The following is an 880,000-nucleotide window of genomic DNA, read 5'->3' on the forward strand; positions in this document are numbered from 1 at the left end:
TGACATTCCAGACCAGCGATTTCCAACCGGCTGTGCTGCGAGAATTTTACTTAGAAACATGCAACACCTGACTATTTAGTCAGGGACACTGACCTCTTTTTGCTTAGATTATCACATAAAAAAAATGACGACAGCCAACACAACAGTAGCCATCCGGTGTGAATGAATCAAAATTATACTTTTTTTTTGGTCAGATCAGCAAAAAATATATTTTGGGTTGTGCGGCAGAATTTTAGTAATTAGTTCATGAGTGCCAGGAGATGGAAAAGGTTGAAAGTCGCTGTTGCGGACTATCGGTGCTCGCAGGCCTGTGGTTTCACCACTTTTAGTTTCTGTTGCCGAGGTGATCATTGTGAGCCCACTTTTTTGCTTTTGTTTTGTTTCTTACTTAGTATTGCTATGTCGTTGAAGGGGAGTGAAACAGCGTGAACTCAACCGCACTGGCGTGACCAGGATTCTAGCCTGTTCTTGAAGCTCTCGCCCTTCCTCCTGCAGAGAATGTGTGCCCTGCGCTCAGCTGGTTCTGGAGGGAGCTCAGCTGGGTCTGGAGGGAGCTCAGGGGGTTCTGGAGGGAGCTCAGGTGGTTCTGGAGGGAGCTCAGGTGGTTCTGGAGGGAGCTCAGCTGGTTCTGGAGGGAGCTCAGCTGGTTCTGGAGGGAGCTCAGCTGGTTCTGGAGGGAGCTCAGCTGGTTCTGGAGGGAGCTCAGGTGGTTCTGGAGGGAGCTCAGGTGGTTCTGGAGGGAGCTCACGTGGTTCTGGAGGGAGCTCAGCTGGTTCTGGAGGGAGCTCAGGTGGTTCTGGAGGGAGCTCAGGTGGTTCTGGAGGGAGCTCAGGTAGGTCTGGAGGGAGCTCAGGTGGTTCTGGAGGGAGCTCAGCTGGTTCTGGAGGGAGCTCAGGTGGTTCTGGAGGGAGCTCAGCTGGTTCTAGAGGGAGCTCAGGTGGTTCTGGAGGGAGCTCAGCTGGTTCTGGAGGGAGCTCAGGTGGTTCTGGAGGGAGCTCAGCTGGTTCTGGAGGGATCTCAGGTGGTTCTGGAGGGAGCTCAGGTGGTTCTGGAGGGAGCTCAGGTGGTTCTGGAGGGAGCTCAGGTGGGTCTGGAGGGAGCTCAGGGGGTTCTGGAGGGAGCTCAGCTGGTTCTGGAGGGAGCTCAGGTGGTTTTGGAGGGAGCTCACGTGGTTCTGGAGGGAGCTCAGCTGGGTCTGGAGGGAGCTCAGCTGGGTCTGGAAGGAGCTCAGCTGGTTCTGGAGGGAGCTCAGCTGGTTCTGGACGGAGCTCAGCTGGTTCTGGACGGAGCTCAGCTGGTTCTGGAGGGAGCTCAGGGGGGTCTGGAGGGAGCTCAGGTGGTTCTGGAGGGAGCTCAGGTGGTTCTGGAGGGAACTCAGCTGGGTCTGGAGGGAGCTCAGGTGGTTCTGGAGGGAGCTCAGGTGGTTCTGGAGGGAGCTCAGCTGGGTCTGGAGGGAGCTCAGGTGGTTCTGGAGGGAGCTCAGGTGGTTCTGGAGGGAGCTCAGCTGGTTCTGGAGGGAGCTCAGGGGGGTCTGGAGGGAGCTCAGGTGGTTCTGGAGGGAGCTCAGGTGGTTCTGGAGGGAGCTCAGCTGGGTCTGGAGGGAGCTCAGGTGGTTCTGGAGGGAGCTCAGCTGGTTCTGGAGGGAGCTCACGTGGTTCTGGAGGGAGCTCACGTGGTTCTGGAGGGAGCTCAGCTGGGTCTGGAAGGAGCTCAGGTGGTTCTGGAGGGAGCTCAGGTGGTTCTGGAGGGAGCTCAGGTGGTTCTGGAGGGAGCTCAGCTGGTTCTGGAGGGAGCTCAGCTGGGTCTGGAGGGAGCTCAGGTGGTTCTGGAGGGAGCTCAGGTGGTTCTGGAGGGAGCTCAGCTGGTTCTGGAGGGGCCTTTGGGTAGAAAAGGAACAGAAATGTATAGGGAAATGTCACCTGTAAAGACCACAGTCTTCACTGTATTGGAGAAAAGGAGGGCGTGGAGGTGACGGGGTGGAATTCCCCACCATGCTCTCTTCCACCAAACTTCCCAAAGAAAAGCATTTTTTTGAACCTATCAGAAATACATAGAAATGTTGAAGGAACAAGAATTTATCACCTTTTTACATTTCTTAATGACACTAAAAACAATCTCAAAACATTCAATATGATTGAAAATAAAAATGAGGAAAAACTATGAACAGTTTTGGTGTAATTAACTAGAATATGGAGTAGAATTGGAACCTAAAATGTATGCTGTAGTTATTTTATATTACTTGTTTCTAATGAATTTCCTTAAGGAATATTAAAAAAAAACTAGCACATTTAAATGAGCTAACTTGTATATTAATTAGTTGGTGATATTTCTTAAATTAAAAAATTCTAGTGAGCGTGGATTGTGTAGAACTCCTGAATTGGAACAAATCTAGATCAAATTTCTTTTCCGGGACAAAGCTGAACGGGAACAGCTAGTTCAGTGTAATTGTCTCTGCGTAGCCTGTTAACAGGAAGGCACATTCCATTTTGTGGGCCTGTGACCACAAGGGGTTAAAAATCTCAGGTTCTCTTCATTCTGAGAGCATGTGGTGGCCAGCCCAGAGCCAGATTGAGCCATGTTAATTTCCCAGAAGATTTCAAAGAATTATCTTTTGAAAAGGGGAAGTTTGGGTTAATAAAAACCAGGATAACCTCAGGCAGTCACATGGAGAAGAATAGAACAAATTACTCCTGGCTTGTTGGACATGGTGGGGGGTGGGAAAGGATTGGAGGGCGGGAGGAGCGACTTTCTCTGGCCCAACCTGACTGCTTTGTTGTTCTTTATTCCAAAGAGAGAAGTTATGTCAGTGATGACCCGGGAACGGTGAAGGCGGCGAAGTTGTGCCAGGAGCTCATCTGTGGGCTCTTTCTTGGGCTCAGCTCTTGGGAGGGAGGCATGTCGGGATTGCGAGGGCTTTGGAGCCATCGGGTCCTGGATGGGATTCCTGTGTTGCCGCTGACATCCGGGGACTCAGGGGAAGTTATGTTTCCACTCTGAGCTGCCATATCTGCATCTCTTAAAGGAGATCGCTCAGGCCTAGCTCGTGTCACAGGTGGAGGTATGGCTACGATAAGGGCACTTGGATGGAGTAGGCATTGAAACACCCACAGGGAGGCCCGGCCAATGTGGCTCTGTGGTTGAGCATCAACCTATGAACCAGGAGGTCCCAGGTTCGATTCCTGGTCAGGGCACAAGCCGGGGTTGTGGGCTCGGTCCCCAGGGTGGGTGTGCAGGAGGCAGCCAACCATAATTCTCTCTCATCATTGACGTCTCCATCTCTCTCTCCCTTCCTCTCTGAAATCAATACGAAGAAATACATTTTTTAATGAAACCACCCGCACAGGGAGGCCAGAATTCCCCTTGTTGAGTCTCTTCCTCTCTCCCTCCCCGACAGTTCCTGAAACCGCGCCCCTTTCGTAAGAGGCTTCTTGAAGGGTGAGGTCAGATGACTGTTACAGGTTTTGTGTAAAAATTAAGAATTAAAAAAAAAAAATAAAACGTCGGTTGTAGTTGGCCGTGGAACAAATGGCCACAAGCTTAGCGGCTTAGAACAACCGTTTCACCGTGTTCACAGGCTCTGTGGGCCAGGAATTCAGAAAGAGTGCAGGCGTCCACCCGCAGACCTCAGAGGCTGGGGGACTGACAGCTAGCCATCGTCCGAGGGGCCTCCCCCGCATTCCCAGCTGTCAGTGCGGCCCTCCCATCAGGGCCACCTGCAGGCCTCCACGTGGTCGGGCTGACGCACAGCACAGCAGCCTTTACGTGAGACAGGCAACTAGTTCCCGAAAAGAGCCCGGCACAAACGGTAACCCTCACAGGTCCTGACCTTGAGAGTCACGCGACCTCACTGAGGCTGGGTCTACGCCCTCTGAGTTCAAGGGAGGAGGTGTAGACGCCGCACCTCTTGCATTTTTCGTTAATCCTCACCCAAGGATATTTTCCCATGGATTTTTTAGAGGAAATGGGAGGGAGGGGGAGAGACCGAGAGAGGAACATCGATGTGAGGGAGACACATGGATTGGTTGCCTCCTGAGCCCTGAGCAGGGCCGATGATCGAGCCTGCAATCCTGCAACTGAGGTACATGCCCTTGACCAGAATCGAACCCGGGACCCTTTAGTCTGTGGGTTGATGCTCTATCCATTCAGGCAAATGGGCCAGGGCTAGACTTCACCCCTTGACGGGAGGAATGCCCAAACCAGAGTGTAAGGACACAAGGAATGGGACTATTGGGGTGGGCTCATTGGGAAATACAATTCGCCACTGGGATGAGTCAATGATAAGTCTTTGAAAATTTTTAAAAAATATGTTTTTTTATTGATTTTTAGAGAGAGAGAGGAAGGGAGGGGGATGGAGAGATAGAAACATTGATGAGACAGAAACATCATCCATCGGCTGCCTCCTGCACGCCCTCCACTGGGGATCAAGCCCCAAACCCAGGCATGTGCCCTGACTGGGAACCGAACCATGACATCTTAGTTCCTGGGTCGATGCTCAACCACTGAGCCACACCGGCTGGGCAGTCCTTGAAATTTTTGACTGGATCTGGCCTGAGTGTGAAAGAGAGATTTGAGGAGAATAACTACAAAGTCATGACCACAGTGATTCAGGTGGGAATAGTGCAGGCCGGGGAGAAGCAGTGACAGAGAGGATGAAGAGGGGGTGGATGGGAGAGTCGGCATTGGGATGGGATCGAGCTCGTGCAGGCAAAGGGGAAGAAGAAGAGTTGAGAGGCCCTGTGGTTTCGAGCACGGGTGCCCAGAAGGGTGGGGCTGCCATTTACCTGAAACGGGGAAGTCACAGGGAGAAGCAGGAATCCCCTGTTTCCGCCTGACTCACCACAGACTCGCTGGTCTCCCAACAACGCGCGTAAGTGAGTCTTGATCTGTTTTGCACGCACGCCCTTTGCTGTGGACAGATCTGCGTGTGAGCTCGGATCCCGAGGCCTCAGTACGTCCCCAAAGGGCTGGGATGACGACTCTTTGAGAGATGACATCAGGGGCTGTGAGTGGAAATGAAACCGTTGGTGAACGTGATTTTGAGTCAGGATCCTGTGTTAAATAAGCTCACCCAAATAACTAAAAGTCCAGGGTGATGGCGGAGGCGGAAGAGGGTATAGAGGGGTAAATGGTGATGGGAAAAATAAAAGAAAAGAAAGGTGATTAGCCCGGCCTACGTGGCTCAATGGTTGAGCGTCGACCTATGAACCAGGAGGTCACGGTTCGATTCCCGATCAGGGTACATGCCTGGGTTGCTTGCTCAATCCCCAGTAGGGGGCATACAGGAGACAGCCAATCAATGATTCTCCTCATTAATGTTTCTATCTCTCCCTCTCTCTTGCTCTCTGATATCAATAAAAAAATATGTTTAAAAGGTGATTAGAGAATAAAAATAAATAAAAATCCAGGGAGAAACAGCGGCATACACTAGTAGAGCTTCTACAAAACGTTTCAATATTATCATGAAAGGCATGACCCAAACCTTGGTTGGGTCAAGTCCCCACCTCCCCTCCTTTTTGTTGTTGTTAATTCTCACCCGAGGTTTTTTTCCCCATTGATTTTTAGGGGGAGTAGAAGAGAGAGGGAAAGGCAGAGAGAAACATGGTTGTGAGAGAAACACATCGATTGGTTGCCTCCTGCACTAGCTCTGACCAGGGCCCGGGCTGGGGAGGAGCCCGCAACCAAAGTCCGTGCCCTTGACTGGAATCGAACCCGGGACCCTTGGGTCCGCAGGCTGATGCTCTATCCACTGAGCCACACCAGCCAGGGCACTTGAGTCTCTTTTTCACGGCATTATCTGTCATTGGATGTCAGGCCTTGGGGCTTTCCGTATTTGATCACATTGTCATGAAGTGGTTGAAGTACGTGGCTTAACTTCACCTCCTTCCAGGGAATTTTGCCTTCACAAGAGATGTCACAGTGAAGTTAGCTGTACGGTCATTTAAAAACATTCCCAACAAACGCCGCCCTTCTCCTGGTGGTAACAGGAACGGCCGGGCGATCATTCCAGAGAAACGGCCGCAGCTCGAACATCCAGGGGCCTCTGGGAACGGCCTTTGAAGTCACTCCGTGAACCATCATCGCTAGGTACCTTGTCTTTCCTCCCACATTGTCTCGCTCACCATACAAGTCATAACTCTTATTTGCAAGCGAATTTGAGGATTATTTCCATTTGAACAAAAAAGCAAATTTATTGGTTCACACAAGTGGAAAAGCGGGAGCAATCCAGCATCAGGTCTGATGGGATCCAGGAGGGTAAATGGGATCATCAGACCTCGGCCTCGTTCACTTCTCTCTGTGGGTCCAACTCATTCTGTATCGCTGCAGGTGCGCTTCCTGCATGTGCCAGGGAAGATGGCTGCCCGTAACCCCAAGACTATGCCACCCCAGTTCAGTAATCCCAGGAAAGAAGGGCCTGCTCCCCACTAACCCTCCCCCCCTCTTTCCACCACGTCTTTCTCTCCTTCCCGGGCAGGACTCTGATGGTCCCAGCCCGAGTCAAATGCCCGTTGCTGTGGCGGTGAGGGGAAGATTTGTTACTGGGCAAAGCAGACAAATAAGCAAGCAAACCCACACAACCAGGGCAGAGCGCATGCTTTTGCCATCGATTAACCTTTCACTGCTCCCCAAACCTACCCCGGAGCTGGTGAGCAATGCAGGCTTTTGTCCACGGCCTATGGATCAGAGCCTGCAGCTCCGCGAGATACAGGTGGGTCTATGCACTTCGAAGCTTGGGAAGAGCTGGGCTACAGGAGGGAGGACGGGGCCACGGCCCTGCAGGGCTTTCCAGAGAGTTTGCGAAGGTGCTGTGCACGGCGGCGGGATTGCAACAGGGAGCAGCCAGCCCAGGCTAACAGCCCTCGAGGGCAGCCGGCCTGGTGCCCCAGGGAGGGACACAGTGGCCAGACTGGGCCCAAGGTCACAGCCAGTCTAAGCAAAGGTGCTGGCGCCGGTTCTACACAGCACAGCGCGTTCGGAGCAGCAGAGTGGATCCTCGAGCCTGGCCCGGCCCCGCCTGTGGGAGGTGACTCAGTGGCTTCCACAGAGTAGAGTAGAAAGCTTCAAGCCTGGAGAGTCATATATCTATACTAATAAAAGGGTAATATGCTAATTAGACTGGCACACCTTTCAGAGACCTCTAGACGTCCTTTCGGACAAAGCCATGGCGGCGGGGCCAAGGCAGAGGCGGTTAGGGGTCATCAGGCCAGGAGGGGAGGGCAGTTGGGGGTGAGCAGGCCAGTGGAGGGGGGAGCAGTTGGAGGTGAGCAGGCCAGTGGAGGAGGGGCAGTTGGGGACCATCAGGCCGGTGGGGGGAGGAGGGGGGCAGTTGGGGGTGAGCAGGCCAGCAGGCAGAGTGGTTAGGGGCGATCAGGCAGGCAGGCAGGTGAGCGGTTAGGAGCCAGCGGTCCTGGATTGTGAGAGGGATGCCTGACTGCCGGTTATCCCCTGAGGGGTCCCAGATTGGAGAGGGTGAAGGCGGGGCTGAGGGACCCCCCACCCCCCCACATGAATTTTGTGTACCGGGCCACTAGTAATGACTATAATGCAAGCAACGGGTCTCTCTCTCTCTCTCTCTCTCTCTCTCTCTCTCTCTCTCTCACACACACACACACCCCTTTACTACAGTTAGTCGTTGGAGTGAGCCTGAAATTTGGACCCTACCTGGCTAATAGAGCCGCTTCATGCAGAAGAGTTAAGACAGCACAGTCACACCTAGACAGATTTTGCCCTTTCCCAAGCAAAGCAGTCAGTCACAGGAGTCACATGTGGAAATTAGGTAAGTTCTCAGTTGATTCGATTAGTTTCCCTTTCTTTTATGGCCTTTAACTAGAATATTCCCGTAAGAAGGGCGCTGATACAAAAGCCAATGGGAGTGTAATTAGATAGAAAGCTGTAGAGGGCCTGGGCTCTGTCTCAAGGACGGGAGGCCTCGGGGAACACCACACTGGAAGGCGACACAGGCTGTGAGCGAGGGGGGGCGGTGTTTCCCTGGGTCTCCGGGCCCCTCTGTCCTTGTCCTTCAAAACCCAGGACTCGTGGTTTCAAGACACCCTGCTTGGCTTCAGGCTGAGACTCCTTCTCATAGGCCTTAACTAACTAACTAACTAACTAACTAACTAACTAACGAATTAATTAATGTTTTAAAATGTGTTCTAATTATAGATCTGATATACAATATTATACGAGTTTCCAATGTACATAGTGATTTGCAAAGCACGCGCCACAATGAGTCTAGTGCCCACTGTCTGGCCACCATACAACGGTGATTACGATATGACGGGCTCGATTCCCTGTGCCGGACCTCCTGTCCCCATGTCTTACTCTGTAACTGGACGTTTGTACTTCCTAATCCCAGGGGCCTTTGGGGCAGCTTCTCTGTGGACTCTAACCGGGGTTGGCCCGCCAGGACTTTTGTGAACACCTGGCTTTGGGTCTATTTGCTTATTTGTTTATTGGCCGTCGTTCCTGAGCAGACTCTGGCCCGTGTTTTACTGACTTGCCCAAACTAGTCTCTCCCGCTAGAAGGTTCTGCTCCTCTCACTCTCCTGCCCTCACCTGTATAGTAACATGGCCCGTCCTGAAGGGTTCGGTTCAGATGCTTCTCCAAGAAGCCTTCCCAGCCCGGCCTCGAATGATCGCCTCCAGAACGTGCTGAAGTCTGCGTGGCTGGATGAGTCCAGGTTGGGGACCCTGAGCGCTCATGTTGGGGCTACCTGGTTGTGAGTCCTGCCCCCTTTACAGACGGGAGGCCTCAGAGGGCAGGACCATGCTGCATCTTCCTTTTCTTTTCTTGTTTATTTAATCCTCACCCGAGGATATGTTCCCATTGATTTTTAGAGAGAGTGGAAGAGAGAGGGAGAGACAGAGAGAAACATCGATGGGAGAGAAACACATCGACTGGTTGCCTCCCGCATGAGCCCCGACCAGGGAATGGGCCGGGGAGGAGCCTGCCACCAAGGTATGTGCCCTTGACTGGAATCGAACCCGGGACCCTCTGGTCCACGGGCCGATGCTCTATCCACTGAGCCACACCGGCGAGGGGCACCCTGCCTCTTGCTGTCTCACAGAGCCTCCAGCCACGGCTCCATTGGCTGCATGACCGCAGGAGAGTTACTTACTCTCTCCTCACCTGTGACCAGGGGATCCTATTTCCCAGCCTCACGGGATAATGCACCCCACAGCCTGGCTCAGTGCCCCACACTCGGCACTTGATATGCGTTCACTCTCCTTCCTCGTTCTCTGTGCTTCTTAGGTGTTCTCTGAGCACATAGCTCCCCACCGAATGAGCTAATTAATAAATACAAAAATCACATGGTATTATTCCCAAGTGCTCCAGCCCTGTGACTATTTATCTTCCTTGACGCTGGTGACAGGATTATTACGTCAAGACAACTGTAACCATCACCCATTTCTCCTATTTCTCCCTCTCGGAGTTGTTCAGGGTGTGGGGTAGGACAAAGGAGTCATTCAATCTCCGTCAGCACCGGCTGCTACTCTTTCAAAACTTTTGCAAACCTGATAGAAGAAAAGGGCTATTCCATTGTTGTGCCCAGGGGCATTTTTCTTTTTCTTTTTTTATTATTTATTTTCTTTATTTGTTTAAGGTATTACATATGTATCCTTATCCCCCCATTGCTCCCCCAACCCTCCCTCACCCCCCTGGTGTCTGTGTCCACTGGTTAGGCTTATATGCATGCATACAAGTCCTTTGGTTGATCTCTCCCCCCTTACCCCCACCCTCCCCTACCCTCCCTCTGAGGTTTGATGGTCTGATCGATGCTTCTCTGTCTCTGGATATGTTTTTGTTCATCAGTTTATGTTGTTCATTATATTCCGTAAATGAGTGAGATCATGTGCTATTTATCTTTCTCTGACTGGCATATTTCACTTAGCATAATGCTCTCCAGTTCCATCCATGCTGCTGCAAATGGTAGGAGTTCCTTCCTTTTTACAGCAGTGTAGTATTCCATTGTGTAGATGTGCCACAATTTTTTAATCCACTCATCTGCTGATGGGCACTTAGGCTGTTTCCAAATCTTAGCTATGGTAAATTGTGCAGCTATGAACATAGGGGTGCATATATCCTTTCTGATTGGTGTTTCTGGTTTCTTGGGATATATTCCTAGGAGTGGGATCACTGGGTCAAATGGGAGCTCCATTTTTAGTTTTTTGAGGAAGCTCCATACTGTTCTCCACAGTGGCTGCACCAGTCTGCATTCCCACCAGCAGTGCACAAGGGTTCCTTTTTCTCCTCACCAGCACTTGTTGATTTGTTGATGATAGCCATTCTGACAGGTGTGAGATGGTACCTCATTGTTGTTTTGATTTGCGCCCTTTTCTTTTCTAAAAATATATTTTTATTCATTTCAGAGAGGAAGGGAGAGGGACAGAGAGAGAAACATCAATGATGAGAGAGAATCATTGATCGGCTGCCTCCTACTGGGATTGAGCCCAAAATCCGGGCATGTGCCCTGCCTGGAAATTGAATCATGACCTCCTGAGCTGGTTCATAAGTTGAAGATCAAACACTGAGCCACGCTGGCCGGGCTCCATGGGCGTTTCTGATTCCCAGTGACCTGAAGCACTCGTGAACAGGAGCAGAAATGTGCTGCGTGAACACCCTGAAGGCTGTTGAGCTCGCCTGTGAGACACACACAGGGCTGAGGGGCTGGGCACGAAGGCTCATGGGACCAGTTCCCAGAACTTCCCATGTGTGTGACCACATGGACAGCAGTAGACCAACCGCGTGGCCAGTGAGGATGCTATGTTGGCACAGGCAGCTCCCTGGCGAGCCGAGGAGCGCTCACGTGGTCCTGCGATGGGCAGTGTTGTGCTCGCCCCCGTCAGTGGACACAGCCCTCCACACACTTCCTCCCTGGAAATCATCTCGTCTCAACTCCCTGGACGGACCCTGGAGCATGTCTCTCCTGCCCGGAGTCAGGACTCACTCCTCAAGCTCCAGGCAATGAGCGGCCACCGTCCCCCTCCACCCAAGGCCTCCTCCCAGTGCCCACTCCTGTGTCAGGACAGACTCCTTCCCCGATGGAAGATGGTGAAGGAAATACACCGTCCCACCAGGCACTCCGCCGTGACCTGCAGAGTCTGGCCTTAGCCTTGGGCTCCCCTGGACCTGCCTTCACAATGCAATGACCAGGCCCATCAGTCTTGGATATTCCTGCCCGTGGGCCTTTTCTAGAAGGTCAAGATGGGCTTCAGCAACCCCTGTTTTGTTTTTCCCCAAAAAGATGATGGGCTTCCTCCATCTCCCAGTCTCTGTTCCTGACCCCTGGGGCCAGCACTGGGAAATAAATTTAAAAACATATCAACCAAGACCAGAAATTAATTCTCAGGGACTGTATAATCTAAACCCATTTCAAGGCAAGGAAGAACAGAATGTGCTCGCAGTGAGCAGCCATGTCCGCGAGCATGCACAGCATCTTCCCTTCCCTTTCTGCAACGGGATCTTTGTTATCCCCTTGCCTAACCAAAAGGCCCACTGGAGTGTACTTTCCTAACAGAAGAGAAACCTTTATGTCTCGATAAACCAGTTTACTATAAAGCAAGCTGGCTTTTCCCTGGGTTCCAACAATCAAAATTACACCCATTCTGGTAGATGGTGGATAGATACAGATATGGATATAGATATAGATATAGATATAGAGATAGAGATAGATATAGAGATAGAGATAGAGATAGATAGGATATGGATATGGATATAGATATAGATATAGAGATAGAGATAGATATGGATATAGATATAGATATAGATAGAGATAGAGATAGACAGAGATAGAGATATATGTACAGTATATATGTATATGGATTTCAGCCAGGTTCCACCGGTATATGTATAAATGTGCACCACATTCTTCCTTATAATTTCTTTTCTTTTTAAAAAATATATTTTTGTTGACTTCAGAGAGGAAGGGAGAGGGAGAGAGAGATCAAAACATCAATGATGAGAGAGAATCATTCATGGGCTGCCTCCTGCACGCCCCACATTGAGGATCAAGCCCACAACCCCGCATGCACCCTGACCAGGAATTGAACTGTGATCTCCTGGTTCATCGGTTGATGCTCAACCACTGAGCATGCCGGCTAGGCCAATGATGTAATTTATATAAAGTGCTTAGAACGGTGCCGGGCATAAAGAGAAAGTGCCAGGAAGGTTAGTTACTATAACCAGACCGCCCTCCTCGCTGTGAATGTCTGGGTGCTTGGCCACCCGACTGGAGCTTAAGGGAGAGGGGAGCAGTGAGCGAGGCTGCGGCCGGCAGAAGGCAGGAGCTGCTTGGGGGCCCGATCAAGGGGCTTTCAGGCAACATCCACCTTGGACTGTTATTTTCTTTCTTTCTGAAAATGTTCCAACACACAGAACAGTAGAGAGGCATGTGTGATGGGCACTCACAACGCAATTCCTGCATATAACAGCGCTTAACATTTTATCCTATTTATTTTTATCTCTTTTTTTAACGTTCGCTAAAGTGTTTGAGAGTAAATTAGAAATATCATTACATTTCATCCCCAAATGCTTCTCTGTGCATCTCCAAAACATAAGGACATCTTCTTCCCGAACCACGCGATCACCATCCCACTTAACAAATCAACAATCCCCCAATCTGACACCCAGGCATCGCGGAGTATTTTGAGCGACCCTTTTGATTTCAAGATAGATTCTGCCGGGGCGGAGACCTTTCGAAGACGAGATACGAGTCGCTGTGTGTAGGAAAGAATGTCCCAGGTGTTAGGATGGAGAAAGGAATGTCATTTTGGCCAGCATCCCTCTTGTGGGCCCTCCACACGTCATGAAAAAAAACAACAAACCAGCCTGGTCTGAGATCCCTTGAGTGAATGTGCTCATTACAATTTGCTTCTCTCTAAGGCAGGAAAACATGTTTTTGAAGGCTGCTTGACAGACAAGAGGGATATTAATAAGTGACATGCACATTTCTTAATTTCGCTTTGGCTGGAGACGTGATTGCTACTTCTGAAACACAGGCGGCTGATGGGCTTCTTTCTCCAAAAAGAACTCCTGGGCTCTGAGCATCTCTCGGCTGTCCATCTGACCTTGGCCAGAGGCGGGATCATTCTGACCCGAGAGGGGGTAGCCTAAAGATGCGTTCACATAAAAATTGGCCCGACGGAGCCAGTTGAGAGTTTAATTTCCAGGCTGTGTCTTGGGGGGAGAGCCCGCAAAGGGTTGACGGAAGAGCTGGAAAGTTCTTTTTATAGCTCTGTAGCTCACACACGAGAAGGCAATCTTATTGATTGGCCTTTCTACATGTAGCTTTCGGGCTGTTTGTTTTTCTTCGTCTGTTTCTCCTTCAATTCCACATGCTGTTGGGTGCGAGCCATTCGCCACTGTCCCAGCGTGGCTACCACGGGCCTCCCGCCTCAAACAGTGCGTCCCCCTTCTCCCCAGGACATGGGTGCGGGCCCTCGCACCGGTTTCTGCGACGTGCAGGTCCCCTTGGGTGTCGGTGCAGGCCTGTGGCGCTGCAGGGAGGGGACCTGGCAGTGTAGGGTAGGTGAGAAGGCAGGCTCTGGGTCAAGACTACGTGGACTCAACACACGCCATCACCACTTCCTGCTGCTCACCCTTTTCTCAAGGGCCAGAAGGAGCCCGTCTCTCAAATGTCCCGTTCTCTTACCTTTACACCTTTGTGATGACATTTTTCATTTGTTCTGGAAAAGACGATCCTTCCCCAAGAACGAGTGAATCGCTCCCTTATGTCAGGAAGAAACGCCACAACTGTAAACTGAGGGTGAACGCTAAAGCAAGAGGACCATTCGTACCCTGCTAGGTGTCCTTAATGGCCTGGCGCATTGAGTTTTAGTAGCAGGAACTCCATTCCCATGCCCCTTCTGTTAATAGACACATCTTCTCTTGCCTGTGGAGTCTGTGTACTTGGTTAGAATAAACCCCCACGGTATCCCCAGTCCAAGGTAGACAAACGGCTGGGTATGTAAAGGAGCATTTTTATATGACCCGGAGTTCATCACCTAGCATAAGCCAAATATAATTTGATTGTGCCAAGCTATTATTTAGAAAGTAACCCAGCACTTATAAATCCTACTTCTTGGATTTCTGTGTAATACTGTGCAGTCTTCCAGAAGTTGAAAATAATGCCGCCAGCTATTAGCAAGTCATGAGCTTAAATAATCTGTCAAATAGTGTTTGCAGATGCCAATAACGACTTTGAAGGTGTGACTATTGCAACTCAAGCTTGCCCATTGACATGGTTCAGAAGTCTACTGAGTCAATGGGTCCTGGGCAGAAGGCTCCTCAAACAGGAGGCTGACAGGCATTGCTAGGGCACAATTCTAGATAGTTCTTCAAGCAGGCCCACAGAGAGAGGTGTTTTGTTTTTTTTAAAGTTTGAGGACTGGAAGCAAGTGCTGAGAGGTACAGCCAATTGTTTAATCATCAGAAAAGGGAATTCAGGTGGCTTTGTGTAACACTCAGCAAGAGGAAAAAGAAAAGTGAATGAGCGGGAAAGGAGTCTGCTCCACTTAGGCGGAGATGAAAGCTGTGTGTTCACACATGGGCCTCAGGAATGAGCCACCTTCGTGGTAATGCATTCTAACGGTCTCATTAGCACCGTTAGGACGGAATGAGAGGATCCAACTGTAATCTCATTCTTTCCCTCGTTCAAGGCCACAGGCATCATAGACCGCGGGGCTCGACTGCCTTGGTTCAGACGCCATCTCCCTGTAGCCATCGATGGGCTGTGGACCTAGTGGACAGCCATGGTTGGGTAGGATGGATCCTTATACAGGCACTGAAACGCTGTGCTGGGTCTCAGCCACTGTGGCAGACACTGCTAATGGTTCACCCGACACCCATGTCTTCCTCAGGCTTTCTGACCTAGAGAGTGTGGCGAGCCGGCACAGCCATGGCAACCTTCAGCCCCACATTGGGCACCATATGTGCCGAGCCAGCTCAGCCAGGTTTGGTGAGCCTGAGAGGGGGCGGTGAAGGATTGAGAAAAGACAGACAAGAGAAAAAAGCTGGGTCTGGGTGGGACGCTGCCCTCTCTGATGGAGAGCTAGCGACAGTGCCATGGCCTGTAAGTTGTCTCTTCATTTTATAGACAGATGCCACAAGGCAAAGTAAGGGCGTGGTTACAACGTTCTCATGGGTTTCGAATCTACTCAATTACATGCACCTGATCAAGCTTTGTTTACTTGCTGCACATCCTGCAGCCCATATCGCTTAGCCATGTGGGACCACAGGTTCGGACCATAGGTTCAAGCTTACAACTCCAGCTGTTGGCTATAATTGTGCTGGGAGGGCTCTGCCCTCCAAGCTGGGACTTGCACGTGGCCATGAGAGAACTGTGCCCTCTCATTAGTCCGAGGCTTGAACCTGTCCAAACACTGTAGCCGCTTTCCACAAGAGAGCCCCAATGTTACACGGGACTAACTGCTCTCCTCTCTTCAGTCTTCATCACGGCTGGTGGAATCCACGTGGCATGGTCTGGCCAATGAGATAAGAGAAGGAGAACTAGGGGAACATGTGCTTTTTTTTTTTTTTTTTTTAAAGAAGAAGGTCAAGCTCGGCTGGCATGGTTCAGTGGTTGAGAGTCGACCTATGAACCAGGAGGTCAAGGTTTGATTCCCGGTCAGGGCACATGCCCAGGTTGCAGGCTTGATCCCCAGTGTGGGGCATGCAGGAGACAGCTGATCCATGATTCTCATCACCACTGATGTTTCTATCTCCCTCTCCCTCTCCCTTTCTTTCTGACATCAATAAAAAATATTTTTAAAAACTAAAGAAAAGGTCAAACTTTACTGAGAAAAAGCCTCTATGAATGGAGTGAGGAGTAGAAAGATGGAAAGAACCTGGCCCCCCGAGGTCATCACTGAGTGACTGCACCTGCCCTGGTCGTGTGAGAGAAATGAAACCTAGTTCTTTAAGCTGCTACAGCATTGCTTTCTGTTACTTGTGGTCAAATGCATTCATAACTGATACCGATCCAAAGAAAAGTTCTTGCAGAAAACTGGAGCCAAAGTCACTTAGCAATTTTTTAGCTTCTTCTTCTAAAGAATAGCACATTTTCAGCTCTAAAAATGCCTCTTAAAGGAAACTTTTACTATTTCTTTTTTTTCCCTTTTTCTTCCCAGACCAAGTAATTCAATAGTATTTCAAGAGTGTGAGGAGCAGCAGTTCTGTGCTTTTGACACTGTGTTCATGCTTTTATTGTCACCGTCTTAATGAAAAAAAAAAATAGCCAGTTTGCTGCAGTATTTCGGCTTAGTTTCTTTGCTCTCTCCGTCGCTGCCGAAGCTCTTTGTTTAGCACTAGAGGCCTGGTGTATGAAAATTCATGCACTGGAGGGGGGGTCCCTCAGCCTGGCTAGCCCCCTCTCACAGTCTGGGAGCCCTCAGGGGCGGGAGGCGATCTGGCGATCAGGGGAAGGTGATGCCCCCATCACAACTCTGCTGCTGCCACTGCCAGCAGCGCAAGCCTCAGCTGGCCCTGGTTACCTGCGCCTTGGGTGGCCCTGGGCAGCAGGGCAGCCGCCATCCAAGGCTTGCCTGTGCCTCGGGCCCACCCTGGGCAGCTGGGGGGCTGAGGGTGGGTCTGGCTGCACCATGTGTCAGCCACCTCCCCAACCCCTGGTGGGGCTGAAAGGACTGGGGGACTCTGGCGGGGCTGAGGGTGCCATCTTGTGGCTATGGGTGCTGCCATATTTGTGACGGTGTGACAGTCAATTTGCATATTCCCTCTTTATTAGCTAGGATTGGGCACCCAGGGAAGGCCATGCTACTTTAATTTATATGGCATGACCTTGGCCACGTGTCAGACAGAGGAAAAGCATAAAGAACAGCTCAGATGCCCCCTTATACCTTTCAATAGTCTTCACAGACTCTTTCCCATTCACCAAGGAAGTTTCCTTGTCCTGAGATGCTCAACCACCTCTTACACTACACTCCATTGAATGATTATTTGTGCCAAAGTCCATAATAACTAGCATACATGGGCCACAGCCGGTTTTTTTCAACCTAAACAATGAAACCATGTTGTCAGATGCAAGATGAGAACTGGAAGGTAGACCAGAACGTTTTTACGGACACTCAGTAACTGTTTCTATCTTTATTAACTGTGAGAATAGCCCCACAGTGGGATGAGTATCCCCTGAAAACAGAGTGTAGTTGCCTACTCCTGAATCCTCCTCGGAGCACATAGCATGGTGCTGTGCGCTGGCCATAGTTTGCCGAACGCCGAGGTCACCAGCTGCCTGGGCCGTGTCTTGGCCAGACATCTGTCAGTGGTGTCAGCTGTTCCACTCAGCACGGCTCAGCTGAGTCATGAGGGCTTAAGGACGAGGGTCACAGGACTGGTCAGACAGGTTTAGCAGGTCCCTAAAAAGCTAGAAAACAGAACAAAAGCTCAGAAGCATCAATCCTCAGTCCAAGGGGTCAAAGGTATGGCCAAGACATCTGTAGGCTCTCGTTGAAGATTGGAGTGGAATTATTAATGCAGCAGAACGTTCTAGAGTCCGCAAGTTGTTTCGCAAGCAACCCTGGTGGAAGAATTCTGATGCATGTGAAGTAAGCCCATTTTAAGCTTTCCTGACCAGCAAGTACTTCCAGGTTTAAGGAGCCCTGCATGACCTGCCAGGGAGCCCTCTGTAGGAGTAGGACCAGCAGCGAACCTGAAAGTCTATGGATTTGAACCCTCCGTCACCTCCTTGCTGTCCTGAGGGGCCCTGGTCCTATAAATCCCGACAGTCTACCCGGGGCACATGGAGGCCACGGGATAACCCTGGAGAGTATTTTCCTGGCCCATTAAGTTTGCTTGATGATAAATATAACCAAGAACATTGTTAGACTTAAATAATATGTTGTGAAACGTAAGGCAAAATTTGCATGAATTTAAAGGAGAAACACACGCCTTTTAAGAGACCTGCATTATTGATGGGTCATGCTTGGCTCAGATTCACCCTTCTCCCACCCAGCAGGGGTGCTCGGGGGGGGGGGGGAGGGGGGAAGAGCTCTGACGTTTGAGTAAGCAGGTGAGAGCTCTTTTTCTTTTTAAAAAAATATTTTTTTATTGATTTCAGAGAGGAAGGGAGGGGGAGAGAGAGAGAGAGAGAGAGAGAGAGAGATAAAGAAATATCAATGATGAGAGAGAATCATTGATCGGCTGCCTCCTGCATGTTCCCTGTTGGGGACTGAGCCCACAACCCGGGCATGTGCCCTGACCGAGAATCAAATCATGACCTCCTGGTTCATAGGTCGACGCTCAACCACTGAGCCACACTGTCTGGGCAGGGAGAGCTCTGTAGGAGGCATAGAGCTCTGTACAGATGTTCTCTTCAGCTCAGCATCTCCTTGAGGACAGGGAGTGTGCTGTTTACCTTTCTCTCCCCAGCCTCTCCCTAAATAAAGCAGAAGAGAGTAAGGAAGAAAGGGGGGAATGGCTCCAGATGGCCTCCTCCGAAGAAAACCACACGTGACATTGGGGTGGGGTCTCTCAGGACACCTCTCAGTGCATACCTACAACATAGATGCAGGGAGTCCCTTTTACATGAAGGGCGATCATACGGGTGCCTCCCCACCCCAAGTGTATACACACTTTGACCGCTGATGGCTCAATTCTCAAAAAGAAATGTGTTGTCATAAACACCGCCTTTAAAATATCCAAAGTGTGTGCATACCTTTTTGGGGGGACATCCTATTTTGTCTGTGCTTCTCGAATGGGGGGGAAACCTTTGAAATGTTCAGATTGGCTTGACTTAGCTTGGTTCACACAGATGAACATTTTCCAGCTGCCCGCGCAGCGAACCAGCTCACACACCAGTGGGAACCGGGAAAGCCTTTCACGTTATCGAGATGTGACAAACACCACCACTCGCTTTGTTTTTTAAACAACAACAACAGCATGGGCCTTGGAAGCGCCATTAAACGAGCGTTGGATGAGTTTCCAAGGCTGGGACACCATCCCCCGGCCAGGAGCAAAGCGGACAGGTGACAGGGGCCTCAGATTTGGGTTGCGAGGCCTGGACCGGAGCATCACTTCCCAGGGTCTTGATTGGTTCCCTCCCAGAGCCTCCAGGGGCAGGATGAGACCCCTCAGGGTGAGCCAGAGCGCCGAGCCCAGCTGCCCACACTGCCATCCCGATGAGACACGGGCCTGCTGGGTGGATGTGACATGGGCCCGCTGAGTGGACAGTCCTGATGTGACACGGGCCTGCTGGGTGGACAGTCCCGATGTGACACGGACCTGCTGGGTGGACGGTCCCGATGTGACACGGGCCTGCTGGGTGGACCGTCCCGATGTGACACGGGCCTGCTGGGTGGACGGTCCTGATATGACACGGGCCTGCTGGGTGGATAGTCCTGATGTGACATGGCCTGCTGGGTGGACGGTCCTGATGTGACATGGCCTGCTGGGTGGACGGTCCTGATGTGACACGGGCCTGCTGGGTGGACGGTCCCGATGTGACACGGGCCTGCTGGGTGGACGGTCCTGATATGACACGGGCCTGCTGGGTGGATAGTCCTGATGTGACATGGCCTGCTGGGTGGACGGTCCTGATGTGACATGGCCTGCTGGGTGGACGGTCCTGATGTGACACGGGCCTGGTGGGTGGATGGGACACGGGCCTGCTGGGTGGACGGTCCTGATGTGACACAGGCCTGCTGGGTGGACGGTCCCGATGTGACACGGGCCTGCTGGGTGGACGGTCCCGATGTGACACGGGCCTGCTGGGTGGATGTGACACGGGCCTGCTGGGTGGACGGTCCTGATGTGACATGGCCTGCTGGGTGGACAGTCCTGATGTGACATGGCCTGCTGGGTGGATGGTCCCGATGTGACACGGGCCTGCTGGGTGGAGGGTCCTGATGTGACATGGCCTGCTGGGTGGACAGTCCTGATGTGACATGGCCTGCTGGGTGGACGGTCCTGATGTGACATGGCCTGCTGGGTGGACGGTCCTGATGTGACATGGCCTGCTGGGTGGACGGTCCCGATGTGACACGGGCCTGCTGGGTGGACAGTCCTGATGTGACACGGGCCTGCTGGGTGGACGGTCCCGATGTGACACGGGGCTGCTGGGTGGATAGTCCGGATGTGACACGGGCCTGCTGGGTGGACCGTCCCGATGTGACACGGGCCTCCTGGGTGGAGGGTCCTGATGTGACACGGGCCTGCTGGGTGGACGGTCCTGATGTGACATGGCCTGCTGGGTGGACAGTCCTGATGTGACATGGCCTGCTGGGTGGACGGTCCTGATGTGACACGGGCCTGGTGGGTGGATGGGACACGGGCCTGCTGGGTGGAAAGTCCTGATGTGACACGGGCCTGCTGGGTGGACAGTCCTGATGTGACACGGGCCTGCTGGGTGGACAGTCCTGATGTGACACGGGCCTGCTGGGTGGACGGTCCCGATGTGACACGGGCCTGCTGGGTGGAGGGTCCTGATGTGACAGGGGCCTGCTGGGTGGACGGTCCTGATGTGACACGGACCTGCTGGATGGATGGTCCCGATGAGACACGGGCCTGCTGGATGGATGTTTGCGATGTGACACGGGCCTGCTGGGTGGATGGTCCCGATGAGACACGGGCCTGCTGGGTGGATGGTCCCGATGTGACACGGGCCTGCTGGGTGGATGCTCTCTATGTGGGGACACGGGCCTGCTGGGTGGACGGTCCCGATGAAACACGGCCTGCTGGGTGGACGTGCTCCAGGATCGGCCTCCAGCAGATGCCGAGGGGGGTAGGGTACCGGAGGCAGGAGAGTCCCCTTGGAGCCCTGCATCCAGTTGCTGCCACATCGTGGGCGGCTCTGCCAGGAACCCAGCCTCGGACACACCTGCCAGCGGGGGCCGGGGCAGCTTGGAGCAGCAGCTTGGCTCTGAGAGGGACGTGACAGGGGGTTATAAACTGTGCCAGGACTTCAGATGGGACGGCAGCCCAACCTTTCCCCCCTGCTCTGTCTGTGCCCACTGCGAGAGGCTCAGGCAGCAGGCTCTGCCCTGAATTTCAGTGTCTGCTAGAATGTTCTCCCTACCCACCCCATCTCTCTCGTCCTCTCTCTTCCCCACCCTCTCTCTAAAAATCTCTCTCTCTCTCTCTCTCTCTCTCTCTCTCTCTCTCTCTCTCTCTCTCACACACACACACACACACACACACACACACACACACACACAGTGCTTATTCTACCCTAAAGACCATGAGGGAGAGTTTGAGCTGCACCCTCTCCCCTAAGCTCATGTGTATAAAAATGTGGAAACTATGATCTCCTTAGACAAACACATAAAAGTGAGTCCAGAGGCGCCACGGGGTGGGGGTGGGGGTCAGGGGTGGACGATGTAGGGGAAACTCTAACTCCAGTGCCTGGCAGTGATGACGTTTGCCTGGTGATGACTAAGACATTGGCTTTGAATCAACCAGGATAGGGCTATAGTTGTTCCATCTCTGAGCTGTTCTCACCATGGCCTCACTTGTGCATCTGTGAAATGGGCGAGTACCCACGAGGGCGGGGAGGACGGGCTGCACTCACGTGTCCCAAGCTCCTAGCAGAGTCAGTGCGCCGGAGGTGGCAGCTGGCTGGAAAAATCTACTCAGGCCTGACCTCCCCGAGCCCCCAACTTCTTGGGCTGGGAACTCAATTGAGAAGGGCGGTAAGCCTCAGCCCGTCTCTGCCTCTTCCCAAACCCCCCTCTGCGGCCGGGCCACACCGCATTCACGGTCCTCTGTCTGTGCAGGTCTCGCTCCCGCTGACCGTCCAAATCTCAAGCAACCAGGGCTTATACCTGTGTCTCCCTGTTTGAGCCCAGCACTCACTGATTAGGGAGCATCCACAGGGGGCAGTGCTATGTGAGGGCAGCGGAGCCCGCCGGCAGGGACACAGATCTAAACCCAGACAGAACGGGGTTTGAATTCTGCCACCAGCCGCCTATGTAACTGTGTGCAAGGGTTTTCTGAGCCTTCTGGGGCCAGATTCCTGAACGGCAAAATGGGAGCATCCTTATAGGAATTAAGTTAGTAATATTTGTAAAGCACATGGTAGACACCTAACAAATATGTGCTATGGCCCAGCCGGTGTGGCTCAGTGGTTGAGTGTCGGCCTATGACCCCGAAGATCACAGTTCGATTCCTGGTCAGGGCACGTGCCTGGGTTGTGGGCTTGATCAGTGGGTGGCGTGCTGGAGGTGAACAATCAATTATTCTTTCTCATCATTGATGTTTCTATCTCTTTCTCCCTCTCCCTTCCTCTCTGAAATCAATAAAAAATATGAGCTATAATTCATTTTATGAATACTTTTGTTATTAATATATTTCAAGTTAATTAATTGTTAAGAATAAGACATGATGGGACTGATGGGTTTGACCTCCTGACTGTCTCCTCCTCTTCTTTCAGGCTCAGTGTCATCTTACCAGAGAGAACTTTCCTGAAAACCCATCTAAAGTAACATCGGGCCCTGTCACTCTGTCTCCTTTACTTTGTTTCAATCTTCTGCATAGCACTTACTACCTTCTGAAGTGTTTGTGTGTGTATGTGTGTGTGTGAGTGTGTGAGTGAGTGTGTGTGTGAATGTGTGAGTGTGTGTGAGTGTGTGTGAGTGTATGTGTGAGTGTGTGTGAATGTATGTGTGTGTATGTGTGAGTTTGAGTGTGTGTGTATGAGTGTGTGTTGTATGTGTGTGAGTGTGTGTGTGTGTTGTGTGTGTGTGTATGAGTGTGTGTGAGTGTGTGTGAATGTATGTGTGAGTGTGTGTGTGAGTGTGTGTGAGTGTGTGTATGTGTGAGTGTGCGTGTGTGAGTGTGTGTGTGAGAGTGTGTTGTGTGTATGTGTGTGAGTGTCTTACTTCTCCCACCAGGGCAGAGACTTTTATTTCATTCACTGCTGTAGACCCAGCACCTAAGTAGGTGCTCAGTAAATACTGAATGATGGCTATTTTAAAGTATATATATATTTTTATTGATTTCAGAGAGGAAGGGAGGGAGAGAGAGAGAGAGAAACATCAATGATGAGAGAGAATCATTAATCGCCTGCCTCCTGCATGCCCCTACTGGGGATTAAGCCTGAGACCGAGGCATGTGCCCTGACTGGGAATCAAACCGTGACCTCCTGGTTCATAGGTCAGTGGTCAGCCACGTGGCTGGGCTGAATGCATGACTACTGAGTGAATAACTACACGGCTCCTGAGTGTGTGCACTGAGCATGGAGGAGGGTCCGCTTCGTTCTGAGAGGTTCCGGGACCCCTGTGGTCAGGGCACACTGGCTCCGGGGACGAGAAGACCCGGGATGGGTGGGCGCCGCCTTCCACCGCGGTCCCCACGCCTATTTTGGGCCTGAAACGGCGCAGCCAGCAGGTGAGGGGGTGGCTTTGCCACAAAAGGTCTTCCAGAGCCTACGTGCTCAACACACGTTAGGATGGGAAGCGCTGGAGATGAAGGGAAGAGAGGGCCTTGTAAAAATAGACGATGAGGTATGTGTTAGTTTGCTTTGCAAGAGGGCGGGGAAGGAGGACTGGTTAGCGTGAGGAGAGATATTAAGAGATATGTCCCGGAAGATCAGGAAATGCTAATCACCAGCTTCCACTAAGATAAAAACGATGAAGTTTTACTTTTTACAGAGATGGATTTTTTTTTATGGTGACTTTTAAAAAAAGTAAATACTCTTTGTAAGAAAAACAGAAGTCCAATAATACAGAAGAGAACAAGAAGGAAAGAAAAAGTGATCACTCAAGACCTCAGGCTCTGCACACACATGGATAGAATTTTAACGATCACCATTTAGAATGATTTTGAGTCACCTAGAAATATAGAGAATATACACTGAATGGCCAGATTATTATGGTCTCTGAACTCATAATAATCTGGCCACTCAGTGTGTGTGTGTGTGTGTGTGTGTGTGTGTGTGTGTGTGTGTGTGTGTATTTTAGAGGCCTGGTGCATGAATTTGTGCATGGGTGGGGTCCAGCCAGCCTGGCCAGGGGGAGGGGACATGGGTGGTTGGCCGGCCTGCCTGCTGGTGGAATTCCTGGTCGAGGGGATAATTTGCATATTAGCCTTTTATTATATAGGATATACACTGAGTGGCCAGATTATTATGCGTTCAGAGATCATAATAATCTGGCCACTCAGTGTAGACGCCTGGCCTCCCTTTCACATAAACGGGATCATATTATACGTTTCTAGAGGCGCATTCTTGGCCCGTTGCTGTGTTTTGAGGACATGCCTCTATGGCAAGACATGTACCTCTTCAACATCATTTTTATATTTAATAGAATAACGGGATCCCACGGTATGTGGCCCGGCCCCGATTGGAAGCTTTGCTGCTAGATGACACTGGATATCCAGGCTGCCTCCTGGGCACAGTCCAGGCAGCTCCTGTCTCAGCTGGACCCCAAGCTCCTATGGCATCATCACTTTAGCAATTCATCATCACCTTTGGCCAACGGTCTCCCTCCCCATGCCCAGCCGAGGAAACAGTCGTAAAGGGAAAACCCATTTTTATAAAATATGTTTTTTTTTTTAAATTGATTTTTTAGAGAGAGAGGAAGGGAGAGGGATAAAGAGATAGGGACATCCATGAGAGAGGAATAGCATCACGCCTCCTGCACGCCCCCTACTGGGGATCAACAACCTGGCATGTGCCCTGACCGGGAATCGAACTGGCGACCTCTTGGTTCCTGGGTGGATACTCAACTGCTGAGCCACACCAGCCAGGCCCAAGCCCATTTAAAAAAAATATATGTTTTCATTGATATCAACCAAATAGGCTCTATTTAGTCCATCCACCACCTGTGGAGGAGGACTTGCTGACTTATTTCTGGTTTTCTAGAAGAATTCAGAAATGCTTTTATATTGTGCTTGGGCACCACTTGTTTGCGGCTTTTTATTTATTATTAGTATTTTTAATATATTTTTATTGATTTCAGAGAGGAAGGGAGAGGGAGAGAGAGATAGAAGCATCAATGATGAGAGAGAATCATGGATCGGCTGCTTTCTGCATGCCCCTTACTGAGCATTGAGACCTCAACCTGGGCATGTGCCCTTGACCGGAATCGAACGCAGGACCCTGCAGTCCGCAGGCTGCCGCTCTACCCACTGAGAAAAACTGTCCAGGGCGTTTGTGACTTTTCAGAACCACTCCCTCACTTTCTGCCAACAGCACTTCACAGGATGACTGGGGCTGCTGTGCTGATGGGCCTGGGGGCGGGGCAGGTGGAACAGCTGCCTCCACTTCCACCCCGTCCCCCGCCCTCCGGCTCCCACGGTCTCCAGGTCACACAGGTTTGGAAGCTTCTGTGGGCGACAGGGGAGCCCCAGAAGGAGGCGGCTGCTACCTCGGTGGCCTGAGCCCTCTCCTTCCCTTTGTGTCAGGGCATGGCGAGGAGCAAAGGCTTAAAATAATCCACCACAGTGCGACGTGGGGTTGTTTTTGTAGAATTTCCTCTCATTGTGTCCCATCACTAAACTCATCAGGAAGCCCAACCGGCATGGCTCAGGGGTTGAGCGTGGACCTATGAACCAGGAGGTCACGGTTCGATTCCCGGTCAGGGCACATGCCCGGGTTGTGGGCTCGATCCCCAGTGTGGGGCGTGCAGGAGGCAGCCGATCCATGGTTCTCTCTCATCATTGTTTGTATCTCCCACTCTGAAATCAATACACTATATTAAAAAAAAAAAAAAAAGCCCATTAGGGTGGCTTCTCTCAGCGAAGCCCTGCCACCCTGGGGCAAAGAGGGCCTCATTATAATTACCCTGTTGGACAGCTGAGGGCACAGAAGTACCCAGAAGCCACATGCCGGGCCCAGGATCAGGTGGCCGTGCCCAGACTCCCGGGGCTGCGCTTTGGGGGCAGAGCTGTGAGCGGGGGAGGCGGCTCACGTTACAGGACCCGGCTGAGCGCTGGGGGCTCGGCTTCGCTTCTTCTCTCAGTTCAGTGTCAGCAGAGCCAGGGGAGGGATCCTGGTGGTCTCCATCCAGGGGGTCTCTAGCCGCAGGGTCTGGGGATGGGTGGTGCCTGGTCCTGTCTGTCACCAGCAGGGGCGGGACAAGGAGCCTGGTTGGGGGGGGGGGGGTAACTCTATAGTTCGCCCAGGCCACTGACAACACTACGTGCCACAGGGCATCAGCTGTTCAGCCCACCAGAGCGTTATAGGGAAAGCGGAGGCGGGGCGGGCAGGAAGGAAGTCACCCGACGGAAAGCCTACGCCGGGCCTGGCTGGGCTCACACGCACCGTCTCATCTGCTCCTCGTGCCAACCCCGGGCACTCAACCAACAGCGTCTACGCCCCTCCTCCTCCTCCTCCTCCTCTGGGCGGAGGAAATAGATGCTCAGAGCTGCTAAGTGGAAAGTGGCCACTCGATGATGGAGATGGGGTTGTCATTCATCTGTGTCTCTTTTTATTTTAAATATTTTTGTTGATGTCAGAGAGGAAGGGAGAGGGAGAGAGAGAGAGAAACATCAGTGATGAGAGGGAATCATTGACCGGCTGCCTTCCGCACGCCCTCCACTGGGGACCGAGCCCGCAACCCAGGCCTGTGCCCGTGGCCGGAATCGAACCTGGGACCCTTCAGTCCACAGGCCGACGCTCTATCCACGGAGCCAAACCAGCCAGGGGCTGTGTCTCTTTTTTAAATATATATATTTTTATTGATTTCAGAGAGAGGAAGGGAGAGGGAGAGAGAAACATCAACGATGAGAGAGAATCATTGATCGGCTGCCTTCTGCACGCCCCCTACTAGGGATGGAGCCTGCAACCCGGGCATGTGCCCTGACCGGGAATCGAACCGTGACCTCCTGGTTCATAGGTTGACGCTCAACCACTGAGCCACGCCGGCCGGGCTTATTTGTGTCTTGATTTCCCAAGTTCAGCTCTGTCCCTGCCACCGTGGCACCCACCAGTACGCCCCTCGCCAGCCTCTCTGTGGCAGTGAGTGTCTGGAGGGAGCCGTCTCCCCGGGAAGGGAAGGGAGGACTCTGCCTCCCACGGACTCATTCGTCTCCTTTCCTCACTGACATGTCATCCGAGGGGACGATGTCCGAAGCTGGTGTTTTTCTCTCCAACTCTTGGGACCGCAGTGGGCTCCGGAGCACCGTTTTGGCTGCCGTCCCACGGAGTTTCATTTTCACGTTTTTATTGGAAAATCGAAATCCGGAAAATGAGAGCCTTTCCATATTGATCGTTCAGGGGCAAGTGAAAATTACCTTCTGTGCAGGACCCAGAGAGCGCCAGCTGAGTGGCGACAGGGCTGGAGTGGGGCTGACGCGCCGGGCGGGGCGGGGCGGGACGGGCAGCCAGATGCGGGCCGTGGGATGTTCCAGAGGGACGCAGCCGCAGCTCATGTTTGACTCACCTCAAGGGATTTCTGGAGGGAGACTTACACCGAGTGGCCAGAGTATGATGATCTCTGAACGCATAATAATCTGGCCACTCAGTGTATATCCTACATAATAAAAGGCTAATATGCAAATTGTCCCCTCGACCAGGAGTTCGACCAGCAGGCAGGCCGGCCAAATGCCCATGTCCCCTCCCCCTGGCCAGGCTGGCCGGACCCCACCCATGCACGAATTCATGCACCGGGCCTCTAAAATACACACACACACACACACTGAGTGGCCAGGTTATTATGTGTTCAGGGATCATAATAATCTGGCCACTCAGTGTATTTTATTTAGTTTCTTTCTTAGCATGTCAGGGATGGAGGGGCTGCGTCCGCACGTGGCTCCCACGGCCCCCAAGCCTGGGACTTCAGACCTGCGAAGAGAGATAGCCCAGGCTCTGTTCATTCATCTCCTTGGGGCCCAGGTAGTTCTGGGTTCCGATTGATCCTGCCCTGCCACTTACCACGGCTTACCACCTGGATGCCCTTTTGCAAGTTTCTCAATTTCCTGAACCTGTTTTGCTTTATTTTTTAACCTGTGGATTGGAGGTAATAACAGAAACCCCTGCGTAGGGCTCCAGTGAGCTCCAGGGAGCATCCATCAGTTGGTGACTGAATGAATGGAGCAGATGCCCACTGAGGCTCGGGTTTGATTGACAGGCGTCTCTGTGCCGCAGCCACGCCCATTCCCCGCGGGGCCAGCCCCCAGGAGAGTGAGTATCACTGAGCTCCTGGGCCCGTGCAGGTGTGCGCTGCCGTTTGGATTTTATTTCTTCCTTTTCTGTTCCGTCAGGGTAAACGCCTCGTAGCTGTTGCGGGTGAAAGACCTTCTGCGCGCTGATGTCCAGAAACAATCCCCTCTTTCCTTCTCGCCGCCTCCCCTCCCGCCCTCCCAGCCGCTGTAGAGGTTCCATCTCTGCTTTCCCACCGGGAACCCGGAGTGGTCCAGGCAGGAAAGGAACAGGCCCCGGAGGAGCCAAGAGCCTGGGACTTGGAGATGGACTGAGTGGGCGGGGGGGACCCGTGCCCACACCAGGCAGGGGGCTGGGGCCGAGCCAAACCGCAGAGCGCCTCTAGGTGCCCCCAGGCACCCGCATCCACAAGTGATTCCGCCAGATGTGCAACCCCTGGAGCGAGGAGGCGAACGAGGCGAAGGAGGGCTTGGAAGATGAAAGCCGAGCAGCTTCGCTATGGCTGTGGCTGTGGCTGTGGCTGTGGCTGTGGCTGTGGCTGGGCAGCTCCCGGCTGTCCCTGCTCCGAGCTGGCCTGGCGGGAGTGCCAAGTGCAAAGAGCAGCGAATGAAATGCGGGGGCGGGAGGCAGGGGGGGCGCTGGGGGCGGGTGCTGAGCTTGAAAGGCTGCCATGGAAAGTTCTCTCAATGGTCCTCTCCGACCTGCGGGGCCCAACAACCGGCCGTGGCCTGTGACCGGCGCTGCCCACGGATCGCGTTGCACACGCGCAGCTGTAATATCTGGTGCCCAGGTGCCTGGCTCCCTCTGCCAGCGGCCCGGCAGCGCCCTGCTGCCCGGGATGGGGGTGGGGGGGGCGGTGGGGGATCACACTTGTTGCTGCCCAAAGCGGGGAGGGGGCTGGAGATTCCTGCCACCTGAGTTCCAGGCCCATCTCGGAGGGTCCTGGGGTCTCTGCTCATGTGCTCCCTGGGGACAGGGGCTGTGACGGGCCAGAGAGGGAGCAGGCTGAGCAGCAGGCCTCCAGCAAGCTGGGCAGGGCCCGGGAAGGCGGGTCAGGAGGCACTGAGCCCGGGAGAGAGGCCCTCAAAGACCTGACTTCAGGTTCCCCCTCCACCTTTCTCCCCCCCCTCCCTCCCTCCCTCCCTCCCTCCCTCCCTCCCTTTCTTTTTTCAGAGAGGAAGGGAGAGGGAGAGAGAGAAATATCAATGATGAGAGAGAATCATGGATCGGCTGCACGCCCCACATTGGGGATCGAGCCTGCAAGCCGGGCATGTGCCCTGACCGGAAATCGAACCGTGACCTCCTGGTTCCTAGGCCGATGCTTAACCACTGAGCCACACCAGCTGGGCTGACGTGCGTATTTTTAGAAAAGTCACCGCAGTCCCATCTTTCAAGGCGTTGTTCTCTGGAGTGATGCTGAGCCACAGCCCTTCCCTCCGCTGGGCCTCATGCTTGGCCTGTGGGCGCTGAGCAGCGTCTCTCCCAGAAGGGCCTCCTTCTCCAGCTGCAGCCCCGCCCCGGCCCCTCTGCCGTCACTGCCCGTGTCCAGCTGATTTCCCCTTGTGGCAGGGGGAGCAGTGTGAGGAGGGGCCTGAGGTTTATTTAGCATCTTCTGTGTGCCAGACACCCTGCTAAGCACTTTATGAACTCTCCCCACTTTACAGGTGAGAAAACTGAGGAGCACAGATGTTCAAACTCCCCCAACGTTACCCAGCTGGTGAACGGCGGAGCTGGGATCTGTCGGGTTCCTCAGCCTGTTCTTTCCAAGCGTTTAAGTCAACCACCTTGTACGCCAAGCATGTCCAACTCATGCCCAGCGAGTTTGACATGCTTGTTGTGCACTGATTTGAACTAATAGCCATGGGCTGTGGGCTGCACCCTTCCTGTCTGCATACCAGGGCGTGGCGGTTAGAGGCCCACTCGCCATACGCATGCGTGCAGGCAATGACACAGAGGTGGCACTATGTTAAAGGCCCTTTCGCCCTACACATGCGTGAGGGCAATGAATGACTCAGCAGTAGCACTATACACACTGTGCAGGCGCACCCGTGTGTCACCTCCTTATGTTAATGCAGCACAGATGTCACTAACCGGCACGCGGCCTCTTTTGTTTGAGTGAGTATATAAGGTGCCACTAACCAGCCAGTGGCTGGATGGTTTGTCCATAATCAAGCATGTCCTCTCTACCTGCGGTCACTCGTGTGTTCTTCCAATTTCCGGCGTCCAGAGGGGCCAAGTCCCTGGCTGAGGAGCTTGCACCTGACACAGGAGGGTCTTCTTGTGGGATAATACTGTTCATTCGTGCAGTCATTCATTCATTCATGCAGCCATTCATTCATTTAACAAGCAGGTACGGAGCGCCTATTGCAGGCGTCCTCAAACTCCGGCCCGCGGGCCACATGCGGGTGTTTTTTGCCGTTTTGTTTTTTTACTTCAAAATAAGATATGTGCAGTGTGCATAGGAATTTGTTCATAGTTTTTTTTAAACTATAGTCCGGCCCTCCAACAGTCTGAGGGACAGTGAACTGGACCCCTGTTTAAAAAGTTTGAGGACCCCTGGCCTATTGTGTACCAAGCGCTTCTCTAGTAGCTGGAGATGAAGTGATAAGGTGGGTTAACAGAGTTTTCAACACAGTGGAGAGGCAAATGCTAAATGGATGAGCATGTAATTCAATTAATTGGCTGATTGTAATTGTATCAAGCGCTATAAAGAAAAAATGCTGTCAACCAGGCAAGTGACTCCAAGCACAGGACTTTGGGGTGAGGACAGAGTCCTGGCTGATGGGGAGGAGCCCAGGTTGTGCCATTTCTGACAGACCGCTCAGGCCCAACCTGGTCCCTCCCATTTAGCTCTGAAGGGAGTAACAGCCTGTTGTTGTTGTTGTTGTTGTTTTAAAAAAAATCTTTTTATTGATTTCAGAGAGGGAGGGAGAGGGAAAGATAGAAACATTAATGAGAGACAATCATTGATTGGCTGCCTCTTACATCCCCCCACTGGGGATCTAGCCTGCAACCCAGGCATGTGCCCTTGACCGGAATCGAACTCAGGAACCTTAGGTCCGCAGGCTGATGCTCAATCCACTGAGCCAAACCAGCAAGGGCTAGCACCTGATTTAAAATACCCAGGGGAGGAAAAGGCTGCACCAGACAGACCATCGTGGGCGCCAGCAGGCCAGTGTGGCCCGAGGCTTCTGTTCGGGTCTGTGTTTTCCCGGTGCCTGTGGGATTGTCTTGGTGACCCTCACACGTCACTCGCCCAGGGATGGAAAATCACTTGTTGAAAACATAAACAGGGCATATCATAATTGGCAGGACACAGACGGCTAATCACCATCCTCTCTGCTCTTGCCCTTCCTCTGATCCTGTTTATGAGACGTAATCTCCATGTTGTCCATCACATTTCTGCTTTGCTCTTAGAGACAGACAGAGCGCGCCCATGAACCCTCGACTTAATCCAGAAGGAATCTCTCTGTTTCACAGGCCATAGAGGCCCTAGAAGCAGGGACAAACACAGGCACCTCCCTCCTGCCCTGGGGACGGTGGTTTCTGATGGGGTAGAACAAGGCCCCCTCCCATCCTTCATCCACCACCATCATCATCCAATGAAATCTGCAAACATTCCTTTCCTGCCAAATTTGGAAACGTCCCTAGTTATTTTGGTCAAGCTGGATATCAGATCTTTGTTGGTCTTCGTCTCTTCCAGAAAATGAAGTAGGTAAGGGGACACAAGAAATGCTTAGCTCACTTTTCCTATTAATGAGGTTTGGGGGGTACTTGGGACTACATAAAAGACCAAAGCTGCTCCTTCCCATTATGAGTCTGGGACCCCTGGTTTACAGAGTTCTTTTTTTAAAAAAAATATTTTTATTGATTTCAGAGAGGAAAAGAGAGGGAGAGATAGAAACATCAATGGTGAGCGAAAATCATTGATTGGCTGCCTCTTGCACTCTCTCTACTGGGGACCGAGCCTGAAACCTGGGCATGTGCCCTGACCAGGAATTGAACCGTGACCTCCTGGTTCATAGGTCGACGCTCAACCACTGAGCCCTGCTGGCCTGGCTACAGAATTCTTGACTTACTAGCAGCCAACCCTCTGGCTGAGTTACAACTGGGCCTCAGGAACGGGGAGACTCCAGTTGAGAGATGGGCTCTTGGTCGTTAGAAGATCCTGTGATGAGCTTGGCTGCCTGGTGGGAAAACCAAAGGTTCACCCACTGGCTGGCTGTACCCACAGGATGCAAACGATTGGTCAATTCCTTCTGTTCCCAATGTCTCAGTGACTGTAGTGATGTCTCTTCGACAGCCTGGATCAGGGCCCTGCCTCTTCCTCTTGCTTGGTTCACTCTTCCACTGTAAGCAAGACTTCCAGCTCAGAAGCCTCAAGGTCCACCTCTGTAAATTGAACTTCGCTCTGAAGACAAATGGATTTCCTGAAGGGACACACTTCTGAATTGAAACCCACGAAAACTGCCTGGTCATCTGTCCCACCAGTGACACTGCTGCTGCCTCCAGTTTTCCTTGGGACCCCCTTCCTGCATAGCTCGAGGGTTTTCCTCTAGGTCAGTGGTCGGCAAACCGCGGCTCGCGAGCCACATGCGGCTCTTTGGCCCCTTGAGTGTGGCTCTTCCACAAAACACCACGGCCTGGGCGAGTCTATGTTGAAGAAGTGGTGTTAGAAGAAATTTAAGTTTAAAAAATTTGGCTCTCCAAAGAAATTTCAATCGTTGTACTGTTGATAGTTGGCTCTGTTGACTCATGAGTTTGCCGACCACTGCTCTAGGTGACTCTGCAGATGGGGGTGAGGGTGGTATGGGGAGTCTCCGGAAGTCTGAAGACAGGAAGGGTTGAAGGGAGGTTAACTCACGCCTGCATGCTCTGAAACAGCCCACATGGAAGCAACCATTCATGTGCCATCTCAGCCCTATGATCTATGGCAAGCATGTCAAACTCGCAGCCCGCGGGCCACATGTGGCCCACAACGAATATTTTTGCCAATATAACGGTATGTAGGAAACGTTTTAATAAAAATTTCATAACTTACTTTTTACAGTATCCTGTTATACATAATTATTAATAACGAATTACAGTGTTCGCTAATGACTGATTACTATAAGCGTGTTGCATTCACTTCCCTTACACGCCTTACGTATGGAGACAGTCGTCACGTGTCTTGTAAACCCCGGTGCTCTCTCCAGGAAGGCTGGCACCCACAGGGTCCAAACCACGTACAAAGGGCTCCCTCCAGGTTTCTCCCTGACCCAGGACTCCACCGCGGGCAGGACATGTGCCTGGCTCCGGTGCCCTCTGCCGGGATGCCCGCCTGCTGAGCTGACTTCCTGTGGTTCTCTCCTACCGCTGCTTGGAGGGCTTCCGTCCCTCATCGCCAGTCATTGAGAATTGATTACACCCCCTTCACAACGGGCCTACTGGGAGGCCTGGGTTCTCAGCTCCACCTCTGGATTTCTGTGAAAAAGTTCAATTAGGGTCAAAGTATTCGGCAGAAATGGGAATGCAGGAAGACAGACGTGGAGGAGGACTCTCATGGGCCATGATGCAATGCGGGTGAGGAAAAGAGATTGTGGGGCCACCTTGGTCCATAGAGTGTGTGGATAGTCAGGAGAAGGGGGCAGGGTCTTTTCTCCTGGAATACATTTGTGGCAAATGTTCTATTGACATGGAGCCTCACATGTCGAGGCCCTTGACCAAGTGGAGTCTTGAGAAAAGAGCAGTTCTGCCTTAACATGAGGCCAGGGCTGGACTATTGATTGCCCTTTGAAGCATCTCCTCAACATCCTGCTTCCTCTTCAACACCATCATCCTGTGCCCTTGACCGGAATCGAACCTGCAGCTTTTTCATTGAAACAGTTCCTCATTTTGACTCATTCAGCCACAAGGGAGAAATTCGCATGTATGTAATGGTCAGGTTTCATTCAACCTACATCTGGGTCCTGTCGACTTTTTGGGTAAGAGATAGCATTTTCTGAGTGTCCCTAATAAGGATGCTCAAGCAGGACACGGGTGCTGGACCATGAAGTCACCATTGGCAGGGGGCCTGTTCTCATCGGAGGTGAGAGCGGCTGCCCTGCCCCGCGGGGATTGGAGGAAGGGACAAAGCAGAGCATCTCAGCTCCACGTTCCCTCTTTCCCACTCGTGACCCAGATCACACAACCACGCTGAGACGGGGACTACGGGGTCCTTTCTGTTCGCCCCAATCCACCCTTCCCACTGGTCAAACTCATTTTTTTTTTTTTTAAAAAAAAAAACATGGCCTTGTGTATGTTAGTCTTCTCCCCAAATGACCATCAGTGTATAGCGGCACTTCTTAAACCCTGTAAGAATTAATGGGCATTCCATTTAAAAAAAAAAAAAGAAGAAGAAGAAGAAGAAGAAGAAGAAGGATTTTGTAGACAAAACAAAATTAAAGAGTTTCTTTACAGCAGGACTTTTTGTAGCCTTAAGATGCTAATAAGCATTGCAAATTTTCCAGCATTTCCCCCCAAATTTACTTGCCTGGGATCTTGGCAGGAAACAGATGGCTCATTCAAAGGAGTAATTGCTGGGATGATTAGCAAACGTGTGAACAGATTAAGGAGCCCAACAAGGGGATGATGAAGCACTCAGGGACCAGCCACAGAGGAGTTTGGGAGAAGGGAGAGAAAGAGCCTGGGACAGGTCCTGCCCCAGCGGAGCCGAGGCCTCCGGTAGAGGGACCCTCCATGCCAAAGGCTGCCTGGCTGGGAGGAGCCTAGGAATAATAGCCCGGCCTCTTCCTCCTCCCGAGTTTCCATCACCTGCGCATCCTCACATCCTTTGGACCCCACTTGAAGCCAAAGGGCCCGGAGTCCAAACCATTGAGGTCAGCCTTCCAGGGACAGAGGGAGAGGGAGAGGGAGGGGAAGAGTGGACATTCAGCACCGCCCCCTGGACATCTGTTAACATCTGGGAGAACACTGCCGTCCAGAACGCCATCTGGCCAACGCTGGCCTAAAACATCAAGTCCACACCCCTCGATTGAGCAACCGAGTCCTCCTATCATCTCTTCACAGCTCGGCTCCCACCCGCTTCACCCCCTTCACCCTCAGCCCCCCACCTCTGCGGGCCTCGGGGGCATGGCTCTCATCTCAGCCTTTTCCCACGGTTGTTCCTGTGGAGAGAGCCCATCACTTGCAGCTCCTCAGCCCAGCTCACCGCCTCCTTTCCCTCCCCGGGACTTAACTGGCCACCTCATTCTTACCGCCCGGGTGGTAGGGACCACACTTTCCAAATTATCTGGAAAAAGAGATTTGTGTGGCTTCCAGAAGGGACAGGCCATCTGAGAGATGCTGAGGTGCCCCTACATCCAGGAGGCCTGGGCGTTTCAGGGCATTGGGAACAGACTCTGAGCTCAGGCCATCCTGGGAGACTCCCAGGTGTGGGCCACTTGGTCTTCAAGCTGCTGATTCTGCACTTGCACTCACAGTGCCTGGATTTCCACTTAATCTGCATGGATGCTTCATCTTTCCTCTCTAAGAAAGCTTGTGGTCCTCGGGTCCACAGACATGTGCCACTCCCCCCTGCCCTGAGCTGTCCTGGTGGCAGGTGTCCCCGTGGTGCTGGTGACGGGGCGTGAGGAAGGATCAGCGGGGCTACAGCTCAGAAGGGAGATGCCTTGGGGTTGGGGAAATTCCCTGTTTTGGAAGCTGGGATGAGGCAGGGTGTGTGATCTCCCGGCCACAGGCAGGCGTGAGTGAGTGTGTGTGTGTGTGTGTGTGAGTGTGTGAGTGTGTGTATGTGTGTATGTGTGTGTGTGTATGTGTGTGTGTGAGAGAGTGTGTGTGTGTGAGTGTGTGAGTGTGTGTGAGTGTGTGTGTGTGTGAGTGTGTGTGTGTGTGAGTGTGTGTGTGTGTGAGTGTGTGTGTGAGTGTGTGTATGTGTGTGAGTGTGTGTATGTGTGTGTGTGTGAGTGTGTGTATGTGTGTGTGTGTGAGAGTGTGTGTGTGAGTGTGTGTGAGTGTGTGTGTGAGTGTGTGTGTGTATGTGTGTGTGTATGTGTGAGTGTGTGTGTGTGAGTGTGTGTGTGTGAGTGTATATGTGTGAGTGTGTGTGTGTGTGTGAGTGTGTGGGACCTGGGAGTCAACCTTGGAATGGGGTCCATCCCATCCAAGAACTGCCTATTATCACGGGAAGATTAACAACCTTGTTGCCCAAACAATGGTGTCCCGCCCCAGGCTCCCCCGTCCCCCTATCCCCCCTTGCCTACTTCCTCATGCCTATGATTCCTGCTCCCCACGTAATCTTGGTCCTGCCCCATGTAAAAAGCCGGCTTATGGGGGGGCTGCAGAGCAGATGTTTGTGGGTGACCTGCTGCTCCCCCTCACTGCCGGCAGGATTGGAATAAACGCTCATATAGGATTCAACCCCGTCTCTGCTGAACTGGCTCAAGCAGTGACAGGCGAGCCCAGACCCCTTGGTTGTCTGGATTCAGTTCCAGGGGAGCAAACCCGGATGCTACCTCGCCCTGCAGACAGGGGGCGCTGGTTAGCAGTGTGGGCGGCTCCTCCCTGTCTCTGGAGCAGGAAGTGGTACCCACCATGTGCTGCCCCTTTCCTTCCCTGGTTAAAGTGGGGAGCCCCGCCCCCACCCCCCCAATGTGGCCTCCACCCCTGCGTCCCCTCCTCCTACCCCCTGGTGTTCAGGGCAGCCCCTGCCTTGTCACTGTGCCCGTTCACGTTGCAGCATTAACTGTCGTCTAAGTCCCCGTGTCCCCTGGGGACGGGTCACAGGATTCCCTTGTGAGCCGTTTCTCTGCACCCATGTCAGGCCATCACTGCGGTCTGTGCGAGCCGTGCAGGAGAGCAGCAGCTGGAGGCTGGGCATCCAGTCCAGGTCTTTTCTTTCTTCCTTCCTCCCTCCCTCCCTCCCTCCCTCCCTCCCTCCCTCCCTCCCTCCCTCCCTCCCTCCCTCCCTCCCTCCCTCCCTCCCTTCCTTCCTTCCTTCCTTCCTTCCTTCCTTCCTTCCTTCCTTCCTCTTTTTTAATATATATTTTTATTGACTTCAGAGAGGAAGGGAGAGGAAGAGAGAGATAGAAACATCCATGATGAGACAGAATCATTGACTGACTGCCTCCTGCACGCCCCCTACTGGGACTCGAGCCCGCAACCAGGACATGTGCCCCGACAGGGAGTCGAACCGTGACCTCCTGGTTCATAGGTCTACGTTCAGCCATCTGAGCCACGCCGGCCGGGCCAGTCCATGCCTTTTCAATTGAACATGTGTCAAATGTCAGCCGTTTACAAAGCACTGTGCCCTTCAGGGAACCCCAAAGGGCTTAAGAGGGTGTCCCTGCTCTTACACAAGGGGTGACATTTAGAGAGGCTAATACAACACCCACACCGGTACCTCAGGAAAGCCCCACCCAGGAGCAAGGGGCCCCAGACAGGGTCACGCCCGCCCCAGGAATGAGCTGGGAAGGGCCTTGGTGAGGGTGAGAGGAGAGATTGCAGGAGAAACAGCCCTGGGGCCGCCTGGGGGTGGGCCGTGGCCACCCATCCCTGGGGGCGAGTTCTCCAACCCCGCCCAGCGCCTGCGGATGTGGGCGTTCAGTTTTGCAATCCCATCCCACCCCAGCTCAGGCTGGACCACCGATGGGCACAGGCCTGTGCGGGGAGCCCGGGGCGGGGGCGGGCTCTGGGCCTGAGATGGGGCCTCGGACCACCTTCCTCGAGGCTGGGCTCCACGGGAACATCTCACTGCGTGTGCGGAGCGGAGTCCCTTCAGAATCCCCGTCTTCCCGGGAAACCACTGGCAACGCAGGCGCTCCTCTGGCCACAGGAGGTGGACGAGTTACTACACAAGAGCTTCCTTTTCCTTTCTCCCTTCCGGCAGCATCTCCTCCCTCCCCCCACACGCAGAGTGGGGCAGGCGAGGTAGCGTTTCCTCTTTTTCTATATCAATCCTGCCTCTCACACCTCCCCTCTGGCCTCTCTGTAATTTGACAAAGAATCTCAGCGCAGCAAGTTACCTGGCGTGGGGCGGGCTGAGAGATAGCCCTTGTTCTAGCACATTCCTCCTCCCGCCCGAGGTCCAGGGCTTGGGTCCCGGCTCCTCCCCTCCAGCCGCGTCCAGCCTCGGATCACAAAGGCGCACACTGTCCCCCGCAGATCAGAGGGGCGATGGGCGCCTCGCACAGTGAGCACTCTGTGTGTCTCCCGGGAAAGGCGGTCACTCTCCCTGCAGACAATGGGCAGGTGGAACCAATACCCGTGAGGCCTCCGGGGCGGGCTCCTTGGTTCATTCCAGCTGCGCCGGAGCCTCCCCACCCGGCCCTCCTCGGAGGGCAAGGTCAACGCCGTCGCTGGGTGGGGACAGGCAGAGGGGAGGTTCTGAAGCTACGGAATGGACAGAAGGACTAGGAAGAGATGGCGGCTGACTTCTAACCCTCTCTTCTGCCCCAGACTTTGTGATTAGAAAATAAAGACTGGGGCCTTGGCCGGTTTGGCTCAGTGGGTAGAGCGTCCAGCCTTGGACTGAAGGGTCCCTGTTGGATTCCGCTCAAGGGCATGTACCTCACCCTAACTGGTTTGGCTCAGTGGATAGAGCATCAGCCTGTAGACTGAAGGTTCCCAGGTTCAATTCCGGTCAAGGGCATGTACCTTGGTTGCGGGCACATCCCCAGTAGGAGGTGTGCAGGAGGCAGCTGATCGATGTTTCTCTCTCATTGATGTTTCTAACTCTATCCCTCTCCCTTCTTCTCTGTAAAAAAATCAATAAGATATATTAAAAAAAAAAAAAAGAAAGGGCATGTACCTCAGTTGCAGGTCCCCCAGTCCTGGTCGGGTGCACGCAGGAGGCAACCAATCGATGTGTCTCTCTCACATCGGTGCTTCTCTCTGTCTCTCTCCTTCCCTTCCATGCTCTCTAAAAATCAGTGGAAATCTTCAGGTAAGGATTAACAAAAAACAGACAAAAAAGGAAATAAAGAATGGGGAGAAAAACATCATTGATGTGAAAGGGAGCGGTGATTGATTGATTGGCTGAAATTGACATATACTATTATATTAGTTTCAGGTGTACAACATAATGGCTCTAGGTTAGTATATATTATGAAATGGTCTCACAGTAAGTCTAGTTAACACCCATCACCACACTGTTACAAATCTGTGTGTTTTTGGTCTGACGAGTGGTTTACTTTATGTTGATTATTTGGCTAAGAACTATTGGCCAAGTAGTAACCAGGTGTGGAGGAGGGTGAATGTGAGGGTGTCCATGACTTAGGGTGTCCGGGTGCCATAATTTTGCATTTTTGTGGCTGTGACATTCTCTGATGCTCCCCCAACTGTCTCCCACCTGCACCCGCCCACGTGCTCCAAGATGTGCTGTAGGAAATACACTTTTACATGATGTAAGAGCATGTGCTTTTGTACATTCTTTCTACCAACATACACCCCTTATTTAAACTCCACATCTTTTTTTAAAAAAATATATTTTTATTGATTTCAGAGAGGAAGAGAGAGGGAGAGGGGGATAGGAACATCCATGATGAGAGAGAATCATGGATCGGCTGCCTCTTGCACGCCTCACACTGGGGATCGAGCCCACAACCCGGGCATGTGCCCTGACCAGGAATCAAACCATGACCTCTTGGTTCATAGGTCAGTGCTCAACCACTGAGCCACACATCTTTTTTGAATCATTCAAATTTAAAAACCAAAGTAAAACAGAGTTGATTTGGGAAACTTTTTGAGAAGTTGGCCCTCCTCCCATGATAATGGCATCCCCTTGCCCTTGGGAGCATGCTCAGCCTGACTGTCACAGCCCAAGGTGTGTAGTGCTCTAGTCAGCTGGGGCTGCCGTAGTAACATACCAGCAACGTGGCGGCTTAACCAACAGAAATTTGTCACAGTTCTGGAGGCTAGAAGCCCAAGATCAAGGTGCCAACATGGTCGGGTTCTGGGGAAACTCTCTTCCTGGGTTGCAGACAGATGCCTTCTCACCTTGTCCTTACCTGGCAGAAAGAGAGAGAGAGAGAAAGAGAGAGAGAGAGAGAGAGAGAGAGAGAGAGGCGCAAACTCTCTAGCGTCTCTTCTTCTGAGGACACTAATCCCACGGTGAGGGCCCCACCCTCATGCCCTCATCCAAACCTAATCACCTCCTGAAGGCCTGACCTCCAATTACCGCCATCTTGGGGGCGTTGATGTGTGAATTTTGAGGAGATGTAACTCACCCGTTGCTTTGTGGGTTTTGATGTGGCTCCTCACTGGGTCCTCACAGAGCTGGTCCAGTGAGGAAACTGAGGTTCGCTGGTGCTGAGGGGCCTCAAGTCCCTTCTTCTTCTTCTTCTTCTTCTTCTTCTTCTTCTTCTTCTTCTTCTTCTTCTCCTTCTCCTTCTCCTTCTCCTTCTCCTTCTCCTCCTTCTCCTTCTCCTTCTCCTTCTCCTTCTCCTTCTCCTTCTCCTTCTCCTTCTCCTTCTCCTTCTCCTTCTCCTTCTCCTTCTCCTTCTCCTTCTCCTTCTCCTTCTCCTTCTCCTTCTCCTTCTCCTTCTCCTTCTCCTTCTCCTCCTCCTTCTCCTTCTTCGTATTTATTGATTTCAGAGAGGAAGGGAGAGGGAGAGAGGGATAGGAACATCCATGATGAGAGAGAATCATGGATCGGCTGCCTCCTACACGCCCCCTACTGGGGATCGATCCCGCAACCCCTGCATGTGCCCTTGACTGGAATTGAACTGGGACCCTTCAGTCCGCAGGCCGATGCTCTATCCACTGAGCCACACCAGCTAGGGCTCAAGTTCCTTCTGAAGTTAGAGCAGAGGTGCCACAAGAACTCCGTCTCCTGTTCGCTCATCCAGTCCCTTTTCACCAGGCATGTGCTTCTGGAACCTTCTTTCCAAACAGGAGGCCGAGACCGGAAAAGAAGGGACGTGGAAAACAGAGGAGAAGCCACTAAGGAGGGCTGCGCAGAGAAGCCTGCCATGTCCCGGTGGCGGGTGAGGTTGCTAGCAGCTCAGTGGGGGTGGGTCATTTGCTAGAAAAAAGCCTCACCCCTCCTTCCCTTCACGGCTTGGACTTGAATGGCTCCCCTCTAGGGCCTGGGACCAGACCTCCGGGGTCAGGGATAAGAAAGCCCAGGAGGGCCGGTCTCGGTCCTGGGGCCTCCTCAGCGGCCACCCGTCCCAGGCCCTGGAGCTCCTGCCTGCTTCTCAGCCCCGCCCCCCCCCCCCCCCCCCCCCCCCGCCCAGGCAATGCACTAATGCACTGCTGCTGCTGCTGGTGGCCCATCAGCCACCGGCTTCACGGGAGTCTCCCCTCCCAGAATCTTGGCCGCAGGGACAGCCTGGAGGTTCTGTTTTTAGAAACAGCAAAACAACATGAAAGGACAGGTCTCTCTGATACGGAGCCACCTGATACACATCGGCTTCCTCCACTGCAGCTGCGGTCAGGGGCCGTGCTCACCGCCCGGGCGGCGGGCCCGAGGGTCACTCCCTCCTCTGCCCACAGCTACCCCCCCCCTGCCCCCCCCCGCACCGTGTCCCCTTCGCCCAGCCTGCCGCGGCTCCCTCCACCTCGTGGCCCAAATCAGAAAGTATATACATACCCCAATAGACACATTACAAATGTATGTGTCTATATCTGTGTAGGCTGATACATATATGTATACGCATGTACACATACACACATACATGTATATGCACGGTATGTCCATATATACCCACGTGCACATACTGTATATACCTACCGTTAGTGGTATTTGCAGGCACCCTGGCACTGTGCCAAGCGCTGCTTATTTTCCTCCCACGCCCTCTGTGAAGCAGGGATGGGCCATTCTACAGATGGAGAAACTGAGGGTGGAGAACCTTAGTCAGCTGCCCAGGGTCCCATGGCCTGCCGGTGAGCAGCAGAGCAGGGATGGAGTCTGCTGTGTCCTCGACCCACGGGGGTGGTGCCGGACTCTGCGCCGGCCCTTACCTCTCCCCCTCCAGTCGGCCGTGGGGTGGACGCCGGTCCTCCAGGCCACACGCAGGCCCCGGCCTGGATGTCCTTGGGGGTCAACCAACCTGGCTGAGCCCTCGCTCTTTTCCAGACCTGAACTCGTCCTTCCTCTAATGTTGTCAAAACACCCAGAAAGCAAGGCCTAGGAGCACGCGTGAACTTGACGGCACGTACAGAACGCACGCATTGCGCAGGGACCCATGAAGTCTGACCGCATGCCGGCTGCAGGCCCGGGCCCAGGAAGGGCCAGGGGTCAGCCACAGTTCACGTGGCAGGAGCCAGTGAGTCACGCACCAGTGGCACGGCCGGCGCCGGGTCACCCGCGCTTCCTTCCTTACAAGGACAGGGATCCCGCTGCTGCGTGAGTAACCAGGGCCTCCTGTCCCCTGGCCGCGGGGAGCGGGCCGGGCAGCAGCTGTTTTCCCAGCGTGCGGAGGGCTGCAACCCTAGCCCCCCTCAGCTGTCGCGGGCAAACCTTGTGGGGTCCGGAGGAGCGCGCAGGTGGCCTGCGGCCCTGGGGCCCACCCCTGGCCAACCGCAGGGGAATTGGAGTTGAGGATAGGGCTCCCCCAGTGGGCACAGCGGCCAGCTCCCTGCCCAGGGAAGTGTTGCTCCTTTATCGGAGGGAAGCAGCCACGGTTGGCAAGGCTTTGGGCACTGGCACGCCACGAAGGATGCCCGGGACAAACCCGATCTTCTCCCTCCAGCCTCTAATGCCCCACCGACGCCTCGCTTTCTCCTTTCTGCTTTCTGCTTCGGGATCTCCCTTTGTGCCTCTTTTGGGGTTCAGTCCTGGCTCAGTCCTGGCTGATTAGCCCATGTTAAATGTATTAAATAGTGCGGTGAGCTTCCTAGTTCACTGAGCCACGGCAGGAGAATACAGATCACCCATCCCAGCTTCTGAGTCTTTCCTGCATGAAGTGTAAGTCTATGCAACATAAGCTTTCATGTTCATTATAATCACCTATAAACGTTCATCATTCTTCTCATGAAAAAAAAAAAGAAAAAGAAAAAAAGAATAAGCCCTAGCTGGTTTGGCTCAGTGGATAGAGCATCGGCCTGCGGACTGAAAGGTCCCGGGTTCGATTCCTAATCAGGCCTCGATCCCCAGTGGGAGGCATGCAGAAAGCCGCCAATCAATGATTCTCTCTCATCATTGATGTTTCTATCTCTCTTTCTCCCTCTCTGAAATCAATAAAAATATGTTTAAAAGAGAATCAATGGCAGAGCCGAGAGAACACTGTCAAGGCGTTTGGGGTCAAGGGTGAGTTCAGGAACCAGTGCCAATGCTGTCACTCACTTTCTTGTCCCTTTAAGCAGTCCGAACCTCAACTTTCCCCTCTGCGAAATGGGCACGAGGCTACCGAGCCTCCTAGGGCTGCAGTGAGGACTGAATGAGGACATGTGCAATGCTCTGTAGTTAGCAAGAGCTGAGGAAACAGGAGCCCCATTGCCCCCCTTTTTAAGAATCCCCCTGAAGTGTTGATATTGTCCAACTCTGGTGCAAACGTCGCTTCGATAGGCTTTGGCAGGGACTTGAAGGCAAGCAGGCTGCCCAGAGGAATTCGCTGCCCGGAGGAGTCCCAAGTCCTCTCCACGCTAATGGGCCCGATTGTGTAGACGCTCATGGAGCCTTTGGTTCCTGGCCAGGATGCGGGGGCCGAGGACCGCTTTCCTGCTGTGAATGGCCGGGTTTGGTAAGCTGCTGGATGAGCCTCTTTGTCCACCGTCAATGGGGTCAGTGTCGCTTCCCTGGAATGGGAATGGGGTCAGTGTTCCTTCCCGGGAAACAGCGCGCCCACAGCTTCGCCCCTGAGAGGCTGCTTTGTCATCCTGGCTGTGGCGGCTTTACCTACACTTTCTGTAGCATTGGCCTCCTTTCTCCAGCGTCTGCGAGCATTCTGGGCCGATCCAATGGTTCCGAAAGGAGCCCCCAGGCCTTTGGTTAGATGCCCCAGAAACCACTCTCCCACTAAGAGGGGGCCCTCCTCGGACACCCCCAGAGCCCGGCAGAGCCCGGGGCGCGCTGACCGCTGTGCTCTCCGCAGAGGGACGGCATCTCCGGGTCTCTCCCCGGAGAAAAGCGCAAACACAGGGCCCGCACTCCCGTGTGCCAGCGCCACCTCCCCGCGCTCTGTCTGCCCTGCAAGGCGCCCCTGTCCTCAGCGTCAACAAACATGTTGACTTACAGTAAGTCCTCTTGGCTCCCGGGTGCCCGCTCAGCGCTGAGAGCTGTGACATGGAATTTAATGTGGCCGGGAGCCCCGGGCAGCGCCTGTGGTGGGAGCCGGTGAGTGTGACCTGACACTCCACCAGGCTTGCTGGGCTGCAGCGGCTAAAACGGGCTAATGTGCTCATAGCTATTTCTTGCCACAGATTTCACCCTCCAACGCGGCCTCGCACATAAGCACTGTGGGCACTGGGATCCCATTTGGAGGGCGAACTAGAGAAATAAAGAGGGATCTGGAAGAACACAGGCCAAAAGGGTAATAAGAGTTACCTCTGGCCCTGGCCGGTTTGGCTCAGTGGATAGAGCATCCGCCTGTGGACTGAAGGGTCTCGGGTTTGATTCCAGTCAAGGGCAGATGCCCGGGTTGCAGGCTCAGACCCCAATAGGGGGCGTGCAGGAGGCATCCGACCCAGGGTTCTCTCTCATCATTGATGTTTCTATCTCTCTCGCTCCCTCTGCCTTCCTCTCTGAAATTAAAAAAAAATAAAATTAGAAAAACAAGGTTACTTCTGCACTGAGAAATTATAGCTCATTTCATTCAATTTTTCCCCCCTCCTGCTTAGCTGTATTTTCTAACTTTTCCCTAATGGTCCTGTTTCATTCTGGAAATATATAAAAAAAAGACACATAAAAAATTATGTTTTTAAGTAAACATCCCTAAAAAGGGTGGCCCATAAAATACTTCATCCTTTCCCCCAGGGCGAGCCAAATGCCGCCAGCTTCCCTCTTTTTCAGGCATAAATCACTGTTTGCTCTGTGTGGGCTGGTGAGTGCTATTTACAAGGCTATTTTAAACCAACAAGCTTATTTTGGAAGGTTATGGTGGACTTAGAGGGAATTACAGGATTTGCGCTGGTCCATGTCCTGGACACAGCGCCTGCTTTGATGGACAAGAGGAGAAAGCCCAGGTGCCTCTTGGCTCAGAGGAAGCAGGATCGGGCCTCTTCAGGGTTCCAGTGGGTTCCAGTGATCACGGTGTTTATATGTCAATTAAACAGCCAGTACCCCCGCCCGGCGTGGCTCAGTGGTTGAGCATCGACCTATGAACCAGGAGGTCACGGTTTGATTCCTGGTCAGGGCATATGTTCGGGTTGCAGGCTCGACCCTCCAGTGGGGGGCGTGCAGGAGGCAGCTGATCAAAGAGTCTCTCTCATCATTGATGTTTCTAACTCTCCTTTCCTCTCTGAAATCAATAAAAATATATTTTATGCCCTGGCTGGTTTGGCTCAGTGGATAGAGTGTTAGCCTGTGGACTGAAGGATCCCAGGTTCGATTCCGGCCAAGAGCACATGCCCGGGTTGTGGGCTAGATCCCCAGTAGGGGGCATGCAGGAGGCAGCCAATCAATGATTCTCTCTAATCATTGATGTTTCTATCTCTCTCTCCCTCTCCCTTCCTTCCTGAAATCAATAAAGAAATATATTTTTTAAAAAAGAATGCAAATAATCTCCTTTGTCATTTGTGCACGGGTGGGGTCCAGCAGGCCTGCCCCAATGGGGGCCTATCAGGCCGGGCTGGCGGGTAGGGGAGGGGCTGTGGGAGGTCAGCTGTCCCGTCCCTGGGGTAGGGGGGCTGATCAGGGGTGGGGCCGGCTGGGGGGAGGGGCCATAGGCAGTTGGCCCTGCCCCAGATCTGGCCAGTTGGCCAGCCACAGTGAGCGCAGTGAGCGTTATAGCGACCTGCCATTCTGGTTGTTCTGGTGTTCCGGTCACTGGCTTTTTATATATATAGATGTGTGTGTGTGTGTGTGTGTGTGTGTGTGTGTGTGTGTGTGTGTATTTAAATCCCAGTACTCCCAAAAGAGGCCAGGCATGGGTCATATCTCAGTTTTCTCTGCTTCCCCCAGAACTATTTGGTTTGGGAAAGAGTTTGGCCCGAGTATGACCTTCAGTGCTTGCAAGTGTGTGCTGAGTGCTTGGCGAGGTCACCCATTTTGTAGAACAATAAGCAGAGTTTTTGTGCCATAAACGAGATGTGAGAAATGACGTGTGTCCATGCTGGAGCTCCGGGCACAGGTGTCCTGACCTCGCACGTTATGGCTGCGCAGACGCACTTTCTGACCTGCACCAAAGCCGGGAGGAGACAGAGGGTGTGGGGTGGAATTCCCAGCCGTTCCGTGTCCACGGTCAGGACGGAGCCCATTCTTTTAGCTCTATTGCTTATTCTGTGTCCGTGAATGACGGGACTTGCTGGTCCAATGTTTCACTGAGAGTTTCTGTGTCCAGTGAGATGCGGACGCGCCAGTACTGAGTGGCTGGCCCTGCTGGCTGGACGGGCTTAGGACATGTTGGGAGAATTTGGCAAGGATCAACCAGCTACAGAACACCGATGCCTCTCTACCTCTTGGATTTGGAGAAGACTTCATAGACTAGGAAGCTGGAGCCTAGATGATAGCGAAATAGATTTCCAGAATGTTCCGGGGCTAACCTGAGGGAGAAGTGCCGGAGAATTGCTCTCAGGGTGGCCGGGGAGGGAGCTTTTGACCTGTTTTGTCTGTGTGAGAAGCACACGGGTAATCATGTTTCTTCTACATGTTCCGGGTAGTTTTGTATGCAGAGCCAGTGGGGTGGCTTGGGATCTGGTGCGTGTAGAAGAATCATAACCCTGGTACCTATAGCTAAGGCAGTTTTTCAAAAGAGAACATTTAGTACCAGGCACTGTTCACCAGAGAAATAGGATCAAATGCAACGTTAGTTTCCATATCTGGCCGGATATGGCCCACGGTGGAAGTTTGGTTTATGTAATAGGAGTTCCATCAAAATTATTTATAAATTACTAGAAGCCCGATGCACGAAGATTTGTGCTAGAATGGGCCTTCCTTTCCCTGGCTGCCAGCAGCACCTTTCCGCTCTGGCCCAGCCCCAGAGTGCCTCTTTCTGCTCTGGCCCCACCTTCCCACGCTGCCCAGAGGCCCTGAGAGACCGCCCCCCCGCCCCGGCCACTCAGCGACTGTGTATGCAAATTAACCGCCATCTTTGTTGGGTTAATTTGCATATCACTCCTGATTGGCTGGTGGGCGTAGCGGAGTGATGGTTAATTTGCATGTTTCTCTTTTATTAGGTAAGATTCTGCGTTGGTGGTGGTCATGTAAATCTTGTTTCGATGTTGACGTACATGGCAAGTTCATAGGCTGCCAAAATTGCAAAAATAAATCTCAATTTGGGCCATTATAAATTCAGAATTTGTGATAACTCAAATGTGATCAATGAACATTCATCTTTGTCTACTTAGCTAGCTGTTTCTTCATAAAGAATACAAATTAATAGAATAAAAAACTGATGAATGAGGTTTGAAATTAATGCAAGAAACTATTTCTAAGCACCCTCAAATATTTTGGAAGAGCTAATTATCGAAAAATTGCCATTGTTCTAAATAAATAAACATGTATTGAATACTTGGCTGGTTACTGTTGGGGGAAGTTAAGGATTCTATATATATAAAAGGCTAATATGCAAAGTGTCTCCTCGGGAGTTCGACCGGGAGACCGGGAGTTCGAGCGCTCGCTATGAGGAGCGCTGATCACCAGGGGGCGGCGCAGAACATGGCGGGTGACCAGCGGTGGCGTCAGGGCTCTGAGGGAGTAAGGGAAGGAGGAGGCGGGGAACGCTGGCCAGGCCAAGGGATCCTAGCACCGGGCCTCTAGCATAAAGATAAACAAGATAGTTTGTGCTGTCAGCATTGAAAACCAACCCCATGGGCTCAATAAATTAGATGCAACACGGAATGCTTTAAATACCTCATTTTCACTCATAACCTTCTTAAAAGGGGATATTACATCGCTTGTTTCCTTCTTGCTCCTCATATTCAAACCTCAACCCAACGAAGCACAATTTCTAATCCTGCCAATCAATGGACATTTTTAGCTTTCACAGATCAATAGGCAATCAGTAGTCTATCTCCAGTTCTCATCTTGTTTGAGATTTTAGCAGCAGTAGAGGTTACTGACGATTCCCAACTTCTTGCTCCATTAGTCCCCCTGTCTGCTTTCTCCTTCCTGGTTTCCATCCCCACCTCGGTGACGATGCATTTCCAGCCTCTTTCTAGCGTTCCTGCCTCCCGTGTCCAGGTGAGAGGTTATGAGAAGTTTTAACGTGTTGACCTGTTGCGTCATTTCCTTGACCTCCCTTACGGCTCTTGCCACAGTCTCTTGAGTTATCTGTTTATGCACCTGCATCCTCTACCAGGCTGTGAGCTGTTTGAGGGGGAAGGACGATGGCTTTCATTTTTGTATCTTTGCCCTTATCAAGTACTCTGGTGTCAACTACTTGGGCCAGGAAGGCGGCAGTGGGATTAGAGAGGAGGGCCTAGGAGAGACAGTTCAGATGTTGATTGATGGTACTTGTGGACCAATTGGATGTGAAGCCAGAGGGGTGGGAGGAGTGGACGCGCAGGATGGGAGCAGCCCACAGGAAGAAGGGGGCCCTGGAGCCAAGGGGTTGGGCTTGGGGTGCAGAGAGACTGAGGCACAGCGGAATGTGGATGTGGAGATGTTTGGGAAGCAGCTGGACACACAGACCTGTGCTGATCAACTTATTCCATGAAACTAAAAGCATCACAACTGGAAATTTACAAAATTACATTCCTGCTTGAATAATGACAACTCTGAGTATAGAAAGATCTTAAAAATCATCTAGTCCAGCCCTACCTGGTTTGGCTCAGTGGATAGAGTGTCCACCCACAGACTGAAGGGTCCCGGGTTCGATTCCGGTCAAGGGCACATACCTTAGTTGCAGGCTCCATTGCAGGCCCCAGTCGGGGCACATGCGGGAGGCAACCCATGGATGTGTCTCTCTCACATCGACGTTTTCCTCTCTCTGTCTCTCCCCCTCCTTTCCACTCTCTCTAAAAGCCAACGGGACAATATCCTCGGGTGAGGAGGAACAACAACAACAAAAATCATCTAGTCCAATTGTCAATTGATGGCTTTGATCCTCCCTAGAACTTTCCTGCTGACCTTCTGCCCTTGGGCCTCCCAGTTGGTGAGCTTTCTCTGTATTTACAGCATTTTTCCTTTTTGATTCACCGTCCAAGACTGTGGCCTCTTTTACTCCCAGTATTAAGTTTCTCTGGCCTTTTTAACATAAAATATTTTTGCTCAGTCCGCTGTTTACAGAAAACTCTTACTGAACATTTACTTACCTGGCTAGGGTGTGCATAATTTTACTAATGGACAATCGGAAAATAGGATTTCTTCTAGACCAGCGGTTCTCAACCTTTCTAATGCCGCGACCCTTTAATACAGTTCCTCATGTTGTGGTGACCCCCAACCATAAAATTATTTTCGTTGCTACTTCATAACTGTAATTTTGCTACTGTTATGAATCGTAAAGTAAATATCTGTGTTTTCCGATGGTCTTAGGCGACCCTGCTAGCGGTTCTCAACCTGTGGGTCGCTGCTGTAGAGCCTAAGACCTGTAGAGCAGCAAGAACTGGCTTAGCTCACAGAAACGGCCCTCTCTTTTCTCCGAGGTTCCTACTATCCTTGGGTTCCCCGAACTCTTAGGGGAGCTGGAAGCTGGAGTGGATCTTGTCTGTCCTACCTACCAGCCGAGAGATACCCAGCAGGTTACTTAACCACTCAGAACGCTGGCCCCTGGCCGTGAATGGAGATACTAACGGTATTCATCTCCCAGGGTCATTGGGAGGATTGAATGGGAAATCCTTGGCGTCTCGGCCCTGCAGTGAGTTTTAATAAATATTTGCTCTCATTATTCCGATCACAGGCACACCCATCCCCACAGAGAACAGTCTCCAGAGGGGAAACATCAAGGGAATGAGGAAAGATGGCAGCAGCCGCATCTAAGGACAAAGAGAGGAAATGACTAGAACCGGCGAGGTTTCAATAACGCGGAGAGGAAGCCCGAGCTCCGAGCCAGGAGGCAGGCCGTCCGCTCGCAGCTTTCCAAGGGAGAGAATGACGGGAAGACGCAGCTTCCGGCATTTAGGAGCGAGAATGTGCTCATCGGCATTGCGAGGCCTCTTTTAAATAGGGTGGCTAATTAGGCGATGATTAAATCACACGGCTCCCATGGGTTTGTGCTTTCTTCTACGCAGAACACGTCTGCCTTAACGTTGTAGGTATACTAGGTTTGTGAAGGAATTCTTGGATTCTTCGCCTATAGCAAGCACTCAAATGTATTGAATAGCACATTATTTTTTAAAGCTAAAAATACTAACCGTTGACATGTTGGAGATCTTACGATGTGCTTCATATCATTATTTCTTTTAGTCCTATAAAGTTGGTGTTATTCTTTCCAGTGAATTCTTTTTAAAAAAATATATTTTATTGATTTTTTACAGAGAGGAAGAGAGAGGGATAGAGAGCTAGAAACATCGATGAGAGAGAAACATCAATCAGCTGCCTCCTGCACACCCCCTACTGGGGATGTGCCCGCAACCAAGGTACATGCCCTTGACCGGAATCGAACCCGGGACCCTTGAGTCCGCAGGCCGACGCTCTATCCACTGAGCCAAACCGGTTTCGGCCAGTGAATTCTTTTTTAATTTTAATTGACTTCAGAGAGAGGAAGGGAGAGGAAAAGAGAGACAGAAACATCACTGATGAGAGAGAATCATTGATCGGCTGCCTCCTGCATGTGCCACACTGGGGACTGAGCCCGCAGCCCGGGCACGTGCCCTTAACCGGAATCGAACCCGGGACCCTTACAGTCCACAGACCAATGCTCTATCCACTGAGCCACCTCAGCAATGGCTCCAATGGACTCTTGAAGAAGCTGAAGTCTAGAGTGCAGTGGGTCCTTGGTACCCTCAGGATCTCTGTCATCTCTTTGTTTGCACGTTTGCATTTTTATTGTTGGGTATTTTTAGAATAGAACGCACCTGCCGATGAAAGGATAGAAGTGACTTCCACAGGATCTCTAAATAGACCGGGCTGCTCAGGAATCAGGAGGGACGCATATGCTGAGCGTCAGGGACCAGGGGAATGGTGTGGGGAGCCTCAGAGGAGGAGGAGGAGGGGTGAGTAAGAGGAGCTGAAGCCACCTATGGCAGCAGACCCAGCACCCCGGGGCAGAGCAGTCCCAGGGAGCCTGAAGGATGCTGGCCCCTTACACCCTGACCCCAGCCAACCTGTCCACCCTCCCCTATTATTCCCTCCCCCCAGGCCCTCCTTTCTCAATGCGGTCAACTCCCTTTGTCGCCCAAACATGCTACTTCGTTTTAGGCGCCTCCATTTTCACACGCGATGCCCACTGTCTGAAATGCCCTCTTCATGGTCCCAGCTGGTTAATGCAATGCGGCTACCGTTCATTCAGTGCCCATTTCACAAAGATTATTGTTGCGGGCGGCGGGAACGGCACCAGGCAGGCGTCTGACCGGTGGGGCCAGACCCAACCTGGGCTCAGCAACCTCGGTCCTTGGGTTCTGGCTAGGAGAGAAGTCAGAGCCAAGACCCAAACTGTAAGAGGACATGGACTGGGTAACTCCCAGAGGGAGAAGACGAATTCCTGGAAGAAAGGCGCCCAGGACACAGGTCATAGAGGTCAAGGATGGGCCCTGAGAGCTTGGGAGAGAGGAAGCTAATGGGAAGGTGCCCGGGGCAGGCGGAGAGGGAGGGGGGAGGGGGAGGGAAGGGGAAATAGAGAGGGAAGGGAGAAGCACTGGGTCCTCCCTCCTAAGGGCTTTAAGGGGGAGATTTTAGGGGAGGTCCCAGGGGAAGATCAGACTATTTAGCAGTTTCCCAGGTGTCCTTTCAGGGCTGTGGTCCCCACGGATGGATTGGCGGGCACGAGGGCGGGGTCATTAGTCCATGCAGCTGGTCCTGACGCCAGCTGTGGCTGGTTTCTTCGCTTCTCTGGGCCTGGAGCTGAGACACAACTGAGGCTATTGGTTGTCCATTGGTAGGCCTTCCCACCCTGCTAAGCTCTGTTCCTGGCCCGCAGTCCTTGCTCTGCTCATGTCTGTCTAACCGCCAACAGCATCATCTCTGTTTCTTACAACAATTCTGCATGATTTCCATTTTGCAGATGGAGAAACAGAGGCCACGGAGGCTACACGATAAACCCACAGTTACACAATTAGATCTAGAGATAGGATGTATGCTGTCTGATTTTAATGTCTGTCGCTTTCTCTTTTTCCTAGTCCTAGAAATTCCCAGTCACCCTTTAAGATGCAGCCCGAATGTCATTTCATCTGTGAGGCCTTCATTGAATTCCTGAGGTAACTGCCTATTCCTCCATAATCTTGTAATACCCTATACACATCAAAAAAACAGTATTTATTGCCCTAGCCGGTTTGGCTCAGTGGATAGAGCATTGGCCTGTGGACTCAAGGATCCCAGGTTCGATTCCGGTCAAGGGCACATGCCCTGGTTGCGGGCTTGATCCTCAATGTGGGGCGTGTAGGGGGCAGCTGACCAGTGATTCTCTCACCATTGATGTTTCTCTCTCTCTTTCTCTCCCTTCCTCTCTTAAATAAACAACAACAACAACAACAAGCACACACACACACACACACACACACACACACACACACACACACCAGTATTTATTAAGGGTGAATTCTAATTATATGTCCGCATGGCTGTCTTGCTCTCCCAGGAAGGGTTTTATAAAGCGAGGAAAGGGATATATCCTTATACATCTTTGTAATCATGTCTGCCCTGTCCTCCCTCTCCCAACTAAGCCTCCCGTATTGCTCGTCACATAATATGCTCTTAATAAATTATGATCGAATTAATGCATAAACTAATTAATGCGAAGGGGCGCATCTGTGAAGCTGTGAACTTCCTCCTCTTTGCCAGATTATTGATTCTGCCTGTACGTGTGTTCCCCGCCTGCATCCCACACTAGCGTGCCGGGCACCAACCAGATGGCTAGCCACGGAGGCGTCCATCCTCGGCACCCAGAGCCGTTCTCCCAGCCGAGGGGTGGGAATGATGGGAGACCACCCCAGGCCGCTGCCTTCTCTGTGGCCCCAGCCCCGGCTAGGAATCTCAGGATGCGTGTATTCCTGGATGAACCCTTCAGGATCTGACCTGGGCGAGTCTGTTTTGAAGAAGTGTCTATTTTATTTTTTAAAAAGATATTTTTATTGATTTCAGAGAGGAAAGGAGAGGGAGAGTCAGAAACATCAATGATGAGAGAGAATCATTGATCCGCTCCCTCCTGCACGCCCCACACTGGGGACCGAGCCTGCAACCCGGGCATGTGCCCTGACCGGGAATCGAACCGTGACCTCCTGGTTCATAGGTTGATGCTCAACCCCTGAGCCACACTGGCCAGGCCAACCCCATTTTAAAGCATTTGCTGAGTCACCGTCTGTCAGCATCATTCAGCGTGGACAGGCTGGGAGTGCGGCGGCCGCTCTGAGCGACACTTTCTCCAAATACTTGCTGTCGCCGAACAGCCCCACCTCACCTCCAGGTCACGTTTTAATAAATCGCAGGCAGAATCGATCACCCTCTCGGAGGCTCGCCCACCTTTCTTGTCAATCATCCCCTGACCTCTCTGTTGGTCTCTGACCTGTGGTCTTTTAGATTCCACTCACCTCTCCTCCTTCAAAATAGGATGTGGTTTGTTTCCAGAACAGTCGCCTGAGAGTGAGATGATTGGATAAGGAACTGAGCCAGCCTCCAGCTTCGAAAGGGTTAACACCCCTTCCCGGTGACAGACCAAGACTGAGCTGCCCCCCAGGTGCAGATAGTGACACATCTAAACACAAACAGCACCCCCCCTCCTCCCCCGAGTACCAAACAGGTATTTCCGCTAGTGTGTTGGCCATAATGTGCAATGGCAGTAAGTCATTGAACTTTGATTCTCCAAGCTGTTCCGTTAGGGGCAAAAATAGAATATTGAGGACTAGCTATGGTTATGGGAAATATTAATCATGCTTTGTTAACCATGATTGCCTTGTTCTGGTTACAGAAAGGACTTTCTAGCCTGGCTGGGAATTGTGTGGCCCCGGGACCTGGGAGTCAACCTTGGACCTGGGAGTCAACCTTGGAATGCGGTCCTTTTCATTCAAGAACTGCCTGTTATCATGGGAAGATGAACAAGCGTGTTGCCCTAACAATAGAGTGCCATCCCAGCCTGCATTGCCTGCGTCTCCATGCCTGTAATCCCTACTTCCCCACGTGATCTTTGTCCTTCTACCCAAAATAAGCAGCTGGCTTGTGACGGGGGGCAGAGCAGATTTTTGTGGATAACCTGCTGCTCTCCCATGCTGCTCGCAGTATTGGAATCAACTCTCATCTAGGATTCAACCCTGTCCCTGCTTAGTTGGCTCAAGTCGTGACAGGCAGCCCGGACCCATTGGTTGTCTGGTTTCAGTTCTACAAGGAACACAGACTCCTTCCTAGAGTGACCATCTGTCCTGGTTTATGCCTTTGTTCCAGTGTCATCCTGTCCAGGTCTGCATTTGTCACAGACGTGCATGTCCAGGTGAAAGGCAGAAGTTTCCTACTCTCTGCTGTCTCCTCCTCCTCCAGCTCCAGCCGACTAAGAAGACTCCTGGGCCCTTGTCCGGCTGTGCAGTCACTCACTGTGCCTGGGAGGGTGTTGTACTGTACATCTGAGCGTGGGAAGAAACCCAGCCAGCAAAGGGCAGGCCATTCGGCAGACGTGGGCAAACAAATGGGGATCCGGTCAAGTCAAGCCAACCTAGGCCCAGGCCCAGGCCCAGCAGCGTAGGCTGCTGCTGGGAATTACAGCAGGTCCACTTAGGGGGGCCCCTGTCAATGGAAGGGCGGGCTCACCACAGAGGCACTGTGTGGGCCCAGGAGCTCATGAGAGGCTGTGCGTTTTTCTGGCTAAAGACATATGTAAATGCCCATGGAGGAGCCATTCACTGATTAACAGATGAGTATGAATTAGCTCGTGTGATTAAGTGATTAATACCTATTGTGAACTAGCACAGCCCAAAGACAATAGAGCCTGATGGAACGAGACTAAATATTTTGCCTAGCCCGGCTGGTGTGGCTCAGTGGTTGAGCGTCCACCTATGAACCAGGAGGTCACAGTTCGATTCCTGGTCAGGGCACATGCCCGGGTTGCGGGCCCAATCCCCAGTAGGGGGCGTGTAGGAGGCAGCCGACCAGTGATTCTCTCTCACCATTGAGGTTTCTATCTCTCCCTCCCTCTCCCTTCCTCTCTGAAATCAATAAAACTGTATTTAAAAAAACATTCAGTCTATGCCATGGCAAGATTTTTGGGTAGATGCGTGGCATCTCATCTGGATGTGGTTTCTTCTATTGTTTTGTCACCGGGAAAGAAGCAATGAGGCAGGGATTGGTTTCCTAGATGCCTCGCACCCACCATCCCAGGAGCCCCTTGAGGAAACAGCTGACATCCCCACTGTATAGATGAGGCGACTGGGCTTGGAGAGACCAAGAGGACTGTCCAAGGACCGACAGCCAGGATGGACCCAAATCCTGTCACCTTCCCACGGGGCCGGCCTTCCGCTGGGGGTGAGAAATTTAAAGGAAAAGCGTGGCTTGTTCTCAAAAGAGCTGGGAGAATTGGCGAAGACTGTGAAAATGATGATAAGAAGGGGATTGAGGTTGGTGATGACCATTTTATTTTATTTACTTATTTTTATTGATTTCAGAGAGGAAAGGAGAGGGTGGGAGAGATAGAAACATCAATGATGAGAGAGAATCATTGATTGACTGCCTCCTGCACACCCCACACTGGGGATCGAGCCTGCAGCCTGGGCGTGTGCCCCGGCCGGGAATCGAACCGTGACCTCCTGGTTCATAGGTCGGTGCTCAACCACTGAGCCACGCTGGAGGGCAGTGATGACCATTTTAAATGCTACGTGCTAGACATCCCATTAAGCCCTTTGCGTTTATTACGTTATTGAACCCCTTTAAAACCCTGTGCAGATGTCCCGAGTCTCTTTTTGCAAATGAAAAAAATCAAGGCAGTAACTGAGTGGTTGTGTCAGAATTTGAACTCAGCTCTCTCTGATGACAAAGCCTGTGTTACTGGCCCCACCACTGACCCCTCTGTTGGAGTGTGGCCCAAGGACAGACAAACCTCCCAACTAAGTCCTGATGCCCAGGGGTCCTGAAGGGACAAACTCCATTAAGGGTCTAAAATCTTGCCCTCGCTGGTTTGGCTTAGTGGGTAGAGCATCGGCCTGGGGACTGAAGGGTCCCGGGTTTGATACCTGTCAAGGGCACATGCAGGCTGGATCCCCAGTGGGGGGTGTGCAGGAGGCAACCGATCAGTGATTCTCTCCCATCATTGATGTTTCTATCTCTCTCTCTCCCTGTCCCTTCCTCTCTGAAATCAATAAAAATATATAAAAAAATAAAATAAGTAAATACTAGCTAAAAAGGCATAGAGCTGGATCTAGAAATATATACTTCCTTAATCTTTTTCTCTGTATTGTTTTTGTAAACAAAGATGGACAGTCTTGTTTAGCGAATTTAACGGGTTACGGTTGAGATAAGGAAAGATAACTGAACCCTATTCAGGTCTATTCCAGGAAGTTTGACCAAGGACTTATGAGACCTCTGGGTGCTTAGGGATGGAAGTCTACCAACAGGAAGCCAGGATGAGGCTCGAGTGCTGAGATGCAATTTATTCCTTTCCAAAATTTCCCAGGGTATTTTATTTGGGAGAAGCAAATCAAATGCCTGAATAGAACATGGGATAGTGTCAACGTATAGTATTAAGTGAGGACAACTGATGTAGCTCAATGGAATGGGATAAAGAAAGTGCTCAGATTGGTAGGAGCGTCATAGCGATTAGCTGGCCGTGTTTAAAGTCTTTTTAAAGAAGCAGGGCAATATTATCGCCGCTCGCTTGCTGCCCAGGCCCTCGGAGGGATATTTTGCTGGATCCCTCTCTGTAACAATGTGTTAGAATAAGAGACCATCTAGGCGTACACGTGGCACACGCTCCCCTGTAATTCCCTTCCACCCAGCCCTATTATCTACACTTAATGCCTTTGGAAATCTCTACTGCAGTCCCCTGACAAATGTTAGTGCCACCAATGCTTTGGCGCTTTGGATTTTTAAATGTTTGCAACGAAGGTTGAAAGATGGCTTACCCCAAGGGACAGGGCATCATCGATTCTGCGGAAAACTAGGGCACAGCGGCAGGAGGGGACCTGGTCCCCAGGCCCCTGGAGCAGGAGAGCAGGTCCTGCGAGCCGGGTCTGTGCCCAGTGTTGGCCACGCTGTCCCTGTCACTGGGGTTGGGAGCAGCTGATGCCAGGTGGGCGAGGAGCGAGCGGCTGTGCTCTCTCTAAGGTGGCCAGATGGCAGGGAGCTGCCTGCTGGGCACAGGAATGGCCAGCCCAGGCATGGGCACTCTTTGCTGGAATTTGCTCTTGCGATCAGGGCGCCAGGTGACACGGGTCATCTTCCGCTTCAAGCCAAGTTGCAGGACCGCAGGAGGACTCGGCCACCTGGCCGAGGCACGTCGGCGAGCGGCTGGGCTGGAAGTCGGTGCCCAGAGAACTAAACCCTTTCTGGTCTGGTCCTAAACGAGCCCCTCCCGGCCGGCCCCGGGCAGGAGCCTGGCCACCTGCTGGCCTTTGAGGGCTGGACTTGAAGTCCATTTACCCGCTGAAGCTCTGGCGGGCCTGGAGGTGTCTCCCGGAGGTGTCACTGCCCTCACTCCACCTGCCCCCTGCCCAGCTCGGTCCCTTGTCCCCACCATCTGCTTCCTTGTGCTGCTTATTGAAGGACTGTGCGTCGCCATAGATTTAGCAGGGCTTGAGTTCAATGACTGCACAAGGAAAGACAGTTGCATGTAAACAGAACAGCCTAGAAAAGAGAAGGTCGCGTGTAGAGGAAGGAATGAGAGGTGCTGCCCCACCGAGGTAACGGCTCTTCGGGCCGGGAATCGGCTCAAACCAGGAAAGGAAGGGTTTCGGAAAGATCTGCCTGCAGCCTGTTCACCACCCTCAGCGGCCTGTTACTCCCGTGACTGGCAGGCGCTACAAAGAGCATCAGAGTCAGAGAACTGGATGAGTATCATTAAAAAAAAATAAAAAATATATTTTATTGATTTCAGAAAGGAAGGGAGAGGGAGAGGGAGAGAGAGAAACATCAATGATGAGAGAGAATCATTGATTGGCTGCCTCCTGTACGCCCCATTCTGGGGATCGAGCCATATGTGTGCCCCAACCAGGGATCAAACCCGTGACCTCGTGGTTCATAGATCGATGCTCAACCACTGAGCCACGCCAGCCGGGCAGAAGGATTGGTGTTTTAAGAATGGCAAAACCTTGACCCAAAGGAAGGAGATCCTGGCTGGGTTAAATTGAAGAGCCTGAACACTGGTGGGTAGAGTTTAGCACGTATGAGGGTCCTCAGGTGTGTATTGACTTGGATTGGGGGTGGGAGGAGTTCAGTCTCGCATGGAAGGAACGGGCCTGGCATTCCGGAGGGTGGCTACGCTGTGGGTGGTGGTGGTGGAACAACCATTGGACTGGCACCTCCCTCTCAGCGTCTCCATTCTCAATCCATAAAGTAAGCGTTCTGGCCTAGCTGGTGTGGCTCAGTGGTTGAGTGTCAACCTTTGAACCAACAGGAGGTCACGGTTCAATTCCCAGTCAGGGCACATGCCTGGGTTGCAGGCTCGATCCCCAGTAGGGGGTGTGCAGGAAGCAGCCAATGAATGATTCTCTCTCATCATCGATGTCTCTCTCTCTCCCCTTCCCTCTTCCTCTCTAAAATCAATTATCTATATAAAGAACTTACCTGTTCTTGAAGTCAACAATTTTCTCTATCACCTGGGAGCCACCATCCTGAACCAGGAGAAGCGTCCAGGAATCCCGGATGCCTGATCAGGTGCCATCTACACAGAGATGCCACTGGAGTGGGCCCTAGAGGAATTCGAGCCTCGAAGGATTGTCACCATGACCTTGTACCTGGCGGTCTCTCTTGAAAGGAAGGGGGGGAGGGTGAGTGAAGGTAAACTCCAGGAGAGGGGTCATCTGTGTGGCTCCCAGCGCTGACCCCGGCCAGGACCAGCCTGGAGGGTTGGTAGCGGTGATGGCAAGCTTGGAACTTGGTCCTGGGCCAGGGAACAGAGTGGGGTGCGGTTCCTGGGAAACCAGCCTCCACCAGCTGCTCCTGGAATAGCATTTCAATCCAGTTACACTCAGTCCTTGCACTTGATAAAAGCGGTTGTCTTCCCAAAGCATTCCCAGACGCAATGTAAATACACTTTCCCCGAACAATACAGACACACTCCGGCCGGGACGGACGCGTCTTTCTCTCGGGGTCTCCCTGTCACCCTGTTCTGCTTGTCCCTTTGCTGGGACACACACAGAATTTTTCGCTAAGAGATCAGAAAGCTGAACTGCGCTATTAGCATAAGAGTCTGTGACTCACTGACATCAGACGAACATTGGATTTTAGTTAATCGTGTTAATTTCAGGGGAAACAACACACTGCAGAATCTGTGGTGCTCCATATACGGAGACGCTCTGAAATGTCTTTTATTTTTAGCAAGAGCCATAAACCATCTCATTCTGAACTAATGTAAAAATCAAGGAAGGGTTGTATGACTCAGCGCGATCACGCCCTTTAAGAGGCTTTGGCATTTTCTTTAGTTTTGTAAGTGTTTTTAGAAAGAGAAAAAAAATATTATATTGCACCCGTATCCACATAGACACACGCTACATGAGGCCCTCTGCGACTATTCACCACTCACTGTAACTCAGTGTAAGGTGTGCCTGTCTGAACTCCTCTCACCGGGATATTAATCACTGAGTTATCATAACAGACTGGCAATTAGTTAGCTTTATCGAAGAGACTGCATCGTGGAAAGAAAGTTTCAAACACTTGTATACACATGTACACTTTACTTACTATTTATTATTCACTTGCATTTGTTCATTCATTTACCTACCATGCGTCTGGCACCTGTGTAGGTGCTGAGACCATAAAGGCGAATTTAAGAAGACCACCGTCTAGAAGTGGAGGTGAACAGGGTTCAACACGGTTAAGTGGCACAATAGAATGAAGGGCACAGGGCTGTGGTAGCAGAGAGGAGCATCTGCGAGCACCTGGGAGAAATAGGAAAGACAGCATTAGAAACACGAGGAAAAGCCAATAGTAAAGATCTACAGCAAGCATGTCAAACTCGCGGCCCGCGGGCCACATGCCTCCTTTATTTGGCCCGTGTTAGCCTTTGAGTTTGACATGCTTGATCTACAGGTTTTATTTTTTATTTTTAAAAAATATATTTTATTGATTTTTACAGAGAGGAAGGGAGAGGGATAGAGAGTTAGAAACATCAATGAGAGAGAAACATCGATCAGCTGCCTCCTGCACACGCCCCACTGGGGATGTGCCCACAACCAAGGTACATGCCCCCGACTGGAATTGAACCTGGGACCCTTGAGTCCACAGGCCGACGCTCTATCCACTGAGCCAAACCGGTTAGGGCATTGATCTACAGGTTTTAGATAGAAACGTAATAACATACTCCAAAGAAAAAGGGAATTTGAGAAAGAGAATTACGAACTTAAAGGGGCCTAACACTGTGCCTGAGGCATAAGAAAATGAGTTATTCTTTATCTTTCTGTACCCAACTCAGGCTAATCTATGTACTCTGCGCCTTCATCTTGCTCAGATATTATATACTGTGATTGTTAGTTTTTTTCTTAAAAAGATGTTTGCTGAAGAGCCATTTTCTGGGGTCAGTTGGCTTGTATTATCAGCATTAACTTTAATCTCCAGTTGATTTTGCAGGAATATTTTAAAAACCACTTGTCCATTTTTGTGTGTGAGGATGAATTTAGTTAAAACTAGATGATATAATCCATAACCTCACTCAACTGCCCATGTGTAAATTACAATATATCTCGATAGGTCGGAAATGATGAGTAACACTATATTAGTTATCTTTTGCAGGGTAACAAAACACCTTCAAAAACTTGGTGGTTTAAAACAACTAACATTTATTATCCAACTAGAGGCCCAGTCCACGAATTCGTGCATAGGTGGGGTCCCTCGGCCTGGCCAGTGATCAAGGCCTATTGGGGGGCTGGCTGGCAGGGGGAGGGACCACAGGAGGTTGGCTGTGGGAGCACACTGACCACCAGGGGTAACTCCTGAGTTGATCATCTGCCCCCTGGTGGTCAGTGTGCATCATAGCAATGGTTGACTGGTCATTCTGGTCATTCAGTTGTAACAGTCGCTTAGGCTTTTATATGTAGAGATAGTTCCTGTGTGTCAGAAATGCACTCATGGATTAACTAGTTGTCCTTGCCTCAAGGTCTCTCAGGAGGTTGAAAGTATCATCCTGGGCTGCAGCATTATCTGAAGGCTTGCTGGGATGGGTGTGAGAATAGGGAAAGGGGGGTTATCTACTTCTATGCTCACTCAACTGGTGGTTGGCAAGCCTCAATCCCTTGCCACATGGCGCCTCTATGGAATTGCTTTATAACATCCCCCAGATGAACAATTGAAGAGGGAACTCAAGACAAAAATCACAATTTGACCATGGGAGTGAGTCCCCCAGCCAGGGCCAGCTTCATAAGCATATGACTTGAACTGGCTCATAGGGGTTTGGGCTTATAAGGGCTCTACACTTGGTTTAAAGCTCTTCTTAAAATTCTTAATTTTTTAAAAAATATACTTTTATTGATTTTAGAGAGGAAAGGAAAGAAACACCAATGATGAGAGCGAATCATTGATTGCCTGCCTCCTCCCGCCCCACACCAGGGATCAAGCCTGCAACCTGGGCATGTGGCCTGACCGGGTTGGAATTGAACCATGACCTCCTGGTTCATAGATCGACTGCTCAGCCACTGAACCATGCCAGCTGAGCTGAAATTCTTAATTTTTGAACAAGGGTGCCCTACATTTTTATTTTGCACTGATCTCTAAAAATTATGTAGCAAGTCTTATGCCCCCAGAAGCCATGTTTTTGCTAAATGTTACTGAACTCATTTAGAGCCACATTTCACCAGGTGAGGACACCTAACGTGAAGACAATCAGAGTCGCTCAGGAATTTCACTACAGTCAGAAACTGAGAAGAGGAGCCAAGTCATGATATGGCAGAACACTGAAATCCCCCAAATTGCTGCTTTTGATGTCCCAAGCACGTCCTAGACATTCAGCTCTTCCTTGGATTCCGTGATATATCTCAGGCTCTTTCCAATAAATTTCTCTTTTTTGCTTCATCTTAACTGTGTTTGTGTTTTGTAACCAAAGAATGTCAATGGACTCAACCAGTTTCGTAGGTTGGTGGCACTTTGGCTGGGACTGTACATGCAATAGATTTGACCTAGTCAGCGGTGTGCTGGAGGTGGTTTGCACATACTTTCAAGAATCTATCTTGTGCATTTCTTTCCAACTCCGTCTTCATAAAGAGATCCTGAAATTGGCCATCATGGGAGTATTTACACCTAAGAAATCAGAAAATGCTGTATATCAGGAATTCCTGCCCCCTGGAGAGCCAGAGGTTAAACATTTACCAGCTCACCACTGGGCCTTGTCCTGTTAGGATACAATGAGGGAGTCCCAGGGGAGTCGGCTCTGTTGGAATGAGTCAGGGAAAAGAGACAGCCCTCACACATAACAACAGAACTCCAAATCCTTACCACTCACGTTGTAATGGCTGCCTTCGAGTAGTCTTTCCAGCTCACGATGAGAACTGTTCCCTCCACACGGCTGCCTTGAGCAACCATGAGTTCTTCCCGTCCCAATTGTTGGAACAGGAGTGATCACATCGTCCGAGGTGGACCAGTTGGATCCTCTCCCCTTGGAATTTGAAGTGAGGATTCCGAAATTTCCTGTTCAAGATGAAAGAATGAGCAAAGTATTTATTTTTACTCCCTCCCGAGATGCCAAAAGAATATATAGGAATAAATCCACAACGATGAAGAGAATCATCAGCAGACAAGACATTTCAACAAATTTCTGGGGTATGAAGAGAGTTTGGAGCCTATTGACAGACAAAACAGGATGCATCAGCCCAGACAACTCAGGAGGCAACAGAGAGGCCCACGTGCCCACAGAGGCTGGAAATGCTTCAAGCTCCGTTTGTTGGTACAAGATTCTACTTACTACATGACGGCACCAGTTGCTTCTCCAGCCTTCTCTCCCGTCTCCTCTCCCTCATCCCTAGCAAGGCAGCCCAGTTCTGCCCCCACCAGCAAAACAAAAGGGGGACCATCCCAAAGAGGATGAGGGCTGCTGGGTGGATGTCGCTGCCCGGGGTAAAGACCTCTCCCTTCTTGGGTTTGGAGGGCCTCCCAGCCCCCAAGCCGGTACTCACCTTGCCAGCTCCTCCTTTGCTTATTCTGAAATGAAGCTTGCCAACCGTTGGGTCCTGCTCATCTCTAAAAATGTCCCAATCATTCTGTGTATGAAAGAGCAGGAAGACAGACATATACATGCAACAGCAAAGAAAACCCTCCTCACAACCTAGAAACAAATCAAGCCACTCCCATCCTTACCTATGAGCAGACAAGCAAAGTTATCCAGACCTCAGAATAAAGTGAGTAGCACGAAAAGCAGACAAAACAGAATGACACGCGATAAACTGACCCCGGAGAAAAGGAGGAAATGAAAGGGATACGAGAGAAAAATCGATCATCAAAGAAATGCCCGACACAAACATGTAATTAGCATCCAAAGTGAGATGTCAAACCTGTGCCATCCATACAACAAGAACAGGGTGCTCCGAGAAAGGAACAAAGCACACACACAAGCAGTTGCACAGGAGACAAGAAAGATCCCTATGTCAACCGTACGACAAAGTAGAATTCTAACGCAGACAAAGCAGGGTTCTCTGTGTGGGAGGGAACTAAGGGACATTTTATTTTTTTACGTTTATTTTTGAAAAAATATTTTTATTGACTTCAGAGAGGAAGGGAGAGAGAGAGATAGAAACATCAACAATGAGAGAGAATCATTGATCGGCTGCCTCCTGCACGCCCCCTACTGGGGATCGAGCTAGAAATCCGGGAATGTGCCCTTGACTGGAATTGAACGCAGGGCCACTTCAGTGGGCAGGTCGACGCTCTATCCACTGAGCCACACCAGCAAGGGCCTGAGGGACATTTTAAAACTCAGAAGCTGGCTTGACTGTCTCCCTCCACGGGAAAGCAGCAGCTGGGCAAGCCGACCTTCAGAGAAGAGAGAAAAGGCAGAGTAAAGAAAAACACAGGAAAACAGAGCAAAGAACCGCTGGACCCCTGATTTCTTCCTGCTCCTATTGCGCACTTATTGAGAATCCCCACTGACCCAGGGGTTCTGTGAGACACCCCAGTAACTTATTTCAAAAATTAATATGCTGTATATTTTTATTGATTTTACAGAGGAAGGGAGAGAGATAGTTAGAAACATACATGAGAGGATGAGAAACATAGATCAAGCTGCCTCCTGCATGCCCCCTAGTGGGGATCGAGCCCACAACCAAGGTACATGCCCTTGATCAGAATTGAACCCGCGACCCTTCAGTCCGCAGGCCGATGCTCTATCTACTGAGCCAAACCGGCTAGCTCTGGGCCTCAGTAACTTTTTAATAAATCCCCCTCTTGATTCAAACGAGGTCAAGTTGGTTGTTGTTAGAAGACAAAAGAGTCTTAACTAAAACAGCAGGGCTGGCCACTGGAAGGCGAAGCAGCCGGAAGTCCCTTCGGATGGACCGTAGCTAAATGGAGGCTCAGAGAGGCCTCCAGGCCCGTGGGGATCCGTGCCCTTGCGCCCGCGTTGACTTTCCCTCAATCTTACACCGACATTCGGATCGCGGAGTTGGACAGCAGCTGCCCCACATGCAGTGTTTCCTGCATTGACATTTATTTTCCTAACATCTCGAAAGAAAGATGGGGCTCAGGCTGCCAAGTCTCTAAGCACCTTATAATAACCTATTCAGACATCATGCGGAAGGATTGATTTAGCCATTTCACACAGTAATACGGTGGCAAACAAACTAACCTACCTTCTCATCTAGCCAAAGCAGCTAAATGTGACCGTGGCTCTACCTGAAAATAATAGATTTTTCTGCTCAAAGACAGACTTGGGAAAAAAAACAAAAAAAACACACAAACCTAAGCAGAAGGAGTCTCAAATAAGCAATTTAAATAGCAGGCCATTACATCAGCTTCTAATTTACTTCCGTCCTCCTCAAGCACTTCCCCCCAAATGTCCTTCCTTCACATGACCCTCTGGGAGGCCCTGGAAACTGACAAGGGAGCTTTGGTGTGCTCTGATCTGGGAAGGACATACATGGCCATGGCATGATCCAGCCTAAGAGCTTGGGTGGGAGAAAAATAAAAAGAAAAAGACAGGTCATCAAGAAAATGGGGATCTGCCCAGCTGGTGTGGCTCAATGGTTGAGCGTCAACCTATGAACCAGGTCATAGTTCCATACCTGGTCAGGGCACATGCCAGCAGGGGTCCATCCTCAGTAGAGGGCCTGCAGGAAGCAGCCGATCAATGATTCTCTCTCATCATTGATGTTTCTCTCTCTCTCCCTCTCCCTTCCTCTCTGAAATCAATAAAAATATATTTAAAAAAAAAAGAGAGAAAGAAAATGGAGATCTCACAATGAAAGATGAAACGAATTTCATAGAAAGGTTCAGGTAACGGGGAAAAGGCCTTCCCGGCCCCAAACCTGGCTTTGCCTTTGTCAAATGCACCATCATTTTATTTTTCTTTGTTGACGTTGATCTTGTTGGTTTATTGGGATTCCGAGCTCAAGACCAGTCACCTCCTCAGCCCAGACACAGCCCATGCATTGGTTGTGGAACCCAAATCCGATCGGAGAGAGAAGAGGGAACATCTCACACCCACGTGGCACCGGACACAAAGGGGCGTCTCACCTCGCCGTGCCAGCTCGTGGCTTCGGCTGGGCCAGCGGGCAGCCGGCGTCCCTGGCTCCCAGCCAGGGCGAGGGAGCCACGAGCAGATGCCGGGCCGCGGAGACCATCAAATTCAAGGCTCAGAGTCCTCGGGGTGGCTGGCCTCCTGCTCCCCACCTGGAGGCTGGAGGGAGGTAGTGGGAGCCGCCTTGTCCACCATGGGCTGCCAGCACGGCTCGAGTGGGGAGAGCTGTCACCAGCCGTGGCTCCCACAGGAGGTTTGTCAGGGATCAGCATCGTCTGCTTCGGAAGATTGAACATTAGGTTTTGAAGCATAAACTCAGGTGCGCCTTCTCTGCTACGTGGAGGATTCGGGAAGGCGGTTTGGATGAGCAAGAATGATGTCCTTCCCCCTCTGGTTCCCATTGGTACCCCTACCCTGGGCCTGGCCCGCGAGGCAAGGCAGAGGCGTGGGTTCTGCCCGCATCCATCCTTCTTTGGAGAGAGAGAGAGAGAGAGAGAGAGAGAGAGAGAGAGAGAGAGAGACTGGCGCTTCTCGTGACATCTCACACGGAGGGGAAAGGCCAGGATAAATGATAGTTTCAAGGTCGTTAGCTTCCTGCGCACAGTCTGCTCTCTCTGCCAGAGGACCGCGTGCGGAGGTTATAAATGCTTTGCGGCTGGACCAGGGGAGTCCTTCGTTGGATCTGGGACCCCGAGACCTGCTGCCAGGGACAGATTTGGACCCTGGGGCTGCGGCGTGTGCCTTCTCTCGCTGCCCATGCTCGCTCTGGAAGCGTCTGAGCTGCAGCAGGCGGGGGCCCCCCTCCTGGACGCTCTCGGGCCCCTGTCATAGGTGACTGGCTTCTGGAGAAGACACCTGGGGAAGGCCCGGGAAGAACTCAGAATGCACCATTGGCACTCAGGGTTTCTCACCTAACGGACAGGCGCCATGAATGAGAGAGGCAAGCCTTTGCAGAGGGGAGGAGGAATGGGGTGGCCTGGGGCGAGAGGGGGGAGTGGGAAGTTAGGGTACAGCAGATGGGGCAGGAATAGGGAGCCTCATTGTGACTCCACTGTGGTCTGAGTGTCAGTTTTGTTTCTCTTCATCGCTTTCTGGGCCCTTCAAGTTCTCTTTGACCTTCCACACCCTCACTTCTCTTCCCGAATTCAACCTTTTTATTGTGCTCTTAAAAATTTGACAGGGGGGAAAAAAAAGCAAAGTTAAAGTTTCAGCTGTATTGGTGAGTCCCAATTTATCCTGGAGCCTTGAAATTGTGCAGGGACACATTTTTCCATCGGTGTGAGCACACTACGCACTGTCCTGTTGTCCACATAGTGTGACTTACACACAAATTTCCTTATACCAGCATAGACTCTGTTCTTATCTCTTTATGTGGACATAGAATAGTCCACTGTAATGATAGCTTAGCCTCAGTCATTCCACTATTCCTGGATATTTGGGTTGAATATCTCTATCTTTATCATTTTATTCCAGGACTAGAGGCCCAGTGCACGAAATTCATGCATGGGGGGTGTCCCTCAGCCCAGCCTGCACCCTCTCCAATCTGGGACCCCTCGAGGGATGTCCGACTGCCCGTTTACAGGGATCGGGCCTACATGGGCAGTTGGACCTCCCTCTTACAATTCAGGACTGCTGGCTCCCAACTGCTCGCCTGCCTGCCTTCTGATTGCCCCTAACTGCTTCTGCCTGCCAGCCTGATCACCCCCTAACCACTCACCTGCCAGCCTGATTGCCCCTAACTGCCCTCCCCTACCGGCCTGGTCCCCCCCAACTGCCCTCCCCTGCAGGCCTGGTCCCCCCCAACTGCCCTCCCCTGCCAGCCTCGTCACCCCTAACTGCTCTCCCCTGCTGGTCTGGTCCCCCCCAACTGCCCTCCCCTGCAGAATTGATTGCCCCCAACTGCCCTCCCTTGCAGGCCTGGTCCCTCCCAACTGACCTCCCCTGCTGGCCTGATTGCCCACAACTGCCCTCCCTTGCAGTCCTAGTCCCTCCCAACTGCCCTTCCCTGCTGGCCATTTTGTGTCCACATGGGGACAGCCATCTTGTGTGTTGGAGTGATGGTCAATTTGCATATCACTCTCTTATTAGATAGGATGAAACACACTCTCACATATATATTAATATATTTATTATATATTATATTATAAATATTTTAATCTATTTATTACATTCTTTATAATATATAATAAATATATTGACATATATTTATATATATATTTTATAATGTATATTTGTAATATCTGTATATTTTATTCATTTCTTCTTGTGATGGAATTAACACTTTTCTTATTATCTTTTGCACCACTTCTCAGGGTTACAGTCTGAGGTCCAGTTCCCAGGTCCAACGCACAGACATTTTCTTAGCCCTCATGAGCTGCTGCCACTGGTTCTCCAAGAACCGGAGCCCGACCCCATGTGCAGTGTTGGGTGTGCAGACCAACTCCTCCCAGGCCACATCCGCTACCTCACCTTCCGTGTCTTTGTACTCCAGCTGCCATTTCCCCTGCACTCACTTCCCAACCACCCTCGGGAAGACCCTGCTCTCTCTCCTTACGACCTGTCATTCCATGAGCAGCCAGCACATGACTGGCCCCCACGCAAGCCACCCAACAGAGTGGCCCAGAGGGGGCCTGCTTCGGGCCGTTAAACCACCCCTGAGGTTTGCCCTCCAGGCCAGAATTTTGGGCAAGCAGCTCTCCTCGCTTCTCCTGTGTGCTGAGCCTGGTGTTTCCAAACTCACCTTTAGGGTGTGGCTAGTGGGTTGGTGGGGATGGGGGGAGAGGCAATGACCATGGCCCAGGTCCCCCGTCAGCTTTTTGGATGGGGGGTGAAGCGGGGGTGGGGAGCAAGGGAGCAGGGATGATACGATTCCCAGAGGGATCTGGCTGCTCCAGGGCTCACTGCACAGAAAAGACCCTGGCGGCCAGATAACCCTGCAGGTGGCCTTTGTTCCGGAACCTAAGACGCACACACACCATTCCCCAGAGAGAGAAGGTCAGGCAGTGCCCACACTGTCTGCAGGCCTGAACCATACAACAGGATTTTTGTTGTTGCTGTTTGTTCGTTTTTGTCTCTCTTAAGGGTGGAGGGGGTGGGTGGTTAGGGCCCAGGAGAAAGACTCAAACTAGAGCTCTCTTGCAATGTGGTGCTGTCCCAGGATTTAGACCCCAGGGAGCATCCCTCAAACCCTCACTCAGAACCGCTCAGCGTGGGATTAGCCAGTGAGCGGGCACTGCTAACGTGGAAAACAAACAAACAAAACACCCTAGAATGGTGTCGTCAGGGTCTTTGCCCCCGCTGGTCCCCATATATTGTGTGGGTCCCTCTGTAATTGTCGTTTATGTGCCCATAAATGCTAACCGAGCAGTTTAATCTGTGGTGCTTTAGGCAAAAGCAGCTGAGCCTTCTCAGTAGAGAAGTGAGTAACATTGGCCCCATAGAGTCTGGGTGGGACAGGCCCTCCCCGATACCCCCAGGAGCATCTCAGCAGATCTGTCCCCCACACTCCGGCCCCCGCCCTGGGCAGATGGTGGCAGAGGCTGCAATAAACAGGACTGCAACAAAGAATAAAGGAAGATGTGCTCATTGTCCTCTCTTTAGTGATGGGGAGACTTTGGTCAAAAAAAGGCTTGCCCGGCCGGCGTGGCTCAGTGGTTGAGCAGTCACCTATGAACCAGGAGGTCACGGTTCGATTCCCTGTCAGGGCACATGCCTGGGTTGCGGGCTCGGTCCCCAGTGTGGGGCATGCAGGAGGGCAGCCGATCCATGATTGTCTCTCCTCATTGATCTCTCTCTCTCTCTCTTCCTCTCTGAAATCAGTAAAACTATATTTAAAAAAAGAGGCTTGTACCAGGGATGTGGGTATTTAACTAGACACCTGGGCCCGATCAGGCCTGCCTGCTGGCCTGGCTGCCTCTCTATGCCCGTCTTTTGTGGTGGTGGTGTTGGTGGTGCCTAATTTTTGCTCATGCCTTCACAGGACCAGTTTAGGCAACGGAAGCTTCATAAAGAACCTATTCGCCATCAAGTTGGCATAGAGTCAGACTGCAGCCAGGCAAGTTCTGGATGCCCTGTCCCAGGAGAGACTTTTAAGGAAGAACAGACCATCCCCGGGTCTCGTCAGTATCACTCAATCTCCAAACACCATGGCTCGCGGCGTAGCTTCCCATCGCCTCCCTGGGTTCTCAGAGCAACGTTGTGGACGTCGGTGTTGCTGCATTTACTGAGGAGGAAATGGGAATGCAAAGCAGCTCCGTGTCCCCCGCAATCACATAGCTACTCAGAGGCAAAGCCAAGAGCAGAATAGCCAATATTCCCCACAGTCAGCACCAAGGATTGGGGCCAGGTCCCCGACACTGGAGTGAAGAGAGACAACTCGTCCAATTAGTTCCAAGAGAATCACTAATGAGGGGTGATGCCCAATGAGAAGGCAGGCATAAGGCTTGTCCATTTTCCAATTTACCAGCAAGCCTCTTCTTCATTTTCGAAGGGGCCGAGGTTACAGTGGGTTGAAGAACTCAACCAGGTAGGTAATTGTTTCCCAGAACCATTCCCACTGGCCTCTCCAGGGAAAACTGGTTCCAAAAGACTTTTTCAAAGGCTGGAAGGCCTCTGGCCAGGTTACATCTCAGCCCAAGGACCTGGGAACGGAGAGCATTCAGGGAGCGGGGATGGTGGGAGAAGTCATGTGAACCCAGGAAGCCCTTGACTTGACTCCGTTGTATAATGACTAGAAGAACTCCTTTGTTCTTGACTTTGCAATGATGGGTTTATATGAGTTTTCGAATCTGGAATCTTAGGATACCTGCTGGGATAAATCTCCAAGGAGGTAACTTTCTTTAATGGCATCTTGAGAATGTGCCCTGAGTGGTCAGATTATTATGATCTCTGAATGCATAATAACCTGGCCACTCAGTGTATAGCCTATATAATAAAAGGCTAATATGCTAATTGTCCCCTCGACCAGGAGTTCGACTAGCAGGCAGGCCGGCCAACTGCCCATATCCCCTCCCCCTGGTAAGGCTGGCCGGACCCCACCCATGCACAAATTCATGCACCAGGCCTCTAATACACACACACACACACACACATACACACACACACACTGAGTGGCCAGATTATTATGCGTTCAGAGATCATCATAATCTGGCCACTCAGTGTATATCTTTCTAGTAGGTCATATTCCTTCTTCTTCATAAGAGGAATGACCTTTAGGACTTTTAAGACTCAGGATTTCCTAAAGAAAAGACTCCAAAGAGGCTTGTAGTGTTTGGCTCATTTGGAAATATCTGGAATGTAAACAATAATAGAGATACATGTTATTAGCCACTCCCAACTTCCTGTTTTCCCACCGTGGAGGTTACTAAGAAACCTTGGAGCCTGGAGAACACACAGCTTTTCCCGAATCTTCCAGCCCCTGTCACTGCGTCTGGGGGCAGGGAGGTGAGCGACAGCAGCTTTGGGGGTTTGGGACTGATTGCAAGATTCCTTAGATGCACCATTTAAGGGGACACAAGTATAGCTTATAGGCAGGTTCGGAAGAAATAATTTTGCATGACTCCTTCGAGAGCTAAGAGGAGAAGGACTAAAGATAACTGCTATTGCTTCCTATCTGAGAAGCATCATTCTAGTGGCATTGGCTATAAATTTGTAAGTCAACCCTTTTCATGGCCAGAGACAGCGATCTCTCTTGGGTTAAGCCTGTGAGTCTACTTTGCTCATGCGAGGGCCTCTGGTGCTCACTTGATCGATTTCCTATCTTTCCCCTATTGAAACACTTTTGAAAGGCAGTTAAAAATTGTTGATCATCCCCATTAGGTGATCTGAACTTACTTTTGGGTTCTGTGAAGTGAAGTCTGATTGTTGGGAGCGGATTCCTTTTTATCCCAGTGGGAAGAATATGGAAACACTTCTGCTGTGCCCTTCACATTTGATTGATATTTTTCACTTTGAAAGCTAATTATAGCTGATGTAAAGGGAAAGTGGAATTCAGAAAGATGGGTGCTCTTTTCATGAATTTTCACTCTGAAAATGTGGGTTGTCTGTTCTGTTATCTCATGCTTCCGTTTACCAGCTAAGGTAAGATTCCTTGTCTTCTATGAAAAGTGAGTTACGAAACTGACCATTACAACCCATGGGCTCACAGACTCTCAGCCCAGGAAGGACATTCAAGGTCACTCTGTCTGACCCTTCACTCACTGCAGGAATGCTCTCCACAGTGTTCATGACTTTCCCAGGAACTGAAGCCTGCCATATTCAAGGCAACTGTTAGGTAGAACCTTTTTCCTTATACAATCGACCCTTGAAGAATGCAGGGGTTAAGGGCAACCCACACAGTGAAAAACATGTATATAACTTTTGATTCCTCCAGAACTTAACTACAATCATCCATTGTTGGATATCTCCTGGGGGTTGTTTCCTGGACCCCTGTGGATGTGAAAAATCCATGGATGCTCAAGTTTCTTGTATAAAACTAGAGGCCCAGTGCATGAAATTTGTGCACGGGTAGGGTCCCTAGCGGCTGCTGTCTGCCGACCAGGGCCTCCCTTGGCCTGGTGTGGCCCACTCACCTGCTCCACCATCCTGCCGTGGTCCCACTCTTGTTGGGGCCCATCTGGACCCATCTGGGCTGGCAGTGCCTCCACTGTGGCCCACTGCCAGTGCCACATCACCGATGCCCGCCGTGTTCCATGTTGCCCCTTGGTGGTCAGCACACATCTAACTCCCGGTTGGTCAAACTCCTGCCCGTAGGGACAATTTGCATATTAGCCTTTTATTACATATAGGATAGCATAGAATAATTCATACAGTCTTCCCTCTGTATCCATGGATTACCAATTGCAAATTGAAAAACCATTTTTGATCCACAGTTGGTGGAACATCCACAAATCAGAAATCTGGGGATACAGAGGGTAGATTATACATTTATTTAAAAAATCCACATATAAGTGGACTTGTGCAGTTCAAACCCAAGTTGTTCAAGGTCAACTGTACTCAAACATCTTTCTATGATATCTACCTATTCGCTTTAGTTTTGCCTCTTGAAGCAAAGCAAAACCAATGGATTTTCAACTCTTGAGTTTGACTTCTCTTTTGTAGGCACATTTGTAACTTGAGGCACACCTTAGAAGAGCCTGTGGAGAAAAACAAACGTTTTGTTACATTTGTCGGACTCATTGCCATTATTAGTGAACTCTCAATTAGACAAGCAAAACATGTCCCAGTGAAGTGGGAAACCTATTGGGTATGTTTGCTGAACACATTAGGTATCTGAGACACAGGTGACCCAATTTCTGTACCACACATCACTACGTCCTGCCTGGATGATGCTCCTATCTCACCTGCAGTGTTTACAGAGCTAATGAGATGACCGCATCTTAAGTCTGACCAGAAAGTAAAGGACCTGAGAATCCGTAAGAATTTCAGATGTGTGTAATAAAGGTTAGCATTTACCATCAACACTTTGGAGCAGCATCTAGGAGAAATTTTTATTGAAACTCCTACCTTAGAGGCTGGAGGGAAGTAGTGTTCAATTATTTATTCAACAAATATTTGTTGAGTATCTAGTATGCACCATGCGATGTTTTATATGATTGTGTTATATCAGAGAACAAACAGATGAAAAATCTTATCCTTAAAAGCTTATATTCTCATGAGGGGCTTTAAAAATGTGCAATAGCCCTAGCTGGTTTGGCTCAGTGGATAGAGCGTCAGCCTGAAGACTGAAGGGTACCAGGTTCGATTCCAGTCAAGGGCACATGCCCAGGTAGTGGGCTCGATCCCCAGTAGGAGGTGTGCAGGTGGCAACCAATCAATGATTCTCTCTCATCATTGATGTTTCTCTCTCTCTCCCTCTCCCTTCCTCTCTGAAAACAATAATATATATATATATATATATATATATATATATATATATATATATATATATATAATTTTTTAAAAAAAGTGCAATAAAACATCAACATATAAATAAATTACATTGTAAGCTAAAACGTGGCAAGTGCTTTAAAGAACAAAAAAACAGAACAAGGTTAGGAGCAGGGATACTGGGAGGTGGAGGTGAAGGTTGACTTGTGAATATGGTGTCAGGGTGGGCTTCTTTGAGAATGTGATAGTTGGACAAGGAGAATTACTAGGGATGAGCAGGGAGGTAGAAGGAAAACCAAGAGAAAGTAAAATATAAAATTGTTGTCTTAAGTAAAGTTATGGTAGACACTTTTATGTGGAATCTAAAGAACAAAATAATCAAACAAACAACATTGAAACAGACCCATAGATCCAGAGAACAGACTGATGGTTGCCAGAGAGGAGGGGGTTGGGGATCTGGGTGAAAAAGATGAAGAGAATGAGAAGTACAAATTGATAGTTACAGAATAGTCCCAGGGATGTAAAGTACAGCATAGGGAATAGAGTCAATAATATTGTAATAACTGTGTGATGGTCCTGGATGAGGATTTGAATTATTAGGGGCATCACTTTTGCAAAGTATGTGATTGTCTAACCACTATGCTGAACACCTGAAACTAAGACGGGATAATATTGAATGTAAACTGTAATTGAAAGAGGAGTCATGGTAGAAATCACTGAGGGTTGCCTTTAGGATGCTGAGTGCGATTTGGTCATCATGAGCCATAGCTTTGTGGGAGACCTTGGGGATGCGCGTCCTTGCTCTGTGAGGTGAGAAGGGGCGGGTGGGGTGTCTGCTGGGTTGAGTGTAGCAGCGCCCAGAGAGAAGAGTGATGCAAACCCAAGAGGTGTTTTGTGAAACCGGAAGACATGAGAGGTAAATCTGCACCGTCAAAGTCACAGCCAAAGGAACAGCCTAAGGCAAGAAGGATGGATCCAATCCAAGATGGCGCCTCAAGAGTACAGAAGGGGAGAATGGCACCCCCAGTGTGACCAAAGACAAGACAAGGAGGAACCCCGAGCTCTGCCTATTATAACGGAGGGTGCAGCTAAAATATAACTCTCAGGGGATATCTCTCACACTGTTTGGAAAGTAGAATAAATCAGGGAGACAAATCAGAGAGACACTCCCTGAAACTGAGCCGAGAAGGAGGTGTTGGCACAATCTCTTAGTTCCTAGCAAGGTTAGAAATGTTTTAAACACTGTGTCTAAGGCCTACACCCTCTGGAAACTTACTGCCGAGCCAAAAGATAGGATGTAAGTTCAGGAGTACGCTTGGGGTCTAGAAAGACAGAAGGATGGAGGTGTCAGAAGAAACCATCAACTCAAGAGTTCATGGTCCACTGAAAAGGAGACAAACAATTGGGACATTACAAAAAGGGACTGTGGTTCTTTGCATCTTTGGAGCCACAGCTGTGACAGATCTACAGTAGATTGGGCCCCAGTGTCCCCTCCACCACAGGGTGGCTTCCTTGGGCACCTGGATGAGTTCTGTGTGCTGCATTGTGGGAGAACTCCAGAGGAACCGGAGAGCTGGGCGAACGGAGGTCAATGGGATGCGGCTTTAATGAATGGGCCCTCCCCCCAACATTTATACCCCCCCACATATACACACATGATGTTTTTTCTTTTCTCTTTCCTTTTCTTTTTTCTTTTAAATATATCTTATTGATTTTTTTACAGAAAGGAAGGGAGAGGGAGGGAGAGTTAGAAACATCGATGAGAGAGAAACATCCATCAGCTGCCTCCTGCACACTCCCCACTGAGAATGTGCCCACAACCAAGGTACATGCCCTTGACCGGAATTGAACCTGGGACCCTTGAGTCCGCAGGCCAACACTCCGTCCACTGAGCTAAACCAGTCAGGGCTCTTTTTTCTTTTGTTACTCCTCACCTTGGGATGTTTTTTCCATTGACTTTTAGGGAGAGTGGAAGAGAGAGGGAAAGACAGAGAGAAACATCGATGTGAGAGAAACACATCTCTTTGTTGCCTTCTGCATGAGCCCCAACTATAGCCCCGGGCCAGAGAGGAGCCTGCAACCGAAGTACGTGCTTCTGACCAGAATCGAACCCGGGACCCTTTGGTCCGCAGGCCGACGCTCTATTCACTGAGCCAAACTGGTTAGGGCCATAAAGCTTTTTTTCTTGAGGACTTGGGGCAACCCATTCCATCCATTAGGCACCAGTTATTTAGGGGTCCAAGAAAATATATGAGAACTGCAAATGTATTAGCCCAACATCGAAGTTGATAAACATTCAATTTGCAGAACATGACCCTCTCTTCAATTGCTAAATTGAGTATTCATAAAACATACACCGCATGAAAACAGTGTATGGATTTTCTCTTTACAAGAATTCCTGTGTAGACACAGGGCTGTCAGGAAAACATTGTACTCATGATTTAAATTGCTCATAGCCAAATAATTTCAGGAGCAAAATGACAACTTCAAAATCTATTTTTATAGCAAAAATAAACATCCCGCTAATGTGTGATGTGGGTACATTTTTAATAGGTGTGTGGTATGGAGTGGGGTTGAGACCCAGAAGTAAATGTAGGGACGAAGAAGGTGTGACTAGAGCCCTGAGTTGAGGCTGTATGTTGGATGTCAGGGGTTCTAGTACCCTTTTAATCTGTACATTTGGGAAGCCAAGGTGTATAAAGACAGAATAGCAGTCACATTATAGGCTATAATTATAGTTCACGCGTCGGGTTTTATGGTGGAAAAGCCTTTAACATTTTTATTTTTATTTACTTTATTTCAGAGAGGAAGGGAGAGAGAGAGACAGAAACACCAATGATGAGAGAGAATCATTGATTGGCTGCCCCACACTGGGGATTGAGCCCACAACCCGGGCATATGCCTTGACCGGAATCAAACCATGACCTCCTGGTTCCTAGGTCGATGCTCAACCCCTGAGCCACGCCGGTCAGATGGTAGAAAAGCCTCTTTGCTGCAGCGTCCTGTGCCCTGATTCTGTCCAGCCACCGCCCCCCTCTTCCTTCCATAACATGGTCTCATTCATTTACTTCAGCGAGTCCTTTCTGGAACAAATCCTCACCCCGCGATCCTTTCCAGAATGCTCCAGTGACAGCGTTCTCAGAGGCTGTGATGGATGGCATTTGAAACGCGTTCTTTTTTGGAAATATTTATATGTGATCCCTTTTGGACAGACTGCACATAACTGGAGCTTAGCGCGTTGCTGGAAGCCACGGGCAGACGCTGAGAGACGGCAGCCCGGCCGCCGAGGCCCGGAGCGGCGGGATGAATGGCCATGTGTGCCCCGCGGTCCTCGGCCCCCGATCTCGGTAACTAAGGCTTGGAGAAGATGGGGCGATCATCATCTATTACACGGTGGCAGTGATCCCGGCTGTTATGTCTTCACCGGTGATTTATTCCCCTCTGCAGTGACACCAATCACGGCCCGGGCCTGCCACTCTGGAACGCACGTATGATCTGTGACTGTAACAGTGACGGATCTGGGTTCCTATCATAACATTGTGAACTGAGCCCACCTGACCCCCGGCTCCAATTTGGAAAGGGAGTGGGACATCCATGTCCGACAATCTCTTTGGTTTCGCTGGTGTTACAATGAGACTCTCCTTGCCACTTCTTGCGGGGGGACACAGTTCAAATAGTGAGAAGGTCACACTTGAGCTACAAGCCCTTTCCCAACGTTTCCTTACCTGTTACCTCTGAGCAGAAAGAATAGAGCCAGAGATGAGTTCAGACTCGCCTGTTCCAACAACCAACATCCCTATGAAGCGGAAGAGAGACTGGGTGGGTGGGTGGGTCCTTCCGAATCCGAAAATCAAGAAGAGTCAGTTCATCTCTCCCTGGGTCTTCATTTGAAGTGTGTGTGTGGGCTTCTGCGGACACGTGTCTGTGTCTGTGTGCGCATGCACGTGTCCCACGAGGAGGGCAAGCCCGGGAACCCAGGCCTCTTCAGGCTGCCCTTTAATACAGTCGTTTTCTCTGAGACAGGGTCTGGGGACTTGGGGAGATCTATGGGGGAGGGGGGTGGGGTGGGGGGAGGGTGGGGGGGTTATGGAAGTCCACATGGAAACACTACGTCTTTGGATCACATTCGTTCCTGTGACGTGTGAGAGCCGTAAGTATCTGGAATGATCTTTCTATTCTATTTAAATTCATTGCCTTTTTTTTTTTTTTCATTCCTAGGAGGGACCCAAGGATTTGGGTTAGGAAATAATATTTGAGTTGTACTAGGAATAAGTCACATGTCAACCACACAGAAAGGAAACGGCGGTGTTTCAGGCCAAAAACTTTTTAAAAGGTATTTGTCCTAGATGCTCAGGTCTAAGACATCAATGAGATGATGCTGTAACCCGGCAAAGTGGTGGATGGGGGACCCCCTTGCACCGCGCCCCTCAGTCAGTACCAGGCTCCAGACTGGCTCCACCTGATGCCCCGTGTCCTTGCTCCCCCACAGGTTGTCCATGGGTTCCAGATGCCTGTCCACAAGCTCAGATGACAGATTTGCGGTGGTGATGGGCTGAGGCAGCGTGCATTTCGCTGGAGCCTCCTGGAACCAGCTCTGCTTGCGGCCGAGGCCTGCAGTGACTTCGAGGGCGGACTCTCTGTTAGGAAGACAGAAGCATGTTGGTGTCGGTTACACCTGTCAGCTCGCGTCCCTGTCGGCCGTGCAACCTCTTTTCTGCCTTCCTTTTCTGCTCTTTAGATGTAGAATTCTGAGTCCCTCTCAAAACAACAGAAATTTCACAAGTGGTATCAAAAGCGACATTAATTTTGCTAAAACCCAGATGAAGAGGAATGACAATGAATTTGCACCACACAGCACTGTGTGGTATGTGGCGGGTTATTAATACCATTCTTTGCCACATTCTACTTTTCCCATAAACATCTCATCGCATCCAACTTCGCATAACTCCTGATACTTTCTAGAACCATGAAAGTCAACACTCCACCTTCAGTGGGTAGCTCTTCCTTTCCGAAGCTCAATCTCTCTTCAACTCGCTTCCTCTGACAACAACATCAATTGCTATTTTATGCACAGACAAGACAGACTTCTTCACAACTTCGCTTCTTGGTAACTTCCAAGCGCCCGGGTTGACAGCCTCCTCAATTAGCAGAGCCATTTCCATATCCTGGACATATACATTGATCAGAAGAGATGACAATTTATTTTTAGACAGACGCAGGCTGCAGATCTTAAATATATTTCCCGTTTGGCAAAAATGGTGTTGTCGCTAATGTATGCACAATATTTCCAAAAACATTGGTACTTTCCCATAAATATCTTCCATCTTTTTTTTTTCCAGCGAGTAATAAAAAAGGTTGAGGTGGGATGTGTTTTATCCCACCACATTATATCATTCCTATTTTTCCTCTTTGTTGGATGCAAGCAGGGGCCCGGGTGCCAAGCTTTGGAAGCAACAGCATCTGGCTCGTTGGCAGGGCCCGCGGAAGCCTGGTTGTCAGCCTCTGAGCTGTGTCTGGGTCTGTTGCATGGTTTGGCTACAGATGGACTCTCTGGGTTGCCTCGTGCTTCTGGAAGGCAGTCCTGGCTTTCCTTTGCTGCTGAGGACTTGACTCATTTTTATTCATTTGTGAAGAAGGGCCCATCCAAATGCTTTATGAAACCCGCACTGGAGAACATGCAGGGAGCGGGTTTTGCCTTTGAAAAGGCCGAGGTCAGTGTGTGTGTGAGCGGGAGACGCGGCATTGGGAAGGTGGGTCTACACGTGTCCATGCGTCTCTTCACAGGCTTCTATTCTAAGGAGACTGGAAAGAGGCCAATTCCATGTTCACGTCTCTCCCTTCCCCAGGATGAGGCTGTAGAGACAGAAATAGGGGCGAGCTCAGACCTCCTCAGATCAGTAAAACCTCCCATATCTTTTGTCTTTTCCAGGAGTCAGACCTGGAGGAGATGAACACACACGATGAGGGTCCTCTCATCTTCCCTCCAGTTCCTTACTGTTGCCCACATGAGCACGGGATTATACCACGGCTAGAAAGAAGGGTGAACGTTACGTCTGAGTCTAGTCTGAATGACGAACAGCAGGCAAAGCCAGATCACCTGAATTAGGGTTCCCTGAGCTCTGGCCGCCAGGGCAAGGCCATTCAATCTTCTTTGCACTGTCACCACTGATTTTTTAAATCCCTTTGAGCCACTAAAAAACTCTATATTCTGCACACACATGCACACCCTATCTCAGTGCAATATAATTTACTTTAAGGACTAATAGAAGAATTTCATGTTCTTTCTTGAGTGCGTTTACTCCCTCATCGATCCATTCGTTAAGAGCTATTTATTGAACACCTATTATTTGATAAACAGACAAAAAGTATTGTACTGGGGGAAGAAGGGAAATGAAACTATTCTCAAATCAACTGACAGGATCGGTCGGCCATGCAACCTCTTTTCTGCCTTCCTTTCCTGCTCTTTAGATGTGAAATTCCGAGTCCCTCTCAAAACAACAGAAATTCCTAACGGGATCTAAGTGGTCCTGTTAATTGATCTGATAATTGTGCTATGAGGAAAATAGAGCACTCCTTTGATGAAGAGTGCTTGTGGGTAAGAGACCTACTTCAGATGGACTGGGGAGGATCATGCAAGGAAGTGACATTAGATCTAAGACCTACATGACAGTGAAAGGAGCCAGGGATCTGGGAGAACAGGGATTCTGGAAGGGAAAAGACAAAGGCAAGGGCCCTGTAGGGGGAATGATGTTGGCACATCTGAGGAACTGAGAGGCATTAGATGTTAAGTAGAGAGCAAGGAGAGGAGAGGTAAGAGATCTATTAGACAGGCAAGCAGGGGCTAGAACACACAGGAGGTGCGGCATCCCTGGTCACGGCGATATTATCAGGCTGTATTCTAAGAGCAACGGGAAGCCATTGGTGGTCTTGACATGGGCTAACTTGTATGTTGTTAAAAAGTCACTCTGGCTACTCGGTAGAGGAGGAAGAGTAGAAAGGGTGAACTAGTTAGAAGGTTGTTGCCATAGTGGATGCAATTCTGTTTCAGATAACGATGCTAGTAACACCTATATTTATTGAATGATTATTGTGTGTTAGGGACTGGACCTGTTTTATCTTGGATGATCCTCATTAAAAAAAACCCCACAAAAAACAAAAAACAAATCCTGACTTAAGGATTCACTTAATAAGTGAAAGAAAACCCCACAGGATTTCAACCTTTATATGCCTAATTCAGGCAAGCTTGTTGCCTCCCCATGCTATGAAACCAATCCAGACTAGAACACCATTATTTTATTTTTTCTGTATGCCTTCAAATAAAGAAGACATGAAGTTAAAAAAGAATACATGCGGCCAAAACTGGTTTGGCTCAGTGGATAGAGCATCGGTCTGCGGACTGAAAGGTCCCAGGTTCGATTCCGGTCAAGGGCATGTACATTGGTTGTGGGCACATCCCCAGTAGGGGGTGTGCAGGAGGCAGCTGGTCGATGTTTCTAGCTCTCTATCCCTCTCCCTTCCTCTCTGTAAAAAATCAATAAAATATATTAAAAAATAAAAGATACATGCATATATTAAAGCCTTACATATTGATAAAATAAACAAGTTTCTTTCCTAAACACTATTTGGGATTATAAAAAACTAGAGGCCCATTGCATGAAGATTCGTGCAATAGGCCTTCCTTCACCTGGCTGCTGGCACTGGTTTTCCTCCAGCACCTGGGACCCAGGTCTTTGCTCTGGCCGCAGTGGAGAAGCCAAGCCTCTTCCTCTTCAGTCTTCAGTCTTCACTCGGGCTGGAGCCTTTAGTCTTCACTCTGTGCCTGCATATGCAAATCAACCCACCATCTTTGTTGGGTTAATTTGCATACACACTTCTGATTGGCTGGTGGGCATTGCGGAGGTACGATCAATTTGCATATTTCTCTTTTATTAGTATAGATATGGTAGATTGCTCTCAAAAGATGCACAAAGAACTCGGATGGCGACCTCATTTCGTCAAAGTTTAGGATCCCTTTATGTGCAATTGAAGAATAATGGGTACAATTCTGTTTCTAATACAGAAAAGTTGGGCTTTCTTAGAAGACCTCACACAGCTTTTCCTTCACCCCTGTATTCCAAGGGCTCCTTGAGTGCCTGTTGTTATACCCAGGGGCCTTGGGAGAGGAGACATTTTCAGATGAAATATTTCATGTCTTTTAGTCACTGAAGTTATCTATTTACTTGAGCTGAAAGCTTCTGGAGATACTGAGAAAATTAAGTTCTAACATGCTCAGAAGTAGAAATAGGCTCGGTCAGTAAATATGGTATTTATTGTGGTCTGTTGTGCATGTAATAAAACCTACAAACACCTATAAGACAGCATCACTCCCACAGAGGCAGGACCAGCTAGTGGGAGGAAATGTGCAATGTGGCAATAGGTGTGTCAGTCCAGGTCTCTGCCAGATTTTCATATCTGGGGTAACCTTGGCCAAAGAACACTGTTACCTTTTTTTTTTTAAATTTATTTTATTTCTATCAGAGAGAGAGAGAGAGAGAGAGAGAGAGAGAGAGAAACATAAATGATGACAGAGAATCATTGATTGGCTGCCTCCTGCACGCCCCCTACTGGGGATCGAGCCTGCAACCCGGGCATGTGCCCTTGACCGGAATCGAACCCGGGACCCTTGAGTCCACAGGCCAATGTTCTATCCACTGAGCCAAACCGGTTAGGGCAAAGAACACTGTTATTTAATTAACATCACCAATTCTTATTTTTCTTTTTAAAAGCATTACAAATGTCAGTTGCCCATTACTTTCACATTAGTCCCCACTTCTGGTATATTGTCACTTCCTATAAATAGCAGAAGTTTGTTCTCATAAACTTATATTAAACATCATTAAACTCCCTCAATTAGTCTCAGCAAGTCTAATCTAATTAATGTTAATGAAAGTTTTTTATCTCTATTGAGAAAGTAGAATCTATAAGATGATGTGTTTATTTGGAATCAAGTGATCAAATCTTTTGAATCAAATAATCAGAGATTTAAAAAAATCAAAATATTTGACTGAATTGACTGGTCATTTGCCTGAATGCATCCATTATTTTAATTAAGAAAACAGAACCAATTATGTATACATATTCAATTATACCATTGAAATCATGTTCATTTGAAGCCCAATTTTTTTTTTAAACTATTACCTTTGGATAGAATATTTTCCTTCATACTAAAACTCGGTATACTCTGCCTAGAGTGAACAAACACTTCCTCAAAATCCTGCCACTTGGTTTATGTAGTTGGAAATGTTATGTCAGTTTAAAACATAATGAAATCTCCACTTCGACTTATTATTGAAAGATAGCTAGTTTCATGGCCTTATCAAGGCATCAGAGTTCAAGCACACTGACCGTAAGATTCCTCACTTAAGCATGAGCCGTGACTTATCACTACTTTAATAAGAACATTACAAAACAAGAAGAGGAATGATCTCGAAGACCGAAGTGTCCTCTTTACTAATTGGTCTCAACCCTCCTCTAGAACATTTAACTTTTCTGGCCTCAAACCTAATAGCTTGTGGGTTTCTTCTGGTCAATAATGGGATTCTTTGAACACCATGATATGTGAGTCAAGGTGATTAGGATCAGGAGCGAGATCTGGACAGAGAGGTGGCTGTCAGGGCCCCAGCATTCCACAGCGTTGTCCTTCAGTACAGGCAGCCTTTGGTTGAGGGACAGCGTGTTGTGCGATACGAGGCCCACCTTAGAGCGCTGTGGGCAGCCTTGGGGCGCAGTTACAATGATAAATCTTTCAGAATCATTTGCTCTCCTGGGTTTATCATCTCTATTGATGCTGCTGGTCCCCAGTCCTAGGACCCTCCTGACACAAGCAGGGCAGTATCTGAAGAACGTTGTGGAGGTTTGAGGCCCGAGGCAAACCACCCCGATAAGACTGGAGCAAAGGGTTGGACTGTGTCCTCGCAAACATTAAGAAACTTGTGTCCTCTCCTCTTTCTTCCTCTGAAAGTTCCCATCGACTTCCTGTCATTGACACCTGCTGCTGTTGAGGCCCCTGCTTGCCTCACAGCTCTTGCAGGTGGAAGCTATCCTTACATATCACAAGCCCTGGAGGCGCAAGGGGTGTCATTTCCTCTCTCCTTCTTCAAAACCCTTCTTTGAAATAAGTATCTCTCATCGGTTCTTGAGCCTCCTGACCTTCCAGCGTCTTAGTCATTCAGGGGTGACCTTGGCCCCTTGCTCACTGATCCCTGTTCCTACTGTCATCGTTCATGGTGACTTCATGGTCATCGTTGATAATCCAGCTATCACCCTGGCCTCTTAGTTCCTTGATCTCTGTTGCTCCAAAGACCTCTAGAGGTCTGCAACACACTTCCATGGCCATAACCTTGACCCGGTCATTAACAACAGCTGCACAAAAGTCTACACAAACTTCCCTACATCTCAAGTTTAGGCATCTTGCTCTTTGGCCACCATCTCCTATCTTTTCTGTTCATGTTCTGTTATCCCCTCTAACAGTGCTGTGTCACCCACACGACAGATGACAATCCATTGGCCCACTTCTACTTCTTCACTGTTCCATCACCACCACCACGACACCACGGATACACACGTATTCTCACTTCCTTTCTTAGCTTAGATTCCCGGTCCAGCAATGTCAAGTGTCCTTAACACCGGTGCCTCGTTCTTCCTTGATCATGCGTGCTTATTAAAATTCCAGTACCTGATCAACCTACCTACTCACGAATTCTTTGCTGGGACTCAAGTGCTGAAAGTTACTGAGCTGAAATCACATTTAAATGGAAGCATGCCTGTTTCATTCTATTTATGATCTGAATCTTATCCCTTGTGCTCTTCTCAAGGGCTTTGCTCTTGCAATGATTACCTCTCATTCTTCCTTAATTTCTTACATTCATTTCCATCAGCATACAAGCAAGAATCAATAGCTTCCGTGTTAAAAACAAAGTCCCTTGGCACCTCTTCCCATTCTATGTTTAACTTTTCTGTGCTTCTCTTTATAGGAAATTCTTTGAATAATTGTTATGACTCTTTGTCTTCATTTCCTCACCTCTCAATCTCTCCTAAAACAAGTCTAATCGAAATGTTGCTTCCTCCATTCCACTGGAATGGCTTTGTTCAAGGTAACCAATGCCAAAGCCATGGATCAGTTCTCTGACCTCCTCCTCCTAGACCAGTGGTCGGCAAACTCATTAGTCCACAGAGCCAAATATCAGCAGTACAACGATTGAAATTTCTTTTGAGAGCCAAATTTTTTAAACGTAAACTTCTCCTAACGCCACTTCTTCAAAATAGACTCGCCCAGGCTGTGGTATATTGTGGAAGAGCCACACTCAAGGGGCCAAAGAGCCTCATGTGGCTCGCGAGCCGCAGTTTGCCGACCACTGACTAGACCTCTCAGCAGCATTGGGTACTGGTCGTTACCCCTCCTTCTGACATACTTTTCCCCTGGGCTTCTAGGACAGCATGTTAGCTTGGTGTCCTCTTACCTCATTGGCTCTAGGCTACATTCCTCTGATGGCTCCTCACCTCAACTTCTCTCTCTGTGTTGGGGTGACCCAGGACTTTCTAATTTATCTACATCCTTCCAAGGCAACCTTATCCAGTCTCACGAATTTAAGACTTCAGTTTAGACTATTGTGTTTATGTATCCAGCTCTGACAATCCTTGGAGCTCCAGACTCAAATGTTCATCTGCCTACTTAGCATCCTCACTCAGATAGCAAACAGGCACCTTACCGTCGACAGTGCCAACACTACACTCTTGATTTCGCCCCTCCCCTCAGGCCTCTTCTCGTTCATCACTGCCAAGCTCCCCCCTTCCAGTTTATGACACCACAATTGCTCAGACTAGAAACCTTGGAGTCATCATTGATTTTTTTCTGTTTTCTACAAAATCTACATCCAACCCATGAGTAAGTCCCATTGGTGCTGCTTCTAAAATACATCCCCCAAACTGACTGTGTCACCATCTCAACGGCTACAACTATGGTCCAAGGTCCCATCGCGTCTCATCTGGACCGTCTCCTGCCTCTCTTTTTGCCCCCCTGCTGGCCACCTTGCACAGGGCAGAGGAAGTGATTTTTCTAAAGCATAAATCAGATGACGCCACTCGCTTGCCTAAAGCTCTCTGATGTCTGTCAATTACGCTTAAAAATGAAAGTCGAAGTGGCCACCATGGTCTGGATGCTGCCTTCCCCTCTAACCTCCCTTGGACTCATTCTCCCTGCTGCTGTCTATACTCCGGCCTTGTGGTCCTTTCGGCCTCACTAGCATCCTCATCTTGAGACCATTGCACCTGCTGTCCTGACAGTTCGGAGTACTTGTCCCTCAGACCCCTGTGTACGACCTCCCTCTCGTTCAGGCCTCAGCTCCAATGGCCCTCCTCAGAGGGACTTGCTCATGCGCTTGCTCAAGCCATGCCCGCCTTCCAGCCCGATCCCCAGGTGCTCTCTCTTAGAATGTCCCGTTTTACCTCAGGGCACCCAGAAGTACCTGCATGCTTGTTTGTTTTTTAGGGTTCCTCCCTGTCTTCCTTAATTGGAATATAAGATGTCTAAGAGACTAAAAGCTACACTTGTGTTTCTCCCCATCTATCACAGAGAAGTGCTCTATGGTTTAATAAGATAAACATATTTCTTTAGCGTTATCATTCTCATCAGTAATTCTCACACTAATGAAAACATCAAAAAAACAAAAAACAAAAAACACCCAGCGGACCACCCTTCAATACTCAGGGTGAAATATGATTAGATCATAGATATATGTTTACATGTATAACTGAGATCTTTTGTGTTTCCCGATGCTAAATTAGCAGGAACAGGTGTTTGGAGGGTAGTGACTACTCTTTGAGAGACTTTAGGGAGGTCTTACCGTTGAACTTGGCATTGGTCACGTGAGAATACTTAAAGGACACGATCACGCTGGGCACATTCCCATGAACTTTTACCAATTTGGTGGGCTCGCTCTCCGAAGAGGAGCTTTTGTGCTGACTGACACTGGGTGTTACCAGTGCCTCCTGAAGACACCGGACTCTGCATGGGTTGGGGTCGCTCCAGGCCTGCCTGCCTGCGATGTGGGGAGGGCAAAGGGGAGCATGAGTTCTGAGATGGAACTTCCTTGATGGTGAGACAGGGACGCCTATGGCGGCGCTGGGTGAGTAATCCCCAGGGACCTCCCTCCTTCCCCCCCCAGGGGGCGAGGCCGGGATGGGTAATTCCAGAAGCTGTGGAGGTGGTGTCATGTGGCTAGAAGCACCTTCAGGAAGGCTGAGAATATTGAGAAATCCAAACTGAAGAAGCAGGGGTCATGGCAAAGGCATGCAAAGAATCCCTCTGCACGGGGAGTCGGGGCAGGAGGAAATCCTATCTGGGAGGGGAAGTGAGTCAGAGCTTGCTTACAACCCAGGAGCCGGAGCACAATGCTCTTCACGGAGACGTGGTGGTTCAGATCCTTGGGCTTTAAACCAAACTCTCAGATTCTTTCATGTTCCACCACCGAATCCAAGGAAGGTGCCCTGGGAGGCTCTTTGTGAGAGTCCCGAGTCTGGGTGCAAGGGTTGGGGGCGGGGGGGAGTAGAAGATCAGGTTTGGGGCCACGCTCTGAAGGAAGGCCACTCTGGACAGCAAAAGGAGGGGCCCCTTTAAGGCATTTCCGGTGTACCTGGGCCTTTCTGGGGAGCTGGCGGCTGTTCAAGAACCACGCGTATCCCTTCTTGTTAGACTATGAAACGAACGCCGGGTATGGTGCATTTAGGGAGGTGACCTGGAGTTCGCATTGTACTTAAGTTCCTGAAGCCACCGACAGTAAATGCTTAAAATAAATGGTGGGAAATCGCTCAAATGATCTTGCAAACTTCCATCTGATGCTTAAACGGAGGCCCCCTGAAGACCAGAAGAAGGCCACTGAGAAGCCGTGGGCAGGTCACCCGGGGAGCCCTGGGCGCAGTGTGGGGAGCGCAGAGGGAAAAGGCCATCTGGGCTTTGGGAAACTCCACTTCCTCCCGCCTCTTCCATCCAACTCACCCTCAGACTCCTCTCAGAAAGCGAGGAGGAACGCCTTTTGATTTTCACCAGGCAACCAAGGAAAACACCTCCAGGAACGCCGGGGAGTGCTATTTTAAAGGATAAACCTTGGATATACCATTTCCGCCTGGTGCGGAGGGTCTTGGGACTCATTCTTCATTTGGTATGAAACTACCCAAAGTAAACGTTTTCAAGTTGCTAAGGCAAAAACTTAAATATCTGAATTTTACCAGCTGATTCTGGGTTTCGCTTTGACTTTGCATCAAGAGGCAGGGAGCTCTAAGTACCCAAGAGACAGCTGGGCTGCAGAGTTGAGTTACGATGGCTTGACGTTCTCAGGGTCCATTTGCCATTCCCACTTAGATGGGGTGTGACCTTGAACGCACAAAGGATGAGGATCTCAAGAATAGCGATTCTGCTGCCATGCCAGCGAGATATATGAATATGAATGTCAAGCCCACTCCAGCGCACGGAAGGCTTTTACAATGCCGGAGAGTTGCGGAGTGCAGCGGGCCGCACACAGCACAGTGAGATGACAATGAAGACAACCAGGAGCGGGGACCACCCACCAGCGGCTCTATTGCTGTGACTAGGAATAAGAGTCTCCCTGGAACCATCGACACTGGATGGCTTTGTCATTTTTAGCACATGCGAAAGCTGTGACTGTGAAAGGAATGGTCTCTGGTAAGCCAGAGCCAGACTGTTTATGGACGCCCTGCTCCCACCACATTCCTGCGCCATGGCCATAGGTAAGAAAAAATGGGCGATGGCTGATTGGCTGCCACACATTTTCCCATCAATTCCCTGTCCACGCTTAATGAACCGAGGAAGAAATATGAGTCAGAGGCCTCCTTCTGGAGGGCCTCGGACTTAAGTTCAGCCCAGGCATCCAACCTTCCTGCTTAACCCCTGGGTTTCTGGGAAACCTTGGGTCATGGTCCTTACTCGGGCCACCCACAAAGCGATAGGGCAAAGGGCTGCCCTTAACCTTGATGCGAGTTTCTTTCTCCAACTCTAAGAAGAGACAGAATCACTTGCTTTCGTATGTGGAATGCAAAGATGAGATCATAATAACTTCCTTGTCCCTGCTTTAGAAGCACACTCGTGCATGTGAGCACACACACATGCATGTGTGCACACGTATGCACAAAATGCTCCCACCAAGCTCTAGGAAGTGAGCTCAGGGAACTAAGCTGTGGGGCTGGTCCTTTCATCATTACGCAGTTAAGGATACTCAGTGCGTGAAGAGTGTGGTGAGATTTCAGTGGTTTTCGGGTCTTTGCCGCTGGTTTTTCAATTTGATAGTCCAAGCTGATGGGTGGGGAGGGAGACGGAGGGGCGAGACGTAAGCGGTCCATTCTGGTTGCAGCCCAGTCTTAGGAGCAAGCCAAGGAAAAGGACTTTGGGGGTCAAGTAAGTTCACGCATTTTCTTCCCTTCTGAGACGTGCGATTTTGCTCATCCCAAGTGTTCCATTCAGCTGCATGTCTGACTTTTTTAGGGTGACCTCTAGAATGAGAGAGTCATTCATTCCAGAAACACTGTGTGCCCTGCGCTGGAGCAAGTGAGGGCCGACAGGGTTGACCCAGGGTGGGTCCCCTTCCCAGCACCTTCGCGGGGTGCTCCACGTAGCAAGAATTCTGTCAGGGCTCATAGACTGAGAGGAAGTCCCCAGGGGCAAGAAACCTCGCAAAGACAGACACCAGCTGAGTTGGCATCAAGCAAAAGTTAGCAATCTCGGCCGAGTTGGTTGGTCATGTCACAGGGACTTGGAAGATATCAACATGAGGGGTGAAGGCATCAGAGAAAGGGCCAGAAAAACCTGAAGCTAGAGCTCAAGGAGGGCATATACCAGCCTCTCTAGACCTACGCTGGCAGCTGCCATAGCTAGAGTCCTGCCCGAGGTTGTTAACAGCGACCCAGGGCCAGGCAGCCTTGGAAAGCATCGTGATGGAGTCGAGCAGGGGAGGACCACAGCTGAATGGCCGGGATCCTGTTACAGACACACTCGGGTGGGAGGTAGCGACGCCCCTCTCCTGTCTGAGCTAAGAAAGGACCCCCGTGTGACCAGAAGGCCCATCCAATGATTCACACGTCAGGATCACGTTGGGCTGGTGGTTGCAGCTGCTGCCGACAGCTTTGGGCAACTCTGCCTGCTGGCCCGCTTCACACAATGGGGAGCCATTCTGCCCTCCCTCCCAGGGCCGGGGTCAGCGCTCTGTTTACGGCTCCTGCTGCTGCCGCTGCTGCTGCTGCTGTTGCTCAGCTGTCCACGGCGAGGCCATGTGTGTGAGGCGGGGCACAGTGTGCCTTTGAGGTGGCTCTGTGGCCCATTCATTGCAGCTGTCCCACCTGCCTGGCACGAGCAGCTGCTGGGCCCCGCACACATCCTGCCCACAGAGCCCGGCCCGGGCCAGCGCCCTGCTGACCGCTGTGCCCCTGTCTTATGTCCAGCCCTGGCCGCTACCTCTGCCAGTTGTTCAGCATTTCCCGGGCCCAGGTCATGACGGCGATGCCCACCAGGCTGCTTAGCTGCCCACACTTGATCTGGGACTCCAAAAGGCTCATCTAAACCAGGGACCTCATGCATGTAGCTCCGGACTGCAGGGGAGATGGGTGAGGGAAGCCTGGGCGAACTAATGGAGAGTTGTCACCCCAGAATCTGCTCTCATGAGCCACGGGCTAGTTGGAGCCCCACTTTTTTATTTTATTTATTTATTTATTTTTAAAATATATTTTATTGATTTTTTACAGAGAGGAAGGGAGAGGCTAGAGAGTTAGAAACATCAATAAGAGAGAAACATCGATCAGCTTCCTCCTGCACACCTACTACTGGGGATGTGCCCACAACCAAGGTACATGCCCTTGACCGGAATCGAACCTGGGACCTTTCAGTCTGCAGGCCGACGCTCTATCCACTGAGCCAAACTGGTCAGGGCTGGAGCCCCACTTTTTAGGGAGCACGTTGGCCCCCCCACCTACCGAGACCTTCAGTGGGTATGTCCTGCTCCTTAAGATGCAACCTCGCCTTCATGAACGGCTCTGCCTCTTAGTCAGCAACTCTTTGGCTGCACAACAGCACGTACTGATCATTTAAAATCTTATATAATTTATGCGAATTGCTGGCTAGAGGGGGCGTGCCATTGGAGAAGGCCGGAAAATGAACTCAGTTTTCGCTCATGCCAGCATAATGAGCTGAACTTACAAACGCGATGGAAATAACCTCCATGGACTCTATGTCTGTGTCAGACCTCAGGACATACCCTGTTCCTACAGGAGTGTCTCGAGGATTGAGGGTTATATTTAGCCCGGCCAGTGTGGCCCAGTGGTTGAGCGCCGACCTATGAACTCGGAGGTCATGGTTCGAGTCCCGGTCAGGGCACATGCCCGGGTTGTGGGCTTGATCCCCAGTGTGGGGCGTGCAGGAGGCAGCTGATCCATGATTCTCTCTCATCATTGATATATCTATGTCTCTCTCCCTCTCCCTTCCTCTCTCCGCAGTCAATAAAATATGTTTAAAAAGAATTGTATTCCTAGTGAATTGAACTGAAAATATCAAGATGACGACCCCAGTCATTCCTGACTTCAGCCCTCCTCTCAGAGAGGCCACCTGTCCACTGTCCATTGACAAGATGCCGCCATGAAAATCACAGACCCCGGGAGTGAGGCGGAGCCCCCCTGGACCACAGAGGCGGAGAAGGACCCATTAGAAGAGGAAGGGGGGAGCCACACTCTGACCACATCGCCCTCCCCCCCCAGCCAGCACAGCGCAGACGGAGGGGAGAAACAGAGCCCCAGGGGGACATGAGCCCTCTGAGCAGCGCAGGATGCTTCCCCAGAGGCCCACGTGGGTCTCGCCTCCTGGGGGTTACTGGGAAAATCTGCGGCTGGACCACTGGAGGTCAGACAGAGATGGAGGAGGGAGGAGAGTGGACAGAAACCAGTGTTCAGGCCACGTTCCTGCTCGCAGTGCGCCCTGGGCAGAGGCCCAGCCCACAGCTCTGCCCTGGGGCGTCCCTGGTGGGGGTGTAGTTGATGAAGTCGCCATAGAAAGCAATATGAAGTTTCCTTAAAAAAAAATTAAAAATAGGACCTCCATATGAGATAGTAATTGCACTTCTGGGACATCCAAAGGAAGTCAAATGATGACCTGTAAGAGACAGCGGCTTCTCCATGTTCATTACAGCTTTGTTTACAACAGACAAGACATGGAAACAGCCCACGTGTCCACACAGAGGAAGTGACAGAAGTATACAATGGAATACCATTCGGCCACAAAAAAGAAGGACATCCTGGCTTTGTGACAACAGGGACAAACTTTAAGGGCTTTATGCTGAGTGGAATAAGTCAGCGAAAGACACATATGGAATAATCTCACACAAGGATCTAAGGTATAGCATGGAGGCCATGTATTGTATATTGTATATTTGAAAGTTGCTCTATTCAGAGAGTAAATCTTAAACGTTCTTACCACACACACATGTACACACACACACACACACACAGACACACTTGTAATGATGTGAGGTGATGGATATGTTAACTGACCTATTGTGGTTAATCATTTGACAACATACACGCATATCAAATTATTACAGTGTACACCTTAAACTTACACAATGTTATATGTCAATTACATCTCAACAAATCTGGAAACACACACACACACACACACACACACACACACACACACACACACAAATTCCCCAAAATTCCTGAGCCAACCTTTTAAAACAAGCTAGCTTCAAGACCACTTGTGTCCTAAACGCTACCTGAGTAAAATAAGAAAGCTGATATTAACTTGATATTCAGTGCTGCTCTGTATAAATGCAGACTGAAATAGGAGGTTATCCAGTCGATAAAAAGGTGAAACAGTTGATGAAAAAACCATGCTAATAAAAAAATTATCATTTCAGAGACTTGACCCTTATCTTCAAGGAACTCACAGCAAAAAGGAAAAAGCTGACAGGCCACGTACAGCTGCAATTCTCAATTTGAATTTTCCTGTCCTTGCAGGCGCTTCAGGGTTTAAAGATTAATACTTGATTTATTAAAATTAAAAATTCACAAGTTCAAAAACCTAATTTTGAGGTTGAACCTTAAGCGCTTAGGTTCAACTTACAAATCTTCTAATTCTACTCATACAACTACATTTTTACAACCACATTTAAGAAGACTTTTACTACTTAATTGAATTCCCATAAATATTTTAAACTGCACTTAAAAAAGAATATAATCAATTACTTTTTATTTTAATTTTTTAAATTTAATTTAATTTTTTAAAATCCTCACCCGGATTTTCATTGATTTTTAGAGAGAGTGGAAGAGAGAGAGAAAGACAGAGAGAGAAATATCAATGTGAGAGAAACACATCAATTGGTTGCCTCCTGCATGAGCTCCGACCAGGGCCCAGGCTGGGGAGGAGTCTGCAACTGAGGTACGTGCCCTTGACTGGAATCAAACCCGGGACCCTTCCGTCCACAGGCTGACGCTCTATCCACTGAGCCAAACTGGCCAGGGCTCAATTACTTTTTAAATACTTCAACTGTTTGATTAAAACACAAAATTTTCTCTAGTGCCTACATTGCTCTTTTAAATGTAATAAAAGGAAACATACATATTATGACTACTAAGCCCTTTAAACTGTTTCTATATTGTTTACAACCTTGGTAATAATCTACTATATTTTTCAGCTAGAATCATAAGTCAAGTTAATTAACTGAATTTCATATTTTAAATTAAAGTGTGAAATTAGAACGACATTCTGTTACGTATTGAAATGTGCCTATTTCTCTCAAACATTCCAAATATTCAATGAAGCAAATATACACATATTATCTCCAAGTTTAGCTAAAAATCTTAATATATTTTTTGATTTACTTCACCATTTAAATATTTAATTCTACACCTTCCAAGGGTTAAAAAAAACATACACAAAAACCCACAACTTACTCACTAAAGAAACAATTGTCTTCCCAACCCAAGCAAGTCAACTGTGGTCTCTTAAGGACCTTGTCAAACATTGGACTTGACTCTGGCCGAAGTCCTGATGAGACACAATGAGATCACAATGTTGTGACCACAAATGTTCTCCCAAATCTGTTAAAGGGATTGGTCTCTTGACAAACTCCCAAAACATATGCTACCATTACTTTGTTGTTAATCCTCACCCAAGGATATTTTACCATTGATTTTTAGGGCAAGTAGAAGAGAGAGGGAAAGACAGAGAGAAACGCTGATGTGAGAGGAACACATTGATGGGTGGCCTCCTGGCCGGGGAGGAGCCTGCAACCAAGGTACATGCCCTTGACCGGAATCGAACCCGGGACGCTTTGGCCCGCAGGCAGGCGCTCTATCCACGGAGCCACACCGGCTGGGTCAATGCTCTCATTCCTGAATGTTTTGGTCCACTCCCTGGAATCTGCAATTCCACCATTAGGATGTCACCAATCTCCTCCACTGGGTCCCTACAAGATTCTGATCCCAAGCCTCCCACCAAGGGCGAAATCTCGTCTCCTGTCGGGTGCGCGCCGCTCTGACTTACAGTGACGTAAAGAAGTACAGATTGGCAACTTGTGTGTTACCAGCAGGGCCCTCTGACCCCTGCCCTTTGACCGAATGCGGCCTCTCAACTTTATTGCCTGACTTATGATTTTAGGGAGCTCTGGGTTATAGCAACTAGAGAAGTTACTCTACGGCATTCTGTTTTTTATGATAACCATCTTTCCATCTTCGAATGTTCATTTATGTTCACATTGATATTGTCCTTTAGTCGTTTTGTGCTTCTAAAAACGTTAAGGCCCGAAAGAGAATCCCCAGACCTCTGTTCTGCCAGGATCCCCGCCTTCTCAGCCACTCAACTCATCAGGAGAATAGACATGGTACCAAGCCTCACCGAAGGCCACGCTGAGGGGCTGTGTGTGTGCTTGTAATGTAGTAGATATAAGGGAATGAAAATTCCGTGAAAATATTCAGGCAGTACGACACACGTTAAAGAGTCCATCAGAATATGAAACCAGTGGCCACGTTTGGCCGTCCACGGATCATGTTTGAGACCCCCTGGTGTTTCAGAGACCCCTTTAAGTAGCAGGAAGTCAGAGGGCTACCCCGTGGGGGGCCAGGGTGCACCCCCTTCATGTGGTGCTTGCTCAGAGCTAGTCCCATTCCCGCAGGACGTCCACACGGACTCAGGTTCCGGCAGGAGGAGGGGGCCCCACCAGGGACAGCGCCTCCCAAATGTGCAAGTTTCCGGCTTGTAATGTCCTCGGCGCAGAGGATGTACTGATTTGGGCCAAGATGGGAACTCAAACCCGTGGCCATCCCCCCTAGGTTGGTGGCAAAGGGAACAGGACTCAGAATTGGTGATGCTCCCTCGCTCACTGAGTTTGCAAAGAGAAGGCGCCCCTGGTCCCCCCGCCCCCCGCCCCCCGGCTCTCTGTGCTTAGTCACACTGAGGAGGAGTGGGGTTTGGAAATGTCAGAACAGTGGCTCCTGAAGGGGGTGTGGTTCCCGCTTGCACAGCTCAGAGCTGGGGGAGGGGGCAGCCTGAGATGAAGGAGTCCCCACCAGTGATCTCCAATTCCCGGAGACAATGGATGCGCCTGCAGACACCTCCATCAGCGACAAAGCACAGAGCACCCACGCGGCCGGGGAGTCCTGGAGGGGGCGGTGCCTCCTGCTCTGAGCGGGGCTCCCGCTGAGTCTGTCTCCTTCGCTGAGACTTCCCAGGTGCCTGGGAGAGAAACGCTCAGTCCGGGCTGCCTCCACGCTGCCCTGGGAATGGTGACGAAGAAGCATATGAAGTCTATCCGCCCTCCATCAGGCGAGGCACCCGGACACCCATTCACGGCCTTGCGGACGGTAGATTGACAGGCTCGGCGATCGGCTGGAAATTCAAAGTCTGCGGGTTGGAATCCCTGCTGGGCTGTGTGTGACCCTGGGTCAGCCCGGTACCTTATTCCTCGTGCTTCAGGGTCTGCATCTGGGGACGGGGGAGGGGGCACAGCTGCTAAACATTAGGGCCGTGTTGCTGTTGATCTGACGGATCGGGGCCCTCACAGCTCTGTCAGCTTCTCCTCAGAGGATGTGGAAACCTTGCAGGACATGCGCCCTCGAAGCATGTGCTTAGATCCTCACATAAAAACGCCTTGTCCCATTTCTGGGTAAAACCCTGCCTCACTCCTTCAATCGTGGGCATCTGTGGCTGCCAGCACCTTGGATTCCCACGATAGGCTGACGTCACAGCAAGGGAGAAGCTAGCAGGTGGAGAAAAGAGGAAGGTCGGGAACAGAGGCCAAAGGAAAGCTGTGCCCAGGCCCGAGGGGCTCAACTTACCTGCCCTTCACCTCGCTCTCTCCATCAACAGAGTGAAAGTGACGATCGAGCCCACGTCAGAGCTTTGCTGGGAAGGAGGCGGCCTCCGGGGCGGGCCGAGCCCTCAGCACCTGCTGGGCATCCCGTAGCAATAGTTACTTCGCATCGTTCCTGCCTCACCCAACGCTGCCTTCCTTATGCACCCTCCTCCCTCTCCTGCATGTGTCTGGGGCCTGCAGTGGGAGTGGAGAGCTGGCTGGGAGAGGGGGATGTGGATTTCTTGTGCCTCCTTTATGCATCGTGGGAGTTCACCTGCGCATTCAGTTTCCCGGCTCACAATAGAGCATCACCTCCTGCTCTTCTCTGGGAGCGATTTCCTCCGGAGAGGAGGCGCTGAGTGTGGCCAGAGAAGCCCCTGGAAGCAGGGGGGCCCTCGTCCAGATGAGCCAGGGAGGGAGGCCCTGTGCCTGGAAGAGCCTCACCAGGAGGTAGCCCATCACAGGACATGCCGCTTGCCCGTCTGGCTCTGTGTCTGAGTTGTCAGCTTCGTCGGGACAGGGGTTTCAGAGAGGCATGTGTGCACGGGACTTAGCGCCGTGACTGGCACGCAGTTCTCATGGAATGGTCCCTGTTCACATGTTTGTGTCCCCAGCATCTGCCTTTAGGAGGCACATTGGCCGTGAACACGGGTCGGACTTGTTCTGAAGTCCGTGGCGATCATACGGAGTCTGTTTCTGAACCGCTCATGTGGCTTGACATTCTGGAGCCGACCAAGCCGAGAATAATGAAAAGCGTCCTATTTTGTCTGAGGCTCCGGGAAATGTGGTGGCAACTCTAGGAGGGTGTTTCCCTCCACTCAGACTTGAAAGGCAAGCACAGGAACGTCTCACAGCCCCCCCAGGACCCAGTGTCTGAGCCATTTCTTCTCAGCAAAGTGGAAGCTTAGAAGTTAGTTTTCAATGAACATTGTTCTTTCGTAGCCATTGATATTATGTGGAACCGTTTTAACCTTCCATTTTTTAGAGGTCAAAGAGGGTCAGTTATTGGCGGCATCATAATAGAGGCGACTTGCACCGATGTGTTGCATGGAAATAAAAGAAGAAATTGATCGTCTAATACGGGTGGGTTTCACTGTCCATTTTGTCACTTGAGGAACTTGCAAGAGGTCAACAGTTCGAATTCTACATTCACAAAGTTTTGACTAGAATGACCTGCATCTTCCCTTTCTTGACAACAGCCTGTGTACATGTTAAAACAGATTTTACTTTGAGTTTTTATGATTCATTTTTTTCTTCTCCTAAGTCTTACTGTGAAAATTACATCACCCCTGAGCAAATTAAAAAAATTTTTTGACAGAGATCCAGACAAAATTTACTAAGAACATTATATAACTCATTTATCCTCTTAACAACCCTATGAGATTGGTACTGTTATTATCCATGTTTTACAAAAGAGGGAACTGAGGCATAGAGAGGTTACAGAAACTTGCCCATGATCACACAACTATTAAAGAAGCAAGCTATGCTTGTCACCATCCTACTGTCTGTCCCTTCGTGTCAAAGATGGTCACTAAAATTATCACTAATAAAACACACAGAGGGACTAATACTGAATTCTTCATGTCTACCCCAAACTGCCAATTCTATATGTTTACCTGTTGTAAATGGTCAAATAAATTGGAATAACTATCCACCTTAATCTATTCCATATCTATACTGATAAAAGGGTAATATGCTAATTAGACCAGGAGACTTTCTGGGAGACCTTCCGGACAAAGCCATGGTGGCGGGGCTGAGGCAGACGCGGTTAGGGGCAATCAGGCCAGGAGGGGAGGGCAAGTTGGGGGTGAGCAGGCTGGCAGGGGGAGCAGTTAGGGGCGAGCAGACTGGCAGGCAGAGTGGTTAGGGGCGATCAGGCAGGCAGGCAGGCAGGTGAGCAGTTAGGAGCCAGTGGTCCCGGATTGTGAGAGGGATGTCCGACTGCCGGTTTGGGATCGGACATCCCCCGAGGGGTCCCAGATTGGAGAGGGTGCAGGCCGGGCTGAGGGACACCGCCCCACTGCATGAATTTTGTGCACTGGGCCACTAGTAACAACATATTAAGGTAACTAGCCAGGGAAAGACTCAAGTATTCAAAAATGGTTTTGTTGGCACATGTGCCCATTTTGCTGTGGTTTATGTATTAAAAAAAAAGATTCCAAAGAAATCTAAGGAAATTTGGTACCAGAGAAAAATACAGTTGAATTTCAGCTCTACTATTTCCCAGCTGCACGGCCTTGGAGAATGTACTTGACCTTCCTGAGCTTCTAACCATTTTTCTTTTGTACAGTGGATGTAATAACACTTAGCTCAGAGAGTTGTAGCAATGAAAGGAAATAACATATGCACTGTGCCTGTTACAGTGCCTGACTCATGACAGGTGATGAACACATGTTCCTTCTCTCCCTACCAACTCCCAGAGTTCTCAAGATTGGCAATTCATACAGTTCATCATGCCCAAGCAAGTTCATCTTAAATAAATTCTAGCGCATGTTTTTTTCTCCGAATAGCTCTTCAACAATGGTGTTTGTTTCTAACACATTAAAGTTGTGAGTCCCCAGGTAAAACAATAATCAGAAAATAAGAAAATTAAGTTTCAGGCCGTCAAACCTCAGAGGGAAGGCAGGGGAGGGTGGGGGTAAGGGGGAGAGATCAACCAAAGGACTTGTATGCATGCATATAAGCCTAACCAATGGACACAGACAACAGGGGGGTGAGGGCATGAGTGGGGGGGGGATGGGAGTAATGGGGGGATAAGGACACATATGTAATACCTTAATCAATAAAGAAATTTTAAAAAAAGAGAGAATTAAGTTTCAACATTTAAAACAAAGTTGCAAGAGTAGAAGTTTTGGCAACAAAATTTTAGGAAAGAAAGGCTGAGGGAACGGAAAGCAGGTTCTTAAAACTAGAATTTTTTTTTTTCTGTTGAAAAGGAAAGAATTGGGGTGTGTCTATGAGGCTGTGAGTTTTCCACCGCCGTGTTATGACCCTATAAGCAGGTGTGTTGTGGGGAGTGTGGGAAGCGGCATAAAGCTTTTTCTCATTCGAAAATCCTAATTTCTATAAACATTGAAAAACTTGCAGTGTGGAAGTCAAAATGACACCATTTAAAAATCTGTGTATTTGAACAGAGAATCAGATAGATAATTAGTCTCATTATCATTAGCAACAGAGATATGAAAACCACGTGATTTAAGTGTTGGAAAAGAAAACGCAAGCCAACAATGCATTGCAGATAAAAAATAATGTCACAATATTTATTATTACTAACTTGGACAATGCGAAACATCATTAACAATCATTAATTGCTGTGCTATTTTATTTCAGGGGATACAAAAGTACGGGCAAAGCCTTTATAAATTCAATCTGTGACCTTTGGTCCTTGGTAATCCTGTTTTTCCTACAAGACCTTAAGTTCCTCAGCCGTGTCTTTTCTACCCGTCAAAGTAGGGAATTCTCACCATCGGAGGGACCACTAAGCTGTACATCATGTTATCTGTGGGTTTCAGCTGCCTTAGAAAGATGCTTTGTGATACTTGATTGATGGGTCTGACGAAAGCTTTGAAATGCTATGACAATGAAGAAGGGCACTTTGAATGACTTGTTCACCATTGTTTTTGGAGTGCTCAGTAAATATTTGGTAAAAAAAAAAAAATTGTGTAGTGTTCCTGTTTCTTTCCTTTGGTCGCCTGAAAGAGCTCGACACCATTCCATAACCAAGAATGCCCGGCCTACCAGGAAGTTCAGAGCCAACCTCTATGCTCAGGTGGCAGAACTTTTCTTTCTTTTTCTTAAAAAATATATTTTATTGATTTTTTTTTTTTTTACAGAGAGGAAGGGAGAGGGATAGAGAGTTAGAAACATCGGTGAGAGAGAAACATCCATCAGCTGCCTCCTGCACACCTCCCACTGGGGATGTGCCCTCAACCAAGGTACATGCCCTTGACCGGAATCGAACCTGGGACCCTTCAGTCCGCAGGCCGACGCTCTATCCACTGAGCCCAACCGGTTAGGGCGGGATAACTTTTCTTAATGGGATTTCTTGACCTGATCTTCCCCCTCTTGTTGGCTATCGCTATGATTTTCTTTATTCTTTTATTAATGGTTTGGGGGCATTATTGTACTTACACGTTTATTAAAATTTGCTGAAATCACCTCCCTTTTTCAAAAGGTGCCCATGGTTTATAAGTAATGAAATAGTTATTTCAGTTCCTAACGTGGAAGAGCCTCGGAGACAATTGTTTGGCTCAGGTCTTTTTACGTATCCATTCCCTTTCTTCCTTTTTTGCAAGTGTTGGTTTTCGGGACACTTACGCAAGACCCAGGTCGCATGATGCATTTCTTTAGCCGGCTGGACACATTTACATATGATGGGTTTTGGCTGCATCTGGAGCCCGGGTTTTTCAGGAGTGCTATTGACTATTTAAATGAATTCTTTGTGACTACATTGAGATATGCTTCTGTTTGCATTTATTAGAGATGCAAACCATTGTTCAGGAGGTTGCATTTTAGCCTGTGGTGACTTATAGACTCATCACGAATAGCAGCAATAACATGAAGGAAAAAAATCTCCAAATGCGTGAACAGGTAGCAAATGCCGAAATCATAAATTAAAAGACAAGCAGCAATGAGGGTGGGCATCAGAACTCTGCTTGCCTTCCACCTAATCTATGTCAGAAGGAAGAATCGTCTAAGAGCGCCTTGAAGCTTTCTACAGAATCAGCCCCTGCATCTAACAAGGCCCCGATTTCTAAACAGCTTAATTGAATTAACGAGAAGATTATTCACTTGGCAGGAAGTTGTGTGTCTGTGATGGGGGTGGAAGTTGTTGATCGCCGAGCAGCCAGATTCGGGCACAATTGGCTACCGCTGTCAATTTAATTAGTGGTATAGATTGTGTGTCAAATAGTTCTCTATTCCAGTATTGGGTGTTAGAAGAAGTATCAATCATCCTTGGTCTATTTGGTTGAGTGCAATACGTTGCCTCTCTGCGTTTCAAAGACACCATGTCTCTTTCTTTCCCGCCATTCACCCACTCAACAGGGAGCACCCCGATAGCTACGAATGGGGAGACAGGCTGACTCAGAACCTTAAAGGCCACGCAGATGGGCCCGGAAGGAGACCTCCTGACTTGGCGTCCCAAGAGATTTCCTTTACGGTTTCACTGGTAATTTGGGGTTTAATTTGGAAAACGTGTATATAGAACAACCTAGTAAAATGTTAATAGCAGCATCCTAGGATTAAAAACGCACATGTTGTATCCTCTGGTTTGTGGCATTTAAAATTAGGCTTCCTCAGACTCATGGATACAGAGGACAGACTGATGGTTGCCAGAGAGGAATGGGGATGGCCGATGGGGTGAACCAGGAAAAGGGGTGGAGAAGTACAAACTGGTAGTTACCAGTTAGTCCTGGGGATGTAAAGTACAGCACAGGGAACAGAGTCAATGGTGCCAGGTGGGTTCTAGACATATCAGGGGGGAGGGGAGGAATGCAGACACTTTGTAAAGCCTATGATGTACACCTAAACTAATACAGAATAATATTGAATGTAAACTGTAATTTGAAAACACATTTTTTTTAAATTCAAAAAATAAACTGAAGTTTCCTGACCTGCTTTGAGCTCCATTTCCCCGGGTCGCCTTTTAACACAGTACAAGTAGCCTGGGGTTTTCCCAGCACACGGAGGGGCAATAGCCGGTCTGATCTGATCGGAAGCGGTGAGGTAGGCACAGCTCCTTGGCCCCAAATCCCCAGCTCTCACCTGTCTTTTCACCACTGTCCTATCACACCCGAGGCCCAAGAGGCTGAGGTTGACTCAAGAGCTCCCGTTTAAATAAGAAATCTAAAGGGCGAGACCGGGACAGGGGCCCCTGGGAGTGCAGGGGGGAGAAACCTGGGAAGGGGGGAGACAGGAGCTGGAAGGGGGACCAGAGTGCTCTGCAGCATCCACACCTGGTCTACTGTAGGTCCTCTCCTCCAGAGATGCTTAGAGAGGGGGACAAGGAAAGTATGTGGTTCCCCCTTTCTGTAGGGGAGGAGCTGCCCGCCCTGCCTCTGGTGAGGTGCTGGGTGGTGCTAGTACCTCCTGAGCGGAAACCCTCTGGAACCTACTATTGCACAAGCATCACCCACGTGAGCACCAGCTCAAAGAATGAACCTTCTTTTTTTTTTTTTTATGGTATGTTTTATTGATTTTTTACAGAGAGGAAGGGAGAGGGAGAGAGAGTTAGAAACATCGATGAGAGAGAAACATCGATCAGCTGCCTCCTGAACACCTCCTACTGGGGATGTGCCCACAACCAAGGTACATACCCTTGACCAGAATGGAACCTGGTACCCTTCAGTCCGCAGGGTGATGCTCTATCCACTGGGCCAAACCGATTAGGGCAACCTTCTTGAGCCATCTTGTCTCCAGGGCTAGGCTTCTGTGTGGGTAGTGGATTAGCTAAGAGTGGATTAGAAGGAGGCTGATGAGTGGGTCTCAAAACCACAGAGTGAATAAATGTTTGATGAGGTAAGGACTTTGGCCTCTATGATCTCCCAGCAAGCCCAAGGGAAAACCTTGTAGCCCCGAACTGCTCTCCCAAACGGTGCTACAATAGCCTCTTACTAATATGTTCCTGGAAAATAATTTTATTGCTGCTCTCTAGGGTGGAGCCCAATCAAAGCTTTTGCTCCATAATTTTAGTGACTTCAAGCAGACATGTCCCCTTATGCAGTGGTTCTTACCTAAAATGAGCGTCACTCAAATGAACGTCTTACTTTGTAGCTGATGAAAGTAATTTGCTTCAAAATAGAAGTTGCAATTGATAGGGCAATCTATGTGCTTAACCCATGCTAGAAATGTCCTAGTTATGCTTTTAAAAGAATGTCTTATATGGGAGAAATTCTTATATGTGAGGATGCATAACGTTAGCCATGTACATACAAGTTTCTCAATGTTTAATACTATAGGCAATGGCATCTAGAAGTGATTTATGCAATAATGTGACTTCTTCAAACAGAGGATATTCTGGTCATCTACCCATTAGTGGCATAAAACATCTACACTAATAAAAGAGTAACATGCAAATTGACTGTACCTTCACGATGTCCACCAGCCAATCAGGAGTGAGTATGCAAATTATAGTAAATACCCTTCTACGCAAGCCAACCGATCCAGAGCCCACACCTGACCACCTCCTTCACGGCTCTCTCACTCGAGGCCACTTTCCACCTGCCCTGAGCACCCGGATTAGGCAGCAGCCAACTGGAGACAAGTCCTACATTCAGGACACAGGTTTTCCCCTCACTCCCTCTGCCTCCTGATAGACTCTGGTTCTCCCCTGTATCGTCCTCCTATTTGTGGGATCTGTGAATAGAAAACCTCTTCTTCATGAGTCACCTTCATGTCTGCGTGTCTTACCACACCTGATTAAAACAAATCCTGGGCACATTTTATTTTTTATTGATTAATTGATTGATTTTTATTTATTGATTGATTTAGAGAGAAGAAGGAGAAGGAGAACTGGAAGGAGAAGAAGAAGGAGGAGGAGGAGGAAGAGGAGGAGGAGGAAGAGGAGGAGGAAGATTTATGCATTCATTGGTTGATTCTTGCATGTGCCTTGACTAGGGATTGAACCCACAACCTTGGCATATTGGGACAATGCTCTAACCCACTAAACTACCTAGCCAGGGCAACCCTGGGTACATTTTAAAACAGCTGGGACCTCAGCCATTGGCATCTCCTTGTGGCTTGCGCTTCCTCACAGTATGGCAGCTGTGCTGTGAGGGTGGGCATCCCGGAAGAGAGACAGATGGCTGGAAGCAGCATCGCCCTTCTAGCCTCGCCTCGGAACTCTCTTTTGGCTACATTCTCTTCGTTAGAAGCTTGTTAGTCAGGCCAACCCATCTTCAAGGGAAGGGAATTAGACTCCGCCTCTCAGTGGGAAGGGTGCCAAGGAATCGGCAGCCATGTTTTAAAACCACCACACATGGGTTTTATTCACAATCTATTCACGGGCCCTTGAATAACGAATGGGCTCCGTTTGAAGATAGTTTTGCTCAGCTCAGCTGTTCCCACACGTGCAGTCAGGTTCAGTTCCCCAAGTGCTGTGTTCATCACCCACCTTCACTATTTCACTGTGGCAATGTACAGAGTCAAAAACTTGTACCTCTTTTTTTTAAAAAAATATATATATTTAATTTATTTTTTACAGAGAGGAAGGGAGAGGGTAGAGAGCTAGAAACATCGACGAGAGAGAAACATTGATCAGCTGCCTCCTGCACACGCCCCACCGGGGATGTGCCCGCAACCAAGGTACATGCCCTTGACCGGAATCGAAACCTGGGACCCCTCAGTCCTCAGTCGGACCCTCTATCTTCTGAGCCAAACCAGTCAGGGCAACTTGTACTTCTTTTAAGATTTTATAATTCCTTACGTTGTGCTCTTTAATGCCTTAAATAGTGCTAAATTATTTAAAATAATTCAAAATTATGTTAAGTTCAAATTTGAAATTTTATGTTCGTCTCCCAGTCAAGACACTTTCTTAACACAATTTGGAGAAAAGTATTTGCTTAGAAAACTGTTGGCCAAAATTAAAAGCAAAAATAAACAAACATTTAACAATCAACCATGGGTTAAAGATATTTTTCTGTTTCTTTCAAAATAACAATAACCCCATCTGCATATTTTCTTGTACTTACACAGGACGCTTCTGTCCCTAATTTTTAAAAAATATATCTTTATTGATTTCAGAGAGGAAGGGAGAGGGAGAGAGAAATAGAAACCATCAATGATGAGAGAGAATCATTGATCGGCTGCCTCTTGCCCGCCCCCTACTGGGAATCAAGCCCACATCCTGGGCATGTGCCCTTGACTGGAATCAAACCCGGGACACTTCAGTCTGCAGGCCCACGCTCTATCCACTGAGCCAACCCAGTGAGGGCCTGTCCCTAATTTTTAAGATGCTATAAATTACAGAGAAATTCAGAGGAAATGACACTACATTCTACTTTGCATTAAAATTCTTTGTGTCTTATTGTCTTTGTTAATTAAATCCCCCAATGGGCAGGGGCTATTATTACTTATTATTGTGTCTTTTATAGAGTTCAATCAAGAGCCTTGCACAAACCATTGTTAATAGTACATAATGTTGGATCTATGTGTATCTATCCTACCATAATGCAATCATTACTTAATATTCTTCTGTCTCCCTAACTAGACTGTTCAATATGACTTCAAATACCCCATCACCGGCACTTAGAAAGCACGCAACGACTGTTTGTGAATGAGATGGTGGTTGAACAAACTCTTGTTGGACGGACAGATGGATGGGACATCCATTTGTAATACTAACCGACGCCAGAATAAATTTCAGTTTACTCAGGTTTACTCTTCTGGTCTTCCTTTTAGGCAGCCTTTAACCTGATTCAATGGCTATCCATTTAATTACCTGTTAATTAACTAACCCACTTCAATGAACTAATCCAATTGATTAAGTTAATGTTTAAAAGGTCTGGATGTGTTCAGACCTGTTTTGTTTACAGTGACTAAGAGGACGGGGAAAGGGCCGTGGTGACCGTGACTGTGGGTGGAGCACACAGCGTCTGCGAAGCTCTGCCTTATACCTGCCCCGTGTGCTTGTCCCGCTCCTGTGAGTCAACGGCTGCTGGTCTGTGGGCACCAACCAGGATGTCTACAGAATGCGCTGCTTCTGATTGTTTTCCAAAGGGCAGCCGCAGAATGCCTGGGGAGGAGGTCAGGAGCCACTCGGAGGAGGACGAGGAGGAGGAGGAGGAGGAGGAGGGGGAGGAGGAAATGGGTCTGAAATGCCTGAGGAGGTGGAGAGAAAAGCGAGAGAACTGAGTGATCTGGGAAGCAGAGGACGGGAGACGCCAGGAATGAGACCAAGTCCCTGGCAGCCCCCCTCCCAACCCCGCCCCCCCCCGCCCCACTGGCATCTCGCTGAACCTGGGGTCCTTCATTAGGAAAATTAGGGGGCTGAACCGCTTGATTGTTGAAGTTCCTCCCAGCTCTAAATGCTCTTGGTTCTGTGTGACGGCCCAAGCAAACAAACAATGGTGTCTCCTTAGGCACAGCTTCCCGGGGGAGCATGAAGGCTGTTTCCAGCTCACTGTTTTATTTATCTATTTATTTATTTTTTAAAAATGTATTTTTATTGATTTCAGAGAGGAAGGGAGAGAGAGATAGAAACATCAATGATGAGAGAGAACCATTGATCAGCTGCCTCCTGCATGCCCCCTGCTGGGAATTGAGCCTGCAACCTGGGCATGTGCCCTTGACCGGAACCGAACCTGGGACCCTTCAGCCCACAGACGGACGTTCTATCCACTGAGCCAAACAGGCTAGGGCTCCAGCTCACTGTTTTAGAGCGACCAAAGCGCCAGCCAGTCGGTAAGCTCGGGGCGAGCCAGGGAGTGTGCGTGTGCCAAAGAAACCAGGGCCCAGCTGATCTATGCTGAGGTTTTGCTGCATGTGAGTACCTCCGGACCTGGGCGATGACTCTTAGGTTTCCTTATCCAGTGAGACTGTGAGCATCGTTTTCCAGGGTCACTCAAGCGCACCCCTGAGGGTGGGCCTGAGCACCAAGGGTCGGGGAAGTGCTGCGTTCCTGTGTGCATTGGGCAGGATTTCCTGCAAAGGGTCAAGAAAACATACACATTTCCCCATTGTCTTCGCCTAAACCGTAGAAAGCCCTTGTGTCCCACTGGGGACCCTGTTAGTCACTGCCATGGCAACGGGGCAGGTGGGCGGGTCATGCCTCGGCCCTGATTGCCATCTTCACAACAAAGGCCCAACGAGAACGCAAGGTGTTTGTGAACCTGCCTCTTGGTTCCCCACGGCCCACTCCCCTCCCATCACCTCGTTGGCAAAATGGGAAAACTGCAGGTGGAACCGAATGGACGCAACAAAATATGAACCAATGGGCTGGAAGGACGGTTGGGTTTATGAGCGCTCTTGCTTGATAGCATTTTTCATGACATAACTCCTTAAGAATAACACAAAAGAGTATTGGTGTGTAGGAAAGGGGGGAGAGGGTCAGAAATAGTCTGTGAATGTTGAAGTGACAGTCTTAAGGTCTTGCTTACAAGAAATAAAGTTATTTATTTATTTATTTATTTTTAACTCTCACCCGAGGTTATATTCCCATTGATTTTTAGAGAGAGTGGAAGACAGAGAGAAAGAAGAGAGAAATATCGATGTGAGAGAAACACATTGATTGGTTGCCTATTGCATGCGCCCCGACCAGGGCCTAGGCCGGGGAGGAGCCTGCAACCGAGGCATGTGCCTTTGACTGGAATCGAACCGGGACCCTTCGGTCCACAGGCTGACGCTCTATCCACTGAGCCAAACCGGCCAGGGCAGAAATACAGTTCTAAAGGGGTAAGTACTGATGCAATGTTGGAAGATGGCTCAATGCTCTAGATGTGGGCCGTCAGTCCCGAGTTCGGTATCACGTCTAACACTGAGTTTGCAACAATAAAAATCATAGAAGCAGAGAGCAGACATTCCTGGAGGTGATTTTCGAGGTCAACAGATCTGAAGCTCTGGCCCCCACGACCTGGGGCTGGCTTCCTGTCCTGGGGGCATCAGCCAGCTGGATCCCGATTACCCTATGCCCGCGGTGCCCTTTAAGCAGCATGCCCTTCTCTGATTTGGTTGCATTTGTCTGTGGCTATTTGGAGATGGACATCCACAGTGAGCACACTGGGGCCATTTGCTAGGTCAGTGTTTCCCAGGATGGCTCCATTAGAACGTTCCGTCCCAAGGACTTCACTCCTCAGCTCTCAGCGCAGCTCATTTGGTATGGCCCTGAGCGTACAGCAGAGGTCAATGCCTACAGAATGCTGAAGACGGAGAAGGCTATGACAAGGCTGAAAGCGAAGTACGTGCACAGGAAAATGCTCTCTGCAGGGCTGCGTGTTGGTTTTCTGACAAAGGACCTGCCTGGCTGTTAGCAAGAGTTAATGCTGCTAAATCTATGCAACAAATAAACCAGAACAACAGAACGGAAAGAGAGAATAGGCCACAGGTGTAGGGACTCTCAACAGCGCTACGGCAGCTGGGCGTTTCCTAGGTTGGAGAGGAAGATACACCACCTGCCAGACCATCACTAATGGGACACGGTGACATTCTTCTCCTTTGATCAATAAAGTCACCGGAAGGAAACGACGAGAAACACTAAGACACAGCGTTTCGGAAAAACCCAAAATGTCAGCAGCAAGTTAACTCCATTCCGGAGAGCTGTCGTTCATTCTACTAGGATGGGCAAAAATGAATTTTTTATTCTCGTGCACATTTTCAGAAATGCTGCTTAAAGTAGCCAGTGATAAATTGACCCAGAATAATATTACACGCACACGCGCGCGCACGCGCACACAGACACACACACACACACACACACACTCACACACACACACACACACTCACACACACACACACACACACACACACACTCGGAGTGGTGTCCTGGAATGATGACTAGAATAAAAATCTCCATCCCCCATTCTTGACAAGTTCAAGGTAAGGTCTCCAGTCTACATCTCCACAAGCTCAGGCAAATTAAGCAGGCTGAGGAGTGCCCAGTTTAATGTATTCTGCCTAAGACACTGTTCCAGATTCTTTTTTTTTTTCCTACCAGGAAGTTACATAAAGAAACTGGCATTCTCATTATTTGAGAAACACACGCAAAATTTATATAATACAGCAGTTCAGGAAGCATAACTGCCTAAAGATTAAAAAAAATATATGATTCTATTTATATAAAGTACAAAACAGTCAAAGCTAAACTATGCTGTTAGAAGTCAGGACAGTCATTAGCCTTGGTTGGAGGGTAAGAGGTAGTGATTCTTAGGGGGTGCGGGTGCTGGTAACATTCTAGTTGTTGTTGTTTTACTAGTAAATCTGAGGGATGGGTACATGAGCACATTCTGCTGTGATAATGTAAACTTATGCGTACTTTTTGTATGTATCTTAAACTTCAATTCTGTTTTATGTAACCATCCAAAGGTGACACAGTCCTTAGTACAGAAATTCCGAGGAATCTCACACCAGGGTCGTGTCTACGTTATGGAGAGAGTGAGATTGAAGCAGGGATTCGGTTGATGGGGAGGATTTGAATCAGTGGAGCTCACTTAGTCCTGAAACCTAGGGTAATCCCCAGACACAGCAGTCTCTCAATAAATAACTGTTAAACAAGTGGGTGAATGAGTGAGCGAATGAATAAAATATGCACATCTTCCAGATCAGACAACCAGGTGGCACTTCCGATGTGTCATGTTCTAAGCCTACCTCGCAGCAACCATGTCAGTCAACTTACTGCTGTGATGCAATTTTTATAAAGCTCAAGACCTCCCATGACATGCTGGTGTGCACGTATGTACGTGTAAACAAATACAGATACGCAATTTCTCACGTTGAGCTAATTTCTGTTTGGGGGATTCATGCGTGATGTAAAATAGACACCTGACAGACTCTCCAAACATGTACAAGTACATCCCCGAGTGTGAACTCCCCAGGCAGGGGCCCTGTTTTCCCTTCTTTAATTACTAAGACCCAGCACAGAGGCTGGTACTCAACCGATGCTCGGTGCACTTCTGCTGAATGGATGCGTGAACCTAAGCTGACTGTCCAGGCTGATTTCATGATGAGGTCTCGCTCCACCTCTTTTGTGGGCTCAGTACCCATAGGCAATGCTAATACCTATTTTTTCAGTGCTTTGGGGTGGAGAGTGAAGGACAGGGAGCAATACCAGCTGATGGTTTGAGTCTGAGCTTTAGAATGTATCTGCCTTGATGCAGTCATCCCAAGCCCAGGGCTGGTCCATAGTTTTGTAGGTTAGAAAATTGATTATTTTATATTAGTTCCCCAAGAGGCCAAGTCTCTAGAAAACAACTCATCATAATCAAACACATACACACACACATTGAGAAATTTATTTTAATCAAGAATTATATGGAAACATGTTTACTCTTAAGATGAGAGAACACTTAACATCATGCTAGTAGCACTTGTTATTTCCAGTCCAAAAGATTTCTTGAGAAATTAAATTCGCACGAGAAGGCTGCTTGTTGAATACAGTCAGAATAAAGGAAACTGGCTGATCTTGTTGAGCAGATTAGTTAAATTTTATTGAGCACTTACTAGAGTCAGGCACTGTGATGGGTTCTAGTTAGTTTCACAGGTTATTTCATTCAACTTCATTTAATCCTCGTAGTAATCTTGTAAAATTACTGTTCTCCTGTTTACAATGAGGTAGTTAATGCTCAGAGAGGTTGGTTGATATTCCTAACATCATTTTTCATCAAAGTACTAGAGGCCTGGTGCACAAATTCATGCGATCGGGGCCGATTGGGGCCAGCCAGTGGTGGTGGTGGTGGTGGTGGTGGTGGTGGGAACCGCAGGAGGTTGGCTGTGGGAGTGCACTGACCACCAGGGGGCAGCTCCTATGTTGAGTGTCTGCCCCCTGGTGGTCAGTGAGCATCATAGCTACCGGCTGGTCATCTGGTTGTAATGGTGACTTAGGCTTTTATATATATATATATATATATATAGATAATTGACATATAACCTTATGTTAGTTTCAATTGTACAGCATAATGCACTACCAAATGATCACCACAATAAGCCTCGTTACCATCCCTCACCACACGGGGTTAAAAAATTTGTTTTCTTGTGATGAGACTTTTTAAGGTTTACTCTCTTAGCACTTTCAAGTATGCCATGCAGTATCTTTCACTGTACTCACCACGCTGTCCGTTATATCCCCAGGACTTGTTCATCTTATAATTAGGAGTTTGTACCTTCTGAACCCCTTCACCCATTTCACTGCCCTCTCCTCTCTGGAAATCGCCAGTCTGTTCTCTATATCTATGAACTTGGTTTTACTTTTCTTTGTTTTGTTTAGTTTGTGTTTGTTTTGTGTTTTAGGTTCCACATATAAGTGAAATCACACCGTATTTGTCTTTCTCTGTCTGACTTATTTCACTTAGCATAATGTCCTCAAGGTCCATCTCTATTGTTGCAAATGACAAGATTCCGTTCTTTCTTGTGTCTGAGAGGTGTTCCATTCATGCATCGATGACACTTAGATTATTTCCATGTCTTGGCTATTTTAAATAATGCTGCAGTGACTCTGTGTGAGTATTCATATTTCCGAGTTAGTATTTTTATTTTCTTCGGGTAAATATCCAAAGTGAAATTCCTGGATCGTACGGTAGTTTAAAGAAATTGTTTTTGAGAAACTTCTATACTGTTTTTACACAGTGGCTGTACTAGTTTATATTCCAATGAAGAGGAACACACACCAATTTCCATCATGGTGTATGGTCCTTTTAATGTACCGTTGAATTACGGTTTGCTATTTTTTTGTCAAAGGTGTCTGCATCCATGTAAAATCAGAGATATTGGCCTATAATTTTCTTTTCTTGAGTTGTCCTTGTCTGGTTTTGGTGTGAGGGTAATTCTGGCTTTGTAAAATGAGTTTGGAAGTGTTTTCTCCTCTTCCATGTTTTGGGAAGAGTTTGAGAAGGATTAATATCAATTCTTCTCTTTCCAGTTCTCCAAGAAGTACTTCTGTAGGTTGACGTCAACCTTACCATATGTCTTTGAAGGAAGATAATCTGTGGGGTGGTGGTCAGCCTTCAAGAGGGCCTTCCGTGAGTCTCTGTGTAGCCCCCCTCCTGCGCCCCTGTGTAGCCACCTCCTACAATAAGGAAAGGTGATTCAACTGTCTAGTGACACAGCCTCATGGGAATTTCCTCTGTCTGCTTGGATGCTGCCCAATGTGCCTGCCCTCTGTTTAGGACAAAGATCTGCTTAAGCCTGGCCATCGTGGCTCAGTGGTTGAGTGTCAACCTATGAACCAGGAGGTCACGGTTCGATTCCTAGTCAGGGCACGTGCCCGGGTTGCGGGTTTGATCCCCAGTAGGGGGTGTGGAGGAGGCAGCCGATCCATGATTTCCTCTCATCATGGATGTTTCTCTCTCTTTCTCCTTCTCCCTTCCTCTCTGAAATCAATAAAAATACATATATATTTAAAAATCTGCTTAAAAAGAGTCACTGAATCTAAGACTTAGGGTGAGGATTTTATAAGCCTTCTGTGTGTGTATAAAACATAAACACAATTTGTCTCAGTCTGAGGAAAAGAATTTTTAATCTTCCATCCAGACTGAAAGGAATTTATATATATTCACGCTTTGCATTTCATTTTTCTTTATTAATTAGCGGGGACCTCTGCGTGAACACAGGATCATTAATTTATGATCAGTGAGTCTCTCCCACCTCTAGCTTCCCTGATGAAAGAGAATGAAACAAAAAGGGGCCGTTTGATCAAAACTCCTCCCCCAGATGGAAGAGATGGCCCTTGAATGCCATTAAAGATATTGGTTTTGCTGTTCTCTATCTCGTTTGTTGTGAGATAAACATGTTAACCACAAATAGAGGCACTCAATTCAGATTGGGTATTACTACTTGGTAAATGACAAACACGTCGATCTTCCCTAGAAATTCTAAATAAAGCCAAATGTCATAATGCCAACCCAAGGGGTACCATTTCTTAAAACTAAAAAACACAGCTTCTTCTGAGCGACTGTCAGGAAACATGATTGAAATGATAAATAGATGCTAGGCTTACTCAGGGCACATCCTCACCCTGCCATATCCACTGTTTTCTCTCTCTGAGTCTGGACCTTGGTGAGTTTTGCTGATACAATGTCCTGGAGGCAGTCAGAGTCATTAACCAAGTAGAATCCTCAGAAGCAAAGAGAAGCTTGTGCCTGGCCAGAGGCTCAGTGGTTGAGTGTTGACCTTGAACCAGGAGGTCACGGTTCGATTCCCTGTCAGGGCACATGCCCAGGTTGCGGGCTCGATCCCTAGTGTGGGGCGTGCAGGAGTCAGCCGATTGATGATTCTCTCTCAACATTATGGTTTCTATCTCCCTCTCCCTCTTCCTTCCTCTCAGAAGTCAATAAAAATATATTTAAAAAACAAACAAACAAAAACAAAAAGAAGCATGTGACACAAGTGTATTAGTCTCCCATGGCTGCGATAACAAGTTACCAAACACTCAGCGCTTTAAAACAGCTGTCGTCTGACTGCTCTGGAGAAGTGACGTCTGACCCAGATCTCCTGGGGTTAGAATAGTGGGGTCCACAGGGTTTCATGCCTTCCTGGACGCTGTAGTGGGCAATCCATTTCCTTGCCTTTTTTTCATTTCTAGAGGCCGTCACATCCCTTGGTTTATGACCCCTTCCTCCATTTTCAAAGCCAGCAACGCGGAGCTAAAGCCCATATTGCACAGGTCTGACCCTTCTTCTGTAGTCCCATCTCCCTCCGACTCCTCGGCCTCCCTCTCCCACGGGGAGGGGCTCTTGTGACTGCATTGGGCCACCTGCATAATCCAGGGCAACCTTCCCATCTCCGGACCCTTCACCTGATTACCTTGCAAAGTCGCCTCTGCCGTGCAAGGTAACTTATTCCGAGTTTCAGGGACCAGGGCTTGGGCATCTTTTGGGGCCATTCTCCTGCCTACGACGAGAATTCTTAGCGTCTCTAAAAATAACTTCCCCACAGTCATCTAGGCTGCGGTGCCTTCCTCCTCCTGAAAAACTGGGTTTTCTCAAGTTACAAGAAGCAAATGAAGCCTCCAGATCGGCACCCACTAAACTATCCTCTAGGCCAGTGCTCGGCAAACCGCGGCTCGAGAGCCACATGTGGCTCTTTGGCCCCTTGCGTGTGGCTCTTCCACAAAATACCACGGCCTGGGCGAGTCTATGTTGAAGAAGTGGCGTTAGAAGAAGTTTAAGTTTAAAAAAATTTGGCTCTCCAAAGAAATTTCAATCGTTGTACTGTTGATATTTGGCTCTGTGGACTAATGAGTTTGCCGACCACTGAGCTAGGCCGACCCGGCAGCCCCCAGCAGGGCACCTGCTCCCTTTGCAATGACCTTGCCTCTGACCTGACTGTGAAAAGGGGGCACACAGCACCCCCGAGGGAGAGACCACACAGTCCAAATGGCGCTATTGCTGCTGTTCGTGAGATTCCACCCCAGTGTCAAGCCGTGGTCCTATGTACTGTTATCTTTAGAGCATTTTATTTTTAAGAATATTGGACCCAGAGGGAAGAAATGTATGTCCTGAAAGAAACAGGGAGGGCAGCCACGATGCGTTTCCACTGGCTTTATTCTGGTCTCTCTCCCCAAGAGGCAGACACATCCTGGATCCACGTTTGGGTTATGCTAACCATTTTCTTCCCAATAGTCATTACTCATGAACTTGAGTGAGCCATGCATTTCCATCCTGGCCAGGTAGCTTGGTTGGTTAGAGCATCGTTCCGATACACCAAGCTTGTGGGTTTGATTCCCCGTCAGGGCACATACAAGAATCAACCCATGAATACATCAATAAGTGGAACAACAAATCAATGCCCCTTTCTCTCTTCTCTCTCTAAAATCAATCAATAAAAAAAAGTCCTTTCTTTAAAAAAAAAATATATTTTATTGATTTTTTACAGAGAGGAAGGGAGAGGGATAGAGAGTTAGAAACATCGATGAGAGAGAAACATCGATCAGCTGTCTCCTGCACACCCCCTACTGGGGATGTGCCCTCAACCAAGGTACATGCCCTTGACCGGAATCGAACCTGGGACCTTTCAGTCCGCAGGCCGATGCTCTATCCATTGAGCCAAACTGGTTAGGGCAAAACAGTCCTCTCAAAAAAAAAAAAAAAAGAAAAAAAAAGGCAATGCATTTCTCAACCATGCAGTTTTTCTACTAAAACTTATAACGTGTTTTCATATGCAAGTTCATAAGATTACTTGCATGACACACAACTGGTATTTTACCAGATTGGAATGGTTGCATCAGGCTGAGAGAATGGCGTGTGCTCAGTAATTTAATATCTGTGAAGCATTCCGTTTTGACCAGGTTCGGAAAAAAATAACTGGAATAGCGGCCCTCGCGCAGGACACATGTTCACCCGTCGGAACTTTCTGTCAAGCACACGTCCCACATGTGAACGGAGTGCACCTGAGCGTGCCACCTGGAACTCCGCACATGAAACGAGATGAAAGTGTCCATGTGGGCGTCTCAGACCGAGCCGAGGCCAACGCGAGTAAAGGAAGATTTATTTCTCCGCTGGGCACATGGCACGCATTTCCTTTTGATGGTGAGCTGTTCCCAACACGGTTAGACGGAGGCAGCGCTGCCAGCCCCGCCCTCATCACCGGCATGCTCGCCGTTCCCGGGCGGCTCGACGGCAGACATGTGCGGCCCACATTTCCACTCCTATCAAAGCGTCCCGGCGAATGAGAAGGAAACACAGACGGGGTTTTGTGTGTGTGTGTGTGTGTGTGTGTGTGTGTGTGTGTGTGTGTGTGTTTTCAGATCCTACAGGTGGTTCCAGTTACTCAATCTGTTTGTCTAATTGCTCGAACGTTACCTACACAATGCTGAGAGCAGATCCTCTTTGGTAAGTCCCCTGATCAGCTTCTGGATGTGGCCTCTCTAGCACCGACCCCCTTTCCTGTGTGCAAAGGCCCGGAATGGGCCTTGCGCCTCTCTTACCTTTGCCGTTCAGTCTCAGAAGTGATTTGACAAGCGCACAGCATTAAAAAAAAAAAAAAAAGAAGAATGGCCACGGGCTGCCACCAGATGTTGCTAAGAAAACATCTGCAGCTCTGTGCTCCCTGCGTAGAGCTCCCGCCTCTCACTTCCTACCCTGTGGTGTCGGCAGTAATTGGGAGGGGGTGACGGGGGCATGTCTCTCTCGGGGGAGACAATGAGAATATTAATATTAATGCCGTAGCTGCTCCTTCAGATGGAAATGGAGAAGATGAAATGATTTAAAGAAGGTTTGATCAATCATTCCATTTCTTGGCAAGAAAATGAGGCCTTTGCATTTAAGAAAGAACATCTGGATAGAATCACAGTGGTTAAAAGAATTGGGTGGTTGGTTGGCAACCAAAAATTCACCTTCTTGATAGAGTTAGATTCCTGCTCCCCTCTCCCGTCCCCCCACCTCCCCGCCCCCCTTGAGACTTCTGGCCCTGCTGGGGGCAACAGCAAAACTTTGAAATGCTTTCCTTGAAAAGATGTGCTTGCATTTCAGCGCTCGCCCCATGACCTCGCGGCTCCCTGATTTATGACAGGGTCTGCGGAGGCATCTGGAGTGGCCGGTCAGCTTGTCTGAGGCTGAAGCAGGGGCGGCCACCCGGGCGGCCTTCTGACTCGCTGACCGCACATCTGGCCCGGGAGCTCCTTCTGTTCCCACGGCGGCTGGAGACCCGTCGGTGACCAGGAGTGTGTGGACAGTTAGCCAGACCCTTCAAAGTCTGGGAGCGTCCAGAGGTGGCTGCTGGCCCAGGGCAGAGAGACACGGGTTTCTGAAGACGTGAAGGAGTTCAAGGTCTGGCTCCCGCGTGCACAATGCTGCCTTGTGTAGGGATCAGAAATGCGTGGCCGGGGGGCGGGGGTGGGGCCCGCTGCTCCTTTCACTGTTCTCTCTCTGAATAGGGATGACCCAGCATGGGGACATCGGTGACCTGCGTCCCCTCTGCCAGATGCCACGCAGCCACCAGTGACCCAGAGAGGCGGCCTTTCCTGTGACATTGCTTTGGGAGTCCCGGGCGGGGGCAGGGGGGTACAGAGCAGGGTGGGGCTCAACAGAGCAAAATAAATGAATTTGGAGGATTACAGGGAGACAAAGGCACCAACTCCAGCCAGAACCAAGAGGAGGTAGGTCTTCAGAGAGCGTCTGGCAACCTAGGATGAGTTTTAAAGGCGACAGGCCCATCCTAACAGGTTCACCCCATCTTTCCAAAGAGCACTCGCACGGGACTCATTCCCTCAATCTGCATATTTATTTGTAACCCTTTAATTGTACACTCTCCAATGGCTACTTTTAAAAAATATACATTTTTATTGATTTCAGAGCGGAAGGGAAAGGGACAGAGAGACAGAAACATCAATAATGAGAGAGAATCCTTGATTAGTTGCCTCCTCCACGCTCCCTACTGGGGATCCAGCCTGCAATCCAGGCATGTGCCCTTGACAGGAATCGAACCCAGGACCTTTCAGTCCGCAGGCCGATGCTCTATCCACTGAGCCAAACCGGCTAGGGCTACATTGCTACTTTTCATACAAAGAGGCTCAATCTGGAATCCCTGGTGGAACAATCCGGCAATGACTATGTTGGTTACAATGCCCCTACCCCTCTCCCTCTCGCCTTTCTTCCTCTTATTCCTTACGTTATGTGATTCTTTGATGTTCTGTTCTTGCAAATGAATATAAATCTATTCATCACCCCCGAGAGCACAGAGCCTAACAAAGTAGTGTATGTATGACCTAAAGCAGAAGGCTGACCTTTGACCCGGTGGTAGAATACTGGCCAAGTTCCATTTCATGAGATGATGATTGATTCAATGTGATTGTTCCACTTTTGGACCACAAGCAGGTGAGGTACTTCAAAGGCCTTCATGGACGCATGCATCTGTCCACGTGGCTTCTAAAGAAACTCTATTCTACTCTTTAGTACATTATGTTATTGCTATGGAAACAGCAGTATTTTAAAGAAGAACACTGGAACTTTCCAAATACAGTATTTATTCTTCTTGTACCAGCAAAATAATGTGTTTTGCCTAAGAACTTGTTAGGTGGCCTGCAGCTAAATATAAAGAGACAGATTCTCATCGTGTGTAAGTCTATGGGAAAAGTTGGAGCCCAGGGTTTTCAAGATATGTTTTAAAATAAACTCAGTATGCCTGGCCGGCGTGGCTCAGTGGTTGAGCATCAACCTATGAACCAGGAAGTCATGGTTCGATTCCCCGTCAGGGCACATGCAGGCTCTATCTCCAGTGTAGGGTGTGCAGGAGGCAGCCGATCAATGATTCTCTCTCTCATCATTGATGTTTCTATCTCTCTCACTCTCTCCGTTCCACTCTGAAATCAATAAAAATATATTTAAAAAAATAAACTCAGAGCCAAATTCTAAACATATTATGGCCTTCGCTGACACTCTTAATATGTTCGGTTTGTTTTCTTAGCTAGAAAGACTATTTACTTTTGAACCCCCGAAACACCCTTTGCAGGAGTTTAAGTTGGGATTGCCTTTGGGTACACAGAGGACCAGTGTCACGTGCTACTTTTGTCTGTTACGTCACCCATGTGGCTGCAGCCCTCCTGGCCTGGCCTCACATCTCAGCTAGAAGGTCCTGAGCAAAAGCATGAGCCCAGGCCAAGGTTCTCATAGCACCAGAGATGAGGAACCAAGTAGGATTGGATGAGGGTTAGCAAAGGGCTGCTCAACTCTACACACAGGCATTCAGTATCAACTGATAATACCTTTGTGTCTCCTTTCCCGAGATCTTCCCCTCCTCAGATTTTTATTTACTTACTAGAGGCCCAGTGCACGAAATTCGTGCACAGGTAGGGTTCCTAGGCCTGGCCGGCAATCAGGGCCAATCAGGGCCTTCTGGCTGCTGGCCGGCCGGGCCTTCCTTCCCCAGCTGTCAGCTGCCGGCCAGGGCCTTCCTTTGTTCTGCGCCATCCCCCGGTGGTCAGCGCAGGTCATAGGGAGTGATCGAACTCCCGGTCTCCTGGTCGAACTCCCAAGGGGACACTTTGCGTATTAGCTTTTTATATATATAGATTTATTTTTAAAATATATTTGTATTGATTTCAGAGAGGAAGGCAGAGGGAGAGCGAGAGAAACATCAATGATGAGAGAGAATCATGGATCGGCTGCCTCCTGCACGCCCCACATTGGGGATCGAGCCCGAAACCCAGGCCTATGGCCTGATTGGGAATTGAACCATGACCTCTCGGTCCATAGGTCAATGTTCAACCACTGAGCCACACCGATTTTTTTTTTTAGAAGAAACCACCAGCCTGTTGGCTCCTCTGCTCAGCCATTCTTCTATATAACCATCATTGGCCCCTTTCTTCATCCATTTCATCAGAGCTTCCAAATCTTCACCCATCTTCTCGTTCTCCACCCTCTGGCTCCTTTGACCCAACAGATGCCAAACCTGTCATGGAACACAAGTGCCCTTGAGAGTGGCCTCTCCAGCTCCCCGAGCTCCGCCTGAACCTCTGCATATGCTTGTTCTTGGCTTGGCCTCACCTTCTTTCTCCACAACATCGATCCCTCCCCTTGGCCCATGCCCCTCACCTGGTCCAGGACACTCTGCCCTTGTTTTCCCCGCCCTCCCTCAACACATCTTCAACATCTTTCCTTGGACAAATTCCCCTGAGCCTCGAAATGACATCAAGAGTATTTCCCACCAAAACATAAACAACCAAGGGAGCAAGTAACAACAAAACAAACGCTTTCTTTGAACTTGAACCTGATACCTGTGCTTCATCCCACCTCTGTGTGCTTTCTCTCGTGCTGCCTCCATCTGGGGTAAGATTCTGACTGTTCCTGAAGACCCAAATCAAATGTATTTTCCTTCCCCTGATGCAAATAGTTACTGCTTTCTTGAGCTTACATCGCATCCTGTGCCTCTCTTACCAATGGTATGCGTTCTTTCTGTGCCATAATTATGTGTGTGTCTGCTCTCATAACTCCTGGAAATTATGCAAGGTTAGAATCCGTGTCAGATTTATCTTTGTACTCTCAAAAGTGCCCAACAGGTGCCTATATACTGTAGGGACTTAACTTAGTCACCAGAGTTTAGAGAGATTAGGGATTTGAGGCTGGAAGTTCTTAGAAACATGTCCTAAATCACAAAGTACACACATGGCAAAGTTTCCACAATTGTTAGTGCTCTTTCAACTCCTTGTACAAGTCTTTTATTCACAAAAAATTTACTGCAACTGAGTCACAATGATACCATTTTGTGGTCGGAAACAAGTTTCTTTAAATGTCTATTTTCCAAAAGGCTTTTCAAACACTATTGTTTCATGTTGTGCATGGAAGGAGCTAAATAAATGTTCTGTGAGTGAATAAGTAAATAACTTTTGGGTGGTGATATTCATAAAGCTTAAATTTGCTCAGAGTAGAAATCAGTAATGTTTTTGGTGAGAGCTTAGTCTGCGTGCACACTGGGCTTTGCTGTGGACTATAGGCTACTAAGAAAGAGAAGAGTTGCCCGGCTGGCGTGGCTCAGTGGCTGAGCGTTGACCTAAGAACCAGGAGGTCACGGTTCGATTCCTGGTCGGGGCACATGCCTGGGTTGCGGGCTTGATCCCCAGTGTGGGGCGAGCAGGAGGCAGCTGATCAATGATTCTCTCTCATCATTGATGTGTCTATTTCTCTCTTTTCCTCTCCCTTCTTTTCTGAAATCAATATAAACATATTTAAAAAATAAATAAATAAAGAGAAGAGTTGCCCCTTGACCCAGCTGGGGGGCTCTATTCTTGCTGTTTGCTACATTTGCATATTTAGGATTTTGACAAGTTAACATGTTTTTAAATTACAATGTAAGTATCATTTGTTTTTCAAATCTGGTTGTCAAATTCTGATCCTGAAGGTCTGAGATAAAAATAGTACCCATCGTAAGGAGAATATTAGATGATTTACTTCTGCTTCCAAATTTCAAACCGGGGAAGCATCCTCAAATGGGGAGCCCGGAGAGTAAGCAGATCCAGATAATGAAAGAAAACCGGTCAAGACCACTGTATGGCCCACCTTCTGTAAAGCCAGGCGGAATGCACATGTCCATATGGGTCCAGTTGGCGACGGCTCTGCTGAAGAGCATTTGGGCGCCTCGGTTGCTTTTCGGGTTGTTTACAGTAATCGATGCTCACCTGGATCTCAGCTTTATTACACTTGACAATGACAGGATTATCTCAAGCTCTCCTGGCACCACAGGTATTTTCGGGAGATCAAAGTCCAACCCGGGTAATGAGCACCTTGAACGTGCTGAGGAATGTACACTGTTATGACTCTGATCAGGGCTGGGGAAACCATTCCCTGGAACTCAGAAGAGTCTACAATCTGAAGACTCTCTTGCACCTTAAAAAAAAAAAAAAAAAAGAAGAAGAAGTTTAGAAGAGTATTAGCCTTCAGCAGAACTGCCTTACAGGCTCTAAATAGAGGGATCACATCAAGGTAACCCTACTGGTGTAAAGAAATGATGGAGTGTAGGTGGGGCAACCAAAGACTGGCTGTGTTTGTCTTTCATTCCTCACTGCGAGGCAGGACCTGTCTTTCCTATCTGCAGCAAGGAGCTGTAGGATTGAACATGGAGATGAAAATACATCATCATTGCTTTTGTCAAACGAACAGATTTTCATAATTTGGCGGGGGTGGGGTGGGGTGGGGCGGTTTGGTATGAAGTATCAGTTACAACTCCAGCTCCCAGCTACTTTCCACAATTTGTCTCCCCAAGATGGATCTTTTAATCTCTCATTTATTAAAAGACGAAATAAATGTTGGAATGTTACATAGATTGAAATCGTTTGTCAGATCACGAAGTCCTCATCACATTTCTCAGCCTTAATAACACATCTGCTCTTAGAATGTGGTCTCTTGATAATAGCTGTCGGAAAGTGTCTGAATTTAGGGATTATTTGAGACAACAGATTTCCTTCTATTTGGAGTTGAATGCGGCATCTGGTCCCTCGCCGTTAGCCTTGTGTGCTGGTCTCAAGGCATTCATAAAAGGGCAGATAATTTTGAACACGATGAGAAGGGAAAAAAGACCTCTGTTGACAATATGAGATTTGGAAAGAGCAATTAAGAACCTTTAAAGGTAGTGCTTTATTTTAGAAATATTACCCCACAGATCCTTCTCCAGTCTGGGGAGAACACGGTGGTTAGAACGGAAGGAGTAATAAAGCACTCCAAAAACAGTAATTGAGAGAAGACCCGAATGCTAAGTAGAAATTCACAAAACTTAATCTGATTTGATTCAGTACAACCAACAGAGCGCCGTGGAAATGGACAACTGAGATCGTTCCAAAGACCATATGCCAACCTAAGCGTCCAACGGCAAGAGTAGACCAAAACAGAATTAAAAAAATAATAAGGAAAAATTACCTTCTCTGTTTTACTTCCAAGAAAGAACGTTCCAAAAGATGAAAACCATAACAAAACCTGTGTGGGACTTCAAGGATAAACGGTAGACACAGAGAAATGCAGGTCAGAGCTCAACATGTTTGCAGGTGTTTGCCTTCATAAGAAGAGACCACAACTACCTCCCTGACGGCGTTTAATTATAAAAACCACCAGGTGCCGCTGGGCAAGTTCATTTTTAAATGGCGGGGTTGCCCTTTTGTTTCCACATGCACACCCACAAAAATACTCTTTACATTTAGAAAAAAAAGGAAAAGGAAAATTTTAGCTAAGCTTCCTGATATTTGCATATTGTCGTCCCACGAATAGCTGCACAGATGGCATTAATGGACAGATCACAACAACGAGATAACACTTTTGATGATAAAAAAAACCAACTCCTTCCTATGAATCATCCATCCGACATGTACGACGTATACATATATACCAATAATACATACATTAGGTACATGGCATTTGAAATAGAGCTAGATTCTGCGATTGTGTAACAGCGATGAGGCATAAACACGGGGTCCTCCTGAAAAAATCCAGCTGTCCAATCACTTACCATGTAAGACAACACCGAGCTGTTTGGGAATAACTGAGGGTGTCACGAGGAGCACCTCCCCAGTTGTCTTTTGTTTTTCAAGGTGCCCTTATTCATCGATCATTCTGTGAACGTCTGACACCAGCGACTGTCCTTCCTTGGGAACCTCTTTGTCTCTGGATTTTCTGTACATTACCGTCTCTTGGTAGCTCTTGGACAACTCTTCCCGTGAATCCAGATTTTCTCCTTCCCCAGGGGGATTCTTAATGGTCCTCGGGAGAATCTGCCTGTGTGTGGGGGTCCCCGGGGTTGTGAAGGGATCCTGGCATTTACTGGGAGGAAGGTACAGCAGGGGGGGGGGGGGGGGATACACAGCACAGCTCCAAAGGACAAGGACTTGTGACGCCAAAATGCAAACAGCTCTACCCTGTTGAGAAACACGGAAATGAATGTCTTGACCTCCCGTTCACTATTTCTGAACCCCTACTCTTGAGTATTTTGCTTCAACTGGGGTCAAATCTCCCATAAACACCCAACCCCCAAGTCAGTCTCTCTGACGTTGCCCTTTAGTGTCACTCCCGGTTCTTCATGCCAGTTGCTGCCAAGATATCCCCACGGGCAGCTCAGGCTAAGATCCACCCAGAGGCCTGGCAGATGGCTCATCTTTTCTGCTCCTTCTTTCTCCTTTCTCCCCACACCCAAATGATTGGGTTCTGCCAGTTCTCTTTAACTACAACATCTTTCAGAAGCGTTTCTTTTTGATTGCCACAACTACCCCTTAGCAGACATCTGTGCATCCTATTTCTCTTCTAACTGGTCCCCCAAATCAGTTTCTGCCCTTCACCATCCATCCTGTACACTACAGATACAGCATCATTCTATGGGACACTAGCCACAGTTTTGATAATTCACTATGATGAATCTTGCCTGTTAGTTCTCACGGTGACTCTTTATTTTATTTTATTTTTATTGATTTCAGAGAGGAAGGGAGAGGGAGAGAGAGAGAGAGAAATATCACTGATGAGAGAGAATCATTGATCAGCTGCCTCCGGCACGCCCCACAATGGGGATCGAGCCCGCAACCGGGACATGTGCCCTGACCGGGAATCCAACCGTGACCTCCTGGTTCATAGGTCGACGCTCAATCTCTGAGCCCTGCCCGCCAGGCCTCACTGTAATTCTTCATCCCACCCTCTGATGACGCTCATATCTGTTTCCCATTTCACCCTCCACCTTTTACTATCCCCTTGTGTAGACCTGCCCACCCAAGCTTAACTGCTTAACAGCATCATGTGAGGCTTTCACTCCTTCCTCAGCATCTTTGTACCCGTCACTCATGCTGCCCCATCTCCTCTCCCAGTGAAGCCTGAGAAAAAAGGAAAACTCAGTAATACCAATCCTGTGTTTCTTTAACATTTTGCCATTTTGTTTGTCATGAACATGTTGGTATTGTGATTGTTAAAAACACTGCGTTAAGCCTTCACTGGTTTGGCTCAATGGATAGAGCGTTGGCCTGTGGACTCAAGGGTCCCAGGTTCGATTCCAGTCAAGGGCATGTACCTTGGTTGCGGGCACATCCCCAGAGGGGAGTGTGCAGGAGGCAGCTGATCGATGTTTCTCTCTCATCGATGTTTCTAACTCTCTATCTCTCTCCCTTTCTCTCTGTAAAAAATCAATAAAATGTATTAAGGAAAAAAAAGAATAACATTAAAAAAAAATACTGCGTTAAAATATTCTTTATCGTGATTCCCGAGTGTCTGGCACTTCTTAAACTTTGCACCAGAGGCAAATGCCTCACTCGCTTTGCCCCAGTCCTGGCCCTGCTCTGTGGTTACCTCTTCTCCCACCTGCTGCTCCTGCGAGGGTCCTGATGCAGGTTTTCAGAGCCGAGATCTAACTCTCTGTCATCAGGTACGTGCGGCGGTATGTTTTTGTCATGTGCAGGTTTGGGGTATTGGGTCCCCTCCTAGGACCCAGGCTCCTGTGCTGAGCTCTTCACGGGCCTCCACACCCTGCCCTCCGCTCAGTGGGTGCTTAGTAAAGGCCCAGGAGCAACATGGAGCAGAAGAGCTGGACAGTGGTGGGCACTTCAGAGAAGACATCAAAATGCAATGATAGGGATGTTGATCCTCGAGAACATAAGAGAAATAGACAAACAAAATACCCTCACATTACTCCACTACTCTCTGTGAATAAGTGAGGGTTAGCTCATCAGGAATCGGGAAGGATTCTTTCCCATCATTAGAAGAGTAAGCCAGGCAGTGGTACCTCTCCTGTGGTCTGATCGCTTGGAGGGGAGTCTGAGCAACCCCTTCGTCACTTCCAAATCTGCCACTCCCGCCCGGCCGGTGTGGCTCAGTGGTTGAGCGTTGACCTCTGAACCAGGAGGTCACGGTTGGATTCCTGGTCAGGGCACATGCCCAGGTTGTGGGCTCGATCCCCAATGGGAGGCGTGCAGGAGGCAGCCGATCCATGATTCTCTCTCATCATTGATGTTTCTCTCTCTCTCTCCCTCTCCCTTCTTTTCTGAAATCAATAAAAACATAATTTGAAATAAACACAGCAAAACAAAACAACACAAATCTGCCACTCCCAACAGTCCCAGATCCTTTCCATTCAAACAACCCATCGCTTTCCCAGGGAAAAGGGTCGGGGCAGCGCCTCCTACCTGGGTGTGAAAACACACAGCTATCGAATAACAAGGTTAAGTATCTCTGAGGCATGTGGCAGAATAAATTAGCTTCATCTCACTAAGGAAGGAAGACGTTCCCTGTTTGAAGAAAAGCGCAGGCGAATCCGAAAGTGGGACGTAGGCACTAAGCCTTGGGGTCCCTGCTCCGAAAAGGAATAGAATCGGAAATGTGGACTCCTGAACGTCACACTTCTAACAGTTCTCTTGTCTGCCCCTCCCCCCGACAGCACTTAATTGGATTCTGATAGTCAAAGACTGGGCAGCTGGGAATCTGGGTCAAACCTTCTTCCGTTTTCCTCCGTGCCTCCTTCTCCATCGCTACCTCCTCGCCACTCACCGCCCGTTCTAGCTGCTTTCCTCTCCTTCCCCACCCAAACCCCCCGTCACAGATCCAGATGTGGCCAGTAGCCCTCATGCTCCAAGGGCAGAATGGAGTAAACTGATGGCAATACGTTATTTCTCTCTATCTGCACCTTTCTACATGGTTTCAATGTATGATACCTTGTCCACAGAGCAAACACCTACATTAGAGATGGGCTGCTCAGGGCACTTCTACAATGCAGTAACTTCTCTCAGATTTGATTCTTTTGAACATTAGGCAGCCAGTGATAACAAATACCCTTTTCAAATAAAAAGGAGCAGGAACAGGGATATAAGTAAACATGAATTCTCTGCCGCTGTTACATTGGGACTCACCTAATAGGTTTATTCGAGAGGCATTACATTGTCTGTCCCTCTAAAAAGGCAGCGGTTCCCACGGGACCTCACAGGATGTTGGAGGACAGGAGCTGAGCTCTCTGTGGGTCCATGTTTGACCGATCTCCCTCCCAGCATCCCCCACCAGGTATTAGCTCATTGGATCTCTTGGCATCAATAGAACTTCTGGTGCAAAATTATGAACTTACTGAACAAAAGGTCTCCTATTTGAAAAACAACTGGTAAACATTCTTGTGCCACCAACATTTGAAAAACCAAGAAGAAAGACTTTGGAAAACCATTATATGATCTGCCCAAACAATGTTTTATTTTTCTGATTTCTAAACAACGACTTTTAAGGAAACCAGTGTGAAGCAAGGATAGCAGTTTGGTGAGCTCAGATGTTAAAAGAAAATACATGGACTGTGTTTTATTAAAACATAAATAATATGCATATAAGGGGGGGAAAAAGAAGGAAGAACACACCACCCAAGGAGGTTGGAGTTTTAGGGACATATAAAAATATGAGTGGCCCTGGCTGATGTTGCTCCGTGGTAAAAGCGTAGGCCTGCACACCAAAGGGTCTTGGGTTTGATTGCTGGTCAAGGGCACATACCTGGGTTGTGGTTGGTTCCCCACCTCTGGTCCAGATGAGTATGGGAGGCAACCAATCGATGTGTCTCTCTTACATTGATCTCTCTCTCTCTCTCTCTCTCTTCCCCTTCCTCTCTCTCTCTCTCTCTCTCTCTCTCTCTCTCTCTCTCTCTCTCTGAAAAGCAATGGAAAAATATCCTCCTGAAGGATTAACAACAACAAAAAATAAGAGGAGTGTATTAGTTCCTTTGGCTGCTATAACAAATTACCACCATCTTGGTGGCTTTCAACAACAGAAATTGATTCTCTCACAGTTCTGGAGGCCGGAAGTCCAAAAATTGGTAACACTGGGCTGAAATCGACGTGTCAGCAGCTACTGGCTCCCTCTGGAGACTCGAGGGGACAATCCATCCTTCACCTCTTCCAGGTTCCTGTGACTGCCACCATTCGCTGTCACATGGCCACATCACTCCCATGTCTGCTGGGTCACATTGCCTCTTCATCTTCCATCTGTGTCAAATCCCTCAGCCTCTTCCTTAGAAGGACATGTGTGATTATAATTAGGGATCACCAGCATAATTTCCTTATCTGAAGATCCTTAATCACATTTGGGATTAGGACCCAACATTTTTGAGAGTCATTATTCAGCCTACTACAGAAGGCGGATGACAGAAACGGCTTATTAGGCCACATTTAGAGAGAGAGAGAGAGAGACAATGAACATAGAAAGAAGGGATCGGCTTACTTCTGAGCAATGAAAAAAATGAAACTATTCATTTCTGTTTGGCTTCTAGTTTTTCCAAAAGGGAGAATGGTCTCACGTTTGAAACGATTGAACACATCAACCAAGACCAAGTGGAGTGAGGAACTACTAAATGTGTGTTTAGCTATTTTTTGTGAATTTAAACTGGCATCTCAGGTTCTAGGGGAAATGGCAGGTGTGGTCTCAGGATCCCATTGCCAGGAAATTTCTTATGTTGTATGATTTCTCATTCTTCGGGTCATGGCTTAAGTGTCACGTCTTCAAAGAGTGTTCCTTGACTACCCTAAGGATTTATCTTTCCCTACACTGGCCTTCACCAACATATACCCAGCACCTGCACAGCCCTTAGTACATAGGGAATGCTTAATCGTGACTTGTTAAGTGAATAATAATAGTAACATTTTTACATTTTGCATGTGACACGTTTCTGAGGGATTTACATGTATTACTCACTTAAGAAGGAAGGGAAAACAGAGGGAAGAAGAGAGAATAAGAAGAGAAGAATGAGAAGATGGGTGGACAAATGTCTCTATTTTCAAAAGGAAGGATAACAAGAAATAGAAAAACTAAAAATTGGTAATCTCGATATTGATCCCCAATAAAAATGTAGAATAAATTATGAAACAGAAAGAGGTTGTGAATAAGGTGAAATCACATCAAGCTCAGAATGGATCTGTGAAAGAGCCTGAACTTAGGTTCCTCCAAACCTGTTCTCTGAGTACAGGGTGAATAGAAATAGATGTGGAACAAAATAAAAATGAGAAGCTAAGGCCCTTAGCCTACTGCACCCTTAACATGAGTTACTATTATGCTCCAGCCAAGGGCAAAAAAATAAAGAATAAATGTCACTATCTAGTGCTCCAATCACAGAAGTAGAGTGTCCCAGTTATGGGAACAATGGAATTATGGGCAACATGACAAACTAGAAGGAACATGAGTCAAGTTGATCTAGGTGATGTGAGAAAATTACTTTAAATGTTCAAGGATTTCTTTATTTACCTATATAATACATGCCTGAAAGAGTTATTATGAAGATGGAAAGAAATAAAGAATGAAGGACCTGGCACATGGTAAGTTTTAATAGCATTGAGTTCACTTTTTCCTCTCTTCTCCTCTCAACCTCTGTTGAACTTTGGTCAAGGCCAGTCATGGATGGAACAGTGAATTCAATTCTGGTCACTACATCTTAAGGAACAAAATGACAAGCAATAGGTATGGCCACAGGACGGATACAGATAGCTGAAGTGCCTGAAAACTACCTCTTAATAATAATAATATCTTATGTCTCCATAACATCTTATCAGTTTCAGAAGGCTTGATCCCTTAAGCAATGCTATCAAGTAAGCAGATAAATATTAATAGGATGTTTATAATGCATCTATAAATTCCCAGAGAGATTAAGTGACTCACCAAATGTCACATCACTCATACATAACCCAGGTGGGACAGAAATGTAAGTTTCCTGAGCACTCTCCTAGCAATTTCCTCTTTATTCCACTCCCTCCCTTGTAAGTAATGGCAGGAGGAATGGAGAAACATTCTGGAGATAGCTGAGGGAGGATATGGTAACGGCCTTAAAATATTAGAAGGAATATCCTGTAGTAAAAGGAATAGACAACTCGCCCAAGTGCAGACCAGGATGAACAGGTAGAGGTTACAGCGGGACAAGCTTTGGCTCAACCTCCGGGGGAACTTTGGAACCAATAGAGATAAGCACCCATCAACCAAGGTAGTGAGACAGTCAGGGATGCAAAGCAGGGGTGTCTGCTTTGGGATAGCAGTGGAACTAGATGCCTTCATTTATTCCATTGTTAACCCCACAATTACTGAGCAAAACCCTGTGCTAGGCATTGTGGGGGATAAGAGATCATTAAGATGTGGTCCCTGACTATGTACGTCACCTCAAATGCCCCCCACAACTTTAGAAACCATGCGTGTTTGACATTTTGATTGAAGCAGATTTTGAAGCCATGTGGGAAAACACAATTGGCATCAACAGTGGAGACTTCAACAGCTGACAATGATGCTTCCAGCCGCCTAAATGCTGCCTTATTTTTTCAGTATCAAATGGACAGACGCACAAGCGTGCGTGGCCGTGTGAGCGCTGTGTTCACCTCTCCAAACGGGAAACGGACAACGTGACAGCGCGGTGGCTGTTTTCTCCCTCTCCATCCTCCTTCGGAGGGACTCATTCTCCTTTCATCCTTGGGCAAGCTAGAATGCTACCTGCAATGTGCAGGGAGGTCGGTTTAATTCTCCACACCTCAGAATTTAAAAAAAAAAAAATGTGACCATGTGCGATGCTAAAGCACTCCAATATTTGCATTTCTAATTCCTATAAATTACAAGCATTTGTTTTATGAAACTTGGAGAGATCACTCTTTGTCTCGAATGATAGCGGCATCCGAATTATGCCGGCTTCAAACCAGAACACAGAATTGTGGAACATATGAGACGAGGCCTGACACTCATTTCTCTACAATGTGTTAAACGGGAGGGAGGGGGGGTGTGGGGGGGGGGATGTACTGCTGTGTAAAAAGCTGGATAATCAGTCTCAAACCTCAAATTACAAGCTTACATTAATAAAGAAAACAATTGAAGAGGTACACGCAAATCGGAACCTCCTGCGAGAGTCCAAGGGAGGGATTGCAGAGCTAAGTACCAAAATAAAAACAAACTCCCTGAAACCATTGAGGAATTTGCAATCTGGATTACATATGGATTTTGCTCAAATCCATAACTCATGCCTATTTTTCTTAAAATTGAAGTACATTAGGGTATGAGGAAACTGTTGTTGCTGCTTTTTAAAAGAAAAGACTAGCGCACTCAAAGACACAGGGAATGATGCTTCCTGTGATTGAAAGAAAAAAGACAATGATTATCTTTTCTAGGAAATTAGATGTAAAAGCTAGACCTGACGTGACTTCCAGCCCACTAGACTTGCCCTGGCCTTCCCATATTTATTAGTGTCAAAATAATGATCTATCTTTGTTGTTCATTAGTTTATTTTGTTCTTTAGGGTAAGCTATCGGAGCCTTACGAAATCACCAGAAAACAGTTCTAAGGATCATGGTTGCAAGTTTTATTAAAATTCTGACTTTCCACAGACTGACTTAATCTCAAATGCCATCTCCCTCCCAAGTACCCAAACCTATGATGTTAACAAAGTAGATTCCTTAGTGTGGCTGGACTAATACCTTCCACAGATGTTAGTTGAATAGACCTTGAATTCCTAATTTTTTAAATTATTAACTGCTTTAAAAAGTAAACATTTATTGTTTCAAAGAGCAGCTTTTTAAAATTTCTTAAGCTTTCAGAATAGAGCTATAAAGTTAAGGGCTGGTCAATGATTTTAAAAAAGTGCCTTCCCTATGGGATCAATGAAAAGGGGGGATTTCTCCCCCCGCCCTCTTTTTAGAAGCTTTATAGGATTGAATCTTGAACCTCCAGAAGAGGAAAGAGACAGGTCAAATTGCATTTAATTAGCCAATATTAAATCAGGGTAAGATCCTCTTACTTGACTCATGCCCACCCTTCTGCAATGACTCATTTCTTGTCTGAACTGTCTTTGTAAGGTTCAGAAATAATGGAATCTCATCCAGTTTTGACTCCCAGGCTCCTCTTACTGGGGTCTGCACACATGTGGCTACATGATGTATCTCAAATGACTTGTCACTAAAAGAATGTAGAGTCAGGATACTATTTGGAATTGTATGATGACTACAGAATCCTGTGCAGAGGACACCTGGGCTGTTCCTTTGCATCTACACTTCTGCTCAAAGGAAAATCTATCCCGTGTTTCAAAGGACTGCAGTGAAACAGATTCTGTCACTTTCAAGATGCATTCTTGCGTCTCACAACTCTCTACTAGGGGAACATAGTTTATACCCTTTCACCTACATCTTTCCTATTCCAACAAATATCCATTTATTCCCCTCCAGCGTAGGAATAGCATTGACCATCCTCTACGTGAGACCACTGTGCCTCCTCACCAGAATCAAATACCTCTTAACCTGCAGTGGGATCTTCCCCCAAGATGCTGCTCCAATGCTCTCATTATGAATAATTTGCTTCAAAGTCCACATTTCTTCTCTAAGATGTGGGTACAAGCCAGGCTTTTTCCCAACCTAAAGTCAGCCCCTTTAAGAAATCCACGCTACCTATTTTCATGTTTAGCAGAATGATTAAAAGTACTGTTTTAGGTGTGTGGTTCTACTAGCCGTGTGATCTTGGGCAAATTGTTCACTAGGGTGGGACGAAGCTTCCACGGAAGCTTGTGAAGAAAATGCGGTGAGAGAACGCACAGACAGTGCTTAGCACACTGCCTAGAACAGAGTAAATCCTCAGTAAGAAATAGCTTAGGTCTCTTCAGTCCTTTACAAGCTTGGCTATCAAATCCACAGACTTAGATGGTGAATTATCATAACGTTAGGGGATTACCATGAGCTGAAAAATTAGCCTCTCTATGTAACTTCAAAATCTGTATGATATCCAGGTTGAGATTGAAATCGCATGGTTCTAATCACAGTGTGAGCACCGGAAGTACCCTAGTCCCTTGGGAAGTTTTGCGTGGAAAGAGGTTTAAATAATCTAAGAGATGGCCTGCCCATGATGAATGTTATTTTCAGGTGGATTTGGGCTCTCTAGGACAGTCCAGTGTTTTGCAAATGTGTTTTTTTTTTTTAATTTATTGGAAAATGTTAACATTTTATGTAACCCATGTAGGGAGGGCAGGATGAGGGTGTTCCTGACCAAATCAACGGTCAAAAGAGGGAAAGTACAGCTTTAGGAGGAAACCCCAGGATGTAGTCTGGAATGTGAGAAGCGAAGGAAGGGTTGCTATGGCAGGGAGCGTGCTTACAAGGAGACCATGTCCAGGGAGGAAGTGAGATTGGTGCTGCAAGCAGCCCGGGCGTTGGGTTGGGTCCTCCTGTGGGAGGGCAGCCAGAAATGCGGGATGACCAATGGATGGGAGAAGGGAGAGCCTCGGGAACAGAGGCGTCTTCAGGTTGGGAAAGGCTTGGCTTGCACCCACACCTTGGAGAGCATTTCCTGGTGTGCTACTTTGTGCTGAGCCGGAGACGGGGAAGACGCTGTCCTAAATTCCTTCTGCTCTCCTGAGCATCAACCATCAAACAACACCTTGAAAAGGCTCTCTAGGCTACTCCGTATAGTTGGGGCACCATGCTTCTGGTGTGCGAGGTGGGAAAGCACCGTAGTTCCCCCACATTGCTCTTGCGGTTTTCTAAGCTCAGGGGCAGTGATGAGATGCTCCCCAACATGGGGAACATGGAATTTGCTCACATCTGCACAAATGCAGCTAAGAGCAATTGACCATGCCTGTCTGTTTTTCCTCCCTTCCTTCCTCCCTCCCTCCCTCCCTCCCTCCTTCCTTTCTTCTTTTCTCTCCTTTCCCCGTGCAGATATGGAGCCGCTGTGCTCACTCTTGGGTTTTGGATCCGCTAGTTTTTCAAGCATACCTGAAATGCGTCCCAATGATTGACGCTCTTCCCAACACACACAGAGCTTTTATTGAGACAAGAGAAAAGAAAGGTTTTCTAATTTTATTTTTTAAATTTTACAATATGCAGATAGATAGATAGATAGATAGATAGATAGATAGATAGATAGATAGATATAATTATGGGTTGATCTTACTGTAGCTTTAAAATAAAATAAAAATCTTTTCTTTTTAAAGTGATTTCTCAGAATAAGCCTTCTACTTTGTAGTATTCACCAATAAAGTAGATTCAATTATAAAGGGATCATTTAAAAAAAAATCTGTGGCATCTCTCTCACTCTACAGGCATTGCCCCCCAAAAGGAAGAATGTGCACTTTAAGTGATTATTAGATGTTCTTCCTAGAAAAGCCTTGGCAAAATTTCTGTGAGTTGAAGGGTAGAAGCCTGAGTTGCACTTACTCATAAGACATCAAATCCTAGTTTGGACAAAGCCTCCTTTTGGTGTCTGGGAGTCCCATTTCCTACACTCAGGGAGTGTGGGGGCTGGAAGGACCTTGGCTGTCTCCTGGCCCCATTTTCTAGTTTTACTCCGGGGACCTGAGGCCCTCCGAGAGGTAGATGAGTTGTGCAAGCTCCCCCAGTTAGTAATCAGCAGAGCCAGCCTGGAAGGGAGCGATCGTGTGTCCCAGTTCATGATTTTCCCACTACAACTCGCATCTCCTCTTCACAGAAATGGAACCTGCACCCAAAGTCTCCTGAGAGATGCCATGTGGGTTGTTGTTTTTTTATAAAAAGTGTGATGCATTTTTTTTTTAATCCCACTTTGAGGAAACGCTGCCAAACTGTTCCCCAGGGAGTGGAGTCTCTATAAGGAGAGGAGGGCTTTCGTGCTTGGAGATCACAATGAATAATCGCTCACTTAACACCTAGGCTGCATCCCAAAGGCCACCACCACCCTGGGGAGGACGATCAGATGGAGAGCATCTGAACTGGGGTTGGGAGGAAGAGAAGGAGCTCAGCCGCTAAGAGATGGAATAGAATTGAAAGCTAGCAAGACCAGAGAATGGAAGAGCTATAGGGAGCATCCCAGATCACCTCTATCGCACATAAATATTAGCTTCCTGTATCTATAGAATACATTTCCTTTACACCCATCGACAGCCCGGTAAAGAACTAAATAGGTGCCTTTTGGGTATCCTAGGGGGTTGGGAATTCAGCATCTTATCGTGTGTGTGTGTGTGTGTGTGTGTGTGTGTGTGTGTGTGTGTCATCCATTAAACCCTTGGAGAAGGGTGTGGATGAATATAAAGGCGCCTGGATGGGGTCAGACAAAAGGAAAAACATGGAGATGAAGAGACCTGAAACATAATGGCAGGACAGGACAAGCACAAAGTGTTTTATGCTCTGCTCATTGGCGAGTCAGGGATCAGTTTCCTTAAGATATAAATTCTGAGAGTCCCCCCCTCCCCCAACTCCCCTTTGTTTTAGAGTAATAATATTTGACTAAATTTTTACCAAAAAGCTTTAAATTCATCTAAGCTTACAGATGGAGTCTAGGGATTCTACTTGACACACAGCAAGATTCCGGGTGAGACTTTAAAAATGTTTTAATATTTAAAGTGTAAACTATGTCCCGGAGAGTATTAGATATGATGATGTCCGGCTGCTTCCTGTCCTGTCTCTTCTATGTAGTAGGTGCTGCATAGATAGATAGTGGCTTGGTAGCCAGCCAATGGTTTGTTAATGACTTAAGGTAGTATTCCTGGCGTACGCACATGTGGGAGGCACCCTGCATGTGCTTTCTTCTCTAAACACCGTCTCAGAGTATAAGAATTCTTGTGAGATTTTCTATATCATTGATTTTGTTTTCCTTTCTTTCTCCACTGATGTCAAGAGAAGAGTCTTCTCAGCGATTCCTAGGGACTGTGTGGTTTGACACTTAACTTTTTTTCTGTACCACTGGATCACAATCAGTGTGATGGTAGGAGAGGGCACCTTCTCTGTGGACCAAGTTCACATTCATTCTGAGAGCAAGAGTCCGGGATGTTACCCTCATGAAGAATGCAAAGACGGTGCCCGACGGGACAGAGGACACGTCTCACCTGAGAATCCTCCTAAGGGTCTTGGGTCCTGGGCCCTCTCCGGCGACTGCCTGCTGCTGGGATGCGGCGAGGAGAGCCCCACAAACAAGTGCCCACACGTCCCCCGGTTCCCAGAGTGTCCGGAATGGGCCTTGATTTTGCCCTTGTAAGACCAGTCCCTGGTTTGGGCCCAATTTTCAGTTCTGACTCCCTCAAAAGAGAGCATCTGAAAAAACAAGACCATTTCTACTCACATGCAAAAACATTCCACACACACACACAAAATAAATTTCTATCCAGAAAATCAATTTCCGTTACACCCTCAGCCAGCTCATCAACACCACAAGTGGCTCCTGGGGCCCCTGAGTCACTTAGGTCTCATCCAACAGGTTTGCTCATGATAAGCAAACTTGAGCTTGACAAGTAACCACACCCTCTCTCCCAAGGAGGGATTTCTAGAAAGATGCAAAGGTGGCACTATATTTCATTCAAAAGACAAACGATTCTAGGCAAAAAAAAAATTTTCTTTGGGAATTAAATTCACTTGTGATCAATTTTATTGTTCTTTCTCTTATTTCCAATAAGTAGCTCTGGATAGAAAACTCATAATTTTCGAAGATGGCCTTTTATGAAATCCTACCAGTTCTTGTCACATCATCATCATCATCATCATCATCATCACCATCATGTCCAAATTCAGGACCTGGGCCTCCATGTTGTTCATTTGGAATAGCTTAGACTGGGTCGGCCTTAAAAACACTGCTGTATTTTGTGATCCCTTTGAATTAAAGTGTGAAGGCTTCCTACAAGCAGCTGATGACCTTTTTAAACACACCTGATTTACTAACGCCATTAGGTTTATGACAATAAATAAAACCTCTGCAATTCTTCCTGGGAACATGAATGCCTTTTGAATGCTTCTGCCCTTAATGGCCGATCCCAGAGCATTAACCGGTGTTAACAATAAATTTCCTGGAGATTATTGTACGTCAGCTTACAAGTATCAAATTATATAGGCCACCTTGTTAACTTCGCCAGTGGCAGGATTATATTGATATTCCATAGAATAATTGCCAGACGTGTTATTAGGATGTTTCCTTTTTTTCTTTTCTTCTTTTTTTTTTTTTTTTTTTTGAATCTGATTCTCGGCAGGTTCCTGGGCGTTTGCACTGACACTTTTCTCTAACTCCCCCCCCGCCCCCCCCCACACACACTCACACACTCCCGGGATCAGGTAATTAAAAGGGTATTGATGCAAAGGGAAGCAGAACACCACATGGCTTGGCAAAGTGTTTCCATAAACTCCTGTCCTGTAGCTGTGGATACAAACTCAAGCTGGTCGTGTGCACTACCCCTCGGCACCGCCAAATGTTTCAGCAGCTGCCCTTTTGTCCTGTTTCTTAAATAAACAAAGAACAGATACAAATTAATGACCTAGATTTATGGCAAAACACACTGCCTTCCCAGAGCAAATAGCCTTAAAAGAACAGATGCTAAAATCACATTTCTTACGCACAGACCCCCGGAGAAGATACTTCTGCGGGCACATTAGTGTATAGTCTATCGAAATTAATAATTGGGAGAAACGTAATCGTGTTTGCCATGTCACGCTTACCCCCGATTTCACGAGCTTCCAGGCGTGGGCACCCGCATATGCATTGTTTGCCCCCCTTTTTTTCTGGAATCTTAATAGCTTTATTTCACTTTTCCTTTTTATTTGACTTTTTTTTTTTCCCCTAAGAAAGCTCAAAAGATCATTTTCTTAGTGTTTTAGAGAATCCTCCATGATTGGGTTTGGTTATCATCATCACTACAGGAAATCTCCTTTGTTTTCACTCTGAGACGCAGGAGAGAATTGTATAAAAATGGGGTTGTTTCTGTGAAAACTCGGTTCGAAATTTGCTCTCTGCTTCTCTTCTTCTTCTGGGTGTTTGTTTTAGCCGATGCCAGCCACACACACCCAAACCCCGGTGCGAACAAGAAAAGCCTCACCGGCGATTCTGCATCCAGAGACCAGCAGAAGCTTCGTCATTTATGGCAAATGGGAGGGAGGCGAGGTGACCTCCAGGCAGGCGCTCGGATGGAAAGGTACAGCGTGTCATTGGCCACACGTGGCGCGTTCTCCTCGCCCCTCGCTGTACAATACCTCCCATCTTATTCAATAATTTAATATACATTTTCTTGTCAAGCTTCTTGGCAGCCGGCTCTGCAGCTCGCAAGATGGACTGGAATGCCACAGGTGGGCTGATTAGCGGGTGGCATTTCTGAATTCTAACAAGCTGTTAGCATGATGTCTGTTTGCTTTAGGTACAGATGTGAAATGATTTGACAGTAGATTTCAAAAGTGTGCGCGTACATTTTTGTATGTCAAACGATGGAGATACATTTTTTTAAAAATTTCACACATCGATGGTATGCATTGTATTTATTAATTTCAGAGAGTCGATGCCCCTGACATGGCATGAAAATAAAGACGCGGTACCCATAAGGTATAAGATGAACAGATTGGATAAACATCTCACCCCTAGTTAGTCAGAAAGTCTCATCTCGCGCTTCAGAGAAAGTCAGAGGTTGCGATATCTCCGCCAGGAAATTAGAGTCTTTGAAAAGTTTGTTTTAATTGGTTTTATAGTGCGCTGGTGATTTTTTTAAAAGGAAGAGGAGGAAAAAAAAAAAAAAAGAAGAAGCAAAAGGGAGAACAAGGACCACACGCAACAAATGGCGTGCGGAACGCTTGCCAGTCACATTGGGTGACATCTGCCCTCGTCTAACATTTCAAAGGTGACTTCAGGATTGACGCGCAAAACGGAAATTCAACATAAACCTTGGAAATTGAAGTCTGAAGCGACCAGAAACACCTAGAGGTACAGAGCAAACTGGGTGGTGTCTCCAGGTGACTCTAGGCAAACCTGAATACTGCCTACAGCTACCTGTCTGATAGAAGGTTAGGATTTGACTTTTTTTTTTTTAAAAAAAATACATTTTTATTGATTTCAGAGAGGAAATGAGAGGGAGAGAGAGAGAAACATCAAAGATGAAAGAGAATCATTGATTGGCTGCCTCCTGCACACCCCCTACTGGGAATCGAGCCGCAACCTGGGCATGTGCCCTTGACCGGAATCGAACCCAGAACCCTTGAGTCCACAGGCCCATGCTCTATCCAGTGAGCCAAACCGGCCAGGGCAGGATTTGACTTTTGAAAGCTCCCATCCAAAGACACCAGGTGTGCCATCCCAAAGCCAAAGGTATCGCATAGGTTGTAATTCTAGTTGTGTTTTTTTTTGTAAATATGAATTAAAAATGATTTCCCAAGGTACCAAAATAATACCTTTGGGTTACAAAAGATGACAAGCAGGTCATTAAAGATGCAGAAAACATCTCCCCCGGAAGAGCTGGTGCCCAATTACTCAGAATAGGACGTTACGGTCTAGGGTGTTTCAAGGATTTCCTGAAGGTTCTAAGAAGGTAGGATGTGCAGTGTGGGAGTGTCCGGCTTCTGGTCTAGTGACTATTACCTGTGTGTGGGGGGCTCCATGGACAAAGGAGAGTCAAACCCTCACAAGGACGTTGAGCTCTACCTTAGATTTACCGCTGACTTACTAGTACTGTGTGTCTGACAGAAGGCATTTGACTCCACCGTCTCCTAATTCTGCCAGAAATAAGATGGGCATTCAAGGGCGGGGGTACTTGTGCTCAGCTTGTGGGGACCATCTGTGGTAGCGGAAGAGAGTCTCCACCACGCCCCCAGGTGCTCCCTCCCCCGGCCCCCAGAGACCCCATCCCCACCCCACGTGGGCACCCCTCTGCCCTCAAGTGCTGTACAGCCCAGTAGATGAGAGGATGCCGTAGCCCGTCTCTGGTGGGACCTACGAGGTCCTCTGATCACATTCCTGCGGGGTCAGGAGGAGTTCTCAGCCTCAGAGCAGAGCAGAGACTAAGGAAGCCCTCGAGCAGACACCAGGGACTGAGAGGAGGAGGCCCCCGGGAACAGGGTCCGGCTGCTGCTGCCCCGGGCACAGAGGTGGCGGCCTCAGGGTGGGGTGCCCACTTAGCACAACCACCACCAGGCACCAGAAGCCGCGGCCCAAGCACCAGGCCACGTGCCAGAGGCTGGGACTTGGTCCCTAACATCATCACCCACGTGAAGAGCGCTAAATGATCTGAAAGAATAGCTAATACACCGGCGGCGTGGCTCCGTGGTTGAGCATCAGCCCAGGAACCAGGAGGTCACGGTTCGATTCCCGGTCAAGGGCACATGCCCGGGTTGCGGGCTCCATCCCCAGTGTGGGGCGAGCAGGAGGCAGCTGATCCATGATTCTCTCTCATCATTGATGTTTCTCTCTCTCTCTCCTTTCCCCTTCTTCTCTTTAATAATAATTAAAAATAGCTAATACACACTCTGATTTGAAAGATGGAAAAAACGTGGCTTAGAGAGGTAACGTGTCGAATCATTTCACAAGCAGAGCTGCGTCTGTTCCTCCCGCAGCGCTGTGGGGTGAGCAGAAAACACGCTTCCGACGTGGGCGAGCTGCTCACGGTCCCAACAGCTGGGCTTCTAACCTCCGCGTCCCTGCCACAAAGGAGACACCAACATCTTGGTAATCATGGTATTCATCCACCAAGGCTTCCTGGCACCGACTCTGTGCCGAGCGCTTCTCTAGGTGCCCAGACGCAGCAGGGAACCAAACCGGCAAAAATCCCCGCCCAGGGCCCGCCTCCCAGGGGAGAGACTGATGAACAGAATGGGGAGGTGATTCTGTGGGATCTGAGGGGTAAGAGGGCTCCGGAGAGGAAGCCAGCGAGGGTGACTCAGCGGGTGGTGTGGGGGATGCCTGTGGGCACGGAGTCCTCCCTGAGGAGGAGAGGCAGCGAGCCGCGCAGGGATGGGGACCAGCACCCCAGGCAGAGGGGGCTGGCAGGAAGTTCCCAGGAGGGAGCTGGCCCCAAAGATCATGGAGCACCAATGGCTCAAGGAGGAGCCGGGAAGGAGGCGCGGCCTTGAGGCCATGGAGAGAAGGGAAGCATTTTTCAGTTGCCATGGGAACCACGCTAAAAGTTCTTATATTCTTTTCTTTGTAATCCTCAGGATATGTTTATTGATGAGAGAGAGAGAGATCAATGTGAGAGAGAAACATGGATCAGTTGCCTCCCGTACACACCCCAACCAGGGACTGGGGATGGAACCTGCATCCTGGGTATGTTCCCTGCTTGGGAATAGAACCGGAACAACATTCCAACCAACTGAGCCACCCGGCCAGGGCGAGGCCTTACATTCTTAGGGGAGAAAGCATCCTGGACCCCACATGGCAGACGCCTAAGTGAGCTTTCGGAGCTCGACTCCTTTCAAAAGGCAACAGGCTTGAGGCAACACGGCTCTGCCTTGGGTGCAAGCACTTTGTGCACTACACTGGAACATCCTTTCGTACAAAATGGCCTTTTAAAACTTTTGCCAAGGTTCCCCCCAGCATCTCATGCCTCTTCCTCTTACCACACAGGGGTGTGTTCTCTGGTCCTGTCCATCTATGTCAACATCAACCATTTAAAATATAATAATAACCCTCGCTCCTCAACCTTAGAGACTTGGTTTTCTTGTCTTTTTTAAATTCTTTTTTTTTTTTCTCATAAAAGGCCTTTGGATAATAAAATAATTTCTCTCAAGCGGATGTATTCTGCCATCTCGAATATACCCAGGCCCTGGGCGTAATAAGAAAAAGGGCGTAATCTGGGGCCCAGATGGAGACCCTGGAGAGCCGAGCCCAGGTGAGGTTCTGTGTCGTTAGCCCTGGCCCTCCATCCCCGGATATTGTAGGCGCCGCAGAAAAGAACCTGGTGCCTGTTAAAAAGGCATTTTCATCAGGAAAAGAAAGCAGACGGCCAAGGCACGTTGTTTTGAATGCTGCCTTCTCAACACAGCGGCACCGTGGGCATTTCCTCCTCCGACGTGCGCGCTCTCCCAGGAGGAACACGCGTGGAGGAATGCGACGCCACCTTTGAGAGGCCTGGAGCCCACAGGAGACCGTCTCTCCCGGGCCAGCATCTGGGGAGGTGGTGACGCCCAGGACAGCCCCGGGGTGTTATTCCTGGTGATGGGCTTTGAGGTCTCCTACAGCCAGGAGCGCTCGGGGAGGCGTCAGCGGCCACAAACACCACCTGACCCCGTGCGTTTGTCCAGCTGCTGCGCATCGCCCCCGACTCCCTGCGGGGGCCCAGCTGCTGGGCGCTGCCATCGCGTGCCCACCATCACCCCCTCACCCCCCCGGCGGTCAGTCTCCAGGGGCCTGCAAGTTTCCCTGAGCCCCGGGAACTTCCTCCTCCACCCCCCCATCACTGCACACAACCCTTTATTTTAGTATTATTATTTTTATTGATTTCAGAGAGGAAGGGAGAGGGAGAGAGAGATGGAAACATCAATGAGGAGAGAGAATCATTGATCAGCTCCCTGCTGCCCTCCCCACAGTGGGGATCGAGTCCATAACCCAGGCACGTGCCCTGCTCAGGAATAGAGCCATAACCTCTTGGTGCATACGTTGATGCTCAGCCACTGAGCCACGCTGGCGGGACGTGGACACAACATCTTTAAAAAGCCCAAGTCATAAAGGAGACACCCGTCTACATTTCTTTTCGGCGCAAGAAAAAACAACAACACACAGAAATCTTCCCTGAAAGCAGCACTGATGTGAGGAGCGTCTCTTCATTGGCACGTGCGGCTGGCCGGCCATGCGGAAGGCCCGCACCTGAGCGGTGCACTTGGAGAGATGATGGATTTGCACTGATCCAGCCCCACTCCCGGCCACCCGGCCCTCCCCGTGGCCAATGGCAGGCATTTGCGAGACAGCTGGCGGGGTGAGGGGTGCGGGCTGGGGCGCAGTGGCCTCTGCACGGATCAGAGGCTCATTAGCATCCCGCGCTCACCAAATCAACTTATTGGCTCAGGCAATCTGTGTGGCTTTAAACCTTTAGGCGGCTATGAAGTGTGTTTGCCAACGAGGCAGGGCTAGGATTTGATGTTTGACAGCGCCCACCCCAAACACGCGAGGTGTGCCATCCCAAAGCCATACGTATGGCATAGGTTGTAATTCTAGTTGTGTTTTTTGTAAATATCAATTAATAATTATTTCCCAAGGTACCAAAATAATACCTTCGGGTTACAAAAGATGACAAGCAGGTCATTAAAGATGCAGAAAACATCTCCCCCGGAAGAGCTGGTGCCCAGCTACTCAGAATAGGACGTTACGGTCTAGGACCATGGTCGGCAAACTGCGGCTCGCGAGCCACATGTGGCTCTTTGGCCCCTTGAGTGTGGCTCTTCCACAAAATACCACGGCCTGGGCGAGTCGATTTTGAAGACGTGGCGTTAGAAGAAGTTTAAGTTTAAAAAATTGGGCTTTCCAAAGAAATTTCAGTCGTTGTACTGTTGATATTTGGCTCTGTTGACTAATGAGTTTGCCGACCACTGGGCTAGGATGTTTCAAGGATTCCCTGAAAGGTTCTAAGATGGTAGGATGTGTAGTGTGGGAGTGCCTGGCTCAATGGCTATTGACTATTACCTGTGTGTGTGTGGCTCAATGGACAAAAGGAAAGTCAAACCCTCACAAAGACGTTGAGCTCTAACTTAGATTTACCGCTGACTTACTAGTACTGTGTGTCTGACAGAAGGCATTTGACTCCACCATCTCCTAATTCTGCCAGAAATAAGATGGGAACTAGAGCAGTCACCTGCTCACCCTTTGGTAAACTGTGAAAATAATAATTAAAAAAATTGAAAAACATGCCTGGCTCGTGTGGCTCAGTGGTTGGGTGTTGACCCAGGAACCAAGAGGTCGCTGGTTTGCTTCCCCGTCCTGGCAATGCCTGGATTGGGGGCTCAATCCCCAGTAGATGTTTCTCTTCTATCTCTCGCCCTTCCTCTCTCTCTCAAAATCAATAAAACATATATATTTTTTTAAATTGAAAAACCTCTATGAAATATAAAGGTCTGACTACAAGATAATGAGAAGTGCTTTTATTTATAAGGGACACTTTGCTGTTGGTGTGGAAAACGTTGCATCCTGGCCATGTAAGCTGGCCCATCCGGGCGACTCTGTGTGGGCTGTCCCGGCTGCTGGAATAGCTAAGGCGCCAACATCCCTGTGTTCATCTTCCTTTTAAGAACCCATCAGTTCTGCTCTAGCCAGTTTGGCTCAGTGGATAGAGTGTCGGCCTGCAGACTGAAGGGTCCCAGGTTCGATTCTGGCCAGGGCACATGCAGGAGGCAACCAATCGATGTGTTTCCCTCACATTGATATTTCTCTCTGTCTTTCCCTCTCTTTTCCACTCTCTCTAAAAAAAAATCAATGGAAAAATATCCTCAGGTGAGGATTAAAAAAAAAAAGAATCCATCAGTTCTCATTACGTTATTACCTGGGAGGAAGAGGGGGCGGCCGCTCATGCTCCAGTTGGACCTGATGGGGTCTCAGGTACCTGGAGCCTGGGGACCAGGTGGCTTTGTGACTCCCACCCTGCAGGGGCCCCCAGCGACCATGTCCGCCATGGAGCTGGCACCACGGCAAAGGCTGCCAGGACTGTGGCTGTTGGGGCTCGGATCTACCTGTCCAAGTCACGGAGAGGCCAAGCCTACGTTGGCCAGCTTCTTGGTTTTGTGGTGTCAGATGCAGCAATTCGGGAGGAGGGAAGAACACTTAGTTAGACCCCCTCAAAAAATCATGGAAGCTAAATAGACATCTTTAATGATGATGACGATGATGACGGTGATGATGATAGATTTCAGAATGCCTCCCGTGGCATGGAGTGCAAGCAGGAGACAGCTGTTGAGCGCGGGGGATAATGGATGGCTGAGCTGGCGAGCAGCGCAGAGGAGGTGGCCCTGGGGTCCTGGGCAGGGGCGAGGATGCCCCTGCCAGGGAGCAGGGGGTACATCCGGGCAATAAATCAAGTCAGGACTTCCAACCGCTGGGTTCACAGTGAGGATTTGCTTCTCAGTGGGTTGCGTTTTCTCACTCATAATTCTCTTCGGTGGAAGAGAGGAAAAAAAAGAGAGAGGAACGGAGGACCATTTACATCACGAGCCAATTGGGGGGCCACAGTGAATGAAACTGCCCGTCTTAAAGCCAACCTCTAACGAGGAACCTTCTGTCTTTTCTCTTTGCCGAAGCATGTAATTAGGTACTTGAGTCCTTAACCAGACTGTATACGGCAGATAATGGGTATACAGTTGTCATCGGGGCTTAAAATGGGCTTTAAAATTGGAGATGTTCTCTCTGAGTCCTTAGATGTTTTCAGAGCCTAGATGTTCCCCATTCCATGTCCTAGCCTCTTTATACGGCGACTCCCTGTATAGGATTTTATGCAAATGAACTCGTATTGTCTACAGGCATATTAGCATTTTTAATAAGCTTAAAACCTTTCGTTGGAGTATGTATAAATTAGATTTTTGAGATGCCTTGCCATGGATTCGTGCTTATTTATACAAGATTAAAATTCTATTAGACTAATAAGCCAGCTCATTTCTTAAATGGCAATAAAATATGTATAAGGGTTTGGTAGTGAACAACCCGCTTTCACATCCAGATTGGTGATGCTGTGTGTGTTGGGTTGTTGTTGTTTTTTTAAAATCCTATACATCTCGCTAAAAATAGTTTACCCGAAGCCAGGTCTGCTTTCCTGTAATTGTGCTTTAAAAAAAAAAAAAAAATCCGTCACCTGCTAGGAATTAGGTACAACAACGTGAAAATCTGCAACCATCATCAGCAAAGGAGAAATCCCACAGAGCAGAAATGTCACATCAGGACGCAGGCGGGCATTTGTGGGGGGGCTCCCCCCCTTCGCGTCCTGCGTGGGGCCTTCACGGTACCGGGAGGGCAGGCTCGGCAGGCGCCTGGCGCCGCGCGGTGGGCAGGGCGCTCAGCTGGGCGCCGCGGGATGACGGCATCCTCTTGACGCTGATACAAGAAGAAGGCTCATCCCCGTGCCAGGACAGGAGCTACATGGCAGCTGCCACCCCCTCGGCACATGCTGCTTGACACGGTGCCTGAACATAACCACACAGAGCCATGGGGAGGGAGGCAGGAGCATTCCGTTAGCCGGCGCCCACCCGTCCTCCGGAGAGGCGAGCAGGCTGCCACCGCCGGGGCTCCGGAAGGGCCCAGAAAATCCACGGATTCCACAGCATCCGACCAGCCGGGAGGCTCTGCGGTGCCCATGAGCAGTTTTCTTTTCTTTTCTTTTTTTTTTTTTTAAATATATTTTATTGATTTTTCTTACAGAGAGGAAGAGAGAGGGATAGAGAGTTAGAAACATCGATGAGAGAGAAACATTGATCAGCTGCCTCCTGCACACCCCCTACTGGGGATGTGCCCGCAACCAAGGTACATGCCCTTGACCGGAATCGAACCTGGGACCCTTGAGTCCGCAGGCCGACGCTCTATCCACTAAGACAAACCAGTTTCGGCAACCATGAGCAGTTTTCTATGAAGCTTCTCTGTGGCCTCCTCCGCTGCCCCCTGAGCCAGCAGCTTGGGAAGGAAGCCGAACCTCCTCTTTCCTTGGGGGGCCGCTTTCCCCAGGGCGGGGTGTAACATGTAGTAAGGAAAGGAGAGGAGCCCGGCCGCATGGCTCAGTGGTTGAGCGTCGACCTATGAACCAGGAGGTCACTGTTATATTCCGGCCAAGGGCACATGCCCGGGTGGCGGGCTCGATCCCCAGTGTGGGGTGTGCAAGAGGCAGCTGATCAATGATTCTCTCTCATCATTGATGTTTCTATCTCTCTCTCCCTCTTCCTTCCTCTCTGAAATCAATAAAAATGCATTTTTTAAAAAGGAATAAAGTCAATAAAGGGAAAAGAAAAAGGGATAAAGGCAATAAAGACAGAAGGGAAGCAAAGAGAGGAAAAGTTTAACACCTTGAGGTTGGTCTAGCACAGAGCAAAGAAATAGACAGCGGGCAACAGGAATCGCACCTGCCTTCTTCAGGAGAGCATCTTGGCTTATTCAGAAAAAAAAAAAATATGGAAGAGGAAAATCAAGATGTACAAAGAGCCCTGCCTGGCTTGGCTCATGGGTTAGAGTGTCGGCCTGCGGACTGAAGGGTCTCGGGTTCAATTCCGGTCAAGGGCACATGCCTTGGTTGCAGACTCGATCCCCAGGCCGGGTCGGAGTGTGTGTGGGAGGCAACCAATCGATGTGCCTCTCTTACATCGATGTTTCTCTCTCTGTGTCTCTCCCCCACCCTTCCACCCTCTCTAAAAATAAAAATAAAATAAAAGGGAAAAATATCTTTGGGTGAGGATTAACAACAACAACAAAAACATGTACAAAGAAAAAAATCTTCCAAGCAAAGAAAAAGGACTATGGCCCTAGCCGGTTTGGCTCAGTGGATGGAGCATCAGCCTGCAGATGGAAGGGTCTCAGGTTCAATTCTGGTCAAGGGCACATGCCCCAGTTGCAGGCTCAATCCCCAGTAGAATCAGCAAGAGGCATCTGATGATCAATGATTCTCTTTCATCATGGATGTTTCTCTCTCTCTCCCTCTCCCTTCCTCTCTGAAATGAATAAAAATATATATTAAAAAAAAAAGAATGGCTGTGGCACTAAAATAAAAATGTCAGCTAGGCCATCCTGCACTTTCAGTCCTAATTTTCCCTAGAAGTTCATTTTCTCTAGTTGAGGGCAGGGCTTAAGAGCATGGGCTCTGGAGTCCCACAAACTTGAGTTCAGATACTAGCTCCGCTCCGTGCTAGTTGTAGGACTAGTTATATAACTAGTTATAGTTATAGGCACATTGCTTAAAACTCATCTGTATGATGGAGATAACGGTAGTAGCTGAGTCCTAGGATTGTTAGGAAGGTGAAATGAGAGAAGGGGCGTAAAGCACCGAGTGCAATGTCTGGCCCACAGTAATGACTCAATACATCTTAGTCGTTGTTTTATTATTATTACAATTTCCACTTTGTCTGAAGAGATATGAAAGGCCTATCCATTAGTCAAAATATATTTGCCATATCATTTATTGTTCTTATGGACTTGTTTTCTTGGAAGGCTCAATTGTCTCTGCCTTTAAAATAGAATGTATTGGCCCTAGCTGGTTTGGCTCAGTGGATAGAGCGTCGGCCTGCAGACTGAAGGGTCCCAGGCTCGATTCCAGTCAAGGGCACATGCCCGGGTTGTGGGCTCGATCCCCAGGAGGGGACGTACAGGAGGCAACCGATCAATGATTCTCTCTCATCATTGATGTTTCTATCTCTCTCTCCTCTTCCTTCCTCTCTGAAATCAATAAAAAATATATTTAAAAAAATAGAATGTATTGAGAGATGGGGTAGACAGGCCAGGAGGGGAGGGAGAATTTCATCAGTTGAAGCTTACAGTTCATTTTCATTGATATTTCCAATCTAATGATTTTAGAGTATACAGAGTGGGGCAAAGTAGGCTTACAGTTGTTTGTATGGAAAATAGCACAATAATTAATAAGTAATAATACAAGGATAAACTCTGTGTTTTGCATTCTCACCACTGCAGACCTACTTTGCCCCACCCTGCATTTAGGCACAAAGTCATATTTAGAAACTATTTGCCATTTTCCTAATCAGAAGATGGAAACCCACTACTGTTTCCTGTCTTATGTCGCCCAGTACCGACGTTCTCGTTTTTTAAAATAACTCCACGTGCAGCCAATTACCTCAAGCAGAGCGTGACTTTCTCAAATTATTTTTCAAACATTGTTTAGCCTAAAGTACTTTCTAAAAAGGAGGCCAAGACCCAGTAAGCAAACAAACAAATGACTGAAGCACACAGCCTAACGTCCGTGGCCCACCAACTCAGGGGCAGTTCGAGGGCAGCCGGCTTCCCAAGGGCCCAGGACTCCCGCCTGCCCCCTGAGGAAGGAGTCTAGCATTTGGTTCCCCCACAAGTTTCGAGAAACCCAGAGTTGGGGGCAGAAAGTTTTCTGATGGAATCGGAGACTATTGTAAACCCTGTAAACTCCTATGGGATAGGAAACTGACTTCCCAGCTTAAACAGGGTCTTGAGGAAATTTGGGTGAGCCTCAAAAAGATAGTTGTTTGCCGGCCGGTGTGGCTCAGTGGTCGAACATCGACCTATGAACCAGGAGGTCACGGTTTGATTTCAGGTCAGGGCACAGGCCAGGGTTTCGGGCTCGGTCCCCAGTAGGGGGCGCGCTGGAGGCAGGGGATCCATGATTCTCTCTCATCATTGATGTTTCTATATCTCTCCCCCTCTCCCTTTCACTCTGAAATCAATAAAATAATTTTTTGAAAAGATAGATGGTTGCAGTCTCCGTTTCTTCTAGAAAATGAGTTTTCACAGCCCAGAGACTTCTCCCATGACGCGGGGACCAGGCACCATCGGAACCCTTAGGTCTATCTTCCTTCTGCAGGATTGACCCCACATAGCCTCGAGGGGGTGACAAAAGTCACAGCCCAAGATGGAGCGACAGCAGCTTGATGAATAACGATGATCACAACAGATGGGAAACCGTAGAGAAAACTTTCCGTAGAAGGAGTCTACCGCAAAATTCCTCGCTGAGACAGAAGGGCGTGAGCGACCGCAGCATTACTCCTTGCTTAACAGAGTAGAATTGCTGGATTCCTACCTTTTGATCATTTTCTCAAATCTCCAGGGACTTGCATGTGAGAGTCAGACCTCTCATGGGCATGTGCAGTGCACTGCTTACCACGTGAACACGGGGTCCTTCTCACACACATGTCTGCGTGTGCGTGTGTCCCCGAGAAAAAGGGGGCTGTCCAGGCATTCCCTGAGCAGGTCACCTTTCCAAGCATGCGCCCCCTCGGGCCTCTGCTGCTCAGAGCAGGCGAGTTGTACACTCACCACCAGAATGTTTTTCGACCCTTTGGGTTGTTTCGCTGCACCCTGTTTTCTGTTGTTTCATTTCATTTACAGCGAGGATCGCCTCAGCAGACGCTAGCCACTCCTTCTGCAAAAACAGAGCCAGCATCTCCTCTTCTTCCCTCCCTCCCCACGCGGCCCAGCTCAGCGTCCTCCTCCTCTTGCCGCTGCTGGAAGGAGAAGGAGCCCCGAGTCCACCCACATGCGCTGTAGGACTGGGGCTCAGGGGGCTCAGGGGGCCCAGGAGCCCGGGACACGGGCTGGGAGGCAGAAGGAAGTGGCAGCAGCCAAGGCAGCCAGAAGCACGGCTCCTCTTTCAGATCCAGAGAGCCCCCCGGGCTGGGTAACGATGCCAGTCGGTGCCCGAGTCCTCACGCGGTGCTGCCTCCTGTCCCCACCCCAGTGGGAGCCCCTCCAAACAGCTCTGTTTAATTACCCTGTTCTGAGGGCTAGGAAACCCCCTGGCCGAGTAGCCCACAAATTGAGCCTGATCTGCCAGCAGAATCCTGCTCAGAATACGCATTAAGCTGCGGAACACTATGCTCCTGCCTCGTGATGAAAGAACTGCAGTCAAAAGGAGAACGCATTTGCTAAGCGAACCTGAACCCAGCAGCCCTATCTGTGAGAGGCTCCAGGCAGGGTGAGATGCAGAGCCCACCGTTCCTGTGTCGTTGGGTGTTAAGCTACTGGCCACCGAGTGGTCCTGGGTGAAGACAGAGGGGCTGAGCCGGAAGAATGCTGAGCTGCGGGTCCAAAGATCTGGGTTCCCATTCCTGCCTCCGCTCCTTACCTGCATGTCCTCGGACTAGTCCCTCATCCTTGCTCCGTCTCCCTACCTATAAAATTGAGTAAGAAACTCCTGAGACTGTTGTAAGAACCCACGAGATAGCAAAGTGAAAGTGCTTTGTAAGCTCCAAGGGGCGGTATAAACATAAGGCCCGTGTCTGTGCCTGGAATGCATGATGGAGTCTCCTGGACGTGAACCCACAGGATTGAGGAGCAGATCAGGGAAGCAGTAACCTCTCCGTGCACCTCTGTGATCTGCGTCTGCTCACCCGGCCCCGTCGATCATGAGACTGCCAAGGTCGACTCCAAACAAAGAGGGCAATGCGTATTTTGGTATTACATAGGGAAATATGGGCCCTAGCTGGTTTGGCTCAGTGGATAAAGCATTGGCCTGCCGATGGAAGGGTCCCGGGTTCGATTCCAGTCAAGGGCATGTACCTCGGTCGCAGACTCCCAGCCCTGGTTGGGGTCATGAGGGAGGCAACCAATGGATGACTCTCTCCAATCGATGTCTCTCTCCAATCGATGTCTCTCTCTCACATTGGTGTTGCTCTCTGTCTCTCCCTCTCCCTTTTACTCTCTCTAAAAAATCAATGGAAAAAATATCCTTGGGTGAGGATTTAAATAAGTAAATAGATAAATAAGGATATACGGTGTGGTTGAGATGAAATGTCTTGGGATCAGAGAGACTGGCCCTTGCTGTGCGACATTGGGCAAGTTGTTTGACATCACTGGGCCTCCATTTCCTCAGCTGGAAAATGGGGGTGATAATAGGGTTGTGGATAGGATTGTGGTGAGGATTAGATGAGAGATCTGTGGTAGGCATTCACTCCAGCACCTGTGCATGGTCAGAACCAATCATTGTTTGTCTGTGGAGTCCAGAGCACACATCTCAACTGTTCTTTGTAAACACAGTTGACCTTGATCAACACAGGTTTAAACAGTGTGGGTCCACTTATACATAGATTTTTTAATAAATATGGTAAATGCATTGTCTCTTCCATGTGACTTTTTAAAAGTTGATTTCAGAGAGAGGAAGGAAGAAGGAAAGAGCATTAGCAACATCAATGATGAGAGAGAATCATGGATCGGCTGCCTCCTGCACACCTCCTACTGCGGATTGAGCCTGTAATCCAGGCACATGCCCTGACCAGGAATCAAACCATGACCTCCTGGTTCATGGGTCAACGTCAACCACTGAGCCACACCAGCCAGGCTCCTTGTGATTTTCTAATAATATTTTCTTTTCTCTAGCTTGCTCTATTGTAAGAATACAGCATATAATACAAATAATATACAAAATATGTGTTAATTGACTCTGTTATTGGTAAGGCTTTGGCTCAACAGTAGGCTATTAGTAGTTAAGTTTGGGGGAGTCAAAAGTTATATGCAAATTTTCAACTGCATGAGGGGGTTGGTGCAGCGAAAGTTGGGGTATACTCTCAATTATTTCCTAGATGAAGTGAACGAACACAGCAGCGAATGCTCATGGACTAACATACCTAAATTGTCCATGATCCTCAAAGAATCGAAGACCTAGACTTGAAATTTGTTAAAAAAGAAAGTTGTCATAGAGTTCTAAAGGGATGCGTAGCAAACTAAAGGGGTCCATATTTTCAGAAACCCACGTTTGGATATGGGAGAGATTTCTATTTTAAATCCCACTCAAGTGGACCGTGGAGAAGAGGTTGGCTGGAATACATCGTCCGGTAAGACAAGGCATCACTGCTTGGGACAGGAGTCAAAGACTTCTAGAAAAACGAATTTACGTATCAGCTGTTCAAAGCAGATAGGATTACTAGAATGAATGAAATAATGTGCCCAGGGATCGGTAAGATGATGGAAATGTCCATTCAATCATGGTTGAGTCTGTCTCCAAATCTAAAAACAAAACAAAACAAAAAAACACATGCATTTTCTATGGGCTGAGTCCAAAACCTTCTACTGAGATCTGTCGTGACCTTCCTGGATTGGAAAAGAACTTGACCTCGTCATGTTATTCATGGCATTTGAGGAATAACGGGCATCTAAAGGGGTCGAAAGAGGAGGGCGTGTGGCCCCAGGACACAGTTACTCCTCCCACTCTCCCTCCCACCGCCCACCTCCATGCTCTTGACTCTTGGCACCTGGCTGCAGGCTCTGGCCACTCCCTTCACTCCCTCCTTCCTTCTAGGGAGGCATGTTCACAGCTGGGGAGGCTGCTTCAAACGTGGCCTTTGTTGCCCAGCTGGCGTGGCTCAGGGGTTGAACATAGACCTATGAACCAGGAGGTCACAGTTCGATTCCTGGTCAGGGCACATGCCCGGTTGCGGGCTGGATCCCCATTGGGGGGGCATACAGGAGGTAGCCGATCCAAGATTCTCTCTCATCATTGTTGTTTCTATCTCTCTTTCCCTTTCCCTTCCTCTCTGAAATCAATTAAAAATATATATATTTTAAAAGTGATCAGCACAGGTCCCTAAGAACTCGTGGACAGGCCTGTCCACAAGGAAGATGACGTTCAGATTTGATGGACAAGCCATTGATGAACCGAGCATGGAGCATAGCAGGAAGTGAAGGAACTACTGATGCATCCTGACAGCTGATGAGTGTCAGGTGTCAGACAACGTGTCATTTGAGAAGAAAAATTAAAAGCTTTTTCCCGACCTTGATGCCTTGTCTCTGCGTTTGGCTAGGAAACAACAGGTCATTTGAACTGAAAGGCAGGTGAGAAAGAGGAGGTCCCAGCTGAGGAAAGGCCTGGAAGGAAGGTGTGGGACTCGGGTTAGAGTGCAGAGTATGATGTTGAATGTGAGAGGGGAAGAGAGAATAAAACCTCAATTATTCACCTGAGTCTTAGGATAAAAGCCCATGAACTCAGTGAGAAGAACACACTCCCGCAGGCATCGGGGATCCACCGGGTGTCTCCCAGGAGGGGAATGAGTATCCTTAGAACTGCAATTAGAGAGTGAATGCATCAATGGTGCACAGATGATTGGAAAAGACAAGAACAGAGGGGGAGGCCAGCGAGGAGGCTTTGAGGAGAACAGACAGCAGGGAGGAATGAGGAATGCGGTTCTGGTGGGAATGGCTGTTTGTGGCCTTGGTAACTGGGTAGGCGGGAGGGGGCAGGGGCTGCGCAGGGAGAAGGGGGATTCGATGAGAGGGGTTTTGAGCCCCAGGGACCGGGAAGCAGAGGTGTTTGCTGAGTGAGGTGGATAGAAGGCTTTGGCATGTGGTGCTTCAGATGCTGGAAGCAATCGAAAATTGGCAGAATGTAGATATGACTTCATCTGAATTACATTTCAGATATTAACGCACCAACTGTTCCAACTTCGTTTCTTTGTTACCTACCAATATTTCTCCGGGAAAGTATGTCCAGACTTGATTTCTCAGAGCTGGGGGAATCTAGGCAGAGGGTAGCCTGGCTCTGATATACTGGTGTGTTAGGGATGGTGTTTTCCTTAAAAGACTGAGTGGAGATTGTTACTTGTGGAATGAGTAAAATCTTTATCTTACCCTTTTTACCCCTCTCCCTGTCCCCCAATCCCATTCTTCCAATCACACACACACACACACACACACACACACACACACACACACTATTGAGTTTCTATGATCCCAAGCCCAATGTTAGCATCTGTGAAGGATAGATACAGAGGTAAATAAGACACTGTGCTGCCTCCAAACGAGCTTAGTATCTGGTGAGGACTCTGATGGTTGGCTACATTTATGGCTATTGAGCACCAACTATGCACCAAACACTGATGTAGGAGGCACTAAGAGGTAATATTTCCCAGTGGTTAGGCATGAATTGTAGTGGTTAATAGGTAAGCCCTGGAGCCAGATTGGATGAATTCAAAGTCTTTTTCTAATGCTTATTCCTTGTAAGAGTGTCAATTAAATTATTCAAGGACAGGGTCCTCAGTTTTTCCATCTGTGAAATGGGAATAATAATAATAATTACTCCATAGAGTTTTATAATGATTAAGTAAGTTAACAGATATAGTCTACCACATTATGTGCTACAAACTTATACATGCTGCTAACACATAATAAGCACTCAGTAACCCTTAGCGATTATTATTAGAAAGTGCCCTCATGAATATGGTCTCACTCAGTCCTTGTATTGGTTGGGCAAAACTCGTATCATTTCCTCATTCATGAATGAGGACCTCAACGCCCAGGTTGCCACTAAATGAAGGAGCTCTGGTGTGAATCCAGGGATGTCCAGCACTCATTCAATATTGTAGTACATCTGGTTACAGGGTAGAGTGAATGAAAGAAGGATGCGATAAATCTCAATCTGATCTAAAAATCTCAAAACTGGTGACAATTTTTAAGTGGCTGAAAACTTAATAATCAACAGTGATTACAGCAGCTAATATAATCCCCTAACTTAAGTTTACTGCACAAGTAAGCTTTTAACCACATTATTTGATTGTGATATTAAGTTAGATAGACCAGGTATTTTCCTCTTTGATTTTGTGTATCATCTCTGGAGACATGGCTTATTGAAAAATTAGCTTCTAATTTCCTAGGGCTGAAACCAGTTTGTTAAAACTAATAAAAAACGGATGGATTTTTAAATGTCAAGGTATAGTCAGATATCTAAAGGCTCTGTGCGAACGTTAACAAGCGATATACACTGAGTGGCCAGATTATTATGATCTCTGAATGCATAATAATCTGGCCACTCAGTGTATACACACCGAGACACACAAGGTCAGTTACAAGGCTGTAAGGATGAGCTCTGTGTTGCCCCAAATGAGCTCCTGCCCACCAGGCTGAGGAGAAGAAGTCTAGGCCAGGCTGACTCCGCAGGGGCTCTCCACAGAACTATGACATTCCCCCCTGCAGAGTCTTTCCAAGCTCTATCTTCAGTTTGCCATCTGGTCAACCTCTAAGGACTAAGCTTAGATAAGGCTCTTGCTCAGGCTGGGTGAGCTCATATATTTGTCTGGAGAGAACCCCCCAAATCACACAATCCAAAGGGAGAACATCAAACTTAGTCAAAAAAGGAAAAGCCATAAGTCACTACAATAAGAGTTGGATCTAGTACCAAGACAGAGAGACAAAGGCAAGACTACAATTTAAGAAAAAAATCTTTATTGATTTCAGGGAGGAAGGGAGAAGGAGAGAGAGATAGAAACATCAATGATGAGAGAGAATCATTGATTGGCTGCCTCCTGCACACCCCCCACTGGGGATGGAGCCCGAAACCCAGACATGTTCCCTTGGCCGGAATCGAACCTGGGACCCTTCAGTCCACAGGCTGACGCTTATTCCACTGAGCCAAGTCAGCTAGGGCTACACATTTTTTTCTAAATGTAAGGTTGTATTCCCAGGTTCTGGGAATTGGGACTTGAACGTATCTTTGGGGGGCCAAGGGGGATCATATTTGTGACCATCGTAAATAAGATGAAGATTGAAGAGCATCCATGGGATTGAGAAACATGGACAAGCTGATTCTGTAGAGAAATGGGAAAACAGTAGCTGTGGGTAAGGGATGAAGAAAAGGAGAGAGGAAGTAACTCTAACAAGATGCTGGGCAGTGAAAGGGAAGGCACAGATAGAGGCGAAGGTTTGTGGGTTGAAGGAGGATATGTTTTAAGATGGCGGAGACTGAGCATGTCAGGGGACGGGCCCACTTTTGAGGGACGTGTTAATATGAAGGGGACCGGCGTGGTGCAGGGTCCTGAGCAGACGGGAGAGGGTGGCCTCCTGGGGCCAGGCTTTTCTGTTCTAAGAGTTAGGGAGGAGGAGTGGAGTTCCCGAGTTTTATGCTCTGTGGTTAAGCCCTCCCTCTTCACACCAAATGGTCATATTTGCCCGTCTCAGAATAATCCACTTGGTAACAGCTCCCGCTGATCTGCCCCAGGGAGAGCTGTTGTCCCACGTTTTCCTAGTATTTCCCTTCCATGTGTGCCCTTTGCCAATGTTTATCAATAAACTAGTAGCCCTGCACACGAATCTGTGTGCCAGTAGCTCTCTGTGAGGCCAGAGGCCCATCCACGGCCGGGCGTGGAAAGCTTGCCTCATCACCACAGCGACAAAGCAAGCATTCCGCCAGGCCACTCATGCTGCCCTCTCTCAGCGGCCGCCCCACCCCCTTCCAGCGGGGTTGAGAGGACTGGGCACTGCCATCTTGTGGCTATGGGCGCTGCCATCTTTGTGATGGAGTGACGGTCAATTTGCATATTACCCTTTTATTAGATAGGATGTCTTTGTGTCTACGATGTCCTGTCTAAAAGGGTAGACCTGCTAGGAGGGAGCATTGGGAGTGGGGCTTTGCTAGATGCATCCATTATCCCATTGACCTTGACAACCACCCCCACAGAAAGGCAGGACAAGATTATTAGCTTCACTCTACAGAAGAGGAAACTGAGACTCCAAGAAGGGTTTCCGACAAGATCAGGTGGATTTAAACCCACTTCCTCGAATAACTTGCTGGGGCTTTTTCCATTGCAAAGAGCTGCCTTCCTCCATGTGATGTTCAGGGTAATTTAGAATTTACATCAGAGCAGGAATATGATGGTTTCCAGGAGGAAATGGGTCACTTTTTCAAGATTTGTAGAGTAACAATAATATTTATGGCCTGGCTTTCCTAGACATAAAGAATGAGGTTGTTGTCTTGGGAACTACATGTGCCTTCTTTAAGAAGGTCGTGAAATCAAATGGTCCCAATAAAATTGCTATGTAAGAACTACTTAGCGCTTTTTCTAGCCAGCAAATACTTACTAAGCCCCTACTATGTGCCAGGGGTTACTCCAGGGATGAAGGACAAAAATGAGTTGGGTATCGCCTCTGTTCTCGAGGACTTCATGACCTGGGGAACAGACAGACCCGTGGTGGGGGGCAGGCTACCCTGGCCATATGGAGCAATGAACCCCAGTAACACACTCTGTCTTTGGGGAACGATGATACTTCAAGGAAATTCTGCGAGAAGAGAGAAGAGGGAGAAGGGGGGGCCCCCCGAGTGGAGAGGGAGAAGATCAGGCCAGACAGGAAATAACAGTAGCAACAAGAAAATACATTTGTGTGGCATTTACAGTTAACCAAACACTTTTATATAATTTTTTCCCCACTTAATCTTCTCAACAGCCCTCCGGACAGTAAACAGTACGTCACTTTCTCCCCACACGGGGAGCTCTGGGAAATGAACTCTTCCCAAGTAGCAATATATTCAAAATGAACGAAGCACCTCCTCTACCCATCTCACCCTCCGTATTCATTAGACTCGTCTTTCTGAATCGCTTCTGACAGCTTTCGCCTAGTTCGGGAGGACGCGGACTTTCCGAGTTTAGCCCGAGCAGTTCCCCGCACTGTCTTGTCTTAAAGGTCCCCCGTTCTGCCAAGGAAACGCGGCGAGCCGGTTGACGTTTCAAGCTCTGCCTGCCCACGTCCTGTTCCTCAGCCGCAGGAGCGTTATCGGCCGTAACACAGCTGCAGTCCTTCCTGCTCTTTTGTTAGCTGATCACCAAGCATTGACAGCTCCCACTGGAAAACTCATTTGGGTGGAGTTCTACGCAGGTCTCCTAACGACGGACTTCCTTCCCGAGGGCATGATTCACACACCACCATCCATCCCTCCATCCATGCATTCCATACGTGCAGCAAAGGCCCACAACATGCAAGACACGCAGGTGCACCTTGAGGACTCAAGAGAACAAGACAGCCTGGCTGGTGTGTGGCTCAGGGGTTGAGCTTTGACCTATGAACTAGGAGGTCACAGTCCCATTCCTAGTCGGGGCACATGCCGGGGTTGTGGGCTCGATCCCCAGTGGGGGGTGTGCAGGAGGCAGCTGATTCTCTCTCCTCATTGATGTTTCTATCTCTCTCTCCCTCTCCCTTCCTCTCTCTAAAATCAATAAAGTATATATCTATAGATAGATAGATAGATAGATAGATATAGATATTAAAACCTAAAAAGGGATTTCAGAGCCAGAGAGGTATTTAGATTCTCTCAGACAAATTTCTGATTATTGGGTATGGAAACGGAGACCCAGAGAGGTTAAGCTACTGGCCTAAGGTCACACAGCGGGTTCGTGATTGGCTTGCACTGGGCAAAACCAAGTTCTCCGCAGGCCTCCGTTCTCCCGGCCACACCTCTTGGGGATCTGAGGAAGGAACAGCAACGAGGCAAACACACAGGCCTTTATGTTCCATTCAGAAAGGCTCTAGAAGGCCACCTACGGCATGAAACTCAAACTCCCAGTGAAAGCCGCGCGCTTTTTTCCCAGAAAGCCAAGCCAGGCCACCTCCGCGCAGACCACGCCAGACTTCAGTTAAACGCAAGCCGATCCCTTAGCGCACAGCGGAGCGGGTCCGGCCCAGGCTGCCCACTAGGTTTCCCCACGCGGCACCACGGAAGTCTGACCCCCGGCAAAGGGTCCGTACAGATTGGCCGTGGGTACCCCAGAGCCCGCAAACTGTTGGAAATAATTGCACTACAGTTTGCTCCACGAATCGGAGGTGGCTGTGGTCATTCTTAGCACTTGGATGGGGTGCAGGTGACTGGGGGTGGAGCCATCTTTCTCCTTTTTTAATATATTTTATTGATTTCAGAGAGGAAGGGAGAGGGAGAGAGAGATAGAAACATCAATGATGAGAGAGAATCATGGATCGGCTGCCTCCTGCCCGTCCCCTACTAGGGATCAAGCCCGCAACCCAGGCATGTGCCCGTGAACCCGGGACCCTTCAGTACGCAGGCTGATGCTCTATCCACTGAGCCACACCAGCCAGGGCGAGCCATCTCTTCACCATGCTGAGTAGCACTGATGAGAGGCACTGGGCAAAATCAAGTCTCACCTCCCCACCACAGACCTGCTGTGTGACCTCAGGCCAGTAGCTCAACCTCTCTGGGCCTCTGTTTCCATACCTGACAGTGGGAGATTTGCCTGAGAGAATCTAAACACCTCTCTGGCTCTAAAAGCCTTTTTGAGGTTTTCGCACACTGACGTTGGGATCAGCAAACGAGGCCACAAAGAAGCTGTGGCTGCATACCCTTCTAGATCCGTGGTCGGCAAACTGCGGCTCGCGGGCCACATGCCGCTCTTTGGCCCCTTGAGTGTGGCTCTTCCACAAAATACCACGGCCTGGGCGAGTCTATTTTGAAGACGTGGCGTTAGAAGTTTAAGTTTAAAAAATGTGGCTCTCAAAAGAAATCTCAATCGTTGCGCTGTTGACATTTGGCTCTGTGGACTAAGGAGTTTGCCGACCACTGTTCTAGATTAAGCAACAAACCCCTCAGCCAGCAAACGCTCCTGCAGCCCGTTGGGGGTGTTCCTGAAATTGTGGAGGTAACTCAGGCGAGTGAAAACTGTACCATGAAAATTCTAGAATCACCCAAAACTTAAAAGGATGAAAGAACTGGATATTTATTTATTTATTTGCAAAAGGGAAAAACACTTTTGTCACGGCCCAGATTTCCTTTCCTCCGTTTAGCTTATTAACTTGAATTTTCTAACCAAGTTTGTTGGCCGTCGGGGTGAGCAGACCTGGGCAGAACCCTGGTTCTGGAGCAGTTCCTCTCTGAGCTTCGCTTTCCTCATCCGTCAGAAGAGACTTTATGCCACCGGGAGCATCGCTGGAGAGGTCAGCAGGCATTGACACGGGGCGGCACGGGATGCGTTACGCGCGAGGTGCCACTGAATGTCAGCTGTTTGGTGCTAGTCTTAAAGGCATGTCCTGCCTTTTCCTCCCCAGCCCCTCCCAGCCCCTCCAGGATCGGATCCATTTCTTCCCCTTGTAAACCCCCAGTGCCTCGCACAACGCCGAGTGGGTTGAACGAATTTACCAATCGATGAAATGACTCTTTGTTCTCCCCTAAGTCCTGCCTTCCTGGGGTTCACACCCTTTCTTCCCTCTTCACAATCCACAGCTCCTCTGGTGGCGGCTTAAAGTCAGTCTCTCGAAGCCCTAGCCCGTTGGGCTCAGTGGATAGAGCGTAGGCCCTTGGACGGAAGGGTCCTGGGTTTGATTCCTGGCAAGGGCACTTGCCTTGGTTGTAGGATTGACCCTCAGCCACTGGGGCAACCAATCGATGTGTCTCTCTCACACCGATGTGTCTCTCTCTGTGTCTCTCTCCCTCCCACTCTAAAAATCGATGCAGGAAATATCCTCCAGCGAGGATTAAAAGCAAACAAACAAAAAAAAATAAAACCAGTCTCTCACCGCGTTCACGCTGAGTCCGAGGGCCTGTCCCTTCATGGGGAGCAGTCCGGACACTGGGGTCTCCATCGGGACACGCGGATTTGCATAATGTCCCCCGAGAACCACGGGGCTCCAGGTGGCCTGCTGGGGAGCACAGGGGCCTCCCACCACCCAACAGAACAAGCCGTGCCTGACCCCACAGTGGGGCAGGGCGTGGGGGGCCGTTTACCCCGGGCACAGGCCCAGCCCCAGGAGACCACCGGGTTTTATCCTCACGTTCCTAAAACATCGTTGTAAGTACATACAGTTTGAGTCCTGCCCTCTCAGCTTACAGGATCAGAGCAGTGGGTGTGATGGGAGGAGGGGGAGGAGGGGGAGGAGATGGTGGGGGAGAATCCTGCAAGGGAGGTTGGAGATCTATGCCTGAGGGGCAGGCCACGAGGCCACGCTTGCCACGGGGGACAGGGCTGCTGTGCCCCCTCCTGGGATCAGCGAGCGTTTCCTGGTGCCCCCTGGCCCCCGGGTTAGCCTGGACACTAACTCATGCTCTTCCTCACTTTGCCAGCAGGTTTCAAAGGCCGAGAGTGGAGCCCTAAAATCGGCCAATCAGGGAAAGCCGGGAGCAGAGAGAAGGCGGGTTGCCTGGTGGAGTGAGAGAGGGTGCGGCTGAGGCTCTCCCCACCATGCCCCCCAACCCCCCCCCGCCCCGTGACCTCGCATTGGCAATGTGTCCCCAGTCCTAGCACGAAGCCTGGCCCACCCTCAGTGGCGGTTGAGTGAGTGGGTGCGTGAATGCAGGAAGAAATGAGCTTGTGAGTGAATTATAGCAGGGGCCACATTAAACAAGATGCCAGGTCCCTGCAGGGTATCACGCTAAGTGACATAAGCCAGCCAGAGAAAGACCAGCATCACACGATCACACTCATAGGTGGAATCTAACGAACACAATAAACTGATGAGCGGAATGGACCCGGAGACATGGGAGCAGGGAGCAGAGTGCGGGATCTCAGAGGGAGGCAGGGAAGGTAATCAACCAAGGACCTTGTGTGCATATATGCATGGACCATGGCCTCAGACAATGGGGTGGGGGTGGGGGGTCCAGGGGCAGGCAGCGAGGGCTGGAGGGGGTCAATGGGGGAAAAGAGGACATATGTAATACTTTCAATGATAAAGAATTATTTAAAAAAAAGAAAATAAGCCCTAACCAGTTTGGCTCAGTGGATAGAGCGTCGGCCTGCAGACTCAAGGGTCCCAGGTTCGATTCCGGTCAAGGGCATGTACATTGGTGGCAGGCCCATCCCCAGTAGGGAGTGTGCAGGAGGCAGCTGATCGATGTTTCTCTCTCATCGATGTTTCTAACTCTCTATCCCACTCCCTTCCGCTCTGTAAAAAAATCAATAAAATATATTTTTTAAAAAAGAAAAGAAAAGAAAATGTGTAAAAAAACCCCACAAAAACTCAGGTCCCTCTTCAAGGGCTAATACAGCTTGTGCTGCTGAGGAGTAACAAGTGAGGGGATACAGCTGGGGGCCCGGCCGGGGGAGAGGGTCATCTGTGGGCAGGTCCCGGGAGAAGAGGCTGCAGGTGGGGGAGCCAGCTGCCCAGGAAACAGATGGGAGAGAAGTAGGAGGTGGGTGCAGCTGAACCGTGGGGGGGGGGGGGGGGGGGGAAGTCCCGGCAGGAAAGGAGGTTGGTCAAGCAAGGGCAGGAGGGGGAACTGGCACATTTGGGGTGCCCTGTGGGGCGGGGCCCTGGGCCAAGCACCCTGCCCCTGTCGCCATTGACTTCTTCCGTGAGCCCTGTGAAGTCAGCATTGCTGTTTCCATTGCCTTGAGGAGAAAGCAGAAGCGCTGGGATTTGAACCCAGGTTTGGCCAATCGGAAAGGCAACGTTCCTTCCCTCTTGCAGCGCCGTCTCCTAGGAAACATTAGCCGCACAGGACGGCGGACACAGGGCACAATGACACATGTGATGCGTGCTGGTCCCACTGCTCCATCCCGCCGCCTGCCACCCCACCACCCTCAGCCCAAGCCCTGTTAACCTGCTTTTGCAAGGGAGACCGTTTTATTTAAATAATTTTCAAATTTTATTTTTGTAATCCTTACCCAAGTGATTTTTCCATTGATTTTCAGAGAGTGGAGGGAACGGAAGAGGGAGGAGAAGAGAGAGGGAGAGAGAGAGAGAGAGAGAGAGAGAGAGAGAGAGAGAGAGAGAGAGAAACATCCATGTGGGAGAGACACATCGATTGGTTGCCTCCCACATGCGCCCCCACCAGGGCTGGGAGCCTGCAACCAAGATACGTGCCCTTGACAGGAATCGAACCCAGGACCCTTCAGTCTGCAGCCCGATGCTCTACCCACTGTGCCACACGGCTAGGGCTTCCAGGGAGCTCTTGACCCACTTCTTCCAACCCCTCGGCTCAGCCCCTACCTTCCCCAGCCCCGCTCACTCTCACCTGAGCCACAGCAACCTCCTGTCCCACGGTCCCTGTCCATCCCCGTGTTCTCTCTGGAATGCAAACCGGGGTCTCACTGGCGGCTCTAGGATGAGGTCCCGGTAACCTAGGACCCGGTCTTGCCTAGAGGTACTCTGGACCATATTCCCCTCTGGAACAGATGGCATGGTGTCTCCCCCGCCCCCCCCCCCCCCCAAATATATGTCCACAGCCTAACACCTGGATCCTGCAAATGTTACCCCATTTGGAAAAGGGGTCTTTGTAGATATACACTGAGTGGCCAGATTATGATGATCTCTGAACGCATAATAATCCGGCCACCCAGTGTGTGTATGTATATATATTAGAGGCCCGGTGCATGAATTCGTGCATGGGTGGGGTCCGGCCAGCCTGGCCAGGTAGAGGGGACATGGGCAGTTGGCCGGCCTGCCTGCTGGTCGAACTCCTGGTCGAGGGGACAATTTGCATATTAGCCTTTTATCATATAGGATAGACACTGAGTGGCCAGATTATTATGCGTTCAGAGATCATCATAATCCGGCCACTCAGTGTAGTTAAGGATCTTGGGAAGAAATGATGCTGGACTAGCTGGTGGGCCCTAAATCCAAAGACAAGTGTCCTGATCAGAGCAAAAGACACGGGGTAGAAGGCAACACGAAGGCAGAGGCAGGGGTTGGAGTGGCAGCCAGGGGGGTGCCTGGAGCCACCAGGAGCTGGAAACTAAGCGCCAGGAAGGGGTCTCCCACAGAGCCTCGGAGGGGGTGCGGCCTACCGCCATCTTTCAAAATTTAGTTTTATTTATTTATTTTTAATATACTTTTATTGATTTCAGAGAGGAAGGGAGAAGGAGAGAGAGACAGAAACATCAGTGATGAGCGAGAATCATGGATCGGCTGCCTCCTGCACGCCCCCTACTGGGGGATCGAGCCCACAACCCGGGCATGTGCCCTGACCGGGAATCGAACCGTGACCTCCTGGTTCATAGGTCCGTGGGCAACCACTGAGCCACACCGGCTGGGCAGACCACACATTTCTGGCCGGCTGTGACTACAGAGCTTTTTGTCACCTAGTTTCCTTTCTCCCTCTCCAATAAGAGGAACGAAGAACTAAATTAAATGAGAATTAACTAATATTTTACACTACTTTAAAAAAACATAAATATCTCCCTTCACTATGGCGCCACGGGTTAGAAATGAATAGCTGCTGTTAGGCCGCCAGGGAGAACTTATTATTCTCGCTTCCAGATAAATAATATTTTTGTCACGGTTTCCCATTCGTTTCAGGAGAGAAATGCACGGGGCCCTTGTGGCTCTGTCATCTCAGCATCAGCCTCATTTCAGGGAACCGTTACCCGTCGCTGGGGCTCGCCCTGCCCCTCCCACACCTGCCCTCCCAGCACCCTGTGGCCCCTGCTGGCTGCAGGTTGGTACCATGGGCCTGGCCTTGGCACAGCCCATGGGCCCAGCGGTGGGCGCCCGATCCAAACAGGCCAATCAGCACTCTCCCCCGGGGTTTGGGAAGGACAACTGATGAAAGAAGTCAGCCTGTCCACGGTGTCAGAACAGGAAGACACTCGAAGGCAGCGGCAGTTGGCAGCCATGTGGATCGAGGAAGAGAAAATGGCCATCGGCAGCAAGGGGACCGGAGGCCCGGGAAGGAGAGCGCATCCCGGCAGCCCTGCGCCCTCCCGGCGGCTCCCAGTCCAGCCTTGTCTCCCTTCTGGGCGCCGTGGAGTCCGAGTAGACTGCGCATAAAATTCTGTTTCCGCTTAAATGAGCTTCAGTTGGATTTCTCCCTTCCAATTTGTGACTTGGGAATGAAAACCATCAAAGTGAAACTATTCGAGTTGCCTCTTGTGCAAAGTAGTCGCCGTCATTCTCTTGTTCTGTTTTTCTGTTTATCTCCCCGCCCCCTCCCCCTGCCCCCGGTCCCCCATATATCTACCATTCAGGGAGAGTTTGCCTCCGTCGTGGAATGGACAAAGTACATGCTAGAAACACAGACAGTGGCTAGGAAAGCATTTGGTCTTCCCTACGGTTCGAGTTCATTTGTGAATGTGGTGTGTTCTCTTTTTTATATTTTTTAAAAATATACTTTATTGATTTTATAAAGAGGAAGGGAGAGGGAGTTGAGAGAAACATTGATGAGAGAGAATCATCAATCAGCTGCCTCCTGCACGCCCCCCACTGGGGATCGAGCCTGCAACCCAGGTGCATGCCTTTGACCAGAATCGAGCCCGGGACCCTTCAGTCCGCAGGCCGACGCTCTATCCACTGAGCTGAGCCGGTTAGGGCTGGCGTGTTCTCTAACGCAAGTGAGCTCCGATCTATAGACCAATCCCCAGTCCCCGTGGACACTCCGAATCCATGGGCCGTGCCCAATGCGAGGGCCTTCCGGGAGCCCCTTCCCAGGCAAGCAGCCTGTCCGCCAGCATTAGCCTTTCCACGGGCCAGGCCCTGCCCGCCGGGCCAGGCAGCAGGGAGCTGTCCAACCCTGACTCTGCCGAGGAGCTGAGAAGCAGAAAGCCACGCTGCGGTGCTAACAGGGGCGCCTCCCCCGCCAGGCCCTCGCCACGCGTTCACGCCAGTTAAACCAGCCAACAGCAGCAAAAGGAGATTCCGTCCCCGTCCCTGTCCCCTTTCCCAAGAGTAGATGCTCGGTGTGCAATACACGCGGAACGAGGTAAGCTCTTGCTGGGATAGATCTACCTAGGAGCCCTCAGATTTCTCCGATGAAAAATACAGAAATGAGCCCCAAACTCCCAGGGCTTGACCCAAGGACATATGTCTGCCACATGTCTGGCCTGTGCACATGTAAATAGTGCTGGATATTAAAATCCCGAGGCCGCTGGAGACCCTGCCCCGCTCAGCCGGGCCCGCCCTCCCCTGAGCGAGTGAGTGCGCCTTTGATCCCGACAGCCTCAGAGGCCTGAGCGGCAAATTAGTCACCATTTCTCCTCTAATTGGAAAAATATTTCCATGTTATCAGCCCAAGTTCAGCCAAGCATCTCAGGCAAACAGGTCAAAAATCCCCAAGAACGGAGGGCTTGGCCCAAGAGGGTTATGTGCAAGATGAAGAAAAAAGAGTCATCAGCCCGGCCGGCGTGGCTCAGTGGCTGAGCGTTGACCTGTGAACCAGGAGGTCAGGGTTCAAGTCCCAGTCAGGGGTTGCAGGCTGGATCCCCAGTGTGGGGCGTGCGGGAGGCAGCCGATCCATGATTCTCTCTCCTCACTGATGTTTCTTTCTCTCTCCCTTCCTCTCTGAAATCATATATATGGAGTCACCAGAGAGGTGAAGCTACTTGTCCAAGACGGCACAGCAGTGAGCAGAGGACAGGAGAGGAGAACGCGCGTCACCCACTCGCAGTTCTGGGCTTGGAGCCCAGCCCCGTGCACAAAGCCTCCGGGGCCTCCTGGCCGGCCCCACGCTGGGCAGCCCTGCCCGGGTGGCGGCTGTGGATGTCCTAGGAATCAAGGGCGCTGCCTCTTCTGAATTCTCCGGGGAGGCAGTCCCCTGCCAGGGCGCAGGGGCCCAGTGCGGCGGCGAGGTTTCCAGAGGCCTGCGGGGGGGGGGGGGGGAGCCCTGCTCACAGGGACCCGGGCCAGATGTCCTCAGGTCCCCTCTGCAGACACAGGGCCGGCGCTGCCGCAGGCCACCCCCACGCCGCAGCCCAGCTGTGCCAGGCGCCCGGAGCCCGGGCACCCGTTCCAAACACACCTAGGAGCCCGCCCGCCCGCCCGCCCGCCCGCCGCCCTGCGTCTGCGGGGAAGGCTGCCCACTGCGAGGCGTGAGAAGGCTGCAGAGAGCTGTCCTCTCTCCCCCTGGCCGGCCGCCTTCCTCCTCTGGCCATTTGGTGCCACAGAGGAACTGCGGGGCGAACACAATCCCGCTGACGCCTAAGCACCCTGGCGGGAGAGGCCCGACTGCTGAGCAGCGGGGTGGGGCTGCGGGGGACCCGGGGCTCACAGAGCAGGTGCCGCTCAGCGCAAGCCCAGCGACTTGCTCATTGTCATCAGAGGCGTCTCCTTCGTTCCGTTCCCCAAAGGGCAGCTTCAGGGGCATGTTTTCCCCCTGGGGAGACCATATAGACGTGTTTGAGCTCAAGAGGTGGGACCCGCTGGCCCTGCCTGCTCGGCTCTCTGCGTTAGGGATGCGGGCGGGAGGCGGCATCCTCACACGGAAGGCTCACCTGGGTGGAATGAAGGACTGTCATGAATCCCCCACTGACACCTCCAGGGACAGGTCTGTTTCTTCTAGACTCACACGGATGTAAAAACAAAAAAAAAGAACACACACCAGGATAGCCCGAGCTGGTTTGGCTCAGTGGATAGAGCATCGGCCTGCAGACTCCAGGGTCCCGGGTTCGATTCCGGTCAAGGGCACATGCCCGGGTTGCAGGCTTGATCCCCAGGAAGGGGTGTGCAGGAGGCAGCCGATCAATGGTTCTCTGTCATCATTGATGTTTCTGTCTCTCCCCCTCTTCTCCCCTCTTTGAAATCAATAAAAAAAAAATATTTTTTTTTTATTTAAAAAGAAAAAGAAACAAGTATCCTGTCCTTGGCCCTGATCCTCTATTGGACGATAGCAGTGCCCGAGCCGTGCGGGTTTGGGAGCGGGGTGCGGAGGATGGTCGGCGTGGAGCTTTCTCCACCTCTCTCTCGTTTCACTCTCCGTCTGGTTCACGTGTCAAGCTGCTACCTGGACAGAGGTGGCAGCTCCAGACAGGCTGGCTGAGAGAGGAGAAAACCGTTCTCACTCGGGTTCTATAAATGACTCGTCTTCTCACTTTAATATCAAGGATGATATGTATTAGAGTGCACGGTTTGGGCAAGAATCAATTTGGAAGGCTGTCAAACCAAAAAACAAAACGGGCTCGTCGCTCCAAAGTAGAGAAATTCATGACATGATTTCCCTCCCATTACATCCCCCTTCACAAATGCATATGTTTTACAATATCTTTAATAATAATTATTAAACAGAGTAAAATACTTCCAAACTTGGCTCATGGCATCATTGTACTTTGAGTGGAGGGAAAGAAAAAAAAATGTCTGCGAACGCTTGTCAATATGCCACTTCCTCCTCCCCCAGCTTTTTACAGAAGCAGCCTCCAGTGCAATAATCCAAGCTGTGTTCAAGAAGTTGGCAAGGAGGTCCAATTAAATGTGGTTTTACTGTATTCTGGCGCTTGCATATCTAGTTTGCCAAGAAGTAATCTTTCACAAAAAAAAAAAAAAAAATCTGTACTGGCCCAGACGCAGCCTGGATGGTGCAATGTATCCCATAACTTTACCCCATGACTAAGATAATCATTTCTTCTTAAATAGCTGCGGAACACGCACCAGCCGCCCGTCGTATTACTATGTGAATCACAGAACGCCCTCCTTGACGGAGCCTCTTGCATTTATACACGACAAACCGAAATCCATCCGAGGAGCTCCGAGGAGTTTCATTATTCAACGCAGAAGGGGTGAGCCGGCCGCCACCCGAGCTGGCTGTGTTTATTCAGGTGCACTCCAGCCGGATTACCTGGACGAGGCTCGAAATGATCCTACTGACTATTAACGGCCGACGTGTCAAAGCCACAGTCGTGCACATTCACAGGCCCAGGTACCCGGGCCTCAGGAGGGATGCTCCCCTGAGCCTCGCCGGATCCCCGACGGGGGGGGGGGGGGGGGGGGGGGGTGTTCTGACCCTCACAGCGCCTTCCAGCTAACCAACCAAGGCTCTACGTGAGCCACCAGCCGCATCCAAAGTCCAGATGGAAGGCTGTCAACAAAGAGGCTCCTTCCGCTCGGCCTCCCGCATGACTCATCCCTGGCACCTGGCACGAGGACAGGCCCGGAGACCGCCCCACCGCGGCGGCCCCATCGCCTCAGCCCCCGTAGGTGGGGGCACAGTGCCCATCCCTCGGGTCAGCAGGGGGCGATGGGCTCAGAAGAGCCCGCGAAACCCACAACCTGGCCTTTTCTTGTAAACCGCTCATTCAGAACACACGCAGAAACGGTTAAACCAAGTCCCCTAAACCGTTCACAGCACCGCCCGCCCGTCTATGAGGAGGGCTGAGCTCCCGGCAAATGCTCCCTGCCAATGTGTGCAACGGAGCAGCTAATGTCCTTTGGACTCGTGTCTATGGCACAAGCAGAGGGAGTTGGAGGGGGGGGGGGGGCGGTGGCGGGGGAGGAAGGCTTGTTTGTTTTTGATTCTTGTTCTTTTTCTTTTTTTTAAACTTTTTAAAAAACCAAACTCTTAAATACATCAACCAAGAGGACGGTTTCACCAAACAGGTAGTGTTCAAGTCATTGCCTTAAAAAAAAAAAAAAAGCTTATGAACATGATACAATAAAAAGGAAGATGTGTGTCCTTCTATCCGGGGGAGAAAGGAGAAGGGGGAGGAATGTGGGTGAGCCAGGCACGGATGCTTTTGGGAAGTGGCATTGGGTCCAGGATCCCGGCGGACACGCTCCCTGGGGGTGCCGGGGCCTGTGACGTGGGAACGGTGGACCCGGGCAATAGTGACTCCAAGTTCCCCCGCAAGGAAGACAGCAGCGTCGCACTCCACGGCGTGGACTCCCCCACGCGCACACTCCCCCACGTGGATCGATCCGCTGTGATCCGACGTGACCACAGGCTCGCCTCGAACCACAGGTGGCTCGGAGTCACGTGACCCGGCACATCAGGGCTGTGAGTCTGAGACCGAGAGGCTCTGAGCTCTCACCTGGCACGCGCCGCCTTCTCCCAGGGAGACCGGAGCAGCTCATTTGAAATCTCTGGGGAAAGCATCTTATCCTGGGGAGGCGAGCCTGTCCGTTACCATTGTCCGTATTAATCACACCGGGTTTTATATTAGGATGTGAGAGTCATAAACTGCAGCTCTGGGTCTTGGTGTCTTCTGCCTTTAAGAGAAAACACATCTGACCCTGGCCGGTTGGGCTCGGTGGAGAGAGAGCGTCAGCCTGTGGGCCAAAGGGTCCCGGGTTCGATTCCGGTCAAGGACATGTATCTCAATTGCAGGCCCCTCCCCGGCCCGGGCCCTGGTTGGGGCGCGTGCAGGAGGCAACCAAGCTGTGTGTTTCTCTCGCATCGATGTTGCTCTCTGTCTTTCCCTCTCTCTAAAAGATCAATGGAAAAATATCCTCGGGTGAGGATTAACAAGTAAGAGAGAGAGAGAGAGAGAGAGAGAGAGAGAGAGAGAGAGAAAACATATCTGTGTCCGAATTGGGCTTGGGACTGAGATTCATCAGAGCCGAAAGGGCGGTGAGAGGCTGGTCAATAGGCACCAGAGTGTGACACCCGTTATGGGAGCCTCACACACGGAGACATGCGCACACACCTCCAAACACACACAGAGCGAGCGTGGGACCCTCTCGTCCCTGTGGCACTTGAACATCCACACGTCACGCAGAGATTGCTTCCCTCGGGGCCTACCTAACAGGGAAATAAAGCCGAGACTCTCCGTGCTCAATGAGTTTCAATCACAAAAATCACAGTGAAAGCAATCCACCTTGGTGAGAAGGAGACACCGCCTCTTGGTGTAGCAGACGATGGTAACAGTGATGTCACCGCAAATGTACACGCAGCGCTTTCCTGAAAGCTTAGGGCTCCTGCCTGTCGTGGTCACAGGACGCTAAGGAAGAGGGCGATTCTGGTCTTGCAAGGGGAGAAATGCCGGGATCAGGGTGGGGTCCCTCATGTCGCACTGGGAGACCCTCCCCAACTTCCTCATTTAAAAAAAAAATATATATATATATATATATATATATATATATATATATATATATATTTTAATTGATTTCAGAGAGGAAGGGAGAGGGAGAGATAGAAACATCAGTGATGAGAGAGAACCATGAATCGGCTGCCTCCTGCACGCCCCCCACTAGGGATCGAGCCTGCAACCCGGGACCCTTCGGTCCGCAGGCCGTCACTCTATCCACTGAGCCAAACCAGCGAGGGCCCCAACTTCCTATCGCGTCTCCTTTCCAGCACATGACACCGAGAGAGGGAGGTGAGAAGCAGCCCCCCCGCCCCCCACCACCGAGGCCGACTTCAGAGGAGGTGGGAAAAGACTCCATTCCCTCCTTCCAGCAGCACACACGTCTCCCGGCTTCTCTCCGGCTGCCACCCTCCTCGCGTTCCTGTTTCTCCTCTCTCCCTCGCACGTCCAGCCAGCGCCGGCTCTGCCAGCCTGCGGCGCCGAGCCTGCCTGCGAGGAGCAGTGCCTCGCTGTGGCTGAACAAATAACATGTTTTGGAAACCCAAGCAACCCTTTCCCGGCTGGGCTGGGCGCGGGGAGGGAGGGAGGGAGCGTCAGGCGGGAGCATCCTGCCCGGGCTGCAGCCGGAGGAGGCAGAGAGGCCGAAACCTGTGCCCTGGCGCCAGAAGAGCGTGTCCTGCTGTCATCCTTTTCCGACGCCGGCATCCCAGCCGGGAGGAGAAATAGTCTCCTTGCGACCTTTTCGGGCTCAGTTTGTAAATATACACAGTGGCCCACGCGGAGTGCGCTGATGGTCAATACGCAGAATGCAAAGGCGATCACCTGTCATCGCCAGAATGTTGATTTCAGGTGCAGACTTGGTCGACGACGCCCCCGGAGCAAGGAATTCCACTTTCGTGTGGCCCTTAAAGAGAGGCCAGCCCCGTGTCTAAAAGGATAGATGGCCACGGTTTTGGGGAATGCATGCGGTGCTTGCAAGGTCCTCCCTTACCCTGCCCAGCCCTGCACCTGCTGGGCCCCGTGTCGGATGAATGAATGACCTCGGAGCGCCCTGGCCCCGGCCTCTTGCAGCTCCACGTTGGGGTGACAGAGCTTGGTCTCTGTGGGAGGGGCATGCGACTCAGCCATCTGTGAGGGGAGGGTATCAGACACATTCAAGCGTCCTCAAACTACGGCCCGCGGGCCACATGCGGGTGTTTTTTGCCGTTTTTTTGTTTTTTTTTTTATTTCAAAATAAGATATGTGCAGTGTGCATAGGAATTTGTTCATAGTTTTTTAAAAAATATATATTTTATTGATTTTTTACAGAGAGGAAGAGAGAGGGATAGAGAGTTAGAACCATCCATGAGAGAGAAACATGGATCAGCTGCCTCCTGCACACCTCCTACTGGGGATGTGCCCGCAACCAAAAAACATGCCCTTGACCGGAATCGAACCTGGGACCCTTGAGTCTGCAGGCCGACGCTCTATCCACTGAGCCAAACCGGTTTCGGCTGTTCATAGTTTTTTTTAAACTATAGTCCGGCCCTCCAACGGTCTGAGAGACAGTGAACTGGCCCTCTGTTTAAAAAGTTTGAGGACCCCTGAATAGGTCTTCCAATAATGGCGAATAATTGGGCCATTAGATGATTACCAAATTCTGGCCATTGGATTTTTTTTGCGATTTGAATAACAAAATTAATTCATTCTTTCACAAGCAACCAGGCCAGCATGCTGATTTCAACATCCAGCCTACAGATGTAGGCTTGGGATTGTTTTTGCGTATGATGCTGAGAAGTTACGTGATTTCAGGAGAGAGGAAAAAGTACAGATGTATGATTAAATGAGAATAGCAATCTGAGGATGCGTGGCCTCCTTCTTGGAACAGACTTTGAAACAGAAACACTGTTAAACAATCATTTAAAGCCCTCCCGTGTTGGTCAAGCCTCCGAGGAGCCTGCATTTTGACTGAAGTATTATTTCTTTTTCTTTTTCTTTTCTTAAATGTATTTTATTGATTTTTTTTTACAGAGAGGAAAGGAGAGGGAGAGAGAGTTTGAAACATCGATGAGAGAGAAACATTGATCAGCTGCCTCCTGCACACTCCCTTCTGGGGATGTGCCCGCCACCAAGGTACATGCCCTTGACCGGAATCGAACCTGGGACCCTTGAGTCCACAGGCAGACGCTCTATCCACTGAGCCACACCGGTTAGGGCTGAAGTATTATTTCTACTGCAAGATAAGCATCTTTGCAAAGCAAACTGAGTTACTGGTGACAAGCCCTCCCTCCCTCCCTCCCCCTTTACACAGGATTCTAGTACAGCTCTGAGGCATCCCTCAAGTAAAATAACATATAAATAGAATGTGAGAAATCACCACATCTTCTAGACTTCACACTCAGGGATGAAAAACAAAACTCCATTGTGCCCCGACATAGCCTCTATTTTTTTTTGTTTTTTTTGTTGTTTGTTTGTTTTTCTCTCTTAACCTAAGGATTCCATCCCATTCCAAGTTGTGTATTCTAATGAGGCCCTGAAGACCTCAGCCCTTCGTCCTTGGTCCTGCTGGCTCCGGCTGCTAAACTGGGCCAATCGCAAATGTAGTTTTCATTTTCCAGTGGGTTTCGATTTTTTTCTTTTTTTGAAAATGGTAGAAACTCAGACACGAAAATCAGCACAGTTGGAGAATTCGGTTGTGTAACGGTGTCAGAACCGCTCTGCCTCAGCTGTAACCTCCTGAGATTAAAGAAGGACGCTGAGAAAAACGGAGGGCAGACTATCGAGGAGGAATTTCAGTTTGATTCGCCACAAAAATAAGAACCTGAAGGGATCTCCCATCTGCCAGCCTTCAGCTGCTTTCGGCTTGTTCCGTTGCAACATCTCGGGGATTTTTGAAGAGATCTGAAACAAATTTTGCACGAAGAAATTGCGTATCATGTCCATGCTTGGAATATAAGCCTGTCCCATCTTCTTCCTCCTGTCACACCGTTAAGAGACCCTTTTTCCCAAAGGCAGTTCTTTATAGAAATAACTTTATGAATTAGATTGTCTGGGAATATGGTTTTATGCTCAAATTTCTTCCATCTGATGAGGATTTTAAGTGACACACAGAAACTTATAAATGAGAAGAAATAGTTTTTTGGGTTTTTTTTTACACTAAATCCAACTAGTGGCTCATGAACGATAAACACTTTTCTTAAATGTTTTACTGGTCTATTATCGTACAATCGCGCTTTTCTTAAAATCGTCCTTAGAAAGCATTGTCTGTCTAGCATACATGCAATGGGCATTTCCATATGACCATACAACGCGTTCACATGATGCAGTCCCAAAGAAATGACCCGTGGAGAAGGTATAGGTCTCTTCTCAGTCTGCTTTTAAAAGCACATTTGAGGTAATCACATGGAAAGCCTAAATGCTCTGACTTTGATCAAATATCATTTCAGGGCACGAGACCTACAGAAATGTCTCTCCTAAGGCTCTCAACGGTGAAACACACACCGCATTATGATTTTTAATGCAGCGACTATGTCCTTATTTAGAATGTAAGGAAAAAAAATATGTATATATAATGTTTTTATATTGATTTAGAGAGAGAGGGAGGGAGAGGGATAGAAACATCGATGAGAGAGAGAGACATCGATCGGCTGCCTCCTGCATACCCCCCCCCCCTTCCCCAACCAGGAATTGAAACGAGGACTTCATGGTTCATGGGTTGATGCTCAACCACTGAACCACACTGGCCGAGCCAGTAACATACATGTTCAAATCATACACAGTGAAGATACATCCTGTTGAGCTGTATCATATATCAAAAGTTAGCTCTGGTTTGGCAGAACACACACATATAAGGTTATCGGTATTCTTTCAAGTTCATTATATATCCATTCTGTATTGAAACAACAAGCTCGTATCGATCCTGTAACTGATGCCAATATTCAAATACATTTTTCCATACACCACTTCATACTAACTCCCAATATGGCACACCTATGACGAACTTCAACATCTAGGCCAATAGGACTTTTAAAAACCCCTGGATAGTCGTTTGAAGCGTGTATATTGACATTTAATACAAACAACTTGATTTAATGATTAACTACAGAGATCGTAACCAACTGTAAATAAGTCATTTCCATGAACGGCCTCACTGAAACTGTTACTGACTAATGCGCTCCATGCTAAAGCCAAATTGGGTTTTCCCTCTTCTCCTGCCAAGCTAGCTAGCTAGAGAGAATGCCGCCTATAGCAAAACGCAAGCTCAACCCCGAACCCAGCCCCGGGGAAGATTGGCCAAGGCTGGGGAAGTACCTGCAAATTCAAGAAAACAATTAGTTTTGAATTTCCTGTGGACTGGTCTCCGGCGAGGAAAGTGCCAGGCTGACATAAACAATTGACAGCAAGCATCTGAGTCCATGTGAGAGCCACATCAGGAACGTTGTGAGCATCCCTCCCCAAAAATCCCATTTCTTTCAAGTACTTCAAATTTTTAGGGGGGAAAAAAATCTTGGGGCCTGAATTAACTGGATAACTAATTCAACAGTTAAGTGTAAGCAGATGCTTATAAGGTATTTGGGCTTAAAAAACGATCTTTTCAAGCTACTGTTCCATTTCTAAGACCTCACCCTTTCCTGTTACAAAGTCTTCAATTTAAAGACATCAGCTTCTTTCCCCAGAAATTACAACAACGAGTCAAGATTTCTAGGGAGTCAGTTAGCAAAAATGCCAAACGTTTGATTTTTTAAAATGTCTCTGAAATTGAATTCATATTTCTCAAAACCTCCAGTGACATCCATAAGCTCTGATTCCTTTTACAATAGTAAGAAAATCCGAGAGGGGTTGGGTTAGAAACATACACTGTTCCTTGTTATGGAACTAAATTCACTTGAATTTAGTCAAAAGATAAGTGTCCTACATCTTGGACCGCAGGATGGCATCATTTTGACCACAGGACCTCGAGCAAAGACATTTTGCCACGTTTCTGAAGGCGAAAGTAGAAAAATGTTCATCTTAAGGGACAAAATCCTACTTGTGTAATAAACTTGGACCACAGCCAAAATAAAACTCCTAAAAGCTATGTGCTTTTAAGAAAGAAATCTATTGCTTTATGTTTTAAAATGGCATCATCTCTAGCATTTTAGTGGCAAATGACTTACATGAGAAGAATTGAGCTCTTCTGTCCTGAAATTCAAAATTCACTTACTTGACTCCCTGCTCCTTATCAGCAATTTCAAACATTGCAATAATTACAACAAAAATGTGGATGAACAATCTATGAATTAAATCTAAAATTACCTGAGTTTCCCAACCAGACGCATGTAAAAGTATCCCTCATTATATTAGAAATTAAAAAAAATGTTTTAATCTCTATAGGAAGAAAATGTAGATATATAATACAGAAAATTTTGAGACTTAAAAAAAATTCTTATCTGATATAATGGGGTTTACAAAGTCTAGTTTTAGATATTTTGTGTTTTATTGATAAAACTTGGGAAAATCAAAAGTTTTTTAGTGTTTCTTCTTAGGTAAAAAACAGCTATTTTCTCTGATGATAGTTCAAAAGACTTACTTGGAAAATGAACATTTCAGCCATTTAAATGTGAGCTATTATATAATTTAATATAATGTTCACCTCTTTCAGACTTTCCAATAACCTGTTTGCAGATAATCATAAGTCTGTTAAAGAAGAAGTCTACTTGATTCACCATTAATCTGAGAGCATAATTGACTAGAAAGGAAATCCAAAACCAGTATCTTTAACATTTTCTACTTCTAGGATATTCCCCAGGGTATGCCCAGCACACAATGCTGGGCCCACAGCGATCTGGGGCTAATTGATTATCTAAAAGAAACAGATGTGAAAAGTAAATGAAACTACCTATTTAAAATACACTATGTGTCAGCCAGATGTCGGGGGGGGGGGGGGGGGAATTAATTTGGTTTCCAACTGTGGTGATTTGTGTAATTAATATTCTAGTTTTGCAAAGAATTTTTGAAATTATTTTTTCCAAATTACCTGTCAAAACATTGCTTTTGTAAGTATAGCCAGTCAAGTTTAAGATAATGCTCTTCATTTTAAATTAGATGCTACATGAGAACTTGCAACACCTTCATAAAGCTCAGAGGCACTGTCCAATTCCGACGTCCTTTTTGAATCCGCGTGTAACTGCCCAAGAAATTACTCTGTGACGCTTTTATGTGCAATGATGTTTTAATTGGTTAAAACCAAGTGTGAGTGTCATGTAATAGAAATCCTCTCTCAACAAAAAAGGGAAAAGTCGAATTCTAAATTATGATTGTGCTTTATGATGAAAGTCATTTTGGATTTCTACCCAAGGCCATCAGGGAGCTTACACAGTCAAGTTCCCGACCTCTTATACCACTTTTTTTCTATGTGAGGATGTTAACCTTACTACAGGCCACGTAATATGTATTTTAGTTTTGACAGTAAGAATGTAAAACGACGTTTTCCTCTGTATCTTTTAAGGCTGGAATTTATGGGCAATTTGACTTCAGGATTTGCAAAAATCCTCAGGTCCGTGCTGGCCCAGCTCCACTTAGGACCACACGGGACAACCCCTCGTACAGAACCACCCAGCGCATGTGAGCGCACCGTCAATTCCTTAGGTCAACCAGCAATGCTCCCGTCCTGACATGCCCAACGACACACTCAGGAAGTTGGGACCATCACAAAAATTAGGGAACAGAATACTTTAAATGATTCCCTGGACTTTATTACATTTTAAAACTTGAACTTATGAAAACCTGGGGGCTTCCGAGTTCACCCAGCCACAAAAAGGATGTATATAAGTTAATCTTGAACCATCAAATGCCTGCTAATTCAATTGCCTAGAATTCCAGTCATTAGCCAAGCAGTCTTCCAAATTAAGACATCCGGTCTCCTTCAATTTTCCACTTAAAACAGAACACAGAAGAATAGATCTGACCAATCAACTTAGGATAAAATTACCCATGAAAATGACTTATGCGCAGGGATTAGGAGCTGGGCAGCGTCTTGATGGAAAACCCTATGCGACCACTTGAGGTTTCATGGATTCACACATTTCCAGGGAATTACCTTCACATTTGTGATCGAGGTTGTAGAAAATGGGCCACACTTTTAAAATGTGCATTTAGTATTGTCTTAAATGACTAGAAGCAAAAATGTTTGCACATTTCCATTTGAGTGATTTGAAGGCATTCTAATAATTTCATAAGCTCTGAATAGAGCTGACCTTAAAAACAAAGATGCCATGTATGATACACACTTAGGGTCATGGAGTACATAATCACAATTAAAACAGCACACGAGAAACTGAGTTCATATAATTTATTGCAGTTAGCACACAGTTTAAAAATTCACCAACACACCAACAGTACAAAACTAAACAGCATTATAAGTTATTCCCCCCTCAGGAAAATAAAACATACTATGATTGTCAAAGCTAGATGTCAGTCTAAGTTTTAGAACAAAGGAAGAATGTGAAACTAAGAGGAAAAAGTAATCACTCACAATGACCACAAAAAGAAAATTCAAAAGAAAGTCCGTTTTCTCACAGACATTGATTGTCTTCTCTAAATTAATAAAAATTATTTTAACATAAACTGTATTTAAAAAAAAAAACCAAACTAGAAACTCTTCAAGTAACTAAAGATAATGCTCCAAGGCCATTTTCACAGCTTTTTTTGTTTGTTTGTTTGCTTTAAATGCCATTACAGCCAAATTAACACACATTTGACCAAATATTTCCAAAACAGTCCAGCAACACACAATGGAGTTTTCCATTCAGTATCTTAAGCACAAAAATAGGCTATGTTTACAGTAGTTAAGGCGATCAAATTTTAAACAAAAGCAATTAAAAAAAAAAAAGGGAAAAACAGCAAACGTTTTCCATGCTACTCCCATAGACCTTATTTGTAAGTGCAAGACAGGAAAACAAACACTGTGCAAAATGCTCTCGCCCCGTGCGCGGTCACCACACCGCACGCTGGGCTGCAGCCTCTGCCGCGACCACATAGTCTACTAACCCCCTCCCCACGTCAATCAAGGCAGTCCAGTCCTTTCAGCCTGGGGCTTTTTCAGTCCATAGAATCTTTTCATGAGTCGGGGGAGGGGTGGGAGGTGGGATAGGGAGGGCGGGTAAGGAAGAAGGGGAGAAAAAGGAAGGGGGAGCAAAAAAAAAAAAAAAAAAAGAATGACCTATTGTCAATTTGTGCAGTAGTTATTCTAAAGATGCTCAACTGGGTATAAATGTGTACACCTAAACTTCGAGCTGGCATGGGTTTGTGCAATCAGAAGTTTGTTATAAATGCACACTGCACATGCAAATCTTTAAGCCGTTTGTAAACATTTATATTTTCCTTGTTATGTAGCGAAGTTATCAATTTGCAGCTTAAGTTTTTATTCAGCTTAACAGTTTCAACTTAAAAACAGTGGGAAAGTCGATTTAAATTATATAAAATAAAAATAAAAACAGTGCATTTACGTTCTTCATAACACCAGGTTATTTCCCAAATGGTGCTATTTTTTTTCTAAGGAAATTAAATAATTTTAAACTCACTCGTTAAAGTTATACAATGCAAACAAAGACAAAAATATATCGAAACTCATGCATTTCTGTAGCGTTAATATTTACTCTTCAAGACTCAACTAAGAGCATCAACACAACCTGTCAAGTTCTTTGACACCCCCCCCAGCCCGTGTAATCAATTACAGTATACAATAACAGTAATTCACATTTTCAACACAGTTCAACACTGCTGAAGCTGCAATATCCTCTTCATCCCAAGCAAACCTTCACAAAGACAGCGTCCCAGTGACCCCAGTGTACGCTCATCATTTCTCTCACTGGGAACCGTCAGAAAACCAGAAGTTGCCACAGAAAGTTTTAAGTCAACTGCTTGTTTAAAAATAGATAATCCAGCATTTCAGAAATTTTCCATTTGGGTCTAAAAGCATTCAGGTTTCCAACAGCCAGAAAAGGTTCATGCAATTTGAGACATATAAAGAGGCTAATAAAACTGGAGGGAATTTCTACTTCCAAACAAAAAAAGTGGGGGAAAAAGACCTCCAGAGACAATGCAGTGTTGACAAAATGAAGCCCTATGATCGCTTCAGCGATAGGACGGTTCGTTTCAAAGGTTCTTGTTGGCTTACTTCCCCTACCCCTCAAAGAAAAACACCTCTCTATTCTCTGCCCTGCCCTAAGTTTCTTTATCAGTATGCTAAATTAGTGAGATTCTCATGCTATTCTAAAGTGCAAAAACAAGTTAATATCCCAACTTTTTAGTTCCAGGAAACAAGACTGCTTTTAGACCGTACCACAACTATATAGAGATCTATGTATATATATGTATATATATATATATATATATATATATAATTTATATATATATATAAAATTATTTCCAGAGTTCTTGCGAGCTATCTTCTAAGGTCCAGTCTCTGACAGTGGGCAAGCTCAGTGCTTCGCTTTTGACAGACAAGGAGTTCACCAACTCACAGTGGAACTTGCGGATGTGTCTGTACAGGTCCCCCGACTGCGTGAACCTGCGCTCGCACCACTTGCACGCGTGCGGCTTCTCGCGGGTGTGCACCACGGCGTGGCGGCTCAGGTTGTGCGAGTACTGGAAGCTCTTGCCGCACTGGGTGCAGGTGTAGGGCTTCTCGCCCGAGTGGGTCCTCTCGTGGCGCTTGAGCGTGTACATGCAGGAGAAGGTCTTGCCGCACAGCGAGCAGGTGGGCACGTTGACGTCGGCGGCCGGCTTGCTGCGGATGCCGTCCTGCTCGCGGAAGTGCGTGCTCAGGTGGATCTGCAGGATGTGCGGGCTGGGGAAGACCTTGTTGCACAGCGGGCACATGAAGATCTGGCCGGCCGGGCTCAGGATGTTGGAGACGTAGGGCAGCAGGCTGCTCTCCATGCCGCCCTCCACCGGCCCGCGCTCGCTCTCCGGGGTCAGCATCTCGTCGTCGCTGGCTTTGTCCTCCCGCTCGAGCTCCCGCAGGACCGAGTCCTCCCTCAGCGGAGCCAGATGGGCCGGCTCATACTGTACCCTGGTATTAGCGCCCACACTCTCTTTCCCAGTGCTATGCTCCATGTCATAGTCATTAGTGCCAACATCGCTCTCATCACAGGAGGCCTCTTTCTCCACCTTCACCTGCACCAGGTTGCTTCTCAGCACGTCCTGTGAAGAGAAATAAGAGCTGTTCAGATTTTCAACGCCCGAAAGGCTGGACTTGACAGACAGGTCCAGCACGCAGTCAACATCTGCCGCATCCCTCACGGAGGTGACAGACCTCTGGGACAAAGACTCGGTGGAGCTGCAGGGGCTGGCTACTGTTTTTCCAGCTGCTGTGGCGTGCGGCTCGGCCTCCCCGCCCGCCTGGGGGATGCCTGCTGAGTCCGAGGGCAATCGCATCCACATGGTCCCGGGCTCGCCGGCCAGGTCCCTTTTGCTGGGCAGGATGTTCAGTTTCTCGTCTTCTCCTTCATCTTCGTCACTGGGCAGGTCGCCAGCCATGTGGCTGCTGCCATCGGAGAGGCTCTCGACTTTGTCCGAGCAGCTCGAGGCGTCTTCCTCCTTCTTGGTGCTGTCGGCCTCCGTGGTGGCTTTCTCTTTCAGCTTCTTCTTGCAGACTTTGACGATGTCGTACATGTGCAGATAGCTGGCAGCTGCCAGCACGTCTTCAATGGGCAAGTCTTTGAACTGGAGTTTCCCTTCGTACATGAATTCGAGCAGGAGAGCGAAGGCCGGGGCCGTGACAATGTCGCTGTTCAGATGAACAATGTCCCTTTTGTCCAGCTGGTCCTTGTAGAAGAGGTGGAAGTACATGCTGCACGAAGCCAGCACGGCGCGGTGCGCGCGGAACTGGGCATCTCCCACCAGCACGGTGCAGTCACAAAGGAAGCCCTGGTGCCGCTGCTCGCTCAGACACTGCAGCAAATGCCTGCTGTGGTCCGGGAACTCCATGCTGTCTTCATAACCTGCGGGGAGAGACATTGCTCGTGAGAGCCACTTCACAACTTTCCACGCCAGTCCCCACACACAAAATAATAATTCGGCTTGGCAGCCGGGGTACACGTCCCTGAATTTTAATCAGGCGTCTGACCCAAAGACGACCAAATCACATGCACGCAGCCTACATGCGGGAAGAAGAGGCACGCTCTCCAGACTTCCTTCCCCCAGCCCCAGTCTGGGATGCGTCCCACCTTCCTGAACTTTCAGTCAAGTTTTCAAAGCCTTGATTTCAGGATCGTCTCTGACTGAGAATAAGGACTCAGATCCCTCTCAGAAGCGTTTAGTTAACGCTCCTCACCAAATGAAGTCCCACAAAACGTACAAAATAGCTTGAATTTCAAAGGGAACAACTCATAATGAACAAAGAGCAGTCCCAAGCACACTCTGGGAGATTCAGGAAACGTGTCTGACCATTCTTTTTTTTACTTTTGATACCTGATTGTGCTTACAAAGCACAATTCAAACATACACATTCGGTTGAATAATAATTAAAAAAAAAAACCATCATGAAATTGCATAATTAGTCCAGGAATTAGCAAACAACTTTCTTTTAAAGTCCGAGTGTTATAACAACAAAAGCCCTGCGTGTAAAAACAGATGTGAGTGCCTACGATCTCAGGTACAGCGCACATGCACGGGGCAGGAGGAGCTGAGCCAACAGATGGGAGAGATCATCTTTACTGCGGATCCATCCAAATATTTTTTTAATGAATTGAGAAAAATGGTTATTATTTCTTTGGGAAATCTGTACCTCTAGAGACTTGGGAGCCAGAAGGGCTTTATTTAACTCTGAAAAAATCTTATCTAAACTTTGATCCTTTGCAAAAGCAAGATGAGTTCCATATTCAAATTAATTCCAACTTTTAAATAAAGGCATATTATGTTCAAATGAAATTCAAAAGCTTTACAGGTTCAACATAAAAAAAGCCATCCTAGAAAAAGAGAAACTATTTTTTCCCCCTGACTCTGCCTTACCTCTGTCAACAGAAAATACTTTGTTTCAACATAACTTGATATATTTTGCTTTCCCACTGGCTTCTATTCTTTCAAACACGCATTGTTGCCCTGGTTTTCTGGTGAAGGGGGGATGAAAGGGAGGGAGAGGCAAGGCGAGGCTGTACAATGGGTCAAAATTCAACTCCTTAAAACCAAAGAAAACCCCACTTCCCCTTTCCTGTGCCAAAAGCAGGGTTCCACCCACACAGCCCAGAAAGCACAGTAGAATGGGTACACGGTCATTTCATATTTAGAAACTCCTTCCCTGCCTTTTCTACACTTTGCCCGAGGTGGGCCGAAACTTTCATCCCAACCCCAAAACCAGTCTGCAAGATGCCACTGCGGAATACACCAAGATCTACAAGACAATCACTCCCAGTGCCCCACAGCTAACATCAATCCTAATCCTTGAGAGGACTAAAAATAAAGACTGGAGGGCAGCTCACAAGGTAGCCGTGATCAAATTAGGAGGCTGAGAGGACAGAGAGGGCCGAAGAAGGAAGCTTATAAACATCTGATCCAGCTGACGGTGGCCATATGGCAGCTGCAGCCCAGATAAAGAGATTAAGAACAGAGGAGTGCGATTACAGCTGTCTGGCCAATTCAGGCAGCTCAACCCTACAAGTTCTAAATTAGTCGCTAACACAAAAACTCCTGCAAATAATTACTGTTATGCTGAAATAAAAGATCTCTTAAATATATATTGGAAAGAGAAATGAGGAAACCAAACTATTCTCCTGAGGACAAAAGTTTTCTTGTGTGTTTTTTTTTTTCCTTTTTAAAAAACCTTCGGTTTCAAAAGCACCACACAGCTGTATGTTTCAGCAGTGCTGCTGAATGTTTTTGAAGAATAAAGTTTCACAGTAGAATTAATTACACAACAACCTAGCTTCTCAACTAGAATAATCTTCTCTTGTAAGTTTGAATGTGGATTCCAGAGAGTTTACTATTTCTCCCCGACCCCAAAAGCAAAAGGAATCTAAACAGCAGTGAAAAACAACAATATAAAGCATTTTAATCCAAAGTGATCTCAAAAAGCACTATGTCAAAGCTTTTCTTAACATTTCAAAACTTGAAATATTTCTGTGTATTAAAGTTCTTTACTTGCTCAAGCAAAAGGGATAAAAATTAAAACTACCCAAGCCCCAAGACTTTCAACTCCAATAACATGTCCATTTAATGCTCCATTTCATACATTATTCCTAAACTGGATTAGAAAAGTAATGTGATTTTTTTTAAAATTAAATAAACAAAACACCCAAACACAAATATGCTCCATCTAATCTCTTGCTACTCCTACCTTTAGGACACATAAACCTGATTAAGTCCTTTCCTCGGAGGCTTGCTGGCTCCAGGTCTGTTACATCGGTGGAAAAAAAGCAGACTAAGAGAGACAGATGCAAAGTGGAGATGATGTTCGAGAGGAATGAGATACCTTCTCCACCACAGACCCGCACACACTGGCTCCCTGTCTGTGTGTTAGAATAAAAGGCTGAGGGATGGCAGGCTGTCAGCTGCTCTGACATCATGTTCAGATGGAAATGCTACCTCCAGCTGTGCTCCTTTTAATGCCATATGCTACTCCTCTACACTCCTGCCACCAGCTTTTTCTTAGGAGAACTTTTCTCTTCTGTTAGTATAAACAAAATACTTCAAAGTCTCCCCTTTTTTCCCCCAAACTTTCTAACAGCAGAAATTGAAAAACGCAGCATATGGAGTTCTGCTGTATTTATGGACTAGCAACACTTCTGTCTGAGGCTGGTGGCCGGGCGCACGGACGGACAGCACCCTCAAGCCAGGGGGCTATTCAGGAAGCCCAGGCTCGCTTTTCCCCCACTCCCACCTTTCCTTTCAAAGGCAGTCTAAGGACATTTTTAAACCAACCCCTTGGACATCTCCAGTCCCATTTCAACATCATTACGGCACCTTTTTTTTTTTTCTTTCTTTCTGCTGAGATAATGGTGCCCGTCTCAGGATGTTGGGAGACTAACCATGACTTCAGCCTGGCTCACTGTATTAGTTCACTCTTATTTAACTACTTATCTACCTACGGTGACCTTCTCAGGAAAATTTCTCACCGTCAGTTAAATGCAAATTTCAGTTTCCACTATCAACACACTGAAAGTGCACTTTCTGAAATCCTGGAAAGTGCTTCAGTTCACTGAGACCCATCAATCAAGTCAGCCACCCTGCTCCAGCCCCTTCCAATGAACGCTGCACCTGCCTATCCGCTCACAAAAAGCAGAACCTCGTCTTCCCCTCAATCTGTGTCCCATAACCACCTTTTTTGGGGGGGTGGGGTGGGGGAGTGGGGGGTCACTCTGTAATGTTTGTGATCACAAGAAAACCTTTCCAGGGAGAGCGCGTGGGGGCAGGTCTGGGAAGTTTGGGAACTTGCGAGCTGGACTGGACTTCGTGGGCCTGTCCGAATGGCTGATGAAACCGGAACGTAAGCCGGGCTGGGCGGCCGGGTGCCCCGCAAGGTGCGGCGACAGCTGTGAATGTCAAGTCCGTCCCCACGGGGGCGGCGCGGGGAGGGGAGGGGAGGGAGCCGGGCCCCGGCGCGAGCGCGGCGGCCCTGGGGGTGCTCCCCCCGCCCCCCCCCCCCCCCCCGGCTCCGTCCTCGGGAGAAAAGCCCGCCGCCGGGCTCCAGAGGGAACAAAGCCCAAAGCCCACGGCCCGGTCCTGTCCTCCTCGCCCTCCCAGAGTCACCGGCCGAACTTTCCCCAACTTCGCGATGAATGACAGAATGACGAACGCCTATTTCAGGAGGCGCTCTGCGCGGCGACATGCCTTCCCAGCCCCACACATGCCCTCGCCCCATTCCGACGGACCGGGCATTCATCAGCCCGTTTACCCAGTGGGGTGGGGGCGGGCTGACAGTTTAATGAGCCCCGAGCACCGCCGGGGGCCGGCCGGCGGCTCCCAGTCCACAAATCAACCCCTCGCGTCCAGCTACCGCGGGGCCGGGGAGCTGGGGGAGGTCGGGTTTTGTTTTTCAAAGAGGTGGGGGGACGGGGGGGAGTGGGGAGCCATGCAAATCTCCCCGTCGTGGGCTGTGCAATCAAAACACTCGGGGAAAGAGGAAGGTTCAACCACAGGGAAGGGGGTGGAGGGCGTCGAGCCGGTGCAGCAGGAAAACACCTTCCACAACAGCCGAGAAAACAGACCCGGGTCAAGGCAGCAACAAAAGAAAAGTCGTAAGAAGAAGCCGGGCGGGGTGGAGGGGGGGGGGGGGTGGAGGCGGGTGGTGGCTACCGCTTCCCCGCCGCCCCGGCCGGCCAGCCAGCCCCCGGGCCTCCCGGCAACTGCACCCGCCCGGGGGGGGGGGGGGAAGGAGGGGGGCTCCCCCGCAGCCCCTCCCCCGGGCGCCACTGCAGCTGCACCGGTCCCCGGAGCGCGGCCGTCCCGGGCGCCACTGCAGCTGCGGCGGCTCCCAAGCCCCCTCCCCCCGCCCGCCGCCCTCCGCACCCGGGAGGCGCCACCGCAGCTGCACCGGCCGGGAGCCCGCCCCGCGCCGCAGCTGCACCGGCCCGGGCGGGGGGGGGGGGGGGAAGAGCCGGGGGGGGGGGGCGCGGCGCGGAGCCGGCCAGCCCGCACCCCGCCCGACCCCGCAGCTGCAGCCCCGGCCCCGCGCCCGGGCCTCCCGCAGCTGCGCCGCCCTCCCGCCGCCCAACCGCTCCGACCGCACAAACTAACTCCACTCGCGGGGGGCGCCCCCGGCCGGCCCGCCCTCCGCCCACACCGCCCCGCCGGCCGGCCGGCCGCACAGCTGGCGCCCCCCGCCCGCCGGGGGTCGGGGCGCAGAGGGGCGCCGGGTCAGAGGCCGGGACCGGCGCGGGACTCACACGGAGCGGCCCAAGTCACCGCGTCCCCGCCGCCGCCGCCGCGTCCTCCGCCTCCGCCTGCGCCTCCCGGCCGTCGCCGCCGCCGGACTTGGTGGGCTTCCTCCTCCTCGCGCCCCCTCCCTCCCGGCCCCCCCCACCCCCCAAGCCCGGCTCCGTCGCCCGCTCCCCCTGCCCCCTCCCGCCCACCCGCCCCCGCTGGCAGCCGGAGGAGCGCGGCGGAGCGAAGAGGCCCCACTCTCAACGGCTCCCCATGGCAGCAGCCCAGCGGCGGCCGCAGCCTGCCAGACACCGCGAGGGAGCGAGCGAGGAGCGAGCGGAGCCGCCGGGCCGGGGGGGCGGGGCGGGGGGGCCGCGGGGAGGGGGCGGGAGGACGCACCACGCACGCACGCGGCGGCGCCGGCCAGATGTTGCCCCCCCTCGGCCCGCCCCCTCTTCCCCATGCCTCCTACCCCCCACCCCACCCCCCCTGCGGCGCTGGGCTCCTGCGATTGACCGAAAGCGCCCGGACCGGCGCTGCCCGCCCGCCCCCGGCCGCAGTCTCCTCCAATAGGAGGGCGGCTTTTCGGGAGGGCGGGGGCAGTGGCGGGCAATCGTCGGACTGGCAAGAGGGCCCGGCCAATGGGAGAAGCGGACTTGGGCTGCCGCTCGCGCGCCCCAATCACAGGCCGAAAGTGCCGGAGTGGGGGGCGGGGCCCGCGCGGGCGGGCGGGGCCGGGCGCGGCGCGGCGCGGGGCGGAGCCCTCGGGCGGGCGCAGCGGTGGCGGCGGCGGTGGCAGCGGCGCCCCTCTGGGTGACTTGGCCGTGAGAAAGTGAAAGGAGCCCGCAGGCGGCGGCGACAGCTGCGCGGGGAGGGGCTTGTTTCCCGGCGCGGAGGCCTCGCGCGCGGTGGGGCGGCGGAGCCGGCGCTCCGGTGGGGCACCGTGACAACCATAAATACACTTTGCAACGTGGTGGGGCTGGGCCGCTCCAAGTTGAGCAGGTATCCCCGGGGGGGGGGGCCGGGCACTCGGGGACTCCGACGGCTCGGGTCCGGCATGCGGTGCTCACTCGGTTCCCTGCTGTGGGGTGACGCGGTCCGGGTCCCTCGGCTGCCTGCCGGGGCGGGGAGCAGGGCTAAGGGACGTTCTTGCCCGACCCTGCGGCGCCCCGTTTCTGCCCGGTGCACCCGGGGCGCTGCGGGGCGACCGGCGCAGGGAGGCCGTGTCTGGCCGCCGTTCTCGCTGCGGCGGAGCCGGGCGCCTGCATTTCTCCGGGCGCCCTGGTGTCCCCTGTGTGCTTGCACCGTGACAAGTAAAGACATCCCCCCGAGTGACCAAATGTTAGGGAATTACCGTCAAATTGGTGCTTGTACAAACCGTAGCCTGATTCCTTAATTGGTACGTTTCAAGCCACAACTTCAAACTGCGGAGGGAAGGACCACGTCGGGCTGCTTACTGTTCGTTGCCTGGCTTCTGCCTTCCTTCCTTCCAATGCACTTTTATTTCCATTTCTGTTCTTTGCAATGAAGCCGTGTGCACGGTGGCCACGAGGAATTCTAGAAACCTAACACCCTCAAGACACTGGACATCTTGACAAGTCAAAAGTTGGCTCAAGGACAGAAAACAGAAAAACTGCAGAGGGAAGAAGTCATGGGCAAATGAAAGGTGTTGTTGACTCTGGGCTGACCCCGAGCCGGCCCCTGGCCAGCCTGTTGCTAACCAACTTGCCAGGAGACCTTTCCACCGGGCAACAGGCGCTTCCCCTGCGCTCCAGGCCCGAGGGGTGAGCTCGCCGGTGCAAGCATTGTGTGGGCCCCGTCGGACCTGGGCAATGACGAATGAAGTCCAAACTGGGGCACAGAACATTCCAGACCCGAAATCCTGTCGGGAATGGCCTGTTAGGAGCAGGAATGGGGGGACCTTCTCTACCCTCTCCCCTCTTATCTTTCCAGATGCCCCTCCTGATGGATCACGGAGGTCAAAGCCGTCCCTAGAGCGAGAGTCTGTGATCCCATGAAATACAGGCTGGGCAAAAGTAGGTTTACAGTGGTGACTAGGAAGCGCTGATGCTTGTCTTATTGATTATTGTCTCGTTTTCCATACGGACCACCGTAGACCTACCTTGGCCCAGCCCAGTGTAGAGTGTTGTTTCTGTGCTTCTGGTGAATTCTAGGTCCTTTCAGTCTGTTGGTAGGAGGCCCAGCTTCAGTGTGACCTGTTTCAAGTTAGGGAAATTGTTGTAAATGTTCTTGATGGATGAAATACACGGTAAAAAAAAAAAAAAGTGAAAATGAGTATATGTTTTACCAAGAAGTTTGGGGAAAGATAAGGGGGAGTGCATTCTCCAAGCTGTTTCTCGCCTACTAAAGATTAAAGAACAAATCTCTGGATGAATTGAGTGGCTTGATAGTGTCAGGACAGTAAGTAATGAAACCATGAGGACAGCAGAACGTTCAGATTGTCCACAGAAAGCTTAGAAACTCAGCCCTAGGGCGTCTACTGCAAAACCACTGCTCTAACAAAAGGCTTTACAGAACAGTCCCACCAGTGGAAGGACGGCCCCAAGGTCCGATGGGAGACACTGCTACATCACAAGTTGTGAGCGGGGTGTTTTTAGGTCTAATAGTCATTACTAAGGATCTATTTTGAGAGCTGAGTAGGGTAGCCAGGACATATAGATTACGTGGGTATTTAAAGAAGCCGGTATGCCATCCTTCAATTATGTACAAGATTTTATAAATTTATGAAATATCTGTACATGGTCAGAATCAATAAAAAACATTTCTGGAATAATTGGTTGTGTTCAAGGAAATACTCTGATGGGATACGGAAGGAAACAAAAGTGAGATAGGTTCTCTCCTTCCTGAGGTTCAAATTTAGTTGGGAAAAAACTGGTGTGAATATATAAAAATCAGAAACAATATTCTCTCCCCCCCCCCCCCTCATTCTCTTTGGGCTGTTAGAAATGAACAGGTTGAAATGGCCTAAATAACAATAGAATGATGAATGTCAGAGGTTAATTTACTGTTTATTTGCTACCACCATCTACACCCTGGTCCCCGCCCAGGGTCGTTGTATTTTCTCTGCCCTTTTTTTTTTTTTTTTACATTTAAAAACTATTTTAACTCTCTGACTTTCTTTTAAAAAATTATGCTTTTGATCCTCTTTGGAAAGTCATCAGCATGCAAATTGTAAGTAAATGAAGACTGATAGCAGAGGTGTCATAATACAGAATGATATTAGTTTGGGGGGGGGGGGGCATCCGTTGGAGCCAGGGAAGTATTAAGTCATCTCTAAATACCCCCATCAAAAAGGTCTTTTTACTTCTGCACAAGAGGGTTAGCAAATTACCAAGGTCCAAAGCTACTCATCAGAGTTGGAGAGCCAATAATAATCTTTCTTTTTCTCTCCCACAGTGAAAGGTAAAAAAAGCACCGGAAGTACAGTCTCAAAACTATCCAAAAAATATACCATTGCTTCCCTCTGGAATCCTAGTCCTGTGTAGTTCCAATTGGTCCACACTTTTCTGGGCTTCCCGATATTATAAGTGATGCAAGTCATTCAAACACGGTTCGATTTCTTGTCGGAGAACAATTTTATGTCTTTAATAACACATACATTTGACCAGTGACAATTTAACCCTATAAAATGTTGATGGTCCAAATAAAATTTAATCTGATGAGCAACTCCATAAAAGTAACATGAACCACAGGTCAAATCTCTGAAATAATTCAGTGTTTTTATTACACTTGGTGCAAAGGGTCATGTTGAGAAATGATCTCTGGAATTAATTGTTGAATGTTGACTTTATATAAAACTTCATGTGTAATTGGAACTTTTCTTTAAAAATTAGGGAGGCAAGCGTTAATAATAAAAAATCAGATATTCCGAAGTGTAATATTGTAAAGATGATAATTATAAAATGTGATAAAGTGAGTGGAGGTGAACCTAGTTTGAACCTAAAGAGAAAAAACACTAACATTTTCAGTGTCACAGCACACAGAAATTCCATTAATGTATTTATTCTCTCTCCCTCTTCTCTCTCATTCTCTTTGGGCTGTTAGAAATGAACAGGTTGAAATGGTTGAAATGGCCTAAAAGAACACCAACATACAGCTGAGACAATAGTAAAAAAAAAAAGTAAATGGAACACACAGCACAATAATGAAATGAACAGAGAGCATATTCCTTTTAAATATATATATATATATATATATATATATATATATATATATATATATATATATATATTTACTAGTATATATAAATTCCATAAAGCATTTGGTATACCGAATCACTCCCTGGGTGATAAATTCTGTGATGCTTGAGTCTTATTCAATTCCTGAACTATGATAAGCCATAAATAGGAGATAATTCATTCTGATCCTCAGCCCGTTAGACAGAAATAATATTGTCACAAACTCGTAGGGAAGGCCCTTAGCAGGTGGACCCCGGGCACTGGGGTTCGCCCTCTGCACTGAACGCAGACTGAGCCTACACCAGCATGCAAACCGGCCTGAGGGTTAAGGGCAGAGCCAGACGGTCTTCCCAGAACTGCTTTTCCTGTGGAGCCAGTTTTCAGTTGCTTACTGTAAATCAGTGCTTTTACGTGAGCATCATAAATCCAGAGCATAATGGCTGGATGAGGCTGGTGGTTCAAGGCTTGGTTTGACAACAAGACTGGCCACTTTGGAGAATTAATTTAGAAAGAAAGTCAAGAGCCATCCAACCCCACCTTTTTCCTCTTTCTCAGTCTCTCGTGTCTGTTCTTTGCCCCCCTCCACCCCCGCCTCACCCCACATAAAATGCATTATGCCTTATGGCATATGGTAGAAAAAAACGACAATGATGCTTTTTATAGTTAACTTTGTGCTGTAATACATCCCTTCTTTATTCGTGTATGATCCCAGGCAACTTCCAAGCCCCAGGGTGGCTGTCTTTCTTGCCACGCAGAATGCCTTCCTGCCAAACATTTGTGTGAGTTCAATCAGTTGAAAGTTATCCTAATACTATCCTAAACAAAATAAATTTGTATAGACAAGTCTACCACCCTTAAAAATCACACTGTGCCTCTGACATTCAGATGTGACAATTACTCTGTGTTGTGTTGGAGGTTGCATGAATTTGGATAATGAAAAAGATGCATTGATTTCATCTTTGGGATTTTTAGATTTAATCTTTTCAAATAATCTGATGAAACATGATTTTTCCAGGTGAATGGATTCTGTTAAAGAAAGATTTAACATGAAACCTGTTGTTAATACCTCATTTTTAAAATTACATAAATCTCTGTCTTGTTTTTTTTATAAAAGTCTATAAAGATATAGTAAGCAGATTGTTTTGTTGAGCATGAAAGAATAAAACTTGTAAATATTTCAAAGCTCATATTCTTAGTTAGAGTCATTGGTTTAAATTCAGGTGCAAATAAACTTAGAACAGGTGAAGAGAACAAGAGCTATTCCAGTAGGTATAGATACTGTACACCTACTATGTGTCACATGCTATACTTCTGACCAAAAAAAACACCCGTCTGTCTGCATTCCCATACAGGGAGCAGTTTTTCCTTCCTTTTATGCTTGGTCCACCCTTGAATTCAGCAACTTCTTGGACTTTAAATCAACAGGAAGGAAAATAATCCAAAAATTATTCACTGAGAACTTACTTTAAAGAAATAAGGAATGCATTCTCCCAGTTCTTGCTATTAAATTTCCACCGTGTGCTCAGTGCCAATGATACACCAATAATATCATTCCCCTTATAGTGAGGACTTACAATATATGAATGTCATTGTGAGCCCACTGGGCAAAGATAACATTTCATTTGTTTTTCCCCCAGTGGCCAATAAAGCATACCAACCCTAATTATTGAAATAATATAACATCGTCTTAATGAAAATCTTTCCTTACAAAGAAATTCTATAAATTTAACGCAAAAGTCTTGGTACATACCAGATTCAAACTATTCCTGGTAATAAGAGCAGACAGAAGGTTAAATCTCACTCCAGAAATTTACTTCACTCCGAGTGATAACAGGCAACTCAGGGAGTTGCTTCCCTTACAAAGAACCAGCATTTATGCTTAAGACCAAAATGATTATTTTTAAAGTACTCATTTTACAATGCAAATGCGTATCTAAATTAAACGCAGTAAAAATAAGCCTTTTGAATGGAAGCTGCAGGAATGACTTTCCGGGAGATAATAGGAAAAGTGGTTCTTGAATAGGAACTCAGGACAGATTTCAAATTCCTCCTCGGTGCCCTGGGGCTGGCTTTGTTCCTCCAAGTACTGGCACCTGTTTTACTGAGAACCCATTGCTGTGACGTTGGTTTGGCAAAACTGAGGCTGCTCAGGGAGGAAAGAAAAAAACGTTGAATCAAAACACGAAACTGACAACTGGTCTACCATGCCAAGCCATGCCTTAGCGCTTGGAATAGGGGACAGATGCAGGAACACAGGCTCGCCGAGACAGAATAGCAACAAGAGTCTGCCTCACAGAGACACAGGCACAATAGGGCGTTTTTGACAGAGACAAATGATGGACAGAGAAGAGCAGCCTCAGGGACAATGGCTTTACAGGGGAGAGGTAGGGCTATAAAGACAGCGAGGAGCTGGTGAGGGTGCAGAAGAATGATGGGAGAGGTGGGGAGGAGGGAGCATCCCACAGGGAAGTGGTCTGTGGTAGGGACCTTGGTGATGGCAGTGGTGGCAGCAGAAGGGAAATAAAACAGAGATGTCACCATGCCTTCCTGAGCCCCTTTCCCTTCCACTCCCCCCCCCTTTTTTTTTTTTGCCAAACCATGTCTTGTTCGTTGTCCTTAAATGTTGCTTTATGAAACATCCACCCCAAAGGAAAGAGGATGAGGATCACTTGGTATTTAACTCTTCCCCCACATTACGTTGCCACAATAGGGCACAGGTGTGCACACACCCTACCTCATTCGTTTGGCTGGTTCTCCTGATAAGACGGGCTTGATATGAACTAGATTTTCTTAATATAAAGTCAGAGCTTCAGAGCACACTCATTACACAGGTTCAAGTTGACCTTATAGAGAAATTGTGGGTATGTATTGGTAGCCCATTGAGGAATAGGAACTCTTTATTAACCTAACTAAAAATTCATGCAACAGTCACTAAGCATCTAGCAGACACAGGGTCCATTTCTGGGCACCTCAGCCTCCATGCAAAACAGCTGGCCTGTATCTTAACCAGCTGCATGAATTGGCATTGGAGAGAAAGGGGGCCTGAACTACTTCAGCAAAGCGAACCCGGAAAACTCTTCCAATCCAAGATACTGACTCTATTTTTTGTTTGTTTGTTTCCTATTTTCGTTGATAGAATATAAGCTCTCTCAGGAGGGGAACTTTTTTGATGACATTAGCACTTGTACCATATACTTGTATTTGGCACATAATAAGCCCTCGAGAAAGATTCATAGGCAGGGAGGGAGGGAGGAGGAAAGGGAGGGATGGAAAGAAAGAACATTTGCATTTTTCCAGAGGCTGGAGGGAAAAGCAGTGCTTTCCATGCTCAACTGCTCTCTTTAAACTCGGAAAAGTGAGAAAGAAGTACAGCTTATTCTGTAGACGTCCAGAAAGTCTCTTTCTTGGGGGTTCTCTGACTCACCATGGAGATAATCAGATGGACGCAGTAGCGGCTTACTTCTGGTAAATTCATAGCCATTCTCTAGCACATGTAAAGAGTATTTCATCTTTGAGGGTCTTGAGAAATGAGTTATTCCTCAAAACATCTCTTATAGGCATACAAGGTGGTGTTATTTTCATTACTTGGAAAGGAATGTTGATTTGGAATGGTTAAGTGGCTTATCCGAGGCCTCAGATTGGAGATGGGTGAATTGAAAGACTAGTTGGTCATCAAGTCATTGTTGTGGTTCTTCAGATATTTAGGACACTCTGGAACTAAAAGAAAAACATCCACTTGTTTTTAAACAAATCAATCCGCTGTGCTTTGAGAAAATACAATCTATCAGGTCTTTTTCTTTCAGGGAAAAGTCCCTGATTTAATTGAACCACATAGACAAGCTAAAAAATATAATGAAAGAAATTATTTCTGACATTTCAAGTGTAGCGTCAACTAAAGATATATGCTGTTGGTAGACATAAATCAAGGTGCCTCCTCATAAGAGATGTTTGTTCCTTCCAGGGATTTGTTAAGACAGGATCCCCATAGCAGTAAATCTGGTGGAGAGGAATCTATAAAACTATATATATGGGTGCATCCGGTGACTATGAGAGATAAAAGATTATATTTTCATTTGCATGGTTTGCTGGGTTTTATTTGGCAGATACAATAACACAGGCTATGCAGAGCCCATAAAACAAAGTGAGAACAGCAGCTCATTTGGTGGCAGAATGTAGTGGTTATGGCTAAAGGGCTTACATAATTCATCTCAAACCCTTCTGCCTATATTTATTGTTGTTTAAATGAAAATCAAACTCTCACAGCCATAAGGAGGAATCTGGTCAGGAATTTGATTGAGATCTTTCTTCTCACAAAGCCACGGAGGTTCTCAATCCACAACACTTAAACATCGCTGCAGACAGGTCCAAGGGAAAGCATAGCTTACCTAAGTCCACGAGTGCCCCCTCTTTCTAACCCTCCCCTAAACAACTCTGAAACTCCTACAGAAAGAGAGTGAGCGGAGAGAGAGGCCCTGTTCATTACTCTGACTCAGAGTTCCTGGTTAGGCTCATGGAAGACTCAGAGCAATTGTAAGCCCTGGTTGAGAGATCATGGTTCGCATTCAGATGATGTTTGGCACAAGATAATACTTTAGGGGGGTCGGGAGGGGGCAACACAAAAGAAGGGTTGAGGCCCAAACCATTCAAATAAGTGTAGTGTCTTTCAATATTATTACAAGTACTTCTATGATATCATATTTCTAAAAGAAGATTTTAAAATTCATGATTTGTAGTCGCTTTATTCTTATAACTTGTTATGTTGCAAGAGAGAAAACTGGCTGTCAGTTGTGACTGCCTAAGACTGGATTTTGCTAGTTTGGGGGAAAAAATATATATATATATATATTTAATAACCAGACATGAAAATAGTTTGTTAAAGAGAAATCTGTAGCATAGTATCAAATGTACATCTGGATAAGGTTTAAAAATATTAGGGTTTATCACACCAACTTAGTGAAAATGGAACTAGATGGCTTAAAAAAAGTGTATAAAGTAACATTATATTTTTATTTGGAGGTAACATATAATATCAATATATAAACATAAGTTTTATCATGTTTATTAAATTGTATGCCATTCAACCAGATATAAATGTTTAATATTAAAATATTTGTAATTAAACTAGTCTTGAAAAGAATAAATTATCTCAATCATTTTTTAAATGACCAGCATACCCTCTTTTTACAAGTTACACAGGTAAAAAATAAATAAAAACATATGGTCTAAATTTTACCTACTATAAGCAAGTTGCTATTTTTATAAACTGGGTTATCCCTCTTGATTTTAGAAATTCTTTATTGTTTTTAGATAAATCAATATGGATATTAAGGTGATTAGCTCTAACTTCCTGATTTGACACTTTTTATACCATTTAGATTGTTATTATACACACACAAAAACCAATTCAGAGGGGAAAATACAAAAAAAACCCCACAAACACGTTATTTTAAACTGCTGCTAACTGCAAGTAAATAATTCATTTCTTAAGTAATGAGATAATAGACAGCTTTCATCTTGCTTTGGTAGTGAGCCCAAGCAGTGTGTGTGTGTGTGTGTGTGTGAGTGTGTGTGTGAATGTATGTATGTGTGAACGCATAGATTTGATTGCATATTCCTCAAGTTCAATAGGAATCAACAAGCAAGAATACATCAATGAACAGCCCTCCAAACAGTATATTATCCATTTTCATTGGAAACAAAAATGTGATTGACATAAATGTATCCTAACCTTGTGTATTTACTCTTGTCAGGAAGATGTTTCCTTGCTAATCCATATTCAACTGTCAATCAGCTGATTTTGATAGCTTTCCAGTGGCTGCAGGCAAAATCTGACAAGTAAAAAGAAAAAAAAAGAGAGAGAGAGAAGAGTAAGTTAACACTGATGAAGCGAATCTGAGAAAGAAAGAGAGGATCAAAAGGTGGGGGAAAAAGAAGAGTGAGGAGAGCCAAATAAAATTAGGCAAAATTTTAGGGATAAAACCATGATACAAGTTTTCAGTTAACTCATTTTCCCCAATCTACCATTTTTAATTGGAAATCATATGCCATAATATTTTAATTGAAAAGAAAGTCTCCCTGCGCTAAGCTAAAAAAACGAGGCACCAATGCCTTGTAAACATGAATATTCAAATTCTAAAATCTTGTTAGCTAAACGGCCTATGCTACTGTTTGGCCTGCCAGCCACTAAGAGACATGTGGACTTCTGAAACAAGAGAGAGAGAGAGAGATAAATAAATAAATAAATAAATAAATAAATAAATAAGAAAACCTTTCTTTCTTTCTTTCTTTCTTTTTTTCTTTCTTTCTTTCTTTTTTTCTTTCTTTCTTTCTTTCAAAAACATTTTAGCATGAAGAAGCATCACTCTTTGAACTGCCTGTTACCAAGGCAAAAAAGATGTTTGGTCAGAGCGAATATTCCTGTTCTCAATGAGTGAATAGAATGACTTATGGTTCCCCCCACCTTCATGCTATACGCCTCCAAACCTCACCTCCATCACCAATATGTCTCTTTAATTTGTTTCTTCCTTTTGCATTCTTAAAGCATGTTATTATTATTATTATTTTTAGTGTCACAGCCTCCAACAGTCCTTATTTTCACTCAGAATTACAATACAGGGGACTATGGCCAACGCTATGCAGATGGTCAAATAGATAATAAAGACTCAGTTCATGAATAATACCCACTCAGAAAGAGGACAAAAGCAACAGGAAAAAAGAGCGCAAATTGGACAAAATGTGCGTGCTATATTTAAAAAAAACACGCGCGCGATCATTGTCAGAGATCATGAAGGGTGCCCTGTAGCTTTAATGATATGCCAGGGGCACCCATTTGATGTGACTGTTTGCTCGTATAGTCAATAAGAAGAGTCATAACTGCCATCAAATTTAAATTTAATTTATTTTCTACACAGCCCTTTCTGTTTTCCTAGGGTTGTTTTTTTTTTTTTTCTTTTATAACATTAACACTTTTTTTGTTAAAAAAATGTGTGAAAGATTAATTTGTAGAACGAGGGGTGCACAGCGCAGGACAGATGGCGTGGGTGGGACATGACAGTTTTCGTCTGTGGCATCATTTTGTTGGTGCTATTGCAAGTGAGCAAAATAAAGAGCCCCCTGCTACCGCGATCATTTCTTTGGGGGGCCTGTGAGATAAGGTGTGTCGCTGCTCCCTCACGCCGGGCCCTGCTGCTGGGGGACAGAGCCACCCTCCAGGTCCCCTGTAACCAGCCTGCTCGTGACTACCGTGAGCCTGGTGGGAGCAATAGAACTTTTAAATTGCACCTGACTTTTGTGCACAAAGGAATGAGACCTGCTCTTTTTGGGGGAAGCTGGCTGCTTTTGAAATGAATTCATGGTTTGTCCTCTCTGAGATCCTGATTGTAAACCCAAAGGCATGGAACTAGAGATGCAAAAAAGAATCGTTTTGAAGGTGGTTATTTTGGGTAGGTTTTTGTTTCTGTGTTGTTGTTTTTTTTGCACCAGTCAGAAATTCAACTCACAGGCGAGGGGCGAGGGGACCCGTGCGGGTTGACGCCTGTCAAGGTTTGACTTTTGCCTGGAATGGCCCTGATTCACACATAAGTCTTGTGGGAGTTCACTATTGTAAAGGTTCTTAGCGAAGGAGAAGGCAATTACCACGGAAAATCGCTGTCATATGGCGCACACAGACATCCGGAGGCAAAGTAGAAGTTGGAGAAGGAGGAGAGGGGAATTCAGGACAGCACGTGGGAGGGGAGATGCGAGTTCTCTTTATGCACAAAGACATCCATTAACGATATCTCATTGGTGCCCTTCTTCCTTGTTAACTCGGTCGCCTTGCAGTGCCCAGGGGATGTGACCGTGATTGCAAAGAAACGATTTGGATGGTGGGGGCGGGGGGGGGGGGGGCGGAGGGGGAGAGGTAAATGAGTGCCAGTCAAAATGGTTGGTGGTTCATTCATGGCAAGGCAAGATTTGCCCGAAGAAAAATCTCCAGGAAACCTTTGCCTCAAACTCATGCGGTCCACAAACGGATGTTGGGGACCACAGACTCCAGCCTGTCCTTCTTCCACAGCCTGAGGCCGCAGACTTGAGGTCGCTGTGTTCTGATGGATGGGGTACTTGGTATTCAAGTCATTTTAGGTTATTATATTCCTAGAGGCCCGATGCGCGAAATTCGTGCAAGAGTAGGCCTTCCTTACCCTGGCTGCTAGCACCCCGGACTGAGTTTCCCTCAAAGCTCCAGCTTCATCAGTAAGGTCGTCCAGAAGGACGTCCGGTCTAATTAGCATATTAGGCTTTTATTATTATAGATTTTCCTAATTAGACGGTGGGCTTTCCCCAAGAGGGAGCGAGCCTCCTACGCAGTGCCGGGCAATGTGTTTTGTTGACATACCAGCACTACGAGGTCATGGATGCAGTGAGGGGCCACGTGTGAAGCATGACGGAGTGAGTACATACATGACCCTTTGCACCGGGCATGAGGCTGCCCCTGTGTAACGTAACTAAGCTCCTTTAACACGTGGGGGCCTGCCTCAGTTTCCACCTCTGTAAACACAGGATGACAACAGTAGCCTGTACCCTCATTACAGGGCTCGTGGGGAGTGAGGGCGATTGTCCTTTGTAAAGCATTTAGACCGTGACAGGCAGGTAGTTCATTAGCCCTAGTTTCCTACACCCAACAACTGATGCCAAGGAGCACTCAGAACCCCCATCTCTGGCCCTAGGCAGTTTGGCTCAGTGGATAGAGTGTCAGCCCATGGACTGAAGGGTCCCGGGTACCATTCCTCAGTTGCAGGTTCAATCCCTGGCCCCGGTCAGGGCGCGAGGCAACCAGTCAATGTCTCTCTCTCACATTGTTGTGTTTCTCTTTCTGTTTCTCCTCCCCTCTTCCACTCTCTTTAAAAATCAATGGAAAAAATATCGTTGGGTGAGGATTAACAACAAAACCCCAACAACAACAAAAAAAAACCCCAGTCTTTAATATGAAACATTAGTCTTCTGTTTCCTTAGGGGTAGTGTGGGCAAATACAATGCTGGGATGGCCATGGGTGGGTGGAGAATGAAGAAAATAGTTACATTTTTAAAAATCAGATATTCAATATTACGTAGTAGGAGGGTGTTACTGATGTCATAGGAAGTAAGAGGAAATCTGGTGAATGTGTTATATGATTATCAAATAGAATACACAGAAAATAAACGTGACAAATAACGGTGTGGCTGGGCTAATGTGGCTCAGTGGTTGAGTACTGACTTATGAACCAGGAGGTCACGGTTCAATTTCTGGTCAGGGCACATGCCTGGGTTGTGATTTCGATCCCCACTGTGGGGCATGCAGGAGGCAGCCGATCCACGATTCTCTCTCATCATTGATGTTTCTGTCTCTCTCTCCCTCTCCTTTCCTCTCTGAAGTCAATAAAAATATATTAAAGAAAAGAAAGGTGTGGACCACATATCTAGTTTAGAGAGAGTTCTCTATTTTCTGTTTATTTGTGGTACCAGAATTTCTCCATGATTCAATATAATAGTAGGCATTATGAAATGGAGTACAGCAAGTTCTTGACATTTACTCGAACACATGCACAGACATAAACACTCAGAATCGAGAAAATCTCTCCATAAATCAATACCACGACCACAACACCAGCCCTGCGTAAACGGAAACAATGGCAGAGTCTGTTATTTATGTGGATGTAATTCCTTGTTTCTATGCATCCAGCTACACAAAATGTAAAGTCTCCCTGTTCTTCCTTTGTTGTCTGATGCAGTTCTGTTTATGCCCCAAACACTGGAAAATAGTTAACTCACTGATTCCAGAGGAATTCTGATGGGCTGCGACAAGGGTAGAAATAATAAGCTGTATGTGTTGCATATTTTTAAATATAAACAAACATTTGTGTAAAATCAGGGGTGGGGAACCTTTTCTCTGCCAAGGGCCACTTGGATATTTATAACCTTACTAGAGGCCTGGTGCACGAATTCGCAGGCCTGGCCTGCAGGATCGGGCCAAAGCCGGCTCTCTGACATTCCCCAAGGGGTCCCGGATTGCGAGAGGGTGCAGGCCAGGCTGAGGGACCCCACTGGTGCATGATCCATCAGGGCTGGGAAGGGACATGGGAGGTTGGCCAGCGGGAGAGGGACTGCGGGAGGGCTCCAGGACATGTCCAGCCCCTCTCGCTCAGTCCTGATAGGTTGGACCCCAGCAGCAAGCTAACCTACCTGTCGGAGTGTCTTCCCCCTGGTGGTCAGTGCACGTCATAGTGAGCGGTTGAGTGGCCTTAGCATATCATAAGCATATTATGCTTTGATTGGTTGAACGGATGACCTGATGACCGGACACTTAGCATATTAGGCTTTTATTATATAGGATTTCTGGGCCATACAAAATGATCAACTTAGAAATTAGCCTGCTATATTTGTTCAAACATTTAATTAACTCATTCCTAATGCCTTGGCAGGACCAAACCAAGTGATTCACAGGCCTTACAGGGCTCACAGGCCAGACGTTCCCCACCCCTGGTATAAGCACACAGAGGCATGTCTAAGATTGCATTCTGTCTAAATCAATTTCCCCTTCACAGTAAGAAGTTTGCACTTATGCCCTAGCTAGTTTGGTCTCAGTGGACAGAGCGACCTAAAGACTGAAGGGTCCCAGGTTTGATTCTAATCAAGGGCACATGCCCGGATTGCAGGCTTGATTCTCAGTAGGCTTAAAGGAGGCAGCTGATCAATGATTCTCTCTCATCCTTGATGTTTCTATCTCTCTCTCTCTTCCTCTCCCTTCCTCTCTGAAATCAATAAAAGTATATTTAAAAAAAAGAAGTTTGCACTTATTAAATGCAGTAAACACTTCTGAAACTCTACCCTTAGAGCTGTTCTCCCTTTCTTCTTTAGTAATAAAACTCTCCATGCTTACTCAGTACATGGCTTCCAAAAATAAAACTACATTTCCCATCTTCCTTTGCATCTAGTTCATAGGCCTACGCTCTACCGCTGAGCCATGCTGGCTGGGCTAAATCACGAATGTTCTTAATGGCATCTAGAACGGTGAATTCTTTCCAGAAGGTTATCAATTTACTTCACCCAGATCCATCCTCGGAATTTCCATTGATGGCAGCTCTAGCCTTACAAAATATATTTCTTAAGTAATATGCCTTGAAAGTCAAAATTACTCCTTGACCCATGGGCTACAGAATATATTGTGCCAACAGGAATGAAAACAACCATAGTCTCATTGAACATCTTCATTAGAGCTCTTGGGTGTCCAGGTGCATTGTCAATGAACAGTAATATTTGGAAAGGAAACTTTTTTTTTTTCCTGAGCAATAGCTTTCAACATGGGCTTAAATATCCAGTAAACCGGGTTGTAAACAGATGGGCTGTCTCCAGGCTGTGCTGTTTCATTTACAGGGCACAGGCAGAGCAGATGTAGTATAATTCATGAGGGCCCTAAGATTTTAAGAATGGCAAACGAGCTTCAATTTAAAGTCACCAGCGGCATTAGCCTCTAACAAGAGAGTCTGCCTGTCCTTTGAAGCCAAACATTGACTTCGCTCTAAGATGGCATCGTCTTCAAATGAAAGGCTGTTTCATAGACATTCAAAATCTGTTGACTCTTAGATCTTCTAGATCAAGCATGTCAAACTCAAAGGCTAACTAACATGGACCAAATAAACGAGGTATGTGGCCCGCGGGCCGCGAGTTTGACATGCTTGCTCTAGATCATCTGCTGCAGCTTCGATGTCTGCACTTGCTGTTTCCCCTTGTACTTTAATGTTACGGGGCTGACTCCTTTCCTTAAACTCCCTGAGTTAACCTCTGCTAGCTTCAAACTTTTCATCGGCAGCTTCCTCACCTCTCTCAGCCTTCACAGGATTGAGGGGAGTCAGGGCTTGCTTTGGCTTAGCTTCGCCTTAAGGGAATGTTGTGGCTGGTTTGATCGTCTATCCAGACCACTGCACCTCTCTCTCTATCAGCAATCAGCCTCTTCAGCGTTCGTATGACCCGGGTGCTCACTGGAGGAGCACTTTGATTTCCTTCCAGAACTTTTCCTTTGCATTCGCAACCTAGATGACTGGCACGAGAGACCTAGCTTCTGGCCTTTTTCGGCTTTCAACATGCCTTCCTCACTACGTTTAGTCCTTCCTAGCTATTGGTTTAACGTGAGAGATGTATGACTCTTATTTTCACTTGAACACTTGAAGTCCATTGTAAGGTTATCAATTGTTCTGATTTCAATATTGTTTGCCTCCAGGAATAGGGAGGCCCAAGGAGCGGGAGAGAGATGGGAGAACAAGCCAGTGAATCGAGCAGTCAGAACACACACAACATTTATCAATTCAGTTCACAGTCTCCTGTGGGTGTCTTCATGGAACCCCACAACAATAACAACAGAAACATCAAAGATGACTCATCATAGATCACCATAATAAACAGAATAACAATGAAAACGTTTGAAATATTGTGAGAAAAACCAACATGTGACACCGAGACACACACACACACACACACACACACACACACACACACACACACACAAAATGGCACCAACAGACTTGCTTGATGCAGGGTTGCCACATACCTTCAATCTGTAAAAAACACAATAGCCGTAAAGCAAAGTGCAATAAAACAAGGCGCGCCTGTATATTGCCACCAAGGTCTGCACCTTTACACAGAATATAAAATCATGGCAATATAGCAACGTAACCAAGGCTGTATTTAAATGTTAGATTCTAACTACTTACAAAATCACATGTAAAAATATTAGGGAAAATGATGGTAGCTGTGGGACAGTCCACTCCCTCAACCTCATTGGCTTACTTTACAATGGTCTGGTGTAATAGTCTAACACAGACTGGTCGGGGTGAAGAAAGAATGTGGGGGCCACTGCTCCATGCAGTTATTCAGAAATCAGGGCTTTTTCTCTTAACCATCAGACTTGGGTCACGTTCCATATATGGCCTCCCGTGTCTCAATAGAACAGATAGAGCGTGTAGAATCACACGTGGGATATTTTTTAAAATATACTTTTATTGACTTCAGAGAGCAAGGGAGAATGAGAGAGAGACAGAAATATCAATGATGAGAGAGAATCACCAATCGGCGGCCTTCTGCACGTCCCACACCAGGGATGGAGCCTGCAACTCGGGTATGTGCCCTGACCAGGAATTGAACCGTGACCTCCCGGTTCACAAGAATGACGCTCAACCACTGAGCCATGCTGGCTGGGTACACGTGGGGTATTTCTAATGGTCCAGGCCTAGAATGGCCTATGATACTTCTGCCCACCAGCACTAGCTCGCTTATTTAATAAATACACGGAAAATATACCTTTGATATCCCTGTTTCTAATTTCTTTTCTAAAGGCCAAATTAAACAAGGACTACATACTTAAAAAGATACAGATCATTGTGTGGCGAAATATTCTTCTTAGGTCATTTTGATATTGAATATCTAATACTCAAACATTTCTAATCTTGGAAGATGAGCTCCCTGAACAGTGTGGCTTTGGTCACAAGCTCTGGCTAACTACTGTGTTTTTCTTTTTCTTTTTAAAAAGTGTATTGTGCCCTGACCTGTTTGACTCAGTGGATAGAGCGTCGGACTGAGGACTGAAGGGTTCTGGGTTCAATTCCAGTCAAGGGCATGTACCTTGGTTGCGGGCACCTCCCCAGTAGGAGGTGTGCAGGAGGCAGCTGATCGATGTTTCTTTCTCATCGATGTTTCTGACTCTCTATCCCTCTCCCTTCCTCTCTATAAAATATCAATAAGATATATATTTTGAAAAAAGTGTATTGTGACCCAGCCGGTGTGGCTCAATGGTTGAGCATTGACCTATGAACCAGGAGACCCTGGTTCGATTCCTGGTCAGGGCACATGCTCTGGTTGTGGGCTCAATCCCCAGTTGGGGGCATGTAGGGGGCAGCTAATCAATGATTCTCTTTCATCATTGATGTTTCTATCTCTCCCTCTCTGAAATCAATAAAAATATATTTAAAAAAAATAAAACGTATATTGTGTATATATACCGAGAAAGAATTGGACTATTACTCTGTGTAGGGTTGTAGATTGGTTATGTACAGAAAGGAATCAAGTCCAATTCTTTCATTTTATTTGACTTAATAAGTTATATACATGTCTAGTCACACCTGTAATATTGTAAGTCAACTGCTATTGAAAATTGAAAAATAGCACTATGTAAAAACTTTCCTTCTAATGCACTTAGTTCAATATGCTTTATATTTTTGTCAATGTTTTTTAATGAAACTCCAGAATAATTTTATAGCTAGATTATTTTATAGGTAAAACAGAATATTTTTCAAATATGAAGACCCTTTTTAAAAAAACTATGTATCCAGCTTTATTGAGGTATACTAGACAAATAAAAATTGTATATATTTAAGGTATACACTATGATATTTTTGTTTTTCTTTTTTTTAAAATACATTTTTATTGATTTCAGAGAGGAAGGGAGAGGGAGAGAGAGATAGAAATATCAATGATGACAGAGAATCATTGATCGGCTGCCTCCTGCACGCCCCTGACTGGGAATCCAACCGTGACCTCCAATTTCATAGGTCGACGCTCAACCACTGAGCCACACCAGCCAGGCTTGTTTTTCTCTTTACCTCTTGACCTTCTTCACCCATTTCTCCCACCGACCTCCAACCCCACCTCTAGCAAACACCACTTTCTTTGTATCTGTGAGCGTGTTTTTTATTTGCTTGTTTGTTTATTTGTTTGTTGTTTATTTGGAGATGTTTGCTTGTTTTCAGATCCCACATACACTGAGTGGCCAGATTATTTTGATCTCTGGATGCATAATAATCTGGCCACTCAGTGTATATCCTATATAATAAAAGGCTAATATGCAAATTGTTTCCTCAACCAGGAGTTTGACCAGCAGGCAGACCGGTCAACCGCCCATGTCCCCTCCCCCTGGCCAGGCTGGCCGGACCCCACCCATGCACGAATTCATGTACTGGGCCTCTAATATATATATATATATATATATATATCACTGAGTGGCCAGATTATTATGCGTTCAGAGATCATAATAATCTGGCCACTCAGTGTATAAGAGACAACATACAATATTTGTCTTTTTTTTGTCTGGCTTGTTTCATTTAGCATAATGCCTTCAAGCTCCATTCATGTTGTCGAAATGGCAAGATTTCATTCTTTAGCCAACTAGTGTTCTTTTGGTTCCTCCTACTGTATTGTGCTTCTTGTCCACACGCTATTCCCATGATGAGGGATAATTCTTTAACATCTATGGAGGACATTTAAAAAGTTTCCATAAGACTTTCTATTGCTAAGCAAAACAGTTCAAAATGTGCTTACGTGGCCCGAGCCAGTTTGGCTCAGTGGATAGAGCGTCGACCTGAGGTTCCAGGTTCGATTCTGGTCAAGGGCACATATTTTGAAAAAAGTGTATTGTGACCCAGCCGGTGTGGCTCAATGGTTGAGCATTGACCTATCAACCTGATCCTCAGTAGGGGGCAGCTAATCAATGATTCTCTCTCATCATTGATATTTCTATCTCTCTTTCCCTCTCCCTTCCTCTCTGAAATCAATAAACTACTGATAATAATGATAGTAATTAAAAACACACACACCCCGGCAAACTGATTTTAAAAAAAATGTGCTTAAGTGTTGGTCTGGGAATATATTGCTGGAGATTACAATGGATAATTGAGGCAGATAGAGCTTTTTCATTTCCTCTTTAACTGCTGTTGTATGTGCTTTGTGAGTATATGCTATGTGATACTTGTGCAAAATAAGATCATTTAGGTATTTTTAATAGGTTTAGATCTGAGAGAGAGAGAGAGAGAGAGAGAGAGAGAGAGAGAGAGAGAGAAACAGGTGGGGCTAAATATAGATAGATGGGGGGAGGAGGGGTAGATAGATAACACTCTATTTTCTCCCAAAATCAATCATGATGGCTTTATTGAATTAACATTCCCCTTAAATTCTGGGTAATTGTTAAAGACAACCCATTTGATGAAACATGGTTGGGATAAAGAATAAGACATTCAAGAGGAATGAAGTCTAAGATTCCATTTTAACTGAATTACTAGTTTGTTGCCTGCTATCATAGGATCAGTAATTGTTGTCCATCGCATTTTATCTTGAAAATCACTCCTTCCTTTTAATAAAAAGTTTACAGCCTCCATTTTCAGAACTGTTCGGAAGACACTGTGACTGCTAGATACCACTTCCTTCCATGGTTTGAGTTTGATTTCCTCTCTCTTCCAGAGGTCTGAGGCATATAAATGGCAGAAGGTAACTCTTAGAGTATTTGTCTAATTCCCATGTGAACTATAAAGTAAATTGTAATGTTTTGGATTGTTCACTGGCGTTATGAGTGAAGTTAACATTGTTTTCTATTAATGGAAGAATCTGAAGTATTGATGTCTGTACAGAACAAAAGAAGAAAGTGTATAAACGTGCTTTTGTAAAACCAGGAAGAATTTTACGTTAAAAACGAAAATATTTTCAATTGAATTCACTATGTTTCAAGGGATCCCCCATTTAGGATTTGCAATTAGTGGGGCCACATATTAGGATTATTTGTTACACGCCTGACAAGTCTAGCACATAGTAGACACTCAAGTAGTTTTGAATGAATGGATGTGAATGACCAGGAGCCCAGAGGACGGGGAGGAGAGCTGGGGTGGTCTTTAACTTCAGTGAGAAATGAGAGGACTCCCAAGGGTGTTGGTCCTGCAATCCCTGGACAGTGGGACTGTACCCTCATCTCTAGAGATGTAACCAGTAAGGTTCCCCATCTGATGAAGCGGTTACTCCACTCTTGTCTGCTGTGAGGAAATCACCAAGCACCTGCCAGTGCTTTGTGGCTGAGGAAAGGAGAGGTTATTTGGCGCTGAGGTTTAGGAAACCAGCAGGAATTCTTCAGCCTCCCAGTGCTTTGTGGTGTGGCGCCAGAACTGGGCTAATCCCCCCGTCCCCTCAAGTCTTTCTCCATGGACATGCGCAGAGGTCACCAATTCACAACATTTAGTGCTCATTAGAGTCACTCGCAGGCTTTCCCCAGGGGCCCTCTCGCTCAAGACTTAGGGAATCCAAGTCTCCAGGGGGAGGGTGTGGACGGGGGTCCCGGGATGTGTGCCTTAGATGCCTTCCTGCTGACTCTGCTACTTGTCAAGATGGAGAAACCCTGGCCCGCCTCACCCTGCAGGGGAATGAAACTCACGGTTAACTGGGGCTTTGCATGCAAATGTTACAGCTTTTGGTCACTGGTTAGTAATTGAGTGATTGTGAGTGAAACATTAACCTCACTGCAGTCTCTGTCCCCACCTCTAAGAGGCAGGGTATAATCTGGGCATCTTTAAATTTTTTTTTTTAATTGATTTCAGAGAGGAAGGGAGAGGGAGAGAAAAATGGAAACATCAATGATGAGAGAGAATTATTGATCGGCTGCCTCCTGCACAGCCCCCACTGGGGATGGAGCCCGCAACCCGGGCGTGTGCCCTTGACCGGAATCAAACCTGGGACCCTTCAGTCCGCAGGCCGACCGACGCTCTATCCACTGAGCCAAACCAGCTAGGGCTGAGCATCTTTATAATGTGCAATTATATTAAACACAACTTATCTAACACCTAACCATTTGGACTGAGTTTTTGTGAACGTATGAGCACTAGCAAAAAGAAAGGTTGAGTAAGTACAGGTAGACTATTAATGATTATAAACTATAACTTCACAGAATGGATACTGATACTCATTTAATACCCTCGCAAGAGTTAGTGTGTTTCCTAGTAAATAAGAGGCTAGAGTTCAATGAAATGCGATGAATTTTCTTTTAATTTAGAAAACCCAGAAAGTAAATGATATCCAGCCACGACACTGTCAAACAAGAGGCCAAAGTCAAAATACTGGATTGCAGTTATGAAACCATCAAATACCCAGAATATGGGATCATTCCCATGGTCATTTTTCAGGTTGCTTTTTTGCCACCGCTTTAATAAATTGCAGAGAGAAAGAAAAAAAGGATTTGCTGGGGATTAATATTGTATGGTACTTTTTATTTAGCCTGCTGTCTTGTTGAAATACGGATTTCCATCTATTCCAAGTGTTCTGATAGAGATCAGTTAAACTTGAATGAACAGAGTCTTCTCGTTTAGTTCGCCTTATCCAAATAACAGGAATGGAGTGTACTTTCCCCCTCCTATAAATAGTCCATATAAAACTGCCCGTTGCCTTTTCATACGCTCTAAGCTCGTTAATGAAAAATTACACCCCCTCAAACCTCCAGGCCTTTCAGCATCGAAATGAAACTCTTTGAACTTAGAAGTACACGGCAAGAAAAAAATCAGCAAATACCAATGCTCAAACCCCAAGGGGGCAGCCTGCACACAGATGAGAATATGAGCGTGCACGAACACAGAGTTTGCTGCCTGACACCAGGCCCGGAGGAGAAAGCCAAAGCTTGCATCCAAGATTGCACTCTGAGAAGTGAAGGAACCCTGTCCTCAGGTGTCTCCACGCTCCTGCGTGAGCTCCCCAAACTCAAAATCCTGCCGTTGTCTCAGACCACAGCCTAAGATGAACACGGACTAAACCACAGCACATTTTTGTTAAATTCGCATTTACTTAGCAACACATTTCACCAACGTTGCAGTCAGACTTGGAGGCAGCAGGCAAAACAGGTTATTTTTAGGAGTTTAGCCAAGGGCATATGTGGTCCTTTGTGAGTGGGTTCAAAGAAGGCCAAAGCCAACATATCAAGACAGGCCATTATCTGGGCAGTGGCTGGAGGGCCAAACCGCCCCACGGAGAAGTACCATTGGCTGCACAGGAAAGTAGATGAGAGGCGACGTGTGGTTAATACAGGCCCATTACTCTTATGAGAAAAACAACCACGAGCGTAGAGGCTGACGGTGGTCAGAGCATTTTATATTCAGAGAACGGCTTGTGGATTGGTTTGGCTGCAGACTTGACCGAGGGGCCTACCAGGCACAATCCATCTGAAGGCTAATTTGCTTCTTTGGAAGGGGACCTAGGGAAGGGGCAAAGAGGAGCAGCAATCACATTAAAACTGAAGTGCAATTTATTTGGTTCCTATTGTTCCCTAACTGCTACCAGAGCAGCAAGACCATAGCTTCCAGCTCTCATCAGGAGGAGTTACAGCGAGCCGGAAGCTGTTCCAGGCTCATTGGATGCCTCTGTGATGGGATAGAAATGGGGCCTGGTGGGAAGGAATAGCAATAAGAGACGCCTCCTGAACTTAGTGATACAGAATGCCTCATCCATTCATTTATTCTTTTAAGAAGGCTTCGCTGAACTCTTTCCACAAAGTGTGAGGGATACCAAGATACACACAACAGTGTCCTTGCCTTCTAGGCCCCTTCATTCATACTGTCATTGATTCGTCTTTGTCGTCCTTCTCCTTCTCCTTCTCCTTCTCCTTCTCCTTCTCCTTCTCCTTCTCCTTCTCCTTCTCCTTCTCCTTCTCCTTCTCCTTCTCCTTCTCCTTCTCCTTCTCCTTCTCCTTCTCCTTCCCCTTCCCCTTCCCTTTCCCCTTCCCTTTCTTCTCCTTCTTCTTCTTCTTCTTCTTCTTCTTCTTCTTCTTCTTCTTCTTCTTCTTCTTCTTCTCCTCCTCCTCCTCCTCCTCCTCCTCCTCCTCCTCCTCCTCCATCATCATCATCATCATCATCATCATCATCATCATCATCATCATGTAAACAAATACTCCACACAACACATACAGTTCCTGTGTTTCCCCTGTGAGAAAGGGCTGAAACATCTATCCATACGTGTCACAGCATGATTCTCACTTCCATGACTTCAGCAGAAACAGGATTCCTGGTCACATTCTCCCTAGGTGGAGCCATGTGACTAATTCTGTCCCATGGGTTGTGAGCCTGTGAGCCTGTGACCCTTGCAGGTCAAAAACTCAAAACAGTGGTAACGCTCAACGCTTCAGCTGTCTGCTCTCCTGCGAGGACAGTCAAGGACGCCTCGGGATGAGATGGCGAATTACATACAGCATGATGGACAGACACCTGGGAGGGTCACCCAGCCCTTAATGAACTTCCTGGGTGAGAAAGAGACCTTCCTGGTATTGCATCATTGATCCTTGGGGGCTGTTTGTTGTTTTTTTTACTGCAGTGTAACATAACTTATCCTGACTAATACTATTAATAAATGTTTGTTTTGCTTAGGGCTTTATTTATTTTTTAATATATTTTTATTGATTTCAGAGAGGAAGGGAGAGGGAGAGAGAGAGAAACATCAACGATGAGAGAGAATCATTGATCGGCTGCTTCCTACACGCCCCACACTGGAGATTGAGCCCGCTCCCTGGGCATGTACCTTGACTCAGAATTGAACCTTGACCTCCTGGTTCATAGGCTGACGCTGGCCGGGCTACTTAGGACTTTAGAGGAGACAAGAAATCACCAACTCTGTAGAAATGGAAGGAAGTTTACAGGTTAATAACAGACTCACCCAGTGCAGATGTACCTCCCAATGGAAAAAATGAGCTCCCTGTGTCTTTTCCTCTCAAGCAACCCCGCCATCAACTCTTCCCAGGATGCCAGACTGTGACAGCTGCTGCCTCCCTCCGGCCTGGCTCGGGGTGCACGGATGCCTCCAGGTCTTCCGGCCTCAGCGTCTCCGTGTCTCTTCTCTTCTCAGTTTAGTGGAGGCGATACTGGGATTTGCCTAGCAACACCTTCGTACTAAGAAATGAAGCTAAAATAAAGTAAGCACAAGTGTATAGAAACAGATGGGTTTGCCGAGTGTAGATTTCTAATCAAAGTGTATTTGATCCCCCTCTTCCAAAGCACTGGCAGGATATTTGGTGACCCCTGTGTCCTGCAAACATTAGTGAATGCCTACCTGAAACAAGAAGGGGAGATCCAAGACACCTCATGGCTTGGCCAGATGCCAGCTTTGTGTATTCCCCCTAAATTATGGCAACATATGAAAAATACCCCTTTCTGTGGAGCAATCATCTTGCTTATGAACAATATAACTCTTTAAGAGCAATCGTCTCATTAATAATTAATTTGGGATTTTAGAGCACTTTGTATGTTCAAAGTAATAACTAGGGTATTGTGAACAACAATAATCATCATCATATTTTAAGCCTATTCATGCACAGAAGAGAGTAAGGAAGTTCTTTATAATGTAAATCATTCCTAAGCTCTGGGGAATTCAGTTTATCCTTATAAACATTACTTAATTTCAAATTCTTCTATTAAAATATATAATTGTTGGGGCAACAAACTCCCTACTTATTTGCCAGTTCTTTCAAAATAGAACGATATTGAAACTTGGATTGGGTGCGAGGAAAGTGACCGGAGATGGAGAGTTAACACTTGTGGAGAGTGGTTTCACTCCCTGGGAGAGCAAATCACGTGTATTTCCAGTTTAAAAAATTAAGCATCTTTCTTCTTGTGCTTACTATGTTTGTTTGTTTTAACCCTCACCCAAGGATATGTTTTTATGGATTTTAGAAAGAAAGGAAGGCAGAGAGAGAGGAGGGAGAGAGAGAGAGAGAGAGAAACATCGATTGGTTGTCTCCCTTACTTGCCCTGACCAGGATGGAACCTGCAACCTGGGTATGTGCCCTGACCGGGAATTGAACCTGAAACCTTTTGGTGTACAAGATGACACTTCAACCAACTGAGCCACCCAGCAAGGGCCATTGTGGGTGCTGTTTTAATCTACTATAAACACAATGTTTAATGGGAGCATGGTATAATGGTTAAGAGCACAGACTTTGAAGTTAAGTTCATGGATTTTAACTCCTCCTCTGCCACTTAACTAGCTGTGTGACCTTGACCAAGGTCTTTAACCCTCCTGGGCCTAATCTTACCTGTAAAATGAAGATTATGATGGGCTCTCCCTTAAAGCAGTACCCAACATAGTACATGCAATCAGGTGCTTATTGAATAAAAATGAATTCATAAGCTAGCTGTGAAATAGGAAAATGATGAAAAAAAATCTTAATTCTCCATAATATTCCAAAGTGGAATGTAGAGGAGTTTCTCATACCAATCCCCACAATAGCCACAAAAATCGAATGGGTATAGGAGCTGGCTGTTTGGGGAACTCAAATGGAGAGGAAGCAGACTTTTGGGTAATTGCGTGAAGTTGGACTAAAGATTTTCTCGGGCTACTGGAGGTCCACGGGCACAGCTGGTGGAAGTGGGCCCAATGAGCCCAACCCAGGTGCCAGAGAGACCGGGCCTTGGGAGTGCAGGTCCACACTCACCCATGGGCAGCTACAGAACCCAGAAAGTTCTGACAACCAGCGTTGGGTGTTTGTTTTTAGTAAGTGAAGAGCAGGCTCACTTGGCACCAAAACTCATCTGGAACAGAGATGATCCCATTTGAAGTCTTTGTTTCTCCCTCCCAGCGTGTCTCCCTACAGTGTGTCTCCATGTGTCTCCCTACAGAAACAATAATGCATGTGTTATGGGTGCGCTTCCCCAGACCTCGCTGGGGTGTTATGTGACTTATGCACCATAGTACCTTCCTAAGGTCTGAAAAATCCTGAATTCCCAACCCCAACCAGCCCAAGAATCCTATCTAACAAAAGAGTAATATACAAATTAACCGTCACTCCACCACAAAAGATGGCGGCGCCCATAGCAGCTGGGGCATCATTGCAGGCCAGGCTGAGGGACTTCCTCCCCTGCCCCCCGTGCATGAATTTCATGCACCGGGCCTCTAGTTTCAGATAAGAGCTTATGGACCCGGACTTCCTTTCATGTGATGCTTCCTGTTTGGAATGTTTGGAAATGGGGAGGCTGTTGACCATGCTTTGCTGTCTCCAAGCTTGAGATGTGGAAACTTTTCTCTCGCCTCAAGACCAGAAGAAAAAAGAATGTAATGATAGAGAAAGAGAGACAGAGAGAGAGAGAGGCTTTGACAAAATATTAGAATTGTCCTGGGAAGTCTTCTCTCCTGGAAACTGTTGCCGGGAAGTCTGCTGTAAAGGGGTGGCTGGAAGGGGTTGGGGTCCAGGACACAGAGGCATGGGTGATCAACCCCAGAGGCTCAGCAGTGACACATTCCCTCCTCAGTAAGCGGGGGCCTGTGAGTGAGCCCTAAGGAGGAAGAGGCTGTTCCAGGGATGAGTGTGAGGACATCGGCTGGACACCACCACTCGGACATCCAACAGAAAGGCTGAGCTGCCACCTAACCCAGGTCTGTGTCTGAGTCTGATGACAAAGTTCTCCTCCAGTCTCACCCACCTTGGAATGTCCTAGAAGGCAACCAAGTAGTTAAAGTGATGGGCAGCCAAATGCTCCCGCTCATCAACCACAGCTGAATTCTGTGGTTGCTCATCAGCATCAGGGTTGGACCAGGCGGCCTCTGGGTTTCTCACCTATAAACCCACAGCCCCTAAAAGCAATGTAACCCAGGGTCACTGATGCCTCTTGAAACCAAGATGATGAAGACTCAGAGCCCCAGATCCGCACCCTGGAGAAGTCAAACCCTCCCGGCGCATCTATGGGCCCTGGTGGAGAAGGTCTGTCTTCCCCACAATGACCTCCTCCCATGTGCTGCCTCTGCCCTTTCTTTTTTTTTTAAATATATTTTTTATTGATTTCAGAGAGGAAGGGAGAGGGAGAGAGCGATAGAAACATCAATGATGAGAGAGAATCATGGATCGGCTGCCTCCTGCACACCCCACACTGGGGATCAAGCCCGCAACCCGGGCATGTGCCCTGACCGGGAATCGACCCATGACCTCCTGGTTCATAGGTCGATGCTCAACCACTGAGCATGCTGGCTGGGCTCAAACACAGACTTTAGTTGGAGAGCAGCGGGGTCCTATCTGGCGCACTGAACAAATCCATAAGCTTATATTAGTGGGGATCCTGAGATCGTGGGGATCCTGAGATCGTGGGGATCCGCTCAAGGCCTGCAAAGTACTTGACGTGACTTCAGTTGCTTGGATTCCGTGAATGTGACCATTGTTTCTCGTCACGGATTTCATGTTAATGACACAGCGCTGTCCTCAGCAGGAGACTCTGATGGGTACAAGGAGGACCAAGAGTTGACATCACATCAGACATCAGAGACGCTCGAGATGGAAGAATGCACTAGCTGGAGTGTGTCAGATGACCGTCTTCACCATCACGCACCTCCATCAAAGCAGGGCCTCTTCATGGAGATGCGGGGCCACCGTCTTTGCAGATAAAACCCTGCTTTTAAGGAACGTGGGGGAGCAGCGTCGTAAGGAATGTTTCACAGACGCTTAATGAACTAAGAGGCGGGAAGGGAAGTAAATCAGAGAAGCAGTTGACCCATTCACATTTATGTTTGTTTCAAACCAATTGTAATTAGGAGACAAAACAGAAGATTAATAAATCAGACCCATTATCAGTTGTCATTTTAGTCATCAAGCCATATGCCCATTGTGCTTCATTGATAACAGCTGAACGCAAGAATCGGGACAAGGATGAAGAATTGTCATGGTGCCGGGAAAACAGCTTTCTCCCCCACAGAGCCAACTTTGTCACGTATCTGAGAGATAAAAACAATTTCTTTATATGTAGGCTTGTTGGATTTAGCACATCTTAGCAAATAAAAATTCAGGACACTCAGTTAAATGTACATTTCAGATTAAAAAAATAAATAACTTCTTAGTAAAAGCATATACCAAGTATTGCATGGGACATAATGCAATATTTAGGATATAGTTATACTAAAAATTATTATTCGCAAATATTTTATTTTTTATATCAAATTCGAATTTAACTGGGTGTCCTCTATGTCTTTCACCTGGCAATCTTAGTTGCATGGTCATTGTGTGTGAATGCCTAATATATACTTTTTGAATTAGCATTAATAGAAAATAATAACAGCCCTAGCCGGTTTGGCTCAGTGGATAGAGCGCTGGCCTGGGGACCAAAAGGTCCCAAGTTCGATTCCGGTCAAGGGCACGTACCTCGGTTGCAGGCTCCTCCCCAGCCCGGGCCTTGGTCAGGGCTTGTGCAGGAGGCAACCAATCGATGTGTTTCTCTCACATCAGTGTTTCTCTCTGTCTCTCCCTCTCTCTGCCACTTCTCTCTAAAAATCAATGGAAAAATATACTGAGGAATAAAAAAAAAAAAAGAAAGAAAGAAAATAATAACAAACATCTAACACAGATACAGTCTTCTTTAGCCAGAACGTCACAGTTGCATTAAGAGGCTTTTCCTAACCTTATAAAATTTCCATCCCACACTGGGGAGTGGAGGCACCTGCCCAGGGTCATTCAGGGAAAAAGCAATGGAGCTGGGATCCAGACCCAGGTCTGCAGGGTCCAAAGCCCGCTCTCCACCATGACCTTGCATCACCTCTGAGACACCAAGTCAATAATGCATGAAACCACTGCTTTAAAAATATTCTGATACAGTAAAATTCCGGTAACATAAAATTTACCGTCTTAATTACTGTTAAGTGTGCAGTTCAGTAGTGTTGAGTGCATTCACATTGTGGTTCACCCAATCTTCAGGATTCTTTTTATCTTGCAAAACTAAAACTCTGTACGCATTAGACAACTCCCCATTACTCCCTCCTCCAGCCCTTGGCAACCACCATTCCCCTGTCTGTCTCTATGAATTTTACTACTCTAGGTCCCTGATATAAATACAATCATGCAGTATTTGACTTCTTATTATTTGTTTATTTCATTCAGCGTAATGTCCCCAAAGTTCATTCATGTTGTAGCATGTGTCAGAATTTCCTTCTTTTTTAAGGCGGGATCATATCCCATTGTATGTATATGTAACATGTTGTTTATCTGTTCATCTGCCAATGGACGCTTGGATTGCTTCCACTTTTTGGCTCTTGTGACTAATACTGCTACGAACTTGGGTGGACACAGACCGGTCTAGTTCCTCTGGGTCTGGACACAGAAGTGAAACTGCTGAATCACCTGGTGATTCTATTTTCATTCTCTGAGAAGTTGGCATTGTGTTTTCCATAGCAGCGGTAGCATTCGGCACTCCCATCATGGGGAGGAGAGCTCCAATTTCTCCACATCCTCACCAGCACTTGTTATTCCTGTTTTTTGTTTGTTTTTTATATTATCCATCATGATGGATGTGAGGAACCATTGCTTTCTGTCTCCATGATAAACTGGGGGGGGGGGTGTGTGAGGGGTGAGGGCAAGTGCCGGGGGGTATGGGAGGTCAGGGGGGAGGTCAATGGAGAAAGAAAAAAAAAGGAGACATATGCACTACTATCTGTAATACCTTAAACAATAAAATAAAATAAAATTTAAAAAAATAAAAAAATTATTATATTTTTATTTTTAAATGATTAAATTATTTGATGTGTTGGAATCTGCAGAGACTATTTTATGAAGTTATTCTATTTGCCACCATAAGTAATACTAGCATTATTATTTATTTATTTATTTTTAATCCTCACCTGAGGATATTTTTCCATGGATTTTTAGAGAGAGTGGAAGAGAAAGAGAAAAAGAAAGAGAGAAATATTGATGTGAGATAAACACATCGATTCGTTGCCTCCTGCACGCACCCTGACCTGGGCCTAGGCTGGGAAGGAGCCTGCAACCCAACCAAGGTACGTGCCCTTGACCGGAATCGAACCCGGGAACCTTCAGTCTACAGCCCAACGCTCTATCCACTGAGCCAAACCGGCTAGGGCGCATCAGTTATTATTAATAACAGTAATGACCTGTATGCACTGAGCACCTCCTGGAGGCCAGGCATTGGGCCGAGTGCCACGCAGCTGTTCTCTTGTTCAGTCCTCACATCTACCCTACGAAGTAGACACCTACGATGATTGTCCCCAGGTGACAGGTGAGAAAAAGGATGCCCTGAGAGAAGTTAGACATCTTGTCCAATGTAACAAGGCTTGTAAAGCTGGGCTTTCAATCCAAGTAACCTGACTCCTACCATTGACCCCATCTTTTGGGGGATGTTGATAAGAAAAACACCCTCTGAATCAAGCTGACCCATTTGAATAACTATGTCTAATTACTTGGGGGAACTAACATGACAATGTTGATATCTGTATTGTCCAAAACACTGGCCTCAGACGGATATTTAATGTAAAATAATTAAAATTAAATGAAATTTGAATTTGAAAGAATTAAAATTGAAATTTCAGTTCCTTAAGTCAGTTCCATATTTCAGGTGGTCAGTATATATCCAGGGTTAGACAGCACAGATTTAGAACATTTCCATCATCACGGAAAGTTCTACTAGACAGTGATGGTCTAAAGTCTCTGGTAAGCCCGGTCGGCATGGCTCAGAGCATTGACCTATGAACCAGGAGGTCACGGTTTGATTCCCGGTCAGGGCACATGCCCAGGTTATGGGCTCGGTCCCCAGTGGGGGGAATGCTGGAGGCAGATGATCAATGATTCTCTCATCATTGATGTTTCTATCTCTCTCCCCCTCTCCCTTCCTCTCTGAAATCATTAAAAATGAATTAAAATAAAAAATGTTTAAAAAAAAATAGAGTCTCTGGTAAAACCACCGCTGGTAACTGCAGCTGTGGGCTGGAAGGAGGTAAGAGAGGGAAAGATGGCATTCCCATTTAAAAATGGTTTATTAAAGAGAAAACTCAGCAGATTAGACAACTCCTATTACTCCCTCCCCCAACCGTTGGCATTTAACTAATGCCCGTATCTATAACTATGACAGAGATGTTGGAAGAGAGAGGAATTCACAATTAAAGATCTCCTTGTACTGTTCAGAAAGGTAGACATGTGATCAAGAAAATAAAAGGAAGTACATTCTAGAGTATCATAATTTTGAGAATCTAGTCTTAGTTTTAAGAACAAAGAAAAGTCAAAACACTTTTATAATACTTCTCTGTGACATCTCCCTGCCGCTTGCTGCTGTGACTAAGACCTGGGTTCAAGTCCCATCTCTCCACTTATACGGGTGACCTTGAGCAAGTTACCTAATCTCTCTTGTTGAGATGCCTTCTCCCGTAAAACGAGAAAAACCATGTAAAGCACTTAGACATGTATCTAGAAAACAGTGAGCATTCGGCACTTGTTAGCTATTCTTATTACAAGAGGGTGAGATGATATACGGTACACAAGAGCGGTGTGTGCTTAAAACCCTTCAGATGACTTCCCATTGCCTCCAGAACGAAACCCAAGGCCCTCAAGTGTGGCCACTGCGCAAGTTTTCTCTCTCAGGACCCCTTGAGTTCCCAGCTTTTATTAACACCACGCAGCTTATCGTTTTTTCCCAACACCACGTCATTTCCACAACTGGCTCATGCCATTCCCTCCGTCTGGGGCCCTCTCCAGTTTTCTTGTCCCAGTTAACATGTACCAATCGTTTAGGACTCAAGAGGTGGGGTTAGGAGCCTCTCCTGGGGCCTTTCATTGCCTCCTTACCTACTGTTTAATAACGAAATTAGCCGAAACCGGTTTGGCTCAGTGGATAGAGCGTCGGCCTGCGGACTCAAGGGTCCCGGGTTCGATTGCGGTCAAGGGCATGTACCTTGGTTGCGGGCACATCCCCAGTAGGGGGTGTGCAAGAGGCAGCTGATCGATGTTTCTCTCATTGATGTTTCTGACTCTCTATCCCTCTCTCTTCCTCTCTGTAAAAAATCAATAAAATATATTTAAAAAATAACGAAATTATCTGTTTAGGTGTCTGTCTCCCCCAGTAAGTAGAAAACATCTGATATGTGCTGGATTCTGAGCTGTGCCTTGAGAGTTTAAGGAGGAATGAAAATATGGCCCCTGCCCCCACTAAGCAGATTCATTCATTCATTCATTTGTTAATTCTCACCTGAGGATATTTTCCCATTGGTTTTTACAGAGAGTGGAAAGGAGGGGAGGAGGAGACAGAGAGAAACATCGATGCGAGAGACACGCATCTATTGGTTGCCTCCCGCACATGCCCCAACCAGGGCCAGGGATCGAGCCTGCAACCGAGGTACGGGACCCTTCAGACCTCAGGCCGACATTCTAGCCACTGAGCCAAAGCAGCTAGGGCCCCACTGTGCAGATTTGGAGACAAAGAGGGACCATATTTCTGGTGTCCCTTTATATACTCAAATCATAGCACAGGCTGAGCATATAGGAGGTGCTTAAACATGTCCAACCAGACCGAAACTAACATGTAAGTTGGGAAAGCCCAACTTAGTTCTGAACTTCCTCTTAACGTGTGTTTTGAGGGAGGAATTGGAATTACTGAGCAGAGTAGATTCCAGGTAAAATTACATGGTGTCTCTTAGGCTCACTCCCACCTTTTAAGCTTCCTCTATACTTGGTGAGGGCGCCAGGCCTCAGGTACCTGGCATTGCCTTCGCTACCCATGGGATTCTGACTCCCTCTGCATCACAATATTTCCTCCCTTCTGTTGCAAAGCAATGGATGGAAGTGGTTTAATTAAATGCATTAATTAATTTCAAATTAAACAAAAATGTATTTAACACTTTATAGCCTAAAATTAATTTAGCCCATGTTCCTATACTTTTTTTTTAAATTGATTTCAGAGAGGAAAGAAGAGGGAGAGAGAGCTAGGAATATCAATGATGAGAGAGAATGATTGGTCGGTTGCCTCCTGCATGCCCCCTACTGGGGGTTGAACCTGCAATCTGGGCAGTTGCCCTGACTGGGATTTGAACCGTGACCTCCTGGTTCATAGGTCGACGCTCAACCACTGAGCCACAGCAGCTGGACCCATGCTCCTTTCTACAGTGTCAGCCTTCCTGACACAGGAGGCCGCGTGTGAGATTCTCTCACTTACAGAGCAAGGAGCTACTGCTGCTGAGAAATGCAGATGACACCATTCCAAGCAGAAATTAGCCCTTTGCCCGGTGCAGAAGCAATAGCTAGAGACTGTAGCCATTTTCTATGGGAAGTACTTGAAAATCTTGCTGATTTCAAATTAATATGGTTGGTATAAAGAGAAACTGATTAAAGATACCAGCTCCTTAAAGACAATGCATTTCAGAGGGAAGTTTACTGCTGGCGATAGAAATTGCTGGCCACGTGGAAAAACAAACCTGCATGGAGAGAGATTCCAGGAGCCAGTGGAACTTCCCAGCATCCTCAATTACTTTGCATTATTCCTGGATGGGCATTAGGAGGTCAGTTTATCTGTGTATTTTCACTTAATATTATATTGGATAATAAATTCTGACTAATAGAATTCAGAAGCTCAGTCCCACAGTTAGTTAAGGTAATGACTTAGCCATAATGGTGATAACCATATGACACCCCACCTCTGGGTTTTTCCAAGACACAGCCCAGGATAATCAGGAACAACACGTGTGTACCATGTTGGATAAAGGTGCTTAGCTGTTCCCCACTGCATTGTGAATTTCAGGAAGACAGAGCCTTGGGCACATCCATCTCTGAATCTGTAATGTCTAATGCGGTGCTTGGCTCAGAGAAAGACTTGGAACATCTTGCTGAAGGGAGAAGGATGGAGGCCAGGAAAGAAGGAGAGAAATAAAATGGAACCAAGAGTTAACTCAGGCCTCACGGGGACACAGAGGGCGACCAGCAGGGGCACAAAGAGAAAGTTAGGAGCAGTAAGTGGTATCGCCCCAGCCAACCAACTACAAATGGAATTCCCTTTGGCCAAAAGGTACAACCATTGAGTTAAGTCAGTTTTACCAAGACCCCTGCCTTTCATTTGATTATTTCTTTAGAAATTGCACTTTTCAAGCGTTCCTAACTTTCTAAAATGTCAGAGTTTGGGCTAGTTTTCTCCTTTTGCTATCAGTCCAAAGGCAACTTCAGAAAGTTTGAGAAAGAACTCTCACATTTTGAGTTTGGTAAAAATTAAATCCTCGTAATTTCCTCCTTTACAATAAAACACAAAACAGAAACAAAGTACAGAACAGAATATCTTGCCAGGGTGAATTAATAAAAATTGGGGGTTCAAGTTAGAAAATGCTAATTACTCTTTCTGAATCTTCAAAAATAACGTTTTGTTCCAAATTTTACTTTGCCATTTTAATGCCATTTTACCTTTATTTTATGTTTTTTAAAATATATTTTTATTGATTTCAGAGAGGAAGGGAGAGAGAGAGAGAGAAACATCAATGATGAGAGAGAATCATGGATCAGTTGCCTCCTGCATGCCCCACACTGGGGATATAGCCCACAACCCGGGCATGTGCCCTGACTGGGAATCTAACTGTGACCTCCTGATTCATAGGTCGATGCTAACCACTGAGCCACACCGGCTGGGCCTATTTTACCTATAAACAAGCCAAAGCCCCATGCTCAATTATGTTTTCCTTCCAGGAGGATACAATTTCATATTCAACCAGCACAGCATTAAGGCTAACCAGCTAGGTCTGTGCGAGGAATCGTCACCCTTCTAGTTACGATCCTCCTTACTGAGTGGAAACTGCGGAGAGAAGGGGGAAGGCCCGCTTCAAGGTGAGGAAAGCAATTCAGTCCATAGAGGAACCTGGTGCTCCGTTTGGGGAGCACCGTTCCCGCGGGCCGCGCTTTGCATTCATCACAAGCATTCCTGCCTGGAGCGCAGACATTTCCCAACTTGGGCTTCTGCACTGATTCCCTTTGGAGCTCAGCGTTGTCTCTCCATCGTGGCTGGCGCTGGCACCGAGCTTGCTCTTTGATGGCTGGCCGCCTCCCACAGTAAAAGTAACCCTTTGCGAAGTCCAACAGCAGGAGTGGCTTTTAGGGAGCCAGCAGACAAACATCGGCCGCCGTGGCTTCCTGCCCAGGGGTGAAGACCAGGCGAGGGGTGCTCGCGGCAGCTGTCCTGGGGGAGAGCAGAATGGTCACCCTCAGGGTCCCCGCCCCCCCCCGCCCCGGCATGGCTGGCCAGGCGAGCTGAGGCATGTCCAGGTGAAGAGCCACAGTGAGGGTGACGGGGGTAGAGCAGGCCCTGAAGTAAGTTGCTTCATTCAAAGTTGCCATAGAAACCCTCTCTGAATGGCCTCCCTTTTGCAGAATTGATTTTGACATTTAAATGCTAATGTGGCCCTGACTGGTTTGGCTCAGCGGATAGAGCTTCAGCCCACGGACTGAAGGGTCGTGGCTTCGATTCCCGTCAAGGGCATGAACCTCGGTTGCAGGCTCGATCCCCGGCCCCTGTCAGGCACATGTGGGAGGCAACCAATCAGTCGATGGGTCTCTCTCACTTCGATGTTTCTCTCTCTCTCTCTGTCCCTGCCCCTCCCTTCCACTCTCTCTAAAAAAAAAAAAAAACGGAAAGACTATCCTTGGGTGGGGCTGAGCAAACCAACAAACAAAAAAAGCGAACACGGCTTGCTACATGGAGTGATGTAGGAAATAGAAAATGGGTGAATATGGAGGAAAGAACACACACCCTAATGCGTGAAATAAGGACTGACACCAATAAACCGGTGACCAGAGGCAGCGTGGGCAGCCAGGACGGCGAGCTGCCCTATGCGTTTGCGTCAAACGCCGCCCTCCGGAAGGCGCTGCTGTCATTCCACGGCCCAGCGTGCACTTGAAGCCAAATGAAATGCAAAGTTGCCTTTTCAATAGCAAACCCCACGGACGAAGTGCCAGGGAGCAATCATGAGAAGGTCCAGCTACTGTATTTCCACATGTTCCCTCTTACCTCCCCGCGGCTGTGAGCAAACATCCGGGGGCCCTTGACCGCCGGCTGCCTGATCAAGCAATCCATCGATAGCAGGTCTTAAAGAAATATTTCTATTCCACGTCACAAAAGCCGGCGGTGGCATGGCTGGCACCTAAACGACGAAACGATCCTCCTCCTCGCGAGGCAGATGCGGAGCGCGAGGCGAGGCAGACAATCAGCGCTGTAATTTGCCCAGTAACATTGTTGGAGATCTAATTAGTGCTTATGCGGCTCCTTTACAAAAATGTGAAAACTGCACCAGGATGTAATTGTTTAATGAATTTAGTGCAAAGCACATCGGCATCAATTCCATTTTCGCTGAGAAAACCAAGTTCAACTGCTATTTGCTTCTGAGCCAAAACATTGTGAAATTGTGCCCACTGTGTCCAGCCCTGCTCTGCTGGCTTCGAGCTTTCAAATAAATGCTACAAGTTACAGCCTCCAGCTGCAGACCAGCCCATCTGGAGATGTTTGTTATATTTGGCAGTATTGTCCAATGATTGTGCCTTCCTGCTGGAAAAAAAAAAGAGGGGGGAAAACAAGGTTCTGTCAGCAAAAAAAGAGTAAAAGTTTGAAATATGCATCGCCCGACAAAAGGCAAATCTCGGTTCTGAGTCTAGTTGACCCAGCAGCGAATTTTAAACACCTGTTCACATTGAGCCCACCATGGAAACCAGAGGGTACCCCTTTTCTCTCTTCTCCCCAAGATTTGATTTCTGTTAGAATCACGGAAGATGGAATTGGATGCCAGTGTGACGAACATGGAGTAAGAGTCATTCCTTTAACCTTTTGCACTCGGATGTCGAGTGTGACTCGACACGGTTAGCATCGGTAGCAGCTCTTTTTATACTCTTTGAAGGTATCAATAATTTGAAATACAAAAAAAATCCAAAATAAATAAGTTTGTATGAAAAGAAACTCCAGTTTTTTATTCTACTGCTGTGCTTTGTAAAATCTGGGGTATTTAAAAAATTAAATCCCGAGTAGAATAAAGGAATCGAGAAAAAAGCAAGCGAGTGCAAAGGGTTAACTTTTCAGGGATTTTACTAGTCATTTTATGTGATCAGTATTTTTATTTTATATACTACAGTCCGGGAGCCCTCAGGGGTGGGAGGCAACCCAGTGATCAGGGGAAGGCGACGCCCCCATCACACCTCTCTGCTGCCACTGCCGGCAGCGCAAGCCTTGGCCGGCCCTGGTTACCTGAGACTCGGGCGACCCTGGGTGGCTGGGCAGCTACCAGCCGAGGCTTGCCTGTGCCTCGGGCTGGCCCTGGGCGGCTGGGGGGCTGAGGGGACTGGAGGATTCTGGAAGCAGGTGCACAGAGTAGCCAGACCTGCCTGGGGGCAGGCCCAGCTGTGCTGTGCACCTGCCTCCCCAGCGGGGCTGAGAGGACTGGGTGCCACCATCTTGTGGCTGTGGGCACCGCCATCTTTGAGGGCATGGCATTCAATTAGCATATTCCCTCCTTATTGGCTGTTGGTGCCGCCATCTTTGTGAGGGTGTGATGGTCAATTAGCATATTCCCACTTTATTAGATAGGATATATATATTTCAGAGATGAATGGAGACAGAGAGAGAGACAGAGGGAGAAATATCCGTGATGAGAGAGAATCATTGATCAGCTGCCTCCTGCATGCCCCCACTGGGGATCGAGCCTGCAACCTGTGCCCTGACCAGGAATTGAACAGGGAGCTCCTGGTTCATAGGTCAACATTCAACCACTGAGCCATGCTGGCCAGGCGCGACCAGCGTTTTTTTTTAACGGTTTTTCTTTTTTATTGTGGTAAAAGGCACATGACATAAATTTTACCACCTTAACCATGTTTAAGTGTGTGTAGTTCAGTAATGTTGGCTATATTCATATTGTTGTGCAACAGATCTCTAGAATGTCTTTGTGAGGGAAACGGAAGTTGTTGTTCAATGGATATAGAATTTCAGTTTGCAACCGGTGTTTACATGTAAAATCCGTAACTTCTACAAAAAGAGATGGTTTAGACATAGATGTTTGCATGATTGGCTGGGAAGGTAACACTTGTTCCCCCCTTCCCCCGCCCCCCGTTTTGGCTTCTGCTTTTCTGATGGCACAAATGAGCTGCCAAACCAAAGCTGTTTGTTCTGAATGATCCTGTCCACACGGGAGTGGGTGTGGCGGGATTGAGGACGGGCAGCATGGAGATGTCTGGGTCTGAGTTAGAAGAATTTTGTCAACTGATAAACAGCAAATATCATTCTTCATCATCCACCACATGTTCCAATTTACGCTGAAACAACCGTGTAACACCTTCCCGTCAACGTTCTGATGAACTGGATCTGTGGACGGTCCGAGCTCAGCCTGTCTGAGTGAAGGTCCTCGGGGAAGCTGACTCGGAGGAGGCACAGCGATGCCTGCGGAAGTTTGGGGGAGTGCCTGGGACCCGCACCTGTGAGGGGGTGAGGGAGGAAGAGGCCTGGCAGAAGAAGTCTGACACCAGAGACCTCAGCCAACCACATGGGGTGCTTGAAGCTGGCGTGAGCCTTGTGAGTTGGAAAGAATTGAGGTGAGGGTGCTGGGCATCTTCACCCCCACATTAAGCAGGCATTGGGGGTGGGCTGTCCCTGGGTGGGGGACCCCAAGAGCTGACCAAAGGCTGGTGAGATGAGGGCCTGGGTCCCAGGGCAGTCTTTTTTTTTTTTTTTTTAAAGATATATTTTATTGATTTTTTTTACAGAGAGGAAATGAGAGGGATAGAGAGTTAGAAACATCGATGAGAGAGAAACATTGATCAACTGCCTCCTGCACACCCCCCACTGGGGAGGCGCCCGCAACCAAGGTACATGCCCTTGACCGGAATCAAACCTGGGACCCTTCAGTCCACAGGCCGATGCTCTATCCACTGAGCCAAACCGGTTAGGGCACCTGTGTTCTCTTTACTCCTGAAAAGACAGTGGCACGTTTAAATCTAATCAGATTAGAGAGTCAATTCTAGAAATAACAAAACAAATTCAGAAAATTCATCCTTAAAATTCTGTTCCTTTAGGACCACTCTTGGTACCAAAATCTATTAGGCAGGGTTCTCCAGAGAAACAGGATCAATAGGATATATGTATCCTATATAATAAAAGCCTAATATGCAAATTGTGCCCTCAGGCAGTGTTCCACTGGGAGTTCGACCACTCGCTATGACGTGTGCTGACCACCAGGGAAACTCCAAAACAACCATACCCCTTAGTTTGGGATATTATCATTAACAAATAGTTGTCTGTGTTCAGTTCAGCAGTGGATTCATACCAACCAGGGACATTTCAATGTCTAAAAAAGGAATCTGCTTGCTGTGTTTCCGTCCATTAAAAAAAAAAAAGTGATTAAATTCAAGTCCTGGGCATTCGAATTGTAAAGAAAGAATGTGAAAGAGAGGAATGAGTTTATCTGAAGGTGTCTCAGTCAAAGAGCCCAATTTGATTTAAAATATTCCAGATATGCCCCCCAAATGCTATTAATATTAGGAATAAAATCACTGCAAATGAAATGGAGCCACATGAGGCCGGAGAGGGCTGACGGTGAAATCAGCAAGAAACGGCTTATTCTGCCTCTTCAAACAAAAATGAATTGTTTTGATGAATGAGAATTCTTTAATGAATTACCATATGACATGCCAGTGATTTTTTCAATGTCAAGCAGAGAAAGTTTGTATTTGTCTTTTGTTTGGGCTGCAGCTACTTAAAAAGAATGGAAGGTCATGGCCAGCGAGACACACTTCCCACTATGGGCCCCCGGAGGCAGGAGGGGCCCACACTGAACCCAGAGAGCAGGGGGCGGGTGGGGCTCGGATCTCCACGTCTCTGCCTCGCTCTTGTTTTCTCTCTGGGAAGATGTGTGGCGGCCTTCAGTGAACCCAGCGGATGGCATTTGGCGGCCAGCAGAGCCGCGTCCAGATTTCATACGTTCTACCTACGCCGGCAGCGTGAGTGTGGGGTGGCCACATTTGGAACTCTAGGCACATGGGTTGGGGACGATATAGGAGAAACTGAAGGCATGTTGAGTGAGTGGAGGGGTGGCTTCTGGATCCAGAGTTGGATAAAAGGTCAAGAGGGCTCTTGTTTTAAAAAAATAGATTTTATTGATTTTTTTACAGAGAGGAAGGGAGAGGGATAGAGAGTTAGAAACATCGATGAGAGAGAAACATCCATCAGCTGCCTCCTGCACACCCCCTACTGGGATCGAGCCTGCAACCAAGGTACATGCCCTTGACTGGAATCGAACCTGGGACTTTTCAGTCCGCAGGCTGACGCTCTATCCACTGAGCCAAACCAGCTAGGGAGACAAGAGGGCTCTTGAGAGCCCTGGCAGGGGAGGGGATGGAAGCGCATCATCACACCGAAGGTCTGGAGCCGGGAGGGTGGCAGGCTGCTGAGATGCCCAGCCAGGAAAAGCAGAGTTCTTGGTCATGTTCTTGAATTACTCTGGAGTACATTTTTTAAATATATATTTTTAAATTGATTTCAGAGGTGAAGGGGGAGAGAGAGAGAGAGAGAGAGACATCAATGATGAGAGAGAATCATTGATCGGCTGCCTCCTGCAGGCCCCACGCTGGGGGTTGAGGCCACAACCCAGGCATGTGCCCTTGACCGGAATCAAAACCAAGACCCCTCAGTCTGCAGGCCGACACTCTATGCACTGAGCCAAACCAGCTAGGGCTGGAATACTTCTTGGAGATGCCCTAGGAAGATACCCGAGGAGTCCCTTGAAGTCACTGGTTTCCTCAGAATCTTCTGGAAGGCTCTTGACAGCATGGATTGCTGGTTTCACATGCAGTGGTTTGGGTGGAGCCTGAAAAATGTGAATGTCTAACTAGTACCAGGTGGTAAGCGGCTGCTGGTCCAGGGACCGCACTCAGAACCACAGCTCTGAGTGACAGGTGCCTGCGGGAGATGGTGGCTGTGGGAGCTTCTCTGTGCAGCTCCTGCAGCATCTGCACAAGTTAAAAAAGAAAAAAAAAATAGCATGCCCGGCCGGCGTGTCTCAGTGGCTGAGCATCGACCTATGAACCAGGAGATTGCAGTCAGGGCACATGCCCAGGTTGCTGGCTCGATCCCCAGTGTGGGGTGTGCAGAAGGCAGCCAATCCATGATTCTCTCTCATCATTGATGTTTCTCTCTCCCTCTCCCTTCCTCTCTGAAATCAATTAAAATATGTTTTTAAAAAATAGCAAAGGAGTGGGAAGGGGACTCGGAACAATAGACAACACTATGTCACAGACTACGCCGCAGGGGGTCCCCAAACTACGGCCCGCGGGCCACATGCGGCCCGCCGAGGACATTTATCCGGCCCGCCGGGTGTTTTTGCCACCGCTGCCTGTCCTGCTTAGTGGCCGACTCGTCCCGGGCCTGCAGTGCGCATGTGTGGAATGTGAGCCGCACTCTCCGACTCCCCTCCAACGGTCTGAGGGACAGTGAACTGGCCCCCTGTTTAAAAAGTTCGAGGACCCCTGAACTACGGAGTCCCACAGAACTCTTTGGGGTCTGGCTCTGTCCTACACTGGCTGTGTGACCAATGGTCTGAGGCCTCATCCTTTTCTGTAATGTCAAGGAAGCTCCTGCGGTCCTGAGTCAGGTGAACAGTAGGTAGCCAAGGCTCCGAATCTTTCAGATGTCAAGGCCACCAACTCCAGAGACAGTAGTTCAGAATCTCATGGAAGGATCACAGAATCTGTACTTTAGCTCTCCAGGTAACGTATTGTGCTGTGTCTGGCTCCCAGCACTTACCCCAGTGTTTGCCTAGGATCCCTCCACTGATTCTCTGCTCTCAGCTCTGTCTTCCAGGAGGTCAACTTTTTCTAATCTAGAGTCTTAAGGGATAGTCTAAGCAAATAGCCATCCCTCTGATACAGTATTGCTTGAACCATCAAAGTATGATTGAACAAAGTTTTGTGAATCACATAATCCAAATTTCAGAACAACCAGAATTTTCATAGAACAAGAAGATAATAGGATTCTTTCTTTAGGCTATAGGTTCATTGTCATGAAATACATGATTAGATTATACTTCAAAACTCTGGTTATCACTCCCATAAAAGAATGTCTTATGGAGATCTTAGCATAGATGCTCAATAAATACTTTCTGAATGAGGAAATTATTTAAAAGTGCTCTCTTACACCAAAAGCCACCCTCTTCGGTAGTTGTATTAATGAATTGCCTTTGAAATAAGGACTGGCAAATGTACAGACAGATGTGCTCACACGCATGTTCCCATTTCCCATATTTGGAAGTTGAGGGCCAAACACCAATCAACTGAATCCTATCTGTCTGACAGAAGAGTATCTGGTTGAGCTCAGTTTCTGGGCTTCTACAGAAATGAGATATTATCACACCATTGATTGAGTTTTGAAATGGTCTCTTTTGGTATACACTGAGTGGCCAGATTATTATGATCTCTGAATGCATAATAATCTGGCCACTCAGTGTGTGTGTGTGTGTGTGTGTGTGTGTGTGTGTGTGTATATATATATATATATATATATATATATATATATATATATATATATATATTTGAGGCCCGGTGCATGAATTCATGCATGGGTGGGGTCTGGTCAGCCTGGCCAGGGGGAGGGGACATGGGGGGTTGGCCAGCCTGCCTGCTGGTCGAACTCCTGGTCGAGGGGACAATTTGCATATTAGCCTTTTATTATATAGGATATACACTGAGTGGCCAGATTATTATGCGTTCAGAGATCATAATAATCTGGCCGCTCAGTGTATAAAAGCCAATAAAGTACACATAAAATCCAATGGCTTGCACATTTCACTCTGAATGTCTTACCAATCATGCTGGAAAAGCCTTGGTTGAGATCAAATTAATGTTTCTCTTATATCTGGAAAGACAAGTGATAATACGCTAAGACTGAAAAATAGCAAAGCAGCCTGGGATGCTGACTCCCTGCCCCGAATCCAGTCTAAGATTGAGATGCCACAGAAGAGATGGAGAGTCCGAGGCTGGAGGAGGCAGAACTGAGCTCAACAACTACCACGGGAAGAATGTGGTTCGAGGGGGCCAGAGCCACTGGATTCCTTTCTTATCACTGTTCCCTTTCCCTCCCTTGTATTTGCTTGGTGTGATCATTTTGTGCAGCCACATTAGCTCAGCACCCAGGAAAGATGGAGGTGCAAAGGGAACATAAGGGCAACATCTGTGCCCACCAGGAAACACGGCACAGGGGCAGCCAGGCTGGCAGGGGCACCTTCTCCCTGTCACCACCTGCCGGGGTTCTTGTCCCAGCATTACAAAGGGTTCAGCAATCTGGAGAAAGAGCTGCGTGTAGATTCAAGAAGGAGTCCAAAGACAAAAGATAGTTTTAAAAGGCATTGGGGGTCAGAGGAGCTTCAGCTAAAGGAGCTAAAGACTACCCCCTGGGCTCAGGACCCCTGCTTTTATTAACACAATTTGTCCCAAGGCTGTGGTTGGCAAACTGTGGCTCGCGAGCCACATGCGGCTCTTTGGCCCCTTGAGTGTGGCTCTTCCACAAAATACCACGGCCTGGGTGAGTCTATTTTGAAGAAGTGGCGTTAGAAGAAGTTTAAGCTTAAAAAACTTGGCTCTCAAAAGAAATTTCAATCCTTGTACTGTTGATATTTGGCTCTGTTGACTAATGAGTTTGCCGACCACTGTCCTAAGGCAAGGTGGAGTCATACACTTCAAAGGGAAGGATTTCAAAGGGCAGGGTTTACAGAAGCATTGTCAGATTGGGGAATAGCCTACAGCTGTTCAGGTGTTTGGCCAACAGGAGGCAATAACATGTAGAATAAGATGGACGATTATCCTATTCAGGTTTTGGGGGAGATGTTTTTTAGCCGTTCCAACAGGTAAACTACATATGTGGCTCAGCCTTTGTTGAGCCCCTCAAGCTTCACCAACCTTTTTGATGAAACTCTTGTAATTATGACATGTTGGAATTGGTTCCTGGAAACCACCTTTCCTGGGACAGAAGTACTGGGAGATTCCCTCGAAAGTAGAGGAAACTGGGAGTGGTTGAGCACAAGTGCAGACACAAAGGGTCCATTCACCTTGAAGAGCAGCCCCACCCTCCGAGCCTGGAGAGCATCAGCGAGTCCTCCCCTTCCCCAGGGCAAACCTGTAGTCAATGCAGGTGAGAGACCCAACAGAAGAAAAGATGAACTCACCGAGCTGTTCCAGAGGAAGCAGAGGTGATGGGAAAGACAGAACAATAATTTTTACATGAGCATCATGAATAGCCCCAACACAGAGGAGCAGTGACAATAAAGATGAAGCTATTAGAAATATTTTATACGTAAAAATACAATTCTCCAAGCAAAGGAGTCCATGGGTAGATTACACATCATAATGGATACAGCGGAATAAAGATTGAATGAGCTGGAAGATCAAGTCAAGGTACTCTCAAAGGAAGCATTAGGAAGGGAAAGACTGAAAGAAAAGTGAAGAGGCATTAAAAACAAACAAAACTATTATTACCTGCAGAATAGGGGTCTCTAGAGCAGCAACAAATGAGGAAAATATTTGAAGAACTAATTTTCATAGTTAGAGAAAGATAGAATGTTTAGCTTGAGAGTCCTCGTCTAGTGCTACACAGGACCAAAAAACGTAATTGGAGACATCAGAGCAAAATGTAGGAACATCAAAGGTGAGGAGAACATTCTAAATGCCTGCACAGGGATCAGACAGGTCACCTTAAAGGGAGCGAGCACCAGATGGATGCCAGGATGCTGATCGCAGTGAAGAAATAGCTTCAAAGCATTGAAGAGAAGGAACTTTGAATCTAAACATTGCCATTTAGCCACTGTTTTATTTAAATGTAAGGACAGCCCGGCCAGTGTGGCTCAATGATTGAGCATCAACCTATGAACATGGCGGTCACAGAGCACATGCCCAGCTTGTGGGCTTGATCCCCCAATGTGGGGTGTGCAGGAGGCAGCCAATCAATGATTCTCTCTCATCGCCGAGGTTTCTATCTCTCTCTTCCTTTCTCTTCCTCTCGGAAATCAATAAAATATATTAAAAATAAATATGAGGACACTGTAAGCAGTGCCCCTCTGCAGAGGAGGGCATCAGAGTCCCCAACTTCCACCTCAGCCAGAAACGTTCCATGGAAGCCTTACAGAGAGGGTCAGAGTCTTGGGGACAAATAGGTCAGGAGGGGAGGGACTCAGATAAAGCCCGCCCTCTGGTAGGTTATCAGCAACCCAAGCCATAGACAAGACCACTCTGGTTACTCGAGAGAGTTTCTGCCTAGCTTGCTGTAAGGATGAATGAGAAAACATATTTCAAGTGCCTAAGGGTGTGCAGTGCACTGTGGGCAATCAGTAGCTCAGTGATTCCTAGATGAAGAATGAATGGGCCTAGTCCAGCGCCTGACTCTCGGCTGTCATTCGGTTAAAGAAACAGAGACCCAGGTTTGAAGGAAGAGGGTCAAGAACAGCAAGGACTCTCTGAGGGTTCTCTACAATATCTTTGAAAATGGATTTGCATAAAATAAATTCATCTGGGGAAATGTCTTCACTTGATGAAGTGGTCCCTTGCTTGACAAAACATTGACCATAGATTTGCTTTCAAAACAACATCTTGTTCAAAATAGCATTCCAGGTAGCACAAATGAATTCACACCCCACTTTCCTGAGCAAATATATCGCTTTGATTAAGTCACATATTTATGAATATTCTGAATATTTGAATAATTTAAAAGTGGTGAATGAATGCTTACTACTTCACTGGGGAAAATGGAAAGAAATTAGCTTAATTACAGGAGGAAGGGCTTAGTGTAGGCGGAGGAAAAACACGTTGGTATGCAGGGAAACCATGAACGCAATGCAATTCCCAATTAAATTTGTTATGTGAACACCTTCACCCAAATCATCAAACACACCAAGTAGCCTTCTGACGTTAGTACAATCAAGAGAGTCCGTTAGTGGAGATCCTTGCTATTCACAATTTCTATATTTTACAAATGGATTTTGCACATTTTTAAGTCGGAAAGCTATCTGAAGGGTCATTTAATTGAATCCTAACATTTTTCACAAGTGCATTCTGAGACGCCAGGAGGTTGAGCTGATTGGCCACACATTACACCGCCTGCTAACCAAGCTCTCAGGACTGGGACCAGTTCTCCCACACACCGTTTCCATGTTCTCTCTCGCATATTGTATCATCGCCACGCTTTCTTCTCTTTTATGCAGAAAGAAGTCCCAAGTCATCCTAAGTCCTCATTCATCCAGCTACGGCTTAGTCCCGTGGTCGGCAAACTGCGGCTCGCGAGCCACATGCGGCTCTTTGGCCCCTTGAGTCTGGCTCTTCCACAAAATACCACGGCCTGGGCGAGTCTATTTTGAAGAAGTGGCGTTAGAAGAAGTTTAAGTTTAAAAAATTTGGCTCTCAAAAGAAATTTCAATCGTTGTACTGTTGATATTTGGCTCAGTTGACTAATGAGTTTGCCGACCACTGGCCTAGTCCATGTAGAACCCAAATTAAACCTCAACTGCCTTTCCTTTTGCGCTTTCTCCTCAGTGTTTAATGGTCCACCATGGCTCACTATGGTTTCATTCCGTCAAAACTGTCATCTCACTGTGTGAGGGCTGTATCTCCCCCAATACCACATCTTACAGAAAATATGTCCAACGTGCTTAATACCAATATTCACGATATTGATTGCAGCGAGCAGGTTTCGTAGGTGTACATTATGACTTTTGCCATCGAAACCATAATTTTTAGAAATGGGAAGAGGCGTGTGGGAAAATATTCTCACCACTGGTGAAAAATCACGTTTTCGCGGGGTTTGCAAACAGGGAAATATTTGTGGTTTTGTCTCATATGTTTTGCTTCTTTTGGCAAAAGCAAAAGGCAGTTTTCTTTGCAATAAAAACGGCCTTTCGTTGTCGCCAATGCTTCACATCCATTTTTGCCAAGCAAAAAGCTGTTTTCCCAGGAGGAAGCAGCTCAAGCTGAAATCAAAGTGAAGCACAATTTGTAAAATTTCCCTCTTTGAAAACAAAAATCACACCACTCAATGCAAATGCCACCTCAGGGGCCTTGCACAGAGAAAGATAATGGGCAGGCCTGGTTAAAGCATACTCAGAAACAAGCTTTCTAGTAGATGCAAAAATACATCCCAAGTCTTATGGGTGGAAATTGTTAAATTGTGCCCAGAACGAACACAAAGAGTCTAGTCTTCACCTTTGTCATCCAAATGTTCCCTAAGAATAATTCTTGCCCGACCAGCATGGCTCAGTGGTTGAACCAGGAGGTCATGGTTTGATTCCCATGTCAGGGTACATGCCCGGGTTGCGGGCTCCCGATCCCCAGTGTGGGGCTTGCAGGAGGCAGCCAATCAATGTGTTTCTCTCACATTGATGTTTCTCTCTGTCTTTCCCTCTCTCTTCCACTCTCTCTAAAAATCAATGGGAAAATATCCTCGGGCGAGGATTAACAACAACAACAAAAAAGAATAATTCTTAAAACACTGCTTGTCGCATTCTCTGTGCCATTTATTCTGGATGGCTTCTGTATTAACAACATCTTACATCTTATTATTATACCATGATCCGTTTTGATACCTAACAAAATTGCACAAATTAGGAAAACAGGCATCATCTCCATTTTACGTAACTCCCTCCACCAGGCATTTAATGGAGAGGAAGGTGAGTTTCCCGACAGCTGGCCTAGACAAGGACACTAACGCTCACTAGGGTTTTTTTGCCAAGGTGACTTAGAGCCCGAACTTGGACTACAACCCGGATGTTCTGACTCCTTCCTAGTGCTTTACCCTGGCGCTCTTTTTTTTTTTTTTTTTTAATCCTCACCAGACGATATTTTTCCATTGATTTTTAGAAAGAGTGGAAGAGAGAGGGAGACAGAGAAAAACATTGATGTGAGAGAAACACATCCATTGGTTGCCTCCTGCACGAGCTCTGACCAGGGCCCAGGGCCAGGGAGGAGCCTGCAACCAAGGCACATGTCCTTGACCAGGATTGAACCTGGGACCCTTTGGCCTACAGGCTAACATGCTATGCACTGAGCCAAACTGGCTAGGGCTCCCCTGGCGCTCTTTATAATGAACTCTAATCAGAAGTTCCCAATGTGGTCATGGGATTTGTTTTTATTTCTGTTCGATTTTGTTTTGCTTTGCATTTTCCTCAGTATGATGATAGCTCTTGCATCCTTTGGCGTGCCATGGCGTATTCATCAGCAGGTCATCTCTGCTGCTAGAAAAACAACCCCTAGAGAAAATTTTCGTTTTGAAAATAATCAGCGGATTCCAATAGTCATGTCAATTGCAAACAGATGACATAGCAAGGTCACCTTTATAGAAGAGGATGATTTATTACCCAGAAAAATAGAAAGATTTAAACCATTTTTGATTAATAGCGATATTTAATGTGTGGTTCTTTGAGATATCGCCTGTAGGAAATTATTTTTAACTGACTGTATTTCAACAAAAGCTTTAACGTGATTGCAAAAATGACCCTCAAGCTCTTAATTTCTTTAAAATAAGATTTTTTAAAAATATATATTTTTATTGGTTACAGAGAGGAAGGGAGAGGGAGAGACAGAAACATCAATGATGAGAACCACTGATTGGCTGCCTCTCATATGCCCCCTATTTGGGATTGAGCCCACAACCTGGGCATGTGTCCTGACCAGGAATCAAACTGTGACCTTCTGGTTCATAGATTGACACTCAACTACTGAGCCATGCTGGCCAGTCATAGTAAATAAGATTTTTTTATTGTAAAATTCCAAACTTATCAGAATCATTATTTTATAGTTTATCATTTCAAGCAGCCACAAAAGAGAAGAGGAAATACTTTGCATAAGTTCCAACCTGGATGTGGCTATGGGGTAAGCCTTGTAGGCAGACCACAGACACAACCTCACACTCCCCGCTCTCCATCCCAGTCCTAAGCCATCTTCTCTGAACAAGAGCTCAAGCCACACCTCCTTTGAAAGTCTCTGACTTCTCTGATCTCCCACCTTTCCCATTTCCTCATCCGTTCTAGTCCACCCTACACCATTTACCACGATGCCACAGACTGCACCCTTAAAAATGCTAACTTTTTATGGTAAATTGTATGTCTACTTGCCACAACAAAAAAATAGGGGAAAATGTGAGTGTATTTTAACCAAGGGCATGTTTAAACCTAAAGAGCTAAAAAGTAAAGCATTCATGTAATTGTTCACTTATAAAAATGCCACTTAATTGTATATTGTTGGGACTGTTTCATTATTGATTATATCTCCCTAACTAGATTGATTGTTAAACTTCCTGGAAGGTTGAAACAAATCTAAACCTTCCCAGGTCCCTCTCAAGATTTAAATAGTGCTGCGACACAGCAGATAATAGATCAATAAGTATTGATTGATTAAGAAGGATTTAGTTGGACCCACCTCAATTTGATGCTTCCCTTAAAATGTTAAATAAATATTGAAAAGACTGTCACAGAGAAAGTTATACATCTCATCTTATTGCATTTTATCTCAAAATTATCAATTAATATTATTTTACCACTTTATTCTTTATCCATAATTGCACTTTATTTTTTCATTTTTTGTTAATCCTCACCTGAGGATGTTTTTCCATTGATTTTTTTTTTTTTAGAGAGAGAGAGTGGAAGGGACGGGGAGAGACAGAGAGGAACATCAATGTGAGAGAGACACATCAATTGATTGCAAAATGCCTCCCTCTCCTGCCCCAACCAGGCCAGGGATCGAACCCGGGACCCTCCATTCCGTGGGCTGACACTCTATCCACTGAGCCAAACCGTCTAGGGCTACACTTCACATTCTCAGGAGGAGATTTCACAGAAGCAAAAGTTTCAACCACCCTCTGGTAGTCAACAGTGACTTCCCATAAGGAACGGCAGGGTGCGGTACCTCGGACAGCGCCCCGGCCTGTCCTGGGATTGGGCCCGCATTCCGTGACCTGGGGTGGGATGGTGGATGGAGTAAGCCTTGAGAAAGCCAACAATCCGGAAGAGAGAAATGGCCAAGGATGGGAGCAGTGCGCCAGGCAGCAGGACAGGAATGCTCCATTGGTGCCTGCTGCCTTTCAGAAGCCCCTGGGCCATGGACCACTGGACCACTTTCTGAAGTGTCCGTGTGACCATGGCAGGAGGGGGCCCCCAGAGTCTCCATCAGCCAGAAGATGGCAGGACATGGGGAGCACGTCTGCTGAGTCACCTGCAGGGACGAGGGGAGAGGAGGCCGGACCAGCCCCAGCCACGTGGCTCCAAGGCGTGCACTCTGCCCTCCAGCAATCAACGTGGAAGGGCCATCAGCTCAGCAAGGGCAGGAGGGAGGCTCTTTGATAAGCTGAAACATAACAAAACGAGCAAGCACCTGCTGCCGGCGAAGTGACCGAAGAGCATCTAGAAGGTTGGGGACAAGGACCGGTGGCTCCGGGGACAGTGCCTCCCACGGCAGCTTTCATTCACACCTGACCTTCCGTCGTGCATGACCGGCTGTCCCCCTGCAAGAAGGCAACCTTGTGTCCGCGATCTGACGTCGGGGACAGAGGGAACACCATGCAGGTGTCTTCTGGAGATAGATCCTCGAGTCTCGGCCTTTCGTATCTTCTTTCTCCCATGCAACGGCTCATTTATATTCTGCTGGGCTCCCGCACGTAACATTCCTCTCTGCGTGGGTGGAAGGAGCCCCAAAGTCCTCCCGGGCTGTTCACAGAGTTATTTTCGTTACCGGCACACCATGTGCTGCCTCTGTAACTCACTGCACTTGAGAAGCAAGCGTCGGACTCTGGAGGGTACAATCCAGTCGAATTGCCTTCGCTCTCCTGTGGCCCCAGAGTAAAATGGCTGTCCATCATCCCTCAGCAAGTGCGCGTATCCCCAAACCTGGCCTCTACTCTCAATGGGGACACTGGTGTGGACTCAGGGACTGATACTTTGAACTGTGCTCAGTGCTCCTCGATTTCTATCACCCGAGGGCAAGTTGGTTAACTAATTTGGTGCGTCCCATACCCCCTGCTGAGAGTTACTCTGCCACCAGGCAAGATCTTTACCATAATTTCAACCGTCTACGGGGAAGGCTTGGGTCTGGTCCCAGGAGACAACGCTAACCCTTACGGAGTGCCTTCCAAGTGCGAGGCATTTTCTCAGGTCTTATTTTATTTTTTAAAAATATATTTTTATTGATTTCAGAGAGAGGAAGAGAGAGAAACATCAATGATGAAAGAGAATCATTGATTGGCTGCCTCCTGCACGCCCCTTACTGGGGATGGAGCCTGAAACCTGGGCATGTGCTCTTGACTGGAATTGAACCCGGGACCCTTCAGTCCAGGGTCTGATGCTCTATCCACTGAGCCAAACCAGCCAGGGCAGGTCTCGTTTTATTAATAACACTCAGGGTAGTTCTGCAAGGTGATGATTACTCACCTCAACTTGTGGATGAGAAGTTTAGGTCAAGTAAATCGCATTTAGATCCAGGAATGCCTCTTCCCACGGCCCACGTCCTCTCTGCTCTGCTGTGCTGCCTCCTCCAGGGAGTGCAGGACCTATGGGGCCCGAGCTGCCATCAGGAGCGCAGCAAGAGAGAGCCACGCAGCCCTGGCTGGTGTGGCCCAGTGGATAGAGCATTGGCCTGCAGACCAAAGGGTCCCAGGTTCGATTCCAGTCAAGGGCACATACCTCGGTTGCAGGCCCCAGCCCTGGTCCAGGGCGTGTGCAGGAGGCAACCAATCGATGTGTTTCTCTCATATCAATGTTCTCTCTGTCTTTTCCGTTCTCTTCCACTCTCTCTAAAAATCAATGGAAAAATATCCTCGGGTGAGGATGAAAAAAATAAAAGAGGGGGCCAAGCAGACCCCTGCAGGATGCCACAGTGCTCACAGAGAGCCCCTCGCCATCAAACCCCTCAGGAGGCGGCTGAGCACATTCTCTCTATCCTGCCTCTCAGGCATCAGAAGGCTCTGTTGGCCTTAAGTCACTCCCTCAGGTCTGACTGGTTTCCCTGCTTCCAGAGATGAGACCACAGGCCCGAGGGGGCTGCAGAAACAGCCCCTCTCACCACCAAGGTCTCAGCCTAAGGAGCGTGAGATTCGGTCTACACCAGCTCCGGGCCAGCCTGTCCAGGTTCAAGTGCGGCACTGCCCCTTCCTCGCTGATGGTCCTGGGCAAACGGCTTCCCCTTTCCCGGGCTCCGTCTCCTCATCTGTGAACACGGAAACGATAACAGGCTGTGCTTCCCAGGGTGTGGAGGGACTTAGGGAGTTAATGCACACACAGCACTCACTGTACCTGGCCCTTGGAAAGGGCTTTAGCTGCGGCTTCCCCGTGGGCAGGGTGACCTGGGAGAGAGTTCCTGGCTTCCTCTAGATCCCTGGCGTGGCTGACCCGCGCCCTGATGAGAACTCTGACTCCTAAGGGCTGGGGCCACGCCGGCTTCGTTTCCTGTTGGACATGCCCTGGAAGCAGGCCTGGCTTCTTCCCTTTGTATCCATGGATTTAGACCTCACTGTAGGCTTCTGTTCTTTGGGAAATCTAGGGGTGATGCTAGACGCCGCGTGCTGGTAATGGTCTTCGATTGAGCGTGGAACCTGCTGTACCTCCTTCCCACCGGCCCTTCCCTGGCATCCATCATGGCGACATTGCGTTCTATTTCAGCCCATTCTGTAGGCTCCGGGGGTGTTCTAAGTCCTACATCGCTGCAGTGAATTCAAAGCAATCCTATATAATAAAAGGCTAATATGCAAATTGTCCCCTCGACTGGGAGTTTGACCAGGGGGCAGGGCTGGCCAGCCAACCACCTGAGGCTCCTCCCCCCAGCCGGCCCAGTCCCTGATCGCCCCACCCCCCACCCCCCGCAATTTGGGTAGGCCAGCCAGACCTCACCTGTGCATGAATTCGTGCACCGGGCCTCTAGTTATTGAAATAAAGGCTCTTGACCTCAAGGATCTTCCAGCCTGTATCCTTTTATTCATCCTCCAATCGCCTCTGCATCTGCCTATTGATCTATCTGCACACACCAACAGGCTGGTTATGTTATCTATTATATTAATAGATAATATAACCAGCCTGTTGGTGTGTGGCCTTTCTGCTGGTGGTCCTGGCATTCTGTAGACTTCAGACGAGTTTGCTGAAGGGGCAACTTTGATTCTGTCCTGGTAGCTTGAGATAGCTGTGGTTCAGACACATGCCCGAGTGTCTTCCAAGACAATTACTTTAAAAGTCTCTTTCCTCCTCCATTTCTACAAGTAGACAGGTGTGAGAAAGGAATGATACGTTTTTACAAAATCTCATTCAACATCCAAGAAATACTGGCCCACCTTAACGGGCCAGGTGTTGCTCTGAGCACTGGAAAAAATGCAAAGAACAAAGCATGCAAGTCCTTTGTTTCTGTGGAACATGCATTTTGGGGGGAAACAGCCCACAAACAGGCAACCGGAAAAGCAGGATTATCGGTCAAGTTCCATAGAGAAAAGGAGGGAGAGGCCGAGGAGGAAGGAGGGGGACAGAGAACAGGGTGACACCATAGAGGGTAAGTTCCAGAAAAGAGAGGTCTGAGGTTGAGAATATGGGCAAGTCCTTTCTGACGTTGAGACCTAAGAGAGGAGAGAGCCAGCCACTTAACCAGTGAAGGGAAAAGCATTCTGGGCAGAAGGAACAGCAAGTGCCAAGTCTCAGAGGCAGAAAGGCGTGCACCATTAAAGCCAGAGAGAGCGTACCAGTGAGGCTGAGGCCAGAGCGTGGGTCGGCACATGGTAAGGGGTGTGCGACGGTGGAAACGTGTCTAGCATGTTAGCAATTTGTACCACATGCTTCTCCACACAAAGAGCTCGCCCGCCTTTGATCTGGCGGAGTCTCCTCCAACTTTAACAGCCGCATTTTCCAGCCGTGCTGAAGGGAAAAAGAGAATGCCGGGGAAGGAAACAAGTTTTAGAGAAACGTTACCAAATTTGGAAGGAGAGGGAGGAAAATAAATCTTTTTAGTTGAATGCTCTTATTTTTAAAGCGGCAGCATCTCATCTGGTCTGTTACAAAGACTGGTCCGTGGCCTGCAAGCTAAGCCCCTTTGAGAAACAGGGTTAAATGTTTTAAAGTGAATCATTGGTTTCAGAAAGGGCAAAGTTTATCTGTTACACACGCCTTCAAAATCCCAGGCATAACCATCAATTAATTCATGTAAGTAACATAACTTTCCCAACTAATTTCTGTTACATGCCCCAAAATTCGGAGCCCAGTGTTCAGAAGCAAAACCTAGACTTAAAAAAAAAAAAAAAAGTAATATAAATCCCTTCGATACACTAGATATTAAATGACGCTTTGGATAAGTGTTCTGTGTAACTTGTTAGTTTACACATTAAAACTTATTGCCCCATTAAGACAGTATCTATTTCTTCTAGAATGTGATGCAAACTGTTCTTTTAAATTGTATTTAGGAAATTAATGCCATTGATTTTAAAAGTCTTTCATTTTATTGTTTGCTTTAATTTATCTAAAGGCTCTGCTCTTTGTAACATTCAAAATTAAAAGAATAAGGCGTGGCTCAGGGGTTGAGTGTCAACCTATGAACCAGGAGGTCAAAGTTCGATTCCTGGTCAGGGCACATGCCTGGGTTGCAGGCTTGATTCCCAGTGTGGGGAGTGCAGGAGGCAGCCAATCAATGATTCTCTCTCGTCATTGATGTTTCTATCTCTCTCTCCTCTCTCTTCTTCTCTGAAATCAATAAAACATATTTTTAAAGAAAAAAAGAATAAGAAAACCCTTAATAGCAGCACGACAGAGACTTAGTCACTTTCTCCACTACAATGAATAGGAGAAGCTCCTTGATTTAAGAATAACTTTCTCTCACGGCGATTTAATTAAATATCTAAACGTTACTCACGCTTTGTCAGTGGACTATTTAATTGCTTTGAAAGCAACACACACCCCCACATTCATTTTCCAGATGAGAACGCTGGGAATCACAACGATCTGGGAATAATCTCCGGGACCGTGCACTTCATAATCTGTAGCCACTGAGAAATCTTCTTAGCCTGCTTCTGCTCCTTGTTAAACCGGAGCCAATCGCTGCCCTTCCCTGTATTGGAAGACAGGAAGGAAAGATCTCCCCGAGTGGAGAGAATAAAATCACTTTTCTAACAGTTCCTTTTAGAACTGGCTCCAAATCGCAAAAGAAAAAACACAGCACCCATCTCCTCTCCGTATTTATATCGTCTGTATTTACATCAGAAGTGAATTTTAATTTAGGAAACAGCAACTTGTATCTTAAGAACCAATTAGCCTCATTAGCTCGTACAAAATGCTGCTCCTCCAGCTATGATTTTGAGGTTATTTTAAAAATTAAATTCACCTTGCCTAGCCGGTGTGGCTCACACCATGGCTGAGCATTGATCCAGGAGGTCAAAGTTCAATTCCTGGTCAGGGCTCATGCCAGGGTTGTGGGCTCCATCCCCAGTGGGGGCATGCAGGAGGCAGCCGATCAGTGATTTTCTCATCATTGGTGTTTCTCTCTCTCTCTCTCTCTCTCTCTCTCTCTCTCTCTCTCTCTCTCTCTCTCTCTCTCCTCCCCTTCCTCTCTGAAGTCAATAAAAATATATTAAAAAAAATTAGATTCAGATGTAATTTGAAGCCAACCCCCAGATTACATAGCATCCTCTAGTCACATGGAGAGGTATTATGGCAGAGCGATTATTGCTTTGGGCCACTGCCTTTGAAGATATCAGGAGCACTCAAAAGGATGGACAAGATAAGCCATCTGCACGGATATGGGGAGGGATACTAAGACCAAACTTAAAAATGGCCCTTCTGAGGGCCATGAGCATCCGGGCGATGCCTGAGGTTCTGACATAGTGCTTCATTGTGGAAGGTCACGGCCAGGGTAAATCTAATGTCTGTGGAATGAAAAGTATGATCACAATGTAAACTTCCATTTCCCACCCGTGGCCTCCTTCGACTCCCCTAAAAGATACTTTAATAATATTCTCATAGCTTGTATTCCCTGGACGTTTGCCTGCTTGTAAATGTCAGTCCTCCCTTTCAAACGACAGCACATCCTTGTACGCTAATTCCAGTGCCATAATTCTTGACCCACAGGTAGTAGATCGGGAAAACATCCTTGCATTTCAATGCTCCACTCTTGTCACTTTTTAAAGCCAAGTCGCACGGTCTATTTTTCTCGTAAACCAGCCCGGCGCTTGTTAATCACTGTTGTTGCTTTATGCTGATTTCCCTCTGTATCTGTCTGCTCCCGAGACACACAGACCCGAGCACAGTATTTCAGGTGTGCGCCTGCCAGCTGCACTAAATCACTCCACCGTCCCCTCGTGACGGGCCGTCTCGGCTCAGACAGCCCCAGACCACCTTAGCTTCCGTGGCGTCTTGCAAACACGTCTAATGTGTCGTCCACTCTCCCCCGCTCGCTCTGGCATTGCTGTCTTCTGGATTTGCCCCTCTTGCTGCTCACTTCTAGAGTGTGTCTTTTTGCTCCAAAGCATTAGGGTTCCACCTGTCTGCCTTCCTTCTCATTTTGTTTGAGCCTTTCCATCGTCTTCACCTCAGAAACCCTGTGTAGCATTTCTCTTTATTCACTGGTGTTTCCAATGCTTCTTGATTTAATTTCATCTGGAAATCAAACTAACATGCTGTTTACGACATCCCCCCCCCCCCCCCCAGGTTACAAATGGATGTGCTCCAGAAAAGATAGCACTAACAAGGATTCCCCGGGGCCCTCAGCACCCCTCCACCTGGGACCGCCTGGGACAGTTCAGTGAACTTCCCCCAGCTCAGGGGACGGCTGCTTCCCGCCACTTCACGCTATTTTGATGGACAGCTGGGGCTCTCCCCTAACCAGCCAATTTGGAGAGACAACCATTACCAAAGACAGCAATTACTAAATGCAGTCTGTCGTTGTGAAGATGGAGGCGGAGAGGAGGGAGAGGAAAAAGAAACAGCCCAAGTTCAGAGTCAGATGATGAAAACGATCGCAGGCCTGTGGGGGAGAGGGCCGTGAGGGGGGGGGGGGGGGTGGGCTCTGAAAAGTGCGGGATTCCAAGGTTTGAGGGGGGTGGGGGGGATCGTGCAGGCCTGGTGTTCCAGCAAGCCTCCAGATCCTCCCCCACCTCCCAGTAATCCAAGGCTAACGATTGCCTTTTGTTCTTCCAGATTCCAAGCATTTCTTAAAATTATGCTCTGATACAGAAACAGTCTCAAGATATTTCCTTATGTCTTTCTGATTTTTTCTTGTTAACATTTAAATATATTTCACTTGAGCCCAGCTGGTGTGGCTCAGTGGTTGAGCGTTGACCGCTGAACCAGGTTGGATTCCCGGTCAGGGGTCAGGGCACATGCCCGGGTTGCAGGCTTGACCCCCAATAGGAAGCGTGCAGGAGGCAGCCGATCCATGATTCTCTCTCCTCATCGATGGTTCTTTCTCTCCTTCTCCCCTCCTTTCTGAAATCAATACAAATATATATTTTTAAAAATCCAGCTCTCTGGTAAGCATTGAAAGAAGAAAATGTTTTTAGGTGGGAAGTGCCTGAGCGAGATGAGCAGTATAAAGGCCATCCAGTGTCCTCTGTTGGGTTAATAGAACACAGACTGTGGAAAGCTCCCGGGAACCTGAAGCAGGTGGAGTCAAACTAGAAGCTTCCAGAACAATTTGGACAGGCCGGGGCTTCTGAATAACTGAAGCTGCTGAGGAGGAAGCCAGGTAAGTACTTTCTCTCCGGAACAGAGTGGCTTTAGCCATGATCCTGATGCCTGGCGTTGGCCTTGCTTAGATCTTTGCTCTCTCCCTCTCCCATCTTTCTCCTCTGCTCCAGGACCCGCTCCCACAGGACTGTGGTCACCATCAAAGGAGAGAACGGAAGTGAAACCTCAAACTTCATCCAGAAATCAGGCATTTCTCGTAATTCAGGTTCCACAACAATTTGCAATGTTTTCTTGTTCCTGAGACTGTTTATAGTCACCATTAATCACCACCAGAAAAACATTCAATTTTATACTCATTAATCCTAGGCCGGTGAGAGCAACACTTTCCCTTTTAAGCAGACCAGGAAATAGATAAGAAGGAAACATCTTAAGGCATTTGAAATGTCTATTAAATATGTTACCGCACATGCTTCTAATTGTATTTTTTCTGTAATAATCTGTTTAAAACAATCAAATTTTGTAGGCAGCTTTTCACAGGTTTCCAAGCTGAATGTTTATATTTTGGAATGAATCAATCACGTCAGTACTTCTAAATATTTTGCTATCTTTCCATTTATTCTACTTCTTTGTCGGTGATGTGAAGTGAAAAGCAAGCCATGTAATATCTACCGCATTTAAATTATCAAGTATCTGACAATCACAATGATGAATTTCCAAACAATAAGTGACATAGTCGGATACTTAAATCACTTAGCCATTAGCATTCCTGAACCAACTGGACCTGTCACTGTAGGCTGGTTTCGTATGAACAAACAAGTGACCCAATTTGGTGGCAAATATGGCTGAAATTAAGCAGACTACAAATATTTACTCTGATCACTGCAATTGCTAACCAATCGGTGATCGAATCTATTATTCATTTCTCAACCTACAAATGGACTGTGCATTGGGACCCACAAAGCATGTTATCATTTAGACTGACCTCCACCAATGCATAGGAAGAAACACACATGTAAAGTCTACTGTGGAAAAATTCCAGATGCATGTGTGTTTGGGAACTTGAAAATTGCCCATTGATAGTTCTCTGATAAAATGAATGTCAAAGAATGTTTGTTAACAATTAAAGGACTCCTGGTGATTATACGAAGACATTGTGCTATCCATATGTGAAACGAAGTTTGAGAATAGATGAATATAGTCTAAGGATCTGTATACACCTGAACTCACCTGTCAGTCTCAGCATCACTAAACACGGGACGACAGGATAGTGTGTGTCTGAAAACATGATGGGATAGGAAGTAATGACACAGCACTGACCACACAATGCTCCTGCATAGGACGTGAACCTGAATCTAATCAGGCCTAGAGCTATAAATACCAGTGTATAGCCTAGGCGGTGTGGCTCAGGGGTTGAGCATTGACCTATGAACCAGGAGGTCACAGTTCAATTCCTGGTTAGGGCACATGCCCGGGTTGTGGGCTCAATCCTCAGTGTGGGGCATGCAGGAGGCAGCTGATTAGTGATTCTCTCTCATCTCATCATTGATGTTTCTATCTCTCTCTTCCTCTCTCTCTGAAATCAATAAAAGGATATTTAAATAAATAAATCTATAATAATAAAAGTGTAATATGCTAATTAGACCAGATGTCCTCTGGACGTCCTTCCTGACGACCTTTCGGACCAAGCCAGGGCTGCGAGGGAAGCCTGGGTCCTCGGTGCCAGAGGGAAGCTGGTGCCGGCACCTGGGGGAAGGAATTTCGTGCATCGGGCCTCTAGTAAATAAATAAATAAATAAATAAATAAATAAATAAATAAATAAATACTAGTGTACAGGAAATGCAGTGGTAGAGAGCGAGGTTAAATGTCTTTACAGGGAAGCAATTGATCAAACTCAGAATGTATACCATTCTAAAGACTAACGACCTGGTTTATCCAACTGATCAATGAAATGAAAAGGAGAGAATAAAATGAACTTGAGAGACCTAATGTCTGGGACCTGAAGGGAACAAAAGAACTGTATAAACACCCCTCTGAGATAAGCAGGGACTCTGAAGATGGACTAGGAATTAGGTGGGACGGAAAAAGTATTGTTCGTTTTGGTCACTGCGTTTTTAAAAATTGCCCTTGTCTATTAGGAATGAATACTGAAGCACTTCAGGGTGAAATGACAATTTGAATTTGCTTTAAACTAATGCAGGAAAGGGAGGGCAAGAGTCTGTGAGTGGATGATGGGTAAAGATGAAAAAATTGGAAAAAAAGTTAATAATCTTACATCTATCTACTTATTTTGTAAGTTTAATTTTTTCATATTAAAACATGTTTAAAGGAGTAAATGTATCTATACTTCAATTAATGTTGTATTCACATAACACGTTGAAAGATGTCAGCATCATGATTTGGGAGACTAGAGTGCAGCTTAAATGATTAGCTTGCAAGTCCTAAACCACAAATCACTAATAATAAGCTTAATTCTAAGCTTCAATGAAACAAGAACTCAATAATCTCCATACAAGACTACTCTGGTTTACATTTCTAAAATAAAATTTTAAAAAAACACCAAAAAAATCCCACCTAATTCTTACCTACATCTCCTGCCCCACTTCCAACAGACCAGGAGTGGGTGGTGTTGTGGTTGTGTCATTGCACTGGTTACCATCACACGCCTCTGTGGTGGGTCTAGGGCAGGAATCACAAACAGGCTTGGTGCTGTAGCCAATGGGTGAGTCGACACTCACCACCCCAAAGAGGCACTGGGACTGGGGTCTAGTCAGGGGCCTGTCGCTGACGCCCAGGGAGAATGAAGGGAAGGTGAAAAGGAGGATGTCTGGATATTAAATGTCCTCAATTCTTTTTAAAAATATATATTTTATTCATTTTTTACAGAGAGGAAGGGAGAGGGACAGAGAGTTAGAAACATCGATAAAAGAGAAACATCAATCAGCTGCCTCCTGCACACTTCCTACTGGGGATGTCCCCGAAACCAAGGTACATGCCCTTGACCAGAATGAACCTGGGACCCTTCAGTCCGCAGGCTGATGCTCTATCCACTGAGCCAAACCGGTCAGGCTGTCCTCAGTTCTTGAAATCAACATATAAATTTCCTGTGGTCTGGCCAGCATGGCTCAGTAGTTGAGTGTTGACCTATGAACTAGGAGGTCACAGTTCAATTTCCGGTCAGGGCACGGCTCGATCCCCAGTGTGGGGCATGCTGGAGGCAGCCAATCAATGATACTCTCTCATCATTGATGTTTCTATCTCTCTCTCCCTCTCCCTTCCTCTCTGAAATCAACAAAAATATATTTAAAAAATAAATGTACTCTTAAAAATAAATCAGAAAAAAATAAATTCCCTTGGATTTTTGTTTCACAGTCGTAAATAGGTTTATTATAAATGGCTATGCTTTATTTTTGTTCCCCCCTCTCCAACATAATAGGTGTTTTTTTTAAGCCTGGGGAAAATGTATCCCAGGTTGCAGAGACGAGAAGCCGCCCGGGGATGGTGGAGAGGCACAAGGCGCAGCAACTGTTTGGAGGGTGAATTGAAAGCGTTCTGTGTCTCAGAGCCGAGAGAAGGAAAAGGGCATTTACATGTGATGAGATGCCAATACACTGGAGCGTTTCCTGTGCTTAGGAACAGAGAGGGGCTGGGACCATGATGGAGGAGTCACATGGCTGTAGCAGATTGCATCTTTCATGTTGCATTTTCATTTCATGCCCGGGGAAGGCAGAGGCTCAAAGAAATGACTCATCCTTCAGAAAAACTTTGGTCGACTCCTCAAATGCCAAAGCCTGGAGACACCCCTGTTTGTTGCTCCCCGGAATGGATCGTTTCTCTCACATCTTTTGTTGATTGGAGGCGATGTTCAGCTGGCTTTCAGCCACAACGCGGTGTCTCAGACCAGGTGAAGAGGGCCACGGTGGGCATTTCCAGCCTGTTCATCAAAACCCTTCATGTGTCCTCTCCCCCGAGCCTGGAGAGAGCCGGAAGCCCCGCCCCCATGCTGTCCCGTCCCCCCCCCCCCCCCCCCCCGCAAGCTCCCCCTCAGTTGCTCTATGTCACAGAAGTACAGTTAACAAATGAAGGTGTTTCATCTGTTCTGAGCAGAAACACTTTTGTCATCTCAAGTCAAGAAATGAGCTGAAGTTACGTAATAGAATTAAAGTTCTGAATAAGAAGAATAATCAAGTTGGGTTCACCATGAGGTTATAACACAGTCGAAATAATGGAGACACTGAAATCAAACATGTTTCAATGACTTTAGACCGTTTTTCAAAAGATTAAATATAGGGCCCTAACAGGTTTGGCTCAGTGGATAGAGCGTCAGCCTGTGGACTGAAGGGTCCCAGGTTCGATTCCGGTCAAGGGCATGCACCTTGGTTGCGGGCACATCCCCAGTAGGGGGTGTGCAGGAGGCAGCTGATCGATGTTTCTCTCTCATCGATGTTTCTAACTCTCTATCCCTCTCCCTTCCTCTCTGTAAAAAAAATCAATAAAATATATTTTTTTAAAAAGATTAAATATAGGTCACACGCAAGGGCCATCTGGGGACAAAGAGAGAATGGTTTTGATGGTCAAGAACTTGACATCCAGGGAGAAGTAACTAACCCTTATTGTTCGAAGTCTTGGAACACATACAATAAACCGCTCCACTGTGTTGCATTGATTATGAATAGAAGCTGATTTATTATGCCAGTTTTAGTTCAAGATAAACTAGAAAACCTAGAGAATTTTTTGTTTACTTGGGGACATAGAATAGATGACAGCCAACTAGGCTTTGTCATCTACGATTTCCCCCCGGAGGAATGAAATTGGCTGATATGTATTGTCAAGTTTAAGGCTTTAAAGAACTAATCCCCTTTGTTTCTTTCTAATAGAACGTTAGTCATGAATATGGAAGATGATTATTGATATTTTTTATTCTGAATTTTTACCATAGGTTCATTTATTCCAGTAGAACTTATGGAGCATCTATGACTGTGTGTTCAAGAGGATGTATGTATAGATTTAAAACCATTATTTGGCTTTTAAAAATTATTTTATAATTAGGTAACAGTATTTGGCTTTCCCATAATATGAACAGACTTTTGTTACAATAAAAACAGTAGAAGAAAACAGTGATTTCTAGCCGCTAACAAACAAGTTGCTTTGTTCTCTCAACTTTTCATCTGGTGTTAAATATCATTGCCCAAAAGATTATTCCATAATGTACTTTTCATTCAAATCCAAATCATAGCATTTTCAATGAAATTAGAACCAAGTCCCATTGGTATTAGAAAATGGCAATATCATGATTTCCCCGTATTAGGTATTCCAGCATTTTTTTCCTCTTCTCCCAACCTGTTCTGTAGACAGGTTTCCAATTCTGTACCATGTCTTCAAGTGTGATTCCACAGGACATTTCATAGAATTGGGAAATAGTCACGATATTTAGCAAACAAATAGCCCTCTAATTTGAGAACGGATTTTGGGTTCCATGCAAAGAATGTGTTCCTTTCCAGAAATCTGGCCTTTATTTACCGCAAAACTCCTCTGGAGAAATTTCATTCATGAATTTTATCTATATCAGAACCAAAAAATATCGGATTGCCTCTCCTCTGAAATCGGTATTTATCAATGATGGCTTTTCTCGGGGAAATTCTACTTTGGAAAAAAAAGAAAAAAGAAAATAAAGCTCCCTATTCCAAGCTCTGACAGTGGGAGGTGGATGTCCTTACGGATGGAGGGGAGAAAGTTCTTTTTTAAATGGCACGTTTACTAATTATAAAATGCTCTTATCTGCCCGGCAGCCAAAGCCAAAACGAACATGTGCCTTGTACTAAGAAATCCCAGGATTGTCACAACTTGTGCCAGCTGTTGCGGTGGTGACACCTGTGCCAGCCTCGCCAGCTCTGCCCACTGTCGTCTGTTCCAACCGCTCCATCTGCACGGTCTGTGCCGATTCTCCCGTTCCTGCATCTGCACCTTCTGCGGAAACGTTTCCAGCCGTGCCAGCTGTGTCGTTGGTGCCAAATATGCCAGATGTTCTATTTGTCCACCCTGGGCCAAATCAAGGCAGTTTTGTGCTCATTAGTTTTAGCTGGTAGATTCTATTTTACAATTTTTTGAGATGTATTTAGATTGAATCCAGGCACACACACACACACACACACACACACAAAATCCCCCTTACGACGATTTTATATCTATCTACCCATCTTTTTCGCCCCCCTCAACTTTATCTCACGACATAAAGTAGGCCGATGCCCCCTTGATCGTGAAAACCAGTTCAACATTAACTGTGGTAGGGCATGCCCCCCCACCACATGGAAAACTGTATCACAAAAACTCTTGAAAAAGCCATCGAACACAATAATAAATTGGCAAAGTAATTAAAAGAGAATAAGCTTTGTTCTGATAAACAAATGGAGAATGCTCAAACATCGATATGTTGAGCAGATGAGAAAGTATGGCATAATGTTCTATTAAGCTGACTGTTTATGGGTCTTTTAATGGACAGAGCGGATTGATGTGTGTGTCATACACTCCATTTCCTGGGTTCTGCTCTACAGAGTATTAACCGAGGGTGCCCATGGGTTGGTAGGGCCAGACCCACCGCGCCGGCCACTTCCTGGTCGAACTAGGCAAGTTGGTAAACGGGTCCTCCGGCCATAAGCTTGCTTCTCTCTCCTCCCTCAAATGTCAATCCTACCAGTACCATCAGAAACCAGCCTATGGCCCAGCTGGCGTGGCTCATGGTTAGGATTGACCTATGGAGCAGGAGGTCACGGTTCCATTCCCAGTCAGAGCACGTGGCCGGATTGTGGATTTGGTCTCCAGTGTGGGGCCTGCCTGAGGCAGCCGATCATGATTCTCTCTCATCATTGATGTTTCTCTCTCTCTCCCTCTCCCTTCCTCTCTGAAATTAATAAAAATCTACATTTTTAAAAAGAAAGAAACCAGCCTATGAGTAAAGTTGAAAAAAAAATTTTTTTAAGTTGAAAAAAATATATTCTCGTGGTCTCAACCACAGTATTCTACATCATCCCAACCCTAGAAGTAGTGTTTTTCTGTTTTCTTTCCACATTCAGAAAAGTCTTTTTTAAGGAACACTGATAGTTAATCTCTGAATTTCAACCCAAATTCTTTTCTCTCAGATCATTTCCTGGAGTGGTGGACGTGCCTAGAGTTTGTCACTTGAAAACTGATGTTTCACCGGGAATGTGAGGTCATTCCGGAGGACACGAGGCTGCCTCCTGTTTATTGAGCCTGGGTGATTTAACTTGCTCTCCAATGATGAAAGTCACAGCTATTCACTAATGCTTGCACGTGTTAATGACAACGGATAAAATGTCAGCTCACAATTACGTCCCGAGATGTGTACTGGCTATACGTGTGACAAGGTCTAGTAAGAAAACGTCTCAACAACTCAATTAGGTTTTCAAAATCCATGCAGAAAACCCCCAAGCTTCCACAGTGAATCACTAAATTACCCTAAAATAGATTACTTTAAGTCTTAGGCTGAAAATCCTGGTGACATCATTTCTTCCCAGACAAGGGTCTGTATGTTGAGGCTCTAGACCCACAAGGTCAATGGCTTCAGCCCCTGCCAGCATTCCTGTGTGGGTAGAACATTCAATCATGAACCCTCCTAAAGTCCTTCATTCTTCTCCCCAAATTTTATCTTTTTATGACCTTTTCCACTCTGTACTTTTTCCCAATCTTCTCTGGACATGGACAGGAGATTTAATAAATAATCAATTAACTAAAATGATGGCTTTCTATCAAAATATCTCTACTTCTTAGCCTGAGGGATCCGGTCTGACTTTGGTGATCTTTTTTTCTAGAAATGCCATGGACTTTTTCATTTCAATTCCCTATGATACCAGGTGCCAGGAGGGAACATCCTTAATTGGGATTAAAATAATTTTATGACTCGTTGGGAGGGCACCCTGTACCTCCTGAGAACATTTTAATTAATATAACTTCTGCTCCCTGCTGACAAAAATATTTTCGATGGTGCTTTGGCCCAACATATTTACCGCCTTCACTGATGTGAGTCATGTGAATACTTAGAGGAATCCAAAAACTTCATGGTTTTATGTGGAATAGAGAATTGAGTGTCGCAAGTGCCAGATAGACACTCACAGCTGGGAGTCATTTTCATCATCTATCTGGGCTCCTTTACATCAGTTCTTAATATGGGGAGGATTGAGAACACTCTGTTTTGCAGGTAAAGAATAGAAAACTATACATTTCAAGGTCCCAGTGGCAGAGGAGAGAAAAGGACCCGAATGACTTTGAAATTTGCTATCAATACACTTAGCTTCCCCTTTAGAGAGTCTCACCGGAATGAATAAGTCACCATGAAGAAGAATGCCATCCATTGATTCTCTAGCCCAGTGGCCGGCCAACCGCGGCCCGCGAGCCACATGCAGCTCTTTGGCCCCTTGAGTGTGGCTCTTCCACAAAATACCACGTGCAGGTGCGCACGTACAGTGCAATTGAAGGAGTACCCTAATTAAGTTAATAACAATGTACCTACCTATATAGTTTAAGTTCAAAAAATTTGGCTCTCAAAAGAAATTCCAATCATTGTACTGTTGATATTTGGCTCTGTTGACTAATGAGTTTGCCGACCACTGCTCTAGACATTTGGAGTAAGCAGAACTCAGTCCCTTTACGTTGCTTGAATATTTTTCTTTCTCTGTATCACTGTCCACACTTTCAAATTTGGAAGGAGAATGGAAAATTTTAACATTGTGGTTGCATCGTTATTAAATACACTAGAGGCCCAGTGCACAGATTCGTGCACCAGTGGGGTTCCTCAACCTGGCCTGTGCCCTCTCGCAATCTGGGACCCCTCGGGGGATGTCGGATAGCTGGTTTTGGCTGGATCCCCACAGGCCTGATCCACAAAGGAGGGAGCCCAATCCCTGCAGGCCCAATCCAGACAGGAGGGAGCCCAATCCTGTGTGTTGAGAGTCTGTCCCCTGGTGGTCAGTGCACATCATAGCGACCGGTGGACCGGTCCTTCGGTCATTTGGTTGCTTAGGCTTTTATATATATAGATTAGTATACTATGAGTATCATTCTTTAAATCAAAAATTACTAATAGTTTTCTGATCAACATTTATGAAAATATTAGAAAAGTTAACAATAATTTATACCAAGATCCCATGACTCAACTATTTCTATTGCTGTCATTTTCTCACTCATATCTACACTATGGTATTTTCAGGTAAATGACATTGCTTGACTCCCTAATAGTCCAAGCTGTCAGATTCTGCTCCTAAATGGTAGTCCCCAGACTCCAGGGTTGACATATGTACATAAACAATTCACATCTAGAAGTGAAGGAAGGAAGTCTGTCAAAATGTGGAAAAGGTTCACAGGAAACAAAGTAGAGCAAGAATAGAAAAAGAATAAATCATTGATCAAATCCATAAGATAAATGGGCAGGAGTGGGTTGTCTTGGTTAAAGGAAACAAGGAGAATAGAGATCATTTAGAATTAATAACTCACAACATTACTGCATCACCAAGTAGAAAGAAGCCATGGAGACTCACTGATCCAATCAGAAAACAGGCCCTGAGCGGTTAAGTGACATATCCATGCTCACACGGCTAATTAATGGTGAGAGCAAGTCTAGATGTCACCCATCCTCAGGTTCCTCAACTGTAAAATGAGGGTGTTAACTAGTATCTAACAAATAGAGATGTGAAGATTCAATGACTTCATGGGTATAAAACAAGATCTAACAGATAGTAGACAATATGTGTCAGCTCTCATCATCACTATCATCATCATCATCATCATCATCATCATCATCATCATCATCATCATGGTACTTGGACCTGTGTGATTCTTTACTTCTCTGGAATTATACTAGCTGCATCTTGCAAATCTCAGCATCAATTTTAAGTCACGCTTTTATCCTGGGCTATCCATCATCTTATTTCCACGCTTGTTGTTTGACCATCAAATGTGTCCTCTGACAAAGAACTTGGATTATGAGCCTGAAATGAAGTGACAGCCCAACCCCTTGATGTTCTGTGTCCTGCCTGGCACACAAAGCAGACATTCAGTCCATGCCGAGAACTCCGAGGTGCCCACGTTCGTGGAAGGAAGCAAAGGCATAATGAATCTGGACTGAGAAAGGACGCAAGCCCAGCAGTCCTTGGCTCCAGAAGGCAAGCATCCCTCGATCAGTAGCACGCTCCCAAGTACTCATGCAGATACTTTCCAGTTATAGCTCTTTGTGCCAATAGCGGGTAGGTAGGGCCTTGCCGGGCAATGGAAAGGGTAAGGCCTCAGGGACTCAAGAGGAAAACACTCCACGCCAAATGCACTGAGCTCAGCATGCTGGGAAATTAGGAGGAGAAAGGAGATGATAGTGGCCACATAATAAAGCAAATGTCTCGTATTTGGAAAGCACTTCACACTTCTCAGTGTTTTACTATCATCTTCTGATTCTAGGCTTCAGTATTTGGTAGGGTATTAGAATTCCCTGGAGGCGGAGGGTGGGGGTGGGGGGAGGGTGAAAAATAGGGGCTGGACTGATTGAATCAGAATCTCTTGAGGATGAAGATCCAGCCTCTGTGTCTTTAAGAGGCTCCCCAGGCTATTTAGATGTAGCTGCGGACTCAGAAACACTTCGGCAAGCCCAGTCGGTCCTCTTTCCTCTTCATTAAAGAAGCCTCCTGCCCTGGCCAGTGTATCTCAGTGGTTAGAGCGTCAGCCTGTGCACCAAAGGGTCCCAGGTTTGATTCCTGGTCAAGGGTATAGTCAAGGGCACATATCTGGGTTGCAGGTTCAATCCCCAGCCCCAGTGGGGGCATGTGCAGGAGGCAACCAATTGATGTGTCTCTCTCACATTGATGTTTCTCTCTCTCTCTCTCTCTCTCTCTCTCCCTTCCACTCTCTCTAAAAATCAACAGAAAAAAATATCCTCGGGTGAGGGATAACAATCTATAATAATAAAAGCGTAATATGCTAATTAGACCAGACAGCCGAATGACTTTCCAGATGTCATTATGGACGTCCTTCTCGACGAAGCCACAGCAGCGGGGGCCGAGGCAGAGACAGTAAGGGGCAATCAGGCAGGCACGCAGAGTGGTTAGGGGCTATCAGGCAGGCAGGCAGTTAGGGGTGATCAGGCAGGCAGGCAGAGTGGTTAGGGGTGATCAGGCAGTCAGGCAAGCAGTTAGGGGCACTCAGGCAGGCAGAGTGGTTAGGACCAATCAGGCAGGCAGGCAGGTGAGTGGTTAGGAGCCAGCAGTCCCAGATTAAGAGAGGGATGTCCGACTGCCAGTTTAGGCTTGATCCCCCTGCAGGATTGGGCCTAAACTGGCAGTCAGACATCCCCTGAGGGGTCCCAGATTGCAAGAGGGTGAAGGCCGGGCTGAGGAACACCCCCACCCCCCGTGCATAAATTTTGTGCACTGGGCCTTTAGTAAATCAGTTAATCAATCCATAAACCAATCAATAAATAAGAATAAAAACATAAAGCAGCCTCCTAACAGAGAAATTTAAATACATTTAAATTAACTATTTAGAACTTCAGCACTTTGAGCTTTAAACATGAAGTGTTACTTCCCGAGGAGGGCCTGGGTTAAGCCGGGTTAGCTTTTCCTCTCGAGGCTTCTGTTTTCATCTTCATTTCTTGCCTCATCGCGATACAGTGGGACTGAATCACAGAAGCCAGAATAGAACATTAGCTCCTGAATTTGCTCCATCTGCTCCCGGAGGAGTTTGCCTCGTTGTTAACCTTGTTACGACTCAAGATCCATCATAACAAGTGTTGTGATGAGCGATGATACAGAAGGAAACGTGCTGGGGAGAGAGGTCACCGTGCTGGTATGCACTGCTCTTGCGAACACACAGCGAGGGACAGACCCAAGCCTTGCTCGTAGCAGCCTAAGTCTGCATCCACAGTGCTGGGCACATCGGAGATCGCTTTTTTTTCAAGCAGGTCACATTGATAACAGTTCACAGCACTTCCGCGCACGGGAGCAGAGTCCCAGCCTGTGACAATGGCACGCGAGTGTGGCCCAGATGGCTCGTGGGCGTGCCAAGACCGTGACCCCTCATCCCGGGGCAGCCAGAGCTCCCAGGCGAGTCGCTTGGAGACATTAGCAGCCTCGCCCCATTGGCCATGCGGATATTACCATTCTCTGTATGTGCCATGACACGGAGGATGTTGGAGAACACGGAACAGCACAAGCCAAGCGTGGGCAGAGCTCCCTAGATGAGTTTTTATTTTGTTTAGAGCCCAAGTTTGCATTTGGGCAACTATCACCTGTGACTGTCATTTCTTTCTCTCTCTTTTTTGTTAAATATATTTTATTGATTTTGCACAGAGAGGAAGGGAGAGGGATAGAGAGTTAGAAACATCGATGAGAGAGAAACATCGATCAGCTGCCTCCTGCACACCCTCTACTGGGGATGTGCCCCCAACCAAGGTACATGCCCTTGTCTGGAATGGAACCTGGGACCCTTCAGTCCGCAGACTGACGCTCTATCCACTGAGCCAAACTGGCTTCGGCTCTCTTTATTTTTTTAATAATTCTTTTGTTGTTGAAAGTATTACATATGTCCCCTTTCCCCCCCCCCCCATTGACCCCCTCCAGTCCATCCCTGGTGACTATCATTTCATAAAAGAAAGGGGATTATTGAGCTGTTTGTTGCTAAAATGCGTTTATTTTAAAATACTTTACATTATGCAAGAGTACCGTCCAAACATATAATACCAATAAATATTTTATTGAGAAGATCAAATCTTTTCTTCCTGATTGTTATTTTGAAATTTCTCAACCCTACTGGAAAGTTGAAATGGCATCACAATAAATATCCATATTTCCTTTACCTAGATTCACAAATTATTTACAGTTGGACACATTTGCTTTATTTATTTTTTAAAAAAACTTTTTAAAAAATATATTTTTATTCATTTCAGAAAGGAAAGGAGAGGGAGAGCTAGAAACATCAATGATGAGAGAGAATCATTGATTGGCTGCCCCTGCACGCCCCACATGGGAATGAGCCTGCAACCCGGGCATGTGCCCTGACTGGGAATCAAACCGTGACCTCCTGGGTCATAGGTCAAGCTCAACCACCGAGCCACGCCAGCTGGGCTGGCCACTTTTGCTTTCTCTCTGTCTAACTTTCCTTTCTGTGGAACTATGTGAAAGTTACAGACATCATGCCACTTCACCCCTAAATACTTGGCCATGCTCCCCTGAAAAAAAACAAAAAACACTCCCCCAAACCACTAATACTGTTGTCCCGCCTAAGAAAATTAGCATGCGTTCAATGCCATCTAATGAACAATTCATACTCAGATTTCTTCAGTCGTTTCAAAAACCTCCTTCATAGATATTTTTTTCCATCTAAAATCCAACCCGTTCATACATTGGTTCTGGTTGTGACATCTCTTCAGTATCTTTTATCTAGAATAGTCCCCGCGTGTTTTTAACGTGATGTTGGCTCTTGGGAAGAGTCCCGGCGAGTTGTCTCCTCGCACATTCCACATTCTGGAGACATCTGTTGAGTCATGCTTGGATTCAGGTAGGAAGGGCATTTGCAAACTCCTGAATAGAAGGGAAAGGGTAATCTAGATGACGTGAATGCATTGAACATGATGGAGAAAACCCCTCCAGCCGTCTCTATTTTACTCCCTATGGAGTGTCAACCTGCAGAATGGCACTGTGCACGGGCCAACATTCGATAACCATCATCCTACAGAACAAAAACGGTTCCATCACAGACCGTCTACCTACAAATGGCATCCCTGGACCCAGATGCGAGTTCTTCCCAAGACTTTCAGGCACGAGGGCAGTCACCCATGCCAATAAGTGTGTCAGGCTGGACTGCCAGGACCTTACCCTGGATACTGTCCACGATCAGAGTAAAATGTGCCGGACCCACCGTCTCCCAAGCAGTCACCGGAAGGAGACTAAAATAAACAAACAAAATGGAAATAGACTCATGGGTACAGAGAACAGATGGACAGTTGTGGGGGGGGGGGGGGGTAAGGGATTGGGTGAAAAAGGTACAAATTGGTAGTTTCAGAATCGCCACAGAAATGTAAATTACAACATAGAGACTATAGTCAATGGCATTGAGATAAATAGGTAGGGGACCAGGTTGCCTGTCTCAGGAATAAGCATGGGTGTTCATAAGACCTTCACAAAACAAGCGCTGTATTAGGGATCCAACATCTGACATACACATTTAGGAGAAGGAAGGTGTGTTCGTTTCCTGAAGCTGCTGAGATAAAGTACCTCCAACCGGTGGCTTAACACAGCAGGAATTCATTTCCTAAAGGTTCTGGCAGCTTGAAGTCCCAGTTCAAGGTGTTTGTAGCCATGGGAGACTCTAAGGGGAGCATCCTCTCTTGCCTTTCCAGCTTCTGATGGTGGCCAGCAACCCCTGGCATCCCTTGGCTTGTGGCCTCATACTGCCAATCTCCGTCTCTGTCATCACAAGGCCTTCTTCTTAGGTGTCTCCGTCTATGTTCAAGTCTTCTTCTTTTGCCCAGCCTGTGTGGCTCAGTGGTTGAGCGCTGACCCATGAACCAAGAGGCCCTCGGCTCAATTTCTAGTCAGGGCACACGTCCAGGTTTGGGGCTCGATCCCCAGTAGGGGGCGTGCAGGAGGCAGCTGATCAATGCTGTTTCTCTCTCATTGATGTTTCTCTCTCTCTCTCCCTCTCCTTACCTCTCTCTCTCAAAATCAATAAAAAAATATATATATTTTAAAAAAGAAACATCCTTGATGCCATCAAAAGGAGGGGACAGAAGACCCCCGACTCATCCGGCTTGGTTCTCTCTCTTCATCCTTTCCCTGCACCTGGCGGCCTCTCTGGAAATGAACTTCAACCTGTCTGGTTCTTTCGCCCCCTTCACTCCTCGGTGTGTGGTCCAGGTTGGGTGCCTTTTTCCTATGTTGAGTCACGTTGGGTCATGACTTGTACGAGGAGCCCTGGATGAGGGCCTTGCGTGCAGGCAGAGGTGCTAACAGGTGAATAAAGTTTACGATTCAAGGCCCCTCGCTTGCCCAGGCCCTGGGAGGGCCCTTAGCAATTTTGCAATTGTCCTTCTGAAATGTTCCTGACAAGTGTGAATGCACACACGTGCCTACGTAGACTATCCACTTTGGCCTCCTTGCCAGGATCCGTCCCCGGCCTTGCAGAACAACCCCCGCATAATCACAGCCCTCCGCAGGCTCGCCGCGCTGTCAGGCAGCCTGACCCGGCCTAGAAAATTCCATTCCCCAAATCCAATCCCTGAGGCTCCTTCCAGGCCCCTCTGCTGACAGCAGCCCTCTCGTCTCCCCATCTGTTTATCGCAGATTACGACTTGTCTCTGATCTCACTGAGCTTTTCTTGACCAGAGTCTGGGGTTGTGCAGATAAGAGCTTTGTCTCTGCCTTGGCCTGCTTCTTTGTTTTTTCTAAGACTTCATCTTTCTAGTCATCCTCTCCCCCCACCCCCCCACCCCCCAACTGAGAATACAGTTCTCTCATGCTTTTAAAGGAGCATGTCATGGTGCAAAATAGAATTCAATTTGATAGTAAAAAAAAAAATCACAGTACTCCTGGAAGTCTTAATGTAAAACTAAGCAGCAGAATTCAAGGTCAGACTACAGCCGATTTCTGAGACTTTTCGCCTCCCTTTGGAAAGATAAATTAAGTTCTGAATTAACCTCAGTTATTCGGTTAGTTCCTCTTCACTTGGGCCTTTCTCCCAGGTCTTGGACGGTGTTAGGAAAGCAGCGCATATGACCTCACCTCAGAGAAACCTTCTTTAAATTCATCAAAAGAGCAAGCTCTTTGCTGCCCCAGGACATTTGAACCCCCCTTTCCCTCAGCTGATTCCCCCTCATCCTTTAGGACCCAGTGATACATGTCACCTCTCCAAAGAGATCTTTCCTGAAGATCTAAACCAGTGGTCGGCAAACTGCAGCTCACGAGCCACATGCGGCTCGCGAGCCCTGGTTTGCCGCTCTGTTGACTAATGAGTTTGCCGACCACTGGGATAGGGGCTTAATCACAAGGAACAACAACAGCCTGCAATTATTGGAATCGAGAGTCTAGGTCAGTGGTCGGCAAACTCATTAGTCAACAGAGCAGCAACCGCGGCTCTCAGGCCGCAGTTTGCCAACCACTGATCTAAACGAAGTCGTTCTCTTTGCACTTTTGTTTCCTTATCAGAATGTGCAATCCCATGTTATTTGTTTGCTGGCTTCTTTTTCCATCTGTGCCTTCCTTCAAACCATAAGCTCCATGAAGGTAAGGACCATGCGCATCTTTCCCTCCTCTGTATTTGAAACACAAAGCATCCTCTGAGAAAGATCGCCATTGCCATGACAACAGGCCAGTTGACCTTGCTTGTCCTGGCTTTTCTCACAGTCCAGAGGACAGAGGCGGGAATGTGGTCCCAGGCTCCTGGGAGAGCTTTCCCTAAATGGGCAGGCACAAGGGAACTTGGTTCTTATCATCACGTTCAGAGCTTCCGTGGAGGTGTCGCTGGCAATCACGTAACATCTCCAGGAACTCTAATTTCCCTCCTTCCCTGGCTTCCCCAAGAGGCCAGCTCTCCGGGGCTCACTTGCTGACTCAGAAAGGGCAGGCCAAGGGCAGGCCAAGGGCAGGCCAAGGGCAATGCACCCTGAGGCGCTGGCTAGTTTTACCAAGTTCCAGCTAGGACTTCCCTGCACGTGAGTAGTTTACAGAACTCAAGCAGAGGGGCCCTGTTCGGCTTCAACACCAGGGACAGCTCCCAGGTCTAAGGGAGGCAGAGGGACTTCTTGGGCCCTGGGGCAGAACATTTCTGGGATGCATCCCGTTCCCCTTCCCCTCTTATTATAGCTTTGAGCCACTCTTCTTCTGTAACAACGTCAAAGGTCCAGGAGCCATTAGAACATTATTCTGGGTTCAAGGCCGGGCTTCACCCAGCCCCAGAGCTCAGGGACGTTTCCTTGGAAGGGCTATCTGGGTACCCTGGCACGTGGTATGCCAGGGTTGGTGTGTGTGTGTGAGGGGGTGGTGTGTGTGTGTGAGGGGGTGATGTGTGTGTGTGAGGGGGTGGTGTGTGTGTGTGAGGGGGTGGTGTGTGTGTGTGAGGGGGTGGTGTGTGTGTAAGGGGGTGGTGTGTGTGTGTGGGGGGGTGATGTGTGTGTGAGGGGGTGGTGTGTGTGTGTGAGGGGGTGATGTGTGTGTAAGGGGGTGGTGTGTGTGTGTGAGGGGGTGATGTGTGTGTGTGAGGGGGTGATGTGTGTGTGAGGGGGTGGTGTGTGTGTGTAAGGGGGTGGTGTGTGTGTGTGAGGGGGTGGTGTGTGTGTGTGAGGGGTGGTGTGTGTGTGTGAGGGGGTGATGTGTGTGTGTGAGGGGGTGGTGTGTGTGTGTGAGGGGTGGTGTGTGTGTGTGAGGGGGTGGTGTGTGTGTAAGGGGGTGGTGTGTGTGTGTGAGGGGGTGATGTGTGTGTGTGAGGGGGTGATGTGTGTGTAAGGGGGTGGTGTGTGTGTGTGAGGGGGTGATGTGTGTGTGTGAGGGGGTGATGTGTGTGTGAGGGGGTGGTGTGTGTGTGTAAGGGGGTGGTGTGTGTGTGTGTGAGGAGGTGGTGGGGAGGGGGGGCAAGCTCAGAATTCCAGCTTCTTCCATCAGGAATCTATAGTCTGGTCAAGTCCAGGTTAGTCTTCACAACATACTAACTTGCAAGTTATCTGTTCCGGCTGCCTTTTCCTTCTGCTCATTCCTACAGAATGGGGTATTCGTATGGATGCTGGCTCAGAATATAGACTCTAGGCCTTGCCTCTAAGATGAGTGGGCACGAAGTAGTGGCCTCAGATGTCTTGGGAATTGCTAGGACCCAAGCGCTCTGTTAGCCTTTAAGGATATGACATCCCTAGAAACCACCCGGAGACAGAATGAGACTCAGAAAGAAGGACGGTCCTCCCCGGAGCGTTCTCACCCAGGCAGCTGGGACCTGGCATGGTTCTGAGGCCGCACACTCTGCAGCCAGGATGCCTGAGGCGGCCGCGGAGATGGACCAGAGGTGACCATCCTGACGCCCCTCCCTGCCAACAGCAGGTCGGAGGGAAACGGCCAGCAAAGAGTCACCTGCGATGCAGAACACTGTTTCCTAGGAGTTCTGCAGTGCAGACCATTGCAACCCCAGGGAGTTAGCAGAGAGTGACGGTAACAGAGGTCTTTCTGGGACTTCAGCATTGCATGATGGTCCACTTGTATTTTGGGTATCAATGGAGAAGATGCGTGATGACAGAAAGATGCAAGGCATTCAGTGGTGCCTTTAAATGCCTTTGTAACGAGCTAAATTCGCTCCAGAAGCAACTGCACACGTGTTTAGCGTTCCCCATTCGGTCACCATTCCCCGTTCAGTCAGCATTCCCCATTCAGTCAGCATGCAATCTCTATGGACAGATGAGTACCTGGGCCCCCTTGCGACACCTCAGCGCTGTTCAGGCACGGCGGCCCTCAGATTCTAACCGCCAGTCTAAGATGTGATGTCAAAGGGCCTCGTCCTTCAGGCACAACAGATAGGCATCAGTAGGGTTTGTGCAATGGGCGACAAATTCATGAAGTAGTCATGCCCTCGGGAACCAGAAACCAGGTGGATGCTGGGACTGCTGACCAAACAGGGGGAGGCAGAGATGTGGATCAGTTCCAGGGAGGAAGGCTGGCGAGAGCCACGTGTCTGAAAACAACCCATCCAGCAGGCCAGGGCCAGGGCCGGGGCCAGGCAAGACCCTCTCGGGAGGGGCTATCAGAGGGAGAAAGGTTGGAAAGGCAGGCCCGCTGCCGGATGGAGCATCGTGGTGCATGGCGGGACGCAACATTCCAGGGGCATCCAAGAGACCAGGGCTTATCCTTGGGGTTGGTTGGGAGCAAAGGACATTGGCAGGCGTGGAAAGTTAGCAGCTGGGGCACAGCTGTGGCATCCTGAGTCTGCAGGGCATCTGACTTAGTTCCCAGACTGAGTGCATGTGGATGGGGCTGAGAGTGCAGGCATCATTCTGTCGCCAGGATGGATGCAGGACCCGGGGCCAGACGGGGCCAGCCAGCGGGGGCACAGGGCATCCAGCCGCAGGGGCCGAAGGCTGACGAGCCTTAGAGAATCACAGAACATCCCAGCCTCATAAAACAGTATCACCCACTTTTAAAAAGATATATATATACACAAATACAAATCTGTGAGCCCAGGAACTATGCTTGTATATGCATTAAGAGAATGTAGGTAATACGGATTAATTCAGCTTTAGCCAGGAACTTTTTAACAAGGTTTACACTGTGCTTCCATATTGCATATTCAGTGAATCGAATTGCGTTTCTGAAAGAAAAAATTGTAGAGTCATGCTTTATTATAATACATATATATAAAGTTTAAATCTTGTATTAATTATGAAACCATATTTAATCATTTTACAGTAATGCTATTTGCTGTTATACAAGAGTCACGTTTCTTTTTAGTTTTGTTTCTGAATAATATTAATTTGAAATATGCATGTTGAGAACAATAAAGGTCATGTTATAAAAAAACACACAACAACAATATCACCCAGACTCATCGGTAGATGCTCCCTACAGTGCTGGGAACTCAAGTAAGTTGCAGAGTTGCAGAGAGAGAGAGAGAGAGAGAGAGAGAGAGAGAGAGAGAGTCATTTCTGAGTCTCCCTTTTTTTTTCCACGCTACGTGTATAGTGCATTCACTGGGGGAACCATGAAAACTCGGGTCTCACTTCCAAAACAAGAACAGGAGAGTGAAACAGCTTTGGGGGCAGAATCTTTGCAGGCTCCCTTGATTCAAATCCTTGTTGTAATTCAGGAGCCGACAGCTCTCCAGGCCGCCCCCACGGCTCAGACCAAGCTGCCTCTCCAGAATCCAGCCCCTCCCCGGCCCCCTCCCGGGTCCCCTCGCTGGCCCCTCGCGGGCCCCCAGAGCCGCCGCAGCCTTTGTCTCCGCATCAGAAACAGGATGATTAATGTGGATGGTGGTGACGCTTGCAAAAGGGTCCCGGAGACCCAGGGATGTTATCTAACTGCCAGCGGCTCAGAAAGGCTTTGCACAAACCTCAAAGCCCCGTCCCTCACACATGCCCAGGCGCAGCCTCGGAGGCCCCACAGGACAGGAGATGCAGGGCTCCAAACAGTAAAAGATCGGCGCAAGTCAACACTGCGTGGTGGTGGGGAGGGAATTCTGCCCCGAGGCCCCCATTCATCCCATTCCTGACGGGTAATAACAATAAAACCTTCAGAAGGAAGGAAACAGCCCAAGCCAGGAATAGGGCAATGCATGGCTGGTTGGAGCCTTGTTGGGACTCTGATAGGTGACCCACATTGCCAACCGTGCCTGAACAGGATTATATATACACTGAGTGGCCAGATTATTATGATCTCTGAGCACATAATAACCTGGCCACTCAGTGTGTTGTCTATATATATATTAGAGGCCCAGTGCATGAATTCGTGCATGGGTGGGGTCCGGCCAGCCTGGCCAGGGGGAGGGGACATGGGCGGTTGGCCGGCCTGCCTGCTGGTGGAACTCCTGGTCGAGGGGACAATTTGCATATTAGCCTTTTATCATATAGGATATACACTGAGTGGCCAGATTATTATGCGTTCAGAGATCATAATAATCCGGCCACTAGTGTGTATATATTTCAGAGAGGAAGGGAGAGGGGGAGAGAGAGAGAAACATCAGTGATGAGAGAAAAATCATTGATCAGCTGCCTCCTGCATATCCCCCACTGGGGATCGAGCCCGCAACCCGGACATGTGCCCTGACCGGGAATCGAACTGTAACCGCCTGGTTCATAGGTCGATGCTCAACCACTGAGCCACGCCAGCCAGGCAAGTCAGCGGTTTTCAATAAATAGTAACAAGAGCAACACCAAGGCGGATCATTTGCTGTTTACGGAATGGGGGCCCGATGCCTCGTGCTGTCCTTCGGCAGGTGATTGCCTAATGGCTTCTGGTGTCGGGGAGACCTCCGGCTGCCTGTCTGTCTTCCTAGGGGGAACCTTGAAATCCTTGTGACTCTCTCTCCTCAGTGAAGGGCAACTGACACATAAGAAATCAATCCCGGGTTTGGCTCAGTGGGTAGAGCATAGGCCTGTGGACTGAAGAGTCCCGGGCTCGATTCCTGTCAAGGGCACACGCCCCAGTTGCAGGCTCCATCCCCAGTGCGGGGAGAGCAGGAGGCAGCTGATCAATGACTCTCTCCCATCATTGATGTCTCTATCTCTCCCCATCTCCCTTCCTCTCTGAAGTCAATAAAAATATATTATAAAAATAAAAAAAAGAAATTGATCCAGAGCGAGGTGCTGATGGCTCTGTGTGAATCATGGTAAGCCCTTCTCCCAGCCCCAAGGTCGGCAAACTGTGGCTCACGAGCCACATGTGGCTCTTTGGCCCCTTGAGTGTGGCTCTTCCACAAAATACCACGGCTTGGGCAAGTCTATTTTGAAGAAGTGGCGTTAGAAGAAGTTTAAGTTTAAAAAATGTGGCTCTCCAAAGGAATTTCAATCGTTGTACTGTTGATATTTGGCTCTGTTCACTAATGAGTTTGCCGACCACTGTCCCAGCCAGGAACGCAGGCTGCTCGGGGCCTTTCTCTAGCAGCTGTGGCTCGTTTCGGGGTGGGCACGTGACCTAAGCGGGCCCAATCGGCTGAAGGGAAGGATGATCCCTCCTCTCTCTCTCTCTCCTTCTCTCTCTCTCTCACACACACACACACATCTCTCAGTCTCTCTCTCCTGCCCCAGTTGCTGCTGCTGGTCGACTTGGGACCTTGAGGGAAGCCATTCCGAGAACAACGCGTGGAGGCTGGTCAGGTAAGGGGTCACCTGAAAGCGGAGGCAGAGCCCTAGTCCCGTGGTCGGCAAACTGCGGCTCGCGAGCCACATGCGGCTCTCTGGCCCCTTGCGTGTGGCTCTTCCACAAAATACCACGGCCTGGGCGAGTCTATGTTGAAGAAGTGGCGTGAGGAGACGTTTAAGTTTAAAAAATGTGGCTCTCAAAAGGAATTTCAATCGCTGTACTGTTGATGTTTGGCTCTGTTGACGAATGAGTTTGCCGGCCACTGGCCTAGTCCACCCGGAGCCTGCCCACCGCAGGGCGTCTTGACATGTGAGGGGACAAATGCCCTTGTTGTGTAAGCCAGTGGGAGTCGAATGGTCTGTGTTACATGCAAAGCCGCTTAACTGATATAGCTGGAGCAAAATTCTTTACATCCCATAATCCTTCTCTCTCTCTCTCTCTCTCCTCCCTCCCTCCTTCTCTCCATTCATTCATTTTTTCCTTCCTTCCTTTTTATTTATTTATTTTTTTTTGGTTAATCCTCACCTGAGGATATTTTTCCATTTATTTTTAGAGAGAGAGTGGAAAAGAGGAAAAGACAGAGAGAAACGTCGATGTGAGAGAAACACATCATTTGGTTGCCTCCTGCACGCACCCCGACCAGGGCTCGGGCCTAGGAGGAGCCTGCAACCAAGGTACGTGCCTTTGACTGGAATCGAACCTGGGACCCTTCAGTCCACAGGCTCACCTCTATCCACTGAGCCACACCAGCTAGGGCTTTCCTTCCTTCGTTTCTAAGGAGGAATCCTAGCCCTGCTGTTTTTCCAGCTGTGTGACCTCAAGCAAACCCCTCAACCTCCCTGGTCTTCAGTGTCCTTGTATTTAATGAGGCTCTGGAATAAAATGATGAGTGTTTGTTTACACTGCCAGGGTTCCCTACAGCGGGATGCTCAGTTAGCATGGGCCTGGCATACCCAGAGGTGCTACAAACAGCTGTTGCCTTGATGACCCGAGGGGGTAAACATACATGGAGGGCAATGAAGATACTTTATGGCAACAAGGTTTAAGGGAAGTTGAACAAGGTAGTCGTTGGGGATTGTGCCTGGAAAAAATAATGGATAGGGGGCCAGGGGAGTGGGAAAGGATTTATACTCGTGGTTCTCAATGAGTATAAATATAGGTCGGTAGCCCACGAGTCTTCTCCTTGCACAGAGAATTAACAGAGGGGTTACAAACCAGCAGTCATGATGCTTGAATCCCACCCCCAGGAATTTTGATTTGGCTGATGTGGATCTCCCTTAAAGCTTGGAATCAATGGGGAGGGAAGGATGGGGGAGTGAAAGCAAGATTCAAATCAGCTCGTATTGCTGGCTCTTCCAGTTCTCAGGGTGTTAACAAGCAGTTGGTTGGGTGTCTTTTACAGTCTGAGTGTGTCTGTGCTTTTGTCTCTGCACATCACCACCAGAACTGTCTTCCCAAAGCCCCCTCCTTCTGGAGCTCAAGGGCTCCCCACTACTTGCAGGTTATTAAAAACTAGAGGCCCAGTGCACAAAATTTGTGCATGGGTGGGGTCCTTAGGCCTGGACGGTGATCAGGTCCAATCGAGGCCTTCCAGCTGCCGGCCGGGGCCTGCCAGATGGGGGGAGGGACCGCGGGAGGTTGGCTGTGGGAGCTCACTGACCACCAGGGGGCAGCTCCTGCATTGAGCATCTGCCCCCTGGTGGTCAGTGCACATCATAGCAACTGGTCGTTCCGGTCGCTTAGGCTTTTATATATATAGATTCTAGAATAAATGAATGGCTTTCTTATGCCTTTCATTCTTGTGATTCATCACCAGCACTGTCATTCTTTACACTTAGACATGTCCCAGGGTGCTTTCTGAATTCCAAAAATAAAGATTAAAAAGAAAAAAAAAAACAACTTTTCAGAAAATTGAGGTCTGAGCAGTTGCTTCCAAGGAAGAATCCAGAAAGAAACCAGTATGAAGATTTGTCTCTTCGGGGACACATTTGTAGAAGAAAAGGAGGCGCTAGAAAAGAAATTGGTTAACGATCATTAGAGTCTTGACTGACAGTCCACTGAGTGGGTGGGAAGCTAATCTCCCAGAGGCAGGCTCTCTTTAAGCTCATTAAAGTTTATTTGAAAATTACTTAAACATTTTATCAGGAATATTCATTTCTTCCCAGGAGGAAGTTGAGAAATACATCATGCAAAATGTTCTATCCAGATCAGGTTTGTGGCAATTTTTCCTTTCCAATGAGTATCTTTCAACTCCCCAAGAAACTAAAGCAACTCTCTTTGCTTTAGTTTCTTTTACAGCAAAGAAGATAATTCTACTACCATTTCATACTCAACCCTAAAACCAGAAGACAATGAACAGATTTTCTAGGAAAAAAAAAAGACAGTGTTTTCAGACTTCCTAGAAAAAAACTTGTGTGGTCCAAGATTTTTATATCTGACAATAAATGATTCCTATGGAAGGGCAAACTATACATATTTTGATTGTAGGAGGATTCTAAATGTACCCCATTTTACTCTTTCTGAAAAACTCACTCAAGGAAGTGCTCTAGCAAAACAAAAATGAAATTGCCACAAAAATTTCTAGGAAGAGGGAAGCACACTATCTAAGAATTATGGTAGGTAATTAAATAAATTTCAGTTAAAAGGTGATGATAATATTGTTGGATCTATACTAATAAAAGGATAATATGCAAATTGGTCAGGATGCCCTCACAGTAACGACTGAACAGCAGGCTGCGTGGGGCAACCAGGCTGGCAGGGGGGTCAGTGAGGGGCAACCAAACGACTGAACAGCAGGCTGTGTGGGGCAACCAGGTCATCAGGGGGTTAGTGAGGGACGACCAAACAACTGAACAGCAGGCTGCGTGGGGGGACCAGGCTGGCAGGGGGGTCAGTGAGGGACAACCAGGCTGGCAGAGGGGGGCAGTGAAGAGGGACCAGCCCGGCAGGGGGGGCAGTTGGGGGAGACCAGGTCAGCGGGGGGGGGGGGGGCAGTGAGAGGTGACCAGGCCATCAGAGGGGGGCATTTGGGGGCAACCAGGCTGGCAGGGGGGTCAGTGAGGGGCAACCAGGCGGGCAGGGGGGGGCAGTAGGGGGTGACAAGGCTGGTGGGGGGGGCAGTTAGGGGTGATCAGGCAGGCAGGCAGGTGAGCAGTTAGGACCCAACAGTCCCCGATTGTAAGAGGGATGTCCGGCCAAAGCCGGTTTGGCTCAGTGGATAGAGCGTCAGCCTGCGGACTCAAGGGTTCCAAGTTCGATTCCGGTCAAGGGCATGTACCTTGGTTGCGGGCACATCCCCAGTAGGGGGTGTGCAAGAGGCAGCTGATCGATGTTTCTCTCTCATCGATGTTTCTAACTCTCTATCCCTCTCTCTTCCTCTCTGTAAAAAAATCAATAAAAATATATATTAAAAAAAAAAAGAGGGATGTCCGACTGCCGGGGATCGGGCCTAAACTGGCAGTCGGACATCCCCTGAAGGTTCCTGGATTGGAGAGGGTGCAGGCTGGGCTGAGGGGAAACTGCACCCCCCCCATGCACGGATTTCGTACACCGGGCCTCTAGTTACAAAATAAGTGCGAACCAAGACTTCTTTTAAAAGTAGAAGCATGTGGGGAAAAGCAGCGCTACTCCCTCCACCCCCTTCTGTGACATCCATCCCTTCTCTGTTGTTTTGCAATATGGCACCAGGGAGCATATAGGTCGGTAGCCCATGAGTCTTCTTGTTAGAATAAGGCGAGCCCCAAAACCAGGGGTCCTGGCAGAACACAAAGGATACTCGGGAGCCAGGCAGCAAGGCAATATCTTTACTCCTGCAGGAGGGCGTGCACGCACAGGGTCTAGCAGCACGCACACTGAGCGGGCGGTCCACTAGGAGTTTTAAGCCTGACACACATCATCTATCCCTCACTCTTGATTGGTCAGAGCTTAGGCTCACACTCTTGCACGATTGGCTAATTCAAAGGAAAAAGGGAGGGGTTGACCTTTGCCATTTCAAGATGGTGGTTGCCTAAACTCCCTTCTTTGACAGAAAAGATTGCTTGTTTATTCTCACATTCTGACCAGTGGACTGGATGTTGTTGTTGTTGTTGTTGTTGTTGTTTACATACTGGTCTTAGTTTGTAGCAAAATGCCTCTTTCTCCCAACTCAAAGCAAAGACTGAGGTGTCCTCAACTCATTCCTAAGCATGGCAGTCCTTAGGAATCCCCCTAAAAAGACATTCCAAAATGAAGCAAGAGGTGATCATTTTGAAAAGGAACAGCATCTTGCCATTTTGCCTACCTACTCTCAAAGCACAGTGCGAAGTTTGACTTCTCCACAATGCCTTCCATCAAGAGGCTGAAGGAGGAGTTGCCTGGCACATTGTAGGCAACACATACATTGAACAAATAAATAAAAGAATTAAATAGAAACAACCAACTCAGCTGATTTATGTTTCTGCTGAAACAATTTCTTAAGAATCCCCTTGATAACGTGTGACCACAGTAAATAATAGTAAAGCATCTAGATTTTGCTAGAAGTCAGATCGCAGTTAAAAACCCCCGCCTTTGGTAGGAGTGCGTGACCCCTGACCTATGAACTCAGAACAGGGATGTTTGGGTGAGGTGGGCCAGGTGGGAGGGGCTGTTGAACATCCCACAGCAAGGAGAGGAGGTCACAGACTTCAGAATCTCAGTCCCTCCCAGCCACCCCCTACTGCCCACAGCCCAGTCTCCTGCCCTCCTCTCTCTCTCTCTCTCTAGCTAAAGGGAATTTAAAAGTCAGAGGAGCTACCAATTTATCTTCCTTCCTACCACTCACAGGTATTAAAAACATTACGCTAAGAACCTCATTTCTTAGACACACACACGCACCTTCTCTCTCTCTCCCACCCCTCCATGATACAATGGCTCATGCCGACCATCTGAGTAACCAAAGGCTGTATGGACAGAGGTGACAGGGACCTGAGCTCACACCCTGGCTCCCAGGAACCAACATCCTAGCTCAGTGCTTAGCCTGTATCATAGAGCAGAAAGCCTGAGACCCCTTCTAATCCTGCTCATCACAGTATCCTCACCCCGGGCCCTCTTATCAGTAGAAGATAAGGCACAGACGGTGCCTCGCAGCAAATGTTCCCTGCAAGGATGAGCCATGGAAAGGTTCCCATCAGATTGAAACCTGTCTTTCCAGAAAATTCAAACAAACGCTCGGAGTTTTCTCTCAGTCACGTTTTCATCCGTCTTTTTTTGAATGATGTTCTCTCTTTAAACAATCCAGCAGTGGCACCCCGATGCCGTGGAGCTGGCCCGTGCAGTGAGAATTCAGAAGGAACACAAGAAATGAGCCCCGTGCTCCCCTCCACGTGCAATCCCTGGGAGGGCCCCGGAGGAGGCTGAAATGGGGAGGGCAACCCTGGAAGCCAGCCTGGAGGCGGCGCCCTGCGGCTCAGCTCCTGTGGGTTTAGCAGAGGGGGGCCTGCGGGGCTGCTCCTGGTAGACCCAGACAGATAGGGACTGTTTCCCTGCGCGCGCACCACGGGGATCTTGGGAGGAATGACAGGAATGAGCCGAGGTGACAGCAGCACTTTGTTAGCGTCTGGCCCCCTTTCACCGCCATAACCCCTCTTTGTGCACAGAGGCGTTGCTGATCCCTCCCCCTCTTCCAAGTTCAAAGCCTCCCTAGCTTGCTGGCTCCTTCAGGCCCGCTCTGAAGTGCCCCAGGGGAGCCGGGCAGAGATTTCAGTGAGTGCCCAGGCCACCGAGCCTGCAGCCCGCCCCGCACGCCAGACCTGGGTGGCCATGCATTCTGATGAGAACAGGATGAGATGCCCAGCCAGGTCCCGGGCCTCCGAGGGGCGCTGAGGCCTGGCGTCGGAACCCTGAAACGGAAGCCCTTTCGGGCCCCTTGAAAGTGACTGTGCCTCAGCTTCGTAAAATAAAATAAAAAGGAAATAAACCTGAATCCATGCTGGAGGCCCCAGGGGGGGGAGGATTAGAATTAGCTCCTTCAGATTGATGCATTGATTGCTCAGGATACCAAGAACTGGCCCAAAATTCCCGGGACGGAAGCAGAGCTGGACTAGGTTGGACCGTCTCCCCTGAGATGACTATTGGTCCGTGATGTTCCATAGGGCGCCGCCGCCGGGTAACGTTTAGAATAAAAAAGGCCTGCGGAAGAGAAGGGAAAAACAAAGTGATTCAGAGGAGGGTGGAGGAAAGCAGGCAGGGAAAAGGATAAACGAGCCCTGGCCGGGGTAGCTCAGTTGGTGAGAGCATCGTCCCAATACGCCAAGGTTGCAGGTTCAATCCCTGGTCAGGGCACATGCAAGAGACACCAGTGAATGCATAAATAAGTGGAACAACACATCGATGTTCCTCTCTCATTTAAAAGCAATCAATAATCAATCAATTAATAAACAGTCACTGAACACTACCTTGGGCCCAGGTGAGGTTCTAGGCCACTCCTACACAATCTGTCATTTAATCTCTCCGTGATTCCGTGAGCCTGGGGTAGATCATGTTATGCCCACCATGCACAGAGGTATTACACAGACTGTGATGGAGCAGAGATTTGAGCCAAAAGTCCAGGGGTCCTCAAACTTTTTAAACTGGGGGCCAGTTCACTGTCCCTCAGACCGTTGGAAGGCTGGAGTATAGTTTAAAAAAAAACTATGAACAAATTCCTGTGCACACTGCACATATCTTATTTTGAAGTAAAAAAACAAAACGGCAAAAACACCCGCATGTGGCCCGCGGGCCGTAGTTTGAGGACGCCTGGAGCCCCAGAGCCGAGAGCCGAGCCCCGCAGTCCTCTCCTTTTTTCCACTTTGCGAAACCAGGCTAGCGGGCAGGCCCTTGGGAATTTGCCTGGTTTTCGGTGAATTCTAGCTGTGCTTTGACAAGGCCCTTCATCTCCGAGTCCCAGTTTCTTTGTCGGGAATGAGGCCGGGGATGGTTGGCTTTTCAGGAATGTTGCGAAGATCAGATGAGATCTGCATTTAGTTTGCACAGGAGGAGGCACTCACCAGCTGCACGATAAGGTCCTATTGCCCTGGAGCATCTCTGGGGGGAGGCCTTAAACATGCCTCCTGAGCCCGGCCGTGTGGCTCAGTGGTGGAGCGTCGACCCATGAACCAGGAGGTCACGGTTCAATTCCCCGTGAGAGTACACGGCCAGGGTTGTGGGCTCGATCCCCAGTGGGGGACATGCAGGAGGCAGCCGATCCATGATTCTCTCATCATTGATGTTTCTCTCCCTCTCCCTTCCTCTCTGAAATTAAAAACATATTTTTAAAAAATAGCCTCCTGGGAAGGGACCATAGACGCTCACCAGCCCCCAGGGAAACTCCCACCTGCACCGTGTGTCCTCTGGACATGGGAAACACCCGCTCCCAAGCAAGCCTCCTTCCCCTTTAACAGAAACGCTTGCTCGGTGTCTTGAATATACTCCTGGATGTAGGTTGCTTCCCACAGGCATTTCCTTGTAACTTAGGAACAAATTACGAGACATCGTGTCGGCTCTAAGGTTAATATCCAGGGCCAGGGTGGGCAAAGGCCCCGTTTTCTGCGTGTTTTTGTTTTTAAGCAGCACAGGGGCTGAGCTTAGGAGACCACCAACGGCCTCTTGTGCCCATGACCTGGGTCACACACGGGGCTTCCCAGGCCTGCCCCTGTGTTCTAAAGGAGGGCGTGTCGGAGGAAATCAGTCAGGACAGCTCAGCAGAGATCCTTCAGGAAAGGGCAAGGGAGGTGCAAGATTCGGCCCAGGCCTGGCTAGTGTGGCTCACTGGTTGAGCGTCGACCCATGAACCCTTGAGTTCACTGGGTTGATTCCTGGTCAGGGTACATGCCCGGGTTGTGGGCTCCATCCCCAGTGGGGGGCATGCAGGAGGCAGCCAATTGATGATGTTTCTCTCTCATCAATATTTCTTTCTATCTCTCCCTCTCTAAAAATCAACACACACACACATCTCCCTGTGTCTTCCCTCTGTGCATGTCCATGTCCCATCTCCTCTTGTAAGGACACTGGTGACAGTGGATCAGGCCCACCCTCGTGACCTCATTTTCACCTCCTGGCCTCTCTAAGGACGCTGCCTCCAATGATCGTCACACGGGACTTCACCACATGCATTTGGGGGACACGTTTCAGCTCCTCCCAGCTGGCCAGGGGAGGGCTATGTCCTCTGCAGGGCTTAATCCAGTGGTCGGCAAACTCATTAGTCAACAGAGCCAACTATCAACAGTACAACGATTGAAATTTATTTGGAGAGCCAAATTTTTTAAACTTAAACTTCTTCTAACGCCACTTCTTCAAAATAGACTTGCCCAGGCCGTGGTATTCTGTGGAAGAGCCACACTCAAGGGGCCAAAGAGCCGCATGTGGCTCGCGAGCCGCGGTTTGCTGACCACTGGCTTAATCCATGGCTAACTGGTTTTTTTCCTCACGCTCTAACTCTTGCTAAGGAATACACACCAGCAACTCTTATGTGTTTACTATTTCTTTTCTTTAAAAAATCCTTCTCCTAAGGATATTTTCCCATTGATTTTTAGAGAGAGTGGATGGGAGGGAGAGAGACAGAGAGAGAGAGAGAGAGAAACAACCCTCTACAGCAGGATCCTTCTGGTGGGCTGGACACAGGCAGGATTACACTTCAGTCACCTGTGGGTATTAATTTTTTAAATATATTTTTATTGATTTCAGAGAGAAAGGGAGAGAGAGAGAGAATGAACATCAATGATGAGAGAGAATCATCGATCATCTGCCTCCTGCACACCCCACACTGGGGATCAAGCCCGCAATCTGGACATGTGCCCTGACTGGGAATCAAACCATGACCTCCTGGTTCATAGGTCGATGCTCCACCACTGAGCCAAGCCGGCCGGGCCACCTGTAGGTATTACTGACGCAGGTAGGAAGCCTCTACTGTCCTCATTATTAATTAGGGTTGTTGCCTGTTGCAAATATCCGTGGCCGGTGCAGGGGCATGGCAGAAGTCGTAGTAGACCTGAGAGTCAGGAGACATTGCATCTTTCTAAAAAGTGGCATGCTTTCTTTCCCCATGAAAGTGTGAATTCTGAAATTGAGGATATTTGACAGTTTACCATGATTCCCTTCTGGCTCTGGTAACCAGGCAACTTAGATCCAAGTTTGTTGGTCTTGCTAGCAGTGTCAGATTTTATGACCTGGGTATCGCCACACCACCTTGGATTATGGTCTTCCAGCCCTATCCATATTTTCTCTAGCCCTGATTCTATAGTCATGCATTTTTCTATTGTTATAAAATACATATTCTAGCCCTAACCGGTTTGGCTCAGTGGATAGACGGTCAGCCTGCGGACTCAAGGCTCCCAGGTTCAATTCCGGTCAAGGGCATGTACCTTGGTTGCGGGCACATCCCCAATAGGGAGTGTGCAGGAGGCAACTGATCGATGTTTCTCTCTCATCGATGTTTCTAACTCTCTATCCCTCTCCCTTCCACTCTGTAAAATGTCAATAAAATATATATATTTTTAAAAATACATATTCTAAGTACTGCACCCAACTCATTGTGGAACATGTAAGGAGTATAAATTGTGGAGAGCGGCTACAGTGTTTGGACAGGTTCAAGCCTCGGACTAATGAGAGGGCACAGTCCTCTCGTGGCCACGTGCAAGTGCCAGCTTGGAGGGCAGAGCCCTCCCAGCACAATTATAGCCAACAGCTACAGTTGTAAGCTTGAACCTATGGTCCGAACACGTGGCCCCACGTGTCTGAGTGATGGGGGCTTGATAGAGCTCAGGTGTACATTGAGTAGGATCGAAACCCATGAGAATGTTGTAAACATCTTGACCACGCCCTTACTTTGTCTCGTGGAACCTGGCTATAAAATAAAGACACGGCTTGTAGTCCGTGGCGCTATCTCTCTCCATCAGAGAGGACAGCGTCCCACCTAGCCCCAACTTCTTCTCTTGTCTGTCTTTCCTAACTCCTTCACGGCCCCCACTCAGGTTCACCCGTGGCCGAGCTGGCGCGGCACAATAAATGAATAAAGTGTCTACAACCCTCTAACTGGCACCAACAGGAAGCCGTCAACTCAGGAAGAGTTGAGTCGCCTGTGCTATGTGCCGGCTCTTCCATTTACCTCCGAAGACACTGACGTACAGGAATTCGATGAGAATCAATGCTAGAATGGCTCCTGAGGACTTCCAGCTGCTGCAGATGCAGAGAATTCATCAATAAGGCCTCCACAACCGAGGACGTTCACCTCCTTCCGAAACCAATCCCAGTCCAGCTCTTGATGCCTCCCCGCTACCCTACCCTGCTCTGCTCCTTCCCCAGCTTAGCTCCAGGGTTCCTGTTGCTTTATTTTCTCATGATTTTGGAGGAGTCCCCCTCCCCCCCCCGCCGCCATCGACAACTTACAAAATTGTCCCTTGGGATCCTAACTCCAGAATACCTAGTTGGCCAAGCAAAACCCAAATGATCAGAGGTAACGTTGTGTACTGTTATCATGATGAGGTGTGTTCAAGAGGCAGCTTTGGGCCCTAGCTGGTTTGGCTCAGTGGATAGAGCGACGGCCTGCGGACTGAAGGGTCCTCGGTTCGATTCTGGTCCAAGGGCACATGCCCGGGTTGCGGGCTCCATCCCCAGTGTGGGGCGTGCAGGAGGCAACTGATCCGTGATTCTCTCTCATCATTGATGTTTCTATCTCTCCCTTCCTTTCTGAAGTCAATAAATATATATATATATATATATATATATATATATATATATATATATATATATATATATATATTTTAAGTGTCAGCTTTGGCTGGAGTACAGGAAAGTAAGATACTCGGTCCAGATATTTTCCATTGAGGTGGTGGGACCAGGACCACCTGAAGCCAGAGTCTCACTCAGTATCCAGTGAGCAGCTGCTGTCCAGAAGTCAGCACCAAGCCTCCTGCTAACCTGACGAGCGATGGCCATCTGTCCCCACCACGCCAGGCAGCGTGACCTTCCGCCCAGGTGTTGCTAGCACCGCTGTTCCCCAGGATGAAGGATGGAAGAGCTGCTCTAATAATGTTTTGTTCTTAGCAACAACAAAAACCAACGTGCTTGTCCCTACTTTTATGACATATTTTCTCCTAAAAAAAAAAAAAATAGATGAAGAATCAGTGGGAACCTGGACAGCAAGTTAAAGCTCAGCGGTGTCTGATTCTATTTCCTTAGAAGGAAGATGTATGCGTACAATTGAGATGCAATCGACGAGCAAAGCAAAGCATGGGATTTACACCAGAAATCCCTTCAAGTTTTATCCATCTAAACGACATGATATTTTCAATGGAACAAATCCACGCATCCAAACCTCAGGCCACTGAGGCTCTGTTGACAAACAGAGTCACTCGAAACTCCATGACTACTGCCGTTGGCATGGAGACAGTAAACAATAACAGAGGTAGGTGAGAACCCAGGGCTACACAAGATATAACCTTGCCAGTGAGGGGTCTGTAATCTAGATGGACTCATTAAACCCTCATGTGAATTGAGCGCATTTCCCCATTTGCCTCCTGCATTCTTTTCTGTAACTGTCATCCTGGGGATCGTTAGCATCCTCAGAACAAAAAGGGGAGAGAAACAGGAGGCCACTGGTTCTCAGTGGGATCCCATCGTTTGAAAGAGAGTCAGGTAATTGCATCCAAGATCAACAGAACCAGAGGTTATAAAATGTTTCTTTAAGCCAGAGTGGTTCTCACAATATCAAGCAAATATGTATGCTGTGTGTTATTTTTGTAAAGCACTCCATTTTTCCATAACCTTTTACATAGCTCTCAGGATTTAAAAAAAGAGTTGTGTTTGGTGTTGTTTTTTTTTAAATGGAAGTCATTCCCGAAGAATTTGGTTTAATAGCTCATTTAAAGAAATAGTAAACTGCCCTAGCCGGTTTGGCTCAGTGGATAGAGCATCGGCCCCGGAGACGGAAGGGTCCCTGTTTCCATTCCGGTCAAGGGCATGTACCTCAGTTGCAGGCTTGATCCCCAGCCTTGATCCAGACAGGTGGGAGAGGCAATCAATTGATATCTCTCTCTCACATCAATGTTCTCTCTCTCTCTGTCTCTCTCCCTCCCATTCACTCTCTCTAAAAAATCAATGGAAAAATATCCTTAGGAGAGGATTTTTTTAAAAAAGAAATAGTAAACACATAAGAATTGCGGGTGTGTATTCCTCAGCAAGAGTTAGAGCGTGAGGAAAAAACCAATTAGCCATGGATTAAGCCATGAGTATTGGTTATTATCGGCCCCACGGCAGCCTGGAGGGATGGGGGCTTGAGGTATTTCAGTGCAAAGTTGACCCTCGAAGGCCCAAACTCTCTCTATTCTTCTGTTCCCTCGCCCCCCGTGTATTGACTTTTCAGTCTAATTGCTGGCAGCAGTGAGGTTGGCTAGCAAAGCCCAGGTGGCATCGCGTTCTCACTCGGTCCCAGAGCAGGGAAGGGAGGGCAGAGGCCAGAGGCTCCCTCTTTATTCCGGAACGGAACCCCTCCCCCCCCACACATCGACTTCCCCTAGCATCTTATTGGTAGAGCAGGCCTCTTATCTAGCTGTAGACCGATCACAGGTGGAAACGAATACAGGTTTAGACCAATCATGATTCACTTTCTGAGAGAAAGCTTTGCCCAATACCTGCCGGAGGGGGGGTGGGGGAGACATGGGCAAATGGCTAGAGTAAAGGGAAGGAACACAGTCCATCCCAAAGGGCCAGGTCCCAGCCTCCTCCCCATTTTCCAAAATCTCTACTGTCATGTGAACTTTCCTTGGACTTTATCAAGAACTAGAGGCCCGGTGCATAAAAATTCATGCACTGGAGGGGGGCGTTCCTCAGCCTGGCCTGCCCCCTCTCACAGTCCGGGAGCCCTCAGGGGCGGGAGGCGACCTGGCCATCAGGGGAAGGTGATGCCCCATCACGCCTCTGCTGCTGCCACTGCCGGCAGTGCAAGCCTAGGCCGGCCCTGGTTACCTGAGCCTCGGGCGGCCCTGGGTTGCTGGGGAGCTCAGGGGACTGGGGGACTCTGGAGGCAGGCGCACGGAGCGGCTGGGCCCACCTGCCACCCCGGCGGGACTGAGGGGACTGGGCGCCACCATCTTGTGGCTGTGGGTGCCGCCATCTTTGAGGGTGTGGCAGTCAATTAGCATATTCCCTCCTTATTGCAATGGTGTGAGGGTCAATTAGCATATTCCTTCTTTATTAGATAGGATGGCCCATGTGTATGCCCAGCTTGCGTGGCTCAGTGGTTGAGCGTCAAGCTATGAACAAGGAGGTCACAGTTCGATTCCGAGTCAGCGCACATGCCCAGGTTTCAGACTCAATCCCCAGTAGGGAGCGTGCAGGAGGCAGCCAATCAATGATTCTCTCTCATCATTTATGCTTCTATCTCTCTTCTTTCCTTTCCTCTCTGAAATCAACACACACACACACACACACACACACACACACACATACACACACACTCCCAGGCCTAAACCAGCAGGCGGACATCCCCCGAGGGTTCCTGGACTGCAAGAGGGCACAGGCCAGGCTGGGGGAACCCTCCCCCCCAGTGCACAAATGTCATGCACCGGGCCTCTAGTCTTAAAATAAAACCAAAATAGCCCTGGCTGGTTAGGCTCTGTGGATAGAGCATCAGCTTGCAGAATGAAGGGTCCCGGGTTCCATTCTGGTCAAGGGCACGTACCTCGGTTGCAGGCATGATCCTCTGCCCTGGTTGGGGCATGTGCAGGAGGTAACCAATCCATGTGTCTCTTTCACATCAATGCTTCTCTCTCTGTCACTCCCCTTCCCTTCCACTCTGTAAAAATCAATGGGAAAATATCCTTGTAACCCAAACAGCAACAACAGACCCTCCCTGCAGGGACTCTGTGGGGGAACTGCTCCCGGGCACAGGGCATGGGTGGCTGGGATCGGGCATGGAGAGCGCGTGATGGAGGGATAGTCTGGAATCCGCCCTCGTGCATTTCTTGTCAATGTCAGTGCTTGGATGCAGTCAGAAATCACTTGTGACTACGCCTCCCCACCAATAGTCACCAGCCGACGATTGAGAACAGGAGTCAGCTGCTGAGAAAGAGTTTTGCCCTGGATTCAAGTCCTGCCTCTTCCACTTCATAGCAGGGCCTTGCCCTCGAAATCTTCGTGCCTCGGGTATTTTATCTGTAAAGTAGGTCCACAGTCGTTATGCAGATTAGTAAGATACAGCACTTAGCACCCAATAGGTGCTACCTTTCCGTAAATCGTAGCCTTCTGTGCATGTGGATGTGGCCGAAAATAACGCCCATGGAATTGCAACCCACAGAACTTCTCTTTAATTGTGCCTGGGCTCTTACTGCACGAAAAAAAAAGATGAATCTTTCTGCTCCTATTGCCAAACTAATGTACATGTCACGGGGCTTCCCAGGGCTGCATGTGTCTGCTAGGATGCTTTCAGTCGCAGGAACAGAAAACCAAGCTAAATGTACCTTAGAGCTCAGAGCATTTACCTCACGAAGCAAGACTCTCGGTGGGACATTCTAGGTTAATCTGCAGCCAGGTCTTTGCACCAAGGAATCGTCTTTCCACCTGCCATTCCCAGGGCTGTGCCTTTGTCCTCAGGCTATTGCCTCAGGACCTTAAATGGCTGCAGCAGCTCAAGCATTTGGTCGCTGCACAATACCACAGAGGTCGGAAAATGAGGACTTTCTCTAATGTGTTCTTTCAAAAAATATATTTCTTTTACTGATTTCAGAGAGGAAAGGAGATGGAGAGAGAGAGATAGAAACATCAATGAGGAGAGAGAATCATTGACCGGCTGCCTCCTGCATGCCCCACACTGGGGATCGAGCCCACAACCCGGGCTGTGCCCTGACTGGGAATCAAACCAAACCGGTGACCTCTTGGTTCATAGGTTGACACTCAACCACTGAGCCACACCGGCCAGGCTCTAATGTTTTCTTCTGAAAAGCAAAAACCCCTCAAAACACCTTTTCACAGAAGATCACTGCTCAGCAATCTTCCTTTCGCATCGAATTGAAATTGGCCAGAATTTCATCACATGCTCTTACCTCACCAATCACTGGCCAATGGAAAATGAGACCACCGAAAATGGCTTGGACCAATCAACATTCACCCCAGAAGTGAGGTGGGTGGGCCCTATTCCCTGAGTACAAGGACAATGGAAGATAAGTGGACACATAATTGCGGTTGCTTCGCCACTCAAACCATCTTTAGGCCAAGACCTTGTGAGAGCACCAGGAATTTATCCCCAAGGCAGGGGATAAGATGAAAATCCCCAGGAAGGGCCACATAACCTAAGAACTGAAGCGGGAATGCAAATCTCCTTCATTTAATTAGAAAAGTTCCACTGGAAGGTTAGACTTAAGGAAATCTTTGCCTGGAGGCCTGGCATTAAATGATCATGCCGACAGGAGGAATGCGTCTTTACGATGTTCAGCAAAGAATTCGGGATTGGGAAGAGGAAGTAACCAGAGCTGGCACGGGCTGTGTTAGTATTTGTCAGAAACTTTAATTAGGCAACAGAAAAAGCTGGCTATCTTTTTAGTTGAGAAAATTAAGAAATCTTTTCATTCTTGTATTTCCACACACAATATCAATGGCTAGTTACAAGGCTTACAATAGAAAGGGTTAGTTGCTTACAATTCGGCTCTATACAATAACTTTCCCCAATAAGCATCCTGAAGGCTTTTTCATGACAAGCCTTTGTGGTATTTTTTAGAGCGGAGGAAGGGAGAGAGAGAGAAACATCAATGTGAGAGTGATACAATGATAGGTTGCTTCAACTGGAGATCGAACTGCAACCTAGGCATGTGCCCTGACCGGGAATGGAATCTGAGACTTACGATGCACGGGACAACACTCCAACCAACTGAGCCGCACCAGCCAGGCTTCTATGACAGCCTTTATAGCTACGTATTTTAATAATGTATCTGCAAAATAATTATATTTACTTATAAAATAAATATTCACATACTAGACTAGTTTTTTTAAAAAAAATAGTAATTCAGCTGCCTCCTGCACACCCCCTACTGGGGATCAAGCCCGCATGTGCCCTTGACCGGAATTGAACCTGGGACCCTTCAGTCCACAGGCCAACGCTCTATCCACTGAGGCATGTGCCCTGACTGGGAATCCAACTGTGACCTCCTGGTTCATTGGTCGATGCTCAACCACTGAGCCACACCGGCTGGGCCCCACTGTATGCTTTTGGAACAAATGGTTTAGCCACTCCCCATGGACCAAATGCGGTCTTTCTCACCTCTGTCCTACCTGCCCAGGCTGCGTCCTTAGTCCCAGCCGTCTCCCTCCCACCACCACTGTCACTGCTCTAAATGGGACCCTGTGTCAGCTGACAGCCGCAGAGTCAGCCACCACCTTTTCAGTCAGGTTCCCTGCCCCCCTGCCCCCTCAGAAATTCTCACTCAGAAGGTGGGGGAGGAAGCCAGGGAATACAAATGTTTGCCATCCCCCTAAGTCACTTCCAACAACTTGAGGGACCATCGCTAACACCTTCCTCAATGCCACTCTCTCTCGGAGGATCCGTCTCATCTTCTCCCACCTTCTCCCCAGCATCACACACACGGGTCCTTGCACCCTGTACCTGAGCACCTGCTTCTCCATCATGTGGCTCTTCCTGCTCCTGGCACAAGGCTCAGAATGTTGTCAGCCCTTGGACATGCTTTTGGAATGAATCAATAAATAAATGAATTAGGAAAAACTGTCCACTATTTATTAAAATATATATATATTTTTTATTGATTTCAGAGAGGAAGGGAGAGGGGAGGAGAGATAGAAACATCCATGATGACAGAGAATCATTGGTCGGCTGCCTCCTGCATGCCCCCCACTGGGGATCGAGCCCACAAGGTGACCTCCTGGTTCATAGGTCCAGAGGCTCAACCACTGAGCCACACGGCCGGACTTCAGCCCACTCTTTTTGAAGAGGAAAGATGACGGTGGGATCTGGTCCTTGGTGCTCAGGTGGGCTCCCACCTTCAGTGTCAGGTCCCTTCCTGAACCCCCCCCCCCAGCGGTGGGTGCCCCTTTTCCCGGGAGCCCCGACTCAGGCTCAGCTCCCCGGACCGCCTTTCCTCCCCTTCGCCCAGGAGTGAGGCTGCGACATCCAACTGCAAGGACGCAGGCCGAATTGTGCCAAACGGCAGCCGTGGGATTCTGGCCACAAAAACACATCACCTCGGAATGGGAGAGACATGCATGTGATTCGGGGGAAGGAATCTGAGGACATGTTGAGAGGCTTAAACCAATGCATGTGTCTGGTGGCTTCCACAAAGGCCCAATACAGCCGCCTTTCCGGGGAGTTGGCTGTTCAGCGAGATGTGTGGGGACCGTGACCGAGGACCAGGCTTCTGAAATCCGCAGGCTTAACAGACGGCAAAGCGGTTGCAGGAAGAAAAGAAGAAACAAAACAGGAATCAGTGTGCAGACAAGGGCATTCTCCTATGCAAGAGATCCAAAGGCAACCTTCATTCAGCCCGGGCTGAATAAATGTGAGGGAGCAGTGCCCCCCCCCCAAAAAAAAAAAAAGTGTAGAAAGCAACCGAGGACGTAGCTGCTGAGGAATGCCTGCAAGGCGATGCCTATTGACCACCGGGAGCCTAAGCCCGCGGCCTGCGCGTCCCAATGTGAACAGGAAGGATTAGCGATCCCAGGTCCCCGAAGACTGAGGCCGCGGGGAGCAGCTCCGGTTACCTCGCGTCCCCAGCAGCCTGCCCCTTGGTGACAACTGTCCCAGATTCAGGAGCGCTTTTGTGGTCCATGGGAAAGCCCGGCTAATCCTGCCACCCCCCAGCACACTCACATCGCCCCATTCAGCTCCGCGCACAAAGCCCGGGCTGCGCTCCCAGACCGGGGGGCCCCCCACGGATCCCGGGGGACCTGGCTCATGGGCTTCACCTCCTGCGTGCACAAGGGGACTGGGGTGGGGGGTCAGAAATAAAGGGCATTTCCACCTCTTCATGGGTGAGGGTGGTTTTAAAATACATATATATTTTTTTATTGATTTCAGAGAGGAAGGGAGAGGGAGAAAGAGAAACATCAGTTATGAGAGAGAATCATAGATTGGCTGCCTCCTACTGGGGATCAAGCCTGCCACCCCGGCATGTGCCCTGACAGGGGATGAACCATGACCTCCTGGTTCATAGGTGGAGGCTCAACCACTGAGCCACCCTGGCCAGGCTGGTTTTGGAGAAAAGAGAAAAACAAGACTGATCAGGGTGGCCTTTTGCCTCAAACCATCCTTGTTCTGTTGGTTCTACCTGGGTGCACCCCACTTTTTAAACCCTCCGCCTTCTGCTCCCCAGTCCTTTTCCATTCTCTTGGTTCATTTCGCACGTTGAATGTCAGGCTCTGTCCTAATGCCTGATTTAATCCTCGTGGCAACCCGGTGTTGCAGGTACATTTTACAAATGGGGAAACTGAGGCGCAAGCCAGTCCTGGGACCCTGGACAAGGCACCAGGCTTCCAGAACACAGGGTCTTGGCCACGAAGCCACCCACATGTTGCTGCGGACTGTCATTAGCATCGAGCTTTTCTGCAAGGCCTCCTGGGAGTTGTCCTGCTATAAGCACACCTGTGGTCTGTTTTCACGCCCCCCTCCCTCCCCCAGCCCTCCCCCCCCCCCCCCCCCCCCGTCGCATTTGGAGAGAGCTAGGGGCTCACACACCAGTCAAACGCTCAGGACAGGATGGAAAAAGCAGGAGAGACCATTCACAACTTATCAAGGCGTTCCCAGCAGCCCAGGCAGGCTGATGGACGTTTCCTTGTGGTGTAAGGCCAAGTTCAAGGACAGCCCTACCTCTACCACCTCCAGTTTTCCTATTAAAGGGGTTGGACAAAAGATAATAAATACATAAAGGGGTTGAACAAATGCCTCTCTCTCCGAGGATGGGGTTTAAAAACCAGGCTGTAAAAATCATGACCCATCTGACCCAGCCACGTTCAGTTAGATGGATACAAAGAGGGTGGTGGACAGGGGCTTCTTAATCGGTAAAATTGATTACAAGTGATCTCTTTGGTATCCTGTAAAATGCCCAAAATAGTATGCTAGGTCCCTGGGAAGCTACACTAATCCTATATAATAAAAGCCTAATATGCAAAATGACCAAATGGTGGAATGGTCAGCGGGGGGCAGGGCTGGTGAGCAGATAGAGCCAGGCCAGCCAAGGTGGGTGCCAGTGGGCAGAGGAAGGGGGCGGCGGTGGCAACCAACAGTGGCGGAGGGGTGATTGGGGGGTGGAGCGGAGGGGTGATTGGGGGGCGGGGGCCAGCTGCTTGCTGGCCGGCACTGTCCCCCAATTGGCCCACCAGTCACCTCCTGCAGAGGGAGGCCAGACTGCAGCTTAGGCCCCTGAGGGCTCCTGGACTGTGAGCAGGTGCAGGCTGGGCTGAGGGACACTCCCCCGCCCCTGCCGAGTGCATGAATTTTCATGCACCGGGCCTCTAGTAAAAGAATAAGGTGTAAATTGACCGTACCTTCATGATGCCCACAAGCCAATCAGGAGTGAGTATACAAATTAACTCAACAAAGATGGCAGGTTAATTTGCATACACAGGCGCCGAGTGGCCAGGGACGGGGTGGGACACTTGCGAAGCTATGGCGACGACACAGGCATTCCACACCACCCAGCCGCTTCAGGCCTCTGGGCAGCGTGGGAAGGCAGAAAGGTGGCTCGGGGTTGGAGGGAAAAGGTGGCTCAGGTGAAGGCGGGGCCAGCAGCCAGGGGAAGGAAGGCCCATTCTTGCACGAATCTTTATGCATCAGGCCTCTAGTAATTGATCATTTAGAAAACAGTAATGCAGTGAACAGAATCCAGAAAGTCCAGGCAGATTATTAAAGGTTTGGGGACACATAAGAAAACCATGCTGAATAGGGGTGTTTGTGGATTTGGGGGGGTCATCTTTATGAGTGATTAAAGAAATGAATTTAAACAGCAAAGAGATACTGAATTTTGACCTGGCCAATAATAATGGAAATAATAACAACAATACTATTAACAATAATAATAATAATAGCTAATGAGTGTTCCATGTCATATACTACTGGTGGGAGTACAAGGGGCAAACTTAGATTACTTGGAAATTTTTACCAAAAGCCTTAAAATGTATATATTTTTGACCCAGCAGTCCTACTTATAGAGTTTTAGCCTATGGTGATAAGTTAAAATACGTCAAATAATTTGAAGAGTCAGTACAACACTGTTCATCACACTAAAAGAACAGAAGCAGATCAACAACAGATTGCTTAAATAAGTCATAATAATCTATACAAAAGAAAACTGCCTATAATAGATTGATAACAGAAAAAAAGGCAGATTCTAAGAGTATGCCTTTAAAAAAAAAGTCTGTAAAAATGTCTTGGAGAGCATACAAAATGTTAATGTCCAATGATTATGAATTCTATTTTGTTTGTGTTTTTTATTTATCTTCAACTAATATGTATTATATGAGGTACAAAGAAACACAAGAAGGGGGTGGGGGGAGAAGAGGGTCCTAACATGAAATGACAGGAGAAGATTTGACTTTGGGTGGTGGGCACACGGTGCAACATACAGATCTTGTAACATAGAAACCCACACCTTGAACCTATGCGTTCATGTTGACCAATGTCACTCCAATCAACTTCATAAATAAATATTTTTTAAAAAGAAAAAAGGAAAACAAAATGTCTATACTAATAAAAGGGTAATATGCTAATTAGACCGGACATCTTCCGGACGTCCTTCTGGACAAAGCCACGGTGGCAGGGGCCGAGGCAGAGGTGGTTAGGGGCAATCAGGCCAGCAGGGGAGAGCAGTTAGGGGGTGATCAGGCCGGCAGGGGAGCAGTTAGGGGGGGTGATCAGGCTAGCAGGCAGAGACAGTTAGGGGCAATCAGGCAGGCAGGCAGGTGAGCGGTTAGGAGCCAGCGGTCCCAGATTGCAAGAAGGATGTCTGACTGCCGGCCTGTAGGATTGGGCCTAAACCAGCAGTTGGACATCCCCCAAGGGGTCCCTGATTGGAGAGGGTGCAGGCTGGGCTGAGGGATGCCCCCCCGCCCCCCGTGCACAAATTTCATGCACCGGGCCTCTAGTTGATTTATAAGGGAAAAGCAATTTCTCTGATTCCCTTGTGATGGTAAAATGAGAGCAGCCTTTGCGTCCACGTGGGTCTCAGGCCTCCAGCTGGGTGAGCGTAGTCCCCCGGCTTTGGGGCTGTCATCATGGAATGAGAATCTTGCCATGTGGGTGTCTGGTGCCCAAGCATAAGAATGTCCTTCAGTCAACAACACACAGTGCAGACTCAGGCCTTAGGCTCTGAGGAATTTCACTGCAAAGTATTGTCACCCAACTCGGCAATTGTCCATCCAAGGCATGTGAGATTTCCAAGAAGAAACCCAAGGGGCTGACCGGCTGTGGGTCCTGGGGGCAGCTCAGCTCCCTGCTCCACACCAGTCAGATCCCTAGCTCTGCACACACACCTCGCACATCAGTACTCTACAGAAGTGCCTCTGCCGGGCTACGTTTTCCTTATCCATTTTCCTTATCCCCTTTGCCTTCTGGGTTGACATTGAAATGGCCATTGGAGGAATCCCCTTTCTAGAAATCCTTTGCTGCAGGGTGTTTTGTCTGTCATGTAACAGCTCCCTGTACGGCCTCGCCTGATAAAATCCCTTTAGAGTGCTTTTAAACTGGGCTCCCAGACGCTGCCTAGAGCGTGAGGGAACAAACCTTCTCCCACTCTAGGACTCGCCTACTTGTTCTGCCACAGACGCCAAATATCAGGCAGCCCTCCCCCCTCCCCTCCAAAATTAACCCTCGAAAAAGAGGAACTCCTCTAACATTTCTCATACTTATTTTTTAGTACAAAGCATCATTTTGGAAGGACATAGTCTGATACCATCTCAATCAAAGCTTGTCTTGAAAGCTTTAAAATAAGGCAAAGAAATTGAACACACACTGAAGGAGCTATTTCCGGAGATAGGCCCTAACAATTGAACGTTTCTCGATGCCTTTGGAAGATCATGTTTTAAAAGCAGTAAAGTAAGTGCTTATGTTATAAAGGTCCCAAATATACACTGCATTTGTTTCCCAGGACTCTCCTCACAGAGTCCCACAGTTGGATGACTTAACACAATAGGAATTTAGTGTCTCCATGATTCTGGAGGCTGGAAACCAGAAACTTAGGTGTTGGCAGGGACCACACTCCCCTGAAACCTGCAGGGGCGAATCCTTCCTTGCCCCTTCTAGCTTCGGCTGCTCTTGGCAATACATCCATGGTGTTCCTTGGCTTGTAGATGCATTATCCCGTCTCTGCCTCAGTCACCACAGGGCTGTCTTTTTCTTGGGTATCTCTTGGTGTTCCTCCTCCTCCTCCTCCTCCTCCTCCTCCTCCTCCTCCTTCTGCTTCTGCTTCTCCTTCTCCTTCTCCTTCTCCTTCTCCTTCTCCTTCTCCTTCTCCTTCTCCTTCTCCTTCTTCTTCCTCCTCCTCCTCCTCCTCCTCCTCCTCCTCCTCCTCCTCCTCCTCCTCCTCCTCCTCCTCCTCCTCCTCCTCTTCTTCTTCTTCTTCTTCTTCTTCTTCTTCTTCTTCTTCTTCTTCTTCTTCTTCTTCTTCTTTAAATATATATTTTTTCTTGATTTTAGAGAGGAAGGGAGAAAAAGAGAGGGGGAGAGAGAGAGAGAGAGAGAGATAGAAACAGAGAAAGAGAGAGAAACATCAATGATGAGAGAAAATCACTGATCAGCTGCTTCCCACATGCCTCACCCTGGGGATCAAACCTGCAACCCGGGCATGTGCCCTGACCGGAAATCAAACCATGACCTCCTGGTTCATAGGTCAACGCTCAACCACTGAGCCACGCCGGCCGGGCTCTTGGCTCTTCTTGCTGGTTATTGGCTTCAGGGGTCACCCTATTCCAGTGTGACCTCATCTCAACCACATCTGCACTGTGAGAATAAACAAGTACTACACAAGGACCCTATTTCCAAATATGGTCACATTCTGAGGCACAGGGGGGGCTAGGGCTTGAACATATCTTTTTGGAGGACACAGGTCAACGCATAACATATCTCTACAGAACGCATTTTTTTTTAAAAAAAACCAACAGTCTGGTCTTGTGTAAATGATATTTGTGTCTTGAGATAAAATTCCAATGACTGCATCATACAAAGATCCGAAAACTGCTATATCCCAAGTAGATGAGAGGAAGAGATAATTTCTCTAAATAAATGTTGTGGCTGACCCGAAGAGCAGCTCTGTTTGAGGAGGACACTGGGGGATTGTTAATTTTATGTGTTAACAGGACTGGCTGTGGAGAGGGGGCAGATTAAATGTTATTTCTGGGTGTGTCTTTGAGGGTTTTCTGGGTGAGATTAGCATTTGAATTGTTTTATTTATTTATTTATTTATTTATTTATTTATTTATTTATTTTAAAATATATTTTTTATTGATTTCAAAGAGGGAGAAAGAGATAGAAACATCAATGATGAGAGAGAATCATTAATCAGCTGCCTCCTGCACCCACCCACCCCTCGCCCAACCTGGGGATCGAGCCCGCAACCTGGGCCTGTGCCCTTGACCGGAATCAAACCCAGGACCCTTCAGTTCACAGGCCAGCGCTCTATCCACTGAGCCACGCCGGTCAGGGCGAGCTTCGCATTTGCATTGGTGGACCCAGTAAAGTAGTCTGCCCTCCCCAGTGGGAGTGGTCCTCATCCAATCCCCTGAGGGCAGACACAGACCAAGAGGAGGGAGGACTTCAGCCCTGTCCTGAGCCTCACAGTGGGGCCGGAGCAGTCACGCCCTCCTGCCTTCTGACGGGGACCTCTCCCATTGGCTCCCCTGGCTTCCCGGCCTCCAGCCTTGGACGGAATGCCACCACCACTGTGAGTGACTTCCATTCTCCCACAGTCATTTTTATTGACGTAATTACGCCAGTAATTAAGTTTTACACCCGTGTAAATCCACACCAGTGGGAAGAGGGGCTGTTCTGAGGCACTAGCTTGCAGACAGCAGACTGTGGGACTTCTCAGCCTCCGTAACCACAAGCCAGAAAGAGAGAGAAACATCAATGATGAGAGAAAATCACTGATCAGCTGCCTGATCAGTGGCCAGTTTCCTCATATCTAACCACAAGCCAATTCCTCCCAGTGAAGCTCGTTTTGTATAAACATATAAAATTTACATATATAGCCAAAACCGGTTTGGCTCAGTGGATAGAGCGTCAGCCTGCGGACTTAAGGGTCCCAGGTTCGATTCCGGTCAAGGGCATGTACCTTGGTTGCGGGCACATCCCCAGTGGGGAGTGTGCAAGAGGCAGCTGATCGATGTTTCTCTCTCATCGATGTTTCTAACTCTCTATCCCTCTCTCTTCCTCTCTGTAAAAAATCAATAAAAAATATATTTTAAAAAAACGTACATATATAAACATCTCTAAAGATCCTATCGATTCCATTTTCTGGACAATCCTGACTGATCTTAATTCATTTGAAGAGTTTGAATAGAATTATTTCTTAATATGTAGGAGATGAAAAAGCACATATTCTAAATTAATATTCTAGTTTGCATACTCAGGATCCCTTAATATATACATTGAATTTCTAGGTGATGTTTCACTTGAAAAAGGATCCCTGTTTTGATTTTTTTTATTGATTTTAGAGAGGAAGGGAGGGAGAGGGAGATAGAAACATCAATGATGAGAGAGAATCATTGATTGGCTGCCTCCTGCATGCCCCCTACTGGGGATCAAGCCCACAACCCGGGCATGTGCGCTTGACTGGCATCGAACCCGGGACCCTTCAGTCTGCAGGCAATGCTCTATCCACTGAATCAAACCAGCTAGGGCAAGGATCCCTGTTTTTTAAAGTGTGAAAATAATCCTGGACTCTTGGCTTGGTAGCTTAGCATATAGTTTCTTCCCATTCTACATAATTTTTACTTTTTAATCTTTTTTTAAGGATCCTTATTGATGGGTGCCTACTGTATGTGAAAATGCTAGACACAGGGGAAACAGTAGTGAATAAAACAGACATGCCTCTCGCTCCTATGGGGTCCCCTAATTATATTGAAAATGGCTTTCTATCTGTTTAGAGGTGGATAAATGAACACATAAGGGACAATAAGAAAGAAACAATAAGAGATTATGAAAAGAAGGGGCAATTCAGGGAGGGAGTACTGGTGAGCAATACTTGGCATCCCGCAAACTACTAATTTTTAGACATCAGTGGCCAGTTTCCTCATATCTAACCTGGACAAAGATGGACTAGAATAGAAAAGAAAAAAAGAATGAATCATTAAAACGAACTCTTGAGCCGTGACTATGAGCACAGAATGAGCTAACCCAGGTTTCTCAGCCTCATCGTTCTGGGTCGCGGAGTCCCTGGCCTGGCCTGCTGACATTTTTTCCCACCCACGACCACAGACCTGTCCTTCCACTATTCTCCTTGATGGAAAATGGCACCACGGTCTCCTAGGTTACACAAACGTACAAATCAGCCTTGAGTCCTCCCTCTCCATCACGCCTATCAAATTAACCTCCAAGACCTGGCAATACTACCGAGTCAGTGTCTTCTGAAACCGTGCATTTACTCCCATAACCACTGCTACAACCCTAGTATTAAAGAGAGATTAGTACTTAGTGAGCTCTCAGTTGATCTCAGGCATAATTTAAACTCTCTTTTATGAAGGTTTACTAGTATGCCTCTTTTTAAAAATATTTTTTATTGATTTCAGAGAGTAAGAGAGAGATAGAAACATCAATAATGAGAGAATCATTGATCAGCAGCCTCCTGCACGCCCCACACTGGGGATGGAGCCCACAACCTGGGCATGTGCCCTGACTGGGAATCGAACCTGTGACCTCCTGATTCAATGCTCAACCACTGAGCCAGGCCAGCTGGGCAAAATGTAAACTTTTTATTTGTATTAACTGTTTTAATTCTGACTACAACTCTATGTGGTAGGTACAATTATTATCCTGATGTTAGAGATAAGGAAATGAGGCTAATAGACATTAACATTCTCAAGATCACATAGTAAAAAAAGTGAGAGCCTGAATTCAAACCACAGAAGATGGCCTTCTGAGACCACGTGCTTCTCTCTCTCTTCTCTCTCTCTCTCTCCCTCTCTCTCTCTCTCTCTTTGAGACCATGTGCTTAATGACAGCTCTGTATAGCCCTGAAAGCCTACTGCTCTTCCCTAAACATTTGCTCCCCGCATGGGAACTGACATTGCATTGCTCATAGTCCTTATCTTTTCCCACCTCCTTACTCCTTTCCTCTCTTCCTGTTCTCAGCTGATGACCTCGCCTCCCTCAAGAAAAACAGAAGTCACCAATTCCACAAACCATCCCCCATGAGCCCCCATCTTTGCTAGGTCCCTGGTTCTACCGGAAGAGGTGTCCGTGGAGAAAATTCAGGAGTTTTCTGAAGTTAATTGGTAAAATATTGCATCTGTATTTTCATTAATGGAACAAGTCACTCCTGTATTAGCAAGACTTTCAGAATCTTGAGCAGCAGTAGAAATCACATGAGTTTGATATTACACTCATCTTGCAAATATCTCCAAATAGCATTTATGCTTCATCACAACTTCAAAATTACAGTACTTATTAGACCCACTGCAAGCTCTTGTAGTGTAATACATTAATAAAGAAACACACCTATGACTATATAAGAACTTGTCTTTTTATTTTATTTTTTAATATATATCTTTTTTTATTTCAGAGAGGGAGAGAGAGAGAGAAACATCAATGATGAGAGAGAACCATTGATCCGCTGCCTCCTGCATGTTCCCTACTGGAGATCGAGCCTGCAACCTGGGCATGTGCCCTGACCAGGAATCAACCTGTGACCTCCTGGTCCACAGGTCAACACTCAACCGCTGAGCCACACCCGCTTGGCTAAGAACTTGTCTTTTTTTAAAACCATATGTAATATCAACCCCTCCTTCAAGCTCCAAGCTTATAGAGCCAAATGCCCCATCATCTCTCATTGAGGGTCTAATAAGTATCTCAAAGTTCATACATCCAAACACAGCTGTTAATTTTTCTCCCTAAACCTGTTTCTCCCCTTAGTCACCCACATTTCAGTAGGTGGCTCTCCCATCCATCTACTCAGTTGCTTACACCAAAACCAAGGAGTCCTTCATTCCTCCCTTCCTCTCAACCCCCATCACCAGGTTCCCCTCTTAGGTCACCCGCTGGCATGTGGCCTAAGCCATCACTCAGCCTCGCAGACCTCTTCCTAACCTTCTCTCTTCTCAGGGCCTAGCACCCACATGACCTCTGTTTGCATCTCCAATTTCGACCTGCTTTTACTTCCTTTTCCTCCAGCCCCAGCTGGAATGTCATGACAGTAACTCGTGCTCCCATGTGTTTTGTTTGCTTCTTGTCTGTTTCCCCTCTAGAACATGAGCTGGGTGAGGGCAAGGATCTTGTCTGTGCTGGGGACTACTGTATCCCCAGAGCCTGCACATGGACCACATAATACACCAATACATACACTGAGTGGCCAGATTATTATGATCTCTGAACACATAATAATCTGGCCACTCAGTGTATATCCTCCTATAAAATAAAAGGCTAATATGCAAATTGTCCCCTCGACCAGGAGTTCAACCAGCAGGCAGGCCGGCCAACCGCCCATGTCCCCTTCCCCTGGCCAGGCTGGCTGGACCCCACCCATGCACGAATTCATGCACTGGGCCTGGGCCTCTAATATATATATATATATATATATATATATATATATATATATATATATATATATGCTGGGTGGCCAGATTATTATGCGTTCAGAGATCATAATAACCTGGCCACTCAGTGTATGTATTGAATGAATACTTGCTTAGTCAACTAATGAGTCTGTGGCTACTTTGAAGATGAATTAAAATAGTTGAAGTTCATCCCTCAGCGTGGTCCCACCACATGGGGAGCGCTCCATTGCTTTTCCCCACTGAGTCTTCACTTTCTCGCAGTAGCACCCGCGTGGAGATGACTAAGGTGGGCCTGATGAATGCTTCCTCCTGATGACACAAACATGGAGCTGGAACGGAATTGAAGTCACACAGAGGACACTGCGTGCACAGATTAGATATAAATGCCTGTGGGCAAGATTAGATATAAGTGCCAGCCAGAAAGGATGGACTTTGGAGGGAGGTGGTCCTGTGTTCAAGTCCCCATTCCTTTCCTTCCTAGGTTTGCACGTTGGCAATTTCTTCCAGGTGTCTGAGCCTCAGTGTCCTCGGCTGTAGAGGAGGGTAACAGTGTCTACATTACAGAGGGTGAGAGCCACGGGCTAGAACAGGCAAAGAGGATTCAACACACAACAGACTCTCTCTACAGTGCCACTTCATTTGCTACTATAGCAAGTCCCCTTTAAAAAAAGCAAACACTCGCCCAGCCAGAGTGGCTCAGTGGATAGAGCATCGGCCTGTGGACTGAAGGGCCCCGGGTTGAGTCCAGTCAAGGGCACGTACCTTGGTTGCAGGCTCGATCGTTGGCCATGGTAGGACCCTGATACAGGCTCTCGAGGGAGGTAACCAATTGACGTGTGTGTGTCTCTCCCCGGTCCCTTCCACTCCCTAAAAATCAATGAGAAAATATCCTCAGGTGAGGATTAACAAAAAAAAAATAAAATTAAAATTAAAAAGTAAGCACTTGAGAGTTGCACAGACCTGACAGAGCTCCCATTTTGTCTCATTTTTGATATTTAATGCCATACATAACGAAGTCTTCTTTTTTTAAATCTACACACTTCACAGAATAGGCTGTTACAAACAAGGAGAATTTACCAAGTATTTCTTTATGCCATATTTTTTTTCTTTCTGTCTTGCCAAGCATTGCATTTGAATGAATCCTCTCCCCAGTAATCATGCTGACATGGATTCATATCTGTATTCAGCGTAGACTCCCACTGTTCCTTAGGGGTAATTTTCAAATCTTTCTACACTAGTCGACACGCAGTTCTCATTGATAAATAACAGCTGCGCTGCCTTTACCTCCTGCGTACTATTTTGACAGATCACTACCCTGAAGAAGTTTCTCGTGTTTAAAGAAAGGAATTTGTCTGAAGGGAGTGGGTATTTTCAAACCACACTTCTAAAATAAGTCAAATAACAGGAATAAAGGGGAGAAATATGAGCGCTGGAGTAAAAGAGATAGCACCTGAATAAAAGAAATCTCAAAATAAAAGGAACAGAAAAGATCAAGAGCTAACACAGAAAGGAAAGTGGGAATCTAAACTTTTCTTAGAAGCAGAAAATGAAAGTGTAACTGCCTTCTTATCCAGTGATGAGAGTTTTAAAAGACATGACCATGCTAATGAAATAGGAAACGTGGTATTTCAAACCAGTGACTTCACTCTTTGAAAAAATTGTCTCTTTTTTTTTTTTTTCGAGAATTTCAGGATAATGAGAACCAATTGCTAGAGTTAATACAATACACAAACACAGTTCCTACATTTAGGTGATCTTCCATTAGCAATTTTAATAAAAATTATGATTTCAAATAAAGCTAAGAAATTAAGTGATAGTCCAGCTGATGTGGCTCAGTGGTTGAGCATCTACCCATGAACCAAGAGTTCACTGGTTCAATTCCTAGTCAGGGCGCATATTGGGTTGTGGGCCTGATCCCCAGTAGGGGGAGTGCAGGAGGCAGCTGATGGATGTTCCTTATGGATGTTTCCACCTCTCTATCCCTTTTCCTCCCTCTCTAAAAATCAATAAAAATAAAAACATATTTTTTAAAAAAAGAAATAAATTGATAGTCTAACCCCTAACTATACCGAAGTGACTCACAAACACATGCTGTTCACTGAAGTACCAACTAGTTTGTTGATGCTCAAAGGTAAAACCTGTAAGCCCATTGCAATGATTCCTACACAATGTTGACCTGCAACCTGTGTTTTGTTTGTTTGTTTTCATGATACTCGGTTTTAAAAAAGAATCCAAACCAAATGTTGAGTTTAGAAGGGTGTTTCTTATGGACCAAACCCTCAAGACAAGTTTCTTAGTTAAATGGAAACCCTTTTCCCTGGGAATTTATTTCATAGTTTTTGTGAGTCTATCCTTAAGGTTCTTTTTTTAACCACTTGCCATTTCACTTCTTACTGTTGGTTTGTTGCTACTGCTCCATCTCCCTGTCCTAAAAAATAAATTGTCTTTTCTGGTAGAAATATCTCTACATGGGTAGTAGGCTAAGACTTTCATTCCAAACAACCCACTCTTGCACCTGTTTAAATCTTCATGCTCCGAGTTTTGTTTGTGCATCTTAGGGCTTTTACTAATCAAGCTCGTTTGGTGTGGTGACTAGTTATGGAGAGGAGGTTGGCTTGGTGAAGACTAGCGGCTGCCCACTAAGAATGCTGGCTCTCTGAATGCTTCCAGGGCAATTAACACTGAGTTACTTTGCCTAAAGTCAGGGCATTTGTAGAATTTCCAAAATGCTTTAGCAGAACTATTTGGATAATTAATACTTAAGCACAATTTATGGCACGTAGCATAAAATAATAGGGAAAAAAACAATAGCCATGTAAAACTATAAAGCAGTCATTTGCATGAAAATTTGGAATTTTTAAAAAGGAGTACTGAAGGATGTTGATTTCAAGCGAAAGATAAACAATACAAAGCCCACTGGTTTTGGTGGCTATTGGACATGATACACATTCTTGATAATAAAGGCATAAGTAAAAGATAGTTAGGATGCAAAGTTGGGCACTGAATTCTTTGGGGGAATATTGTGAGAATTATAAATGAAGGCATTTGCAAGCAGGAGAGGTGAATATGAATTTTGCATGTGTAGGACCATACCAGCTAGCCATAACTTGTAATGATTTTTGAGGGCTCTCATACCTAAGGATTCTATATCAGTGTATATGTGTTGCTAAAATATCAAGTTGAAATTTAAAAATTCAATCATTCTGATATATTCTTTACTTGAGATTTTTTAAAAACCATTGGTATCTGAAAGCCTCATTGGAACACAGAAAGAAATTACAGTTTTCTGGCCCAAAGTTTGCCTGCCTTCTTATAGTTCAGTCATATTCTCAGTCACTGAAATAATTTAAAATAAATGTGGTCATTTTCTTTCATGCTTGAGTAGCCTGTGTTACAGTCAAGAACTTCACTCACCAGTTTTGCCATCTTTATTAGGTTCTAATTTACTCTTTTCAAATGTTAGTAGGAGCTAACATATATTGTGCATCTACGGTCTAGGTATGACATGGTTAGCACTTTATATATATTCTTTTTTAAAAATTTCTTTATTGATTAAGGTATTACATATTTGTCCTCATCCTCCCATTCCCATCCCAAACCCCTCCCCACACATGCCCCCACCGCCCTGTTGTCTGTGACCACTGGTTAGGCTTATATGCATGCACACAAGTCCTTTGGTTGATCTCCCCCCCCCCACACACACACACCCATCCTTCCCTACCCTCCCTCTGAGGCCTGACAGTCTAATCGATGCTTCCCTGTCTCCAGGTCTGTTTTTGTTCATCAGTTTATGTTGTTCATTATTTCCCATAGATGAGTGAGATCATGTGCTACTGGAAATACACATATAAGAACAGAAAATGAGACAAGCAATAATGGTTATGCTGAGAGGCAAATGAATCAGTCTGTAGTGAGTTTCTTTCTGGGCCAACAGTTCTTTTGAGTCCCAATTTCAATGTCAAACAGTTCCTTATGTGTACATGTCAGCAATGATATTTCAGTTCTGTATGGTGGACAAATGGTGGTAATGCAGGTCCGACCCTCTCTGGTTTGGTCCTGGGCAACCTGCAGCGACGCACAGCTGCTGACTGCTAGTATGGCAAGGCGTAATTTCCATTTTATAGATAAGAAGCTTGAGGCTTATAGAGAATATGATGCATCACTTGTCTACAATCACTGAGATTTCAAATATGAATCTGGATTTGACTCTCTGGTGAGGAGGTCAAGATTCTTAGCTACAATAACTGAAACTGACTAACTGGTTTTATTTTTTTAATTTCTTTATTGATTAAGGTATTACATATGTGTCCTTACCCCCCCATAACCCCCCAACCCTCCCCACTCATGCCATCACCCCCCTGTTGTCTGTGTCCATTGGTTCTAACTGGTTTTAGCAAAAACAAAAATAAATATTAAAAGGATAATAGACTATGTATAGAATTTCCAGAAGGGCTACAGAAATGACCATCTCTCCAGCACTATCCGGATACTAAATAGATGTCCAATAAATATATATGTAAGGAACAAATGAATGTATGGTCCAGTCTTCTCTGGAATGGACACAAGGAAAAGCAAAAAAACACTACCAGTAGCTGATAACACCATGGGCAAACAGGTGAACCAGGCCGAATAGAAGGTTCTGGGTGATCGGTGAGTTAAACTGGAGCGCCTACTCCAGAACATGAAACTGACAAGGGTGGGACTGGGCTGCTTCCTTACTTCCTGAGGATGTCATTGTCCTGAAAGAGAACGCCCCTGAGAGCCCAAGCTGGTCACCACAGCAGCTGTCAACTAGGTTAGAACCAACTCGCTCAAAAGGATGGAGAAAGCAGCAAGTGCCTGCTATGTGCTCAGGGTATTGCGTGCATTATCCCGTGTCATCACCAGAACGACCCTGCGAAGCAGCTACTATTGGTAGATCCATTTTACAGACGGGAAGAGCAAGGCTTAGGGAGATCACCTACGGTTACATACATAACTAGGAATCGGCAGAACCTGGCTTTGAACCCACGTCGTATTGACCCCAAACCCCCCTCTTTAGAACTAGGCATCGCTATACAACAGAAACTTGAACTGTAAAAGTAGGTTACTGCACAAGGCACTTCTGTTACAAAATTCAGTAGTTTCACTGTCAACGTATCCCGTTATTTCTCATTTCATATTTTTGCAGGAGAAATCAGCCTCCTCTTGAAACTGGCTCCTGCGGGGGGGAATGGAGGGCTGAGCAAGATGCTCTCCAAGGTTCTGAAAAAAACCAATGTTTGAAATGGTAAATGGAAGTGCCAGAGCAAAGGTAGCATCATTTGATATTGGCTCTTCGATTTTTACACTCCGGGCAAAGCCATCTGTGAGCGGATGAAAAATGAAATAATTATGACATGTAGGCAGTTCTTAAGAAACGAAGTTTTCCACCACCCACATCCATTCACCGAAATGAAGGGAGGTGAACTCTGCAAACAGACTTCTCTTCTCCAGGGTTGGCTCCCCTCCACCGGGAGGAGCGGCAGCCCCTGCCAGTAACGTCTGAGCTCACGATGGGAACTTTCTGAGGCCTGCAGCACACATAGCCTCCTGGTTATGCATCATCAGCCCGGGAGCGTGGCTGGGGCCAGGCTAAGCATCTGGAACCAGGGGTACCTGGTGGCACAGGCAAGACACAGCCAGTGGGGTGAGGATCAGAGTGAGCGTTGGCAGCAAGAGCGTCTGGAGGAAGAAAGGGAAGCAAAAGGACAGGAGGGGGGGTCAAGCTGTGACACAGAGAGAGAAATAAAAACGAGAAGCCCCAAGGGGGCCCGTCGGAAGGGAGAGGAGGTGGTGGCCAGTGGCAAGTCGTGGCTTTCATTTCATGGGGAGGCAGGTATCATCTGCTCTCCCTTCACTCCTAATACCAACTGCAGTGATGCTGTTTCCTTCCAAGTCTTTCTGCGCAGCTCCACAGGGGTTGACACTGGGCTGGGCTGACATCTGCTGCTCCTTCTTGCTGCATTCTGTGCTATTTGGAGATGTTCTATTGATATCATCCTTCGTTGACCTTGCTTCGCTCTCCCCCCTCCCAGCGCTCCTTCCGCTGTCCTATTTGTAGCAACGGCTTCAGTCCACTAACAAGGGCTCTTTTTATCTAGGAGTCCTGCTCTTGCTTTTGTTTCTCTTGTCTATTTGGAGTTCGCTTCTTGATAGAAAGCCAGCTTGCATCCTCTCTTGTCCTTGAGGAACTGTTGAACGTAGCTGACGTGTTAGAACCAGCAGGTAAAACGCTCCTCTAACTCTATAGTTCGTAGTCGTGTGTTTAGCAGCTTTAGATGTTAGACGACAAATAGCCATCCATGTTCCTTTGCAGAAATGGTCATCCTGCCCTTAGAATCACAATCCCAAGCCAGGAGTTACAGAGGCCGCATGCGCTTAGGATAAATACCTAAACAGAACCGAGCTCCTGTCGTACGGATTCTGGCTTAGGCTGTTTGGACTCTGCCATCGCAGCTAAAGATGGGCTTCTGCCCACAGAATACTAATTGCTGTGACTGTTCTGTCTTGTGAAAGAAAAATATGAAACAAAAGCTCAAAATCGTAAGCTGAGTTGGGAGAAATTCTATATGCCAAATAGATAGGGGTTGGCAAAAGTAGGGTTATAGTTATTTGTATGGAAAAAGACAAATATTAGAAATAAATAATACAATAATCACTAAATAATACAAGAATACACTGTACACCTACTCTTGCATAGATATAGATATATAGATTATAGATAGAGATAGAGAAACAGATACAGATATAGATGATTAGATATAGATATAGATATATAGATATAGAAACAGATATAGATGATTAGATATAGATATAGATATAGATATAGATATAGATATAGATATAGATATAGATATAGATATAGATGATTAGATATAGATATAGATATAGATATAGATATAGATATAGATATAGATATAGATATAGATATAGACATAGACATAGATAGAGATAGAGATAGAGATAGATGTAAATATCTCAAGTTTTTACTGAAGTGCCTTTGGATTTGTACCAAGTGAGAAGTATCTTGACTTCTGAGATGCTAACTTTGTCACAGAAGTCTATCAACAATATTTACTGAGGGCTCACTTGTACACACAACAGTAGAAGGCCGAGCTTGCTGTTTGTTTGGCTCTCTTTAGATAGAACAAATGGATCTCAAAGTCTGTTTACCAGAGATTCACCATCGATCATGTCTTTGATGTGCCTTCTCTTTGGATTTAACATCAGATGGTAGCAAACTTGAAGATAAGAGGAAAGAATTAATCCTTGTACCCAGATGCAAGGGTTTTCCTGGTTTGCTGGGAAGGCTATGAACATAGAGTCAGAGGATCTCGGATTAAACCCTGGCCCTGTTACTTACACGTTGCTGGACCTTGAGCAAGTGACTTAATATTTTTGAGCTCTAGTTTTCCACCTCTAAAGTAAAGGGGAAAACCCTGCCCTAACTATATCACAAGATTATCACAGGATTGCATGACACCATGATGGGAACCAGCTTTGTAAACTGCAAAATACCCTACAATGTAAGGGACTGGGAACTATGATGAGAATTTAATACAAGGACTAAGAGATGTACCAGCTGTCAGGATTAAGGATCACTGTTCAGAGGATGGCCACTTTACATTGTCACTTATTTCCCCCGAGTGCCAGGTCATACTGTTATAATACATTCACCATGTGCTTCAGTGTTTTCCTTCTAGCCTTTCATTTCATTGATGAATTTAAACTGAAAAAAATCATTAGTAGAAGCTGGAAGTAACTCACCTCGACAAAGCTCTTTTCATATTAACAATATCTTTAATAATCCAGTACATAAAGAGGATCATTCAAATAATCTAAAACATCACACCGGAAATGAAGCAACTTTACACATTTCCGATTAGTTACCTCCCCCCAGGCACCTCATGTGGAGCAGGGCCATGAGCGGGGTTTCTAGAGAGATACGACCCCAATGATGAGAGTTCTAGAGGCTTTGAGAGCATTCTCAGAACATTCTCTCCTGATGCCTGCTCTCCGGGAAAGGGCGTATTCCATTTCTGACAGCGATTGGGCAAAGGCTAAGCGGAATGGCCACTGAAGAACTGAGGAGGGGATTCAAAGACTAGACAGAGGTTTGGGCTAGGTCAGTAGTTCCCAGTTTAGGGCATCAATTTCCCCCCATAATTTAAAAAACACACAACTATCACAGAAATGTTTATTTATTTATTTACTTAAAAATAATTTTATTGATTTCAAAGAGGAAGAAAGAGGGAGAGAAAGAAACATCAATGGTGAGTAAGAATCATTGACTGGCTGCCTCTTGCATTTGAGCCCACAACCCGGGCATGTGCTCTGACTGGGATTTGAACCGTGACCTCCTAGTACATAGGTCGATGCTCAACCACTGAGCCACACCGGCAGGGCACAAAAATTTTATTTTTTAAAAAAGGGTTATCTTCCCATGGGGGGGAAAAAAAAAGCCGGATAACTATAAAAATCAGAGAATAAACAACAGTCTGCAAATATAGTCATTTAGTTTATTGAACAAATCATTCCATTGCCCTTAGATTTCCTTTTATTGCAAAGTAGGAAATTTCCTCTAAACTGATACCAGTCGTTGGGCCAGTGTTTAGTAATAGTTCAGTCCTTTCAACCTTGAGTAAGTATGATCACAAAGATGTATTCAGACAAAATTACTTCTAGTCTTCGAGCGCAGAATCATACTTTTTGGTTGGAGCGTGTGAGCAGCTATTCGTAAGGCTGGGAATCATCTCCAATGCTGAGAGCCTCTGAGACCACTCAGGGTTTTGATGAAAAATGGTTTGGCACTTGAATTGTGTTCCCTCATCATCTTACAATGAATTCACTTACCGAGCAAACAGAAAAAATAGGGAGAGAGGAGTAAACTAGAGAATTCTGCAGATTTCCTCTCTTGATAAAATCGCACAGGCTGTTGGGATATTACCAAAGGGGACATTTGACATTTTCCACAGGTGGAGGGAGGTGCAAAGTTCCGTTTCTCAGGAGGCCGCACCGTGATTTCAGTTGCTGCTCTTTGCCAGGAGTGTGGGATTCGTCTGCTCGCTTCTATTTCTATTAGCTGTGAGTTTCTCTGCATCCCAGCTCCATCTGAGAACCTGCCGAAGCTTAGCTCATTCCAGAGAGATCTGCTCCCGCTGGGAAAGGGTCACGGGATAAAAATCTCACCACTTAGGTTCCTAAGAATCGCAGATCTCCGCTATTTTGCTCAGCCTGAAAGCAAATTTTGTGAAAGTATGTTTTTGTTTTTTCCTAGCCATAATCAGATAGTCACCAAGCTGGACCCTTTTATTTGTTGATTGAGAGAAGGAGAGAAACATCAATTAATTGTTCCACTTAGTTGTGCCTTCATTGGTTGATTCCTGTATGTGCCCTGACTGGAACCCACAACCTTGGCACCTCGGGACGATGCTCCAAACAACTGAGCTCCCCGGCCAGGGCCAGGCTGGACCATTTGATTTGGAAGCTCAAGAATCAGGATGAATTGTTTCTTAACAGAAAAAAAAAAAAGAGTTTATTTTTATAACAAGGGATGTGTTTCCTGTAAATGTAATGAACAAGATTGTGGCTATGCAATAATATTTCTAATTTTTATATAAATGTGTTAGACATAGCATTTCCATTGGGCATTTCAGGCACTCTCTGCCCAGTGGAGTGGCTGAAATGCATAATAATCACTGTTTCTGTCAAAGTCAGGTTTCCCTTTTTAAAGCTCCTGGAGGGACCGAGTGGATTTCCGGTGCTTGTATCCTCCCTGTATCAGAGCCTATCGGAACCTCAGCAAATGTAGGATAATGGGTCCAGGGGACATTAGTCATGTGACACCAATGCCCATGCATTCATTCACTCATTCATTTACTCTACGAGTATATATTTTAAATACTTTCTTTTTTTAAATATGCTTTTAATTGACTTGAGAGAGAGAGGGAAGAAGATGGGGAGAGAGAGAGAGAGAAACATCAGTTGGCTGCCTCCTGCAACCCAGGCACGTGCCCTGACCAGGAATCAAACTGGTGATCACTTGGTTCATGGGACACCAACTGAGCCACTCCGGCTGGGCAACTCTACAAGTATTTGCTTGTTGTCTACTCCATGTAAGGCACATGTGCTATGTTCTGGGATTACAAAGATGAAAAGAGTTCACAGTGTGGTGGTAAATATGTGGGGGGGGGGGAATGAATAGCTAAAAATTACCCAGATTTAATTCTCCATCCATTCAATGCACTTGCACACCAAGTCCTGTACAGTCTAAAGAGAAGCTGCAGTGATGTGAATATCTGATACAATTCGTTTTCAGACATCATCCAAATCTTGCAAGAAGCATCGGAGAGAAATCTGAGACATGAACATAATTATTATTATTAAATACACTCCAAGTCTAGTTGATACATTGCCTCATCGGTGTCCAACACATTCATGCTTTGATTGCATCATGATTTTCTTATCTGAGATGGTACTTCATCTCAGTCTCCATTGAATTGTCCACCTTGGCACTCCCAGACTGCTTCTCTTTCATTGTGCACACGCTCCTTAGCTGATCCATCCATTCTCTTGCTTTGAACTTTCTCCCGAATGCGCTGATGATATAGCCAACCCTGACCTCCTCCAGACCAATTCAGCAGCTGCCTTTGGGCCCGTCGATCTTGGGGTCTTATAGATGCCTGCAAAGCAAACATACCCAACGTGCCTCCCTTCCCCCCGCCCCCCGCCCTGTCTCACACACACACACACACACACACACACACACACACACACAAACACACACACTACATCAACTTCTGTTCCTATGCTTCTTGACACCCTGAATGTTACTACATAGAACCAGCCTGTTTCTGCCTAGGGGTCATGCTTTCTCATGCCCCCAAGTCCTACCAATTTTGCCTCCTCAATACACGTTCGAATTCACCCCTTCTGTATACACATGGTCTTCGTTGCTCTCACCCCCTCTGACTGGTGCAAAAGCCTTTCAGGTGGTCCCCTACCACCTTGGTGCACAGCCCCAGGGATGGGCCTCTTCAGCTCCTCTCTCCTCTCTGAGAAGCCTGACAGTGCCTGCCACACCTATACCCCCCTCCTAGGCGGTTATTACATTTATTTATTATTATTTATTTTAATTAAATTTTTTGGGGTGACATGGGTCAACATGGACATATAGGTTTCATGTGTGGGTTTCTGTGTTACAACATCTGTATATTCCACCATATGCCCACCACCCAAAGTCAAATTTCCTGTCACCATAATGGGGACCCCCTTCTCTCCCCACCCCCTTCCCTCTGGCGACCACCACACTGCTGTTTGTGTTCATGAGTTTCAGTTTTATATCCCACATATGAGTGAAATCATATAGTTCTTAGCTTTTTCTGACTGACGTATTTCACTTCGCATAATGTTCTCAGAGTCCATCCATGTTGTTGCAAATGGCGCTATTTTCATCCTTTCTTATGGCTGAGCAGTGTTCCATTGTGTATATGTACCATGTCTTCTTTCTCCAGCCCTCTACTGTAGGACACTTTGGTTGTTTCCATGTATTGGCCACCATAAATAATGCTGCAATGAACATAGGGGTGCATGTATCTTTGCAAATACCTGATTTCGAGTTTTTTGGGTCTATACCCAGGAGAGGGATTGCAGGGTTGTATGGTAGCTCTATTCTTAATTTTTTGAGGAATCGACAGACTGCTTTCCATAGTGGTTGTCTCTTGTTGGTAATGGCCCGTCTGACAGGTGTAGGGTGGAATCTCATTGTAGTGTTGCCTACTTTAGGGCTTTAAGCCACATAGTTTATGGCTCTAACCACAATGGCCACACTGATGAAAGAATCTGACCCAAAGCAGCCAATCACAGGCCTAGGAGGAGGTCCAGCATCAGAGACCTGCCCAAATGGGGTAAGGGCGGGAGGTTTCACACTGGATTCAAACTGGCTGTCAATCAAACCCTCCCCGTTGGGTTGCTGAGACACACCGAGAAGCTCAGAGAGCAGTTGTGTCTCTGTGCAGGGAGGCACCAGGGTGGCCTGAAGCCACACGGGCCTGGGCAGACCAGGAACAACGTTGTTCTGATTTTCACGCGCTCTGGCTGGGCAGGGGTTGACATGGTTCCATGTCTTCCCCACTTTCCCCAGGAGGCCCTTCAGCAGTCCCCCACGAAGTAAGCAAGTCTCTACCCCTTAAAACCTGAAAGAGCCTGACCTGCTCATCTTTTCTAATCCCTCTCCTCCGTGGCGGCAGATGATTCTGCAACATACTAACTGCAGGTGCAGTCCTGCCTCCCAGTCCTCTGAGGCTCCACTTCCCGACGGGAGAGGAGCTCACGTCCGAGAGGGTCATGACAGCTGGTCCTGTCTTTCCTCCCTGGGCCCCGGCTTCTGCCTACCAGTCTCAGTGAACTCTACGCTGAGACCTCTCACATGACTCCCCCTCGGCCCCAATCCCGCCCTCTTGTCTCCCTGATAGACTTACTCATTTGTCAAACCTCGTCTTACACACGTTTCCTCCGGTGGTACCTTCCCTGTCTCCCAGACAGTGCCAGATGCTATAAAATTCCATGAGAGCAAGCATCGCATCCACAAATCTGTCTAGTCTGTCTCCGGCAAGGATGGGAAGGCAGGGTGTGCTCTGTAATTCCTAGCAGCTGGTCCCCTCCCCCCTCCGACTAGTGCAAAAGCCTTGCAGCTGACCCCTCTACCCGCTTTGGTACCCAGGCCCAGGGGCGGGCCCCCTTCAGCTCCACTCTCTTCTCTGAGAAGCCTTAATAAGCAATTACTTACTGAACACTTATCTGCGCCAGCCTCTGAGAATATAAGAACTAAGATAGTCCCTGCCTTCCAAGAGCTTGGAAGGAAAGATCAGCATCAAATAACACAATGTGCCGGCCAGCTTGGTTCAATGGTTGAGTGTCGGCCTATGAACCAGGAGGGCCGATGGTCAGGGCACATGCCCGGGTTGCGGGCTTGATCCCCACTTGGGGGGTGTGCAGGAGGCAGCCGATCAGTGATTCTCTCTCATCATGGATGTTTCTATCTCTCTCTTCCTCTCCCTTCCTCTCTGAAATCATTAAAAACATATTTTTTTAAAAAAAATAAATAACACAATGTGATGGGTGCTTTTGCAAGGACAGAACAGGGCACCATGGGAGCCAACCTAATCTTGGAAATGCCAAAAGGTGATAAAAAAAATCACAGCTCTAAGAACAGCCAATCACCAACAGCCAACTAGGCTCTCAGCTGTAGCCAACCAAATCCTTCCCTTTCTTTGGGGAAGATCTTCCCTGACCTAATAAGAAGAGAGCTCAGGAGGAAAAACTTTGGAGGGAAGGAGAAAAGGAGAGGAAGTGTTAGCAGAAAGGGAAGCGGCACGTCTAAAACCATTAAGGTAAGAGAACGCTTGGAAGTTGATAGAGCAAGTTCCTTGGAGGTTGGAGCGCCCAGGACAAGTGGCAGTCCATGAGGGGAGATGCGGGCCGTGGGGCTGTTGGTGCGGCATTTTCTCCTAAGGGCAGTGATGGCTTTTAAGCAGATTTTATTTATCTATTTTTTTTAAATAATTCTTTTTTGTTGAAAGTATTAACATATGTCCTCTTCCCCACCCCCCAACCCCCTTCCAGGCCTTCACCACCCTATTGTCTGTGTCCATGGGTTATACATATATGCATACAAGGTCTTTGGTTGATTACCGCCCCCCCCCCCCCCCCATCTCCTTTCCCCTGCCTTCCTTCAGAGATTCTGTACTCTGTTCCACATTTCCAGGTCTCTGATCCACTCCATTCATCAGTTTACTTTGTTACTTAGATTCCATATATGAGTGAGATCATGTGATACTTGTCTTTCTCTGACTGACTTATTTCACTTAGCATGATACTCTCCAGGTCCCTCCATGCTGTCTCAAAGGGTAAGAGATTCTTCTTTTTCACAGCTCCCTAGTATTCCATGGTGTACATGTACCACAGCTTTTTTATCCACTCGCCTCCTGATGGGCACTTGGGCTGTTTCCAGATCTTAGCTATTGAAAATTGTTAAGTAGGTTTTGTTTTAAAGGGTCAACTTGAGTATCAATTTGAGGGGAGAGGCAAGAAGGTGAGTTAGATGGCCTTTGGATAGCGCTGGGAAGCACTGGTGGCAGTGGAGGTGAGAGAAGTCAATGCAATTGGGAGACTAAGAGGCTGAATGACCAGGACTTGGCGACTGGTTTGATGTAGGTGGTGGCTTTGTAATGTGTCACCTTGGCTGGGCTGAACTACCAAGAATTCCCTTTCCTGTATATTTCCCACTAAGGGGAACCGCAAGAGAGATCCTTGTGGGAGATTCAGAGGATGGAAGTTGTTGAATTAATTAAGCAAGGAGGCTGTTAGGCTAGGTGGCTCTAACTTCCGGGAGGCCTACATAAACAAACCCAAACCTAATCTTGTAAAAGCCGCAAGGCTACAAAATCACAGCTCTAAGGACAGCCAATCACAAACAGCCAACTAGGCTCTCAGCTGTAGCCAACCCAATACTTCCCTTTCTTTGCTTCTGTACTTTCTCTCTAATGTCCGGCTTGGCACTGCCTGATGGGAACTGATAAATGCTCAAATAAACCCTTAACATTTTTAATAAGTGTCGCTATTTTAAGTGCACAGGCAGGCTCTCACACCTGGATGCATGAGGCTCCGCCCTGCCTGGATCCCACTTCAGCCCCTCCCACTCCGGGTCCAGCAGTGGGTATTCAGGCCTGGGCAGGATTCCCACCACCTCAAGGTCAGAGACATCACAGGGTTTCAGTTTGTCCCAAGGGGCTCCAGCTCATGTGTATGAGTTTCAGATTGTTCTGGTCCTCCTCCTCTTCACACTCCTCTTACCTTCCTGACTGCCCATCCTGTGCACTTGAAGCCCCGCCATCAGATGCAAAGAGTAGAGCCTTTCAGAGATGCATAGCCAGTGCCCACATTGGGTGAGCTCAGGCCCCTGTAACAAATCTCTTAACCTGTGCCTGTACATACGTACATGCATGTCCATCTATAGATAAATATATGTGCAATGTACAAATATCTCCAGGTAGCTTTTTCTGAGTGAACTCTGATTGATACAGTAGGTGTTCGGGAAGAGATGGGAATCAAGAATAATTTCTCGGTTTCAGACTTGGGCAACTGGATGAATGGTGATGATATTTACAGAAATAGGAGCCCTGGGCGAAGAGCAGGTTTGAGGGGGAGCGCCACTCAGTCAGAAGCCCGGAGCCGTGGGGAGCGGGCCTAAGCTGTTAGTTGGACATCCCCTGAGGGCTCCCGGACTGTGAGAGGGTGCAGGCCGGGCTGAGGGTCCCCCCCGCCCCTGAGTGCACGAATTTAGTGCACCAGGCCTCTAGTTTAAAAATAAAAGAGCCCACCCAAAACCTCTTTAATAAAATTTAAGAATTCTATACAGAAAAAAATCTTAAGTATTATGTTTTTCCTTTTACATAGTCTGTAGTTATCATTTTAAAATGTTGAATAATTCAGAAGCTAATTTAGTGTTTTAGATCGCAATAATGGCGCTTAGTTTGCCAGTTGCTGATTGATAATCCAACTTTCTAATAATTTTCATAACTTAAGAGAATATATAAGTTTTATTGAGCCTACAAAAATTACATCAACTTGTATATTTAATAAAGATAATAGCCTCCTCTCTAGTCTCCATTAGACCTTTGATATTCTCATCAAATTCCCCCTCCCACATCACCAGATTAAAAGAACACAAGAACCTGCTTTTCTAAATGTTCTCTACTGTTCCCACCCAAAGAGAGATGCTCATGATGATAAAAAAAAAAGGGGGGGGGGAATAAGAAAGGATGTGTCTTGACTTCATTTACACTCATCTGTTTTTATCATGTTATCTGATGCTATATGTTTAAAAAAAAAATGATTGTGTCCCGAATTATTTTAGATCTCGGGTCTTTGGATTATAGTTGCTCCTTTTTCAAATAGCAACCTGTCCAAATTATTGCATCCTTCAAAATGTGCTTGTTATTCTAAGGGAATCCTATACACTCAGAGAGCCTGTCTTATTATAAAGATGCTCTTGAGATTTGCTTCATAGACCTACATGAATAGTTACACGGGTTGCATTGACACATAACCCACTTTCAATACCAGAATTCCAATATAAAAAGAGGCCGCCCCAAAACTCCTCTAATAAATTCAAAGAATTCTATACCATAAAAACCTGAAGCCTTTGTTTTCTTTATTAAAATCTTGTGTAGAGTGAAAATACTACATGGTCTCAGTCTCCTTTGTAATAGACACTTACTTCATTCTCATGGCTCTGCGTGAGAGAGGTCCGTGTTCAGGTCTCATGTTTTCCAGGGAGGAAGAAATATCCAGCAGTTAGGTGACATGTGGTAACATAGTAGGCAGCTGTGTCGAAACTAGAATTTACCATTTTTAATTCTCAATACCCAAGGCATCCAAGTCACAGCCCTACACATTTCACTTTCTCGGCAATAAATGTCAATGATGTTATGTATCTGCCTTGCAAGATGAAATCCGCTGTAAAATTCCATTTACCGTTTTAACTGGAACACGGGAAAACACAATCCGAGGAGAACATGAATATGAAACACGGTAGCTAATCTTTTTACAAACCGCAAACAGCTTAATTAAGCCAAACAGGGCGCGTAAGGCAGTTCTGTTAGTGAATGACAACCTTCGGCTGTTGGAAATAACCATCTTAATCAATATCGTGTTGAGACTTTCACCTCGCATTTATTTGAAAGGATGTCTTGTTTCTGAACAATCGTTTTAAATCCTGGTAAACGAAAGAATTAATTAGCGAGCTCAGAGGCTCAGCAAACTAATGCTTTAGTCTGTCCAGCCATCTGCCCAGGACCACCTTTCTCGGATCTTGGCACCAGGAAGGCAGGGAGCACGGTCCTCCCCATGCTTGGGCTGGTAGACATGTTGTTCCTCAGTATTTAACCAGCGTCTTACAAATGCTCAGGGAGAAACTCAGTCTCAGGAATAAGCTCATAAAAGTTCTGCCTCCTTTTGCACTTAGAGTCAGAACCACAGTGAGGTCAAGTTCTCTTTAAGAGGCAAGGATTGTGCCCTAGTTGGTTTGGCTCAGTGGACAGAGCGTTGGACTGCAGACTGGAAGGTCCCAGGTTCGATTCTGATCAAGGTCACATGCTTGGGTTTTGGGCTCAATCCCCAATAGGGGGCGTGCAGGAGGCAGCCAATCAATGGTACTCTATTATCATTGATGTTTCTATCTCTCCCTCTCCCTTCCTCTCTGAAATCAATAAAAATGTATTAAAAAAAAAAAAAAGAGGCAAGGATCTGTTGAAAAATGACTGATCTACCCAAACGGGTATTGTCCCTTTCAAAGTAGGTCCCTAAGGAGTTAGTCTTCATCAAGTAATTATTCTCCTTAGATCATTTTTCAAATTCCATTTTTGGAATTTTGTTTTGCATTGTTTTGCCTACTCTTTTTCACGTAGTGGGAAAGAATTCTAATCTATTTTATGTAAAGACTAGAGGCCGAGCACACGAAATAGTGCGTGGGTACGGTCCCTAGGCCTAGCCTGCGATCAGGGCCATCTTCCCCGGCTGCCAGCTGCCGGCCTCGCCCCCCGCCGCCACCCACCCAGGTTCCCAGTTTGCCATCAGGTGATGGGAGCCTGCAGGCCAGGGGGAGGGACCGAGAGGCCGGCCATTCCTGCCCGCTCGCCAGCCCCACCCCCACCACGGGTCCGCCTCTGTGGGCTGACCGGTGGGGCAGGGGCCTTGGTCTGGTGCCGCCCGCATCCCCTGCCACCCACCCTGGTTCCCCGTTTTCCATCAAGTGATAGGAGCCTGCCGGCCAGGGGGAGGGACCGAGAGGTGGTCAGTGCACCTCATAGTGACTGGTTGAGTAGTCCTTGTGGTCATTCCACCGTTATGGTTGCTGGGCTTTTATTATATAGGATGTTATGCAATTATAAAGCAATGAGACAGATTTTGTTTTATATTTTGTAAACTAACTCAATCCAAAAGTGGAATTAAAAAAAAAACACATGTTGAGCCTAGTGGAGTGGCTCAGTGGTTGAGCATTGACCTATGAACCAGGAGGTCATGGTTCAATTCCCGCTCAGGGCACATGCCCAGGTTGCAGGCTTGATCTCCAGTGTGGGGTGTGCAGGAGGCAGCCAACCGACAATTCTCTCTCATCATTGATGTTTCCATGTCTCTCTCCCTCTAAAATCAATTTTAAAAATACATTAAAAAAAACAACAACATAAAAAGCCACATGTTGAGTAAAAGGCAGCATGATTTGAATAAGCATATAGCTTCCTAAGGGGGCTACCCCTCTTTGAGTGTAAAGGACTTGCTTTAAAAAAGTCTCATGTCCTTAAATAAACCCAACATATTTAAACCCATTCAAGTGTAGACCTGTTTCTTTGTCTGCTCAGCACCTACCTATTCTTTCCTCTTCTGATGACACTATACTAATTCCCTTTGGGAGTGAGCCCCTCATCTGCTTTCAGTCCATTTAGCTCCTGGGGAGGGTGACCAACTCAGCCAGAACTATCAGGTGCATTCCATCACCATGGCTACCGTAACTGAGTCAGGTGATTCAGGGTTGGGTCCCAGACCCAAGCCTGACATTCGATTCCAGGACTTTGACTGAACCTACTGGGAAAGAGAAACTTGCTTTCTTCTGGGGTTTCCCAAGGGAAAGATATGAATCTGTAACTGCTAGGAACCATCACACGGAGGGACCTTCCTGATGAGGAGGCCGAGGCAGAGCAGCTGGCACTGAAAGATGGAGAAAGTGGGTCCTCACGCCATCATTTGAGGTGCTGAATCCAGCTGCCACCTGAAGCCAGGTCCCCAAACTTCTCAGTTATTGTATGAGCCAGTACATTCATTGTGTACATTCACACCCGCTTACGCATGTTTCCCTCGTTGGTGGGTTCAGTCAGGGAATAAAATACAGGAAATGTTGCAACTTAACACATCCTATATAATAAAGATGTAATATGCAAATGGTTGTTACGCCATGAAGCATAACGACCAACCGCGTAACGACCGACTGGATCACGGATCAGCAGGAGGGTGGGGCAGTGAGCTACAAGCGGGCAGCAGAAAGCTACAGGAGGGGGCAGGGCAGCAAGCTATGTGGAGGGGGGAGGGCAGGGGGAGCTGCGGGGGGAGCTACAGGAGGGCAGGGCAGCAGGCGGAGAGCTACTGGTGCACGGATTCGTGCGCAGGGCTACTAGTATATAAATATAATGCAGCTTATGTTCTCTCTTTGCCATCTTTAATCATGTATATTTTGTTTTGTAATTTCATAGCTACACAGAGTGCTTTTAATTTCTGGTCTATTTTACAGTGTTGGAGGTTTAGGGGTAGGGGTGCTTGCTCTTTAAGACTATTTTCATCAGCGACCCCTTAAAGTCTGGAATAGAATGGTTTTGAATAGGATATGTCCCAAGTCAGCAATGTTACCTAAGAGGCTAGGAGAATTTATATATTTACTAGAGGCCCGGTGCACAAAATTCGTGCACAGAGGGGGGTTGTCCCTCAGCCCAGCCTGTACCCTCTCTAATCTGGGACCCCTCAAGGGATGTTCGACTGCCCATTTAGGCCCGATGGGATCGGGCCTAAACGGGCAGTCGGACATCCCTCTCACAATCCAGGACTACTGGCTCCCAACTGCTTGCCTGCCTGCCTTCCTGATTGCCCGTAACCGCTTCTGCCTGCCAGCCTGATCACCCCCTAATCACTCTGCTGCCAGCCTGTTTGCCCCCAACTTCCCTCCTCTGCTGGCCTGGTTACCCCTAACTGCCCTCTCCTGCAGGGTTGATCACCTCCAACTGCCCTCCCTTGCAGGCCTGGTCCTTCTCAACTGCCCTCCCTTGCAGGCCGGGTGCCTCCCAACTGCCCTCTCCTGCTGGCCATCTTGTGGTGGCCATCTTGTGTCCACATGGGGGCAGGATCTTTGACCACATGGGGGCAGCTATATTGTGTGTTGCAGTAATGATCAATCTGCATAGTACTCTTTTATTAGATAGGATTTTATTTTATTTTAGATTCTTTATTGTTTGAAGTATTACATATGTCTCCTTTTCCCCCCATTGACCTCTCCCCGGCCACTCCCACCCCCCAGCACATGCCCTTACCCCCTTACTATCTGTGTCCATTGGTTATGCTCATATGCATGCATGCAAGTCCTCTGGAGGCTAGGAGAATTTAAACCAGAGATCAACCCTGACATATTCCACATTCCCCACGCGTTACAGCCACTCAGGTTAGCTGCCCGTGGAGTTTTCTGGCGGCAGACTACCCGGGCTATCATAAAACACACCCCTGGCCTATCCTATCCCAGCGTGGTAAACCCACTGCGGGCTGTTTCTCTCGAAAAATCTGATCAATACATCTGTTTCCCCAGGACACAGAGAGACCCAACAGCCCGTGGGAAGAGGCCTGCGCGGGCATCGCTCATTTCCTCAAAGGCTATCCATGGCCCACACGTCTCGCTCGAGTCCTCTGCTATTAATAAGCTCGTGGAGGAAACGCTAAGGCTCCCACTCCATCCAGATGCGGATGCGAGCAGCCTGCAGCACCCAGGGCGGCACCCAGAGGCATCATGACTCACACCTTCTCGAGCATTCCTCTGGGTCCTAAAGCCTGGAGCCAGGGGATGGGGAGCAGGCTGCTTTTGGCAATGAATTTCCGGCTCCTGTAACTGACACCAGGGCTCTGCAGTCCGTGTATTCTCTCTCCTCGCAGCGGAAGACACGTGAGCATGCGCTGGCTCAGGGCGTCCGTTCAAAGTCACTCAGAGGAGAAGGCCAGCGCGGCTCACGGCCAATTCAGAGCATCGTCCAAAGATGTGCAAACAAGTTCTGTGCTGCAGATTCCGAAATGCTGCCACCTTCCCCATGCAAAGAGTCAAAAAGATATTACGCCGGGAGGCCCGATGGAGAGAAATGAGCATGCCTGCGTCAGTCTCTTCTCTCTTGGACCAAATCCCTGGACTCAAGGCAACCATGAACCTCTGACTTCCATCCGCTCCTGTTTCTGCAGGAAACTCAAGCCCCTGGTCCCCAGTTGCTCAGTGCAACTTGCTCCTCTATCCTTTCGCCATGGCTCCCTCCCATAGAGTCACGTGTTCTGGGCAGTACGTGCTTCTGAGAAGCAAGGGCATTGGATAACTAGTGAATTTTTGAAAAAGACTAGAAAGTTTGGAAAAACTGCCCGGCCAGCATGGCTCAGTGGTTGAGCATCAACCTATGAACCAGGAGGTCAGGGTTCGATTCCTGGTAGGGCACATGCCGGGGTTGCTGGCTCCATCCCCAGTAGGGGGCGTGCAGGAGGCAGCCGATCAATGATTCTCATCATGGATGTTTCTATCTCTCCCTTTCTCTTTCCCTTCCTCTCTGAAATCAATAAAATATTAAAAAATAAAAACAAAACAAGAAAGGGGATATTTAAAAAAAGAAAGTTTAGGAAAAACTATTTCAACCATTCAAATTTCTTATAAGAAGAACTTAACTAGACCCCACCCTACCCACTCCAAGTAAGGCTACTTTAAGGAGGAACATCTCTGTTCAGGAAAAAAATAAATGCCTGTGAGGGAAACGGCTGCTTCTGTTTTAGAATAGCCACTGGCTGTTTGCGTGAGATTAGAGCTGACAGAGGAAGATAGCCTGGGGACTTAGAAAGGGCAGGGTTTCCTAGAAAACCCTTTGCCTTATTAAGGATATTTTGGGGAGGGCGAGGAAGAGCTGAGGAAAGGTCAAAGGTTTACTGAAAGAGTCGATATTTCTACACAGTGTTCTTAAGGAAGACATTGCTTAGTCCAAAAGTTGCTACTTCTCGAATGCATTTCAGATTAAGCTCTCTGATTAAGTTCTTTGAAAGTAAATTTATACACATCACACTATTGGTTTGCTTGAGTTTTATTGGATCTTTATATAACTTCCAACTTTGAGGAAAATACTAGTGCCCAGTAGGTGTTGTTCAATGATTGAGCATCGACCTATGAACCAGGAGGTCATGGTTCAATTTCCAATCAGGGCATATGCCCTTGTTGCGGGCTCAATCCCCAGTGTGGGGCGTGCAGGAGGCAGCCAATCAATGATTCTATCTCATCACTGATGTTTCTCTCCCCCTCTCCCTTCCTCTCTGAAATCAATCTATATATATAGAGGCCTGAGTGACTAAACAGCCGAACGACCGTTTGACCGGTTGCTATGATGCGCACTGACCACCAGGGGGCAGATGCTCAACGCAGGAGCTGCCCCTGGTGGTCAGTGCATTCCCACAGAAGGAGGGCCGCTCAGCTGACGGACGGGTGCCAGATGCTGGCAAGAGCAACTGCGGCAGAGTAAACCTCTCCCACCTCCATGGCAGGGCACTACCGAGTGGTGGCGGTGGCAGGCGCGGCAGGGCCAGGATGAGCAGGGACAGTGCCCAGCCCAGGCTCCTTCCCGGCTGCCTGCCGCTTCGTGCACTACTACATCCCTCAGGGGATGTTGGACTTGCGGCTTTGGCCGGATCCCTGCAGGCCAGGCCAAGGGACCCCACCTACCGGAGGGATCCCACTCACTCCGCAGACTCCCTTCGAGCCCCAGCACTGCCCCAGGTGTGACCACAGGAGATTGGCTCCAGGGCGTGTCCGGCCCATCTCTCCCAGTCCTGCCCTGCCTGCCACCTTCTAATTAATTTCCTTTCAATGTGCACGAATCCGTGCACTGGGCCTCTAGTACAAATGTAAAAAAAGAAAAGAAAAAAATACTAGTATTTATAGACAGTATTCACAAATTATGCAAATCCAAAATACAATAGACCTTTCCCTGCACTGTTCACACCCCCACAGAGAGTGGCTAATTTTTCAAATTAGTAAAGGAAGTTAGAACGGTGAGGCAGTGAGTGGAGCGCCCCACTGGATGAAAACAAGATGTATGCCTCTCCCAGATGGACTATACTTTATTTTTAAAATATTCATTAAGGCTTATTAATTTTGTGCCTACATTTTTTTTTTGTGCCTACATTTTGTCCATTCTTTTCCCCCAGGTGTGTTGCACCTCTTCAGTACATTAAAGTGTTTATACATGCACAGTCAAATATGGAGTCAGACAACAAATGGACATTGACAGACACCACAGATGTACCAATGGTACAGTGTATTCCAGTTTACCCAGAAACATCAGTGATGAGAGAGAATCACTGATCAGCTGCCTCCTGCATGCCCCACACTTGGCATCGAGTCCACAACCAGGGCATGTGCTCTGACTAGGAATTGAACCGTGACCTCTTGGTTCATAGGTCAATGCTCAACCCCGAGCTACACTGGCCAGGCAATAAAATTTTTTTAAAAAATCTTTTTTTAAGGCCTTGGCTGGTTTGGCTTAGTGGATAGAGTGTCAGCCTGCGGACCCAAGGGTCCCGGGTTTGACTCCAGTCAAGGACACATGCCTGGGTTATGAGCTCGATCCCCAGTAGGGGGCGTGCAGGAGGCAGCCGATCAATGATCCTCTCTCATCATTGATGTTTCTATCTCTCTCTCCCTCTCCCTTCCTCTCTGAAATCAATTAAAATATATCTTTTAAAAATCGTTTTTTAAGGAGAAAAGTTGAGATGCAAAGGGAAAGATGCTAAAAAGCCTCAGGGACTCACTCTAGTAGCAAAAGGAGTGGAAACTGAGAACATATAACAAGTGCTGGGAAGGAGCCCACGGCTGGGCACCACCGTTCCGGAGCTGTGCAGAAGCCCAGGTATAGTGGACACAAACCCCGGGAGATGAGCACAGTGGATCAGAGAGGATAACAAAGTCACCTCTTAATTAGGGCAGCTGAGGACCGGAGCCCGGAAACCTTGGAATACCAATCGACTTAAAGTCACAGAACCTTGGAGAAGTGATGTCACTTCAAAAGAGATTCAGGTTTGGTTTGAGTTCTTTCTAGAGGTCATAATGGGGCTGGGGTAATTAATGATTGCAAATAGCTTAATTATAAAGGTGCTCCAGTTGCCTAGGTATTTCTATTTCTTTCCATTTCACTCTAGGGTACTCCAGCTGACTGTCCTGTTCTTTTTTTTCTTTTTTTTAAATCCTCACCCGAGGATATTTTTCCATTGCTTTTTAGGGAGAGTGGAAGGGAGGGGGAAAGACAGAGAGAGAAACATCAATATGAGAAAGACACATCGATTGGTTGCCCCCCACAAGCGCCCCCAACCAGGGCTGGGGATCCAGACTGCAACCTAGGCACATGCCCTTGTCTGGAATTGAACCTGGGACCCTTCAGTCCGAGGGCCAAAGCTCTACCCACTGAGCCAAACCAGCTAGGGCTGTGCTGTTCTTTAATGAGGACAAAGCCATTGCAATAAAGAAATATATTTGTATAAAACTATATGTGATTGAAACTAATAATATGTGCAACTCAGTTAATGATGCCTGGGGGATGCTTGGATCTTTGGGGGCCATAAAACAGCACCCCCTTCAAACACCTGTTTAGAAAGGCAACTTACCTTAAATGCAGGCAAGACATTTGAAAGGAAAGGGACAGCTAATAGCTGCTGGGTTTTGCTATGAACCAGGTACTGCATTAATTCTTTTGCCTGTTGTATTTTAATTAATTCTGTCAACTACCTTAGAAGCTAGGAACCATGATTATCACCCTCTATATATGAAGAAAAGTGGGAGGAAATTTGCACACGTTTGCACACTTGACAAATGGAGAAGCCAGAATCCCAGGCCAGAGGAGACCCAACTCCAGAACCCACACTGTGCAAACTCGTTTGCTGTTTTCAGGTCTAAGGAGCAGGTGGGTACCGGCTTCTGAATAAAAAGACAGAAAACTGATACCGGGTAGGAGCGTGAGAGTGGAATAGAAGGGAACGTTGTGAAGAAGAGAGAGACTAAGCGCAGAGAGGTAAAAAGAAGGACACAGCAGAAATGTGGTCACTGAAAATACTTTTAAAAAATATATTGTTATTGATTTCAGAGAGGAAGGGAGAGGAAGAGAGAGATGGAAACATCAGTGATGAGAGAGAATCATTGATCGGCTGCATCTGCATGCCCCACTCTGGGGATTGAGCCAGTTAAGAGTTAAGAGCAAAGAGTTAAGATTAAGAGAAGCTTCTGGGTCAATAATGACTGTCCTTTAAATTTACAAAAAAGAAAAGAAATCACTGAGGCGTGTGCCCTGACTGGGAATTGAACTGTGACCTCCTGGTTCATAGATTGACGCTCAACCACTGAGCCATGCCCGCCAGGATGAAAATACGTTTAGTGAGGATCCCCGACCACCTCAGTCCCTTCTCACCTTCGTCCCTGTCACCGCACACTCTCCATTTCCTTCCAGACCCTCCCAGGATGTGTAGTTTTCCTGTATTTTTCATCTCGATCACCTCTCACACCAGAAAGTCTGTTTTCCGCCTCAGCGTGCAGGTAGCCCCGAGCGCTGCCTGGCGCAAGTCCTCAGAAAACAAGGAGCATTTATTGAATGAACAATCAAATCGATCAGCGAAGCGATATCATGTTCAGAACTGGAGGCTACGTTCCCAGTAACATTGTTTTAACCAGTCAGCTCAGTGTTCTGTCTGCTAACCTCTCTGGGCAGGAGAGACGCCCCCAGGACATACTCTCAGGGGATGAGTCTCAGCCTCTGGAGATGGAAATTCATGTTGTCTTTCCAGTGGGATGATGTTTAAGGGGGAGGGGGAGGGGGAGGGGGAGGGGCGGGGACCTCCCGGAGATTAAGGATGCTTCTGGCCCTGACTGGTTTGGCTCAGTGGATAGAGCGTCGGCCTGTGGACTGAAGGGTCCCGGTTCGATGCCGGTCAAGGGCATGTACCTGGGTTGTGGGCACATGCCCAGTGGGGAGTGTGCAGGAGGCAGCTGATCGATGTTTCTCTCTCATTGATGTTTCTAACTCTCTATCCCTCTCCCTTCCTCTCTGTAAAAAATCACTAAAAAATATATTTTTTTAAAAAAAAGGATGCTTCTGATTAGGAGATTCTGTGCTGCTGAAATGTGTCAGCAAAATAGTTGCACAATTGCCTTCCCAGGAGAGGTGCGCTTTGCTGGAGGCGTATGTAGGAGAGAGGTGATGTCAGACGGGGAAGAGAATTTTGTTCCCACCACGTAGGGCCATGTGGAAGGACAGACGGAGGTGGAAATAGAAGGGGAAGGCGGGCGTGGTGAGCCGTGTGATGGAAGAGAGTGGAGGTAGCAAATGCGGGGCTAGGAAGAAATGACAGGACTCTGAGCAGTGGGTTTAACAATCTGGCAGCACCCCGGGAGCTAACGAGGCCCACCTGGAGCGGTTAGCGACAAAGGCAACATTTGCAGCTCCCCGAGATTTCCTTGAGGAGAAAATAGGATGAAACTCAGGCCGCATCTTGGAGCGACCTTCTTTTGGAATTTTGAAATGGGCGAGGAATGACAGACATGTGTGCGTTTCTGGGCGGAAAGCTGGTTTCTTCAGTGGGATCATCGGCTCCGTAGGGATGTGGCCTCGCCTTCCATGTTTGTTAACATGAGACATTTTGTGACTACTATCTTCCGTCTTCAAATTGTTTTTGTTTTATTCTTTAAGTTCTTGGCGCAGATGTTCTTCTGTTGATGCTAATCCTAGATGTGTTCCTTCTACACTCTTCTCTTTTCCATCTTTTTCCTAGGAGTTCGACATTGCTTGCTTATTCTTTCTGCTGTGCACATGTAAAACCTTTCTTCCATGTTTGGTCCTAAAGGATTCATTCACCTTAAAGATTCCAACACATTTTTAAAAGCCTACAGTCCATCTGTCACCGGCTCCTCCGATATTAAATTTTATTACCCTTTGTCATTTCCTCCAGCTTTTGGCAGGCGGGACTATTCTGCAGTAAGCCCACATACTTCGTATGGCAAGAAATGCCTTGAGTTTTTATCAGCTTGTGCTGCAGACCCATCAGGAAGCATAGTCCCAAACGTCTGCACTTGCTGCTTATTTATGTCACAGGTGCATTCCAGGGAGCAGGAGAAGCTCACGCCGTTCTAACCAGGCAGTTTCCCAGGATCTGCAGTAATGCACAGGGCGGGGGAGAGGAGATCGCAAGTATAATGACTTAGACATCAAAGTGACAGCCCTAGCCAGTTTGGCTTAGTGGATAGAGTGTCATCAGCCTGCGGACTAAAGGGTCCCAGGTTTGGCCCTGGCCGGTGTGGCTCAGTGGGTAGAGCGTCGGCCTGCGGACTGAAGGGTCCCGGGTTCGATTCCGGTCAAGGGCATGTACCTTGGTTGCGGGCACATCCCCAGTAGGGGGCGTGCAGGAGGCAGCTGATCGATGTTTCTCTCTCATCGATGTTTCTAACTCTCTGTCCCTGTCCCTTCCTCTCTGTAAAAAAAAAAAATCTAAATATGTTAAAAAAAAAAAAAAGGGTCCCAGGTTCGATTCCGGTCAATGGCACATGTGGGCTCGATCCGCAATAGGGGGTGTGCAGGAGGCAGCTGATCAATGATTCTCTTTCATCATTGGTGTTTCTATCTCTCTCTCTCCCGCTCCCTTCCTCTCCGAAATCAATAAAAATATATTTTTTAAAAAAAGTAATCATAGCGACGTATTAGTTATCTATTGCGCTATAACAAATGACCTCAAGTTTAGCAGTTTAAAGCCACATCCACCCATTGTCTCACAGCCTCCTCACCGAGGAGGCTGGGTGCAGCCTCACTGGGCCTCCTGTGGTCTCGCAGGCTGCCCTCGAGGGGTTGGCCCGGCTGTTTCCTTCCTGGAGCTCAGGGGGCACCTCCAGGCTCAGGTGATTGCTGGCAGAATTCCATCCCCTGCAGTGACAGGACCCAGGTCCCCATTCTCTTGCTGGCTATCAGCAGAGCTGCTCTTGGAGTCTGGAGGCCACGGACATGTCATTGTCTTGTGACCCCTCACAGGTCCTCTCACATGACTGCTGAGCAGGAAAATCTGACTTACATCACCTGAGGGAGTCACAAGAATGACTCTCCCCGCACCTTGTGGTACTGCGTGTGTCAATGGAGGCCACCGGCCTCAGCAGTAGGGAGCTGTCCTCCCTCCCCCTCTGGGGTAGCACCAGAGGAGGTCTAGAAGAGATGCAGGACTTCCATGACCATCATCATACTGTGGACTGGATTGTGTCCCCCCCAAATTCTCATGTTGAACTCTAATACCCTTCTCCCCAAATGTGACTGTATTTGGAGGTAGGGCCTAAAAGGAGGTAATTAAAATTAAGTGAGGTCATAAGGGTGGGGCCTTGATATGATATAATTAGTGTCCTTATAAGAAGGGACCCAGAGAGGGCTCTCTACCTCTACCTCTGACTCTGTCTCTATCTGTATCTCTATCTCTGTTTTTGTCTCTTTCTAGCCCTTCTCCGCTCCGCCACGTGAGGACATAGCAAGAAGGTAGACATCTGTAAAACAGGGAGAACGCTCTCACCAGGAACCAAATCCTGGCAACTCTTGAACTTGGACTTCTAGCCTCCAGAACAGTGAGCTAATTAATTTCTGTTGTTTTAGCCACCCAATCTATGGTATTTTATGATGGCAGCCCAACCTGACTAAATCACATCAGTAACCAGGCCAAATCCCACCAACTCAACGTCAGTGGAGGCCATGTGGGAGCAATAGTGAGACAGCCCTGAGCCCCCTAGACCTGGTGTATCTGAAAGGCCTCATTGAGAGCCAGAACGCCCACTGCCACTCAACAAGATCCTTTATGAACAGAGATACAAAATCTTTTTTAAAAATTAGCGAATCTAATTCAGCAATATGTAGAATAATAAATCATGACCAACTGGGGTTTACCCAAGGAATGCAAGGTTGGTTTAACATTCAAAAATTAACTAATGTAATTCGCCATATTAAAACAAAGAAAAACCAAATAAGTACCTCAATAGAGCCAGAAAAGGCTTTTAACAAAATTCAACATAAATTTATGATTTCTCTTAGCAAACTAAGAGAAAAAGGAATTTTATCAACCTTACAAAGGTCAGCAATTAAAAATCTATACCTAACATTTCACTTAATGATAAAATACTGAATATTTCCCCCTCACTCCACCTCCTTTCACCACTTCTATTCTGTGTTATATTGGAAGCCCTAACCAGGGTCATAAAGCAAAACAAAGAAATAAAATGCCAGCAATTGGGAGAAAATATTTGCAATTCATAAATCTAACAAAGGATTTGTATCCAGAATATAGAAAGAGCCTTACAATTTTATTAATAAACAAGAAAACAAAACATTCTAACTTTAAAAAAAATGGGCAAAACTGAAGTCTTTTGACATATTTTGCCCAATTTCACATTCCAAAGCTGGGAATCAAACCCAAATCCTGAGTCTTCAATCCCTTCATTTGTTCCACTCTGTGATATAAGTTTTTTTGTTATTGTTTTGTTTTGCAAGCTTTTCTAGAAAATGTATTAATAACCCAAAACCTCTTATTTCTTATTGCTCTAAAGAAATTAATGCACAAAGGACCTCAAGCTGCATTTTTTTCTTCTTTTGCTCAACAGGAATAATCTTAAAATTGTACTTGGTGATATCACACTCCCCTTCAGTTCTTTATATCTACTGAATATGTAATGGTTCCCTGCATCAAGTTTCTCCCTCATCCAAAGCTCTGTTCTTAGGAGTTTCTTAGTGATTTCCCTCATTTCGTACTCACAGGATTACAGTCTCTTACCCTTTTCTATCACATACTGTTAACAAGTATAACATGGCAGCCAAAGTTCTAATCCCCATGACCTAAAGAATAAAGAGGCATAAAATGTCACACAATTAATTAATCTTTTATCTCCAGGAAAAAAAAAATACTGCATCTTCACACTATACCAATGAAGGTGAGTCACTGGAAAGGGAATTATTTATCAAAGGAAAAATAATGCAAAATAATATTCCTTAATAAGACAAATATAACAATTTATCTGTAAATTGTTATGCTCATGAATATGCATGCACATATGTGCTGTAGAGTGACTGTACTCAAAACGAATTTGGAACTTAATAAAGTTTACATGGAAGTTTTGAATAAATTTCTAAGTAAGAATTATGAATCAACCTAGAAAGAGAGAAAGATTCTCCTGCTCCAAAATATAAATATAATAGCAGAAGTGCCAGTTTCTGGGAAAGGTGGATTTGCATGGAATAAACACTTTGACAACCAAGTTGAACAACATTTCCATTCTTAAGTTAACTAGCCCAATTTTACTCTGTTTTCTATGTTTGACTTGTTCATATCCGCTATGCTGTAGGCTCTACCGTTGCCCACTGACAACACGGGGCTTGTTTTTTTGTGTGTATTAGTCAGATATTAAGCATTATTTGAATTGGAGAAGAGAATCAGGGTAATCATAAGGAAACTGAGAGAAAAAAAAAATCTAAGAAGATCTAAAAGTAAGTTTTGAATTTAAATATGCTGTGTTGTTGAGCTCTGGACTCCACTGAATTAAAGTCTGAACTAAAGTCTATATTGAAGGAGGGGCCTCTATTTTGTGGCCAAAAGCGTTTGTTTTTCTCTTTGTCAAAGTCAGGATATTAATCATTTAAAAACTCTCTGGGGTCAGGATTTTAAAAAGCCTTCTGATGAGCCTGGAGAAAGGTCAGGTCTCCATTTGAAACCTGATGCTTTGGGGGAGAGTTGAGGTGGTTGTTAACCCTCTGCAGTCATTGGGTGGCCAGGAGGGGGGTCTCTGAAGGCATGTCTTGACAATTTTGAAAGTAATTCTGGAATTTGCAATAGACTAAGGTACTTCATGGGAAGTCAACTTGCCTCCTGTTCTGTTTCCCACCCCCGGGGGTATTCACTTAAGCGTGATTAGCAACAGGATAATTATTATTTAATTTTTAATGATTTTCTTAACCGTGATTTGGGTTGATAAATAGCTTGTATAGTTTAAAAAACGATCTCTTCCTCTTTCTAAAGTTGTGATATTAGGATCTGAAAATACATCGGCTGAGTTGGGGGCATGACTCGGATGCAACCAGGTTCAACCACTGAATAGATGGGTTGACAAATAAGGACACTGTTACCAGTTTAATCCCCATATGGGCCAATTAGCTTCACAGAGGGAAGAGTTCTGTTCCAAAGCCACAGCTTGCACCATTAACCCCAGTCAGCCGTCTCCAAATGGTGTGTCATTGATCACAAGAGGCCCAGGTATGAGGGTTGATTGCTCAGAGCAAACCCATCAGCACCTCTGAGAGCAGAGCCATTTTGTCCTCTCATGCATTCATCATTGCATAGATGACAAGGAATGTTACAGCGGATGGAGACCTGGAAGGCCTTGTGTCCCCCCACTTCCTGCCCCCCGTAGCCATATTATAAAGGGTGAAAAATTGCCCAGCCGAAGTGGCTCAGGTGGTTGAGTGTCCTCCTGGGCACCGAAAGGTTGCCGGTTTGATTTTGGTCAGGGCACATGCCCAGTTGTGGGTTTGATCTCTGGTCCAGCCAGCTGATCAATTCTCTCTTTTTCTTTCTTTCTTCCTCTCTCTCTCCCTCCCTCTCCCTTCCTCTCTCCAAGCATGTCCTTGGGTGGGGATTACAAAAGGAAAGAAAAAGAAAACACGATGAAAAATTACATTGCATCGCTTCTACTTTTTTCCAAGAAATCTGGAGGCTTTAGGAGGAAACTGATACAAAGCATTATTGATAAGCAAAATGACTGGCAAGCAACAAACGAATTATGGAGTTATTTCATCAATACTTAATAGTGCCTTAGAAACCAAAACAGATGAGAAAAAGCCAAATACGTGTTTTCTAGCTCTTGAAACCTTATTACATCTGGTTGGTTTGTGAAGTAGCAAAAATAGATATGAGAAATAGAATTATATCAATGCGGAATCTGTACAATATACACTTCAAACATCCAATGGCTCGAACATAAACTTTTCTTAATCCTGTTTATTCTGAAAACAAAAATAATCTCACCTGATTTCTTGCTATAAAAAGTCTCAGAGCCAACCTTGATTTGGGACTAAGCCTGAAAAATTATCTTGAAGGGTAATTTGGGGTAAAATGAAGTCCAATTCAAGTAATTTAAAAATAAGCATTAGTAAAAACAGTGCCGTCCTCACCATCACTTCTGGAAACCTACAATAGATGTGTTAATACGTGGATCCATTTAGCATACTTATCTTTTGGTAATAAAATGTAATTAAGTTAATGGTAAAACTGATTTTAGCAAAAGACTGTTGCAGTTCTTTGTAACAGAGCCAACGCTCTTGGTTCTTTATAAATCTTTTGAATTAAGGCAACGATTTGGAGAATAAAGAACAATGATTTGAATCTAATGACTGGGAACTTGGGTAAATTCCCTTCATGACTCACTCCTTCTCTGGGGCAGGAACTTTGCATATAAGACTCGAGTTCATGAACATTTGCTAAATGTTGAAATCATTATTGTTTTCTTTATCTTATATTCCACGTCGTGTTTATTTTTCACACTCCTTGTCAGTCTTGCTGGTTTCTTACCATCCCCCTCACTCCAAAGTCTCCCAAACACTAGAGTTTCTTTCCCTTTCAGAAGTGCTTATAGAGCCCTAACCAGTTTGGCTCAGTGGATAGAGAGTCGGCCTTTGGATTGAAAGGTCCCAGGTCCGATTCTGGTCAAGGGCATGTGCCTTGGTTGCAGGCACATCCCCAGTGCGGGGTATGCAGGAGGCAGCTGCTTGATGTTTCTCTCTCATCGATGTTTCTAACTCTCTATCCCTCTCCCTTCCTCTCTGTAAATCAATAAAATATATATTTTTAAAAAAAGTGCTTGTAGGGGTAAAGTCTCCCAGAGCAAAATAGCTCCTCTCTCCTCCTTGTGAATGTGGATCTCAATTGAGAAATGCAATACATGCCTTAACAACCGGTTTGGCTCAGTGGACAGAGTGTTGGCCTGTGGACTGAGGGGCCCTGGGTTGGATTCCGGTCAAGGGCACATGCCTGGGTTGTGGGCTCCATCCCCAGTTAGAGAGCTTGCAGGAGGCAGCCAATCAATGATTCTCATCATTGATGTTTCTGTCTCTCTCTCCCTCTCCCTTCCTCTCTGAAATCAATGAAATAAAATAAAAATATTTTTTTAAAAAGAGAGGGAGAGACGCACTACACAAGGCAGGTGCTGGAAAGAAAGCCGGCAGCTTTCTGTTAGAGCAAGTTGGGTTGGAGAATGTGTGTTTGGGCCCGCAGAGGAACGAGATTGCTAAAGCTCCACCCCAGACCCAGAAAATCACAGGACCCGACTGCAGACCAGGCCTCTTTTGGCAGGCGAGGAGCAGACTTGACCCCCAAACAGAGGAACCTCAGAATGGGCTAAGTGCCCAGTTACTTCTCCCCGGAGTCCCCAGTCAGATGCATCCCTGGGGAGGAGGGAGTAAGGAATGGGAATGTTAGGAGAGTCATTTTAATCCACATGGAAACAAGAGGGCGGGGGGGGGGGGGGGGGGGCGGCGCGGGGAAGGGAGGTTTTACCACCACAGAGCTGTTCATTCATGAAATCCTGATTTTCCCAAGGCATGCTGGCAGGGCTTTGTTCTCAGGTTGGATTCCCAGTGAGACTGACTCTGAGATGGATCCTGGCTTGCCCGATTTGGGGGAGTGCTCTCAGGATGAATGCCTGTGTGTGTGTGGCGGGGCGGGGGAGGAGTGAAGGGCCAGGATTGGGCAGAGAGAGGGAGAAGTGTGTGTGTGTGTGTGTGTGTGTGTGTGTGTGTGTGTGTGTGTGTGTGTGTTGGGATGGGGGGCTCTGGGAGACCCGTGGGGGAGTATGGGGTATGGATGATCCTGAAGACTTGTCCAGAACTTTGGCGAGGGCTGGACCTTCCCAGGACTGAAAGCTCACTGGGAAGGGGTGTGATCTGGGGTACAGTGGGTCTCAGTAGAGGGCACTTCCTGGAAAGGGGACTTCATTAAGCAGTGTCAGTGACCGACATTCCCAGCAGCTGGAGAAATGTCTGTTTCAGTCCTGAAAGGAGAGGTTGGGCATAACCATGTGGAAAGAACTCAATCAACTCATGACATGTACCAGCTTATGCTCAAGGAACTGAAATGCGAGGCATTATGATTCAATCTCCATCCCACCTGCATCCCACCTGCATTGTCATGTGGTCCTTCCTCCTTCATGCCACCAACACTCACATCTCTCCCATCTGTCTACAAACCCTTTCCACCTATGCCAATCCTTTCCCTGTTCACTTTTTTTTATTGATTTCAGAGAGGGAAGGAGAGGGAGAGAGGGAGAGAGAGGGAAACATCAATGATGAGAGAGAATCATTGATCAGCTGCCTCCTGCACACCCCACACTGGGGATCGAGCCTACAACCTGGGCATGTGCCCTGACAGGGAATTGAACCGTGACCTCCTGGTTCATAGGTCTACGCTCAACCACTGAGCCACGCTGGCCGGGCTCCCTTGTAGGAGACCCTACCTTCCATTCAAGGTCTATCCCTTTAGCTTTCTTCTCTTTCCGTGGCCTTTCGAGTTATTCCTCCATAAATAATCCCCTTTTTTCTTCATTTTCAATCTCTTCCCTTCAACAGGCTCTCTTTCCTTTTTCCATTTGTATTGTCTAATTTCTCTCATTTCCACTGGTGAATATATCCCCCCTTTCCAAAATTGTCTCCCATCTTGGTTGTGTAACTTCTTGTTTCTCTTCTTACTCATCTGGCTATTTTTTTCTCCTGCCCTCAAGCATTAGACTTTCTCAAGCTTCTTGTCACCACCCCTCTGCCCACCGCCAGATGACTCAGTTCTGATGATTCTACATCGTAAGTTACTCTGGAAGTTCTTCCTGCTTCTTTCTCTCCACTGCTCTTGCACAATTGTAAACTCTTCCTTCTCATCATTCTTCTCCAAGCCCAGCTCAAATGTCTGCGGGTCACTGGAACCTTCCCCACACCCACTCTCTCTTCCTGGAGTCCCCAGTGCTACTCTAGCTTGATTTACTTTGTTGTTCCTTTCACTTCCTGGCATGTCTCCTGCTCAACTTCTGACCTCAATGAAAAGCTCAACTAACATGTCATTAACTTCGCTTTAGGTTGACCTGACATTCCTTTCCATTCCACTGCGAATTGTTCCCAGGGTGTGTTCTCTTGCCCTTTTACACATATTTCTACTGCTGCAACATGTCGAACATGTTGGTCTTTCAACAGGTGGAACATCTGTGAAGTGCCGTATTTCCCGGCGTATAAGACGACTGGGCATATAGAAGATTTTCCTGGGTTAAAAAGTCGTCTTATACGTCGGAAAATACAGTAGGCACTGGGCTGTACGCGGATCTGTCTCTAGACTCTCTATAGGGTCAGCAAGTGTTTATGGAATGAAGGCGAAGTGACTGTTAAAATGTGAACTGCGTGGTCTGAGGTGTAAAACATCTGATCAGAGCTGACGAGAGCGCGAGGCAAATATGCCCGTAGTTTTACGAAACCACGACTAGAGATGTAAGAAAAAGAGGTTGTGATAACCCCTCATTCAGGAGAAAGTGCACGAAGAGTAAAAAGTCGGGGGCTTGCCTTTTCCTTCACTCTTTATAAGTATCCCTTACGATTGCTCAGAGAAGCTTTTGCTCAGAGTAAGATTTCTACGTGTCGTGCAACGTGAGGATTTCGTCAGAGATTTGCATGAAGACATCTATTAGCTTTTCAGAAAGGGAGAGGTCGCAGGAGACCTGCTGTAGGCAAGGACGGACGTGTGTTAAGGAAATTGATCTTCTCTGACTTGTTATTCTCTGACTTGTAAACTCAGTAGCACTTTGAATGGAGCAAGATAAAGAGTTTAAACTAGACATCAAAGTCCAATCATTTTCTGAAACTTTTTATACCTTGATATAGAACAAAGGAAGGCAACGAACTCCTCTTTGGTAACTGCAGACATGGAAGGAAAATCAAGGCAGTCTCCCATTAAAAACAAACAAACAAACAAACAAACAAAATCCCACCTGATTTCAGATTCATGCCTGCACCCAGGGGTTTTCATGGTTCATTGTAACCTTTGTTCAAGTGACCAGCTTTGTCCAAATTGTACTTCCATAGTTTAATTTTTTGTTTGTGGCACATTTATGTGTCGTACTAGAGGCCCGGTGCATGAAATTCGTGCAACAGTAGGCCTTCCTTCCCCCGGCTGCCGGCCCGGCTTCCCTCTGGCACCCGGGACCTGGGCTTCCCTTGCAGCCCTAGCTTCGTCCGGAAGGACATCTGGTCTAATTAGCATATTACACTTTTATTATTATAGAAGCTCTTTGGAGATAAAATTTCATAGTGTTTGATTTTAGATTTCCGAACATTTAATATCATTAATGATCATTAATGTAGGCAACAATGTATGAAAAAGGCAATTTGTTTGTCACCTATTTGTCGAGCAGAAATGCAAACAAGTGGAGAGAAGATACTATTTTAATTAATTTTGTGCCTTGAATACCTGTTCACTTTAATAAATTTTTTCAAATAATAGCTGATAATTTTTTATATACATGAGCACACATCAGAGATCAACAGAAGGACTGGTATGCATGCATATAAGCATGACCAATGGACACAGACACGGGGGGTGGGGGGTGTGTGGGCATGTGCGGGGGTGGGGGTAGGAGAGGCCGGGGGGGGAGAAAGGAGACATATGTACTACTATTTGTAATACCTTAAACAATAAAAACGTACATATACTACAGAGAGACTATGCTTCTCAGTAGGAATTTAAAACTGAAGTTTCAACTGAGATCCCCAAATACAAAAAAGTCTGAGAGCTCAAGTTGGGTCATTTGAAGGTATTATGAAAGAAATAGTTCAAAGCCCATTATTCTCTGATTCAAATGCTCTCATTCACTTTGAGCATATAAAACAGTGGAGAAAACTTGAGACAGAGGAGATTTGTGACGGGATGACACGGAGGGAAGCTGAGCTCACCCTGTCCACGGGGGAGAGGGGAGAGGACGTGTCTTCAGCTCAAGCCAGGGGCCTCCCATGGGGCTCCCAGGGGCTCGTGTGGGAGCTCGGAAAGTGTTCCCTACAATGAGGAGGTTCTGTGGAGACTGAGGACAGGCTTCCCGATGGCTTCGGCAGCAGAACCAAGAGGGAGAGAATGGCTTGCAGGGCAAAGAATGGGTGCGTGTTGGCCATGGCCCAGATAGAGTCCCATGGGAGAGAGAGCTGGCCTGGAGCCAGCTGGAGTCCTGCTCGGGAGACCTTCTGCTGGAGGGGGGGCAGGACTCCATTAGGGCCGAGGGAGCAGATGCCCAGGGGTGAGCAGGGCCAGCCAGCTAAGGACCAGGTGCATCCCCCGTGTCCTAGGGTGTTGTTGACCTTCAACCAATAGCCAGCTATTTCTCCAGCAAGCCAGTGTTATTTAGGGAAATGTTACCACCAGCAGAGGACTTCAGAGTAGGTTTTTTTTTTTTTTTTTTAAGTGGGGTGTAGATAGGAAACTTCCCAGTGGATTCTGAAAGCATCTCCATTAACAGAAGAAACTGTGTTTCCAAGTGGAGGAGCCGCGTTCTGGAACACGGCTGCATCTGACCCCGGGTCACGGAGGAAAGGCGCGGTGATGACCTCGGCGGCGGGGGTTGGACGTTGACTGGGACGATTTCACTGCGAGCTGCGGTGGGAAGCAGCCAGAAATGCCCCCGGCTCAGGAAGTTCACATGACAGCCTAACGCTTGGGGATGAAATGAGGTTTCTGTTCATTCATTTCCACAGGGGTCTGGAGTTCTTTACATACCTGGATTCTTCCAAACAGCCGGGAATAAGGACTGTGTAAGCTGTTGCTCTGGGGTTAGAACATGAGTTTTAGCTTGATGCCCCACAAGCAGTTATTGTGGTCAGTAACTTCCTGTGTGACCCAAGAGGCTCTGAAATACTCAGTATAATGCCCAGGGATTGCGTAATTGCTAACAGACTGAGCTGAGAGAGAGAGAGACAGAGAGAAAGAGAATATGAATGAAACATCTTCATTCATATTCTAGTAACGTAAGGGGGGGGGGGGGGTGGTGGTGGTGGTGGGGAATGTGACAATGAAATAAGAGGGGAGTTCCCAGAGAGCTTGAGGTATCCCAGTTTAGATTAGCCGCAAACCAGTTCCTCGGGTAGTCTCGTGTGTTACTAGCACAGACATCTGACCTGCACCTTGAGAAAGACAACTGTGAAAAAGAGAAAAATTACTACCGGTGGCTATTGCAACGGACTCGTCTGCTCCTTATATCTGGATTTTAAACTATGCTCTTCTGGAAATGGCTCTATTAATCAGGTAGGATATTCGCTAATTACAGCTGGAGGCTTGACACGGTTGTTTCAGAAATCAGCTGTGCCAGAGACTGGCTGGCTGGACATCAAACCGGTTCCTTTTTCCTTCCTGGGCGAAGCTCCGCTTCCCCGGCCTGCCTTGGAGTCAGGTGACCTGGGCGGGTGCTAGCCAGTGGAAGGTGAATGGAAGTGATGTCATAGAACCTTCCCTGCGTGATTCTCCATGCTCTGCCCCCTCTGTTGTGATTTTGTGTTGAATATGTGGATGCCTTGATGGGGAAGGAACTTGGGCCCTATGCGGAGTTTTCCACGGATGAGAAACCCACTTCTACGGTTATGTGCCAGGACAGGTCTTGTACTTCCTTGGTGCAGCAGCTAGGTGCTATGGTAACCGATATAGTCACATTCACGGTAGAGGAATTTTAGCTGGCTGACCACTCACTATGTGTTAGATACTACTGAGTATTTCATCACCTTTAATTCTCTTAATAAGCAGTTGAAGTGGTTGTAACTGTCATTTCACACGTGAGGAGGAAATGAAGGTTTAGAAAAGCTAAGCAACTTGCCTGAGACATAGATTCTGTTGAGACAGGATTTGAACTCAGGTCTGCGCGTCTCCAAAGTGTGTTCGTGACCTTCCCAATAAGCCATCCAAGAGGAAAGTGCTTTGTAAACTGCCTCAGAGAGCAGAGGTAGGTGTATCTGTCCAGTTGTTCATTCATTTATTCAACCAACACGTATTTTATGCGTGCTATGTGCCATGTCCTACACACTGGACACAGGAGGTCCTTTTTAATATGACACGAAGCAGTAACTTAATTTTTGTTACCTGATGTCCTGAAATTCTAAATGTACCTTGAGTTTCAATTACCCCCCACAAATGGTGAAACAGAAATAAGCTCTCAATATCTCATTTACTCATTTCTAGTCGAGAAGGGCGAATACTTTTCTTACGATGCATAAATTTCTACTACGGAGAGATGCTAGTCTTAAGAAGATCTGGCTTAATAAAGAATGAGCCCTAGCCAGTTTGGCTCAGTAGATAGAGCATCGGGCCTGTGGACTGAAGGGTCCCAGGTTCAATTCTAGTCAAGGGCATGTACCTCAGTTGCAGACTCCTTCCCAGACTGGGCCCTGGTCGGGGTGCGTGCAGGAGGCAACCAATTGATGTGTTTCTCTCACATCGATATTTCTCTGCCTTTCCCTCTCCCACGCTCTCTAAAAACCAATGGAAAAGTATCCTCAGATGAGGATTAAAAAAAAGAATGAGGGCGTTTTCTCCAAAATTTAGGAGGGACAGTCTCATGGATGGACATGCTGCTGTTCCCCATATTATTAGGGTGTGATGACAGTGAAGAGGAGAAAGCCAGCAGACATTCTGTATGAGGTACCATCACACCACAACTGGCAGATTCTGCCAATTCATGATGGCACAGTCTGAGAGAAAGAATGATGTTGTTTAAATAAATCATAGCTCTGCCCTGCTCAGTGTACCTCGGGTGGTCGGAGCATCATCCCATATCAAGGGGTCTCGGGTTCGATTTCCGGTCAGGGCACATACCTAGTTGTGGGTTCCATCCCTGGTTGGGGTGCCTGCAGGAGGCAACCGATCAATGTTCTTCTCTCACATTGATGTTTCTCTCTCTCTCCCTCCCTTCCTCTAAGATCAATAAAAAAAAAAAGTTCTATAATAAATAATAATTCTGTAATAAAAACTAACACGCCTTTATTATAGAAGTTGATGAAATTACTACAGTATAAGAGCAAAGTAGAGCAGAAATAGAAGTTTACCATTTTTCAAATACTCTACATGAAGTCTGGAGTATGTACTCCATGGTAGTTTATACAATTCTTAATTTTGGGATTTAATCCAGCTAAGATTTAACCCAATCTGATGAGCCTACGCAATGTGTTTTGAGGCAGTATGGCTAAGACAAATTTGGCTTTAACAAATATATTGGTTAAAATTGGAAACAAATGAAAATTGCAATCAATAAGATTTATCTAGTAATTCAGACTAGCACAATCTCAAAGTCAAATATTTAAAAGCTTTCCAGAGCACTGCCCCCCCCACCCCCCCGCTTTTAGTGCTGGTGTCTTAAGGAACTACTTTCTTTAAATATAAAAAGTGGGTTGGGTTACTGTAGAATAAAAATCTGACCCATTTTTGTCGTTTACAGCAAGAAATCTGTAACCGAATTATTTTGCCAATAGGGACTGTCAGAGGTCTGATAATTATGGGAATAAATTATGTATATTTTCTACACTGACAAACTGAATAAATTATATACAGTCTTTTACTTTTCAGTTTACTCGCCAGTCCATGATGTGCTGGGAAATTTGGGAAAAGGAGAAAAGCAGCAACTGAGGACTTTTCTCTTGGGCAAATTGTGTATCTTAAAATGGCAAAGTTTGTTCTAGAAGGGTCAGGGAAATGTTACCCTTACAAGGGGAGAAAATTGACTTAAAAAAAACCTCACACCACACTGTTTCTTTATTAGATTTCATACTGCTGTCCACCATCCCAATAGATGTGCATTTCATAAGAGATGTGGACATCGATGTATAAATACAACTCACTGTGTAAGTACTAGAGATCTAGCATAAAAAGGGTCGCAGGTTCGATTCCGGTCAAGGACACATGCCTGGGTTGTGGGCTCAGTCCAACCTGCGGGAGGCAGCCAATCAATGATTCCTTCTCATCATTGATGTTTCTCTCTCTCTCCCTCTCTGCAATATATATATATATATATATATATATATATATATATATATATATATATATATATATGGATAGATAGATAGATATAGATATATAGGTATATATAGTGAGTATATATATATATATATATATATATACTTACTCACTATATAAATACTAGGGACGTGGTATAAAACCATGGGTACCATCACAATGTTGTCAGGACATGGAAAAGCAGAGAAGAAAGTGCAGGTCAAGAGGAGAAACTCTTCTACAGAAAGAAGCCAAAAGCATTAACAAGAATCTTGATTGGGAGACTTAACACGTGCACATCCACAAGGCTGGAGTCCTGTGGCGGAATAACATTTTTTTCCCCCCAAAAAAGCTCTAGAATCGACAAAACATGTTGTCAGAAAAAGCAAAACCCAAAACAACTTCTTTTGTAGCTGTAAGGAGTGTGATGTATGGTAAAATATGGCCAACTTTGCAGAAACGGGGTCTCCCTTGCCAACATTCTCAGGAGCCATGAACTTCAACAGAAAGAAATGCATCCTCTTCGCAGGGAACGCGGTCCGCCAGGGCTCCCCCAAAGTCAGTGGCAATGAGCAGCCCCCCACAAGGTGTGATTTTAGAAGGGAATTGCGATCCCACCGCAACCTGCGTCCCGAGTGTGGGCTGACGCTGGCGGGCAGCGCTGCGGGGCGCCTGGGTAGGTTCCTGGGCTGGACAGGGGGGTCCCCGGGGCCAGGGCGGACCGGGTCCAGCAGGCTGGGGGCTGCCCCCCGAGGTGCAGAGGGTGGGGTCCCCTCCTCCGGCGCCGGGCTCCCGGGGGTACCCCGCCCAGGGCACCGCACTGCCAGGTGCGCCCCCCGCGCCGACCTCCCGGAACCGCGCGGGGGGCGGCGGGTGCTCCCCGGGCAGCGCCTCCCCGCGCGACCTCCGGTGCCGCCACGAGGGCGCGGGGAACCCCGGCACTTCCCGCCGGGACCGCGGCCCCGCTCCCGGCCCCGCTCCGGCGGCGTCTCGGGCCGGGCTGCTGGGGGGATGTTCTCGCGAGAGGAGCGGGCGCGGGGCGCCGCGGGTCGGGGGCGCGGGGAAGCCCGAGGCGAGGCCGGCGGGGAGGGCGCGCGGGCGGCGGGCAGGCCGGGGACGCGGGGAAGCCGCTCCCGCCGCCGCGAGCCAGCCCTGACGTCAGGAGTTTTCCTCAAAGTCAACAACCAGCCCCGCGGCGGCGGCGGCGGCCCCGCGAGGGAGGGGGGCGGGAGGCGGCGGGGACCCCGGCGGGGCGCGCCCGGAGAGGAGGCCGGAGCCCCCCGCCCCGCCGCGCGTCCCGGGGCCCGAGCCGCCCCGCCGCCCGCCCGCCCGCCGCGCCCGGCCCCCGCCCCGCGGGCCGCCCGGAGAACTGACGGGGCCGCCGACATCCGATTCCCAGCGAGTCCCCGCCTCCTCCTCCCCCGCCCGCCGCCGCCTCCCGCGCCAGCGCCGCGGCCCGGCCCGGCGGCTCCCTCCCCTCCCGCAGCCCCGCGCCTGCCCTCCCGCCGCACCGGGCTCCAGGGGGCCAGAGCTCTGCGGGGTGGGGGGAGGACAGGAGGGGAGGAGGAGGGAGGGGGGACCCCCGAGTCGCCCCCTCTCCTCCCCCCGCCCCCCCGGCTCCATCCTCCGCCGCCGCCCGAGCAGCTGCGGGGCCGCCGCCGCCGCCGCCGCCGCCTTTGCAGGTAACAGCCACCGCCCCCCACCCGCGCCCCCTCCCCCCGTGCCCCCTTCCTCGGACCCCGGCCCGGCCCCCTCGGGCGGGGGGCCGGGGGTTGTCTGGGTTGTCCCTGCGCCGGGGGCGTGGGCGGGGGCTGGGTCAGGAGGCTGGGGTGTGGGTGTGGGTGGGAAGGCCGGGGATGCCCGGCGCGGGGACACGGGCACCCCCTCGCTTTCCGGGGGCGGGGGGAGCTGGGGGGCGGCGGCGGCGCGCGCGGGGGGCCGGGGCAGGGTTCCCCGGCCTAGCGGTACCGGCCGCGTCTGGGCTGCCCCGGCCCTGGCGCCTCCCGTCTCTGCGCAACTCCGCGCGCGCGCCCCCCCCCCCCCCCCCCGGTCTCCCCGCTCCTCCCCGGGCTCCCCGCCGGCCGCGCGGCGTGGGGAGGGGGCGCCCGTGGGCCGGGGGCGGCGGCGAGGTTATGTAACGCGCGTGGAGCCCGTGGCGGCGTGTTTGGGTTGGGGGGAGGGGGCTGTCTGCGTGCGCCCCGCCCGGGCCGCCGTGCGCGCGGGGTGGGGTGCAGCCGAGGATGCGCCGGCGTCCCCGGGGTCTCCTTCCTCCTCCACCCGCCCGGCCGGCGGCGCGCGGGGAAGACGGCGCGGGTGGGGTGGGGTGGGGTGGGGTGGGGTGGGGTGGGGTGGGGTGGGTGGGTGCGGGGGCGGCGTGCCTGTCTGCGTGTTTCCTAGTTGTGGGGTTTGATCCGCTGGGGAGTTGTGCGCTAAGAATAGAAATGTGCGGAAGATGCTGGTTTGGCGGATCCAGGGATGCTGTCGCTGCCGGTGGCGGCGGCTGGGCTGCAAGTAAACAAACCGGCCTCTCTCTCTCTCTCTCTCTCGTCCATCTCCTCCTGCGCATCGGTCTGCATCAGCCATGATGCTGGTGGGCCCTCCGGAGCCCCAACTTGGGAAAGCTCGCCGCTGGCTGGGGTCACCCCGCGTTCGGGATTTCCCGGGCAGCTGCCGTTCAGGCCAGATTGCCTCTCTCTCTAAGCGTCAGGTTTCCAATAGCGATATTGGGTGTCGATCTTCAGAAAGCAGAGGCGGTGCCTGCAGACAGGTCAAGGGTGGGAGGGATGCTCCCCGTCCTCCCATCAGAATAATGGTAGGAAAATAAAACCAGCTCCTTCCACCTGGGCGGGGATTGGTGGAGAGAGAGAGAGAGAGAGAGCCCAGGCGTTTGTAGCTCCTGAGGTTTCCAAGACAGAAAGTCAGTGGTGGACTTGAGGTGTCTGCTGGCTAATTGCGAGCATTAATAAGATGGTCACCCCTCCTACGCTCCTCCTGAAGCTGAAGGGTATGAAAGAACGACTTTTTTTTTTTTGTGTGTGTGTGGCAGTTCATACATTTGCCAGTTGCCTCAAACCATCCATCATGGTATGCGTGTGCCCCTTATTTGGGAAAGCGTGGTCATACAGGTTTGAGTACACTCAAGTCATTAGCCAAACACTGGGTTTCATTTTTGGTGGGAGCTCATTAAAGTAGATGGTACATTATTAGGAAATAACTGAAAGAAAAGAAAAAAAAAAAACAAAGGTGGGCGAGTCCAATAAAAATGGTTTAGGAAACTTTGTCTTCAGAACTTGAGTGTCATTGCAAAATATGTATAAATGCATATGAATATTCCAAGAGGTGGTTGTTCAATACACACACATATACATATATTCACGACGTGGTTGTTTAAAACATGAGCATATTCATTAAAATACTTATGAATAAATTACTAGTTTTCTGAGGTATACGATTGAAGGCACACTTCTTTGCATATATGCGGTTGTTCATGTGGAAATAACACAATCATGAATAAACGCTAATACAAGAATAAACTTTCATGTATTCACAACTGTACACCCGCCTTTGCCCCGCAATTTTCTTTTGACAGTATGCAATCTTGACTTTGAAAGTTTACCAACGAGATGGTACTGAAGATCTGCTTTTTTGCTTTTCTCACCAGGTTGACCCCACTATCTTGAATTGGCTTGAGCTTCTTTTAAAAGTGAGAGGAGATCATATATCACATGAATGAGATGGCATTGGAATTAGATGAAGGTAGATTTTTTTTTGGTTCAGCTATATATTTGTACTGTGTATTTGCAGTAGTGTGTGTGCTTCCAGTGTAAAAAAAAAAACTAAAGTAACTGCAAAATAATTTATGAAACTATTACTTGTATTCATTTTGTCCCAGACACTTAGCCTTTCTGTGATTTAGTGAATTATTTTCCAACTTAAAAATTCATTTTAAATTTGATATTGACTTAGTTTAAATTGTGTTTGTCAGAGTACTTAAGAGTTCTTCTTTGGACGTTTTGTTGTTCATGTAAGTTTATGGCTGTAAAGTATTTTAAATAAGATTTCATTCATTCAACAATTATTAGAATGTGAACTGTATGATGGGGCTGGTTGATTGAGAACCTTTTTTTTTTTTTACATTTTATTCAGAAGATCACATCCATTAAAAAGAAAATTTGTTTTCAGATCACTGTGAATCTAAACACGTTTTGCCTAAACATATCACGGACAACTGTGCTTATTAGCACAGAGTCTTGTGCAAAGTAAGGATCTAAGATTTTTTAAACTCTAGCTTTTGATTTAAATGTGAGAGGTTTTCTTTCTTACAGAAATTCAATGGGAATTTCCAACTATTTGGATTTCTTTAAAAAGAGGAACCCGTTTTACAAATTGATTTTGTGGAAGTTTAGAGTTTACTTAAACTTTGCATATCTTTGTGAAAAGATAGCTACACTTTTTGTTGTTGTTGTTATACCTTTTAAGGTCAAGAGTTCACCCTTGGGAAGCTAAGGCAATCATTGTTAACTAGGTGTTAATTGGATTTTATCATGATTTGATAGGATCTTGTTTTTAGAGTGTGATTAAGTTTCAACATTAAAAAATATTTCATTTGAAACCATTTAGAATTGAATAACAACATGCAAGACAGAAAAAGAAGCCATTCCATTTTTAAAGTATATATATTTTTTATTAAATTGATTGGTGTCAACAGGAACGTATAGGTTTCAGGTGTGTTTTCCTATGTTAGCTATTTCATTTTGTTTTGACTAAATCAGTCTTGTAATTTGACTTGCATTTTTATTTTTCTTAAATTAATTTTAAAAATGCACAATCAATTTTTACAGATTCGTTAGAATATGTAGATCATTTAAGATTGTTCTGTTTTTAACTTAAGGTTTCAGAGTTCACATAAGTATTCTAAATCCTGGTTTCCTACAGCATGCACTGTTCTGTTATTTTGTTTTTTTAATATATTTTTATTGATTTTACAGAGGAAGGGAGAGGGAGAGAGCCATAGAAACATCAGTGATGAGAGAGAATCATTGATTGGTTGCCTCCTGCATGCCCCCTACTGGGGATCAAGCCCGCAACCCGGGCATGTGCCCTTGATTGGAATCGAACCCGGGACCCCTCAGTCTGCAGGCCGATGAGCGAAACCAGCCCAGGGCGCATGCACTGTTCTGTAGTCTCCTGCAAAGATAGCCCTGAACCATCAGATGTTAACTTACTTATTTTATCATGGTCTTTCATGGATGATAGAGCTAGCTAGATTCATTGCAGCGTTCATGGTAGCCAATGCCTGGTGAGCCCTTGCCATGTGCCAGGCACCGTTACATGTGGCCAACATGTATGTATATATGCATTTAATCTTCATGACCATCCCTGCTACATTTTTTAAAGTGATTTAAACACGAGAAAAACACTAATTCTGGTGTATAAAAATCCATCTCATTTTAACTTCCCTCATTCTGAAACACTTTTCTTTTAGTATTTTTCCTAACTTGTTTATACCTGTTAGAGTTCACAGTGACAATGCTAACTTTCCATAACGTAGTATAACCGTTTTCCCAGAAATCAAGTTAATGTAGATGGACTGACCCATCATCACATCCTTTTTCATTTCAGTTATTTCAAATGCTGAATTAACTGCCTCCAGTGTTTACGTATTTTATTGTAGCACCAATGTATTAGATGTTAATATACGTCCTGTGCTGGGTAATCTTCAAATAGTAGTTGATAGAGAAATTGACATATGCTTCTTGAGCCATGGGTTTGCTTTCTTAGTTCTTTTTCTTTTCAGTACTCTATATTTATTTAATGCCAACTGCACATATTTTACACACCCAAATAGGTATATTTTCCTAGTATTCAAAGGGAAAAGTAAAAAAATAAAATAAAAATGACTAGACCAGATCACTAGAAGACTTCCAAGTGAGAATTTCTCGCCCCTGTGTTAAGAAATCCTGTGTTTGTGGGGCTGCGGATGGGAGAACGAGGAAGATGGTTTTTTTGTTAGGATTGGAGTTGGCGTTGGAATGTCTGATCTTCCCAACTATATTAGACTTTGGTGGACAGGAACTGTATAGTCACAATATGGCTAGCTAAGATGTCAGTTATAAATGAAGTAGCTAGCGGAGTTGAACTTGAAGAATCATAAATGTTAGCTCTGTAGAGCTCTTTGGAGTTCCTCCGATGCTCTGTGTCTTTGTTTTTATGGCGAAGGAAATACAGGCACAGAGATTTCGGGGACCGGCATCGCTTTGGTGGGGCCCGTTGGGAAAAGCGACCCAAATGTTTAGGCTTGTCCATTGCTCTTCGGAACATGCCATGCCTACAAGGTACCTCTCCCTTTAATTGGTGGTGAAAGGTCAGGCTGGTTCTTGGCATTTAACGGACCGTGTACCAGTTGTGTTTTGTGTGTAGGTGAACTCTTTTTCCATTTCATAATCAGGGAGGTCCCGGGACAGAGTTTGGAAGGATCGTACATGTGTATTGGGAAAATATGGCCAACTGTGCAACCAGAATTATAGTAGCAGCTCTCCACCTGGCCCTGTAGTATAGGTACCTGCGCATGGAGACAAGCCACAGTGTCCAAGAGGAGTGTAGGGGATAATTCGTCAATAGCTTGCCCAGTGTTTTAGGACTCAGAAGGATCCAACAAGCGTTTTCCTAGTTGTTCCATGTTAGAATATTAAATATATCGCTCAGCACAAGTGCTTTTCTTTTTTTATCCTCACCTGATGATATGTTTATTGATTTGAGAGAGAGAGAGAGAGAGGAGAGAGAAACATCTATCCGTTGTCTCCTTGCATGTGCCCGGACCAGGGTTGGAACCCCCAATCTAGGTACGTGCCCTGACCAGGAATCGAACCTGCAGCCTTTTTGGTGTAAGGAACGATGCTCCAACCAACTGAGCCACCCGGCTGGGGCACAGGTTGCTTGTTTGATGAATAATGGCTGTGTTGGTTGAAATGGCGTTTAAATACCCTAATCAGGTGTGGGGAAGAGGGAGGAAACGCTTTATGGTTTTGTATGTGTATTTCAAAGTTTGCCAAGTTGATTTTTAAGAATTGGCAGTTTTGAAGAAGTGCTCTGTTGTGGGAAAGTAAGAAACGTGCCTGTGTTTATGCAGGTATTTCCCCATAATGTAAAGCTCAGCAAAGATATTTACAGAAAGACTTTGAAGAAAATCCACCGAGTGTATTATTGTACCCTGAAGAGAGGAAAGGTATTCGAAATACATAATTTGTGCGGCCCACTTCCCTATGGGTTATGTTTTTTCACAGGATTATAACCCTGAAGAAGGACAGACTGGCTTTTAGAGTTACTTGTGCAGAGCAGGTTGCCTTGAATTTCGCTTCCATTTCAGTATTTTTTCTTTTCCCTCAAATCCTTTCAGAAGTTTCACCGAGCTTTACGCACTTACGGCACATATTAGTTTCACCTATTTCTTGTGCCTAGGTGCATACCGTAAAATTATATTATGGTTACCCTTCACCAGCTTTGGTATTTCACAGTAGCAGCATTCTCATGTCTTTGAACATGTTATCTTCATTAATGCAGTTTGACTAGCATATCTGAAGTATGTGAAAAGTTGTGGTGCAGAGCGAGTATTATGCTGCATCATGTTAATCACAGCCAAGTTTATAGTTTAGAGAAAGCTGTGTTATAGAATTGTACTGTGGCCTTTAACTTTGAAATTAACACAGGAGATTGTCAACCTAGGTTAATTACAGCCTTTGTTTGTAAAAAAGAGAATGGCTGAGGTGCCCCTTTAACTTTGTCACCCTGCTTCTCTGTTGTTATAATTTCATCTGTGATGCCACACTGATATGTATTTAATTTCTAATTTATTGGAGAACATTGTGCTTGACTGGACCTCTGAAGAATAATTTGATACAAACAAATGTTCAGAGCTAGTCTCCAATGTTACACATATGTTCGAGAGTTCATATAATGGTTGGTAGAAAGCACACCGACCTGATTGGAGACTTGAATTGCGTGTAGTCACTCTTGTTTCCTGTCACTTAACTCGTTCTGGTAACTGTGGGGAAATCATGTCATCATTGGTTGGTCACAGGTTTCCTAGAGAGCACATTAATAGCAAATTATTAAAGGCTTGGAAACAAATTTTCAATACTTTGTTTTGCTTGTCTCCCTGTATACTTACTGTAGTCCCGGTCACAGAGCAGACAATCAATACATATTTATTAACCTAATATATGCATATTATATGTTTGAGTGAATGATACTTTTACAGGATGTTTGAAGAAGTTACAATTTTTGCTTAAAATGGAACGGTTGGTTGTCATAAGTTAAAGAGATACCTTTAAAATATTCTTACACATATTATTAAGAGAATATGCCATTCTTTTTCTTTTTTCCCTCCCATAATGGATAATTTTGGGTAGTGTTGATGCTTGATTTGTTTGGGAATTGAAACTTGAGCATCTCAACAAAAAAATGTCAAATATGTTGAGAACAAAAGGATAATTTTAATGTGTGATAGTCCTTACAGTTAATGGAAGTCTATAGGAAATGTACTTCAGTGGACAGGGACGAATATTTACTATAATTTTAATTATTTATATATAGGTGCTTCCATAATGTTCAAGTTCAGTTTGGTTTTAAGATGGCTTTCTGTTGATTTAGAATGTTAGCTTGTTTAGTCTGTTTTTTATTAAGCTGAATCTTCATCCCTTGTTTTAGCCACTGGTTTATTCCATATTTGTTGAGCATCTATTATCTCAGGCACTGTCAACTTGTTTTACAAATAAAAATGCTATTGCATGAGGTAAAAGATGGGGAAATGTTTTTTCAATTGTAAAATGACATCCAGGTGCAATTATCATCATCAAGTTCTCAAATAGTCTGAACAAAAGTACCCTTATTATAACAACCACTTTGTGTAAATTCTAAATTGAATCTGCCAAGAATTTCGTGTGCAATTTTTTTTATAAGAAAAATTAGGTTACCCAGTGATGAAATGTTTAATGAAGTAGGCTTAAAAGAAAAATAAACCAAATTTTGTCTGTTATAGCTCATTGGATAGAACAGATTTCTAGGGAAGTTAGGACTGTTAGGAGGAGGTGAAGTTCATTCTACTTTCCTGAACAGATTACATGCTTCATTCAAGTCCAGCTCATCCTTTTGCAGATTAGTGGGGCTTTTTTGTTTGTTTTTTGTTAATCCTCACCCAAGGATATTTTTCCATTGCTTTTCTGAGAGAGTGAAAGGAAGGGAGGGAGGGAAGGAGAGAGAGAGAGAGAGAGAGAAAGAGAGAGAGAAACATTGATGTGAGAGAGGCACATGGATTGGTTGCCTCCCGCATGTGGCCCCAGGCTGGGAATCAAGTCTGCACCTGAGGTACAAGCCCTTGATCAAAATCGAACCCGGGACCCTTCAGTCCGAGGGCCGACGCTCTATCCACTGAGCCAATCCACCTAGAGCTGTAGATTAGTATTTTTAATAGACTGAGGGCGAGAGGGTAGATGACGAGGTACAGGAATGTTGTCATTGCAGGAAAATGAAAGAGTATAACTTGCTGCTTATGAGTTAATAGCATTGTTTTGTTATACAAACAAGCATTTATTTATTTCTAGCCTAGTGATACCTTTGAATGTCTTTTAAGTTATGTTCGAAGAATGTGTCATTTCAGTCTTTAGAGACTCAGGAGCAATGTTTAAAGCTGAAAGTTATGATTATGGGTAGAATCTGTTCACATTGTAAGATGCAAATGCATAAACGCATCTCTATAATGTGTGGGGTCACTGCCCCTCACAAAGATGGTAAATCTTATCCTATTGATTTAACATAGATTTTAACAGTTTAAATATATAATCGCCAGTGAACATTAATTTTAAAATCTGAAATACTAGTTTTTGAAACAGTTTCTTTATAAAATGAAACTCACTGACTTTGGGTTGATGTGGAGATTTTAGCCTCTCGTTTTATACTGGAGAGGCAGTGCTGGTGGAAAGAGCATGCGCCTGGGGCTGTGTGTTGGGTCTCCCACAGAGTAGGCCTGTGACCTTGGGCAAGTCTCTTCATCTCTCTTGACCCTGCTCTCAACTGTAAACCGAAGGTCGCTTCCAGTTTTAAGATTCTTATAATGAAACTAGAAGCCCGGTGTACGAAATTCGTGCACGGCGGGGGGGTTGTCCCTCAGCCCAGACTGTACCCTCTCCAATCTGGGACTCCTGGAGGGCAGTCAGACATCCCTCTCACAATCCAGGACTGCTGGCTCCCAACTGCTTGCCTGCCTGCCTTCCTGATTGCCCCTAACCGCTTCTGCCTGCCAGCCTGATCAACCCCTAACCACTCCGCTGCCAGCCTGGTTGATGCTTAACTGCTCCCCTTCCAGCCTGTTTGCCCCCAACTTCCCTCCTCTGCCAGCCTGGTCACCCCTAACTGCCCTCTCCTGCAGGGTTGATCACCTCCAACTGCCCTCCCTTGCAAGCCTGGTCCCTCTCAACTGCCCTCCCTTGCAGGCCGGGTGCTGCCCTCAACTGTAAACCGAAGGTCGCTTCCAGCTTTAAGATTCTTATAATGAAATGTCCACTTTAAAAAAAAAAATCCATTTTGACAATACTTTTGTTTTTCTAATGTTTTTTTGTTTTTTTTTTTTAAATAGGGGTATGGTAATACATTATTTAAATAGGAAAGTCCACATTTTAAATAGGTTTATTGGGTATGGATTATTTTTGGTTATTACTAAGCATTGACCCCTGACCTCTCCCATTTCTAATCCTAAGAGTATTCAGATAGGAGTTTCCCTTTACCCATGTGACATAATTTTCAGTGGATGCGAGGCTCCTTGCTGCAGTAGAACCCAAGAGAAGGCCTGCAGGACAGCTCCTCAAAGGACACCGTTTTGTACTAGTGTTCCCACTATTTACCTCCCTTTAATTATTTATGTAAAGGCTTATTAACCCTTTTAATGATCTGGCTCTGTTTGTGCCATGTAGCCAGGTGACCATGTTGAGGTCTTCAGGAAGTTTCATAAACGAAATTAAAATGATCTTTGGATTCTTGACTGCAGGGTTTTGTGGTTTCTTTGTTTGTTGCCTGCTTTGAATGGCGAAATGAGTCTTGTCTTGAATTCTGTGGCCACATCCTGTGGCATTTCTGGATATCAATACACGCTACTGAAGAAAAAGGAAAAAAAAAAAGCCCTGTGTGTTCAAATACATGGAGGATTTGCTGAGATGCTTAATATGTTTATCGTCAGGTTTCAAGAGAAAGAGACATGGTTTGTAGAATTTTCCCAACTTATTGGACCCAAGAATTTTTCTTTTTCCATCTTTCTTTTTTTTAAAAAAAATTTTCCAGAATTTCTTTGTAATATCCTGCCAGACCTATTTTGGGGAAGTAGCCCCAGACCCTAACATCCCTTCGGACTCTGCAGGAGGAGAGCCTGAGGATTGTGAGGACAGGCTGGGCCCTGCCTGGAGGCCCTGCGGCAGCCCCGGGGCACACGGTGGCCATGCGCTTGGCTTCAGCTACACAGACCGGGGGGTCTTTAGTCTGGATGCCTGACTGCTCCGTGGTTAGGCCGTGCCCTTCACCCACATCAGGAAAAGAACTGGAATTCAGTCCGGCACTAGCCAAGGGGTCTCTCCTTGACTCACCGCTAGGCCTACTGATCCAAACCCAGTTGGAGAAAACAGCACCTGATGCAGCCTGTCCGTCCGTTTCCCGGTTATCTGAAACCTACGCCTGTGTCCCTGGGCCATGGTTTCGGCCCTTTTCTGGGAAATGCTTTCACTCAGTGTTATCTTGGTATTTCCCTTTTTGGGTTGAGAGGGACCATAAGAGATCACCCTGTAAAACGCAGTGCTATTTGTGTGTGAGGATATTTTGGGGACTTCGTTTTTGTGTGTTTTTTTTTACACTAGAAGGTGTTTTGTAAAGACCCATGATAAGAATTTCAGATTTTTGTCCCAGGAAGAATTATATTCTTTCTGAGCAACTTCTTTTTTTTTTTTTTTCTTTTGAAAAATACTTATGGGTGCTGTAAATATTGAAACCTATCGTGTTTCCTTATGTGCATTGCGTCCTGAAAGCTCATGCTGCATGTGTGGCCCATCTTCACAAATGCACAGTTTTACTCCGGCTTCCTTTTAATCTTTATCGAAGGCAGCGATTTTCAACCTTTTTCATTTCATGGCACATATAAACAAGTGACTAAAATCCTGCAGTATAATTTTCCGTCACACTGGACCCCTATTGTATTGGCGATTATTATTATTATTATTTTCGTTTTAAGGGAGGGGGAGAGAAGAGAGAGAAACATTGATGTGAGAGAGACACATTGATTGGTTGCCTCCCACACGTGCTCCGACAAGGGTCAGGGATTGAGCCTGCAACCCAGGTACTTGCCCTTGACCGGAATCGAACCCCGGGACCCTTCAGTGGGCCAGCGCTCTATCCGCTGAGCCAAACTGGCCAGGGCTGTTGTCATTGTTTTATTTGATCATCTAAGGGAAAAGAGGTCAGTGCCCTTGACTAAATAGTCAGGTATTGGATGTTTTGTTTCAATTGAATTTCTTGAGGTAATGTTGGTTATTAAAATTATGTAGGTTTCAGGTATACAATTCTGTAATACTTCATTTGTCTATTGTGTTGGTATTGTTACATGTTTTAGAAATTCTGGCGGCGCACTAGTTGAAAATCACTGATTTAAGGTAATGTTTTAGAGTTAAGAATGCAGGCTGTGGAGTGAGACAGCTTGGCTCCATCATTTTGTGTTCAAATCGGGCAAGGTGTTTAATCTCTATGAACCTCAGTTTCCCCATCCGTGAAATGGGGTTAATAGTACCCTCCTAAGGTGGTTGTGAAGATGACCTATATGACTAATAGGTTTAAGCGCGTATATGAGTTCCTGGCACCTCTTGAATACTCCCTACTTGTTTATATTTTCATATTCCCTGTTTTACTTTGTCTACTTTAAAAGTAATTGATTTAGTATTATTTATAACTAGAGGCCCAGTGCATGAAATTCATGCACTCGGCGGGAGGGTTCCCTCAGCCTGGCCTGTGCCCGCTCGGCCATCAGTTGGACATCCTTAGTGCTGCTGTGGAGGCAGGAGAGGCTCCTGCCACCACCGCTGTTCTCGCCAGCCATGAGCCCGGCTCAGGGCTTCTGGCTGAATGCACTGACCATCAGGGGACAGCTCCTGCGTTGAGTGTCTGGCCCCCTGGTGGTCATTGTGCATCATAGCAACTGGTAATGCCGCCGTTTGGTTGATTTGCATATTAGCCTTTTATTATACAGGATATACTCTTACCATACAAAATAACAGTTGCATCCTTGGTGTTTATCCAAAGGTATTGAAAACATCTCTTCACACAGAAATCTGTAAATGGATGGTTACAGCAGCTTTACTTATAAGTAGAGGTTCGATGCATTAAATTCATGCAAGGGGCTTGGCCCTCACAGCCCCGCTGTCTCAGCTGGCCCTTGCAGCCCCTCGCAGCCCCTCGCAGCACTTCATAGCTCAGGCTGGCCCTCGCATCCCCAGCTGCCTTGGCTGGCCCTCTCAGCCCCGGATTTGTCTGGAAGGTCGTACAGAAGGATGTCCGGACAGTCGTTCTGCTGTTCGGTCTAATTAGCATATTAGCTCTTTATTATATAGGATATTTTACTTATTGTAATCAACCTAAAATATTTCTTGGAACCAAGCAGCCTAAGCATACCTAAATGTTGGTTTCGTAGCACGTGGTATTTTACATAAAATACAGCAATTAAAAACATTCACAATGGCTTTCCCATAACTATTTTTAAACTGACAGAGATTTTTGAAATTAGACATAGATGGAAGATTTACTTTTCAGTCCACGTAACTTTCATTCTCTTGCCTTTCGCCTCAAACACACATCACCAAACAAATGTTCTGTATTCTTTGGGTAGGTGTGACAGTGGTTTTCTGAAGGACATTTTTTTTATTGCAGCCTCTTAGGTTAAAAGTTTCACTCTCATTTGAAACCTGTCACAAGACGAGGGAAGTGTGTTCGTTACACAACTATTTAATAAATACGTCCCCCAGTTTGAAGAGCTGGGCTTTTATGTAAGGTCAGGCCCATTGAAGGCATTGACAAAGAATTGGTTGTTTGTTATTGCTGTGTGATCTCCAAGAATGGAAAAAAAAAGACATTCTTTCTTCAATACTTCCTTCCAGGCTGAGTCATCACTAGAGAGTGGGAAGGGCAGCAGCAGCAGATAAAAACCCCAAAGCTGATATCACAGACTCCCATTTCTCCAAGTTGGGGGCTAGCGGGGAGCCATCATGAGCGATGTGACCATTGTGAAAGAAGGTTGGGTTCAGAAGAGGGGTAAGTGTTCCACAAAACCAAAACGCGTGGTTGGTAAGTGCGCTAACACTTGGTGGTGTCTGGGAAGTTGATATTTTTTTCTGATGCTGTTAACAAAGTAAACTGTGATGTACTGTGTCCAGTAAGAGAGAAATGATATTTAGCATATGTGTTAGGAATTTGCTTGTTATTCAAGGATTCTTTGTAATTTTTTTAAAGATATATATATATATATATATATATATATATATATATATATATATATATTTATTTATTTCAAAGAGGAAGGGGGAAAGAGGGAGAGAGAGAGAAAGAGAAACATCAATGATGACAGAGAATCATTGATCGGCTGCCTCTTGCACGCCCCATACTGGGGATCCAGCCCGCAACCTGGGAATCGAACCACGACCTCCTGGTTCGTAGATCGATGCTCAACTCCTGAGCCATGCCAGCCGGACTGTAATTCTTTATTTTGGTAATTGATAATGAAGTTTGGCTTTCTGGTATGTTGTGTGCATGTATGTTACAGAAAATGGGTGTCGTGTTTTCTGTGTTGCCTGCTGACTCTACAAATAACAAGAGAGAAATCTTTACAATTATTTAATATTGAAAATAATTGCCTAACTTGTATGCGTTTTAAGATATGTAAACATAAATCAAATAATCCAGTTATATGAAGCCAGTTTGGATGGTCGTAGGGGAAGGGATTAAAGTAGTAAAGGGGGCGGGTCACCACAAACCCTGGGATTCACCATCTCATGAGTAGGTAAGTAAAGTCCTGATTGGAAGACCACAGGAGGAAAGGGTGTGTGTGTGTGTGTGTGTGTGTGTGTGTGTGTGTGTGTGTGTTTATGTTTAATTTAATGTTTTGTTTTTCATGATCTACTTTTAGTATTTCTTGTTTACTCCCACTTTAGATACACAATTCAAATGCATTATTATGCTTTTGTAATATTAAAGGAAGAACTCATCAATGTAAAACATTTTATCCTCTATGAGATCACCTCTGCTAATGTGGTCAATGTGTTTATTAGAATTCTAGAGTTTGGACTAGTTGCTAGGCAACCACTGCTTATCCACGTGGCCACATTGAGTAGGCTGAGGGCTCTTCCATTCTCAGGACTTTTCGGTTATTGATGTCATTTTCTGGTTAAACATTGCCTTTTAAGGTGTGATTTTAATATTCTTTTAGGGTCTGTGGTTCATACCTATGCTGAAAGCTGTTGACAATAGTTAAATGTGATTGTGTATTTTTGAGCTTTATAAAATCAGCTTTTATTGAGTTATTTACATATAACAAAATATACCAATTTTAAGCGTGCCCTTTATGAATGTTGCTAAACTTTTAAAGCAGTGTAACCAACACTATAATCATGACATAGAACATTTCTATCACCCAAAAAAATTCCTGCATTCCCTTGGTAACCACTACTCTGCTGTTACTATAATTTTGCAATTTCATACAAGTTGAATCATATAACATGTAGCCCTTTGAGTCTGATTACTTTCACATTGCATAATACTTTTTTTTTTTCCCCACACTCCACATGCTTTATTGTCCTGCTGAGATGCTTACAAATACTGAAAGTCACCCAGCCTGGACCCCGCACCCACAGCCGAGGGCCGGAAGGGGCAGGGAGGTGGGCTGAGCGTGAAGGTGTAAGACTGTGGCCAGGCTGCTGGAGGCCTGGTCCTCGGCTCCATGTTCATCAGCCTCGGAGGCTGGGCCTCAGGGCCCTCCCTCCCTCCTCTGTGCTCCCCGTACTGTCCTGAGGAAGGTCCTTCTAGCTTTCTTCTCCTCGGGATCTAGATACCCTGCCTTCACCCCCTCTGGCTCTCAGCAAGGCACGTGTGGGAGGGAGCGGGCTGGCCAGGCCAGCAGGCTGTGCCTCAGGGCCTGGAGACGGGCTGGGGGAGGAGCTGTTAGGACCCTTCCCCCAGCATGCGGTCCCTGAGGGCCTGGGCTGGAGAGAGGGTGACAGGTACCCTCAGATGGGCCACAGCTGAAGCTGTGGGCTGAGCGAGGGAGCCATGCAATGAGTACGTAACCATGGCAATGAAGCGGTTACTCTGGTGACCATGGTGATGCGTCTGCAAAAAGGTGATGGGGCTGAGACCTCAAGGATAAAACTCGAGGTCTCTGGTCCTTGAGCAAAGTAATGAAAATATAAACGCGGGAGAGTAATAGGGTGAGAGCAGGGTTAGAGAAGTATACCGCCTGAGCTTTTAGGATTCCTTTATACAGTTGTGTTTTTCATTAGTTTGTTCCTTTTCCTTGTTGAGTAGTATTCCACCTGTTTCTAGTTTGGGGCTATTATGAAGAAAGCTGCTGTGAACATGTGTGTGCATGTGATTGTGTGATGTATTTTTCTCGGGCTATAACCTAGGAATGAGATTGCTGGGTCCTATGGTAAGTTTACGTTTAACTCTGTCAAAACTGCCAAACTGTTTTCAAAGCGGCTGACCATTTGTGTCCAGTTTAATGTCTTTTATGTTATTCTCATTTTAGAAATTTGGAAAGCGTTTTCAGATTTCACTGCTGTGTGAAGGAAGGTACTTTTAAATAAGATCATGGATGTGGGTGGGCTTTGGCAATTTTAACATAAATGTAAGCTGTTGCCATCACCACCTTTTATCAAGGGTTTAGAGTGGTTGTTGAGTCTGTTTAATTAATTGTGTCTCCTCTGAAATATCATTATAGAAGGTTGGTATATAGTACATGGGATATAGAAAAAGGAAAAAAAAATAAAATAGAATTTCTCGGTGTTTGTCCTGCATTGGGAAAGAGAATTGTGTGTGTGTGTGTGTGTGTGTGTGTGTGTGTGTGTGTGTGCATGCGTGCATTAATTTCGGGAAGTAATAGTCTTATAAACATAAGACTTTGAATAATACACAAAAGTATAAAATGCAAAGTAACACTCTTTCTACCCTCTACCTCTTCCAACTTGTTCCTATCCTCAGAGATAACCATTTTAGACCTTTTCTAGTTTTTAAAAAAATATATATTTTTATTTATTTCAGAGAGGATGGGAGAGGGAGAGACAGATAGAAACATCAATGATGAGAGAGAATCATTGATCGGCTGCCTCCTGCACACCCCCCACTGGGGATGGAGCCCACAACCCGGGCATGTGTTCTGTCTGGGAATCAAACCGTGACCTCCTGGTTCATAGGTCAGTGCTCAACCACTGAGCCACACCGGCCGGGCAGACCTTGTCTCTTTTTAATTCTTCTGCTGATTATCCCAATTTTATATATAATGTGCTAAACTTTATTTTTGACTGATCTCAAGTAATCTAGTATATCCCCATTGTGAAAAATGAGAAGTTTTACTTTTAATACTTATTCTCTTCATTTTTTCTTTTTATGGGGGGCCTTTATAGTTAAATTTATTGCATCATTATTTCTATAAATTATTTAGACATAATCTTGCCACTTCATAAGTTAAGAAAAGTTAGTACTCCTTATAATCTTTACCTTGATTTCCTCACATTTCTTCTCCAATTTGTTAACTGTAACATTTATTTTATATCATCAAAGTTTAATAGTTATACTTGATTCCAAAAAGCAGTAATCACTATTATGCTATGTAAACAATATTAACTATAAACAAAGTAGTATGATGCCTGTGATGGGAGAGCATATGAACTTCTTACACGCTATTGGTACTCAAGATAATGCCATACTTTAGTTTGGCTTCTAGTTTGGGCTATAACTGTGGTTTTTTTTTCCTGGATTTTCTAATTGCCACATTTCCCCCCTATTGGTAGAAGACTGTATATGCCTTTATAACATCACTTGGTTATCCAGTTTTGAAATCATACTATTGGTTGAAGTTCTAATGTGAATTGCCTTTTTATATGGGTATGATCAGCTGATATCATGCTATTTAATTGCATTCTTGGACAAGTTCTATGTTCTCTTAGATGTTCTCTCTCTCTCTCTCTCTCTCTCTCTCTCTCTCTCTCTCTCTCTCTCATCTATTTTGCAATTTTCTAGAGCACTTCCTGAAGTAATTTTTTCAGAAAGGGTGTGTGTGTGCGTGTTGTCCACACAATGTTTGAGAATGTCCTTTTCACTTTCTCACCTGGTACATACCTTGGCTGGGTATAGAATTCAGGCTTCAAATAGTTTTCCTTCAGAATTTTGAAGGTTGAATTCCATTACATTTTAGTAACCAGTTTACTGCTGAGAGGCTTGCCACCAGCATGAAGAGTTTTTGGTAGGTAACCTGCTTTGTTCTCTGGAAGCTTTTTACCCGTGGGATTATGAAATTAAAGAGAATGAGCTGTAGTCCTTGTTTGCTCATTCTGTAATTCATTCACACGGTGGACCCTTTGAAAATGCAGACTTTCATATCTTTCTTCCGTTTTGGGAAATCTCCTATATTTCTTTTATTATTTTTTCCCTTCTGTGTTCCCTGTATTCCTTTACGTTTTTTGTTTTTTAATTTCTCTTAGAGCTTCTCTAGCAGTGCACTGTTTTAAATTTTTTCTTTCATTTTGCCATGCCTCTGTTTTTTTCTCTTTGTTTCTTGACCTTTTATTCTAGCCCTTCATTGACTTTTATATTTCAGTTATTACTTTATATTCCCAGGACTTCTTTCTTTATAGGTGATGGCCACCTGCTCTTATTTTACTTAACATAACATTAGTGTCTTATTCTTAGGACACTGAATAAATTTTATTTTGAAGTTTATTCTCCTCTTTGAACAATTCCTTCAATTTGCTTATTTTGTTTCTTTTGTTGTTGGGTGTGTGTTTTTTTTTTTTGTGGTGGTGGTTTTCTTTAGCTATCTGGTGATCCCTGTTTATCTGGGTATATTTGTGAATGAAAGACTGGGATTGCTGGTAATGGCCTCTGTCAATTTTTACAGTTTATGTGTTTCTTCTGTACTTATAACAAGTTAGCCTCACTGAAAGAAGGTTTGTATGGTAGTGTTTAACCTTTTGCACTCGGATGTCAAGTGTGACTCGACACGGTTAGCATTGGAATAAAGGAATCGAGAAAAAAGCAAGCGAGTGCAAAGGGTTAATTGTATTCTTGAAAGCATTAGTTGAAATCTAGGGGAAACCAAATTGGTCCTTTTTTCCCCCACCATTCTTAATTTATTCCTTTAGAAATTTCAATATAATTTTAATAATAGTTTTGTGTAAATTTCACTATAAATCTGTTGGTGTTCGGCTGTATTTTGGTTCAAAGGATTTCTTCCAGAAGAGCAGTATGATTGTAAACACCCTGGGCAGATTGTTGTCACCTGAACTTTGGTGTGTTCTCGCTCAAGAATAAATATGATAATATCTGCCTTTGTTACCTCACCATGCGGTTTTAAACATTTCGAGGCCATGCTTGCAGAGGAGTGTTTTTTAAACTCATAAACTATTAATAAAGGGTATTTACTAGTATATAAAAAAGTTATGCTATCGCCCTTACGTTCAATGCCAGTCCTTTTTCTCAAACCAGTATTGCTGAGTCAGTTCTTGTTAGCTCCTATTCAGATATAACCTCATTTTATTTGTCCTTTTTTTAAAAAGTTGTTCTTCAGTAAATATCTTCCAGGAAAATGAAAAAAAACAAACAGATAATTATTGATGTTGTGTAGCATAAATACTTTATGAGTGGCATATAGTAAGGAAACGTTTCTCTCTGTACTTTTCTGGAGCAGTTGCAAAGTGGTGTCATTAATTGAGATAAAACATTAACATGGTATTGTTGGTGCTAAAGATGACAGTAAAAGAAATGTAATGTAGCAAACATGGGGTCAAGTGTTGCCTGCAGCTTTCTCCTCGGGGGTCCAGGCAGAGCCCCCCCCCCCCCCCCCCCCCCCAGTTTGGCTGCACAGAGGAGTCATCTGGATGCATTTTGAGCACTTGTGAAATTATCTCCTTCTAAGACCAGCCCAGAGGTATCCTCCAGGTGACTGATATCTCTAACCTAGATGTCAAATTTGCTTTCTTATTTTGTTTCATTATAGCTAGTGGCAATATTTGCTGTGAAGAAACTTGCTGCATTAATAAAGTTCAACCAGCTTAAAAGGTCTAAGTTGCAGAATTAAGTAGACTGCAGTAATATTGATCAAAGGCTTATTGTGATTTACAAAATTATGTTTGCTTAATAGTGTTATTTCTTAAAAACCTGAGTATGTAATCTCTCATAAATGTGGACAGCCAGCTCCTTGATAACAAATTAAAATCAGTTATATATTTCTAGTCAACTCATAATCGTACTGTTTTGAAATTGGTACCAATTGCAAGGTGGTTTTATCATTAAAAACATTTTGATTCTGGAGAGCATGATGCCAAGCGAAATACGCCAGTCAGTGAAAGATAAATACCACATGATCTCACTCATTTATGGACAATAAAGAACATTACAAACTGTTGGAACAAAAATTGAGGCAAAGAAGCATCGAACAGACTGTCAAACTACAGCGGGAAGGTAGGGGAGGGTTGGGGGGCGGAGGTAAGAGATCAACCTAAGGACTTGTATGCATGCATATAAGCACAACCAACAGACTCAAGACACTGGGGGCGGGGGAATGAGGGCAAGTGCGAGGGTGGGGGTGGGGGGGGAAGGGGAGGCCCTTGGGGAAGTCAGTGGGGGAAAAAAAAGAGACATATGTATTACCATTTGTAATACCTTAAACAATAAAATAAAATAAAAACCATTTTGATGGATGAAATGCTGCGTACATGCAAGTATAAGTTAATCCCTTACATTTTTCTTGTATTGACATCTAACAGCTTGAGTTTTCATGTTGTGCTCTATGTCTTTAACCAGCTTGTGCTTTCAAATATCTTTTCCCCACAGCCTGGTACTTGTGATTTCCAATATCTCTAAACTGTCCTCTGAGTTCTATTTGTCTTACATTTTATGAAATGCTTTGTTAGATGAACCAGAATATTAGTATTTGGTCATTCCTAGCTCAAACTTGATAAGTCTGTTGTCTTGCAAAGTAGCTTAATCCCCACTATGAGAAATACACCTTAGGAACATAAAGACTGTAGGCTGAGCTTATGTTGGCCTGAGTGATTGTTGTGGTGCAGTCAATTATAAGTGGTTATAGAAAAGGAAATGCAGTTTTGGGGGTACATCCATGTCCAAGGGCCTTTCCTTCTCCTTCACTTTGTAGGTATTTGTGTGCCTTTTGTTCTTGTCTTAGGCACGAAGTGACTTTTGAAACAAATTATGAAATGATTAAGGAAAAAGAAAATGACCATATGATTTCCTGTTTACTACTCGGCAGCAAGCGTTTTCCATAGAGAGTAGGGCTGTGGTAGTGACCCTATAACCACGTGATACATTAGAGAAGCTCACTTTGACTATTTTATTTTTTTTTTGGTAATCCTCACTCGAGGATATTTTTCCATTGATTTTTAGGGAGAGTGGAAGAGAGAGGGAAAGACAGAGAGAAACATCGAGGTGAGGGAGACACATGGATTGGTTGCCTCCCACACGTGCCCTGACCAGGGCCAGGGATTGAGCCTGCAACTGAGGTACGTGCCCTTGACCGGAATCGAACCCGGGACCCTTCAGTCCACAGGCCGACGCTCTATCCACTGAGCCAAACCAGCTAGGGCTCCCTTTGACTATTGATGTTGTAAGTGGAGAAGAAACGTAGAAAAATTAAATTTGTTGGTAATGACATTTAAAACTCTGAGATTTGATGTATTTACATTGTGAAATTTGTTTTTCTCTTATAGTTTCAATTGCTTTGTTTTGAAAGTAAGCCAAATGCAGAGAACCCTCAAATGATAGCTTTCACATGCATTCTAGAGTTACAGAATTCCACGGTTGCTGCTAGACACACCCACCCACCCACATACCCACACCCCCACACCCCCACACCTCCACATACCCACACACCCACCCACACACCCACCCACACCCCCACACACCCCCACACCCACACACGCACTCCTTCCCAATCAACAGTCGAGTTTGGTATGTTGACTGTATCGGACACCTTGCCCAATTCTTATTCAAGTTACTTTTAAACTTTTCTATGCAGATGGTCTAGTCATCTGCAAAGAGCCTCCGCTCCACTCCTTCCTTTCCAGTCCTTGTGCTTCTACTTGATTTGTCCGGTTCACTCACTGGTTAGGACCTCGAGTGCAATGTTGAGTAAAATTATGCGAGTCGACATTGTGGCCTTATTTCTCGTCTTACGGGGAAAGCACTTACTTTACACCAAGTGTCGTATTAGCTGTAGGTTTTCCATGGCTGCCCTTTATCGGGTGGAGAAATTCCTTTCCTGTCCTAGTTTGCTGAGAGTTTTTTTTTGTTGTTTTGTTTTTTTTAATCATGAATGAGTGTTCAATGTTTTCAAAAGATTTTCCATATCTATTGACATGACCACTTGACTTCCATTTTTTCATTCTGCTAATGTGGTGTGTTACTTTCATTGCTGGAATCAATCCCATTTGGTCATGACGGGGTTTATATATTACCAGTTTTGATTTGCTAATGTTTTATGAAGGAGCCTTTTCCCCCCTCCTCCTCCCCCTCGCCCTCCCTCTTTATGAGAATATAGTTCATTTAAGGTTTTGGTATACTGGTTATGCTAGACTCATAAAATAGATTGTAATAGGAAGTTTCCCCTCCTCCTTTCTGAAGGAATTTGCATAAGGTGGGTTTTATTTCCTCCTTACATGTTTGATAAATGCATCAGTGAAGCCAGCTGGGTTGAAGAATTTTGATAAGTAATTCCATTTATTTAATAGATATAGGGCTATTCAGATTTTCTGTTTCATCTTGGGTTGGATTGGGTAAGTTGTGTTTTTTAAGGAATTTGTCCATTTCATTCCAGTTTTTGATTTGTTAGACATAAGGTTGTTCTTAATATCTGCAGGATCTATAATGATAATCCCCTTATTAAATTCTCATAAGTGTTGTTCTCTCTTTTTCTTTGAACTGTCTTGCTAGGTGTTTATATATTTTACTAGAGGCCCGTTGCACGATATTCGTGCAAGACTAGGCCTTCCTTCCCCTGGCTTCGCTCCCGGCCGCCCGGGAGCCTGCAAGTCCTTGCTCCCAGGAAGCACCGCTCCTGTAGCTCCCTCCGCCATCCCCCGCCCCCTCATAGCAGGCGTCCCATCCCTTCTGGCCACTCCCTGCATGCATATGCAAATTAACCCGCCATCTTTGTTGGGTTAATTTGCATACTCACGCCTGATTGGCTGTTGGCATAGCAGAGGTACGGTCAATTTACATGTTTGTCTATTATTAGGTAATATTCTTTCAAAGAACCACATTTTTGCTTTATTTTCTTTGTCCTTTGTTTTCTATTTTATTGCATGTGCTCTTAATTATTTTAATTTGCTTGTCATTTTCTGGTTTCTTAAGATAAAAATATTACTTTTTTCTTTTAGATAAGCATAAGAATTTAAAACTATGGATTTATCTTACTTCACTGCTTAACTGTGTCTCACAAGTTTTGATAATATTGTATTTTCATTGTCATTTAGTGTAAATGTTTCCTAACTTTCCTTGTGATTCCTTTGAACCTTGAGTTATTTAGAAAAGTATTGTTTAACTTCCAATATATAAGGGTTTTTAGATATCTTAGTGTTAATGATTTCTATATTATATTAGATTATAATTACAGAAGATACTCTGAAATTTTTTGTGATACTTTTTAATGGTCCACCATTTGATCACCTTGACTTTAAGCTGTTGTGGGTGTAGTTTTATAAATGCGTGGTTAACCATTTGTACGCCATAAGCGTCTATAGGCACCAGCGGCGGACCTTTTTCAATTAAATTCACAATATCGTGGCAGTAAACTGGTTAAGGTGGTTGATAGCACGTCATCTCTTCCATATCTTTGCTCTTTTTGCTTTTAGTTCTATCAGTTACTGAGAGGGGTAAAATCTCCAACTATGATTGTGAATTTGTTTCATGCTCATGTGATAATGATCATGCACCTACCACTATATCTTCCTTTATGTATGTTTTTGCTTACGCCAGTTTTATTGCTTGGCATATATTTTTTTCCTTTGCCTTTGTCAGTGAAAATCTTTATGTCCTTCAAGGCCAGGTTCCAATGTCCTCTCAACATTTTTTTTTTATTGTAGTCTCAAAGTTAGAATGATTTCTCTTGTCTAGAATATGACCTCACTTCCATGCCTTTGCTTCCTTGTGGCTTCAGATCGGCTGGTTACTAAATAGATCCATTTTTTCTGCTTCTCCCTTGCAAACTCCCTGAGGACAGGAACACTGTGTCTACTACATCTGCATTTCTTTCCCCCAGGGGTCTCCCAGTTCCTTGAATGTAGTGTGCTCTTAATCAGTCTTTGATGAATGAATGAGGGGGAGGAAGAAAGTTCTAGAAGTTCAAACAACTCTATATCACAGATTTCAGGGCAAGGAACTAGACTTGGGGGAGCAGAGGCATGGCCAGGAACACAGTTCCGGAAGTGGCCTACATCTAGGATAGGGTTTCGGTGAGGGCAGTGCGGTGCAATATAAACAAATAGTTTTCCATGTCATAGAGGCTTTCAGGTATTTCAAGATTGCTGTGCCCTAGCCGGTTTGGCTCAGTGGATAGAGCATCAGCCTGCAGACTGTAGGGTCCCCCCGGATTCAATTCCGGTCAAGGGCACATGCCTGGGTTATGGGCTCGATCCCCGGTGGGGGGCGTGCAGGAGGCGGCCGATCAATGATTCTCTTTCATCATTGGTATTTCTATCTCTCCCTCTCCCTTCCTCTCTGAAATCAATAAAAAAATATATTTAAAAAAAAAAGAACAACTATTTTAATAATAAAAAAAAGATTGCTCTGATGTCTTCCCTAAAATCCTCCTTTGAAGCAAAATATTCTCTTTTCTTTAGTTTGTTTATTGTATGACAGGGTGTCCAGCCCTCTCACACATAATCTCGGTGCCCTCCGGTGTGAACATCGCAGTTTGTCAGCATTTCTCTCAGAATGGGATGCCCGCAGCAAGCACAGCGCTGCAGACGGTCCCTGCAGGGGAGAGCGTCGCTGTCAGCTCCCACGGTGTCACTGCAGGCGAAGGGGCCGTCACTCCTCCGTCTCACCTACAGGGTCACGTATGGACTCCAGTTTGTGGCCCAGAGGCTGCAGTGACATTCTGAAACGCCTTTGTGACTAGTTTCCGCTTTGTCATACCATAGCCATCACTGGGTGTTATCCTTGTTAGTTTTGGCCATTATTTTGCTGTTTTATTTCACATTATCTTTGTTACCGAGGTTTAACTTTGCATTAATGCTTTTAAGCCATTTTTTAAAGTCCAATGAACTGCTTGCTTTTGTCCTTACTCAATTTTTATATATGAGGCTTATGTCTTTTGTCAGGTTTGTAAATTTTATATGTTCTTATTTCTCTGTAAGAGCTTTTTGTGTATTTCCAGTACCATTGTTTTATTACTTTTTTGTTGTTGTTGTACATATTTCTCCTGGCTTGAATATACCTTTGAAATTTATGGTAGGTATGTTTTGTCATGTAAAAGCTTTAAGTTGTGCCCTAGCTGGTTTGGCTCAGTGGATAGAGTGTCGGCCTGCAGACTAAAGGGTCCTGGGTTTGATTCTGGTCAAGGGCACATGCCCAGGTTACAGGCTCGATCCCCAGAGTGGGGCGTGCAGGAGGCAGCCGATCAGTGATTCTCTGTGATCATTGATGTTTCTATCTCTCTCCTTCTCCCTTCCTCTCTGAAATCAATAAAAATATTTTTAGAAAAGCTTTACGTTGCTATGCAGTCTAATCCATCAAACTTTACCCTTCTAAGGGGCCATTGAGGTCCTCCTTGCCCTGTTTTCTTTGAGCATCATTAGAACTCAAAAAAAGTGTGTTATCTAAGTTATCTACAAAATCTACAATTTTGTTACCTATAAAAGTCCTTCTGTAAAAGATTCAAGCAGTACCTAGAGTCTGATTGACTTCCTTCACTCCCACTTTCCTTCTCAGAAGTAACCTCGGTTACGTGCGCTGTGCCAAACAAAACCCAGATTTCCCTTAAATATTTCACAACCAGAAAGATGCTTGCCAAACCAGAAGTAGTATTTGCCTCTTGTCAAGAGATCGGGACTCAAGAACTCCATCGGGCGGGATACAGGAGGAGGGATAATTGAAGAAATGATCCTTTTACACTTGGTTCTGTGTAAACATTTGGATGTTTTTGCTTTGTCTCACTTTACATACATGGCATCATAAACTCTTTACAACATGTCTTAGAGACGTGTGTGTGCTGTGGCACTAGTTTTTGTAACTTGCTTTTAGTAAGTCTAGTCTTCCCATTCATCTACTTTGCTTGTACTGAAGTACTCAAGAGACCATCAGTTTTGCCCAGAGGTTAAAAGGATGGGACTCAACTTCAAGTCTTAGCGTTGCCATTTATTAGTGACTGTGGGCAAAATACTTAATCTCAGTACGCCTTCAATTTCTCATCTGTAAAATGGACATGATAATGTCTATTTTATATGGGTGTAAGACTCAACGATCAGAATGTTTGATTAGCTCTTATCACAGTGCGTGGGACATACTAAATAGTTAAACAATAGCTGCTATTATTCAGTAATCTTATAGAATATTAGAGGCCCGATGCATGAAAATTCGTGCAAAAGTAGGCCTTCCTTCCCCTGGCTGCTGGCACTGGCTTCCCTCTGGCACCCAGGACCCAGGCTGTTTCCCTCCTCTGGCCACCTGCAGGCGCCCGGGACCTGGGCTGGCTTCCCTCTGGCCCTGGTTTGGTCAGGAAGGATGTCCGGAATGAGGTCTGGTCTAATTAGCATATCACCCTTTTATTATTATAGATTAGAGGCCCGGTGCATGAAATTTGTGCATGGTGGGGAAGGGTGTCCCTCAGCCTGACCTGAACCCTCTCCAATCCGGGAGCCCTCAGGGGATGTCCTACTGATGGCTTAGGCCCGCTCCCCGTGGTTCTCTGCTCTCTGGGGTGCCTGCCTGCTCCACACCGTGGCGACGGCCAAGCAGGCCATGCTGGGTGCTGCCTGAAGGCTGTGCTTCACTGCTCCCAGGTCGCTGAGGCCGTGCTGGGAGCTGCCTCGTCTCTGCTGTCAGTCTCCACGGAGGCAAGGAGGTTAATTTGCATACTCACTCCTGATTGGCTGGTGGGCATTGCAAAGTGACGGTCAATTTGCATATTTCTCTTTTATTAGTGTAGATTGCTAAATTTGATAACAAGTTTACTAATACTTAATATTTAGGCTCATCTATTATTTCCGTCTATAAAAACAACAAGGCTGCTTGCCCTTTTCAGTAGCTTTTTCTTCCTACCCTGCTGATGCTTTCCATTTCTGAGAGATCATTGGTGCTCACGGGGGCTCCGTGGTCAGTCACCTCTTCAGCACCTTTGGCCTCCATGTTGGCACGGGGCTGCTGCTCCTTCGAGAAGACCCGTGTCATAATCAGTCTTCCTTTCCCGTTGTCTGGCCTGAATGCGGGGCTTCATCTTGTAGAACTTAACAATTCACGTTTGTGACAATGTATTTCCGTTTCTCACAGGGTTTGCAAGCTCATTAGCTGTTTTCTGTATTTGCTCTTTGTTACGATACTTCTTCCATCTTCCACACTTTCTCTTAAATTAAATGTATTGGTGCTGAAGCAGCAAGTACACACATTTTTTTCTCTCTCACTCAGGATTGGAGAAGACCAAATGACAGTCACATTGTAATCCTGTGGTTGAACTTTATGACTAAAAATGTTTGCCGTAACACTAATTTTCTTTCAAAAAAGACAAAAAACAAAAACAAACAAAAACAACAACAACAAAGAACACTAATTTCCTTATCTTGCAAAGTTAAAAGCTAAGGCATTCTATCTAAAATTCCTGGGTCAAGAAATAGAGGCTTACGTGTGTTTTTCTAACATCATAATATCAACCACTAGAAAAACTGAAAATGAAAATAAAAGTAATAAAAATTGGGAAGAAGGGTAAAGGGGAACTCAATTCCTCACCTTCATAGTGAGAAGTCAGATGATATATTAAGAAACAGAGTCCTAATGCCAAAAGCATTAAAAGTGGTTATTTTTGAGAAGTGGGATGGTGTGTGTGTGTGTGTGTGTGTGTGTGTGTGGTGGAAGAGGCACTTTTAAGTCTTACATCCTTTCATATGTTACTGAATTATTACTTGGTGGATATATCACTTACTAAAGTGTATCCTGCACAATCCCAATTTATAAAAATAAAAAAAGCATAGTTTTATATATACCAAAATATTAAAAGTGATTATCTCTGGGGAATGAGTTGTTTTCTTCAGTATATTTTTCCGTATTTTGTTATAAAGTGAATATGTTACTTTGATAACCAGAAAAATATTATTAAGGGAAAACACTTGGGACCTCCTAGATATAGTAATTTGTCACTTATTTGGCATCAGTATGACTTCTTTATTTGTACAAGTACTATAACTTTTTTTAAAAATTAGAGGAAATGTACACCATATTCCCTTACAAGTTTGTAAGTGTATTAGTAAGGCAGGCATTCTGCTAAAAATAACAGAAAATCCAGCCAACAGCAACAAACAAAAACAGCTTTATTTTTTTCCCCTGCAGGAGGGTAAAGGTGGGCAGTTGCTGGTCGTTTAGGAGATAAGGGTAAAGGCATCAGAGATGCCAGCTCCCTATTCCTGCTTCTTCGCCTTCACCTTGTTGGCTTTTGCATTCTTACACTTGCTGCTTCAAGCTTTCTCCATGGCTGGACTAACAAGTATTCCATTGCTGTTCGAGGCAAGCAAATGGGAGGGGGCCGGTGTCAGCCGCGGGGTCCCCTGTATTAGGACAGCAGCCGCTCTCCCGGCCGCGCGCTATCAGAACTCCTTTTATGTCCTGTCCTGTAGAACTGGGTTCTGTGTCCCCGTAGTGAGGAGGCCAGCAGCTGGCTTTCAGTCTTTGTAGAGGAGGGGCAATGGGAAAGGGAACTGGGAACTAATATCGTGTTAGTCAACCGACAGCGTCTGCCACCAAGAGTTTTGATATCTGTAGTCCTGATGTTTGTACTTCAGCTTCCAATCGGATTTGCAGGAGACACAGCCTGGCTAGAGGGCAGCTTGGAAATCCGGCATGCAGGCTTTCTCTAAAAGTTAGCCCCCGTGGAGGTTGTTCTAAGATGCAGCTTATTTGTCTGGTCCCAGGAGTTCTAAACTTGTACTGCTTCTTTGAGAAAAAAAAAGATAGTTTGGTATTCTGAAGAGAGAGTGAATTAGGGGGTATGTTTGTACAATGATCCCCAATTGAACTTGAATCTCTTTGCAGAATCCAAATTTCAGTTTCTCCCCTGTGATCTGAGGATGATGCGTTTGTAGTGTATCAATTATGGGAAGGTTTTCATGTTTGTTTTTAAATAAATGTGCAATGAAATTGGCCATCACAGGTTTTGTAGTGATGAATCCAATAGAGCAACCCAAATAATACCGGGTCAGTTAAAAATACCCAAATGATATCGTCCAAAGTATTAGGTCTTATATTTATTTGGTTTTTCTTCCACGTATTTTAATGGGTATTACCCTGTAATCTTTTACTTCTCTGTCACTGACTTTATTTTTAATGAACACTTGTTAAAATTTTTATTTTACTTGCACGATATGAGTGAACCAGATAGATATTCTAAGGATTCAAAGGAAAAGTCAAAAGAGCAAAAAAATGCAGTAAAAGAATGTTGAAATGAGTTGCAAATGAGGACAAAACTGGGTTTTGCACAGGAGAATGTTTATTAAAATCACTACTGGATAGAGAAGAATCTATAAATCAGTCAATTACCTACAACTTCCAAGGAGTTGCAGAGTAGCTCAAAGACAATGAATAGAGCTAGAATATAACATTTAGCAAGGGGAATGTAAGGAGGATGCATAGTTTTTCATTGACTACAATTGTTTTCTACACATGACTGCTAAAATATATTACTATCAAATTAGACTTGCTTATAAAAGTATAGGTCTTAATAGTTGTGTTTATCAATGAATCGATAAACTTTTATCTTATGTAGGTTTTTACAGGTATTTACTTAGCCCCAGCCATTTTTCCTGCGTCCAGGAAGGGTTGTTACCTATCACCTTGTGCTCTTGAGGAGAGAGAAATTGTCCATGCTCATTTCTAGTACTTGGATAAACTAGTTTCTTTAATTATAGAAAAATATGCGCCATAGACTGGGGAGGACATGAGGATGCAGAAACAGGTCACCTGTTGTCATGGGATCCACAGTCTAATGAGGGTAAACACTATTTAAGATGTCCATTTCCTCATCTGTAAAGTGGAGATGATGATAGTTTTACTTACCTCCTGAGGATGATTGTAAAGACTGAGTTAAATTATGTGAAAGGCTTAGAATTATACCAGGCACATAGTAAGCGCTTCATAAATATTAGCTGTCATTACTGTTGTTATTAAAAAATAGAGTGCTTTGGGAGTACAGATTAGGCAGGGTTGACATCCTGGAAAAGTTAGGGGAGTGATAAAAATTTCACCTGCCCTCAATTCTACATCCTAGTTTTCTTGTTCATCTTTGCCACTCTAATGCCCAACACATAGTAAGTCTTTAACGCCTGTTGAAATGCTAATGAAATACACGTATACTGCTGGAATGTTCTTAAAAACATCTCAAAGTAGATGCCAGTAAAATGGGAAGATCACAGTACTTATTGTCCAGTCTTCCATGCCTGACTTATTCCTAGCATAACATTTAGAATATTTTTTCAAGTAAGAAAATAGTAGGAGATAATTTAGGAAATTGAAAAGGTATTACTTTCAACCCGGCTTTTGAAAAAACTGGGCTTTCAAACAGTTAATATTTCTAGCAAGGACCTGGGATGCCAGTGTTTTATACTTCAGACTACAAGCTGGAAGATTTTGAGGCATCATTGGAAGCCCGAAGAGCCTTAAGTAGTCTGTTAGTAGAAGTTTCACGGCCTTTGGGAAGGCTGTGGGTGAGAGCTTAAAGAAAAGTGAGAAGGATGTTACTGGAGAATTGGGGAAGGAATCTTTGTTCTGTAGTGGCAGAAAGTTTAGCAACTCTGTCATCTGCAATAACATGGAAGCATGAAAATGTACACAGTGAACTAGGTGATCTGGCGAAGGAGATTTATCAGCAGAATGTTGACGATACTCCTGGTTCCTTCTTGCTGCTTATATATGAGACTAGAAGCCCGATGCATGAAGATTCGTGCAAGAATGGGCCTTCCTTTCCCTGGCTGCCGGCACCGCCTTCGCTCTGGCCGCTGCTGCCTTTCCGCTCTGGCCAGGAGCCGCCTTTCCACCTTCCCACACTGCCCAGAGGCCCAGAGCGGCTGGGGTGGTGCGGAATGCCGCTCCGCCCCCAGCTGCTCAGCGCCTGCATATGCAAATTAACCCAACATCTTTGTTGGGTTAACTTGCATACTCACTCCTGATTGGCTGGTGGGTTTTGCAAAGGTACGGTCAATTAGCATGCTACTCTTTTATTAGGTAGATGCAAGAGGAGAGAGATCAGCTAAAGGAAGTACTGGTAAACCAAAAGGAGCAAGGACTGTGGAGTCTGACAATCCTAGCCTCTTCATGTGACCCGTGTTGCTAAAATGAAGAACTAGATTCCGGGAAAGATAAAATCCAGGACATTCTCAGGAAAACACGGTCTACAGGTGAAGCTTTAAAATCCTTGACGACCTGGGAAATCTCCCCCTCAAAGAACTCTAGTCAAACAACATGGGTTCTAGGAACATTAGAGAGTTGTCCCTCCACAGTCTCAGCAGAGCTTCTAGGAGCAGGGGGACTTGTCTTGGAGAGATTTTTGGGTGTGGCCTTTATTATGGAGTGAACCCTAAGATTCACAGGAGACCCACAACGTTTTTTTCTTTATTTTCTCTCTCTTTTTCTTTTAACGAGGATTGAATTGGACTGAAAGGGACAGGGACAGTACAAGGAAAAGTGGTCTCTGCATCTCTGAACCTCTCCAGGCAGGAAAGATGCTATTAATACTCCGTAGCTTCAAACGTGAGCTACCTTCATGGCTCAGAAAACAGAAGCTAGAGCCCAGAGGGCAGCACCAGGCCTAATTCTCATTGGGAGTTGCCTGTGTTGCACGGGATTTCAGAATTGCTACGAGCCAGTGACTTCCGCCCACCTCCTGCTTTCCCGCTCTCTGGGCAGCAGCGCTGAAGTCGCTTCCCCGGGCCTTCCACATGTTGGTCTTGAGTTCCTGACCCACAGGAGCGGTGAGATGATAAAGGTTTATTGTTGTTCTATAGCCCTGAGTTCTATGGCGATCGTTGTGCAGTGAAAGGTAACTAACGCAGTAACGATTAAGTGTAAATTGGAAGGCTGAAAGAAAACTGCCAAGATGACAGGCAGTGGGGTTGGGGGAGAACATTAACACAGAGGGAAAATAAGACCCCTGATTTCAAAGGTCTTGAACTGTTAGACTCGTGGGATGACTGTATGTCATTGGAAAAAGATGTAAACTCAAGAATATTCATAAGTGTATATGCAATCAAACACTGGAGAAAGGAGTTATCTGACCAATAATTACTGCTAAGAACTACTGGTTTATGCCCTAGCCGGTTTGGCTCAGTGGATAGAGCGTTGGCCTGTGGACCGAAGGGTCCCGGGTTCGATTCCAGTCAAGGGCATGTGTTGCAGGTTCCTGCTGGAGACCTGGTCAGGGCACGTGCAGGAGGCAACCAATTGCAGTGTTTCTCTCACATCCATGTTTCTCTCTGTCTTTCCTTTTCTCTTTAACTCTGTCTCTCTAAAAAAAAAAGAACTAATGTTTTATGTGTAAAATGGGGAAGGACTTTTTCTACTTTTTAACTTAATACTTAGACTTGTTTCTTAGTAAATGAAGTTATGTTTACTTACTCTGAGAGGTTAACTTATTGTCTAAAAGTGTTTAAAAGAAGTCAATGTCACATACTGTAGGGCTCTTGTCTGTACTTGGCTCATATCAATTAATTTACCTTAAAACTGAATGGAAAGAAGAGGAAGTTACTTTTGCTTCTTTTTATTTTGAAAATGTTAAATAAGCAGAAAAACAAAACGTAAATGTGGTTACTGAGCACATAAACATCCTTACAGTGTTTTGTCACATTTGTTTTGTGTACACTTCCTTCCACCACTTTATTCAGGTACACCTGATAGATAAAATTGTACAGATTTGGGGTGTACAGCATGTTTTGATACACGTATACATTGTGAAGTGATTACCACAGTCAAGCTAATTAACATATCCATCCACTCACAGTTACGATTCTACTTTTATTGATGTATTTTTGCTTGAACCATTTGAAAGGAAGTTGCAGATATTACTCCACCCCTAAGTTCCTTTAGCCTGAATTTCCAAGATAAGGTATTCATAACTATAGTACCATTAACACAACTAAATGACCACATTCAATAATCACATCTAATATGGTAGTCCAAACATTTTTTTAATAACGTTTTAAAAACCCAGGATACATACAGTATATTTCTTACATCTCCAGCCCATTTTATTCTGAAATAATCAAAATCTGACATTTTATTGCTTTTCATAATATTGATTCAAAAATCTTTGAAGATTTTATGCATCAAGGTTTTGGCCTTATGGAATGTCCCACATCTGTTTAATTTTCCTTCATCATCAGATTCACGTTGAACCCTTTTTTTTGGTGAGAATACTGCAGAGATGAAGTGCACTTGATCAAGAAGGTGATTTTTGGATCTCTTCACTAGAAAGATGTAATTGTCCCACTTACAAGTCTGTGGAGTCATAGTTTCCAGCAGCCTTTCACTTTGGTTTTCAACTCTCATTGATGATGCTTGCCTGACTGAGTGTTTACCTTGTGAATTTCAGGGAAGTTACCGAAAGAAGCCACTGTTGTTTTGAACTGTCCATTTGAAGGCGTTTATTGTCTGAGTTCCACGGGTGTTTGTTTTCCTTAATGAAGCATTTTGAAAAATTTTGATTTAATTTTAAACACAGAAGTTTAAAAAAAAAAAAGCGAAGTTAATAACAGACCTATGAGATAATTTTTAGCATTCCTACAAGAGGCTCATTGAAGTCCTGCCGCGTTGATGGAACACCTGCTCACACACAAGGCATTGCCCTGGATGGCATAGTGCACTTAACATTGCCAGTGGTAGCCTCCAGTGCTGAGCTAGTTGAGAAGATAAGACACCCATGACAAATGGGAGAATTTGTACAGCAGGAAAAGCGTTCACCCAATGACTGGTTGGTCAGTAATGCTTTCAGTGTTCAGAAAGCTACCATGTTGGATTTGACGTGGGCACAGCAGTGTAGGTACATAAAGAGCCTTAAGATGTCACTAACATTGTGAACTTGAGTCTCTCAAGCATTCTTGCCAATAAATACCAAGTGTCTACCACATTATTATAGCAACCGAGGAAACAAAAGAATGAAACATACCGTATTTTCCGGAGTATAAGACGACTGGGCGTATAGATGATTTTCCTGGGTTAAAAAGTCGTCTTATACGCCGGAAAATACGGTACTTATTGCCCTTGAAACATGCTTATCGAGTGAGATGAAAAACACAGGAATGTGTATGACACGAAATCATGCAAATGCTACGTACTCGGTGCCCTGGCTTATAGAGGAGAGAACCAGGAGTTCATGTTGCTGGGCAGATGGGCGTGGGCAGGAAACGCCGCGCCGAGGGAAGTGGCATGTGAGTCTGCTGGGAAGGTTTTAGATTGGGAATGGAAGGGGACTCCAGCCAGGGGAAGATGGGCCAAGGTGTCCAGATGTGAGATTGTGTGTGCCATGGTTTTGGAGAGCCTGCTGATGCATTTTCAGGAAATTTAGGAGTGGCCCTGATTTGGGAGCCGATCATAGGAATGGTTACTCACCCTCCTGGGTGTGTGTGTGTGTGTGTGTGTGTGTAAAAAAAAAAATTAACAGGAGAATAACACTGTTGAAACTTGAATGTGAGATACAATTTTTCAGAAAAAGTATGTGGAAAGACGAGCAGTGGACTGAAGAATGAACCTGAGAAACACCCCCCTCTACTAACAATTGGGGAAGGAGAGGAAAAGGAGACCTTGAGGGAAATACAACAGGAGTCGTTTATTAGGAAGGAAGAAAGCTAAAATAGGAATGTCATTAGGACCAGTGGACAAGAGGCTTTACAAGAGGAGAGTTCATGTCATCCAACCGCGTGTACAAAGGAAGTGAAAACCGAAAACAGGCCGTTGGATTTGACAATAGAAGAATGTCGTGGCTTCAGCCGCAGTGATTTGGGGGTGGGGGGCGGTGGAAGCGTGTTTCTGGGGAAGGAGAGGATGAAGTGTCATATGTAAAACCATTTGTTTGAAGAATTTGGTGGTGAAAAGGAGGGCAGGAGTAGAATGGGGACAGCCTGGCCCGGGAAGGTTTTTTCTTTAGGGAAAACCCGGTCTGTACGGAGTGTGATGGCAGAGGGGAGGTGTTGTGGGACGGGATTCTCCAGACGGCCGAGAAAGGAGAATTGATGGGACACGGTTGGGATAGATGAGGTCCTAGGAGAGGGGTTGTCTTGGGAAGGAGGAGAGGCAGACTTCCAGTTAGTCCCGAGGGAAGGAACTGTGCGTGAGGGCCCGAGAGAAGGAAAGATTAGTAAGGAAGAGAAGAGGGAAGGAGGGGCCAGATGATGGCCATTCTGCCCTCCGAACTTGAACTTGGAGAGAGCCAGATCAGCTTGGTCTGAGACTTCCTCTTCTATTTATGTATCTGAGGAGCATGAATGGAGGAAGTAACCACCCACCCAGCGTGATCTGTCCTTGGAGGGGGCGGGACAGAAGGCTAAAGGGTAAGGGAGTGGACACATTATCTTACATCTGCCCAAACATCCTATAAGTCCAGCTCTGTTCCACTCCAGCGACACTTTCTCTTCCATCATGCTGTTTTCTTTATATGACAGTTTTCCCACCATCAGAAAAACTGTAATACGGAGAAAATATCGACCACCAAATACTCTTATTAATGTTTTAAAGTGCAATTGTTAATACATAAAGATTTATAATCACCTCATTTAGGAGTACTAAATGTATGACTGGGTTTAATTTTAGAAGTTTAGTTAGTATATAAATTTAAGCTGCATTTTATATAGATAAAATTATGGATCTAAAGCACTATATGTGTGTGTGTGTAAATATATATCTTTTTATTTTTATTTTTTTATGTTATTTTTTACTGAGGGCTTTTCTCCATGAGGGTAATTAGTCAGGACTCTTGAAATGTGAAGCAACAAGAACCCCACACGAGCTGAGGCAGTGAGGAGCAATGAGGCTGGAAGCAGGGGTGGGTTTATTTCAGGATCTAAGTGAAGAATCCAGAGGGACTCCTGTCTAGCGTGCTCTCCTCGCATCCTGCTGTTTCTGGGCGACGCCTGCGTTTTCCCGCGGCCTCTGCGCGGAGGCCGGCCTGTGGGTCCTGGCAGCCCCGCCGCGTCGTGACTCACGGTCCCGGAGGACGGCGGTCTCGTTCCCACCAGCCGTGTAGTAAATACCAGAGCAGGTTCCGTCTGTGTCCTGTTCCCGTCCCTGCTGAGGCCTGTGGCCAGGGCTGCTGCCTCCTCGGCTCGTCTAGGGCCGGTTCTGTGGTCAGTTCTTCCAGGAGGCACCTGGCGGCCCATTTCCTTCAGTCTCATGTATGTGTGTGTGTGTGTGTGTGTGTATGTGTGTGTGTGTATGTGTGTGTGTATGTGTGTATGTGTGTGTGTATGTGTGTGTATGTGTGTGTATGTGTGTGTATGTGTGTATGTGTGTATGGGAGTATGTGTGTATGTGTGTGTGTATGTGTGTATGTGTGTATGTGTGTATGTGTGTGTGTATGTGTGTATGTGTGTATGTGTGTGTGTGTATGTGTGTATGTGTGTGTATGTGTGTATGTGTGTGTGTATGTGTGTATGTGTGTGTATGTGTGTATGTGTGTGTGTGTATGTGTGTATGTGTGTGTATGTGTGTGTGTATGTGTGTATGTGTGTATGTGTGTATGTGTGTATGTGTGTGTATGTGTGTATGTGTGTATGTGTGTATGTGTGTGTGTATGTGTGTATGTGTGTGTATGTGTGTATGTGTGTGTATATGTGTGTGTGTGTATGTGTGTATGTGTGTATGTGTGTGTGTGTATGTGTGTATGTGTGTGTGTGTGTATGGGAGTATGTGTGTGTGTGTGTGTATGGGAGTGTGTATTTGTTCCCTACCAAATCGAGAAGTCTTGGGAAGAATCAGCCTTTGATGGCTTATAGTATGAGTCTTAACAGCTTCTTTATTTTATGAGTTCACAAAGATATTGTAAAAGCCTTTTCTTTGCTATTGGTGAAAGTGTTTTCCATGCTGCATACCACAATGGACTTGGCCTTCACAAAGATGGAGCAACTGTACCTGGGTCGATTTCAGTAGTAGCAAAAACAAACAGAAACAAAACCACCATCACTACACACACACATACGCGCACACACACACACACACACATGCACATACACATACACTCCCTCCCCCCGCCCTTTCTCTCTCTCTCTCTCTCTCTCTCCCTCTCCCCCTGGGTACCTAGTTAGGATTATGAAAATAGCATGATGGAAGAGAAAGTGTAGCTGGCATTGGAGTGAAACAGATCTAGACTTTCAAGATTGTTGGGAAGATTCCAGATAATTACGCAGAGTTCTCGATATAGTCTAGGCTCCTGTTAGGTGCTTGAGAAGTGATGGCGGTGATAATTCCACTTGCTCAGCATTGGTGCTTTGTGATGGTGAAGAGAACTGGCTGTGGGTGTAGCAGGAGTCCTGCCTTTTAACCTTAACTCTCTTAGTAACCAGATGTGTTAACCAAGACCTAATACTGTTTGACATCCCCGGGCCTGTAACATAGGTAGGTGGACTAGAGATCTTGTCTAGCTCAGAATTTCTGCTATTTTAATAGGGTAATTTGGGTTACAGGAAAATATTTCAGAAAGGGAATCTTAGCATACTGTCAAGAAAATTAATGATCTTAGTTTTGGAGTTAGATTTGGGTTTGAATTCTACCTCCTCTACTCACCAGCAGTGTGAACTTGGACAAATTGCTAAACCTTGTCTCTCTCTCTTTTTTATTTTAATTCTGTATTGTTTAAAATATTACATAAGTCTCCTTTTCCCCCCATTGACCTCTCCCTGGCCGCTCCCACCCCCCAGCACATGCCCTCACCCCCTACTGTCTGTGTCCATTGGGTATGCTCATATGCATGCATACTAGTCCTTTGGTTGATCTCTTATCCCCTCACCCACCCACCTCCCCTCATAGGTTGGATAGTCTGTTCAATGCTTCTATGACTCTGGTTCTGTTTTTGTTCATCAATTTATGTTGTTCATTATACCACAAATGAGTTGATAATTTACCTTTCTCTGGCTTATTTCACTTAGCATAATGCTCTCCAGTTCCATCCATGCTGTTGCAAATGTTAAGGATTTCTTCCTTTTTACAGCAGCGTAGTATTCCATTGTGTAGATGTACCACAGTTTCCTAATCCACTCATCTGCTGATGGGCACTTAGGCTGTTTCCAAATCTTAGCTATGGTGAATTGTGCTGCTGTGAACATAGGGGTGCATATATCCTTTCTGATCAGTGTTTCTGATTTCTTGGGATATATCCCTAGAAGTGGGATCACTGGGTCAAATGGGAGTTCCATTTTTAGTTTTTTGAGGAAACTCCATACTGTTCTCCACAGTAGCTGCACCAGTCTGCATTCCCACCAGCAGTGCACGAGGGTTCCTTTTTCTCCACATCCTCGCCAGCACTTGTCGTTTTTTTGATTTGTTGATGATAGCCATTCTGACAGGTGTGAGAGGGTATCTCATTGTTGTTTTGATTTCATCTCTCGGATGATTAGTGACTTTGAGCATGTTTTCAAATGTCTCTTGGCTTTCTGTATGTCTTCTTTTGAAAAGTGTCTCTTTAGGTCCTTTCCCCATTTTTTGATTGGATTGTTTATCTTCCTTTTGTTAAGTTGTTTGAGTTCCCTATAAATTTTGGAGATTAAACCCTTATCGGAGATAACATTGTCAAATATGTTCTCCCATGCAGTGGGCTTTCTTGTTGTTCTGTTGATGGTTTCTTTTGCTGTGCAGAAGCTTTTTATTTTGATGTAGTCCATTTGTTTATTTTCTCCTTAGTCTCCATTGCCCTAGGAGCTGTATCGGTAAAGATATTGCTACGACAAATGTTTGTCATTTTGCTGCCTGTAGCTTCTTATAAGATTTTTTTGTAAACCTTGTCTCTTCATGTACAGAGCGGCAATAATAATATTACACCTGCAATAAAGTTTAAGGATTTATGCTCATACAATTTTACTGTAATCAATATTCATCAAGTTCCTTCCAGCTCCAAAATTTGATATTTGCAATTATTTTTGTTACATGATAATTTATTTCTTCCATTATTTCTTTTCTGACAAATTCTAGCTCGGAAGATGACTGTAAGTTACAAGTGTATAGTTATAAATGCACCTTATCACAGCTCTGCATTGTGCCTCTGGCATGCCTCCCTGGAGGCCATGTGGCACAGAGTCATGAGGGCCGTTTCGTCACGGGATCTGGGCACTTAGTGGTATGAATTCAAACCCAAATCTAACACCTTGCCAGTAGTTATCTTCGTAGTGGATTATGTTGGAATATACCCGGTAAAAGGTAAATTACACCAGCAAAAAAGAGGTCCACAAACTTACAAAACAGAAAATCTTCACCATCCATTTGGAAATGAACTATGGACTTGGATCTAACAAGATTCCTACAATCAGCCAGATCTCACTGCAGATTACTGTGAAGATCAAGGGCAATAAAGTGCGTAAGCCTTTTCGCATAGTATTTTCCACACACACACACACACACACACACACACACACACGGTTCTTTATCTTCTAGGAGTATTTTTTTTCCTCATGATCACCAAGCCACATTTAGTCAAGAGTTCATCGATGGAAAATAAGTACAGTTTTTATCCAAGGATTCTAATGGAACCTTATGTCAAAATAATCCCCCCCAAACAGCAACAAAAAAACTCACAAAAACTGAAAAAACTCAATCACATTCCCAAATGAGAATTTCATTTTCTCTCTGCTCTTGATTTAGTTCCTGAAACCATTTTCCATGCGAATGTGTTTTAGTATGCCTTCATTCACCACACACTTACTTGGTACTCATTACGGGCTAGGTACTGAGAAAAAGAGCAGTGAGCACAGGTAGGCAACACACTTCCTAGTAAAAAATAAGCCAGTGGCTCGTTTAATTTTCTTTCATAATAACTTTGTAGTTGCAAATAGTATTTGAACCTATGAAGTCCATGAAAACAGATTAGTGTACCATTGACTATTGGGTAGTGTAGATGGTACCCACCCTAAATTGTCTAACTTTGTTTAATTTGGTGTTTCTGAGTCTTTTTTAACTTATTTAACTCTTTGTTTTCTCCACTGAATTTACTTTCAGAAATACTAGTATATTAGTAGGTTTCTTTGACTGGAAGTGAACAATGTTAACTATATGATATTTATAGGACAGAAATGGTAGCGTATCAACAACACTTTATGGTTTTCCCTACACCAGTGGTCGGCAAACTCATTAGTCAACAGAGCCAAATATCAACAGTACAACGATTGAAATTTCTTTTGAGAGCCAAATTTTTTAAACTTAAACTTCTTCTAATGCCACTTCTTCAAAATAGACTCGCCCAGGCCGTGGTATTTTGTGGAAGAGCCACACTCAAGGGGCCAAAGAGCTGCATGTGGCTAGCGAGCTGCATTTTGCCGACCACGGCCCTACACCAATTGGATAATGCCTAGGACAGTCCTGGTTTATGCCTGTTGTTTCAGTGTGGTTATTAATAGTCTCTTTTAAGTCTCACAAGTGCCCTGGTTTGGATGATAAATTATACGGACCCCTTTAGCTGACACTTTGGGATCACTTATTATGCTCCAGGCAGCATTCTAACTCGGTCCTCACAACCATCCTGTACGCTTGGTGCTGTTTTATCCTTCTGTTTTACAGATGGGTCAGCTGAGCACAGAGAGGTTAAGGATGAAGTTTGCACAGCCAGTAAGTAATGGGGTCAGGATTCAAACACAGGCACCCACCCCTGGTCCTAAGGGCTCGCTCCTACCCATTATGCAGTTTTGGTGCAGTGATCACTCAGTGAACACGCCTAAAGGGTGAAGGGCGAGGTTAGAAGTTGGAGAATGCGGACATGTAAAGGAAGTAAGGCAGAGGGCAGGAGCTAAAAGGACTGAACTTCTAAGTTGTATAAAGTAGAATTGGGCGATTTTGATTTTTTTCTCTAATCGGAGGACAGAGATAACAAGCAAGTAATGAAATAAAAGGGTAATTTCATATACTAAGTGCTACGGCGGCAGTAAACCCTGGGATGCCCTGGCCAGGAGAGCTATAGCTCTGCATGGGATGGTCTTGGAAGAAACCTTTGAGGAAGTGACTTATGTTCTAAACCTTCATTCTAAATTTTATTTTAAAAATTGGTGGTAAAATATGCCTTACAGAAACTTTACCATTTTAAGTACCCTGTTGGTAGCATTGAGTACATTTTGGCTGTGCAGCCATCACTGCCATCCCTCTTGCGGAGCTAAAGCTCTGAGCCCACAAAACAATCACTCCCCGTCCCCTTCTGAATGAGGTCACAACAGGAGACAGAAAGGGCTATCCTTCTTTGAAATAAAAAAGCAGATGGGCCCGGCCAGTGTGGCTCAGCGGTTGAATGTCTATCCAGGAACCAAGAGGTCACTGGTTTGATTCCCAGTGAGGGCACATGCCAGGGTTGTGGGCTCAATCCCCAGGAGGGGGCGTGCAGGAGGCAGCCGATTGATGATGTTTCACTCTCATCGATGTTTCTATCTCTATCCCTCTCCCTTCCTCTCTCTAAAAAAACAATAAAGGAAAACAAAAATGGACAGGCAGGAGCTGATTTAGAGAGGGAAGTCACGGACCTGGAGGAAGATAATACTGTGTCCTGAAGCTCCCAAGAGGCCCAGCATCCGGGGCACCAGGCGCTCAGGAATGGAAGGGCCAGAAGGGGAGCTGAAAGGGGAGTGGCTGGGACATCTCTAAGCACCAGGTGGAAGCCTTGGGTTCTCTCCCTACTCACCCCTGTAGATAGGCGACACCCTGCACCACCCACCTGTGGTCTCAGGAGACCACGATTCAGTCTTTATATAACAAACCTGTGTAATCTTATTAACCAATGTCACCCCCATAAATGTAATTAAAATAAATAAAATTTATAGCATCGTCAGTGTAAAAAAACTTGTGACTTCCTTTTGAAGTAATGTGATAAATGCTTATTCTATTCCCAGCCTAACTTTAAAAGGCTTTCCACCAGCAGTGAAATAGGCATTGATGAGTTCTCTGTACGTTTAACTGCTTTGTGTAATATTTTCCTACGAGGTGGCTCTATGGGTTAGAGTCAGACAGACTTGAATTCCAGTCATGCCTGCCATCTTTCTGCTATGTACCCTTGGATACATAATTCAGTATTTCTGAGTCTCAGTAAAATGAGATAAATGATATCTAACTCAGAGGGTAACCTGATTACATGAAATTAAAATAGATAAAGCACTCAGCCTCCCTCCTTGGGCCCTGTGGGGTCAATAAATGTTAGTTTCCTTCACTTTCACCTTACTGAATGTATTAAGAGGGAACGCTATTTTTTCTAGGACTTCAGAGAAGTGCGGGCCAACTGAAGATAGGGAGCATTTTTGAAATGGAATACCTGTGTCTTTAAGTTTTGCCTTACTGATGTGCAATTCATGTCTTCCTCTGGCATCGCTACACTTGCTATTGTAATGCTGCAGAAAGAGCGTCGGAATGGGACTCGGAAAATTAGAGTCTAGTAGCTCCGACCAGATGAATGGTGTAGTTTATGTTACTTCCCCACTTTGGGTCTCATTCCTGATTTGCAAAGCGAAAGTGTGTTTCTGCACTAACATTAGATGCTCCTGTGACCTGTGAGCCTGAAGATACCTTTTTGGACCTGGGTTTTAGGGGGTGTTGAGGCTTGGGATACAGTGATTGTGATAAACTCAGTTAAATGTGTTGGAGGACTCGAGGTGATTGGACATTGCTAGACTAACAGCTGGCCTTTTCATTGGAGAACAGTGCTAGCTATGAAGCCCATTTTTGAGTGGAAATATACCAGGTGTGGCCATTGCTTTTCTTCCTAAAGAGATAACCTTTATTTTCAAAGTCATACGAATTTTACAAATGTCCTTACAACCTTCTTCCTTCCAACAGTTGTGGGCATTCTTATTCCCGGGATGATCTGGGGTGTTCGAGTTTTAGATCATGGGTTAATGCTTGTTATGCTAATCTCCGCTCCCTTGTCACTACCTGAGATTGCCCTCTCTGCCCCAGGCTAGATCCCGTTCTTTGTTTACAGGTAGCTTTCCCGTAAACCACATACTTCTGGTTTCATCTTCCCAGCTCTCACAGGGCAGTGGCCATCTCTTTTGTTGACTTTCATCTATACTGTCTGGCACATAGTTGACATTCAAAACATATATTTTGAATAAATAAATAAATTTCCCTACAAATATTTAAAAAGTAATAAGTTTCCCTACAAATATTTAAAAAGTAGAAATATACTGTTAAATAAAAGCACAAAATACTTATACAGCCTTTGCTGTTACCAAACAGTGAATTCACAAGGAAAGAATAATCAAGGTGGTTGTATAAATGACTTTTATTATTGTTTGTGCAAGAACAGTGAACATTCCCTAGCACAGGAAGCAACTTTTAAAAATTGCTGGCAGAACTAAGAAGTCAGACTGTCCTTGACCCTCAGATCAAATGCTTCAGAGCTCGCGTTTCCTTAAATCTTCTTCAGGTTGGAATAAACATTTTGACACAATGCAAGATGGATGCTATGATTTTGGGTCTCCATAAACAAAGAGCTTAACTAATATGCTAAAACAAAACCCCCCAAACTTTCTAATTTTTACTGGTTCCATGTTTTAAAAAAAGTTCATTTCCTTTCAAGTGCAGAACATTTTAGCGTGAGCTCAGCTGTATTAACAGATAAACATGTTGATTCATTTGGCCCAAAGCTACCGAGTGCCTGAGGGGGGCACAGCTTGTTCTACCTCCCATCTCTGAGGCAGCCTGTTTTTCTTCCTCTCCTTCCTCCCTGTCCAGGGAGGGCCTGGAATGAGTGACTCCCCTTACTCAGGCTCACCTGAGATGTCACGGTCTCCTTTCCTTTTTCTTATTTTAATTCTTGTCTTAATGATAAGCTTCTCGTCCAGTGCTCTGACTGCTACTGGACTGCGAGAGTAGCTGTCACAGAACGTCACAGCGTTTACAAGCCCTTTTACTTCCTGCTCTGTTTTGAGTCACGACTCTTGTTATGCGTCAGAGGCATCTTCAGGTGTGTTTCATTTTGAGCGTGGCCTCGATTTTGTGTTTATATGCAGTGGTGTTGGGGTAAGAGATAGACTCACATACTATGAATTATGATAGAGGTTTTATGAAGTATATAAAGGAAAAATGTAAATATGTTTTTATTGATTTCAGAGAGGAAGGGAGAGGGAGAGAGAGAAGCATCAATGATGAGAGAGAATCATTGACTGGCTGCCTCCTGCACGCCCCCTACTGGGCATCCAGCCTGCAACCTGGGCATGTGCCCTGACCGGGAATCGAACCATGACCTCTTGGTTTATGGTTCCATGCTCAACAACTGAGCCACACCGGCCAGGCTAAAGAAATTTTTTAAGAAACCAAGGATGATGGTTGGGATTTTGGGATAGTTTTTAGGAAATGACCAAAATATGGGGCTTTTACTAATACATAAACCCCAAACTACTTGTGTGTTCAGCATACATTGTTTCCTGTGTGTTTTGTACCAAGGGAGGTGTCGTGAATATGCAAAGATTAATAAGAAACATGCTCTGTCCTTACCATCTGTGTACCATTTCCCAAAGCGCACCCCATAAATAGTTAGGTGTTCCCCAAAATAGACTTTGGTCATTGTATAAGCTTTGGAAATAATTGGACTGAACAAAATAGAAGGTTTCTTTGGTATAGGGTTCTCAAAAGTGTACGTTGTGAAATTTTCAAAAGCAATTATACTTTGTATGATTGTCCAGAATTCTTTGGAAACTTACGGGGTGGGCTCTGAGGGGAGGGGCAGGTGGGGGGAGGGGGGCAATGGCGTGTGCTGGAAGAGGATGAGTAATGTGCCGTGGAACACTCTGTGGGAAACATTGGACTAATGTAACATGTTTATCTAACCCATACCTCTGAATGCTGTCTCGAAAGTTTAGCATTTGCTGCAGAATCTGTTTATGCTTCGTCATCCTTCCTAGGGTTGGGTGAGGGGCTTAGAACCTTCGCTTGAATTAGTACATTGGAAATGGAGATTACTAGTTAATATGAAAAATGGCACCTGCTTTCTCAAATTCGGCCTGTCTCAAGGCGGACTAACCAGGCCTTCCAAAGCAATTCTACTCGCAGCTCTTCTGTTTGATTCTGCTGGACCCCTTTCTAGGCACGGAGGCTTGAACACCCAGTGCAGCTGGCAGGTTTGTAGTGGCCCAGGCCCAAGCGTGGCTCCTCCTCAGTCATATTTCATCAGCTGGATCTCGGTCTCATGGCCGTGGAAGTGCAGGGGAGACGAGAAACCTGTGCCCAGGAAGGGGAGGGCTTTGTGAACTCAGGCAGGTTGTCAGCGTGCTCAGGAGCTTGGGCTCTGACGTCACACAAGCCTGGATTTTAATTCTGGCTCTGTCTCTTCCCAGCGCTATGATCTTGGGCAAGTTAATGGTGTTCGTGTGAGATTTACTAATAGTGCAGGGAAATAGTTGGCATGTAGTAATGACTTAGTAAATGTTAGCTGACATGATCACCCTTGTCATTATCCGGCCTTTGTTGTAGTGCTTATGAAATAAAGGTTAAATGCGTTTAAATGTGGCTAGTTTACGGAATTTCTTGCCATAACTTCTTTTCTTTAGTGAATAGTATTAAGGAGAGAACTATCAAAGTATCGATCTATTCCAGAACTTATAAATTATACTATGCTAATATATATATACTAGAAGCCCGTTGCACGAAGTTTCATGCAAAAGACCTTCCTTCACCTGGCTGCTGGCACCAGTTTTCCACCAGCACCAGTTTTCCTCTGGCCACCCACCGATCGGAGCGCCTCCCGCCAGCGTGATCGGCCATCCCGAGTTCCTCCAGCGCCGTTTCCTCTGGCCACCCGCCGATCGGAGCGCCTCCCGCCAGTGCGATCGGCCACCCTGAGTTCCTCCAGCGCCGCCGGCGGGTGGCCAGAGGAAAACTGGTGCTGGCAGAAAACTGGTGCCGGCAGCCACGCAGTCAGCCACCCTGAGTTCTGCCACCGGCGCCTTCCGCTAGCCCCATGGGTCCTCCCGCAGCGCCGGCCGTTGGCATGAGTCCCCGCCCCCCGCCAGCCCAATCGGCCACCCCGAGTCCCGCCCCCAGCCTCCCAACGGCCCAATCGTAGGCGTAGCGGAGTGATGGTAATTTGCATATTATCATTTTATTAGGTAGGATATATATATATGTGTGTGTGTGTGTGTGTGTGTGTGTGTGTGTGTGTGTGTGTATATATATATATTTTACCAAATTGAGTATATCATAAACATACTTTGAAAAGAAGACCGAACAATATTTTTGGAGAGGCTAGAAGATAAAGTAGGAACATCTCCCAGGAGGCTCAGTAAAAGAGAAAATAGGAGAGAAAAAACTTGGAAAATTAGAAGACTGACCCAGAAGTTTCCAACATCAGAATTCTAGATTTTTAGAAAGAAATTGGAAGAAACAGAGGAGATAAAAGTCATTAATGAAATAAATGAAGAAACATAGAACTGAAGGACATGCTTGTGGGTTTTTTTTAGATTGAAAGGGCCCATCAGAGGCTCTGTGCAGTGATTGATGAGAGACCCATAGTAAGGCACACATTGTGCAGTGTAAGCACTAGACCCACATATACAGGAATCAGGGCCTTTAGAATGCTCAGCAGTCTTAGAAGCAGGAAGGCAGTGGAGCAGCAGTGCCTATAAAATGCTCAAGAAAGATGATATCTAAACTATGACTCAAACTTGAGGGTAAATTGAAGATATTTTCAGAGAGACAATGTCTAAAAAATTTATTCCCCACAAACCCTCAGGAAGCTAAGGAAGGAACTCCACCACAACAAGGGAATATATCAGGAAAGGGGAAGACCTTGGAGAGAAGAAAGAAGGGTCCAGAGGCAGCAGAGGGTGGAAGGAACGCCCAGAATGGTCGCTTTCCCGCTGGCCCAGGGTGCCCCGTCCAGACTGGAGCCAGAAGACAGGGAGACTTCTTCAGGAAGATAAAGTTGCTCAAAATCTGATGTGAATGAATACATTCAAAGAGATTTTGTCAGGTTGGAGAGTCTGGGGTTAATTAGGGATAAATATATAGTAGATGAATATATAGGAATAACTACATAAAAAAACTAAGTAGCCCGCCTGGTGTGGCTCAGTGTTTGAGTGTCGACCTATGAACCAAGAGGTTGCTGATTCGATTCCTGGTCAGGGCACATGCCTGGGTTGCAGGCTCGATCCCCAGTAGGGGGCATTTAGGAGGCAGCCGATCAATGATTCTCTCTCTCATCATTGTTTCTATCTCTTTCTCCCTCTCCCTCTCCCTCAAAAAATCAATAAAAACATATTTTTAAAAAATTAAGTAAATGAGAAATTAGGCAACTATTAATTCTAAGGAAGAGAAAATGTTATGCAGAAAAAAAAAGGTGATTATTGTTTACTACTTGACTCAGCTCTGAATGTCCTATGTGGTCATGAGGATTTAAGCTTAAATAGTGAGCTAGCGAAAGTATTTAGACAGTGGGAGTGGACAGTGTGGAGGGTGGAAGAACTAGGAACCAGCTCAATCTTAAACTCCATCACCAGACAATCACTAGATAATACCGTCAGCTGACCTTTTAAGAAGCAATAATACAAACACATTACATCACTTAGAGCTATGAAGATAAATTCCAGAATGACTAACTAAAGGAAGTTTTTGGGAAAGGAAATGTTGGAGAGGGGGCTGGGGACTAGTTTTCCTTAACAGACCTTGTAGATGTAGTTGACTTAAAAAAAAAAAAAAAAAGCCCTATGGGTGTGCAACATTTATTTCTGAAACTCTAGACTTTGGAGACTCCATTCACTTCAGCAGATTTTTTTTCTAGATCTTCATTTTTCCAGTTGTTTTAATTTCTCGGTTAAATGTTGTGTTAGGTAGCTGGCCGTTTCTGTAGTGTGGAATTGGGTTTGAAACATGGAAATCACCTTGTCAGTTCCTTCATTATTTAGCGTCAGAGGCCTGACGTGGGGGTGAGGGGGTGGCCGCCAGTCCTTCCATATCAGCCGCTCCAGCACCAACCATTTTCAGTCCACCCTAATCCTACAGTGCTTTCATTCTGTGCCCCTCACTTCTCAGTGTCTTCATGTCATCTGTGTGATGCCTGTTGCATTGTACTATGTTCTCACATCAGTTCTTACATGGATGCCCCCACCCCTTGCCTGCCTTCCTTTCCTCTTCCTTGCAGCTTCCATGAGCGTTTCGGTAGCAGGGATGCGCTGCGGTGAGAAGCTGCTGTGCTCCTTTCCTGCGTCTCCCCAGAGCACAGATCCTAGGGCTGAGCAGGTCTGTGGGTGGCGGCAAGGCTGAGGAATGCTGTCACCCTCCAGCATTTCTGGTTCCACAGCTTCTAATCATTCCTGTCATCTCCACTGCCAATGCTTTTAATAACTCCAGGGTTCATGATCGACTGATTGACTTCTGTGAGATTCAGAGCCCTTAATTGGATGTCACAATTAAGTTACTAGTTAAGTTCTGCTGATCGCAGCAGAAGAGGGATCTATGGAGGATGTCGGCGGTCTCCGGAGTGATGGGAAGGCCAGGCTGTGAGGATCGGGCTATACAGCTGGGAGCAGTGCCTCCATCCCGAAAATAGCTGGAGAAGAACACTCGGTGACTGAGAATCCTGCTTCGGAAGCTTGTCATTCTTTATTACATTAACGTCGCTATTTCTCTCTTTAATGATAAACTTGCAAGTGAAGAAATTATTACTTTTCTTTTCAAGTAGGGGCCGATGTGGGGGAAAATGTTGGGATGACTGGATTTGTACGGCCCCAGATTTTACATCCAGGGATTGGGGGAGAGAGGAAACACATTTTCAGGAGTTGAAAGCATAGGTTCAGTCTACTTTGTGCTTGAATACCCCTTTCTGAACAGAGCTGGAGGGTAGCCGGAGGCCAGTGCATTTCTCGGGGTGTTCTGGTTGAAACATAATTCCGATCCCTTGATTAAAGCCTTCCACTGGGTTCTTGTCTCACATAGTGACAGTTTTACTTCTTCATTTCCAGTTTGGATCCATTTTATTTCTTTTTTTCTTGCCAGATTCCTCTGGCCAGGACTTCTGGTACTATCCTATATAATAAAAGCCTAATATGCTAAGTCAGTGGTCGGCAAACTCATTAGTCAACAGAGCCCAATATCAACAGTAGAATGATTGAAATTACTTTTGAGAGCCAAATTTTTTAAACTTCTTCTAATGCCACATCTTCAAAATAGACTCGCCCAGGCTGTGGTATTTTGTGGAAGAGCCACACTCAAGGGGCCAAAGAGCCGCATGTGGCTCGCGAGCCGCAGTTTGCCGACCATGGTGCTAAGTGTCTGGTCATCCGGTGACTAGTTGACTGTTCAACCAATCAAAGCGTAATATGCTAATGATATGCTAAGGCCGTTCAACCGCTTGCTATGACGTGCACTGACCACCAGGGGTAGATGCTCCAACCAGTAGGTTAGTTTGCTGCTGGGGTCTGGACGATCAGGACTGAGCGAGATGGGCTGGACATGCCCTGGAGCCCTCCCGAGGTCCCTCTCTGCCCCAATCGTGCACTGGTGGGGTCCCTCAGCCTGGCCTGTGTCCTCCCGCAATCTGGGACCCCTCAGGGTATGTCTGAGAGCTGGTTTCAGCCCAATCCCGCAGGCCACTCCCCTCGGGAGGGCACCTGACACAAGGCTCATGGCTGACAAGCACTACGGCGGCAGCACCAGCCTCTCTGGATCGGGACTAATTGGGCGCGAGGCAGGCGCAGTGGGGCTGGGATGAGCGGGAGCGGCAGGTAGGAGCGGCAGGCAGTGCTGGACTGCGGGTTTCAGCCGATCCCCGCAGGCCACTCCAAGAGACCCCACCCGTGCACGAATTCGTGCATTGGGCCTCTAGTCCTGTATAATAAATGGCTTATATACAAATAGACCGAATGGCGGAACGAACGGTCACAATGACACACACTGACCACCAGGGGGAAGATACTCAATGCAGGAGCTGCCCCCTGGTGGTCAATTCACTCCCACAGAAGCCCTGAGCCGGGCTCACGGCTGGAGGACGCAGTGCAGGGCGGTAGTGGAGCCTCTCCCCTCCTCGGCAGTTGGACATCCCCCAAGGGCTCCCGGACTGCGAGAGGGCGCAGGCCAGGCTGAGGGATGACCCCCACCCCCACCCCCAGTGCACAGATGTCGTGCCCTGGGCCTCTAGTGTTGAATAAAGGTGGCAGGAGTGTTCTCAGAGGAAAAGCTTTCAGTTTTCTATTGAGTATGATATCAGCGGAGGGTTTGGTACACTAGTCCATGGCCTTGATTATGCTGAGGTCCTTTCCTTCTATACTCGTTTTATTCATTGTTTCCTTTTTATCACAAATGGATGCTGTATCTTGTCCAGTGCTTTTTCTGCATCTATTGATATATGATTTTTATCTTTTATTTTGTTAATGTGTATTCACATTGATTTATTTGTGGATGTTGAACTATCCTTGCATCCCTGGAATGAATCCCCACTTAATTGTGATGTATGATCCTTTTAATGTATTGTTGTATTCAATTTGCTAGTATTTTGTTTAGGATTTTTGCATCTATATTTATTAGAGCAACTGGCATACTTTTCTTTTTTTATGTGTTGTACATGCCTGGATTTGGTATCAGGGTGAGGTTGGCCTTATAAAATGAGTTGGGAAGTAATCCTTTCTCCTCAATTTTTTTTTTGAGGGTTGGTATTAAATCTTCGAATGCTTGGTAGAATTCCTCAGTGAAGCCATCTGGTTCTGGGGTTGATTACTGTTTCAATTCCCTTTCTAGTGATTGGGCTATTTAGGTTTCCCAGTTTTTCATGGTTCAAGTCTAGGGAGGTGATGTATTTGTAAGCATTTTATAATTTCTTCTAGGTTATTGAATTTGGAGGCATATGGCCCTTATAGTATTCTTGTATACCCTTTGTATTCTTATGGTGTCCATTGTAACTCCTCTTTCATTTCTGATTTTATTTGAGTGCTTTCTCTTTTTTCCCTTAGTGAGTCTAGCTTCCTCTAGACCAGTGATGGGCAACCTTTTGAGCTTGGTGTGTCAGACTTTGCCAAAAAACTGAGCATACCTCGGGTAGTGTGTCACTTTGAGGAAAAAACTAACTCCAAGACTCTAGTCGCAAATGTTTCATCCTCAGGAGCAGCAAATGTTTCATCCTCGGCATGCGGCCGCGTGTCATCAGAAATGGCTACACGTGTCAGTGCTGACACGCGTGTCATAGGTTCGCCATCACTGCTCTAGACTAAGGTTCAGTTCCTGGGATGTTCTCATCAATTCATTCTTTGAGTAGGCTTTCTGTTCCCTTCTTCCTTTCAGCTCTCATTAGGTGCTCTTTCTCATGAAGTCAGATAGTTCTTTTATTTTTAAAAAAACTCTTCGGTCTCTCCTTCCTCCTGTTTCATTACGAGGTGTCCATCTTCGAGTTAGCTAATTCTCTCTCCCATCTGGACTGCTCTATTTTTGTTGGTCTCTAATGCATTCCTCATCTCATTTATTGAATCATTTATCTCCAGAATTTCTTTTCCCCCTTTTTAGAGTTTCAGTCTCTTTGGTGTAAAGGACTGTTTTTGCTTATTAATGTTATTCCTGAGCTCATTGTATTGGCTTTCTGAGTATTCTTGTATGTCCTTGAGTTTCTTCACAACTGCAGTCTTGAATTCTCTGTCATGTAGCTCAGTCTTCCATGACTTTGAGTTGGTTTCAGGACACTTTTCATTTGCTCTCTGTGCTGTTCCCTGGGTTGCTCATGGTGTTTGGCGGATTGAATTGTCTCTCTGTCTGCATGTGGGGTAGTGCTCTCTGTTGTTTGTATAACCGTTTTGCTCTCATGACTCAGCAGGTTGGTGTCTTTTGTTTTCCAGTAAATGGTGCTACAGTGCAAGTTTTGGTTTTCTCTTACCTGCCTCTTTGTGCCTCTGGGATCCTGGTGGAATAGTGTTGCTTCAATAAAGGAAAATGCCAGGTTCTCACTGGGACGGTGGGTGTCCCCTCTGTGACCAGCTTGCCCTGGCCGTGGGGCAGCCCACGGTGGTGGGGGAATGAGGTGGGTGATGGAGAACTGGTTTAGCGAGGTCCCAGAGCTTCCCTTTACTCAGCATTTTGGCTTTCCCGGGGCTCTGCCAGGGTGAGTGTGGAGGGCAGAGGGGGCAAGTCTGTGACCTCCCAGCCCCTCCTCCTCCCAGTAATGGCGGTTGGCACCACCGTGTTGTTTATGGCTTCCTAGCTGCCTGTACCCGGCGCTGTCACGATGGGGTGGGAGGTCAGGGAGATGCCTTTTCTGGGAGGGAAACTGCTTCTGTCCCTCTGATGCCTCAGGCTGTCATGTGAGGGCTGCAGCCCGACTCTCCCTGCCACGGAGCCCACGTCCCTGTGCCCCCTCCTGCCTTCCTAAAGAACATGTTGCAGCGGAATGGAAAAAGCCCAAGTTTTCATTAGCAGACAGTGGGCCGGTTGAGTGAAATATGACAGAGCAGCACAATGGAGTACTATGCAGCTGAGAAGAATAGGAAGGATAGTACTTATACGGACAATCACAGAAAAGTCGCTGCAGAACACACACACGGCTTTCTGTGTAGGAGCTGAACCGAGGTTGTATGTCGTCGTATTTGCACGGAGTGGCATAAAGGAACTCCGGGAGGAAACGCAGGAAACGAACACTTACCCCGGGAAGAAGGGGCCCCTGTGCAGGTGACGGACGGGGTGTGCGGAGACTGTTGTTAACCTTTCTCACGGGCTGGATTTCACCTGTTGGATGTGCAATGCTAGCCGCTGCATTCAGTTTTAAAATGCCTCCCCCTGTAACTGCAGCCTCGATCGGACCCATCGCGGGCTTCTCTGTGTAGTGCTCACCCGCCTCAACGCCCTGCGGACAGCCATGGTCACTGTAGGCTGCGATGTTACCATCCAGCCCCACACTTGACATCCCAGCAGCGCTGCATGGCTTGTGTTTGTGTGTGTTTCACCTCTGTGTTCTTTTTTTATTTATTTTAACTTTTTGTTAATCGTCATCCGAGGATATTTGTCCATTGACTTTTAGAGAGAGTGGAAAGGAGGGGGAGAGACAGAGAGAAACATCGATGTGAGGGCGACACATGGATGGGTTGGCTCGCACATGCACCCTGACCAGGGCCGGGGATCAAGCCTGCAACCGAGGTACGTGCCCTTGACTGGAATCGAACCCAGGACCCTGCAGTCCGCGGGCCGATGCTCTATCCACTGAGCCACACCGGCTAGGGCACCTGTGTCTTCTTCATAGTCATCGTTTAGGAACCAGGGTGTCGTCTTCTCCGGAAGCCGCCCTGCAGCTCTGCGGGCTGAGTGGGCGACCCTCTCAATATCCATGTGTCTGCCGTCCCCCCTCCCGTGTTGCGTTGGTCAGCTCCGTCACAGCTCCTGCTCGGAGACACTCAGACCCGCGCTAGGTTTGCTCTTTCTTTCTTTTTCCCCTCCCACGTTTGCCTGTAGCGTAGGGGTCCGCCCTCAAATAGCTTTTATAGTCTTTAATGGAGACAGACATGCGGGAGTGTCACTAACATAAGACGTAGCGGAACACGTGAGTTAGGGATTCACACATGAATTTGCGGGAGACACAAACATTCAGCCCAGAGCATGATCCTACATAGTGGTCATGAGAAGTAAATCATGTGTGGAAAGGACTGAACACCGTGCCTCCAACATAAAAAGTCCTGCGTTCCTTTAACCTGTCGTCATCATCCTCCCTTTGAGTTGGCATGTACGTTTTGCATTTGGGGTGATGGAGGAGCTTGAGAAAGCCTTGGTGGTTTTGCCTTCACGGATGGAGAGTCTGTGGTCTTCACGGATGGAGAGTGTGGGGTCGCGTGAATGAAGAGGCGACATGTCGAAGCAGAGCAGGGTTACAGGCTAGTGAGAGGCCCTTCACTCTTAGGAGAGAAGGCGAAGGGGTGTAGATTTAATAACGATGCTAAGAGTAGAACAGAACCTTGAATATTCTTTCTGTGTGCATGACCCTAGAATGCAGTTCCTAATTTGTTTGTAATTCAAATCTTCATTTTGTTTCCTCTGGTTCCATTGGACAGGTTGAGTTTCTCTTTCTGAGCCAAGAAAGCAGAAGTACAACTTAGATCTTTAGCTACAGACAATACTGAAGTTACTTTGCTGGATTTTGAAAAGTTCTGTTTCAAACATTTGAATCATAGACATAGTTGGATACTTTAAAACTGGAATATAATCTATTCCTACCCTCTAGCTCTTAATTGTAGGCTTTCTTCTCTCTAAGTTAGTCAGTCAAGGACTTATTTTATTAGCCTTTCTAGGACGATTAAGAGTCTCTAATTCTTTGACTTTGGGCAGTAACTGTCCCCACATTTACATTATAGAGTCCTCTTTGGTGGAGCCCACGGGCCGAGAGGAAGCGCAGGATTCATAGGATGGCGGGCGGGTGAGTTCCTGAGAATTTGGGCTGGGACTTGGGGAAAGAGGTGGTAGTGAATAATAGGTATAAAACGTGAAATATGAAACTGGACATTGCCTCGTCTTGGCGAGGTGTGCAAAGACAGTGACATGGTGATGAGGTCTTCCTGTATGTAAATTGTATTAATTTATATGGCGCAGCTATCATGCCATCTGTTCTAGGGTTTTGTAAAAATTCACACCGTGACTCGGCACACGGTTGGCAGCTTGGAGTTTGGGGGAAATGAAGCAGCTGGTTTTCCCCAAGTTCATCTCTTCTTCGGTGATCGCGGTCAGAGATGCGTCGTTAAAATGGGTTTGGGGCTTTTATTTTTGTTTTAATAACAAAAATTTAATAAATGCTGTTTTACTTGTCACAAGCAGACAAATTTGCCCTGGAATCAAACGAGAGAAAGAAAATAAGGAAACTTACAGAGAGAGCGCCTCTAATGAATATTAACGTAAAATAACCGTCAAGCGAGAAACATTTCCATCCCAGAGAAGCACGCTGTGTGCGCAAGATCAGCTTTATTATGAGACCCGTTAGATAAACAGAGCGGCGATTCTGTCCACCCACGTCAGTATTGCAGCCACCATACAAACGAAGGAAAGCCCGGAAGGAAGGTGCCTGTAAAAGTGGCACCTGGAGAAACGAGAAAGGCTCTGGGCCCCTCTCTCTGGCAGGTGTTTCTCTTTCTCCTGTAGGAATAACTGTGGACTGGTGTGCTGGCTCCCTGGTGAATTTATCCATTTCCTGTGCATTCGTGTTATGGAATGTGTTCACTGAGACTAACCTAAGTGATGTTATGAAGTAGGTCTGTCCCCAGGATCCTTCCTCAGCCTCTCATTGAGCAGCTGCCTTCCCAGGCCTGGCCCTGGCTTACCGCTATCAAGCGAGATCCCAGTGCTTTTGGGCCTGGACTGGTTACAAGAGACACACTAAGAGTAGAGTAGGTTGCATTTAATTGGAGCCTTTGAAAATCCAAACAGTAGTGTAAGACTTCAAACATTGATGTCTATTGAGGGAATATTTTTAGAGAATATATATATATACTAGAGGCCCAGTGCACGAATTTGTGCATGGGTGGGGTCCAGCAGGCCCACCCCAATCGGGGCCAATTGGGCCGGCCTGGGGGAGGGGATGCGGGTGGTGGACCGGCTGGCCCCACCCCCTGGTCGAATTCCCTGTCAAACTCCCTGTCTAGGGGACAATTTGCATATTAGCCTTTTATTATATAGGATTATTGTTGAGGGTTTTTGTTGTTGTTATTGTCGTTGTTGTACTTCTTAAATCACACGCAGTTGCCAGGTAGGAAGGGAATTAACACGGTTACAGGCCTGTTATAGGCCAGTGTCTGGGTTTGTGTGCGGCCCTTGATCTACGCAGTATCGTTTGATCCCACAGTGAGCTGAGCTCAGCATTCTTGCTCACATTTTACCAAAGAGAAAGAGGCACCGAGAGGTGAGGCGACCTTCCTAAAAGAGGTCACAGTGGAGGCACATCTTGAAATCGGACTTTCAAACTCTAAGCTTTTACCTCCACCACTGTCATGCCACGGCCTTTTCACTCTGTTTTACCCAAGCTTCACTTTGGTGCATGTCCCGGATCTTGCCATTCCATAATGCTCTGTAGGTGGATCCTCGCTTGCCTTGCGAATCACCCTGGGCTTTGTTGCTTGTGGTTGCTTCGTCTCACTTGAACCTTTTGTTGTGGTTTTGGCTAGGAGCATAGAAATGCCTTATGAGAGCGATGGCCGACAGTCACGGCATTAATTTCTAAACATACGTGTTAGGTTTGTGTGTTTGCTTTGGAGCAGCTTGCCCAACTCTGAAGTTCGTACTTAGAGTACGGTGGCAGTGGTGAGTTCGGTGTGAGCTGTGATGTTTGGGAATCGTCACTGCAGGAATGAGGCTTCTTGTTGAAGACACTAGTGAACAGATGTGTGCAGTGTGACACACAGCTTGACAATGTCCATTCAACAAGGAGTTCTAAGGGCTGCCCGCGTGCCAGGGCTGTGCTGGATTCTGTACTGAGCACAACCTGAAAACAGGTGTCTGCCCTCTGTGGGATGATAGTTTAGAAGGAACACAAGCCTGTCAGGTAAATGCACTGCAGGAACTGCAGTGATGGCGGGTCTAAGAGGAAGAACGGGGGAATAGTTAACTGTGCTTGGGGCACTCTGGGAAAGGTGCAGAGAAGAGGTTATAGTTTGAACTGAAGCATAAGGGAGAGGAAGAGAGAGAGAGAAACATCAATAATGAGAGAGAATCATTGATCAGCTGCCTACTGTACACCCCCTACTGGGGATTGAGCCCGCAATCCGGGCATGTGCCCTGACTGGGAATCGAACCGTGACCTCCTGGTCAACTCAACCACTGAGCCATGCCGACTGGGCAAGCTTGAATATATTTGTGAGAAACTCCATGGTCTGCTTGTCCACACACAGTGTGTGCACAGACAGCGTTTCCCTCACATGCACACACAAATGCAGTACAAAGCTTGGACACTTAGCCTCTCCCCATTTCCCCTCAACCACATGTAATCATGTATGTTCTCCTCCTCACCCCCCTCCACGTAAATCTTATAGAAGGCTTCTCTTGTAGCTGCTCGCTTATTTCCCTGAATTTCTCTGCTCTTCAGCTCTTAAATTTCTCTGTGTTTGGAAGCAGCAGACTAATTCCTGGGCAGTTCTGGGAAGTCACATTAGCGTTGATTGCTCTATTTCTGAAATCTTCACAATGTGTAGTAGTGAGGGAGGGATCGCAGTGGTGGCGGGGAAGGATGAAGAGAGGAGCGTAATGGAGCCAGGCACCTGATTGCTTTATCACTTTCACTGTCACACGAATGGTTTTCTTCTGTTTAGAATCATCTGAGGACTGAAAGTGTGACTGGCTGTGTTCTTGAGCTGAAGAGGCAGCTTGGGGACAGGTGTCTGGAGGGAAACGTGGTGTTGGGTGGTGTATTGTTTTCTGGCCCATTCGGGTTGTAAGGCTTTGGGTTCCCCTCTGATTAAGTATTCACACGCATGCTTATCTCTGTTTCCCACGTGCACGCCGGTCCTCACAGGCACGTTGGCAGATGTTAAAGCAGTTCCGTTCACGTGACAAGGTGGGTGGTATTACGGAGACAGCCCTGCGTCAGAAGTTAGGGAGCTGAATTCCGGTTCCCCTCGGCCTCTAAGTAATTTGTTCCATGCATTTGGCCTCATCACTTAATCTCTGTAGGTCTCAGTTTCTTGTGTTTTAAATAACGGGATAGGATAATGCTCTCTAAGGTGTTGCTCAGCTCAAAAACCTCATCATTTTAATACTGACAGGGGCATTTATTCAACTACCAAATCTTTATTGGGTCCTTCCCACATTTCAGATCCTGTGCTAGATGCAGGCAAAAAGAGGCTCTGGACGATGGTCATATAGATCAATGGAAGAGAAATAAATCCAGAAATAAGCCTGTACATCTCTGGTCAATTGATTTTCAATAACGATGGCAAGACTGTTTAATGGAGAGGAATAGTCTTCAGCGAGTGATGCTGGCACAACTGAGGTCTTGTATGCAAAATAATTAAACTGGACCCCTACCTCACACTATATAAAAAATAACTCAGTGAATCAGAGATCTAAATATAAGAGCTAAAAGTATAATACTCGTAAAGAAAATGGGTAATTCTTTGTGACCTTGGACTGGGTAATGGTGTTTTAGCTTTGACATCAAAAGCACAACAACCAATGAAAAATTGATAAATTGGGATTTATCAAAATTAAGGAAAACTTTGATGTGTCAAAGAACACTATTAAGAAAGTGAAAAGATGATCACAGAATGGGAGAAAATATTTGCAAACCATTTATCTATATATATAAAAGCCTAAGCGACCGGCCAACCAATGAATCTCAGAGGGAAGGCAGGAGGGTGGGAAGAGATTAACCAAAGATCTTATATGCATACTAGAGGCCCAGTGTACAGATTTGTGCACCGGTGGGGTCCCTCAGCCTGGCCTGCGGGGATCAGGCTGAAACCAGCTCTCTGACATCCCCCGAGGCATCCTGGATTGCGAGATGGAGATATGCAGGAGGCATCCCATTGATGTTTTTCTCTCTCTCTCCCTCTACCTTCCTTTCTCTCTCCCCGGCCCTTCCCATCCTAAAAGCATATCTTTTGAAAAAAGTGATGGTGAGGCTAGGAAGACTTTGGGACCCTCATACACTGCTGTTGGGACTGCACAGTGGTGCCGCTCGCTGCCTTGGAAAAGAGTTAGTTCCTGAAACACTTCAATATCGCGTTAGCATATTTATCCAGAAGCTGGTTCCTGTTCAGCTCCTCTGCTAACAGATCCCTAGGCCAGAATCTTCCTATTCTTCTCTCCCTCCAGTCCCCTAGCTACATGCTATTCTTGCATTTTTATTATTGTTGCCTATTCTAGGCATTTTTTCCCTTGAGAATAGAAACTTCCTGACTACTCTTAGGTCAGCTAAGTTCTCTTCTGTGATTCCATAAACCCCAAGTGTTCTCCACAGTCAAGATGATCTGTTCACACATCTCTCCCTCATGACAAATCAAGCTCTTTAGGAACTAAGACTGGATTTTATTCATGGTTGCAGCATAGTATATGAGACATGGTGATAATGCTCATTAAACGGTAATTGAGTCGAACTCCTAATCTCTTCACCTGCATTCCTGCAATTTCTACTTAAGGTTTTGTCTCTCCCTTGCAATACATATTATGTAAAGTAACCAAAACCCTTTGAGAATCCAATGAAAGCAAGAGTCTCTATCAGTGTACCCTAAATTTCCATCACAGAACTATTGCAATCTAAAATTACTATATCACTTTATGGTTTCTCCCCCTGGAATGTATCCTCGATGGTCGTAGGGACCGTGTCAGTCTCGTACATTTTTGTGTACATTAATATAACCTTACACACAGTAGGACCTTAATAAATATTTATTGCATATGAATGGGTACCCTACCACCTCCCCAGTTGAGAACAATGCATTTATACATAATACAAATAATTTCACAGTCGTTACAAACCTTAGACTTTGGATCTCTGCTCTACTGTTAGCAGACTAATCTTTCTAAAATGGGACTTTTATTAATGAAAAGGTCAGTCAGACTCCTGTGCCAGACCTAAGATAGGCTCTGGGGATGCAAAGGTGAATAAGAACATCACTCCTGCTGTTGATGGAATTTAGAAATAAAGAGGATGAGAAGCTTCAGTCTCCTTGAGAAGGTCAAGGAGAGCTTCCTGGAGGACAGCTGATATCTCTGAGGGGGGTTTCAAGAACTGTTTCCTTCCCAGTTGCCATTGTCCTTATCAGCTGGCAACCCCCGGGCTGCTGCAAGGGAGGCCGGAGCTCCCCGAGGGTGCTCTTGGCTGTCCTGGGGCTGCCCTCACGCCGATTAACTCGAACATTTCTGCAACCGCAGGGGTAACTTTGCAATTAGAATCTAATTCCTTGCTAGAGAAAGAGTATTTTTAGGTTACCCATCAGCCGAGATGACTGAAAGGAGAAGTCAGCAGCATCCTACATCTTTACTGAAGCCCGTGCAAGTTTCTGCTGTCTGTGGTTTGATTTTGGTTTGGTTGACAATGGAATCAGGAGGCATGAGCACTTAGCAGCACTAAAATAGTATATAATTTATGTATTTATTCTGTTTATTTTCTCCTTCGTTCCCATCTCACTGTGAGCTCCATGAGAACAGGAATTTTTCAGGTTTGTTCTATAAATGTTTGTTGAATGCATACTTAGGATGTCATTGGTGGTCATAGGCCGAGTAGTTTAAGTAAAATAGTGAGGAGAGAAGCTGTTTACCTGGTTGAGGATAGCCTTGGCTGGTAATTCAGAATCAAGCAGGAATAGGTTTTTCCCCATTTGGAAAAGTTTGGTAAAGAGAATATTTACGAAAATTTTCTTCTTAGTCACTTTTGTTTCTTTTTACTACTGGTAACTTGTAAAATTCTTTTAAAATTCACATGACTTTAGGTTTCTTTTTTGTAATTTATATAAGTTTTGTAATTTATTACTGTAAGTCATATAATCGCAACATCTTATGGCTCTTTCGATTTTTAGAGAAAATGAAAATTTTAGGAATTCTCTTCTTTAACCTGAATGCAGCTGTGAAATGATATTAATAAATGGTTTTAGACCTCAGATCAATTTTGTTTTTTAAAATGACTGAGCAAATGTGTACCAAAGTAAATATATGTGTAAATGACTTTACATTATTCAAAATTCTAGAATTAGACATCTGTCTAATGGATGCTGTTCTAAATGTTGCTAAATGATTAACAGTAATTAAAAGGTTAAATATAAGCTGAAGAAAGCTTTGAATTTTGAAATGTTTGCAACAGCAAGTAATCTGACTGATGGAGACATTTTTGTCAAAGTTGAAAAAGTTAGAGCTAATTAATTTCTTGGGAGACATATGATGAAATTGTAGGTGTGATAACATATTTGAGTAACATATGGTAGTTATGGGGCACCTTTCTAATGACTGAGCAGCCATTTAAATATAGACTTTTTTGGTATTTTTCTTTCATTTCCCTTCTTACTGAATTTTTTAAAACTAATTTTGTGTTCTAGAGGTGAATAGTCAGGATTTAATGATTTATATTTAAAACATTACCATGAATTTGTAATTCTAGTCTAAATGGCACAAATTTTAATAAAAAGTTTTCTTAAAACTATATGGTCGTAGGAACCGTGTCAGTTGTGGCTGGTGTGGCTCAGTGGTTGAGTGTCGACCTATGAACCAGGAGGTCACGGTTCGATCCCTGGTCAGGGCACATGCCCGGGTTGCAGGCTAGATTCCCATTGTGGGGCGTGTAGGAGGCAGCTGACCACTGATTCTCTCTCATCATTGATCTTTCTGTCTCTCTCCCTCTTCCTTCCTCTCTGAAATCAATTAAAAAAAAACAAAAACAAAAAACTATAGCCAATCAATTTTCCCTTAGCATATGCACATATTATGCTTATATTACTAAGTAAATCAAATTATGGAAGTATACCCTCTATACATGTTGTTCAACTCAGATTATCCTAGACTGAGGACCAAAAAATGTTAAGTGGCCATCCTTGTTTTACAGCACAGATAGGTGCATATTTGAAAAATTTAGCTGTATTTCCCCTTATAAAGATTCACTGTTTGCATTTTGCCTAATTTCCTTCCTTCCATTCTTGCTTTCTGAATATTGCTTGATTATGACAACAGATTAAAAAGAGAATTAGCCATTGTTATTAAAATAGTATCTAACACCTTCATAGAGAAAATTTTCAGTTAAGGATTTTGCAAATAGAAGCAATTAAGTAGTGAATTATAGTTTTCATTTTTTTTAAAGTTGAATTTTAGTACAATTTCTGTGATTATAATATGGGGTATAAGTCTAACATTTCCTAACTGTCATTCAAAAATACCCACATGCAATGAGAATTCCGGATGGAAACGCGGCTGGGTGCCCCAGAGGCAGCCACTGGAGGGGTCACGTGACCTGCTCTCGTTCTCAGCATCCTGCCGAGTAGACTGATGAGTGGGAAAGGCAGTGGAGCTCTGCTTTGCAGGTCTTCTGATGTTAAAGCGACAGTATTCATGTTTAAAAGGAAGTAAGCTGAGCCCAGCAGGCGTGGCTCAGTGGTTGAGCCTTGACCTCTGAACCAGGAGGTCACGGTTGGATTCCTAGTCCAGGTACATGCCTTGGGTTTCGGGCTCAAGGCCCAGTAGGGGGCGTGCAGGAGGCAGTCGATCAGTGATTCTCTCTCATCATTGATGTTTCTCTCTCTCCCTCCCTCTCTCTTCCTCTCTGAAATCAATAAAAAATATTTAAAAAAATAAAATGAAATATGCTGAAAGGGAATATAATTTTAGACCTCAAAGGAAAGATAATGTATAAATTCTAGAATTATTAAGGAGATAATTATAACATTTCTTTGGTTTCTAATTTGGACACTATTCTGAATATTGCTGTTTTTTTATTTTAATATACTTACTTTAAAATTTCGCTTACACTAGTTAGAGGGTCTAACATGTCTAGAAATCTCCCAAATTGGTTTACTAAACTTTTTCGATATTATGATAATTGTTTTCAATTAAACTTGAGTATCCTCCGAAGAATTTTGGTATGACACCTGTTCTATGAATTCTTCCTCGTCTAAATCTGTTGCGAAATTTTCCTTGTCAGTTGACATGCTTTTAGCCAATGACGACAAATACAAATATCCATGAGGGGTTTGCTGGAGTATTTTGTTCCACGTGAGCTTTGAACTCAAGCTATAGTGAAATAGAAAGGTGAATTTCAAGTGATTCACAGTAAAACACTATTCATTCATTTAATCAAATTTGTAAAATTTGGATTAATACCTAATTATCTGTGAACACAGTCCGCTTTAAGGATAGCAGGATTCCTTGAAATGTAGCTTACCGGTTTGAAAGATGGCTTTAGGGATTTGTTCTGGGGCTCTCAACTTTAAATAATTTAATTGGTTAGATTGTTAATAGTGATTAGAATTTCCAGAAACAAAATCCTGGCGGATAGGCTATTCATTTTTTAAAACATATGGCTGTTTCAGTGGAGTGAAATGATGACTTAGAAATGAACTGGTTCGTTTTATTCATTATCAACAACAATAAAATAAATTTTAAGTTGTATCAATTTTCTTTATTAAAGTAATAACTCCATGCAGTTCTGTGTAGCTACTGGGCAATATTTAATGAAGATTGGAAAGATGGTAAGTTTTATTCAGTAAGGGAAATTTGATTTCATAGTTGAGTAATTACACTTAGAAATAGCATATATTTTTTGCTTCTATAAGTTGTTAAAATATTTTCTATTCAGATAAATCTTAGTAAATGTAGATATCAGATCCATAAGTCGACATTAAAATTCACTATAAATAGTTGGCCCAGATCCCGAATGCTTGGTTCATCCTAGAGATGTGTCTGGAACAGTGAGCAGATGACTTGGGAAGGTTAGAAGATGCACGTTTTAAGTACAGTGTCAGCAGTCTTTACCTTGCCATGCATCATCTTCATCGCCAGGGGCGCCGAGGGCAGAGTTACAGCCATTCACAGGTCTTACTTATTTCCTGTAACTACTCAGGAAGTCTGGAAGGGGCTACGGATTGAAAAGGAGGGTTGGAGAGACAGGGCGTGCAGAGTCTTGTTCACAGTGTGGAAAGCAGTCCATTTCGTGGAGCACGGTGGGCTCTGTCACATGGAAGCACTTCCGTGGATGCTTTCATACCCATCTGTGGAGAGTGGATCACTGATGGCACGTAAGTCAGATAAGAAAGAGAAGTCTGACATCATCTTTTCTCCCCGAAGGCCCTGCTCCCGGAAAATGGCATGTTAGCCGGATCAGGTCATTGCCAGGGGGTCTCAATGTTGGCAATTAAAAAATATATAGTGAATTCATTGTTTATGACTTTATGTTAGCATTTCCTGTTGACAAGGACAATTTCAAGAACAGATGATCAGCCTTCTAGCCTGAGAATAAACGGTTATGTTTTGCCTCTAAGAATGAAGGAACAATTTTAATAAGCACATGTTAAATCTATCCATTTTACATAATTTAGTCCCTAAATACATGCCAGAGCTTCTCAGAAACTCAGAATTACTATGAAGATATTAAACTTATTCTTTGGAAGTTTGGGGGGAACGGTAGGTGCTTTATTCATTTACAATTACCAGGTATACTGACAAAAATCTGTTATTTTGACTTTTAGAAATTGTCCTAGCATCATAATTTCTTATGAGATACTGATTTGATTTGAATTAATATCAATAGTTCAGCCAACACAGACACCAGGGGGGTGAGGGCATGAGTGGGAGGGGTTAGGGGGGCTATGGGGGGATAAGGACACATATGTAATACCTTAATCAATAAAGAAGAAAAAAATTTTTAAAAAGTAGTTCAGCCAAGAAGAAAGATTCTAGGATAAAGGAACCAAAATTCTGTGCATTTGGGCTCCGACAGTAAAATACTTCTGTTTTTTAAAATACACGCATATTATTTCCCTTAAAAAAACAGCAACCGTGGCCTGTCTTCCTAGCTAACGTTAAGGCCTCGCTCTGTATCGGGAATGGTGCGATGTGCTTCGCATTGGATGCCGCTTAGCATAGGAAATGGTTCAGGATGAGGCAGAGACAGACCATCAGCTCTGATCATGGTTGTGGGGATGGTCGTCGTCTTATTTGGTACCAGACATTTCGGGGGCTGGGACGGGCTCTTCATTGGTGGATATTCATGCTGCAGCCGATTGCCGACGATCCCAGGGATGTGAGAGAGCTTTCTCAGCTGCTGTTCCTTGCCTGGCTGAGTTTCCAGGAGCCAGAAAAGATGTTCTGTCAACTCCTAAGCTTTAAACTTAATATGTGTGGTTTAGTGACAACTTGGAGCCAGGGTGAACAGGAGCGGAGTCTGGGCTCAGTCAGCTGGTCTCCGTCCATCCATCCATTCATCCATTCAGTCAGGAAACGTTTGGTGAGGACTGGCAGTGAGCTCCCGTAGAGGTCAGGGAGGTAGCAAGTAAAGAAGATGGATACTTAAAGCATATATTAGACAACAGAGAAAAATCAGGTCTGGGAACTAGTATATGAAATGTCAAGGTTGACAGGGGTGGGGTGGGGTGGGGTGGTCTGGGTTGAGATTTTATGTAGTACTAGAGGCCCGGTGCATGAAATTCATGCACACGGGGGGGGGGGGGTTGTCCCTCAGCCCAGCCTGTACCCTCTCCAATCTGGGACCACTCAAGGGATGTCCAACTGCCCGTTTAGGCCCGATCCAGGACTGCTGGTTCCCAACTGCTTGCCTGCCTGCCTTCTTGATTGCCCCTAACCGCTTCTGCTTGCCAGCCTGATCACCCCCTAACCACTCCCCTGCCAGCCTGATTGATGCCTAACTGCTCCCCTGCCAGCCTGTTTGCCCCTAACTGCCCTCCTCTGCAGGCCTGGTCACCCCTAACTGCCCTCCCCTGCAGGCCTGGTCACCCCTAACTGCCCTCCTCTGTAGGCCTGGTCCCCCCCCCCCCAACTGCTCTCCCCTGCAGGCCTGGGTCCCCCCCAACTGCCCTTCCCCGCAGGCCTGTTTACCCCCAACTTCCCTCCTCTGCCGGCCTGGTCACCCCTAACTGCCCTCCCCTGCAGGCTTGATCGCCCCCCAACTGCCCTCCCTTGTAGGCCTGGTCCCTCCCAACTGCCCTCCCTTTTTTGCCTGATCGCCCCCAACTGCCCTCCCTTGAAGGCCTGGTCCCTCCCAACTGCCCTTCCCTGCTGGCCATCTTGTGGCAGCCATCTTGTGTCCACATGGGGACAGCCATCTTGTGTGTTGGAGTGATGTCCAATTTGCATATTACTCTTTTATTAGATAGGAGGATAGAGGCCTGGTGCATGGGTGGGGGCCAGCTGGTTTGCCCTGAAGGGTGTCCCGGATCGGGGTGGGAGTTCCTTTGGAGCGTGGGGCGGCCTGGGCGAGGGGCCTGTGGTTTGCAGGCCGGCCACGCCCCCCGGCGACCCAAGTGGAGGCCCTGGTATCTGGGATTCATTTATCTTCTATAATTGAAACTTAGTAGTCTTGAGTGGAGTCCAAAGCGGGCCAGGGTGTGCAGAAAGTTTGGCTTCCTCCATTGCCGGGGAAACCCAAGCCTCCTGCTCGCTCCGTGGCTGCAGCCATCTTGGTTGGGTTAATTTGCATACTCCTGATTGGCTGGTGGGCGTGGCTTGTTGGTGTCGTGGATGTATGGTCAATTTGCATATTACTCTTTTATTAGATAGGATGGCCTGAAGGATGTGAGTTAATGCTAGCCATGTGTGGAGGACTGCTTTTCCAGAAAGAGGGGCTAGCTAGCGTCAAGACTATTCCTGTAGAACTTCCTTTAGTACAGTCAGCTGGTGGTAAACTTTTTTTAATGGCAAAATAGACATAACATAAAAGTTACCATTTTAGCCATATTAAGTGTACAGTTCAGTGACATTCAGTGTATTCCCACTGTTGTACACAGTCACCACCATCCATATCCAAAGCTCCTTTCGTCTTGCAAAACTGAAACTCTACCCATTAAACAATAACTCCCCACTCCTCCTACTTCTCTCTCCTCTCTCTTTCTCTCTCTGACTTGACTACTCTCGAACCTCACAGAAGTGTGATCATACAGTAGTTGCCTTCTGTGACTGCTTATTACCCTTAGTGAAATGTCCTCAAGGTTCCCCCATGTTGTAATCCAAGTTGATAATACCATGTATCAGAATTTCCTTTTTAAGGCTGAATAACATTCTTTTGTATATCTAAACCACATTTATTTATCCATTCATCTGTTAATATCTTTTCATTTGCATTTGTGTGAAAATGTATTTATTCTGCCTGCCTTCTTGGAGGATCTTTTTACTGAGTAGAGAGTTCTAGGTTGGGGTTTCTCTTTTTTACTCACTGAAGGAAGCATTCCCTCTGTTTTTGAGCTCCCGCTGTTACTATTGGGATGTTAGTTGGTATTGTAACTGTGGAGCTTCGAATGTAATCTCTTTTTACTCTGGCAGTTTTAAGATTTTTCTTTTGTTTTGTATCCAGGTATGGATTTCTTTTTATTTATCCTGGCTCAGTATTCTCAGGCTATCTTGAATTATATAGGTAATGTTCTTCCAGAAAATTCCTAGCCATTCACTCTTCAGCTAGCCCTACTCTTCCAGCCCAGCCTCTCTCTCCGACCTCCAGGATTCCAGTTGGGAACCCGTAAGGTCTTCCCTGTGTGGACTGTGTGGACTGTACTTCTGTCTCCTGCTTCACTCCGGAGAGTTTTTTTTTACTATGTCTCCTTACTGCTATCTACTATGTTAAATGTGCCCTTTGAGTTCTCATTTTTTTATCATTGTGGTTTTCAATTCTAGAATTTATATTTGCGTCTTTCAAATCCACTGTGTCACTCATTGACTTTTCTATTTCACTGCTGAAAATTTCAAGTTTCATCATATCCTTGGACATAGTAAGCCTAGTTGTTTGATTCTCACTGTCTGCTGCTTTCAGTATCTGAAATCCCTGTAGGTCTCTTTTGGTCATTTGTTGTTTCTGTAGGTTTTTGCTTCCGGTGTCTTGGCTCATTGTGTGCTGTTTATAAATACTGGCCCTAACCGGTTTGGCTCAGTGGAGAGAACACTGGCCTGCAGACTGAAGGGTCCCGGGTTCGATTCTGGTTAAGGGCACGTACCTCGGTTGCAGGCTCCTCCCTGGCCCAGGCCCTGGTTGGGGCTCGTGCAGGAGGCAACCAATTAATGTGTCTCTCTCACACCAATGTTTCTCTCTGTCTCTCCCTCTCCCTTTCACTCTCTCTCAAAAAAAATCAATGGAAAAAATACCCTCAGGTGATTAAAAAAATAAATAAGTAAATAAGTAAATACTGCTGTTTCTCATCGTTTATCGTAGCTAGGTTGAAGAAAGTGGCTACAAATACTGGATCACTGCTTCTTTGGGAAATACAGGATTAGGTTCCTGAAGGCTCAATCCGCTTACCCCACTTCTTTACTGCAGTGCCACAGATTCCTAACCCATGGCCAGGCCAGCGAAAAAGGAGAAGAAACTTACCTTCACATGTGAATGCTCTCTTGGGGATTCTATAGCCTCAACTATAAGCTTTTAGGAGAAATTTTCATATAATAAGCGATTCTTTTAGTGTTTGAGTAACTACACATCTTTGCTGAGGTGTAGGGTGTGGATAAGTCGTAGACTCTTAATCTGGTCTTCATGAACTTTGCTATGATCTGAACGCATCTAATGGCTAACTTGAAACAAAGCTTGTTATAATAAAATTATACTTTATAAGAAAATTGGAGAATCCTGAGAGTTTTCTTTATAATTTAATTTAGATTCTGGTAATATGGAGAACATTAACATGAAGGTCATTGAGCTAATAGTTTTGCTCTTTTACCAGCTAATCTATCAATATATCATCAATTGGAGCATTTACTTACACTTTAACCCTTAATTTCCAGTCTTTCACGTGGGTTTACAAGTGTGCCAAAAGGCAGGAGGGAGCAGTAGAAGAAGAGTTAGTAAAGGATTTATTCATTAGCTTGGCAAATATTTATTGACTGTCTCATACACATCCGTTCTGTTCTGCTGGGAAGATGATGAGTCAAAACAGACAGAGTTCTCGCCCTCGCAGAATAGGCTTTCTCAGCCTGAGCACTGTGGACCGGATATTTCTTCCTTGCTGTAGAAGGCCGTCTCGTCTTGTGCATCGTGGGGTGTTTAGCAGCATTTCTGGCTCCTACCCCCTAGACCAGCGGTCGCCAACCTTTCGGACCTCACGGACCACCAGTGGTCCGGGAACCACCGGTGGGCGAGCGCTGCCCTAGACCACAGCAGCCTCCCTTCCATTCCAGATATTGTCAAACGTCCACAGGGGGCGGGCGCAAAATCAGCATCCTAGTTGAGTGCCACTACTCAGAGCTTAAAATAAGTGAAGATCCGGGTACTAAACAGCCAATCATTCCAAAAGAGGTTATAAACTAGAGGCCCGGTGCACGAAATTCGTGCACGGGGTGGGGGGTGTCCCTCAGCCCAGCCTCCACCCTCTCCAATCTGGGACCCCTCGAGGGATGTCCCACTGCCCATGTTGGGCAGTGGGACATCCCTCTCACAATCCAGGACTGCTGGCTCCCAACTGCTCACCTGCCTGCCTTCCTGATTGCACCTAACCACTTTTGCCTGCCAGCCTGATCACCCCCTAACCACTGCCCTGCCAGCCTTATTGATGTCTAACTGCTCCCCTGCTAGCCTGTTTGCCCCCAACTTCCCTCCTCTGCCGACCTGGTCACCCCTAACTGCCCTCCCCTGCAGGCTTGATTGCCCCCAACTGCCCTCCCTTGTAGGCCTGGTCCCTCCCAAATGCCCTCCCCTGCTGGCCATCTTGTGGTGGCCATCTTGTGTCCACACGGGGGCAGGATCTTTGACCACATGGGGGCAGCTTTCTTGATCTTGTGTGTTGGAGTGATGGTCAACCTGCATATTACTCTTTTATTAGATAGGATATGAATAATGGTATATACAACAATCACCTGTGGTAAGTGCTAATTAAGAAATGTACGGAGAGCCAGGAGACTATAATGGAGAAATTAGTAACTCCATACTGACTTTGGAGTTCAAACAGGTAAACATTTTTCTTGAGTATATCTTACAGACTTGATGTGGGAAAAGGAAAGAAACTTAAGACACGGCTTTAAGTTTTTCTTTCAGCATATACACTTGATAGTTGCCTACTAGCCGGCATCACCCAAGCTAAGACCCTTTAAGAGTGGAAGAGCGTACTGTTAATAACTAAGCCAGCACCATAGGCAGCAATGAGGCAAACGCTGCATCCAGACTTCCATAACCTGCTTCTACTCGGGGGAAAAGACCCATATATGAAGCACAAAGAGAATGATTCAAGGCAGCATATCAATTAAGTGCTAAGCTATGTCATGTTATTAACATTGATACATCAATCACTGCCATCGACTCGTCAGGCCCCATTCAGATGAGTAGCAGCACAAGAGGCGGGCGGTTCCTTGTGATTTCTGCATCTTGACGAAGGCTGCCTGGAGAAAGATTGGATTCTGATTCTTCAGCTTAGTCATGGAGGGTCTCTCTGTGTGACTCAACGGCTCCTGTTCGGTCCTCACCTTCTGCTGCTTACCCTCCTCACCTGTGGAAGAGCTTGAACGTGATAGAGCAGACAATGGAGAGACACGGAGTCTTGATGGGGAATGTAACATGATGCAATGGTTGTATCTCCTGGAAGAAAACATCCCTTCCTCCACCAGCCTTGATGGTATCAACTTGCCTCACAGAAGAACAATGGCATGCAACCTTCAAGTATATACACTGAAGGAAAACGTGTCTCTCTTTTAAAAAAAAATAAAAAAAAATATATATGTGTGTATATATATATATGTGTGTGTGTGTGTGTGTGTGTGTGTGTGTGTGTGTATATATATATATATATATATATATATATATATATATATATTATTGATTTTTTTACAGAGAGGAAGGGAGAGGGATAGAGAGTTAGAAACATCGATCAGCTGCCTCCTGCATGCCCCCTACTGGGGATGTGCCCGCAACCAAGGTACATGCCCTTGACCGGAATCGAACCTGGGACCATTGAGTCCGCAGGCTGACGCTCTATCCACTGAGCCAAACCGGTTAAGGTGAAAACGTGTCTCTTAAACCAAATATCTATAAGTCTCCTATAAAAAACTGATTTCCTAGGATCATTTTTATACTAACAACTTTATATTTCCATTCTCATCTTACACGGTGCTTTTATAATTCCTTCCACGACTTACAACACCATAAATTATACATGTAAGTTAGTAGTCATGCTATTTAAAAATCTGAATTACCTTTTTAAAGGCTTAGGTATGCCTTTTCACTTACTCCGTTGAGTCAGTTTGCCACCTCTGTTGCCTGCTGAGGTCAGATGTTGGTGGAGGGAAGGTTGTGAGTTTGAAATATGGGCCTTTGGGGAAGGTAAGGTAGATCAAGATGATATGACATGACGGAAGAGGCATGAAGACCTTAAACCTGGTAGAAAGAACAGCAGGACGTGGGAGAAAAGTATCTATTGGGAAGGGACATAGGAAATATGCCAAGGGGACGCTTGCCTGTTTCAAATATTTGCTTAGAGTCAATTCGGTGCCTGGGAAGAAGGTTAAAAACGTTAATTTCAACCCAGCCAGCGTCGGCCTATGAACTAGGCGGTTGCAGTTCAATTCCTGGTCAGGGCACATGCCCTGGTTGCAGGCTCCATCCCCAGGGTGGGGCGTGCAGGAGGCAGCCGATCATTGATTCTCCCTCCTCATTGATGTTTCTGTCTTTCTCTGACTCTCTGAAATAAATAAAAATATATTTAAAACAACAACAACTTTAATTTCTTTTTCCCCACCCTTCCATTCCAGCGACCTAGATTTAAGGCTAGTTCAGCTGGTACCGACTCGTACTGTTTAACTGAGTAAAATAGACCCTTGTGCTGACATTCTCAAATGTAACAACTCTGGTATTATTCTCCAGAACACAGCTTTCAAAGTACCTAAAAGTATCAGTGGACTTAGAGAGGATAAGCTATTTACAAACCCCGGGACTACCTGCAAGTGTTTCTGTTATGTAAAGATTTATTCATTTATAAATCATGTTTATTTATAAAAAAAAAAATATCAAGTTTATTTGAGGTTCTCTCTAATGTGACTGTTAAAAAAACACCGAATCTAAGACGTGTGCGTAGTTGAAATGAGGTTGTTTTAGAAAATTACATTTTGGCAAGTGATGAATCCTTAATAAGGAATAATTGTTTTATCTATTTTAGGGAAAAATTAATTTAACAGACCTATTATTATGTGAAATTTAGGTAATGAACATGGGCAGTACATAATTTCCGTGACATTTATAGCATCGGCCACAAAAAAGACGGAATTAGTATCATCAGATACAAAGGATGTTCATTTCAGACCCAAAGCTGTTTGGAAGGCACTGCTCATGGTCACCACAATGAACTCCACAGATCGGGACCCAGTGCCTGGCCACATGTCTCCCTGCATGTACCTTTCAGGTGCTTATCTGCTGCATTTGGGAGAAGTTTCATGATTTTTTTTTTGTACTTTCCAGTATGGAGTAGATTTTTCTGCTTAGTTGAAAATGTTCTGTCATCCAACGGTCTTTTGGTTTTGCACCAGAAGGAGAACAACTTGCAGTTATGTGAAATCATAAAGCAGAGGCCTCCCGGCGAGCACTGGTTCGGACCCTGCACTCGGCCTGGCTCAGCAGCCGGCCGAGCCGAGCCAGCCAGACTTCTGTAGGTAGTTCTCTCTCTCCCTGCCGTCAGGGGAGCTGTGATGGGGAGGAGTAGGCTGTGAATGGCCCATGGGCTCGTCACTGTAGCCCAGGCAGGTGAGGCCCAGCGCTGACATTCCTGGGGGCCAGCCCACCTCCTGACGCCTCCTGGATACCTGGGAACTCAGCCGGGAATGCTCACCTGGATTCTGCCGTTCTGCGCCCTCCTCCCCGCTCCCCTGTGGCTGGTTCTGTTTCAGGTCTTCCACGCGTATCTCAGGCCTGTTCCTGTCGGCGAAAGTCCACCCAGGAATAATGTTCCTTTCTTCTCCACCGGAGTCCCCATGGGGCCCAGATCGAAGCGCCCCCTCCCTTCATCAGTGGACTACATTGCTGAGACTTCAGAACAGAGTACCTGCTTTTTCTTCATTAGAAAACAACAAGCAAAAGCAGTTTATCATCAAAAAAGGTGAACATAGCCGAAACCGGTTTGGCTCAGTGGATAGAGCGTCGGCCTGCGGACTCAAGGGTCCCAGGTTCGATTCTGGTCAAGGGCATGTACCTTGGTTGCAGGCACATCCCCAGTAGGGGGTGTGCAGGAGGCAGCTGATCGATGTTTCTCTCTCATCGATGTTTCTGACTCTCTCTCCCTCTCCCTTCCTCTCTGTAATAAATCAATAAAATATATTAAAAAAAAAAAGGTGAACATAGTGCTCCTCCCCGCCTCAAACACGGAAGCAAGAGAATATTATATACCTACAATTTAGATACAATCGCATTTCTTAGAGTATTACACATTTAAGCTTTCTTGATACTTAAAATGCAAATTTAAGTAGTTGGCAAGAATGTCCTCTTTATTTCTCGTTACCTTGGATATACTCTGAACAGCCCATCGCAGTTGGTCTACGCATGGGTCTTCGCACACATTAAAACTTACTGTGGCAGCCGTCTTCGTATTAGCAGGTGGATAGAGGCGTAAAGTGTGTTGTTCTTCGTGATTCTGTCCTGATAGCATTCTGGACGTTCTCTTCCCTTTAGAGTCTTTTTTTTTTTTTTAAAGAAACATTTAAAACGTGTATCTGGTTTGATGTAAATTAGAGTTGTGACATATTATAGAACAATTTTCCCAAGTAAAATTGGGTTACAGAGCTCAGAATCAGTAATCTTTTTTTCTAAAGCATGATCTCACTTCCTCTCCATGTTGACAACCTCATAGTACAAGTATGAGCAATGGAAGCAAAAGGATGTCAGTTTCCTTTCTTTTTTGAAAATAATCATTTTATTATTTCTTTTTAGTGAATTGGCTAATGATTCAAGTAGTAGACAGCCTCAATTCACAAAAGTTTACTAAGATCCTAGTGTTTTAAGTGGTATGTTTAGATTCAGAACTTTTTAAAGAAATGCCCACAGGTTTGGAACAGGGGCATGGAGCTTGCTACCCTTGTAAAATACTGTGTGTGTGTGTGTGTGTGTGTGTGTGTGTGTGTGTGTGTGTGTGTTTGTGTTTGTGTGTGTAGTCAGAATGCAGAGGGGAATTCTGAAGATTCATAACCAAATCTTAGAGACAGATAGCAGTCAACATGGGACAAGAAGAGGGGGTAGCCCTCGCCCTCGGAAAGGAGGAGGTGTGTATATGTCCTCCTTTGAAATAGGGAAGGAGGGTTTTCCATATACACTGCTTCCAACGGGGTGTTGGGAAGTTGAGGTGATTTACACTCCGTAGTTACCATGTTTTCTTGGAGGTGAGGTTATTATGGGATCAGAGAGATGGGGTTGAGGGATGGGTTTGAATAAGGTAAAGAAAATGGGGTAATGTTGCTTTTGGTAAATAAACATTTGTCAGTTTGACTTGGTAGATGATCACGTCAACTAGAGATGAATTAAATCATTTCTCAAGGTTGCACGGATTATGGTGGGTCCTTTTAGGCTTAGCTCTATGATTTAATATAGCAAGAACCAGAAAAATCACACAGAAAATAGAGTACATAACATACATAGGGTGGAGATTGATAAAACGTGGACCATGAAAGAAAAAGTAGATGGAAAAATGTAGACTGACCAAGGATTCCGTAGAGAATGAGACAAGTGAGTGAGAGTAGGAGGGAACTTACAGACTAGAGAGAGAAGGAAGGAATGGGAATGGTAAGGAGAAGGCAGGAGGAAGTCCGTGGGAGGAGGGAAACTGGGATGTTAGCTTAAGATACTCAAGGCGGTTTATTTGTGCAGTAGAATTTGAGTACCTACACGCGCTCGGGACTGTTCATTTGTAGTTGAAAGAGACGTGGTGCCAAGTAGGTACTGTTCAACAGAGTTGCCACTAGGTGTCACTGTGACTCACACGGCAAGGCTGGCCTTGACACCTATCTTCAAGACACAGGGTTGGAAAGTCAGACGTATATAAGCAGACAATCTTGAAGAGTTTATGTAGAGTGGTTATCAGTTACACAGGTATCTTGTTTGTACAACTACATCTTGAGAGAATACCTCCTTTAGAACAAAAGCGAGCCCTGGAGCGTTCATGCGATTAATACCAGTAGAGCTTTGTCTGGTGGGTTTATTTTTACTGTTAATAGTTCTAAATAGTAGTATTCCTCCGGGGAACTTTAGCATTTTTAAAGTTCTACATCAAGGTTTGTGAAGTTAGTCCCCACCCCCCTTAATATTGTGATAGTTATTGGTCTGCTAGATTGGTTCTGGCTGTATGGGGATTGATGACTATTTCTAAGCATGAATGAAGGTGCTTATTTCTAAGTGGTCAGGATCCTGCATGTCTACACCATGGCCGTGACCTTCTCTCTTCAACTGGGAGGAAGAACACTGTATCTAGCCAGCTCTTTTTTTATCCCCTTCTTTTTTCTGTTTCCACCAGATAGGATCACCAAGCATAGTTTTGCTTCTTTAGCTTTATGTTCAAATGAAGGAGTCATGTTTAAAAAGCTTGCCAGCCATCTTGCCTACCCACAGGCCTTTCCAACTTGGTTCTTTCCAAACCTCTCAACAGCTTTGAGCAGCGATGCACTACAATTATTAAACAAGCATGCAAGAAAGACAGGCCGACAAACCATGTCGACTTCCTCAGTAACATATATAGACAGCACCCAGGCACGCTATGCATTTTATAGGATTTGCTTACATTTTAATGTTCCACTTGCGTTGATTTTTATTTATTTGACTGCGGAGAGATTGCTAGAACCGCTGGGCCTCAATATAAAACAACTTGGAGATGGTTATAGTAGAGAACGTAGGGTAGCACATTGCTTCAGGTGGTCCGCCTAACCACGCATCTCCGCTTTCACACACCTCGTTCCACTGCTGCGAACCATCACGGTCTTCAATCATTTCGCCATGTTTGCAGGAACCTGCACTATCTCTTAAGTAGACTGTCTTCAGTTCATCCCTGTGGAATGTTATTGCGTTTATGGACAAAGTCCATTTCTATTTTAAGGCAGTTTCTGTAGTACTTCCCCATCTGATAGCACCCTTTCATTTGCAAAGGTGCCTGTTGACTAACATTATTCCCATTTATATAGAAGCCAATTTTAATCAGGACAGCCCTGGGCATCAAGTGGCCAGGAACAGAGCCGGTGACACAAACTTAGCCAGCTACAAAGAAGGGAAAATGCATTCTTTGGAATAACTGGCAACAGGCCGAGGTGTGACCGCAGCTTGCTGTGAGGATTCTACAGAAGACTCTCCCTTCGCTGGGAACAGCTTGTTGTTCACTGGCCTTTAAGACTACGTGGTGTTAAATCATATTTTGGTCTACTAATTGGAGATGTCTTTCTTTACTCTCTTCATGACTCTTAAAAAAAACATGTTGCTTTTTGGACAAGTGAGGTGAGCCTGCTGCATTTCCCGAGGCATGCTGGGTAGACGACAGGCAAGACAGGAGGTCAGCAGAGTTCCCAGCAGCGGCATCATAACTCTGCCTCATCAAGGTTATGTGGAACCCTTCATTATAAAGTATAGCTCTTTGATTAAAAAAAAAAGGCATTAAAATCTGATGCAAAAAATGCCCCGTTAATAAAATTCTCTGGAAATTTTAATTCCTTTTTTACTCTTGAGTCCACTTGGCCATATAATTTTCCAAATGAGACTTTCCTGACATTTTTGTTGGCGCGTTGAAAGGGTGTTCATTTCGTGTCTTTGTTTGGGGCTCTGCAGTGAAAATAGTCCATATTCCCTGTTAGGAGCCCATGCCTTTGTTGTGCTGGGAACAATCAGTTTATTTAGATAATGGCCGGCCTGCTCTCTGTCTAATCCCCAAGGCCTTCGCCTCCATCAGGAGCACATGTAGAGTTTTGTTTGCGCCCAGCGGCTTCCTGGGCGTGTAAAACTCCTTTGACATCGTTATTTAGGGGCGCCCACCCTCCCCGCGGAACCGCAGCCTCGCACAAAACCTCTGCAGCTGGTCAGCTCCCAAGCCCCTTTTGATGATTGTTTTCCAGCCCAGCCTGGCAGCTTGCAGTTGTTTCTCTTTCCTGCGCGGCCCCCCACCCACCCTGTGTTCACGCTACTCAAGACAATGGGTTCTCCAGAGGTAGCCCGCAGGCCTGGGTGCATCTGGCTGACGCCTCCCTCGTGCTTTCTTCTTCCTAGTTCTTTTCATTCCAAGCATGTTCATTGAGTTGACTGAGATTTTTAAGGGAAAGATCCTCCTGCCTCTCTGTCTCCCCCCTCCCCTCCCCTCTCTTCTTCTCTCCTCTCCTCTCCCTCACTGGCTTTAATATAAACTCATTTCTTAAAATTAAGAAAAATAGCAGCAGCAATCAATACCCAGAAGTGATGGGACTCCTCCTCTCTGTGGAGTGTGACTTTGAGGCAGACCAGGAATCAGGGGCCACCATGCAGCTCGGACTGTGGCCTAGTGACCAGACTTGGGGAGTCTCTTCATCTCTTACTGTGTTGCTGTTGAGAAAGTGGGGGTACAAGTAACCCAAGCAAGTGGCAGTTAATGGCCAATTAACGCAGTGACACACGGATTGACAAGACATTGTCTCTATGGTTTTTTTGTTTGTTTGTTTCAACTTACACTAGCTTTATCAAATATAGGCTTGTGGTCTTATTTACAGGAAAAATATTGCTCAAGATAAATCATGTTTAGTTCATTGGAATGCAACATTGGATTACATTTTAATTGAATAATTCAGTAGGATATGATTTAGATATTATGAAACTATGTAATAGCCATAATTGAGAGGCTCTAAAAAGACAAATGACTAAAAGGCCAAGTTAGAGATGGGTGTTAAACTGCTGAAAAAAAATACAGAGAAAAACGTGTTTGAATATAAAGTACTACTAATATTTGCATTTAGTAAAATAAGTATTGAACTAGGGCTAATTGGAAATGGAAACTGAGCAAGTGGAAAATTGTTCAGTGACCTTGAAAGTTCTTTTCATTTGGGTTTTGCATTGGGAATTGCGTTTTTGTAGTTTGCTGATACTTGTGTTAAAGTTATGTTTTAGAGTCAATGTAGGTTTTGTCAAATTAATTTTTTTTGAAGGACTACCTAAATGCTTTTTAAAATTGAGATATAATTGACAGGTAGCATTGTATTAATTTCAGGTATACAACATAATGATTCAATATTTGTATATATTGCAAAATGATCATCACAATAAGTCTAATGTATTTTTTGAAAGCTGTTTTCAAAATGAATATGTACTGCAGACACTTTATATAGTTATTATATGTCTTGAATTCACTAAATCTGATCCCAAAGGAATCCCAAAAGCATTCCCTTTGCCTGGAATTCTTTCCTTGTACCAGTGATTAAATGGGCAGGAAGAATGGCCTAGGACAGTGGTCGGCAAACTGCGGCTCACGAGCCACATGCAGCTCTTTGGCCCCTTGAGTGTGGCTCTTCCACAAAATACCACGGCCTGGGCGAGTCTATTTTGAAGAAGTGGCGTTCAAAGAAGTTTAAGTTTAAAAAATTTGGCTCTCAAAAGTAATTTCAATCGTTGTCCTGTTGATATTTGGCTCTGTTGACTAATGAGTTTGCCGACCACTGGCCTAGGATAAGAGTACTAAACTCTCATTCTGTAGAACTGAACACTAATACCTATTGCCACCCATTTTTGTGACTCTGGGCAAATCACCTGTATTTTGTTAAAATAAGAGAAATTGACCTCAATCGTCCCTAAAATCTGTATGTGTTTTAGCATGGTGTGCTGTGTTAAATTCATTGGTTTTGGTGTCATGTTTCACTTTCTTATATAGATACTAGAGGCCTGGTGCATGAAAATTCATGCACTGGAAGTGGGGGGGGGGAGTCCCCTCAGCCCGGCCTCCTGTCCCCTCTCACAGTCCGGAAGTCCTCAGGGGCGGGAGGCGACCCGGCAATCGGGAAGGCGACGCCCCTTCACACCTCTGCTGCTGCCACTGCCGGCAGCGCAAGCCTCGGCCAGCCCTGGTTACCTGTGCCTCGGGCCGGCCGTGGACGGCTGCGGGGCTGAGGGGACTGGGCACTGCCATCTTGTGGCTGTGGGTGTGGCCATCTTTGAGGGCATGACAGTCAGTTAGCATATTCCATCCTTATTGGCTGTGGGCACCAACATCTTTGAGGGTGGGACAGTCAATTAGCATATTCCCTCTTTATTAGATAGGATGCCCCATACTTCCATTTTAGGACTGCGATCTTTAATGAGATTATAACAACAGATTTTAAAACCTCCCTTATTACTTGCAAAAGAAATATCTTTTGGAGAAATTACTTAAAAATGCATATTTCATGAATAAGGACTAATAAGTATAGTTATCACAAATGAAATGCCCACGTCATAACAGGAATAGCCATTTCAGGGATTACCAGGAACACAGTAAGGACTGTTGGAACCAGTAGGTGATGGTGCAAAATGTAATAAATCAAGAGGTATAATTCTGTTACGAGTAATAACTTTTTAAAATATGTTTTTATTAGATTTTAGAGAGAGGAAGGGAGAGGGAGAGAGAGACACAAACATCAATGAGAGAAAATCCTCGATTGGCTGCTTCCTACACGACCCCTACTGGGAACCGAACCTGCAACCCCTGCATGTGCCCAAACCAGGAATGGAACCGTGACCTCCTGGTCCATAGGTCCACACTCAACCACTGAGCCACACCAGCTGGGCTCCAGGAATAATATTTTAAAGTAAGCGTTTTCTTAAAGTAGAAGATACATACAGAAAAGTAAAAGAATCATGAGGATGCCCTTGGGAGTTTTCCCAAAGTGAGCGCACCCTGTAACTAACAACACAGAACAGAACAGGACCGCTGCCTCTGCAGCCTTCGCCTCCTGGGCGAGTCGCTGCCCGCCAGGCCGGGGACGGCTTCGCGCCACGGCCAGTGTGCCTGCTTTAGGATTTGCAATCACATGGCTTCTTTTTCTCCACAATATTTTTGTGACACTCATCCATGTTGTTGCATGTAACAGTAGTTTATTCATGCCCAGTGTTCAATAATGTTTTCATTGTATGACTCTACCACAGTTTATCTGTTGTCCTGTCCGATGTCTAGGGTGTTAATACTTTTTTAAAAAAAAAATATATATTTTATTAATTTTTTACAGAAAGGGAGAGGATAGATAGTTAGAAACATCAATGAGAGAGAAACATCGATCAGCTGCCTCCTGCACCCCCCCCACTGGGGATGTGCCCGCAACCGAGGTACATGCCCTTGACCGGACTCGAACCCGGGACCCTTGAGTCCGCAGGCCGATGCTCTATCCACTGAGCCAAACCGGTCAGGGCTAGGGTGTTTATACTTTTTGGCTAAATGTCCTTTCTTGTGCTACATACAGATTTCTGTTGGGCCATACGTGGAATTGGGACCGCTGGATCATAGGATGTGTGTATGTTCAGCTTTTGCAGATGCTGCTAGGGACTCTCTGAAGTGGTGTTTCCTTACATTCCTGTTGGCAGACTATAGGTTTTCCACCAGCATTTGGGATTGCCTGTCTTTAGTACCAGTCATTCTGGGGGGTGTGGAGCGATGTGGCATTGAGGTTCTAATTTGCATTTTCCTGAGGACTACTGAAGTTGAGCACTGTTTCATATATTTGCTGTTTATTTGGAATACTAAAGTAGTTTTATGACACTGCATTTAAAAGAAATGAAACTTCTGCCCTAGCCGGTTTGGCTCAGTAGATTCAGCGTCAGCCTGTGGACCGAAGGGTCCCAGGTTTGATTCCGGTCAAGGCACATGTCCAGGTTGCAGGCTCGATCCCCGGTAGGGGCATGCAGGAGGCAGCCGATCAATGATCCTTTCTCATCATTAATGTTTCTCTTTCTCCCTCCCTCTTCCTTCCTCTCTGAAATCAATAAAAATAATAAAAAAATAAAAGAAATGAAACTTCTTTAGGTGAAGAAGGGACATTGTAAATCAGATGTTATATAAAACATTTGGCATAGAGTAATTTTTTCCTCTAGGAAATAGTACTGGACATTGTTGAGATCTATCTAAGGTTGGTCCGTGTAACCAAGCTCAGCCACCTACTAGCACAGTGGGGGATGCCTGTGCGGCCCGTTAGAGCTGTGTTTCTGGGGTAGAGGCCCCTTCTCCATGTGCTCCCACATTTCCCAGCCTTCCCTGCAGTTCTGGTGGGTCCGTAGGACTAGTTTCTGGCCAATGGACTGTGCGTGAGAATATTGTCACTTCTGAGGCCCTGTACCCCCTCTCTTGATCTGCTCTGTGACATGGGGAGCCCGGAGGCCATGCGCTCCACCGTGTAGGCATGAAGCCGGCCAACAGTGTCTGCTGTAGCCGTCAGTGATGCATCAGCTAATCCACCTCATGTTAGTGAATGGCCCAGCCATTGGTTTTTATAAAAGGACTAGAGGCCCGGTGCACAAAATCTGTGCGTGGGTAGGGTCCCTACGCCTGGCCGGCGATCAGGGCCGATCTGTGGGGCGACCAGCAGGGCGATTGGGGGGCCCCTTCGGCCCCTCCCTGGGCTGGCCTGGGGCCTGTAGGCTGGGGGCAGCTCCTGCGTTGAGCGTCTTTCCCCTGCTGGTCAGTGTGCTTCATAGCGACCAGTCATTCCACCAGTCCTTCCAAGGTCCGGTCGATTTGCATATTAGGCTTTTATTTTATAGGATACCCGGCAGCCCCTGAAATATTTGATGTCCCTGATTTTTGCAAGAAGAGTGCCATCTTTCTTAAATACTAGAGTTCAGAGAATATGTTTATGAGGACAAATAGGTTTCTGTTAGCAAAATAGAAAAGACCACAAAGCTTGCTTTGCTGTACTACCCAATGAGAAGAAAACATAAAAACAAGTGTGTAAGGTGTCTGGTTACCAGAGAGTCATATTTATCATTTAATGGAATCCCATGTTTTTATATGATTTTAACTGGCTTGCTTTTTTTTTTTTTAATTTTCAACTTAGGAAGGTGACAGCTCTCACAGGAGGCATATGTCACCGAATGTATTGAAGGATTATGAGAAAAGTATTATAGTCTATCACTATTTGTTAAATATTGTGATTATAAAGAACTTATGGCCTAATTGAGATGAAAAATACTTTATTTAGAAAATTAAGGTCTTTTCCATTTATCATTTAAAATATTTTGCACAAATGTGATTTCTCTGAAAAGCTCTAATGGGTTTGTTTTTTATTCTTGGTTTTGTTCTAGAAAGAATTCCTGGCAACCAAAAATAAACCTGAGTTAGCACTGAGGTAGGAAGTATTCTGTACGCCACAATGTGTTGCTAATCTTGGATTAAGTTACTGAAGCAACTTCAGTAAGAAACTTTGGAAACACGAGATGTGTGGCGTCGGGGAAATGATCTCAAACATCATTGGTTAAGAAGTTAAAATGAATAAAAAGCATGTGATAAAAATATGCAGTGTTCTCATTGACTTATTTAAATATCTTATGTAAGATTATTATTCTATAAACTTATAAAAGGAAAATCTTAATCCCCTGTTTAACTTCTCTATGGTTATTGTCAAGGATTAATATTGTTGCATGTGAAATTTCTCAAGTATGTATGACAGAATTGTCATTGGCTGAAAGGGTTTAGTTTGAACAACATCACCATGAGAAAAAAAGATAACTGCTCCTTAGTAAATGATTGGGATAGTTTTTTACTAGTGTTACTGGAAATATGTGTCTAGTGTGTCCTTTTTGTGTAATATTTATTTTTCTAATATATTTTTATTGATTTCAGAGAGGAAGGGAGAGGGGGAGAGAGAGAAACATCAACGATGAGAGAGAATCGTTGATTGGCTGCCTCCTGCATGCCCCCTACTGGGGATCGAGCCCACAACCCAGGCATGTGCCCTTGACCAGAATGAAACCTGAGACCCTTCAGTGTGCAGGCCGATGCTCTATCCACTGAGCCAAACCAGCTAGGGCTTGATTGGTTTAGAGAGAAACATTCAGGGAAACAAAAATCATTGATGTCCAAAGACTAACAAACTTTTTGCAGAAAATACAGATAGGTATCTGTTTTTTAAAAAATACGTTTTTATTGATTTCAGAGAGAGAATCATTGATTGGCTGCCTCTTGCACGCCCAACACTGGGGATCAAGCCTGCCACCCAGGCATGTGCCTTGACCGGGAATCGAAACTTGACCTCCTGGTTCATAGGTTGATGTTCAACCACTGAGTCACCCCTGCTAAGCTGGTATATGTTTTCATAAAGGATCTAACATGAAAACTTAACAGTGTAAGTCTTTAAATTACTAGGCTAGAGGTTAGACTGCTAGCATTCTTTATTGATAAGATAAAGAATATACCACTGTGTGCGTGATGAAGTTAACAATAATATAAATTTCCCAGAGGTTGGGCCAACATTCCCTTCATAACACAGATTCTTAAGTCCTTTGCAGCTGGCACTAGTGCTTGACTAAGACTCCTTCCCTTAAATTGCATATCCTAGAACTTCATGCCGAGGTGTAAGTGTACAGCCCACACTGGGTTTTGAATTCATGCTTTGGCGGGGGTGGGGGAAGAATAAAGAGAAGAAAATGTGCATAGATGAAGTGTTGGGGTTTCTAGAGGGCACAGTATAAATCATTACTCGTGCTCACCTGGCGTTCTATACGGTATTAGATACACAATGAAGAGTAAGACGGCGGCCAAAATACACCCTGATGAAGATGACCTTGGAGAGGTCTTAGTGTGAGAGCCACGTCATGGCTGACTGCATCGCAGAGTTAGGCCGACCTTCCCAGGAGTATCCCAGGCAGAGCAGGTGTGTCAGTGCCATCAGCAGGGCCTCGCTCTGTGAAGGGCCGGAGAGTAAATACCTGGGTGGACCCGGCGGCTTCTGGCACAGCTCCACCTACTCGGCTCCCTGATTGTGGTGCTGAAGGCACCGCAGAGAACCAGTGGCACGGCTGCGTGCCAATAAAACTTTATTTAAAAAACAGGCTGCAGGCCCTGTGTCGTTGGTTTGCTGGTCTCTTGCAAGGAGGAACAAAGGCAGATTTGCATTTCCTGCAGCCCAATGGCTTCAGAAGTTAGAAAAAGGGATGAGCTTCCTTCTGCATATCCAGGTTTCCTCTCCCAAGTTCATCCACCAGATAAATTGTTCTGGCTCACCAGAATTAGATGGAGTAAAGGGAGAGGAAGAAACCAGGAATGATGCCAATGCGCTCCCCTTCTAAGAAATGGGGGGGAGGGGGGGACAGTTCTCTGGTCTTCAGGCATACTTCTTTCCAGTGGGCACGAGAATCAGGGCACAAGGTGGCACTCTCACGGAATAGTCCAACTTTGCGAGTCCGGCGTGTCCGTGCTGATTTTGGCCGTTCCTCACGGCCCGTCTGCTTTGGCTGGTGCTGGTGCAACCACGAATGAGCTCACAGGAGGACTGTTCCCTTCCTGCCACCCGTGTGGACTTGAGGGCCTGTCCTCCGCTCACTTGACAGCGCAGCTGACTCCGCTGATTGGTTCCTGTGTATCCACTGCCTTCAAAGCACCAGGCATCTTAGTAAGCGCTAGGGATTTGGCGGGGAGAGGAGTGGTCTCTGCTGGGAGCTGGTGGCCAGGGGACAGGGACGGGGAAGAGAAGAGTGTCCAGCAGAGTGAACAGCGCAGGTGAGGGGCTCAGAGCTCAGCGTGTCTCTGGGAAAGCGCAGTTTGACCGGAGCGAGTGTCAAGGGACAGTGGAGGGAGCGGGGTCTGGGGAAGAAAGAGGAGCATGTCGCAGGACCCCAGTAAGAGCTGGGCTTTGTCAGGAGGCCCCTGAGAAGAAGTCAAAGGACTCGAGCCAGTGGAGGATGTGAACAGTCTGCCTTCTTTTTACAAATATATTTTTATTGATTTCAGAGAGAGAGAGAGAGAGAAGCATCAATGATGAGAATCATTGATCAGCTGCCTCCTGCATGGCCCCTAATGGGTATCGAGCCCACATCCCAAGCATGTGCCCTGACCGGAATCGAACCCTGACCTCCTGGTTCCTAGGTCGATGCTAACCACTGAGCCACACCGGTGGGCCAGTTGGCATTCTTGAATCTGTGGCGTCTGTTAGAAGAGGCAGAGATCGACGCCCTGCCGCTGTGCTGGGCACACAGTAGCCACGAGCCACAGGTGGCCGTGGAGGGTTCCACATGTGGCTGCAGAACTGGATTTTAATTTTATTTTGAAAATGGAAGTAATATAAAATATTTTTCCTTGAACTTCCTTTTTTGTTGTTGTTGCCAGGATTATTTTAACACTTAACCCTTTGCACTCGCTTGCTTTTTTCTCGATTCCTTTATTCTAATGCTAACCGTGTCGAGTCACACTCGACATCCGAGTGCAAAAGGTTAAGCTATTGAAAACATAAAGCCTAAATTGAGATGTGCTGTAGGTCTAAAACCCATCAGGATTTTGAATTCATGCTGCTTTGGAAGAAAAAAGAATAAGATAGATCAATAACTTTTTTACTGATTACTTGTTGAAGTGACACTATCTTGGATATATTTGGTTATGTAGAGTATATTGTGTAAAATAGTTGTAAATTAGCTTTTTAAATGTGGTTTGGAGAACTTCAGAATTCATACATGCCCTAGCCGGTTTGGTTCCGTGGGTAGAGCATCGGCCTGTGGACCAAGGCTCCCGGGTTCGATTCCGGTCAAGGGCACGTACCTGGGTTGCAGGCTCCTGGTAGGGAGTGCATATAGGAGGCAACCAATTGATTTGTTTCTCTCACATCAATATTTCTCTCTGTCTTTCCCTTTCTCTTCCACTCTCTCTCAAAATCAATGGGGAAAAAAAATCCTCGGATGAGGATTAAAAAAAAAAATTCATGCAGGTACTCTGCGTCTGCTCTGGCCAGAGACCAGTCAGAAGACTTGCAGGAGTCCAGGTGAGAGGAGGTGACCCGAGTTAGGGGGTGGCAGCAGGTTAGATGGACAGAGGTGACAGCTACCTAGGAGGTGAAACAGAGGATTTGGCTTTGATTGAATGAGAGAGATGGCGAATTAGTTAAGAGGAATAAGAGGGAGCCTCTGGGTTGGGGGAGGAGGGTGGGCTGGAGGGGTCAGTGGGGAGAAAAGGGGACATATGTAATACTTTCAACAATAAAGAATTTTTTTAATAAAAGGGAGCCTCCAAGAACCGGAATAAGGAAATGTGTGGTAGGAGCTGATAGCCATGTAAACAAACAAACAAAAACGCACGTTATTTTTCATTGACAATCGAAATGGAACTCTGTAGTTAAACCAGTATTTTTCTGCTCCTATTAGCATTTTTAATGTTTGCTATTTAGTAGGTACTCCCTAGGAATGGGTTCCTCAGAGTTATTAATTTTGCATTTCTTAGATTGCGTATCCAAACGCCAAACTTTACAGTGAACGGTTTACCATCTTTATAGCCTTATCATTGAACCCTTTAAATCAGTTACCAAGTGGTAAGTAGGATACAAGGTTTTCATGTATAAATTCTCTAAATATCCTCAAACTTGATAGGATGACTGAAACGTATTTACACTTTTTCCTTAAGTTGAAGCTTATTCCTGTTTAAAAGAATAAGCACTTTATTTACATAGGAAGGTTTACCAGATCCTCGCTGCTTTAAAGTTGAAGCCCTGTCATGTCTGATGAAGGTTAAACAGTTAATACCTTTCCCTAAGAAATAGGATGCGTTTCTAGCTTCATTTTCCAGTCTCTTAAGTGCATGAAAGTAGGCGAGACAGTTGGTTGACCCCAGAGCGACCTTTTAGTCGCTGGCTTGTTAGACAACAGGGTCTGTACTCTTCATTGGCATTCAGATCACAGGCGGCCCCCGGGCTCAGGGCAGAGCCCAGCACAGCTTTAGGGTTTAGACAAAGCCACTCTGGCAAAGGAGCCCAGTTGTCAGGGTAGCTGGCTGCATTGTAAAGAACTGTTGCATAATGGGGAGACCAAGTAGAACTATTAGGATGCAAATGTGAAGAAAATGGTGGAGCTAACCTGCAAAAACAAACATTTCTTTTTTGGTGAAGGGCCTATTCATTGTGCTTTCTTCTGTTTAACTTCACTGGGCTAAAGAGGGAGTTGGTGCAATTGGAGTATATTAGTTGATCTTACTCTCTGGCCGTAATGCTGCTCTACGTTATTTTAAAATGAACAGATAATTTGTATGAAGAAACCAAAGTACTTCAGTGTTTTGGAATCTTTTCATGATTGACAGGGGTGGCCTACTTTAGCCCAGATCAGGTTCTGTGTGTGATTTTTATTCCCGGATGAGGACAAGGAAGCCTTTTGGCCCTTGATTTCATTTCATCTGGTTTCTACCGAAGTATCATTCTCATCATTGACACCCAGTAACTTCCCCTACTGGACTCTCATTGCTGTCTGATTTAGTGTAGAATCAAGAGGAAAGAATCAGGCCTGGCCAGTGTGGCTCAGTGGTTGAGCATTGACCTATGAACCAGGTGGTCACAGTTCAATTCCTGGTCAGGGCACATATCCACGTTGTGGGCTCCATCCCCAGTGTGCGGTGTCTAGGAAGCAGCCGATCCATGATTCTCTCTCATTATGGATGTTTCTATCTCTCTCTCCCTCTCCCTTCTTCTCTGATAACAATAACAATATATTGTTAAAAAAGAGGAAAGCATCAAAATCCTTGAAGCAGGGATCCAGTTTTATTTTCCTGTCTTACTAAGGAATCTGCCTTTTCCCTCATCTCTTCCACTCGGTTCATTCCTGTCTCAGGTGCCCACTTTCCTTCTACTTCCTTCACTTTTATTTCTGTCTTTCTGCTTTTCCTCTTCCTTCGCAAATATAGCGGAACCCACGCGTTGGTCAGTGCTGTGGCAGGAAAGGAGAGATAATAATAATGAGATGAAAAGGGGGCTCTTAACCTAGATTAGTGGTCAGAAATAAAGACAGCTCTGTTTACTGAGCAGGGACTACTTGCCAAGCACTATTTTGGGTGCTCCCATGAATCACCTCACTTCATCCTCCCCGCAGTCTTCGAGGTAAGCCTGTTATCATCCCCGTTTGCAGGTGCGTATACTGAGGCACAGAGAAATCGTGACTTGTCCATGCACATGCATCCTGAATGCAGGAGAGTCAAGAAAGACTTTCTAGAGGTGGAGAAGGTAAAGCTGAGGCCTGCAGGAAGAGGAGGAGCCTCCTGTTACAGGGTGAAGGGAAGCAGGTCCCTGGGTGTCAGTGATGAGAAGACCAACAAAAGGTGACAGAGTGGGCCCTGGGGCCGCCTTGGCCGTGACAATAGATAGGTGGGGCTGGAGGTGGTCTGTGAGGAAGGGCCTGGTGAGAAATGATGCCGGGGAAGGGAACTAGTCTGTACTCAGTAGCATTTTACATATACTATACTCGTGGCCCGGTGCATAAATTCATGCACATTGAATGGAAATTAATTAGAAGAAATATTTTAATATCGCGATTCGCCCTTTCTCTGTAATATAAGTGTCAACCAAATTCATGATCGACAATGACAGATGAAGACATATGTGTGCGATTAGTGCCAACGAGAGCTTTATATGTATCGCACATGCGCGAGTCAACTTAGCCTTTTATAGATATAGAATAAACTTGCTTAATTAGACTTGCTCTCTGATTTAGCTAAACTTTTCCCAGCCCAGTGAAGCACCCCAACTTCTCTTTCAGGTAATTGTCAGCAGCAGAGCAGTAAATATCAACACGAAGCAGATTATTATTGTCGATCACGCAGTGAGAACAAAGGTAAAATATTTAACTGCAGCAGTGTTTGACTATATTCTGCACAGTGAGAAAACCTGAAGTCATTTTCAAGGTCCACCATTTCTTATTTTCAGTTGGGTCAAGTTTCTGATTTTTCTAAAACTTTATTTTCCAGCTAATGAAAAGAAAATAGGATTCCATAGAGTCTCCTATGTACCTACTCCAGGACTTCTGTGAGGATCAAATGAGATGAGGCATGGGAAAATGCTTCACAGACATTTGGTTAAAGTGTAAAATGTTTCCACCTGGCTATAAAGCAAGTTGTGTTCTTGGGCTGAAGAAACTACAAGGAGGCTAGTCGCTAGGGAGAGGAAGCTGGGCATTGCTATGTGACGTCATTACCTGGACGGACACTTAGCATATTAGCCTTTTATATATATAGATAGGTGTGCCATAGTTCATTTACTCAGCAGACATTTGTAAATGTCCACACAGAGCCAGTTCCATGGGTCCTATTCATCGGGAAGGCGGAAAGGAAATGACAAGTTTGGGTAGCATCCTTTCCCAAGGGAACCTGCTGGACTTGGAGGTTTTCTCCCTGGAGGAGCCTTGAGCGAAGTCTCCGTCCTCTCTCTCGGTTTTGTTTTATGTTCTAACCTGGCCTGTGCCTTGGCTTCCTCTGCTCATAGTTAGGCTTCCATGTTCTACAATCTGAGCACGTGGCTTTCCGCGGACCTGTTACTGTAGTCTCCATTCTCGTTTTGTTTTGTCTCTGAAATATCTCTGAGGGCACAACTGCTCTACAGCTGGCGTTTTCCTGACTTTTAAGTCTTTATAGAACTCTTTCCTTCCTGTTCCTGCTATTCCTCCCAGGAGTACGTTTCTTTCAGCCTCCATTAGTCGCTTTCATTTTTAGTAAATTTCACTGGGCATCAAGGGCAGCCAGTTGAGGCCTGCTGTTCTTTCCTTAAGCTCAGTTTTTTGGAATCTGAATGTCTATTATTGCAGCTGATAATGATCAGTGGTTATAATGTCTAAAATATATTGATCGCTTCTATGGTATATGCCAGGCCCTGTGCCGATTGCTTTATACATTATCCTATCTAATAAAGAGGGAATATGCTAATTGACCATCACTCCATCACAAAGATGGCTGCACCCATAGCTGAGGCCAAGTTCCCATAAGGAGCCTTAACGAGCAATCAGCAGGGACCTGAGGCTACGCCCCCTGCCCGGCAGGGCTTGACAAGGGTGAGCCGGGTCTGGAGCTAGCCCAATGGGGAGGGTGTGGCCGGGTCTGGGTCTCACGTGATTTTGAGGTGCATGTGGGTGGGCGGGGACTTAACCTTTTGCACTCGGATGTCGAGTGTGACTCGACACGGTTAGCATTAGAATAAAGGAATTGAGAAAAAAAGCAAGCGAGTGCAAAGGGTTAATGGATTTAGGTTTTGTTTCCCACATACGATTGTGTAAAACATGCACAATCATGAGCTCCTTCTGCAGCTCAGTCTGTGGAAATAGCTGAAAAGCTTAATAATGAAGAAAGATGGTGAAAAATTTGAGGGGAAATAGAACAAAATATCTTTTCTAACTGTAAAATAATATTACCATTATTTTTCGTATGAGTAGCTTGTTCAAGTTATAAGTACCTTACTAAAATGATATTTTAACAAGCATTTCAAAATAATGTAATACTATGACTTACTTTTTCCTTTTTATAGCTCACATTTTAAAAAACAATCTTCTGGCATTTCAATTTACTTGTGAACTTCGTTCTGTGTATGCATTCACTCACTCTCATATGTTCATTCATTCGTGAATTCTTCGTTGGTCGAAAACTGTTGAGTCAGAGTGCCGACAGGAGACACCCTGATGCCTGGGCTGACACCGTCTCCACCTGCACCAACCTGGCAGTGAATCCGTTCTGGGTTTGAGGAGGATCGGCCCGGCCAGATTCTTCATATTGAGAGGCCCTGCCACAGTTGACTTGGGTGTATGTTGGGCTTTGTATTAGTGCATTGGAAAATCCTGACTTTGGAATTATGTTTGCAGTTTGTAGAATTGATTTTGGTTACTGTGAACTTTTGCTGATGGCTAGTCTTTAGTTCTTCACATTCTGAAATTTCCTTTTTCCCCACTCAGTATTATTTTGGTGAGCTCTATTCATGCTGTGTAGTTACAGCTATAGCTGCTGGTAGCTCCTGCCTGTTAACTGCTGTAGAGTATTCCGTTGGGGCAAATAGCCCTGTATTCTACTTATCCTTTAATGGATGGGCTTTTATAATATTTCTCCTCCCCCTTCTACTTAACAATAATTTGAGTCTCTTTTGAGTCAAAACTTTAAACAGGTTTTGAGCATAAACTATCTTTTTTTGGTCTCATCCTATATAATAAAACCCTAATACGCAAATAGACCGAATGGTGGAACAACCTGTTGCTGCCCCCTGGTGGTCAGTGTGCTCCACCAGAAGCCAGGCTCACAGTTGGCGAGCACAGCGGCAGTGGCGGGAGCCTCTCCTTCCTCCACGGCAATGCTAAGGACCCCTCGGGGAGCGGGCCTAAGACGGCAGGCAGACATCCCCCTAGGGGTCCTGGACTGCGAGAGGGCGCAGGCCGGGCTGAGGGACACCCACCCCCCAGTGCATGAATGTCTTGTGCACCAGGCCTCTAGTTAATACATGTTTTAAAACAAAAGTTTTGAGTTTTGCCTCGAGTGTTTTTTCTTGGGCTGCTTGCTTGCAGAAGGTTCTGGTTAAATGCGTTGAAATGGACTCTAGTCGGTCCTCTCTCTCTACCTGAACAGGGAAAGCCCCGAAACGGCCATTTTCCCGAGAGTGTGCCCATTGGCACAGCACAGCGCTGAGCAGGTAGAAGTAAACAAAGTGTAGGAACGCGGCTAATTATAGTCCTTGCAGCTGGTTTCGAAGTACTTGTAACAGTTTGCTCGGAGTGCTCACTTGCAAGCATCAAATGGGCGCTAGTTGTGAAATAGAACACCTGTTTGTTGTTGAGCATGTGTTTGTACAGATGATTGTTGTTGTCAAAGCACCTTGATGTAGAGGAGTCCTGTTTACATTTGCATTCTCCCCCAAGGATTAACAGTGTTCTCTCAATAAATTTGCAGTCTATTCTCCTCTCAAAGGCTGCTGTTGGGAGGGTGGTGTGAAAGAGGCAACAAGTGCTTGCTAATCACTTGAATATACATAATTAGCCGCATCCTGTGCAGGGGGTTCTCCTAGAACCATTACAGTGCTGCTGGGCAAGGCACACAGCAATGGCTGGGTGACCGTGTCCATGTGAGGGAACTTGCTTGTCCGTTGGTATTTATTCCTCATTTTTCTGGACTTGAGTTAAGTTTTTATTATCAGTGCACAGGCTCTTTTGTTGTTCTCTTTAGGGAACCCAGGTCAGTTATAGAACATTCTGGAGTTGCCACTCAGTAGTGTCGCAGACTTCCACATCACCTGAGATTATTATTCAAAACACTTTTGACACAGTTGCGTAATTCCAGAGATTAAGCAGCATTCGAGCTTCTTGGAACTCTAACCTCAGCCCACACTGGAGGATTTTTAGGGCAATTCAGAAATGTTAAGTTGAAGATGAATAGATCTTCCCCATAAGCAAAAACAGAACAAAACACGTTCTCGCCTTTCCCCATGTTCTCTCTTTGCATCACGTTGTTGAATAGGAATATTTAGACTCAGACTTTGCATCTTGAAAGAAGGGTGCGAATGAGGGTCACGGGCATGGAGAAGTGGCCTTCCATGAAAGCTGTTAGACTGAGTCATTGTTCCCCTCCCCACTCCCACCCCACTCAGCCCCACTCAGGCCCGAGCCCTGTGGAGTTGGGGACAGATGGCACGCACAGACATAGAGCTCTAAGAGGGGTTTCCCTCCCTCCGACAAATACCCCGACAGCACCAGCGGACCTCAGAGATCCTGGTTTAGAAGTGTTAATAAAGAAGACACTGCTCATACAGATCAGAAAGGAAGCTTGTTAACTTCATCTCCCTAAGAGGTCATAGCCTGTCTGACTTAGAATCCCACAGGGGGCTGCATTCCCTAGTGTGTGACAGTTGAGCTTATTTTAGGTGGTCCAAGAGGGAGCATTTTCAGTTCTATTAGTTAAGCATTTATTTTTTTTATAGAAGTACTAGATGCCCGGTGCACAACATTTGTGCACTGGGGGGAAGGGGTCTCTCAGCCTGGCCTGGGCCTTCTCAAGTCCAAGACCCCTCGGGGGATGTCTGACTGCCGGCTTAGGCATGCAGGGAGCGGGCCTAAGCCAGCAGGCGGACATCCCTTAAGGGGTCCTTAGCGCTGCCATGGAGACAAGAGAGTCTCCTGCTACCGCCGCTGTGCTCACCAGTCGTGAGCCCGGCTGCTGGCTGAGCGGCGCTCCCCCTGTGGGAGCGCACTGACTGCCAGGGGGCAGCTTCTGCCCCCTGGTGGTCAGTGCACGTCATAGTGACCGGTGTTCCACTATATTAGCCTTTTATTATATAGGATATAACTAGCCAATCATTGCTGTTCTTTCATGGTGTGGACATCAACACAGACTACCCCCAACCGAGAACAGACTGACCACCTGTTCAGAGCCTGCGCAGCAAAAGTCGGCCACCTGAACGTGCTCGTGGCCCATCCTCAAAGCAGGCAGAGGAGTGGCAACGCTTTATGGTAAAAAGAAAAGGGGCAGGGGGATTCAGGTGTGCCCTGGTCGCAGGTGGGCCTGGGACGCTGGAGGCGGCCTCTTAGTGCTTGTTAGGGGTTGTAGTCCGCTTTCTCTGGCTGGTCCAGGTGGGAAGCAGAGGCGGACATTGGGAACGGGTGGTCACGGACCAAGTCCTGCCTGTCCCGGACACTTGGCTGCAGACGCTGTGATTGTGGCATCCTGGCTGGTTGCCAAGGTCAGAGTTCGGGTGTCATGTAGTCTGGCCATTGTCTGTTTTCATAGCCGGCCCATCAGTAGATAGTGTTTGATGATAAGGCTGAATCTCCTGAGGAAACAAATATGTGAGCCTGTGTAAAGGAAAATGCTGGAAAGATAGATAGAAGGGGAGATGACAAAAATTGTGAAGGTGGCAAATGAATGAAATGAGGGAAGGAAATGAAAAATTGTTAATCAGCTTTTCATTAAGTGTTTTTTTTCTCTTTTATTTTATTTCATCCTGGTAAGAGCTCGATGGGTAGAATTTTAAAACCCTGAAATTAAATATGAAGATGCTGAGGGTTAGTGAAGTCAGTGGTCCCAGGTTGCATGGCCAGTAAATGGAGGGGCTAGAATTCGAACCCTGAGCTTTCTGGCTTGAAAGCCACTCTAAAAAGAGGCATGGACTCCTAGTTTACAGTGGGTCATTCCTTGAGCCGAGATACATGGCTATAGGAGAAGGATCTTTCCGTGTTTTGCTTGAATTACAAATATTATTATAATTGGCATAGTGTCACATGCTGGCTTTCCCAGTATTTCCCTCGCAGTGCTTATAGGGCAAAGCTGGGTTATGACCTGCTGCAGTGAGGGAGGCCTCCACCTGGCGGAGCGTGGCAGCGCTCTGGCAATGTCTGGGGGGAAGAAGGTGAGGTTGGTGTGTACCGAGGACCAACGTTTGGTTTAAGGTGGGTCAATACAGGGTGTGTGTGTGTGTGTGTGTGTGTGTGTGTGTGTGTGTGTGGTGAGGACTGTGTAAGGATCATGAACCAACAGTAAGGGATTCAGAAAATCTTACGGAGCAAATTGTCTATTGATAGCTTCCAGTGAATGGTTGGTGGGTGTGTCAGGCAGTGGCTGTACGGAACCATCAGACCATTTGTCTGGGCCAGGGTCTCCAGGAATAGTCGAGTCCCATTCATGTAGACAGTACATGGTTTAGGGCCGTGGTCGGCAAACTGCGGCTCGTGAGCCGCATGCGGCTCTTTGGCCCTTTGAGTGTGGCTCTTCCACAAAATACCACGGCCTGGGCGAGTCTATTTTGAAGAACTGGCGTTAGAAGAAGTTTAAGTTTAAAAAATTTGGTTCTCAAAAGAAATTTCAATCGTTGTACTGTTGATATTTGGCTCTGTTGACTGATGAGTTTGCCGACCACTGGTCTTTAGGGAAATGATAGCTCCCCTCTTTAGTATCCACGTTGTAGCGGCTGCTGTTAAGCTATGGATGTCATTTTACTTTTAGCTGTTGGAATGGCAATTTATGACGTAGATTAGAGGGATGTAGCTGAATGCCATACAGTTACATTAATTATAAAATGTCAACATTCCCCCATGGGTAGCTATTAAGTTAGTGTTATAAGTCTCTTACTATTTTTTTTTTAAATGCAGGTCAAGGTCAGATCTATTCAATTTTTGAGTTGCTGTTTATAAAATATTTATGGTGCTTCATTTTCTTGGTTTTCCTTTTTTTTTTTTCTTTACTAGGAGCTCCTTGACGTATGAGGGTGGTGGTTCTTTCTCTGTGAGTGAGATGGCGTGAAACTGGGCTTCCTGGGTTCTCTGTGCCCCTCAGGTGTTGTGTAAAGAATAGGCTTTTCCACGTCCGCATGTTCCCACCTCATTGCACGAACCTTTCGGTGCTGCAGGTCGACTTAGGAGGACTGACCCCAGGATTAAGCGTTGCCCACCGTCTCCCCTTCTTTTCCTCCCTCAACAGATGTCGGCATGAGCTGCCTTGTTTTACTTTTGACCAGTTAGTGTGTTACCTAGGCTGGGCTCCTTTTAAAAGTTAATGTGTCCACATTAACTGAAAACAATTATACCTGTGTGAATTGCTCATTTTCTGTCATAACCGGGGTGTGTGGAAGGGATCTGTTGGAAACTGGGTGGGTGATGGGGGGGGGGGCGGGGGGGCGGGTTTGACCACAGGCTGACGCCTCTCTCCGCAGCTCCGGCAGGAGCCTTGGCGAGGCCACCAGCCCACCCCTGCCTGCCTGGCTTCGACTTGCTGAAGGATGGCAGGTGTTTGGGTCAAATGAGTTTCCCCTTTGCTGTGCATCCGTCTCTACTAATCATAGCTTTTCCATGAAGATGTTTTGGCTTTTAAGGGTTGTGAGAACCACGTAGAAGACAAACTTGACTCTGAATTTGAGCATCCTGAGGCATTTTGAACCTTATACTCTTGGTCCATTATCTTCCTATTTTCTTTTTTCTTTTTGGACAACTCGTAAATGGTTGTGGGACTGAGTGCTTACTCATAAATAAAGAACTTTCTCTTGGGTTGAGAAAGAGAATATTGGTTAACAAGTTGAGCAACTATGAAGTTTTTCAGGAAAATTATCTGTTATTTTGAGAAATGACTGTTGTAAGTTTATCATAGAAACTGGACTCAGACATTACTAACAGACCATATTAAATATTTGCTGCATTTTTAGTTTGTTTTCTGCATTAGTTGAGTTCACCTTAATGTATAAGATATTTTTACATCTAGTAGGTAAGTCAAATGATATTCACCCTATTTTTTTTTTTGATAGTTAAAAAGAATTGATTCTTTCTTCATCCAGGGATTTTTCCGGATGTTACCACGGAAGTGGATTTGGCCTACTGATTGGGGAGTAGGTAACCCCCCGTTGGAACCCCACATTCACCCAACTTAAGATCCGTTAGAATGCCCAGCCGCAGAGCAAGCAGACAGTTGGAATCACCATTAGCACCACCAGCATCAGGGCCATGTTGTTGAGTTGTTAACTGCAATCTGCCCTGTGTCAGCCTTTTGTAAGTCCCGCCTTTCACACAGGACAGCAGCCTTCCCGTGCCCCTAAGCACGTGACACGTGAGGGAATGCACGCGACCTCGTTTCTCTGTGTACGTGTAGCTACTACTTTGAAAATTGTGCTAGTGGGTTGCTTATTCATTTTGAACAATTGCGACATCTTGTAGCCACAGACATGTGGTATGCATATCCTGTTCATTAGTACCTCCAAACCTTATAAGCCAGGGGTCCTCAAACTTTTTAAACAGGGGGCCAGTTCACTGTCCCTCAGACCGTTGGAGGGCCAGACTATAGTTTAAGAAAAACTATGAACAAATTCCTATGCACACTGCACATATCTTATTTTGAAGTAAAAAAACAAAACGGCAAAAACACCCGCATGTGGCCCGCGGGCCGTAGTTTGAGGACGCCTGTTACAAGCCGATCCCTGCTTTCATCGATTTTCTAGGCAGTGGTGTTTGGAAGAGCTACCTATCTTTTAGCGGTATCTTGAAGAAGCCAGAGTGGCTTACAGTCTCCTAAAAGGAACCAAAGGTGCACGATCTCGTACACATATTATTTTAGTTCATTTAGTTGCCCCTGAGGCCCTAATTTCAGTGGTTCCTGTCCCCACCCCCAACCCTTGCAGATGCGTGTGTGGTGAGCACAGTTCCTGCTGGGGTGTATTCTTGTCTCTGAGATAGAGACAGAAAAAGGCTGAGATCTGCCGTGTCTTCCTGCCCCGTTGTCGCTCCGCCAGGCTGGTCCCCTCACCCAGGGAGTGGCCTGGGGTTTCCCTCCCTGCCCCTGGCCCATAGCGCCTTTCCCTCCTGGAGGACCTGCTTCGCTCCCGTCAGATGGCGGAGTCCTGCCCATCGGTCCTTCAAGAGGTAGCTCAGGTTCCATCTCTTTTATCCCGTTTCCATGGTGCCCTGTGAGAATGACGTCCCCCTTCTGGAACTCTGCCAGCTCCTTGTCACACTTCTGATGTCCTCATCCTCGTCTTACTTGTGTACCTCCTTTCCCCTCGTGTATCCTAAGGGATTTTAGGATAGAAGTTGCCTTTTATTCATCTTTTCTCCCCAAGTACCTTGTAAGTTTTTGCTGATCAGCGAGGTGATGAATGAACATGGATTTTAATTTAAAATTCAAATAAGTTCTCCCTGTAGAAGTGTAGTACTTACTGTTTCTTAAAGGGTGGGCTATAGCTCACCTGAATCCTTACTTGGGATGCTTGTTAAAAATGCAGTTTTCTAGCCCTAGCCTGTGTGGCTCAGTTGGTTGGCTCTAGCCCATGCACTGAGAGGTCGCTGGTTCGATGCCCGGGTTGTGGGCTTGATCCCCAGTAAGTGTCCTGTAGGAGGCAGCCGATGGATGTTTCTCTCTCTCTCTCTCTCTCTCTCTCTCTCTCTCCATATATATATATATATATATATATATATATATATATATATATATATACACACACACACACACACACACACACACACACACACACACACACACATATCTACCTCTACTTCTACCTCTACCTCTATCTATCTCTCTCCTTCAGCTTTCCTCTCTCTCTCTAAAATATCAATAAAACATATATTTAAAAAAGCAGTTTTCTAGAAACTGGAATCATTTTCTAGGTTTGAGATCCTGCAAGATGGGTACATTTGCATTAAGCACCCTGGCAATTCATATTTACGCTCAAATTTAGGACTCCCTGAATTTTGTTGGAAATGGAGAAGAAACTGTTTTTCAGCTCAGAGATGTTTAATACACAATTTTGTCAAAAATATCATTAATTAACTTTAAGGTTTAGTGCGTTTCATAATGTGGAAAAACGTTCCTCATATTTGTATTTGAAAACATGATGTCTTTGAGATGCTTTATTGAGTCTCAGTTCTTGGTTTTGATCACTGGTTTGCTCACATAATAGTTCTCTAATGCACGGAGGTTTAGACCAGTGACAAGAGAGCTATAACCAGCAGATTTTGCCACTCTGTAAAGGAGAAAATAGTGTACGTCACACTCAGTAAGGAGCAATCTTACTGTTCTCTCAATTTCCACTGCCCCCCTCAATGTTTCTTGGCTTTGTCCCCCTCACACCATCTCTTGTTTCTGGGCGCAGACTTTCCCTCCCAAGGACCTCAAGGACGAGGGCCCTGCCTTCCCCCGTCTCACAGGACACGGTACCCAGCTCAGAAAAGCCTTTCTGAGTGACCTGAGAGTGTTTTGTGTGTTTCTTATAAGACGGGCTTTGCCGTATGTGACTTGGGATAAAGGCTGTACATTTGTAAGAATCTATTTGAAATGAAGTTCCACGACAGAGCCAGCTTCACTGGACGTGAGTTTTGGGGTGTCGTCTACAAAGAAGCCAATGGAAACGCACTGGCCTTCATTGTGAGTTTTCCTGAGGGGTCGGTGGCTAGACTCAGCCTTTATCTCACATCCGGCTGTGAAAGTGATGGCTGGGTAGGGTGAGGCTTTGCGTATGGGGCTCCGGTCCCTGAATCAGTAACAACATCCAGCGAGAAGTCCTAAGGCCACCTGGTGCGTTTTCTAGATGGAAAATCCCAGAGAACATTTCCTGTGTCTCAGATCTGGAGATGGAGGAGCAGGCGAGTCAAAGTTGACGGGGCTCCAAGCGACACACTCTGTGCTGACCTTTTCTCTGACACAGAGAAAGCAAATCGCTCTGCAAGTAGGCATCCTTGTTTTCGTATTTTCTTCTTCTTGTTGTTCTTTCTTTCCCTTTGAATGGTGACAGGCCTCCAGGAATAGTGGTGAGGGCAGGAACGCTCCAAGGCTAGACGGGATCTGGACAGCGGGCGGGCAGGTGCTCCTATCCGTGAGTTTGAGACCGAGGTGTTCAGAAGGCACGTCCAGCACCCTCGTGCCAGCCCTCTGTCGCCCTCCCATTGAGGTGGGGTTCTGAGCTGCTTTGTAACAACACTTCCTGGTAAAGGCCCCGGTAAGAGCGGGGTCAGACAGTTACCGTTTATTTTGTGTAACAACACCTCATCATCTCTCAGACCTTTGTATGACCTGTAAACTGGTGTCTATGAAAAACACACAACATGTACATATCCATGTACAATTCCACTTTGGACATTTGAATGTTGACTTAAGTGATCATTTTGAAACAGAGTGTTCAGATTTGTTTTATCCATTTCTTGAGAAAGATTATTTATTTCCTGGGTAAGTGATATGGGTGCTTTTTAAAAAATATATTTTTATTGATTTTACAGAGAGGAAGGGAGAGGGATGGTTAGGAATATCCATGAGAAACATCGATCAGCTGCTTCCTACACACCCCCTACTGGGGATTGAGCCCACAACCAAGGTACATGCCCTTGACCGGAATCGAACCTGGGACCCTTCAGTCCGTGGGCCCACGCTCTATCTGCTGAGCCAAACCGGTTAGGGCAAGTGATAACGTTTCTCTGTTCCTCATGTCTGATGTAAGATCTGAGGTTTGGTTTGTCTGAGTTCATTGATGTTTTATTGAAGACGGGAATCTTCCATTCGTTTTTCTGCACTGAGGAAGGAAGCCGCCTTCCTCACTGGGGTTGGGCCGGGCATTCTCACCAGGCCCTCCGGTCTGGGATTGGTTCTTGTGGGTTTGGTAGACTTCGTTGACTCTCCGTGTGTAACACCTGGGCCTGGGAGTGTGTTACAGCGGAACCTCAGTGCTCGAACTTGATCCGTTCCAGAAGGCTGCTCGAGAAGCGACTTGTTCGAAAACCGAATCACTTTTCCCCTTAGAAATAATGCAAATTGAATTAATCTGTTCCAGACCTCCAAATGACTCCCTGTTTTATTCTTTCTTCTATATAGTACTTGTCTGATGTACTGTTTAATCTATAAACAAACACTTCTTAAAGTTATCGAACCACCCCTTCTAGCCTTAAAGGAATCCCTTTTACAAGCGTTTGGTCCAGGGTGTCCTTCAGGTCAGCGTGCAGCATCCTTTGCTTGTTCACTCATCGCTGCCCCCCAAATGCTGTCCCGGCTCACTGCCCTTCCTTCATCCACATCGGCAGCATCTTCCACCTCTTCAGTTGTCTGTGATCACTGTTTCTTTCACACCCTTAGCAACATGAGCACTCTTGATGGCCTCTTTCTGTTTTAAAATGGTGCTGTTTGTTGATTTCACAGCAACAAAAGCGTTCTCTCCTTTGTTGTCGGAGGGAGGCTTTGTGTCATGCTGAGGTATCAGCTTGAAGGGGTTGTCAGTTCAAAAACCGAAGTTTGGTTCCAGGACTGAGACACTTTTTCTGTGAACAATTTGGTGGAGAACCGAATTGTTCGAGATGGGAGATGTTGGAGAAGTGAGGTTTGACTGTATCAGGTCTCTGGAAAAGGTGAAGTTTCCGGTAGTGACACTTTTTTCTCCTTAGCACTTGATAGACACTCAGTGGCCAGATTTTTATGATCTCTGAACGAATAATAATCTGACCACTCAGTGTGTGTGTGTGTGTGTGTGTGTGTGTGTGTGTGTGTGTGTATGTGTATATATGTGTGTGTGTGTGTGTGTGTGTGTGTGTGTGTGTGTGTATTAGAGTAGAGAGGCCTGGTGCATGAATTTGTGCATGGGTGGGGTCCGGCCAGCCTGGCCAAGGGAAGGGGACATGGGCGGTTGGCTGGCCTGCCTGCTGGTTCAACTCCTGGTCGAGGGGACAGTTTGCATATTAGCCTTTTATTATGTAGGCTGTACACTGAGTGGCCAGATTATTATGCGTTCAGAGATCATAATAATCGGGCCACTCAGTGTATATGCCTGGACTCAAAAGCATAAATAGGATCTGTTTTAGAAATGCAAACAATGAGATGAAACTGCTTTGATGGAATTATGGCTTTATATCGGAGTAAATTTAAGTTTGCTGCTAGTTCAACTTATGCATCTGTTTCTCCCCAGTTTTGTGTTATAGGGTGCTACTCTTTTATGGTAACAAGTTCGAGTGGAAGCATAATATAATAAAAACTGAAGCCAGCAGACTAGTGCTTGCAACATGAACTGAGCAGATGTGTCAAAATGCATGAATTGTTCTTCATTTTAAACATTTTGTTCATGAGAATCAAGTACACCTGCTGTGACCTTTTAAGCGATGTATATTTTAGTGACGGAAAATGTAAATGTCTTCATTTCCGAAGTGAGTTATGAAATTATAGGGAATGTTTTATGCTTGGCTCTTTTAGAGATTTTATATTGCAATATGCAGAGATTCATCCTGGTATAAAAACTGAAGTGTATCATAATGCCTACGCTTTTATCTTTTTAAAAATTTATATTTTTACTGATTTCAGAGAGGAAGGCAGAGGGGGAGAGATAGAAACATCAATGATGAGAAAGAATCATTGATTGGCTGCCTCCTGCACGCCCCCTAGTGGGGATCAAGCCCACAACCTGGGCATGTGTCCTGACCAGGAATCAAACCTTGACCTCCTGGTTCATAGGTTGACGCCCAACTGCTGAGTCACGCTGGCCGGGCAGATGAAATTACCTTTTAAATAACTAACTGGTCAGAGACACCATGTGCTTCTAATGGAAGGGAAAGGTCCTCTTTCTCCCTGGGTGTTAGATCCAGCACACAGAGAATATCGCTCCAGTTTGGCTCAGTGGATAGAGCGTCGGCCTGGGGACTGAAGGCTCCCGGGTTCGATTCCGGTCAAGGGCCCATGCCCAGGTTGTGGGTCCGATCCCCAGTAGGGGGTGTGCAGGAGGCAGCCAATCAATATATATATATTGCTCTCTTCTTTTACCCTTCACTTACTCCCATGCATGTAGAAGATCATAGGTGTGTTACATAACGTCCTGGATTCAGTGTCCTGGATTCATTTTAATACATTTCAAAATAGAAGTGCCATTAAAGGTGATTGAGTTTGCTGGATTTCTTACAAGTACAGTGTAGAATGTATACTTGATGGTCTGTAGCAAGCATGTCAAACTCGCGGCCCGCAGGCTGCTTGCGGCCCACAATGAATATTTTTACAGCCCAGCCAAGACAACGGTGTGAGCAGTTATTTACAACAAGATGCCTGGTGCACGAAAATTTGTGCACTCGGGGGGTCCCTCAGCCCGGCCTATACCCTCTCGCAGTGTAGGACCCCTTGGGGGATGTCCACCTGCTGGCTTAGGCCTGCTCCCCGGGGAATTGGGCCTAAGCTGGCAGTCTGACATCCCTCTGGCAGCCTGGGAGCCCTGCGGGGAGCAGGCCTAGGCCACAGTGGGACACCCTTAGTGCTGCTGAGGAGGCGGGAGAGGCTCCCGCCACTGCGCTTGCAGCCATCAGCCCGGCTTGTGGCTGAGCGGAGCTCCCCCTGTGGGAGTGCACTGACCACCAGGGGGCAGCTCCTGTGTTGAGCGTCTGCCCCCTGGTCAGTGCATGTCATAGCGACAGGGCATTCCTGGTCATTCTGCCATTAAGGTCAATTTGCATATTACCCTTTTATTATATAGGGTTACGAAAGGAAAGAAGTCTCCTGCCAGATCCAGAATTGCTGGCATTCACGTTGGGTCAGTTTTGAAAGTGATCACAGCGAACAAGAATTCCCCCGAGGTAGGAAAGATAGGAGCAGAGAAGAGATGCCAAGTGTCAAGAAGAAAAAATACATTTTATCATTGCTCCTGTGCTTTTTTTTATACTAAATCGAAATAAACCAGCGTTTCTATGAGAAAGGAAGCTTTTGCTCTTGGCGGTCCACAGAAACTTAAACCTTGTTTATTTAAAGGCCCGTGTTAGTTGAGTTTGACATATTGGCTCTCCAGGTTAGCCAGAACTGCGCTGGAACTGAGTCCAAAGAACTGGTCCTCGGGCGTATCTCTTACCAACTCACAGCTCGGTTTCCAGATCGGTGAGATCGCAACATCCTAGAATTTTACTTTGAAAATGAACTAAGGAGCAGTTTGCCACAACCTTCCACTCAGATGTCTGTTCTAGTCTTCGATGTCTGTCACCCTCTGGTCAGCAGCTCCGCGTGTCCTTCTGTTCTCTTCTCGGTACTTCCGGTTTGGGACTCTCGAACGAAACCTCTCCCCTTCATTCTTTGTGTGGCACCCACAGGAGCAGAGAATGTGAGGGACAGTCAGACCTGACCCCCCCACCTCACCAGGGGAGGGAAGGATCGCATGGCGAATTGGGAGCAAAAAAAAGGGATGCATTGTGAAAAGAGCAAGTCATAGAACGGCTCCCTGGTAGTACTTTCTCAAATGATGTCTTATGTAGGCAGTCACTACCACTTACATTAGTAAGTTCTTTTCTGTGGTGAACCAAGTTTTAGGTTTCTGACTAATAGTCATTGCCACACGCGTACTGATGTTTGGTCAGGAAGGACCACGTGTACAGATGGCGGTGGAGTAAGATGACAGTGGAGCTGAAGAGTCCCATCGCCTCGTGACATCCCAGCACCAGGCCTTGCTCACCTGTCCGTGTTGATGCTGATGTGAACACCTTGCTGGCTGCCCTCCAGACGTGCAGCACATGCCGTTATGTCCAGTCCATAATGGTCATCACTATGCGACTGGTTTATGTATTTGCTATACTTTTTTTGGTTGTTTTTTGTTTTGTTTTGTTAATCCTCACCCAAGGATTTTCCTCGCATTGATTTTCAGAGGAGATGGAAGGGAGGAGGAAGGGAGGGAGAGAGAAAAACTTCTACTAGTATGTGAGAGACACACATCAATTGGTTGCCTCCCACACACGCTCCGACAAGGCCAGGGATCGAACCTGCAACCCAGGTACATACCCTTGACCGGGAATCGAACCTGTGACCCTTCAGTGGGCGGGCCGGTGCTCTAACCACCGAGCTACTCTGGCCAAGGCTATCCGATACTTTTTGTCACTATTTATTACTCTTTCTGCTTATTTAAAAAAAAATAGTTTTCTGTAAACAGTAGGTTGTGTTCCCCGGGCAGCAGCCTCATCCATTGCATGTTTACATCTCTTGAATGTATCCTTTTCTCTTGTGCTGGTTTAATCTCATGCTTTTTGTTCATCGTGACCCCGAAACACACAGAACCCATGGCTAATGTTGCCCGTATGAGGCCACATCGAGTGACTGAGCTGGGAATGGAATGAAAGGTGACTAAGGACCGTGAAGGGGGAAGATCAGTGACGGTTACTGCTCACCAGTCAGGCACGTCCCGTGCCACCACAGCTGCCGTCTGGGAGGACAAGAACAAAGTGACGAGAGCTGTTAAAGGATCTTCTCCATCGAAGCAACGAGACTAACGAGAACTTGGGAAGGGCCTGTTTCAGACACGGAGAAACTTCTAAGGCCCTGGACTGACCAGACGCAGGCGCATGTCCCTCAACACCATGACGATCGCGGCCAAAGCATAACGTTCGTTGGCGACGTTGAAAGAAAATTCTAGACCCGACTGTAATGTTGACTTTGCTGCCAGCTTTGGGTGGTTTGAACAGTTCGGGAGTCATCGCTCATGCCGTGATGTGCGAGTGAGCGGTGAGTCTGCGAGGGCTGGTGTGAAGACAGCCGAAGGATTTTGGAAACTCTAGATGAGCTGGTTGAGGAGGAAAATTACTTTCCAGGACAAATATTCCATATGGACAAAACTCCTGTGTTCTGGTAATGGATGCCGGAAAAGACTCTTAGGTAATGAGGAGGCCAAGTCAATGCCAGGTTTCAAGGCTTCAGGACAGATTGCTTGGGGCAGTGTTGCAGGCTACAAGGAGACCGTCGGTGGTCTGGCCCAGGGAGAAGCCCAGGGCCTTCAAGCTTATCGGTAAGCACACGCTGCCAGTGAACTCAGGAGCAGGAGCCCGTGATGGCCCACCTCCTCTTCCAGGCTGTCCTCCTGGGTTGCTAAGCCCAGGAGAAGTACGGTTTGGAGAATAAGATGCCTTTCAGGAATCTGCTTATTGTTGATAATGCTCCCAGGCATCCTCCTTTTATTGGTGATCTTCATCCCAATATCACAGTGGTGCTTCTCTTTCCAAATGCCACCTCTTTGATCCAACCAGTTAATCTAGAAGTTATAGCGGATCTTAAGGCTAGCACCCGAGGAAGACCTTTGTCCTGGCTGTGCTGCACTGAGGACGACGCTGATGCAATTCTAGAAGGATCACAGCTGCATCAGGGACCTCCTTGGGCTTGGGGTGATGAAACCAGGAGTGTGTGAATGGCATCTGGAGGAAAACACTCCAGCGGTTTGTTTAGGATTTTGAAGGGTTTGTCAAGGACGAGGCGGTTGCAGAAATCAACAATGTGTGGTTGAGATGGCAAACAGTGATTCGGAGGAACTAAGGGGGGGCTGTTGGAACTGGGACAGGAATGCATAGCTGAAGAGGAGGCGAGAGCGAAGGGAATTGCAGGAGAAGGAAAAGAAACCAAGAACATTTACAGTGAAGGGCCCAGCAGAAGCCTTTGCGGACCTCTACAAGCAACTTAAGAAGTTCAAAAACATGGCCCGGCTGGTGTGGCTCAGTGGTTGAGCGTCGACCTATGAACCAGGAGGTCCCAGGTTTGATTACAGGTCAGGGCACATACCTGGGTTGCTGGCTGGATCCCCAGTAGGGGGTGTGCAGGAGGCAGCCGATCAATGATTCACTCTCATCATTGATGTTTCTATCTCTCCCTCTCCCTCCTCTCTCTGAAATTTAAAAAAATAAAAATAAAAATAAAAATAAAAAAATAAGAAAATAAATAAATAAATATATATATATATATATATATATATTAAAAAGTTCAAAAACATGGGCCCCACACTGAAAAGTTTTCATTAATAAAGAGGACTGTTCATGGTGGATTATCTGCTTACAAGCAGATCTAAGAGAGAGAGAGAGAGAGAGAGACCGGATGGATGTTTCTGGAAAGAGTGGCACCTGCTCGAGAAGCGCCCAGGCTGGCCCTGCAGGAGGCGTTCCGGAGGAGGCCTCGCCCTCACAGGCGATGACAGCCTCCTTGCAAGCCATTGCCCGCGACCTTCGGGGGGACCAGAGGCGGAAGTGGAAGGCAGTGATGTTGAGGGTCCTGACCCGAGTAGGCCTAGGCTCATGGTGTGTGTCTTCATTTTATAACAAAAAGTGGAAAAAGTATTAAAAAATCAAAAAAAGATGAAGATTTTAGAAAATAGAAACCAACTTATACAATAAAGATATAAAAAAGAACATGTTTGAACAACTGTAAAATGTATTTGTGTTTTTGAGCTGTTATTACAAATCAAAAAGGTTATAGATTTAAAAATGTATAAAGTTAAAAATTTCAGTAAGCCAAGGTTAGTTTGCTATGAAAGAGAGAAGTGTTGTTCTGTGACTGTTGTACCCTGAGGGTGCAATGTCTGTAAAGGCCGCATGAGGTCCCAGCCTTCGCAGCCCCTCGCCATCACCCACTGACTCACCCAGAGCAGCTTCCAGCCGGCAGGCTCCCCTCATGGGAAGTGCCCTGTCCGGGTGCACCATTCTTATCTTTTACATCATGTGTGAACTGTACTTTTTCTGTGTTTAGATTTGTTTACATTCATACCACTGCGTTACAGTTGACAACAGTACTAGTATTCAGTACAGTCACATGTGGTACGTGCTTGTAGCCTTTGTGTGCAGTGGGCTGTTCCATACAGCCTGTGTGTGCAGTGGGCTGTACCATACAGCCTGTGTGTGCAGTGGGCTGTACCATACAGCCTGTGTGTGCAGTGGGCTGTTCCATACAGCCTATGTGTGCAGTGGGCTGTACCATACAGCCTGTGTGTGCAGTGGGCTGTACCATACAGCCTGTGTGTGCAGTGGGCTGTTCCATACAGCCTGTGTGTGCAGTGGGCTGTACCCTACAGCCTATGTGTGCAGTGGGCTGTTCCATACAGCCTGTGTGTGCAGTGGGCTGTACCATACAGCCTGTGTGTGCAGTGGGCTGTACCATACAGCCTGTGTGTGCAGTGGGCTGTACCCTACAGCCTGTGTGTGCACTGGGCTGTTCCATACAGCCTGTGTGTGCAGTGGGCTGTACCATACAGCCTGTGTGTGCAGTGGGCTGTTCCATACAGCCTGTGTGTGCAGTGGGCTGTACCATACAGCCTGGCTGTGCAGTGGGCTGTACCATACAGCCTGTGTGTGCAGTGGGCTGTACCCTACAGCCTGTGTGTGCAGTGGGCTGTTCCATACAGCCTGTGTGTGCAGTGGGCTGTACCATACAGCCTGTGTGTGCAATGGGCTGTTCCATACAGCCTGTGTGTGCAGTGGGCTGTACCATACAGCCTGTGTGTGCAGTGGGCTGTACCATACAGCCTGTGTGTGCAGTGGGCTGTACCATACAGCCTGTGTGTGCAGTGGGCTGTTCCATACAGCCTGTGTGTGCAGTGGGCTGTACCATACAGCCTGTGTGTGCAGTGGGCTGTTCCATACAGCCTGTGTGTGCAGGGGGCTGTTCCATACAGCCTGTGTGTGCAGGGGGCTGTTCCATACAGCCTGTGTGTGCAGGGGGCTGTTCCATACAGCCTGTGTGTGCAGGGGGCTGTACCATACAGCCTGTGTGTGCAATGGGCTGTTCCATACAGCCTGTGTGTGCAGGGGGCTGTTCCATACAGCCTGTGTGTGCACTGGGCTGTTCCATACAGCCTGTGTGTGCAGGGGGCTGTACCATACAGGCTGGCTGTGCAGTGGGCTGTACCATACAGGCTGGCTGTGCAGTGGGCTGTACCATACAGGCTGGCTGTGCAGTGGGCTGTACCATATACCATACAGCCTGTGTGTACAGTGGGCTGTTCCATGCAGGCTGGCAGTGCAGTGGGCTGTACAATCTGTACACTCTGTGATGTTTTCACACAACAAACTCAGCTAGTCACACATTTCTCAGGTGGTGTCCCCTTTTTATGCAACACGCATCTGTAACCTTTCGAACCTTGTCTGTCTGTCAGGCGGAGTCTGCCGGCACCTCCAGTAGTTCTGATTCTCCCTCGTCCGAGAATTAAGAATCTTGACCCACGATTTAAAAACAAGTGGACAAGACTCTTCTTGGGAAGACATTTACTTCCCGGGGCCCAGCAGCAGTAACGAAAGGCTGGTGCGCATCGGCCGTGTGTTCTGGGCAGACAGAAGTCACGGAGACCTTCTCCCAGGTGTACTCTTTTTAATGTTAAGTACAAGCTGTTCACTGTATAAAGACACGACTCTTTTATGCTAATAGTGAATGACAGGCTCAAGTGACTTTTGCCTGGATGCCTTAATAGTTGTCTTAATAATTCTGTCTAGTAGTCATACAAAACAGGAGTTTGGGAGTAAAGTTTTGTTTTTTTAAAGCTTCCTATGATCTTTTTTTTCCCTTCAATCTTTAATTTCTTTATTGATTAAGGTATTACATATGTGTCCTCATCCCCTCATTAACCCCCCCAAACCCCCCCCCCGACTCCTGCCGTCACCCCCCTGTTGTCTGTGTCCATTGCCAGTGGTCGGCAAACTGCGGCTTGTGAGCCACATGCGGCTCGCGAGCCATGGTTTGCCGCTCTGTTGACTAATGAGTTTGCCGACCACTGGGATATGCTTATATGCATGCATACAAGTTGGTTGATCTCTCCCCCTTACCCCACCCCATTTGATATATTCAGTGACTTATTCCGCACAGCCCTTAAAATTAGTAATTTTTCCAGTTGCTGACACGAATCCAGTAACTAGAAATCTGTTTCCTGAAACACACAGACACACGTACATGCACACACACACGCGTGCACACACACACACGCAGAGCCGGCATGGCTAAGTGTCCTAGAGATGCCAGTGGTTTCTGATGGTAGCCCTGCCTAAGAGAAGCGACTCGGCCCTCACCTCCTGTGGTTTGGGGCAGACACCCTGTCCCAGTCAAGCTGATCCGTGGACCTGTGACCCATGAGCTCCTTCAAGGAACTGGAGAGGGGAAGCCATTCCATTGTGTCGGGGTTGGGATTGCCCTTTAGGGCGGACTGCAGGCTGAACGTATGAAGGAACAGAACTGATGCGCAAGCCCAGGAGCTGGTGGGGAGAGAGAGTGTGGAAATACAGCCGACATCTGCGAGATGCAGAGAGGGCGGAGGGGAATGGGGGAGAGAAGAGAGAGACGAGAGACCAGGGCTGAGACCAGACCACGCACCATCCCTGGACAGGGCTGAGGGAAGTGATGTCATTCTCCGAATCTAATTTGCTCGAGTTCCACATAGACGGCTCTCTTCCTTGATGAGCGTTGATATCCTTAGAGTGAGTAATCCTTTGTGGCGTCAGCCTCAGTGGATTCTGTCTCTTGCAACTGACAGAGCCCCAGAACAGCAGCAGGTCTTGCCTGGGGTCAGGTTCCCGTCTTGGTGAGGGTATCAGCAGACCCCGCATCGTTTTCTCTGGCGACAGACTTGGACCAGATATTTGCAAACACAGTATACATTGGACTTGGGATCTGTTGAACCTCTGATGAAGACTTCAGTTGTTCACATTTAACAGGAAAACATTCACTTTTTACTTTTGTGGCATATACGAATGAACTCTTCTTAAAACGACATATTGTAGGCAGATCACAATGAGAACGTTTGCCAGACGTACTAGCATCCTCCGGGTCTGAAGTTCTAATCCAAGCGTGTCAGACTCGCGGCCCGCGGGCCGCATGCCTCGTTTATTTGGCCCGTGTTAGCCTTTGGGTTTGACGTCCTCGTTTTAGCTCAGGAGCATTTTCTTGGCAGCTCGGTTCTGTCGGAGTGCAGTGTCCACTCGCAGTGCCCGTAGGGAAAGGCTGGTCTTCAGCTTTGCGGTTGCAGAGAGGAATCTTCGTTCTTACCTTCGCGCTCTTGCCAAATGCTTCTCGTTAGAGAGGCTCTGAAGGTCGTCTGGACTTATCCGCAAGGACAGTTACATTTCTGAATTGTTACCGCTGACCTGCTGCAACATTGTGGGAGCCCCTTTCACGTCCCGCATGGTTCAGGGTTCCGGTTCAGGGTTCGGGTTCTGGAGAAGGCCGCACACAAATGAAAGACTAGAAAAATATTAATTTGGGGATATTGGGGGGCCGGGCGGGAGCCCACCTCTACTGGGAAGACTACCGCCTTGCTTTGGCCTTGCCATCCCTTTTATTGAGACTCTGGGATACACCCATAGCCCTTAGGCAGGTAATTCCAGTAACAGGCAGATTATCTTCTCAGTAAGGATTTACATGATTCTTTGGTGGGGAAGTTGCCTCAGTTACCATTGTCTCAATTAGATAGGGAGTGGTTGGCTCTGACCTTTCAGAGCTTCAAGGTTGACCAGCCTTCCACATCTTTCTATTAGTGAGACAATGATCGGTTTCCGGCACAACATGGTTTCAGCCAGCTAGGAGCTGGTTGATGGCGTCCGGGGAGAAAGACCTTTGATCCAGTGCTGCTGCCACAAGTCTTCTGAGGTCACGCCCATCACTGTTCACCGTTTTCGGAGCTTTTGCTCACATCCTGCATCCTGAGCGTTACAGCTGCCCGGAGCTGCCGCCTGCAGGCCTGTCCTCACCTTGCTTTCCCCAACAAGTTCGTATTTACCCGGAGGATGGCTCTCTATTGTTAAGTGGTGAAGAGACCCGTCATGCGGTGGTCACATCTTCGAACCTGTTTTCCAAACAATACAGGGGTGGGCAAAAATAGGTCTACCGCTGTGAGTACATGAAACAGTTTATTCTTGGATTATTTATTCATTATGGTAGTATTTTCCATACGAACAGCTGTAGACCTACTTTTGCTCACCCATTGCTCTTGCTCGTTCAATGCACCAGGATAGTTACTGTGTAATTCTGCACAGTTTTTAGAAGATTGAGTTTTCCCTTTTTTGTAGGTTGAGGCCTTTCTAAACACCAGCGCCGTGGCCTTGTTAATAGAACAGGATTCACCTGGTTTGAAAGGCGACATACAGACTCAGACATGCATTGCTGGTCAGGTGGTAGTCCCGAAGCAAGGCATCCCTGTTGTCAAAGATTCTGATTGAGCATAATGAGGTCTAAAGACCCATTTTAATATTTGAAGTGTTTGGTAAATTGTAAAGCAAAATGCAAAAATGAAATAATTTCGCCTTAAAATTATGTGGTCCTACGGCCCAGTACTAGTCGTATAAAGGGAAGCACTATGCCAGTAGGGGGTGACAAAGTTTATCTTCTGAGCTAGATTTATCATAGAAAATTATCAGTGAAGTTGTTGGATTGGACTGTTTCTTAATGTCTTACGCCTGCCATCCTTGGTGGACTACAATTTTTTAGTGTATTATTGGGATGTTATTTCTATGGCCATATGTATGTTTTTAAAGACACAGATTAACTCCAGCTTTAGTAGGGACTCTTAAGTTCTATATCGAGCTAATAGTTCCTTAAAATATTTGACTTCTTTCTGTTCCAAATATATTGATCAGAACAGGACTTGTGGGTCCATGTACATTATAGAAATTCAGACGTGTGATTCCACTCCACTTGAAATGTTAATGATTCGTATGAATTCCAGCCAAGTATTTTGGAGTGTTTCAAATGTAGTTCGGCAAACTGTATAGTTTTATCTAAAGGGGCACACAGCTGGAATTAAAATGAATTTGCTTATTAGAGGAAAACTAATATTACAATTCTTTTCTACACATTTTTGTCAGGGAAAAAAACGTCACTTTGACATATTGGACCTTGATAAGCAATGCCATAATATTATTGAAAACTTTTCTCAAACAAGAGGCACATTTGTATGCAGTTTTTAAGTGGACAGACAAAAATGCCACGCCAGCGTATGTTCAGATTTTATTTGAGAAGTGGAAACTTTTGACATTATATCATCTTTCCTGTGCCTCGCCTGGTGCTTGGCATATGGTACTCAATAACTATTTAATCACTGACAGATTTTCTTGAAAACAATTGTAGGATACCTGCAAGGAAATTCTTCTGTGAGGTCTCGTTTTACTGATATTTATGGAGAAGACTCACATCTGCTTCGGTGAAATATCGAATTGAGCCAGATGGTCTTAACGAAAGGTCATTCTCTTGGTGATCTGGGGCCTTTGAAATGGGTCAGTAGAAAGCTTTGCAACAGCCAAAGCTTATCCTTTCGGGATTTTCAAAAACCACCGCACCTTAACTTAGCAAGAGTCCAACGAACCTGCACCCATTCTTTTTTTTTTTTAATTGAGTTAAAGAAAAATCATTTTCCAAAGCGGACACGATGTTTAATCTCGTTTTGCATTTCCTAGATTGCCGTGCAAGGCCACGGAATTAAGCCCAGGCCGTTCTGTGGCTAATTACACACAACTTCTCCCGAGTATCAGATATTCAAATCCAGTTTGCGGGCCGCGGCGGGGAGAACAACCACTGGAAAACAAAAAGCGGGGCGCGCCGCGTACGTAAGTGACGGTTAGCGCGCGTTTCAGAAAGGATCAAGGCTCACCATATGGTACAATTACTGTGTCCAAGTTTTCAAATTAGCTTCCCTCATCCTCCTTATTACTGTCTTTAAAGAGAGAGGAGAAAACCCCACATGATTTATCTGCTCCGCCGCAGAACTCTTGACGCAAAACAGCAGCCCGGCCCTGTCCAGTTTTTCCCTCCCTCCGCATAATAGAGGCTGCGGGACTGTTTTGTGCTAATTACTGTGAGAGCCTCAGATGAACCCCCTCCATTCAGCGGCTTTGTGAAGGGAGGACCTGTCAGCGCGGCTGCCCATGTGCAGCTGTGCTGTGGCTTCAGCTTGCTTAACATTATGCTGCTTTTTAGACTTGACAGAAGGGATTTTTTTTTTTTTTTATTAAGGCAGAGCAGCCTTGTAGCGAAATGGTTTAAGCAGCTGCATTGTAGGGGAGCACAAAGAAGTTATTATTGTGTCTGCGGAGGGGGGCCGGGCGGAGGGGGGGGGGGATGCTCGGCTGCTGTTGATGCCGATTGTTGACTTGCCATCTGCCAGATCGGGAGAAGGAGGGATGACAGCCCAGCAGGGCGCGCGCGAGGTTGTTTGGAGAGACGCACAAACATGTGCAGATGTCGGGCCGGATAATGGCTGGAGCCGGAGACGGTTTGGGATGCGCTGATGTTTGCGCATCTACAGAGGGAATGTGTGCGTGGATCTGGTTAACGGAGGGTACATCCTAATTATCGTTGTTTTCCGGCCTGTCCGCCCCCCCCCCGCCCCCAGCTCCCCTTATCTCGTTAATTAGTTTAGGGGCTTAGTACGTCCTCTTCCTCCTCTTCCTCACGTCTAGTTTTAGAAAGTGGCTTCTTTAAAAGACAACACAGACTTTGCTATTTGTCCACAGGGGCCACAGCTCATCTGTGTGGTTAATCTGAGGGGGGGGTCTGCTAACTGGTAGCAAGAGATTTTGACTAGGAACCTGGGTGGATACATTACCATGTAACACTCACTAGTCAGTATGTAAACCACCCTTTAAAAGGGAATTGTTCTATGGCCTACCGGTAGGGGTGGGATGGAGCGTACCACGTGCGTTTTACCAAGTAATTCCATCTTCCCTTGAACTTGGATGTCACTAGCGGTGAAACAGTTATGTGGGAACCAGCCTTCTTGGTCAGTAAATACTCTTCCTCTTGGTTGTGGTGGATTCTGCGAACGACAGGCATGCGTTTTCATCGTGGATAATGACTTGGTGGTATGTTTCCTTCTGGTCCATCCTTGCTGTTAGGAATCAGAGATTTAATTTAGTGGTCATGGGTTAAATGGCCTGATAACACCTATTTAGGGCGAAGTGAATATGCGTCTTTAAATATTCGTTTTCGTACTTTGACCTTAAGTCATTGAGAAGAAGCAGGGGTGTTAAATAAAATCTCTCAAGGAACTTATATCCTAGAGCCACTAAAATTTTTGTGCATTTCCAACCCATCAGAGTAGAAGTAAAAGTCCTAGGAGACGAAAAGGGAAAAGCTGACTTTACTCTCCCTTTTTCCTTTTATATTACAAAAAATATGTGTGGGGAATTAACAGGTCTTTCTTTTGACTTTTGGTAAATTCACATTTCCCTAAAACATTTGGGGTTTCGTTGCGTAATGATTAAGCAGAAATGTCCCAAGTGTGGCTAACAGGCCGGCACGCTGAGAGCTTCGTCACCGGAGTAGTGTCTTTCTGGAAAGGCCACGGGAGGTTAGCGGTTGTTTTTTCCACGGGACACGGCGGTCAGGTCCAGTCAGAGCAAGCATGTCAAACTCGAGGCCCGCGGGCCGCATGCCTCGTTTACTAGTATTTGCCCGTGTTAGCCTTTGAGTTTGACATGCTTGATTTAGAGCAACTCTTTCTCTCACTGTCAGTTGTTCCTCAAGTGACTCCAATCGCTATTGGCTAAAAAGGCGTAGACTAGAGGATCATCAGCCAGCCACACGACCCTTTCCTTGGTCTCACATATCCAGTCTTTCCTTTTATGTGTAAGGCCACTGATACGTTCCTACGTTGGTGGGTAGGATTATGCACAAATATTCATAGTTTCGTAGTCAGTCCTGCTAGACCTGCTACCTTTGGGAGCCGGCCACGTGCCATTCTCCAGGTCCCATTGGGCTGAGAGGGTGCTCGCTGGTGGGCGGGGTGTCGGCGAGTGGTGAAGGCGGGGTGAAGGCGGGTAACGTGAAGTGCTTTGCTCATCAGATCATAGACCTTCTCAATTCTTCAGCGCCGCTTGCGAAATCTCAGTGGTACAGGCACGTGTGCATGCTAAGGTGATGGGAATATTACAGGGTGCCTTCGAAGTCCCCCAGACCAGGTTCACTATCACTTATCGCAGATGAGCGAGTGTATGAAAGGCCCTTCACCTGTGTGTCAATTTCTTTATCTGTTGAAAGAAGGGAACAATGACTGCTACCCAGGCATCTCGCGAGGACTGAACGAGACGGTGTATTCATTCAGAACGTCTGGAACGGGTGCAGTGGTGGCTGCTGTAACCCCTTATTTTCGTAAGGTGTGATGTCTGAGTGGAGTGTTTGGGTCATGCTCTGACCACTGAAAAGTGAGCATCTAAAGTTCTAGAGGCAGTTGAGGAGATACAGGTTTTTTTTCTTTTAAAGCATTATGTTTATTTCATGATTTATGATTGTTTCAAAAACATGACAGAAATCAATTGTTTAAGGAGAATATAAACGGTTGAATGGACTATTTTGGGGATATGGTATGAGTGTCATTCTGTAATGATGGTTTTATGTTGTATCCTATAAAATCACCTTTCTACTTAAAAACCCCAGCATGAGATTGCACAAAGTTGTACTCATTCCTTTAATTCAGTATTAATCTCATTATTTCAGAGTGACAGTCTTGTGTTACGGCCAATACCTAAGCTGTGTGTGGATTGTAATTGTTTTGAAAGTGAGACTTTGAAACATATTACAGTTCGTAGACAATGGTTCTCGGGAGCAGACAATACTGAAGACTGAGTTTTACCTCCTGGTGGGCTGTGGAAGCATTGTTTGATTGTCAGAACTCTTTATTTTTCAGACGAAGAAACTGATCAAGCTCTGTAGGGATGAGAGTGCTGGCGTAAGCCGATGTTTTCTTAAAGGGGAAATGGCTTTGATTGACCTGGGGGACTCCATAACCTCAGGACAGGGAGGCTAATTCCCACACAGATGCAGGTGGTTCTTTAAGATTTTTCTTTAAAATGGTTTCTGTCCCGCATGCTCTCTCTCTCCCAAATATTAATAATTTTGGATGAAGAGTGGGGGGGGGGGGGGCGGGTGTGGCACCTGGGCGGGGTGCCTGACCCAGTTTCTAAGAGTGGCTACAGGACTGGATATGGTGCCTGAGGACTTCTGTTTTGGTTTTGAAGAATTGGTTATACTAAAAAAAATAAGCCTCCATTTGAATGCTATAACATACAATGCCAGCTTTATATAAGGATATTTTAATGTTTAATAGCACAGGGCAGTGAAGGCCAGTATTCATAGACAGACGTGAAGTGTTACAGTATAGTTATTTGTTTATTTTTTAAATAATGATAGGTTTACCGAAAACAACTCATCTTACCAAAGAAATGGAGATATCCCGGAGCCTATGGAAAGTTGTACCACGGGTTAGGATGAAACCGCTGAACGGTGCGGGCATTGCCACCTGTGGACGGAACTGCACTGGGGACGTTTTCAAGGCACTTAAAAAAAAGACCCTCAGGAGCTCCTGGCTCTAATGGGATATAGACGTATTTGAATTGTGTCTCGGGAAAATCCTGCATGAATAGTAATTTTAAAAAATATTGGCCAGTAAGTCGAAAACAGAAGAGTCTTTCACTAAGTCTGACATATTCTTTAAGGCATCTTGCTAAATGTTTTGGCTTAAAATTTTTAATGTGTTGTGGTTTCGAGGCAATCTGATTAGAGATGTTGGTAAACTCGGTAGCACTCTCTAGAACAGAAGATGATTAAGATACAAAGGCAGAGAGGCAGAAACCGCGAAGTTCGAGTCTTTTCTTGGCGCGGCAAGCCCCTTATTTGTTTGAGGCGGCAACGCAGCACCAGAGTTCATCGCTTCCCGCGTCTGAGTGCAAGCACAGCGCGCAGCAGCTGTTGCTCCTGGCATCCCTCTGCCGAGATGTTTAGACTTAAGTTTATATATTTGTTACAGGAGATGACCTGCTTTTCTCCCATGCATTTGCATCCTGTTAACTGACGCGAAGATCGCTCTTTGTACATTTTGCTTAAGCAAAACAGGAGTTAGAATATAATTAAAATGGTTTTCTTTGACCTTCGAATTCTCCGAGATGTCACTTAAAAAGAATAAAACTGCTTAATGCCAGTGCTACATAGTTTAAAAAACTAGTTTATTCACACTTATGCTGGGAATGGGATAGACCTGTGTGGAGAGTTTACACCTGAAGTCACAGCAGCAAGGACTTTTCTTAAACGTAAATGCAGATTCTAAAGAAAATCATATTCCTGCAGAAGGAGAACCACGTGCGGGGAGATCCTAACCGTGTGGAAGGGAACCTTGCTGTTCACCTGCTGGGGATCAGGTCGGTCTCTGTTCTGTTTCCCAGCCGGGCCTTGTGTGGTGGAGGGTGGCGGTGTGTCCTTTCGACTCCTATGGTCACTAATTACCTTCGAAGACTCTGACAGGAGATTAGCACGTTCTGTATTCTTAAAATGTCTGTCACGCTCCGGATTACACAGGGTTACTTACTCAGTGCTTTGTACGTAAGAAAGAAGTCCTTGACAGGTGAATGAATGCCAGAAGACTTTTCTCCCACTTTGCTGAAACCGGTGCTTTCTGGGGAAAGGGAACGGAACGCTCATTGCACATCGTTTTGGATCCCAGGAAGTAAATCGATGATCTTTATGCTGTGTCAAGATTTTTACCGTTTCAGCATCAGCATGAAGGAGCAGCGGGTGCTTTGATCCTGCATCGCCCAGTCGTCATTGGCATTATATTTTATTAATAAGCGAGCGCTTTTACACGAATGAGCCTCCTGGCTGTGGTTGGGTGAAGAAGAAACCCAGTCATCTATAATCTGGGGCTGAATGTTGATCTCTTGGAATTACGTAGTCTTCACGGAAAGATTTGTATGTTCTGATGCCCCGAGATGTTTTAAACAAATTATTCTGCAGAGGGCATTTTAATAGGAACTTAATAGAATATTTACACAGTGGGTGCAGACTCACTTATATGATTTTGTTTTTTTTTATTTCATTGTGTTTTGAATGCCTTGCATGATATCGAGGCTGTAAGTCATTTTCCTTCCTCATGCCTTGATCTTAAGAAAATCTTTCTTTTCCAACTCACTGGAAACGGTTGAAAACAGGCATTATGATCTTGCAGAGGTATGGATTGTGACGAGGGAAGAAATACGTGTACAAATAGACCCCCTTCCGGTTTTTAAGAATATGTCTTTTTATTAGAACGGTAGGCAAAGATTGTCTTCTGGAGTTTGCCTCCATGTGTGAGGGAATACTGCCCTCAGAGGGCCACGGTAAGAAATTCAGTCCTCAGCTCAGCAGCTTTGCTGCTGTCGGTCTGGCCTGCCCGCCTGTTTGAGGAGGGCGAGGTGACTTCTTTAAGGACTTGATGAGGGTTTCATTCGTGGCTCTGCTTCTTTGTTCTCTTAAAACGTTAGATATATCCGGACACTTCAGTGTGAGAACAGCATTTAAGCACATTGAGTTCTTTTCTGAGAAAACGGTAACAGATGACTGGCCACAAATGGCCAAATTAGATCAGTTTACAAAAAGGATAAGAAAATGACCTAGGAACGTTATGATTTTACTTGGGTGTGCCTTACTTTTTATCCCTTTGGTAACAGATATTCTGGTCTTCAAAATTATGTGAACCATTCTTTTGGATACGTAGCAGCATTCACTGAAATGGAAGCATTATATTCCCTTCAGTTTTATAAGCTTAAACATAATCACATGTTAAAATATAATCTAAATCTAAAACTTCCTTCACTGGATATGTAATTCTTAAATAGAAATATGCCAGAAGTTGAAATACACCATTATCTCAAAGCATTTATAAAAGTCTAACATTTATGTGTCGTTTAACATCTCTGAATGCAGAGTATGTGAAATTAAATGATAATTAACTTGTGCAATGAAGACTGGAGAATGGAAAGGCCTGATGTTGGAGGACTGAGTGGCGTACTTGAGCTTTTGCTCTTTGTATGTAGCACCTTTCTTAGGAGATCATTTGAAAGGCACGTGGAGATATTTACTCATCAAACCCAGTGGGGTGCTGGCTATGTCGCCCTGGATTGACTGGCTACTGAATTAAGCAAGACGGTTGATGTCTGTGGCAGCATTATCAGTTTTTAACAAAAGGTTTCAATTGGTTGCACATCAACGATATGTGATTCATTATCAATAATAATGGGGGCATGAAAATGTAGGGCCCTAGAAGAGTGAATAACAAAACTTGGAATTTTATCCCCACAAAAACACTGCATCGGCTTTGCTCAACTAATGTGGAACTGTGACTGTGTGGACCAATGAAATTAACGAATTGCATTTTATTTCATATACTCGATTCACTTTGGTGTAGTCTAGTATGCTGTATGTATTAGGCACCCACTGAATCTCTTTTGATTAGCCGTATCTTAAGATGTTTATTCATTTAGCAAATGGCAGTGTAAATACGCATTCATTTCTTCTCTACTATTGCTGGCCCACTTTCCAGATGAGGAAGCTGAGGCACAGAGAGCTCAAGGGATGGGGAGGGTTGGCGTTGGAACTCGGGACCTCGGGGTTGTGTCCCGACCACTGTAACACACTCATTGCTTCCCTGTGACAGCCGGGCGGTATGTCAGAGTGGGACTTGGTTGATTTCAGTGGCTCTCTTTTCAGATCTCAGCTTTGTCGTTGACTTGTGACCATGTCCCCGCACCTCGGCGTGGCTGTGTGTGCAGAGTAAGGGCACCCCAGCACCGGTCCCTGTGTGTGCTGTGAGAGCTCTCTCGTGGGGGCGCCCAGCACTGTGGGTTCAGTGCCTTCCAATGTCCTTTCCTTGTGCTTACCACTTTAAAACATATATGTATTTTTTTTTTATTTTAGAGAGGAAGGGAGAAGGAGAGAAAGAAACATCAATGATGAGAGAGAATCATTGATCGGCTGCCTCCTGCACGCCCCACACTGGGGATCCAGCCCACAACCCGGGCATGTGCCCTTGACCGGGAATCGAACCTTGACCTCCTGGTTCCTAGGCCAACGCTCAATCACTGAGCCACACCGGCTGGGCGTTTACCACCTCTTTCCACCATGGTGCCCCGCGCTGTCTCAGCGAGCTCACTGCCCAGGGGAAGTGTGGACCCGCCTTCAGAACAATAGCGTTTGTGCCTCGCCTCGATGCAGTGTCCCTCTCAGGTCCCTGCTCCCGAAAAGTGACCTGGGAGACACTCCATTGGCGAGAGTCCAAGAGAAAACCCTCTTCTGTCTGGGTGAGTGTCATCCTTTCTCTAAGGCAGTGGTTTAATATAGGGGAGCGGGCTGAATCACCCGAGGGTTCTCCCAAATGACACAGGACGCCTGCGGGGCCAGCCCTACAGCCTCGGTGCCAGATCCCGCCCCTGCCACGGGAGACGCTCCTGCTACGTCCCGAGGGCGCGTGGGACACCCACGGAGCTGCGGGAGGCGCTGAGGTCCGGGCCAGGTTTGCGCTCAAGACTCGCTGCTTCCATGCGGGATGCCCCTAAAGCCCGTTTCCCGCAGTGCGTGTACACCACGGGATCCTGATTGCGTGGATTGGTGTAGTTAGCGAACACGGGGGTGCAGGGGAATACTTACAGTGAGGAGGCTGGGCCGATCCCAGTGAAATGATCTTTTTAAACGGGATCGGTGCTCTGAGATGGTCGGGAACTCCGGCCCTCGCTGCTGGGTGACGTGTGTGCAGCGGCGTGTGCTCAGTGCGGGGTGTGGAGCAGAGTGAAAAGGAAGCTCTGCTCTCCCGACCTACAAGGGCGTACATGTAAGCAAAACAGTAATTTAGCTCCCACTGAACCCAGCGGGAGGCCGGCACAGACCGAGGAATTCTCCACAACCTACCGCTGCTGTGCAAACCCAGCTCATGGGTTATGCTTCATTAAATTGCCAAGATGCAATTTTTCTGTTGGCTAGTTTGTGTGGATACAATGTTCTCTCTCCTCCTCCCCCTCCTCCTCCCCTTCCTCTCCCTCCTCCTCCTCCCCTTTCTCTTCCTCCTCTTTTTCCTTCTCCTCCCTCTCCCCCCTCCATTGCTTTTCTCTCACAGTAAAACTTAATACTACAACTCCATTAAGATGTTCTACGTTTAAAAAATAAAAAGTATCAGATTTTTGGTTTAAAGTGCAGTGTTTCCTAAAAGCAAAGGGAACGGGGATGTGATTGACTGATTTATTGAACACCACGAAACCATTCCCAGGACGTTTCGAGATCAGGGGGCTGGGCGTGTTGTGGGTCACAACAGGAATGAGCCAGCAGGTCGGAGCCTGCCAGCGGCCGCTCTGAGGTCCAGGGAAGCCGGCAGCTGGCACCTGTGTTCAGTGCGCAGGTCTCAGCTTCAGTGAAAAAATGGACCCCGCCTGGCCTGGGAAGTAGATATGAAAACTATTCTTTGTTGTTGTTGTTGTTAATCTTCACCAGAGAATATTTTTCCATTGATTTTTAGAGACAGTGGAAGGGAGAGGGAGAGAGAGAAACATGGATGTGAGAGAGAGACATCCATCGGTTGCCTCCTGCACGCACCCCGACCAGGGCCGCAGATCCTGCAACCACGGTACGTGCCCTTGACCGGAATGGAACCCGGGACCCTTCAGTCCACAGGCCAGCGCTCTATCCGCTGAGCCACACTGGCCAGGGCTGCAGACTATTCCTAACGTAAGAAGGACAAGTCGGTGCGTTCTGCAGCGGAAGCCACATTTCTTGACTGTAATACACTTTTCAGAAGAATCACGAAGGAGCACATGCCATAACGCACAGGCACGCGGGCACATCTGGAAAGCTTTTCCAGCGTCCGGGAGGCACGACGCGAAATCACCGGAATGGCAGGCGCCTCGCAGGGGCCGGTGGCAGTGGTGACGCTGACCAGCGCCCAGCAGACGGGTCCCCCTGGCCCCCCGCGCTAGCCAGACGCCCTGAGCGAGATCATGGCAGAGGCGAGTGCTTGGCAGGGCGGCCGCTTTAATCAACACTGCAGGCTCCGTGAGAGAAGGGACCAGCGTGGGCAGCATCTGGCACCCTGAAAGGCGGAGGGGTGTCCCCTGTTACGCCAGGTGACGCACACTGTAACCTGTCGCCAGCTCCGGCCTGTATTGTCACCCGGCTTCAAAGAGGGGCGTGTGCCGTGCCTGGTCTTGGGGTCCCCGCAGCAGCAACCAGTTCTCTCGTGAAATATTGAAGGATCGTTGCTGATCCTCCCAGTCCCTTGGCCCACAGCACGCCCCAGGCCACAAACAGCACCGCTCACCCTGCTCTCGGCGCAGGAGGTGCCCTTTGGAAATGCAAGGCCTCGGCGACACGCCCTCCCTCGGCACGGCTTCCTGGGCCACTAGGAACGGCCGACAACGCGGGGGAAATTGTCATTTTGCGTGTGAATTGCGCACATCACCCCCTTTTCTCCAGTTGCGTGTCCTGAGCTGCCCGCGGCCTTGAAGCTCCGTGAGGGCAGACCCGAGCCGGGCTCATTCGTTGCCGCAGCCTGGGCGCGTGGGCATGTCTTGACACGGAGTAATTTTGAATGAATGAACCTATTAGAAGATTATTTTGCCAATTCTAAAACACAAATATTTACACAACCTTATTTTTTGATCTGTGATCTTCTTCGAGCAGCACCTTAAGGAGGGAGCTGGCAGGGGTTGCGAAGGCTTTGGGCACGTTTTGTAGCCATCACGCGTTTTTCCGTCAGCACACCTCCACGGCTGGTTGATGACAGATTGCGTACTTGGTCCCAAGGGCAAGGAAAAGACATACTTAAATTGATTTCAGAGAGGAAGGGAGAGGGAGAGAGAAACACCAGTGAAGAGAGAGAATCATTGATCGCTGCCTCCTGCACGCCCCACACTGGGGATGGAACCCGAAGTACTGGCATGTGCCCTGACTGGGAATCCAACCCTGACCTCCTGGGTCATAGGTTGACGCTCAACCACTGAGCCACGCCGGCCGGGCAGAAAGGACAGACTTGAAAGGACTTAATACCAGGACAATGATAGCCTAAAAATTGAGGTTTTCAGGAGCTAGAAAACCTGATCAACATAGATTTAGGGAGTGCCAACAATATGCAAAAGCATTTTCCTTTTTTTTTAAAGTTACATTTCAGATTATCCCTGTGTAATTGAAAACTTATTACGCTGTCTCATTGCAATGTAGATAAAAGGAAAAAATTCGTTAGCATTATTTTCAAGACATACGTAAAAGAGGATGATGCTAATTTCAGCAAGAAACACATTCCCTCTCCTCCCTGAGACATTAAGACGGCTTTCACTTAGAACTAATTGGAAGATGGTATTGTGATCTGCTGTATAAAAATGCAATAGGCAAGTTCAAAGATTGCAAATGTTTTATTACATTTATCGTGTATTTCTTCAGGAACTATATTTGGCTTTAATATTTAAGATGTAGCACACTATCATGAATTATATATTCAGTATTTGTTTATGGTGCCAGTACTTTTTTATGAAAATCCACCAGTGGATACGTACTCTGATATATTCTTTTAAGTAGTTCTGTGTACATTTAGTTGGTATCTGTCAATAAGCAACTCAATATTTACAATATTGTGAACCATGAAATTGAATAGATTCCATACTGAAATTAACATTAAACCGTTGTCTTAAGTAACTATTGAGCCATGAAGACATTTACCTAAGACTAATGGTTTCTGAAAATCATATAAATTAATTTTTACTGAAAGCTGCCAATTTTTGGTTAAAAGCTCTTCTTTGGAAATTCTTAAAATATTTGTATTTTCACAGTGCTACATCCAGTGTATGTTATTTATTCAAATCTTTCAGAGAGACCTAAGAGTTTGCTCTTTTCTTTGGAAGACTAGTTCCTCCTCTGATACCCTACCTCTAGCTTAAAAAAGGGTTGAAAATAATAAAAGTAATAAGTCAGTGCTGTGTTTTTTTTGTTTGTTTGTTTGTTTTTGGTGCCCTTGACCGGAATCGAACCTGGGACCCTTCAGTCCTCAGGCCGATGCTCTATCCACTGAGCCAAACCGGTTAGGGCCAGTGCTGTGTTTTGACATCGGGTAGCCTTTTCCTTTCTTTAGCTAGGATTCAAGTTTTCTATAACTGACACCAGCTACTGAGACGGTGGGCACGTGGAACACACCACTGCAAAAAAAAAAAAAAAAAAAATGACAGTCTTTACTGCCAATGGTGAAAACCAAGTTTTTAAGCAAAAACTTGAATTTTGGAGGACATATCTGCTAGCGTGAGCCTGCAGCTCCCAGTGCTTGCTTTTCTGATGAGATTGGCAGTGATAGCGAATGTGATTATATAGTGAAATGCGCTGATATTTGGGAGATCGATGGACCAGTGTTTTTGAAAAGACCAGTGGGTGATGTTACAAAAGCATGCGTCGTGTAAAAGATTCCTTCAGGGTCTAGACCCGTGGATTTTCACAGAACAGTGTAGAAAGTTCCTGGATATGGTTTCTCATTCCACATCACACGTGATCGTTGAGAAAACTACCACTCATCAAATGCTGGTGTAATAGCGAAGAAAGATACCTGTAACTACGGTAATGCTCTCGCCTTTTCCAGCTCCATGTCTGTCTGAGCTGGGTTTTCCCCATATTTCAATGAAAATAACACACTGTTGCAGGTTGAGACTCTGACCACCTATTCAGCCAAACACTCAAGAGATTTGCAAAAGTGGAGAGCAGTTCGGCTCCTCTTACCAATTTTTTTGTTTTAGAAAATGTAATTTTCTTCATCAAAATATTTATTACATGTAATGTGTTTGTTATTTTTAAAAGAAGCAATAAAAGATATCTTTTTCAATTTCTAATACAGTAAACATTATAGATGTAATCTATATGAAATGAAAATTTTGGGGGGTCCTCAGTAATATTTATGAGTGTAAAGAGGTGTAAGGTAAAAGTTTGAGAATTGCTGATTTGGAGGAGTGATTCCATATCTGAAATATATGTCAGGGGGAAGGGATAGAGGGGCTGGCATTCTATGCTCAGAGACTTGCACTTTACAGTAAAGAGTAAGGAGTCAGAAATTTTTTAAAATATATTTTTATTGATTTCAGAGAGGAAGGAAGAGGGAGAGAGAGGTAGAAACATCAATGATGAGAGAGAATCATTGATCGGCTGCCTCCTGCATGTCCCACACCGGGGATAGAGCCCACAACCAGGGCATGTGCCCTGATCAGGAATCAAACTGCTCATGACTTCCTAGTTCATAGGTCAACACTCAACCACTGAGCCACGCCAGCTGGCTGAGGAGTCAGAATTGTTGAGCAGGAAAGTGATATGAGAGTAATCTGGAGGTGACAGATGCATCGGGGTAGAAGTGGGCGGGGGGGGGGGGGGGGCGAGTAGAATGGAGAGCAGGTGGAGCGCATGAGCAGAAGGGCCCCCGTGAGGTGTTGGGTTTGGTTAGGCTGGGCAGTGTTGACCTCGCTACTGATGGGATAAAGTAAGGGAGCAGTCAGGCCTTAGGTTTGAACTTAGATAACTGGGGTAGGAGCTTAGATAACCAGGGTCGGGAGAAGCTGATGGGTCAGGAAAGTTGAACTACTTCCACATTTTTGTAGCACTGCGTGCGATCAAGCATTTGAGATTGAGTCACCAGGTAGAAACAGCCAGCAGCAATGGACTGACAACTCAGACCAGGTAGCCTCCCCGTCCCTTGTGAGATCTTAGGGCACGCCCCTTGCTTCAAATGATGAAGAGTTCTTTATGAGGTAAGACAATGGTGATCTGGTTGCTAAACTTTTCTGCTTTGGTAGCTAGGTTTTATATCAAAACCTGATAAATGTATTGACCATGATGTGCTTGGCACTGTACCATGGGCTCTTGTAGTTATTATGTGTGTGTGTGTGTGTGTGTGTGTGTGTGTGTGTGTCTGTGTGTGACTATGTCTATGGTTTTTAAGCTCTATTAACCCAGGTCCTTTAATTTCCAAGACTTATTTACAGCATTTCACAGAAAGTTATTTTCCTAGGTAGAACAATAAAATGTTTAAAGAAGTTATGATCAAGATTTTACAATGAAACTAGACTCTGTACCCCCCCCCCCCTCTTTTTTTAAGTGGCACAATTAGTCAGTGGTACATGGAAGAGAAACATTTGTCTCATATCAGTCTTAGGATAAGTGTGTTTCATAGAAATCCCTCAACGCCAGCCGTGTGGATGATTGACCAAGGCTTTTGAAAAGGGCTGATAACATGCTCTTAACAGCCACCCGATAAAATGAAAAACTGAACAAGATGTGAACGCAGATGAACGATTCTCTGAAGAAATAATGGTGCAAACGCATCGTCAACGTGTGAAATCATTAAAAACAAAACATGTTTGGGTTTTTACTGAAACTTAATTGCAGGCTTAGGTATTTTCTTTTGTAAGCGAAGTTAAAAGGAAATGGCCTAACTAAAATTTTGGAGGCCAGTATCGTAAGGACGTATATCGTACCATGATTTATTTCACACATAAAAGCTGCTGTTCATTCCCCCCCCCCCCCCGTGGCATTAACATGCATGTTTTCCTCGTGTAGGAGAATATATAAAAAACTGGAGGCCCCGGTATTTCATTCTGAAGACAGATGGCTCGTTCATAGGCTATAAAGAGAAACCTCAAGACGTGGACCTACCTTACCCCCTCAACAACTTCTCAGTGGCAAGTAAGTTCACTACGACTGTTGACTCACTTTGTATGTCTTTATTCGTGTGACCTCACGTGTCAGGTCTCTTCTCTATGAGACGCCGATGAGAAAGCTGAGGTTTGTAGTTAACAGCAGAGAGAATTTCAGCTTTGATAGAATTTCAAAGAGGGAGGGAGAGAGAGAAACATCACTGATGAGAGAGAATCATTGATTGGCTGCCTCCTGCATGCCCCCTACTGGAGATTGAGCCCAGTAGGGATGAGCAATGATATGTGGTCTTCGGTAATGAATTATTTAATATTTTTAATAGTGAGCACTTGAATGTGGTCATTATAGTTCCCCGAATGTGTGCTGCAGGTTTTCCTTTACCAAATGCAAACAAAGCCCTTCGGACGTGGTTGCTGGGTGGACATGGTTGGGGGTGGACCTGGTTGCGGGTGGACATGATTTGGGGAGGACATGGTTGCTGGGTGGACATAGTTGGGGGAGGATCTGGTTCCTGGGTGGACATGGTTGGGGGTGGACATGGTTGGGGAGGATCTGGTTGCTGGGTGGACATGGTTGGGGGTGGACATGGTTGGGGGAGGACCTGGTTGCTGGGTGGACATGGTTGGGGGAGGATCTGGTTGCTGGGTGGACATGGTTGGGGGTGGACATGGTTGGGGAGGATCTGGTTGCTGGGTGGACATGGTTGGGGGTGGACATGGTTGGGGAGGATCTGGTTGCTGGGTGGACATGGTTGGGGGTGGACATGGTTGGGGAGGATCTGGTTGCTGGGTGGACATGGTTGCTGGGTGGACACGGTTGGAAGATGTCGCAGTAGCTCCTAGTGCCTTTTCAGTCAGTTTCCTCTCACGATCTTAGAGCATCTGAGTGGTTGCATGATGAGAAATAAGTGGTTTCCATCAGAAATTATTTTTCACGGGAGATTTTACGTTTGTAGTTAAACTTTTCTTCCTTATAGACATCTAATAAAATGTTTGTGATGTAAACTTATTTTGAAATTATGTATTTTCCTGAACATAGCACAGAGTAAACTGAAAGACAGTGGTAATGATAATGACCTTAGTTATTATTGCTATGCTATGACCAGACACTTGAGACTGTTCAATTTACTGATTATCAATGAAAGGTTTTTATGTATTAATTCCGAAGTAAAGTGTTTTAGAGTTGTGTTCAAATAAACCTGCCTAATAGCTAAAGTCTGTGCCATCGAGATAAAATCTTTAACTGGACACCATTCTTAATTTTGGTTTTGGTTGTATGTTGTTTCCTGTTAGCTACATTTGGAAAAGATATGAGGGAAGATTGAAGCTGAAAATTATTATAATAAAAAATACAGTAACATAAGTAACAACAACAAAATCCAAGATAACAAAAGTCCTTCAATTTTATGAAAGTCATTTTACCATTCTATAGAGTCCCTATCTTTTCTATAGCTATATCTTTTTTGTTTTAAGAATAAGATTAAATAATAAACTAAAGGAATTGTGAAATCATATGAATGATAAAGATACTAACTTTAAAAAAATAAAGAAAATAAACAACCTCTCTATATCAGTGGATGCTTGGGTTTTCCATTTTAAAAAATGGATTAGTTAAGGAAATTATTTTTCCCCACCCAAATGCTCACTAGATATTTATATCCTCCTTTCAGGAGAAAATTATTTTTTAAAATCCTATTGTCAATTGAAATACTATCTTGTCTTTTGAATTGATGTAACACATTTTCATTCTGAAGCTCTTCTGGGCAAGCATTTGCTTTGAAATGACAGGAATTGGCTTTGAGAACATTAGCAGCATAGATTGTCATGTGCTACCTACGGCCAGTACAGTTCCTCAGTTTCTCTGTTTTCCTAGCGAATGCTATTGGCTTGTCTGAAATAATTTATAGAAGTATAGAACTCCTGTATCTGCTGATCAAAAATGCAGCATTTTTTGACCTTATGAAATTTCACACCCCAAACAAGTTTTAAAGACATACTGTATGTCACAATCTGCCCACATCTGCTCCCGCACTTCCACTGGCAGCAGCTGAAATACAGGCTGCACTGGGGGTGGGGGTGGGGGGACGGGGGGGATCCTGTCTGGTGACTGACAGTCAGCTCATCCCCAAAATAAATATTAGTCGGCATCTGTACTCTTTACTTGTAGGCAGTTGACTCAAACGAACGCGTTGTAGACCAGTTCTTTTTTTTTCAGAAGTGTATTCATGTGGCTCTTACACTAGATACACTCTTTAAAAATGGATTATTCTTAAAGCTTGATTTATTGCAATCTTAAATTTTGTAAAAAAAATAATTACCCGAGGAAATGGTGTAGTGACATGGGCACTGGTTGAAGTTCAGATTTCAGATTTCCCATAATCCATGAGTAGGACCTCGGCCAGGTCATCCTCTGAAACTCTGGTCTTTGGTTCCTTCATCAGAATAGTGGGAACCCTTGGGTTCTATGAATCCGTAAGGCATTTTTTTTTTTTTTTTTTTTTTGTCTCTTAACATTCTGGGATTCCGTGAGGGGGAAATTGAGCAGGCCCTTGAAGAGTGCATAGGAGTTAAATTAAAATAGAGAAGACTATTCCAGGCGGAGGGTGACAGAATGTTTTTAGGAGACTTTAAAAGAAGGAACAACTGGAATATGAGAGGGTTACTTCACCAGTGGTTTCCCCACTTCTCAGGCCCTGCTAGTATATGAGAAAGAGACTAGTTTGAAGGTATTTCTAAGGCATGTTGGGAAATGTTATCTATACATATATAGCTGCGGTATGAGTCTCCTGATAATTAAAAATGTGCCTTAAATTTCATGTATGTAGGTTTTAATAGAACTCTATGAAAATAGGTCTTTTATCCATATCCATATCAAAAACTAAAGTGAGGCCTGGAAGGGACTTAGAATGGACCTTTACCGCCTTCCTGAAATTTCAGGTTCCTTCCTTTCGGATTTGAAATTGCCAAAAAAGAACATACTCATTGTTTCTACGTCTCAACTCCCTGCCGGCTAGCTTTCCCTCTTACTTACTTGATTGAGTCCACTTTTATTTCATTAAGTTCTCCAGCGATCACTTAATTTCTAAGACGAGGAAACATTTTTCGGTCCTTCGTTTCCCGGAGGCACATCTGGGCTGCGTTTAGTACTGGCGACCACCACCTCCTTCCTGGGGTGACCTCTCTCCTCCTCTCCTTCTGGAACGCCTCTTCTCCGGGTTTTCTTCCTTTGCCTGCTGCATGCATTTCGATGTCTGACCGGAATCTGCCCGAGGACTCCTCTCACTTGGTTCCCTCCCCTTGGGGGGCCACATTCACTTTAAGGTCCCTGTATGCCGCTCACTCCCACCCCCACAGATCTCCAGGCAGGCCTTGTTCCTGAGCAGAAGGTTACTGTGTTCACCTGACCTCTGGACCTCTCTACCTAGATATTTTTTGGACTCCACATGTCCCAAGCTGAGCTCAAGATAATTTTGTCAATTCCTTCTCCCCCCCCCCACCCCCAATGTTCAGTATCTCATTTCTCTCTTGAGCAGAAACCCAGATCCATGGCATGCCTGTCCCCCTTCACGTCCGCACCCACTTCCAGTTTGTTTCTGGTCCTGCTGGTTTTGCTTCTTATTTCTTGAACTTCTGTCCCCCCCCCGCCACCCCCGTAATCACCCTAAAACAAGCCCTCATCATCTCAGCTACAGATCCTGACCGAGAGGCTCCGCCTCTAGTTTCTACCACCTGTAACACTCCCTTCACCTGGCCGGCAAAGGGATCTTCCTAAAATCAAACTCTGAGCACGCCATTCCCTGGGAAAGCCCTGCCCGGGTCTTCATTGCTGGGGAGTCAGGTCCAGCTTCCTTCATTTACATATGAGATCTCCTCAATCTGGCCTCTGCTCTGCAATTTTTAAAAAATCTTTATTGTAGAAAGTATTACATTAACCAATTCCAGCCCGCTCCCATCCTCTGCTTTCAACTCTTGCTTTGTCTCTCTCCTGCGTAGGTCCCTGGGCAGTTCTGAGCTGCTTGTCATTCCCTGGGCAGTTCTGAGCAGCGCTGCAAACTATGCTGCTGTTCTACTCTGAGCCTTTGTGTATGCTGTTCCACCCTCTGATTGGAATGTCCTTCTGTTCTCTGTTTGCCTGGATCTTTTTTTTTTTTTTCATTCTTTAAGACTTAATTCATATTTAAAGTCCCAGCCTACGTCCTTGCTGACTGACTCCTCTCTGCCCTTCACGAAGCTGTTACCTTTGTTGGTCATCGCCCCTTTTTCTTGGTCATCTTGTTGGTGTGTGTATCTCATCTGCTAATCTGAATTATTTGAGGGGAAAGAGCTGAGTGTTATCTGTCTGATAGCTCCTAGGACCCACATGTTGCATTTTCAGTAACTGCTTTCAAGGGAATATCTGAAATAATCTAGTCCATTTTTTTTTTTCATGTCTTGGGTAAGAAAAACGAAGCCTTTAGAAATTCAGTGATCATTTTAAGGATGTTATACTAGATAGTTCTAATTAAGTATCAAATCTCTCTACTGTTGTTTAAAAGTGTTATTCCCGCCCTAGCTGGTTTGGCTCAGTGGATAGAGTGTCAGCCTGCAGAGTGAAAGGTCCCAGGTCTGATTCCGGTCAAGGGCATGTGCCTGGGTTGTGGGCTTGATCCCCAGTAGGGGGCGTGCAGGAGGCAGCCAATCAGTGATTCTCTCTCATCATTGATGTTTCTATCTCTACCTCACCCTTCGTCTCTGAAATCAATAAAAATAAATAAATAAATAAATAAATAAATAAATAAATAAATAATAAATAAGATATTCCCCTCTCCACCCACATTCTGTGATATTTTACCTAGAGTAAGAGCCTTGAGATTGGATTTTGGGTGGGCATTCCAACACTTACATTGCTAGATATTCTTTGTCCTGCAGAGTTCTTTGAGCCCTATAAAATGTGGATAATAATATTTGATCTTCATCCTTCAGATGGGTCAAATGTGAACTATATACAAAGGTGCCTTCTACCTTTAGTGCTGTAGAAATATAAGTAAAAATTTTTTTGAAAGCAGAATTGTGGTTTGGTAAATTGCTAATTACAGATTGAGATTATCTTTGCACAGGAAATATTACATTTTGACTGAAAAATAATACAGGATTTAGACAAGCATTGTTGCAAAGCTGTGTTCACAAGTACTTTGAGCACAATAGTTTGTCTACCCCAATAGTCATGGTCTTTAACATTTTGACAGTTACCAGTCCAACTCAAAAGTATAAACAGTTCCACAGTGGGGACCTGGCACATTTGTCCATGTGTCTTGGGGATCCACCCTCTTGCTGTTGAGGAGAAGTGCCTCGCCATGTCCACGGAAGGCCCACCTAGAATTCTCCTTTATTCGGTGTTGCAAATATTGGCTCACTCTGACTATGTCTCCTCCTTCCCTGAAATGTTTCTTCAATCCCTTTTTGAAAAAATAGGTTGGTCTGCCTTTCTTAGGCCAATTTTAAATGTGAAATGAAGTGTTTACTCATTAACCTATTCTTCTTCTGTTTGAAAGAAAATAAGGACATGATGGGTCTTAAGCCTACCAAAAAATATCCTTACCTCGGCATAAACAGACTCGAAGGTTATAAACATGAAGAAAAACATGCTGATTCCAACTAATGCTCCCCCTGCGGCTGTGCACGGGGGCAGAGGAATAGCTCTGACTTGATTCCTAGTCTGACGTAACACATGACGCCATCTAGGATGACAACCCTATAAAATAGAAATGCACAGGGATTACGAGGGATGAGAGCAGCTCAGTTCCAAGGGTTTATCCATCATTAGAATCATACAGGTACTAAGAGAGTATTAAATACAACTTTTGTAAGTAGGAATTTGTCATTGACTTTGGAAGACAGCCCCATAGAACACACAGCAATGGGAGGGAACATGAGATGAGCTGCCACAGTGAACTTTCTGGAGAATAAATGCTGCAGAAGTTGAGAGGATGGGTAAAGGTAAGCCAGGTGACCAGCTAAGAGCTCTCCAGAGCTGAGGTTGACACGAGCCTTGAAGGATAGGTGATGTGAAGGTTTGGGGAAGGAGGACGTTTTCAGGGAGGTCAACAACAGACACAAACATGAAGTCTGGAATTAAGAAGCAGCCTCTTTTGTGAACAGTATAAGCAACATCTTAGATGAACAGAGAATTTGTTGTAGAAAAGTAAGTTAAGATTAGAGAAGTTGTAACCAGATTGTGAAAGGTCTTGAATACCAGTTGGATGTTTTGAATGGCAGCCTGTTGGAAACCCATGGAGGCTCTTGTCCAAATGAGTATTTGCTAAAAAAGAACCTACCTTTCTTTAAATGTTGAGCAGTAGAGGGGACCCATTCAGAGACAAATAGTTCCCTTCCCCCATGTGGCAGTCAGTCAGCAAGGTGTGTGGTCTTGTTTTCCTTCCTTTCCAGGCTCAAGGCTTCCATCCTACTTGGGTTCTTCCTCAGGTCCCCTGGATTAGTTTGATGGTCTCCTAATTGATCTCTTGCCTTCAGATATTCTCTCTGGAGTGTTGGGCAGCAATGCATAGATTTCATTTAGAGTCGTCTTCCAAAAATGTTTCTTTGCAAATACCATCTTCTTGCTAGGAAATGTCTCAGATTTTCTCCATTTTTACAGAGGAAGATGAATTATTATGTTTTGATGTAGTGTATATCAATAATTAAACACTTCCCAAAATCATAACTACATTTATACTCTACATATTTTCAGAATTCCTTTATTTCATTCTATTACTCCTTAATGCCCCACACATTTTTTGCATACATTGCTACATTCTGTTACGTCCAGTTTCACACAGAATTCCTAACCCTGTTTTCACTTTAAGTGATTTTTAGACCATTTTATATACTTAATCATTTAAAGATGTGGGAGGGGAAGAGAGAGATAGAAACATCAATGATGAGAATCATTGATTGGCTGCCTCCTGCACACCCCACACTGGGGATTGAGCCCACACCCGGGCATGTGCCCTACACAGGAATCAAACCATGACCTGCTGGTTCATAGGTTGACACTCAACCACTTTGCCTTGCCAGCCGGCCAAGGAGTCGGAATTTTTGAGCAGAAAAGTGATAGAAGAGTAATGATGTAAATGAACACAAGTTGGAATCATAGAGGAGTTCTCACAAGTAAATTTTAACGTATCAGATCTAAGTCCTAGTGAATATTGAGAGAGTTTTCATTGTCGAGGGTTTCTTGTGTTCTCAGCATTGTGCCAGGTTCTGAGGGAAGAGGGGAGGAGGGGAGGAGGGAAGCCGACCTTTCTCTGAGCAGTACTGTGTGCCAGGCCCTTTCACTTCCGTTTTCTCATTTACCCTCGGCAGCAGCACCCCCAGGTGAGCCTTACGTCTCCATCTTAAAGAGACCGACCGAGGTCCTGCGGCTTGCTTCAGGTCACCCACCTGGCCAAAGGCAGAGCCAGAGTGTTGGCAGATGCTGCCCCTGCGGCCCGCGTTCATGTCCCTCTCCCACAGGCAGCCCCTGTAGCCCTTGGCTTCGAAGGATTTCGAATCTAATAGCCAAAACCCTGCCGCCACCCTTGGGATGGGTCTTCTCAGACGTGTTGTGGTTCAGTTCTGCAGTAAGTTGACCGTGAATATGTTCAGTAAGAGTTCAGGAAAGTGAGGAGAGAAGGAGGCTAGGGGTGGGCAGGGGCGGGTGGGGGGACATTCCCTGCAGCCCATGTGCGGGGAGCAGCGTGATGGGTTCATCGCGTGACCTTTTACACTCAGTTAATTACCACCGGGTCATTGCAGCTTAGTTTTTCAGGTAAAAATATACTGATTGTCTAGCACAGGGCTCGGCAAACTCATTAGTCAACAGAGCCAAATACCAACAGTACAACGATGGAAATTTTTTTGGAGAGCCAAATTTTTAAAACTTAAACTTCTTCTAACGCCACTTCTTCCACATAGACTCGCCCAGGCCGTGGTATTTTGTGGAAGAGCCACACTCAAGGGGCCAAAGAGCCGCAGTTTGCCGACCACGGGGCTAGCAGCGGCCGGCCTTGGATGCTCCGCTCCTTGTGCTGTTCCAAAGACCCTGCTGTTCCGTGTCATCCTGACCCAGCCTCTTCCTTCGACGCACCTTCCTGTCGGAAGGCGGGAAGAATTCTGTGGGCCCACCTCTCTGACTTACTCATTCATGCCTGTCCTCATGGATGGACACTTTACTTTTTATTACGTTAAATGTAGATACAGAACTGGTTTGCTTGTCTAATATTACTTTTTTAGCTTACGTTTTTATTCTCTAGAAAGAAGTTGGTGTAATTTTTAAAATTATAAACTAACAGTGATTACATCTCATCCTATCCATCCCATCTTATAATTAATACATAAGGCATTCAGAGGGACTTAAGGGAGGAAAGAGAATTGACGTTTTGAAGAGCCCACTTTGTGCGAGGTGCTTTATTTATATGACCACGTTTTTTCATGACAAGTGCAACATGAAATAAATGTTACCTTAAACAAACTGGATAATGAAACTAAAAACTAGAGAGAGTAACTTTCCTAGGGTGTCCAATCAAGTACCTGGCAGAACTCTGATTTGGCTTCTGCTCTAACCCCTGGCTGGAGTGTGATCAATCCTGGAAAGGCGTCAGAGTGACAGCTTTCTTCAAATAACGCTGAGTCAGCACCCACAGCCATCTCCGGGTCAGCCAAGTCTTACACACAGTCAATAGCAGACTCCGCTGTTCTGGGGAGGGGGGAGGAGGGGACCGCGGGTAGAATGTGTTCATGTGACATTCATGCTCACTAGGCCACAGCAGATGGGAAAGCATGGAGGCACTAGCCAGTGACCGATCATTTGCTAGAAATGTTTTATGTGATAATGGGTCAGCCCCTTAACCAGCCTGGGACTCAGAGTTTTGAGTGAGGGAGTCAGCCTGTGGGATCTCTCAAGTTCTTTCTTCTAACATCCCGAGACTTGCCAATCACCAGCTATATCTTCATGTTCAAAGCGTTTGTTGTATTTCGAGTCAAGTTCGATGGGGCCCAAGGCCACAGTTGGGGGAAGGCCCTCTCGGCCTTGGAATTGAGGAAGGACGCGGAGGCCTTCTTTTGGGTCGGAAAGAACACACCAGCGAGCAGATGCTAATGGGAGCGGGCAGCGCAGGGGGAGAGAGACGCGAGCGGGTGCCTGTTGGAAAGTGGAGTGGAGGAGAGTACATTGGCCCTGATTGCAGTAATGCCTCTGCACCACAATGCCGTCTTTCACTGGGACCACGCTCTCATTCATGTGTGTTGTGCGCTGCTTCCTGTTGCTAATTGTCGGCACAATAGCCCTCCAGCGAGGGCGCCTCCGTGTCCCTCTGCACCAGCTTGTCATTGTCTTTCTCCCTCACCCCCACCCATGCGCTCAGAACCCATTACGACGCTGGCATTTTTAGACATTTTCTCTGTTTGAAAATGGCAGTGCTTTTGAAACACGCCAGAATAGTTCATGATAATTGAACCGGCCAACCAGCAACAGTGCTCGCTTCCAAAAGGACACTGATCAGGCTGCTCTCTCTGTAGGACACTCCAGAAAGGAATTAAAAATAAACGCATAACGCTCTCTTTATAGCATCGTTTCCCAGGCATTGTCTCCTTCGAGCGCCTCCCAGTCAGCCCATGGAGGTAGCACGTTCGGTTAAAATAGTTTTGTTAGCCTGTATTATTTACAGGTTGACAGTGTACCTGGTCAGTTCTTTGGAAAATCTGTGGCTTTGGGAAGTTACATGTTTCCTACTAATGGCTATTCTTGGAGATCATTTTATTATGACGAGGGAATCACCGTGCTCTCTTAGATTCACAAAGCCCAAAAAGTTCTCATTTCGGCCTCCAGGCAACTGGCGTCTCATGTTAATTCATGTTAGGTTTTCAACATTTTGGCCAATAATTATTTCACACGTGCTTTGAACCTTGTACCAGTGATCTAATGTTGACAGGAAGGTATTTTTTCCAATTATTGCCCTATAAATAAATCCTGAAACTATATTATTCCTTAACAGCTCACCTGTTACCCAGAACTCCCCCTATCTTATAAGCATACGATCAAAGCGGGTGGGTTTTTTTACGTGGAATATTCTCACACTGGATGGTAGTTATTTTTGGTGCATGGATACTCCACAAGAAGTTTGGTCAGTTTTCTTTGGGGAAGACTCTTTCCATATTCTATATCTAGTCACCTGTTTCTGTCAGTTTGATTGTGAAAACCTAGAGAGTGGAGATGCAGAGCTTGTTATAAAGAAACTAGAGGCCCGGTGCACGAATTCGTGCACCAGTGGGGTCCCTCGGCCTGGCCTATGGGATCAGTCCAAAACCGGCTCTTCGACATCCTCTGAGGGGTCCCAGATTGTGAGAGGGCGCAGGCCAGGCAGTGGGACCCCATGATCGGGGCCTGGGAGGGATGCAGGAAGTTGGCCAGCGGGAAGGGACTGCAGGAGGGCTCCAGGGCATGTCTGGCCCATCTGGCTCAGTCCCAATGGGCCGGACCCCAGCAGCAACCTAACCTACCAGTCAGAGCATCTTCCCCCTGGTGGTCAGTGCACGTCATAGCAAGCTGTTGAGCAGCCTTAACATATCATTAGCATATTATGCTTTGATTGGTTGACCAGATGACTGGACGCTTAGCATATTAGGCTTTTATTATATAGGATGAACCTTTACTTCCTCTATTGAAAGCTGCTAACACTCCCAAAACAGCATGTGACATGCTAGGATGCGCCTAGAACTTAGAGCTACAAAACCTGGACCCGAGATTCAGTTTCATAACCTCACGGGCGTGATGATTTTGAACAAGGGACCTTCATCAGCTTCTGTTTCCTTATTTGTGAAACAGAAATGACTACAACACCTGAGAACTTTGTTGGGAGGGTTAATGAGAACCGAGAAGGTGCCTTTAAAAGAATGACTTAGTTGTCATTATTTAAGAAGAATCAATTTGGGGGGGAATATAATTGAAAAGAAAGTTTCCCTACTGACCTAAATTGGCAAAATATTTAAGATGATATTTTTCTGTTCTGACAATGAATGAACTGATTATTCCAAAGTATCTCTTCGCTTACTTGCAATGCAGCAGTCAAACCAGACTTTAAAGTGAAGCGTTTTGTGCTAAAGACCCAGAAACTCTCTGGCTGTGGGTGAAACCCTATAAATGAGGAAAGCTCATCTGGAGTCAGAATTCCTGAGTGGAAAGAGAGACATTTATGTCTCCCATCTTAAAGTTTCTGGAGGTGAGAGAGTGTTTTCCAGACAGGTCAGATTCTTTAAAAAATTATTTTTTATTTTTATTGATTTCAGAGAGGAAGGGAGAGGGAGAGAGAAACATCAATGATGAGAGAGAATCACTGATCGGCTGCCTCTTACACGCCCCCCACTGGGGATGGAGCCTGAAACCTGGGCTTGTGCACCAACCAGGAATTGAACAGTGACCTCCTGGTCCATAGGTCAGTGCTCAACCACTGAGCCATGCTGGCTGGGCTGGACAAGTCCGATTCTTAATAGTGCTTTGGTTTTCTTTGTGTATGTTTTTAATGAAATTATTAAGCTTGTTTGTTTATAATCCTCCAAAACTCACTATGTGTGTGTTTTTCTTTTCTTTTGTTTGTTTCTTTTTTTTGGAAGTTGAGTACTTTGCTCTGAATAAATAGGCCTTTTCATTGTTCTCCAAGGGAAAAATCGTATAACTATTCTGTAAATCTAATTCTACCACTTTCCCGAAGGAAAGAAAGCTTGCTCTTAAGTCAGAGCTGTAGCTATGTAATCATGAACTTGATTAGGCTTTTAATTTTTTCACATTGATGTTATTAGGATTTATTTATACATAAACTTCTATATCTGTATATGAGTAGAGCATGTATTTCTCAGACAGGATTTTTTACTAATGTTCTCAGAGGTAGTGTAACTGGACAATTTATGTTTTTTAAAAAACATATATTTTTATTTCAGAGAGGAAGGGAGAGGAAGAGAGAGATAGAAACATCAGCGATGAGAGAGAACCATTGATTGGCTGCCTCCTGCATGCCCCCACACTGGGGATCAAGCCCACCACCCGGGCATGTGCCCTGACCGGGAATCGAACCGTGATTTCGATGTTCAACCACTGAGCCATGCCAGCCGGGGCAGGGCACGTTAGATTTTGAAGAAATAAGTATTTCAGGTTTCGGGAGGCACTTACACTTGGTCCCCTGCCATTGTTCACTGGCTTCAGGGTTTGAAGCTCCGTCATAAAGTTAAGTTTCCCTTGGTGGTGGGCACGCGCTCTGTGGGTCGATACCTTGGCCCCATGCGGTGGTCAGTCCTTCACTTCCTTCCCTAACGACATTAGCATCCATGGGTGATCCTGGCCGGAATCAATCATTTTATTACGTGTGGAGTATCTTTCAGCTGTTTTTGAAAATGTGGTGTTAGTTAGCCAGCACAAATTCCTTTCTGCATTTGGCTAGTGTTAATCATATATTCTTTCTTTGTGTTTATTTCATTGAGACCTGCTCTGTGTAGGCACAGTACGAGGTGATCAAATAATACGAACCTTGCCCTCGGGAAATTTGCAGTTTAATTTACATTCCTGTTGGATTGTTTAAAAATGTCGTTATGAATTCCAGTTTCATCACATTAGAAATATAAATTAGTTTTTCTTAATTAAAACAAAATGGTGTTCATGATTATTTTTTAGATTCCCACACAGTATTTTGTAGTAAGCTGTGTTAAAATGGGTACATCTCATCCTTTCTGCATCTGGGTAATGCACTTCCGTTTGTTTCATGGATTGTGACCACTAATAAGCTGTTTACTTGGGTGTGTGAGTACAGAGGCGTCTGAGCCACTGTGAAATATGATGGTGTAGATCTTTATTTAATGAAACGAAAAATATCACAACATGATAAATGAGCAAAGCACTTATGTAATACTAGAGGCCCGGATTCGTGCACTGGTGGGGTCCCCCTGCCTGGCCTGCGGGGATTGGGCCGAAACCAGCCTGGTGCACAAATCAAGACAGGCCAGACACTCCCTGGAGCCCTCCCGTGGTCCCTCCCGGGCCCTGATCCGCCCCAATCAGGACTGGGCAAGACGGACTGTAGGGATCAGGCTGAAACCTGCAGTCCGACATCCCCCAAGGGGTCCCAGATTGTGAGAGGGTGCAGGCCAGGCCGAGGGACCCCACCGGTGCATAAATCCGTGCACCGGCCCTCTAGTATGAATATAAGTTCTTTGGTTAATCTCTCCCTACCTTCCCCCTGCCCCTCCCCCCTTTCCTCTGAGATTCATCAGCCTGTTCCATGTTTCCATGCCTGTGCATTGAGCGTTTTCCCCCTGGTGGTCAGTGCGTGTCATAGCTACTGGTGGAACAGTCGCTTAGGCTTTTATATATATAGATGTTCCATATGCTATAGTCTCATTTTAAAGCATGCTTATAAAAGAATTGAAATCTACATGAAAACATTAACCATGTACCTATTTATGAATTTTTCTACAGGAAGCATAGATGATTTGAATATGAATTTGTACAGTGAGAAAAAAGGAAGAGAGATGTTTAAAAGCCAACTTGCCTCACAACAATGTGAATGTACTTATTAATGCCATAGAACTGTGCACTTTAAAATGGTTAAAATGTTACATTTTATGTTACATGTGTGTGTTTTGTGTGTGTGTGTGTGTGTGTGTGTGTGTGTGTGTGTGTTTTTACCACAAAAATAGTTCATGGCTATTAGACTGCAAAAAACGAAACCACAGAGCAACTCGCCTCATGATGCATTTTGATGTTTGAGTTCCTGACCCTCGGAACTCAGTGTTAGTGAGGCCTCATTCATTTTGTACGTTCACTATTGTCCCAGGGGGACCACGGCGTATTTTTAGTTAAAATGGGAAGTATGCAGAGGGTATGCGGAGAGTAATTGTTTTAGAAGACTTTTGACATGTTGGTTCAATTAGAGGTAGGATTTTGAGGACAGACGAGATGGAGAAATGCTGATGGGAAGGGGTGTTGGCTCTGAGATGTACTTTTGGTAAATGATGGTGACATATTCGCTCAAGAAAAATGTATTAGGAGAAGTTCACATTAACATGTCGTGATTTCACACTCAATTTAAACCCACAAATAGCCTCCCCCGTTAAAACCAACGTGGTGACGTTTATGATCATTAAAAAGCCAGAATTTGAAAAACGTCTTTTAGAGTGGAACATAGCGTTAGTAACCCCTCTTCCCCCTTCACTTATAAAAAATTCTTTCTTATGAAATAAACAGTAATAACTTACCCTCCCCCCTCCCCATTTCCTTCTGTGGAAAAGGGTATTTTTATTCTGGTTCAGACAACTGGGCTACTCGTCACATTCGCCAGCAGCAAAGCATCCTCTCCTTTGTTACCTAAGAGAATAGGAACCTGGAGCTGGACCAGTGCGAGTTTGGGAACCGCTTTTCCATCGTTGGTGATTGAACATGTGTGTTCCCGTTGGCTTGGTCGGTACCCCAGGGCGTGAGACCAGCAGTGAGAGGACGCAGGTCCCCACTGCCCTTTCCGACTGTCTTCCCCTCTAAACCACTCCCTCTGCATCCCGAGATGCCACATCGGCTCCTACCAGGGGATCACCCTCCTCCCTAGCCATCCCTCTGCTGTGTTCTGAGCAGGAGCAAACACATGGCGGGGGGGGGGGGGGCTCTCCCTCCTCAAATATGTTACCAGGTGACAATTACCCTGACCTCTTTGTAGGAGAAGAGGTGTCACCGAGGGAGGAGGGTGGGGCTCAGGGAGGGGAAGGTGTGGAAGAGGGAAAGTGGAAACATCTTGGCAAGTGGGACAGATGATGCCTGACCATTTAAAGGCATTTTTCTGAACAGCGTGTTCTCTCCGAAAGGGCATGGCATTTGAATTCACGTAGACCTGGGGGTAAATGTTTATATAGTGACCTACAGCGCGTATCCAGTCCTAAAAGCTAACAGCTGGCATCACTGAAACCTTACTGTGTCGCACACAGTGCTGAGGATTACATCGATTTGTTATTTCCCCCCATACTAGTTTTATGATACAGGTACTCTTATTGTTTCTCATTTAATGTTTGAAGACCAGAGGCCTTAATTCACTTGCAAGGTTCATCGTTCAGGGTAGGGAAAAAACTGGATCCAGGCACACTGGGGTTAGAACCCATATTTTAGCCACTGCACTATTGTCCTTTGCTTGGAAGTCTTCCTAGATATCCCTGACAGAATTGATCACGTGGTGACTGACTGGCTCTACGGGCTGTGATTAATAAGAGTTATAGGGGGCTTGGCCGGTGTAGCTCAGTGAGTGAACATCGACCCATCTACCAGGGGATCAATGGTTTGATTCCCGGTCAGGGCACAGGACTGGGTGGCAGGCTCGGTCCCCAGTGGGGGATGTGCAGGAGGCAGCGATTGATGATTCTCATCATTGAAGTTTCTCTCTCTCTCTCCCTCTCCCTTTCTCTCTGAAATCAATAAAAACATATTTTTAAAAAGTTACAGGTGGTATGTACTATCAAAAGGCTTATAATCTAGGTAGAGAGACAAGGATGCCTTCTTAAAACGATTATATTATAAGATAGTCTAAGCTGAGTGAAAAATGAGGGAGACAATAGTAAGTTCTGAGAATATGGTGGGGGGAGCGCTTCATGGAAGAAGTTGGCTTTGATCGTCACCTTAGAGGACAGGTGTCCTTTGACAGTTGGTGGTCACGTATGGATCGGGGTCAAACAAATGGACAGCATTCCAGATAGCGAAGTATCGATACAGGAACGAGCAGCAGGATGTATTTGTATGGAATAGAACTCTGTAGTTTGCAACTGTTCGTTTCTTGGTTTAAATGTAAGTATATTCAAAGAGACGTTTTATTTTATCACTAGAATGCCAGTTAATGAAAACAGAACGACCAAAGCCAAACACATTTATTATCAGATGTCTCCAGTGGACCACTGTTATAGAGAGAACATTTCATGTAGATACTCCAGAGGAAAGGTAAGAAAGTCGTTTTTTTCCCCCATTTTGTGTAAAAACACCCGTCAATCTAAAAACCCGTGTGTCTCACCATTTATAAATATGTGTAAATATCTTTGTAAAATGCCGTAGTCCCTTAAGTATAATTATTCTGATATAATAGATGAGTAACTTATAAAATTCTCAATCAAAATCCCTGGAAGTTCTGTAAGATATACTTCTTAAGAGAAAACAACATTAAAAAGCTAAAACATAGATTAAGGCATTTTTATAACGAAGCTACGTCTGTTAAAAGAATTGTAGGATTGTGTTTGTGTTTAGAATTCTGAGGCCAGAGGTGACAGAGGTGTCATGTAGCATGCCATCCTTCAGGTGGCCGCCTGGAGTATTGGGAGGAGGATGCTGAGATTGGGTCTAAGCTCAGTGAGGGAGAAAGGACCAGGACTGACTGGCATTGGCCGTCATCGTTGCTGAAGTGGGGAGTGTAACACATTTCCCACCAGCTCCCCAGCTTCCTCAGGGCCCCGTTTTCATCCTCCTGATCGGCTAATTCCCGGAGCCCCCTCCTTTTCCCAGATCTGTCCAGCATCCTTTCATCCGGTGGCTCTGATACCGACTTAGGTCCGACAACCACCAGCACAAATTCATTTTCCTGCGCATACGTTATCATACTTGACTCAGATCAGCAACTCTGTGAAGTTGAATCTTTTTAGCCTGTTTTCCAAATGAATAAATTAGTTCTTAAGAAACTTGTGTGATTAAAAAACCTCAGAACCTCCCCATAAAATCTAGCAAATAGTGAAGTATTATTTTAATAATACTTTTTTGATCAATAAACAAAAATGGTAATGTATATTGCTGGAGAAAACATAGACAAGAAAGAAAAATGGAAAAGATCTAGAAATTGCTCATAATCTGATTCTATAACCAGAGGTAAGGACTGATTTTTTTTTTTTTATATACTTCCAGTCTTCTTCCGTGAAATGTACTTAGGTCTTCAGTACACATACAATTTTATGTGTCCTCCCTCCAAAGCCACCCCCATCTGCCTTGGGCATTTATCTGTGCTGAGTCTTCAGTTTGCTTATACCTTAGCCCATAACTATGGTTGAGCTCATTCCTATGTATATTTCAGATCTGAGCTTAAAATGTTATATTTCCTACAAAACCTCTGACACTGGTAGACTAGGTAGGTCCCCCTGCTATGTACTTCCCTATCTCCTTTACCTTTTGCACCTGGAATATCACTACTATAATCTCTGCTTGCCTTGTTCAGTAGACTATAAGATTCTTGATTGGCAAGGATGATGTCTTCCTTGCTCATTATTTTACTTTCAGCGCACAGTCCAGGGGCCAATACAGTATTTATTGACTTGTTGAATGAATGGGGTTTCTCCCATGGCAATATATATTCTTTGAAAATATTGGTCTTCATGGATTTATTTTATAACATCGCATGTAACTTCATTCGTTTTGCCTTTGTGTTCGCAAAGCTGGACTTAAGCCATATCTTAAGACTGAAATAGTTTGCAGTTCCTGCAATATTATACTAGTTTTCTGGATAATCAGTTTTTATTTGCATTTATGACTAGAAGAAAGCAGTTTTATGAAAAACAGCACATTTGTATTTGCATTAGAGTTTGTTTCCTGAATTTACCTAGAATCTGGTGTTTAGATATTTTATATGACTTTAATATTGATGAAGACTTAGATGTATTAAGATCTAGAAAAACTATCTTCTCTACTCTGCCTTCCAGTCTAAAATACTTACTGTTGCAAACTAAATAGCTCGAATCTATCTTTTAAAATCTTGTATTTATTTCATTAATCATATAAGTTTGGAATCTATTTTTTTCCAAAAGAAGAGCTTCTTGTCTTACCTCCATTTATTGAATAATCCATTCTTTTCTAACTGATTATGCCTGAATACTTGTATTTTTAGTATTTTTCTCCTCCCGCTTTGATATTTCTGTTATTCTAGCACTAGGACCACATGGTTTTCTTTAGAGAAGCCTTATAAAACTTTTAGCTTTCAATGAAGCAAGCCTTTTATTATTGCCATTTTTTCAAAATGTTCTTAGCTTTTCTAGTGCATTTAAAATTGTGATTAAATAGCATGAAATTTACCAAACTTTAAGTGTACAGTATTGTTAACTCTATGGAAAATGCTTTATAGTCGGTCTCTAGAATTTTTCATCTTGCATGACCGAAACTCTATGCCCATTGAATGGCAACTCCCCATTTCCCTCTCTCCTGGCTCCTGTCAACCCACATTCTACTTTCTGCTTCTCTGAATTTGACCTTAGATGTCTCATATAAGTGAAAACATACAATATCTGTCCTCCTGTGACTGGCTTATTTCACTTGGAATAATGCCCTCGTGGTTCATTCATGTTGTAGCACATAATAATACCCCATCCTATGTTTATTCCATATTTTCTTTACCCGTTTGTCTTTCAATGCACATGCCGGTTGCTCCATCTTTTGGCTCTTTTGAATAATGCTGCAGTGAACACAGGAGTACAAATACCTCTTCAAGAGGCTGATTTCATTTTATTTTGGCTAAATGCCCAGAAGTGGGATTGCTGGATCTTAAGGTAGTTCTATTTTTATGTTTTTGAGGAACCTCCACAGTGTTTCCCATAGTGGCTACAACATTTGACATTCCCACAGCAGTGCATAGGAGTTGCAGTTTCTCCACATTCTTGCTAACACTTGGTATTTTCTATAAATGGTAGACTCAGGTGCAACCCTATAAATAATTGCATTAAATATTATTGGGTTAAACATTGCAATTAAGAGGCAGAGAGTTTCAGAATTGAGGAAACTACAAGGCCCACTTATGTATTGTCGTCAAGAGATGAACTTTAAGACACAGGTAGATTGAAAAGAAATTGATTGAAAAAGATATGCAAACAGTAAATAAAAGAAAGAGATTTGCTATAGTATATCAGATTACAAAATAAGATGTATCGCTTGAGAGTACCAGGACACTTTATAATGTTAAAAGGGTCAGTTGAACTCTATAACAATTATGAATATGTATGCATGCAGTAACAAAATTAAAAGAGAAAATAGACAGTCCCAGGACCATATTTTGAGACTTTAAAATTCTTTTCAGCTATTGATAGAACAGCTAGGCAAAAAAAAAAAAAAAAAAAAAAAAATGAACAAAGATGTAGAAATTGAATAGCACTACTAATCAACTTGATATAATTGATATCTACACCCAGAAGTGGCAGAATACACATTGTTTTCAAATGTACATGATACATTCACCAGAAGATCATATTCTGGATCATAAAGCAATTCTTAATATATTTAGAAATATTGAAATTATACAAAATATGGTCTCTGCACTCAGTAGAATTGATTAGAAATCAGTAAGCTAATAAGAAAAACCCCAGTGTTTGGAAATCAAATAAAACACCTCTTAATAATATTGAGTCAAACACAAAATTCACAAGAGCCATTAGAAAATAGTCTTAAATAACTGATAATGAAAATAAAGCATGTTAAAATTTGTAGTATGTGGTGAAATGAGTGCTTAGAGGGAATTTATAACCTTAAATTCCTACATTTGAAAAGAAGGAAGTTCTCAAGTCAATAATCTATGCTTCCATCTTGAGAAACTAGAAAAGTAAATTAAACCCGAGACAAACAGAAAGAAGGAAACAATAGAGAAATCAGGAGGCTTGAAAACAGAAAAATTACAGAGAATAATCAATTAAACAAAGCTAGTTCTTTGAAACAAAAGTAATAAAATGGAAACATCTTGAAAGGTTTTTAAGGAAAATTTTTTAAAAAGAAGGCAGAAGTTACCAATACTAACCCTAGAAAACGTGAACTAATGAACAAAATTGAATTAGTAAGCAAAACAAAATTTTTTTCCCAAGAAAACTACAAGTCCAGGTGACTTAATTGGTTAAACATTTAAAGAGATATTACCAATCCTACAAAATCTATTTCAGAAAATAATGGAGACGAGAACACTTCCTAACTCATTTTATAAGGCAACTGTCACCCTAATTTAAAAAAAGCAGGCAAAACTATCATAAGAAGAGACACCTATGCCAAAACCGGTTTGGCTCAGTGGATAGAGCATCAGCCTGCGTACTCAAGGGTCCCAGGTTCGATTCCGGTCAAGGGCATGTACCTTGGTTGCGGGCACATCCCCAGTAGGGGGTGTGCAAGAGGCAGCTGATCGATGTTTCTCTCTCATTGATGTTTCTAACTCTCTATCCCTCTCTCTTCCTCTCTGTAAAAAATCAATAAAATATATATATAAAAAAAAGAAGAGACACCTATACGCCCAATATACTTGTGAACATAGGTGCTAAGTTTCTTTTTTTTTTTAAATATATTTTTATTGATTTCAGAGAGGATGGGAGAGGGGAAAGAGAGATAGGAACATCAATGATGAGAGAGAATCATTGATCAGCTGCCTCCTGCACAACCCCCACCAAGGGTTGAGCCCGCAACCTGGGCATGTGCCCTTGACTAGAATTGAACCCAGTTTGCACGCTGATGCTCCATCCACTGAGCCAAACTAGCTAGAGCTGGTGCCAAATTTATTAACAAAATTTTGACAAATAGAATTACAAAATATAATAAAGGATAATACACCATGACCAAATGGAGTTTATCCCAAGAATTCAGTTGCATTACCATCTATATATATAAAAGGCTAATATGCAAAGTGTCCCTGCAGGAGTTAGACTGGGAGACCGGGAGTTCTATCACTTGCTATGATGTGCGCTGACCACCAGGGGGTGATGCAGAATGAAGGAAGGCGCCGGCCGGCAGCCGGGGAAGGGAGGCCCTGGCTGGCAGCTGGCAGCTGGGAAAGGGAGGCCCCAGCCGGCAGCCGGAAGGACCCTATCGGCTCTGATTGCCAGCCAGGCGTAAGGACCCTATCCATGCACAAATTTCATGCACTGGGCCTCTAGTCTGAAAATAATTCAACTAAACTTATTGTGTTAATAGGATGAAGGAGAAAAACTACATGATTATTTCAACAGATGCAGAAAAAAACATTTTACACAATTCAACATCCCTTTGCAACAAAAACCCTGTTGAATAGAAAGAGAAGGGAACTTATTCAACTTAAGGGTATTTACCAAAAAATAACCAACTATATTTCTAAATACTAGCAAAAAAATAAATTTACAAAACCCTGGACAATAAAGAATACTTAGATATAAAGTCAATTAAAGATGTGCAAGACCTTTTCACAGAAAATTCCAAAACATTGCTCTGGGAAGTTAAAGACCTACATAACTGCAGAGCTATACCATATTCATGGATTGGAAGGCGTAATTTATTAATATGGCAATTCCTTCCAAACTGATCTATAGATTTAATGCAATTCCATTGAAAATTCCAATGGACTTTAAGAAATCAACAAGTTGATTTTAAAACTTATATGGAAATAAATGATCATTGATCTGATGAGACAACTGTCAAAAAATAAAAGCTTTATATTAGTGCTTGAGAGACTTATTAATTAAGCTACAATTTATGCCTGCCATTTAAAAAAAAAAGAAATTTGCCTATGATCTGGCAACAGTGAGAGGTTTTGGCTTTGCAAACCTTTTCTTAGAACTTTTGTTGGACTACAGTAAAAATCTTGAGTATGTCAGTGATGGCTGTACAGTAGCTAAACAAAACAATAAGTACAGCAAACTTTTGGGAGTCAGTTTTACTTTGTAAGTAAGATGTATACGGACAATTAAAATGTAACTGTACTTTTAAAGTACTTTTAACTGAATTTTCTTTTAATCCTTTTCTTCTTTTTCTTGTTTAACATACCTCCAAATAAATGCTACTATGAAAATTATGCTATAATTAATTCCTTGGGATTAATTCCACACTGGAGTAAGCGTGGGAGAATATGTTCTTGAGCGTGTGTGTGTGTGTGTGTGTGTGTGTGTGTGTGTGTGTGTGTGTATGTGTGTGTGAGTGTGTGTATTATCGTGGAGGAGACTTTATTTGTGTATATTTCATATAAAAAGGAAATATTTGAATTGGTTACCATCCTCTGTTAATGAGAATTTGCACTTGATCTATAGGGAAGAATGGACGGAAGCTATTCAGGCCGTAGCAGACAGACTCCAGAGGCAAGAGGAGGAGAGGATGAGTTGTTGCAGTCCAACCTCACAAATTGATAATATAGGGGAGGAGGAGATGGATGCTTCTGCAACCCATCATAAAAGAAAGGTAGGAAATAATGACTGACTCCTCTACTTGACACGTGTATGAGTATGGAAGAAATATGCAAAAAATGGCAATTTTCAAAAAATGGCAGCCTATTATCTTATACTAGAGGCCCAGGGCATGAATTTGTGCACAGGTGGGGTCCGGCTGGCCCAGTCCCAATCGGGGCAGATCGGGGCCTGTTGGGAGGAGGAGATGGCAGGAGGTTGGCTGGCTGACCTGCCCCAATTGGGGCCCAATCAGGGCTGGGCCAGCTGAGGGGAGGGGCCAGGGCCGATCAGGATCAGGGTGGTGGGACCCATCAGGGGCGGCGCTGGCCGGGGGGAGGGGCTGCAGGAGATTGGCTGGTTGGTCCTGCCCCCTATTGGGGTAGGGGGTGGATCAGGGGCGGGGCCACCTGGGGGAGAGGCTGCAGACCAATGGGGTGGGGCAGGACAATTGGGGGTGGGGCTGGCTGGTGGGGAAGGGCCGTGGGGGGGCGTTGGCCGGCCGCCTTGCCCTCGATTGGGGTGGGAGAGGCCGATCAGTGGCGGGGCCGGCTGGCGGGAGGTTCCCACCCCCCAATTGGGCTGGTTCGCTGGCCGCAGTGGGCGTCATAGCGACAGGTCGTTTGGGTCATTATGGCATTCCGGTTGCTGGCTTTTTATATATATAGATGCCTGGCTACAGTAACTCAATGCTATGGTTAGCGTTTGGAGAGTGAGAGAAGAGATGGTGGGACCTGCTGAGGTCATGTGATCTCTCGCTGCCTGGCCTAGTCGTCGTTGTAGAAATTGGTCAGACTAGAGCTTCCCCTTCTCTGAGAGAGAGAACCGAGGCAGGCGGCAGAGGGGTGAACTTCTGTGTCCTTTTCTGAGTGATTCCGTGTATTCCTCTTCAATTATATATTCATATTTTAACCAAATTTCTGGACTAGGCAGTCTTTCTTATGTTCTAGTATCTGTGATTTAAATACATTTATTAAGCATTTGTTATATGTCTTAGCCTAAATTAAAGCAGCCACATTGATATGTTAGAGATGATGTAAAGGAAGGAGTATTTCTATATAAAATGTTTACCTAACAAGTCTTAGAATTGGGTTTTGGGGAATTAATTTTCCTGGGGAGTAACCATGCTCTCATTGTTTAATGAAATCTTGTTGTAACTTGAACAGCATCCAAAAGAGGAAAACATTTTGTGATAGGTTACATTTCATTTGTAAAGACTAGATAATTACTGTGTCTACCACGCTGAACACGAGCATTTGGTATCAGAGATACTTTAAAATGTTCTGAAGTTTTGTCAAAATAGATATGAAATCTGCTTCTGATTTTATCACATAGAATTTTTTTTTACTAATATCAATTTCCATGCAAATTCCTCTTTTTAAAGATTGACAGAATAACTGGCAGAAGCTGTGAAATTGAGAGTTAAGACTGTCATACTTTAGAAAACGCTCCTTGTTCCGAAGAATCGCATCCTCAAGGAATATAGTAATCCTTTATAATTACATATTACTCTTCATCTGAGAATGTCATAAAGCAGTTTAAAAATTCTTCTTCGATTTTACCCCTACGAGTTCAGTTCCAGCTTATATGACATTAAGTCATAGGATACAGCAAGTATCATTTTTCTTATTGCATAGCACCAACGACCCAAGTTTAATAACTTAAAACAGTCCCCGCGTGTTATTTCTCACGCTTTCCCGGTCTGCTTGGGCAGTTCTGCTGGCCACCAGCTATCGCCCAGGCGGCTGCATTCCACGGGCAGGGGGCTGGGCTGGAAAATGCCAGAAAGCCTTTCTCACGTGTCTGGGCTCTGGGTCCCCCTCACGTGACCTCTCTGCATCCCCGGGCCTCTCTACATGGCCTTCCTCCCAGCCACAAGCCCGGGCTTCCCACAGCCTGAGCGGACAGGCTGACAGGCTGGGTCTGGGCCTGGCCGTGTGTGGCTCTGACTCTACTCTGTGTTCACAGCTGGACACAGTGCCAGCCCAGGAAGAGGGAAGAGTGACATGTGCATCAGGGAGGAGGGGCAGTAAATATTCTGTATATTTAGTCCCGTTGGTTTGGTTTTTAGGTGAATTAATAAATGTACTTTGTTATTTCCCCGATGTCTCTTGCTGCTTTTCTTTTGAACTAGAGATACCATTGAACGCTTACCACATTATAACTTGACATTTGGAAAAACTGTGGGTAGCGTAGAATGTTGAAAATGAACAGAGGCGTTCATTTGTAAAATCTTTAGAATTTTTACATGTATTTACATAAAGGATATTGATTGGCTTGTAGTTTTCTGATAATGTTTTTGTCTGGTTTTGGTATCAGGGTAATGGTTACCAATTATTGGGAAATATCCTCTCCTTTTCCATTTTCTGTAGGCGCTTGTACACAATTGCTATTATTTCTTCCTTAAATGTTTGTACAATTCACCAGCAAAACCATCTGGGCTAGGAGTTTTCTTTAATAATTTGAGGAGCTGAGGAATCCTAGGTTCCAAAGTATTGTCTCCGGTATCTGAGAATTGCTTCAGTGATTTCCAGCATCTATGACTGCTGATGAGACGCCAGAGCCATCTGATTGTTACTCATTTCAAAGAGCTCTTGGTAGAATTTGCCTGTGAGTGGATATTGCAAATGAGTGGATATTGACAAATAAGTTGCATCAAATATTTAATGTATTTTTTTAATTTGTATTTTTCAGACAATGAATGACTTTGACTATTTGAAGCTACTAGGTAAAGGCACTTTTGGGAAAGTTATTTTGGTTCGAGAGAAGGCAAGTGGGAAGTATTACGCTATGAAGATTCTGAAGAAAGAAGTTATTATTGCAAAGGTAACTGAAAGTTTTGTTTACACTGTACACACGTGTGTGTCCTCACACATACGCATGATTAGTGTCGAAATTCCATTCAGTAACCAAAATGTTGGTTGTAGGCTACTATTAACATCTATTATCTTAATATTTGTAATATTAAAACTTTCAAACATTTATAGTATTATCTAAATATTATATACTGAAGCTATTTTATTACCTTGAGGAGATAGAAATATTTATCCTATGTGTGTTTGGGAGAATGTTTTTGCTATGTTTTTGTGACCTAGATCACTAATTGCACTAATGTTGCTTTTTATTTTCCCCCAACATTCTGAATTTCTTGTTGAATAAGAAGGATTAGAATAACAGATGATTTGTACTCATAAATGATACAGCTTATATCTGTTGAATGGAAAAGCAGCCTTAGTAAATTTGAAAATACGAGAATAATGAAACTAAAAGAAATAGTTTTTGACATTTTTTTCAGGAGGCCTAACACCTTCTCGTAACTTCGTTCACCTCTGCAAATAACGAACACGTTAATGATGCCAGTTCTGAGTGTTCTAAATGAAACCCCAATTCCCTCAAAAGGCAAATTTGATCTACTTTATAAGTTGGTCCAAGCTTTGTCTTCCTTAATTCAACAGTGACCTACAGTATCATTGTTATCCTGTGTAGACGACTTTAGCTTTCAGTAACTTACAATATTTCCTGTCTGGAGTGAATAGCTCCACCCACTTTGTGAGTTACGCTCCCGTGTCTTGTACGTTTGTTTCAACCTCGGCTTCTTTGCAGTCAGTGCTGGTGGGGGGAGAACATTGACCTGGATGCAGTTGGGCCTAGGATTGTATCCCCGCTTTGTATCTTACCACCTAATGACCTTCCCCAAGCAGTTTGGGGCGGAGTACCATCCCTCGGGGACATTTGACAGTATTTGTGGTTTGGGGCGGGGGGGGGGGTATATATGCTTATCACGATGACTCGGAAGGAAAAGACTGACTGTGGTCAGGTAGAGGCCAAGCACGGTAAACAGCTCGCAGCGAGCGGAGCAGCCCAGGAGAATCGCAGTTTGTCCATTTGTAAAAATTGTATTTGTGGGAAACCGTGTTCCTGGACAAGAACGTGATGTTGAATGGAGTATGTAAAGGATTCAGCGTAACGCCTGACACGTATGGTAATTAAACTGGTATTTTCTGTAGGCTCTGCTACTTACTACGAAACGATCCCAAACAAATTATTCAACTTTTTGTTGCCTTGGTTTTCTCACCTGAAAAATGAGGGTCCTAATCGTGTCCCTCTCATAGGGCTGTTGTCAGGATCCGATGAATTAACAAAGAAATGGGCCCTGGCCGGTTTGACTCAGTGGCTAGAGCATCGGCCTGAGGACTGAAGGGTCCCAAGTTCGATTCTAGTCAAGGGCATGTACCTTGGTTGCGGGCACATCCCAGTGGGGGGTGTGCAGGAGGCAGCTGATCAATGTTTCTAACTCTCTATTCCTCTCTGTAAAAAAATCAATAAAATATATTTTTAAAAAAGAAATGGAATAGCACCTGCCATCATTATTGAATAAATTTAGTTATATATTGAATAAAATTAAAATCGCATTAAATGAAAATAAATATATTATTGTTACATATTTGCTATGATGATTATGAGTGCCGCCTGCTGTGTATCATGCATGAGCAAATGTCATCTCCATTCTGTTTTTCCTTTCTTACATAAGCCTCACTTGGATTCTGTCTTATCTCACTAATTAATTACACTTTTCCGAGGAACTGTACAAAGCCGGGTGTATTCCACAAATGATAGAATATCCCGATTGCTGTAGATCCTCGCTGCTTGCCCCAACAAGTTCATTTATCTATTCCTTGAAGGAAAATGGGCTTATTCATAGCGAAGTGATTAGCAATGTGACATTTTCGAGTCTGACAAGACCTGGGGTGTGAATCCTGAGGTGCCCTCTCGGCATTGTCTCGGGGGTGAATGAAGTGCATCTGCCTTATTCCTGTGGACATCACATTGATCACCTGGTAAACGGGTGTCTGCCGGGTTCAGCCATTGTGACGTTCTGATTTTTCCCTTTTTAATTAACAACTGTCTTAGAGGAAATACTCTGTGACTGCGCAAATGTCCTTTTTTCTTCTTAAAATTTTGCCCACTATTAACCATCTATCAGTGGATCTTGTCTACTACAAGTATTGCCATGGTCTACTTTAGATGGTTTTCTATCTCCCTCATTCTTCATACATTTATTCTTATACTAACTAAAGGTTTGCCAATTTTGTTAATCTTTTCAAAGAACCAACTTTTTGTTTTCATTGATTTTCCCTGTTCTCTATTTTATTTATCTGTGCTCAAATCTTTATTGTTTTCTTCCTTCTGCCAGCATTAGGTTTAATTTGTTATTTTTCTAGTTCCTTAAGTTGTGCAGTTAGTTGGTTAGTTGTGGGGTTGAGGTCTTTTTCTGTGTGTGTGTTTTTGTTTTTTTTAACTCTCATGGGACGATTTGTCTTTTTTACTTTTTATTATTGATTTTAGAGAGAGAGGGAGAGGGAAGGAAGGGGAGAGAAAGAGAAACATCGATCAGTTGCCTCTCAGACACAACCCGACTGAGGATTGAACCCACAACCTAAGTATGTGTCCTGACCGGGAATCGAACCTGCATCCTTTCAGTGTACAGGACGATGCTCCAACCAACTGAGCCACACCTGCCAGGGCTCTTTTTAAAAAAAAAAAAAAATGTGAGTGTTTAAGGCTATAATTTCCCCTTTAATACTGCTTTTCCTGAATCTCATAAATTTTGGTATGTTGTGTTTTCTTTTTCTTTTCATTCATTTTTCAGTATTTTCTTCTTTAATTTCCTTCATAATTTCTTCTTTCAACCATTAGTTGTAATTAATAGCTTTTTCAGTTTTCCTTCAGTTTTTTACTTCTAACTTTATCCCAGCCTGGGTGGGGAAGGTACTTGGTCTGATACCTGCCTTTGCCATCAATGGAGACTTAATTTGTGGCGTAGCGTACGGTGCATCTTTGGGATCTGTTCCACGCGCCCTGGAGAAGGCCGCTCGCTCTCTGCAGGGTAGAGTGCTCCGTGGGTGTCCACTAGACCTGGGTGGTGATTGTATTTAGTCTTCTATTTCCTTACATATTTCCTATCTGGCCGGCCAAGCCCATTGAGAGTAGGGGATGGAAGTCTCCAGCTATTGTTGTGGGACTATAACTTTCTCTTCAGTTCTGTCCATTTTTGTTTTATATATTTTTATGGTCTGTTATTAAGTACATAAATGTTTGTAATTATAATTCTTACTAGTGGCCTGGTGCACAAAATTCATGCATGGCAGGGGGAGGGGGGTGTCCCTCAGCTCGGCTTGCACCCTCTCTAATCTGGGACACCTCAGGGGATGTCCGACTGCCGGGGAATGTCCCTGTGGGATCAGGCCTAAACCAGGAGTCGGACATCCCTCTCACAATCTGGGACCGCTGGCCCCTAACCACTCACCTGCCTGCCTGCCCGCTTGCCCATAACCACTCTGCCTGCCGGCCTGCTCGCCCCCAACTGCCCCCCTCCGCTGGCCTGATTGCCCCAACTGCCCTCCCCTGCCAGCCTCATGGCCCCCAACTGCCCTCCGCGGCCAGGTGCAGAACACTTGCCTCATCGCCAGGGCAACGGGGCAAGCGTTCTGCGCTATAGGCGCCACCATCTTTGTGACGGCGTGATAGTCAATTTGCATATTCCCTCTTTATTAGATAGGATTATTTTGAAGCTCTTATTAATATACACATCATGTCACTTTCTTTGTCTCTTACAACCTTTTTGTTGTTCTGATAACGTGCTAGCTACCCCTGCCCCTGCTCTATTTTGTTTATGATTTGCATCCTTTCACTTTCAATATATTTGTGCCTTCAGAGTCTTACAGGATTTGGTGTGTAGGCCTTCATCTCTGTGGCCAAAGAGCCAACAGGATGGCCTAACAGACTGAACGTAGGAGAGGAGAGAAAGAAGGAGTTGAGGATCATTGCCCCATTTCCTGGCTGAGCAATGGGAAGGATATTCTCAGCGACGGGGGTGATATTTTTGTGGGGGAGGAACAAGCTTCTTGATGGCGGATTAGAAATTAGGATTTGGACGTATTGATTTGATATTTTTGTTAGACACTCCAGTTTAAGTCTATCAACTATCCATCCTAGGATTGAGGGAAGCAGTCTGGGGGTGAGAAGTCAGCTTTGGCAGACCATTGATTGCCATGTAACCTGTACACCAAGCATGTCAAACTCAAAGGCTAACACGGGCCAAATAAATGAGGCATGTGGCCCACAGGCCATGAGTTTGACATGCTTGCTGTACACTGAGCCTTAGTCTGGATGAGGGCGCCGAGGCCACGAGGCCCCAGGGAGGAGAAGAGGGCTGAGGGATGAGGCCTGGGGGCACTCAGAGGGTAAGGGTTCAGAGGTGAGGAACCAGCAAAAAGACCGAGGAAAGGTGACCATGCAAAGGAGGACAGTGAAGAGATTATGACGCCCTGGACGCCAGGTTTCCAGAGAAGAGAGTGATCAGATGGGCCATATGTTCTTAAGGACTCCCGTCCTGAGGAGGAAGCAAGCTGGCCTTTGGAAAGGGTGAGGGAGTGAGGCTGAGATGGAGAGAGACGACTTGAGATCAGACAAGCTGGGCCCCAGCCCCGCGCGGCACCGACTAGGGGACCTGGCAGGGCTGATTGTGCATCTTAGCACTTGTGCAAGGCTTGTACGCGGCCTGGGAAAGGTTTGAAACAACCGTGTACGGGAGGGAAGGTGACACCATAGCAGTGAGTCAGAATCCTCCGAAATTCAGCTGAGGTTGGAGGGGGATATAATGGTGCTTTCTCTATGTCTGTGATCCCCCTTCTGATGTGGAATAGAGAGGTGAGCATGGGAGATTGATCTGTCCCAATACTAGAAATTGGAAGGGACAGAGGAAAGACGGGAAGGTAGTGAGGGGCAATGTAGACAAGAGTATGCAAGCAGCATGCTCTCCAGTGGAAGCCAGCCTGGCTTCCGAAGGGATTGTGTCACCGCTGAAGCCCAAGGAGTTCATGTGGCTTTTCATCCAAGTCCCATTTGGAACAGGAGCCTCAAGAACAATGATTCCGGCCCTGATCGGTTTGGCTCGGTGGATAGAGCGTTGGCCTGCGGACTCAAGGGCCCCAGGTTTGATTCCGGTCAAGGGCATGTACCTTGGTTGCGGGCACATCTCCAGTAGGGAGTGTGCAGGAGGCAGCTGATTGATGTTTCTCTCTCATCGATGTTTCTAACTCTCTATCCCTCTCCCTTCCTCTGTGTAAAAAAATCAATAAAATATATATTTTTTAAAAGAACAAATATTCCAGTCGGGCGGGCATGGCTCAGTGGTTGAGCATTGAGTAATGAACCAGGAGGTCACAGTTTGATTCTGGTCAGGGCACATGCCCAGGTTGTGGCTCCATCCCCAGTAGGGGACGTGCAGGAGGCAGCTGATCAATAATTCTCTCATCATTGATGTTTCTGTGTCTCCCTCCCTCTCCTTTTCTCTCTGAATTCAATAAACATATATGTATTTTAAAAAGAACAAAGATTCCAGTAACAACACATGGGAAAGGTGACTACTAGCGTGTGTTTATGGAAAACAGAAAACAACTGTGCTTTCATTTGCTCCATCAAGGTAAAAAAACAACAACCTTCATATAAGAGATTAGAAATAGAAATCAAGGAACAGTGAGAAGCTAGTTTGGCAACTGGGAGCAAGCATGACACTGTTTTATAAAACCTTTTTCCAGCCCTAGACAGTCTGGCTCAGTGGGTAGAGCATCGGCCTGCAGACCGAAGGGTCCTCCCTGTCCCAGGCCCTGGTCGGGGCTCATGCAGGAGACAACCAATTCACATCAGTATTTCTCTTGTCTTTCTCTCTCTTTCACTCTCTCTAAAAATCAGTGGAAACATATCCTTGGGTGAGGACTAAAAGAATAATAATAATAACAATAATAATAATAATAAATGAATAAAATCTTTTTCCGTCTCTGGGTTTTACCTCTCCTGGCCTCGAGAATGGTGCCGTTTTCTGTTGGTCTCAGAACCTGCATTAAAGGGGCCTGTTTCTCTTGCAGGATGAAGTGGCACACACCCTCACCGAGAGCCGGGTACTGAAGAACACGAGGCACCCCTTCTTGACAGTAAGTGACTAGCGGACAGATGTGGTCACCGCAGCATTTCTGATGAGAGGGGGTTTGACAGAACTAAGCTAAGGAACAGAACATTGTCAGTACCAGTCATTGAGGTACGCCCTTCTCTGTGTGGGAAGACTGCAAGTCCGATTTCTTGGAAGTTACCGGAATGTAAGGGTTGAATTTGCAATATGCGTGCATCTGTAATCCCTCCCATTACGCAACTATGACTTTTAGGAGATTTTTTTTTCCTCCCATGAATTTCACTACCTTGAATACAAATAACTCACACAGCCAATAAATCAACGATGGCGTGTTAAGGAGACCACTGAGAAAATGGTGGACTTAAAAAGGGGCCAGCTGAAAAGATTAGCAGTAAATGTAAGGGTTTTAAGCTTCTTTGGTTTATTATAAATACATACATGATCAGGCAATATTGTCCTCAGATGTGAAAGGCAGAAATCTTTGCTGCACATTTTTTGTAGAAATCGAGACTTCTTTTAGTGATAGAGGACTTTCAGAAACACAGGAATGCTGAGCATATTACATTAAAGGCAGGATCAGGCATGCTATTTCTTCACTAGATGAAGTATAAACTGTGAAGTATGAAGCAAACCAATTTTTTTCAGTCCTGTTCCTTGATTGATTGTAATTGAGGCATAATCTGCCAAGTTTCTTTGAGTTCTGGTTTCAGTGAAGTACATTAAGATGAAAAGTACCAGCTAGACTTTGAAAAGGAGGAATGATTTTACTCATTGTAAACTCAGTGGACCGATAGGCCGGAGGGGTACACATTGTGGCTGAGTTTTCTCTTCAGAGTAACCTGGACTGAATTTAAGAGATTTTAAAGGGTCTTTTAAAGGTTTAGGATTGCCTAATGTAGGAATTTTCACAGGTGTCACCAGATATCTGGACTTAATGTTACATTGTTGTGTGCTTTTTGTCTTAGTGGATTAAGATGGTTCTGTGGTCTTTATATCCTATGAAATTACATGAACCAACTCCATTGAATTGGGAGATGTTATGTCCCCCATGTGCAAAAAGTTATGTTGTAATGATTAGATCCCCAAATATAACTGCCTTAGACCTCCCCTAGAGTAATTTGTCGGCCTCGCTCTGCGATCTCATGGATAAGAGCTTTGGGGACCCACACAGTACGGAATGGATGGCACACTCCATTGAGAAGTGCGCATCACGGTTCCTAAGTTAATTTTTACCTAAAGTGTTAATTTTCCCCTAGCAATGCCCATTGCTGAGCGGAACATCATTTGTCTCACGTTTCTCATAAACCCTACCTTAAGCACTCTTCAGGGGTAAATAGACTCGCAGGGAATGATAGCCGTTCATTTCATCAGGCCCGCTTACTGTTTCTGAGTGTGCTGTTTTGGTGCCATTATAACAATGTAGGATTATAATATAACATGTTTTCTTTTTTTCATTTCAAGTCCTTGAAATATTCCTTCCAGACAAAAGACCGTTTGTGTTTTGTGATGGAATATGTCAATGGGGGCGAGGTGAGTGACCGGTAAACCCAGCACCTGCATTTGCATGGTAATCCTGTCAGCCGTTTTATAAAGTTATGAAAATATAAGTTGTAATATCACAGCTCTCTGCTTTGTGGGAGGGCTTTGAGGAGCTCTTTCTACTATTCAGTAGATGGGAGCAAAGTAATTCCTAATGAAATGTAATGATTGTTTATATTTTTTAATAACTTCTTTCATATATTGGCCAATGTAATCATATTCTACATTTTTCTATATTTTTCAAGTGTAAAAAATTATCAAAAGTAAAATCATGAAGTCATTTAATTGTGAAAGTTAGAAATGTAGGATTTATGATGCTTTACGAAGTTCTTAGGTTTTTGTGAAAATTGCAACACACTATTTTACTCGTTGTAAACTCAGTGGAGTGAAAGATTATAGGACTCATTGGGATTGAGTTTTCCCTTTTTCTGTGTAGTAACCGTGACTGTATTTAAGAGATTTTAAGGGGTCTTGCAGTTTTAAAGAGAAATTCAATTAGTAGTATATTTCACCTATTCCCTTAGGCCTCATCCTTTCTCCTCCCTATTTTGATCAAAATCAATATGAGGGGAAAAATATAATTTACCGAAATAGTTCATTGAAAATCTTTCACATTGTGGGTTTTCTGAAGTAAATTTAAATTTAATAAGTAGGGGCTTGTATCTCACCGACCTTAAAAGTCTTATTTTCCAAAATAAATTTAAATCCTGTATAGAATCTTTCCTTCTGTAAATTATTGTAGGAATGAGTTCATGGCAAAATTCGCTTTTTTGGTGAGCACATTTGCGGTGCCTAGGCAGCGTAAGTTTACTATAATGTTTTAAGACGCTGTCCTTTCTACGAAGGAATTCATCATTTATCTTATAAGTGTGTTACAAATGAGACGATATAGTGGAAGACCTCAGTGCAAATAAACCCATGAGAGAAAGTGCTTTATGGGTGACCTAGCGTTTCGGGGAGGCCTTCAGTGAGGTCTCGGCGGGGGACCTGGTTGGAGACGCTATTCCAGGCCGAGGCGATGACCTGAGCAGGACCTCTGGTTGGTGAGCGCAGGACGAGAGCTTGAGCAGTGCGGTCATCGGAGCCCAGCTTTCTGAGCGGGGCTCTGACAGTCACATGCTCTCTGCGAACATACGAAGAAGATGGGTGTCACGGAATTGTATGGGATTAATATGTCTTAACAACCAAATAACTGGGCGTGGATAGAACGACAAATACCAACACTGGTTTTTGGTTGCAATCGGAGAATTAATTGATAGAGTGAACTTATGAAGAATTTATTGAGGGTAAGATTATAAACTTCGCTTTGAAAGGTTGGATGGATGGATGGATGCATGAGTAGATGACCAGGGGGGAGAATAATACAGGGAAAACTACAAACTGCTGCTAAGTTCTAAGAAAAGACACACGTGGAAATATCACAGAGGATGAACAGGGTCAGAACTGTGGCTACAGATCTAGAGCCCTTCCCGGGAAGGTGGTAAGTTAGGTTATGGAGGTGGATAATTTCTACTTCATGGGCTTAACTTGATGAAACCCCTGAGTTAGTATTTTCAGAACTGAAAATGCACCTGCCAGTTCCACTTCCTATATATCCTGAAGACATACTCACAAATGAATCATAGATAATTACCTTCATTGCAGCATTCTGTACCTTAAATGAACATTCATTAGAACACTGCTTAAACATATTGTATTATATTTATGCAGTGGAATACTTTATACCCATTAAAAAGAATGAGATGGCCCAATATGGGCTGATACAGAACAATTTCTAAGCTACATTATGAAGTGGAAAAAACAACAGAAAAGCGTAGCCAGATGATAAAGCAAGCCACCATTCATTGTGTTAAAGTAAGACTGCACCTGTGTGTGTGCACACTGACTGTCTGCAGCTACACACCGGGCCTTGATGCTGATCTTTAGGAAGATGAACTGAGTGGCTGGGACAGGGTGGGAGAAGACTTAATCACTTTTGTATTCTTGTGCAGCTTTTATTTTATGTCCCACAGATATATATTATTATTTTTAAAAGTGAAGGAAAGAAGATAGGCAGATGGATGGATGGATGGATGGATGGATGGATGGATGGATGGATGGATGGATGGATGGGTGGACGGGAGGATGGATGGATGGATGGCTGGATGGGTGGACGGGAGGATGGATGGATGGGTGGATGAATGGATGGATGGATGAGCAGGTGGGTGGAAGGATGGATGGGTAGATGACCAGGGGGGAGAATAATACAGAGAAAACCATAAACTGCAGCTAAATCTCAGAGAAACACTCTTGAATTAGAGAAGTCTCCTTACACAGTATCATATATTTACATCTCTTATAATAATTATCACATTGAATATCTCTTCCTAGAGGGAGCTAGCTAGCCGGGTCTTGTACTTTTATTATACACCTAGGGTACTTCTGAGATTAATTAATTCAAGATTGTCGAAAAAATTTTATGCACAGAAGCAGATTTTCAGACTAGCCAAATGGTTTTCTTTAGCATTGACACTCCTATAGTATTTCTCTTGTTTGGCATTTCTTCTCTTTTTTTCAGAATTTCTGTTTTGGGAATATATCATAAAAGATTAAATTATTTAATGTATTGAAGCAGGTGAACTGCTTCTGTATGTGATATATCATTTTAAAGTACATGGATAGTATAGCATTGCCGTGTGTGTGTGTGTGTGTGTGTGTGTGTGTGTATAATGAAAATTTAATTATTTTTATACAATTTTAGTAAAAATGGAAGTTTGTGTATGTAATCTCCCAATTCTTTCAGGTAATCAAATGCACTTACATATTTTAAGTGCACTTCATAAATACAGACAGTTATTTAATTTGTGGAACTTAATGGGATGATTTCGGTTCTTAAATGAATTGTTTCTGGGAAGGGAACCTGCTGGGAAACGCATGGCGATTGATTCACTTTTGGTTTTGCTTTAGGTTTGCCTTGTCGTTATTCTGCCCAGGGATGCTGCCTGGAAATGCAGAAAACTCATTTGCCGTAGAAAAATACCAACCAAAGTACTTAGCTGTTTGAAATCAGACTGAAATAGAAGTGAGGGGAGCTATGAACTCACACATACAACCCACAGCAACACCCATAGGTGCACCCAGTGGGGAACATGTGTGTGAGGCCTAGAGGGCTGAGCGGGAGAAGACTGTCCTGGCGGAAAGCGAGCTCAGGTGAATTTATGGTACTTACGCCAACAGCAGCATCCCAGCCCTCCTCACAGCCACCGTCCTCCCTGCGCTAGCCTTCTCTAATGGGCCCAGTGAAGTAATTACAACTAGCCCAGTTTTCACTCAACTCATACTTGTTGTCTGTTGACCTTTAACTAGCAATAGCATCCTTTCAGTCTATGTTCTGAATTTATCTTGAAATATAAATGCAGCAGTTGAGACATTTCTTTTCTTATACTTTCTTCACATGTTGGGAATATGTGGACTTCTTTCAGCCTAATGTACTGCACAGGAGATTAGCATGCGTTGGGCCAACCTTGGTATTATCACTATGTTTGCCAGTATTGTTTAAAGCACTAAATAAGCTTTTTTAAGATATATTTTTATTGATTTCAGAGAGGGAGGGAGGAGAAAGAGATAGAAGTATCAGTGATGAGAGAGAATCATTGATTGGCTGCCTCCTGCATGCCCCCCCCCCCCCTCCAGCAATTGGGGATTGAGCCTGCAACCTGGACATGTGCCCTGACCTGGAATGAACCATAACCTCCTGGTTCATAGGTTGATGCTCAAGTACTGAGCCACACTAGCAGGGCATAAATAATCTTGATATATGTGGATTCTGAATAAATACTGGTTGTGAGAAAAATCAACATATACTGACTTATAGGCTTGTCAGGATAATGGAGTCCCATCATAATTGCATTTAAGTTATATGAATTCAGAGAAATCGGCTCAGCAAGAGCTGGAGAAGCCTGAGGAGGATCCTGGGCAGAAGGAGCCGGATGAGAGAAGCCTTACCGATTAGGGGGAGTATGTTACGTAGGAGAGTGTGGAACAAGCATGTCAAACTCGCAGCCTGCGGGCCGCATGCCTCGTTTATTTGGCCCGTGTTAGCCTTTGAGTTTGACATGCTTGGTGTAGTCTATCCTGCGGGGTGACCACGGACAGTCTTCATTGGATTTCACATCTACTCGCTCCTGAGCAGAGAGCCATGGGCTCTTCCTTCTTCCTGGGCTGATACAAGGTGTGCCCTGGGCTGGAGCACAGCAGGGACAGGCTGGCTTGGAGCCCAGTAGATGAAGGTTATGAAAGTGAGTGCAGTGCAGCCTTAGGTGGGCAGTAAGTCAGCGTCCGTAGAAAACGTGTAAAAGCACTCATAATCACACTGCTGCTGGCATGGCCAGCCCGTGCTCTTTTTGCAGCTTAGGTATTACCAAGTTCACGTGAGCAGAAAAATATCCGGGGAGGGGGAGGGGGGGTGTAAACTGAAAGCCGACTAAGGCGTGGTCATCGTTCAGCTGGGTTTAGAGCGTCTCCACTTAGGACTGTGCCCCAGCACCTTCCTCTGGCTGCATTGCTCATGGGCCTGCACGTGGGCCTCTGTGGCTCTCTCTCAAGCTGAGATCTCTTGGAAGTTAAGAGACTCTTAGGAGGTAAAGGAAGATCATTACGTAGAAACGTTATTCATCTGATAAGTTCTTCACGTTCTGTCTGTATTCTTGATGTGGATACAAATGATCCTAACACTTTCACTCACTCACTGTTCCTGTCCGTATTGTGTTCATTTGACACTATTAATTTATTTGATAGAAATCCGTTTTATTTTGTGCCTGTGCCTTTCAGTTTCATGCCCGCCTTGAGCTCCTCTCCTGCTTATTTCGGATTCTCATTATTGGGCTGGCGTTCTGTCTGCTGCGAACCAGACTCCTCTCGTTTTAAATGTGCATAAGGCAGCAGTGCTGGCAGTCGGCATTCTGGTCCTAGTTACTAATTTATGGAGGTGTGATTTGGGTGGGTTTTGAATTAAAAGTATCATTTCATATTCATAGTGATGATTTTTTTATACTTTACTAAATTTATAGATATATAAATAACTTTATTGTCAGGAGTCTGACAAGCTAACTTCTTTACGAACTATTTTAGTTATTATGCTCTATAGGCTATATCAGAATTCTTATTGCTTTTTCCCAAACCTTTTTCAAAAATTCCCAAGTCAAGGTTGCATTATAATATTGACATTATCAGATAAAGTTCAAGGCCAAATAAAGTGGGGAATATTTTAGTGTATACTTTTATATTTCAAAGCTGTTTGCCTAAAATAAATCATTAAACCAATATATCGATGCATGTAAAGTAATAATGCAAAGACGTAGCCAGCCTTAATTTTTAAGATGCTGATTTTCATATCTAGAATACCAGATAAGGTGAGCAGAACTGCAGGAGCTAACTAGGCGTTTGTCTATTTCCGTTATTCCTCTCCGTGTGGTTACGGCACAGCAGGGAAATCTCAGGGGGGTCAGACTTCTTGGCACCAAGGCCGATTACCCCAGAGTGAGTGTTTCACAGAAGCTGCAATGGAATATAATTGGGGACCACAAAGAGAAAAGGCAGGACAATGGAGCATAACATCTGTACTAATAAAAGGGTAATATGCTAATTAGACCAGACATCTTCCTGATGTCCTTCTGGACAAAGTCACGGTGGCAGGGGCCGAGACAGAGGCGGTTAGGGGTGATCAGGCCGACAGGGGAGGGCAGTTAGGGGAGATCAGGCTGGCAGGGGAGCAGTCAGGGGCATCAGGCCGGCAAGCAGAGTGGTTAGAGACCATCAGGCAGGCAGGCAGGTAAGCGGCTAGGAGCCAGCGGTCCCGGATGTCCGACTGCCAGTTTAGGACCGTGGGATTGGGCCTAAACCAGCAGTTGGACATCTCCCGAGGGGTTCCAGATTGGAGAGGGTGCAAGCCAGGCTGAGGGACCCCTCCCACCCCCATGCATGAATTTTGTGCACTGGGCCTCTAGTATTTTAATATGAGAAAGTATAATCCCCAAGCAGTTTGTAGTCATTTGTGTTCTTCATCTTTTACTTGGCATAATACTTTTTAAACTAATCAGTATTGTTGTATATATCAGTAGTTTTTTTCTGTGGCTTTACAGCATTAAGTGGATATATCTTAATGTGAGTGTACAGTAATTAGTAGATAGACAGTTGGGTTCTTTGAAATTGGGGGTTATTATTAAAAAAGCATCTGTGAATATTGCAGTATAAATCTTTGTGTGAACATGCAGTCTCAGTTATCATAACTAATAAAATGGTACTATGCAAATTACCATCACTCCGCTACGCCCACGATTGGGCCGGCTGGAGGCGCGGGGGGCGGGACTCAGGGTGGCCGATTGGCTGGCAGTAGGAGTGGGGGGCGGGGACTCGTGAGTCCCCGACCCCCACTCCTCCCTCCGCCGGCCGGCGCTGCGGAAGGACCCATGGGGCCGGCGGAAGACGCTGGTGGCGGAACTCGGGGTGGCCGATTGCGTGGCTACTGGCACCAGTTTTCCGCCAGCAGCAGTTTTCCTCTGGCCACCCGCTGATCAGAGCGCCTCCCGATCGGTGGCCGATCGTGCTGGCGGGAGGCGCTCTGATCGGTGGGTGGCCAGAGGAAAACTGCTGGCGGAAAACTGGTGCTGGCAGCCAGGTGAAGGAAAAGTATTGCACGAAACTTCGTGCAACGGGCTCCTAGTGTTAGATAAACACCTAGGAATGCAATTTCTGTGTCACTTGGTATGTTCAACTTCAGAAGAAACTGTCAATTTGTCTGTCCCACTTTGCATATCCAGAGTGTTACTTAACATCATCGTCACCTTTGGAGTGGTTAGTTTATTAAAAGTTTACCCGTTCCAGTGGGTGTGCAGTGGTATATTATAGTTTCATTTTGAATTTCCTGAACAACCAATGATATTAACATCATTTTTTTTTGTGCTGATTTCCATTTGCATATCTTCTTTATTGAAGTATCTGTTAAAATATTTTGTCCAGCTGAAACCGGTTTGGCTCAGTGGATAGAGCGTCGGCCTGCGGACTGAAGCGTCCCGGGTTCAATTCCGGTCAAGGGCATGTACCTTGGTTGCGGGCACATCCCCAGTGGGGGGTGTGCAGAAGGCAACTGATCGATGTTTCTCTCTCATCTATGTTTCTGGCTCTCTATCTCTCTCCCTTCCTCTCTGTAAAAAATCAATAATAAAAAAATATATATATTTTGTCCATTTTTTAATTGGACTGTTTGTCTTTTTAATATTGAGTAGTCAGACTTATTCTAGTATATTCTAGACACACATGCTTCATTATATATATGTCTTACAAATATTTTCTCCCAATCTGTGGTTTGCCTTTTCATTTTTTAATGGGGAACATTTTTCCAGTGTATATTGTTGGTTAAATTAAAAAATAAATATTTTTATTGAAATATACATTTTATTTTCTTTATTTTCTTTATTGATTAAGGTATTAGATATGTGTCCTTATCCCCCTCTTGCCCCTCATCCCCCCACTCATGCCCTCACCCCCCTGGTGTCTGTGCATGCATGCAAGTCCTTTGGTGTATATATATACATTTTGTTTTTTTGCAACACACCAGAATACATAATTTACATTCAGTAAACTTCATCACTTTTAAGTCTAACATTTAGTGAGTTTTGACAAATGTGTAAAGTAGTTTACCATCATCACAATAATAATACAGAACATCTGTATCGCCCTAACTCATCTTTCATGCCCCTTTGACATCAGTCCCACCTCTGCCTTGGAAACCACGGTTGGGTTTTCTTTCTTTCAAGTGTCTTTTGAAGGACACAACTTACAAATTAGGTGAAATACAGTCTATCAGTGTTTTTCCTTTGTGGTTTATGAATTTTGTGTTTGATTTAAAACATCTTTAGCTAACCCAAATTTGTTAACATTTTCTGTTTTCTTCTAGAAGTGTTAATAGTTTTACCACTTACATTGAGGTCTGATGCTTTAGTAGTTTGTGTGTTTCCAGGAATTTGTCGATTTCGTCAAAATTTTAAAATGTATTGCCTAGTATTATTAATAATATTCACTTATGATTGCCTTAGTGTCTCTAGGTAGGATCAGTAGCTGACTTCTGTCTTTTATCACTAACTTTGTATTTTGTGTCTTTTTTTATTTCCAATAAGTCTTCCTAAAAGTTGGTAATTTTTATTGATATTTTTTAGCTTTAGATTTCATTTATTTTTCTTCTATAAATTTTGGGTTGTCAATTTCATTGATTTTTTTGCTCTTTATTATTTCCTTTTTTCTGGTTACTTTAGGTTTGATTTGTTTTGCCTTCTTTTTCTCTTAATGTGGAAACTGAAAGCATTTATTTAAACCTGTTATTTTTTATAAGTATTTAATGTTATAAGCATTCCTGTAGGCACCAATTTTTATGTTATATTTATATATATGTAAATATTTGTAGCATATGTTAATGTTATATGTTTTGCATGTTGTTTTATATGTTATATCTGTCATTCTTTTCCCAAATTGTCTAATTTCTCTTTTCATGTTTTCAACTAATAGACTATTTAAAGGTGTATTGTTTCATTTCCAAATACTTGAGGGTTTCCATATATCTGTTTAACTTGTAGTTTGTGTTTAGAGAATATATTGTATAGTTGCTATCCTTTTAAATTTATGGGGATGTGGTTTTTGGTCCAGAATGTGATCTGACTGGTGCATGTGCCGTGTTGTTAGAAAGGACATGTATTCTGGTGTGTTGCGGGGGGGTGACCTATGAATGGTGGTCAAGTCGTTTGATAATAAAATGTTGTTCAATTGTCCCATTCCCTTACTAATTTTATGTCTCCATTTTAAAAAAAATATTGAGAGTGCTGTTGAAATCTCCAACCCAAATTGTGGATTTATCTATTTTTCCTTTCATTTTCTTATATGGCGCCTATAGTTAGTTCATACTTCTGATTCATACTTAAATCCTATCTTATAATTTCTGCCTTTTAAATTTGGAGTATTCAGTGTGACCATAGAAAACCTGTGGCATACACGTTGCTATTCTTTTATTTCTCCCATCTGTTCTTTGTTCCTTTTTTAGGAAATCTCTTGCTGCCTTCTCCTGTGTTGACTGTTCTTGCTGGTTTTCATTTTAGATACACTTTTGGGTTAGCTCTGATGCTTTGTCTTGTTTTGATAATGGTAGTATTTAACAACGATTTGTTGAATTCCTGTCCAGTTCTAGACCCTGAGAAGGCAGCTGGACTTATATAACAGTCATTCTCCTATGTGGCTCATTCTATGCGATTATAAAGAAGGCTTTAAATGAAATTTCTTGTCAGTGAAATAATTTACACATTTGTTGTCTCAAATTAATAGAAACTGTACTTAGAATAATAGGTGATATGCTTTAGAGACAGATGACCTAAGTTTGAATCTCAACTCTACCATTTAATAGTTATGTGATGCTAGACAAGTTTCATAACGTCTCTAAGCCTTAGTTTCTTCATTTGTATGATGGACATAATAATTGTGCCTATTTTATAAGGTTGTTTTAAGGATTAAATGATATAATGCATGTAACTTGGCACAGTATCAGTTAAATAGCAGCTCTCAAAAATAGTGCCTATAGTAATAGTAATAACTTATATTTACATATCACCTGTAATATGGAGATAGCATTATACAGCTTTTATGATTGTTGTTAGAATGTAATGCTCAAAAAGTAATGTTTATTATTTTTATTGTATTGATATTAAACATTTCACAAATATCTGAGATATTTTATATATATGCTAATAGATTTAAATATTTTAAATTGCCTTGATAATATTTGTCCTTTTAAAAGTATATTTTATTCTATAAACGAATCTATTAATATTTGAAGTGATAGAACTGAGCAAACTCTAGTTTAATCTTGTTAATACAATTTTAATAAAATATTTTACTAGAAATAATTTTAATTATAGAAGTAGATTTGGAATTAAAATTATTTGTAAAATAAGAACTATTTTTTATACTTATCACATTAGTAAATATTTTCATTCGGTGACTTTTAATCCCAGAAACTTTTCTTAACTTTTCTCTTTAATAATTGCCCCTTACAGATATTGGGATCTCGTTGGTGATCTAGAATTGCTTGTACATTTTCAGACTTGTAGGAAGAGGGCAAGATGTAGAGGGAAAGGTACTTAGCTGGTAATATATAGCTAACACAGTTACTACTGAACTAGTATTTTAGGGTTCAGTTGCCCTGTACCATTTAAATTGTATTTTAAGAAATTTTATATTGAACTGTCATTAAAATATGGCATTTGTATCTCATGTCTATATCACTATTCTTTCTGAAACTTCAAAAACCAAGTGTAAATTTACATTACTATGCATTAATTTTTCTGTGTGAAATTCATGGAAACTGAGCTCAGCTTGCAAAAAGAACAGACATTATCAGGAAGATGACTTAATATGAATTACCTGCTAAATGTAAGAATAAGTTTGTTTGATCTTATAACAGTAATTATTTAAATGTTTATTTTATACTGTAACTAATATTATTCCAATTGTGTAGGCCAATAGTATTTGCTAGGGACTGAATATTTGTTTTTCTCCAAAAACTCATATTAAAACCTAATCCCCAATATGATACCACTTGGAAGTGGGCCTTTGGGAGGTGATTAGGTCATGAGGGTGGGGCCCTCATGAATGGGATTAGTGCCCTTATCAAAGAGAACTCAGTTCACTCTCCCTGTCGTCCATCTGTCACCTGAGGACTCTACAAAGACAACCAGCCATGAACCCAGAAGCAGGTTCTCACCTGACAGTGAATCTGCTGGTGCCTTGATCTTGGACTTCCCAGCCTCCAGAACTGTGAGAAATACATTTCTTTTGTTTATAAGCCACTCAAGTGTGTGGTGTTCTGTTATTGCAGTCAGAGCAGACGAAGACAGTATTGCTGATTAGCTTCCCTGTGAGTGAGCTAGACCCATTCTTTTCATCTTGGGTCTTTTTGTAAACCCCAGGGCTGTGTTAAGCAGCTTTATTTCACAGACTGCCGTTTCTCATTGCTTAATTAATTAGTTGTCTTTAGGATACTCGGGTTCCAATTTCAGTTTATATTATGATCATGAATGCAATGATTGAAATTAGTGAGACTTGCATTGAGCTTACTTTGCTATTCTCTAGCTACCAATCTTTTCCAAAGGAATAACTGCGTAGGCAGTATTTGCAAGAAAAATAGGATCATTGAGTTTAAATCTAAGACCGCAGTGATCATTCCCAGGTCATTTTTTAAGTCCAGATCTTTCTTTTGGGGGAAATTTGTTGCATTAAAACTATTAACTATTTTTCTTTTCAAAACATAGCAACTTATTGTCAAAATAAGCATTCTTGGGTTTGTGACAAAATACAGACTTGTATATTAATAGGTTAAAATAATCTATTTACATTACTGTATTTCTACAGCATGGCTAAGCTCAACATAAAAAAAAATGTAGTCCTTGCTTAAAGGAACTTAAATTTCTAAAAATAATGCTCCTAGCTTGAGCAGCAAGTAGCTTATTATTTTTAAATAAAAACAAAGTTGTTCAGTTACTGTTTATGATTTCTTGAAGTTTCTAATAAAAATACTGAACCTTCAAAACCTTATAAATAATTCTTTGGGAAGTAGCTTGGATTTAATTTTTCTCTTTGCAATACATATTTATTAAGCCCGTAATATGTGCCGCCTATGGGGCGTGGTGCTGAGGAAGCAAAGCTACAGAGTACTTGCAAAGCTTTTCCCCTCCCCTGTGCCTCTGCCAGACAAATAATAATAATAATAATAGTAAATAGGGTATTAAATTTGTCATGAGCCTAAATGAGTAGTAGGATACACAATGCATTTATTAGAAACCATTTTGTAATTTTTATTGTAAAAGAGACAACAATGCGTATTCATTGCAGAGAACATCAAAAAGCCAAATAGTTGTTTCAGTTCAATTAAAAAATATTTATTGGTTGCTTAGTACAGCCAGTTACTGTGTGTGTGCTCAGTACTTACTGTATGATGTGAACAAGACGGATGGTCTCCACATAGAAGGAAAACGTAGTGTGCTGGGGAGCAGCTATTAAGCAAGTACAAGTAACTTTCAAGTTATAAAACAAGATAAAAACTACTCTAAATCTCACCATCTAGCAATAACTGCTGTTTCCGTGTTAATACATTTTCCTGTTTTTATACTTACATATATTTTCATTTTATTTAATTTCATAAAATACACCCTCATCATCTACTCATTAATTATGTAGATGTACTATAATTTATTAAATTCCTACCAAATTTTTGACCATTTAGATTGTTCCCATTACTTAGGTATGTATAATCGACATACAGTAAGATGGACTCACTTATGTGACTTTTGACAAATATCTGTACATGGAGTCCTCATTACAATAAAGATACAGAATATTCTTGTTGCCTCAGAAAGTTCTGGGGCGCCTCTGCCATCAGCCTTCCTGCCCCATCCCCTCCCCCCTGCCCCCCCCACCCCCCACCCCCCCAGCATCCACAGGAGGCCCGAGGCAGCCAGTGATCCGCTCTCTGACACTGAAGACTTGATTCACCGTCTCTAACATTTCTCAGCGACGGAGTCAGACAGCACACACTCTGTTGTGTCTGCTCCTTGCCTCGGCCTTATGTTTGGAGCTGATGCATTTGGTTGCATTTCTCAGTAGTTCGCCTTTGTTGCTGAGTCACCATCCATATGTATGGCTTGGCTCCACCAACATTTGCTCATCTGTCCGCTGGTGCTGGACATTTGGGTTGTCATATTTCCTATAAATATTCAATTTCATTTTTATCGCTGCTATTCCATGGAGTTGAGTCTACCAGGGTTTCCTTTTATGTTTTGTTCCATTTCTTTTCTGCTTGGAAAATCTCTCATCCTGAGATCTGAAAACTATTGATTCATATTTTCAACTTTTTAAAAAAAGTAGCGTCCTATTTTATATTTAACTATCTGAAATGTATGTTGTTAGGGTGTGAGATGAAAATTCAATTTTACTTTTCTCCAAATTTGACCACCTATTGTATCACCATTTATTAGTCATTTTTTTCTCATCTACTTTGGCACACATCGTCATCATCAATGTTATCAGATACCAAATTTTTTAAAATAACCAGATTCTGGCTGTCTGATTTTATCGATCTTTTCGTTGGTGTGCCTCTTCCATATGAATTGTAGCTTTACAGTATAGTATCGCTCCATTTCTTTAGGCAGAAGTTTCCCTGAAAGCATTACTTAATACGCTGTAGCAGAAATCTTCCATTTCAGTAATATGTTGGCTCATCTCATCCATTTTTTCCTGAAGGCGTCACGTACCATTTCTGCCTTTACATCCTCTTCTGAGCCCATGTAAGTATGACATCTCTTCCCGGGAAGGTAACAAATGACCTCATTCCTGTGCCTGGTAAAGGCGAATTCCTTCTGGAAACTTGCTTTTCCTTCATTCTTCCAGTACCTTCTTCTTCCTCTTACACTGCTAGGACTCCGCCTCAGCGTCCTGCTCCCTCTCCTGTACTCGTGTGTGGTGGTTCCTAAGATTCTGAGCTTCTTCTATGTTCACTTTCTACTGAATTCCTGGGCTATCGCGTGCCGCCTTGGTTGTAACAATATCTTTCTATAAATGACTCTCATGTCTACCTCTACACCCTCGGGCCCACTTTCAAAGCTGTGGTATCAAATGCGTCTTTATATGTTAACAGGTCAAACAAGATCCATTGCTCCTCTGTCCCCGTTTTCTTCCTCAACACTGCTGGCTGTAACATCCACTCAGTCGTCCAAGGAAACCCCAACATTGTTACTCTCTCCCTTGACCCCAACATTGTTACTCTCTCCCCCCCCAAAATCGGATTTGGCAATTAAGAGGTTCTTGGTTATCTTAACAAGAATAAGTCCCATAAAGTAGCAAGGGCAGACTCGGTGGACAGCAGATTGAGAAATAAATAGAATTCTCCCAAGGGTGCAAGCAAGTTCCCTCTGGAATTTTGACTCTTGAGCTGCTGCGGTTGAGGTCCCTCAGCTGTCATTCAGCTCGTGTGTACCTTCTGATATTGTCAGATATTGTCTGACATGCTCATTCACTAATTTCAGTGTGCTCTCTATTTTATAACCACCGTACTGTTAGAATTGCTCATGTCGCCGGCTGTGCTAACCAAATCGTGATGTCCTTGCGGAGTGCCACCACGTTCTCTCATTGTGTCAGCTTTTCACCCAATTCCGCTAACAGGTGCTCAGTGATGTTCCTGTTGCACTTTACGCAGTGTTCACCTGACTGTAGTCTCAGATCTGGTTAATTGATGCTCCAGTTGCTGCCAGAGTTGTTGTTTAGTTATGCTAATTGTTTTAATCCCAAATTCTTTGACGCTTCTTATCTCAGAATAAATCTCGACCCCCATATCTTGGCAGTCAAGGTCTTCAAAGATGTGGCCTCATCCTTTTTTTTTTTTTTTTAAATATATTTTATTGATTTTTTACAGAGAGGAAGGGAGAGGGATAGAGAGTTAGAAACATTGATGAGAGAGAAACATCGATCGGCTGCCTCCTGCACACCCCCTACTGGGGATGTGCCCGCAACCAAGGTACATGCCCTTGACCGGAATCGAACCTGGGACCTTTCAGTCTGCAGGCCGACGCTCTATCCACTGAGCCAAACCGGTTTCGGCCTCATCCTTTTTTTACTAAAATCCTGGCATTGCCTGGAACGTGGGTTATTCTTCAGCTGGGTGTGTTCCTTGCGTGTGTTTTCTTGCCATTGTTTTATTTTTCTTTTTAGAATTAACTCTTTATCAAGCATTGATTAGTTAACTGCTGTGTGCAGGTACTGTACGAGGCTGTGTTAGAAATACAAAGATGGCTACAACTTGAATAGCGATCTCTGATAGGCTTCAATATAAGATTCTCCATTTGCTAAAAGTTCTATCCTTATTTGTGATGTCTCCTCAGATCATCTCAGTGAAGATTAATCATCCTTTGCCTCCAAATCACTTTTAATATCAGAAGTAGATAACGTGTCACAGCTCTCTTGGATTTTATCTCTGCATGTGTCTCCTCCTTTGAGGTGAATGTCTTGAGGTCAGGGATTGTCTCTGTCATTAAGTATGTTCTCTCTTCTCTTCCCCGTGCCAACACGGGGACTTTAAAATAATTGATTGGAAACTTGGCTCCCAGCCAAGAAATGTGCATCGAGTTAGGTAGAAAGGCAGGAGAGAGCTGTATGACCACAGCCAAGGACGTGCTTCAGGAGAGGACAAGGGGTGATGTCTAAGCTCCAGAACAGGAAGGAGGGGTCCGGACTGGAAGGGATCAGATTTGGCAATTAAGAGGTTCTTGGTTATCTTAACAAGAGTAAGTCCCCTAAAGTAGCAAGGGCAGACTCGGAGGACAGCAGATTGAGAAATAAATAGAATTCTCCTTAAGTAAAAATTTTAGCATCTATTTTTTATGGAAATTGGCTGGGAGACAAATCGAAGATATGTGTGGTCTAAATAAAGATCTAGAATCCCGCATGCATTATATTGATGTAGGGAGCATCCATAAGTTTTGTACCGTAGATGAGTGGGTAGTAGGTTTGATGTTATTTTAAGAAAATTTGTAAATTTAACCACTATTTTCATTCCATTAGAACACTACCATAAACCTACAAATCTACATAGAGGGCCCAGGTTCATTCATCAGAGTTAGTGATACTTTGTATAAAGCATGGCAGAAATTATTTTGACCCAGAAATTATTCAGAATGGTTTTACTGATCCATGTTTCTGTCTACTCACTGTCCTTATTTGAATGGTAATGCATTGTGTAGATATGCCTGTTTATATGCATTACATATTATAACACATAATATATGTTATATATATATGTGCTTATATAAAGTAAATGTATTTTTAAAAACATCCCTGAGGAATTGTTACACATTAGTTTGATTTTTGGCATAGTGTATTGGATTCTTGGTCTGACACAGTTAACACTTCTGCATTGAGAATGCCTTTTATATTTGATGGTGTGTCATAGATTTTATTTGCCTTTTTATTGACTTTTTTTTCTTACTTGGTGTAAACATGAAATAATGATAGAGTCCCAGTCAGTAGCGTCTTGGAGTTGATAAAATAGGGCGATATGATAGAGCGTTAAAGCTTAGAGACCATTGGCCTACTAGTTTAGCTTTGCTTTGGCGATAGGTACATGATATTGCCTGTCTCTTTATTGTGACAGTGGGCTAGGCACAAAGCTTATGTCAATACAATGACAGACTCCTCAGTGGAGGTGGAGGTGGGAAAGGGAGGACGGAACCTTAGGGCACCTCGTGTTGTCACCCGAGTTGTGGTTTGGTGTGCGAGGCACAAATGTAGTTAACTGGGCCAGTTAGAAACTTGTGGAAGTGCTGGGAGTCACTCATCCGGGGGGAGGTATCGCTGATCTCTGATCTTGCAGTCAGGAACACCCTGACGGACGGGCCCACTTCTACCATCACAGACGTGTGTGAAGCGTCTGCCGTGACACCTGGCAGTGTACTCAGCACGTCAACAAGCGCTCCTGCTCCGGGCTTTCTTTGTCCAGTGAGATAGTCCCACAGGGTCCGTCTGCCGGAAGCCTGCTCCTTCTCTTCATGGTCCAACTGGGAGATGGGAGAGGCAGCTTAGAGAGAGCTGACTGAGTGGGGGGCTGGGTGCTTGGCCACAGAGGGCTCCCAACAAACACTTGTCTGCTGCCGAGTGGTGTTTAGCTGAGGAATGGCTGGGCTTATTATTGTTCACGTGTTTGTATGAGAAAAGAGTGGTGCTGTGGCTCATTTTGAAAACAAAGAATAGCCATTGAGAATTACAGGGGGGCTGACGGGAGCTTCTCAGAGCGCTGTGGACATCACTGAAGTAAAAACGTAACGCCTTCCCGCTTCTCACCATAGAAAACACGGACGCAGACTGTGGGGACGTTTGTAGAGGCAGCGTGCCGACTCAGCAGTCGTAGAACAGAACGAGTCCACACAGACCAGCTTCAGCAAACCCGCAGTCCTCCCTCTGAAGTCAGATGTAAATCGGATCATTAAATAGAGCGACTGCATTGCTGCTCGTGTGCATTTAGTTCAATAATGTCTCCACGCCTGGTCCTGGGAAGGGGGGAGCAGCCGTAGAGCGAGGGGGAAACGTGGGAACCCATGGCGCCTCCCTCTTCCTCCGGTAACGGGAGGTTAAATGGGGAGCACGCAGAATGCCTTCCGCAAGACGGGTGTATTGATTAAAAGGCTGGTCGAACAGCTCGCAGGCTCCCCCCGGAAACCTGGGGGAGCGGAGCCAGCTGCTGGCCAGGAGGCTGCGTGTCCACGGAGAGTACCCCATCTATCATCACAATATGGCGCGGAGAGGTGTTTTATGTTTGTGTTAATTTCCCCACTAAATCAGTAATTATTACAACCCTGTCCCTGCTGTTTACCCTGCAGCTGTTTTTCCATTTGTCGAGAGAGCGGGTGTTCTCCGAGGACCGCACGCGCTTCTACGGCGCGGAGATCGTGTCGGCCCTGGACTACCTGCACTCGGGGAAGATTGTGTACCGGGACCTCAAGGTAAGACAACACACAGCGAAAGCAATCCCCGTTTGTTTCTGTAGAGACTGGAGGGACAGACAGAGTAATTACAAAGTCACTCCGCTCGGAGAAAAGCAGGTTTAGTCGGGCAAAAAGCACTCTGTTTAAGGATGCAGTTACTGCACCTGGGAGGAAATTGCATTCACTGCTATGTATGTCGTTCCTTATGCCCAAGATTTTTTAAAAATATTTTTTTATTGATTTCAGAGAGGAAGGGAGATGGAGAGAGAGAGAGAGAGAAAGAGAGAAACATCAATGAGGAGAGAGAATCATGGATCGGCTGCCTCCTGCACACCTCACATGCCTGGGCCCTGACCGGGAATCATACTGTAACCTCCTGGTTCACAGGTTGACGCTCAACCACTGAGCCACCCCGGCCTGACTATGTCCAAGATTTTGATGTATGATAATTTCTGCTTGGCTGCCCGGATTAAGTACGATCTACCAATAACAGTCTCAGTTTTCTGTAAATGTGCTGGATAATATTGAACATCTGATTAAAAGTCAAGTAACTTTGCAAGTGACATTTTAAAATAAGTTTCATTATGAGAGTCTAACGTCGGATGATGTATTATGAAGAAATTTTATATTAAATAAGGAAAATATTTGGTTTGATTTTGGTATTCACTTTTTTGGTGGATTAAACACCTGCAGCATTTTAATATAGCATGGCATTGGGTTAATTTGCATTTTAAAAAGGGCTATATTTGGTTTGTTGGTAAGAATGACTTTACTTCTCCGAGTTCCTTTCCGATGAGACCTTCAGAGCAGCTCCGGGATTTGCCCAGGGCCTCCTGGTTCATAGGTCGGCGCTCAGCCACTGAGCCACGCCGGTCCGATAGGAAAGATGTTAGGCTTTGCGGCCCATGCAGGCCCTTGGCGGCTCCTCGGCTCTGCCATCGCTGAGGGCAGCCCAGACAGCACTCAAAGGAGTGAGCCTGCCCGGGCTCCCGTAGAACTGTCCACCCAACAGGCAGGAGGCCGCTGTCACCCACGGGCCAGTGTCCTGAGCCCTGGAGTAGCTCCCGAGGGTGGCAGTGAGTGTCCTGAGCCCTGGAGTAGCTCCCGAGGGTGGCAGTGAGTCTCCTGACTCTGATTGGGATCAGAGGGGAAGTTTGTTCCGTGACATACTTTGAACAGATTCTAAATGTGACAGTCTTACTTCCTCAGTAAGTAAATCATATACAGTACTCCTGACCTGTGAAAATTTGATACAGAATTGCTCTATTTATTAAGTACTAGGTTATTTAAGGGGTTACAGGCGTCTTTTATGAAATGGTTTGTATCTCCATATTGCGACATAAAGAAACCATAATTACTGGCCTCACTTCCATCCACCCTTTGTTAAATACCCATGATCCTTAAGAATCTAATTATTTAAGCAGTTGTCTAGGTGATTTCAAAGTGTTCCTATCCTGTGCCTTTATGTTATGATTGGCCCTAAGGAATAACCACCTCGTAAAGACTTACTTTACGCGATGTCAATGAAATATAGTATGTATGTTTACAAATTACAATTTATCAGAGTATAAGGTACTGTATTGAGGAGAGATGAACTATGTGATTATGAAACACCCAGGTCAGGGATGACCGACTACGTGCCACAGAGGACCAGAGGTGAACACAGATCAGTGGTGTAACTATATTTATCCTGGAGCTTCTTATGACCAGGAATGTGACAGAATTCAGCGCCCCTGTATCTGATGTCCCCAGGGCCCATTAATACTGTAATGTTTAAGTGTCTGGAATTTTTTAAAAAAGAAATGGGTTATATAGCATAACAAAGCTTGCAATGTATGTTAGATGGCATTTCCAAATTTGCTTAGAAATAGTTAGCTCTTTTCTGCCTGGATCACCTCCCCCCACTCCCACTTTGTATTTTATGAATTCTGTTTGTAGGAAGAAGGCGGGGACTTCCTAGATTTAAGGAAATAATAATTTTGAAGTAGTTGGTAACATATCCAAAACGTTTAAAGCTGGAAGGTAGAATTCTTAGCCTAAAGAAACAAAGGAAAAAAATGCCAGCGTTGATTAAAGCATGGTATCATTGAGATGGTCTTGGTCAATATTTGCCATTAACTATATTACCCATTAACCCTATTACCGTGAACATATTGGTGTATTGACATTCATTAATATGATATTCATTGCCCTGTTCTTTCTGATAATGGAAAGACTAAATTTATTAAATTGCAACATAAAGAACCTACTTATATATGAATACCAGAGGCCTGGTGCATGAATTCATGCACGTGGGTGGTCCAGCCGGCACACCCTGATCGGGGCTGATTGGGCTGGGCTGGCCAGGGGAGAGGGGCCGCAGGCAGTTGGCTGGCCAGCCCCACCCCCAATCAGGATGGGGGGCCAATTGGGGGTGGGGCTGGCCGGGGGGAGGGATCAGGGGCAGGGCTGGCAGGGGGAAGGGCCACGAGTAGTTGGCCAGCTGGCCCTGCCCCTGGTTGAACTCCCAGTCGAACTCCCGGTTGAGGGGACAATTTGCATATTACCCTTTTATTATATAGGATGAGTCATGCACTTACCATATGCATAGACCACTCACTTTACTAGACAATTAAGTGATCTCTGTTAAGTTCATTTTTTAAAATATAGCCTTACCTCACTTAAAAGTCTTAAGTAAACATACAAAATGTGGGGCAGAAACCATATAAATGTACCCCAAGAAGAATACATACAGTGCAGACAGCTAAACATTAAAGTCTATGCAAATGTTACCTGTATCCATATGGCACAGGACTGTGCAGATTAGAGGGAGATCCTGGAGTTGGTACCATAGAAGTTTAGAGCTGACCCATGGTTTACAGGAGGTCACTGACTTCTAGAAGCCCAGTAAGTGACATACAGTAATGGATGAGTTGATGACATTGTCAAGATTATTGGAGCCCATGAATCCTCGCTCCGGTCTCATGTTCTTTTCATTACGTCATCCTAGAGTTGAGAAGAAATCTAGATGGGGGAATGCACTGAGAACTCTGCGAGATCTTTGTGAACCTAAAATTCAGTCACTTCCACCTCTGGCCAATCACTTCCGCCTCCGGCCAGTCACTTCCGCCTCCGGCCAGTCACTTCCGCCTCCGGCCAGTCACTTCCGCCTCCGGCCAGTCACTACCGCCTCCGGCCAGTCACTTCCGCCTCCGGCCAGTCACTTCTGCCTCTGGCCAGTCACTTCCACCTCCGGCCAGTCACTTCCGCCCCCAGGCCAGTCACTTCCGCCCCCAGGCCAGTCACTTCTGCCCCCAGGCCAGTCACTTCCACCTCTGGCCAGTCACTTCCGCCCCCAGGCCAGTCACTTCCGCCTCTGGCCAGTCACTTCCGCCTCTGGCCAGTCACTTCCACCTCTGGCCAGTCACTTCCGCCTCTGGCCAGTCACTTCCGCCCCCAGGCCAGTCACTTCCGCCTCTGGCCAGTCACTTCCACCTCTGGCCAGTCACTTCCGCCTCTGGCCAGTCACTTCCGCCCCCAGGCCAGTCACTTCCACCTCTGGCCAGTCACTTCCACCTCTGGCCAGTCACTTCCTCCTCTGGCCAGTCACTTCTGCCCCCAGGCCAGTCACTTCCACCTCTGCCCAGTCACTTCTGCCTCTGGCCAGTCACTTCTGCCTCCGGCCAGTCACTTCCGCCTCTGGCCAGTCACTTCCACCTCTGGCCAGTCACTTCCGCCTCTGGCCAGTCACTTCCGCCTCCGGCCAGTCACTTCTGCCTCCGGCCAGTCACTTCTGCCCCCAGGCCAGTCACTTCCGCCTCCGGCCAGTCACTTCCTCCTCTGGCCAGTCACTTCCGCCTCTGGCCAGTCACTTCCGCCTCTGGCCAGTCACTTCCGCCTCTGGCCAGTCACTTCCGCCCCCAGGCCAGTCACTTCCACCTCTGGCCAGTCACTTCCGCCTCTGGCCAGTCACTTCCGCCTCCGGCCAGTCACTTCCGCCCCCAGGCCAGTCACTTCCACCTCTGGCCAGTCACTTCCTCCTCTGGCCAGTCACTTCTGCCCCCAGGCCAGTCACTTCCGCCTCCGGCCAGTCACTTCCGCCTCCAGGATAGTCACTTCCACCTCTGCCCAGTCACTTCCACCTCTGGCCAGTCACTTCCGCCTCTGGCCAGTCACTTCCGCCTCCGGCCAGTCACTTCTGCCTCCGGCCAGTCACTTCCGCCTCCGGCCAGTCACTTCCACCTCTGGCCAGTCACTTCCGCCTCTGGCCAGTCACTTCTGCCTCTGGCCAGTCACTTCTGCCCCCAGGCCAGTCACTTCCGCCTCTGGCCAGTCACTTCCGCCTCTGGCCAGTCACTTCCGCCTCCGGCCAGTCACTTCTGCCTCTGGCCAGTCACTTCCGCCTCTGGCCAGTCACTTCCGCCTCCGGCCAGTCACTTCCGCCTCCGGCCAGTCACTTCCGCCTCTGGCCAGTCACTTCCGCCTCCGGCCAGTCACTTCCGCCTCCGGCCAGTCACTTCCGCCCCCAGGCCAGTCACTTCTGCCTCTGGCCAGTCACTTCCGCCTCTGGCCAGTCACTTCCGCCCCCAGGCCAGTCACTTCTGCCTCTGGCCAGTCACTTCTGCCCCCAGGCCAGTCACTTCTGCCTCTGGCCAGTCACTTCCGCCTCTGGCCATGCACTTCCGCCTCCGGCCAGTCACTTCCACCTCTGGCCAGTCACTTCCTCCTCTGGCCAGTCACTTCTGCCCCCGGCCAGTCACTTCCACCTCTGGCCAGTCACTTCCACCTCTGGCCAGTCACTTCCTCCTCTGGCCAGTCACTTCCACCTCCGGCCAGTCACTTCTGCCCCCAGGCCAGTCACTTCCGCCCCCAGGCCAGTCACTTCTGCCCCCAGGCCAGTCACTTCTGCCTCCAGGCCAGTCACTTCCGCCTCCGGCCAGTCACTTCTGCCTCCGGCCAGTCACTTCCACCTCTGCCCAGTCACTTCCACCTCTGGCCAGTCACTTCCACCTCTGGCCAGTCACTTCCTCCTCTGGCCAGTCACTTCCGCCTCTGGCCAGTCACTTCCGCCTCTTGCCAGTCACTTCTGCCCCCAGGCCAGTCACTTCCGCCTCCGGCCAGTCACTTCCACCTCTGGCCAGTCACTTCCGCCTCTGGCCAGTCACTTCCGCCTCTGACCAGTCACTTCTGCCTCCGGCCAGTCACTTCCTCCTCTGGCCAGTCACTTCTGCCTCCGGCCAGTCACTTCCTCCTCTGGCCAGTCACTTCCACCTCCGGCCAGTCACTTCTGCCCCCAGGCCAGTCACTTCCGCCCCCAGGCCAGTCACTTCTGCCCCCAGGCCAGTCACTTCTGCCTCCAGGCCAGTCACTTCCGCCTCCGGCCAGTCACTTCCGCCCCCAGGCCATTCACTTCCGCCTCCGGCCAGTCACTTCTGCCTCCGGCCAGTCACTTCTGCCTCTGCCCAATCACTTCCGCCTCTACCCAGTCACTTCCGCCTCCGGCCAGTCACTTCTGGCCTCCAGCAGCCTGTGCACTGATCCTGGTACTCCCCACAGATTCCATCTTTTACTGTAGCAGGAAGAGCGGTACAGGTTTGAGAAGCCCCACAGATAATACAGCTTTGGGTTTTTAAGAGTCTCATTTTCCTCCTGGTCCCAGCAAGAGCAGAAGGACCGTAGTGCTTTCTTGCTACAGTTTCCTGTGCACGGAGCACAGAGGACAGATTTCCAGCGCTAACATTTTCTCATTCAGACGCTGAACCAAGACCCTCTGTCACATAATGCCTGTCCCCTTCAACTGGGTAACAATGTCGCCTTGTTATGGGAACTCCATGAGGTGTATTGTGTAATATCTCCTCTCTCCTCGAAGCACACGCTGCTCTGAACTGTTAGATGACAACCCTCTGATATGAGTCGTCAGCAAAACCAGATTTCTAATACATAATGTTTTCTCTCAAACCCCCCGTTTGTCTTCATCATTGCTTTTGCCAGTGGGTGCATCCATTAAGCATGAGCATAATGCCCTTGTAAACGAGGACTAACTATGGTGATAAAACAGATGCACTGAGGTTCATCCGGGGAGAGAACCTGACCATCAGCGACAGTGTGCATGTTGCATTCTGTGGCTAACAAAAGGAAGAAGGAAAGCCAGGGTGTTTAGGAGAGAGAGCCAAGGAGAGATCGGTGGTAGATGTGTGCACCCCTTCTTTACATAGTGGAAACGCTCTGAGGGCGGGGAATCCTGTGTACGTTAGTGTTAGGTGCATTAGGAATTGACGCCCGGGTGTTCCGCTCTGTCCAGGTCTGTGATCCGCCTGGAAATGACTTCCAGGTGATTGATTCTGCTCATCCTCCACAACACTGATGGTTCTATCATCTATCTATCTATCTATTTCAGAGAGAAAGGGAGAGGGAAAGAGATAGAAACATCAATGATCAGAGAGAATCATTGATCAGCTGCCTCCTATACGCCACACACTGGGGATCGAGCCTGCAACCCCTGGGCATGTGCCCTGACTGGGAATCCAACTGTGACCTCCTGGTTCATAGGTCCATGTTCAACCCCTGAGCCATGCCAGCCAGGCTCACTAATGGTCCTTACATGTTTCAGAGAGTTGTTATGCATCTGTGTAAAATACCTATTGTAACAAGACTGGATATTGAATTATCCTGGCTTATCATATACACTGGATCCGGGGTGTTTTTTTTTTTAAGGTGATGCATCTCTGACTGTCATTCATACTGTTGGGGGACAAGTTGTTTTTGTCATTCCTGCTCAGCAGAGTGATATTTCAGGATGGTGAGAGTAGAAAAATAGTTGATGGGAAAAGGCGGACACTGTTGTACAATAACTGGCTTTAAAGTTATGAAATTTTTGTTTTGTTTATCTAGAAAAGCACACACCATTCTATTAATTTATACATCGACCATTAAATGCTATCCTATGTAATAAAAGCCCAGCAACCAAATGGTGGAACGACCAGAATGACTGGTTGACCAGTTGCTATGATGCACACTGACCACCAGGGCGCAGACCCTCAGTGCAGGAGCTGCCCCCTGGTGGTCAGTGCACTCCCACAGTGGCTGACTGGCGGGTCCACAGCCGCTCAGCTGACCAGTGGGCTGATCCCCACAGGCCACGCCCCAACCAGTGCACAAATCCCGTGCACCCGGCCTCTAGTATTTAATAATGATCAATAGAGTCATTGAATGCTTCCAATGTGTTGAGTTCTGGAGTCAGTATCTCATTTAATTCTCAAAACAATCACATTAGGTTGCTACTGTTATTTGCCTCTCTTTTATAGATGAAGTTCAGGCACATAGAAGTCAATAGCCTAAGGTCACACAGCGAGAAAGGGTAAAACTTGTTACGTGTGAGTTCTCTAACTTGACCCCACACTCATTCATTGTACTCTTACTGCCTCCATGCAGTGTGCTGTCACCCTGCCATCACGCCCCTTACCCCACCTCTCAGTCACCCCTAAGGCTGACCTCATTGCTTCCTGTACCATTGTAATATTTTAAAGCTGATTCATAAGACAAGGAGGATGACCTGGTTTGCCCAGGACTTCCCAATTCCAGAACTTGTTAAGTCCTGCATCCCAGGAAACCCCTTACGTTCTGGGCAAACTGGAACTCTCAGTCACCTTCAATCTGTTCCTTCCCCAACCCTATCCCTCCACCGCATTTCATTCCTCATCCCTCAGGTCTTGGTGTGAGCTCAGAGATGAGATCTGAGGGTAGAGAATTAGTTATGAGCCAGGATTTAAACTACATGACAAAGTAGCCTTGTCAGAATGTGGAGACATAGTGCATGCTACCATGCTTCCATGCATTCTTCCCCATGCATATGAGGCATATAGAGGGCAGGTGGGGGGGGAGTGTGAAGGAACGGAGTAGATAGTACATTCACATTTTACACAGTAATATCATTTGGAGATTTTATAAGAATTTTTTATGTACTGGTAAAACAGATTTATTAAATATTTTTTAAAAGATTATACAGCATTTAAAGTACTTAAGTTGGTTTTATTTGTATATACTATAATACATTCCTACATTTAAACCATCAGCATCTTCTTAAAAATTAGGAGCAGGACATGTATATTTTTATTCAACAAAACAACAGACCCTCCAGTAAATACTTACGTTTCTCATTACAGCAAGCTAGCAGAGGGAGGAAGAAAAAGGGAGAAGGGAGAAGTCTGGAAGCATGAAGAAGAGATGGACTCGTTGTCATTTGTGCAAATTAGGCTTTACTTTTAGGTTCCAGCTAGTAGAGAAGCATATGGAAGGCGCAATATTTCTGAATTTAGATAAAATAAAAGAACTTTTATTTTGAAAAGCTCAGCAGCCTCACTTCGCTGAACTATATGCCATAAAGGAAGCATGTATGAAGCGTGTAGGTCAGCCAGGGAGCACAGTTAGAACCACCCCTGAGGACATGTCTGTCTGGTCTTCCCTTCAGTGAGCTCAGCTTGCTTTATTGCATTTAGTTTCTGGTTTACAAGACACTGGGTGATAGAACAGTATGATGTCATCTCATTGTATATGCAGTCATTTATTTTCATATATGGAGTTCTGTTTTGAATTGGATATTGACTTCAGAGTCCAGGTAAGCACTTGCATAGATCATCACACTAAGGAGTAGAATAAATTGCCTACTTGTTTAGTAAGTTAATTTTCATTCATTCTGTTAATAATTTCTCATGTGTATTTATATCCACATGAGTGGGTAAGGCTAGGCCCCATGTCTGTGAGGCTATAGATCACAACTCAGAACCATAGGTATCTATGTGTGATGACAGAGATAACTTTGGGTTCGAAATAGAGGAAAATGATCAGTTATTGATGTCATTTGTAATGATATTGGCTTTGCACATACTCTACCCTTGCATGTCATAATTTTCTCTTGAGGCAGATGATCTTGCTACTTAGTTAAATCTCTGAGATTCTCTTGGGTGTGTTTTCATTAATGGCTTCAAAAAGATTCCAATTGTATAATATTTGTGCTATATATTTTCATTAACTGTTGACTGACTTTGACATTCTTTACCTTTTTATGTTTGAAAGGGTTGGTATTTATCACAAAGAACTGCAAAAGAGGGTACCACCTTACCTTTCAAAATATGATTTAGGTTTTATTTGCAACACCACCAAAAAACATTTATGTACGTAACTATTTTATAATAGCAATAGATTCCCAAGAGGAAGTGTTGAAAACCATCTGTATGTATCCAGAAAAAGGTACTCATCTCTTTGGGATTATTTAGGTCACAATTTATTTACATAAAAAGAGGATTGGTTTCTGCTTTGAAAAATTAGGTGAGCTTTAGTTCTTACACAATAATGGCTCTGACTCCCATTGGATTAAATAATCAATAATTTAATCATCAAAATATTTGATAAAACATGTTTCTTTTTATATATGAACTGGAGGCCCGGTGCATGGAAATTCATGCACTGGAAGGGGGGTCCCTCAGCCCGCCTGCCCCCCTTACAGTCCGGGAGCCCTCAAGGGCGGGAGGCGACCCGGCAATCGGGAAGGCGATGCCCCATCAAATCTCTGCTGCTGCCACTGCCGGCAGCGCAAGCCTCAGCCATTCCTGGTTACCTGAGCCTCGGGCGGCCCTGGGTGGCTGGGCAGCTGCCATCCGAGGCTTGCCTGCATCTCAGGCCGGCCCTGGGGGGCTGATGGGACTGGGGGACTCCAGAGGCAGGCGTGTGGGGGGGGCTGGGCACCGCCATCTTGTGGCTATGGGCACCACCATCTTTGAGGGCTTTGCCATCTTTTAGGGTGTGGCAGTCAATTAGCATAGTCCCTCCTTATTGGCTGTGGGAACCGCCACATTTGAGGGCGGGGCAGTCAGTTAGCATATTCCCTCCTTATTGGCTGTGGGCGCAGCCATTTTTGTGATGGCGTGAGGGTCAATTAGCATGTTTCCTCTTTATTACATAGGATTACGAAGCTACAGGGTTTGTAAGTCCTGAAAGTTCTATTAACAACTGTGTCCTCTTTCCAAAGTCTCTTTCTCAGCATTCGGTATTTGTTTCCAAACAGTGTTTTCCTAGATTGGAAGACTGTAGAATAATCTGTCCTTTTCCTTCCTGTGCAGTTGGAGAATTTGATGCTGGACAAAGATGGCCACATAAAAATCACAGATTTCGGACTCTGCAAAGAGGGGATCACGGACACGGCCACCATGAAGACCTTCTGTGGGACCCCGGAGTACCTGGCGCCAGAGGTGGGCGGGGCTCCGTTCAGACAAAAAGGGGACGTTGACCTAATGCTTGCCCAGGAGACATTTAAGCATGAACCAAACTCGCAGTTCCTACTATTCTTACCTGAATTGCAACATGAACCAAATCTGTTTACCTTCCACTGTTTAACATGACATGGTAGGGCAAGGATATTTTATAAACTTGATGAACATAAAGGTACTAACCATAGTAGCGTAAGTCCATTTTGAGTTGGCCATGTACATTTCATTTTGTGATTAAGCCTTTTTTGACTCATTTATTGAAACAGGATAATTGAATGACTTGGAAAATACTCAGTTATATGAACCATTTGAATTTTCCTTAGAAACAAAGACACTGGTCGTTTGGACTTGAGGTGCTGTCCAAATTCATAATTACTAGAAAGTATTTCACCAGGAGAGTTCATTAAATAACGGCATCGCCCACTGACGACCCCAGGCAGAGGGTCCGGAAGACTTGCTTTCTTTGCTTATCCACAGGCATATATTGTGTGTCTGCTATGTCGGGGTGCGGGGGGCGGCGTGTTTCTGGGTGATGTGGCTACACGACGCAAAGGACAGCGCTCTCAGGGGACTCACTCTGGAATAGGATTGTGAACGCTCATGCAAAACACATTTCTTTGTTTCTCTGGAGTTCAGGTTCCCTGCTGCCTATCCATTTGCCTTGGATGATGTTATCCCATTTTTAGAATAACAAAATCAGTTGTGTCACTATTAGGGAAAATTATTTCCGAAGAAGGTAAATACATCTCATTTTAAAAGCAGAGGATCAACGAAACAAAGCGACTGTTCTATATGAAAATGTCATCAACTGAAGAACAAAACCAAGAACATAATGTGAGGAGAGCCCAATTGTTTCTAAATAGAAAGTTTATAATTTCTAAGAAATTACCAATTTCTTTTTGAAGACAAGAAAAAGACTGTGTGTGTGTGTGTGTGTGTGTGTGTGTGTAAATTTTAATATTGCAGAAGTCTGATTTTTAAAAGCAGTTTATATATCCATGGCTGCTACAAACTGATTCATAATTAAAATCTTGCCCCTCATTTTTATTGGGGAGAGTGATCATTGTAGTTACTGTTTGAGAATGATAAACGTTGAAGCAACTAACTTCTCATGCAGTTTTAATTCTTTTTTTTAAGTTTTTCTTGTCAAGCACCTACATGTTTGTTAAGTCAGGATAATTTTGAACGTGCTCACTTCTTTGAAGAGCAAGCACCTGAGTTCTTCTGGTCTTGGATGTGAACCGTTTCGCTAAGATCACTCATCCATCCACTAAGGAAATGTTCATGAATATTCATTAGGTGTCCTGCATTATGTTAGGTGCTGGGAATACAAAGATGGTAGGAAATGGTTTTTGTCCTCAAGTATCTTAGTGTTGGCTAAGGGGATGAGCTATGGAGAAGAAGGATTACTGTGCAAACAGGAACTGCTGAGCTGGAGTTGTGTAGGGTGTGGTGGGATTAAAGGAGAGACGCGCTCGAGCCTGCGCGGAGGGAGCAGGAAGAGAAGAGGCAGCAGGTGGGTCGGGGGAAATGCAGAGTTAGGCTGGGTCTCGCGAAGGAGGGAAAACCCTTTGGAATTGAGAGAAGGCCACACTGTGATCAGATGGTCAGTTGGGGGGGATCGGTACGAGCTGAACCCTGAAATTTCTAGTACTTCCCTTTATTAATGCCTGCCTTTCTTTAAAAATAATTTTTTTTTTATTGATTTCAGTGAGAGGGAGAGAGAGATAGAAACATTGATGAGAGAAAAACATTGATCGGCTTCCTCCTGCATGCCCCCTACTGGGGATCGAGCCTGCAACCCAGGCATGTTGCCCTGACTGGGAGTGGAACTGGTCCCCTCCGGGTACATGGGCTAATGCTCAACCACTGAGCCACACGGGCCAGACTTTTCTAGATGGCATGGAAGTCGGAGTTGCGTATCAGACCTGGATGCAGTGCTGGGCACTGCTGCTCGGGGGAATGGCTCCCTGTTAGCATTCCCCCTCCTCTTGCTGAAGATTCGTTGACTCGATACAGAGAGACCTGGCTGCCCCGCCCCCCCCCCCCCCCTTCCCGGCTCCCCTTCCTGTACCTTCTACATTGTCTTATCTGCTGGAAATGCTTTGCTGTGGAAAGATAGGTGAAAGGCATTTAAAAGATGCTTCAAAAAGGCTGTGAAAAGTCAGCTCAACCCGCTTAATTGTGCTATGTAGCAGATTCACCGCTGATTTTTAAGTAAACTTGTTTCAAATGAGCTTAAGTTTCTTCTGTGGCAAAGACCACCGGAAAAGATAAGTGTGACAGTGTAAAAAGGCCATTTGTTGAAAAAGGAATATTTTTAAAATATTTGTTCTCTGAGGTCTTTTGATGAATTATAGATCTTTCGTGTTACAGGGCGGGGGAGGCTGGGAATAATGTATTTTTCAAGAGATTAAGTTACAGCTCAAAAAATGCACTTGCCTCCATAGTTATAAATGAATGTGTTTTCGCTCTTACTGCCACTGGAAGGAAATAAGCTTGACCTGCCATACATTACGGACAATAATATATTTTGAGGGGAATTTGTTTTTGCAAACTCTACTCTTCTTTTCACTCCTCGAAATGATTAAAAAAAAAAATTAGAAATCATGCATCAAACCTTCCTGTTAAGGTTTATTATCCGAGTTGGCTCTCGCCGAATCCAAGCCACTTTATGCAGCGCTAATTATTTAGTCTCAGCTTTGCTCTTGAGTTAGCAGTACCTGATCAACTCTCCAACTGCAAAGCAGTCTGAAAATCAAATGCGGCTCACATGCAAGACCCAACAAAATTAAAAGTGTTAAGTGCGTTTTGGCAATTCACTTTTATTATGCCCAGTCCTCAAATGTACCGGCAGATAGTCATCTGCACGTTAGTTATTTTTCACGTGTTTATGCGATCACACAAAAAGTACACGCTAAAAGGAAGCAGATGGTGACAGATGGGGGAGGTTGAATAAGGTGGTTTTGGAAACCCAGAGAAATGCACTTCTGTAATAGTGTAAAAATAAAAATTATTTGATAATCAAGTTAGAACTAACAAAAAGATGGCAAAAAAAAAAAAAAAAGAGAGAGAGAGACTGGATTGTTGGGAAATGCTATTCAGAGAAAACGTGTTTATAATTCTGTTTCATATCACGGAAAACATTTTTTCCAGTGGATGAAAATGTATTTTTGATGCCTTCTTAGATTTTAGAACCTCATTTTTAGAGAACATCCACTTACTGTCATTGTATCCATTTTTCTTTTGAAACCTCCTCTCTTTAATACATTTTATGTAATCCAGATTTTGAAAATATCTGAAATAGACCAGAATATTTTGATGCAAAGATTCACTCAAAGCCATTGTGATGCTGTATAGATAATAGTACAAACGGAAATTAAATTCTATAGAGGGGATCTAAAATCAGAGATCAACATAACTACTTAGAAATGAGTTGGGAGAAACATGTAAATTACAGGCAAAGGTTGTTGGTAGCATGGAGAGGTGCAGGCAGGGGGAGTAGTTGGAACCAAACTAGATTTAAATGTATTGAATGGCATTTTATTCACTTATTTTAAATACAACAAGAAAAAATGTAAAAGGTGCCATTTTATGGGCTCTTTCAGTACTATCGTTAGGAGATCTTAAGAGAAATAAATGAGGCCCAAGTTATTTAACGTTTGCACATTTCATCTGTAGGTAAACACGGTAGCTCCCAGACTCACATTTCGCTTAGCCCCTGGACACAGTCCTACTCTTCCTACCAGATTGTGAAGCTAAGTCTTAACACGTCTAAGGTTTCTGTAAAAAGGAAAAGTGGTGCTGGTAGCCTTTCTAAAAGTGTGTGCCTCCCTGATACTTCATTTCACCATGAAAAATTCATGAAACACCTGTCTCTGAAGGGTTGCTGGAAAGCCTTCGCCTTCCGCCTGGTTCTGTAAAGGGCTCATCCCAGTGTCCAGGGGCAGATGGAGTCGAGGTTCATGGTGGTTCGTTCAGGTGGGAGGTGTGTGCTTTGTAATCAGAATTCATATGTAAGCACTTGTGTCAGATATCCGGCTCACTGCTTATACTGTTTCCAGATCATATTCAAAATCATCCCATTTTGTCCCCAAATTGGACACTTTAAAAAAAAAAAGTAAATATATATATATATATATATATATATATATATATATATGTGTGTGTGTGTGTGTGTGTGTGTATATGTATACATATATATAATATAATATATTTAAATATATATTTAAATATATATAAAATAAAAATAAATATATTTATTTAAAAAATATATATATATATATATAAAATAAATATATATTTTTTAATTGATTTCAGAAAAGAAGGGAGAGAGAGAGAAATATCAGTGATGAGAGAGAATCATTGATCGGCTGCCTCCTGCACGCCCCACACGGGATCGAGCCCTCAACCTGGGCATGTGCCCTGACCGGGAATCAAACTATGACCTCCTGGTTCATAGGTCAACGCTCAACCACTGAGCCACGCTGGCTGGACCCAAATTGGACACTTTTGAAATACGAACCTAAATGATACTTTTTAGTTCAATGTTGATGTCTGTTGGTGTTTAGAAGCAGCAGCTTTTACTTGCCTAGCGATCTGAAAGTTCTATAGTAGCTATTTTTCACTTGAAATTTTTTCAGTGTTATGTGGTCTTTTGGATTTAATTTGCATTTAGCACTTTGGAATGGTTCCAGGTTAGCATAAAGTTTAATTTTAAATTCTCCGAAGCATAGGAACGTGTACAAAACTAACGGCTAGCTGGTAACCTGCGGTATTTGACAATGGCTGTTTTTACTTGGGCACAAAGCCCGAGTTTCTTAAAAATCCCATGATGTCTGATGCTTCTGGATAAAAAGAAAGTATAGAAATCTCTGGGAAGATATGTGTAAGCGTGATTTAGTCACCAGCATTGCATCCATCAAGGATGTTTCCTGTTCTGGCCACAAATTGCTTTTGTAGTCCCATGTTAGCTGCATGCAGGGAGTGTGTGTATGCGAGGAGGTAGCCAGGAAGCCACAGCATTCCGGGTCCCAGCAGGGAGCAGTTACAATCTCTTAGGAATTATTAGAGCAGTTGAACCGTTATGAAGAAAATACCAAGAAACATGGAATCCTTAATTCTTATGAAATATATACTTCCCCCAAAGCTGCAGTACGTTTCAGAATCTGAATTAGGATATTTATAGGTCTTTTTTTTTTTTTTTAAAGAAAATTCTTGTGATGGGAAGGATTCCCATAAAAGAGAAAGTGTGTCAGTGTGAGTATCTATAAAACACACACCTATCAGCTACCTGAAATGTATGGGTACCAGAATAAAAAATTTTTGAATTAGCGGTAAATTGGTTCATCCAAGTTCACAGTTTACTTTCACAGCCTAGGTGTGCAGACAGTGTGTTCAGACGTTTAATCCCTCCCCCTCCCATCTGTTCTGTCTGGATTATTGTTGAGCAGTGAGCCACTCGGGGGCACACATCGCCCCCTTATAATTGCTTGCCTCGGGTGCGTTGTGTGGCCTGGGCGAACGCGCTCAGAGAGGCATCCCTTCAACCTCCCAGTAAACCCTAACTGGTAAAAGGGTATTGGAATGAATATGTGTGTTTTTTTTTAAGTGTCCACTAGCCAAATAAATATTTACATTGGGAATTTCCATTGATAGTATCATTTTAAAAGACATAGTGTATTAGTTAATTTGTTTAAATCAATAGCCATTCAAGAGCTATTTATGCTGAGTTTTTCAACTCACCTGGTGGTTCCAGAAATGAAAGTGCTTACGTCGAATGTTACCCAATGCTAATCAGATGTCACCAGATTACTTCATAGCCCTTGGCACCTGCTGGCCCCTCCTTGAATGACTCGGGCTCTGGTCCTGGGCTAGCAAAGGATGCCCGTGTCCCGGGTTTGCACTGTGTGGGTGGGGCTCCATGGGACCGCCCATCTTTTTTTGTTTGTTGTTGTTTTATAATATATTTGTATTGATTTCAGAGAGGAAGGGAGATGGGGAGAAAGATAGAAACATCAATGATGATGAGAGAGAACCATTGATCGGCTGCCTCCTGCACGCCCCCTACTGGGGATCAGCCCGCAACCTGGGCATGTGCCCTTGACCGGCATCGAACCCGGGAGCCTTCAGTCCGCAGGCCGACGCTCTACCCACTGAGCCACACCGGCCAGGGCCTCCCATCGTTTGTTACCGTTCACATTTCTGTGTGTTCCTGACCCCCTTGTCCTCTGTGTCTGTCTGGGCATTCGTGTTCGATGCAGTTATAACGTAAAGGTCCATGTATGTCACACAGCAATAGGGACCGAAGGCAATGCCCAGTGTCTAGGCCATGCTTACAGCTGGCGTGTCGCTCCATGTCAGCAACATTGACTTCATGGCAAAGAGACACTTTCTTGAAGAGAAGCCTTTAGTGGGTTATTTCCCCGGGAGCAGGTGCTGATCTGCATTTCTGCTTAAATTATGTGACGATGTGCGTTGTACAGAGCTGAGGGGCACAGGACCATTGCTCCTCTGTTAGCATCCAGCACGCCCTTGGCCCTTCACAATGACCCGGAAGTAAATTAGCCTTTTTGCTGGGGAAAAAAAAATCAGAGGCAGCCAGAAGGAATGGCAACTCTCAGGTTAAAGAATATAAATTTTATATGTTTCTGTAATTGTGGGAAAAGAAGTGCTCTGGGTAAGGGAGAAAATTATCTTCTAAAAATAATATAAAAGAGGCTGTGGATTTTAAGTTCACTCTGGAATTTCTAGAGTTTTTCTCCAAGTATTGCGTTTTGAAATAATTTATATTTAAGGAGTGCGAACGGAGAGTATGTGAATAATGACACGTTTCATATTATACTAGTATGTCCACGTGTAGGATATTGGAGTCCCTTTCATTTCTCGTCTATTTCATCTCCCAGCTGTTTGGAGGGAGGAGTTGAACAGAAATCTTTCTTTGTAATTGACAGCACAGACTCTTAGATCTTAGGGTGGTTTCTCCTTAACATAGCTTAAGCTTACGTGTCAAAAAGGTAATACATCACATCAGATTTGTTCGGTACAAAGTGATACCGCAGTTGTAGCATTACATCTATATATCAGTTAGAGCACATTACGTTCAAAAGCAAACCACTTAGTTGGAGAATCAGTGTTCATTTTACAAACCTAAATAAAATGCATTTTTATTTTATCAAACAGATTTTGGTACAATGCAGTTTTATTTTTTCAGATGCTTATTTCTCTTCAAAAAATACCCCCCCCTTTTTTTTATATAATGTACTCACTTTCCCTTCTGGCTGCAAACCAGGTATTTAAACAAAAATAAAGGATTGCCAGTTTTGCCAGCTGGGGATGAGAACCCGGCTGGTGAAACGTGGGTTCGGGAGGCAGTTAATCCAGCTTTTATGCTTTTTATGGTTTTATGAAAAAAGAGGTTAAAAACCACATTTGGCTCGCTGCGTGTGCCACTGTTTTGCTGGTGGTGTAGGAATGCAGAGATTTAAAAATTTTTTGTTCTTAGGTAAAATCCTGAATCTATTTGCAAAAGGCCCACAAACAATACAATACATTCTACTAATCGGGCATGAGATAGATTCTTGATTAATCGAAAGTCACTGGTATTGAAAAATTAGCTGTTACAGCATTTCCTTTAAGTACACAAGTAGAATATCTCGCTTCTTTAGATTTTTCTCTTGTTTTCTTACGTTCTCACATTACTCATCTCAAGCAAATAGATATTTGAAATATTTTGGGCTAAAGATAAAAATGAGAATTCGTTGTTTTTACTGAAAATTTTTGCTTAGCTGTGATTTCCAGAAGATTTTTGGAAAATGTCGGAGCTGGATTTGAGTTCTCTCTTGCCAGTGTTGTCCTAGGCTTCTTTAGCCACGGAACAGTGATACAGTCGAATTAAAAATCTTTTCATAGCCCTTGAAAATACTACTAATATATCTTTAAGTAACATAGTTTTTTCTTGAAATTAACGCTCCATTTTTTAAAAAATATATTTCATTGATTTTTTTACAGAGAGGAAGGGAGAGGGATAAAGAGTTAGAAACATCAATGAGAGAGAAACATCGGTCAGCTGCCTCCTGCACACCTCCTACTGGGGATGTGCCCGCAACCGAGGTACATGCCCTTGACCCGAATCGAACCTGGAACCCTTGAGTCCGCAGGCCGACGCTCTATCCACCGAGCCAAACCATTTAGGGCACGCTCCATCTTTAAATACCCAGTGAGCCAAAGGGCCTTAACTGTCAACATGTCACGTGGGATTCCATGGAAGTATTGGTAAATTTTAAATAAAATTCACATCGGAGTCATCTTCAACAGTGTACTTACTTCAAACTGAGAAAGTTTAGATTAGAACATGAGCACTACCTTGTTTCTTATCGAATGCTCTTAGGTAATCAGTTGTAAGATTTTTTTAATTGATAAATGTCATAGGTATGGTTTTCTTGATCTGTTTATCCCAGAGCTAAGAGGGTCACAAGTAAGCTTTAAGATTATTCAAATATAATAATTTAAAATAAAATATTGAAAGTTGCAAATAAATGAAGAAAATTCCATTGAATGAGTAACAAATCTAATAAAAAACATGATCAGAATTTTCCTGGGACAGCCCTCGCTGGTGTTGCTCAGTGGATAGGGCGTCCGCCTGCAGACTGAGGGTCCCTGGTTCGATTATGGTCGAGGGCACATGCCCAGGTTGTGGGCTCAATCCCCAGTAGGGGGCGTGTAGGAGGTAGGCAATCAATGATTCTCTCTCTTCATTGATGTTTCTATCTCTCGCTCCCTCTCCCTTCCTCTCTGAAATCAATAAAAATATTTTAAAAAAATTTTTTTTACTGGGACAAATAGCAAGTTATCATGTTCCGATGCGAGCAGGTTGCTCTAACAGAGCCTGATGCTTTCATATCATTTCTTACTAAATTAATTTTGCGTGTAATGTACTTTGCAAAACAGATTTAAGGCATAACCCCTGGTGGATGTGGTGCAGTGGTTAGAGCATCAGCTGGCACACCCAAGGATCTCAAGTTTGATTCCTGGTCAAAGGCAATGTACCTGGGTTTTGGGTTCCCTGGTTGGGGCGCGTGCAGGAGGCAACCAGCCGATGTGTCTCTCTCTCACATCGATGTTTCTCTCTCTCTCCCCCTCCCTCCCTCCCACTTTCTCTGACAAGCAATGGAAAAAATATCCTCCTGTGAGGATAAACAAACAAACAAAAAGGGGTATATGTTACAGAGGTATTGAGTCCCTGATTTTGTTTGTGTTTAAGAAATTGCCATGGGGTACGTCAGCTTTGGATACTCAGTTTATTAGCCCAAACGACAGATCTTCAGACTCACATTGGCGGCTGCCTCTTTCCCGAGTTGCCGCATGGAGGGGCCTCCTAAGCTGTCAAACGTTTTCCTGGTGGCCCTGCCCTGCGCGCTTCTCCATGACATTGCCTGTTCTCCCCTGTCTTCCACATTTGATCCGTGTCCCCTAGTTCTTCTCAAGCAGGGATGTGCAAGGCATGTTCCGTGCCCCCCAATCAGCATGGCTCAGCTCTAAGCTGCTGCTTAAAGGGCCCATTGGTGAACCAGACGGAACAGTTAAGTAGGCCTAAGAGACCATATGCAAGCCTGCTGACGGTCTGTCTGATCCTCAGCCCACTCCCATGCTCCTTCACTTGGCATTGGTCGTCTGGCCTACCCCTTATGTCTACACTGACCATCTCCGGGAATATATCGAACCTTTCAAATAGTTGGTGTGATTGATATCTTTGGAGGATGCTTCATGTTCAGAGATCAAGATCTAAACGTTGCTTACCTAGGCTGTGAGAGTGAGGATCCATTTTTCTGCGAAAATCTCATGTTTCATAAACGGTGCTTTCGAATTCAGTGTGCGATAGCTAATCTTTTCACTGGTCTCGCTCTCAGGTGTTGGAAGACAACGATTATGGCCGGGCCGTGGACTGGTGGGGCCTGGGCGTCGTCATGTATGAGATGATGTGCGGGCGGCTGCCTTTCTACAACCAGGACCACGAGAAGCTGTTTGAACTGATCCTGATGGAAGACATCAAATTTCCTCGCACACTCTCCTCAGATGCAAAATCACTGCTATCAGGGCTCTTGATAAAGGATCCAAATAAACGGTAGGCCGCGAGCAACACCCAGCGAGTCACTGATGAGTGTGGTTAGCGATCGTGATATGGAAATGAATGCAAATGGGACTCGCTCCAAGAAGCGATGTCTTCGGGTTAGACATCTTCCGACGGAGACGCGGGCTTATTTTTAACTGCAGGATATAGAACACTTAAAAACGTTCCCTCCACTTCTCCTCTCTTGGAACTCTTCTGCAGATCTTACCAAGTCAGGATTTGGGGAGTTTTATTGGCCATCTTGTGAGCGGACTTTCTTCCTGGCCTGGTGCTCGCTGTGGTGGGACTCGGATATCTCTTCGTTTCCTTTCGGCCTTCTGGGCCTTTCTGTTTCTGCTGATTCGCCTGGTGGGAAGCACAGACCTGTCCCTGTACCCTTCTCTCACCCACACACATCTCACTCCGTCCTGCCTGTCATTTGAAGATACTCTTTCCATGCAGGGCCAGAAGGATTGATAGCAACAACAAAATATCTTTGTACACTTTCTATGTCTGTTTTTGTAGCTTTAGCTGGGACCTGAAGAATCCGATAGCCCTTAAGGGGCTATGGTATTCTTTGCTCATATTTATATATTCATTCATTCATTCATTCATTCATTCATTTATTTATTTTAAAATATATTTTATTGATTTTTTTACAGAGAGGAAGGGAGAGGGATAGAGAGTTAGAAACATCGATGAGAGAGAAACATCCATCAGCTGCCTCCTGCACACCCCCTACTGGGGATGTGCCCGCAACCAAGGTACATGCCCTTGACAGGAATCGAACCTAGGACCTTTCAGTCCGCAGGCCGACGCTCTATCCACTGAGCCAAACCGGTTTCGGCTATATATTCATTTAGACATGAATTTATAGGTCATATAGGAAATGACTATTACTTTTTAATGTCCCTTAAAATGTGTGTTTGTGTATATCTATGGAAATATCCATTCTTTCTTCTGATATGTGTGTGTGTGTGTGTGTGTGTGTGTGTGTGTATACATATATATATATATATATGCATATCAGTATTTTTCTGAAAATCTCTTAGATCTTCAGCATCTGAGGTTAAGCCCATTCCATACATTGCTATATAAAACACCTCACATAATGTATTTTTACAATGTTCTGTTTATAGTTGCTGCTCGATATGTATTTGTTGGTAGACTGAATTAAGGAATGAAGGAATAATGAATCCTAAAATGCGAGCTTGGTCTCCCTTAGAGATGGTCCCACCATTACACGCTTTTAGCTGTTAAATTGATGAGGAACATCATTTTACCTTCAGCAAAAAAAAACAACCAAGCAGATATAATAAAAGAGGTGCCATCCTTTTGCTTTGTGATGAGCCCATCAGAAATGCATTTCATGACCCTGAGGTCAGACCTCACATTTGCAAAGGGATTTCTCGGGGCGTTTGTATCTGCTGTGTCCCCCGCTGTCTCGGTCCCTTGCAGAGCTCGACGGGTGGGTTCATTCTCATTTCCATTTGGCCGGGGAGAGAGCAGAGGCCCAGGAAGGCTGAAGCGACGTGTCCAGGTTGCACGGAACATCCGTGTAGAAGAGGAGACGCCACGCGTCTTGGTGCCTCCTTGATGTGTCTGATGTAGGGTGGGCAAAGCTAGGTTCGCAGTGTTTGTGTGGAAAATAATACCGTAATTAGTAAGTAATAACACAAGAATCACTCTGTTTCATGTACTCAGAACTGTAAACCTCCTTTTCCCCACCTTGTGGCTCTTATTTACAATACATCAATCTGGTTCAGGCTTTGCAATATATTCCATTTGATGCGAAAATTTCACAATGTAACAGGTGGCACTTGATGCTAGGTAATCATTAAAAAGAGTCAGGATTTCCTTTTTTGTACTTGATTTGGGACCTAACATTTGGTGAGGGTCAAGGGCAGTGAGTTTGTCCCCATCCTTTCCAACTCCTCCAGGGGCTCTGGCCCCCTCTACCCGTGGCCAGTAGAACAGAATCGTGCTGTCTGTGTCTATGTCTCACTCATTGTTATTGTCATCCTTCCCCCACCCCACCCAATGGATAGCACATAGTAGGTACTGAACAATTATCCAATGGATATGAGGTAAATGTAGAATGACAGTGGCCCGGTAAGTAGGACAACTCTTAGAGGTTTGTGCCCCCAGAGGTTGGCATTGCCTCAAGAGAATTATCTGCTATTTCCTTTTACAGTAGATGTATCAAGCCCTTCCACCTGCAGTAAAATATTGGGAATGCAAGGATGAACCGAGTAACCTCCGCTCGGGTGTTCACGGGATAATTGGGGCACAAAACATACATTCACAGATGCTCAGGTTACACTACGCACGAGTTGCTTTTGAGATGATTAGCCTGTCTGGGGGGTTGGAGGCCTTGAGCTGGCTCAGAAGGAGTTGGGGTTTGCACGGGGGTTCCTGCGAGCAATGCACATGTAAAGAACAAGAGGTTCAGGGACTACTCACAGTGTAGAATGCGAGTTGGGTGACATGGGGCGACGAAGCTGACATGTTAGATTGGAAGGACCTTATGTTTCTTAGAAAATATTTGATCTTTATTCAGAAGAGGATGAGATGCCACGGAGTTATTAAAGGGCAATAACCCGGTTTGTGTTATGAGAAGGTGCCTCGGGCAGCTGTCCTGGGTGGATGAGTCCAGTGAGGGCCGGGGGCAGGGAGGCAGAGCAGGTGAGAGAGGGTTTGGAGGGTCCAGATAAAGGGGTCCTTCCTGCAGCAGTGGTCACGGGGCGAGAAGTAGAACTTTGTGATGATGACAGAGAGACTCGAGGACGTGGAGGAAGTCAGGGACCCGCGGCTCTCCAGCCTGGGCGGCTGGTCAGGAGAACGGACTAGTATGAAGAGATGACGTACAGGCAAAGAGAAAATGGATTCTTCCAAGTCCCGCCTTCCTTATGCCTGATGATAACCAGGATTCATTAGGATGGCACAATTGGTTGTTTTCCTCAACCTGTTCGTTTGCTTCTGACCCAGTGGTGAGTGGAGTTGGCATGTGCCAGCTCAAAAGAGCCAGTTGTTAAATTTCAAGAATTGTGTGAGCTGGTTGTTCAATACAGTCATTACTAAAAGCCAAGTTATATAGCCCAGCCGGCGTGGCTCAGTGGTTTAGTGTCGACCTATAAAGCAGGAGGTCACGTGCTCGGGTTGCGGGCTCGATCCCTGGTGTGGGCCAAGCAGGAGGCAGCCCATAGATGATTCTTTCTCATCATCGATGTTTCTCTCTCAATCTTGCCCTTCCTCTCTGAAATCAATAAAAAAACATTAAAAACTAAGTTATATAAATTTACAAATTAATATTAATATCAAAGGTAATAAATACTCAAAACTCATCTCTCCGTAATAATTTTGTCACATTTTACTGTTAGCCCTGGTGGGAGTATTTACATCACCAGAATTGGCAAACACTCTAAGTCAGGGCTTGATTGATTGTTTTGTTCGTTATTTAGACTTGAGGCCTTCTAAAATGATTTTGGCTTATAGAATCAAAAGTGATAACAGCTACCATTTGCTATGCTAGTTACTTACTTATTTCTAATCCTTGTAATAACCCACCAGGCTGGGATTATTACCCCCATTCTACAGATAAGTAAACTGAGATTAAGCAAAGTTTTCATTGTCACACATCCCGTAAGTTCCGGAGCTGGCTGCCCGGTTCAGGTGTATCCCCAAAGCCCATGCTCTTTCCAGATACCATCCGGGCCTGAGGGGAGTTCCTGTTAATAGCATAATAGGGAAATGAGGTCTTACACCGAAAGGTTTTTATTTTTATGGCTATTCATCACAAGAGCCACTTACCACACAGAAAATTACATTTCACAAAAACTTGTGTTATGCATTGGCTTATGCAAATGTCTCATGCTCATTTAATTTTATTCCTGTCTGCATAGCCTTGGCGGAGGACCAGATGATTCAAAAGAAATTATGAGACACAGTTTCTTCTCTGGAGTAAACTGGCAAGATGTATATGATAAAAAGGTAGGTTATCTTCGTGCCACGGTGTCTGTCTATTTTGGCTAAAATGAATTTGCATCCAAAAAAAAATGTAAGTGAATCAAATTTAATAATAGCATGGTATTTTTCATTTTTAACCTATCATTTAATTGAATATTGAACTTCTTAGCACACAGTCTTATTGATAATTTTGACTCCCAAAACACATCTTGAAATTCTACTCAGTATGGTGAAACAGTTGATTTTTCTTCAGCAATTCTCTTCTTTCCTTCCTTGGAGATTCAAGTTTCTTTCTGATATTATTCCCCTTTAGCCAAAAAATTTCCATGATCATTTTTTTAAAAATAATTTTTATTGATTTTAGAGAGGAAGGGAGAGAGAGAGAGAAACATCAATGATGAGAGCAAATCATCGATCAGCTGCCTCCTTCACGCCCCACACTGGGGATTGAGCCCCCATCCCGGGCATGTGCCCCGACTGGGAATCAAACCGTGACCTCATGGTTCATAGGTCGATGCTCAACCATTGAGCCACGCTGGCCGGGCTCCATGATCACTTCTTATAGTCCACGTCGGTTGGAGAGGAACTTGTTTTCTTTTATATAATGATGTCTTTATTTTGGCTTCATTCTTCAAGGATATTATCACCGAGTATAAAATTGTGAGTTGATAGTTTAGTGAATGCATATTCAGTTATTTGTTCCCTTGTAAATTATGTGTTATATTTCACTTGCTGCTTTCAAGATATTTTTGTTTGTGTGGGCCTTAGAATATGCCAGTTTGACTAGTCCGAACTACATTTCCCAGAATTCCCTTTTGCTAACGAGATTCTTGTGGCAAATTCCAAAACAGAAGTGAAGCAGCAGCCCTTTGTAGCTCCTCATGCTGTTGCTTGTCTATCAGCTCACCTCGTTGGCCTGAGAGGCGGTCAGGCCTCAGGGCTCCATCTCCCCGGATCCTCTCTTAGTTTTGCCCTCTCCTGGGCCAGGGTGTGAGTTCAGCTCCAGGACAAAGGCCCTCCTCCCGGGGGGATATCCACACTGTGAAAGTCAGAGCCGGTAAGAAATGGCTTGGGTTTTCGTCTGTCCTCGTGGACTCCAGCCCTTGCTCTTTTGGGTTCCACTTTGTTCTCCTGCTTTACATGCATCTTCTCGTCCCACCGTCCTGTCCAGTGGTTGCCAGGCTCTGGCATTCAACGTGAAGACGGCAGCCTTACAGAGAGTGCATGTACAGCTCCTACAGTTGAGTAAATTCAGATCCCCATAATCCATTCACACTGGTGAGCGCACACACACACACACACACACACACACAGTACTGCTTCCTACCTACTAACAAAAGTCAAAATACATTACACAGAAACTAATAAAACTACCAGGAAAAATAGACAAGTCTACAGTTAGAGTTGGACATTTCAATACCAATCTCAATTAATTGGAGTAGAGAGGAAACCATTAGTTTATAGAAGACTTTAGCAGTACTATCTACCAACTTAATCTAATTGACATTTATAGAACCCTACTCAACAACAGAAGTATGCTTATTCTTTTCAGAGTTACTGTATTTTCCGGCGTATAAGACGACTGGGCGTATAGAAGATTTTCCTGGGTTAAAAAGTCATCTTATACGCCGGAAAATACGGTATGTAGAACACCTAGCATGAGATAACATATTTTAGGCAAAGCAACCCAAACTTTTTAAAACTTTTAAAAATTACATATTTTTATTGATTTCAGAGAGGAAGGGAGGGAGAGGGAGAGAGATGGAAACATCAGGGATGAGAGAGAATCATTGATCGGCTGCCTCCTGCAGGCCCCTCCCTGGGGATTGAACCCACAAACCAGGCATGTGCCCTGACTGGGAATCGAACCATGACCTCCCGGTTCACAGGTCAGTGCTCAACCACTGAGCCATGCTGGCTAGGCAACCCTGTCATTTTTAAAAGATTCAAATAATTTAAGTCATGTGCTCTTTGGATGAAAGAGAATTGACTTACAAATCAAAACAGAAAGATATATGGAAAATCCCCAAGTATTTGGAAACTTAATACAAGTTTAAATAATTCATGGGTTACAGAAGAAACCAAAAAGGAAATGTGGCTCAGCATCGAGTCCCTTGCACTCACGAGTTCGTTACCTGCTCTTCGGTTGTATCCTAAAATTAATTTCCGTACATTGAAATCTGTTCACCGGTACTTTTTCTTTTTTTGTACAGCTTGTACCTCCTTTTAAGCCACAAGTAACATCTGAGACAGATACCAGATATTTTGATGAAGAATTTACAGCTCAGACTATTACAATAACACCACCTGAAAAATGTAAGTAAATCTTGAAGGCGATTCATAACACTCTGATATAACAGAAGAAAACAGGTTGTTTTTTTATTAGATACTAGAGTAGAGGCCCGGTGCATGACATTTGTGCACTCGGGGGTGGAGGGTGGGGAGGAGTTTGCGGGGAGGGGGTCCCTCATCCTGGCCTGCACGCTCTCGCAGTCCAAAACCCCTTGAGGGATGTCCACCTGGTGGCGTAGGCCCTCTCCCCACATGGATGTAAGCTGGCGGGCGGACATCCCGGAGGGGTCCTTAGTGCTGCCGTGGAGACGGGAGAGACTCCCGCTACCGCTGCTGCGCTCGGCAGCCGTGAGCCTGGCTTCTGGCTGAGCGGCACTCCCCCTGAGGGAGTGCACTGACCACCAGGGGGAAGCTCCTGCATTGAGCATCTGCCCTCTGGTGGTCAGTGCACGTCATAGCGACCGGTGGTTCCGACGTTTGGTCGATTTGCATATTAGCCTTTTATTATAGAGGATTTTCAAGATCAAATTCCAGCGACATTCCATTTAAGAATGGGATTTGTTCCCAGGGTGGAAAAAGGAAGTCAGGTAGCTGAGGGGAAAGTGTTTCCATGTAGGGAAGACTACAGAGCGGGAAGTGTGAACTGAGAGTCACAGGCTGCATTACAGACCAGTGAGCCCCTCCTTACTGCTCTCCAGTAGCGTCTTCTGACATCACCTGGGAGGAATCTGACGTAGAGACGTCCCTTGTTCCCCTTTGCGGACTTCCTGCAGAAAGGTCCCGATTCTGCTCTCCCACTTACTAGTTCCAAACTGCACTTTCTGTTGAATTGTTCTGTTTTTACTGCGCTTTGTCTTGAGCAAGAGTATCTGTGAAGACGTAATCTAGTTGGCTAGTAGTGTTTGGTGCCCAGAAATGACATTACACGCCTGTTAAAACTGCGTTCGTGTCTCCCTGGAGCCATCCCACGTCCCTGAGCGTGACCCACACTTGGGTGAGGGCCTCAAGTCAGCGGGGCTCATGAAAGCAGAGGTGACCACATGGAACTCACGGGCACTCTCACGTGTGACGCTGGCCTGTGTCTGTCATATCAACTGAGTCTCAGGATCAGGGCCCGTGTTTCCCATGTCAGGGACAGGTCCCGTGTCTCCCAGGTCAGGGACAGGTCCCGTGTTTCCCAGGTCAGGGACAGGGCCCGTGTTTCCCATGTCAGGGACAGGTCCCGTGTTTCCCAGGTCAGGGACAGGTCCCGTGTTTCCCAGGTCAGGGACAGGGCCCGTGTTTCCCATGTCAGGGACAGGTCCCGTGTTTCCCAGGTCAGGGACAGATCCCGTGTTTCCCAGGTCAGGGACAGGTCCCATGTTTCCCAGGTCAGGGACAGGTCCCGTGTTTCCCAGGTCAGGGACAGGTCCCGTGTTTCCCAGGTCAGGGACAGGTCCCGTGTTTCCCATGTCAGGGACAGGTCCCGTGTTTCCCATGTCAGGGACAGGTCCCGTGTTTCCCAGGTCAGGGACAGGTCCCGTGTTTCCCATGTCAGGGACAGGGCCCGTGTTTCCCAGGTCAGGATCAGGGCCCGTGTTTCCCAGGTCAGGGACAGGTCCCGTGTTTCCCAGGTCAGGGACAGGTCCCGTGTTTCCCATGTCAGGGACAGGTCCCGTGTTTCCCAGGTCAGGGACAGGTCCCGTGTTTCCCAGGTCAGGGACAGGTCCCGTGTTTCCCAGGTCAGGATCAGGGCCCGTGTTTCCCAGGTCAGGGACAGGTCCCGTGTTTCCCAGGTCAGGGACAGATCCCGTGTTTCCCAGGTCAGGGACAGATCCCGTGTTTCCCAGGTCAGGGACAGGTCCCGTGTTTCCCATGTCAGGGACAGGTCCCGTGTTTCCATGTCAGGGACAGGTCCCATGTTTCCATGTCAGGGACAGGTCCCGTGTTTCCCATGTCAGGGACAGGTCCCGTGTTTCCCAGGTCAGGGACAGGTCCCGTGTTTCCCAGGTCAGGGACAGGTCCCCGTGTTTCCCAGGTCAGGGACAGGTCCCGTGTTTCCCAGGTCAGGGACAGGTCCCCGTGTTTCCCAGGTCAGGGACAGGTCCGGGGCAGACTTCTAAGGCCCACAGCTGTGGCTCACACCGTCAGTGTTTCTCCTGCCCTTTTCCTTTGCCCCCTCTGTGTGTCTCGTTGTCTCCCGTTCCGTTGGGAGAGGCAGAGCAGGTGATGAGCGAAGGTCCCGCGGCCGTGAGCGGGAAGGCTGATGCCAAGGGCGGTGCCCGCGGTGGCCGCGGACAGTCATTCGGCCGGAGCTCTGTGCCCGGCCCGACAGCAGGGAGCCGTGCACCCGCGGAATGAGCACCTCGGTCCTGCGAGCTCAGGCGTGCGCGAAGTGAGGAACCTTTTTATTGTGAAACGGAAGAAACAGAAACCCAGAGGCCCCAGCCATGGGGCTCCGCAGCGTGGCCGCCCGCTGAGCTGTGGCCTCGCCCGCGGAGGAGCCGCTCATGGGCTCACCGTGGCCGCAGCGGTCGCTCTGTCTCCTGTGCCCTCGCAGCCTCCTAGACTCTCCCGGGAGAAGCAGCGTTAGGAGGCCCGGGGGGGGGTGGGGGGCACAGCTGAGGACTGTGCGTGGGAGCGGAGGGCACAGCCTTGGCGTGTTTGCCGTCCCGCACGAATGGGCTGGAATAGCTGTCGGGAACGCCGGCAGCACCAGCCAGGTCCGCTCCTCCAGCGCCTGCGGGGCCTCCCCGTTTGGATCCGCCCTCAGTGTCATCAGAGCACATCACCCCTCCATGGCTCCGTCCCCGCCACTCCACACTGCGCTCGCTGCTCACACAGCCCAGGCTCATCCGTGCCTCCGCCTCATCCTGTCCCATCTCCCACGGCCCTGTGTCCCCCACACCTTGAGCAAGCCACGCCTGCCCACACCTGGGATGGGGTGCTCCCTGCCTGGGTGCTCCCTGCCCGGGGTGCTCCCCACCTGGGGTGCTCTCTGCCCGGGGTGTTCTGCCCGGGGTGTTCCCCACCTGGGGTGCTCTCTGCCCGGGGTGCTCTCTGCCCGGGGTGCTCTGCCCGGGGTGCTCCCTGCCTGGGGTGCTCTCTGCCCGGGGTGCTCTCTGCCCGGGGTGCTCTCTGCCCGGGGTGCTCTCTGCCCGGGGTGCTCCCTGCCCGGGGTGCTCTCTGCCCGGGGTGCGCTCTGCCCGGGGTGCTCTCTGCCCGGGGTGCTCCCTGCCCGGGGTGCTCCCTGCCCGGGGTGTTCCCTGCCCGGGGTGCTCCCTGCCCGGGGTGCTCTGCCCGGGGTTCTCTCTGCCTGGGGTGCTCCCTGCCCGGGGTGCTCCCTGCCCGGGGTGCTCTCTGCCCGGGGTGCTCCCTGCCCGGGGTGCTCCCTGCCCGGGGTGCTCTCTGCCCGGGGTGCTCTCTGCCCGGGGTGCTCTCCGCCCGGGGTGCTCCCCGCCCGGGGTGCTCTCTGCCCGGGGTGCTCTCTGCCCGGGGTGCTCTGCCCGGGGTGCTCTCTGCCCGGGGTGCTCTCCGCCTGGGGTGCTCTCCGCCCGGGGTGCTCCCCGCCCGGGGTGCTCTCCGCCCGGGGTGCTCCCCGCCCGGGGTGCTCTTTGCCCGGGGTGTTCCCTGCCCGGGGTGCTCTCTGCCCGGGGTGCTCTCTGCCCGGGGTGCTCTCTGCCCGGGGTGCTCTCTGCCCGGGGTGCTCCCTGCCCGGGGTGTTCCCTGCCCGGGGTGCTCTCTGCCCGGGGTGCTCTCTGCCCGGGTGCTCTGCCCGGGGTGCTCTCTGCCCGGGGTGCTCTGCCCGGGGTGCTCCCTGCCCGGGGTGCTCTCCGCCCTGGGTGCTCTGCCCGGGGTGCTCTCTGCCCGGGGTGCTCTGCCCGGGGTGCTCCCTGCCTGGGGTGCTCTCTGCCCGGGGTGCTCTCTGCCCGGGTGCTCTGCCCGGGGTGCTCTCTGCCCGGGGTGCTCTGCCCGGGGTGCTCCCTGCCTGGGGTCCTCCCTGCCTGGGGTGCTCTCGCCTGGGGTGCTCCCTGCCCGGGGTGCTCTGCCTGGGGTGCTCTCTGCCCAGGGTGCTCCCTGCCCGGGGTGCTCTCGCCCGGGGTGCTCTCGCCCGGGGTGCTCCCTGCCTGGGGTGCTCCCTGCCTGGGGTGCTCTCCGCCTGGGGTGCTCCCTGCCCGGGGTGTTCCCCACCTGGGGTGCTCTCTGCCTGGGGTGCTCCCTGCCCGGGGTGCTCTCCGCCCAGGGTGCTCCCTGCCTGGGGTGCTCTCGCCTGAGGTGCTCCCTGCCCGGGGTGCTCCCTGCCCGGTGCTCTGCCTGGGGTGCTCTTGCCCAGGGTGCTCCCTGCCTGGGGTGCTCTCTGCCCGGGGTGTTCCCTGCCCGGGGTGCTCTCCCCCCGGGTGCTCTGCCTGGACATTTGCAGGAGCTGCTCCTGCTTGCTTGCAGTTCAGCCTGGCGCCACTTCCTCAGGGAGGTTCTGGGACCTTCCAGGCTGGAGGGCGCTGTGCAGACCCCTTCCCCCGGGCTGGGCCGCTGGGGGCTCCTCTCTGTGCTGTGTTCCCCCAGCTGAAGGCAGGGCTCTCAGGGGAGGGTGTGGGTTCACCTCTCCCGCCCTCAGCCAGGTGCCTGCAGGGGAGCATTCAGTGGCTCCTCAGTGAATGAATAACCAAGTGTGGGGGATGGGGGCGGCCTTCCTGTCGGGGCGGGGCAGGCCCAGGTCCTCGCAGAGGGTGCGGTGCCCGGCGGTGCCCAGTCTGGGTCTGCCTCCCAGGTGGCGCCACAGTGGCAGTGGCATTGGGAGTGAGGTCCGAGCGTGGCTCGGCCTCCGCCTCAGCGAGACGGCTTCCTTGTTGAACGAGCTCTTGCGCTGGGACTCTTTCCAGCTGCACATGTTACGTCGGAAGTGATAGAAATGGGGGCCCTGTGGATGCGAAGCCAGGAGTATGGCTTTCCCTTCAGAAAGTTCCAGGTAGAAGCCCCGCCCCGTGGGGGGGGGGCGGTGAAGGGGGCGTGCTGGCTCAGCCCTCTCGGGGCCTGGCCCGGCCACTCCCGGGTCCTGGGAGGCGGCATCGGACCCGTGGCCTGAGGAAAGACCCTGGTGTGCCACGCGCGTGAATAACCGGATTCTAACTGCACTCAGGCACCAGGCTGGCCCATCTCCATCCGCTCCATGAAGGGTGCGGCAGGCCATACAGTACACACCGGGACAAAGGGGGCCGGAGCCGGGGCCGGGGAGGGACCCCCGAATCCAGTGCTGGGGATTGTGGGACGGAAGACCACGCCGCCCTGGCCGGGAGGCAGTGGGTTAGAGCGCGTCACACCGTGCCCAGGCTTCGGGTTGGATCCCGGTCAGGGCACACACCAGAATCACCGATGAGTGCATGGATGAGTGGCACACCACACCAGTGTCAGTCTCTCTCTCCCTCTCTCCCCCTCCCCCTCCTCCTCCTCCTCTCCCACCTCCTCCTCCCCCTTCCTCTCTCTCTAAAAAAAAGGATAAGAAGGCCGCAGCCGATCTCTTTGGTTACGAAGAAGTTAAAAGCTCCATGACCTGTGCCTCCTTAGCCCTCAGTCCTGTTTCAGGATGGACTCGAGGGCACAGCCCTGCCCACCCCGAGCCGCTCTCCGCCTTGTCCCTGACCCACACTCGTGCTGGTCCTCGGGGCGAGAAGGTCCCTCATCGGCACCTCGTTGCTCCCTTTGCAGAACGGCTGAAACGTAAGAAGGGGTTTTAGGCCGGCACAGTTTCTGGAACAGTCTGAGCCAGAGTCTCACTGGATCGATGGCTACAAGAGAGCTGGTGTTGCAGGAGGATGCGCGTCCTGGCCGTCACCTTTATCCCTCATGCAGCTCTGCTCTTGAAAGACGCGTCCTTGTAGACGTGGGCTGTGCTGAACAAGCCCGTCACACGGTGTCTTTCAGAGGTGATCAGAGAGAGGCAGGGACGGATGGCAGTCCCTTCCAAGGCAGCTATCGATCCACCTAGAGTTGTAGGCCTGGCAAGGCTGGGTCTGGGCATCCGAGGTGGGGGTGGCCTTGCCCGGGTACTGGCCGAGGCCCAAACACCGGAGGCCAGCAGCATCCTCTGTGCCCACCGGGGCTCACCCCTCGAGGGGGATCCCGAACTTGCTGTCGTATTTCCGACCCAGGTGGAGAGAGGAAAGTCAGGAAGCGGCTCTGCAGAGCGGGCTGAGGCCAGCGGGCTCCCGCGGCCGTCCCGTGCGTGCGGCTCGGCTCAGCGCGGCCCCCGGGCAGGAGGCCACAGGGTGCACCCCTCCGCGGGACTGGCCTCAGTGGTCGCGAACCGCACCCCTGGGTTCCTCCAGGGCGGGCAGTGCCGTGGTTGATGGCCCCAGGGCTCCTAGTTTTCTCTGCAGACAGATCAGAGGCCAGAGAGTCAGGAACCCTGAGCTGTGACCACATTGGACACAGTCCTCCTCCCTGCCCCGGAGCAGAGGGGCTGGAGGAGCACCCTCCTGCGGCTAGCCTAGCTGGGCCTTGGCCCCCCCTCGCCACCTTGCCTCATAAAACAGGGGGGGGTGTTTTCTGGGAACAAATCAGCAGTTAGCAAGGCAACATGTTCCTTTCGTGCACACAGCTGCTCGCCCACGCCGCTCGCCCTGCCAGGTGTTAGTTAGGGGAGCAGACTGGAGGGTGCTGCTGGCGTTCACGCACTCCTGGTCTCTGCCCTTGTGCAGGAGGAGGTTTGGTGACCCAGGAGCTTCCACTGCCCGTAATGGCATCTGTGGAAGGTTCGAGAAGAGGGGCCACAGGAGGCTGGGGTGCAGGCGGGTGTGGGCTGAGCCTCTGGCTTCTTCCTCCAGATGTGTGTGGTTCGGGGTCCTTTCAGCCTCCTTCCTGCTCACCATCACATTGCTCCCTGGGACCCTCCGAGCAGAGGGGGAACGGATTGCTAGCCGCCGACGGGGCGTACGGTGTGTGGCCTGCAGGTCGCCGCTTGCTCCTGGCCCCCTCCACCCCCACCCACCTGCCTGTGCAGCGCGAGGACCGGGGACCCCCAGACCTCCAGGCCCACGGCCTCGCTCTCCCAGGCCTGCAAGGTCAGAGGGACGTCTCGGGCTTTAAGGAAGAGGGAGGCGAGGGGCCTCCGTGGTTATCCCCAAGGTTTGGGTTTCTGTACCCTCAGAAATGGGTTTAATTCATTTCCTGGGCAGAGACACGCCCAGCAGAACAAAGCTGTTCATGGGAAAACGGATTCTGACACGTGATTGGCACCTGTCCGAGTCGGAGCGTTAGGTTCCCGCGGCCTCTTCTCTGGGGAGTTTGACATGTTGTGACTCCACGTCAGAGACCGTCCGCAGCTCCTGCGCCCGGTGGAGCTGAAAGTCCCGCGGACGGCAGAGCCTCTGGAAGGCGCCGTGTGCTTGGTGCCCGAGCAGTGTTAGAAGCTGGAGGCAGAGATGGCCGTCAAGCACGGGGTCACCCCAAAATGCGTGGCCAAAGGGAGAGGCCCCGAGTGGGCCGCTTGCAGGGAGCAGGACCAGGGGCGCTGCCTCATGGACTGGGTCCCCACCCGGTACGGGGGTGTCTCTAGTGCAGTCGAGGCCACACGTTGGTTAGTGCCTTGATCCCGTTTCTAGATGTTCTGTATTCGGAGTAGAAGGGCCCTGGATGGCGTGCTCAGTGGATAGCGCATCGGCCTGCGGACTGAAGGGTCCCGGGTTCGATTCCGGTCAAGGGCACGTGCTCAGTTGCAGGCTCCAGGCCCTGGTCCCGGGCCTGCCAGAGGCAACCAATCGATGTGTCTCTCTCACATCGTGTTTCTCTCTGTCTCTCCCTCTCCCTTCCACTCTCTCTGAAAATCAATGGAAAAATATCCTTGGGTGAGGATTTTAAAAAAAGAGAGAGAGAGTAGAAGGCAGAAAAGAGGAGCAGGGCAAAAGAGCAGAAAGCGTATCTTCAGTGCCCACCGCCCGTGGAGTCTGGCCGTGTCCTCTCTCCCGTCCCGCGCGGGCGCCCCGGAGAGGCTGGGGGCGGGCGGAACGGGTCCTGTGCTTGTGCATTGGAGGCAATGGAGTGGTTTTGCTGGAAGAAAAGCAGGTTGGGTGTTTGAGGGATTCCTCACTTCTTTCACTGCAGTTCAGGGTGCGATCCAATGGGGGAGACTTCCTGGGGGGCCTCCCCTCAGGCAGGGAGCCCGGGGGTGGGGCCGGAGCAGAAGCGCAGGGAAAGTTGGGGTGAAGGCCAGCATCCTGACAGTGGGGTGTCCCTCCTCAGAACTGTGATGGGGAGATGGGTGATCATTTGAGATCGTGACGATCCTTCAAACACAGGGATTGTGAGACGCGAGGGAGGAGTGGCCCCGAAGCCAGAGCTGCCTGGCGCCCCCCTCTGTTCCCGGGAGTGGACTCTCGGACAGGAAACCACCGCCGGCCAGGGTGGGCCGCTGGGACTGCCGGGGGTTAGAGGGCATTTTCCTAAGGCAGCGAAGACGTATTTCACAGAGATTTTGTCCTCATTTTTCATATTTCTACCTGAGCGAGGTCCATCCTTAGTATTGAGCAGGAAGTTGCTACAACAAACGGAACTGGTTGGGTAGAATCTGGCTTTGGGAGAAGAGCTGCTGTCCTCTCACCCCTTGGTGCTAAGAATGAGAGCATCCCCAGCTTGCCCGCGCCAAGGGGTTCCTGACACACCGGGGTGATGTCTGCTCATCTGAGAAGGGAGGGGTTCGGACGGCAGGCACCAGTGCGGGCTGCGCCCTGGTCCTGGTGTGGCCTCTTTCCCTGTCTCTCTCTCTCCGTTCTCGTTTCACATTCGGTCCTAGGAAGACGGCGTGGCGCGTTAGGCAGGTGGCACATGTACAATAGACGTGAACTCTTCAGCACCTCCCAGGGGCTCAGCTGAAACGGAATGCTGACGCTGTATTCGCAGTCACAGCTAAAGCGCGTGCCGGAAGGAACTAGCGTCTCAGGAGTTGATCAGGAGTCTCAGGAGCCCATGGGGTGTTGGGAGGCCCTTCTATTGTAACTCTCGTTCCCTCAATAGCGTCTCAGGTTATTGAGTCTCAAAATGTGTGTGTCATGAAGGTGATGATTTGCTAGCATTATTTCCTCATAGATCACGTGTTTGAAAATGGGAGGCATTTGAAATAGGTTTACCTGCTGTGTGTTCTATGGACAAACCCAAGTGTCTAGTAGACGCTGTTGCCTCTGTTCACCTTCATTATCTTAGAAGTTAGGACTGTACGGACCAGAGATGGTGTTGCCAAAAGCAAGTGTCGCCTGGCCAGTGTGGCTCAGTGGTGGGGCGTGAACCAGGAGGTCACGGTTCAATTCCTGGTCAGGGCACATGCCTGGGTTGTGGGCTTGATCCCCAGTGTGGGGTGTGCAGGAGGCAGCCGATCCATGATTCTCTCATCATTGATGTTTCTCTCTCTCTCCCTTCCTCTCTGAAATGAATAAAAAAAAAAATTTTTTTTAAAAAAAGCGTAAGATTGAAATGGCTGTTTCTGCCCGCAGACGATGAGGACGGCATGGACAACGAGAGCCGGCCGCACTTCCCTCAGTTCTCCTACTCGGCGAGCGGCCGCGAGTAGGCCCCGTGCTGCTGCGTGGCTGTCGCCTGAGACTCACCCCGAGAACGGCTGCGGGACGTCGGACAGTCCCGGCTCCTCACACCGCAGGCGCCTCCGGACATCCCGACCGGCCCCGGCCTCGCCCTCGCCACCTCCACCCACCTGAGAACACACATATACGCAAATACACTCGACTTTTTGTTTTTTGCATGAAATTGTATCTCAGTCTAAGGTCTCATGCTGTTGCTGCTGCTGTCTTACTATTATAGCAACTTTCAGAGGTCGCCTCACCGCCCTGGGAAGTTATGAGTCCACGCCATCCATCCGCGCCCGGCTGTCACCTTCTTGTCTCTCAGTTGTGGTTCTGCCCCGGCAGCGGAGGGTAAATGAGATACACTGACACTAGGTACATTTTGTTTAAACGCTCTAGAAGCTAAATCAGAAACTAATTAGCCCAAGAAGATGTAGTGTGTAATTCAGAAGGAGCGATTGTGGAGGGGTGGCGGTGTGCGTGCGCCGGTTTCGGGAAAGCCCGGTTGCAGGGCAGAGCCTAAATAGCCGTCGGCCGCGGCCACCTGGCCGGCGCTCGTTGGGAAGATTTGCAAGGACCGCACGACGGGTGAGACGTGGCCTCTCTCGGTGCCTGCATCCACATTCCTGTTGGCTCCTGTAGAGGAAGCCTGGGGCTCCGCGTGGACGTCTCGACCTCCCAGGCAGTCATGGCCAAGGAACGTGGAAGGAAGGAAGCAGATGCACGGCTGAGTCAAGGTCATGCCAAGGTCGCCGGTAGGATCGGCACCCAGAGAGCCTTGCTTCCCTGGAGCTGGGAAACCGTTTTCCATTCCACCATTGATCGCCTCTGACGGCCGAAGAATGTAGACAGGTATAACGATCCTGCTTTTCACCAAAACGCGCACCCCGAGGGCAACGGGCGTTTGCCGTGTTTGTTTGCCTTTTCCGTTTCAGTTCTGCGTGAGTTGGCTTCTCCTCGGATGTTAGAACTTCGAATGTCCTTTTGTGACTTTGTTTCTCTCGCAGTAGTATTTATTTTTTAGTGACGAGAATTGTATGTCGCGTTAGCAAATGCAGCTCCAACTTAACACAGAGCAGACAGACGTACCGCCGTTTCTTCTGACCCGTGTGCAAGGGATGTACCCGCCGACAGCACTCCGCGCCTTCTCTCCTTGGTGAGACGATGTTGACGAGGCTCCGAAACGGAACTGGTTGGTGAGAATCTGGCTTTGGGAGAAGAGCTGCTGACCTCTAACCCCTTGGTGCTAAGAATGAGAACATCCCCAGCTTGCCCGCGCCAAGGGGTTCCTGACACACACCGGGGTGATGTCTGCTCATCTGAGAAGGGAGGTGTTCGGACGGCCAGGCCACCAAGGCGAAGACAAACACGGAGACCGGAGTGACGATAAATAAACCTGCTCGGCCGAATGAACACAGCGCGAGTCCTGGCGAAGGAGGCAGGTAACGCTGAGGCCTGGTGTGTTTATTCTGATCCTGGTACATCTATCACCGAACTAAGCCATCAGGGAAACACAACACACAAAAGGGACGCCTCCGACCGTCCTCTCTCTGTATATACTCCTGTCCCCACGCGCCACCGCTCCCACCGGCGGGGCGGTATGCAAACCTCATCTTCCTCCTCCATTGATGACGATCTTCAGACTAAACCCTTTGGTGCTAGGAGCTGACGATTTCCAAAGCAGCCGACGAGACCCGGGGCGGGGCCCCCCGGGGCGATCACGGAGAGGATTTCAGTCCAGCTCTCTGAGCGCTCCCACGTGGAAGAAAGACCACAGTGTGACGTAGGCTGGTGACCGCGGGGGGGGGGGGGGGGGAGCAGGCGATGCTGAGCAGGATGCCTCATACTCACACGCAGCTGTCTTAGCCGCGGCGCCGGGAGCGTGGGCTCGCGGACAGGAAACCACTGCCGGCGAGGGTGGGCCGCTGGGACTGCCGGGGGTTAAAGGGCATTTTCCTAAGGCAGCTAAGACGTATTTCACAGAGATTTTATCCTCATTTTTCATATTTCTACCTGAGCGAGGTCCATCCTTAGTATTGAGCAGGAAGTTGCAGTCATTGGTAGTTCACTCTTACTTACACATATCGCTCAACTTTTTTTTTTTTTTTTCCCACTTGGAATTACGTTGAATGTTTCACATGGACAAGAAGGTAGACTAGAAGGTCTGTCTTGTAAGTGGTCTTGCATTCATTTGATTAAAAGAAACAACAGGTGAGAGGAGGGGGGGAGAGCTGGGACTGGCTGCTCACGCCTGGGCTCCCTTGGTGGGAGGGAGGACTCCACACACTAAGCACATTGGTAGCTTTCTTTTTGTTTGTTTTTTTCCCAAACGTGAAGGTGATTCCCATGACCTTGGCCAAGGACGCGACCTAGAGATTCATGGCAGCGTTGACAGTGCCCAGGCTGGCCACTCCTCACCGCCGGCCCAGTCCCGCCGGTGCTCGGGCCCCGTCACTGACCCCCCAGGACTCCCTAGGGTCCCCCCGGGTGTTTCCTTGGCCTCGATCCTGAGAATCACCCTTCCCCGGGCTCCCAGATGTCGGCCAGCTGGCCCGGAGGCAGGGCGGAAAGGCGGGCGTGCGCACAGGGCTTCTCGGGCCGCCCGGGTCCGTGGTTTGGATTCCGCCCGCGGCCGGGCCTGAGCCCTCGAGTCGTTCTCAGCGCAGGTGAAACAGTGTGGGCGCCACCTTGAACTTACGCTCGTGACCTCTGCCCCCTCGGAGGACCTCGGCCGCTGCCGCCGCGTGGAGGTGGGCAGGGTGGCTCACAGCTTTGCTTCCTACGCGATTGCACGCACCGTTCAGTATCGTTTCCCACCTCCCATCCCCATCGGGGTTCTGGCTTCTTCAAGCTGACTGTTCTCGCGGGGGCCCCCTGCTTCTCCGGGGGACGGAGCAAGGGCCCCCCTTTCCTAACTGCAGGGTCTCCACACACCTCAGTGTCCACACTTTGCTGCTACTGTTTGTACCGTCTCCGGTAGAATCTCCTCATCTTGCTCCTGGGAGTGCATTACAGGCGAGCATGAACTGTAAAGTATTTATTTAAATAAAAAGAAAACCTCTAAATTGGTCATTGAGTTACCTCCCCGTAGCTTTAGAGTTTGTGACATTTCTTGACCTTGCTAGTTCTTTCATTAGATCCGCGCAAGATCTAGTCGCCCGGGTAAGGGTTTTAAGCAGACGCCAACTACGAACCCAAGGAACTGTGTCCCCGTGACTGTCGGTCACCCCAAAACTGTTTCTTCCCTCCAGTCCATGACCCACACGGATGTGAACTAACGACGAGGAACTGTTTTTGTACACTGTACATCCTTAGTATTTTTACACGTCTCGGCTAGGGGTGCCCGTGTCTCCCTTCGTACAGACAGCTGAAATAAAGCACTGTGTCAATCTGCTGTTGCTCTGTTTATTGTTGTTGGATGTGGTTCTGTGATCTCAGAAAACTGAATACTGGCCTTTTCTGGGGAGAAAAAAAAAAGGTTTTTAGGAGCTCCACCTGGTATCCACCGGCCTGGTGTACGATGTGGCAGGAAAACATGTAAATCTCGTGTCGCTCCAAACACACGTGGGCTCCGTTCATCCGTCTAGTGAAATGGCAGTCGTGCGGCTGTGCAGCCGTGGATGAAGCCGTGTCCCCAGGGGAGGCCTCCGTGACACCGGGCGGGACAGTCGCCCCGCGGTTTGAGACCCTCCCCACCTTCCCAGCAGGCGGTTTGGACCCAGGTTCTAAGCCGTGTAGCTCATCAGCGATGTCTTCCTGGCCACGTGTGGCTCAGCTTCCTTCGGGAGAACCTGTTTATAGAACATGAAACGTAGACGTGGGGGGTGGAGGGGCCGGTGGTCGGACCGCGGTCTGATTGACCCGGAGTCCTCTTCGATGGGGCCTTTTTCTGACGTTACCTCATAAACCCACTCCTGCAGGGCCTGGCTCTCTCCTGGGACTCGGCCAGATAGAGGAATGGCTTAGGGACAAAGTCAGTCAAGCCTGGACGGGGCCGCCACACGCCCAACTCCAGGGCATCCGCACGGATGCTCCTCTCTCCACACCGCGGGCTGACGGTCCGGGAGGCGGGAGTCAGGTGACCTCTGGTTTTCTCAAGGTGCTATTTTTAGACTCTTACGTCATTGACTCCCAGACCAGAGTTAGGGACAATGACCATATCTTACACCCCGGCCTTGATCTGGAGCGTGGTGGGTGAGCCCGAAACCTCCTGACTCCGAACAGAGGCTCTGCTCTTTGGGGCTGGAACCTTCTCATGCTGGAGAGGCTCACGTGGTCTTTGGGTGGGCGCCCCCCACCCACCACCTCCAAAGCCCCACACGGTGACTCTGAGAGGCCGGTCGGTGACGATAGCGGCGGGTCACTGGCCCCGAGGTCAGCCCGAGGGCGGGGACTTGCCCCGCGGCAGCTGTCGGGTTCCCTTGCCGTCCTCAAGGACAGCGCGGCATGCCAGTCCCGCCCGCTTTACCCCTTAAAGCATCGGGGCCTAACGGTGCAGCTGAGACACGAGTTGAGATTAAGCTGTTGATCTGTGTACAGAGACGGACTAGGACGCTGGGGAAGGCTGGGCGTTCCCAGGCCCCTCACACAGCATCTTGGAGAGGAACCCCGACCCCCCCCCCCCCACCCCCCGGCCGGAGAGGCCTGTCTGTCTGTGTTGGTTGCTAACAGTGTGGAGAGGAGGATGCTGAGGGCTTCCTGGCGTCTCCCGGCCGGGGGCGCAGGTCAGCAGGATGGAGGCGGAAGGCAGAGGGGAAGGATGCTCTGTGGATGGCGCAGAGGGACAGGGGCTTGGGTGGCAGGAAGAACGTGTGTCCTCGGTGCCCTGGGGCCTGGTTAAACTATGTGCCTTTTTGGTGTGTTCTGTTCATCACTACATGGTAGAACGTCAGCATTACAACTCGAGTCTTTCAGAAGTTCGTTTATTGAAATCCATATGTGTGACATACGTAGCATACAGATGAGCAGATTTCCAAGTGCAGTAACTCGAAGCCATTTCCAGAAACCCACGCCAGGAGGGTGCACCCGTCAGCGCCGGCGCCAGCCCGTCCATCCGCGGGGGCCGCCCGGAGGCGGTGAGGACGCAGCCCGCGGCCGGAGGCGGGGCCCCGGGAAGCCACAGTGCATTGTGGCACGTTCCGGGCAAACCAGATGAATGTAAATATTCTTTGTAAATCATTGATTTCACTGTTTCATCCAGGTCAGCAATCGGATTGTGGCATGCTGGGTAACTGGAAAAAAAAAAAAGAAAATAAAGAGTAAGTTTAAATAGATCCTGTTCTTCAATGTGGTTTGTCTTCTCACTGGCTGACTCTCCTGAGTATTTGGAGAAAATAATGTCTTATGCTAACAATGTAGAAAGTGTATGTAGCCAACGGGATGAAGAGTTTACAACTCACCTTCCCCACAGGTCAGAGCCCTTGTTGAATAAGAACATAAAGTGAACTCTTTCTTTAAAATGTTTATTTATTGATTGGAGAGAGAAACATCGATGTGTTGCTCCACTTGCTTATGCATCATTGGTGGATTTTGTATGTGCCCTGACCGGGGATCGAACCACAACCTCGGTGTATCGGGACGATGCTCTGACCAACTGAGCTACCCGGCCAGGGCCCATTTCTCTTTCTTCTTTATTTTTAAATTTATTTTCATTACTTCAGAGAGGAAGAGAGAAGGAGAGAGAGGTAGAAACATCAACGATGAGAGAATCATGGATCGGCTGCCTCCTGCACGCCCCACACTGGGGATTGAACCCGCAACCTGGGCATGTGCCCCGACCAGGAATCGAACCGTGACCTCCTGGTCCATAGGTCGATGCTCAGCCCCTGAGCCACACCGGCCGGGCAGGGCCCATTTTTTTGATGCTTTACATCTGCAGCACAGACGCCTGCATCTCAGGTGAGAGCTGTGTGATGATCAGTGGCCGGAGCACCGTCTCTTCCCCCGTCCACGGAAGGAGAAGCTGACTCGTGCCAGGATCTGGCTCCTGAAAACGGCTCCGAAGACGTTACGGCGAGCAAACCCAGGTGCAGGCCAAGTGTCCCTAAGGAACTGCCGGGGACCCCTCCAGGGTTTTGGCTGCAGACAACTTACGGTAACGTACGGAAAGGCCTTCCCCCGGAACCACCTCCCACGTGTGCAAGAGGGAGTCTGGTGCCCGGGTGTCTCCGTTGTGAGCAGGTGTCGATGCGTCAGCTGGTTGGGGAGGTCGGGCTGCGGAGTCACAGGTGAGAGACTGCACCCGCTGCCCGCCTCACGTCGGTGCAAACTGCGCGGGGAAGCCAACAGCCCCGGTCCCCAAACACGCCTCCAGGCCCCCTCTGTGCTGTGTGGGAGGCCTTGCCCTCCGGAGCGTAACGGCCCTGGGGCGAGGGGACTGGATGGGGGGCTCAGAGGACACCCCTCCCTCCCTCCCAGCCTTCACCCCTCAGATGAATCAGGAATGCGCTGTGGGCCCTGGGCCGGCCTGGTCTCTGTTTGCGGGGCCTCGGCCCTTCCCCGCAGGTGCCCTGGGCCGGCAGCGGGGCGGCACCTGTGAGCTGCCTGCTGATTGCTTGTTGGGGCTTCCCACCAGGGCCATGCTTACAGCGAGGTCAGAATTCACGCAGGAGAAACCCCTGGAAACCTGTCCGCTGACGTTTTTCTTTTTCCTTTTCTTGTTTTTATTGTTGCCATTTGGTCCCATGCGTGGGAGAGGCCTCAGGTGGCTTAAAGGATGGCTGTGGATGCGGGGAGAGGCTCAGGCAAAGCCAGAGACGGGTGCTGAGGGCCTCAAAGGCCTCTGGGCTCCGGGCTGGGCCTTGGGAGTTCAGGTGGGGCCCATCTCCCCGATGAGCCTCCCCTCCTCGCCCGGAGGCGGCTCCGCAGGAAGTCCCGGGGCGGGTCTGCGGGCAGAACCGGGGCTGCGGCTCCCAAGGGCCGGGGTCAGCCCCTCTCCGGGCCCCGCGGCCTCCAGGGCGCCCTGAGGGTCCCCCTCCTGCCGGGGAGGCCCCTGTCCTGGGAGGAGGCGGCCAGGCACCGGGTTCGCCTCTGAGATGCTCAGCGCCCTGGGCTGCTCCCCCAGCTCGCGGAGGAGGCGCCCCGACCTCAGAGCCCCCCCCCCCGGGGGGTGCCAACGGGAGCCCCGAGAGAGGTGGGTGTGGGGCGCAGAGGGGGGGCCCGGCGGGCGGCGGGGCCTCCACCGGGTGGAATAATGGGGTGACTGGGGGCTCGTGGCGGGGCGGCAGGGGGAGTTGGGGAGGAAGAAAGCAGGGTGCTGGCTGGTCTGGGAGGCGGGTGTGCAGGGGGAGACTGGGGGAGACGCGGAGGGGGTCGGGGCTGGGGAAGGGGCGTCCCTGGGTCTGACCCTGAAACCCCTGAAGCCGGGCCGCCCAGCGCACTGCGCTGCTGACCTTTTCAGAAAGAGCAAAGGTGACGTTTCCATGTCGCGGAGGTTTCCAGGCTGTGAGTAGAGGGGTTTCGGCACGGCTATTAGAAAATGTGCGTTCTCCCTGTGCGGGGGGGGGGGGGGGGCACCCAGACCTGGGGGACCCTCTCCTGGGAGCCGCCGGGGGCTCCTGTTCTCCGACCGAAGGGGGTGCCCAGGCCCGGGGGTGGCAGAGGGGCCCCCTCTGTCCTCGGGGTGATGCTCAGCCCCGGGCTGCTGCAGCTCCGTTTGACCCTCTCACCGTTAGAGTCTAACGGGTCTCCATCTACAGCAGGGGTCCTCAAACTTTTAAACGGGGGGCCAGTTCACTGTCCCTCAGACCGTCGGAGGGCCGGACTATAGTTTAAAAAAAACTATGAACAAATTCCTGTGCACACTGCACATATCTTATTTTGAAGTAAAAAAACAAAACGGCAGAAACACCCGCACGTGGCCCGCGGGCCGTGGTGTGAGGACGCCTGGCCTACAGCCTCCGCAGCTGCTTTGCCTTCGGCCCTGATGGCCGGTCCGGGCGGCCCGGGAATGGGTGACTCCCCCTCGCTCCCCACTCCCGGGCGGCTGCCCGCTGACCTGGGGTCGGGGACGGAGGTCCGTTCTCACGTCCGAGGCTCGGGGTGTCTGAGAGGAAGAGCGTGACCCGCAGCCGCGTGTTTCCAACGGGAAAGGTCACGCCCGTCACAGGCCCAGTTCGGGGGAGGTCAGGGGGAGAGGCCGGGGGAGGGCAGGCTTCTCCTACACCGAGGAAACGCTTTCAGCTCCAGGAAACGCTTCCTCACGACGAGTCCTGGGTGGGCTGGCCGTCCAGCAGTCCATCCTCAGCTGACCCGACCCTGCCGGGGGGCGGGGGGCGGCTCCCCTGACCCCAGGGCCCCGCCCAGGAGGGTCCAGACATGAGGTCCTCAGCGTGGACAGGCAGGGGTCACCCCACTCCCGCCCCAGCTATCACTTCAAGGCTTTGTTTTCTTTTTTGTTTTTTAATTATGTTTTTATTGACTTTAGAGAGAGAGAGAAACATCAATAATGAGTGAGAATCATGGATCGGCTGCCTCCTGCACGCCCCGTCCTGGGGATCCAGCCCCCAACCCGGGCCTGTGCCCTGACGGGGAATCGAACCCCGACCTCCTGGTTCACAGGTCGATGCTCAGCCCCTGAGCCCTGCCACCGGGCCAGGCCGTGTTCCTTCGGTTTGGGGGGGAGCCTGCTCTCACCCCGTCCAGTGCTCGTCCCCGGCACCTGCCAGTGCCCGGCGCGTGGGAGCTCAGCCATAGCACTGACCGATGACCCGTTACGTCACTGGCTGCCCAGCACCGTGTGCCCTCCGTGGCTGAGCCTCTAGGACATGTCCCAGCGCGTCCCTTCCTGCCCCCGGCCGGGGGCAGAGAAGCTCTGGTGCCCAACTCCGCTCCCTGCCCCCCAACTCCGCTCCCTGCCCCCCAACTCCGCTCCCTGCCCTCCCCTCGGGGACGTGGGGCCTGGTTTCCAGAAACTGGCTCCTTCGCCCACGCTGCTGCGAGCGGGCCAGCTGTGCGGGGACCAGGCGGGGTGCTGGAGGGTGGTGTGGCCTCGGGGTGCTGTGGCCTCGGGGTGCTGTGGCCTTGGGGTGGTGTGACCTTGGGGTGAACCATCTCACCTGTGGCATCAGCCCCGCCACCTTCTCCCCGTCCTCCTGCCTTCCTGCCTGTCAGCGAGGCCCCAGCCATGGCCTCGGGGTGCTGTAGCCTCGGGGTGCTGTGGCCTCGGGGTGCTGTGGCCTCAGGGTGGGGTGGTCTAGGGTGCTGTGGCCTCGGGGTGCTGTGGCCTCGGGGAGCTGTGGCCTCGGGGTGGGGTGGCCTCGGGGCGGGGTGGCCTCGGGGTGGGGTGGTCTAGGGTGCTGTGGCCTCGGGGTGGGGTGGCCTCGGGGTGGGGTGGCCTCGGGGTGCTGTGGCCTCGGGGTGGGGTGGCCTCGGGGTGCTGTGGCCTCAGGGTGCCGTGGCCTCGGGGTGGGGTGGCCTCGGGGTGGGGTGGCCTCGGGGTGGGGTGGCCTCGGGGTGCCGTGGCCTCGGGGTGGGGTGGCCTCGGGGTGGGGTGGCCTCGGGGTGGGGTGGCCTCGGGGTGGGGTGGCCTTGGGGTGCTGTGGCCTCGGGGTGCCGTGGCCTCGGGGTGGGGTGGCCTCGGGGTGCCGTGGCCTCGGGGTGGGGTGGCCTCGGGGTGGGGTGGCCTTGGGGTGCCGTGGCCTCGGGGTGGGGTGGCCTCGGGGTGGGGTGGCCTTGGGGTGCCGTGGCCTCGGGGTGGGGTGGCCTCGGGGTGGGGTGGCCTTGGGGTGCCATGGCCTCGGGGTGGGGTGGCCTCGGGGTGGGGTGGCCTCGGGGTGCTGTGGCCTCGGGGTGGGGTGGCCTCGGGGTGGGGTGTCCTGGGGTGGGGTGGCCTCGGGGCGGGGTGGCCTCGGGGCGGGGTGGCCTCAGGGCGGGGTGGCCTCGGGGTGCCGTGGCCTCGGGGTGCCGTGGCCTCGAGGTGCCGTGGCCTCGGGGTGGGGTGGCCTCGGGGTGGGGTGTCCTCGGGGTGGGGTGGCCTCGGGGTGCTGTGGCCTCGGGGTGGGGTGGCCTCGGGGTGCTGTGGCCTCTGGGTGGGGTGGCCTCGGGGTGCTGTGGCCTCGGGGTGCTGTGGCCTCGGGGTGGGGTGGCCTCGGGGTGCTGTGGCCTCGGGGTGCTGTGGCCTCGGGGTGGGGTGGCCTCAGGGTGCTGTGGCCTCGGGGCGGGGTGGCCTCGGGGCGGGGTGGCCTCGGGGTGCTGTGGCCTCGGGGCGGGGTGGCCTCGGGGCGGGGTGGCCTCGGGGCGGGGTGGCCTCGGGGTGCTGTGGCCTCGGGGTGGGGTGGCCTCGGGGTGGGGTGGCCTCGGGGTGGGGTGGCCTCGGGGTGGGGTGGTCTCGGGGTGGGGTGGTCTCGGGGTGCTGTGGCCTCGGGGTGGGGTGGCCTCTGGGTGGGGTGGCCTCGGGGTGGGGTGGCCTCTGGGTGGGGTGGCCTCGGGGTGCTGTGGCCATCGGGGCTGCCCTGCAGGTCAGGGGGGTGGGGGCCCAGGGCACCTGGCCGCAGCCCTCGGGAAGCACTACCAAGGCTGTCAGCGCTCCGTGGGGAGCCACTGTGGCCCCCCTTCTCTCTGTTCCCCTCTAAGTCCTAAGGGAGCCCCTCTCCACAAGCCCTGGCCTTTGGTCTAAGGCCGTGGTCGGCAAACTGCGGCTCGCGAGCCCCATGCGGCTCTTTGGCCCCTTGAGTGTGGCTCTTCCACAAAATACCACGGCCTGGGCGAGTCTGTTTTGAAGAAGTGGCATTAGAAGAAGTTTAACCCTTTGCACTCACTTGCTTTTTTCTCGATTCCTTAACCCTTTGCACTCGCTTGCTTTTTTCTCGATTCCTTTATTCTACTCGGGATTTAATTTTTTAAATACCCCAGATTTTACAAAGCGCGGCAGTAGAATAAAAAACTGGAGTTTCTTTTCATACAAACTTATTTGGATTTTTTTATATTTCAAATTATTGATACATTCAAAGAGTAATTTTAATCTTGACATCCGAGTGCAAAAGGTTAAGTTTAAAAAATTTGGCTCTCAAATACTGTTGGTATTTGGCTCGGTTGACTAATGAGTTTGCCGACCACTGGTCTGGGCATTTCTGAGGTCTGACCTTTAATTTAAGACGTGAGTCCCTGGGTGACCTCAGCGGTTCCCCGCGACCGCGCTGTGGGCCCAGCGGAGCCTCTTCTGCCGCTTTGTCCCCAAACCCGGGCGGGGGGCACCCTCTGGGCCTGCGCACAGGAGGTGCTGGTCCCAGCCTGCCCGGCCCCAGCCCCGCAGCTGCCCCTGCAGGTGGGACCCGTGTCCTGCTCCTGCGTGCCCCGTCCATGTGCAGGTCACAGGGTCCGAGAAAGCATCTGTTTTTAACCGCAGGGCAGACCCCTCCCCGACCTCCCTCTGGGGCAGCTGGGAGGTGCCCGGGGTCCACAGAGCTGGGGACGCTCTGGCCCAGCCCTCAGGCTCCCCCCACGGCCCCCCACGCTGCCCAGGACACAGGACAGGGAAGCCGCCTTCCCCTGGGGATGGCCACCCCCCCCCCCCCCCCCCCCCCGCCCTGCTGGGCCAGGGCAGGAAGACAGCCTCTCTGGGAATGTGTTCCCGCCACTGACCTCTCAGCTCGGTCACCCCCTCTCTGGGCCTTCCTTTGCTCCTTGTACAAAACAGATGTTAAAGGATTCACCCCCCCCCCCCCCCCCGGCCCTTTCACACGGTGCGGCCTCTGCCGGGCGCTGGGGAATGGGGCTCCCTGTAAAGGGGGCTGATTTGGTCTTTGTTTTAAACCAGAGACTTAGTGAAATGGGGGCTGAAAGGTTGACCTGAAGGGGGCGGAGCTGAGATTTGAACAGGGTGGGGTGGGGTGGGGTGTGTGCTGGATCCGACCTGGGAGTTGGGCTCCTGGACGCTGTTCTGAGCAGCGGAGGGGAGCCCTGAGCAGCCAGGTGTGCCTCTGTGGGACTCGGTCAAGGACAGACCCACAGGCCCCGTGGAACGAACAGGCCACGGGATCGGGCAGCACCGGCCTGCCCGCCCTCCACACAGCTCTGCAAGGCGGCCTCCGGTGTGAGCCTGACCTCTGACCCCAGTGCTCCCCACGGGCGCAGGGCGTGCTTCCGGGTCAGTGCAGTCTTGCCTCCCCTCCTCCCCCTACAGGCAAGTGACCCAAACTCTGGCTGGGCCCTCACCCCTCCGGCTGGCCCCTCACCCCTCCAGCTGGGCCCTCACCCCTCCGGCTGGGCCCCTCACCCCTGGGCTGGCCCCTCACCCCTCCGGCTGGGCCCTCACCCCTCCGGCTGGGCCCCTCACCCCTGGGCTGGCCCCTCACCCCTCCGGCTGGGCCCTCACCCCTCCGGCTGGGCCCCTCACCCCTGGGCTGGCCCCTCACCCCTCCGGCTGGGCCCCTCACCCCTGGGCTGGCCCCTCACCCCTCCGGCTGGGCCCCTCACCCCTGGGCTGGCCCCTCACCCCTCCGGCTGGGCCCTCACCCCTCCGGCTGGGCCCCTCACCCCTGGGCTGGCCCCTCACCCCTCCTGCTGGCCCCTCACCCCTCCGGCTGGGCCCTCACCCCTCCTGCTGGCCCCTCACCCCTCCGGCTGGGCCCCTCACCCCTGGGCTGGCCCCTCACCCCTCCTGCTGGCCCCTCACCCCTCCGGCTGGGCCCTCACCCCTCCTGCTGGCCCCTCACCCCTCCGGCTGGGCCCTCACCCCTCCGGCTGGGCCCTCACCCCTGGGCTGGGCCCTCACCCCTGGCTGGGCCCTCACCCCTGGGCTGGGCCCTCACCCCTGGGCGGGCCCTCACCCCTGGGCTGGTCCCTCACCCCTGGCTGGGCCCTCACCCCTGGGCTGGGCCCTCACCCCTCCGGCTGGGCCCTCACCCCTGGCTGGGCCCTCATCCCTCCGGCTGGGCCCTCACCCCTGGGCTGGGCCCTCACCCCTGGGCTGGGCCCTCACCCCTCCGGCTGGGCCCTCACCCCTGGGCTGGGCCCTCACCCCTGGCTGGGCCCTCACCCCTCCGGCTGGGCCCTCACCCCTGGGCTGGGCCCTCACCCCTGGCTGGGCCCTCACCCATGGGCTGGGCCCTCACCCCTCCAACTGGGCCCTCACCCCTGGCTGGGCCCTCACCCCTCCGGCTGGGCCCTCACCCCTGGGCTGGGCCCTCACCCCTGGGCTGGGCCCTCACCCCTGGCTGGGCCCTCACCCCTGGGCTGGGCCCTCACCCCTCCGGCTGGGCCCTCACCCCTGGGCTGGGCCCTCACCCCTCCAACTGGGCCCTCACCCCTGGCTGGGCCCTCACCCCTGGCTGGGCCCTCACCCCTCCGGCTGGGCCCTCACCCCTGGGCTGGGCCCTCACCCCTCCGGCTGGGCCCTCACCCCTGGGCTGGGCCCTCACCCCTCCGGCTGGGCCCTCACCCCTGGGCTGGGCCCTCACCCCTGGGCTGGGCCCTCACCCCTGGCTGGGCCCTCACCCCTGGGCTGGGCCCTCACCCCTCCAACTGGGCCCTCACCCCTGGCTGGGCCCTCACCCCTGGCTGGGCACAGCCTTTCCTGGAATCGGCTGTTGCAGCTGCAGGGACAGGAGTTCAGGGCAAGGTCACAGCTCCTCATTCTCCCGTCGCTGCCCTGGGGCCGGGACAGTGAAGGGCCAGCTGGGCTGGAGGGGAAGGACTGGGGGGCCAGGAGGGCACTGGGGAGGCAGGGGCCTGGGTGGTGGGGAAGGCGGGGGCCTGACTCCTGGGCGTCTGAGAAGCAGCATCCTGGGGGCGCGGGATGAGGGCTGGGACTTGGAGGGAGGCAGGGGACCCACACCCAGCAGGGAGGGGTCAGAGGCCACGCAGCCCCAGGGCCTGGCATCTGCTTGGGCTCCCCTCCCTCCTCCCCCCAGAGCTCACTAACCCGGGGTTCCCTCTGCGACTCGGGGTCCGGGTGCGCAGTCTCCAGCTTTGCGGGTCCCCGAAGTCCGAGGCGCCCTCTGCCCCGGGCAGGCGTCTGGCAGGAGCCCCGTCCACGGTAAACAGAGGCAGAGAACTCCCCGAGGACAGACAGCGCCACCCCAGAGCGGGCGCCTCTGGCTGCCTCGGGCGGGAAGGCGCCGGGAAGGCAGACAACACTGACATTTGGGGTGTAATGTGACGGAGGCGCAGCCTTTTAAAGGCAAGAACCACCGATCTAGCTGCGCTGCATGCAATATTCAGTGTTTTGTTCACTTGTCTAATTGGATTAAAATATTTAGCTCCCTTCAGGATCTGGGTTGTGAAGTTAGGTTGCAAAATGGGATGTCTCAGCAGCGGAGCAAATGCACCCGAAGCGATACGAGATTCGGTTTCTCTTCTCCCAGGAGCTCACCCGGAGGTGGTTCGCTCTAGGACCGTGGTCGGCAAACTGCGGCTCGGGAGCCACATGCGGCTCTTCGGCCCCTTGAGTGTGGCTCTTCCATAAAATACCACGGCCTGGGCGAGTCTATTTTGAAGAAGTGGCGTTAGAAGAAGTTTAAGTTGAAAAAATGTGGCTCTCCAAAGAAATGTCAATCGTTGTGCTGTTGGTATTTGGCTCTGTGGACTGATGAGTTTGCCGACCACGGATCTAGGACAAAGGGAACCGCGAGCAGCAGGCGAGGTGAGCGCAGACGAAGCCGTGTGAGCTTTTCCAGAACAAGGACGCGCGGGGCCTTTAGTTTCAACGCGACAACGGGGAGTGAGACCTGCCCTGCGAGTCGCGGGGGGGGAGGGGGGGGCGTGTGTGGGTCCCGGGCCCTCGTGTGGGGAGCGCCGCGCGGGGGTCGCGTGTCATCTGTGCGAACACGCAGGCGGCGGGAGCTGGTGACATTTGAGCTGCATATGTTCGAGTGTGTTTTTAAAAAAACAGGGAAGTCACTTCGGTTGACAGTGTCTCGTACACAGTTTTGAAAGAATCAGGGCAAACTTTAACAGAGTCAGTTTTTATTTGAAAAATATTTTTCTGGGAATGTATCAGTGTTTATTTTTGAGGCTGACAATTCGGGTGAAAATCCGGGTGAAAACAAAGAAACAACAATTTGGTGGAAATCAAATTGTTTGTTTTCATCTATTTGGAACTCTTTCCAAAAACTCCTGGTTCGGGAGGCGGCGTGTGAGTTGCTTTTATTCGGTGTATTTGCTGGTGGATCCGAGCACCATCTGCCTGGCAGGTCGCTCACCTCACAGAAGCGCCTCCATCAGCGCGGGGTGTCCCCGGGGCCAGGGCAGGACCCTGCAAACTTTCCACACCTCCGGGTCTCAGCAAGCTGCCCCCTCCCTTTGCTTCAGGTCACACACGAGCCTGCTGCCTTCCTCAGCTTCTGGGTGTCTGCGTCCGGCTGGCTTTTCAGCTCTTTTGCATGAGTCCTTTGGTGTAAGGCAGTGGTCGGCAAACTCATGAGTCAACAGAGCCAAACATCAACAGTACAACGATTGAAATTTCTTTTGAGAGCCACATTTTTTAAACTTCAACTTCTTCTAATGCCACTTCTTCAAAATAGACTCGCCCAGGCCGTGGTATTTTGTGGAAGATCCACACTCAAGGGGCCAAAGAGCCTCATGTGGCTCACGAGCCGCGGTTTGCTGACCACTGGTGTAAGGAGATCATGTCTGTGATTTTGAATATAATCACATATGGCTCTTGGGTCCGCACACAAGTTTAAATCAAATTAGAACTTGAATTCGCTGCCAAGAACGCTCGGAGCGTCGTGGGGCCAGGTGATTAGTCACGGGCATGTCGGAGGGGGCTGAGGGAACCCTCCCCGACAGACCCACAGCCGGTCGCGACGGCAGATCAGCCAGAGCCACGTCCACCGTCACGTAAATGTGTAAACAAATAGGCTCGTCTTGACCTGCCGGCCGGGTGGCTCAGTGGTTGAACAACCACCTATGAGCCAGGAGGTCACGGCTTGATTCCCGGTCAGGGCACGTGCCCGGGTGTCAGGCTCAGTCTCTAGTGTGGGGCGTGCAGGAGGCAGCGGATCAGTGGTTCTCTCTTATCAATGATGTTTCTATCTCCCCCTTCCTCTCTGAAATCAATAAAAACAGAGAAATTAAAAATATAAAATAACCCCGGCTGTAAGCGGCCTCTGGGTGGACGGCAGCTCCGCGCTCTCCCGCTCTCAGATGTCCCGCTCCCCACGAGAGTCCCCTTTCCCTGCCAGCTGGCACCCGCCTCGGACAGATGTCAGAGCCCCGGCGCTGGTCACAGGCCCCTGACCCGGCGCCCAGCTGTCAGGCCTCGCCGCCGAGGCTCCCGGGGCCCTGGTCCTCCCCTGGACACCAGCGCCCCCTCCCAGACACGAAGCGGAGGGGTCGGAGCCAGGCGGGGTTCCTGCTGCGGCCCCCCTTCTCCTCCAGGACCAGGAGAGCATCTCGTGACATTTTCAAAGCCCTTTTCCAGAAGCCCCTCCACCCCGAGAGGCAGGCGCTTAATCAGGCCAGTGTCCCCCGCCAGTACCACTCCAGGGGCAAGTCCACAGCGCTCTCCGCTGAGGAACCCAGCCTGCTCACCCTCCGCAGTGAACTTGAACTGTGAGCCCCTGGCCGCTCGGACCAGCCCGGCTCACCCCACAGCCGCGGTTCAGGGGTTCAGGGCCCTGGGAATCCACACGGCCAGAGAGCGCCACTGAGGCCCAGCCAGGCCTCTGCCCAGCCCCCTCCGCCAGGCTGGCGTGCACATTCCAGAACTCAGCGGGAGCAACTGAGAATGAAAGCCTTTTCACCAGGCTGGTCGCTTCCTGTCGGAGGCCACAGGCCAGCCCCGAGCTCTGTCACCCGCTTCAGGGCACGGGGCTGGGGACGGGGGACAAATCAGGAGGTGACCCCGCTCAGAGCAGCTGCCCCGGCCAGAACACACCCCTCTGGTGGGTGCGAGGCGGACAGACGGTCGGTCTGACGCGCAGAAGGAAGGAATTGGGCACAGCAGGCCAGAGAAAGGCCAGCTTCCCTCTCTCCTCCCCAAGCTGGAGAGGCCCCGAGAAGCCGGAAGGCACAGGCCCGCGGACCCAGCAGGAGGGGACCTGCTCCCCGCTCCGCCCTGGCCACGCCGACGGGCTCGGCCCCCGTAAGTGACGGTGCCTCAGTGGTGCCTTTTGGCCGCGAGAACTCCCATGGCCCTGAACCGCGGCTGTGGGTGAGCCAGGCTGGTCCGAGTGGCCAGGGGCTCACAGTTCAAGTTCACTGCACGGCCGGAGGGCGAGCAGGCTTGGGTTCCTCGGCAGAGAGCGTCAGGCCTGGGTCCCGGCCTCCCCTGCACACCATGCCTGTGGCGAGCGCCAGTAGCTCCCCCTCGGGTCGTGCCCCTGTCTGAGCGCCCCAGGTCACACGTGCGTCTGCAAGACCCTTCGGAGGCCGGCCAGCCGGGCCGGAGCAGAGCCAGGATGCTCAAGTCGCTCGTGTGCCCCGGCCAGGGAAGGAAGACGGCGTGCTTTTCTGAGGATGTTCTAAGGTTTGGGGTTTTTTAAGTATTTAATTCGGCAGAGGTCAGGCTTCCAGGCGCCGATGGTCCAGGGTGGGATCTGAGTGCTGCGGGCAGGCAGAGGGGGAGTTGGAGGGCAAACCCCGTGTGACCATGATGTGGCCCAGAACAGAGAGAAGAGGGCCCCCAACCCCCTCCTTGGGCAGCTTGAGAGGCCGGGGGACTCGCTCATGCCCGAGGCCCAGTCCCCGTTAGGGGCAGAGGAGACTATTGGGGTCCGGCCCTGCTAACCGCGGTTGCTGTGCTCTGGTTACAGAAGGCACCTCCTAGCCTGGCTGGCAGCTGCCCGTGGGACCCGGGAGCTCACCTGGACACGCGGCCCATCCTCCCCGAACAGGGAGCTGCTTTTCTCATGGGAACATGAACCGCCTCCTGCAGACACCGGAGCCCCGGCCTTGGCACACCCCCGGCCTGGCACACCCCAGCACTTACCTGTAAACCGCCCACTTTGCATCCCATTCTTATCCCTCTGGCCTACCTTCCCACATAATCTCTGTCCGACCCCTTGTACGCAGCCGGCTACGGCGGGCGGGGCGTAGGCTTCTGTGGGTGCCTGCTGCTCTCCCACGCTGCCAGCACTATTAGATCTGCGCCCATGGGGGACTCAACCCCTCTCTGCTGAGCTGGCTCGGGTAGTGACAGGCAGCCCGGACCCCGTGGTTGCCAGGTTTCACCTTCCCCACACCAGACGGGGGCCTGGTCACCTGCCGGCAGACCCGGTGCCCTGACCTTTGGCCACCACCAGCCAGGGCTCAGCCAGCCCGGTTCCGGCAGGAAGAGGCGGAGCGGGGAGGATGTCCCCTCGCTGCTGGTTCCACAGGCCGGTGCCTTCCCGGCTTCCCTGGGGGCCGCTCAAATGGGGAGGAGAGAGAGAAGGAAACCCTGCCGTTTCCTTGCCTGCCGGGCACAATTCCAGTTCCCCTGTGAGCTGGGCTGGGCTGACACCCACTGTGCAGATGGGGAAACTGAGGCTACAAGAGACATCAGACTTGCTCAGGCCCTCACCACCAGGACACAGTCTGGCATCATCCTGTTCTCCGGGCCTGTAAACACTTCAGAGGTTCCTAAGCCTGTGTCCCCCGGAGTGACCCAAAGGCGTGTGAAAAGGCAGGTGCCTGGGCCCTGGATTCTATGTCCCTTGCGCCCTTTTTTTTCCTTTTACCCTCACCCGAGGGTTTATTTTTTAAATATATTCTTACTGATGTCAGAGAGGAAGGGAAAGAGGGAGAGAGAGAAACATCAATGAAGGGAGAGACTCATTGATCGACTGCCTCCTGCAGGCCCCACACTGGGGACTGAGCCTGCAACCCGGCATGAGCCCTGACTGGGACTCGAACCGTGACCTCCTGGACCATAGTTTGACGCTCCACCACGGAGCCACGCCGGCCGGACTATCTTACTGATTTTAGAGAGAGAGGAAGGGAGAGAGAAAGTAACATCAATGTGCGAGAGAAACATCGTTCAGTTGTGTCCCATACATACCCCAACTGGGAATGGAACCTGAAACCTGGGTGTGTCCCTGACCAGGACTGGAACCCACAACCTTCTGATGTTTGGGATGATGCTCCAACCACTGAGCCACCTGACAGGACGGCGTGTGTTTCTTCACCAGCATCTCAGCTGACCGTGGAGGGTGGCCTATGCACAGCCTCAGTGGCACGGTGATGTTTGGGCGGGGGGTGGGTGTGAGTCCTGGCGTGTCCTGGTCCCCAGGCTCAGGTCAGGGACTGGCATGGGTGCTGGGGGAGGGGGGGAGGGGGGTGTCACTATGTGGGGAACAAATGAGTACTCTGTAGAGGGATCTGGTGGGCCGAGCGGGAAAACCACTCTGAGGATGGTGGCTCCCAGACACCCATTGGGCACATGGTCATTCTGAAAGGACGAGGAGAGACAATTTCTCCTCCTCTCTCTTTCCAGATGCGTTTTCCCATGAATCACGCCGAGCACGGGGGTGTGACGTCCCCCGGGGACTCGCGGCACCTGGGTGCACCCCTGACTGCAGGCCGAGGCCACGTGGACACCTCAGGACCCTAACAAACCGCTGGGGACAGAGAGCAGCGATTCAGACAACAGGGTTTCTGCGCTCCCAGCTCCCCCGCACACACCTCCCCCCTCCTCCCAGCAGGTCCCGGGGCCAACCGAACAGGGAACCTGGGCTGCGGCAGACTCAGGCTCCACGCCAGTGTCCCTGCTTGCTGGCTGGCTGTGCTTGTGTGAGCCTCAGTTTCCCTATCTGTAAAATGGAGCCGATGCTCCATGCTGCAGGGCAAAGGGAGTGACGCCCGTCTCACCTGTCCCCGTGCCAGGCCTCTGCTGGCATCCACGTCTCACTCCCTCTGTTGTTGGGCACCCAGCACGGGGTGTCACTGTCTCCTTCATTTTTCCTCTCTTGGGGACACATGAAGCAAGTAATTCTTTTTCTGCGTTTTTGATTCTTTACTAAATTTTGTGTTTGTTTAAAAATGGCTTTGCCTGGCTGTTTTGGCTCCGTGGCTGGAGCGGCGGCCTGCGGACCGAGGGGTCGTGGGTTCGATTCCCGGTCAAGGGCACCTACCTCCACTGCAGGTTCCCCGGCCTGGTCAGGGCCCTGCAGGAGGCAACCAACCGATGTGCCTCTCATGTCGATGTTTCTCTCCCTCCCTCCCTCCCTTCTCCTCTCTCTAGAAATCAATGGGAAAAATATCCTTGTGGGAGGATTTTTAAAAAGGCTTTATAAAAGGGCTTTTATAACCCATCCATCCCCCCCAAATCTTAGCTCGATGATCAGGTAATTTAGGACAAGATTTGTGCATTCCACTCACAATGACTCCCCTAAACAGGAGCACCCCCTATTTCCTCACCCAATCCAGGCTGTGCACATACATCCTCCAGGGGCCCTTCACAGCTGACTCCCGCAGCCCTGGCAGAGGTGCCTGCCTGGATCTGCTCAGCAGCTGGTGTGGCTCCTGCACTCTGGGCCTAGGCTCCAGCACAGCTTCAGCTCCCTAAGGAGGCCGGGCCTGTGCCCCCCACATGTCCCTGTGTCCCCCACTGTGCCCCCCACATGTCCCTGTGTCCCCCACTGTGCCCCCCACATGTCCCTGTGTCCCCCACTGTGCCAGCACAGCCTTCAGGATCTCCCTCCTGGCTTATTAGCTGAGCAGTGTGATCACTGATAAAATGCAGCTGTGAATCGAGAACAAGACAAAGAGCCACGTGCAGACCCCAGCACGTGGGTGGATCCATCCTGAAGACACCCCCCCCCCCCCACACACACACAGGAAGGAGTGTGCAGGATACCAGGGGTCTCAGGGCCCTGAGGACCCCCCCGCACCAGCGCGGGGTGTGCATGTACCTGGGCTCTCAGCACCCCCAAGAACCCCTGCCAACGCGGGGTGTGTGTTAGCTGGGCTCTCAGCCCCCCCAGGGGCCCCCCAGCGCGGGGTGTGTGTTACCTGGGCTCTCAGCTCCCCCGAGGACCCCCCAGAGCAGGGTGTGTGTTACCTGGGCTCTCAGCCCCACCCCCCAGGACCCCCCAGCGCGGGGTGTGTGTTACCTGGGCTCTCAGCCCCCCAGGACCCCCCAGCGCGGGGTGTGCGTTACCTGGGCTCTCAGCCCCCCAAGGACCCCCCAGAGCGGGGTGTGCGTTACCTGGGCTCTCAGCCCCCCAAGGACCCCCCAGAGCGGGGTGTGCGTTACCTGGGCTCTCAGCCCCACCCCCCAGGACCCCCCCCCCAGAGCGGGGTGTGCGTTACCTGGGATCTCAGCCCCCCGAGGACCCCCCAGCGCGGGGTGTGTGTTACCTGGGCTCTCAGCCCCCCAGGACCCCCCAGCGCGGGGTGTGCGTTACCTGGGCTCTCAGCCCCCCAGGACCCCCCAGCGCGGGGTGTGCGTTACCTGGGCTCTCAGCCCCCCAGGACCCCCCAGCGCGGGGTGTGCGTTACCTGGGCTCTCAGCCCCCCAAGGACCCCCCAGAGCGGGGTATGCGTTACCTGGGCTCTCAGCCCCCCCCAAGGACCCCCCAGCGCGGGGTGTGCGTTACCTGGGCTCTCAGCTCCCCCAGGACCCCCCAGCGCGGGGTGTGCGTTACCTGGGCTCTCAGCCCCCCCCAAGGACCCCCCAGAGCGGGGTGTGCGTTACCTGGGATCTCAGCCCCCCGCGGACCCCCCAGCGCGGGGTGTGCGTTACCTGGGCTCTCAGCCCCCCAGGACCCCCCAGCGCGGGGTGTGCGTTACCTGGGCTCTCAGCCGCTCCACCTCCTCCGACAGGCTCTGCCTCTCTTGCAGGAGCTCGTTCTGCTTGCTGAGCAGCTGCACCAGTTGCTGGGCGGTGGCCTGGCTGTGCTGGTCCAGCTGCTGCAGCCTGGGGACACGGAGAGCAGGGGAGTCAGACACGGCCCTGAGCACCGGGCAACGGTCCCCTGTGGGCCCCGCCTGAGGGTCTGAGGGGCGGCCTGGCCGGGACCCCGAGGGGCCTGGGAGGGCATGGGGTCATCGAGGGGAACGGTCCCATGTGTGAAGGCCATCAGCAGCCCTCAGGACCAGGGACACACAGGTAAGGCCGATGAGCAGAAAAGTGGGCACCTTACACCCAGAGGTCAAAGGCCAGGGCCTGATGCCTCCACGGGCAGCTGGACACCCCCCACCCCCACCCCCACCCCCGGCAGACATCAGCCGGCTGGGCAGCGGCGAGGAGGGCGGACGCACTGGGCTCAGGGTTCCCATTACTCATCACCCCGTCAATCACGCGGTGCTCGCTGACCAGATGTCTTAGAGACCCTAAATCTGTCCCCCTCCGGCCGGCTCCGCTCCGGGCTCCCCCATTCACTCCACCACGTGCTCCTTTGTCACAGATGCTTCCTGTCCGGCCGCAGCGCAGCCGGGCCGAGGCCGCGGGAGTCAGGTGGGACGGGGAGCCAGCACCCCGCTCTGACCTGGCTTCCCAGGCCTCTGACAGTCACAGCGGCCAGGAGCACCACAGAGACATTAGCTTGTATTTTCACGTGCGCACACACACACACGCACGCACACACGCACACACATGCACACAAACACGCACACACATGCACACACGCACACACATGCACACACACGCGCACATGCACACATACGCACACACAAACACGCACACATGCACGCACACACAGGGTTTTGAAAGCTCGGGACGCATTTCAAGCTCCAGGCTCCGTGCCCAACACTGAGGCAAAGACCCCAGAGCCTGTTCTGCAGACACCGGCCTTTCGGGGGCTCTGAGCAGAATCCAGCCCCCCCCCACCCCGTGTCCGGGAACTGAAGGGGTGCCCACTTGGGGTGCTCTACTGAAACGTGCGCCCTGGGCGGCCGGGGACTCACACCGCAGCTGTCTCCCGAGGAGGCGGCTTCCGTGGCTCATACCCCAGTGGTTAATGACACATGGACGTCACTGCTGCACCCACAGGCTGGTTCCCGGCGGGCTCACCCTGTTCACAGCCCGCTGCCCCGCACTGCGCCCCTTTAACATGTAGCAGGAACAGCACGTAGTGAGTATGGCCCAGAGCAGGAGACCCTTGTCCGTCTCACACCAGGACGGGACCGGGCCTCGGGTGGGCAGGCGCCCTCACTAAGGACACAGCCCCTGGGAAACCTAGCAACAGGCAGCCCTTCAGTCAGCCCACCTCCCCGCACTCTCCTGAGGAACAGACACCCCCAGAGGGGGGACCGTCAGCAGTCAGCACAGCGCATGCTCACACAGCCCTAGGACCAGGGTCCAGGCCTGGGCTGGCCCCGCCCACCGGCCTCCTCTCCCCTGGCTCTGGAGGAGGAGAGTGAGGCCCAGGGACAGGAGCCCTACTCTGAGCGAAACAAGCCCGTCAGAGAAAGACCAGTATCACACGATCTCACTCCTGTGTGCAATCTAATGAACACAATACACTGAGGAGCAAAATAGGCCCAGGGACATGGAAGCATGGAGCGGACGGGAATCTCAGAGGGAGGGTGGGGGAGGGTGGGGAGGGGGAAGAGATCAACCAGAGACCTTGTGTGCATCTATGCATAACCAGGGACACAGACAGTAGGGTGGTGGGTGGTGGGGGGCTGGGGGGGGGCGGGCTGGTAGAGGTCAATGGGGAAAAGGGCGACACATGTAATACTTTCAACAATAAAGATTTCTTTAAAAAGGACCACAGGCCGGCTCAGGCCCTCCTTCCCGTGTCTGCGGCTGTGCAGGGCTGGCTCGGTGCTCCTCACCCCCAGCCTGGGCTGCAGTCAGACCGGCCCCCGCTCCCGGGGTCAGGCTGGGGCGGAGCCCCCCAGCACTGCACGGGGCACAGTCACATCCCCTCTTCTCCGTCACCCTCCCCCTGCTCTTGGGTGGAGACAAAACCTTTCCCCTGGTGAAGCCTGGCCTGTGGCTTCGGGAAGGCCAATCTGGCCCCTGCCCGCCCCCGCCACACCATCGGGTGGGGACGGCGTGTCCTGGGAGCACAGTCTCCAAACCACGCAGCTCGCATCAGACCAGAGAGAGGCCCCAGAGCCTGCAGACCGCGCAGGCTCCGTCCGCACAGCAGGAAAGAGGCGGAATCATCGGGTTTCCGAGCACAATCCCCATGGGCCCTTCTCTCCCAAGACTCGTCTCTCATCTCCGCTACAGGCAGGTACCCCCCCCCCCTTCCCCAGAGACCCCTTGGTGCCCAGGGGAGCTGAGTGAGGCCGGCCCAGCGGGCAGAAGCCATCCCCACCCATGAAGCACCTGTGCCTGTCAGCCAGTCCCCGGGACACGGACACGTCTAGACCCCTTGCACCCCAGGCTGGGCGCACCGGCCTGACCACAGGGCCCTTTCCCCAGGACCTGCGCGCGCACCCGGGCCGAACTGGGGAGTCTTGGGGGAGAAGAGCAGCTGCGCCCATTCTGGGGCAGAGCTCCCCAGGAGTCACAGGCCTGCAGGGCAGCGGTTTCCATGGGAACCAGCTGCGTTTCTCAAGCCCAGGATGCAGATGCAAGGAGAGGCACTGGTGTGTGTGCAGGCCCGGACCTCCCCGCTGGTCCGATCAGAACCAACGTGGTTTGAAATACTCCGAGAGGACGTGGAGCAAGTGGCGAGGCAGCCGACAACTGCGGAGCCGAGCGGGCTGGGGAAGTAGCTCATGCAAAACAGAAGCCGTGCACGCAGCCAGCTCTGGTCCTATCTGCAGACACTCATTTGCTATGAATACTGTGAAAGCAAGTGAATACATATATTCAAATTTTTTTATGTTGTATGTGATACATACAAAATATATGCAGTGTATACATAAGTTATGAGGTGCAATCGCCAAATGAACACTGTGAACCTGGTACCAGTACTGCGGGCCACTCCCCATAGATCTGTCTCCAGGCCAGACACTTGTGCCCCCACAGCCCCAGAGGTGGCCAGGGTCCTCATTAATATGTATATATATATACACACACATATACACAAATACATATATATACATATACATACAGACATATCTATACTTAGAATAGGGTAATATGCAAATTGGTCTGGGACACCGTCACATAACAACCGAACAGCAGGAGGGTGAGGCAGCAAGCTACAAGCAGTGGAGGGCTACAGGAGGGCGGTGGGCGGGGTGGCCAGCTGAGGCAAGCGGCAGCGAGCTACTCACGCACAGTACATGTACAGGGCCACTAGTGTGTATATATACACACATACTCACACACACACACGTATATATATACATATACACTAGTATATCCTCACCCAAGGATATGTTTTTGGTGTTAATCCTCACCTGAGGATATTTTTTCCATTGACCCTTAGGGAGTGGAAGGGAGGGGTAGAGACAGAGGGAAACATCGATGAGAGAGAGACACATGGATTGGCTGCCTCCCACAGGCTCCCCGCCCGGGGCTGGGCATTGAGCCTGCAACCCAGGTACATTCCCTCGACTGGAATCGAACCTGTGACCCTTCCGTCCAAGGGGCCAACACTCCACCACTGTGCCCCCCGGCTAGGGGAACTCACAACCTTGGTATACAGGATGCCACGCCAACCTGCTGAGATGCCCGGCCAGGGCCCTCAAACGTATGTTTTTGATTAGAGTTTTATTCACCCAACAATGTCACCAGGGAGCTTCCTACAGTCTGCTGTTGGTATAGACACTTTTTTTGGGGGGGAGGGGCGGTTGTAGTAAAACATCTTTTGGTTTCAGACCGGAGCTCGACCCTGTGGTCACTGTGGCCACAGAAAAGGCTTCCTCTTCCCCTGCTGAGCCATGTTCTCCAAGTGCTCAGGCACAGCTCCCCTGGCTGAGGCCTCCTGATGGCAGGGAAGACCATTTTTCCAACAACGTGTGGGTTTAAAAGGTGCAGATACTTTGACTGTGAAACATGCACTCAGCCCCCTATTCCAGTGGTCGGCAAACTCATTAGTCAACAGAGCCAAATATCAACAGTACACCGATTGAAACTTCTTTTGAGAGCCAAGTTTTTTAAACTTAAACTATATAGGTAGGTACATTGTTATTAACTTAACTAGAGGCCCGGTGCATGAAATTCGTGCACGGAGGGGGGTTGTCCCTCAGCCCAGCCTGTACCCTCTCCAATATGGGACCCCTTGAGGGATGTCCGACTGCCCTCTCACAATCCAGGACTACTGGCTCCCAACTGCTTGCCTGCCTGCCTTCCTGATTGCCCCTAACCGCTTCTGCCTTCCAGCCTGATCACCCCCTAACCACTCTGCTGCCAGCCTGTTTGCCCCCAACTTCCCTCCTCTGCCGGCCTGGTCACCCCTAACTGCCCTCTCCTGCAGGGTTGATCATCTCCAACTGCCCTCCCTTGCAGGCTTGGTCCCTCTCAACTGCCCTCCCTTGCAGGCCGGGTGCCTCCCAACTGCTCTCTCCTGCTGGCCATCTTGTAGTGGCCATCTTGTGTCCACATGGGGGCAGCTATATTGTGTGTTGCAGTGATGATCAATCTGCATAGTACTCTTTTATTAGATAGGATAGAGGCCTGGTACAGGGGTGGGGGCCAGCTGGTTTGCCCTGAAGGGTGTCCCGGATCAGGTGGGGGTTCCCTTGGGGCATGGAGCGGCCTGAGCGAGGGGCCTGTGGTGGTTTTCAGGCCAGCCACACCCCCTGGCAACCCAAGCTGAGGCCCTGGTATCTGGAATTTATTTTCCTTCTACAATTGAAACTTTGTAGCCTGGAGCAGAGCCAAGCCTGGGGCTCCCTCCGAGGCCGGCAGCCATTTGTGTTGGGGTTATAATTGAAACTTTGTTGCCTTAAGTGTGTGGGCCGGGCCAGGGTATACGGAAAGCTTTGCTTCCCCTGTTGCCGGCGGCAACCCTGGCCTGCTCTCTCAAGCTCCATTCTGCCGCCATTTGTTTGAATTTGTTTACCTTCTATAATTGAAACTTTGTAGCTTGAGTGGAGGCTTAGGCCTGGCAAGGGCAGGCAGAAATCTTGGCTTCCTCTGTTACCTAGGAAACCTTGCTCTCTGTGGCTGTAGCCATCTTGGTTTGGGTTAATTTGCATACTTGCTCTGATTGGATGTGGGGCGTGGCTTGTGGGTGTGTCGGAGGTATGGTCAATTTGCATATTTGTCTATTATTATATAGGATAAGGGTACGTGGTATTTTGTGGAAGAGCCACACTCAAGGGGCCAAAGAGCCGCAGTTTGCCGACCACTGCCCTATTCCCAGGAGCATGCTCTAGCATTTACCGAGCACTTGCACGGGGCAGGGGGCGTCGTAAGCATTTTACACTCATGAACTGTTTAATCCTCCTACAATACTGAACAGCAGGCATCATCTGCATCATCATCATCCCCATCATTTCTTGCAGGAGAAAAGCAAGGCCCGGAGAAGCGCGTCATTTTCCCAAGCGCAGGCAACGGGAAGGGGGAGCTCACCAAGCCACCATGGCACAACCCCACCCCCCGGGTCCCTCTCACATGGCTGGGACCACCCTACTCACCTGTTTCCCAGGTGTCTCCTCCCTTTCCATCCACTCCACTCAGCTTCTGGCTCAGTAGATCAGGCCCCTATACCTTCCGAACCTCTCCGTGGCCCATTCTTCCCCCCACTCCCCCTCGCTCCCATCCACACTTCCTGTCGGCCCCTCCCACGGAACTAGGGATTTCTTAGACGGGCCCTGGTTCAGCTGTCCATCTCCAGCACTTAGCAAGGTGCCTGGCCCTTAGACCATGCTGGATAAACGTGTCAGAATGAGCAAACCACTAATGGACATATTATACTAACATGAGACCTGTAATTTCATCTATAGTACAAGCATGCTTTGATATGTAATACACACCTTGTTCCCGAAAGAACAGAGGATATAAATGACGTTTAGGTATGCTACTGAAACCTGACTCTGAAATAAACGGCTCCTAGGCCAGACCCCTGAGCCTGGGCTTGGGAACAGGAGACCAGCTCACAAGCCCACCACAAGCTGCCCCTTGTCCTTGGGCGAGAGGCTTGATCTCGCGCAACCTAGGGTTCCCCGTTTCTAAAACCAGAGAAGAAGACCTCCAGATCCTGCAGCCGCAACTCTGGGGCGGACCTTGAGTGAGCCCTCTGGGTGATTCTGATGAACTCTCAAGTACTCTCAAGTTCATGAGCCACTGGTACGCGGTAACTCACAATACTAACCACACACCCCAGATGAGGTGTTCTGGGGAAGAACTGATTTGTGTGGCTCCAATTGTGATCATCAAAACAGCCTGGTGCCTAAATGAGAACACTCCTGGTGGACTCCCCCGACCCTGGTTGGAGCTCAAGAAGGAAGCAACCAATCGATGTGTTTCTCTCACATTGATGTTTCTCTCTGTCTCTCTCTCTCTCCTCCACTCACTCTAAAAAAAATCAATGGAAAAATATTCTCGGGTGAGGATTAAACAAAATAAATTTTAAAAAACACACACAAAAGAATGGTTTCTACATGTTCTCACTGATTCAAGAAAATGAAAGAATATTTGGGACATGAATGGTCTAAGAAATTCAACACTCAGTGCCCCTCCATAAACTTCCACGAGACACAGCTTTGCTTCTGCACTTCACCGCGGAGCTGAGCGGCTGCGACAGGGACCATCTGGCCACCGAGGCTAACATATTTGTTATCTGACCCTTTAGAGAGCAAACTTGCCAGGCTCTGGGCTGGAAGAGGACTAAGCTCTCTGTCAACTGCAAACTTCAATCCCGTGACTTGACAGGAATGGCCACTGTCCCTGCCTTCAAGCACCGACAGCTATCTCGCCGTCACCACACGCCTCGGTCGTCCAGGCGGACGGCTGAAAACCCAATTACTCTAATTACTGCTCCCGGTAATTAATTTTGGCGAACAGGCCGCATTCATTCCAAGTTGTATACTCGGTCCCAGTACTCAAGAGTGGCTGCTGCGTCTTACAGAACCCCGCCTCGCTCAGGTGGTCACACAGAACCAGCAGGAAGAAGGCATGTGCTTCGGACCCTGGCACACATTCCAGCCAGCCAGCCTTGCTTAGAGAAGGAGGCGGCTTCAATGGCTGGTCAGCCGGTTGCATTTCCTTTGCCCAAATCCACCCTATTCAGTCATGATTTCAACAGTCCTTCACTCTAAGGATCATGCAATTCAGGGAGAATCTACAGTTCTCTCTCTTTTTTTTTTTAAAGATTTATTTCTTTGGCTAATGATCTGTTTAGGTCTCCCAGTTGCTTTTTCTCCTCACCCGAGGGCATGGAGAGAGAGAGAGAGAGAGAGAGAGAGAGAGAGGGAGGGAGGGGGGGAGAGGTGAGGAACATCAACTGGTTGCCTTTCTAATGCTCCCAGACTGGGGATCAAACCCAGGTGTGTACCCTGACCTGGAATTGAACCAGCAACCGTTGGGTGCATGGTAAAACGCTCAGCCAACTGAGCTATTGGGGCCGGGCGAGGATTTACGTTTCCCAAGAAGAGAATTGACATTCCTGTGCTGCCCCTTTAATTTTTCGTTCTCCAATTTCCAGTCGGCCATGGCTGCCTGTGGGAGAACAGAAGGGGCCTAGCAGGGGCAGGACTGGGGAGAGACCCCTGCTCTTCCCGTCAAGGGATCAAGTCACGTGAGAGCCGAGAGGCCCCTCGGAGGTCACTCATCCGTCGGTTGTGGTGGACCTGGGCCCAGAGAGCACAGGGACCTGCCCAACGTCACAGCCTTTTGTCGAAAATCTAGGACTAGAACTCGCGCCCCCTGACCCCCAATCCAGTGCTGTTTGCAGCATTTCAAGATCCTTTTTAAAAAGACATGACTCCTGTCCCATAGCACCGTGGTCGGCAAACTGGGGCTCGCGAGCCACATGCGGCTCTTTGGCCCCTTGAGTGTGGCTCTTCCACAAAATACCATGGCCTGTGCGAGTCTATGTTGAAGAAGTGGCGTTAGAAGAAGTTTAAGTTTAAAAAATTTGGCTCTCCAAGGAAATTTCAATCGTCGTACTGTTGATAGTTGGCTCTGTTGACTAATGAGTTTGCCGACCACTGGCATAGGAGTTGTAGGCAAGGCCCTTGACGGGCAGGACACTGGCCAAGTCCCCGGGAAACGCGGGCACAGAACCGTTTTTGAGGCCTGGGGGGTGTGGGGAGGAGGACGTCCCCAGACAGGGGCCTTTGACCCTCGCTCAGGGAAGGGAACCCATTTGGGCTGTTTTTGTTCTTTTTTAACTCCCACTCTACGCTGCCCGCGTTTCGTGAAGGCCAGTAACAATGCTATTTGCATTCATTGCTACAAAAGTGTCTAAACACTCGCAGTTTCGGTTCTCATGCTGGTACGGACCAGTGTGAGGACTCCTGGGGGGGGAACCATACTCACCTGGTCCGCAGACTGGCGTGGCGGGGACGCAGACACGTGAGGATGCAGGCTGGGGGGGGGGGGGGGGGGCAGAGCTCCAGGACCGGCGTGGGGGACCGGGGCTGGCGGCTCCCCAGGCCCCAGCGCCCTCGGGGACAGCGCCAGGGCACGAAGGCGGGGCCTGAAGCCTCTGACAGGGTCCGAGGCTCTGCCGTAGACCAACTGCTTAACCCGGAGCCTCAGGGAGACCGGAAATAAGCCAGAGCTCCACCCTCGTGCACGTGGGAATTCTGCTGCAGGGCTACCTGGTTCTCTTAAAGGGCAAGCGCGGCCTGGCCCAGGCTGAGCTCCGGACACCCTGGGAGGGCTGGGCACGGGTAAAGGAGCCTGGCACAGATCGCAGGGGACATGCTGAGAATCGCAGACTCTGAAGAACCCAGGAGCCCCATGGCCTGGGCCTCAGTGACCTTGAACCAGCGTCTTGGAGAGCACAGCCCCGCCCCTCCCGGCGACTGCCCTGTGATTCTCATTATCGGTCTCAGGACCAGCAGCCTTCAGCTCCCAGGGAACCGCCTACACCTGGCCCCACCTGCACCTGTCCGATGGTTACTCTGACCGACCTTCACAGAGACATCCATATCCCGCTCCCCCTACCCTGCCCCGCCCCCCATGCCATTTTGGCCTCAGCCGTTCTGCTCGCAGATGTGACAATAAATTTGTGATTCTGTACCCCTTTTGGCCTCGTGCGTTCCTCCTTCAGCGACCCTCACAGATTTATCGTTCATTCTCTCTATTGATCCATCTACCTACCTATCTCCCCATTTATGTGCTTACATATGCATGCATACATATTTCTTTTCTGAACCGTTTGACAGTAAGTCGCATAACCATTGTCTTTGCTCCTAAGTATCTGTGTTTATTTCCTAGTGATTAAGACGGGGCCATGTAACCAAGTCCATTATCCACCTGAGTGGCTGACATTGATAGAACTCCTGCATCTGACCTACCGAATTCCAGCTTTGTCCGCTGACCCAACACTGTCCCTGCTCTCCCCTCCAGAAAAGCTCTTTTAGGTGTGACTGAGCTGTCACACTATTGAGCCCCCTTTACAGTGAGACGATGGTTTCATTTTGACGAGTGCTATTTGCGATGAGAGCCCCCTGGTCTTCGAAGGAGGCGGGAACTGTCGGAAAGCACGGTGCCTGGCGAGGTGTTCGCAGGCCCAGTCTGTCCCTCTGAGGGCCCCCTGCTGCTCTCAGGGTCTAAAACCCGGGGGCGGGGCCCTGGAGGTCGCCAGGTTCCACACTGTAGTGGGGTTCCCCTTCATGCTTGACCATCTTGAGGGGGCCAAATGGGGTGTCATGAGGGGTGTCACCGAGTCTGAGTGAGCCCAGCGCAGAACCGGTAGCCAGATTCCAGCACGCACTTCCTGGCACCATCGGAAGCAGGTTCTACTGCAAAGGCGTCTGGTAGCTGCTCCTGGCCATCCGCTGCCCACTGTGGGCGCCGCAAGCTTTTCACTGAGCTCCTCTTCCCTCGCTACCCAGGCAGCCCCCGCTGACCCTTGTCAAAGAACCCCATCTGCTGGTTGCCACGGTAACTGAAGGCGACCAACGGAGCTGAACAGAGTGACTCAGAAATGAAACCGGCGGCCAAAGGAGTTCTGCTCCGAGTGATAAATCATTCGGTAAAAGGGGGTCCCCCACGGCGGTGGGGGGGGGGGGTAACAGGATGGCACCCCTCCCAGCGAGAAGGTCTGTGCAGACCCACTGGGAATACCGCTGGTTTCTAGTGGCTCCGACCGCAGGGCAGTCCGATCCTGCGGGTTCCGTGCCATCGAGGGGGAGAAGGACCAGCTCCATGGGGTGTTTACTGCTCGGGCAACAACACGGAGAATGTGAAGAGGCGGCAGGGAACCAGCGAGGCTTCCGACCTCCCTCCTCTCTGTTGTAAAAGCAGCACAAGCCAACGGCGTGCCCGCTGCGGCCCAGGGAACCCGGGGCCTGGAGGAAGGTGACAGAGAACAAACAGGAAGACTGCTTTGGAATGAGAAAGCCCAGCCCCGTCTCTGTCATCCACCTGTAGGCGCTCCCAGCAGAAACCAGCCCTGTGTCTGCACGGGCCAGGCAGCCTCGAGGAGGCCGGGCAGCGGGTCCAGCCCAGGGCGGGCGCTGTCACAGGATGGCCCGGGAAAGCCTCAGAGGTTCTCTATCTGGACAGGCAAGAGGGGTCCGTGCTCCCCCATAGAGCAAAAGGCCACCCTTTCTACATGAAGACTTCCGCGTGGGAGGGCAGAGGAGAAACCCGGAGGCCTTCCAGGAGGCGGCGGCCTGCGCTGTGGGGCTGGGGCTGGCAGTGGGCTCAGCCTTGTGGGGGCCCTCACAGCACAGGCCGCAGTTCCCAGGGGTGGCCCCACGCCTGGGAGCCCCCGGCCCAGATGAGAAGAAAATGCCCTGGACACGCTCCACTGCTCACAGCCTATCTCCTCACCCCCCCCTTTTTTTTAAATATATTTTATTGATTTTTTACAGAGAGGAAGGGAGAGGGATAGAGAGTTAGAAACATCGATGAGAGAGAAACATCGATCAGCTGCCTCCTGCACACCCCCTACTGGGGATGTGCCCGCAACCAAGGTACATGCCCTTGACCGGAACCGAACCTGGGACCCTTGAGTCCGCAGGCCGACGCTCTAGCCACTGAGTCAAACCGGTTTCGGCTCTCCTCACCCTTTTAGGCAGCAGGACAGCCGACGGGGCAGGACACTGACCTCTCCCAGCCCCTGACCCGCACACAGGGGAGGGAGGACCCCTTAACATCTCATCCCAGAAAAACCGCCGCTCCAGAAAAGAATCTCAGCCAGCCAGCCCGTAGCGGGCCCCCTGGCCCATCCTAGAGGCTGCGCATTCAAGGCTTTGTCTTAGAGTTCCGTGAACTTCCCTGAGTTAGGAGCTGTTGTGCGCGCTCAGCTTGTCCAAGGAGCCCACCCAGCAAAGCCAAAACCTCCCGGGACTCCCACCCCGTGCAGGTGGGAGTCGCTGAGCTCCCCGCGCCCCCACGCACTGGCCCCTGCTCCTGCCCCCCCTCCACCCCCGTGGGGAACAGGCGCCCCTGGCCTGGGTCACACTTGGAGAGACCCGCCCCCCCCCCCCCCCCCATGCCTGCTTTGGTCCCTGCTGGTCCTAACCTCCGGGGTGGAGGGGGGGAGGGGGGGAGGGTACACGCTCAGCCAGCGGAGTCCTGCTGCCCTGGGAGGGCCTGTGCTGGGGCGGCCGCATGGGGAGGGGCTGCATGGGCGGGGCAGGTGCCTGGTGCTGAGCATCTGGCTGGGGCTCCACGGGGGAGGGGGGCCCCCCTCGGGGCTCCCAGCGCCTCTGGACTCGGGCAGAAGGAGAGGATTAAGCCTGTGGCAGTTGAGGGCAGGAGCCTGCGGAAGCTTCATTAACCCTGAGCTCCCGCCCCCATTTCCCTCCCCTGGGAGCCGGCAGGAGAAGTTTGGTTTTCTCGTGATGAGAAAGGTGCCACGTGGTCGTGTTTGCTTTTCTTACCTTTTCATTTCTTATTTGTAAACAAAGTATGAATCATTGTTTGTTGATGATCTCGGAGGACTCACATTTTAATTAAACAGGGAAAATCTTGGCTAATGGAGAGGACGGAGAAATATTACCGCCGTCTTCATTTCTATGTGAGCGATTCAGCTCATGTGACTTCATCGAACCTGGCAGAGAGCTTCAGAACTCAGAGAAAGGAAAATTCAGTGGTGCTGGGAATGGCATTTCTTTGTATTTCCCCCCATTCTCGTCCAATCACTAAACTGATCTTTCTGATCAATCCTAGAATGTGCCCTGGAAAACAGGACTTCGCTATTGTAACACATTGCTGACGGATCACGAGAATCCCCGTGTTTCCTGTTCTAAGCCTTGTGGCCATACTTTAAAACGATATTAGCTTGTAAGAACACGTAATAAATAACTTCAAAGTGCAATGGGTACTTCATTTGAAAGCGTGCCTTTGACATTTATGTAAAAACGCTTTTTGTACTCGTTCAATAGAAACTTCTCTGGCCACGGGGTAAAGCTTAGCGATGAAATGACTGGTCCGCAGTGTGTTAAGCGAGTGCCGCCTCTGACACAGCTGTCCCCATGCCGGCCCCCTCTCCCTCCTCACAGTCCCCGCCAGTGTCACTTCTAAACCCTCTTCCAGCCCTTTGTCCCTGCTCACTCTCCCCAGTTCGCCTCCACATTTCCGTTCCCGGACACTCAGGAACGTTCGCACGCGCTGCCAACCTGGGCCTGCACGGAATAATCAGCGTATCAATTCCTCTCGGAGCCGGGGCCTTCTCCAACACAATCTGCCCAACCTGAGCTCTCTGCTCCAGAAACGCTCTGCCTTTAAAAAGAAACTCCCAGCAGGAACGCGTGCGGAGCGACAAGTAACAGACAGTGCATGTGGCGCGGGGCTTGCCGCTCGGAATGAAAAGAGACTTTTTTTTACTTTGTTCTCCGGCGCCGTGTGCATAATGTACATGTGGATGAAACTGACATCAGACATTTAGAGCAACACGGGTGGGGGCAGGGGGAGGTGATAGTGGCGGGAACGAAGGAGAAAATATGTTGATGAAAACAGTAACTTCTGTTCATCTACATTTTTCAGTTACTGTCCTAATTAAGAATGTTAGGAAATCTGTTGCCGTTTAATTGCATTGTTTGAAGAAATTCTAATGCTGACAACTTTGGGACCACGTGCACTTGGGAGGTAAAAGGGGCTACAGTGGTAATGTCTTCCCACGGATAGGTAACAATCAATATTGTGCTTCGCACTGACACCCCTCAACCTAAATTCAGAAGACAAAAGAATACCCCACCAATGTGCTCGCCATGAAACCAGCTCTGAACAAAAAAAAAAAAAAAAAAAAGAGAGAGAGAGAGAGAGAAAAGAGAAGAAAAGAGGAATATATCTCTAACCTGTGTATATGAGACAGGAATAATTGAAATAGCAGTTTGTTTGAAATTACTGGGTGACATCGCTGTCCTGGCAGGAAACAGTTCTCTAAGAAACAAGTTGGAAACCATCTCCAAATGGTTCTCAGGTGACCTTGTTTCAGATGTGACAGGCGTTTGCCTCGGCCATCAGCTCATGAAAATGCTGACAGCTGTGACACGTTCGGATTTCTAGAAGCTGTGCCCTTTGTACCTACCTGGCCACACCTGCTCTAGTGTTCATTTCTTTCTATTTTGCGGGGGGGGGGGGGGGGGGGAGCCTTGTTACCGAGCAAAATAAACGGGGAGGTGTTTTTCTTGCTCCGGGGGCCCTGGATGGAGGCTGTGGAGGACACAGCAGCGTCCTGTTCCTATAGGGGACCACATCTCATCACTGTCACCCGGACGCTGCTTTCTCGCGGGATCCCGTTTCCGGGGGCCTGTGCAGGGGGGCTCACTGCCGGGGGGGAAGGAGGTGGCGAGGGAAACCCCACAGAGGTGTGGCCGTGCCCCGTGCCCCGTGCCCGGGGTGTGCAGCCCAGCCTGCACTGACCAGCGACCCGCACGACCCCGGCGCTCACACGGGTTGCGTGATTCGGTCAGATCAATGGACCAGTTCTCTGACACAATCAGCTGCTCCTGTCACTCACTCGCCATCACCCACCGTTTGTGATACACGTGGAGCCTCAGATTTAGTTCTCTGTCCCGTGGAGGAGGCTGACCTCACTTTGCTAGCAGCTCAAGATACCCCACTGTGCGCGTCATAGCCCTGAAATGTTAGCAAAATCAGGTCTGTCCCCCTAAGATGGAGCTGAAATGTCCAAAGAACTTGGCGACGAGAACAAGCTGGAAAGACCCGCTCTTGCTGGGAGGTCCCACTGCACCGTGAGCTGCCAGCGCACGTCTCGATTCTCACGCTTACATTTGTGTCGGGGAGTCACTGCGTGAACGGCACGTGTGACCTACACGTCCAGAGACCCCTGCTATGGACTTCGTGAACTTGACTTTAATGCCACCCCCAGGCCCAGAACAGCAACGGGCCGCACCTCTCACGCGCCGGACCCCTGGGGCACATCAAACTCGCAGTGGACTCACGGAAGAAGAAAAGATTTCCCATCCCCTGGGGTTTCTGAAAATTCTGGTGGGAGGGGGCACACACACACACACACACACACACACACACACACGCACACACACGCACACACACGCACGCACGCACATGCACACCAGTAGCTGGGCAGGCTCCCTGCAGAGGGCGGAGGGGGGCGTTGTTAATTACCAGATCAGAGAGAGAGCGCGGTTAATTACCAGATCAGGGGGGAGGGGAGAGAGGGACCAGGCAGACCCAGGAGTGACATTATAAGTAGACAATTTCAGAGTCAGGTTTCAGAGTCTGGAGAACTCTCGCAGAAGGATCGAGAATACCCACCATCGGGGGAGGAAGGAGAAGCAGGGCCCGCCCCAGGGCCAAGGCCCCGTGTCCATTGCACAGCCCCCCGCAGCCCGCCGAGCGAGCTCCAGCAACTGCCTCACCGCCGCGACACATGGCTCCCATCCCGGCTCCTTGCTAATCCAGACGCTCGACCATCTTTCTCGAAGACGCCATATGGCTGGCAGAAGCCTGTAGATCTAGCAGCACATCTGCTTGTGCCTTTCTTCCCCCTCCACCCCCCACCCGGAGGGGGCTGAGCAGACCGCGGGGAGGGCACCCGCGTGGACCTCCGCCCGGGCAGGGAGCGCTTTCCAAGCTCTCCAGCTACACAAAACCATTAAGGGGGTGATGGGGATGACTGGGGCGCGATCGTGGTTAACTAGACAATGTGGCGGCCACGCATGTGCTTGTCAGTGATTTGAAACGAGAGGAGACACACCAAGGGCGGAGGTCTCCTTTCTCCGAAGGGTGACTACCTCAGAGCCCCACCCCTGCTCCCCCAGAGGGGCAGCGCCCTTGGCTGAGCCGGTTTTCCTCCTCTTTTTGGTCAAGGAAGCCAGACTGGCTGAGAAACCGGCCGATATGGGAGCCTGCTTTGTTAGTAAGCCCAGGCGGCTGTATGCTAATGAGCCAGCAAGACACTGCTTTTTTGGGGCGATGAGCAAAGATTGTTGACACTGTTGAAATCCTGGCTCCCCTGGCCTGCTGAGCACATGGGCTGCCTCCTTGGAACCCAGCCCCCAGTAAGACAGGCTGCAAAAAAAATAATGCATTCTACCCTCCTGATGACTGAAATCTGGCCCTTTGCAACTCAGAGCAGTTGGGGCTGGGGGAGGACCAGAAAAATATTCTAAAATATTCTCTCCGGCCGGGAATCAAAAAGACACAGGTGAAAATTAGGGGTTTCTTCCAAACTTAAAAGTGAAACCTGGTAGACACATGGGAGCGATCAAGGCAAGGAGGCGGGTTTCGGGGGCCAAACCTGACAGGCCGGGGTGTGGGCATCTGCTCCACACCTGGGGGAGGGGGGGCTCTGCAGATGGGACAGGTGAAAAGCTGTGTTTCTGATCTTCTTGTACATGTCTCTGAACCATGTGTGGGTTGACATACATGGCTTCTCAATGCTGTGGAGACAGGAGACAGCAAAGGAGAAAAGCAAAGAAAGCAGACCTTTTTCTTTTTTTTTAAAGACGAGAATGAAAAGGGAAGCCGCCTCTTTTGAGTGTTGAACACACACATTAAATAAAATATCCCTTTACCTGCCCCGAAACTCTTAGTGGTATTATTATTCCAGTTTAACAGATGAGAAGACTGAGGCTTACAAAGAAAAGAAAAGAAAAGAAAAGAAAAGAAAGAAAGAAAGAAAGAAAGAAAGAAAGAAAGAAAGAAAGAAAGAGAGAGAGAGAAAGAAAGAAAGAGAGAGAGAGGGAGGGAGGGAGGAAGAGCCCTGACCGGTTTGGCTCAGTGGATAGAGCGTTGGCCTGCGGACTGAGGGGTCCCAGGTTCGATTCCGGTCAAGGGCATGTACCTTGGTTGCGGGCACCTCCCCAGTAGGAGGTGTGCAGGAGGCAGCTGATCGATGTTTCTCTCTCATCAATGTTTCTAACTCTCTATCCCTCTCCTGTCCTCTCTGTAAAAAATCAATAAAATATATTTAAAACAAAAATAAAAAAAGAAAGAAAGAGAAACAAAGAACAACAGAAAAAACCCATAAAACTTTGACAAAGCGGTGCAGCTGGGAGGTGCCAAGGTCAAAGCCATGCCTCTCACTGCAGTGCCTGACTCCACGTGGTGCAGATGCATCGCCTTAGGGGTGTGCCCGGGGCCCCAGATGCCACCCTGAGAAGATCCCTGTTAGCCGGCCAGCAACAGCCTAGTTATAATTTGTATGCAGGCAGGGGCCTCCGCCTGTAAATCCCGTGTACTTGTCATCTACAATATGAGTGAAGATGCATGTGGCTGAACTGCAAACACAGAAGCAGTGATGACAAAAAGCATGGAGCATTAAAACAAAAACATCAGAACGCATCCATTCGAAAGGATGCCCTGCAAACTCTTCTTGGGGACGTGTATCCCCGTCAGTGCCATTGCCTGGGACTGGCCAACATGGTCCTTCTTTCTGGAACGTCTTCATTGTCTAGGGCTCAGTGGACACATGTGTGAGTTTGTGAATGAGTATTAAGTGCATTTCACAAAAATGGTAGGTTTGACTAAAAAATACAGGTGGTAATGCTATGCCACTCAATGAGGATACAACAGCCCAGGCTAGCTGATAAGAGCTCAATTCTATTATCAGCAGGGACAACTAACTATTATTAACTAGAGGCCCGGTGCATGAATTCGTGCACGGGTGCATTCTCTCGGCCTGGCTGGCGATCAGGGCTGACTGGGGAGGGTAAGAGGGGAGACGGCCTGCTGGGAGGAGGGACCGCGGAAGGTTGGCCCCAGCAGCAAGCTAACCAACAGCCAATTCCACGAGGAATCAGGCTTCCTCCTCCCTCCTGTCTGGGTCCAGGGTGCGGGTGAACCAGATTGGGGGCTGTCAGGGTCCCAGCAGCAAGATCTGAGTCAGTGCGCGTCATAGCTACCGGCCGGTTGGTCGGTCATTCTGGTCGTTCTGGTCATTTGGTCATAACGGTCACTTAGGCTTTTATATATACACAGATTCTATTATTATCATTGAGGTGTGGCTATGTAGAATGGCGAGTTTAAATTTAAAAAAAAAAAATCTAGGTTGAAATCCAAGCATGAGTCCAGGCAAATTCTTTAACCCTTTGCACTCGCTTGCTTTTTTCTCGATTCCTTTATTCCAGTGCTAACCGTGTCGAGTCACACTCGACATCCGAGTGCAAAAGGTTAAGCCTGTTTCATTTCCAATATAAAATAATACTACCCACTTCATAGGATTGTTGTGAAAATCAGAGATAGTTTGTAGAGGTCCTAGCACTGAGTAGATTCTCAAAAATGAAAATACAATTATTATTGTTATTATTTTTAATAGAGTGCTTCAGAGCATTTACAAAGTGCTTTCATACACATTCACTCATTCAACTCTGACAACATCCCAGGAATATGGGAAGCGTTTCTTCTAGCCAATCAATGATGCAATTAAGATTCAATAATAAGATAACTAAAGTGGGTTGCAGGCTGGATCCCCAGTGGGGGGTGAGTAGGAGGCAGCCGATCAATAATTCTCTTTCATCATTGATGTTACTATCTCTCTCTCCCTCTCCATTCCTCTCTGAAATCAATAAAAATATTTAAAAAATAACTACAGCAATCAGCAATATGAGCCATTATTATTATTACTAGAGGCCCGGTGCACAGGCCCAGTGCACAGGGATCGGGCCAAAACCTGCTCTCCAACGTCCCCCGAGGGGTTACGGATTGTGAGAGGGTGCAGGCCAGGCCAAAGGACACCACCAGTGTATGATCGGGGCCTGGGAAGGACCATGGGAGGGCTCCAAACTGTGTCCGGCCCATCTCGCCCAGTCCCGATCGGCCAGACCCAGCAGCAAGCTAACCTACCAGTTGGAGCATCTGCCCCCTGGTGGTCAGTGCGCGTCGCAGCAACTGATTGAATGATCGAGCGAATGGTTGGACACTTAGCATATTAGGCTTTTATTATATAGGATTATTATTACTTATTGAGCTCTTGCTATGTGCACTTACTACACTAGGCACTTTGCCAGCCATTTTCAATCATAACAGCAACCCTTTGAAGAGGTGCCATTGCCATTATTGGTCCTTACTTTACAGACAACAAACTGAAACTAAGAAAGGCTACCCATGTGTTGCCTACATTCACACAGTTAGCAAGTGGCCGAGCTAGAACACGGTCCCGGGTCTGTCTTCTAAACCATGATCCTGACAATTGCTGTAAAACAGTGAAGACAGGACTAAGAGCCAGATTTCTCTGTTTAAAATCTGTTTCCTTTCGTGTACTCCACAATGTCCTTGGGTGGGATGGATCTAAAACTACTGGGCATTTGACAAGGAAGTTTCCAAGCAGAGACAAACCTTGTCCTCACTAAACATCCCTGTGAGCGCCCAGTCCTCAGGGCCCGCGGTTCACGCACCAGGCGTGTTTGTGCCCACACAGTTAGAGCATGATTCCCACAGCATCGTGAGAAATGAAAGCAACGTCTCTAAGAGGCGGCAGGACAGACATGCCTCCAGTGCATCGTACACATGAACACCTCCCACAGAGCATGGAATCAAATTTAACTCCGCCGAAACTGTCAGAAATTTCTTACCAAGAGAATAGTCTCTCAATAAAAATTAACTACCACTCGAAGGCTTCCAAATCAAAATTATTTGCTAGGGATGCTGGAACATTTGGAGGTGGCTGGTCAGACGCGGACACGAGGAAGTGGGAGAGGCTGAGCTGACTCCGGAGTGGGGGTGCGCATATGTGCGGATCCAGACAACTCGCCCAGATCCAGCCTGAGCTGCTACGGGGGACCAGGGACTGCGATCTCAGCTGGGGTTTCTCGGTCCCCTGCCCTCGCTCTCCCTGCGTGTCCTTGATCTGATTGGACCTGGGCTGGTCTCAGGGTCAAGTTCCCCCCACGGGGTCGCTCCTCCCTCTCCCAGCTCCCAGCCTCCTCCTTGCATTGCTGACTTCAACCCTGTTCAAAGCGGAACAGATTTCAAACAGACGCAAGCCTTTGCTGTCACTGGAATGCTTCCAATTCATAGACCTTTGATCGTGGCTTCAGTCCATGGTCAATGGCAGTGTCCAGGGGGCTCTGAGCTCCATAGAGTGTGAATGGAGCAGTCTCACTTGGAACTTAGTGTAAGGTGCCCCCCCCCCTCGCTTCAGAGCTAAGGGATATAAATGTTTGTGTGTGGGTTTGTTTTTTTTAAAAATATATTTTTATTGATTTCAGAGAGGACGGGAGAGAGAAACATCAATGATGGGAGAGAATCATTGATAGCCTGCCTCCTGCACGCCCTACACTGGGGATCAAGCCCACAACCCGGGCATGTGCCCTGACCAGGAATCAAACAGTGACCTCCAGGTTCATAGGTCAACGCTCAACCACTGAGCCACGCCGGCTGGGCTGTTTGTTCGTTTTCAATCCTCAACTGAGGATATTTTTCCATTAAAAAGCAGAGAGAAACGTCGATGTGAGAAAAACATCGATTAGTTGCCTCCTGCACGCGCCCTGACCAGGGCTGAGGCCGGGGAGGACTCTGCAACTGAGGTACACGCCCTGGACTGAAATCGAACCCGGAACCCTTCAGGCCACAGGCCGATGCTCTATCCACTGGGCCACACCGGCCAGGGCGAGGATATGAATCTTGAAGGTTCTCGGGGGGACCCAGAACGCATCAGCCTGAGGCAGCACTAGGTCCACCCAGAGTGGCCACCCGCCTACTCACTGTCCCACTGAGAGCGAGGCCAGGCCGCCCGGAGGCAGACGTAAACGGTTTCTCCTTCATTAATCTCACAGGCTGGACGGTCCTGGTGGAGCAGGAAAACAAAAGTACCGTTTTGTTCTAAATCTGCGAAGGGTCTGGGGAGGACTCCCCCCCTCAGCTTATCCCTGGGTGGGGCCTGGTTAACACTCACCTCCCGGAGCAGAACGCGGGTCCTGACCTCCTACTACACACCGTTCCCTGTGACGTTACCAACTCACACGGCTAACGTTTGCTGAGCACTTACTATGTGCCAGGCACCGTTCTCAACATCTCTGTGTAATAACTCATGTAATCCTCTTAAGAACCCCGTGAGACAGATACCGTAACTGCCATACTCTACAGATGAAGAGGTGGAGGCCCACAGGAAGTAGCTTGTCCCGAGTCGCCCGGCACAGAAGTGGCAGAGCTGGTGTTCGGGGCCAAGCCATCTGCACTGAGACGCACACTCTTAACCCCCTTCCCGTGGTGACGCTCAGAGAGTTCAGTGGGAGCGGGTACGACGCCCAGCCTACCAGCCATGGGAAATGGGTGACATTAGCTTCTCTGAGCCCAAATTTCTTCAAAGTGAAGTATAATTGTATGTCTTTTTAATACATATACATATATATATATATATATATATATATATATATATATATATATATATATATAATTGATTTCAGAGAGGAAAGGAGAGGGAGAGGGAGAGAGAGAAACATCAATGATGAGAGAATCATTGATCAGCTGCCTCCTGCACGCCCCCCAATGGGGATGGAGCCCACAACCTGGGCACGTGCCCTTGACTGGAATCGAACCGAGGACCCTTCAGTCCGCAGGCCGTTGCTCTATCCGCTGAACCAAACCAGCTAGGCAAGTATAATTTTAACAATACTTGTCCTACCTACCTATCTCACAATGAGATACGATATATAAATATATCACCCCCCCCACACACACACACACACACTCACTCACATGGTTACTGCTTTCTGAGGTCTTTTCTAGGCCCAGATGGGCAGATGGGTCGGGACCTCTTTGAGGGGAGGGGCCAGTATCTAACATATTTTGGTGGCCACGTAGCCAGAGCTCATAACTATCACCAACCCCATCAGAGCCTCAAAAGATTGCCACTCTGGGTGCTAATTGGGTCCCCAGAACGAAACACCAAGGGTCCTTTGCTTTGCCTCTTAGAGACCCGGGCAAAGACTTGCTCAGCCCGCACTCAGTGCTCAAATGCCTTTTTCAAACCACCTCGGACGGACAGACGGACGGACGAGTGGAACAGGCGGTGGGCGGAGCCAGCCTCACTCAGATTCCAGGCGATGGTCTGACCCGGAATGGGACGGCGGAGTGTTTCCCTTCCGGGAGCCCCGGAGGCAGCTCCTCTGCCCGTGGTGCCCAGGGACAGGGCCACCCACGCCCCAGCGACCGACTGCACAGCGTGCGGGATGGGAAGGGCGGCGAGATTATACAGAAAACACAACTGCTGCCTTCCTGAGACAGAGAAGTTGCTAATACAATTGAACAGCTGTCTGGGAAGAAAACAGGCTTTTCCAGACCCAGACAAAGCTCTGTTTATTACATTTCCGAGACACTTCCATGACAGTGTCTGAGAGCCGTCCAATCACGGGGATCCGGGATACCCCAAATTACCCCCAAATCCGAAAGGTTAAGCCCAAATAAAGACATGACTGACAAAGACTTAGAGAGACGAAGTTCCTCCTTTTCCTCACAGGATCAGGTGGATAAATCCACTGTGCAGTGAATGAGTACAAAGTTCCAGCACTAACTACAAAAACCCAATAGAATATTCCATTCAAAATTCATTCAGAGATGTTAATGTATAGTATTTTAAAATCTCAGTGCAAAATTCACTATTCTGGTTGGTCTGTTGATATTACTTTTAAATATAAATATATTTTTATTGATTTCAGAGAGGAAGGGAGAGGGGAAAAGAGAGAGAGAAACATCAATGATGAGAGGGAATCATCTAGCAGCTGCCTCCTGCACGCCCCCTACTGGGGATCAAGCCCACAACCCAGGCATGTGCCCTGACCGGGAATCGAACCCTGACCTCCTGGTTCATAGGATGATGCTCATTCACTGAGCCACACCAGCCAGGCAGGCCTGTTTATATTCCTGTGTTCATGTTGGTTCTCTTGGTATTGCACTGCGCCAAGCTCCGGGCCTGCCCCCACGTCCTCCACAGGGGTCCTGGGCCGTGCTCCGGGCTCACTGTGCTGGGCCAGGCCTGCCATGGAGGTGCTGGGCATGGCAGCCCCTGCGGCAGGCCTGGGCTCCAATTTGTGCCCATCGACCCCGACCCTCCCAGAGGAGGCCTGGCTCACCAGCGCCTTCCGCTCGGCTAGCCCGGGTCTGGCTGCCAGAGAATGGACTACCAGACTGTGATAAACAGATTCTGGCAAAGGAAAAAGAAAGGAAATCGTATTTGGTTGCGCCTGGGGAAAGTTAAACAATGAATCGAGTGGCCAGAATGGAGTCACTGTCCTTCACACCCAGTGTAGACATTCGCATCCAGTGTAGATTGAACTCGGAATCTCTTCAGTTCATCCCTCCAGCCAATCCAGCTCAAGTGAACTACAGACTTCAGTCCAGGTTGGAAGGCAACCGAACAGCAGCACAAAGAGACGCGCTTGCTGTGATATTTATAGGTACTTGCTGTCCGGGTTTCCTGACGACGCGTGCCAAGGGGCTGTGCCGCGGGAGGCTTGGCCGCCCCGTGCGAGTGCGCTTGCTCTTTCCTTCAGCCACTTCTTGTTTATTGTTCTACCTTCCTTCCCACACACCTCACGGGGTGTTGTGCAGTTTAGGAAGTTAGCGAAGGCTTGCGATTTTCCTACCGAAAGGTGTTATGGTGTTATGTAAATACACAGTATTATTTTGTCTTTATTCCAGCATTACTGGTTTGAAATAGTTCAGTGTGTGTAAATATGCTTAATAATGTGTATTAATTGGATTTTTTTTTTTAGTCATTCCCTGGCATCCCAGTTAACAAAGTGGTAGCAGGCTTACTTGCACATTGAAATACTCGGCACAGTCTCAACTATCCACTGGTCTCTGTCCCTTTCAGATCAAATTCTAGCTAGATGAATTCTAAGCGTTCACAGCCATTTGCTTGAACACTAACAAACACAGCATCACTAAGTTGTGACCTCCCATGAAGGTAAACAGAGGGATATGCAAAGGTTCAAGTTCACAGCATAGCAACTAGCCCAAGGATGGGAACAAGTATGTAGGCTCCCTATAAACAATCAGCATAACTGAAAAGCCTATGTGTATACCATTCAGAAAACAAATTTCAAGAGCCACCACATACCAACACATGTTTTAAATTGGGATCTCCAAAAATAAATATTACTCTGAGGACAGACCGTCAATCACGGTCATGGAAGCTCTTGATGGACACTTGTGTTCCCCTACGAACATCATTTTGTGCGACCGTGTTAGTGACCTCCGGTCAAGAGGACCCAACCATGGCAACTCAGCTTTCCTCACAAGGTTCTGAATAAAAGGTTAGTTTCAACCTTCTCTGTAGGCAACAGCCCCTGCATGTGCTGGCTCCCATGGGAACAATGGAAGTTTACATCATTTATCCCTTTAAGTAGCCTGTGTGGGCATGTGCCCACTGGGCAGAAGGGTCTTGTTATCCTCTCTATCACAAGTGGCAAAGGGCACATCCTGTGCAAATGGAGTCAGAAGCATAAGCCCTAGAATTATTATGAAGACGGGAGGAGGTGTCAATGGATGACTGAAAAATGCACAAAACTCATCAAATGGCGAGTTTAATGAGTAATGTTATTTTTAAAAATATTTTTATTGCTTTCAGAGAGGCAGGGAGAGGGAGAGAGAGATACAAACATCAATGATGAGAGAGAATCGTTGAATGGCTACCTCCTGCAACCCACCACTGGGGATCGAGCCAACAACACAGGTGGGTATGTGCTCTGACTGGGAATCGAACTGTGACCTCCTGGTTTACAGGTCGGCGCTCAACTACTAAGCCATACTAGAAGTGGCTTGAGTCCGGAAGGTCATGGGGCTGGACAGCCAGTGACACTTTAGGTCAGCTGGCTGGGCCATCAGGAGTCCAATAAGGCATAGAACCAGGCCATGATCTTGGCAATGTCAGGATGGTCAACCAGAAGTCATATGCTGCTTCTCATCTTGGGCCTTAAGTCTAAAATGGTCTTTCAAAATATGGAATCCACAGAATTCTCTACACACGCCCGCATCCCCTGAGAAGTCCAGTATCGCTCCTCTTCTCTGGTCTCCTTGACCCTGTTCCTTCTCCCGTGTTCCACCCATAGCTCTTATCATAGTGGAACACGGGAGATCTATCTCCTACGCTGAAATGCTGGCTCCTTCTGAGCAGGGGCTGAATCTGACCAGTTCCCACAGCGTCCAGCACAGTGCCTGCCTGACACGTGGGTGTTCCATGAAAGAATCTATACTAATAAAAGGGTAATATGCTAATTAGACCAGACATCTTCCAGACATCCTTCCAGACGTCCTTCTGGACAAAGCCACCATGGCAGGGGCCGAGGCAGAGGCGGTTAGGGGTGATCAAGCCAGCAAGGGGGCAGTTAGGGGGTGACCAGGCTTGCAGGCAGGCGAGCAGTTAGGAGCCAGTGGTCCTGGATTGCGAGAGGGATGTCCGACTGCCCACAGGGATCGGGCCTAAACCAGCAGTCGGACATCCCCCGAGGGGTCCTGGATTGGAGAGACTGCAGGCTGGGCTGAGGGACCCACCCCTGTGCACGAATTTCATGCACCGGGCCTCTAGTGGATTATAAGGACAGCATCACAGTGGACTTGACTGTGCTTCTAAAGGACCTATTGGCCTGGGATTAGGTGACACCAGTGTAAATGTCAAATTCGTTTATCCTTCTGACGAAGGTGGCTTTCAAAGAACCACTGGCAAAAGGTGCCGTGTCTGCTTTCGGTTGAAGTAGAGACTTGGTTGCATTAGGAGCAGTCATGTTGCTTTCGCTTTCCAAAGATCCCGAGCTTTTTTGTTGTTGTTGTTTGTTGTTGTTTTCTGTGTTGTTGTCGTTTGTTTGCTAAAAGAAAACTAGATGAAAGAGGGCAATGCCCTGTGCATAAGAGACCTTGGGACTTTCCAGGAAAACAATTCATTGGCAGCAGCTCGGAACCCAATACCTCTATGATTCTGCTATAGATGCTAGGGCTGTACAGCCAACCAAGAGGCAGGGATTTTAAGGCAATGTGAAGGAAATACCCCAATATTCATTTGTTCTGTCATTCGTTCATTCATCTGTTCAACAAACATTTACCAAACACCTATTAGGTTATTTCCAGTGGGTACTGGGAAATAGTGGAGAGCAAGACAGACAAGATTTCACCCCAAGGTGGTGGTGTGGTTGTTAACAAGACCCACATTTGTGGGAATTTTGCAAATATGCTTCTAGGAAAATTTTAGGAGAGAATCCTCACTAGTCTCATCCCAAAGATGGTGTGTTTTAGTTCCTTTGTTTAAACAGAAGTCCATACACATGTCTGAGCTCTAGCCACAGTGGCCACCAACCCATGTGGGCCCAGAAAAGACCTTTGCACCTGGGAAAAAGAAAGCAGTCAAACCCAGCCAGCGTAGCTCAGTGGTTGAGCATCAACCTATGAACCAGGAGGTCACGGTTCCATTCCCGGTCAGGGCACATGCTTGGGTTTCTGGCTTGATCCCCAGTAGGGGTCATGCAAGAGGCAGCCAATCGATGATTCTCCCTCATCACTGATGTTTCTATCGCTCTCTTCCTCTCCCTTCCTCTCTGAAATCAATAAAAACATATTTTAAAAAAGGAAAAGAAAGCAGTCAATGCGTGTGAGGGGAATGATCAAGGTATGAGGTGTGTGTGTGGGGGGAGGGGCGGGGGCAGGTCTCAGAATTCAGAAGAGGAATTCATTCAAAAATACTCCATTGCCTCTAAAGCACGGTGCATTGCTGATTCTTACAATGCACAATGGTAAATCTATATGCACCGATCGCCCGGAAGTAAGGAGGGGGTGGGAGTGAAACCACAGCAATGCAGCTCAAAACCCAGCGGAACAGTACTCATGTAGCTCCCACCTGACTGATGTGCCAAGAAAGTGAAAATGGTTCCCATTAATGCACATTTTTTTGGAGACTTAAGAGGGTGGACTTCTAAAAGCTCTCAAAGACGGCCAGTCATGCTCAGACAGTTACCAGGAACTGGTATTTCCTGACAACCCTGCTGCGGATCACAACAAAGACTTCCGGGGCCTCCCCGCCCCCCCCCCCCCCCATGTTCCTGGGGCCACGAGGGCAGGGTCTCCTGCCAGGGCTCAGCCTGGAACAGTCGGACTTTGATCAGCCTTCTATCTGACTGTATTTTAGTAAATTATCCATGTAGTTGTATTTTGACAGCTCTCTTTACAGCAGTAAAACAAAATGTGTGCATCGCAAATGGCAAAGATTCAAATTTCAGCTATGTTTATCCAAAATAGCACTGAACTGCTTCTGTACTTATGCTATACTGCCTACAGCTTTACGGAAGGGGAGACAGATGGGATGAATTTAGCAGGGAAACAGCTGTGGCTTGAAGAAGAGACAAGCAAAAGTTTTGCTATCAGGCTTCATTATGGATCAAGGTACCAGTCAAATCTGCATCCGTAAGGCAGCCAAAAAAGTGTTTTTCACTTGACTGGCGATAATTACCTTTCCTCAACAGCTGACGGTGTTCTAAGTAGGTGTAATAATTAGGCAGTGAGAGGCAACAGGCAGGGCGCTGCTGGGAACTGCGTTCCCCTCAGGTGCGCTGGGGCAGGGGCTCATGGACCACTGACCCAACCCCCTGAGAGATCCCAAGCCCAGGAATCGCCTGGGGGGAGTCCACACGAACAGGAAACAGGAGAGAACATTATCCCAGGAGACTGGAAGCTGGAGCTTATCTGCGGGACCAGGACGTCACTGAAAAGAAGTTCAGTACCTCCACCTCCAACTTCCCACCCATTTTCTTTCTTTTTTTTTCATATTTTTATTGATTTTTACAGAGAGGAAGGGAGAGGGATAGAGAGTTAGAAACATCGATGAGACAGAAACATCGATCAGCTGCCTCCTGCACACTCCCCACTGGAGATGTGCGCACAACCAAGGTACATGCCCTTGCCCGGAATCGAACCTGGGACCCTTCAGTCCGCAGGCTGACGCTCTATCCACTGAGCCAAACCGGTTAGGGCCCCACCCATTTCTTACCACTGAGCGTGCATCGCTCATCCTTGGCCCCCATCGACGGGGCCTGTACTAGTTCCCGCTCATGGGAATGAGAGTTGGGCTATTTATGCTCTGATTCATCTTTGTCTGTGTCAACCCGTCCAATGGGATGTTCTCCAAGACAGACCTGCTTCAGCTTTCTGCGGACACACTGTGTTCACACGGTCGAGGTGGTCATCGGTGACTGCAAGTGGGGCTGGCTCAGGTGGCCGCTCCTGGCTGGCACCGGCTCCAGTGTGGCCCGTGGCTCGGGGAGAACTAGCAGATGTGCTACCGCAAATCCTACAGATCCTCCTCCCACACAAAGTGGCGCTCACTGCGCAGACTTCGTGTTTAAAATAGAAACCATGCATTCTGTGCAAAACCGGTGTCTCTTTATATATTACCTTAAGTAGAGGTCTCTCTCTATATTGCACATTATCAACACCTGACACATTGCTCTATGAAATAGATTTTAAAAATATATTTTTGATTTTAGAGAGGAAGGGAGAGGGAAAGAGAGATAGAAACATCAATGATGAGAGAGAGTCATTGATTGGCTGCTTCCTGTACACCCCACACTGGGGATCGAGCCTGCAACCTGGGCATGTGCCCTGACCAGGAATCAAACTGTGACCTCCTGGTTCCTAGGTCGATGCTCAACCACTGAGCCACGCCGGCCGGGTTGAAATAGATTTTATAAATCTGATTTATGCCACACGGTGAATAACATGCTCCACCCAGATCAGTGACATTAATACTGCTATGCTAACAGGAAAACGAATGCAGAGAAAGGCTGTAAGGGAAACGAAGTCTGACATGGATGCAGTAAACCCTGGTGTGACAGTGATATTCGCTGGCACAAGGTTTTCCTAAAACGTTCGGAATCACCACATCACCGCTGAGGGGAAAGACAGGGGAAGCATGAACATACAAGTATGCAAAAGAAGTTTCTGATGAGAAACTTACGCACTTCCTAAGCATTTTCCCATCGCTATTCCCACTCTTTCCAAAGGCTGTATAACTTCTTTCCTTTGATGTACAATTATTTCCCTCCCTTAGCCTTTCTGCAACACTCTAATTTTTCTGTGACTTTTGTTCCCAAAACTCCTCCACCTGACTCTATCTTGACAAGCTCCTGATACTGAGTCCAACTGGATCGTCTTCTCTCTCTCTTTTTCTTTAAGATTTTTTAAATTGATTTTTAGAGAGAGAGGAAGGGAGAGGAAAAGAGAGAGAGAAACATCAATGTGACAGCAAGACATCAATCAACTGCCTCCTGCATGCCCACACCAGGGATCGAGCCTGCAACCCGGGCATGTACCCTGACCGGGAATCGAACCGGCAACCTTTCGGTGCACAGGATGGCACCCAACCAACCTAGCCACACTGGCCAGGGAGGCCCGTCTTCTCTCTGGGGGCAGAGAGACAGTGAGGTATTGCAGCGAAGCGCAGGCTACGGAGCCAGGCAAGCCTGTTACGGTCCAGCTTCGCCACGTAGGGACTGTGAGCTGTGCTCATACCTCCTTGCCCGGAGCCTCAGTTTCCCTGTCTGTAGCTTGGGGTAAACCTTAGAGGGCTGAGGGGGAGCACCTGGTGTGATGTCCGAGGAAACTGTCAATAATAGGAAGCACGTTTTATCATCAGAAAGAAAGATTTTACTGAAATGCCCTTTCTGCCATGCTCTTCTTTTAAATCACTGCTGCTCTTCTTTTCTTCTCCGTGGTCATCAGTCTGCTTAGATTTAAGGGACATAAACATACTTGAAACTGTCAACATTTCACTCTCTCTATATCATTTTATTCCATCAATAAGATGATAAGATTTTCACATACAGACAGAGGATACTAATGCTTAAGGTATGTATGCCAGGCATAGAGGTGCAAGGCATAGAGGTGTAAGGCATGAGATATAAGGCACAGGTGTGTAAGGCACAGGTGTGTAAGGCACAGGTGTGTAAGGCATGAGATGTAAGGCACAGGTGTGTAAGACACAGGTATGTAAGGTATGAGATATAAGGCACAGGTGTGTAAGGCATGCGATGTAAGGCACAGGTGTGTAAGGCACAGGTATATAAGGTATGAGATGTAAGGCACAGGTGTGTAAGGCACAGGTGTGTAAGACACAGGTATGTAAGGTATGAGATATAAGGCACAGGTGTGTAAGGCATGAGATGTAAGGCACAGGTGTGTAAGGCACAGGTGTGTAAGGCACAGGTGTGTAAGACACAGATATGTAAGGTATGAGATGTAAGGCACAGGTGTGTAAGGCACAGGTGTGTAAGGCACAGGTATATAAGGTATGAGATGTAAGGCACAGGTATATAAGACACAGGTATGTAAGGTATGAGATGTAAGGCACAGGTGTGTAAGGCACAGGTGTGTAAGACACAGGTATGTAAGGTATGAGATGTAAGGCACAGGTGTGTAAGGCACAGGTGTGTAAGACACAGGTATGTAAGGTATGAGATGTAAGGCACAGGTGTGTAAGGCACAGGTGTGTAAGACACAGGTATGTAAGGTATGAGATGTAAGGCACAGGTGTGTAAGGCACAGGTGTGTAAGACACAGGTATGTAAGGTATGAGATGTAAGGCACAGGTGTGTAAGGCATGCGATGTAAGGCACAGGTGTGTAAGGCACAGGTATGTAAGGTATGAGATGTAAGGCACAGATGTGTAAGGCACAGGTGTGTAAGGCATGAGATGTTAGGCACAGGTCTGTAAGGCACAGGTGTGTAAGGCATAGAGATGTGAGGTATAGACATTAGGACTCGATTCAGAAACTGATCAGATGCTCCTTGTGGGTCATAGTGGCAGTTTAGTGGCAGGAAAACAGCTCAAAGCACAGATAATGGGGACATGAAATAATGCCGTGTCTTGCTGCGACTAACAGTATGCTTTGTTCTTTTCACTATCATGGGAGCAGAAATGCTTCTAAGATTCTTCATATCAGCATCCCCTCTTCATAGCAACACTATGGAGCAACACTGCCTGGGCCCAGGTTCTGCTCTGTCATGTGGGAGCTGGGTGACCTTGGGCCAGTTCCTTAACCTCTCTGTGCCTCATTGGTAAAACAGGGACAAGGCTAGCACCTGCCCCGGAGCAGTGTTATAAGAATTAAACATGTTAATAAAGGTAAGTGCTTAGAACAAGAACAATGTTCTAAGTTCTAGTGTAGAGTAGGTACTATCTAAAATTAACTGCTATAATAATGATATCATGCTGATCATTATTACACATTTATTATCTATACTAATAAAAGCCTTGGGGGTGATCAGGCCAGCAGGGGAGAGTAGTTGGGGGCAATCAGGCTGGCAGAGGAGCAGTTAGGGGGCAATCAGGCAGGCAGGTGAGCGGTTAGAAGGCAGTGGTGCCAGATTGTGAGCGGGATGTTCGACTTCAGGTTTAGGCCTGATCCCTGTGAGATCGGGCCTAAACCTCAAGTCGAACATCTCCCAAGGGGTCCCAGATTGGAGAGGGTGCAGGCTGGGCTGAGGGACATCCTCCCCAGTGCACGAATTTCGTGCACTGGGCCTCTAGTCTACCTAATAAAAGAGTAACATGCTAATAGACTGTATCTTCGCAACGCCCACCAGCCAATCAGGAGTGAATATGCAAATTAACCCAACAAAGATGGCAGGTTAATTTGCATATGCAGGCGCCTAGCGGCTGGGGACGGGGTGTTCTGCACCACCCCAGCCGCTCCGGGCCTCTGGGCAGCATGGGAAGGCAGAAAGGCTGCTCCGGCCAGAGCGAAGGTGGTGCCGGCAGCCAGGGGAACGAAGGCCCATTCTTGCACGAATCTTCATTCGTGCATCGGGCAACTAGTGTTATATAATTAAGTACTAAGTACTGTTATTGTAAGGAGTGCTGGGAAATTTACATGGTGGCAAGAGGTTTCACACATTATTCAAAGCCATCAGACTGTGGAGACTGTGAGAGGAGGAGGCGGCCAGGAACCAGCAAGACTCCAGCACAAAATGAGAGAGGCAGGGTCCTGGCTGGGGAGCAAAAGTGTGGATGCATTTCTCTTACAGCGAAGACTTTAATGTTGTCTTTGCTGACTAGTCAGCCTTCTTCCTAAGAACTATGCTGCTGAGGGTCATGACCTGCTCAGGCCCGCACAGAAGTCAAGGTCAAGTAGAACCCTGCCTTGTGCCTCCTGAGCCCTCCTTTTGAGATGGGTCCTGAGGCCTACAGGGAGGTCTCTAGCCACACCAGGAGACTTGATAGACACATTTCTTTAATATATATATAAAATAAAAAGTATATTTTAAAAAATAATATATATATATATATATACACATATATATATTTAATTGATTTCAGAGAGGAAGGAGAGAGATAGAAACATCCATGATGAGAGAGAATTATTGATTGGCTGCCTCCTGCATGCCCCTTACTGGGGGGGATCTAGCCCGAAACCGGGGCATGTGCCCTGGGCTGGAATCGAACCTGGGACCCTTTAGTCTGTAGGCCGACGCTCTATCCACTGAGCCAAACCGGCTCAGGGCTTGATGTTATATTTCTGACAGAGAGAGAGATGTCTTGGTTATTGCAGCCAAAAAGAAGAAAACACGTAACAACAGTCTAGCGGCAATGCTGTCTCTCAGTGTAAGTCAACAGATCCCTGTCTCACCCTGACGGGCTTGGCTCAGTGGATAGAGCGGCGGCATGTGGACTGAAGGGTCCTGGGTTTGATCCTGGTCAAGGGCACATGCCTGGGTTGCGGGCTCGATCCCCAGTGGGGGGCAGGTGCAGGAGGCAGCCAGTCAATGATTCTCTCTCATCATTGATTTTTCTCTCTCTCCCTTCCTCTCTGAAATCAATAAAAATATATATATTTTTAAATCCCTGTCTCTTGGTGTCCTCATATTAATCAGTGATAATAACTACCCTGAATAACCACGTAACGAGGGGTGAGAAAGTGACAACTGACATTCACAAAGCACATGTGAGGGTGCAATGATGCAAACACAGAAATGATCTCTCTTTTTTTTTTTTTTAATATATTTTATTGATTTTTTACAGAGAGGAAGGGAGAGGGATAGAGAGTTAGAAACATCGATGAGAGAGAAACATCGATCAGCCGCCTCCTGCACACCCCCTACTGGGGATGTGCCCGCAACCAAGGTACATGCCCCTGACCGGAATCGAACCTGGGACCCTTGAGTCCGCAGGCCGACGCTCTATCCACTGAGCCAAACCGGTTTCGGCTGATCTCTCTTTTAAGAATCAATTTTGAGCGCCTTAAATCGGTGTGTTCAGGACAAAAGCTTTTTGAAACTAAGGAAAAGCTGGACGTCGATACTGTACTTCGCCATCAGCCATCGGCATTATGAATGCCACGTGTGTACCAGGAAGGCTACCAGCAGAAAGCTCCGAAGTAAACACACTGCATTTGAAAAGCTGTTTCGCGGTGCCTGATGCCAGTCAACAAAGGAAGGCGGGGACAAGCATGGACTCTGACAGGCCACGCAAAGCCTGTCAGGGGGGTTCCCTCCCTGTATCTTCTCAGGGCTTCTGTACGACATTCAACATTATCAGCTACAAATGATCCATTCAGCCCGGCCGGCATGGCTCAGTGGTTGAGCATCAGTCTATGAACCGGAAGGTCATGGTTTGATTCCCCAGTCAGGGCACATGCCCAGGTGGTGGGCTCGATCCCCAGTGTGGGGCGTGCAGGAGGCAGCCGATCAATGATTCTCTCTCATCATTGATGTTTCTATCTCTCTCTCCCTCTCCCTTCCTCTCTGAAATCAATAAAGATATATTTTTTAAAAATGATCAATTTAAAAGGAAAGAACTGTTTTGGACCTCAAACCAACTAATGAACAAGGCGGACGTTTAAATGAGTTATTTTTAGTTTTGTGATTATTTTCACTGCTGATGTAACACTCAGAATAAAATTTCTTTTGTGTCTTCAGGATCAACAGAATAGGCACACACTGCATGTGAATATTTGTAAGACCCTTTCCAAAAAGAAAAATTCTGCAATAATCGATAAACTATTACAAAGCAACATGCAACGGAAAAGAATAAAAGGTCCATTTAACACGAAGCATCAATGCGTCCAGCACGCGTGATGAAAACCGATGGTTCACCAGTTCTCCTTTTTGGGGGTTCGTCACTACATGTGTGGTGATGACCTGCTCCCCTAGAATCAGAATAAAGCAGATTTGGTTGCTTCTCCTCCCCACCCCCAGCCCCGAGGAATGCACAAACCCTTAAAAACAAATGTTCTTTAAAAGACAGCCTGGTGAGTGTATTTAATATTGATTAAATCTATAGTATCAAGTAGAAAAAGATTTCCTACTGGAACTTTCGACAATAAAAAAGTTAAATCAGATCAGAACAAAAACTCCAGGAGAATCACAATAAGAGGGAATGAAGATGAAAATATGAAGAAAAAACAAACACCTATAAGCCTCCCTACTCACCAAATCAAACAAGTAAACTACTTCCCTGCCTTTTTAAAAAACGCTGGGAATGACTGCCTGTGACCTTGGCAGATGGGTGTCAAAATAAAAGCTGAAAGGTTGGTTCTCTCTATACATTGTATTTGCATGAAGACAATCACAGACAGATGACAGTTCATTCAAATTTCTCTTTATCATTTCCTCTAAGCAGATCCCCCATCCTGGTTTCAATACAACTGGAGACATACATTTTTAAATAAAAATAAAAAGACTATTGATGTCGTAATTATATCCCCACATTTGTCACCAGATGATATTCCTGCAGGTTCCTTACACTAATCTCCTGGAATGCCCCCACAGCTTTTAGCTTTGAATGACCTGAACGGCAGTGACCTTGAGTCCCTGATGACCCAGGCGGCCACAGAGCTAATGAGGGAGCTTCCCCGCCAGCCGGGGTCAGGGCCAGGACCAGGGCCAGGATGACAAGGAACCTGAGCACCTTCCTCAGAGCTAACTATGCCAGGCATCCCTTCCAGAGCACAGACCCGGAGAGAAAGCTGAGGAGCCGGCCTTCCATCCCGACCCACGCTGGCGGCTTCTGGTTCATCCGATGGACAAGCAGTTGGAGGAACAGAAAACCAGGAAGACGAAGGCCGGAGAAGGAAGCCGGCGCTCAGGCCCAGCCCCCGCATGGGGACCACGCGGTGCCACAGGTCCCTGCGCCTGAAACACACACGCCTGAGTGCAGAGACCATTCTGATCCGTGTTGTGGTTTCGTTGGGCCCAGGACAGTGTCCAACCTGGTGACACCAGCTGCCGGCTTGTTGGGAACATCATCAGACGTCCTCTGCCCTTGAACGTGGCCCAAACACAGGGTCCTAGGAAACGGATCCCACGTCTGAGCATCACCAGGGGAACGGACTACCATGAATGATGCTGCTAAGTGAAGAATGGCCACTGGGGGTACCCATTTTTTAAATCTGGATTTAATAGATTGGCTTTGCCTAGAGTGAAATATACCCACAAGTGCGTGGCTTTCAAACACCCACCCTACAGGTGCAGTGCCATCCACTATGGTGTGCAGGGCTGCAGGACAAGGAGCAATGCCTTATGGGTGGATGCATCACCTCCCAGCGCCAAGGAAACCACAGGTGCAGGAGGCCCCTCCGCCCGATGAGCAGGTGGGAGCCTGGGAACGGAAACGGACCTCCAGCCCCACTGCAGGTGGGGGCTCCGCGTAGCCTCTGGCCTCGGCCTCAAGGTCTCCAAGGGAAGACAATACCAGTAGCCCGCCTCGCACAGCACATGAGAAGAAGTATCTAGTGCACGCTTTAAAGGTCACTGCATATAGAACAGCTAGATCGTTGAAGCAAAATACCATATTCATCAGTGAAATAGAGAAGCTTAGCAGCCTTCATCTGTTCTCATTTTAAATTTACCCCAGTATGTAAATGAGAGGATTTAAAAAAGCACCAGGCAAGATTCTCAGCTAGGTGCGAAGAAAAGCACAATCAAGAGGCAAATTTGTGACTTGAAGTGTAAGAATTTGCCAAATGGGCTGTACTTACATTTTACTAGTAATCTGAGTGTCTGCAAAGCCAATAGAAAGATCCCAATTATCGTTAAATACCCAGAGCAGAAATTTGCTGCTAAACTGCTGTGTAGTATCGGTCTCGGGTTGGCTTTTATAAACATCTGATTTTATGGGCTGAAATCATCACAGGAATACCACACACAAAGCTGAACTTTAAACACACAGCCCCAGTCACAGACAGAGTCTGAAGGAAAGAAAGCAAATACTATTTGGATTAGAGACTGAATTATCTGATTTAAAAAATACATATATTTTGCTGCAGTGGAGAGAATCGACTTAGCCAGGATCAGCAGCTATTCTAGCAAATTAACATTTGAAAATTCGATTGATGGCAAATGAGATACTTGATCATCCTCAACAGAGTTCTCTTCCATCAGCACATTCGCACTCCCCCAGACACGCACAGAGGAGGGTTTGTGATTCACAACTAGTAACACAATGAGTCTTTTAGTGGCCTAAACACAGGGAGCAGCCATTCTAGTTTTAATGAGATTGAAGCATCTATAATAATAAAGGTATAATATGCTAATTAGACCAGTCGTCCTTCCGGACTTCCTTCGGACGACCTTCCAGACGAAGCTGGGGCTGTGAGGGAAGCCCGGGTCCCAGGTGTCAGAGGGAAGCCGGTGCCGGCAGCCGGGAGAAGGAAGGCCTACTCTTGCAGGAATTTTGTGCATCAGGCCTCTAGTATTTTATAGTTGTGAGGAATATTTATTGAGTGCTCACTGGATGTAAATCATCATACAATAAAACTTAGATTTATATTATTTAATGACAGTAATTAGACACACTAGTATTGAGTGGTTTTTTTCCAATGTGAAGATATAGATGAGAGGTTGAAAATATTTTTTAATGTATTTTTATTGATTTCAGAGAGGAAGAGAGAGATAGAAACATCAATGCTGAGAGAAACACAGGCTCGCAGTGTTGGCGTGCGGGTGTGTGCAGCAGCGACAGCCCCGGGCAGCCCCTCCTGCCTGGGAGTTAGAAAGCACGGACTTGGAATCACGCCGCTCGCTACAGCAGAAAGGAAATGAAGCGAGATAAACCCCAGGGCTGAGGGGAGGAAAGATGAAGACAGAGCGAGGGAGAGCCACTCAGGTCCCCAGGAAGCGGCCCGGGTCACTCCCACACTTAGAGGGTGATATCTCCAGGGACACCCTGCCCACCGCGTGTGCCCTTCACACCACATCCTCATGCCCTTGTCTGTCAAGTTTTAAACATTTATAAATATTTTTTTCTTTTATTAATATTTTCACTAAAGGCAACTGAAACATTACGATGGATGAATAATTTCTGAGAGTTCTCAAGGCCTTTAGTATACAGAGGAGCATTCTGATTCTCCAGAGAGTAGATAGTTTATACAATCTGTCCCCAGACTAAGACATCCTCTTCTCAAAGGCCATTTGTAGGGCTCACTGCCCACGGAATACGTTTGGGGAACTGCTCCCCCCCCCACACCCCCCCCTCCCCCCCGCTCTGGGCCAGAGCGAACGCGGCCAAGGAGAGAAGAGGCGGTAACAGCACGCGGTGTGGGTAGGCAGCTGTGTGCTATAATCGTCATCTTGATAAACACTATGACCTACTTAAGAAAGCAAAGTGGAACGGATGCTTAGACCAAAAAATAAAATAAATAAAAGGAAGAGTGGAAGGACTCCATTCTCCCAATGTAGAGAGAGGATAATTGTTCATTACTTATCGATTTGTGCATTCCTTGTTTAGGGAGGAGACTTCGTGCATTCATGTATTAAAAGCAAGGTATGGGTTTTTAAAAATATATATATATATTTTATTGATTTCAAAGAGGAAAGGAGAGAGAGAGATACATCAATGATGAGAGAAAATCGTTGATTGGCTGCCTCTTGCACGCCCCCTACTGGGGATCGAGCCCAAACCCGGGAATAGAACTGTGACCTTCTTGTTCATAGGTGGATGCTCAACCACCAAGCCATGCCAGCCAGGCAAGGAATGGGTTTTTAATCCAAGAGTTCACCTAAATCCGTGGTCGGCAAACTGCAGCTCGAGAGCCACATGCAGCTCTTTGGCCCCTTGAGTGTGACTCTTCCACAAAACACGACGGCCTGGGCGAGTCTATTTTGAAGAAATGGCGTTAGAAGAAGTTTAAAAAATTTGGCTCTCAAAAGAAATTCCAATTGTTGTACTGTTGATATTTGGCTCTGTTGACTAATGAGTTTGCCGACCACTGACCTAAACCCATTTTGAAACCATTGCATTTTCAGCAGCATTTTTCCTAAGAAAGCAATCCTTCCAGGACTTTAAGCAAGGAGCAGATCAGCTCCCTGAAGAAAGCAGGCTGAAGCCCTGAGCATCCCTGAATGCACAGCAGGTCATCCGAAAACTGGACCATGAAGGGCGACCCTCTAGGCTGAGCAGCAGCCACAGTCTGCTTGGCATCAGAATGCCCCACGGGCCCAGCAAGGAGGCGGGAGGCTGGTCTTCCTCCCCGGGGGAAGAGAAAGCAAGAAGGAACAAAGACCTTCCCTTCTGCCTCCAGGTCTGTCTCTGGTACGAAAGAAAAATTGTGCATGGAGAATGCAATGCTGGGCCGGCCGGCCGGCGATCTATGAACCAGGAGGTCACGGTTCACGGTTTGATTCCCGGTCAGGGCACATGCCCGGGTTGCAGGCTTGATCCCCAGTGGGGGGCGTGCAGGAGGCAGCTGATCAATGGTTCTCTCTCATCATTGATGTTTCCATCTCTCTCTCCCTCTCCTTTCCTCTCTGATGTAAGTAAAAAGTATATATTTTTAGAAAATGCAATGCAGATTCTTCTTATAAAACCAGTTAGGATGCTGTCCGTCTCCATCTGCCTGACTCTAGTACGTCCTTCCAAGGCCCAGCAGAAGCTCTCGGACAGACAGCACCTCCCCGGGTCGCCGCCTGAGCCAAGCTTTCCTTTCCTGCTACGGGGATGAATGACGCCCAGGGACACTCAGTGCAATGGCCACCGACGGCCACTCTCCAGGCCGACGCGGCCCAGCTGCTCCCACCCCTTCCGCTTCCCAAGGTCACTCAGGTTTCTTCCCAAACCTGTTTTCGCTGCTTACATAAGCATTATTAATTTTTAGTGAACTCAGAGATATGCTTGTTAAAAAAAGAGTCTGCTGAGTCTATGAAAAGCGTAGAATAATTTAGAAAGAGTCAACAAAGCTGAGCGCTTTAAAGGGCTGCCAAATGAGGTGTGCACGCCAGGCCTGCGGGGGCTCCGGAAGGGGTCAGGGGGCTGTGACTGCTCATGGAGGCTGCCCAGCGTCCGTGTTCTCGGCTGGTCCAGAGAACCCAGAGGTGTGTGCAGCAAGAGAGGTGATTCTGGTGGGGTTTTCTAGGGAAAACGAAGTGCACCCCAAGTCAGGGGGTCTGTACACAAAGGAAATGTCTTGGCCCAACACATACATCAGACAGTCCTTGGTAGGGTTTCCCCAGCTTTCGATTAACCGTCCAACTTCTGGTCTTGGGCTTGTGGGGTAAGACAGTTTCCACTGAACATCTAATTACTGATCTGCATTTAACATGTTCCTCCTGATCACTAGTCCCTGGCCGCCTCCCTATTCCGGGAACATCTCCATTAAGGAGTAGGTACCTAGGAAACACCAGACCACAAGTCAGGAAACAGATTCTGGTCGCTGCCTGAACTGTGTGAAGTCTTGCAGTCACGTGTCTCTTTGGACCTCAGTTTCCTCAGTTATAAAGTGTCTGTGTTGGGGTACGAATAGAGAGTGAGCAGTAGATGATAAGAAGGAGTTGGACTATATAATCGTCCAGGTCTCTTCTGATTCTTTAAAATACCACTCTAGGCAATTCAGCTCATATAAGATGGGCAGGGTTCCATAAAATAATTATTACTAGAGGCCCGGTGCACAAAAATTAGTGCACTGGGGGGTGAGGGGGTCCCTCAGCATGACCTGCCCCCTCTCACAGTCCAGGAGCCCTCAGGGGATGTCCTACTGATGGCTTAGGCCCGCTCCCCAAGGGAGGCGACTGGGCTGATAAGGGGAAGGCACCGCCCCCATCACCCCACTGCTGCTGCCACTGCCGGCCGCGGCGGTTGCCTGAGCCCACAGCTGCCATGAGCCCAGGACCTCGCAGCTGCTGTGGATTTGTCAGGATGGACGTCTGGAAGAGTCTGCCCTAATTAGCATATTACCCTTTTATTAGTATAGATTATTTGGAATACAAATCATAAATATTTGGAAAAATATAAATTCATTATTAAGAATAAGTAACTTTTCCTGAGAAAAGTAAAGTCATTTAAAAATTTTAAGCACAAAGAAGAGAATATACATATAATTATTCAAATAAGATTTGAGTTACCAACATGAAATTGGTATTTTTATAATTTCAGAATGAGGAAAAAAGTCTCCAAGATGTTAGAGCTCAACTGTTCATACTTTCTTGAATAAAAAAGTTTGTAAGAAACCATTCTTATTACTTTACCATTCCAAAGTAGGTTATAAAGCTGTAGTTCTGGGAATAGTAAGCAATATAAAACTGTTTAAATACTTTCCAGTATTAATTTTGCAAATACAAACCTACAAACAATTACTGACTGGAGCAGAACTATTCAAAGACACAGATGCCACCTTCCTTAACACGTTTAGTTCTGCAACAGAGCTAAAATGAAAAATTAAGCTCCAGACTCAACTTCAGTCACAACTGAATTTTTTTTAACAGCAACAAGGCTTGACAAAAATACGTGACTCTAGATAAAAAGTAAATTACTGAAGGGCGCTACCTAACATGCTGTTTTGATATTTCTTTCATTTTAATTATGAGAACGGTGCCTGAATTACTCTTTGTGCCACAAAAATTACACCAAGATAAGAGATTTAGATCTAAGTACATTTCATCTTTTAAAACGACCATTTGCCGCTTGTGAGTGGGAAAAGTTAGCAGCGTAATATTCAGTTTATACGCTGCCTTGGAGCCGGTATCAACTTCCAGTTTTCTTCTCTGACTCAGCTATTCCAAGAGTCTGAAAATATTTCATTAAAAATTAATGTGTTATCCACACAAGTGGCAAATATTGAAAAATTAGAGTATAAATAAAAAATAATAAAAATAGTAAGTGCACTAACACGGGAGCGGAAGGAAGACAGGAGGGGGAGGCGCGCGTGAGAGGAGAGAGCGAAACATCCGCTTTCTATTCCGGACCGTGTACAGCGGCAGCCCCAGCCAGCGAGTGGAAGCCAAATATATTCTCGGGCTCCGACAGGATTTGTTTGCTATCCTGGCATCACTCTGACTATATTCTCCCTTGTGATATTTCCTGACGGACAATGCCAGTCTCATCAGAGCTTACACGGGAGAGTTGTGGGTCCTGGGGGGCGTTCTTGGAGTCGGCCTGCCTTGGGGGTCCACGGGCTGGGGGTGAGAAGCTTTCCCAGGGCCCAGAGGCACGCAACCATGGCAACCTCATCCCCCCATGCATCCTTCCCCATCCCCACCCCCTTATTAAAAGTATAATTTTATTGATTCAGAGAGGAAGGGAGAGGGAGAGAGAGATAGAAACATCAATGATGAGAGAGAATCACTGATTAGCTGCCTCCTGCAGGCCCCACATTGGGGATCGAGCCCACAACCCGGGCATATATCCTGACCGGGAATCGAACCATGACCTCCTGGTTCCTAGGCCCATGCTCAACCACTGAGCCACGCCGGCCCAGCCCAAAACCCCTTTGAATGAACAACAGGCCCCTGGTCTAATTCACAAAGGTAAAGGCCGGCATAATGCCCACTTCACTAATCAGCCAACCTGCTTCCTCATTGTTCTTTTTTAAAAAATATATTTTATTGATTTTTTTACAGAGAGGAAGGGAGAGGGAGAGAGAGTTAGAAACATCGATGAGAGAGAAAACATCAATCAGCTGCCTCCTTCACACCCCCTACTGGGGATGTGCCCACAACCAAGGCACATGCCCTTGACCGGAATCGAACCTGGGACCCTTGAGTCCGCAGGCCGACGCTCTATCCACTGAGCCACACCAGTTAGGGCCTCTTTGTTCTTTTTGTAAGAGTCAGTCCATGTCAAACAGCAAGCTAGTATCTACCTTATTCCATCGCAACCCTTTCCATGTCGATGACACTGAGAAACAGTCACTTGCCTTGTTAAACACGCAGCCACAGGCACACACTTGTCCCCACATCCAAATAAAACACAAGAGAGTCCCCTCGACCACAGGGAATGCGGGAACTATTTTGGAAATATGAAAGATCTGTTTATGCAGCCTAGGAAAACATCCCTCTGCATCAACACGAGGGTCCCTCTCTACAGCTCCCTGATTGTTCCTATAGAATTTAAATTGTACATGAAATTGTAATTAGGCCTTGTTTAATGTAAATTGATTGTCTCAATTATTAGGAGATGGATTTGAATGTTAATGGACTATTTTGCTGGAGACGCGCCAAGCAAATCAGCACAAACTCTAATGGCTCTAACTGCTGGCGGTGCACAGCGAACCAGGGAGGCCCGTGTGTCTCCGAACCGACCCTCACGTGGTCCAGACGGTTAGCAAGCTCTTCTTCCTGCAGAAGAAATCAGCCGTTAACTTTCAATATTGGGCGATGGTGTGACAGTGAGGCTGAAATTTGTTTTTTCTCTCTAAAAAAAAAATAATGGTGAGATCCACATACTACCAGCAGCAAGGACTTTGTGGCTCTTTAGGAAATGTTCTTTCTGCAGATGCGGTTATCTGTGAAAATCAGGGCTTCCCCCGAAGGAGGAACCAACATAAAAGCCAGCAGCAGCGTGTCACGGGCAGGAGGTCACACTGAGTGATGCTGGGGGACAGCCACCCGGGAACTGGCTGCAGACACACCCCAGCAGCACGCCACGCCCTTACTGCCTGACCCACCTCCTTTGTTTTTATTTTATTTTTTAAAAATATTTTTTTATTGATTTCAGAGAGGGAGAGAGAGATAGAAACACCAATGATGAGAGAGAATCATTGATCGGCTGCCTCCTGCACGCCTCCCACTGGGGATCGAGCCCAAAACCCCGGCATGTGCCCTGACCAAGAATTGAACTGTGACCTCCTGGTTCAAAGGTCAACGCTCAACCATTGAGCCACGCCAGGCGGACCTGACCGCTCTCCTTGATAAAAATCCAGGGTCTATGAAGTCAAGCTGGTCTCAGTACTTCCCAGCACAGACCTCAGCCACTCTGCTCTCCAGATGGTCGCAACGTTTTCATCGTTAAATTACAGCCAGTGACGCCGGAGGGACAGACACACATCTGCCGGACTCCGCCAGCCTCCTCACATCTGTTTCTCAAACCCTCGGCCCAAGACACACTCTGGGCGCAGGTGTAAAGCCACCTCTGGGATAACATGACCACCTATGGCTACACGGCCACATTTACGCGTGAGCCAAAACCATCATACATCTATTGTCACTGCTACCTACTTGGGATATTTTAGGAATTGAAAATACAAGGTTTTATTCACTTCAATCCTGACAGACCCTCTTTCTTCTTCTTTTTTTTTTTTCCCAATGGAAACTGGCAGTCTTATCTAGACATACCTACAGATGTTATATGCAGCATATACATTAAGATTTGGGGCTGTGAATAAAACTTTCTTCAATTCCTCCCACTTTTCTGAATGAAGTTCTGTGATGCTCAAGAATCAAGCTGACGACATGGCATCCTTTTTAACAACACAGTTCAGAAAGGGTGAGAAATGATGACCAGCACAGTTTGGATTGATTCCTTCCTAAATGCTGATCTGAGTTGCGTACAACCCCCTCGATGTTAGGCTAGCTCATTGTCTCCACGTCCTTTAACTGTTTACAGGACAGTTCCCTGCCACTAGACGGCTGCTTAAAATCCAGGTTTCATAACCTGGAAGGCTCAGGTTTTAGATAACACGGCCTCACAGTGAGAGTCTGATACAATGCCACACGAAGGCACACCGTTTTACTGCGTAAGGGTATAAAATCGGGGCCACAGTGTGCATTTTGTTTAAAATATATTTTATTGATTTTTTTTATAGAGAGGAAGGGAGAGGGAGAGAGAGTTAGAAACATTGATGAGAGAGAAACATCAATCAGCTGCCTCCTGCACACCCCCCACTGGGGATGTGCCTGCAACCAATGTACATGCCCTTGACCAGAATCGAACCTGGGACCCCTGAGTCCGCAGGCCGACGCTCTATCCACTGAGCAAACCGGTCCGGGCCACAAGTGTGCATTTAGACATAAAGAACCAACGCAAAGCCACAGAACCATGAAAAGACAGAGGGGAAGTATGACCAAGAAGAAGGTGAAAAAGTAGCAGATAAGCAGCGCTGCTGGTTAGTAAACAATTGAGCATAAGAGCATATTTGGCATCTTAATACCCACCCACGCCAGGCGCCTGCCTCCAGCCACCACATTTGCAACCGGTCAGCAATGCCTCAGCTAGATGGGTGTCTACTTTCTCCGAAAGACAGTTGCCCAGCATATAAACATTCACATTTGCATACAGCCCTAGCCGGTTTAGCTCAGTAGTGGTTAGAGTGTCAGCGCCCTGACTAAAGGGTCTTGGGTTCGACTCCAGTCAAGGGCACGTACTTTGGTTGCAGGCTTGATCCCCAGCCCTGGTCGGGGCACATGGCGGAGGCAACCAATCGATGTGTCTCTCTCGCATCCATGTTTCTGCCTCTACACCTTCCTTCCTCTCTCTCTAAAAATCAATGGAAAGAATATCCTCAGGTGAGGATTAACAACAACAACAAGACTTCGAATATCGTGGGAAAGAGTGACTCAGAAGCCACTTTAATGCTGCTTTTCTACATTTATGCAAAATGGTAAGTGGCTCTGCCCCTGTACACACACACACACACACACACACACACACACACACACACACACAACTTCATGGGGAATAGCCATTTGCAGAATTAATTAATTTCTAGAAAAAAAACGCTCAGAAAATATCACTCTATATCATAAAGATATCCCAAAACCAAACATTCTCTTTAATCTGTTAAGTTCCCATCGCCCACAGTCTGCATGCTATCCCTGCTGCAAACAGTTCATGAACTTGCTTTTCCTCCATGATATGCATTTGCCACCAAACAGAGGAAGAGACTTTCAGCACAGGCTTCTCTCTTCGAGTGCTTTCTGAAAATAGTGAACAGTCTTAATTCTCCCCAATCTGAAATGTCAAATGAGATAAAAATCAATCATCTATTTCCTATTTTACATTTGTTTCCAGGAATAAAATTCCTATTAGAAAAATACTACAGGTTTATTAAAGATCATTCTGAGGTTAGTTTATAGAAGACCAATTTTAAACTCATTATTAGTTACCTTTCAATCAGCAGCTTCATGTCTTCAGTCAATAGTTTTTATGCAAATAATTTAGATAATAATTAATAAAAGAAAGAAAAAATGATGTGATGCTGTATAAGTGACAAGACAACCAGATTGCTGGGGTTGTGACAGAGAACGTGACCACATGAGCCCGCTCAGCGGTCTTCACTGGCTCGAGGGCTCGTTACCTCTGCCTACACTATGGGGCTCACATGGGTCTATAATCTATGGGGAAATACTAGTATATGAACTGATGCTCACTCTACAATATAACTAGTAGGACATTTGCACAATGGAGTACTATGCAGCTGTACAAAAGAGAGACCTCTTTCCTTTTGGGACAGCATGGATGGATCTGGAGACTATTATGCTAAGTGAAATAAGCCAATCTGAGAAAGACAAATATCACATGATCTCACTTATTTGTGGAATCAAATAAACAAAGTGAATTGACCAACAAAATAAGACCCGAAGCATGGAGGCATGGGACAGACTGACATACCTTGATGTGGGGTTCTGGGGATGAGAAGAGATAAACCAAAGAACTTATCTCTCTATATAAAAGCCTAGTATACAAATCAACTGAACAACTGAATGGCCAGCAGAATGACCGCTTGCTATGACGTGCACTGACCACCAGGGGGCAGATGCTCAATGCAGGAGCTGCCCCAGCCTGCAGGCCCAGGCCAGCCAAGGTGGGTGCCAGCAGGGGGCCCCCCTATCGCCCCACCAGTTGCCCCATAGATTGGCCCTGATCGCCGGCCAGGCCTAAGGACCCTACCTGACCCTACCCGTGCACAAATTTCATGCACCGGGCCTCTAGTATACTTATATGCACAGCCCATAGACATGGGCACTATGGTGGTAAAGACCTGGGGGTTGGGTAGGGGCTAGGAGGAGGGGATTAAGGGGGGATGGAAGATATCTGTAATACTATCAACATTAAAAATATGTTTAAAAAATAAAACATAACTAGAAAGTAATGCCATTGCTATCCTTAACGTGAATTTTCTGGACGGCCTCTGTAGACACCAGGAACTCCAAACCAGTTGTTGAAAAATGTCCTTTTCCTGACTTTACAACTTTAATGACCTCGGCAACCAGAATTTACTACATTCACACCCACTCTGATTAACACAAACAATTCTCTGCTCCCAAATGCCCCTCCCAGGGCACCCTCCCCCACCGGTTGGCTGGTCTGTCTGCCTTGCTTTTTCCCCTTTCCCTTTCACATCTCGTAAAATAGAGGTTGAAATCTGCTATTTCCGTTTTTCTACTCACACTCACTTTTCAGTCCACTCTGATATGGTTTCTGCACTCAATCTTCTACTAAAAATATTTTTGTAAATGTAACCAGTGATGTCCGTTCATGAAGCCCAATGATAGTAAATGTTTTAGACTGTGGGCCAATAGGTCATAGTCTCTGACTCAGCGGCTCCACCCTGACATTGCCGTGTGAAAACAGCCACAGACATGCAAGTGACGAGCATGCCCAGGTCCCTGAGCCACGCAAGAAGGCTGTGGCCTGGGCACAGCTTGCCAGTCCTGCTAGCAAAGGTTAGTAATCCCTACCCTGCTGCTGACAGATTCATTTCAACGGTTACTTTCTCATTGAAACGCCTCCTGGTCAAGACAAATCTCCTTATAGAATGTGCTTGCCCCACAAAGCACATTTCTCTTTCATAGAACGGATCCTTACTGCAATTGATTAGATATTTATAAAATTACTCATCAACATTCATCTGCCCTATAAGGCTGAAGCTCTGTCAGTTTCCCGATTAGACTGGGAATGGTATTTACTTTGCTGTTCTATTCCCAGCAGGTGGTGGAGAACATGACATGTAATAGCAATCAATAAATATTTGTCGAGTGAATGACTGATGCATTTGCTATCTGGCCCTCAGCTGGCAACCTCATCTTCCTGAGCCCTACTTCTCCATCCGCAAACGGCAGTGACACCAACAGCTACTTTCCAGCTTTGTTTCACGGTAAGACAATATGTGTGAGTGCATTTGGGGAACTTGAAAGAAAGCAATATACAAAAGTAATTGTTGGCCCTCTAGCTGAGGATGGTTTTTGTTTATATAAAGGCTGTAAAAACCAAGTCAGGATCCAAACGAAGACAACTGTGTGGACAGAGACCACGTGTGGCCCCCAAGGCCCAAGATATTTTACTCTCTGGTCCTTGCCGAAACACAACCCCCACCCCCCCGCCCCCGCCCGGAGGCTGACTGCTATTGTCATGTGCGCAACCGCAGTGTGGACGTCAGCATCCATGGAGACCTGTTCACTGTGTGGTGTAAAACACAGGAATATTTTTCCTGGGGAATTCATCATTACACAGAAATTATAGATGATACCTCCACAGGAAATAAGGGGCTGTGTTTATTACAAAAATACTGCACAGAAAAGGAAAGGGGTTCGGAGTCAAAAGATGAAGATTCAAGTTGGAACTCTACACTTAATCTGCCACCTTGAGCAAATCCATCAGTCTCTCTGAGCCTGCGTTTCTTCATCTGGAAAAAGAGTAAATGCCATGATGCTGTGGAGTAGATGGCCAGTATGAGCCACGTGCTTTCTATATATTCCATTTGATCTTTATATTCAACTGCAAAGTAGGTATTATTAGCCCCAATACCGATGAAGAAACTGATGCTCAGAGAGGGTGAGTGACCTGCTCACAGCAACAGCACTGGGGAGAGCCAGAGGCAAACACTCTCAGTACCACCTCTGCTTAGATATCGACCTTCTCAGGCCTACTACGTGATTCATCTTACAAAAAGCCTACAAAACCTCATTTCTGGAGGAGAACTTTTGAAGTTCCTCCATATCACATTACCAAAGTACACCTTAGAGGGGACGGTTTTCCTACAGTGTTCTGTATTACATCTGCGGCTATGTCTCTAGAGAACAGTTAAGAGGAGGTGTGCTCTCCTCCCTGTGTATTATGAGAAGAGCCCAAGCGGAGAAAGCATAAAGACATAAGAGTATGGGGTTTTGAGCACGCCCCTTAAGTAGCCGAGGAATCATGGATTCTATTTATTGCACAGCAATTCCTATTCTGTTTATGAACCAAACAGGTGTATATGGCACATCAGGTCTTACCTTTGCTTCATGATCTCATGGAGTCTCCCGTGTTGGACACACTGCTCCTCCAACTCATCATTTCGTTCCTGTAACTTTTTCAGTTTGTCGTATGCGTACTTTTTCTCTTGACTGAGCTGGGCTATTGCAGATCTGGAGAAGTTCAAGCACAAAAATAATAACGGTTGGAGGTTCTTACTGCCAGAGCATGTTTTGATTGCATAACCTTGACATTGTCGGAAACTCCATATTTAAACTTTACAGTGTAAATAAAAATGTTATGTGAAGTAACATATATCAGAGATTGTAAACTATCTGGAAGAGGGGTCTATATGGCAGGGACTCAAGTGGCAGACAGATAAAGGAGTAACAACTTACTCTAATAGAGATGGCTTTGCCAACCAGACAACAATGATAATGATCAAATCCCTTTTTAAAAAGGCCATCATTCATTTATCGAATATTTACTGAGTTGTCTATTTTAGGCCAGCAGCAGGCTGTTAATGGAGCAACCCCACATATAATTTCTATAACAGAGAGTAGTTTCTTTTAAGTACCACAGCTAGTTTAATGGCACACGATTAAAATCATATAGTTTCAAAAGGCATAATAATGACAACTGGCAGTCCTCGGCCCCTGGACCTCCTACCCAGCTGAGCAGTGACAAATACTTTCAAAAATGTTAAAGCTATTTCTTCTGGTATTTATCTTTGTATTTCTTAATTTGCTTATAGAAATACCTCATATTTCATAAATTAAAAATTTATACTGATCCATTATGGTAGAGGAAAATTAAACTCTTTTTATATGCCCTCTACTCCCATCTCCACCTTGTCAATGTCATTATTAGCATTTTAACTTGTGGTTAAATCGTTATCAGTATTTATGTCATAAAGACTACCTACGTATTGATCCTTGCTGTCTAAGTGGTATATTATGATTACATTGGCATTTGTGTACATTTATTTTCCCTGAATGAGTGGGCTTCAGTGTAAGAGCAACTGAGCAGCAAGCTATCTTCTCACGTGGGAGATTCCCAATAGCAGTATCTGTACTCCTTTCTGCTGTGGCCTTTCTATTTCTCAAGAGAAGGTGCCTCCAGTTTCCTGCCTCATGTGTACAACCTGTCTGTCAGTGGCCTAGGAGCTGGGCGGAAATAGAGGGTGGGGATCTCACCTTTCAGAATGCAGGCTTCCTCCTAATCCCTCTATTCTAACGTCAGTGCCCCTATTTTAACCAGCGCCTGCTGGTTGACTCTCTTCAGAGACGATGCCTCTAGTTTTCCGGGTGGAAGAGGGACAGTCACCTCGCTTCATGGGTGAGGGTGAAACTGTCCATTTAGGTTTCAGTCCTTGTACCACGCCTGCCTTCCAAGGCTGTCTGGCATCCTGAGAGCAGGCAGCTTCCTCCACTTTGCTACATCAGGGACCATGCCCCCAACCTCCTCTCTGTCTTCACACATTTCATTTGGGACTGTAGCTATCTAATCCGGTGATGACTGACGTCCCTCCCTATTCAGTGTCTTCGGTGACTATCTCAAATCTCAAAACTTGAAGATCAGAAAGATGTCTGTCCAAGAAAAATCGTATCTTTGTCCTTCTTTGAATTTAGCGTGGCTCCCACGACCACCATCTCTTCCTGGTTAGAACAGAGAGTTTAAAACTCTTGCATATTAAATGATGAGTTAATGACTGGCTTGTTTCTTGAAGTTTAAGTAAGACTTGATGTAAAATTATTTCCCTCCAAAGAAAGGATTCCTCCGTTAGGTGAGAAAGCCTGCTCTTGCTGGTGAAGAAAAGCTTTAACTTTGCTAACGGAATTCACCCCAAGGACCGGGCTGCTTCCAGGGGTGAAGCCATCTCTCACCTTTAGTTCACCTCCATCCTATTTTGTTTTCATCTTGGTTCACCTGTCACGCTGAAGGGAGCTTGCCCTGATTAATACCTAGCGGTTCTCAATATGTCAGCACGTTTTCTGAAGCTACCTCTCGCTTTTATGCATGCATTAGCCTCTAATTTATTCCTCAAAGCTGTGCTCTATGCCTCATCTTCCTTACTAGATTATACATGAGGGCATGGATTATCTCATTTTCAAGCTTAGATAAAACACTCAACCTACATTTGCTTCTCCTAATAAGAATTTACTGATATTTGAAATAGCCTAAATGAATTAATGACTTACATTTCTCCTTTCAAAATCACATACAATATAAGAATTAGGGGCAGTTTTCTAAGAAATCGTTAACTTTGTTTTCTCTCAGGACTAGTACCTCCTATCACAATATGCACTATGCACTAAAATAAAATTCTGAAAGGACAAAAAAAAATCCATAAACCACATTAGGAAAAAATGCAGAAGAATAATTATCTATTTTTAGGCACTTTTCCAGAATAAAAGTCACCTTTTTAAAAGAAAAACCACAATGGAAACATAGATTTTGTAATATAAAAATATAGCCCTAACTGGTTTGGCTCAGTGGATAAAGCATCGGCCTGTGGACTCAAGGGTCCCAGGTTCGATTCTGGTCAAGGGCATGTACCTTGGTTGCAGGCACATCCCCAGTAGGGAGTATGCAGGAGGCAACTGATCGATGTCTCTCTCTCATCAATGTTTCTGGCTCTCTATCCCTCTCCCTTCCTCTCTGTAAAAAATCAATCAAATATATTTAAAATATAAAAATATAAAACTTTTTCACAAGAAATCATAATGTTCATTGTAGCATTGCTTCATGGAGCAACCTTGCTCTGCAATGCAACATCTGGAAACTGAACCCAGAAATTTGTCGACAGAAGACGGATTACATTACTCCACAAACGAGTATCAAAATGCTATTCTGACAATGTGGCTATCAACTGGTGGTATTTATTGACCTAAAAATATGATGTTGAGCCCTGGCCGGTGGGACTCAGTTGGTTGGGCGTCGTCCCATGCACCAAGAGGTCACTGGGTTGACTCCCAGTCAGGGCCCATGCCCAGGGTCGCAGACTTGATCTCCAGTGGTGGGTATACAGGAGGCAGCCGATCAATGTTTCTCTCTCTCTTCCTCTCCCTTCTATGTCTCTCGAAAATCAATAAAACCATATTAAAAATATGATGCTGATAAGACAGGAATTCCACTTTATAATTAAAAAATACTTTGGCCTGTGTATCACATATTAATATGGATTATCTCTAACTCTTAGTGTCAGGATTAGGAATGAAATTTTGTTTCTTTCCCCAGATTTTCTGAATTTTTACAAAAAAATAAAGTCACTTTGTTTTTTTAAAATTCATAAAAGCGAAAAGAACTGAGAGCAAGTTTTTGAAAATTTAAAAAAGGAACTGGAAACAGACAAAATGAAACAAAGGAAGATTAGAGTTGTTATTTAATAAAGTGCTATCCCCACTTTCCATCATATTCCAATTAAAAACAACAACACAAGTGATATGAAAAATAGTCCCAGAGGAAACAAATGGCCAATAGACATTTATAAAGTATTCGATTTTGCTATTATTCAGAGAAATTCATAATAAAACCAGATTACAGTCAAATATTTATTGCATGCCTACTCTATGCCAGATAGTGAAATCCACCCTTTATATTAATGGTCTCGATTAGTCCTACAATGTAAGTGTTTATTTCCTTTCTTGGAGAGGTAAACATGAGTCCAATGGCCATTAGCCAAGCTCAGGCACAAACACAGGTCTCTCCTCAGGGGTTGGGCTACCCACTGTGCAAAATTGCCTCTCACTTTTTTAATTTAATCTGTCACTTCTCTCACTGATATGTGTACATATATACCATGAGCAGAATTCATTTAGTACTTAACACAGTAACACCCATTAATAGTCTTACAAGAGTTCATAGTCTTTGGACCAAAATAATCCCCATTTAGGCATCTCCACTAACGGAATCATCAAAAATTCAGATTTATGTACAAAATTATCATTCTATTATTCATAACAGTTAAAAATTGGAAACATCTTAAATGTCTTGTGCATACAAATGATTCAATTAAAATTATATTTCCAAAGCATTTAGTGATCTAGAAAAATGTTCACGAGGCAACAGTAAGTGAAAGAGCAGAATACAAACTGTATTTATAGTAGAAGCTCATTCACAATATAAATGTAGGCTACATACACATTTACATGCTCACAGAAAATTAATAATAGTTAGCTGGATGGTAATGTCACAGAACATGTTTTCTTTAATTCATCTTTGCATTTGCATCTAAATGCCCTATATTGAGAATGCCTTACTCCTAGAGTCACAAAAATATAAGTGTCATTAGTAACGTACATATTACTACCAGGTATTTTATTGCTACAATATTTTTTTCTGCTTTGCATATTTTGGGGCTTTTTTTCCCTTTATTTATAATGATAATTTGCCTACCAACTTTCAATGTTCAAAAAGAATTTGATAAATGCACATGGACATGATCTTTTATCTGCCTTGAGCCAGTGGTATACTGAATGAAAGAATAGTTTGCAAAGTTGAAAGAGTAAACTTACAAGTTTCTGGGTCAGTCTGAGATTACATCTGTGGCAGGATTATTCTAGTGTCACACAAAAAGATAATTGGCTTTAATCCACTTTCATAGAAAATTTAGGTAAATTCTGGCTTTACAGAAGCATGAACTTTCCCCTGCATTTTTATATACCAGCAATAGTGTGTAATTGCATTGGCATGAACTATAGTATTTTACTATCATTAGGATTACAGCGATAATTGCTTTTGAAGAGAAAACATGACCCCTAATTTTTTATTCTTTTAGATTTCATTTGACTTTTGGTAACGATTAGCAGAGTCTGACACCAGTCTCCTCTTACAGAATATAATTTCTGTAGCATCTAAACATGCAGAAAAAAAACTAGTTCAGCCGGGTGTGTGTTCTTTACTTCAATTAAACTCACACAGTTGGATACCTACTGTTGCCAAAACAGTAATATAATTTATACATTATAGTCCACACAGTAAAACTACACTAAAAGTCATTTAACAATATTTATAACACCATAAAGTACAGTGTTAAAATATATGAACTGCAATATGTACCAAAATTATAAAATTTGTTTCTCATCATCAGTGATTAAAACCGGGATCATTGCTCTAGCCTCAATACCCACAACCCTGGTGACAGATTAGAATTCAAATCTTAATGATCAATTTACAATTAACAAGATAGAAGTGAAACAAATTAAACCAACCATTATATATAACGAGACCCAATGGACTCCCATTGTTCCTCTTAATTACAAAACGCAAATCACAAATCCACAATGGGCAGAGGGTTAGACATCACTCCACCAGCCCAGCAACCCAGGGAGCGGCAGTGACGGAAAAGAAAGAACAGAAGCAAAACCCTGTCGCCCGGTTCTGCGCTCCCCGTCCTGTCCTGTCCGAGGTGGGAGTGTTGAGAGGCTAAACCCCAGCAGGTGCTCAGGCCACGGCCCCAGGGCCGCCTCCCTGGGGGTCCCAGGCCCCTTGGGCCACACTGCACCCTGCACCGCAGACACTGCACGGCCGATTCACCCACGTGCCGGGGAGCGGGAACCTTCTTACACTTGGACAAAGGAAAATCGCAGTCGCACGAAGGTATTTAAAAATCCCCACTTCCCAAGTTCAAAAACTCCCCTGCCACTGCTGTAGCTGTCAGCGCCTGGGGAAGGAAGGGGGAGGGGAGCTGAGTGTATCCGAGCCTCAGGGAGCATCGGCCAGAATGTCTGCCTGGTGTCAATGGGAAGGAAAGGATGGATTCTCTTGTCTGGAGGTCAAACACAGCGAGACTAAACGCCCTGGGCGTGCCAGGCACAGACCCCGGGTTAGGGACCCCGCAGCGGCAGCGTGGAATGCACACGGGGCTAATCACAGGCTTCAGAGAACAGAAGCAATCTGCACCACTGCTGGGGAGAAACACACACACCACACACACACACACACACACGCACACATGCACACACGCACCACACACGCACGCAGGCACGTGGGAACCGCTTCTGAACACCTCCCCGTGAGGCTGGGGTAGAGAGGCAGAGTGTACAGCCCCAGCTGTCACTTTCCTAGTCATTCTGCACGGGCTCCAGTCAAAGGACAAGGTCTGTGAGTAAAGAGAAAGCTTATTTTAAGTGGAACGAACCCATCGGTTTAGTGTGGGATTTTGGATAACATGAAACTCTTAGAGAAATGCCACTAAGGAAAGACAGCAGTAAAAATGTGCTTTCAATTGTTGATAGATACACAATTAAGTACACCTTCTTTCAGGAAAAATTTTACTGTAGAAATCAGAAGCAAACCTGGATTAAATGTGCCACATGGTTGAAATAGTCATTTTGGAGACTGAGTTCCCTAATGACAACACTCTAAGACAGGGGTCCTCAAACTTTTTAAACAGGGGGCCAGTTCACTGTCCCTCAGACCGTTGGAGGGCCGGACTATAGTTTTTTTAAAAAAAAACTATGAACAAATTCCTATGCACACTGCACATATCTTATTTTGAAGTAAAAAAACAAAACTGCAAAAACACCCACATGTGGCCCGCGGGCCGTAGTTTGAGGACGCCTGCTCTAAGATCTCCTCACCTCAGAGTTCAGGGGAAATGATTTATCCCCAAAGTTTAAGGTGTGTGGAGGCATACAACTGGAGAGAGTTTAATAAGTTTATAATTTTTATTTCAAAAGAAACACTCTGAGCTCTTCAAGGTTTATAGGTGGTTTCAAAGCAGAAAGCAGTATCAAAATGGAATGTTACATTTTGCATGAATTTTGAGAATCTCAAAGTCTTTACATAAAGCCAGAGGGAATGAGGCTGGATCGAGAAATTTAAGAGTAAACAAACAAATAACTCTAAAATCACAATTTACCCTGTGTATTATATTCTTGTGAGACACATAAGATACATGTTTTATAAAGTTGAGAAGCCTTTTAAAGTTTTAACACTAATAAGGAACTAGCCCTAGCCGGTTTGGCTCAGTGGATAGAGCGTTGGCCTGTGGACTGAAGGGTCCTGGATTTGATTCCAGTCAAGGGCACATGCTCAGGTTGCAGGCTTGATTCCCAGTAGGGGGCGTGCAGGAGGCAACCAGTCAATGATTCTCTCTCATCATCGATATTTCTATATCTCCCTCTCCCTCTCCCTTCATCTCTGAAATCAATAAAAATCTATTTTAAAAAAATAATAAGGAACAATTTATCGAGAGTTTGCTATTTGCAGGTCTTAGCTTGGGATCAACTTGTGAAGTTACGGGCCGTGCTGTTTTAATTCTTTAGATTCACAAAACAAGGCATTGGCCAGGGCAAGATCCAAATCACTACCAGATCCACATTTTCCCGATTTTCCTTTGCCTTTACTATAAAGGTTTTCCTTGTAATAATGACTTTATGTCTCTCAGGAAATAGCCCTCAGACCCTAGCAAAACCACTAGTAGCCAGGTGAAGTGAGGTCAAATTGCCCACCCTCAGCACAATGCCACCGGTGACACAGCAGCCACGTGCGCCCCTGGGCCAGCGCTGTGCTTGGTGCTTTAGGTCTGGATGGGTACCGATGTCTCGCTCTCTAAATGTCGAACTCCCACAACAATCCTGAGCACGGTGTTCGACAGGTCCTTACAGAGGGAGAAGCTGGGGCTTGTGCCCAAGGTTACAAAGCTACGTGGCAGAGTGGGATCCAAACCTCGTTCTCTCTGAATTCCCAAGTGGTCTTTACTGCACATTCCCTGGGGCAGCAACAAAGGGACAGGCTGGAACCAGAGTCAGGTCAGGATTAGGGGTGGGGAGAGCACCACACTTGTTTCATTCATTCATTCATTCATTTACTCATTCATTCAACAAATACATATTGAGCGCCTCTGTGTGTCAGATGAAAGAAACACATTCAGTGGATAAAGCAGTGGTCAAGGGCTACAGGAATCGGAGCATGAGGAGCTGGGGTGGGGTTGAGGTTCAAGTTCGCTGGACCAGCACAGGGTAAGCTGACAGACCCGCAGCAGGATGAAGGGGGCCGGGGAACAGGGCACAGATAAGCCCACTCACCTGCCCAATATGCCCACTTCTCCTTGGGGACTTAAAGATGAACTTTTCCCCCGAACGTTCCCATCGTAACTACTTTGCCTGGATTTTGTTAGTAGTAGATGTAAAATGCCACACTTGGCCCTAGCCGGTTTGGCTCAGTGGATAGAGCGTCGGCCTGCAGACTGAAGGGTCCCAGGTTCGATTCCGGACAGGGGCACATGCCCGGGTTGTGGGCTCGATCCCCAGTAGGGGGCGTGCAGGAGGCAGCCGATCAATGATTCTCTCTCATCATTGATGCTTCTATCTCTCTCTCCCTCTCCCTTTCTCTCTGAAATCAATAAAGAAATATATTTTTAAAAAATAAAATAAAATACTGTACTTGTAAGAAAGATCTTCGGCTCTGGAACCAGCAATAACTAAGTTGGGATTCCAGCTCTCCCACTCCCCAGCCATTTAAACTCTCTGAGGACTGGTTTCCTCGTCTGTAAAAGATTGTAATTCCTGTCTCCAGCTGCTGTGAGAATGAAATCATACATATATACCCAGACTACAGCTCCCCTTTCCCTTTTATCCACTTCAATTTCCTGAGTTATTCCTCATAAAGCAAGATAATTAATCAATAATCAACCACAAAGCAATCTTACAATATGATATTGTAAATCCCAGATCAATATAATTTTTCTTAAATCATATAATTCAGTTGGTTTGTTCCTAACAATTACTTATGCTTGGATCTATGTGAGGCAAATCGAACATTTCTGGTTAGGAACAGCTCCTGTTGATATTTTATGACAAAATCACGTGTGTTTCCTTGTCAGACTTCCTGAAAATAGCTGGCATTGTGGCTCCTGAGCCTTCCCCTACCCAAACAAGATATTTAATTAGTATGTGCAGCCCGGCCGGTGTGGCTCAGTGGTTGAGCGTCCACCTATGAACCAGGAGGTCAGGGTTCAATTCCCAGTCAGGGCACATGCCCGGGTTGTGGGCTTCATCCCCAGTGTGGGGGAATGCAGGAGGCAGCCGATCAACGATTCTCTCTCATCATTGATGTTTCTCTCTCTCCCTCTCCCTTCCTCTCTGAGATCAATAATTAGTATTCGCTAAGAAGGAGCACATTTCAGAGCAGTTCTCAGTGGCTATTGCAGCCTCTGCCTGCCTGAGGGCAGAGAGGACTGGAGTCATAAGCCTCCGGATTGCCCCAAAGACCAGGGGTGGGGATTCTAACGCTCAGCCAGCTCATCGATGGAGGAACCCCAGGTAGGGCTCAGAGTGATCAGATGCTCTGATCCACCCAGAAACCATTCTGAATGAGACGCCTGAGTCAGCAGACGAGCTTGCTGGGCCAGATCGCTTGCTCTGGGCAGATCTAAGTGAGTTTCAGAAAAACACAGAAGGTAAGATACGCAGGTGACTTTCTCCTTCGGTTATAGTGTAATGTCATATTTGATATCTAGCTAGTTACGAGAATGTTGCCTTTGATAGTTCAATTCAAGGGATGCTGTCCAATGCGCTCACTTACAAGAGGGAACCACTGCTCAATCAGGTCAAATAAACTTCTCTGAGATTACAGTTCTTGTCAGAGCTGAGGTGGGAACTCAGGCTTTTTACAATTTGGAAAATAAAACCATTCATTCATTGAGATAATCTGATGAGAAAGTGTGCAGGAAAATGTCAATAAGATCCCAATCAATGGGTTTATAAAGGAGTGGTGTACATATAAAATGCATGGTGGCTATCTCATTAAAATAAAATACTTTTAGAAAGAGAAGGAAAGGATGGTTTTAGCTTATTTATTTCAAAGTATCACCTTTCACTTTATAGATACACGTTTCAACTATTTTTTAAATGTATTTATTTATCGATTTCAGAGAGGAAGGGAGGAGAGATAGAAACATCAATGATGAGAGAGAACAACTGATTGACTGCCTCCTGCACGACCCCCACTGGGGATCAAGCCCGAAACCTAGGCATGCGCCTCTGGCTGGAATCGAACCTGGGACCCTTCAGTCCACAGGCCGACACTTTATCCACTGAGCCAAGCCGGCTAGGGCTATACACATTTCAACTATTATTGTTTGACCTAAAGATGGCTTTTGTGTGTGTGTAGCTAAAGAGAACTGTGATAATAGATGAAAATGTTACACGTAACAACGTAAGACTTGAAAACTGCTTGACTCATCTGCATCCATTGTTAGAAGGGTTGCCATCTTGACCTTTGTGTTGTGAAATTTCATAGTTTTCAATCCTAACCATTAAAAAAGTCAAATAACAGCACAGATTCATAATTATGAAAAGAACACCCAGGTATCTGTATGGACAGCTAAGATGTTCATACAGAGAAAATATTTTCCCAGGAAACATACCGCCACACACAGGAGTCCCCCTTATCCACGGGGATATGTTCCAAGACCCCAGTGGATGCTTGAAAAATCTGTTTCTTCGTGTACATTCAGACCTTTGATAAAATTTAATTTATAAATTGGGCACAGTAAGAGAGGAACAGTAACTAATAGAAAATAGAATAACTATAATAATATCCTATAATAAAAACCACGTGACTGTGGTCTCTCTCACTCTCCCCATCTCTCAAAATTCCTTTTTATACTGTGCTCCCCTTTCTCTTAAAGGAAGCACTTACAACTTCCCTGTGGCGTGTCCGAATTACCAGCAGCACTAGTTTGGTGCTTTGGGGCCATCATTAAGTAAAATAAAGGTGACTGCCCAGCCGGCGTGGCTCAGTGGTTGAGTGTTGACCTATGAACCAGGAGGTCGAGGTTCGATTCCTGGTCAGGGCACAAGCCCAGGTTATGGGTTCGGTCCCTAGTGTGGGGCATGCAGGAGGCAGCCAATCAACGATTCTCTCTCATCATTGATGTTTCTCTCTCTCTCTCGCTCTCCCTTCCTCTCTGAAATCAATAAAAATATGTATGTAAAAAAAAGAGTAAAACTATGAACAAGGGGGACTACTGTATCTAATTTTGACATTCGACTGTAAAATAGTGGAAATGCTGTCCTTTAAAGAAAAATTACAGAATTTAAACAAACAGTGCTCGGAAAGTATTATATAATATCACCTACCTGCTCTTCTGAGAGATTTGTTCCACTTTCTTGGCTAACGTACAGCACTCTTCCTTTAACTTTGTCAAAAATGCATTCTGGGAGGTCAGCAATGAATACTGTTCACTTTCTAGAAATAACAATAACCCCCCACCAACAGAAGATGTTTATGGCTGTAGCTCTGCAGTACTTCCATATGTAGAGTGTAAACGCGCTAAGACACTACCCACGTCCCATATGCTACGAGGTCACGTTCAATGTCCTCAGTCAAAGGGCTGCTCACCTGGTGAGGCTCTGAATCTTGGGAGACATCTATTTTTCGAATAATTACTCACCAGGAACATTTTTGATCACACCAGCGTGGTGTAATGTTTCAACATGTGACCAGATTATCCAATACCCTGGTGGAGTCATATAGGCTTGTATATCTTGCAATACGCAAGATATGGTATTTTTATTTGGACAATTTTACTATAAAGTGTCAAAAATTATTACAATCAGAAAACTCAAAACGGAGGTATTGAGGAACTGCCTTTATGCTGTCATTCATGTTTGATGTTTCCTGTCTGCTCACATATTTCATCCCCCACCCTGCCAACCTTGCATAACCCTTTCTCATTATGAAGGTGAAATATGTCATTTGATTTCACTGTCAACAGTATGAGCTTCGTTGAAGATCGGGTCAAAGAAATTGAAGCGAGTATGGTATTTTTGTGCAACCTAAGAGGAAGTGTTGTTAAGATGGTTCTAACAGTTACATAATCTTATCTTGCTCGAAGATCTGCTCAACTCCATGATCCCAAGGATCCTGCTTAGCAGTGGAGGCAAGCAATAGCTTAGCCTCTAATTTCCTCCTTTTTTCTTTTCACGGAAAACATCTAATAAGTCTGGTGAATTTTCACTTTTTTTCTGGACAAATGCTAGTAGGGGAAAGTCTCTAATCAAGTTGCCGGAGGAAATTAGGTGACTCAATACAACCTTTACTTCTTCATAAGTAAAGAGATCATTTAATGAATGGCCCGTTAGCAATGTTTCATCTTAGAATGTGCAGCAAATTTGAACCAGGCCATCAAACACGGAGGACATGAAATCAGGTGAAAATTACTTTTAACTGTGAGGCTTCCGAAGGCCCTTTATTTCTTTTCCATTTTAGCAGAAAGCACTTCAAGCAAAAGAAATCAAAGCACTGGAAAGTAAGCCACCTTTTTCTGGAAGAGGCGGATCAATGAAACTTTTGTTCTACCGGGACAATCAGCCTGGAGTGTGTGGTGCGGAATCATAATGAGGGCCACGGCCTTGTTGTGACTAACACTGTCTGCGAACACACAACTCAGAAGTGAAAAGACCCGCATCGCGCCCGGACGGCGCAAACCCAACCGCCTGTTTCAAAGTGCATTTTACTTTCAAATGAAAGGTAAGGAGCTCCTGGCCAACTCGGCCTGCAGAATCGCGCCAACGCGATGAAAGATGGCAATTTTCAGCCAAGCTGCCAGCTGTGGTCAATGCCTTGTATTAGTGCATTTCAACAGCAGTTGTGAGAACTTGAAGAATGCAACGGATTAACCATCGCCCGCGACTGGGCTGGGGGAGGCGGGGGCGGCGTGCAAATGCTAAAAATGTTCGAAGCTGCAAAGATTAAATAAAGGAACGTATCAATTTGGAGCCGCTGAATTACATCCAGCTGCGACAGTGAATTAAGAACCGATTAATGGCGAAAGCTTTGCTCCAGTTTGGATGCAGCAGCAGACTCATTAGGCTCTTAGAGGCGCGCTAATGCGTGTTCTGGGGGAGCTGTTCCGTGCTATTCAGGAGCCTTTAACGGGGGGCTCGGAGCGCTTCCCGCCGAGCTTCTGATGCTATTTTCTTTCGGTAACATGTGTGCCCGCGAACCCAGCCAAAAACAAGCCCTTTGTTTTTCTACTTTGTTGTGGTCCCTCTCAGCTTTCCGTTCCTTGCACACAGGTAAATAAACTCATAATCCAGATGGTGCAGCAGATGTGAGAGCAGCACTCCGAAATCAACAGACAGTGGGCACTGGCTTCCCACTTTCCCTTTTAAACGCTAACTAATATGTAATTCGGAATCTCCGGTGTAGTTAGCATCTGCTCCCTTCGGCCAGCCAAAGGTTACAGGTGTTCCTGATGTCATTTCACAGTGAGGCGTGGGCCCGGCTGGCGGGCGCGGGCCGGCTCTGACCCCCCCGCCCCCCACCTACCGGTCCTGTCATGCTGGGCCTCCATTTGCTGCATCTTCTGTGTCAGCTCCTGCTCCCTCTGCTCGGCCTGAAGGGCTTGGGCCTTCGCTTCGCTGCTGAAGCTCTGCTGAATGCTCTCTTTTTCCAGTCTACGAGGCAGGGAGGAGACGCGGTTTAGTCTACAGATGCACGCACCCCCATTCCTTCCCCCACGGCCACAGGGAGCTGAGATGCAGTAAATTGTTCAGCATAAGAAACAATAGTCTTTCCACTCCCTCCCTCCCCCACCCCGCAATTAGGGGGGAAATCCAAAGGACCTTTTATACAATGTGAAGTACATCCCGTCCACCCAAATGGACTCGGGACTCAAGTTTCAACATCAAAAAATCGTGACAACTGAGGGATGGTATTTTGTAACCTTGAAACACAAACACCTTCTGCTATAAGTTTTTCTTGAATCCTCACCCGAGGTTATTTTCCATGGATTTTTAAAGAGAGTGGAAGAGAGGGAAAGGCAGAGAGAAACACTGATGTGAGAGAAACACATCAACTGGTTGCTTCCTGCACGAGCCCCGACCAGAGCCCAGGCCTGGGAGGAGCCTGCAACTGAGGGACGTGCCCTTGACCGGAATCGAACCCAGGACCCTTCGGTCCATAGGCTGACACTCTATCCACTGAGCCACACCAGCAGGGCTGCTTTAACATTCTTCATGTTGTGTAGCCGTGGTGAGTCTTTTCTCTGATGCCTGGTTCCTATTTCCCCAAGATCCTGGAGCTAAAGGAGCCGCAGGCTCAGTACACCCAGACCGGAATTCTGGAACGAAGCTTTGCAGGCCGCTTCTACTTCCCTCCCAAATGAAAATGGAATCTCAACTGTAATGGCAGAGTTTCTATCTAGATTCGAGAGGCAAGTAAAGGATTCTGCGGTCCCATGTGCATGTTTTGTGGAATATTTTCACATATCAGCCACGTCACGTGAATATGTATGAAATGAGTAACTTGCCCAGCACTTCGTAATAAAATCCCCTTTGGGTCACACGGAGAGAAACTGCAGGGTAAGACACTTCTATACTATAAAGACAATCGCCCACCCACTGTGACTGGATGGGGACCCGTCCATTGGGCCCAATGGTTCCTCTCCAATCACAGTGGCTCCTGAAGAGAGAAACTTCCTGAACAACTAGAACCTGAGGATGCAAAGGACCTCATGGCAGGAGGCACCATGGGTGCTGACACTGGGCACACACACGTGTGCTCACACACACACACACACACACACACATGCTCACACACTCACATACACACCCAAGCTCACACACACACACTCACACATGCTCACACACACGTTCACATATACACTCACACACACTCACACACACTCACATGCTCACACTCACATACACACAACGCTCACACACTCACACACACATGCTCACACACACGCACATTCACATACACACCCAAGCTCACATACACACTCACAAATGCTTACATACACACACACGCTCACATACACACACACACACTCACATGCACACACACTCACATACACACACATGCTCACACACTCACACACACATGCTCTCACACACACACTCACATACACACACATGCTCACACACTCACACATGCTCACACACATGCTTACATACACACACACATGCCCACATACACACACACACACTCACACATTAGGTTGGTTCTTCATACTCTAAATCTGGGTGAGTGAGAGGAGGGTTTCCTTCAATTAACCAACTTAGCTCTTCCTAACGCCGACCCCCTTGCGGGCACTGCTCCTCCATGCGGCTTCAGTTTACTCACTGAGATACTGACGGCCTTGCCTTTGCCAAACTGAAAATAAACAATTGCATATAGCGATCTCTCCTGGTGTATGTACCGCTGTGGGACCTCCATTCACTGGCTTCTAATTATAGAACAACATAAGGAAAGCCCGCATCGAGGCCGGTCATCGCGGGTGGCAATGTTGTGGTGGAAAATTCCAGAAGGAAAACACACCCACACCTCACTCAAGCGGAATCACCAGGGGTCCTCCCTAATGTGAGCAGGAGCCCTTCCGGGGTTTCGAATGACATCACCCTTTGGATCTGCTCCAAGGCCTGGCCTCACGTTCAATTCCAAACTCCTACTGTATTTAACAAATGGACAGTCAGACGAGGCCACGTTTTCCTCCCTAGTCACACCACGTGCTTTCCGGCCATGGATCATTGCACGTGTCTCTCTCTGTTTTCCTGGGCTCTCTCCCCCCAGCCCTTTCTCAACCCCCATCCCAAGTCCTGGGGCCCTGCTCAGTGTCCATCACTCCTTCAAGGCTTGCTCAGAACTCCTCCCTGCCTTCCATTTTTATCTAAACGAACTATCCTTTCCTCAGTGTCCTCATACATGTTGTGCGTACAGATACCTTACTAAGGCAGCATTGACCGCACGTCCATTGCTGCTCCACACGTCTGCCTTCTTTGTCATCTTTGTCTCTGTCCCCTGAGCCCGGCTCAGTCCCTGGCACCCGGTGCATAGGAAATGGGCAGTGAGTGCTTCATGAAAGGATGTCCTTCTGCCCTGAGCGCAGGGGGGTTGGGGGGCAGCTGCAGTCTTGAAGGGGGGCCGGATGAGGAGGCAAACACTACGTTAGCAGAGTGGCTGGAAGGGGCGGCTCTCATGGCTTGGCAGCTGGGGCTGACGCTGCTGAGAGCATTGTGGGCTCTCACTGAGTAACATCCCCACGTCAGACCCGCGTTAGAGCTGGGGGTACAGGCAGGGAGACCTGGGCTCTGTGATCCCTAATAACTGGGTGACCATAAGGTGCGTTGTTAAAACCAATACCATCTGAAGGAGGGAAAGGGGGAAAGGATTAATCATTACACAGAGACAACCATTATATTGGGACTCCCCTTTGCAAACTGGGGCTCTGTTCCCCTTCAAAAGGGGTTGCCAGTCTCCCATCAATGTTTGGAATGAGAAGCTACCTACGTACTGAAATCCGGAATTCAATGCAGAGAAGGAACCACAGTTACTGTGGGTCTCCCAATAAAACAACCCAAAGGAATGCTCCACAAACAAGTGTTGAGTTCACATCAACTTTAGTTTCTTAAATCCTTGTTCAACTTTCACTCTATTTGAGAAACTACACGTTTTATTTTTCATGGCAGAAAACTTGTACATTTTTGCTTTCCTACCTCCTTCTCCTCCCTTCCTCCTATGTTGCCTTCTCCCCTTGCAGGTTTGTTCCGACTTAGATTTTTTTATAAAACCTTAAAAGGCTAGAATTGAAAGGGAATCTCAAATCTGTTTAATCAAAACCTGTCACGTTATAGTTGAAAATAAAAGAGGATCCTAAATAATTCGAAATCTGCTCAAAGGTCATGTTGTAAGTGATATAAAGGCAGAGGTGAGATTGAAATATTTTGATTTAGGGAAACCTATTTTTTTTAAATATATTTTTACTAGAGGCCCAGTGCATGATTTAATCATGCACCTGGTGCACCAGCGGGCTGGCTGTCCGCCGGTGCACCAGGCCTTCCGAAAGCCTCCGGCGCGGCGGAGGCTTTCGAAAGGCCTTGTGCCGGAGCAGACAGCCGGCCAGCTCCCCCGCGATCAAAAGCCAAAGCGGGGGAGCTGGCTGGCTGTCCGCCGGTGCACCAGGCCTTCCGAAAGCCTCCGGCGCAGCCATGACATAGACGCTGAGCTCCCGGCGCCAGTGGCGCCGCGAGCTCAGCGTCCTGCTGGCCCAATCAGCTACCCCGGCCACCCTGAGTCCCGCCCCCTGCGCCTCCTGCTGGCCCAATCGTGGGCATAGCGGAGTGATGGTAATTTACATATTACCATTTTATTATGTAGGATTGATTTCAGACAGGAAGGGAGATGGAGAGAGAGAAACATCAATGATGAGAGAGAATCACTGGTCGGCTGTTTCCTGCACGCCCCACACTGGGGATGGAGCCCACAACCCGGGCATGTGTCCTGACCGGGAATTGAACCGTGACCTCCAGGTTCACAGGTCGACGCTCAACCACTAACCCACGCCGGCTGGATGGGAAACCATTTTATAACAGTCTAGGAGTAATGCAATAATGGATTGAAAGAATTAATAAAAAACAAATAAATTAGGCATCCAAGGAAGGAATTAGAGGAAATTTAAATGAATTCATTTAATATTTATTATGACTCTATTATGTGAAAGATACTCTACTAGGCACTGGGTCAAATGAAGGTAAATATGGTGTAGTCCTTGTCCTAAGAGGGAATTACTAGTAAAAGTAGCCACGATAGAAGGTAGGAGAGAAAATACACTATAATAAGGCAGAAGGGAAAAACCACCAAAACATAGAAAAATGGGAGGTTGTTTCCAGCTGGGGTTTGAGAGACTCACGAAGAAGGGCTGTCAGTCAGTCTTCCCAACCGGTTTTCAGTCCGCAGACACGGATGATCTCATTTAACTGGACTTGCGGCTGCCCATATTTTACCAATCAGAATGAAAGCAGGGGGTGGGGGACAAAGAATTTCTTTGTTGTTGTTAAAATGAGACTGAAAGATTTATTCATAATCGCTAAGAACTGGAAACAACCTAAATATCCACTAAGTGCTCAATGGATAGACACAGTGTGGGAGGGACTCACAACTGAACACCCGCCATGGCGGCAACACAAAGGGACACGCTACTAGAGCCGACAACAGACAACACATGGATGAGCCTCCAAAGCATATGCTTAAAGAACCCGGGCATCAAAGACATCTTGTAGGGTCTCACTTATATGACATTCTAGAAAATTACACCCGGAGTGACGGATAGCAATGCCAGGACCCGAGACAGGGGTGGGCGCAAGGGAACCTTGTATGCTGATAGAAATGTTCGGTATCGTGATTATAATGGTTAAAACTGTGTAATTTGTCAAAATACATTTAATTGCACACTTAAAATTATGGATATTTGTGATATTTACATTGACCTCCTAGAGCTGATTTTTTAAAGGGGCAAATACACTAAAAAGAATGGGAACATCCCCTTTCCTCCAAGTTGCCTATGTTGCCTGTGATCACATGTGCATGTGTGGGCCACCTCCGTGTTTTCTTGTTGACGATTAAGCATTAGAAGGTGTAATCAGGGACTGGAGCGGCTTCACACATGGACTCAGGAAATACAGGGGTCCAGTCGCTCCTTTTTCCAATAAGACCCTGTAAGTAACCTATTCCTCAACAAACTCTCACCTACTAGGGTTACATCCAATGATGACTTTTCTACTGTAGTGTTCTTTCTTATTCATAAGTTAATATTGTGCTATAAGGAAGAGTTTCCCCTTCTCCCTGTATTAACTTACTGATATCAGCATGGAGTCATGGGTAATCCATGAGGATCCTTATATATTTTTATGTTCATCCCATCCCAGATTTGGCCAGTGGGAACCACTTCAAGCTGGGTCCTGTATGATATATCTCCATTATTCTTGTGTCCTTCTAGGCTTTCTATCCCCACAAGATGCTCCAGGCTCATCTTATTTTTTTATTTTGTGTGTTTATTTTTTATTTCCTGTTATACTTTACACCCAACATTATTTTGTATTGGGTTCCGGTGTACAGCATAGTGGTTAGACAATCTCGTCTTATCTGTCCTTGTGCCAATCTTGGACTCAGTACTTGTGCAAGGAGCTCTCATGCGTTCTAGTGGAGAATGGTCTTTAGAAACCAAGATTTGTCATTAGGTGGTGCTCACTGCTACTGAGAAGGCTGCTTCTAGGTCACCTTAGTAGACACAGCCCAGATATGAATATACACGTAAGTATATAAATATGAATATCTTTTCATATGTGTTTATGTGGTTATCCTATATAATAAAGATGTAACATGCAAATGGTTGTTGGCAGTTTTAAAGGTTATTTCTTTGTTTCTGATTTTCAACAATTTGACGACGATATTTTTTTGCTATAGTTTTCTTTGTATTTATCCTGCTTGGATTTTGCTGAGCTCCTTGAATCTGTGGGTTGATGTGCTTATCAAATTTGGAAAATTGTCCCCTATCGACCGGATCACGGATCAGCAGGAGGGTGGTACAGCAAGCTACAAGCGGGCAGCAGAGAGCTACAGGAGGGGGCAGAGCAGCAAGCTATGAGGGAGGGGTGGGGGGAGCTACAGGAGGGTAGGGCAGCAGGCGGAGAGCTACTGGAGGGCGGCAGCGAGCTACTGGCACACGATTCGTGCGCAGGGCTACTAGTATATATATATGTGTATATATGTGTATATGTGTGTGTGTGTGTGTGTGTGTGTGTGTGTGTGTATATATATATATATATATATATATATATATATATATACACACACATTTACACTGTTTCAAATCCAATCCAATCATTATGGAACCTATTCTCCCCTCTTTCCATAACTAACTTCCTTCCTCAAAAGTGAGAAACTTGCCCTAGCCAGTTTTGCTCAGTGGATAGAGCGTGGGCCTGCCGACCAATGAGTCCCAGGTTTGATTCTCGGGGCTCGTGCAGGAGGCAAACAATTGATGTCTTTCTCTCACATCGATTTTTCTCTCTGTCTTTCCCTCTCTTTTCCACTCTCCCTAAAAATCAATGGAAAAATATCCTCGGGTGAGGATTAAAACACAAAACAAAACAGTGAGAAACTTAGCTCCTACCCTCTTCAACATATTTACTTATTTACTCAGACTTAGAATACTCAGAAAGTACTTTCAAAATTGCTCACCTACTATGGGAAAGCAACTCTACTCATACGTGGAATTAAATATCTGCTCAAAGTTTTGTGGATTTTTGTTTTTTGTGATTTTTTTTAATCATTGCATACACCATATACAGTTGGTTCTTCCTTGTGTTCTGGGAAAATTACATCTTGAGAAGCAGAACACTCACAGAGCTGGAGGGTCAGAGGGTGGCATCGATCTCTTATGACCTATGTGACCTCGGAGAAGTAACTTCATGCTTTTAACCTTGGGACTCTTCATTCAAATAGGACAGAAAAAACCCTACCTTAAAGAACTAATAATTTTAGCAACCTATTATTTATTAATGTTTACCATAAGCTAAACTCTTTACATGTGCTCTTTTATTTAATCCTCATACAATTCTCTTATAAACCTTACTTTATAAATGAGGAAACTGAGGCCTGGAGAGGTTATATAATGTTTTCCAAACCCCCCAGTTATCAAGGGGCATAGCCAGGAAATTTAGGCCTACCTGACTCTAACAAAAGTCCACAGTTTGAATTTCTATGCTTTAATCTCTTACTTGATCAGGGAGGCAGAGAAATAACAGAGGTTGAAAGGTAACAAGAGTCTAATTTCAATGATGTGTGTGTGTGTGTGTGTGTGTGTGTGTGTGTGTGTGTTCATCCTTTAATACCTACATTATCTATCCTTACAGCCAAATCCCAAGTTAGTTCTCCTCCTTCTCATTTTTCTTATATGTTATTGGGTCCCTTCCTTCAACAGTGACATCATCAGTTAGTAGTATCTTACTTTAATAAATAGATTTACCTTTGAAAAGCACTGAAAGGCTCACAAATACATCTCCTGCTTCAAGTAGGTCACAGACTCCCAGGGAAGATAAGGATATGCATCTCACCTGGAATTCAGGTGACAGAAGAATAGAGCCCTTTGTTTCATCACAGATTTATCTCAAGAGCCTGGAATGTTGCCTGGCACACAACTGTGTGATAAAAACCAGTATTTGAGCAAAAACAGGTTTGGCTCAGTGGATAGAGCGTTGGCCTGCGGACTGACCGGTCCCAGGTTCGATTCTAGTCAAGGGCATGTACCTTGGTTGAGGGCACATCCCCAGTGAGGGGTGTGCAGGAGGCAGCTGACTGATGTTTCTCTCTCATCGATGTTTCTAACTATCCCTCTCCCTTCCTCTCTGTAAAAAATCAATAAAATATATTAAAAAATAAAATAAAAAAACAAGTATTTGATGAATGAATGAATGAACGAACAGTTAAGAGAAAGTACTAAGTATCCTCACAAGCATAAGGATCCTTCTGTCTACTGATTCAAAGAAGAAAATGGGCCCTAGCAGGTTTGGCTCAGTGGATAGAGCATCGGTCTGCGGACTGAAGGGCCCAGGGTTCGATTCTGGTCAAGGGCACATGCCTGGATTGTGGGCTCAGTCCCCAGTGTGGGGCATGCAAGAGGCAGCCGATCAATGATTCTTTCTCATCATTGCCATTTCTATCTCTCTCCCTCTTCCTTCCTCTCTGAAATCAATAAAAATATATGTAAAAACAAAACACAAAAAGAGAAGAGAATGGGATAAGATAATCGCTAAGTCAGCCAATAATTTAATTTAGTTTTATTATTGTTGATGATAATAAAATAAAATAATCAAATTAGTGGAAAGCATGATGTCTTCCATGTCTGAGACACAAACCACGTGCTGTTTACTGCTAACGGGCTATGTTCTCACATTAGGGCAAATGTAGAAATAACGGGATGGAACAAACAGGGATAGAAAAATGCTAGAGGACTAGGATTCAGAGACCCCACCTTCCTCATGTATGCAAGACCCTGAATGGCATCACACATATTTCCAAGAGGAAATTATTTCTCTCTGCTTCACTAAGCACCACGGTGAAAGATGACTTATCCGATGAGCGCATGAGTCACTTCTAAGAACAGGAGCAGGAACAGAAAGGAGGTCAACTTCTTTCACAGGAATAAGCACAAGAAAAGGAGGTAACAAACATCCCCAAAATAACCTCCCCTCAGATAACGTTCTCTGACGGTAGCGCTGAAATGCTGTGAAAACTCTTGGCCAACGTGGTTGACCAGATAGCCCCAGCTTCCAGGACATCTTCTGCACGACTCGCGTTTACTGAAAACGAAACCCGGGCCTGGCCACCTCACCCTCCCCTTGTCTGTGCTTCCCTTCTACACATGCGCTGGCCTCTCTGCTCCCCACGAGTGTGCAGGGCAGGGAGACGGAGCAGACCACGGTGACAGAGGAGGCACCTCCAGCTGAGCGGCCTCAGAGGTTTGCTTGAGGCCACACAGCGAGTGGGAAGGGGCACAGCTAGCACCAGAACCATCTTGTCGCTCCAAGGTCAGTGTCCTCTCCAGGCCATGGCCTCACAGGAGGGCTTCAGTCAAACTCTGCCGGGACCGACCGGCAGACCCTGAACGACGGATGAATGGTGACTTGGCCACATGTTTTTGAGAAAGAGAGGGCTAAGGGGCTGGTTGGCTTTAGGAACAAGCAGCCCTGTTCGCCTGCCTCCTCAGGCTTTTATTGTTGCAACAGCTTGAACTAAAATGAACTATCAGATACAACCAGCAGGGTACGCATCCTTGGGAAAGCACCTGCATCTGTAGTGTCTTTCAAACAAGGACGCTCTGAAGTCTAAACATAAAGATTCTAGCAAAACACCCAGGGGATCAGACTTGTTTGGAAAAGTCAAGGCAGGGGCTGCCGCCTTCAGCAAGGCCCCCCAGAGGCCCCTGACCTTTCAGAGAATCCTCCTGACAGACCTTCCAACCAAGTCCCAGGCTTCCCCACAAAACTCTGTGCTCATCATTCAACAAGTACTTAAACACCACTGTGTGCCAAGCGCGAAAGTGTGGGGATGCATCAGTACACAAGACTCGGGCCATGACCACGCCTTCAAAGAGTTCTAGTCTAGTGAGGAAAACAGGCAAGAAAGAACAAGTAAAACGGTGTGGTGCCCAGCTGGCATGGCTCAGGGGTTGAGTGTCGACCTAGGAACCAGGAGGTCATGGTTCGATTCCCAGTCAGGGCACATGCCCAGGTTGTGGGCTCGATCCCCACTGTGGGGTGTGCAGGAGTCAACTGATCAATGATTATCATAATTGATGTTTCTTTCTCTCTCTCCATATCCCTTCCTCTGGTATGGTAGTCCTGCTGGTGTGGCTCAGTGGTTGACCTGTGAGCCAGGAGGTCAAGGTTTGATCCCCAGTGTGGGGTGTGCAGGAGGCAACCAATCAATAATTCTCTCTCATCATTGATGTTTCTCTATCTCTCACTCCCTTCCTCTCTGAAATCAATAAAAATATATTTTAAAAAAAAACTAATAAAAAACAACAACCATAGTATGGTAAATACTAAAATGGGCTAAACTCCTGCTATCATATAGGTGGGTAGGATGGGAGCTGGAGAGAGAGGGCTTCAGGAAGCTTAAGGAATTAGAGGCTTAAGATGCGGTGTAATTGGCCACAGAAGGCACGAGAAGTTCACTGCTACAAGTGAAGTGGGCAGCCGTGCAAAGACCCAGGGAGGAGAGCCAGCCAGGAGCCGCTGAAAAACTGCAAGAGCTTTGGCAGGACTGGGGGGCTGGGAATGTACATTGTGGGGTGAAGCGAGCACTTGGCGGAGGGGAGATGGAGGAAAGAAGAGACGGGGGGTGCAGGCAGGGGCCAGGACACGCAGCTATTTCTAAGGACTTGTTCCCGAAACAGGGAGCCCGTGTAGGGTGTGAGGCAGGGGTGCGCTGTGATCACACTCTGGCTGAGTGAGGACACGGGGGGGGGGGGGGGGGACAACAGAAGCAGGGGAGCAGCTATTACTCCGGAGCAGCTTCGTGATTGTGTCTCAGGTGGAGTAGACACCAGAGGGAGACCCTGGGACTGACGAGCGTCACATGCGCATTTCAGTCACGTTCAGCCTTAAACTGTCTGACAACTCAAAGGTGTCTGATGCATTACATGGCTGTGTGGAGCAAAGCTCCTGTGTGACAGCGAGGCCCTCTTATATTCTATTTAGCAACACCACGGGTCCACTCACCAGACTAAAGAACAGGGACCAATACGCTCCTGCATGAAACAAATCAGCTCACAATTCTGCCTTTGCATCTTCATATTGTCAAAATATTCCTATTTTCCATCTCTGACTCTTCTGCGTAAACTCATCACTTTGGTCCGTTCTGGCCTTTCCTCTCTGGAAAATATCAGTTTCCTGACATATGCCCAATAGTTAACGCTTCTGATAGGACAACGGGATGCTCTATGTAAAATACACTTAGTACAGCACCGACTCATCACAAGTGTTTACAAATGCTCATTAGTACCACTATGACGGTGATCATTATTCATTCCTAGGAGATGACTACTCATCCGAAGACAAATCTCCTCGAGGAAAGAATAAACAATGTCCTCAGTTTACTGGGGAACGCCACCCAGGAGGAGGGGGCACTCCACGGTGGATATGAGCGTGGGCTTGGCACACACAGACCTGGATTCGAGCCCTGGCGCCCCAGGCTCTGGCTGGGGGACGTTAGCGAGGAACCTCAGTCGAAGGTTCCTCAGTCTTCCCGTTGAATAAGTGATGTTATCAGGGTGAGTGAGATACTCTACGCCAGGGGAGCAGCCATGTCCGGCCCAGATCGACATTTCAAAGGTGTCTAAATTCAACGGATGGACTGGCGCCTGCGTATTTCACTGTGCAACTGATTTTCAACAACTCTTTACAGGTGGAGGCAAAGATGGGCCAGTACGAGATGGAAGAGCTCACGGTCATGTGCTGGGGGTACAGCTCATTGTTCAGCTGCTCTTCAAGTAACAACTGGTGGGCGACAGCTTCTTCCATCCCCCTCCATCCCCCTCTACGCACCTCCCTCCTCCTCCTCCTCCCCCTCCTCTTCCTACTCCCCCTTCCTCCATCCCCTCCCTCCTCCTCCTCCTCCTCCCCCTTCCTCCATCCCCCTCCATCCTTCTCCTCCTCTTCCTCTTCCTCCTCCCCCCTTCCTCCATCCTCCTCCCCCTCCTCCATCCCCCTCCCTCCTTCTCCTTTCCCTCCTCCTCCCCCTCCTCCATCCCCCTCTCTCCTCCTCCTCCCCCTCCCCCTTCTTCCATCCTCCTCCATTCGCTTTCCTCCTCCTCCTTCTCCTCCTCCTCCTCCTCCTCCTCCTCCTCCTCCTCCTCCTCCTCCACCTCCTGACAGTTCTTTGGAAAAGGACTCGCCAGTAGGCTCCAAAATTAAAAACAAAGCTGCCATAACTGTCTTGTTCTAGAATGACTCTAATTGCTGCCGAAACAGAAGTCAGGGTTGATGCTCATGAGAAACCAATGGCATTGACCTCGGGCCTTGTGGGAAAATGAGGGAACACCAGGGCAGGAATTCAATGGCTCGTAGGGCCGCCACGGGCAACATATGGCTACTGAGCACCGACTTGCGATGAGTTGCAGGTGTAAATCACACATGCCGCATTGTGAAGAATTAGAAAAACAAAGAGTAAAGACATCTAATTCATATTGATTACATGGGGAATGGTACTATTTTCTATATAGTGGGTTAAAAAAACTGTGTTGTTAAAATGAACTTCACTTCACAAAGATGGGCCAGTATGAGATGGAAGAGCTCATGGTCATGCGCTGGGGGTACAGCTCATTGTTCAGCTGCTCTTCAAGTAACAACTGGTGGGCAACAGCTTCCTCCCCCTCCTCCTCCTCCATTTTTAAAGTATGGCTATTAGAAAATTTACATTCCAGATGTGGTTTGCATTTTCTGGCTCCCATGATACTTCTGTTGGACGGTGCTGGTCTGAGCATCATTTCTTTGCCTACTTCCCTATAGCAAAGCATCTTTTTTTTTTTTTTTAAATTGTCACTCGAGGACATGCTTAGAGAGAGGGAGACAGAGAGAAACATCGATGTGAGAGAGAAACATCAATCAGTTGCCTTCCATATGCTCACCAACCAGGGATCAAACCTGCAACCCAGGTATGTGCCCTGACCGGGAATCGAACCGGCAACCCTTAGGTTCATGGGAGGACACTCAACCAACTGCGCCATTCCGGCAGGGCAGCAAAGCATCATTTTTAACTCTGATGTTCCAGGAATCAAAATAACCGTGTTGCCTCAAACTGCTGACTTTAAGTGCCTCATTAAGATAGCAAATCTCGTGTTTTTTATACAAAGCAAAAATTATTAAAATAACAGAATTTTTAACACCTGGATACATTTCTCATTTTAGTCACCAGTCACCATTATTTGAAAGGAAAAACAAAGGAGAATTCTGATAGAAAACTAAGACGAGCTAGAGCTGAAGGAACAACACAACTTTTTAAAATTGTAAATCAGATCTGGTTTGAAGCATTTCCCAAAATACATATTCATATTTAAAATTAAATTATAAAGCATATTAAGAACTATTGAATACAGCCAAGATGGCAAATTATAGAAAAATGTCATTATGTACATGGATTACAGACGCCTAGTAATTAAATGTGCATACAATTGGAAAATCTTTATCATTGAATAGTCTTCCCATAATTGTTAAATGGGAAAGAGCGGGTCCTCTGAGAGACTTCCCCCCACAGATTTCTTCCCCGAATCTCCAATAATCATCCTCACATCTTTAACCAATTCTTTGTTGCTAGTAAGAAATGAATACTTTCAAAGTTTACAAGGGGACCATGTTGTCATATTAGTTAGTCAATAGTCAGCCAGATTAATAATTATCCCACTGCCTGGTGAGTTCATCTGTTGCCTTTGTAGCTTTCACTTTTTGCAAAATGTTATCTGCATTTTGTGGAATACAAATAAGCAGATGTATGGTTATAAAACTCTACAAAAATTGCTGGAGTTTATTTGCTGTTAGAAATATAATCCAAGGAACCAGTTGATGTGTCTCTCTCACATCCAGGTTTCTCTCTCTCCCTCGGTCCCTCTCATCCTCCTTTCCACTCTCTCTTAAAATCAATAGAGAAAACACCCTCAGGTGAGGATGAACAAAACAAAAATTATGCCTATTGTTTTGTTTGATGGGCAAAAAAATTGTTTTTAGGTGTGCCACAGAATTTTAGTAATTAGTTTATATATGCCATGAGATGGAAAAGGTTGAAAATCGCTGGTTTAAATAGTGGTCAAAATTGCTCCCTGACATTCGCCTCCCTTTTTGAGGCCTGACTGAATCTAAATGGAATGTTACCAACCTACCTCCTCTGTTTATGAGTGAAAGTGAGGTCGGGCGGTGGCAGGGATGTGGTAAGAAAACAAAAATTCCCACATGATAACTTTCAGTAGTCCTACCGCAAAGTAACTTAGATTAGTTTTTCCTGAAGTATATTCCCCAAAACCTACTTCCTGAAAGAGATGTGGGAATTTAACAGAAAAGGTTCCATAAATCATGTAACTTTGGAAAACACTGAAAACCAAACCCTTTCAAAGTGAGTCACATGTGTTATTAGCATGTGAAAGTCTCTGAGCAGCCCTACTGTCAGGAACCCCATGTAATTCAACTGTCCAAAAGGAACTGATCACAGAATCTACTTTTTTACAACACCCACCCTGTATCAATGACGAATAAAACTCTATTCTGGAACCTGACTTCCCTAGGTTTGGATCCCAAATCCACCACAGGGCAGCACTATAACCTTGGTCAAGATATTAACCTCCATACACCTGCTTTCTTTCTTTCTTTTTAAAAAAAATATAGTTTATTGATTTTTTTACAGAGAGGAAGGGAGAGAGATAGAGAGTTAGAAACATCAATGAGAGAGAAACATTGATCAGCTGCCTCCTGCACACCCCCTACAGGGGATGTGCCCGCAACCAAGGTACATGCCCTTGACCAGAATCGAACCCGGGACCCTTCAGTCCGCAGGCGGACGCTCTATCCACTGAGCCAAACCGGCCAGGACACACCTGCTTTCTTATCTGTAAAATGGAGCTGTGGCAGAATCTATCTGAAAAGGTCGTTTGGAGATTGAGTTAATGTGAACAGTGTACTTGCTCATCACGTAAGCAGTGTGTCCAGGGAACTATCTTTACTACCAACCCCCGGGGAGGTTCCCAAGGAGTTGTAATTGCTGTTTTGTGAGCTAATGCTCTTTGCTTTTTTTGTTTCAAGAACTAGTTACTATGCGCCAAAGTCCAAAAAGAAAATAATTTTCCCTTCAGCAGCACATTGTGCAAGACTTCTTAAGAAATACTTTAATGGGTTTATTCAAATAAGTCATATTATCAACGAAGGCAAAGGGGCTGAATGTGGAAGACAGGGAAGAACACGACTAAAAGCGAGAAGAAGGGGGATCCACTTTTAGCTTCTACTAAAATAACTGTTGACTTTGGGCAAGTTGCTTAGCTTCTCTGCATCTCAGTTCTCATTTTCTATAATGATTGTTGGACAAGATGGGTAGTTTCATTAAATCATCTATTAATGATAATCTCGAGTTAAGAAAAGTTTATAAATCTAAGTACTGTTTTTTAGTCTTTACACACACACACACACACACACACACACACACACACACACATTGTAGTTAAATTAAACTTGTGTCCACTAGTTTTTAGGATACCTAAAAAGAAGAATAATGCCCTACTCACTTTAAAAATTCACAGTGCCTAAGATAGCTGGAATAGAATATACACTCAATAAATGCTGAATGAATGCCTGTTTAACAGCAATCCACCTGTTATCCCTTCATTAAAAAAAATTCAAGACCTCTGTGATGTAAGACACTGTGCAGGGTACAATTAAGTTTTTGTGTTTTTGGAAAGCTCTTAGCTCTACCCATGGAGAGCTTACAATTGAATCCGTGGTATGAATATCAAGTGATGACACTAATTGTTGCCGTTTCTTTTGACTATCTTTTGATTTGAATCCATAATTCACATGAGGTTTATGGTGTTATTTTACAGAGCAGCACCATGCTAGTAGCATCCTATATAATAAAAGGTTAATATGCAAATCGACTGGTCGCTATGATGAGCACTGACCACCAGGGGGCAGACGCTCAATGCAGGAGCTGCTTCTAGTGGTCAGTGAGCTACCACTCAGCCAGAAGCTGGGCTCACGGCTGGTGAGCACAGTGGTGGTGGCCGGAGAGACTCCGCAGCAGTCGGACATCCCTGAGGGCTCTCGGACTGCGAGAGGGAGCAGGCCAGGCTGAGGCCTCCCCCCAACACCGAGTGCACGAATTTTGTGCACCGGGCCTTTAGTTATTATATAAAGGCATTCAGTAACTATGATGAAAGAGATGGAAACATCAGTACATTACAAGAGAAGCAAGTATGTCCAATAAATTGTATGCAAAATTTTAGATTAGATTAATAAGAATATCTATTTGATGATACCTTCTTAACAAATGGGGGAAAGAGGCACACTTTGAAGCTTATTTTAGAATACGGGTTATCAATTTCTTTATTAGAAAAAAATCACCCCGTTTCTTCCAAATAGATAGCCTCAGACAGTCTTGAAAAAAAAGACCAAAATCGTTGATCTCCACAAACCATGTAGACAGAAGTAAACATCTACAACTGCTAATCAAATTTCAGTTCTTTCTTTTCACTGACAAAGACATGTCATGAGTCATAGACATCGTCTCTGAAGTGAAAATGTCCCCGGACACCCCACCCCAGTCACATGTAACCTTGACCCAGTCTGCTCTGTTAGTAGAGTGCTCGCTGAATTTGTTCTGAATATTCAATCTTTGTGAAAAGTGTGCAGAAATTCTTGTGGATAAATTTCTAGACTATTAAAATCTCAAAGTAACTGCGTTTTCATCGTCTTTCCTGGTGATTGCTTCCTAGCAGCTCCGCCCCCACTGGCTTCTCCTTCTCTGTAACGTAAGGCAGAGAGGTGTCCTAGGACAGCAGGGGAGGGCAGGGCCCACGCAAATGGCGAGCACGTGACCAGGCAGGTCTTAGCAAGGAGGTCCTGGGTTTGCAGGGAGAAAGTTTAATTTAATTTTATTTATTTATTTTTATTTTTATTTTTTTATTTTTTTTATTTCTTTATTGATTCAGGTATCACATATTTGTCCTCATCCCCCCATTCCCATCCCACACCCCTCCCCACACACCCCCCCACCCCTCTGTTGTCCGTAACCATTGGTTAGGCTCATATGCACGCACACAAGTCCTTTGGTTGATCTCTCCCCTTTATCCCCACCCTCCCCTACCCTCCCTCTGAGGCCCGACAGTCTGATCCATGCCTCCTTGTTTCTGGGTCTGTTCTTGTTCATCGGTCTATGTTATTTATCATTTCCCCTAGATGAGTGAGATCATGTGTTACTAGAAATACACTTATAAGAAGAAAGTTTAATTTTAATAGGACTTGGAAAGTAAGGAAGGCCCCCTCCCTGCCCCACTGTCCACTGTTCCCATTGTCAATGCTATGGAGTGTGCAGGTGTCTGCCCGAAGGCAGGTCACTGAGGTCAGCGGAAATCAGGGCAACCTCAGCCACAGAACGCAGGCTAGGGATCGTGGTGGGAAATGAGTATTTCGGAGAGCATTATTCCAACCGAAACAAACCAACCAACCGGACTTTGCAAAAGGAACAGAGGCTCCGAACAACAAAAGCAAGCACCAACATCTAGTTCGACGTTGCATATTTCTTAGCTGTTACAGATGCCGCCCAGCAAGGCTCGCGTTTGCTTCCCATATGTGAACAGAACCCGGGCATCACAAGACCCATTTGAATGGAATGTTAACCTTCACTTAATTTTTTTTTTTCCCCTTTTCCTCGCTGACGACACAATTCTAGGATTATCACAACGGAGCTTCTGGCTGGAAAAGAATTAAATTAATGGGTGGATGTAAAAAAAAAAAAAAAAAAGCTTAGAAACTTAAAAAATAAAATAAACAACTTTCAAATCTCTCTCCTTCATGGTGTCAAGAGCGAAGATAAATGTATTTCCATCGCAACTTCCAAACTAAACCCACAGATTACTACCATTATGCTAAGTGTGAGCTACCCCACCGTGCAGTTTTGCTTTGTGGATTTTTACCTTCCTCTGCGAACACTTTTAGCCACTGATCGCACAGCCTTTCAATGTTTTCTGCCTTTTCCTTTAAATAAACTGGCTCTGGCTCCTTCCATCTGGTTCCCCTTCCGTCAGCAGCCCTGCACCTGTTCACACCTCCTCTCCTGTTGGATTCCACTGAACATTCCCTCCTCTGCCAGGCTATTCTGGCACTCGCAACCTTTCTGTCATTCAATCCATCTGTCAGAAGTGAACTTTGTTTACCGCAAGCTTCTGCTTTCTTCTTCAAGAAGCAGAGCCCCTCAAGGTCATTGTCAAACGAACTGCCGGCCTGGATCCCCATCCTCTCTCGCTAACCAGCAGAAGACGAGGTCCTGTGGTGTAATGTACTTGTGACATGTACTTTGGGGTTCGGGAAGACAATGATTTGGAGTCAAGGCAGCGAGAGGGGGTGTCTTAATGATCATTTGTAGAACCAGACAGCTGATATGTACATTTCCTTCACGTGTCTCCGCACTTCTTATTATATCGGGCAGGAACTATATGCATAAGAAGCAAAATAAAAGTTTTAAAGTGAAATCAAAATACCACAAACAAGCTTACACTATGTAAAAATTGTTTCATACTCTATAGCATTAACTTGAGGAATAAATATTTTCACTAATGAATTAGCCAAGGGAAAGAGTATTCCAGTTAAGAAATTTTCCACTGAAATGCTCAAAATGCACAAATGTGTACCATTTCAATTAGGAGCTCTGTATCACACACAGCTCCATCACTGCTTTGGAAAACTTAACCCATACTATACAAACCAATGTATGTAAATTTTAAATTCCATCATTTAAAAAATAAAGTTCTGCTTAAGTAATGTTCAAATATATGCTACCAAACAAACACAAAATCTATCTAAAGAAATATAAGTTGTATCAAATGGCCATTCTGAGAAAAAAAGAAACTCCTAGAAATTAGGTGAAAATTCATTCTGTTATCTACAGCTATCAAGTATTCACCCTCCTTCATAAATAAGATGTAAAATCACTTTATGTAGAATTATCAGTATTTTAGACAATCAGATTCTTTATGAAAAAAATCATTTGATTCAAATGCCTTAATAAGAAAAAGGGAGATCACTCTGCAGGAGAAAATATATGGCAAAAATTTTATGGAACTTCATTCATAACGCTGCTGTTATATTATGAAGAATTATCTCAAGAACTAATCTCATTGCATATGTTTTTATTAAGTAAAATTAATCAAGCCTGTAAAATTTTTGAAATTTTTTGGAAAAGATAAAAATGTAAGCTTCTTGCATTGACATAAAATTAAAAGCAGATTTTATTAATAAAAGCGGTCTAAAATACATGTAATTGAAAACTTGAAGTTTAAGGTTTTGATAAATTAAATATTTATAATGTATTAAAAATATTTTATCAGAGCAGTTTTTCAGATGTGTTAAAAGAAAATTATTGTGATGCTAAATATAAAAGCAAAAACAAAAGAACAGGAAGGAAAGCTTCAAATCCAAGTAAAGAGACATTCTTTTCAGCTTATTTCAATTTTACTACTCATCTCCAAAGTCCCCGATAGCCTATAATCGTTCTTATGTAATATGTATACACAGAATTTAATATATGGACTTTGAAACCAAAATATGTTTCCTAAGAGGTGCTTTCTCTTTCATCTTCCTGAAACATACTTTCTAAGTAATTTCTCTTTCTGTGGAGGAGGCTTCAGAAATCCTATCTAATTTGCCCAGCGAGTTGGTTCCCTCTTTCCTGGGTATTTATTTTCCCCTTTCCTGCCGGCCCTGCTTGGTCACCTGGCCCCCTGCTTCTGCATAGCATGGGAAGGGGACTGGTAATCTGATCACTTGCATGGTCTGATTTGCTGTAGAAAGGGAAGAACTATTAGCAAATCGCTGGTTTAATAGAGGCTGCCGAAAGCACCGTGCAGCAACTCTTCGTACGCAGCAAATTACATTTCAAAAACACACGAGTAGGCTTGTTATGGAGAATTTGTACGGTAAGAACATAAACAAATGAAAACCACTCCGTTGAACATCACGTATAGTCACGCACAGATGCATGAATGTACACACACACACACACACACACGCACACACTTTCTCCTCCCTAAATACGGAAGAGAAAGAAAAGGGAAATAATAGCATGATTACTTTGACAAATGGATCATTTCAGGGATTCAGGGAATACTGTTTCTATTTATCTGCCTGATGGGTAACGTGCTTATATTATCCTTTAAATAGAAAAACCCGGGAAAAGTTTTAGGCAGTTGGATGCCAACACCTGAAACACACGTTTTACAGGAAAAACACAGCCTGGAAGCCACGCTGCCAGGTTGCACAGGGAACAGAAGAGCCGTCCTAAGGGCGCTGGGGGTGAAGACAAGAGCTGCCGTCCCTCCCGTTCTTTAATATCAGCTTCACGGAAACAGCAGATGGGCGTGGGCTGGGAGGTAAAATATTTAAACTCCTTCATAAAGATCTGACCTTCATTCCTCTGCATTCTGACTAACGGTCCCGCTTTTCGAAGAATGGCACACGAAGGGAACACAGTTCGTTTTGTCTGGTTTCTTGCTTTTTCTCCCTATCTCCTCATGAAGCCTTTGAACAAGAGGGGGTACTCCTCCTTCCACCCCCTTCCTCCATTACCTGGAGGCCACACCTTCTCTGGGGGGTGGAAATGTCTGCGGGGCTGCAGGACAAAGAACCCATCAAGGGGGGAACGCATTTGCAAGATTCTGCTGAGAGTAAGAGGAGACGAAGAGACGGGAGTGACAAGTTTAAATCTGCCACGATCATTTACTAATGTGCTGCTGCTACATCAAATAAGTCTAATTTTTCTGACAGCACCAAATTAGATTTATTGCAGAAACTGCTGCATAAATAGCATATGGCTATGTTATACCACCTATTTCAAATCCTGGGGATGCCCCCTCCTCCCCCTCCAAAATGAATAAATTGAGCCAAGCTACAAACCTCCTGCAAAAAAAAAAAAAAAAAAAAGGGAAGAAAGAAAGAAAGAAATATACCAGTTCAAAAACAGATGTAGGAGATCTGGATTTCTTTGTTCAAGTACTAGTTTAAGCACGAACGGCCCAATTCTATATTTAAAAAACACCTGTCTCCCTACTCAGCTATTAAATTGAACAGGTCAGGTTGTCTTTCTTCTTTCATTTACTCAGAAGGACTTACTTTTGGTTTCATGGTTTGGGACTCTGCATGATGCTTAACACTTGGATGTCCAAGCCACAGTTACCCGGGCAGGGAGAGCAGGGCCGGCGCCTAGGCATCAAGCACGGTCTAAACAGGCGATGGGAGACCGGGGGGCACACACACACACGCGTCTTCGGGTTGTTTTTCCGGTTTCACTTGCGAAGGACACGTGTGGTGGGAAGCCGATCAGCTCCCCTTTCGAACGGTCACAGTCGCCTGCATCCTGCAAACCCTCTGATGCATAAAATATCTAAAGTGACCATTCCACGTGCCATGAGGACGGCAGGGCCGCGCAAGCAGCGGAAAGCTAAGTTGCGTGGGAGCCGGGCTGAAACCCGCACACAAACCGCCCGCCCCCCCGACGGCCAGACAGCTCTTCCCGTCTCCATCCCCGCCCGCCACTGTGCTACAACTCGGCTCCGTGCTTCCTTCGGAACAAAAGTTTCAGTCCTTGCGAAGACGGGAAAGACGTTGCAAGGTCTTCTCTCAGACCAATGGGCACACCACTGCCAACATCATGGCACTCGGCTACCCGCAGGCGCGCGCTCGGTGGTCAGTCCTCCCAGCTGCCCTATCTGTTACTGTCTGATTAGTTCTGCTAAGGAACCCCTCCCCTGCCAGCTTTCCGTGCCATCTGTTCCGTACATGATGGCTGCTGCCCAGCAACCCAGCACTGCCCTCCTACCTGGCACCCGGCTACCATCCTTACCCCAAAGTGCTAACACAGGTTCGCGCTGCTGGCAGAGGCAGCCTTTCATTACGACTACATTGACAAGAGCAGGGTTGCTTGTAATTTCTCTTTTATCCTGATTTTGATTGTACAACCACCTCCCACTGATTCCGTTTGCTCCAGTTTTGTTGTTCACAGATTTTCCTCTCCACATTAATCTCCCTCTGGCATGTGCCCGCATCTGTTCCCTTTTTTATTATTAATTTTCAAATTCCCACCATTTTTGACAAAAAGGAGGTAATCTACACTCTGTTTCTGCCCATTTCATTTTCTTTAATTTGGAAGATAAGGGTGAGCGCCTGCCAGCGAAGTTAATTCTCCGTTAACAGTTTATTTGCTGGCATCCCCAGGCCTTTGTATATGAGTCACAGACAGGAAGGAGTGTGGACTGAATGACAACGGCAGAGCCGCCGCCGTTCCTGGGTTTCATGAAAAGCAAACACAGGAAGCAGCATCTAAAAAGTTTATTAGTTGCCCGAGTTGCCTCGTGCTGTCCTTCTTTCTCCCACTTCTCACAGATGATTAATTTCTTTGTGCAAATCGGTGTGTGTGCGGGGTTTGGGCTCCTCGGTGGACAGCGGGTCTATTTCCACCGTCCGTGACTCTTATTGTTTCTTAATACAATTATCGTCTTTCCTCAACCCAGCCCTTGCGGCCTGATGCAGTAGCGAGGGACTCGGAGGAAATGCTTTTATTCCAGAGCAGGTTCAGAGGGAACTGCCATCGCGCAGCAGAGCGGAGCTGCTACCGGAGGATCTTGTTGGACGGACGGTGAATATCAGGAGTGGCTGGTGGTTTTCCTCTAAAGACACAGAGTCAGAGAACCGCACGTCCTGTGTGGAACGACAGACTCTGTGTCCCCCTGGCCCACGTCCCCACCTTGCCAAAAAGGACTCGAGTGATTTGATCGTGCCTCCGTGGCCCTGGAGTGTTCGGGCCTGAGCACTGCCCTGTGGCTGCTATTCGTTGACTTCATATGAATTTATATAATAATATGATAATAGCGCTGGAGCCCCCCAGACCTGGTGAGGGTCGGTGCCTTTCACTCTCATGTGTCCTCAGGAAATCACAATGAAGACACGCAGGGAATGAAGGGCAGGAGGACACTGTCCCCAGGTGACAGAGGAGAATCAGAAACAGCCAGGACCGGCGACAGATCCAGCGACGCCCGGCCTGGTGGCCCCACTTCAGCCGAGCGTCCAGAAGACCGGCAGCTCTCGAAGACTGCCCCCCACTTTTAATGCCTCATCCTCAACCCCCCAACCCCCACCGTTGTAGACATTTCAGGAGTGGCTTGTTACTTTCACATACTTCTTTTGATGGTAGAGTCATATTTATAATAAGGACTCCCTCCACACGGGGTGCATTCTTTCGATAAACCCCCGCCCCTGGTCAGAAATAGGTCCTCGGAGGAGACACGATGCCGGTTCTGAGGGATGCGGGTACCCTGGGGGGAGGAATCTCTTTGGTACCATGCCCGTTTCTCCTCACCTTCCCCATCACCAGTTAGATGGATGCTCAGCCCTCCACAGGGCACCTAGGGGGCTGGGAGAGGGCACTGGAGTTAAGGTGGCTCAGCCTTCCCCTCGGCGGACACCTGCTTTGCAGCAGCTCCCAAATGTCTCTGAGCCATGCGGTGCCCACCCCGAGTCCCCGGGACTGTGCTTAGGGAGCGGCGTTCTCTGCTCGGCCAAGCCGACAGAGCAGTAGCTTCGTACCAGTGTGTTCACTGGGACGGGGCCGGGGCCCCCAGGGACACTGTCCACGACAGACCCTGATACTGGGGGGTCTCCAAGCCTCTTCTTCCTCTGGTTCCTTAAAATCAGCTCTGATGCCGGGATCTACCAGCCGATGAGCCGCTGCCTCAGGGAAACATTAACAAGTGAGCGATGCCTAACAATTGGTCTCACCGACACCCCCAGTTAGGAAGAGGTGCCTGAGAGGGGATTGAACATCGTTACAGGGGTGATGTTTCCATACGTCCTTCCCCTCAAGTTCGTGTTGCAGATCAGAGCTTTCTGTTACAAAAACACTCCTACCTCGGGCTCCGAGGATCCCAATTTCAGGCTTTGTTTTTCGCTCCTGTTTTCACTGAACGTGGTGCTCATTGCTGAGTCAGGCCCGGGGTGCGGGCAGCGCCTTCTCCATTGCCTCTGGGCCCCCACCATGTGCCAGGCTGTGGGCCTGGGCGGCAGGAGAGGGACTCACTGCACACACATATTTGGGCTCCAGGCCTGAGAGGAGGGGGGCAGGGACATTGGGCAGAGCCCGCGGAGACGCGTCCTGGCAGCCTGTGATCTGGCCTCCCGCCCCGGGCCACGCGGGGACCCGGGTGCTCAGCCCTTCAAACAGGCAGAGGGGCGCAGGCACCGGCCACGGGGTGTCCATCAGACAACACGAAGCGCCTTTTCCCCCCTGGCTGCGACAGCCCGCTCGCTCTGGAACGGGGTAAGGCGAGGAAAAGAGGACGCAACTTAAAACAGGACCCAGGCCATCTATTTTGAGACTCGAGGATGTTGGTTGCACATATATCCACTTAAGATTATTTTTGACATGTTCTCTGCCTAATTTATTCATGCAAGGAGAACAGGAAAAAACGCGAGTTTAACTTTTAAAGGGAACTTTAGACTAAAAATTCTTCAATAAGTGCAGAAGGGAAAAAAAAAAAAAAAGATCAAGTTCCCTGTTATACTATGCCATACAAGTGAAGATAGACTGAAGTTTGGTCTTTATTTTATTTTATTTTTTAATATATTTGTTATTGACTTCAGAGAGGAAGGGAGAGGGAGAGACAGAAACATCAATGATGAGAGAGAATCATGGATCGGCTGCCTCCTGCGCGCCCCACACAGGGGATGGAGCCCACAGCCCAGGCATGTGCCCTGACCGGGAATCAAATGTGACCTCCTGGTTCATAGGTCGAAGCTCAACCACTGAGCCACGCCGGCCGGGCTGTTCTTTATTTCACTTTTAAAATTTATTTTTATTGTTGACAGTTTTACAGATGCCCCCTCTTTGGCTCACACTAGCTGTCACCTGAAGACGAGTGCATTTCCTCCTTAATTCTCCCTACAATAAGGAGGAGAGGGAAACTTACTCATCCTTTAGGAACCTGCTAGACTTCCCCTGCTGCCAACGTGGGGATGGAGATGGAGATAAAAGAGGCCCATGAACCAAGATTCCTGAGCCATAGAAGAATTTCTGTTCCACTCTGAAAGCTGTTTTGTGCTTATTTCTGAATAGGAGTTGTGAGCACGGGATCTGGAGTCCGAGGGACCCAGTTCGACCCCGCCTCCTCTACTCCTCCCTCCTTCCGGGCTGTGTGACGTCACGGGCTGTGTGACGTCACGCCTCACCCCCCTAGGACCCCATGTCCTTGGACTTGCTGTAGGGGTTGAGAGGACAGGGTGTCTCCAACTTCTGTGTAAAATATCCTCTTAAAAAACATTTCCAGTCCTTGGCAAAGCATTCACTTTGTGAAATGAAATAAAAAGTCAATAATATTGTCATCACTAAGTATGGTGTCAGATGGGTACTTACGAGGTGACCACTTCAGAAGTGATACGAACATCTACTTTCTAAGTGGTACACTAATATAATATTTGAGTATTTGTTTAAACTCACATAACACTGCATTGTATTTCAGCTGTAATCAGAAAATAAATTTTTTAAAAATGAATTACTAGAAAAATTTTAAGATAGCCAATACAGCCCTCTGATCATGCACTCGGATACTGTGGCAGTTTAAAAGAGGGACAGAAGTTTCCAAATACTCTCAATTTTTGTATGCGTCTCGTGGCAGACAAGGTAACACCCAGCCCAGGGCTTGGCATGTGCTAGATGTTCATGTATGCACCCTTTCATCTCTCTCTCTATTCTGAGGATGCTCTGAATAAAACCACAAAGCCCCTTGGGACTGGCCACATGCCACAATGGAGACCCTCTCTCTCAAACCAAAGGAGCAGATCTAATCTTCCCCCTCCTTCCTCTTCAAGCCATTCCTCAAGGGAAAACCGGAGACTCCGCTTAACAGACCACAGAGGCAGCGGAGGGGACACCTGCTGCTTTATTTCCCCAGGACCCCGGAAGCCTTCCCCTTACTCTGGGGGTCCTGGGAGGCCGCCAGCCCCAGCACCCACAAGGGGGTGCGTGCACGTGACTCAGTTTTGAAACCTGAACTGCAGCTCTTGAAACTGGAAGTGAAGTCACTTCCTTACGGTCTGAGGTCAAGGGCATTTCCTTGCCCTAACGGTTTGGCTCAGTGGACGGAGCGCCGGCCTGCAGACTGAAGGATCCCGGGTTCCATTTCGGTCAAGGGCGCATGCCTGGGTTGTGGGCTTGATCCCCAGTAGAGGGCGGGCAGGAGGCAGCCAATCAAAGATTCTCTCTCATTGATGTTCTATCTCTATCTCCCTCTCTCTTCCTCTCTAAAATCAATAAAGTTATATATGTGTATATATTATATATGTATATAATATACATATACACATGTATGTATGTATACTGTGTATATCTACACTAATAAAAGAGAAATATGCAAATTGACCATCACTCTGCTATGCCCACCAGCCAATCAGGAGGGAATATGCAAATCAGAAGGACAAAGATGGTGGCTGCCCAGCTGCTCCAGGCATGGAGTGGCCGGGCGGGGCAGGATGCCTGCTATGAGAGGGAGGGCAGGGGTGAAGGGATCTATAGGAGCAGCACTCTGGCCACAGCAAAGACGAACACTGGGGACTCCGGAGTCTGCAGCAAAGACGGCAGACTCTGGCTGGAGTCTGCAGCAAAGGCAGCAGACTCCGGCCAGAGCGAAGGCCTGAGTCCCCGGTGCCAGAGGAAAACTGGTGCTGGAAGCCAAGGGAAGGAAGGCCTATTGCAAGAATCTCTTCATGCAATGAGCCTCTAGTGTGTGTGTGTATATATATATATGAAGGGCAACTCCTTTGTCTTCTATTCAGGCGACTCCGTGGTGTGAGAGAACCGGACAGAATGAACCAACATGCCAACAGAAGTCAGGCCCTGCAAATGACAGTTAGAAAAGGACAGGAAACTGGCGTCACCCCGAGTCCCTGGTCCAGAAAACGCCCAGGCCAGCTGCACCTGGATTTTACATGGTCTGGCTGTCAAAGGAAGTGGTTCTCCGTCCACAGCAGGTCTGAGAAAAAGACGCAGACTCAAAGGCGTGTTTCGATACAGGTAGGTACGGAGAAGCCTCAGTAAGCAGTTAGTGACCATCACAGCCATCCAAAGCTGCTTGTTGTCAGAGGCGTCCTGCAAAGTGATCGGCCCACACGGATGGAAACGGTCGTCTTGGGAGAGGAATTTAAATCCTGTGGCTCTTCAAAGATCTTAGAACATGTCAAAAACAAACAGGAAGGCACTCCCGCTGTTTTATGGAAATGCAGTGAAGAAGTGGAGGAGAATGACAGTTGCTCTATAATATGTGAAGTGACTACGGCAAGTGACGAGCCAAAGGACAGCTTCGTAGGAAAAACCCACGCCAAGACCGAGCCTCGCTGGCCTATTTATACCAGTGCTGGGAGCAGCCAACGCTTCTTTCTGTGGTAAATTTATGTGACTGACGCGCTCAGCTGTATGTCGGGACCAGTTGCGTGAGCCCCCTCCCTACTAATCCGCACTGCGTTACAGCCTGATGGGTGACAGCACGGCTTTGTAAGCAAATTGCTGCGTGACCCTAGATGAACCATTTTAGTTCTCTGGGGCTCAGATGCACTCGCTGTAAAACAGGGAAAAGCTAGTCTATTATTGTTCTTTAAAGAGCTACTATACGTCCCAGGCACCAGGCAGGCCCTAAGATGCATATATCCTTAACCTCAGACATACATGCATTTAGATATTTAAATGGTAGGCTGCATTTAACTTACTCTTGTACACACATATGCACCTCCCAAATGCCATTGCCCTCTGCAATTTCCCATGGAGTTCCCTTCATTCCCATTTTCCTGTATCCCAGTGCTACCAAGGTCAGTAAGAAGTTATCCATCCCTCTGTCCCTCTGTCCCTCTAACACCTTACCTGGAATCTTCCTTCTGGATCTTATCATTTGTCTTACTACCGGAGGCCCGGTGCATGAAATTCATGCACTCGGGGGTGGGGTGGGGGGGTTGTCCCTCAGCCTGGCCTGCACTCATGGGGAGCGGGCCTAAGCTGGTAGTCGGACATCCTTAGTGCTGCCGCGGAGCGGGGAGAGACTCCCGCCACCACCGCTGCACTGGCCAGCCGTGAGCCTAGCTCGGGCTTCTGGCTGAGCACTGCTCCCCCTGTGGGAGCACACTGACCACCAGGGGCAGCTCCTGACGTTAAGCGTCTGCCCCCTGGTGGTCAGTGCGCATCATAGTGACCGGTCGTTCCACCCATTGGTCCATTTGCACATTAGCAAAGGCTAATATGCAAATAGACCGAATGGCAGAACAACCAGTCACTATGATGTGTGCTGACCACCCGGGGGCATGCGTGGAACATGGCGGGCATTCGCCACAGCGGGATGGTGGAGCAGGTGAGCAGGAGTACCAGAACAAGGCGGGGCGCCGGCGCCAGTCACTGTCATTGGGGTGAGCCTCTGGTGGTTACTGAAAATTCTTTGCTCTCACGCACTGCGGTCTCACCTGGTGCTCGCACCCACTGCCATCACCCAATGCTGGCCCTGATCACTCGGGGGTGTGAGCAGCAGCTGCTGGCCCCAGGCGCCCCTTGGGCTTCTCCACCTCCCCCTGCTCCTGAGGGGAGATCAGGGCCAGCAGCCGCCTCTTGCACCGCTGCCAGCGATGGCCCCAGTCACTTGGCGCCTTCAGTGGGTGTGAGCGGGGCTGGAGCTGCAAAAGAAGGTGAGGTTCCCACAGGCTAGAGAAGGCTAAGGGGTATTTTAGGTGTGCAGAGCAGTAAAAGGGGAGAAAAGTCCAAAAATTCAAGGGCGCTGCATCTGCTTAAGTCTGGCCTGAAGTCAGCATGGGAGAAGATGGAAATGGTGGCGATGAAATAACACGGGAAGGTTGGGAGCCCTTGGGGAGCCTGCCATGCTGAGTGGCCGGGACATCGGGAACAGTCCGCGAGGCACCATGGGAGGGCCTGAGAGCAGGTGATGAGATCAAGGAATACTCACTTGGCAGTGGTTGGCGGAGCAGATGAGAAGAATGTGAGCGACTATTTCATACCTTATCGAGGTCAGCCTGAATCATGAGGAATGCAAATGGTGGGTATGAAGGACAGTCTATGTCCTTCAACCTCAGGAAACATCTTAAACAAAGGGCACTCCACGCAATTTAAATGCCTAACACCTGGAAAGTGGAACTGCACGATACACTGTGTTAAATCATTGTTAGAGTCATTGACGACCGGAGCCAAAGGAAACCTAGAAATCATGCAATCTAACCTCGATTCATAGGGAAGCAAGCAGGTTCAAAGAATGAAGTAACTTGTCAATAGTTGCAAAGACAGTGAATGCCGGGGGGAGATACTAAAACCCAGTGTCCCCAATCCTGGGGTGCTGGGGGCCGCCCCTCAGAATAGTGTGTGGTTGTCATTGTTTGGCTAAGGCAGCCCCGATGCCTTCTGTAGCCTTTGCTTATCCACTGCAGGCCCGTCAGCCTCCGTGGCTCTCCGCACCATCCCTGCCCCGGACTACGATGGTGCTTATATTCTACATGGGCCCTGCCCATCCTCTTCTCCTTAACCAACTTGTCTCCACGTTGCCTTTTTTTAACAATATATTTTCTATTGATTCAGAGAGGAAGGGAGAGGGAGAGAGAGAGAGAGAAACATCAATGATGAGGGAGAACCATGGATCGGCTGGCGCCTGCACCCCCCACACTGGGGATCCAGCCCGCAACCCGGGCCTGTGTCCCGACCAGGAATCCAACCATGACCTCCTGGTTCATAGGTCGACGCTCAACCAGAGCCACACCGGCTGGGTTCACGGTGTCTTTTAATTAATTGCCCTTTGAAGTACACATCTGAACCCATATTAGTTCAAGCTCTCTTGACTTCTTGCATTAAACAGCATCTCCTGAGTGTTTGTAAATACGTTAGGCTTTGGGGACCATACTCAATTCTGCCCTGGTGGTGCCATTGCAACAACATAACGGAATCTGTGCCCACTAAAACTTTATTATGGGTGTGTAACTTTTATGGGCCACAAATTATGATTTTCCCTTCTCCCCACAACGCTTTAAGAGTAGAAAGCCGTTCTTAGCTCAGGGCTCATACAAAAACAGAAGATGGGTCAGATTTGGGCTGTGGTTGCTGACTGTCCGAACCGGTCTTCCTGTTCCCGCATGAACTCTCAAGTTCCCTCTCCACACTGCTGACGGGGTCAGCCTCCCACGCACAAGCTGATCATGTGGGGAGCCCTGCTGACGATAGGAGAGTAGCCCAGTAGTTCATGCGCGCTCCCATCTTTGCCTTCGCACACATTGCTCCCTGCAGCTGGGAAACTTCCCCCACATTCTTCCACTCTGAGAACTCCTACTCCTGAACTATTAACAAGGTCACTGCCAGACAGCTCCTCTTCCAGGCAGTCTTCCTGACTGCCACCTTCACTTCCAATGCCAAAGGAGCCAGCTCTCCTCCCACGTGCTCCTGTGGCCACCTTCATTCCTGTCGTTGCACAGTTATCACACACTATTATACTGTGTGTATCTAGCTCCGTAAGAGAGTGCGAGAGTGGGAGCAACCTAAGGTGGGACCTGAATCTTTTTCCTCTATGCCAAGGGCCAAGCAATAAAAGTAGTAAAAGATAGTAGGTGCTCAATTAATTATTTGTTGAATAAGTGAATGTCATACTTACCAGCTGGGTCTTTCAATAAATGTTAAATTTCTATTTTTTTAAGTCTAGTTAATCAATAAAGGGAGATACCAAAAAAAAAAGTGATAGAATAATTTTCCTTTCAGATTGATCTACAGATTTCTACTCCAGTTTTTAAATTTCATTTGCCTGGAAGATTTGGATTCTTATTTCATTATTACTTTATAACGTGGTTTTCACATTCAATTTTAAACTTTGTTCAGAATATGACATTCAAAATGTTGATGTTAAGAATAAATGAAGAGCTATCTGTATGGGATTTATTTCTTTCAGCTGGAATATATGGGGATGGGGGAAAGAGACACCCATGTTTCCCAGACACACACTTGAGAATACTGAATCAATAAAGAATGATGAGGGGAAGTAAACTCTAAAAAAAACCTCAAAAAGTGAATCAGAAATATTTAACCCCACAACCAAGTCACATTTTCAGTGCAAAAGAGAGATATATATATAGCCCCTTACACGTTTATTGCCACTTTTACATTCCTAGGTTTTGTAAAATATGGAAGCCTAAAATGCTTACAAAACAATACCACACCTAGAAAACAGGGAATCACGCTGTATTTCCTGTAAAAGTAGGGGAGGTTAAATTTTTGTAACTTGGTGTAAATAAAGCTCAGTAGAAAAAGCTTTCTACAGAAGCCAGAAAAACCGTTTTCCTTAAGAACAAAAGAATTCGTTACCACTAGTCACTTGCAGAGTTGCTGTATCTTAATATGCTCTCCTTGCAAGAAATTGATCTTGTCAGATGGTACAAATGGGCATCTCGCAGGAAAACTCTCCACGAACTACAACTTCAGAAATTAACTCTCAGAATAAGACAGGGGGGCAAAGCCGGTATTAATATTTATTTACTGAGGCTCGGCCACAGGGAGGCATGAAAAGCTGTCCTATTTCTGGGGTTTGGTGGGGCCGAGCACACAAATGGCTGCTTCTCAATAGAAGTCTGACAAGAAAGACTGTTCGCTATCCTGATGGAACTGAATTCCGAAACAGCGATGCTGACATAACCATAGGGGCTCTGTTAACGTTGCATTCTCAGCTCTACAGAACAACGCTTTAAGTGGGCATTCAAAGAACCATTATTATTCTGCAGTATTAAGCAATTTTTTTGTCATAAAAGTGCTTTATCTATTGGGATTGTTTTTTCCAGATATCACACATGTAGAAATGATGTACGTTCTTTCTTTCCTCCTCTCTCTCCTTCTTCCTTCTCCTTTTCTTTCATTGTTTAAAGGGGAAGTTGGCACTATTCCATTTGGAATATTATCGTAACAAAATGTGTGTGTGTGTTTTTTTTAACAAAGTTTGATTTTAACAGAACGAGAGACATCTTGACACTAGCCTAAAACTTTGGGAGGTTCACCAACCTCCAGAATATTTTTTTTCCCCCAAAAGCAGGCTGTTCAAGTGGTGTTTTTCTCCATCTGTTATCATACCGTGCTCGGAATTACATGCTCATATTTAATGGGAAAGAGATCAGTCCCCTTTCGTAGTTTAAATTCAACATATTACTATGATTAGAAGACCAGTGTTTTTCTAAATGATGAACCAAACCCACTCTTACAAATCGACATGTGTATTTAGACAAAGTTCTCCCTAAAAGCTGAAAAACTCCCCAAACTGAAGAAACCCAAAGGCTTGACCTGAAAATGGAAAATTATACTAAAACCGAAAGTGAGAAGAAACCACTTACAGGATAATGAGAAATATCTACGATCACAGTTCGACTTTTTCTCTGCTGTATTTCTGTGTCTGTGTGTGTGAGTTCAATATAGCAAATTATACAATGTTTGCTACCAAAAATACCTTATTGTAATTTGGGGCTGAGTTATGTGTTTACTGATGTTTTATGACAATGCTACTCATATCACAATACCCCTTGACAGAAACAATCGGCAGTGAGACCAGGATGGTGCAAGCCTGGTTATAATAATGCTTTAAATGTGAACAGTGCAATCAATTTCATCTCAACACCTTAACCTCCTTAGGACCCAGGTTCCTCGTTAGTAACGGTTCCATCTCAATTTGCATCTCAGGATGCCTTTCATTTTGCCTCTTTTGCCACTGACAGCGTCTGATTACTTTCCTACATATATTCCTGGGATCCTTCAGAGCGGCATTTTTATTAGACACAGGATTAACACGCGAGGCGGTGGTAGGAGAAATATGTCACGTTGCTTGTATTGATGGAGAATCGCCTAAATATTTGAGCATCTTTTGGGACAGATCAGTAACTCCCTGCCACACTCATCACTCACATGTCTGCGTGTTTTGCTTCTCTGCCTGAGACGAACTCCAACAACTGCTTGGAAGCCTGTGGCCACCACCGGTGGGCTGAACTGGGGGCCCCGGCGGGGAAGGGGGTCAGGGGGTGCGGAGCGGGACCCGGGGTACCTGGTGTGGTGCAGCTGGCGCTCGGCCTCGCCCAGCCGCTCTGTCAGTGTCAGGAGCTCCTCTCGGGCCCCCGCCGCCTTCTGCTGCTCTCGCTCCACGTGCTGCTTGCTCTCCCTCAGCTCCAGCGTCAGTCTCTCTATTTCCTTAGGCGGAGAGAGAGGCAGGGAGAAGGCATCCGGATAAGACACAGGCACTGGATTGCAAAACTGCCTCGTTTGGTTTTTGCCATGAATTTCAATGTGATAAAAAAATTATTAGAAAATGTAGGCTAGCGTCCATTTGGTGACAAAGGGAATTAGCAAAGCCAAAAATGCACATTAGTAAGGAGGTTTGTGTTTTTTGTGGGTTTTTTTTTTGGACCATAAGATGAAGTCTAATTTGAAAGATGAAATGATTAAATGAGAGTAGTCAAAATGGGTAATCTGTACTTTCATTCGAAGGCTCAGTCCCTTTAAAAATAATCTGAACTTAAAATGTCACTGCTTTTACAACGTAGCATTTCTGTCTGTGAGAGTACATCAGATACATGTCAGGATTAACATCAACGATGTGGTTCCCTCCTGAAAGATACATTTGTGATTTTTATTTGGATATTTTGAAAACCAAATTAAAGGGTAATATAATTTAAGACATGTTTTAGAAAAATGTAAGGTATAAAAGGAGGTATCATGACGATGCTAAATATTATTTAGAAAAAAATGATTTGGAAAAGAATACAGCATGAGAACCTTTGAGCATTTAGAGTGTATAAGATTTCTGAGCTAAAATAATATTACATTAAAATTGCATTATAAAAAAGCAACAAAAGTACTCTCAGTTAGTAAATATAAACATCTAAAATATGTGAACATTTATGTTGGTTAATTTCTTAGTCTTGGGATGAAGTTATCTTTATCTTGCTGAAACTCAAATATTTCAAAGCAAAAATGCTTACATAGAACATAGTTTTAAATAATTTATACATTACAGTAGAAACATTTATTGATTATAGAACACCTATAAAAATTGTTAAAGCTATAAATATTTATGCTATTAAAATAAGAAGAAAAAAAAAGGGAGAAACATTTTCAAATTCAGCAGAAAGCAAGAAACAATTTTTAAAAAATGCAACCCCCTTTTAAAAAACAAAACCCTGCCCAGGCAGATTATTTTAAACTTCATATTTAAGTACACTTAAAATTTCCTCACATCAGTACTTAGTATTCAGAACAATTTCCAACTATATTTAATACATCAGGCAAGAAAAACTAAATAGTTCTTTCTGTAACATTTATTTCACTATAAGTATTCAGTTTACCCCCATCAAAACCACATATTACTAACAATATAATAAAACAGCTTCTTACAAGTACTCAAGTATTGTTTTAACTTTAAAAAGCTATGTAATAATGAGTATATCATTTTCATCTGGAGTACATTTTCTGTATCTTTCAGATTAGAATATGAATAAAACTTATTTGTTTCTTTTAAAAATATTTTAAACTGTTCAAGTTATACCAATATATTTCATCTCATAATTAAATAGATGAAAAAAACATAACAGAAAAATCTATTGTTTTGTCTAACATTGTGAAATAAAAGCAAAGAAATACAAAATTTAAGTTATATATTGCCTTTAAAATTTAAAAATCCATTCTTTCATTTTTTTTTACACAGTGCTATACATAAGACATTGCACTATGTTGAGCTCAGTTTCCATCTCTTCTACACGCAGAATTTAACTATTCAGTTGCATGAGACACACACACACAAAGACTAATAAAATACAAAGCATATAACAAATAAAAACAAAGGAGTATTAGAGAAAACCTGCGCTTTAAAAGGCCAGATTAGGAAAATATTAGCATGGGCAAGACAGTGGGAATGCAGGTAAGGGCACATTAGCCTGTGGGATGATAGGTTAGACCACATTATGAAAGGCCTTGAATGCTAGATTAATAAAACTGTATTTTTCTTATATAGAATGAGGAGATGTTAATGGTTTAAACAGGTATGCAATATGAGAGAAACTGAGCTTAAAAAATAAACTGGATCGATGTGTGTGATCAATTTAAGATGGCGGAGACACCAGCAGGGAGATCACACACAGTTGCAATATTACAGACTGAGGAGTAGAGACATAGTAAAATATATATTAAAAACAGAAATATAAAGAGAACATGTGAGTTTATGGAAATGAAAGGAGAGATATCAGGAGACATCAAAGATGACTCCAGGATTTTGAACTGAGAGGATCCAAAAAAGAATGACAGAACAGAAAATGTAAAAGATTCCAAACTCTCCTAAAAAGAAAAGATGCGATGATTTTTATAAGCAATATACAACAACAACATAGGAAACCTTATGCTGATAATGAGGTTTTAAGTGTAAATCATCTGCTTTCTTAATCTCATGTAATAAGAACCCAGAGGCTGTGCTGGGAGCCACGCAAACTTCGGGATTAAGACGACAGACCCAAGAGTCAACGCCAATCCGGGTTTCAGGCACAGCCCTGGCACCTGCCAGCTCTGTGACCTTGGACACGACCCTCGGTTTCCTCAGTCTGAAGTGGGAGTGATCACTGTAGCATGTTCCTAAAACTACTGTGAGGATTCAGTCAGACGCTGAGCACTTAGCAAGTGTCTGGCACACAGCAAGAGCTGAATTAAAGATGGCAGCATCATTATCATTTCTGATTTCTTCTCCATCTTTCATTTCATTTCTTCTCCAACAGCAAAGACACACACACACACACACACACACACACACACACACACACAAAGACGATCGAATACAAAGCATATAAAACACAACAACAAATGAGTATTAGAGAAAATCTGTGTTTTAAAAGGCCGATTAGAAGTATATTAGCATGGGCAAGACAGTGGGGAAGCAGATAAGGGCACATAGACTCACGGAATGCTAGATCAGACCACATTATGAAAGGTCTGGAATTCTACCAGTAAATTAATAAAACTGTATTTTTCTTATATATAATGAGGAGGTGTTAATGGTTTACACAGGAAGGCAATAGGAGACAAGCAGAAAAAATGACCTGCTTGAGGATACCTGGTTATCACTGAGGACTAAAAAGTTCTTGATTTCATTCAATAACGCTTCCCCCATCAAGCGCTATTTTGATGAAATCTGAATAAAACTTTATTATCATTTCCAACTGCAAAAAGCATTTTGTCAGGGAGATGGAAAGTCCCTGCCTGCCTCTGGGGATCTGTGCCAGAAAAGGAGCGATTGGTGCAGATCATCAAAACCAACAAATAACTCACCCAGCTGGGCTGGGGCTCAGCACCTCCTCCCCGAGTTAGGAAAAGCTGCCATGGCGCCGACTCCAACAGTTAGAAGGGGGATCGCTTGCCAGAGATGCCATGCTCCCCCTGGCAGGGTAGCCCTCTGCCTCACCCAACTAGGTCAGGGCTGCTGCCTTGCTGTAGGCAGCAGCTCCGGGACGAAGGACCAGAACAGTCACAGGCCAAGCGCACACTCCTCTTAAAGGGCACCGCTAACCCGCAGTGCCTACTCTGCCGCTGAATGTGGCCAGCTTTTGCCCAACTGGGCAAAGACAAGTCCAGATTGCTTTACACTTTACCGAAAGGTACAGTACGCCTCAAGCCATGAATGCAGCCACCGGGACAACGGGGAGTCCCACGGACAGGAGACGGAGCAGGGAGGACTCACTACTGTTCATTTGTAATCTACACCACAGGACGTGTTTTCCTCAATCAGGGACATAGAAGCTTCATTTTTATGATTAAATTTTCTTATCAAAGTACTATGACGAATTTGTGTCAAATAGCACTCAATGGCTCAAAACAAAGAAGGGCAGTGCCCCTGTTACTCCTTACCCGTCTCCAAGCCTAAGTTTCAAAGGCACACACTACCCCCTCTGCTGGTATTTACCTTCCTATTTTTCAGTGACATACTCGTAATGCTATTTATTGATTTTGGCAGTATTAGACATTTTCTATTGCCCTCCTGTGATAAAACAGGTAATGATTTACATCTCTTACACCACCCACTCAATATCCCCTCCTCATCCTCCCATGTAACAATTTTGGTTAAATCATTAGTCAGTCGTCCATTTACATTATAATGACTATTGAAATAAATTTCACTACAGAGACATGAATTATTGCTCAAATTAATTTTCTTGTACAATATTCTATTATTTCTGGAATTAATTGCCAAGTTATTAATAGTTTATTTTTCTAGGTAACTGACATTCCCCTCCCCACCCCTGCCCACAAATAATCAAACAGATCTGTCAAGTACCCATCAATAATATTTTTCCAAATAATGGGACACATCAGATAAATGATCAGTCCCTTTTAAATTTTTTTCCTTGATATATCCTTTTTGATTTCTTATGCCTGGCCTGGTTGGTCGCTGTATTGGGCCAATCCTTACCCATGCTCCTATTAGAGTTCCCTGTTTTCCGGTTGTAAGTCATCCTGCTTTTAGATTTATTCTCTTTCTGGTGGAAGTTTATTCTCCAGGTAACTTTCATAAGAAAGTATATATGAATAATACATTTTTAAAGTGCCTGTATGGCTGAAAATGCTGTTATTATATGCATACACTTGTTAGTTTGGCTGGGTATCAAAATCTATGTTGAAATTAAATTTCATTCAGGATTTTTTAAGGGGCTACACTACTGTCTTCAAGATTCTGATATCACAACTGAAAAGCCCTATGCCATTCTGATTCCTAATACTTGGTCTATAATTTACTTTTTTTGTTTCTGAACGTTTTCATAACCATTTTTCCCCTGGCACTTTGAAGCTTTACAATATTGGGATGTGGAATAGGCCTTTATTCATGTTGTGTGCTGTGTGGACTCTTTTAAATCTGGAGGTTTATTTTCTTTAGCTTAGGGAAGTTTTTTTGTATTATTATGTTAAAATATTTTGATGCCATACATTTCAATATTTCCTCTTCCTGGAACTCCTGGCCATTGGTTTTTGCTTCTGTTGGACTGATCATCTAATTTTCTTATATTTTCTATCTCTTCATCTTGGAAGATTCTCTTGATTTCATCTCCCAAAACTTCTACTAAATTTAAGAAAAGATTTCTACCACACTTCTCATTTCCATGAGCTATTTCTTGTTTTCATTGTTTTACACAGCATGCTATTTTTATTTTACTGGTATAATCTCTTATCTATTAGAATATTATAGTATTTCAAATGTCCTTCTCTGCTCATTATAAATTGCCCCAGTTTCATTTTTTTCTGTGTGCCTGTTTTCGACACTCCATAATGTTAGAGGCTTTCTTCAAATACATAGTGGTACTTCATCATATTTTAGATAGAGTCGTTAACAAACGTTTGGCTGCAATGGTTTTTGGGAAAGATGATAATTTAGATTACTGGTCAGCAAATACTCACTTCTGTCTTCCTTCCACTGGGAGTAGAATACACTCTCTCTCCCCAGGGACTCTGGGCTCGGCCACTTGATTTCCCTTGGCCAGTGAGCTTTCCATGGCCCCGGTGGCAGCAGAAGCCATAAGCCTGCTTGTGTGGTTTGGCCCTGCCTTTGTGTTCTGGTGATTCTCCACGAGAAGAGCATGCCCTTGAGAGCTGGCGCCCCTTTGGCCTGGATCACAGAACACATGCATGTGGAGCAGAACGAAACCTAAACCGCAGCCCAGACAACCTACAACCCACAGCCTGAAGCAGAGCCAACGGTCAAAGGCAGCGTGGAGCAGCCAGATCTCAGTCGACCAGAAGCACAAACATGAGCACAAATTATTGCTCTTGAGAGCCGTGAGTTTGTTCAATATAAAACAACTGACAAAACCCTTCCAAGGAATAAGGAGCTCCACAATGCACATGACCTTAAACTTTTATTTGGTCTTTGAAACAGCTGCACGAAGCACACAAGGCAGTCATTTTCTATCCAAAAATATAATTGAGGGTCAAAGACATTGAATGACTCTCCACAGAAGTAAATCTAGGCCTCGAGCCAGATCCGACATCACCGTCTCCACACCAGCCATGAATTAGACAATGGCTTTCCATCTTTTTTATTTTTCTTTTGACCAAGATTCATAGCAAGAAATCCATTTTACATCACAAGTCAGAAATACACACACCCTCTCACACATGTGCAAATGTAACTAGCATTTCATAAAACCATCTTCACTGTGTGTGAAATATTCAGATATATCCTATTCCTTCTTACTCTATTCTACTTCTTTAAAAAAAATCTTCTGATTTCATCTTATAAAATTGACTTCATGAGCTTGCAATTTAGAAAGCACTGTATACATGTGATAACTTAAAAATAAATTTTTATATAAATTTAGTAAAACCAAATAATAGTTTCATTGAAAGAAGTTCTATTATACATTTCTCCTGCTTTCCTAAGAAAAGCTATCTGAAGAAATGAATGTAAAACCCATTGAAAATTATATATCGTCTTAATCCTAAAAGATAACTTTACCTGGAAAGACAAGGTAGCAAAAAGGAACCACTGTAACCCAATGGTAGTGATTTATCCCTGCTACTAGAGATTATGTTACTTAAAAAAATCTTTTAATAATCTTTAGTATGCAGTAACTTATTTGTGTATGTGAATGAGAGAGTGGGAGAAAATAAGACAATACAGATGAGTAAGAAGACTGGAACCCAAAGTCCTTGCACAGAGAAGAGAAGGAACCTGTGGCTTCGAAGCTGACAACTTGGACCATGTGAATTCATCACTCACAAACCCATGGCCAGGCAGCTGACACTTCTATTAACTCGTAGATGTTAAGAATTATTTTACCAAATCGTTAGTAAGAATTTGTCAGGAGCTACACTAGCTACCCGTGGCTATTCAACTTAATTATAATAAAAAATTGAGTTCCTCAGTTGTATTCGTCACATGGTAAGTGCTCAACAGCCCCATATGGATCATGGCTGCCATATCATACAATGCAGATATAAAATATTTGCATCCTCACAGGAAATTCTATTGGATAGCACTGGTCTAGAATATAGCAAACTTGATTTCTCAGACTCACCCTCCAAACTAGACTCCTGGAACACCAGCCTGTGAGACTAAAAGGACATTACAGGCGGTTAAAAGTCACGTTAGAGATGAACAGAAGGAGCTGTCCTCTTTGCTGTGGTAGAGCGGGGAGGTGGCTGATGCCATTCTAGAAGTTCTGCTCGTGGTATCGTTACTGAGGGCACACGGCAGGGACTGAATACGTTTCCAGTGCAGGCCTAATGGTAAAACTGATGTCAGCTACCGTATTGGACTGCTTACCATCTGTTTCAACAAGGGAAGTAAGATAATGTGAATTAAAATTTTAGAGGAAGGACATGAATGTTTCCATTGTGGTAGGAATATACGGCTCTAAACACATACAAATACATACACATCCGCGCAGACTATGTAAATTATGAGCAATTTATGAGAATTTCAAGATTAATTTCAACCATACAGAATATTTACCCTTCAAACTGAAATGAGAACATAATCTCCTCCTGCAAAGTCCCTCCACTGTAATGCAATAAACTGAGTTTATTTTAGTAGAATTTACTTCACTAGCTTCACAAACAATTTCGGTTTTACATTTGTAAACATTCTAGAGGTCGCAGGGGTCAGTCCTACTTGGCTGTGTTTAGTGGGAAGAATTAGTTGCTTTTGCTACCATTGGTGAAGACCTCGGGGTTGGTCCCTAGAACAGCAGGACCTGCCGTAACTTCAATGATTTGAAAACAGCTTCCCCACACCACCACCTGTGCCCCCAGCTGTGCGTTGACTGAATCAGCGATCCCCGACTACTGGAGAAATACCAAGTGTACTGTATCGACAGGTAACAACTTCCCAGGCATGGCTGCTTGATCACTTACAAACCCACCTAACTGAGTTATCATCCAAGAGAACATTTCTGTGTTTTGCTCACAGCTATTTCGTGAGGGCTTTAACTCTATAGCACTTATAGTTGTACAGAGTTGGAAATCCTACGACATCCTCTACCGTACATACCATAAAATGCTCCTGAGATATTAACATACAAGTTTTGTGATGTTATTTGTGGGGAGAATATAGCTAAAAAGACCAATGCAGGTCTATATTCCTGTGTACATATAAAGGAAATCCTTCAACATGCTGTCATCACCCCATGTTATAACTTTAAGACCAAAAAAAAAAAAAAAGGCTCAAAAAGGAAACAGTTTGGCTTATATCTGTACCTTCAAGTTCACTGCAGCATTATTTACAATAACCAAGACAGACAAACAACCTATATGTCCATTAACAGATGGATGAAGAAAGTGTGGTATCTAATTTATCTCTATCTCTATTTCTATATCTCTCTGTATCTATCTATACAATGGAATATTATTCAGCCATAAAAAGGAGGGGTATCCTGCCATTTGTGACAGCATGGATGGACCTAGAGGGAACTATGCTAAGTGAAATTAGTCAGACAGAGAAAGACAAATGCCATATGATCTCGCTTATATGTGGAATCTAAAGAAAATATCAAACTCACAAACACAGAAAACAGATGGGTGGTTGCCAGAGGCAGGGGTGGGGTGGTGGTGAAATGGGTAAAGGGGGTCAAAAGGTACACACTGCGAGTTAGCAGATAGTTCTGGGGAGGTCATGTTCAGTGCGATGACTAAAGTTCACAACACTATACCTTATATTTGAAAGTTGCTAAGAAAGTAGAAGTTAAGAGTTATCATCACAAGAAGAAAACTGTAACTGTGTGAGGCAATGGGTGTTAACTTATTGTGGTGATCATGTCACAATATGTCACCATGTTGCAGACCTAAAACTAACATGTCATATGTCAATTGTATCTCAAAAAACTAAAAAACAAATAAAATCAAACTTACGTGTTTACATTAATATTTACATATATAAATATATTTTAAAATGTACATATTACATATTATTTCCTAACAAATTAACACAATACTTTTTCATAGTAACTCCAATTTAATTCATATTAAAAAAAAAATTAGGCCTAATTCTAACCCAATCCTTTTGCAGGTACTTCAAAAGTTTGCTTGCTACAATTTTTTGCTTGCTACAATAAGTACATTCAAAAGCAAAATAAGCCTGCTCTGGTCAGGTATCTCAATTGTTTGGAGCAGCCATACCCATGCGCCAAGGTTGCGGGTTCGACCCCCGGTCAGGGCACATGCAAGAATCAACCAATGAATGCATGCATGAGTGGAACAACGCATCAATGCTTCTCTCTCTCCTTCTTAACCCCTCTCCCTCTCTGTCTCTCCCTCTAAAATCAACCAATACAGTTTATTTTTTAAAGTAAAATAAATCTGGAGTTGTTTCTCGCAAAATGAACTGCCATAAAAACAGGAAGATTTCGGCTGAAACCGGTTTGGCTCAGTGGATAGAGCGTCAGCCTACGGACTGAAGGGTCCCAGGTTCGATTCTGGTCAAGGGCATGTACCTTGGTTGCGGGCACATCCCCAGTAGGGGGTGTGCAGGAGGCAGCTGATCGATGTTTCTCTCTCATCGATGTTTCTAACTCTCTATCCCTCTCTCTTCCTCTCTGTAAAAAATCAATTTAAAAAAATATTAAAAAAAACAAAAAACCAGAAAGATTTCTTTTCTGAGGGGGTATCCTCATGTAAAAAGATTGGTCTTTTCAAAGGCTTTCACAATGTTTCATATGTTTTTCTCTCTTGTGAAAACAAGTACAAAAGCTGGGAGATAAAAGAATTAATACAGAAAAAAAAATTATAAATAGTTACTTCAAACTCAAGTGTTCATTATAACTGTTGACTTTTATCACTATTTGAAAATTATTTAATTACCTATTGAGAAAATCACCCAAAGCAAATATAAAATAATTTCAATTTAGGAAAATAAATTGCTAATTTATTCCCTTAGACAATTCCTTCCCAAGCCCTCAATACAATACAGTAAATATTTTTGAGTTCCTGCTATGTGCCTACTTGTGCCTGACATTGTACAGTCTGTATGTTATGTTATATATATAATCCAGATGGCCAATTACACATATATCCCCAGTCTGTCCACTCTTCACCTCCCTCTGTCTTTATTGTCCTTCACAACTATTAAAATATACACTAATTCCCTACCATTTTGCTAAAAAAGCAAACCCAATGATACATCTAATTTCTCGTATCATTTCCTCCTCAAATACACAGTCATCTGGGCTATAATAAGTAACAAAATTATCACAATGATCACAATACACTTCTTTAGTTATAAAAATTTATAGCAGCCAATGTCTTCTAAGCAGTAATAGTAAGGCTTCAGGGTTCATGTTAAATGAAGTCTAACCATAATTTTCACATTATATTACCATATTTTGGGATAATTTTGTTCCTTTTATCTTGGTATATTAAAGCTATTAATGTTTTTCAATAGAATAATTCAACTGAAAACACATTGAAATATACGATTAAAATAACTTTGGTGGTATTGCCCACGACTGTTTACATGTTGTTGCTATTGTGGTATTTCCTGTGTGTAGAATTATGACTAAACAGGAATAAAAAATAAGACTAAATAGAAAACCACCCTAAAACAATTTCAATAAACAAGAGAATGAAAGATAGGGGTGCTTTCACTACCTATAAAGGTAAGTGTCAATGAACTGAAGTAATGCTATTTCTGAAGTTACATCTGATTATGTCACAGGAAAACCCTCTCTGTTAATTTAAATATGTGAAGTTCATTACCTATTTATGATTTAGAAAAGACCTTTTTATTATTAAATGTATCTACAATGCCTTCAGGTTCTCATTGTGAGACTAAAGATACTTCAAGTACATCAAGAATATCATTTATAATCCTAAACTATAGGTATTTTTTAACGTTTTTTTCAAAATTGACACTATTTTACCTTTAATGACTTGCAGCATAAAGTTCATTGCAATGTGGATTTCAACAATTTCCTATATTTCCCATTTATGTTTCAAATGTCTTATTTTTTCGGATACTATAATTACATAAGTACCTATATAATATTTAAGTATGCTTTTCAAAAAGTAAAACAAAAATTATAGTATGTGTAAAAGTACTGACAACTACAAGAACATGATATCTTAAGAAAACTAATAAATAAATCTGGTAATATTCCAATATTAAACACGTTTTTCAGTTGTTGTATCACCTATTAAAAACTGTGTAAAATAAATTGGCCTATTTACTCTTAACCAGAAAACTGACAATTCCAGCAAAACAAATTCGTCTCTTAGATAATACACACATTTTTATTACATTTCAACCAGAGCAAATTAAAACTCTTATACTCAATGCTACTTTTTCAGGAGTTAGCAGAAATATATCAGTTAAATATTATATTTCCTAAAGGGAACATAAAAGGAAGTTTTGGGGATATTTTGCATCTCACTTTCAAGACGTCAATGTCCATTTTTAATTTATCAAATTTAATTCCTCTCCCATAAATACTGTGCTGACTATTTCTTCTAAAATGTGCTCCTACCAAAACATTTGGGGGTTAACTCCCCTGTTTACATCAAAATTTTGTTTAATAAAAACACAGGCCTTAAAAAAAAAAAAAGATACAGTTAGAGATAGAAGACCCCTCCGTCAGCATCTTCATCTACCCCCTCCCTTTGCAGAGGGGAGCACGGGTCCAGGGGTGAACCGACCCCCTGAAACGCACCGACCGGACTGGAACCCAGGTTTCAGATTCTCCGCGCGTCCCGCTTCCCTTCCCGTGTGGATACGTGCCAAACCACAACGCTAACTCAGTTACGAGCACAAACAAGCTCCTATTGGCAATAATTAATTTTTTAAATGCAATCAAGAAAACACATCATCTGCTTCTCCTCTGACAACTGTTACTCAACAATAAGTTTCGCTCCCTGCTCTGCGTCTTCTCTCATTAAATCCTGTCAATCTCTGACAATCAGAACACATGTCAGGCTCAGACCCCCTTTCTGAAGAACTGGCTTCCGAAGACTATACACGTCATTTCTTAATTTAGAGGGGAAAAATATTTCATTTGATTTTACTTTTACTTTTACCGGTATGTCTGGTTAGTACAGATGTGGGTGCAAATAAACTATTTCTTTTCTCTCGGACCAAAGAAGTTCAAACATTTAGACCCGATTCAAGATCCCACCCAGCCTTTCACTTCAAACTGAATGACTTTATTTTATAAGGAGCAGTATTTTAACTTTTCTCTAAATCGGCTTCAAATGACTGGGAAAAGGAGACCCCTATCTACCTAGTCTTGACCTCTTAGCAGTGCAGACAATGGAATACGGCTCTTCCTAAACAAAGACACTGCACCTGGTAAGGTCTCTGCTCTTCCCATTTACCCAGCGTCTGACCTCCTTGGCGCCTCTGGTTACAGAGAATATCAACGTCATTGCTCTCCCTTTCATCTCCTAAAGTCAGCAGGAGAAGCAGGGTATCACTGAACACACAACTCGAACATTCAGACCTACAGGCTGTGGAAGGCCTTCCATTCACAACATCTGACCATCGAAACAGCTTGTCTGTGTTCAACTCACCTCTTAGCCGCTACCCTGCTCGCAGGAGACACAATGGATCCTCTCCCATTGGAGAACTGGACAGTTTAACCTTATGTTGTTGGAAGGTGTGCACCACAATTAATGAGATGTTCTTATGTGGAGAGGAAACAGCAAATTTTAACAACAAAACTACGTTTATTTTTAGAGACATAACCGATTGGGGGGAAAAATCCTTCTGCACTGAGACGTGGCGTACGTGATCTCACCTTATGGGGAGTTTTTAGAAAATTCACTTTCGCTGTGGGTTATATAAATATTTCTGTAGAATTCTATTTGTGGAACTTAGAAATTCATCAAACTTTGCTTTAACTCAAAAATAACCTAGCTAATTGTGGAAAGAAGCATCCAGAGTAAAGTAGATGCTTCAGTCAATAAATATTTTGAGTATAATTCTTTTAAATTAACAGCATCCACATACAAAGAAGTAAATACACCTATTTAATTTATTGAGCACCTATTCAATCATAACAGTTCTATGTATGTAAACAGCTTTTCATAGTTTAGCAAACACTGTCATGGGCATTACTGAATTTATATGCTGTGACAGTTAGAAAACTAAGATCATTTCTGTTTTCACTCATTTTCAAAAAAAAATAAAGTAGGAGTAGAACAGATAAATACAGGGTAATGACTGGTACAGAACGCATTTTTTTGAGATATAGCTGACCTACAATATTGGTACAAGATAATTATTTAACAGCAGTGTATGGACAGAACACTTTTAAAAGGATTCATGCAATAGAAGGAATCAAGGAAATCTCAAAAAATAACTTTACAGATTCTAATTCCTCAAGTTTCCAATTTAGTCCACTTATCCAGGTTTAGATGAAAAAAAGAAGCCACCTGAAATTTCAGCAGGCCCATTCCCCTTCCATGGGGAGTTTCCCAACACAGGTTTCGATCCTGCCAACTACGGATCTGCCCCATCTTGACAAAAGCACTCTGATTTCTTAGCCGCCCTTGCCTAATTCCCTCACTATCTGCCACCAGTGTAATCTTCTGGCATGTGACTCAGTGCTACCTAAGCACACTACTTAGTAGGTACAAAAGTAAATGTCATTTGATTTGACTGGAATCATTTTGAAGAAGGTAAATGGTCTGCTTCTTAACAAAAACAAACACATCAGTTAAAAAAACACACACGTGGAAGATAGAAAATATCAAGCTACGGGAGGTCTTCAGCTACAGCGGGCGGGGCTGTACTCTGTAAACCACTGATTTTAATGAGGATGTTAATGATGTGCTGATCAAATTTGCTTGACATAAACCTGAGAGGAATCATTTATTACAGTAAGACGTCAAAGACAAAATTCAAAAGAGTTCAGGTAATGATAGGTCCAAACTCAAATGATCACGTTTCAGAGAGACAAATGAAAATACGTATTTACTGCCCAATCGTAGGGCGGCAGACAGGGTGCCATTAGAGGTCTTCACTGAACTTAAGGCTCAATAAGAGTTCACCTTGAGACGTTCGATAACCACGTAACCCAATGGTAACTGGGTCTGAAGTTAGATTAACAGACGCTTAGAGGACAGCCCCACTTCTATGCTGGCCAGGTCATATCAAAAATACCTTGTTATTCTTGTGGAAAACTGATTGACTGTTGAGTAGAATCCTTGTGACTCCTGTCCCATCACGGTGAGTCAACCCTTCTACCACGCCCTCATGTTATCACATTTAACTTCATTATCCGACTAGGAGTTGTCTGGGCAATAAATATATTTTATTTCTCATTGCAATCCCTGTGCCTATTTGTGAGGGACACATAAAAGGTTATCAGTAAGTATCCTCTATAATAAAAGGCTACTATGCAAATCGACTGAACGGCGAAACGACCGGTCGCTATGACGCTCACTGACCACCAGGGGGCAGACACTCAACGCAGGAGCTGCTCCCTGGTGGTCAGTGCGCCAGAAGCCGGGCTCATGGCTGGTGAGCGCAGCGGCAGTGGCGGGAGCCTCTCCTGCCTCTGAGGCAGTGCTAAGGATGTCCGACTACCGAGGGCTCCCGAACTGCGAGAGGGTGCAGGCCGGGCTGAGGGACACCCCCCCAAGTGCACAGATTGTGTGCAATGGGTCTCTAATTAATAAATAAACCAATGCATAAAAATGAGGTAACACTCAGATCATTCATTGTCAAATCATCTACAAAACCAAGGGGCCGGATGGAGTCATGTAGGCCTTTGTGGCTCTCAGTCCCCACCAAGCCATGGCTCTTTGCTGCCTGAGGTCCTCTCTTTGGTCCTTCAGATGTGGCCACTGAAACAAGAGAGACTGAAGATAAAAATTACCTTCATGGATTTTATTTCTATGGGGTTAAAAAGCATCTTCCAAAAAATGCCAAGTGAAATTACTCTCAACAACCAGCAGCAGTTGGGGGCGGGGGTGGGGGCTGTAGGAGGTTGTCATAGCAATCACAGCTTTAAAACTCCATTAGTGTGGATCCTCCTGAAAACTCGGACGGGCCTGTGATCATGTTGCCTCTCCTGAGCTATGGTTTAATGGCAGGCAGCGTAAGTAGAGGCAAAAGCCCAGTTGTTCTTAGGGCAAATGTCTTTTCTCATTTTTCCTCGTCCCCCACCCCCTTTTCCTCTGCTCTTCTTGCTTTTGTGGCTGGAACAGGAGTGAGGACCTTCTTTCTCTCCTGGCTGAGGAGGTGAGTCTAAGGTATCCCAAATCCAGCATTTAGAGACTTCCAACTTCCAGCTCCCCTCAAGGAAAATCATTAGAAAGTCACACTTCTCAGATTACCTATCAGTAAGACATATACAAAGATATATAGCGAGCCCTCGCTGGTTTGACTCAGTGGATAGAGCGTCGGCCTACGGACTGAAGGGTCCCGGGTTCGATTCTGGTCAAGGGCACATCCCCTGTAGGGGGCGTGCAGGAGACAGCTGATCAATGATTCTCTTCATTGATGTTTCTAACTCTCTCTCCCTCTCCCTTCCTCTCTGAAATCAATAAAAAAATATTTTATAAAGATTTTAAAACATAGGTATAAATAAATATTTGATCCACCCAATGTCTTAACTCCCCCTTTAGACTAAAAGTTATCCGGTTCTTGTGACAGAAGCGTATGTGGCTTCAATCACTGTTCACACAGTGGACCTTCAGTAAATTAGGGAAGAAACACTGACCCAGCTCCATCATTCTGCGATAAACGGAAGTGTAGAGACAAGTGGAAAATGACACCCTAAAGCGATTAATTCCAATTACGGTTCGCCAGTTACCTCTCAGTATGAGTGCATTCAGATTTCTAGGCGGGACACTCTGAGCAGGTGTCAGCAGCGTCCAAAGGAAAAATCAGTACTTGCAATGATGGGGCAATCTTTCAAGCGGAACAATTCCTTTTCCTCCTTCTGCTGAAGATCTCCCTAAAAGGTTGACCTCCCCTTCCCCTGCCCTGCTCTCTCAGGAGGCCCAGGAACTCCCTTGTACTTCACGGGGAACTTCCCAGCACAGCCCGACTCAAGATTCGTGCAGCCAGGCCAATGCTATCACTTGATTTATTAGGAGAGAGCGAGCGAGGATATTAGAAGTTCAGTAGGAGGGAGAGATTGTGTCTAAAGAAGAATTCTCCATCCCTCCTGGAGAATTGCAGAAATTCTCAGGACGGCGAGGCGGGCCAGGAATAAGGACGCTGCTGCCTTCTCGCCTCTTCCTTAAACACTGAGTGTTACTGCAGCTGATCCGCTTAAGTACAGACGTTACCACCCAAAAGGGTTAAGTTACCTGTAAAGTGCAGACAGGGACTAACTGCAATAGCTGTGCATGGTGCCGGGGTGGGGAGGGGAGGATTTGAGGGGGGAGCACTTTGGAAAGTATATGCCTGTCTAACACCATGCTGTGCACCCAAAACCAACACAGAATCAGGAGGAAGGATGTAAACTGTAACTGGAAAATAAAATGTTAAGAAGAGTAATGTGGAAATCTAAGCACCTGGCAATTTATTAGCAGTCCCGACAGCCCGCAGTTAGATCCAGAATCCCCGCCTCAGGCAGTCTCTCACTCTGGACTCCAACGCAGGTCAGGAATATGTGCGATCTATGAGAATTTCAATTTCTTGTTTTCATTCTGATGATTTAAAAAATGTAAGCCCTGGCCAGTTTGGCTCAGGGCATAGAGCGTCGGCCTGGGGACTGACGGGTCCAGGGTTCGATTCCAGCCAAGGACACGTACCTCGTTGCAGGCTCCTCCCTGGCCAGGACGCGCTGGAGGCAACCAGTCGATGTGTTTCTCTCACATCGGCATTTCTCTCCATCTTTCCCTCTCTCTCCCGCTCTCTCTAAAACCAATGGGAAAATGACCTCGGGTGAGGTTTAAAAATAATTAAAAGTCAAAATTTTAGTCTAGCCATGTTCTGGGTCAGCGGGGTCCAGAAGCCACAGCACCTCATCCCGTGGCTGCGTGGACGAGAGCACCAGGAGGAACCGAAGGTGAAGGCTGACGCACCAGGAACTCACACACATGTATTCCACACACCAGGCACTCCCACACATGTACTCCACGCACCAGGCACTCACACATGTGTAATCCACGCACCAGGCACTCACACACATGTACTCCATGCACCAGGCACTCACACACATGTACTCCACGCACCAGGCACTCCCACGGATATATCCACGCACCAGGCACTCACACACATGTACTCCACGCACCATGCACTCACACACATGTACTCCACGCACTCACATGAATGTATCCATGCACCATGCACTCACACGAATATATCCACACACCATGCACTCACACACATGTACTCCACACACCATGTACTCCATGCACCATACATTCACATGCATATACTCCACGCACCATGCACTCACACACGTACTCCACGCACCATGCATTCACACACATGTCTCCACACACCATGCACTCACACACATGTACTCCACGCACCATGCATTCACACACATGTCTCCACGCACCATGCACTCACACACATGTACTCCACGCACCATGCATTCACACACGTCTCCACGCACCAGGCACTCACACACATGTACTCCACGCACCAGGCACTCACACACATATACTCCACGCACCAGGCACTCACACACATATACTCCATGCACCATGCACTCACACACATATACTCCATGCACCACGCACTCACACCCATGCACTCCATGCACCACGCCCTCACACATATCAGAAACTCGGGCTGAGGACATTCACTCCACAGGCTTCCTGAAAGCTGCGCGCGCCTCCAAAACACGACCCGTGGTCAGTCCGCTGCCGCCGCCAATGGAAACGGTCCCTGCAGAACTTCACTTTTACTTCGCGGGAGGGCTTATCCCTTCCACCAGTAAAGTGACGGCTGCCGGGTCATTCATTCACCTGTTTAAAGGGCTAGGCACTTCATTGTTCTATCATTAGCCATCATGTAAAGAATATGATTGAAAACTGCCGACAGGCAAATTACAATCTTGTCATCTTAACAGACGTGTCGTTTTTATAAAAGCAGGTGACTACCTGGAACGACGCTTGAGACTGGCGTAATTTTTAATGATTTTATTAATACTATGAAGCGAGGAGGAAAGTGTTTCCTGTGTTTCTAGAAGCTTGGGGGTGTAGAGCCGGAGAAAACCTCAGCCACCACTTAGCCAAGCTTCTCACTCACTGGCAGCGAAGGTGGATCTCTCAGGGTTTGCTCAGGAAGTCGGCTGACAAGCCAAATTGAGGCGCCAGGTCTTCGGACTCAGAGTCCTTAGCTCTGTCCTACCCTGTGTATCCGTGTCTGCCTGCCCATCGCGGCAATGTGGGAGTCTTCTACAAGTCATTAAAGCAACCGTCAATTCTTCATTCCTCAGGAACTAATCCCACTCGATTCTAACACTGGTAACAAAATGACATTTTAGAGTAGGTTATCCGAAATTTGAAAATCCTAAAATTGTTCCACTACATAGAGAATACTACAAAGGAAATACAAACTGTGCAAATGTCCCCAAAATATGACTCTGTGCCTGTGTGCAACAGGTTAAAAATAGGCAATTACACGGGACTCTGGAGCTCACGGAAGCCCCTATTCTAGGGAATCTTTTATAACAGACGTGGCACTTGAGATCCTGAGGTTATTTATACAGTTTGCTATGGAGTCAAAAGACGCACACGTTCCTTGAATGCATCTTCCTTCCCCCGCCCCACCTTAGCCCCTCCTTCCAGCTGCACGGTGGGTCTTGCAACCCAAATGCCTTCCTCCCCCACCTACGCTGGGCAACACCTGAACATTCTTCAAGAAGGTCACCTCTCCTTCTTCTAAACCACCACACCCTTTTCTAAAAAAGTCATTTTTAATATGTTTTCATTGATTTCAGAGAGGGAGAAATAGAAACATCAATGATGAGAGAGAATCACTGATCGGCTGCCTCCTGCATGCCCCTGACTGGGGATCGAGCCCAACCCGGGCATGTGCCCTGACCGGGAATCGAACCGTGACCTCCTGGTTCATGGGTTGACGCTCAACCACTGAGCTATGCCAGCCGGGCTCCCACACCCTTTTGTAGTTTGCTGATGATAGTTACCATGTTCTCTTTGACATAATTATTTGCATATCTGTGTTATAGAGTCCCTTCTTTAAGAACAGAAATTCATTCTAGGCCAGCATAGTGTCTGCAGTATCTGGTTGTTGAATTAAAGCAACAAGTCAAGTTTAGGGCAAAAGGATTCTAAATTTGGATTCTAAATTTGTACCAGTGTCTGTTCTCCTCAAAACGTGGCTGAGTATCACTTTAAAGTCCATGTAAATGGTCATCTTAAAGCGATCACTGCGAGGAACAGGCAGCCACACAGAGATGCTCCAGAAACTGCTAAGTGACAAAAGGGAAAGACCAAAATGATATGTAGGCTATGTTTACTGCCTGCAAATATCATATATGCATATGGACAAAAAGTGGAAGGTAAAACAGAGAAATGAAAACAATTTGCTCCACTGGGTGATGCAAATTATTGGCTTCTGTGAATGTACTTATGTTCCTACAACAAATATTGTTTTAAGTATGTACATATGTGGTAATTAGTAATATGTTCACTGGATATTGGTACTAATATTTCTGGTCTGTAAAAAAAAGGCGTATGTACTGTCCTACGTGTAACGCCTCTCGGCTTGCGGGTCACATGGACACTCACTCAAGGAAACGCAGACGTGGTACCTGAGAGGAGGGTCTGCCAGGTGGGCCTGTTGGCCTTGTAACTAGTAAGCACCTTTTTTTTAAAGGACCAAAATATGTATCATCCAATGAAATTGAAAATATAGAAAAAAATATGTTTTAGGGCCAATTGTTGACAAATCTTATGTCTTCCTTAAAAATATTCCTTGAGCCCTAACCGGTGTGGCTCAATGGATAGAGCGTCGGTCTGCGGACTGAAAGGTCCCAGGTTCGATTCTGGTCAAGGGCATGTACCCTGGTTGCAGGCACATCCCCAGTAGGGAGTGTGCAGGAGGCAGCTGATCCATGTTTCTCTCTCATGGATGTTTCTAGCTCTCTATCCCTCTCTTTTCCTTTCTGTAAAACAAAAAAATCAATAAAATATATATTTTTAAAAATATTCCTTGAGACCTGGCCAGCGTGCCCCAGTGGTTGAGCATCGACCTATGAACCAGGTGGTCCTGGGTTTGATTCCTGGTCAGGGCACATGCCTGGGTTATGGGCTCGATCCCCAGTGGGGGTTGTGCAGGAGGCAGCCAATCAATGGTTCTCTCTCATCATTGATGTTCCCATTTCTCTCTCCCTCTCCCTTCCTTTCTCTCAAATCAATTTAAAATATATATATAGTCCTTGAGTTCAGCTTACAGTTTTACCAACATCTGATTCGAAATGTTTAGCCCATCGGGGCGTGTTTTGTTTCCTACCTGTGCCCTCATCTCCTAAACAGCCTTATACTGCGATCTGCACATAAAGGTTCGGCTTATACATTTGACTTTTACAACTACGTTACTATGGGAAACGGCATTATCGTCTCTGCCTGGACACAACTGCTTCTCCGTGGAGCACTTCACACAGTCTGCCACCTAAAGTCACTGCCCACACCATGAACACGGTGACTCAGCGCCAAATCCCCAAGGACTCCCACTGGGGGTGATGCACTGGGAGGATCTGGTCCAACTGCCTGCCCCTTTGGACACACACACACACACACACACACACAAAATCAAACGTACTTTCTTACTGCTAATGTTGCAACCGTCCCAACAAAATTATGATTTAAAATGAAGAAATGAACTTCACATGGCATTTTAGAAAAATAGTAAGTTCAATCGTCTTTTGAATTCTTCCCATAATCCTGTTTGGCCCATTCAAGCCTCACGCGGGGCGAGAACAAAAGGGGCCTAGTGATTAGACAGACGCCCGGCTGCGGAATTTTCTCAGGATCCCTGGCTGGGCTGCGAGAAGAACACAGATCTCTCTAAGCTACTGAACAATGCTCCGGGGCATACTTAGGGCCGATGCTGTAAAAAAGAAGCATGATTGCATCACACGCAGAACCAGATCCCCCCTCTCATGGGCGGGAGCCAGCATGAAGTTCACACTCCATTAATTTGCACTTGTCGATCCGCTGCTTTGCAAGTATTTTTAAGGCATGTTCAAACGTGCGCCCCCCGTCTCCTCATCTAGAATATAAACTCCCTCAGGGCAGGGCCCGGGGCTCCCGGTGACCACCCCCCGGGGTCCTGGGCAGGCCAGGCCTCGGGAAGGGCTGGTGCCTGGTGAGGAGCAGGGAGAGGAACGCGCTAAGCCTCCAGCAAGGAGAGAGAGTGGAGTGTGAAGACGCCACAGAGCGCCTCTGTCATCACCAGGACCCAGTGATTGCATGTGCAGCGACAGGCCCACGTGGCCCCTCTCCCAGCCATTTCTGCGACACAGAAGCGCGACGGCGGGTGGCAGCTGCAGTCTCAGGAGCCCAGCTCTCAGAAAGCCACCGATTACCTCCGCCTGCTCCCCAAAACCTTGCAGAGAGAGGGTGCAGAAGCAGACACAGCAGGGCGTGGCGCTGAGGGCAGTTGACTTTATCTGTAGATGCTACAGGTGGAGAAAGCCTGATACATCGCCACCCCCGTCACAGATACAGTGAGCTGTTTCAGGATGTTTGCAGAATCCAACAGAAGGCGGTGGGCCTCAGAGGCCCATCAGCGGGTCTTAAGAAAGCCCCGATTCCCGTTGCAACAATCTTTTCCGATCTTCCTACCGTCAGAACCTTCCTATTTCCGGCTATTGTGTCGCCAGTTCTGTGATTAAATCACCTTGTTCTTATTCTTTCCATAGTGAAGGTCAAGATCAGGTGTGTGGCTTTCTCCCGGAAAGAATCGGTCAAGTCCTTGAGGATGGTGCACGATAGTCCAGTCTTCTCTCTTGTAAAAAGGTAGTCCGTCTGCCCTAACCGGTTTGGCTCAGTGGATAGAGCATCGGCCTGCGGACTGAAGGGTCCCAGGTTCGATTCTGGTCAGGGCATGTACCTGGGTTGCGGGCACATCCCCAGTAGGAGGTGTGCAGGAGGCAGCTGATCGATGTTTCTCTCTCATCGATGTATCTAACTCTCTATCCCTCTCCCTTCCTCTCTGTAAAAAAATCAATAAAATATATTTAAAAAACGAAAAATAATAATCTTTAAAAAAAAAAAAAAAGGTAGTTCGTCGACTTTGCTTGCTGGCTTTTATTTCTCTGGCTTTACACAGGACTCTCCAGGCTTCCTCTCATCTTTACACAAAGCCGAACAATATAGACTCATTAACTCAGTGGAGCTCAGGAAATTACTCCTGTGTTGATACAGTCCATGTGCAAAGTCGGTATGAAAGTGCTGAGTCATACTCCCGCAGCCGTGAGCAAACCTCTTGCCCTAATTTTTCTGGCCAGAATTTTCCAGTGGATTTCTGTCGTACACGCGCGCTCCCCTTAAATACCTGCTTTCCTTACCCACTTGGGTAATTCTGAACTTCAGTGCTTCCTACTCAATAGTAGCCACAACTCCCAAGTTATAACCTTCACGATACTAGTAAGAACGCCTTAGTTCTAGAATTTATTTATTTTTTTTTTACCAATCTAAAAACAAAATTGTACATGTAAAATGTTATATGTAGACTCCCATGGAAGCCATTGTTAAGCCACTACTCAGATAACGGCACTCTAACCAGCCCTTCGCCCACGTGGCGATGCCATCCGAGGATTAAGACCCGGGCATGTGGCATAGTTGCTGTGCTGTAAACACTGAAAAGCCATTCAGTTCTCATTTAAGATCACTGAGTCTTCTAACTCAAAGCTCCACTTTTTTAAAAAACATTAAATTTTCTGGGGTGACGTTGGTTAACTGGATCAGACAGGTTCCCTGTGTTCACTTCCATGCTGCATGACCTGAACACTGCACTGAGCTCCAGCTCTCATGGGGCACGGGGAGCTCTCACAGCTGTAGGTCCCTCCCCCAGGCAGGGCTGACAAGCTTCCTGTGAAGGGTCAGACAGTAACTATGCTCGTCTTTGTGGGCGATGTGGTCTCTGTCGTGACCCCTCCACTCTGCCGTAGGCAGCAGGCTGACACGTGGGTGGGGCTGGGCTCGCGTACAACTTGACCGGTGCAAACAGGCAGCAGGGCCCGTGGGCTACAGGTGGCCAACCGCGTCTGCATGTGCAGTGGGTACATACATGTGCATTAGGCACCCGATCTGCCTGCCTGCCCGCCCCCGGCCACGGTGGCTCCTGGGACGTGAGAGCAGAGGTGGCAGTTCAATGCTCTGTGGGCGACGTCCCGAAAGTCTTAGGACTTTAGATGGAATTGGGTTTCTAGGAGAATCTCATGAACAATGTACCTGGCTCTGTGCACTCTGGTTTCTCCACTGTCTCTCCCCAGCCCGGGGCAGTTCTCGGACCCTGTACCCCAGCTTCCTCCCCCAGCCCCGCCCTGTGACCTGCTGTCCTCCCCCGGGGCGTGTGCTCTCCATCTGCCCCTGTCCTTCCCCTGGCAGGAGCCCGGAGGTGAGGCGGGAAGGTTGGGTTGAGTGTGTATCTCCTGGCATCTCAGGGCAGGACATGGAGGTGACCATCCCTGCCTGCGGCGGCTGCACCACAGGGCACTTGGGGACTCAGTGCGGAGCGCCTGGTCCCCGAGATCCAGGTACCAAGTGTGTCCTCATTGGAGGTTGCAATCGCTAGGGGTCGAGCGTCTGACCCCCTTGGGATGGGAAGGATGACTCCCTCTGCTCCCACAGGGGGCTTATGCAGGTCCCTGGCTGCTGGCGGGGAGCACCCAGAAGCCATGGCGCATGTGCAGGCCCAGTCACGGGAAGTGTGTGTGGCCTGCACCCCCTCACCCCCCACGAGCATCCCTGGGCGGGAGGGACCACGACTTTGAATAGCAAACAGAAAACACCATGGCAGTCAGTGAGAGGGAGATGGCAGAGGAAAGAAAGTGTTGGATCTTTTTGCACCTGGGACCTCACTCTTTTCCTGGATCAAAGCTCGGGAGCTGTAAAGAATCCTCTTCTGAGATTCATCTACCACGATGGAAGCTGACTAAGGAAATCCCACTCAGTTCAGAGTCAGCGACCTTGCTATGCCAGGGAGTAAGGGCGTCCTGCGGCATGCCTCGATCTTACGTCTAAGGCTATGAAATCCCTTGTGTGATGGCTTTCAGACGCCAGAGGGCTCCTGTCAGGACATGGTGAGGGGCTACTATGTGGTAGCCAGTCCCCTACAATAGGTTCCCACCGGACTGACTCATAGTTCTTTCACATGAGGTCGCCTTATAGATAGAGAGCACAATCAAATTATTGTGCATGAAGTTTAATAAAACAAGAGGCAAAGAAAGTTGAAATTTTGTGATATTTCCTTTTATTTCCTATTAAAGAAGGTAACACTATAATATTCTAACATCCCTACTTTCCTGATTTGGATAAACCAACTGTAAAGCCAATATTGTGGAGCAGGTGAAAGACAGTTGAATATGGGTCGGGCATTAGATAATATTACAGAATTACCGTTAATATTCTTAGGTGTGATAATGACCTAGTGATTATGGAAACAAGTATTTCTTGGATGTACACAGAAGTGCTGACGGGTGAATAGGACTGAGATCTGTCTTAAACACCTCACCAAGAGAAGAACTGGAGGAAGAAGACAACAAGAGAGAGAGGAAGACAGAGAAGACGGGAAGACACGGCTGGTGATAATGAAGACAGAGGAAGGAGAGAAAAGATGGGAGATAGAGGAAAAAGACTGGCAAAATGACGATGCTGCGAAAATGAGGGAATTCATTATAATATTCTCTTTATCCCCATATGTGTTTTTAAATTCCCCTAAGGGTGTGTGTGTGTGTGTGTGTCTGTGTGTGTGCATGCGTGCGCACTTATAGCCTACAAAAATTTTCTAATAAAAGTAAAGATGCAGATTTCTCATTGTCTTCCTTACCAAATGTCTTTTTTTTTTCCCTTCTAATTTTTTATGTGCAAGAAGCATCCTGTGAGGCTGACAGGAGCGCTCTGAGCTGAAGAGTACAAAGGAGTTGATGGGAAGGATAATCCGCCCATGGATTCCTGACACAATATACATGTTAAAAGGAGAGCGGGGAGGAAGAGCTGCATTGTTGTTCCCTAACCCTTCTCCCTGATTATGCCGCAGTCAGGGACAGGGTCAGGGGGAAAATGACTCGGTGGCCGACCATTTGCCCTGGTTTGTGAACATCAAAAAGCCCTTGTCCTCGCCACATTCCAATCTCCATTCCCCACCTACTTGAGAAACGTACCAAGTGGTCAGATTAGCACAGATATGAATGAGATGGCTCTATTGCAAGGAACGCCCCGTCGGTGCACCTAGAGAGAGCCGTCTTGTTATTGTGAACGGCACGGCGTGGGACACTTAAGAAGTTAAACACACTTCGTGTTGGTCGAGGTATTGCAGATAAATGCTCCGCGGGCCCAGCTGCTAAAAGTTAAATGGAAATTTCTCTCCCGAGTGCAGATGGTGGCCGAGCCCAGACAGAAGGTCAGGTCATGGCTGAAAGACCCAAGAACAATTGCTGCCCGGCTGCCCCAGGTCACCCTGGAACGCGACACCACCCCTCCCTTCTCTGAAACTGTCTGTTCAGACAAAACAGTGGCAAGGACTCCCTGTGAGATTTCCTCACACGCTGTCCAAGGAAAAAGGGTCGCAGGGACATCACAAACATCACATGACTGTCGGAGGTCTTATTCCCAACTCTCTGATCTCCGAAAAAGGCACATCTCTATCTAGAACAACACTCAAAATCAAGGAGGGCTCGGGGTGGCCGGGGAGAGGTCAATGGGGGGGGGGGGGGGGGGGAAGGAGACACAGGCAATACTGTATACAATACTTTAAACAATAAAGAATAAAAAATAAAACAACACTAAAAATCCTTGTATAACTGTTAGGTTTCATATCTACCAGGAACTGTTTACAAATGAAAACTGCTCCCTTTAAAATCCTGCGCCTTTAGCCTCCACACCATTGCCGGTTCATTGCAATGAGACGTGAGAAATAACGCTAAAGGACTAATATGGCAAAGACTCATTCACATGTTTTTTCATTTACAAGTGATATCATAATGCTATTGTTCCTACAGTGTTTTTTCTCTCTAGAAGATTATAATGTGATTTTAAATAACTCGGGAACTCTTCTTTGCTAGATTTTTCCAGTTATGCTGGCAGATGCTATAGAATAACGCAAAAGGTATAGAACAGTGCCAGCGAGTAAGCAAGCAGGATACTTTTTAGAAAGTCATAATACATCAGCCCAGGGAAGCTCCGTGTTAGGTCTGGTCATCCTAACCTTCAGTCCCTGATAAAAAGGATTGTCAATTCCATTATCAGGCACGCCCCCAACTGGATGGAACAAAATAGTCCCGTTATTTGTACAAGTTAATCGTGAAAATTCTCCTGAACATTTAGAACGCTGTAACACTTTGACTACAGCGGTACAAAAGCAGAATTTGCTTTTATTTGTTTAGATTTTCATTTAGTGCCAGGGATTTCCATTTTGACTTGAAAAACGTTTTATACTAAGTTTCATTATTACTTTCATTTTCAGTATCTTGCCTAATTGTGTTTGTGTCTTAGAGACTTGATCGGGTTGAAAGGGAAAATATGTTGGTGAGTAGGACAAAAAGCTTTGAACTGGAACATGTTTGTTTTTTATTTACTTAGGGCTACCTACTTTTACATTGCAGCAATTTCCCTAAAATACTGATACTAAGACCTCAGTCCTATTTTAATTGAATGGATTTATCATCCTGCTTTCCTTGAATGAAAAGAATTAAAGCCTTCAGTGTTCTGTATTGTAACATAAAAACAGAAGTCAGTCTGTTAAAACTGCCTTCCTCCACTTTTTGTCCACTTTGTCAATTAAAATTAGGGTATCTATATGATCTCAACAAAATAGAGCATAAAAAACATCTGCGCAAACTGGAATTGAATAAGCAGAATTTTTTGAACATTTCTAATTTTGCTGTTTTTAGGCATCCCGAGCAAACGTATTCATGGTTATCTTAGTTAAAACTGGTTTCTCTCTGCCAACAATCAATTTGATTGACATATTTACATATCAACTCATCTCATCTTACAAATTTTAAACTTTTTCACTTAAAATTGGATTCAAGTTGGCATCTTTCGAGAACTTCATGTACGTATATTTTAGGTCCAAACTGTGCATTAGAACATTTTTTTTAACTTTTGTAAGTAATAGATACACATATCCAAATGTATATTTATGACCTGTCAGAATGGAAATTTATATGCATGCAGTTGTATCCTCACCACTTCATGTGAAAGGTGGTAATTTTAGGCAACTACAACTGAAATTCTTTTAATAGTGTGAACTGAATCATTCCATTAGTTAGAACCAATATAATAGAAATGAATGACTTAGGAATAAAACCACCTCAGCTTCAGACAGAGGGTTCATGTGCTCACTGCTGCTCGCTTGTGCCATCGCTTACCTCGTCTTTCAGGTCAAGGTCCCTTTTAGTTTTGGCTCTGTACTCTCTGAGCTCCTTTTCTGCCTCGTCCTTCTCCATTTTGGTTTTATTCAATTGATAGCGCATTTCCCCACACACCTGTTAGGTGACAAAAACTAGATCAATACTAGTAGCTGCTGGAATCCACCAGCCAATGCCTGCAATTAGATCTTTTGGTGCCCCCTAGAGGGCATGTAAATGAAAAACAACACAACTTTTCTAAGAACGGCACTTTTCCTATTAGAATATCCAATATAATATTCTGTTAAGATGTGGAGGCAACCCCAGGTATTGCTGAATATAACAATTTCAAACTATAGATAAAGAAATGCATACTAAGGAATTTAAGTAATGTGTTCATGATTTCTTATGTAAAATCATAGTTTCAATTGCATATTACCATCCAAAATGCACTGTCATCTCAATTTTAAGTAGGTAAAATTATTAATGAAAATATTAAGCTATGGTATTATTCATTTCAATTCTTATGGTTAAATGGACACTCTGTATTATGAAACCTTCTCTTAAAGACTTTATGAGGTAGGCTTTTATTTTAGAAAATTTATAAAGAAATTTTTGTCTCTGCTATTAGACTATATTACTGATATTTAGGTGTAGTAGCCGTATTAACTATAAGCTTTTCAGACAATGCCAATCTCATCATGCACAACAACGTATTTCAACTAAGAAAGATTGCCTGGTAAAGGTCATGGGCTGGAACTAAGCACATTCTGCATTTGTAACTGTAGATTTAGCATAAAAGGAAAATGTACATTTAAGTGAAATAATTCTAATGCATCATTAAATAATAAACACACATAGCATCTTAAAAGTTACATAGTATCTTCTACAGTTTTGTTTTCAATCTGTCGTCTCTACAGACATGACTACATTTGGAAAATGCAATTAGCAGATAAATCTATGTAAAGAAGCGATAAGCCTCGGGGAGAACTGAAAACCTATAGAGCGATGAATGAAGACACGATTCTGCTCAGTCAGCCTCTAATGGACAAAGACGAGTTTTAAAAATCATGTGTCATGCAATGGTTATACTTGTCTGAAACTTTTCAAATTTGGTATTTCTCCCAAAATGATGATTAGAACTTTGGAAATTAGTACCATCAATACTGAGGTACTAGAATCTTAGAAAACCTGTATGCATTTCCTATGTTCAAATAAAACATACCTTATAAAATAAACTAATCTGCGTTCCAAAGTTATAGGGACAAGACAGAAAAAGAGCCAATAAGCTTTCCCCCAGTGGCCCACAAAAGCTAGAAAAAGAATAAAATTACTAAAAATTCTATTTGAAATTGAAATGCTTTCAGGGTGTGAGTTGATCTTTCTCATTTGAAAAAATTAGTAATTTACATAAAGGTATTACTTTTAAAGCTAAATAACATTTAAAATTAAGAGTGACAGAAAAAAATAGAGGGTCCCTAATTTACTTTCTTTCTTAGTTCTTCACTGTTTCAATCTATTTGATTTACATACATGAATGAAATGAAAATATCCAACTTGATAATACCAGAAAATAATAATTATACAACAATTATACAATCATGGTATTTAAAACCCAACACCAACACAAAATTATTATATGTAACAAATGTCTACGCATTAGGTCTTATTGAAAATTATTTTATCCCTTTATTTTCTATTTAAAGTTCCCTTGCCTTACTACTTTCAGTTTAGCATTTGCTAAGTTTATCCATAACATTGAAATTCTATCTAAAATAAATCGACAGATAAATTGGACTAGAATTATGTTATCTTCTGGTTGGAAGCAACCTCAAGGCACTCCTCTGATGCCTGAGTCCCTCTGGACAATTCTAAGGACAGATTATGCTCATTCTTTACTGTACAGATTTCAACAGAAAGTTCTTTGCCTACGATGAACTGAAAACTCCTGCCATAGCTTTGATCCATAAATCTGGGTTAACCATGTCCATGCCTCTATTAGTTCTCCTACTTCTACCCCTCTCTTCACACAAACGCATCTATTATGTGAATAAATATGATATTTTTAAACATCTACATTTGCTAGCTTGATTAAATTCAGGGGGGAAAAAAAGAAAAATTAGGCTCCCTTTGCTAATGTATGTTAAAGTTCACTTTAAAGTTCATTTTAATTACTAAATTATAAAGCCACAACGGAATACAATAGGTCAAAATTTAGGAAAATACGTTGAGAAATAAAATTCAATATCAAAAGGGTATGGATTTTAAAATAATCTGTGAGTGTAATAGTCAAAAAGAATTCATTTAACTTATTACATCATGCATGCCATTATTTAGTTTCTTAGTGTTAAAGCAATTGATTACTGAAATCTACATGGACTTCTTGTGTTTCTTAAATACGTACCTTACATTAGCCAGTTAAGACATTTTAGTTCTAGGTTCACAAGTTTGTGATACCCATACAGCAAAAAATCTGACTTTTAAAGGATAAATTTAAAGACCAATAAAATAATTAGCTGTAGTAGTAGAACCTTGACTTTAGAGACCAAGTCTGAAAAAGAGACCAAGCCTGCAAATTTCATGTTAAGCACATGCCTCATGTTGTAAATATATGTCTTTTGGTATTATTATGAAGATCAGACAATCACACCTAGGCTATCTCTGGTAAAAAATTACTCCTAATTAGCAAATTTTAAAAAAAGCGAGTGTTATCAAATATTCCATAATTAAATAAAGCTTGCTTATTTACAAGTCTGTCTCAGCCACTGATCTCTTAAGCTCTTTGAGAACATGATGTGTGTGTAATTCATCTTTGTACAGTATTTGCAGCACCCAGCCAACAGTATGTACTGTACATGTTTGCTGAGTGACAATTAGGTACATATTATTATTATATTGACCTTTATTATCTTGAAATAACAAAACTTCTCTACTCCAAACTTCTTTCTGAGCTTTGTACATTAGGACAAAACGTTTCAAGGAAAATATTTAAGTAATTATTAAACTAAAATGTTCCTTTGTACCTTTGTGGCATCCATTTCCCGGGAAGCAAGCTGGTTTTGAATTTCTTCTAGTTGGTTCACAGCTGAAACCTTCTCCCTTGTAGCCTTCTCCAACTGGGCCTCCAGGTGGGCAATGTTCTGAGACATAGCCAACATCTGAAAGAGGAAGTCAAAGTCCTAAGTGATAATGTCATTTGACAACTAAATATTAAATATTGAGTTCACAGAGTCTCAGCCACTGAGCTCTCTGAAAGCCCTTTCTCTGTGGATTGGGTATGTCCATTTCTTTGCCTCTTCAGCCCATCTATCCCCCATGACTTAAGTATGTACGTCCCTGGTCTCTCTCGTCATTTTGGAAAACATACAACACGATGATAAAACCCAAGTGTTGGTTGAAACTCTAAGGTGACAGATAGCAGACACCTAAGCTGTGGGAGAGATGGACATGACTGCATTTCAGAGGCGGTGTCAAGGAATCAGAGGACTCTTGAACCCCTCTCCCACACACAGGGCATAGAGGACTGATTGACTGGGAGAGCTGGCGGGGCAGGCACTTCAGAGAGAGCTACTGGTGGTCTTTGAAACGCCTTCGCTTTCCCAACGCCACCGGAGAGGAGGCTCTCCGAGGTTCCCCAGCCTTCCCATGACCTCCTGGCCCACTCCTCCTGTGGGAGTGCCCTCAGCCACATCTCCTCTCCTCCAGGAGGCTCCTCGGGCCCCCAGCGCCCAGCACAAACAGAAGCGCCTTCATATACTCAGGGATGCTCCTCAGCGAACGTGCACTGGGTGGTCCTGCCCATTCTCATTGGCTGCCGTCCATGCCGTCCTGGTGCCGTAGTATTTTCACTACCCCTCGGGCACGTGCTCCTACAACCACCTCTGTCCACCCTATGGCACCCAGCCTCTGCGTCCCCTGCACAGCACTTCTCACACTGTTTTCAGTCGTCTGTTTCCTCACCAGAACTTCTACGATCCTCCAGGGCACGCTCCTCGAGAGGCACCAAATGTTTGATAAATGCATAGAAAATCAGAATAAATGGCTTTTCTGAGGGACTCTATGGGTCCCAGGTTCTTGGTTTCTCTTCTCGGTGTTAGAAAAGCTTTCCAGATCTTAGATTTAACCTTCAGAGTTTTATTGTTTGCAATTACATTTTACTCTTCCCCAGTAAGTAAAATTTTCTAGGCTCTTAATTTCTTATTTGTATTAGCAGTTTTATTTTATTGCTTTTTTTTTTCTTTTTAGAGAGAGGAAGGGAGAGAGAGAGAAATATCAATTGGTTGCCTTCCATATGTGCCCCAACTGGGGATCAAACCGGAAACCCCAGTTTTGTGCCCTGACCAGGAATTGAACCAGCAACCTTTCAATGCACAGGATGATGTTTAACCAACTGAGCAACACCAGCCAGGCTAGCAGTTTTAACATGAAAAAGCAATGCTACCTAACCCCACAGCAAAACATACAGGGCTATCCATCAGTTTCTAACTGTTAAAACAAGGACTCATAGCAAATTTGAAATAATAACATTTGAAATGTAAATTCAGTTTTACAACTAAAGTCAATAACTAAAATTGTGTGATAAAAATCAAGGTTGCCTTTGAAATACGTAACTCCAGTTGACACATCTGAAAATAATGAATCTGGTAGCTATTCTCTAATTGAGACAGTGGTGCATTAACTTTTCCGGGGATTGTGGAGAATCATCTGTTTGACTTATGGTTGTTTGTATGTTCTTCTTATCATCAAAAGATTGACTACAAATCTGATCTATACATATAAAAGCCTAAGCTACCGTCACAACCGAAACAACCAAACGGACGACCAAACAGGCTGCGTGGGGTGACCAGGCCAGCAGGCGGGTAGTGAGGGATGACCAAATGACTGAGCAGCAGGAGGTATGGGGTGACCAGACCGGCAGGGGGCGCAGTGAGGGGCGACCAGGCCGGCGGGGGGGGGGGGGCAGTTGGGGGTGAACAGGCCAGCGGGGGGGCGGGGGGTAGTTGAGGGTGACCAGGCCATCAAGGGGGGCAATTAGTGTGATCAGGCAGGCAGGCAGGTGAGCAGTTAGGAGCCAGTGGTCCTGGACTGTGAGAGGGATGTCCAACTGCTGGTTTAGTCAGACATCCCCCGAGGGGTCCCGGATTGGAGAGGGTGCAGGCTGGGCTGAGGGGACCCCCTCATGCACGAATTTCGTGCACCGGGCCTCTAGTTTGTACATAAAATTATTTTTACTAATACCAAGCTACAAACCATCCTTACGCACATTCCAATTCAAACCTAAAGGTCAAAAGAAGCTCAATGTAACAATCAAAAATATTAATTTAAGTTCCTTAATATAAAAATTCAAGTTCATGAATATCCACATTCTGAATGTGTCATGATCACTTCTCTGGTACCGTACAGCAACCATAAACCAAACTTTATTGACCAGCTACTAAAAATCATATATGACTTATGTGGAGCTATGTATGGTAAACATGATCACGGTGTGGTTTCTGAAGTAACTGTTAGACGTGTTAGCAGAAGCGCACATTGTAAGTACTGAGTCCGTCTGCATGACAAGGCGTGTAACACATCACACTCCCTCCATCCGCCCCTCCCTCCGCCGCCTGCCACTTCCCTCCTCTGCCCGTTACCTGTCTGCTCCCTCCTGTCACCCACCCCCGAGCCTCCCCTCCGAGTCACACCTTCTTCTCCCCACGCCCACCATCTGGAAGCCAGCAGCACTCTGCGGGAGCTTCTCCATCCACATCTGTCGCCGCGCCGGCAGGAACACGGACAGCTGCGACGCTGCCGGTGTCCGGGGCGGCGGCATCAGGTGAGTCCTCTCCGCTCTGACAGGGGCGAGCCGGAGACAAGGACACCCGGGTTGGGAGAGGCCGGCAGAAAGCTCTGCCCTGACACAGCCCCTGGGGTGCTGGGCACGGGGCACAGCGGGGCTCCCTCCACAAGAGGCACCAGAATGAAGGACTCCAGCAAAGGGTGACTACCCAGGGGACCAGGTCAGGAAATGCAGGAACCACAGAGGGAGCTCAATACCCAGATGACGAACGACTGATTGGACGCACAAGCCCCAGGGGCTCAGTGCAACCGAAGACCATCGCTTAAGACCACAAACACACACAGCAAGGACCTTGCGTGGGGCGATGGTTCAAAACCTGTCCGGGCAGAAGGCATGTGCGCACCTAGAGCTGCCCACACACATGAAACTGTTAAATTAAAATAAAGGAGAGAGAAGACAAATAATAAAAAGAAAGGAAGAAGATCTAAAAGTGCAAGCGAGCATGCCTCGCTGCTGGAAGGCGGGAAGCCAGCTCCGGCAGTAACTACAGGACATTTACAACATCGTGATTCGCTGGTCCAGCTCCCTCTCCGATTAACTGCCTGAGCGAGGCGGTATGATATACATTCTCTCTGAATCCCCTGGAGGAAGAATTATATTGGATTAATTTTCAATTGAAAAAGTGAGATTCGGTAAATGAAGTAATTTGCCCAAGTTCATTCAAGCTAATAAATAAAAAGCAGAGCTAGGCTTTATATTCAAATCTGTCTGCTTTTACTCACATGAAGACCCAAGAAATCTATCTAATAAGCCACAAGCTAAAATGTACGAAATGTCCACTCTAAGTTAGGTAGTGTGTTAGGTACTTTCAGAACACTGTCTAATCCAATCAATCCATTGAGTAGATCAGCTCCATTATTTACTCTTGAAATTTAGAGAGGTCCAACTCTTCAAGGTCACAGTGAGGTCAATTTAGATTCAACCCTAAGACTTTTACTCCAACGCCACTTTCTGCCCTTTGCTGGTGACAGCACCCGCCCCAGCGCTGGGACCACTTTCAGCCTTTATTCCTGCACCTGCACTGAGGGCAGGGCCTCGAGATCCAATGCCAACCAGGACTCACCGAGGGCAAGACAGATGACTCAGCCTCAGAAATACATTGCGTCTTTGTTGTCTCCTTTATTCAGGAAAGAATTGTCAGCATAAGAAAGAGGCTCTGTTACCCGTGGAAGCACCTGGAATAGTGCCTGGTGCATTTCAGCCCTCCTTTGTCCTTCCTTAGCAGGGATTCTCGTCAAGATATTTTACACAGTAGAACTACTCAGCGAGGCAAAAGTTTCCACCAAACAACCAGAAAACAAAAATCTCCTAGGTGTGAACAGTTGCCAGTCTTTGCAATTGATACCATTTTCTCTCCGCTCACGGTTTTACCTCCCTCCAGGCCTTAGTCATGCTGGTATGGCCAGTATTCCTTCCCATACTCTGCATTTCTAAACCTTCCCTATTCTTTGAAGCTTAGCTGAGATGCCGCCTTCTCCGAGAAGCCTTCCATGATCTCTTGCAGACAGGGATTCTGATCCTCTGAATTCTCAGCATTTCATTCATAGCTTTCCAATTCAACAAAAATATATGGAGCACATTTTATGTGAGAGGACTGTCCCAAGCTATGAGGGTGTTAAGAGGCCATCCAATCAGGGGACTCCTAGTAAATCAGGGGAGACAAACAATTCAACAAGAACTTGCAATAAATTGAGTTTGGGAGCCTATGGGAGAGGCTCCTAATTCATCCCTGGGAGGCTGTGAGAGCAGGTGGTACCAAGAAGGACTTTGAAGGACCCATTGGAGTGGGCAGAGGAAGATTCCTCCAGGCAGGGGGCAAAGCACAAGCAAAATCCTGAAATAAAAAGATAGCATGGCCCTAGCCGGTTTGACTCAGTGGACAGAGCATCGGCCTGCGGGCTAAAGGGTCCCAGGTTCGATTCCGGTCAAGGGCATGTACCTTGGTTGCGGGCACATCCCCAGTAGGGGGTGTGCAAGAGGCAGCTGATCGATGATTCTCTCTCATCGATGTTTCTAACTCTCTATACCTCTCTCTTCCTCTCTGTAAAAAATCAATAAAATATATTTAAAAAAAAAAAAAAGATAGCATGGCCCTAGCTGGTTTGACTCAGTGGATAGAGCGTCGGCCTGCGGGCTAAAGGGTCCCAGGTTCAATTCTGTCAAGGGCACATGCCCGGGTTATGGGCTCCATCTCTAGTGTAGGGTTTGCAGGAGGCAGCCAATCAATGATTCTCTTTCATCACTGATGTTTCCATCTCTTTCTCCCTCTCCCTTCCTCTCTGAAATCAATAAAAAAATATATTTTTTAAAAAGGAGCGTGCAATGCAAGAAAGAAAGGCAAAGGGCGATGAGACTGAAGAGCCAAAGAGGGGAAGGAAAATGTAGAACTTCATGCTACCCTTGAGGATCCTAAATTTTAGCCAAGGGGTTGCAGGGAGACGTAAAGAACGTTAAAGCAAGAGGCAAGAGACTGCCATGTTGAGATGTTTATTTTGGAAAGACCGGCCTGGCTGTGGTGGGGAGAGCAGGTGGGGAAGAGGTGAGACAGGAAGCAAGGGGAGCACTCGGGATGCGGGAATCACCTGAGGGGGAGCTATGGATCCTAGCGGGTTGGAGAGACAGACAACCTAAAATTCCTAGGGGCCTGACCGGCATGGCTCAGTGGTTGAGTGTCGACCTATGAACCAGGAGGTGACGGTTCAATTCCAGGTCAGGGCACATGCCCAGGCTGCGGGCTCAATCCCCAGGAGGAGGTGTGCCGGAGGCAGCCGATCGATCATTGATGTTTCTCTCTCTCTCCCTCTCCCTTCCTCTCTGAAATCAATAAAAATATATTTTTAAAATAATCATAAAATAAATTCATGGTGACAAGATGACATGGAGGGTCAGGGAGAGAGAGGAGACAGAGATGATGACAGCAAGATTTCCGAGCTGGCGACTGGATGGATGGTGGCTCCACTAGGCGAGAAGAGATGGGAAGGAGGCTGGTCTGGGAGCTCCATGGAGAGCGGAAGATCTAGAACTCAACACCATACACCTGGGATGAAGCCACTCGAGCTAAAACCGCCTGCATCTGCAGCTCTCTGCTGCGTTCTAGACCCTTCCTCAGGCTTCTTTCTGAATGTGTCACCCTCGTTGCCTCAAAGGCGCTTTAAACTCAGAGTGACCTAAAAGACACACCTCCTCATTCTCTCAAATCGGGAATATCAGTTCAGAGAAAGCAGGGACAGAGAGAAAACCTTTAAGGGGAATAAGATCTAAAATCTATTCACTAACAACTGCACAAGAAGGCCTTCAGGGAGCATAGCAACGTAATGTCAGTGTTTGGGCAAGAGACCTCATGACCCTGCCTAACCCAGTGGTCAGCAAACTCATTAGTCCACAGAGCCCAATATCAACAGTACAATGACTGAAATTTCTTTGGAGAGCCACATTTTTTAAACTTAAACTTCTTCTAACGCCACTTCTTCAAAATAGACTCGCCCAGGCCGTGGTATTTTGTGGAAGAGCCACACTCAAGGAGCCAAAGAGCTGCATGTGGCTCGCGAGCCGCGGTTTGCCGACCATGGGCCTAACCGAAAGCCACTCAATGGCTTCCCATTACTTTTGGGTGAAATTTAAAGTCCTCCCCGTGGATGTTAAGGGCATTCAAGATTTGGCCCCTCCACACTTCTCCAAACTCAACCCTCACACTCTGTCCCTCACTCCTATGCTCCAGCCACCCGGGTCTTCAAATCAATTATTGGAAATCAGATGGATTATTCTATTTGCAAAAGTCAGAGAATATAACATTGAAAAACACATGGAAAATAGAAAATGTTTATGAACTCTAAGTTATAAGAAATTTGACTCTTTAAAAGACTTTAAAATTTAAAGTTCATTCAAGAGTTGCAGCCTACAGCTCGGCGGACATGGCTCGGTGGTTGAGCGTCAACCTATGAAGCAGGAGGTCACGGTTCGATTCCCAGTCAGGGCACACACCTGGGTTGTGGGCTCGATTCCCACTGTGGGGCGTGCGGGAGGCAGGCGATCAACGCTCCTCTCTCATCATTGAAGTTTCTCTCTCTCTCCCTCTCCTCTCCTCTCTGAAATCAATAAAAATATATTAAAAAGAAAAGAGTTGCAGCCTACAAGCCATCGGTGACATCACCACCAACACTCCCGCGATGTGGACAGTGAGCCGAATGCGTGAGTACCTTGGATCCCGAGTCCTCCCGCTCCTGCGTCAGCTCCTTCTTCATCATCTCTTTGTCGCAGGCCCTCTTCTCCTGCTGAGTGGCCAGCTCCTTCTCCAGCCGCTCCGCCTGCCTCTCCAGTTCACTCCTCAGCTGCTCACACTGGATTAGAGCCTGCAGAATAAGACGGTACATGGGAGCTGGGAATTTAGAAAAATAAGGAGGAAATGAGACCGTTAAGCTTTATTTTTATTTAAAATACTTAAAACACGCTATAGCCCTAGCCAGTTTGGCTCAGTGGATAGAGCGTCGGCCTGTGGGCTGAATGGTTTCAGGTTCATTCCGGTCAAGGGCACATGCCCAGGTTTTGGGCTTGATCCCCAGAAGGAGGCGTGCAAGAGGCAGCCGATCAATGATTCTCTCTCATCTTTGATGTTTATATCTCTCTCTTTCTCTCCCTTCCTCTCTGAAATCAATTAAAATATATATTTTTTAAAAAGACACACTATAAAGTCATATAGACAATTTGTACACTTACTAATATAACAGTATTCGAGTGTTACATTTATTTTGATTTGCATAATTAAGGCTACATTAACTTTTATCAACTATCAAAATTCAGGAAACGGGCCTTGATGAAGGTCACTGATGAGTGAGAATCCTGAAAAAAGGAAGATCAGAAAAATAAAGTGTTCTAGTACTTTTGATTTATATCATGTTTATACTATAAGAAATATGTAAGTATCCAATTTAACTGATTTTTCATTTTCTTGTGGTTAAAGTTATTTGAATATTTTAAATGTTAAACATGAAAAAATGTTTAAAAGATGTTGAGTCTATCATTAGATACAAGCATCTGTTTTTTTAATCATTATGCTAGAAGCCCAGTGCACGAAATTCGTGCATGGGTAGGGTCCCTAGGCCTGGCCAGCCATCAGGGCCAATCAGGGCCTTCCGGCTGCCGGCCGGGGCCTCCCTTCCCTGGCTGCCAGCTGCTGGCCAGAGCCTTCCTTTGTTCCGCGCCGCCCTCTGGTGGTCAGGGCATGTCATAGAGAGCGATCAGTCTCCCAATCAGACTCCCACAGGGACAATTTGCATATTAGGCTTTTATATAGATAGATAGATAGATAGATAGATAATAACCAAACTTCTTTAAATATAACTAAGATCAGACTTAGTTCACTCCCCTTATACCCATAACTACAGTAAAAATTAGATAGTAATCAAAAGTTAAGGAAAGACCAAAACATCATATTTGTTTTATAAAATGAGAATTGCCAGCTTCCATTTCTAGTTATTTAAAAATCCATAACTGTCCATTAGTTTAAATTTCCCACTCCGCAATTCCAGAAATAAAAATTCTATAACTTCCTCTTTGTTATAGTCATCTTATGTGTATATATAATACTCAATAATAAATGATGACTTCAAAATCCCAATTTTTAAAAATTCCAATAAAATTAGGTTGCTTCACATAGAAAATCAGAGTCATCCTAAGGAGTCTTAGTTTTAGTCCAGTGGCTCTGGCTTACAATATCACCTGGTCCATCCTCTATTTCCCCTGAAGGTAGAGACCCACGTGTCATGTGACGCACGTACTGCGTGGTCATAAATCTCATGGTCACATTTGCTGTGAATGGAGACGAATGGTCTCCGTGAGCAGGAACTGAAAGTTACGCATAGCTCTGCTTCCCTCTGGTGAGCGCTACAATAAATACAGACGATAAATATCTAGGACATGTGAGCTTTCTGTCCTCAGATGGGAAGTATTAAACTACAATTTCTTCCCGACTCTTCTGGAAAGTTCTGTACGCCCAGATGAAGTATGAGGTTAAAATTAAATTGTCTCAGATTAGCTGGTAAGTAACTGCAGTTACTAAACAATGACTCTTCCCAGGGAACTAGTCCCAAGTCCAATTTGAGTTGAGAATGTTCTTAAAAAATTTTTTAAATTAGATTTTAAGAAAAATTTTAAAAGCACCTTTTTCTAAAATTTAAGCCCCTGGAACTTGAAATATTATGAATTAGACTTTTGTGCTTCAGAATACAATTGCTCTTATGAAAGATATTTTCTATGAACCTAATACAAATGTTCATAACTTTCTCTATTATAATGAAAGAATAAAAGTGCTATTGAACAAAAACTGAGGAGTCAACATTTAAAAATATATATATTTTTATTGATTTCTGAGAGGAAGAGAGAGAAACATTAATGATGTGAGAGAATTACTGATCTGCTGCCTCCTGTCCGCCCCCCACTGGGGTTCAAGCCCACAACCCGGGCCTGTGCCCTGACCAGGAATCGAACCAGTGACCTTTTGGTTCCGGGGTTGACACTCAACCGCTGAGCCACACCCAGGTGGGCCAGGTGTCACCCTTTTTAAGTGTAGGAACAGTGGAAGGGGGTGCTGATGATCCAAAGATCAGGCCGACACGAGGAGCGAAAGATCCATTCAAGGAAGCCAGTCAGCTCAGGAAGAGGAGTAGGGAAGGATCCTGAGAGTGGGAGGCCCGATGCCAAGAGAGGATGCCATAGAGCAAGAGGACAGCGAGAAGCTGCGAGCCACCCAAACAAAACCACGGAAGCCTCCGGGTGAGGTGGGCCCTCTGCTCTAGGACTGGCCACCTGTGATGTCACCAAACGAAAATACTGATTAAACACTGGTGATCGATGACTCTTGGTGTGTGACCAATGATTCCATATTGCAACACAGCATTTACTTTTATTTGTTTTAATCTTAATATATACGCCAGGTCAAAGTGAGAAACAATATCAAGGCTTAATAACTATTGGAATTAAGAAATAGGTTTACTCTTTCTCTTACAATGGACATCACCTGCGAGAAAGATTTGGTTCTACTAAGTAAATCTTTATAGCCCTGGCCAGTGTGGCTCAGTTGGTTGGGCACTGCTCTGTGCACAGAAAGTTGCTGGTTAGAGTCCCAGTTGGGGCACATGCCCGGGTTGCAGGCACCGTCCCTGGTAGGGGTATGCAGGAGGCAGCTGATCAATGTTTCTCTCTCTCTCTCCTGACCCCATCTCCTCTCTCTAAAAATCATTTTTAAAAAAAACGTTTAAAAATTAAATTTTAATTTTAAAATAAACATGTATACAGTATTACCATTAAAGCTTTTTCTTTTAAATCTAGGGTTCCAGCCCTGACCGGTTTGGCTCAGTGGATAGAGTGTCGGCCTGCAGACTGAAAGGTCCTAGGTTCGATTCCAGTCAAGGGCATGTACCTTGGTTGCAGGCACATCCCCAGAAGGAGGTGTGCAGGAGGCAGCTGATCGATGTTTCTCTCTCATCGCTGTTTCTAACTCTCTATCCTTTTCCCTTCCTCTCTGTAAAAAATCAATAAAATATATTTAAAATATATATTTTAAAAAAAATCTTGGGTTCCAGCTCTTAGTTTTTGGAAACCCAGATGATTCAGAACAAATGATTATCCTCATCTAACCATTCAGTGAAGGCATAACTGAATTCTCAAAGGCCAGGCCAGGAAACCGTCAATCACGATGAACTGATAGGTCATCAGAGGTGACTACATTAATGTCGGGCCTGCAGGCCCCATTTCTCCAGCAGTGGCCAAGGGGGTGACGTCCCCCTCCCCCCGAGCAATCCCTGGAAAAGGTGGCAATGGCGGCAGGTCTGAGGAGCTGGGACATTGTGCTTCCCCATCCAGTACACTCAGTCCTCAGGGACCTTCTCTCCTGGGAAATTCCTTTATCTGTGGTCATGCTTGATGTTCCCAGTCCTGGCCTACTAAACCAAAGAGCATGCGTTACTTATCTTAATGGGGTCAAACTTTTTCTAAAAGAAATGTCTATCTAGTTAACTCTATTTTTATTAATTTTTAAATATATTTTTATTGAGTTCAGAGAGGAAGGGAGAGGGAGAGACAGAAACAGCAATGATGAAAGACAATCATTGATTGGCTGCCTCCTGCACACCCCACACTGGGGATCGAGCCCCCAACCCGGGCATGTGCCCTGACTGGAATCGAACCAGGATCTCCTGGTTCACAGGTCGATGCTCAACCATTGAGCCACGCTGGCTGGGCAGTTGACTCCATTTTTAAAATAGGAAACCTATTAATATAAAGAAGTCCTTCCCAACTGCCAGGGTCAGGCTCCCTGAAACCCTGTGATAGAATTCATCCTTAAAGAATTAAAGGTCTAATGAAAGATACATTTTTCACAATTATGAATGTAAACTTTAAAACATATGAAAATATTTTTATTTGTTATGAAATAAAGCCCACAAAATAAAAATGGTTACCAGCATGCTTTAAGCATTTAACGTGTGAATAGCATCAATACTGCTATTTCATTTATAAATTCTTGATCGGCTGCCCCCTGCACACCCCACACCCGGGCATGTGCCCTTGACTGGAATTGAACCTGGGACCCTTCAGTCCACAGGCTGACGCTCTATCCACTAAGCCAAACTGGTTATGGCCCAGGTTAATTTTTTTGCCTCCTTTAAGAGTATCTCCACTATAATGATTTGCAATTTTCAAAGAAAAACAAAAACATTTATTGAGCACTGACTATGTACCAGGCACTTTGCTAAATGGCTTCTGTGGATTAGTTGATTTAACTCCCTCACTAAATTTTAATTGGTTCTTATCATTCAGTTGAAGAAACTGAGCTTGGAGCCATTAAGTAACTTGTTCAAGTCAAAAACCTAGAAAGCGGCACGTAAAATCTGATCCAAAGTAGTTCTACATGGAATCTATAGGCACAAAATTGTAATTTTCTCTTTTGTAAATTTGCTGTCTTATAAATTTCTCAGGTGTTTTCACTGCCACTATAAATGTGTATATATAATATAAAATTACTTTTTTACTTACTTGCATGCATTATGCAAAGTCGAACACTAGGTGGCACCAAATATCAAGGAACTACCAGAACAAAGTAACATTTCATAGCTCTTTAATAAAGTAGTTGGTTTCAAAATTAAAATATGTTATCTCAGTTTTTATTCTCAGAAAGCAAAACTACTAATGTGTTTTAACATATATTAGAGAAAAAACCAGCAGACTTGCACTGCATTTTATAAACTACTTAGAAATCAAACCTTGCATTATTAATAACTCAGTAAAACATGCTATAGAGCCCTAGCCGGTTTGGGTGAGCGGATAGAGCGTCGGCCTGTGGACTAAAGGGTCCCAAGTTCGATTCCCAGTCAGGGCACATGCCCGGGTTGTGGGCTCCATCCCCAGTGTGGGGCGTGCAGGAGGCAGCATTTCAATGATGTTCTATATCTTTCTCCCTCTCCCTTCCTCTCTGAAATGAATTTTTAAAATATTTTTAAAAATGCAATAGGCTCTCTATTTCTTAACTGTTAATTTTTAAAACCACTAACTAAAATTTCACGTTCATATTTAAAGTTAATTATTGATTTTCACTCAATTCAACACACATACATTGTGCAATTTTTACACAAAAGGCCGAGTGAGGAATACAACGGTAGACGCCACTCACAGTCTGACTTTTCAGGTCTTTGGTGGAGAGAGCGATGTACACAGACACCAGAGTGACACGCAGAGCAACAGGAAGACGGAGGAGGAAGAGACTACTCGAAAGCATTGGGAAGACTACCACTGGAGTCTCCCCTCGGAGGTTTGACTAGGAATCTCCCGATGCATCCGGTGCCGAAAGTCGGGCACAAACAGGTTGATGGGAATGGCCGTTTGTGGGTCCCATGAGTGGGGTGAAAGGTGAGGACAGAACAGTCAGCGGGGGCCATGTGGCGGCAGATCTGGAAGGTCGCCCTGAGGAGCCCGCCCTGTGTTCCACTGCAAAGGGGAGGCACCTGGACAGGGGGTCACATTCCGAGAGGCTCTGGCATCCCGTGAGGATACACAGGAATTAGGAGGCCCGGGGGAGATGCATTTAGGAGGCTATTGCAATAATCTGCATACGTTGCCTGAGAGTGTGGGAAGACCAGGGCATGAAGCAGGGCGGGGGTACAGGGATGGGAGGGCGGGCATAGCTCAGGAAGGGGCTTTGAAGAGAGAGGGAGTGCTCGGTCATGATAACATGCCAGAGTGAGGGACAGGGGAAGCCAAGATACTTGAAAGGACTTTTGGTAGAGGAGAGAGCGATGCCATTGTCTGAAAATGCTAATGCAGAAAACGGCGCCTTAAAGTCAGGTCCGTGACATCTCTCCTTGGCCTTTTGCATAAAAATCGCACAGAAAGGGAAGGGGAAGGAGTGGTGGGCAGGAGGGTGGAGAGAACTCATCATCTGGTTTATGGTGTCAGATGCTGTGGAGGATAATTCTGGAAAGAGGGCCAGCAGCCGCAGGAAGCGGAGGCCTGAGCTCAGAGGCCTGTTAGAGCTGAAGGCACCACGTGGGCTGTTCCAATGCAGGGCGTGGTTTGGCCTGAGAGAAGATCCACATGCCGGGACATTCAGGAGCACGGGGAAAGGCCCTGAGAAGGTCTGCACTGAAGGCCTGTGCAAACCAGTTTAAAGGAGACTCAGAGGAGGAGACAGAGCGATGGACAGAGGTCCCCACTAGAGTGAAACGTCAGCTCAATCAAGGGGAAGAAATGCTGTTAGGACAGGACAGCGAACGGCTTCCAGACCAGCAGGGTTGCATCAGATGAGAACTGGGCTGGGGTCACGGGCGTGGGGATCCGGAAGTGGGGGGACCCCTGAGCGGGCAGGGCAGCAGCAGGAATGGACTACAGGTGCTGAAAGCCCGGCTGCGGGGTGTCCCCTGCCACTCACGCCACCCTCAGGTCTGCCCTGCATGTCGGGGAGCAGGGAACCCGTTAACGGTTAAGGGGAAGCTGATGGAGAAAAGGCTGCTTCCTGCTGGTTTAAACCAGAACAACAGATGCACATAGATGAGGAGGGAAGCAGTGATGAGGGAAGGACGAAAGATAAAGAAAGAAGTGACGACAAGTAGCCCAGGGTCCCTGAGATCCTACCCGCAGGCGCGATCAAGGACGAGGGAAGGAGGTTCGTTTGGGAAATAAGAAGCCGGATGAGCAAGGAGAAGGGGGAGAAGACACACTGAGGAGTGAGGAGTGCTGAGGAGGTTCCTCCACAGTGTGCGCTCAGTAAAGGGAGTCGTGGCCTGAGAACGAGGGGCTGGGGGCAGGGCTGGGAGAGGAAGGAAGTGAAGGTCCGGCTGCAGGATGTGAGGATTGTTAAAGGAACGTGTGACTCGGAAGGCGAAGGGGTTACTCTCCTGTGGACTGTGCTGGATGGCGTTCTTCAGCAAGGCCTGATGGGCTGAAGGCGATGATACAGAACAGGGTGCTTGGCCTTCACTTTCCTGGCGCTGGGAGAGGGGGTGCATTGGGAAGAGGAGAATAAAGGAATTCTGGAGTGTTAGTGAGAACTGGCTGCAATCCCTTTAGTCACCTATTAAGGGCTAAGCACCTTGCAAGATGCTATGGATTTCAAAGCGTACAGATGGATACATTCCTTCCAGAGATGTTAAGCTTCATGAAGCATACAGGCAAATAGGCAATAATGATTCATTTGGATGAGTGATGTAAGAGGAGTGGCTCCCACCTGGGACAATTCTGCCCCTCCCCCTCCCCCGGGGGACACTGCAATGCTGAGAGACATTCCTGGTCCTCAGAACTCGGGAAGAGGGTGTGGTCCTGGCATCTAGTGGGCAGGGCCAGAGATGCAGCCAACTATCTTAACATCGCCCAGCCAGTGTGGCTCAGGGGTTGAGCATTGACCTATGAACCAGGAGGTCACGGTTCGATTCCCGGTCAGGGCACATGCCCGGGTTGCGGGCTCCATTCCCTGTGGGGGGCGTGCAGGAGGCAGCTGATTCTCTCTCATCATCGATGTTTCTATCTCTCTCTCCCTCTCCCTTCCTCTCTAACATCAATAAAAAAATATTTTTTAAAAAAGCTTACAATGTGTAGGACACCCTCCAAAACAAAGAATTATGTAGCCCCGAATGTCACCAGTGCCCAGGTAGAGGAACCTGCTATAAAGGTGCATAAGAGTTCATCCCATCTGGACACGGGAACAGAGATTTTCTGGGGAGAGTGGCACGCAAGCTAAGATCTGAAAATGGAGACGATGACCAGTGGAAGGAAGGAGCATTTGCGTGGCAGGTATGAAGACCCAAAGTGGCCAGGACATGGCATCATCAGGGAATTCACAGCCGTCATCACCACCACCATCATCTACTGAGAAACAGCTTGTGCCAGAATTTCTACAAAACAACCAGTTTGGCTAGTGGATAGAGCGTTGGCCTGAGGACCAAAGGGTCCCGGGTTCGATTCTGGTCAAGGGCATGTACCTCAGTTGCAGGCTCCTCCCCAGCCTGGGCCTGGTCAGGGGGCGTGCAGGAGGCAACCAATCAATGTGTTCCTCTCCCATCGTTGTTTCTCTCTGTCTTTCCCTCTCTCTTCCACTCTGTCTAAAAGATGAATGGAAAAATATCCTCGGGTGAGGAAAACAATAACCTACATATACATTCTACAATACAGTTCCATTAACAGTCCGATGAGTCGGATAGCATTTCCATTTACAGATGAGGAAACGCTGAGCAGAGAATGAAATAACCTGCCCCAAGGCCCGAGGCTGGCGAACAGCGGGGCTGGAGGCCGAGCAAGGTCTGGTGACCATCCCCAGCGCCAGACCCTCCCCCGTGCCCAGCTGACGGTGCTGAGCCCTTGGGAGGACGGGGTGTGAGAGGGGAGTGACAGGAAGTGGCCTGGAGGGCAAAGGGAAGCACTGATGACAGACCTCATACACAACGAGGGTGGTGGGGATCCCCGGAGGACAGTCACACGACCGCATCTGCCTAAGAAAGACCATGTCTGGCTGCAGTGGAACGGGGTGAAGAGGAGGCCAGGAGGCTTTCATGACTCATCACCCCAGAGATCACAAGAAAGGGACCGTGAGGAAGGAATTCCTAGATCGGGTCGTGATTGGCTGGAGCCCGGTGGGACAGGGACGCTGCCATCCAGGCTTCCTGCAGGCATGTCCGTGGACAAAGGTCCCATTCAGGAGGCCAGAGCACAGCAGATGGGGGCAGTGACTATGAGCTCAGTCCGGATTGTGAAATTCACACTGACATGGAAAGGGAGGAAGACAGGCCTGAGACGGCAGATAAAGCGAGAGGCAAGAGGAGGATGAACAACTAAAGGCAGCAATGAGGACACCGAGTAGGTTTAACGGATGGGGAGCAAGAGACGGGTCAGAGAGAGCTGGCTCAGAATCGGGGTTCTCATGGATGCTTCTGTTAAGGTGGGAGTTACAGCAGAACGGGGGGACGGGGGCAAGGAAGCCAAAGTGTGGGGGCCATGTAGGGACCAGGTGTACATATGTTACAACATGGATACTGAAACCTTTGAGGCTGATGAGAGGAGAAGGGGGAGATGCTGCAGAATGACAAGCTCTGCCCCTCCGAAGTCCACACGTTCACCCCTACCCTCCAATGTGCTGGCGTTAGGAGGGGGGGCCTTTGGGGATGATCAGATCATGAGGGTGGAGCCCTCGTGAATGGGATTATAAAAAGGAACTCCAGCCCAACCGCTGTGGCTCAGTGGTTGAGCACTGACCTATGAACCAGGAGGTCACGGTTCGATTCCGGGTCAGAGCACATGCCCTGGTTGCTGGCTCGATCCCCATTGGGGGTGTGCAGGAGGCAGCCAACGAATGATTCTCTCTCATCATTGGTATTTCTGTCTCTCTCCCTCTCCCTTCCTCTCTGAAATCAATTAAAATATATATATATTTTAAAAAGGGACCAGAGAGAGCACCCTCACCTGTCCCGCCACATGAGGATGCAGGGAGTATTCGTCTGCTTATAACCAGGAAGTGGTTCCCAGAAGACATTGAATCTGCCGGTGCCTTGATACAGACTCCCCAGCCTCCACAGCTGCGAGAAATAATGTTTGTTGTTTACGCACCCAGCCTGCGGTATTTTTGCTTTAGCCACCTCGCTGGACAAAGACAAGGGGGGAAAGGGTCAGATGCTAAAGCTCTTAAAAAGTGTCAAAGGTACCACAACTATTTTAACAACCCAAGTAATCAAATGGATGCATTTCTTTAAAAAAAAAAAAAAAGTGTCAAATAGCATGGACTAGAGTGAGAATTTACTTTGATTAAAATTAGGGAGAGGAGACAGCAATGACTTCAAAGAGGACTGGGAGCTGAAAGCAGGGGCCAGATGGAAGGCCTAGGGACAGGAGTCAGGAGTGAGTTGAACGCTGATCCCGCCATTGTCGCCGGATGAGATGAATGAGAGGCAAAGGGCCTTCGCTGGAGGCTCTGAGGGTCCTGATATGATCGAGGGACAACTAGACGTCAGGACAAATGAAGGAACAGGAGTGCTGTGTTGAAGGAAACAGTGAAGTATGTTTGGGAGTTTGGTCAGAACTGAGCATACATTTCGGAAGGCACAGGGACTCGTAATGAAAAGAGTGATGGGCCAGTAGTCTGGGAAGAAGTGGGATGAACTTGACAGACAGACAAGTGGATACGGCGGTGACTGTAGAGTAGCCCAATGTCTGAGTAAAACACTGATGCTGCCATGTGGCTTGGACCAATGCTACCCCCAGACCTCTCTGTGGTGATGGAAATGCCTGTCTGTATCTGCGCTGTCGGATACAGTCACCGCAGCTACGTGTGGCCACTGTGTGTAGGGAAATACAGAGTGACTCTAATGGATTGAGGTGGCCACCAAATAGCAATTACCCAGCAGTAACTCCTATTATTCAAAGCTCCTACAGCGCTGCCGGTCACTAAGTGAGAATTCTTACTGTCGTCATCATTATCTTTGAACATGCTTGATTTAGTACACACCGTGGATCTAGTCTCATAGCTAAGGATACTATTATATACACATATATTATTCTCTGTGGCATATTTGGATGTTCTCAAAATTCCCTGTGGACAGCCCTAGCCGGTTTGGCTCAGTAGATAGAGCCTCAGCCTGCGAACTGAAGGACCCCAAGTTCAATTCTGGTCAAGGGCACATGCCTGGGTTGCGGGCTTGATCCCTAGTAGGGGGCATACAGAGGCAGCCAATCAATGTTTCTCTCTCATCTCTGATGTTTCTATCTCCCTCTCCCTTCCTCTCTGAAATCAATAATATATATAATTCCCTGTGTATAGGAAAAAACACATTTGTCTTTAGTTATACATGAACATGTACTTATGGGTGTCAAGATTTTTGCACCATTAAAAATGTTTTATATATATATATATATATATATATATATATATATATATATATGCCTAAGCAACCATTAGACTGTTTGACTGGTAGCTATGACGTGCACTGATGACCATGGGCAGATGCTCAATGCAACGCACAGGCATGGAAACATGGAACAGACTGATGAATCTCAGAGGGAAGGGGGAAGGGGGGAGGAGGGAGGGCGGGAAGAGACTGACCAAAGATCTTATATGCATACTAGAGGCCCGGTGTAAGAATTCATGCACCAGTGGGGTCCCTTGGCCTGGCTTGCAGGGATCGGGCCAAATCCGTGCACTGGGCCTCCAACATCCCCAACGGGTCCCAGATTGCGAGAGGGCACAGGCCAGGCCAAGGGACCCCACCAGTGCACGAATCCATGCACCGGGCCTCTAGTCATCAAATAAAAAGATTGAGCATACGAGCCTCTCAAAGTCCTTGACCGCAATGTACCATGTTCTCTGGACAGCAATAGAAGAGTATCTGAGAGGAGCCAGAACTCTCCAAATGGAAACTGGTTTAATTTAGCAAAGTCAACATTAACAGATTGGCATTCACATTGCGTGTTTAGAAAGAAGAGTTTAGCTATGGGAGAACAAGGGAAGACACACTCAGGGGGCCAAAGGGACCGTGATGGCCTGCCCGGCTCTGGCCCTGCTGGACTTGCCTTGGTTTTCTCGAGATTGGCCTCCTCCGTCATCTGCATGGCACACTTCACCTGCTCGTAGGCGCCCGCCTCCCTCAGCTGCACGTCCGCCAAGCTGCTCCTCGCGGCCACCAGCGCGGACATGAGGTCATCTCTCTCCCTGTCGGCACAAAAAGGACATTCAAAGCGAGAAAGGCCCAAATGGCCGTGCATTCCTAGGTCAGGAAGAAACAAGCCTGAGGACGCATCAGAAGAGAGCGGGCGGGCAGCCCGGCACACAGCGCGCGCGGGCGGAGAAGGGCCCTCTGTCCTCGCTCGCGGGTGGCAGGGCAGCAGGGAGGCGGGGACATCGGGCTGGATGCATCTGCTGGACACGGACCTGTGGAGACACTGGCGCCCTGAGGGGTGCAGATGAAGGCCCAGGAAAGGGGAGATTTGTTTAAAAAGGGAACAAAGCAACAAGGTAGAGAAGCTGGGGGCTGAACCCCAAAGCAGAGGTAAACATACGAGAAGGGACAACTTAGGGAGCTTACACCACCAGTTCTCTCATCTACTTGAACAAATATATGTCCTTTCCCTTTTTTTAAACTATATTTTCATTGATTTCAGAGAGGAAGGGAGAGGGGGAGAAAGAGAGAAACATCAGTGATGACAGAGAATCTTTGATCGGCTGCCTCCTGCACGCCCCACACCCGGGCATGTGCCCTCCCAGGTCATAGGCAGATGCTCAACCATTGAGCCACGCCGGCCGGGCTATGTCTTTTCCTTGTATCTGCCCCCCCCCCACACACACACCCCACCACCACCAGTCCTCTTTTTCACTCTCCTCTTCCAATTAAATTCTTTCCCCTATTTATGAACACTTTTCTTCTTCCAGTGGGTAAGTACTGTGGAACCCCTCAAATGCCCTGGTCACCCATGTAATACTCAGGAGGTAATAATCTCATCCCACTGGGTCTCATCATTGCCTCGCCCTCCCCTGCCCTCCCCCATCCGCAGCAGTTCTCAGAAGTGCCCTGAGCCAGGCTATTTCTCGGGAGAGAAGTGAAGGGAATGCCAAGTGGCTTGGCGTGTGAAACAGCGAGGATCCATTCTTACGGGTTCAATGAACCCCACATAAAAGGGTCCGGGACATTTGGAATTCATCCGCGGGGTTAAAGTGGCCAGGAGACCAGAGAGAAAGTGAGGTGGGAAACGTTCCACACACACAGAGTTAAAAAGCTGTAAGGTGGAGTGTTGCGTGTTTTGTTACAGAGCTCAAGTTTTAAACTGTGGTTTCAAGTTCGGCTGAAGTCATTGCTTGCAATTTCCTTTTCATTGCCAAGTTCTAAGCTAGCAGAAAACAGCCAACTGTGATTTTCTTTTTAACTTAGCAAACTTTGAGTCATGATTGAAAAGATTATAAACTCTGAGTTCGAGCTGCTTTCAGAATTAACCAGTGACTCCATTTAAAAAGATCTCTAGCAGATAAAATGATTGAAACTATTTGTGGTATTTGGAAAACAGCCATATTTTAAGAAATATGTAATACTGAACAAAGTTACAATTATTAAGCTTCATACAAGCTCCTTTTGTGAAAAAAAAAGAATAGATTGCTGCAAATACCATAAAATTCATGAGAGCATGGTAACCTTATTTTAGATTTTCTGATGTGTTTAGGTTGAGAAATAAAATTCACTGTAATGTTTTTGTTCTAAAGAAAATGAAACAAGTTACTTCTTTTTAGAAAATATAATTAAACACGATGATGATGTGAAAAAGTGGGAGTCAAAGCAAATTATTCTAGTTATGTGATAACTAAATTAAATGCAAGCAAAACTGAATGTCTATTTATTTACATTTTTAAATGAGCGCCAACACCAACAGGGACTGGCCTCACTGAGAATATGCAATCCAACGAGACCCTATCCTTCTAGAACAGCGGTTCTCAACCTTCCTAATGCCGCGACCCTATAATACAATTCCTCGTGTTCTGGTGACCCCCAACCATAAAATTACTTTCGTTGCTACTTCATAACGGTAATTTTGCTACTGTTATGAATCGTAATGTAAATACCTGTGTTTTCCGACGGTCTTAGGCTCTACAGCAGCAGTTCACAACCTGTGGGTCAGTTTGAGAACCGCTAGCAGGGTCGCCTAAGACCATCAGAAAACACAGATATTTACATTACGACTCATAACAGTAGCAAAATTACCGTTATGAAGTAGCAACGAAAGTAATTCTATGGTTGGGGGTCCCCACAACACGAGGAACTGTATTAAAGAGTCACGGATTAGAAAGGCTGAGAACCACTGCTCTAGAAGAACAAGGTCACTTAAGGCCAACAAGCCTACCGCCCACTGGAAGCCCAGCGACTGCTCGCCGGCACCCTGACCTGCTCCTGGCACCATGGCAGCATCAAGGCCAAGGTCCCAAACAGAAAGAATGAACGAGAAGCCCAGGGTTTGTACGTGTCACAACAGGGTCAAAACCTCACAGATTTGCGTCTTGTGTTTCATACATTTAACCTCTTTTCAGTACATCCTCTGCTATGCGGTTGGCCACACTAGATGCTCAAGGAAATAAACAACAAAAGAACAAAAATGAATGACTCATGATCTGGCCACAGGAGGGCATTGTAAGAGGTGACCTAAAACTCCCTCTCAGTTCTCCTATTTTATGACCCAAATTTAAAATGTCAACAACAGACTATTTAGAAGTGGAAGATAAATGATTGAGTTGCTCTGGTTCAAAGAATTTTCAGCCCGGCCAGCGTGGTTCAGTGGTTGAGCATCGACCTATGACCCAGGAGGTCAGGGTTCAACTCATGGTCAGGGCACATGCTTGGGTTGAGAGCCTGATCCCCAGTGTGGGCTTTGCAGGAGGCAGCTGATCAATGATTCTCATCATTGACGTTTCTATCTCTCTCTCCCTCTCCCTTCTTCTCTGAAATCAATTAAAAAAAGAAGGAGCATGGGGGTCAGTTCTGAGCCTGATTAATGAGCACGTTGCATTTAAGGGGCTCAGCAAACAGGGCTGAGCAAGCCCATGAATAACCTGGGCCAAATGTTTGAAATAAGGAAGAGAGAGACTTGGTCTGATATATATGTATAGATATATATATGAGATTCATCCTGAACGACGAAGTGCCTAAGAAATGCCTTTAATGCCCAACCAAGTTAGGCCACAGTTCCTGCCAGTTTAAAGCATCAGAAAGCATCATTAATAAGTACTGTCACTGCTTTTCAAAAGCAAGTCTGGAAGGCTGACTTCAACATTTCCTTGTTCCTCATTTCTGGGAAGTCCCTGCCAGGGTCTTTCAAAGCCAAGTTTACAGAACATTGCGGATGACCCGCCCCCAAATCACGAGCCGGACAAGAGGCCCAGGATAGAGCAGTGGTAACCACTTCTCTCTGAGCAGTGAAACTTCTCCAAGGCCGCAGGAGCAGCAGCTAGAAATTTAATACCAGCAGCTCCATCTTGATGGGAAAGGCATTTTGATGGTAAAGCAAGAAAAAGAGATAATTGTCGCTCTGACCTACCTTGTGGCAGAATGAAAGGCAGAAGCTCAGAAACACCCGGACTTCGGTCAACGTTTCAAATAAATCCAGGGTTATCAGCAGCTGAGTACACTCTCCACACAGTCCCTGAAGCCCTCACAGAACACCATAAACACACGGGTGGTCTGCTCTCCTTTTCAAGCGCCCACGTCATTCCTGTGTCATACACTCACTTCACTACGTGCTAACCAGATCAACCCAGCCGCTCAAAGCTGCTGTCCCCAGACCACGTCTCCAGCAGAGGCCAAGAGACTCTTGATTTGTCCTTGGTGGGATATGATTTTCAAATGTCATGTTAAAGTCATGCAGGAAATACAGCATGGAGGGGTCATGCTTCTCGTTCTGCATAAAGACAGAACTCTAACCTACCAAAAGCTAGCAACTCTTCAAAGGCAGAATAAACTCCAAATTCTGCATGAAGAAGCGAAAGAAGATGAACACCCGCTTAGGCCAGGGGGGTCAGATAGACAAAGATTTTCATTGACAACACAAGCAGAGACCGTCCACCGGGTCCTGTTATCAAAGTTGAACATGAGCCCTGACATGCTGACAAAGCAGAAAACTGAACTGAGAAGGGTGACATTTATTTTAACAGGCTAAGCGCTGAAATGTAAGAATAGAGACAACGGACTATAAGGCCGGCTGAGCGAGAATCTAATTCCTAAGTGACTGCCAGGCTTGGAATCAATGTAAACACTGTTGCTTCCTTTTAAAATAGTTTTCTCATGATCTTCAAGGCAATATGATAAAAGGCAATATAATAATGAAGAAACCCATCCGGGTTTTTTGTTGTTGTTGGTTGGTGGGTTTTGCTACTTAGTGGGTTCTGCCTTTTTAAAATTTTTTTGTGTTAATCCTTCCCCGAGGATATTTTTTCCATTGATTTTTAGAGAGTGAAAGGGAGCGGGAGAAACACACAGAGAGAAACATCGATGTGAGAGTGCCACTTTGATCGGCTGCCGCCTGCACACCCCACACTGGGGATCGAGCCTACAACCCAGGCATGTGCCCTTGACTGGAATCAAACCTGGAACCCTTCAGTCTGCAGGCCGATGCTCTATCCACTGAGCCAAACCAGTTAGGCAGCAATTGCTATTCTTTATTTACTTTGCAACTGGGCAATCTATCCTTTTTGTTAGTTTCAAAGGAAATAACTTACATATCATACCAATTTTGTTATAGTAGATGAAAATATTCTTTCCAAGTCTTTTCATTAATTTGTAATATTGTATCATAAGAAAGTTTTTTTGAATGGAGACAAATGTACCCTTTTTTCCTTCATGACTTTCACTCTTCGTGTCATACTGAGAACTTCAAGTTGCCCCAGGCTATAAAGATACTTTCTAAATTTTCTTCTAATACTTCTATGGTCAGAATTATATCTGGGTCGTTATACCATCTTGAATTTGTTTTTGTGAGGTATGATTCCATTCTTTTTTTTTTTTTAAGTATAAACAGGCTGTAAAATGGAGGTAAGAACATTTCCCTCATAAATGCTTTGCTCAGATTAAACACGGTATATTTTTTAATTGCCTGGCACTCCTTCTCACATAATAAATGTTCACTACATGTTAGCTGGATCTGAAAATACATTTAATAAATTGTATAGTTATATTGAATCTATACTACTAATAATATATTTAATAATTAATATAATATTTAACCAAAACGGAACCATCAACAAAGATCATAAAAACTACCAGCCAGTACATACTGGAAAAACTCAGTTTTCATATAACAACCAATAGCTTAGTCATGTGTGGAAACTGTGGCTTCCAGACAGCTTGATTGCACTTGGAATATGGGAGGTACAGAAGGGATTTAATAATTATAGCTGAAACTGTTTTAAGCACTATATAAGTACTAGAGGTCTGGTGCATGAAATTTGTGCATGAGGGGGGTGTCCCTCAGCCCAGCCTGCACCCTCTCTAATATGGGACCCTTTGAGGGATGTCCCTCTCACATCCCTCTCACAATCCAGGACTGCTGGCTCCCAACCACTCACCTGCCTGCCAGCCTGATCACCCCCTAACCACTCCACTGCCAGCCTGATCGACGCCTAACTGCCCTCCCCTGCAAGCCTGGTCGCCCCTAACTATCCTCCCCTGCAGGCCGGGTCGCCCCCAACTACCCTCCCCTGCTGGCCCGGTAACCCCTAACTGCCCTCCCTTGCCAGCCTGGTCGCCCCCAACTGCCCTCCCTTGCAGGCCTGGTTGCCCCTAATTGCCCTCCCCTGCAGGCCTGGTCGCCCCCAACTGCCCTCCCCTGCTGGCTCAGTCACCCCTAACTGCCCTCTCCTGCCAGCCTGGTCGCCCCTAACTACCCTACCCTGCTGGCCTGGTCGCCCACAACTGCCCTCCCCTGCTGGCCTGGTCACCCACAACTGCTCTCCCCTGCAGGCCTGGTTGCCCACAACTGCCCTCCCCTTCTGGCCCAATTACCCACAACTGCCCTCCCCTGCAGGCCTGATTGCCCAAAACTGCCCTCCCCTGCCAGCCATCTTGATTGCCCAAAACTGCCCTCCCCTGCCAGCCATCTTGTGGTGGCCATCTTTGACCACATGGGGGCGGCCATCTTGTGTGTTGGAGTGATGATCAATTTGCATATTACCTCTTCATTACATAGGATTCTTTCAATGACCCCTCAAAATAACCCTATTCCTTAGGTACTTGTATCTCCATTTTTAAAAAATGGGGAAATCGAGACAAAATAAGTTAAATACCTCTTGTGAGGCTAAACAGTAAGTTAGTAGTAGAACCAGAATATGAATCCAGAGAGTTCAACTTGAAAGCTAGTGCCCCAGCCACAAGCTAAGCTAACTCAGCAAAACCCCAAGAGGTAGGTCGGTCTTATGCCTCCAAACAACAGAAGACTCCAGACTCAGACAAGTAAAGGGATTTGGTCAAAGGTCAAAACGTGGAGCCAAACTGGTCTGACTTTAATGACCACAATCTTTCCATTCTCCTTACCAGCTCCAACCAGAGGATGTCTGACAGGTAAGCAGTAAATGCTAAAATGCTTTGTCACATAAACAGCACACATTTGCTGAGTGTCTGCCACAGGTGCGCTGCTGGAGCCAGGGACACAGGAATAAACCAGACGTAGCCGCCACCTCCAAGTACAGAGTGTCTTCTAAAACCACAGGAGAGAGGAGTCTAAGTCGGTTGAAAGAAAAGGGGGGTAAGGCTGGTGGAAGAACACTTGCAGGGGAAGTGATGTTTGGGCTATTTCAAGAGCCTAGGCAGAGAGAGAGAGGTGACTCGAGCACAGAGAAAAGCAGGGGAATGGGAGAACACACACTAGAAGCATCACTGGATAATATATACACTAGAGGCCCGATGCACGAAATTTGTGCAAGAGTAGGCCTTTCTTCCCCTGGCTGCTGGCACCGGCTTCCCTCTGACACCCAGGACCTGGGCTTCCCGCGCAGCCCAGCTTTGTCCTGAAGGACAGAAGGAAGTCCAGAAGGACATCCGGTCTAATTAGCATGTTACGCTTTTATTATCCTATATAATAAAAGGCTAATATGCAAATAGATTGAACGGCAGAATGACCGGTCGCTATGATGCGCAGGGGGCAGATGCTCAACACAGGAGCTGCCCCCCTGGTGGTCAGTGCACTCCCATAGGGGGAGCGCTGCTCAGCCAGAAGCTGGGCTCATGGCTGGCGAGCACAGCGGCGGTGGCAGGAGCCTCTCCCGCCTCCACAGCAGCGCTAAGGAACAGCGAGCCAAGCAGTAAGGAGAAAGCAGGCAGACAGTAAGGAGTGAGGGATCCCGGATTGCGAGAGGGATGTCCGACAGCCGGCTTAGCGGGCCTAAGCCAGCAGGCAGACATCCCCTGAGGGGTCCCGGACTGTGAGAGGGTGCAGGCCGGGCTGGGGGATCCCCGCCTCCAGTGCACGAATGTTGTGCAACAGGCCTCTAGTTATAGATAATAACGCTCAACTTCCAAGGAATAAAATGTTCACAGGAAAAGCAGTGACAACAGAACAAGAGTAGATGCAGGCAGAGCCGCAGGGTCTCAGCCCAGATAAGATGTGATTACACGAAAGCTCACTGCCACTTGCCCTCAGTCTGTCTGGAATGGTAATTCATAGTGGGACCTTCGTCCAATGCACTCAGGACACTTTCACATGGGCACATGATGAAGGCAGGCTAATAACTCACTCCACCTACGCTACAACAGCAAATCCAACATAGGGCGGCATTGAGGAATTCCTCTCAAGCTCAGTTTTGTCCAGAGTAGTGCTGGATTTGCAATTACAGAGCCAGAGAAATGAACAGAATTGTAACGGCCCTCTACTTCAATTTTCTCACTTCAGAATGAGACTGAAACCTAGAGAGAGAAAATGATTTGTCCATGTTACCCACAGTTGGCTGAACTCATTTATTCTGATTTCAAGAAAGCTCCATGAAGGAATCTTTTCTTCTTAGTTTTTATTTTAAATATGTTTTTATTGATTTTTGAGAGAGCTAGGAAGGGAGAGGAAAAGGAAGAGAGAAGCATCAATAAGAGAGATACATCAACATCTATCAGCTGCCTCCTGCACCCGCGTGCATGCGTGCGCGCATGCACACACACACACACACACACACACACACACACACACACACACACCCATCCTGCTGGAGATTGAGCCCTCCACCCAGGCATGTGCCCTGACCGGGAATCGAACCAGCAACCTCTCAGTGCATGGGACAACCAACCAACTGAGCCACACCAGCCAGGGCTGAAGGACCCTTTTAAAACCCATTTGACCCGAAGCTTCGCATGAACTACAGGTTAGGGATTTAGCACGGGACAGAAGAATCGATGCCCCTGGAAAGACAACGCTCCGTGTTCCCGAAGGCGCTGCAGCGGGAGGCACACTTACTTAGTCAGCCGCTCTATGGTCTGCATGTGGACATCGCTGTGCGTCTGGGAAAGAACAGCTTCGTGCTGAGCGCACTTCACACAAAGACCACCGACTCGGTTAGGGTTAGAAACCTGGGCAGCAAGGACAGACTCTTTGTGCTTTAGTCGCTCTTTAAGATCTTCACAATTTTTCTGACATTCGGCTAAATTTTTCCTAAAAAGAAGGGGAGAAGAATTCAGTAAGTGGCTACAGGTCTTCCCAATTCATCAGCAGAGCCATAACCATTCCTATTATTTATGGGTGTGAACCTTTGAGGTGTCCTGAGTGCATATGAATTCTTACCACAACCCTGAATTCAAGGTGTGATTATCCTAATTGGCCCTCTGAATAAAATGAGACCTGAATATATTAAATAATTAGCCCAAGTTCTCATAAAATTAGTCAGCGGGTGATAATGGCTCTCCTTTCTTAGGATCCCACTCTATTACATTATATGACCCACAGGACAAACGTAAAACTACAAATGCAAATTCTAAATAGTTTGGTCTAATAGAGGGTTGGGGTGACTTAACACAACATCCTTGAATTGAGGGAATTATCCAGTTTCAAGTGTTAACCTCTTAAAATTGATGAAGAGTTCCTTACAAGATCACTTAAAGGACATGGGTCCTATTACTGTCAATGTTTCTTCACACTGAAAAGTTTTCTAACCACAAAGTTCTACAAAGAGCAGTTGTGAGAGACAGTGGCTATGGGAGAAAGTTATGTGGAACCTGCCAGGCTTAGGATTTCATAAGTAGCAGGCATTACCTGGAAATAGGCAGCTTGCTAAATAAGGGGGGGCTGAGAAATCAGGGGCTGTTTGTTTTGACCTGAAGGGATTATCCTTGGATGATGTTTTTCTCCAAGTTTTGCAAAGTCACCTTGGGCAACTGAGCTTCCTGGTGAATAAAAAGAAACTTCCTAGCTCAAGAAGGAGAACGTTGCCCTCTCCCTTCCTCTCTCTCTGGCTTTGTCTACTTCTTTTCTTTTTTAAAAAAATATTTTTTTATTGATTTCAGAGAAGAAGGGAGAAAGAGATAGAAACATCAATGATGAGAGAGAATCATTGATCGGCTGCCTCCTGCACGTCCCCTACTGGGGATCAAGCCCACAACCTGGGCATGTGCCCTGACCTGGGAATTGAACCATGACCGCCTGGTTCATAGGTCGATGCTCAACCACTGAGCCACACAGGCTGGGCTGGCTTAGTCTACTTTATGTCGCCAGTTTGTATTATATTCAGGGACCGATAGCTGTCCCAACTTGCTCAGTTCACAGAGGAGAAGCCGATAATAAGACACCTGGCCATCGCACGATGCCTCACCTCTCGGACCTGGGGCTTTCAGGCAGCCCGGGGGCGGGAGGGAGCCACAGGCAATGAGACTGGAAAAGCTAATTTCACAACGTCTGAAATCGGAAAAATAAATGTAGCTGGTCTTGCCCTATTCCCAAGATAATAATATCTTGGGCAGAAGTTTCCTGTTAAGTGTCCCGAAGAGGAAGTCTGACTTCCAAAGGCTTTATGAAAAGGTCGAGGGGAAAGGGCCTCCCTCACTCTCTGTGACAGGTGCAAGTTCAAAGCACTCACGTGGTTCTGGTTCCGCAGAACGGCAAGGAATAAATGTAAAAATAAACAGTTCCCATAAAGCCAGAGTTTCTGAGAGTACCAATTTTCTTTCTTTCTTTGAGAAAATGCCTCTATTAGTAATCTTAAATATTATTAAAAGAAAATAAAGAAACAGAAGGATGCAGGGAGCAGAGTCTAGTTCAGTGTAAGGTGGTGTATTAATGTAATTAAGAGAGCATATTTGAATTCTAATGAGACCAACTAAATCACATTGCCATAAATATAATGAGTTAGAAATGAATAATTTTAAAAACTAAAGAATCAAAACACAATATATAAAAATATAACAAAGATGAAAGGCAAAATAAGACCATTTCTTAAACATTAGGTTTCTTCATAAAAAAGTAGAAATCTCTGCAGAAATCATTAATAAAGAATAAAGAATGGAAAGCATACAATTATGTTAAGATAAGTGAACAAGTCCGGCTGGCATGGCTCAGTAATTGAGCAGTGACCTATGAACCAGGAGGTCACGGTTCGATTCTGGTCAGGGCACATGCCAGGGTTGCGGGTTCAATCTCCAGTAGTGGGTGTGCAGGAGGCAGCAGCTGATCGATGAGTCTCTCGCATCATTGAAGTTTCTCTCTCCCTCCCTCTCCCTTCCTCTCTGAAATCAATAAAAATATTTTTTTAAAAGATAAGTGAACAATAACATGTACAGGGAAAGCCGTGTGTTCTGGTTCTTAGTATTACTCTAGTTTTGTCTTAGACAATACATGAACTCAAACTTAAAATTTTATTTTAAATTGGACTATTAATATAATTTATTCATTAAAAGTATTTTAGTAAATAGCCGAAACCGGTTTGGCTCAGTGGATAGAGCGTCGGTCTGCGGACTGAAAGGTCCCGGGTTCGATTCCGGTCAAGGGCATATACACTGGTTGCGGGCACATCCCCGCTAGGGGGTGTGCAGGAGGCAGCTGGTCGATGTTTCTAGCTCTCTGTCCCTCTCCTTTCCTCTCTGTAAAAACTCAATAAAACATATATTTTTAAAAAAAAGTATTTTAGTAAATAAAAGTATTAAAATAAAAGTATTAAAGTGTTTTAAAGTTCCTTTGATTTGAAAATATTTCATTACTATTGTTTAAAATGATATTTAACATACAAAAAAAATTCCTGGTATCTTTTTGTATAAGAAACAACTTTCTAGCTCAAAACAGAGAACATTGCACTTAAATTCTTGGACAATAAATATCTAATAAATCAATAATGGTTAATCTGTAATATATAGGTTTTATTGGGATTTTTGAAAACATATAAAAAATACATGAAAACTCATTATATATACACAAATCCACCATGTATACAAAAATACTCAAACTATTATAGTATTGTTGAAATGTTAAAATTAAAAGAAGAAAAGTAGATAACGAAAAAAACTCTTACATGTAATTTGAAAACTGGAGTGATTTATTTTTACTATTTTGAAAGCTTAATTTCTATAAGAGCAGCTAGTGATTCTTATTTCTAGCAGAAAACACAAATATTTTATAACTGATGAGAGAACAAAACTTATAATTTAGTTCCCAGTGATTTGAAATAACATTTGAAAAAGGACCTCACTGTTTTATTCCCCCTTACCCTTTAACAATGTGAGAAAATGTCTTGTATTGCAAGCAAAATGGCGTCAAGTACTTCTTATAGTGACTAAACTGGGATTTCAGCAAACACTCCAATATATTTCAAGCTCATTATGCTTTTGCTATGTCTTTCCATGGATGATGATACTTTACCTCAAAACCCTTAATTGAGATTCCAGGATTTCACACTTTTGCTCATAAGTAAGTTTCAGCTTCTCCTTTAGAAAAGAAAAAAAAAAAAAAGTACATTTCTTCTGTATCCTGTGTTTTGTAAGCAAATTTTAATTACTAATATTAAACTCAATATGTTTCCCAGAAGGAAAAAGAATGTGTCCTCTCAGAAAACACTTTCCCTATTCCACCAAAAATGTCTGTATTTACACTGAGTGGCCAGATTATTATGATATCTGAATGTATAATAATCTGGCCACTCAGTGTGTGTGTGTGTGTGTGTGTGTGTGTGTGTATGTATGTATATATATATATATATATATATATATATATATATATACATACATACATACATATATTAGAGGCCCAGTGCATGAATTCGTGCAAGGGTGGGATCCGGACAGCCTGGCCAGGGGGAGGGGACATGGGCGGTTGGCCGGCCTGCCTTTTGGTCGAACTCCTGGTAGAGGGGACAATTTGCATATTAGCCTTTTATTATATAGAATATACACTGAGTGGCCAGATTATTATGAGTTCAGAGATCATAATAATCTGGCCACTCAGTGTATTGAATGGATACCTGCACAAAACTACTGAGTCATAAAATGGTAATTACTGACAAAAAAGTTTTTTCAAAGTTGCATAAATTGGGTCTTTCTTTAAAAAGTGTGACCCTGGGCCCGGCTGGCGTGACTCAGTGGTTGAGCATTGACCTATGTATGAACTGGGAGATGACTGTTCGATTCCCGGTCAGGGCACATGCCCAGGTTGAGGGCTTGCTCCCCACTGTGGGATGTGCAGGAGACAGCCAATCAATGACTCTCTCTCATCATTGTTTCTATCTCCCTCTCCCTCTCCCTGAAATCAAAAAAAAAAAAAAAATATATATATATATATATATATATATATATATTTTTTTTTTTTTTTTTTAAAGTGTGATGCTGGGAAAAAACAATTATAACCAACAAGGTCAATGAGGACAAAGATCCAATCCTACTGGAATCCCCTATTGAGATTGCTATATATTTCACATACAATAAATATGCATAGACTAGATATGTGTGCATGACAGACAACTGGATGAGTGTGAAGGCAAGCTGTGAATCACATGATGATCAATCAAACTCTACAAGCCCCTGCTTGTTATTCTTTCATTCAACAAATATATTTTGGGTATCTAAGATGAAGACCCCTCTAACTCCAAGGAATTTAGAGTCTAGGAAGGAACAGAAAGACAGATGAGCACTCAATTATACTTGTATGTAATTTATGCTAGCAAGGCATACAGAAGGTAAAATTACAGGAATCTGTAATTCAACCAAAGAGAAGCAGCAAAAACTTCATGACATAAAAGCCTCATTTCCTATGAAGCGAAAGGCACAGGGGCTGGAGACGTGAAACGCTAGGTGGGGAGTGCACAGAGATGGCTAAGCAGTAGGGTAGGCCATGAACAATATAAAAGCAGTAAGACCTTTATTTAGACGGCTCACGCAGTCTCAGCATAGCAGAGGCATTGGATGGACACTGAAAACTCTTGACCAGATTTGAATCTTAAATCGCTCAAGTGTGGAAAAAGGGAGACCAATAAAAAAGTCATGGCAGATACACAGGTAAGAGATAAACATGTGAACAAGCACAATCAAGCAGTAAAGATAAAAAGGAAAGAATTTGCCCTAGCCGCTTTGGCTCAGTGGATAGAGCATCGGCCTGCGGACCAAAGGGTTCCGGGTTCGATTCTGGTCAAGGGCACGTACCTCAGTTACAGGCCTCTCTCAAGCCCGGGCCCTGGTCAGGGCTCGTGCAGGAGGCAACCATGTGTTTTTCTCACATCAGTGGTTTCTCTCTGTTTTTCCCTCTCTCTTCCACTCTCCCTAAAAATCATTAGAAAAATATCCTCGGGTGAGGATTAACAAAAGAAACCCAAAAAAACAAAAGGAAAGAATTTAGTAGAGAGCTATATAAAAGCAAAATTGACAGAATTTTATCATTGAATAGATGTGGGGAGAAAAGTCATTAAAAATAATCCTGGGTTTAGCCCAGCCTGTGTCGCTTAGTGGTTGAGAATTGTCCCATGCACCAAGAGGTGGCTGGTTTGCCGAAACCGGTTTGGCTCAGTGGATAGAGCGTCGGCCTGCAGACTGAGGGGTCCCAGGTTCGATTCTGGTCAAGGGCATGTGCCTTGGTTGCGGGCACATCCCCAGTGGGGGGTGTGCAGGAGGCAGCTGATCGATTTCTCTCTCTCGTCGATGTTTCTAACTCTCTATCCCTCTCTCTTCCTCTCTGTAAAAAATCAATAAAATAAAAAAAATTAAAAAAAGAGGTGGCTGGTTGGATTCCCAGTCAGGGCACATGCCCGGGTTGTCGGGCTCTATCCCTCGTAAGGGGCGTGCAGGAAGCAGCCAATCAATGTTCTCTCTCAACAATGTTTCTCTCTCTCTCTCCCTCTCCCTTCCTCTCTCTCTAAAAAACAATCAATAAAAATATGTTTAAAACAATAATCCTGGATTTAGACTGATGAAGGAAATAGAACCAGAGGCATGGAAACATTGAACAGACTGATGAATCTCAGAGGAGAGGGGAGAGGGGGAAGGGGGGCAGGAAGAGATTAACCAAAGATCTTATATGCACATATGCATTGCCCATGAACACAGACAATAGGGCAGTGAAGGACGAGAGCAGGACAGGAACTGGGTGGTGGGGGCAAGGGAAAAAGGGGGGCGGGCATCTGTAATACTCTCAACAATAAAGATTTTAAAAATATATAAGAGAAGCCAAATAGCAAGATAGTGAATTTAAACCCAGATGTATAAATAATCACATTTAAAAGACAAATATAGATTGTATAAAAAAGCAAATTCTGCTATATGTTCGCCACAAGAAACCCACATTAAATATAAAGACACAAATATGTTAAAAGTAACAGGACAGCAAAAATATACTATGCTAACACTAATCAAAAGAAAGTGGGGTCAGTCAAAATACAAAAATAAAAGTGTGTGCTTTTCTTTATACCAGCAATGAGAACTTAGAAAATGAGGGGAGCAAAACAGTGGGGAGGGGAGGGGAGAGGAGGGGAGGGAAAGGTGGGGAGAGAAAAGGGAAGAAAACTATCAAAAGTTAGAAGGCAAGCCACAGAATGGGAAAATCTATATATATAAAAGCCTAAGTGACTGTCCGACCATTCGACTGTTCGACCATTCAACCAATAGCTGTGACACGCACTGACCACCAGGGGGCAGATGCTCAATGCACAGGCATGGAAACATGGTACAGACTGATGAATCGCAGAGGGAAGGGGGAGGGGAGAAGGTGGAAAGAGATTAACCAAAGATCTTATATGCATACTAGAGGCCCAGTGCATAGATTTGTGGGGTCCCTCAGCCTGGCCTGCAGGGATCAGGATGAAACCAGCTCTCCAAAATCCCCAGAGGGGTCCCAGATTGCAAGAGGGCACGGGCCAGGCCAAGGGACCCCACAGGTGCACGAATCCGTGCACCAGGCCTCTTGTATACTTATAACAGATATAACCAACAAAGGGTTTGTATCCAGAATATATAAAGAAGTTCAAAACACAATGTCAGGTGACTCAAAATAAGGAGTAGAATATTTGAACAGGCACCTCACAAAAGAGGTCATCAAATGACTAATAAACATATCAAAGATATTCAATCACATGAGTAATGAGAAAAATGCAAACAAAATAACAATAAGATAGCACTACATGCCCACTGAAAACCTGACAATACAATGTGTTGGCACGAATATGAGCAACAGTATCACTCATAGGCTGCTGGTAGAAGTCTAAACTGACAAAAGCCACCTTGGAAAAGTTTGCCCTAATCTCAATTTGAACATATTATACAGACACATACCCTAAGACCAACAGTTCCACTAAAAGGTACATTCCCAACATAAATGTGTGCAATGCATACCACAGACATATATTCATAGCTTCAATGTTCACAGCAGCCATTATTCACAATAGCCCCAAACTGGAAACAATACAAAGATCCTTCAATAGTTGAATGGATGAATGACTGTAGTATATTCATACAGGAGACCCCCCCCCCCCAATGAAAATGAACAAACTTCCACACATTCAACTTGCATGAACCTAAATAAAGATAATGTTGAATAAAATAAGCCAGACACAAAAAAATATATACTGTTTGACCCCATTTACATAATGTTTTAAAAAATAGGCAAAAATCAACTGGAATGTTTAAGGATCGTGCTTAGGCAATTTTTGTAAAAATCAAGATACTGATTAGCTTTCGGAGAGTGAGGGATGATGAAAAAGTTCTGAAAATAGTGTCAGTGGTTGCAAAACACTGAATGTACTTAATGCAAATGAGCTGTACAGTTAAAATGGTAAATTTTAAAGTATCAAAATGCTAAATTTTATGTTTCGTATGTTTCCCAGAATAAAAAACTCCAAAAAAGTAGATGCCTAAACAGAAAAGCTCCCAAATACTCACCAGTTCTAGCTTCCATTTCTCAGCCTCACCAGCAGAGGAGGTCTTGAGCATGTCTGCATCGCCGTGGGAAAATGCTTTAACAGCTTCCTGAACTCCAGAATCCTCACCTCTTGTCATCCAAGAATTCTGCATGTTTCCCTAAAATAAAATGTGCCAGTAATTGCAATCAACATTGCCCTTTACATCAACATGCATGCTTTACCAATGGAATACTAATTCTTTTTTTCTTTTTTTGTTAATCCTCACCTGAGGATTTTTCCCATTGATTTTTAGGGAGAGTGGAAGAGAGAAGGAAAGACAGAGAGAAAGATGGATGTGAGAGAAACACATTGATTGGCTGCCTCCTGCATGATCCCTGTCCAGGGCCGGGGCCGGCGAGGAGCCTGCAACCAAGGTACATGCCCTTAGCCAGAATCGAACCCGGGACCCTTTGGTCTGCAGGCCGACGCTCTATCCACTGAGCCAAACCAGCTAGGGCAGAATGCTGATTCTTACCTGTGATGAAAGAATTTAAAGAGCAGATGCTTCTCAACTACAAATCAATAATCATGTTACATCTTCAGGCTAGCAGGGTCACATTCCACAACAAGCACCCCAAAGTCAAGTTCCTACAGGTACAGGCAGTAATGTATGTGAGCAGAGAGGGCTGGATGTCAGGGCAGTCAACAGAGGAATTTACTCTTGAAACACAGCCCTCTTCACTTTGCCTTTCACTTCCCACATTACACAAAGGCATGACTAATAGTAGTTGTTAGATCATATGGTGTTTACTATGTGCCTGACAATGTTCATGTGCTTCACATGTAGTAACTCATTTCATCATTACGACAATCCTACAAGTTTCATTATTATTTTCATTTTACAGATGAGGAAACTGAGTCACGTAGAGTAACTTTCTAAGACTTTCAGAGGTAGGAAGTTAGCTAATATGTGGCATAGCTAGGATCCGAACCCTGGCCATCTGGCTCCAGAGTCCATGCCCTAAACCACTATGCTCTTCTGCCTTTCCAGAAAAATATTTACCTTCAGTAAGTAAAACATGCATGGTGACAAACAGAACTGACATGTAGCCTGCATGTCTGGCATACAAAGGAGTGGTAGTGACAAACCCTCCAAATGAAGCAGCCACTACCAGTTCCAGTCAATTAATACCATGTGTGAATGCAAACTCATATTTCAAAAAAAAAAAAATCTTATAATTTAAAAAAAGAAGCCAGCCCGGCCAGTGCTGCTCAGTGGTTGAGCGTAGACCTATGAACCAGGAGGTCACAGTTCCATTCCCGGTCAGGGCACATGCCCGGGTTGTGGGCTTGATCCCCAGTGTGGGGCATGCAGGAGGGCAGCCGATCCATGATATTCTCTCTCATCATTGATATTTCTATCCCTTTCTCCCTCTCCCTTTCTCTCTGAAATCAATAAAAATATATTTTAAAAAATAAGCCAGATACCTGGCTTTTCATTTGAAACATTGTTAAATATTGGCTCAACATTAATCAAAGAAACAAAACAGGTGCACACATGGAATCTCGTCAGGCTTCCACCTCCAGTACCCTCTCACACTCAGTGACATCAGCAGCCCACAGATCTGCGTGACTTAATGTGTGTTACAGTATTAACTCAACAAATGATAACTGACCTCCTGCTAGGGGCCAGAGAATACGGTGTACCCACGAGACAGGACAGGGCCCCACACACAGAACCATGCTGCCGTGTCAGATCATGCTAGAATGCGGCAAATGGCATTCCCACAAAGTAGAATTCTGAGATTCTGTTCCATATTCTCCCAGAAGGGGGATTACTGCACACATTTCCATGTTATACCCACCATGTCCAGACACTGTGCTAAGAACTCAGATGGTTTGGTTCGATATTGGAAAGCTGCTCCTACTTTCTGCAAACAGGTAGAATACTTCCAGGCCAGGCAGACGGATTGGGGGTCATAATGAGTCCTAGCTTTGCTGTTTTCTAGCTTTGTGACATTAGACCAGTCACTTTGTTACTTAACCACTGTGTACCTTAGTTGACTCATCTGAAAATAGACATAATGACAGTGTCTGGGTGGCTAATGTAAAACTGAAATAATATAATGTAAACAAAGTGCTTGATATAGTACTTGGACCATTAGAACCATGTAGTCATCAATAAGTATTAATTATTGCTACAGAACTATTTTTTTAATGTATTTTATTGAGTTTTTACAGAGAGGAAGGGAGAGGGATAGAGATTTAGAAACATCGATGAGAGAGAAACACCGATCAGCTGCCTCCTGCACACCTCCTACTGGGGATGTGCCCACAACCAAGGTACATGCCCTTGACCGGAATCGAACCTGGGACCCTTCAGTCCACAGGCTGAGGCTCTATCCACTGAGCCAAACCAGTTTCGGCAACTACAGAACTATTTAAATTATTCTTCAAAAGAAGGCCTTACGAAGCACTGAAAATCTATATTCCAATCCACCACCAAGGGCTTTGGCAAGATCTACCATCTACATGGCAATAGACTCATTAAAAAGAGTTCAGAGGAAGCCGAAACCGGTTTGGCTCAGTGGATAGAGTGTCGGCCTGTGGACTGAAAGGTCCCAGGTTTGATTCCGGTCAAGGGCATGTACCTTGGTTACAGGCACATCCCCAGTACAGGGTGTGCAGGAGGCAGCTGATTGATGTTTCTGACTCTCTATCCCTCTCCCTTCCTCTCTGTAAAAAATTCAATAAAATATATATTTAAAAAAAAAAAAGAGTTCAGAGGAAAAAAGGAAGCTACTATCTTTGAATCTGTTTATATTTAAGATACTCTAAAAAGCGTCCTTTATATTACAACATATTTTTCTTTCTTTTTTCTTCTTTCAAATATATTTTTATTGTTTCAGAGAGAAAGGGAGAAGGAGAAAAAGATAGAAACAGCAATGATAAGAGACAATTATTGCTCGGCTGCCTCCTGCACGCCCCCTACTGGGGGATTGAGCCTGGAACCCAGACATGTGCCCTGACCAAGAATCGAACCATGATCTCCTGGTTCCTAGGCTGATGCTCAACCACTGAGCCACCTTGTCTGGGTGACATATTTTGCTTAATTTTCAGCATGCATAGGCTGCTGAAATGCCTCAATTTACATACACAAGTAAAAAGTGGGGATGACAATACTGGGACAACAAAATAACACAGATGACTAACATTAAACAGATCTCCAGGTCACCTGGCACAGCTGCAGCTATGGCTGCAACATCTGCATTACATTGTAGCTCACGGAATGTGCAGAAAAAACAAACCCTCTCCAGGAGTTTGTTCTCGCGCTCACTGCGGCCGGAGTCTTCAGCAAGTCTCCTTTGCTCATACGGCCGAGCACGTGTGCTTCACCATCATTTCCTTCCCCTTCAGCGTTACTCACTTCTCTTGCCCTCTGATTCACTTGTCTGCCTAAGTTCCTTTCTCCCTCACTTCCCCTTCTCCCACTTCTTGGCCACTCTCTAAATACTGAAAACGATGAATAATGGAGTCACTGTTTGCCAAGGGTCTACTACACATTTGGAAGAAAAGCAAAAGAATATATAGATACCTGTTAAATATACATATATTTAAATGAGCTACTTCTAAGTACTTTTTGTATGGCTGTGTCATCTTCAAATTGATAGTAAAATAATAAGCACTGCCTGGCCAGTGTTGCTCAGTGGTTGAGCCCCAACCTGTGAACCTGGAGGTCAGGGTTCGATTCCTGGTCATGGCACATGCCTGGGTTGTGGGCTCAACACCCAGGGGGCGTGCAGGAGGCAGCCGATCAATGATTCTCTCTCATTATGGATGTTTCTATCTCTCTCTCCCTCTCCCTTCCTCTCTGAGATCAATAAAAATATATTTTAAAAAAATAAAATAATAATCAACTAAGATGGAATTTTAACTACTTATATTAACAGTACAATGATATAATTATTTAGAAAAAGACATACAATGGAGAGAAAATTGCTGATCATAAACTGAAATGCAATTGCAGAAAAATAACCTGAAATACTTAATCAGCTCACTTCATTATTCAAAGTCAACACAATCAGCTACTTCTAAATAGCAAAGTCTAACACACAGCAGTCAAGGATTTATAAATGAAACCTCAGACCATGGAAATTAAATTATAAAAAAACCCAACACTTCACAAACAAGAACTAGAGGGCACCGAGGTAAAACACTAAGACGTATTTTTTCTTAACAGAATGAATTTACTAAAGACAATTATACCAAAACCACCAGAAGCCTTTGTAAAATAAAGCTGCCACAGGCAAGTGTCAGAACTTCCCCATGGAAAGCTGCATCCGTCTCAAAAAGCAGAACAAGCTCTGACTAACTGCATCCCAGCGCAAGGCTGGAAAACATGTTCAAGGCACCAGCATCTGTGTGACAAGTCATAAGGAGATACCAAGTTTAAACACTATTTAAATATCATCCCAGGAATGACAGAGACCATTTACTCCACTGTTGCTCAAAATGTGGTCCTCTGAAATTAGAACCACTTAGGCAACTTGTCAGAATTTCCTATTTTTAACTCAAAGACTCAACCTGTCAAAATTCCGTATTTTTAACTCAGAGAGTCCACCCAGACCAACCGAATCAGACTCTCAGGGGGTGGAGTCAGGATCTACACCATCTAAAAGCGAGCAAAGTGATTGTTTTTTCACAGTAAAGACCAACAACTGCTGATATACGTGATTCTTCTCAAACTGCCAATAAACAGAGGGCCCATGAGGTTAAAGCCATATTTGAAAGTCCTTTAAAATTACAGCATTTGCAGCTCAGAAGGCATGGCTCAGTGGTTGAGTGTCGACCTATAAGTCAGGAGGTCAAGGTTCAATTCCCAGTCAGAGCACATGCCTGGGTTGCAGCCTTGATCCCCAGTAGGGGTCGTGCAGGCCGCAGCCAATCATGGTATGATTCTCTCTCATCATTGATGTTTCTATCTCTCTCCCCATCTCCCTTCCTCTCTGAAATCAATACAAATATATATATTTTAAAAATTTCAGCATTTGCTAAGCACCTAGTTTACTGGAGACAAGGGGAAGATGACCAGTTTGATTCTTGGACCTTCAGGCCAGTGTTCTTTCTGCCTCACCGTGCTGCTAACTAGACTCCATGGGAATTCAGAGCTCAAGAAAAACTGGTTTGGCTCGGTGGATAGAGCATCGGCCTGCAGACTGAAGGGTCCCAGGTTCGATTCCGGTCAAGGGCGCATGCCCAGGTTGCGGGCTCGATCCCCAGTGGGGGGTGTACAGGAGGCAGCCAATCAATGATTCTCTCTCATCATTGATGTTTCTATTTCTCTCTCCCTCTTCTTTCCTCTCTGAAATCAATAAAAATATATTTTAAAAAAAGAAAAGCTTAGAGAAATGTAATAGAGATCTAAGTGACAGTCCTGAACAGTTTCTGGACTTAACAGGGACCTTCCCCTATAACACACTTCCTGCTTTCAGCCCTGCTCTTTCCACACGGAAAAAACATAAATGGAAAGCGCAGAGAGGAAACGGGAGTAGAGTGTAGGCATCACTACATCATTTCATTTGAGCCTTCACCCCACACCAGGGAAGTTTAATGTTTAAGGCCCCGAGCAAATATATGCAGAGTCCTTTTGCCAAACTTCAAAGAGAAAACTGAAGCAGCTCAGAAGGCCGGGGGATGCGGGGGGGGCGGGGGGGCAGGGGGAGATAGGAGGGAACACTCAAACTAAAATACAATGGTGGTTTTTAAAATGCTCACAGATGCATCCAGAAGAGTTTGTTCCCTCATCGCTTCCTCTTGTCCTCGAGCTTTCAACTCTTGTTGGAGCCGTTCATTGTCAAGCACAACTACCTGTACCCTATTTTTCATTCCAGAAAGTTCCTCCTGTAAAAAAGCAGAAACCGACATCAAATACATGAAGCGTTTTTATTTGATGATTACTAGACAATCCAACATGACATAAAGCATGGAAGACTTATGCTCTCTGTCCATTTTCTGAAGTACTATAATTATATTTAGACAAATAAATGTTAACAAACAAAGAGAAGGCTGGAGGTGAGTAGTAGAGGGCCTGTTATTGGCCTTTTCAGAGAAGTGTGTGGTCTCTGACAATTTTTTTTCTCCAAGGGATTAAGGCTTAAAGAAAGGCTTTAATTAAAGGGGTTATCTAAAAGACTTTTAAGAATGAGGTAGACTGCTGAAAACTAAGGTAAGATATATTATTACTCACTAGAGGCCTGGTGCACAAATTCATGTATGGGTGGGGCCCCTTGACCTGGCCGGCAATTGGGGCTGATCAGGGCCGGCCAGGGGGAAGGGACTGAGGGAAGTTGGCCAGTCGCAGGAGGTTGGCTGTGGGAGGTTGTCTGTGGGAGCACACTGACCACCAGGGGGGCAGCTCCTGTGTTGAGTGTCTGCCCCTTGGTGGTCAATGCGTGTCATAGTGACCAGTCGATCGGTTGTTCAGTGGACCGGTCATAAAGGTTGCTTAGGCTTTTATCTATACTAATAAAAGGGTAATATGCTAATTAGACCAGGTGGACCGGACATCTTCCGGACATCCGACTTCCTTCCAGACAAAGCCACAGTGGTGGGAGCCGAGGCAGAGGCAGTTAGGGGCGATCAGGCCAGCAGGGGAGCAAGCAGTTAGGGGCGAGATCAGGCCAGTGCGGGGGACCAAGCAGTTAGGGGAGATCAAGCCAGCAGAGGAGCAAGCAGTTAGGGGTGAGATCAGGCTGGCACAGGGGAGCAAGAAGTTAGGAGGCGATCAGGCTGGCATTGGAGGGCATTTAGGGGGCGATCAGGCCAGCAGGGGAAGGCAGTTGGGGGCAATCAGGCCTGTAGGGGAGTGGTTAGACAGTGATCAGGCCAGCAGGCAGAGGTGGTTAGGGGCAATCAGGCAGGCAGGCAGGTGAGTGGTGAGGAGCCAGCAGTCCCGGATTGTGAGGGGGATGTCCAACTGCCGGTTTAGGCCCGATGTGGGATTGGGCCTAAATCGTCAGTCGGACATCCCTCAAGGGATCCCAGATTGGAGAGGGTGCAGGCCAGGCTGAGGGACACTCCCCACCCCCGTGCACGAATTTCATGCACTGGGCCTCTAGTATATATAGATGCTTGAATACCAATAACTTGTTGAAAACTGTCATATGACTAAATAGTTAACACTGGGCTCCAAGATTAAAAGGCCTGGAAAGTTACAATGATTATCTGTAAACTGATAGACAGATGGAGGGAAATTATGAGTGAAATACTTTGGTGGAAAATTCTGAGTTTTTTATTAGCTTTGAAGGGTATGATATGGGAATTAAATAGAAATAACAATTAGAATAGCTCTTGAATGGCATCTCATCTTCTAACAAATGCCAAAAATTATCGATATCTTGATGGTACAATTCTTAATGTTCATTACTAGCGTAACCAAAAACTATTCTGTGATATATGCAAATTCCATTCAATTATTTTATTCAGAAAAGAAAACCAAAAGTGTAATTGAAAGCTGTAATTTAATAAATATTGCAGACTTCCAATTTTTGGTCTGACATTTAATAAGCTTAGAAGATATCACTCCCACCTTCACAACAAGAGCTAAACAAGCTGAAAAATCAATCCCTCTTCTTAGAATCATCAGAACGGAAATCACAGGAAAAACGTTTTTACCCCCAATGTTGGAGATGGACTGGTGTTCCTGAAACCACAACCCACCAGAGCTGAAGGCTCTGAGCAGACACTTCCGGGAATGAGTGCTGGTGAAGGGAACTTTAGGGACAGGACAGGCAGTATCAGGGAAAGGGGCCCACGGGGGAGGAAGACAGACATGCACAGAGGATAGAGGAATGTTACAAGAGAAGGGGGACGGGAAGGGGGGTACCAGGCGGGCTCTGAACTTTGAAACAGATATCCTGCAGGAGGGACCAATTAGGAGAGCACAGGGGACATAACTTAAGGAAGGGTCCAATTAGAACGGGTCCTGAAGAGACAAAGAGCTCCCGGCATTTATAAACCTGGAGACAAAGAGACTCTGAAACTGAACTAGATTTTTTTTCCCATTAGAGAGAGAGAGAGAGAGAGAGAGAGAGAGAGAGAGAGAGAGAGGTTTTCCCCATGTAGGAGCCCCTCCAAGGGGATCCCCTTTAAGGACCCCTCCCTTGGAGAGAGTTTGTATATGCTTCCAATAATCTTCCACATCTTTATTTACAATCTTTTAGTCTGCCAATTTTATTCTTCAAACTTTGTAGGACAAGACCCCACAGAAGAAACTGCTCACCCCGAACCCCCTGTAACACTGGGGTAGGGAAAGGTAATGTGTCATTGACGAAATGCTCATTGTAGACAAGGCTGCGAGTTAAAACTCTAGAGGGACCCCGTGTTGGGGGGAATCCTACACTTCTGTGAATTTTATCTCTAGGACACCAGGTTCTTCCACTAGAGGAAAATCCCCTCGTGGAGGAGAGGAGACGCAGCCATTTTGAAATATGCCCAGAGCATCTGTTCTTCCTAACAGCCTGCCTGAGGAGGAACTATTTAATCAGAGTCCAACTAACTGTTTTTTTCAGGTCCTAACTGGCCTGGGGAAGGGAGATACCCATCTCCGACTGCCTCCAGACTTCCTGTCTCACTACCGGGAGGGGAAGACTGAGGAACACTTGTGAAAGTCATGGCCAGGGGCAAGGCTGACCAAAAACCTGAGCCCTAATCACAGGACCTAGACTGCTTCCCAGGATCCCAGTCCACCACCACATCAAAGGGGCTCCTATGTAATGGCAGGGGAATGCACTGAAATAACTGTGCATCTTACACCATATTCTAGAAGAATCCCCAAGGGAAGCCCTAAGACACCAAGGAGACAAAAACCAAGAGATGGGAGGCAATGTTGGCCTCTGCCACCTACAGCAACAGCCAACAGTACACACAGCCTAACTCCTAGCCAACTAAACATAAAAGCTCACACTAAAAGTCTACTTCCTTCCGTTCCTTTTGTGGACGAAAGGGGCCATATGCTAACCCGACTAGTTCAGGGAAGGCCTACATGGCGGTTGTGCAAACTCAAAGCCCTAAAATAACCACAAAAGATGGTCTGAAAATTAAATATTCAACTACAAACAGGTTATGGTGGGTAGTCATGTCCTAGGCCAGTATTTTCCCTGACAAAGATCAACTCAGATCTTTCCTGAGCCCATTTGTCTTTTTGCCACTAAGATAACATATCTGAAATGTCTGGGTAACTTGTAACTTCCTTTGTCTTTTTCCGGACCCCTCAGGACACAACAAATGGCACCAGGACATTCCCTCAATGTTATTGTTATCAAGTTAATTGTCAACTGTTGACTATGTTAACAACCTGTATCCATCTGTGTAAAAGAAGCAAATGTCCATCATTTCACTTTTTATCCGATCCCAGAGGTTTCCCCGCTTTGCTTTATCCCACCTCCTTAATCTATCACTAATGAATTTCATGTAACCCACTTACGTATTTTCCTTTTAAATTTATAAAAACAAGGTATGAACGCCTCATTCTCGGGAGCATTATCTCAATTCCTTGAGGTTCTGCTTCCCGGCATATGTCGACAGTTTGGCTCAAATAAACTCACAAAATTCTTTACAGGTCTGAATGCTTTTTATGTTAACACTTTGACCAAGTACATCATGTGTAACATTCAAAGAAAAGTTACAAGGTGTAATAAAAGACTTAAAACACAGTTTAGAGAGACTAAGCCAGCACAGAACCAAATTTGGATATGGCAGAGGTGTTGGAATGATCGGATTAGGAGCTCCAAATAATTAGCATTAATATTCTAAAGAGTCTAGTGGGAAAAGTGGACTACATATAAGAACGTAAGGGTAATGTAAGCAGAGAAATGAAATATCTAAGACAGAATCAAAAGGAAATGCTAGAAATAAAAAGCATGACAATAGAAATGAAGAGTGCCTTGATGGGCTCATTAATAGACAGGACACATCCAAGGAAAGAATTAATGAGCTTGAAGAATTGTCAATAGAAACTTCCCAAAATGAAATGCAAAGAGAAACAAAGAATGAAAAAGAACAGATTATCCAGGAATTGTGGGATAATTACAAAAGGTGTAACATATATGTAATGGGAATTGCAGAAAGAGAAGAGACCAAGGAGAAGAAATATTGAAGCAACAATTATTAAGAATTTTCCAAAATAAGTAATAGGCCCCAAATCACAGATCCAGGAAACTCAGAGAACACCAAGCAGGAAAATACCAACAAGTCTACACGCAGGCATAGCATATCAAACTGTAGAAAATCAGAGACAAATAAAAATTGAGAAATATTGCAGTTGACCTGCCTTACAAGAAATATTAAAAGAAGTTCTTCAGAAACTTCTTCCTAATTTTATCTCTAGATAACAATCCCAATCAAAATCCCAGCAAGTTACTTTGTTGATATTGGCAAACTGGTTTTAAAGTTTATATAGAGAGGGGGAAAAAACACATACAGAAAAACAACCACCCAGAATAACCAACACAATACTGAAGGAGAAGAATGAAGTCAGAGGACTAATATAACCTGACTTCAAGACTTTCTCTAAAGCTACAAAAATCAAGACAGCATGGTACTTGCAAAAGAATAGAGAAATAAATCAATAGAACAGAATAGTCATCCCCTAAATAGACTCACAATATAGTTAACTGATCTATGACAAAGGAGTAAAGGCAATTCAATGGAGATGGTCTTTGAACAAATGTTTCTAGAACAACTAGATATCCACATGCAAAAAAAACCACACACACATACAAAAAAAACACACGAATCTTACACAAAAACTAACTTAAAAGGGAGCATCGGTCTAAATGTAAAACACAAAATTAGAAAACACTGAGGCCCTAACCGGTTTGGCTCAGTGGATAGAGCATCGGCCTGCGGACTGAAGGGTCCCAGGTTCGATTCCGGTCAAGGGCATGTACCTTGGTTGCGGGCACATCCCCAGTAGGGGGTGTGTAGGAGGCAGCTGATCAATGTTTCTCTCTCATCAATGTTTCTAATTCTCTATTTCTCTCCCTTCCTCTCTGTAAAAAATCAATAAAATATATTTAAAAAAAAAAAAAAAAGCCGAAACCGGTTTGGCTCAGTGGATAGAGCGTCGGCCTGTGGACTCAAGGGTCCCGGGTTCGATTCCGGTCAAGGGCATGTGCCTTGGTTGCGGGCACATCCCCAGTGGGGGTTTACAGGAGGCGGCTGGTCGATGTTTCTCTCTCATCGATGTTTCTAACTCTCTATCTCTCTCCCTTCCTCTCTGTAAAAAATCAATAAAATATATTTTAAAAAAAAGGTTTAAAAAAAAATCACATGACCTGATGCATTGATATTGAAAAATGAAAGAAAGAATAACTAAAACCTTAACATACTTTGGGAAGTCAGAAATGCTCCAATGGCATTATTAAACTCCATATAGTCAAGCAATATGTAACTGTCTATTATTTCAAGCCATAGTGACACATTTGGTTTCTTGATCATTGTTACTAGTATCTCAATGAGCCATTCCCACCATTCAAAGTCAAGGTAAGAACCTTTATACTGACAATGGAGCAGGTTTGGTCTAGTAGCTTAAGTCCCTGCCTGCTGCACCCCAGCTTCAATAGGTTGACAAATGTGGGGGAATGACTGGGATTACTATTCCAAAGCCTTTTCAATCAGCTGGGCTAAAGTAATTGGAGTGGACAGAAAAATTCTGAAACACGAGATCATATTATCAAAATGTTAGACACAGTTGAGTTATAAACTACTGGAAAATTAAGCAATCAGAAATGGCCTGGTTGCCCTGGCCAAGTGTGGCTCAGTTGGTTGCCGGATCGATTCCCAATCAGGGCAAGATCCAGAGTTGAGGGTGTGGGGGAAGCAGCCAATTATGTTTTACTCTTCACATCGATGTTTCTCTCTCTCTTCTTATCCCTTCCTCTCTCTCTAAAAATCAATAAAAATATTTTAAAAAAAAAAGAAATGGCATGGTCAAATGTGGATTCCAGCAACAGAGAGGAATCGACAGGACTACTCCAGCCATGAAGACAGAAGAGAAGCAGTCCAGAGATGGAAGATGCTGACGTCGCCTTGCCATATTAGCAGTTAGCAGCTGTGCGTCCCTGCAGGTTGCCCAGGACCAAACCAGAGAGAGTCGGACCTGCATTACCACCATTTGTCCACCATCCAGAACTGAAATGTCACTGCTGAACTGTTTGACATTGAAATTGGGTCTCAAAAGAACTGTTGGCCCAGAAAGAAACTCACTACAGACTGATTCATTTGCCTCTCAGCATAACCATTATTGCTTGTCTCATTTTCGGTTCTTATAAGTGTATTTCTAGTAGCACATGATCTCACTCATCTAGGGGAAATAATTAACAACATAGACTGATGAACAAGAACAGACCCAGAAACAAGGAGGCATGGATCAGACTGTCGGGCCTCAGAGGGAGGGGAAGGGAGGGTGGGGATATAGGGGAGAGATCAACCAAAGGACTTGTGTGCATGCATATGAGCCTAACCAGTGGTTAAGGACAACAGGGGGGTGGGGGCATGCGTGGGGAGGGATGTGGGATGGGAATGGGGGGATGAGGACAAATATGTGATACCTTAATCAATAAAGAAATTAATTTAAAAAAAAAGAAATGGCATGGTCAAGGGTATAATTCCCAAGCTTCATACGCATTAGTCTTTCCAATCACATAAGCATGGCAATGGTCAATATAATTGCTATAAACATGAAGACCAATAATAGCAAATTTTCACGCAAGGCATTATTAATATAAACTTTAATTTAGGTAGGTTTACATTTTTAATGAGAAACTTACCTTGCAGAACTTGACTTCTGCCTCCAAATGATGAATGTATTGAGACTGATCATTGATGATAGGGACAAGATTATGAACAGTAGGCATACTGGTTTCCTCATATTCTGATGACCTCTAAGGAAAAAAAATACAAATTAAGCATGTTTGGCTTTATAAAAACATCAATGAATACCATCTCCATACTCAATTTAGCACTGACGTCATATAAACACAGACTGAATCACATGCAGTTACTAAGTATTTATTTCTCTATCCTAAAAATTCCACAAATAGATTCAGGTATATGAACATTTTTTAAAGATGGAAAGTGACGGTGGTTATAAAAAGCACCTGGCAAATGGAAAAATGTCAGGCAGTATAGTTAGCCTGGGATGGACTGTCTGTTTGAGCCATCTATATATATATAAAAGCCTAATATGCAAATTGTCCTCTCAGGAGTTTGACCAGGAGACCAGGAGTTCGATCGCTCGCTATGATGTGCGCTGACCACCAGGGGGGCGGTGCGTAATGAAAGAAGGCCCAGGCCAGCCAGCTGGCAGCTGGGGAAGGGAGGCCCCGGCCAGCAGCCAGAGGAAGGCCCCGATCAGCCCTGATCGCCAGCCAGACCTAGGGACCCTACCCATGTACAAATTTCATGCACCGGGCCTCTAGTTTTGAAAGAAAGGGACAACTCCCTTTAAGAAACCTCCATAGCAGAGGAGTGGCAGCTAAGGCTGCAGTATCACTCCCTGAAGGAGGGACTCTTTAGAAAGGTGTTCGATGCCAATTGTGTGTCATGAGTAAAATTCTGTCGTTACTACTATTTCAGCCATTGAAACCTGGCAAATCCTCCCCTCACACCTCCCTTCACACCTAACTTAGCCTGTAGCCTATCACACTGCTTTAATCAGGAGTAATACACTTTGTCAAAGCAACGGCAATAAAATCCAACTTCAGAAGATATAGGGTCTAACTTCTTATATCACATAATTTTATAACCATGTGTTTTTAAATGTAGAATAAGATTACATAACTTTGGTTTTGACATTCACAATAAAAGTGCATTACAAAGGACGGCTAGAATTACAATTAAGTAAATTCTAAAAATGATCAAATACAGATATAACCCTCTAAAAAAGAAATGGCTAATCTTTTCCACATATTGTTCCTTTTTTATACACTGAGTGGCCAGATTATTATGACCTCTGAATGCATAATAATCTGGCCACTCAGTATATATATATATTAGAGGCCCGGTGAATGAATTTGTGCATGGGTGGGGTCCGGCCAGCCTGGCCAGGGGGAGGAGACGTGGGCAGTTGGCCAGCCAGCCTGCTGGTCGAACTCCTGGTTGAGGGGACAATTTGCATATTAGCCTTTTATTGTATAGGATATACACTGAGTGGCCAGATTATTATGTGTTCAGAGATCATAATAATCTGGTCACTTAGTGTATTTGCTAATAGTTGCAAAGTAAATTCTCTAAACTATTTCCTCACTCACATTTCTCAAGTGAAGAATAAATTAAAAAAACGATTCCCTCTGCCGTAGAAGTCTCTCTTCTGCAGCTAAAATCATCAGAGGGGAAACAATTTCTTCTTATGCTTTATTTTACACTATCAGAACGCCCTGCTCAGAATTGCTCTACCACATTTACCACTAAAATGACACTGCACAGGAAAAACATAGTTAGAAAAATAATGCTTTTGTTGGGTTGCAAATGTTGATACTTACCAAAGAGGACATTTTTCGTCTTCTTGATGGAGATACCTCACTTTCCTCAGCTGCTTGTTGGTATAACAAGGCCATGAGTTGATTAACTACAGGACAGAAGCAATGAATGTGTTTATTAACCTGATTGGAGATCCATGGTTTATCATCACCCATCCATTCTCCCATCCATTTAACAAATATTATTTAAACACACATTATGCATCAAGAACAGGGGATGCAAAGAAAAGGTGAGAAAATCTCACCCACTTAGGAGCTAGGAATCCACTGGGCAAGAGTGACACACTAATAGATATAAAACAACTAGAAGCCCGATGCACGAAGATTCATGCCAGAATGGACCTTCCTTTCACTGGCTGCCGGCACCGCCTTCACTCTGGCAGGAGCCGCTTTTCCGCCTTCCTATGCTGCTCAGAGGCCAGGAGCGGCCACATATGCAAATTAACCTGGCAGCTTTGTTGGGTTAATTTGCATACCCACTCCTGATTGGCTGGTGGGCATCGCAAAGGTATGGTCAATTAGCATGTTACTCTTTTATTAGATAGACATAAGTTTGTATGTAGACCCAGAACCATAGATAGTACTACAAAAAGAGGAAGAACTTAATTGTGCCTGTTTTCACAGAGGAGATAACACTGTAAAGGAGGAACAGGAGATCGCTCAGCAGAAAAGGGTGAGACAAATTCCAGTAGAAGGCACACACATGCAAAAGTACAGGGGGCTGGCCAATAGCTTGGTCTGACTAGAGCAAGCCTTGCAAGATGGATGGTTGGAAGGAGGCTAGAAAAACGAGGCTGAGAAGGTCGCTTGGAGCCATCTATGGAAACGTTGCTATGATATACTAAGAATTTTGGACTGGCCTATATAGGCATTGTGAAGTCAAAGGAAAAAAAGTAAGCAAGGAATTGTATTAGCTGACTTGTGTTCCAGGGATAAAAATCCCAGCAGTAGCCGAAACCGGTTTGTTTCAGTGGATAGAGCGTTGGCCTGCGGACTCAAGGGTCCCAGGTTCGATTCCGGTCAAGGGCATGTACCTTGGTTGCGGGCACATCCCCAGTAGGGGGTTTGCAAGAGGCAGCTGATGGATGTTTCTCTCTCATCAATGTTTCTAACTCTCTATCCCTCTCCCTCTCTGTAAAAAATCAATAAAATATAAAAAAGAAAAAAAGAAAAAAGAATCCCAGCAGTAGAGGGGAGAGGGCTTGGAGTTGTTACCGTATGGAGTTTAAAGAATTCACTGTGGGTCACCCGGGTTAGGGCTGCATTCAACTCACCGGCATGGCTGTGCTGTAGCTCGTGCCAGGCAGTCCCAGTGTCCTCATTTCCTCCTTCGGCGCTAAAAGAAGGCTCTAGTGCATCGTCTCTAACAGCGGCATTGTCTTCTCTCAGGACGCAACTCAGCTGGTGAAGGCTTCTGTTCACACGTTCTGCAACAACACGGCGAGAGTGAGGCTAGAGGAGTCTGGGCGGACACACGCATCCACACTCCACGGGGCAGTTTTTAAGGGAGAAGCAATCCTTTGGAAACTTTACGGGAAAAGGCCGAGTTCTGTTTCTGGCTTGCTGAGGAATGTGCTGGAGGAAGCGAGGGAAGGTGAAGTCCATGGGTTGAAGATTAGACTGATCTCTAAGGTCACTGACACCTCAGTGGTTGATACTCACTACATATAGTGCTACCAGCCAGGAGGACTGAATGGGAGAGCTCCTCCCTGACCCACTAACCAAGGAGGCAGAGCGCCAAAGACTCCCTTAATCCGCCTGGAGACACGGGGCTGGGTGGCAGGACCCACAAGAGGGACGCCACCACACCAAGCCTCTGCCCACGGAAGCCTCCTTGTCCCTGTGGGCCGATGTCCCTCCCCCCGCAAGAGACAGCCAACTGCCTGGCCGAGTTTTCAATCAAGATTTGAATAACTAGATGCTTTTAGTAGCAGCCCCTGCAGACCAGCCCTTCATTTGTACTGCTGACTGAGGACATCTCATGTAGCAATCCTGGTTAATGCAACTGACCAACACGAGAATGAAGCTCACACTCATCAGCACATACTTAACATACAGTTTAAGACAAAGTATTTTAAGGCAGATTACTATAGTAGTTCATCTCTAAAAATGGTCCCAAGGCTCACAGCCTTCTCCTCTCCCACGTTGTTGAAACTGAGCAGGTCGGTAAGGCGTCAACCAATACAATGTGGTGGAAGTTACCCAAGGCCAGACCAGGCCTCAGCTTTAAAGTGCTGGTAGGTTCTGCTTCCTCCCTCTTGGAATGGTTGCTTTTGGGAGCCCTAAGCCATGAATAGGAAGTCTGGCTACCCCGCTGGGGCCACTGTGAAGAGGCCACATGGGAACGAGAGGCCCCGAGACCACACGAGAAAGAGAGAAGCCCAGCCCTGCTAACAGCCCAGTGGACCCTGCAGGGTTGTTACTTTCAGCCTCCAAGTTTTGGGGTGGTTTGTTATATAACAATAGATAACGGAAATAATTATCAGGGAAATACTAGCCCCAAAACACTTTCAGCAAAGGATCCAAGTTTTACATTAATAGCAGAACTATACTAATGACAGCAGTGATATACGACTAATAGTTCTACTCTACTGTAGTGGGTATTTTTACATGAATATCAACTGGAGAACCAAGCAACCGATGGGTAATTTCATTGATTTCAGGTTTAAATTTCTGCTAATCTCATGATTAAACTCGCTGGTTTCAACCCAGAAAACTGTAAATATATTAAAAAAAAAATGTTCTTCGTACGTTAGAGGTGGGGGCCAGACTTCAAGTCACCATTTTCAAATTTTGACATCTTACTTGAAAATTATTTTTTAACTCATTAATTTTATATATATTAAAACTTTTATATATAGTAGCCATATATATATATATATATATATATATATATATATATATATATGGCTAATATGCAAAGTTTCCCCTCAGGAGTTTGGCCAGAGACTGGGAATTCGACCGCTCGCTATGATGTGCGCTGACCACCAAGGGGCGGCACAGAATGAAGGAAGGCCCCAGCTGGCAGCCAGAAGGCTCCGATCGGCCCTGATCGCCGGCCAGGCCTGGGGACCCTACCCGTGCACAAATTTCGTGCACCAGGCCTCTAGTATGTATATAATTATGTTAGGTTCATGCACACCTATTATCTATTTCAAATGGGTTCCATTTAAACAATTCTTAAGTTCTTCAGAGGAGGTGGTGCTTTCCCTCGGTAAGAGCAACTCGCAACAATGACGGCACTGAGGTTGCCATCTTTTGTTGCAGGCCCTCCTTTGACAACGTAGACCTATTTCTCCTTGCGTCCTCATGAGAAAAAGCTCCTCTTCCTTGCTTCCCATATGAGAACCCTAAGAAAGCCACAAAACACCTCTGTTCTCATGATCGCTGGAAAAATATTTATAAACATATATTCTCCAGGACCTTGGGAAACAGATTCCATTTTCTCCACGCTCATCAATTTCAAGTTATGGAAAAGAAAAAATAACCCTAACTTAATCGAAGAAAATACACCCTATATTACAAAATATCTAATTTAGGTTCTTCACTTAGAGAAACTCATTTTCTACCTAGATTAAACTTAAGAGGACAGGTCTTTAGGTCAAGGTTCAACACTAATCTGATGAAATGCTATTACTCACCTACACAACTGACCTGGTGAATTTATCACTACATTTCTCTCCACACCAACCCTGTTTCCACACAGACCTTTCTCTAACAGGAATTTGGTGCTGATTACTAAGCCAGCCTGGCCTCCGGTTACTCATCGGGAGTTGAAGGAAAGTCCAGAGGAGCTGCATTCCTGACTTGAGCAAAATGAGAAGCAGCGATGGTTTTCCAATAACTGCATATGCTCTAAAGACACTTGTTAATGGAAAAGGGAAATCAAAGTGTCACATGATGAGCAATTTAGTGCACAGAGCTTTAGATTTATGCACTTAGATCTACGAAAATAAAGCACTTATCTCCACCGCCTCCATTAGAATGGGAACAGGGGGTTTGACTAACATTAAAATATGCTCTGGGAGGTATCGAATGACTTCACCTCCAAGACAAAGGATAATTACTTATTTATACCTAATCTGACTAAAAGCCAATACGCTATATTAGGGAAAATAAAGGAAATCTGAAAAAAATTGCACAGTTGACAGTCCCTAGAGGCAGAGTTCTTTCATCAGATTACAATGACGGCAGAGTCTGATGAGGCCATTGATCCCTCCTCCCATGTCTCCATGTCTTGTTTAATCTTTTAGAATTTCTAACATTCAAAGATGACGTGTTAAATTGCACCATGGAAATAGTATTATGTGAAGTACTGAGCTATTGCTAAGGGTACGTGATATTCTTAAGTTATTTCAATACTCTATTTCAAAACATGTGTTATGCACTTGGACAAACTGAGTTCATCCTGAGGAATAATAATGCTCCATTCATCCTGAGGAATAATAATGCTCCACTGGAGCCATTACAACTGAAGGCCCCATAAATCCTATTCGGAACACTACCCCCCGGATGCGGTACCTCCTGCGTACACACAAGGAAACCAGATTACACAGGAGGTGCTAGTTGTCCCCTATCCCACTGCTAATGGGCACAGCTTCATCTGCTCTAACCCAGAGTGCAAGAAAGGACACGCATTTCCTCTTCTCTCCTGAGGGGACAGAAAGGGTATGTCACAGAGCATCCTGATGTCTCCTCCCCGGGACCAAACACGGGCTCAACGTCAACTCAGTTATGAATACAAACACCAATAGGACTTCTGGGTCCTACAAAAAGCATATGAACACAAGTGTAAGTAAATACTATTTCTGCTTGTCCACTATCCAAACATCAGGACCCAACAGGTTGTAATCAGCTGCTGATTGCTGACAATTGAAGTCTGTCTTATTCATTTTTTTTTTTTTTATCCAGTTTCCCTACTTCTAACTCCTGGCTCACCATTGGGTATCCCTTCATCAAGATGTGTTTGAACAAAAGGCAAGTGTGTCCCAGCCTAGCGAGGATCACCCCTGTACACATACTGTGAATTATTCATCTCTACATTGTCCATCTGCACCGGGGGATGTGAAGGGGAATTAGCCTGGTGACAGGGACAGGGAGCCACACCCTGCGAAGCGCCCAGCTGTCCCTGAGAAAACATGCAATCAACCAGACCGCCCCGGGCGGAGACACAAGACGCATCCCAGTTCTCAGAACAAGCTCAGACTCAGGCAGGCAGGCAGGAAACTGAGACCACGGCGAGATAAGAGATACATGTGTCTGTCCACCCTGCCTGGGCCTCAGCCTGGTCCAGGAGATCGCTGTCACCTCTTACTAAGGGACTGACAGGTACTACAACCAAGATACAACAGCCTAATCCAAAACCAGACAAAGCCAGCTTTGTAAATGGCCATGACAATAGAGAGAGGCATCAAAACCAGTATATAGAAAGCTTTTAAAAAATCCCAAAGAAAATACTACCATAAGACTCTTAATAGCCGACAAATGTGCTCAAGTGGCTGGCGCCGGGAGTGAAAGATAATCCGAGCAAGAATGCAAACATCCTAAGAAAGCAGTGTCTGGGAGATCATGAATGATGCATGGATGTTGGCAAATCAAGGAGATTGGCTAGATGCGGTATGAGGGCTACACCTGGCATTCTTTTGGCACCGACTGGGAGGACTTATGCACCTGTCACTTTCCATTGATAAAGAAGTAATCCTAGCCAGCCTGGCAGAACCCGGGCACCATCACCAGCCAGTACAATCTGTATCCTTAATTGTAATGACTCTCAAGTACGATTCGGGCTGAGCCAGGCTGTGAGCAAAGCCTTCCTTCAGGATCATGGTTTCTCAACCTCAGCTACTGACAGTGGGCCTGATGATTCTTGTTTAAGGGGCTGCGTTGTACACGTTTAGCAGCATCCTTGGCCCTGCCCCACTAAATGCTGGTAGCATTCTCCCTCCCAGGTTTGACAAACAAAAATGTCTTGAGCCCTCACCGGTTTGGCTCAGTGGATAGAGTATCGGCCTGTAGACTCAAGGGTCCCAGGTTCGATTCTGGTCAAGGGCATGTACCTTGGTTGCAGGCACACACCCAGTAGAGGGTGTGCAGGAGGCAGCTGATCGACGTTTCTCTCTCATCGATGTTTCTAACTCTCTATCCCTCTCCCTTCCTCACTGTAAAAAAAAAATCAATAAAATATATATTTTTAAAAAAATGTCTTGAGACGTTACCCAATGTCCTCTGGGCAGAACCATTGCCCCAGTTGAGATCTACTTGTTTGTCTTTTATTTTATTTTTTATCCTCACCTGAGGATATTTTCCCATTGATTTTTAGAGAGAGTGGAAGAGAGAAAGTCAGAGAGAAATATCGATGTGAGAGGAACACATAGATTGGCTGCCTCCTGCACGCGCCCCAACCAGGGCCTGGGCTGGGGAGGAGCCCTTGACTAGAATCAAACCCGAGACCCTTCGGTCCGCAAGTCGATGATGCTCTATCCACTGAGCCAAACCGGCTAGGGCGAGCTCTATTGGTTCAGAGCAATCAAATAAGACAGCTTGTGTTCAGTCTTGAGGAGAGACGTCCATCAAACCCACCACGTTGCTACACTGTAACGGCAGCCGCTCTTGGTGGAAAGTGGGCAGGACACGAGCTGGCCTGGCACAGCAGTGGTGCTGGGGCACTTCTGGCCCAGATGTCCAGACAGGTGTCATGTCTACACTGTCATGGAGAACTTGGGATTCAGATTTAGCTTCATGTCATTTCAAGGCCTCACACATGAAATACTTGTTCTATTCCAAGGCCATTTTCCAGAGCTGCCTTAGGCGTTCACTCCTTTAAATACCCCAGTGGGCTTGGATGAAGCGCAGTCAGAATCAGTCATAAAGGTGCTTGGGTGAGCGCACAAGTGCATGTCAAGCTACTTTCTCTACCTTTCTGTTTGTTTGTATTTTTGTTTTGTTGTTACTCCTCACCTGAGGATATTTTTCCATTGATTTTTGTAGAGTGTGGAAGAGAGGGGGAGAGACAGAGAGAGAGAGAGAGAAACATCGATGTGAGAGAGACACATCAACTGGTTGCCTCCCACACGTGCCCAAGTACGTGCTCTTGACCGGGAATTGAACCGGGGAACCTTCAGTCCGCAGGCCAAGGCTCTATCCACTAAGCTAAACAGGCTAGGGCTTCTTTCTCCACCTTTTGACCCTGAAAGGAGTATCCTTTAAGTGGAAAGGTTAAAAACCTTAGCAAAGTGCTGAGAGCATGTCTTGTAAACATCCCAAGATGATATATAATTATTCTCAGTATCTCAATAGCTTGAAAACGACTCAATCTCTTCTTTCTGTCCAAGAACATGTACAGATGTCCTTACAACTTCATAACACTGAGCCATGTTTGATTCTAGATGATGCTAGGAATTTCTAATTACTTTTTTGCACGCTAAGTCCTGTCTTTCGCCTATTTATCTCCTCAGTAGGAAGGAAAGAAAACTGGACTTTTACTGCCTTTTTCTTATTCTGGTAAAAGAAATGGCCATAAAAGTTAAAATTACTAAGAAAAGTCATGTGAGAATATAAAGCAAAAAAAATGAATATATGTAATTTAAATTGCATTAGCAAAAAAGGACCTCAGATGCTTACAAGTTTTATTTGCATGACCAATCCTTATTTAACAGCCAAACCATTCCATTTTTTTAATTTTTAGAAAACGGAGATGTTTCAGTCTGTGCTGAATTACCAACATAATTTTGTCATTTCGTAATGAATGCTTCAGAGGCTTTATTATATTGCTGCCTGTCTTGGTCTCAATGAGGCTGATAGTAAGACAAACAAATAAGCAAACATTAGCTGTGGAGAATGTGTGTGTGTGTGCAGAATATAAAAATACTCAAAAAACATTCAAGAAGAGCAGAAAAGAAGGAAAGAGGAGGAGTTGGAGGAAGCAGAGGGGAAGGAGGGGGAAAGAAGAAGTAAAAGGAGAAATACAAGTTTGAGGAGTAAAACTGAGAAAAAGAACTTCCGCCCAAGTTACACACATATTTTTGTAAGTTTGCCAAAGGTCCAGATGATATCACTGTGGACTAATCCAGTGACCAAATTATTGGCTAGTCCGGTTCACACAGGCTTCCTGCAGATGTGAGCCCTCCCTGGGAGGGAAACACACTGTGGACTCTGGAGAGATGTGCTAATCACATACAAAAGTAAAACAGAGGATATTGACATGATCTTCGGTTTTCTCAAATCAGATCAAATAAAAACCTTTCACTTTCTATGAACTAGTTCCACTCCTCACTGTTACTTTAACTAGAGAGAAACATAACCATTATCATTCAGATGCTCCAACCCAGTGTTGATGGAAGATCCAGGGGTCTGAGAGTGATGCCCGGAGCCGGAACCAGCTCTCACAAGTGTTTTGTTTTGTTTTTTTAAGATAATTTTTATCAATTTCAGAGAGGAAGGGAGAGGGAGAGAGAGATAGAAAGAAACATCAATGATGAGACATTATCATGGATTGGCTGCCTCCTGCATGACCCCCACTGGGGGTCGAGCTGCAAGGAATGTCATTAAACCTCTGCAATTTCTTGCAGTGCCCTGACCGGGAATCGAACCGTGACCTCCTGGTTCATAGGTCGATGCTCAACCACTGAGTCACGCTGGCTGGGCTCTCATGTGTGTTTTGATTGGAAGGAACAGTGTGGGAGGAAGGGAGAAGAAAAAGGAAGGGAAGAAGGAGGAAGCAAGAGAGAAATGGATTGTTTTTAGAAAAAGTACAAACTGCCCAGTTCTGCCACAAGCCTCCCCATTCCCTCATGTCTTCCACGGGCAGCTTCACACATTCTGTCATGTGTCAGTAATTCCCGACTAGGCCCAACTTAATTTTGTAGATAAAGCACAAGAATCTAAGAACAGTTTATAACTTGCCTAAGTTAACAGATGTTTGTCAGCCAAGCAACACTAAGAGTTAGTGACCTGGCTCCTAGTTCCACATTCTCTTCCTCTGACTGCATCACACCCTTCCACAATTTCAATCTAGAGCCCGAAGCACCAAGATGTTGAAATAGGGGGAGTCGGCATATAAAATGATTAGGTCGATGAGCAACCACTGAGCAACTGGCCGGACCCCAAATTATATTTAAAGCAAATAAACGAGGAAAAAAGTGAGGGACTAGCACAGAAAATTGTGAAAACATTTTGCATTTTTATGTGGCTATTTCCTGGCTGACTATAAATGAAGAGCTGTTAGTAATGATTGCATGTACAGTTATTTAGAAACCAGAGCAATAACTTGTGAGGAAAGACCAAGAATGCTGATTAGCTTTTCCCCTGCTCCTGAACCAGGCAAGACATTTTGGGGAAGTGACAGCAGACAAAACCAAACCAACCAAACCAACACAAAACAATACAAAAGAACTTGAACTTGCACTTAATCTGATTGCATAATGGTAATATACCTTTCAAGTTATCAGGCAGAAACACTCAAAATCATGAAGTTTCCCACATAAAATAATGCCACCATACTCTATTCAGAAACACACATTTTGACTTTAAGGAAGATCCTATTTAAAAGAGATAATTTCTAGGTATGAAGTGAGGAACTTCTAACTACGCTTTGTGTCAAAATTAGTTTTGTTTCTTTCCATGAGTTGTTATATAAGCTACATAAACATAAAAATGCTACTAAATAACAAAGTCAGTCCTGAAAACCCATGAAAAATAAGGTGCCACTTCTTGACTCGTTGTTAAAACTATCACTAATTTTTTGGTTTGTTTTTTTTTTAATACTTTTATTGATTTCAGAGAGGAAAGGAAAGGGAGAGGGAGATGGAAACATCAATGATGAGAGAGAATCACTGATGGGCTGTTTCCTGCACGCCCCCACACTGGGGATAGAGCCTGCAACCCACGGCATGTGCCCTGACTGGGAATCAAACCGTGACCTCCTGGTTCATAGGTGGGTGCTAAACCACTGAGCCACACCAGCTGGGCTAAAGTGTTTTTGTTGTTGTTGTGTTTTTTGCTGTTTTTTTAAATATTTTTTATTGATTACAGAGAGGAAGGGAGAGGGAGAGAGAAATAGAAACATCAGTGATGAGAATCATTGATCGGCTGCCTCCTGCACGCCCCCCAATGGAGACCGAGCCCACACCCCTGCAGCCATATGTCCTTGATCGGAATCGAACCCAGGGCCCTTCAGTCCCCAGGCCGACGCTCTATCCACTGAGCCAAACCAGCCAGGACTAAAGTTTGTTGTTTTTTTTTAGGTTAACTTTTTTCTTTGCTTTATGTCTGCTCTTGATTACAAATGTTCTATTTTATACTGTTGGCACACTAAATTTCAAATTTATTTTAAAATGTATTAAATTTCATTTGAATGAAAACTCTTCATGAGTAGTAAGAATAGTACTATAACATTAGTTTGAATTTAACCACTGCATCAAAATGCCTAATATTGAATGGCCTCTGATGCTTACATAAAAATTCAAAGTAAGATCGAAGAAGGAGAAACATTAGGAGTCATTTATAATACAAAACAAAATTTTTTTGCCAACCTCAAAAATTAAACAAAATCACTCATATTATCATTGTGCACTGCATTTTTCTTGCTTTCAAATAAAAAGTCAGCCTGGCCAGCATAGCTCAATGGTTGAGCATCGACCTATGAACTGGGAGGACACAGTTGATTCCTGGTGGGGGCAAGTACCTGGGCCCATGTTGAGGGCTTGGACACTAAGGGGGAGCATGCAGGAGGCAGCCAATCGGTGGTTTTCATCACTGATGTTTCTATCTCTCTCTCCCTCTCCCTTATTGTCTGAAATTAATTATAAAAAAAAAGTTAGAAGTGATTATTTCTGTATCTAACTGTTCTTGAAACATGAGTAGGATGAATACCTTCATTAAGACTAATTCTTTTACTCTTACAGTGTGGCTACTGAGAATGTTGACAGTTTCTAAGGCTGCTGACGATGGGAACGATAATTAATAACTCTTACAAAGTTTACAGTCACTTGAAAATAAACTTTCTAATCTCCTTGAAAAATCCTCCCTTTGCTGCAAGTACCAAGTATAAATAGCAGCTAACATTTAATGAGTGCTTCCAAGCACTAGTCTTTACCCTTATTTTCTACCAGAGTAATCTGTAATTATTTCATTTGTTTATTGTCTTTCTCCCCCACTAATCCAGGGGCTCCAACAGGACAGGGACTTTGTCTAGTTACTTATTACATCCCCAGCACCTAGTATGCCTAACACATAGTAGGCACTCAATTAATAAAAGGCCCTGGCCGGTTTGGCTAAGAGGGTAGAGCGTCAGCCCATGGACTGAAGGGCCCCAGGTTCAATTCCGGGCATGCGCACGTACCTCAGTGGCAGGTTCAATCCGCCCTGTGGGCTGAGTGCCGGAGGCAACCAACTGATGTGTCTTTCTCACATCGATGTTTCTCTCTCCGTCTCTCCCCTTCCCTTTCACACTCTCTAAAAATCAATGGGAAAATATCCTTGCGTGAGGATTAACAAAATAAATGAGTCAGTGTTCTATATGCATTAAATAATTTTTTAAACTATTGGTCATGACCTAGAGCAGTGGTCAGCAAACTCATTAGTCAACAGAGCCAAATATCAACAGTACAACAATTGAAATTTCTTTTGAGAGCCAAATTTTTTAAACTTAAACTTCTTCTAACGCCACTTCTTCAAAATAGACTCGCCCAGGCCGTGGTATTTTGTGGAAGAGCCACACTCAAGGGGCCAAAGAGCCGCATGTGGCTCGCGAGCCGCAGTTTGCTGACCAAGGACCTAGAGGGTTAAGAAAACGCAACAAAAAAACACAATAAAAATAGAATGTATTACTCCAGTAGAATATTCTTTTTTTAAATTTTTTTACTGATTTCAGAGAGGAAGGGAGAGGGAGAGATAGAAACATCCATGATGAGAAAGAACCATGGATCGGTTGCCTCCTGGACGCCCCCTACTGGGGATCGAGCCCACAACCCAGGCATGTGCCCTGACTGGGAATCAAACTTGTGACCTCTTGGTTCATAGGTCGATGCTCAACCACTGAGACACAGCCGGCCAGGCCAGTAGAATATTCTTTAATGAAATTTTTCATTTAGTATATATACATATCCTATATAATAAAAGGCTAATATGCAAATTGACCGAATGGCAGAATGACCAGTCGCTATGACGCGCACTGACCACCAGGGGACAGACGCTCAATGCAGGAGCTGCCCCCTGGTGGTCAGTGCGCTCCCACAAGGGGAGCACCACTCAGCCAGAAGCCGGGTTCTTGGCAGGCAGAAGTCTCTCCCGCCTCTGCGGCAGCACTAAGGATGTCCGACTGATGGCTTAGGCCCGCTTCCCTCCTAAGCCGTCAGTGGGACATCCCTCGAGGGCTCCTGGATTGCGAGAGGGTGCCAGCCAGGCTGAGGGCCGCCCCCCGCCCCCCTGAGTGCACAATTTTCGTGCACCGGGCCTCTAGTACATACATACTGTATATATGTGTATATATACACACACATATATACACACACATGTATAATCCCATATAAAATGTATTTCTTACTGATGAGAAACAGTAAGAAAAGGAAAGTGAAAATGATTGCTTTACACGGATAATTTAATTTGCTCCTCACAATAACACTGTATACATCATAACTGTAAAATAACAGAACCAGAGTTTCTAGATGTTATATATGATGTCCAAGATGAAAGAGCTACCTACAAGTATCGACTTTTATAGATACTCATTCACAGGGCACTATACTGAGAAAATCTGAATGAACTAAGTAAGCTTTCAGTCATAGTAATTATGACATGATTAATAGAGAAAAACAGGCTTTTCAAACAAGCCTGACTGAATTTAATACCTGCCTCTGTCTCTGCGTGGGCTTTGACCTAACTTAATGTCTTTACAGCTCCATTTCTCCATGTGTAAAGTAGGAATATTCATAAGTTTGTTTGAAGTTTTAAATGCTTTAATGTATGTAAATAGCCTAGACCACTAAATAAAGCTGCTGTGATTAAAATAATTATGAGTGTTGTGTGTTTTTCCTGGTCCAATAAATCCCATTCAATCCACTACACCGTAATTTGAATGTGTACAAGTGTGCATTAGGAACTTATTGGATTAAAGAGCAAAGTGTGGGAACCGGGCAAACGTGGCCTACAGCCTTGCAAGAGTTTCTGCTGGCGCTGGAGAACGAAGGTGCCTAAGTCAAGGGAATCAAGGGAAACACCATTGGTTAATAGTAAAAGCAAACTTTCTCCTTCCTCAAAAATCACAGCAACACCCATCTTCTTCCTCCGCGTCCTGGCTGGGTGGGACCCATTGGGGTGTTGGGCAAGGCACCTGGCCAGCTCCCGCCCACCAGGCCATGGTCCCCAAGAGGGTAAGGCGCAGGATTCGGGGCAACTCACCCCGGAGACTCCGCTGGTATTGCCCCAGAGTCTCCTCCAGGGTAGAGTTCTCCGGGGGCTTCTCCATGCGCAGATTCGGGGTCCAGAGATGGGAGTGAGGTGGGACAGTGTCCAGTAATCTCCCCTCCGAGCACAGGAGGCCTTGGCGCCCCAGCAGGACCCGCCTGCTTCCTGCCGCGGCTGTCAACGGGGAGCCTGGAACCCCAGTCGGAGGGTCTCAGCCTTCCCACCCACTGGCCCTCCTGGTGGATGACGGGATTTGTGGTTCACAGACTGCGGGCTTGCAGCCTCGACTTTCCTGAGAGCCCGTCCTACGACACTACAATTCCCAGAGGGCACCGCGCCCCGAGCCGAGGCTGCAACGGTTCAGTTGCCAGATCCGGTTGCCAAGGGACTGTTCGGAGGCTCCGCCCTTTTCCTGGCTTAGCCCTGCCTTCATCCCATCCTGCTGTTGGACCACCCTACCGACAGCAAGGGCTCCCTGCAGGCCTTGAGCCTTCTGCATGAGCTAAGTAAGCACCCGATCCTTGAAGCTTCTCAAAGACGCAAATAACAAGCTCTACACTCTTCACGACGTTGGTCAAAAACGGCCAAATACATGCTCAAGAGAAAGCAGCTCTAAAAATCTTGCAGAGAGCCTAGATTGTGAAAGGCGGCTCACACTACAAATCCAAGCATGCCCAGCCACCCGACCTCCACTTGGAGTTGGCGCACTGCCCGCTGGGAACTGTAGTCCCTGTTCGTTGCGGCGCCCGCTCACGCTGGGGTCCTCCTCATTGTTCCAGTGAGGTCTTGGAGGCACGCTTGCGCAGTAGGACCTGGGAAAGCCTGCGGGAGACCCTCTGCACAACCCCTTTCATTGTCTGTCCTTGGCGCCTGCGCAGTAAGAGATCGCCGGGTCGGAGCCGGAGCCGGGGATAGGGCCGGGCTCCTCGCCCTTCCCCAGGCGCCTGCGCACTGGCCGCCGCTCCTGCCGTTACCGCTATGTGTGGGGCGTGTGTGGAATAACGTTATTGCCCAGCGGAGCCCAGAGGCCGGGAGCTCGACCGCAGCGACAGCGACAGCGACGACGACCACACGGGTGCGGGGAGGACGGCGTGTGGAGACTCCCGGGACGCGCCGCGCCCCGCCTTCCCTGACCGGTGCCTCTCTCCGCGGTGAGGGGTGAGTGATGCGCGCACTCGCCGGGCTTGGGCGCTGCCGCTGCCGCCGCCGCCGCCGCCGCGGCTCTCCACATCCTCCTCCCCGGCTCTGCAGCCCGGGGCCCGGCCTCGGCCCGCGGCGGGGCGGGGAATGCGGGGCGGGGGCCGGGAGGGCGCTTCCCGGATGCTCCGCGCGGCGCCGCCACCCCCCGCGCACCGGATCGGGGGGTTGGCCGGGCGCCCCTGCATCCCAGCCCAGCCCCCCCGCCCCGGGCGCTCCCGGGCCCGTCGCCGCCGCCGCGTTGAATCCCGTCAGCGCTCTCCGCCTCGGCTTTGTGCATCCTCCCCCTCCGCCCGGGCCGAGCGAGGGGCGCGGGCGGAGCCGGGAGGGAAGGGCCGCGCGGCCGCTGGAAGGGACCGACTCCCCCCGGATCGGAGCCGCCTCCAGGGCCGACCCCTCTTTGTGGTCCGTGCTGGGCTGTGGGGTGCTTGGCGCGAGGTCGGGCGGGGAGCCTTTGGGACGCGGGTGGGGAGGGCGTGGACGACGGGGTGTCACGCACCCCGCCAGGCGACTGCCCCCCGCGCGCGCGCGCGGGCTCGGCCTCCGTGGTGAGCCCCCGGGGGAGGACCCAGCGGCTTCCCGTCGGCCTCATTGTCCCCAGGATTCAAATGCGGGGTTCGGGATGGTTTCCTGACCTTATTACCCCAGGGAGACACATCTCAGCCGCTGACCTAACCCTCCCTGGGCGGGAAGATGTGGGCTTTGGGGTCCCGAGTCCTCGAATCTCGGTGTTTCTTGGCGTGCAGTCGAGTTTTCTTGCTGAAATTGGAGAATTGCAAGGTCCTGGAAGACTGTGGGCCGGGGCCCGTGCAAGCACTGCCGAGGGGATCGGTGTAAAATGACTGTTGAACGGCGAAGACCGGGCTTTGGGAAGGGCCGGTGGCGACCTATTGTGTAGCTGGGAAATGCAGCAGCAGAATTGTTGGTTTTTTTTTTCAGTGGGTTGGGTAACGCATGCTACGTTCCTAAGCGAATAGATTCACATCTTGCCTATTTTTTTCTATCCCTCTCTCTCTCTCTTTTTTAAAGCAATCAAAGCAACCAAAAAAAAAAAAAAATAGACCTGGTACATTTCGATGTCTGCATTTGTTTAATTCCTATTTTTATTCTCTTTATGAAAATTCACTCCCCTCGGAGCGAAATGGGGTGCAGCAGATTGCAAAGGTCTCTTTTTCAAAGGACTTGGTCCTTGAGCCTGCGATGCTTCCGACCGGGTGCTGGGGCTAAAACCAGCCCAAGAGAATGAAGTAGGATGGGGAGGAGCAGGTGGGGGGGATAATGCAAGAGGAGCTATATTATGGGTACAGTGTCTAGATCTTCCCTGATGAAATCCTTCCCGGGAATGCTTCCAAGATTTAGGAATTCGGCTCAGGAAATATTACGTTGCAAGTGACAAACCATCCTGCATTTTTTTCTGCCCTTCCGTGTGGTGTTTCTAAGTGACACTCGGGCTGCTTTTCGTGCTCCCTGACTTGGTAGCGGTTGCGCAGTTTTGCTGTGTTAAAACCCAAGAATCTAAGTGCACTTGACCGACAGAGGAAGACACGAACATTTGAAAAAGTTAACTGGCCTGTCCGTCAAACCCCAACTTCCAATGAAAGGCAGAGGCAAGTGACATCCGCTGTGGACACGTAAGGAAAGCTGCTCTCCGGCCTCTGAGTGGTCTGTGACGGTCAAGTTCATGGTCACCCCAGTTGGATTAATCTGATCCTTTGTCATGTGAGAATAATTCTACTGAAATAGAACTTTAGTTTTAGATATTAACTCACTGATGTAGGGAAAGATACCATAACATGGGTTTTGCATAAAAACAGAACCTTGGAAATTTTTTTCCCTGCTACTTTCCAAGTAACCCTATTTTAATATTTCTTGATATTCAGTAGTATTTTGTAGTATGATCAACTCTATAAACTCGGTTAAAAATAAAATTGCCACGTAACAAGAACCTGTGAAGTTCATTTTTCATCAATTAATGAGTTATACTATTTTAAGCAAAAATTTACCTTTTGAGAAAAAATTTGTGTTGAACTTTTTACCAAAATTAAATTTATGCTTTTTATTGAGTTGGTTTTAGGATCAAGTGCTTTTTTGTTGTCCTTTTAATTTTTATCCTTAAATTCTACTTTGCACTTAATAGACTTAAAAATAATTCAAGATTTCTCTTACATTTCAACTTAAAAATAAACTGTAAGTAAATTAGGTGTGTGGAATTATATTAAATCTCACTTGAAATGTATTCTACTGGTAAATTTCATGGTATTCTAAAATTACCCTGTATGGAAATAAATAACCATCTGCATGTTTATCTGAGCATTAGAATAGTGAAAACTTCACTAGAAAATTAGTGTACATTATGCCTATCCATGCAAATATCAGGGTGCTTTAAAAATTCTGTGCTTAGTGATTTGGTTTATTTGTTCCAAGTATCAGTTTCTTCTTTCCTCTTGACACTGAAAAACCACTTGTTTTATTGTTGCATCTGATAGTAATCAGATATGACTCATCTAGTCCTGAATGCTGTATATGTTTAAAGTTGTCAACATGTTTTTTACTCAACAAAAGCTATTCTTGAAAAATAATTTTTGCTATTTCAGTTAATGAGTAATGTTTTTGTCTTCTATAGCGAACACTAGAGGTGTTAAACTATCCTAATAAATACCTTACACACAGCATGATACTAAATTGTCAACTTAAATACCCGTTTAGTTCAAATTATACTGTAAGTGTAACAAAAGAGTAATTGCATACCATCTGAAAAGTCCTCCCTGGAGAAATAATGTTGACTGATCATTACATGTTGATGTGCTTCAGTAAGCAATGGGTTTCCTCTTACAGGGAGAAATCTGAGACCATCTTTATTTCATAACCTTTTGTTAATGACCAGGATTTCTAATAATCAACTACACTTGGTGGAATGGGTTTTAATTTACTTACTCATAAATTTCCTGAGGAAGGTGCTAAGCAATGAGTTGGCCAATGTGAGCAATACAAGACAATAAGAAATCATCTGTCTGGGGGTAAGGTTGATAAAACTGGATATATAGTCCAGTTAGTTGAAATGATTGTCCAAGAGCATATTATAAAATTTTTTGGCCAAAATGAACTGATACAGCCGATATGTACTGAATGTAAAGCCCACTTTTATGTCAAACAAAAGTAGAAAGGAAACCACCAAAGTGAGGTTAAAGAAAGCCTTACAAAAAGTACTAACATGCAAATAGGGATTGTACTAATATATAAGTGGAAAAGAATCCCAAGCATGCATTAGGTTTGAAAAATGAGACATAGCAGAGAACTCATTTAAGTATAACAATCATTAATAAGTAAGATAGAAAATATTACTCTTTGGAACACGATATTTGTTACATAAATGAATAATCTATTATGTATTAAGCACCTACTACACTGAGTGACCAGATTATTATGATCTCTGAACGCATAATAATCTGGCCACTCAGTGTATATCCTATATAATAAAAGGCTAATATGCAAATTGTCCCCTAAACCAGGAGTTTGACCAGCAGGCAGGCCGGCCAACTGCCATGACTCCTCCCCCTGGCCAGGCTGGCCAGACCCCACCCATGCACGAATTCATGCACTGGAGCCTCTAATATATATATATATATATATATATATATATATATATATATATATATATACACATACATACACACACACACACACACACACACACACACACACACACACACACACTGAGTGGCCAGATTATTATGCATTCAGAGATCATAATAATCTGGCCACTCAGTGTAAGTGCTAGGCAGAGTGTGTGTGTGTGTGTGTGTGTGTGTGTGTGTGTGTATGTGTATAATTCATGTAGCAGTACTATAAATAAGGTATTATTTTCCAGTTGAGAATATTTGAGACCCAGAGTTAGTGAATAATTTTCTTTTGTGTCACACATTACTAAGTGGTACAACCCATAACTGAACCTATGTCTTTTTTACTAAAGCAAAAATTCTGACCACTCGCCCCTTTTAGTAGGTTCAAAAGGCAACATTGATTCCTTTCTGATTCATAAAATTTTAGGCTTAGAGGCGATTTTAGAAGTAATACCATGCCGATTACTAAATCCCTGTAGATGTTATTGAACCCAGCTTCTCCACAAACAACACTTCCATGAGAAATTGGGCAGAGGATGGCTCACTTAGCTTTTGAAAAGAATGGAAAGATCTTACTGAAGTTGAGTTAGTATCTGCTCTGTCTGTATTATGTAACTTCTTCCCACTTCGCAGTTCTGTCTTCATGAGTGAGATGCAGTAAGCTTTCCTCACTGGACTGGGTCCTTGCTAGGTCTTCTCTTTTCTAAGTGAAATGTGACAACCCCTGCATGTGAAGTGGTTTCCTTTACCGTTCTCATCTGTCGACTACAGTCATTTTTGTCAGAGCTATTCTTTCTCTGATCTGGTTCCCTATTTAATTCTGCCGTTATGGTCTGAATATAGTACAGTGAAATTATGTCTTTCCTCAACTTAAGCAGTGCACTTGTGTTTGCGGTCTCAAATTGTGTTAACTCTTGAATAGCAGGAAAGTGAGAGGAAAAAATGTTATGTGGCTTTTCAAGTCATAGTTGTGCCAGTAAGGGTTTTTGGTGTTTTTTTTTTTATTCTGATTTCTTCTTTTCTGATGCTAAAATGACCCTTTTTTATGAAATGATAGTGCCAGGTGGTAAGTTTCTTTGGCCATTTGTCTTGGATTCCTTGGTTTTGTCTTAGTGTTCTTAAATAAACAATAAAAAGTTGGCAGCTTGATATTGTTTCTCTTTGTTTTTTGAAAAATTTGTCTGGAAACCACTGATGTTGTCAACATAAACCAGCATCTTTTTTATGTTAAGATTTCTCCCAGTCTGTATATACACGTTCACGGTGGTTTTGAAGCAGTGCTATTTACCTTTAACTGTGTTAAAATCATCTCTGAATGTAGCCAGCGTTAAAACTTGTTGAGATCTTCTTGAATCATGATTCTGTTATCCAAGGGATTAGCTTCCCTTCCTGGCTTTTTGACGTTTGCAGAATTAACAAGCCAGCCCTCTTATGTCTTTATCCTGGCTGTGTACTGGTTATGGCCAAGGACAGCCTGCAGATTTATAAATAGAAGAAGTGTTGCATGAATGAAATATGCTGGAGGTAAGCGATGACACAAGATACTGGATACCGTTGAGATGTTTTTATTTATTTGTTGTTTTTAATTAAGGGGAAATCATGCTATCCTCTTTATGTATTTATCCTTTCAGTAATTTTTTTTCAATTCAATTTTATCAATTTAATCTTAATTCACCCCCTCTCTTTTACATAAATGATAGCCTCTTTATACAGTATTCTGCACCTGGACAGGTATATTTTAGAGAGTGGTGAGGGGACATCTCACTCTGAGAAGATGACATTTAGCAGAGACTTATCCTATATAATAAAAGTGTAATAGGCTAAGTGTCTGACCGATTGGTCGACCATTTGGTCGATCACTCAACCAGACGCTATGATGTGGACTGACCACCAGGGGGCAGATGCTCCAACCGGTAGGTTAGCTTGCTGCTGGGGTCTGGCCCATCTGGACTGGGCAAGAGGGCTGGACACGCCCTGGAGCCCTCCTGAGGTCCCTCCCCAGCTGGCCAGCCCCCATCGGCTCCCATCAGGACTGGGCAAGGTGGCCCGATTGCCGGCCAGGCCAAGGGACCCCACCCATGCCCGAATTCGTGCACCAGGCCTCTAGTACAAGATAAGGAAGCAGCCGTGTAGGTATCTGGTTAGACAGGGCAGTGGTCCTGAGATGAGTGAATTCTAATGGGATGAGTGAATTCTAAAAACAAAGAGGTCACTGGCTGGAAAGGTAGGAGGAGATGAGGTTGGGTAGAAATTGCACTGGTTGATTTTATTTAAACTGCCTTGGAAGCTCATTGGAGTGTTGGAGCAGGGGAATGACGTAAGAACTGGGTTATATGTTTAAAGTGTGGCTCCGGCTGTTTTGTGGCTATTAGACTGGAGGGTGGGAAGAGAGGGACAAGGGGATAAGCTAAGACACATTTGGAGTGATCTAGTCTGAGAGATGTTAGTGGTTTACACTGAGTGGTAGTGTGGATATAGTGAAAATTATCAGATTCTGATTTTAAAAGACATATTAAGTTCGAAATGTCTATTTAAACATCCAAGTGGAGATATCAAGTAGGCAGTCGAATATACTAGTCCGGAATTCAGAAGTTCATTTCAGACTGAAGATATTGAGATTTTAAGCATCATCAGTAGACAGTATTTATTTTTTTGTTTTGTTTAATCCTCACCTGAGGATATTTTTCTTTTTTTTCTTTTTAAAAATATATTTTTATTGATTTCAGAGAAGAAGAAAGGGAGAGAGAGAGAGAAACATCAATGATGACTCATTGACTGGCTGCCTCCTGCACATCCCCTACTTGGGATGGGGCCGCAACCTGGGCATGTGCCCTTGATTTGAATCAAACCCAGGACCTTTCAGTCCACAGGCCAATGCTCTATCCATTGAGCCAAACCAGCCAGGGCCAAGGATATTTTTCAATTGACTTGTAGAGAGAGTGAAAAGGAAGGAGGGAGAGAGAGAAACATCAATGTGAGAGAGACATACCAATTGTTTGCCTCCCTCACGTGTCCCGACAAGGATTGGGGATTGCAACTGAGGTACTTTCCCTTAACCAGGATCAAACTTGGGACCTTTCAGCCGGTGGCCTGATGCTCTATCCACTGGGCCACACTGGCTAGGGCAGTAGACCCTATTTAAAGACGCAGGACTGGAGGACATTCCTTAGGCTGAGAGTTTATTAATTAGGTTGATAAGAGGCCTGAGAATTGAGACCTGATACTGACAAGAGAGAAAGAGCTATCAAGAAGGATTGTAAATAAGTGGCCAGTGCCCTAGCCAGTTTGGCTCAGTGGATAGAGTGTCGGCCTGTGGACTGAGGGGTCCCAGGTTCGACTCAGGTCAAAGGCACATGCTCAAGTTACAGGCTCGATCCCCAGTGGGGGTGTGCAGGAAGCAGCCAATCAATGATTCTTTCTCATCACTGATGTTTCTATCTCTCCCTCTCCCTTCCTCTCTGAAATCAATAAAAATAGATTTAAAAAAATAAAAGAAGAAGTGGCCAGTGAGGTAATGAGTGTGGTGTCCCAAAAGCCAAGTAAAGAAAAGTATTTTTACTTACAAGGAATGAGCAGTCACCCATAACACCTTTAGTCACCTAAATACTTCTCACGAAAGCAGGCAATATTCTCTTTCCTTCTACACTGTCTCTGAGAAAATGATTTATTCTAGTTTATCAGTGGGGACATTCACAATATCTTCTCCAGAAGCTACTACATCTTAAGCTCTGAACAAATTTTCATCACGAATCTGCCTCTGCTGCTTGTTCAGTGTAGGGAGTTGGCTGCTGCAGCTACAGAGAGAGCAGGAAAGGCTGAGCTATTCAAAGGGAAGATTTGCTGTCAGAATTGCCTGAGAATCCCGAATTGTGTGACCTTGAACATGTCGCTTTAATTTCAGAACCTCAGTGTCTTCATCTATAAATAAAGCTTGTGGTAGTCCAACTGTTTTGAATAAACAAGTGAGTTAGATGTAAAAGACAAATGAAAGGTGTAATTCCAGGTAGGATCTCCTTCCCCCTTTGCCCCAAGTGTGGTACCACTTGAGACTGTTAGATCGGAAGGAATGTGTTGGTTGGTGATGAAGTATTTTTTCATTCTGAGTCTGTACAATAGTTTCTTTCTTCTGCATCCCATCCCCATAGGCGGCTTTTGCGCATCATCTCATAATATTCTTGGGGTGGAGAAAAGGACATGATGCTGGAGGGAGGCTTTGAGGTAGTAACTTGCTCTAATCCAGCGGACCTGACGGACCACGAGTGGTCCTCAGACCACCGGTTGGCAACCACTGCATCCATACTCATCTTTAATTCTAGGCAGAATGTCTAAATAACGAAAATGAAGTCAGGCTAGCTTACTTTTTCCAAGGCTGTCATGGGGAATTTCCCTTTTTTTAACTGTTGTTGTTTTTTGGGGTTTTTCCAAGGTGTTTTACTACATAAGGGTTTGTCACGTGCTACATGGAATAGAAAAAGTACAGATTCTAAGCTCAGGGTGAGGTTAGGGGTCTTGGCCTCCAGGCAGCCAGCTGGAAACTGACTTGTGGAAGCAGGTAGGGGAAATGAGCATAGTTGATGATGTAAGGGAATAAGATTTTATTCGGGTTTTGTTTAAGCTGAAGAGCTATTGAATGAAACATACACCGTTTCTCTAATCTACTAATTCTGCGATTTCCTTTTGTAGGAAATCCAGGAGTAAAATATTTGTTGTCAGTTTTATTCACTAATCCACTTCTACTATACTCTGCCCTTCACCGATGTGGGCATTCTGTCTGGGCTGTTCAATAAAAATAAGGGCCTTTAAAAAAATAATAAATAGCCCTAGCCGGTTTGGCTCAGTGGATAGAGTGTCGGCCTGCGAACTGAAGGGTCCCGGGTTCATTTCCGGTCAAGGACACATGCCCGGGTTGTGGGCTCGATCTCCAGTGGGGGACTTGCAGGAGGCAGCCGATCCGTGATTCTCTCTCATCATGGATATTTCTATCTCACTCTTCCTTCCTCTCTGAAATCAATAAAAAGATACTTAAAAAAAATTTTTTTAAATAATAAATAAGGGCCTTTTTGCCTGGCTGGTGTGACCCAGTGGTTTAGCATTGACCTATGACCCAGGAGGTTAGGGTTCCATTCTCCTTCAGGGCACATGCCCAGGTTGCGGGCTCAATCCCTAGTGGGGGCGTGCAGGAGGTAACCAAGCAACAGTTCTCTTTCATCATTGATGTTTCTATTATCCCTTTCCTCTCCTTTTCTCTCTGAAATCAATAAGCATATATATGTATTTTTTTAAAAGAGCCTTTTCTTGAGGTGAGAAAGTTCAGTTTGACCTAACAAATTCCAGAATGGTAAAGAGCCACTGTACAAAATTAGGAATGTAAAATTTGTAAATTGGAGAGGTGGGAACAATTAATGAAGGGTAAATAAAGTAAAATTTAGAAATTTTGTTTGAGCTCTGTTATAGAATTATTTTCTCATTAGATTATTTGAGTTTTTCTTTGAGATATAGATATCGATATATACTATATACCCTAAAAAGTTTACTATATGACAAAATTAAAATATAATATCAAATATCACTTCTTAAAAATTTGGATGCACCTTCTATGCTGGATCTGGCATAAATAAAGAAAGCAAAAGTAAATGTTTATCAAGCACATTAGTATCAAAAATAGGGGTAGAGACCTAGTGTTTTGGCTCAGTGGATAGAGCATTGGCCTGCAGACGGAATGGTCCCGGGTTCGATTCCAGTCAGGGGCACATGCCCAGGTTGCGGGCTCCATCCCCAGTGGGAGGTGTGCAGGAGGCGGCTGATTGATGATTCCTTCTCATCATTGATGTTTCTATCTCTCTCTCTCTCCCACTCCCTTCCTCTCTTGAATCAATAAAGACAATTTTTTAAAAAAATTTTAACAATAAAAATATTAATAGGACTTCCAGTAATATAAAACGTATTTTTCGTATTACCATAGACTGGCCTTTAGTAGTGTGACATGGCTGTATCTGTTTAATAGAGCCAGAGGAAACCATTTTCAATGAAGAGTTGCAAACTACAGGGGGAAAAGGAAGGAAGGAACCACATTAATTTTTTTGAGACAATCGCTGCGTACACCTAAAACTGTTTTATAAAACACATGTGTCGTTTTATTTAATAAATACTGTCATCACAAGCCTGCTGCAGAAAAACCAGACTGTGTAGTCATTGTGTGTCACAGATGATTTGAGGCTGGTCCCCGACCTTCTGATAAACACACGCAGACACAGACACCGATACTTTGTCAACATGATGTGAATAAGGGGGTGCTTTGCACAAGGAGCAGAGCTTCGTAGTTGGCTGTTACTTCCTCGCTATATGATATTGAACACATCTTTCTTAAAACATACTTTTATTGATTTCAGAGAGGGAGAGAGAGAAACATCAACGATGAGAAAGAATCATGGATCGGCTGCCTCCTACACGCCCCCTACTGGGAATTGAACCCACAACCTGGGCATATGCCCCTGACTGGGATTCGAACTGTGACCTCCTGGTTCATAGGTCGATGCTCAACCACGGAGTCACACAGTCTGAGCTGATACTGAACAAATCTTTAATCTCAGTGTCTCATGTTTCTCATTTGTACAAATAAAAGGCATAAACAATATCATTTCTGAGGTTACTCCCCAGTTTATCTACACTAATAAAAGAGAAAGATGCAGATTGATCGTACCTTCGTGACGCCCACCAGCCAATCAGGAGTGAGTATGCAAATTAACCCAACAAAGATGGCGGGTTAATTTGCAGATGCAGGCGGCCAGGGGTGTGGCCGGAGCAGAAAGAGGTGGCTCCAGGGCCTGGAGTGGAAAGGCGGTGCCAGCAGCCAGGGAAAGGAAGGCCCATTCTTGCACGAATCTTCGTGCATCGGGCTTCTAGTAAAGTAATATTGAGCATGTGAAAGTTTTAAAAATTCTTTAGTTTTCTCTTTATGGCCCATTGTGTCACAAAGAAGAGAGAGTCAAAGGAGTTGGAGGATGTGTGTGGTGTGTAGAGATGGACTGAAAAAGGAAGGAGAGGCTGGACAGAGCAGAAAGAGAGGCAGCACTGAAGAAAGAAAGTCTTTGGAAGGTGAACCTTTTTAGGCATATCCTATGCATTTGGGCTCGGAGCATTATCTCCTCGTAATAATTGTTCAAAGTACCCAATAATCTCTTTAAGCTGCTCTTTTTGTTCTTGTTAATCCTCACCCGAGGATATTTTTTCCATTAATTCCTAGAGAGAAGAGTGGAAAGGAGTGAGGGGATACAAAGAGAGAAACATCCATGTGAGAGAGAAACTTCAATTGGTTGCCTTCCACACACACCCCAACCAGGCCTGGTGATCTAGTCTGCAACCTAGGTACGTGCCCTTGACCAGAATCGAACCCGGGACTCTTCAGTCCACAGGCTGATGCTCTATCCACTGAGCCAAACCAGCTAGGGCTATTTTAGCGGCTTTTTTATCCTCAAACTTGCAAAAGCTCTTCCCCAAATGCAATAAATGTCAATAGGGAATTGTTCTGTAGTTAGACCCAGAGATTCCCTTTTAAAAGAATTGCCTTTCCAGAAATATTCCCACTACAAAGTATTTCCGGCAAGCAGTTGCAGACCTCATGGAATTCTGGTAATGATGGACCTAATCACTCTAAGCATCAATAGTCTCATGAATAATATATGAAAGAATAGACTTAAGACATAGTAACAGTTGAAGTGATTATTGAATTATTGCAGCCAAAAGATAGCCTTGATTGCTTATATAATTTACTAGTTTGTATGAATGCTATATACCTTTGTAAATGAAAATATAAAGCTCTTTACACTCTTTGATCAGGTCAGATTATTTCTACACATTTTTTGTGTGTATTAGCCTATTTGCATGTGTGTATCCTATCTAATAAAAGAGTAATATGCAAATTAACCATCACCCCGTTACACCCATAAGCCACACCCACCAGCCAATCAGGAGTGAGTATGCAAATTAAACCAACCAAGATGGCTGCAGCCACAGAGATAGCAGGAGGGAGGCTTGGGTTTCCCCGGCAATGGAGGAAGCCAAGCTTTTAGCACACCCTGGCGGGCCCAGGCCTCCACTCCAGGCTACAAAGTTTCAATTATAGAAGATAAATAAATCCCAACAAAAATGGCGGCAGCCACAGAGCTAGAGAGAGCAGGAGGCTAGAGTTGCCCCCGGTGATGGAGGAAGCCAAGCTTTCCACACACCCTGGCCTGCCTTGGCCTCCGCTTAAGGCTACAAAGTTTCAATTATAGAAATAAATAAATTCCAACAGAAATGGCTGCCCCAACGGAGCGAGCAGAAGACTTGGCTCCGCTTCAGGCTACAAAGTTTCAATTGTAGAAGATACATAAATCCCAGATACCAGGGCCTCCACTTGGGTCCCCGGGGGGCATGGCTGGCCTGCAAACCACCACACGCCCCTCGCCCAGGCCGCCCCACGCCCCAAGGGAACCCCCACCCTGATCTGGGACACCCTTCAGGGCAAACCAGCCGGCCCTCACCCGTGCACCAGGCCTCTATCCTATCTAATAAAAGAGTAATATGCAGATTGACCATCACTCCAACACACAAGATGGCTGCCCCCATGTGGTCAAAGATCCTGCCCCCATGTGGACACAATGGCCACCACAAGATGGCCAGCAGGGGAGGGCAGTTGGGAGGGACCAGGCCTGCAAGGGAGGGCAGTTGGGGGCGATCAAGCTTGCAGGGGAGGGCAGTTAGGGGTGACCAGGCCAGCAGAGGAGGGAAGTTGGGGGTGACCAGGCCTGCAGGGAAGGGCAGTTGGGGGGGACCCAGGCCTGCAGGGGAGGACAGTTAGGGGCAAACAGCCTGGCAGGGGAGTTGTTAGGGGTTGATCAGGCTGGCAGGAAGAAGCGGTTAGGGGCAATCAGGAAGGCAGGAAGGCGAGCAGTTGGGAGCCAGCAGTCCTGGATTGTGAGAGGGATGTCCGACTTGCCGTTGGGATCGGGCCTAAATGGGCAGTCGGACATCTCTCGAGGGGTCCCAGATTGGAGAGCGTGCAGGCTGGGCTGAGGGATGCCCCCCCTCTCCCCTGTGCACGAATTTCATGCACCGGGCCTCTAGTATATTTATATTCTATATGTATGAGGCATTTAACTAATGCCATCCTTAATATTAATCTTGTTTTTAAAGCTGAGCTAGCTAGAGTAGCCCCTATTAAGTATATGAATATTTAAATTTAAATTAATTAAAATAAAAAGTCTCCTAAGATGCCTTTACCACATTTCAAATGCTCAGTAGTTTATATGTGGCTAGTGGCTCATTTATTAGACCACGGGTGGGCTCCAGGGCATGCCTGGCCCATTTGGGCGTGTAAATATAAAACCTCTCCATCATCCTAGTTTTATTGCTCACAATTTCGGCTAATAATTAACAACGTATTATTAGGCAATAAACAGGTGCATTTCTGATGTAGTTATAAAATCTGTCCCTGCTTAAAACATACTCTGAGGCTTGTGACTTACTCTGCACTTTGATTTTGATTTCCGTTTCATGTGTTGAGCTTATACTATGGTTGAAATGATTTATGCCAACCTCCCAAACAGTTAGTGTGCAGTGAGTAAGGGAGAGAGGTGGTGACGGTGAGCAGAAACAACTCTTAAAGGACACGTTAGGCAGTGATAGGCCTAAGATTCATCCCACACAAATGACAGCCAAGAGAAATCAGAAGGGTGGACGCTGGCTTTCGGGGTCTTACAGACCCTTCACTCCATGATTTCCTCCCTCTGTCCGTTCCTCCTGTACTTTCTGTTGGCACTTGGTTGTGACAGCTTTGTGCATCTCTGTCTGCGCTTGGTGATCTCTGACCTGCAAAGGTTTGTGGGATGCATAGTTGTTCCGTTAGCCTAGAGCGCTGACAGTTCTTTCAGATTCAAGCTCTCTGATCCACGCTGCACCCCACTTCATAAATTTGCCTCATCCCTCTAGTTGGGCAGCTGATTTTTGGTCTCAATATAAAGTGATCGAGTCTTACCTGTCTGTGACTCCTCAGGGAGAGATTGTTCAAGCCCGCTGGTGGCCAAGCAGGAGAGTACGAGGTAGATTGAAAATGGACTGAGTTGTCCATGAACTGTCAGTGTTTATTGCTCAAAAAGATAGTGTTGTTAGATAAAAATATATTGATTTTTAGTCATTTTCAAATTCTTTTTAAGAAATATGTTTCATTGATTTCAGAGAGAGTAAGGTAGAGGGAGAGAGAGAAAAACATCAATGATGAGGATCATCCATAGGCTGCCTCCTGCACGCCCCACACTGGGAATTGAGCCCACAACCCGGGTATATGCCCTGATTGGAATTGAACCATGACCTCCTGGTTCCTAGGTTGACACTCAACCACTGAGCCAGGCCTGCTGGGCAATTTTCAAATTCTTTAGCCCAATCTGAGTCTGTAGGAATTGGGATCACTAGCTTCATTTGTAAGTAGACTTGAAAAAATGCAAAGGGGACAGTGGTTGTGGAAAAGCCTAGAACTTGGTATCTGAAAGCCCAGGTGTGCGTCCAGATGGCTGCAGTTTGTGACTGCTGGATTTGTGACCTTGGGGAGTCATTTAACTTCAAGGGAAAAATGTTTCTCCTGTGCTTCCAGGAGTAAAATAAAGGAATTAAGTGTAAGCACCTCACATGGTTACTGGCACAAAGGAAGGACTTGATAAATCTTTGAATCATAGTCTTAATCGACTTGCTGATGTCAAGCAACAAAATGAATTTTTAACCCAATTAACAGTTCTACAAAAGAGAGCCAGTCAGACTGTACATATTTCATAAACTGCCAGAGAAAACTTGGTAAGAACTTTTAATGTCTAGATAATTTATGGAAAAGTATAACTGGTTTCTCATGCATTTTTTAAGCACTTTATAAAATGATTTTTTGAAGAAGTGATCTTTTAGTAAATCACTGACTTTTCCCATCAGATCTTTTTGAAAATACTTACATTCAGATATAGACTATATGACTATTGATATTTGTCATGCCATCTGCACTTATTTTTTATTGAAAAATTTACAGTCAAATATTACTTTAGGCAAATCTTGTAAATTACCTTTTTTCTCAATGTCTTTGCTGTGACTGTTTTTTAAATTAAATACATACATATATTTATATGTGGCAGATGATAAAGGCAAAATGTGTAGCACTCATTCCAAAATAATCATGAGTATATGGAAGCAAAAATTTTCCCAGTACCAAGTTTGTTCACACGAGCAGAGAACAAGTATCTTGGTAGGTATCCAAAAATAGCACAGCTGTGGGTTTATTTCTTTGGATTAGTTGTACAGTTTCTAGTGGGGTGGGGATTTAAAAGAAATATTTTTCCCCCAGGAGTAGATGTCATTCTCTGTCCCAGGTGAGGTTAATGACACAGCAGAGCTGTTTGTCAGTGTGGCTACATGTATGTCCCTTTCTCAGAGAGCCTTCCCTGGACCACCCAGCCACCCTGCACCTGTCCCCTCATGCATTCTCTGTTTCTCATGTTCTCTCTTCCCATCATCACTGGAGTTGTTTTATTTATTGTCTTAGCCTTTGCCTATTATTGATTCTATGTGGTGAGGGACTTTTCTGTCTTCATCATCACTTTCTCCCTGTTATCTATAGTGCTGAGTACTTAAATACTTGTGAATAAAGAAAAAATGATGATTTCTTTTTATAGTACTCTATATAATGGACTCTCTACTTTAATTGATCTATTATGTCCATTTTCTAGAACTTCGGTAATTTTTCTGGTTAAAAAGTTGTGTGTGTGTGTGTGTGTGTGTGTGTGTGTGTGTGAAGTTACTAGACATTATCTGGAACATAGTAAATGCTACCTATTATAAATTAAAAGGTTATTTAAAACTAGAGGCCCAGTGCATTCGTGCACCGGTGGGGTCCCTCAGCCTGGACTGGGGGGATCGGGCCGAAACCAGCCTGGTGTGCAGATACGTCCAGGGCATGTCCAGCCTGTCTCTCCCGATCTGGGCCAGCTGGCCAGGGAGGGACTGTGGGAGATTGGCCAGCCTGTGAGGGACCACAGGAGGGCTCCAGGGCATATCCTGCCCATTTCATCCAGTCCCCAGCAGCCAGACCCCAGCAGCAGGCTAACCTATTGGTCAGAGCGTCTGCCCCCTGATGGTCAGTGTGCGTCATAGTGACTGGTCGAACAAACGGTCAGACACTTAGCATATTAGGCTTTTATTATATAGAATTATGTCTATTGTTTTTATAACATATGATCAACCATAGCTGTACCTTATTTGATCTTGAATCCTTAGCTGAAATGCAACCTTAATAATTGATTCATTTCAGAAATATGTGGGGATGAAAGGTGGAGACTTTAGTGTTGAGGATATTTTCTGTTAAGGATTTAGTAGGGGAAAGTGTTAAATATAAATCCTGAATTTATACATTTGTTTAAAGTTTATTCACTTATCTTTTGGGTACTTTGTATGAGGGATAAAAAGACATGGTATTTATAGCTGCTTTATTCATAATTGCCAAAACTTGGAAGCAATAAAAGATATCTTTTAGCAGGTGAACGGATACATAAGCTAAGGTACCTCCAGACAATAGAATATCATTGAATGCTATAACGAAGGGAGCTATCAAGCCATGAAAAGACTTGTAGAAACCTTAAATGCATATTACCAAGTGAAAGCCAATCTGAAAAGGCTACGTACTATATGATTCCAATTATATGACATTCTGGAAAAGGCAAAACTATGGAGGCCATAAAAGATCAGAAGTTGGTCGGGGGAAGGGTGAATGGGAGGAACACAGAGGGTTTTTAGGGCATTGAAAATACACTATGATGCCATAATGGTGGATACATGCCATTATATATTTGTCCGAACCCATAGAATGTACAGCAGCAAGAGTGAACCATAATGTAAACTGTGGATGTTGAATGATAATGATGTGTCAGTGGAGGTTCAACAATTGAGAAAAATGTATCACTGATGGGGGTGCTGATAATGGGGGAGACTATGCATGTGTGGGGGCTGAGGGTTTGGGAAATCTCTGTACCTTTCCCCTCAATTTTGCTATGAACCTTAAACTACTCTAAAAAGTCTTAGTACTTTTTTAAAATATTTTTTATTGATTTCAGAGAGGAAGGGAGAGAGAAAGAGAGAGAGAGAAACATCAATGACGAAAGAGAATCATTGATCGGCTGCCTCCTGCACACCCCACACGGGGGACCGAGCCCCCAATCCTGGCATGTGCCCTGACTGGAATCAAACCGTGAGCTCCTGGTTCATGGGTGGATGCTCTACTACTGTGCCACACTGGTGGAGCTAAAAAAGTCTTAATTTAAAAAAAGTTTGAAAAGACATGATAGAAGTTACAAAAGCCAATGCATCAGTTGATGCAGTAGCTTAGTTCATTTTAATTTATAAGCTTTACTGCTGGTGCACGTGACAATTTCAGGGGGTGAACTTCGTTACTTTTCCCCCCTTGTTTTGAGTTTTCACTTTTACTTTGTTCGGAAAATCACATCTTCTTTCTCCTACTATTTATTCATTCAGGAAATATCGAGCTAGCTAGGCACTGGGCCAAGCCCCTGGAGATCATTGGCACACGTTCATACTTCTTGGTACTAGAAGAAGAATTGGCACGTGGATGCATAAATAGATAACACTTTATTAAAGTGAGAATTGCACAGGTTAGAGGAAAGCATTGTCGGCTGTGCAGATGGATAGTCTTAATATGAAGTCAGTTATTTCTTCTCCGCAAAGTTGGGGGTAAGAGGTTCACTCCTGTAAAGCCATCTGGTGGTGAGTCAGCCAGTTAATTGCGGAAGCGTAAGGATAGACTACCTTAACATGTGTCTCAGCTCAAGCAATTGCATACAATGAAGGTCATTTATGTAATAGTCAGTCCCCCTGCCCCCCGCCCCCCCCGCAAACCTAACCCTCTGAGTAAACAGTCCTTGCCCTGGGTTATGTGATGTTTATTCCATATTTCTGTGGGAATGTCCTTATATGTCAAGTGCACTTTTGTTGCCTACCTCACAGCTCTCGGTAGTAATTAAGATCACTCAGACTCTTCTTGCCCTCAGTCCTCAATTTGAATTATAAGTGATTGGAAGCAACTTTTAAAAATATAAACAAAAGCTGTAAAGTCTCTATAATGTTGAAACTTATGAGTATAATGAAGCTGTGTGCTCTTCTGAATAGCTGCATAGTGTCTGGGTGTGTTTTTTTTTTTAATTTAAAGCTTAAATATTAGATGTTTAGTTTATAGATCAAGAAATGAGCTCTGATCTATCAGAATAGTCCCCTTTAAAGCTAATTATAGCTAGTAGGAACATAGACATGGGACTGCGAAGCTGGTTCAGTGTTGGCCTCCATCTGACCTCCAAATGTCAGAGCTTTAAGCTTTTGTCAGAGAGCTGCCCATGACAAGGAGATAAAGAGGAAAAGAGAGGCGACAGAATGAGGCGGGGCCAGTAACTAGGATCTGATGGCTAGATCTAATTGGATCAAAGTTTCAGTGACTAATTTTTAGCTTCTTCTCTCTGGAGATTTCAAGATGATCTTCACCTCTAGGAGATTTGTAGCAGCTCCAGAGCTACACATTCATTCATAAAAATAGGTTTTCGGTCACTTAGGGTGAACATTGGAGTGGGCTCTGAGGATACAGAGCTGAAGAAATGTCTCTGTATTTCAGATCTGCACTTGGAATTACACTGAGTGGCCAGATTATTATGATCTCTGAACTCATAATAATCTGGCCACTCAGTGTATATCCTATATAATAAAAGGCTAATATGCAAATTGTCCCCTTGACCAGGAGTTCAACCAGCAGGCAGGCCAGCCAACCGACCATGTCCCCTCCCCTGGCCAGGCTGGCCAGACCCCACCCATGCATGAATTCATGCACCGGGCCTCTAATATATATATATATACATACACACACATATACATACACACACACACACACACACACACACACACACACACGCACACACACACTGAGTGGCCAGATTATTATGCGTTCAGAGATCATAATAATCTGGCCACTCAGTGTGTGTGTGTGTGTGTGTGTGTGTGTATAGACACACACACACACACACACACACACACACACACACACACAATGAGTGGCCAGATTATGATGCGTTCAGAGATCATAATAATCTGGCCACTCAGTGTATACCACCACCAGTGTTCCTATCCCAGTCTGGGGCAGCGACTTCTTGTTTGTTCTAGTATCACCTTCGGCTAATCCCTCTCCTGACATCTGTTGGCCAGCATTCCTTAGGACTGAGTTCCTTGGGGCAAGGTTTTCTTGCTTGCTTGTTTAGTGAACCCTCAATGCTCAGAGTAGGGGCTGGATGATATACTGAGGGCCTGGCTTCAAGTTGCATCTTAGGCCCCTGTCTCTTCCACTTCACTCTCATTCACCCACTTGGAATCAGGGCACATTCTTTTTTTGATGACCACATAGGTGCTAGAGGGCAAGCCCAATTGCCCAAACACAATAGAGCCTCTGCTTTCATTACATCTACTGACATCATCCCATTGGCCCAAACAAGTCATGAGTCAGGGTGATGGAGTGGGAACTTAGACCCCCCTCTCTGAAGGGGAGAGTTCCATATAAGAACTAGAGAAAATAGCTTTATATTATATCTCACTCTCTCCCACTGTAGATAAATTAGAAAAGGACCCAAGATCATTGTCCCAAAAAATAAATAAAAATACCCCTGACCTTGAGGATTATGTGTCTTTTTGTTTTTCAGAAAATATGTATTTTTAATTACCTTTTAAGCCTCATTGAAAGTAAAATTTTATAAAAAGCCGTAATTTTTATTTTATACTAGAAGCCCGGTGCATGATTTCGTGCATGGGTGGAGTCCCTCGGCCTGGCCAGTGATGGGCGCCAATAAGGGCACTCTCGCTCAGTCCCGATTGGGGCTGATCGGGGCTGGCCAGCCAGGGGAAGGGGCCTGCTGGCCAGGGAGAAGGACCATGGAAGGTTGGCCAACCCCAGGAGGTTGGCTGTGGGAGCACACTGACCACCAGGGGGCAGCTCCTGCGTTGAGCGTCAATGTACATCAAGCTACTGGGGTGCTTTGTTTTGGATTGCAAACGAGTCCCAAGAAGAAAAGGTTTAAGAATTGTTGCTTTAGAAGAATATATAAAGAAAGTAAACTATATGTAAGGCCAGAAAAATTGAAATTGATCTTTGAAAGTGCATTCAGTAATCTACACTTTGTAAAAAATAAGCAATTTCTTTAGTTTCCATTGTCAGTTCTTAATCAGATATAAAATATATTCATTTGAATTTAGAACATCTTTCTCAAATCATTTATAAGTTAGACATTTACTTGTGCAATATTGCTAGTGTTGACTGAGGTTAAAATAACACTAATGTGACCATTATCTTGAAGATTATAGGCCTTTATAAGTGATGCTCAAAGCCCTTCAAGGAAAGTGAAACATGTTTATTAAGTTGACTGCATACTTAATTACCTAATGTCTTCTTTTTTAATTGAACTCCTAGTGGAGTTTCTGGACTTAACTTTACTAATGAGAACTTGGTAAAGATGTCATTTCCCGGGACCTGTGGACTGTGTTTAGTCAGGGGTAAATGTTTAACGCAGTTCTATTCTTGGCCTTACTCATAGGGTTTGGTGATTGGATGCTAAGGCTAAAAATATCTGAATGTGTGCTTTTCTGAATCTCTCTGCAGGATGATGTAGCTTTGCCAAAGACTTCGAAGCTAAGCAGAAAATGAGCTTAACATCCTGGTTTTTGGTGAGCAGTGGAGGCACTCGCCACAGGCTGCCACGAGAAATGATTTTTGTTGGGAGAGAAGACTGCGAGCTCATGTTGCAGGTAATGGGACCAGCCTTCTATGTGTGTCTGCTCAAAACCTGGAATTGCTATAAAATAGTTTTCTACTCCTTTGGGGAACAACACTATACATTTGAACTTTCTGGCTCTCCTTCTTACAGCTCCAGCTACCAGCTTAAGTGATTAATTCATTTCTTCCTTGAATCATGTAAAAAAAGTTCTAAATCTTGGGGATTATATTTTGAAAAATGAGACTCAAGAGTAGAGAAGTTTATTCTTAAGTAAGAAGATTCACATTAAGCAACTTAAAAGTAAGACGTAAATAATTCACAAAATTATATAGCATGAAGTAAAACTGAGTCTTCATCATGGACACTGCAGTAATGCTGACATTAGCTTCATGCTTCTTTTGGAGATGTTTGTTGCGATGCCTTCCAGTAGTTTGAGCACAATTGAACATTTTTGGTATTTACTGAATTTGGTTTAAAGGACTTATTTTTAAAAAGATACTTGTAAGATATTTTTAAGTGATATGATTAGCAGAAAAGTAGATCTTTAGATTTTTGAGAATTCGTTATTTTAATAGGTCCTGGCAATCTAGAATAAAGTTTATTCCCTTGTCTCCTTCCTCCCCATTTTTGGTTAAAAAAAGTAACTAAGAACTTAGAGTAGAAATGTTTATTAGCCCATTGGTTCTCACCTGGGGGATCCTGCCTTCCCAAGGCCATTTAGCAATATCTGGAGACATTTCGATTGTTACAAATAGTGGCTAGTTGGAGGTTGTTGCTACTGACATCTAAGAAGTAGTGACCCAGCTTCTGCTGGGGTGCTACTAAACTTTCTACACTGTCCAGAATACTTCCTTCCACCACCACCACATACACACAACAGAGAACCATCTGGCCCCAAATAACAATAGTGCTGAGACTGAGAAACCCTGAATTATCCCGGGAAGAATCCCATTTGCATATGCTCATTACATTTTTACTTTAAAGAATTTATTTTATAGTCTTGAGACAAAAAGTAAAGCCACTAGATAGCTTTATGAATAGATGAGTAAGTTGCATATACGATGACACCTTAATCCAGGGGTCCTCAAACTTTTTAAACAGGGGGCCAGTTCACTGTCCCTCTGACCGTTGGAGGGCTGGACTACAGTTAAAAAAAATATATATGAACAAATTCCTATGCACACTGCACATATCTTATTTTGAAGTAAAAAAACAAAACGGCAAAAACACCCGGCGGGCCGGATAAATGTCCTCGGCGGGCCGCATGTGGCCCGCGGGCCGTAGTTTGAGGACGCCTACAATTCAATGAGAGAAATAGAACAATACAGAGATTTTCTGGGCTCCTCAGTGAGAGGGAGTGGTGAGCAGGGCAACTGAGAAACAGGCAGTAATGATTCTATTGGGATACTAGAGGCCTGGTGCGCAAATTCATGCACAGGTGGGGTCCCTTGGTCTGGCCAGTAATTGGGGCTTATGGGGGTGGGGAGGTTGGCTGTGGGAGTGCACTGACCATCAGGGTGCAGCTCCTGCATTGAGTGTCTGCCCCCTGGTGGTCAGTACACATCATAGTGATCGGTTGTTCGGTCGTTTGGTCGCTTAGGCTTTTATATATATAGATAGGCCCATTAGAACTGGACCGTATCTTAGGTTCAGATCAGGGAAACTTATTCATCTGAGAGTGGAAGAGATGCTCTCCATGTGTCATCCCCAAAAATGTGGGAATAGCTAGTTAGGAGCCTCCAGGGTCAGTCTCTCCTTACATGGAAATAAGAATATTACAAATGGAAGCTGAGAGTCCAAGGAAACCAATATGGATCCCCGTCCACACTGTTCTAAGGACTTTTGCTCTTTCTTTATTTTCTCACAGAGAGATTATTTATGATTATCCATTCAATATTGTTTGAGAGCCTACGTGTACTTCAAATCTCACTTGCCTCACAACATGTAGAGATTTTTATCCTTAGACTAATTCTACTTGACAAATCCACAATAAGGAGAAATTATTTTCCTAGTGGTACTACATTTGTTTCTTATCACCCTAATAACTGAATTTAGCACTTAATTGGTTTAAATAGAGCAACAAATTAAAGCACAGCAGTAAAAACCAAAATGAAGTTTGAGTGATTTTTAGCTTTAATCCCAATGTTCTCCGGTGGTTATAGCTGTAATTTGCCATCATAGATGGCTTTTCAGCTAAGCTGTAGAGAAGTAGCAGTGATACTACTTTTTATAAAGTTACTCTTAATTCTGATATTTGCAATTTGTCCTAGAGAAACTGCAGTTTCAGAGAAAATAAAATAATACTAGAAAACAACCTTTAAAACTTGTAAGAAGACCAGGAGCGTAGGTATGATGAATGCTTAGGTATTGTTGGAGGATCGTGTTAGGTCACATACTGTTTCTTCTCAGTGTCGGTTACTTTAATATACAGGTATTGTATTCTAGAAGGAAGGACAAAAACTTTCTTAGTGTGAAATTTAAGCTAATTGGGGGAAAAGCTTTTAATTTTAGTAATATTTATTTGGAAAGGATAATTTCAACTAGGATTTACATCTATATAGTTACTTTATTAGATGCTGGCCTGCTCCCCATATGTAGCTAGGAGTTAAGCTCTGTTTGTTTGCTGTAACTAAAAATGTCAAAGGTTAACATTCCCTCTAAGTGCTCTTGTTTTTCTCTCCCCTGTTGTCTTTTGCATTTCCCTAGAGACTCCTTCTTAAATAGTCTGAGTGTGTGTTTGTTTTCCCATTTGTAATCCCTTATTATGTATATACTAGGGGCCTGGTGGACGAATTCGTGCACAGGTGGGGTCCCTCGGCCTGGCCAGCGATTGAGGCCAATTGGGGCCATCTCGCCCAGTCCCAATTGGGGCCAATGGGGGATGGCCGGTTGGGGAGGGACCTTGGGAGGGCTCCAGGGTGTGCCTGGCCCATCTCGCCCAGTCTTGATCAGCCAGACCCCAGCAGCAAGCTAACCTACCAGTCGAAGCATGTGCCCCCTGGTGGTCAGTGTGCATCATAGTTGACTGGTCAAGTGGTCAACCGAATGGTCGACCGATAGGTCGGACACTTAGCATATTAGGCTTTTATATAGAGAGATATAAATTCCTGTTGGTTTGGGGGAAGGGGAAGCATTCTGTAAAATTCTGTGAATTTTATTTTCAGTCTTTTAATGGGGCTGTGACCTTCTTAGGTACATCCCACCTGTGAAGGAGTGGGCATTTCCATCCCCCTATGTCTGTTAGAGTCTGGTGAAACTCAAATAGGTTGAGGTCGGATAAGATAGTTTTCCTTGAGGGCATGTCATCGGTAAGAACAGAATGCTCTGGATGTATTTCCACCTCGTTATTTTTCCCCTCCCCCTCCTTGAGCAGGAGAAGATTCTGCCATCTTCACCGGGAGATCCTTGTTGGAGGTAAAACTAGTAACTAGTGACAAAGTGATGCCCCTCCAGGCTGTGCCCCTGGGTGTTTTCATCTCTAGGTCACACTCAAGTCTGCAGCAGTTAGTCACGTGCCTTTAGGTTTCCCCGCTAATTGCTGCCTGGAGTTCTGGTTCCTGCTTCCAGCAGGCTGCGATTCTCTGTATTTGCCTGTCTTTCCAGCTTTTAGTTGGCAGTTGGTCTTATGACCTCAATTCTCTGATGAAAATAAGATGAGATTTTGATTTTCAGTTTGGTCAGCGTTTTTCTTATGAGGATGGGTGCAGTGACTTCCAAGCTCTTTTATACATTGGACTAGACACGGAAGTCACATCTCCTCCCTGTTCTGGATACTTCTTTTGCTTTTAGTATATCACGGTTCACTTGGTAACCCTGTGATAAGTGGTTATTGAGTTCCGATTTAGTGGTTCTCAGCCCATTTCTTTCAGTGAGTGTATGGTATTTGTGTCCTTTCAGTAAAAGTTTCACAGGCTTGTAGTTTATCTTTAAGGTGCTTCCATCTGCAAACAGCTCACTAAGCTCTGGAGGGGGGGGTGGGGGTGAGGAGGAAGAACTTTAAAGAGACTTAAAGACAATTTTAAAAAATCAGTTTGTCATTTGAATTCCTTTCTGTAACTTTCTCCTTTCAGAGTTCATTCATGAATTCCAGGTTTAGAATCCATGTTTGAAGTTAGGATAATTTTATTCAGGAACATGCCGTATTGTGTCCCTTTTCTCTAAATCTTTGGACTCCTTATGCAATTTATGTTGTAGTTTTCAGTATTAAAAGAAGAAAATGCTATAGGGTAGTTTATTTTAACAACATATGCAAAACATTATAAAACTACTAGGAGACCAGTGTGCGAAATTGCACAGCCTCGCCCACCTGCCCGCTGCCCCACCGTGTTCACAGCCCCGCTCACCTGTGCACGCAGCCTCCTCTTGACCAGTCTTTGGTCGTTCCACCTTGAAGGCGTCACAACCAAGGGGTTTTTATAATAGAGATAATTCACATGATTTCCATATAAGAATTTTAAATTATAAAAAAAAAATTCATACATTCAAGAAAGTCAGCTGACCTAAATTCTTTCAAAAGTAGAATGTGTGAGTTTGGTAGGAAAGAATGTCTTAAAATTATGGCTGCTTCCCTCTTTAGGGAGTGCTGCCAAATTTGCATTTTATAATAACAATAAAATATCATTTAATCCACTTTTGCTATGATATTTCCCTATTTTTACTAATCTACTAATATAGAGTATCTAGTTTAAAAATCTTTGTGTTTGTTGCTTATTCTGGTATTTTCTTATATTTATTAACTTTGAACAATGCCTCTCAGTCTCGTAGTGTGGATAAGCAGCATGCTGTCATCAATTACGATGCCCCTGCGGATGAACATCTGGTCAAAGATCTGGGCAGCCTAAATGGGGTAAGTGATGAGTTTATTTTTGGTCTTATTTAGTTATCAGTTTAAGGTGGTAAGAAGATAAATCAGATTCCATTTCCTATTTGTATTGTATTTCCTTTAGTTTGCATTTTACTTTTATTTTTTGTTTTTTAAAATATATTTTTATTGATTCCAGAGAGGGAGAGAGAGAAACATCAATACTGAAAGAGAATCACTGATCGGTTGCCTCCTGCACGCCCCCTACTGGGAAGTGAGCCTACAACCCAGGCATGTGCCCTGACCTAGAATCGAACCATGACCTCCTGGTTCATAGGTTGAAGCTCAACCACTGAGCCATACTGGCTGGATACATTTTACTTTGAAATGCTTACTAGGTAGCACTTTGGGGACTATACGATAGAATATAAAACTAGCCCATATTCCCAATAAATGGTATAAAAGCAGTAAATGCAAGGATTCAGAACGTTGTTGGTTATTATCTGTCATTTTTAAGAAAGTCTTCTTTGGGGAGATGAGATGAAAGCTTGACCTCACTGAATGGCTTGAATTTATCTGTGGGAAACAATCGAAAGCCGTGGCAGTAAGGATGCAGAAAGCTTTCTTGGGAGACAGAGAAGTATGGGTTAACTTCAGAAAAGAAAGGTGGAAGTGTGGTTTGGTGCTAGATGGTGGTGGACCTAGGACCTTCTATACCAGAGCAAAGAGAAATGAAACATCTCCATTTACCTGAACGAATATTATCTAAACACCAGTGTTCATTGTGGCTTTGATTCCTACTTTGAAGATATTTTTGTGTTAGTGCAGTGAATTTTTTTCCTCAATCTTCATTTGATCTTTTTACATGGGCAGAATAGAAATAGCCACAGAATAAAAAAAAAAAGCTGAAGTATTGAATAGTTTATCCTGTTTTTTTCCTCCATTTTCTTATGGGCTCTGCTAACATAAGCAATATAATATTGTTCATATCTGTGCTGTTGAATATCTTAAAATGAATGCAACAGAAAGTAAATGTATCCCAACTGCTTCTTACTGCTACTGCTTTTCAAAGCATACATAAAACTTACATGCAAAAACATATGCAGAAAATTGGCAAATATGGTAAAACATGTTTTTTTGTACTGAATTGGCCTGCTATGGAAGGACTTTGATGTTTATTCTTTGAGATAATTTTTTTAAAGTATATTTTTATTGATTTCAGAGATGAAAGGAGAGGGGAGAGAGAGATAGATGATGAGAGAGAACCATTGATCGGCTGCCTCCTTCAAGTCCCCTACTGGGGATCAAGCCTGCAAGCCGGCCATGTGCCCTTGACCAGAATCGAACCCGGGACCTTCACTCCACAGGCCAATACTGTGTCCACTGAACCAAACCAGCTAGGGCTGAGATAATTTTTTTTGTCAGCATGTCTTCCTGTTGGTTTTACTCAAGCCTTTTTTTGTTTTTCGTGGCACATAGGGCTAAGTCTACATTCTTCAGGTTTGAACTGAAATATCTCATATTTGGCATCGCCCACATTTCCAGAGTCAGGCTCCATCACACTTTCCCTTGCCATACCTCCAAACAGCAGCTCCAAACTATACTGTCTCCTCCAAATAATTGGTTAGAGTTTCTTCAGCCTAGTACTTCTCCCATCTGCCTTGTCATTTATAAAATTCGTACTTGTTTTTAAAAATAACACTCATTCCGGCTGGTGTGGTCTCAGTGGTTGAGCTGCTACAGTTCAATTCCCCGTCAGGGCACATGCCCAGGTGTGGGCTCCATCCCCAATAGGGGGCATGCAGGAGGCAGCTGATCAATAATTCTCTCTCATCATTGATGTTTCTATCTCTCTCTCCCTTTCCCTTCCTCTCTGAAATAAATACAAATATATATATTTTTTTAAAAAAGCAAACCCCACATTCCACTTTTTCATGAAGGAATCAAAGACACAAGGTACGTAGGAATATTAACTGGCTGATGTTAACATGTTGAATGGATTAAAGTAGGAAGAGATGCGCAGACGAGGGAGAAGCTGTTTTAACATGAGGCATAGAAGGAAGCAAGCGGTTTTGCTGTCTAGCTCCTGGTTGCAGCATTCCTGTCTCCCTTGCCTGCACCTGTAAACCTTGTTTGAATCTCTCTTTGGGGTGCTTGATTCTGCGCCTCATGTTCAGTCTGCTGTTGCACTCTCGCTGTGCCGCACTCTGAGATCCTGAACATTCGTGTGTCCTTTGCTTTTATAAATATCCCGCAGTGCCCAGCTCAGGGTTCTGTCCAGTGCATGAACCCACTAAGTCTTCTTTTAATGGAATTGAATTGATTTTCTACATGAAGGACTTTTAAGACTTGAATCTAGTTCTGTATGTAGACTATTTTTATAATGTTACATTCTGTTTATAAGTCTAGAAAGTTTCATATTGACCACAGTGCTGTTCATAGGTGTCTTTACATTATTACCTAGGAAATTAATAAGTGTGAATTACATCAAAGTGAAATTGATGAGACTATGACCAAATATAAAAATTATTTGCTGTTGATTATAAAATCAGGTGAAATTTTAACTTCTAAGTTTGTCTAGGCTGATCTTTCTTATCATTTGATCACAGTGGAAAATTTTATGAAATACAGTAACATGCCCCCCTGCTGGCCTGCTTACCCCCAACTGCCCCCCCCCCAGCCGGAATGAGTGTTACTTTTAAAAAACAAGTATGAATATTAGTATATAATATATACATATATATACTAATAAAAGGGTAATATGCTAATTAGACCAGTGTCTGCATGTCGAACTTGAAATCAGGACCTGGATTTGAATCTCAGCCTGTAATTTTACCAGTGGTCTAACCTGGGACAAACCACTTAATCTGTCTGAACTTCAGTTTCCTCATATCTATTCATATCAGTTCCCAAAGTTGTATGGAAATGGAATGAGTTAAAAGTTTATGAATTTGAAGACTCAATGCAAAATTTAGTTATCTTGTTCCAGTTTTAAACCAGTGAAACAGGAATTCATTCCCTCTCTTTAGTATTGAAAGGATGAAATGTGGCACTGTATGTGGGCATGTGCCTGTTCCAGAACGTCAGAGCATCCCACGAATGATAAAGGTACTGTCACCCTAGTGACAGCGAGGAAATATGCCAGCACTGCCTTTGATAGCCAAAGTCTGTGAACTGCCAGCTGTCACCCATTTTATTCATAAGAGAATGTGTGGACTACTGTTCAGCCTACTTACTCTTTCTTTTTTATAACTTTTTTCTTTTTGGTTCTCTGAGTGATTTTTTTCTACCCTGTCTTCTGGTTCACTGATCCGATCCTCGGCTTCCCCTAATCTGTGTATTCCTTCCAATGTGTTCTTTCTTAGTGCTATGTCATTCTTTATGTCTGACTGCTCTTTTTTCATAGTTACTGTATCTTTTCTCATGCTGTTCAGCATCTTACCATCATTACCCTGAACTCTGTTTCAGATAAATTTCTTATCTACATTTCACTTATCTCTTCTTCTAGAGAATTCTCTTGTTCTTTCATTTGAGGGTTGTTGTTTTGTTTTGTTTTTTGTCTCCTCATTTTGACTGCCTGTTTGGTTTTGTGACTATGTATTCCAGCCTACTTACTCTTAATATTCATACAGTTCTGGAAATGAGAGCATCAGGTTATAAAAGTAGTCATTTCAGAAGTAAGGGGATACATGTAGTAGTTATGAGTCCAGCTTGAAACCATACAAATGATGTAACCTTATACAGGTTACCTAATTCTTCTATTCCTCAATTTTTTAAAATAGAAATAGTAAACTAGCAGTGTTCTCAGGTTGTTGTGAAGCGCTAAATAAGTTAATAATTTTAACCACTTTTAATAGCTGGCATTCATAAGTGTTAGTTGTTGTTATGGTAAGAAAAAAAGTTAAATTAAGCACCCTGTAGTCTACATACTATTCTAAAATACACTGTTGTATTTTTTTAAAAGCATTTACCACCTAACTCAAGCTTTAAATCACTCTACCTGTGACCACTCTCACTCCTTCTCTCTTTAATTTTACACTAAGCCCAGCCAGCATGGCTCAGTGGTTGAGTGTTGACCTATGACCCAGGAGGTCACAGTTCGATTCCTGGTCAGGGCACATACCTGGGTTGTGGGCTCAATCCCCAGTGGGAGGCGTGCAGGAGACAGCCGATCAATGATTCTCTCTCATCATTGATGTTTCTCTCTCTCTCTCTCCCTCTCCTTTCCTCTCTGAAATCAATAAAAACATATTTAAAAAGGTTTTTTTTACCCTAAAATGCACTCCCAAGAAACCTGTATGTGTACTTGATGTTATGCTCTGTCTGGGGAGGCAGAACCGGCTCTGTAGCTGATGTACTGAGCCATTTCCCTGCCCCTGAAGCTCCTGGCCATGAGAACCCTGGTTTGCCTTTAGCCTTCCTGCCCCTCCCGCCCCTGGAGCATCATGCCTCTGAGAGCACCAGACCCTCTGGTACCACTGCATCCATTCCATCCCCGCCATTGATACTAGGCTGCCCCCAACCCCAGCTCCCTGTGTTCCAGCGCCTGCTGCCACCCCCTCCACCCTGGAGTTCCTGCCGGCCTCAGATCAGGGTGCTGTGCGATGTGGAAGATACAGAGGAGTGGTCGGGGAAGAAGAGGAGACGTGTCCCTGGAAGTGTGGTTACAGTGGCTGTGCTCCTGGCCACTGAGTTAGAGATCCAGGAGCATTAATATAATGCATGGTGCCTGGCTGGTGGTTGAGCATCAGCCTATCAACCAAGAGGTCACTGGTTCAATTCCTGGTCAGGGCACATGCCTGGGCTGCGGGCTCATTCCCCAGTGGGGGCATGTAGGAGACAACTGATCAATGATTCTCATCATTGATATTTCTATTTCTCTATCCATCTCCCTTCCTCCCTCTCTAAAATCAATTAAATTTTTTTAAATTTAATATATAAAATACATGGTGGTTATAAGATTTTATACTCTCAATTATGTAATTTAGTTGCATGAAGATTAAATAGGTATTTATCTAGTTCGGTTTGCTTCTGTGAGGTTCGTGGTTTGCATGGGGAGTTTGGGAGCTGCCCTGGCTTGGGTGCCCAGCTTCCTTGATGTGGAGAGAACCTGAGCTGTATAGTTCAGACCTGAATTCGAAGCCCACAGCCCCACTTCTGAACTCGGAGCTCTCCATTGTTGCTTCACTCTCTATGCCTCATTGTCCTCCTCTGTCCTGCCTCCAGGTAGAGGTGTGATCAAATGACGGATAACAAAGCCTCTCTTTCCTCCATGCTTATTGATGAACATGCTTTATAATTGCTTTAATGAAATGATTTCTTGCATGTGTTGCTCTTTGAAATTGTCTCTCCTCCTCTTATAGTTTTAGTTCTTCAGGAGACTATTTCCCCCCAGGTGTTTCCACTTCATTTTGTAAGCTGGAATTTTGTGTCTGGCTCATATGTCCTAAGCATCTCTAGATCTTAGGGAATATTTCTGTCATAAATGCCAGCATGATAGAATTATGTTTGTTGATCTCTGAAAGGACCCAGTCCGTGTGTTAAACACACAATAGGTACTTAATATCTAAGAGAGTTGAGCAGCCTTAAGCTTTACAATGGATCTTATAGCCCGGCCGGCATGGCTCAATGGTTGCGCGTCAAGCTGTGAACTAGGAGGTCACAGTTCAAATCCCGGTCAGGCAAATCCCGGTCAGGTCATGTGCCCTGGTTGTGGGCTATATCCCCATTGTGGGGCCTGTAGGAGACAGCCGATCAGTGATTCTCTCTCATCATTGTTGTTTCTGTTTTTCTCTTCCTCTCTGAAATCAATAAAAATATTTATAAAATGGATCTTATAGGTCATCTTAGGCATTTTAAGTAAATATGGTGGTGTTGTGTTTTTTTTAAAATGTATTTTATTGATTTTTTACAGAGAGGAAGGGAGAGGGATAGAGAGTTAGAAACATCTAAGAGAGAGAAACATTGATCAGCTGCCTCCTGCATACTCCCTACTGGGGATGTGCCCACAACCAAGGTACATGCCCTTGACAGGAATCGAACCTGGGACCCTTGAGTCCGCAGGCCGACGCTCTATCCACTGAGCCAAACCAGTTAGGGCAAATATGGTGTTTTAAGTTCAGACATTTTAAAAATAAAATTGGCTTAAAACTGTGGCATTCCACTTACACAGTGCATCTGATTGTTTATCTCCTGCACACTACACATCCATGAATTAACCTTTTCTTTTATTCTTCTCTTTTCCTATCATTTTTCTCAGCTTTTTGTTTTGCAGTTATATATAGAATACTTTGAATTATATATAGAATATTCATGTTAAAAGTTTTGAAACACTCTAAAATATTCATTTTGGGAATGAACCTGAAATTAGAGTGTTAAATGCCTGATGCCTTTGATTTTTCTTTGTATTCATTTTCTTTTTGTGAAGTATGTTGGAAGCATATGATTTAGGATTACTCATAAACCAACCACACTTAGGTGTGCTCTCGAGTTGTAGCAGAATTCACTTCTTTTTTTAATTTGTCTTTATGGTTGAAAGTATTACAGATGTCCCCTTTTTTTCCCCATTAATCCCCCTCCACCCCACTCCTGACCCTTTCCTGCCTTCACCACCCTATTATCTGTGTCCATGGGCCATGTATATATGCATGTCAGTTCCCATGTTTTTCTGTCCCCACCCCTGCCTTCCCTCTGAGATTCATCAGTCCGTTCCATGCTTCTGTGTCTCTAGATCTATGTTCATTAGTTTATTTTGTTCATTAGGTTCCACATATGAGTGAGGTCATGTGATACTTACCTTTCTCTGCCTGGCTTGTTTCGCTTAGCATGATACTCCAGGTCCCCCCATTCTGTGGCAAAGGGTAAGGAAAGATTGCAACATGTATTTTGACTGGATTTTTTTCTTTTCTTTGATGCTCGTGATATAACCTTTATATAGAGACCTTCCTTGAGTATTTGTCCACTTAAAAATAAATCAAATAAGTGTTGGAACAGAAGCATCAGAAAGGAGAGAATCCAGTCAAAAATTTTTTAAAAATACGTAATAGTTTAGGTTAGGATTTTGTTGAAAAATATTGCATGATTCTTATTGAATGGCTAACTGGATGAAAAATACTCTATATATTTTTTTGTCCTTGAAACACTCTTGTCTCTTCTTGTGTTAGAGAGAGTCTTACATTAAAGAAAATTCATCTGGGATTATCTTCATATGAAGACTCATGGTCTGATAGTTTGCTTACATTATTATCAGTTTTATCATTGTTATTATAGTCTAAAGTACTGTTGACTATCTCTTTTCATTTGTCTTATAATTGTGAAATATTTTCCTGTTTTCTCCTGTATGGACATTAAATGAAAAATTCTGAATTCTCAGTTGATAGCTAAAAAAAAAAAAAGGACAAAGATACTGTCCAGATGTCTTTTATTTATTTTTTTTGAAAGATGTTGCAATATTTTGAGCAACCCAGTAAGAAAACTGAGGGTTGGTGCAGTAAATCATGATTTATTTCGTGATTGCATCATCCTGCTATCCCTTTCACTACAGCGCCTCTCGCCATATGTGGCTGTTGAGAACTTAAAATGTGAAGAGTCTAAAGTACACACACAAACAAGATTGTAAAATATCTTATGAATTTTTATATTCATTATTTGTTGAAATGGTACTATTTTGGACATATGGATCAAATTAAAAGGCCTGGGAGGAGTGAGTGTGGGGTGGAAGGGATCAATGGGGGAAAAATGAGGGGGCATCTGTTGTAATAATTTCAACAATACATTTTTAAAAAGAACAGAAAAGAAATATTAATTTTACCTCTTTCTTTTTACCTCATTAATGTGCCTGCTAGAAAATTTAACAGTATATCTGTGGCTTGCAATCTATTTCTGTTGGATAGTGTTTATGTTAGGTAATTCCATTATTCTATATTCTTGTTTTGGTCATTTTCTGCATAGTTAGAAAAATTGATGTGTGATGGTGAAGTAATTACAGGCTAGTGAAATAGTAGAATGTTTTACGAAACAGGAAAAATAAGATCACTAAGATCTCATATGTATATTAAATTCATAAAAGGGTCCAAAGGACTCATCGCAACTGTAAAACAGAATGAGTTTTATTTCGTTTTCTTAGAAAGTAAATTTTCTTCTTGTTCTTTCAAAAAATTCTAAGAATAAAAGTAATGAAATAGCAATCCTAGGAAATAATTAGAATTGTCAAAAAAAAACTAAAACCGAGTCCAGTACATTCTGATGACGTGGAGAGTTAAGGGCCCTTTATAACTTGCCGGCTTCAGGTTAAAAGCTCTTCTTGGCTGTGTTAGGTGTTAGATTTGTCTGGGCAGCCTGGTGGGCGTAGGCTGCGACCTGCTTCTCTCTGTGTTACTAGTCATGAGATGAAGGGCTTAGTATGGAGTATTTTACCAGCGTATGAGATGCATGACACATGTTATGACACACAAACTGTATGAGCCACCATATGTTATGTATGAGTTTTGAGTATTTGTCTGAAATGTAATAATTAATGCTTCATATGTAAACCTAACATTTCGTCTTTTTCCTTGTAGACTTTTGTGAATGATGTAAGGATTCCAGAACAGACTTATATCACCTTGAAACTTGAAGATAAGCTGAGATTTGGATATGATATCCTTATCTGATTTTGTGCATTTATTAAATTCATTCAAAAATCTCTACTCTGGTGTACATTAACATTTCTTTAGACATAAAAGTTCTCAGTACAGGCATGCTAGAAGTCTCTGTGCCTTCACATACTGAAATACATGTTTAAAAATTTTATATATATGTATATATTGTTGCTATGCCTGCTCCTAAAAATAATTCTGGAAAATTTGATGGACCCCTCTATTTTTAACATTGGTCTCCCTGCAGTGCTATTACATATGTAGCTTGGATATCAAAGAATGTAACTGGGGAGAGGACAGGGGAATGTTTAATATTAGCCCAGCCTGGAGACTTTTTTTTCTTTTTTTTTTGGTTGGATGATAATGGCACAGATCAACCTCCGGGAGGAATGTACAAATTTAACCCTGCCTTGCCTTTCATTCCAACTTTTACTCCATTTTATTTATTTCATCTCTTTGCCTAGTTAATTCAAAATTGTTAATATACTGTGTCTTCTAAGACCCACACTCCCTGATTAGATACATTATGCACTTAGTGTGTATTTTATTTTACTTTTTTATTTTTTATTTTTTAAATATTTGTATTGATTTCAGAGAGAAAGGGAAGAGGGATAGAGAGATAGAAACATCAATGATGACAGAGAATCATTGATCAGCTGCCTCCTACACGCCCCACACTGGGGATCGAGCCCGTAACCCAGGCATGTTCCCTGAGCGGAATTGAACCGTGACCTCCTGGTTCATAGGTCGACGCTCATCCACTGAGCCACACTGGCTGGGCCACTTAGTATGTATTTTAAAATCTTTTGTTTAAAAATAGGATTCTAAGAACTGAACAGGGACATGACTCCTACTGCCTACGCTAGGGCAAAGAATCACCAGTAAAGAAAAAGGATATGATTGGTTGAAGAAGAAGAACATGTCCATCTATTCAAAGCAATAAGCTTTGTAAAAAGGACTTATTGATATTCCACATTGTGCTGAATATTTTTCTTGAGTGTTAATTTTTTCAATTACTACCTTTACCTGGAATTTGATATTGAGAATATATTCAACATATTAGCTACTTGGATGGATTTTTATCACTAGCAGAGAAAATGTAGTCTCGGATAAGTAGAATTGATACTTAGATAAATTAAATGCACTAACACTTTAAAATTGTTCTTAGAGCATAAGTAATTATTATTTTATATTTAACTTAAACTTGATGAAAAACTAGTTTTGTAGCACATCACATAACCTTTACACTTGTAGAGCCTAAGGAACATGTGAAAAGTGAAACCATTCAACATTAACACTTTTGAGTTGTATATTTTAAATCCTTTTTAAAATATGTATCCCATAAAATGATTAAGAATTAGCATTAAAACCTTTATTCATGGGTCATTTTCCACCAGCGTAATAAGTTTAATCAAAAAATAAATGCAAGTGGATATTGTATTTAAGTACCTCCTGAACCATTTGGCACCAGCTATTTCAAAACATGAGAAAATAGGAAATATGGGTGGTGACCATGACTTGTCTATACTTGGAACAGTTTGTTTGGCAGTGTAGATGATGACTGCTAAAATAATTTAGAGGGGATAAACATAATTAAAAATTCACTCTTTTTCCAGAGACGTGAAGATTTTTCCTGATTAATGTGGTTAATATCCATAAAAAAATAAGAACACACTTTTCAAATTTTAATTTATTTTAACTTTTTAAAATATATATATATATATTTATTGATTTCAGAGAGGGAGAGAGAGGTAGAAGCATCAATGATGAGAAAGAGTCATTGATCAGCTGCCTCTTGCTCTCAATCCCCACAGGCATGTACCCTTGACTGAAATTGAACCCAGGACCCTTCAGTCTGCAGGCTGATGCTCTATCCACTTAGCAGTTGGGGCAACTTTTCAAATTTTTAAAATGAAAGGTACTTTCAAAGCTCAAAAGAACTAAATTTAAGAAATTCAGATGAGCTATTTGATAAAAGAATGAAGCCTAGAAGAAAAGTTAAAATCGGTTGTTTTTTTAACACTTTTCCTATAGAACAGGGTCTACTGCAAGTTGGACAAGGTATTCATCTGCTAAAGTAAAATGCATGTTTTTCCAAAATTATAGACAAAATTAATAGATTAAAATTTTTCCCTTGAATGGTTTTCTGACATAACTTTTTTTCATTTTTTTTTTTTTGTTTATTTTTTAAAATATGTTTTTAGTGATTTTAGAGAGAGAGAAAGGCAGAAGGATAGAGAGATAGAAACACTGATCGGCTGCCTCCTGTGTGCCCCCCTACTGGGGATCAAGCCCACAACCCAGACATGTGCCCTGACCAGGAATTGAACCAGTGACCTCTTGGTTCATGGGTTGATGCTCAACCACTGAGCAACACTGGCCAGGCTGCCATAACTAAAACCCCTTGGGTATCTGTTAGGATCTTAGTACACTGTGGACCCTAATGTAGCATAATTATATATTTCATTATCAGATATCAAATAGGGAATTTTCCCAATGAGAAGATTCAAAAGAAAAAATTTTTGGCTAACTTTAAGGAGAATTTTTAAAAATAGCCTTATATGTGTATTTTTAAATCACAAAAATATATAAATTTAGAAAAAAAGTACTTTATTCCCATTCTTTTCATTGTTTAAAATAACTGTATTCAAATATTCTCACTCATCAGTGTCTTCAACACCATGTGAGTGACATATCTTAGTAAGATAGCACAGTTTTTAAGAGAATATTAATACCCATCTCAGTTGTTTGAGAATACACTTTCTGAAACACTGGAAATCTTGTCTCAAGTAACAAAATCTCATTATGTGATATTTGGGAAATTTTTAAAAATTTCCTCCATTTCTTATGTGATTGGTATTTCCCCAGTGAAATAACTTAATGACTTAATTTTTAAAATACTTTTTGAAAGATGTGCTCACAATGATATCTGCCCCCTGGTGTTTTAAGGCCAGGCCCCTAGGAGTAACTGATAGGATTGAAAATTTTGCTCTTTCTGGTCTTAATTACCATTAAGTTAAAGGATGGTGTCAGAGGTCACATTACTAGTATGTAGATGAGTTCTCATGATGCCACTTTTAGGTAAACATTTCCTGAGTAAATTGAACATAGGAATGATTAGAATTACAATCATATGTAAGGAAATAGGGAATTAGCCTATAAATATTATGATTTTTATAAACAAGAATTAAAGTTTTTCTAAGTTAATTTTTAAAAATTCAGATATAATTGATATATGACTCTATATTGTTTATTTTGCAACTTACTCTCATCTTAAGTAATTGTACCTTAGTTTGTCATTTTTCTTAAGCAGCAAAAACAGTCACTTAGGTCTCTACCACAAGAAAGGTGGTAGCTTTGGAGATAAAATCTGGGGTGAGGGCAGCCTCAGAATCTCATAGTCATACCAGAGTTCTCAGGAAACTCATGAACTAAACAAGAGGATTCCCGAGTTCTTTGGTAGGTCGACACACAGGAATCTTTTTGGTAGGTGAAGTCCAAGACTGGCTCAGTTTTCCCTGACCCAAGAAAGAGTTTCAGTCTAAAGGTGATACTCCAGGCTAGCCTCAGGGAATAGCCTTCGAGCCACGCCCTCCCCCCCGCCCCTCCCCCCCCAGGTGCTACCTGGAAGCACCAGAGAACCCTCACAGCTGGCTGAAATCATTGGTGTTTTCCATTGAAAAAAATAGACATGACCCTGGCCTGTGTGGCTCAGTTGGTTGAGCGTCATCAGATGCACCGAAAGGATTGCCTGTTCAATTCCCTGTCAGGGCACATACCCAGGTTGTGGGTTCAGTCCCCGGCTGGGGTACGTACAGGAGGCAACCAGTCGATGTTCCACTCTCACATCTATGTATTTCTCTCCCTCTCCCTTTCTCTCTAAAATCAATAAAAATAAAAAATAGAAATAGCTTTCCATTTGTAAAAGATGTTCTGTTTTCCATTGTAAATGTAAGGATGCTCTGAATCTTCAGCTGTTAATGAGTTTCTTGGGAGTAAGGCAAAATTACTTGACTTTTATTTTTCATTAAATGTACTTAGTTATGAAATACACACTTGCATATGTACCAGCAAATATGTACCAGCAAATATGTACCAGCATGTGTTCATAACAAAAAGGGAAATCTTAATGTTTCACAGCTACAGGGAGCAGTGCAAAGTGATAGGGGAGCCCCAGCCTGGGATCAGGTGAGGAGAGTATTGTCTTTGGGGTCTGCCCCTCCAATCCTCAAGTTCATTCACTATGGAATAGGAAGCCGGGTAATGGAAATGAAGGGTAGATTCCCCAAAGCTCTTTACCACTCTAAAAAATTCTGAGTTTTTATTATTTGAATGAGTAGAAATATAGGTTAAATACCCTTACAAATGTACTGCTCCTAATGCATGGGAAGCCTTTATTTTCCCCAAGTAGTCGTGATTATAGCTTCCTCCCCGTGAAGTCATGGGTGCTGTGAATTGGTATCGCACATGGTATAAAAGTCCTTTCATTCCAGGATTAAGTAATGGTGGGAAACGTGACCTCCACTGTGTAGTGGGAGATCTTTTTAATATACAAGAGGCATTGTTCTTTGGGGCATAATAATGAAAGCATTCATTCCATGCAGCACTTGGTTCTGATCTGTATAGAATCCGTTGTTGGATCATGTAACCTGACCCTCATGGCAATTCGTGGGGCTCAGAGATGGCTGTGGTTGCTGTAAGGACCCTAATTATAGCACTTGTTTTACATTCTCATATGAACTGTATTTTTATCAGTGCTGAGAGTCTGAGTCATCGAATTCCTTCAGGATTTACTCGGGGTAATCACTGATGAGTTACTTCCTTTTACATGTTTGTGATTAGCTGTCAATACGATTTGATCCGGGTGCTCTTTCTTCTTTTCAGTCCCGTTGGTAGAACTGAAAATGTCTTTTGTGCTCAGATTCATTACCCAGTTATTTTCTTAGAGGCCATTGTTGCCTAAGTGTAGAATTACTTGCTAGATATCAAGATTTTCTTTGGTATTTAAAATGGAAAAATGTTATATTTGTGAGCACAGTTTAACATTTAAGTCTTAGGGGGATGTACTAATTTTGCTAGAATTCCCTGCATCAAATAGGACAATTTTGAAATTGTATTCTTCCTTAGCCCTGTTCACATACAAATCTTTTCACTGTAGTACGAGGAGAAATGAGGGTCCCTGAAGAAGCTCTAAAGGTAAAAAGCTTTTCCTTATTTCTTTCGTAAACCTACTGTTTACTAGAGTTGGTTTCACTCATGCATGTTTCACTGCGATGTTTTCTAGCACGAGAAGTTTACCATTCAGTTCCAATTGTCCCAAAAATCTTCAGAACCAGAGTCATCCAAATCTGCTTGTGCCAAAAGCGTGGATTCGAAGGTGGCAGATCCTCCACCGGAAGTTCAGCACAAAGCCACCGAGGCCCTGAAGGCCGAGGAGAAGGCCCTGGGTATGCTCCCCTCGTTGAAGACACCATGTTTATACTTGATTGCGAAGTGGCAGGCTTTGTTCTCAAAATCTTGTCCATGTCCAGATAGTAATAATCTACAGTATATACTGTATATAAAAGGCTAATGTGCTAATTGTTCCTTCGACTGGTCGACCAATCGCTAGATGCACACTGACCACCGGGGCAGATGCTCTGACTGGTAGGTTAGCTTGCTGCTGGGGTCTGGCCCATCAGGACTGGGCCAGATGGGCTGGACACTCCCTGGAGCCCTCCCGCGGTCCCTCCCCAGCCCTGATTGTGCACTGGCGGGGTCTCTTGGCCTGGCCTGGCCTGCGCCCTCTCACAATCCAGGACCCCTTGGGGGATGTCGGAGAGCCAGTTTCAGCCCAATCCCCGCAGGCCAGGCCGAGGGACCCCATCAGTGCATGAATCCGTGCACTGGGCCTCTAGTAATAATAATAATAATAATAACAATTCACAGTGGATTTTAATGCAGTCAGTGCTTTCACTGCAAAGCATTATAAACCATATTCTATGGCAGTTGTATGTAGGTGTGTTTCATATGTTTAAATATGTAAGGGAATGAAATGTAATTCACCTTACAGTATTTTTATTAATTCACATGTGTTTGCTTTTTCTTCTGAATTATAATAACTGAAATGAATTAATAGGAAATACCCACTGATGCTGCATCATCACAATGATCATATTTATTATGTTCCAGAAACTGTAAAAAATGCTTTAGATAAATAATCCCTTTCATACAAAAGCAATTTTTTAAATGGAGAGGCATTGCCAAATTTGTTCAAATGTAAATCTGTTAGTCCTATTAATAGCAAGTTTAAAATTAATATGCAATGCCCTCTGGCTTTAAAAAAAATTTTAGTCACTCATACAAAAATTTACTTTAATCCTATCTAATAAAGAGGTAATATGCAAATTGACCATCACTCCAACACACAAGATGGCCGCCCCCATGTGGACACAGATGGCCACCACAAGATGGCCAGCAGGGGAGGACAGTTGGGGGCGACCAGGCTGGCAGAGGAGGGCAGTTGGGGGTGACCAGGCCTGCAGGGGAGGACAGTTGGGGGGGACCCAGGCTGCAGGGGAGGGCAGTTGGGGGAGACCAGGCTGGCAGAGGAGGGCAGTTGGGGGCAACCAGGCCTGCAGTGGAAGACAGTTGGTGGGGGACCCAGGCCTGCAGGGGAGGGCAGTTGAGGGGGACCAGGCCTGCAGGGAAGGACAGTTGGGGGAGCCCAGGCCTGCAGGGGAGGAGAGTTGGGGGGGAACCCAGGCCTACAGGGGAGGGTAGTTGGTGGGGGACCAGGCCTGCAGGGGAGGGCAGTTGGGGGCGACCAGGCCAGCAGGGGAGAGCAGTTAGGGGTGACCAGGCCGGCAGGGGAGGGCAGTTAGGGGTGACCAGGACATCAGGGGAGGGCAGTTAGGGGCAATCGGGCTGGCAGGGGAGCAGTTAGATGTCGATCAGGCTATCAGGGGAGTGGTTAAGGGATGATCAGGCTGGCAGTCTGAAGCAGTTAGGGTCAATCAGGCAGGCAGGCAGGCGAGTGGTTGGGAGCCAGCAGTCCTGGATTGTGAGAAGGATGTCTGACTATCTGTTTAGACCCGATCCCTAATCAGACAGTTGAGGGGTCCCAGATTGGAGAGGGTGAAGGCTGGGCTGAGGGACACACACACACACACACACACACACACACACCCGTGCATGAATTTCGTGCACCGGGCCTCTAGTCTTTTATATTTAGACTTAAGGAGTCATTTCTGTTGACCAAATAACTGATTATGGTTGAGTAGAAAGTTATTGGGCTCAGCAGTTTGCATTATTTAGATACTAACGAGTGCAAAATACAATTTCTTTAGTCCTGTCCAACATTCAACAAGGTCTTACACAAATACTAAGTTGTTATTTAACTTACGTACTTTTCAGCTGCCTAGACTATACTTTGTTTTTCATTTCTCAAATCAACCAGGCAATTCTAATGTCTGCAAAGCATTATTTCTTTCTATTTCATATGCTTTAGACAGATTTTCCTACCTCTTTCCAGATACTTCTGCCATGCCCCGTGGTACTCCATTATATGGGCAGCCTTCATGGTGGGGCGAAGATGAGGTGGATGAAAAAAGAGCTTTCAAGTCAAATGGCAAACCAGAAGAAAAAAATCATGAAACTGGAACCTCAGGTAAAAAAATCTCAGATTATGAGATTTGGGGATATTATTATCGGGTAACAAACCTGTCTACCGTAAAAAGTGATGTCTACTACTCTGTAATTTGATTTTTTAAAAAGTTGATGAATATTTTAATGACATTAACATTGTAATGTTAATTCATTCTGAATGATTCTCACATAAATTATTAATTCCATTATCTTTATTAATCATTTAAAAATATGATAATGGGGCGTGCAGTTTTTTTATGAGATTTTTAAAACTTGGGAAAACATAATAATGTAGTTGGACAGTTTATTTCAAAATACAACTAATTTTCATTAGGTTCACAAGCATATAATTATACTAGAGGCCAGGTGCACAAAATTCGTGCATGGGTATGATACCTAGGCCTGGCCAGCAATCAGGGCCAATCAGGGCCTTCCTTCATTCCACACCGCCTCCTGGTGGTCAGCGTACGTCATAGCGAGCAATCAAACTCCTGGTCGAACTCCTGAGGGGACACTTTGCATATTAGCCTTTTGTATATATAGGTTTTTAAATGAACAATTTCTCTGATGTTTAGAAATATGACATGAAATTAAAACCTTTCAAGCCTCAGTTTATCCAGTTTATTGGGATATGGTAGCAACAAGATTAGCTTAGCTCAGCAGCCAGAATGAAGACATAGTTGTGGGTCAGAATCTCAAGGTAGTTGTCAGGAAATATATTCTTCCTGTTGCTGGAGGGGTGTAGAAATGAACTAAGCGCCCATCAGCCGGAAAATCAAGATTTTCAGGAACTAGTGGTGTGAGTTGTCCATAACCTATGGCCTGGAGTTAGTGGTAACGCAGATAAGGATCCAGGCCTGCAGGAACTAAATGCGGGCACCAGGAGCAGCACGGGAACCAGCTCTGAGTCAAGGGCAGATACCATCAGAGCACTTGTCAGTTTCCTACCTGTGACCCAGGTCCTGCAAGAGAAATAGGACATTTTTGTGTAGCTGGAGAATAAGGACACTGGTTCTTTAAATGTGCTCTGATTTTTCCAGGACACGTGTCTCTGAAAGCTGCCTTTATCAACTTGTTTTGATTTTGCCCCCAGTTGAAGTTAGAACTTTGCGGATCAGTTCGCCTCACAGCTTCCTTGCCTGAGACCAACACAGGTTTCTTGATGCCCAAGCTCAGAAACTTGGTGTGTTGTTAGCATACCCTCACATGCAAGTAACAGACATGCTTCCTGAGACTAAACAGGAAAGGTATTCAATGGCTTAAATAACTAAGTCTCACCCAGTCAGCGTGGCTCAGTGGTTGAGTGTCAACCTATGAACCAGGAGGTCACGGTTCGATTCCTGGTCAGGGCACATGCCCGGGTTGCAAGCTCAGTAACCAGCGTGGGGCATGCTGGAGGCAGCTGATCAATGATTCTCATCATTGATGTTTCTATCTCTCTCTCTCTCCCTCTCACTTCCTCTCTGGGATCAATAACAATATATTTTTTAAAGTATCTGAGTCTCTTCAGGATTGGTTAGGGCAGCATCTCAACAGTGTCATCCACTGGCTGTTTCTGTCCATCTCTCAGCCCTTCTACCCACAGTGGCTGCATACCGGGCAGTTCCCCCGCACACGCAGGCTGCCTGCCAGCAGCAATCCAGGGTGTGTGCTATCGGATCACAGCCAGCAGGAAGTAGCAAAGATTGCTTCCAGGGGACCCCCGCAGTTGCAAGAGGAATTCTCCCCAACATTTTCAGCATATCTCTCATCTCATCGGCCTCTGTCAGGTTCACGAGTAGGTCACCCCCTTGTTTCTGAACCAACCCCTGGCAAGGGTTAAGAGACTGTCCTTCAGCCAGCCTTGCCCACCCTGACGCTGTGTGGGGTTAGTTTTGCTCGAAGGCACATGAGCTGTGTCGGGGAAGAGGAGATTCCCGGGAATGTTGGAGTTCTCTGAGGAGGAGGTACAGGAAGTGGATATTGGAAGGCGGTCAAGAATGTCTACTTCATCTGAAATCTTCATATCTTCTCTTCTCACTGTTGCCTTTTCTTTTTTATTCACTAAGTCATAATTGAACTTCCTACTTCCAGTTTCAACCCTCCTGCAGTCCATTTTGCATAAAAAAATCTCAGTTCTTTATTTTCATTAAAAAATAAAAACTACAGTGGCTGTCGTTTGCCTGCCAAATAGATTTTATGTCCAAGTTCTAATTATGTCCCACTTTCCTTAAGAGCCTTATGTCCCACAACCAGTTGTTTTTAGACTGTCTACCAGTGGCTTCCCACATAAATTGTACTGTAATGCCTGCCTGCTTTAGCCCCACAGATATATACACACATACATCAGGTGACAAAGTATTCTAAGTGTAGTTGTATATATGTATTGCTGATATATAACACTGTTTCATTCAGTGTTTTGTATTTATGCCTTCTCATCTAAACTTAAGTTCCTTATTTCAAGGATCACGTTATTACCACGGTGTACTGGAGCCACCTCATAGAGAGAAGAGGGGAAAAGGTACTGATTATGGAGGTTAATTTAAAAGAAAACACAGCAGATTGCAACTATTGCCAAATTCTGAAAATAATTGTGAGGGTGATTTTATCTTGCCATTCAAAATCTATTCCTCCCCCTCACACAAAATGACTTTTGAAATCTGAAATCTATAACTTGTAGAATACAGTGAAGTGTATGTGTAATTTCTCTCCTGGAGACAGAATCATGGCTTATAAATAATAGCTAACACTTCAGTGATTCTTACTTAACCAGACACTCTTGTTAGTACACTGCATATGTTTATCATTTAATTCTCAGCAATACCTGGAGACTGTTACTGTAATTTTCCCCATTTTATAGATAAGGAAACTGAGGTGCAGCCATGTGAATTTCCTTACCAAGGTCACCCAGCTAGCAAATAGTGTAGTGGGGATTTTAACCCAGGCAGCTCGACTCCTGAGTCCACATTCTTTTTTTTTTAAAGGTTTATTTTATTTATTTGTTTGATAATCCTCACCAGAGGATATTTTTTCTTTCTTTTTTTTTTAAGGTTTATTTTATTTATTTGTTTGATAATCCTCACTAGAGGATATTTTTTCTTTCTTTCTTTTTTAATATATTTTTATTGATTTCAGAGAGGAAGGGAGAAGGAAAGAGAGATAGAAACATCAATGATGAGAGAGAACCATTGATCAGCTGCCTCCTGCACGCTCCCTACTGGGGATCAAGCCTACAACCGGAATCGAACCTGGGACCCTTCAGTCCACAGGGTGACGCTCTATCCACTGAGCCAAACCAGCTAGGGCCCGAGTCCACCTTTTAACCATAAGCAGTTAACATTTCAGCAACCATTACACATACACACACTCCAAAAATATATATGTGAGTTCAGAGATTTGGAAAAACACTCCAAAAATAAATTGGCATGAAAAATTGGCCCCTCAGACCTCAGCTTAATAAAATAAATTGCAAACCGTGAGGTATCTCCCAGTAATTTTATCTATGTGAACCAAACTAAATTCTTAAATGATTATCAGCTTGTGTGACCTCTCTGCCAGATGACAAAAGCTGTCTTGTAATCTTGGGATTATTTTTGAGGAGGAAGGAATTAAGTGATTTACATCTTGTGATAAATAGCTTAAAGCATGCAGTCAGGATCCAGCTGATTAAGAGCCTTATGAGAGTCTCACTTGCTTTCTTTTTTAAAATATATTTTTATTGATTTTAGAGAGGAAGGGGGAGAGAGAGAGAAACATCAGTGATGAGAGCGAATCATTGATCAGCTGTCTCCTGCACACCCCACACTGGGGATTGAGTTCCCAACACAGGCATGTGCCCTTGACTAGGAATTGGACCGTGACCTCCTGGTTCATAGGTTGATACTCAACCACTGAGTCATGCAAGCTGGGCTCACTTGTTTTCTTATATGAGTATAAAGATATTGTTTCAGATTTATCATTTATAGTCTTTTTAAATATAGCATGAGGAAAGCAAAGTATTTACTGGCCTGAAATAATTTATGATGCCAGCATAGATTGTAGAATCAATTTGAAAACATACACTAAATGTTATTTCATGTCATCATTTTGAAATTAAGTTGTTTTTGTTTAAAAAATCTTTGAAATCATGAAACACAAATGCTTATTCATTTAATTATTTCTTCTCTAAGCATACTTGTTTGGTAAAACAAAAAGACATTTGCTTCTTGATTATCAAATTTTAGAAGTAAAATCTTAGTACTTAATCATGACAGGTGAACATTCCAGAAAGAATAGAGTATCTGTCTACTACCTGGTTATTTTTGATGTTCCTCTCTGAGGGTCCCCTTGTTTCCAGAATCTCTACAGACTTACCACGTAGCCTAAACACTCTAGAAGCCAATCTGTACATCAGAGCAATCAAGTTCTCCTGAAATTGTGTGAATATTTTGAGTCCTATTAGAGAAAAATCAGTCCTCATTTTAGCTACAGGTATGCTCGTCTCTGGATTTTAGAGAGAGAAGGGGTCAGGGAGTGGGGGAGAGAGAGAAACATCAATCTGCTGCCTCTAGCACACCCCCTACTGAGGATCGAGCCCAAAACCTGGGCATGTGCCCTGACTGGGAATTGAACCTGGGACCTTGCAGTGCATGGGACTGTGCTCAACCAACTGAGCCACACTGGTCAGGGCAAGGTATGCTCTTCTACCTGCTCCCTTCGTTTACACATTTATTTAGGTTACAGTGAAAGGCCTTTAAGCATTGCATACATTTTGAGAAGGTGTGCACAACTGTGAGGAGTAGATTTCTGTCTCTTTTATATTGATTTTTAATCTCATCAAACTAAATTTAAACACTTGCAGGTTGTAACTCCTTTCAAGCAAAAGTGGTTTGTTATACCAAGTACTTGAATATACTAGGGAGAAGAAGCCTTCACATTAGAGTCCGTGTAATCTTGAGTTAGTGTAATATTTTATTTAATTTAGTACAGAAGAATAAAGGGAACTTCTTTTCCTGGATTCTGTGTATTACAGGATCCCCTGGAAGGTCACTCAGTCATAAAATATTTTAAGGAAGTTAGGGTATTATCACCAATTGCTCTGATTTAGGTAAACAAAATTCTAACATAGTTATTAAAAAATTTTAAGTATCTAGAATTTAGATTAACAACAGTATCAGTGTAAATAAAATATTAGTATAAAGTGTTAGTATATTTCGTATATTATTTGGTGTATTTTAGTATAAACAAAATAGGTTTGGAAGAGAAATGGATTAAGAGCCTTATGTTCCAGAATTCATAATTCATAATTCCAGAGTATGTTCTTTCAGTTTCCTAAGAGAGGAAAGCTGTTTATATCTCTGTTTTAACTTGGAAAAGCCCTAATTTTCCTAGTAGGCCTACACTTCCCAAATATAGTGGGCCCACACTTGATCTGTTTTTCTTATCTTCAGAGAAAGGAATTCTTCCCCATAATGAATTTTCCAGATGACTGAACTTTTACAACTGACAATTTTTTCACAAAGTTGAATGATTTCCTGTATTTCTATGAAATGAATTACCCATATCACTGCCTTTCCAAGCAGAGGAGGTGGAATGTAATTAAAATGTTTGCTTTATGACTCGGAATCATTATGAATATTAAGTGAGGGATATTGAGTAGAGAACATGGAACTGTGATACATTACAGCCATGTCCTTGGGAGACTTTGAAGGGCTGTGTGTACGCCTTGTACACGGAATGGTTTGGGCTTGTGTCTCTGAGCCATGTCTCCCCTTGACCGTTTGTCTTCTCTCTACAACTTGACTCTTACTTCCTAGTAAAACTTCTGACCTAAGCCTCACTGGGCTCTCAAGAGGGACTTCCTTGTTGGTGAAGGCCGCAGATATGAGAGAATAGGCGTCATGTCTGTCTTGGGTTTCTTAGAGTTAGGTTTTTGGTTTTAGTTGGTCGTTTTCCTCATTCTTAACCATGTTGGAGATTTGGGGCAGGACAAGAGAGAAACGTTTATTTGTGTGCCTACTTGTGCCAGGCTTTGTTCTGAGTAACTTACGTGATCTCACTCAATACTATCTCACTAAATGTTCACAGCAGTCTTATGGATAGATAGTACTATTTCCTCGTTTGGGAGGAAAATGAGAACTGAAGGCTGATAGAGACAGGATCTAATCCGATTTGAAGTCTTATCCCTGCTCTTTACTAAACCAGGCCGCCTGGTTATAACCATCGGATCCTAACATGCTGCCTCCCTACTCTAAAGTGCTACTCGATGGTGTTAGACAACTGACTTCTGGGTAGAGTCGATGTTAACTTGTACCAGTCTCAGGTCCCTAGTCCTTGGAGTAAAGGCGATTTTGCAGTAGGACTAAGGGAACAATAACCTTAAAAGCAGTCGTGTGCACTTGTTGGTCTCTGCTGTTAGAATGTGAAGATATGTTGAAAGTGTGTTAGTAGGAACTGGGAACTTTTCATTCCCAAGGGAGGAAAATATTGCTTTGAGTGCTGAGTGGCAAGTGGATGTAAATCATATATCCCTGGACCAGCTCTTGGTGGTTTTTACATCACAATTCAGCCACATCGTTTTATAGAAAACTACCACCTTTTGTCCCTAGTGTTACTGTTATCTGAAGGATGAGCAAAGCAGAACAAAGGAATGATTAGGTATCTCTGTTGGGAGCATGGTTTATAAACCAGTTGTACTATATGGAATTGGTCAAGTACAGTACATTGTACATAATAAATCAATCAATGCATAAAAAAATAAAAAATAACATTAATAAGTTTATTAATATATGTCGAGTGGTTAATGCATTATACTGTCACAGGAATTTTAAGTGATAGGTCTTTAGAGTAAATATTCAAATCCAAGTGGACATTTTGTTATTAAGAAAAAGATATATTAACTTTTTAATAAAGAAAAATTAAAAAAAATTTAAATGTGACTTTAAATTATTAAGTCTTGTATAACCTTTCAAATAGCATGTAAAATATTTGCTTTGATAATGTATAGTTGTTCTTGATATAATTTTTTCCATTTTCAGTGGTGAATAAACTAAGTAGACTGAAAAGGGTCATTTTTACATTGAGATTGTTTTGGTTGGATATTGTTTCTCTTCTGCATAGATTTTTTTATTTTATTTTATTTTTGCTTTCTTTTGTTAGAAAAGCTAATTAGCTTGATGTCTTCTATACACTACCCCATGCTTTTGGTTACAGAAATGTTGCCGTCCCAATCTTCTATACCCTAAAAGCAAACAGTGTTATGATTGTTTCATATTCAGAATATGCCAAGAAGTCAATTACAGCACCTGAAGAATCCCATCAAGATGTAATATTCCAAAAGATGTTTCAAAAGACTAAGTACTTCACTTAATTAGAAAATGATTGGAAACAACTTGCTATCCCTGCCTTGCCTTTTCCTCCTAATAAATTATCTGCAGATGGTTTCTACCAATGTATTTTCAAAAAGAATGCTGTTTGAGCTTTAGGGAGATATTTTTCATTTGAACTCACTCTTTACCATCTTGATAATAGCCATGGTCAATTGCTTCCTGAAAAACAGGGCAGTTTAATCTTTAAAAAATGTACACACATATATATATATACATATATATATGTATATATATATATGTATATATATGTGTATATATATGTGTACATGTATATATACACACACACACATATATATATATATGTATGTGTATATATGTGTATATATATATTGCATTTGCACTTCTAATAACACATACTTAAAACATTTCAATTATCATTTTCATTTCAATGCCTTTACATGCTTTCTGTATAAATGTGTTTATTTTTATTTTTATGCCTTTATATTCGCTTCTGGACAATAGACGAATGGTAGTGTTCCCGTGCTATTTACTTCTTCTGCCAACTCTTGTTGTTGATCTGATTTTATAATTCAGCTTTTCTCAAGGATTTTTGACACTTGTACATATTCTGCTGTATAGAAATGTACATGAATTTTCTTCTGCAATGAATGGCTGGCAACTGAATTTCTACTTTTATTTTTTCACACTGCTGCTTGGATTGCAACGCTGCAGGCAAACCACATGCTTTGTCTTTAAAATTCTTTTATTCTTTATAAAATGTATCTTCCTGCAAGGATCACACGTCAGGGTATTGTTTTGGTCATTCTCTAAGTAGTGGTTGTGAATGGGAAGGGGAAGAATGGTAAGTGGGATCATTACTTGTAGAGCATCGCTTACATACTGACTTCATGTGCGCTTCCTCACTTGAGCACCTGTTCTCCTAGGAGCTCTACTTGTGTTCAAGGTATTTCAGATATTTCATTCTCCTTACTTGATAAGGAAATTCATCTTTTTCCTGTCACTCGAGATATATAATATATACAATGAACATGTATCTCCATCTCCATTTGATTTCAATTCTTTTGCATCTCGATGATTTCTAAATCCCAGTTGGAAAGAACATGTCCCTAGCCATTCAAGGTCCATCTCTTAACTGCTTTGCTATCCTTTGCCATGGCTGCTACTCACCTTGCATCTCCTGTTGGTGCCTGAATACCATGTTCACAACCAAAATGATTTCTTCTCTGTGACATTTGCCCTTTGTGTTCATCCAGGCTGGGATCTGACTTCTGGTTCTCTTGACTCCTTCAAATGCTAGAAGCTCCCAAATATTTTGAATTTTCTCTTATTTTTCTCATTAGGGTGCAGCTTAGATGCCAAGCAAGTTGAGGAACAGTCTGCAGCTGCAAATGAAGAAGTACTTTTTCCTTTATGTAGGGAACCAAGTTATTTTGAAATCCCTACAAAAGAGTTCCAGCAGCCGTCACAAATCACAGAAAGCACTATCCATGAAATCCCAACAAAAGACACACCGAGCTCCCATACCACAGGTGCAGGGCATGCTTCCTTTACCATTGAATTTGATGACAGTGCCCCAGGGAAGGTAACGATTAGAGACCATGTGACAAAATTTACTTCTGAGCAGCGCCACAAGTCCAGGAAGTCTTCTTCTGGAACTCAAGACCTGCCGGGGATTCAGACTGGAATGATGGCCCCAGAAAACAAAGTCGCCGACTGGCTAGCTCAGAACAACCCTCCTCAGATGGTCTGGGAGAGAACCGAAGACGATTCCAAAAGTATTAAGAGTGATGTTCCCGTTTACTTGAAAAGGTTGAAAGGTAAAGTGAATTGATCGTTTCCGAACTTCCTATATTCTGATAAGGAAAATTCCATCTTCACAATTGCCCAACTGCTATCAGATTACTAATGTGGTAGAAAACTGCTCTCTCCAAGGTTTATATTTGATTTTAAAGCTCAAAAGCAAGCCACACTGCCCATGGCCAACTCATTCAAAATAGTCTGCCTTCATGTTCTTGCCAAAACCTGATTGGTTTTGTAAATGTGATTTATGCCATTAAGTATGTCTCTTTTTTCTTACGGAATTAAAAATTTAGTCAGTTCAGCAGTGGAATTCTCTAGAAGACAATTCTCATCCTTTTCTTGACTTAAGGAAAAGATATGTTCAATAATAATCTTCTCTATTGGGATCCTTCCAGTAAAATGTCAATATCAAAATTTTGAAAGAAATGTTAAGCCATTTGATAATGGGTCAAAAGTTCTACCTTGGTAATAAAGTCATATTGTTGATAGAGTGTTTCAAACTGTTCTTAGTAGTTACTAGTGCAACAAAAATTTTTTGTTTAGAGATAACTTACTGGGAATTGATTGAATTACATTTTTTCAATAGTCAGACTTTTATGAAAATGACAAATTGAATTATTTATTCATGAAATAGTTTTTATATATGCTTTACTAGTATAATTCTTGGCCAAAAATTGCAACATCTTTATACCTGTACATAGAGGTTATTAACTAATTTTTCCATTGATTTTGCTAATTAAATTTACTTTAGAATTGCCAAATATAGTTTTGTGTTACTCTATATTTTATTTAACAAGCTATCTATGAGGGAAATGATGGCATGTTAATCTGGCCATTCTGTAACTGTACAAGGAGTTAATGAGCTTTAAAAAAAATGCTTGTTGAGGTCAGACTATTACTTACGTTGTATTCCTAACACTTCACCTGAGACTTGACTACGTGATAGGTGTTCAGTAATTAGAGTAAACAATGAATGACCTGACAATCAATGACAAGACTGACTCTGGCTTAACTCATACTTTATGCCCTAGGAATCTGGTCAAGTGATGAAGAAGTACCTATTTCTGATTTGCTTCTAAGTTTTGTGTTACTCTATATTTTATTTAACAAGCTATCTATGAGGGAAATGATTGCATGTTAATTTCAAGGTATTTCAAGATACTGAAATGGTGAGATTACCTAAATCTTTGTTGGGCCTATTGCTATATTTAATTATAATCATACGCAATTACCTGACATTTGATTGTTATCCTTTACTTCTACTGTGTAATATTAAATACACAGTAGAGATCTATATGTGAATGTATAGGTTAAGCTTACAAATAAAAGCTACCAATTTGTAAACTGACCATTTTTATGAATTGGATAAATAATATTGATATCCTTGAATAATGTGAAAGGCAGCATAAACCTTAAAAATTTAGAAGTAACATCATCTTTTTAAAGCCACTCTTAATAAATACATAAAAAGTGAGCTAAAGATCCTTTTAAAAGCTACCATTTTTAAAAAATATCCTTTTATTATAACTGCTTTTTAGTCATTATCACTATTTTCTGTATTTGCTGTTATTTTAAGCCATCATTTTAAGACATTCTCTGCTCTTGAACAAGCCTAATTCCAAATAGAGGCATCAATGCCCACATTCACACCATATCCATGCATTAACGATTACATATTTGAAAACCTTACCAGAAATTATACAATCAATACTACCACCCCTCGAAATTGATTTTTAGGTAGACACATATTTTAGTATGTTGCCATTGCTCAGAGCCCTTCTACTGGATATGCCTTCATACCGTTCTACAAGCCATCTAAAAAATCTCTCTGAATATAACTCAGTTTGGTCCAAGATAGACCCGTTTCATTACTCCAGATATTCTTACAAATGACATTTGATTTTCCCCAAAGCGAGAGCTGCCATTGTTAGATAAAGGTTTTCCACGTTTTAGGCTATCAAACGTATATACCTAGACTCTACCCAAATACATGGAATGACAGCAAACAGTAATAATTTTATATTCACTAAACTTCCAACAACTGTTTAGATCAGCCAGAAACTTGAAAGTAGGCAAAACAAAACAAAACTACTTTGCTCCTGCAAGAGTAAAGTGCACGCGCTTTGGGACAGTGAAGCCGAGAATGTTCACAAAGCCCATACACTTTCACCCTTTAGGAGAGCTGCTGCTTCTCGGCCACAGCTGCTGGCGTGGTACAGCTAGCCTGCCCCCAAAATGCTTAAAGGGACAGCCAGCTTAGTCAGGCACAGTCCAGGACAGACAAGACAGGCAGGAAGAAACCTATGGGGAGGGGAGTTCCCTCGTGCTTCTTTTGTTGAGTGAAAACAGAGATTGCAGTTCTGCTCAGATGTTCACCCTGTGTGACACAGAAACATAAGAGAAAGAATAAACTTTCCAGAAAAGAGAATGGCTGACCTGTACATTCAAATAGACATTTTAGCCCTGCCAGTGTGGCTCGGTGATTGAGTGTAGACCCATGAGCCAAGAGGTCATCGGTTCAATTGCTGGTCAGGGGCACATGCCCAGGTTGCGGCCTTAATCCCTAGTGGGGGGCATGCAGGAGGCAGCCAATCAGTGTTCCTCTCACATCCATGTTTCTCTCTCTCTCCCTATCCCTTTCCCTTCCTCGCTCTCTAAAATCAATAAAAACATATTTTTAAAAAAGAAAGAAATTTTAAGCTATAACTTAAAGAGAAGATACTGAAAGGGCCTGACACCACTTACGTGCCAAATTTTATATGTTGGTACAAGAACTAAACTCTGTAAAAATGCTGTTTTCATGTTGTGCATGTGTGATTCAGCTTTTTTTGCGTTTATTATGCAGGAAATATTGGTGTTTAGTAACATCCAGCTCTTACAAACTGGATTTCTTTTCAATATATCCAATTGCAACAGTGAGATAGGTTGTAAAAGGTCATGTTTTTAATGAGCTTTGTATTTGAACTGGTGGGATTTTTTTATTTTTTATTTATGTTGGGTTTTTTTGCATTCCATCTGCTCTTCCGACTTTGTAGCTTAATTATCTGAGGTGGGGAGTCTATTAATTAAACAAGTGTGTGTTCTCTTTTCAGATTGCATTTTGAGTAGTTACTAGTTGGAAGAAAGTTTCAGATTTGTTGTCATATCTGAGGTTTCTATTACTCACCATCCCTATGCTGGGAGAGCTCCCCAAACCCCCCTTTTGGTCTTGCTAACTCCCTGAGCTTCCCTTACCTATTTTCTTCACCCTCCGGAGTCTTCTCACTGCGTTTATGCACCACATGTTTACAGCTGGTCCTCTTGTGTTAAATCACTAGCACCAACCAGTAGCTTCTAATTTATTAGAACCAGCCCGTGAATATGACACTCAACTTTTTCCTGGGACATGTGTGTTGTCCCTCCCAGCCTCCAAGGCCTCAGTGCTGCTCATCATCTTCTTTGATGCCATATTATTCAGCAAGTATTCCGATTACATTTGTGGCCCAGGACAATTTAATCAGATTTAGTCCTGGAAACTTTGGAACACGCCTGGTTGATAGATTCATTTATAGCTTCTAAAAGCCCTCATTGAAGAGTCGATCTTGAACATGCATAGAATGACTTTCTAATAATTTTATGCCATATGTATAATACTTATTTGACTATTGTAATATTCTTACTTAGGTAATAAGAATTCTAAATCAGTGAAAAGCGAAGTAATACTTGACTTGTCAAAGTTTTACATTTTGATATTTCAAAATTCCAATATATTCTAACTTAACTGTATGCTTTGTGGTGCAGATACATTTTTATATGGTTATATTTAGCACCATACCATTTGCCCAGTAGGTGTTAGATTTATATAGGATTTTATAGATAGGCCTTTAGCGTGCTTTATTTAATTCGGAAGCCACCAGAGTTTAGAGCTCAAAATATAGATTTTCAAAAATTCTTGTAGCTAAGAAGATATTGTAAATAATAGTACAGTAATTGGTGGAAATTATAAAGATGCTATACTTAGGGATGTAGTATATATCATCGAAAGTTAAGATTCATCACATTTTTTATGGCATTTGTATTCTCTTTTCCTGTGTAAGAATAAGCATTTCAGTAGAATCACCCTTTTCCTGTCTCTACCTCACTAGTTCTAGAAACGTATTTTTGATTGCTTAAATAACGTATAAGGTTTGAAGGTAGGATTCATGTTTATTAATGTTATAAATACAGACTATCGTGGATGCTGTCGCGTTGCTTATCTGCTAAGGCATTGATGCATCATCCTAAAGTTAAAATTTAGAGAAAGAAAGACAGTCCTATTCAGGCGTTTATACAGGACCCCATTGTCGGTTGGTGAAATTCGAATGGAAGCTGTGCAGTCGAGGGAAGAACATATGACTTCGGATTGAATGGCGAAGGGGGCGAAACAAATGGCACCTTTGTGCATGCCTCTTACTTTCTCCGGGGGCTTTTTCCTTCTCTATTATGCCGTTTCTTTTTTGTGTCCAGGAAATAAACATGACGATGGCACCCAGAGCGATTCCGAGAACGCTGGGGCGCACAGGCGCTGTAGCAAACGGGCCACGCTGGAGGAACACCTAAGGCGCCACCATTCGGAGCAGAAAAAGCTGCAGAAGGCCCTGGCCACGGACAGGCACCAGGACCAGGCTGTCGTAAGTCAAACCGCCTTTCTGATTGCATTCTCTGATGAAGACAATCCCAGCAAGAGAAGGCCTTGTTCTCTTCCTCAGAGTGCGGGAGTCTTATGTGAGGAAACGACTTACTCCACACCACACGCAAAACTTGCAAAACCCCAGTCTCCAACAGCAGATGCCAAAGTGGTTTCTTTGTCTTTACAGACTAGCTCTGCGCACCGCAGAGGGGGGCATGGTGTTCCACATGGGACATTGTTAAAGCAGAAATCAGAGGAGCCCGCCGTGCCAGTCCCCTTCCTACCAGCTGCCTTGTTGAGAAGTTCAGGGAGTCTTGGGCACAGACCGAGCCAGGAGATGGATAAAATGTTAAAAAACCAAGCTCCCTCTGCTACTTCTGAAAAGGATAATGATGATGACCAAAGTGACAAGGGTACTTATACCATTGAGTTAGAGAATCCCAACAGTGAGGAAGTGGAAGCAAGAAAAATGATTGACAAGGTAAATAACTGAAATGTGGGGATGATGCTAGTTTTCGGGGGTGGATTTGACTGTCGGAAATTACTGGAGAGTCAGCATGAGACGCTCTCATGCAGGCAGTGGTATTGGAACCCTAGGATTTGTTAGGGAAACTAAGACTAGCAATAAGACCAAATGCTTTCTGATTTTATTCTGCTTACGTTCTGAATTTGCCTGAGTTTCATAGGTAAAGTCCTTACATTTAAACTGTTGGGACCTGTTAGTTGTTTATATTTAAGATAGTGTTTTTAAATAGTATACTTTGGCCATTCTCATTTTGCATACATTTAAAAACTATAAAAAAATCCCATATTGCTATGACTCTGTTGATACAAACATAAATTAGCTGATAATAGTTAATCACAGGTTTCCTGCCTACTATTTCATGTTGGAAGCAGATGAAAATACATGTTTTAATCAGTTTTGTTCTTTTATTTTCTTAATGTCTTTTCATTTCTATCTTTGGTGATAGAAAAAAAGTGTGAAAACAAAATCCGTTTGTTTGTGGTACTTTGAGCTGAGCGAGGGTGTGCCCAGCCATGGTGATTATTTCCTTTTCAGATTTGTTTTCATGCTATTGGTTAATGTGCCCAGTGATTGTGGTATGGCTTAAAAAGTAGTTTTCCTCAATTTTGCTCTTGGTGATGGAAAGTTGACTTTATAATCAGCTGTTTATTTTACTCCCTGGAAGATAGCAACCGAAGTTTGGCCAATACTTGATCTCTTCTTAAGTTCCTGTTACTCAGAGTGTGAATTGCATTAGCAACACTTGAAAGCTTGTTAGAAAGATGGCCTCTCAGGCCCATCCCACACCCACTGACCCGGATCTGCTTTGAGAGCAAGATCTCTAGGTGGTTCGTATGCTCGTTAACATGAGATGCACTAGTTTAAATGATGAGTTTACAGAGTGGTCCTTCAGGGGGTAGACAAGATAACCCTTTGAGATCCCTTTACTTTTATTATTTTTTTAATATATTGTTATTGATTTCAGAGAGGAAGGCAGAGGGAGAGAGAGATAGAAATATCCATGATGAGGGAGAAGCATTGATTGGCTGCCTCCTGCACGCCCCCCACTAGGGATGGAGCCTGCAACCCGCACATGAGCCCGGACTGGGAATCAAACTGTGACCTCGTGGATCATAGGTAGATGCTCAATCACTGAGCCACGCCGGCCGGGCCACTTATATTTACTTGGAATTTCACAGTTTTTATTTCCATGTTAGTGTGGGTTCTCTAGGTACACTGGGGCAGGTATGTAATTTCTAAGCATGCATTTATCAAGGAGCACATGCTCCATGTCTTTTACTGTTGAGATGGAGCCCCAGCAGTCCAGGAGATCGATGCGATGTGAGCGCTGTTATGTGGTTGTTGATAACAGAGGTGTGACACGTAAGAACCAGATGAGCGAGTGTTATGATTAGATTAAAAGAAGCCCAAGGACGCAGTGCGAGCATAGAAAATGACTCTTGGGGATTTGGGATTATTTTTATCATTGGGAATTGATAATGACATTTCTTTCCTATTATTTTAAAGTTCATAATTTCCCTCTTTGAGGACAAGTACATTGCTATTTAAAATACTGTCTAATCTATAATAATAAAAGTACAATATGCTAGTTAGATCGGACATCCTTCCTTCCAGACAAAGCCGCAGCGGGTGGGGGCCGTGGCAGAGGCGGCAGAGGCCACGGCCATGGAGGCGGCGAGCTGGGGCCAGGGCCAAGGCCCTTGCACGAATTTCGTGCATCAGGCCTCTAGTAGAAAATAAAAGAATCAGGTTTAAAAAAAGAGTATGGTAAGAAGTTTTAAAATTCAGATTATTATCAATTGTATGCCTTTGTTTTGTTTATGGATATTTTATTTACAATGATCAGCATTTTCTCTATTAAAAGATACTTCAGTGAAGGGTTATATTATGGTATTTAAGAACATGAACATTTGTAGGCAGATAGATCTGGGATGAAATATACACTCTACATATACAAGGTCTATGCCCTTGAGTGTAAGCCTCTGTTTCTCTTCGCTCTAAAAAAAAAGAACTTTCGCTAGATTATAAAAAGAACTCAATAAAATAATATAAAACGCTTGTCACAATGCCTCTCTTATGATATGAGGTCCATAAACGTTAGCGATGTTATTACCCTTACTAGAACTTTCCACATATGAGACTTTCCACAAGGCACTGATGAAGCCTGCAAAGTCCTCCCAGCACCACAAGGGCCCGTCTGAGGCCCAGATGGAACTTCCAGAGGAGCAGAGCGCCAAGAAAGAGGTCCTTGTAGCCCTGGACCCTTTAGGAACTGGATGGAGGGGGCTGCAAACCCGGTGTCTGCCTGCTGTCTGCGGGGACCAAAAGCTTCTCTTTTTCCTCCTAGAAAGAGGCTCAGGGTGTGTGTGTGTGTGTGTGTGTGTGTGTGTGTGTGTGTGTGTGTGTGTTTTAAATATATTTTTATTGATTTTAAAGAGAGAAGCATGGATGTGAGAGAGAACCATCCATTGGCTGCCTCCTGCACACCTCCTACTGGGGATCAAACCAGCAACCTGGGCATATGCCCTGACCTCCAGGAATCGAACCAGCGACCTTTTGGTGCAGGGGAAGATGCCCAACCAACTGAGCCACACCAGCCAGGGCAAGCCTTAGTTTCAATGACAAATTATATAGCCACACTATGGACAGAGAAAAGCAAGATTGATTTGAGTGATTGATTGATTGATTGATTTATCGATCCTCACCCGAGGATATTTTTCCACTGATTTTTAGAGAGAGTGGAAGAGAAAGGGAAAGGCAGAGAGGAACATTGATGTGAGAGAAACATGTCGATTGGTTGCATCCTGCATCAGCTGGGGAGGAGCCTGCAACCGAGGTACATGACCTTGACCGGAATCGAACCCGGAACCCTTCAGTCTGCAGGCCAATGCTCTATCTACTGAGCCAAACTGGCTAGGGGGAGAAAAGCAAGATTTTAAAGCAGGATATCCCTTCATTTAAGGGAGTCAAGGCACTGTGTGTCTGAGTAGGTAATTCACAGTGATTCTTAGTTTGAAGCAGAAAACAGAGCTGAGACGGTAACGGTGGGGATGAAGAAGAGTCCCTGCACTAGCTCGTGAGGACCAAAGAAAAGGCTGAGACGCTAGTAGCCCTGGTTACAGCTAGAAGGCAAATCCAGGCCAACTAGTCAGGCTCTGGCAACAAAAAAGCAGAGATTCGGGCATCAAGTGTCTGACGAGAAAGAAGTAACGGGTGAGTGTGGAGCAAACAAAAACCAAGAAGAGCCAGAATCAAGCATAAGAACGCTGGAGGAGTAACTAGAGGCATCAAATGGCTGAAGAAGGTCTGTCATCCAATTTCTCTCTCCCTTTGAAGTGGGGACTGTGGGATGGACATCGGGCCATGGGCTCTGTCCCCCTGAATTTGTTTGGTCATGAAGACTTTTATGTAGTCTCCTTCCTTTTTCTCTTCATCGTGTGAGGGCCGCTTTAGTTAGCCATCTTTATTCAACACCAACTGTGCGCCAGGCTTTGTGTTAGGAGAGATTTTCAATTTTCTAAAACATTGTATGTAGAGGGATGGAACTACACAAGTAAAAACATGAGTAAAGATATTCCGATGACTGCTTTGATGGACATAATCTGTTGGAAGAAGGGTATGAATAGCTCCCAAGAGGAACTCTCAGGTTAAACATGCCTTTGATAACTTCCTGTTTGTTTATTCACTTCCTCCCTCATCTTACACACACACACACACACACACACACAGATTATAAACTCCATGACTGCTGGTGCCTGGCATTTTATACGTTCTCAATAAAACTTGAATTGAAATGCCAACTGAGCTCATGTTGAAGCAGGTGGAATTAATCCCATCGCACACATGTTTGAGTAGGGTTTCCACATGTGAAGACATGTCCAGAAGCACGGAGGCTGGGGGAACGTGTTCAGAGGACCGTGTTCCCTTTAGAGAGAGGAGCTTGGACTAGACTTTGATGGCTCTTGTGTATTCCAGTGAGGACTCCAGGATTTTAGTGCTGAAGGCAGTGGGGAGGCATTGAAAACTGCTAAGTAGGGCAGTGATGATCTAATCACCTCAGGGGTATGAAGAATGGATTAAAAATTGGAAAGGCCCGAAGCAGAGAAGCAATTAAAAAGCTGCTGACATGGCCAACATTCAGTTGAATATAAATGTCTCGGTCTTAGGTAAGAGGTCTGGGCTGAAATACCGATTTGGGAATTAATAGAGAGTAGCTGAATGCAAAATAATATATGCGTTCACCTAGAAAGAATGTACAACATGAAATTCTTGGCTACACTGGTCAAAGGAATAAGTGTGAACAAAGGAGACTGAAAAAGATCAAACAGAAGAATAAAAGAAATAGCATCATGGGACCAGAAACAGAATTTTTTAAAAAGTGAGTGAGCAACAGTGTCGCATAATACACCGGTGTTAGGTATGATAAGCACTGAATGCCTTTTCAATTTTCCCATAATGCATTGTATTCCTGGGTGTAAAGAAGAACCTGTATTAGCATCTTAACTTGGAAGAAGTTGCCTACAGTTTAAAAAAGGATCTTTAAAGAGATGACCAAACCCGGCCGGCGTGGCTCAGTGGTTGAGCATTGACCTATGAACCAGGAGGTCACAGTTTGATTCCCTGTCAGGACATGTGCCTGGGTTGCAGGCTCGATCCCCGGTGTGGGGCATGCAGGAGGGAGCGGATCAATGATTCTCTCTCTTCATTGATGTTTCTCTCTCTCCCTCTTTCTTCCTCTCTGGAATCAATAAAAATATATTTTAAAAAGAATAGAGAGGACCAAGCTAAAATGTCACATGTTTGTTTTTCTGTGCTGGTTGTAGTTAAATGGTAGTGAGAGAGCTCTTCCCCAACACAGGTTATGGGACTACGGCATTTTGGTTGATATTTTTGTGCGGTGTGTTTATCAGTAGGTAATCTTGTTTTATGCGCTGTCCCCAAATATCCCCTCCTGTAGTATTAACACAAATGCCTGTTCTCCATAAAGATCTCTTGAGTTTTACACCTAAGCTTACGTGGAGATGCGCTATGACAAGTGCTGTTGACTGCTGGATTAAAGGTAATTACAGTATCTTTCCCAGTAGGAGTGATCTCCCCACCCCTCCTTCCACCTCTGTGACAGCTAGAGAACCCGTCATAGCCTCAGTGGTACCAGCTTCTTTCCCCTCCCCATGGCTCCCTCAACACAGACGCTGCTCAGAGAATGTGGTCAGAGCTGCTTTCCAGCCTTCCACGCTAAATGAGAAAAACATAGTGAGCACAGAAAGCTAAATATTAAATAAACAAGGAAAAAATGGTCATTGTAGCGGGCCTCAGGCTCTGTCTTTGGGGCAGGAGGGAGTATTTCTGTTTTCCATAAGTTTCACACCATAAAGCAGTTCTTGCAGACACTTCCCTGTGCTGAGATTTGACTCCTGTCCATCCTGGCAGCATCCTCCCCCAGAATGCCTCTGACTAGTGCATTCCCGCCCCTCGTGGGCCTTGTCGCTCGGCACTGGTTCTGGAGGCAGCAGCTGGTAGAGAAGAAGGAATCCAGTACCAGGAGGACTAACTAGACCAGAGACCCAGAATAAAGGCACCTCGACAGCAGCGAGTCGGGCAGCCCGAGGGAAGTCAGTGCTGGGACCCAGGGCCAGGTGGGAGTGGTGTGGGATGCGGGTGCTCCAGGCCCTGAAGTTTCCAGCAGATGTGAGGCCAGATCCGAGCCGGAGCCAGGGAGCCACGGATGACAGAGTCAGCGAGGTGGACAGTCCAGCCGGAACCCAGCGGGCAGCGGCCCCTGCAGGTCCTTTCAGACAAAATGTGCTGTGTGCGGGGCTGAGGGGGCAGGAGGTCAGACTCGAGCCTGGGACAGTAAGAGAGGACCCTGGAAACAGTCAGCTTTTCAAGTTGAACTTCATCTTTTTCCTCCTTCCTTTCCGTCCAGAAATGGTCTGAGTTAATGGGCCAGAGCAAACAGTGCTTCTGAAAAGCTAGATTCTGGCAGCTCGATTTTTCTTTCTTTTATGCTCATCTTTTTCCTTGGCCCCTAGTCACTAAGTGATTTTTCAGATATTTTTATCGGGGCACCCAGCCGGCGTGGCTCAGTGGTTGAGCACTGACCTATGAACCTGGAGGTCACAGTTCGATTCCCGGTCAGGGCACATGCCCGGGTTTCGGGCTTGATCCCCAGTGTGGGGCGTGCAGGAGGCAGCCGATCAATGATCCTCTCTCAGCGTGGATGTTTCTATCCCTCTGTCCCTCTCCCTGCCTCTCTGAAATCAATAAAAAATATATATTAAAAAATGTGTATTAAGTGTGGGAACCCTTTCCTGCCCTGTTAGCTCCCAAAGCCCCACCAGGGAACCTCACCTTTCCGGGGCAGAAGCTGAAGTTTAACAGGTTTGCCCCACTTCCTTTTCCCTGTTCGTGTGTGAAATCGTAGTTAGTTTCCCGGCTGGAGCTTATCAGGGACTGAGCCCAGTCTGCGCACTCTCCCTGTGTTCGCACGCCCAGCTCCTCTCAGAGGCACTCTCTCACCTGGCATTTACCTTGAGGGTCGCCATCAGATTGCCATGTTTTATTTTCGTTAAGGAACTCATCACTAGCTGGTTTATTTTCTCTCTGTCCTTTCTAGAAAGATCTTATTTGTCTTGATCACTTCTGTATTTCTTGTACTAGAACAATGCCTGGCATGTAGTAGACACTCAGTATCTTTTTCTTTTTTTGACACTCCATACGAATGAGAAGAAAAATTTGATATGCTTTTTCGTTTTTATCAATATATGTATGTGGTTAGCTTTATCTTAGCTAATTTATTTTGATGAACTTAAAGATTGATCCGATCTCACCAGGCCTCCACGAACAGGTTATCTTGTATTATGAAACTAGTTTCTATCTTGATCCTAAAGTAACTTGTTGAAATGTATGGTTTAAAGCCTGTGTACGCTTAGCTTCTAATAGTATGAAAGGTGCAAAAGAGTGTAGGTTGTGTCAGAAGAAATGTGCAAGCTTCAGAAGTGCCTTGATTGGTAGGAGACTAGCGATGCGGTTTCTAGCAGCTCCTCACTAATGACTTAGCACTAAGGATCTTCTTGGCAAGAAGAGGGGGAGAGATGAGCAGCCAGGTTTTAGGGATGAAAGGAAGGAATGTGTGACAAGGAAATGAGCCATAAAAAGGAGGGAGTTTGGACAAGTTAACTATAGGATCATCAGACGTGAGCATCATCTGAAGATATGAAAGAAGGGTCTAATAGAAAAAGAATGCTGAGCAGTGATGGGAAAGGAAGGGATTGTGGCTATAACTCCCAGGGAATGGGAGGAATCAAAGACACGGGATGGATTCAGGGAGAGGACAAACATTTGGAGAACATGTTTTTATTCAATAGAAGTAAAAGGAAGAATAAAGCCAGATGGTGCCTTTTTTTAAAAATTGAGGGAAAATTCACATAACATTTCACCATTTTAGCCACTTGAGTGTACAGTTCAGTGGCTTTTAGTACATTCACAAGGTTGTGCAATCCTCAGCAGTGTCTAATTTCAGGGCATTTTAATCGCCGCCAGAATAAATCTCACTCCCATTAGGCAATGGCTTCCCGACCCTCCCTCCCTCTGCCCCTGGCAACCCCTGGTCTGCTTTCTGGGCGAAGGATTGGCTTATTCTGGACATTGCATAGAAATAGAATCGTGTAATATGGGGCCTTTTGTGACTGGCTACTTCCCCTCAGCATCATGTGTTCAAGGTTCATCCATGACATAGTGTGTGTCAGCTCTTCATTCCTTTTGGTGACTAAATAACGTGTCATTGTGTGCATTTATTTACTCACTCATTTGTTGATGGACATTTCGGTTGTTTCTGACTATTGTGAGTAGCATTCTGCTATGAGCACTTGTTACCATGATAAATTATAAAACATCTCTCCTGCCTCCATTCTGAGCTCCTTTTGTTCTAACAGTTTTGTCTAAAGTTTAAATTTAAAAATTGACTACAAGTAGGTCATACAAATGCTATGTTAAGTATTCAGAACCATTTATTCCACTGAATTCTGAATTTTTAAAATGCAGTTAGAAGTGTAATACCCTTAAAGTATGTAGACAGTGTTAGCTTTTGAGGTCGTCTTTGCTTTCTCAGGCAAGTTGTCACAAATGGATGTTTTTATACCTACACACAGAAATGATGATAGGAATTTCCAGCTGGCTAGGCATTGTTATCATTAATTTCTCAAAGCACTAGCAAAACTATGGGGATGCGCTTTGAAGGCTGCCTTCCCCAGGCAGTGGTACTTCAGGCTCATCACTTGTCTGGAAAATAAATAAAAGTTACTTCTCTGACAGATATGTGTACAGCATCTCCAGTGCGTTAAAGGGAATCCGTAGAATGTCATCTGAGAACTCTCTATACAACTCCGCTCCCTTCCTGAAAGCATTACTACTTTGTGTTTATGTCTTTGTCTGTATCAGAAGTGATTTGGAGAGATTGATTATATTTTATTAGAAACTGCTGGTGCTTAGATGTTTGAGACAGTCAAGGTTTGGAAATCCATCTTGAGTATGATTAGAATTAAAATCAGCAAATCAGAAAATCGAGGTAACTTGTAAGTTAACATGCCAGTGAGGTCCAACATGCAGGTAATCATCACACGTGGCTATTTTTATCTTCCACTTTACAACCTGAGTTGGATTTTTTCTAGTTGTAATGATAAAAATAAGGAGATGAACCAGTAAATTGGGAGTTCAGTGACTTGAGTTAGAAAAATTTTAAATTTTAACACAGCCCAGATAACTTGAGTAGCTCTGATTGCCTTCTGCTCAAGCGGGGTCAGAGGCAGAGCACGTAGAAAAATATACTTAGTATTCTTTCCTGCTTCTTGTTGTTAAACGAATTCCAACGTTTAGTGAAATGAAGCAGGTTTGTCCCTTCTGTGTATGTGCTTCCGTGTGTTATTCAAGTTCCTGTTTGATCTAAATGGGATAACATACAATTTGTTCTTTTTGTATTTTATTGAATGTATTGGGATGACGGTTAATAACATTATATAGGTTTCAGGTGTACAACCTATAATGCATCATCGGTATGTTGTATTGTGTGTTCACCAACCCAGGTTACCAACTGCTCTTAAAGCAAAAATAATTTTAATACTGAGCGGTTCTTGAAACTAAAGTTACATTTGAATTAAATACTAGGTAATAAGGCCATCTAGTGGTAAAATTCCCAACTTTTAGTCATTTGAAAATCTGACACCTGCCTTAGTCAATTTGAACTTCAGAACTTACCAGATAGGTGTTTTGTCTGATCATTACACAGTTTTCTAGAAATTACCTTAAACAAAGGCATTTTTCCCTTTTAAAACAGAATTGGTTCTCCTTCCTTATGTTCTAAAGCTCCTTTCTACAAAGTGTTAATTCACACACAGGATATTTTTCTTGATTGTACAATCAGGGCCACAACTGATTTCTGTAAATAATAAGCATTGAGAACACAGTAGAGCCTATGGAATATTCAAGTTTATGTAGTTAGCATTTCTTCAGTCTCTTTGGCAAAACCGGGCCTATTATGAGCCAGGAAATGAGTAAGACTCAGGTCCTGCCCTTAAAAGCACATGATTGTTGGTCTCTGTATTTAGAATATTTCAAAAGTGTCCACCAGAGACAATCTGCTTATTCAAAATCTGCTAATCTGTGTGATAGACCCAGAAATCTGCATTTCAAACAAAGGCCTGTGAATGATTTTAGGTGCATATAGTTTGAGAATCATGCTACTCCCTGTACAAAGATCATACAATGAAGTCTGTTATTTGGGAACTTAGTTATATGCATACATTTAACTCATGTATGTAAATGTTCAACATTTGTGAGGGAAGGAACACATAAAATCCATCATGCATTTATAGTTTCCCAACATGTTTCTCAACAATAATAGAACAAAGACACAAACTGGAACAAGAAGAAGTGGTATGTTTTTTAACTCTGCATTATTACAGTATTCTTGACATCTTTTACCAAATGACGGGTAACACCCTGAATATTTCTTATTAGCAAACAGTACATTTGCTAAACATTCAGAAAGGATACTCACATTTATGTTACTGCCCAGCTTTCTCTCCACATGGATGTTACCTTGTCATTAAACAAGTTTGCTCACATGATTGAAATTAATGTAGAATATCTTTATTTGCCCCTGAAGTTACTGATAACATTCACATATTAACCTGACTTTTCATTTATAAAATGATCTTCTCCCCCCAGGTGTTTGGAGTGGATGACAATCAGGATTATAATAGGCCTGTTATCAATGAGAAGCAGAAAGACCTGATTAAAGACTGGGCCCTCAGTTCCGCCGCAGTGATGATGGAGGACAGGAAACCGCTGGGCACACCTGGGTTTCACCACGCGGAGGTACCGTCTCGCCCTCGACCTCACTTCTTACATGCACAGATGTGAATTTCCATCATTTAAAAATATTTTTTGTTTGTTTGTTTTTAAGTATAGTTTTAGGGATTTCAGAGAGGAAGCGAGAGGGAGAGAGAGATAGAAACATCAATGATGAGAGAGAATCATTGATCGGCTGCCTCCTGAACGCCCCACACCAGGCATCGAGCCCACAACCCGGGCATGTGCGCTGACCGGGAATCCAACTGTGACCTCCTGGATCATAGATCGATGCTCAACCACTGAGCCACACCAGCCTGGCTTCATCATTTTTAATTATATTAAGTTATGTATATGCCCCCTTGTAAAATACTCCTCAAAATGAAATCCTCCCAAATTATTTGTTTCTAATGAAAGCCCAACGCCATCATGCAGTAATTCTGTTTCTGTTCTTGTTACTGTGTTCTTTCAAATGAATATTCTGTTGTCGGTGAGGGAAAACATTAGCTTTCAGTAAGCAGTTAATGAGCGAGATGCTCGCTGCTCTGACTGGCATTATTAGAGAAAACAAAAAATATACACGGCTCATGCTTTCTAGGAGGTCATGGTTCAGAATGGAAAGACCTGGCCTGGCAGGAAACATGCCAGGGCGTGCCTGTGGATACAACCTGTGACCTCAGGCAGTGTGATTAGAGTAGAGTGAAAGTGATGGTGTGGTGAGGTGGTTATAGAGTCAGCATTGGGATGGCAGAGCTAGAAAGACCCGAGTTCAAATCCCAGGACCGCCACTTCTAACAGCGCACCTTTGACTCGGTCACTTCCCCTCTCTTTCTACCGTTTTCTCATCTCTACAAATGGTATTTTTAATAAATCTGTTTACCGAGAGTTTAATAAGGTATATAAACCACCCAGCATAGTAATTGCCTGAGATTTATGCACTTAACAAATGTTTATTCCCTTATTGGAAGTGATCTTAGAATTTCATTTTACACTGATGTGTCAAAAAGAAATCTAGCCCTAGCTGGTTTGGCTCAGTGGATAGAGCATCAGCCTGCGGACTGAAGGGTCCCAGGTTGGATTCTGGTCAAGGGCACATGCCTAGATTGTGGGCTTGATCCCCAGTAGAGGATGTGCAGGAGACAGTAGATTGATGATTCTCTCTCATCATTGATGTTTCTATCTCTCTTTCCCTCTCCCTTCCTCTCTGAAATCAGTAAAGATATATTAAAAAAAAAAAAAGAAATCTAAAAAAATGCATGTAACTGAGAAGTATGAATTAATTATAATTTAGTCAAGTAATACGAGCTAACATTCAATGGAAGCTTTCTGTGTACCGTTTTACAAGGCAGGAAACCAGTATGTAGTAATTACTTTGGTCAAGGTCTTAAAACTAGTACCTTGTGAAGCTAGAATTTGAACTTGAAGCAGCCGTGACTTCTTAACTCATTCTCTTACTCATGATGCTCTACTGCCTCTCAGGAAATGAGTTAATTTAGAATATACAAATGGTAAATAAATGTAAAATACAAACAAAATCTTAAGGTATAAATAAAACAAAATGTAAGTAGTTACATTTCTATGAAGCATACATAAAATATTTTTTTTATTCAGGTAAATATACCTCTATGTGAAAATTGTCCCCTTATGGCCTGCCATTTCCTGGAATCTGTCAAAGCAATTATTGTACTTTAGTGACCTTTCCCCCTTGATCTTAGAGAATTATTATTCTGGCTTCTGTTTTACAAGATGCTTAATTTACTTATCGGAAGCAAACAATACTTATTTGAGGCAATGTCTTCATATTCTGATTAATCTGGTAAATGTGAACTTTAAAATAGACTCTTCCTTCTTTTCTCTGTCCCCTCAAACCATGCCAAGTCACATTTGTCTGTAGCCCCATGTGTACCTGCCCCATTGATCGGCTGCCTCCTGCACACCCCACACCGGGCATCGAGCCCACAACCCGGGCATGTGCCCTGACCGGGAATCCAGCTGTGACCTCTGGATCACAGTTGAAGGAGTTGCCTAAACTTGCCACCGGAACGTTTTTACAGACTGGTCCGACAGCAGTGTGTGCCCCTGAAGCGCACTGTATTCTGGGTATCCTAGCATGATGTGAATGGCTGAGGTACTTCTTTCAGTACCAGAACGGTGGGTGGTTACCACAAAATCTTAAAAGGGAATTCAGGGGTTCAGCAAGAATTCCTTAGACTCCATTGTATGTATGTTATTGTGTATACTTGCTATTTCAGTGTATTACTTTTGAAATCATACAGTGTACAGTTTATATGAAATACTTATTTCAGCAGTTTCTAGCCTTCCTTAATACAGTAAATCTGGCACTTTTAATAAAATGTCATTTTTAATAATTTAAAATAAGTTTTCAGTCACAGCTTCCTATTCCTTAGTTGTCATTCCAGTTTCAATATGAAGCCTTGGCTTAGACTTTTAGAGGGGAAACCATTTTTTTCCACACTCCCTAGCTCTTCCATATTAAATGCCTAGGTGGCACTGGTCTAAAGAATCGCCATTCTCTGTCCATAAGTCTGTGGGACCACATCATGAATTAAATTCCATTTCACACTTGACTGTGAGGGCTCAAAGAGCACTGCTTTAAGAATAGATCTAGACATGGACAGGTTTAGGTTCAGATCAGTTATAGAAAAATTCTCCAAGGTCAAGTAATTTCTACCATTAAAGTGTTCTAGAAAGAAGTGTCAAGGTTTGGGTTTGGTTTTGAAATCCCTGAAGATAAGACCTGTCATATTTAATACTCCTTGAGGCTCTGGAAGCCTTCTGATTCCTAGAAACATGAAGAAGACTAGAGAACAGCTTAGGAATAGACCTTTAGACTCCTGCTCCAAAGACTGGAATAGAGCTAACTCCCCTGTTAGAGCCACAGAGCTCTGATCATACACCTAGCAGCATAAACATTAAGCTCCAGAGTTTATGTTAGTACCATTGTGAGTCTTTAAAATGTTGAACTATACTACATGCACAGCAATAATTAAATGTTGTTATTAAAAGGGGTACCTAGAGAAGCTTCATTGTATAGTAGACTAGAGGCCCAGTGCACGAAATTCGTGCACTCTGGGGAGGGAATCCTTCCACCAGGCCTGCACCCTCCTACAGTCCAGGAGACCTCAAAGGATGTCTGACTAAAGGCAGTAGGACATCCTTAGCGCTGCCGAGGAGATGGGAGAGGCTCCCGCCACCGCCGCTGCGCTCGCCAGCTGTGAGCCTGTCTTCTAGCTGACTGGTGCTCCCCTTGAGAGAGCACACTGACTACCAGGGGGAAGCTCCTGCATTGAGCGTCTGCCCCCTGGTGGTCAGTGCACGTCATAGCAACTGGTCGTTCCGCTGTTCAGTTGATTTGCACATTAACCTTTTATTATATAGGATGAGGAAAGTTAATCAACGATAATATAGGAATCTGAGGTTTAAGTATTGCTTTGTGTGACAGGTTAATGTGACTAACTGGAATTCTCTTCCATGAGAATCAGGTTTGACCAGACTGCATTATCATGTTCCCTTGTTTTCTCCCTTAGGAAGGCACCACTGCATCTGGAAGCAAGCGCTGGGTTTCACAGTGGGCCAGTCTGGCTGCCAATCACACGAGACATGATCCAGCAGAAAGGACCATGGAGTTGTCTGTCCCTGTTCCTTTAGAGAATGGTATTTTCTGTGTGTGTCTATGTGAATAACACATCAGTTTTAAAAAACCAGCTACTAGTAAATCTATATAGTGAGCAGTAAATTAAACCCAAATAAGCATATTCACATATGTTCATGCTTATGCTCCATATATCATTTTAATTTCACTAACGTGGAAATCATTAAAATTAACTCACAGTGGTGGTAGAGATAATTTGTAGATTAAGCACATAATATACACAAGTGTATATAATGTATATGAAAATTTAAAAAGACTAACACATTTCCAAATCATACCATACAACCAATATTTAAATGCTACTTTCTGTCATACATCAATAAAAAAGAATTTACTTAATCTACTAACTGCATCTTTTGCAAATCTATGTAATGTGATTTTTATTACCTTTTAATTATATATCTGCAAAGTGAAATATAGGTTTTTAAAAAGAAAACCACAAAATTATATGCCTCTAATGATATTATTAGATTCAGTTCATTACATTCCTAATTTAAAAAACCCTCAAGGAGAATTTGCATGTGGTTTTTATCTGTATTCTTTGTTATCCTTAGAAATGGAAATAGAAATTTATTTTGTCTCTGGCTTGTGGCACCCTCACAATCTGGTTTAGGAATTTTGTAAACATTAGTCAGCAATTCTTTGAACAAGATACACGACAGTGTACTAGGAAAGCTGTAGCCTTTACCAGTCAGGAATTGTAGTAGTTGGTAGTACGGCCAAAAGTGTTTGGAAAGACAGAGTGATTTACAGGTTGGTTCACAGAAACTAGTCCATGATTGGGAAACAGAGACTAAACAGAGGAGCTAGGTACATTTACAAAAAGAATCTATGTGTATAAAAAGCCAGCAACCATAACAGCCATAATGAACATAACGACCGGTCGCTATGATGCCCACTGTGGCCAGCAAACCAGCCAATCAGCATGGGGCTGGCTGGGCAACCTTGCAGCCCCTCCCCGCTTCCGGCCTGCCCCTAATCAGACTCTCCCATCCTGATTAAGAGCTGGCCTCCAGCCAAACGCTCCCTCCCTTAACCCCCCCCCCCCCCCCCCCGGCCACACGCCCCTGATTACACTCCCCACCCCAATAGAGGGGGGGCTGGCCAGCCTACCTCCTGCAACCCCTTCCCCTGGCCGCCCCACCCCTGATCGCACCCCCCACCCCAATAGGGGGCGGGGCTGGCCGGCCAACCTCCTGCAGCCCCTCCTCCTAGCTGGCCACACCCCCAATGGCCCCCACCACCCTGATTGGCCTGCAGCCCCTCCCCAGCCCGGCCCCACCCAAAATCGGCCCCCCTCCCCATCAGGGTCAGGGCCAGCTGACCAACCACCCATGGCCCTTCCCCCAGGCCGCTGGCCCCCGATCGCCACCCCCCTACCCCATTCAGGGGTGGGTCTGGCCGGCCCACCACCCACAATCCCTCCCCATGGCTGGCCCCGCCCCCAATTGCCCTCCAACCCCAATCGGGAGCAGGGACTGCCAGCCAATCACACGTGGCCCCTTCCCCCAGCTGGCCTGGCCCTGATCAGGCCCCAATCGGGGCAGGCCAGCCAGCCAGCCAACCTCCCGCCATCTCCTGCTCCTGACAGGCCCAGCCCCGATCCACCCTGATTAGGGCCAGACCCCACCCATGCACGAATTTGTGCACTGGGCTTCTAGTCCATTATAAAATTATTAACCTTTTGCACCCGGATGTCGAGTGTGACTCGACACAGTTAACATCGGTAGCAGCTCTTTTTATACTCTTTGAATGTATCAATAATTTGAAATATAAAAAAATCCAAGTAAATAAGTTTGTATGAAAAGAAACTCCAGTTTTTTATTCTACTGCCTCGCTTTATAAAATCTGGGGTATTTAAAAAATTAAATTCCGAGTAGAATAAAGGAATCGAGAAAAAAGCAAGTGAGTGCAAAGGGTTAAGTATTAACTGTGGAAAGTAATGTTCTACCCTTGTTATAAGAAATAGTAGACTGCCCTGGCCAGTTTGGCTCAGTGGATAGAAGGGCCCCATGTTCCATTCCGGTCAAGGGCATGTACCTCAATTTGTCTCTGTCTCTACCACTCCCATCCACTCTCTACAATAGAGAAATATCCTTGGGTGAGGATTAACAACAACAACAAAAAGAAATAGTAGACCTTCATTATCTCATTCCTATTGTAAATGAATTTATTTAGATGAGCTGATAAATCCACTTAAATATAAAGTGTTCTTTTAAATATTTGTCCAGTGTGAGAAATGCTAGAAATATACAAAAAAATAAAATAGTTATTACATTTTAGATGCTTCAAGTAGCAAAGAGATAAGACATAAAATAATTTATGATTAATTGCTCAAAGTTAAATCAGTAAGTTTAATATTTTCTTGCATTATAATCACTACATTGCTATGAAATTTAAATGCTAAACTTTTAGAATTGTAATGGGAAACAAAAGCTATAGCTAGCATTTTTTTCCCCACACACTTCAAAAATTAAGATGCTCTGTGTGTTAATTTATATTTCTCTGAAAGATGTATCCCTCATTTCGAAACACATTCCATTTATTCAGGAAAATCCCCCATGAGTATTTTCAAGTTCTCTTACATGGAAACATTAATATATCTATTTTCTCACTGGCTTCTGATTATTTGAAAAAGAGAAAGTAATCATGTATTTCTCTATGAGGCTTTCATACACCAGACAACCATAATTTAAAATCCCTGCATTTGTAAAATGATGACAAATCCTATCAGCTTTTTTCATACTTACAATTGAAAAAATTCTTTTAATCAGCTTTGAATTTTATTTTTAGAAAACCTTGTTAAAGTCCGAGTTTTCTGTTTGACTTTGGAAATCCAATTTATTCTCTTAGGTAGATAAGACGCTTATTAAAAACTAGGTATATTCTTCTTCTTTACCATTGTCATTGAAAGTATAGCAAGGAAACAGGGTAATTAGGCATTCTTTGTGCAATTCTGTAATCTGCTAGTTAGAGTCTGTTGTCTTGAGCAGGACTTAAAGGATGAGATAAGTTACAAAAGCAAGAGCGACCACAGTGAGCTTCCATAAAACACGTTAAAAGACAAGGAAGCAGCAGACGTCCGTTTCAGATCCGACGACCCTCATTTTCATCTCGTACAGTTTACTTTCCTGACTCCCTTGTCAGTCACCTGCCTGTTAGTGCACTTGGCACTGGACTTGCCTTTTAAACCACTCTGTCACAATGCTGGCTTATTTAGTCAAAGTTTTATTTTATACTTAAGCCTTTGCTTCACTTACACTTCAAACCCTAGTGTAATATGGTGTTATTTGTATTTTCACTTTTGGCCCTGATTTCTGCCTTGTGGTTTTTCTTTGCAGATGCAGATGTCAGTGAGTCTGGCATTTCTGTGAGAAGCAGCGGCTCCGCAGCCTCCCTGGCTGGGCATGGAGAGAGGAGGCGGCGGACCCTTCCCCAGCTTCCCCATGATGAAAAGGCTCTTGAGAGCTCCAGAGCCAAGGCCCTGACGCCGAGGTCAGAGATCGGGGAAAAGCAGGACACGGAGCTCCAGGAGAAAGAGGCCCCGGCGCAGGTATACCAGAAAGACAGACAAGATGCCGACAGGGCCCTGGGCAAGGTGAACAGGGCGGTCAATGGGGAGACCCTGAGAACCGGCGGAGATCACAAAGCCCTCCTGCACTTAGCCATCTCCTCTCCTGGGAAGGAGAAAAATGAACCCGACAAGGAAGCTTCTTTGGTTAAGCAAACGTTAGCCAAAATTCAGCACCAGGAGCCAACGGAACAGGCACAGTGGGCACCTACTAAATTATCTTCCAAAAATGCGTCGGGTCCGGTAGAGAGAAGCAGGGAGGAGTCCCTTAAACAGGAGTCACAGCCTCAAGAAAAAATTCCAGGACATTCTGCGAGCAAAGGAGAGAGGGCGATCCAAAGTGAGGGCAAGCGAAGAAAAGCCGATGAGCTTCTGAAAGGCCACCCCCCCAAGGGAGGAGACAAGAAGGAGTCCTCCAAGCCCTTAGTGCGACAAGGAAGCTTCACCATAGAGAAGCCCAGCCCAAACGTCCCCATCGAACTGATCCCCCACATAAACAAGCAGACGTCAGCGACACCCCCTTCCTTAGCGTTGGCATCCGCCAGTAGACTGCGCGACAGAAGTGACTCCATGGATGCCGACTCCAGCCTGGACACAACCCTCATCCTGAAAGACACAGAAGCAGTCATGGCTTTTCTGGAAGCGAAACTGCGAGAAGATAATAAAACCGACGAAGGCCCAGATACCCCCAGTTATAACAGAGACAACTCCATTTCCCCGGAGTCTGATGTGGACACAGCCAGTACCATCAGCCTGGTGACAGGGGACACGGAAAGGAAGTCAACCCAGAAGCGAAAGAGTTTCACCAGCCTCTACAAAGACAGGTGTTCCTCCGGCTCTCCGTCCAAGGATGCTGCCAAGTCCTCTTCTGGTGCTAGGGAGAAGGTGGAGAAGAAAACAAAAAGTCGCTCCACGGATGTAGGGCTGAGAGCAGATGGGCGGAAATTTGTCCAGTCCAGTGGGCGCATGAGACAGCCGTCAGTGGACTTAACCGACGATGACCAGACCTCCAGCGTACCTCATTCTGCCATCTCTGATATTCTGTCGTCTGATCAGGAAACTTACTCCTGTAAACCCCTCGGGAGGACTCCACTTACCTCAGCTGATGAGCACGCACATTCCAAGCTGGAGGGGAGCAAGGGGACCAAGTCCAAGACTCCTCCAGTGGCCCCCGGCTCGGCCAGTAAGTCCACCACCCTCCCCAGGCCACGGCCCACCAGGACTTCCCTCTTGCGCCGCGCACGGCTTGGGGAAGCTTCAGACAGTGAACTTGCCGATGCTGACAAAGCATCTGTTGCTTCTGAAGTGTCCACGACAAGTTCAACGTCAAAGCCCCCCACGGGAAGGCGGAACATCTCGAGGATTGATCTGTTGGCTCAGCCTCGGAGAACCAGGCTCGGCTCACTGTCCGCTCGCAGCGACTCGGAGGCGACCATCTCTAGGGGTAGTGCCTCTTCAAGGACCGCAGAAGCCATCATTCGAAGTGGAGCCAGACTAGTCCCGTCGGATAAATTTTCTCCGAGAATTCGAGCCAACAGCATCTCTCGGCTGTCAGACTCCAAGGTCAAAAGTATGACCTCAACGCATGGCTCACCTTCAGGTAAATTGGATCCAGATATTTTATTTTATTGTTTTTTATTTTTATTTTATTTTTTTTATAAAATATTAAGTGTTTTCTTCCCTAAGATGGATCCAGATATTTTATAATACTAGCATATTTATTTTGTGTTGTGGGACTCCTGTTTTAAAAAATTAAATCTCCAGTGTTTCCCCAGTATTCAACAGAAAGGTTACTCTAGAGAGGGTTTTCTCCTATAAAAATTACTTTAGCTTAGTAAGTAAGTAGAAAATTCAGAAGTTACATCCACTTCCAATCAATATCCTGGAGTAAAATAGAGATTTCAAAATTAGACATATACTGAACTGGTCTCGGAGATTTAATTGTCTAGTTGGTGAGATATCTGGATTTGTCTGTCAAAATTAGATAGGAATTATTATCTGGTTTAGAAAATAGGAATTAGCATTTTGCTCCTAAAAGCATGTGTTTAACTTTCCAATATCCTCACCTAATTCCAAGCCCTTATGAACCTGAGGCACTCTGCCTTTTATTACTCCTTTCAGAGCTGAATGAAATCATCAATATTTTACCCTTTTTTTCCCCCCTATTTATTTTGAAATGTCATATGCCTTACTTATACTTTTAAAAATTAGAGTTGTTGGTGGTCAGGCAGGTGACACTAACCCTTGATTTATTTCAGTGGAAGAAGATGGATTCGTTAAGAAGTCCCTAAGCACCTGGGTCAGAGTGGGCTCTAGAAATGTAGCAGCTTCTGAGCATCATCTCACAAAGCATTAGCATATTTAACCACATGACCAGCTGTCATTAACATAATCTTTATAAAAACTACATATCCCCCACCAGATTGTAACTGCTTCTGGCACGTTTGTCTGTTTCTGTACTTCACATTGAGCCTGAAGCCCGTGGAAATACTCATGGCCCCTTTGGCCCTGAGACAGATATTTGTGTGTCCTGTAGACATGGTCTTATTACTTCACAATCAGCCTCAGCTGTGGGTGTGGCTGAAAAGGCCCGCCTGGGGGTTGGGGGGAGCCAGCTGTTAAAAACTTGAAGGTCCGTTATCCTCAGACAGCAAGTACCTCAGTGAGCCCTAAGTCCTGGGTGAGTGATGGGCAAGTCGGTAGGAGTCTTTTTGTTTTTACATCTGCACAGCAGAGCCTGCAAGACCCAAAATTAACAGCACTGTTCATGTGCCACTTGTTTTCATTTTTCTTCCTCCTCTTCTCTCTTCACTGCTGCTTCCTCCACGCTATTCACCTTCCCATCTCTGTCCTGGTCGGGGGCTGTGGTGATGGTGGTCGTACCTATGGTAGGAATGAGTGTAGGCTGAAGATAGCATATACTCATGGTTCCACAAAGAATACGTGCATTTTCCCCATTGCCCCACCCTCTTGTTTCCACACTTCAGGTTTTAGTTGGTGGTTCATAGATTGATTGCCAAGTATTTTTAAATGTTTTTATTGATTTTAGAGAGAAAGGGAGAGGGAGAGAGAAATATCGATGTGAGATTGTGAGATGAACATCCCATCAGTTGCCTCCTGCATGCTCCCTACTGGGGATCAAGCCCACAACCTGGGCATGTGTCCTGACTGGGAATCAAGCTGGTGATCTCTTGGTGCATGGGTTGACGCTCAATCCACTGAGCCACACCAGCCGGGCTGATTACAAAGTATTTTAAACTAACTACTACTGTCTCTTGGTTTATGTTTACTCAGCGTTATTCTGTTGTTCCTTATGGCTCTACCTCTTCAACTCACGTTTGTTTTGTGCCCCATTCTGTGGGGTGTCCTCTGATAAAACTGCGTGTTTTGTTACCTCATCTCTAAGTTCATAAACGTTTCGCTACTCCCCTGTCCTGACATAGGCTGTAACGTGGGCTGTGTGTTACCCACTTGCATGGGACACGTCTCCCTCTGTCCTCATTGTAGCTCTTAACACTTGAGCGATCTGGGGCTGCTCCTCAGTGTCTAACCTAAGGGCTTATTTGAGATGCAAACCAGACGTGATGACTTCAGCAAGTCTAAGAGACGCTGTAAGATGTCATATTACACTCACGTCTTTCAGGATGAGTTTTGTTCTGGCTGCTTTGAACACAGAGCTTGACAAACATGTGGTTTTCTGGGTCCATAAAGTACCTGGATTGTTCACTGACATTCTCTAGGGCAGTGATGGCGAACCTCTGACACGCGTGTCAGTGCCATTTCTGATGACACGCGGCCGCTGAGGCGGCCGCATGCCGAGGATGAAACATTTATATTATTTAAACTATAAATATCGCAAAATAATGTTTTTTCCTCAAAGGGACACACTACCCGAGTTATGCTCAGTTTTTTGGCGAAGTTTGAAACACCAAGCTCAAAAGGTTGCCCATCACTGCTCTAGGGCAAATTGAGGTATGAGATTTTGGCCTTCTTCAGACTTTATAGCAGTGTATTAAATAATTAAAATCATGGGGTTTAACAGCTAGCAGAGTTATTCCGTTTAGGTAGCTAAGGCAAGAGATGAAATCACCTGCTCTAGTCACATAGCTATGAAGGGACAGGATGAGAATTCAGAGCGGGACTCCACTGGGTTATTATCAGGGGCGCATACAAGGCCAGCACACAGCATGAAGGTCTTTGTAATTCTGATGTTTTACCAAGTTCATGTTCCTCCTGATGCCACATTCCCAGTCAGGACCCAGGGATGTACATCCAGATTCTCTCAAGATGCACACTTACATTTTATCTAGAAAGACAGTGGCCAGAATATTCAGTCAGTGGTAAAATATTCAAGTAGCTACATGGGGTAGGTAGTTAAAAAACAGACATTCTTTTCTAATGTTGCTAATTGAATTATCTTTGATATTATGATATTTTTACTTAAGATAATCATAATATCTTGAGTGGAAAAAGAAAAGAAAATTCTTAGCTTCTGAAATATGATTTAAAGGAATATGTGATCAGTGTTGCTATGCACACTATAAACTTTAAAAATCTTTGAAATATCTGAACCTAGAGCCTATGATAGAGCCCAAATTGGCATATGTAAAAATAAATCTGTAATAATTCATATTTCATATTTTAGGCTATGCCTAAAAAGTTTTTCAAAGAAATATATATGATAAAAACAGAAGAATGGAAATCTCTGGTTTAGCAAAATTAAGAGTGAAGGTTTTTTAATACTTCTTTAATTCTGATGTAATATACTTCTAGTTTAACTAGTTTTTTCTCAAAAATATTCCTTCAATTAACCTTTAATATTGTTATAAAGAAATGTCCAGATCTGTATAAAAAATATATATTTTAAACTAAGTACCCTGAATTGTCAAAATAAAGCAGTTGATTTTCATTATGTTTTAAGTACACATTCTAAAAAATAAAAACAACACATTAATATCCTTAGAATTTTTTTAGACTGCTTTCCCTTTTTTATTCTAGTCCTCAAAATTTATAGATGGGAGGGATAAAATTTTGGGTATTCATGGCTTAAGTTATTTGTCAGGGATCTTTTCCTCAATGATCTTATTGCTACATGCTGGTAAAAACACATATGAAACATGTTTGTGGTTTAATTTCCCACAAAAGTATTATTATATGAAGCATGAAGATGTGGTGCTTGTTGTCTGAAATGCTTTTGTTACATCTATAAATGTGGATGTGTTTTAAAGGCAACAAAGTTTTAGTACCAGTAAAAGAAATCAGACCATTCGTAGATAAATAATTCTAATAACTTTTCCATTTTTTAATTTTCTAGATCATGGTATGTTTTTATAGTGACTATAGTTTATTACTTCCACAAGAAGGGAGTGTTGCATAATTGTATAACTAAAATAAACTTATAATTAGTGTAGCTGAGATAACTTTCAGGTTAGCTATGAAACTAATTAAGCCCATCTTAGAACTTTCTCTCATTTTATTATGTGTGCATCATCACACCAACCAAGAAACCTCTCTCAGAGACTGGCCTTTCAAATACCTCCATACATATTTTCAATCTAATGATTTATCTGAAATGCCTTAGTAATGCCAAGATATCAAATAAGCCTAAAGATATCAAATTAAACTTAATTCTATAAATGATTTTACCTAAGCAGAATAAAATTCAAGAGGCTGAAGTAACATTTTTCTTCAACACAGATAGAAATCTGAAAGTCTGTTGTTCTATGAGAAATTGAGGATGCCTTTTTAAAAAATATTTAGTCTAACTGGAAATATTTTTAAAAATAGAGATTTTCTAGCATTTACTTGTCACGCAATCAGCATAGTAAGGGATGAGTTTTGAGCTCAGAGTCAGTAAGTCTGGGCTTTGCGTTAAATAAGACAGGGCTTCTCTGGGTTGTCTCTTCTCTTTTTAGGCTATCTAATGTCTAAGGCCATTCTATTCTACAATTCTGTGAAATACATAGGCATTGGGGGAAGTTTGGGGGAAGTTAAAAACACTCTAACTTGAAGTTTCTTTTGCAAGAACTAGCAGATTATGGAGATTTTCTTCAGATAAATGTATAGCTGCTATCGTTAGGAAGAAAGGCAAAAGGTATTAAAAGAAGTTCTTTGAGAAATAGCAGGTCAGAGGTCCTGGTATTAAGGTCTCTTTCCCCGCCCCTTTTCCCCAGCAGTCCTTTCTCTCTGTTTTAACTTCAGTCTGTGCTGTTACTAGACAAGCTGAGTGGTCTCCAGAGGTACCTGAGCTTTGCTGCCTAGTACACTGTGTGTGGTGTGTTTTCCACTGGAAAACTAACCCTTAAGTACTGCAAGAGCAATCATTTGCATTTCTCTGCTACACCCCACTTCGTTTCTCCCTCATTTTACCCTCAGTTTTAGGAGAACAAACCTAGATATGTTACCTTTCTGTTTTTAAAATATGTTTTCTTCTTTTGGTTGCTTTTCCTTTTAAAGATGTTATTGGAAGCTATCACCATTCTTACTGGCTTCTTAAAGAGACCTAAAAAAATACGTGGAAAGTTTACAAATCCTATCTAATAAAAGAGTAATATGCAAATTGACCATCACTCCAACACACAAGATAGCTGCCCCCATGTGGACACAAGATGGCCAGCAGGGGAGGGCAGTTGGGAGGAACCAGGCCTGCAAGGGAGGGCAGTTGGGGGTGATCAAGCCTGCAGGGGAGGGCAATTAGGGGTGACCAGGCCGGCAGAGGAGGGAAGTTGGGGGCAACTAGACCTGCAGGGAAGAGCAGTTGCGGGGGAACCAGGCCTGCAGGGGAGGGCAGTTAGGGGTGACCAGGCCTGCAGGGGAGGGCAGTTAGGGGTGACCAGGCCTAAAGGGGAGGGCAGTTAGGGGTGACCAGGCCTAAAGGGGAGGGCAGTTAGGGGCAAACAGGCTGGCAGGGGAGCAGTTAGGCATCAATCAGGCTGGCAGGGGTGTGGTTAGGGGGTGATCAGGCTGGCAGGCAGAAGCGGTTAGGGGCAATCAGGAAGGCAAGCAGGCGAGCAGTTGGGAGCCAGCAGTCCTGGATTGTGAGGGGGATGTCCCAGATTGGAGAGGGTGCAGGCTGGGCTGAGGGACACACACACCTCCCCCCTGCATGAATTTTGTGCACCTGGCCTCTAGTTTCTTATGAAAAGGAAGTGTTTCTTTTATTTATTTTTCTCTAAAATGTCTCTACTGTTTTCTGACCTTGAAACTCAGATTACTAAAAGTTCATTCTAGTGTGGCTCTGCTTATATACTGTCACATGGTGTGTAACACACATTAGTAGCATGTGGTCTCCGTTTCTCATTCTGCTTTCCTGCGCTCTGCCACTCATGAACTGTATCAGCTATTGTGGCCATTCTTTCTAAATTGCCTCTAAATTGGTCCCATCATACCTGCTTGTGGTTTCATATCTTCTACAGTTGATTAAAACAAAGTCTTTGTTGTTGATGTTGCTCTCTCCAAACAATTTTCAATAATGGGTATGGTTACCATAGTTTCCAAATCAAAAATCAGGAATTTTAATCTATCAATGATCTTTTCCTTATTTAAGCATTTCCTTTTATGAGTAATATTCTAAGGTACCAAATGAAATGCCTTTAATGAAAAGTATATATTTCTTTTGCCATATTACTGATGTTTTTAGCCATATTTTAATTGGTTTTCTATATTTCTATTTTTTTCCTAAAACCAGTTTGCTCTTATTTCTAAACTTCTCTGAAAATTGTTTTCAGGTTCTCAGGGTCAGTTCCATTAGGGAGTTTTCAAATGTCCCATTAGGGAGTTTTCAAATGAGTAAATTTCTACCATGGTGTAAAGTATTACTTATATCAATGATAAGTTATGATGTTAAAATCAGAAATTATATTTAATCCACCCTTCAAAACACTAATTAATTTCCCTGAGTTCTGTATATGTGTTTGCACACACTTATAGAGACAGCCATGAAGTTTCTGCCTATCTTCATTCTCTTACACCCATGACTCTAGTTCTGAGTGCCAGGAGCTTCAAATAGGATGTCAGTCAGGACACATGGATAGTCTCTGACTTATGGCATATTCCTGATTGCATATGTCTCTCTTTTACTGAGAGCCAGCTCAGATATCCAGTTTATCTCCGAGCCAACTCAGCCTTCCGGGGCCCCATGCAAAAATGTAGTTGAGGAGGAAAAGGCAAGAAAGATATAAATTCGAGGGGAATAAGAGGAAGGAATTCTAGACTTCACGAACCTATGCAGCCCATGGTCAGTTTCTGTTTTTTTGTTGTGTTTTGTGTTGTTTTTTTTTAATATATTTTTATTGATTTCAGAGAGGAAGTGAGAGGAAGAGAGAGATAGAGATATCAGTGATGAGAGAGAATCACTAATCAGCTTCCCCCTGCACACCCCACACTAGGGATTGAGCCCACAACCCGGGCATGTACCCGACCAGGAATCTAACAGTGGCCTTCTGGTTCATAGGTCAACAATCATTGAGCCACACCAGCCGGGCCAGTTTCTGTTTTTAAAGAGAGAAAGAGAAAAATGTTACTAATATTATTAGCAATTGGAACTTACAGCAGGGGTTAAGGTTTTGTTACTTTGAACCCAAAGCTTTTTATTAGGTTTTTCCTAATTCAAGAAAAGCAGATGGTCATATCCAGGAATTTATTTATTTATTAAAAAGTATGAAACAGCCCTAGCCAGTTTGGCTCAGTGGATAGAGCGTTGGCCTGCGGACTGAAGGGTCCCAGGTTCAATTCCGGTCAAGGTCACATACCTGGATTGCAGGCTCAGTCCCCAGTGTGGGGGTTGCAGGAGGCAGCCAATCAATGATTCTCTCTCATCATTGATGTTTCTATCTCTCTCTCCTTCTCCATTCCTCTCTGAAATCAATAAAAATATATCTTTAAAAAAAAAATGAAACATTTGTAACCAGATAACCTTCTAAGTGCTAGCTATTTACTGGTGAATTACACAGACATAGTTCCTGCCCTCATGGAGTGTATTGTAACTGTAAATTAGCCATCATCTCTCTGTTTTTTAAATATATTTTTACTAGTAGCCCATTTGCAGGAAGAATCCTGCAAGCGGCCGCTGCGGCCGCGTGCGCTGCCGCTGCTGCCACCGTTGCGGCCGCAGCGCCTGCACTCAGGCGTCGCTGCCACCCTCCGCGCTCCGCCCTGCCCCGCCCCGCCCCGGCCCGGCCCGGGCTTTCCCTCTGGCAGCCACCTTGCTTTCCGTTTTTCCTCCCTCTTCCTTCTAAGTTGTCTTCAGTCTTCACTCCTCCCTCCCTCAGCGTATGCAAATTAACCGCCATCTTGGTTGTGTAATTTGCATACTCGCCCTGATTGGCTGGTGGGCGTGGCTTGGGTGTAGCGAAGGTGCGGTCAAATTGCATATTTGTCTATTATTAGGTAGGATTGATTTCAGAGAGGAAGGGAGAGGGAGAGAGAGATAGAAACATCAATGATGAGAGAGAATCATTGATCGGCTGCCTCCTGCACGCCCCACACTGGGGACAGAGCCCGCAGTCCAGGCCTGTGCCCTGACCAGGAATCAAACCATGACCTCCCGGTTCATAGGTCGACGCTCAACCACTGAGCCATGCTGGCCAGGCATCTCTCTGTTTTTTAACCTCTATTTATGCTTCACAAATTATGTTGGATTCTTGTAACAGTCGTGGTGAAGTGTCTGCATTGATTTGTCTGCCGGTTTTTCAATGTGATCTCCTGTGCTAAATGTCAATGGTTCTGAGTAGCCTGCGGAGTTCTGCTCTCGTAGCTTCTATGCCATTGTCTCACCATCTGCTCTTCGTGTCAAAGCAGCGCCTTGTTCAGAAGATGCTTTGTTGTGTTTTTATATGTAAACAGATTTTTTCCAATCATAGCATAACAGGATGTTGAGTGACAGAGGTAATGTTTTTTTTCTGCCATAAAGACATAATTTCCATGCAGGAATTATGCACGTTTGTATGTTGGGAAAAGAGGGTTTCTATCATCTCCATGTTGAAAGTCCATGTGGCATGAAGAAATCTTTTCCCTTAATTTATTTTTGTTGTTGTTATTGTTGCTGTCATTTTTTAAAAATCCATGTCTTCACTAAATGAGAAATATTTGTGGTTAAAAAGTACCTACGTTAAACATGTATGAATAGAGCTTGCTTAGTTGTTTACCATTAGTGACTTTTTCATATGAATGTTTATTCACCATATTACAGAAAACACAGTCTTTCGATTATTTTTAATTGTTCATTGTTTTTAATTTACCAAACTGTAATGTTTTATCTTTAAGAAGTAGTAGACTTACGTTTATTTGTGAGGTATGTGTATGTCAGTTATTGAAAATCGTGATGTGCTCTCATAGTGTTTTTTGAAATCGTGATTTTTACTTTATCTCCTTTAACAGATGACATAATAATTCTTTTTTTAACAATTAAACTAATTTAGTAAATTCAAGATGGAGGCGCTTTCCTACTGATTATGCTTCCACCTCAGAAGATGAATTTGGATCAAACCGTAACTCCCCTAAACATACTCGTCTACGTACTTCTCCAGCCCTGAAAACGACACGATTGCAGAGCTCTGGGTCAGCCATGCCTACGAGTTCTTCGTTCAAGCACCGGATCAAAGAGCAGGAAGACTACATCCGAGACTGGACTGCTCATCGAGAGGAGATAGCCAGGTTGGTGTCAGGGGGTTCTCTTGAAGGGTGGACATTGGGTGCCAGCATTTCAACTTGGTAGCCAAGTTTAGCTTTCGCTTGATCTGTACTAATAGTCCAAGAGGTGAGATCCACAGGTAACTGCGAACTTGGTTTTGTCGGAAGTATTACTCTCCATTCATTTTTTTTTTTCCTTTCGTATTTCCAATGCCAGTGTTACTAACATATTGTGGAATGAATATCTTTTGATAACTTTTTTATTTATAATAGAGATGCTGATGAGTCAATATAATTTTTGAGAGGTAGTTAGTATCAGCTCTACATAATTAGAAGAATTGCACAGCTAAATTTTTTATTACTTTTCTTTTAAGAGGTAATGTATACTTGTTAGAGGTATGTGGTTAATGTTCTCTGTGAAGAATTAGAGTAGGCAGATTGTACTCACATTTATGAGTTTATTAAGTATAGTTCAGCCCTTTAATTAAATCAAAATATGTTTATTTTCTATGTTAAATAAATTTATTGTAACTGTTTGGTTAACATAATAAAAAGTAAAATTCAGATGTGATTTTTAATTGATAACTTGTGAGTGAACATTGAGAGAGGCTATAATCAAACAGATACTATAGTGATTAAAATATAATTTTAAAGCCTGTAAGATATTACGGGAATTTTATTGCCGTATATCTTATGTTACCTAAATGTTTTTGTCATATCCATGCAAAAATTATCAAGTTTTACACTTGGCAACATTATTAAAGAATTATATATTAGTCCATAGGTGCTTTAAAAAAACAACAATAAACTTATAATATAATAGTCTTTATCTTTTTTTTCTTTGCTCTAGTGACTCCTATAAATTGTGTCTTTTCTGCTGAAAAACATGAAACATCCCATTTCCACCAGAGACACGAAGTCCTTATTCAATGAGCAATATTTGAGAGAGTGCAAGTAGCATAAGGTGCCTTCAGGTCAGAGACCATGATGAAAGCAAAGCACTAGGAAATGTTGAAAAACTATGCAAACTGAAGAGTAGCTGATGTTTGAACTTGAGGACAGGTGTCCTATTCTCATTCTTGCTGTTTGGAGCTGGCCTAGCCCAACAGAATGAAAGAAACAGGTTGGCCTACACTTTCACTACTTTGAACCAATGAATCAGGTCTTAAAACTGAGCAGATACATACTTATCACCATTTCCTAGTGCTTTGCTTTCATCATGGTCTCTGACCTGAAGGCACCTTATGCTACTTGCACTCTCTCAAATATTGCTCATTGAATGAGGACTTTGTGTCTCTGGTGGAAATGGGATGTTTTATGTTTTTCCATTAAATTGTTCTCATTCAATTAGGAAATCTTTGATGGCCAACAGTATGGTGAGACCTTCAAAGTCATCCTCTTACCATTACCTCTTTATTTATGACTTGCTCAGTTTATTTGAAGCATCTTTGTAAGCCTATCTTTAAGACTCTTTCTACATTTCACCAAATATAACTTATCGTTGGTGCTAAGCTAGCATTTGGAGTTAGTTTTATTGACAATAATGGAATGTCCCTTTTTTAAAATAATCAAGTACCTACCTCTTTTGATGGCCAGGAATAGATTCCATGTACTTTATCCCTCTAATTGGGCCAGTCACTTAATTGCTCTGGCTGCCGAAGAGAAGTCTCCAATTCCAGCTCATTATTATCCACCCTAAGCCGGTCTTTTGTGGCTCCGATTCCCCATTGGTCCCAGGTCCCCATGCTTTCATTGACTGTCTGCACAAGATGTGGTTTGCCATCATTCTTTCATTAAGGTTGTACAGTATTGGGTCAAAAGCCACCAACATGTAATAAATATACCTGACAGTTTCCAGCAAAAGAACAGGAAGATCTTAGCAGTAGGAAGCTTGTGAGCATTCCCTATTGTCTATATGTAGGTTAAATATGTGAGTTAAACTTTAAGCCTGGTGAGAGCTTGACTTTTTCTCATGCTTTATTATAGTGTCAGATTCAACATAAGCCTGTCTGGAATGACCCTTAAAAATGTCCCTTCATAAACTAATTTTATATGATCATTTTTGTCATTTTAATACTAGACCGGTGTGGTTTAATGGTTGAGCGTTGACCTATGAATCAGGAGATCATGGTTCCATAAGGTCAGGGCACATGCCGGGGTTTGGGGCTCCATCCCCAGTAAGGGGGTGTGCAGAAGGCAGACGATCGATCGATGATTCTCTCTTATCATTGATGTTTCTATCTCTTTCTCCTTCTCCCCTCCTCTCTGAAATCAATAAAAATATACAAATTTTTAAAAGAACAGGCATTGTAAGCTTGGATTTAGAAAAAAAGCAGACACAAGAGGTGTAAAATATTTTATTAGCATAATCCAGAAGCATCACATAATTTGTAAGCTTAGATTTAACAAGCATATGAATAGATTCATAACCTATATTGCATTATAAATTTGCTATTTCTAATTGAAGATATTCATTATTTTTTTATAATTTGCCTTTTACTAATACTGTTTTTAGTAGATGTTGAAAGTTTTAAGCAGTGTGGATTTAAATTTATTTAATGATCTATATTATTAAGTCAACTTTAAGATAGGAATTGCCATGCAAAGAAACAGCTGATGTATACACAGCATACTTGCAAATTAAAAGAAGGCTTGTTTGGTGCTTACTGTACACACATTGAGTTGTTCATTTTAGTACAATTTTGGTATAATGTGCGTAATGTGTTGAAATTGCTGTGGTCTGTGTCGTTTCTAATTAATTCATACTGCTTTCTACAAATGTCAGAAACTTCATTGTACAAATGTCTGCTTAAAAAACCTTAAAAACAAATTTATTTTTGTATGATTATTTTTTATCTCATTAAGCCTGGTTATCCTGTTTCTCGTCCTTGTTCTTTTATTTCAGGAAATTGCAAGAATTGAATAAATCATCTGAGGGAACACTGTAAACCTTTTCTCAAAAGAATTACATCAACATTTAACAAGTTTTTTTAAATTATATATGGAATGGTAATGTCAGATGTAGCATGACATAAAAAGATCTACTTAGATCACTTGCTATTTGTGACTTTAACCCAAAACTGGTCACATAACCTTGCCTAAGCCTCCTTTTCCTCATCTGTAAAACAAGATGATAATACCTCTCTTACAGGTGGCTGTGAGAATTAAATGAGTTGATGAATATAAAGCTTTGTAATGCTGCTCATCCTATATAATAAAAGGCTAATGTGCAAATCGACTGAACAACGGAACGACCCGTCACTATGATGCTCACTGACCACTACAGGGCAGACACTCAATGCAGCAGCTGCCCCCTGGTGGTCAGTGCGCTCCCACAGGGGGATCGCTGCTCAGCCAGAAGCTGGGCTCACGGCTGGTGAGCGCAGTGGCAGTGGCGGGAGCCTCTCCCACCTCCGTGGCAGCACTAAGAATGTCCGATTGCCAGCTTAAGCCAGCCCCCCCCCAGTCGGACATCCCCCAAGGGCTCCCGGATGGAGTGCACGAATTTTGTGCACCGAGCCTCTAGTTATAATATAATGGTTGTGATTATATTATATGTTTTATTGTAATGGTACTCATTACATTATTCTAAGCTTATTAGGGGAACCCTAACTGCTTCTTCGCCCCATAGCTCTTAGGGCCATGCACAGTGCCGGGCACATAATGAGGGACCAGGAAATATTCACTCTGGTAGATAAAACAGGAATTGACCACAGATTGCTTCTGTTGGGCCATAAGCCTCAACCTAGCTTCTCTTTTTAAATTTATAGTTAAAATTTTATGCAAATACTCCATTCCTTGTAAGTCTTTCAAGGTAACATTTTTGCATAAGTTAAAAACAAATGCTACATTGTTCTTTGGATTTTAAAGTCACAGGGAGCTTAAACAGGTACTTTTAGAATGTTCTGTCTTTTCAAAACCTTTCCTGTGGGAGCAGCCAACATTGAGTTCATGTGCAGCCGATGTTTGAAGTTAGAAAATTTGAAGTCATTGAATTGAAATCTTTTGGCAGAAAACATTAGTATCAGTGGTAGATATTGTGAGTTCCTCCCTCTTAAAAACATAGCAGCAGCCCGCCTGGCGTGGCTCAGTGGTTGAGCACCAGTAGCAGTTATTTTGTTCCTTATGGAAATGAGCTCATGTTCATAAAGAACGAAATAACTGTTATCAGCGATCATCAGAGGACCTGGGTGTGGCCCTGCCGGAGCTTCTTTTATGCTGTGTGGTCATGAGCAAGCCACTCTTCTCTCAGAATGTGTCCTTATCCATAACCAGTGAGATAAGTCCTCCTCGCAAGAACGCTGTGGCCCTCGGATGACGTGTGTGTACTCTGAAGTGATGTACACAGGAGCGTAAAGTGCTCACCGCAGTTCTTGTATCATGGACCCCTTTGGCCATTTGCGGAAGCTACAGATCTCTTCTCAGGATAATCTTCCTATATCATAAAGTGGAATTGCAGAGAAACGCAATTATATTGAAATACTGTACAGTTAGTTACCTAAACACCACTAAAGCGGTATAGTTACATCCAAGGGGTCCCGGATTGCAAGAAGGTGCAGGCCAGGCTGAGGGACCACACCAGTGCACGAATTTGTGCACCAGGCCTCTAGTAGTAACATGGTTCTTTGTTAAAATACTGAAGTGAACATCACTGCTGTGAGTTTAATGACTGCAGTAATTTTGAAGTAGTGATGACTAAATGTTTTGAGTTACCTGTAGCAACTATAATGTGATTTCTGTTGGTGTCAGAAATCACCAGTATTGCTACTACTACTATTTGCTGCTTGTATTTATAGCTGAAAATGCTAAGCTTCTGTTAGAAGTTAGTGAAAATAAAGTTGTAATGCTTTTTCTCATCCAAGTGTATTTTTAAAATTGTATCACTACTCCAGGGGTTTAATGTATATTTTTCAAAATAACAACTTGAGATTGTATGGAATTTAGTTTTACTCATTTAATTTTTAATACTCATTTTTAAAATATATTTTTATTGATTTCAGGGAGGAAGGGAGAGGGAGAGAGAGATAGAAACATCAATGATCAGAGAGAATCATGGATCGGCTGCCTCCTGCACACCCCACACTGGGGACCGAGCCCACAACCTGGGCTTGTGCCCTGACTGGGAATCGAACTGTGACCTCCTGGTTCATAGGTTGATGCTCAACCACCGAGCCACGCCAGCCGGGGCTTTATTCACTTTTTTTTTTTTTAATTAAAGTTTAATATTCCGAACATCCAAATAGTTAACACTTCCAGAGAACCTTAAGTTGGGGGCACACATGTTTAGATGTACAACGGACATCACTGGTTCCATCATAAGTGATGTTTCCAGAGCGGTTATGGAAAAGGGATGAAACTTCTCTTTTAAATCGTTCCAGGATCAGCCAAGACCTTGCTCTCATTGCTCGGGAAATCAACGACGTCGCCGGCGAGATAGACTCGGTGACGTCCTCGGGCACTGCCCCTAGTACCACAGTAAGCACTGCCGCCACCACCCCTGGCTCTGCCATAGACACTAGAGAAGAGGTAGGAGAGCCTCACGGAGAAATGCATAAGGTTCTTTCTTTTCTTTATTTCTTTTGCTTTAGCTTTTGGCTCGGTTTCTTTTCCTTACGTCCGCCCTCCCTGTTCGCACGAAGCTCTGCAATTTCCATCCTTGCTCTAACAGATTGCCTTTATGTGTTTGTAACAACACGAGTGAAGACTAACACTTGTCTACGACTAATATCGACATGAAGTTGTGATGTTATTTACAATAAGTACCTTGCTAATTATTGGTGCATAGTTTCACTTAAAATATGAATATAAATGGTATGTGAAAAGCAAGCCAGAATTTGATGAATTACTGTATAAAGTTTCTGTAAAATTTGGCTATGAAAATACTTCAATTAAAAAGGTATTTTCACAGCTAATGAATTAGGAGATGGCTCTAATGGCAAGGAAAGAAAAATTCTAGTTTCATTTATACTCACGAACATATATACACACAGGTCCTTTGAAAATTTACATGTGTGTATATATACTAATATGTGTATACATATATACATATATATATGTTTGTACACACACAAATATATACATTTTCAGTCTTGAAACTTTCTGGTAAACTCTGAAATGTGAATTAACAGGCTATTGTCCTTCCTGCTCGCCACCTCTAGGGGGCAGCATTTGCTTAACATTGCTCCAGAAGGTACCTTTAACACAATGTAAAATTGATGGTACTCTGCTCATGTTGGCTCTCTTGATTTGGTGCAGAAACACAAGCTAAAGATTGGCACTTGAAACAATGGATTAATGGATTAAAGTTTTATTAGGACAAAACCACACTCATTGTTTAACGATATCAGAATCCAGTAGTCGGACGGAGACTGGATGGCCTCAAACTAAAATATTTATTCTCTGGCCCTTTACAGAAAGATGTTTGCCAGCCTCCAGTATTGATGATTCCACATTCTTAATTTATAAAATAATGTTCCCAATATTAACCAAAAATGGCTAGCCTTTAGGACAAGTTTAATTCTGGTAAACGATGCTAATAATACTGTCTTTGGTTGCTTCTTGTCACATTCCTTTTATAGTCTGATTCTTTAATGGTCACTTTTTGGTTGTTCCCCCCACCCCCTTCATGTGTTGCCTAATTTGGTAAATGGTGCTTCATCATTCTGTGTAGTTTTGTTACCATGTTGATCAACTGTATATGTATATAAAATGATCCTTTTTTGGTGGAAAACAAAAAAATCTTCTTGGTGGCAAGACATACACAATTTTTTCGGTACATTTAAAATGATAAAGATAATATTTTCTCAGCTGTCTAACTAAATCTTATCTAACATGATGATTCACTCAGACCCAGTAAAATTATTCATACATTTCATTGAATAGACTTTCATTTTTCTTTTTTATTTCTGAATATTGTACTAGAATGTATTCCTTCTTCAGTAAACCCGAGTTACTTTGTATTGTACGTGTATAATTTGAACTGTAGGTGGCAGTATATCCTTTTTGTTAGACTACGTAATTTCTGTAGCATTGTTAAAAATTTCTTTGATTAAGACCAAAATACTTATTTTGTAGATTTTAAATTTTTTCCTTTTGTAAATTTAATTGGAACTTGCAATTTATGTATCTGTGAAGAAATTTAGCACCTGGATTTGGGGAGAAAAAAAGGAAAAACCAAGATAGGAAACTAAAAGAAACAGAACCATTATTTTACACTGGTAAGGCAATGTGAGTAATATGAACTCCTTGTCCATCTACATGGCTCAGCTTTTTCAATTTACCATCTGTTTTCCATTTGGGGGAAATCTTGTCCATGGAAGAATCAAATTGATAATAGCTCTATATTTTGGATTTTGAAAATAAAACCTATGTAGATGAACATCTGTTTTATAAAAGACACCTTTGGAGTGCTTATGAAAAGAAAGAGTAATTGGTTTATTGAAGATACCATGCTTCTCTTACTACCTGAGAATGAAATAACTTCTGTCTAATCATAAAAAATGATAATGCCAATATCTGTGCTTTTCCAAATAATTCTCATAAGGGTTTGCTCTTGTCCTATTAGTTGGTTGATCGAGTTTTTGATGAAAGCCTCAACTTCCGAAAGATCCCTCCACTGGTTAATTCTAAAACACCGGAAGGGAACAACTGTCGGGCTAATGATTCAAGGCCTCAGCCGCCAGAGCCTCCTGATCACTTAACCATCACGAGGCGGAGGACCTGGAGCAGAGATGAGGTACGTGAACCATCGGCATCAACTAGCGGCAGAGAGGGATGTCCATCTGTGGGGAAGGAGGAACTGTTCAATGACGAGGCTGGGGAAAGTGCTTGTTTTTTTTATTTTTTTCAATATATTTTTATTGATTTTAGAGAGGGCGAGAGAGATAGAAACATCAATGATGAGAGAGAATCACTGATGGGCTGCCTCCTGCACGCCCCTGCTGAGGATCAAGCCTGCAAACGGGCATGTGCTCTGCCAGGGAATCGAACCGTGACGTCCTGGTTCACAGGTCGATGCTCAACCACTGAGCCACCCCAGCCAGGCAGAAGTGCTTGTCTTTAGGGGTAGAATGAAATTTCATCTTGACATCCCCTCATATACAAATAACTCACAGTGAATTAAGTTTTAAAGGGTGAAAGCCAGACTCTAAAACTTTTAGTGAAAAATATATTAAGTATCTTTCGATATTGCATTAGGGAATGATTTTTTAAAAGACACAAAAAGTTTTGACTTTAAAATATTGATAAACTTGAGTATATTAAACATGCAGCTGACAAAGGATTAGTACCTATAATATATGAAGAACCTTAACAATCAGTTAAAAAGACAAAACAATCCAATAGAAAAATCTGTTTAAAAACAAAACAAAACATGGACAGTATTTCACTGAAGGGAAAACACCCAAGAGCTGACTCGGGAGTGATGCGCAGAGTGGTCCAGCTCCCAGCGAGGGGGTGGGTAGGAGGAGAATATAGAAAGAGGCAGCTGACAAGAATGGTTTGATCCTAGGTTGGCATCTGTGGATCCCTGGATTTAAGGAATAGGAGCTAAAAGTTACTATACATGAATATGTATTTTTGCAATAGCACGGAGTAGCGAAAAACTACCTCTGATGGCCCAGCTGGTGTGGCTCAGTGGTTGAGCATTGACCTATGAACCAGGAGGTCATGGTTCGATTCCAGGTCAGGGCACATACCCAGGTTGTGGGCTCGATCCCCAGTATGGGGCATGCAGGAGACAGCCGATCAATGATTCTCTCTCATCATTGATGTTTCTCTCTCTCTCTCTCCCTCTTCCTTCTTCTCAGAAATCAATTAAAATATATTTTTTTAAAATCTCCCTCTGATGAAAAAGCATGTGGCTAGCTCCTTAGACACATTTGCAGAATGCTAGGTGGTCCTGGCCTGGCCTGATAGTTATTTGTTGTTCTTGGTGTCTGATCTTATCTACAGTCATTCTGTTCTAAGGTCCAGGAAGATAAATTCGTCTAAATGTAATTAAACTATGTGGAAGAAGTTATATTCTTAAAGAGAATGGGAGCATCTAGGTTGATAGTTATCTCCAGCTTAATATCAGAAAATCTTCAATATACTGTGACAATGAGCTGCACTTTATGGGGTAGAAAAAAAGAGATATCCTTTTCTGTTTCAATCTTTCCTTAGACTACTTTGCCCTTCCTCACTTCATCCTAATTAATGTGTCTTCCACTCTTTGGATTGGATTCCTCCAGGCTCACAAAATGCCACTGTGCTTCTGTAGCCATTCATTGCCCATTGTTGCTTTTCATATTCTAATTAACCCTTTATCCCCCTAAATTCAAGTCCCTGTCATTCTCCCATCTACTTTTCCTGATGCCTTCCTTATTCCTGCCACCCTCACAGAAATCCTTCTCATTCGAATTCCTACAGCACGGAATCGCAACAATAGGCACTTACTTACATTCTTGCAGAATAGTTAGCTGTATTTCCTATACATTACTTTATATAGATCTCTAAAGCTTCTTACCATCCAAAGCCATATGTGACTTTCTGGGTTTTCTTAGAGTCCAGGTGCAGTTCTCAGCCCAAGGAGCTGATTGCGGAACCCACCCCTGAGCCCCCAGTTTAGTGCTTTTCCTAGCGTTCTGCGCTAGCTGGGCCTCTGTCACCTGTTGCTGGCAAGTGCTCTTCCCGCGCAGCCACCCACTTTCCTGTGTAGTATCTACAGCTGCGTTCACGCTGCAGTGAGAGCTCAGTAGTGACAGAGACCCTTGCCCCAGTCTTCACTCTCTGGCCCTTTGCAGAAGTTTGTTGACCTCTGGTTTTTGGTTTGTTGTTGTTGTTTTAATATATTTTTATTGATTTCAGAGAGGAAGGGAGAGGGAGAGAGAGATAGAAACATCAATGATGAGAATCATAGATTGACTGCCTCCTGCACGCCTCACACTGGGGATGGAGCCCACAACCCAGGCATGTGCCCTGACAGGGAATCGAACTGTGACCTCCTGGTTCCATGGTCAGCAAACTACGGCTCGTGAGCCACATGCGGCTCTTTGGCCCCTTGAGTGTGGCTCTTCCACAAAATACCATGGCCTGGGCGAGTCTATTTTGAAGAAGTGGCGTTAGAAGAAGTTTAAGTTAAAAAATTTGGCTCTCAAAAGATATTTCAATCGCTGTACTGTTGATATTTGGCTCTGTTGACTAATGAGTTTGCCGACCACTGTCCTGGTTCATAGGTCGACGCTCAACCACTGAGCCACGCCAACCGGGCCTGACCTCTGGTTTTGCCCATGAATTTCAACTGGGGAGGTACCAACCCCCTTTAGAAAAACTTACATTTTGAGCAAATTTTTAAAATGTGTCTGTCCCACTAGACCCTGCCCTGGAGAACAAGAATTATAATCTTCGTCATCTCTATATTCATATGATTTGATGAAAGAATAGCTAGTAAATTTAGTATTCTCAATTCTTGATGCTTTCCCATTTATGGCAATTTCATTGGGGGCATGAGAGACAGGATCATGCTAGTAATTGATGGTAGGATAACACGGATTGATGTTTGAAAGGGATATGACCCAAACAATAGGGCAACTTTACAAGTCAGTTAATAAAAAGGAACTCCTTTGCTAATATTGCTTTCTCCCTCACTGTGGTCATGCATTACGCTAATTACATTCTTCCTCGATCTTTGATTATAATTGGCATGCATACTAAAGGCCCTAAACACGGTGAGCTGTGCCAGCGTGCTTGCTGATGAGTCAGGGCCGCGGGGGTGTGTTAACGTCTGCTTTCTCTCTGGCTGTCAGGTCATGGGAGATAATTTGCTGCTCTCGTCCGTCTTCCAGTTCTCCAGGAAGATCCGACAGTCTATAGACAAAACAGCTGGGAAGATCAGGTACTGTTGTGCTGCTGTACCTCCTTGCTTTTATTAGTAACAGTTGTTTGTTCCACATTTTTTAAAAATATATTTTTATTGATTTCATTGAGGAAGGGAGAAGGAGAGAGAGATAGAAACATCAATAATGAGAGAGAATCGTTGATTGACTGCCTCCTGCAGATCCCCTATTGGGGATGGAGCCCGCAACCCGGGCATGTGCCCTGACTGGGAGTTGAGCTGTAACCTCCTGGTTCATAGGTCGATGCTTACCACTGAGCCATGCTGGCCGGCCTGTTCCACATTTTTCAAACCTGCTCCTAGGAACTGGTGAAGCCGGTGGCAATGACTCTTATTCTGCCTCCACCACGTCCCTTGCTTTTTAGATAGAAGTAATAGCCGCGAGCGAGATGGGCAGCATGAAGGGGACAAAAAGAGAAATAAATGTTCCTTATCATTAAAAGTGAACAGCTATACCCACTCAGTTTAATTTTATTAGTTACCAGAAACAATTTTCCACAGTATAATGGTGTTTTAAAGTAATGGACTTTTGAGGCTTCTATTATAAGACCTCAAACTTTCCTCTAGTTTTATCTTCCTTATCAGTTAAGGGGGGTAGTATGTGTACTATTTAAAGACTCAGAAAATGTATGCAAAAAGGCTTTAGGTACTGGCAAAATTCACTGAATTGCCAGCACTATGTGGCTAAGCACAGACTTCCTATATAACACAAATCCATTATCGTTCTAAGTTGGTCCATGAAATAGTCATTGTTTCTTCCTTCCCACCGGTCCTAATGCTGTTAAGACTGTTTTACAATGCACAGGATAATTTATCTGTGCAATAATAGCCTTGTCATTAGGATAACAGCTCTTAGATGTCTGGCAAGGAGGTTTATTTTAGAGCTTTAGAAAATTCAAAAGTTGATCAGAATGTTCTTATATCAGATTCTAGAACCATTATTGCCTTTTGAAACATGGCTATGTGTAAATGTCGATTTGATATTGATGAATTTCTTGTTTTCAAATAAGTTGAACCTGGCATATTGATCTTTAAAGAAATGCAGATAAGAAATTTACTTACTTGTACAGTGTTGATGCTTATATAAGGCAGTTAAACTAGGTTTCCAGGCTCAGTGAAGAAATTTACAAAGAACGGAAGGATGCCTGGTAATTGCATCTCTAAACCTGCTGAGTCATGTCTCAGATCCAAAGTCCTGGGGGTGGTGGGGGGAGGAGACCATTCCACATTTGAGTGGCAAATCAGAATTTTGTGGTACTTTATAAATTAACATATTTGAGTTTAGTTTCTAAAAATAATCATCTTTATTGGCGATTGTTTTATCAAAAGGAAGATTTGTAAAGAAAAACACAGTAAGCACATCAATTTTTAGTCTTTTTTTTTTCCACACTTTTTTTTTATTAAGGTATTATATGTGTACATATCTTACCATTGTCCCCCCCCACAACCCCACAATAATGTTCACACTTTGCTCAACCAATAGGATTCCTTTTCCTTATAGGAAGAGGTATTAGGAGACACAATTATTCATACCTACTTCAACCTATTTTTATCTTAATTTCTTCTTATGCTTATACTAGGGATGTTCTATCTGAGCAAAGTTGTGTTTTCTCATAAATGGGTAATTATAAATATCAGATACAATTTGGAGTGCTATATCATCTACATTTGTTTTATATTTGGTTTTCAATAAAGAATGAGGTAAATACAAGAGTTTATGTGTATATTCATAACCACTCAGTTGCTTTCTTAATACAGATCTCTCACATAAATGAGTTCATTAGCAATATTGGCTCAAGATTTAATTTACAGTTACGTAATATTTAGTCTTTTCTTTATCCTTGTGTCGGCTTGAAAAAAGATTTTGTTTTTGTATTATTGTTAAAATGTGATAGGCTCCTAAATATGAAAATTAAAATGCTTTTTTTTTATTTATAGAATATTATTTAAAGATAAAGATCGGAATTGGGATGAAATAGAAAGCAAGCTAAGAGCTGAAAGTGAAGTTCCCATTGTGAAAACCTCAAGCATGGTACTAACTTTTCTGAACTATTAAAACATTTTCATAGCAGCGTTTTATTTTAAGGGCATGATATGCTTATTTTTGAGCTTTTTGTTAATATACATTTTTGAAGGAAAATGTAAATGCACATGTTTTAGTAATTTTATGCCTTAACCCAACTCTCATAGGAGTTTAAGATATTGATTACTTCAAAGTTGTAGAGCAAGCATGTCAAACTCAAAGGCTAACACGGGCCAAATAAACGAGGATAAGAGGGTACGGAGGAGGAACTTTTATGTTTCTTACTATTATGCATTCGTGTTCTTGTAATAATCATCCTATATAATAAAGGGCTAATATGCAAATTGTCCCCTTGGGAGTTCAACTGACCGGGAGTTCGACTGCTCGCTATGATGGGTGCCAACCACCAGGAGGCGGCATGGAATGAAGGAAGGCCCGGATCGGCTTTGATCACAGGCCAGGCCTAGGGACCCTACCCGTGCACGAATTTCGTGCACTGGGCCTCTAGTTATGTCATAAGTAGGCATTTTGAAAATAAGTTGACATGGCTCACTTCCATTTGCTTAATTAATTGCTTGTGTCCGCCTCAAGAATTTGTATAGATTTTCCTTGATCAGAGAGTCATCCTAAAACTGCGGTTGGACACTTAGACATTTTTCCAAAGAAAATCAAATCCTTAGGCTCTTTTCTAAAGGTGTGCGAGGTTGATCAATACCAGTTTTTCAAAATCTTTTCTTAATTTTGAACTTTTCATTTTCTATCATTTCATAGAAAAAAGTAATTTTATTTTAAAATTAAAGATTTTAAAATTTGAATCATGTTTACTGGATAGCCTACTTATTTTATATCTTGTTGCTACAAATGTAGTGCCATGCGGATAATGTTAAGTATTCTAAATAAGATGAGTCTGAGAGGAATTGCCTATCAAATAAAAATGTTTTTCGTAAAGTAAGGTCATTTTTGTCATTTTTTTTCCTACAGGAGATTTCTTCCATCTTACAGGAGCTGAAAAGAGTTGAAAAACAGCTTCAAGGTAAATTTACTACTGAATGAAGTAGAAAGAACTAACAGTTTAAGACAGTGCATGTTAAGTGCTATTTCTTAGAATATTCTTACTATTAGAACATTATTTGATTAAATGTTATGACATGGATAAAAATATAGATTTGAACATATCCAAATTACTTATAAAAAGAAAGTTCAAAGCCCATTATAAATAATTAAAAAGACATTAAGTTCAATCTTGAGCATATTGCTAAATGTTATAAATGAATTTATAGTATTATATTTATTACCTATTATATCTAATACTAATATGTGAAAAATATATAAAATAATGTATTAAAATATGCATATGCAGCTTAAAATGCTTATTGACAGAATTATTTATTTGGTTTGACAATTCTTAAGTTATATTTGTGGTATAACCCAAATGAACTAGTAACACAAATGATAATTGTGTGATGAGCAACAAGAAATGAATGCATTGTGTTCGCCGGAAGAAAGAGAGCAGAAAGGCTCCGTTTGCCTCGAGAACTTTGACAGGGACGTGCATTGGTGTGTGTCAGGTCTTAATCATGCATTAATGCCTGTGTAGGTCTTGACCCAGGAGTCCCAGGGGTACAACAGGCCGATTTCAGAGTGGACTGCTAATTCTACTCAATTCTTATTGCTTGAATTATCATAGACATGATATGTTAGTCCTACATAAGTGATTCTCAGACTTTATTCTCCCTCAACACACCTGAGGGTGTGGACATACCCCCATGAGTAAAAGTGGTTGCTCACGTAATGAATGTTCTCTGGTAGAATGGGGGTATACTTTAGAAGGGTCTCTTAAGTGATTCTTTTTTTTTAATATATTTTATTGATTTTTTACAGAGAGGAAGAGAGAGGGATAGAGAGTTAGAAACATCGATGAGCGAGAAACATCGATCAGCTGCCTCTTGCACACCCCCTACTGGGTATGTGCCCGCAACCAAGGTACATGCCCTTGACCGGAATCGAACCTGGGACCCTTGAGTCCGCAGGCCAACGCTCTATCCACTGAGCCAAACCGGTTTTGGCTCTTAAGTGATTCTTAAGTCTCTGGTGCTTCCTTCTCCCAACCCTCTACTCTATCCAATGCCAAGTTGAAAATCACTGACTAGATTTTTCCTCGTCCACGCAAAGATCTTTTGGAATGAAAGCTGGTTTTAACTGGCCCCACCCATGGAGGTAGCAAGGTCTGTTTGGCCTGCTGGGGCTGCCATGGGCTGTTAGTATCTAGGCAACGAGGGGATCCTAATGGGTGTGTGACACATCCACACTTGCACATGGCTGATGTCCTAGCACTCACACCAGCACGAGTGACAACATGCTATGGGGGCATCAGCGTGTGCTCATGTATGTCAGTTTCCCCAACCTTCTAGTTACCCCAAACCCCATCAGTAGCAACTGATCCCCAGTTACTTGAGTGATTAATACATCTAGGAGTGTTCATTAAAATTATAACCAATATTTTCACTTATCCTCTTAAAATAATGAAAGCAGATTTTAAAAAGATCGCTTCTGAATTCCACATGTCCGAATCCCAGTCTTCTATCCGGCTCTGAAATGCCCATAAGGGAGCTACTCCAGGCGCCAGGAAAGCGTTCAGGCATGTGTAGTCTAGATCAGGCCCAGAATGATGGAGAGTGGGGTTTTCAGAACACTATAGAAAGGGGTCGCCAAAATGAAGCATCAAATAAAAGCATCAATAGTCAAAATACGCCCTAGCCAGTTTGGCTCAGTAGATAGAGTGTTGGCCTGCGGACTGAGGGTCCTGGGTTTGATTCCGGTCAAGGGCATGGACCTTGGTTGCAGGATCGATCCCCAGTCGGGGTTGTGCAGGAGGCAGCTGATCAATGTTTCTCTCTCATCAATGTTTCTGACTCTCTATCCCTCCCCCTTCCTCTCTGTAAAAGTCAATAAAATATATATATATATATATATTTTTTTTTTTAAATAGTCAAAATACTATCCTAGTCATAAGCAATGTTCACATCCAAACTTTACTGCATCAACAGTTGTCTTTTTCCCCCTATGCCTTTTCCCCCTCAGCGATCAATGCTATGATTGACCCGGATGGAACCCTGGAGGCTCTGAACAACATGGGCTTTCCCAATGCTCTCTTGCCATCTCCCCCCAAACAGAAGTCCAGCCCCGTCAACAACCACAGCAGCCCGGGGCAGACCCCGTCCCTGTGCCCGGGAGACGCGAGGGCTCTTCATCCCGCCGCCATCTCAAGTTCAGCTGAGTTTGAGAATACCGAGTCGGAGGCTGACTTCAGCATCCACTTCAACAGGTTCAACCCCGACGGGGAAGAGGAGGAGGTGACAGTGCCGGAGTGACTCTGGGAAGTTCCCTGGGGAAGGACTAGGAACAGTGGAGGCAGCGGAGCGTTGACTTGCACAAAACAAGACAGCTTGGTCAAGTACAATCTGGCTATCTCTGGCTTTTTAATTTTATTTATTTATTTTCTCCTCTAACGTGGTATCACAGCCATCCTTTCAACCACTCGGGTAGCCACTCAGTGCACATCATGGCAATGTCGCCTTTTGTGGTTCCATGGTTTTCAAACGGAACTAGATCATTGCATCCTCTCCCTTCCCAGATCTTGGTTTTTGGTTAGTTTTTTTAAGCCATGCTGTGACCTACAAGCAAACTAAATACCTACCATTTCTGACCCCCGTGTCCTCTGTGCCAAGCTGCTCCCCGAAATGGACTTTCTCTCCATCTGTACAGATTTGTTAACAATTATATTTGCTTCTTGATAACAGGATTTATATTAGCACTCATTACCGTTGGATACAGCGACAGCTAACTGTCCACAGTCAAACTGACCTTCACAAGTCGTTCTTGTGTTCTAGAATTTTCCAACATGTATGTGATTTATATAACTCCGTAGCTACACACATTGCCTTGGGGCTTACGGAGATGAGCTATTATGTTTGCACTAAGATTCGCTGGGAGTGGTAGGTGGACATAGCTATATGTCAGTAAGGACTAACCGCCTTTTTGTACATAGGAGACTGAGGAGACTGTATTTGTTCTAACCCACAGCATTTTACTCCACTTGCAAAGAGATGAATTTGGCACTTTTTTCAATATTCTTTTTTTTTTTAATGGAAGTAAGAGTTTATCTCTCATTTTAGGGCAAATGATAATTAGAAAGATTAAACTAGACACATAGTTTAGGTGGAGTATATTTTTAAAACTAAGAACATGTATATTGGTCCGGTGTTACCAAGTTTATATGTGACAGTTGGAAAAAAATTCCCTTGAAACCGATCATGAAGTGAAAATTTTCTTCATTAGGAGACCTGGAGAGCCAGTAGCCAGGAGATTAGTTGATAGTTTCACTCCCAAGCAAGGAATTGCTTGTGCGTTTCCCTGTAGGACCCCGTAGAGAACCCTGTGTGTCTGTCTGACTCATTCATAAGGACCCTGCAAGAGGACATGACAAAGGCTTGGGGCCTGAGTTACTAACCAGGAAGCCTATGAGAAATATCTCCTATTAACCTCTTTCTTTCTCTTTCCAGTAAGGTCACGTTCAGATAAGTTGAAAAAGAAAGCGACTATCTTTGTGTTTCCAGAACACTATAATTTGGGTGAATCTAATTCATTTTTTATTAGCAGACTTGGAGTTCCCCCTTGACCCCACCAGTCTATAAAGATTAAAGCTGCAACCTTTGCAAATTTATGAAACAGTCTTTAATATTTCAGCAATAATCCTGTGCTACATTTGTTTTAAGAAACGAACTGTGTACACTTGAGAAGTTTACAGGATTTTACAAATCCTGTACCGTTGGGCCACTTAATAAAGACGCAAAAAAAAAATTTTTTTTTGTAGAGATGTGCAAAAAAGATCTGCAGTGTAATGGATCTCATATTTTTCTTTAATTTTTTTTAAAAGGGTAAATGAACTGTTCTCCTAATGAAGCTAAGTTACCCAGGCTAATAAAGGAAACTGAAAAAAGGTTTTAAAGAACATGATTGGAAAGATACAAGTGCTTTGAAGGAGTAAATGAAACATTAAAACAGGGTCAGTCCATTTGAAGAAAAATTCAAACATAATCGCCATTGTTTCCCTTTTTTCAGTTGTTTGGGTACTGATTCTATCCACTTGGAAGTAGCAGATAAGGAGTTGTTTAGGAAAATATCGGCGTCTGTCTACTTACATTATTGTTTAAGTGTTTACACAGTTTTGTTTAAATAGAAACATTTGGCCTTTTACTATGTTATTTTTATTTTTTATGAATACATTATTCTCCTTATTTATTTTTGTTACATTTATTACTTATGTTATTTTGTTAATGCATTTACAACTCCATTTTTAAATAAAGTGTTTCTGGAACTTTCTGCGATGGTGGTATATTTCTTAGACCATCTGGATTGCTAATACTTCATCACTCTGCCAAATAACCATTTCTACACCGTCTCCCACTCTCATTGATATGTAAGAGGAGCTGAAGGCGGCCTTATTTTCTTTCTTTTTTTTCTTAATATATTTTTATTGGTATTGGAAAGGAGGGGAGAAGAGAGAGAGAGATAGAAACATCAATGATGAGAATCATTGATTGTCTGCCTCCTGCACGCCCCCTACTGGAGATCGAGCCCGCAGCCCCGGGCATGTGCCCTGACTGGGAATCGAACGTGACCTCCTGGTTCCATAGGTCGATGCTCAACCACTGAGCCACACCCGCTGGGCTGCCTTGTTTTCTTTGGACATTTCTAAGCAAATCCTCCCAGACCAGGCCTCGGGCCGCCACATCAGACCACACCATTTGGCTGGGAATCTCTGACAGCTTTGTGTTTCACGTGGTTTTTTCAGAGATGGGCCCACGGCTGTATTCATCGTGCCTGCCACAGCGGGAAATTGGCCCGTGGCCTGAGCCACATAGAATCACAATAGAAAGCCACTGAGCGGAGTTAGAATCCTGCAACTGAACTTGACTTTTTGCTTCGGGGAAGTGATTTCAACTCCAGCCGCTCAGGTTCATCATGTGTAAAATGGAGCGAGGGATTTGACTAGCTGGTCTCTGAGCTGCATTTCTGCTCTGTAGAACACCAAAGTCAAAGAGAAACTCTTAAACATAATCAGAGAGAGAAGAGAGGATTTTTTTCTTTTTGTTTTGTTTTTACCAAGAACTGCCTGAGTTGTTTCAAGTTACAAAAATGTTTTAGGATATATTTCCTTCCCTTTTAAATTTTTATTTTTGCTTAAAGAATGTCAGTCAGTTCAAAGATTAAAATTGATCATGAATTTATGGCATGTCTAACAGGGAGGGGACTTCATCACATCTACTCGTCATATACACTCGAAGCAGATAAAAGTGTAAGAACTAAATTGGCACGAACTTCTCTGAAACAGAACCAGCATCCCTGAAAAGAGCAAAATCCATTCAGCTCGTGCAACTATAGACACTAGGGCTTCCATCCACCATCCAGGCCCTGTGTCTCCTACCTCTTATTCAGTAAAATGTATATGCAGTGGAGATCTGAATACCTAATGGAATTACCAAAGAAGATTTTAAAATTCCATCTTTCAAAGAGTTAGTGTTTGTTTGTTTTTAATGGCTCTTTGGTCAATGACTGAGGTGTGATGTAGGGAGTGGACTAGAAGGACTTCTCCAAGCCTCTCTTGATAATCCATCACAAGTTACTTAACCTGTTTGCCTAGAATGTTGCCTTCACTGACTTCCAGAATTTTCCAATTATAAGAAATGTTCCTAGAAGAGAGGCGTGAGGGATCTGGGGAGAGGAAAATAGGGAAGAAGGAAAAGTTAGTACTGATGCCTTCTCAGGTCATCCCCCTTACGGGCCATGGGGGGGGAGGGGAGGCCTTGATCCCACCAGAGCCACCTAATGAGCTGGTAGACTGGGCACTGGAGGGGGAGGAGCATTTACTCTCCAGCTCTCACCTCCCATTGGTCCAGGGCTGCCCCAGGGGCATTAACGCTCTTACACATCCAGGTGATGCTAGTGTGAGTCTGGGCTGGTTCCTGCAGGTGTCTTTCTGCGTTATCAAACATCGAGGGAGATGCCGCTGCACACGGGAGGTGTTGCCAGGTTACCTCTTCTCAAAGGCGGTTGCTGTAGCAATGGCTGGAGTGAGAGGTGGACCGAGGGAATGCGAGGCAGGACACGGATTTTGCCCCGTGCACGTACTCAGTGCAACAACGGTGATGATCTGGGGTGTGAAAAATTAAAACCAATTTAGCTCTTTTTCAATCACAAAGGAGGATACTGGGCGAGTCCATGTCACTCAAGGAGCACACCTGCACATCGGGGCTGCCGGCGTTTCACATCGGAAATGACTATTTTTCATTCCTATGCAGCTGGATTGAAACGGTGTTACATAAAGTAGGTCATGCCCGGGTTTTCCGAGAAAACAGTAAATCCATCCCAGCCTCCCTCAGGAGTGCGCCGCTCCGATGCGTGTGGAGAAGGTGCCATTCATTTACAGGCCATCAGGGTTATTTCATTCTTGAAGAGAGCATTTTTCTCCTTCACATGTTACGATATAAGGATAATAAAGACACTGGGCTTCTAGGGCAGTGTGTTGCTTCAGCTGCATTATTTATCTTAATGTTCAACTTCAGATTCTCTAAGTAGCCAAGATTCACCCTCATTGGGTTTGGAGAAAGAACGAAATATCTGAAAATACTTTTTTGCTCCTAGATTTCAAGATCCTAATGAAGAATGCTCTATAATAAAATGCTAATATGCAAATTGTCCCCTCCACCAGGAGTTCGACTGGGGGCGGGGCTGGCTGGCCAATTTCCCACATCCCCTCCCCCTGGCCAGCCAGCCCTACCTGCCCCGATCTGTTCCCGAATTTGTGCACCGGGCCTCTAGTCTGTAATAAGTCTGTCTTAGAAAGAGCTGACCTAACCCCTAGAAACATCAGTCTGCTGAGCGTGCGTGTGCCTCTGTACTTGTAACACCTGTTGGCTCCTTGAGAAGACGGGGAAGAACACGCCCCAAAGTGCCTCTCCCAAGTGCAGGGAACCCGGGTGATGAGTTCACCGACCGGATTACCAGGATGCAGGGAAATTCTGGGGGCTTGAGTTATTTCAAACAGAGTAACTGGTAGAATTATTTTATGCTTCAACAGGAAGTGGAAGAGCCTCATTTTGCCAGGAGGATATATAGATGGAGATAGAACCTGTTTAATAGCTTAAAAGAAGAATCCAGGTAATCCATGGATGGCCAAGTCCTAACGGTTTTGTGAGAGAAGGCCATTTCTCACTTGCAAGCCTGTCTGTCTCAAAGTGTCTTCCACTGCTCCACCCACCCACTGGGCAAATGCCAATGAGATGCCTTACCCTTGTTCTGGAAGCTGGACCATGGAAGAATTGGGCATCTATGTACATTATGGGCATTATTATTGCCCTGGCTGGTTTGGCTCAGTGGATACAGCATCGGCCAGCGACTGAAGGGTCCTGGGTTCGATTCCAGTCGGGGGCACATGCCCGGGTTGCAGGCTGGATCCCCAGTAGGGGGCGTGTAGGAGGCAGCCGATCAATGATTCTCATCATTGATGTTCCTATCTCCCTCTCCCTTCCTCTCTGAAGTCAATAAAAATATATATTTTTTAAATTGTTAAGATCCTTGTTATTTCTGATTATTGAACTTCTATCATCATGAGCCCTGTTTGTTTGTTTGTTTATTTATTTTGATTTGCAGGCTCAGTCCCCAGTTGGGAGGCGGCCAATTGATGTTTTGTTCTCACATTAATTTCTCTCGCCCCCTCTCACTTTCTCTTTCTCTAAAAACCAATAATAACAATAAAGGTTGATTCATGTTGTCAGTTATCTCTTGGTAGCAAAAAGAGGCATATGTGTGCCAACTGCTACACTAAACAATGTGAGTTGAACCCCCTAGGCCAGTGGTCGGCAAACTCATTAGTCAACAGAGCCAAATATCAACAGTACAACGATTGAAATTGCTTTGGAGAGCCAAATTTTTTTAACTTAAACTTCTAACACCACTTCTTCAAAATAGACTCGCCCAGGCCGTGGTATTTTGTGGAAAGAGCCACACTCAAGGGGCCAAAGAGCCGCATGTGGCTCGCGAGCCACAGTTTGCCGACCACGGCCCTAGGCACTCATTCATTCAACAAATACAAGTGCCTGTATTGCTCAGGTGTGAGACAGGTGCTGATAGAATTTAAATCTCAGGAAGGCCGGTGATGAGAACAGTGACTAGACTAGCCAGGGTAGGATAAAGATACAGCTGAGTGCTGTAGAAAGAAACATGCATCTCGCCTGGCCGGTTTGGCTCAGTGGATAGAGCATCGGACTGCGGACCGAAGGGTCCCAGGTTTGATTCCGGTCAAGGGCACGACCTCTGTTGCAGGGTCCTCCCCAGCCTGGGCAATCGATGTGTTTCTCTCACATCACATGGATGTTTCTGTCTTTCCCTCTCTCTTCCAATCTCTCTAAAAAGCAATGGAAAAATATCCTCGGGTGAGGATTAAAAGAGAAAGGAAGGAAGGAAGGAAGGAAGGAAGGAAGGAAGGAAGGAAGGAAGGAAGGAAGGAAGGAAGGAAGGAAGAAAGAAAGAAAGAAAGAAAGAAAGAAAGAAAGAAAGAAAGAAAGAAAGAAAGAAATGTGTGCCTAAAGAAAGGTCCAGAAAAATGTTCTGTGCGTTTCTATGAAATTTGTATTTACCAAAAAAAAAACAAATTTAAAAGATAAATACCATTTATATATTTTAAGAGGATTTTTGGTTTCACAAAAGAATTTCCCACAAAAATCGTACACCTATGGATGAGGACAGTGGGGGGGAGGGGTAAGGGCAGAGGGTGGGGTGGGAACCTGGTGGAGGGGAGCTATAGGGGAAAAAAGAAGAAATATTGTAATAATATAAACAATAAAGATTTATTAAGTTAAAAAATTATTTTCAGTATATACTGCTACAAATAATATATAGAATAGCAGTTTTGTGTTGTTCAAAAATTTGAAATAAATGCTGTCATACTATGAAACATAAAATAAATGAACTATTATCAAAAAAAAAAAATCCCGTCAGATTCCCCTAAATGGCGGCATTCCTGATGGAATTAGAACGGCCATCTGATCTACCAACACTGAATTTACGCGTGACTCTTCGGCCATGTATTTATTGGGTAAAAGAGGGTACTCCATGGCCTCCTTCCAGTTGTCCCCAAATCACACAGAGTTGAATAAGGAATAGGAAGCCGCATCTAAAAGGCTGAATCCCAGGGATGAAGGGCCCCGACATAAAGAATTCCACTTAAAAAACAACAACAACGTAAAACCAGTTCCCGTTCTGTGTCCGAGATCAGCTGGTACACAAGCAGACCAGACTCGAATCTCCTTCTCTTCTGTGTTCCTGTCCTTGTTTCCTGTCTGGGATGCTGTGCAATTCCCATAATTCCTATAAAATGGGCCGGGAGAAGCAGAATTACTGGCACATCGGCCCGGCGGGTCCCCACCAGCAGGTCCAGATGGCACGCCGGCTTTAACTGGGTGCTGGGATCATCGATGGATCCCAGGAAGCAGCCAGCCGCCCCGGGGTCCGGACTGAGCATCAATAATCCCAAACGGCTCAGCTCTCTGCTTGGCGAGCACGCCCACGTCCTGTGACTGCCGTCCTGTCTGGAATGGGATTCGGTTCTGTGTAGACAGAAACCAGGGCCCCGCCTCCTGCTCAGGGCGCCTCAGACCAGTCTTGTGAGCTCCCAGGGTCTGGCCGGGGCTCCAACCTCCCACTGGCTCTAGGTGCCAACAACCGGAGCTCAGGTGTCAGCCCTGAGTGTTCGTGGCGCGAGAAGGACCCCAGGGATGGGGGGTGAAAGGGGGGGGATAGATGGTGCGTACGTGTGCGAATGCGTATGTGTGAGTGCATGAGTGCTGTGTGCGTGCGTGTGCATGAGTGTGGGCGTGCACGTGTACGTGAGTGCATTGTGCGGTGCTATATGGGTGTGCGTGCACGTGCGTGCACGTGCGTGCGTGTGCATGAGTGCTGTGTGCGTGCGTGCGTGCGCATGAATGTGTGCGTGCACGTGTGCGTGAGTGCATGTGTAGGTGCTATGTGCGTGCATGTGTATGTGTGAGTGCATGCACGTGTGCGTGCATGTGCGTGTGTGTGCATGCGTGTGTGTTTCCTATTGGTTCCCAGAAACCCTCCGACTGAAGGTGAGTCCCCCGCCGCTCCCACTGGGAACCTGTTTGCATGTTCCTTTACCAGGCCCTCCTTCCCCCCTTCCATCCCCAACAACCACCCCCCCCCCCCCCCCCCCCCCCCCGCAGATTCTAGATTCTTTTCTCTGCAGCTCTTTGCATCTGGCTCTCCCAGTGCAGCCCCCTTGCCTCTCTGTCTGGGGAAAGCTGGCCGCCCCTCTCACCAGCTGTTAGCACCCTGCAGCACCCTGAGGTCCCAGCCAAGCTGCTTCCGGATCTTTCCCTCACCCCCTCATGGAGGAGTGGCCACCGGCAGGGAAGACACTGTGACCTCGCATTTTGTGAACCTTGAGTTCTTTCCTGCATCAGACTAAGTGAACCTCAGGACCCACGCTTGGAAAATCAGCCCTTAGACTTAGAGGCAGCCAGGACTCAGGTTCATTAACTACCTAATTCCATGCTGGCTCCCCTGCAGTTGGCCAATATCTCCCTTTCTGAGAGCCGACACCCTCACGCCTTCCCTGCAGCCTTGGGGATTGGGGGTGGGGGGAATTCTCTAGAGAGGGGATCTTTCTTTGGAGTTATTTAATGGGTTTGTATTCTTGTAAATCCTTGACCCAATGTGTGGCCTCTCTATCAAAAAGGCATCTCGAGCCTGGCCTGTGTGGCTCAGTGGTTGAGCATCGGCCTATGAACCAGGAGGTCACTGGTTTGATTCCCGGCCAGGGCACATGCTTGGGTTGCGGGCTCGATCCCCAGTGTGGGGCGTGCAGGAGGCAGGCGATCAATGATGTTTCTCTCTCATCATTGATGTTTCTATCTCTCTCTCCCTCTCCCTTCCTCTCTCTCTCAAAATCAATAAAAACATATTTTTTTAAGGGCATCTTGAGTCGCTGGCACCTGGTGAGTTCCTCGCTGCGTTCTGGCAGGAGCTGTAAACACCGAGAGAGGTGATTACAGCTCAGTCCATTAGGCAGTAAGCTTAGGGTGCCCACCCGCACACACGTGTTTGATTTTCAGTGCTGATTGGGACCAGAAAGAGCCTGGGTACGTGAATTCCTCTGCTCCCCACAAATGCTCTTTTACTTGCTGTGGTGGTTTTGCCTGTGTCGATTAGGTTGGACTGCATTGTGTGGCAATCTCGTTGCTATTGGTTTCTGGCTGGGCGAGAGAGATTCTTACAGGAGGCTTGGGGGTAAGGGAAGGGTCAGCTCACACACCTGCCGCTCCTCGCCCTGCTCACCTCGTCAGCAGGTGCAGGGCCTGCAGCTGCTGGGCCTCTCCTGGGTCCTCCCTCCGTGTCTCCCACCCCTGGGTGCGAGTGTGGCTCCGGGATGAAGGGTCCTGGCTTCTGGGGGCATCTATACCATCGAGGTCAGATGCAGCAAGAACCAGCAAGGACTCCCGTCCATTTCTTCTGGGCTCAAGTTCATGTCTGTGGGTTTCACCTGGTTCGCACATCTCCTATAACGTCTCCCAGGTCCTGCTTCTCTGATTGGCCTCGACCGGCGCAGTGACTGCGGTCAGATCCTCCAGCCAAACCACCGCAGGTGGAGGTAAGTAGTGAGAGGGTGGAGGAGCGGGGGGTGGGGATGGGGGTCACATTCTTCAGTGTAACAGGGCCTGGATGAGGGCTGGTTTGGGCTGGATCTTCTCCTACTTCCTGGTTCTCAGGCTGCTTTTAAGATTATTTTCCCTTGAAAACTGGTTTAAAGCAATTTTTAAAATATATCTATTTATTGATTTCAGAGAGGAAGGGAGAAGGAGAGAGAGACAGAGAAACATCAATGATGAGAATCATGGATCGGCTGCCTCCTGCACAACCCACACTGGGGATTGAGCCCACAACCCAGGCATGTGTCCTGACCGGGAATCGAACTGTGACCTTCTGGTTCATAGGTAAATGCCCTACCACTGAGCCACACCAGCAAGGCCTGGTTTAAAGCAGTTTGACTATGCTGTGCCTTGGCCTAGTCTTCTTCATGTTGTAAAGCATAATTACGTGCGTGGGTAAGTCATGACTTCTTAGTACTTTCACACCCAAAACAAAACGCAACAACCCATGACAAGCCAAGAATGATGTAAGGTGGCTGTTCATGCCCCAAACCCCCAATTTGAAGTTTGTTTTTATTTCTGTTTTTACTAGGTATCCTCACCAGTCAATGTAAATGCATATTCTAAAGCATTTGTAGTAATGGGGCACTGTTTTTATCCATTTTATAGAGTGACTAGAGGCCCGGTGCACGACATTCGTGCACTGGGGGGTCCCTCAGCCTGGCCTGCACCCTCTCGCAGTCCAGGACCCCTCGCTCCTGACAGCCCGCCTGCAGCGGAGGTGGGAGAGGCTCCCGCCACCACGGCTGCGCTGGCCAGCCATGAGCCCGGCTTCTGGCTGAGCGGCACTCCCCCTGTGGGAGCACACTGACCACCAGGGGGCAACTCCTGCATTGAGCAGCTGCCCCCGGGTGGTCAGTGCGTGTCATAGCGACCGGTTGTTCCCCCGTTTGGTCGATTTGCATATTAGCCTTTTATTATATAGGATTGTACCATTTTCTATATGAAATTATGTTTAAAGCATGCTCCTGTACTTTTTAATTTTTTTATTTTTTTAATATATATTTTATTGCTTTTTTTACAGAGAGGAAGGGAGAGGGATAGAGAGCTAGAAACATCGATGAGAGAGAAACATCAATCAGCTGCCTCCTGCACACCCCCTACTGGGGATGTGCCCGCAACCAAGGTACATGCCCTTCACCGAAATCGAACCCGGGACCCTTCAGTCTGCAGGCCGATGCTCTATCCAGTGAGCCAAACTGGTCAGGGCAACTTTTTTATTTTTTTTATTGTTTGAAGTATTACATGTAGTAGTACATATATCTCCTTTTTTTTCCCCATTGACCTTCCCCCAGCCTCCCCTACCCCCTGTCGCATGCCCTCATCCCACCCCCCAGTGTCTTGTGTCCATTGGTTGTGCTAATATGCATGCATACAAGTCCTTCGGTTGAAAAAACAAAACACAACTGCTTTAGGCTGACATGGAAACTTCCTTAGTGTTGGTCATGAAAGAACGCAGGTGAGGCGGTTGAGGGACAGAAATGTGGTGAGCACAGCGAGAGAGAAAGTGTATTCACTCAGGATAATGAATGGGGTCAGGTCCCAATGCTGAGCCCCCACGTAGGCTCAATTCAAAAACAGGAGGGGAGGGGATGGGGGCTGGGAGGAGACGGGCAAAGTGGGGGGAGGCTGCACCGTAGGGGGGAGGGGAGAAACCTGTAATAGTGTCAACCATAAAAATAAATTTTAAAAAAGCAGTCCTGTGCAAGCTCACGATCTAAATTTCACTGTGTCCCTTTCTCCCAGATTGTGTTTTAGGAGATTTCCCAAACACGAGTTTCAGATGTTAAAAGGGCCGAGGACTCAGTAGGTTGAGTGTAGTTCTATGCACCCATAGGTCACCAGTTCAATTCCTAGTCAGGGCACAGACCCAGGTTGTGGGTTTGATCCTCAGTGGGTGGCATGCAGGAGGCAGCTGATTGATGTTTCTCTTTCATTGATGTTTCTATCTCCCTCTCCCTCCCTCTCTCCCTAAAAAATCAATAAAAACATATTCTTTTTAAATAATAATAATAAAAAAAAGGGCCAACGAGTTCCAGGGATAAGTAACCTTGGAGGAACCTGAAGAGGCCTGGTACAATGTCCCATTCCTGCACGTGTGTGAGGAGGATTAGCAGTAAAGAATCTGACAAGGCCTGTTTCATTTGGGTTAATTAAACACTTTATTAAACGCAGTATTTCCCGAGGGGAGAGTGTTATCTGTGAAATGAATTTAGGACCCTCTGATGTAGATGTTAAAATGCTTATAATAATAATAAGTGCCATTTATCATGCTAATGAGTGCCATTATAATTGTTATCATCATTGGGACCTTCCTTTAAATATTCCATGGTCCTATTTTGTCATGATTCTAATGCTGCTCTGTGTAGTAAGTATCTACGAGCCACATGTGGCTATTTAAATTCGTTAAAATGAAATACCATTTAATATTCAAGTCCTCAGCCACACCAGTCACATGTGAGTGTTCCGCAGCCCCCTGCTGGGAGCTATATTAGGGGAAGGGGATGCTCTAGCTGGTTTTGTTAGGTTCAAAGTAAACACCTCGTTAATGCAAATCTTTACAAATTTCCCAAACATGCGATGTTGACACTATTATCCAGTTTCCTCCAACACCTTTGAAAACTTTTTAAACATATATATTTTTTTTAAATATATTTTATTGATTTTTTACAGAGAGGAAGGGAGAGGGATAGAGAGTCAGAAACATCGATGAGAGAGAAACATCCATCAGCTGCCTCCTGCACGCCCCCTATTGGGGATGCAACCAAGGTACATGCCCTTGACCGGAATCGAACCTGGGACCCTTCAGTCCTCAGGTCGATGTTCTACCTACTGAGCCAAACCGGTCAGGGCTAAACATATATTTTTATTGATTTCAGAGAGGAAGGGAGAGGGAGAGACAGATTGAAACATCAATGATGAGAGAGAATCATTGATCGGCTGCCGCCTGCATGCCCCCTACTGGGGATCGAGCCCAGAACCCGGTCAGGTGCCCTGACGGGGAATGGAACCGTGACCTCCTGGTTCATAGGTCGACACTCAACAGCTGACCCACGCCGATGGGGTGAAAACTCAATTTCTTAATCTTCATAAAAGCTTTGTGAAGTACTCGGCACAATTCCTTCCTAGAGAGAAGACCTCGGGTTTTCTTTTAAGGGAGTTTTAGTTGCTGGGTTTCACTCAATTGCTCAATTAGTCGTTGGTAAAAGTTCCCCGTGGGCCTCTGAAGGTGCCATAGCAAAGCAATACGGATACAAAACCCGAGACCAAATCCTCACCACTTCATGATGGAAAGAGGGGGAGCCACGTGTGTTCTGGGTACCCTCACAGGCACCCGTAGGGATGGGGTGTGGTATTTGCGCCTGTAATCCCTGCAAACCACAATTAATTTTAGACTCTGATACAGAACGAAAAGCACTTATTGGAGCAAAAGGAGCTGCAGCCAGGAGACACAGACCCGCGTAGCAACTGACGCTGTGTTCCTTGGAGGCAAAGGGGAGACCACTGTTCATAGCAGAAGTTCCCAAATGACAAGTGTGCAAATGACAATGCAAATGTATGCAAATTGTGCCATTCTGATAGGACAGGCGGGTCTCAGTGCATTGGTAGGCTCAGTAGGTTGACAAGCGGGACACTGAGAATTAAGTCTGAGCTTCATCCCGGTATGCAGAGTAGGTGAGAAGCCCTGTCCGGAAATGGCTGCTAGACTATTATTATCTACAGCGGCTAGCCCTTTATCTATAAGGGATACTGGAAGAAAAAATGCTATGAAAGGTTACTTTTAAAATGAGTTAAAATCAGGCCCTAGCTGGTGTGTCCAGAGGTGAGGTATCAGCCCAACACACCAGAAGGTCTCAGGTTTGATTTCCTGTCAAAGGACCTCTCTCTCCCGCTCCCTCCCTTCCATCCTCTCTCAGAAAAGCGATGGAAAAATATCCTCATGTGAGGATTAAAAACAAACAAAAGAGTTAAAATCAGGTTAAACTGGAACTCACGTTCTAGCATTTCCATTGCCTCGGTCTTTCCCACTGCTATTGTGTAAGGTTGGGGTCCTGGAGTTGACTCAAGTCTAAGAAAATAAGAAAATATTCTATTCTGTTTCAATTTCCTTGTGGTGAAAATGAGATAAATCCAGTTGAACTAGAATAATAGGATTATAATAATAGAATTGCTCTTTTGAGCGTTTCATCGGTACCAGGATTCAACCTTACCTGTAAAGACTCCCAAAACTAAAAATATCCTGTGAATGGAAACAAAGAGCACACATCTTGGAAGGTATTTCAGTCCCTGTGAAATCTGCAGGCATAGTAACCTTATACAATAGGAGATACAACAGAAATAATGCTCAACATCCAATAGCAAGGGGGTAATTTTAACAATACAATGGCATAAAAATCGCTATCATTAGACACCTGCAAAATAAAACACAGCATGTAAGAAATACAGTTTTCTAAAAAGTGTTGTCCTTGGGTAATCAAACCCTAACATTTGCAGAGAAGTTGCATATACATGTAGGAGTGAATAGCCCTGGCCAGCATGACTCAGTGGTTGAGCATCGATCTATGAACCAGGAGGTCACAGTTCGGTTCCCGGTCAGGGCACATGTCTGGGTTTGAGCTGATTTCCAGTAAGGGGCATGCAGGAAGCCAGCCAATCAAGGATTCTCTCTCATCATTGATGTTTCTCTCTCTCTTTCCCTCTTCTTTCCTCTCTGAAACCAATTTTTTTAATTTAATAAATCTTTATTGTTCAGATTATTACAATTGTTTCTCTTTTTTCCCCCCATAGATCCCCTCCACCCGGTTCCCACCCCACCCTCTGCCCTTACCTCCCCCGCACTGTCCTCATCCATAGGTGTACGATTTTTGTCCAGTCTCTTCCCACACCCACCACACTCCTTTCCCCCTGAGAATTTTCAGTCCACTCCCTTTCTATGCCCCTGATTCTATTATATTCACCAGTTTATTCTGTTCATCAGGTTTTTAATTCACTTGATTTTAGATTCACTTGTTGATAGATATGTATTTGTTGTTCATAATTTTTATCTTTACCTTTTTCTTCTTCCTCTTCTTAATACCTTTCAGCATTTCATATAATACTGGTTTGGCGGTGATGAACTCCTTTAGCTTTTTCTTGTCTGTGAAGCTCTTTATCTGACCTTTGAAACTGAATGATAGCTTTGCTGGGTAGAGTAATCTTGGTTGTAGGTTCTTGCTATTCATCACTTTGAAACCAATTTTTAAAAATATTTAACAAAAATAAATGTAGGGTGAATAAAAGAAGAAAGAATAATTAGTTCTTCAGAGCACTGAGGGACTTTGGGGGGTAAATGTTGCCACTAGAGGGAGGAGCAGCATTATGACCCTACAATCCACTTAAGATGGGTTGCTGGTCTAATGAAGAGTAATAAACACACAGAAATCTTCCAGTCTCACAGTCTGTCCCTTGCTGGGGGTTTGAGATACAGGTGACCCACTGACACTGCTGATACTTCAGCAGGGCGGGGAACCTTTTTTCCTGCCAAGGCCCATTGGGATGTTTCTAACATTATTCAAGGGTCATACAAAATTACCAACTTAAAAATCAGCCTGCTATGTTTGGTCAAACATTTCATTAACTCGCCCCTAAAGCCTTGGCAGGGCCAGACCAAATGATTTCTCGGGCCTTAAATGGCCCAGGGGCCAGATATTCCCCACCCCTGACTTACAGAATACATGTCGCTCCCACACCCTCCAAACAGAACAAACAAAAGGAAAGAGAAGAGGAATGAGTAGAGAGAGGGAAATGAAAAGTAAGAGGAAAGGGAGGTGTGCACCCAAGGGCAAGAAAGGTTATTTTCTTCAAGGTCAGGGAAGATAGTCCCCTGTCCCATCAGAGAATTCTGCCCTTTTCCCCCCGGGGGTTTATGAAGCCCTCAGCAAAGTGCTGAGGGTGAAGTGGCATTGCTGAGGCGCAGTGATTTTAAAGGCAAACACACTTTCACTTGGTTTTATTATTGTGTTTGAATTCTCTACAGACAAGGCCTCCTTGCTTACCTCGTGGGGGCTAGTCATTCCCTTCACCCTGCCCTTGGCACGTCACTGCAGGGCCTTTGGGTTTTATAAAACAAGCCATTTTAAGTCACCTATATATATATAAAAGGCTAAGTGACTGTCTGACCATCCGACTGTTCGACCGTCTGACCGGTAGCTATGACACACACTGACCACCAGGGGGAAGACGCTCAATGCAGGAGCTGCTGAGCTGCGGTGACTCAGCAGCTGCAGTTCTCGGGTGAGGCACCTGGAACCAGAGAGGAGGGAGCCTGATTCCGGGGTGCGTCACCCGAGAACTGCCCTCTCGCAATCCGGGACCCCTTGGGGGGTGCCGAAGAGTTGGTTTCAGCCCAATCCCCGCAGGCCAGGCCAAGGGACCCCACCATGCATGAATCTGTGCACCGGGCCTCTAGTCATTACATAAGGGAGTTTGGGGAGCAGAGTGGATGCAGCTGGATTTCAAAAGGTAATTAATCATGTGTGTCCAACGACCCCGCCTTCCCTGCCTTCCCTTCGCTCTCCATCACTTACCTGTCGTGGATCATGTGTGCCTTCTGCTTTGCAGGCTCTGAACCGTTCAAGTCACTTCTGTGGTTCATGATCCATGAAAACCCTTTAGCAAGAAGACAGCACACCAAGAAGACAGGTTCCAGGCAGCTTTTTATGCCCCCTCTAGGTCAGCATCCAAACTCTGAAAAAATAAGGGCATACCAATCTTCCACAGTAGCCAGGTTTTCTAAAACTCTACATAGACAGTTAGATAGTCCTCCTCTCTCTTAAAGGACATTAAAAAGCACAAGAAAAAAAAAGATATTTTCCTAGTTAAAAATGCATGTTTCATATAGAAAATAGAGTAAGCAAAAGGAAGAAAACAGAAGGCAATTCTGATTCCACTAATTAGAGGTAATTATTTCTTTGGATATATATTTAGATTGTATATATCTATATCTACATAAGTATTGAGACTGTTTATATCTGTATACACAATATAGATATACAGAAACAGATAAGTAGATATATTCATTGATATGTATACTGTTTCACAACCTTTCTCACAGAATAGGTTATGAACAGTTATCTATGTTACTACCACAGCATTTTTATTTCTTGAAGACCTTCTAGAATCAGGTATTTGCTCCTCTATCTGGAAACACCATCCTTTCAACAGGCCTTTATTCTGTCTGTTGGAAAGAGCTGTTCTGTGTAGTCATGGCCAAGAAGGGAGGTAGAAGGTGAGGCCTAAGTTAAGCGTGGAACTGCTCGGTCTTGATGAATATTTGTTGTTTTGAGAGGATTTAGAAGCCTGCTGAGCTTCAGGATGTTTGGTCACCATCCATTGAACTCTGAGAAGTGAAAAAACTCAAATATTGCTGATGGAGGGATCGCTAGTTTCATGTCTATGTGACGGGAGCAGAGAGGACATCTGAACAAATTCAGACTCTTGGGTCTTGTCTACATGGTCCTTCGTGCAAAGGAAAATCATTTTTTCTTTAGTACTAGCAGGTCCCAACAAGTTCTGGAGTCCCTTCTATGGCAGCCTAGCCAGCCTATGATTGAATTTCATAAAGAACTACTCTTCCGATTGCAATCCATGTCACTGCTGGATCATTCTGAGAATAGAAATCTATTGCTTACGTATGGTAAGCTCGGTTCTGCTTCCCAATAGCTCTCTTGCATGTGTCTAAAGTCTGCTTTCTGGACCATCACAAATTAGTCTACTTTTGCATGAGCCTTCACACTTGTCTTTCCTGAGTCTTTTCTACCCAGGAGGAAACACTGTAATTTCTTTAAAGGTTGACACACCAGCTGGATTTCTTGGTGTGCACTGCTTGTGTAAATCTCCTTCTCTGTGAGTCATTCAGATTTAGCATGATTTCCACCATGTTTGTTCTGGCCTGTGTAGAGGACAACAGGACGGAGATCTCTGATGATCGAGACCCAGAATCTACACTAACAGACCTGATTTGTGTATATGTTTTGCATCTGAATCACTCTGTTGGATGAGAGGGAATTTGCTGGTTATTCTCTGTTTGTTCCCCACCAGATATATTCTTGACTTTGTCCTCCCTGGAAGATTCCTTAGGAGGCTGACCTCTACTCAATCTACCTCTCGGGTCGCCCTGCTCTCTAGCTCCTGGTTGGGTTTGGCCAATGGGAGACCCAAGCAGGAGTTTTGAGGGTAAGTGCAAAAAGGTACTTTTTAATCATTTTTAACAAGAATAATGGCTGTATTCTTCTACCCATGACTATGCTGGGAAGCTACGGGGCCAGTCCCTGGGTGAGTCACCATTCTTAGTTAGTTGCCTTAACACCATAAACAGTCCCTCATTAAACTGTTCTTAGTTCAATTCTGACCGTGCCACTATTTCCTGCTGGGACACAGGCTGACTTAAGAAGCATACAAAACTAAAAAGATGAGACATTTTTCAAATGAGCAGGACCAGAACAGGTCTGATTCTGTAAGTGTAAAGCTATTTTATTTAACTCCCAAATGAAGTACTTTGAACTAAGCCCTCAGAGAGCTTTCTTTATGTTGTTGTCAATCAATCATTCCAGATTAAGTTAATTTGGGTCTTGGTTTTTATTAATAAACTTAGCCTTGTAGTTTTTTCCCCCAACAATTTGCTACTGGGTATAAATTTCATGTATATGTGATCTCTGTCTCTTTCCAGGGAGAGGCAGTATAGCATCGTGACGAAAATTTGACTTTGGAGTAGATAGAGTTAGGTTTGAATTACTAATTATGAGCTTCCATTTCTTCATCTATAAGCATAATAACTGATAAAATTGGTGTGAGTAATATATCATACACATATAAAAACTCAGTTTATTTTCTAGTTGTAAGCTTTGCTATATAATTTTATGTATGTGTATCAGGGCCTTGACATATTTTCTTTGTTGTATTCTTTATCATGAGACTAAAAAGTCTCAACATCATTTTTTTCTATATCTGCATTTCCTGAAGTTTTATCTTCTTGACATTTTTTAAAAATATATTTTTTATTGATTTCAGAGAGGAAGGGAGAGGGAGAGAGATAGAAACATCAATGATGAGAGAGAATCATTGATCAGCTGCCTCCTGCACACCTCACACTGGGGATCAAGCCTACAACCCAGGCATGTACCCTGACTGGGAATCAAACCGTGACCTCCTGGTTCATAAGTCGACACTCAACCACTGAGCCCCACTGGCTGGGCACTTCATTAAATTTTTATACAGAAAAATCATGCATATAGATTCTGTGCATAACATTAGTATTTTACCTTTATAAACTACTTTTATCTTCCCCTTGAATCTGACCTGGCCAGGTGTTAATAGCACACACTGAAAATTCCAGAGAAAACCTGTAATTATCATTTCTAAATCCCTGGGCCAAACCACATTGATTTGGCCTGGAGTTTGGTAAGGGCAGTGGTCAGCAAACCGTGGCTCGCGAGCCACATGCGGCTCTTTTTGGCCCCTTGAGTGTGGCTCTTCCACAAAATACCACGGCCTGGGCGAGTCTATTTGGAAGAAGTGGCATTAGAAGAAGTTTAAGTTTAAAAAATTTGGCTCTCAAAAGAAATTTCAATCATTGTACTGTTGATATTTGGCTCTGTTGACTAATGAGTTTGCCGACCACTGTGCTAAGCGAAAGAAGTCAGTCAGAAAAAGGCAAATACCATATGATCTCACTTACATGTGGAATCTAACGAGTAGAATAAACTGAGGAACAAACTACAACCAGAGGCATGGATACATGGAACACACTGACAGATGTCAGAGGGGAGGGGTGTGGAGGGACTAGATGAAAGAAGGTGAAGAGATTAGCCAAAGAACATATATGCATAGCCCATGGACACAGTCATCAGAGTGGTGAAGGTCAGGGGGCAGGGGGCATGGGTGGAGGTGGGCTAAGGGGGAAAAATAGGGGACGCCTGTAATAGTGTCCATAAAAAAAATTAAAGATGGAAAAATTTGAAATAAAAGATAAAGAAGAGGTATGGAGAGTCATCTTAAAATGATTAATTTCTGGTCTTGGATGAGACTGACTAGAAGGCTAATGGACTGTGCAAGGCGAGAAACTGTCCAGAGTAGAGAGGTCATTCCCAGAGTTCAATCTTTCTATCCCATTGGGCACAATTAGCCTTCTTGTGAGGGAGACTGTTTTGTTTGAAGCATGTTTCTAAAATTTTATCCAGTTTGCTTCCCTCATCGTGGCTCCCTGCTCAATAAACATTATTCTCATTATAATTCAGCGCTCTGTATAATGCCATCTGCAGGGAAGAATGCGCAGGCATGACAATGCTAGCCTTTCAGCCATGTCACTGCAGAAATCTCAGTATAAATTTGATAACTTGACATCTTGATGATGGACTGAGGAGTGGGGCAGGGGTCATAGGAAAAAAATGGAGCCAAAGATTTGAGAGAGACTGAAAAGGCAAAACTGGTAGGACTTGATTGACTGAGGGAACTGGGAGAATAGTGAGAGCCATAGAGATGGAGAATCCTGGCAGCAGGGAGATTAAATTTGTAAGGAAAGGAAAAGACAATGAGGTTAGTGTTTTAAATGTTTGAGGAGGGGGCATTTAGATGAAGAATTCTCATGGGCAGTTTCGTGCAGTGACATTTCAAGAGGTCAGAGGTAAACTTACAATAAAATCGAAGCCACCAGCAATTGTCAATTTTAAATAAAGTATATTTTCTTTCCAGTTAAAGGAAGTATACATATAAGTCAGAAAGCCAGAATTTTATCTCTTTTGGCCAAAGTTATCACACAACCTGTAGTATGGAACATAATCACTGATCTTAAAATTTATCTGTTAAGCTCATAAAAGAATGAGGACGATTGCATTTCATGATTTTTCCGGGGGTTGACATTTTAGGGTTGATTTCATAAGGGAATTCATTAAGCCAGTATAGAGCCATGCCATTTTAATTGTAGAGTTTGAGTATCATTCACTCTAATTTTTTAATTAACAGAAGCAAATAAAGAGAGCTTCGTTTTAACTCTGGGAAATCACTGTGTACTTCAAGTGACTTCAAATTTCTCCTGGTGCTGCCATTCACATAATCACAGTGATTACCAACATACTTACTAATTTCCTGAGAAGTAAGTCCATTCTTTGCATGTAGTTCTATGACCCATTTGAGTTGGTCTTTGTGAAGGGGGTAAGGTCTGCGTCTAGAATTTTTGTTTTTATTTTTTTGCACACGGACGTCCAGCTGTTCCAGCACCATTTGTAGAAAAGACTATCTTGGTTCTATTGTGTTGCCTTTGCTCTTTGTTAAAGATCAGTTAACTATATTGGATGGGGGGGAGAGGGGCTGTTTCTGATATCTATATTCTGTGCTGTTGACCTACTTCTCGATTCTTTCACCAACACAACACTGTGTTGGTTATTGTTGTTTTATCGTAAGTCTGGAAGTTGAGTAGTACCAGTCCTCCAAATTTGTTTTCTCCTTCAATATTGTGTTGGCTATTCTGAGTCTCTTGTCTCTCCACATAAACTTTAGGATTAGTTTGTTGATATCCACAAAACAACCAGCTGAGATTTTCATTGTGATTGCATTCAATGTATACATCAAGTCAGGAAGAACTGGCATCTTTTCATATCAAGTCTTCCTGTCCATGAACATAAACTACCTCTATGTTTATTTAGTTTTTTAATTTCATTTATCAGAGTTTTGTAGTTTTCCTCACATCGAGCATATATGTATTTTGTTAGATTTATAGCTAAGTCTTTCATCTTGGAGGGTACTACTAATGTGAACAGTATTGTTTTTAATATGAAATTCTACTTGTTGATTGCTGGTAAATGGGAAAGCAATAAACTTTTGTATATTAATTGTGTATCCTGCAGCCTTGCTATGATTGATTATTAATACCAGGAGTTGTTTTGTCTTTTCTTTTGGAATCCCTACATAGATGGTCATGTCATCTGTGAATAAAGACAGTTTTATTGCATCCTTCCCAATCTGTATACTTTTTATTTCCTTTTCTTGTCTCATGGCACTAGCTAGGACTTCCAGTATGATGTTGAAAAGGAGTGGTGAGAGGAGATATTCTTGCCTTGTTCTTAATATGTTTGATATTTTTAGGAGCTTCCAGACTCTTTTCCAAAATGGCTGTCCCATCTTACATTCCTG

General features: G+C 45.9%; 4 protein-coding genes across 21 annotated transcripts; 2 read left to right on the plus strand and 2 right to left on the minus strand.

The window, feature by feature from the left end:
* Nucleotides 1-177,329: 177,329 nt before the first annotated feature.
* Nucleotides 177,330-186,005, minus strand: ZBTB18 (zinc finger and BTB domain containing 18). Of its 3 annotated transcripts, none has more exons than XM_079763620.1 (2): nucleotides 185,878-186,005; nucleotides 177,330-180,999 (listed from the first exon to the last, which is right to left on the minus strand). In XM_079763620.1, the coding sequence occupies exon 2, from the start codon at nucleotides 180,983-180,985 to the stop codon at nucleotides 179,417-179,419; it is 1,569 nt and encodes a 522-aa protein (XP_079619746.1). In that variant the 5' UTR covers nucleotides 180,986-180,999; nucleotides 185,878-186,005; the 3' UTR covers nucleotides 177,330-179,416. The 3 variants fall into 3 exon arrangements, with proteins under 3 accessions (XP_079619746.1, XP_079619747.1, XP_079619748.1); XM_079763621.1 differs by lacking the exon at nucleotides 185,878-186,005 and adding an exon at nucleotides 182,009-185,592; XM_079763622.1 differs by lacking the exon at nucleotides 185,878-186,005 and having other exon boundaries at nucleotides 180,065-180,199; nucleotides 180,312-181,999.
* A 149,987-nt stretch (nucleotides 186,006-335,992) lies between these two features.
* On the plus strand, nucleotides 335,993-547,923 carry AKT3 (AKT serine/threonine kinase 3). 2 transcript variants are annotated; one of them, XM_079763614.1, is made up of 16 exons: nucleotides 335,993-336,332; nucleotides 338,312-338,406; nucleotides 348,828-348,981; nucleotides 423,518-423,592; nucleotides 461,271-461,396; nucleotides 477,224-477,335; nucleotides 483,386-483,533; nucleotides 486,212-486,343; nucleotides 492,445-492,510; nucleotides 493,947-494,015; nucleotides 511,463-511,585; nucleotides 521,662-521,790; nucleotides 531,717-531,931; nucleotides 535,819-535,906; nucleotides 538,096-538,198; nucleotides 547,633-547,923. In XM_079763614.1, exons 3-16 carry the CDS (start codon nucleotides 348,936-348,938, stop codon nucleotides 547,707-547,709), a joined length of 1,509 nt encoding a protein of 502 aa, XP_079619740.1. In that variant the 5' UTR covers nucleotides 335,993-336,332; nucleotides 338,312-338,406; nucleotides 348,828-348,935; the 3' UTR covers nucleotides 547,710-547,923. The 2 variants fall into 2 exon arrangements, with proteins under 2 accessions (XP_079619740.1, XP_079619741.1); XM_079763615.1 differs by lacking the exon at nucleotides 423,518-423,592 and having other exon boundaries at nucleotides 335,998-336,332.
* Nucleotides 547,924-549,706: 1,783 nt separating this feature from the next.
* On the minus strand, nucleotides 549,707-757,165 carry SDCCAG8 (SHH signaling and ciliogenesis regulator SDCCAG8). Of its 7 annotated transcripts, XR_013813108.1 has the most exons (19): nucleotides 756,942-757,164; nucleotides 744,821-744,973; nucleotides 743,550-743,635; nucleotides 741,837-741,950; nucleotides 734,782-734,907; nucleotides 729,047-729,184; nucleotides 724,551-724,615; nucleotides 721,167-721,361; nucleotides 712,773-712,911; nucleotides 700,934-701,086; nucleotides 693,919-694,053; nucleotides 690,917-691,033; nucleotides 663,475-663,617; nucleotides 630,630-630,757; nucleotides 628,436-628,544; nucleotides 617,387-617,518; nucleotides 569,374-569,500; nucleotides 551,969-552,950; nucleotides 549,707-551,926 (listed from the first exon to the last, which is right to left on the minus strand). XR_013813108.1 is itself a non-coding variant. In XM_079763610.1 (18 exons), exons 1-18 carry the CDS (start codon nucleotides 757,006-757,008, stop codon nucleotides 552,921-552,923), a joined length of 2,157 nt encoding a protein of 718 aa, XP_079619736.1. In that variant the 5' UTR covers nucleotides 757,009-757,164; the 3' UTR covers nucleotides 551,244-552,920. The 7 variants fall into 7 exon arrangements, 5 of the variants coding, with proteins under 5 accessions (XP_079619736.1, XP_079619737.1, XP_079619735.1 ...); XM_079763610.1 differs by having other exon boundaries at nucleotides 551,244-552,950; XM_079763611.1 differs by lacking the exons at nucleotides 549,707-551,926; nucleotides 551,969-552,950 and adding an exon at nucleotides 562,248-563,708.
* A 500-nt stretch (nucleotides 757,166-757,665) lies between these two features.
* On the plus strand, nucleotides 757,666-861,003 carry CEP170 (centrosomal protein 170). 9 transcript variants are annotated; one of them, XM_079763600.1, is made up of 20 exons: nucleotides 757,670-758,105; nucleotides 778,473-778,618; nucleotides 783,344-783,433; nucleotides 791,947-792,025; nucleotides 797,162-797,220; nucleotides 797,309-797,471; nucleotides 799,538-799,672; nucleotides 808,298-808,774; nucleotides 813,243-813,406; nucleotides 813,593-813,886; nucleotides 824,156-824,305; nucleotides 827,827-827,953; nucleotides 831,293-833,122; nucleotides 841,941-842,175; nucleotides 847,530-847,707; nucleotides 849,716-849,886; nucleotides 852,936-853,024; nucleotides 854,963-855,056; nucleotides 856,029-856,080; nucleotides 858,129-861,002. In XM_079763600.1, the coding sequence occupies exons 2-20, from the start codon at nucleotides 778,514-778,516 to the stop codon at nucleotides 858,416-858,418; spliced, it is 4,782 nt and encodes a 1,593-aa protein (XP_079619726.1). In that variant the 5' UTR covers nucleotides 757,670-758,105; nucleotides 778,473-778,513; the 3' UTR covers nucleotides 858,419-861,002. The 9 variants fall into 9 exon arrangements, with proteins under 9 accessions (XP_079619725.1, XP_079619722.1, XP_079619724.1 ...); XM_079763601.1 differs by having other exon boundaries at nucleotides 757,671-758,105; nucleotides 847,530-847,677; XM_079763599.1 differs by having other exon boundaries at nucleotides 757,666-758,105; nucleotides 813,243-813,886; nucleotides 842,049-842,175; nucleotides 858,129-861,003.
* Nucleotides 861,004-880,000: the final 18,997 nt, after the last annotated feature.

This window comes from Cnephaeus nilssonii (genome assembly GCF_951640355.1).
Source record: "Cnephaeus nilssonii genome assembly, chromosome: 23".
NCBI classification, from domain to species: domain Eukaryota; kingdom Metazoa; phylum Chordata; class Mammalia; order Chiroptera; family Vespertilionidae; genus Cnephaeus; species Cnephaeus nilssonii.

Coding starts and splice junctions, on each gene's coding strand:
- CEP170 (XM_079763596.1), top strand. CDS start 778,514: ATGAGCTTAACATCCTGGTTTTTGGTGAGCAGTGGAGGCACTCGCCAC. Junction 827,954..831,292: donor CCCTGTTCCTTTAGAGAATG/GTATTTTCTGTG, acceptor TTTTCTTTGCAG/ATGCAGATGTCAGTGAGTCT. Junction 833,123..841,940: donor AACGCATGGCTCACCTTCAG/GTAAATTGGATC, acceptor AAACTAATTTAG/TAAATTCAAGATGGAGGCGC.
- ZBTB18 (XM_079763620.1), bottom strand. CDS start 180,985: ATGGAGTTCCCGGACCACAGCAGGCATTTGCTGCAGTGTCTGAGCGAG.
- AKT3 (XM_079763614.1), top strand. CDS start 348,936: ATGAGCGATGTGACCATTGTGAAAGAAGGTTGGGTTCAGAAGAGGG. Junction 521,791..531,716: donor CGGAGTACCTGGCGCCAGAG/GTGGGCGGGGCT, acceptor TCTCGCTCTCAG/GTGTTGGAAGACAACGATTA. Junction 531,932..535,818: donor ATAAAGGATCCAAATAAACG/GTAGGCCGCGAG, acceptor CTGTCTGCATAG/CCTTGGCGGAGGACCAGATG.
- SDCCAG8 (XM_079763609.1), bottom strand. CDS start 757,008: ATGGAGAAGCCCCCGGAGAACTCTACCCTGGAGGAGACTCTGGGGCAA. Junction 744,974..756,941: donor ATACCAGCGGAGTCTCCGGG/GTGAGTTGCCCC, acceptor GTGTTGTTGCAG/AACGTGTGAACAGAAGCCTT. Junction 569,279..569,373: donor TGGAGCGGCTGAGAGCCCAG/GTAACGCACACC, acceptor CTGAGATCCCAG/GTAACGCACACCCCGCTCTG.